Source organism: Aythya marila, assembly GCF_965140915.1.
Source record: "Aythya marila genome assembly, chromosome: 1".
NCBI classification, from domain to species: domain Eukaryota; kingdom Metazoa; phylum Chordata; class Aves; order Anseriformes; family Anatidae; genus Aythya; species Aythya marila.
Window position 1 is genome coordinate 97043440 of NC_139042.1, and position 1151840 is coordinate 98195279.

General features: G+C 38.1%; 3 protein-coding genes and 2 long non-coding RNA genes across 17 annotated transcripts; 3 read left to right on the top strand and 2 right to left on the bottom strand.

The window, feature by feature from the left end:
* Positions 1-35747: 35747 nt before the first annotated feature.
* NRIP1 (nuclear receptor interacting protein 1) lies at positions 35748-180807 on the bottom strand. 6 transcript variants are annotated; one of them, XM_082783443.1, is made up of 4 exons: positions 180543-180807; positions 136999-137122; positions 106508-106596; positions 35748-44710 (listed from the first exon to the last, which is right to left on the bottom strand). In XM_082783443.1, exon 4 carries the CDS (start codon positions 44342-44344, stop codon positions 40886-40888), a length of 3459 nt encoding a protein of 1152 aa, XP_082639569.1. In that variant the 5' UTR covers positions 44345-44710; positions 106508-106596; positions 136999-137122; positions 180543-180807; the 3' UTR covers positions 35748-40885. The 6 variants fall into 6 exon arrangements, with proteins under 6 accessions (XP_082639569.1, XP_082639567.1, XP_082639565.1 ...); XM_082783441.1 differs by lacking the exons at positions 136999-137122; positions 180543-180807 and adding exons at positions 60655-60703; positions 113682-113810; XM_082783439.1 differs by lacking the exons at positions 136999-137122; positions 180543-180807 and adding exons at positions 60655-60703; positions 113274-113405.
* Positions 180808-234138: 53331 nt separating this feature from the next.
* On the bottom strand, positions 234139-871911 carry LOC309877855. Its single transcript, XR_014317442.1, has 3 exons — positions 871885-871911; positions 235788-235851; positions 234139-234359 (listed from the first exon to the last, which is right to left on the bottom strand). It is a non-coding gene; the product is annotated as an uncharacterized lncRNA (long non-coding RNA).
* USP25 (ubiquitin specific peptidase 25) lies at positions 344785-438217 on the top strand. 4 transcript variants are annotated; one of them, XM_082772232.1, is made up of 26 exons: positions 344785-345131; positions 366195-366272; positions 367351-367495; positions 376799-376922; positions 382892-383054; positions 397007-397093; positions 402681-402818; positions 403717-403793; positions 404520-404593; positions 406071-406219; positions 408717-408844; positions 409656-409751; positions 410090-410251; positions 411954-412162; positions 412874-412944; positions 417004-417232; positions 418573-418770; positions 419905-420044; positions 422916-423029; positions 424927-425022; positions 428329-428507; positions 429355-429433; positions 431351-431430; positions 436116-436239; positions 436919-437114; positions 437621-438217. In XM_082772232.1, the coding sequence occupies exons 1-26, from the start codon at positions 345087-345089 to the stop codon at positions 437791-437793; spliced, it is 3354 nt and encodes a 1117-aa protein (XP_082628358.1). In that variant the 5' UTR covers positions 344785-345086; the 3' UTR covers positions 437794-438217. The 4 variants fall into 4 exon arrangements, with proteins under 4 accessions (XP_082628358.1, XP_082628359.1, XP_082628360.1 ...); XM_082772233.1 differs by lacking the exon at positions 424927-425022; XM_082772234.1 differs by lacking the exons at positions 422916-423029; positions 424927-425022.
* LOC309878637 lies at positions 564506-799561 on the top strand. Of its 4 annotated transcripts, XR_014317586.1 has the most exons (8): positions 564506-564821; positions 610600-610721; positions 659969-660034; positions 702619-702661; positions 712251-712500; positions 733602-733656; positions 761948-762012; positions 799049-799561. It is a non-coding gene; the product is annotated as an uncharacterized lncRNA (long non-coding RNA). The 4 variants fall into 4 exon arrangements; XR_014317587.1 differs by lacking the exon at positions 712251-712500; XR_014317588.1 differs by lacking the exons at positions 712251-712500; positions 799049-799561 and adding an exon at positions 768368-768520.
* A 217491-nt stretch (positions 871912-1089402) lies between the features above and the next one.
* Positions 1089403-1122979, top strand: CXADR (CXADR cell adhesion molecule). Of its 2 annotated transcripts, XM_082784929.1 has the most exons (8): positions 1089403-1089537; positions 1104208-1104377; positions 1105544-1105748; positions 1106120-1106275; positions 1108336-1108458; positions 1108815-1108953; positions 1109277-1109463; positions 1122036-1122979. In XM_082784929.1, the coding sequence occupies exons 1-8, from the start codon at positions 1089459-1089461 to the stop codon at positions 1122075-1122077; spliced, it is 1101 nt and encodes a 366-aa protein (XP_082641055.1). In that variant the 5' UTR covers positions 1089403-1089458; the 3' UTR covers positions 1122078-1122979. The 2 variants fall into 2 exon arrangements, with proteins under 2 accessions (XP_082641055.1, XP_082641054.1); XM_082784928.1 differs by lacking the exon at positions 1122036-1122979 and having other exon boundaries at positions 1109277-1113626.
* The last annotated feature ends 28861 nt before the right edge of the window (positions 1122980-1151840 follow it).

Below are 1151840 nucleotides of genomic sequence, written 5' to 3' on the forward strand. Positions count from 1 at the left end.
CCAAATTTACAAATTAATAACAGATTCTGTGGGTTATAGGTCATCCAGATGGAGGAAGGGATGACTGAATCTGATTATGAAAACATTTATGAAAGTTGCAATAGGCAGTATACCATAATTTTTTATCGGAAGATGTCTCTTTTGTACATAATTGTCATTTTACTCAACTAATTATAATTAAATTCAATATGGAAAGAAAAGCAGACTATTCGATACAGCTGACATTAACAATATTTGTGCAAAGCATGACTGTTTCACAAATACAGTCTGTGTTCAAGTGATTCCAGGACCAAATTGAATACCTGGCAATCAAACCTCTGTGAATTATCAATTTAAAAGGAGCGTACTTTTTCAGCTTCACTGCAACAAGAGCCATTCCAGTTCACTTTTGCTTCTGTCTCCACATATACCCTTTTGCCTTTAACTATAGCTGTTTCATGTCTCAGCTCCACCTTACTACAAGCTAACTCAATCAAGATTTTGCTGTGTCTTAAACTGTAGACTAAAAAAATTAAGCTGATATTTTTCTTGATAGTAAAATAAACTTCATTGGCAAAGTAGCTAACTCATACTGTACTCTCTTGAAGATTTTTTTTTTTTTTTTTGGGGGGGGGAGGGGTGGTAGTGTAATTGCAACTGCAAAGTTCAGAACCAGCACTTCAGATAGTTTTATAAGTTTTTTACTCATCTCTGCAATCATCTCATTCCCTTCACAAACATGTATCTCATACAAAACCACTTTTGAGTGCAAAATTCAGCTTCTGGCCAGCAGGATAGTAATACTTTCTAAAATAAGAACTCTGAACTCAAGGACCATCAAGCTGCACTGGGAAGAGAGCAGGATTAGACTTCCCACCTGTCCACTGAGTTGGCAATACATTCGAGTGTCTCTACTCCCCTGTTGTCTCAATCTACCGCCCTGTGTATTAAGATACGATACAGCAGTTTGAAGTAAAACAACCAGCAACAAGCTATGGTAGCTTATAAGCCACAACATACACATATCTGCAGCCTCTGCATCAGGGGTGATGACCTTCCACTGAGGAACTGGGAATGGTGGAGAGCTCTGCAATTTCACCAAAATGAGTCACCAGCACTTTTGAGAAGTGCCCTGAAAGACACAGCATACTTGGGGGTAGGAGGAAGCTTGGTTTTGGATATTTTCATTGTTTCTGTGCTTTGTCAAGACTCTACAATTTGTTCCATCTGCAATTCCTCTTTCTATTTCTCTGCTCAGCCATTATGCACTACTTGTGCCCTTCTACTGTAAACTTAACTGACAAAGCCCTGTCCCTTGCCCTGCAGGAATGTACTGCCATGATAAAAACTAGGAAAATTCAAAGTAATTTGAATGTCTTTCCTACAGAGAGCTCTTCTGGAAGAGCTGCTCCATATTCTGCATGAGAAGAGAAGAGAGAACAGATTCAATCACCATATATTACAAAAATCACCCACAGATAAAACAAGATCTGATGCTATAGCCCCTAAGCTTAGTCCTAATGGGTCCTTTGAAAAATGAATGTTTTCTCATAATGCAGCCACTGCTTATCTAAAATGGAAACAGAAAGAAAAATAGCTGGATGCCAGTTGCCCACAATACATTTCAGATAAAACTTATTAAAAAAAAATAATCAGTCACAAGGCAGCAAACAACACACTACAGACAGCTCTAACAAGCACTTTGGGATCTTATTATTATTTTATTGTAGTATTTTCATAGCTATTATTTTTGTATGCTGGACTCACCTAATAAAAGTATAATGTATCTTGTGAGTGGATGATCAGATCATCTATCTGACAGCTGTACACAAAGGTGATGTGAAAAATTAGAGCCTCCTTTGCACCTGAATCCTTCCACAGGTGATTAATTTGCAACCTTTGTAGCCAAAAACAGCTGACTTTATGGGATTCAGCTAATATTAATTCAATGATTGACAAATTTAAAGGGGAGAAACCCCTTATTCCCATATGATTTCAAACTCTAAGCTTAGAATCAGGTGTGCTGACCACCACTAGGATCATAGTTACACTTGCCAAAATTACATCTTTTGCAACCAAGAGGAAGGAAAAGAATAAAAGAAGAATAAAATGAGAGCTTTCAAGTAATCCCTGAAGACCCAGAGCCCTGAAAAGCTGAACCTTTTGTCTTTTCAAGAATAGCAACAAAGCTTCTGAAACAAGCTTTGTAAATAAAAACACATGGCAAGTCCCTTTTTCCCCACGCAGGGAACACACATGTAGGGAACAACTCTGTCCAGTTTCAAATGTGTCAGACATTGAAACACAGCTGCTTCTAGAGACATAGCTGAGTTAGAAGACCTCAATTAAAACAAAACGATGAGCACAAACAATACAATATGGCTACCTACTCTTGTCAGAACCAGCTGTGAGATGAGTAGTCCTAAAACAATGGAGTCTTTAAAAAACAAAATACACACAAATTAACTTAAGCACACAGCTTTTGCAACTAACTTGTGTGTTAGCCCTCTATTCCTTTTACAGAAAAAGAACATTGAAGGTCATTAAAGCAATGGGCAAATTTCTCAAAGAAACCCCTCATGAAGACAATTCACTTACATGAATTATTGGGTGATAACTAGTATGAACATTGAAAAGATTTGGGCAGTACCCAGTGGAAGAAAAAAATCTGCTTTGAACTATCCAAAAATATGAGCAAACCATGTAGAAATAATTAATCATATGCAGCCTATTACAATTAAAAGTGTATTCTTAAATAGCTTCTTGATTGAGAACAAATGCCTCATTAATCTGGAACATATCAACTTAGGAACACAAGAAATGTCAAGTAGAGAATGATGACCAATATGATATGGGACTTCACATGCTGCATGTGCTCCATCTCAAAGGCTCACAAAGAACAATCAACACAAAGGTCAGTGGATGTGATGAGTTGGAAAAAATCCACTGACATTTATTAAAAAAAAAAAAAAAAAAAAAAGTCATTATTTCATTGTAGAGCATTAAATATTACAGGAGCTCTAAAGTGGTCACGTCATCCCATTTGCTATTTTTTTTCAAATGCACCTTCTATCCTGATATTTGTCTGGGAATGTCTTTACTGTTATTGTTAAAAAAAAAAAAAAAAAAAGTCACTGTTACAACTGCATCTTACTGTATGTCCACATAATGCTTTCTGAGCAAATGTGAGCTTACTCTGTCCATGATACAAGTGACTTAAGAGGGGCACAGTCACATCAGAACAACTCTAAACCTAATTCCAGACATCTTACCTGGCTGGCTGTTCTGTCCTGGGCTTGGTATCATGTTATTCAGGAGACAAGGAAGTTGCTCAGCACAAGGCAAGTTTCTGGAAAGATCTAGAAAGATCGAAACATATGCTTTAAAATGACTTCACCTTTCAAATTATTTATATAAGTTCACTGCTGATTTTCAAAGGCCAAACTAACATAAAAATATTTTACTGTTACAAAGCCGCAGTTTAAAGAGGAAATTTCAGCAATATTTTTACACTGGAATCTCTGGTGCAGTTATAAATAGTTTAAAAGTGTTTTTCCCTGAAGACTTCATTTTGTTGGTGGATTTCATTCAACTACTCAGAACTGTCTATTGTGACACAAAAACTTGTGAGGTCTACATTGCACTACCACCAGCAGGACTCGGCAACAGCTGTATCAGCAAACCTCTTTCAGCTGCAAATTTAGCCTTAGCCTGTTAGGCCACTAGGTCTCCATAGCACTGTTTGAGATGAAGAGGGTTTATATAGCCTCTCTCCCCTTTCCTCCCCTCCATAAGGAAAGCCCTAAAGCACTATGTGGCCTGTAACTGCCACCATGCATATGTTATTACCTCTCCAAGGCAAGACATCTCCTTTGACAAAAGTGCAGATTTTTTGTCATTAATTAAGCATCTTAAGGGAAAGGGAAGTTTCTGTAAAAACCACAAGCATAGGTGGGAGAAAACTATGTTTTCCTGATAAGTTATTTCTTTGTTCAGAAATAACTCCACTGTACTGACATTATCCCTCTGACTGAACTGCAACAACAAACCACATGAGTTATTTGGTGAACTGCTTATGGGAGCTGATGGTGATCTTTCTCATATCTTTAATCTTCTGTATGTCCCAGATTGTATTTCCTATTACATAGTGTGAAGTTCAGGAGAGTTGTTGGACTAGGGTAAATCTTGCTTCTGTTTCAGTGTTTTAAAAATTGATTTGAGTATTCACTGTAAATATATGCTTACAATCAGGTTTATAATTGGTTGAAAGGGATTAAATTTGTAGGGAATAAAAAAAAAAATTACACGCATGGGACAACTGTCTTGACTGCACTAACTGTCCAATCAGAGAATAATGGCAATGCAACATAACTTTTTACACATAACCAACAGGACTTCAAAAGCAAGTACAAACATAAAAATCTCTCAGAGTGCTTGATTGAAATGAACAATGAAGTAATACTTTGTCAAATAATTCTTAACAACAAATGCGACAAAGAACATTGCAGCTTTCACAGAGCTATTCCATGAATGGAGAGAAGCATTACATTCATCAAAGAAAGTACTAATTGCATGTAAGTCATTTTAATCTCTCTGGATATTGCAGCAGGAAGATTTTTCTTATTAAAATTTCATTTTTCAATGCAAAGTTAAAAATAAAATTGTTTACAATGATATTCTGAAAATAGTACTATAATTGGATCATGCTTTTCATTTCACTGCAGCTCAGCTAGTTGTGCCTCATGCTTTTCTCGCCTATCAGTTCCCTTTGGGAAGAGGCTTGGCTCCCAACACTCACTCACCATCTCAGAGGTTGATGTGTTTTGACTGTTGATTGAGGAAAAGGGAAGATTAGTCAAGAATACTGCATTCTGAGAATGCTGGTGCCTGCAAAAAGGTTCTCAGGAACCATTGTGCAGGTAGATACTGCCAGGTGAAATGTAAGACCAAAAGAGGGCTTAGGTAGCTATTAGTTTATTGCTAATATGTTCACATTCCTAACAGCACAGAAAGCCCCAGTGTCAAGGCAGGTTGCAAGGGAAAAGTGTCAGGTCAGGTCGAGGATCTGCTTAGGGATGTTCCTGCCTCAACTTACACACTTTTCATTTTGTTAGCAGATTAAATACATCATGCCCACGTTATTACACATCAAACAATACAACACTACAATAATTAGAAGCTGGGGTCATTGTGACCTAATGATCACCAGTGGTGGCAGGATGTTTACTCTGTGAACTGAGGATAAACCATACACAACAAGCTATGTCCTTGACTTCTTGCCAACTTTCCAAGTCCTTCCTTTGCACTAGGTGCCACTGTAGAGGATACATCTAACTAAACTGAGTTCAAGTTTTCAAACACAGGGCAGGGAAAGTGAATGAAATTGTGACCTATTCCATATATCTTAATCTGTAACATTCCCCTTGGTGTACTGGATCAATCTCCCTTGCATTTCTCTCCTTTCAAACAACCTCCAAACATTGTCTTTCCTCTTACAGCAGTGTATGATGTCCAGTGGATAAGTCTATTTTGGCTCTATCAGTTCTTCACCACGGACTCATCAATTACCTGCCGGATCACTCCACTGACATCTAATAACATTTGTCAGTAATTTAAATATGTGGGTATATTTTAAAAACACACTTCATTTTCACAACTTTTTCTAGCCTATAGTAAGTTGTAGTTTAAAATAAGTCCTCAAATAATCTGTTACTTCAATTAAAATTAATCCTTTAAATAAACTGCAGAAAATTAAAGACAAAGGTGAGAACACTGCTGAGGCTGGAGAAATTCTACAAGGAGATGATATGCAAATAAACTAGAGAAAAAAACTTTCTCATGTATTACTCACACATGTCACCTGTACTGTTGTTGAATCAGGGTCTGAGTGTTTTTCTGATATTTGAGATCTAAGGAAACAATATTTGACAGCCTTTAGAAATGCTTTCTGACCATACATGCTGATGCTGCCAGTGGTCCTTGGGTGGATCCAGATTTGGTCATGCTGAATACAGAGCACACACCCCCTTCAAAGCACACGGAGTGCCCCATAAGCAAGAAACATGTGTGTGCCTACCTCACCAGAAAGGATTAAACTGCGGGACTTTTAAGATAACCATCTTGGCTATTCAATTTTGGTCAGATCCTTATCATTTTACTAACATGAATTTTAAGGGGTGACACTGATACTGATTTTTTTTTCATGTAGAACTTTTTTTTTTTTTTTTTTTTTTTTTTTGTGTGTGTGTGCTGAACCATCTTCTTTTAGTTGACACTGTCCAATAATTGGTCTAATCTTTATTAATACCCATGGTGTTCATCATGGTAACATTAATCATGACAGCCTCATTTGGTATTAATCTAGATGTCATATACTTTTGTAGGAATTCCATTGTAATCCACCATTAATTAGTTTACCGTTCCTGCCAATTCTGATTGAAAATTTAAGCAGTTCAGTACAAAAATCATTCTGAGAATTGTTGAAATCTTTGGTACATTCTGTGTACTTGGTAAGAAGTTTAATGACTATTGCTGTTGCTTCTATTAAATTATTTTCTTACAATACTTCTCATAAATCAACATTTAAATGTTTACTGTTACTTGCTTCATAGTGACATAATTACAGTAGTTGTCAATTACTGAGGCATTTTAGGAGGATTTGTTCCCCTTGAGGTGCCTCTGCTCTTCTCATTCAGCCTGACGGGTGGCCATGGATGGGGCAGTAGCTTTTTAAGCATGCATAGTTGTGTTTGCAGGCATTGGCTGATCATGACCTTAGTCAACTTACATATTCAACAAATATTCAACTTAATTCTAAATCAGAGACTTCAAGTAACAATTTGAGATGGCTTTCAGCAAATCAGAGACTTAAGTACTGACTGGTTGAAAACAGTACTTACAATTTCTTACCTTTTCTTCAGTTCATAGCTTGTCCCTCCAATTATTAAACCTGAACCACTTAAACCACCAACTAAAACTCTGCTTTAGCAGTCTTTGATCCACTGTTTGCTATTACCTTCTTTTTCCTTGCGTTACACAGTTGTCCATTTGATGCTCCCAATCCACTAATAACATTTCTCAATAAACCAAGGAAAAAAACATATTTTTTAAATCTTATGGTATTGGTGTCATGGTGTCTCTCACTACCTTTCATGTGATTTTCTAATGGGACTAAAAGAGATTTCTGTTTTTTAATTAGTTTTGTTTGTTTGTTTGTTTGTTTTTTAACAGCAATGTTTCAATGCAACATCCTAGAAGGCACATTATTACAACATGGAGTAAGGGAAGACATATCCATGGAACAGGAACCAGGACATAAAGATATTTGAGATAGACTTCTTATACATTATGATTCATTCAACCATACAGCCTTTTCCAGTGTAACGGATTTTGCCATCTAAAATGAATAAGAAGTTATGTTGAATTCATGGAGTTTCCGTTCTTCCGTCAAATAGAAGATCAAGCTTCTGCATGTGAGTCCATACAATTCAAGTGCAGCTCATGTGGCACCTTGAAAGAAGAATGCTCTGCTTATGTCTAATACTTCTAAGAAGTCACCCAAGCTTGAATAAGCTGTAATTTTACATATAGTCCCACCCAGGAAAATATAACTCAGCACTGCATAGAGACCACAGTCCAGCTTCCACTTTCTAACTTTGGTTGCAAAGTATACCACTTTGGTGTACTGCATGTGTTGCACTGTAGCCTAGAGACAATGGGAAACACAACAGACCTCCCTTTTTGACCTTCCACTACCCTTACAACTTACACATCTAACACAATATAGTCTCAAGCTACAGAGCAAAATTCAGGCAAAAGTTTTATGCTTCAGAAAATGCATCTAAACTAAGCTGGGCCCAGTAATTTCTGCAGCTTTGTGAATAAAATTCTGTGAATTTCCAGTTATTTATAGCTATGTAATAGAAAGGGAGTAACTGTCTCTTGGCTAGACAGTTTCTTTGTCGTAGGAAAATGAACCCCCAGGAAGAACGGATTCTAAATTCTTGACCTCTCTTACATTGTTACTTGTGATAAATTATTTCTATGACACCCAAATACTCTTACACTTTTTAAATAGACCAACTGGCTAAAAATGTACAACTCTGCAACAGAAAATACGTTCATTTCTTGTCATGTATAAAAACATATAATACTTTGGACTGACAAAAGTGTTTCTATAGCATTCAGAAGGAGTAACCAGACCATGAGGTAGACTGACAGCTGACTTAGATACTCACCAAAAAGGTATTTAGCTACACAATTAACCTAAAATGGTTGGGAAACTTTTAGATAGCCAAGTATAAAGGAAATTAATTCCACCCTAAAACACTTCTGTGTAATTCAGATTGTATCCACTTCATATGCCTGCCAAGAAGAGGGATGCAAGAAAAAGCCATTCTCCCTCTGTCAGTTTAGCATTAGTTGAAGGTCCCCAGCCAGAAAGACAGTTATATCAGAAAAATTGTGCCATCTTGTAAATATATGACAAATCATGATTTTACAGGGAAAAGCTAATGGATGCTACAATGGCATAGCAATAAGACTCTTAGTAAGTATTGCATGAAGCCATACATTAAAAGGTACAATGCTACCCATACATTAAAAGGAAAAATTCTGTCATAGTAATAATGTATAATTATACCTTCACACTTGTATCACCTCAGATTGGATACCAAGGAAGGTAAGACTAAATACCTTCACTTTACAGTTGGCATACCACAGAGCAAAATATCACTCTCAAAGTTGCATAGTGGAACACATAATGAGTTCAGGTGGCCTAAACTATTTTGGCTTCAATATATCATTCTGAATCATCACAAGCAAAATATATGAGATTTTGTGCAGAAGAAAAGTGTTTTATGGATCTCTGTCTGCATGATGCATAAAAGAGCATTATTACAGAATTCTGCAATCTAGAATACCTGTTTGCCATTCTTCAGAGTCTGGGGAAAGGAAACAGTTTTAAAAAATGACAGATGAGAAGAAACATTTCCCCAAAACACTCAAGATATTGCAATAGTAAAATTGTATTCAACAGTACCTGATTTGACCCAGTGTTTGCCCACAAATGTAACAGAGCTCATCAGTGATCCCATTCTTTCATCCCATTTTAGGATACCCAGATATAGCAACCTGCTTGCTTTATTTCCAAACATGTTGTTTAGAGATTTATATATATTGTATTTACTGAAATCTTAGTGGAGAAGAAGAGTATGACACTTACATGTCTAGAACAATAGAGAAGTAAATAAGAAGGTTAATAGTCAGCTATATCCTAAAACAGTGTAATTACAAAATGAAATCTTTTTTGCAAAGTTCTTTGCAATTTTTTGGATCTAAGTGTTGCACCAGGGCAAGGGATATTGTTCTGATATCTTAGCTGAGGGACACAATAAAGTGCACTCTCTGAGAGCTAAAGGCATATCAGATGCCATGTGCGCCACCAGCAACCTGGAGAAGGATGAATATGTAGTCAGGTCATGCTAGATAAGTGAATGTGGGTTTATAGGCCTGGGAAAGGATTTGGGCAACTTTACAACCTGCAGGGAATGGCTTGAATGACTTATAAGCAGCAAGAAAACTCTAAGACTGAAATACATTTTAAGCATGTAATCTCCCATCATGTGGTATAATGCAGGAAGCTGCTTGAGCTTGGAGGTGACAGGGCTTATTCTCTTAGCCAGAGCTGGTGCGTTAGCAGGAGATTATTGCTGTGCATGTAACAGGAAAGGAAAAGGATTGCAGTGCATGTGACGTAGGAGAGAAAGGTTATGCAGCATGAGCTAGAGAAGGAGAAAGGTCTACAGGCACAATGGAAGGAGAACGTGACAATCCCCGTGACTAGTAATGACAGGGCTGGCATCTTTTGTAACAAGAAAGATCACTTATTTAAAGTTGAAATCACAGCAACTGACTCTTAGAGGAAACAATCACTGAACATTCATTATGAAAAAAAAAAATAATAATAAAGTGTTAATTTGTGAAACAGATTAGCACCTTTTAGAGTAAAATAAGCATTTCTGTGCAGCCCTGTACAGTTTACTTTAAAGTACTGGTTCATTTGGATATGCGAAAATTCCAATGCCCTCTTGATGTATTGCTTAAGTCCTCAAAAGCAAGCTGACTCCACCACTTTCACTAGCACTGAACCTTGCCATCATTTTTCAGAATCAATACCTAGAGATGTTTCCAAGGCATCACAATAAAATTTTGGCATTCTTACAAATGAGAAAGCATCCTCTTTGGATCTGCAGGTGTGTGCTGCCTTTTAGGTAGATATTAGCTTCTAAATCTTTCATACCTTTTAGAGGAATAAGAAAGAACTATGTTACTTACTATGCACTTCAGACAACCGTTGGTGATACAGAAGATATTTAGTAAGGTCCAGTGCAGTATCAACAGTCCATTTATATTTTTCCAAATGATATAAAAAGTCATAAGGCTGCAGATCTCTCCAGTAAGACTATCACATCACACCATGCATCTAAGAATGAGCAGCTGCTAATTCTGGTTTTGTTGAATTCCATGTCTAACACATCAGCTTTTGTGTGTCTTTTTTTTTTTTTTTTGGAGGCTGGTAGGGAAAGGTAGGGGGACAGGGTAGCAAGACAACAAACAGTTAAACAGGAAAAAGTACAGAAAAGATATCTAATGGTTCTAACAGAATTTTAGCTAGTGTCATTATCAGAGCCTCAATTTAACTGTGCTACTCTGATTTTCACAAAACTAGCTTCTTATCTATTAAAGATGAAGCTGAAAGCCTCATTTCTTTGGCCTAGTTACTTGCTAGAGCTTTCTCTAGAGATGCAGCATTCCCAGTTACTTTAACAGCACCATTCCATCAGAGTTTCTTTAAACCTTAGATATTTCACTTCATATTACCTCTACCATCAAGTTGCTTTGTTTAGCAACTTTGAAATATTATGTAAGTCCAATTTCTCTTGTCCCCTTGAACAGAAAATATTGCTATTAATTCTTTTGCAACTGTGAATCTAAGCTATATCACTTCTTCTATAGACTGTTTTCTAAAGTTGATAGAAAATGCAGCAAAGGCCTTTTCCAAATTTAAATTCAAGAATTTGTTCCAAATGTAGTTCTACTCTATTGGTCTTTAGGTAATATATCAACTAAGACACATATATTTAAAGAAAACATCGGATGTACTGAAACTGACAAGATGCTGATACAGTCTTCTGAGCATTTTCAAATCTGTAGACTGAAATCACTACAGAATTTAGACATGCATTAAAAATGTAAGGCTGAATTCAATCGTAATGAGAAACTTGTTTGTTTGTTTTGTTTGGTTGGTTTTGTCATGGTATTTTATCTATATGAATCTAACTTCAGCTTTGTATCTCTTCTCACATATTGCTCAGAAGTTACTCAGGTAGGAAAAATGTATGTTCAGCCTAATTGTCAATAACACATGAAACACATGTTAAGATTTTTTGGAACAGTGTGAGAAAGTTTATAACTATATCCTCTGTATTCACATTATGAAGCATTTTAATCTAACCAATTAAACTAGCGCTGATAAAATAAATTCTATTCTTGTTCGGGATATACATCTAAGGGCTGCTAAATGAAAAGTGACTGTCACACTGGGCAAAACTGCTAAAAAAAATTCAAGTTCTGCAGATAGTGAAAAAAAAAAAAAAATGAAATCTTATCTTTCTCTGTAGTTTGAATTTAATTCAGATTCCTGTTCAGTTCTGAATAAAGTCAGTGGTCATTCTTCATTTAACTTCAGTAAGCTACAGATCAAGCTCAAGAATCGTTTTACTGCCATTTTTAATAATCATTTTATTGCCATTGTCTCTGCTGATGTAAGAGACCTGCAAATGAATAACCTTTGTTTCTAAAATTTCATACACTGATAGATCAACTGTATGACTTCTAATTTAAAAAGTGAGAAGAGAGACCTTCTTAAAGTGTGAAAACAAACAGAAACTTTCAAACATTAACAGTACAAGAGTTGTAAGCATTAAGGATCCTTGATTTTGCTTCTGTAGTGAAGCTTAATCAATAATTTATTAGTTGTCCAACACAACTGACAGTCAGTGCTTGGCAGTCAGCTCTAACTGTGTTTACTTTTACCATCTGTGCATACAATGTCAAAACAAGCCAGTCTAGGATGAACAGGTATTATTTCAGACAAAACATGTAAATTTCAGGTGACCAGAACATTATTATGTCTTCTCATTAGCTTTTCCTCTGTTCTGGCCAATGGCTTGCCTGGGTGCTTCACCTAAGAAACTGAGCCCCTATTCAAAAGTTTTGACAGAGATATCTGAATCCAAAGACTTTACCTGACACACAATGATAACCTTACCTTTTGGGCTGAAGATTTTCAGGGTGTTCTTAAAAAGTTCAAGTGTCATCCTCAAGGTGATCTTTATAATCGCAGACTCTGGGAAAAGACAAGCTTGAGGATGCTACAAACTCAGGAAGGATTGTGCATTGGCAATTTTGCTACACGGGAAGTTGCTGCAACATAAACTCAGTGTTTGTTACAGAGTTATGCTAGTGAATATCCAAAATTAGCAGCACTGATAGAGCTGTTTGACTGCTGAATATGCTTACTGTATACCATCCCACTTGTGGAAAATAGCAGAAAGTAAGCATCAGATCCTTGGCAGAGCACTGGATAACTTAATTCTAAATAAGACTTAACCGATGATGAAAACAAGCTTTATTCCCCAAAGCAAAGAGATGCTTCCTCCTCCTTTACTGCTGACCTGGAAAGCATGCTGTAAAGGTAAACATGTCAATCACTTTGAACCTTGTTTCATCAAATTTGGCTGTAAAAAGCTGAATAGCTGCTTTGGGTCAGCTCATACAATGACCTCCATCTTCTGTATACTAGTAGAAAGACAACCATCTCTGGATGACAACAAGGCAACTGAGGATAGCCTAAGGTCTTCCAACAAATAGGTATGCAATCCTGCATTCATCAGTGAATGAAAACTTCTGGATAATGCCTCCTTGGGTTGGCCTCTCAGTCAGATGAGGTTAAGCTTCACTAGAGACCTTCAGTTCTCTAGTGAAGGTGCATTCCTTTGTCATGCTCTGAGAAACATTACCAAGGACAGAAAAATAAATAGGCTAGGTTCAAGTACAGAACCTTGTTTGAGTCCACTGGGAACAAGAAGCTACTCTAACATGGGGGATTATGGGCTTTTACATCATCTTGAAAAGAGCAGATGAGGTTACAGATTCTATCAGACTAGCCTGGCTTACTGAAGACTTGCAGACTGCTGAGTTTTGAACACGAAAATCAAATAGTTTAGTTCAATTAGCAGCACTTACTGGATTCTGATCTGAATGATGGATTCTGATCTGAAGAAATATGAAGATACTGATTGCTGAAGCTGAGAACATACTGGGAGAAGTAGTAACATATATTTTCTCTCTTATACTAACCCATAAACATCCACTAATAGCCACTCCAAGCCAAAACACTGGACAAAGATGGATCATTTATCTTAGAAATCACTGAACTCTTCCTAAACTCTCTGCTTTTTCTAGGTTTGCCTGTCCAGAAGTAATTATTTCAGTGTTACCACAGACAGTCCAGAAACTGCCTGCTCATGAGGCACCACTATCAGAAGGATAAGCTCACATTGCAAACAATCTGAACCAATAATTTCCAGAGTATAAATTGGAGGAGGATGCAAGATTGTTCTCACATATTGAACAAACATATTTCTTTTTTATTTATTTTTTCTTTTTTTTTTTTCTTTTTTTTTTTTCTTTTTTTCTATAGATATGCAATTAAGGCATCCTTAAAGTCTTCCACCACTCCTCCTTTTCTACATATGTGGGTGAAAGTGAAAGGACAACAGAAAATAGTTTCCTTCTTCCACACTTAAGTATGCTAGCAGCTATCCCACCATCCCTGGGGATGTATCTTCTTGTAGCACTGTTACATATAAGATTTTTATTTGATCACATCGATCGTTGCATAAAGGAGAGGAGAGGTGGCTGACTACAGGGAAAAGGCCTTATTCAACTGCCAAGATCAACTTCTTTTTCACATGCAAAGTGCTACTCCAAGATCTGTCAAAGTAGTTAAAGACGGAAATGGTAGTACCCCATACAGAGATCCTTGCAGAAATATTTTTGATGTTGTATGTACCAGTAAAGGCGTACATGTCCCCAGCTTTGTCTTTCTACCAAATTTCTTCACAAATCTTTTATTTCCCAAATAAGTGTCTTTTTTTATAATGTTCCTGCTTCTTGAGTCCAGAAGGATCATTGTGAAGTTCAACATGTGATCTGTGCTAAACAGAGTCTGTTTGAACTCTCTTGAACTAACTCTTTATAATTTGAATCAGCCCATTCTGATGTCTGCTTTCAATATAGCCAGTTGCTGTTTTGGGTAAGACAAGTGAGATATCTTTAAGATGTGCTGCCAGTTTTTCAGTACTGCTGCCTTCACAGCTGTGCTGCTTGAGATGGAATAGAAGCAGTGTTTGATGTTAGGTATGAGGGCTGCCCCCAAGGGTGAGCTCTACCACACAGAATTACGAATAACAGTTGAGGTTGGAAGGGATCTCTGGAGGTCATATTGTTCAACAATTATGCTCAAGCAGGGTCACCAATACAGGTTGCCCAGAACCATGACCAGAAAGCTTTTGAAGATCTTCAAGGAAGGAGACTCCACAACTCTCTGGGCAGCCTGTGCCAATGCTTAGTCACCCTTACAGGAAAGAAGTGCTTCCTGATGTTCAGAGGGAATCCCTCGTGTTCCAGCTGGTGCCTGTTGCCTGGCACTGGTCACCACTGAAAAGAACCTGGCTTTGTCTTCTTTGAATCCTCCCTTCAGGTATTTACATACATTGAAAAGGTACTCCCTGAGTCTCCTCTTCTCCAGGCTGAACAGTCCCAGCTCTCTCAGCCATTTGTTTTAGAGAGATGCTCCAATCTCTTCATCATCTTTGTGGTCCTCCACTGGACTTGCTCCAGGAGCTCCATGTCTCTCTTGTACTGGGTAGCCCAGAACTGGACACAGTGCTCCAGGTGTGGCCTCACCAGTGCTGAGCTGAGGAGGAAGTTCATCTCCCTCAGCCTCCTGGCAACACTCAGCCTAGTGCAGCCCAGGATACCACTAGCCCTCACCCTCCAGACTCCAACTGCTGGGGGCAGCTGCAGGGCCTACTGGCAATCCCAAATGTTGTGATGAGTTGGAATGAGGTCAGGGCCTATCTCAGAGGTCCTGCCAGGACCAGAGACTGGGCTAGGGACAGGACTGGAAACAGGTAAAGTTGCCCAAAGGTAGAATGGGGCTCCTGGGTCCATGGGGAGAGGGTGTGGGGATGATTAAGACCTATTGCTGCCCATGGAGCTCCTTCAAGAAAGGCTGGAATAATGGTTTTCTATTCATTTTCATGAGTGTAACTACAGCTTTGGATTCCCATACATGAAATAAAATACACCATGCATGTTATGCATTTCCCACTGTAGCTAGCAGTGAGATCTGAAACAAAAGATTCTCAGTAAATTAGGGTCTACCAAAGTAAGTAGCCAGACAAGAAAAATATCAACATTTTCACTCACCATAGCAAAAATTAGCTGTTGTGGCTCCATTGCCTTTTCACTCTAATGTGCCATTTAGCATAGGTAGCCATGGCGAAAAGAAAAACCCTTAAAGAGAAAGGTTCACAATTTGTTCTCTCCCTTAGTCTGACTTAGTCTACAGAGGAAAAAAAAAAAAAAAAAAAGACACCACGCGTCACAAGAAAATAGCAACAACAGCCATAATATGCATTCTGTTTAACAGGAAAGCTTAACCCATAGGGTTAGAAGCACATATCAGTTTATTGACAATGCACAGCACATGGGAAATAAGCATTTGCCCCTACAACCTGTACAGTATGGCTCACTAAACCACTGCCTGGGAAGCATGAAGGGACTTCTGGTCTTTTGCTGCTGACCTTATTATGATGCTCTATTTTCCAGCTTTCACCTGTAATCCTGACAAATGGGATCTTTCTGAATGCCTCTAGTAAGATCTATGGCTGATCAGCACCAGAGTAACCTGTAAACTCTAAAAACAAAATATATATATTAAAAAAATAAACAAATGAACTCACATTTTCCCTGGTATTCAGGATGCTTGCTGTTACCATTAGGCTCAGGTTCATTTGATTTTTTTTTCTATGATGTTGATCCTCATAGAATCTTTCAAATAGCTGCAGTTCCCTCCCCTCCCCCCCCTTTTTTAAAGATATTATTTTTTATTTTCTACCATAATTATGATCCCAGCAAACAACTGGCATGCAAATAGAAGAGAAATAGCAAATGGCAATGTTTGTGGAGATCTAGAAAAAGCACATTTTTGATTAAAGTACGAAACAGGACTTGCTATACTAGGAATGTGTGACTGCAAGTATCTAGGCTAAGACAGATATTTATCTCCTGAGAATTCAGTGTGAAACATATGGAAAGTGATATATCAGGCTAAATTTTGAAATACTTATACTGAAGATATCTACAGAATAATGTGTGACCCAACCAGCTGCTGTTTAATTTATGTAGTACAGCAGATAATCAATGTTACCTGGCTACAAGATGGAAATAAAATGCTAATAAAAGTGACAAGACCAAGGTATTACAAGAAAGAAACTTTCACACATTCCTCTATCAATGCAAATTCCTGCCTTTCTGCTTTATTGGAGATTGCACTACTGGTTATATCAAAATACACAGCTTTGAACCAGTTCTACAAATTATTATCTTGCACAACATGAACTGAAATAAACAAAAACACAAACTGAAATAAGAAAAAACCTGATTCAACAACAGTTATAGTAACTTGCCCTCAAGCATAATGAGTTTCAAGAGACTATCATAACTTAATAACTACCTCAGTTATATGAAGATCTAACAGTTTTAAGAAATATTGTATGAATACTTGCTAGAATTCCTCACTATTGGTTGAATCAATGGGCTGCAATTAAAAGTGTGGGCTCTGGAAAATACGTATAAAACATAATCTGATATATATATATTTTACAGCAATTTGTTGCAAAAGTAATGTTTTTAAGAATCTCCAAGGAAAGCAATTTTCTGGCATGCACAACCTTCAAATATCATTTCTGTTTGCTTATGAGGATATTTTCATACTAAGCTTTCACATTTGCTGTGGCTGATTGCATCCTATTCAGCCATTCCCATTGACTTCTAATGTCTCTGGAGAAATCGATCAGTGACCTGATGTGTTCTACCTCTTCTGTTTATGTTTCTTTGAAGTCCAAAATAGTTTTTAGTGATGTGGGTACAAGGCAGAGTTTTGAGTTTTATTCTATAAGCTGTGCTTCTGTAAAAAGAGGATGATTGCTTATTTTCCACTCATGAATCTTAAATAAAGCACCATTAATTTCTAATGAACTTCGGTAAAGATCAACGAAATAGAGCACTCTCCCTTTCTACCACTAAATTGTCAACAGTGGGTTAACTCTGAGGAAAAGGTTTGAAGATCTCCATTTATATATCTACTAACTGACACTCTTAACAAAGATCGTAGTCTTATACTTACTAACTACTGAAAATTTGAACTACAGCAGACCAGCATAGCATTCAACCAGTGAATTCATATGACACATGCCAAGATGCTCTCTACATAAACTGAACTGATATGCTCTGAGGATACAATTACACTTATGATCCTAAAATAAATAACCTTGGAGAGAGTTTCTGTGAAGGGAAGACAGAAAAATGAGTAATCAACAGTTTCTCTGGGATAATTATCTCACTTTATCTTGCACCCCCCGCCAAATACTCCTACAACCAGGTTTAGCATGCATTGGAAATTCATATACAAGTCTAAAATGTACTTTTTTTTTTTTTTTAATATATCATCTAAGTTCATCTTACCAGGTAACATGAAACACTAACACTATGATGTTCTGCAAAATCAGAGCACATTTATAGAACGTTGAAGCACAAGCCTCTTTCTCTGGTCCTAGGGTTTGAGATTTAACTGATTATGGTCAGTGTCAGGTTTGTATTTAGACATATGGAATTGGATAAATCATTTATTTGGTCTCTAGTGTGTAAAGACATATTTTGAACCTACCATAGTGAAAAAGAACACATTGGTGCTAAAATAAAAGCTATTGTGTTTGACCAGGAGCTTCTTTTGCTGGAGACAGGGATGAAGAGGAGACGGCACTGTAGCATCCATTCTGTAGCAGGTGACAATCAATTATTCAAAAGAGGTCAGGCAATAATTCATATCCTCTGTGGAAAGATGACAATTTTGGATGAAAAGCAGCACAGGACTCATCTTCAAATTCACTGTTATAACTGTAACTCAAAGGCCTTACTTATCCACTTTCTGTCAGATGTAGCTGAAGCCTAAGGCCTGAACAGCTCTTTCTATCCTGCCACCCACCCCAGCAAGCAGTCACCCCTTATCTGGGTAGTGACAGAAGATGTGAGATATCTCACATCTCTCTCAACATTGGTGGTTTTGGAAGAGAACTTGGCATTTCCACATGCAAGAGAAACAGCAAACGTGCTGAAGTCAGCCCAGGGGTGCATGCCTCATAACAGTAGTAGATATTTCCACTGGGGGCTCTATAGTCATGAATGAATTTACTTACCCAACATCCCAGACATATATATGCAGAACTTGTATTATGCTATACTCCATTTACTGATTCAGAGAGAATTGTGATACAGGCAAAAGTTAATGGAAGATACTCTTAAAAGCCAGTTTATGCTGCAGTACACATCAGAGTTTGGAAAGCTTCCATCTGTTTCCAGCAAATTTCTCCTTTAACATTCACACAGCAATATATTTTTTTTCTAACTCTGAATTGCCTCTCAGAAGTTTTCTGCTTGTTCTCTCTTTTCTATAGAGAAGTATACTTAAGATACTTAATCCAGTTTTGATCCTTGTCAAATTTAAATCTTATTTTCCAACTAGTGATAAATTTTAAAATACTATTTTTTTCCCTCACACTAAGACCACATAAGTTGCTCCTTCAGTATGGTTGTTCAGACCTGAAGTGTTTTTCAAAAACCTGTGAGGCAGTCTTTAGTAGGATTAAAGAACTGTAATAGGATAACTCCTCAGAAATCAATAAACAAACATCTAATAATGTAATGCACACCACTCAACTTTTCTATATCAGGTGAAACAGTTCTCAGTAATTGAATTTACCTCAGATCCTTTAGGAATGCTGATGATCCACACAGCTGCCTGGAATTAAAAATTGGAATATGATTCTAAGTAATTTTATTTAATACACAATAGAAATTTATCACTGAACGTCTTGTGTCAAAGGTTCTTCATCGTCTTATCTAAAAGGATTGTGATGAATTTTCACTTGATTCAGCAGTCACCTATGTTTTTATTACTAAAGCCTCCCAAATACCTGGTGAAAACATCACTGACGTGACGAAGTATCACTCAGTGAAAGTGGTGCTGCATACTAAGAGAAAACCAGGCTGGGTTATGTTCCCTGTGGAAAAATCTCAGGCCAATTCTCTTCTGAGATATCATTGCTTTCACCGTGTTATAACATGGGATTGAAAAGGAGAACCTTGCTTTTTAATTTCAGGCCCTACAGCTGGATTGGAGGTGAAAATAAAGTAAAGCACTATATTTTGTGTTCTGATATTTCATGATTTTATTTATTTATTTATTTTTTTTCCTAAAGAGTAAATACTTGCGGATAGGAAACAAAAGAATGAACCTGGTAGGACTGTACAATTAAACACTGTCTTTGAAAGTAACCTGTGCTTTTGTTTCACAGAAAAGGCAATTTTACAAAGTCTCTCTTTTCACACAGCATCAGGTTTTGGATGGCTGCTGTATACGTTACACTTTCAGAAAACTCTGTTTTAGCTAAAAGATGTATTATTGTAATTACCCTGCTAGCTGAAAAGAGAGGTACTGGAGGTGTCAACCAGGTGATGCAAATCAGAACTGCACCAAAAGAAAGAACATACCAGTTTCTTAGCTAAGACTTTTATCCCAGTGAGTGTGTTTCATGACTATGTATACCTTTGGCATACATAGAGAGAGCCGTTTAAGGGAGTTGTTCTGTGAAATTTGAAATGATTTTTGCTCAAGGCATGAGGGATAACAAACAACTACCCTGCCACAGCCAAAAAAGGAAGGTGTGGCACAAGGAGCAGCAGCAAGCCTGTACGTGGGCTTCCTACTGAAGGCACATTCTCAAGTTCAGCTACTTCCATGGGATGCACGTGATCACTGTATTTTAACATGAGGGTTGAACAAAACTAACAAGGAACAAAAACAAATCTGATGTTTTTAGAAATGAAGTCATGGCCTACTTTTACTTCCTGACCTCAGGCAAATGATTGACATTGTAGCAGACTGTGACCTGTTTAGACTGGTTTAGTGTGTCAACTGCCACCTGGTTTTATGTCATTGAACATGTAACGAGGCTCACTAAATAAGGCAGACCTAACCTAGAAAACGGTATCAGTCTTCACTTATATTTTTAGGTTGATTTCTTCTCAAATAAATTTAAATACCAACCTGAGTCATTCACTGTGAAAGCCTGTACAAGCTTCCCTGTGCTATCAAGCAAGATTAACGATTCTAGCTAGCTACACGGTGTCATTTCATTTAATTCTGTGTTGTGGAGGGTTGTTTGTTTCTTTGTTGGTTGGTTGATGTTTTTTAAGCAAGTCCCCTGTTTTGGGCTGAAAACCTGCAGCCAAACAGCATGCTAAAAGCAGAAGTTTCTGTGTTTTCAAGAGGGGAGAAATACCAACTTTTCTGAAATGCAAAAAGGATGAAGTCGCCTGCCCACCCCTGTAATTGGCCAATTTTCCTGCTCCTCCCCAGTAACAAATTAGCAGTTACTCTATTTTTATCAATAGCATTGGAACCATGTGAGAAAACAGTGATCCTGCAGCTTGCTTTTCTAATGGCGACCCGTATACTTGCATCCAATAGCAATGCCCCAGTCTGCTGCAATTCTGGGTGTCCCACTGGGCTCTCAATCAAGGAGGCATTACTTATATTGGGGTGATATATTACTTAAATTTCCCAGTAGAAGCTGAATACTTGCTACCTTTTATTCCCCACCATTCTAACACCAAGAGAGTATCAACCTTGTCATGTGCAGAGAGGCTTTTGGTAGCCCTGGCTGTAGGTAGGCTCTGCTCTTGCTCAAAGCAACAAGTGTTGGGTAACACTGTGCTAGAAGAAAACGTTGTGGCACTGCACAAACCCTAGACAGGAGCATAATGTTATGACTCAAAGGACAAAACAAAATTCCATGCTTGTTTTGCTCTCACATGGATGTATTCCTACCAATGTTCCTAGTAAGTTCATATTAAAAGCAGGGTGTGTGCCAGCTGAAGTTTAACCCTTTTTCCCTGACTGAACACTACTTAAATAAAGATAATGATTTAGTATCATTTTCTGTGTTATTGCAGCATTAGGTCTTGGATCAGACTTAATGGATGTTTAGTTGACTTCTGGATCTTCTGCAAAGCAATGGCTTTAGGCAGTGCCTATGTTTTAAAAAAAATGTAGATACTTTCTGCAAGTTATTCAAATTGCAGTGCTGGGTTTAAACTCACTGACCTACTTTAACTTGTCTTTGAGTGGCTGAGTTTCAGACTTATCTTCATTTTATCTGAATGTTAAATATTGCTGGTTTTCAGAATTATTGTGCACAGTTCCACCTGTAGTCAGTCAATCTCTTCTCTAGGTAGGTGGTTTCCTGTCTTCAATTTTCATTACTAATTGTAGTCTTTCCTCATGTACACAAAAAGCACCATGCCAGGCTACAATATCATCCATGCATGCTCTCTTCCATAAGAGGCCTTCAGACATCTGGGGCTTTATACAGTTAAGTACTTCCACATCTAAATATACTATAACAAGCACATAAAAAATAATTAATAATAATAATTGCAAAGTGTTTGTCTTTTTCCTTAGAATCCTGACAACCTATCTGATAGGTTGACAACCTATCAGAGCACCCAGTCAGTTTGCAGCAATGGATCAAGTGTATGGGCAAAGGTTGGCCACCAAGAGTATTACACGTGATAGGGCTGTCAAATTGCAGAGGAGAGATGCAAGTCTTCAAGCACTCCACATCTGAAGGCAGCTGACCATACTCTGTCAGTTCATTTCATTTGTTGGAGAATGTAGCCCCAGCATTTCATTCCTGGTGGGCAGATGTTAATATTCTCATTCAGTGCTCCTGTTCACTTCCTGAGAGCTGTCTGTCAGCATCCCTGTTCTGTGAAGCATGCCAACTGTTATCACAAGTTTTTCATGCAAGGAATTTTCATGCTCCTCTGCTGACATAGTTGTGCAGACTTGAGTTTCACCAGCATGAAAAAAAGAACAGCAGTTTCAGACACCACCACACTGCCTTCCCTGGGTGTGTTTCAGTCTCTGACACTCTCTTGGTCTGTGCAGTTGCTGAGATTTCTCTCTGACTGGTGACACCATTGACTGTATTGCCATTTCCCTGCACCCCACACCCCATCCCCCCCTCGGCTCTTGAAGAGAAAGGGGCTGTGAAACCCTTGCTCAGGAAGCCGGTATAAGCCTGTGCACCGTTGCCCATGTTTTACAAGTGTCTTACTCCAAATTTGTCCATGGCAACTCTAGAAGTTGTCATGTTTCCTTAGGCCATCTCAGCTCTTGAGTAGCTCATAGACTTAGGCATGGTACAGATGCCATCCTAGTCACATTATTTGTTTTTGTCCTGTGAGACTTTGTCAAGACATTTGTGGAAAAAAGCTGCAGTCAGCAGGACCACTCCTTTGACTCCCCATCCTCACCTTTCGTGAACAACCCCAAAGACCTGTGAGATCTGGCCCCCAAAGCCCACTCCTTCAGTGCAGTATGGTGACTCCCTATTTTGCTCCCAGGACAGGAGGACATGTTGACTGAAGCACATTCCCACAGTGGGCACCTGTTTGGTTTTTTTATGGCTGCATCACGTCTGTCTGACCTGGTCAGAGAAGCAGCATGACCCAGCTGGAGACATATATTGGTACATTTGGTGCCAGGAAAGAGGGTGTGAAATGGCTTGACGTAATTCGGGTGAGCCCAAAATAATCTCAGCATGCTCTTGCCAGAGATGACAGAACTTAAATCAGGAGACACAAGACTAGTCATTACTAGTCACAAAACACAACAGACCTGCTGCAGTTAAAAAAAAAAAAAAAAAAAAAAAGAAAAAAAAAAAGCAGCACTTGAAAGACATGTTGTTGGAAAAGTCCCTCTTCTCTCTTATTCATTTCGAGATCTTGGGTTACATGGTTTGTTTTCCCCTCTCAGGACTTACAAAAAGATGTCAGAGTATCAGGCAAGCACATCCCACCTGTATCCTAGCACTTTCAGAGACCTCGCCCCCAAGTACTCTGCTCATCCTGAACTAGGAAAAACACCACAACCATCTACTAGACAGCCATTATTTGTCATAGCTCTTGTGGCTGACCAGGCTGGGCCTCCCCATGGAGCCCCATGGCCAAGGGCCGAGGGAGGCCAACTGAGGATTGGCCAGGATGGTACTGTGGGGTGGCAGGGCCCAGCGGCTGGCAACACAGTCATCTACACCTGAGAAAGTTTATCACAGCAGCCCTGATTATAGGTGTTCTTCAATGAACTATTTCACAGAGGAAAATACTGGAAATTTAGTGACAACAATGACTCAGCTAGGCATGTAACCAAATAGTCAAGACAAATACCCTGCTGCAACAGAGCCAGCTCCTGTGCTTCCTTATACAAGTGCAGAAATTGGAATTAATGGTAACTTTAATTAAAATACTTCTCCTGGTAAAACCCCTCATAAGCTCCAGCATGTCAGCCACCCAAATCTCGTCACAGCATAGCTGTCATGTCATGCAAGATGCAAACCCTTCATGCACAGTAGCCCCATTCATTTATTTTATTTTGTTTATTTATTTATGATTAGGACTGTAAGCAAAAGTTTCTTCAGCAAACTGCAAGATTTTAGAAATACGCAGGCTGTGAATACTTACCCACTTCCCCCTTGAGCACTCACTTTCTCAAAAAAAAAAAAATGGGGGGGAAGAAGGATTATGAGGGCTCACGGGCCCAAGCTGGGAGCAGACAGACACCAGTGCTGTCCTGCTTCCCAGGCCTGCCCCAGAAATCTACTTTTGGCACTCAAGGAGTTGTTCATCTATACAAATAGGAGGAGTTCCAATTAAAACACAGGTGTTGTCAGATCTGGGGGAAAGGCAGATATACTTCCTGCATGTTAGAGTAAGTGTCTCTGGATGGTGAATTTCTCTTACTGTGCAGAGAATTGCAGAGGAGAGGACAAGAATGTTTGTGCTCGAATTAACTTATGCCACTGGGTGGAAAAAAAAAAAAAAAAAAAAAGCTTTTTAAAAACTTGTAGTAGCATTGCTAAATCACTGTGACAGGAAATGTACAAACATAAAAGAAATATTACCCTACTTTGCAACACCCACATGCTCAATACAGAAGGTCTTTCTTTAAAATGGTTTAAAATAATCTCCCAAATCGTATATGCTGCAGATCCATTGGAAAAGTACTGAATTTACACATGCAGATTCAAAAGTCTCTTTTGCAAGGAATCCTTGTGATGACACAGACCTCAGCAGAAACACGGGTGTGCAGAGGTTCCAGCATCTGCCCATGCCAAGATATATGAGAGCTCAAGGAGCTACCCATGAGCATGTCTGAGATACAAATTTCACAGCTTTCATACAGGCAGGATGGTCTTATACTTGACTTCCTTAGTTTTAAGTCAATAAGAATCAATCACAAAAGAATATATGAAATCTTTTCTTGCTTACAGAGCCATAATTTACTTAAGTATAAGAATATAATATGGAGAAGTGCTTGCGTGTTTAATGCTAAGTGTGTTTTTTTTTTTTTTTCGGTTTGAGGCAGCAATAACTGGTACTAAAATCTGAAGATGCAATTCAGAGTGACATTGTACAATTAAAAAACAACTACAACAACAACTGGGAAATATAAAAGATAGGACTGGCAACACGAGTAGAGATTGAGATTCACAAGCACGGCTGAGTTTGGAGTTGTCATGGTACCAGTGCTACTATGTGTGAATCACAGTACCATCAGATCACACTCTGAAAAGCAGCAGTTTTGTCTGCATACAAAGCAAGCAAAACCTTGGAACAAACTGTTCCGTACCTTCAAGGAACTCAACATTCACTCTGATCTAGCAGTCTGGATTCAATGTTTAAAGAGCAGTGAAATTTTAGATAAATTGATAACTTTCTGCAAGCTAGGTCTCACTTCACACTGCTGTGACGTTACAGAGTTGCAATTCTGCAACCTCTGGATCCAGTCAGAAGCACCAGAAACATCACAGTTCTTTGCACAGCATTGGTCTTCATACAATGTTAAAGAAACATGTTGTTCTTAGGCAATTGCACTTTGACCCTGGCAATAAAAAGAATCAGCAGAATCCCTATCTGTAATCAATTCATTTATTACTATTATCCCTTTTGTACTCTGCAGAGAACCATGCACGTAGTAGCATGGATAATACTTCACTATCTTGTTAAACATATTTTGCAAAATTTTACTTGACTATGTAGGCTAAGCTTTGCTCCTTTTATTGCTATGCTCCTAATAATAGTGTGCAGCCAAGTGTAAAAGATCTTCTGTCTTCTCAATTAACAGACTATTAAGCTTTCCCCTAAGAGTAATAAACTCCTGTAATCTGGCAGGGGCAGCAGTCCACAGATGCAATTTTTTTTCCCAAAGTGCAACTTTGTGTTTCTAGATCTGAGCAGGTTGTTCCAAACAGATTTTGCTGAGGAGACACACAGAAGATATATTTACGTTAACTAGAATGTTAAACAGGTGAAAAGTCATCTGGCATACAATTAAATCTAAATTGTTTCAAAATATTTCCTTTCATCAAGTATTCCTGCATCTTTTACTTGTAGTACATGAATAATCATTAGATACTCTCTCTACAGCAGACATTTTTCTTCTAGGACCATAGAGATTTTAAACAGCCATGGAAAATATAAGGAGCCAATGAAAGACAGTTGGAAAAAGTAAATTTTTCTGTTAGGGTAGTTAATTTCACTGACTTAATAGTGTCTGCCTGCATTGTTCTGATAAAGAAAAAACAAAACAAAACAAAACAAAATGCAGGAGGCCGTCAATTCCAGAACCCCTGCTCCAAAAGGGGGAGTTGAAGAATAACTGAAGATAATAGAAAATTCCCCCCATATGCAATGTCAAATATCTGGAGAATAACATGCAGTTTACCTAACTTTATATCTAAATTCACAGTTGTTTATTCTAAATCTCAGTCTTCTCTGTGAAAAGGCAAGGAAGGTCAGTCTGCAAAGGTGAGGTGTTACCAACACTCTTTAAGTTACATCAGAGAAGAGCCAACGATGATACCCAAAAGAAACAAACCTGTTTTGTTTTCATGGTGAAAAGCAAAGGCTAAGGGTTCATAGCTTGAGAAAAACAAGGCCAAGTTCTTAGGTCACTTAGAGGAGGACAAAGACTTTCTTTCCTGAAATGTATGGTCTGAAGATTGAAGAAATATCATCTGCCCTTTTTCTCCATCGTTTGTTCTAGTGAACAACCAGGTTCATCTGCCACCTGTAGCTGCTTGGCTCCACTCTATGTGGGCAGCTCCCATCAGCCCACAAAAATATTATGGAAGGAAAGATAGGTTGTTTTGTAGTTTCTATGGAAGATAAGGTCATCATCAAGTCCTGTATAAAATCTTGGTTGGTTTGAAACCTTCCCAACAGCTATATCAGACATAATTTATTATTTGTTTGACCCTTGCAAACATATAGAAGGAAAATTCCCTACAATTTGTTAGTAGAAAGTCTCATTACATTTTTTTTTTCAGCTTGCAGTGATAAGATGATATTGTCAGCACTAACCTTTAGCTAAGCAAAGACTAGCCTTGGGTTGCAGTGTGGGGACCACCCACACACCAGACTACTCTTCTGCGCTAGTTAAAAGCAGCCAAGTATAAACAAAGGGAGCACCTAGGGACTAGGAGTCAGCTCTCTTCACATAGCCTTGCCTGTTTTTACCTCGCTACTGCTCATTTTTCAGAACCAGATGACATTCACTTCTCTGCTAAATCCTCAAGGCCAGTCTGCATAGCCTCCTACTGCTCTGCCTCTGTAGCTGTGCAGACATACCCACCCTAGCTGTAAATGAGTTGGCGTGGGCACCTGAAGCATTTCCAAGAACATCAGAGCTTTTAGCTACAGATGTAAACACCTCCATACGTACTTTAGACTTTCTAATATATTAAACAAGGCTTTTTATATATTTTTTTTCCTCTCTTAGCAATTTATTAAGTTAACTTCTTTCTCACTCCACTTTTGATCTTCATTTTTTCTCTATACTTATTCCTTGTTTCACAGAATGTTTATTAGGGGATTACTGGGGAACTCCACAGTGAAAGGTCCCTTCTCTGATCACCGACATGGTACAGGCTGTAGATAATCATTCTTGTTTCAAGTTTAGAAACAAAACCTCTCCTCCAGAAATTAGGAATACCAATACCTACCTACCAAATTTACCATTTAAATAAATCATTCCCCTCCTCAATTCTTGTTCTATTTAACTATTTTTTCCCCCTAAATTTTAGAAGATAAATGGTTTGCTTCAACTCCTGAGAATTAGCTCAGCACTATCTGTAAACAGTGTTTCTTTACTAACTCCAAATCAAGCTCAGGTAGTTCCATAGTAGTTCAGTTTCATATATGTGCATTTTTTCCTCTTCCTTTCCTCCTGAACTCTTATTTTTTCATTGCCTTCAAAAGCCTCTTTTAAGTCCCAAAAAACCCCTCTCTTCATCAGTTCATTCTGCTTCTCTTTCCTCCTCCTCTCCCTCACAACCTCTTCAAATGAGAAGTCATCTTTCTCCACCATCAAGGATAAAATCCACCCCACACAGGAGAACTGATGCCAGATCGACTTCAGTCTTGCAAAGAATTTCACCTCGGATGACTTTCCTCCCTCCTCCTCCAAGCTTATTCTCTTCACAATACTTTTCAACAATGACCTCAGCCAGATTCCTTCACTACTGCTAACTTGTACCAGCACTTAGTGTACTTTATGTGCCTGCAGTGTTTTTTCTGAGTTTGTAATAGGCTGCAAATTCCTTGAAGCATGTCTCATTATATTTTGTATAGCTCCAATCACTCTGTCTGTACTTAATAAATAATGGCTACTCTACAAGAATGCTCATTGTATACCCCTACTGTTTTAAATATCAGCCCTTGTATTGTCAGATTTCTTAATTTTTCTTTTGTTTGCATGAGTCATTTTACCCATGTTCTGTATGTGTTTATGGACACATGCTCATTCACATTTCTCTCCACAGAAAAAAGCATTAAAATAGTCCTGTGCACTGAAATTCCTCATTTTTGCAAATAAAACCAGGCATTTTGGATTTGCTGGAGACACAGTCAGCTTTAAAGGTATTCCCCTTTTTTATTCTTCCTAGACAAGTACCCTTTCTCTACCCAAAACATAATCAGAAAGTATGAAAGCACTGTCTGTGTTATTCAACAAAACCTATCCAGCAAAACCTATTTTAGACACAAGGCCCCATGTTTAACTTGCTGTGCTGGAGACATAATATATGGCAGATGATAAACAAACAACATGCTAAAAATACACTGAAATCGTGAACACTGGAACTAAGCCTAAGAGAAAGAGCTTTATATTGAGGAAAGCATAATGAGGTGTAGCCCAGCTGAGAAAAAAGAGTCATCGAGCTCCATAAGCACAATCATAACAAGGCTCTCACTGCTGCAAGGTCTTATTTATTTGTCCAAGCCTATTGGGGGTTAGATCTGCAATACAGTTGCAAGCCTGGGGTCAGCTTTCATGGGTTTCAGGTAAAAATCACAGCCAGTCCTCTGCTTCCACTTTGGTTACTCTCTGGCTTCAGAAGCCTTTCTTCCACTTTATTTATCATTATCTGCTTTTAAACTTGCTTATTTAATGCCTTGTAATTGAGTTACATTTCCAAAACATTTCTCTCACATGTACATTTTAACCTAATTTTACTCAAAGGTCTCATGTGAGATGATCAAAGCAGGGGCAGGGTTACAGAGTGCGGTTTCAATATCTGATGCAGAGACAGGAAGCAAAACAGACAGGGGTTGACTTTCTGCTCTGTGACCCTTCACTTGCAAAGATATTTCTGACAGACAGGTTGCCAGAGCACACCAGTTCCATCACATCCAAGGATGGGACTTCCCATCTAACCAATGGGAATCTTCACATTTAGGTGGTCTATATAATAATGCCAAATCATTTGCTTTAACACACCAAATACAACATAGGACAAGTGACACCTTTTTGTCTATTTTGGGTACATATACAGTTGATGCTCCACTAGCATTGAAGTCTCCCTAAAACAGGGAGTCTTTTTAGTTCTGTTTAACTTTTGACATGCAATATGACCATATCCTCTACCTGAAATTTTATGAAAACCCACAATGCAAATCTGAGGGTTCTGAGTGAGTTTCAGGACTATCCTTCCTCTCGTAAGGAGGATGGTGGTAGATAACACAATCAATCTTGACAGGGTGCAGGGTCAGCCAGGCTTGATTTACCTGCCTACATATGCTGTTTATTTCCAACTACTGTGGCAAGAGCAACCCTTGATCATGGCAGGAAGGCTGTACTGATGACAGCTGAACTTGAGTAAAGAGTGATGCAGCAGCTGTAACTTCTGCTACGGAAAAAGAAAACAGTAAACAGGGACTTCTGCTTTCCTAGGAGTCACATAATTTTGGCTCTGTAACTAGACTTTGTTTGCTGAAAATCTACAACAAGGTTTTCTAGAACCACACAGCCTCTCCTGAGATCCCTTCCTGAATGCTTATCTTACCCTAGACTTTTTCAGCAAGCCCAACCAAGCCAGTCAATATTCCCTTCAGGCTCAGGTTGCTACCATCTATCTATCAGCTGGCCACTGTGGACCCTCCACCCCATGAGCAGCAAGAGCCAGCAGGGCTAAGTTACCACAGTCCCTTTCTGGTATCTTGTTTACTCCCTGCCAGATCCCAGATGAGACCTATCACAACAGGAATTTGCATACTATCTAGAAAAGACATGAGCACCATTCCTTTCACCAAGTTACTACTATGACTGTCTCCTGCCCTTGTTGGTTTTTTGTTGTTTTTTTTTTTTTTTTTTTTTTTTTTTTGACAGAGGTCGAGACTGCGCTTAACCACCACCTGATCTGGTTCCTCACTCCAGGCACTGGATTTAGCCCCATAAATGCCACTCATTCATCCAATTTTTCTCTTCCTGGTTCCTAGTCCAGAAAAATAAAAACGTATCTAGCAGAGGAGCTGAGCAAGCTCCAAATGGCTAGCATAGCTGCTCAAAAATAAAGCTCTACCCTGCCCTATAGTTGCTGCTACTGCTATTAAGAGTTTGATCTTGTATGCTGAATCCTCTACTTTCCTGCAAAGCATGGGGCTCTGCATTACAGGCAGCCATATTCCACACCAAAACAAACAGCATCAGCTTGGCTTCAGTGTAATCATGGTTGCTTTGGACCAACTGGACACATGCTTGCAGGGTGGCACTGGCACAGCTTTGCCTCAAATGTGGGGTAACATGAATATTAGTGGATGGATGTCTGGAAGCTGCCTGCTACTTTTGCAGTCTATGCTCTATGTACTGACAAAAATTCCTGTATCCCCTTGATCCAAACTGGGAGATACAAGAACTGAAGTAGGCAGAAATGTATACAGTGCTCAGTATCTCGTGTCACTAACGTTACCACTTCCCACTCCAGGCATCCTAGCAGCGAGGAACAACGGTTAGCCGGGGTCAGAGGAGACTTCTGGTCCGAGCAGGAGGTTCTTGGATGTGTCAGGAGACATTTTGCATGCCAAGTTGTAGCACATTACAGGCGTAGTTTGAAATCAAACAAGGGATAGCAAGCCCTTTTTTTTTTTCCTCGCATAAGCATAGCATAAATGTTTATGTAAGAATAGAAAAGGATGACAAGAAAACTGAAATAGTGTATTTTTTACCAAAGTGAACCCAGTTTTCAAGTGCTAAGCACATGTGCTAAGAACAATACTGGAACAATCCCCTGAAACCACTACAATCCCCTGAAACCACTGGATACAGATAAAAAAAAAAAAAAAAAAAAAAAAAAAAAAAAAAAAACCACCCTCATCTTTTTATGTAACTGGGTTTATCCTTAGACCTTTGATGCAAGCTTGAAAGAGGGGGATGTATTCAATACAATAACTGCTGTTTGTTTCTTGACAATCATTCCTTTTGCTTCTAAATTAATAACTGCAAACCTGAAAAATCCAGGATGATTCTTTGGTCTGCTAACATTTTTCAGCTGGGGATTTCAGTGCCTTCTCTTCTTCCATCAGCAGCTGCCACTGTTTTTTTCAGAGAGAGAGCAGCCGCCACCAGCTCTCGACTCTGTGTGTCAGAACTCATACAAACGGATGCATTTGGCCCCCTGGGAAGCAGCCACTGCCCATTCTGTTCCTGTGTGTCCCCTCAGGGAAACAGGTGGTGGCACAGAATGGGGGCAGCAACAGGCTGCAGGCTGGACCACTCTGAGGACACCAAAAAAAAAAAAAAAAAAAAAAAAAAAAGTTACTCCATCTCTTTCTTTTTCCTTACAGCCCTTTTATTCTGTTCTTGGACTTGCACCTTTTATTCTGTGATATTTCAAAAAATCTTAACTAGCAATTTTTTGTTTTGATGTTTAAAAAGTTACTTTGTCACTTGCACTTTACTTCTTTCTGTCATAGTAAGCAGTGTTCCAAAGTTAGGGAAAGAGATACTGGGGGATAGATGCCATTAGAGGTCATCACCTCTCATCCCAGTGTGCAGACATTATACAATGCCTTGGGTAAATACTTTCAGCAGGAGAGAGCAAGATGGTACAGTCAACATAGTCATAACGTAGTACCTTACCCAAAACAGTTTTTTTCTTTTCTTTTCTTTTTTTTTTTCATCTAAAAAAAAGTATGTATTTCCCCTTGCCACCTCTACCATTCATGGGTGCAGACTGGGCTACCGTATAGTTTAAAAATACATGTAAGATGAAAGGACTCAAAATAATAGGGAAGAGGAAGGGGAACAAATAGCACAAGAGTTAACAGTTGCTAGCATGAGACAGACTCATTACTACTTGCAAAGAGTAGCTTAACTAATTCCTATCAGATTTACAAATGTATTTACAGATCAACCAAACATTTATTGGTACTTATGCATAATGAAATATAAGGCTACTTTGGCTTTGAACCAGGAAGCGAAGAGCATCTATACCCTCTAAGATGTATCCAATTCTTGCTTCAGATGCTACTGAAGACTTCCTCTTTGTGACCATGCTGAATAGAGGAGAATGAGTTGGGATTAGAAAATAAAAAGCACTTGGGAATAACATCACTGTAGTTTGCTACCCTAAGGTTCTCCTTTCCTCTCTTTCTTCTTCCTCCTCTCCTTCAATTAATTGTGGCCCATGAGGTGAGTAGTTGCTGGTTTGCCACAGCACACACAAAGGACAGTGATGCAGACACATTCAACCACTGCGGAAGTGTGCAGCAACCGAGGGAACACAGACTTCCTATGTGACCAAAGACAAATCACATGCTGAGATATTTGTAAGGCATGCAAGAGATTCACATAGGTTTCTCAAAACAAAGTAAAACATACACAAGGGATGTGAATAAAATATTTTTTGGAAAAAAAAAAAAAAAAAGGCAACATACTAATGGCCCATAGAAGTATTAGAGAAACTTCCTTCCTTCACAAAGTCTTAGCAAAGCTTTTCCTAAGTTATCACATACAAGAGGTTACGAGAGGTTAAGTGTCAGGGCAACCAACTCCAAACCATGCTTGAAGTTCACCTCTTATGCTGCTTCCCAGTACTGGTGATGACATTTATATGTCGGTTCTAGTCAAGCAGAACTTAGAAAATTATGATATTTTGCTTGAGTTACAAAGGTGCAGACAGGCAAAGATGAAGAAGTGACAGCAACAGATTGGATATATCTGTGTCCCAGTGCCAACCCACAACTAATTTGCAGAAGTTACCTTTGAAGTCTGTACTGAAATTTTCAATTTCTAAGCATGCAGAGTATAAGCTAGATGTTAACATCAGCTTCAGCAAAGGCTGGAGTTGGAGAGCTCCAACTAACTCAGAAAATAATCTAGCTTGCCTAGCATTCAGTGAGGATATGTCCTCACCTCACCACAATAGACTGGGCAAAGACAATCAAGGTCGTCTAGTACTAAGAAGAGGGACAGGGAGGTATTTCTCCATCTCTCTCCCCAACACAATAAGATGCACTGAAAGCATATGTTGAGTTTAATTGTGAAGGCAGGCATCAAGCTTATCTACCAGGCACAGTTGCAAGCCAATAATGTTTCACTTTCAATTAAATTCTGTGTAGTTTAATCAGAATAGTAACCTGGAAACAGTGACAAATCTCTTTATTCATTAAGAGCAAGTGGTCCTTAAAAAGTCAAATCAAAGTGGGCTACTGTGAGCTCAGATCAGCATATGCTTTCATAACTACATTGATATTTACCAGCAGAGAACTTGTCTGCATACCTGCAGCTTGTGAGGTGCTGTCTCTGTCATTCTGATGATCAAAAGAAAATAAAAATACTATCAACAATTTGTTACCTGCATGTCTCAGCCACTGCTCAAGGTCCATAGCAAGTCCCTACAGACATTCCCACTGGTGCGTGACATCTCTAATGCACTGAGTTGCACCACACAGAAAAAATAAATAAATAAAAAAATCATTGTATTCTTCAGTTTCAAAGATCCCATTTTTCTTGGCAATGATTAAGGTCAATCAAGAAATGTTTGCTTTACTTTTATTTGCAGATGTGTGTTTGTATGACTACTGCAACAAACTTTCCTACTCTGATACAGTCTTCCCCAATACACAGGCCTGCATATGACATATCGCCTGAGTCAGCATCCGTCCCTGATTTCCACAATGCTAGTTTCACTGGAGAGCACAAGATAGGTCTGCTAAGCCCTGTGCACATGGGTTGCTATTTATTTCCTATGTTTTGAAAACTCTGAAGCAAAACTTCAGTTTCTTTACCCAGAGGCTGTTTTGTAATAAATCACCAACATCACATGCATCTCGTGTGAGGAACAAACCGAAGATCAAGAAGATTCTGCAGAACCATGGGTCTGTCTGTGAAGAGTTCACTGGAGGTTTGAGGCATTTTTGAGTGAGTTTGTGAATCACTAAGCAAATGCTGTTAAATGTTCGCTTGGAGTGAAACATCTCTTAGAATTTACACCCATTCAACATTCTCGTCACTCCAAAGGCTGTTTAGCATACCATACGCTCAGCTCCACAGGCCTATTTGTTCTGGTAGACACAAAGCAAGTTTTACGTGGTGTAACAGTATATTGTGAATAAATATGTTGAAATTAAAAGTGCCTGAACTCCCCTTGATCAACAGAACAACAAAAACAACAACAAATGGTGATATTCAGGTGCCCCTAGGAAAGTGCCCTAGGACATATTCACATGAGAAATAAAGGCATACCATTGTTTTTGTTTGGTTGGTAGAATTAAAATTAAATTAATCGAGTCAGCAAGGAAGCATGTATTTCAGAAATGATTTCCCAGCTGTATTACTATTAGAAGACTAGATTGTCTCCTTAGGCATACAGCATTTTTATGTGGCTGTATTTTGGCTTAGCCATTCATCTCTGAAATCAGGTGCATGCCTATTCTTGAAGAGAAGAGGCTAAGCAGAAGCTGGGTATAAGGGCCTTTTCCCTCCAAAGCACAGCTGAGCATCTCTGGTGACATCATACTTTAAGACAGCCAGTATCCAGACCCTATCTGATTTACGATAACAATCAATCAAAATGCTCAGCAATACGCCTCATGAAAACCCACCTGAAATCTATGGAGTTACTATTATCATTTTAAAATTAAATTTATGGATTATAATTTATACTTTCCAGAAAGCTTCCAAAGAACCTCACAGAAGCATGTTTATCTGTCTGAAGAAATCAGAAATTATAGGATGATCCATGCAAATCGCTGTTACTGTTACCCAAGACAGTCATGACCCAATTGCTCACTTGCAAATATACAGCTCTCAATAGTGCACCTGTATGACCTCGAACAAAAATTCTCTGGGGAAATGCCACTTGCACTAATGTTGCAACCCACCAGTGGCACTGATGTCATAAGCTAACCTAAAAAAAAAACTGTAGAATATGATGCAAACACACTGTTAGATCTTTCTACAGTCTTCACAGACAAATTGTGTTCAGTTTTCCACGTTTGCTTAAGAACCTAAGCTCAACACAACTGAAAAGTCCCCTTTGTGATATGGGCAAAAGTAGATTTTAATTGGAAAGTACACATTTCTTGCCTTGCACAGGACAGGCAACTTGAATTTGTTTCAATGTTTGCTTAAAACAATTTTCAAATTAAAAAATTCCATTTAAAGGTTTCTAGTTTATGGTCACTGATTTCAAGTTAATAAGGAGCAGGATATTTGAATAAGACATAATGGAGTGCTTTGTAAAGTAAAGCTGCTAATCTGATTTAGATTGTTTCATTTCCAGCTCCTTGATTCTGTTTCCAGTCAGTAGCCTTGCTGAAGAATACATCCCCCTAAGTTCCTTGAGATATTTTTGTTGTCAGAAATTTATATTAATAGCACTGATGCATAAAGCCCACTAGCACTCTAATAACAAAACGTACCCATGAAATAAAGCAGATTTAAAAACCATCAAGACAATGCATTTTTCTCATTTATTCAAATCTTCTGCAGGAAGTAAACACTGAAAGATTTAAAAAAACTTCACACTGCAGTATGTACAGTTTTGTGACATCACATGAAGAAATTAATTTCTAATAAAAAATGAGACCAGTTAGATAAATTACTGAAAACACATCACAATAAAATTGGTTGTGGTAAAATCCCAAATTCTTATGTACGGCAATGAAAAATCAATATTCCTTTGTTTTACAGCAATGGAACAGTCCTGGTACAATATTTCAATTATGTAAAATGGAATCCTGAACTTACGTGACTGATTATAGTTGTATGAGTACTTCATGTTTTAAAAGTAGTTTTGCGTTTTTTTTTCCCAGACCCTTTTGTTTTGAAGCACATTCTTTCACAAAGCTAAAATACCACAGCAGAAGTCATGTCCAGAAGTGGAATACTGTTGTGTTTTGAACTGACCTGACTTGTTAAGACATTTTTGCCAACGCACAGATGCACAGGGTCCCCCATGCACTTTTCATGCAGCAGGTTATCACAACTTTAAATAAAAGTATTTTTCTATACATTCTTCCAGACTTGCAACTGTATACATACATGCAAAAGTTTTTAAACCTATTTGATCATATTTACACTTATACATGGAATATACATAACAAAAAAAAAAAAAAAAAAAAAAGATTAAAAGGTTTTTCTTTTCCTTTGCATTAGAACAATACAAAATATGTATTTTTCATTAAGGAAACCACTATTTACATCACCTTTTAAAAACCAATTTCAACATATTATAGGTGTAACAAGTCAATATATTTACATTATATATAAATATATATAATATATACTTACCAGTTTACTCCTCTGTAAGATGTTGCAGAGAACAAACCGGTAATATCATGTCACTGATGTCAATGAGAGCTGTAATACTTTCACCAACATTTAACAGGGAAAATTTAAACCATTCATCTCTTTCTTTTAAAAAGATTTGTAAATCAAAAATTTAAAAATATTACTAAGAGAAAATGGCTAAGAAAAGTGAAAGTTATGGCTGAATTCCCTTTTGATCTGACAGTGTTTATAAACTTCTCAAACTGCGCTGACAGGTTAAGTGGTATCAGCGGAGAAGCCCTCTAGCAACACAGCTTTTATTCTGCAGTTGTGTGTCACCCCCCTATCACTGCCTCACACTGTGGCAGAGGAGATGCTAAAAATCTGGTTACCTCAGTCTCTTACACTTCCCTCTGGAAACAAAAGGCATATCTGTTTGGGAATTACAAGTCAAACCCCAGACCTATCTGGTTTGAGCACTGCAGTGACATGGCAGATGAAGCAGCACAAGCCTGGAGATCCAACCTCGAGCAAGGCATCGGGCACTTAGCATCACTGCTGCTGCAACTACTCAGAGTTAAGAAAGGTTCAAGCTAATTCCGGTACATGTCGCAAGGGGCTGCAGCTACAACTTTAGGTGTGGCATAGACACATTCCTATCTCACTTCTTCACTGTTCCATGAGGTGGAGGCAGCTTTCCTCCAGAAGTCTCCCCTGTTTACAACTGCATTGCAACCTCCTCTCCTCCCTCCCTGCTTCTAGGATGGGGAGGTCACACAACAGCACCCAACAGTCCCGCACCTCTTGCTACTGCTCCCCTTATCTGACACAGCCCTGCTCGTCTTCACATCTACAGTCTAAAGGCCTAGCCGCAACCTCAACCTAAGACAGAAGACTTATCTTTGAAGCCTCCATTCCCACAGGCTGAGGAAGCATACTGGGCACAGCTGAAACACATATCCTAGCAGTAAGTATCTACTGAACCAAGGAGACCAGATTTGATGAGAACACAGAGCATTATGCAACAAATGACCTTGGTTTGTGGCAGCGATGGGGGGAAATCAAGGATCTTTTGGGTTGCTTGGGAAAACTTGGCAAGCCCTACCAGTTCTGCTGGGGCAGCAAACACAGCTCCTGCACCTCCCTTTTCTGATGGAAGAACAGAGGGAAGATATCCCAAGGATGACAACTGTGACTCCTTTTCACTCACCCAAGCTACAAGATAAAAAATAATGAAAAAGCCTTCGGTCCTCAGGTTTGAAGGCTGTAAATGTGGATGGAGCAGATTTTGAAAAAGAACTCTCTTCCCTAGGGGGCACTAACACAGGTGATGCTGGAGAATTTCACATAGAAGACTGTTGCCCTTTTAGCAGCCAACTGAAGAGCATTGTTAGCATGCCCTTCCCTCTCAAGGGCCTCATCGTTATGCTACACACTGCTTTGAGATTGCAGTGACCACAACAGGCAAGATTCCTCTATGAACAGCATGACCTACAATTAAATTCTTGTGTATTATAGTTTAAAGATGTGTGAGAATTGTAATATCCTTTCATTAACACCACTTAAAAGAAAGCTAAATCATTAACTAGTCAAACTTAACATTTTAACTTAAATGTTTTTATAAAACTTTAAAAAAATTTAAAAACTTTAAAAATTAAATGTTCCAAAGTATATATTATAACAACAGACTACCATAGAATAAATACATAGGTAAAGCACACTCCTAGACTCCAATATTACTTTTTGTTAGGGTTAGACTCTTCCCTACTTTTCATCTGAACCTTGCTTTGATGAAATTTTCACAGATTATTTCACCTCCATTTAAGCTGCATTTTTCTGTGGAGCCCTTCAAACAAATTATAGCCCTGTATTTACTCCGGGGAGCATCTATTATTCTATATTGTATATATTTCCTAGCTATATACATGTTGTTTCAAGAAAAATAATCGATTAAGACTTTAAGAGATGTTTAATGGATGGAAAAAATGCCATCTTTTTTTTTTTTCTTTTTTTTTTTTTTTTAATACTTCTGTTGGATTGACTCATATAAAAAGAATTCAGTTCCACTGTCAATGCAAAATATACTTTATATCATTAATGACTATTCTATGAGACATCTGAATTGTCATTGGGCCACTTATAAATGCAAATATTAAAGACAAAATTTATTTCTATAATACTCTTCAGACAATGACATTTAAAGTGATATTAGATTTGCATGAAGGCTTTAAAATATAAATCTTCTTTGTACAGCCCATTAATATATTACGCTTCACCCAAATAACATAAAAATATATCTTTAAGTTGCTCTGTTATTTCTCGTATAAACCAGGGGAATGTTTTATATTGGATACTGCCAAACATTTGTGTTCCCTAAAAGAAGACATCCCCAGGAAGGTTAAACATAATCGTGGTGCATTTTCCAGCTGGCAGGCAGAAGTCCTTTTCAGTAGGGACTGCACTGGAAAGAAGGGAAACTAATCTTAGGCGGCGGGCAGAGGATGAGAAGGGGACAACAGCTCACTCTGTCTAGGTGAGCCTGAAGGCTGGGAAAAGTGTCTCTGAAACAAAACCAGGAAGGAAGAGAGCAAAATGCCCCACCACTCATCTCTGCAAACTTGAGTGAAACAAGAAATAGCAGAGTTTTGTCATGTCATCAGCTCTCAACGGTGAAAATGGTCAACATTACAAGGAGTGCAGCTTTCATTATCTGTGCAAGCCAGCTATTAAGCTGTTTTCTGATAGCTCAGGGAATTATCAATGAAATTAAAAGCTACAGAGAACATTCTTTCAGAGGAGTTAAAAGTTCAGTAAAACTTTTAAAGCATATAATTTAGAGGAACCAGATTTTGTCCTCCTCCTCCCCCGGGAGAAGTAAGGGTTCCGAATGGAGTTAACACTGACAGTGTTAACAGTGCTGCTTGGCTCTTCCCCAGTCAGCAATTCTTTTAAGGTGTCTCCGCTTTGACTGCAATTTTCAGTTATTCCCATCTCAGGCTGATATTGCCAGATGTTACAAATCACAGCACAGGTGGGGACTGATGAAAAGGGCAGAGGAGAATTTCTGAGACATGTCCCTCTACCCATTACAAAACATGACAAAACTACAATTTTATCCTCAGTGCAACCTGAAAAATTATTCTGAAACCAAGTTTTCTGCAGAGAAAAGGCAGTGCATTAAACTGTGCATCAGCTGTTCGGAGAGTAGTAAATATTGGCAGAATATGGATTTTTTTCCCCTAGTTGTAGGAAGAGGCCAACACATTTTTTCATTAAAATCCTATTCTATATTTGAGTGGAAGCCTGATGTGCTGCTTTAGTGCAGTTGGTATTCTTCGTTAAAAGAAGCAAGATGATGCTAAACAAACAATTCTGATTAGCTGTTTCACAAACTTTCCACCATTTTCCTCACAAAATCTATGTGCTAAGCTTTCTGAAATGCAGTACTCCAAGAGGCATTTTGACTTTCCCCTGTTAAGGAGGGAAATGACAGGAATGCACCAACAAAAGACTCATGTAGTATTTGCACAATATATGAAAATCTGCCTTTTATATAAAAACCTAGAAAAAAAAAAAAGCAAACAATCGTAACTAGGAACTCTTAACTATAGCTAAGGATTTGAGGAAGGCTTTTGTCAAAAGCAGGGCAAAGAAGAAAAATAGATTTTACACCGCTATTCTGGCAGGACCACAAACAAGGTTTAAAAATAAAATAAAATTTGGAAGCACCAAAAATTACATTTCAGTGCAGTTCAGTTATTAACACTGGCACAGGTTTTCCCTGTGTGACAAGCTTGGACGGACTGCTCCATTTCTTTAAAGTTATTCTTAAAATTTCACAAAACTTATTAAACATTCAAAAAAAAGGTACACTGTCTCTATGCTCAGGCTTCCAAAAATAAGGATTATTTTACAGGAAAGGGAGGAAACGCAGCATTACCACCACTTAGGCTGTACGCTTACACTTTATCTTATACCAAAGACTTGCAGATCCAAATAAGACTCTGATCAAAGAGTACTCATAACTTATTTTGATGCATACAGAGATGTCTTGTACAAATTACAACCTAACTTCCTTGTGATGATCTATTGTAAAGCAAATTTTATCTACATGTATTTTAAATAACATCACCAGAAAAATAAAAAGTTTATCAAATGAAAACATGTTTCAATTAGGCCATGCTTTTCTAAAATCATGCTCAATTTGTACAGTAGTCAAGTTCGTATTCATTTTTATTTTTTTCTTTCTTTTTTTTTTTTTTTTTTTTTTTAACAAAGATTCAAAACCACTGATTGTAAACTCATCGATGAGACTGTAGTTTATTCTGGCTCTTTTTTGATTGTTAGCACTTTTTCCAGAAGTCCATGCACTTCACCGTTCACACCATGTTGATGAGAGGTCTTATTCCCCATATGGCTGTTGTAAGGGCTTCTTAAGTTATTAAAAGGAGTTTCAAGCTCTGCATCAGATGTTAACTCCTCTTTGATTGTAACATGAGTTGAACTACCAGTAAATGAAGATTCATTCCAAATTTCTTTGTCCTGTGCTTCTTGGCTGCTAATGGAGTTGCCGCCTTTCTGTAACATGTAGTACAATATCGGATTGGTTTTGGTCAGTCTTGGAGAGTCTTTTTCATAATCATTCTTGTCCATACCTGTGATAACCCATCTGATGGGACCTTTCTCACTGGGCACAGGACACACACTAAACTGGTCAGATTCAAGCCTAGATACTGTACTCCCCAAATGTTCGGGAAAGGGGGAACTGGCAGGACTTTTTACCACTACTGGATAGTGAAATGTTCTGTGATCTACACAATTGCTCTGTTGCACAGGACTTCCCATTAATGTGTTTACTGAAGAAATGCTGAATTCAGGTTTAATTGTTGCATTGCTTTTGTTTCCTCTTTTCTTGCCTTCCATTAGTAAGTTATTCCTATGCTGTGACAGATCTCTCTCACAGTTTTCTGAGAGAAGCAGCTGTTTCAACACATTAAAGCCTTTACTATCTCTAGACCAACCCCTATTTTCACTTTCATTATTTGAACCATGACTTACAGCATATTTAAATTCAGAATCACTTCTGCTGAATTTCAGTTCTTGCTGGTTTAGCAAAGGTCCATACAGTGCCTCTGTAGGAGAAACATGATTGTTTGCAGCATCAGACACATTAGTTTTCATCTTTTTTAATGGTCTTTCCAAAGGCTCAGCATGAAGCTTCCTCTTCTTCGGTACTGTGCAAAGACTCTTTGATTCCAGGTGTGTTAGCTCATTGTTTCGGTGACTTCTGTCCAGCTCATCTGCAGGGTAACTATCCTGATTTTGTCTCAGCAATCTACTTAGCAGACCATTTTTGGAAAAAGAAAAATCTTGAGGTGAAAGAGGCTCAGGTTTCATCTCCTCAGATGCTGGAGAAGCAGCTGTGTTTCTCTGCAGTGAATGAATAAATCCTTGAAATTTGTTACCCTTGCACTCTCTTATTTGTTGTGCATTTGAATTATAAGGAACATTTGATTCTTCAGATGGTTCAGTTTTTATTTTCACTGTCAATATTTGCTCATTCAAAGCCTTATCTGTCTGTTCCTGAGAACCTTCATCTCTTAAAAGCATCCTCTCTTTCTTTTCACTTTTACCTTTATTGGGAGTTCCCAGAAGCAGCTGAAGGACAGTGCGCCTTTCAAGGAGATTTTCTATTTCCGAACCTGGAAGTCCTTGTTCAGTGGGTACAGACTGACAACTGAATATTTTGTTATTTTCTTCATGCGTACTCAATTTATTTGTAAGCAAAGGGCTGTTCAATCTATCAATCAAGCCTACAGGTTTATCTGTGTTCCCTGCTAACAGATGTTTGCTAGGTCTTTGTTCTTCACTTGACATGGAAGTCTGCATACCACACTGAGCAAGATTCTGCAACAGCTTGCTGGCACTGAAAGCTGAAGAGTTTTGTGGACTATCATTTCTGCTCAGCTTGGCTCCTTGAATTTCTTTGCTTTTAGAAAGGTCTATCAAATGTTTAGATGCAGGATTCACCAGCCTGTCTGGCTGGATGCTGCAGGCATATGGTGGTGAGTTACGCTTGATGGCTAACGACTGGTGAGAGAGATTTATAGGAGAGTCTGCTTTTGTAGAAGCAAGCAAAGGTGGAGTGCTTAGTGGAGTCATTCGATTTGCACTGGGACTGTCAGTAACAGGAGTCCTTTTACCAGTCTGTACAGTGAATTTTGCCACATCAGCTGCACTGTGTGGTCCCTGAGGCTCATTACCTTTGTCAACCTTTTCTTCACTCTTATGCCCAAGTAACAATTGAAGTAGTGTTACTTTTTGATGGGGATTCAGCTTAGATGCCTTTGGAGTGTCTTTGTCTTCCTTGTTCTCTGGACAAGAAACTTTTGGGTCCCAGCTATGAAGCAAAGACTGAGTCAAGTTATCCAATGATGCAGGCGGACCTGCATCTGGTTTATCTGTCCTCTGTTTAAAGGATAAGTCTATGGGAAGACAGTTAGAATGGGAGCTTTCGTCATCACTGCTGTCATCGGTAAAGCTAGGATTGTTATCTGAATACTCATCGATAGTTGTCGGTGTGCTGCTCTCTTCATGCACTTTTAATTGTTTGGTAGTATTCTGGCTTTTCAGAAGATGTAAGAGCAAACTGTTGCTGGGAGAGGTTTTCACATTACTCCTCCTTTCCAAAGTACTTTTGAATCCCACATTTTTGGGAGGCGAATGCGTGATTCCTACTGAACTCTGAAATGGTGCTATATTGCTTTTGCTTGATACCGTTTTGGTTGATGATCCTGTTTGACCATTGAGATGGCTTGTCATTCCTTTTGCTAAATTGAATTGGCCAATATCTTTCTGAGCACTTTCTTGTAATCTGGCCATAGCTGCAAGTCTCTCACTTGCTATTTGATTTGCATTTTGTGCTTTTAAAGCATGTTCCCTGGAGTACTGCTGCAAGTGAGCTTCACTTGAAAGGAGTAAAGCTAGCTGGCTGCATGCTACACTGGGCTTTGGTGAAGCAGCAGGACTGGATCGTTTCTCTACCATACTTGCAACAGCTTGTAATCTTGCAGCACATGACAGTGGCTCATTTATCACTTTAGGTCCACTCTGCACTGCATGAGGAGATTCTATAAACCTCTCATTGGGCAGGTTCTTTGTTATATCAGGCAGGCTGTTGTCCAACTTCTGATCCTTTGCTTTGCTCTTCTTCAAAAGGGTCTTCAGGTGACTGGATGCAACACCATAGCACCTTAAATCCTTCTCCACCTGTAAAGAATCATGGCTAAGGGAATATCCTTGCTCCTTAAGGCTCTGCCTAATCTGCTGTGACAGAGCAACACTCTGCAGTCTAGAGCTGAATGACTGAAGCAAAGAGGCAAGTAATGTGCTATCTTGTTTGCCTTTAGGCACATTTTCAACCATGCCAGCTAGCAACGCTTCCTTTTTTCCATCTAAATCCACAATGGAATCAGACAACCGCCTTCTCTTTGCTGCATTCCAGTCTTCAGAAGACTGCAACAGTCTTGCTTTTTTGAGATGCAGCATGCCAGATCCCTGATACGTATTTGTGTTAAGAACTGGACCATTACTTTGACAATTGGGAAATATATTTCCAGAAATCTTAAAGTTCTGATCCTCTCCACTATGCCCAGTAGACTTTTTGTCAACTGCAGTACCTGAGCCTCCTGCTGCTTGATGCATTAGTAATCCCTCTAGGTAAGTTAGAACAACAGAATCCTGGTGCATCTCAGAGCCAAGCTCTTCTCCATGAGTCATGTTCAACAAAAGTATCCAAAAGGGCTCTGTTTCTATTCACTTCAAAGACTAGTTTGCTGCAGTTGAATTGAGATGCAGAGTTAATAAATAATAGGTAGATGTCTATAGCATTTTCTCACAAACTCTTAGAAACAATACAGTCACATTCCAAGTAGGCTTCTTCCAGTGTATACTGTTTGATGAGCCAGATTTCCAATCATGTCACTGTGTTGATATATTGAATATTTATGAAAGATGTCTAGGAAGAGTATTTAGAACACGCTTCTAAGGTAATGAAGTTCCATTAAGTATTTGCCTTCTTCACCCTTCTCCATGAATCCAGTTTGTTTTTCATCTTTTTCCATCTCCATCAAGCATGTAGAATTCCTAAGGGAAACAAAGACAAAAAAAACAGTGGTCAAGAAAAAAAGATTAGGGTAAGATCTAAATAAATTGCATCAGATTTTTTTTTAACATACCATTTTAGAAAGATACAGGATATTTCAGTGATAACCACATGCTGGAATACATTAATAATTGAGTAAAGCAGAGAGTCCATGCCATCTAATCTGAAGAACTTTGTTTACTTTAAACTCAAATTCTACATAAAGTTTTCTGTCTCAATCATTTTCACTATTATAAGCATAGCTACTATGCTCATTGAATTTCTCTACCCTACAGTTCAAAACAGGGAATGGCAACCACGGAAATAAAATCTAAATATTGCTTAGAAAAAAATACAAAATTTTATTTCACAGTTGCATTGATCTTTCTTCTTACTATGTAAATACACAGGTATGAACACAATTGCTGTAGAAGAGAATTAATGGGAAAAGGCATGCCTGAAGTCAGCGTTTGGGTTCATGTTGAATCTGTTTCAAATACCTGTTTTCAAAATAAGTAGCAACATGTATGACCACACTTCTGTTTAGCAGGTAGATGATACTGCCAGAATTAAAAACCAAATTGCCGCTGCTGCCCAGGATTATCTAGTAATGCAAAACTTGGCATGATAGTACAGCATGGAGGAAATCTTTATTATTTAAAACTGTTATTATTAGAAGATAAAGGCAATAGAAACGGAGAAAATGATGCTTCCTGGTAGATCTTTGTTGGAAGATATTTATTTTTACATCATTTCCATGTATTAAATGTAAAATGGTGAAAAAACAGGCCTTCCTTGAAAACTGTTATTTTCAAAGCAATTCTTGTAGAACATCTCTACAAAATACTTCCTTGAATAAGACATTATGCTATAAAAAGCTGTTTTGAAAAACAAAACAATGGCTTTTATGTTAGACACATCTCTTTAGGATTTAAGTTATATTACTATTACACCAGTCAACGATAGCATGAACAGTTCAACACAGTTCAATATTGAAATCATTACAGCACACATGCCTACTCCTCCTCTTTCTAAATTGGTATAAATATTCAATATGTGAACAGCTTAGTGTCTTTCAATGTATCTAGCTCTGCAATTCTCTTTCACAAACTAAAAGCATGTTTAAACTTGTAAATACAAGTTTCCAAATGGACATACACAGGTGAAACCCATGCATCTTTAAAGTAAATGAATGTTTTATGATTGATTTCTTGGAGGATTTTTTTTTTTTTAATTCAAAAGCTAAAGACAACTAGAAGTCAGAAAAATATCAGATATGAAAAAAGTAAAGAATCAGAACAGCTACACAGCCATAATATTAGTTCATAAGTTCATATACCCCTCTGTACAAATACATAGCTACATTCTTATTACATTTTAAGTGGTTTAGAGAAAAACTAAGAACTCTCTGAAAAAAAAAAAGAAAAAAAAAAAAAGACAAAACAAAATCACAGAATTAAAACACCAGCAATTCATTGTAGTGTAGATATGTATACCTCATGTACCTAAATATCAAATTAAAAGTTGGTAGCTATTACTAAGGTCACAATGTTTCTCTCAGAAATACAAGTGTACATTGACCAGCACTTACATAATTACCTGCAGAAGACACTGTGTTTGTTCAAATACAACTCAAACTTGGATTAGTCTAATTAGAAATTACCTATCATCTCACTGTTCCTTCAAAAACCTGTACGTCTCTGGGTGGACTTTACAAAGTTTCAATCTAAAGTGGTTTAAACAACAAAAAAATCAAATCCTTGAACAGAAAGTCCAACAAATACATTATGCTTCTTATGTATATACATCAGGTATCCAGCAAGTGTAACGTCAATAAAACTAAGATTCTTTCCTCAAATATTTGGGAATGCACTGTATCTAGAAAATGAAGTTTTTGAGCTTCCGAAAATAAATTGTTTATTTGCAGCTACATTTTTGCATTTAAAAATGGAATTAGGTTCACAGCATGCTGTTTGTATAAAGGAGCAAATAGCACTTGATCCCTTGTATTTTGTGTTTAAGAAAATAAAATTGCATATCTTTCACTGTGTTGTGCCTTGCAGGCTACCTTTAAGTCAAAGTCACAACCAAATGCACCATTAAGACATTATTATTTGCAGCTCTGGGTAATTAAAAAAATAAAATTAAAAAAAAAAAAAAAAAGACAAAGCATTTATGCAAATCCCTCAGGTTCTCAAAAAGACTACTGCAGATGACACAGAGCCAGCACAGGCTCTAAGGATGTACTCTAAGTAGCATTTTGCCATTTTTATGTTTTTTGTTTGTTTGTTTGTTTGGAATTCCTAAAGGCCCAGGAAATATTCATAATTTTACAGAAGACTGATGCAAGGGAGTCTTCATTAAACAGAATTAAATCTGAAAAGCATGTTAACATAAGGAATAGGACATCACCAAACACTTTAAAGAATCTGTTCTGATCTAGTGCTGCAACGGCTATAACAGCATTATAAAACCCTGCACAGCCTAATGTGCAACACACAAATGTGATGAAGTCACCTGTCAAGAATCAGAAATTACATTTCAATGAAAACCATCTCTAAACTTACACTTTATTTGTGATGGGAAGCCTGATAGTAAATTTCAGGGTTTGAAAGCAATCTCACAACTATGCATTTCTAGTAAGTTTTGAACGTAGTATGCTTTTCATTCTCTATCTGATCTAAAGCGTAGTCAAATGGAAACAGAACCAGCTCTGGAAATTAATGTTTAGCTGGACACAAAGGCAATCATTCAGCAACCCTTTTAAAACATATAGACTAAACCAAGGAATTCCCTGGACCCACTGAAACGTGCTATTAAATATTATTCCAGAAACTACCTGAAATGAAGAGGGGGGAGAGAGGGGGGAGGAATGGGGTGGAGAAAAGTGAAAAGCCCTACGGAAATACATCTCATTTCTCAGTAAGGACTTATTGCAATGAACCTCTAAAATTAGCATCTAATAACTATGAATCTCTAGACCTAAAAATTGTATGTAACTATTGAGAAAGAATTGAGGAACTATAAATTTGATATACTTTCTTCACCATGCAACTACTGTATATGAACTATTTTTGTTGTTGTTGTTGTTCCAACCCTTCACAGATTCTCATATCCTACAAATAAATAAAATGCTTGTTTTCTGAGGCTATTTTCAGAATCTACATGAACACAAACCGATCACAGCTCATTAAGTCATGTTTACCTAGACAGAACTAAAGCAGCAGCATGATTCACAGCACAAAAGCTGTAACGTGGGGAGACACTCCCAAAGTGGAGCATACCATGGGAAATCAGTCCTACATCTTTTTAAAAAATGCCTAGGGAGAAACTGTGAGAAGAGTAGGAAAATAAGAGATTAAAACATACACTGAACTATAGAAACCATGGCTGTCCAGAATATTAATTATAATTTTGCTGTTGTTGGAGCTCTTCTTTGTTTGCAAACTACAGATACACTTATCAGTTGCAAAGATTTCAATGGAACGATAACAATAAACTCTAAGATGCTTTAGTTACTATAAAGTATTAGTACTTCAAAAGATAATTAAAATTGAGAACACATCTTCCAGGTTAAAACCACAACATCTGAGCCAACGGCATTTTCCCTTGTGTGTATACACAACACACTTTTTCATTCATTTATTTTTAAAATTGATGAATGCCTCATCTATAAAAACTAAACAGAGGCACTAAAACTGTACTTTCACAGTTAACCAATAGACAATCAGTTGCTGTCATTTAAGAAATTAAAATCGGTTTACAACTTAAAGTAGCCAAATTGCATCCTTAAGTCATTTTTCTGATATTACTGACTAGCATTTCCAGATAAATCTCTGTACTTTAGCCCCCTGTTCCACTTCACAAATTAACAATGCTAGACTGGTATTATTCAGGCAGGAGAGCTGCATATTCTAACAGAGATAACTCATAAAACTCTCTACTGTAGAGGTATTTTCTGTAGTCTTAATTCAAGATATCACGGAAAAAATCTTACAGTAACTATTAAATATTTACTACATCTAGTAAATTGACAATAGCTAGCAGATCTGCCACACAAACACTCATTAAAATATTATCTAAACTTACGCACATTGTTAAAATGATCAATACAGAGTTTGAGATGTGTATATACACACAGATGAAATGCTTTTATTAACTGCATTCCAGAGTCCTTTAATGGTGATTAAATTCATGTGTTAATTTTATTTTCCAATTTTAAGTTGAGCTGAAATCAAAACATGAATTTGTAGAGCTGAAATCAAACTGGTATGCGAAACTAAAATCTTTAATTATTTAATGAATTCAGCATCTTAATGGTTAGAAAAGAAAGTCTCTCACTAGAGCTCACTGCCTGCCAATTCTCATCTTCCCAAATGTAGTGGATACAGCTCACCACATCAAGCAATGGTTTAGAAAGTTATTTTAATCATTACAGAGTTGAGGAATACAGTACAGTGATTGCAGTGGCAGCTTGGGATCCTGGGGTCCAATTACTTGCTGTACTGCAGGCAGGGTCTTTGACTTCTGGTTTTACTTTTCTGTATTGTATTTTCACAGATCGATTAATAATAGATGCAAACTTCAGAAAAATAATTGAGGATAAATATATTAAAGGCTGTGGGTTTCTCCACAGCTTCAATAATAGTTGTAAGAAAGCACCTTTTACATAGGATTTTGGATGATTCCTTATCTTTATAAACTGTCAGCAGTGAGATGATGCAGAGCACAATGAAGTTACGGTCTACAGAAAGATTCCTAGATGCACTAGGAATGGAAATTGCAAGAGAATCATTCAGTGAACTAAACGTGAGCATGGAAAGTGAGAGTGGCTGTCCCAGAATTATTTGGTATTGAGCTCGATTTGTCTTTGACTTTAGCAGGCAGGAAGGATGTATTCAGAGTGGTGGTATAAGCATTTCAGTTGACTTTTTGCTAAGGTTATAAGCAGTGAAAGAGGCCTGATTCAACAACCAACTGTACCAAACCCACAGAGCTGCACAAGCGTGCAGGTACTTCAACAGTACTTAAGCATGTGCTTTAAGAGAATCAAGTATTTAAGTGTTTTGCTAAATCCCCGCTTTATGTCAGAAATCTATTGAGATGAATGGAGCAGCTGAGACCTCTTCACAGGTTTGATTCAGGCTGTCAAGACATTTTGAAGGTTCTATTTGAAAATGTATTTTTTTATTTTATATTTTTTAAAGGAGAAAAAAGCAAATGTAATCAGATTACTGAGAAAAAATCAGCAACAGGTGACTTCTTCCACAATTGCACACTAGAGAGCTTGGGAATCAACAAGCCTTCTTCACTACAAATTTGTAAAAATGCAACTTGTTCCCTGTGATCGTAGGATACCACTGAGAAAGCAAAAATAGGCTTCCTCCCAACAACCTGGCATGTTGTTCATCCCTACTGACTCCAAAAGACATTTTAAACATGGAAAGGATAGCCAACCACTTTTAAAAGGCCCTGTCAGGAGAGGGCAGGCTGGGGATCATGTTGCAGCAGGAGGAGGTGGTGCCAGGCTTTCCCCAGGGGCTCCCCAGTCCCTGCAGAAGCAGCTGAGCCCCTGTGCACCCAGGGCTCTTCCCTCAGTGCTACCTAGCAGTCCTGCTGCATGCTGGATCACCGCCTGCTCTTCAAAATAGCCCTTTGCGTTGTGGCGGGGTTAGCAACAGCAGTAACTTCAGGGCTTCAAAGTATTCACAAGCATATGAGGCGGGAAAGCCTTTGCCCTGCTGCTTTGCTAGGCTGTGTACTGCCAAACACAAGCGGGGCCTTGGTTTCTCTTGTTCAGAGCGTTAGGCAGCAGAAGGGGGGTTGAGTTGAAGGGAAGAATGCCAAACCAGCCCCATCACGGCCTTCTGACAGTTTCAGCTGCTTAAACAGCTTTTTAAAAATTCTGCAGAGAACTGGTCCCGTAACAGTTGACTCGATAGCTTGAAGAGATGCAAAGAGATAGCATTTTATTAAAGCACACAAAACACTGAGAAGTCTTAAGTCACGTAAAACTGGTGTTAAACATGGAACCAACACCACAGCAGACAAGAAATGTTTATTTTCCTAGGGGAATAAGATATGACAGGCCATTGGACCGAAAAATAACCCAATTGTTCTGGCAAGTATGGACTAGTTAGGTTTACTTGGGCTTTTGTTTTAAAGCCTTCTGCAGTATAAATGCTAATGAGTGTAGCTGTTAACTGTGGTCCCAGTCACACAAGGAAGGGGCAGCTGTTCATGCATCGTCCCTGTGGGGTGTGAAGCGGGGGATCCAGACATCTAATCTCAGTGTCACTCCGTTCTCAGACTTCACATGGGCTTCTCCACAGTCCGGGAATCTGTGACTCACCCAGACCATGCCATACCACCGCACAGCATTGTGGAGCTTTGGGATGATACATAATATGTCAAGAGGGAATATAATATTTCCACTGTCTGTTTAAATGAGGTGAGGAAATGTCAGAGAGATTTTCATGTTTATGCAGATAGCCTTTCAGGGAAGCAGCAGGGCAGATAGGGGACATCTACGCACACGGGAGGAGAGAAGCAGGAGCTGGAACACCTCAAACTCTGAGGCAAAGTATTTTTACATGAAAGACCAAAGGCCTGAGCTGTGCTGGCTAACCTGTGACTTTTACAGACCCTGGGGAAGCGCTCTTTGCGAAGGAACCCTATTTGACTTGGAGGTGTGCCTCTCCAAGAGAGGGGTCAGTAAGAGCATAAATGACAGCCATCTGAGAACAGTGGCTGTCAGAGAGAAAGATATGCCCGTGCTGCAGCCCGATGTGTACAGAAGACAGCCAAGATAGCTTGGGTGCCAGAGTACGTCTAGCCTGGTGGCAAGGAAGCCCACAGAGGTTAGCCTGGGAAGCAGGGTATAGAATTATAGAATCATTTAGGTTGGAAAAGGCCTCTAAGATCCTCAAGTTGAACCATTAACCAATGCTGCCAAGTCTACCACTAAACCATGTCCCTAAAGCACCACATCCACGCATCTTTTGAGTACCTCTAGGGACAGTGACTCAGCTGCTTCCCTGGGCAGCCTGCTCCAATGCATCACTACTAACACAGTGCTGGTTCCAGCATTCAACCTCTCCCAGCAAAATCCTCCACACAGTGCGCAGGCAGTCTTAAAATCATAGCGCATGTCAGCCTACCTTAAACTAGTATTTTTTAATCTAGTAAGTAGAAGCATTGAACTTGACAGAAATGATCATGCTTATGTATGGGAAGACCCCACCTTATTCACGCAACTTTCATTTTACACTTGTAACTGAGTATTTCATGGAAATTTCAGTCAATTCCTCAGCACAGACTCGTGCACAAGAATTTCTTCTCACAAATACTACTGGAGGAACAGTTCTTTTTGCAACACTTTTACAGAACTAAAGAGTGTCTTCAAGTTAATTTCTTGATCAGGATATGCTGTCATTTAGATAAGAACTCAGAAACACGCTCTTTGCCAGTTCTACTATGAAGGCGAACAGATGTTCGGTCTACAGATACCACCTGTGAAGGAACTGAGTATTTGACATCTAAAACTGCTTCATGAAACACTGCTCAATGATCTTTTCTGCTGTTGAATGCAGGATAGGCAGAAACTAAACGTTAAGGCTGGAAAATGAAAACAGTCCTTCCTCCAAAGTAAGGGTAGAAATCCCAGGTAGCCCATATCAGTAAATCCCAACTAACTTTGGTAGCATTTGGATCAAAGCTCAGAAATATAGTGGACAGAAAGGCCTTTGTTAATTGAGTCTTCCTATTCAAGACACCAAGAGCAAATGGGCACAAAAAAATATAGCAAGATCTGACTGTAGGATAGAGGGGTAGATACGCAACAAAATACACAGGTAGGTACAGCAGAACAGACAGAGGATGCATCTTTCCATTCTTTGTAAACCACTTTCATAGCAATAAGAAATTAAAAGAAAACTGACAACCAGATTCCCATTGCCCCTTCCTCCCTACCCCCACAAATGCTTATCACTGATTATACATTTAACTGTGTCAGTTCCCCAAGAATGAAACTTGATTAATATACAGTGAAGAAATCAATGTTCTCTTCAGGACAACCATGCTTTTGAGTTATGATCAATGCAGATAATGCACTTCCACACATCTCTGACCTTCCCTCTTGTTAGAGGAATCTGAAGATACAGCCATTTCTCCACAGCACTACAATAAAATTGTGTATTCCTTGGATTTGGTGGAATAACTGTACATACATGTTCAGTAATTTGTCATGTAAGTAATTTTATGTTATTTTAACCAATAATTGGTTTCACAAAGGCCAAGCTACACCTGATTAAAAATAAGGCACACTTCTTATTGCCAGTAGTGGTTGTGTTCCACTTGGGACCATGTGTCCCATGGCTAGCTGTGAATAAGAGCCACTTTCGTGACTTTCAGCAGAATAGGTTTCAACTAACGGAAAACACACACAGCAATTCCACAGTAAGGTGGATCACACTCGTGCAGTATTCAATTATATGTTTTTTTAAAAAAAGTATATATCCATGTTAAAAGTCTGGGTGATTATGTATTTATTTTTTAAGTGAAAGGGCAATATAGTTTCTATGCTAGTGAGAGACTTCAGCCTTTTATAGGTCATGTTTCTAAAGGCTAAGGACACAGAAAAAGCTCATATAACTTCTACTAAGTGGGAAAGGAAAAATCTGCTTTAACAAGAGGGTTTCTTGTAGTTCAATTACAATTAAAAAATATTTTTTCTCTAAAGCAGCAATAAAATCAAGCAGAAATGATTATACAACTTAAGAACCAATTTTAGTGAAACCTGAAGAGAAAAAGCCATCAACATCCTGTACAGAATGTCACAAATTCCTCATTTTACCAGTGGGCCAGAATTAATCTGCAAACATTCAAAACAAATCCCCAGCTAAAACACTAAAAGCCTTTTAAGTCACACAGATGTATACAGAGACAAATAGACAATTAATGATACTCTCAAACTTCAGGAACTGGGTTGCTACTCATCCTGATCCACGAGTCAAATTGACCTAAGTCATGAGTCAAATTGGAACAGTTAAAATACTGACTTCACAAAAAAAAAAAAAAATTAATGCAAACTATGGCTCTGTATACACTGCAACAAAATCGTGGTAGGAACAGTGGAAGGCTGGCAAGGGCAAGTGTTTAACTACCCCTTAATACAAGGGCATGAACTTTGAAGTAATTTCTCAAATTTTATGTTGATAAAAATGACAAGCATTTTAAGCAGAAAGATGATATGCTGTCATGAAGTTGTGGAATACAGCTTTTACTAATATGTTTTATATCTGTCTTTTGTGAGTGCTATATGAAGGACATAATTACAAAAGAGCAATAAATAACTGTTTATCATTACTGATTGTTCCATTAATGTCAAGAAAGTTGAAATAGGTACACATTTTAAGATGATATAAAACAAAACAACATAGATGTGGAATTGATTCTAAGTGTGTGATTTTCCACATGCAAGAACGCAGCCAGCAAAATGAAAGAGCTATTAAAAATAAACCTATCATCTCTTACTTACATGTAAGCATTAGCTAATTTGGGACCATCTTTCATAGTACACGTCAAACCAACAACTTCACTAAGCCTTTATAAAGCCATATGCCTACAGTGTCAGTTACAAAACCAGCTTCACGTCCATGTTAGATATGTCTAAAATTAAGCCTGTTCTCAAGAACCCTACTGAACATGCACAGCACTGGTGAATCATTAACTGTCTGCTAGTGAGTCCCATCCCTCTGTAGAACAAAAAAGAGTCAACCTCAGTCACCATGAAGAACTCTAATAATAAAAAAAACAGACTAGTTCAGAAGCTGCACATTTAAAGGCATATAAAAACATGGTTCCACAGGAATTTGTCTGATTTAAGCATGAAGCTACTGCCAAAACATGTAGCGTTGTCTTGCTCTATGGATTTTCAGCTGCTTGCTCCTGCTGCCTTCCTTACATTTCAACACATATTCCTACAGAAAGCTCCTACAGGACAAGTAGGACTAAAGACCTCATTGACACCAATGTGAACCCCAAAGAAGCTGTTGACTGGTTGTTTCACAGTTCTCCGTGTGGGGATGCATGACTGCTGCAGTGGTGTGGGGAAGGACAGAGGGCAGGACCTACGTCTATAAGTGCCAAACCACACTTTTGTCAAATGAAAGCAAAAAGGAACATTGCCACTGCTGAGATTCTCTAGACAGAAACCACCATCTCCAGACAGAATGTCTCTACTGAACACTGAAGAGTTCACTAGTCAGATGAAGATACCTTTAAGAAGCATTTCCTAAACAGAATTAAATATTTATATATATGCATATATATCTCCAATGTTCTTTTCAGTCACTGTGAAATTTGAAAAGCTCACTGAAAATAATTCAAATTACTTTTATTTTTATATTATAGTGAGGCATCCCCTGAAGCCGCAGTATAAATCCTATTAAACTGAACTTAGTTTGTCCATCCCAAAAATAGATTTGACATACAAACACATACACAAGGTCAAGGTCACAGATCAGCAAGAAGGATTACAAAGAGGACTGATGTAAGAGCTGGCATTTGATCACAGCTCCTAAATTATTTATTTATTTAGTGTGCTTACCAGAAATACCACCACATTTTCTTCACATTGGTGCATTACATGTTTTAAGTATTCCCCACCTTTAAGAGCAGCTGACCTGGGCTTATTTGTGTTAACAAGAGATATTAGGCAGGGTATCAAATAAACTAAGGAATGCCTCTTGCGTTAAATGAAAACAAAGTGGAAGACACCACTTTTTGCCATCTTTTTTTTTCACTCTATTCAATACATATTAAATCACAAATTTGAAAGGAGAACCCCCTCAGAAGTATAGGACATAGAAGTAAGACCGCTGACACAGAATCAGAACCTCAAGTTTATAACTCTGAGTTACTTATCTTAATATAGCAATTGTGTATTTGAATGTGCACTGCCAAACACAACACTCACTCATCTAACCTAATTAGCTGTGAGCACAGCATATATTTCTCAATTAAAAAAAAAAAAAAGAAGAACCTTGTAACATAAGGTCTGTGCAGAATACAATCAGACTAACCTCTTCTGTAATCAGGACACTTGCCTCCTAGAAAGCTGCTTTAATACTGAACACTGAGTAAGTGAGCAGATTAAAACACAGTAGCAACAGTTGAAAGACTCATTAAAACTCAGCAGCTGAAAATAGTTAGCAATAGAGGTCATTTACTGATCTTCCATCCATTCACTCACTCACTGATACGTTCTCAAGCCTTTAACCACATGCTGATGAATAATTATTGTACAGATCATGTCCACCAGACACACCTTCTGACAAACAGGAGAAAGATGAGGAGTCTTGAGCAACACAATGTCATAACGTTCAAACACCATCACAAAGTTTCTGTAACTACATTATAACTTGCAATCTGAAGAACAGGATGGCTTGTACTCTGAGTCCCCACTTTCAACACCAGCAGCTCCGATGTTAGTCTAGACATGACTGGCAGTAGTTTATAATTAGACAGAGCGCTATGTCTATAAATAGGACTGTTCGTGTTGGTATAAAGCTTTCGTTAGAACTCCATTTGGACTAACCTGCTTAACTCATATGTGGGACTCTCAGGCATCACCAGTAAAACCTTTATGTCATTACACATCCATCTTCATCTCGTTCCTGTTTCAAGATTTGTTTACTGATTTTTCTCTGTCTAATTTTTGTACAGATACTACATTTGCAGCACTCTACCTGCTTTATTGGGTTGGCTCAGTTACTAATGAATAGGCCTTAAACAAAAAAGATGAGAGAAATAATGCCAGCTAAGAAGACTGCTCCGTTCTTAACAATATCCTTCATGTGAGTTAGATTGTCACTCCTTTCAGCTATAGTACTGCCTGAGCTGCTACAGACACACACAAGTCACTCCTGAAGCCTTGCATGCGAGCTCCTCAGCACAACAGTATAGTGTTTTTAGCTCTGATACTGATTCATGCCATCTTAAAACAGTCACTGGTTTAAGATCAAACTAAGCTAGGTTTCAGACCTTGGGGCAATACAATTCTGCTAACCCTTTTCTAACCCCTTTGAACAAAATGGGAGGAAAGTATAGTTTGTTTGTTTTTTTTATTAATGGAATTTTTATCTTTCCTGTTCTGTAAAAGTTTGAGAAATCTTCTCACTGCATTAAAATGTTATAAAGAAAAATAAATCTGGTGTCCTTCTACAACAGGGTTACAGCATTAGTGGATAGGTGAAGAGCAACTGACATTATCTACCTGCACTTGTGCAAAGCATTTGACATTGTCCCACATGAAATCCTTGTCTCTAAATTGGAGAGACATAGATTTGACTGATGGACCACTTGATGGTTAAGGAATTGGCTGGATGGTTGCACTTGAAGAGTTGCAGTCAGTGGCTCAATGTCCAAATGAAGGGAAAGGATGCCATCCAGAAGGACCTGGACAGGCTTTAGAGGTGGGCCTGTGAGAACCTCATGAAGTTCAACAAGGCCAAGTGCAAGGTCCTGCACCTGGGCCGGGATAATCTGGAGCACAAATACAGACTGAACAGAGAATGGATTGAGAGCAGCCTTGAAGAGAATGACTTAGGGGTGTTTGTTGATGAGAAGCTCAACCTGAGCTAGCAATGTCCACTTGCAGCCCAAAACCCAATCATATCCTGGGCTGCATCAAAAGCAGTGTGGCCAGCAGGTCAATGGAGGTGATTCTCTCCATGCTCTGCTCTTCTAAGATCCCACCTGGAGTCCTGAGTTCATCTCTGGGCCTGCCAGCACAAAAAGGACGTGGACATATTAGAACAAGTCCAGAGGAGGTCCACAAAGATGATCAAGGGGCTGAAGCAACCCTCCTATGAAGACAGGTTGGCGGAGTTGTTTAGTCTGGAGAAGAGAAGGCTGCAGAGAGAACTTATATCAATTTTCAAATACCTAAAAGGGGCCTACAGGAAAGCCTGAGGTATCTATTTCTCTATCAGGTAGTGTAGGGATAGGACAAGGGGTAATGGCTTTAAACAAAAAAAGAGTTGATTTAGATTAGACATTAGGAAGAATTTCTTTATTCTGAGGGTGGTAAGGCCCTGGAACAGGTTTCCCAGAGAAACTGTGGATGCCCCATCCCTGGAGGTGTTCAAGGTTGCAATTCAGGTTGGATGGGGCTTTGAGCAACCTGGTTTAGTGGAAGGTGTCCCTACCCATGGCAGGAGGCTTGGAATCAAATGATCTTTAAGGTCCCTTCCAACACAAACCGTACTATGATTCTAAGAAATAAATCAGGCAATGATTATGATTCAAGATCAAAGGTACCAGAGGTTCATTCAACATCTGCAAATAGTCATCTGCTTTCTCTCATTTGTCAAGAAAGAAACACACATGAAAATATGCAAGGCATTTCACAACCAAAAATATTTTAAGAAAAAAGAAACACAGTAGTTTGTATGTAGTATTTATCTGACACTTCAAACCAAGTCTATGTGGAGCCTAATAGCTTAAGTTTACAAACACAAAAAATCTAATGCTTTTTTTTTTTTTTCCACACTTTCATTGAGCTATATTGCTGTGAACAGTTGTTGGTTAAGTATCACCTTAGGTCTCCTCTACCGCTTATAAAATCTTTTTCTTTAATCATTATAACCAGATCAAATAAAATCTTAACTAAAACAAGTCAGCAGCACTTTTTTGCCTCTTGTTAAATGTAAGTTCACACACTATATCCTCTGCAGGAGCAGGGGGCTTCAGCTACTTCTGAGTTTGGGATCAAAACCCATGGTTAAGTCAAAGGGATTTTGTACACTGCTATCAATGGGCAGTGACTATTTTAAGTTTTTCTTACTGTGACAACATAATGTCCGAAACACAATTTTATTTCTATACAGAGAATCCTAATAGGCAAAATCATAGCACTCAGCCGAGAGCCTAAAAATGTAAATGTAGGCCATTTTAAGTGTGCTGTCCTTCAAAAGATGGTAATGACAAACTACAATGAATGACTAGCCAATAGAACAAAAACAAATATGTCAGCTATCACGAAGAAGAAAGCGTTTTTGATCAATTCAGTAGTAAAGTAGTTCACAACAATGGATTATCTTGAAGTAATGGCTGGCTGCTCATGACTGATTTTGTAAAGGTACTACTTTATTTTTCTTTAACGAAAGAAAATACTGTATTTACATGTAAAACATACAATCAAGAAGTATTTTAAAATATTCAAAATGTCAGTTAGATGAATGCTTTAATAGTAACTCCTCTCCACTTTTTTCTACTTATTTATTTTTACTAACAAATTAGATCTTACATCTGTTTTTGTTTTTTTTTTGTTTTGTTTTGTTTTGTTTTTTAAAACTTTATAGGGCATCCAAATAATGGAAAGATTATGTATATATACCAATTCGTGCATCAGAGAAGCATTAAATTTTACGCAACATACATTAATGTTGCAGAACTAGGCACCTGGATAGATGGGTATCTACCATACTGAAAACCAGTAATAGACCACCAGTTTAAAAATCCCGACTAATAAAGTTGGAGCTCTAGAAGTTAACGTAAACTGTTTCACATTCAAGATTTAAATATTTTTCTTACTATAATCAGTTAAGATTTCCTTTTCCAAACTAGACTTGCAAGACTGATTATTCCACCTTGCCTGGTCCTTAAGTCGTTCAACGCACACCAATCATAACAAGTGATCTGGTAGCCCACAAGCTGGGAGTCTGATACCTGTTCATCATCTAACAAAAAAAAGCTAGTGGTAACAATGAAAGACAATGTGTGACAGGTAATAAATCCCCTTCTGTAAATCTTCTCAGTTTTGAGGGCAGGGATGGAGAACAACACGGGACTATCTCAAAATTGTAATTTTGTTTTAGTCTGTTTACTTAACGTCTATCGATAAAGTGCAGAGAGAATACAATTTTCACAAAACAAGAGAACTCTGTCACAAACCCAGTAAATAAACACAGAAAACTTCAAGTTATCATAAACTATGTGTCACGTAGTAAAGTCATTATCTAATAGTATCGAAACCCACAACTCTATCAATTCAGCCAAGCAGACTAGATATTATTTGCAGCTTAATCTGCCCTGGTCAAGATCTGAGCATGGCTGAAGGGTCACAATCCATGTCCTTTGTGTTACACAAAGCCATCTTTCCTTGACATACCTTGCAGAATCGTTTCCCAGCTCAATATACCAGCATAAATAACTCCAGTGTTTTCTGGATCAACAGATAGTAAGGCATTGTCAGTGACCTGAATATAACTGGTAAGTTTCATTGGCTGCACGTGTTCTTACTAGCCTGTATTATTATTATTAAAAAAGAGCACTTAAAATAATCCTGCCATAAAGCTAGAGGTTTTTGTTCAATCCCCATTGCTAAATTTGGCCAATAAATGATACCAAAGAACTTCATTAAAGATTACACCTATCTAGTATCTTTCAACAGCAGTTCTGGTTCTTACATACCTGCAGAACCTAACAGGACTGCAAAATGACTCACAGATACCAAATTAATGCAGAAGTGAATCATGCTGGACAGCTGAGGTGTAAGCCAAACTGTGCAACAAAGAAAGACCAGTAGGGATAGGAGGGTTGCAGCAGCCACTTGTCTCAAACAATATTTATACTCTAAAAGCATACAATTTAAAATCCATTTGTTGAGAAAAGGCGACAAGTTCTGGTGGTCAGGTGATGATGTCTTTAGCTTCCCAGGATACTTTCAGCAGATTGCTTAATAGGGTGCCAAGCTAACAATCTCACGAGAAAGAGATCGAGGACTATGTGGGCATGTGAAATAAACCATCGTCTGACTCAGAATTCTTAGGAGGGGTAAGGTCTAAAGCTTGTGTGAATTAGGTATAGTTACCAATCTATGCCTGGAATGAAAAAAATACAGTGTAAAAAACTTCTCTAGTTCATGGGCAGAAACTCATACCTTGAAAGTGTCAATGCTGGAACTTTATGAATCTGCTTTTCACTCCACCCTGCCAAAAATAAATACATTAGAATCAGAATGTGGAAAATGAAGATGGAAATCAATTTTTTTTTCCACTTTACTGTTAAAGTCATTCTGTTAGTTCACTATTAGCCCATGAAAGGGAGACTGTCTTTCTTAAGACGGCATCAACAGACAAGACTAGACTAAAATAGTTTCTCCCTAAAGCTGGTTATACTTGTGGTCAGTTTCTGACAATAACAGAGCTTGACCACGGTATAAGAGCTGAACAAGGTGTCAAAGGTAGCATGACGTTAACAGAGGATATGGGTCTCCCCACCCCATTAATATTATCCATTTTGTCCTCCCAAAAAAGTTGGCAATAGGAGATTATTATTATTCTGATATTCCTGCTATCCACTTACTGATGATGACTTAAAAAAAAAAAAAAAAAAAAAAATTGACATTGCATTCTGCTTTTCTAAAATTTTACTTGTCTTTTCCTTAAGTTACCTTCATTCAGCTTTCTCTCAAATCCCTACAACTCCACATCCAGCAACCCTTCTGCACTACACGAAACATAGCCATTACTGTAATCCTTCCTCTCAACACACTGAGCATATAACCCTTCACTTCAATTGTTTTTCTCTTGCTCTAGATGAGGTTTAAAATTTATCATCCAAGTTCTACAGACATTAATAACTCTTTCATTTCTACCCACATAGCTTAACCACTTACTGCATTTCTCTTCCTTCCTCTCTTTTCCACAAACACCCATTTTAATCGAAATATTCAGGCACCTTTCACACAGGAAATTCCATTATGCTCCTGCACTGCTCCCCAGACAAAAATCAGCTACAATCTTGAGGCTCACTCTCAACAACAGTAAGTCAGCATAGCAGAAATTAATCCAAATCCACCAAAATACCTCCAGGAAAACCACATGCCAAGAACACAGATTATGTATGTTGCTTGCCTTTCTTCACATATTCACACTCTACTATTTGTCCTCTTTCCTTCATCATAGTCTATACCAAGTTTAAAATCAATACATCTTCATCCATGAGATGCTGAGTACATAAATAATTTGAGTTCAGCTGGACAATGGCTAGACGAAGCCTTAGAGCAAGCCTGGCCTCCGGAATAAGTGTTTTCCCTTCCTTAGGGTACAAGAAGTAAATGCCTGTATTGTTTTTGCAGCAGTATAACCATGCACCTTGCTGTAACAATGCAACAATGTATCAATGCACTTGATAGCTTTCTTTTACCACATATGATTGGAAGGGTAGGGAAGAGTAAGACACAAAAATATCAACACACTGAAATATTAATGATAAGGAAGAAAGGGTACAGAAGGGTTAAAATTTACCATGAAAGTGCTCCCCTTCTCTTGAGCTGCTGATCTTAAAAGGAGTTAGCAGCAAGAGCTCTTTCCCTTCCCTGGCTGGCAGAATGAAAATCCCCCTGCCCTGTTGCAAGCTGTTTTCACTTCAGAGAGCAATGGTCAAAGACAGACCAGAAAGTCCAGATAAGGAAAGGAAACACTGCTCCTAGAAAAACTTATTTTCAGAATGACAACATTTAGTTATTTATTTATTTTAATCATGACAGAAAATGGTGCCAAAAACAACACGAACAAGGAAATTTTTGAGGAGGAACTTGAAAGCAGAGAAAGTACCTGTCCCAGGGAGCGGTTAAACATAAACCCAGACCACATTCAGTGAAACAAAGGAAGCTTTCTGTCTCGGCTGCCTTAATAAAATAACATTCTGAGCCCAAACAGCAGACTTAATTCTGTGAGCTCATCTCCCGCTCCCCCCCCCCCCTCTTTTTTTTTTTCTGAACATATTTTCTCCTTCCACTGCTTAAATCAGAAAGATTGGATTTACTGGGTCTAGCTCAGATTTCAGATTTGCTGCAAATAAAACTTAACCTGACTTCCCCCCAAAGTCCCTTTGGTGTCTCTCTACTAAATCATGTAAACCAGAGTATCGCTTGTAGCACTTCTGAAGGTGAACAGTTTGGCTTACCAAGAATAACCTACTGGGATGCAAATTTCACTTGCCTTCTTTATATTCTGCCAGGTTTATGAGAACAAGTCTGTCTGTGCTTGACATTTGCTGGGATACACTGCCTGGCATAATTACTATTGTAAAACATTTTATATTCCCATAAATTTAGACTATAACCCCAAAGTGATTACAAACTAAGACAAGATACCGGCATAACTAAGCAGAAAAGAAGGTTTGTAAGGAAAAAAAGTAGATTTAAGGAAGAAAAGCAGCAACAGTTAAGCGAAGGCATAGATGTTATCCAAGCTACCTGGGAAGCTGTCTCACAAGCACGGTGTCCTGAAGAGTAAGAAACAGAAGAGCAGGAACAAGATTATATAGAATACTGCAGACTACAGAAAGAAAGCAGCCCGTTTCATTAAAATATAAAGCCAGCGGTGAAATTCTAGGTACTGCAGTTCCTAAAATATCACATTTATTTCTTCACTGTTGTAGAATGGGTTTCCACTGAACTGCAGTAAACACTATGATGCAATGCAAACGGATGAGAATTCCAAATCTTCAGATGTTAGCATTAGTTTTATAGAATTAGTTTTATTCTGATCTTGACCAACAGAACAGGAGGAAGGATTGAAAGACCTAAAACATCTTGACTCTGTAATCTGCTGCTGAGAAAGGGAAGGCAGATGAGGGTAGAATCGGTAAGTTACTACCTGTTAAATCACCACTCAGACCAAATGAATCAACTCGGAAAAAAAGTCCAAAAAGAAAATTTTAGACTAAACACTTTTTGTAATTCACTTCTGCATACTAGAAGCAAAATGTACACTGAACGCAAATTGGTTTTGTCTGCTACCTGATAAAACACAAGCCATTCAAAAGAACATGGAACAATAGTATGCACCTTTTTGTTAACACATCTGAACACAGTACTGAAAACACATCTCATTTTTTTTCCATGAGTTATTTTTATTCACCTTTGATTACCAATCTTTAAAGCAAATAGATATTGTCAAAGAACAAGCATGATCCTCACAGTTATCAATCATGAGAAATGTAAAAGTATTTACAACAGCTTTGCACATCCAAAAACCAGACTATTTCATGGAGATATTCAAGTAACATTTTTGTTGCTCCAAGTAGTGCCACTAAAACTGCTCTTGTTTAAACATTTCTCTTTGACTAGCAGATTTGATTATGAGTTTATTTTTTGCATAGTAAAGCTCATCCAGCCATTTTTAATTCCAAATTGGTTTGCACTCCATCATGACTTGCCGAACGCTACAAAAACCCTTTGACATAGTGACTTCATAAGCCTTACAGAACACAAGAAATGCTCTTAGAAGCACAGGACGGTTGATAAAAGACTTTCTTCCATTGTCTGTACTGTCAGCTTTAACTGTGCAAGAGTCCATACTTGCAAATTACACAAAACGTGCATCTGAACTACCCTTCCATGAAATGAAAAAATTCTCCAAATAATAGTCACAGGTAAAAGAGCTGAGAAGAAGAAAGTGTCTGAAGCTGAACATCCTGAGAAGCTTGTTTTTCCTTAATGAAACATACAATCACAATTTAAAAACTCCATAATAAAAATGAGCTTGGTATACTCCACCACCAAGCTGCAGATAATAAGAAGCATACTAACTGTAGAACAAATTTTCATTATCTATCCATCCACTACATAAGTCTGGAAAAGAAGAAAATTTCAAGCTATTTAAGACTTCCATGAACTAAAGAAATTCAACTGCATGTTATTTATACATGTAGTGAGATCATAAAAAAAATCAAATAATAATAATAATAATAATAATAATAATAATAATAATAATAATAATAATAATGAGGTATTTCACTTACCATAGTCCTATTTCAATCTGACACCTAAATATCCAATATTAGATTGCTGCTGCTCTCTCCATTGTTGTCCACCCAGACCCATGATCATGTGCACTGTATGGGTCTAAGCCATGTTGGAGGCTATTGGGCACTATTAAAATTGTGAGAAAAGTGTTACTCTGTTTTTGTAAAAAACAGAACACCTTACAAATAACACACATTTCACCATTTTTTTCAGTCTTTATAGGTGATCTGACATGCTGAAACAGTCCTAATGAGCTGGCCAGAGCCTACTGAGCTTATTGCGGCAGGAAGGACCACTGCACAGCAGAGAGTTTTGCAGCAGTGGATCTTCTCATCCACAGTCCACTTTCAGCCTCCTTCCTACCCGAGAACAATGAAGTCCACTTTGAAAGGTCCTTGCTTCTGAATAAAAAGTTATGTATAAATGTGTATAAACGTATCTAAGCACTTCCTTCCACATTAGATCCATTTTTATATCCTTGCTTCAAAAAGCTGTCACAGTCTGCTTTTTAGTGGTCTAATTCAGCTGAAATACATTCAGCTTTGGATTGCTGGGATGGATTAGACACACTTTGTGAATTCATCCACACATACACAAATGTATAAACAGAACTCCAGTAGTCCATGCTCAAATTGGAGCTACATAGGAAAGGTGAGTGAAGCTGAAGGAGCAAAAGTGAATTCACACAGGTGACTTTTCAGAGATCTGCTGAACTGCTCGGTGCTGCCCAGGTTCTGGAACCCTGAATTCTGCCACGTTTGACCGAGAGGATCCTGTGAATGTTGCATCAGTAACATTCACATGTTGCATCCACGTTTGACCGAGAGGATCCTGTGAATGTTGCATCAGAACGAAGCCTTCAGAAACGTGTTTGCCTCCCATTTAAACAGAGCCAAGAGGATAGAAAGTATCTTTACCCCTTAAAAATAAACATGAACATTTTTCTTTTTGAATACTTAGAAGCCTAAATTCTAGCTTTGTAGCTGGCAAGACTGGCTTCAAAGGACAAACATTTTAAATTGATCTTAGAGTTGTATTCAAATCAGAAGTTTCCAAATTGACCAAGCCTACGAAAAAACTTAGTTACTGTGGTTATTCATTTGTAGAACTTGCAGACACCTGCCATACTTAACCCTTTGCCAGAGGGTGAGAAAATACATCGTGACTGCCACCAGCTTCACAAAAAAGTTTGGGAGGTGTAGCAGTATTTCAAACCCTAACTGCTAATAGGCAGTGCCACCTAAGGTTGATGTTATAGAAGCAAAGATCCATAAAAAAAAAAAAAGTTAGAAAAGAAAAAAGATGGTTGGAACTTTTAATAAGCTCCAAGGTTTCCAAATGGCTTCAACAGAATAGATTGAACAAAGAAGAGGATTATTAATCTTGCCTGCTCTAAATCATTTACCATGATAGCAATAGGGCATTCATGCTACTGCCAGAAACAGGTCTCAGTTCATTCTGTGACTATACAATGAGAACATCTTTTAAAGAAATACACTTTTTTCTTTTTTTTTTTTTTTTTTTTAAGTGCAGTTTTGCATTTCCTTATCTTACCACACTTGCCCCTGGAAGTAACCCTGATCATGCTTTTATTAATGGTTATACTTTAATCATTCAAACTGAATCTGCTGCTGCAGATGCTCTGTCCAGTAGTCAGGAAAAACAATGCTGGAGTTTATTTCATCAGGCCTTGTAAAAATCCTCCCCCATCACCACGACGGAGTATCAGCAACACTTAATTTTCAGGGAAAGTTAACCAACACAATAGACAAAATAATTCCCTCGGGAGGTTTAGCAGCAGTCTCCATTCAGTACACAAGGCCATTAATTACACAACTGCCTTTAGCATTAAGAGGAATCTGGTAGCTACAGCACTGATTGAGTTAAGACTGTCTTCAATATCTGCACACAAAATCTGTTTACTTAGAAAAGTTATGCAACACCTCAACTTCCTCTTCTTTACCGTGCTAAAGCATGATAACAGAAGGACAGGGGGTGGCAACGGGGAACAGGCATTTCACAGCCTCAAGGAGGGCACAGTTACCTTTCAAAAAGTGCCTAAACTAGAATTCTTCTAAAATCTGCCCAACTTGATGATGTGTTCAAGCATCAACTCCGGCTTAATACCTGATTCAATATCTCCACAGGAAAGACTGCTACACAGTTAGCCAATGGTGGAATCAACTGCCTACCTCCATTGTAAGTAAGATGGTTTTTCAAACATGATTTTATGTATTCTTTCTAATAGAGCAGTCCACTCCAGTTTTAGTCTGAAACCGTCGTGCAGATTTTAGTGTTTTCAGGCACACTGATTCAGTAAAGCTGGCAGTACAAGTTTTAATTCTGCAGACAGACTTCTACTTTCCATTTAAAAGAACAAACCCAGACAGATCACATGCTATCCATGCTGACATATTCCATGGCGCTAGCAAAAGTGAGGTACCAAAAGCATGCACCATCTTCCCTCTTAACTGTGAACTCAGGAGTCTACCCTACCTCATATCTCTTTTGATACACTAATGATGGGGGGGGGGGGGGGGGGGAGGGGAGAGAATAAAACCACTACTTCCAAAACTGGATCTACTACTACAAAAAACAAACAAACAAACAGAGTTACAAGAAGTCTTAAAGCAGTCACAGCAATCCTGACTGTTAAAACGTTTTCAAGGACTTGGATTTAATCGTATGTCATTTTCTTTTCCTCTAATCATTTATTTAAAGTCACAGGTTGAATTATTTATGAACAAAAGTTAATTACATTGAAATGCAGTATTGCCTTGTATTTATTTAGCATCTTCTTTAGAGCTCAGAACCTTCCACTAACTAGTTAAAATCTACAAAAAGCCAATGCAGTATTTAAGATGCGATTTAACCATTTCTGTGGTAGTATTGCAATTAACTTTCAATATCTTGTTAAATATGGCCAATTCCTTTTACCTTGTGAACTGCTGTGTAAATTGTGCAATTTTTATTTAAATCAACCTTTTTTTTTCCTCTAAATGTTACAACATCATACAGTTTTCCAAAAGAATTCCAGGGGGGAAGAACAGCTTACTAATAAAACATTTGCTTTAAGTAAGTTTTGAATAATTACTTTTAATGAAATTAGTCATCATTTGAGTACAAACAATCACAACACAGCATCTGGGGTTCTCAGAAATTTTCTTAGCTATCACAGGATCTAGATGATAAACAACTTACATGCATAAGGCTGTATTCATACCCTTCACAAGGTGTAAAATGTAAGCTCAAGCTTACACTCATAAATATACCACACATCTATGAAGTGTTAATCTTAAGTCTGCAAGGCCATATGACGGAAGTAACTATTATAGTGCATGTCTGCTCTTCAGCATACAGTGCTTCCTAAGTCCTTCATTTCCTTAAAGCAAGCCATTTACTTGTCACCTGCCCAGACAATGAGCAGAGAGAGGATTTCAGATACATCTGTGGCTCGTGTATAATGATAACACACTTGGAAAGGTGGATTTTCATTTCCTCTTCAAGTTATTAGATTCAGTTTGCATCCAGATTTAAATGTCCAGGACAAGTCTGCCACCTGTCCTAAACTTAATTAGTTGGGAATGTCTACATGACAAGAGCAGACTTTTCAGATGTTTTGGAATGACCACAAGCAAACATCCAAATAATCACAAACACAACTTCAGGGATGCCAAGAATGAAGCACTAAGCACAGCTCTCTGTGAAACAGCCTGAATCTTATTAATGGAGCACTTCATACTTCACAAATGCACACCCAAGATCAGCAGAGCACCTATAAAACCAGAAAATCAACTGTGTAAAGTCTGCAACAGAGTTGAGAAAATGAAGAGCACTAGCTTTCTCTTTAAAAAATGGGTGCATATTTACATGGTTGGGGGAGGAAGGACTGAAGGCTAAAATACTGTAAAGACTTCTCAGCTTTTTCATGTTCTGTTTTATCACTGATAGCATGTCTAAGATTTCCCTACCTTTATACATCCCCTCACATACCCCTCCATGCAAGACCAGTGCAGCAGATCAAAAACTGGGGAAAAAACCCATTTTCATTTAAAGAGACAAAACACATCGATGTTCAAATATAAGTATTTCCCATTTATTATCTTACTAAAAGCTCAAAAAAAAAATCACACTTGCAATATTGACTGGAATTTTATCTGTATAGGTATGTAGCAGCCACTGACACAGACGTGAGAAACTGTATATAATATAGAGAATTCTGTTACCTATCTCCTTATGTTGCCATTGGCATATGCAATATATTTGTCTTATTAGCAGGGGCTACTTAGTTCACTGTAGTAAACAAAGCTGCAGATATGACAGGCTCACATACTTTTCATTCATTCACATATTTTTCTTTACTTAGACTTCTAGCATGTGCCACAGAAGAGCTGAATGTTAAACATTCCTGGAGTGTCACAATATGTAATACAATAAAACAGATTACAACCATACCTTTCTTTCACAGCAGTGGTGCCAAGCACAGGTACACCGTAGCAATCAATTTGTTCTGCAGACAGTAAGGCTTTCATAGAATACTAATGCAAAATCTCTTTTCTTTCTCCTTCGACTTGACTCCCCAATGCCCGGGTCCCGACCAATACAAGGAGGAGGGCGGAATGTCTTCTGCTGAGATAACCACAACTACTAATCAAGCATACGTGTACAAGGGCACAGGATTAAACCTCCACCAAGCTTGACACGGGCACTGAGAGTAGCTAAACACATGCACGGCAAGGTCAGAATTAAACACACGCACACACGCACGCGCGTCTACTTGAGTGAACTAATTTATCACACTTTACCACTGACGGCTTTTTACCTCAGGGGAGTAAAATTACATCCTGGTGAACTGACGAGATTCAGACATAACAGCATCCAACACCAAATCAGATTTCACAGAAACACGAACTGCGTGCTGGGGTGAACACTCCCCTCTGTACTTAGCAGGCTGTTTCAGAAACTCTGCGCCTGCTGCGTGTGTCTGCACGTGCCTGTATTTGTGCACACGTGTGGGTGCGTGTGCAACAGACTGCTGGGCAGCTGAGTGATCCCATTAGCCTTCAGAAACGGATAGTAACTTGCTTCAAGAGAGTTTTCTTTTTGACTGTTTTTATCTTTACCTTTTCACATAATCAATCTATCAAATCTAATTACTCCAGAAGAAAGCATTTTATTATTGTCTAACATAGCAAATGTCAAACAAGCTGTTCGTTTACCTTGAAGTTTATTAGCATAGAAATGCAACATGAAGATGCTCTCAAAATATTGTCACTTGTATTCACAACATATTTTCTAAAACCCACTTAGCAGGTTTTTATTGGCTGGCATAGCTGGGTACTGTATTGCTGCTTAAAATAGGCAGGGCTATCTTCACTGTATCACCCCTGAGCTAATGGAAGACTTTTTCTTTAAACACATGATTTATATTTAACTTTTCTCTTTGGCTCTTTTTATTTAAAGAGTTTCCCCACATGAGTCAGCCATACGTATGTGGATACACGTTTTCATAAAGGTTCATACACTTGCCTTTCAAGTAGGAATGAACAGTGAAATACTGAAATTTAAAAGCAGGGATTTTCACCCTTCCTGGTATTTTTCTCATAGTCCTCGCAAATGTACATTGTGCCAAAACCATCAAGACGAAGCCTGTAAATTATTATTGACAGGGTTTTAATAACGCTGCTTTTGTATGTGATCTGTAGTTAGAAGAAAATACTGTACAAATACTCCTAAAAATAACCCTGAAAATAGCATTTGGCACTTCACCTAGAATAAATTAGCAAAATAGTTTTGAAATATCAGTGGCTTCACAGAGACACCATAAAAAAGCAGCATAATCAATACTGATGAGTTTGCCCTTGACATACTGACCGTGTCACCAGGCTATTGTCATGTGATATCATGTCATTTCCCCACCTGGCTCATGACCTTGTCCTTTAAATGACCCAAAGCTTCCCTCAAGTAGCAGGAGGCCCCTCCCCGCTGTCTCAGCAAGGTCGAACGGGTCAGCGTGTCCTCATCTATAATCCACCACCATTTGTCAGCAGGGAGGCTGGAGGAGGCAGGCTTGCTACAAGGGGAGAATGCCCAATTAGGCAGCTGTCACACAAAGCATAGGCTGCAAAATTATCCCCTGTCAAAAGAAAGAGCAGCTGCGGGTGCCAATTACAGCAACCTTTCAACCCTTTAGGTACTGGAAACTACACAGAAGTAAATGAAGTACAATTAGTGATAACAAATCGATGAATTAGGACAGTAAATTAGGAATTACTAGCAGGTGAGCTTAGGTCTCCCATAATATTAAGGGCACAGCACACCCCAGGCAAGGGCAAGAACATACAAATTTCGCGCAGCAGATCCGTTTTGTCCTATCCATTTTCCTTGTGTGGAACCTGTTTTCCTCCACTGTTTTCTCCTCACAAGCCTCATCTGAAGACAGACAGCACAGGGAAGGGAAGAAAAGCAGCCCAAAGGGGAAACAAGTTGCAGTGCCTGCTCTTCCCTCCCTGTCCTGGCAAATGCAGTTTCCTCCTTTCTCACAAGGAGGTTCTGGAAGCCAGCACAATCTGTCTGTTGTAAGCATACTCCATTTCAGCCTGACATTTGACATTTGCTGCACCTCCTGTTCCAGCTGAACAAGATTCACCCAGGAAAAAAAAAAAAAAAAAAAAAAAAGCCTAGAAACCATAAACAGAAAGAACAAGAGATATTGTCGTATGTTCCTAGTATATTCCATGTCATTTACACATGAAACACTCAGCTGGGAGATTTCAGTGCTTAACTTCTGACTGCAGAAGGAAGACTTATTCCTCCACGTTTCAATTCCCCGATGCACCATGCAGTGGCATCTCTGAGTGCACACACAGCCCGTCTTCTAAGTTGGCTAGCAGAACCCCTACCCAGTGCCTCTGCTGCTGTTGCTGTGTGCTAGCGACAAAAGCCAGGTTCTGCAGAGCAGAGCAGGGCAGGGCAGGGCAGGGCAGGTCGCGCTTCCCCTCTGAAAGCTGCCAGCACAGCAGGTGCCGTGGGGACATGCTGCCAGCAGGAGCAGCCGTGCTACGAGGGCGAGCTGGCCGGTGGCTCACTGGGTTCCGCACACGTGGGGTGACCGCAGAGGTGTGGGCACCTGGTCGGTAACAGGGAATTCACAGCACAGGAAGGCCAAAAATCAGATCAGGGGAGGAAATGTTGGGGACAGGCTTAAAGGGGTGGACAGGTCACACACACAGCCACCCCAAACCACGTCTCAGACTGTTGAACCAATGCCTCTGCACTTTCAGTCACACAGACAAACCTGGGGAACACAATTCACATTCCGAGATCCCTCCTACAATTAGGTTTTCCAGACAGCTCACAGTACTTTAAAACTAAGTGAAGTTGCCATTTATATTGCCAATTCTCTCCTCTCAAGCTCCATTCCTTTCTCTCAAATCCACCTTTATAGTAGTCCAATTTTCTTCCAGTAGCACTTCTGAAACAATACGTGCATGCTTGCACTGTAATTCGCACACACACATTTATGCTAATAAATTCACTAAAATATGAAATATGGTAGAAATTAAGTCTCTCATGTCTAGAAAGCAATTTCCTATGGCTATCTCTTGATCTCTAGCCAGCACGGCATATTTCACTGTAAATAAATAAATACCTGGCTTTCATAACTCAGATAAGAAAATGCATAATACAATCCCAACTATAAATAGATGTAAAAACGTTCATTTAACAGCAATTGAAATATTGCTCATCAAGTTTGACATTTTCTTTTGAATAGCATATGAAAACTGCAGCGTACTGAAAGAGTTAATGTGTTTAGAATTCAGTTTCCATCATACTTGGGTGACTATCTCTTTAAATAATTTAAATCCTCTCCATCAACTACAAAGCTGTTTTGAAGCCATTTAGCTTTGTTCTTTACATGTGTTCTAATTAAGAAATGACCTTGTCATCACACACACCAGAAATCCTGGATTATTTCCTGCAGCAAAAATCTACGAAGCCAAAAAAAAAAAAAAAAAAAAAGAAAAAAAAAAAGAAAAAAGAAAAAAATACACACTTCTTCCTTTAGTGAGGAGCTGAGGAAGTTGTTGGTTGGCTGAATGCTGAAGCAGTTTCACCGCATAATTTTTTTGCTGTTGTTGAATGTCACAGGGCGGGTTAGCGTGACCTTGAGCTGCATCAGCAGCACAGCAAGGGTCGAGATGCCTGCAGGCGCCCTTGTACTGGATTTGCAAGACAAAAACCTTCAAACTGGCTGAAGGACATCTTAAATCTCTTCAAAGGTTTTCCGAACTAATCTGGGCTGCTCTTAGCCGGATCTGTGCCCGTGTGAGAGGCAAAATTAAAAACAAGGTCTTTGACAGGATGTTGTCTGCTCTTAACCCTTCTCTTGCAGCAGGCAGTGTATTGCAGGCGTGCTGAAGGGACACTTTCATAAGCAGCAGAGATGAACACAGTTCAACCGGCAGCGTTCTTTCATAACAAAATTATGTAAGCAACCATCTACTGGGAAGGGTGCTGTTATTAATACAGAGCAGGCTCCCTGCATAGCAATCGCCATCCCTCTCCACCCCCAGCACAGTGCCCTTCCCCACGCGGCTGTGCAGTCCGGGAGCACTGCGGTGCCGTGCCCTGGCTCAGGCTGCTCCCAGCAACACAGGTAGATAGAGGGGTGCTCAGCGTTTCGGGGCCACAGGAACCCTGTCTGTACCTGCTGGGAACTAAGGGTTTCTTCAAAGACCGGGCAGCCCCCATCTCAACAGGTTGCGAGCCTGGCGAGGCACGTAAGAGGAGGAGGGTCAAGAACATGAGGAGGACTGTTTGGCATGCATCAGACATGCTTTATGAGGAGAAATTAAGAAGCGTCCACTCCTCATCTGACCCTGTTATTTCCTTCTCACTCATCCCGAGCTGGGAAGGAAGGAGCAAAGAGGATATTAACATGCGACAGGCCTACCAGGAGTTTGAGGGCATGAGCGCACGTACTGGGGAACTGAAATAAAGACAGCCAGCCTCTCTGCTCTTGACTGCTCATCATCTGACAAGTGACACAGAAGTTTTCTAAAAACTTTAGTGAATGCACAGAGATAACCAGTAGGAAAGGCCCAAGGCACACATTGTTACTCTATGAAACCACAGATTTACCCAATGGATGTGGCAGTGTCATGCAAATGCAACTATCAACATATTTAAGATGTGGCCACTTTCTTCAAAAGCATACTTGCACACACACCCTCCAGTTTCATGAAGAAAGAATTTCCCAATGAATAACAACTTTTCGTACTCCTACTGAGGAAATAATATGGATTCCCGTGTCCAAAAGTAAAGAAAAAACATCACCACCTTATCTTCATGTCTGTTTTAGTGGTGGTATTATTCAAACTATCAAATTTCTGCAGGCAAAAAAACACAAATGGGTCAAAATAATCTCAGCGTGATCAAGAAAAGTTATCACACTTGAGAATCATCTTTTACTATTTCTAGGATATACACCATGCATGTCCTTGTGGAGAAGAGGAAAACAGAGCCATTCACACCAGCAGAGGGTGTTCTAATTCTTTTCTAGTTGAACATTAATGGCTTAAGTTAGTCTGGTTTTGTATAGCGGGTCTTTAAAGTACTATGTACTCCTAGACGAGAGCAAAACACACTTAAGTTTACTGAAGAAGGACACAGCTTTGGCAGTAATGTCACAACTGTTATGACACTATCCTCCACCTACCACTAAAATAGACTCACTTCGTCATTCCCAAGAGTCATGGCTTTTCTCACAAAATATCCTCCTTGTTAAACAACTAACCATGTTACATGCTAGATTCAAGTAACGCTAGTGAGAGCACCTTTTATATTGGTAGAGGAGGAACTTGTACAATACACAGGACTTTCCACAGACCCACCAAGGCTTCTAACACGTTTATTACGTTTGGACAGAGGGCCACAGTGTTCCCACAGCGCCTGGATGTCAGAATAACCTCTGCCATTACTCAGAATGCTCTCAAGGTTTGCCTCGCAGGAAGGTCCCAGACTGGATCTGGTTCGCAGCCATATGGGAATGGCACACAACCAAGCATGCCTTCTCATCCATTTTGGGACTCTGGCAAACGGAGATTGATCAGATCCACACATGTGGTTCATTAATTGTTCTGCACAAACGTTTTCTTTTTGTGCCCCTTGAATAACAAAACACCAGACAGGCAGCCAATTGTGGTTTAAAAAAAAGTTCTGTCTGTTGGCCTATTACACTTCTTTTTTTTTTTTTTTTTTTTTTTTTTTTTTTTTTTGAAGTAATGGGTCCTACACTGTGTTTCCTAGAAAACTTTCTAGTTTACGCCAGAGTTACCAGGAAAAGGGATTAGGTGAGACCAACTTAAGTAGTTTATATTACACGTCAGTCTAGCAGAAAATACTGAGAAGTACTTTCATGGTCTGCACAACTGAACATGCAACATCAATGGTTTCTTAATTTTTTTTTCCTAACATGTAGGGAAACAAAAATATATTACAGGTTCTCCAAACATCAGGAATTGTGAAAACTCCCAAAACAAAACCAAAGAACTCATGTTGCAATGTTCCAGCTGAACAGGGCAATTTAAAGGTCCAATGACAGCTTTCAAGCCAGGTAGTGGTTACTGCCAAACATGGGACACATTGTGTGCCCCTGCCAAAACACCCAAATACAAATTACCAGCTTTCTTCCAGGGCTACAACAGTCCAACAAACACTTTCCAACTCAGACCACCTTAAGAACTTCACACAGAAGGCACTGGTGTTGTTACACAGTACCCAAGCCAGAAGTTACAGCAGCAAACTGTATGCCCATATGCAAAGAATACAACCATCATGGCACCATACTATCTGTGAAGGTGGACAGGCATTTATTTCTAACCTTCTGATAAAAATGGTCTTTGGGACTACAATTTCTCATGGCCAGCAACTGCACCAAGGCATGTTGTTCTCCGAAGTAACACTATCCATTTGGCTCCTTATACAGACATGCTCGCACAAGCACACGCAAACCCAGTAACGGACAAGACCAGCACTTTACAACCAGTCCAAGTACAGGTTGTCCATGGAGCTTTAATTGTACCATTTTCTAAATGCTGATTCTGATTATACTTTAAGCATAGGGCAGTTATTTTATACACACTGTAGCTCAATGCAGAAAATAAAATAAGTTAAAAAGAAAACAAAGATGGCAGAGTTTAATATAATCTGTTCTTTTCACACCTGGACCCCATTACTAAATAAAACTGTATCTGCTAATACAGAGATGCTATTGATTTAAAAAAATTCTCTTGCAAGCAAACACAGATATGCTCCACTGGTACCAGTATTAACAAGTAACAGATGTAAAATTGTCCTGTGGCCATGGCACACAACATTATGACCTGTGTTCCTAGCAGTATCAGAAGCAGCCCAAGGTCTAGCACAGCACATTGAGAGTCTTCTAGAGACAGAATTTGTAAATTATGATTCTAATTTTCTTTGTGAGCTGTGGTGTAAAAACAGTGACTTTTTTTTTTTTAAACTGCAAATTAGGTAAGTGGGGCTACTTATTTTAAGTAACCTGAATAAATAGAAATTTTGATAAATTGGTCTTCATAGTGCTAGTACTATTAAGTAGTACTAACATAGTGCCATTAATTAGTACTAACACAGTAAAAATAGGTGCGCTGTCATGAAAATGGAAACATCACCAGATACAAACTCAGTACAGAAATAACAGATAAAACTTTAATATAGACAAATCTTAGAACAGTTAAAGGAAAATGAAGTGCACGTGAAAACGCACACAAACACAATTATGAAGTGCTAGTTACATCTACTTAAGTTCTACCCATCTTAACTAAAGTCATGGAAAACATGCAAAGAAGTGAAAGCAGAGAAGCCTTATAATTAGTGCATTAGTTTCAAGTATACTTAATAGAACTAATATTCTTATTCTAGTATAAGAATATGTTAGCTATATTATTAGCTTCCTTTTGCCTACTAGTACAACTGTTATACTTAAGCAGTAGCTAAGAAGGTTAAGTACTGAATATTGTGGATTGAAGGAAATAAATGTTGCAATTCTTTCCAAATCCACAGGGGGGGGAAAAAAAAAAAAAAAAAAAGTCTTAACAGATTATCAGTGTTTACACTTAGAAAGGAAATAGCCTTGTGCTACCAAGGTCTCATTTAACACCCAGGCAATTTCCTTTCCAAGTCATCTTTAAGTTCTCCCTCTGCTCTGCCCCTTGTTAGCAAAACCAGTTCTTTAATTCAGTTCTCCCAATGACTTGAGCATTCATGGCAATGAATCTTCTGCAAGTGTTTTTCCCAAAGCAGTGTCTTCCAAACCTGGGTTGGGGGACACTTCTCAATAGGGTGCATCTCAAAAAAGCAAGGTTGATTACTTGCAGAGATAGCACTGTTCATTTGGGGGAGGGGGGTGTTCATTTCCTGCTTCAGACATCTCAGATACCCATCTAAGAATGTGAGCAACACTTCACATGACACACACTCATGAGTTTGGTTTATTCTAGTATTTAACTTGTGTACTGCTCAGGAATTACATGTGTATTTACAGAATAGTGACTATATCCATGTTTAAGTGCATTTTGTTAAATCAGGGCCCTGAAACTTCATGCAGCTTTTTCACATTGCTGTGCCAGTTCATTTTATTCAGTACAAAACCACCAACAACCTTTGAGTTCTTCTGCTCAAGGTCATTTTTAACATTCACAAGCACAGCTTTTTGGCTGTCTGCAGAGCAAAGATTTCTTTTTTTTTTTTTTAAGAGCAAAGCGATGTATAGAAACATCTTTAAATGGTGAAAAACATCTTTTAAAGTTGCGTTAATCAATTTGTCTGTTATTAATTCTACTTGGCTACCCTTATTAACCATAGGTTTTAATTTAGTCTTCAGTCTCTGCAGCCACCCATATCAAGAAGGCATAACCACGATGTAAAATCAGGCTTAACTCTTGCAATCTCAAAGTCTAAGCTACACCTCCCACCCTTAGTCTTTGAAGGCATCCGGTAGAAAATCAGGTACTCGAGTTCCTCTCCCTACTCTGCCAGATACAACCTTTCTAAATTTCCACTTTAAAGCATGGGAAGTAGAGGGGAGAAAGCTACTTCCATTCAATCATAATTTGCAATTTGCAAATATCCATTAGGTTGTCTGTATCATAAGCAGTTCAGAAAGATTCCCTGGTCCCCAGCCTTTTTCTTTTACTGTTCCAACTGATCTCCCTAGGCTTCTCTACCACTTTTCCAGTAAGTATGTGGGACTCAGAGGAGAAAAACTAGCACATATTTTTACTGTATTATGTATTAGCCATCATTAATTTTGTCAGCATCTGATAGCTAAAGTAGTATCAGAAAGATGGGGTATAAAAATGTTTAGTTTTTCAAGTAGAAACATTGGTCTCTGGACTGTTACTGGAACGTTACACTGCCAATGCTCACCTTCAAATATTCTCATTTAAACACTCTTCTATTATCTTTGGAAATCTCAGATATCATTACCAAGTAAAAAGCAGCATACTGATTACGGAAAACACAGCAAGTTACAAAAAGTGAGAACCGGATGTGTCTGGCAGGCAACAATCTTTTGTATACAATACACTGTATTTCCATGTATGTGCATCTGTGGTACACATGCATACTTTTACTGGTAGTCCAGGTTATTTTAAGAAAACAGAGTAAGAAGCTGACAACCAGAAAAGCCCAACAGAAGAATGAATCATACTTGTACAGTTCCAGCAATGATCACACTGTAATACTGTTGCCAGGTGTCCAGCAAAATAGCTGAAGCCAACATGAGTCAGCAGTGGTTCCTGGTTATTGAGTTTATTTGAGTATTCAGTTGCCAATTGCATTTCCTTCTCTCAAACACACTTCGTTTCTATCTTCAGTGATACAAATTCCTAGGTCAAACAGTGACTCAAACTTCTGTTCTCCTGCTAGCGAGAGTGTCAGAAATGCATCTAACAAGCATTCTCTTTTTTTTTTTTTTTAAAAAAAAAAAAAAAAAAAAAAAAAAAAAACTTTACAGAATTCTTAATTTAGATTGCCAGTGCTTTGCCTTACACTTGATCAGGGACTCCTACTTCACTGCACTAATCTAAGCCTGAAATGTTAGGGTGGTTTTTTTTGTTTGTTTGTTTTGGTTTTTGTTTCCTAATGTTCAAATGCTTATGGATCTTTTTCCTTTTTGAGGAAGGCTAGACAGATCCCTTTAGAAATGAGTCCTCTCAATTGTCTTACAGTAAAGATAATCCCTAAAGCCAAATACATTGCCTCAATAAAAATGAACAATAGCTTCAAACTTATGACAAAATTTTAAACTGCAGATCTTGTGAAACTACTAGTTTAGGAAAATATGGAACACTTCTTATGCATTTCAGAAGATGCATTTAAGCATTCAGTACATGCCACAAAATATAACTCCATTTTTTTTGCCATGAGAAACAGCCCACTGAAGTTTCCCTAACTTTTAATATTTTGAGAACAATACAAATCTACAAATTCCTCCCTCCAGGCTGACTCAATTACATAGTCAGAACTATGATGCTTTCTAAAGTTTCTTTTTGTTTGCTTGTTTTTTTTTGTTTTTTTTTTTTAATATGCACCCAAGATTTTCAAAACATTTACAAGACCTTTGTCACTTCTCAATTATGTTCATTTGTGGATGACTAACAATACATCTGCATGCCAAACAGACATGAAGCACATTCTCCAGGAGGCATGGGGCTACATAAAAAAACACTAAATGAAAATACTGTGAGAATGATTATTTTCCTCAAACAAGAAACAACATTGATTTTTTTCAGCTTTCTAATCTTGCATTAACATCACAAAAGTGGCTTGAGCTACTAGAAATCTAAATGAAGTCCATAAAAATGGAAAAGTATTGTACCCTTATTTCATCTTCCCTGCTGTACACATAAGCTACTATTGAGAAATCATGGATGAGCAGATGAGGCAGTGATGCAATATCGGGAAAACAAGCTGAAAACTAATATTCACAAGGACAAAGGAGGTAGCACATTTTGGTCACTACTCTAAATGTAGCTTATCTCCTTTACAAAATAGTTGTATAAATATCGAATGTCATCTTACAGGTTGTTTAAACTTAGAGTGGTTAACAGATCAGCCACAGGATGGGTGAGAACTGAAAAAACTCTACAGCTTTCCTCCTTGCAATGCATTGGGTATTAGTAGTAACGTGTTAAACAAAGCATGAATAAGTACTGACCACTGCAAAATAAATAAATAAATAAATAAATAAATAAATAAATTTCAAAGGACCCAATTTATTTGCTCACAAGAGTAAAACTGAATGTTATAGTATACCACCACCAACACCCCTGCCCCCAAAACCTAAGACCACCAAAAACTATATTTGCATACAAGGCACCTGCACAGGGGGGGCTCTACATTGTGGCTGGACTCCCTGGATTCCAGGCATTACCCAAAAGATCTCCTATGCTCACGAAGCAGCCTTTCTCCTTTGATCTGTCATATTCACCATCAGAATACCCAGCAGACATGTCTGTGAGAAGAACCTCATGGAAAATTTCCTTCTCTTCATTCTTTTCCTATGAGGTTTTTCAGAGCAGGAACAACTTGGCTCTGGAATATCCATGTTCACTGCCACCTGACATCAAGGTTCATTTCTCTGTGAAAGAGCCTCCAAAGGATAATAAAGTAAAAGCCTGAACACTTGCAAGAAATATGTAATAATGCGGAGAAGCAGTAAAGCTTACTCCTCCCCTAAGCAAATGGAGTATGTAGATTATCATGGAAAAGAAATTAAGATCTTCCAAAAGCCTTTTTTCTTCTAAGGAACAGAAAAACATTCTGATCTTACAACAAGTATCAACATCTAACATGTATGTGTTTCAAAGCAAACTGGGTACAAGAAACTCATAAAACCTCAAGTTATATCTTGTAATCCATACTGGAAAGCTCCAATTGCAACTTGCAGACCACATCCAATCCACTGGAAAAATCTGCCTGGCCTGCAGACATCCCTTACTGTCTTCTTCCCATATGGCTAATTAGATATGGAAAAGAAGCAGACAAGGGTTAGAGGAATTGCTCTCACATTGCTGTGCTTCATGAGAATCCTGCAGCCTCTACCCTCTACTCCATCAAAAAAAAAAAAAAAAAAAAAAAAAAAAAAAAAAAAAAAAAAAAAAAACCACACACAACTATAGGTTACCATGCAGTAGTGATGGTGCTCACATAGCTGTCACATGGAGCAAAGTTCACATACATTTACAGGCCTATCTATTAGCATGGTCAGTCCTATGTCAGGGTGAGCACACTTCCCAAAAAACCCTTGTTACAACATACACATGCTCGGTCCTTAGGCAGTTATCCACACAGCTGTGGACATTATCATCTGTGGCCCAGACACTCCATAACAAGTTTTGCTCCCTAGAGCAGCTGGACTTTAATTCTTCAAATGAACAAGCTTCACATCGATCCAGGCAATAAATGCCTCACATGGCAGGAGTGAGGATGGTGGATGGGTTCCTCTCAAACCAGGTACAGCTCACCAAGGAGGGCTCTCCGTGCTGACTGAGTACCATTTGCTTGAGAGTGACTGCTAGCTGCCACCACAACTACATCAGGGAGTGCATAGAAATGTTCTTGGACTGCTGCCATATTATCCATATATGTTTTATTATAGCTCATCTCCTTAATGTGCAAGACATTTATCTTTGATTCTTTCAAAATTAGAAAGGGGAAAAAAAATGGATACTGTAGAACTGTTTTTAGCACAGTTCAGACAATTAAATTGGGCCATTGTAAGCTCTTTTAGCAGATTTTTCTTTGTCATAGACACAAGTGACAGCACTACATTATTTTTGCCCTATAAAAAACAAACACCAAAACACTATTCTGAAATATTATGGCTAAAATTTCTAATAACAGTCATGTATCTTCTAGTCATCGGGAGGCTTCAAAATTAAAAATACAGAAAAATGATTTTGTCTACAGAATTTTCTTCTCCGCTTTACTAAACCTTACAACAAGCATATAGATCAATAAGTACAAGAACCAGCAGTGACCAAACATGAGCAAAAGAAATCTATCCATAATCAACCAGCCCACTGGCTTCAACACTTGTTACTTACAAAGGGGGCGTGAAGAGATGAATAAAACTCGCAAAATTTAGTCCATGAATTCAAGACATTCAAATTAATGACCTAGATCCACAAGGAAGAAAAACACCCACAAGCAAACATCACAGGAAATACAGAGATCTTCCCATTCCTTAGGTGGGTAGTGAAATTCAGGAGCACAACTGAAAAGGCACAATTTCAAGAACAATGAAGGCTCATTAATATGTGCTTTCAGAACAAAGGCCCTTGGATGGTATTCTGTTATTTAAAATGTTTGTCCAATATGTTTTCTTGAGGATGAACTGTATCAGATGTCTGCAAAAATATAATTCATGGTAAAAACCTGAGTATCAGTGATGTGGGGAATGTGGGAAAAAAAAAAAAAAAAAAAAAAAAGGATGCTCAAATTAACTTGACTAATTACTCATAAAAATTTACCAACCCATATGCAAACAGGATTTACTAGTCTTTCATAATGGTTAAGAATACATACTAAATCCTTTAATCCACCCATCAAGAAAACAACTTTCCTCTGTTGCTTCCTTGCTTGTAGATTTATTTCCTGTTTCACATTAGATGTGAGCAACTTTTAAAGTCTTACTTCCTTGCAACCACTACCATGACACAAATGTCACACAATGTCATTCACCAGCACAGTAATACTGATTAGGTTATAGGCATGATATATGCCATACTGTCAAGTCCCACAAGAAAAACTGCATAAAGTGGCCAAAAACTCTGATTAGTTTTCTTCTGTCCTTATACAATTGAGCTCTTCTATCAGAGTAGTTTGTGTTTCAGTTTGAATAACAAACTGTATGGGTTCACTAAAAGCACAGTAGAAACCTAGACATGTATCTGATTCCTGGGTCTATCATTACATGGTAGAAGTGGGTGAATTCTTCCCCTTTATCAATTGCACACAGCCTTTACACTCTCATATTTTGTTCTCTGTTCCTGCTCTCTCCCCCCTTAATTTGTTGCAAAAAAGGACATGTTTCCTCCCATTTCCACCCTCTTAAAAACAGAGAAGTTCTAACAAGTAAGGTTTACAGGTTTACAACCTGCTGAACTTGATACCATCCCCAAAGACAACTTTTCCCCTTCACTCAGATGTTACATACCACAGTTCTAGCCTACCTGCATATTTATAGCAGATTATCTTCCTTATAAACAAAATCAGCAACTTATGTTACTGTTGCAGGTTAAAAAATAAAGAAAGAAAGAAAATAAAGAAAAAGCAATGATTTAAGTCTTGAATGTCTGCACATCATCCCACACTGGTAACTACCATTTCAAGTTTGGAGATGAAGCAAGTTCATTGGATCATACTCCAACATACATGCATTAAGCGAAGTTCCACAGTAAATCATACCTCCACAAAGTTTTAATTCAATGTGGCCTTCTCACTTAATAGTGATTCTTCTACTTACACTCAAAGCATTAGTCATTGCAGGAAGAAAAGAGTTATTGCCACTATGTAGCTTGATGAATATATGATGGCTTCACATGGCAAAAAGATAGAAATAAATATTTTTTCTCTCATGGGGATGCTGCTGGCCTGAATTTATTTATTTTTTTTTTCTGTATGATATCTGTGACAGAGAATAAGTTGTACGCTGTCGTCCCCTTGAGAAGGAAAGTTGCTCCCTGGAGAGAGAAATGACGTGGGACTAGCAGGGTGCCAGGCCAGCCTCTACAGCACCCTCTTGCCCAGCTGAGCATCCAGGTTCCTCTATTCTGGTGTGATGGTCAAAGACAAAAACAGAAACCAAACTGCAAAGTTACAGTTTTCAGTTGAGTTCTGTCTCACAAAGCAAAATTTATGCCGTGGACAAACATAGGTGCAAACCCAGATAGGTGCAAATCCAGTGAAACTCAGATTTTGTCAAGCCCATCTTCGCTTTTCATCAAACTACAACAGATTTTTTAAATGTATTTATTTTTGAGTAAGTTTCTAAAAAAATTTACTCTGGAAGAAGATTAGTTTGGATTATTTAAATTATATTCTTTCCCTTAAATTGAACAGCTGTATCCAACAGATTTCTTTTCTCTGGCAAGCCAAAGAAAAATTGTTGGTTCTCATTTTTGATCTAAGGAAGGATACAAATGGCAACAAAACCCAAAAAAGTGATACACAACCTTAGAAGTTTACAACAAAGAGGTTCAAGGATCCATGGTCTTTTTCCTTATAAGGAAAGAGGATACTCTGAGATGATTTAAGAGGTTTTCAGCGTTAGATAAAGAGACTCTCTGAAAATACAAGTAAACAGATAAGTCTGGCAGAAGTATTTAATGTTAGAGGTAATAGAATAAACTATAACAGGTGGGGACTGAAACCAAAAGTCGAAACCAAAAGTTTAAATGAGTTCACTAATGACCAAAACTAGTTTCCAAATTAACAACAGAGCAGCAGGTTCAAAAACAGTAACTTTGTTTTTTTTTCTTCATGGAAGGGAAATCTTAACCTTATGTGCCATCTTTTCAGAGCATTTTTTAGGTCTTTAATATTGTGCACCACTTGCTTTATTAATAAAGTAGGTTGTACATACATTTTATTAAAACAAAAAAACAATCTCAAACAGAAAAATCTGACTGACTCCACACCAACAAATAAACCAAATGTAGATCAGACCGGCCCTCCCAAAGATCACATCTTATAAATGGCCACTCAGCCAGCTGTCCCACCTCCTTTTCGTCCCCTCAGTTACACAAGATTACAAAACCTCCAATCAGTCCAAGGCCGTGAAACTATTTCAGCTTTAATCTGTGCCTGCACGAGAGCATGAATACAGATCTCATGGGCTATAGTGAGCTTGGGCAGTGTCAGGAGTTTGTCCTGAGCTCTCAAAACATTTGATGCTGTTCCTATTAATTTCAAAGCAGAACTCAACAGAAGACCTGCCTGACTATGCCTTGAAAGAGATGAAGAGCATATCCAGGAAAGAAAACATTCTTCATGATTGCTGCTAGGTCAAGTAGCACCAACACAGGAAAAAAAAATGCAATAGATTTGAAGGGAAAACATGGTTTCAGAAAAAAACAAACAAACAAACAAACAAAAAAAAAAACATACTCCCCTCCACCCCCCCCCCCCCCCCCCCCCAAAAAATAAATAAATAAATAAATAAATGAAGCACACAATCCCAAATAAGAACACAAGCAAGGGCAAAATGAAGAACAGGGAGATTAAGAAATAGAAAAAGTAAATCAGCTTTAATCCAAATGCTTTTTCAGCCATACTGCAAGACAACAGTTGCATTATTTCCTACATTTCAATCATCATGTATGCACTCACCTAAATAGCTAGATCTTAATCCATACCAGTTTGTTTTTGCTACTTGACCCTATATTACACCCTTGCCTTTCCCAGGACTGAAAGACTTCATTAGGGTTTTGTCACAGAGCATGCTTCACCACCCTGTGAGCTTTCTGGAGTAACAGAGCCACAGAGCTCCCCAGGCTCCTCAGCAGCAGCATCTTCAACAAATTTCAGGTCAGTGCCTGGGTTGCTCTCAGCCCCAGTACAAAAGCAATTCTTTACTGGCTGAAGGAAGATCACAACGCAAACACGACTGTGGGGGAAGAGACATGGCGGGGGGGGAGCAATGGCAAGAGGGAGGCAGGGCAAAGAAACACAAAGAAGCAGTGTTTCCACGTACAGAGTGCCAATTAGAAAATGAGAACCACCGATTTAAAATATAACTTTAGGCTTTAAAATACATTAGGTGAAGAGTCAGCTTTACTGCATATGCATCTGGCTACTAGTATTACTTGAGCTTTCCCAATCTCCGCCCTTCCCCCAGTCACAGTTTCATTGTGAAAGAATTTAATTATTATTTTCATTACCAGATGCATACATTATACAATGAGCCTACACAGACAATGAGCACTCTGTAAGAAAACAGGTGTAATAATTAAGAATGATCTGTTTATGTATGAAACTCTTCATTTTTATTGCAAACAAGGCTACCATTTAAACATACTTTAATAAAAACATTCATAACAGTCATAACACTAAAACTGATGCCCTCCTTTTTCTTAAGGGATTATCCCAGTGCTTTAAATTTTAATATAACCTGAATGAAAACAACTGCTTTGATTTTATTTCCCTGCTGAAGTTTCCTGGAAATTTTAACTTGAATGCATTTCAGAGAAACAGAACACTAAACACTTTTTGATTTTTTAAGAAGTCCCAGAGATATCCATTATATTGTGTACCCAGAAAAATAAGTTTGCAAGTAAAAGATATATGTATTTAAGTGTTCAGCAGCTTAATAATCTCGAAGCCCTGAAGTTATAAGAGTACCATTGTATGGATTCAATAGTAACAAGCAGTAGAAGGGTAACATCTGCATATTACTTATCATCCAAAACTGGAGTCAAATTACTGTTTCTAGCATCAATAAAATGTGAGTTCCTGTATTTTAGGTGGTCCTATTTAACAATATAGTACAACACTCCATTTTCACCCAGAAAGCAGCTTAAACAGGTCATTTACTTTCCATGGTCCGCCAAACGTGCCATGTGATTTACAGTAAATACCAAGCCTGTCACTAGCAAATACACCTTACTCTGTAGTAAGCACGTCCCTATGAAGCTTACAGTTTGACCATTTGTTGCATCTATGCACACCCACCTACAAATCAATCCTGTTAGACCAGGGGAATTCAACAGGCTGCTACTTCCAGCTCTTTGAAGACATTTCTTGCTCCGGAGCTGGGCAAAGGATACATGTGCTCAGTTCTTGCCAGTGATTCTGCAGAATCCAATCTTGTAAAATCCACCACTGCTACTCCGCCTACTCAAGAGGAAGGCAGCAGAACACGCTTGCTTCCGCTGCCCCAGCTGCCCTTGCAGTGCTTCAGCATGTGTTGTTAGCCCTACCTGGGCAGATCGCTGTAGGCCTCAGGATGTCAACCTCCATTTAGAAAAGGTGTCAAGTCTTTACTCAGCTAGCATTTGACACTTAACCACAAGCTGTAATAACAGAGCACCCTTGTCTTTCAATTCTTAGATGTGGAATCCAAGCCAGAATTCACTGGACCAAATGAAGATGTTTATAGTGTAGGTGTCAGTATCTGAACAGGTCATGCTAGCCTCCTTGACTGCCCAGGAAAGAGCTAGGCTCTGCTATTGAGCTCATCCTATACCATGTGCCTAAAGGAGGTCAAACAATATACACCCTCTAAGTGCCTACTTCTGCCCACTGCCTGTTTTACAGGACTCCTATTTCTCTTCACCAAATGTATACAGGGTCCTCTCCCCTACCCTCCCTCCATTCAGGGGGTAGGCATCTATCTATATGACAGGTGAGATAAATCCCATGCTATGTCGTAGGTCCATCGTAACCATCTCCATTTAAGAATCAGCAACAAAACACCCATTGTGCAAGTTCTCACAGTTTCCCACTTAATACAGTGAATGCCTGTTACTGGGTAACACCAGTCCTTCACATAACTGCTTTTATTTACATGACACGAATTACTATGCTTATTTCAAAATATTCAACAGTTTGCACTTCTTCATTTTTTCCCTCTCACACACCACAAACGTTGTCCCACTCTGGGTAGTAACTCTTTGCACAGAAGCTTCTCCTCTTCATTACCATTCTTCAAAAAAGAACCAAAAAAAAAAAAAAAAAAAGCTTAGCAGAGACCTTTCTCTTTTGGTGTGACCTATATATTATCTTCTAGTCTATTTCCTTTTATTTTTCAATTTCTTAAGACTTCCCTTAAGCATTTTTTCTTTAAAAAAATATAAAAAAGGCAGAATAAAAGGAAGTATCATTAAAATCTACTAAAAGAAGTGAATTTTCAGTGGATTTTAGATCGAGCCAACTGATCAATTTGATCATGTTACCTCTTAATTTTTCTTATAGCATCTTCATTTTTATTTGAATCATCACAAACTAAAATTATGAATATTCTCAAGTGCTCTAATTTTACTTCTCTATTTCCTAATATTTCCCAGATTTGTTTGTTCCCCTGCAGTTCTAATCTTTCATTCCTTCCCTTTCTTTTCCACAACACTGTTCCAGAAATTCTGTAGAAAACAGGCTGACTAGAAAAGGGTTAATATATATATATTTTTTTAAATGGAGGTGTTCAAAGCTTTCCTGTCAAGTCCAAAGCAGACATGCAAACTCAATTCTATCAGCTTGTAGAAATATACAATCTCTCACCTGACAAAATGGGGCATGACGTAGCTGTATGATGCAGAAGTTGGTCCCAGCTCCTTGAACTGCTCTCACAAGAGCTGAGCAGAGGGGGAGAATCACCTCCTTTGCCCTGCTGGCCATGCTGCTTTTGATGCAGCCCAGGATAAGGTTTGTTTTCTGGGCTGCAAGAGCACAGTGCCAGCTCATGTTGAACTTCTCATCAACCAAAACCCACAGGTCCTTCTCCTCAGGGCTGCTCTCAACCCATTCTCCACCCAGCCAGTATTTGTGCTTGGGACTGCCAAGCACCTGTTGTACTACACACCAGATAAAACCAGTCCTTCTCAAAATTACTTTTGTTCCTGAACATTTTTCTTCTCTAATCTGACCCACTGCTTCAGAAATTGCAAAGCTATTAAAAAACATCAAACACCTTCTCATGGGGGCAAGGTGGGACTACTACAGTCTATTCAGCTATACATCTCAGTGGGGTACTGTAAGCTTAAAGAACTTAATGATGGTTTGACAAATCTCCTTCCCTAGCAGGAAGGAAGCTTTCTGTGACTGGCACTAAACTGTAGCATCTTCCACAAAATTAAGAAAAGCTGTGTATCTGAATTTGACTTACCACACTTTCAAATTGCTCTCTGTGAGGAAGCATCTTTTGATTTCTTTTCCATGCAAAACATTCAATAAAATTCACCAAAAGCAGCCCTTTTATGTCCACACCCCAGTATGCTGTTGTTTTTTTTTCCTTCTAAAACATGTTTCACATGTCTTCCTACATGGCTCAAGTGGAAAAATCTTAGTTTAGCCATCATAAACCAATATGAACCTGTCTTTCTTCAGGGGCAAAGGAAAACAGGACAAGCACTGAACAATTCTCATCTCCACATGCAAAGAAATCAGATCTGCCTGGCGCCAAGCCCTCTCAGCAAACTGACTCCATCAGACCAGGTTGGGAACACATTCCACAGTCAAAAGTCCTTCTCGAAGAACTTCCTGCCAATGGCTACTTGACATTAAAAACTAGGATGATCTAGGTCAAGTATCCCAGTTGACATTAATTGCTATGTTGGATCAAAAAAAGCAGACAGCTTCTCAGCTGGAGCTCAAGTCACGTTATAGCTTAAAAGCAATCAAGGCCAAAACCTTGAATTACCCCTAGAAGCCAAAAGGAAGCCAACGCAGCTGTTGAAGAACTGCCCGAGCATGTTCTTGCCACCTATGCCCTCTCTGCAGACAGGCAGCTGCCTACTTCTTAAACTGGGGTTTCGCAGCAGCGGTCAAGTGCAGCCTCAAGACCAGGCTACCCTGTAGCCTCACATGGAGGTGACAGAGATAGAGATAATTATTCTGAGGTGAAACCCCCTGAAGTAGACTTTTTTTTTTTTTGTCCCGATGCAGAAGGCTGAGAGCCTGCCAGCCAAAAACGCCTCAAAACCAGCAAGTTACAAAATGGTTATATAAGATGTTGGCTGCTAGTAAACTAGCACCACTCGTCTCTATAGTGTCATACCTCCATTTGCTGATACTTCCATTTCTATGTACGCTGAAGGTAAGTCTTGTGCTATGTCCAACTGGAAAAGAAAGATGACCTGGAAAGTCATCTTTATATTGACAAGAGTACAAGACCGAGTCAAGTCACTCTTAATTATTGCCAAGAGAAAATTACTATTTCAGAACACCATTCACAAGATCGTTGGCTGAGGGGAAAAAAAAAAAAAAAAAAAAAAAAAAGCTCCCAAAGAAAGAGAGTGCAATCTGTTTTCCTGTTTTGTAAACAGAAAACGCAATTCTATCTAACTATTACATGGAATAGAAACAACTGCATGATTTTCTGAAAGCAAAGGAGGTAACATTTCTGAGGAACAATCTGGAGAAAGATAAATGAGCAGCAAGATGGATAAGCACACCAAGAGTCAAAGAAACGGACAAGTTTGGGGAGTGGGCACCAACAGATAGTAACAAAGCAGTCAAATACCACTTTCGACCAGACCAAGACCCAAATAAATTTTAAAAATCTGAAACACTAGTCTAATAACAGATATCATCAGATTATGTTGTTGCTTTCTTTAAGGGAAAATTGATTAGGAGCAGTAGCAAATTTCAGAATGCATCTTAATAATGCAAACAAGGAAAGAATTCAAATTCACAATTTCAATCCCAGAGTTAACTGATGGGCAATGCCAAGAAAGTCTTCAACAGGAAAAGTTGTCCCAGAATCTGACCATCTCCTTCCACATATTCTTCCAATTATTTCCAAAATATTACTTAGAGAAGAGGAAGAAAACGTCAAAGTGAACCCTTGCCATTAATGTGTTTTCCAAAGCTACTATTTTAACAGAAAACCAGGGGGCTCACCTTATGTACCCAAATGGCTTGAACAACGCAGCCTTTTTAAGCAAAAGAGATAAAAGGATATATATATATATATATATTTTAGGAAAATATGAAAATATATAGCTGTAATCTGTAACTCATAGCAGGCTTCCAAATAATAATCAATATTTTCCTTTGCATTTAAACATTGCTGAATCTTAATGCTTTTTAGTTGTTCAAGTGACAGAAAAAAATAATACTGTAGATAATTGTATTAGAGTCTGTCTGTAGTTTGTGAAGCTCCTGACAAATCCAATATGGTTGCGTCCACTTACATTGTCACAAAATTTCTGTACAGTGCAGTAATACAATAGTTCAAGCAACCGACACTGAGCTAGTCCAACAGCTGCATGTAGACCCAAAACCAGCTGGAAAACCAGAAGTCTACAGCAAATCCAACATTTGTATTATTTTATTAAAAATCTTAAGAATGTGAGTGCTAAAATGCACTTTTCAAAGCAAAAATAGTATTTGAAAGAAGTCATTATTAGTCAAGCCAACTACTTAGCAATTACAGCACATGCAGTCCTATGGACCATTGGCAGCTCACTTAGCTCACTGACAAAACAAAATGATTCTCCTCCCACCCTGCTTAAAATACAATCTGCTTGTCCAACATATATATTTGACACTTGGTCTAAATTTTCTTAATTATTTACAGTTCCACATTCAGTTCAAAATCATTTGTTTCAAGGATCATTTTCTAAAAATCTACCCAGCACCATTTAAAATAAACAAACAAAAACCATCCTAAAACATAATGCCTTACAATTTTTTCCCCTATTTTACATTGTGCAAACTGTTCCCAACCCAGATAAGGAATAAAATGTTCAGATACGACAAGAGTCAAAATTAACCCTAAAAGTACTTGTAATAAGAAGAAATGAACATTTCTTCACGTAAGCCAACAGGAATCACTATAGCCTCACTATATTATGGGGAGTAAAAGCCTGGTGAGTCTCCCCAGTGACCAAATTTTATGAACTAGAGCAGCTCCTTCCCCTTCCCAAGATATTTGCAGTCAATAAAACGTTGATAACCTATTAATGCTTTCAAAGAGGCTTTTTGATTTAGAAATACCCAGTCATTCCTCTTCTGCTCTTTCATTCATCAATACTTTGTGATGGGTCTCCTATAATCAGAGCAAAGCTCTGGAACACTGCATATTGAGCAGGTATTACATACACAAATTCTTAGTGCAGACGACAGTTTAGACAGCTGCACAGATTAAAGATTGATGACAGGAACCAAGAACACCAGCACGACCAACTTCTGTGTCAAAGGCAAAATGCCCTCAGATCTGTTTGGCCTTTGCTCAGTGCCCTGATGTGTGGCACCCAGCTAAACCCCAGCAGTTTACAGAGGGGTAGACTGAGGCTTCTTTCTGTTTTTGAACAGCCTGGCATCACCTTTCTTCATCGAGCAGAGAACCTAAACACTATTACTATCCAGGGCCTCTTATGATGGCTAAAAGGACAAAGTTGGAAAGGGCTTCTTGAATTCAGTGCACAGGCACTGAAAACTCAACACACACACACACAGCATGCACAACTCCACATCTCCCTTCACAACACACATCTTAGGAAATGCGCATTTCTGCACATAGCTTTATTTAGCATGACCTAACACCTGAACCCTTACCCCCATCTCTCTCCTGCTACTATAAGTGATGCTGCTATACCACACACACTCAGAAAGCAGCAGTATTTAAGGGATATTTATTTGATTCAGAACAAACATTATAATAAGCTGTTAATAATGTTATTAGGTTAAAAACAAAACAGTATTTCAAACTATATTTCACTAAATGTGCTATCAGAATTTGTAGATAAATTTAATAAATACATTCTACACTGAGCATTTTAATAATTACTTAAAAACAGATATTGCCTGTTTTTGTCGTATCTCACTAATTCACTTTTTTTTTTTTTTTTTTTTTTTTTTTTTTAGCTTTAGCTAAAATAGCATGTTTCTAAGCTTTTAAGTTGATACACTTAAAAATTAGAGAAAGTTACTAAAAAGCTCCAACCCTAAGAAGTGGTAAAGTACAAAACATGTTTCCATTTTTATCATCTTAATGTTTATTCAGTTTGGCTATTACCTAAGAATGTTTTTGCGTTCCTGGATCAGAAAAGTCTCATGAACCTCAAAGTTGTGAAACTAGATCTGCTTTGGGAATTTCATAAGTCAGCCTTTAAACAACAAACAAACCAACCAAACAAAAAACCACTTGTAAATAATTTCAAGCCTGTCCTCTTTTTCTGTTTTTACAAAACTTAAGGGAAATGAGTGGTCTTTGTAAATTCATTTTTGTTTAAATTAGCACAGATTGTCCAACACATTCAGAACTTACTCTGATAACCTGTGCCTTTCCATATACAGTACGAGGCTAGAGTAGTCATTTATTAACCATAGTACAGATCTGCATTCTAAACTGAAAGGATGTTACATGAGACAGACTTCTGATTTAATAAAATTTCCTTTAGGAAAACTACAGTAGAATCTTATAAGCCTGATTCCAAAATATCATTTTCTAAAGTACCCAAATATTCTTTTTCTCTTTATTTTGAAGAAGTGCTAAAATAAAATATAAAATTAGAAAAGGGAGACAAAAAGAGGGGAATAATAAGAAGCTTTGAACACTGATACAGCTTCTTGCAATGAAAGACTATTCTTGCTCAGAGAATCTCCTAACATAACCAAGAACAGCAGCAAGGTAGATAAAGAAAACATGAGCTTGTGTATCTGTCAATAGGTTCAGGTAGGCCTACGTGAGATAATGGGGAGGTGATTAAAAATAAATAATAATAATAATAAAATCATTCCCAGTCTCCCATTTTCCCTTACTTTTACTCTTGCAGAAACTTCTTGCTACATATCACATCCTCAAAATCCCCCCAAATCTTTAATCAATAAAAGCACTCTTTCCTGATTCTGCAGTAAGCTGGCTCAGGTAATTAAGACAGCAGACATGTTTATATTTTTTTTTAACAGGACAAATAATTGCATCTCCTTAAACTGCTTCCAGCAGTACCACTGTCTGTGGCTGTACTAGTGAAGTGCAAGGACTGATGGGCAGAAGAGAGGACTTCCTTTTCAGTGAAACCTGGCTGGAATATCTATCTATGTATTTGGTCTTTATAGGTAATGCTTCACTCTTACAGCTCTCCTGTATTTCCATACCTAATGAGGTGAGTGTGCCTAAGCTTTTCCCTCATATACAATGTCAACCTTCTGTACAGGAAAAAAACTCATGTTATTTGATGACAATGGTTCAAAATGAAAATTGTTTAGACAACCCTCATTGATACCTACTTTGAACCCCACCTTTTCTAGTGTACCCATTAAATAATGCCTCCATGCAGTTAGAATCTGTGTTTTGACAATTCTAGACTGAATGATCATCTGGGAATGCTGGCCTGAGACTGTGGCAGTCTGGGAAGGGGTATACCATTGCCACAGAACTCCCTAATGGATGCTCAGCCCAACTTCAGTCCCTGTGTTTTAGTCCCACACCTGTAAAGTTGTAGCAGCCCCATTCTTCCCCTTAGCATGTGCCTGTGTTTTACACTCCAGAATGCTGTGGAATTCTACTTCCAGATACAGTTTCTACATACCTGTAATACAAAACAGTCATTATCATACGAAACAAAAAAGCATAGTTAAACCTTTGGAGTGGTTAAGGATGGAGAATCACTTTTTCTTTGGATATAATCTATTCCTTCCAGCAAATAAAACTACAATAATCAAACCACCAACTCACAGGAGATGCTACAGCTTCACTGATTTTTGTGCTAAGCTCCCCTGGAATCAGCACACTTAAAGGACAGACCGTTCTTCTTGGAAAAGGCATATTTACTCTTAAAGGGAGTAACTAAAGTAACACTTTTTTTTTTTTTTTTTTTTTAAATGTCCTAACTTAGATTTAACTGTTCGGTCACAACCTCAGTCCCTACCTCCAACTAAAGGAGACAGCTTACAGGAGGCAGTAGGGCTATTCCCCTAAAATTTGTGTGTTCCACTTTGGTCTGATGTTCTCTCAGAGTCAAGGTTTACAATAGGAACAGAAAGCAGCAAAAGCAAACAAAGACAGATTTCCCTCAGAACAGGGAATAAATATTTTAAAGCATCACAAATGCCTAATCTTACATGTTAAAAGAGATGCATACAACTCTCTCTTTAAAAAGTCTCTTTTAGGACAAAAACCTTTTACATCATCTTTCTCACAGGTACATGTTCATATGTTGTAATCTATTTTTAGAATGTCCTTCCTAGGTTAATTTTTAAACTTAGATCTGAGTACTATTTGCTGTCCATATTTCTTCCAGCCTCCCTCTGCCCAGATATATCCATGGAGCCTGTATATTCCACAAATATTCTACTACCAAAACCAGCAAGGATACAGAAGTCAGGTTTGCATAGCATACTTGCACAATCAGAACAGAAAGCAAAAATGAAAAAGAAAAAAAAAAGATTGAAGAGTAAACCTTGTATATAAGAACAGGGCACAGCATTTACAAGCCAAGACCCGTAACTTCCTGCAGCATGCATGCTATTATATGTATTTTCTATCACAGTAGGTGACATATAGTCATCCAATTGAGTGTTAGGCGGCTTAAAATAAGAAAAAAAGTCAGCATTGTTCCCACACTTTTACAGAAAGAATACATAAGCATACCTGCCTTCATTCATGAGGTAGCTAGCCCGAGCTTGAGAGTATGCCTGTAATGGAATAAACCCACCACAGGCTTCTTTGTATACATATGTAACTAAACCTTCTGGCAGTTTTCTCTTTACTAGCTGTATTTCAGCTCCCACAGCTTTAGATATGCTTGATACAGCTCATGAAAGGTACATTTTTAAACCATGGTCTGTTTATTTAGAAAGGTTCTCAACCAGAACGCCTGTACGTAGAACACACACACACACCTTCTGAAAGTACATAAAGACTTCAGACATCCAGAGGTGTGAACTATCTAAGGAAGAATTAATTTCCCTTAGACTACATCAGCTCTTCCCATTTCACTTGCAAACAGTTGGAAAAACTATGGGGATGGTTGGGGGGTGGAGAAGAGGACTTAAACCAGCTATTTTATATCAGCTAACCAATGTGCACTATCTGCAGACCAGAACTCAGGCAGCCACTGATAGACATCAAAGTCCCTCTCCAGAGCTGGGAGACAAGCACAAAACTGTTCTTTTATGTAATAGTTCTAGACAGGAAAATATTTTCTGTGACACGTTACATTTTGATATTTTTCTATTTTGTTCATGCCCTGGACTGACTACCAGTCTCAGAGCAGTTCCAGACATATTTATAACATTTTGTAAAAACACACTGTACAATTATAATAAAATGATCATATCAACAGCATACCAAAAAAAAAAAAAAAAAAGGCAGCAGTGTGGAGGGTAGAATAGTCTGCAAATTCTACCTTCAATTCACATCATTGCTCTTCACCTCCACATCATTGCTTCTTCCTCTAAATTGTTTAACAATTTCTAAGATCAAAGGTTACTCAACCTAGTCCAAAGGGATTATTTAAAACTCCCGTCATCCACGCACTGTTAACCAACAGATTACTTTATGAAGAATTCCTCCCCTTCACCCAGAGACACAGAATCAAACAAGTCACATAAAAGTTAGCGTGCAAAGTTTTGGCAATATCCTTAGTTCTCCAACCAGTGGTTCCAGTGACGTAAGTATCAGAGTTCAAGTCCCAAGTATTCAGGACCAGCAAGTCTCAACACCTCCATTGCATTCCTGGGCTCTGTCTTTTGATTAGAAAAGTTCAGGTATCTTCTCCTTCCCTCTAAATAATCAATGCTCCTCACAGTATTGCTTCTAACCCATTTGCTCCATCACTATCCCCAAAAAATGATTGTTACAGAATATATTAAAGCAGATTAGCACATTTCACTCTCACTTACTCAGTGGTAGGGGTATATATAAGTGGGTATAATCCCTCAGGCACAAAAAGACTTATTTTGTTGCTGTTATTATTGTAATTTTTAAATAACAAAAACAAAAATATTTTCTACTCTAGTTAGAGCCACTGAGAGGAGAATATTTAATTTTTATTTATTTTATTTATTTATTTATTTTTAAAGTGCAACTTAAACCCAAAGTCCTTCAATAACTCCTAAAATGCGGCCACAATTAGTTCAAACATATTACTTACGCATGTAGTCCCAACAGCAGAAAAACACTGTTTGTAATCTGCGAGAAAACAATGCCCACAAACCACAAGAAGTACCAAAATATTCAGCGCTGGTCACATCCAATGGAAGACAAGCCTCCTAGTTGTGCTGTAGTCACTGAACAACTCAACATAAATCACTCATGCATTTCAGAAGGGAATGTTTTATGTACATTACACATGAGCAAACTGAAAAGACTAAATAGCACACACAAGGTAACAAAGGAGACCTAATAAAAGCATACAAAAAATATTATACCTTTTTTCTCCTCCTCTGTGATCTCATTTGAGTAATTAACAGTTATTTCTACATCTCTTAAGTGCATTGCTTGTAAAAAAATAAATGCAAGAATATACTTTTGGAACAGAGAGAGAGATCAGAAGTCAGCTTATGAATTGTGTTTATATTTACATACTTCTTTCTGTGGCCTAGCAATTGAATCACAAGAGAAAAATCAGAAATATCTGCCCCTACATTAATTGATATGCAGGCTGAAAGTTAAGCACATATTTGTTTCTCCAACTCATTTTAGTTATATCTGAAGACCACTGTATTAGCCATACTCTTAAGAAAAATCACAAGAAGCATTCTAACATAAGCATTTCACATTTGATCAATCAGGTGAGGTCTGTTTTACCCAGAAAGTGCGAGGCTTTCACTCATCAGAAGTATGTAAAAGCATGCAAAATTATCATGACTTATGCCCTCAGGACTTCTATTGTTACATTTTTTCCTGAAGTTTCTACAGGTAAGCTTCACCTTTGCTTCAAATATGTCACAAGGCAGCCGTTTACCCTAATTCTTTTTAATGAGAATATATGAAGTCATTTGATAGGTCTTAAATACAGACTCTAAATTAGGATTAAAAAAACTCAAGCAACCAGAAGCCTATCCTCTTGTTACAAGCTTCATCACCAGGTGTTCACAAACTGAAAAACAAGCCCCATCCACTACTTCCCTCCCAGTTTTAAGAGTTTGCAATGCTCCTAGCATCACTAGCTCTAACATACATGCTGTCACATGCCCTTCTGATAGTCTTTCTCCTTTCCATACCTTTGATACTGAAGCACAATAACTGCAACATTCAGGCATATTTGAGTGTTTTGTGTTACTTTTATGAATTACTTAAACCACCATTCTTTCAGCAATCTGGGACATCCTAGGACATCTCACTAGAGTTCTAGCAAACTAGAACTGCAAATGCTCTGCAAGTAAGAGGGGTGAGTTACTACAGAAATACACTGTATGCTCCACAGGGACCATCTCCATTTTTAAGCTACTCTCTTTGCTCAACAAGGACTAGCAGCAGGTGAGGAGATGACAGCACACACAATTCTGCCATCCTGCTACAGGGAGGGGACTCTTCCATAAAGGAATGGAGTGAGTAACCAGGGTTAGTAATACCATCATGGATACACTTGGCAAAATCCACCAGCCACAACATCAAGCAGTAAACTAATAAGAATTAGATCAGATGGCAGGTCTACAAGTGTTTATTGCCCATGACTCAACTTTCCCTCCTGTACAATGATCTAAGGAGGACAGAAAAAGGAGACCAGCATGCTGGTTATATACGTTAAATTCATACAATCCATTATCCAGCGTAATGGATATCTGAGGCTCTACTTAAGTAGTAGAACAGCAATGCCCTATGATATCCCAAAAGACCATAAAAAGGGGAATTTTGATTGTTCCTGTTCTCCTGTCATCTCATGAGGCACACACACAATTTTCCTCAAAAAGTAACAAAAGAAGTCATAAGGTAAGAACCACAGAAATATTGTGATCATCTGCACAAAGAATATTTTAAAGGCAGCTTTCATGCCTAAGTTTAGTTTTGCAAAGGCAAAAATACAGGTAGTATTTGCCTAGACAAGGGTCGGAAAATATTAGTATAGGAACTATATAGGATTGTAAACCAAAATACCACAGAAATGATGTGTGAATACATGTACTGTTCATCTCCATTGCACAGTAAAACACTTGGAAAACAAAACCAGAGCTGGGTGATGCAAAAATGAAAATCATGTGTTGTTGGAAAGCCTGAAAAGCACAGTGAATACATCCTTTTTGAATTTCAAAAAATCACAGTAGAAAAAATTAATGACAAAATTTTGAGTCTAAACAATAAAGTTTGGGAAATTGACTATTTATTTGTTTCAGATCAAAAAGCAGTTCATGGTCACATGCATACTAAGATAATCATGACCATGTGAAAAATTCTACCAAAAGAAAAAGAGTTGGTGAACAAGAGCTTAAGACATATATGTTGAAGACCTATATTAAAAAAAAAAAAAAAAAAAAAAAAACAAAAAAAACAGACACTAAGCTTGCACGTCTGATATTGCAATCCCAAGCCAAACCAGAGCTCAGTACACAACAAATGTGATTCTGTGCAACCTTGTTATCTCTTCAGCTCTACAGTTAAGCCTATGTCAGGGAGTGCAAAGAGGTTACAGTATGATATCAGCACAGTTTATTAACGTTCTTTCTTCATTTATTTGTAGCAGGATAAAACTTAAGGTAGCAGAGAATTAAACACCAACAAATTGAGAGGACCAGGACTGACAACTGAGAAATCACCTTAACCACCAGACAAAGGCAACCTTTCCTTCAAGACATTTTGCACTCTTACATGGTCACTGTTAAGAAGTTAGGACCAGATTTGCTCTTAGTATGTTAGCTAAGCAAAAAAAAGAGCAACAAAAGTGCATGGATTCTTCCCTTATCTTTCATAAACAGGACCTAAAGTAACAGATAAAGGACATTTTTCAGGTGTTTTTGCCTTTCTTCCCCATAACTATATACCTCTTGTCCACTATTCAGGAAGCTCTAGAATTAAAGTGAAATATTAGCCTTACTGAAGTCAACAGCACAATACTGTCTAATTTAAAAAGGCTAAGTAATTCACACTTAGTTGTTGTGCTCCTTTTCCCCTCTCCCCATTCAGATTGTTATATTATGATTTTGAACTTTACCTTCCGTATGTGGGAAAAGGAAGATAAGGAGAGATTTTTGCTTATTTGTGTTCTGAAAGCACTTTTAGATCTCATCAAATTATGATTGTTATTCCAAAGTGGAGGAAGAAAAAAAAAAAAAGAAAAAAAAAATCAAGCTATTTTCCTAGTTGCATGTTTGGGAAGCAAGGATCAGAACCTGAACCTTCATTAAAAATAGGAGGGGGAGGGAGGGAGGGCGGAGGAGGAGGGGGGAGTATAGGAAAAAAAGAAAGCTCTTGGGCAGGAGTTATAGGGCATCCCCAGAAGCCAGAAATAGTCACATAAGACATTCATTGCATTAATCAGCCTTTCAAGGATATTAATTCTCATTGCTGCATAATTTATTTAGCACATAATATTCTAGTAAGCAGAAGAAAGTTAGCTACCTCCACAGCAAGTAGCCTACTACTTTTGCCACACAAAGAAGAAATGATAAAAGCAAGTACTAAACAAAATAAGGCAAACAAGCCAGCAACCTTGCTGTCTAAATTATTCCAGAAAGAGCTGTGCAGAAAGAGGTGTTTCCAAGCTTCATGTAGCTTTGTACATCCTCACTGAAATCAGCCCAGTGCAGGTCTGGCAGAACACACCTGCTTGGACACCATCACCCACCAGGGATGTATGCTTTTCCAGCTGGGAAGTACATTTTTAGAAAAACAGCCATGAGCAGGGGATCAGAAAAGGTATGGGAAAAGAGTTTTCTAATTGACACTTGCCATGTGATTACCTTTCTGATAACTACAAATTTTCTAAAGCGAGCAGAAAAAAAACAACACTCAAGCAAATGTTATTTTCATAAGTGATAAGCAAAGCAACTCCGTTCAAATTAAGCTGAGGAATACAGACAAGAACACAGAGGTTTAAGCTCTGTTCTCTCTACTGCCTGAGAAGTGGAAGGCAGAAAGCAGTAACAATGTTCTTCTCTGCTGTTTTATACTGCTTTTTCACCTTATTGTGGCAGCACTAGGAATAAAAACAAGATAAGTTACTGAAGAACAAAATATAAATCCCATTCTTGCAAAAAGGGGGAGGGGAAATAAAAGACTTAAGTGGAAGTGGATGGACTACTTACAGCAATTATTGTCAAATATTTTTGCAGTCCCTTCTTTAATGTAGTTCCTTTCCTACATAAGAGCTGACAAATAAGCGTGAGAGGTTCTCTTTGTAGGAGGAGGAGAAAAGAAGACTGCAATAATACTATGCAATGAAGATAAATTTTCCCAATAATGCAAGCTACAGAAGACATACGGAGGTCAGATAAAACTATTATTTGCCTTTTCAAGCACTATTTTCTTCAGCTGCTAAATAAAAACATTATGAAGCCATTTTACACAGTGAAATTTAACCTTATATTAACCTTCCATATTAAGTAAACAAACCTTTCTAGCCAATAAGCCTCTCTGTGAACTCTCCAAGATGATAAGCAATACCTTAATTACATTCATTTACATGACTTTGAAATTGTTCCAGATCAAAGTCAACGACTACAAGGTCAAAGAGTATCAAAGTCTGAAATAAGGAGAAATCTACAGTAGGCCAGTTCACATGAACATGGCACAGCATCCTTCCTAAGCAGCATGTAAAGGTCAGGGGTACAAACCAAGTGCTTGCCTTTGCCATGTCATCTATTACAGGGAGAGGAGAAAAAAAAAAAAAAAAATAAAAAGCGAAGTCCTCTAAAATACCTAACACTGGGAACTTTTTAACTTTTTTTTTTTTTTTTTCTTTTTAAGACTATTACAAGTTGAAAACAATAGACAGTTTCAAATAGCTTTTAATGTCTACTGGCCAATCAAGCAGTATGAATATTTTATGCAAATATTTTATATCCTAACTTGAAGGCACAATACAAAAGATTCCATGTTAAAAAGCAGCAGATTCACTAACAATTACAGAATATTTACTATAGTGCCCTGTTATATTCAGTAACATTAAACTGAATGGTTTTGCACAAATTTATCTAGGAATGAAAAATGGAATAGTAGAAGGGAAGCCACCATACTGGTTTCATGGCACCATACTTCACAAACTAAGCAGACTCTGAGAGAAGCCCAAGCACAATAAAAATCACTTCCACTCTCATCAACAAAACTAGACTCTAGCCTTAAGATATGGGTAAAAAGTATCCTGTGTTGTAGTCTCAAACAGATTTTTTATCATGCTACCTGAAAACCTCTCATTTGTGCTACACTTAGAGCAGGAAATGCTAATTACACAAATTGCAGCAACTATAAAGATTTTAATAACAACCACTGCAAGAAACTTGATAAAGTACCTTCTGCCCTGAAATAGCAGACAAGCATACACAGCATCCACCCCATTCCCAAGATATTAGATAATGGCTCAGGTATGATCAATAGCAATCCAATTAGCCAAAATATAGTATGCATGCACACTGCACTAATAGGTAGTTTCAGGATTATATTTTGTGTGTTATAAAGATGAAAATATTACAAATATGCATATAGAGAAGTCTGAATTACAGCTTCTGGATTTAAGCAATCACTATCAACACACTACAGCTGACATTTTCTTAGTATTAAATTAGATAAATCTCCCTGCACCCCCACTTTACTAGCCAAGCACTTTTTACACAACTCTCAAGCCAACAACCTTCTGCAATTTAAGTATGATTTAGTGCAAGAGAAGCAATGAGTATTATAAAATTTATGCTTGTTCACCTTCTCTCCCCACAGAGAAGGGCAAGATGTTTTTTCATGTAAATATGTATTAGATCCAAATCATTTAAATAGATATTATTCCATAGAGAACATGATGCTGCATATGCCCATTCCAGCTCCATGTTGCTAAATAAACTGCAAGATAATGATGATGCCTTGCTCATCCTAAAGGACACTGAAAGTATTTCTAGGCTTTTCAAAGAGAAATAGGGGAAGATACTTTCACAAGATAAAAAATAGTAATACTAAAAAAAAAAAAAAAAAAGGTGGTTCTCACAAAGCTAGATACGGTGAAGACAAGCTTTTCATAACTCATGAATCCGTAGTTCTCTTCATGAACAGGCCACAGCTGTTACAGTAAAAGTATAGTTTAGCTGCATGCAGCAGTCTTCAAAATATGCATATCAAATCATTAAAAGAATTGAAGATACTAAACTGAGTGAAAGAAAATCATGTTTGCAAGTAGTAAAATATTAAAATTGACACCTGTCTTAAATTTAAAGTTAATGTTGGAACGTTAAATGTAAGGTGTCTAACGTTAATTTAATGCAGCTTTATTTCTCAATTATATTTAGCAGAAAGTGTCGTTGCTTGAATGGACAGGAGATAGAGAATAGGGAAAGCTTAATAGCTTTTAAATATAAAATCTTTAGTCCTTAAAAACAAGTAAGCACATATGTGTCACTGCTTTTCACAGAATCAAAAGTTAATCAGCATGTTACCATAAAGCACAATTCTAGTTAACAATTTAATTCAAAATCACTTTTGTTTCAAGTGAGGAAAGCTTCGTGACCAATGACAGTCATCAGATATCAGTTGGGCCAAAGTCAGTATCTTACAACACAGTCTGACCTCTACTTGATTTTAAAATAGGATAATCACCTTCAACTATGTATGAACCTTGAACATTATCAAAAACAGTTTTATTGCATCAACGATTTATTAATAGTCTCATATTAATAGTAATGTAACTTTGACTTTACAAAGTCATAAAGATGACAGGAAACACAGTCAAGACTTACTGTGCTACCTATTTTATTCTGGGTTTAAGGCAACTTCATGTTACAATAAAATAAACTATCCAGAGAATAATAGCTACAAAAGAAAATCCAAGAAAAATATGCATGTATCATCCCAGTTAAGTAATGGAACAGGAAGGAAACAGATAATGTAACGAAGTCAGGTATAACCCCTGAATCCTTTTAAGTACTGAGGATTCTCTTCTATCCAACAGTGCTAAGAACTGAAAAAAACTGTTAGCACTGAGGCAGGTAACTTCAGGACAAATACATTAAAAGTGATGGTTATAAAGAAAAGCTATGAACTTTTGGTAGGAGCACGTGAAGGCAGATTCCCCTTCCAAGCACAGCATCACAGAATGGCCAAGACTCATGGGACAAAATTCAAAACAGACCTGATGAGGAAGCTTTCCACCCAGACCTTTCTGGTTCAAAACACTTGCTTCAGAATCCTTGCCATGTTTTTCATATTGTACGGTCACTTTTATAGCTGTTATCCCCATTACAAAACAGTTGACAGTTTAAACAAAGAACAACTAAGAAAGTACAATATTCTATAACTGGCATTTACAGCACTGGCCTTGGACTTGTAATCTTTACCAAACGGGCACACAAATCAATCTATCAGCTCATAAAGGTGTGCTTTTTTAACCTCTAAAACAGATGGGATTGGCCAGAAATGTCTGGCATGTCAAACTGCTAATCACTGCTGCCCTTTGCACAAAATAACCCACTTAAGTTGAGGCATGGTTGCACTGTAACAGACATTAGTCTGTGGGAAACCCATTTAACTGTCACATACTCCTGCCACTCCTGCTCTCCCTTAATTAAGCCTAATGCCTCATGCTTTGACCTTTTGTTCTAGCCTATTAACCCTATCTAGTACAAGTTCAAATATGTTAAACTAAAAAGTTTGCTGTAAAATATTAAATGCCAAGCCACTGGGAGAATGAGGGACATCTCCACCCTGCAAGTTACCCATCCCTTCACCAATTTTTTAGATTGACATAACAGAAGCACCACCTACGTTAATTCCCAAAGACAAATACACCCAAATGCTTTGCAACAAAAGCACAGTTCTTTTCACTTCCATGTAGTCTTTCTTTTCCTCTTTAGAGGGGAAAGGAAAGAAAAGTGAAAGTTTTGTTTGCAACTTCATATGCTCAGGCTTTCGTTATTTTTATTTTTTTTTTAACCAACAAGGAAAAAGCATGCTATCAGTCAAGATCACACTACACTCATTTGCTGTTCTCTGAAACCTATCATTAAAAATAAAATGCAATCAGTTTATAGTGACCAATTCTTCTTCAATTAAGGGCCGCCTCTGCCAGCCTCACTCACCCTGAGTCACCACCTTGTTCTTTTGACAGCATAGTTATAATTACTCCAAGTTTTTAATCCTCATCTGTATCTTTTTATAAGTTACATCTTTTGAAGTTTCATGTAAAAATTGTGTATCTGTATAAACTTGAACATAGCTTATAAATTTTAGCTCAATGAGGCAGACTTTTCTTTGATGTATGCTCACATTTAGACAACATCTAGGCAGTCGCCTTCCCCTCCTGAAGCTTACACAGCGTCAGCCAGACCAACCCTCCTGAAGCTTACACAGCCTCAGCCAGACCAACAGTAATGTTTGCAAAGCTGTACTTTTCTGCGGGAATCCAAGTGGCCTAGAATTATGACTTAAACAAACAAACAACACCAACAACAACAAAATAATCAAAAAAAACAACAACAACAAAAAAACAATCTCTAATCAAGACAACCACTGTGCTCCATGTTAAAACCGTACAACACTATGCAACCCAAAGTTGTATACTAAGACAGGTATTCTTCAATATAATGCTGGTTAGAAATGGAGTAAGGAATGCCATCTCTGCCAAAAGTACCAGACACCTATGCACTGACAGACACATTTTCCTCAAATCATTAGCTTAATCACCTTACTGACAAGCTGATACACGCAGTGCAAAACCCTAATTCACAGCATACTCTTGCAACTCTGAATAGAATGACTTTTAAACACAGGTAACAATTTGAAACAAAGCTTTCAGTTACTTAGCTATTTTTGAAGACCTGAAACATTTCAAAAGCATTGTTGCCACAAAAGCCACTGTCTATTAAGTAGTATCAGGGTTGTTTAAGAAACCATCTCTTGCTGACCACAAGAACTGTGAAGTTGTAAATAACTATTAATTTTGTTCTAATTCCAAGTGTCTATTTCACCAGTTCTGATATCAGCAAATAATGCAGTTAACTTCCCTGTAAATACAATTGCTCAGACAACTAAGCACTATAGCAGTGTTAGACTTTGAGTCAAACAGAAAGCATCATAGAAAAAGAAACAGATCCCTCATTTTGATTTACCTTTATTTCCAAAACACCTGGATTATCTGGATTTTTTGATAAATCCAGAGTTCCCCAATTTAAAAAAGTACAAACATTTTCCGATGATCTCACTATGGTTGACTATTACGGATGCTCAAACCAATTCTATACTCAAAATGAAGTCAAACAACACATTTATTACAGGAAGAGTATGCTATATATGTTGCATCATTACAGTGGGTATGCTTGAAATTTTTCAGGCTAGGATTTGATATGACTGCCTCCAGCGTTCTAGGCCTTCCTTACTAATGCTCCCAAAAGTTGCCACTGGAGGCAACACAAATGAGTCCTAAGAGAGACCAGAAACAAAACAACAACTGCTTGTCAACCATTACATGCCCAAATTATATTCTTTATGCTCATCAGCATTCTCAAGTTCTTAGGCATGCATGTAAGGCCCACTGAGTACAGTGGGGCTACTCAAGTGAATAAAATTACTCACAAACCAAAGTACATATACATAAGCAATCACTGGACAACACTTGGGGAATTATTCCCTAGCATCACAGAAAAATAGGATTTAGAAAATGGGAACCAAGGGAGCACATACAAACAAAATGACAGTGGTGTTAAATGTCTGCAAGCCATTGTAATGTAATATCTAATAATGATTTTACTGTGACAATCCCTTGCCACAGAAGCTCAACTTGGATCTGTTTTATTTCAAAAAAAATAAAACATTGTAACACAAGTTTTATTTAATCTTCTTTCACTCTGAAATTACAAGCAAATCTAAAGCAAAACAAGTAGGCTAAATCTTCAGGTTTTCTACCAGCAAATTCCATATAAAACATTCAAACATTACCAAAAATATTAGTGGTCTTTAATCAGCACACACTTTAAGAAAAAAGGAAGCCTGACATTAAAAGACAGGGATTATCCTGAAAATCATCTGTTTTAAAATATACTGTAGTCTTAAAAAGACTCATACAGGACAGAAAGTTGTATGACAGATTTGGCAAGACAAAGAAGAAACCCAAAACTGAAGAAACAAGGGATACAATTGAAACAAATCATTTACCTTGAAAGTGGTCCCATCAGGAAGGTTCTTCCTTCAGGAGTCCAAGGATGCATTAATTTTCTTCCTCACCAATTTTTTTTTTGCTTCACCTGAAAGAAGAAACAAAAATTGTCCTATGAAAAACTGCATACCAATTTCTCCTCTTCCAATCTATGTCTACCTTTTCATTATTAGCGTAACAATAAGGGATGTTTTATTTTTAATGTTTCTATTTCAAAATAAAAATGTAGCTCAAAACATCAGAAACCAAAGTTTTCCAAATAGAACCGCTTGTAGATCAATTACAAATAACTTGCATCACCTATACTTGTATTGTCTAGATAATTGGAGAGCATTTCTGCAAGAACAAAGTCCATGTTCAGCTTTGATTCAAAGCCACGGTCCTGTTTTTCTTCATTTTATTCAAAAAACAACCATGACATGAAAGCCCTCCTTCCTATGTAGCAAGTACCACTTAACACTTCAGACTCACACCTATAAATCTCAGTTGTATTTTTAAGAGCCCTTTAATATATACAAGCAAAAGATGAGACCATAGTATAATTGGTGAACAAAATGCCTACAAAATAATTAGAAAAAAAAAAAAAAGAAAACAAACCAATAGAAATGAAAACACTTGTTTTGAGATATTCAAGAATTAAATAGTGTAGAACAGTATACTTAGAACATGTTATCCACCACAAGTACCACTTTAAAAGTTCTCAGCGCTTCTCTACTACTTCTAACTTATGGTAAAAGATGCAAACTTACAGGTAGTGCAGATCATTGCTATTTGTACTACTTAACCTTCAGTAACAGGGCTTGTCAGAAGAATAATGCTCATGTTAACTCCTCTGTCTCCAGGTTACCACCCTAAGCAGCGTGTTTATTATGCATAAAAAATTTAATTATAATAAAACAAAAAAATAAAATAAAATAACAAAAACAGACTCTCTCCCTGGTTTTGCAGAATTTTGCCCTTCTCTCATTTGGCACAGGGAGGGTTCCCCTTCTCTTTTCCTCACCTTTAGCCTCTGTTCTCACAAAGCCTACAAACAAGAGAAGAATTAAACACAGGATTTCTCTAGTATGGAGGACTCCAAGGATGGCTACTGGGGCAGTAGAGTAGAGGGGGAAAATCGTGTGCTTTGCAGGCAGCTTATAGCATTGCCCACTTCTGCAAAGCCATTTGGGCTTTGCAGTCAGTTCAGAGAAAACATCTGACTCTGACTACTGTAACGTACTACCTGGGAAAAGAGATACAGGTGTTGAGAGAAGGCTCATCATCCAAAGCCAACCTATTCAAAGATTTAAGGTCAGTGAAACAGAAGCGCACTGGGCTACTGCCAACATCAAGATCCAACAAAAGCAGTGGATCCGCTATGTTGAAAAAAAAGTAAATACCCTGAAATACTACACACAGAGACTATTTCAGATCCTTCCCCCAAACACATCATTAAAAAAAGTCAATTTGTCCCACAGAACAATAGAAGTCTCAACATTCAAATGTAAGTAGGGGAAAAAAAAAAAAAGAGAGAGATTAAGTCACCATTGCAGTCAAAATAAAAGGAGAAGTGACAAAGGTACAGTGACAAATGCAGCAATAAACATCATTCAGAAGTCTTTCCAGCCCCACTTGACTGAAAGAGCAGGTCAGCTGGATGATGGAGCCTCTTGTGACCAAAGAGAGGGACAAGAGCAGAACACCCTTGGAGCAGAAGGAAGCTGTGCTTTTAAATTTACATAATAAATTGAGGCAATAAATTGAGAAGATTACATATATTTGAGAAAAAATAGTTCATTTTAGTAGTTCTGTGCTATACTATAGATGTAGACAGTGTTTTCCACCACTGACAGATGTTTTTATTTAAGTATTCCTACTTCTATGAGAAGACAGATTTCTATCTAAGGGAGAAACCAAGCAAACAAGAAAGAACACCACTGTATTGCCATCAAGGTTCAACGTATACATAAGATTTCCTTTAGGTCAGCATTAAGCAATGTTTTTGTATTGTTCCTTGTGACTACAAAAAGTTTGTAAGAGTTCTGAGAAAAGAACAAAAGAATTTACTCTTTCTGAGAAAAATAAATCCATATTTCTTCAATGATGTTCGAGAAATTCTTTGCTAGAATACTATTTTATTTGCAAAAACTTAACAGCTGGATACTTGGGTTTGTGCACCTCAGTGGCTGATTGTTGCTCTCCTCCCTATTATAAGTTACTGAAAATGTGATGTGTGATGACATTAAAAATGCAGCCAGGACAATCTCCTGGGATGGGACTGATCATTTCTTCTCACCTCTGTAGAAGGCTGAGCTCACTTCAGCACTAAAGAAGTCTTTTCCCTTTCCCTTCCAACACCATTTTCACAAAAGAGGTAAGAAGCCAGCAGCTGTGGATTACTTACAGATCACTGTAAAAAGAATCACCATCAGAGCAACAGTGTCAGCCTAAGGCCACACAGAACTAAAAGACTGTTTTTTCCGCAAGACATGCGTCTTGTACTGTTCAGCACTGAAATTCATTAAGCGCTTTCTTAGGCCACTTAAATGATCTCTTCTTTGTTTTTAAATATAAGGTGCAGTCAAGACTCACACACTTTACACCCAGCATCTGCCCGATCTGTTATGATCACCTTCTCGCAGCTTTCTTTCTCGAGAGGAGGAGAAACTGCCTGCCGAGTTATTCTCCCAATGCTCAACTTTTCTACACTAAACCTCTTAGAAACCCACAGCTAAGAGAAGACAAGCAGTTTCTGCTTTTAACCTGATTTTGTCTATAAGCAAAATTGTTCTTTGCCAGAGATGGTGATATTTAGAAGTGAAATGTGTGAAAGCAGAACTTCTCTCCAGACAGGTAATTATTAAACAGGAGTAATGAGTTCCAGGAACGATTTCAGTAAGAGACTGCATCCTATTTTGGGCCAAACTCTGCTGATAGCTAGCAACTGCTTCTTCCCCTCCCGCACCACACAGATGTTTACAGGAATATTAGTTTCTGTTCTCCTTTAACCATTTAAGTCAAGTGACATGCAACAGACAGCCAAACAAATTACCACATTAATTCTTCCAAGTGCTATATAGGTCTGGTCACATTTCTCAGTGTACTTGAAATAAATAATCCAGAAACACTAAAATGTATGCATTCATCTTTAGCAAAAGAGTTTTCCTTCCCATTTTCCTGGAGGCAAATCTTCCCATTATCAAATTCAAGCGAGTTTATGTGATCACAGATGTCCAGTTAAAATATCACTTGCAAACCTTAGCATATTAATTTTCTAATTCAGTATTTTCAAATGCAACTATCAAAACCCGAACACCATCATATCCAGAAGATAAGTCACACGCACTTGTTAAATATGTTCCTCACATGTGCTGTGGGCAGACCAATACAGCTAGTCACTGTTCTTATCATGTTGGCCTGTTCGCAGGAAGAGAGAGCAAACCACAAACGCTATTACTGTTACCCTTCTTTCTTTGGTTTAGGGCTATTTAGACAGATTGTCAAGTTTGTATTTTTAATCATTTTATCCATTTGCGCATATTCTCTTGTACATCTTCCTCCCGTTCAGACTTCACTCCCTACCTGCATTATCTTTCCACTTGCCTGTCATTAAGCTCCTGCTGAGCAGTAATGATTTACACTTCAAAATCCACACTTCTTGTCCCAAAAGAGCATTTAGCCCTTTTTCCTGTCCATGGGATGTGCATCCTGTTTGTCCCATCTACCACCTGTAACTCAGCCATGCACCCCACACATCACGGAGCCCCAAAGGCACCGGGCAGCCACCACCCCACCGCTCTTGGGGCCGGTGCCCCCACATCAGGTGCTTGGCTAGAAAGCCCACAGTCTTCCCTGTCTCCCTTCTGGAATCCCCGTACATTCACATGCAGGAATAAAAACGCAAGCCATTTTGGTTCTGAGGTTCAGGCTGGTTCATAGGAGCTATTCTAAAATTAACAAAAATATTACAGTCTTCAAGTCTTCTCCTGCAGCGAGGCATCAAGCACTACCGTTGAGCAAGACAGCTGAATGTGGGAAATGCAACTCCCCAGCTTTGCCTTGGGCAAGTTTATACATGTGCTCGGCACAATGCAAAACGGAGTTTATCTTTTAGTATACCAATGTGCTGCACTGTCACTGGTAAAATTAACAGTGCTCTCAGTGCTAACAATAATACAGGTGGCATTATAGAAACCTTATGTCAGTGTTCAAATACAGGAGAAAAAAAAAGTTCTCTGTGAAAAGTCAAAATAAAGCTTTAAAGCAAGCCTTGGTCAATTATTTTAAACCAATCCCATGTTAAATAAAACCTACCAGCACATATGATCATCAAGTTAATCTGTGTTTGAGTCCTGTAACCTTTACTGAATCAGTTTAAGAAATATATGCATCTTGGATGTCTTTTACATAATAGGAGTCATCCTAAACACAACTGATTATCAAATGCTGGAGGTGACACAGCCAGCATTTAAAGCACATGTTTTTTAAGCTTACAGTATAAAAACATCTGTTTGCTTCTTTATCAACATAGTCTCTATGATCATAATAAGTTTTTGTTATTTTTACCCACCAGTTTTGTTTAGCATTATCTATCACTTTAGAAGAAGAAACAATTGCAGAGAGAAAAGAGGAAGAGCACATTCTCATCTGTTTATTTATATATATATATATATATATATATATATATATATATATATATATATTTATATATTATTATTTTTATTTTTTTACCCCAAGACTACTAGGGGAGAAAAAAAAAAAAACAAACACAACACAACAGTCAAGTTTAGATATTTAAAAAACATCCATCCTGCATGGTTTGGCATTTGACAGCATCTTATACTGTGTGCATACACAATATAGAAAAATCTTAAAGCCACTGACAGATCTCCCTCATCAGATAACTCAGAACTGCACGCCAGTCAAACAGGAGGTCAATTTTCACCCCAGCCTAAAACATGCAGTCACTACTTGTTACTTCTTCCTTCCTGCTCAACAAAATGTATACCTGTGTATGTGTACATGTATATACACACACATACATATATATACACACACACACACACCTGCACACACACAAACAATGCATTTAACATGCATTTAACTCATAAAAAACTGACCGTCTTGCCTTATAGACTATCCCTGGCCATACAAATGCTGATAAAATAACAAGAGAGCCCTTCTCAACCACAAGTTTGGGAAGACAAATGCCCCAGACAGCAGAAGTCACAGATCTGCCCAAGCACAGCCCTGAATGAGAACTTTTGCTCTCCGAGGTGTCCGCTCTGGTCGCCCCTACAACAACAATTACTCAGATGCCATTAGATCAGATTTAAACCACAAAATACTCCCAGCTCAGAAAGCCTGTGTCATACGGCTTCTTAATGTGTCACTTTCTAGCGTGTTCAGCCAGGCCCACGAGCAACGCTTCAGGTTGGACTATTAAAGGTTTCCAGCTCTCGCTCAGGGGTACCCCACCTTTCCTCCCTATGGCTCTTTGTAGGCTAGATCTGCACACTTTTTTAAGTAAAGCTCTGTAACATCTCTAAACATTTATTGTGCCATGACTCAGTTAAATTCTGATCAGCCAAGGAGCTCTCAGGCACCGCAGGCAGGTCCCCCTAGACGAAATGCAGAGCGGTACGGTCTCCAGACTACAGAAAGACCATGCAAAAGGGGACAACTTCCACTTCAGCTCTCCTAACACCAGCACACTGCCAAAGCCAGAAATTCCCCCGTTTTCTACACACTTTCAACACGCGTCAGGCATTTCAGCTTGAGTCTCCTTTCAGTTAAAACGCTGTGGATCTGGAATCCACAAGAAGACAAGCAAGGCACAAACCGGGTGCAGCAGGGGCACGGCGCTGCCCCTCATTTTGCCCACGCTCTGACCCCGCGTCTCCTCGGGCTTCCCTTTGCTCCCAGTTAATTACCGAGCGGCACTCGCACAGCACAGCCGCCTCCAGCACCTTCCGCAGGGAGACGGCGCGGGGAGGGGGAGAGGCAGAAATCACCTTTAAAGGGCTTCGGGGACAGGAAAACACGCCAGGAAAAGTAACCTTTAGTCTAGAAGGGAAACAGCGACGTCCCCGCGGGGCCGGCGCGGCGGCGATGAGGCGGCATCTGCGGGGGCACCCGCGGCCGCCCCGACCGGCGGCCAGGGGAAAGGGGGCGGGGGGTGCCCGCAGGTGGGGCTGGGGCTGGGCGGGGGGCGGCGGGACCGAAAGGGAGGGAGGGAGAAAGGGAGGGAGAAAGGGAGGCAGCAGCCGGCCTCGGCGCTGCCCCGGGCGGAGCTTCGCCGACCCTGGCCTCGACCCCGGAGGTCTCCCCCCAGCCAGCGCTGGGGCTGTAAAAGCCGGGGTCCCCCCCTCGCTCACACGCCGCCCCCAAGCCCCCCAAACTTCCAGCTGACCCCGTAAAGGGGGGGACGCCCCCGGAAGCCGTCCCCGCCGCGGCCACCCCTCGCCGGGCTCACCCCGGCATTGTTCGCTCCCCGCCGCCGCCCGGCAGCGCTGCACGGACAGACACGCGGACAGACAGACGGACGGACACCAGCACCCTCCCCCCTTGCACACGCAGCGCCGCCCGCCCCGCGGCGGCTCCTCCCGAGCGCTGCCCGCCGGCCTCCCCCCCCCGCCTCCGCCGCACGGCCGCGGCGCCCGGCCTCCCCCAGCGCCGAGCCCGGCTCCGCGGGGACCCCGACCCGGGGACGGCACCGAGCCGAGCCGAGCCCAGCCGAGCCGAGCCCAGCCGCCCCGCTCCCCCCCGACCCCCCGCACGTACGCGGCGAGCCGAGCCCGGCGCGGCGCCGCTCCCCTGCGCGGTTCGTGGCTCTGCTGCAATGCCTGCGAGGCTGACTTTCAAAGCCTAACCCGCAGCCGCGATCCTCCCCGCCTTCCACCTCGCCCGGCGCGGCGCAGCCCGGCTCCTCCTCCTCCTCCTCCTCCTCCTCCTCCTCCCGCGCCATTCATCTCTTCAGCCAAGTTTCTTAACCCTTCTCTCACCCCGCCCGCGGGCCGGCACGGAGGGAGGCCGGCAGGGATGGAGGCTGCACCCCCGCCCTGCCCAGCCCAGTCCTGCCCAGCCCAGCCCTGCCCGGCCGGGGCTCGCAGCCCCCGGCCGCCAACGCGGGAGCGGCGGCCCCGTGCTCGCGAAGCGGGGAATAACGGGGAAGGGGCTTCCCGTGGTTACCGCTTCTTGCCGGCTCAGCACGGGCATTTTCCACCTTTCCTCCCAAAAGCATCAGCTGGAAACTTTTTTTTTTTCTTTTTTTTTTTTTTTTTTCTTTTTTTTCTTTCTTCTTCCCAACAACCCCCCCTTTCCCCTCCCCTCGGAGCCTCCCGCGGCCCGCCCGGCACCTGCGGCGGCGGCTCCCGGACGAGCCGGGGTCGGAGCGGGCCCGGCCTCCCCCCCCCCGCTCCGCTCCGAGCCTCCCCCGGCCGCCCCCCCGCGGCCCTGCCCTCGCGGCCTGCGGCGCCCCGAGCGCGGCCTCCAGCCGGGGGGTGCTCGGCTGGGGGCCGGGATGTGCCACGGGGGAGACAGCAGCTGCCCGCACCCCCCAAAAAAAAGGGCGGATTTGGGGAGCCGGGGCTGGTGGCCCCGTGTCAGTAACCACGGAACGGGCGGCACGGGACAGAGGCTCCGAGAAGAGGCGGCCTCCATCTTGGTGGGTGGCATCCACGGCGGCCTGGAGGCAGCCTCAGCGGAGGGGGCTGCACCGGGGGCTGCTCTGCCGCCAGGCTCCGTGCCCGCCGAGGAGGAGTGGGAGAGCCCCGAGACACGCAGCCGGCTTGGCTGCTGAGGCTAGACTGCCAAAAAAGTGCGTGACCCCAACCACATCATCCATGTGCCTCTGCAGTGCCCGTGTTTAAAACAAGCCCTCGACGCTTCGCGTGTTGTTTGACATGGAGACACATCACGATACTTTGTTTCTGTTAGAAGTTGAAGACTGGAAAAGGAGAAGCAAATTTGTTTACGAATCGGCTATGAACTGTGCGATAGTATCTGTGTCAACATATGCCAGTATTTTAGTTCTAAAACTAACATAAAATAATTACAAGTGGTACACTCAAACATCTTTTCAGGAAAAAATAAAAAAGAAAAAAAAAAACAATACCGTTAAAGAACGTATGAATTTCCACTTTAAAGAAAGCAAAAGGGAGTCATGCTTGTGAAAAGCCAAGTGCTTTAGCTTACAGATATCATGACTGAAAGTAGATGTAGGAATGTGAAGCAAAACCTCTTTTGCTTTGGAATGCACGGATTGTGTACAGGCTTACAGCGGAGCGAGTAATGCACTACTTGACCTATTTTTTGTAAGCCAATGAAAGATTTAGGTTAACTTCATCATCATGTGTTTTTAACCACTTTTTTCCAGAAAAGCAGCAGCATTTTCTAAAGCTGCTGCGTGTCACATTATATATACATGACAGTCTCTTTTTCTTTGAGGGAATGTCTCACAACATAGCCTGATCGTGCTTCCAGTAAAACAATGAGTTTTGCTCTTCATTTCCATAGTAGCATCATTAGCAAATTCTCATTGCAAATAAATGATCTTTATTTATTTATTTATTTATTTTTATTTGAATTGTCTAGGAGAAAGGAAATATTCTCATTACTGCAGCAGTTTAGCTGCAATTTCAATCAAGAATGTCTGTAGTAGAGACCTCTTTCATTCTTAACCTTAGGGAACTTATTGCATAGACGAGAGACCTACAAAACGAGGAATCTTGAACAGGTAATGGAAAAAATCTTTGTGAAATACTTGTTAAAATACGTTTTGTTAGATAAAATATAGTTGGCTGAGGAAACAAGTTCTATATAATACAATCAACTGAGATTGTATCAAACAATGCTATATATTGATTTAGCAGATTATTTCCAACCCTTAAGATTCATATCACATCAAATTTTGCCCATTACAGTTACCCAAAGTATGAGAATCAAAACAAAGTTAGGAAATAAATTCTCTGTACAAGTGAAGAAAATACTGCAGCACACAATGCTTCTCTCAAGAAGTATCAAAGTGCTGATGTGTATTTGTTGGCTCTTTCTCTGCAGTCTTCAACCAAACTTTAATGCACACTCACTCTCCAAGCATAAAAGATGCACGTCTACCAATGCACCTACCTATCCACTACCTGGGGGCGGTGCCTATAACTTCTCTTTGCTATAGACGTCACAGAAGGAGACATCCTTTCAATTCTTGAAGGGAAATTTTTCATTATAAGATCATCTATAAATTGAAGGCCAATTATGACAGGAAAACATACTGGTTTTGGATTGGTCTTGGAAGAATTTTATATTTATAGGGGTTATGTTAGAAATCAATCCTAGAATTACAGGCCTGTAGCTCTCTTACCATGTTTTTTTAGTCATAAATTCACATTTGGTAATAACAGTGAACCAATTCTTTTTATTTTTATAAATATATGTAATAATACACATACATGTGCACTTGCACACACTTTACAGTTGCTAACCATCAATCAATTTCAAGACAGAAAGCCATGCTTTTGATCTAGTAGGGATTCTGGCAAAATCAAAATGCAATTGTAATTATTACATTCTTGCAGTTCTAAAATCAATCCTTGTGACTGTTTTAAAAATTGTTAAATAAAAATGTTGACTTACCCCCAACTTTTCCTTTGATTGCCTTGGTGGCTACAATAATTCATTTAGAATGATGAACAACATTACAGTTCCAGTAATGAACCATTGTCTTTATCTTATCTTGCTAAAAATAAAGTATAGGTCTGTGCCATGCACTAACAAGAAATATATTATTTTCAAAAAGAAAATAAAAATGCTATTACATGATTCCCAAACATTTTTATGCTAATGCTAATTATATAATCTTTAAATTGCATAAAGTGTTTTTAAGAGCTTAGCTGAACTACAATTGCTTTTATTTTGATTTTCTTAGCCTCTCAAAAAACTAGCGGCTCTGAAACTACCTTTTTCAATCAAAATAATTAAGGCCTTGCTTTATGACATCCAATCATGATGTGAAAGGCTTGGAACATGGTTGAAAAGCTAGCTAACTTTACTGAAATTCATTTACAGACAAAGTCTTACTCTAAAAATACTATGCCAGACTTACATAGACCAATAATGAAATTCCATCCTTGACTCAGCCTTGTTCAATTCACGTAATATGTCAGATTACCCACTGTTTGGAAGGTACCTTCACAGAGCATTAAATCACCTAATATTCCAGAGTTTATGTAGGCACACAAAATAATAACAATAATAAAAAAAAAAAAAAGGTACACAAAATCATCACTATTCGATAACTGACTTCAAAGGAAGTTTGCCTAAATAAGTGTTAGTTGTAACTTCCTCCTCTGTCTGAACAGCGTTCAGGCATGAATCAGTAGTAGGAAAAGTCTCCTTTTTTTCAGTGGTACTATCTAGGAGAAACTGAAATGAGTGGGAACCGTATTGTGGGAACCGTATCAGAAGAAAAACTGGAACAGAGTGATGGCTTCTATAGGGCATACTATATAGCACATGTCCCATTTTGTTCACAACAGCAGCAAGTCTGCTGCCAGGGGAGGTGGAATTTAGTTACATGTAAAACAAAAAGTAATGTACTCTTCGTAAAAATGAAAGATATCAAACGTGAGTATGCTGTATCAAAAAGTTAATTTATCTATATTTAAAATGATAAGTATATCAGCATGCTTACATAATTCATATAATTTCCTCCTGGAGTTGTTTTCTGTTTTTTTTTTGTTTTGTTTTGTTTTGTTTTGTTTGTGGTTTGTTTTTTTTTTTTTTTTTTTTTAATTACACTGTTTAGTTATGTTTTTGCAAGTACTTTGAAGCAGGTCATTTCACTTAGTTACCCTTAGCACCTCAAGTTCTTTTTGTTCTTTCTGCGTTTTTTAAAAGTAGACTTCAGATCATGACTATTTGATCTAAGAGTAATAAGCAAAGGACCAGATGCTAGAGTCTTTCCAATTACAAAACATTTAAAGACAGCTGTAACATATAAGCTCTCATGAAGGAGTCATATGCTTGCAGCATCTGGTTAGTTTCGGCCATGCCTCTAGCGTACCGTATCTGTTCTGAGGCATGAAATAGGGTTAGGCTTACTTTCCCATATGCATTTCTTGTGCATGTCTGTGTGCATTTTTCAACAGTACACAGGAACTGGCACTTTGGGGCTTATATTTTCTGGCAGGAAATAAACACTACTTTCAGCCCCTGTAACACCTTTCATGGAAGAATCAAAGTGGTGTACGTTAAGTTGATGTGACTACTTTACAGTAATTGTTAGCATTTTACCAGAATAAAAGACTTGTGTTTTTAGCCAGAAGAACACATCCTGTACTTGTGAATTTTCTGCAATTTCATCCCACTCGCACAATGAAAAACACACTTTTGAGAATGTTCCTTCGATGAGTCACTCATTACTGATAGCATGAAGGCATGTCCAGAAAATGGGTAGCCTTGCCTAGAGTTACCACTTCCAAACACACATAAGGAAGTACCAGGAGAGCAGGTGTAACAGTCAGTGTGAAAATACTCGTACTACTTGTGGGTCAACGACTTTGCAAAGATAACATTTGAGAAGGATATGTGTGTAGCTGAAACCATTCTGACCATGCAGGTCCCTTCAGACTTCATGTTCCTGCTTCTCTCTCCTCCATTCTTTGACAAACATGTTCCTAATGTCAGCAATAAAGAATTGAATAATAACTGAAGCATCTTGCCTTCTCTGAGACTCAGCATTTAGAAGCTACTGTCAGTACAATATTGTTGTCACCAGCACCATTTTTCTGGCCAGCTATCACAAAATCTGGATAACCTTTTGTCGTGGTTCTCATGATGACACAAACCATGTTGTTGAAACAGTATGTTCCAAGATAAAATGAACAGTACGTACAAATTATACATATGGAGAACAGGCAGCCAGTACCATACTGCAGTGGAACAGAGTTCTAGAAATGACCATTAGGAAGCAGATAAAAAAGAGAAACTAAAGTGTCCTATGTGTTGCCTTTAAAAATAATACAGGTACTTTTTTACTTTTTTTTTTTTTTTTTTTTTTTTTTTTACAACAGATGAACATTTTAATTACATCTTAAAATTCTTATATTCTTCAGTACGAATGATCTTAAGTGCTCTGACTCAAGTAAATTAAATTGCTGTGATAAGTTAAACAGCATATCTGGTGTATTTATATCAATATATTTACCTGCCCGTATATTAGCTTATGAACAAGAGGAGGTTTCATGGAAAAAACAACAGCATAAGATGCAAGTTATTTAATACACTGAAGCCATGGAAGCCACTAACTTGAAACACTTACTTGAGTAACAAAGTCAGAGTTTTAATTTATATTTCTTTTTCTCCTTTTAGAAGAAAAACAATACTGTTTTCTCTAATAACAAATAAAAGGAAAACCAGCAAGCCCAGATTTATTTTATCTGATTTCAGTTACAGCAGAGGAGAAGATGCTCTTCCCCTGTTCTAGTGGTATGGTGACTGCTTTCACTTTTACTCTGGAAAACAGGAGAAGGACTGTTGGCCTCTGGTGCCATCTTATATACCTTACACACAGCCTGGCCTCCAGCTGCCTCATCAAAGTGCCTGCCTCTCCCAGCTCCCAGCCCTGTATGTATATGCTGGACATTATCACCATTCTGAAATGACACAGGGGACTTTAATTTAGCCTGCTCAGTCACATCCTTCATATCTCAGAAAAATGGACTTTTATTGACGAAATAATACAGAAGCAGTGCTTTAAGTGCCAAAGTAGCATCTTATCTTTTCCATTTGTCTGTAATGTTTTGTTTTGTTTTGTTTTTGTTGTTGTTGTTTGTTTGTTTGTTCTGAGTTGCTAGTTGTTTTTTTCTTTCTTTTTTTCACATGAGAGTGGGAGGGAGAAGTGAAGGAAAGAGGCCTCAGAGGATTACTGGAATTCAGGACTACAGAAGGTCTTTATCATATGCTTGTGTCATACTGAAAAGGAAAAATATTGTTTTGGAAAAACCTATGCTCAACCAGTTTCAGAAATCACATAAACATAATGGAAAGCAAAAATACATGGACTACAATGCACCGTTTTATAACATCATTCGTAAAAGACTTCTGAAAGGTAATGAGTTAAGAAATACTGAAAAAAAATCTGGTTTCTGTTATTAAGTATCTAAAAAGTGACTGTTTGGGAAAGATGGTCCCAGTTCTTAAGGATTAAACATTTTCAAGAAAATTTCTGCTTACCTACCTAATGTCACAGATTTAGTCACAAGTGATTACTGGTTCTGTTTACCTTCTGATGCCTAATGGGAAAATCTATTTAAATTGTGCATCCAAAAATTTAAGGAACTCAAATCACTGGGTCTTGTGCTCATACATAAGTTTCTTACTTTTATTGTATGTATTTTATGGGATTAGTTTATCAGAATCAAATTAGTTGTGGTTTTGTAACTGATCCAACTATATTTCTTTGCATAGTTTTATTAGCATACAAATATCTAGGTTTTATTATGAGACATTAGTTTCACTAAATGTTAGATACGTAAAAAATCCAGCTTTGATGCTGTTGATCATCATACCATTATTTCACACGTGACGTAAAGCTGGCAGATTTTAAAGAGTGATTCAACTCACCATAAAACAGATAGCAACAAATATCTTCACATAAGTTACAACCCTTTCATAGAGGTGGGAAATTTCTCTTGCTACTTTTTATATATATTTTAAAGAACTCAAGATTACTCTTGCTTTGAAAACGAGGGAGTAAGAACATGGCATACTTCCATATACAAAAAGCAGATAGTACAAACCAATGCTATATGAATAATTTTGATTTTGATATGATTGCATCTTTTATTTTTCTTGGGTAATGATGTAATTAAAAAAAAGCATACATGAAAACATCTTCTGTGGAGAAGAGAATTCATTACAAATTGTGATGACTCAGCACAGAAAATCTCTGCGTTACATTCTTCATTTGAACAACATCCATTCTGCTGCATTACAATGGCTAAGTAACTTTTTTAATGGATAAGCTTGTGTGGAAAAAAAATAATTACATTTTGTGAAAAATTTGAAAGGGTTGTTTCATGTTTATTTGGACTGAGAAGCAACATTCAAAGTCCTACAACATTATAATTATTGCCCACTGTGCAATTTCCCAGGTGGAAAGACAGGATTTTAATACTGTTCTTGATAAAATACTACAAAAAGCCTGAACATGGAAGCCTTATTACAGAGTAAGGAGGAGTCTGTACGCCTAGGAATTCCTGTTCCATGTTTCCTGCCCAGCCTAACAGATGCAGCTCTGAGGAATCAGATCATCAAGCAGCAAGAAAAAAATGTTTTCAAGTTGAATTTTGTCTAACCTGATGCTGTGAATCATTTTTATTATTATTTTGTGTAAGCAAAATACCTCCATCACATAAAATATATAAATGGATTCACATTTTTCTGATGAACACTATCTAAAATTACTCCCCTCTCTAAAATCCCTTCTTTAACATATATGACATCTAAACCCTTGTTACATCAGTTCTTCAGCACTATTGCCAACTTTCTTAATAGAAGGGTAAGGACTCACATGACTCCTTACAAGTATCGTCTAAAATGTTTTGCCCTCTATATTCCTCCTAACTTTTACTGGTCAGTAGCACTGTTTACCTAGCAGAAACATAGAAAAATGTTAGTTGAAAAATATATGTGCAAAGATAAATGTCTGTGTGTGGTTTGGCAAGGGCAGATTTCAACTCCTGAAAATGCAAACACTTGACAAATACTATCATATACCTAGCAGTTAAAGTTGCTAGGTTGATATAGGAAAAGTTAATTAAATCCATAAAGATTTCTTCAGTTCTCCAAAATCACTTTATATGCTAGTTATTTGTAATTTGCTACTCTTGCTATCTGATTGATGTTGCTCATATGGGTGCTTTAAGAAAGCTAGTAAATGAGCTAGTAAATGATTTTAGAATATGATGCAACAATTTAGATGAATTCTTGGTGGTTTTTTTATTGTTATTGTTTTTGATTTTTTAAACAAATAGTTCCACGTGATTTCTAGAGTTATTCCTTTGACAGCAAATAGATTTTATTTATTTCATTTCTATAGAAAAAAGGAAAAGGCAGAAACAAATTGCTGTGCTATGACCCTCAGTATTCTCTACTGAAATTCTCTTTCCCAGTTTCAGAGACTACTGTGATTACAGCAATATCCAGTACTTGGATTTATGAATAAAAAACACAGTTTAAATCATGACATGAAGACATGTAATTGTTTGCCATGACTCTCCAGCTTTTTCCCAGTTCTCACCTTCTATCCCCCAAGAGAAATGTGTTTGTTTGTTTTTTTGTTTGTTTGTTTTTTTAATTAAAATGATGGGTGGATTTTGTCTATTCCATATCACAAAAAAGACAAAGATACTCAAACTTTGCTTCTACTGTACATCTGTTCTGTTAAAGGTTCTGGTAAAGGTATACCTTCCTTCTTTCCCCTGTGTCTTCCTTGTGAGTTGAAATATCAATGAACATTTTCAGCAACATTTTCCAGTTCTGCTAGAACACTTCTGATAGAAAGAAAACCTGTAAACCAGAAGCTAAAAAATAACCTATACAAATCTTTTCTCAAATTTTTAAAAATTGATAAAAATCAAATTTGCAAAACGTCTCACCAAATTATTATGATTTTTAATAGACTTTTTTGCTGTCTCTTCAGGGCTTTAGTGAAAACTAGTAATGGTAAGCATTACTTAGTTGCTGGAATCAAAAAAAAAATGCAAGAAATGCAACACCACATACAAAGTATGTTTTCTATATTGAAAAAAAAAAGCTACATCAATGTACAACACAAAGCATAAAATCCTTTAGTGAATTACTGTCTCATTTTACATCCCCATAATCCAGTATCACCAATGTAAGTAAAAGATTTGCCACTGTCTTCAGTGAATTCAGAATAAAATTTCTATATTTTAGGTGTTTTTTTTTTTTTACTATTTAAAATTTTCAGCAACACAGCAATGAGACATAACCTTCTCCAAAAGACAGGTTCTCATTCTACAGCTATTCTCATTTTGCTAGATCTTAATGTTCTTCTTGAATGCCTGAGGGACTTTATCTTCCTGTTTGGCACAGTTCTAAATTGGCTTAAATCATATTTATCCAACAGTTACCTGCATTATATTTTCAAGGGTAATTTGTGTCCTTCTCCTAGAGCATTTATTTCTTGTGCTCTGTAGGGCTCCATTTTAGCCCTGTTCATATTCAGCATTCCAAAGCTGCCTGTACACAGGATTATTCATTGGCTTGATGCTGGTTTTCATTTCTATGCCGACAAGACACAGACCTATTTGTCAACCAAACCAGCAATTTCAAACTACACTATTACCATATTGACAAGCTGGTGACTACAAAAGCTTCTACAAGCATCAATTTTCTTCACTTAAAATCAAACAAAACAGAGCTGTTCATGGCTGGCTCATACCATCCACCCAAACCCACTTGAACTTCTAACCCATCTTTAAAATTCAAACTGGGTTCATTGGTTAAAAACCTTATGCTGTTTTTGATTGTGAGCTCTTCTTTCATTATTGCAGACAAAAGATTAAGGCTTCCTATTATTAGTTGAAATAAATGTGCTTTGCTTATTACTCATTTATGTTTTTACGTTCCCTAGACTAGGATTATTTTAATGCCCAGCTTGTCAATCCAATGATGAGACCGATTATCAAATTTCATTTTGCATAGAAAATTCTGTATCCAGGGCAGTCTATTGTACAGAATAACACACTATTCATACCTGCTACTCTTTCACAGTGGTTATTAATACACCACAAAGTCTATTTAAGCTGTTTTTTCTGTTGCCCTACCAAGTTTTTCCACAAACTTTGACTTATTAAGAGATACTCATCAGGGGGCTGATCCTACCAAGTTAATGGAGGCTTTGTCACTGACTCCAGAAGAAATGAGCTGTAAGCCAACATAGCCTCTACTCGTGTTCTTAAAGCTTTGACATGAATGCTGGGTGATGGCCTTCTGCTCATATCCTCTGACAAGAGAACATGATAAGTCTCTACCTTCTGTATAATTTTTGGAAAGACTTGTCAAATCTAAACTTGCAGATTCAGAAACCCTTTTCAGCCCCTGGATCCAGGTGTTTGTGCACTCTGACTATATCCTGCATATTGAAATGAAACCTAGGTGTATTCGCTGTTTCTTAGCAGGCTCTGATTTTCTTCTGAAGGAAACCCACGTGTGACACAACAGGGCCTTCTCTAAGGGTGGCCAGACTACCAGTGCCAAGAGACACAGTTCAGCTGTGTCTGGTGAGGACCTGAATATGCCACAAGCTGCATCAGGTTTTTCTTGTGTTCTGATGAGTTACGGCTTGGCTGTCAGCTACCAAGGGCTAAGAAGCCATTTAAATTTATTTATTTTTTGAATTATTTGTAGGAATCTGGAATAAACATTCTCTACTATTCACTAATAAATCAAAAGCAAGATAAAAGCAAAACTACCTACCAATGTAACCACCCCAGCAGACAAACAACAGTAGTGCTAGCAGCTTGTTTTCTCAGGTAACCTTACTCAAACAAGGATCTTACTACTTGGATGGTGCTACTGAAGTCAGTGAAAATTTTCCACAAGAAAATATACCATAATTTATGTAAGAAACGTTGGCATAGCAGAGTTACTAGCCTACCCTATTGGCCTTCCTGATGGCATGCATTTCTGCTGATGAGTTGATTACTGACTCTCGTAGTCGCTCAGGTTTATGCACATTTTCTCGGATTTGAAGAGAGATCTAGCTTAAACACTAATATTTCTGGTGATTTAGTTTTACAACCAATATTTTATCTTTTTTTTTTTTTTATTGAAAATTTGAAGATTTTTTTTCCCCACGAATTGGCTTTTAAGAAAAGACCAGAAATTAGACCCACCAAAACAGTGATTAGAACATTTCCTAAGAACGCAGAAATTACGAGGTGAGTAATGGGGAAAGGAAGGATTTATGACTATCTATCTAGCCACTGAAAATGAAGAGCATTTTCTCCTTTACATTATTAGAATCAGACTGCAAAACTTACTTGTTTATTGAATGTCTTTAAAAGGGTGAGATCTGCTGTACAAAGGAGTGCTACTTCTTAAAGACTAGCTGTAGAACCCCTAAAAGTTGTAGCTAAGAATATGGTCCTACAGGGATTATACTGAAGATTAAAATACTTTGGCTCTAGTGACTGCTGTAATGAGAATACGTATAGAGATAAACTGACATAGCTGAAAAGTATTTAATTTAGATGAGAGCCTACAAAAATTAATGTGAAAATGAGAATCGCTTAGAGGTAATAGACTGAGGGTACAGGATTCATTTTTGTAAGTGTTAACCTCATATTACAGTGTTATAATGTAATTAAAATGGCAACATTCTTTGTTTTGGGAATTTATTTTAAATTTCTAATTGCTTTTTAGTTCCTAGGCTAGAAAAATTTTCAAGCAATTTCAGAGTGACAGAAGTCAAGGATTTTTCAAAGTAATACAATGGAATAAGTGAGCTTCATTGTACTGAGCAAAAAGATTAAGCAGCAACTTGTTTTAATTGTTGTGATTAAATTAAACTATTATTGAATATTAATATTTGTTCTCATCTGCGTTGAATATGAACATAGAAATTCAATGATTTTTTTTTTTTTCCTAGTAACCCAATCCTTAAGAACTTGCCCCAAACTTTGAGCAGCTTTGATGTTCAAAGGCTTTGGCTGAGATCAGAGACAAGAAGGAAAAGAATGCAGACCCCTTCACAATGTTTTTACCTTTGAAGTCTCAGGTTAGAGGTACGATTACTATTTGCTTAAAGAAGTGAGAGAATGAAGGATAAGATCATGAATTATAATAACAGACAAATGACAAATGTTTTGTGTGAAGTGTATTTCCCTATCAGGAGAGAGAATGTTCTTCTAACAGATTTCCAAAGAGATTGGCAATTTATAGAGACTCAATGAAAAGGAAATATATATATTAATGCTTTAACTGGGACTAAAGAAGTCATTCAGAATTTTTCCCTTTATTTTCCTCTACATTTCATACTAGTGGTAGCAAATGTGCACATTATCCAAGTGTCAACAAATCCCCTAGACTCAAGCGTTGTACTGTACATCCAACATCTCCCCCATGAAAGCCTTCCATGAAAGCTTCTCTGTCATTCAAGATCATACTATTCCCTCCTTTATTTATTTCAGTGTCACTCAGCTCCATTCCACCAGCTTGGAAAAATGTCAAGAACTTTTATCTTCAGAGTCAGTTGCCAATTCTGTTTAGTGAACAAGCCAGCAGGGACCTCTGGTGCCATCAATGCATTTCAGTTCAGTCCCCCTCTCTTTAGGGATGGAGTATATCATTATCCCGGTGGCTGGACAGAAAAAGATGCATTTTTAGAATAGTTCTCAGGGAGCAGTTACTGGAAATCTCCTCCCTTGAGGCAGTCTATTGGCAACAAGTTTTGCTGCTATGACATGAGGTATTGCATCAAGGCCCAATCCTGTCACTAATAAAGTTAGTGGGAAACATGCCATTCTTTTCAAGAGATTTCAACAGTATTATCATAGCAAATAGGAGCTAAAAAATATACCTTGCATCTACAAATGCCAATGTAAAGTCATGTCACAAGCAAGAACGTCACTTTATGTCTGTTTTCAGACTTTGTTTTAAAGTAAGTCTCTTCCCCCAAAGAATAAAATTCACAGTTAAAAAAAAAAATCCATTTTCTTTCTTTCTTTCATTTTACAGTATTTCCATTTTCAGATTTTGATGTTTTTAAGTTTGCATCTAAAAATGTTAAGAACATACTGTTTCATTTTTTGCAGGTTCCCTCCCCCCCCAAAAAAATAATAATAAAATATATTTTTTTCTAAAACAAAGCACAGACATTGTAAAGATTTAATTATTTAATGTAACTATTTTCTGATAGAAAAGTTTACTTGAAACTTTTCCTTCATCAGCTCTACTAGGCTATTTGATTGTTAATAGACACGTTACATAGCTGTACTAGAAAACACCGATTAACTTGCCCAGGCTGAAGGGAGAATTTAAGTTTATAGCAGATGTCAGACCCACATTTTGTTGACTGCAATAACAGGTAACAGTCCCACTATCTTGGAGAATGAAATTTTCTTTTACAGAAATACCATGATCCTGGGAGCTGTGTTTTTTTTTTTTTTTTCTTTTCTTTTTTTTTTTTTTTTTATAGGATATTATTGTACTTGGCAATACTGGGTTTAATTCCACTTAAAATGACAGAACTGAGTTGTCATCATTTTTAACGGGTAAAATCTATGCCGTTCATCAGAGGTACTGTAAAACGTAATCAGAAATTAGACTGTAAAATTAATAGGCCTATATTCTGTATAATGCTATTTTATAAATTTGGAGCTGCAGCCATTTTTGAGATTCACATACAGTGCAATTAAGCAGTGGTGGAATCTTCAGTTTAGATGAATAACTCATGAAATAACTGGTACTCTGCACTCACTGACTGAGTGGCTGCCTTTTAATTTGAGTCACACAGGATCAAATCCATCAATTCCATGCCTGAGCTTTAATTTTAGTGTATTTACATCCTGTAGCTGTAACCCATGGCGTAACATCCCCAGAATTTGTTTTTACACAGCAAGTATTAGGGATGGCTGCAGCGCACGGTGTTCTTGTGTGCATCCTCTCCTGCCAGCCAAAACCAATCCCCTCCATTCAGAAAGAAATAAAGGGAAAAATGGAAAGGAGAGAACATGCTAAGGAAGGAGCTGGCACATACACACATGTAGACAAGTCCAGGCCAAAGTTTCCCATGCCTGGAAAACAAAAGTGGAAAATCCCAAGTGGGACTCCTCAGGGTTTTCCTCCTACTCCCAGCATGGGGGGGGGGGGGAGGGGAGGGCTGTGTTTGTCGCTCCCCCAGCAGAAGCAGGCAATCTGGCTCAACATATGTAATGTTATGTAATGCTGAAAGAGCCACTGCTGTTGACAGTGAAGGATGAAGAGACAGCAATAAGCAGAGAGCTAACCTGACTTCCCTATATTGAAGTGATTCACTTCTAATGGCAATTTGCACCATTTTAACTCGAAGTACCTCCCACGTAGCGATTATATAGTGTTACTATAAAACCTCAAGGTTCATCTGCAGAAACATTTCTTATGCTGGAGTTCTCTGTGGAGACATACTTACAAAAATTGGTATGAGAGGAAGATTAAAGAGATAAGAGCATAAAAACAGATTACAGAATACATACAGTCTTGTAGATCGGCTTCAGCAGGGAGGCAGAAGCTTAAACTCCTACTACTCCTGCAGACCTCTGTAATACTGGACAAATTACTTAGTCTCTTTGCACCTCAGCTTCCTAGATTTGAAATTAAAGTAATATCTTTTTCTACTCTTTCCCTGCCTTAACTAAACACAGTTCAATACTGCAATGTTTCTTGCTTTGTTAGAGACACTGGAAAGCTGTCTAGCTATGGGATCTGGACATCAGTTCAACCTCCTAACGTGAAACAACTAATTATTAATGTATTCACAGTTTTCCTTTTGGATCTGATTTGACTTCTCTTTTCTTATAAATCCTACTGTTCATACCAGCTCTATTTCCAACCCAAGAGAAAATAAACACTATTTGCCAAGAGCAAAAGAGCAAAATCAGAATGATTTTTTTTTTTTAAACAACCTGATAGAAAATATGGCACACTGGAAAAAAATTAAAATCTACTTTGAAATAAATAAACATAGTGTTATCTGTTTATATTATTAAAGCCATTCCTTGAAGTAACCTTTCCTTATACCGTTAGTGCATGGTAATGGAAAACAAGGTGAAAACCCTTGAAAAAGTACTTAAAGCAATAAATCTGCACAAAGAATACACTTTCTCTCTATCATAATTACACAGTTAAGAGGCCTTTGCTTTACTGGCAACAATTCAGAGCAACAGGGTTTAGATTAATGCTGTCATCCTGTAGCTACTATTATAGAAATCGTAGTTATACAATTTTCAAAGTGAGCAATTTTATGAAGTTAATTATAAAATATTGTTTATAATTTAAACCACACAATTAATATTATTCACAGGCAAGCATAATGGACTCTTTGTGTTGAATGATAAGTTTAAGAAAAAACGTAACTGATTTTGGAGCTAAAATGATTGATTTATGAGGTAAAATTAAAAGTGCTAAATATGTATCACTTGGCTACTCACCAGCTAAGTGGATGGGGGTAGTATGAGAAATGTCTATATTTAACTAACTGCGGTGTGTGAGTACGAAGGAATCAGAGAAATTATTTAAAGTGAAACAAGGGAACTAACCTAGAAGTAAATGGTGTAGATTTGAGAAAGGCAATTGGTTATCAAGGGAAACTAGGCAAGAATTAGATCTTCTTGCCTGTAAAAATCTTCTCTGATGTCAGGTAATGGAAGCTTCATTCTCTGCAAATTTAAAACAGATGAATCACATACTATCAAATTGAGAGTTGACATTCCAGTAACATTCTCATTAACATCTTACCTTTTAAGTAGGTGGTGGGATTTTAAATGGTACCTGGTATGAGTAAGGGAAACTACCTGCCTCTAATGAAGGAAGGACCTCTGCTGTACCAAGGGACATGACTTCTTGATACTTACCAAGAAGTACTGGAAGTACTTTCCATTTTTAATTCATTTGAGGAAGGAAAAAAAAAAAAGACCAAACTGATGTCATTACACATGGTGAATGTCACACCAGTTCACAGGCAGTTCCATTAAGAAGCTTTACACCAAGTAAAAATTCTCAGTCTAAATAAAAAACTATGCCCTACTGTTCTCTAGCTTTTATGGTGACAAATTTAAACTGAATAACAGATTGAAGAAGTCACTTGTTTTATTTCACCACATTGCTTTCTCTGAACTGATACTTTAACAAAAGTGTATAAAATCATATTAATGTAAATGACAGATTTGGAAGAAACACACTGAAGCAATCCACTAAACTTGTTTGTTTCCCAACCCCCAAACAGGCTCTTCACTTACATGTACACTAACCAAAGGAGAATCTCAGTGAGTCACCATTAACTGAATTCTACAAACATCCCACTACCCCCTATTTAAACTAGCCTGCTTTAGAAAAAAAAAATATACACATCCATGAAAATTACCCTAGTAAAGTACAGTTTTTCCTGTCAAAGGGCAGAAAGAGATGCATTTAGCAAGCATGTCTACATGTATATAATAAAAGTTTGATCCAAATATCTCCATATCAATAGTTCTGGATTGAAGCCCTAAAAGTAAGGAAGTACCACGTTTCTCTGAGACAGTGATGAACACTGAGCTGTAAGCTGCTTTTAGGCTAAAAAATATTTTTCCTGGATTGATAACTGTCACATATTTTGAAACAGAAGCAGCACATATGGATCATACATTACCTTGATTTCAGATACTTAACTATGTCAAAACATCACAAAGCAAAAACATTGCATCAACACAGAGCTTTTTATCCCCACAGATCTTGTAATTATTTGCTGTTGAGCATTTGCATATGTTCATATCTATACATATAAATAATATACGTAACATATATAGGATATAGAAAAGCATCTGTATTTTCACTCAGATCCACGTTACTGCCTATTCCAAGTTACCTTCTAGATGGTTAAGTAGTAACCATAAGTTCATTTTAGAACTCAGCTTTGCATTTGTGATCCATTAACTCACTTGTCAAAGGAACTTGACCCTTCTCCCACCTGAACACTGACATACATTATAGGCTTCAGTTCTTCCTCTTTTGTCTCAATTTTTTCCCTCATACCTTGTCAACTTTCTATCTCATTTTTTCCCATGGATTTTCAGTCACAAGTCTCTAATGAACATTAGTTTTTGCATTTGAGTGTGTTTACACTCTTATGCCATGTGATGAAGTAACATTGTGAAATTCCAGAAGAAAAAGCAGACTAAGTGTACAGAATATCAATAATGTTTATAATATTTCATATATCAAATGAAATGAAAGTTCATAATATGCTGACACTATTGCCTTTTCTTTGGTACCTTGCACCTTATCAGATCTGTAGCCACCAATCTAAAATGTCCATACTTACCAACTGTTCTGTTCACTCACTCTATTGGCTGAGATATGATTATAATCTCCCCAGAGAAAGAACAGCCATTAAACACAATTTGATAACTAAGAGAAAGTTCCATTTAGAAGTTTAACAAAACACTAACGGAAGACCAGTTTATAAGTAAATGGCTGTAGTTTTGAAAAAATCAACAACAAACAAAATCACAAAACACGCTCCCCTAAAAAAAGGTAATGTATCTACTATTTTAGATTTCATTTGTTACTGAATAGAGTACAGTCTACTACAGATGACCTGGTGGCCTTCTAAGATTACAGACTAGAGCATGGGCTATTCAGCCCAAAGGTTAGGGCCCATGTCCAGAACTGGGAAAGGAGCCGAACATTCATAGCCAAAAATCAGGATCCAGAAAGTCAAACCAAGGGTCAGCAGCCAGAGATATGAATAAGCATCGGTGCAGGAACCTTGAGCTGAAATAAGAAACCTACAAGAACTAGTACAATCACAGGGCACAATGCAGAAATGCAGAGGTGTTTTCAAAAGTGTGTGGTATGATGCACGACAGGATGTGCTCAGGTTCTGCCTCATAGACCTGCTTCTGAGTGACCAGCAGATGTGATCCAGCTAACCCCTTAAAAAGGGTCCAAACTACTGAGAACCTGATTAACTGCTGCAGAAGAAGGTCTTATCCCAGATTAGCAATACAGAGGATAATGTGAAGATAAGGCAGCCATGTATCAGTGTAAATGGTACATGCAGTATATATTTGCTTCAATCATGCAGCAAATAAGCCAGCCATCTACCAGTCCAATGCTGGTGGATAAATTGTCTGTATTAGCCAACGGCCATAGTAAGCTAGTCACATGTTCCCACTCAGTTCTCACAAACTTGACAGCTGGTTGTAGTGGATATACTCTTGCAGAGGCTGAGTCCACATAAAAATCCTTCTCTCTGCATCACAATTTTGATTAGTCTTACAACAGACTCAGGGTTAAACGAGTTATTCTTTGACCCTTATGATTTGGAGAGGAGATACTGAGGACCTAAGGGTGTGGTGGAAAAATCTTAAAAACATCTTGGAATAAAAATAAAATAAGATTAATGTATTAATATTCACATAACTTTGACACATCTACAGGAAAATCCAAATGGACAGTAAAACATGCACCATTATCTTGTTGCATCAAGATACATGCAGCTGCAGACATTTTTTCCAGGAAATATAAAACAAATGAGCTTCCGAACTGACTAGCTGTTGAGAGAGATGGAAACTCTTTTCTCTGCATTATATACCTGTTGGATAGATTGATAGAAGGCTACTATTTCTGTTACTGCTGATCCAGCAAGTTTAAGGAGCATTACATCCGCATACCACTATTAAATTAGTTACTAACATGCACCTTCAGAATCTGTTAAAAGCAGGAATGAATTAAAACAAATAGATCAATGTTGCAGTAGCATGAATCTTCTGAGTTTTGATAAGCCTTTGACCTTCCCAGGACTTAGTATTGCTGCAGAGAGCAGTGCCAAAATGTCAGACCGGACTTCCACCTGTAATTTTGTATGTGTGAAGCAGCAGTGGAGGACATTTTTTTTTTACAGGACATTTTTACATTTTTAAGAGGACCCAGTATGAAAGGTGCAGATTAGAAGATAAAGGATAAGTCCTATCCCTTTGGATTTCCCCAGTGAAAAGTTTGCTTTACCTTGGGCTAATACCTTCATCCTGCCAAATCAGAAGCCTTAATGTTACTGGGCTGCTAGCATGCAAGGAAGGACAGCTCTCCCTTCTTGTACACTTGCAGAAGAAATCCAGGCCCTGCGTGCTCAGGGGTGTAGTGACTCTCTGGCTCCTTTAGAATGCATTTTTATCAAGGAAAGCAGCAACTTCTTTGCAGAACAAAGCAGGTTAGGAAACAAAAGTAGTTTGAAGGGCAAACGAGGCTTTGTCATGTTGGACTGCGTTAGATTCAGGGGAAAGAATAGCTTCTTCATCTGTTCCTAGGCAGCACATAATACTTTCTAGATTCAGGTGGAAATGAACTGTCCACAAATGAAAAAGAAAAGCTAAGGCAAGTGAAGAAGGAATCAGCTGCGGCTGGAGCTGGAGGGCCTGGTGTGCAGGAGTATAGGTTACTGTACAATAGGTTTTGTGAGGACTGGTGCAGTGACCAGTGTGAAGGACTGCTGCCTGTGGCATAAAGAGAGCCCAAGGGATGGGGCAGCCCTCATGGTCCCAAACAACCAGTCCAGCAGCAGAGCAATCCAGGACTGTCCTGAACCCTTTAGCGTGTAGCATCCTAGGCTCAAGTTCAAATTCCTTCCTGCCATGGCTCCAAAATTCAACTACCTCTGACTGAGACATCAAAACCAGCAGCTATAAAGAACATCCCACTAAGAAGAAAGGGTGGAATGGGCCATGAGCATCTCATGAGTTTTGGAGCCACTGCTCCAGAAGTTCTGCATGTCCCTGACTGGAGCATTCTCCACTGCAGCAGTGCAGCTCCTTACCATAATAGGAGCTTACCATTGAACTATTCTAAAACATTAAATTTAGAATAGGTATATAAGGTATTTTAGGCACATAAGAAATTAAATATGCAAATATTTTGCTGTGGGTCAGACCAACAGCATCTGTCTTCAAAAAAAAATCTTGTTGAGGATTTTTTTTAATGACCTCACCCTATTTTTCCACATGAAAGACAAATATTGTCTGACTTCCTTCATAGCATATTCTACATCTTATTGACAAATCACTTATGACACTAATTTATTAGCATAAAAATATTACTACACTCAAGACAGCCTGCTTTGATTTACTACACCATATGTTTTCATATGCCAAGGTCCTATCATCTCTGCTTGATCATTAAAAGTTCCATTGCTTGCCTTTCTTTATTTTTTTTTCCTCCTTCTGTCAACAGCCAGAGTTTTCCCGTTGCCTTGGCTAAAATCCTGAGTATCAGACTGGCTTTGCAACTCAGAAGCTGAACTGATGTGTAAGAAACAAAATACGGGTTTTTCAGAGCCACATTATTTACAACAGTACCTTGCCACAAGTCTGTGGCAAAGTAGGGAGAAAAAGAAGTGTGTAAATACAGAAAAGTAAAATTTAATAACAATTATAGACAAGATGCTTAAGGTGCAATGTGTTTTCTATCCTCTTTATGTACAAACTAATTCTATTACATGGGGAGGAAAGGAATGAAGTTAAATACACATATCACTGTTGCATACATATCTCAGGGGTGATTTCTGTTTAGTTTTGTGCAAATGTTAGCAGCCACTTCACATAAGCCAGACCCTCTGTACCCAGGGACACCTGCTGAATTCCATAGGAGGTGGAAACAGAGGAGTGAAAGCCTTTTTGGCTGCATGATTTTATTACAAAGGAGATGGCTAGCTAATCTGAGAAATTGCTGTTCCAGGATCTTTTCTCTTTCACAGGTGTGCCTCCTCCTCTTTCATTTCACTATGCCAGTCATACACAGCTAGTGACTGACTGCTGATACTAGCCAAGGCAAGTAACCCCTGCACTGCTAATATTACAGGCTAAAAGAATCCACTCAAAAGCGTATCAAATATATAGAACCGAAACTAACATTCAAATCTAAGCTGTATCCTTCACATAAATTGATCTGATATTTTGAAAAAGAAATCAAAGTCTCATTGACCTGCAGCTTGTGGCTCAGATGAAATCCATGAAAAATCAATTGGCTTATATTTAATTCTAGGCATTGTTTGTTTTGATTTTTGAAGGAAAAAGAAAAAGATACATCTTAACACTCAGGTTAACCCATTATTTTATCCACACTCGACTTCTTCAGCCAATAATAACTGAAACCAAATAAGCCAAAACAATTTCACTATTTAAATGAGCTATATAAACATGATATGAGTAAGAAGTTCAGAGACTTTTTAAAATCTTTCCTGTATTCTCAGATATTTTTATGCACGTTTCAGCTAATGCTACTTTAGCCATAGCAATAAATTTGAACACCCACTGTTAGTGTAATGTATGCCTACCGGACTCTCAGCCAGATCAGATCATGCTATAGTTTATTTCCAAAGAGTATTTTCTTATTTTGTCTGAAAACTAAACAATTCATTTTCTTATGAGGAAACAAGTTTGTCTTTGAATACAGGAAATAAAAGCACAATGAAGGTATACATTCTGCATAGGAAATAGCACAAAGTTTTTGAAATATATCAAAACAGTATATAGATCTAAGCACAGTTCATGTAAATAAGCAAAAGCTAAAGAGCTAGGTTTAAGTCACATTATGAAACACACCCTACACATGCAGGCACGCACCTTAAAAGCTGTGAGGAGTACACTTTCTCATTGGTTTGGATCTTCACACTGCCCATCAGGAGGCTGATAACATACTGACATGCCCTAATGTTCTCCCTCCTGCCTCCCATCCCCAACAGATCTTAAAGCACAGTATATACCCAGCTGCTTCAACCTCTTATTCCGAGACAGAAGCTTTAATAGGAACTTTGTACACATATATATCAAAAAAGTCAGCACATCTTGCTGTCACATACTCCGTGCATTAGGAAGTTTATTCTGTCCTAGGACTGCTGAGATATTTGGCAAGACAAACAGCCAGTCTCCCTGTCTCCGTGATGGCGTCTGCACTACTGCGGATTTGTCATGTAATTCATTGAGTTGAACTTAGCACATAAATTTTCAGTTATGACTAAAAAGTTAGAAAATTCTCCACTGATCAAAACTGCACATCCATACTGATAGTCAAGGAGTTTTTTCTTTGGGGAACAAAGGATCAAACCCAGAATGCAAGAGTGACAAAGAAAGGAAGAATAAGTGAAAAGAAATACTGGCAATAAATAAATAGTTTTATCTCTTAAAGATCTTCCTATTTCTGCTCATTTTCCAACAAAATATCATTAAATATTTAAGTCACTGCCACCTTAGATGGCATTTTACAGAGATTTTTGATAACTGAGATCCCAGCAAACCAAAAGCTTCCACCACAGTCTGAACTCTGAAATGAAGACTAGCATCTCCACAATAAACTACAGAGCTCTGTCCTTAAATACATCACATCAGTAACTACAGCAAACCAGAGCCCAGGTCCTGACAACAAACAAGTTAACACAGAACCTTCCACTTGACACAGGAGCAACACAAATCTGTGTTCTTGTAGTAATCTCGTGTCAACCACAAATACCAAAAGCAACAAGGTGCTTTCATAATAAAGATTTGAACCTCTTGCCATAATTGACATATTGCAGGCAAAATTCATGATTTTGCTTAGGATTTGTTTTTTAAAGGAAATATTTTTATCATTATTTTACATAGAATAGGCTGTGGAATAGGACTGAGAGAGGTTCTGGACAGTGTAATATTTAAACTAGATGGAAGCAAAAAGCATTACTGTTTGAACAACACTTCTGAAGAACTTTGTCAAAGTTCTTACCCAGCAAATATATGTATACCTATAAAAATCATTTCAATTCACTTTTTCCTTCTAATTTTGTAACAATGGGTTTCTCTACTCTAAGCGAAGGTGTATTAGTTTAATTATTAACAGCTTATAAAGTAGTGAACTATGCAGAGATTTTTCTTAATATTTACCCAGTGTATCTTTTAAAAATCTGAAATACATATATATCTATATATACATACATACATATATATATAAATTAAGTGGTTTTATATCTAAAAGTCTTTATGAAAAAAAAGCATAAATATAGCATCAAATAATAGATGTCAATTTGCTGTACAGGGTATCTTAAGTATCTGCACCAGCAATTCCTTCCTGTTACAACACAACCTGCATTAGGAAGGAGCAAGGAGAGCTTGGGAAAGGGGGGCTGGTGGGGGTGGGGAACTACACCAGCAAAATAAAGCAGTAAAACTTCAGCTGCAGACAAACCTTCTTGCTCCAACACTCCAATATGGAGCATAGTCAAGAGTGATTGCAGAAGGCGTGCAGAAAAGAAACTTTCTGAAGGTGGAGAGCAAGAACAGCAGCAGTAACAACAACAAAATCAGAAACAAATATAACACCCCACTGCAACGGCAGCTGTGCCAATCCTATTTTGCACTAATCTTGTTTGTTTTCTTCCAGTATTCCTGCCAAAGGAAATTCCTTTGTATTTTGTTAAGACATCTGAATTTGAATGAGAAGAGGGAAGCTAGACTGCAGTCTAGCTTTTCTGATAGTCATACTTGAAGGGGTGAGAAAGAGGCCGGGGAGTGTCTAGTCTGAAAATAAAGCAATTCACAGGCACACGTTCTTAGTGCAATGATAATAGGTTCAAGACAGCAAAAAATATTAATAAAAAGCAAATCATATCTGCAAGCACACACCCTTTATCTGGGATTTCTTTTTCCAAGAGAGGCAAGTGACTAAAGTACTCTTCTAAGGACCTCAGCCCCTCAAATAAAATCTGATTTCAACTTACCTGCTAGGTTGGTCTCAGTGCTAGGATCCTGGTAGACCTTCAGCCAGTCAGTACCAGAGTACTCCTACTCCAGGCTCTGGTTCCTGTTTCAGATAGGCAACAGGTGGGATGATTCTCAAACTATCTGCAGAGAAGGTAAATATATAATTTTAAATGCAGATAGACCTAGACCAAAAAAAATGTTTTGTTTTTTTTTTTAATTATATTTCTAACTCAAGTCTTTCCTTCAAGCCAGTGGATACGGACAAGGTCATGAAAATTCAGGGTGGGGTGGTGGGAGGAGAAGACACAAACATTCACCCATCTACTTCTGAACAATTTCTACCTTGCAAGCCTGGTCTAAGTTCCTGTTTTGCCTGATTTGGACTATGTACCTTTACTTCAGCTTACTGGCCTTGCCAACACAACCCTTCTAACCACAGGGCTATACAAACTCTTCTTCCTCCCATTATACCTTCCCCTATGCTATTAATAAAAGGTGGCCAATGCCAAGAGAAAGGAATGAAAGAATCCCACTTCACAGTAGGTAATAGCCTGACAGGGCCAAATTTTTGGAGGAGGCAAGCCAAGGCTCTAATCTGCAGTTACCATCTAGCAGAACTATGTCATCCAAAGGACTTCTACGTGTGCAGTGAGCAATATACATGTTTTATACCTGTTAATTTCATCATCTTCTCCTCACCTTACATGTGTTTTCAGTAGCCTACTGTACTGGAAAGAGTAATGACTCTAGTCAGAGTTTCTTAGGAAACAGAGATTTCAAGGCCAGATATAATAAGTCTAGAAAAGCGATGCCAAAGATGTGACAGACTAGAGTGCAACTTTGGCAGTAGAATCCACAGAAATTCTTATTTACAGGTACTGCTATGTCATGGGTTCGCATCACTGCGGACCAAACTAATTATGGATATGCACCACCAGAGTCACTACTTACTAGTAGTCTCAGTGATTTAATTTTATCATTATACTGGTTGTATGGAGACAGGAAAATAATAGGAAGGAAAAAAAAAAAAAAAAAAAAAAAAGAAAAAGAAAACTACTGAGTTTATCAGCCCAGGACAGGAATTTGACTGCAGAGGTTCAGCTCCTGTTATTTCTCCTTCCACACATCCTCCCAGAAAGGGCTCAGCCATCATACTACTGCCAAAAATTGGAGAAAAGGAGGTACTATCTCATCACCACTAAGCTCATATGCCCATATGAAACCTTACAACACACAGTCTGGAGTGTTAGCTGTATCTCCATGGGCTCCTAATCACCAGATGACATTTTGTCTCTGATTAGCCTCTCAAGTAAATTGCTCAGAGGTAGAAGGTTAGATCTGGGGTGATAATCAAAGGGTAGGGGCAACTCATCAGGGAAGGCTCCTCTGGTGTTTGATGGGCACCTGAACGAGGGAAGAAAAAAAAAATCATTGTATCTAAGCACTTTTTGGCCCAGAAATGATGTTTTTGGCTGCTATCATCTTTCCTTGTGTCCTGCTTTAATTGTAGCTCTCAATGGTTACACTTACTGAATCCAGAGAAAGAAAAGCTATGATTGATATGAACAGGGATAGGCTCTGCTGTCTGAGAAAGCTTTCTGAGCTTCCATGTTCCTTTCTGGGCAGTGAGATGACAGCAGTCTTCTCAGACCTGTGACACTTTGCAGGTGCTGAGCACTGATGATATGGTTTACCACCCATAGTTTCCCATTCTTTGCTAGAGAAAGGATATGGCAGCAGATAGGAAACTTTTCTCCATCTGCAATACTGCTACAGCATTGCCTGATATAAATTCCTCCAAGGGTATTTGTATCAGCTTTTGCCTTCAGGCATCAGTGCTGAGGTTTCCATTCTCACTCTGGATCCCTACTTGGGTAGAGGAACCTTTGATAATACCACAACTAATCAAAAAAAGCTGCAAATGCGGGTTTTGCACACGGGCATATCCAGCCCTTCTGAATAAGAAAGTTGGGGTTAGTTTCATAAAAAGCCTTTGATGGAGGAGAAAAAAAGGAGGATTTGAAAGCAGGATATCCAGAGATATTAAGTTCTCTTCACCCTCACAGTGTGCAATACAGTTACCATGACACAAAGGAAACACATGAATTAATGTATTAATTTATTTTTTTTTTAGAGTTCAGCTTTACCTCTTTGTGTACAGAAAATTAGTTCTTTTGCTTCATTTTCCTTCATTTAAATAAATTGCAGGAGGAAGGAGAATGAAAACAGGCACTATTTCCCGTGTGCATCATTTTAATAGTGCTCCTTCAGTGGGTTTTGTTTAGGGTAGACTAATACACAGCACATTATCTCTAAACAATTCAATGAACCCTTCCCCAAATGTTCCTTCTTTAATGAAATGTGACACATCTGAAAACAGAGTGGGAAGTTTTTGTTATTTGTATTTATAATCTTAAAACAACTATTGCTCATCCAAACAGTGCCAGATAGCAGAGCAGACAGAGCCAGCAACCCTTCAGACACTGAACTTTGAACTTCGGCCAGCCCATGCCCTGGCCAGCCCTGTGACAGGAAAGCAGGCAGACTTTGAACCCGGGGTTCGGAGGCTGCGGCAGGGCTGTGAGCAGAGCAACAGCTGCTCTTTGCCACACGAACTTTGTACTCGGACACATGCACATTTAATCTCTATAACAGAGCCTTTGTTTCATTACTTATTAACATCTCCTCCTTAAGTAAAGTTCTTTGTTAGTGAGGCTTTAAAGCATGGCATGGGGTGCCTCCCACCCTTCCTGCCAAAAGCCCACCACCCAACTTGATAGGATTACATTAAATATTAAGAAGTGCAGACAACAGAGGTTAGACTTTGTGCACCTTCTGAACACCACGGATATTTGTTGTTCATGCTCTTCTGAGTGACTCAGTTGTAATAACCAGAGTTAATTAGGGAAAGTAGGCAATATTCTGGGGCTTGCCTTCACAGAGATCGCATCTTCAGATGATACCCCCAGTAATTCTGCCTGCAGCAACATCCTGCTTTATTTTAGAAATCAGATAAAAAATGAAATTATGTCACGAAAGTGTCCGCCCACTCACACTTACTAGTGTTACTTTACTAAATTATTATGAGATCTCAGAGGCCTGTTGAAGCTGTTTTATATTTGTACAGCTTTTTGCTATTGCTTTTACTTTGGAGAGGTGCTGTGCTTAGCTTTTGTGTATTTCACCGTAATATACGCTAACATGCACAGCACAGCACATCCACAGAAAAGACATTCAAGGCCCAGATTCACCTGTATGCCATCTGTTTGTTAGCCTTCACTGAAATAAAACTTTGAACAGGAACAGAAACGGAAATGAGGACCAAGGGGCCAAAGAAGATGCTTAAACCACTTTTGTGCCACAAGTAAAAGCTGAAGACATACATATGAATTTCTTGAAACAACACCTAGGAACAGAAATGTACTAGAAGATACTGTCAATACAACACTGCATCTTTTTTTGTCCTAACAACACAGCAAAAAAAGATTAAGAAAGTAAAGGTTTCCTGAGCAATTCTTCAAATACAACTAGAATAAAACAAACACTAAAGTATATCACCTTTGGCTACAGCAACCACAAATATTTGTCACAGCCTGTTTGAAATAAATTGTCTATAGACAGAGAGATCACAGTTACACTACTCCTATTTTTCATCACAACCATCTTTTCAACATGATTTTTTTCTATGCCTCTGTGGTCAGTTTTTCTTCCCCTGTTCTTCTCTTCCATAAAAGAGGAGAGAACTCCCCACCCCACCCAGCTATTCTTTCTTCTTGTTAACAGAATTATTAAGGAAAAAAGAAAAAAAGAAGAAACTTTCAACTACTGTTTAAGACAGAAGAGAAGAGAATAAATTGGGTCAAGAGGTTTTGAACCATTCTATTTCATGAATCTGGCCTTCCAGGTCTCACAAGTGGTGCTATTGGGCTGTTCCTGAGTTTTCCTGAGAAAAGCCCATGACTGCATATTTAGGTTTCTTTGTTTACTCACAAACTTCAATTCACCACTTTGAAAGCACCTCATTCATTTAATCCTAGAGTTTGATTTGCATACTCTGCAGAGAGCAGACCGACAGAATTTCTTTTCTTGTGTTGATACTGTCCTCAGTAACAGTACTGCAGCCCTTCTATGGCTGCAAAGCAGCTGGCATAACTACAAGAATGTTATGCCTTATTATTTTGCTGTTTCAGACCAGTAAGCTGTGATCTTTTCTCTTTAAGGTGCCCCCATTCACCTCACCTCTGGAACATTGCCCTCCCATCACATGGGTCTACCATGATGATCATGAGATTTATCTGTTGCTAAGAATATTCCAAATGATATGAATATCATTTGGAATAGATCCTACTTCATTTCTGGATACAGGTTCTGAATGGTGATAAACAATTAAGCTCTTGGGTTGATTCTGGATAACATCTTTCTTCGCTTTGCATCCCTTCATCAAGGGCATTGGGCGCTTGTTTATGAGGGCAGGCACAAAGATCCGTGCCATTTGCTTGGCTGGGGACAGTCAGAGACATGAATTTGAATGAAGTCAAGCAAACCATAACAACCCTGTGAACAAAGCAGGCAGGCCTCTGGTAAACCACAATATTTATTTATTTTAATTAAAGGTAAAGAAGTAAACAAACTTGGAAAGAGTGCAGAGAAGAGCAACGAGAATGATTTAGCTCTGGAAAAAGAGAAGACTCTTTCCAATGAGGCATTGAACTAAATGCATTTTGCTTCAAAGAGAAGATTATAATCTTTAAGAGACTAGACAAGAAGATATTTTGGAAGACTGCAAATTAGTGGGCAGACATGCAACACAGTCCAATATTTGCAAGTTCAATCTAGAGATAAAAAGCAGTGTTTTAAGTATAATTAGCTACTGAGATGAATTGTCAAAAGATGCAGTAAATTCTCCATCAGTAAGAAAATACTTTATTTGCTGTATGCTTAGCTTACACTAGATCCCAGAAGTTTCAGTCAACACAAGCCCAATAATCTTTATTTAACTTGAAGAACAAGCAACCCCTCTCTCCAAAAATTGTGCCTGTTGCTAATTCCAAAGTAGATGATTTTTTTCCTGAGTAATTTGAGATGGGAGAATCATGACAAATGGATAATCAGTGCATACAACACCAGGTCACGTAGACATGATTTATATTATACTAGCAGTTCTCAGCCCAGTGCTTCCATAAAAAGTAAAAAAAATCCTAACATCTTAATTAAGATTAAAATAAATAAATAGAAGAAGAAAACAAAAGAGTGTCACTTATATATAAATTTTAAAAATATACGAAGTTGTGTATAGTGTTGTAATACATTTATCAGAGCCAGAATCCACCACAGATGGGAAAGGTGGATTCAGTCTAGCATCCTCAAGCCCTCTACCAAATCACTCTCAGAACATTTCATTATTGTTCGACACTCTAAAATAAAAATATAGCTAGCAGAAAAATATTTTTCTTTCTGGTCCTCTAGGAGTTTATATGGATGGCTCCTATTAACACTAATCAGAGTTAAGGGCAGAAATCCCCTGTAGACAACTATGTTGTCTGGGGATACATCCATAATTAATATGTTCTGAGATTCTAATTTTGAAATAAAGTAATCAGGCTTAAGATGAGTTATATTAAGACCAATAAATCTCTGACTGAATATTTGCCTATATATACATACTGTATCCAATGTCAGACCAATATACAGTTTACGAAACAACTTCAGATAAAATAAGTTATATCTTAGCTGTACTTGGAAGCACAAAATATGAATATAGAAGATGAAAAATAAAAACATGGTGGGGTTTATTTTATTCTTTTTGTTTCTAACTCTTCTTTGCAGCACATCATTATTGTAAGTATTAATGTTCATCATTGTTCTTTTTCATATCATAGTGCTCAGACTCAGCAAAGCTAACAGAATCCTAACATTTCTGATTTTACAAACTAAAATTACCATGCAGCACCATGGGAATATTTGTAATATGAAAGATTTGGAGCGGGGACCTTCTGACAAGTACAAGGAGGAGAGAAGAGGATGCTAGATGGCTTGAACATGAGTGGCTTCACGAATAAGTGACACTGTAATGGGATAAGGAATGCAAAATAAAATGATGCCAACTGAATTTGGTTTCAGTATTATTTAAGATTTCTGTCACTGAAAGAGACATTTTCAAGTCTGTCGCTGCTGAAGCTCCAGCACAATTGATGCCCAAGTCATACATAATGTATTATACAACACAGCATATTAACTCAACATCAAAGTGTTAATATGTCATGAAACTTAATTCAGATATCACAGATTATGCAAAGGAGATAGAGATGTGGAAACACTCTCGTTTCTCAAAGGTGTCAGCCAGTCTTTGCTTTGTGTCCCAGTCCAGGACACAGAAGTAGCTCTCTCCGTGCCTCTTTCACAAAGTGAGTGCTGAGTGGCTCTTTACCCCTGTATTTTTGGCAAACAGAACCTCTACTGAGGGCAAAATGATGCATTCCAAAAAAGCCTTCAAACATGAGAGAACAGCCCAGGTTTTGCCGTTCCACAGACACAGATACATTTTATGATGTGGAGGTGGAAGTTGTATAATACGAACAGTGAAGGATTCCTTGTTTTATCTCCAATAAACCAAAATCCTACCTTTAGTGCATTAACTTCTGATAAAACAGCTAAGGCTTTTAAAGAATGCAATTATAATATACTGCTAAGCAAAATATTTCATGATTTCATTCTGAAATTCTATAGGATTCCTATGGTTTGAAGCAAGAATTCAAAATATAAAACAGACTGTTAGAGGAGTGCCTTTTTCTTTGTGAGGTAAACATCCACATATTTTTAATTAAAACACAACTCACACACATTCATGCACAAAACCCCACAAAACAGACAGAACACCCCAATTCTTGAAATTTTGAGGAATCTACTTATAGTTAATGAACTAAGAGAGTTTAAGCCCTCTTTTTATTCTTCATAATAAACTGATGCTTTTGTTATTCAGACTGAGGGAACACACTCACAAGAATAGATTGAATTTAGACTAGCCGGGCAGTCCAGTGGATTTAGAGGCAAAATAAAATAAACAATAGATGAAGGCCAAGATTCACTGTAAGAAAGCAGGCAATATATACTAGCTGAGGCAGGACGTATCCCTCAATGACCAGTGTGCACAGAATGGGGAGAAATTAAAGCAAAAAGATGCTGTCTGCAGAAGACAGCTCATGGTGAGAAGCCTTGTACAGGAGAGAGATCCCACATATAGTAGAAAAATCTTAATATTACTTAAGGATACTCAGAAGTAGCAAGGAAATATTTTGTATCCTTTTGTAATTCTATGTCTTGTAAATTGGAAAACTTACATGATTAAAGCTTTGACAAATGGGGTATTTTAGTTACTGGGATCCCTTAGTTCTCAAGAACTAAGGCTGCTTGACCATGAGTTCCTACACACAGAAGGACACTTGCCTGTAGGCATACTCAGAGCCAGGGCAGGGTAGGGGATTCAATAAGGAGCTCTGAATAAAAAATAAATAAATAAATAAATAAGGTGAGAATTCACAGGGCCCACCGACTGATAGCGAAATTCAGCCAAAATGCAAGAGGAAGATGTTTACCACATATTCTGTAGGCAGTCAAGTGCATTAAAACCCATACTGATGACTCCCTTTGAACTGCTGACATCTACTAAAAACTTTGGTTCTGCAAACTCACCTTTCAATACTACCAATCCCAAGAAATACACTTCTAAAAAAAAAAATACAATTCATAATTTAGCAGGCTCTACCCTGTTACAAATACACACCACTGAAGATATTGTTTTCCATAACTTGGCCAGATTATTTGAAGACTCCATCTAACATACAGAAATATGGAAAACTAAATCATATTCAGTCTTTGATGGAATTAAAGAAATAAACACTAATGAAATGAGGAAACACCAAAACACATCACCAGATCATACTTAACAGTCAAGTTCTCCATCAGGTACTTCACCAGGCATCCAGCTCCAGCCTGCACTCGCCAAAGTACTTCTTTCTGGTTCCTTCCTGGCAGGAGCTCCAGGTTCTCCCCCTCTCCTCTCAGCCACACAGAGTGTCCTGATCTCCCTTACATGGTCCTCATGAAAGTTTACTTCCTACTTTCTTCTCTAATGGGAATCCCATTCTGAGCTTCTGCCAAATACGGCTGTGAAGGCTTAGTTTTCCCATCCCCTGTTTTCTGCAATTAGACTTGGGGTTTAATAGAAGACATAGGATATGTAATTAAGACTTAGGTTGTAATAAAAGGGACGCTTTTTTTTTTTGGTGCGTGTGTTTAAATTTTCTGCTCTACTGTGGCTGTTTTAAATTTGTATTTCTATCATTCTCTAATTAGCATCTCTCTTCTGTCTTTAGTCTGGCTTTTCCTGTTTATAAGACTGTGGTAAAACATCATAAATCACTTAACCTAGAAAAAATGATTGTACTAACAATTTACAAAAGTTGTAATTATCAATTTGCTCTCAATACTATATAGAGAATAAAGATGACAATAATTCTAACAGAAGATGGGTATGAGAAAGGGGTTGCTTGAACAATTTAAACCTCTTCCTACACAGAGAGTAAAATTTCAGGGGACTTCCTCACAGTAAATAAAACAATCTCAATGAGGCTAATTAGTTCAGGTGTGGCAGCAGGCTGATGAGTCTAGAAGGTGGTTCACCTGGAGTCAGTTCAGGTATTCACCCACTACCAAATAACTTGAACATATTTTCTCCATCCCTCATGCTCCTAACATAGTTTCTGCACACATCCTAGCATGCAGGAAAAGCAAAAACACAGGAACCAAGACAGTAGGCTCACCAGGACCAAGAGCAACCAATCAAAAAGGTAGAAAAGGCAAAAAAAATCATGGTGATGAGGAAGACATAGGTGTAATTTCCCTCCCCTCTAACTCATCCATTTTCTCACATCCCTTCCCTTGCTCCTCTGTGACAGTTCTTCAGGTTGTACAGTCTACATTCTGCTTTATCCTATTAAGTGCTTTGATTACAGCTGTCTTTCAAAATGTGCTGCATGTTTGAACACTAAGCACAAACCTAGAGAGAACCTATATAAGGCTGTTTCCCCAACATCAGACACTCTGAAAGGAAGCCAAGTCCCCAAACAAGTCAGCCATCAACTTAACAACAGAGCGCCACCAGACACTAATTCCTTCTTTATCGTTTGTTTCAGTCCAATAACACTACCATACTCAGTATGCTCTTCAAACAAGTAAAAAGAATCACTGTCAAACACACTGAACCCTCTTCTTCCATCTGAAGTGCACACATCTTCAAACTTCTGTTCTCCTCTGCAACAAAGAGTATGAAGCTAACTACATGTTAAAATGGGCTTTCAGTTCAAAGACATTCAATAAATTCAAACATAGAATATATACCTTCAACTTCATGATAAGCCAGTCGATTATGCAGTAAGTACTGCTGAAGAAAACCAGTCACAGTAGAGCTCTGACAGGCATTTAAAATAGATTACACAACAAATCAAAACATCATCGTCGACTACTGCATCATGACATGACTCAGTTCTTTGATGCTGGTCCATGAAGTAATGAATCTATTATGTATCTTTGATCCTTTACACCAGCTTCTGCCAGAAAATCCACTTCGAGGATATTCCTAACATTCCAAGTCTTGAGAAGCTTTAGTTTGTATTAATTAATTAAAAAGAAAAGAAAAAGATATGTGCATGCCTTAGGGCAATATGCAGCCTGATCCCACTGACAGCTTTCCTTAAGGCTTTTGAAATCCATTACCTTCTGCAAAAATAGGAGCTCTGCGGCTGTCTTCAAAAAGAAGCTTCTACCTTCAACGCAGGAACTGTAGTTGCTTCAGTGGCAGATCTCCATGCAGCACAGAACAGCAATTACACAGTGAGTATAATGAATATACAAGCGAGCATGTATGAAAAAGAGTGTATGTAAAAACAGAAATCACTGATAACAGCTATTCAAAGTTTATCCCCCAGACCCTTTTCTGAGTAATAATTCCTGGGAAAAGGTAGGGGAGAATCAAAACAAGTCTGGCCACACATCTTGCTGTTGGTTTTTGAGTGTGAGGTCTGCAGACATTTATACCAAACACAGTAATTTACTCACAGGGGCTGGGTTCCTCACTTTGTTTTTGCAATCATTGGACATAGAAGGAACTTTTAAGACTTTCTTCTCCTGGGTCAACAAGATCTAAAGGAATTTAAGACAAATTGACTGTCTGTTCTAAGGAAAGCCATTGGTGCAGAAGTGAGATCAAAACATAGACTTAGGGGAGTTTTGACCCTATACACAGATGTTGGTCCAGAAAATTTGACATTGACTCCTTTGTAAACCTCCTGCTAGAAGAACAGCCCCTTTAGCTAAGTACAATTTAAATCAAGTCAAAGTTAAGCATATCTTCCATTCACTCAGTAAGAACACAACTGACTTTCTCTTTCTTGGGTACACTACCAGTCGTGGGCTTTACTTCTCACAGTATTTGTCTGTGCAGTAAGGATGGATGGATCACACCCATGATAGCCTTCTCCCTGCCCATCATCCCTTCCAAAACAGAGACAAAGGCTGTAAGTTCTGTTCTGAAAGCCATCTGATAATTGCATAGACTAATTATTAGTCATTCATCTTAATAAGAAGCATTTCAAAAGCATTTTATTAACCAGTCTTGTTACAGGTAGGGACGGTTGTAAGGTGTGGGTTTTTATGGTTTTGGAGTCCTTTTCATTATTAAATCACTGTTGAGGTTTCCACAGCTGCTGTTACAGGGCTTGTAATAGCTTGACACCCCCACTGCTTTTTCAATTCCAATTCATTATCTGGGTGAGTCACTATCTAAAATTATTAGTATACTTTCCAGATATCACTATCTAGAATAATCAGTCTCCTTTTGTTAATAGATAGAGTAATAACATACTTAATTTTTAAGTTCTGTGACAGCATCCCACTGGGACAGAATAGAAGGAAGATTGATGTATTATTAATGTTATAAATAATTAAAATGAACAAAATATGCAAAAAGTGGAAAGTGTTAACCATAGGAAAAATTATCACACAAACCTTAATGCAAACTATTGGTTCCATTTCTACAGAGTTCCACCCATATACGCTCTGTACTATTTACATCATATGTAAAGCATATGTAAAATCTTACCAGATCAAAATGATATAATTTCCCACTCTTTTTCCACACGTGGAGTTATCTACAGAAGGTACAAGGCAGGGGAGAGAGTGGTCAGTCAGTCGTGTTTTAATTTCTAGCTATTTTTGCCTAAGCCCTGAATGGCCTGCCAATTACAAACAGTACCAGCTGGGCTGTAAGGAGAGTAGGCTAAGAAGGACACATAGAAGAAGAAAATATTGATGTAAAAATAAAGAGCTGGAGACAAATTCAGAGTGGGGGGACCTGTTGAGGATTCCAGCTCTGTTGTTCGCATGCCTCACTACAGCCCTATCCCCTCCCGAGTTCACCCCTCCAAAGACAGGAAGAAGAATTAAAAAAAGAAGCCTGGTTGCAGAGCAGACATAACTTTCATCTGACAGGGAAATGTTGCTGACCCACAGCTGCCCTCCTGGCCTTGTGGATGTATCCACAGAGCTACATTATGGAGGCGTGGGGGAACCTGAAGTTCATTGTAGCTCTCTGCCCTTTCCTGGTAATCCTGCCCTGGTATGTCAAGCTGGAAATAAACCTTGTCCACCTCTGGCCAAAGGATGAGAATGAGATGTCCACATCCACTTCCAGGTTCTACTCATCAGGGCACATAGTCCCTGCAGGTTCCCAGGCAGAAAAGGGCAGCGGGTGAAAGAAGCCTCCTTCACCCCTGCCCTGCCATCATCACTCCCCTTTCAGGCCTGTTTCTCCTCTGGCCCCACACCTGCCTGAGGGGAACAGCCTGCAGAACAGAGCTGCCCATGCAGGATTTGCACGCATTTCCATCAGTCCTGCCTTGCTGAACAAGATCAGCACCGAGGTTTTCCTGCACAGAAAGCTACTGACAGCTGCATGTGGAAGAGGAGGATTCTCTGCTCTGCTCTGCTCCCACAGTCCTCACCAGAAGCCTCTTCAAACAAAACATTAAGAGACAGTGCCCAAGAAATTCTGGGAGGTGGGGAGGCTTGAACTTTGCAGTGGGATCATCATCTAGACGTAGCCTTAGAGCACAGCCAGGACCATGTCCTAACCTTTCCAGAGCATAATCCAGATACCTAATAATTAAAAAAAATAAAAATGGGCTTATCTGTGTAAGAAAAAGTAAGCAGCAAAAACAGGAATTGCAGATGACGAGGAGGAAGATCAACTTCTTCTGAAGGGTCTTCTTTTTCTTCTCAGATAATTAATAAGAATATAGTTGGGTTTTCCTTTGTTTTTTAATGATCATCTCATGTGAGTTTTATTCAAAATGCTGAAACCCAAAGATTTTCAGGAACATGGCAGCCTTACTGTTTAAAAAGCTCTTTCCTTATCCCATGTCACAGGGAGAATATAGCAAATATCTCTGCTAAACAGAACTTGATGAACGCCTATCAGCAGAGTCACATCTTGAGCAGCTACTGAGAGAACAAAGTATAAACACTAACATTAGAAGACAAAGATTTTGTTCCATCACTGTTAGGATGTCAGCACTGGATTCACACTGGTGTATATATAGAAATTTCACATTTGGCAAAGCAGTTGTTTTGGAAACTGATCTGCTTTTCGTGACTACTGTTATCTATGAAAAAAAATAAGAGATTTACCCCATGCTTTACTGTAATCTGCTTATTTGTGGATGCAAACCAGTTTAAAAAGAAGTATATTTATACACATGCATTTCACTGTGTATCAGCATCATAACAAAAACCTCTTCATTTTCTTCACTGCTCTCATTTTCATGGCCTTGTAGGAGAAGCAAGGCAGAGGAAGCCAATATGAGAAGCCAGCAGGCCATAACTCCACAGCTACAGACAAGCGACAATTAATCCCATTCACCAGCTAGGCAGGTAGATCTTGTTGTCCTTTAAGGAAATATAAAGCTCCTCTCCCTGAGCACTGATTGTCCAAGTGATATCTGAGCTCTCAGAAACAGTTCCTGAGCCACTGAGATGCTTAAAAATGAAGGAAACCAAAACCCAGATATGCCAGTCTTCAGCTATTCTTTTAATCCATATTTTCAAAGAAGAATTGAAAGCACAATCCATTGCTAAAGTGGAACATTTATCACCATTTTTCCATGCTACATCATAACTTGCTCCTCCTGTGTCACAGGTCCAAGTCCCTTGGGGCTCATTTGGGCTGTGACCCCAGCAGCCCTGCTCCAAGGAGGGCCTGCCCCAGCTCATGGCTGTGGAAGTGCAGTGCTGGAGACTGAGATACTCCCCCTCCCTTGGAACAAGAAGGAAGAGAACAAGGCATAAAGCTGTCACGTATATCTACTGCAGGACTGAGGAAAAAGAACACACACACACAAACCCCACCAAACTTGTATTCATCTTTTAGTTTTGCTCTCAAGCTACTAACCTTTCTGTTTTAGCTTTCTCCATACATGCGTAACTCATTGATTCATTCTGACAATTACATAATGCTTTTGAAGTGCAAAGAGAGACCAAAAAGCATATCCAAAATCTAGGACAGCTATAGCTCATCTTTTTCTTATGGTTCCTTAGCATAGGTTTTATTTCCAAGTGAGTCAGTCACGTTTCAGTGAGTCTAATGGAGTTATTTTTGAAACCCTTCCAAAATGCTTGAACTAAGATGTGATGATGTACTGACCCCTTGGAGGGGGAAGGGGTTACAGATATCATTTCATGAGACCACACAGAAATGTTAAGATTATCTGTGGAATCTCTCTCTGAGTCACTCAGCAGAACTTAAGCACACAGAAATCCACCTTTTTGAAAAAAGATATGGGTCTTATTTTAGCTGCTGAAGATGATTTAATCCAGGACTGCTCAATAAAAAATACCTCCACATTGCAATTTGATCCCTGAGTTGAGGGAGCCCCTCATTGGCTTTGTTAACTCAACTGAAAGCCCCCTGAATGAAGAAAGTTGCAACAAAGATGTATGGAATTAGAAGACTTGTTTATTAAAGCAGTGCACTGATCTCAACCTTCACACAGACTCCCGTCTCCTGTTGACCCAAAAGATGATGAAACGAGCATTTCAAGCATGTAGGCAGAATGTGTAGGCAGAGTTGGGTGATGACTAGGGTATGTCAATAATGTCACACAGCTGGAATGCTGCCTAGTCCATGGCAAACAGCTGTTCTCCAAATAACTAATCACATAGAAGGAAGTAGAACTTAAATCCTCCATTTTCAGAGAGGAGGACGGTACTTCTCCTGATGCCGCCTCTTACAATTAGTTTCTCCTTTCCCTTCTAATTTTATGCTGGAATGGTCTAGCCATGATGTGTAAAGTGAGATGTGTCTCACACATATAAGTGTGAACTATAGGCATAGCAGTATTTCGCCTTCACAAATCGTTTAACGGTAGTATCACTCCAGATGCAGAAGGATTCAGCGATCAGTGAATTAACTTCTGAGATTCTTTGAAAGCAAAGTCAAGTTATAAGAGTGAAATAAGCTTTTTTACTACTGTTTAGTTAAAGGCAGAATATAAAGTTGAGGTCAGTTTCTAAAAAATCCAAGACCAAAGTTAAGTGCTTAGTCTATTGAAGTTATCACTTCAGTAAAACACAAGCACACACAAAAGCCTAGAGCTAAAGAGGCCTCAAGGTGGTAGATACATTAGAAACCAGGCCATGAGGTACATCAGTTTGGATATACCTCACCTATGCAGCCAAAAAAAAAAAAAAAAGAGAGAGAGAGAGAAATACAGAAAATGCTTTTTATAAAAATCTGAGTTAGTCTATCTAAATGAAACATTATCTCATAGATGCTTAGAGATAATAGCAAGCAGGATAACAACCATAAGCAAAACAGAATATAGCTTTCATCTTCTCAAAACTGTTTGAAAACCCAGCCCATGCCAGGACAAAATGGCTGGTATTTGCCTCTAACCATCCAGTCATCCTATTTTTGAGGATCACAGCGATAAACAATTCCCTGAAGTATACTGTAATTCTGAAGCACTGATGAGCCCAATATCAATTCCTGTGTTAAGGGCAAGTTCAAAGACTATTCAGTATTTGCTTGATAAGCTTCTCAGAGAGGTCATTAACTAGGACAGTTAGCTATCCTCCTCACTAAAGTTTTCTGTTGTTTTCTATTTTTTTTCTCTCATGCAGATCTCCATTTTTGAGAACTTTCCCTAGTTGCCTAGGCACATCCAAAGGGAAAGGTACACATACATCTGTAAGCTGATACGCACATATGCACATATGATACGCACATAGCCTGTACTAGGCTATGACATGTTTGAGGTTAAGCACACATGGGGCCAGGAAATGGGTTTAACTGGCTGAAGGATGAAGCTCTCACAGGGCTGAACAGAAGACAGGAATGCAATGGAAAACATTTGCAAGGCTTAGGTCTAGTGAGAAAGATATTCCAGGAGATGATTCAGGAAGCTTCATGTGTTACTCATCTCCATCACTTAAGCTCTGGTAATAAACAAAACCCATCAGATGAGAAGTTTCTAGGTGCCTCATCCTGCAGAGTTAGCTGATGATGATTAAAGCTCCAAACCCACCGATGGTTTGGTGCTTTCCTGCAGTGGCTCTGCAGGTGACCAGAGGTGGGGTAGTGAAGATAACCAGCCCCTAGACACAGTTATTTGTTGCACAGGGCATTCATCAGGACAGCTCCAGTTGTCCCAGTTAGCACATCTGCTCTTCAGACAGCCTACACAGTCTAAAATAACACCAAAACAGCCCCTTGCTGATACAGGAGTACTGCTTCACCACAGCATCAGTTTTCACCTGATGGAGCAGCATGACAGAAGCAAGCCTTTCCATCATGACCTCCTCCCTCTCAGTTGCCACTGCCAGTGAGCTTTTACCAGCAAACTGCTCCAGTAAGAAGCTTCAGCTGCATCTATGCAAGGTGTCTGCCAGTCAAACACTAATTCCTACAGCCCTGAGCAAGACAGGCCTGTTCAGGTCTGTCACGTAGGCACAGCTGCATAAGTTTGAACTAATGGCAACTTTGCCATGGATTAGCTACTGCCTAATGCAGGACCCAGAGGCCCCAGTAAACATCCCCAAGCTTCCTAAACCCAGAAGCACCTGGAGTTGCCTGAGGCCATCGCAAGCTGCAGATGCAGACTATTCCTTGTGGTAGGTTTCAGAGAGCACCCAGGGAGCCTTAGCACAGTGGTTGGCTGCTCGCTGGGTCTGTGGAGTAGAGACAGGCGAATGCTCTAGAGGCACCAGGTGTCAGGACAACCAGGAGGTACAAGACAACAAGGAGGTACAGATGCCTGAAAGGAAGTTCAAATACAAAAGATGAAAATTAAAACCTGAAGGTACTCTGAGCCAGCTTTCCCATTTTAAAGCAGGAATGATTTGATAAGGAAGGAAATTCAGCTGACAAAACCAGCAGAATAATACCAAAGAGAAGAAAAAGGATGAACCCCCCAGCCCTAGATAGCTCCTTCCCCTGTGCCAGCAGCAGCAGCACAGTGCCAGCAGGGGACAAGCGGTGACCCTGCCAGGACATCAGCACCCTGCTGCAGCACCTGTGCCTCCCTTACTGGTAGACATTTTAGCCTTAGGAGTTCTGTCAGGGGACACAGACAGCATGGCTCCTGGAGAAAAGAACTAGTACAAATCTGTTTGTTTCTTTGTTTTTCAACATGCCACATACAAATGCCACTCTTTGTCTCAGAAGATCCCACTTGAGTAACATCATCAAGGCACTTAAGCGTCAGGATGAAAACTGTGCCCTTCTAGCACATATGCACAACCACTTGCAGTAGATGGGATATAAACTTTCCTGGGCTAATTACAGGCATCACCCTGCCAATGGTAGCAGTTACTCAGATAACACACATCATTTCAAGAATCACATTTTCCAGGCAAAAGGAATAGAAGAACAAGGGAAAGCTACGGCTACTTTAACTGTTGGCATGTCATTTTCTTCATGCCTAGTGTTTTTTGTTGTTGTTGTTTGTTTGTTTGTTTCTTTGCTTGTTTGGTTTGGGTTTTGTTGTTTTGTTTTGTTTTATTTCTTTAATTTTGTTTGTTTGTGTCTTGTTTGTTTTTAACTGTTTTCTGCAGTGCCAACTCTACTGTAAAAAACCTGCTCAACTATGTGCTTAAAAAAAAAAAAAAAAGGATAAAGGGTTATTTTAAACAACCTAGAGCTGCTCCAGGGAATCTATTTAGGGCATAAGTATCCTAAAACGTCAAGTTACATGTACATGCTAATTGTCAATATAAAAGATAGTGCTGTCAGTCTCATTAATTCAAATATCCCCAATTCCTAGGACCCCCAAATACTCCCTTCCAAGAAGAGAAATTAAATCAAAAAAGGGAAGGGAGGGGAAGAGAAAACCATCCAGAGCATGCAGTTCTTCTTAGATTTCCCATCAGATGCTCCTCAGAGTGCAGTCTGAATAGTGGAACAGCCAGGATTATTTTTTTTTAAATCCACACTTCCCCACCAGTCATTAGAAAAATGTGGATACCAAGGAACAAGGCTTCTTCCCAGAATGGCAGCATTGTGATCACATTCCTGGCAGTGAAATAGTTTTAAGTTCTCAAAATGCCAACACATTCCGAGGTTTCAAAATGAAACGTTATATTTCCCATTTCTGCAGTGATATTGACTACAGTGAAAGTTGAACAATTTAAAGAAATATGTAGTCAAAATTGAAACCCGGCAACTCAAATGCCTTGAGTTTTACTTGTGGGTGGAAGAGAAGAATTGAGAGAGAACATACTGTTGATTCATTAATTTGTTGTTTCCAACCTTTTAGTTAATGCTATCAAAAAAACATTTTTGGAGTTCTTCAGGACTGTTACACAACAGGGAAGAAAAAAAAACAAATAAATCCCCCAACCAAATCAATCACCATCCAGCTCATACTATTCCAGACTAAAATTCATTCTAAGATCTCCTGGAAATAGAGCAATCATTCTGAGTTGCATCAAAAGAGATTTGTCAATGATGGGGGGATGGGGAAGGGGTCTTGCTTCTTCCCCCCATGACAAAGAGAGGCACAGGGTACCTAGTACAGCATACAGTTGAAGGAACTTGAACATCAGTTTTTATTATCAGCCTATCCTATATTCCTAAGGAAGCCAGTGTTTGCAGCTGCCTGTATAAGTATTTCTATGCATTTGTCTATACTGCAAAATAACTTTCAGATTTCCAGGGCAATTTCAATGAAGTTTTGACAGAATGGTAGCAGCTAAAAAAGTATTGTGTCTGATCAAGTTTTGTACATTTATATATGCTAAATTGTACATTTATATATGTTTTATATATACAGCTATATGCTGTATAAATATACATATTCAGCACAAACCTATGGGAAATCAGCTTTTACTGTTTATTGCACTACGTTTTTCCTATTCTTATGAGATACACAAAAATTCAGCTGAACAGAAAGATATATTTTGCAACGTACCATCATTATCTTCTTACATAAAATAGCAATTGTAGAATATAGAATTAACCAGGCTGATGCAATAATTTAACACATCTGCAATGAAAGCACATATGCACAATGAAATTAGAGAAGGGTCCAACAAAATCTCCCTCTTTTTATGGTCTCCAGTGACTCTATGAATGTTTTTACTCAAGGATTTGGCTTAGAACAGTTGTCGGCATACATGTAGGATATTACACAGAATGATAAAGTAATGTATGTCAAGATGATGATATGATGATAGTAGTCACATCTCTGGTGGGTGTCACTTTTAAATTACCAACATGTTCAGGGAAGTCTGTTCAAATTTTATTTTATTCTTTTTTTTTTTTTTTAATTTTAGTGAGTAAAAGAGAAGCCAAGCATTTTATTAGGCCTGTATCCTCCAAAATAAGATTATTGTAGGTTATAAGGTTATATAAGGTTACTGTCTCCAAATACACTGTAAGTAGGGAAAAACAAGCAGAAGTAAATGAATTTTTAGTTTCCATTTCCAAAGAATCAGAATTCTCAATAAGCTTGTGAATATTATGCTACAAATTATTATTGAAGGTCAGATTTTATTTCCTATGCAGGTTACTGGTTAAAGAAAAATATTTGATTTTTGTATTCCATCAATAAGTGTATTTTGTCTGCTGAAAAAAACACCAAGCTATTTTAGCTAAAGGCAAGGTTATCTAGCCATCTTTGATTTGGGGCAATCAGCCATCACAAAACAATTCCTGAGAGTAAACACTGTAGTTAGAGACATGCAAACAAATACTAGAATTATAAACGATAGTACCACACATGAAAGAAAAAGAAATCAAAGGGATTACTACATGAAGCAAATCTGTATCATGCCTCCTACTGAGTTGTTATTTTTTCCATGTGCCCCATTTTAGGGGGTTGGTTTTGTTTTTTGTGTTTGTGGGTTTTAAGTGAAATCACATGTTCCAACAGGGTAAATAAGGTAAAAACAACTATTTTTGTTTCTAATTTTTGGAAATTAGAGAAGTTAGTTGAGAAGTTAGTAGTACAGGGACAGATCCTAAATCCTCTGAGCTACCATTAGCAACCAGGTATCAAAAATCCTAGGTATCAAAGACTAGACTCAATACATAAAACAGCATAAATATCATTAAAACTTAGAGCAATTTCAGGTACCAGTAAAAACTGAGATTTATTAGAATGTTCCCCAGGAAATGTATATGTATTTGCTTTTTGAAAGACTAGTACAAATCTACAATATAATCCGTCAGTTCAGTTGCTCCAACTGCACTGTCAGAAGTGTAAGAGTAGGTTTACTACAGAAAAACACCAAGAAAAAAAAAATGACAATAATGTATACACACATCAAAAGCTCTTTTCCCCACACGCAGTCTACATAAATTGAAACTGTAATTCCTGAACAACATCAATAACAAATTAACACTCCTTAAAATTTTGCAGTAAATTGGGACACAAAGTGGATGCTGTAAAAAGAAATGCGGCAGAGTAAAGAGTCCCTTTGCAGTCAGGCACAACAGCCCCATAAAAACTACAAAGCACCAGAGGCTGCACTGCTGTAATTTACTTGTCCCTCACTTTCTTTTTATGCTACCAAGCAAAAGTGACACTGTACATTACAGAACAGACAGAGGAGAGCCACACAGACTCTTAGGTGTGGTAGCAGTTTCTGTGCAAAAGTAACGCTGCTTTGCCTGATTTAACATTTCAGGGCATCACAGAGGGGACCAGCTTCTGAGGCATACGTGTGTAAAAACAAATATACATGTATCAATATGTATATAAAACTAAAGACAATGAGATCAGATCATCCCTAAGTGTACCTAAACTTAATTCTATCTACTCAAAATATTAAGAGCTATAATCTAAATTGGTGTCAGCTACATATCAAGCAGCCAAAGGCAGTTGCAAGAAACGTATGTTTCTGAGTATGGGGTAATCCATTTTATGATATGTTCTCCAGTTTATTTTCTTCTCATGTCTTTTTTCTGGCTCTACATACTCAACAGCTGGATATTTAGGGAGACTGATTCAAACAATGGAAAAGTATTCCTTTTTTTCCTAATAAGTCACTCTTTAGATGGTATATAAGTCCTGAAATTCACATAATTGGCCAAAATATCAGTATGTTTTTCAGAAAAAAAAAAAAAAAAGAAAAAAAGAAAAAAATACTATTTCCTTAGCAATCCCCCCTCTACCTAGCAAATCAAGTAGGCATGTGCCTGTAGAAATCCATTTGTTTATATCTCTTTCTGTCCTCAAAACCAGTGTCCAGCCTTTTATTCATACCATTCATACGCATTTGTCATAACATGTCATTACACCTTTGTGGACTGGAAAGCAGCTGAACCAGTGATGGGAATTACAGTCTTCAAAGAAAAGGAAAGGAAATATGCTGTGGTCCATAGAGGAGGTTGCGGGATCCAGGTTCCTTCCCTGAAAAAGGATAAAGATATCGACCCCAGAGCAATTTCATCCACTGTGAGACTGATGATCAAAATGCTATTCTCAGGCAGGAATAGTGACCATGACAGGAACACATCACCATCTACACTGAAGAGTTGACAGAACATCAGCTTCTCTGAATTCCAAGCCTGGGTATTCCTCATTGCTAAACACTGGGGTCCTCATTCCAGCTACATTATCACTCAGTTTAAAAGGAATTACCATTTGGGAGATATATAGCAAGGATTTAAAGATCAAGCATAATATGAAATCGTTATATCTGCCATAACTGTAATAATTCTGTAATAGAAACCGAATAATGTACATGTTTACATTTTCTTGCATAACCATTTCATATTAAAAGAAGTGAAGATACTGAGAGTGTTACACCAGGGGAAGCTTCTCCTGTCCATTATGTGCATACGCTCTTTACAAAACTAACCAGCAGTGTGAAGTTAAAATCAATAAAATCTCTGCCAAATATTATGGATTACGTAAGTTTAACACCCTTTTCATAATCTGTCTTTCACAAAAATCATAGTGCAGCTTCACACCTAATTCATTAATTGCCCCTCTTTAGCTAAACACCAGGAAGCCTTCAGGTGTTTTGGTTGTTGTTTGTTTGTTTGTTTTAAATCAAAGGCTGGCTAGGACATTTAAGGTGTTTTAATAACAGCCCTGTGCAGTCTAATTTTTCTAGTCTATACAGCTTGACTGTTTTGATTTTTGAAGGGACGGTATTCTTTGTGTTCATATGTAATAAAAAATGGGCAGGCAAGCAGAGCAGAGTGTTTGTTTTAAACAGACTGTACTAACCAAAGCCTATTGTCTGCATAACGTGACTCTTGCGTATGGTAGCAGCACACCAGCAGTACAATGCAGCTGTACATGTCTGACATGCAGATTTACATACTGCACGTATCAATTAGCTGTGCACAGTGGGTGTTATAAGTTAGACCACACAATTTACTGGTCTATTGAAATTATTTTATTAATCAAGTAAGCAGACACAAGCAAAACAGCGCTGGGCAGCTGGGGAGTCTCCGCTCCACCATGGCACACAACTTCCCCTTTCCAGTGTTGCTGTTTTATAGCATTGAAGTTCCGGCTTGTCGAGACTTGTCGAGACCTGTCGAGACCTGTTGACTTGTCGAGACCTGTCGATTTGTCGACTTGTCGAGACCTGTCCTGAGACTGCGCAGTCTGTTGTTGGGGGTCGTTATTCTTCCTCCGGTGATCATGCGTTGTGCTTGTGTTCAGGTGGGGGCAAAACAGGATGTCTTGCTTTGTCCCCATGTTACAATGCCGTGAGTTGTGAAACCTTATCTCCTCAGTAGATTCTTTAAATTCTCAAGGACAATGAACAAACCCCTACTAATTTATCACAGTGGGCATCCGGTGAAACCTCACAACCTGTCTGGAGAACACAGTTTTAGGCAGCCCCTGTTCCATAACATGTATGCAGCCTAATGCTTGTCTAACCCTGCCACAGCTTTGAGAAGAGCATATTTCACCACAGAAGCCCATGATGCAATGTCACTTCTCTGCACCTCTTACTTCCCAAAATGATAAAAACTGTTTGGAAAAAACAACAAACCCAAACACAAGTAAAGATTCTGTCACCCTCAGTATAAACTCATAGAAGGTCTTGCCTCATGCCAAATACCAGTGGCCTTTGTATGGCACAAATACCCAAAGGCAACCACAAAAGCAACTCAATCTCATGAAAACAAAATAATAATAATAATAATAAAATAAAATAAAATAAAAGGGGGAGGGGGGGGAGGGGGGAAGGGGGGAGGGAGAAGAAGGGGGGGAAAAAAAAAAAAAAGAAGCCAAAACCCAAACTTTCTTGACAATGATGCTGCAGATGGGCTGGAAAGGAGAGAGGTTTGTGCTCTGTTGTTTGCCTAATCCTCATTCCCACTTGCCAGACTATGTCTGTACCTTTCAGTACGCCTAGTACAACATTTTGCAGCTGCTCAAAGAGAAATTTCCCTCCCCAAATAGTGCTCAACAACAGTAGCTGGGAAATTCTGAGAACCAGCAGCTGGGGAGATCAGTGTTGGCCAGGCTGAGCTGAAATGCTAAAGCATCTCTCATCACAACTGCACAGAGCCAGATTCCAGAGTTGTTAATCAAGCATAACTCAATGGGAGCTTTGCCCAATTAAGTAACAGAGAATTTGGCTCATTCAAGCAAAGGATTACAGTGCAACAGCAGAAGCCCTTCAGTGCTCAAGACTGAGGTTAGCACCCTCTTTTAGCAGGCTGGGAAACTCCCTTCCCCTATCTTCACCTCCACCAGTCCCTCTGAACAGGAGGCCTTAAAGGCAAAGTGCAGGTGAATAAAGTGATGCTGAAAAAAAAAAAAACAGTGATGCCGTCAAAAAGCAACATCGGGCATTTGCTTTTTCATTCTCCTTATTACAGTTTTACTACTTGTCCCTGTACCATGAAAATCCCTCCTCCCTCAGTAACTATAAAGCAACAGCATTTAGATCCACTCTGAATCATAACCCTAGTACACTCAGGTATACCCTGTGTAGCCTCCTACTCACATGCAACTTTGACCAATTTGCATTTCCACTGCTGAGATATTTCTCCTCCCCTCTAAAGAGGCTCTAAGGTCAGCGACTAACCTCATGAAGCTTGGTGTGCCCAATTCTGCAAAACTTCAGCATTCAGCACTTTACAGGATGCAGAAACTTAGTAGGGGGAAATCACTTACTTATCGAAGAAATCATTTTTTTTTTTTTTAAAGAGAGAGAGAGAAGAAAAAATATATATATTAATTTATCCTAGTGAGTAGGTGAGGTATTCAGAAAGCATCCCAGGGTGGAGAGGATATCACAAGAAGGTATCCCAGGCAGTAAAGCACATACTGCACAAATAAATATTAGCCATCCCACAGTGTGCATGGTTGCATAACCAGCTATCCATTTAAATGTATTTTATCTTTACACTAATTTTCACAAGCAAAGTCTGCAATGACTTACATTTACACATTGCTTGTGGTCCCACTGAAGCCAGTGAGATTATTCCCAGCATACAGAATTAAGCATGTACATAAATCTTTGCAGGATCTCAGACAAAGAAACTGTTTTATTAGGAAACAATAAAGACACATAGGCTTGCGGTAACTCTGTGAGCCAAATCCTGTCCTCAGAGACACAAGTTCACTTCTTTTTGGGGATGGGCAGTTGCAAGACCTGCCAGGAGCACACTCAGCCATGGGAAAAAGACCAGAGGCACACAAGACTCCTGTGCCCCTCCACTTCCAGAGGGGAGTTGTATTTCAAGAAGGAGTTACCAGTGTGAAGACATGGAGGCACTTTGGTATAATTTGGATACTTTTTAGATTAACATTCCAGCCAAACATCATCCTCTTTAGTCTCTCCTTCTGCCATACAACATTGTCTTCTGTAGTGCTCATTGCAATGAGGATCACATAAAAGGAATGTATCTAGATAGGTTTGGGAAGCACGTGCAACTTTTTATAAAGAATAATGGATAGCCTACATTATTCATAACATAACTGATTTCATTTGCATTATGCTTTACTTTCCAGATTTTTAAGCAAGGACATCCTAATAGGACTGTATAGGTATATTTCTTCTGAGATTCATGCTCTACACTAGAAATAGACGTCTTCCACAGAAAACATTATTAAAATTATCAGTACACATTGTTAGATTGTGGCTTAAAATGATATGGTTAAAATATTGTCTACAACATTTGCATCTTCTAATTCTCTAATAGAGAATAGATATAGGATTTCAAAATAATGGCAAGGACAGAAAATAAAAGGAAGTAATACAGATCTAAAAGCTCTTGTAGTGTAATGTTTGATGACTGCTAAAAAAAAAAAAATATGCCTCTGAGTCACCCCAAACCATCTGTGAAACCTAAGGAAAAACAAAACACAAGGAAATTACTGTCCCCCATACAAAGAGGATTCTTTATTCTGGATACCTGTAAATCTAGTCTCTTCCCTGTATTCATGTAAGATTTTCTCAGAAGAGAAAGCAGCAGAAGGGAGTTCTCTTATTAGGCATTCTCCTTCTCTCCTGTCTTCCTTCAAGTACTACATTGGTGTTTTAATAGACTGGCAAGCATTATTTTTTTTTCTTGCATTCACAATATAATATTAGATGTTGTTTAAACCCAATTCAATTGATTGCAAATGGCCCATCAACATCACCACCAAAGGATCAAGCCCTGAGACTCTATTCTGAAGTGCTGGAGAAGAAAAAGAGGCTCCTTTAAAATCAACTGAGCAAAAAATGGGCAAAAACAGGCATTCAAGAAATGTTATTGTCCAAGATAGAACAGCAGAGGCTGAGGAGAACAAACAATATAAATAGAGAACATGTTTTTCCTTGCCTGCTTCACAATGGCTAAGATACTTTAAAAAAAAAAAAAAAAAAGAATAGGTAGAAAGATAAGACATGCATGCCTGATGTTGAAGAAAAGACTGTTTGTACCAGCCTTGCTGGATAAATTGTTCAAGAACAGTTCAGCCATGTCATAAAAAGGACCCTCTTGTGCTGCCAAGGTCAGTTAGACCTGTAGTCCATGTTAGTCAGAAAGGTCATCACCACTGGCATATTTAAAACGTATTCACCTGTTTTCTCCTAGGACTTCACAAACTTAGTGCAGACCAGTTGGGTGCAGGATTTTAGTTATTGTATGCTATGGTGTGCAGGTGTTTTATTGATGGATCAGGAGCTGCAGACAATATTCAGCCTCATGCTGAAGACTACCAGAAAGCCTACATGCTGCTGGAAACCTCAGTTACAGCCCTAAGTGGAACTGTGATAGATATGTGCTGGGCATATGCACAAGATTTCCTTGCTCACCCACACATATACATATCAGTGCGTGACACTAACAATACACTCCTGAGCTGTCACCGCATGGCCAACAGGCTAACTTTCATGCACCATCTGAACCATTTACAACCAAGTTAAAATCTCCCTGTATTTTTTAACACCAAGAAAAGGGAGGTCCCTGGTTAAAGTCCCACTGCAGTCCTAGATTTCAAGACATTTGATTTAATCTCATCCTGAACTCTGGAAGATCCTCTAATGTTTCCACACCAAGGAAGAAAATCTCAGAAGTCTATTTCCATGGAAATTCTTTATACAGGTGCATACTGAGACATACTTTATTGAACAGGATAAACAACAGATTAAGATGTAAATTAAATGCATGATGGTAGTCCTTTATTAAAGTAATTCCCATTGTTATTTTGACTTACTGATCATCAGAGGAATGCTGGAAAGCAGCAGCTTTCCAACATCTGCTAATTAATTCTAGTATTTCTCTAATCCTATGCTTTTATTTAAGAATACTGATTTCAGGAGCAATTTTATAGTCATTTTATAGCTAAAGTAGCCTGATCCATGCATTGAAAAGCTGATGGAGCTACTTTGTGGCAAAAAAAAATCAGATCAATTGCTTGTTATTCCTTATCTATGCATGCAGAGTTAACAAATAAGTAAATAATAATGATAATAAAGAGCAGTTGGATTTTCCAATGGTAGTTTGTTGTTTTTTTTTTTTTGTATGGTGTCTCTTCCTCCCAAATTTGTAAGCTGTTTTCTGAGAAAGACTACTCACAGAAAGTGCAAGAAAGAGAATGCTGAGCTGGAGCACATGAAAGGAACAGAGTTCAGCTACGGCATGATCAACAGCATGATCCCTTGGCAATTCTGGGAAAGACTCTCTCAGTTCTTATGGAACTCTTGCCTGTGGACAGTAAGGCCCTGGCTTCTGTTTCTGTGGTTGTCTTATTTTTCTAAACAAGAGCTATGTGTAATTATACCCACATGTCCATTGTACACACTAACAAGGCGTTATCCCTATCTAGTGCAGAGAAAAACTGAGGGCAGGCAGTGGAATTAAGCTATTTTAGACTAGCTGTAGCTTTGTCCCATGATGTCTAGTCAACAGATATGCATCATTGCTAATTGGCTGTCTGGTCTCATCTTTCCACGGTTGAAAGATAAAAGTGTGAAACAGACTCCTCTAGGTTTTAGGGCCAGAAAAGACTAAAGTTCAAATCCTTTCCATGTGTTTTCTTCCCAGTGTTTTTAGAACCTGGATACTAAATAAAGCCACCAATGCTCCTTTAAAGAAAATCACATGGGAAGACTTTTTTACTTTTCCCCTCAAATGAACTCACTCCCCCCAGCCTTTTTTCTAGGAAAAAAAAAAAAAATAGAGTGCCCTGGAAATAGTAGATCAAAATTTTCTATCTTGTATTCCACAGTATGTCAGCACTTAATGACATTACAGTGGCTTATGAGAGGGTAACACCACATCATATCTAGCACTCCATACAGAAAAAAAAGAGAATAGACAGGGAGGGAGAAGACCTTTTTCTCCAGTGAATAGCAATGACAAAAATAAAATCAAAATGAAATCAAATCCAAATGCTCTGTGAACCTCCAACTTTTTTTAACTGCTACAGAACCCAAGTACTCCTTTGTTGAAGCCAAGAGTTTTTATTTTCCAGATTTTGTTATCTGTACCTGTCCACAATTAGACACCAAATTTTTGTATTTATACCAGAACTAAAGTGATAGTACACTGCATTTACTGTCCTGCCTCGAGAGTGGTTTAGCAGAGTTCAAGAGATGAATAAGTGGTACTGGGACTCACACTACCTTTCATTGGCTTTTCCTTCTAATACATGCTGAAAGCACCATCCTGTGCTATCAGAGCACAGTGATGCAGAGGGTGCTCAACATCCTATGTTGTATTCCTATGCTGTGTGCACACAGTTCTTGTTTGCTTTGAACAATGATTTCTAACTTTCATCTTCAGAGCCAGCATGTGCCACTTTCTGCACCCAAGCTAGGACACCCAGTTCTCTGCACGGCTCAGCTGCAGAAGCCATCTCTGGTAGCACAGGTATTTTACCATTTCAGAAGCCCTTTTGTTTTGCTACCCTTCTGACCTCCTCCCCTCCCAACATGTGTGGGCACACAGCTATCAGCAACCCCCACTAGACACGTTCCAGGGCAGGGAAGGCAAAAGAGACATCTTTTAGCTAAGGTATGGCAGAAGGGACTTTCCTGGCTGGGATGGGGCCCTGAGGGGAGGAGAGGTTCAGACAGGATGTTAGGAGCATTTTTACCAATGAGGACATGTTGGCACTGCAGGAGGCTGCCAAGAAAGGCTGTACAGGCTCTGTCCCTGGAGGCTTTCAAAAGCTGCCTGGATGAAGTCTTGAGCAGCCTGGTCTGATCTCATAGCTGACCCTCCTTTGAGTTGGAGGTTGGACTGGAGACCTCTCGACATCCTTTCCAACCTAAATTCTTCTATGATCCTTTAAAAGGAGTAAGTTCAGCAGTTTGGTTTATGTGAGCATCTGTTTCCATTGTTACATCAGAACTATGATCTCAGGACAAAGAAGGCATTTGCTTCTTCCAAGTACTCCCACTCATGTGTTTTGTAAAGGCGGGGGCTTGGGTGCCCCCAGCACCTCTGCACAACAAAGAGAACCCTGGGGTCTTTCAGGAGAGCGGGTTTTGAAACATGGGGAAGCTCAGACTTCTATCAGATATACACTGACCTCTCTGTATCTCGGTGCAGGATCTTCTTCCAGTAATTGGCAGGTGGTTATGCCATTTGTTGCTGACAAAACAGAACCTATACTGGTTACAGGCAAAAGCCTTAAAGGCTTAATTGTTTAATGGAGAGATTCTCAACACTTACGTTACAATGCAATAAAAATACATTTTTAAGACACCTTTGCAATATCAATATTTAATAATAACTTTCATAAGAAAGATGCTTGCAGATGTGTACATACTGTTTCAATTAAAGTATAAACAGATATAAAACTATTTAAGCAGAAAATACAATGTATTTTTGAGCAGCTCATAATTCGAGATCATAAAACTGAGTGTGACTATAGGGTTCACAGTCTGTCATTGGTTTAATTTCAAGCAAATGTTAACAAAGTTTACAGTCTCAATTCGGTAAGTGAGTCTCATGCCATTCTCCATCTACATTACAAAGACCATCACCACATGTCATATTTTTGCCATGACTCTCCACAGAACAGCTAGAATCCAAAAAGCTGGAGTCTCAAAAAGGCAAAGTGGTTTCAGGACCAGATCAAGGCTGAGACAAAACCAAAGGAGTGTCAGGGGAGACTTAAATTCATTTTCCGGCCACTTTATTCGGTGGATAAATAACAGACTTAATTTTCTACAGAGACGGATTCTGGACACAAACATGTTGTTTGGTAAACCTCAAAATAAGTGAAGGGGCTTTCCATAACTCAGACCAGAGAAACATAATATTTTATACTCTTAAGCCTCAGATCAATGTCATTAGTGGTAATAAAAACTACTATAGTTTGAGAGATGTCATTCTTACATGCATATATCAAATGTGTTTTTAAGAGGAGGAGGGGAAAGTGATCCAAGTACATACCATAATCACCAGTTATCCTCAGGGGATGTATTAATCATTTCTTAAACAATAACAACAACAACAAATAAAATAAACCAACCACCAAAATAAACCCAAGCAAACACACGCCATACCCCTGTAACCATTACATCCACTGTATTAAGGATAGGTGCAGGCAGAAGTTACCTATCTACACGCTGTGGGTGGCCAAAAGCATTGTCATCTGACTGTCCTCTGGAGGTAAAGAGGGGCTCTGGGGAGGTTTTTGCCTTGAGCCTTCCCAGTTAGAGGTGGCCCATGCTGGAGGCTGGTTCAGGCTGCCTATCTGATACCAGCGCGCTGGCTGCTGGGGCTTGGGTCAGTTCCATTAAATTAAATCAGATAAAACAAAGCTTTTTAGATATACACCTGGGGATCACATGGAGCAGCAAAACTACGTAAATGAGTTAGGTATAACATGTAGGGGAGCCTAATACCTTTGAGGATGAGAAAATTGCCACTCATTATGCTAAGTAATGCCTTATATCAGCATGTAAATAACTTTTCTTTGAAAGCAATCACCAAAGCATTCTCAACAGAAAATTAATATATATGACTTGTTTATGTGTTCACCTAATATGTCACTAAAATTTTCCTGACTTACATGTTCAGATCCATATATTTTTATACTTGTACAGACATACACACACAGCATTACATACTTTGTCTCAATGATGGGCTGGATCAGATAAGATGTTTAATATACAGTTCTCTGCTGAATGTTGCAAGAGATTTCACTCATCTCCCTGTTTCTGACAGCCATAGTTTTGGTAGGAAATTAAAAGTTAATTTTGCTTTTGTCCTTTTGTCTTTCTCCTTATCAGTAGTGCCTCCCAGGCATGCTAAAGTATGCTGAAAGTGACCTTCAGTTTACTTATATCATCCTGACACAAGTGATTTAGCCTCCATACTTGTAGGAGTAAACATAAGAAACCTCCACTGACTGACAAATATTTCATCTGAATTCACATACAGCCATACACTCTCTCCCTGGCATAGCAGGGAGGGCGTGTTGGAGGGTGACCTCATTTAGGAAGGCATCGTCATCTTTTAAGTTCACCACCATTGTCTACACACTACTAGTACTTCTTGCACTCCCAATCTCTATCTTCTTGTCTTCCATTTGAAGGTTGCTGGCCTATTTTCTGGCCTATTCCATGCACCCAATTGCTAAAGTTGCTGTGATTTTGAACATGGAGACGGATCTTTAACTAAACCTGATTATATCAAGAGTTTTCCTATTTCTTGCTCTCCCAGAGCAAGCAGATGAGCACATTTTGAGTGCTTAAAAATACAGAAGTTTGAAAAGTGCTGTAGGAAAGACGACAACTTCACAAATTATACCCAGCAGAGGCTGTGCAGATGCACAATACAAGACCTTTGAGTCATCTGTTTCCCAGAGCAGTAGTGATTGCACTGGCTTTAATGGTCAGAAACACTGGGCCATTCAGACCAGTGGCATGATCTGTGTACTCATGGCTAGTCCAACATGGACATCCATTGCTGGACTGGAACTTGAAGGGCAGCTGAAGTAATTTTAAATGTGTTTTAATATGTTAAGTAGCTTATCACTCACAACTTTCAAAGCCTGTGTAGTAAGGCAATGGTGGTAGCTTAGTAGATAGGATGCAGATGTGAAGAGCAGCAGAGATGAAAAAAAAATGATGGAGATAAAGGTTTTAGTCACTGACGGCATAGAAAAACAAGGGATGTAACAATAAACTGACTCAAATAGGCTGTTGAAGATACAGGACACCTTTCTTTGAAAGAGTCTAACACTCAGCATCAGAGAGTATATTCTGTCTTTTACAAGACAGAAGTCACAGCATTATTAGGAAAGGTGATTTCAGCAATTTCACATTACCCAGACTAGGGTCAGAAAAACATGTTAAAAAACAAAGAATATTGTAGAAAACACAGCAAAGGTCATGAAAGTACAGATACAGAAGGAAGAACAGGTGGACTGAATAGGATTTATGAGCACTTTAGTGTAGCCTAGGAAAAGAAAAAAAAAAAACGAAGTGTACATAAAAAATAATAGACAACTTCAGAGCCACCACAAGCTCAGGAACAGCTCTGCAACAGCAACTGAACAAAAATTCAACTTTGACTGCAGATAACACCAATACAAATCTTTACCTGTCAACTGCCATTTTTATGTAGGTGCATGCCCCTACGTGTTCTCCTGTGCATAGTACTGCTGCAGTATTCATCTGGATGGCACCAAAATGGCTTTATCACATTCACAGGAGAGAAGGAAATAGTTAATTCTCCTTTTTGGTTTGGTAATTTAGTGTCTAGAGTATACTGCTTAGAGTTGTCTCAGGAGTTTCAGTGTTGTGCCTTATTTACCTGTGTTGCCTCTCCTGCTGACTCCCCAGCAGATGAGGAACAAACCTGGCTAGACGTGTCTGCTTGCTCCTAGCCTAGCAAGAGTGCCCCAGACAGCTCTCTGGATACATTAGCAAAGCAAGAAGCTAACAGATCTGACCCACTGTCCTTTTAGGCCTAGGTCATCTTTGCTAAGAGTATCTCCCATCTTATAATGAAAGTATTGTCAGAAGATACACAGTTTGTGTCTTTAGAAAAATACCTTGCTGTGCAGTGCCTTTCATCACATACAATGAAAAAGAAAAATCTCCTAAGTCGATATGAACCTCTCCTTCTGGCTCACATTTACCTACTCCCAAGAACTTACATGCTGTTGCAAATCTTGACAAGCTATTTTCATTTTTATGTCAGATCTGCGTTTTAAGTCAATACCAACAGAATAAAAGGTTACACAAACGTGTCCTGGCTACTCAAACTTTTAAAAGAGATTTCCCATCACATGTTAGGGTGGAAAAAAAAGAAAAAAAGAAAAAAAAATATATAGGGTCAGGCATCAATGATAAATAAAATAAAATAAATCCTCAAAAAACAAACAAACAAACAAAAAAAAAAAACCAACAACAACACACAGCCATTGGTGACCAGACACAATACAACTGATATACAAAGAACCAGATGACTTTGATGTGCACTGTTTAGCACATTGTGAATAAAGATCTGCCATGTGGGCGAGGACTTTCCATTGCAAAATATCTTGGCAATTTCATCATTCATCACTGTTGTATGTTTCCTTCCTTATTACCAAGGAAAAATACAAGCTTGTGGATTTTGTGGTGTTTTTGTTTTTTTTAGAACTCAACATTTGGATTGGTTCTACCTATCAGAGCCACCTCATCTAACAATGGGGTTCAAGGCTGTGTATATGTAGCAATTCAGAATACAAGGCAACTTCACAAACTTAAAGATCCTACTTCCGTGAGATTGCACAACTTGTTCAAGTGTTTGAAGGTCCCATGGCTAAATCAGCTGATTCTCTAGAAAACCTGAACTCTTTAGTCTCAAAGCTTCTCTGTTACTATTTTGCTATTAATATTTTGAAAGAAAGAAAGTCCTAGTAGCAAAATCAATAGGTATGCAATCAGTGTAAACACACATGTCAATTCTGCTGTGTTTCGGGCCCACCAATGTATCAGAGAGTGAGAAGATCACCAGCTGCTAAAGGTACATTCCTGAAACAGGGCATAGACCATGCATACAAAGAGACACTTCATGTTTCAGTACAGAGTTGCTCTAGAAACACTTCTCTCATTGCACGTGTTCCTTACTGCAGAAAGGTCTTCTTCAGTAACAGAACCATTTAGGAAAATCTTCTTTAGTAACAGGACCATTTTGTTTTTAAAAACAGAACCTAGTCTAAACTTATTCATTTGAAACAGCATCCTTTTTCTATTAATGAAGTCAGGGATCAAAAATATAGCCTGTAACTAATCTGTGTAATTGGACTTGTAGCTTTAGTTTTGAATATTACACTCCTACAACAAATAACTGTTTGTAGAAACTATTTAGCAAATTGTGCTATGTAACTAACAAGCAAACAGAAGTAGAAGCAAAGCTAACAAAGAAATCACAGCCAGCAAATTAGTCTCTTAGTCCTAGATGGTGACTTGTCTTCAGCCGAAGAAAGTGCACACATGAATAATGGTGATTTTTTTTTTTTTTTTACTTTTAAGGGAGATGATTTTATATATCATCAGCTCATTACTAAAACTAACTTTAATTACATTTTACATATATTTTATGCATACCCATATGTAAAACAGAAGCACATCTTGGAATATTTTGACAAATAGACAGCAGTCAAATCCAACTTAATAACATAAAAAAATAAAACCTTATCTACTCCCTTAAGAAAACTTACTTACAAAATTTAGATTTAAATGTGGGAGATCAGAATACATGACATATAACACCTCATCTGCTAGATAAAAAAATCCAACCATCCATATTAACTCTTTTATTCCATGCACCTACCTTTTTCTTATTTATTGCACTTGCTTTACTGATTGTCTCTGCTTCTTTTCTCCTTGCTGGCCTACCCCACATATTCCCATACAATAAGATTTTCCCTCCTTAAAAGCCTCCTCTTTCTTTTAACCTGTTTTCAAATAATTTTCCCAATAATTTTCTCTTATCTCTGTTACCCAACACTTCCTTTCCTTCCTTCTCCCTCTTCTTGCAGTCTTCCAGCTGCAAAGGATGTCTCCCTGCAGTCACAGCCATCTTAGTTTCTAAAACCACCTGTGACCTGACAGATTAAACATCCGTTAAAGAAAATGGACAAGGAGCATAAATGCAGTCAAAGAACTATCTTAGCCCTGTATATCTATTACTTCATAAAATATTTTTCCAAAGTTCACCACGGTGAACATTCAGTTTCAGCCCATTAGTTCCTGTTTGCCATTTAACACCTCTGTGCAATAGTCTATGTTATCTTATTTTCTTCAGGCAAGAAGAGGCAACTTTTAAATTCTGTATAAAGAATTGAAACAGCATTGCATAGCACATTTCCACAGCACTATCTGGGATTCCAACTGCCACTGAAGAAATTATTTGTTCCCATTCAAGCTCAAAGAAACAATGGTTCAATATCCTCTCAACCTCCTAATACTTCTGGAAAAGAAAAAAAAAAATCTCAAGAAAAATTCTCAACATATAGTTTTCTTCATTCACAGTGAGATGCATTCCAGTAAAAGTAAAGCTATTTCAGAGACCGTTCAAAGTATGTCACCCCCTTCTTCATCTCCACCAACATCAGCTTGGCCACGCACACAGCTGAGGGACTATCCTGCATGAGACAGGCTTCAGACCCCTCTACTGTCCATGTGGCACCACAGGGCATGTGGTCCCTGCAAGGTGCCTTGGCCATCCTCCTGTCAGCACACCACTTTGGTTTTGTGGTCAGGAACACCACCCACACACATTGGTTTCCTTCCTGCAAGGGCAGGAAAGGACTACTTCTACTTGACATTAAAAGGCAGAGAAGTGCTTCTGGGGTCATGCTGTGGGCTACCCTGGCCTTAAATACACAAGAGGTGGGTCTCAGGCTTCAATTGCAAAGGCTTATTCTTCTAGTTCTTGCCCTATCCTAGTTCTGGTTTAACTTTGTGTCACGTATCTAGAAATCTGCTATGAGGTTTCAGCAGGTTGTTAACAGGGCACACTCAGAAGGGGAGTCTGTGCAGTGCTGTCTGTGCCCATGCTCTGGGACCAGAGACACCACTGACAGCGAGGGGCCATCCCTGCTTTGCAGGCACGGAGCCACCACAGCTGGCACCCACCTACTGAGCTGAATTCTTGTGGAGCCTTGCTAGTCTGCAAAAGGTTGCCTGGGACACCTGGCAGTGAGAGTAAACCACTCTGTTGTAGGTTTAGCAGAACAAAGAAACCTGGTTCGTACACCCAGTCCCCTCCCAGTAAAAGCTCGTGTACATTTGTGAATGCAAGCACAATGCAATTTGTTCCATTGGCTCTCTATGCAACACCTTCAGGTGGCAGTTTTTACAGACCTGTGCCCAAATTCGAGCTCACTAAGCCAGAAGAGCGTCCTCATGATCAGATTAAGCGACAGTGCTGCTAGTTTGTCTATTTCTGGTATGTCCAACTAACCTAGCGCCACGGCAGCTAAGCAGAGAGGAGAAAATACCATGCAGCAAAGCAGATCAGACAGCAGTGCTTGTAAGACAACCACAAGGCTGTATGTCACATCCTCTCCGGGTTGCTGCCATGACCCATTTATGATTTCTACCCAAAAACTTTACAATATGAAATAGTTTTATTAACGTACCCAAGATACAGTCTACAGAGATTTTACACTTGCAATAACAGAACAAGAACATAAGAGCTGGCCAGAAAATGGCAAAGAATGATTAAACAAGAACAGAAAAAGAAATCTTATTGAAATTACCATTGTAAAATACATTGCAGTGATCCAGTAGAAGAGGAATGCACTCAATACAAAGAGCGCCTCAAGCAACTTCAGAGAGGAAAAAATAATACATTTAAAGTATTTAAAGTATATACAGAAGCAGCCCAAGGTTTGTCATCAGCACAGAAAACTGAGTAGTGGAAAAACACAGGCTGGACTGCAGCAGAGGTGAGCCTGCCCTGGGCAGGTGTAGGTCACTGCTGCCCTTTGCTAGCTGGGGCTGTGGCCCTTGGCCTTCTCATTCCCTGTGGTGCCTTGCTACACCTTGTAAATCCACCCTGCCTCCCCACAGCAAGCATGTACCGTCACCCTGCTGCCTGCATGCTGCATTTTAAAGCAGGCAGCACTGCTGCGGGGGGCTTTCTAGGGGTGTTTTTGCCACTGCAACAGCCTGCAGCTTTAAGCAGGGTGCGGCAATTCTCATGTTTTAATCCAGATTAATAGATCCCCCAACTGCCCGCACCTGACATGCAGGAGTTAGTTCAGTCTGCTGGAGCCAGTCCAAAGCAAAAGACTTCACAACATATGCTGGGGATTGCTGGCTCCTCAGCACTACTTTTTTTTTTTTTTTTACTTTTTTTTTTCTATTTTTTTTTTTTTTTTTTTCCCTCCACAGATCCACTCCTATTGCACAGCACTGCTCACCTGAACCCAAAGTTTGGGCCCCCCAGCACATATATCACAAGAGAGATTGTATCATGGACTCTGCTTGTGCTTCACCCCTGAGGCAGTCAGAGTCCACTGTCTTCTCACGTACAGCAGAGCCATTACAATGAGAATTTGGTCCAAAATCAAAGCCAAAGGGCAGAGGGCAGGTGCATCTCGGGAAGGAAAGAAATACCCTAGAGCTTTCAGGTCCTCTCCTGCTTATTGACTTAAAGTCACACTTCTTCCTCCTTTTGTATGCATAGACAGTCTCATCAACTATTAAACATGTTACTGCTATTTAATACATTCTTTGGCCATTTTTCTCGAGGGAAACATGTGACCTGACAACTAAATGCTGTGGTAAATTATAGAACTGTAGTGAGCTGTCTGTAGGAGACAGCACCACTGACCAAAGAGATCAGCGCTGGCATTTTCAAACAAATGAGTCAGAAAATTCTCCAGTTTTCCCTCTCAGATTTCCTGGAAACATCCAAAGCCTAAGATTACAGTGGGGTTTTCTTTTTCCCAGGTCTGATTTTTTCCCCTAGAAGAAGATAAAGAACCTGATCTGTGTTGCCCACACATTCATATAAAATTTGAGAAAGGCAAGGCATGTGGGTCCTGAGATGCCAAAGATCCCCCAGCCTATGGTGCTCCAGCTTCCTGAGCAGATCTGTTGGATGGGCCCTCTCCACCCAAAGTAGCTACAGGCCTTTGGACACGAACAGGAGATCTCCTAACCCCAATCAACCCTCGTTTTTGCCTCCTTTACTAGGAAAAGGGATTAACTGGTAGGATAATCAGACATTGTTTACTCTGCTTTAGCTCATGCAGAAAAAAGATTAAGGCCAAGATGTTAGTAAGTAAGAACCTAAAGTTAGTAAGCCCGTGCTGAGGCACTTAAATAAACATCCTGGTTTATTTATTTATTTGTTTGTTTAAATCACTGACCTCCTCAGTGCTCCCAGAGGCTTGGCTGTTGCTCTCTGAATGTACACACTCTGATAATCTGACCTGCATGTCTTGAGCCAAGATTAGGAGAGTATTATTGGAATAAGAATATTCTTCTTATCCTAAGGAAGAATTAAAAGTTTTGAAAGAGTTAAGAATAGATGATAACACTCCTCTAATGCCAACCAAGTCAAAACTCCAAGCAAAGTGAAAGAACAAGGAGAGGGAACAGTGAAATATTAAGTGCAGATGCTTCTTTTATTTGCAGTTTAATAATTCAAGAGCTATATTTATTTATTCATACTAATTGACCGAAGAAGTTATGCTGTGGAATAGCTGAAGAGAAACTAATTGCTGTCTCATTTTATTTTAATAGTATATTAAAACTCAGGCTAGACTGGAGACCTCTTCTCGACTTGTCCTGATGTTATCTGCCCTGAGACACTGGCAACTGTCCAGGGACTCGCCTACACTGATATTTAGGACTAACCTTAGGAGTCAGATTAGGTGATTGTGCCTTTGGCTGTAATGGACCACAAATGTGAAGCTCATTTCTTTTTGAAATCAATTTTTCCTCTTTTCCATTTATTTTTTTTCCCACTTATGTTCTGTTATCATTTGCTCAGACTGTGCAAAGGGGCCTTAAAGCAGATGTAAATGAATTTTGCAAAACCCACACAGGACCCTTTAATACCATTGGAGTAATTGGGGCTTAACTGCAGTGAATCCTGAAGCACGCTATATAATACAGGCATTCCCAAGCATTTCTACAGCTTCATAATTAATACTCCCACAAGCAAACTGAGACTAAAAAAAAAAAAAAAAAGTGGAATACACATCCTGCTGTACAGACTCCTCCATCAACTCCTGATCCTTCAGCACTTCAGCATTTTCCCTGTGCAGTTCCCATGCCCTCCTGATGGCTATGCTGGTGGCTCTCAGCACAGAGATCCCTTTTTCCTCTCTTTCCTGGCCCTGGGGAGCTCGGGACCACAGGGAAGCCCCCCACTCACCCCTCCCTCTTTCTCCTCCACCCCAGCTCAATTTCCACATGCCCCTGGACTCCTTCATTAGCCAGTGGGCCACCACTATGGCTAGCAATGGAGAGGCTCTCGCCCTTGCTGCCACAGTAGAGGGGGAGTGAGGTGGTGGGCAGTAGGGCAGCAGCACCGTGCTGTGGTCCTCAGCAGGGCAACAAGACAGCCATGAAAAATCTGTCAACGTCCCAGTATCTTGCCTCATGTGTGCTTGCAGACGCTGAGTTACAGATATACCATGCCATGACAGCGAGGATATTCACACCCATTGCCAGCACAGCAGGCAGACGGCACCATTAGCAGCATGCGGTAGGATATACGAATCCCCATGTACGCTGGGCACAGCATACAGCCTGACTCATCCTATATAGTCAGGCAACAAGCCAGTGAACAAGAGCCCTGGCAACATGCATGCCCTTTGCATAGATACAAATAAGCTCAGCAGGTGAAAGGCAACAGGAAAGCAGGTCCTTTGAGTGCAGAGCCTTTCATCTTCCAGTTTGCTAAGGACAGACATAAAGGCAGCCTGCCATCCAAGTTGCTCACATTCCTCCTTTGAAGCTCTACTTTTCTCCCAGACCAAACTTTGCCATTTCATAGCCTTATTACCTATAAAAATCTACTCCTCCCTTCAGCATTTAGTTCCTCTACCCAGTGGCAAGCAGTTTCCCTCCCCTCCCAGGAATCTTAATGATTTTTATATATATATTTATAAATATATATATTATATATATAATATATAATATATATATTAAAAATATAATATAATATATATATATTATATATATATATATTTAAAAATATATATATCTCTGACATACCAATATTTTCAGTCACATTTGTTTCAATGACTTCAATGTTCTCTTTAATAACAGCTTTATTTTGTATAGGCCACTAGATGATCTTACACAAAATATAGTGCATCCTCATTGTGCACACAGCATAACATGAAGAGCTAAACAGGTACTCTTTTTTTTTTTTTTTTTTCTTTTGAGAAAAATGGCACCCACTATTTTCAACTGTGTCAAATCTATATTTAAAAACACTGTCAATGACTTTCAACCCTCTATACATACTTGCATGATGCTGAAGTGTCTTCCTATCATCCTTCCAGCCCTAATATTTAACAGCAGGGCCAAAGAGGCTTCCCCCAGTTCTTTATTACTGTTTGATTTCCCTGAGGCCAACTGCTTCACATCAGTCAAAAGGCCACTTCACTAAGGACTATGGCTCATAATTTAAAGATCTGCAGACCTCTTCTATTCTGAGGTCTAAACAGGAGTTGCAAATATTTGGGGAAGGATGGATGTGCAGGGACTTGGCACAGTCCATGGCTCAAAATTTGAGTTTGCTCATGCAGCAACAGCTCAGAATGGGCAGAACCAGTGTAGGACAGCCTGTACTCTGTGTAAGCTAGCTTTACACATATCTTATCACTTCTATGTTTTTACATGCTCCTTCTTGCTTTTCTCCCTTGACCTCAGGGAACCTTAGCAACCTTCCTCAGGACAAGCTTTGCTGGGCAAGGAGAGCGGCCCCCTCTGCCTCGGGCCCACAATTTCATGATTTTTCTGGTACCAATAGTGAAGAGCCTGGAAACTCACCCAGAAGGTGACAAAATCAATTGTGACCCAAACCCTTCTGTGGTGAAAAGACCACAAAAACACTAGGGCATGTTTAGGGATCAATAACTTCATCAACCACTTTATTGAGGACAGGCTCCCTTCTTCTTATATCATTAGCTCTACCAGTGGTATTTTTCCACAAACTATTCATTGGTCAACAACTTTGCCCATCAATAGCAAACTTAGCAACTTCCACATCTTAAAGGTTGGAGAACAAGCAGTTTGAAACAGCAAGGCTCTCATGGATCATGACTTCTTTGTTCCTTCTAACTTGTTTACATTCCTCATGGCTTCATTGTCACCAGTCCGATGGTATCACCAACCATGGTGTTTGTCGACCCCCATGGCGATACTCCCACACCCTCCTCCTTGCACATTCAGCTAGAAGTCTCCCTTCTAATTTACCTCTTTCTTCCTAGGATGCCAGTGGGACTGGGGGCTGCAGACCACTCTGCACCCTCCCCATGGGCAAACAAGACTTCAGTTCCCAAGCCCACATAAATGTAGTAATTAGGGGTGTATTTGTTCACAGAAAACAGATTACAAATTACCCACATTCAGTACTTGGAAATGAGATTTCCTGGGACATAGCAGATGTGTCGCCATTGTAATTCAGAGCCTGCAGACACTGGTTTGTTGCCCACAGGCAAGCACGAAACTGTGCCGGTGCTGCTTTTCCTAGGTAGAGGTGGCCAAGAATTACCAAATGCTAACATCTGAACCCAGTCTACACCACTAATACTGTATCCTGAACACTTTCCCTGCTGACCTTAATCTGAATGTTGCCTTCACTTTCAACAGCAACAGGACCTGGTCTTTGGGAATTCCTTTACAAAGGAATAGGGTTTATAATAGCAAGATGGAACTTTAAGGGCAGAAAATAATTCCAGAATGAACTGAAGTAGCAGAAATGACTAACTTGGTTTTATTTCCAAGAAACGGTTGCCTGTATTATTAAGAGATTAAAACACAAAAACAAATAAATAAATAAAAGTAAAAAATCGACATTTCATGATTTGTTGACATCAGGCTTCTTCCAACAGCTCTTCCAGCATCTCATTCCCAAGTCAGGAAATTTCAAAGGCTGACTGACTCCAGGGTGGCATCTAAGGTTTGTAATGAACTGCAAAATTGCTCATCAAGAGTAAATCTCTACAGAGCACCTGACTTTTCAGGTCATTGTGTAAAGCTGAATATAAACCCAGAAGTCCCACGGGTGAAGCCTTGATGCGGTGACACTGTGCCACCTGGATGTAAGCAACAGCTTCACTGTGACTGTTTTGGCTTGGCAGCTGTGCAAACATAGACATTTCCCCTTCAAGATGAATGGCGAAAGCCAAGGTAACATAGCATTCTGTGAGGCAGTATGACAAAAACATGAAGGGGCTAACCGTATTTGTTCAGGAAAATAGATATCACTAGTTTATGAAAACAATGAGGTATAAATCAAATGCCGAAGGCATTTTCCAGCAGTGCCACCATGCCCTCACCCATGCACTGGCAGCCTCTCGAGAGCAGAAGATTCCAATTTTGCTGCCAACAGGCTGATAAATGAAGAACCCGTTCCTGCTCATTTTACAGCAAGGAAAGATTTGCCCTGTGTCTCCTACGTTACCACACCTGGGCCCACCACTTGAAGTCTGGGAATGGTAGTGCTTGCTTACATCTTTGTTATTTTGGATTCGTAGAAAATTTCCCACAACACCAAGAGGATTTAGGAACATGAGAATTATGTTTTAAACCATGATTTAATCACACTGCAATACTCACGTGGCACATGCATTTGCAGAAGTAATGGTCCATGAGAAGACATTTCCTGTGCAAATCTCTGAAAGGCTAGGTAAATTCTCTCAGTGTTAGAGGCTCTGACACAGAGCTCTCTGCAAAAATGATGTGAGCAGGGCAGTGGGCTGGAGAGATATAGACCAGTACCTCCTGAACAAGTGTAAAGATCGTGTTCTGCTGTTAACAACTGCTACCTAGCACAACAGTATGTTTGCCCTCTGAAAATAAATTGCTCATTTACTTCCTTGACACAAGTTTTAACACATCTGTAAGCCTGAAGAAGCTGAATAAACCGGTACTAGGGAGCATTAAAATAATTCCATTGCTTGCAAGATTTATGCATAATGCACATATACTTACTTCAGTGAGTATTTCAGGTCTTTTATCAACATTGGCTCAAGAGCAGTTCAAAAGTGACCAGTGGGTATTTCTTACTTACACGGAGCATGCAAACATAGCCGATCCCACCTGCAAGTGCATACGTTCAGTGCATCCCAGCAAGGAAGGCACTAAAGCTACCTGAAGGTTTTCCCACTCTTTCCTGGCCCCGTCCTCAGCATGGCATATGCCAGGACCCCCAAGGGATGCTGTGGTGTGCGAGGGGTGCCAGGCCATGCAGTACCTGTTGAAGCTGAACCCGGACAGCACCCTTGGGCTGCCCAAGGGTTCCTTCCCCTGTACAGGACGAGAGGTTTCTCCCAGGGCCAGGGAAGCTGGCAGAAGCAGGAAACAACCCCAGCAGGCTGTGAAACCAGGGCTGTAATACTTTGGTGTGAAGACTTTTTCCAAGTAATCTTTACCATCTGTTGTCTCACGCTGATGTTAGTATTAATAATTTATGGGCCTTCTCTTAAGGCTGAGGTAGAAGCAGAATGCTAAGTTCTAACAGAGAGACGGCATCAACTTTTTTTAATGAGATTGATGTTGCTCTATTCTGTAGCCGCACACAGGGAATGTATGGCGCTCTTCAGCTTTCTGTTGCTGCTGCTTTTGTAAATCTTTTCCTGAAAATTGCAGTGCAAAATGCTTATTTTAGTCTGGTTCCTCCGTTGCTCCTTTCCAACTAAAACAAGGTATGCAGCCTGTCTGGTACATCAGCAAAGTGCATGCAGAGGTCACAGGCAAGGTATAAGCAAACAATATAAGAAGCATTATAGGGTGCAGTCACTGCCAAGCAAGAAAAGGCAGGGTTTCTGCCTTTGCTACCTAAGTGACTGTTAGGCTGAGGCGGCACGGTTGTGCTACCAGTTTAAGCCAGCAGAATCTCCTTGCTATTTTTAACCTTGATTTCCTCAGAGACCAAATATGCAAATCATGAAATGCGATTCACAGCAAACACTGCTTGCACAAGGGAGAGCTAAAGTTATAGTTCCAAACAATCAAATCAGCCTTTCCTACTCACAGGGCTTCGCTTTAATCCCTTATTAATGGGATTAATAGCAGGCTTATGGTTTGTGCCATCTTACTCCCCTTTTACACAAACCAATCTAGCTGCTCTCACAGAGGGACAGGTGGATTAATAGTCTTAGTCAAAAACTATGGCGATAATGCACAAAATCATCTGAAGGGAGGGATTCCTTGGTGAAAAGGGACAGCTGGAAGATTGCTATCACAACAATGCAGTGCCCTAACCCACAGACAGAAATGCAAAATGCGTGGGAGACCCTTCCACTTCTAAATTGAAAAACAAAACAAAACCCCCGAAAGATAAACAAGTACAGCAAAGGAATAAGTCTCTCCATTAATAAATACTTACCAGAGGATAAACAAGTAAAGGCATAAAGAACCTGTGAAGCTCAGAAATGCGGAGGCATTTGATGAAACACAACCCCGCTAAGAAATGCAGGGCTCTCACAGGCTGTTACACAACCTTTGATTTCTTTTAATAACACTTGAAGGTCAGATGCCAAAGCTCTTCCTGGAAATCCTAAAAAGACCGGGCGGCTCCCCGCGTGAGGCGGGCAGCGCCGTGTGGCAGCGCATGTCGCGACAGGGAGCTGTCGGCCGGCGGGTGTTAGCTTACCCCCAGCACCTGGCCGGTGCAGCTGCCACTGGAGGCCCCCGTGGGAAGCCGATGGTGGGGGGCAGGAAGCCAGAAGGGAGGCCGGAGCGGGGGGCGGGCCAGCCCCAGCGCCTCTGCTCACCCTGCCGGGTCAGCCAAGTTGATGACTGGCCATCGGTGCTCAGCAGAGGTGCTTGCTCATCCCCTCTGAAAGTTGGCAGGGGTGGGGGTGCACCTGTGAAGAAGGTGCCTATCAGCAGAGCCCCCCTGCCCCGGGGTGTCCCAGGTTCAGCTGCCTGCATGTGAGGCAGGGGCCAGTGCCCCCTCTCTGTTTTGCAGATGTTTTGTGGAATTGTCGCCAATCCCATAATGGCACCTCTTCCCCCATAATGAGTCTGACCCCGATAATCTGAAAATTTCAGCATCTTTTTAAGATAACCTCTGGTGCTCCTTTCAGAGCCCGTAATCTGAAGTATGAAAAGACTCCAAAAGGGGCTGGGGGTGGGGCAAGGATTATTCTTGGTGCCTTGTGCTCCTCTTACGTCAGTTCTGTGTTTTCATAGAAATAGCACGCTAGTTTATGGATTCCAACATTAGCAATCCTCCTATGCATCATCACAGAACACTAAAATATACTAAGTTTATTCATTTTATCTGGATCTTAAAAATAAAATCTTAAATATTTCTACAGTACATAATAAAATTAAAAAGAATGATTTTCCCTTTTCTGTCAAGTCAAAGGCCCCTCTGTAAAGAGAGTCTGTATCATTCTGTCACTGAGAAGAACAGATGGTGAATAGCAGGTATGCGACATGTCCATACTACTCTTCTTTATTTCACCTTCTATTGTAATGATATTGCATGCCAGGCTCCAGATGAAGCACTGAATTCAGGTACCACCATTTGGTGGAGACAAGTTTTGCAAAGCTTTAAATGTTAGTTCAATTTCATGACATTTTGAGTGTAATTTATATACATCTCAAAACAAGCCAGGTGCTTAGAAAGCACATCAGAAGAGACAAAGGTCTTACCAAGGTTTATAATCACAAACAAAATTTTCATATAAACAATGAAATATAAGTAAACAAGCATGAGCGTTTGCTTGCATCTGGCTAATGCTTACATTTGTCTTTATTAGTAATTTCTAATATTGAGAGCAGGGAGGGTAAGATTTATAGCTCTTCTCAGAGAGAAGCCAATGAAAATTAGATGGATTGGGCCAATGGATCGTTTCCAAGAATAGGGAAGGAAAAGACAGGACAGAATCTTTGAAAGTGGGGAATAAAGTGTTTCTGCAGATAACATCTATTAGAAGAAGATACAGAAATGCACTAAATTGTGCACTAAATTGTGCAAGTCTGTGAAGGTGAGAGGGAAAGAACCTAAATTTAATAGGAAGGCCAGTGAAAGAACTTGAAGAAGAACAGGATATGATCCAAGTGAAAGGTAAGATACAAATGGGCTTAAGTAAAATATCAGGAGCCAAAAAAAGAACATATCGCTTATCTATAACCTAAGTGCTTGCACATTTGTTTGTTGTAGATGGTAGGGGAAGTATTACTGTGTGGATCTGAAGAGTGAGTGACAGTGAAGAAATTGGATGAGAAGCAGTGAGTCAAAAATAGATGATAATTTTGCACGCTTAACAAGCATTAAGAAGAGCGGGAACTTAATGAAAATGCTTGAGATTTAGTTTTGGCTTTCTTTTTGCAAAGATTCAGGACATTCAGCTGACAAGGTAAAGCAAGCAGTTAGCAAAGCAAAGTGGAAATGAGGAAGTTAAGTTGCTGAGTTTGAAAGAGGTAGTTGAAGATGTGGAAGTGTGTCATGGCATGGGAATGGAGGAAAACAAGAAACATGAGGTGTTTCTGAAAGCTGGAGAACAGGTGGTTTTCAGGAAGGGAGGGTGTGCAGTCACCCTAAAACGGAAGGGAGGAAGAACTCACTGGTGACTTTGCTGGTAGTGCCAGAAGGCACTTCTATGGACTAGAGAGAACAGAATGCAGATTTTACAGGGGGAGAAATTAGCTGAATCGGGCAAGAAGAAGTGGATTTTTATTTTTTTTTACATGTTTAAGACATATGGAGGCAAAGAAAGGAAGCATATGGAGTGGCACTTGAAAATGGGGCTGGGGTCGAAAGAGATGGTAGGGGAAACAATAACATGTTGCAGAAGCAGATAAGAGTGGTTGAAGATGTCTCATTGTCTCTTCATGCTTCTCCATCTGTCAATATCCATCTGTTGTTTTTTTGTTGTATGCTCAAATGTCAACTCCAGTAACTGTTTAATGTGAAATGGATAATTGTGTCTCCCTTCCTCACCCATTTTTGGAAGGCTATGGGGGGGGAAATATATCTTCCACACAGCACTGGAAGGGTGGGGAGAACCCATTTGTTCTCTGTAGCCTAGAGCTTGGTGATTAAAGGATGCTGTTCTGGGAAGCAAGAAAGGTCAGATGTGAATCCATAAACCTGAGAAGGGCCCTGAACTTGTGTTTCCTGAAGCCCATCAAAGTGCGTAACTACTGTCCCGTTCTATAAAAGGCACTGATATCATCACCAAATCCCAAAGGAAAGGTGTAACAGGAGAATGAGCACCAGGCAAAGTATTCGCTACCTCCCTGCAGCCAAGGACACCCAAGATGAGGTGCTGAAGACACCTGCACTTGGTGTCTGACTCTCTGCAGTTTCCTCTCTCTTTGGTGCCCTGACTGCTTTGAACCAAACCTTGAGGCATGAAAGCCTGGTATATGGAGGCTGATGAATTGGCCTGCAGAAACAGTATTGTCACTGGCTGCCTATTCCATGCCTTTGCTGTAGGTCTCCTTTTGCATGGCAGAGGGGGCTGCTGAACATGTGTGCTGACGGTACAGTCACTATGGGTCTCCTGCCAGCTGAGGGGATGGCACTCCTTACCTGTCCCGACAGAGCATTAGAAGAGGAGATGCTGTGGGAGGATGGTGATGTGTAGCATAACTCCAGCAAGACCCTCTGGAGCTGCTCGCCTGTCCTGCATGTGTTGGGGGAGCAATGCCGGTACCCCACTGTTACTGCACTTGATGTTGCTCTGCCAGGCAGGTGTTTGTGTACTGTCAGTGATCCCCCCACCAGGGCACAGCAAAAAATGTGCCCCTGTTTCACCACCAACTGCCAAAGACCCACGAGGCATATCCACCCCACCACTCATTTTTAGTCCTGGCCAAACACAGTGACTGTAGCCTGGCTGCTTTGTCGAGCTGCAGTGCAGAGCTGAGTCAGTCCCTCCCAGGTCACCAGCAATTGGTCTGTGCCTGTTACATCCCAGATCCTCAGCTACTTATCTGTAATTATGATTTTCACTGTTATGTTTATGATATTAGAATTTGTCTCACTCTAGCCAAGACTCCTACTCTTAGTTCATGCACGAGCCTGTCATACTATACAATTACAGTGCAGTCAGGGCCTGATCTGTACTATAATTATAACTGAGTCAGTTACAACAGACTTGTCTCCTGACCTGGTTCCAAAATAGCACTACATTTTTTAAAGCAAAAGGGATTTTAGGTGTATTCTTCAACCATGCTAACGCTTTTCATACGTCTTGCATTTAAACCAGGTTAATTTCTGATAAAGCAACCCTCTTATTAGCATAAGCAGGAAATGGTCCAAACTCAATGTTCATTAAAATTCACTAAGCCAGCATCAAGCACCCTCTTTGAATGTCAGATATTTCCCGCTTGCATTCCCTCCCCACTTTGTATGTTTGCTGCTTCCTGGCATCCTTATCATATAATAATGAATCACTCTGGAGTTACGATGTCGCATTTAGATACTGAGTGGGACTAGTTTGGCCAGTCCAGGGTAATCAGGCCTCTTAACAGTGAAATGCATTTAAATAGGTCAATGAATCTTACAAGCCTGTGCATCAGGAATTATCAGCACTGCGGAACTTGCAGTCTGGGGATAAATTCTCTTTCAAGCAAAAGTTCATTGACGCCATTAGAGCAGCGAATAACATTTCATTTACATTTAAACCATGATGCTTTACCTTCATGGGTGGTTGGGGGTCTTTTCAACTGGAATAAAGACATCTTTATTTTTGATTTTTTTTTCTTCATATACAAAATACTGTCTTTGAAATTAGCTGGACAAGCCTGTTAGAGCTAAAAGGATGCTTATCTAATCTCAGTTCTCCCAAATGGCAGCCATAATTCTCAGTCCTTACTTTTGCCTCCTGCTTTTTTTGGTGATTGAAGTACTGGGAAACATTGTATAACATGGCTAATGACATTGAAAACAGAAAGCTTTTCCTTTGCTCTAAGCTCTTGTAGGTTTACTGTAGATTATCTCTGTTAAGGCAATTTTTGGAAGCTCCCAGAGAAGCTAGAAACTTCTAGGAGGAGGATCTCAAGCCCCAAGGTTAATGGCATGGGTCTGTAGTTTTGTTGTATACCTGGGAGTGAAGGGAAAGGACAGCTCAGGGGGCAGCAAGATGCAATGAAATGTGAACAGAACCTGGTGGTGGAGATACATCCTATGCCAGTGAATGGAGACCTCCCGGTAGCACAGCCAAGCCATCTCCCACAGTTGGCGTTAGCCAAGTGTACAAGAGCACCCTTCTGTCGCCATGGGGTCATGAGTACAGCTTGGGCAAAGGGTTTCTTTTCCTTGTTGTGCTCAGCTGGCCTGACCACACTGACAGAACTGCACAGCCAATGCCTGAGATGGCTCTGAAGTTCAGAAAATGGATCTTTTGTAGCTACATGAGTGTATTCCTGACTTTCAGGCCAGTTGTTAGTGCAAGTTGCCATTATATGAGAGTAATTAAAATGCTGTCATCTACTCCTGATTTCTAGGCACCTAAGCTTCCAGTCCTGCATTCAAATTCTGATGGTAGAGTTTGCCGTAAAACATGCCACTTAAATGTACCTTTCTTGGATAACGTCTGTTTGAGGCTATGTATAAATAATAATAATGATGATGATGATGATTTCCTGAAGTAAGTTTTTTATAAACTGGACTATAATAGGACTACTTCTGTGAGTTCTCCAATATAAGCAGAAGACCTGTCATCTGTCTTTGAAATTAGGTAGATGTATGTTCAAATGTATATAATATATAAATTACTGAACTTAGATTATTATCCATAGTGCTACATCCTGTTCTTTACCACATATAAAAGTATGAAACAGTAGTTTTTAAATTGTGCACCATTAACTGCTCTTAAATGGTCTGTGAAAATTAACTCAAAAAGCAAGCCTGCTGTCCTTAGGCTCAAATATGCTATGTGTTGTTTGCATCTCTCTCAGGAAATATTTAAAGAGTTTGAAAAAGAAAAGGCTGAAAATAATTGGTTCAGAATGGTACTTCTGTTGAACTGATTTTCAGTTCAACAGAAGTGACAACTGAAAATCAGTTCAACAGAAGTGACAGACTCTGATCTTGGAAAGATTATTGCCGTCTGTTGGCCACTTGTAGCATCCCTCATTTACAGGTTGCTCAACTTCCAAACAACCATGTAAAGCTTTGCACCCTGGGGCCTCTCACACCCAATGCACCAGTGTGCAGCTGCAGTCCTCTCCTCAAACACCTCTTAACAGCTCTCAGGGAAAACTGGGTAGGCCGGGGTGCCTGCTCATCCTTTCAACCTGGATTGAAATTTTCCTGTAGTCCCACCTCTGCTGGCCCAGACTTCTCTTGTCTCTGCTGGATAATTGGATAGTATTCTCCTGTACGTTCTGTTCTCTGCCTAAACAACATTATGCATAATGGCATCCTGATCCATAAAAGTGACTGCAGGAAATCAAATATCACAAATAAATAAATAAATAAATAAATAAGAACCTTTAAAGGTAAACAGACTTGTTGAAGGCAACATATAAGAGCAAATCATATGTTAGTCTCTGTTACAGAATGCCTTGGCATAGAGTGGAGCTGCATGATGCTGGGTAACACCATCATGCTCCTGGCTAACACCAGGAGCTTGTCATCTCCACAGGGGTGATCTCTTCCTTCCTTAGCTTCCATCTTATGTATTCCAACACACGAGCCCCGGTTCCAGGCAATGTTTTCACCCCCCAGGTATTGTGGTTCATGTGAGGCACTTCCTAAGACAGCCCCATGGAAACATCATTGCTGCTGATGCCGTTCCTCCACAGGCCAGCTCTGGTAGTACCACAGCCATGTTCCTTAGGCTCACCCGGGGTACCTACTTAAATTATAGATCTTGAATACCGCTGGCTCTCTTCCAAATCTCTGATCTAGTAGCTGTTTTTAATGATAAATTACATATGTTTAATAGCTCAGCTATTTTGTTTAGCTCCTTCAGAACTTTGAGATGAATAGGCTCCAGTCTTGGTGATTTATTGCAATTTAATTTGTCAAGTTGTTTCAGCACTTTTTCTTGCACTCCTCTGACAGCAGTTCACCTTCACAAACCAAAGATAGGTATTTCCTCATTCTCATCATAGTGAGGACCCCCACAAAATCTATTTCGCGAGGTCTTTCTCCTCTCCCGACCTCATTTTCTCCTTCTCCACAGATTAAATTTGGGGATTTTCCTATGGGTGTCCTATGCTCAAATCCTTTACCTCCACAATTATGTCATACAATCCTTTTCATAAGCTGATTGATCACCAGTTTAATAGAAGGTACAATTTTGGCCTGGATTTTTCTAGAATCTCTCTGCTCTACATTCAAATATCTTCTTTTGATTTCCAGCCTACTCGTGACTGTTCTCTTTCCCTGATCATTGTCTGCATCTGTTTCATCTGAAGTAATCTTTCCTGAACACGGATGATCAGATGCCCAAAATGCCGAGTGATGTTTTCACGTTCCTTTCTTTCTGGCTGCCCAGCCCAGCCTTCATTTGTGTTTCTGCCTTTCATGGCTGAGTTATATAAGGGCTTAGTATTTATGCAGAAAGAATAACTGTACCAGAGTCTGTAGGGTACTCGGCTGGTTTCCACTTGAAAGTTCCCAATTTATGAGATTTCTGCTACTTGTCCCTGAGCATGTGCCCTTGCAATTGGTATAATTGAATTTAATCCAATTTCAATTACTCCATTTGTCATTTATTTCTTTCCATGCGATATCCTAATAGTCCTCTATATTAACACTACCTTGACGTTAACATTGAGATCAGCACATTTCATTTGTACATTCCTATCGTTGTGCCAAGACCCTTAAAGAAAGATTGTTTGGTTCCAAGACTGTTCCTTGCACCATTTTCCAGCATCCTCACACCTCCCAAATGCTATTTAGGAAGATCCTTAACTATATACAAAATATTTCTCCTAACACTAGCTTTATTTAGTTTAATTTATTGTATGGCAACATATGAAATTAATCGTTAAAATCTACATAGATTAGTTTTATTGTATTTTACTTGTCTAAAGTATCTACTCAATTCATCAGGGAGATGTCAGAGTTGCTTCACATGACCTGCATTTGGGACATCAATTTTCCTCCCCTACTTGTAATTACTTTCATGTCCCTCTACTTCTAAGACAAAAACAAACAAACAAACAAAACATCAAACCTGGCAAATTGTTGAGGTAATAATAATGCATCTAATTCTGTAGTACTGTCAGCAACTCATTAGATTTATTTTTAAGAAGTCTTACTAGATGAGTTCTTCCCTGTGCTTGATTTTTCTTCAGCATCTGGCATTTTTCACAACTCTATGTGGTTTTAAAGTAGCTTTTGGTCTCTGCAGAGCTGTTCTGACCAAAGAAACTCTGTGAAAGTTTTTTACCACTTTGCAAAGAACAAATGTGTATCATGTTAACATAGGCTGCATCTGTTTTCCTCTCAATTTCCTAATTCTTCTGTTTTATTGGTCTAGGATATATTGGCTTTAGTGTGACAGTACTATACATGTAGATTTCCTAAGCGTTGTCCAGGGTTAATTACCCTGTATGTGGATTCCTGCATTTTTCTGAAGAAAACATTCCTGGTTTAAATGCCTCCAAGTGTACTGTCATTTTGGGGAACACTTTCCCCAGCAGGACATTCAGTTTGCAGATGACCATCACCAGAAAGTCTTGGGCCTGATGGAAAAATTACACTGAGCGTCTAAGTCAACAAAAGGCACTCCCAACCCCCTGCAAGGTCAACAGAGTTTTAATTACAAAATGGAAGAGGTGAATCAGTTGGGTGTCACTTGACCGGGGAATATTCTGAGTGACTGAATCTATGTCACACGAGGTGACAACAGGTAATAGGTGTGAAGTGCCCTGGCAGCTGGGAGACATTTTCTACAGGAGCAGATTAGTGACCAAACAGCTAAATGGGTCACGGAATGAAGGGTGATGGACTGGAGGGCAAATGGAGAGCAAGGATAATCTGCGGGTCTTTTCCTAGGAATAGGATATGAACCATGCCAATTGCATCACCAGTGCATTGAAGTGTGATACTCACTTCCTGAATAAACTTCCTGAAGTTGTTTGCTTTTAAATGGAAATTGTTGAGATTTCTTAAACTAATACACTTTGAAAAAGCTTCTTAGGATGTCTCCCCCCTATTTTTCCTACGTTAAAGATTGTATTCTTGGCATCTTTTGGGGAAATACATCTTTAGATCATACTGCACATTCAGAAGTTGTGGAATTTTTGTTTTTATTGAATGTAACCACTATTTAGGTAATAGAAATCGGGGAACTTAAGAGAAATGCAAAAGTGGATCTTTTTGTTAAAAAGCATCCATTAAAGCAATATAAAAAACTACCAGTTAGGTCAGCTTTGAATGCTGTGTTGTGCAAATAACTCTCTGAGGTCAAAGTATTTTTGCAAAATACACACACACACAGTGATCTTGGTCACAATGCAAATGCCTGTCTTAGGTTTAAAAAATGATCATTCTTTTAGACAAGCATCACTGCGTGTCCCAGCTGTATGACGTGGGACTGAATGCATGTTTTAATTTTCACACGACTGAAGCCTTCATGAGGTACCTTTGGAACAGCAGAGGTGTCCATTGAGTTTTTCCTGTCTATCAGGAAGCATGAGGCATTATATAAGATCTAGCCTGAGATCCATTGCAAGGCAGAAACTCCTCATTCTTCCTTTTCCAATTGCCACCTACTAGTGACATCTCAGAGCAGTGCTAGTGTCTAGACTTCCTCCCTATTCCTTTGCCAGGTGAGCATATATACCCTATCCTGGCCTGAGAGGTGCAGTTTTCCTACTACCATGCTGGCTTCTGAACTGAACCTACAATAAGCGAGCAACAGATGAGAAAACATTTTATTTACTTACCCATAAGGGGTAGATATGCCGTGATATATCAGAGAGATGTCACAAAATGTCATATTCCTGGTCATTCCACTGTGCCATAACCTCTGCCTGCTCCCTGATTGCATCAGGCACATGGATATAACTAGTCAGAAACACCAAAAGTCTGAAGCCTCTGGACCATGAGATTCTATAGAGGTGCTGTAGTGCTATGCCAGGGAAACACATTAGATGCTCACAGAAAGCTGGAGCTAGCTGTGTGAGCCCTGCTTAAAGCCCAGGATGGGGCAGAAGTTCATCTGCTCCAGGTGTGCTGATGGCTCAAGTGGCTGAAATGGCTACCCTTAGGTTGGCAAGGGGTTGCTGCCTGTCCTTTCTCCCCTTGGAGCACCAGGACTGCCAGGAAGGGGAGATGCACAGTCTGGTGAGTGCTCTGCAGTGCAGAATCCACTTTCCTGGCTCCTGTTGGTATGTGCCCTTATTTAGTGTGTAATTGTAAGCGTGCTCTCACCAACCTCCACACAGGGGATGGTTTACTTCAAACAGAGTGTTGCTCTCCCTTGCATCCAGGCAGATTTTGGAAAGGAAGTCTCTGTTGTGTAAGTTATTATCCAGATGCCAACAAGGAGACAGAAGAAATGAGCCACCAACAGAAGCGTAACACAGACACCCAAGGCCATCTCTTACATAAACCTTTCCAATGACAAACCCTTTCCTACACCATTACTGGACAGTGTTTATATTCCAGCCTTGGAAAATAAATCTTGTGTCAAGAAATAGGAAATAGTTTAACACTTTAGTAGTGCTATCATAATGAATTAATTTGATATTCATGGGAATACCACATGTGCTTTCATAGGTGTTCTACTACCATTTCACTTTCACTAATGGGCACTTAAGTCGTACTGATTTTTCCCCAAAGCCACATAATGATCTATAATATTCCTGAATAATTGCACGTTAAGTGGAAGTTAACAGGGTTGACTACTCCCAGAAATATGTCAAAATATTTTTACTATTTTAAGTAGGAATTTGAATATTAACAAGATCTACCAATACTTTTAAATATGCAGAAAAGTTTTAAAAATGAAAGTTCTGGAATATCTTTTGAAGGTTAAAAAGCCCTCAAATGTTTTTTGCTGAATAATTTTTGTAGCCATCTGTAGAGTAGCAGAATTGCTAAATTGTGTTAAAGAGAAAAAAAAAAAAAAAAAAAAGAAGAGAAGAGAAAATCACGCATGAGCTCAAGTGGTCCAAAAAAAAAATTAATTATTTAATAGTAGCTAACACTTCACAGCCTTGTTTATACCACTGCTTGAAAATAAATCTTGGTTGCAGGCATTTTAAAAGCAGGATGGCATATGCACTTTACGGGGAAAAATAATTAAAAAAATCAGTCTCCTTTCCTAACGGATAAACTTTGCTGCATTTCTCCATAACAGTTAGGCTAGAGAGATAGCCTTGTATCTACAGGTTGGTTCTATTGCAGGTCTAGAGTGAGTGCCTCCTGCAAGGAGGTGGTGTTGTGCAAGAAGGCTCCAGTTTTCTATGCAAAGCATATAATGAGGCAGCTTGGGGCTGGACCCTGATGCAGTGTAGGGCAGACTCCCTCCCCAGAGCAGCCACCAGCAGCTTGATCCTCTTTTTGGGACCACATATGAAATACCAGATGGGTGAACGTCCACTGCACAGGCTCTGCCCAGGATCTCACAGAAACTCCTCTTGGAGTGGCCATGTGTAGAAGCAGGCATACCTGGAGTGCCCAAGAGGGGCTTCATGGGGCACGTGTGGTGTGTCCCACCTGCTTTTGGGTGCAGCAAAGCAGTGAGCAGGGGTGAGGCATGGGTGGAGAGGTTGTGTTGTGAGAGGCAGATGGAAATGATCTTATGTGAGGCAAATTGCAGCAGGTACGTTTTGCCCTCAGGGGCAGGAGCTTTGCTTCTACTTACCCCTTGCACACTGGTCACAGTGGTGTCACCAGGGAGAGCACAGAGAAGCTGCCGTAGCTCTGTCCTTGAGTGAACCCCAAGTGCTTGATCAGACTTTGAGCATGAATGAGTCGAGAGTCACCCTGTTGTGCTCACATTAATGAAAAGGGGGAGGTCCAGGAACAGGACAGGGTAGAAGAAGTGGAGCAGGACATCTGTGTCCTCAGGAGGTTCCTGTGGTTCCAGAAGGAACCACTAAAGTATGCAAGACTCCTTTAATTAAAGGATTTACTTGCAGTCTCAGAAATTAAATTATAAGCTTTGTTGTGCCTGATTGGGTGGCTGCTCTTCAGTCACAGCACCTACTCTTGAATGTACAGAGAAATTTCTAAGTGCAAATCTCAATACAAACCAAACTGTTGTGGCATTCCAGTAGTAGAATACAAGGCAGTATTTAAGAAACATCTAGTTTTCATCTAATTAAATATTATATGAAATGAGGGCGCAAGCCTTGCTCACGCATTTATGAAACAACCATGGCTGCACTGATGGACAGGGAAACGTGCCTGCCAATGCCTGGGGAACGAAGACTTGCATGGTGAGGCACGCGAGGCCAGCAGGTGAGGAGGCTGGGAGGGGAGAGCTCTGTGTGTCACTGAGCTTCCTGGCTGGCAGAGGATGTGGAGCAGACGGCATCATCACAAAGCACACCGCAACCCTCAAGGGCTCGGCGTGATCAAAGGGGAGCACTGCAGGAGGCTGACAGTTATTCCGGCGGTTGCCTTGCATTTCCTTCTGCATTGCATTAACTTTGGATCCAGGCAAGCAGCAGCTCTTCCCTCCTACAACATCCTTTATGATACAAATGCTGCCTCCCTTCTGAAGCACAGCATTTAAAATGTATGCATCCAATCCACCCCATCTGAGAAACTCACATCTCCTTCTTCCTCTCACGGAGCCCTCTGGACCTCAAAGTATATTTACTCTTCAGAAGGCTAATTAACCCCTTCCTGCTTATAGCCGTGTTTTGGAGGAAACTCCAAGTTTGAGACATCAGTGGTTATGAGTGAGAAATGTTTTCAAGTAGAAGTTCCCTACCAGCTCTAATTCAAAGCCTACATTGCAACCAAACCTGTGCAGGCGCATTCAGAGGGAGTCTTGTAAATAGCTGATATAATCAAACAGCGTAACATACATATCCCCAAAAAAACGGAAAGGTACAACTCTGAGCTGGGATCTATGTTGGATTTTGCCCCACTCTCCCAGCAGAGGCCACAGGGTGGGCTGGGTACACTGCAGTTCCTGCTGGGTGAATTAAAGGCTGGCAAATCAAACTGACATAAGTGGCAGCTTAAGTTGACCTGCTGGGTTATGAACTCTGGTGGTGGAGGTGCAGACATGATTACTGTTCACCTGTGCTAGCTAGTGATGGTGGCAGTAGTCTCTGTGCTAGGGCCAGGGCATGGTACTGATAACCCTTCCAGCCATCCTTGTTACATCTGGCTGTTACAGTCTGAGATTAAGAGTCCTGACCTTTTTTTTTTTTTTTTTTTGTATCACTTCTCAAAATAAAACTGAATTGTTAGTGAAGCAACTGCCATTTGCAGTATCTTTGCAAAATGTCCTTGAGTGATAGTCCTCCTTGGAGGCAAGTTCCGTTAAGCCAAATAACTATAATTGAACTCATGGCCATTAAGGAATTGGTTCTTGCATTCCTAATGTTTCAAAACATTTGTTAATCTTTGAGGCTGCACCTAGGCTGGTAAATTCTGTTCTTCTGCATATTGTTTGCTCCTCTGAAGCAAGGTGTCACTGAAGTTTCTGAAGATCCAGTGTGTTTCTCTGGATATGAAATACGGATGCAATACACATTTTGTTTTTATGGACTTGGTACATGAAGTACTGCTCTATTTAAGCAGCTTTTTAAAGCTTCATACTCCAACCCCATTTACCCGTGGCACTACAGGTCTGTGTTCTATGAATGGGCAAACTAGTTCTTAACTGTACACTGGAGCCTTTGCATTAATCTTCGAAGTAACACTTAGTCCTGTGAGCAGCACTTGGTGAAGATATTTCAGTGAGGAGTTACCTTTTTTTTTTTTCTCCCATCTTGTGTTTTGCTGTTGCAACATCAGGAATAGACTGCACTTTTACAACCGAATTGAGGAGCCCAGGAGCAATTCCTCATGTACATGGGTGCATGTTCAGGTTGGATCTGGGAACCCAATCCCTGCTTTCCATGAGAAGGAAATCCAGTTATATGGCTTGCATGGAAGTTGCTGTAGCATGAAAGCACACAGTCTGGACAACTGGGGGACAGGAGGCCTGTGCAGAAATCAGAGGGAGCCTATGTCCTCGTGCCTGCCTTCCCAGAGCTACTTTTTACCATGATCCCAAAGAAAGGGCCTTAACTCCATAGGTCCAGGCAATGCACTGCAGATCTAAATTTCCCTATTTTGTATGCATCAATTTAAACACTAAGTTTAAGCCAGAGGCATTAATGTTGTATAATCAGAGTTCTTAAAATACAAAGAGCTCAAGACACATTGAAAATTTCAATTTTCCACCTAATCAGTGCACTTCTTTCAATTTTACAAACAAACATATTTAACCACTACTACTTTCGATGACCCGGTGTTATTATTCTTTTGTCAAGTCAACTCTAAACATGGGAGAAGATCCATTAAATTATCTAAAGAGAATATTAGACAAATTTAAATGCAAGTCCAAGTAGAATACCTGTAATTTCTATTTTAAATGAATAATAATGTTATACATTTTCCTATTAAGTTACATTTGCAAAGTTAGCCTGAAGAAACAGTAATAAGTTTCTCACCAGAGCAATTCAGTGCTCAGCTGACAAAACAGACAAATGTAGTATTTCCCATTTAACAGCATCCATAAAAGAAATGACCAAATTCTCTGCCACTATAAATCAGCAGTTTTATTGAGTGGAAATGTTCCAGTTTGCATCAGTGGAGTTTCTAGCCATACATCTAGATAATATCTAAAGTAAAAAAAAAAAATACCTAAAATATGTTAAAAATCAAAATTTGGAGCAGACATGCATGGTTGTATTTGCTTGTGTTTTTTCAAGTCAGTAGCTGAGACATTAATTTTATGTGAATTTGGAAGGAAACACAAGTGTCAGTGAGAAACCCAAAGACTAGGTTTTCTAGTCTCTTATCCAGTCCTTGGCATTTGTCAAGAAACCCAGAGGGTTGCTTTGCCTTACGTTCACTTTAAATATGGGAAACACACCCTGGTCACAACCCTTTTCCAGACATATCCCCCCCCCCCCTCCTCGCCTGCAGACATCTGAAGAGCAGCTGAGAGTCCCCAATGAGGAGAGTGTTCACAGCAGTCTGATTCTTTGACATTTAGGGTAGACAAACAGCTCCAAGGATCTGGGACAGACAGATCCAGAAGCTGGGCAGGGCAAAATTCTGATAAAATTGCTTCACTTTGGGGTATTCTGCCTCATTTTACATGTAGTATAGGAGTGAGAACTAGTGAGAACTGGATTGTGAGGCCTGAGGGGTTGAACAGATTACAAACAAAAATCATCAAGGTAATTGTAGGAGCAACATTCCTGAAGGGCAAGGATGATCTAATGGCTATTCCTTCCTCCCTGTGTCACAGACGTAGAATGGTAAAACTGTCAAGACAGCACCTGCTTCCAAACGAGGTCTGCTACATTACCCATTTCTGTAAGTCTTATAAATACAGGAGTTGCTTCCCATGGATTGCTTGCACAATCTTTAGATACACTCATACAAAGGGAATTCAAGGTCAGCAGTCCCTGAAGGCTGTCAAACTATTTACAAGTTTGCTATTTATAAGGGCCAGTCTAGGAGTCCTAGAAGCAATAAGTTCTTAGGCAGGAGGCTTGATTTCTGCATGACATAGGAGAGGTGCTGTTTCTGTATCAGTGCCTAGATGCCATCAGTGCAGTTTCTCTTAAATTATATTTTGCTATCTAGATCCGTCTGGTTTTAGGCCCACCCCTTAACTGTTCCATGTAACCTGAAGAACAAAGACAGCAATGAATATCAACAAAGCAACTCTTGTATAATGCTGTCAGGGATGACCAGAGTTAATCAAAAGCTTTACGATTAATATGGAATATTAATCAATTGACCTTTGGAGTATAGTCTGCTACACCATGAGGATTCATTACATTGCCACAGAACATTCTCTGAAGAAACAAATTTCTAAGGAAAGTGAAAAGTGGGGCATGCTGGTTTCTGCAGACCAGAAAAAGCACACTGCTAGCTCTCGTATTAGGCTTTGGAACACTCAAGTGAGGTGGAAAATGTAGAAAAAAATTCTGACTGAACTGTAAATATCGCAAATTCAAAGAAGCTTGTGTACTGAATTCAGATAAGCCTCCCGTGAAGGGAGAGACTAGTTGTTCCTTCCTTGGTAATGTTACCTATGAATATGTACATACTGTACCTTTTGTTCTGCTTGGTAAGTGGATGGTACATCCTAGACAGGCATCACTCATTCTAGGAAGTGAATCCTTAAAAGTCATTTCATCTGGATGTAGTACCAGAATGAGAGCAGTGTTCAGTGCTCTTCGTCTAAAGAGAGATGTGGTGATGAGCATCTATCTCCTTGAGCCTGTGTGCTCTTACTGTTTTTGTAAAATAAAAACAAACCCATAAATTCCACAATTCTCCCCTCTTAAGAAGGCCTCAAGGAGGTATCAGGACTTGCAGAGGAATTAATCTATGTGTTGGGAGTTTCAGGAAGGGATGTTTTCATAAAGCACTTCTGCAGTGCCTGCATTTCTTTCAAGAAGGCAGCTTGGGACATGCCACTGCAATAGGGAGATGGTGAACAGCACGTGGCCCACAATGCAAATGCTGGCAAAAATCAAGGAAAACAAGATGGGAGCAGTATCACTCAAGCTGTCAGATCGGCGAGCAAGCCTCATGAACAAGCTGAGTTATGGCAAACTCCTGCTAGGAGGGGATTGCAGTAACTGAGCCTTGCTCTCAAACATTTATAAGTGTGTCCTGGGATAAATAAAGGCACAGCCTCTGTAAACTCCGCAGTGAAAGCAAACACCTTTGAACCTAACTGGTTACAAGGCTCTATAAAGCATGGGCATAGCAGATGTTAACGACAAGATTTGTGCCTCGGTTTTCCATCTTGATGGAAACTGTCAGAGGCCTCCTGTCTGGCAAAGCCTTAAGGCAAAGGCCCTGGCTCAGCTACTGCAGGAGGCAGGGCTGCAGGGCCCACGCTGACAGGCAGCACAGGGCACAGGGCCTGCGCAGGAATATGCCACAAAAAAGTAAAACCCCTCCGAGTCCTTGATAAATCCCTGGCTGTGTGGGCCAGGCCTACCTAAAGCGGGGGTTGTGCTTCATCAGATAAAAGACATTCCGGTTATTTTAAGATCGTACCTCATGGGTTCAGACACAGCTGTGTGTCACATTGAGCTTTGTTTAGAAGCCTGGGGTGGATTATAGAGGCATTTCGGAAATCATGTGCTTATCAGAAGTTTGAATCAGCTCGCTCTCTATAACCGAGCTCAAATGATTGGCCTCCTGAACCATGTAGTGGGGCAGCAAAGGAGCAGGGGACATGCAGGAAGGCAATGATTTAGCAGAATTTCACTCAGCATTCAGGCATGCTAGCATGCCTGAAAATAAGGGATACATTATTAATTAGTTAATGTTTGCAAAGTATTTTAACTCTGGAAAGTGCGAAGTGTTCTTCTTCATTAATTTTCAGTAAATATATGACTAAGCAGTGTATGTAATAAGGACACAAAATGTGGTAAGTAGACAAAAGACTTGAAAATACACAAAACATTTAAAAAATACAGACACTATTAAAAGGGAAAATAGTGTTCAAGCTGGTGGAGTAAATATTGTGATGATGCAGCTGGTTATCTATTAACTCAGCACTAATGTGAGGACATGCCCGATGGCACTGATGATCAGTCAAGACAGCCAACGTCCTACAAGACCTGTAAAGCTGACCTCTGACACCTTTTCCCTTCCAGCTCTAAATTTGGCACAGCACATACTCGGCAGACCTTCCCTTACCTTCTGGGGCTGCCTAATGCCTGCCTGGAGAGTTACATCTACTTCTGCAGCTTTAATAATGCCTGGAAAACTGCTTCTAGATCGTGGTCGCCACCCCTGCCTAGCTGCAGGGAGGTGCGCTGACACAGGCCCGCGGCTCAAGCTGCTGCACTCTCATCCCCTCCCTCTTTGTTCGCACATCCCCATCTGTTCCTTTCCAGTCTCTCAAGTGGGAAATAAACAGAGCTAGAGTCAAACTGTCAAACTCATAATATTCGAGTGGGTTGAAAGTCACACCAACAGAATTCATGCAATCCATATTTCATTCAGTGCAATAAATATGCAGTCTTACACAAAGCTTAGAAATCAATTATATTTTTCAGGAAGACTTGGGGAAACAGTAGGGGCACTTCAGCATGATGATTTCTTGCCTTCTTTCTCAATGAAGCAACTTTTTATTATTATGACTGCAAGGTCTCACTTCCTGAAAACAACATCGTAAGTGCCCAAGCCATCTGCTCCTGCCCTTAAGTCAAAGTCATGGTCCTCAGTTTACAACTACTTGGAAGTTTATGACGTTACAAGTACGGGATTGTCACTTTTGTTGACAGCTAGCCAATAGGATCAAGTGAATTAAGCAACAAGGTATGTCCTTGAAATCCTTGGCTGTAAAGACAAAGACCAAGTGGTAGCCTTTCTAATTGAAGGGAACTAGTGTAGCCTTCACAGGTGGTTAATGTATGAGAAATTTGTCGTATGCTCTGTAAAAATAACTTGGAATGGTTTTGTGGCTTTCTAAACATACTTTCAGTGTTCTTTAAAACACTTTTATCTTTATATGTTGACTGTTCTGCACACACAATTAAGTACACATGTGATAGTTTCTGACCTACACTGAGGGACCAATGATAAATCAACTTCCAGAGGCAGATATACATCTGATGTATGTCGACTTTAAATTAATGCAAGGGAGCTATGCCAAATTTCTACCAGCTAAGAATAAAGAACACGTAATTTACTTCACAAGCCACAGCATTTTTCCTTGGCTGCAAATTTTTACTGTATGTGGAAGAGTTGAAACTGGTGGGAAAACACATATTGATTCCATTGTGCAGGGTGTAGCCATGGTGTATATCAGTGGAAAACAGCATGAAAGCTATCAAATAAGAAACAAGCTGTTTCTGGCCCTTCAGAACTGTATGGCATTTAGCATTTGTAGAAATGAATTCCTCAGCTACAAGAAATCAGCAAAGTCATGTTGATTTTCACTGGTTAAAGGTCTTGATCTTAGTCTGAGTCCCAACAGTTCTACCCCATCCAAGCAAAATCATGTCCCTGCAGCTGGCTCTACTGACTTATTAAAAGTGTAGAAATTTTCCCTGCATTTTAATGAACCAGCAGACAATTTAGAAAAACATATGCAGCAACTCGAGGGTGTTATAGAGATGCTAGGAATCTGCCTGAACACCTACAAAACAGGGGAGCACCATACAATAGGAGTGCAAACCCAGCATCAGCTAGGAATGAAGGCCAGCTTCAGGAACAGACCTCGAAGTTACAGGCTGGCAAGTAAAAGATTTTCTGAGGGATTTTCAACAAGGATACTAGATCATTCATTGTTTGAAACTGCTTTTAAGCTCTTCCTGTGTCACAGTCAACAGGTTTTTCCCTTGAAAAGCTAAATGTATTAGGAATCATTATCTTAACCTTATGGGTCAAGAGCAAAAAATTTTAAGGAAGAGAGCAGTTTTATTTATTTTTCTACAATGTATTAACTCACACTGTTACTACTATTTTTAAGGGACATAATATTAAATTTCATATAGGAGAAAAATATTTTCAGAATAGTTTTAATTCGCAAATAACTTCATAGAAAAAGGAAATAACAACCATTAATTATGATCCCTACTTTAAAAGATAGAAAGTATGCTTTGTTTTGGACTGAACTTCAATCATTTATTTTCTTTTTGTTTGTTTGTTTGTTTGTTTGTTTGTTTTGGGGGGGTAACTTAGAAAAAACAACTTATTTTGATTAGAAAAAAATAGTAATTCGAACAAAAAATTAATGAGACAAATGCCTATGGCTATTTCTAGCACAAACAGGTTTGCTTTTATGGAAAAAAAATGCAAACTGATGCTAAATGGTAGGTCACTGGTCCTATGCCATTTAGAAGTTTTATTTGATGGTTTCCATGTAAAGTCAATCTACAATGCAAAAGCTAAGAATCAGAGGGGAATAGGATTTGGTTATAAATTCAACATTGTTTCCTGTCAAATTTAATTGCAATTCACTTACAAGGAAGAAGGAAGGAAGGAAGGAAGGAAGGAAGGAAGGAAGGAAGGAAGGAAGGAAGGAAGGAAGGAAGGAAGGAAGGAAGGAAAAAGAAAGAGAATAAAAAAAAAAGGAAGAAAAACAAAAGAGGTCACGTTGTAAGACTGTAAGAGAGACTTTTTTTTCTCTCCAGTCCTGATAAAGTTAGGCACTGTGCTGGGCTAATCTGTTAATTACTGCTATTTTCTTTCTGTTCTGTAGTGAGAGTAGTGGGTCTGTTCGTGGCAGCATATTTTTTAAACAGAAGGGGTAATATTTTGAGAAGTAAAATGGAAACTAGTCCTCTTTGCAAAAATGTCATAAGTTCTTAGGTCCTTTAAATCCAATTCCAATTTGTTTTTGAAATTAAGGCTGTGAGTTCTAAAGTGCCTGGGAGACTTTTAAATATTTGACCTAAGAAGTCCTTCTCCTTTTGCATGTTTCTCTGTTTCCTGCAAAGCTGAATTCACATGGGCCTCTTGTGGCAAACATGAGCTTCAAACCTTTCAAAAACCAGTTACACTTGAATGATGTATTTAGCAACCAGTAGGCAATTCTGCAAAACCCCTAATGTCTCAGCCAATGTCATTGTCTCTATGATCTGCATGCATGGCAGATGTGTTGAATGCATCAACATTTACAATGTTAGTCTCCTGTGGCCATGGGAGGTGGAAAGTGGGATGGGCTGTCCTCAGAGCCAGGGCTGACTTTGTTCTGTCTGCACAATATTTAGCACAGTGGGGGTCCTGGGCTCCAAAATGCTGCAGAAGGTACAGCATTAAATTAACATTAGTGTTTCATGTATATGCTATGAAGAAGACACTATTGCAAGCATAGGAAGAAACAGACTAGAAAGGAGGCAGAGGAAGTAGTGGAAGATATTTTTTTCTCCGTCAAAGACCACACAGAGAATATCTGTGTGTGTTTCCCTTGGTTATTTATTTTTCATTATGATATCTGACATATCAGAAAGCAGAAAAGGCATTTCCAAGCCGAAGACAAAAACTAAAATGATGCTTGAAAATGATTCTTTGTGAAGGCTTATTTTGATTTCGTTACACATGAGACTAGTCAAGCAGACAGGCTTATTTTGACTTTGTAACAAAATTTAGTGACTGGGGACAAACAATTGTCTGCTATTATCATTCCTGCCGCCAAAACACATTAGGTTCAGGAACATCAACTAAATCACGTGCCAGAAGAGAATACAGAGCTAACTACAATGTTGCTGGAGAAATGACCATATAATCAGCATAGTACCACGTACATCTGAGAAAATACTTGGCCTATTAAAAAGCACAGTATCTCAAACAGTAGTCTTTCAGCAGTATGTTGCAGGCACTCTTTTTCCATGGCTGCACATTTCTCTCTGCAGTGAAGGACTGCTCTCTGTCATGAACCTTGTATCCAGCTTAGCTTTTTAACATCTGTACTTCATCAAATAGTAAATGCATTCTCTAATATGCTGGTGGTTGGTTGCCAGCCTAAGAGAAGCAGGAGGTTGTCTGAGAATAGTACTTAGAGAAAGGTGCCCTTTTAATGTGAACTAAACTGATTTCTATCTTCTAAGATCTCAGTTGTGGGAGTCAGCTAGCCGGGAAAGTCAGTCTGGTCTCAGCCAAATAACCTGCCTCAGAAATGTGGGCCCAGATCCCTGGGATATGTCTAAATTCTGACATGGATTGGAGTAAAAGGCTGTTGTTCAACTTCTGTGCCTTCTTCTGTTCTCCAGAGTAGTCAAGTAGTTTGACTAATGAGGACTGAAAAAATGCAGAGAGCTCTGAACTGTATTTAATCCTTACAGGGATTTTTTTTTTCAGACATTCAGTTACAGCAGTTTTCCATAATCTTTGCATCAGAGAAATGCAAAGCAACAGTGTCATAATTTGGATCCTGGAGTATGTCATGGATTTAAAAACATGGAGAGCAGGAGCGCATGTGTGTTCATGGTGTATGTGACTTCTGAGATGCTAGCAGACTTGCTGAGCTGGAATCTACTGGAGTGGGGTATTATGGAGACCACTGAACTTAAAAATCCATGTACTGAATATATAAAAGTAATCACTTAAAAGGAGCTCTGTTTGTACAGTGGTTAAAGAAGATAAAAGAGAAAGGTAATCTATCATTAACTAAGTGGTTCTGGAGATAGACCTAAGAGTTGGGTTATGTAAGCTCCAGCAAACTTGGAGAGGAACCAAAAAGGGTTGCCCAAAGGGTGATTCAGACTCCTTAATGAAAGGGGCCAATGTGTGGATTCACCAGCTCCTACAGTGATGTGCTGACACCCTGATTTGCCAAAAAGAGCAACACTAATACCTGCTGGAGTAAGTGATGAGCTGATGCCACAGGTTATGGTGGTGATGGTGGTGGACTGAGGGGTGATATCCGTGAGGTAACTGGAGACACCCATCAAGGTGGCACCTCGCAGGATAGTGTCTAATAATGAATCCCATGCAAGATAACCACATGCTTGTATCCAAGCAGCAGTATGGAGATCAGATGGACACACAGAAAGGTACCCAGGAACTGGGATAAATAGAGAGATGGAAAATGATAATGTTATCTAAGTTATCTAATGTTATCTGAAGCTAGGAACTTAAGGATTAATAAAAATGAAGAAAACAAAGATCATGTCCTAGGTCAGGAAATGTAAAAACAAAACAAAACAAAACAAAAACCACTAATTTGCCCTAATAAAATAATAACCTCCATAACAATATAATGGCAGGACTGCATTTACTCCTTCACACAGTCTTCAGCTTTGGTCATATGTATACAACACAGATGTAGATGTGTATATATATAGATATAGATGCAGATATGTATAGATATAAATGTTAATATTTATATTTGTATTTAAGTTTAAATTGTGCATGGATCGAACAGATATTAAAATAAAAAGGGCTTTCAGAGATTCGGCATTAATCATGCAGCTACAAAGAGTATACAAGACACCAGGTTTTATGAACTGCCTCTAGGAATACACCTACACTGTGAGACTGACACTCCATACTTGGAGCAAGTGGTGATGAACTTAGGGCTAAGAAATGTTTTTTTTTTACAAATACTGTAAAAATTATAAAGCATGTTGAATCACTCCATAGATCACAATAGATACTCCATATTTGACAGCGACAAGGGCTGTGGAACAGCTATTAGATGATGCTGACTATATAATGATGACCACCTTAAGTGTATGCTTATTTAAGGGATGATTTCAGGAAACAGCTTGCTCTTAGGAGCAGTCTATAAGTGAAAATGCACTTTGCAAAATTTTTAAATCTTGCTGGCTTGCCTTTTGCCATTTTACAGCAAAGGAAATGTTAATGTGTAATAGAATTAGCATTTAGGAGAAGCCTAGAATACTGCCCAATACTTATTATTCAAGACAGGTCTTCTCATAGTGCAATTTAAGCCCCCCAAAATTACCCATCATTACACAGACAGTACATTTAACATTCTGAGGCTAATCATACAACAACCTACCCTTTCAGGGGAGATACAAAACCTTGCTTGGGCTTTAAGTTCTGATTACAAGATGAGGTTCCAGTTGAGAATTTCAGCTATAAACCAAATGACCTTCAATGACCATAGACTGGAAAATCTGGTGACTAATCTAAATAGATTTCCAGGCAGAGGAAAAAAACACCACCCAGCTCTTGTTTCTAGTTCTCTGCATTATTAGGGGAATGACAAAGACAAGCAGAATGTGAAAAAAATCATGACTCCAGTGACCTTCATGGCTTGTCCCGGAAAGGTCAAGAGTAATCAGCAAAACTTTAACTAGAGCTCAAATTCAGCTTTGTTATCCTTAGAGGCTGGTAAAATTAAATATTCTCTTCTTGTTCTCTGTAAACAGCTACAGTAATTGGTGATGTTTTCCAGCATTGGCTATGAAGATGTATTGACATGACCTAAAATTCATAGAGAGACAGTATTTTACATAGTATGCAGCAGACTACAACCAGATCCTGATTTCAGTTTGTACCACTGGAAAGTCATAATCACATTCCATAAAGTGAGATCATACCAGGATATGAGCACATACCAGAATATCCAGTATGGGTCTTTACAGCTTGTTATGCTTGCTGTCTAAGGCAAAACACCTATTATTTGGAAAAAAAAAAATAATAAAAAAAAAATCCTGAGACAGTCAAAGTCTACAGAAATAAGTCATGTGAAAAAAAAAATACAGTGAGTAATCAAGAATAGATCTTGTAGGGGCTTTCTGACCTTTGGAGTGCTTTGTCCCTTTTGTCCTTTTGCATGTCACAAGGATGTTTATTTATTTATTTAATATTAATTCTCAGAAGAGTTGTAGGAATGAATATGTTGAATCAGACCCCAGTGGTCCACCTCCTCCATCTTCATACCATTAGTGAGCAGAAGCTTAGAGAAAGTGCAAGGAAGTAAAGAAGGAATAAATATATGATCTCAGGGAAAAAATTCCTCCTTGATTTCAATGATAAGAAACTGGGTTATTCCATACAACATAAGAAGGCATATCCTTTCTGATAGGACTTTAAGAAAACTTGTCCTGGGAGTTTGGTGTTGTCCACACTGTTATTTAGCTAGTTTTTGAATCCTGTGGAATGATTGACGTAAATTATGACCTCAGGAAACAAGGTCAACAGACTAATTTTGAGTGCAGCAAACGTGCTTTCTCTTCTGCATATTTTTATTTTGTTTAGTCTTTTGTATGCTTACCTTCCCCCTTGGCAATTCCGAATCAAAGGGCTCTTCATAGCATCCTCTGTCCTGTACGTTGTGGTCTCTTTAGTCTGTCTTCATGACTCCAGTCATTAGTGGGGTTCCACAGGGCTCCACTTTTAGGGCCAGTTTTCTTTAATGTTTTCATAAATGACTTGGATGCAGGACTTGAAGCTAGCTTTTGGGTGACACTAAATTGGGAGAAGCTGTTGACTCCCTTAATGATAGGGAGGCCTTGCAGAGAGATCAAAGTTGGCAATCACCAAGCACATGAAGTTCAACAAGAGCAAGTGCTGCATTCTGCACCTGGGAAGGTGCAACCCTGACTGTATGTACAGACTGAGGGATGAGAGTTTGGAGAGCAGCCCCATAGGAAGGGATCTGAGGGTTCTGATCACCAGCAGGTTGAATACAAGTCAGCAGCATGCCCTGGCAGCCAAAAGGGCCAAATGTACCCTGGGGTGCACCAGGCACGGCATTGCTTCCTGGTCAAGGGAAGCGATTGTCCTGCTCTTGCTTTGTGGTGCTTTGGCCTCACCTCGACTGCTGGGTGCAGTTTTTGGTGCTACAGTATAAGGACCTAAAACAATTACCGAACATCAAAAAGAGGGCTACAAAGATGGTGAAGGGTCTAGAAGGCAGGACATACGAGGAATAGCTGAAGTCCCTTGGTTTGCTCAGCCCCAAGCAGAGCAGGCTGAGGGGAGGCCTCATGGCAGCCTGCAGCTTCCTCACAAGGGGAGCAGAGGGGCAGGCACTGAGCTCTGCTCTCTGGGGACAGTGACAGGACCCGAGGTAATGGCGTGGAGCTGGGACAGGGGACGGTCAGGCTGGGTGTTAGGGAAAGGTTCTGCACCCAGAGGGTGGTTGGGCACTGGGATAGGCTCGCCAGGGAGGTGGTCACAGCACCGAGCCTGACAGAGTTCAAGGAGTGTTTGGACAATGCTCTCAGACACATGGTCTGATTTTGGTGTTTCTGTTTGGAGGCAAGAATTGGACCCGATGATCCTCGTGGGTCCCTTCCCACTGAAGATATTCTGTGATTCTGTGGGAAGGTTTCAAGTCTCTGGCTGTTCTGCATTTCCCATTCATGAACCTCCTCTAACTCTGCTTTGTGGTTTTGGAGAAGGAGAAGCCTGAAGCACATAAGTATTAAAGTCTGTAATTAATTTATATCTCATAATGTACTGCTTTCCACTGTTGTCTTGAATTTTGTAGGAAACATTAAAAATGAAAAGTAAGTTTTTATCTTTAAATTAAGTAAAGGAGCATTAAATGCTCTCTTCTGCTCCAATAATCTAAAAATAATGGCACTTACCTTGAACTTTGAAAGGTTCCTTCCTTCTTGTGCATTCAGATACTGAGTTGTATTTCCTATCTCTTTGAAACTTAATAGGACTGGACATCCTGTGCTGCACAGCATCAGTAAAATTGCAGCTGTTAATAAGGGACACCTGCAACATCTAGTTTTAGAACAGCTAAAGCAATTACCATCATTTCCAAAATAAAATGTAAAATTTGTGGGGGGTGAGAGGGGAAAGATTTTGATCCAGTATTCCAAATCAATGTCTGCATACTCTGCTACAAATCCTGCTGACTTTCGTGAGCACATAAAAGGTAAAATGCCAGTCATCATTAATAAAGTTGACAAAATCAACCTTTTGGGCTTGCTCTAATGCTATTAGTGTCTGTACATACTATGGGCACATTTAGTAGCAGGGACTTCCCATGCAGAATATCGTTGTGTTTCAAAATGGAGAAGGAGTCAGGTCTTCTTTGCCTGTGTCTCCCTCAAAGGAGAGGGTGAGAACATGTAAAACACAACAGGATAAAAGTGAGGAAACAGCAAGAGGCAGGGACAAATATATCTCTCTTTAGTCTTCCCGTTGTCACTCCATCTTTGCTTAGTGTTGGTGACACAAGCAATATTAGATCAATTGTGTATTGGTTGTGGTGGTTTAGTGGGGACCACTGTGATATATATACAATATCCCTCCAGCACATTTTCCACAATGACATTAGGAAAGTGTTTTTTAACTAGTATGTACTGTGATATAAAGACAATAGGTTCTGTGCAACTTCACTGCAGATATCAATATGGTATAAATTAGAAAAGTAAATAAATAACATGTAGTGTCATTAATACTTCTTACAATGTAAGATGTAAATAAATCATAATGGCAATAATAATAATAATTATTAGTTAAAATTCTATTACCTTTAACATGACAGAATGAAGTTGTTAATATCTTACCAAAGGCAGACAGATAGGAAAGTTCCTAGGAATGAGATCATGAATTTCATCTGTCCTCTTTTGCTTCCTCAATTTAGGAAGAAATTTAATATTATTTTGCATCTACAGCTGTGTGCAATCTGTGCCCAATGCATTGTCTTATATTGAAATTAAGTTTATGGTAAAGTTAAAACATTCACAGAGAAATAAAAGATGACCATATCCTTTAGTGGTTTTAATTATAAGGAGACTAACCATACATTTCTTATGGTTATTAACAAGAGTTACCCATGCTAAATATTGTTTTAGTCACTGAAGATCACACTAATACTGTCTAAGAAAGAAAAATAAATACAGTCTCACCAGATTAAAGAACATTTAGTGAAAATCAGAATATAATTCCATAATGTGATTAAATGATTTAAAATTTACTTTAACATAGAAACTTCAGTGCTTGATCCAAGTATTTTATCCTCACCCAGGAATAAGCCACTGCAGAAACTAGAAACCATTTCAGCAGAACAAAAGATCACCATTAAAAAGTTATTAGAAGGAGCAGGAACAGCAGAAACATACTGGTGTCCTCTTTTTAAAAAATAAATGATCCATTAATTCACAAAAACAAGCCCATTACTGTGGTAACAAACTTAGTTTAGGCAAATGTTCCTATCAGCATTATTCAAGCTCAAATTTGATTTAGTTTGAAAAAGGGATGAATAAAGCTAAGGGTAATGGCAACCTATTAGACCATGTAGACCTTAATAATACATTTGAGAAACTGTGCTGAGAGAGTGACATGAACATCAACAGAGAAGCAAAGAGCATGAGTTGCAGAATAATGGAGAATTTGTGTCTGAAATCATACCAGAGAAGGCAGAGTGAGAAATAGAAGGGAGGAGCGTGTATCTAACTATAAATCAGAGAATAATCATATTAATGAATGTTTCCCTACATAGTTTCAGTTTGTTTCTTTATTCTATTTTTACTGAATCTGATTTCTATTCAGGTTCAATTAATAATAATGAGTCTAAAATTAATTTGCATTATCATTTACAGCGAGTGCTTTGATCATGTATGTAGTTGGAACTATAATGCTACATTACCATATTATGCAAATTGTACTTTCAGCATGAGCTACATTTGTATATCATTTCTCCATTGTATATCATTTCTCCATGCCACTGGTTATCCATCCTGTGCATTGTTTCTTTGTGTATCCTCCTGCAGACCTCTGGAAGCTGGGGGAATTAGGGGAGATACTACCAGGGGAAATACTGATAAAAGCATACCCTTTTCTTATGTTCTCTGTCTAAGCACTCAGAGCTGGCACCAGCTTGGGGAAGAACTTTATTTTAACATAGCATGCTTTTTGTCCTTTGTGATTCTGCTATTATTTTAGCTAAATTGTTTTATTGCATTGACCTGATACAGCAATGAGTTTTGTCTAGCAGCCTTTCTTTCTGGACTGACCGCAGAATAGACTACAAACTGCACAAATGTGAACATGCACAAAAAACCCAAGTACTGCTTTGTTTTTCTGTCTTTAACACAAGTATATCTCCTGTAGGACTTCTAACTGTTTGCAGCATAAATCTGATAAGAATCTGACCTAAAAAGGAGGCAGAGCCAGTACCACAACATCTATAAGGATCTGATTTTTAGGTCAGACTTATTCATTCATGATACTAAACAAGCTGCAAGAAAAGTCGCTCTTCAATGGTTAATAGAAGTACAACACTGTCAACACTGTCTCAGCTGACTATACTTTTTGCCACTGGCCAAATTTTGTATTGCAGTGAGCAGGCTCAAAAGTATTAGTAGTCTACATTTTTATAGAGGTTTTCATCTCATGAAATGCTGCTTTCCTTTACAAGCTGATACAGAAACTATATAATGACCATTTAATCTACTGCAGCGCTGAAGCTCTGTGGTGAAACACAGAAAGGATTTAGAGACCTACAGCAACATAGCTGTTTTGGAGAGGAAACGAAGACTATTGTATCAATTTGAAACACAGTAGGAATGTTGGAATGGAGAATGTAATTTTTAGACTTGGCATTTGGCCAGGTCATCACAGTCAACACACTTTGCAGATATAATTACTGCAGTAGGATCTTTATGACCACAAATGATCAGAACTTTGCTTTAACATGTCATCCAAAAGATACAATTGAGTCACACTTTGCATCTTATCATGCTGACTCATGGGCTGACAAACTGATGAGAAGATCCTCTTCATTCATGTATTTACCTCTCTTCTACTCTTCTAGTAAGAGATTTAGGTACCTCTCAAAACAAAACAAAAAACAAAAACAAAACAAAACAAACAAACAAACAAAAAACAGCCAAATATTACCAAAATAAAATTTTAAGCAGAGTTTCCAATCTCATTAAGCTATGCATGAAACATTAGCCTGTTAACCATGATAAAGGTCCTATAACTTCAGGTCCCTTCCTGCCAGAGCTAAATTACTTCAGTTTCCCTATGGGCTTGATCCTGCCTTCCTGAGAGATGATGGTGAAATTCCTCCAGTGAGGTCACTAGGCCCCTGGAAGATGATTCACTCTGCCATTTTACTGCACTTAATCTGTTTGACAGAAGAGCAGAGAAGTGCCTGAAGAAAGGAAAGGGGAGGAGCAGGATCACTTTTTTTCTGTTACTCAACAGCGAGCTGTTGAGTTGGCTCAGATTGTCTTTTTGAAACCCTCTCACTAAGAACTGGGCCTGTTTCCACCACCATTTGCTTTCCCAGGATGCCCTACATGACACATCCAGTATTTTCCAGATTAAAGACTTTAGCTTGGTGTTACCTGGTGAATGACCAGTACTAGATATGAGATCTTCTTAGGAGTCTTCTGCGAGATATTCACTTGGTTAAGCTCCTAAAGATTGATAGACATAGAACACAAGAACATATTAGTATTGTCAAAAAAAATACCATTCTTAGTCACTCAAACTCAAATGTCAGATATTTGTTGCTCAGCATGCAATTAAAGCTGATCTGATTGCCCTCTAAGCAGATAAATGACAAAAAATGGGGTGAGGAAATATTTTTTGTTTTATCCTCAGAGTATATCCAGATGATAATACTGGTAAGAGTGAAGAATCATTTTAGTTTTGCATAGATAAAGAGATTGCTCTTGGCAAATAGATTAATGTACCTGTCTGTACAAGCATAGAGGAAGAAGTAAGAAGGGAAATAGATTAATATTCTGCTGCACATGAGACAATTGAATAAGATTTCTGGATTGGCAACTGGACAAATAATAATGACTGTAATAAACCAGGGGTTTATATCTCCTGATAGGCAATACTAGCTAAAAGATAGTTGCTCCTTAGGAATAACGAGCCAGATTCTCCATCACTCATCACCTTGTGTAATTATTGTGATGAATTCAAAGTAAATCCATTATGCTACCAAATCTGATTTTTTCCTTCTATGTTGTGTTTGTGTTTCATGGGCATAATCACTACTCACAGTGTAGACAATGAAGAATCAGGCTTACTATATTCATTTTCTGTGTAAGAATATGAAAACATAAGAGATCTAGTGGACAGCCACAATAACTTTGCCATGACATGTTATTTAAATGTTAGGTACTTAAATGTTGTTGTAGCCAACCCTGTGGTTAATAAAACCAAGGGAAAAAAAAAAAAAAAAAAAAAAAAAAGAATGGATTTTAAAAAAGCAATCTGGCTTAATACCAAATTATACTTTTTCTTCTTTCAAGTTGATTTATTAGCAGTTAGTAAAAGCAGGCACAGAGATATTGAATAATAAAAGGACAAGTCACCTATAACCAGCTTGGTCATTTAAAACTCAAAACATCTGCTCAAGAAGCATCTGAAACCCCATTTTTTTTTTTGTATTGGTCAATTTGATTTTAGTTTAATTTTTTTTCTAGGGTATTGTGACTCTTCATAGCTGAAGTGAAAATAATCAAGGTAAAATTATGAAAATAACTTAGTTAGGTGGTAAAGGTCAACAGCAAGTCTTGTTAAGGTCTGGTTCTTATGAAGATATCCTGTCTGTATTGTCAAAATAGATTAACATTATGAAACAATATAGCTTGTCACTTAGAAGAAAAATAGATGTTAACACAAAGATAGTTGTCACAATTAAAATCCAGTTTTGGCTCCAACTGTGAAAGCAAGAAAATATCTAAGGTGATTAGCTCTCTCTTTTGCTTACATAGCAAAGGTCACAAGAAGGTGTTGGCCTGCACAGACTCATAAAGTCTTTTTGTTAGCATATAGACCAGATTTTTACTCTTGATAATAACTATTAGGTTTATAACTCTGATTTTTTAAGAGGAAAGTGCATAGAAGAAAAGGAATATTTCTTTTTAATTCTTATTGTGTGAACTACATTCAGATCTTGAGGTAATGTGCCTTCCAGCACCCTACGCACTAACACTGAATTGGGATGTAGAGTGAAGGAATTGCCTACATGCTTCTGTAACCATCTGTTTCCCAGGACTACAGCCTGTGTATTTGAACAAGTTACTCTAAGAACATGAACAGTCTTAGGCTCAGTTGTTTGTTTTCCAGCCTGAAACTGTACAAAGGGAACCACCTCTCAAGGAAGCAACAACAAATATTTAGTTATTTCTCACACCTGAAATGTTGAGCATGCAAGTGTATGGAGAAAGTTAGAGCCCGAAAATTTCCAGAGATCTTCACTGTCATTGTGTTTTCAATAATAAGAGAAAAGGCAGGGCAGAGATCTTGCTCTTAAAAATCCCTGTAAATATTCTTACACGGTCAAGTCCCACCACTGTAGGCCAACAGTTACCAATGATGTATAAAAGAAACTTGATCCAGGAATAAGAATAAATAATAATAATAATTTTAAAAAGTCTACACTTCAAAATACACATGAGTCTTAAATTGAACAAAATAGAAGCTAGAAAAGTATGCTAGCTCAACTTATGGTTCACTGTGAAGGACTTTGGCGTCCTCATGTTAGTCAGGGATTTACCTTCAGTGACTTGAATCCTTGAAAAGACATACCTGTGACTGAAGTGATCCAAGACATAAATCTGGCAGGACAAAATATAGCATCTAGTATAACACTCAAAACCCTCTACATAAATTAGAAACCAGAAGTGATCTGAGCCATCAGGTTTAAAGCACTTCGCACATGCTTTCAGCTGTCACTACTTATTTTTTTGTTTTTGGAAATACAAGCTATGGTATTTTTTTACACTTATTAATTGCTTCTTTCTATGTGACTACCTGAAATTGTAAAGTCTCAGAAGAATGCATCCTAAATGAATCTTCATACTAAGCCAGAAGGTTTTAACCAAAAAAAAAAAAAAAAATCATAAAAAAAAAAATCAACCTTTTATCTTACCTCAATCTGGGAAGAAGCTAGTGCAAATTGTGGTGATGACACCTAAGTCAGAGAAAAGGCTGATCTGCTTGTCAGGCTGGGATTTAATGTTAATGAGGGCTGCCACAATGGAAAATGCAGCCTTGCTTTTCTGACCGCTTAACTGAAAAAAAAATCACAAAAAAACTTTTAGATGTCTGATTTGCTAGCACTTCTGTAATTTTCCAGTGACATAAAAACAGTTAGTACCAGCTGAAATACATTAGCAGCTTCAGTAATTAGTAGGCATAACCATTTCTTGTCAGTTCCATGGGCTATATCCTCAGCTGGCGTAAATCAATGACACTCCAGCAGTGGAACTGTATTACCTTCCACACCTTGAAATATCTATGCATACTAATTATTGCCTTACTCATTACTGCTCTTGTCAATTCAGACACCTGATTTACACCGGATGAGTTTGTCCCATATATTTAGAAGTTTCTGCACATTCCTCAAAGGATCTGTAGCAGTGAATAAACTTTCAAAATAAGCCAGGCACATGCTTTCCATTATCTATCAAATCAATGTTCAATAAAGTGACACCATTACACATAAATCATGACTGCAATTATTAAATCAAGCTGAGTTTGTATTGCTTTTCTTTCACTGTTGGGTAGAATTAACCACGCAGGCATATGAGAACAGGCACGCTGTAATCTTTGGAGCTGGAAAAAGGAGTTAAAAGCCCCACCCAGCTCTCACAATCTAACCTTTGGAACATGCAGCTGATAATGTGAAACAGAACATAATGCCCTGGAGGAGATACATCTGGAGGTCAGCTCAGTCAGATACTGTGGAACTGTTCCAACAAAGCAATCAAATATCTAACAAAACCTATAAAAAAAAAAAATCACCTTTGGTATACAGATATCCAAGCTCAGCTAGATAAGGATAGAGAAGCCTGATTTCATTTTTGTACCCCTGTCAGGCAACCTACATGTTGAATTTTCCCTCCACAAACACAAAGTGAGGTTTCAAACTAAAGCTTATTAAGGCTTAGTTTGTCTAACCCAAGCATAATAAATTCATGTGTCAAGATCACAGTTGATTGTTCATCAGAAAAAAATGAGACAAGATAATCCACTTTGCTGAAAACGTAATGCTTTAGGAATGTTACAAACTACTGCAAATGTTTAACTCCCTGTGCTTCTTCAGTTATATAACAAAAAAAACATTCAGGGGCTGATTCTTATCTTGTGTTTGCATAAGGCCATGTCTAGACTAGGATTTGAAGGTGTGTTGTTTGAAAGTGTTAGCAGAGTGGTCTAGCTGACAGATCAGGAAGACCTCCCCCTAAAAGACTTTCACACATGTGGAAAGGGTGAAGCATGGGTCCCTCTCCTTCAATATTTGGCTTGATTGACTTAGCACACAAAGGTGATCTGGCTCCACTGGAGTTAGAATGCGACCTCAGGTGAAGGAAGAAGGACCCACATTTGCCTAGTCCTAGTCTAGAGCTTTCAAAGAGTCTAAGGCTTTGCACATCATGGGCTTTTCAGCATTGTTCAGTATATCCATACACATGGCACATGCATGATATACATTGGCATCTCACATGAGATTGGATGGCACTTTGCCTTTGTAAGGCCTGTAGCAAAGGGATATAGGAGATGACCTTCCAGTGATGGTCAACCCTTTGACAGCATCCCCTTTACAGAAATATGGTTTCAATCTTGATTCCCCATTCCAAGTTATCTACCTGGGTATAATATTTTTACCTTTTTATTACCCCTGTTTCCAACCAACTTGACCCAGGCACCCACTTCAACTTCAAATGTATCTTCAGTTGCCAAGAGAAAAATCAGGGGAAGGGCAGGAAAGTTTACACAGGGAAGTCTCTAACACACGACAGCTGGATGCTATGAAGCATTTTCTTTTAAAGCATTGCCTTGAATTTACCATCTCTGGTACCTTCATCACTGACTTGCCCCTTAAATTTCAGCAGATGCAGCACATGGCAATAGCAAGAATCTTTACAAAGATCCACTGTGTGTCCTTCTGTGGTTTGGACCATGCCATGTTGGTACTCTCAGTATAAAGCTCTGTGATCAACAGTGTTTTTAAACAATTACAAGTGCTACCTGATTTCTTTTCCCCCACCCCCTTTTTTTTCTTCCAAAGGAGGTAGATTCTTTGTAGATTATTTCAGTCACTTGTTCCAAGTGTATCTCTAAGGATTAATGAAAAAGAACTAGTTTAGTTATAGGTTATGTTCTAAATGTGTTTTTAAAACTTTCTGTGATATATTTCCAATAGATGAAAGGAAGCAATAATACATTTGTAAACATGCTGTTTTTCTTTTTATAATCCCAGTTAATTATGTTTTCATCTTTATAAAACAAGGTATTAGGGGAAAAGGGAACTGGGTAAAGTTTAAACCACATTCTGAGGGAAATTAGGTAAGTGACCAAACTGCTGATGAGAAATGTGAGGAGAAATCTTCTCCTGCTGAAATTCATTGGAAGGCAATTATTCAGTTTACTGGTGCCAAGTTTTTACGCTTTGTGTTTTAGAAATTAAATGCATACAGATACATAGATACACACGTACATGCATTTGCTTTTCTTTTTAACTAACACAAGAGTTGTGAGGCCAATTGTGATAGCTGGTTTTGTAATGGAGCTTTCATTCTGTATATACATTCTTTAAATCTGGTGTGATAACCAGTGGCTTACAGCAACATTAGGAAAGCTGAGACTCTGAGACTGTAGAGGAGCTATTTAGAAATACAGCCTGTTGTTGTATACAGAACATGTCAGCTCTTGGTAGAAAAAAAAAATATATATATATTTAATAAAGAAAGGTGCTTCATGTGTTTTTTACCTTGGTATAGGCTGAAGTCCAGCAAGTAAAGTTCAATCACAAATCTGACTGCTACCCTTCCAATATGCGATAGGGTTTTGATGTTCAAAGTTAGGTGCATGTTTAAGTACAATACTGAACAGGAGCCAGAGTGAAAACATCTTTCATTTAAGATAAAAATTCCTGCTTTAACTTTTCTTCCTTGAACTCTGGCTCCAATTTGTGAATATTCTGGGGATGTTCAGGCTTCTGCATGGTGTCCAGCGGGAATGTCAGCAGTTCTGCTTCACTGACGTGTATCAATAGTGCTCAGAGATCAGAGCTCAGAGCGAACACTTAGGAGGGGCAACCTTGTCAGTCAGCACTCAAGTACTTTGCTCTGTTCTTGACCAGCCCATGCAATTCTCATCGCCCTCAAGGTAAGATGAGTGGGTGGATCATGGAAGTGTACAAACAGCCTTCAGGATAATAACTCAACTCCTCTCCTTTTACCTTGAAGCAGTATATTTCCACACACAACCAAGGTGGATAAGACAATATTCAATTTAGAGAGGTGCTCAGAATAGGACGGGCTGTATTTAAAAAGAAGAGAGCAATATGCCTTTTATAAATAATGCAGTGGCTTGCAGTTGTGAGATGCACTCTGGATTTAAAGGCAAATGATGCAGAATTCCTGGCCTCTCTGCAGTGTAATCTGTGAGTAAAAGCTCACCAAGTGACTGAGCAGGTAGAGTAGTAGGTACAGCTGCTAAGCTTGTACTGTCTCTCTGTACAAAGGGCTACTTCTGGCTCACAGCACAAGCCTTGCCAAAGTGATGTTGGACTGGAATTGGCTGCAGTAGAGGCTCCTCTGTCCTTGCATTAACTGGTGGAAAGGACTGTGCTCTTTGCAGATGTGCAGGGCTACCTTTGCTCCTGGAGAAGCTGGGGATGGATACTGCCTCCCTGATGAAGGACGTGTCTTCAAGGCACAATGCAGCATTTCCTTTGACTGGGGTTTCAAGCATCCCTCCTGACCTTTAGCACAAGGAAAGTCAGCAGACAGCAAAAACATATTAGGAGACCTGCGCACCAAAGATTTCTCATCTCTCTCTAACATATGGAAATGCTTAAGGGAAAATTATCACAGCTTGTCACAACTCTTGTATTCCTCTTTCAATTACAGTAGCTGACAAACATTTAAAAGCTAAAAGAGAATAACTACTTCAATGCAGTGTAGCAACACTCTTTAAAAAAAGATCACCTCAAATCTGATTCTGTCTGGTGCAGTTATCAGTTATTCTGCATGTATTCTACTGGCCATTTATCTTCGTCTGTGTCCCTGATCTGTCTATTGACATGTTGACAGGTAGGACAGATGGAAAATATGAAGAAGAAAAGTCTTACTACAAATAACAACCCAGTCCATTATGTTACTGCTAAAATATTTATAAGAGAAGTTTAATGTGCTTTTTTAATAATAACATTAAAGAATTCACGTGTAATTAAATGTGATATATAAATCATGTTGTTTGCTAGAGTTATTGACTATACTGTTCTCATTCTGCCAAACTTAATATAGAATTAATTGTTAATTTTCAAGCCAGCAGCTTTCTCACCAGTTTATACTCTGGTAGTTTAGGTCTGAGTCACTGAGGTATTAATACCAGAACATAGGTTGCTCCTTAAATTGTCATAAAGATGTTCTTCTCAAAATATGAACTCTTTTTAATACGTTTACCTGTTTTTTTGAGCTCCAATATAGACAAAGTTGAATACGCAAAACATTTCTACCAGTCTTACAGTCAATATAAATTGTATATCTTCATTATACTTATTTTTGTTAGCAAACAGTAGTCCAGATCCTCAGCAGACAACACCAGAGCTCACACAGCTGAACAATACACATCTATAGTGGATGTGGCTCTTGTCTATATACTTTCTCCTTGAATAAACAATTGCATATTGAGAATACCCGGGTTCTTCTGGGGACTAGTACTCAAATGAGATTTACCTAGTATTAACAGTTATTTGACCTTCCTAAGCAGAGCATGAATAAAATGCTCTTTTACATACTTTTGTACAGATGTCTTAAATATTTAAATGAAACATAAAACTTTTCTTTCATGAAGGACCGATAATACTTTGGACCTCACTTGAAATCTAGGTCACTCTGACCTTGTGTAAATGAAATCTTGCATTTCACCAATTTTTCACATGCTTGTTCTGTCTTGAACAAAACCTCAGAATCAAATAAGCACCAGCTTCAACATAGAGGATGATTAACTTAAGGAGTTCTTGGCTTCTTCTTCAAGAAGGTTAACATGACCTTGAATGGCAGGAGAATATTATGGATTTGTATTGTTGAATCTTACGAAAAGTGTTGTTGTAAGAAGTTCACTTGAAAATGTTATTTTAAAGCAGACAAACAGACATTTCTCTTTCACTGCTTTCTTGAAGTTATTAACCCATCTACAAACTGAAACTAATCAGTAGGTTGGCTGTCTTTTACCAAAGTGATACTCAGCCAAATTCATGCACATAGTTCCCATTTCGCTTCTGTAAGAGTTTTATCGATGGTGGTGCTATAAATTCTACCTCTACCTTCTCTCTCATTGGTGCCATTATCAAATACTAAAAGATGACCTTGGAAAATCAAGAGGCCAGGAAACACAAATGTACAGCTAACCTCAGTTCCCCATTGTACATATGGCTATCTATTAATTTCTGTAAGCTTATTCTACATTAGGGCTTTGTTCCTCCCTTGTTAAAGTCAGTAGCAAAAATGTTAACATGAATGGGGCAAAATTAGGCATATAACTGAAAGTGAAGTCAAATCTTGTTTGAAGAATTCTCACCTAAGACTTAGAGCCTGACACAGTGGTCACTGAAGCATTTCTAAAGGTCATTGTCTGATATGATCTTTGCATAATTGTTAGGAATGAAGACATCTTTATTCTGCTCTGGTTACTAGCAATGCTCATATAAAAAGTAAATTATTTACAGCTCCTTTCCTTTTGAAAATGGGCATTATTTATGTAGGGAGAAATAAAGCACACCTAGTTTGAATCAAACTGAAATCAATCAGTTGAGTTTTATGTGCTAGCCACACTGTGCCACTTGTATTTTCCAGTTGTAATCTGTGTAAAAAGTCAGACTATTTTGAAAAGTAGTGCCACCAATTTAGAAAAAAAAAAAAGAGTCTCAGAAGTTAAATTCTATTGATAGTGGAGGAGTAGGAGTGATTCCAAATCATGGTAATGCCCTTAATTAGGTGTCAGTTGCCATTCTAGTCATACAGTATACATGTATACTGTATGTACATGTAGCTCTTCCTTGACAAAAGACAGGGGAACATCCTTCTTAATACATGCGAGATGTCCTTTCAGTTGAAATATGTAAAAGTTGTCAAATTTTTAGTCCTTGTCTATTTTTTGAATTTTCTAATAAGAACCTCCTTCACATTTTCTTAATGTTTGTTTTTCAACAGTTTACACTGCTGAATTCCTCATTGCAGTGAGAATGAAAATATACTTTCTCAAGTTGTCATTAAGAAAACAACCTCTTTGATCTGGATATATCTGAGTGTTTGACTCTTTTAATAGTCTGTCAACATTATTATGGATGTTGTTGAACTTATTCATTTGTTGTGATAGTATTGATGAGCACTGAGGAGAGCCCCATAGTGCACTAAAAAGCTATCTCAAATAGTTGAGGTCTTCCATTAAAATCTACTAAGGAATGTAAAAATTTCTCCTAAGAAGGTAAATACTTATACTAAGAAGAAAAGTAAGAGCTGGAAAATGGACAAATTAAATATGGGTTTAACAAGAAGAATAGAAAATTATTACAGTAGAGAGAGAATAAATAAATAAATAAATAAATACATGAACCTAAACAAAAGTAATCCAATTGGTCTATCAGGAAGTAGGGAAGAAAAATAACACCAGTTTGTGTATTCAGACTGGATGAATTTCAAGCCAGTAACCAACTTCAGTTAAGTCAGTAACAGAACTCACATCCTCAGAGCTATGTATTTACATAAGTCCAATGCAGGACTGACTAATCATGTATGTTTCAGGAGATGTTCTAGTGGTCTTAAGATGAGTCTTTTGAAAATAAACTAGTTGGATAGACAGACCAGAGGTAGAGGCCTAGATGCAGTTTTGTGCACCTCACATTAATTTTCATGTAAAGAAGTTGACTTTTCAAGTTAAAGTTGTTTAAATGTTCATACACATATTTCACATAAAGAAAAAGGTTGACAGTTTCTATGTTGTGGTCACTTTATAAGAGGATAGTTGATTAAAATGTGCCTATTGAGAAAGAGGATGCTACTAGAGCCACTGTTTGAAAGTAGTTCATTTACATTGAATGTGAAACACACGTAGCAGAGCAGTTCTTGGGAGCAAAGTCAAAGTTTTCAGAAGTAGATTTACTCTTTTCAATAAATTTACTTTGAAACACTTAAGAAAATCATCATTTTGAATCTGAAAGCATGTTAGTGTGACTGCAGTTTTGAACAGTTTTAGGAAACATTACCCATGTTAGCACACTTATGTAACTATCACAAGCCTAGTTTCTTCTCAGCAAAAAAATGTTTTGAGGTTGTAATTTGAAATTTAGCACCTGTAACAGTGTGTGTTGGAGGCAGCAGATCCTGATTCCTTCCATATGATAGGAAAGCCTCACCTTTCTGCAACCTATATTCATTTCATTTGCCTGCAAACAATATAAAGATGAATAATTTATGAACATTCTTGCATTGAAGTATATGTTAGCAGCTCTCAGTTTTTAAAACAGAAGAGTTTTTACTGTGAATCTGTGTTCTGACATGGTGCTGGAACCACAGAGATCTTCTGGATCCTTTAGGTGAGTAATCAGCTTTATTTTTTTTAGGTGAGTAGTTAGCTTTATTTTCCAGCAAGTAGCTGAAGTAGAAAAACTGCCCCCATTTTTTTCTTTTCTACCATATAAGTCACAAAGTAAGGCACTGTGCATGTATGTGCTCACGTGAAGCTGCCAGGTATTCTTCCCAGGGATTCTTTTAATACCCTTTGGTATTACATTCTATTACATGGAATGTTATACCAAAGTAGATTTCTGGAAGCTCTCACCTGAATGGAAATCAATAATTTTGACACACACCGCTCTTTTCTCAAAAGTATCAGATTTAGACCAGAGCTTCATAAGAGCAAAATAAACTTCACAGACCACCACCATAGCTATGACAGCTCTCTTATTCACCTGTAAAATGGTGACATTCACTTCTGTTAAACGGGAAACTCCTACATCTGGCATCTGGTAGTGGTACTTTTTCCCATTCTTCCAGAAACCTACACTCCCATCCTTTACTGCCCTGCTGAAGAAAGTAGCAAAGAGCAAATGTGCAAGCTCTGACAACCATTACCCTACTTGCTGTTAAGAAAGAGACTGTAACTCTCAAAAGGGACAGTGAGCAAGAGGAAGCAGTAGATTTAGCTGGAAAGAGCCCAAGGATGTGTGCATGCAAGCACCAAGATCTAGAAACTTGAGCTCTGGGTTCACTCCAGCAACATAAATCATAGAATCAATCATAAAATGGCTTGAGTTGGAAGGGACCTTCAAGATCACCCAGTTCCAGTCCCCCTGCCATGGGCAGGGACACCACCCACTAGATCAGGCCTCATCCAGCCTGGCCTTGTACATCTCTGGGGATCGGGCATCCACAGCTTTTCTCGGCAACCTGTTCCAGTGCCTCACCATCCTCTGAGTGAAGAAAAGTGCCTCACTGGCAGTATTGATTTCTCTGAGAGGGACAGGTAGCCCAAATTATGTGAACATAATTTATTCTAGCTCTAACATACCACATCCCTCTGTTTTAATTCTCTTTCTTCTGCTTACTGAGGAGGCTATAATCTAGAGTTACACAGCTGACCACAGAACAACTTTTTCCAGAAGGAAGCTGACTTGTTTAAAAGGAAACAGAAGAAGCAGCAAAGTGATGGTGCATTAGTGAATGGTACAATGAGCCACTGATAGTGCTCCACTGAAACAAAGGGCCCTTTGCAAGAATCCTCTCCTTTGGCATATGATAGACCTCATGCCCCGGGATCACGATGGCTCACAGACGGAAACAAGAGAGGAAGCCAGAAATCTTGTCATTTCTTTTTCTCATGGGATAAACAATGTTTTATTCTACCTTTAACCATGGAGGGAGACACCACCACTTAGCAAGCAAATCTATATTAAGTGCACTTTCTGGAATTATTTACAGTACCATTTGTTCCAGAAAATGACACTGATAATATATCACTGAATTCAGAAAATGGAGTTTGACAGAGATAAAGGCTTTTTAAGGAATAAAAAGCATCCTCCTTAATGATGCCTAATTAAATAATTCTCTGTTTTCCTGCCCAAAAAGAGAAGGAAAATACCATTGCTCTCCCACAATACTCTTTTGAAACTCACAGACAAGCCACTTTGGCACACTGGTTTTAACCATTAATGACTCAACAGCAAGCAAGACTGTTTCTTGTGTATCTTAGCAATATATTTTTGATCTAAGCAAAAGCCCCACCTCACTGTTCAGGGATCAATTTGTCTGAAGAAATAAGGATTCATCCACATATATTTCATCACTGTAGACAACTTTATAGTTATTTCCCATGTCAAATTATATTACTTGTTAACCAGTGAAAAGGGAGATCAGAAATCAAAGAAAAATATGTTTATTTTTGAGTACCCTAAGAATTCATTTGTTCTTGTAATTTCTTGCAATTTCCAGATATGCCTGTATAAGTTCACTTTCATGTAATGTATCAGGAATATATTCAGGAAATAAAGATGTCCTGCTGGCCAGATCTGTTTTTGTAAAGGTAACCCTGCAGGTTGTATGCTACTAGCACAGTTTTTATGCCAAGAAGTATTAAGAAGTATTAAACAGGAGCGGTTAAAAGTCAATCCTGCCTTGCAGCTGCTTCTAGTGAACCTGGCAAAGGTCCCCCAGTCTGTCCATAAATGTATGGTGTCATTGCTATATAAGAACATTAATCAATGTTCTGCCTCATGATGACCACAGAAATGTCTTACCTTGTGATTTTGATGGGAACTGCAGACAGGATCACATATTCCCATTATTTCTTTTATTTTTGGTAGAGCAGCTGTAAACATTAGTTAGCTTAAGTTTAAGTCAATGAGTTAATTTCAACAGTGAGCATTCTTTAAGCAGACATTAAGTAAATGACCTAATGGTAATGCTTCCTCTCCAGAAAGTCCTTTTATAAATTGTACAAGGTGATATAAATTATCTCTCTCTGGACTGGAAGATTTTGATTTTTTGTTGTGTAAATAGTGTCCAGCCATGGTAAGGGCTCCATAAAACAAGCAATTAAAAAGAGGTAAAATATACATCAGTGTATGTATTTTGTATACTGTAGTTTTATAGAAAGACTGCTTTCCCACCACAAAATGCACATAAAGATCACAACACACACACACAAAGTTGTTTGTTTTTTTTACAGTGAAAGTCAGTGGTGATTTTTGGGACTGTTCTCTTAATGTAAGACAAAGATTCTTACTTTAAATGCCTGAATGTACTATAGGAAAAGTCCAGTTACCTTCACTGATTACAAGAAACCAGGGATCCTAACACAGCTAGTCTGAGAAGAACTTCTCTTTGATATCTAAAGCATGTGTGAAGACACCTAGCCAGCCGTCACTTTTTTGTAAGTGAAAGGAAGAGGAGATTTGTAACAAGTGTTTACCTTATTTTCACATTGTGTTTCTAAGACTGATATAGTAGAATGTCAGGTTTAGTAGGTGGCAGTGATGTATTTGGAATATAAATGGAGATGGTTTTCTGAATGGAGGTAGCTCAATTCTATGTCCATTTTAGGACATATAATTGCTTAGATACAAGAAAGATAAAGACATACTAATATGTAGATGGAGAAATTATACTGTCTGCATAAGTCTTTAAAGGAGAGACAAACTTTTGTGCCAGTTTGAACTCTCGGGTTTCATAAAAGCCTTTTTGTCTCTTTTTATGGCCTCAGGGGATGAAATAGAATATTGTTTTGAAACTTAGTGCAGATCATTGTGCTTGTGTGCTTGACATATATATTGAACTTCTGAGTTTCTTCTGAACCATTAAAAAAAAAAAAGTATTTTTTAACACTTATTCTATTATTATAATTTTTATTACAAGTAAAGATGGCATCTTGGCACCTCATAAACCTGTTCTTCACTGTCCTCATTTATGTACAAACTGATAGTCCCTGTCACTAGTGACTTAGATTTTAATAGGACTGTTCCTATGTGCTGTGAAAAAATAAAAAAATAAATAAACACAACATATATACATGTATATATACATATGCAATAACATCATCATTGTGCTTTTAGTTCACCAGTAACATCCTATTATGGACACTTTAAAATGATTTGCAAATAATACTGAATCAGCCAACCTTCTTTTGTTTTTTTAACAGCCATTCTTGTGGCAGAGAATGCTTGCATGATGCTAGCAGCCTGCCCTTCTTCCCCCAGTGTTTGAAAAAAGGTTGCATAGTTTTGTTCTAACCCTCCCTCTTTCACACAAAGTAGAGATAATAATAACTAAAAACAAACAAACAAAAACAGAAACAAAACATGCAATAGCAAAGGAGAGAAATCCAAGTAAAGAGGAGTTGACTGAGGGAAGACCTGATTGCAGCTGGTGCTCACTGAAGTAGCTGCCTTAAGAGGGAAAAAGAGTGGGATAGGTGAAATAAGAATACAGAAGACGTTCAGTTTATTGCTTAATCCAGACAAAACAGCATTTGGACTTCATAAATGCAGAAGGGAGAGGTTTATTCTGGACACCTTTCATAAATAAACTTTTGCCTTTGAAAATAAAGTGGAGCTTACATCTGTGTCTGAAGATACCGACCTCTTTCCATTGTGGATGACAGCGAGCACTGCCTGTTCGGTGTTCTTTAACAGAACTCAATTATGTGTAAGGAAAATAGGTCTGTTTTCAAAATTAAGTGTATTACGTGGGATAAGAAGCTTTCTGTTCTTTGAGTAGAGAAAGATAATAGACGCTTCTAATGTCCTGTTCCTTGTTGAAACTACAGTTCAGTAGCCTTGTCTGGTTGGAGCTGAACAACAGATTAAATCTCACTTAGTTTCTAATCATTCCTGTGTTGAGTACAAGAATCAGTGCTTCTTTGGGATGAGGAAGCTGAAAACAAGGTGTTGCCATAGCATGGATCTTAAGCCCAAAATTCATAATGAAGGATCTGTTAGCCTGTTTTACCTTCTGATAACCAAATGTTATTCTTATAACAAGAGTTTAATTTGGAATGGCTCTTTCGGACTGCATTGTCGTACTGTTTGTTCCTAATTGATACCATTTCTTCCTAATTAGCTTCATCAATATCACCATGAATCAGGAATTGCTGTTACATTAAGTTAGGGTCCTAATCATAAAGACAGGACTGTGATTTTTCCCCACGACGTGTATAATCCTATGTTAAGCATCTCAGAGAAATATTTTAAGCTTAACTCTTTGAAATAGCAGTTTACCTATGCTGGTCTATCAGTGCAATTTTGTTACATTAAAAAAAAAAAAAAAAAAAAAAAAAAGATTGCTTCTCTTAGCAGTCTTTTTGTTGGCTATGCAATTATGATGCTAATTTAAAGCTAGTTAAAACTTATTGCCTTAATAGAAGCTGAACTTTGCTAACCAAAAAGGGTATGTTTTTACCCGTAGGGCCTAACTGGTTAGAAAAGAAATAAATGAAAAAAATGATCTAGTGCAAACACTTATTATATCCTCTGATGATGTCTTGACTTTTCCAATAACAAAATTTCCTAATCTTCATATATACCAGCATTTAGCAAATTAAACATTTAATTTTTCAATGGTGGAAGAGCATGGGCACAGCAAGAACAACTCATTCCACTCATTCCTGCTGAAAGGTATCTGCAGCAAAGGATTAACTGCTGTATTCAACAATAACGAAGCTCTTGTTTTCAAATAAGGAGGTTAATTGGTTTTGTACAAAATATACATATATAGCACGTACGACTAATATTAGTTTTGTGAAGGCTCTAAATAGAGCCTTAGAGGTTTAGATTCCTTAGCAAGGGAATCTAAAATTGTCTTTTATTACCATTTTTAAAACAATCTGTCCTTGACCAATAATTATACTTGCAGAGCCCATGTTAACATGTCATTACAACTGCTTAACATGTCCTCTGAACCTTCAGTGATTTCAGTGATTCTCTTTTTACACTACAAATGTGTTACCAGCTGTAAGCCTTTGCATTGCTTCCCTCTTTTTTTTTTTTTTTTTTTTTTTTTCCATCAGCATCACAGAAGAATTAGTGATTTCTTAGACTGCTAGTGCAAATGGCTGTGAACCAGGTTCTAATCCTCCCTAAGGTTTTAACATCAGTTTAAGAAACTCAGAAGGTGTCATAATGTATCTATGAAAAATCTAAATAAAGGTGCACATTATACATCTGCCTGACATCTGAGAAACATGCATTTACAGCTTCTAATTAATATTATGGTGATACATATATGATATAACCATTTCTTCAAAATTTCTAACAGTTTTTGACACTGAGATGGTGGTCTCTGCCCATATGAGTTATGTTTTTACCATAGCTTCAGAGACACGTAAAAGCTTGGTGTGACACAGAGTTGATTGGCAGTGTTTTATATTTGTCTGACAACACATTTTGGAATTTGTCCATAGTCAAATAACAACTATGTTTATAAAAAAATCACCTCTCTCTCATGCAAATTTCATCAATGATTGTGGACCTTTCTGAATTTAAACACTCCAGTTTTATTCTCATCACTTGTATCAGTTCTCAGGGTTGGTAACTCATGATTTTGGAGAAGTCATAGTGTAAAAGAAATTTTCTCTCTCTTATTCTTCTATGTTCATACTTAATTTTCACCTTAATTGTGATGGGTTTTAAGTTTACATAATTAACGTACTGTTAGGTCTCATGCAGCTTCCATTTCTAGATCTGTGTCTTGGAGGAATACATGGTGAGAGCTTAGTGATTTTTTTTTATTTTTTTTTTGGTCAGTGTTCTTAACTCATTTCAAATAATGCTAGTTTGCTGGTTGTAAATAATGTATATTTTCTCAAGTTTCTCTCCAGTGCCATATTATGAATAGTAATGAAATGTTAAAGTTGTTTTATCTGTACATAACATTATTACTGGAAATATCTCAAAAAAAAAAAAAAAGGCTAACAAAAAAACAGACCTCATTTAGACAGCTGAAAAATGAGCAATGTCAGAGTCTACCAAGCATTAGATTTGTCACTGATGCTAACCACTCCTTTCTCTCAGTATATGAAAGTTTTACAGCAATATCCACACAGAACATATAAAAGTCACATACATTTGTGAAGATTTTGTCATCAATAAACAATGAGCCAGATCCTCAGTAGATGTAGATTTATTATAGATCCATTTATGCTAGTGAAGCCTTACAGCTTACAGCAGCAAGAGGTCTGGCCCATTACTTCCAGGATTATGATATTTCTATTTTATAGAATTAGTTATTTTAATTTTAATTTGTTGTGTATTTAGGTTCATCCCACTATGAAATAAAAGAGGAAAAGAGAAGATATATCAATGTTTAAGATTTAAGAAGTAAATGTTGCAGGGCAAGCAATAACGTTTAATGGTAACTATGTCTTGCTGGTTCCATCCCAGGTTACTAGCAAAGTGTGGGTATGCATGTTTTTTAAAACATCTGTATGAACAGCTAGCTCTTTGATTTGATGTGTGGTTGTATTTAGAGAACAACATAGTTTGTATAAACTGAGAGGGAGAATAGCCAAAAAATGTTCTTCAGTCAGTCACAGTGTGTGTGGATATGGTTTACACACCCTCATCCTTCTTGCAAAACCTTCCTTCTGGCAAAACTCCAGTTACCTCACTCTCTCTCTAGTGTTTACCTACAGTTAGGATCCTTTTTGTTTGATTGGAATTGAAGATTTCTGTCTCCCGTAAGGCCAGAATTATCTTCACAGAAATAATTTCTATTAAAACCGTCTTGGGAAAAACAAAACAAGCAAACAAACAAACAAACAAACAAAAACAAAACACCTAGATCCAAGATTTTTCTCCACAAAGACTCTGGAGTTTGGTGGTACTGAAAGACACTAGGTCACTAACAACCAAAAAAAAAAAAAAAAGAAATCAACTTAAAGATTAGTATATAGTATATCCTTAGGGGAAAAAAAAAAAAAATCTCTCTTACTAAGAACCACATTATTTCTAAATAAATTAGAAACAGAATATGAAAGCATATTTACAGCAACATAAAAGGAAGAAATGAACTGAAAGGGCAATACACTGTACTGAGATTATTTGAATATATGCATTTTTAATGACAATTCTAAACCAGAAACTGTTCAATTAAATGCAATCTGTCATGGTTGGGGGAAAAGGAGGTAATCATGCTCAAGAATGACATTTCACCATGAATAGTAACTTTTCACTGTCTTAAAATGTATGTGTGGTGCTTAAATAATGTTAGACAGTTACAGAAATTTTAGAATTATGGGCTTGTAAATTGATTTTCTTTCTATTATTCATTCACTTTTAGGCTCTTTCAGCACTGCAAAACACACATTTTCCTTTATTTGCCCTTTTGCTTCTTGAAGAATATTTGTCATTGTGGAAGTTAAGCAATAAGGTTATATTTGCTTACAGTTCACCAATAATTCTCAAGAAAAAGAGCTGAGAGCAATTCCTAAGCTGTCCCAGCTCAATGCTATTCAGGTATTTAGGACATAATGTTTTTGCCTATTCAAAACTCCATCCGCAGTGCACTTTTGTACAGTCTTATACTGTATAGTGTGGTACATTTTCTTAATTTTGTTGTCTGTTAGTACCAACTGAATAAACAATGCTTTCCAAATGAAGAAGTTGCAGGCATTTCACAAATGCATATCACTCCAAAAATCAACAAGCAAAGATATATATATATATATTTAATAAAAGGTAGCAAAAGAGTCATGGGGTATAAATAAATGATCATGATGTTCCTGAGGGCTAAGGGCATCATGTATCTCAAGAAGGATTGCATAATAGGTGCCAAAAGTTACAAATGTTTGACATTCAATAGAAAATGGAAGCAGGGAATAGAAAACATTTTGGGGCATATTCTGATAAGTGTACAACAGTAAAAACCCATTATATCTACTTATCATTTTTCTGCAATTTGGACTGTGTCTATCATTAGCAAAAACAGCCAGCTTAATCACATTAGACCAATGCTTTGGGGGGACATTTAAGTCTTCATATCTCTCAAGTGTCCTGATTTAATTGGGACATCCTGAACTTTCATAGTAAATCAGAGATCCAGCTGTCCCCAAACCAGCAGGCAAATTCTCACTTTCCATTATTCTCTCCTTATGCTAGCACTTTCCAGAGGGTAAACAGAGGTCTGATAACACACGGACACAGAAATGTCAGATGCCACTCTATTTAAATACAAAGGCATTTTAAGGTTGGCTACTTGGGCAGAACTGCTTGTGCATATAAATCTCCATTTTCAGTGCATTAAAAGCAAGAAAAGTACTGTTTGGATTAAGATACATGTCATTCAATTACACTTTTACTTTAAAACAAATCTGGGAGTTCAGTTTTTCATGCATTGTGCTTGGAAACAATGCAGACTTAACATGCCAAGTCCATTTATTTTTTGTCTAATTTCAGTGCTTACTTGTATGAAACTTACTGAGAATTTTTGTCAGACTTCTTTTTCATTAGAAAGTGCCTAGTCATGGGGATTTGTGCCAACAAATACCAGTTTCAATGACACTTTCTTCAGGAAATTTTTCTTAGTTTATGGTGGGGAAGAATATCTGGTCAAGACTGGTCAAGATGCTATTTCAAAGACTAGACTAATACGAGCTTAGAGTAACCATAAACACACAAAAAATGAGACCACAGTTCAGGTGGAAACAGTTAGAGACCTGCTGCTCCACCTGGACTGTCACAAGTCCATGGGGCCAGATGGGATCCACCCAAGGGTGCTGAGGGAATTGGCGGACATGACTGCTGGGCTGCTTTCCATCATCTGTCAGTGGTCATGGTCATCCGGAGAGGTTCCAGATGACTGGAGACTTACTAGTGAGACAACCATCTATTAGAAGGGTCATAAGGAGGATACAGGAAACTACAGGCCTGTCAGCCTGATCTCGGTGCCAGGAAAGGTGGTGGAACAGGTCATCTAGAATGCTATCACACAATGTATGTGAGACAACCAGGGGATCAGGCCCAGTCAGCATGGGTTCATGAAAGGCAAGTCCTGCTTGACCAACCTCATCTCCTTCTATGACCAGGTGACCCGCCTGGTGGATGAGGGAAAGCCTGCTTACGTAGCCTACCTAGACTTCAGCAAAGCCTTTGACATGGTCTCCCACAGTATTCTGCTGGAGAAGCTGGCAGCCCATGGCATGGACAGGTATGCTCTTTGCTGGGTTAAAAACTGGCTGGATAGCTGGGGCCAGAGATTGGTGGTGAATGGAGTGAAATCCAGCTGGTGACCGGTCACCAGTGATGTTCCTCAGGGGTCGGTGTCAGGGTCCATCTTCTTTAATAACTTTATTGATGATTTGGATGAGGGAATTGAGTACACCCTCAGTAAGTTTGCAGAAGACACCAAGTTAGGGGGAAGTGTCAATTTGCCAGAGGGTAGGAAGGGCCTGCAGAGAGACCTGGACAGATTGGGTCAATGGGCAGAGACCAGTGGGATGAGGTTCAACATGGCTAAGTGCTAGGTCCAGCACTTTGGCCACCACAACCACTTGCAGCACTACAAGCTTGAGGGAAATTGGCTGTAAGCAATGCAGAGGAAAAGGATCTGGGGATGTTGGTTCGACGCTCCCCTGAACACGAGCCAGCAGTGTGCCCAAGTGGCCAAGAAGGCCAGCTGCATCCTGGCTTGTATCAGGAATAGTGCAGCCAGCACAAGCATGGAGGTGATCATCCCCCTGTACTCTGCTCTGTTGAGGCTGCGCCTCAAGTACTGTGTTCAGCTTTGAGCCCTTCACTATAAGAAGGACATTGAGGCCCTGGAGAGTGTCCAGAGAGGGGCTACAAAGCTGATGGAGGTCCAGGAACACAAGTCCTGTGAGGAGTGGCTGAGGTAACTGGGGTTGTTTAGTCTGGAGAAGAGGAGGCTCAGGGGAAACCTTATTGCTCTCCCCAGCTACCTGAAAGGGAGGTGGGGGGAGCTGGGAGTTGACTTCTTCTTGCAGATAACTACTTATAGGACTAGAGAAAATAGCCTCAAGTTGCACCAGGGGAGGTTCAGGTTGGAAATTAGGAGACATTTCTTCTCAGAAAGAGTAGTCAGGCATTGGAACGGGTTGCCCAGGGAGGCGGTGGAGCCATCGTGCCTGGTGATGTTTAAGGAAAGGTTGTACATGGTGCCTGGGGACATGGTTTAGTGGGTGACATTGGTGATAGGGGGGAGAGTTGGACTAGATGATCTTGGAGGTCTTTTCCAACCTTAATGATTCGATAATTTTATGACTCTACCTTAGCACTCCAATGATTTAGCTCTAAGGTTTCCTATGTTTCAGAAGAGGATCTCCAAACTATTGGCAATTTTCACGTGTTCCTCTGTCATTTTCTGTGGAATGTAATTAGAACACAATGTCTTAAAATACATATATATATTCATAATTTCAAGCGTTTTCAGGTATAGAAAGCCATTTTATGTGCAACTACAGTTCTGACACAGCTTCTGAAGATTTTTAGTTTATGACTGTCTTGTGTGTCAACAGTAAGCTCCTGGGGTCAAGTACTGTAACCTCCTTTTACTACAAACCTGGCAAAAACCACCTACAAACTTTGAGTATGGAAATATGACTTCATCTATAACATGAGCAGTAGAATATGTGAAGTACAATGTGGAATACGAAAAAATAGAAATAAATATAGATATTTAATATGGAATCCTAGCCAAAGGTTTTCATATGCTGTTAATACAATGAAGATTCATCCTCTATGAATGTTCCTTGTGACTGATCATATTTCTTTTCCTTTCTGTTATGTCACACCACGTGGTCATTTTCAACTGCACAAAGAATCAAATCATCTTTACTTTTTGACCTCTGCAAATAGGAAGAGCTACAGAAGCTCCAAGAGTGGTGAATCAAGTCACAACCACTTGGGAAATGCCCACCCAGCTCAGTTTGGCTGAACTATTCATGCAGTGGTTCACTGACTGGAGTAGTTTGCAGGCTGCTGAGCAAAGGAGCCCTTTGCCACCCAGTAGCTGCTGCTCCTTTCTCTCTAACCACAGCACTACAAACATTTTTAGAACAGGCTATGTTGCTCCCCTAAGGGAGCAACTCCTCTTCCCCTAAGGGATAACTCCTCTTTGTAGCAACCTGCACAGCAGGATGAGGTGACAGCACAGTCACTAATTCTGGAGGAGGGAGCCCACCCTGGTTACAATTTCCATTCACAATGTCCAGTGCACTCGAAGGATGGGACACATGAAACAGGGAGGGAAAGAGGGGCACATTTTTACAATCAAATCCATAAATTAAGTCAATTTAGAAGTAGCACTGAAATCTTAAAAACATCCTTTTGACAGCACCAACTGAGCATTTACTGAGTATCCAAGGACAAATCTCATGCTGAGAATGTTTAACACCATGGGGAAAGTAATGGTCAAGATCCTAAATATCCCACCTTGAACATGTTGATCTTAAAAGTAAGGGGTTAAAGCTCCTCTGCTTCATTTAATATATATTGCATCTGTCTCTCAAGAAATCATTCTTCAGTGAATGAACTCAGCTTAGTGAAAGCAACTCAGCTTAGGTGGAGAATTAGAAGGGTTTCTCTAGGCAAAGAAGATTCTTCTCTTGTTCTGTTTGTAGATTCATCCATGGAATCACTTTCTCTTGGTTTTAAGTCTACTCTTCTTTCAGTTTTACTGCTTTGCTAAATGGCTGTATTTGGCCATTTAACCTTCTTCATAAAGCATTTTAGAATTTTCAGTTCAGAATGTAGTGTTTTATCATTCCTTGTGATTTTTCATCTTCAGTGATCAACTGGGCAAGTGTAATATTTGTTGTAGATTGTATTGAGTATTCTCCTGCTAATCATTCATTCTGTACTAAATATTCAATGTAATAATACATTCTGCTAATTAGATTAAAGGTAGCACAGGTGCTTATCTGCATTGAACCCATTATTCATGTCTCATTGTGTGATCTAACACTAAAAAGCTTGTATCATTCCTGCTGTCCTTTACTGCTTTTTTTTGTAATTGCAAAGTTTGACCCTAAATCAGTCATCCTTTTGTTGACCAAATAACACTATTTGCTTATCTTGCCTATTAGGATCTAGCTAACTTTATTTTTTCTGTACCTTGCCCTCTCAGCTTTCCCAATTTATTTTTCAGAGTTTTTAAGTTAAGTAATACAAGAAATCCTAGTTAAATAATAATAATAATAATAATAATAATAATAATTGATGTATTTGATTGTGTTCTTAGCTGTAGGAAGGCATTGAACATAGGATTACCTTTTCAATCAGGATTGAAAAACAGGTAGATAAAAAGCAGAGCTTATCTCATTATCTGAATCATATCTCCATAGGTTTCAGTAGCTGGCCAGAAGTATTTCTGAACTGAAAAATACGTGTCCAAGATAATGTGGCATATCCCTCACCATATAGGTCATATTGTACAGCTGCACTTGCAGACACAATATTGTGCCACTTGCCTCTCAACTACACAAAATATGGTTTATATTCATACAGAAAGTGAATAGAACAGAAGTTAAGGGTGTTAACTTTATGTATAAACCTTGAATTTACTGTGGATTTAAATTAGATTCACTAATGATTATTTTAGGCAGTTGTATCATCACCCATCAAATCCTACTAAGGAAGTTGAACCAGGTCCTAATGATCTCCTTCAAATCAATGACTCTCTTGCACATCCAGGGAATATTGACAGATATTGGACTATTCCTAATGAAATAGACTTTGGTACAAAATTCTGACTGAATTTCTGGTGAAGTCTTAAACAAAGAATTGTATGATCGTGACAGTTCTTTCCTCCCAAAAATGATGTTACCAGCTGTCTCTTGAGGCTCCATGGGCCTCAGTGAATCCTGCTTCTCCTCAGAGTGTGATGGTGGCTTAATTGGCTTCACATCCTCTCAGTAAATGAGGATGCCAGTAACATCAGTCCTCTTAATGACAAGTGCATTGTAGGGAGTATGGAGTGTTTCAGCCAGAAATCCATGATGTTGATAGAGAGAGGTGCTTTTCCTCTTTGTTGGACTCATATTGTATCCTCAAACCATAGGTGGAATGGATTATTCCTGACCTTTCTTAAAAGCTCGATTGATTTTTCTTTATATCAGCATCATCAGGAATGTGTGTACAGCAAGAAATGGTTATTGCTACAATCTAGCTCCAAAACTGTGGTTTGGGATCAATTTGTAGGTCATGAAGAGTTTCTGGAAGGATATGGCTCAGTAGAGCTTCTGAGTAAAACACATTGTATGCTTTCCTAAGGTGTGGATGCCCTTCTGCTCCCTAGCAACAAAATATCCACTTCACGTGGCCTATGTCAAATCGTTCTTTATGACAGTGATGCTTTCCTTCACTAAATGGAAAACAACCCAGCTTTTTGGTTTTAAATACTTCTTTTTTGATTGTCATTAGAGTAAATCTACCTAGAGGAAACAAAAATATTTCTCAAGTTTTTTGAGAACAACCTTTCTTTTCTTTAATCTTTTATCATGTCCTCAGTTTAAAAACAAAACAAAACAAACAAGCAAGCAAACAAACAAACAAAAACCATGAAGAGCAAATATCCAGAAATTTCTTATTGCTGTTCACTTGAGAATACAGGACCCGTCACTGATGAATACAGTAAGATTAGACTTTGAAAATGTATGGAAGGGGATATTATATTCCACATTTTCTCTTCCCTGTGAAAGAAAAAAAGAAAGAGTATGTTTTCTTTTTATCTATCAATCCAAGATTATCTGTACAGCTATGCTGAAAAATATCATTCAGGAAAATTGCATAATTCACAAGATAGAAATGAGACTTTTCCTGAGTAAGAAGAGTGAGCTTTCATCTGCAACTTGCTATTTATTTCAACAAACCAAGCAAGAAGCAGCCTTCACCAAGCTCTGTAAAGACTGGCTCTGTATCATTTACAAGATGCACTGAAGGTGAAGCAGTTGCCACTGCCTGCCCAGGAAATACTCCACCCTTTACAGCATAAAACCGTGCAATATGATAATGGTGCAGATTATCCAAGACAGTAACTTTGATGAATCCTATTCATCACTTTAAGATTTTTTCATCTTTAAATCTGATGGTGAGGGTCAAGTTCAGACATAGTTTAAAGCAATGCTTTATTCAGAGTCCCCCTACTTAAACAAATACAAGTGAGAAAGGTGCACCATGGACTTGCCACAGATTCTCAACTTTTCTGTCCCTTCCCCAGCTGTAAACCTTGGTTTCCCCCTCCCACTGTGGAGTCCTCGGGGACAAGGAATGCCCTGTGGACAGTTAATAGAATAGCTATCAGGAAGGACAGTTCTGAAAAGATTTTAAGAATTTAGAATTTGTTGCCAAATCCTGGTTGGAATATAGCAGTATTAATGCATGGATACATTGAAAAGCAGAATAACAATCCAAATGGGGCTATGCAAATGGATGCAAATGGCTATTAGTAGACATCAACAAAAGACCAGTAAGGATATGCTTCTGTTTTTTCTCTCCTTCATATTCTTCAAGCCACACCCACTTGCAGTGTAATTTCATATAGCATCATCAATGCAAATGTATCTGTACTGAGTTACACTGAGAATTATGTTTTAATTCAATGGTTTCTAGGGACAAAGAGATGGACTGTCTTGGTCTTTGAAGAGAACTTTACTAGAAACATGCAACAAAGAGCATTTTAGTAAATCTTACTTGGCTCTATGACACAATATTTCCACGTCTTACAACACTTCCATATTAAAATACCCTGGATAGCCAAAGTTTTACTTGCTTCTAATAAGTAACTGTAACTATCATTAGTCCTTATTGTGCCTGCTTTGCTTGTGTAGAGCAGTATATCACTCCAAGAATACTTAATTTGAGAGGGTTCACTGATAGTTCTGTAACACATTTAGGAAGTCAACCTAAAGCATGTTCTTGTGTCTACAAAATTAATTGTTAAGACCTTTAAAAACAAACAAACAAACAAACCACCCCAAAACAAACAGCAAGCAGAACAAAACTGGTAAATATATACCAGATCTGGGTCTTGCTCCCCTTCTGTATTCTTCAAAGAGAAGTTAAGCGATTGGGTAAACTGGGTGCAAAATGAATAAACTGTATTTTTGCTTTGGTCTCACCTTAATTGGCTTTGTCTGCGTGCAAGATGACAGCAAAGGTTTGAGTCACTCAGAATTGTCACTTCTGTAATTAAAAAGAACTGTTACCAAAAAGAGTAGATTCATTGTTCAGGCTGGGATTGAATTACAAAGCATGTTTAATTATCAGCTTCTCTTTCTAGTTATTTTAATGTATTATTAATTCATTTTCTCAAAATATCCTTTTCATTTACAACAGTTGATGGAATAAAATGTGACACAATTTGTTTTCTTTTCTCCTAAGTAGATGATGTACTCTAACAAGAGCAGGTCGACATGACCTTAGCTGTAGCTATATCACATGATAACTACAATAGGGCCTTATCAGAATCTCCTACGCTTTTACGTGTTTGAAAATTCTAAAACAGAAATTAATATGGCTGAGTACACCTTAACCCATGATAGCAAAACAATTAAAAAAAAAAAAAAAAAGTAGTTATAAATTTCTAGCTAGTCCAGGATCCTTCATAGCTGAATTTGCACATAGGAGAAAAAAAAAATATATATATATATATTTTTTTTTCAAAAAATATATAAAAAAGAAAAAAAAATAAAAAGTAAAAGAAAAGCAAGAAATAAATGCAAGCTGGCAGTTCTTTGAGTAATCAGATAACTTTCAAACTACGTAGATGTTAGCATTTGATTATCTTGTTAACATTCAACATTTTTTTCTTTTATTTCCTTGTATTCCTTCCTTCCTTCCTTCCTTCCTTCCTTCCTTCCTTCCTGCCTGCCTTTCCCAAGATAATATGCTTTGAACAGTCTTTAGAACTGTGATCAATTTCCATTCCTTGCTGTTTTCTTGAACTTAAATATTTAGAACTGCCACAGGTAATCTTAGCATATTACTTGACTAAATGCTCATGTGGTGTAAATCAGAAGGACTGTCTTACCATGAAACACATTTTTTTTTTCCATCCAAGGGTCCTCAAAATAGAGATGGACACACCTAATCTGGAAATGGTTTTCTGGCACCAACCTCACCGATAAAATGACTATTTTTAGGTCCAGGGACTGACTATTTTTTGACATCCTCTGTTGCAGTGGAAAGTTGCACCTTATGGAGATGTCAACTATAATGCGTTATACTTGCTCTCAATGCAGCATTTTTGTTGTTGTTGTTTAAGCAATGGTGATCTTTTCTCTGCAGTTGATAAAGATACAGTAAAATAGTCAGCATCCCAAAGATTTTGCACTCAGATGGTTGGATAATTCAAATGTCTTTGAAGACATAGAAAATGATGTAAGATTAGGAGCCCACTCCCCACCACCACTACAATGACTGCTACTGATATTTGTAATATCACTGAAAAAGATAATTTGGCTACGAATATTCAAGTTATCAAGGAAATTAATTTTGGTGACAGCAACATGCAAAGAAAGAGTAGTCAAGATATCCAAGACTTCCTCACAGAACTGGCAGATGTGACAGAGGATTTGCAGGAGTCCTGAATCTTTCTGGAGTGGTAGCTGGAAGGCAGGAATAATTTCCCATGATAATCCCTGGGAAATACTAGACAGCTGTGGATTCTAATCTTCTCTTGACGTTTCAATTTATTATTAAATATGTGTTGGGCTCTACACATGTGGGAAATGCAAAGGATTTGAAGTGACTGATTTTGCTTTCTTAGCTGAGAAGAAAATACTGCAACAGGTTCTTTCAGAAAGATGCTACTAGACTCTTCTCCTAATATAGAGTCTAAGAATATATATATATATACATATATATACATTTGATATGCCAGGTTTGGTCTCAAAGAACTTTAAATATGTTGTTGGTGACAAAAAGGAGTATCTAGAAAAACAGACAAGTGTTATTATGAGACTTAGTGAGGAATTTTCTTTCTAATTCTGGAGAATGTACCCACAAGACTTTGCTCTGTTCCAACTGATGACCTGAAATGTCATCTTTTCAGGTACAATGGAACATAGGAATGAATGGGAGAGAATCGATTAGATATAAAATACCAGTCACAACTAGTCAGTGGATCCCAAAGCCTAAACCAACTGTGCAATGAAGCCTCACAAATTCAGTAGTCCTGTGGCTAGAAAGATTACTTGTATACTAATTTCTTGGCACTAACTAGCACAGAGTGACTAAAACCCATTTTACTACACTTTCATAGCATTTAAAGCACAATGGCTGCATTTGGACTGGTCAGTGAGATATGGAGGTCCATAATACAAATTACCCCACCCTAACCGTCTGAATTTGACTGGGAACATCTGGGACAGTGTAAACTGCCCCAGAACAAAACCATGACAAATTCAAATGATTTAACTTCATCGGCAATTTAGTTCCAGTGCCCAGGCACTACTTAAATTACAAATCTAGATATAGCCAAGAGAATCATTGAATCAAATCACATGTAGGGGTGTGGGGTTTTTTCTTTTCTTTTCTTCTTTTCTTTTCTTTTCTTTTCTTTTCTTTTCTTTTCTTTTCTTTTCTTTTCTTTTCTTTTCTTTTCTTTTCTTTTCTTTTCTTTTCTTTTCTTTTCTTTTCTTTTCCTTTCTTTTCTTTTTAAATCAAGTGTTTTTAATCCACATCACGGTGCTGGAAAAACTTCTCAGTAGAACAAAAATTGAATTGGTTATGTTTTGTGATTTTTGTGCACTAAAATACAGCCTTCTTTTTGCTATAATAATGAAAAGTTGAAAAACGAATCCCAGTAAAACTGGCTGTATTTCAGCAAGTTCATGTGCTTTACATATAAATCTGCAAAGCAAAGCTGTCATTTCTTAATGTAAAATCTCTTTATTTTTTCATTATGCACCACTAAGCACTCATTCATTGTTGAAGAAGTAAAAGATCTCCCTCAAGCTTAGGATGGGAAAGTATTCAAGATCTTGAATACTTTCTCTGTAAGAAACATCTTACAGATGGTCCCGAAGACTCGGAAATTTCCTTTGCATCTATTAGAAATGAGGGATGCTCTGCATTGCTAGGTTATTGTTCAGCTGATATAATGATTTATGCTGTTCCTGATATCACATAAGCTACTAAACTATTTTAATTTAAAAAAATGGAGCAGTGTCTTAATGCTTATATATATATAATACTTATATATCTATATAATGCTTATACATACATATATAAATATAATGCATATACATATATATACACACACACACATAGCATTGAATCCAGCTTGGAATTAGGTACTGCTGAAATCTGAATGAGGGAGAAAAAAAACAATAAAACATTTTTGTGAATTCCAGAAAACTTTGAATTAGTGATTTTCTTTGGAAATAAGACCTGATTTTAGCATTTAAATGCTAAGTATTATGTCCTTTTTGACACTTCCTATCTGTTTATTTTTTCATCTGGTCTTAAGTAACTGATATAATCAGACATACCACTATATCCACCAAGTTCATTCAGGCAATGACTCTTGCTTCCTTCTAGTTTGTCTGACTCTGCCTGTTCTCATGCTTCCATTCAACTGTCTCTTCTTCTTCCTCCCTCGTTAAGTGAAGATCACTGATATTTTAAATAAATTTTGATTCACCATAATTACTACTTTATATTAAGCCCATTAACTGACTCATTGCCCAGACTAAATCCAGCGACAACCCCCTGCACCACCATGTGTCAGTTTATTTTCTCCATTCATCATGTTGAAGGAAGTAGACAGTCTTAATTCTCTGCTTTGCAAATACAGCATGGCAGAGAATATGTAGATGAAAGCTCACACCACCAGCTTAATGCCTTTCCTAGTTGTTTATTGCTCTAAGTGCATAAGTTATCAGATGCAACAATGTGATGGGCATTTCAGCAGAACTTGTTTCCTGCATGTACAGCTCAGCCACCTTACACATAATATTATCAAAGTGATGGCTGTCTTCCCAAGCTGGATGCCAGCTGAGGATGGAAGAACAATAGGACTTTCACTTATGTCAAAGGAAATGAGGAGAATGTCTACTATATTTTAGGTGTTAAAACTATGGTTGTTAAAAAGATATGGAAGCCATGACTGTGCTTGTGCCACAAGGACCCCAAGTCAGCATACCCACTGCATTATAAAGCCTGGGAAAACACTGGAGGACTGTTTGGGGATGCTGATGAATGTTATAGCATGGCAATTCAGTCATAAGAACTAATGGCTATCTCACTGACAATAAAATTCTGGAATTTAAGGGCATTATTTCAAGTTTATTACAGAAGATTCAAACAATAAATTATCACCCCCAGTTTTCAGAATAAGCATCCCTCTTCCTGACGAATGAATAGCTCTTTGAGGTTTATGCACCTTTTCATGCTTATCATTATTGTAGGGGTCATAAAAAGGTATTGCAGTGGCAGTGTGCTTTAGATGTTAAATATTTATAAAAAATGTATTGTACAATTCTGTGTGCACTCACCTTATGGGAGGGGAAAATATCATTCTTATACACAGCTCCATTGCCTATGTAAACTATGGATCAGCTACTCTTCCAGCTCATGTGAGCTTTGTTTCCCTGATATGAAAGAAACAATTCTAATTTACAGCATCTGAGGATCTGGCCTGGTCCATTTGATTAATGAAGTAATGAGTTTCTTATTGTTCAGAGGCTCTGTTTGTTTCTGGTTTTGCATCACAGTCCTTGGAACCTTCCATGTTTACCACTGGCCTCTCTTTTGTCTTCCCTTTAGTCTCCGGCCTTTTGATTCTGCTTCCTGTACTAATACAAGCCTTTATGTCATTGAAAATTAACAATACTAAAGTGGTGCCCTGCCAGAGCAGAGCAGATCAATGACCCAGGAGCAGCATGTTCCAGCTCAATGGTGCACAAGTCATTTTAACTTCCACTCTCCAGTACTCCAGGTTGATCTCCAAAGGATCAACCCTTTTGCCCGGTATATTAACTTCTGGAAACTCCTTGTTAATCACTGTGGCTGCAGTTCCTGCTTTGAATTTTTTTTTTGCTACGATCTGAGTGCAGCTTCTCATCAGGCTAAAGCATGTTTCTTTTGTCTTTCTTTCTATCTTGTCATGTGTTGTCAGTAAGATTAGCAGTGCTGCTATAGTGTTCTGTTCAGCAGTGCTGTGATGTAGTGCTGGCAATTATGTTTACTTTATGAAAACAAAATGAACTATTAGAAAATAAGAAGACTTATAGTGTAAACTGGTATTACTCCACTAACAGGACAAATCTTATATTCAACAAAAAGACATACGTACAACTATCTCCAAGATATCGATAAAAATAGGATTGTGAAAAAGAATACTATTATCATACTTTTTCTTTGCTGGTCTTCTTAGAAATAATGTATTTTTCAAATATAATAATGCAAAGATGGCATATCTAATGAGAGCAATTAAAATTCTACATACAGACCCACACTGGAGTTTTGAGATGTAGCTAAAATGAGAGTGAGTCCTGGACTTAGAGGGTTCAGGATCTTCCCATTATTTTGGAATTATCAAATAACAGTTTGGCACATAGGTTTCAGGAAATACTTCATTTGGAATTGCTTCTTTCCTTGCAGCAGTCCCTGAAGTAAGCCTCCTTTCATCAAAAACTCACAGAGATGTCAAGTGTGAATGCAGAAGTAGTTTAACCGCCAAGGCAGAAACTTTTCAGCTTGAATATTTCAAATTCTATTTTTGCCAATAAAAAAGAATATTATGAATTTAGTCCAGGGAGACATTTCAACCTTTTCTTAACGAAAAATTTCTTTTCATGATACTGGTGGGATTTATCATTGCAAGAAGTAACAACTAGGGCTCTAGAGAAAGATGTAATACTGTTTCATGGAGGATTTGGATATTTTGAAATTTGATCTTGCTCCAAGTCAGAAGGAAACCAAGAGTATTTAAGTTTTCATGAAAGAAAAGGGAAACTCAATGCCAGGAAAGTCTGTTAAAGCTCTGGCATCCTCATTCTGAAGCAGGCTTGCAAGAAATAGGACAGCTTTCCACCACTTCTTTGCTGAGCTGGGGTATTCTTCTCAAGCACTAGCAAAATAACAAGATAAGAAAACTCCAAGGGGGAAAAGTTGTCTATAGGAATTTATTGACCACAGTGTGAACACAGCTTTTCACTGAAATCACAAGACACTAACTCTTTTCCTCGAGGGAAATTAGAGCTTTTCGCACATTCTTCACTGGGGTGCTGAAAGAGGCAGGAGAAACAGAGGACTATCACGTTTATAAATAGCTGAATTAAAAAAAAAAAAAAAAAAAAAAAAAACACAGAACAAAAAAACACCACAGCAACAACAAGTAGTTTAGAGACATGTTATCTTTCTTCCACATTAATGGTCTCATTTCCAGAGAGGGATGCTTGGTCTGAACAGCCACTGGCATAGGCTTGTCCCATTGCATGGCACAAGGCTGCCATAATTGCCTCAGTCAGCACCCAGGTCATTGCCCCAACATCCCTGTTCCCAGAAAACTAATTCAAAATCATTGCTATTGTATAAAATAATGGTATTGTTTTACCAGGACGTGGATCTTTTAAAATAGATTTCTGTCAGGATTTCTCTGTATTCAGTAACAGCAAAGGGCAACCATGGAGGTGGATGTAAGGCCACCAGGGTGGTGCCATGCAGTGCCTCCCTCCCAGACCAGCCCCATCCCACAGCCCCAGAGAGGCAAGCTGGGCCAGGCTGGGGACCATGAGTGGGGCCAGACAGCCTGGCTGTCCCCAGTGTCTTCTGAAGGCTCCAGGCCCCTTAGTGAAGGGACAGGGTGGGGTTGGGGTTAGGGATTTGCTCAGCTGTGCTGGCCAGGGATCCATCCTGAGGGTGAGGCCAGGGCTGGAGGCAACCCCTGAGGAGACCACCCCCAGCCACCTCCCTGCACTGGAGCCCCAGGGCTGCCTCCCCTGGGCAAAGGGCAGTTAGGCTGGGTGGGCATGTGGAACCTGCACAAGGTCAAGGAGCTGGCATTGTCACAGTGTTTCTTTATGCTTTCTGCTGCAGACCATCTCTAACGGGAGTGCTAAAACCCCATGTGAGGCCCAAAGACCCTATACAGGTTTTCAGTTGGGAGAGGAAAAGGTGTTGGGCAGAGGGAGAAAGCTATGATGTAACCTAAAGCATGACAGGATGGAACGGGGATGATTCCCTCAGGAATGCTGTCTTACTGACCAAGTCAGACAGATTTTGCAGGGTCGACGTTTCACATTAGCTTTGCTAATGTGGCACACACCAGGCTCCCCACAGCAGGCTGGGGCAGCAACCCCATCACCAGTCTGGCAGCAGAGAGCCCCAAGCAGCAGAGATCAGGGTCTCCCTGGTGCTGGGTGCTGCCTGCAGCCTCCTCTCACAGCCAGAGAGAAGGGGTGAGTTTGGGCTCCTGTGGGGAGAGGTTTAAAACACTCCTGAAAGGCCGCGTCCCAGCCCATGATGGTTCCTGTGGAAAAACCACAAAACCAACCGAGGACAAAGAAATCCATCATTAGCTTCAGACTGAGAATAAATAATACTAATAATATGTAAAGAGCATCAGCTGGATGTGGAAATGAACTGTCACTTCACAATGAAGAATGCTCTTGCATATATAAGCACATAATTCACAACAATATCCTTAAAAAGATAGCAAGAATTTAAATGCATGTGTATGCTTGGGTATTTAATGCACCATGCAGGCATCATATTTCTTTCATATTCTAAACACAAATCATGGCATCTTCTTTAATGAGTTGAGTTCCATGGCAATGATGAATTTTTATGGCAAATAGCACTACTGTGCCATGCTTCTTCATTAAAGCCCTGATTCAGCAAAGCATTTAAACATATGCTTAACTTCAAGTATCTGAATAATCCCCAAACTTTCTGTGCCATGCACATGCTTAATATTCACTAGATCCATAAGGAGTTTGCTTGAATTGGGTCACACATATCAAACAAGTCCTGTATCTACAGGATATCCTGCCTAAAATAACTGGATAAAATGTTGGATGCTTCATTAGTTCTGCATTAGTGATTTTAATTTTCACTGCCTCTTTGATTTGTGAAGAGTGAATGTATAGCACACGTGAACTCAAGACCTGAAAAAATGATGAAGGTAAAAAAAATAAAGGCACATTGTAGGTTCAGGACATCTATAATAAACTTGAGCTTCATCAGCATTTCTAAGTTTTTTAACCAAGAAATATTGATTCATGTTTATTATATTTTATGGCACTTTACAGCAATTTATAACACTTACATTAAGGAATAGATGGGCCGGGATAAAAGCCAATATGGGTATGAAAAAGATGAAGTGCTGTCAGGAATAGCAACTTTCAAGTATCAGGTATAGCTCTTGTTTTTATACTTTATCTCCCCTATTTAATATATGATGGAAGGATTTAATGATTAATTTTAAAATACAAATTTTAGAAAACAACATGTCATAGAATGACCACCTGAAGATCATCTTAGCAATTATATTGTTTCAATATCAAGTCAAATATAAAATACTGTCAAGGAATCTATAACTAAAGAGTAAAGCCATAATAACTGGTGTGCAGAACCACAGTTGAAAATGTTTGAGAAACAAAAAGCTTAGATTTCAAACATGAAATAGCTACTTTATTTATTTTTTCACCAGAGCTGATCATTTTAGTAATCAAGAGACATCAGTTAGAGAACTAGCTTTGAGCACAAAATCCCTTGTTGCTATGTTACCATAGATATTTATATGAGAGGGTATCTCCCACTATGAGCCGAAATCTGTTCCTGCAAATTTTCATAGGCCAGGTAAAACAAAGAAGTAAGTAGGAATATGTGGAGTCTTCATCAGGTGTTTCCTTCACTCTACGATTTTCTAGTCCAGCTGCTTAGGATCAGCAATCAGACCCATTCATTTATGAACTAAATGATGAGGATTTCTTCTGCCGTCTCACCTGGCAGATGTGGCCCAGGTTCTGAGCAGTTCCGGAAGTGCTGCAGGATCCTATAAAACTGAAATACAGGTTGAAGCTGCTTTGTAAATCTGCCTAGGGGACAACAAATCTCAGAAATTAATATGGATAGATAACACTTTAAAAATGGACATAGTACATTGCTGTCTTGTGTACAATGTGTACTTGTACTTTGTGTACATTGTAAGCTTATTCATTCCCCATTCCTAAACAGAAATTTATACTCTTCTAGGGAGGCACTGGTGATAATCCAGAGTAATAAGAGCACAAAAAAACTTGCTTGATGCTATATTCTGAAATAGTTGATTGATTACTGAAGATATTAGGAAAAAGCTAGTGAAAGTTCAGAAGTCCCCATCTGTAGTATATGTTGTCTGTTCCACATTTCCAAAGATTGCTAAATTAATTCTCTGACATTCTTTGTTTTTCTCTCTCTAGGCATCCTGAAATTTTCCTTTGTACTTTGCCCATCTATTTGTCCTTTGTTTGTGCCCACCCCCCTTGCAGCATTGTGGTCTCTCTTCATCCTTGAATCCGTTCTTGATGCTCATAGAGGAAAAGGTATAAACAGCAGGATAAAGAAATTGTGTACATTTGGCTCATATGTTCTGCTAGTTTGGTGGCATATGTTCTGAGAGCATGCTTTATTCTCAGTGTCATCTGACAAAAAACAAGCATACTTTGAACCAATGCATTAGACTGGTCCAGTGACAGAAAGTCAGCTGAACGCTGCAAATGTAAAATTGAGGCATAGGATCTGGTAAAAGAGAAAACATCTGGATTCTCTTCTGGTGCAATATGAACAGTGTCCTTTGTGTTGCTACAGTGCCCAGGTCTCCATTTCCTCCTCTTTTGTTGTCACCCCTGCAGTAAGTTTAGCTAGGGAGGGTATTTCACATATTTTTCTTAGTTGTGGTGATGGCTGGGGCCTAATATTTAGCATGGTGTGTGAAATAAACATCTCTCACACAATCTATAACAGCACAAACTGTATCTTAAGCAGAGACAGCTTACCGATTTTACACTATCAATCAATGGCATATAAATACCAGGATAAAAATTCTAGCTTATATACTTGAACATATTGCCAAAAGCTGTCTTTAAAATGGTTATTGAAATACGAGTTTGGGCCCTAGTCCTACAGCCTGATCACAGTACCCAAGAGTCTTATCTGTTCACAATTGTATTCTTTTTTCTCAGTCACAGCAGTTGAGTAGTCCACCTACACAGAGCAGAATGTGAGACTGGGGCTCAAATTTATGCACCATCTGCCCTTGGTCATGCATGCCAAATCTTATAAAAATCAATCACTTCATCTCTCTGAAGAGATCCCACATGAAAAGTGCCCTCATATAAGTTTGGATCTTATAATGAAACACTATATTTCTTAAATAATATAATTTTACTGTGTTTTTTGTTGTTGTCATTTGGTTTTTGTGTTTTGTTTTGTTGTTTTTGTTTTTGTTTTGTTTTGTTTTGTTATTTTTATTGTATGAATATTCAGTGTTATGTTATTTTGGGTGGAAGATGGCAACTGAGCCTGAGGCATGACAAAATATCCAGAAACACACCACTTGCTGTGCCCCATTGCTTTAATATTGTGCTGTTTAATAAGAAAATGACCCCAAGTGCTTGGATGACAACTCCAAAATGGACCATAAATATTCTGTACATAGGGAAAAGCTGAAAGCTAAAGTACACTGCATAATATTGCTGTGGTGCAAAAGGGAATAGGAATACATTCAATTTACCTAAGTATCTAGTAGTGACAGCCACTAACATTTATTTAGAAGAAACACCAAGTGGATGTATAATATCTGTTTGTTAATAAATGAATTAAAAGAAATATGGATTACTCTGCAAATGGTCATTAGAGAAGCACAGATCTGGGTTTGATGTATAAGACACATAAAGAACCCAATTCTGGGCACTGCTAAGTGATCCTTGCAAAATGCTGAGCCCCTGCTAATTTCAGTAGGAGTTGAGCAAACTCAGCACCTGGCAAGGATGGGTCTATCTATATTTAAATACAGAATGAACACTCATCCAAGTAGATTCACTTATGATAAACTGATGCAGCTTAGAAATTACATGTTTGGTTAAATTGGGGTAATCACAAAGAGAGAGACGCTCAAATAAGCAGCAGTAATTGGTACAACAATGATTGTATCCTCCTTCTGATCTCAGGTCCTCCCTAAGGATTCTCTCCTAGCCTGCATTAATTAAGAGAAAGCATGTGGCATTTCTCGCAGCCTTTGACATGAAGATGACCTTTCCCTAGGTTACTCATGAACACCTGCTGACATCAAAGATGCTTTTTACTGTATTTGCTCCTTTTTCCACCAGACATTCATAAACATTACTGAGTAATATTCCCGACCAGCTATTAAAATGCTCAAAAAATGTTATGCTGTTATGACAGATGACCAAATAGTTCACAGGAAATAATTTATTTGACAAACAGGAGCTTTATTTTCTGTGATTCAAGCACTTTTTAAAGTTTTTACGCATTTTTGTTCCTCGCTTGAAACGATGTGTTCAATTGCTGAAAGTATTGGTTGTTAGCTTGTTCTTAGGGCATCTGTGATGAGCATGTGGCATTTAAACCTGCTGGACAGAAGGGCCAGGGGCCCCTCTTTTTCCTGCCTGGGTGGGTATATGTAACTCTTTTAAATCTAGCTCATTGTGTAAAAGTAGATTCACTTTATTGTTGTTCCATTCTTTCTAAATTTTTTGCAAAACCATTAAAAATAATGACTTCATGTTTTGGTAAGCTCTTAGGGACCTTCTCTCCTAGAAGACTGGTGGAAATTAAATACAAAAAGAGTACAGGTAGTCAAGACAGATGGAACATTTACCTTTTTCCCCAAATACCTGCAGAACAGTTCTTGATATGTTTGCCTTTATTCATTCAGTCACATTCTCAATATTTTATGCCTCCAAGAGTTTGAAACAGCATGGTGTTTGGTGTCTTCCTAACAAAATTACTAGTGCAATTTCCATTATTTCACACACACACACACACATGCAAATATAATAAAAAGCAACAACAATAACAACAAAACAACAGCAGCTAAGCAAGACCAAATATATAAGCAACTGCATACATAAGTACTCCCTCGGAGTATCTGTATAGCCAGCAAATACAAGGCACTAGCATCTGCTGTGGGAACATGAGGGCTTAGCATGGGCAAATTGGAACGGGCTGCGTGAGGCCGAAGTTCATGTTACTTGTGCTGACGACTCTGTGAGACACCTTGACTCCAGGTTATCTCTGAAAGGTACACATGCTGTTCGGCACATGCTCCCAGTATGCCAGAGATTAAAAAACAAAGTGTGGTGAGAGATGCGGTATGTAGCTACACTGAACTGTATTCCCTTGGCAAATACACATCTGATTTTGCATAGAAAATGTCTCGCATGGGTAATGGGTGGCATCACAAAGCAATGCTAAATTCCTGATAATAAAGCAGGAATAAAAGCAGTCAGTTAATACAATGCAAACTGTGCTTGACTTTGCTTCTAATTCTGTACATGCTGGCCCCTGCAAAAATCAGCTCTCCACAAACTGTAGTTTGTTGTCCTGATGAAACTCATCCCTACCGTGACTTGCAGTGCATTTGCAGTGCAATTACCCCTCCCTGCTGTTCTTATTTGTGCTAGCTGAGTGTGTCAAGTCAGTTCTAAGTAAACCAGAGGAATGCTGGTGGGGATGGGGCAAACTCCAGTTCCCAAAGGTCTTTCACATACCCTTTGAGCGCTGTCTTGGAGCGATCCTCAGTGGCACAGAGCCTCATGGTAAGAGACCTTTACACCTTGACATGGTGGGGATGTATATGTACATTACACAAATATGCAAGTGTAGGAACATCCCCCTGGCAAAGGACAGAGGTCCCAGCTGCAACAGGAGGTAGCTCTGGGTCACCGACTGGACTCTTGCCCTCACAAGCAGCGATGCTGAGGAAGGCACATGAGGAGGAGTCTGCATGGCCCCAGTTTAAACAACAGTGTCCTAAACTTGTAAAGAAAATATCCCCCGTGACCCGATCTACACGTGCTTGAGTTTTGTTTTGTGCTCGTAGCTTTTCTAAAGTCATTTCCCTATCATGTTCTCTGATGTTCAGTTTTACCTTGCTGGTTCTGTAAATATTTTCTGGCATGTCAGATAGCAATTTGGGTGAGTCGCTAACAAAGTGCATGTCACAGGGAACTTGCACTGGATTGCTGTTCCAGTGAATGCATCAGCAGGACAAATTTGTGTGGGTGGTATCTACATCACCCTTTTACCTCTGTTTTCTCCTCTGTGGGCTCCACTCCCAACCCGTGGCATTCCAGCTGTGGGCATCGTTCTTCCTCATTGCACACCTGCTTGCTTGAATGCAGACACTTACTTTAGAGTCAGCTGTATGTCCTCTCACTTGCTCCCCATTCAGCTTGCCTTTAGTGATTCCAGTACATGTAGATTTCTGCATCAGTGCCTCTCATCCCCAACAACTCCACCTTCTCTGTTTTCTTCTTTCTCTTACTAAGACATGGTCGTTCACTCATGTTCGGAAAGAACTCCTCTACTTCTATAACTGCGTGGTATAGAGCCTGCTCAACAAACCCTTTCTAGATTTGGACGTAAACAGTGGTATCTCCCTCTTTGCTGGAAATCAACTGACAAAAACAAGTGCTCAAAGGCAGATGTTTGCCAGTATGTATTGTCATGGAAGATGTATTGTAACAGAATTATTGATTAGCCTGGTATAGCCAACTGATTTTCTATTTTACTATTATCTTAATTCTTAGAAATTAAAAAAACAAACAAACAAAAAAAAAACAACTAATGTTAGTTTGGCCATTTTAAAATTATACAAGTACAAAAAAAGTATATGCTGAGTGGTTTAAAAAAGTTCTTTTTAAATCATATATAAATTAAAAGCTGCTTAATTTAAAAATGTATTTTTGGCTGAGGTACTTAATGGTGAAAAGTGGTTACTCAGCATGCAAAGTACCTTAGGTACTTTTCATAAGAAGTTTTATGACATAACAAATTTTTAAAAATGGTTATTTATACAACAGATACTGATGGCTAGCCATTATAGTTTATCAGATCAATAATCAATGTTCTTAAAAGTCACTTAATTCAAATATATAATCCATATTGTAAATAAAAGGATCAGGTAATGTATATTTACATCAGAAAGTGTAATAGCTCCTTTAAAGCTGTTGTGGTTCTCTTCTTGAAGTCTTCTGTACTTTTATGAAAGACTTCCATTATTTAAAATCCTTTAAAACAGAAGAAATAAATGCCACCAAAATTCACTAAGACAGTGACAAGTCATCTCTGATGATAAGCACTTTCAAGAAGTTTCTGAATAAGGCTAGGGGGTGGGAGTGGGATAGGGGTGGCATAGATTTATCTTTAAGAATATGGCAGATTGAAAGATGCAGCATTATATCCTTTTTGGTTTCCTCCAACTCCACTGTACTGGAGTGCTGGGTCACAGTTGCTGGGTTTTCAGTTGTATGGTTTCATGGACTTTGTTCATCAACTGTATTTTAATTAATGGCAAGAATGCCTATTGCCCAGCTAGGTATTCTTTGAAGTTTTAAATTAAAATACCTTAGATATTTGGTTTAATAACAGTTTAGTGCCTTAAAATTACAGACTTCATGTTTATGTACTACAAGCTCTGTCATGCTACAATTGAAGGAAATTGAATATGCCTATTAGCATGAGTGGAGCAGGATCTTACTTCAAGAGAGATTCTTTTCCCACTAAGGGCTTGATCCTGAAATCTGTAGTCATCAGAGCAATCCCATTTGATTTTAGTGGGTTTGAATAAGTGACTAATGATACTTGTGGGGACACTTGCAGGGTCAGGTCTTGTTTTGCTTGCTGTTTAAATGTCAGTACGTGTCAACAGTTATCCCAGCAGCAGTAGGGATCTGTACTTCTCTTTCCTTACAGTAAGGATACCATATATTACACATGATGATAGTTAACAAATGTTGACTTCTGCTCTATACTTTGAAATGTTTATTAAGGTCTAAGACTATGGGCATCTAACTGTTCATTTAGATGTGCAGCTGTAACAGTTGTGCCATTCTGGTCCCTGCTAGCATCACACCGTTGAATTTTCAAATGTATAAATCAAAGATTGAAAAACAGGAAAAAAAAGCATGATTTTTTTTTTTTCCCCAATAGCAACTGTAATTGCCACTGTGGACTGTCTACAGCAAGGATGTTAAGGCATAGACTGAGAAGCAGAATCTTCTACAGCCTCAGGGTGCCTTACATTCAATTTAGGCTGAAGCCAGCCTTGCAGGAAGAGGAAGATTTGCCTTCTCTAAGCCCTGGCCCCATGTCCCTACAGTTCACATGGCTCTATGAATGCTTTGGCCACAAAATGAGCTTGATCAGCTGGTCTGACTGCAAACTGATTAGGGAGAGACATGCGTGCAAATGGCAGACAAAGATAAGAGTGGGAAATGCTTTTGTAGCAGACAAGCCCTTTTGGGGGACAGCTGGGAAAATGGAAACAAACTGTAAAAGTGGGGAGGGTGGAAAAGAAAGACAAGGGACCAGACACCATTTGATCTGTAGAGGAAGCCATGTGTAAGGAAGTTAAGCAACTTTAACTTGTTGATTCAGATTCAGGGATTACTTCAGATGGGTTAGGAAATTTAATCAATAATGTGCACAAGTGCCATATTTTTATGTGTTTGTATATTCCTTGAGTCAATTAAGGCAAACTGATGTAAGATACAATTGGATTTTAGAACCCTTCAAAGGTCATATTTCTGTTTGTTTCTGTTGCCACATGTCCCAGAAAAATGAACTATAATCCTGGTTTATCGTGGGTAAATATGGTTATGGAGCCTCAAAATATATAAATCCTGTAGTCCAGTTCGTCTGCAGATGTTATAGGTTCAAGAATCACAGCAGCAAAGTGAGGGTGCAAAAGGGTGATGTGTAAAGAGAGGGTGAAAGGGAGTGAAGCAGGCTCAGACTAGAGAGCATGTGAATCCCTTGCCCTGAGAGTGCAGGTGGGGCATACCCCATGTCTGAAATCTCTGCGTGGCAGTGACTGGGTCTTTAACAATCTTTAACTGACAAAAAACGAGAGGCAGGGGGAGTGAAGAACAAATCACTGGTTTTAGGAAAGCTGTCTCCAAGTAGAGTTCAACACTGCCTGGATCCCACACTCTATACAGAGCAACTGTTTCCCCCATAGTCATTTATATAATTATAACCTTGCTTCTCCTTTCACCTTCAGAGTGGGAGGTTTTGTAATTCTTGCTAATTTCAGACAGATCTCCCACTGTTTCATAAGGAACATTTTACATAACACAAGTATTTCTGTGTGGCTAATGTTTTTAAAGCTGTCTTTGAATTTTTCATGGATGATAGGATATTTTCTTTCTTTCAGTAGTTGAAATTACACCAAAGATTTTGTATTGCTCTCTGTTTAAAAATGTGGCTGTTTCAGGAAGCAGATGTGACATTGCCTAGGCCTAATGGGAGCGTTACTGGTGAATTTGTTTAAATTGACATTGGCTGGGTGGTCAGTGCTTGAACCAGTGAATTATTAAGCAGACCTCAATTCTGACAAAGATACTGGGACCTGGGGGACATTCAAAGTGCGCGTAGTGGTATGCAGTAGTTTAGTATAGAGGTATCCAGGCTAGTTCAGATACCAGAGAAGTACGAGATAATTAGCAGAATCTCCTGTTATTTCTAGGGTAGCACTCAGCTAAAACACATGAGGTGTACACACTAACTCACATATCTCTTCATACTGTGACATATACTCAGGTTCAAGTAGGGTATCCTCAGCAAAATCAGGTTATATGTATGCATGTTTTCACTGTAAAAACAAGCTGCACTGCTGATAGTTGCCCAGTTTTACCTCTTCACTGCATCCAGAGTGTGGTTTCTGGTCTAGTTCTTTTCTTCTCCAGCAAAGTTTTAATCCTTTTGTTTGTCTTCCCTGCTTTGGCTGCACTTTATCAGTGTTTGAACGGAGATGACATCCAGGAAATCCTTCTCTTGTGCTGCCAGTTTGTTAGGTGTTGAAACTAGCTTTCTCATATGATATCAATAAAACCTGTAATTGTAGAAACGGTACTCAATATGACATTTTTCTACTGTGTGAACAAAAAAAGATATGAAGAGATAGGCAGAAAATGGTGAAGTGCACTATGAATCACTGCAGGGGTGCAAAAAAATTCCTTAATGACAGAGTTCTCACCGACAAATTCTATTTGTTTTTGCCTCTAGAGTTGTCTGCACTAATGACAAGCAACTCTGCTTGGAACTTATTTGCATAAAGTGCTGTACAGTGCACACTGTGTATAAGTGGATGAGAGAAAGAAAGCGAGGCCACCCAGAGACTATATCCCCATGGCAACCCCTTTTAATGAATTACTAAGAACCAAGAGAATATTGAACAAAAAGTCCCTTCCAGTACAGCTAGTGGAGCACCAGTGTGGACATTGTCACATAATACTGTACTGTGACCAGCAGGGAAGTAAGATTTGAAGGCAGACGTGGATGGGATTAGTATGGTTAAATGTACGTATCTACCTCTGAGCTAATCAGCTTTGGCTCCAAAACTCTTTGAGTTTTCATTTGGTCAGATGAATTATTTCCCATAAAAAAATAAATAAATGGTAATGGAAGTGTTTACTTATTGGCTCAAGTGTAAACATTTACATTAGAAAGACTGAAAATAAGTTGAGTTAAATACCATCTTAATCCCCATTCTACATTCTCCACTATACTGGAAAATATATATCCAAAAATTTAGAGTCAAAAAAGGTGTTTTGAACAAAAACAGGCACAAAAAAGGTGTCACATCATATCAATGGGAATAACTTTTCTCCATCTGCTACACTGTCTGATCCTCCTTTCCCCCAGTCTGTTAAAAACCTAAGTGAGAACAGTTCCAGCACTGTAAAACAATGCATGTGAAGGTCCAGAAAAAGAGAAAGTCTATTTCTTTTTGATTAATTGACCTGCCAGTGAATCACAGCCAGATGTGAATTGAGATGCATTTATTTAATAGCTTAATCATTTTATTAATTAGTTTTCCTTTAGATAAGAAATGTAATTCAACGTCCATGTTACTTCAAACTCAGAAGTAACTGGTTGCAAGAGTTTCTTCTGACACTTGGCAAGCCAGATGCACCAAGATATTTGCACAAGTAGTTCTGCTGAGGCAAGTGGTACTGCTGAAAATATAAGAAGCAGAACTGGGCTTGGTATGTAGTTATTTAATGACAGTCAGTTGCTTAATGGATTGATTATCTATGTCTAAACTGTGGGACGAAGAGCTGGCATCTTGCCTTGTCTCTACTCCACATCAGGATGAAATCCAGTGTGTGCTTTTCTGCTTCGGTCCAAATGGCACCCTGCTGTCTGCTGGATGAGAGAGGGGAGGGCAGAAGCTGTGATGATGTTTTCTGACATGTCCATGTTGTAAATGACCGGGGGATGTGGACAGAAAGATGAATCATCTTGCAGTTTTCATGGAGCTATCAGAATCATGACTTTTGTGTTCACTGTCTATTCATAGTCATGTGATAATAATTAAGTTGTTTCTATTTTATACCTGCTTATATAAAAGTGATTAGATTTCTTTTTTTTTTTTTCTATTTATATGTTATGTTTCTATTTTGATTTTTCTGTTTATTTTTTCCTATTTTATAGGTTTGTATCAACAGCACATACATACAAAAACAAATCCCCTCACCAACAGCATCGGAGAAAAGAGGCAAGTATTGCTTGATTCATGTCCCATAGACTTGCCTTATTTGGTCTGTGGAAGGTCTCGGAGAGAAGGGGAGAAATTAAAGGAAAATTTGTGCTGCTTGTGGGTTGTATGGTTAAAGGTAGTATCTTAGTATTCAGGACTTTTGGGCTGCCAGTTTTCCTAAACACTAAGGTAGTAACAAAAGGTTTTTGACTTTCTTTCTTGTAAGAGTAACACAAGCCTGTAAATTGCAGGACAAGAATCAGTAGGATTTTTCAATTGTACCAAATCTCCATCAATATAAATTAAAAACCCATAAGCATAATGCACAGATTCCCCAACCCAGAGTTCATCCAGCATCTGCAAATGGAGTTCTGCTTCTTCAGTCCATCCAGTGCTCCATCTCCTTAAGACAGAGCTTCTCCCTTAAGCACCCAAGTTGAGATGGGAAAAATGAACCTGATATTAACCCCTCATATTCAGGGGACTGAGCGGTTTGTGCCTGTACAACAAGCCTGGAACCTATCATCCTGAAATACTGTTTATGAACTCCAGAGGAACTTACTTCAGCCAGATAACGGTTAATTTACAGCCAGAGCTTGGAAGGGCAGAAAAAGATAGCAGCACAATTCAGTTCAACTCATGATGGAGAAAAATAAATATCTCACAAGAAGAGATATCTGAAATTCAGATCACATTGAGATGCAAAGAAAGCTGTGAAAAGCAGTAGGAGGGTGATTGTATTCCAATTAGATTTCTGCTCATATAAAACAGTCTTGGACTGAAAGTTAATCATATGATTTATGGATCTTGGGAGGAGTGAAACCCTATGAGCTCCTGAACAATGAGAAGCAAATGAGGCAGAGGGCAAGAAAAATAGAATATTTCTGAGACTGAGCTTGTGGTGAGAAAATAAAAGATAATGAAGTCTAAACATGCTTTTGGTTTTAAAGGTTACCTTTGTGCTATCCTTTTACTCATGTTCTTGCCAAACAAGCAAGTTAGCTTTCTTGGCCACAGTAATCAAAAGCAACTCATGATTTCATGTGTCGCAGTCTTTTGGGCACTAGATAAAAATATTTCTATAAGGTTTCTAAGAAACCTTCCAGAGTAATGCTGCTGTAGTAGCATTTGTATGATTGGTCATAAGCAACCTGACATCTGATGTGGGCTTGGCTCACAAATAAAAGTGGGTCCATTCCTTAGCTGAGTCCTTTTAAAAGCATTCCATGTGTGAGCTGTACAAAACTTGCCGTCAGCCAAAGTGGAATGGCAGGATTCGAGTAACAGTCCTGCTCAGCATCAGGCTTTGGAACACTGTCAGGCTGGGGCAGGAGGACTGCCCGGTACCAGCTAGGGCCCAGAGTTAAAACCCTTATTAATTAGAGTTAAGAACTTTTATTTTTCTTTCAATTATTCCATCAGTAGCTAGTCCTCAAAAACACAATGTCAGAGGCATTTGTGAAATGACCAGCAGAGCAGATGTAGTATGTCACAGGTGCCCCTTTATATGTGCCACTCTTGGGTTTCAGCCTTCTGCTCAGACCTGCTGTTGGGATCAGTACAACAAAGCTGAGTTCAAGTAAAACAAAGATGTTATGGGTAGACAGAAGATACCCATTTTGAGACAGGTTCTCAGAAATGTTCAGTTATATTTCCTTTAGATGAAGACACACACTTACAACTGGTATGTAAGTCATATCCATAGCTAGACCACTTATATAGAGGTGGCACTTTTTACCAAGACAGCTAAGACTTTCCTTCATCAGAATGCTAACTCTTCTATTTTTACCCAAAACAGGCTGTATTTTAGATCTCTAATCTAATCCTCACTGCAATCCCGTAGTTGTCAGCCTGAACTTTTAATGGGCTGTTCAATTGGCTTACAATTCAGGATGAATGTCTGGCCTGAAACTCCCAGTGCCCAGGTCAGACCTTCAAATTTGCAAGTCTATGTCTGGACATCAGGTACCTTTTATGCCTTTAGTGGACATATTTCCACATGAAGTTCTTTGCAAACTCCAGGTAGCGGAGCACACCTTCTTTCTCTTTACCAAAAGGGCAGAAAGACTTTGCCACTAGTTTCTGCATTCATCTGCAGAGTGCTGAGAAAAGGTTAAAGTCTTGATCCTCATCTTCTATTCATTTTCTGGTCTGCATATCAAATATCTAAAACCTTTTCTAAAGAGCTGTTGACAATCTTCCATCTTAACCTTCAGACCCAGTGCAGCTTCCCACCTTTCAGTGGGAAAGGGCCTGCTATCTCTTTCCCAGCCAGAAACACATGCTGACATATGTGTTAACATTTTCTGCTGCTGCTCTGCTCTCATGCAACAGGAAGCAGAGCTTAGTTCCTAATTGATTATTTCTATATTCTTAATAGGAACTATTTATAGTCAGAAATTGTCTTTAGCAGCCATCTGTTCCTTATGCTGCTCCATACATGCCCTCATCCCTGACCTGAAGTAACCATCCTTTCTTCAAGGAAAGGAGGTTTAAATATTCATGCTGTCTAAGTCTTGAATAAATTCTTAATTGGTATCACAATCTCCCACACAGAAGTGGTTTGTTCCTCCTTTAGACTTTCAGCATTTGAAATATTTACTACAGTCAATGAGGGCACGTCTCACCTCACAGGAGATAATATCTGCTTCTTGAAAATAATAATAATAATAATAATAATCTGTTCAGGCTTGTGTTTCTGAAGAACATTGAAACTTCCACAATTTGAAATGCAAAATGACTTACTCCAGAAAGCACTGTTAGCATGTTACAAGAAATACTTGCGTCTGTGACTGTGTTTCCATTGTGGTCATAATGGTGGAAATTTGGAAATCCTGGTGGTGGGAAAGCTGCAGTCACTCCCATTTTGAATTCCTCAGGTAACTTAGTCATCCATTCATTCAGATGATTGAGAACTAAGGAGTCGAATCGTTAGCTCATGCACTGGCAGCTGGTATCTGAGGTGCCCTAAGGTATGTATCCAGCCTGGGATTCAACTGCCACTCCAGAAGAGCACAAGTCTTTCATCATATTTGCCAGTCTTATGAAGATGCCTCCAGTGCCCAAACCAAACGGAACCCTCTTCTCACAAATGCACACACCACCTTGCCTCCCACTCCTCAATTGGAGCAACAAACACAAAATGCTAAAACATTGGTGCAGTTCATGAGCTTCCTTCTTCAAAAGAAATTGTACACCCCAGGACCTAGTCACAGCAATCTGCTGAACAAGCACCTAGTGTAGACCAATAAATGAAAGGAAACTGAGAGGTCAGTGCAGGTCATTATTTTCACATACCTTTGAATAATGAGGGCATCACATGTCAGCCAGAGGAGAACAAAATGTCACATTCTCTAGCTAAAGGTCATCATCGGTCATAGGTCACAGAAGGGAGGCCAGGAAATAACCTATGAGGTTAGGATGAGTGCACAAAGAAAGGGCAACAAATGTCAATGAAAGCATGCAGCTGTTGTAAGATGAAACAACTGAGGCACCCTTTTGTGCTGACACAGGCTTAAAAAATGTCTTTGCTGACAATTTTTTTCAGCTGGCACTTTTATAGGACATTGACATTAATGTACCCAACCCTGAATTAGCTTTTTCTAAAAGCAACAATTTGGAAGTTAAGTGCAGCATTTTCCAAAGAATCATAAGCATGACATTTTTATTTCAAGTGATTGATGTTACAGTGGACTTCTAGCACCAAATTCAAGTTTCATTCTCAATCATTGCATCTGTGCAGTGTGATAGCAATCAGAAACAAATGGAGGTGGCAGTCTGCATTGCACTAGGGTCTTCTGGAAATTCTTTTCACCTGTTCTGACAGTCACATGTGTCATTTTATGTTTAATACATAGTATGGCATTTATCTGATTGTTTTAATTCATGGATTTCAGAAGGGTTGATTTCAGGATTTCCCTTGCAGTGATGCCAAGTACTTGCAGGACAATCATACAGTAAAATGATACTGAACAGTTTAGGAATATGTGGAAATATATCCCAACTGAGAGATACCTACAATTTCTGATGAGTGAGCTGCATACTTGGCTCATCTGTCTTTTGCTTTCTCCCCTGAACAGATACCATTTTCTCTTGTCATTGTGGTGTAAACCTGACAGTCTTCATGAAATAACATGGTGATGCCAGGAATGCATGTTAGATGAAGGACTGCTACATCTCCTGCACATATCTTACTGGACAGCACATGCAAAGAGACTGTCAACAAAACAACAACAGAGAAGGTTTGCTCTGACACCCCTGTTGCAGCTGGACAACTTTGCGGTATGAATGCTATAAAAATGGCTTAACTCATCACAAAATGCCCATTTAAAATATCACTTGTGAATGGACTGTATTTATATGTTACAGAAAACAGAAAGAGTGTGATCTAGAGGGAGGAGGATGGTAAACTGGAGTAACAAATTGTTGTCTCTCATTTTAAACTCTTCCAGTTGGTTATCATATGACATAGGACTAAGATAAGTAACCTCTGTGCTTCAGTTCTGCTTCCTGAACAAAGAGCATTGACATCTTGAGCATAGACATCTTGTATGGTTTCTTTAGAAACTCTCAAGTGAAACAAGCTTACAAAAGTATTCCAGTTGATGACCTGGAAATGGAAGGCTTGCTTTCAGAGGTGATACCTGAATAATCAGTTTCTCTTTACATTTAAGAAATCAGTTAAAAATAAAATAAAAGGCACCCAAATCCAAAAGTTCATTTTAAGAAAGAATTCCTCCCTTCCTTCCTTCCTTCCTTCCTTCCTTCCTTCCTTCCTTCCTTCCTTCCTTCCTTCCTTCCTTCCTTTCTTTCTTTCTTTCTTTTTTTCTAGTCATTGGCTGTGTATTTCTAATCTGAAATCCATTCCCACCCTCACCCTCCACCTTTTTTTTTTCTTTCTTTCTTCCTGATCACTTAAAAAAATGGCACTTTTTTGTTGTTTTTCTTATAAGGTAGTCTTTACTTTTGTAAAGATGCAAACACTTGCTCAGATCTGCATACCACTAAGTAGTCTTAGTGAAGTCATAGATCTAAATTCATGCTCACTCTCCAATATCCTGAGGTCGATGTTTTTGTCTCTGTTGGTAACAGGGCAGGATTTTTAACTGTAATTTTCAGAAGTAGAGTGCATAAGAACTAAACATCTATGCAAAAGGTGGTAACATGAGGTAAAGGCTGCATAATCATTTCACCAGACAGTATTCTGACTGTACTTATTTACAAGCTGTATTTACTATAATTATATTTTCTATCTACTCTTCCTTATTTTGGGTGTGTAGTCGGCCACCTAAGAAACATACCATTCTTCCAGCTGTATGAATTATAAGCAGAGAAAACACTTCTCAGGCAGGTTTGAATGAAGTGTGTTTGCAAGAGTATTTGAATTTACACTACCCTTTCTCCAACATTCCTTTAAACAAAAGCCACTCTTATTAATGTTAGTGGAAAAGTGGCTGAAACATGTTTGAGTGTGGCTGAATTGGAATTTCAGAGTTTGCAAACACTCCCACAAAGCATTTACCCATTACAACTTCCATCTATCAGTAATTCAACTCTCAGTAAGCTCATAGGTTTCAGGGATTTTTATTCTGACTATGTGCAAAGTAAAATCCAAAGTTCCTTTCCCATTGCAGTTCTGTGTATTTCCTTCTCTGCTAAAACAGGTCAGTTAAGTTATGAGTATAGTGAAATGCCTTTAGGATTTCTGCAGTTAATAGTCTATGCATCATTGAGATGTTTACATGTTTTTATTACTTAAGATCAAAATATGTTCATTTTGGTTAGACATCATGCTTTAGAAAAATGCTCTCCAAATCCCAGACAGTTTTTAGTTCCTTCAGTTCCTTCCTTATTTTTTTTTATTTTTTTTTTTCAGAGAACAGTCTTTGCCAAGCCTAATTCTGATTCAGCAGAAACAATAAATAAATAAGACTGTCTTTAAGTTGCAGAAAACAGCAATCATTATGCTGCTGTGACCCATCAAACAACCAAAGGGCACTGGCCAATTCAGTCCCATTTCATTGTCATTTCTGGTATGATGGTGACTCTGGGCTACACCCAAGAAAGGTGAGTCAGAACTCTACAATAAATATTGTAGATCTAACACTGAAGAGGCTTTGTCCTTACAAGCACATTATATAATACTAAATATATATACACAAGTGCTGAGTTAAAAAGAAGTCAGTGACTTTAACATGTCATATCTGTATGGAGGTCATTGAACTTTCTTTGAAAAGTCATTTTTTCCTATGCCATCTGCTTTTCTCATGATTTTACCCCCCTTAACCCATATGAAATGGATGTGTATTCAATCTTGAGCTAAGCATGCTTGCAGTGATTGAGAAATGTCTAAGGTCAGAGCTTACAAAAAATTCATAAGGGAAGCAGCAGGCATAAAAGGGAGGGTTTTTTAAAAGAGAGTTCATGAGCCTCTGTATGAATTGGGCATGACATATTCATGTTAGTGACTTCATTTATTTAATGTGGTTCCAAATAATTGATACCAGTACAGTGATAAAAGTACAGACACTGCCAGAATTGTGATAATGAAGAGCCTCCCTGCTGATTTCATTCATGGGGCTGTTATTCTGCTGGGAAAGATCTCTGATGAAAACTGGGCTGCAGCAAATGCCATGAAATAATCAAAGGCACAAAGCCCTTTACCTGAGGGGAGCTTGGTCAGGGAATGATTCAGGGAGACCAAGGGAAAAATACATTAGCTGAAAAACCAGGCATGGCTTTAAAAAATATGTGATCCAAATTGTGAGGATTCACTTCAATACAGAAATCTATCTGCTGCATCCAAAGATCCATGCACAGCCCCCAATTATGTGGCTCCAACAGCTAGTCAACTGCTATATCAACAGTGCTCTTACCTTACTCAACGTAGTTCAAACTTACCTGATCCTCATCTACCAGCCATTTGTTCTCTCTGCCTTAGATTGTGAGCCCTCAGAAACAGCAGTTGCTTTTTTATTATATGCTGAGCACAATGGGCTCCTTGTTTGGGCTATAGAAAATAATCATGTAGGCTCAAGACAGCCATACAAGTGCTGAAACTGTTGATGTCAAGAGTCCTAGAGAGGAATTGAATATTAATAGGAATCTAAAATCCTTTCCAGGCAAAAATCCCATTTGTCAACTCTGTTCATTTGTTTCACTTTATGTAAGTGTGTCAATGGTTGATTAAAATTCATAAATGTGCAGTAGAGTTACTGGATAAATGTTGAGTTATTGTTTACATATCAGAGTGCGCTGAAGGCAGAAGTCTACATGTTGAAAATTGTGTTGAGAGGAAGGGACCATGATGTGAGTCACAATCATGACAGACTCACCAAACAATCCACGATGTCTCTGTGTAAACTCTGTTAGCAATTAATCACGTTACAATAAAATAAAATAAATAACATATCTGCTGCTTCTCACCCATGTTTACCTAGCTTCAGCTTCTAATGCCTGCATCCCTTGATGATTTTTTTCTACTAGATAAAGGAGCTTCAGCTATCTGAAATCTCTTCCTCATGTGGGTAATTGTGATTTTTTATCTAGTCACCTTAATTCCTTTTGCTATTCCTTCTCTTCATTACAACTAAATTAGCAAGCTATCTTTATGTCTCTGGTACTTCAGATTTAAAATCTGGGTCATAGCATTTTACTTCCTTATTCCACTCTTCAAGTTACATGGAGTGCTTACAGATAACTACCTCCCATGTCTTCAACTAGACTTCCAAAGTTTTCTAGAAACAGTGTTTCTAGAAAAAAATAAAAATAAAAATATTATGAATAACGTCTTATTCACTTTAAAACAAACCCAACTTCTGAAGAATTCACAGGGACCTGCAACTTGTTCTGCAAATGGTTTGTTAGGATGTGCCTGCAGAAGGCAAGATTGCAGCTGTACTGTGCAGTTATGGTTCACACATTTGCAGTGTGTAGAGAATTGGAAAAGGCATTCTGCTAGTGGAGTTAAGCATAGTTTTTAAATCAGGTACATTTGGTGAGTAACATTCTTTAAATAGGGTAGGCAAGCAGTTGCTGAATAGTGCTACACCTGTGTTGCAACAGAGTCTGAAAATAGCATGAAAAGGAGTAGCTCCTGGGTGAATAAAAGAGGATTATTGCAAGTGTGGCTTAAAAGTGCCACCATTCTTTGAGAAACGGGTGCAGAAAGAGACATTTCTGGCACGGTACACAATAAAACATCAGTACAGGACAGAAGTGCAGCAAATATGGAGATGCCTTCCCACAGCTCAGAGAGAACAAAATGATCAACACAAATAGGCAAGTGAACATTGTCTGCCAAACAAATATTGCCTCTAAAACTGTGCTGGCTGCCTTTTTGTTGACAGAGCTTTCTAATACAGATTAAACAAATTTGGGGAATAAAGGCGTAGTGCGATATGCATATAGAGATACAGCTGTTCAGCTCGATGAGAAAAGGAAGAAATTTAGACACTACTCCCCACTAATTAAATTGCCAGACTTCCTAAAATATGGGTCTTGCCCAGATTACAGGATTTATACTGCTGAGTAAAAGCTGGCCAGGGAAAAACTAAGCACTAGCCTCTGGACTGGTGACACTGCTTAACTATTAATCCACACCTAGTTTTCTCTGGGACTTCTCCAACAAGCTCTGCCCAAAAGACAGTTTGTGATCTCTGCTAGCAGATGACAAGGACCAGACTGCATTGAGTTTGACTTCTTCCTTCCTGCACAGTCCTTTGCAACTTCGCATACTCCCATGCAATCTTGTGCTACACCCTGTGTCATACCAAGAAAGCACCAAGCACCAAATTAGAGACAGCACTTCGGTAGTCTACAGCACCTTTTAATTGCTTTGAACCAGTGTCCTCATCCCCAGATAGTAATAGGCAGGAGAGGCACCACACAGGGCAGGAGACAGGACAAAGCACCATGCAGCAAAGGAACAGGCAGTCTGCTCCTGTGGGCAAGTAGCCCTCAGAGGTTTAGAGGTGAGGCAGCCCATGCCATGCAAAGTTTTGTGCTGAGCATTTTTCCCTGGTCCTCCTTTATTTAAGCATGTAGGAGTATCTAGCCAAACCATTTGTGGACTGAACTCAGAAGTCTACTGTTATCGGTGAAAAGACCTCTGTTAAGACAGTGTATCTGGGGTTAGTCACTCACCTGATTGCAAGAATATTTTTTAAAGAGAGGACCATAGTAGTCATGGATAGTTATACCTACTCCTAATCCAGCCAGGAAAACGACAACAGTTTACCTAGTGATGTTAGAGTTGGTTGAAAGTTTTTATTAAAACTATTTTACTTTGGAAAATTTCATTTTGACAAACTATTTGAATAAATGATAAAAAATAAATGGTGTTATTTAAATAAATAATAATAATACAATGGCAACAATAGCAGTTGAAATTAAATAAAACATCATACTATAGAAGTGCTTTGTTTCTGACATTTTCTGCATGAAAAGTTTCTTTTTTCAAAATTCATTGCTATTCTTAAATTTGAAATAAAAAAATAAAAGGAAGGATCCAAATGCAAACAAAATATTTGCATTTAAACATTTTGGGCAAATAAATTATTTTCAAAATTTAATTTTGCACAATATTTGGGTTGTTTTGCTTTTGTTCCCACTTAATTTAATATGAATATTTAATATGATATTTTATATGTCAAAATTTTTCAATCCTGACATTTTTAATGGAATGGAAAATCCATTTTACAATTGACTTTAATTTGTATGCTTCTGAATTGTTGTATCAGCTTTTGGCTTTGTGTTCAAAATGTCACTTAGTGGTGGCACTCTTCGTTCTTGAAAGAATAACTATTACAAATACACAGTACTTTTAAAATACAGAAAGGTGGGTGAACTTTGTTGGTGTTCCCTCACATGAACCAGCTTCGGAAAGAGGATACAGGAAAGAAGCAAAGCACTGACTAGAAGGCTTCTCTATGGCAAGCTCTTTGCACTTGCTCTTGAGTTCTTGAGCAGGATCAGTCAACAACCGTCAGCCTCCTAGGAAACCACTATCTATATCAAGCTGGCTAACATTAAACCAGGACAATACAGATTAAGAGCTTGATGCAATTTCATCTGGAAAATGACTAAGTCAGGACTTGGAGTGATTGCTCTGGAAAGCAGAGGTTCAGCTAAAACTAGCTGCAGTTGCCAGTAATGTATTGATTTCATATGCCAGCTATAGCATTGATTGTCTTCTGTCTGATTCAGCCCTCTGATTTCTATCTACTGGAAGTGCAGAAAAGCCTCTCATGAAAAATGTTTCAGCTTTTCTGCATCATCCCACCAAATAAACCCCATACAAGTATAAGGCACACTTCACCATAGTCAGAGCTTCTTCAAACAACCAGAGCTTAATGTTTTTGAAATAAGGTTTCCAACAAGAGTTCCACATATTAATAAGGTCAATTGAGGGCACACCTGCAAATGCAAGGGTATTGACTACAGGCAAGTTAACCTCTCTGGGCATGATCTAGCCCATCTAATCCACTGCCCTTTTCCCCCTTAGTAATAAAGCATCTGGACTCCTAAAGGAATTTGTTTTAATATATTTTGCATTATGGACTTTTACCTCCTGATGTTACTATAAGTTAGATTTGCTAAACATGAGCATAGTAGTTAGATCATTTTTAAAAGCTAATTGTGTTTTTGTGCTAATGAATTATTCATAGTATAATCATATAAATCCACTCTCCACATTGATGTTTTATTTTGCATACTAATCTGAACATTTTGCATTTTCCAGGTTTTGATCTAGAGTTGATCTTTGATATTGACCTATCCATGAATATAAGGTTTGTGTTGCCCTCAGTGTTCTGTTCTTTAGACACAGCCAAACAACACATACATTTCACTAATATACTAAGAGGCAGGCTTTGTCTCATGACTCATTCTCCTCTAACAAACCTTCCAGTTGTTACTTATTGAGGACCTCCAAGAGATTTTCTATGAACTGATGTCAATATTTCTGTAGGTTAGCTACAACATCCATGTACTCATATTTCACAACTTAAGTCTTCTTATGCAGTTTTCTGTTCTAATTTCAGTTACTCTTTTTGCTTCAACAGCCAGAGCAATGCATCCAGAAGTCCCAGGATGACATTAAGAAGACAGGGATATTACCTTGATCTAAAGAACAAAGCATTGGCAGTTGTATAATGGTAGGGGCATACTGAACATCATCATACATGTACTACTGAGACAATGTATGCGATCATTATATCCAAGATTTGTTCCTTCATTTTCCAGAAATAGCTTATGTCTCCAAGTTTTTCATCAGCTTCAACCAACAATGGCTTGAAATTCAAATAGTGAAAGAACTGATTTTTTTTTTCTTTTTTTTTTCTTTTTTTTTTGAGGATTTAGTATTGAAGGAGAACTAGTGCTTGGTTAAAGTTGTGTTGAAAGTGAACAATTTAGTAGAAATTTGACAAATTAACCATTTGCAAGACACTGCAGTTTTGTTCTTTGCAAACCCTAGTCATTGATGAGGATTCCTATTTGAACTAATTAATATTATCAAGCTGATGGTTAGAGGGTACTCAGAAAATCATGCCATCACTTATACACTTTCATCATGACCTTGTTGAAAGAGCATTCTTCAGTAATACAAGGGTAGGATATTTTATTAAGAAAAAATAATTCCAAGGAATAGTGAAACCATAGCCCGAGAAGGCCTTTTTGAAGCAAATTTTGCTTTTCATAAGCTTTATCCCTTTTCCTTTCAGAAGCTGAGATGTGTATCTCCAATGAGATGGAGAAATAGAAGGAAAGACTTCCATGAAGTAACCTGTGTAATCCTGACCTGGTGTAGTTAACAGGAGGCATTACTGACTTCTGAAAATGAAAACCTTATTCTGTACAAGATGAAAAGGCATTCAGCTTTCCTTGTTAGAGAAGGGCAATTAGCTTGGAAATAGTAAATTTGTAGGTGAATGGAAAGATGGAACAGATTTTCAGTCGTTCAAGATCATACCATTCTCATGTTCAATGCTTAGGTCTTTCACCCCTAAGATACATAAGGAAAGATTGTGCAGAGGTAGAAAATCCCACTGCCGCACAGCTGCCTAGGTGTGCAGTATCTGATGCAACTTCTGCTAACATGCACAGGTTTTATTTTCATGCCTGTAACCAGGAGGCTGAGGGGAAATGTTAATTAATACGAAGGAGAAAAATATTGCCAGAGGCCAGCTGCTGTCTGAATTGATAGAGTGATTCCAAACTCTAGATCGGTAAGACTACTCTTAGTTTTATCTCCCGTGTGCCTTGGGAGAACCTCAGCTGCGATCAGGGAAAAGCACAATTCCAATAATAACTTTCTTGGTTAAGAGGCTGGTTAGAGGAAGACTCTCTGCAATGAGGCTCTAAACTGGTTTGGGTCATAGGCTTTGTCTCGGTGATGGTATGAACTATGTGTTGCTATTAGCAAATACTCTATGAACTTGTACCAGGATATGGAATTCAGTCCCAAACACTTCCTCTTATTCATAACAAATGAAGTAACAGAAGTAACAGAGATTTACAAAGAAAGGAGAAGATACAGTAACAATAGTAAGGCTGCACTTCTGTATGTAGAGGTCTGTTGTGTTTAAAGAACTGCTGCTGCAGAAGGTGATGTCTGAGAAGAAAAGAGTCCAGATTGACCTTCAGGTCCCTAAGGTGTATTACTGAAGAGATGCGTCTTGTCGGTGAAGTTTGAAGTTTGTCATCCCCCAGACTGTAAATATTGCTGTTTGACTGCAAGTTGGAGTGTTTTCTTTCAGCAAAGAATGAAGCTCTAACTCCTAAATTTTTCATACTTAATTCTGCCCTTTGAGCAGTTGTGTCATAAGCAGCACAAAACAATTGAATCTCTGTTTTAATAGTATGGTTTCTCTAATCACTGAAACAAATGAACCAAAGTAACTTCCCATTTAATTTTGATCCTTATCTTGCAGCTTGCTTAAACATTCTAGTTCTGTGACTTTCCAACATCAACAGATCTGTGCCTAAAGGAACTAAATATCTGAATTGGAGGAGCTTATCTCCTTAAAATAATACCTGTCATATTGGTAAGACTAAAATTATATACATTTAGAGAGTATACATTTTTATAATCAAGTTTTAAAACATTTGTAAATTAATCAGTCTACTTTTTCTGATAATTTAGCAAATCTTATATACTGAACTGTTGCAAATAACTAAATATGTGATAATTATTCTAATATCTATTCTAATATTGCATCGTTATTTTAATATATGACAAAAGTTGTATGTTAAATTTTCTTCTGACATTTCAGAATTTTTTATAGGATTTACAGAGGGAGAATGAACAGCCATGCAATCAATGGCTTTGCAGCTGAGATAGAGTCACCATGAGGTCACTGTTCGACAGATAAATGATGAATTTTTAAGGGTGGTACTTTATTCTGTAACCTTTTGACTTTTAGAATTGCCCTTGTAACAGACGTCCCTGAGCTTCAGTAAATAAGTGAAATGTGAAAAACAGAAAACAAGGCTTATTATTTGACCTGTTTGTTAGGAAAAGCTTCTTTTGTGTGTACAGTGAGCCTAAGTAAATCCTTGAATCAGGATTGTTGTTTTCTAACTAACATCAGAAATAAAGCTTGCATCATGTCAAACTCATCCTGATGAGTCAAATTCCTCATCTCTGTGGAAAAGTTGTACAGTTTGACCGGGACCATGAGGTAATGTACAGTAAATAGGGGGTGATAAAGAAATCCTGCTGACAGTAATAATGTGATTCAGCCTCTAATGACTCAGGGATTTAAGAAGTGTTTTGGAGTAGACTTCAATTTACAATTCTCCTTTGAATTACTTATCATTAATCCCTCCCAGCTGAAAGCCTCTCTCCTACACCTCAGAAAGGGGTAGCATCTTGCCAGAAAGAAATGTGGATAACATTTTGCTCCGAGTGATAAATATTCACATACATGTAATAAAGCCTCAATGCCAGAGATGGTTTGACTTTTGAAGTGCCGCAAGCAACCGTAGGCCACCCAAGGTGAGGGCCACCCCCTCCTTCAATAGTCCTGCCAGGTGGTGGACCCCTGGGAACGGAGTGCCTTTGTCTTTCTTTTGGCATTTGTAAACTTCAGTCATTTTCAAAATAGCCCCTGGTTTTGGTGTGGCACATTTTTGCCTGCCCAAATCTAAACATAACTCAAACCTGAGGTTCTCTTCCAGAAACATGGAAGGCTGATGACTACTAGGGAAGTAACAGGGCTTCTTTGCTTTTACCTTCTCTTTTCCAAGTCTTAGCGCGTGTTTTTTCAGTGGGTCCTCTCTGGCCTCATCTCTGTCTTTCACATTGGTGCCATATACACCTTTAAGAGGTGAAATATGAATTCCTAGTGACTTTGCCTGATATTTGCAGTGTCCATCATATTCAGTGTCCAGTATTTTAAAAAGTCAGTCCTTGCATGCAAAAAGAAAGCAAGGGAGCCAAGATCACCACAAACATAGAGCAGCAACAGCGAAGAGTAGGTTGAATTAGAGCATTGCTGTTCTGCAAAGCAATTCTGATAACTATCCTCTCCTTGCTGCAACTTCCTTTCAGGTAGTTGTAGAGAGTCAAGAGGTATCCCCTTAGCCTTCTCTTCTACAGAGTAAACAACCCCAATTCCCTTAGTTGCTCCTCCTAAGTCTTCCTAACAGTTGTTTTTCTTGCTTCTTACTGAGCTGCTCTTAGAAGACCAAAAGCCTTTAAAGTTTAAGCTGAGACCTGTCATACTTCTAGATGTTAGCTAGACCTCTCCAGGCTTCTGGAAAACTGGAGAATTAAGACACTGAAAAACTTCTGCTATAGCCTGGGTTTCTGGGCTCCTAACCATGCCACGGGAACCTTATAATTTTGTGGGCTGCTAAATTTTTGGTAGTCCATACAGAGGGACTGCCCCAGAAATGACCTCAGGAATCTGGACAAAGCAGTTTCTATCGACTTCCTGATGTGTTTGTTTTTTAGAAGAGGTTCATCTAAATTCATGTGTTACTGTGAAACATTCTGCTATTGACAATTTGACATGCTTAATGGAGAAGCAAAACAAAAAATTTTGTTTTTAAATTCTCAAACATCTTTATACTTTTTCTAGTTCTGGATGGAAAACAAGTAGTATGTCTGCAAAATCAGAGACTGATATTTGGAGTTTTGGCCATGGTAATAATGCCTCAGTTTCCCAATCTGTAACTTGTGAATAACTCTTCTTCTCAGATGAATATTGTGCCTCCCAGTCTAATTAATATCTGAGGAGCATTTGGGATTCATTAGATGTGCAAAGAACTTCTCATCTCATGCCTGCAATGGGAGATGGGTTGTTTGTGATGCTCCTGTGAATCTTCAAGCCTTACTTGTCTGACTTAAGACTGTAGTTATGCTGCTTTGATGTCTTAGGGAGATAACTTAAACTCCCTGACATAGAAAATCAAGTTGAAACTTATTTCTTTCATGTGGTGTCTTATGAATAGGTGCTGTGGGTGTTACATTTAAGTATATGATGCTTGTACTTCTGCAAAATACCTTTAACACAGTCTGTGTGGGTGAGAATGATTTGCCTGTAATCTTTGATTCTCTTCTTTTTCTCCACCGATTATATTCTTCTAAGAAGGGAGTGTGTCAATGAGCATTTGTGAAAGTTGGGAAGGTTAATGTTCTGTTCTCAGGAGGGTTTTGGTTCCTTCTCTTCTGTCCATATTGGTTACTCAGGCTAGATTGTTCAAGAAGAAACTACAATTACAGTCAATTTTCCTTCCATCAAAAAGTAAAATTTGCTAATCTGTCGGCTCTGTTGATTCAAAGATCTTATATGATTTTCTCCTACACAGCATGAAGACAAAGAAAGGGAAAAGCAGCAACACTCCTGTAATGCTTGTAGTCACCATATTCTCTGCAAATTCTCCAATGTGCTATTTTATTTGCATGAGATATAAACAAACTCTTCCTCTACCTCTCCATATCTTCAGGTTGTAAATGCAAGAGACAGACTGCACTTTTTTCTTTTCTGCAAACTCAGCTCCCTTCCATACTCCACTTCCACACAAAACTTCCACAAGATGGAGGTCTTTTGGCAATATGGTATATAAATATTTATTGCTCTGCCATAGAAAAGAGTTTATTTCTCTTCCCAGGGGCATTTGCACCATGAAACATTATGAGTTCTGAATATTTAACTGCATGGTAACTCTACTACCAGTTCCACCTCTTGTCATTACACAGCAGCTGAACATTACATTCTTCCTCAGGGAGGCTGAAGTCTTCTCACACTTTCCTGGGGCATGTTTTTCTGGAGTCACACAGACTTTTTTCTTACTAACTAGAAACATCACAATGTCAACAGACTAAATACCAAGTATCTAAATTTGATAAAAGTGAGCAAGCCATCTTAGAAATCTATTGTAATAAAGTTTGTTGTTGTATAGATCTCTGTTTCACTGTACTGCCAACCAAGTCAAGCAAGCTTACAGTAGAGACTTTTGCTTCCAAAACCAATGTCTTCTTTCTCACTAATGACGAACTTTCATGTAGCTCTGTCTCAGCAAGTCTATAGAGACAAGAGTCTCTATAGCCTTTGAGACTATCGAATGGATCCAATTTCTTTTGCGTAGGGGGCAATGGTGCTGCATTCACCTTAGCAAGCTTGAGACAGCTTTATTGCAAGGAGGGCAATGATTTCTGTAGTTCTTGCTGCAGACTTGCTCAGACTCTATGGCTTTAAATAAACTCAGTGGGCCACTGTTTTCTGGCATGCCTCATAAATCTGTCTATATAAGTCTCAGTACATTCTGCCATCTATTACTCATGTCCATATTAGAGATAAAGTAATTCTCTTTGAACTTCCACTGCTGCCAAAAAGCAGCACATCATAATGCAGAACAAATCCTTCTTCATGTTACATCCCCTTTATTTTTGTGTTTGACCCTTGTATTTATGTGGTGGGGAAGAGTTTGCAACTTTGCTTGGATGGCTTCTGCAAACTTTTTAAGCTCAAGCAAAAGAGGAAGAAAGTGACTTTGCAACACTTCCTGAAGCGAATAATATCTTTAGAATAATCTTTTGGAACAATTCTTGCTCTTTTGTTATATACCCTGGAGCAAATGGGTGACTGATTAATATCAATTAGCTGTATTCGTGGGTGAGTTCGTAAAGTTTGGTTGCTTACACAAGCTTTAAATGAATCTTTGCATCTTTGACACAAAAACTGCACTTCTCTAGAGACTTTGGAATAAATTTCCCTTGAAAGTTCTTGTCTGAAAAGTTTCTTGCTTAGCTTCAGATTTCCTTTATTCCTCACAGTTTGAAGACACCTTTCCTTTTCTCCAAGTCCAGTAGCCTCCAGTCAGAGGCTGCAGATGGACAGGAAAAGCCGGAACTGCTGTTTGCGTACTGCAAACTTAATCTCTTCACTGCTGGGTTCCATTTTAGAGGACTAGGCAGCGCTTCAGACATTTGCCTTGCTTGGGCCAGAGTGCTTTCTCTAATTAGAGAGGTAGTTTAAGTTATCTTCTCATTGCAGCAATTAACACTTGCAGTGACTGCCAGACAATTTTGTAATGATTCAGGAAGAGCATCCAACTTCACAGAAAGCTGTAGTGTTCCAGCACTTCTTTGTCAGAGATGAAAGTTCACATTTCAGCTAGGAGCAAGCTGCTCCAGAATGCCATCAGACCATCCTTGTGCATAGTGCATAGTGTGCTGTATATTAATGCTCTGTTATAAATAAAACATTAAGTTTATCCCATACATCTGATTTTCACATCTAAGTATACCCTATACAGAACTGGATTACAGGTGGGTATGTAGACAAAAAGCATCATAACAAAGGCAGATAGTAGACTATTCCACTTAATTCTGTGTAAATTAGTATTTCCTGTAGCAGTTTACTCCAGTAAAATCCACCCATTTGACTGTCCTATAAACACTGAGCATGAGCAATATTAATGAATTGTTTCCGGCTTATTTAAAGAATCTAAGTAGGGGGAAAAAATGTTTTTAACATTCTCAGTTTTGTATCTCTTAACATCAAGCAATAGAGGCAAAGGTGCGCTAAAAAGCAGTTAGTGGATTGCTTTGACCCCCTGGCATGCACATGGCTGATAATCCATCTGGTATTCTATGTCACTCTTCTTTTCAAGAGATTTTATGGTGAATCACTTAAAATACACATAATAGTTATCCTGCTTCTCTGTGGATTGCCTTTTTTAGCCCTCATTTTATATCAGAGCATACTTCATCTCAAGTGCTCACCTTTTAGGAGAGGTATGAACCATAATTAGGTGTATGTTGCAATAGATTGCTGTTAAGGTATGTTTACACATTAAACTTTCAAAAATGCAAGCATACAGCGTGATTTTTATACCAGCTTAATAGGCTGCATCACTTTTTATTTTAATTTCTTTCAGTGTGGCTTAAGACTACTGGGAATCAGCTTAAACTAAGTAAGGTTAAACCAATTTTAAACTTGAATAAGTGTTTACATACTTATCAGTATTGTTTTATCTGGATTGTTTAAAAGTCTTACAGCTCTCTTTTATGGTCAAGGCTTCCATTAATCCTGTGCAATCCCACTGAAGTCTGTAGACATAACTGAGAGCAGAATGTGGCCTATGACACTGTATTGGCAAAAACATCTATCTGAGAAAAAAAATCTTTCAAATATATTCTACTGAAACTGAAACAAGTAATATTTTAGTAGACACTGTTCTGGAAAACATTAGCCCTCAAAGTGACGAATAAGTGAAAACAGGATTGTAATGCAATCATAACCAATGCTGCTGAAACTTGCCAAATACATAACATTTAATAATATAAAGTGACAGCAATCTTGAAATCTGAATGCTTTAAAAATACCCACACTCAAAAGCAGGTAGAAAAATAACAGAGTAAATTGAGATGATGCATGTAAAAATTCTACATGTTTGTATAGAAAGAGTAACTAATTAAATGAATGTTATTAAAAGCTCCCAGCTAAAAAGAAGCTAAGTGATAACCACCATCAAACCAAATTTTAAAAATAAATCCTCTTCTTGGAATGGAAGTCAATGAATGTCATAAATTCATGAGTGTTGTACTCCATATTCCTAAATAGTTAGACTGTATCCCCAATGCAAACAATGGCAGGCATAAGGAAGAGCTGCAGTAGTCAAGTCAGACAAACAAAATATGGATTAAAGTTTTAGCAAGTGGGCTAGAAAGAGCATAGGTCTCAGCCCAGACAGATTCCAAAGACAGTAGTAAGACACTTTAATTACATGATTGATGTGAGCTTCAAAAGAAATCACCGAATCCACAATGACCCCAAGGTCACAAGCATTATCTGAAGGATAAAAGAACTACCACAAATGGAAACTACCACAGATGACACCTGAGACCTCTGCACCAGTGAACTAATCAATAGCAACTCAGTTTTGTCTGTGTTAAGTTTAACAAAATTTGAAGCTACCCATGATTAAATATCACAGAGGCAATTACACAAAACATCAAACTTCTTTGTAGGCTCTGCAGGGACTGAGAGGATATCCGAATATCGTCTGCATACAAATGACACAGCAAACAGGGTGGTGGAATAATGTTAACTAAGGGAAGTGTATAAATAGAAATCAAAGTTGAAACCATAGGAGAATCACAGCATTCTTAAAGAATAAATTTCCTCCAGCAAAAATAAATTTTATCAATAATTATAAGTAGCGAAGACAAACTGGTCCAAGCTCCCAAATGAAATGAAAGAAAGGACTAAAAAATAGTCATAGGAAAGTTGACATCTAGTAAAACATATGAATTGTTAAGTAATTTGAGTATTTTATGCACCTTCATTAATACTTCTGGAAGCAAGAAGTCCTGGTGAAGTCAGTGGCTGTACTTCATTTAAAAGCTATAGCTTAAGCTATGTAGAGGCATTAGTGATGCCCTCGGCCTTTCTCCATAGACATCAGTATTATTGTTGAATTGCAATAATGCTCTAATATGGAAAGACAATAGCCATTAAATGATATTGTTTCCTGAAAGGCAGTGCTGTAATGACTTCCAACATCTCATCTACGTTTGAAATTAAAAAAAAAAAAAAAAAAAAAAAAAGACAGGAACAGAGAGAAGTGTAGAGCTAGGTCCTTGTTAAAGGAAGGAGGGTAACTTTGTATGTACCTTCAAGCCAGGTGGAAGCTCAACTTGTCAGGGAGACCACCAGAAAAGGAGTAAGGAAATCTAGGAAAAGTCCACAAGAGGGATAAAAAAATAAAATTAAATTAAAAAAAAATAAAATAAAAAAGGCCATTTCCAAAAACTTACTTGAGATTAATAGTGATTTATGACTGAGAAAGATGATATTAATTAAATTCAGCAGTATCCTTATCACTTAGGCATGATGCTAATACATCTTGCTTGAAAGAGTATACAAATTACCTGGAAAAAAAGACTTTTAGCTCACCTGCTTTTTTTGTGTTGTTGTTTTTTGTTTGTTTGTTTATTTGTTTGTTTCCTAGCTTGTTTGCATTTTTTTGACTAAGTTATTGAAGGATCTGAGCTAAAAGTAATCACAACAGAATATGGATAGAAGATTAAAACTTAATAAATCCCAAATGGCTTGCAAGGAAGGGCAGTGGCAGAGTTCAACAAAAGGCAATGTCAGAGACTACAGCTTAATATGTTGTTCAAAGTAAAAAATAAAAATAAAATTAAAAAAAAAATCAGTGTATCTGCTACCTAAATAAAAACCTGTGTAGAAAGGCAAGGGTTTTGTTTGTTTGTTTGTTTGTTTTGTTTGCTTGCTTATTGTGTGTGTATTTTAGAGAGCTCTAACTGATCCCACATACAGCATAGAAAACAAATGCAAAGATAGATGTTCCTAGGTATCAGAACTGCAATTCTTTTTTTCTAATAGATTGAGGTGGAGAGAGGGATCAGCCATGGAACATATGGAACAGTTTTCTCTGCCACTTGATTTAGCAGCAAAAATTGACCTCTGCTCTTCAGTTCAAAAGTCTGGGCCTTCTGTGAGCTTACATAATTAGATGTCAGCTGTATGGCAATAATATAATGAAATTCAGGTGTGGATTTACCAGGATGGCCAAGAGGGATGTGACCTCCTTTGCTCCCCCACTTTCCTCCTCTCCCTTGTTCCACTTTATGCACTGCTGCCTGCTGGTGTTCTGAGTCCTGTCCCCTTGTCTGCCTTCAAAACAGGGCAATCAGTTCCTGGTGTCTACAATGTTTGGGACTGAGATTGAGTGCAGGAATGGGCTCAGAAAGCCTGGCTGGACTTAAAAACATTTCCCAAATCCAGGCACCTATCACAGCCATGTTTCAAGCATTGAAGGGAAACATTAAGTGTTTGCTTTCCATCTCTGCCCCCATGGCCTGATATCTGTGGGAAGGAAACTTAGGCAGGTGCACAAGCCATAAGGGTGTTTGGCTTGTTTAGGTCTGGTCCCAGAACTGGATAATGAGCACTAGCAGAGATTCACGGCAAGCTAAAACTTCAGTGTGTGATTCCACTTGAGTAATACCAAATCCAGGATAAAAAGTGAGTAAATATTGATAAAAAAGAAATATCTGCATTTTTTGTGTCCAATGCATTTTGATAGCAAAGACTGAGGGAAATCCACTCTGCATCCTCCTAGTCAGAAGTTTCTGCACAGAAGAAGATCCTAGTTCTAGTACCTGCTTGCAAAGGAATTTAAACCTGCATCACCTGTAGTTGAGGGGATACTTTTTACATATGTTTGGAAATATGTCCTTATTATAACTAGTGGACAGTGACTGTTTCCTCTATTTTTTTATAGAATTGTTGCTTTGTTTTCAGTGGTAGGTTGTTTTGTAACAACATTAAGAATGCAGTTATAGTATTTTGGCTTGAGTTAAAAAGAAAATGTTATTTGACTGGAAACAAATAATTTTAGATCTGAAATAAAAACCTAAGAGGAAAAATGACCATGTAGCAAACAAAAACTCTCAGTAATCCAAACAGCTGAGCATGAGCAACAAAAATTAAATTCACTTGTCCACTTTGGCTGAGATTTTCTTAACTTTTTTGATTTTCTTAACTCTTTAGAAAAACAAGTCCCTTCTTTAAATCCCCTTCTCTCTGTGTGACGTATAAAAACCCTTTTCTGAAAGCTTTCCCAGGTCACTAATTCTTTTATAACATCTCAAGCTTTCTACAAGGCATAACATGTAAAGCAGAGTTTAGTATTTCATGTTCTCTCTTTATTGCCATTATTACAAGGAGAAAATCTGTCATGGTCCCAGAGTGACCTCTCTAGTTCTACTTGGTGTTGCCCTGCTTTATGGTTAAATATTATTTAGATCAGAAATAGGATGAGTAAACATTGATATTAATATACCACTTCTGATTATTTTTTAACGCAATTTTTATGGCTCTAATTTTGGAATTTCCCGATATTCAGGTTTCAGAAAGTTGAGATTTAAACTGCCCTGTTTTGCAAATCCAGAAGAAATAGTCTCTACCTGGTTTTGGCAATGTTAATATTCTATCCATATTAATAGTCTACATATATACATTTTATTCCATGGTTCCAACATTGATAAGATTACTTTTCAGTGGGAGCAGTAGATTTGGAGTATCTGCTCCAAATAGAGAATCCTGTTATGTCTCTTTTTTCTAGGTTTTCATATTATATTAAATATAATTTGATTCCCTCATCCAAATCACCAATAAAGATGTTAAAGAGTACGGGCCCCAACGCCAACCCCCATTGGTCGCCAGCTGGATTTCACTCCATTCACCACCAATCTCTGGCCCCAGCCATCCAGCCAGTTTTTAACCCAGCAAAGAGCATACCTGTCCATGCCATGGGCTGCCAGCTTCTCTAGGAGAATACTGTGGGAGACCATGTCAAAGGCTTTGCTGAAGTCTAGGTAGGCTACGTCAGCAGGCTTTCCCTCATCCACCAGGCAGGTCACCTGGTCATAGAAGGAGATGAGGTTGGTCAAGCAGGACTTGCCTTTCATGAGCCCATGCTGACTGGCCCTGATCCCCTGGTTGTCCCACATACATTGCATGATGGCATTCATAATAACCTATTCCACCACCTTTCCTGGCACTGAGGTCAGGCTGACAGGCCTGTAGTTCCCCTTATCCTCCTTATGACCCTTCTTATAGATGGATGTCCCATTAGCAAGTCTCCAGTCACCTGGGACCTCTCCAGATGACTGTGACCAGATGACGGAAAGCATCCCAGCAATCACATCTGCCAACTCCCTCAGCCAACTCCCTTGGGTAGATCCCATCTGGCCCCATGGACTTGTGACAGTCCAGGTGGAGCAGCAGGTCTCTGTTTCCACTTGAACTGTGGGGGGGGTTCTTCTTCTCCCCATCCCAGACTTCCAGGTATTGATATTCCTTAAAACATAATTGTATTACTTGAGCAAAGATCATACAGCAGACCCCCTCAAGATCTGTCTCTGATGGCGTGAGAAAGCAGCGCATCTGTACTCCCAGCCTTGTGATTAAACTTTTCACTCTAATTGCAAAGGATACAAAAGCAAATATTTGCGAGTTCTCCATTGGTAGCAATTCACAGTCCAACATAAAGGATGCAAGCAGCACAGAGCAATGAAAACTCAACAACAGATATGGTTTTCTAACCCGTAAATTTAGTTTTGTGATGAGTGAAATCATCATTCTACCATACTAAAACAATCATGAAAGAACTTATCTCATACAAATTCACCCTGTCAGCCCTGATGCACTGAGAAGACACGGACATGTTACTGTATGGTCCAGCAAGGTGACAAGCTTTTTTTGCCACTCCATCCTTACTCGTTTTTCACCCAAAGTTGTTTCCTTCCCTTCAGTGTCCCTGTGGCATCTATCTTTTTGGACACTGGTATCAGATGTCGGTCATTATGTTTATGTGCAACAATTACAGCAGATGTCATTGTGGTCTATCCAGAACCAAGCCTTAGGCCAAACCCAGCTGTATCAGACACCTATACACATCAGTTCTGGGAAAAGCTTAATGTTTCCCTTTATTACTTTGGAGAAGTTTCTCAGAACAGGCTGTTTACTGTGCTGTAATTCTTTTGTTGGCCCATGCTTCCCGTTTTCTGCATTTGCCTGCTGCCTTCCCTACGGTCCACAATGAACAGAAAGTTGATGCCAAGCCTCTACACAGCCACATCATTTGCCCAGTCCTGCCAGGCATGGATACATGCTGTTGCTGCTATTCCTGTAGCTCAGGGGAAGGGCAAAAATAGTACGTGGTACTTGTAATGCCAAGATTCCTGGGGCATTTTGGCCTGACAGTGGCATGGTACTTTTTATGAAGCTGTTTCCTGGGTCAACAGTTGACCTTGGAAATGGAAAGCTGGCCCTGACAAGAGAACTGCCCCAAAATATTCCTGCTGTGCAGCAGGGCTGGTGTCCTGGTATGCACAGGGCAGACAAGCAGGGAGCTGTCTAGGATACCAGTGACACGTGCTGGCAGAAAATCACCACTGCATGCTTTTTCTAATTTGGCTATGCCTTGCACTGTTTTCTAAACTGGATTAAATCTGCCTTGCCTGGTGATCCAGCAGGTTAGAAACCCAATATATATATCATGCAGCAATGGCCTGAGATGGTCTGCCTGCAAGAGCTCCCAACAAAACTGACACCCTGACTTTAAGAAGCTCCCAGTATTTTGTTCATACATGTAATACATGTACTAAGCTCCTATTCTTTCCTCAAGTAATGCATATACCTTTCATAGGACTATCACAGAGAAACTGCTATCCTCCCTAGAATTTAGGCTAGCTAATGCTCTCTGTGTTAGTTGTATGATTTTTCCATTCAGAATCTCTCACTGCCTCAGTGTTTGCCATAGGACTTTGATATACTACTGCAAAAGAAACAACTTCAGACTTCAGTAGTATCTGTTTTCTCCAAAACCCTTTTCTGCTACAGTTGAGCAAAAACTATTAAAGATGTTAACCCTCTTTCTTTTCTTGTGTACATATATCAGATACACAAATTATAACTAATTTTACCCTTAAAATATTCCTAAGAAAAACCACATCCCAAAATATGTAATTCCACTACAATTAAAACTGAAGGTGCAAAATAAAACACTCAAAAGTCAGCAAATGATTCAATCAGTGTTGGCTGCACAATCATACTTTGCCTCTTTAGTGCACATGCATTCTGGTTCTTTGAAGAAGATGTTTGCAATTGGTGATCTTTCCTCTGACAGCAAAATCCCCTGAACTGGGTAGCTTACAGATCAAAATAGAAATTGCTTGGGAAGCAGCAATTCTATCCTGTCTTAATCTTCAAGTCTGATTTTGTAGGACTTAGTGGGAGGCAGAGGGCCTTGAGAGAAATATGCTTTAAAAGTTTGCTTGTTATATATATATATATTAAGTATTCTGCTGAGGGATAGATTAATATTGCTTTGTAACACATCAGTGCTATGGAACAACAGGTTCCAATCTCATCCATACTGACTCATCTGCCCACAGTTTGTAAGCTCTGTCTTGAGAGCTGCATACCCAACTTTTAGGCAAAATTTAGAAAGAAAAGAAACCCCAGGCTCTAACTCCTTAACCCTGTTTTTCACTGATCCTAGAAACATCATAACATTTCATTCAAAATTCCCGTGATCACTGACCAAAGTATATAACCTTTATCCAGTATTTTTCTACCACTGGCTACGTGTATTGGCTATTTTCATTTAAAAATTTGTATGCACCTATCATCATGGTGTTTGGATGCATGACAGTATTATTTTCAGCTAGAAAAGAATCCAAATAGGACCAAAGGGAATATGATGGAGCAGCCAAGACAAATGTCTATGTTTTAAATTCGTTATGTTTGTAGATTTTTTGATAGGGTGATGGTCTCTTAAGCCAGGACGGCTGGCAAAATGCATGCTATCCAACACAAATTGTAAAGCCTGGCAAAAGTACTTTCAAATCAGAGTCTGAAATCAACAGAAAATAAATGTAGATCCCATCAGCTATAGCCATATAAACAAACCTGGGCTTACCTTAAATCATAAGTCTTCCGTTTAACATTACATAAGAATGACATAAGTCTTCCATTAAACATTAAGGGCTATGATTGCTTATTAGAAAATGATGATGTACTGAATGCATTCTGAATGGGCTGGATGCATTATACCCACTATACCAATCAGAGAAATTAATGTAGGCCTTCATGTTTTCAGAATACAAGAAGAAATAGTACTTCCGTACTGAGAGTTTTGTGCTTATAAAAATTACTCCGAAAATGACAGTTTAAAAAATAATAATAATAATAATAAGGAAAGTTTGCAGCAGCTAACTTAGGACCTGACAGAAACACATGAATGTTTCTCAGTGTAAAACATTTGTATTTTCTGCATTCAACCAGATATTCTTGTGCCATAAATTTGAGGCACCCAAGGGCTCTGATTCCCATGACCTACTAACAGTCATGAAAAGCAAAGAACTTGTACAGCACAACAAATTCCTGTCTTCGTATTTCCCCCATGATAGAAGGGCCAGGGAGTTAGAGCTCTTCTGATACTCACAGGGCTATTCATGCAAAACTTATTCTCAAGGGACTGCTTACATAAAGTTTAAGATCCTTTTAGATAGCAGAGTGGTTGAAAAAAAAAGCTTAGCATAATTGAGAATCAAGTTTACTAAGTACCTTGCAGCATACTAAGATACTGAAGTATTTAAGAATTGAAGCTGAGGAAAAAAAAAAAAAAAGTATTTTCAGGGTGAAAATAAAGTGATGACCAATGAATAAAAAAAGATCAGGCCAAAAACTGTTGGCCAAATGCAATGTGATAAGGATAGCTTCATTATGAAAGATTATATGTAATAATGTAGAAAAAAATATGGCTCATATATGGCTTTAGTCTAAATAGGAAAATCCTTATTGTTTCATTATTAATATCAAATGTTGCTAAACATTTAAACCTCTGCACCTGAGTTTCAAATAGGCACAAAGATAGTGTAAACGTAATCACATCCATTAGTTTCAGCTACTGCTTTATAAGCAAAGAACAGAATGCTAATGCTGCTAATGGTGCTAATGTTGGTTTTGCCATTTTTATGAAAATAAAGTAAGAAGGATTCTCCTAGGTTGATATGCCACAGAAGGCAAAATGTTACTCTCTTACGACAAGTATCTGACAAAAACTACCCAAAAAAGGCAAGAGAGAACAAGAAAATAGAGAGAATGAGAAAATCATTCTAGGCCATGGTCATGGCACATCAGGGTAATATTAAAGGTAACTGAGAGCTTAGATATGGACATGAAGTTAAACAGGATATATAAAATCTTCAGAGAGTTGTGTTTAAAAGTAGCTCCTCTCAAATATGAGGGGCAGTAGTAAAAGCAGAAAGATACAGGTCTGAAATTGCATCAAACAAGGTAAAGTAGACAAGCATCATGGTTGACTGAAGAGGGAAAATATGCCTAGGGTGGGAAGAGGGAGGTCATGTCAATGTCTTTTAACAAAGAGGTAGTAGGCAGAACAGAAAGCATTTTGAGAACAGGGACAAATATCTATGTTTTAACACAAGGAGGGGAAGCCAACACTGGAAGAAGTGATGACAGGGTTAAAGAGGTAGGTTAGGATCAGAAAGATCCTAAGCAGCAGAAGCTGCTTAACAGAAGCATCTCAAATGAAAAATAGTGAGGCAAGATCACATTTGTCAAGACTGAAGGACATGGTGTGCAGTAACTGAGATACAAAATGTAGACAACTTAGTCAAGAATTATGGAGGTAGGATGGGTGGATTTACAAATATATTGGCTGCAGTACTTATGGATTCCTAACAAAGTATTTCATGTTGGCACGAAGTGTGATCATATGGAGACAAATCTGGCAGAAGAAAAAGTGGTAAATAAGTATAGTCATAAAAATAATGAGCAAAGGAGTAGCCATTTTGTTTAGTTAGATTAACTTGGCCTATTGGTAATGAATAAAAAGTTGGCAGTACGACCCTCTAATTCAGGAATGTCTGAAAAACCACTGACCCTGCAAAGCTGTATGTATGAACCTTATGGTTCACTCTAACAAAAAAAAATGGTTGGCAAATATTTCAACTTGATTCAAAAAGTCAGAAATGCACATCTACATAATATCAGCAGGAAATCAGATTTTTCTGGTTGGAGATACTTGGAAAGTAATCTACTAATAGAAAACTGTGAAGAACCATGTGTGGCCAAAAAAAAAAAAAAATCTGTATGCCTTCAAAGGCTTAAATATTTAAACTGTTGCTGACTAAAAGTTTGTTCAAAGCGCTAAACAATCACATAGCAAATTCAACCCTTTTAGTAGCATTTGTATGCTACTGAGTGCTTGGAAGGTCCTTACGTATTTTTTTGTTGTTTTTGTTGTTTCTGGCTGTACTAAAGCCAGCAATCCACTCAAACACTAGTTGATTTAAATGTATCAGAGCCACTCAAGTTCCACTGAGTCTCACTATAGATTCCAATTAGAAGGCATGAGACAAAGCAGCCCAGTAACTGGATCACTCATGTGCAGCCCTGAGAACCCGAACATATGAGTTCCACCAAGGGAGAGGGCAGTAGTGGTGAATAACTTATTTCTCCCTCAGATTGGACAAGGCTGGTTGTCAAAGGTAGGAAAGAAATAAGAGTCCGTGAAATATTCCTCTCTTTAATAGTAACTAGATATTTGTGGTTTAATTTCATGTTAATGCCCTTCAAAATTGTCTTTCATTTGGGTAAAATTCAGCTCACCCTGCCTTATCTTCTCCAACGTGCACCTCTTGGTACAGATAATGACATGAGTGGGGTTCAATGAAGTAGTGTTAAACCTAGAACTTCCCTTTCCTACATCACCAACCACATGAGCAATTAGATTTTGCATTAGCCTCTCTGTGCCTACACAGCAAGTAAAGCTCATAATGCTAAAAAATCTCTTTAAAATCTCTTTAAAAGAGAATCTTTTAGAATCTTTTAGAATCTCTTTAAAAGAGATTCTAGACAGATTATTTTTTCTTTTAATAGCAAGAAAAACAGAAAATAAATCAAAATAAAATAATGCAGGTTCTCTGTGCATACTTACATCTCCATTTCTTCATTTTCCTGAGGTTCAAATTTTCCAGGATCTTTCTTTTCCTCATTCTTTCTTGCATGTGGCTCTCCTCCAGCCTGTGGAACCTTCTCTTATTCAGAAAACCAACTTGTTATTTTCTCTTCCTCAGCTTGCTAAAATGGGCTTTTGGACTTTCTTCAATGGCCATCAGTATCTTTTTCATGTTGGTAGACTAAAACTGATCAGTTTGGTCATATAAACACAGCTCCCTGGAAGGTGATTGTCCCCCTGTACTCAGCTCTGGTGAGGCCGCACCTCGAGTACTGTGTTCAGTTTTGGGCCCCTCGCTACAAGAAGGACATCGAGGTGCTTGAGCGGGTGCAGAGAAGGGCGACGAAGCTGGTAAGGGGCCTGGAGAACAAGTCCTACGAGGAGCGGCTGAGGGAGCTGGGCTTGTTCATCTTGGAGAAGAGGAGGCTCAGGGGCGACCTTATCGCTCTCTATAGGTACCTCAAGGGAGGCTGTAGCGAGGTGGGGGTTGGCCTGTTCTCCCACGTGCCTGGTGACAGGACAAGGGGGAATGGGCTTAAGTTGAGCCAGGGGAGTTTTAGATTAGATGTTAGGAAGAACTTCTTTACTGAAAGGGTTGTGAGGCATTGGAACAGGCTGCCCAGGGAAGTGGTGGAGTCACCATCCCTGGAAGTCTTCAAAAGACGTTTAGATGTAGAGCTTAGGGATATGGTTTAGTGGGGACTGCTAGCGTTAGGTCAGAGGTTGGACTCGATGATCTTGAGGTCTCTTCCAACCTAGAAATTCTGTGATTCTGTGAAATCCCTGAATTATTTTATGGCCAACATTTTTCACAGTGGTATTTCATATGAAATGAGGATTTTGTGAGGGATAAAAGATAGAGGAAAGATTTGAAAAAGCATGGGAGTAGAGATCGAATAGAGAGAAACTAGTGAGAGTTAATAAGAGAGCTGGGGAGAGAGGGAGAAAAGAAATGAGAGAAAATAAATGCTGCTTTCAGATTACTAAATTTCATTTATTTTTAGTTTATGTTCTTACATTCATGTTTTGTAGGAAAATGGGCTTATGTGATATGGTATGATTAAGAGCATGTTGTGCTGAAGAATCAGCAGCATTCCCCCTAAGCAGCATCCCGTTGTGAAGGCATGGACATTAAGAGACATTGCATTTTATCATAACACAGACAGGGGGCTCCTAAAACACACACGCTTGAGACTTCCTTTTACCAGGAAAGGCTCTGTGTCAGAGGCCACGAGGCTACCTGCAGCAGGTTGTGACACATGTACTGCTAGGAGATTGTATGTTCAACATCAGTAACTTCCTGCTGTGGAGCAGGCATGGCTGTGACTAGCTGGTGAAGCTGTGCAGTTATATGAAAAGTGCTTGTGGAAAAGAGGGCAGAGGAGAATCAGAAGGAGACTGTATTTATTAGCATTTGTTTGCACTGAAGGAGATCTTCGGGCAGCTAAAATCTGGAAAACCTTGTCTTCTGCACCTTCTTTGAGGCTCTGTATTCCTATTAATTGCTACTTACTCGTACTAATGAAGAGAATGAAGATATGCTTTCAAGTATGATTAGAAAAACAGTGCTTGGGAGCTAACTCAATGGATCTCTGACTTCTTACTAGGAAACTGGATACCTCTAGTCACTTATTTAAGGTGTGCTTCTTAAGAATTTATGGAGGGTAAAATGGAATAAAATATTAATCTTATAGGCAAAAAATATTACGGTTAAACAATCCAATGAAAGACATGTATGAACTATCTGCTTTATGTGGAAGCTTAATTCTAGAACATGTATTTATCTGGAGTTTTTAAGCACAATGTCTTTTATGTACTATATAAATATGTATAATGTTTCCTTGTTCTCCGTATAAATGCAAGGAAGTAAAAGAAGAGATAGCTAGGGAAAAGAAACAGGAAACACATGGCTTTGTGAAAGGTAGCTGCAGTTTATAACATATGTATTGTTTTTACTGTATCCATTTATTACAGCCATTTTATTTAGCCCTTAAGAGAGGTATCCAGAGATTAACTGCTTGCCTACTCTTCCTTCTGTAGTCAGTATCTAGGGATTTCCAAAGAACATCTGAGATGCCAGACTATCTGCATTTTTAAACCAATCACAAATTTATAAGCACTGCTTTAGTTTCTAAAATTCTTTTGAGAAATTTTGGATACCTAGTGATAGATTTTGCTGATTGATCTTTGGAAATAAGTGCAACAAAAGTCATTAAAAAAAAAAAAAAATTGCTGTTTTGTACACAGCAAACATTCTCAGCCTTCAGCCAGGCATGTTTCATGCGTGTAGCTGAACCCTGAGATGTCCACAGCCTTTCTTAGGCTGATAGTGATTGGTGCAGCCCTCGACACAGAGAGAGAGCAGAGGGAGTTGTTACTCACCACATTGTTTGATATGGCACAAACGAGGAGAATACAGCATCACAAATGGTGCAACAGTTGCCTTTAATGCTTTATTATGAACTGCATTTTGGGAAGATATTTTTGTCACTCTTTTATCTTTTCCTGTTAAGGCTCTTACATCATAGTTAAGTTTTTTCCTGTTAAGGCTCTTACATCATAGCTCTCCAAGACACAATCTGTTACAGTATATTTGTACAATGTCTAATACAATGTTATTCTGCATATAGCCTAATATTTCCTTTACTAAATCATAAATTATACTACTCTGACTAATTTTAGTACTGTAAAAAAAAAAAAGTGACTATAAAGAAACATTTTTTTTAGCTAAAATTATTGTGCTGCATTATACCATGTTTCTCATACCTGTTATTTAAAATAATTTAAATAATTTACAACAAATGTAATATGAAACCTTGGAGAAATCCCAGCCAATACGTTTTATGTTGGCTGACAGCAAAGAACTGCATAAATTTTAACATCCAAATAACATAATCTGATGCTAGTACACAAAATGCTAAAACAGATGTCCTCTTTACAGAAGTTAAAAAACAAACAAAACAGAAAAAAAAAATAAAGAAAAAAAAAAAAGGTGAATATATCTTCTTCTTTAACAAGAGGGAAGGCTTTCTGATCTAAAAAACTTCAGTCTTAGAATGCTGACCACTTGCCCTTCCTGCAGAAGCAGTTGAGCTTTGCCTTCAGCAGAAGAGGCAAGCCATCTGAAGAGGCAAGCTATCAGTGCCTCAATAGACTGCAACATGGAGATGCCCTCTACACAGCTTTCAGCTTAGAGATACAGTAGAGTTAAGATTGTTTTTTCCTGTGCTTCATTGAAATAGATGAAGTGTGGGTATCTCATAAAATATGCTGATGTACTTTGATTTTTTCATCCTGCACTCACTTGTCAGCAATCTGCTTACCATGACAAAAGTCACCGGAGATGCAAAGTGCTGTGATAATGAGAGAACTGTAGGTAACTTCCAATCAGTCCCCTGGGGCATATTTGGAGTTTACTACCCATAGGTTATAACAGTTTCTCCATGCAATTGCAGCTGACTCCACATTTCTCCATCAGTAAATATATGCAACCATTGAAAAATAAAATACAGGTTTACTTTAAGAGAGTGCTGAGCACATCTCTCTTTGTATGCCTCATGTTTATCCATCTAGAATCTTGTAATCTTGGGAAATCAGAGTATTGGCTTTTGTTATAGCAATCTCACTGTTGGAAGCAGCCATCATTTGGCTATTGTAAGTTTTATGTAATTAGTAATTTATGGCCCCTAATTTTCTCAGATACTTTTTGGAGCTGAAGCTGCAAATTACTACATGCCAATATTAAACCTGTGGAAGCAATGTATTTAGCCTTTCAAAGAGCAAAATTACACCTCTTTAGGCAGGTTACTCCTCTAACAAATGTTTATTAAGAAAGATTTCTTTGTATGTAAAGTGCTGGTATAAATTACAATAGAAGAAATTTAATAAATAAGGATATTTTTCATTGTATTATTTTGATCATCATTGTATTTTTGTCAATTAGTAGATGCATGTGGTACTGAAGTAACAGCCTTGCTCCTCATAAGGTAGGTATTGGAAATTACTTCACTGAATAAAGTACACATGTAATTCCTTTTAAAAGCACTGCTACATGTTTCTTTTTTTTTCAGCTGCTGTTTGTAAGTTGCCCAGGTTACCTCCAGTAATACTATACAAGACACAGACATGAAACCCCTTTCAGCCATCTCATGATGTTAGCAGTAAATTATCATTCCAGTTTTCAATAGAAAGAGGAATGTGTTTAACATTTCCTTTCATTTTGTTCTGCTTTTAAATATCTCTAACAGTGTTCCAGAAGTAAAGTCAAAAGTTAACACCATACTAATGGGGTTAATGTGTGGTCAAAGTTTGCATTTCTTTCTGCCAGAAGAGCATTTGACATTATTCTTGTTGAATAAAGACAGTCAGCAGCAATATATTACAAGCTCATAGCTCCAAAAACAAAAAACAGCCTGATTACAGGAAACTAGATTACTGTATTTTTTTTATTTATTTATTTATTCTAAGCAGGTTAGGCTATCCAAAGAGGTGTGTTTTATTTGTACTTACAAGCATGATGCTGCTGCTTTGCAGTGCAAGGAGCACATTTGATGCACAAGGGCTGCAAGTATAACTATAACAAAGTGACGGTTTATTCTCTATGTTGATCCACTGCGGCTCCATTCCAGTTTCATCTCAGCTGTTTTCAGTGGTATTACATTGCTTTAGCCTGGGAGCAGTGCAGTGATGAATCGGGAGCTTTTTTCTCCAGTTTGCAGTGCACAACACTGAATTTTCTAGGTAGCCTGTTAAGAGACCTCTGCTCCCTTGCATGGTAAGACAGATGAGGATGAATAGGAGCCAAAAGGAAAGGTAAAAGCTCAGAGAGAAGCCATCTGTCCTCTTCTCACCTGCCCATGAGAGTCTCCTGGTAGCGATATCATGTGCTCTGGATTTGGCTAGAAAAGGTTAGCTACATTTAAGAAAGACACATTTTGCAATGCACAGTTCGCTGCTAGGAACCCAGAAGAAAAGGGAGTGCAGATTAATGCAGTTCCTCTCATTTGCTTTCTGCACTGGCTTCTGCCCAGAGGGAGAACTGGAAGAGATTAAGGTGCAACCGTGGCACTCAGAATCAAGGAGAGGATCGATGTCTATGGCCTCAAGGACATGAGGATGGGGTGTCAGAGTACCTTGGCAGCTCGTAGGAAGTTCCTGTGACTCCGGGAAGTCCTAAGGCCAAGTGCTTTGATTTTTGTTGCCTTCCAAGAGCTGGCAAATGTCACCTACAGAACAGACACCTGCTCACTGCTTACAGCAGTGCTGAGAATTCTTGACAGTTTCTGAAGTCAAACTCATTTAACTCTGTGCCCATTTTTATGGAAAACACTATTCACAGGGAATACTAGCTGTGAAGAAAGGGATTCAAGAAGCTAGTGTGTGCTTTTTGGAGCTTCAATCTCAGTTTGCCTGTGCAGCAAAATTGATTAGTTTATTAATAACATCAGACATAAAGAGGGCTCACTCTGTAGACAGCTTTGCCCTGGGGCTGTGCAGCTGGACTGGGAGGTGGCACCAGGGCACCTTGGGGTGGTGCCAGGGTGGGACCTAAGGGCCACCAGGGAAGAGCAGTGCCTCCCTACCCAACCAGCCCCATTCTGCAGCCCCAGCAAGGTGAGAGGAGTTGGGAGAGGGACAGCGACTGGGGTCACACACAGCCTGGCCATCACCAGGCTCTGCTGCAGACCCTGGGCCCAGCTGAGATGGGGCCATGGTGGTGCCCAGGGCTGGGCAGGGGCAGATCTGCAGCACCTGGTCTGTGTATGGAAGATTCATTACTAAGTGAAACAAAGTACTTGGGTTAATCCAGTGGAGAAGGGATACTTAATTAATTTCTACTGAGGTCTGCAGGGAAATTCTACTAAGGTCCATTAATTCCTACTGAGATCTGATCAGTGGGAAGCAATGTACCAGCTTCAGCTCTGCTTTCACCACTCTCAGCCACTTCCAGGCCAGAGAGTGGTGTGGTGGTAAGGAATACAGGATTGCCTGCCAATATGGTGAGGTATGGGTTCTCAGGAGCTAGATAAAGGACTGCTATTCGAGTAGCACCACAGTACTGTGCCTTGGGAGTTATAAGTTAAAGTTACAGGTGAGAGCACAATTAAAAAATTAATGGTTTGCTCCACAATTTATTTTTTTTCCAGAAGAAAAGCTGGTTTAACAGGTTCCTAATGTCCCTTATGTCTCACACCTACCATGTCAACCACCACCACGATTTATTGGCTCCTCAGCTGAGCTCTTTGAGCTCTTGTGACTTTTTGTGAAAGCACTTTCTGAACCCAGTTGGTGAAATCAGTTTTTGTTTAGGTTTGTTTTGTTTTTAAAAGAGAGAAGAAGGAGGAAAAAAAGGGAGGGGGGGGGGGGGGGGGGGAGGGGTACAATTTCAAGAGTAGCCACACATGGAGTACAACAGAACACTTAAAAACACATGGTGCAAGGGAAATGGATGGAGCAAACAGCTGGAAAACTCTTCCATAAATCTCACTCTTGGAGCAGTCTAGCACTGAACCACCCAAATTACCACAACTCCTGACAGAAATTCATCCAGATCATTATGTCACTGTGGATGACAAATACTTTCATTTGTAAATCCCAATTTTATGTTATTTTTCAACATCACAGGGCTTCCACCAAGCAGGACAGTACTTTAGATGCTGGACACTTGCCTGTTCTGAAGTGATTCATCTAAAATAACACAGATGTTTCCAAACAGTGGGAGTGGAAAAGGCATTGTTTTAAACCTGTAAAATTGTCCTAGCCACCTTTTATTTGAGGAGGATTGTAAAACCAAAATTCTCCTGCCTTACACAATTCTGATTCACACCCCGCTGAGGTACCAGAGGCCAATGTAATTAAGGTATGTGTATACAGAAGGTCAAAGTAAGGTTATGTGGACATTAATTCTAGCATTTCCTAGCTTTTGCATGTTTGCCTGAGCAAACATTATCTATTTTCTTGTGGGCTGCTGGAGTGTTTATTGCAACTGTATCTAAGTCACACAGTCTTTTTCTGTCTTTGCCTAACTTTACTGGCTATTCCTGCCTGTTTAAGAAATATCTAGAACAAAGATGCTCACATGAAAAGAAAGTAACTGCTTTAACTGAAAGTAAACTTTCACTGATCGCAAACAAGGTTATCTTCGTATAAGTTATGCACAAGAACTGCAGTTATCAATATACCTAGTAATAACTGATTACACTGCCAGTTTGATTTGTTTGCTGTGTTACACGAGCCAGCCAGGAGCTAAGCTAACCCAGCCAACATCCCTTGTACTTTTGATCTAATGCAATAGATGAATTTCAGACTTTTAAAAAGGGAGAGGCTATGATATATATAAAGGTAATACTACCTAACTGCTTATATTTGGTAACTGTGAAAATAATAGCAGACAATACATTTCTTTTCTGATGCCATTCTGATCAAGAACCATTACAGGAATGTGGAAGACACAAATAAAGCAATTAGGATAAGTGGAATGGCTTTGATTGCTTGTATCAAACAAGTGAACTGTTTGGGAAGATGGGCCAAGTTGGCGAACTTGCTCAAAATAAATGACCAATGCAACTTTTCATGTATGCTTACTGTAACTCATGCACTATGTTAGCTGGATTGGCTAATTGTCAATGTTCTGATGTGGCACACTCTCAGTTACAATTTAAATAAATGAAATTAAAGATAATTGACTGTAACAAATAAAAAGTAAATGACTAAATTTTGTGCCCCCGAATTTGTAAACATATAAGGGTGAAGTGACTTCTGTTCAGTGAGACCACTCAAATGTGGGAAGTTAGTCATTTGCTTAAATTTTCACAAGATCAGATCTCTACATCCAGAAACTCAGCTGCTACACCCAAACATTTTTCCCTCAGCACCTAATTCTTGGTCACCACTTTTCACGGAGAGCAGACAGTGTACAACAGAAGTCATTGCAGTCCGTGTATTGACTATTTAGTAAAATAATTTATCTTGCTTATTTGCCATGATTCATTTTGCGAGACTGCATTACGAATTTCAGTCATAAGCACTAGATCTGTACTATGAAAAGCTGAAGAAAGGCTTCTCAGTTGTTCCTAAGTCTAGAGCTGGTGAACCACAACCTCACTGATATACAGGATAACAGTTAATTTGGGATTGACAGTATGAAGTTTATTAATTATTATTTTCAAGTGTTACAAATGTTTTGGGGTAACTCCATCATAGAAATTCCTTCTAGCAGCTTGATGTTCAGAAAGTAGGTCCTCTGCCTTTCTGAAAAGCCAATGACTTCTGAGGCCCCTCAGAAGGGTTTTCTTAGATACCTCACCACTTTTCAACACCTCCGCTGTTCATTTTCATCCTACAAAGGAAAGGACCTGCCTAACCTGCCACTGTTTGCTGCTGCCCCTACAGAGCCCGCAGTGCTGTTGTCCTCTTAGAAGCATGTAAATAATTATTTGTCATAATGTTTTTCTAACCAGTAGTTAACCTTCTGGTGGTGGACATTCCACAGACCAATATTCACTGACTTCATGGGCTTGAAAGAGATGTGAAAGGTAGCTCGGAAAGTCTGTGTATCTACTCCCAGCAGGTGACTTCAGAGAGAGGAGGCTTTCTGCCTGCTCATCACTGTCAAGAGAAGATTCCTGAATCCACAGGCCCTTAGAAACAGTTTCTGAAGCCTCCAGCTTTGCAGAAAGTGATGAAATGACTTTGTTAAACAATGCAAAATTTACTCTAAAAGGCAGACCAGAAGAGCTTTGGAAATAATGCAGTAATATTTTTTAAAATATCTTAGTCGATTCATTCAAAAATACACATTGGCAGGAGGAGGGGAAGTAGTTTAATAATTTTAATGGCCAACACTTAAGAAAAGATTAAAGGTCTAATACATTAAAAAGGAAACTGCTGATGGTAATCAGTTTTGCTGCTTTTCTGCATCTTTTTTTTTTTTCTTTTTTTTTTTTTCTGTGTTTGTGTATGAAATGAGGCTGGGGGAGGTCAGTGGAATTTGAAGATTTAGGGAGATTACTGCTTTCATGAGAGTGTTTTATTGCACTTTGGCAGTTCTGGATTTAACCAGAAAATCCAATTGTGGAAAAAGGATGAAACAATCTGTTTTTCCTCTAATCAATCACAAGGTTTCAGGACACATTAAAATAAATTTGTGAGCACCATTCTTCTTCCTTCCCACTGCTGTCATAGCAAATGATGATCCAAAAACTGATTGACACTTCACATATCAGCTCTGAAGCCTGCTGCCCTCCTCTTTTTACCAGTTCTTATGATCACAAACAAATAACTTCAGAGATGTTACAAAAACACAGAGGAAAACCTTCTAGTAGAATAAGTATTTCAATAGGTGCTTCACCTAAAATATTGACAAAATTATGACCAATCACATGAAATACTATGAAAATTCTCATAAAAGAATAAAGAACATTTTACTGTACTGTATTCTTTGCTTTTGCCTACAGTTGCCTGTTATTCCTAAGCTAATTGTTATCTCAGATAGAGCAACTAGCAACCAAAATCAGTGTTTTCAAAACAATACAGAATACAGAATCATTCCCTGCTATTGCAATAAATAGCAGTGGCTTAAGGCCACAATACTGTTGTGCAAAGCCTCTAATCCAAGGTAATATAATTTTACCTCTCTAACTCTTCAAACTCAGATGATCACAAATGTGCATCACACATAGACTGCTGACAGATGGCTTCTGCTACCTAAGCAAGCTTGTTTCTGTGAGTGCAATGATGTTGAGACACCTCACTTTTTCTTAATGTAAGCATCTAGTCTAAGATATCACATTAGATATAAGGGACTGTTACAGGCACTTCCAGAGGGCAGCTCATCCTTTCCTAAGGCAAGTGTTGTGTCCAGTGAGATCTGTCATTGCTAAGGGTACCTTCCTCTCTGTTGAGCCTAAGTGTAGACTAAACGTTTGATTTTTAGACAGTTGAATTCAGGGTAATTCTACCCAAAGATGACATTAACTTTTTGGAGAAGCAGCTATTTAGCTACTCCTATATCACTGATCCAGGATGAGCCCTTTGTAAGCACAGAAGACTACAGACTCTCAGTTTCAGTTGACCAAGGTAATTAATACTGTCTTTAGACTGTAATTTACCTTATATTCCCATTCACATGGATTTTCCCTACCCACCATAGGCAGATCCCTGAACCTGTGCGCAGGAGCAACAAGGTCCTCCCACATGCTTTTATTTGCTGGGAACTGTTCCCTGATGCTGCTGACATCTGTAGACTTGAGTTCATTACAGCATCACAGCCCAGACAAACACCTGCATCAGTGGTGGACAGCTTTGATGTGAATGAACCAAAATCCCTTGGAGGATTCTAGTAGTAAAGAAACCCAGCTAAGTGCATTAACAGCACCTATAGCAAAGGGCTCTGTCCTGTGGCCTTTTATTGTGCAAGAAGTCACTAGGACTTGTGAGTGCTGGTATCTATGCTTGGTATTAGATGATGTCGAGTATTATGTTGTTGTTGTTGTTGTCATCGTCCTCGTTATTCAGCTAACAATTAATTGGAAACAGTTGTGAATAAAGTAAAACCATTAAAAGGTACAGAAAGTGCTGTGTTCATTTCTGTGTGGTGTTTGTCCTGCACCACAGTTTCTAGAGCTGTTTCTTATTTCTCCTCTCCCTACTGTCTTTCATGAGCACAATGTAAAAGTGATAACAAAGGTTAAATATTAATATAGATTCTCCCATGCTTCACTGTAAATGATAGGAGGTAGCACTGTGTTTGCTTATAGTGGTTTAAAAAAAACCATTGTCTTCCAGCATGGAAACCAAGTGCTGATATATAAGAGGACAGTTATGCAAAATGCTACAGCATGCTACTCCTCAAAACAAAAGCAGAAATAGTCAGGAAGATTTTGCTGAGTAATATTTTAGTGAAAGAGGTGAAGAGAAACTGGAAAAGAAGCAGCAGGAAATACCAAGACACAGTTTAAAGAAGCATTGGGAACATGGCTTTGATAAAAGCCTTCATCAAGATTTATGGGCTGAGAGCTAAGCTGTAGAGGAACTTTCATAAATTTCTTTATGAAAACTTAAAGAAATACCACCTATTTGAATCCTCCTGCATGCAAATGTATGGATATGGTGATTTTTTTTTTTTTGTATGTGTAAAATACACAAATAAATAACATTATCAGCAAAGATAACTACTCATTTCTAGTTCTAAGTAAATAAAGCCACACCACTGAAAATTAACTCACCTCTCAGACAAAAGGGCTAACAACATACTGTTATCTTCTAATAAATGTGGTTTTATATGGGACAAAACTCTTCTATTTTTCATTCACTGCAATCTTATGATTATTTATATCCTGCATAAAAACAGTAAAGATATCCCACGTTTTGATTATATAGGTTTATATGGCAAATATATGTTACTTCTAAAGTGCTGACCACATAAATATTTATCATACATTTTTGTCTGTGCAAGAACTGCATTTAACTTCATCAATTCAATTTCATTTAAAAAGGACTAAGCCAGCATCTTAAACTGATTTCTGGCACAATGGTGAGGTGTTTTTTTTTTTTTTTTCTTTACTGTCATTTTAATTCATTATATTACTGTGCTATTTTTAAAAGATCTCATTTATATTGTACATTGCAGTTCCATAGATTAACAGTTGGAAACTAAAGATTAATTTACAGGAAATGCAAAGTATCAAAGTGTAGTGACAGGAGTTATCTTAAGAGTTGTATTGTATAAAATACCACAGGCTCTGTACTATGGCATACTTTTAAAGGTGAGGGCTACTGTGAAATAACATAAGTATACTGTATCATATGGAAAATTACACCTTCATTCTATTTTAACTAGTATCCAGAATGGTAAATTTTGCTTATAATTTAATAGGGGAAAATGAGTTGTTAGGAGACATCAGTAATAACACTCCATATAGAACATTACAATATTTCAGTGGCTTACATTTACAAAAGTGAACACCGTGCAGGTGAACAGCCGCTGAAATTTATCATCACCTGATGGCTGTTCAGTGGTCCGTGTGAAGGGAATTAACTTGTCTGTCCAGTTTGGAGCTGAAAACTCTCTGTATTACAGAAACTGCCACCAAACCTGGCACCTTCATTGGCAGAGGCCAAGGGTTAGGTGGTTCTTGGAGAAACATGTATTGCTGTGCTTTTAACTGCTGACAGACTAAGTGTGGGACTTCATTTATCAGAGACAGTGGCAAAACCATTTAGAAGTTTTAAACAAAGCTCATGAAAAAAATACATCCCCCACTAGATAGTTTTAGCAAGTGCACAAAATTACCCTGTCCTAGTTTACTCGTGGATGTGGGCACTCAATCTGTCTCTGAGAGAATTGTATTCACAAGAGCAGGAGTTATGGTCTTGGGGCAGAAATTAATGAGTGAGGTTTCCTGGCCTGTGTGATACAGGAGGTCAGACAGAAAGATCATGATGGTCCCTCTGGCCTTTTAAATCTATGAATCTGTGATCAGTAAATGGAAATCAAATTGTTTTCAAAATCAAGCAATGTCTCTTTTCATTTGGTCTACATAGTGGCATGTGCATTTGACATTTTATGTTGCAGAGGTTAATATGATATTCTGCATGAGTGGGGGCACTACCCATTCCCACAGAAAGCTTTTTGTATCACAGGCTATATTGCATACACTATTTTAAGTATTCTTCCACTGTCAGCATGGTATGCAGCACTTTATCACTTGCGTAATGCAAGTTCTTGAGAAAGCAAAATAGATCCTTCAGTTCTTTGTAGACGTGCACTGGAGGAGTACATGAGTAAAGGCAATGTTATGCAGCAGCTTTTCTGTAGCTAGAGAAGTTTTAACATTCCTCTTGATGTAAGCAGGATCAGGTTCTTTCCAACACTGAAGTAAGTGATTTACACACCAGGACTATGTGTGTATACAGAACCAGCAATTTTCCTACCATTCTCAACAGGTTTTCCAGTCATTCTGACTGTTCTGCTGGTCACAATGGAGTGGCATCAAAAAGTAATTGACAGGTTTAATTTGAAGAGGATAGCTTTTTTTTCAATTTTGTTTTTTTACTAAGGCTTTAATTTTTTTCAGATGAGAAAATTCCACATTAAAAAAAAAAAAAAAAAAAAAAAAAAAAAAAAAAACATAATTCTGGCATTTGGATAGAAGATGGCACCATAAATACAAAGGGATAGAAGCTGGCTCTCCAAGTGAAGCATACAATTAGTTTTGAATACCTTTCTTTCAAAATGATAATTGGCAATCTTATTCACTTGAGTTTGCATTTGGCTAAATGACAGAGACTTCTATTAACTGATGCATTTTTCTTAAAGTTCATTTGCAAATAGCAGGGTTTACTATTTGTGAAATGCCAGTTTTCTTTCTATTAAAAAAAATGTATTAAAGCAGTTCTAAGTGCACAATTCCAATTCCCAGCATACAGCGTATGTCACCAAATTTAGGACTGGAATAGTTTTAGGAGCCAGTTTTACTGCATGAGCAGTGCAGTGAGCAGGAATACTTCACAGTTCTTTCTTAACTACCGTCTCTTGGTTCCTGCTCATTTTGCATTGTGCCACGGTGTTCTGCTGTTCTCCCTGTGTGCTGGCTGTGTCATGAAGCTGCCTGGCAAAGAGGTCAGGCTCAAAAAATGTGTATTTTATATTTATATATAATAAAATATGACACATATATTTTAAAAATAAAAAATTAGGGAAGGAGAGCACAGAGCAGTTCTAACACAGCAGAGAAAGGAATCCTGTGATCTGGTCTGAGCATCACCTCCTCCTGGACAGACCCTGGTTTAGTGAGTGACATCTGTAAGGAGATAATTTCAGCCCTTCTAGTTTTGCATGCATGCCAAGTGTTCACCCTTCTCCAAACCTCAGTTACTGTGTTGCTTTCCATTCACCCTAGCTATTCCATGGTAGTTTGCCACAAATAGATTCAGAAACTGACTGTCAAGTTGTTCTTGGTGAAGTATTTTATTGCCATACATGAAAACTGTACTGACTTTCCTCCAAAATGGGAGGAAAGAGCTGAACTGTGCAGCTGATGCTACCTGTAGAGAATAAAATGTCCTGTAAGGGGGGAAAAAAAGGCTATTATCTCTCCAAGATCAGGTCAATGTTTTATGCCGGTCTGCAGAGGAGCAGGGTAATGGAAAGTGTTGGTCTTGGTAGAACAACATCCCCGAGGAATCCTTTTTGGTGTCAGAATCTTGGCTTCTTTTTCCCCTCTTAGAACAAGATGCCACAGAGTAACCTTTGCAAGGTAAAGCCTATTTTAATCCTTCCCCTCGTTGACACTTCATTGCTTTATACTTGTAATGATAAACGTGATAATGAGTAATGACATCTATTCAAGGAATGTGTGAAAGCAGGTCTGAAATGTCAGAATTTTGCATGAGGAAAATGTCTCCAGCAAGGCCGCCTGCTCTGACTTTAACCTACCCCTCATTAAAACACATGCTGAATTTCCCATAAGTCTGGCCAGAGTACTTTCTCTGTCTCCCTCTCTGTCCCTCTTTGTGTGCAGTTTTTTTAGATGGTGCTCAAAGGCCAAATTATGGGAATTTTCAAACTCGTTGTTCCCCATTAAAATGCCAATTCTGGCTCTGATTCTTATTGTTTAATCCCTTGAGTGCTTTAGGACATTGAAGAGAGAGTATCCATTCTCTGAAAGAGCGCTCACCCTGCGTGTATCTCTGTCCCATTGTCGCCAACAGCAGGACAGAACAAGCGGAGTGGCTTGGCCAGCAGACAAAGCTCTTTAGCAAGGTGCAGAAAACAAGCTGTATGCAATTGTGCCTCTGATGTTACATGCAATGTGCCTATTCTGTTCTCTTCCACATGGACTTTTATAATGCCCTCATTACCATAGTGTCTGAGTGCTTTCTAATAGTGCATTAACCAAAACAGCTAACATCTGTCACTTGTTTCTCCTTTCATCCTGCCCCCAGGGAGAAGCGCCTGTGTAGAGAAAAACCTTTGGTAGTGATTTTTTTTTTTTTATGAGAACAAGATAGGGAAAAAGGATTGCTTTTTAAGTGTTTATTAGTGTACATGTTGTAAATTTATACAAAGGGGGGAAAATGTCAAAGAACTGCACTTAGAGCAGAAGGTGATAAAGGGGTACACTGGCTCACAGACTCTGAGGAATCACTCCATGGTGCTGGTGTGCCTTTCAGGAAAGCTCTGCTGTGATCACCATTGTGCCTTGAAGCTGCCAACCCCATTCCTGGTGTATTGGATGATTATGAGCAGGAGCACATATCAAGAGCCAAGGCCTGGGATCACTATCAGTGAGAAAGACCAACGGTTTGAATGTGACAACCAAAATTCTGCCAGAGGGCAGCATGGACAGCACCAACCTGACCATCTGTAGGTAACTACTGCTGGGTGACATAATTGAGCTTTTCCATTGCTCTGGTTTTAACTTCTATAGACTTTAAAACAATTGAGGATAGATACTGACCTTTGCTTCCTAAGCAAACTGAGGATTTCAAAATTACAGTTAGAAACCAGGACCTTTCCACTACTATCATCAGGAAAGAATTTCATTTGCCACCTATGCATAGGCCTCACAGAAACAAAGGTACCTTCACCACATAAAGTGGAAAGGAGACACAGATTTTATCCAACAGTATCAGCTGGTCTAAGAAAAGATGTACCTTTTTCCAAAATACTGCCACCTTTTCAGTTTCACTAACGTTGTTTGTGTTTATTTTTTTGGGTTCCTGATAAACGACTGATGGTTCTTCTCACTTCTGTGATTTTGGTCATTCCTTTATACTCGCCAAATTATTGTTTTTTATTCCATAAAAAAAAAAAAATATATCATCCACACCTGGCAGACTTCTTAGAAGACGCTGCGTTGCTGACTGTATGCTATCTAGCTAGTTTTAAAGCATAATTTGACAATACTGAATGGCTTGTTTTGTCTTGATAATCTGCTTTATATTAATTCAGTCTGAATCTTGTTGTCTAAATTTAACACTCAGAACTTTGATTATTTCCACCAGCAGTCCAGCTAAAATTGCCACCTTTTTATTTTCCAGAACTTTTCAGCATGTATTGAATAGACATTACCTATGGTTACCATGGCAAGGTGTGAGACTTCAAAACTAGATGGATAAGCAAAGAACTATTAATTACATTTTGCCTTGAGTCACACAAGAAGAATTGATTCAGACATAGCCCTGCTGTGGGCCTGTATTAGCAGTATACCACAATGACTTTTCTCCTTGTATTAGTTGCACTTGACAGCAAGTGGAAGCTTACAGACCAGATTTTCCCCTCTTTTTTCCTTCCTCAGGCAGCATCATGCAGCAGACAAATAGGCTAACAGTCCAGACCAAAATTCATGAGGGCTATCCTGAGTACAAATAAAATGGTTTCCACTCCCTTGTAAGGGAACACAGCACACATCATAGCCCTTGATATGTCTGTCTTGAAATTAAACTCAGAATGCTAAATTTAAATAACACAGCTACTTGTTCATATGAAAAGAGGTAGATAACAGAATTGTTTTCTTACCTGTAGTTCTTAGGTTTTAACCTCAACAAGTCTTGCAATTTGATTGTACTTTTTCATGAAAGTATGCACACTTATTCTGTGACTTCATATCAATACCAGCCTCCCTTTCTAGGCTGTGGGCTGTTGTATATTTAAACCATATGTGTCATCCAGTGTTGAGTAACTAACACTGAGATAAACAGTCTAGCTTTTTATAATGGAAGATGGTTTGTTCCTAAGTCCGTCAAGAAGAGAGGCAAGATGTTTAACTGGCATCATAGGATCTACATATTAGTTTGCTGTCTCTGGGTTTAGGGCTGTCTACCAAAAGTCTGTTCACTTTTTATTTGTAGGTTTCAAAAGCAAGTACCAAAACAAAACAAACAAACAAACAAACAAACAATGTTTAGCAGTAAATATTTTAAAGATTTGATTATGTTATCAAATGTATAAATACCTAGAAGGTAGACCAATATAAAAGAAAAATCACACCTAAAAGAAAAATATATGTATATATATATACAGAATGTTAAAATACTTTTTTTTTTTTTTTTTGGTTAGTTTTATTTTAATAATTATAATCTCTCTCTTATTCATTCCAAACAGGGAGTGGTAACAAAATTGTCAGACTGGGGAAAATATGAAATCATCACACACAAGTATATGTGTTTTCAACACAAGAATATGTTTTCAACACATATTCTTAGTGAGAGAAGATCTGGCTTTTAGCATACATACACCATACATTTAAGAATGTGTTATGACTTGAGTGCATGTGATAGGCATTGTCCAAGCAAGTCTCTAGTCTATTCAAAAGGCACTGTAGAGGCTATTTTTATAAACTCATGGATTCAAAGTATATTATTTTCATTATTTTCAGTGGCTGCGTCCGTTGAGTAATACAGTTTATAGTGTTATGGAGAATACCCATGTGACTATATTGTTCAGGGCGGGGGGGTGGCAGAGGGGAGGAAGTGGTAAACCCAAGTTTACATATACTTTTTTTTTTTTTTTTTGGTCTAATTCTCAGGCCACCTGTTTTGTAGCTGCATATAAACTAAGCAGCTGTGAACCCGGTGAACTCCAGGAAAGTACATGAATCTTACATTACAGATCAGAAGCCAGGATGTGACCTAACTTTGGTTTCAGAAACAAAACAAACAAAAACTGAAGTGGTGTTTGCATGACATTTTTCGTGGCCTGAAAATCTGCGGTATCATGTTGCACCTAGTCTGGTGCAAATGGCAAACTGCTGCTGCAAGGAAGTCCTGCTGCTGCAAGGAAGTCCTGCTGCTGCTTTTTTCTCTCAGCCATCCACCTGCCAGCTGTGTAGTATCTCCCTCTCCCTTGCAGAGGACCCAGTGCTTTGACTATGTCTGCCTGTCTGACTGTTCGGTGTTTTTTTTTCCTCTGTTGAGCCAGTTGATTATCCCAGCTCACCTTGCAGCTGCACCATCATTAGGTCTGCAAGAGAAAAGGCAGAGGGAACACACAGCCAGGTACAAGCAGATTAATGGGGGACATTAGTCCTTTCATTAGCACTTCTCCATTAAACTGGGGCAGGTTTGATTTGAAAATGGACCCTAAGAAAAAGCAACATTTCCCTCATGTTTTATTAGCTTACATTAAGCACAAACATTCCCACATTCAGTGAGGTCAAACTTAAACAACGTGTTCTAATCATGGGTAAGAATCACATTTGATAAATTTCTTAGTGTGAATGATAGAAAGAGGTGAAGATATTTCTGAGTTCATCAGTGTGTATAAAACATTACAGGTGTCAGAGTGAGATTTTCCATGCACTTTGGTTCAATCTACTAGCTTGGTTAATTGAACTGGATGCTGCTTTAAGAATCTTTTTTTTCCATTTTAAGCTAGAGAGTGAACATTTGAGACTTCGCACAAGTCCCTCAGCATTGACCTCATTCTCACATTTTTATAAACTAACCGCTCTGATGGGCAGGACCAAACGATATGGTCTTCCATTCCTTATCTGAAAGCTGAGCTTGTCATTTAAAAGAAGAGAGTGTCCTCTAGCGGGGAATTCCGAGTTTTACGCTTAACGTAGCATTCGAAGGGATTAGACTGTTAACTGGTTTTGTAATGATGAAAAAAAGAATGAAAGAAAGCAAGCTCACACCCTTGTACGGTAAGTACAGTCAGCATTGAAAATCCTACAAGTTCATGCTCCTTTTCCACTTAATACACGGACTTTTTTGGCAGATTATTTTATATTTTTTAAAGGTGAATAAAGTTATTTAGGAATGAATGAATACATGTTTTGTTAATGCTGTTCTTCAGTTTGTTCTTCTGCTCTTGTCATCTGAACAAGAAGTAGAAGGAATCAGGTGTTTTGTTTGACTATTCTAGCAATGGGGATGATCAAATGGAGCATATGCAAATTGTTTAAACACGCTTCCAAATAACAAATGTGCTTCCAGAAACAAGAAAAAAAAAATCACAAAAAATCTACCAACAACAGAAAGTTAAATTAGCAATGAATATCAGTCACAATGAAGCACTCAACCAGCTCTTGATGTGACACAACTTGAAGGGACACAATGTGCTTTCAAAGGGCACTGATGTAATAGGATGAGACATGGTGACCTTTGTATGGTTGCCTTATTAGCTACACAGGCAGCAATCAAGCAACTTTAAACAGCCCTGAGATTTTGTTCCTGACCTCTTCTGAACATTTTTCATTTAATAACGTGTCAGTGGCTTTTACATTCTCCCTTCCTGTCTGGATTGCATAGAGATGAGGAATAGAGAGACCAAGACAGATAGCAAAAGCCTGATATGGTGGAGGAATGCTCTCCCTCTATGAAAGCCCTCTGTGAGTTACAAGGTTGAGGAGGCAGAACCTGTGTTCATGTCAATAAAAAGAGACAACCCAGTTCAGTTCATCTACTCCCTCATTTTTCTCTGACATATTTCATTTCAGTCTGATATATTATTTGTTACCAATCTTCTATCTATCTTACACCTGATAGGGGATTTCCTGTGCAGGATGTAGCCTTTATTATGCCAGGGTTACAGCCAACTCTTGCAACATTATCCCAATCCTTGCAACTTCTACAAATATTCATAGAGACCTGCTGCTGGACCACAACATTTCAAATGAATGTCAGCTTTCATTTACGAAAATATAAGATCCTAGGTTCCATGCTTGTAGAAGAAAGCTTGCACAAGATGAAGTCCAAACCTGAATTCTAAATGCCAAAACACAAAATGTATTACTCTTAATATGTATCATACTTTTAAAAGCTGAATGGCATCCTTCTGAGGCCTTCTGTGATTTCAAAATGTCTGGAGCTGGCAGTTCTGTGGCAGTGAAAATTTCTCACATAGGGAGTTTATTTTCCAGCACACAGCTCTGGCTACTTCTGAGTTACAGGGCACAAAGTGAATTTGGCAGACAGCAAGATCTGTCTACATGTGTCAGTCAAGTTTACTAAAATGTCTCTCCTTATTCATTACATTCAAATGCTTTGTGAGTAAACTAAGACTGAATTGCAGCTAGGAGAATGTTTTAGGGGCTGGAGGGCATAGTTTAGGTAGAAAAATGGAGTAGAAAGATGTAATTTCCATTGTAGTCTCTTTTTCTTCTCAAATGCTGAAGTACATAATCTTCAACAGTGTTTCTAAGTATTTGTTTTCTAGTCTTACACCTGTGCCATCTCCCCTTTCATTTTCTTCCAGGCTAGCTACTTGCAGTTGTTCATCTGAGCAGAAACTTCTGAAAACATGAAAATTCAAAGACAAAATAAGAGCAAAACAGATTTTTTTTTCTACTGAAGATTAAGACGATTAAATAATGTCAAAGATAAACCCATTGAGTTATAAGTCCAATCTTCACATGATTTTCCTTGGACTATATTCCTAATATTTTGCAGTCATTTTTTTTTTCATATATTCTAGCATATGGCATCTCTGGATGGATGTGCAGAGACACGGGACTCTGGCAGTAACAGGGTAATGCGTGTTCAATCTCATTTGTTATCATGAAAATTATCATTAGGGTTAAATTCATCCAATAAGAAAATAGGAACCTACCTTAAAAGTTTTAGTTGGCAATGAAGTACAGTATCATCTCCATGGGTTCTCACTGGGTTTCCAGTTCATGAGTTTTCTGTCATTCAACCATTTCTAAAAATGCTATCCTTACTCTAGCACATCTCACTCATATCTTCTCTGGAGATATTCAAGGCCCATCTGGACACCTACCTGGGCAGCCTGCTCTAGGGAACCTTCTTTGGCAAGGGGGTTGGACCCAATGATCTCCTGAGGTCCCTTCCAACCCCTACAATTCTGTGATTCAAAGTAGGAGTAACAGCAAACCTTCATCAGCCCATCATTCGCTTAATATACTAAGCTTATGCCCAGGTTAATACTTCATTAGAAATGGAAGGTATATCTAACTGATGTGGGCAGAGAGGAGAAAACAAACAAACAAACGAACAAAAAACAATTTTGAATAAACTATAGGAAATGTATGTTGAATTTTTTGAAGCCTAGTGAAGAATATTTGTCCTGTGCTAAGACACTGAGAGCTCTTTCCATGGGTTCTCTGAAGAGATGACCATTAAAAAGAACCTAAAATAGATTAGAGCATAAAATTAAGTTTGCATTTGGTGCTTTTGTACTGCTTACTGCATTGTGCCAGAGGTCTGGTCAAGAGAGAGCCAGTTGTGAATCCAGCACTGTCAGAGAAAGCATTAGAAACAGAGTCCAGCATTACTGTGAGACAGCAAAGCTGATTTCTGGTCTCTTTTTCAGTTTCTTAGGAAGCTTTTCCCCAGATGAAAGGATAACCAGCATCCTAGCTTTGACTGCTGATGGTCTAGAAACACAGACAATCAGCTCAGAAACCATTCCCCTGCATTCTCACCATCAGTTCCTCGTATGACAGCCTTTCTACAAACACTACTTGACTGAAGTTCGGAAAGGGAAAATTAATTTTCAGAATCATGGAGGACTGGTTCTAGGACTGAACTTCCCTGGTACGCCTGTGTGCCTCTCATCACTCCTATTGCAGTCTACCCCCTCCTCAGAAACAGGACAAGCTAATTGTTTCTTTCCTTCAGAAGTTCTGGTGTTAGTCTATGGATGAGCAACCACCAAACCCCGGGAATCACCTCATGTTATGGATGTCATCAAGACCTTGCAGTCTGAATTTCAGAGGAATTTGGATCCATCCTTTCAAAACATCACATGTTACAAATTAACCACATGGTATGTATAAGTGGAACACCCTTCAACCTGTAATCATGTTCTGGATGGTCCTCTCAAATCACAGGCAATGAATCTTCGCTCTTCTGCTTGGTACATCTTTCTCTGTTACGTGGATGTCAATTTTCTTCTACCCTAGCACTATAAATGATAGCAGATCATCATAGCCTTTATTAAGTAAAAGAACATTTAATACGTCAGTTGATAGCCCAGTTGGAAAATGGGTGTATTTCCCAGCTTGGATTTTACTGCATGAGAAAATAAATAAATAAATAAATAAAAATATTCATGTTGTTAAGTCACTGCAGCACGCTGATGTAGACAAATATTTAAGATACTTTCACAATGGCTTTGTCTGAACTGGTACAGAATCAGCTTAAGCTAAATTTACCCAACGTACCCTTCCTTACACAAAACTTCAACAAGTAGTATGACAATACTGAAGGTACTAAATGCACTAAGGATTGTGCTGATCTGTTAAATGCATAATCCTATTTGACTTTATTGTCTTGCACAGCCAATGTTGTGTATACGTATGTTTTTATGGGTGTTCTCGGAAGAATACCGGATGTTAACTAACTTTACGTGAAATTCTGAGCACTGGCAAAATGGTGAGAAATTTTGTGATTAGAACTGAAAAAGAAATGATTTTCTCTCTTTCTTTGAACCTTCACTAGTTGTAAAACGAAACACTCTTAATATATGATACTTGCAAGCAATTCATCAATTTATATAATTGTCTAAATGCTGGGCCCTCAGCATATAAGGCCTGAAAATAACACAAAGCCTAAAGGAGTTTTTGCAAATGGTGTAGGTAGTCAGTCTTTAAGATACCACTGATGTACATTTCTAAAACAGCAATAATCCGTATGAGGTTAACCTGCTCAGAAAAGCTTAGTCTATATGTTTTTCTCCCTAGTCTGTTCTTTTTTTTTTTTCTTCTGCAGATCCTTTAAGTATTTGATCTAGTATCCAAGAGTCAATAAAATTCATTTACCCAAACAGATTCATAAACTAAGAAAAAATACACTAAGAACGTACAGAACATAAAACTTCACACATATTAATGCACTTATGAAAACTATGTAGTGCTCTATATCACAACAGTTGCAAAAATTATACAGTGATAAAGGTTAGTTTATTACTAACATGGAATTCCTAAGTAACGAGCATCACCTCTTTATTCAGATTTCCCCTTTGACCACGCTAAACAGTGCCTTTCCTTGAATCTTGCAGCCTATAATTATATCTGTGCATAGGTCATTTTTTATTTTTTGTCAGCCATGTATGATGTGGGCTGTTTTTTTGTTGTTGTTTGTTTGTTTTTTATCTTTCCTCATAAGGCAATTGTAGTTCAGTTGCCCAGAGTAAGTGCAAAAAATATATTGAATGGTTTGAACAGGTGCTTCCATACTTTGTGCTGGGAGGATAGGGTATCCCTATACAGTAATACATGTATATGCACTTTCTACAAGTCTTGGATTATTCTGAATGATCACAGGTAGAACTAGGAAGAATATGGAAGATCCTCCTATGATGAGTCTTATGCTCTTGACTTGCTACCCCTGCTGAGAGGATCTATAACAATCAGAGATACGGGATTTTTTTGTTTATTTGTTATTTATTTATTTATTTATTTATTTATTTTGTAAAGTAAGCAGCCAAATCTGGTCTGAAACATCAGATCACTAGTAATCATGCTGACTGGTTTTGTGTTCATTTTTTCATTCATTTTTTGCTGTTGCTAGTTGGACTGTCCATAAACATATTTATATTTTTTTTTTATACTGAAATTGAGAAAGAAAATGCCTTTTTGTTTCTTTTCTCTTTAAACTGCACTCCAGTCTTCTTACACAACAGGTTCCTGACATAATACAGTAGTATGATTCATAACTAATGAAATTTGGCAAAGATGAAGTATATAAAATAAGAAAAAAAACATGCATCGGATGAATCTGGGAGACTATCAGATCATAATGTACACCATCCATTTGCAATAGGTAAATAAAATACAAGAATTGTGAACGGGGTTCTAAAGATGCATCACCAATAGTTTGATTTTTTTGATTATTTTTAAAGGAAAGAAAATGAGAATGTTCTAAGATCATTTGCTAACAAATGAAAGTTCAGTGCCTGTCAACAAATAAGGAAATTTGTCCCGTCCTATCTGTCCATCTGTCCCCTTCCCCATGCCCCCAGGTGATGAAAGTCAAGCTTCTGTCATAGAAAAGATGAATTTGGTCATCTTGATGATCAAATCTGGATGACCATCCATCTGGATAGTCTTATTTAGCTATAGTGACATGGAAAACTTCAATAGTATGTGAGCTCTGGGCAAAATATAAATGCTTTGTCTTAAAAAAAAAAAAAAAAAAAAAAAAAAAAAAAAAAAAAAACATAGATAAGGAATCTAAGCTTGCAAAATGTCATTGGTCTTAAAGGTTATTAGTTAGAAACTACAGAAGCAAGGGGTTTACAAAGTGAATAATCTCAGATGATCCCTTTATCCAGTCACTGTACAGGGAGACTTTTTCTCGAAGGTGGCTCAGTATTTTTATATAAATAACTCATTTTCTTTTCCAGCTAGCTGAGTGCTCCTGCTGCTGGAAACTGAAGGAATCTCAGCAAGGGCACAGATGTTGACAGCTGTTTTAAGGTAACTGTGAATGATTTAATGTCCATACTGTCCAAATTTAATTTATCATATGAGAATGATTTCAGAAAAGAACTTCTTATTTCTGCTAATAAAATATCTGCTCACTAGAAATCCAGTTTAGGTTTTTCATGCAGGTAGCAATCTTTATTAATCTCTACCATTTGACTGGCGCACATTTCAATTTTAGATGATTTTTCTACAGTACTTGAAGAGTATATTAGCTAAAAAATACACTCTGAAATGTAAGTGTAAAATATGCATCCATTATGCAGTAGCATCAAGGCAGAATTAGACTGTACTTTGAGACAAGATATAGTATCTGTCGCTCCTGTGAATGAGCCTTGATTAAATTAAATTCCCTACAGGGACAAAGGTTCAAAAGTTCCTAGTTTAATAAAACATATGGCAAAAAAAATGTGGGAAAGAGCTGAGCATGTGAAGCTTTTGCACTGTAAATGGATCTATTTCTCAAATATATGCATTTTCTCTGTACAAAGCTATTCTCTGTCAAAATACTTTTTTTCTTAAATAACTCAGTGTTTGCCCTGTTCACACAATGTGTGTGAAATACCCCGCAATGTGTCTAGGTATAGCTCTGTGTACTCTTTGAAAGAGGAACAGAAATTCCAATAAAACATGCTACAAAGTAGAAACTCTGAGGTCTTTCATTTAATTAAATTATATTAAATAGTCTGACCTAGATATAATTTATTTAGACTTTCAGTTCAATATGTTCAACAGTCCTCATCCTCACATTTTCATTCTTTCTATTCTCTCTTAAATAAAGCTGAACATTGATAGTTTGGAAAAATAATAGGAGGCAATTATCAGATATCAGCCTACATTTTTTGTATGAGCTCATAGAAAAAAAAAAAAAAAAAAGCAGCTAGTTCCAGAATATATGAAAAACATGGAGGACGATATACTGCTTAGAGGCAGTACTGACAATTCTCATACTACAATAGCTGGATGCATAAGCTGAAGAAGATGACAGAGATTTGGGTTTTCAACTATCTTAACTGGAACTGTAACCAATTGTAGTGCATGTTGTTGCGTATTACCTGATTTTCCCAGACTGTAGGCTTAAATTGTTTCATAATACCTCTGGGGAAAAAAAAAAAAAAAAAAAAAAAAAAAAAAAAGTAATCTTTATACAACTGTTTTGATAAAAGAAATAGTACTGCAAGGTATGAATGTGTGCAGTTCTCATGGACAGCTTTTTTGAACATGTTCGTATATCTGAATTTAAAGTAAAGTTCAAAAACCAAAGAAAAGCAAAAAAAAAAAATCTTGCTTTTGCTAAGAGACAAAGAAAAAGAAAAAGGGGAAGGGAAGGGAAGGGAAGGGAAGGGAAGGGAAGGGAAGGGAAGGGAAGGGAAGGGAAGGGAAGGGAAGGGAAGGGAAGGGAAGGGGAGGGAAGGGAAGGGAAGGGAAGGGAAGGGAAGGGAAGGGAAGGGAAGGGAAGGGAAGGGAAGGGAAGGGAAGGGAAGGGAAGGGAAGGGAAGGGAAGGGAAGGGAAGGGAAGGGAAGGGAAGGGAAGGGAAGGGAAGGGAAGGGAAGGGAAGGGAAGGGAAGGGAAGGGAAGGGAAGGGAAGGGAAGGGAAGGGAAGGGAAGGGAAGGGAAGGGAAGGGAAGGGAAGGGAAGGGAAAGCACAAGGTGAGGTGAGGTGAGGTGAGGTGAGGTGAGGTGAGGTGAGGTGAGGTGAGGTGAGGTGAGGTGAGGTGAGGATTCCTTCCTTAGTATAAGAGAATAGTAGAATATCCTGAGTAGCAAGTGACCCACAACTACCACCCACGAGTAGCAAGTGACCCACAAGTCCAACTCCTGGCTGTACACAAGACCACCCCAAAATCAGACCATGTGTCTGAGAGCATTATACAAATGCTTCTTGAACTCCGGCAGGTGCAGTGCTGTGACCACTGCCCTGGGGAGCCTGTTCCAGCACCCAATCACCCTCTGGGTGCAGAACCTTTCCCTAACACCCAGTCCGACCATCCCCTGTCCCAGCTCCATGCCGTTCCCTCGGGTCCTATTGCTGTCCCCAGAGAGCAGAGCTCAGCGCCTGCACCTCCGCTCCCCTCGTGAGGGAGCTGCAGGCCGCCATGAGGCCTCCCCTCAGCCTGCTCTGCTTGGGGCTGAACAAACTGAGGGACTTCAGCTGCTCTTCATATGTCCTGCCTTTTAAACCCTTCACCATCTTTTCAGGCTTCTTTTGGACAATCGCTAATAGTTTTATGTCCTTCTCACACTGCAGCACCCAAAACAGCACACAGTGCTCCAGGTGAGGCCACACCAGCACAGAGCACAGCAAAATAACTTCCCTCATTGATTCCTATTCAACTTGCTGCTGACCAGAATCCTCAGATCCCTTTCCATAGGGCTGCTCTCCAGCCTCTCATCCGCCAGTCTGTACAGATAGCCAGGGTTGCCCCATCCCAGGTGCAGAATCTGGAACTGGCTCTTGTTGAACTTCATGTGCTCGGTGCTTGCTGAGCCCTCTAATTTGTCCAGATCTCTCTGTAAGGCCTCTCTGCGTTCAGCAGACTCACGTTCTCCTCCCAGTTGAGTGTTGTATGCAAACTTACTTAGTATACCTTCTAGTCCTATGTCCAAATCGTTCATGAAAACATTGAAGAGAACTGGCCCTAAAATGGAGCCCTAAGGAACCCCAACAGTGACTATTTGCCAGCTTCATGTAACCCCATTTGCCATAACCCTTTGAGCCTGACCCATCAGCCAATTGTTTACCCATCATATTGTGCATTTGTCTAGCTGCATGCTGGACATTTTGTCCATAAGGATACTGTGAAAAGCAGTGTGGAAAGCTTTGCTAAAATCCCAAATGATTACATCAACTGGCTTCCCTTGGTCAACTAGATGGGTGGCCTTGTCCTAAAAAGAAATTAAGTGCATTAAACAGGACCTTCCCCTTCTGAACCTGTGGTGGCTGTGACCAGTGACTCCATTGTCCTTCAGGTGTTTTTCAATAACTCCCAGAATAATTTTCTCCATAATTTTACCAGGTACTGAAGTGAGACTGACAAGGCTATAATTACCAAGGTCTTTTCTCTTGCCCTTCTTGAACACTGGGACAGCATTTGCCAGCTGGCAATCAACTGGGACCTCTCCAGATTCCCAAGACCATTGAAAAATAATTGAGAGAGATCTTGTGATGACATCAGCTGGCTTTCCAAGTACCCTGGGATGAATTCCATTAGGCCCCATAGACATATATTCATCCAGATGGAACAGCAAATTCTGCACAAGTTTGGGGTTCTATAAAGATAAACCCAGCTTCTATAGAGATAACACCAAACCTGAGAACTGAGTTGGATGATATTATACACTTTTTTTAAGTACAGTTTTACAATTCTCTTTTTCCTTTCCATGAGTGTAAGAGTGCAACTTCAAAGGAAAGATAAAAACAGCAGATGTAACTTCCACAGAAATGAAAGAATGTAATTAATCACTATGTCCACTGTGAATACTGTCAGGCCTCTGACAGCACCTATAGTTCCTAACTGCCCTGAGTGACGAGCCTTGCCCAGAACCCAGTGCCAACGCCCCCTGTCCTGCTTCTCTGGTGGGGCTTCCCAGATGGATCTCAGGTTCATGTTGTCATCTTGTCTTCAGTTCACATCTTGTTCCATCTCCAGCTGCCCCTGGATGGACCTGGCATTTGTTCATCCCCTCGCTTGTGTCCAGACCCTGCTACAAGCGCCTGACTCTGTTGGCCATGCTGACATGCTGCAAGGCTGCACCCTGGTTGGTGAGGGCACTGCCTGTGTGGCAGTTACCCCTAACTCCTGGCGCATCCTCCTCTGGAGCACAGCCCCACTGACACTGCTCCCTGACAAACATGACAAATGTTTATGGAAATTGCAGCAAGATACATTTAGGATAAACATTAAAAAAAACTTCTCAACTGTAACCTGTTCTTAAGGTCCCTTCCAGTCCTAATTTCCATGAACCCGTGAGATACCTGCAACAGACCAGTGAGGTTAAATCCAGTGGTTATAAAGCTAAGATTTCTTTTATTTTTTTTCTTTTGTGTGGTTCCAGGGTGTGTTTGCATGATTTTTCACAACTAGAGCTGACACTTCCTCTTCAAAAACTGGTAGAACTGTTGCTTTGAGACAGATCTGTAACTGATCCTCTAATAAAGTTTCAGTTAGGTGTCAACCTTGGCACCAGTGACAGTTCCGCTAACCCAGCAGCTTCCATTCAGCTTTTCTCATGCAGAAGGACAACTGGACCTGCAGGCAACCTGCTTTTGATACCAGCAACTGCATCCTGAGATTTTTCTATCTGCCACTAAGGTACATGTATATTCTGACAATCTTCAGAAACAGTAGACTAGATATGCCCATATGGGATTCTTAAAATATCTGTAACATTCCAAAGTAACAGATTTTGCTATTTTCTGAAATACCACTGTAAGTTTTCCTGTACAAAGCATGAATAAATTCTCCTGATACCGAGATGCCCAGCTGGGGTATCTCAGGCTGCAGCTTGTGTGACACTACACCATGGCATCAACCTGACGGCTGCCTCCAAACAAACATGGCAAATTAAAATAATCATGAGCGCAAACTAGAAAATAAATGAGTTAGCGTTGCATTTGCAATGGAAATCAACTAGGGTACACGAGAGCTTTTGCTTTGATGTTCTAACATATTTGTAAAATAGCTGTTTTGATGTCTGCCTGAGACATGCCTCCAGATCCTTCCAGTCAAGTATTAGGAAGGTGAATGCAAAGTGTAACAGCTGCCCCTGTCTTTCTCCTCCCTCACTTGACTGTTAGTCTTTCATCATATGTTACCACAAGGCAAGTAACCAAAAAGATATATCACTTCAATTAAAGAAGTTGTGTAAAGGCAATATGATGGAGTGGGAGATAAGGACTACAGGAATGGTCAGAGGATCTATTATGATTACAGCCAAGCTGAATCAATATTTTATTGACACCATACCCCCCCACTACACACACAGCTGCTTGTTCTCATCTTTATCTGCTGCCTTTGACAGAGATCCCTGTCACTGGGTTTGGGTTTTTCGTTTCCTTGCTTGTTTCATTTTGAATAGGTTTAGTCATGCAGACTTTAAATCAATTCTGAGAAATGACACACCTGAAAACACCTTTGTGAGAAAAGGGTTGTTTCAAGCTGGTTTAATATGTAGGTTAGTGATAATCAGGAAAACAAATTAATACTACCGAGAAAAGAAATCTCTACTGTGTTTGTGGTGTGGGTAGAGGAAGACAGGGAGATGACATCTTGCCCTATACCTGCTGCAAGCAGTATAGTTCATGTCACCATTCCATATGTTATAAAGCATTAGCTAAAATACAGACATGAGAAGGAGATTACATTTACTGCACGTTAGTTGGGTGTCTTATTCTCAAATGACTGAAAGAACTGATTAAAACAGTTTTAGGGCACCATAAAAACATGAGCTCTACTATTAATGATTTTTTTTCAAACCAGGAATTTGAATCTCATTGTTAAATGAAATTTTTTTTATTACGTTATTTTAGATGACATTTATTATTGGAAGTTTGAAAGATCCTCATTTAGCCTTCCTAGTATGTAGTAGTATGCTTTTATATTTGTCAAGAAAAATCTCATAAAAAAAAAAAAGTCTGAAAAACTAACCCATCTCTGTCTGTCAGAGCTCTGTGCTCCTCAGCCTGTCTGAGGCTCAGCCTCAGCTCCATGTCTTATTTGATCTGTTTTTATTCAGCATTCATAAATAATTGAAACTGTTGATGATATTCCTTAAAGTATAATACTTATCAAAGAGCTTAAGAGAAGGGCAAAGATAAAGTAGCATAGTATAGTTTACTTTCCAAAGAAGAAATAAAAAAGTTCCTATTCTTGAAGATGAATGCACCCTAGGATAGATTTTTCATTACTGTTATCTTTTTTATTATTATTATTTTATTTTATTTTATTTTATTTTATTTTTGGTCTGCCCTCCTTTCTGTGTTTTTGGTTAGCATTAAACTACCCAGGCCAGAGCATTCCTGCTTATAAGCAAGGCAGTGATTGGATTCTCTGGCAGATTTTGACTTTGTATTTTGGCAGCTGTAGAAACATAAAGTGCTGGAAGAGCTTCTTGCTAATTTTTTGCCACTAAACTGAAAGGAAGAAAGAGGTGATCTCCTAGTCTATTCTCCTGTCAAAGTAGAAGGCTCACTGTTTTAAGGTATGACTCTGGGCTCTGTGAAAATGACCATGATTCTATTAAAAGCTTCCCAAGGTGGATGCATTCTTACCATCAGTCTGATACGTATAAATGCATAGAGACCAATATATAGACTCACTTCCCATTCCATCAGGTGCTGCAATTCCCTCCTAGTTTTGTTATGGTTTTTTGCTTTTTTAATTACTATTATTATTTTTCAGGGCAAAGTATATGTATTTCTAGCTTGGCATTTTAAAACAGTCTATGTACCAAATGTTTTTGTTTCTTTTCTTAGTTATGATGACACTAATCTCGTGACAGACTGGATATATAAAAACAAGGAGCTAATCTGTGTTGGTCCCAACACAATGCTGGGCACCATGCACTGAGGAAGGGATATGAGCTATTAGTATACTTGTCCAGCTCATTGTAGTCTTAGATGAGACAAATTAATAGAATTGCCATTTGTCCCATTGTAAATGGACATGCTTCATCAGGCTCAAAGCCCAAGAGACAACAGATATCTCTTAGCATAGTGTCCACACATCTCTTGATTGTATCACATCCTGGAAAGATTCATGGGCACAGGAGTCTACCACCATTTCAGATACCCTATAGTATTCTTTGTGGTCTCTCTTGTCACTCAGAAAGTTTCCTATCAGAACTGTGTTACATTTACCAGCCATTTGTGAATGTCACATGGCAGGCAGCTAAAATTCCTCTAGATGTCTAAATTTAAGGTCACGTATTTCTAATACCTCTTATTGTGATAAATAAAGGAAAGAGAAAGGTCCATGTAGAAATATCAGTCCCCACTTAAATTAATATACAGAAGTGGAAAAGGAGAAAAGCCAATCTTGTAGCAGCTAAAGAGGACAAAGAGACTAATCTTGGTAATAAAATTATAATAGCCATAAATCCTGCTGAGAATCATGGAATGTCTAGCCTAGAACAAGAAATTAGAGGAAAATCAATGGTTATAAATATAAGAAAACAAACATTTAATCTAGTCTGCCAAACACTGTAATTTTTGAGATCACCAGCTTAATTGGAAAAAGAAATATTCATAAAACAGACTTCTGTAGGGTGTTCCTCTCAGGCCTGCATTATGATTTAAGTTTCAAAAAAACAACAGTTTCAGAATGAGTTTTTACTCTAATATTTGCTCTCATCTTAGGGCAGAAATGCATTAAGAAGCTATAGAAGAAGGTCGCTATAGAAGAAGGTCAGGTACACCTGCAAGTTGTCCATAATACAGTAATGTAGGAATAAAAATCTGAACTCAGTTGGAAGGCAGTATATATAGGTCAGAGAAAAGGGACTTGGACTTTTTATGGATAAGATTTTAAAGGGCCCTTCACTGGAACTAAATTGGTCTAGCGTTAAGAAAGGCAATCTTTTTCTGCTCAGAAAGTTGAAAATTTGCTGGAAGCCTAACTGTCCTGTGAGTGGTAAACAACCTCATACCACTGTCCTAAGAAATAAATGTAACTCGGGAGGTGATGTGGTTTTGTTCGTTTGTTTGCTTTTTTGTTTTGCTTTTTCTCTGCACCAACAGTGAGACCACTGTTGAATGCCATATCCAATTCCGACATCAGTGCTTCCAAAAATATGACAAAAAATTTGGGAAGGAAAATTTGGAAAGGGCTGTGAGAATGCCTGTGGATTTTGAAAGGTCTAAAAAAATAAGAAAAACTGTATCTGTGAGCATATGATCCTTTGATTCTATGCTAAGTTTGCACATATAAAAGTTTGCTGAAGTTGTATACAGATAAACAACAACAAGGTGAGTGAGGGGTTGCTTTGCTTGTCTTTACAGGAAGAAAACCATCTCACTTGGGATTCCCCATAGCAAGTCATGATGTTATCTCAAGTGGAAACTGTGGTTTTGTCAAGAAACATCTGGGGTGAAACCTAGATGGGTGTGCTGCAGAGGATCAAAGGCAAGGGTTGCCCTGCAGTATGAAGGGGTGGCTCGAGGCCACTGACCAGGTGGAGCAGGATCCTCCAGCCTTCCTCTGCTGTGGCAACACCAAGCCTTGACCCTTCCTTGCCCTGCTACTGGCAGTGCTTGCACTCAGTTGCTGAGCTGGCAGGAGGCTGCGAGATGGTGTGGGGGCATCAGTTGCAGCATGGCAGGGCACGTAAGTCGCTGCTCTCTCCTTCCCTTTGGCTGCAGGGGATTTCCACCTGCAACACGCTGGCCAAAAGTCACTTGCAACCCCACAAGGCGGACTGTAAATCCATCTGAGTAACGAAAGCCTTCAATCTGCCTTGAGAAATATTTCATTCACCTCTGGAACAGGTGGATTGACTCAGCGGGGTTAACTATAGCCATGTTTGGCCCTTACGGGCCTCAGCAGTTACTTGGAAACCACTACGCTGGGAGACAGCTGGGTGAGGGCATCCCCAGGACTCTCCTTATTGCAGCCGCCCTTCCCACACCCTCCCGCCCTCGCCGAGCTGTAATGGCGCCCTCGCCGCCTGCCCGAGCCTCCGGGCGCCCCGAGGCGGCCCCATGGCCCCGGCGGCGGGGCGCTGCCCGCGGGGTGCCCACCAGGTGGCGCCGCAGCGCCGCGGCCGCGGGGCGCAGCGGGGCGGTACCGGGGCGGGCTGGGGCTGGGGCTGCCCCGCGGGGTGTGCCCCTGGTGCTGTGAGGGGGGACGCCAGGTTGTGTGAGGTGAAGTGGCGCCTCCAAAACCCGCAGCAGCGGGGTTAGGAAATCATAACAGCCAAGGAAGTCACAACAACCCCACGCAGTGCTACAGGCTTGGGGGAGGGTGACTGGAAAACTGTGCGGAGGAAAAGGATCTGGGGATGTCGGTCAATGCCTGCCTGCACATGAGCCGGCAGTGTGCCCAAGTGGCCAGGAAGGCCAGCACCATCCTGGCTTGTATCAGGAATAGTGTAGCCAGCAGGACCAGGGAGGTGATCATCCCCCTGTACTCTGATGAGGCCTCACCTCGAGGGCTGTGTTCAGCTTTGGGTCCCTCACTACAGGAAGGACATCAAGGCCCTGGAGCATGTCCAGAGAAGGGCTACGAAGCTGGTGAAGGGTCAGGAACACAGGAACACTGAGGGAACTGGGGTTGTCCAGTCTGAAGAAGAGGAGGCTCAGGGGAAACCTCATTGCTCTCTCCAACTACCTGAAAGGAAGGTGTGGAGAGCTGGGGGTCAGCCTCTTCTCGCAGATAACTAGCAATAGGACTACAGGGAGTGACCTCAAGTTGCACCAGGGGAGGTTTAGGTTGGAAATTAGAAGACATTTCCTCTCAGAAAGAGTAGTGAGGCGTTGGAACAGGTTGCCCAGGGAGGTGGTGGAGTCATCGTCTCTGGTGGTGTTTAAGGAAAGGTTGGCCCTGATGCTTGGGGACATGGTTTGGTTTAGTAGGTGATATTGGTGGTAGGGGGACAGATGGACCAGATGATCTTGGAGATCTTTTCCAACCCTTATGATTCTATGAAATGGTTTGATGTGGACCTCTCAGGCAGGTACCCAGCGGAAAACAAACTCAACCTGTAATGCCACGCTTGCACAGTGCTGTTTACAAACTAGCTGCATTCCCAACTTGTAAAGCAGCAACGAGGCTTGCTTTTAAAATCAGTGAGGTACAATAATAATATTTTTGAAGTTAGGTATAATCAAGAGCAGATATTTCAAAGCCCTGAATGTGACACTGTAGGAAACCATACAGAGCTCTGAAGGTCACAGAGATCTGAGCAAGACTTGGAAGAGAGGAAATCACAAGTGATCTTCTCAGGAATCTTCCCAGTCCCAACACACAAATAAACAACTTTGAACAACAACAACAACAAGCCAAACAAAACAAAAACAAACCATAAATCATCTGTGGAGCTGAAGGTTTGACTTTAACAAGACTGCAGGAAGACCTGGACAGAACTCAAGGCACAGGCATTTTCTAAAGTTATAGGGAAACAGTTTAAAAGTTCAGTGAATATGATGGGACATAGAGAAGAATGAAAGGGAGACAGACAGGTCCAGGAACAGATTACATGAGGCACAACTGTTCACTTCCCTTTCAAAAGCAGCTGTGATGTTTTATTAGTGATTTGCCTCCAGTCAGATGAGTGCAGTTAGTAAGAAGTAACATCAGTCTGGGCAGAACTACAGGTCTGCCTGAAAGAAGTAAAATTGCCAGATTTCACTCATTCATGTCACAGTGTAAATTCTTCACTTTAGTGTATTTAGCTGGATGACCTCTTTAAACAAATATTTTCTAGTTTCAATTTTTAATTGAGATACTGAGCAGTACTGCTGAACTTGGGAAATTGAAAATTTATTATGGAAGGGAGCTTTTTGTCAAATCAGAACCAGCCTCATGCAGCCTTTTTGTAGCATTGCCTCTTTTAAATATGTGTGGAAAATACTATCCATTTCACCTTGTTCAGGTTTTCCCATTGTGATTATAACTATACAGCAAGATATTATTGCTTTTTATGTATATTGCTTTTTTGGATTTTCTTCATGCAAAAAAAAAAAAAGAAAATCCAAAAGCTGCTACCATGAAAGGCAGTTCTTCAGCTCAAGTGTAGGTTTCTGTTGGCTTTAGCCAAGTTCTGCTCAATATAACTGAAGGTCTTAAAGGAACAGAAATATTAATAATTTATTATGAATCTGTTACTGATTGCTAGGAAGGTGAGCTCTCTAAAAATGAAGGCAAGCCATGGTGCTTGTCTTAAGGATTTTATTACTCAAGCTGAGATAGCAACAAAACACTTTGAAGGTTGATTATGGACTATATGATGACAACAGGTGAGATGTAGCAGTCACGTAATCACTATGGATGCTTTATTGACTTACATTTTCTAAGGCGTAAATTTAAAAGATAAAGGGAGGTACTACAAAACTTGTAATGGAGAAGTCATGAAGACAAATGCAGCTGAAGTGACTCCTGAGTCAGTGAAATACTGTTCTGCTTCTCTAGAACACGATGTTTCATTTTAGCATCTAATGGAATTCAGGTGTCAGAACAGATTTATAAAATACTGGTTAAACAATTAAACCAAAGCATTCAATTTTTCTATTGTTAAAGAGAATGTGTGCTGGTTTTTAGTGACAATTAAAAATTACCATAAAATTTTGATGGCTTATATACAATTCAGGCCCCTTATTGCTGACCACAAATGTGAACTCAGAAGATAATTTTGAAGTCAGTTTTCCTATGATGAGGGAAGTCTTGTCAGGTGTTAGATGGAGCCTGACTAATTAATAAAGTGCTTTCAGGCTCTGCTAGAAGATCAGAGATTATTCTTGATTTGCATCTTAATAAGAAATCATTGACAGTGTAAAGAGTTCCTTTGATTATTAAAATATGACATGAATATTGAAACCTTTTACAGGTAAAGACATGCTGATATGAAAGCGGCACAGAGAGGACAAAGTCATTACACTTTTCCTTTCTTAGTGTTTCCATTTCATATCTTCTCAGCAAATCAAATTAAGGGGCTCCAATGCGCTTATTAAATTCAGTCATAGGGAGCTGAGAAACATGATTAAGGGCTTGCATTTACTGCTTAAAATATGGCAAAAACAAAGATGTGTGAGATGCTACTGAAGACAAGGTTTGAGGCCTGATATATTCTAGCTCCCCTTCTTACATACTATGTATTACATGCTGTTCTTAGTCCCTTTTCATGTGGTTATTGTCACCTGCAGAAAAGAAAATCAGAAGAGTGCAGTTCAGGCAGAGCAGAAGAAATGGAATAAAACTTAAATGAACAGGGAGGAGATTTTAATAATCTTGAGTATGTCTTAAACTGAAATCAACAGTAACTGTAAATGAGCTGCTACTTCCTATGTTAGATTAGAAATCACTAAATGGTAGTAGTATAAAATCATTATGTGTAAGCTGTCAGCCAGAGGAGGGCATAAAAAAAATATCTGTCACTAAGGCCCTACACATGTATTATGTACTATGGGTAATGTTAGTAAAGGTTAGTCATGCTGTGCTCTCATATGATGTAATTAATACGCAGTAAATGACTCCGAAATTTAACACCAGTCAGAGTGTAGTAATTGTGGAATTGCCCCAAATCTTGAAGAATGTGTGAGTGTATGGTGTTAATAGCCTGATTATGTAGCAGCAAGGGTTTAAATATAGATTTTGAGGCATCGAATTTGATTCCTCAAGAGGCAACTAATTTGACAGCAAGCACCCCCATAGTGGAAGCTGACTTTGCAGAAGAGCTGGAGAACCGTCCAGGTTTTATTTCGGGGAGCATATGAGACCTGTTGGATGCTGCCAGTATTCACGTCTCAATTGCAGTACTTCAAGAGCATTTCCAGACATTCTGATTCACCAGAATGTCTCTTCTCTTGCTCTTGATTTATTTTAGGGTTTAATGTTTTAAGAACAAGTTTTACACTATTTATATCACCTCCACAACCTGTAGCAAAAGTTGTATCAGATGTCACAGACTGGTCCATTAGAAATCTTACATACCAGAAGTCTGTTTCTGAGGAGTGGCAAGTACTTAGGAATTGCAAAAATCATATTCAAACTTTATTAACCTTATGTGAGGTGTGTGAAATGACCTGTGCTAAAAGAAGAATACTAAGCAGTAGTTGTGCTCGGCTTCAAGCACACAAGAAAAAAATGTAATCATATTAGTACCCAGAAGAATCTCCAAAGTTTTTTGTTTTATTTTGTTTTGCTCTGTTTTTTTTTTTTTTTTTTTTTTTTTTTTTTTTCTCCAGTTATTGATGATGTCTAATCTGATGATTTGGAAGATTGTCATTTTTTATAATATAATTTGTGTTCAATGTTATTGCCATAATTCTTGACAGAATACTTTTGACAGAGTACAGTTGTGATGAATGCTATGCAAACACACCAGTATGGCAATTCCTCTTTCGGAGAAAGTTCACATTTAGTTGGGCTGGACAGCTGAAAACAAATTGTAGATACCCCGTGATTTGCAAAGGGTTCTGAGTTCTCTCAAGTTAAAAAAAAAAAAAAAAAAAAAAAAAAAAAAAGTATCACATGATAGCTGCACAATAAAGTAAATTATTCTAACGCCAGGAATCAATCAAAATGTAGAGTAGAAATAATCTAAAATATAAGGAGGTTGTATATATGCAAATATCATGAGAAATTTCATAACAATCCCTTCAAAAATGTAATTTCCAACTTGAAAGACTGAATAATGTTATTCTCTTAGAAGTGTGTTTCAAATGTACTTGATTTGCAGCAACTGATACCTCCTAATTTGAGGGACCTTTTCAAGTCTGGTCTAATCTCCATTTTCTTCTTAAAACAAGGGAGAGATTGTGGAGGAGTTCTCACTGTGAAGATACGTTATCATCTCAAAAGCTGTTGTTAAAAAATTATTTTGAGATTGTGAACTAGAGTTACCAGTATTTGAACTACCTTTAATTTATCCACTGTGATATCAGAAGTGGCAATACAAGACCTTGATATGTGATAATTGACTCTCAGCAGGTAAACTGGTTAATATTGAGTTAGTTCCTTGCTGCCATGGGCAGATTTATAATAAAATCTTTTTTTAGTGCTTGACTAGCCAGTTTAAAATTAACTTGGGTATCTCTCTGCAGTGCTGTGCTAGCTGTGATGTCTTTGTGTAATAACCACTGTAACTTGCTGGCATAAAATGGTTTCTGAATCCTCTTTCAGTCATCCCTCATTACAAAGTAATGATAAAATATGCCCATTTATATAGTCAGACACATTTTTGTTATAAGAGTGTAGAATTTAATTTCTCTAGTCCAAGTCCATCTTGTATAAAAGTTCTGTTCCCATGTTACCTTCCCCATCCTTTCAGTTGACTGGAATAGAGATTCATGTTTCATCCCTAAGATTACCACCCTGAGCTTCAATGCTCAAGATACCTAAAAACAGCAGATGGGTTTCTTACTATACCAGTTGGGGTAGAACAAGTTGATTATGGCACTGAGGTTGAGGAGCTTGTTCTGAGGAGCTTGTTCTGAGGCATTTCTTTTCAGTTAAATGACCCTTGCCATCATATTCAAGTAATGCTCCTCAGTTATTACTACCAGGAGTGTTACTATACTGCAGTATGTAGTAGTTCCTATTCCATAGATTTAGAAAATAGGTCTAAAGGTGCACATCCACATGAAGAATGTCCAGATTTTTATTGCTGTGCCATTTGTTCTGAATGGTTCTGTAGTTTCTGGAATACATTGACAGTGTCTTGAAAATTGATGACAAAGAAGAGGAAATAATAACTGATTCAAAAAAAATACTTTCTGCAATAGCTGAAATCTGTAGATTTGTTAGATAAAGTGAGTAAACATTAGGCTTAAAGAAAATTAACATTTTCACAAGTGGTATGTATGGAATGGTAGTCTACAGATCTGGCTGAGAGGTGAATGGACCAACCTTAACTACATCTTTTCAGGTGGTATGACACTTGTCATATCCTCTCCCTGGTTCTTCCTGCTGTTTTTAAATTCTTAATATAGCATCTTTTTTTCTTTCTATAAAAGAGAGGAAAAATGCATATGTATATACACACACACACATATATATATAGTATGTGTGTATGTCTAGAATAGTATAATTGAACTCCTAATCAAAGAACTGAGACTTTAATGGGAGAGTTTTGCTGTTGTTTGAATGTGATGAGATTTATAGTCATCATCTCTTGGGGAAGAGGCTTCCATAGAGTGAATCCAAGTCGTGAAAAAATACACAATCCTGTAGGAGAGATACCATAATATATTTGTAGCTTCTTCTGAATTAAACAAACAAACAAAAACAGTTTACAGATACAGAATTGCACTAATTTATAAAAACTGAAGATAATTTTGTATGGGTTTGGGAGGGGAAGGCTGAATCTTAAATAGATCTGTATATACAGTGGTTACATTCAGTTTCAATTTTAAAGTGCATTTTAAGAGTTGTGTATGTCATAGTTATACCTATTAAATAATTTTCATGGTAAGTAACAAAACTGAATTGGTGGGAAAGAAATTCTTGTGAAAATTTGATAATTTCAAATACCTGCTGTACTCTGCAGGATTTTTTCTATAGGTGCACAAAAGCAGTAGAGTTTTTTTTTTGTTGTTGTTGTTGTTTTTTTAAGAAATTGAGATTTTGTAGTTTTAATGTTCTGTTACTGGGATAATGGGTAATAAAACATGTAACAGATATGTCATTACCTCCTATGACATTATTGTGAATTTCAGAATCCCTAATTGTTTCAAACAATACATTTTTGTTAATTGCACAATGTAACTTTCTTGACAAAAGATATCATGAAGCCCAGTAGAAGATTCTCAAATAATTTATATGTATATTTGTATTGTTGTATAAAATTTGTATGAAAGGTGGTTAGCAGCACCCATCAGCATCCCACCCTGGGAAACATGCTGCTGTGTCTCTTCCTGGAGCTGTGTTCTCTAGGCTGTGGGCTCCAGCAGGAGCCACACTCAGCATTGCCTGCAAATTCAGGACATGTGCATGTTCATGAGATCAACGCCGTGCCACTGGGCATGAAAAGGGATTTTCTTAGGAGGCTGTTTCTTGTTGTTTAACAATCCAATTCCTAATGTTCTCTGGTTGTGGATCTTCTGCACTCAGAGAACAGAATTTGGATTTTTGGGTTGTTAATGATTATGCTAATTGTGCAAGATACTTGGCAGTCATAATGCTATGTTTCAGCTTTTTTTTTTTTCTTCTCTCTCCTATAAGTACTGAGTGGTTATGAGTTATACTGTCGATAACATCAGAGCACTTGGGCCATAAAATGTTAGTCCATTCACAGCTTTAAAGGTGAAACTGAACTATCTGGGGATGAATTGCCCAGACTGACCCGGTGTGAAGCCACAACCTGCAGTACCTCTTTTCAGCCTAAAGGTGGGTACTAACTCCAGACAGATCCAGGCACCTGGTTTAAGGGCTGTAAACTAGACAGCTCATCTATCACCACTCCTAGTAAAGAGCTTGGTGCCCTGGATGGACTAAACAGACGAGCACTCCAGATGAAGCCTCTCTCTTGTCACTCTTGTAGCAACGTCTAGCTGGCTAGATAAAATTTCTCCGGCATCTGAGGCATACACCCTTCTTAGGAAACCATGGCATAGGTGCACAGTTTAAAAACCAAAGGGAATGCATTTTTGAAAAGATTTCCAAAGTCTCGCATTGGATTTATTATTTTACACTAAGCTGAATCCTTAAACAAAAAGTTTACTCAGGTAAACACTGTCTTATTCAGTTTTAACACTTTAAAAAGTGTTATAAATGGTCTCTGCAAGGACAGAGAGGACCCAGCTTTGCCATTGCCCTGCACTCTCTGTGTAGTTTATGCAGATGCCAGGATTAGACGTGGCTGATCTCACATCTTGTCCTGTGGCAACACATCATCACCAGCAGCTTCAGAGCGCAACACGTGAGACCACCAAGTGTCATTGGCTGACTTTCCCCACAAGAGTTTATTAAATTATTCGCCTGTCCAGTTCCATTCTTCCCTGATTCACTTGCGTATGCTTTTTCTACAATATTCTTTTACAACCTTGAATTTTACAGCAATCTTTCAGAAAGCCCCAGCATATACTGCATGTTTCATATGAAATTTGTCTAGCTGCTTCTAATTACAATAGCTCCTTGTTCTGTTGCCAAGAAAACAGCATCGTTGGCTACTTGGACTGTACAAAATATTGCAGAATAAAAACAGCAACAGAAATACACTGTTATTTTTCCCTCCTTATATCCTGCTTTGTGACAGGAATCCTTCCCCCTTCTAAGTTCATTGGTTAGCAATAAACAAAGCTGCTTTCACCAGCTGTCCTCTTACAGCCTCTGTGTAGCACAGTACATGAGAGCAATGGTAGCGTAAAAGAGCTGGCTGGCCATGATAATTTTGATGTTTTGGTGAGCTTTATTTGAATTATAACCTCTCCTAGGGATGATACCCTTTTCTTGCATTTGCATAGAATCAGGCTCCTGCAGTTCCAATGATAAAGAATAGCATAAATAAGTTTCCTTAGATGTCTTGGTAATGTCAGCAGAGAAAAATGTTCACTGCACAAGGTACAGGGTCATGGCAAAGACTTCAGGAGTGAAGGTTGTAGTTTACTCCACCCAGGGGTTCTGGGTAGCCTGTGCTTTCCATTCCTATTAAATGACGTTTTTGTCACTCAACATTTTGGGAAATTATGCAAGGGCTTTTGGCTGAGTCTCGAACCCTGATTCATCAAAAACATTTTCTAAATCATTAAAAAATTTTCTACCTTGCCCAAGAGAAACACCTGGAGGCATTAGGAGAAGGACTTCATGTTCTCCACCTACGGGTGGCTAATTTCAGTCAACACAATTATGATTTTAATTTCCAAGGATTCCCTCTGTAGTCAACCAAAAGAGGATCTTGCAGGGATTCCTGACCAGCAGTCTGCCTCCGGTCAGGAATCTAATTTGCTGCTACCCTTCGGAGGAGGCTTGTGAGAGAGCCAATGAAGCTATCATAGAAACCCTTGGCAGTTTGTGAGAGGTGGGCTTGCATCGTCAGTCCCAGCTTTCCAGCTTTCCTGGACTAGGGGCTGGTTGCCGGGTCTGGGACTCTGCTTACAGGGTGAGGAGCCCCTGGACACAGGAGGTGCCTGCTCCCACCTGCACTCATGCCCTGTGTGCCTTAGCACTGCTGCAGAAGGGGTGGTGAGCTACGTTCACCTCGTGCACCACCCACCTGACCTGCTGGCCGCCTGTTCTCAGGAGTATTGGTCTGTCTGTCACCTCGCGGGTTCTCTGTTGTTCCTGACTTCTGTTTTTCAAGAGCATCCTATGTGATGTTTCTGATGTCTGGGGGTAAGATATTCTCGCTTATGCCAGGCAAATTATATGACAAGAAGTTCTGACTAATGCTTTGTTCTGTTTGTGGCTGTCAGCTGTGGATGATGCCATTTCTATTCAGAAAGCACTGACTATCCTTTACACCATGAGGGTTGTCTGAGGAACAGGCACAAGCACCCCAGGCTCGTGACCTGTCCCCAGCTGTCTCATGGGCTGACCACAGTGGGCCTGGTCAGATGTGCCTGTTTTGGTGACACTGGGGTTGCTCTGGCATTTGAAGGTGTGGGTGCACCTTCACCCATCTCTGGGAATGTCCTTCCAAGTTCAGAGTTTTGCGTCTACACAAAACTGGAGTTCAGAGAGGTAACCACTAGCCTTCAAAGATAATATAAGTATTGCCTGTGATTTACTTTAGACAGTCCTCCAGGTGGGCACTGACCCCTTGCAACTTTGTTGTGGGGAATCTCTGTTAAGATGTCCTGTGAACTGCTGTCCTTTTCTGGACAGCACTGCTATATCATCTTCATTATTTAATATTAAACTTTTACTCAAACAATGCTGTAAGTATCTGGATCTTGAGATTTGTTTCCAGGTCCTGCAGTATTCATCCTTCTCACCCAGTAAAATTGTCCAGCTCTTCTACAGTGATTAAAACATAAAAAAAACTTACCTGAATTTGAAACTTGGTTTCTACAAAGGTCTGAAGGCTACTGGCTATTCTGTGTATAATGGGTATGCCATTTTGTTTGCTGTTAGCAGAGTTTCTTTTTATTAATGTTTATGTTGTTTCTCAGTTAACCTGGCAGCCCAGCATTTAAGGTAGGTGAGAATCTGATTTTACTTACAACGTGTTTCATTTATTTAAGGTGATTTGAGAGGACTTGTTTAATGAATGTATCACAACATAGCTGATGACCTCATCCTCTTTTCATGCAGTTACAGTTCTGCATAACAAAGAGAGGGCCGTATGTATCCCGGGGAAATGGGATCACATAGGCAGAAAATTAAGTCTGTCAAAACACCACATAAATGCTGCATATACACTTTTTTAACTGAGCCTGGTAAATAGAGGTATTTTCTATGTGGTCCCTGGACCAAGGCAAAAAATGATCAGCCGCACCTCAAGGTAAAGTACAAGTCTCAAGTCAAACAACTAGTCCTTTTAGGGAACAGTGAATATATATAAACTGGTGATCGTTTTAGAGCTCCTTGTTTTGACTCATCCTATGAATTAAGCTTATTCATTGAGAAATTGGCTGCATCAAGATTTTCACAACAACCCTCCTCATGAGATGGAATCTAATGTGCTGAAGTGAAGGCTGATGTAAAAGGGGTTTGAAGCTGTATTTACGATGCTGATCAAAATTGTGCCATATCCAACAGCAGCTCTTACTCACAGTACATTTGGCTTAGCACATGGAAAAGGCCTTCAGTATTTCTCATGGTAAAGCTGCAGAAAGATTTGTAATGACAAATTTAAAACATTCCTCTCATAGGGAGAAGATATTAAGGGAGGGAAAGAGGCTTCCTTACTTAATGACTCCTTTCAGCAGGTCACTACTCTGCAGTGGCTCTCTAAAATGCCACGGATTTTAACATTTACACAACTGGGGCATCATTTTTTCCTAGCATCTTTTGTTCAAATATAAAGAAGTACTAGAGTAATATTACCAAAAATCTTTTTAAAGAAAAAAAAATGCTGAAGCCATAAAAAAACAGTCTTGAACCAAAGCTTTCCAGAATGATCACCATTGTTTTTATTCTCCTATTTTGAACACACCTGAGGCTGTCTAGGAACTGTAAACATAAAAAGGTGTATGCCAAATATGGCAGATCCTCTCTGTAGCCTGTTTGGATATTCTTTTTGTTAGTGAAGCATTGTTTCTGTCAAAATTAAAATGCTTTGAAAAATACGCTATGTTGATCTGTTTGAAGGAAAACTAATAAAATGTTAAAAAAACAAAAACACCAAACCACCGCACAACATATTTTATTTCGTGCATCCAGGACAGAATGCTTGGACCATTTTAGAAATTTTTAAAATTTGAATTGTCTTACTTAACTCAAATAAACTTAAACTATTTTGCCGTAGTTACATTGATTTTCATAGAGAGAATTTATTAAGTGGAAATAAGACAAGTGGGTCACTTGCTGAGGCTATCAGCTCCTGGGCAGAGGTGTTCTGCAGCGGAGCAGGGGATCGGACAGGCAGGGCTGATTTTTCCAGCACCGAGCCCACTCCAGGGAGCCGCCAGGACCCGGCAGCCCTCGCGAGGGAGGCGAACGAGGCAAGCAGGAGGAGTAGCGGGGCCAGCAGCGCTACTCGGCCGTTCATAACCTGCCCCTAGGGAGCGCGGCCACCAGGACGGGCACACAGCGCGTGGCGCCTCAGCAGGGAGAGGCGCGGCAGTTGGCGCGGGCAGGGCAGAGCGTTCCCCCCGCCCATACCAACACCTCCTCTAATGGCGGCCTGCCGCTAGCTAGGCTGCAATGGTGTACACCAGGCACAGTGCGCTCTCCTGGGAGTCTGTACATACCCAGACCGACTGCCCGATCAAAGCTGTGGCAGTTCAGGTCTCTGGGTGCAGGGAGTGCCTGAGCCCGCTGCTATCACCTGCGGGGGTCAAAGACACCGTGTGCATGAGGTGCGAACAGGTGGACGACCTGGTCCGCCTGGTGGCAGAACTCAAGGAGGAGGTGGAGAGGTTGAGGGATATCAGGGAGCGTGAGCGCGAGATAGACTGGTGGAGCAACTCCCTGCGCGGCCTGAAGGACAGGCCCCGGGGTGATACACCCCAAATGGGGCTGGACCCCCTGCCCTGTTGCTGTTGGGCAGAGGGAGGGGACCTAGGAGTTGAGGAGGAATGGAGACAGGTCCCTGCTCAACATCCCAGGGGATGCCCTCCCCCACCGGCCCCACCTTCCCAGGTGCCATTACGCAACAGGTTTGAGGCCCTGGAGCTTGAGAGACCGGTAGCTGAGGAAGAGGTAGCAAGTGTTCCCAGGAGGGTGCCTACAGCGAGGAAGTCGACTCCACACCTCAGGACTGCCTCCACCAGGACAGAAAGAAGGGTGATTGCTGTGGGTGCCTCCCTTCTCAGGGGAACAGAGGGCCCTATTTGTCGGCCTGACCCTACCCTTAGGGAAGTCTGCTGCCTCCCTGGGGCCAGGGTCAGGGACATTGCCAGAAAGCTTCCCAACCTGGTTCGCCCCTCTGACTATTATCCTCTTTTAATAGTCCAGGCTGGCAGTGATGACGTTGAAGAGAGAAGCCTGAAGACCATCAAACGGGAGTTTAGGAGACTGGGATGGTTAGTGGATGGAGCGGGAGTGCAGGTGGTGTTTTCATCCATCCCTATGGTGGCAGGGAGGGGTACAGAGAGGACACGGAAAGCCCACCTGATAAACACGTGGCTCAGAGGCTGGTTGGCTCAGAGCCCTCATTGAGAAGGCTTTAAACCAGGTGAGAAGGGGGACGGAGCTGAAACAAGGCTTGTTAGAGCTGAGCCATGTGTTAGAATAATGGCAAGGCTGGGGGATAAGGCAATGGCCCAACTGAAGCGCATCTACACTAATGCACACAGCATGGGTAACAAACAGGAGGAGCTGGAAGCCATTGTGCGGCAGGCAGGCTACGACTTGGTTGCCATCACAGAAAAGTGGTGGGACCACTCTCATGACTGGAGTGCTGCAATGTCTGGCTATAGGCTCTTCAGAAGGGACAGGCAGCATGGAAGGGGTGGTGGTGTGGCTCTCTATATCAGAGAGAGTTTTAATGTCGCGGAACTTGAGGCTGGGAATGATAAGGTTGAGTCCCTTTGGGTTAGGATCAGTGGGAAGGCCAACAAGGGAAGCATCCTGGTGAGGGTCTGTTATAGACCGCCGAACCAGGATGAGGAGACTGATGAGGAGTTCTACAGGCAGCTGACAAAAGTTGTGAAATCGTCAGTGCTTGTTCTCGTGGGGGACTTCAACTTCCCTGATATATCCTGGAAGCACAACACAGCCCGGAGAAAGCAGTCTAGGAGGTTTCTGGAAAGCGTGGAAGATAGCTTCCTGACACAGCTGGTTAGTGAGCCTACCAGGGGTGGCGCCCTGCTAGACCTTCTCTTCACAAACAGAGAAGGACTGGTGGGAGATGTGGTGGTTGGAAACTGTCTTGGGCAGAGTGACCATGAAATGGTAGATGTCTCCATTCTTGGAGAAGCCAGGAAGGGGACCAGTAAAACCGCTGTATTGGACTTCCGTAGGGCTGACTTTGAGCTGCTCAGGACACTGGTTGGTAGAGTCCCTTGGGAGGCGGTTCTGAAGGGCAGAGGAGTCCAGGAAGGCTGGGCGCTCTTCAAGAAGGAAATCTTAATGGCGCAGGAACGGTCTGTCCCCACGTGCCCAAAGATGAGCTGGCGGGGAAGAAGACCAGCCTGGCTGAACAGAGGATTGTGGCTTGAGCTTGGCAGGAAAAAGAAAGTTTACAACCTTTGGAAAAGAGGGCGGGCCACTCGGGAGGACTATAAGGATGTTGCGAGGCAGTGCAGGGACAAAATTAGGAAGGCCAAATCTCATCTGGAGCTCAATCTGGCTACTGCTGTCAAAGAAAACAAAAAATGTTTTTACAAATACATTAGTGCAAAATGGAGGACTAAGGAGAATCTCCATCCTTTACTGGATGCGGGGGGGGGAACTTGGTGACACGCTTGGTGGATGAGGGAAAGGCTGTGGATGTGGTCTACCTTGACTTCAGCAAGGCTTTTGACACCATTTCCCACAACATTCTCCTCAAGAAACTGGCTGCTCGTGGCTTGGACTGGCGTACACTTCATTGGGTTAAAAACTGGCTGAATAGCCAGGCCCAAAGAGTCGTGGTGAATGGAGTCAAATCCAGTTGGAGGCCGGTCACTAGTGGCATTCCCCAGGGCTCGGTACCGGGGCCGGTCCTCTTTAATATCTTTATCAATGATCTGGACGAGGGCATCGAGTGCACCCTCAGTAAGTTTGCAGATGACACCAAGTTAGGTGCGTGTGTCGATCTGCTCGAGGGTAGGAAGGCTCTGCAGGAGGATCTGGATAGGCTGCACCGATGGGCTGAGGTCAACTGCATGAAGTTCAACAAGGCCAAGTGCCGGGTCCTGCACCTGGGGCGCAATAACCCCAAGCAGAGCTACAGGCTGGGAGATGAGTGGTTGGAGAGCTGCCTGGCGGAGAAGGACCTGGGAGTGATGGTGGATAGTCAGCTGAATATGAGCCAGTGAGGGGCCTGGAGAACAAGTCCTACGAGGAGCGGCTGAGGGAGCTGGGCTTGTTCAGCCTGGAGAAGAGGAGGCTCAGGGGTGACCTTATCGCTCTCTACAGATACCTTAAAGGAGGCTGTAGTGAGGTGGGGGTTGGTCTGTTCTCCCACGTGCCTGGTGACAGGATGAGCGGGAATGGGCTAAAGTTGCACCAGGGGAGTTTTAGGTTGGATGTTAGGAAGAACTTCTTTACTGAGAGGGTTGTGAGGCATTGGAATGGGCTGCCCAGGGAAGCGGTGGAGTCACCATCCCTGGAGGTCTTTAAAAGACGTTTAGATGTTGAACTTAGCGATATGGTTTAGTGGAGGACTGTTAGTGTTAGGTCAGAGGTTGGACTTGATGATCTTGAGGTCTCTTCCAACCTAGACAATTCTGTGATTCTGTGATTCTGTGAAATGGGAAAAAATTGGCATCATGAAATTTCCTATGAAATGAAAATCCAGTTCCTGGTCAGGTCTGTTTAGTTACAGTTTTCTAAAACTAAATTATTTTGATTATTTTAAAGAGAGAGAAAAAAGTCTTGAATGTCAACTAATAAATGCAAGTGGATTAAAATGAGATTGATGGTCCCAAGCTGCCTGCTTAATTCTCTGGGGATAGCTGAACCTAGTGTGGAAACCCTGTTTCACTTCTTCCTCAGAAAAGTGCCTGAGTACTGAAGGTAGCTGTGTCCATTGATAAAAGCAGGTTGAAGATATCTTCCCAAGCTGTAGGTATTAATGGGCTCAGACTAATTATGGCTTTGCAAAGCATAAGGTTCAATTACCTGACGTGTAGTGTGCTCTGATTTTGCTGGCTGCTGACAACTTGTTGTCATTTTATGTATATATAATATATATAAAGCATATATATATTATAAAAATGTATATGTATATATTATAACATAAATAATGTATATACTATATGTATGTTTTTACGTATATTAGATTGGGTATCACCTTTGAAAAAAAAAAAAAAAAAAGGAAAAAAAAAAACACAATGTCAGATGAGCAGTTACTGTCCCATGCATCACCACAGCATGTCATGCCATAGGTCTCCCTGGGAATTAGAGGGCAACGGTGGAAGAAAGGTGGGAAATTGTATTCGTAGGAAGAACACCTTTGTAAGTGGAATAAGTGTTGGAGGAGGCAGACACTGTTGCTGTGAAGGAAACAGAACCCATTCATTAGCTCTTCCTTCCATGTGAGAAACTATAATGTGGGCTAAAGAAGACTAGTTGCACTATGCAGCTAGCTGCTGTGCGATGAGCATTGCAGCGCCCTTTGAATGTAACAGCCATCTAGTGACCTGTTTTCTTTTCTCTCCAGGGATTTTGATCTGTGTCCTGTAGGAGCAGATTCCTTGTGCCACATCCATGCGTTTTGCATCACTCTGTAGGCTGAAGAAGAAATCCAGACTGCCAAATTAATTAGCTAGAATTTTCCTACGTAGGAGACTACGTAGGAGTGCGTAGACCTTGGAGGACTGTTTGTCACCAAATGAACGTGTCTGTGCTAGCTCAGAATCCCCTTCAAGCTATGTCTGAAATATTTCCCTGCTCAAATGAGTTACTCCTTCTCGTGGGTGGAATGAAGAATCTCGTCCTTCATCTTCATTTGTGTGTACTAGGTTCATGTCAGAGTAACTTAGTCATAGGAAAGAATGCAGATATCACCTCCCTTCCACACCATGTGGAGTTGTGCAGCTAACAGACTAGTAAAACCAGACCTGTGATGTCTACCACAACAACCAGGTTGCAAATCCTGCATAAGTTAAAAATCTAATTTGTCTATTTGTATGGATTCTTAATCATAGACATACAAGTTCACATTAAAGTTAGGCTTAATTATACCTCTCACCTCATCCATCTAAATGAACAATAATTTGCTGAATGTAGCTTTGTTTTTTATAAACATCCTCTCATTATATAGCAGCTGAATATTCTTATTCCTCTTATTGGCTTTTGTGCACAGGAGAGGTAGTCTGAAAATTAAATATATCCAGGATTAATGAAAACATTGCATCTAGGAAGGACAATTCTTCTTTCAAGCTTCATAAGATTTGTCTGTATTTGAAAAAGACTCAATGAGTCATCATTTTAACTTCAGTTTTAGATCCATGTTTACATCTGTGAGCGTGAGCAACAATTGCCTCCTGCATTTTACAATGTGGTATGGGTAAAAGAAATGAGCTTTGGTGAAACTGTTTTACAATACTCAGAAAACAGGAAGAAATAATGCAAGGGGGGGAAGGAAATGGGGGATAAAATGAGGACAAAGTATTGAAGATGTTGGGCATCTAGAATCGTAGAATCATAGAGTATGCTGAGTTGGAAGGGACCCACAAGGATCGTCAAGTCCAACTCCTGGCACCACACAGGTCTACCCAAAAATTCAGACCATCTGATCAAGCGCACAGTCCAAACACTCCATCCAATCTACTGAAAAGAGAGGGAGAAATGTCTACCAAATACGAATCTGGACACAAAAGACTTGCTGAATCCAAAAAATGATGTGCAGTATGTTACAAGTTAATGTTCTGTCTTTGTTTCCTCCCTTGCCCTGTTAATTCCCCTACATATATACCACATATGGTACATGCTCTTTGTGCTTTTCTTCCTTCCTAACATGCCGTCTGACCTAGCCAATTTACCGTGCCTCCCTTGCAGCCCACCAGGCTGGGGTATGCACGTTTCATGTCGTGACCAGTTCGCAGCATGGTGCCATCGGTCTAGCCGCATGAGCGCGGCAGGGCGCTCTGGGAGCATGCACACGAGCTACTGTGCTCGTTGGCACCGCGCTGCTCTGAGGCCGAGACGCTGCCTGCAGCTCCAGCGCCTCTATGCACTGTGCAAACACGCCTGCTCTCTTTAATCATCTCAGCTGGTGGCTCTGATGCACAACCACAAAGCTCAGAGGACTTCTTATGCTCTCAGCTGCCTGCAGTAACTGTGCAAAGGCTTCCCCAGAACTCTGCCTTGGGTTCAGAAGTCCACCAAACCTGAGGTATTGTAAAATAAATGCAGTGAATTCAATGAATCAGAATTTCCCCAATGATTTATTCTGCTTGGAAATGGGAGAATTCGCAGGTTTTCTTCACCTGTACTGCAAGCACACTGTTGTGCATAACACTCATGTTTTTTCCTTGAACAAAGCAGTTTACCCACTCTTTCGGTCCAGGGACATGGACAGAGACAGTCTGGCAAGCTGAGTTGGGATTGCTTGAGACACAGCCCCTGCAGCTGTTTGTTCTGTCCCTCTTTTATAGGCATCGCCTCCCGCAGCTGGCTGGGCAGGATGGAACACCTGCACACCTCAGCGCAAAGTCTGCTGTCTTAGCACAGACTGACTTTCATCAGCACTTTAAAGAAGATTGCTGGACTTTGCATCTGAGGCATGCACGAACAGCCCCAGCCAGCTGCTCTTCTGTGGGGATGTCTGGCCGTGACAAACAAGTGGTAACAACTTGTGAAGGGCTTAGAAGCAGAAGAAAGGCTTGGAACCTTAAACTGTCACTCATTCTGTCATGAGTATGTTTCTGTGGTCTGAGTCTGCAAAGATTTGTACACTTTTTTTCCATGGTATTGCAAAAGTCAATCCTTAGCCCTGTTCAAACAGCTACAACAGAAGGCTACTACAAACGTTCTCAAGCAAATGAAAAACTATCTGGTATGCCGACACCAAAGAATACAAATAAATATTTTGCAAAACTGCCTGTAATTATGCAAAGTAAATTGTATGCAAGGAGTGGCACCACCTAAATGGCAACATAACATATGCACACAGTCAGAAAATACAATTTTTTCAAACAAGCTACTGCCACCATCCTGGAATAGCTGGAGAGCTGTCTTAAATTACAAGTTAATCTATCCTTGTGCAATGAATTGTTTAATGTTGGGAGTGGACCTCTTGTTTTTTCCCTTTTAACATTATTCTTGATATTCTGTGTTGAAACAATCAAGTGGAGTTATAGGAAAAGTTCCTGACTATATGAACACTATATGGCAACATGACAGCAGTTCTGCTGCAGCTTTTCTCATGGCAAGGTACGAAATCTGAATTTAGAGACTCTGATGTTACCTTAGCTGGTGTATAGCTCAGGTTTGTTAATCTCTCACTCTAAACTTGGAACCAAGTAGGAAGTTTTCGACCAGCAACAGTGCTGGTATTTGTGGTTCTCACCCAGTTCATCCCATTTCTTCCTTTCCTGGTGAGCAGAACTGGTCTTGTGGCATGGGGTGTCAGCTCCTTGCTGCAGACAGAGGGAGCAGGGCTGCTCCAGCCACGGCAGCAATATCTGCTCTCTGCTCGCGTGCCACAATGTGTGTCTTCTTGCAGGCTTCCTGGGGAGCTGAAGTTACAGCACTGTGGTCAAGAATGCAACCGCCTTTTAGAAGGGGAGGGAGGAGGACACCACTCTGCAGGTTGCATACCCAAAGCTCCCTTACCTCATTGGTGCAGTGAGCCTGCTTGTAATGGCCTGCATTTTGAAATGCCGTCAGAGAGGTGTCTGATGTGATGAGGCTGCTGCAGTAATGTCTGTGTCAGAACCAGAAGGTGTTGCAACTTCCTAAGAAGTAATAATAGATGAGCTGATATAATCTACTTCCTTAGTTTGTCTTTTCCTGCTTTGTCATAAGGATGCCTGTCTGGCAGGGCTAGCAAAGGGAAGACACGTTTTGAAAGATCTGCAGTTGTAAGCAGCTGGGAAGGAAATGAATGAGTACTAGCTCTTGTCAGAGACAGCGATGCAACAGGCTCAGTGACGAGCTGTGAGGCCAAGCTCCACAAGAGAGAAGAGAGAGTAGTGAGTCTGCCAGGTAAGAGTCTCAGTTGGCCCTTGGTAATTCTCCTGGTCACCTCTGAAAGCCTCAGGGATGTGCCTGTCAATGGAGCCGTATCGTTCATGAGTCTAGGTTTAGGCCACTTCCAAATGCAGAGGAGGCTTTAAGAAGGAAATCTGAATGGATCAAATAAAGCAACATGGATTCTGAGGAAAGGGATGCCTTTAGCTGAGATGTGTTTCATTTGCCAGTTACACCAATCCATGTCTCTTTTCTGTGAAGAACAGAGTACCCTATAATAGAAAATGGTTTGAATTCCTTTTACCATGCATCTGAAATAAAATCAAGCAAAAAAACAACAACAACAAACCACCACCATACCATGTAAGGCTTGTTTGCCTGAACTTCTCACCTTATTGCAGATGTAGATTAGGAGGGATGGGGAACTTTGTGTCTCGCCCTGTTTGTCTCGCTCTGTCATCACGTGCGTGCAGCTCACACTTCCAGTAGAGCACACCATGAAGCGTTGTTCTGGAAAGGCTCGCGGAGCAGGGGAGGAGCTGAGATGCTGCCTGCTTGTGGGCTGCGTTACCAAGGGCACGAAGCCTGGTGCACCCGCAGTGCCCATTGCCATCCTCCTGCAGCTCCTCCTTGCTGCTGCGTGTGTCCTTCTGCAGTTAGTGCTCCTTGTACCCTTCAGCCATGCCATCTCCCAGCCTGGGCTAATTAAAACAGGGAGCCATCAGGACAGATAGCTCTGACACTGTTTTCTAGTTGGACCTCTCAATGTATGAAACTTCTCCGACCAGTAATGGTGATCTGCTACACTTTGAAAAGCTTCTCATTTGCCTCTGCCTTCATGCTTAGGTGATTTATCCGCACCTGCTTCACGTGACTATTTTATTGTCATCATTTTGTCCATTTTTACAATAGACACTTCCCTTTGGTTTTTGTCTTTGGAGTTTTTCTTGCCTCATCAATTTTCTGGAATATAATATTGAGCTTGTTTTAAATCACAGAGTACATGCAAGTACAGCGTGCCTCAGTGCAAAGTACAGGGACTGCTGTCAGACCAGCTCTCACTGTCAGTAGGTACCTGGTGTTTCTGAGACAAAGACAGATGAGACCACTGCATCCCCTGAGGGCATTGCCTGATGTCCTGTTTTGGACTGATTGCCTCAGTCCTGTTTCCACTTTAAGTCATGGATGCTTCCTTCCCTTTCCAAATTAGCATTGCTTGAGTGGTGCAGCAGTGTCCTCTGGGCTGCAACACCTCCTCCTGCCTCTACAAAGGCTGAGTTTCACGCCACCAGGGCTGGCCCCAGGAAGGCTCTCCTTGATAAGATGTAACAAGTGTGTAATAGTGTAATGAGCTGAATAAAGTTTTAACAGGCTTCCTGGTAAATATTCTTCCAAGCACGGCACAAAGGATCCTCAATTAAAGCCTCCACTGAGAAGCAAGTGCCACGGGAGATCATGTGTCACGCAGTATGACTAACACAATTTATGACCCCATCTCATCTCATCAGGCTCCAGTTTATCTAATGTGTCTCCCTTTCAGTCTTATGTTTCACCCCAGCTGTTCATGTTTTAACATTTAAAGGCTTTGGGTCCGCTCCTGATGCTGCAGTGCTGAAGGTCACTAAGCTGAGCGTGCTCTTAGGTGGCTTTCACTGCTCTTTACCAAACGTGACGAGGAACAGTCACAGTCGACTCTGCTGACAAGATCAGCTTTAAATGCTCCATATATTAAATGGCTTTGCTTTCACTTGGTCTGTCCAGCACAAGTGGGGCTGGAAATCTCATTAGGATACATAAAGTGACAGATTTTGTGGTACCAGCTGCACTCTTGGGGTCCAACATCGTCCCTCGCGTGAGCGCACAGGGAACACCACTGCAGGCCTGTTTAGAGGCTGCCCTACAGCTGTGGCCAGAGCGACTGCTGGCAGCAACCTTGGCAGTGCTGTGAGTGGATTGAGGGGAGCAGGGAGGCTTTTAAAGGGCCATTTTACATTGATTAAAGACTTTATTCTTCTTTCCTTCTGGTAGGTAACCTTCCCAATACAAATTATTAAAATGGTAACTTTTTATTCGGCCAAATGAACTCTGTGCCCACATAAAACATGTCAAGTGTGGCAGAGATGTGAAAATGGTCTGTAACAATCAGCGTTGTTCTGTACAATTTAAGTGAACCAGGCTTGTTGGTTAAAACCATGACAAGAAAGGAAGAACAAGTATTTGGTTTGATTTTCTTGGATGCCCTCTGACTTACAAAGCTGCTATTGTGGCAGTCAGTAAGTGTGGTCAGACACCATCGGTCACTGAAATAGCATGAAGAATATGTTATTGCATATAAAAAAAAAAAAAAAAAAAAGAATTTCTACATACAGGTAAAAAAATATGAGACAACAGGAGCCAATCACACACATTTCAATAGTGTTTCACATCTACTTGAATTTTTACAAACACTATCTTACAGTCGGCAATAAGTTACAAACCAAACTGACACTTACTCAAGAAAATGAAGGACACGTGGACAAATGGCTATGAGTGAGAAAACTTCTCAGGTGATATAAAATAAGTAATTTTGCAGTTGTTTGAAAAAAAAATAAGTGACAATTTGACTGCACCTAGACTGGATAGTGAGTACTTTTGTGTAATGCAGACTGAGAAGTACAAATTAAAAAAAAAAAAAAAAAGCAACAAGAACAATAAAACTCTGAGCTGAGGATATAAAAATTTATGCTACAAAACTCCTATAACACCCTAAAACATTATAAATCCTAAAAGCCTATTTTGTCCTTTTTTTTTGTTTCCTTGGACAAAAATCTATAATCGTGTCTTGCAATGGAGGCTATGGTCATTTGTGAGGCCTGTCCAGATTGCTGTGGATGTTGCTAAGAGTTGAACGCAATGAACTTTTTGCTCATCCTGCCATGTTCTATAAAAAGCTCTCTGTCTACAGTTGGATTGACTGAAAGTATAGATCTAAAAGAAAAAAAAAATCAAATGTCCCACCTAGCTTTTAACCAGTACTGTCTCCTCAGTGCCAGGAAGATCTGTTTCTGCGATGTGTGTCCATCCTGCCCAGGCTGAGTGCCTGGCAGCTTTCCCAAACGGGAAGAGGTGTTCCCCGGTTCATCTTTCCTGCGACCACTGGTAGGTATGCTTGGAGCACGCTGGCAGGAATGAATCAACATGACACACAGCAGCCTTGGTGCTTACGTGAAAAATACAGCCTGTGAAAGGAGGTGGCAATAATGTTTGTTCTTTATTTAATCTCTTAGTGTTTAGAGTCCTCTCCCAGGAGATGGAAGATGTGGGTGCTCTGCCCTCCTACACCAGCAAGGGTTTGGAGTTGGCATTTCCTCGTTGCAGAAGAGCATCCAGATAAGGAGGCTGCAGACTGTGCTGCGATGGGAAGTGGCGCGGTGGGACGTGAGGATGAATCATTAAGCGTGAGCTGTGAAACATGAATCCCGATCTGGGGCAGCTTCCTTCCCACCGGCCCACAAGTGGCTTCCCAGTCCATGGTAGGGGAAGGATTTTAGGCATGCAACTCTTTCGGCAATCTAGAGAGTCAGAGTTTGCTGTGTGATGTAGATCTCCTCTAAATCCCTTCCATACCTAGGGCAGGGAGATGTGGTCACTACCTAAAGATTTTTGATGTCACCCTAAGAACTGAGTACATAAAACCTAGGAGACATATTGCATGTCAGTGCTGTGGGTCCTTTCACCTCCCTACCCCTGAGTAACAGTTAATGGGTAATAAGACAAACAGGCAACAAAAAGTGACAGGAAGCAAAAAATGTAAATTTTGTACTAGTCCCATCAGCCTTGCCTTCTACTTTTACCTGCGGATTACAGGATGGAGAGCAACCTTGCTTATCCATGTAGGCCATTGAATGTTAAGGTCATTGGCTAATGAAACAATTGTCTTTCATTATTTAATTAAGGAAGAGTACATGTATGTACACCTCTGCGTGCATGGGAAACTTGTCCAGGAGGGACAATAGGCTATCATTATGTTCAGTAAGCACTTGGATGAATGGAATATAATAATGTGACTTTTTTATCTGGCAGGAAGTTCTGCCATTTGAAAAAATATATTCTAAATAAATAAATACATAAATAAATAAGAAAGAAGAGAATTTTCTGCATAACTGGCTTAGTTATTTTGAAATCCAAAATAATTTGCTTAGACCTGGAATATGAGTGTTACACATTTATAATGCTAAACATTGTAAATATTTGAGCCAATAAGCTTTCAAACTAAACATTGGAAAGAATCATTAGGTGAAGTTTAAGAAAGTTTTTTTATTTTTTAATTATTATTTTACATTTAGGTTATTATTATTTTAGTAGTATGTATATTATGTTTGTATTATTTATTGTCATTGAATTTGTAATTCAGTGGAGATAGTAACTTTTTGTGAAATGTTTTTCTTTAAATGAGTTACCTTTTCAATGACAGAAAGAAGCCTTTTAGGGAAAAGTTGTGAAACTTTCCACTGCTTGATAAATGATGGGTAATGCCTAGTGGAAGGACTACTATTCGTTGCTGAGCTCTAAATTACCTTTAGCCACGTAGGAAAAAAACTTATTGCCTCTCAGGAAAGCTGTGTGAAATATATGATCAACGCGCAAGTGTGGTCAAGAAAGTAAATAAAATGTGAAGATGGCTAAGGTTAAATGTAAGGCACTTGAACCAGGTTCTCAGGTTCTCTGAGAATCCATAATTTCAGTGGAATTCAGCTGCAGTTACATGCACTTAGTACTTTAAACCTCACTTTTTTGTTTCTTTGTTTGTTTTGAATGTAGCATCTGACTTTTGGGAGGTACATGAATAGGCAGCTGCTGTCTAGAAGCAACCTGAATGTGAGCAATCTTTAAATTTAAAATACATAAACCATGGAATATGGAACATTAACAAAACCTACATTCATATAATTTTAGCTTTGCTTTTAGGTTTTCAAAGGGCTTTCAGATTTTCGAAGGGCCTTCGGTTAATGATTGCCCTCTGACCTAAGCTACAGTGTTGGTTAGCTTTCACTTTGGTTCTCCCAGAGCATAACCAACATAAGATTTTGCAAGCACAGAAGCAATGTTTGAACAGTCACCAATGACACAGAGAGTAATTGTTAAATTATGGTTTAAAAGGTGTCACGCTTAAAAAGCTTCTTGAGTTTTTGTTTCAGGTGGCTGAACTACTTACTGCAAAGAAAAAAGGTGCAAGTAAAAGTGTTTCAGAGTAGGTTTTATACATGCAGACCTAGAGAACGCCTTCTCTAGGGTTAATTACAGAAGCTGCATGCTTACAGCATTTACTGTTTTATAGCAGTGCCTTCTCAAGGCCGATATAACAGGTTACAGATCTGGGAGAAGAAAACCAAGAAGTCCTGACTTGCACTTCCCCAACTGTAACCAATGTAGCCACAACATAATTAAAATCCTAAATAAATGATGCACTTAATTAAAGACAAAAACAAGCCTATTGAAAACCAGGGGAAATAATGAGTTGATTCTTCTTGTACATGATCTTTGTATACAATTAAATGTGCTAAAGTGTTTTGTGGTTGGCTGGGGTTCTCTTCTCTATTCATAAAAACGGGAAGACCATGAGAATTGTGAGCAGGAACACAGTTTGCGTCCAGCAGGCGGTGTGCAGAAAGGCATGCTCACTTGCTGGTTTCAGAAATAGGTGAAGCAAAGCTTAACATGTTCTGCCGCTGAGCCTGTGTCACCCTCTCTTTTGGGCTGGCACAGCAGTTTGGGCAGCAGCCAGTCAACCATTTTGGGGAAGCCATCTAGCAGAAAAACAACCGGTTCAGGGTGGTGGAGCTGCAGCTGTTTTTCAGGTGGATTGCTCTCCACGGGGGCTGGTGGAGAGGGCGTGTAAATGGGGGCAGCCTTGCAGAGGGGAGCAGGCAGCTGGATGTGAGGACTACACCGAGAGACTGTGCAACGTGTTTGCCAAATGTTTAACCACTGTACCGTGTAAAAGATGAAGAGAAACTAGGTGGAGATGTGATGAACTTCCAGGATAGTAATATCCTGGAAGTAAAAGCCATATATAGCTATGGCTTATACTATTTAAGATATTAAAGGTGCATTAAGGTATACTGCCCTGCTTGTAACCAGCAGTATAAGGAACAGGAAGGGTTAAAAAAAGAACAAATACAGTTAATCTCTTGAGATTCATAAGCAAATGTGATCACGCAGCCTTCATTTTTCTGTGAAGCAAAAACTTCCCTTTACAATCACTTCTCTTTCTGTGTGCTAGCGTCATCAATAAGAGTAGCAAGAAAACGCTTGCAGCTCTGGAAGTGTGACAGCTAAATGATCTCTGCAGACTAGCAATAGGAGCTCAGAATTTTAAGACTGGGCTCCTTGTTAAGGTGGCACACCTCAGAAACAACATGTTATGGGTACCGTGATGTCAGAGATTAGACGAAATTACATAAATAAAAAAAATGAACAAGCCTCCTGCATGGTTTTTACTGTGCAGCAACACCGCAGGTGTGACAGCTTGTGGACCTCAAGTTGTCATGCTGAATTCTTTGCTGCACACACCAAATGAATCCGGGTTCCAATGGGATCTGAAGGCAGAAAAGGAATTAAGGACTGGATCCCTAGAAACCAAGATACCTTCTTGTTTAATTTATGAAAATAATAGGTCTTTGCTGTATTATAGATACTAAGGAGTACTAATATCATCAAGTCAAGAGCTCTTTCTAAACTGTGGCCCTGACAAAATTGTTACTGTTTTCTGACAAAGTATAAAAGGCAATTTTGTGCTGAATATACTCATGATACAGAACTTGTGCTGCGAATAGAGCATGAATCTCAACTCCACTTGCTTTCCAGCAATACTCTACGTACTACAGAACCATACCTTGCATGACTATAGCTCAGATTGTGTCAGCATTTCAAATCCCTGTCTCAGAAGTATATTGCTCATCTGTGTTTTGTGTTTTTTTTTTTTTTCTTCATAAAGGAAGTGGAGCAGGAAGGAGCCCTTAAAAGTGTTAGCTTTGTTGTTGTTTGTTTTGTCTATTTTTGAACTCAGGGTGTGTGTAGAGAAAAGGGAAGGAATTTAATGGAAATTCATACTTTGTCATTCTATCCTGGTTTGAGGTAAATTGGACAAAAAGTAAAATTTCTTTTCAACACTTTCTTTTTGGACCCATTTTATCTGTTGGGGAAGCTCTTTCCATTCAGTTAAATAAAACTCAGACAGACACATGAATTATTTCAAGATAATTTTTTTTTTTAATGCTACATTGAAGCAAATATTTTCGAAGAATATAAGCAATACCTTTGGTGAAAACTATCTGAACATGAGTCGTGTAGCATGCCCCAAAAACACAGTGTTACAAGAAGCTGGAAAAGAGCATGAGAAAAAGCATGACTCTTTTGGAAGAGGACAGAGAAATTGGTCTAGCACTCTGGCACAGCAGTGCAATAGAAAACTTTTTTTTTTTTTTTTAAAAAAAAAAAAAAACCAAAAAAAAAAAAAAAAAAGAACGTGATAAACTCCTGCTGTTAGCAATCTCACATGTAGCTATCAGTCTAAGGAGAGAGAATTTCTGGCTATTCCCCGAAAAGTAATTTGCAACCATTCCTGATCTCATTATATTATCTTCATAGTATCTTGCCTTTTGCACGATAAACTATTTGGGAACATCAATTTTAAAAATTACATTGTATATTGCAGCATAAAAGGCAAAACCATTAAAACCGATACAATCTATGAGCACCAAACCTTAGAAGAGCAAATATTGATCAAATTGCAACATCTCCTGCTCTGAAGCTACAGTGAATTAAGGCAGTGTTTGCAGGTTGTCCTGAGTTGTGCAAAAACTGGTGTTTTTCTTGAAGACCAAGGCCTTGCAGTGAAGTTATTACCTGGTAATCTCACTTTACTTGGGGGGAGGAATTGAATTACTGAGTCGTAAAAGGCTCTGCGTGTTGAATTGCGAGTAGACACAATTCATTTCATTGCATCAGGCTTGCAGGTCTAGTTTGAGTTATGTAGTGTTTAGCAGCAGCACGCTGCTCCCCAGAGCTGTTCCTACAGAACAGGCTTCCCTGCCTTGGGAAACCTACCTGGCGCTCGGCTGCCATACAACCTACAGGCGATCCAGCACGTGGGGTGGGTCCTTCCCGTTACCCTGGTTCAATTCAAGTGCATCTTAGCCACGCAGCAACCAAAGCAAACCAGGTGCTGCAGAAATTTGTGAGACCTTTTTTTTTGGGCAGCAGGCTGATTTTGCAGCTATTCCACAGCCCTGCCGGTGGCTGTGGAGCAGGCCTGAGGGCCCGTCCCTGCCGCAGCAGCAGGGCCCGGCCCGGCCGGCGGGGAAGCGGCAGGGGCAGCCCCAGCCCCGCCCGGTCCCCATCCCATGGCGTGAGGGGGGCAGCGGGTCCGGGCGGCCCCAGCTCTCCAGGACGGGCTCTCCCTGGCTGCGAGGACGCCCGAAACTCTCTTCTTGCTCCTTATCTCGGCTGCACAGGCTGGGGGGAGAACAGGAACAGAGAAGCCATCATCCACCCCTTTTTAACGCCGTTCCACAACGCTGGGATCCGAACCCTTCCCCGCGTTACTAGCGGCGGAGCGCTTCATTAACCACCCCCCCCCCCCCCATCAAGCACACTCGGCGGCCTGCCGGGGAAGCGCCGGCAGCGGGGCCGCCCCGGGGCCCGGGAGCCCCCCGGGCAGCCGCCGCCGCCTCCCCCGGCCCCGGGCGTCCCCCCGGGTGTCCCCCCGGGCGCTCCCCCGGCTGCCCCGCCGGCCCCCGGGGGCTGGGCGCCGCCGCCGCCAAGATGGAGGCGGGCGAAGCGGGCAGCGCCGCCGCCCCTGCCCGCTAGGCACCGGCCGGGGAGGAGGGCGGAGGGAGGAGGGCGGCGGCGGCGGCGGCGGCGGCGGGCGAGGGGTGCCCGGGCGCCGGGGCAGGTGCTCGGGGCGGCGCCGTGCCGAGGGCGGAGCCGGCGGCGCTCCCGGCAACGCTGTGCGGCGGCGGGGCCGCGGGGAGTGACAGCGGGGCCTGAGCGGATCGGCGCTGCCCCATGGCGGCCGCCCGGCTCGGCGGCCCGCCCGCCTGGCGGTGACTCGGGCTCCCCCTCCCGCCCCTCCTCCCGCCCCGCCGCCTCCTCCGGCTCCGGCTCCGGCTCCGCTCGCCCAGCCCGGGCCCGGCCCAGCCGCCTCCCGCCGAGCCCGGTGCGCAGCCGGGAGCCGCGCGGGGGCCATGACGGTGGAGCAGAACGTGCTGCAGCCCGGCGGCGCCGCCAAGGTGAGAGCACGGCACGGCCCGGCCCGGCCCGGCTCGGCTCGGCACAGCCCGGCCCTGCCCTGCCCTGCCCTGCCCGCCCGGGCCTGCGCCGGCCTCGGGGAACTTCTCCCCCCGCTCCCCGGCCCAAGGGCGAACGGAGGGAAGGGCGCGAGGGGGCTGCGGGTGGGGGGGGGGGGCAGCGGGCGTGCGGGGCCCGGCCGGGGAGCGGGGCCGAGGGGGGGCTGCGCTGCGCTGCGCTGCTCCGGCCGCTGCCCGGGCCGGGAGCTGGTGAGAAGCCAGAGCCTGCTCGAAAATGGACACCTCCGGCAGCTCCCCGCCGCCCGGGGAGGGGAAGCCGGGGGTTGAGCCGCGCGGCCGCTTTCCCTTTCCCCGAAGGTGTCTGCTGCTGTCCTGGCTGCGGCACGGGGGTGCCCCCTCTTCCCTCCCTATATGCGTGTATTTTTAGCGGCACGTGATGTTTCCGTGCGGTGGTGGAGGTGTGTTTGCACTGGCACGGGCGGTGAGGAAGTTGAATGGCAGCGGTCCGAGAGCTGTGGGTCAGCGGAGCAGCGGCGGTGCAGGTGTGAGCCGGGCAGGGCGGCACACCGCGCTCGAGAAGCCCGCTTGGAGGGACAGGCGAGCGTGCTGGCACCCTGGGAAGCGCTGATTTTTGTGGGACAGCAAGGGCTGAAGGACCGATTTTTGTCTCCTCGTCAAAATCAGGCAATTTCAGTCCTTAGTCAGTCCTGATTTCGACTGATGTGCGCTGACAGACGCACGTGGCAGGCGTTTGCTGCAAGGGCCCGTGCTGTATCTTCTGTGTTTAAGCACTTCGCTTCTTGCTGATGTTGGTCCAGCCGCTCTCCTGAGTAACCGGACCTTCTTTTTTTTCACAGCGTTGTTGATGGTTTACTTAAATATCCCCTAATTATTGTATCAGATATTCTGTTACATAATACTTGCTGGGCGCTTGTCAAGGCTTGGATGGTCTGTCAGCAGTACTGAAGAAGAAATGCTACAGTTTGCAGTTAAACCATTGCTTGTAGGTCAGTAGTTCAGGATTACTTCAGTTTCAAGACTGAGTTTACAGAGCGGTTGGGGATCGAATCTTACAGGTCACCTGGTAATCCGTACCGGAGCAAAGAATGAAGTCAGTTTGAGACTTCTAACATTGAAATTTCTCCACGTGTGATCATTACTTCTCTAAGTACCCCCAGAAATTGTATAGCATGGCAAACTTCTCTCGTGCTAGGGATTTGTTTCCGTTGAATCATCTGATTGTTTTATTATCTGAAACTTCTTATTATCTACTTTATCCTCAATCGCATGCTGGAGGAGGGGGAAACAACCTTGAGAACGTTTTACAAAAAATGCTATTTGACTCCAAAGTGAGTGTCATGTTGCGTAGTGAGGCTAACAAATAACTAACTGGCTGACAAACTTCGACGTTTTTCAGCTTATTTTCATTAAAAAAGATCTTGAAAGCACAGTGGACTGATGCATGGTTGGAGAGATTGCCATGCCACTAGCTCATCTTCTTCCCTCAAAAGAAGAAAATCCCATGCTCTACAAATAAAGAGAGTTTGTTCTGCAGACCTCAAAGTTTGTCATGATTGTTTTCTGTTAGCGTGAAGAAACCACACGCAAACAGAAATATATTGGATTTCTAAGAGATGTCTGAGTCACCAGCATACCTTATTCAGAGCTGTGGTTCCCAACATTGTTCATCAGATGTTGTCTTTCTGTCATACAGGAAGTATGTGTCAAGCTTCAACAGCACTGGGCGAAGCAGATTTTTGTTAATAAGTGCTCTAAGTACAAACAGCCCCCCTCCCGCTGAAGCTGTCTTCAGTTTGTAGTTAAAGAATCCGGACCAGTTCAAAAGACATTCTTTCTTTTATGTTTAGTGGTCATCTTGACTCCTCGTTAAAGCTAGCCATTTATCTCCTGAAGCAAATTAGTCACGATACTCTCATTGCTCTCGACTCTTGTGTGGTTCTGTAATGTTGTAGGGGGCTTGTAGGCTATCGATAACCTTTCTGTGGAGCCCAGGGTGCTTGAACGCAGTTACAGGCTGACGCCCTTGCTGTGCCCCTTTGCCAGGTCCGTGCCCTTTAGACAGAGGGCGGGGGGAAGGTGACTTTCTAGTAACTGGAAAAAAGCAGTGTGGAGAGGTCATACGTGTTTCAGCCCTAATGTGTAATCACTGTGACAGCCAGCTCGTAACAACAGACTGCAGAAACTGGGTTTTAGGGGGTGAATGGTAGCAGGCCCCTGAGCTCTGTGTGTTATCGAGTGCCAGTGCCTTAGGAGGAAGACTGAGTGCTGGTTGGTGCGTGGATTCCAGGCCTGTTCTCTCTGTCCTTTCGTTTCCCACACCCACTGTTATTTCAGACCTGTGATTCAGCACTATATTGGCAGTCTAATCACAGGAGTAGTGGAATAAAGTTAGGTGTATCAGCACAGCTTTTTTTTTTTTTTTTTAAAGAAGCGCAAACCTTTGAGGATATTTACCACTAGAAATAATGCATGGCATTAAGCAAGGTCTAACACTGTTCGCTTTCTCTCTTCTTTGGTCTTTTTTTTTGGGGGGGGAGGGGGTATTTCAGAGAAAACTCTGTTAGCTGGCAGGTGCCTTTCTGCTTTGCATAACCTGTATATTTGATGTGCTTATTGAAAGACTGTTAGTAATATGGCAATGGCAGCTTTTCTTTCCTGAAAGCATAGTCACTGGCTTCTTAATGCAGCGATAGATGATTGTGCAGAGGGTGACACAGCCGCACGTCTCCCACAGTTGAGGCGGCGATGGCTCTGCAGTTCTCAGTGGCAGGAGGCGATCTCACAGAAATTTCACAGATCTCACAAATGCCCCCCCAGCATTTGGTGCTCGTGGGAAGCATGTGGCAGTCATGCTGCGTTCTCACCTTGGTAGGTGGTAACCTTACTGGGAGACGTACAACCTTACAACCTTGGTGTTCTCGTCGTCTGAGTTTGGGGTTGCTGACGGACTCATGGGGCTGTAGGCTGCTGGGCTGCTGCGCTCGTCCTGTGTCCAGAGCCCATCTCGCCTGGGGCCGAGACACAGGCGTCCTCTTGCGTCTGAGAAGGGCGCCCTGGGCCGTGAAATGGGGCCGGATTACGTGTCTCCCCCTGGGCAGGCTGCCCATGTTTGGGCTGTTTGTGTGGCAGGCAAGCTAGCCATGCAGGGCTGGAATATGGGAGCTACACCTGCTTTGGCTGGCACTGGAAGTTTTAATGCCTCCTTTGGACGGAGAGTGGGAAATAACCAGACTGGTTTGCTGATCGTGTTTGCACCAACAGCTATATAGTTTGCAATAATTATATGGAGTGCCATCGAGTCACAGTTTCAGATCTAATTGTATTGTCACATAATTAAAAAAGAAGTTCATAAAACCCGTCATATATATGTAGTTACACCTTCCACATAGACTCCTGTGCAAAGACCAGTGACACAATTTTGCAAGCTCTCCTCAGAAAGGTATGCTAAATACCTTCCAATTTTAGGAATGCGCCGGTGCGTTTCGGTGGGAGTGTGTGGGCAGTTTTAATTATTGTTGCTTTGGTAGCTATGCAGTTTTTTGAATCTTGGACATTTTTGTGTTATATTAGTATAATGTGCTATGGATCTGAAACCTTTAGTAGCAGCTTAAAACGTGCTGCCTTCTAGAAAACCTTTCACAAATGTTCAATAATTTGGTAGTGGTAGCAGGAGTTTACAACTATACTATTATCATTATCGTCTGTCTGAAATAACATCTTTAAATATCTTGTGGTCCACACTTTGAAAGGAAAATACTACTTGAGAATATTTAAGGTTTATACATTTTTCTGTTAACCTTCTGTAATAGTTTAAAATATCTTCGCTACTTCCTACAGGGTCTTTAGGATAACCCTAAGACAGTATTTACAGCTACTCTGAGCAGCAACTACAAAAGATGGCACAACCCAGCAGCTTCTGTGAAAAGGTCAAAAATCAAATTACCCGAATTTCAAATTAGCAAAATATTTCACGTTTTTTAAGAGTACTTTGTAAAGATAAGTGGGAGGATAACAGAGCAATTGCTTTTCTTGCACTCTTATGGCTGGAAAGATATCTTAAGGGAGGAAGTAACATCCCTTCGATCCTGTGAGATTTGTTGGTGTTCATGGGAGATATAACTGGATGTAACTGGAGATGTAGTGAAATCAGCAGGTTTGTCGTGGTTGTGTTCTGACAACAAGCAAGGAAGGGAAGATGATTTTTTTAAAATTCCCATTCTGGTTTTGACTAAATCTTCATTTATTCCTGTCTAAAGAACATGCCAAAGTTTCACCAGTTTATTCAATTGATTTATGCAAATCTCAGCCTGTAACTTCAGTTATTTAAGGGGCTGGGCTGGGTGACAGAGTTCAGCCTCACGATCCTGGGCTCTGATACCCTGACCCAGACCAAGTCTGCCTTCACGGGCCAGAGCCGACAGCGAGGTGTCCGAATTGAGCAGTGCTCGTACCGCTCCACAAGTCACCCCAGCAGTGTCAGGGACAGGCAGCTACCCAGCACCCAGTGGGTGCTCTTGGGATTCCTCTGTGTTTTCCTGCTCTCCGCTTTCTGTAGTGAAGAACTGATTTGCAGTGCCCAGCCCATCGTCTGGCAAAAGCTAGGAGCCGCGCGTGACATTCCTGATATTCCTCTGCAGAAAAAATAAACAGAAAGCTTAGCAGCAGTGTCTTCTCTTGCATGTTTTCATGTAGGAATACATTCCTTTAAAAGTATGACTTTTTGCTTTTGTTGTGACTTCTTGTACTTATGATGGAGCAGGGCTCTTAAAACTCTAAGTGATGGGGGGAGTGTGGGTGTCTGTCTTGCCAGGACCTGGGCTGAGACAGGAAGGTCTCTCCTGCTTTCCCTGGGTTGGAAAGATGTGCAAGAGCAGCTTTGCTGTGCTGTTGTGGGAAACGAAAGTGTCCCGAGTGCTTTCACTTTCTTGTTCTCCTGCTCCAGTGAGTGTGGTTATGTAGGGTGGTGAAGATTGCATCGAGTCAGAACAAAGTCTGTTTTTTCCTTTCCTCTCCTTTCCTCTCCTTTCCTCTCCTTTCCTCTCCTTTCCTCTCCTTTCCTCTCCTTTCCTCTCCTTTCCTCTCCTTTCCTCTCCTTTCCTCTCCTTTCCTCTCCTTTCCTCTCCTTTCCTCTCCTTTCCTCTCCTTTCCTCTCCTTTCCTCTCCTTTCCTCTCCTTTCCTCTCCTTTCCTCTCCTTTCCTCTCCTTTCCTCTCCTTTCCTCTCCTTTCCTCTCCTTTCCTCTCCTTTCCTCTCCTTTCCTCTCCTTTCCTCTGTGTTAAACTTCCCTGCCAGAAACCCATGCCCGAGTTGGCAATCTGATGTTCTTCCGTCAGCAGTCAGGCACCTGTAACTCGAGGGTGCTGAGCTTCTCACCAGGGGGCTGTTTTCTCCTCCCTGGGCTTGGCTGAGCAGCAGTGCTGGGCGAGCAACACGCCAGGGCTTTCAGACAGCAGCCCAGGAGAGGCTGTGATGGTAACACAGCTGATGATTTGATGAATTCCAGATAAACTTCCTTCGTCTTCCCGTTAGGAAATAAAGACTGCTTCTGTTAGGTGAGGTTTGCACCTCATCAGCTGGTGTGCTCTTGAAGAAGTCACTATCTGCCAAGAGTGGAAAATATTTGACTGGAGCTAACAGTAGTTTAACCAAGTTCAGGGAAATTCATGCAACTCGCACATGACTTCTGCCAGAGGTGGTGGTGAGTCTGTTCGTAGGGTACGTGCAAAGTTCTGGTTAATGAGCAGTCAAGAGGAACTCACGGTGAGAAGCCAGTAACTGCCCTGAATCACAGGATTTAGTTGTATAGAAGCTAAGGGTAAAGTTGAAGCTTTTCCGATATACTTTTTTAAAAATTGTTGGATTATTAAAAAAATACAAGAACATACAGTGACAAAGTAGCTTAAAGCTGAGGCTGAGCTACTGAGATAGTTTATTGCTGAGTGGGATAGCTGGGGCATGCCTTGCATAATGGGACAAACTCAGGCTTTATGCAAAGCAAAGGGAAAAGATTTTTTTGTTTGTTTGTTTTTTGTTTTTTCCCCTCCAGTTTTCTGCATCAGGTTGGCAAAGAGCATCTCTTAATACTTTTTGTGAACAGTTGTAACTCTTAATTTGGCAACAACATGTTCCAAACGGTATCTCTCTGATTTTTATAATGTATTTATTACAGCATTAATAAAAGGCAATGATTGTTGTCATAAGCTGTGTTGTGCCAATGCATTTAAGCCCAGGTTGTAGGTAAAATAGAGAGCAGCTGTCATTTGTGCCATGCTGAGTGCAGCCATTTAATGCTGCATTTTTACAGCATTAAAATTTCCACATCCTTATTGTATTGCAGGCTTTGTATTTCTTTAGGTCATCAAAACTTGCAGTAGATTGACTAAGGACTCTACAAACCATCATAAGAAAGTATTCATGCAGCTTTCTGAGTGAGCCTGTCTGTACTGCCTTTTTGCCCTAGGTAACTATCCCAGTTTTTAGAAATGCGTACGGGGAGTGTAAATCTCACTCTGCACTGGGAGTGATTGAGGCACTCATGCTGCCTTCTACTGATAGCTGTGGGGCTGTATCCTCTGATAGCGGGGTAGTTTTAACGTAATAAACTATGTAGTAGTTTTCCTGGTGAATGTGGTGCAGAGTCTCTGGTTTTAGGCTTTAATAGGAATTAGAAGTTAAGCAACAACTTGAGTCAATAGTGAGATTCCTGAGAAATGCTGTGAAGAAACAATTTGAACCTAAGGTAGTGAAAAAGACAGATTGACATGCAATTTCACGAGTAAGACACTACAGTAACATCAGGTGTCTGCAGCAAGTCTGGTGATTTCTTGTCTATGTAATTGTGGATTTGCTTTCTGTATATTTAGTAACATCACTAATTCCAAGCAGTATAAAAATTTAATTTATTTACACTCAGACTCCTGCAATTTAAGAATACTTTTTTTTTTTTTCTTCAGTTAGGTATCATATTTTTTTATTGTTTTCAAACTGTCCTTAGCTATGTACTTTTGCTTGTCTTTGATATAAATGGTTGAAATGTATGAGAATGTTGAAAGCCATCAGCAGGAGGGTTTTCCTGAAAGCGGATGTTATCTGTTGATGGGACTTGAGCAGAAACAGCAGTGTCGTGAGAGATGGCAACACTGAGTTGCCACAGTTTGAACATACGTCGCCTAAGTACAGGTGTTAGAGAGGTGGCATCCTATCAAGGTGCAATGTGAATAAGATGAAGGCTGGAGTGCAACTAGGTTAGCTCTGGAAACAACACCTGACAGCAATTTGGGTATGTAAGACATTTTATAAAGTAGCAGAAATATCCGTGTGCAAATTCTGATAGTTTTTTTTTTTCTTTCAGAGATGCGCTGCTTTAACTTAATGCTTCTGTTTACAGTAGGTTTCTGAATTATCTTAACTGCTAGATTCTTGCCGAAAAACTTAATACCCTGCACAACATTTGTTTTAACCCATTTCGTATCAACAAATTGGCAACAGTCAAGTTTATCAAAGTTCAGTTTCTAAGCAAATGCAGATTATTCTTATAACATCCTTGAGTAAAATTTTCTTAGCCGTCAGGTGAAAGCATATGCGTATATTCACACTTCTTTCTTTTAAGTCTTACAGTAAGCACATGTAGACAAAATGATACATTTAATAGCAGCTTTTCAGAGAGCCAGTAGTGTTTTAAAGACTTGATCCATAGCTATTTAATTGACCCCTATGTCTTGCCTCAGTCTAGGCAGAATTTGTGGAAATTAACACATCATATAGTGCCATTATATGTGTCTGTGGCTTCTTCCTACCAATTAATTTGTCATAATTTCACTTGTGTTGTACCCCATAATCCATAGGGTTCCCTTTGATTTAAACAGGACGTTGACTTGTCATTAGTGTCTGAGACTTGAAAGTTTTGGTTTATGAACTGTGTAGCTATACTTAAAGCCATTTATTACTTCTGGTGAATAATAAATGATAGGCTTGAGTTTGCACATGGTTTCTGTGGTAGCCATTCTCACAGCTATGCGAGTTCAATAAAAGCGAGGTATCTGTCATGAAGACCTCTGTTCTTATACTCAAACCAAAAATGACTTTGTTCCCATTTCAAAAAAATGCTTTTATGAGTTCATTTTGAGAAGTTGAGTTTTACTGTGGTAAGCCAGGATAAAAAGTGCTGTTTGGAAGCTGAACGTAGTACTCATGTACATCCAGGTGTATGCTGTTTGAGTGCTTTAAAATGAACAGCTGGAAAAGGATGGGTATGCACAGGCACCTGGTGTTCTTTGCTGAAGAGGAGATGATGAGAACAGACTCCTACTCTGCTTTCCTTTTGTGTTCAGTTTCATTTTATTAATGAAAGATAAATTTCTTATGGGAGCAGAGTTCTTGGCAGTGAACTTTGTATTAAAAACAGAACAAAACAAAGTGGAAAAAAAAAAACACAACAAAACACTTTCCAAAGTGCATAGGTATAAGTGGCCTTAGATGACTGAATAGCATGTATTTTGTTGTATCCTAGAAATCCTGTGTTATGACTGAGAAAGTGTTTCTTTATTTTGCTGACTTCAACTATTTTTTTTGTACAGAATTAAGGTAAAATATGAGTGAAGCTTTTAAGCTTGTAAATATGATTTTTAAAAAAAGTTAGCTTTTGAACTGCTTGTGGAGTTCCATTTCCCTTCTCGGAATTACCTGCTTTCTCATTTGTCATCTTCTTCACGTTTTGATTTTGTTTCTCATGTAATTCCTCCAACATAGGGTCATGCTATTTCCATTTACTTTCCCACTAGCGATTTCTCTTCTTATGTTAGAACCTTTTCATTATTTGGTGGTAGTCATCTGCAAGTTTGTTTGATTCAGGCACCTATGTTTATTGCTTTTTTCCCCCTTTAAACAGGATACTGGAATTAAGCATTCTCTTTACCTCTATGTTCCTTTATTTGTTTGGAAGGTAAAAAAAAAATAAAAATAAATAGCTATCATTTTACTGGAAAGTTTTAAAAGTTCCCTCTATTCTTTCATGTGTTTTATGGGACTTGGCAAAAGGCACAGAACATCTCTTCTGACAACCATGGTTGAACCAAAATCAACCCTCACCTGAAGCTGATGGGGCTGCTGTGTTGGGTACCAGTCTGCTGGCCGACTGGATAACCTCTGGGCTTATTGATGCTAAAGACGGACAGATTTCCCTGCTCATCAGCAGTTCTGGCTCCTGTTACCTTGGCATGTTGCCTTGGAGCTTTTTCTAGGTCTGATTTAAAGACTGGTGACTGTGCCACCTACTTTCCAGTGCTGGTGGGGGTGTGTATGCAATGTACAGACTCTGCTGCATTACTTGAGATCAGGGAAGGATTTTGCAGCTGCCTTCTATCCCCAGCAAACACGCTGAAGACTTTTGCTTTGTGACCTTCTGTGGAATAATTGTCAGAGGTGACTTAGAAATTAAACTTACATTCATATTTTAAAGAAAAGGTACAGCATTGAAGAAGCTTCCAGGGTAGAGTGTAGCTGTATTCCATAGATGGGCCTCCAACATTAGATGTTGACCACACCTGGGGGAACTTGGTGTGCTGACTCTAAAAGGAACTGTATGGAGCATGGAGACAGCACAGCCAGGCTCTGTGATAGGATGGGAACTTGAAGGTACATCAGAATTGATAAGCTGCATCTTTGTTACTCTGGGACAACAGCCTGTCATGTTTTTGACAAAATGCTGTCCTTTTGGTGAACTTTGCTCATTATAGTATCATTATAACACCAAAACACACCTCCATCCCAAAAGCTACCCACCTCCAAGGTGGAAACATGTCTCAATGAGTTTGTTCTTTAATTTTTTCTAGTCTATACCTTTAAAAGCAAAGCGAGAAAATTTCACACCAATCATAACAAAGGTATGTATGACTAGAGTCACTCAAGGTCTACCTGAAAGATAGGAAATAATATAAATTAGTTTAAGGGAGACAGGATGTTAGGCAAGATACCATCGTGTAAGGGAAGATAACATTTTGACTTCTGGGACCAGTTGATGGGCTGAGCCTCTCTTTTCCCCCATTGGGACACTTTTGGGTAAGATCCAAACGCTTTGGTTATGCCAAGTGCACCCTGTGAAACTTAGGAATCTCTATAGAGTTGCTTTATATCTTTTAATGTGTTTGTAGCCAGGCAGAGCTACTTATACTCTTGGTATTTGCACGTGCTTTGCAGACAGTGAATCCATCACTGGCATTCCAAAGAACCTGTGTATCTGTTGCTGTAATGAATTGCACTACTCGTTAATCCAGCCATGGTAGTTTTAATTGAATGTGACCAAACTCTTTAAGTGTGGCCATGGTAGTTCATGGAATGCAATTAGACTGAGGGTGTGTTACGTTATTTGTGTATCCATAATCGTGATAATTCAGTACCCTGAATGCAACCGGACTTACAACGATGAATCAGGCATCACTCTCAATTAATGTAACCTTTTAACAAAATACCTTTGAATGGAAAATCATTGGAAATTTTGCTATTGATGTATTGATCTATTGTTTGATGGGGAAATGTGTTGACATAACGATGTTGCTAAGAAGGCGACATATTTAAATTTTCCACATTGAAAGTTACTTTTCAAAACAGTCAACTCTTTAGAGTAGTCTTTCATACACCTTTAGCTCAAGTCAACCTGCAAGGTTTGACTGTGTGATGATGGGTGGCGGAGAGTCACTGCTGGTGGTACTGCTATGACACCACTGAGACACAGGACTGGATTGCAACAAATGGCAGGTAAAAAACACAGCGGTCAGAAGTTTCATGAGACCACGTTCAGCTTTCTCCCTGGGGGCTGAGGCAAATGTGTGTTTCAATATGACATAATTCAAAGTTCATTTAAAAAAAATCTTTTTGATTTTCTTTTTCCTTTCTCCTTGAAATAAACTGGCCTGGAAAATGTCAACTGTCTTCTGTGGAGAACACTGCTAAACTCACTATTTTTTGGATTGTGAAGTAGTAAAATTATATGCTGATCCTTGCTACAAATCTCAACACATATTTAAATACTACAGTGTCTTTGTATTGTTTTAGTGTTGCTTTTGTTCCAGTGTCATCTGCAGCTGTCCAGGTTGCTATTCCCTACTGCAAGTGGAAGCTACTCACTCGCCTTCACGGGCCAGGTGCCTGTCACCTTGCATGCTGGGGCATAGTGTCTGCAGGGGCTTGCTGGTGCCTGACTTCAGAAAGGCTCTTCTGCAAGAGAAGAAGGGGCTGTTGGAAGGCCACAGCCTTGCAGGCCACCTCTCAGGTAGCGCCCCAGGTTTTGTCTGACTTCATGTTATCAGTAGACTCGTTCTTTTTCCCTCTCAAGCTAACAAGGTGCGTCTCTTCAGAACTTCATATAAAATGATCAGTATGAACAGGATAAGTTATAAAATAGCTCAACTGAATGCTGAAAACAATGGTGCATCTCTTTTCTGATGGGTTTCCATTTGCTAACGCAACCGTGCCGAGATGCTGCGGGGAGGGAGCCTACTGGGCCGCAGCAGGAGCGGCCATGTTGCAGGTGCACCTCACAGCAGCGCCCACGGCCCTGTGGGGACCGGCAGGGGCAGCTCCTGTCAGATACTGTGGACTATTTGTAATAAAGACTGGTCTTAAAACAGTGCAGTTCAACTTCTATTTAGGATTTTCATGCTGTCCTGTTCTGAAAGCAATGAGGTGGACTCTTTGGTGTTTAACAGCTGCAGTCAAAGTGATCTTTCTGGACTGGAAGACTTAAGCCACGGAGCAGGGGGCAGCACATGGCTTCAGTATGTGCAGGAGCAGGTCTTGGTGTGCATATGTACCTGCTGTGCACTTTTACCCTGTAGAGCTGCATCAGGAGTGTTTGATCACTGCAAGCGCTCTGTTGCTGTGCTAATTTTATATTCCCCTTTTGTTGGAGTAAGTTTTCTGCAGCAGTGCTGAAATAGGACAAACATTACAAGAGACTTTTTTTCCCCTTCGGTTTCTCTCACTCAATTAAAAATAGGATTAAAACAAAAGCAGAGAAACAATTCAATCTCAGAAGGCTGTTGTTCCACAACAGTTTAATCCAGCCTAAATAGGCACAGCCTTGATCTTGTCCTCTCCCTCACGCCAGCTCTGGCTCTCACTAAGTCAGCAGGAAATTAATTAAAAACAAAGAGCAGCTTTCTGCCAGCGTAGCAAGAGCCTGGGCTGTCCTCCTGCCGCAGTTTCGGGCAAGTGGTGCTGGCCGAGAGGGAGGAGAGCACGGCACCTGGCCGCATCCGCGTGGGCTGACGCTGCAGGGAACCACAACCTGGGAAGCACAGCTGCCTGTTCAGAAGCAGCTTGTGGTCTGACAGCACCTTTAGACCTCGCTGTTTGCAGGTAGTGCAGAGCCCGGGATCCCGCTGGTTTGTGCTTGCAGCTTCCAGAGTTTGTTTGTTTATTCCTAGAGTAGCTGTTGTCATTACAAGAATGGCAGAGTGAGAAGAAAAGACTAGCCTGATGGTTTTTGACTGGGAACTCTTCCTTACTGTGCAGAACACAGTGTGAAATCGTGATAGTTGTCTAGAAAAAAATAATTAAAACAAAACAAACAAACCACTTGAGTGGGCCAGCAGAACTGCCACCTTGGGTTGAGAGGTAGCTTTTAGCCTTCCAGTGACAAACGGGTAATAAATGGGTGATGAGAGGATTGCGAAGTCTCTCAAATGTGAGCCAGAATAGCTTGTGTTTGGCATGGGGGGTTGAGCTGCGGTTGAGATGCACAGAAAACATCTGAGCAGGAAGCTGAAAGTGTGAATCTCTGCAGCACTGTTTTAGACCTCGGAAAGACAAAGTTTCATGAATTCTTCATGCATTCAAACGGACACTTGTAATAGTTGGTAGAGTAAAATATCCTGGGCAGTAACTTCTGTGAGGAGAAAGCCTGTGTTTTAGTGACATTGTATGGGCAGACAGACACTGTAAAAGTTCACATTTAGGAATGAAGGTCACTGTCTATAAATGGAAGAAAAAATTAAAAAGAACCTTTTACAACGGAAAGTGTCCAGGAGTCATTGTAATAATAACAATTGCAATTAATATCTATATGAAGAGTTGGTTGTGTGTCTGTCATCCTCTATCTTCCTCCTCCTTTCTGTCTGTATAATGTCACCTGTCACTGAGCCCATTGGTTTTTATTTGCTGTGGCTTGTGTATACTATTGGAAGCTCTCTTGATGCTGGGGTCTGAACGCATTGACGTGGGATGGGGATGTGAACTGAAGTTCAGACATGCCGTTGGGATGTGGCATTGCATTGCCTGTGGCTGGATTCCCAGGGGAATCTTTCTGAATTTTGCACATAGTTTGCAGATAACGTGTGCTTGTACTTTGAAAGACTCACCACTGGTACTTCTTATAACCCACAAGATTTTAATGGGAATAGAGAGATTTTTGCTAATTGTCTTTTTGCTAATAAATTGCTAATTGACTTTTGCTAATTTTGCTAATTGAGTGTGTAAGAATCAAAAGCAATTTTTGTGAGAGGGCAAACTTTCACACAGCAATTTGATTGACTGCAACTTGAAATTTAACTTATACCTAGTTAAGCAAGTGTAAAGATTTCATTTGTGTACATTAGTTAAGTCTTAGAGTTGACATTACGATGATAACAGCAGAGTGACAAGCAATAAAACCGTAGCTTGACAGTGTTTTGTTGGGACATTCTTCCTCTTGTGCTGAGCTGGATGTGAAAAATGGTGATGGTGGTTTAAAACACTCAGACCTCAAAACTCTCAATGATTTTATGTTTCTGACACCTTTCATGATTTCAGTGTAATACTAAGACTGATGTCTGTTCTTGATTATAAGCCTGTCACTGAAGTTGGTTTGTGAATAGTTATCAGTGAGAATCAGAAATGTGGAACTAAGCAATTCTTTGCATGCTTCATTCAAGCAACAGTGTTATAAACCAGTTCACAGACTAATTTTAAGAAAGAACTTCTGTTACTTTTTTTCTGTTTGTTCCTTTTTTTTTTTTTTTTTTTCTTTTTTTTTCTTCGTTTGGAGGATTGCTTTTAAGCCCTGGTGCTTTGATGGAAATTGAACTGGCTCGAGAGTCATGCACATTTTTGTTGTGGTAGATCACACCGTTCATTATCATATTGCTGTAAGCTGGTTTAAATGGCTTTGCTGCCTTTCTAGTCCTTACTCGTGCTTTATCTTTATAATGACTATACCTAATGCCTTCAGACACTGATTTTATTTTTTTAATTTTTAATTTTTTTTTTTTTACTGGGGAAAAATCTGTTGGTAATGTAAACTTAGTATGTTTAGCTGTAAGCCAGGTAGTAAAACAGTAGGGCAGTTGAGTTGGAATCTAGAGCTGAGCTTCAGTACTTCTGTGGTCTGAGAGGAAACAATACAAAATCCACTACGCAGGTTTGAGGAAATATGTTTCTGTTGCTTTCTGAATGCAGGTGATGATTTGGCTCGCATTTAACTTTTGTTGTTTTATAAATATGTGTAAGTATCTGAGCCAGGTTTGCCCTAGACTTAATGTCAGTAAATAGAAACTCTTCAAAATCTCATTTAAACAGTTTAAATATTAGATACCTTGAACTAAAATAAATGTAAATGTTATATGAAGAAGACAGTAGATGAGATTTTTGCTGGTGAATACACAAGGCTGAGAACAGTGAGTATTTACATGAATGCGTACTTCGTGTTGTGTGGAATCCTTAATGTTCAATCTTGAAATTCATTGCAAAGCCACTTGTTAAAGCGCGTTCAGTTGAAGTAGTGCAGCTTTGTTACTGTTCATGGAAACCATAGAAATGTGGTGAGTATTCTGAGTGTAGTCTTATGATGAATATAGGCTACGTAACACTATGATTAAATGGGATCCTGCCTTTAATTTCTCAGGGAGGACTGTACGCACATAAGTGATGCGTTCAAGCCTTTTCCCCCATTAAACTTTTTGTTTGATCCAGGCTGTGGTTGGTGTGTCCTTCTGCTTCCTTGAAATAAGTTTGCTCACAGTCCAGCACCCAGTGGGTAGCTGCCCGCTTCGCACAAACTGCTGCTGTAGTTGGCAGTTTTGGCTGCAGCGCTGTCACAGGCTGAAAATTTGAAGTCTCTCTGCACATTCTTGTCTCTCTGCAGGTGACTTTTTTCCAAGCCAACGCTTGGGGTGAAATTTGCATTTGCGTGTGTATAAAAATAAAATGGTATTCTTACCTACTTTTATAATGGATACAATGCCATGCGAGAGGTTTCTCTGTTCATGACTGAACAAAAGGAAGCCCAGTTAGTAGATACCAGGCAAGGAAACCTAATCCCACCATGCTTTAGCAAGGTGCTGTAAGAATCACAATGGTCAGTGCCAGTGCAGTGATTTAACTTGGTCTTCACACTAAAAATATACCGCATTTTTAAATTTATGTGGATATGTATACACACTTTCAAGTTCATGTATTCATGTCTGTTCTGTGTATACACACACTGAGAAAAATCGTCAGGACAGTGATGGTAGGAGCACAGACAAGCATTCTGGAGTCAACTGCGTGTTACCCAGTGTTGAAACTTTGTCTCCTCATTGAGGGAGCTAGCTTTTGTTTGCCTGGATGGAACTTGACCAACATCTTATGTAGATGATGCTCAATGTATTGGTATTGCTGGAAATCATAATGCTCAGCAGTGCTTGGGGGCCTTTTAACTGGTCCTGGTTAGTAATTGAGGGCCTTTGGTATGCTCGTACTTTTTCAAGTTTTCTATTTTGTATTGTTTTTGGCAGACACTTAAAGCCTATATGTGGAGGATTTCATTCCTCTCATCTCTCAGTATTCTTCTCATTACTGCAGCATCACGTGATGAAACTAGCTGCTTAGCTACTTGTCTGTGATTCGCACCGTTAGCAGGTCCTCTTCAGCTCAGGTCACACCAGAACAGTCTATAATATAAAATAGCTTCTGCAATCTCACTTGGGCTTTCCTCCAGCAAATAGCTCTTTCAGATCAGCATTGCTTCGGAAAGGAAAGTAAGCAGGTTTTGTGCAGAGGGAAATGAGTTGAGATGCTGTTCTCAGCGTTTGTCCATGTGAGTTTTTTTTTTTTTTTTTTTGTCCCTATTAAAGTATTCATTCCTTGAGAAGGAAAGGGTTCGTGTAGTTCATTTTTGTTACGTATTTTTCTTTAAGTGGCCTTTGTTGCAAGGCACCGCTTTCACCTAGTAATGGTTGGACCATCTAATTTATTACTAAACAGATGACTTCTCCTATACTTGGAAACTGGTGAGGGTTGTTTTATTTTCTAAGTTTTAAAGTGCTTGTGTTGCAAATACAAATATTTGGATGTTGCCACAAATAAAGCCAAAGCTTACATGTACTTCTTTAGAAGTTTAAGAATCGAGGAATAAACAGATGAAAATGTGACTATATTTTTTTTTCAAATTTATCTGCAGTATAATTCAGAATTAGTCAATTTATGAGATTCACATTATCAAAAATGCATTTAAAAGTTATCAGAGTTTACAGTGTTGTTGTGGAACTAATTTGGACACGGTATCTTCCTAAGCAGATAATAGTGTAGATCCTTTTCTGCTCCACTAGCACTGGCACAGCCACTGAATGTGCTATTGTGTGAGGTTATAAACCAGATAATCTTAATTGGGCATTTCCTGAGAGGAAGGGAGGGATGGCTGAAAAAGGAAAGAATTGGAAATAAGGGCATGCATTCCTAATATACAAATTTGGCGTTTGTCCAGGAAAACGGGAGAATTTCCTGTTAGTTAAGATCTTCCAAGAGCTGAAAGCTCCGGGATACATACCACGTACCTTGGAGAGGCAGAGGAAGGGGGAAGGCTGGAAACAGCTCGTGCAAGAAAGCCCTGGGGAACTGGATGCTGCGTTATGTGCCGGGATGGGGCTGTGGGCAGCTGCAGTTTGGGGCAGCTGTAGTAGCATCTGTAGTAGCATCAGTGGACCTTGGTTGGCCATTGCTGAGTCAAGGACTTGGGTTACCCTGTGGCATTTGCACCAGCAGAGCCTGCTGGCACAGACCACATCGTGGAGCTTTCTTAGAGCCCTTGGCCAAACACAGTTGAAGCTGCTTGGAGTATGTGTGTGTGTGTCTTGTGTAGGCACGAAGCAGTACACGTACACGGTGGGTATATGTGGAGTTCTTCCTAACTAAACTGCAGCATCTGTGCTATAGATAAACGATGTCAAAAGATTTACTGTCATGTAAATTTGAAACTCTGGGGGAGAGGATGGCAAACAGCAGTGGGTGTAGGCAAATAAGCTGAAAGAATGGAAGTGGATTTCTTAGCACCAGTGGCTGTGCCTGGCTCTGCTGGAGTAATCGGTTGGATCTGTGTTAGAAGAGAGGGGCTGCTTATTAGGTCGAGCTGAAGTGCAGTGAGTTCTGGTCCACAATTTGAGCCTCTACTAATGCAGGGTTGGAGAGAACACAGAATCAGGGAAGAGCTTCGCTGAAAAAAGAAAGCAACTGATTTATGTTAAAGCTGATAGTTGTGTATTGAATCTCCCCCACTGACCTGATTGCAGTAACATATATTAATATAGATGCTTCAGACACCTGCAAATGCTTGTATGCTGCTGCCTTTCTTATTTTTAAGCTGTAGCATGACCTCTGAGGTTTTGGGTGGTTTTAGTAAGCCTTTCAGTGAATGACAATCATTCATGGTATTCTTGGACATTTTAGGGTTTATATGCTGCGGTCACTTCAACTCAAAGTAGCCCAAACTCCATGAAGAGTAAAGCTTGTAGTGCAGGCACAATCAGAAGGAGCATTAACAGGAGCAAGGAGGGGGGCTGCGCTTTATGTGGAGCTCTGGCCTCGGTATTCTGGTAAGTGACACCTGTGGTACCAGAGAGGCTGAAGCATTTAGCAGTTGCAAGAGAAATTGATCTCCAAACTTCAGACATGGGTAGCAGTAAAATGTATATATGTATTTAAATCATCCTATGTGCTGTAATGATATGTTGTAAAGGAATTCAATTTAGAACAAAAAGTTTCACCCATTGGGTGTCTTTGGCAGTCTACTATAGATGCACTAAATTAAAGTGTAATATCAGATCTCTGAATATGGATACAGTTGTGTTTCTTAAGCTTCTTATGTGAAAAGAAAAGCAAAAGGAAAATTTAATCTCATCCTCTGATGAATGAGGAAAGGGTCTGATCGTTATTCATAGATAGTAATTGTCTGCACTGCCCTGAGTAATGAAAAGGAGCGGAATTACCTGTATGGATATAGTTCCACGGGTGATAACAAACCAGCAGTACATCAGTAAATGAGAGTAATGGCGAAGTGAAAGATGCAGTTGCAGGAGAGATCTGTGCGCAGCGGGCACGATGCTGGTACCTCGGGTTTGAGAGGGGAGAGCGGTGAACACGTGGCAGAGAAGGCACCAGCCTGGTGCAGTGCTGGGGGGCGTTCGGCTGCCTTACGCAGCTTGAGCTGTTTCCAAAGGCCTGTTAGTTTCCATTTCAAGTGTCAACGTAAAACACTGATGAGGCGCAAGCCATTTAAATTATACTTAAAAAATTTTTTTTTCAGTTTCATTTTTATTTTTTCCTCCTCTTCCAGGAAGTGATACATACCGTTATCTTAAACCTCTGTGTGATTTGAAACAGCTCAATTAGAAATGAATGGCAGCTTGTCCACATGTAACCTGAAAGCCAGAAATGTCTGAATCAGGTGTCTGTGGCCCCAGAGCAGTTTAGCTGCCTGTAAGGTAATCGGGATAACTGTTAATTTTGCTCTCAATATCTGTCATTTGTAACTAGGATGTTTATGGATTCTCCGTGTTGTTTACTCCGTTACCAGTCAGCAATTCATGAGCTCAGTGCTTGAACTAATATATATATATGTTTATGCCTTATACATATATATATTTAAATATTTAAGTCATCTCTTGATGAGGACAGACCATCTCCGGGCCTGGGTCTGATCTGTGAATTGCCTGTCCTTGGGAAGGGGGCTTCAAACCACAGCTTTGCACCAGAATACTGAAATCTGGATGTCAGCTACAGAAGTCTAGGATGACATGGCACGGCTGTGCTCATAAATTAGCAGCCAATATTTTGAACTGCTGTGAGGTTGTTTGTTGGTAAACTGTCTCTTCTGCCTTTTCCCAGTCTCTGTGAGCAACAAATATCCTCCAGCCCTCTTTCATAGCCTTTCCAACTCTTGTGTGTATTGCGGAAGATACAGAAATTTGTTATAACTCAACATTGTAATTTATTTTACAACTATTTTCCATTTTAGTAACCGTCATGTTGGTAGCAAATAGAAAAAGAAATCAGTTCTGCTGCTGTGCACTGCCCTTGAATTGCTCCTTCCAGTTTTAATGCTGTTGTAATTACTTTTCCCAAATATTCTTTCTTCATCTTCTTTTTTTTTTTTTTTTTCTTTGCTTCTTGCCAGACCCAGGGACAGGAAAGTAACTTTACAGGGGAGACAAGTTCTGCTTTTCTGCTTTTGTACAGTGCTGTGAAATGTGTGGCGTAAACAAACAGGGGGACGAGGGGACAGGGGTAGAGCGGGATTTTGTTTGCCTGCATCCCTTTGCTTTCCTCATGCCACTAGCAGGGCTTTTAAAAAGGAAAAGAAGAAAAGCAAATTGGATTGTTAACAGTGTCCCTTAGGATCATAAGTGAAGGGAGGATTGTGTATGTAATTCATAAACATCCTGAACTATACGCCTTCTATTTCAACTTATTAGGGCATGAAGTAGTGCCTGCCAGGTTAATTTCACACTGGGGAATTCAGCATTCATGCAGCTCTTAATTTCCTCCTCTATACAAAGCTGTGATAAGGAGAGAATAAGGCTATTTGAATATTTGGTTCCAAATAATTCAGTCTAAAGAAAAGTATTTTAGAAGTGGTCGCAAGACAATAATTGTTGTTTTTTAATGGAATTTGGAGAGCAACATGAGAATGTTTTTTTGTCACTGATAGAAAACATGCTTTTTGTTGAGCAAACAAAACCCTGTGTTTTACAAAATCTTTTCTTTTATAGATGAAATTACTGTTTTGGGTTCAGGATGTGGTGGGCAAACAACAGAAAACGAAAAACCACTTGCAAATACCACCAAGCTTTTCTCCTTTCCCTGTCTTCCAAAGGAAGAATGGAATTGTTTAGTTTGGAACAATGGTCGATCCTCTGTGTTTTCATGGTTTTAATTGTTAGGATGCTTTTAATGGTTAAGTGAAGTTCAAGGATTATCCCAGCCTAGTGCCTATTTTTGCTTCTGTGATGTGATATCCGAACATGAGTGGAGGGAGTCAGCTGTTGGCTGTAAACAGGGGTGGGAACAGTTTTGTTTAAAAACAGCAAAACAAAAGCTCAAAATTCACATGAAGTGAATGTAGAAGAGCTGCTTAACCTCTTGCTCTTTCTAACTGCAAGCATTACTTGAAGCTCAGTCACGGACACTGACTGATTCTCAGTTTGTGAGAGTTGTTATCAGCTGGTCTTGGAAGGTAGTTAAGACAGATTCCCAATGTTTTGCTTTAGTCTTTTTCTTAAAAAGCAATACTTTTTATACTTTTATAGTATCTCTTTTAAAACACAGAGATATCCAGTGAAGATGAGTTTCTGTGTTTTGAGGTTTGAATGGCTGGGAACTGTGTATGTTAAGGAAATGCTGGGGTTGAGAGTAATTGGGAATTGAATAAATTGGTTTTGACGGGAGTTCAGTAAATTATTTCCCCTACTGCCACTGAAGACCAAGTTAGAATTTCATTTGTTTAGGAGGGCTAATTGTGGCTTTATGTAGGCCCTTTATACTGATGCTGTATAAGCTCGCTCATCATTCTTTTGTAAAAACAAACAAACCCCATCAAATTTGAGAATTAAAAGTGCTCAAGTTGCAGGAGCTAAACCAAACTTGGATAATACAGTCTCTCCCCCTTTAGTGGTACATAAAGCGTATACTTGGTGGTACATAAAACGTATAAGAGATGTTTGTAGAGAAGCATGCGCGTCAGTAGCAGTGGTTTTGCTGTAACTTGGCTCTTACCTTATTTTTCATCTGTTCGTGTTTTTAGCACCAGCAGACGTTTTTGAATCAGCTGAGGGAGATCACTGGTATCAATGACATCCAGGTACTACAACAGGCACTGAAGGTAAGGTGGATGTTGGGAAGTGTCCAACTTGTAGCTGAATGTGTACCTCCTGTCATTAACTGATTGTGAAAGCCATAGAACCGCATCCTTTCTTCACTTCTCTCCTTACCTATCTTGAATTATTTTTAGATGTATTTTAGGGGGAAAAAACTATTAATGATGGCTTGTTCACTTTAGAAGCAAGCCTGATCTGTTTTGATACCGAGATAAAAATTAATCTGGTGATCAAACATGAAAAGACAGGAATGGTATGACTTGCCTGGAAGGTAACCTTTGGCTCAAGTGTTTGATATACTTTGATGCTAGTACAGCTGCTTGACACCTGATGACTTAAGCTCTTTAATTGTTTTCTTATCAAGGTGTAGCAAAGTTTTCTAGCATGAACAGGTCCTGCTCAGCGTACAGAACAAAGAACTTCTGAATTTGTCACTCTTTGCTAACCTGGCATTGTTTCTCTGCTTCTGCAACCATCATAAATTCTTACACAGCTCAAGAGAGTTTTGATGCAAGTAAAGACCAGCAGATTTCTCTGTGATCTGTTTCCCGAAACAGATATAAATAAAAATCCACTGTATCCAACAAGCAGACCTTTTTAGTCACTTAAAAATAGAATATGAGCATTAAGTCAATTTAAACCATGTATATAGTTATTGCTTTTGATTGAGCTTAAGTCTTGTACACAACTGCCCTTCAAAAAACTGATACTTCTGGCCTTAAAATTGAAATGGTAGATTTTTGGAAGAATATGATTAACTGCTGTTGAAGTCTGTGAGAGTGGTCATTATGGAAGTTGATGGGTTGACCTACGCTACAGTATCTTTGTTTTTCTGTCATAGGTGGTGTTCTGTTGAAGAAAATTTTTATAAGCTGTTTTGTTTAGAAATCGTGAAATTTGCAGAATGCACAAGCTTGGAAATTTTATTTTCTTACCAGTAATTCACCTGAAAATATGATATGTCATTGATCTACTAAGTTGCTTGAAATGTTGTCCCTCATTGTTGACAAGAAAGTAAAAAAAAAAAAAAAAAGGGGGTGAGGGAAGTCTCACTTCTTGTGTTTGTTTGTTTGTTTGCTAAAGGACAGCAATGGTAATTTGGAGTTGGCTGTGGCTTTCCTCACTGCGAAGAATGCCAAGGTGCCCCAGCAAGAGGAGGCAACTTACTATCAGACAGCACTTCCTGGAAATGACAGATACATCAGTGTGGGCAGCCAGGCAGACACGAGTAGGTATTTTTTCATTTCATAAGATTAGTTTTAAGGCAAGGAAACTAAAAACTTGCCTGTAAGATGACTATTAATCTTGACTGATAATTCTTACTTAACAATTTTTAGAGTATCACTATCTTTATTTATTTCAACTTTTTTTTTTTTTTTTTTTTTTTAATTTAAGCTATCTTTTAAGTATTACCTTTAAATGTACTTATGGTACTTATGTACCTATCAGAGGGTGAGGATGAATAACTGGGTTTTCAGTCTTTTTTTTTTTTTTTTCCTTCTCCTTTCCCCTCCCTGTTACAGGATTTATTTGTGGGCTTTACAGTACATAACTAAAGGCAATAGCTGGATAGTCTGATAGTCAAAAAAAAATTTTTTTGAGAAGAGTCTATTAATGTGTTTCTTAATATGCTTAAGAGTAGCTTCTGCCTAAAAGAGGTGACTTTTCCAGAGGGACAGGTGAGAGGGTAGCATCTTGTAGTGAAAGAGTAGGTTTCAGTATGTGAAATTAATATTAAAGTATTTAATTTTAAACAATTTTACCTGGTTTATCAACTAGGTAAACTAGTCCCAAAAACTTACATTTCTCTGAGTCTCACAGATTGAATTACTTTGCTTAGGTGTATAGTTAGTTTTATGGAGAAAAAGTAAGGAAATAAACATTAAAGCAACCATACTTTTTGTGCACTGGTGATGAGGAAACTACTGACAAGAAAACTTTTGCTTTCTTCTGGTCCTGCATATTCAGTGTGTCTTGCAAATATGGAAATGAAATAAAATAAATAAGGGAAATAAAAAGAAATTAAAGAAAGTTTTGCTGATGGATTTTAAAAATTTGAGTTGCTTGATGCTGTCTTTCCTTTCCAAGATTCTAAACGTAGTCATCCAGTCTTTTTAGTTAAAATATATATTAATCTTTTGGCTATGTGTGATGTATATCTTTGTAGCTTTTATGAAGTTACTAGAATTACTTAGCTTCAGGCACAGCAGGATTTTTTCTTTTATTTCACTAATATTGGGTGGCAATATTTTAAAGAAGTTTATGTAGAACTCATTGTCAATTATACAGTTATCTTTTTGTCTCTGACACCTCAAAATAAACACCTTTTATTTTTATGTATTTACTTTTTTTAACTGGGTATGAGTTTATTCTCAACATCTCAGATCTGAAAACAGTGTTTTAATCGTCAGCATTATGAGCATCCTGTATAAAATACATTGTGCACTATTATTGGTTGAGGGTTGTATTAACCTTCTACTTTTAGAAAGAAAACACACACAAAAACCCACTACTTAGTTTTGTGACAAGAAATTGGCATTAAGTAAGTAGAGACTACTTTCTACGAACTTACAATGCTGTTGTTATCCAGTAATGAAGATCTACTGTGGCAGTGGAATAGTAAGCTGGATTCTCTTGCAATCTGTGTTTAATTAGATTTATTATATTAATCCCATTAATAGAAGTGTTTAGTTTTGGCATCATTTAATGTGCTATGCAACCTTATTGAAGATACAAGGTGAGAGGAAAGAGTCAAGCCTGCAGTGTCAATATTAACTGTGACTGATGATCAAACTGAAAAGAGCAATTCTTCAGTTGCAGATTCCAAGCTGGATTTCAAGATCTTCTCTTTTCTAGAGCACTGAAGGCAGACCTAAATTCTTTACAATTATATAGCACTCTAAGTCAGTAGTTAAGAAGTGCCAACTGTTGTTGAAACATTAGGCAGATGTTCTTGACAACTTTAATGTCTACTCAGCTCCTCATTGGCAAAAAAAATGAGAGCCCTTTGCCAACTTTTGCTGTTTCAGTTAGACTGAAAACCAGTTAGGAAATAAAGACATCTTGGCCAACTCTTCCTTATGTTGGAGGGACCCCAGGGCAAGAACTAAACATCTACAGCAAAGCAAAATCTGAACCAATCTGATCATAGAGCCCTCTCCTCCATCTGTAAGGCAGAGTTCCAGTAAAAGCTTCTTGCAAAATCCTGCAGTTCTCTCATTGTGATTTCCTTTTCCGCAATTATTTTGATTATGAATTTAAAAAACGCAATATGTTTAATGTGGACAAGTTTCATGACCCTTTGTTGGTAGGTTCTATCACATTAGGGAGTCTCATGAAAGACAGTGGATGAAGGGAGAAGAGAGTGGAAGCATGGATACAGCTGGGAAAATACTCGGTAATGATAGCTTCAGTCATCAGCTCTTCCTTCTCAAAACAATGCTATTACCACTTCTCATCATCCACGTGCAGTTGCTGACAGTACATGTATCTTGCCTTTCAGATTTGACCCTCTTTTCCTATCACACATAGGTGTAATTGCATGAAGATGATTATAACTCAGCCTTACTGTTTCTTACTGCTTAACTACGTGTGTGCATTTGGAGCCTAGGAAGTTATGAGTCACCTATGTTTGCAGTCCTACCAAGTTAGGACATTCAAACTGAGGATGATACAGGAACAGATAAATAACAGAACTGTCTTTTATAACCCACCCACCCATCCTCTCTTCCCCCTCCAAAAAAAAAAGGGGGGGGGGGGGATGGACAAACAAACATCAGCCACTTATCAAGACTTTTGAATGTATGCTAGGTGGGCTTGACTGATGGCATTTCTTTGAAAAGGTTACTTAGTTAAGGGGTGAAATAAAAGTGTATATAACAGGAAATCATGCCTTAACAATCAGTCTGGATTGTGATGCATTGGTTCTATCAATTATGACAGTGGTTGTTCAACAGTTTGCGCAAGTAAATAGTATTCAGTATGTTAGAAGATATAAAGAAGCCCATATCCTGCTGTTAGCAAATGTGGCATTTCCGCATTGGCAAAAAGTATACTAGAGCCTGCATAAAGGTTTTGTCTCTTTAAAATCAGACTGACTTGCACAGTCAGTATTACTCATGATACTTGCCTTTTTGCCTGTTCAAAACAGTATGTGCAAGCACCTGCAAGTACAGCGTTTTCACGTCAAGTGATGCATGCTTTATTTGATCCCTTTGCAAAGGTGGTACTACCCTTTTTTAAGATGTAATCTGTAGGCTGAAAGTGCTTAAATATTAGGGTTGCAATGTACAAGTGAAACTTTTTAATCTCAGATCACTTTAATGTTCTGCTTAGTTGCATAAATCCTAGGCACTGTATTTAAAGCAAAGCCAAAGTAGTAGCATAGTAGTAATTTACAATATTTTCAGTTTCTTGATAGCTCTAGAAACTTCTTAATTTTTAATTTATTTTTAACATTTGTTCAGTGTATTTTTATCTATGGTTGCACAGCAGAACTATTGCATTTCCAAGCATTTATCCCTTTGCCTTCTCATTATTTGAGAAACTCGCAGAACCCAGGGTTAAAGGAAGCAGCAGAATAAAGAGAAGACATGTACTTTAGAAAAAGTGTTGTCTTTGAATAAAATAGCTGTCAAGACAAATTCTCTCCCGTCCTTATTTTGAAAATTCAAGAATTCTGTCACAAAAACTGAATTATTAGTCTTTGGAATTGTGCGTTCCACAACCAAGACAAAAGACCTGAAGTCCTTTTATAAGGGCATACATAACTACAGTGTAGCTCTAGAATGCCACACACAGAGGCATCAAGTTGTAGAATTCATTTCTTCTGGGGATCTGACTTACATATCATCACGCTCCTAGAGTTTAGGTCCTTTGCAGAAGTTTCAAAAAGTCATTCAATCAACCCCTTCCAACAAGGCACTCCTAACTGCACCTAAACTTACGTTTATATAATCTATTTTTTAACAACTCTGTTCCAAAGACACTGAAAAGTTTATAGAGTAGCTTGTTTAGTGTTTCAATGATCTTAATTTTTGACTCGTAATGTCTTATTTAAATTCCTTTTGCTTCAGGTTAAGCCCTTTACTCTTTGGGATATCCCATTTGGAGATCAGTACAGTTCGTTCCTTTTGTCTGAGATGAAATATTGCATATCTGAAGATTGTGTATCATGATGTTCCCTCAGAGTTTTCTCAGCTCAAGAATAAAGAGCTTAAATTATTTCTAAGTCTTTGGCCATGTATTCTATACCTAGTGTCATTTTTTTCCTCTCTTCTGGATCCTCTCTAATTGTTCTGTGTTTTTCTTGATATGTAATACTGAAAAGAAGAACCAACGCCGCAGCTGAGGTGTTTTTTTTTTCCTTAAAAAAACAACCAACCAGCCAACCAAAAAAAAAAAAAAAAACACAAAACAATCCATAAACAAACCTAATCTATTTAAATGTCTGTGTCTTACTCTGTCGCTGTACCTCAGTGCAACACTTCAGATTTTCTTCAACACTATGATAATGTGAATTAAAAGTTGAATGTGGATCTGCTGTAGCTCTTAGATCCTTCTTGGCATGAGTCCTGGCCTGCACCATTCTGTAGCCATGCATTTTATTGTTTCTGTGAGCAGAATTTGACACTAGTTCCTTTTGTCACATTACCCAGCTTGGATATCACTAGGCCTCTTCATGATATTTCCTTCTATTTCAGTGATTATTTGTTTAATCTCTTATCCAGTTTCCTGGGAGTGTCTCCAGCTTGATATGGAAGGGTCTCTTCTTCAAAATGTCAGGATTCTTGTACCTTGAGGCTCTCCTTTCATCTTAGTAATTCACATGTTCCTTTATCCCTCCTTCCAGTCCTTGCCAGTGTGAGAATCATCATTTCAACATGCTATTATCCTTAGTCAGATAGTATGCATGGAGGGAACACCTGGGATTAGGAATTTACTGTGAGATGCTGGTGCCTCATATTTGTTAGCTATTTCGGTAATAGGCAGGTTTCATCAGAACTGTTTGGGTTGGCTAAGCACCTGCTGGTATGCTCCGTATTGTTTCCCCATCCAGGTTGAACTGAAATTGGCATATACACCCAAATAAATTCCTTAAATCTTCACTTGGGAGCCCAAGTCCATCACAATGTTTAACATTGCAGAATAGACCGTAGAAAACAGCATCTTGTTTAGGTCTGCTTGTCATAACTAAAAATAACGTAATCTCAACTTTTTTTATTATTCTTATAATGTTGATGTTTTGAAATTGGAGTCTTGCTGCTGGATTTCCATACTTGGCACCTGTCTGTTGAACCCAGCAGCCCTGCCCCTTCATTTTTCCCTCCCTGTGCCAGAAGTTGCATCACAGTGTTTGTTTATTGCTTGTCCCTGTGTTTAATTACTACTCCAGATCTTTCCCTCATGCTCAGTTTCCCAGCCTGCCTAAGCTTGAAGATTTTATTCTCTGCCTTGTCCTGGTACAAGTAACAAGTTGACAAGGCAATAATTACTTTGATGACTTAGGCAATTACTGAAGTAATTCCTAAGTAAACAAACTGATAAGAAAAGTATGTAAGAAAAGAAAGAAGATATATGAATGTATATATGTGTGTATTTATTACATATATTAATATATTTGTCACAAATTTCAACATACAACTAAAAGTTGCTTGTAAGATAATTACAAGTGGTATCAACCTCTGGACCTTATATACAAGAAGTGTGGATTATTATATAATAACATTGTGAAACAAAAACACTTCTGTTAGTAAAACAGCTTATTAATTCTGCATACCATCTTCGAATAAACATCATGAATGCACTAAGTCATACTGTTTGGATGGGCAATTTTTCCTTTCATAAAGATTGTTTTCAGAAGCAAACTTTTTTTATTTGCTTTGTAGTCACAGCTTAGTTAAGAACATGCATTTCTGAAGATTGTGATTTTTGATGAGTACCACCTTTGTAAGTATAAGCCACTGTGAACTAAAGTGTTCTTTGGCTTAAATGAGAGCCATATTGCAAAGTCAGGTGACTATAAATTTGGAATTTTTCCTTATACCTTTATGAAATAAAGGTTTATCTTCAGCTCTATCACAGTAAAGTTGCATGTATGTCTGATAAATACTTTGGATAGAAGTCAGCTTTTTTCAAGCTTACTCCTTGAACACAGAAATCAGTTGGTCAGATAGGAAACCTAAGTAGAACAGCAAACAAATTAATTCCACTGCTAGTTCTTATAGAATAGATACTGCCATTGGTTTGCATTACCACTACACACTTGAAATAAGTATTTAAAAATGCATGCTAAGATTGAATTTATTAATAACTATGTGAAATCAAAATGATTACACACATAAGTTAACTGCTGAAGATTGGACATCTTTCCACTACAAAAATTCCTGTATAAGAATTTACAAGACAAGGCTATTAAAGTAACAACAACAAACTTGCACAAATATCAGTTATTATAACTACGTTTCTATAATCTATGAGCAGCTGACAGGGTTTCAAACTATGCAGATATGTAAGCTGTTTTTTGAATTTTTTTTTTTTTTTTTTAATTTATATTACAAGAAGAGTTTAGTCTCAGACTGTTCCCCTTTTATTAGGACTTCTGCTGAGATCTCCTCTTTACACTTAGGATTCAAGCCTGAGCTGTGGCAGCTGAATGAGTTACTGTATCAGCAGAAATGCTGAAGAACATCTTAGACGTGCTCTAAGTACAGAAAACAAACTAAAATACATTAGCATAAATCCTCAAAACAATTTATTATACATTTGCTACAGATGAAGAGCTTACATGGAACGGTTTACCAGTGATCATCACATATTTCAAAGTTTATTTTTCTGACATAAGTTATCATAGGTAAAACCTGAGTGATATACATTAATTGCACTGATCACATGTGGTGGTAGTATCTGGTAGCAGGTCTGCACCATATTGTCCTTTTTTTGGTGCAAATAAGGAACAATGTGTATGCAAAAATGACATTTCTGAAGAGAGAATGTTACAATGCCTACTCTAATCCCTGCATGATAAAAGAAGCTATTCTGTTAACTTGCTTTTTGAAAGGAAGTCGAAGTCAAGGATTTGGAATTTTAATATTAAAATGATGTAATCACTGGTAATAAAGTTCTGAACACGTAGGGTGGTGCTATAGATTAATAAAGATTAAGGGTCTGGAAAGATGCAAAGAAATAATTTAATAAAAGTGTGAGTTGGATTTGACCTTGATATTCTGTGTTGGTTTGTGTAACAGTGGGAGCTTTTGTTCAAAGCGTGATTTTCAGCTATGAATCGTTTTCTGGAAAATACTCCCCATCTAACTTTCTTCTTTATCATTTTATGAGTTTTATCTCTCTACCCTTAAAAGAGACTAGCTAAAGGAATCTTCCCCTCTTTAAGTAGTTGGTCAGAGTAATCTCATACTTTACCGGCAGCATGTATAACCATAAATGCAATGGATAGAGGCTTGTTTCATGTTCAGTTGAGACCACTATCTTTACTTTCAGAAAAACAGGTCCTCTCCAGTGGATCAGAGGTGTTTGTGCAGGACTACCTGTGAGTGGGTAGAAAATACAACACAAGCAATGCATTTTAGAGCATAATAGGCAGTATGTGTAGTAACAGGATACTATCACTGCTGTGACCCTTATTCCCTTGCTCCTGTTGTAGAACAAAGCCATCCTTGTATGTGACCCAGGCTGAGGTATTATTTTAGCCTGAATTACATTGTTCTCAACATGACAGTGTGTATATCAAAAGTCCTGTGGGTGTGGCTGCTGACAGTTCTTGTAATTACTGTACGACTTTTGACGGAGAAATTCAGGCATCCAGAGCTGAAGTATCCTTTTGCCACACTTGAAAATCTGAGCTGACTGTGAAAAACATAATAATTAAATGATGAAGTGCTGCTTTTGTGGTCATAGTGTCTTCTCATACTTTCAAATCATGACAGATTTCAGAGTTCGTTTTGCAGGTAAGAGTGCTCCCATTAGAAGCTCACTGGGGGAAGAAAGGCCTTAGCTGAAAACTAATTCTTGAAGATGCTGGTGTTAATGGAAAAGTTCCTTTTTCAACTTCTCTTTAGTTTCAGCTTTCTGTGAGGACGAGCCGTTCCCTTTTCTGTTAACACATAGTTATGGCAATGATTTTTGTATCACGAGTTCATTGTGAGAAGCATCAGAAACATCAGACAAGTAAGCCCAGGGAAACAGTGTAAGTTATCTTTACAGTGGGTTAGCCCATCCAGGAGAAAAGTTGGAATCTAAACAGAGAAGCTCTTTGGGAATGAGTTCATCTCTTTTTGTGAGAAGTCAAGTTTGAATTTGTTTCTTTTCCTACTGGAGCCTTTTAATGTCTAACATGCAAACCCCAGGCTGGAGAGTAATCCCTTCCGTAGCTCTTTGGGTAAACTTTGGCCTTTGAGGAGACAGAAGGAAACGCTCCGTGTGTGTGTGTGTATCTGCCATTGCTCTTGAAAGTCACTTTTGCACCTTCCTTCTCTTCCTGTCTGGCTGACTTGCAAATTGAGATTTTTGGCCCTTGAAATCACAATGACCAATGACCTTGTTTTTTCTAAAGGCCTCATACAGCTGACAGGCTTTCCTGTCGGCCCTGACTTTTCTGGGAAGTGGGTCAGAGCCCACCTGGGGAATGCCTGGTTTAGTGTGGTGTACAGTGAATGATAGCAGTCCTTTTTATTCAGGAGGGGGAGAGCGAGCAGTTGCCACGCTCAGGAAACAGGGAGATATGCAGAGGATGTTAGGATCTGATTCTTTAGATAATCAGGACTGGAGAGGAAGTAAGAATAGCATTGTTTTCATGTTATTACCTGGTTAGTATCCCATCCAGCATTTCCTACTTGTCCAAGTATGAATCCTTATTTTGACTTCACTATTCACTTTCTTAATTTTCCTGTTGAGAGGGAATACTTTCAGCAGACAGAAATTTAAGTATGTTCAGACAATGAATACACAGACAGAATGCAAAAAGAATCATGTTAAGAAAGGAACTCTCCCACATGCGATGAAACTGTGTAAAAGTTCCCATGTACAGAAACACTTGTTGAATTTGGGGCTTCTACCTGTATTTTGGGAAAGCTCAACACACATTCTTCCATGAGAAGGAAAAAATAACTGTGCTCAGTTCAGGTACCGTATTTAAGGGAAGGTTGTTTCCTCCTCACATACCCTGGAAGCAATGGTAGCTGAAGTAATACACTTAGGTGCATTTCTTTGAAAGGGCTTTCAGAAACAACAGATGTTTAAACTTACCCCATAGCTTTGTGATACTTAGGACCATGGGGAGCAAGGAAGAGTGCTGGCTGTCATATCTTAACAAGGGCAAGCTGCTGAGGTTTTATTTGGCTTCGAGATGGAAGGGAGCAGTTAGCACAGTTAGTTGTTGGAAGAGAGCAAGCCACAAGAGGGATGGACTCGAATGCAGGTTAGAAATCCTTGGGGGTTCTGTCTCCTCTACAGTAAGACTTGCCTTTCCTTCTGTTTCACTTTTAATTTTGAGAAAGATAGTTTTGCTTTTCAGATGTGATTGATCTCACTGGAGATGATAAAGATGATCTTCAGAGGGCAATTGCCTTGAGTTTGGAGGAATCAAACAGGGCATTCAGGGAGACTGGAATAACAGATGAGGAACAAGCCATTAGCAGGTAAACAAACAACTTATATAAAGCAGAAATTAAAGAGTTGGAGATTGGCCTGTATTGCATTTTATTACTTAATTTTAATTTAACAAAGAATAACTTGTTTGTTTTCACTTGTGCTACTTATATGCCTGGCTTCAGGATGTTGCTTTAATATATTGTATGTTCTACACTGGAAAATAGTCTGTTATGTGTGGGCTAGGAGTTAATAGTATGTTTCATGTTGATGTATTTGTTTAAATGTTGAGGAAGTGGAAAGAGATAGAGGATATATGGTCATATTTAAATAGGACCTAAAATTAAAAGTTTCTCTTTTGTATCAAGTAAAAAGCAATGAAATTAAAAGCTTAAAAATTATCTATCCTGTTTATTTTTACACTTCTCATTTTATAGTAACATTTTCTTACCTCTGTGATAAGGCTGAGACTGGGGGAGGGGGTGGTGATGCTATGACTTGAGTATACTAAGAGCAGCTGCTATATTTTAGCTGATTAAGTATGTTATTAACATATTTAATGAGTAGGATTTATAAACATTGCTTGAAGTTAACTTCTTGGTTTAAAATTTTACGAACTTAACTTCCACAGCTTGGGGGTGATAAGAGTCTGTAAGTTAACCTTGATCAGATTTTACAATACCTTTCTATAGTGCATATTTATATGTAAATATAAATACAATTAAGAAATATTTGAAATATATTTATATTTGAAATATAAATATAATTAAGAAATATTTGCAATAAGCCTGGGTGTAGAGCTGTGTGGGAGTGGTTTTGCTTTTTTCATCTTTGGCTGTCCTTGTTCTGGGGAAGAATGGCAATGGTTTGATCCTTGGATTGGAAGGTGAAATACTGCCTGCTTGTAAAAAAAAAAATAAAATACATAAAATATTTATACTTTAGATGGGAGAGATTTATCACAATAATTCTTTAATTCTTTTCCTTAGTGCACTGTATTTCGCAGATGTAATAGCTTAATCCATTTAAGTCCAATTCTAAGAATATGGCCAGTATTACTTTATCCAAAGTAATTGTCTTTTTCCTTTTGAAAACCAAATGTACTACTATTTGTGAGAATCAACATTCCAACAAAGTGTGCCCCCCCAGTCTTTATGGGAAAATAAAGACACATCTAGTTATTTGCGTTCAGCATAGTATATTTTAGGAAAGAAAGGTGGGGTGAGAGAGAGATTTAGATTCTTAATAGTTGGAACAGGATATGTGTGTATTCAAGATTATCATATAAGTTCCCTCCAATTTTAGTTCAGAAGTTCAGCTCTTGTGTATTCCTTTTGAAGGACAGAGTCATCATAATTACAGAGCTGTGATTTAGGGAGCCACTCAGAAATATGGGCCTATGTCTGGTGTCTGGATAGGAAAGCCTACCCCCCCCCCCCCCCGTCTTTTTTTTTTTTTGTTTCCTCCCCAGGCTTTTGACTGCTTTTGCTGCATTTGTTTCTTGTGAGCCTTGAAGCTCTAGGTTTGTTCTGTAGCCTTTGATTTTTAACTTCTCAGACTGAAAAGCTCATTTTAATCTTACCCGTTTAGCTCATAACTAAATATTTTATATAAATGATTGTGTAACTTTTTCTGGTTGCAGAAGACGGTGAAGTAGTATGCCACTTTTTTCCATATGTAACACGTACAACAGCATGTAACACTGGTAATATACAGAGAAAAACGGTATTTTTTTTTAATGAAACTGTTAGGTATATTTGATGGCAAAATTGCACACAACTGGCATGGCCAATTTAAGAGCTTGTTGCTACCAATAGGGGTATGGCATACCCTCTGTAATACATCTTCTATGCTTGCTGTAGTATTCTTTGGAGCATTTGTTGCACCAGTCTAGTTCCAAAGCCATACAAGAATATTCAGGAATAGATCCAAAGCATGTCATGGCACAAGAAAAAGGATGGGACTTCATTTTTGAATGGAGAAGACTGAGAATCCTGGGATTTTGGCATTGAAGTATTAGATGAACTCAGTTACATATCAAGATACGCCCTGAGTTGATGGCAAATCATGTCTGAGTTGTACAAATACAGGAATTGCAGAATTCTTTCTCTGAGCCATTCAGTCAGCTTCTTGAAGGGCAGGACTTCAGACTATTAAAAAAATACTTTGTAGCTAACACCCTGTAGAAGAATGTTGGCATTCCAATAGGAATCACAGTATCTGTGTAGGACTTCTAACAACAAGTGGAGCAATGTGATTGTAAACAGGTCAAGCTGCACCCATTTACTATTGTTTTTCTAAGTTAAATAAGAAGCAGAAATCAAATAGGAACTCAGAGATAAATACATTCAGGATGGAATCTTGCATTTTTAATCATGTAGGACTTGTGCATATATAAATAATCTTTGGTGCGGAGGTAATTTTTTCCAAAGGTATCCATACTAGTTTGGAATCTAACTTGCAGTGATTTTGTTATGGTTTCCAAGGGAGCATTAATGGAATATCTTGACTTGTATAATTAATGTTGTAATGCATGTAGAATTTGTCTTCCTGAATGTAATTGCCTTGTGCTGCTTAACGGGGACAGATCTGATTACTACGTAGGTATTAAGAAGAGTGCAGCTGGAATATCCAACTGTCCAAATGGAGCATCTTGTACATGGCATGTTGAAAACTTTTTACTGTTCCCTCTTTAAATCTCCAAGGGAAATTTGTATGTTCAGTACATTTACTAATAGGAAAAATCTTCTCCCATCTGTATAATTTTTCATGGATTGAATGGGAATGAGGCTGGCCAGAGAGGGCTTCACTGGGGAAGCTAGCACAATGACTAAAGGGAGAAATTAGCTGACAGGAACGTTGTACCTAGAGTAGTGGCCATGTTAAAATGAAAGCCATGAGTGGCCATGTTAAAATAAGTGCATAAGGAAGTGCACAACCCATGGGCACTTTTATTTATTTATTTTTACATGGTTATTGAACCTGTTGGGGACTGTGCACTGTGGTTAAGCATTGTCTGTGTGGATAGAAGGTGAAACTGGGGAGAGATGTAGGTTTACTCCTGGCCAGCCATAAGGCAGTCACAGTATGAAGACCTTTTCTTGTTTTGTTTTTTTTTGCTGAGTAGCCTGCCAAAGTGGGCTTTCCTTCAGCATGTTTAGTGGGCTTCCTCAAAATAGTTTGGCTGCACTTTCATGCTGCAGGTTCGTTTTGCCCTGTTTTGCTGTTGGTTTTTTTTTTTTTTTTTCTTTTTCTGATTAGTCCCATGCAAGCAGCTCTGAAAAGCTGCTTAACTATGCCCAGCTTGCTGTTGCAAGAAATAAAACACTGCTTTCAAGACCCATTGCCAAATCTGGCATTAAATAACTCTCATTTAAAAGTTACCCTCTGAACAAGATTCCAAAACTTGGAGGTGGGGAAGGCTTTGGTCTCATGAGGCTAGAGACATGCCATGCGCTGCACATAGCTGATGGTTTTGCTGCTAGCGACAGCTGCTGTGGGCTCTGATGGTCACAAAGAGGGTATTTTAGCTGCTTATTCAGGGTTGCTAAGTTCTCGTACTAACTTTCTGAAAAGATACTCATTTTGTTCAAGAACAATGCATAGATGGGCAGGGTACTTTGTCAAGGTAGTATCACAAAGCAGGACTTTGTTGTTTGGGTTGCAGTGAATGTTAACAGAAGAGGCATTATTGATACACTGGAAAATACATTTATATAACTTTTGAGCTAATCACTAGATTCTAGTTTAATGTGCTCACTTTTTTTTCAGTTTGCATCACAGCTATCATTGTGGCTGAAAGTGAATTTGGCATACAGAATGTACATGTTCTCTCTGAGGAGAAATCATGTTTTTTTCCTTATTTTTACTTACAACATTAAGTTCTGAGAATCAAATACATCAATCAATACAGACATGAAAACTGATCTGAGGTGGAGCTAGAAATGAGGAAATGTCTCAATTGCTTAAAAAAAAGGAAACACAAAAACATAATAAAAAATTTACTATGCAATTAAATTGATAAATGACCTTATTCTTAAGGTCTGTAAACAGTTTTGATTTGAGAATATATATTTTCTGAACTTGAATCTTGAAATATCTTGAAATATTCTTGAGGTCGGAGAAAAAAAAAAAAAAGTTTGTTTCCATGGAATGAAAGTAGTATGGAGTGGGTGCTGTCTTGTTACAAAATTATTCTAAATTCATTTCAGTCTGTCAGTCTTCTAGTCAGTTTTAAAGATCCCTTCAGTTTAGTTTAAACGAGTTTAGATAAATCTTCCTGAAGGATAAATCATTTAAAATAAGTATAACATTTATTTTGAATTGATTTTAGTGTCCTCATCAAATCACTTTTATTTTCAATGCAGAGATGCACTGTACTTACAACGCTTTTGAAGGATTGTGTCAGGGAGAAGGGAGAAGAATCTAAGTGATTTGTTACATTTTGGGCTTTATCAGTCAAAAACTAAATATCAGAATCAATACTAGTCATCAAAATTTAATCAATACTAAATATCAGTCAATACTAGTCCCAAGGAAACGCCGAGTTTGAAATTCTGCCAAGTTTTATTGATACAGAGTTGGTGTTTATACCAAATGGGCTCTTAAATTCTAAAATTTTCTTTTTTTCAGTATACATAGCGATAACAAATGAATATGTTCCCCAAATCATTTGATGTACTGCACACATAAAGTTTCATAATTTTACTATGTCTTATAACATACCCCTTGCTAATTTCAGAAGAGCATAGTTCAAAACAATAAACAAACAAAAACCAAAACCAACCAAACAAAGAAAAAAGAAGAGGAAGCTGGGGAATATATTGTGTGCTTTTTTTCTCTGCTACTTTGTTAGTTTTTTTTAAAAATAATTATTTATTTTGAATAAGGTATTCAAATTTTGTCCTTTAGGAACCCCATTTATAGACCAGCATAAACCTGCTCTTCTTTGATGTTTAGTGAACCAAAGGGGGCAATGTTTCAAGCTGCCTAGACCAACCATTTAGATGCTTGTAATGCAGCTCCTGAAATGGTGTGCTTGGTGAACTTAGAAGTTCAACAGCAGCTCAGTCTTTTTGTATAACAGTTGGACTAGATGGTTTTGGGTAGTAGCAGTTATACACATGCCAGGCAACTTAGTTTATTAGTTAGAGACATTGCTTTATGACCTGGCTGTATCCATCACTGCCTTTCTATTTAGAATATGAAGCTACCACAAATTACCTTTAAGGTGTGCTTTGTCACCAGGCTAAGGATATGTGCTGACATAAAAATACCATATTAAGTGAAGCTTGAGCTTGGGAACATAACACTTACCAGATCATACTGTCATGTGAAATGTGGACGTTTGGCAAAGATAATGTAGGAAAAGTTTCCTGCAAAGAGTAAGGTTATTGATGCATACAATTAACTTGTTTGATGCCATTCTAAAAAATGTGGGGAGATATGTTTCTGTGGTTCATAAAGTAATTACTTCCTATGTAACACAGTTAGTACCATGTTATAAGATGCAAAAAAAAAAGGAGGGAAATTAAAAAAGTTTGCCCGTTTTTGAAATTTACCTAGATAGCTTTTGTTTCCTATTAGTAAAATAAATATTGGTGGTGTTGGGTTTTATGTACCAATAAAATTGGTACATTGGCATTTGTAGATGGAAGTGCTACACTAATAGTGCTGCCTAAAAGTTCTTCTTGTCCATCATATTTGAATCTAGTTCTTAAATAATTAATGACTTATAGACATGGTTATCATATTTATAGCTCTTATAGGAGGTTCACTCACTGATATTCTTTTCCAAAAGGTAACAGAATTACTGTAATGTAACTAACTGTAAAATGGCGTCTTGTTTTTGAAGATACATTATTGCATGTAAATCCACTTTAAAACCGAGTTCAGCAGCAATAAGTTATCAAATGATGCAATTAAAATGTCTGATTTGGTAACTGAAAGTGTTTTATGTCTTTTTTTTTTTTTTTTTTTCCTTTGGCTTACTTTTTTCCCCTTCCTTCTATTCCCAAAGAGTTCTAGAAGCCAGTATTGCAGAAAATAAAGCAAGTTTAAAGAGGACGCATCCAGAGGTATGGAGTGACTCTCCAAACCCTTATGATCGAAAACGGCAAGACAACTGTCCAGTAGGATTAAAGAATGTTGGAAACACGTGCTGGTTCAGTGCTGTCATTCAGGTAAGCACCATCTTTCATTAGCTCTGAATGTTCTTCATTTTATTTAATGCGAGGTAAGTTATCGTAAGTGGTAAGATGTCTGTTTTCCTTGGAAGTTTAGGGCATTGAATGAAACATGTTTGAGTTACTTTATTTACTACTGCAAATTTTAACTTGGCTCATCTATGTAGCTGAAGATTATAAAGTACTAAAGCTAACTAAGTGAAGCTTCAAAATAGTGTCCTTTTCTTGGTGTTGAAGATGAGTGGAGTCTCTGATGATCCTGAGTGCCTGCAGCTCATGCTGACATCAGTGATGATTATGGATGCATAGAAACATGTGAAAATTGGATTAGGGATGAGAAATAGACTTTTTGTATTAAAAGAAATGTGCGAATGAGTGGAAGGCAGTGGCTGACTACGTAGGTAAAGGAAACGAGACATCCTCAGTCATGGAGTGCTCACGAGAATAGCTACGTGGGGGTACATAGCTGAGTAGGGCAAAAGAAGAAATAACTGATAGAGAATAAGCCTTAAGAAGCTGGAAAGCAAAGGTGATATGAAGGTCAAAGTGAAAGATACGGATAAAGTTGCATCTGTTTTAGACTGTTACTTATTACAGGCAGTATGTGTGCTCTTAGTCCATTTTTGTGTATATACAGCTGATTGCTGACTTGTAATAATTGTTCAGCTCTACCTATATGTAGTATTCCTATTTCATTTAACTAGAAACCACCTTTTTTTTGTTGTTTTTTTTTTTTTTTTTTTTTTTTGATAGAGTTAGTAGGAAAATGAGTACAGATTCTGCAACTTGTCTGGTGGAATCTAATGTTCTACTCTCATTCATTGTATAATTTTGAATCCATCTCTTAAAAGTTTGTTAGTTGTGACTGTTAAATCTGTATGTGTTTCTGTAGTTACCTTCAAAATCATCCAAACCCATAAATAACTGTGGCTAAATCTGGAATATGGTAGGATTTTTTAAAATATATTTTAAAATTTATTTACAAGAAGCAAATTCAGTATATTGTAACTTTTCATAGTCTGCAATTTTCAGAGGGATAAAATATTTAATACCCATTTTCAGCACATTACTGTCAGGTTGAAGCACTTCAGATAAAAAAATATTGTTACTTTCATAATGATCAGTGTTATACTTTGGCAAAGTCCATGTAGATCAATGTTCTGCCTAGCAATTTCCAAAAATGGATGCTTGCAGAGAATACAGAGTAAGTATACACGATACTGCTCTGTTTAAAAAACACTCCCAAGCTTTCAACTACTTTTATCTCGGGGCAGTGGTTCTTGATTGTTTGCAGCTTTAGTTGGTAATCCCCACTATACTTCTCTTTTATGCCCTCATCTCCCTTGAACCTTGCCATCTTCTTCTGTTCACGGGGTCCTTTGTGTAGGGGTTCCATAGTTCTGCTTCCTGTTGCGTGAAAAATCACCTCAGTTTTGTTTTTGAATCTGACTCCCACTGGCTTTTTCTGGTAGCTTTCATGTCAACTGGTTGACAAGTCAGTTAAAAGTTGATTGCTGTTACATTTCTGTAGACTTCTGTCATGTTTCTGTTTCTATGAGTTGGTGGTGTCTTTTTTCCAAGCTGACTACTGAGTCATATAGACTTATATGGCTTATATAGAACCTGATCTCACCTCTGATCAGCTTCCTTGTCATTCTCCAGATCTTTTCTATCTCAATTAGCTTTTTAGTTGAAGAACCAGAAAAGTTCTTAAAGTGTGGGTGAGCAATGAGTTAATGGAGTGGTGCAATGGACAGATAAAGGCTTTTCAAGAATGAAAAGCAGGGATAGTGAGGCAGGACTTTACCTTCCTTGTGAAAAAGCAGTTCAAATGTATGCAGTGCTCGTGTGGGAGGGATGATGAATTTGTTAAGATGAGAGTTTGTTGGTCACGATCAGAGAGGCTCATAAAGATGACATTATGTTTAGTCTGTTGTGGACCACCTGACCTGGATCAGGATGTGAAGAAAGCAATTAAAGGCAAGGAAGATCTGTAAGTAGAGGTGGACTACTCAGGAGGAATTTGGAAACATTGCCCAGGCATGAAAGGATGGTGTTATAAAAGCTGAGGTGGGGTTAATGCTTGCAGAGGATGCCTATGGTAATAAGAAGAGCTTTTGTTCCAGTACTAGTAATAAAAAGCCAAAGAAGAAGAACCTGGGTCTGGTGCTGAGCAGAGCAGGTGATTTTGTGGTAGGAGGTTCATATGAGGTTGAGGTACTTAGTGCTTGCTCTGCCTCGGTCTTCAGAAACGAGGTCTCCCAGACCCCTGTGCCTCCCCTGTGGGAGAGGAGCTCTGAGCTGTGGGTGAGGATTGAGTCAGTGGTTAGTGGAGGCAACTGGACCCGTATTAAGTCCATGGGACCCACTGAGCTCCATGCAGTGGAGCTGAGAGAAGAGGGCCAAGTCCTAGCAAGGCTGCTGTCTGTCATCGTTAAAAGTTCACTGGGAATCAGAGGGGCTTCTGATAACTGGAGAAAGGCCAAAGCATCAACCTGCAGAGCTATGGGACTGTTGGACTCAGCTGACTGCTGAGAAGTTGGATTAATGCTTTGCACAGCAGTGCATGTTGGGAGGACCTCATGAAATTCAACAAGGCCAAGCGCAAGGTCCTGCACCTGGTTCGGGTCAATCCCACACATCAGTGTAGTCTTGGTGATGAATGAATTTAGAGCAGTCCTGTAGAGAAGGACTTGGGTTACTGGTGGATGAAATACTTGACATGTGCCAGCAACGTGCTCTGGTAGCCCAGAAATTGTATCCCGGGCTGCATCAAAAGAAGTGTGACCAGCAGGTTGAAGGAGGTGAAGAATCTCTCTCTACTCTGCTCTAGTGAGATCCCACCTGGAGCACGGCGTTTAGATCTCGGGCCCCTAGCACAAGTGAGACATGGACCTGTTGAAGCAAGTAGTGAGAAGAGACACAAAAATGACCAGAGTGCTGGAAAGCCTTTCCTCCTATGAAGAAAGGCTGAGAGGGCTGTGGGGTGGAGTGGGTTAGCCTAGAGAAGAAAAGGCTCTGGGGAGACCTCATTGCAGCCTTGCAATACATAAAGAGGGGCTATAAGAAAGATGGGGAAGGTCTTTATCAGGAACTGTAGTGATAGGACAAGGGGTAACGGTTTTAAACTAAAAAAGGGTAGATTTAGATTAGATACTCGGAAGAAATTGTTTTCTATGAGGGTGGTGAGGCCCTGGCACAGGCTGCCCAGAGAAGCTGTGGATGCCCCATCCCTGGAGGTGTTCGAGGTCAGGCTGGGTGGGGCTTTGGGCAACCTGGTCTAGTGGGAGGTGTCTCTGCCCATGGCAGGGGATTGGAACTGTATGGTCTTTAAGTCCCCTTCCAACCCAAACCATTCTATGGCTCTGTGATAGAGAATGGGTTTATGTATAGGTAAGAGAGATTCAGTCTAGATTTAAGGAGCACTCTGCTCATAAGGACAGGCAGGCAGTGGGGGAGGCTGCCCAGAGAGGCTGTGCAGGCTCTGCTGAACCTCAGAGGCTTTCAGGAGCTGCCTGGACAAAGCACTGAGTAGCTTGGCTCATCTCACAGGTGACGCTGCTTAGAGCAGGAGGTTAGATGTCCATCAGTCCCATTTGAGCTGAATTACCTTGTGATTCTACAGTCATGTTTTTTGTTACATTGTCATTCTTTCTTAATTATTTTATTCTGTTTTTGGCTACTTGCATTGACTAGATGTTTTCATGGAACTACCTGTCAAAAACTCTAAGTCTTACTTGAATAATTATAGCTTTCAGCCCATCATTTTCTATGAATTTTAGGATTGTTTTCCACCATGTACCTCACTATACATTTACCCGTATTGAAATTTACTACCTTACTATATAATGACTCAGTGCTACATGATCCTTCTGTCAGTTCATCATTGCCAGCTCTTGTTTTTACCACATTGCATGTCTCTGTACTGAGCAGGCTTGGTCATCTTGATACTTGATCCCTTTTCTAGATTCTTTCAGAATATGGTCACCAGCATAGACTGCAGCATGGACTAAGAGAATTTGCAGTAACCTACCTTCAGATTGGACCAGACTACTTACTCCTGCCCTCCTTCTCTTTTTAGTTAGCCCTTTATCTGTGCCTGGACCTTCAATCTTACCTCGTGGCTGTGTTGTTCACATTTTTTATTGAATCACTTCTTCAGAAATCATTCTGAAATCCCAGTAGGTTGTATAAATTAGATTGCTGTTGTACTTTTTTTTTTTTTTTAAGGCAGGATTTACTTAGGTGCAGGTAATACTTCAGATAATGGAATGGAAACACTTCTGTATTTGTTCTCTGTACCACCTCCCTTGCCACCTAACCGAGGTGGTATCTTCATGGGCCTCTAAGCATGTACTAAACTGTCATGTTTGAATAAGTTTGAATTTTCTGTTTTTCAGAGATCTTTTGACGTTTTTCTTTTTCCCTCTCTTTTCCTTTCCCTGTTCCCTCACATGCATAGCTCTTTTTCCAATAGCAGAAACGTTTTCTTGGTGCCAGTATAGAGGAACATTTTATCTCCATAAAGCTCTTTGTAGAGGTAATATGACTTGGCATTTTACCTTCTCAGTTGTGTAATCAGATTTTTACATTCTATAACAGTTCCAAATGTCAGGACTACTGATTTTAGGTGCATTTGTATTTTTGTAAAATATATATATTTTTAATTCATGAGGACTGCAAATTCTTTAATAAATGTTTTCAAGGGAATTTTAATTTTATGTCGTTAATCATAGAGATAAGGACAGCGGCTAGGGAATGTAAAAATGCTAGACCTATGATCTCATGTTATTTATACCCAGCATGCAACATTATACTTTGAAAGAGGATTATAAAGAGGACTAGCTAGTTCTTATGGTCATCACCCATATTATGTGAAAATACGTGGCACTTGGAATTATAATGTTTTGACCCTAAAAGATAGTTAACCTTCTGTATTTAGGTCTATAGAATGTAATTCAAGTAAACCACTGAAAGATTTATAACTTCAGTTGGTTGAAAATTTAGGTTATTAATATTGTCTGCCAGCCAGAAAGACTTATGTTTCAAACAACCACCCCAGGAAATTTAATGCATGTTAATTTAGAGCATTAGCTAATACCATATTTATTTTTCCACAGGGCAGATTGACTCCTTGGGTTGCATTGACTATGTAGAAGTATTTTCAAGCTTTCTTTAGGAGTCTTTTGAAACTTGACACATCACATAGGTCAACAATATCTAAATGTTAACTAATGTCAGTCACAATGATATATTGTGTAATATAATCTAAAAGCTAAATTGCATAGAAAGGAAAAAAAAATCTTTCTATTTAAGGTGTGCTTGTTTAAAAAGTATCATTTTGACATTTTGACAGTTTCCTTATGCAATGTATATTGTTTTTTATAGCTACCAATTAGCTGACTTAGTCAAATGCCATCATCAATGGCTTTGTTGTATTTACATTAAGAGCATGAAATTCCTTAAAATACATTTGTAGTGAATGACAGCAACCACAAGCCTCAAACATGTCTAGAAACATAAATATTGTCCTTTAATCTCTATTTGTGTATTAGAGCATTTGTGCATACACACATGGAAGTCATCGCCTTTTGTAGGGGAAGAGGGAAGTCTTTCTTCAGATAGCTCCAGAACAAAGATTTGTTTTTAGCAGTTACATTCAGTATCACTAGAATTAGCAATGATACTTTTCCTTAATGTAACTTTCAAAACCTGTCCTGCTGTTGAAGACTGAGTTTAGAAAGGAGTCCCCAAGAAAATATGTCAAAACAAAACTGTATTAAAACATGTTCACTTCTTCCTTATCTGCCAAGAAACTTATCAAGTCCCTTAACAGTTTTCCCCTCCTTTTGAGCTTTCAATAAACTCAAATTTTTGAAAGGAGTTCACCCATACATGCTTTTGCTACTGCTTAGGTAACTTTTATGGAGGTATCTCTAAATCTTAAGGTTTTAGTTGATTTCTAGAATTGTTTGTTTGTTTTAATTCTCATTATTGTAACTGCATATATCTGAACTTGAAATAGATCCTAAGATATCAAGGTCTTTAAAGAAACAAAACACGAATATACTGCTTTTCTTCTCCTAGATTTCAGTGGTTCCTTTTTAAAAAAGTAGCCTCACATTTACTTTTAAGAGTTTATAGTCTGCACCTTGAGTCTGAAAGGGGTTTATTAATAATACGTTTATTAAGCCTGTGAAGTGTTTCTTCTTTGTCATGCTGAGCATGAATTAATTGTCTGCAGGACTTAAGATGTAGAATGCGTATAACTCACAGGGCACGTGCACTACTGAGCCTCTCGGAATTGTCTGTAGGCTTACTTGTGCATGTTGTCTCCAAGGTCTTTTACTTTTAAACATCGTGCAAGAATCTTTCTGATGTTGAAGTAGGATTTTAGTTGTGTGCAAGCAATGTTTACCCCTTGAAAAAGGTGTCAAGGGAGGGAGTGCGAGTAGCTGGCCATTCAGTGAATGCCATCCAGTCAGCGCACTAAGACATGTTCTGATGGAAGGAAGAAAGAGTGTGTATGGGATCACATGAAAACTGCACTGTAAATGCTGTTCTATTTCTGCCTCCAAGTCCCATACCTAAAGTACTAGATGCAGTGTTTATCTGGGACTCATGACTTCCTGAGTGTTTATCTGGATGGTAGGTCCCCATTCAAGCAAATGCATTATCCCAACAGGACAGATGGGGTTTGGCATCTCCATAGCCTTTTCTATGTGAGTCTGTAGGAGTCTGGTCAGTCACTGAAAGCCAAGACTTTTTTTTGTTTTCTCCCTGAAAGTGCATAGCTTTCAGAACAAAGAATTAACAAGCTAGTCTTATAATTCTCTGTGGTTGCTTTTAATTTCAGGGTCCCTAATACCATTTCTGGTATTCTACTCTTTTTGTGCTTAGAAGAAACCTTCTTTCTTTCCTTATTTCAATATATTTGGAGCTAGGATCTTACTTGATCTGAAGCTTTTAGTTCTAGAAAGCCAGCTTGATTGGTGAGAATCAAGCAAATGTTTTCTTCCCAGTTGTCGGCTCAGCTATTGTTCTTCCATCTTTGAAGCAGTTTTCTGCAAGAAGCTAATTTCTGAATTGTTTTGTTTTTCCTGTTTGTCAAGTTGAATGAAAGGGATTGTGATGGATGATGTGGCCAGTATGTTAATAGCAAAATGCCTTTTATTATGTAAAAGAGTTGCATATATGTACATTGTACATGATTCTCTTGCTTCCCTGGGCATGTAAATGGAAGGCTTGGTGTTGAAGAACTTCTGGTGTCAATCTCTGAGTTATTAAGTTAAAAGTCACTGACAGAATATTTTCTCTCCACTGTTTTTTCTGTGGAACAGTCTGAGCTGGGGGTGGGTGAGGAATGTGATATAAACTGTTCGGTAGGGCTTCATAGGCAGGGGAATAAGGATGTTGGAAATCTAGGTTCTCTTTCCCTCCTTCCATTACTTCCTCTGTTAACCTACTGAGTAAAGATCTACCTGTCGCTTCCAAGTTCAGACGTGCTGTGATCTTTTCTGTTGGGATATTCCTTTCCTTCTTTTCGTTCTTCTCTGTTGTCTCCAAGTTCCTCTGGTTCTTTGTGATTTTTCAAACTTACTTTATATTTAGTGGTGTATAATGTGAAATTTCTTTTGTGAAGGGTTGGAAATCTTTAATGGATGATGGCTTTAACTTTGACTAATAACATGATTGTTCATTTAATTAAAGGATACAGAATAAATGCGTTGAGCTGTGATCTTATGTGCAATTTCTAGGTTCAGAAGGGCATAAAGCCATGAAATTGCTTAGGTGTATTGTTTACTTGTGCATTTAATCAAGAACTTGAGAACTGTAACCATATAAGGAAATCTTGGCTGATATTTTATGTCTTAACATAATTTTTTCTTGCTTAAAGCAAGTAACAGAGGAGTGGTTGAATGGCGTTTTTTAATATGTGCCAAGACACGAATGTAAGATGAGTTCTTCTGGAAGTATCTCAGATCATGCTTATCTGTCTTCTGAATTACAGTAATGTTCTGAGTTTGTTGCTATAAATGAGTAAACGTTCTCTAAATACAGGCTGGTAATACCATGGTGAGCTGCTGTTTACTTAAAATGTCAACTTAACCCAAGTCTGCTGGAGTTCTTAAGTTAGTTTGACTTTCTAGATCAAACAGTATGAAAGCTGTTCTCCATCTTTTTCCATGTTACACCTAAGCCTTCTAGAAAAAACAAACCACAACAGCTCAAAACTGCATTTTATACTTGAGTTTTCAGCAGTTTGGAATGCTGAATTGTTGATTGTTTATGAGTAAGAATGTGCTTTGTGAGATGCTTTCCAAAGCTTTTAAGATCTGTGATTGAATCTCTCTGTGACTTTGAAAACACTAAATGTTTTCTGGACTCCACTGTACATGTGGAGTTGTTCTGCACAAATTCAACCACGAGGTAGTGTCATATCTGTCTGTAGGAGTTTTGCTTCCAAGAAGGATAGAGAAAAAACTCTCATACCTATAATTTCACAAGTATAGGAACAGGAACTTGCTAAAGTCCTAGCTTTTAAGGTCCTTTCTTATTTCGTTTGTTCTTTGTCACTCTGTGCAGGTTTCTAAAGAATGTGAGGATTTTTAGGAAAGCTTTTGATTGTGCCAAGTTCTCAGTGAATGAAAAAAGCAATATCAGAATGATGCTCTGGATAACTTCCTCGTTTTATCATGGTCTTTTTCTTTAAAAGGTGGAAGGCAATACACAGGGCCATTATTCAGGAGGAAAATATATTTAAAATTTGTAGTAATTTTTAACATTAATTATTTTCTACACTGTAATAAAATGTGTTTAATTTATATGCAAAAGCAAGTAAGTATAGCACTCAAATTCATTTTAGCTTAAGGATTATAGGAAGGATTCTTGTCTGTGTTTTACTGCTATGTGATGTATGTATTGGCTTAAATATAGGTCTGATGAGCACATTTAATACCTGTCATTAGTCTCTGTTCTGATAAACAGGATTTACCACTTACTGTGAATAAGACACACACAAGTGGAGCAGCAAGCAGCCCCAGAGTAAGTTACAGGGACGGAAAGCAGCATAGTGCGTAAGTTGGTGCAGTGGTAACAAACAAGCTGCTTCGTGAACTCCTGTAGTCAAAAGAGTAGGTTCAAGAACATGAACCAAAAGGTAAAGTACATCGTTGAATAGAAAAGGTGGGGAAGGCCTTAAAGACGAGTGAGAAGCAATTCTTCCGAGTTAGTGGTATAGAATCCAAAAGACTTGAAATTTGGAGAGAAGTGAAGTTATTTCCTGGTGAAATTGCATGTGTTCTTGCAATATTGAGCTCTGCTAAACACTAATATTCAATCCACAGTTTGTGAGAGTGTTAAGACACCAATAGTCATTAGTGTAGTAGGATTACTTTTTTTTTGGAACCCTTAGCACTTTATTAGCACTAGTTAAAAAACTTGAAGTTAGTAATGCTACTGACAAGAGTATATGCTCATATGTGCAGGTTAGCATATAGGGTTCTGCTTTTTCTTTGATTTATATTATTGGCACGAATGAAAAATTAACCCTAAAAACGGCCAATCTTCCCCACTAACAGTAGCTCTGTGTACACCAGAGTTGTTTATAAAGTGAAGTAAGAACATAAATTTGTCATGTTAGCAGAGGCAGACTCTTCTAAATAATATATTTAATGACATAGGCAGAATTCTATTTATGCTCTTTATTTTCAGAACAGTAATGTATTAATTCTTTAAGATTGCTCTATGCTTGCTATACAGACTGAAGGTAGATATGGTCTCTGCTTTGTGGCTTTAAACTCTGAATAAATATAAAATTGGAAATGCACAAAGGGCCCACGGTGGGTAAATGTCATCTCGGCAAATAGCTGTTTTGGGGTGTTAATGCATATATAAGCTTTTGACTTGCACAAGATCATGTTTTGGCTACATGCCAATACCTGAAGGGATTCATTTAAGAGCTTTGCAGAAACGCGTGTTTCTCTTCCCCCCTGCCTAATAATTGCTTTTTAAGCTGTACTAACAAGATACCTTTCAATTTTGGTTTCTAACCAAATTAAATCCTTGCTAAATTTTCTTTGCCAAAATTCAAGTTTATAATTTTCTCTTGTTAAATCTCATGCCTTGGCACTAATTGAGACAAATTTTCTTGCTAGTATTTGCTGCAGACACATTGCTATTGTTATGCACACGTACACTATTGGTGGCATTCTTACTCATTTTTAAATCAGTTCATTCTGGTGAAAGTAGCATGCCCCAGGAATGGAAATTGCACAGCTTTTTCTTGTGGTTGTGTTAAGACAAACCTCAATGCTGACCACGTTTCACAAAAGCCAATGTTCCAGCTGCCTGCCTATAGGTATGGCCTATTTTTGTTGGCTAAGCTTTAATAACCACGGTTTTTCTTGCTTATCACCTTAGGAAGTTTCATTTTTCTACAGCCATTACAACATTGGTCAAATGTATTCATTCTACTTAAACATCATTGTCATTTTATGTGAAATGAGAAATGTTTTTGGCATCTTATAGCCTGTTTTAGAATTAGTAGCCTGAATTGCTTTAATACAAGCTTCATAGAACAATTTGAAAGCCCTTCCTTACTTCTGAGTTTAATCTTTGCAAATTGAATAGAAAGATGGCTGTGTTTGTTGTATTACAAGATTGTGTTCTTCATGTAAACTTTAGAAAGGTAATCAATATTAAAAATTCACCAGCTATACTTGCTTCTTTGACCTGGACAGTGGAAACATACGAAATTGCTAGTCTATTTCTTTTTACATCTGTTGCTGAAACAGCTGTTTTTAGTGCCCTGTGCTTACAGATCTTCAAGAATCCATCAAAGAGTGCCTGTCCAAAGCTATATGCAACAGCTTGATAGGTTATCTTTCATCTGGATGTAAAAGTACTGTTTCCTACTCTCCAAGTATGGTTGATGTCAGTACCTTTACTATTTTGGGACTCCGTTGGCAGCTGGTAATGATCTGAGTTGCATGCTAAGCTTTTATGGATTTAATGTGATGACTAATTTACATTCTTACAGTGTTAATGCAGCATCACAGTACTTGAATATTAAGAATTATTACTTTATTCAGCCAAACTAATTCCAAGGCCCTTGTTTTGATAATCCTAGATACTAAGAGGGGAAAAGGGTTAGGCAGGATGTTTAAAGTGAAACTAAGGCTACTTATATTCTGAAACTGGTGTCTGTGTATGTAACTAAGGTAGACATTACTTGGAAAATTGAACGTTTTTGATATCTTACATTCTTGAAGCTACACCTCTAAATAGTTCTCTCTAGCATGACAGAAAATATCTATATTACCACCTGTTCTGGGGGAAAGCCTCAAAAAGTCTATTGTCATTCAGCATTGTTAGAACTCCCTAAACTGACAATGTATCTTTTTTTTTGTTTGCTTGTTTATTCTCATTTTCTGTTATGCTCTCGTTCTGTCCCTAACTGAAGCAGTAGCAGAAAGGCATTCTGAAAATCTGTTCATTTTCATGGTAATTAGAATTGATATCACTTACTACTACTGTGATTCCCTTTCCTAGCAGTGGTGTTAATCTGTCCACTTGGTAAGCAGGTGTTAAGCTAATAGGAAAATAAAACAGTAAAAATTAATCATTTGCTGTCAGCTTAATGAGCTGAGAGGACAAGCATTGTGCAGGAAGTGGAAGCAGAGGTAGACTACTGAGGAGGAGTTTGGAAACACTGCCCAGGCATGAAAGGATGGTGTTAGGAAAGTGAAAATTTACCTGGGATTAATGCTTGCAGAGGATGCCTATGGTAATAAGAAGAACTTTTGTTCCTATACTGGTAATAAAAAGCCAAAGAAGGACCTGGGTCTAGCTCTGAGCTGTGGGTGAGGATTGAGTCAGTGGTTACTGGAGGCAACTGGGCCCATATTAAATAGTCTATGGGACCCACTGAGCTCCATCCAGTGGAGTTGAGAGAAGAGGGTCAAGTCCTAGCAAGGCTGCTGTCTGTCATCTTTGAAAGTTTACTGAGAATCAGAGGTTTCTGATAAGCTGGGGATCTTTGAGATGGTCAGCCTTTGCTTGGTCAAGCAAATGTTCTGACTGCAGTTGTTAAAATTTAACATTTTAACAATGAGTTGGAATATCTGTACAGGTACTTAAAAGGATTCAAATGGATTTAGAAAAAAATAAGAGAAAATAATTTTAAAAGAAGAAAATCAGAAATAAGGTGGGAAATAAAGAGCTAATACTTACTGAAATGCCAGGCAAAATCATAAAGTTTATTACAATTTTCTGTACTAAATTTGGATGTGTTATGAAATTGGCCAGCTCAGCTGCTTGGCACTTTGATAGCACTTGGATTAGTCATGGAGAGAAGTCAGTCTTTGGACATTATATTTCAACAGCTGGTTTATTTTGTGTGTAAGGCATTGCTATGTTTCGCTTGATGAAGAGCCCATCAGTGGAATGTTGTTACATCATGAGACATAACTTCAATTAGTACGAACTTCTAGAATGACACTTGAATTAAATATTAACATTTTCTATGGTTTGAGTAAGTAAACAAAGGACTCGGTGTTTTAATCTTTCTTCTCTGCAAGGAAGGATAAAAGGGAAACCTGTATTCTGACCATCAAAATAGCTGGGGAAAAAAAAGCTTGCCTACTTGATTATATTGATTTAGCAATGTGAGAAAGGACTTTTTTCGGTGGTGTTTTTGTCTTCTTAAATCTAAAAGTGTTAGGAAATATAACTTTGATAGCCGCCTGATTTTGCTGGAGATGGTATATGAGAAGAGGTCAAACTCGGACAAGGGTCTTTCATGAGGAGAGCAAATTCTCACAAACTCATCTTTTTTTTCCATCCAATGTGTTTAAAATTCTTAGAATAAATCCACTGCCTCTTCACAATTTGAGTTTCACTTTCTTGGCATTATGGAGTTGAAATCCTGTTAAGTCCATTGTGGTCTGTGACTTAAGTCTTTACCTGTGTAGAACAAATTGTGGGATCAAAGTCTGCTGCCAGAGTAGGCAAACTCTGCCTTTCAAAAATAAATAGCTAATATATGGTTAGGGAAAAAAAAGTTACAGGCTGTAAAACCAAATGGGATGAATTAGAGGGTAAACCTCTCCTGTGCTTCTCTGAGTGTGTTTAAAATATGTTAAACCCTTTCTTCATCCAGATGCTGTGGTAATGAAGGGATAGAATTAAGCCTAACTTACCTTTAAGAAGCACTACATCTTCAACTTTAACCGAAGCAGTTCATGCCTATACAGAAAGGCAACAATGCGGTTACATCAGTGCTTTGGACTTCAGTCCTCAGCCACTGCTTTGGACTTCTATTTTTGCAATCAGTTGTCTTTTTCTTGTACTCTCTTGGCTCCAGGCTCTGTGTTACACTATGGTGTTCTTCACAGGTGTGCCCTTTTTCTTGTCCTGTTGTACATAAAATTAGAATAACAGCAGTTCCTTATTTGCTAAGTTGTGTAACCCTGGTTTCCTTACTCTAACATGCAGTATTCAAATCCTGGAGGAATGGAAAGAATGGAATAAGTACAGATTGCAAGTGGATTTAAGTTGCAATTACAAAGATATAGCCTCTCTGCATTGAGGCGGTAGACAATAGAGGGGCTACAAGGCAAATTTTACATAGTCAATGAAGCTTTTATTTTGATTTGAAAACTAACAGCTATACAGTTAATAAAATGCGCTGAAAAAAGTAATTTATTCTACCTATCATATAAACTTATTTTTTCATTTAAGTATAAAGTTTTTTTTTAATTATGCTTTTTCAGTAAAGTAATTGTGTAATGTTGAAAATGTATTTAGCAAAGTTTAAGTAAAACAATATATAATGGTAAAGTTTCATTTTAGAAGCTATATATTTAACATTTAATTTATTGGCACACTTTGGAATAATTTTTTAGGGTTTTCAGATGTGCTGTAACACTTTATTTGTTTCTTTTCAGTCATTATTTAATCTACTGGAGTTTCGAAGACTAGTTTTGAATTTCAATCCTCCTGCAAATGCTCAAGACTTGCCTCGAAACCAAAAGGTAAAATTAGAAGCTGACTTCCCCTAGTGGTTAATAACGGCATTTCTCTATTGTAATTGATTTTTGCACTGCTCTCTAGTTCAAATTAGCACAGATGTTATAGGTGCCAATTAATATCGCTCTGAGCTTCTTATTATGGATCTTACATAAAACACTTTGGCTTTGTAGTAGAGTACCTCTCTTAACATCCTGCCCTGTAGACTGCTCAGCAAACAACCGCATAGACTAGATTCAGTGGAAGGGCTACTCTGAGCCTTGTGCAACAGTTGTGGCAGCATTGATGCTAGTGGGTGAGCATTTTTAATGTGGAAGTAGTTTGTATGAAGAAGCATGTTTTATTCTGCACCCCTTGCACTGTGCAGCTGTGGGCATACTTTTTGGTTAGTCTGCATGTGTTTGATCTGTATAGGTTTTTTGGCAGCTTTGTTAGCTTTGACCTGGCCCCCTCATTGCTTTTTGGGGATGTTTATTATTTGCAACTCATGATCTGAGATTAAGCTTTTGATTATTAGCTAGTCTCTTCTGGACATTTAGCAAAGTGATTGTAAACATAAATTTTCTCATGCTCATTCTGGTATTCATATGGGGTTGTGGAACAGAGGAGTTGGCTCAGGTTTCTTGTAACCTCAGGTTAATGTGGAAGAATGGGCATGGACTGACAGACAAAACAGGCCAAGTTTTCTTCCTTCAGTAGATGCTCTCTGAGGAAAAATGCATAGGAGTACACTGAATTCTGTGCTATAAAATAGTTAAAGAAATGGAAAGAGGAAGTAGCTGCATGAAATGTGAAAACACTTAATGTCCTGGTTTTTCAGGTAAACAGAGCAATGAATTCTTGCATATCCAGAAATTAGACTGTTGTCCTTTACTCCTTCCTTTCAGATTTTACACATGGAGTGTGTTGTCAGCCTGTTTTTATTTGTTTGGCACTTCAGGCTTGACTGGAATGTTCACTAGCAAAAATTAAGCTGCAATTCAAACAAACAAACAAACAAAAAACAAAGAAATTAGTGTCCATTTTCAAAACCTCTAGGTATGCACCGTTAAAGGGAAGTTGCATGTTCAATCATAATTGTATAATCCCTTTTTCCACCTGCACCCTCATTCCCCCCACTGAAGAACAAGGTGTCACTTGTTTACTTAAGGAAAAAAATGTTTGCAATAGATTGTGAGATGGTGTGCAGATACAGCATTGGTAGTGTTGGGAACATATCACAAGAGTGTGGCAAGATGGTGTATTTTAGTAAGGGCAGAATAAAGTCATGTTATGTTCTACCAAAGAGTTTTCCTGAAATATTTTTTTAATTATTTTTTTTTAGATTGACTTTCTGGCCTGTGTTTCATTATTGGTTGTTTTAATAATATACTCCAGTACTCAAATTTCTTTACCGTCATTTTTGAGGGCTTAAAAAGGCAGTTGGCATCAAAGAGGAGATACGAAATAGATAATGCCATGTTGTTGTCTTTGAAAAATGGCTTACCAGAGCATTGATGTTAGAAGCCATATGCGACTTTAGCAATTCCAAAGTGCTATTGCTTAGAAATTCTGACCATGACAAACAATACTAAGGCTGTGTAAATTTGTGAGACACTGAGCAAATGATAGGGAGTTGTGTAGGAACCTACTGCAAGCCTGCTAGTAAGATTAGCAGTAGTTTGTATCCTCTCCTACGTCTAAATACCAGAATGGAATTGTAAATTATTTATGCACTCATATCTCTTATCTGCAGCTCAAAGGGGATTGCATTTATGTTGAAATATGTTGTGGGTAGACGTTCAGAAAAGAGAACTCTTCATTAGTTGAAACATAGACAGTAGAAATAAATAGGCATGTCCCCAAATATGGTGCTTATATTTCATTATATGGTGAAGACAAGTAGAATCAAATTCATTTAAAGTTGTAATATAAACCTCCACTTGACAAGAAAAAAAAGTCCTGGAGAAAAAATGCCCTGGAAAATGTACTTCTGTCTTCTTACTTGTTTTAAAAAATATTGTGACTCAGTGTTGTTTTTTTTTTTCTCTCTTTTTTTTTTTTTTTTTTTGGTGCTGATAGTGGTTTGTGTGTGTGGTTTGTTTTTTTTTTGGTTTTGCTTTTTTTTTCCCCCACTTAATCTTAAATGCTGGGTGTGACTTACATAACCTGCTAATAAAGAAAAAAATTAATAATCTCAGATTTTCAGGACCTTGGTTTACATCTTGTCATCTTGTTTTGTTTCTGTTTGATGGAAAGTAGGGTTTAATTCTAAGATTGTGACAGTGTCTTGATATAGAATTAAAGCATTTGGTTGCACTTCAGGCAATATTCCATAGTAAGATGTTTCCATCCTTTCCTATCAATATATTGAATCTAAATGCCGGTAATAATTTGACATGTAAAATTTTTCATCCAGAAGTCATTTGTATAAATTTTTTACTTAAGCAAACAAAAAAACCCACTGCCACCAGCACAAAAAAAAATGCACGCATGTTTGCCTCAATTAACTGGACTTTGTTTTTCTTGTATTTCAAACATTGGCATACATTTAAAATCTCAGATCAGTTTTTTCTTCTCATGTGAAATTCCTTTTCCTCGGTTGGTGTGTTACTCAGCTTCTTCCTGCGGAACAAAATATGGTTGGCTGTAGTCACTGCAGCCCCTGTGCCCTCCCAGCTCTCTTAGCTCCTGCTGCCATGCAGCTCCAGCTGTATGCAGTGAGGCCACCTGAATATTTGGTGTGGACTGGATCTTCAAGAAGCTTTTTATTATCACAAGAAAGGGGTTACTGTATTACAGGTCAGCATGTCCTTCCCAGTGTTTCAACATTATTGTTATGCCAGTGTCCTGGCATACTGACTGAGAATAATGAATGCTTGCTATGCATTAAACATCTAGATTGCTTTAGAAGCATTTCTTAATCATAGATTGTCCCAACATCAGAGCATTAAGAAGTTGCTTATGCAGGCAAGATGGGTGATAAAATAGAGAACATTTTAGATGATAAACTTTCTGTACAGCTTTTGTTTTAAAATTGATTTTAACTTTTTTCTCATTTCATGTAGAGTGTACTTGAATATTGAGAACCTTGTGCTGTGCTGTGGTTACTTCAGCAGTTCTTTTTGTAATAAAATGTGAGTCCTTTGTAGAACTGTCCATGGCTTGGGGACTGGCTCACATCCACTTGAAGATTTTAGGCTTTGTTTAGTCAGAATCGCTGTTTGTTGAGCTAATGCCTAGATGTTAAAGGATGATGGCAAATGCATTAAAGAGAGCTTCCAAAAAAAACCCAACACATTTTATTCATTTTAGAGAACCTTTTTCGGCTTTAGAGGAACATTTGTTCTGAGTAATCATTTTGAAATCAGTAGCCAGTTGATAACCCAAAACTACAATTATTTCTGAAACTCAGCAAAGTAAGTAGTGTAAGACTGGGTGGGTAATGCAAGAATGCTTATTGCTTCTGCAATTCAAATTTAATAAAAGAAAGATGATATCTAGATTATTCTTTGGTCAATCATCTACACGTGTATTATGCCTGTGAACAGGTGATTGCTAGTTCTGAAGCATCTTGATAAAATGTATCTAAAACCCTGTTCATCTTTAGTAGATCACTTTATGAAAATAGTAAGAACAAATCACTTCAGAACTTGTTTCTCTGTTTTCTTGTTAGAAATTGATTTAAAGATATAAATGGAAAACTGATTTTATTCTTTAATTATGAAGACTGATTGTTGAATTAGGGTGTCATTTGACAAAGTCTTCAGCCTTTTCTGTGAACATTGGTTATAATTGGTCAATGTTTTGCAAGGTGGACTAGAAGAGCAAGTGAAACATTTTGGGGATTTACATGACCAGAAGTAGTTTTTAAGTAATAAGCAGAACACATTCCAGTTCCACACAATGCATGGTTTTTAAAGATGAAATAAAAGACTGTATGTACTAGAAGCTTTATGTGCACTGGATTCACAGGTGAATAACTAAACAGGTCTGCTCTTTGATGAGCACATTTGTCACCAAGTTATTCCAGTTTGGCCCGTATCTGACATCTGTGCTGTGTTTGAATGATACTTTGTTCTACATGCAAGTGGATATTACATGGGTTTTAATTTCACAAGTGTGTGTCAACTATTTGCTCGGGAGTAAGAATGATATCCAGTCTCCACAGCAGTAAAATTGTGGATTAATCTATGGTGTGATTGATTGTGTTTCAATTTACTTGTTTTTCATTATACAGGCGAAGGTAGTTCTTTTGTTTCTTTCCTGGAAACCATATAATTTTTTATTTATTTTTTTTAAGTTTTCAAGAGAGCAGGCTATTTCTGTTAAGAGAAATAACAATCTATTTACACGTTATAAATTCAGAGTCTTCAGGTAACAAAAAAACTTCAAACAAAGGCAGTGCATAGGCTCACAAGTAATTCTGCTAGATTTAGAGAGGGATGCTAAGTCAACAAAAGTGATGCATATGGTTGCAGTGTTTTACTTGAGGCTTTGTAAAATCTGCCTGCACTAACTGATAGGGCTGTATGTGGTGTTCTTTGAGGAACCTGCATGCTTTCAACTTTCTTACACTAAATGAAGCTTGCATGCTATTTCTTATCTCATCTAATTATTCTTGTGTTGTATTTTTAATAATTCACTCAACTTCAATTTTTTTTCTTCTGCTCAGTGTATCAGATGCACACATAATTGTAAATAGCTTTCCTCCATTGTTTATCCAATTAACTTCACTTTTGCTATATTGGAGTTGTGTGGTAAGTGTAGGGATAAGTCATACCTGATAATGAGATGCAGTGATTATATGGAAAAATATTTTTCTTATAAAACTAAAATTCCATGGATTATCCTGTAGGGAAAAGGTATCTCTTTTCTTTTTTCCTTTTCATTCTCCAGTATGGTTGTAAGCTATGTATATCAGCTGAAATTTGTTTAGTGGCTCCCAAATAAGATTCATGGTAAGACATACAAAACTGGGGTCACACGCCTAATAGAAATGAGCATGGAGAAGTTGGCTTGTGGCGCTGGGTGTGTAATATTTAGTAGTAAGTCTTGGGATTAACTGTTTTGTCTTAAGCTCAGCTCAGCTTTTCCACATGTCCATTCAGCCTTATTTTGAGCCAAACAGCCTTGTCTAGTTGTGGTTTCATGGAGGTTTCAGTTCTTGAAGTGTAGTTTTCTTTCCAGAGAAGGTTATTGTGTAAATAGGGCGTTATCTGTAATCAGTGGGAGGTTCCCTCTGAACATCAGGAAGCACTTCATTGTGCAGCTGACCAGACACTGGTGCAGGCTGCCCAGAGAGGTTGTGGAGTCACCCTTCCTGAAGAGCTTCTTTGAAGCTCCCTGGCATGGTCCTGAGCAACCGGCTCTGGGTGTCCCTGCTTAAGCCTGGACAGGATGGCCACCATCTTTTCCAACCTCAACTAGCCTATGGTTCTGGGATAAAACTAAAAAGTAAAAGCCAGGTAACACAATCTTGGTAGTAATGCGTGTAAGTTTAAGTATTAGTATGACAACTGGTGGAATATTTGTTTAGCTCATTCAGTAACACTTTTTAAAACTATGTTTTTGTTGCTGCTTTGTTAAATATTTTTAATTCTTCAAATACAGGAACATAGGAATCTGCCTTTCATGCGTGAACTGAGGTACCTGTTTGCACTTCTAGTTGGTTCAAAGAGAAAATATGTCGACCCATCTAGAGCAGTTGAGATTCTTAAAGATGCTTTTAAATCAAATGATTCCCAACAGGTAATTTTTGTGCAATTTTATTCAAGATTATGCATGCTCTCATATGGTCATCTAGCAATAGGGAATACTTAAAATGGACAATCAAAAAGCCAAAATGTCCACAGGTGCTAAAAAGAGAATTCTAATTATTAGTCTTTTTGAACATTTTTTTCTAATATTGTGACCTTCAGTAACCTTTATTTAAATAAAAATAAAAAACAAATTTAATAAATAATCTCTGGCATCATGACTACCAGATGCAGTACACTTTCTTACTTTCTTATTATATTAGAAACCTCAAAGTAAAGTACCTAACACCCTTTTTGAAACCTTCTTAGTAGTCCCACTTTTTTGCTTTTAGGGCTTAGTTTAAAGTCTAAGTTTGTGTTTTTTGAAAGAGTTTAATTTTTCTGATCTTACACATCCAAGGCTGTGTAAGCCAAGTATACTATTTGTCTAGATATTGGTTTTGTGGGCCATAATATCCATATTCAAGTATCTTGCCTAAATCACTGCATCTGTATTTTGCTTTTCTGAGAAACTCTTTGTTTCTTCATAAGATTTATTTTTCGCTCATGAGGTTATATGGTTAAGGTATTTAGCTGCAGCAACATGCTGAATTTAGTGCTTGGTGAAAGTAATATTAGTCACCACTTGTTAGATACCAAAGGGTTTGAACAATGGGATTCATGAGATGCCTTTGAACTGCCATGGTATGAAAGCTGAGCCCAAGTAATGAGAATCACAGGACTGTGAAAGCTACCCGTAAAAAAACAAAACCATGGCATAGTCTTAGGCATAGTGTGACTCTGGAGTTCTTGTAAGAGGATGTGCTTCTATGCTGATCATGTAAAGTGGTACTTCATTGTATTCTGTAGTATATGTGAATGTTTACTGACCGTTTAATATTTTCCAACAGCAAGATGTTAGTGAATTTACACACAAATTATTAGATTGGTTAGAAGATGCCTTCCAAATTAAAGCTGAAGAAGAGAGGTAAGATTGTTCTACTACTCTCTAAATTGAACATTTCAATAAGGAAAAGGCAACCCAACCAAATGAAAATCCGTCTCTAACTGTATGGCTGAAAAAGATCCAACTCTATAGCTTATATCAGTTAAAATGTAATTTTCCATACATGCTGATACTTTAAATTTACCATTAATTTCCTTTTTCACCTACTTCTTTTATGTTAGAAATCTTAATGAATGAATTCCAAAATTTCTGAACAGTAGAGATATATATTGTCAGTAATGTTAGCTTGTTTCTCACTTGAGTGTAGTTTTACTTTTCAGTACTATAGTGTAAATTCTTCAAAACCTTGCTCCTGTTTCCCTTTTCAGAAGATAATGTTCATAGTTTGTGTACGTGAACATCTGTAAACTGTCTTTTGAATATGCAATTGTTTCTAGAGTGTTGGAAGAAACTTTTTTTTTTTTTTTTTTTTACAAGGGCTATGTGCTATTTAACCACTCACAAAATGAATTTGATTTACATATATTTTCTTGAAATGAAGCACTTCTGAAACTTAATTTTCAGATTGTACTTATTATTGCAAATATGTGAATTGTTATTGCCTTTAGTGGAAAGAACAAAACATAATGAACTGTAACTAAGTAAAATAGGTGGCATTTCCATAATGAATTCAAAATATTCTACTCTTATTTTTGTAAAAAGATTTGCGGCTTTGTGGGATCTTGCGCTAACACACTCTGTTTTCAGGGATGGAGAGAAACCAAAGAACCCAATGGTGGAGTTGTTTTATGGACGATTTCTAGCAGTTGGTGTACTTGAAGGTATGCACCTGAATTTGCTCGGACTTCTCTGCTGGTGCCTGTTGAGTGCTTATCTAAGTACCTAGGTAAATGATGCATTTATATGATTTTAGCTGTCTGCAGAAATACACTTGGAGAATACACCTGCAGTGTGTGTCAAAAGGTTATCCTGAACGTGAATGTAGTGAACTTCAGCAGTCCAGGAAGACTGTTTTGATACCTTTCAGGAGTTGAGTGTATGTCCTGAAGCACAGAAGTTAAGGGGAGATGCTGAGCAAAAATGGTTGCAAGAACTGATTATCATGGCATTTTTGCCCTGCTAAAGGTGTACAGAAGTCAAACGACTACATTTCCTACAGCTAGTCTCTGACACTCTGCTTCACTTAATAAAATTTTGAATTTCAATTACTGCATTTTCTTCTGTACAGTTTCTGGTACAGATAACTCACCTTCTTAAAAGTATTGTTCCTTGAAAACAAGGAAACATCAGAAGCCTGGTCAAGGTCAATGTCACAGAGTGTGCTGAGGAGTCAGAGAGTGTAGAATGAGCTTCTCTTTGTTATCTACATTTAATTTGCAGATTTGCATTATTGTCAATTTCCAGGAGGCCGTCAGCTGTGAAAGCATTTTAATGTTGCTTATTCAGTCCCCATCCCAAGAGCAAATGTTTCTTGAGATGTGTTTGAATGAAGCAGCTATAATGTTTAAAGTGTTTTCCAGGTTGTTTCTTGGCCTGGAATACTGTAGCTAATGCTGCTTTGCTGTCAGACTTCAAAAATGTTCTCCAGATTACTTGCTACTAGCTAGTATTCTCACTCTTCTGCATTTGAGTACTTTAGTCCCTCACATTCTCATCTCAACAGAGGAGATATAAAAAACAAACCAAGGAAAAGAAACTGGCTGATGCAAGAAGACTAAATTTATTTCATCCTAAAGTCAGTAACAAATTTAAATTGAAATCACTCGCCACCCATATTTCTTCTCATGTTTAAACATACATCTTTATGCACTATTACCAAATTACGATCTTGTTTTCAGGACAGAAATCATGAATGTGCTCTTGTGGCTTATTTTTGCAAAATGTATAAAGGGCAGCTTCATACCAGCAGTTCCACAGAGTGATGATACGGTACAGGGTTGTACTACTCAGCTGCTATTTGCAAGTGGAGGACTTTGACTTCACATCACAGTTTTACACACATAAAACATTGTGAGTTTTTTTTTTTTGGTTTTTTTTTTTGATATAACAGATAAGTGCAGAAACAAGGCAAAAATTGTTTAAGAAGAAAAACAGTCATTTTCAGTGTTATGTTGAAGCGACTTTTGAAGTATCTTAAAGATATATAAGTGAGTTGCTCAATAAGAAAATGTGAGCATTGTTCAGTAGACTAGGCCAGGTGACCTAGAATTGTTTGTTTGGTGGTTATTGTTCTTTTGTTTTGTTTTACAGTTTTAGGAATGATCACTTAATCTTTAATGTTTAATTTCTTATGTGAAGGTAAAAAATTTGAAAACACAGAAATGTTTGGCCAGTATCCACTCCAGGTTAATGGCTTTAAAGATCTGCATGAGTGCCTAGAAGCTGCAATGATTGAAGGGGAAATTGAATCTCTCCATTCAGAAAACTCTGCCAAGTCTGGTCAAGAGGTGAGTTGAATGCTTCTGTGGGCTTCTCTCAAAATGTTACTGTCATGCTGTTTATTTTTCATTTTTTGTTGTTGTTGTTTTTGTCTTTTTTTTTTTTTTTTTGTGTGTGTGTCTTGTGACCCACTGTTTATTGCCCTGCATGTTCTGATGTCTGGCATTATAGGTTCATTAATTTTGGGGCTTGTATCTCTTCTAGATTATTGAGAGAATCATCTTTTGGTATTACATCACTGGTTTCAACCTGTTGCTGGTATTTGATCTCCAGAGAGGTCATATTTCTCCTTTTCTTTTCTTTTCTTTTCTTTTCTTTTCTTTTCTTTTCTTTTCTTTTCTTTTCTTTTCTTTTCTTTTCTTTTCTTTTCTTTTCTTTTCTTTTCTTTTCTTTTCTTTTCTTTTCTTTTCTTTTCTTTTCTTTTCTTTTCTTTTATACCTTTAATGGTTAAAAAAGGTTCTATAGTGGATGAAAGGATAGTCACGTGCTGTTCTAGTGTTAAACTTTGAGCTCTGTGAAGGTGTCTGGGTTTTAATCAGTTTAGCTTCTTAGCATGTGAAAACATAGTCATGTTGACAGCAGTGGCAAAATGAGAAAGTTAACATTAAAACCTAAAGTAGAAAGCATTACTTTATTACTACCAGAGCCAAGTAAATTGATTATATTTCCCTGGACTTAAATAATTAATTTGTAGTGGCTGCAGCTATTACTAGTGCTTAAAAATTAATGCCTCGAAGTTAGAAGATTTGGAATTACTGAAGGAAGCTGAATTTCTTGTCTCTGCTGAATAAAGTCTTCAAGTGGCATTCATCTGAGGTGATAGATGTCTAACTTGATATGGTAGTCTTGTGTATTGAGAGATCCATTTTATCCTGAAAGTAAGATTCTTTCTTGTTTCCACCATTCTTTTTAATGGGATGTTTAGTTCGTTGTTCACTATGTTTATAAAAATAGTGCATAAAAACCTCAGCCATGCAATAGGGTGTTGGCACGTGAGTTAACATTCAAACAGGTAAAAAGAAACATTCCCTATCCCAAGGAACTTAAAACCAAACTCAGGAAAAGATGGAGGTCAGTGTACACACTTGGGCTTAGAAGTAAGAAGAAAGTAAGATAACAGTTGTCAGCACTATGGTTGATGAACTTCAGCATGTTAGGAGTTTACTCATTGTTAAGTGGTTTGGGGTCAGTAGAAAGGTTTTAGGGAAGGATTGTGATTTGGGTTTGCTGATTTTAGCACTGAAATGTACTGCTGTGTGAAGGAGCTGCACAACATAAGTTATAACTGGCTCCTTTAAAACTGAGGTGGTACTTGGTGAAGGCTAACACAGACAAGACCAGGGAAGGCAGCTCATTTTGTGTGGAGGATGAGGAGGTACTTTGAAGGCAGCGAACTAGGAAAATTCATCAACAGCCTGGGTAGCTGTTAGAGTGACAAGACTGTTTGCTAAAGCTTGGCGAGGGGAGAAGAGAGGAAATACAGCACTGAGTTGTGAAATAGTAAATAGTCAAGAAACTAGACCAGAATTTTAGCCATGAGCAAAGGAAGAAAAGTCTGTCTTGGAGGTATTACGTGAAAAGAATATTCAAGATGTTTTGCTGGGTAGAGAGCTTGAATTGAGCCCTGAGTCAAATACATTGGACATTGGCATCAAAATTGTCTGACAGCCATGTCTACAGTAATCAGGAGAAGCTCACCTTGATGCTTAGACTTCCAAAATATATTAGATATCTATAAATGCATAGACTACATTTTTTTATTTTGGGGAGTGGAGATAAAAAAATAATTCTAATTCAGGAGATGGAATTAAATTTGTCTTGTAGTTGGGTTTACTGAGAAGCAAAGTATAAAAAGAGACTAAGGATAGAGCATCGATGAATATCCAAAGAAAGCTGGGATAAGGTGATAATACCAGGTTCATCCATGGACAGGTTAGCAGTGATTATGAGAGAGAAAAAACTTCAAGAGGCAGTTTTTATATGAAGGAGATTTCAAGAAAAAAAGTTTTTAGTTTTACAGTGCTGAGAGCACTTACTGATGTGTAAGGAGGTCATTAGAAACTTCGAGTGTTACCAGGTGAATGAAAGGGTCAGAAACGAGTCTGAGGGAACTAGAAGGAAGATCACTTCATAAAGTATAAACAAGCCTTTCTCTGGCCTTTAGAGAGTTATAGAATAGTAGAACAGTTGGCAAGGCAGAGAGGTTCAAGAGTAGATTGCTTTTAGTACAAGCGAGATAAATGTGAAAGGAATGCCTTTCTGCCTGCTCTGCTTTAATGCAGTTAGCAGTAGGTGAGTTGAAATGCTCTGATGTGCACAGGTGACAAATGATCTCTGTTTTCAGTGAAGCTGAAAGACAGAAGCTTTAGAAAGCTTATGCTGATACACTCTCTAAAAGCAATTTCTACCACAGCTATGTCAGTGTGCAAGTATTGTACCATTATTACTGAAGTTCTGTTGCTGAAAGACATTTATTGTGGGTTTTTCTGTTTTTGCTTTGTTCAGCACTGGTTCACTGAGCTTCCTCCTGTCTTAACTTTTGAGTTATCAAGATTTGAATTTAATCAGGCTTTGGGGAGACCAGAGAAGATACACAACAAATTAGAATTTCCTCCAATTTTATACCTGGACAGGTACAGTATATTATCTGCAAAGTCTTAGTATAAATGTAAATTTAACGTCTTGAGTTTGGTGAAGTTGCTAGTGCATCTCATAGTCAGGTAAATCACAGTAAATTTCTATTCTGTCTGAAAAAGTTGTAATTTCATGGGTTTCAGTGACTGCTTCAGAAAATATACAGAGATAACAACTTACGACATACTGCTACATCATGCCAAAACCCACTTACACTTCAGTTTTTAACTTATTACTAGGTAGTTATATACACAGGCAAAATACTCAGTAAAATGTCACTGTCTTGCAGTGTTTATTGGTCAGCTCAGGAAAGAGGGTGAGAAAAGTCAGATATTTCATGGTGTTCCAGGTAGACTGCATGGTTTGAAGATACTCAGAATGTAAGGACCTGCAGCATCAGTGCATGATGTCTGTATGTAGAGGTGAACTATCATCATGGCTTTCTAGATACTAAATGTTATTTGTGAGCCTAAGCAATGAAGCAAGATTATTGCTACCTGGCTGCTTCTAAAACCACTTCAGAAGCTTTCCAAATACTTGTTTGTATACATTTATAGGATGCATCCATGGTATGTATGAATAGAGCTTTTGACACTGGGGATAAAGCATTACTGAAAGTTGGGGCACGGGGATGGGCATAATTAATTTACTTCTCAGGTCTTGATATGTTGTAGATAAAACAAGTTTTGGAGCATGAATTTTTTTCTTTGTTTTTTTTTGATTTTAGCACTAAGTGTCATTGCTGATGAATACAGACCTTGTTTTCAGTGTTCTAATTATATGGGCTGATGTAACTTTCATGTTTTACAGGTATATGCACAAAAACAGAGAAATAACAAGAATTAAACGGGATGAAATCAAGAGACTCAAAGAGTATCTCACGGTTTTACAACAGAGATTAGAACGGTACTATAGATAATTGTTCCCAGTGTAAATGGAAATAATGTTATGGGCTATGTAGAACAGAATAACTCCTTTCAACTCTACATTTTGTGTAGTTGTTTGCTCTCAATTTCACTGCTGTATCTCTCTTCTTTTACCGTTTCCTTTGGAAACTGTTTAAGCATGATAGTTGTGGTTTATGAAACTTGCTAGGAAAGGCTTGCTTTATTTGTAGTCAACCAGAAAAAATCCGTTTTGTTTGTCTGATTTTTATTTTTTTATTATTATTATTTTGTGTTTTTTTTTTTTTTTTTTTTTTGGTATATGTGAGTGATGGCATTAATACATTTTATGGTTAACAGATATTTAAGCTATGGTTCTGGTCCTAAACGATTCCCCTTGGTAGATGTCCTGCAGTATGCCTTGGAGTTTGCCTCCAGCAAACCGGTGTGCACATCTCCAGTGGATGACCTGGGTGCTAGTGCCCCCTCCAGTGGGACGCTGCCTGCCCAGACCTCACCCAGGTAAGGGCTGCTTCCCAACTCTCCTCCCAGGGTGAGACACAAGTGACCTGTTCAGGGTAAATCCAACAGCTGAGAGAGAGGGGAAGAAATCTGTTTCATTCATTGGATTGATACAACCAGGCATCTCCTAAGGCTTATAGTGTAAGATTTCTGCTCTCTTTCTAGAAGTATTTTTCGTCACGACAGACTTAAAAATAAATTAAGACAAAAAGTTAATAATCTGGTATTCTCCAATGTGCCTATAAGAACTTCTTTAGGTGGAGAACTACCATTTTCAAATGAAGCACAAGAACTATAGTGCTTGATGGTCCTGAACATCAAAACTTGTGTAGTTTTTTAAACAGCAGGTCGTTGTCCTTTGCTTACTTGAAAGGACATCTACATTTCCAAATAAACACAATATCTGATGAGGTTACTGGTTCCCAGGTGGCTTATATGGTTTTAAGAATCTGAATTTGGGCAGCACATATGTGCTGCAGAGTTTTCAGGTTTCTGGTGTAGATTTCTTTTAATTTTTGCTTGAGAGTTAAACTCTTTCTTCTATTTTGCTCTGCTTACATTCCTGATTGAGATAGTCAGGAACCTAACGGCCCAACTTTAAATTCAGAGTAGCCAAAGCATTAGGGAGATAAATGTCTAAGAAAGATCTTTTTCTCACTATTGAAGCTAGTAACTATTAGTATTAGTTAATAAAGTAGAGTACAAGTTAGGATAGGTCTTGACTAGGTGAACATTAACAATTTATAACAGAACTTTTTATATTGCATTCAGGAAGCTGGGCTCTGGTTCAGTCAAAATACTTATATTTTATACTTTGATGAAGTAAATGAGTCTAAGAAGCTTTTAAAAGATTTCAAATGTATTACGGATAGAATGCCAATATATATCTATTGATGACTGATAAGAAAAGCTTTTAAGTTGCCATTGACTGCATGACATACAATATCAGAAGTTCTATACTTTGTTCAGATTCCTATATAGAAAGTTTATTCTGTAAAAATTCAAGTCTTACAACTTTTGTCAACCTCTAAAAGTGTGAACACATGTTTTGAGGAGTGACACTAAGCTCTTAATATTCTGACAATGTTCTGAACTATAGAACAGTTCCTCAGGTTCCTCAGGCTGTATCGTGGTGCCATACCCAAAGTAAATAAACAGTGCCTTGCTAAGAAGGTCTGCAGATTCGTGTTACACGTTGGATTACATGTATGCCATCTTGTTGATAGGAGGAGAAAAACATGTAACAGATTTTCATTTTTAATATTCTGCCCGTCATAGAATTTTTGTAAGTTGGCCGCTTTAGTGTTTGAATCACAAGACTTGCTTGGAACAAGTTTAGTGCTAAATTCACAGCCAGCCAAAAATATTAGAGTCTCTTGTATTATTTTTATTGTGTGACATTATCTGAAGGTGTTGAATAGCATTTCAAGTAAAGTAAGTTGTGACTTGACCGATCCAATTCCTTTATTTGTGATAATAGTAACCAAAGTTGTTATTGTGCTAATGTGGTATACCACAAAGTTTTCAGGATTTACGTAGTAATTTTCATATTGATATTTTAGGTACTTCTCTTGGATTGCTCTGTAGGAAATTACCATTTTTTTTTTTTGTATTCAGATTAAAAGCTTGTTTTTATAGTGCAGCGTTTAGTATGTGTATGTGATGATTCAATTTTGGTATTTCGTGTTTTGAATGAATGCAGCACAATAGATCAGCAGGGGCCTTCCTCTTCAGATGTTCCAAGCACATCTCCTGTACAAAGATCAGTAATACATAAACCATTCACACAATCACGAATTCCTCCTGATCTGCCAATGCATCCAGCACCAAGGCACATCACTGAGGAAGAGCTTTCCGTCCTAGAAGGCTGTCTACATCGCTGGAGGACTGAAGTAGAAAACGATACTAGAGGTATTGCCACAAACTGGAGAACGTAGCCACATTTGGAAAGGACTTCTGGACATGGGAAGGGGGGGGAGGGAAGTAGCCTTAATGTGCATGTGTGTGTTGAATTGTTTTTTGTACTTCTGAACTTACCTCTAGCATATAAGAAAGTCAGTTATACATCTTAGTAGACTTGGAGGTATATTGACTGAAGATGCAAACAGTGCATTGAGTTTGTTTAGCGCAGCTTTTTCAACAAAGGTTTCTGCATGCAAGGTATTGGGGGAGAGTAGAGCAAAATGGACGTGGGATCCATGCCGAAGGACCATCTGCAAATGCATTTTAGATGTCAGTGTGATAGTGGGCTAGGCCTAGACTTGGTGATCTGCAGAGGTGTTTAGGGTAGAGTGGCCCCTTCAGTGAGGGAGAATTCAGTGAATTTCTGAGCAAAGACTTTCTGGACTGGGTAGACCTTTTAGTCCATTCTGATGCCCTGAGGAAAACCATGTAAGTAGTTGTTCCAGCATCGGTGGGATTGGTTGAGTTTTAGGAAATGAGCAACAGTGGATCACAAATCATTATCTGCTTTCTCATCTGAAATTCATCATTGGGTCTATAGGTAGGTAAACAGATGCATCAATTGTGGAATGTACAGAGCCTTTAATGAGAAAAAATAAAGATATATTCCTGCACATTTATACAGTGTCACAGAAGAGGTTTTTTATTTTTTTCTTTTAGATTTACAAGAAAGTATATCTAGAATACATCGGACAATTGAATTGATGTACTCTGACAAAACAATGGTCCAAGTAAGTACAATTTCTGCATCAATAATAGATGTTTTTGTCACTTCTATTAAAATTCTTAGATGCTTGAAAAAGAGCGCAAGTATACAACTATTATATACAGTGGATTTAGAAATTTCATTGGAAAATCACTGTAGGTTTTGCAAGTCTTTTAATTATGCACAGTCAGATGAAAGACAATTATAATATTTTACAGGTGATGCGAGACAGATACAACATGCAACATGCTTAAGTTTAAGCAACTTCGTGATGAAAAGTCAAAATAATTTCCATCTCTGATCAGCTCTTTTGAATTCAGAACTAAAGTTTTAATCCGACTATAAAATTTTCTCACCCCCCAATTTGACCTTGTTACTTGGGAGTTTAATGCCTTTAAGAATGACAATGCATTAGGCACAAGAAACTATTATTTTTATATACCTTATACTCGATGTTTATTTGCCATTGTACATGTAAGTTGCAGCCTACATACTAAGACTTGGGAACTCAAGGCTCCTGGTTTTAATTAATAGCTAGTAATGCCAGTAGGACTCTCTGTGTGGGACTTTTTTATTATTTTTGTTTTTTAAATGTCTCTAATGTTCATCACAACCTTGACTTTTGGGCTAATGTGCATTTTGGGGAGATTCACATGCTCTGTAATCTGAAAGCAGTTTTAGAATGCTTTGTTCTGGAGTTACGGCTCCTGCTGTATTTCTGATGTTCACAAGCTCATGTATGCTTACTGAGACAGGTTTTAAGGTTAAGGCTTACTTCCTCTGTTGCTAACAGAAAGTAACAAGAGTTATTTTCCTTCCAAGTAAGATCTTTTCAGCTTAGTTTTCCTTGAGTTACTGTTTCACTTTGTACGTGGCTTGTAATAGTTCGTGGCAGCTGAACTCTGATGTTCAGAGTTTCAGGCAGACTGGCCTAGATGGCATTCTTTAAGCTTGCTGCTGGCAGGCTTTTTTTCATCAATGCTTGTTGTAACAGGAAGGCTACAGGCTACATCATCTAGCACTAAAATGAAGTAATTTATTGTTTTCACATTCAAATAGCTAGCCTTTGTTGGCTCATGTGTTTCTATCTATCTATATCTGACTAAGGTAATAGTCAGCAATCATTACACTGGAAAAAGGAGATTACTTAGTAAAGCACTTTTTCTTAGTACAGATTTGTACAATATAGATTAGATTTTTGTTTTGTTTTGAAAGAGAAAATAACAGAAATGGAGGAAGATAAGGATAGTATATAGTGTTGTAGAGGGAATTACTGTGCCATGCCTTAAAGTAGTGATGTCTGTTGTTAAGTTATTCTTAGGGAATTTTTTTTGACAAGGGAGAAAGGATATCTGTAGTTTCCTTAGATGGAATCTAAGGAGGACACAAGGAGAAGATAGGGAACTTCTTAAATAGTTCATAGAAAGACTAGGAAGTATTCTGCAAATATATAAATACTCTCCTTAAAAAGTCTAATTTTATGTGCCCAGATCTTACTGACTCACAGAAGAAAAGCTTTTAGTTCCTGCAATTGTATCATTTAGAGGAAAAGATCAATACTGTGAATCTGTTCCCAGAGAATGGGGCAATACTAAGCTATCCAGTTGGTCAGATGCAGAGGTAGGAAGGGGAAAGGAGACAGCTATATGCGCCCGCGTCTTCCCTGTTGTGCCAAAGTACCCACACAGACAAAAACAGTTCAGCAGCAGAAGGGCAACTTTCACTTCGTCTGTTAATTCACACAGATTCAGAAGTTAAATGATCCCTTCTTATGATATACATGTATATTCCTGAAATTTGTATTTTTCTTTGTCCTCCTGAATGAAGAGATTCCATCAAATGCTTATTTATATTTCCTCTTTTTTTTTTCTTCCTTCCATGAACCTATATTAGGTTACTGTGCATTTCATGAAGAAGGAACATTAACTTCTGTTTTTCAAGTCTGTAATGTGGAAGCCAGAAGGGGAAAAAACTATGTGTAAGGTAGCTTGTGATGCCGAAGAGGATTGCTGTAGTGACTATTCAGTGCAGTTGTTTAGACTGATAGCTTACACTGATAGCCCTTACACTGTTTTTGATGTTCATACATATAACATGCAAGTTCACTGTTGACCAGATGGGGTAAAGTCATATAGCCAGTGAAGACATAGTAAGTGCAATTTGAAGATGTTGGTTGTCTAAAAATTTGTTGTTTGCAATCCTCCTGGTCTACTTAAAATTCTAAGCTGGCCAGTGCTGCGCACGTGAACGAAACGCTTTATGTCACAGTGAAATACTCTTTGTCATGTTGTTGCCGTTGAAAGGATGCCATTCTGATTTTCATAACTTTTTCTACCAGGTTGTTATTTTGGTTTAGGGGATGTTCTTTTTATTTCATTTTGTTGCTCTGATGCATCTGTTCTGTAACTGCATATGAAGAGCGTGGTGAAGTTCCATTTCTGTTTCATGAGTAGTAAGTGTAAGCTGTGGAGCTTATTGTAGACAATTTATTTTGTCTGTTGCCCTGGACCTTTAATTGTTGTTGATATAATGGCTTATCATAAGAGACGCCTGTAGACACTGAATTTGCCTGTGTCTCAGCCACAGACTCTGGGGGGACATTCCTGGAAACTGCGTGGATGACTCTGACAGCCAGCCCTCCAGAGCTGGAGGAAAGGATAGGGACCTCCAAGCTGACCCAGTTAGCATGGCTTTAAGTAAAAGGATTTAAATTCACCTGGGATTGTACTGTTCTGTTTTTCAGTGAGAAAATTTTGTTGTTGAAGTCTGAAGAGAATTCACTTACCTTTTCTAATCAGGATCTGCATATATTTTTATATATGTATATAAAATATATGCATATGCATGGACTTGCCATCATTTTAAGAAGGCTTTTGTGCTGTTTTGATAGGATGTTAAAAACCCCCAGCACATTCAGATTTAAGGACTTGCTAGGATTTCTTCTGTATACACGTCTTGTGTTTGAAGATTTAGTGCAGTTTGGTATCTGGGATAAGAGTCTGTTTGATTCCAGCTGCTTTGCCGCCAGCCAGCTTTACAGTTCAAGGGAGGCTGCAAAATCTTCAGTACTTGCTTATCATCTGAAAGAGAGCAATCAGGTTAAGAATAACTTGAAGGAGTTTGTCAAGTCATAGTTGCACATATATTTATGGATACTGATTACTGTGGTGTTTAAATCACATTTCAGACAAATATTCACTACAACTTGTTAAGTAGACATTTCATCTACAGTATGGACTGTTATAGCAGTAAAAGATGCTATCATTCAGGTATATCAGGGAAAATCAGTTTTCTGTTGCATGTCCTATTTCAGCAGGTTGAAATAGATAAATCATTAAGATGCTTTTAAAATGTAAGTAAGGATTCTGCTTCTCTCTTCAAATTTAGAACTACTTGTATAGGAGCTAAGTATTCCATTCCTCTTACTTGCCAGTGAACACATGTAACCTGTCATGCTTTCTACATGGTCCTGGAAATTATCTCCTTCTCTTCCAGCCTTCTCTTTGCAATTGTTTTACTGATATAGAAAAACAGTTGTAGTTTTCATACACTGATTAACACTAGAAAAATTTTACCTTTTGGAAAGTGAAGTATTCAAATATGAGATATACCTTTAAATAAAGTCGCTTAAATATTGTGCTTTTTATTTGCTATTGTTAGCTTGAATTTACATATGTCTTAGCAGACTTCAGTATTAGGTTACCAGGTCAGGACTGGAGCACATCATAGATGCTTAAGGCTGACATATTGAGGGGTTTTTGGAGATACAAGAAAAGTAAGAATGTTAAGGAATTAAAAAAAGAGGCTACTTGGCAGTAAAGATAGCAAAGTAGGCATTTGTGCTGGAGGTTCACTAATGCTTTCTAAGATCTCTTGTGACACATTATAGTAACTTAAGTAGTTCAAAGTCATTTTGCTTAGTGGTTTGCTAGTTTTACCTTTTTAGTTTGCCTCTGTGTCATATTTTCATCTTGATTTTTGTTACTTTTAACATAGCAATTATGGCGGGTAGTCAGAACTAAATGCTGACAAGAGGAGTTTGACTTTTTTTTTTACCTTTTTTTTTTTTTCTTTTTTTTTTAAGGTTCCTTATAGATTACATGCTGTGCTAGTTCATGAAGGTCAAGCTAATGCAGGACACTACTGGGCATATATTTATGACCACCATCAGAACAGATGGATGAAGTACAATGACATTTCTGTGACGAAGTCAACTTGGGAAGAGTTGGAACGGGACTCTTTTGGTGGTTACAGGAATGCCAGTGCATACTGTTTAATGTATATAAATGATAAGGAACAATACTTGATACAAGGTAATGTTATGGTTATGTTTGCAGCATGATATAGAATACCTGAGCACATTGATAAAGAAAGATTTTTTTCAGATGGATTTCCAGATTTTTGAAATGGTTTTAAGAATTACTGAAAACTCTGTCAGTCAAATTGTTTTCACAGATGATATGATTTCTTTTCAACTTCCAGATGAATAAAGATAATGCCAGTGTTTTGGCATTATTAAGAGAGAAAAAGTAACTAAGTTGGCTAATTAGTAAACATTTTAGCCAGCTCATCACATGTTCAGTGCTTTGGAGGTGTTATCTCACTGAAGAATAGAGCAGAAATATGAAAATGCAAAAGTGACTCTTGACCTTTTAAAATTGTCACATAGCTTTTCTTCATAAGCTTCAGAACTCGAATGAACTTTACTGGAAAGATTAAAACGTGAAGCTTTGTGCAGTATATTAAAATATGAATAACTTAGCCTTCCCAACCACACATTAAACCAAAGAAATACATGGATTTTTTTTCAGGTTGTGTAGTAATATAACTACACAAAAAGGCTCAAAAGGATATGTGTGGTGAGAGTGGGAAGGCCCTTTGCAAGTTTTATAGGCTCTGTTAACAGTGGCTAGGGGACTGACTGAAAATGGCCAGATTCAGTAACAAACGGTTGAAAACTTCCATGTTCCTTTCTATACGTAGGGACAAAAAGCTAGAATGGGCATTTGTTCCATTTTTAAATGGGAACTGATATTAACCTTGACATTTCTAGACTGTCAGATTAATAGTGGACTTGCAGCCATAGGGTTTATGAGCCCTGTAGGGTGGCTGTTCCTCTAAATTGGAGGCCTGCTTGCTGGGGGGACAGTTACCACTGACTGATCCCCCAGGACTTGGTATGCTGTTACGGAGACTGTTCTCAAAGCTAAAAGGAAGGTCACTTCATGTAGATGGTGTTCTTATCAGTTGACTTTGTGCCTTCATATAGGCCCATTCTCTTTCTCATTCTCTTCTGAGGAGTTGCGTTGTTTCCAATTCCCATGGCACTAATAAAACTTTTTTTTTGGTGCAACTTTGCTTTGAATGATCAGAATCGTAGGGTGTTCATAGGCCCGAAGGCTCGTCTTTCAAAGTAGCTATGACGTGATGATGCCCAAGAATCTGTAATCAAAAGATTGAAAGAGCAATAGCAATATGTTCTAGTAGCAGAGGAGTGCCAAACAGATGATGAGAAAAGTTAAGACAGTAAGACAGTTTGGGAGATTTGGTGTTGTATTGCATGTGTTCAGTAATTCACTTAAGGCAATTTAACATACATATCTATTTCTCAAAATTTTTCCTTTTCTGAAATGTAAATTTTATGTTACCGCAGAGGAGTTTAATAAAGAAACGGGACAGATACTTCTAGGAATGGACACACTACCTTCTGATCTAAGGGATTATGTCAAGGAAGACAATAAACGTTTTGAAAAGGAACTAGAAGAATGGGATGCAGAACTTGCTCAGAAGGCACAGCAGGAAAAGTTGCTATCTCAGATTCCCAGAGCACCAGCACCCTCACCTGCTCCAGGTTAGCTTCTTCTAGCTGTTTGTAAAAGAAGTAAAAACAAAACTCATTGGTTTGGGAATATTTTTTTTTTGCCTCTTAAGAAAGGAAAAATTGTTAATTTGTGTAATCTTAAATTATAATTATTTACTTGGCCAAGGTAACTTGAAGTTTAATCTGTGTGTTTTTTTTTTTGTTTGTTTGTTTTGTTTTGTTTTTTCATTTTTTATTTTTTCTTCTGCCTTTTTCTTCGCAGTTTTGTGCTTAGCTTTTACAAAATTCAATTATTTTTTGTTTGTTTGTTTTATTTTGTTTTGGTTTGTTGTTTTGGATTTGGCAAACTGCCTATGAGTAATATGCCTGTTTTTACACAGACTATTGTGTCTTAGGTCACATCCACTTTTTGCTCCATTTCAGAAGGTTGCACATACATTATATGAAAGGTTACATGACAGATTTGTATAGTGAAGCTGTTGTCCAGATGTTTTCTTTGTTGTATTTGAGTCATTCCGATTGAGCGTGTTTCTCTTACATGACATATAAGAACTTCATCTTCTATATATTTTGACTTCGTAAATGCTTTGAGACTAGTTTTAGTATTTTATTATTAGTAAGGGCATATACCAAATGTGTGTATGTGTGTATATATATGTGTCTGCCAAAATTTGCTCTTGTTATGATAATCAATTTTATTGCTCCCAAGTGTGGGGGAGGAGACTTTGGTATTTCCCTTAAGTCAGAAGAATATGATGTATTGATTATATTACAAAGTACAAAATATAAATGGAAGTCAAGTGGCTGTAGATTGTTCCATGTAATGGGTGTGTATACTACTAAAAGTCTAAGCAGAATCTCATCTCTGCTCTCAGTTGTCCCTCATATGATTGATAAAAACCCCTCACTCAAGCCTTAATGGGAGCCTAGACAGGACAGGGCTATTGTTCCTAATGTAAAAATATGAGTCCATTTATATGAAAGAGCTCATAATGTGCTGAGACACAGGCTGGCATAAAGTTGGATTTGTAAAGGATGTGACCTACCCTGCATCTTCTGTGTGGGTTACCTTATCTATCAGATAGTGATCCAGATAAAATTAATCAATTCAAAATTCATGCTTCTGTTAACATATGGAATTGTTATCTTATTTCTGTCACTAAGTTCAAGCAGGAGAACCAGAATATTTAGAGCAGCCATCAAGAACTGATCTTTCAAAGCACTTAAAAGAAGATTCTGTACAAGCGATCAATAAAGCTTTAGCTGAACAAGAAGATAGAGGTCCAGAAGCTATAATGGATACGGTGAGGATACTTTGAAGCTTGAAATACCTCTTTTTCTTTTATTTTGCAAGTGGAAAGGATTATAGCTGCTAAAATGGGGGAAGAAAAGCTTTGAACAAATAATTTTTGTTCTTCAGGGAATGTCCAACATTAAAAGTCCATCAGAAAGTATGTACTATGTTAATGAGCATAATAGAAGAATAACAGTATGGTAGATGTACTCTGTGTGATTCAAGTACTTGTCAAGAGTACAGTGTATCGTTCAAATGGCAATCATATGTTCGTGCCCACCATCAAATAATCTTTTCAAAGCATTAGATGGTTCCATTTATTTTGAGGAGTAAACATTGACATTCCATGTAAAAGACTTGAAAAATGCTACTTCAAATATCATAATTTTTATCGGAGAAATTTGAGAATATAATTGAGTTCTCTTGAAAGATCTATGGAAATTAAAATAGCTTTCAAAAACGAGTTTTTTCTAAATATTATGGAGGGAAGCTCAAAAATGGTCAAGAAAATTTGTAACATAATAAAACTCTTAGTTCTACCCTATTCTGTAGCTTTAGTGCAAATTCAGAAGTTTATGAAAATTGTGATTAATCAGATGCATATGTTAAAATGTTTATAAGAATTAGTGTTGGGTGATACTGTTTTCATGTTGCAAATTCTGAGAAGAATTGGAGGTTAACTGCTTCATGATCTATTAGTGAAACAAATATTTAACAGTTTTTTATTTTCAGCAAATACCCTTTTTTGCTTCCCTCTAGGTATATAGATGATTATATTTGACACAAAACCAAATTCCTTTAAAGCAGTGTATTAATCTGCCTTGGAACCATATCTCTAAGGATGAAACATGCAGAATGTACGTGAAATGACAGACTGCAGTAGCTGAGATCATCTCAGTCATTTAAAAGCTTACTTTAACATAGCAAGAGTTTCAGTGACTAACATAATACCTTCTTAAGGTACCACTTGTAACCACTAGTGATATGAACAATTTAGGAATATGCAAAATTTCAAGTATAATCCTAAGTTCTGGTATGAATCCTCATAAAACAGAAGCAGTCTGGCCCCAAATAACTTTGGTGTCAACAGGAAACTCTTTTTAAAGCCTTTGAAAATGATGTGACAAGGTGTTGACCCTTACACCTGGAGTATATTCCATCCCTCTCTCCTGTGGAGTCAGGGGAGCAGAGAAGCATACTTTCTCTGCTAAATCTAAATCAAAACCAACAAGGAAGCTAACCATCTATGAAAAGGTGCTCTGCCACTAACAATTTAGGCTGCTGCAAATTTGACTTGAGTTCTCAGAGCACAGACCAGCTAAGGGGGAGCCTGCTTTAATATGAGTTACCTCCAGCTGAGGGGGTAGCTATGATGATGTCCAAGTCATGATAAAGTGTCTTGCCTGATGCTAATCCTCTTTCTAGGATCTGCAGGCATCCATCCTGGTGGGATGGGGAAGAATCTTACAAATCTGATTCCATGAATAAAATCTTTTTGTTTAGGCTAGGCATTTTGCACAGTCATCGGCCCTAGGGCTTTACAAGGCAGTGACTGGGAAATGTCATGGTACGCTTAGTGAAGCAGAGACGGGTCTCATTATTCCAATTATTCCAATTTCCGCTGCATTGTACTGCATGAAGGGGAATGGAATATTTAAAAGTAAAAGCAAAATAAAGAACAAACAAAACCCCCAAACCAGCAACACAAATACAAACTACAATCCCACAAAATCTCTTACTTAGAAACAAATGTTCTTCTACTGTTAAAATCTAAAGCCAATTTCCAACTAATCTGAGGGTACTCTATTGATGTTTAAAAGCTGCCCTCTGTGTAGCCAAATTTAACGTGGTGAGAACTGTGCTTCCTTCTCAGTGTATCAGCCCTCTTTAATTATTCTACTTCCATATGCATTATGACATGTAGCCACATCTCTTTCTTCCACTTTTTGTTTGTCCATTTTGGAAGAAGGAAAAACAACATCAGGACATAAAACAAACAGGACTGTAGGTTGCTCACCACATGATCATTTGTGTCCATTTTCTGACCTTTGTTCTTACTTATTTATTTATTTATCTGCACAGTCTTTCTTTGTATTTATACAATGCTGTGTGTAAATAGATACTATGTGTTTCTGAATCTTTATTTTAAAAGAAAGCCATTGTAATAACTGGAGAACAGCAGCACAGCATTCTTTCTGTACTCTGTGATTGCTTAGATTAGAGAGAAGGTTGAAGTTCTGCAAGTGTTGTAAACCGGTGATTATAAAATGACAGACTGCAGTAGCTGAGATCATCTCAGTTGTTTAAAAGCTTACTTCAACATAACAAGAGTTTCAGTGACTAACATAATCTTCCCTTGGTTTTAAGTGTAATTATTAAAAAAAAAAAAAAAAAAAGAAAAGCCTGGTGAGTTTAATGCACCTTCAAATATTCTTTCAAATACCTTAATTGCTAGAGGCCTTTTTCCATTTTTTTTTCAGTGCATCAGAAAATCTTAGCCTTTGGCTTGCTGCCATCCCTTAGTATGAATTCTTCAGATATCTCAATTATATTTCACCCAAAATTACTAAATATATGAAAAGAAACAGTGGTTCACAGACTCCACGTTTGACAACTGCTTTAAATTTGTAATACTGGCATACTAGCCTATGAAGATGTAATTAGTGAATGAAACCTTTTTGTAAAATTATGCCCGAATTTTAAAATGTACTGCTTAAAGTAAAGTATGAGTAATTAGAGAATATAAGTGACATATATCATTTTTTCAGAACTTCAGCAGTGTGCTTGATTTTACTCAATCAGCTTGTTAGTTTGCGTCTCGGATTTTCTCTATTTTGTGATTCCCCTCCCCACACGTACTGATAATGATTTTCTTCTGCAGAGCTCTGATAATGCCCCAGCTCCACCAGCTCCTAACCAGCGAGTTGTAGAGGTGGCGATCCCTGATGTAGGGACTTTTGTGATTGAGTCAGAGGAGGGGGGTTATGACGATGAGGTACATTTGATTGCAATTGTGTGCACCGCTCCTACTCGGTGCTTTCTTGTGCTGCCTGATGAGAATTTTTGGCATGTTTGCACATTGTGACACCTAACAGATTTCCGCATAACTAAATGCTTAGCAGTTTGTAACCGTAACAATGTCTTAATTTGTGATGAAGTATGAAAAGAAAGCACAAGCTACTCTAATTGGGCACGCTTTGCATGGTACTGTTTACACTGGAGGTGTATTTGTCTTTTTAGCTGTGGAAGCTGAATGTTTGTGTCAGGTCAGGTAGCCTTTGAAATGCTGGTGATAGACTGTGGACCACTACATTCTTTTTAAAAAATGTCAGGATAGCGAGTGATGTTCTTAATGTTTGTGCTTTCTTGTCAGTCCAATAAAGCTAATGTTCAAATCCAATCTCTTATTTGCTCAGGTTAAGCTTTTTAGACTCCAAGGATTAAATTATCCATGGAAATACCCTGAAACTGATATATATGGCTGTAGGAAGTGACTATTTCCAAAGCTTAATTAAAATAAATAAATAAAATTGTTTTTTCCCAATTCAGGCACAGGGTGGGAGAGTACCTGGTACTACTTGAGGAACAGATGCTAGACCCATGTTAACCCAGGAGACAATATTTTCTTCTGGCTGATTTTGGCAACAGAAAGCAGCACTGCCAGGGCATCAAACTGTTTTGCCTTGACAATGCTTATTCCATCTTAGTTTTGGCTGGGGATAGAGTTGATGTAGCCCGTATTCTCAGGTATCTGGGCACGTGTTATAGGTAGGCTGCAGGGAGCTTTCGCTTCCCTGCGCAAATGGGTATGTCTGTTCATTCTGCCTGTATGAGCACTAGTGATGGGGAGTGTGGGATGGGGAATAAAACAATTTAAATGACATCTCACTGAGTTTGGTTTTCCACCAATGTGCAGTCTCCACCTTTAAAGATGGGAAGATTTAGCTTCACCTAATGACCTGCCTTTTTTAATTATTATTTTGGGCATTGTTGCCCACATGCCACTGCTTTTTCTAGAGGATGCTAACTTTATTCCTCATTTGCCTTTTTCTTTTGTAAGCATATTTGTATTTTTAAGGCTGTTTTTATGTTTCGGGAGACTCTTCTGGGGAGTTTAGGGCTCTTCATCTTCTGTCCTTAAAGGCCAGCTTTTGTTGCTGTGCCAGTGGGGGTGCTAGCTAGACCTTGGGCAGGGAGGGAGGAGTGTTTTGCCTTGCTCACAGATAACAGAGGGGAAAGGCCTTTCTGGGTAACCTAAAAGTATCAAATTGTTTGTATATAATTGATGTGATTAGCAGTGAGATGTGTGTGTTATGTTTGGTGTTGTGTTTGTTAAATGTTTTGGGTTTAATTTTAAGTATTCGTCAGCAAATGCTTTGGGGACCAATTGTATTTGCAGCATTTGGGTCCCTGACTTTGGTGTTGAAATATGTATAAAATACAAGCAGTGTAGTTTATTATATTTTTTAGTATAGTATATATAAAGTGTGATTGGGTGATTTTTTGTATTTGTAACAGTTTATTTTACCCTTTGGTAGCCATGAGTTCTTGAGGTAGCACTCCATCCGTACACAATTTCTGATGGATGCTAATGCTGAATGATGCATGTTCCTTTTCTGGGAAGTTTTGACCATGTGATTTTTAAATTGTATTTGACACAACTGTTCAGTTTTTGTTAAGCTTCCTTTAACCATATTTTGTCGTGGTAAACATATTTACACGTGCCGTGATTGATTTGCAGAATAAGCACAACAGATCTTGTATTGAAAGTGCCATTTCAATGTATGCATGCATTAAGTTGCTTTTTATCTTGCATGAGACTAAAAGCATATTGAATTTAATCATTAAAATATTAATCATTCCAAACTTTTACCTTAAATCCCTTATGGCAGGTCATGCTGACCCCGAACATGCAAGGTATTATCATGGCTATAGGTAAAGCCAGGAATGTTTATGACAGGTGTGGGCCAGAAGCAGGGTTCTTTAAGGTACAACTAACATTTTCAACTTTTTCTCCTCTGACTTGTTAGACATACCTTCTCACCCCACCCTTTGTGTATTAAGACTGTTCCAGCATTTATAAGTGCTCTTCTATGGCATCAGTCCTCCATTTAGATATTTCTAAATGATATACTTTTTTAGGAAGAAATATCTATAGCTGTTTCAATCTTGATTTAGCAGTATGCTCCCTTGATATTAGTAAAGTATATACCTTCATGCATTTTACCTTTTAAATATTAGTAGCAAATAACCTGAAACCTGGATTTGTAATCAATAAGAATATGTATTTTTTCCCAATTCATAAAAGCATGCCTTCACTAGGCTGTTTGGGACATTGGTGTTTTCATTCAGGGACTTCAGACTTTAGTTATTTGTTTATTTCAAAGAAATGTTCTTGTTTTGTCTTCCTTAAAAGATTTTTAGTAAATCCAAATCACTTTCTTTTGTTTAACTTCGTTAATGTCAATATTGTTTATGCAGTATTTTATTACTAGGAATTGGATGGTAGGCTCTTTGTGGTTGTTAGTCTTCAGTATGATACCAGATTGAAAAAAATACATCAGTTTTCTTAAATGCACAAATTTCGGAGCATTTCTAGCTCATAGTCTTTTGAATTAATTTTCAGAGTATTAGCAAGGGAATTACTTTGACATGATGTAAAATCCTCTCAAACAAGATTTTTATGGGTGGTGATGTGGGGGAGAGTTTCTTGCTTGCCTTTGAGTAGCGTTCTGTTTCCTACTTAATTTTTATGGCTCAGTTACACTGAAAGGAAACATTAAAAATACAAAAATAAAGCAAAACAAAAAACTTTTTAGCCTCTTGGTAAGGAAATCAAAATCTCGTGTTCTTTTGTTTATTTATTTATTTATTTTTAAATAGATATTTTGAAAAGTGTTATGACCATCTGTAGTATGCATCTGCACTCAGGCAACAGAGAGACACCTGCCATAGCCTTTGTTTAATGAAATACATTTTGTTTGTGATTCAGTGTCGTGTTTTCAAATTTCTCACTTAATGAAAAGCTTCATTTTTTAATTAAAAAAAAAGTGCTCATTTGATCATATCAAACTTTTTACCAGAAAGGTTAATTACATTAATATATTTTTTAAAATGTGACGAGTATTTTGATGAGTTTAAAAACAAAACAGGAATTCTGATTAAAAATAAAATAAAAATATTTATTTATTAGGAATTATCAAAGAAATGCTCAGGTTTTTTTTTTATTTATTTTTTACTTTTGATGCTTAAACATTTTTATGTCAACATGGGGGGGAGAGGCAAGAACTGTCTTTGAGAAGATGTTGTTAAAGCTAAATTATTGGAGGGTAGGAAAGTCTCCCTTCTCATATCCTGCTGACTAATGTTAGAAGCAACTTACAACTGGTGGAACACGTTTTGTTTTTTGAGTAATACATTAGTATGGATGTTTGTGGATGAAGTGATTCTACTTAGTACCATATTTCGTATTTTGAAATGTAACAGGTGAAATCCCGTTTTACTGTAGAAGCTTCTGTGATATTTCTTATATTCTGTTTTTTCATTATTATTTTTTTAATAGAAAATTATCGTTTATAAAAGATTGTGGTTGTTTTCTATGATGTCCTTTTTTTGGTGTAATGCAGGTAGAACCTGTTTGATACGAGTTGTTGTTACTGCCAAAGTTTGATTCCCTCTTTAGATCTCAGACTTCAGACATAACTAACACAAACCAATTAGGACGTTTATTGATCAATGACCTTGTACTGTCATCCTTCTCTAAACTTTATAGGCAGTTCCTTGTAGTATGTTTGCCTTAAGATCTTTATATATAACGTTCTCTGTGAGAAAAGTAAAGCTTATGAAATTTCTTTCTACCACCCCTTTTTCCCATATTCAGTTTAAAGAAATAGTGTTGATTTTCCTTTGCATATAGGATTAATGAATCTATAGCACAGCATTTTAAATTTTACTTAATTTGTATATGAAAATCTAAGTTTTATGTTGAATTTTTCCTGTTTCTAAATAATTCTCAGAAGAATCAAATGCAAAATAGCAATTGCTTTTTGCTTCTAGCCTACCCCACTAAAGAGGGTTTAATTGCATAGTTATCTGTGTTGGCTTGCTAATGGTAGAATGTCATATCTAAGATAATAAAAACTCTATCTGTGGCTTTTGATATGTATTGGTTCTCCCAAACCTCCTTTTTAATGCTAATGCATATGATTAGTAATTAAAAATGTTAATGCAGAACTTTTCTTAAGTTTTAAAGTTCTCCACGTATTATCTGTTTAGGCTGGTATGAATAGTATCCCACCCATGTGTTTAGTCTTGAATCACAAGGTTTCTTGGTAGAGAACAGCAGCCCAAATTTCCAAGAGTTAAACATCAAGAAAATGCTGCTGGTGCTGCTAGGTATTTTAATTTTAAGGAATTTGGAATATTAAACAGGCTATTTTTCTGGATGGTTTGGAGCTTTATTTTGGCTGTATATCGCATCAAAACTGCTTATGCATTAACTTATGTTTCAAGTTGATAAGTAGTGTTAGCCAGCAATTTGATCACCTCTATATTTTGAGACAGAAATTACAGAACACACTAAGATTTGTCACCATTTTTTTTCTTGTTACTCTTGTTCATGCTGTATAGTTTCAGTGAGTAAAATCTAACGAAGATAACAGATGTGGTTCATTAAAATCTAATATGCTGACAAACTAAACACTTCTGATGACCTCTAAAGTTTATCTAAAATATTCAGTGAGGAGTCTGTCCTGCCCTATAGGAGGCTGATACTAATCATATTAAAGTGTTTTCTTTAGAGATCATACAGTTTGATTTTTGTTGTACATCATTTTCCATTCTGACATAACGTTTTCAAAATCATACATGTTCATTGAACTTTATGTAGATTGTGTTTTATTTATGTATTTGCATTTCAACCATATATTAGAGGTAGTTTTTGACCTTAAGAGATTTTAGAAAATTTAATTCAGTAAAATGTCTGAAATATACTGTTTTTAGATTGTACGTGCTTAAAGCAGCCACTGTAGAGATTGGATAAAACTTCACTCAGGGAGATGTAGAGCAACACTGGGATTGTTTCTGAAATAAAGGTCTACCTGGGTTTTTGTCAGCTTTAGCTAGGGAACAACCTTATATTTGTCTGGTTTTTTTTTTTTTGTAATTTAGACTTGGTGGGTGGGATTGTTAAAAATGATTTTGTAGCCAAGTGTCCATGGGAATTATTCTGTTAATGCTGGTGAAGTTTGAGTTAAAAGCGAAAAAGAATAATATATATTTTTAAAATTATTCAGGCAATTAAATTGGAATATGCACGACTGCTAAAATTAGCCCAGGAGGATCCACCACCTGAATGTGATTATCGTTTGCGCCATGCAATTGTTTATTTCATCCAAAACCAGGCACCAAAGAAGATAATTGAGAGAACGTTACTGGAGCAGTTTGGAGATCATAATCTTAGCTTTGATGAAAGGTAATAAGAGCAGCATGTCTCACTTCCTGTGCCTGTGAGTGTTCTGTGATGTGTAGAGATGCTCCTTTATGTTCAGATAGGGTGTGTAATAGAGGTAAGAGCGGTGTGTGTGCATTTGGCTTCATCCACTAGTTAATAGCTTGAAAATATAAAATGTATGGAAGAACAATTTTATATATATAAAAAAAAAAAATCTTTATAAAAATATCTATTAAAAAGAATAAACAAGAAGTTAGGTTTTTATTGGTATGAAGAATGCTCAGTGTTGCTCATGATTGCACACAGTTCACCATACCTTGTTTTGAAACACTGAAATGAAATCTGTATTTCTTCAGTGGCCTAAAGGCCAGCAATAGAGAGCCAAGTCTTAAAATGGGACACCGGAATAGATGGATAACTTATCTGAAAACAAGACCATTTCTCTTACACTTGAAATTCCATATATTCACTTATTTAAAACATAAAAATTGAAATGCAGAGAATGTTAGTCTGATTTCTGCATATTGACAGCTGTAAAATCTCTGAATCCAATCCTCTAATTTTACTTTGGCAAAATAAACATAGGGAAGCTTCAAGCCACCTGAAATTTAAATTAGAAAGAAAAACTAAGTAATGTGACAATTTAGCAAAATAAAAGAAGTAATTCTTAAATAGCATAGGTAGTCATCACATGTACTTCAAAAGTATGCCTTCCACTGCTGATTCTATGGTGCATATTGTAAAGCACATTTTCCATAGTGTTTCTGTACTGTTGCATAAGGCTATAGCCTATGAGGTTGCTGTGTTTGTATGGATAATATCCTTTGCAAATTTCCATCTTTCGTGATTTCTTGTTGCTTTTCATAAGGTGCCGTAACATAATGAAGGTTGCTCAAGCTAAGCTTGAAATGATAAAACCAGATGAAGTAAACATGGAAGAATATGAGGTCAGTATTTCTTATGCTGTAAATTAAACTGTATCGTGAAATAACTATCAATAATCAGAATTTATCTTAACACATTTCTTACACTGAGAAGTTGAAACTAGTTACCGAAACACCATTTATTTGCAGGAAACCTGATCTGACCAGTTGATCTAAAGCTTTTTTTTCTTCCACATCTGTAATTCCAAGGTCAGATATGACTTTAGCCACAGATAAACATCATATTTGAGCCTGTCCTTACTCCTTAACATGTCTTGATGTCACTAGCAGTATTTCATAATTTAGCACCATGTAGCACCAACTGTCTAGTCAGAAAGTGCTGGCAGTGAAGGAGTGAAAGTAGTCTTAAAGCCAACCTTATGCATCTCTAGAAATGGGTCACAGACATCAGGGTCACATTTGTGCTTTTCCTCCAGCTGTTTTTGTGACTATTCCCATTCTTTTATTAGCACCAGGTTCTTTTCATTTGCCGAGACCATACATAACCAGCTTATGCATTTAATTTTTCCTTCTGTGCTACCTACAAAAACTTTGAAAGAAGAAAGGAGCAAATCCCAAATACTAAAGAATCACGACTTATATTTGCCAAAGTACTTCATCTCATATATGAAGCTAATTCTGTAGCTGGTTTTACATCAGCTTCAAGTCTGCATGATACTCTTCGTTAAGGCCTCTGAACAGCGGATATTTATATCCTAGGCAGCTTCCAGTGCACCACTTAAACCTCATTGTTATGCTTGGAAGTCCCAACAGCTTGTTCAGAAGGACTATCTATGGGAGTAATCTTCCCTTCAACAAACCAAGTGAAAAATATTTACTTGTCATTTCTGTTTACCAGGTTTAGGACTTACGGGAAATGCTACTACATTTAAATGCCCTCTCCACGGTGAGGGGAAGGGACTCTCATAGTAAGGTTTCTGTTGCATTTTTTTGGCTGTGCAAGGCTCAGTTTCTTACTATTTTCTGAACGGCCTTGCCACAGAAACCAATACAGTTACACAAGTAGAATAACAATCCTGGACGTAGCTTTAAGTGAGGGGGTGAGGGAGATCTTCTGTTCCCCTGCAGATATATGTCGCCTTTTTAGCTCTTGAGGCAGATATCTTTGGAGAAACTACAAACTTGTATCACAATTTGTCCTGTATAGGGAGTTGTCATTTCATGGAACCTTTCTCATGCTCTTTGTATTGAATCTTCAAGTGGCTATGTATTATGGTATTTTTTCACTTATTTAATCTTTAACGTGCAACTGAAAGTTGGCTGCTAAATGAATGCGAGAAAAATACCTTTCTCCCTTAGAGCATTTTTTCTTGTAAAGTGTATCAGTAGTCACTTTGTATAAAATGGTGATGTAGGAAATAAATGTTGTGCTCCAATGTAAACATCTCCATGGTCTGAAGTACTCAACAAGACACTTTGGATTTTTATCCCTTACAAATAAATGTATTCAGGCTTTTTCTCTGTCTTTCTTACACTGAAATTTAAACTTAATTTTAGTGCATAAAAATGCTTTCTAACCCTTTCTGAGTAAATAACTGAGTCTAATATAGGGAAGAAAAGTGGCTATTAGCCTCTTAGTTGTTTTGTTTTTGTTTTGTTTTGTTTTGTTTTGTTTTTGGGGGGGGACACGGACGACACAATTCCCATAATTCTGACTGTGGTTCTCCAAAAATGCCTCGTGTTCTTTTCAATTCAAATGGCAATACATTCTGTTTGAAGAAAAAAAAAATCTCATCTAGAAATATTTTAGGAATTTAAGAATCTTATTTTCATTGAGGGAGGGGGGATTCAGACTGACTTTTCCCACATGCCAGCTTACTAGAATTCCTAATCACTTAATGTAAATGTTCAGCACTTAAGTGTGTAAAATTGTATTTCATGTTTGTGGATGAAATTCTATATACCCTTTCTTATATGCAGAGATGGCATCAAGACTATAGAAATTTCAGGGAAACAACCATGTTTCTCATGGTAGGATTGGAGTTTTTCCAAAAAAAGAGGTAAGTGGTAGTATAGAACTCAAATGTGGTAGAACAATCTGAAGGCAAAATGTGACATTGATAAAGTAAAACAATTATTAAGAATTGTTTAATATATTCTTAATTTTATTTACAATTTACTCAGTTCATTAATTTCTTCAGTCTCACGTTTTCCTCAGTTTCACTCAACCTTCTACTTTTAATCTCCGTTTCTTTGCACCTTATCAAACAATGGACTCTTTTCAGTGTCCCCACATGCACTTGTATTCCTCATTCTCTCCTACTCTGAGTGCTGTGGGTATCCCTCAAACATAAAAATCTTTATTCTCTGGCATCACATGTGCACATATATCTATCTGCTTTTATCAGTAATCACTGCTAGTCAAATCCCTATATTATCTTGTCTTTTTATTGGGATTCCCAGAGAAGCAAAATTTTGCCTCGTGTGTTTGTCTGAGCCAAAATGCCACTCATGATGGGCTTTAAAGATCAGGCAAAAAAAAAAAAAAAAAAAAAACCACCTGTTTGAGGAAAATTATCACGCGTTATTATCATAGTTATAGCTGATTCTTCTTAGCTCTGTGTGTCAATGTTAATTCATTCCCTTCTCTTTTCTTACCAACCCAGAAACTATATCAAACTGGTGACATTAATGTATTTAATGCATTACAGCAAAAACTTATACTGTGATCAACTACATGTAGCAAGGGTGGAAATAACAGTATATAATGCCTCAAAGTATTTTACAGGAGAGAGTCTTTTAAAAAGCATTGTTCAAAAACTACCTCTTCCTCCCATCCCCAATCAAGGGCCGGGGGGGAAGGCGCTAGCAGAAAAATATTCAGTAGCTGACATCTGTTGTGTTAAAATTGAACTATCACGTGATAAAAATGTTTAATTGTGAAAAAAATTTGTTGCCAATCACTGATTTTCATAACACAATATGTAGGGGAACCAAATTTAGTTTGTTGACTCTATGTTGTGCAGGAAATTGCTTCATATTTCTCTTTCTTGTCCTGTATGCTCCCAGTGAAAAAAGGCCCAAACAAAAAAGATAATTAAATACTACTTATCTCTCTTGCAAGCTATGTTTTTATGTAGTGGCTAACAAAATGAGCTCATAACCTTGTTTTTGCACCATGTAATAAATAGTACATTCACTAATACTCTAAATTAGCATATACTACTTTGCTAGTATTGAACAGCTTGTATACAAAGTTTGGTCAGAAGATTGCGTGATTTTTTTGAACAAATAATCAGTCTGATATTGCTGGATGCCTTAAAGGGGCAAAAATATCACAGCTATCAGTGTGATACATAGGAATCCTCCTTGATTTCCTTGGAAATTGTGCATACTCTGAGCTTAAATTTCCTCAAGTACCTTGGCATCGGGACTCCAGGATGGCAGCTTTAATTGGAAAATTGCAGTGTTTTCACTAATCCGTTTCTTACTGTAATATATTCTGATTGGGATCAGGGAGGGAAACACAGGTTTCTCTTTATTCTGAACAGTATTTTTGGTACGGCTACCTAGTTGATTGGCATAATTAGGGTGAGGTATTTTTTACCAAACATCTTCATAATTTAGAAAACAAGTGTTTAACGACTAGTCTTAGATTCGTGTGTTGGTAAGAAATTAAAATTTATCAGACTCATCTAACATCCATTAAGTGTAGTGTTCATTCCTTTTGGCAATAAATGCCATTTCATAAATGCTTCAAGTGGTATTTAATACAACGACACAAAGATTAGAGTTGAGCATGCTTAGAGAGTGGGTGAGAATCTGGGTATCCACTGGCTGACTTTAAAGGCATCTATTGCAATTACACTCCTGTGTTTTCCAAATGGCTGAGGTATTTTTTGAAGTTCACATCCTGTACGCTCTAGAGATCAATGCTAATGATCTATGTGGTCGTTAGCATTATGGTCATTAGGTCAATGCTAATTTTCAATATTCTGAAAACAAGACTAAATTGATGGACTCTTCTGATCTCCTTTCAATATTCCCTTAACTCTTAAATCATAAAAATGTAACTTTAAAAATATTTATGAAAAAATAGACTTCCATAATTGAAACATGACTGTCATTAACAGGACTGTCTTGAGGCTTTTTTTCAGAAACCTGCTTCCCTCAGTTGACCAACTTTTCTTGTTTTAAATAACACTAATTAATAGCTTGCAGCACACAGTCTCTAGATGGAGCAAAAAATTGGCCTTTACCCAGTTAGTCTGATTTTCTTACCAGTGCTTTGTGGAGCAAACACAAAATGCAGTTTGTCATGCCTTCTACTCCCTTCATGCTGGTAGCTTACATTTAGAGGTCTTGGTGTCGGAGTGCTGAGCATGGAAGGCTGCACTTGAAGGTTAAGGAAACAGGCACTTACTACTTCTGAAAATCACCTGGAGCTTGGTTTTAGCTGAGTACTGAGAAGTCATGCCTACTTTCAGAGTTCAGTCATGATCCCTTATGGTGGTTGACAAGGCTTTCTTTTCACAGCAGATGAAGATCTAAAGGGTCTTTAAGGTGTACTTTCTCTGATTGTACTGTAGAGTAGGAATCTGCTATGGATGAGATGAATGTAGTCAGCTAATGAACCTTGGCAGGAGTTTTACTCGCAGTTTATTCTTGTGGCAGTGACTGAAAAGTGAACAAAATGTAGACCTCAGCAGTTGGATTTTAAGTTTCTGGAAGCACAGTATGTTTTTTCAGCTTTGGCAGCAGTTCTTTTTTGAAAGCAGCATTAACATTTAGTTTAACCATACCTGTGCTTCCTGCACCTTTTCCAAAGTCTATACCCAGTGAGCTCCATAACTCTGTGAGCAGCTTTACTAATTTTAAATGCAGAGAGATTAAGTTCAGGCTTCATAGACTGGAGCTTATATGCGCTTTATATGTGAAAAGGTAGCATCCGTTTGCTTAACTTAAATCGTAGTAATATTCCTCAGAGGCTCAAGACACAGAAGGCCTCTGAGCTTGGCTTTACAGTAATGATGATTTAAAATGACTTAACGTTGCTGTTAGATAGCACTGTTGCTGGTTCGGGGAACAATCATGCAACTAGAGGACAAAGCAGGAACAGACGGATTAGGAGATAAGGCCGCTGCCAGGAGCAAGTTTCTAATTTGGATCAACTGAGTTGTTGATGCTGTTAATTCAACCTGTGGTTTCACAAGTAACTGAACCAAGAATGGAAAGGGAGAAAAGGTCCCACTCCTCTGGCTTTGTATCTTGCAATCCCAGTTCCTTGCGGTAGTATTGTGCAATATGTCCCTGTCCTCCTACATTAACTTTTGTGCTGTCCAGTCACTTGTGTTGGAGGTTACTGCTCTGTAGAGTTTTCATGGACAGGAGAAATGGACTTGAGAAGAGGGCAGTAGGACTTGTTACTTTAACGAAAAAATTTGTATTTTGAAGACAAGAAAGTAGAGACTAGTGACTGTATATATGTAACACATTACTCAAGTAGGAAATATTTAGGATTGCAAGAAACTGTGATGGAATGGCCTTTTCATGGTGGAAAAAATAACTTCACAGTAGATTCTGAAATTCTGGTGTTGGGGTTCATCTTGTTTTTCCAAGCAGAGATATTTGAAGGTGAAGCTTTCAGTAGCCATTGCTATTGCAAGTAACCTTTTCCCTTCTTTTTATGTTGTCTTGTTGGGAGGCCTTATGTAAGTCTTGAGTTTGACTACTTTAGAAAATTCTGACTTGTATTTTTCATGTATCCTATATGCTTTGTGTTCTCACATATAATTTTTAGCCACTTCTACTAGTTCGGTGTTTTGGTAGTTTAAGCCCTAACCTTGACCTTCCATTTTTCACTAGGAGTGCATAACGTACTATTCCTCTAACACTCCATTAGAAAACTTCTCTATGTTACTCTAGTTGTTTGAACAAAGTAAGATTTCTAATTGCTTGTTTTTAGGATAGTTGCCTGAACTTTTTTCAGTGTCTGTCTATCATAACTGGCTTTCTGCAAATCAGAGAATTAATGCTTTAAGGTGTTTGCTGAAAATGGTATGCAGCAGTGTGAAGGGAGATTATTAACTGGAGCATCATGAGATCTCTGATTATTAATTATTAGGTTCTTAGATCCTCTGTTACTCATTCTTTACCGATTAAGAATGTATTTATTTTCTGCATTTAGAGTAAAGGCAGAAGTGCCAATAGAGTGCTGATATTTCTGATTTTGAAATGCTGTTGTGGCTTCTTCCATCACTTTAGATTTCGGTAGTCCAGAAAAACTTAATGTTAGTGAGACTAAAATTTCACAGTTTATTTCTGGAAATAATTTGATGGCTTTAATTCTTATTTGCTAAGGCATAAAATACTATCAAGATAATAGCAGCAGAAGATCAAATCTGATGTGACATAAATGCATGCAGGAAAAAAAAGTTTTCTTGTATACCCAAGGCTAATCCAAAGCCATTTATGAAGTGAGTGAAACAATACAGATTTATTTCAGTGAGCTTTGGATCACACTTCATGTACAAGTGTTCTAAACTGATAATAAAATACATTGTTCTAATGTGCAAAAAGAAGAAAATGTCTATTAAAAAAACAACATAATGAAAAGATGGGTGGGGAGGTGAGGTTTTACATTCAAATGAGTAAGTTACCTATCCTTGAAGAGCACAGTAGTTAACTTGAAACAGGTGGTACCTGGATTTGCATCTAATTATTTTGTTTCTTTACTTTGCTTTAGCTATATGGAAGCCTTGCTCTACCTTATCTATGCTTACCAGAATAACAAAGAACTCTTGTCCAAAGGCCCATACAGAGGGCATGATGAAGAGCTGATATCTCACTACAGACGAGAATGTTTGCTAGTAAGTGAAGGGTGAAGTATGTCTCAAAAGTTGGATTTGCTGCATAGCTTTAACAAAATGAGCTAGTAGACAGTGTTGCCATAATTTAAAAACAAAACAAAACCACCTTTCATTAACAAATTAATACTTCGAACTTGTGTAGGAAAAAAATGAAAGGAAGAAATGTATGTAGTAAGCATTAAAAATGTATTACTTTTTTTTTTTTTTTTTTGTATAATCAGTTTCTTTATCATTGTAAAAAGTGTGCTTGCGGACATTGTGTCTGGTCTAGGTAGGAACAGCAGTTGACACTGTTGGTGGGTGAACTTGCAACATCACCACAGTTGGACAGGGACACAAATATTAGAAAAAAGTTTCCATCAGGAAGTGAGTTTTTTTTCCTTGATTGTGTCGCTTTTTTTTTTTTTAGCAATGGTGAAAAGAGGCAAGAGCAGGTGATAGGACCTCAGTCTTTAAAAAGAGCAGCTGCAAAGGTTCTGTTGGCAGGTATCAATCAAAGTGGCCTGAGGAATAGCGAAAAATCAAATGGTTTCATAGAGTATATTTATTGTTGCTGTGAATGTTAAAGCTCAACTGTTGTTATTGCAAATTTGCCCTAAGAAAATCAAAAACTGCTGCATGGTAAAATGTGAAATGCTGTATACTTAAAGGCTTTCCTTTTTTGTGGTGGTACATGAAGAAACTAAATGAACATGCTGCAGCACTGTTTGAATCAGGAGATGATCAGGAAGTAAATAATGGCCTGATCATTATGAATGAGCTTATTGTCCCATGTTTGCCATTACTACTGGTGGATGAGATGGAAGAAAAAGATATTGTTGCCGTGGAAGATATGAGAAACCGTTGGTGTTCGTATCTTGGACAAGAAATGGAACGTAAGTAATTTATTTTTTAAGGTAAAAGGCTCTTAAGTGCTCCTGATTTATTTATTTTTTAGAATGTGTTGGTTTTGATGTCTTGAACTGACCCTATATATTTTGTGTCTTGGTAAAATATTTTGAAATACCCTCACTCTTGAATAATCCTGCACACTTTTAAATGAAGAGTAGTTTTTCCATATGTAATAATGGGGTACTGCAATATTTTCCATATATAGCAATGTCCTTAAAGGAAAGATGTCTTGCTTTATTTTATTTATTTATTTATTTTAAAGTGGAAAAACATTTATGCTGATAGACCATTTGAAGGGGCATTTATGTTAAGGTCTTGCTAGGAACCAGTATGTCCTAGTAATTGCTGGAGCACCTGAAGAAAGTGAATTATTCCAAGTAACACCTCCTGTTCCCACCCGGGGAGGGGAGAGTTAGTTTGGGGCAGAAAGAGGAAAATTTCACCTGCAGATATAAAAGTTCATGGTTGTTTTTCTTATTTTTATTTGCAGCTAACTTGCAAGAAAAGCTGACAGATTTCCTGCCAAAACTGCTAGATTGTTCTACAGAGATTAAAGGTTTCAATGACCCGCCAAAGTTACCCTCCTACTCCACACATGAACTGTGTGAAAGATATGCCCGAATCATGATGTCACTCAGTCGAACTCCAGCTGATGGAAGATAAATTCTGCAGCCTTCCTGAGCACATTGTATAAACTTTTTTAGTTCTTAAACCTTGCCTTCCTGTCACAGGGTTTGCTTGTTGCTGCTATAGTTTTTAACTTTTTTTATTTTAATAACTGCAAAAGAGAAATGACTGTACAAACTTTAGCAAGACTGCAAACAATTAAAGCTGAGAATCGCATGGCGCTCAGTCGTTTCAACCAGAATTGATGCAACATGCAAGTCTGATCATTATGGCAAAACTGCTTTTTTGCCACTTATCTGTTACAGTATTACTTTGCTTTTATCTTAAGATCCTTTACTTTATCAACAGCTGTCTGGATCATTTTGTGACTGCAACTACTTTAAGTGTCCAGTGCTGTGTAAATACATGGTACTCGGTAGCTTGTAAATGAAATGAAAGAATAAAGTTTTATTTATGGCTACTTCTGTGTTTGTAAGCAAATACCTTGTGTATTAGTGTAAATACGGGTATTTTTAGAAGAGAGACAGTATGACAGACAGTATATTGGTGGGTAACTCAATTTTGTAGACAAGGTTCTTCAGGATTTATGGCCAGTTTAGTTGCAGGTAGTCAAAGATTACTGTATGTGAATATATTGAATACCTGTCACGGTATTATACACTGTTTTTTTTTGTATATTCTTTTCTGATCTGTGTGATACTGCACCTGAACACTTTGGCTTGTGTGTGGCCATGCCACATCTGTACTGATGGCAAGGACTGGCTTCTGAAGCAAAACAAAAAATGGCACCTTCCTTTTCTTCTTAGAGAAAAAAATGAAAAAAAAAAAAAAACTATTTTCAGTAGAACTATGACAACTGCTGTGCAAAATTTTTAGAAATTCATTTGAGTAGAGAAAATACAGGTTTTGAAAAAATGGACTTTGTGAATCTTAGGGGTTAATTAAGGGGTTGGTTATTTTTAATTGGTATTTTAGTTATGTAAGTGACCAGAAATAAAACCTTTCATTAATTCCTTACTTGAAATGGGTTGCTGTTGTTGCAACAAAGTATCTCTGAAACCTTATGTGTGTCCTAATTAAATTTCTGTTGGAAGTGAAAGAAAAGATCTACAGGGCTTGTTTTGTAGAACTCAAATACTGTCTGGTTTTAATGAAGAAATTTAATTGTTTTGTGGAAAAAGAAATGTAACATGTCCTTAAGTAATTCTGTTACCTGACACTATTTTGATTCCTATTCTTTATAGAGAACATTTTGTATTAGAATAGTAAAATATGTGAATATTTGTTTGTATGTTTTCTTGGAGCAGCACTCAACTTCTTATTATAGGCTTTCAAGTGGATAATATTTTAATTTCTGCTAACAAAATAACACAGAGGGAAAGATGGATTGAATTCAGACCACCTAGAGGTGTAGTGGGAATAAATGTAGGCTTCTCACATGCAGGAAGAGGCTGAGTTCACTTTCAGCATGTGTCAGTCTTGAAATTTGTTCTCTCTTGAGATACACTGGATTGTATATAAAGTAAATAGAATGTGAGCTTCACTTCAAAGTTTTTTTTTCAGGGGTAATTTCCTATTTTAGTGCAGTACTACTCAGGAGCCTTTTCTTTTTTAGGTATGAGTATGTCTATGAAATTTGACCTTTCATGGAAAAAGATACACATATTATGAAAAGGATGAAGATGCATTTTAAAGTATTTCACATTTTGCATCTGTTGCATTTCCATCAGAATCTGAATAATATGCTTACTTAGCATTATGTGTTTTTAAACAAGGTTTGGAACAGATTAAATTTGTCCTTTGCCTTTTTAAGCAATGGTAAAAAACAAAAGTGAAAGAGGACTTCTATTTCTTTATTGCTAACAGGTTTTGAATTTGAATGTTTGTGAAACATTTTAAGGAAAGCTCCTCTCTAACCCTCCAGGAACTTGTTAACCTCAGCATCTGTTTAATCTCCCATGACAAACACAGGAGAAAAGGCACTCTTTCTAAGGTAAAAAGAGGTAGAAAATATTTCACTTGGGAAGAATATCTAAGGTATTTAAATTATAAAGATGTAAACAAGGACAAGATTATTATTATTATTATTTAGTTTCAGCTTTTTCAATTTCTTAGCAAGCAAAAATAATCAATTGTAGGTCATAATACACAAGATAAATATGTATTAATTTTCTAATGACTGTTCAATTTTGAGTAGAATTGAGAAGATCTGTCCAGTAGAGAAGTAAATATATATGTATTTTACTATTTTAATATCTCTTAAGTATTCTGTATGAATCTAAACATTCAGCTAAATCATTAAGGTACTATATTCTATTAAAAGGTTGCTTCTTTCACTGAAATAAGAGAGCTTGGATTCACAACGCCTAGCACAACTGTTAAAGGTAGTAGCATACAATTCATTTGGCTTCCCAATAACGTGTAGATTTTTTTTTCTCTTCAAAATGGAAAATGTGGTCTTTTTGAGGCTGTTTCAATTATACAGGAATTCACTTTAAGGGAATTTAACCCAAACTTGTTTATAAAGCACCAGGAACTAAATGCAAGGGTATTTTTTTTCCAGATTTTGCTTCATAAAGTGGAGGACCCTGAAGGCACTGCAGTCTTTATTATGTACCTTTTTGTTTTTCCTCACTCATGTGACTTCTTTTTAGGTGACCTGTAATATTGCTGCACTTCCATTGATATTTTGGTAATTGGAAATCTCATTGTTTCTAGTTAAAACTGTGATTGCAGATGTTAGCTCCAGCCTAGAAGACCATGATCAACAGGAGAATTAATGTGAACAAAGAGGACTGATGGAGTGAATATGTATTCGTTAGAAATGATCATCTTGAAATCACTCCAGACACAAGGGTATAGACTAGTATTTCATTACAGAGTCACCACAGCTTTGAGGACAGATGTACTCCAACTGCAGTGAATGACTGATACAATGAACAGATTTGCTCTAGAAAGTGTGAGGTATGAGCACAGTCAAAAGCATATGTTTCACATTCAAACATTTAGAAAACAAAACAAAACAAAAAACCACTGATAATGTCTGTATTACACCTAAATATCTTTCAGATTATTTTAGGCTACTCTGACATGCATGTGAAAACTGCTGCTCCAGAAAAGTACCTGATGTGAACAGTAGCACACAGGAAAGTCTGATATTGTCCAAAGAGTAAAAAAAAAAAAAAAAATTGTAAAGACATGATGGTGGTTGTTCATATTCTTCCTTTTGTTTCTTTTCCCTCAAAATACAGTGAATCCAAATGTTTGTGGGGGGCCTTATATAAACAAAAGTTAAGAATGTTGTTGAAAGAGTGTACCACTATATTATATACTGTACCAAGTATATAATAAATTGACTATTTTATGCAGCCTTTTCTAACATGTATTTACATACATCTTTTAAATATACTTTTTTTTTTTTTTTTGTCTAGAATGATTAAAAAAAGAGGGGAAGGAGGGGAGTACCAGTCATGGCATTGCTCCTTGAATGGAGATTAATAGATACATAAAAGCTCTTATCCAAAGGGGTCTTTTAGCAAAATGTAATAGGTGAACTTCCCTTTTGAGTTCTTTCAAACAAAACAGAATTCTTTTGCTTGTGATTGATACCAGTTTTCATTATGTCCCTGAAGACCTTTTGAAATCCAAGGCTTGATGGATGAGCTTCTAACTGAAAACACTCTAATTCATGAGGATCATTATGAATTAAGATTGTTATAAGGATTGTTGCCTCTTTGTAGGCAAACGAACAGTATCGGTATTCATCTAATTGTTTTTCCCTCAGCAGAACCTTCCTGCTTGGTTTAGCTCTTTTATTTCAGTTTTGATTCTTATCGGAGCCAAGCCAAAAAGCTTTGGCAAACACATGCTTTTTTTTTTTTTTTTTTTTTTTTTTTTTTCCTAATTCCAGTCATTGCTACTGAACATGTGTACTCCAACTTTACTGTCATGCCTTTAAAATCTTGAATTTTGTTAGGAACTTCTTTCCCTGTTGAGATCTTCCATGTAAGTCCCAGACGGAGACTCTCGCTCCCAGAAATGGCTTCTTGAGGCAGTACTTGGTGAGAACAGCTTGACTTGTTTCCTGGTGACTAGGATCAACCCAAGTCCCCTCCTCACAGGCTGGGAAATAAACAGTGAGACAGGCTTATGTTCACTGCTTGGATTCATTATCAATATGAAGGGTAAAGCTCATCCTGCGTCTCTCCCTTCATATCTTAATTGAAGTATCTCTTAGATAAAGGTTTTGGCTCCATGTCACTTTCATCCTTGTTCTAATTTTTTTTTTTCCCCCTCCTGCCCTGATGCTGCCTGTTTAAGTCAGTGGCATATCCATGTCCCAGGATTTCTAGTTTGGTTAGTTTTTACTTTTACATTACCTTGTATAGCCACCATACCTTTGTTACCAGGTAGAACCAGTGGTATGCAACCAGGATTTTTCTGCTTTCATTTCTGCGGTTTCTGCTTCCATCTGCATGTCAGTGTAAACTCTTCGTGAGTGTAAACTCATTTCCCCTCTACAGGTACCTGAGTTTCCTTGGGACTGCTCTGGTGTGTATGTATGTGCAGGATCTCTAGGTAAAATGCCCCAGTCCGCACATGTATCTTCTGGTAACACTTGGTATTTGAAAGGCTGAGTGTTTTAGCAGTGTGAGGGAGTATCATAGTACTATATCCAGGTTCATGAAGGTTGTAGATGCTGTGGCTAACATTGAATTTGATCTTCATGCTTTGCCTACAGCGCTTAAAATTGTAGTCAATCTTTGGCAAAAAGCTGCTCTTTCTTGCTGTGCAGGTTTTAGCTGGTCTGTATCCAGGTATATCCTATTGCTTTATGAGATTTTTTTTCCTCAATTTTTTTTTTTTTTTTTTTTTTTTGTGTTAAAGTTCTTTGAATCCATTTGTATTTCATGAACATGTAATCAACATGAAGAAAACAGTAATTGCTGTAGGCTTCCTTCAAGGAACAAAATGTGTATTTTGTTTGTGACATTAATCTATGTGGGGAGTGGTGCTATTTTTTTGGGGAGGGAGGGTGTGTGTGTGTGTTAATAATATGGGATTATAAATTGGAGGGAATTACTATATAAACATAATAAATTTATATGGATTAGGACAAAAAACTTTTTGTTGTGTAACAAGTTCTAAGAAAAATAATTCAGAGTTAAGTAATGCAGTTTGAAAAAGCTCATGTTTTCTCAGGGGAGAGATTAGGGAGTTAGGTTTTTGAAAGAAACCTTTATCTATGTAATTGAAAATCTTATAAATTTTAATAGCCCAGCATAATTTATTCTTGTAATCTGTTTAGGAAGCTTTTTTGGAAAGTTTTTTTTTTTTTTTTTTTTTTTTTTTTTTTTTTTTACGTTTTGCATTTCATGAAGCAGATAGTTTACAAAAATAAATAAATGAGAGGGAAAAAAAGAAAATAAACATAGCTTCCCCCCCCAATAATATATATATATATATTTAAATTTTTGAGGGAGAGATTATTGTTTTTGGTATTCTGAGTTAAGTTTGGATGGTCAAAAGTCTTACCTCTTTCCTTCCATGCCCATGGTTTATGTTTAACAAGTAAGTTCTGCTTTGGAATGCGTACCATCACCCCTTGAATTTCTGAAGGAGAATTTGTTACCTTCAAAACCTTTGAATTTGAGATTGAGACCTGCCCCACTGTATTTGGCACAGACAAGTGTTCCATTTCCAGCTGATGGCGATTGTAGTTTGTCGGGGTGGTTGTTGCAAGGTACACAGAATACTTTGCACTTCATTGGCCATCTCTTGGATGGAGTCCTCAGTGTACTTTGCATATGAAGATTTGTGTTACTGTGTTTTAAGAACTGAGTCATCACTGTTGCCTCACCCCCTCCCCCCCATTTTTGGTCCAGTGTATTTCAGGTATTCAAATGCACTGGGCAACTAAAATCGTACTGCTATTATTACCTTTGCCACTGGATGCCGGGATATCTGTGTTTCTAGGCTTCTTAAAATACTTCAGTCATTTATGCTCTGTAAAATTGTCTAACTGAAATGGAAAGTGATGGGTCTAATTTTATGCACATCATAGTTGACAGAGAAGAGCCATAATGATGTTTTCTAATTAGTAACAATGTGAAATTAAATATTTCTTTTTCCCTTGACACAGTGCCCAACGAGATTTGGAAAGCTGAGTATCTTTTCTAAGAAATAGAAGCTACTAGGTAAATCTGGCAAGTTTTAAGGCTGGCCATAATCTCTTAGGGACAACAGATTGCATAGATAAGATGTTTCTTCTTCTGTCTTTGTTCTTGAAGTAGGCTAAAAATGTTCACTGAAAAGTTTTAAGATGTATTTTTATCTGCTCTGTAGTAATTTTATGAGTATTTTTGCTTTATATATTTTTTTTGCTTTAAAGGGGCTTGTTTTGTAGCATAAATGATGTGAGTTCTTGGTTATAAGCAGAAAAAAAAAAAAGTATAAAGAGTTCAGGTGGCTGCTGTCTATCAGAAGTTCAGTTAAGTTGAAAAACTTTGCTGTTACCTCCATCTTACTCACTTGGTAATTACTTCCCCTCTCCTACTCAACCAAAACGCTTGCGAATCAAAGTAATGGACTCATGGCAGACTATAATGTTCCTCTTTTGGGTAAGAAAGCAGTTGTTTGACATATATGTAGTCTTACAAGAGGTCTGTCTAACATAGCCACCGAAGAATGGTAAGCTCTGGCTAAGAGAAGCTTTTAACATTGTCAGTTTAAGCTAGTCTGTTTTATTTCTGCTATTAAGACTGAGTTTGGTTTTAAATGGTATGCTAATTAATATTAATGCTATTTACAAGCCTTCTACAAATTTATAAAATGAAGTGCCAGACTATGAACAAATACTGATGGTTCCCAAGTGCATCTAGAACATCTTTCCAGAGTGAAAGTATTGTGGAGTTTCATCCCAGCAGAGATCAGAAAAGAAATTAGAGGCATTATCCACCACAGAAACGCTCAAATGTGTGAATGAACAGACATTCCTTCAGGATTTCTGCAGAGTGGGAGAGAGTGGAGGCTGCTGCATTCTCTCATCTTGCATTTGATCAACCTCATGCCCTTTGTGCAGAAGATATCTCAGTGATGTAGGCAAAGCTGGATTTTGCTGTGAGAGGGGGAGGAGGAGGGCTCCATTCTGTAGAAGGAGAGAAAATGGGCATGTTTTACACAGGAGTCAGGTGTGCCATTTCAGGGAGTGGGAATAATGCCAGTAGCTGAAAGAAGCCCCCTCTTTTCTTAGGAATCACTGTCCATACACCATCCACCTCCTCTCTTCCCCTGCATCACCAGCAGGATGGCAATTCCAGGGCCAGCGTGCTGGCAAAGTGAGCGCAGTGCTGATGAGCCTATCCACCAGCAGCCTGCATCTTTGGCTGAGTGCCTGCTTTGCTCCTCTCCTTAGCGTCCTACCTAGAAACTTACTTCTCCCCCTTTTTAAATCCCTACTGAGGCTTTCTTTTCCAGCATGCTAGCCCTGTCAGATAAGGGATGTTTTTTCTTCCTAAATAGTGAAGCAGAGGATTCTATATTAAACTTGAATCCAGCTTGCTGAGTAATCTCAGATATGCTGTAGTTCTGACTGACTCATGGCAATTTGTCCTTCCTTCAAATTGTATAGCACTTTCAGATTCCATCAGCCAGTGCTTATATTTCAGGTTGCTGATGAAGAGACCTTTGTGGGACCCAAATCCTTCCCCTCCCTTCACCATCAGTGCTTCCCCTGGAAAGTTAGCTCCCAGTTACAAAAAACATGTGCCATGATTCCACAAAAACTTCTCTGGAAGGCACCATCAACTCTCAGTCTTACAGCCTTCTCAGGCAGAGTTACGAGCCACAAGACTGTGACGGGACAGTGCTTCTGGAGGTCCATGCTCCCCCTTGCTACGTGGTAGTGGGGCTCTCTGCGCAACCTTGGTCAGTCAGACCTGCAGTAGGCTCTGACCGGAGCACGGCATGCTGTCGTGCAGTAGTTGTCACGGCTCTCCAGGGCAGCAGCAGACGTCCCAACAGCATATACAGAAGAGTTGTGTAGGACACTATCAGGTTGCACATAGGAAGCTACTTCTATGTGGTAAGTCCCAGAGTTACACGTTTCAGCGTTAAGGTGGGCTTACACCAGAAACAGATGAATGCTGATGTTAAAATGACTGAAGACAAACTGCAAATGAACACTGATACATGAAACTGAAACATTTTGTTTTCCAAAAAACCTTATATGGCAGCAGCCTGACAGCGAGGAGTACGATGCAACTTATCTGAAGGCTCCTATTCAGTTTTGACCAAACTTTTACATACTATGGTATTTTAAAAGTTTCTGTTTCTTATCTTAAATTGTCTGTTTCCATAAACTAGAAATCTGGAAGTTTTTTTGCACAGTGCTCAGTGACAATCTGTGTATAGATACATAAATATATTTAATAGTACTTTCCTGTTGAGCTTTTCAGCTGACCTATATAGCAAGTCATTTAAAATGATTGAATTAATTTGAGTAGCTTTTCTTTGAGTGTATAAATCACGCATATTATTTGCAGTGCTGTCAGGTTGCAGATTTTACAGTGCTGGTGTTTTTTGTCTGGACTAGCTTGGTTTACTTTGACACCTGTCGTACTTTCGATGTTGTATTTTCTAGAGAGCCTATACGCGATCGCACTAGATGTATTTTCTCAGGGACAGAGGGACTGCTGAGGCCTGGAGTGCACCAGTGCAGCTCTCAGTTAAAGCCGTGAATGCTTTCCACAGAGACCGAGACTGCCGCTTATCTGTGTTTTTAACGCCGGGGGAAAAAGACCCCGAAATATTTTCAGCTCCTTCCGTCTGTTGGAGATGTACAAGCAGCAGAGTGCGGCTTTGGACGAGGAGAAAGCCCAGACCGACGGCTGTCGGCTCTCAGGCTGAGACCCTCTGCAGCCGTGAGGCGGCGTGCAGGCAGCAGCAGCCCGGCCCTGCGCCTCGGGGCCCGGCCCAGGCCCGGCCCAGCCTCAGGCGGCCCGGGCCGCTCCCGCCGCCCGTCTGCGGGCCGGGGCCGCCCCCTGCTGGCCGCCCGCAGGCAGCGGGGCTCGGCTCCCGTCCACCCGCGGCCTCGCTCGCCGGCTCCCTGCCTCCTGCTGCGGTGCGGGGAGGCTGTGGAGCTGCTGGGGGCGTTAGAAGCCGCCTGACTGCCTAAATCAGAACCAGACACATGGTTTTTCAGTCACTTTTTTTTTTTTTTTTTTTTTTGAGGTCGCATAGACATTATCGTGTCTCGGCATTTCCCACCTACCTCTTGCCATAGCAAGAGAAAATAATGTTGCAGTTTTTGCTGCTGCCTCTGTGCGAATCACAATGTCTTCCTTTTCTTTCTCCCTTCCTAGCCTGGGTTAGAAATAAGGTGCAGATCTTAACATCAAGCCTCCAGTGGTTAGCTGTGGTATGGCAGGCAGCTTCTTTCGGTGGGTTGTTCTACTTGCTGTGGTAATGTTGCCACTCACACTGAACAGCTTTGGGATTGTAAAATGGCTGGTGATTGGGAGCGGCGACTCGTCCCTGTGCTCTGAAATGCACCTTTCGGTTTGTACCGATAACATGGCTTCAGCAGGATCCATGGGCGTCCAGGAGCATCCCCGGGAACCTGGTGGGGCTCTCTGGGACGCTGGGGTGTCCACGAACAAGAGAATCAAGGATAGCTTATTAAAAGGTGTTTAAAAGGAATCTGACATATTGTGAACTTAATCTTTCTACCTTGGGGCTGTGTCCTAATAACCGGTTCAGGATATCCATGCTTTTGGGAACTTTGGTGGAGTTTTCTTTATGTTTTTGTGAAAATAGTTATTTCAGCTATTTTACTTTTATTTATTTATTTATTTATTTATTTATTTATTAAGGATGGATATTGATGTGTAGCAAGAAAGAGAAGGAACAGTCCATGGGACAGGGTTTCCAGGAATGTCCAGATCCATTTACCAATTAGCTAGTGGTGTAGTAACTAACATGTTTCTCACCTGTTTGGAAATACATACGTGTGAAGAAGCAATAGTGAACTCAACCTGACTTGGTCAAAGTCACAAAGGAAGAATTCCACAGAGGTATCGGACTGAAGAAAATACAATCACTGTCTGTAATTTTGGGCACTGTATTTTAACTGCTACTGTTCCTAGCAAATCAGGTAATTTTGGCCCAAGATGCAAAGGTGGCTGCTCCAAAAATGGCAATTTTGCCCCTGTTCTAGTATGTATGGTATTGTTCCCTACTCACCCATCAAGACTGATGCGTCAGCATCCCACCTGGTACACCAGCTCTGCAGCTTGAGCTCTTCTGCTGTATTTGAACTTGCTGTGAATGTGGTCTCTTTGCTGTGCCTACCTGAAAACAGGTGATCAGCAATCTGCAGCACCCTATCTGGTGCCTAAGTAAAAAGTGAAGATGAGATTAATCTTTATTGCATTCACCTTGTTTGAGATTAAGTAGGCAGACCAAAGATTACTTTAGCTAATTAGACTTTCTAATTGGATTTTAAAAGTTATTAACCTTTTAAATAGGCTCTCCAGAGTGGTAAGTCAGCATGCAGTGAGCTAATTTCCAGCCAGCTTTAGTTCCATTTGCAGGGCTGCCAAGCTGGGGGCAGGCAAGGGCCACTTGCTGATGAAGGGAGTGCAGGAAGAGAGTGAGGGGCTCTGCTCTGCTGTGGCCAGAGGTGCAGAAGAGCACCTCTGGCTGCTAGCACATGAGTTCAGGTGCTCAGCGTGTAATGCTGGGTACGTTCCCAAAAAGCCTTCTGCCTTACCTTCTGCATCACTGACCACTAATGAAACTAACAAGGGTTTTATCAGCAGCCTGAATGGAGAAAGAAAACTCTTCCCAAAGAGTTTTTCTGTCCTCTGACTCTGTTTTGCCTTTGTGCTTGCCATTCCTGTGGCACACGTTGCATGTTTCTTCATCCCACGGACAATGAAGAGTTCCTTTTACACAAAACCCTGCAAGCTGCACGTTACAGAGAAGTGAAAATGAAAAATTGTGTCAGGGACAAAAGTTACAGAGTGGAGCCCTGTTATTTGCTGGACCTATTGGGAGGTACATTTAGTCACTTTTTATTTTTGGACTAGGACTGCTGGCAACTTTTTCATTTTTGATGAAGGTAAGCTATGCTCAATGTTTGCTTCTCTTTGTTACTCAATCCCACGTGTTCAAGACCAGAAGAGTACTCTAAATGATGACTGTAACAACATGGTAGGGAACCTGGGGTATTTAGATGTACTCATGGTTAAAAGCATAAAGATGGATGGATTTGGGTCTGCTGCAGCACATGTACAAGAGCTTTCCTGTGAGCGTTTCCCCTCTCCACGTGTGCTTTAGGATTTCTGAATTTTTTTCTTCCCTTAACTTTTCAGTGTTTCAGGTCATATGGGCAGGAAAGAATGTACATGCTTGTTTACTGAAATTTGCCCTATTAAACAGCAGCCAAGTTTACAGTGCAAAATCTCTCTGATAGTCAGTTTTTTATTATATCAACGTGAAGTTTAAAAAAGACACCAAAACAATGAAACTCTCAAGACCTGGACTGCCGCATTTTTCTTTCTTGCTGTAATAAAATATTCTTCTCCTGCTTGCAAGTCACAGCACTCTGTGAGAGCTGCAGAGTGGAGGCCAGCACTGGGCCATTTGTGGTGTCAGAGCGGAAGAGCGCTATTTGATGGGTTTTGTTAACGCAGCAGCTGCTTTGTGCTTGCTGTTTCCCCTCCTGCTTTCTTGACTGAAGATGTTCTTTTACCTGCTCCACGGAGCTCCGCCTTTCTCCCTCGGCCGTGTCACGCTGCGGATTGCTGGCACCACATCATGCGGCTGTCAGCCTGGTGACGATGGACTTCTGTCACTTTGCACATGGGAAGCTCGAGGGCTGACAACTATCCTCAGCTGCCAGCACGCTCTATCAAAACCTTGGCAGTGAACAGAAGGAAATATGCCATACTTCTGGCACTGAGCTTTTCCCATAGTTCCACTTCCAAATGCTTTGCTGAAAAGGAGCAGTAGCTTCCTTTGGTTGCTCATTACCAAACACTCAGGGAGTTTGCCAAAAGTGAAAGATGGAGTTGGTGCCTGCAGTTATAGAATCACAGAATCATTAAGGTTTGAAGAGACCTCCAAGATCATCTGGTCCAACCATACCCTACCACCAATGTCACTCACTAAAGGAGTATTTACAGTGCTCAGAAAAGTGAGATCAAAACATCATTTCTTATAAACTCCAAACAGCACTTTACCTTTCCTTACTCTACCACTATACATATACATACCTTGTTACAGAATGGAAGTGCAGTAATTTATTTGTTTCTGATGTCAAGCTGTTTCTAGACTGCTATGAGATGTCTGTACTGATTCCTTGTATTGTATGGTGGAAATAACCCCGTGCAGCACCATCCCCACTTTGTGTGTCAAGGCATATTCTGTGTGGTTCGTTCAGCAAAGTTTAAGCTGTAATGGAAACATTCAGTGGGAACATGTAGTGTACCCTGCATGGTCTAAAATTACATACACTTGGAAAAATCTTAATGGGATATGATGTAATGAGGGGCTATGAAGGTATGAAACATGGATTCCCACTCTGTTATTCCTGCTCTAAAAGGCTGATTGTATATTGCCTGGAAACATGCTTTCAGCTTCAAAGATGGAAGCATCATCTGTCACAGTTCATGAGCATGCCTCCCTGAGCAAATACAGCCCTTGGGCTGTTGGACCTGACACTTGTGGCAGGTAGGGGCACAAAATTTGAAGATGTATAGTCTCATTGTCACCTGCTGGGTAGCGCGAACACGTGCATTTGAAACCCCACCAGTTGAGGAGGAAAGTTCTGCTGCTAGACAGTGTCCTAACATCATTAGCGATAAAAGTGAATGGCTACATCAACATCTTTTAGTTATGTCTAGATATGTCCTCCCAAGTGTACAGAAAAGAAGCTGAGCAAAAATAAAGAAAAAATGATGTTAGGCCACTTGTTTGAAGAATTCATTTCTGATTGGGATAGTGAATCTTACTTCTAGAACCATGAAGCTTCTACATAAACTAGAAAAAAGCCTAAGAGATGTTAAAAATAAGTCCTGATTGAGCACCATCAAGCCATTCTTTGTCTGTTCCTCCTACAGATTAGACAAAATAGTTGCTGTCCATAGTCTGGGATTCACCACAAAATGTGTGTGTGTGTGTGTTCTGATTCTTCCTCTACAAAGGAGAAAATAGAATATACTGCATGCTTAGCTAAAGACAAAAACCTGCAAACTTTCATTTTAAGAATTCTGGATGGCTGTAAGTTACTGTAGGATCAGATTTTTTTGCAAAGACTTGTTGGTTCTATCTTAAAAGCTGGTAATCAACACGTTTATGTCTGGAGATACTTGTGGCTTTGAAAATACACAAACTTAAAATGATTTAAATATTTTTGTTTTGATTTTTCTGAATATTGAGTATTCTTAAAAATCACTTTGAAAAGTAATGAAGAAAATGAAAAGCATAAAAGAAACTGAGAAATTCATATAATTACTGTTGAAATCCAAGTTTGTATGTTTTGGAAGGCTGTGTGGAACAGAATCACATTTCAGAGTGTTGCTTAGCCCTCAGTATCTGATATACTCACAACCCAAGAAGAACTCTGTTCTTCTCTTGGATAACATTATCATCTTACAGGTAATATGAAAGGAAATGTTATTGAAAATGTAGTTTTAAGTAGTAACATTAAATAACATTAACATTAGTTTTAGAATAATTGAGATGTAAAAATCAATTAAAACTTAGTTTTTGTTATGCCAATATTAAAATTATTGGAATGTTGGGCACTGTAAGGAGTTGCTGAGCTATTTTTTTGTGAAAAAAAAAAAAAAAAGAAAAAAAAAAAAGAATTTTCAGCCAAGCTTTTTATTTCTGGTAAAAACTAAAGATAAAGGTGAGACTTTAAGTGTCGGTTTCAGCTTCTAGTTTGTGCCTTCTTCCCTTAGCCAGAGCCTTTGTGTGTCCCCAGTGAACTGCAGGATTCCAGTGACCCGAATTGTTTTGTGCATGGCTTGTTGTATCACTACCGTAGATCACTGTTTGCATAAACAGCAGCAGCAGCTTGGATACCAGTGCAAAACAGCCTTGTTGAAATGACCATTTGATGACAACTGCTTCTGGGATCCAGCTTTTAGTCCTTATTTAGTTGTACTTCTCTCCTCCTGAAGGACAGGGAAAAGAGAAAAAGTTGGCTGTCATCACTGGTGTCAGAGCTAGCTGCAGGACTAAAAGCAGCCATAGCAGGTCAAACCACCATGCAAACTCCTCTTGGGAGTAGGTGGTGTAAAAGAATGCAGACAACCTGTCCCCTGCGATCTTTTAATAATGATTATAACAGTAATAACAATGATAATAATTTCAATTCCTTCTCTGTCAGTATCTTACTTTAGAAAGTAGTTTTGACTGTGCTACTGATATTTCCTCCTATAGTTTCAGAGTTTAATGCCCTTTTTGATTTCAACATGGAGGAGAAGAGCTCTGTCTTAGGAATCCGAGTTCTGGAAATCCCATCATCTCCATAATGAATCATGGAAGGCAGAGAACAACATGGCACATACATGTAAAATGTGATTTGATTTTCCCTCCTCTATTGCAGCCCCAACAGCTTTTTCTGAAATCCTATTTAGCAATTTGAGGAAAAGTCTTAAGGGCCAGAACAATTCAAGTATAAGGTAAAAAGTGTGTATAGAAAGAGTATCAAATTTAGGAAGATATTTAACAAGAACGATATGAAGCTTTGCAGATATTACTGCAATTTTTTCCATAACTGGCATTCTGTACTGGTTGTATGTTGTGTAAGTAACATTAAAATTTATTTTTAGAAAGTAACATTAGAAAATATTATCCTGGTTTTAGAAGTGAATGAAGCACTTTGGCTTTTATATCTCATTGCTGGAAAAAAACATCTAGGGTGCTGAAGTTACCTGTGGAGAAATTGAGTAAAGATAAGATGTTCGTAGCTGATTGTTTTTTCTTTTTTTCCCTAAGCTGATCGTCTGCTGTGAAGTTCTCCATAGTCAGAGTGCTTTTGTGAAGAGGACCCTGATTTCTATTTGGCTTAGGTATTTAAATGCTATGTAAGAAATGGGGAAGGATTGTGTAAGAGAGAATATTAATAATTAATATGCCTATAACTTCTAAAACTTCTTTTAAATTTAGGTGAGCTTTCAAAAGAGTTGCTACTACATTAAACATCTCAGTATCATTGACGCTGGGGGACAGCACTTAATTTCCTTTAAAAATTTCCTTTGAAAATCCAAATGCTTTTTTGGAGATGAAGAAATGATTAAGCAATAGCATGCATGGAAGCTGCCTACCCTTCTTTCAGAAGAAAGAATGTGAACAATAAAAACTCTCACAAGCATATTCCTTTTGTGTAGGTCTCCAGGTTTTGATGGTCCCCCAGTCATGTGTGTGTGTGCACAATTTTGCAGTATTCATATGAATTCAGCCACCTTTTTAGCAGTAGCTGTGTTGTTTTATATATATATATATATATATATATGTATATATATATATATATATTTTTTTTTTTTTTAAGTTGTCACTTGGGCATCTTAACATCAGACCTGATATGTAATTAGTAAATATTGTCTTTTCAGAGCCTCTGTAATCCTTTTAAGACATTATGGATTTTTTCTAGGTAGGCTTGAGAAACACTGTACTCTTAACATGTATATAATACCATATTTTGTTATTAGTTTGGAGATTTGGTAATACTGTTCCTTTAAAAATAAGGTTACTTTTTTTTTTTTTTTTTTGATTTTCAGAGGCATAAGGGGACATTCTAGCAAGAATTGAGATGTTACAATGAAGGATAATTTGTTCTTCTGATGACAGTATTTTCTGGTTCATCTCATGTGAAATGAGTGTCTGTTAATAGCATTAGCAGACTTTTGTTCTTGTGCACGTCAGGTAAGACGTCTTCTTTTGTTAGTAGGAGTTTGCTCCTAAACAAGAAATTTTTGGCTGCTTGGCAAACTGAGACCTCAGAAGAGTGGTCATATATTTGCGTGTTTTCTGGCAAGTTGAAAATACTTTGGAGTGTTTGGAAAGGATCACTGATAATGGTACTAAAGTAGCACAGTTTGGTGCAATTTCTACTGTAAGAAATCCTTTAACAGTGTTTTTATTAAGTTGTTAAGAGTAAAGCGTATGTATCATTCAGCCATGTATTTAATTGTTGGCCCTCCACCAACTGCTTCATGAGGTGCTACATACTTTGGGACAGCTTCTAAAGAAAATCTTAAATGTTTTATGACGTGATTCTAAATTTATCTGATTTGCCTTCTATGTTTTTTCCCTCTTACTCAATTCTTTTCTCTATGAGGGATGCTCCTCTTGTTGAGGTAAAGCTATATGAGTCCTATGACCTTGGGAGGAGTTTAGCATGGCTGAGCAATGAGCCATGAAAAAACACCTTCAAGTTCAGCAAGCCCCAAGGCCATGGAGCGTCAGAACCTGGAAGCATACAGTAGAGGAAAAATTACCAAATTCTTGCCATGGAATTTCACCTTGACTTTGTTATTGATTAATATCAGGAGCAGAGTATGGGGTTGGAAGTGCTTTTGGCCTCACCCAGTACAGACAATTTCATGTTTCTGTCACCTGACACGCCTGGTCCTTCCTGCCCACCTCATTCTGCGGCATGGGCTTTGGTGGCAGGGCCTTCACCACACCTCAGCATCCATCCAAAAGACACCTCCCATGGTCATTTCATGCCCATTTCTGCAAGAGCAGATGCAGCTGTGCTCAATCGTTCGTGCAATTTCAAAAACATTCTCTGTAAGGTGCTTGGGTAAGGAAAAAAAAAAGAAAGCAGTCAAAATGAGAAACTTCTTTGGCCAGCTGTGCTTCACAATGCCTCTCAGTAGACTGCAATTGTTGTCTTTCCTCCCGTCTAAACCAAGGCTGAAATTTAATTTGAATGTCCTCTAGCCATGCAATACCCCTGGGAACGAATCCTATAAAACAGGCTGTATCAGGCCTGTACGAACTGTAGACCTGTTTAGTCTGAATGAGCTCTAACTTCATTATGTTGGTACAGAATAATTAGTAGAAAACTGAAATGCAATTTTGTCTGAAGAATGGCAGTTCTGAGGCTGTACCTCACCTATAGCCTTGCAAGGCTTTTAGTGTCCTGACAAGCAATCAGTCAGAGCAGGAATGTTGAGTGCATTCATTTTTTACTTCAGTTCTTTTCTTACAGGAGCTCAAGTGACGCCACTGAAACCCTGGCATTTATCACAGACAAAATTAGGTCAGAAGAGAGCAGAGGTACTGAACTGAAAAGAGATAAATTCATCCTTAGAAGGAAAAAAAAAAAGTCTGAAGCTGCAAACTTGGGTTTAATTTGTCTCCTCCACATAAGGTAAGAGTTTTCCTAAGGGATTTTCCAGCCAAGTAAGCAGTATCTTATAAATGTACGATCAAGTTGTATAGGAAGGCTATGAAATACTCTTTGTTGGGCTATGTAACTACAAGTAGCTAAATAACAGAACCATTTTTTCCCTAAATGTAAACAAAAGCAGCCTGAGGAAGAATCTGTTCCAGTTTAATCTTACACTTGGTGTCCAGTCATGCAGGCTGGTGAGCATGTTTAGGTAGCAGTGACAGTGGCAAGATTCGCCTGTTGTTATTTCTCAGGACCCTAGAACTTGTGTTCTGGTTACTACCAGCATGATGATAAAGCCAAGATATGAAAGTTGACATATATACAACTACTGTTGTGATATTTTCTAATGTGAAAAATTATGACTTTCTAATTGACAGTTAAGGAAAACTTTAGCATCTTTGATGTAGAACATATTCCTTAATTGCACATTCTGTTATAGTTTAGATAAAGCTTTGAACGTTTCACTTAGGAAATAGTCTCCTGAAATATTCCATGTATCTCCAGATACCTCTGGTTTTACCTAAATATCTTTCAGAACTCACTGGTGTATTTGCCACTTGCTCATCAACTCAGGTAAATCTGAGATTACTCAGATCCTTCCTACAGGCTTTCTTCTCTTTTGAAAGTTTCTGTAAGTGATTCATTTTCCTGTTGAAATCACTGAGCCTACCTAAATCTGTAACACTAGTGACTCTAACAATAAGCTGGGTAAGTCTGGATAATTACTCAAGGTCTCTCTGCATCAGTTATTTTTGTTTGGGGAGTAGAATTATTCAAAACTTTCTTACAACCTACCTACAAGTTTCTGACAGACTGCAGTCATCTGGTTCACATCCCGTAGCACTGCATGTAACATTTAATATCCCAGTGAATCAAAGTCTCCTTCAGCAGACAGGATGAGGAGAAGAGTATTGGAAAGAGCAGGCAGGATAGCGGAGATGGTGTCTGATGATTTTTCTAGTGATAATAATGTGTTATATTCCGTCTTGTGCATTGGTCCTGTTATTTACCTTTATGATGTGACTGAATTCATTGAGGCTACTCACGCATGCAATCTTAAGCACACGTGTTTGCAGGCTCGCTGCCTTCATCCATGGGTTGTGTGAGCTGTGTGAGTTCATTCTGAATAAGAATGACAGGGTGTCTGAATGCATGCTTCTGCAAGGGAAAAATAAGGCAGAACAAGGTGTTTCCTGATCTGGGAAACCAAACAGGAGGAAGAATTTGACAGAGCTCTGGCCACCAGGCTGCAACTCTGACAGCGAGCAGCTGAGGTGACCCCTGCAATACAGCATGGAGCAAGTCAGCCAAACACATGCAGTTCCAGATGTTCTGTGCTTTGTGTAAAATCAAGGTTATGAGTAGAGTCCACATAATGCACGTGTAAAATACTTGAATAAAAACACCTCCAAAATTTGACATCTTTATCCTAATATTGCAGCTACGCCAAGTGTGTTTGACAAATTAGCAGATATTTGTTTAAGAGCATCTCTTCTGACCAGGTCTAATACTGATTAACTTAATACTGCTTACATTTCTAATACTTGCTTAACCTTTGGTATTTCTGATGCTACAGCTTATTTTTGTAAATATTTTTTGCAAATTGTCAAATACTTGTGTATAAGCAATGACTGAATTTGTAGCCATGTCTTAGGATGTCAGACATGGACCTTTTTAGATAATTTCTTTCAAGAATTATAAATCTATTTCAACACATCCTATAGTAAAGTCAGATGCCTGAAAGGACAAACTTTTTATAAGGTTGATAAATAAAAGTTATTCTATTAAGATCCTATTGTTATTGCTAGAACATTTAATTAACTGGCATCTAAAGAATTACCACATCTGCATGTGGGAAGAATAAATCACTGAGGTAGAAAGAACGAGACCTTCTTAATGTCCTTGTAAATAACAAGGAAAATCTGAAGATTTGCCTGGGAGCTGATGTAAAAGAGGAATCTGGTTTAATGTGCTGACCTGATTCTGTTCCTCTTGGTAACCTTGCTATAAGGTTTTAAGTCAGATGGGGCATATCTGAGAATGTAAAAGAAAGTAGTATGGATAATGAAATGTTTTAACTGAAATGCAGAAAGATGCTGGGAATTCTAGTTTGTTTGTTTTGCTTTGCTTCAAATATGGCAAATTGTTTTATAGCATAAGTGTATATATAAACCAAAGTGTGTTTGTTTGCCTGTGCTGTCACTTAAATTTGAAAAAAATAAATAAAATAAAAAAAATAACTGTGTACACCTGCGCATAATAGATATGTAACTATACACACATTATAGTTCACTGTAATAAAAGATGATTGCTTTCTTAAGAATAAAAGAATACATTTTAACACAAACTTTAAGAGCCTAATGATGTCTTTCAGCCATTAATATCCTAAATGGATGTAGCTATTTTTTTTTTCTTCAGAGTTGATGAAGAAAAATATATGGAAACACCTTTTTTATGTTGTAAAGTATCAGCCTTATCAGCCTTGTTAGGTACGACAGCTTAAAAATAAGACTGAGAAAAACTAAGCTACATGTATAGCTAAGCAGTAGTACATTTGCAAATGTGTAATAATGTGGATTACAGACTCGCCGGCTCAGACTAACTGCTTGCTCTGATACCAAATGAATACATTGCTAAAGCATTTCTCTTTGAAATGTTCCCAAAGCTGCAGTTGCTCAGGGGCTGTAAGGGGCAATCATGTGAGACAAGGATAAGTCAAATGTCTCTTTTGAAGTGCTGAATTATATTTTTATTTTTTATTTTTTGAGCAGTATTTTCAAAATGGAAGTTAAAGTTCAGTCTTCTGTAGGAGAGCTTCAATGCAATCTGTACTTTGGAGAAAAATCACTGTCATTTAAGTGCAAATGATAAGTACTTTTGCTGTCCTAAATAAAAGTCCAGGACTTCAAAGTTCAGTTTTTGCCTTGCACCAGTTGTTGGCTTCTGACATCTAAACTCTGAAGTGAGGTTGATCTTTGCTCTGAAAATTGATAATTTGGTCTCAAAGGTTGAAATTGTCAGGGAAAAAAACAGACCTCTCTAAAGCTGAATTCTGGTTCTCATTTTGACAGATTGCTTCTGCATAGGAATTGTCAGAGTGACTGCACAGTTTTTCATTTGCCCTATGTATGCCTTGTATGAATGGAGCTGATTGACAATTTTCCAGTTAAAGAAATCTTATCTAATTCTGATTCATAAAAAATCTTCCCAATCACACTTTAGGGGTGGAAGAGAAGAGGGGAAAAGGGGAATGTATGTGTGAATGTTCTGCTGCCAAATAGTAAGTAACTCAGCTATGAAAGCTCCTACTGCAAGCTAAGGTTCAGGCTGAGATTGCCATCTCTCCTGTCCCTCAGCCACCAGCTATCCAGGTAAGGTCTCTCATGCTGTTTGTGCAAAGTGGAATAGCTCCAATGGAGCTGGAGACACTCAAAACAGCTGGTGATCATGGTGATCATCCCTTTGGGATCTTTGAGACCAAGGTTCTAGCCCCATTTTGGAATCACTGAGAATAATTAATTTTTGGAACAATTTGAATAAAAGGATTCTCTGCCATGCAAAATCCCATAACAAGCAAATCAGGTGTTTGAGTTCGTATCTCTGATGGCTGGAGGTGTGCTGAATTACCCCAGCATACCCCAGGTGTAGGGGTATGCTGAATTGAATCTGAGTCCATAATTGAGAATAAGTTACAAACTTTGAAAGCCTTTGGTTTCACACCATCCTGATGTGACATGATGGTTTCACACCATCCTGATGTGACAAATATATATATATATATATATATATATATATTTTTTTTTTTTTTTTTTGGTTGTTGTTTATATCTTCATCTTCTGCAGGATTTCTCCATTAGCTTGTAGGGCAGTCTGTAGTACTGTGACCACATGCCTCACCCTCGCGTTGTATCACTTGCAGGACACTTGTCAAATGCTATGCATTGCTTCAATAACCCACTAGGAGTAAGTTAGGGCTGTGTAGCAGGTTAGGCTGTCAGTGAGATCTCAGCTTTGCTATAGAGGGTAGGTAGGCAGTGAGGGAGGGAGCTGGAAAATGAAGGAAATACAAAAGAAGGCAATGGAGTCATACATATTGTATTAAAAATACACTCTTCTACAAAGTAAGTGTAGTCAATAATGACTTACAAAATGCTTAGCTGAGGAAAGGATGATTGTCTGGCAGAGGATTTCTGTGAAGTGATACTAATTTCAGTGGTTTTAGTTTTCTTCATGAATGGGAACCACTGTCCTTTTCTAGACTAATCTGTTTGGAGATGTCCATGTAACTTCTGCCTTGTTCTCTTGTCTCTCATTGTTGTCTCCTCCTTGTTTTATTCCCTCACTGCCCACCCCAGACGTCTCATCAAACTACCTTTGTTTGCTTCCTCCTTGTCTGTCCTGCCTGTGCTGCTGGCTTTGAAGCACTGGGGAAAACAGACTAAACAAGATTTGCCCACGGTGTGCCCAGATGAGTGTTCAGGCAGTGGCATGCTTCAGGAGGGGAGTCAGTGCTTGGGACAAAATAACTTAAACTCATTGCATTTTAAGTTGCAGATAATTTATACACCGGTCAGGCTTGCTTGCTTAGTTGCTAAGGTAGGCTTATTTGAAATTTTAAATGCTGTTAAATGTCAAGATGTACAACTAGATCAATGCATGCCTCTCACTCTTAGACAAGCACATCTTCCAAAGCATACTGGAAAGAACTGATACAGTAAGTATTATCTTGATATCTATGATTGATTATCTATGATAAATATAGTAAGTAGAATTTTCACACATGAACATAAAGGAACCAGTACTAGCTGCACGTGTAGTGTTTGTGATGCCAGGACTGTAACCAGTTCTGGCATTATTAGTGTGGCCATACGGGGCTGTAACACAACTCCAGGTAGCCTAGTGGTAACTCTCAGACAATTGCCACTCGTAGATGCTTAAGCAAGAATGTATAATGTATCAGCATAGAGTGATACTTCCCAAGGATATTTTCCTAGCCTCTAGCTATCTGTAGTTCAAGAAAGGTAATGGCTTTGCTGTGAAAAAAAAAAAAAAAAAGAATAGCAACCCATTTAGTATTTGTAATGAGGGAGTGAACTCTGTAGCAAATGTTATATGAACATGTAAAGACTGTGCAGTCTGTATATACAAGTAAGGGAGATAGAGAATTAATTTCCCCATTTCCTGCCTTATGAATGTTTTACTTAAGAACATTTATATTATTTTTTAGTTAAGTTCTAAAAACAAGGGTAGAGTTTCATCTCTTGGTAAGGAGTGACTTGAGTCGGTATTAGGGAAAACTAATGCTACTGCCACTACTAGTAAACCTAATTAATAAACCTAATAAACCTAATGCAGTAACATTTAACAATGTTCTGGATGTTGTAAACAGTGTTTCTTATTCTCATTTTAATCCTAGTCTTTAAAGGTAGTCAAATTCATTTAAACTTTGATAGCCATTTCATTCATTTTATAGGTGAATTCTTTTAATATTAGTAGCACATTTAATCCATAATGTAAGTCTAAAACATGATAGTGATTATGGCCAATTATTTCTCTTTTATGTAATTAATTGTAGGAGTAGATACAGATCTCTGGAGAATGTTTTCAGGTAGTGTGAATAGCTGTTCCATGTAAAATTTCCCATGTTCTGTCTCAAAGAATCTTCTGGCAAATATATATCTATCTTAGTTCATTACTATTCAAAATCTTTTGTAAAAAGATTTGACATAGATCAATTTTTGGTTTGTTTGTTACTGCACAGATGCATTAAAGAGCAATAAGCAAAGATTAAGGATGTTTATTTTGGAGAGAATTTAGAAAATAAATGCAATTTAATTCCTAATGCAAATCTTTCTTTATATATAGAGTATGTGATCCATTTTGATTTCTAGTTTTAGGCCCTGGTCCTGCAAATTCATGCATATAAGATCATGACACAAGGAGATTGTAGAGATCTGCTGCCTCCAGATCTGAGCTAACCCTGAACATGCAGCCCAGGGAAGTCTGTTCAGCAAATCTTTTATAGAGCCGGAGAGCCTCTGAAGATGACTCCAACTTAGCTTATTTAGAATCTGGATCTTATCTAGCAGGAAGCAGAATTGTTCCAGGCCCCACCACAGTGATTATTTTTACATTAGGCTGTTGTTTAAAAAATACAAGTAATATTGGAGCTGAAATAAGGAACCAACTTATCATTCCCTTCTGCATGATAATGGCAAATGGCCATGTCCTCAAGTTCCCTCCTGCCTGTGCCTCTTCCAGATCCATCAATTTTTATCCATCTATTTTACACTTGCACAAGCCACAGTAAGGATGGAAAGTACTCTTGTGTACAGGATATTCTCCTGGACTGGGGGACTTAGAAGGGGGCCTAGAAACCAGTTTATAAATGCCTTAGCAAATTGTCTAAACACAAGCTTCTTAAGCTAAAGAAAAATGCTGTCACCTTCCCCTTCCACTTCTCTGACTTGCCTGGTCAGAGATTCAGGTGTGCATACAGATTTGTTTAGTTAAGCTGCTTCCTGGTCAGCCTTTTGAACTTGTGTGTCTAAACTGTAGTTCCTGAATTCTGTCTATTTACGTGCCTGTACCCAATTTTTAAGTAGATTTGGCCTTCAGTCTGCCATGATAAAACTTGTTCATAGGCATAATGGCAAAATCTCTCTTATCTCAGATTTTGTCATCATGTGGACTACTACTGTAGATGTGAGTGATTTATTTTTAATTCATATGATTCTTTTCCCTACTGCAAGAACCTCTTGTGGCTATTTTATTTGTGGCTATTCAGTCTTTGTCAAGGAAAAAATTTACATGGATGTGAGAAAGCTATAACACTTACAGGCTAATAAGGTGTTTCGGATGGTCTAAGGCTGTAGTGTTCATGTTGCCATGGTTATTTGCCAATCAGCTGTCTTTTCTAATTGGAGTGTAACAACTCTAGCCATCTATCAATGAAACATTGCAGCATCAGTCTCTGGCCTTTTCCTGAACTCTTAAGAATTGTGACTTTTCTTTGAACTCTCAGCTTTTAGTTCCACTGACCCTATTGCCCATTTATAAATGGTGTGCCATTTATCATTCCCAGACTTAGAAATATGGTTGGTGGAAAAGACTCAAGTGCAATCATTCACACCTGTGATCTTTTTGTATTTGGACTTCATGGTTTCTGCGTAGTGTAACTGATAGGGAGAGATTAGTTACAAAACTGCAATTCCATTGAAAGATTGTGATGATACCATACCATAAACTGTATATGATGCTCAAGAGGTTTGACATCATCAGGGTTCTGAGATTAATTTACAGCATCTACTATCAATCTTTGTCAGTATCTGTTTTAGAAGAGGGTCTTTGTGTAACCCTAGTGTGAAATATTGGATATTTTGTAAGTCGGGAAACTTGCTGTTGTACTTATCCTGATGTTATTTGTTGAACTATAGCATGACATAATCCAGACTTGGTACAAAAAGATATAAATATTTATTTTTCATACACTACAGAGAAATTCTCTGTAGTGACTACTGACAAGATCTTGGCATATCAGACTGAATTGGGACCACTTTGGCATTTTAACAGTTTTGAGTTATAAAATAAATAAGACTAAGCAGGCTGTAAACCTATCAAAATGAGTTACTGGTGAGCCTAGAGTATCAGTCCAGGAAAAAAAAAAATCAATGTGTAATTTAAAAACCAAACAAACCTACTCCTTACTCTCTTGCATTCCCTTTTCCCTGCATAGTTTTTGCTATTTGCACACACACACTTTTCTTGTGTCCCTAGGAACTAAAACTTTCCCTTCTTTGAGCTGTTCATCACAGCTTTCTTTTGTCTTATTTTTCTTTTTCTCACTCTCTCCTGCGTTTTCATGTGAATTTTTCTGTCGCTTAAGCAAGAAACAGCTGAGTATGTTGATTTGTAATGCCATTTTGGCCAAGGAATGCTTATTTTTAAGGTGATTTGGCCTTATGTAGAAGTAAGGAATTGCTTCAAAACTCAATTGAAGTATGAAGGCATTGTTTATGTAGGCAAGAGATCTTACAGATCATGTGAGGGAGACTAGGTAAGGGAAGGGTAAGGAAAAGAGTTCAGAAAGCTGCATAGCTCCAGCTGAGACTTTGGGAAGAACTCTTGTTCTTTCAGTTATGAGATGAATGAATCCAAGCTCAGAAAAATTAAAAATTTTCTTGAAATATATATGTTTGCTACAGTATGAACCACTGCAGAAAACAATGATTGGAATAATTATTTTAGCTGGCATTCTCTAATCAAATATGCTGATATTTATGTGTGATTTAAAAAGCAAGGTATTTTCCTTTGATATGGTTCAACCTTGAATGACATTTACCTTATTTGCCATTCTTTCTTATGCTTTTCATTGCCTCTGATGTCCAGGCTTCCTGGCTGGACTGTCTCTGCCATCCCATCTCCACGATTGCAACATTCCCATGGTATATTGCAGTGTAGGAAGGAAGGCTGCAAAGATGACTGAGTCCTTTTCCTAATGACTGCCTTTGGTACACTTTTTTAGGACAGAGGAGTATTAAGTTCCCATGAAGCAATAAATTCATGCTTGATAAGTAATACATGGAAAGACTTTGAGATGCCAAATTTCATTGTAATTTTGTGTTAAAGCTGATGATGCTTTTGTTGCATATTCAAAACTGCCTTTCTGTTTATCATGAGACACAGCCTCCTCTCTGGTGTTACTTACTGATAGTGAAAATTTTACAAAAAATTACCAAATTAATTAGAAGGAAAAAGCACATGATAAAAGGTAAGGACCTAAGGGTTAAAAGGTAAGGGCATCTGACTAAGTCAGAGAATCTTAAGCTGCAAGAAAGGCCTTAAAAGGGAAAGATATAGATGTAATTTTTTTCAGTCTTTTCTCTCTGGTGCATATAGGCACTTCCTTGAAATCTGTGTAAAATTTACTTGCTGTTTCCTCAGCAAGGTGGTTGTCCTGAATCCTATATTGAAGGGCCTAAGTCTGATGAGGAGGCCTCATGAACAGCTATGAATTTAACGTACTTTTTGTAGAACAAGTTTTAATTTATGCTTAGCAGAGACCACCATTTAGAGTAAGGAAATACAGTGATATCCCAATTCAGCTATTAGTTAGGGTGCACTACCCTTGCATTTAATTGGTAGGTAATTGCAAATGTTGTATATACTGCAAGTATTTATGACCAGCATTGTGCTGAAAGGGTTTCAATTTACTTTTGCGCTTCATTCAGAATAAGCTACTTAAGCCACTTTGTTTCTGTATGCAAAGATAGTACTCCAATGAAACATTGAAAAATTTGTTTTCTTCAAAGGGGAAAATATAAATGACAGGAAGCGGCCACTATTACATCTTTTAAGGCTGTCTGTTTAAGATGATGTAGTTTGAACAGTTTTTCATAAATCAGGTGTATTTTCATGTAGTTTAAAATGCTCCATTTAGTCTTAAAACTAGTGGGAACAAGAAGCTGAGAGACTATGAAAATGAAAGTTATTCTAGTTTAAATACTGACAAATTGGTTAATTGACTCTTGCATTCTTCACTGGAAGCTTCTCTGGCATTTGCTTGCTCCCTAAAGTGTGGCTCAGCAGTTTTTTGTTCCTGTTCTTTTAAATTATGATTTCTCAAAGAGTAAGACATATTTTGGCCTAAGTTTCAGCAGATGCCTTTAGGAGATTTTATATTATGAATACAGGAAGGTTAGTATTACACCAGTTTCCCCAGAAAATGCTCCTTTTAGAGATTGGGGATCTTGGTTTATCTGTGGACAATTGACTGAAGATTTGGTTTAATTACATAAAAGTTTGCTTTCCATAAGAAAATTATTCTCTTTCTAAAAAGTACATGCAAGTTTTTTAGAGCCACCTGGGTGAGTGGAGGTTTTTTTTTGTTTGTTTTGTTTTGTTTTCCTTAGTGATTTGGAGAGCATGGAGAATCAATCTGTGCCTTGCATCTTCATTTTAAGAAACACTCTCACTCTATTTGGCTTGGGAGTAGGATTAGCTTTATGTTCATGAGACAGTCGACCCCAAAGAATTCCCTTCCCGAGTGTGCAGAAGGAAAAATTAGCACAATTAAGTTGCTTGTCTTTTTAGTTATTTTTTTTTTTCTCAGTGGTTTATGAAAAATTAAATAATTAAAATTGGACTATAAGTAATGCACTGAACTTGCTCTGCTGAGAGGTACAATATTGTCCTTCTCAGTAGGAGGACAATTTATACTGTAAATCAAATGAGTTCATTCTTTTGGCCAGGGACTGAAGGGGCAAATGGGAAAGGAGGGTCTAGTGCAAGTTGCACAGTGGTATGATCTAACTTTGATCTTTGATTTATCAAACCTAGCCTTGCTTGTGTGTCTCCACAAAATTTTAATACGACTTACTTCAGTATGTACCTATGAATTTAATTGAACAAACTTCCTTTCTGGTGATCTGTCTTTTTTTTTTTTTTTTTTTTTTTTTTTTTTGTGTGTGTGTGTGTTGTGTTTGTTTGTTTATTTGCTTGCCTTTTTTTTTGTTTTTTATTTTTTGTTTTTCTTCATATGGTTTACATGGTCTGTAATAGATACTCTTAGCTCTTCCCCTTAGATTGAAAAAAATGTAGTGGCTGCTGCTGCTGTTTTTAATGTGCTTTTTTAACATTGTGTTCTTCAAATTTGAAGTTCAGGAAAAAATCTTTTATTTTACTGACAGCAAAATGCCTACAGCTTTGATTCCTTGAAAAAGTGAAAATACTTTGTGACATTAATGCAATTTACTGTCTTCACATTCCCCATATAGTGCTGTCTGCTATGTTTGCTTCCTGTGTACTTTCAACCCCATCAAAAATGCCTTAAGGTCCCACTTCATAACACTCATAAGCCAAAGTGGTTTGTACCTCTGGAAGATGATCAGAATGGTCTGCAAATTGATACATCTGAGCATTCAGTAAGACCCAGGAAAGACTGCTTTCTCCTGGAGCATGCTTGTAATTTCAGATTTGATGATAGTTTCACTTCTTGGAATTACATGTACATATTAAGGATTCATATTTAGTAGACCTCTCTTTCTGACTGTTAAGAACATGCAAATTAAGGCACAGAAATATTTTGAAAGGTGGTATCTTGATTGTTTCTTTTTGTTTGTTTGCTTTTTTTTTTTTTTTTTTTTTTTTTCTTTGAGTGAAGTTGCTATAGAAGAGCAAAAGGAAGAATGATGACAACCAAGTAAAAATTAATCCACTGCTATTATGGGACTGATATGGAAGTTGTGAGAAGGAGATACAGTTTTTTTCCAGGGAGGAAAAAAAAATAATGTGGGGGGGAACAGTAATGGTACACCTGATGGTTTTTGCTATTTTTCTGTTTGTTTGTTTTCATAATTTCATAATTTGAGAGTAAGGCATGACTATGATTTTGACACGGTTTTCTTATTTTATTTTTATGGAAAGCTTAGAAAGGTTGGATAATTTCCTTTAGAACAGAACTGCACTTCTGTAGAAGCTCCCTGTCCTAACTTGCACTGAGGAGGAAACAGATGCCTTAATAAATAAAGTACAATATATGTAAATGAAATACATCAAGAAAGACTGGGTAATATGTGTATAAGAACGGTATAATGAACTAATAGGTGAGTCTGTCCACTTGAAACTGTAAGCATTGTCATCTTTAAGTTGCCCACATATTTGCTCTTAAGAACATTTTATGCTTTCATTGAATGTCCTTATAGCTAATTATAGGCTCTGTGGTGATCTATACTGATTTCTTGTTTGAACCTATTGACTTTGAGTGTTTAAATTAGAGCTGCAATAGTTACCTACACCAGCTTGCAAAGTCAAGGGCTTGGAAAGCCCCATGTGGGTCTCACAGCGTTTCAGGCAAGCTTGAAATGTGTTCCCAGGCTGGAGGTCCATGTTCGTTCATGTATATCCTTTGGACAAGTAATGCTGCACAAACTCAGAGGCTGCAGTCTATCCAGGCTGAAAAATGTAGACAGATGAGTACTGAGACAGGGCTTTTATTTTTCCCGAAAAATACAATTGCCAAACAGCATAAAATCTAGCATTAATGCATGGTTCTTCCAAAAGAATATGGAGCCATCTTTAGAAGGAGGCTTTTTCTTCCCTAAAATGCATTTAAATATGTAGATAGCATTTTTGTCCACAGCTTCGATTTACCTAGAAAGCTTGATATATATTCTGTAACCAGTTTAGGATCATTTGTCTTTTGAGCTGAGACTGAAACAATTTATCAATTTCCACTGTTAAAACATTGTCTTTGATTATATGCCTTACATAATTTCTTTCATATGTAGTAACTGTCTTTTGAGAAAGAGTAATATATTGAAAGGACTTGGAGAGTTGTTTATACTGTAGCTGTGCTTTAAAACTCCAGCCAGAATTATGGTTCTGTTGTCTCACTTGCTGTAGCTGTGGAAAGAGACAAAACTTCAGCCTCTTGTAATTTAATTGCACAAAACTTTCTTTGAGGAAGGGAAAGTAGTATGTTTGTTTGGCAGAGAGATCAAACTGAAGCACAGAAAAATCAGGGGTGATATTTTCTTGACCTCAACACAAGGAGTTTAGATGTTTAAAAGTTTACAATTTCAGGTGTTGAGCAATGAAACTATGCAGTAGGCTGTCTATGGACATCTACTCTGTATTTCACTGCTCAAATTGATACTCAGCTATTTTATTTTATTTTATTTTATTTTATTTTATTTTATTTTATTTTATTTTATTTTATTTTATTTTATTTTATTTTATTTTATTTTTATTTTAATATATGGGCAAAGGATTTTGAGTTCTGGATGTTGGGAACCCTGCTTCAGGTTGATTTAAGAACAATATTATAAGAAGAATGTCCCAAACTTTCACTGCAAAGGTTAAAGCAACTCTTCTCTGTTTTGCCTAGGGTTTGTGGCTAGTTTAAACCTATTACATGATCAATGAGTAGTTGAAAAAAATATATGTTAAGCTTGTGGGTCTCATTGTTTCAGTTGGAAAGAAACATTTTGTATGATATGGTTTAGAATACTTATACCTTGCCCCCAAATCTCACTGTTACACACACAAAAAACCAAAACAAAACAAAACAAAAAAAACCCACAAAATCAAAACAAACAAAAAATCCTACCACCTTGGAAATAAAAGTCACAACCTTGAGAAAAGTACTTGTTAAGCTTCAAAAGTCTTTAAGTTAATTTCTTTTCCAGTAAGTATGTGTTTTTGTGGCACTGCGGGGGGAACAAATTTAATGTCAAAATCATAGTTAGCAGGAGGAGTATTGTTTTCTTTTATATAGACAAAAAAAAAAAATGTATAACCTAATAATCTTTTTTTTTTTTTTTTTTTTTCTCCTCCCCATAGTTCACTGTTTTCCATATGTTCACCGTTATGGTCTTTTCTTCTGTAGAATTTTTCCTGCAGACTGTGAGAATCTTTTCTTCCCTTGTGCAAGAAAGTTGGTTGCATCTTGTTTTTCTTTACTTTTTTTTTTTTTTTAATTTAAAGGTGTGTGTCGGGGTGGGAGGAGGTCTGATGAAGTACTGTCTGATTCTCTTGATCTTCTGTCTAGCAATATGACCCTTGACCATCATTTCTCTTTCTTATTATTGCTTACTACTTATAAAATACTCCCATCAGATTTTTAAATTTTCAGAAATGGGATTAAAATAAATTTGAAAATAGTTTTAGGGTGTGCAGTGTTGAAGGATAGAGTATAGTAATTAAAAATAATCCTTTTCTAATTATAATGTATTTTCTAATCATTGGATGTTCTTCTCTCATCTTAAATAACAGTAGACTGTTGTCCAAGATAAGTACAGATTGAATGCACTGTTGGTCAAGTGCCTTTCAAACTACTAGTTAATATTAGCCTCTTACTGACAGTTCAAATGTGCATATTTTGAAATGTTATGCCTACAAGCAACAGAGACTTGCAAGAAAACTAAGTATTTATATCCACTTTTGAAACTGTTACTGGTATGCAATAGAGTTATTCAGTTCAAGAGCTTTTCTTTCATAATTTTTGCAAGATTTACTCAATATTTATTTAGAAGGTTTGCTTTAACTGTCTTATGTTATAATCATAAACAGGTAAAGAGAGTCAAAACCAAAGATGTGAATGATGAGTTTTTTTTATCTGTCTTTTTCTGTGTTCCAAATTCTTTCCTGGTTTACTTAACAGTATCAGATACTGTAGTTCATGCTAGGACTTCTGAATCTAGATATGAATCTAGCACATGCTCTGAAATATTAAACAGGATTTATTTAAAACAAACAAAACAAACAAAAAAAAATACATCAACAACAACAAACTCTTGCACTGTTAAAACTCAAAATCTTCCTTTATTCTGTCATGTCACTTCTATTTTATGTCACTGAGGCTTTTTGAAAATGTGTCCTCTACTTTCTAGGCAAGGGCTGAAGAGCTGAGTGCTCATACAAGCTGTACCAATTCAAGGCCTCTTCAGAAAGACTGTGAAGTGGCATTGAGTATAACCATTAATTGAGAGTGAGGCAAAGGTGTTTTAATGTTCAAAATATAAATACTTCAAATTCAAATTGAGACTTGAAAGGGAAGCTTTTTTTTTTTTTTTTTTTTTTTTTTTTTTTTTTTTCTTCTTCCTTTTTCTGTTCTCTTGTTATGCAGCATGCAGTAAAATTTCACTGTGGCTAGATTCTTGAGATTTTTCAACTCACAAAGCCTGAAAAGACACGTGAACTCTTTGCTGTAAGAGGGGGTCCCTCTCTTTATGATAATACTGGAATGTCAGTCATGGGGTTACTTGGGCAGACTTCCACTAATAAAGTGTGAAAGGCACCACCACAAACATGTTTGTTATTAAAAACACATGGATTTAGCACCTGCTTACATGCCATTAGAAACCTTATGCCTGGGCATAACACTTGTGCGGTTGGCTCGCGCTGTACGTGCCTCCCAGATCTCCCACCACCCTGGCTGCCATGTGTTTCCCCTAGCGCATCACCACATGAGTCCTTTGAGAAAGTCACACAATGCCTGAGGCCTCCATGTTTTTATCATAGGGTTAAGAGCCTCTCTACTTGCTTGAATTGGCAAGGAGATGAGTGAAGTTTGAGATTTGGCACCTTTTCTTATGCTTTTTTAAATTATTTTTTATTTTTTTTAGATTAGATCTAAAATATTTCACATTTAGATTATAGATCCTGCAGGACTGGGACAGGAGTTTAAGTACAACAAAGAATGACTGTGTATATTCTCTTAATGTTATTATGAGGTAACTAAATATTATAATCCCAGTTTACATGATGGAGAAATGGAGTCACAGACTTACAGTCTTTTGGATTTACAGTCCAAAACTGTAAAGTACTTGGTATGCTACAGGGTTAGAACATAGAAGCTTTCTTGGCCCTATGCCCCAACCACCACCAATAAATAAGACTGCTTCTCATTAGAGCTTAAATATAACTTGAGCTTTTGATCTCATGCTGAGAAAAAAATCCTACCCTTGATTTAGAGATGTATATAGTAAGCTTGTGCTCCTTCATAACTGATTTATGTCAAGCATATTTATCACCCTATATTATGTAAGAAGGAAGGCAGAATGTGAGATACTCTGTAACTTGTAATGACAGAAAGGGCATCCCGATCGCCAGTTTAGTCTTCATAGTTCTTGAATTGCATTTGGTGGAAAACTCTTCATTTGAGAATGCACCAATATATGCTCTTCCAAGTGTGTCCCATTTAAATATGAATTACATCCAGTTCTTCTGTTCTGTTAAAACAATGCTGTATTGAATGCTGTTCTTGTCAAATACAATTTTCTGTAAGATTCTTACTCCTTCCTGAAGTTTCTTCAGTTTGACTGCAGCAGTCCATATACTAGCTTTTAGGCAGTTCTACATGCTTTGTTCACACTCAAGATGGATTTAGGTGGCTTCAGTTAATATTATGTGGAATATATGTGGAATACACACTTTCCTGTATATTTTGGGACACTGGTTTCAGCTGATTACTATGTGTTTCAGTCCTACTGAATTGTTCTTTTACTGTTTCTCACATTCATCCTCCTTTACTTTCACCTGTGTTCAGGGCCAAGATTTGAAGGAGGATATTGACTGGGAGACCACTGTAAGCATCCTCTAAGTGTAATGTCATAAAAAGGCTTCGTTTAAATAAATAAATAAATAAAATCCTCTTATTTGTTTATTTATTTATTTATTTATTTTATTTTGTTCTCTCTCTTTCCTCCCCCCCCCCCCCCCAAAAAAAAAAAAAAAAAAAAAAAGGAATTCAGCAGAGGCAAAGAAAGCTGGAGGAGTGTGTTTTCTTGTGTATGTCCCTGGAGCTACAGTGGTTTGCAACAGATGAGTTTGCACCTCCCATATATTGATCTTGGAAGAGAATTCACAGGTTGGAGTGGTGAGCTTTGGCTTTCCATGTACCTGATACTGGCAGAATAAAACAACACTAATTTGGCTCATCTCTAGCAGTTTGCAGTATCAAACACCAAAACCATTCAAAATGTAGAACAGTATTACAAGTCTCTTGCAGACTCATTACGTACATTTTACGTACTGAGAAAAGAAGCAAGATGAGACACAACAGTTCAAGGCGTTTGATGTCAGTTTTAATACATTAGTAAATTATACGGTTGGGTCAAAATTCAGAACTGCAATTTTCAGTTATGGTTTCTAAGCTGTAAGTTTTCTGATCTCTCAGGATTTACCATAACCGAATTGTGCAGCCTTTGTGATTTCTGATGTGAACCTGGAAAGGTTAATCATTCCTTCATAAGTACCTGAGGTTTTGGCAGAAAATAGTTTTCTCGTCTTTTTCAGAATGTCGTTTTGAATTTCATATCGATTTTTTTAAAGTATGAAGAACTTCAGGTTCTCATGATATGATATAGATCTTTGTATTTAGTGCGACTATAACTCCCAGGCCTAGTCCATTATCTTAATGGACAAGTAAAAACTAATACATATAAACGATCACGCTTTAAAAAAAATATTTTGCAGTGTTTCAATACGCTTATGTCTACGGCCATGTATATGATGGTCTTCTGTGACTTTATGTAGGATTCAGTAAATGCACTTGATTTTGATTTCCTCTTCAGTTTTTTGGTCGTGTTGCAACTCTCCACTACTATTCCCTGTAGCATCTCCGAATTAATGTTGAAAAGATACTGGAAAATAATTTTTACATCTCTAAACGTTGTAATGCTCAGGGTTTACTGATGTTCCTCTATTTCAGCCTGCAAATACTTAGCGCTTCCAGTAGAGGTCAGAATGATATTGTCAGATATTTTGTAAGCATGCTGACCTGAATAGGAACCTTCCAACACTTTCCTTATTCTCACAGACAAAACGTTTGGGTGGGTTTTGTTTGTTTTACTTTTTAATATGCAGATAAAGCGTGGTATAATTATTTTTGTTTCTACGGGATTTTATAAGCAACTTTGTAAAGTTTGATGAAAAACATGTCGAGTTTCTTGAGAAACTGTGAAGGTTGGGAATAGAGGAAAAGCAGTGGGAAGGAGATGACCCTGAAGAATTAACGCTGCCGTTGAGGTAAAGGTCTGTTACACTGCATATGTTAGTACTAGGGGGCCTGGGAAATGGGTTTAGATCTGTTTCTACTTACTTATACGGAGCATGTGTATATAAGTTCATACATGTATATAGACATATATGTATGCATATCAAACCTACACAGAAAGACATAGATATACATATGCATGCATTTATATTTTTATCCAAGGCTGTGCTACACATATGCAGCTGCGATACATAAGCAGCCTTTGCTTTGGCTGCTCATTTCTGCTTTGTCATTGTAGCTGCTGTGTCTCGACTTAGGTAAAAGAACAGATCTGGCTGAAAAAATAACCCTATACAACTGGGAGAAAAAAAGGGGGGGGGGGATTTATTTATTTATTTGTTTGTTTCAGATACATCAATTACTTCTGTTACTGGGGTAGATTTTGTAGCAGATTCTGTAATGCAGTACCACAAAGTACAGGTAGTTTCATGTGCTGATGCTCTCAGCTAACACTGGACTTGCTAGTGCACGTACACAGGCAGATCACTGAATACCTCACATGAGTTATTTTGCACAGTCTACTGGTGGTGGACACTGTAGTGTATGTTTCTCTTTTCAAGCTTACTTTCCATTAAGATCTCAAACACACACATGCTGTACAAAAGCAGCGATCCGTGGTGTATTGCATGCATTCTTACGATTACAAATTTCTGGCGTTCACTTTTTGTGTTCTTACTGGCACACCATTTATTGGCATATCAGCAATTTATATGTACACACAGACACAGCTCTTTTGCAGCAATGCGTGTTGTTCTTCTCTAGATGCTTGCATGACTCAACTCTTGCAACCAAGCTTTCAGTGGGCATCAGCTCCTGGCACACTTGTGAATCACATTCTGAGACACTTCAGCATCTGTGTTCAGAAAGAGCCATAGCAATCTGTTGTTTACTGCCCCTTCGACTAGCTATAAAATGGCCTAATCTGCTTTCTGTAGGAACAATCTACAAAATGCATGTAAAATTCAGGCCCCACAATACAACTTGGTTAACTGAAAGGAGGAGGTGATGCTCACCGTATCTGAGCATATCAAATGCTGTGGAGGAAGATAAATAACCAAGGATGAGGTGTAATAAGATGAAAATGAAATAAAATCAGCTTTTTCTGATGTCTGTTCTAAATTATATTGACAATAAAGGTTTTTTTCAGACCATGGCGTACTTTCCAAGGGGAAGTGGTGAAAGTTCATATTGCCAGTGACATTAATAGCTAGACTGGAAAAAACACTTTGAAAGCTTATGGGGAATGAATCAAAAAGTTCAGTGAGACATATGAGGCAGCTCAGTTGGTCTTTTTGATCTATTTATTGTGACAAAGTAAAATTAAATATCGTGCTTTCTCTCAGCTGTTTTAGGAATTATTTTATATTCACATAAATGTTTCCTCTGGAGGCAAAAATACTGTGAAATCAAGCAGTTCTGGACTGAGACAGCTGCAAAGGAAATAAAGCAATACTCTCATATTATATGCTCCATAATTTATTACAGTAGACAAGGGTAGTTTACAAATGACAATGTCAACTTGCATTTTAGGAGGTTAAGTTTTCTTAAGAAAAAGGGTGTTTCTTTCTTGTAGTGACTTATCATTTGAAGTCACCGTGTAACTTAGGCCATGAATATATATCTGCTTTCGCAGAATTCTTCAGAGAAGTTCAACAATGCAGGAAACATGAGGTACAATTACCAGGTAGAGAAAGGCAGTATTTCTCTCAAACTCAGGGATGTTCAGCCCATTAAGATCAAGCACCTTAGGAGCTAGGAGTTTTCTGGGTGCTTGAAATGCAGGTTCATTTCACTGATAAACCATAAAAATGTAATCTGTGCCAGGTGTATATGGCAGGAGGTATGCTTTGTTTGTTTGTGTTAGTTCACTGCATTTTTAAGAGAAGGAGAATGTATAATTAGTATACATTGCCCTTCAGACTTCAGTTACTTGGCCTTTATAAACAACTCTACCTCTGGTGTTTTTAGTTAGTTCCTTCTCAGTTCTTGTCCCTCTCTCCCTGGAATTTGCTGCATACAAAGCTCTCAGGGGCTCTGTGAGCTTTCAGTCTGTTGAGCTTAAGCAAGCTGTGCTCCTGCAGAGGCCCCCAGAAGACCCAAATCCCCTGTTTCCCCTGGTAGACCTTTTCCATTTCCATCCCAGCTTTAACTCATCTTTCAGACTGAAGTTGCACTTAAACTTCCAGATGGTCTTGTGCAATGGCACTCAGCCCGTCTTTCTCCAGATCTAGCTGGTTCTGGGCAAACAACACTGACGTTTATCAATGCTGTCTCAACTCAGGTACTGATACACAAGCCGCGCTCACAGTTATTTTCCTGAGTAGCTGCATTCTGCTGTGCCTTTTGGAAAACTGTCCTGTAAAACTTTCACCTGTAAAACCCACAAAACCATCACCTGGGTTTCACCAAATGAATATTCTGCTATACTACTATGGCTTAATCACTGTCCATTCTAAATGATAACATATATTCTAAATGATAACATATTTATGCTTGCCTGCAGCAACTAGCAGACCAGTGAGCAGGAATATCCATTTCAGCTTTGCCAACTTTTAATCTTGCTCCACCAATTTTCCTCTCTTCTTTTCTTCTTGAGTGTTATTATGTCTATTAAATTTTCTTTGTCAGAAACGCTGATAAAAGTTGTAGGCTTCATTTGTTTGTGGGCTTTTTTTTTTTTTTTTTTTCAATCCTTTTATGCCAGTACTTAGAAGACATCTAACTCTAGCTCACTGTTTCAAATGTGTAAAAAGGGGAAGGTCAAAGTATTTGTCTTCCCTCCTAGTCAATGCATGATGTTAACATTAGCAGAGAGGATATTAAAGAAAAACAAAACCAAAACACAAAAATATTTGTAAAAGACTGCTACTTCATTCTGAAAAACAAACAAACAACAACAACAAACCAACACATTTCCACATTTGAAATACCTGGTTACCTGGTTTCCAGGGTAGTGTTTCACCAATGTGCTGTCCTGAGGAAAAGGCCTACTATTAGCTGTAGTTATTGCAGATATTGCAGAGTAGTAACTGAGCACTGTTTGGCTTCCAATTTAAATGCAAAAATATTTATATTTGATATTATTGCATTTGTAACTTTTTCCCCAAGCTTACTTTACTTTTTCTGATTTCTTTTCAGAGAGGTAAGAAACTTTACATTTTTATTAGTAGTAGTTTGTTGTTTGAAATTTAAGTTTAAAATGGCACACAGTCATGTTCTTCTCTATATCCAGGTATCTCACCTGTAATTTAGAACATGAACTTTTTTATTTAAGATCCACAAAGTACTCACCCTTTTGACCACTGGTATCCAAATAGTGTGCCTTGAAATACTTCTAAAGATTTTTTTTTTTTTCTGTTTCTGAAATAATATAGCAAATACACAAAGTAGTTGTGTCTCCTTATGCACAGCATGTTTTCACATTTAATTTGTCAGAATCATTTAATACATCAAATATTTCATAATCAAAAAGTTATAAGTAAATAAATGCCATCATTCTGATAGCAAGAACATAGCACTGTTGAAACAGCTTCTCTGTTTTCTCTAATGTAAGCTGTGTCCCAAATTTTGAATGTTTATCTGAGTAGGTTGTTGTGGGAAATCTTATGAGTATAAAGAAAGATTAAATTCTGTTGTGTTTAAATTAGCGTTGAGCCCTGTCCTGTTGTATTTACTGTTACCCCTTTCCATATGCTTCTTATTTATGTGCACCTGCCTTCCAATTAAATTAAACCATGCACATCTGCAGAATCTTTACTTATTTTCATCCTACTCGAAGAATTATATGTTTTACACCATATACATTTCTAACTTATTTTTCATCTGAAGTTCCCAAAGAAGTAGAGAGACGAAAAATGCATAAGTGAAGAAAAAAAAAAAAAAAAAAGTTAAAACTTTGGAGCTCAAAAGTCTTTCTAGATTTTTCTGTCTTCTGTTTTATTTGTATTCATTTCTCATTTGTTTGTATTTACTGCAAATGTAAGTGTGTATGAGAATTTTCATTATACAGTTTGGGACTACCTGACTGTTGTTCTCTGGAATAGTTGGTTTTCATCCCAGAAAGCTCTTATTTAGCTATCAGAAACTCTTCAACGATCTCAAGACTGTGGGACTGATTACAATGGGAAGCAAGCTATCCACTTCACTGCCATGCTCAAGGAAAATAAATTTACCTCTACTGCCATTAACACCTTAAATAAATCATCTGCTGTACATATGTTGTGTGCATGTTCAAATGAACTTGCATTAAACGTCTGACTGTGTAAGAAGATATAACGAATGCCCACTGGTATAATGATTGGTCTCTGTTCACTATTAGAAGCTAGGAACTAGTGCCTAGAATACAGAAGCTGAATTACTTGTTACTCCTAAGGAAAAAAAAAAAAAGAAATATAACCATTACTTCAGGTCACCACTGAGGTCACTGACAACACAGCATGGGGGATCTAAGTATAGCAGCATGACTGCAACTAGCTCATGGCTGTGAAAGAGATCTTTAGTCCCCAGTGCTGCTATATGCTTAAATTAGAAGAAGCAAGCCAAAAAAAAAAAAAAAAAAAAAAAAAAAGAAATTTAAAAATAATGTTTGTCTTGTTATATAGTGTTTCATAAAGATGTCTGTGAAATTAGTAAAATCAAGGGTGAGTGGGTTGGTGGGGAGACCACTCTACAGTCCACACACTGCTTTCTTTAATAATTAGATATGGTCCTGTTGTCAAACTGTAGTCCAGCTTTTATCATTCTTGGCAGACAGAGCAGAACAACACTCTGGCACTTGACCTGCCCATAAAAACTTGAACAGGAAACAGCAATAAATAATCCACTCAAAAGGCCCTTGAGAAAAGCGTTACACTTGGTTCCTTATAGGAATTGCATGCTACTCTTGGGGAAAGTATGGGACTTTTCAAAACATGAGCTTTGTATTGTTAGTATTTGTTTTTCCTATTGTAATTAAATGCCTCAATGGTCGTTTGAAAGATAAATGTTTTTTTTTTTTATGTAACAGAGCTTAGAAAGGGTGCAGAATTATTTCCAGTTTTATGCCACTTAATCAACATAGAAATCAACTTAAATTATGCACGTACAAAATCAAACAGTGTCCCCAACCAACCAACTAGCAAGCCCTTGTGTCCCTTCAGAACTGGTCCCAGATTCCTTCAAGTGGGCAGCCTGGTTCTTCCTGTTCTGTTCTACATGAAAACCTTCATCCTTCTGCAATGAAATTAGAATTTTACCCCAAGTCCTCTAGGTCCATTGGAACATGCCCACTACCTTGGTAACTGGACATTGAAGCAGGCATCAGGTGAGAACCCTGCTCTAGTTAGTCAAGTTGTAAACGAGAAGTAGAAAAATGCTTCCATTCTTTTTTGAGTCTGACAGAGTAGATTGTAATTGTTTTCATTTTTTGCAATGTATTTATAGGCTCGTGCAATCCAACCAGGTCCATAGACATTTGCTTTAGTTGCTTGGTTCTCTCATGAAGTGAGTTACAGAATTCTGAGCATAATTTGTAGTGGATTTAGCCACAAAGTGGACTAAATTGTCTTCTCATGTGTGTACGATAATTTAACTTCTCATTTGTTTTAGTGCCCTGAGTGAATCTCTACTAGTCTGTGAGAAAAATAAAAATCTTTAATACTTATACAAGAATAGATTAAGAAAAAAATATTTGTAGACTAATATCACTTTTAGTAAATTAAAATAATTAGTAATTGAATGCTGTGTTTTTTATTTTCACTCATACAGTCTTTGTTTCTAGCTCTGTTTGCTTCTAACTACATTAAGAATTTTTTTTATAGGTTTATTTTCAGTGAGATTAAATTTAAGTCATATTTTTTTCTAGTTTTTAGAAGCCAAACTCATAGAATTTGGCTCATTACACAAGTGTTTTTTTGTTTTTTTTTTTTTTTGTTTTTTTTTTGTTTTTTTGTTTTTTTTTAACTTGTTCACTTGGCTTGCTAAAGTTGAATGTATTTAAGTATCAGGGCAATGATTACTCAAAGCCAGAAATTCTATGGAAGATTTTCCAATTTCAACGGAATGTTGTTTTTCAGAAATAAACGGCAGGCTACATGAAGAACAGATTTATAATCTTAATTAGTCTTAAAACTGATCTGAGTTCAAAAGTTGCAGAATCAAACACCTAAGTTACTCCAACATGAATCTTGCCTCAGAGGGACATAGAAAAGAATACCTCCGTTTGGTGTACTTTTTTCCCATTTATTTCTGCATGTTAGCCTTCTGGAAAGCACTTAGAATATTAATGCAGAAATGTGTTTGGGAACAGTTTAGTAGCATAGCAGCTAAAAATATCTGGGCCAGCTGATGTATTTCTTCAATGTTATGATTTTCTATATGACACACGTTAAATGTATATTAAAGACAAAGAGGTCTGTCCACACTCAGATGAACCATTTGAGGTCTTCAATTCACAATGTCAATCTTCTGACCTGCTCTTGCAGACCAGACAAAACCAAATACTAATTGCCACTTGCTTGAATTTGTAGTAGCCTGTGTTGCAGGAGGGCAAGAAAGTGGTGTTGACTGAACATAAGGTAGCCACGTGCATCCCTCAGTGGGTAACCTCATCCCAGCCGTATGCCTGCTGAGGGCTAGAGGCAATGCTGTCTCAGCGTGCTGGAATATTGCATTTATGTTCTTTACTGCTCACTCTTTCTTCTTTTCATAAGCAGAATCTTGTGTACAGCTTCAGTGCCTTGAAATTTTGGTAACTTGTATAGTATGCAACCAGACTGGAACGCATGAGTGATTTGGTAGGAAGAACAGGTGAAAACATTGAATGCTGACTGGTAAATGATTGGTAGGCTCTTAATATTTTCTATTTAATTTTCAAAATTTTCTATTAAATGTTCAAAAGGGTTAAACTAGTATTTTGTGAAGATCTATCCTTGATGTATATCCAATTAATTTTGTTGAGAGGTTTATACTTATACCAAGTATTTATTTGCCTACAAGGAATTCATAGGTTGGTGGAAATCTCATTTATTTATTTACAAATATTCTCAGTTATTGACTATGCAAAAGTTTCCACTAATGAGAATTCTTCCCCATTGTGAATCATTAATACATTAAGTACACTTCAAATTCCTCCAGTAATGATACAATGAGAATTGCTTAGCTGATTTAAATGACACAGATGTAGTACTAATTATACATTTTAAATTGGCAACAAACACAATTAATTTGCTGATTATCTAAAACAAAAGTAAACTTTTTTATTATAGTAATTTAGTATAATTTATCACACATCCATTTTCTGTGTATAATATTTATGCATTTGACAAACCTACAAAGAGATATGTAATTAGACCTGTTTCATCCATCACTGGCTGCTTTTTAACCAGAGGTCTTACGTGAACAGCTTACAAAGACACTATCAGATTAAACAAATCATAATGGTGGCATCTTTTAAATCAACAAATGGATTTATTTATTTTTTTTTTTGTTAGTACTTTTTGTGGATTATTAAAATTGAATGATTTTAATTTAACTTGCATTATTTAAAGCTATTTTACTGGGCTGTTCTTTGTCTGGGGGTTTGATTTGCTATAGTTTACCAGAAAATTGAAAAAAATTCACACCAAACAAAATGCATTTGTTGACATTTAAAAAAATAATAATTATTATTATATATATAGCCACCGTGGGCCAGAGATGTAAAATTTGTCAGAACCTGTAATATGCTCTGATCTGTTCTTTCCTTGTGCTTGAAATCCCTCACTCTAGTAAAAAACAAACAAAACAAAAAACAACTCCGGTTTGTTTTCCATTAAATGATTCTAAGTCAGAAATTTGGCCTCTCACCTCTGGGTCTATGCATGGTGGGTGCAGGCTATGTAATCAGAATTTAAAAATTAAAAATCCTACTACTTTTTTTTTTTTTTTTTTTTCCCCACAGACCAGAAATTATTATTTCCCAGGAAATAGTGACGTATTTAACTGGCAAATGACATCTAATAAATGGTGTCCAAAATTTAGTTTCTTCAGATGCTGTCAATAGCAATGCCAGTGACATTGTGTACCAGAAAGGCAGAGCACTCATCCTACATCAGCAAAGGTACATTTGAAGGAGATTCACCTCCATTCCCTCTATAGAATGTTAATTTACACCATCATCTATCCTAAAAGGACATGTCAAGAACCATCTATACTTCCATCTATATATATGTTGTCCCAACCCCCCCAAAAATGCTCTTTATAAACAAAATAACAAAAACAAACAAACAAACAAAATGCATAAACCTGTATTAGATTTCTGGCAATTATTTTCCTACTTACTCAGGAAAAGTATTTATTTCTGTTTTAGAAAATTTAGATATAGCATTAGTAACAAACATTTCCACAATGTGTTTTCTCTGTATTTTGCTTCCTTATTTTTTTCAGAAGGAAAAATGGGTAGTGGTGAATGTACAGGTACAGACATGCAGTTATTAGGGAAAAAATAATATTTCCTTTTAAAAGTAGAAAATAGTGATTTCATTATGTAATAAAATTTCACGGTATTGTACCTTTAAAAAGAAATATGCAGCTGCTCTTGAACTATTAAACTATATGTGTCACCGTTTTATCCTGTTACCAAAAAGATCTCTTATGTCACTTGGCAGAATGACAGATTTTTTTCCAAGGCCATTGTATAATTGTGTTTTGTTAGCTGTTTTTGTTTTATAAATACAGTACTAAAGGGATCTCTGAAGATCAAGATTTTTGATGCAGTATTTTTCTTTGCTGTTCTTTTGATGCTGAATTTCCCCCACTCCCACCACAGCAACACATGCACTATTTTGTTCTCAAAAATTGCTAATTCTATGTCAGGAAAAAAGCGTTTATTTTTCATGTCAGAGTTTTTGCAAACAGGCTGTCTCTGTTCCAGCAGATTCCTTGCTGAAACTCTTCTAAAACAATTTTCCTGGGAAAACTAGGTTTGTGAAAATTTTCTGTATTTGAAAATCTGCAGAGAGACTCCAGTACTATCATTCTTCATGTATTTAACTACGTGAGCTTGCAGTACCAGCACTGGTATACATTTCCTTTCCTTCATTTACCCCTTTCTAACAATTTCCACCTTTCGCAAAAGCAGCATCACAAGGTTCTCTCTCTCTTTTTTCTGTACATTTGGAATGAGTATTGGACAGTTCTCCAGTAATATTTAATCTAAATCCCTATTATTGAAAAATAATTGAATAAATTTTTACCCTATCTTTTGGTAGTTACAGAGAGAAATTATTCATTGTCTCCTTTATAACAAGTTCTACATATTGGAAGTCTGGTTTTAAGCCCTTCCTCCTGCTTAATCTTCTCTTCTTTTTACTAAACAAATGCAGTTCCCTTAACCTTTCTTCCCAGATCATGTTTGTGAAACATCTTGTCAGTCTTAAACTTTTCCTCAGGGTTATCTGCAATTTATCTGCCTTTCTCCAGGAGAAATGACCCAACTGGATAGAGTATTCCAGCTGAGTCTCCTCATTGCCGGGAGAGTGGAAAACTTACCTCCCATGTCTTTTGCATGACACTTTTAAAAATACTTTTCAGATTGACATTTACCAGTTTTGCAACAGCAGTACATTTTTGGCTTCTATTCAGTTTGAGCTATTATAACACATCAACCCTGCTTCAACTGATGCTGCTTAGCCAGGTAGATCCCATTTTATACTGTTTTCTTTTGACTTTTTAAAAGTGAAATATTTTGATCTTGTCCTTTGCTGAACTGAATTCTGTTGCTATTATAACACTGCTCCTATTTCTGAAATAAATATGAAATCTAATCTTGCACTTGAGGGTGCCTGCAAACCCTCCCAGCTCGGTGATAGCTATCAATGTTATAACATTTGCTATCCAAGTTATTAATGAAAATATTTCAATCTTGCAATTTTTTTTTTTTTTTTTTTTTTTTTTTTTTTTTTTTGCTAAAACCTTGCTTGATATAACCCTCTGACTTTGGGAACAGTTCTTGAAATTGTGAGTGAAGATATAACTTGATATAAAAAAATCCTCAAAATTACACATATATAATATTCTAAGCTATTTTTCTTAAAAAAGAGGTGTACATGAGCAGTGGGGAAGAGGGCTTGGCTTCTACCCATTGGTTGAGGTGCAAGCCTCAGAAGGGGGAGGTGACTCCTGCTCTGGCAGTACCTGAGCATGCATAGCTGGAGTAAACTTCTGCAGGGCAGGGCAGGCAGGCATCTTACAGCTGGAATGAGAGGAAGTTCTCTGCAGAGCTCAGGAAACAAGCATGTAACAGTGCCTTGGACATTTAATGTAGCAAGCCACTGTGCACTGTGTCAGCCTCAGCAGTCGAGATGATGTTCACCAGTCTCGCTTTGCAATGCAGCAACTTTCTGTGGTTACATGGGTTGTGAAAAATTTCTATCTAGTCTTCTCTGGGTCTCTAAGATAACTCTTTGAGGTGTAGCAGTGTATTTATTTCTTGGTCTCTAATTCGTGCTGTAGATGGCCTTCACTCCAAAATTGGATTCCTTTGGAGTGACCAGCACGTGCTGTGGCTGTTCTGTGCATGCAGAAGTCTCATCTTTTTCTATACAAGATGGACCTGGGAAAGATGACAGACAAAGATACCCTGCAAAAATTGTTTCTGTTGTTCACTGCTGTGGAGGATATATGAGTTTGCCATGAGTGGACTGCCAGCTGCATAAACTTTTGGGACAGACTTTTGGTGGGCTGAAGTCATCTGTCCTGCCTATTTCTAATAGTTTTGTTGTTATACACTGAGATGAGCAGTAGTGAGTTTTATAAATAAGTTATTTTTTCAAGTTCGGTTTTGAGATTTTTTTTTTTTTTCTCCTTTGGTTAAATTGACTATGTATGTAGTCTTCTATTGAGAGAGTCTCTGAAATTTAGATCAGCACCAGAGCCTAATGTGGGATGTACAATAGTGAGGAGTTACAGGGAATCACTTCCACAAAGTTACTCTGGCCTGAAAGCATGCTCTGCATCGTGTTGACTTTGTCAGTCAGAATCATTTTCTGTTATTGAGTTAATGTTTGAAGTGTAAGATATTTTTAGATATTGATGATAAATGAGAATATGAAATTATATTCTAATTATATTCTGCAAAACACTTGCAACTGTCCTGGGGTCTTCAAGTTTATGATATTGGTCTTAAAACACTAAATCCAAAATTCTTGACCAGATGAGAATTTATATTCTCTTAAATGAACTATGATTTAAAAAAAAAAAAAAAGATATGTGTTCAGTACATTTGAAAAATACATAATCAAAATTATCTAAACACAGGAAATTTATCATTCTGGCTCAGTTGTCAATCTGTACATCTGGCTCAGATATCAAACCCTCTGGCATCTGGGTTTGCAACCTGATTTTATAGCTTGGCCAACTAACTGATTTAATGACACGGCCTTTTTGAATTGCCAGCTGAAAAACTAATTTTGGCAGGAGGAGTGGCCAGATGTATTCCTCACTGTCCTCAGTCTGAAGTAGGTTAGTAGGGACTATAAATAGCTTCATAAATATTTTACTATGTCTACATTTTGGTCTTGACATAAAGTATTGGAGAATAGATCGTTCAGCTTCATCATGATTTACACTGAACAAGGTGAATAAAAAAATTCCTTACTTTACATCACAAGCCATTTTTTCATATTTCTGTAACCTCTTCCTTTTAGACTGACCAAAACTTGGTAATATCATCATCTCTCTCTCCTTCATGTAGATGCTGGGGCTGAAAACTATGGTCCCAGAAAGTTGTTATTGTGTTCAGCTAAGAAAAAACGTTTATAAAGAGTGATTTTCTTGTCCATGTGGCTTTAACTTAAGAAGTAGATGAAATACAGAAGTAGCATTGTTCAAAAAAAAGGGGAGTATTTTGCATTTGTTGCTTTTAATCTGCTGTTCTGATCAGGAACCTCTGTCCCAAATTTAAATGTTAGCTTTCAACTGGAGATAGATGTGTCTATGTTCTTCATCCAAGTGCCTCCACCTATCTTTATTGAAGTTAATTTATTTATTGAACTTTGACAGGTTATTATCCAAATTTATTCAAACTGTGCCATTTAACTTTATCTCAAAGGATGTTCACTGGCAATTTATGGAAAAGAGTGCAATATATAAAACAAACAGTAATCAACAATCATTTGTGTCTTATGTCCACAGGACAGAAGAATCACAGCTTAGCTTTTGAATTTAAGTTAAATTGTGCCAGTGTCTTTTTTTCACCAACATTTAAGGAGAACAAAATCAAAATCAAACAAACAAACAAACAACAACAACAACAAAAAGACACAAAAACAGATAAATCTCCTTGTTAGTCTAAATGCAGAACTGGGAAAACTCAAAGTGGAAATCTATTTCCTTTATTTATTTATTTATTTATTTTCAAAGAAAGATAGCTTCCTCATGTTGGTTTGGATTAGTTCTAAGGAAATCTAAGAGGGATTTATTTTAATGCATGTAATGTATGAGATAGATTTCCTCATCTAAGTTGTGACTGCAACAAACCTTAGCCCTGCTCATTCCAGTCACAGCTAATCATCAAACCTTTATATTCATTTTGAAATTGTATTTTAGTAAAGAGAACTTAAGGATATTCTAAATATATGGCATATGGGAAAGTCTTTTGCTCATTTACCAAATCTAGTCTATCATTTCTAACTTGCAGATACCTGTCCTTGTTCTTATTTAGAGAAAAGATGGTATCCATGGCAGGTGCAGTCCACAAAATCTGATTTCATTTCACTCAAGTAATCATTTTGCTGTCCTATGTCTATAATCAGATGTACTAGTGTTCCTTGGCTTTTCTTTTCAAATTTGATAGAAAGCAAAGTTGTCTTGTTAAACAGATTCCTTGCCTGCTCTGTAACTTTCAGAGAAAGCCAAAAATAAATAAATAAATAAATAAATAAATACACCAAACCCACAAATGATTCCTTTTACCTTCCCTCCACACAGCCTGCAATGACACACATTTAGACGTGTGACTCTGGTACAAAAGTTATCCTACTTTATAACCTATTTGTTTATATTTGCTATGTGTTAAGAGCACCTTCTCCTGTTCCAGTAAAACATATTTTTTACAATAGAGGGAGAGAAAGCATTTTTAGCAAGAGAGGGAGTGAAAGCATTTTGAGTCGTGTTCTTTGAAGTAACTTGCATAAGAATCTGTATATTGGCATCCTCAATAGTTTTTTATTTGAGTCTTGGTACAGTTTCACTTTTTACAGATAATTTAGTTTCAAACTAGGAACACCTAGTATCAAGGGGCCTCAGACTCATACAGCTGAGTTGTAAACTTATTTAATTTATATTTCTGTCTGCGTATGTTTTTCTTTGGAACAAAGTGATCAGGATTTCAAATTAAGGAAAATCCAACTATTAAAGCTTCTTATGGGTCTATAAGGTGTTCTTTTTTAAAGACTACCTTTTATTACTCAGACCTGTTTTTCTTTATGCTCGTTATGTTTCTTAATATTATCCCACTGAAAGAGGCTGATGTGTTTAAACGTATTTGAATAATCATGTTTAATTACATTATTATTTTAGATGCATATGTTTAATTAATTGTTGCTTCATTGAAAAGCAGTATTATCCTTTTATAGATAATCACTCAACTAAAATAAGTTGATTAAAGCTTACTGTTGAAGAGTTGTTTTTTTTTTCCCCCATTTAACTACTCTACTGCACCTTAAACATAAGCAAAGAAATAAACAAAAACAGTGCAAAGAAAGAAGACAGACACAGGTACAGTACTTGGCATCTTCTGTTTTGCTACAGGGGCAATCGCTCAAAAACCAACAGCAGATATTCACTGGAGGTCATACGGATATTTTTGCCACCATGTTGTACTGGAAATTGGGATGAAGGAGATGCTGTGTTAGTCCAGAAGATTTTTATCTAACTGTTTACGTGTTTTTTAGATTGTTTAGATGTTTTTTAGATTGTTTAGATATATGCAGATAGGACAGACAAATCTCCTAAAAATACCTCTGAATAGTGCTTGCTTGTTGTAACCAATGTCTCTTCCTAGGTTTATACTGCTTCTCTGTGGTGGACTCATGCTGTTGCTGGTTGAGAGGGGGTTAAAAAATTTTTGCAGATGTCTTGTCTCAAACCTATATTCTGTCAAACAATAGCTGAAATTTCTTTGCTGTTCCCTGTGGTTAAAAGGAGACAAAAGACTCTAATTGAGGAAGCTAAACTTCATCTTCACAATGTCAGAGCTCATACTATACTAATCGTCGTACTTGTTTCCGAAATATGTGCCAAGTGTATGGATAATAAGAACTAAAACAACATATCTAGACATTAATTTTTCCCCCAGAATATAAGTAGTCAATGGATAAATGTATTTTATCATATATACATGTTAATCTATGTACTGTTATCTTAAAGATAAATTCCCCAACTATTAAGAAATAAATTAGTGTTTGTCTTACAACCATGGTGACTGTTGGACAAAGGAATAGGAAATACTTACCGTTTCCATGAATCAGACTGATGATCAGCAGAGGTTTGTTACAAATACAAATTCAATTAGTATGTTAAGAAAACTTTTCCATCAACAACAGCTAAGTACTCCAAATCTACTAAACATGCTAGCAAAGAGAAAAGAGATAATTCCTAGCTCTTATGAAGTGTAGATACTCAAAATACCATAATATCATGTATCTTTCGCTACGGCTTTATTATCAGAATTGTACCAGACCATGTTCAGAGGAAAATGAAGTTGGGGGGAATCTTCCTCTATATTTTTTAATGGTATTATCATTTGTAAATAAGATACAGAACTGTAGTTAACAGTTAGAAATGGAAAAAAGAGAGGGTGTCCTTATTCTTTCTGAAGAGGTTTTCAGCATGTTATTGTACCAGCATGTTCTAGTGAAGCATGAATTGGTACCAGATAGGCATTTAATTAATTGCTAGTAACAGACATAGTTCGCATTTCTGGCACAAAGCAGTCAGCTTAATTTTGTAGAATAGATTATTACCATTTCATGCTGAGGAGAGAAAAATCTGAATAGTTAGATATCCACTGAACATAGCCAGTTTTAGTTGTCCTAAAACAAAGTTGATTATGTGGCTTAGTATGCCACATATTCGTAATATTTACCCATTTTTAGAAGTTCACACCCTCTAGTGGTTTTGACTTCAGAGCGGCTTTTGACATAGTTGTTTGCTGTACTGCCAGCTTGATGTGTAAGATTGTGTAAATAATGTAGGTACTTTCTTGTTGGTAGCTGGAGAGAAAGATTATGAATAGGGTGGATGCTGTTTTAGAAATACACTGTTGGATGGCATCCTTATAAAGGGGAAGTTATAGGCAGGATCTTTTAGTTCTAAAAGTTCAACTACCTGTTGAACTATGCTTCCTGGTTACAAAAGTTAAATAAATTGATATTTATTCAGTAGCCTTACTATGGAATCTATGATTTCAAAGTAAATAATAGCAAAGAGAATGAATGAATTATTCAGGAACTCTTCATAGAAGTACACCACTATCTGAGGGGTACAAAAGACCATTTTCATATATTTTGTTCAGAAAGCATTTTAAGAAAGTAAGAAAAAAAAAAAAAAGTAGTGTATAAAAAAAATAAGAAAATGCAATATATGAAAAACATGACAGCAATGTAAGTATCAACTAGTGCCAGGTCACCCACATCCATATTATTATTATTATTATTATTATTATTATTATTATTACTACTACTACTACTGCTACTATTTTTAATTATTATTTTTTTTAATATAGAGGATTTGCTGAAATTAACTTGTCCATTTGGAATCTATTTTGGATATAAACCAGAACATTTTCAGAACATGGATGTGATTTGTGGGTTATGGAAAAGCAACTCTATTAAGCTTTTTCCAACACAGAATGAGTGATAGACATAAAAAGGAGGGGAAAGCGGGAACAAATTAGTCTAGGTTCATGGGTGTGAGCTTTGTGTTGAGTCCTAATAAGCAAGCATAAAGCTTAAACAGTAATGTTTCAGCATTCCAGGTATTCAGAGCCTTCTAGGCCTCCTAAAATGACAATTCAACTGGAAAACGGTGACGTTACAGGGACTGATATTATTTAGAGATGAGGTTGGAGTATTTTTTTATTTACTTTTTCCAATTCATCTTTATTGCTTTACAACAATAACAAACTCAAAAAAGCAATTTTCTGAGGCATGTGTAGCTTTCCACCTGCAGACAAACATAATTTGTCCTTCTCTAATTCTTTCTGCAGCCCTACTCACAGACAGATCCTCTCTCTTTGTATAAACCTTTGCTGATGGTGTTGGTTTCTTTATAACACAGTTTACAGGACTATTTAATATTATTTCATCAGGCAAATTTGACTTGCATTCAGAATTATGCCATGGTCTATAAACTGATCTAGAAGCAGTGATATAAACATCAGTTTTGATGCCCTTAATAGTAAGGGCATCAAAAGTAAGTCCAGCTTACATAGTTTGTAGTTTAACCTTCTCCATTCCATTTTCAGGGATTTGATTCCACCCCCTTCCTATTACTGATTTTTTTTTTTTTTTTTTTTTTTTTGGTATTGTGGCAATATGCAGAGGTGAAGGTCTTGTGTATGAGGTCCTGTACAAACACATAGTTGATTGCTAAACTCCCAGGAGCAGGAGCTGTCTTTGTCTGAAGAGTATGTTATGGATGGATGAGGAGAGTGAGGTCCACAAGGACAGAGCAAGCTGTGCGTTTCCTTTGCCTGAGAATTTCAGTATTCTCTTGTTCTCACTCCATTCAGCCTTCTTTTGTGACATCTTCTCCTTTTTACTTTTAGGTCCTCTCTAGCTGTACCCCATTGCACCTCATTACCATGAGCTCCATTGGCACAGTGCCAGCGAGCTATACTGCCTTCCCTTTCTTGCTGAGACTTGCTCTCCTAGCTGGATGCCTCTCTTCCTATCAGACATAAACCTTTTTCTCATTTTTGGCTCTGTCCAGAGAATTTTATTACCAGATACGTGCACTTATTTTCATGCATTTATTTTCATGGCTGTATGGCAGCAGCTTCTGCATGTTTTCAAGTTAGATATTCTTCTTGGGTAGTGGCAGTGGGCAGGGAATTGGGGGAAGGATTGTTCATTTGCTTTTTCTCTAGGGTGCACAGTGTTGCTCAGGACAAAACAGTCCCTCTGTTTGGGGTAACTATAGTAAAGGGTTTGGATATGCATCTTTATTAACCTCCTAATACCATGACTGTCAGGTAAAATAATTTCAAGACCATGTGGTTTATTCGGTATTTTACTGGAACATTTATTGTACACCATGGTTGATGTGGGTAGCATGGTGGATAAAGTCAATTACTACTGCAGCACAATATGGATCTGGGTTAGTTTTCTTCTCCTTTCATTTTTATTTTAAGTGAAAGCATTACTGGCTCCCCATTAGATGGACCATGTCAGGAAAAGTCGAGTGTTATACCTTTTCATCTTGTTTCCTGGTTTGCCAGTGTTATAATGAAATCTCTCAGATGTTAATGTAGCACTTGAAACTGTGACACTATTCAGAGTCCAAATAATACTAAAGAATCATGTTCCAATGGGTGTCATCAGTTATCAATAGCACAGTAAAAATTTAACAACAAGAATAGCGACACTCTCCATGTATCTTGCACTTTGCTTCAGCTGGTTTGAGTTACTTTCATCACTTATGTAAGAGATTTAATAACTGAAAGCATTTTGCTGCTCGCGGTTTTTGTTAGAAATGTAACCTGAACTGCTGCAATGGAAGAACACCTGATCAAATTTTCAGTGACAGGAGACTGGCTGTTTCAGTCTGGAAGTCAGCCTTGACTTTTCAGCATGAGAAAACAAAGATGAAGTAATCCCTCGGTGGTGTTTGCAAACAGCAGGGTGTAGCTTTCTGAACATTGTTGTGGCAATGGGATGCCATGCTTAAGAGGATACGGTTTGTGGCCAGATGAGATGCACGGTGTTTTGAAGCTGATCCGTGTAAATGTCCACACCAAAAGGCTGTGAAGCATTTTTGAGGTACATATGACAATAGATGACATGTCCTACATGTTTTAGTTGGCCACACTTGCTTTTGAAGTTCAACCTGGTGGCTGCTACTAAGTATTAAAAGATATATACAGCATTGTCTTATTCCTTTTCACACCTGTTGTGCTACTTTTTCATGGAAGTTCTGGTTCATCAAGGGAAATGTGTTGGAGTGTGTAGGAGGAAAGAAGATAAAACCAAAAAAAATATATATTATAATTATAAATTATTATTATTATTATTATTAATAATTAACTTGAAGCAATCACTTCTTTCTTTCAGAAAGCACTCCATATCTTTATTATTATTAATATTATTAATATTAATTATTATTAATAAAGATATGGAGTGCTTTCTGAAAGAAAGAAGTGATTGCTTCAAGTTTCAGAAATTGAGGAATAAGAATTCTTCCTTGAATTTGGGATAGCACATATGAGAACAACCATGCCTAAGCATTAGTTTTTATGCATGTGCTTCTGTCTCAGTTGTTTTTTTTTACTGTCTCAGTGTCCATGCATATCATGCACATGGGAGAACACATACGTTTACCAGACAGCAATACCCATTGGTGGTTTCTCAGTCTGACTTAAATCTTTTCCTGGGACGTAAAAAAGTGTGTTTATTGTTGCTGTGTGTAAATACCATCATGCTTGATATTTTTAATTGAAAATACATAGCACATTACTGATAGAATGAAATAATTTACATTATGCAAATAACTGCCAAGATCAAATATGTTAATGGAAATTATTATATTCACTTTGTTTATTGCCCCCAAAATATGTTCATGATGCTGCATAAATCCAAAATCAGACCTCTATCCTGAAAAGCAGGACAAATATAGAAAAGAAGGTTAGGTGGACAAGAGCTCTTGATAGTTTAGTTTTCTCTCCATTACAAGAGGGAGAACACATACAAATCTATATTTATAGAAAGAAATTATATGCTGAGTTTGTCATCATCTTTATATCATAAAACATATACGGACGAGTTATGTAGATCTGGGCAATAAACTAAATCCTCATTCATGCTTGTATATGATGGTCTCATTCTTGGGGGATTATGCTGAAAAAAAAGAGAGGATATGTAATGTCTGCCTCATGAATGGGGTTAAAAAGAAAAATGCTGCTGTGTTCATGTATGGGAAGATGGCCACTGATTGTATTGTGTGCTATGTTAATTCTGTGATACTCTGAAGTTCATAGAAAGAGGTTTAAATACTGCAGCAAGTTATAGACTTAAAAAATTCCTTAGCAACATAATGGGCATTAGTGCAATGCTCTGACTTTAACTTATGTTTAATCTCCACAGGCCATTTGCACATCTTTCATATTCATCCTGTTCATTTATTCAGGAGTTCTTTATGTGGTCATATTGTGCCCAGGGATTTCACCTCTAAATGTTGTATTTCATAGCAGAGGGGTTAGTCCAGATGTGTTAGTATTTAGCTGAAATAGTTATAGCAGAAGGATTTGCAGTGCAGCAGCATATGGGAACAGACAAAATGATGATACGGTTGTGCTTCTGTTACCTTAGTACCAGTCACCATAATACTTCTTCAGGACTTTTCGTATCTTGTGATCAGGTTTACAAAGGAATGTAATTCCATGTTGCCACCACACTGTGAGGCAGGTTAGGATGCTGTCTTGCCTATAGAATATTTTATTTCTCAACAAAAACTCGGTAACATCTCAACACCATGGAATTTCTGCCAGTAACACTTGTTGAGTTCCTCTGAAACAGTCTTCCTGAGCATTCAAAGTATGGTGTTAATTGCGTCTTTATTGCTATGGATTTTTGCTGTTCCTTACCTAAATGATTAATGCTAAATATTTCTTGCATGTCACATATGTACTGAAGATCACTCTTTTTTTTTTTTTTTTTTTTTTTTTTTTTTTAATACTACATTGCAAACTAGTACCTCTTGAGATAGGGGTAAGAATGGTATTCTTAGCACAAAAAAACCCACACCCAATATTTCATACTCAAATCAAAGTCCTAACTAAAAGTTAAATCATGAGGTGTTGAAAAGGACACAAATTAGTTTCTGAATTTTCTGAGCTTTTATGAGGTTCTTCATATTTTTTTGCCTAAGAAGTTAAAAAAAATATTAAAATTTTACTTGGTGAAAAATGGAACTGAAGTTATCTAGTATTTTTGCTCACTTGAATATTCTGGGAGGGCTGACACTTAAATTGGATAGTGCAAGTAATTCTATGCCTGCATTTGCCCACTGTAGGGTGACGGCATTAAGTGATACATGAAATAGACTTGAGAGCTCAGCAGGATAGTCAGCATTGCCATCATATCAGAACCTCTGTCCTGCCACTGCTTGTCTTTCAACCTCTTGTTAACTTCCCTGGCTGGAGACATAGAGGTAGAGACAAATTCAGAGCAGTTATGTCCTTCTACCAACGCTAAGACGTATGTTTTCACAGCATCATACAGTTAAATCCTTTAACAACTCCCACTGATACTAATGGGAATCCCACAGCAAAATCCCTGAATGTTGTCTTGAGTATGCATCCAGAGATCCTCTCCCTACGTCTGTCTCCCAACTCTGGTTTCAAGTAGAGGGCCAAGAGGTCTTTTATGAAACAAAACTAGCAACGAAACAGTTAACACAGGCATCGTGTCCTGAGAGACCTGATATGTATAATTATGGTCCACATACTACAAGTCCTTGTATCCTTGTATATAATATCTTTCATTTAATGAGGGAAGGTATGTCTTACAGAACTGTGGCAATGACAGTTAATGTTGTCAGAAATTTTTATTTTTTTTACAGTCCATAGAAGAGGAACCATCTATCTGTTCTTGTGTGATGCGTCAAATATGGGAGCCAAATGTTCACTGAAAGGCAAAACAAATTTTGTATGCTGTAGGGTTAGCCCACCTTTCATATCTAGTTTTACTGATTTCCAGATGGCTTATTTGCTTGAGCTGTTTCACAAATTTTTGGAGTTACCATGGTTCTAGATATTTGCAAAATTCTTGTCCTGTCATGTTTTTGAATTTTACTAAATCACTAGTCTCATTAATTTTCTATGATAATAAGCATCCACATCTGCATTAATGCATGAATAAAAATGTATGTTTTTTGTTTGTTTGTTTTGTTTTTTATTTGCAGTGTCTTAAGCACATCACTTTTAAGTTAAGATCTCCCTTATGAATGACTATATCAATACTTAGCAAGACATGACTACTGGTAATTTTGCAAACAGGATTCGTGCCCTTTTTTCAGTTACATTATGAAATAGAAAAAACACCAACAAACAGCATCAACAAAAACACTAAACAACCTAGCCCATTAGTATTATATATACATTTAGGTTGCATTCTGTGGATTTTGATTTTTTAAGAAAAAAAATCTGGAGAATGGGCAGCCAGATTGCAGAATCAATGTATTCCCAGCTTGCTAAAAGAGTTATATGGTTGCATACAAGCTTGGGAATTTCGATCATCTGCCTAATGAATTTTTCCTCCTTTGCATTTTTGCTGGTACTTACTATTGCTGCAGATGAGTTAGCATCTTTCTTTGTTTCTTATATGCAAGGTATGTTTATTTTTTATTACACTGTATTCAAGTGTATTGAAAGCCAATCAAAATTAAAGTGCTTTAAGTTGAAGTAACACTGTACTGCATTGTAAAATGCTATTTATCTAATTCTCATGTAGTGTAGATCAGACTGATTCCTCTTTTTCTTTATTCACTGGTAGGAGAATTTAGGAGATTGAATTTTTCATTTCCAGTTCTACCTTTATCAGCTTCGTATGTCTGGGATTAGAGTCCGATTTTAAAATTACAGAGATAATGTCCATACTTTTCATGAATGTTTTGAGGATAACTGCATTAATACTGGTGTGTGATGATCAACAATTATATCAAGATATATTATTTATACAGATAACATGCTTTTTTCCTGACTCAGTGCTCCTACATAAGAAACTTGGAAATGGCTACAAAGGCTTCTTCGGCAAAGCAGGAATAAAATAATGTTTTGAGGAGCATTTGCACTGTGTTTTCTACTTCAGTGTTTGCTTGAGCACTTAGTTTTTCTTTTGCATAAAAGCTATTATGTCAGTCAGAATGAAGAAAGCAGCTTTGTCTCAAAATGATTCACATGGGCTGTTTACAGTCCCTCTGCACATCTTACTTCAATCTCCCTTGGCTTGATTTATTCTTAGGACAAGTTACTGATGCTCAGAAATAACTAGACTGGAAATTACTTTTTAAGTATGCCTCTACTTGCAACCTGATCCAGTATCTCTGAAGGCAGACTCCTGACAGCTCTAAGTGTCACCAGTAGACAGACAGACATTTTTGCTCCCAGAGCACACTGTTACTGATGATCACAGGCCCAGATCTGGGTTTCTCAGGCAATGTCTCAGGTGCAGTTTCTGATAACACTGTTGTTCATCAAGGGCCTTGCAGATTGAACACATTTCAATGTGTCAGCTGTTGAAAATACCTCAGGTGATTGGTCATCCTTTTGCATAACTAACCTGTTTGTGGCAGCTTGCTTTTTCTAGCTAAATCGTTCAGGAAAGCAAGTAATAATACAAAGTTATCAAAGACACTTCTTACTTGTGTCCCCTTTATTCTCAGGTAAGTTTCAAAAAAACAGCCAACCATTCATCAATCAACCAAAAAAACCCTCTAACAAGTTGTGGGAACCAGTTAGGGAGCCCTGAATTTTGCAGCACATATTGTTTGGGCTATAACCTCTGAAAAGGCAAAGACTTGCCTTCATCTTTTCTGTCAGGAGACCAGGGTGAGAAACAGCCATGTGCCTCTAGAGCAGGGATTTCCTTGGGCTGTGTAGAAAAGCCTGCTTACCAGAAGAAACTGGCCTAGCTACTGCATGCTCAAGCTCAACATCCCTCTGCTGGGAGGGACAGCAGGAGCCATGCAGCACTGGTGCCTGTTTTTGTGTTCTCATTTCAGTTCCCATGTGCATTTTTTATGTCATGGGCCTTCTGCATTAAACCCAAGGATCACAATTTACTAAAAATGTCAAGGATTTTGTCACTGGATTTCAATGTCACCTAGGTGTGTTAAATCGAGGAGCAGGCTATGGCACACGCTGTGGCAGTGCACATTGCAGGGAAGGTTGCTACCATGTTGAGTGCACAGTTTAACTTGGGAATACTCCAAATCCTTTCACAATTATCAATACATTTCAAACAGCAGCTTGTGCTGAATACACACACATTTATACTAGGAAACCTATAATTTATTAATCCTAGCTATTAAAGTAATACATAGGGTTCTTTGATTGATGTCTGGCTCTGCTTCCCGGGAATTATGCAAAGAGGGAAGACCTAATGAAATAGATACGCAAGTTTTCTCCTTGGTACAAAGGAAGAGTTTAGGTATCCTCATCTGTATATTCCCAAAGCTACATATTTGGGATAGAGTCAATCAACCTGTTCCACCCTTTGCCAGTCAAAGTAGGCATTATTTTAACTGCTGTTGCTTTCTTAGTAACTTGCTTGTGGGGAGGAGTTCAAAAGACTGGAGCAATTGTGTTACCTGCCAGTGCCCAGAGATGTGGGATGGGGTATAAAAGCAGCCGACAGTGAACTGTTTCTCCAAAATACTTCTATTCTGTGTGATTTCTGCTCTGCCCAAATTTTTCTGTTCCTGCTTTTCATTTGGGTGGTGCTCTTGGTCAGACACTTTGTGACCCCAGTAATGATACTCTTCATCTTTCAATGCTGACTGGGTGCTATGGGGGGGTTCTCATTTAGGTTGGGCACTGGTTAGCATTGATGTATGGCTGGGAATAGGGAGAACCAAGAAAGAAAGCAAATTTACTGTTTCTTCTGTTTCTGCTCTGAAAGGCTGTCCTGCTCCCATGCTGCAGATTTGTAAGTGGGGCTAGTAACCTCTCAGATCACCCCAGCAACTAATTGCTGGAGAAGTCAGAAGGAGCAAGGTTTTGAGCAATTCTAGCAAGTGTTCCTTCACACACCTCCAGCTTTTTAGAAGCTAAGACAGCAGCAGGAGTGTATTTCTTGCATCTTCAGGCAGGAGGAGGTACCTGCTGGACAGCAAATGCTCTTTTCACATGTTATGTCCTGAAGGATGACTGAGGATACCTGTTCTTGGAAAAAATGAAGCACTCTGTAGAGAAAATTCAGTTTGGGATGAAAAGCCATAAACACTGTAGCTAATTCACAGTGAGGCTTCACACAGGTGAACAGGTCTACATGTATGTCTGTGTTGGGTTCAGGTACCTAGACAGTGTCAGGGGTCTGGGGGCCACTGCATGAGGCGATGCCAGGGCTGCACTGTGCCAGCCCCAGCGGCACCACCACAGGGCATGGCTGGGCCCTGCAGTCAAGATGGCACCGCCTCACCTCAGGGGCAGCCTGGGGAAGGGAGGGCAAACACTGCATGGCAGGGGGCAGTGAGGGGAGCGGTGTGAAGAGCAGCCCTGCACAGACAGCAAGGGGAAAGGAGGAGGGCAGGAGACGCCCCAGCCACCCAACAGAGGTGCCTCTGCAGCCTGTGAAAAAGACCTACAGTGGAGCTGGGGATGAGTGTGCAGAGAAAGGAGCAGCAGAGAGGAGCTGTGAGGGACTGACCACAGCCCCCATTCCCTGTCCCCCTAGGGAAGGGGAGTATGTAGAGGAGTCAGTGATGAAAGGGTGAGGTTGAGCCTAGGAAGAAGGTGGGGTTGTGGGAAAGGTCTTTTCATCCTTATTTTTGTTTCTCACCATCCAACTCTTCTCTAATTGGCAATAAATTAAATTCATTTTCCCAAAGTTTGGTCAGTTTTGCCCATGATGGTGACAGGTAAATGATCTCCCTGTCTTTACTTCAGTACCTCAACCAACGAGATTTTCCATTTTATTTTCTCCTTACATCCTTTTTGGGGGGAAGGCAGTGAGAGAGAGCCTGGATAGCATCTGGCAGCCTACCAGGTCATCCTGACACAATATGAAATACTGTCAGAATGACGTTGTATGGCAAATGGTGGTCAAGATTGGGCATTATTGTATGGTACTGCATTTACCAGTGTAGACATGCCCAAGAGGGATGGCAGATGGCTTGCTGAGAGGATTTGGTGGACTGTGGCTTCTTGAGAGAGAAAATGATTAGTCTTTATCAAGATTAATTTTGTTTGAAAGGTGAAGATAATCTCTGAAGTAGGATTCCGCATTTTAAAACTAAGCATTGAGTATCATTTAAAATGCCAGTAGGTATCCAAGGCATTTACATACACTGGGTAGCCCCTACTCAATACTTGTGGAGTCCTGTCCTGGGAGGCCAGATGGTATTAAACGCTGAAATCCTGCCCTAACTGCTAGTTTATGAGGCACAATGCATGTGTTATTTATGAATGGATGAATTTTTTCTGTGTTTTAGGGAAAGTGGTAGAAGTTCTCTGTGCAACAAGATGTCAGAGGTACCTGTCAGTAGCAATCCTTAGCTGCCTTGCTGCTTTCATCAGTGGCATGCAGTTGCCAATACTGACATTGCCTCCCTGAGAGATTTCACATGTGGGCTTCAGGGACTGTCATCCTGCTCAACATCTTGTATGTAGTATTTAGACATCTTGTGCTTAGAGGACTTTCTAACTTTGCATTATCTTTCAAATACAGTGTTTTTTTTTTTTGTTGTTGTTGTTTTTGTTTTTGTTTTTTTTTTTTTTTATTTGAGGAGAGGTTACCTGAGGATACAAAACATTTGGAGGTATAGTTGGGTAGCATAGGCTTTCCTTGTGGTTGCTGGCTGTGCATTGTGCTGAAAAACTACCCCAAAATAGATCCTATTAAAAATAGGCTCTCTCATTCCATGTCATTTCTGGTGTTAGTTATTAAGAAATTCCAAATATGTTCAAATGTGCATATTTTTGTCCAAATGTGTATATTTTTTAGTGCAACAAACATTATTGATGAAGATCCCCTGTGTATTCAGTCCACTTCTCAGCAACAGCACCTCATAATGAATAAAGAGATTAATAAAGTTGAAAAATACCATCTTTGTCTTTGGATCAGGAATTCAAACACTCAACAGTACTATAGCATTTGTTGGCCTTTAGATAGATCCACTTATTCTATCTTGAGCTAGAAGAATTTGGAACTGGGTCCATCACTTAGTTTGTGGTGGCTTTCAAGGGATCAAAAATTGAACATTTGCAACCACTGAAAAAAAAATAATAATATTGAGGTTTGCTTAATACATCTGCAAGAAAAAGAAAGAAAACTGCAATTAAGTTCAGTCAGCTCAGTTACAGCAACAGTTAATGGAAGCTTGTGAACATTCAACAGGTCAGGTACTCACATAGTAATAAACCATATAACTTTGCCCAAATTATCTTGTTCCTAAAAAAATGAGAGACAGGTAAGTGAAATTAGGTTTATGGTAGGGTATTGAAAGGTAATAATGCTTGTAGCACTATAGTTACTGCAGAGAAATAGATGCTCTATCATATGTTTACATGCCTGTACAATCAATTTAATTAAATTACTGCCAAAAGCATATCAACATTTTTTTCCCTCTTTAGAAGGACTAAGTAGAGCCTGAGGAAAGGATGAATTCTGAATAGGAAGAAGATGACACTCAGTAGGAAATGAGAGTTAAAATAACCCTAAAATAAGTTTCTTCAAGGGGTAAATGAAGATAAGTTTATCAGTAGAATTGTACATGCTTTTAGGTGACGAAGACTTTAAGCAAATATATTTTGCATATTCTTAAAATGATTCATTAAAAAATAATCCTAAATTTGATATTTAAAAGGACCAGGCAATTTTATATATGTTATTTTTGATTCCTTGATTCTGTGATTTAAAACCAAACCAAAACAAACTTCCAAAGAATGTATGAAACATTACTTGTAAACAAGTTATGATTTTACAAGAAAATAATGCATTCTTACCTGTTATTAATTGTGCTCTTAAAAACTTAAGAAACTTAAACTCTGTGTTTATTGGGTATGTAGTCCAGCAAAACATGAATTTAATAATTCATATTAGAAGAGATATCAGAGAATAAAATTACTATATCTCACTCTTCCCATGTGGGGTTCTTTGATGTGGGGTTCTTTGGCTGTTTTTTTTGTTTGTTTGTTGTTTTTTTTTTTTTTTTTTTTTTTTTGTTGGTTTTCATGAAAAATTGAATGGTGGAAATCCTTTAGTTAATTTTAATCTGCATGTCTCCATCAGTACTGTAATACCAGAGTAGTTTACAGGCAAACTGGTTAGGTGCTGGGCAGTGAATTTCCAAGTTTTTAGCACTTCTCTATATACAAATATTAGTACCAATGATAACTGAAATTTTTGTATTATTATTGAACTTTTTTCACAAACCTGATGCTTTGTTTCAACCCAAATGCTAGTCTTGTGTTGCCACAATTTTAAGTAGTAATATTGGATGCTGTCTGTCTGATCCATGCTGTCCATGTGATCTTAAACGATTTTTACTTTGCCATGCATGGTTACAAACCCAAGCTTGGCAAGCTCCTTACCATCATCAGAGCATTTGAGATAGTGAGAATTGCTAAAATGAAAATGATCGGGTCAATATTTGCATCAGGGCCTTTACAAAAGCAGAGTGTTTGGCATCTTCATCATATTAAGACAGTTTAGTTAAGAGGAGCTCCTGTCATCGATAACTGAGCTGCAGGCCTGTGGCACTTCTGAAAGTCAGACTACTTACTTATTTAGGATCTTAAATTTCAGCTACATAGTAATTTTGTGACATGAAGCTTATAGCAGGACTAAAGTTTAAACATGGATGCCAGAGCTTGAGTGTTGTTTGAAAATTCAGGTCATAATTCAGAAGCTGGAGATGTAGCAAGCATGCATGCCAAATATCATCATAACTAATGCTGTTGACATAATGTGGTGTATTCTGCGAATTTATGAGAACTTGAATAAAGGACTGAGGCTGGTAGTATTATCTGCTATAAAAATACAGAACAAAATATGTTAGTGTTTAAAGAAAACTAATTATGATTAAAGAAGGGTGTAGAAAACTGATGTAATACACAACACAGTTCTAGAAGCAGAAACATTTACTCTAAACATAGATATATATATATTTTAATTATTGTCCATTTCATTTGACACCTTCTATAACTAATCTGTTAATATTTTTGCTGAAAGTTCTTAACTATTCTAATATATGTTTTCTCTGCTGGGATGAGCTAAAGAAAAAAAGTACAGTGCAGTATTGATTATAAGATAAGACAAAAATCTGCTTGCATTTAGAGGTATGTGATTTTATTTACTTCAATGCAGTGCTTGAAATTTGTCAGATTCTTTGCTACCAAAAAGAAACGTTAATTTTGTTCTCCCAGTAAACACACACACACACAAATGACATATTTTCTTTAAGCAAAACACTGTCTCAAATTCTTCCATGACTACTTGAGGTTTTCAGGCATTGTATTTTAACAAAAGCTCCAAATTAGCACTAATGTACTTGACGTTATGGAGTGGGGTTCCTGAATAGAGGCCATGCTAAGGTTTTTATGAGGTTCGTATCTTAAAAATTATATCACCATTCTGCAGTCTAAAGGATTCTATTTTTGTAATGAAGCTTATTTTTGTACTATATGATGTCATAGCCCAGCCATTTAAGCTAAAGTGAGAAATTAATAATTAGATCACAGGTTTGGAGTCGCTGGAGTTGAATTTCAAATAGAGACAAACAGAAAGAAGGTATTTGACAGCTTATTATTTTGACAGAGACAGTAACAGTGGTCTGGTTGAAGAAATATGCTTTAGTTAATATTAATAGGTTTACTTTTTTTTTTTTTCTGTTTATTTTGCAAAAATCCTCTATTTTAGAGAACCATAAGCTGTTTCTTTCTTTCTTTCTTTTTCTTTTTTTTTTTTTTTAATGTGTCCAATATAGCTATTTAAATTTACAAAAATATTTTATAAACAAGTCTAACATCTTTTAAAAGATCTATTTTATATAATTTAGAATGTTATTTCTGTCAATAAAAACGTTATTTGGGAGTTAAATAACGACTGGAATGAAGGACTGTGAATCAGTTAAAGGTATATTATACAAACATAAAGGGGGGAAAAAAAGCTCTTGTTTGTTCTTTTATGGTAGTACTGAATACAGTGTTTTGTGAAAGCTGATATACAACAAGGTCTGTCAAACATATGGCTATTGCATTAAAATTTTTCATTTCCCATTGGAAAATGAAATATTTTCACCTTGCTATCTGTATCTTTGCCAAATGCAGAGAGATGTAGGGAAAAGCACACATCTGTAAGTAATGTTATCTAGCTATTATAAAGAATTTTTTGCTGTTGAGTGGCAGCTTCCAGAGAGATAAACAAACATTTAAAAATAATTATTCTAAAGGCATGAATAGGACAAGGTTACAGTAAGCAGAAAAGCACAATGTCTTTTTTTTTTTTTTTTTTTTTTTTTTTTTTTTTAATGAAATTGTTAGAAACATCAAACATCAGTGTACACAATGTTTACAATACTGCCTGAATACCCTTTCCCCTGGTGGTTTTTTTTTTTTTTTTTTTTCTTTAAAAAATACTGGAACCTGAAAGTCACTCTAAGAAGGATGTATTTTTTGATATTTGAAAAAATGTGCAGTTCGAATAAGTTGGGAATAAAAATACCTATGGTATTTGAGAACACCAGCTTACTTGGGAAAGGTATAGTTACCCACTCTAGCAAGTATTAAAATCTGAAATCAAGGGTTTTTAGTAGCAGACGGAAGTTCTGTTCCTTTCTGACTCATTAGTATTTTTGTGCATTCCTGGATAAATATGTCCTCTGCATCCATAAACTGAAAATGGTTTCTAATGCAAAGGCAAAACTTGCAGAACATTGGGCACCAACTGTAAAATGATTTTATTTCAGCTACCAGTGACTAATTATTAATAACACAGATTTACCTTGCCTTCATTTTCAGAACGCTTACACATTTTCGTAAGCCGTCTACCTGGAATTTCTAAATAGGAAATAAAATAACCCTTGCAAGCCAAACAACTTCTTCTCCTTGTCGCCATATGCTGCATCTTTTCCCCCTAGGTTTTGAATACTCTGTGTGTTGAAGAATGGTGTCTTTTCTTTTCATGTTGCTCTGTCGGCGGTCATAACAGCTATTCTCTTCATGAATATGTAAATCCCATGCATAAAATCACAAAAATTAGCATGGCGATTTCCACCATAGAATGTGCCCAATTATGTCTGTCTAATATGTGAATGGTGATGATTTAATCTTTTGACTATATGAGCAGATTCAGGTACTGTTACAAGAGATGCTGTAATTACAGAATACCCAAACACACAGGCTGGATGCATGCACATGCTGGGGATCATCAGGCTTTTAATAAGAACTGGGCATCTGATGCCTAGCTGTGATGGAGTGCATGCAGATTCATTTACAGGCGCTTACTCTGATGTTTAGTGACAAGGGAGAAAAATGCCCTAGGTCTGTAATAACCCTTCCCCTTACTAGCTGAGACTCATTTGCATTTGAGATTTTTTTTATTATTATTATTATTATTTCCTACTGAATGCCTGCAATTAAAACTAAACAAATGAAAGTTTCGATAAATAAAAGGAGAAAATGGTGGCCGTATTTGCTAGGCATCCTTAACTCATTTGGTTTATTGGGAATGGGTGTTGGAGCAGGGGGGAAGGACATGCAGAAAACAAAAACAAAAAGGCACCACCAGCAGTTGATGCATTTTTGTATTTAAATAAGCAGGCGTGCTCGTGCATATTTATATGACGTGCATGCCTATGCGCCGCTCTGAGCAGTGGCACTGCGGCTCGGCTGCAGTAATTAGGCTGATGTAATTATAGAAAAACAAAGCGAGCTTGCTTGATATTTTTTTCTATACAGTGGGAACATTAAAGACATATGCGTATTCCAGTAGACAAAAAATGAACCTGAACCGCTGTCAGAGGCTAGGAGGACAGTGTGGCCAGTGCACCTATTGTGTCACTGCTGTAGAAAGCAGCTTAGCGATTGGCCACTGTCTGCAGCACATAATACTGACTGGTTATAAAGGACTTGTCTAGAGGAAAGCCTGTAGGTACTCCATTGTCTGGCAAAGTTGATATGACTGCATTCTTTTTGCAGGGGGTCAGACAGCTGAACTGTAAAAGCTGCACAGATTTTTTTTTTCCTCTCTCTCTCTCTGTCTCTCTCTCTTCCATACAGCATTTTTCTTTCATGCCCTGTCTCAGTTTGCATAGTTAAAGAGAATGCTAATTAAGATCCCTTGTCTTAACCTGAAAATAATGACTCGGATGTAAATAGAAAACTGGCGATAGTTTAAAAATATTCTTGCGTAGCACTGAGATATCAGTTAACAGTTCTAGGGGAAAAAAAATGAAGATGATTTTTTTTTCTGTAATCAAGGTAAACAAAGAAGAGTTATTGCTTCTTTTTCTTCCTTCCTTTCATTCTTTCTTTTTTCTTTTTTTTTTTTTTTTCATTTTTCTATTTATTTTTAAACCAATGATACTTTACTATTACAGGTCAGATAATGTTTTATTTCAGAAAGTGTGCTAGCTACATAATTTTAAAGTCCCTAAATCAGTTGCAATTTAGTGCTTATTAATCCTTCTTAGGATGTAATTCGGTGAAAGAACTGCTTTAAAAAAAATTCTTTTCTGTATTATAGACGGATCTAACAACGCAGTCTGGGCTCCGTGCCAAAGGCTGGTATTTCACAGCAGCGACCGCCTTACAGATGAGCTGTGGGAAGCAGGAGGGAGACTCTCTTAGGGTGCCACTACTATGGAGACACAGCTGGGCTGAACAAGATTTGCTTCAAACGACAACAAGAGAGACAGCAAGTGTCTGGTTCGACCGCTGCCCAAGCAGGCAGTAACCAGAAGAGCTAGCAGCCAATCCGGCCATGCTGCACTGTTCGAAACCAGCTCTACATCCCAGCCAATCAGTGACATCACTGGTGAGAAACTCATTTACATCATGCAGTAATGAACTTTGTTTAACGTATCCTTTTTTCTTTTCTTTTTTTTTTTTTTTTTTTCCTCACAGAGATTAGGTCCTCCATTAATTATTCTGCCAGCATAATTTGAATCGCTATGCAAAACGATGGCTACATTATTCCTGATTTTTTTTTTAACTGTGTGCTGTCTCCACAGGTAATCATGGGCATTGTTCCATTTTTTTTCTGTTGGCCCCATAAAACCTTTAGAAGAGTCTTTTATTGTTAATGTTGTGCATAAATTTTACCTTTATGTATGCTTGTCTCCTCGTAGTCCTTACCTAATGTGGTACTGCTTCCTCCATTTCTAGTCTGAGATTACCTTTAACCATCTTGGAAGGTAAAACGGGTGTTGCTGCAGCATCGAGTTTGCATCTTTAGCTGCCATCACAGACTAAGTACTTATTCTAATGCTTCAGAATTCATTTCACTGTGGCCGTTTTACATATCTGGCTTTCTCTAAAGGTTCTTACATGCATCTGTTACAACTGAGTGAAGTTCAGTACTGTTATATTTCATTCTTCACCACTTTCAGCCAAGATGTCATTTTATTAATGAATAGAACTGAGATCATTTCTGAACAAATTTCACCCCCTTCCTTCCACCTCAACACAATGCACCTGATTTGCATCCATTTACCAGAATAACTGAATACAAGAGCGAGTATGAAAGGAAGTCAAGGGAGAGCTTGCATACTGCTTCAGGGTATGTTGCAGAAAAGCGAAATATAGAATTTTTGTTTAGCTATTTCTCTTTATACTTAGGATGTGCTTAATCTGCACAGAAAAGATTAGATCTTAGCTTGAAAAACTATTCTCTAGCCAGCTTTTCATATTAGGGAATAGGCTTGTTTTTTATAATAAACATGCAGATTTTCTTGAGATGTGTTCAATTATAAATGGAAAACATTTGGGCAAGCCAACATTGTGTTGAACATTTGGATTTAGTTCTTTGTGGGTAAAGTAATTTGTTGTGCGAACAATTTAGGAACAGCTCAGAATACTGTGGAATGCAGAGATTTCAGACCGCATAATCTAATGAGGCAAGTTTTAGTTCTACAGTATTCTAATAGCTGAAACAGCATCAGATATGAGAAAAATTCAATATTGTGTTATTAAATTAAAGCTATATCTATCGCTAGTGGGCTTCAAGAGGTCAACAGTCTCTAGTAAAACAAATTTTTTTTTAAAGGAGTATTCTTAGAATTTTTGTTACAACATGCTAACTTCTCCCACCACACACACAATAATGTACAATTTGTTTATGGAGCTTCAGTTATATATTGATCCTTGTAGTCACTTTGAAAATACAGAGGATTTAAACACTAAACTATGGCTCTTTCAATGCATGATGCATTCCATCATCCCATCATCAGTATTCTGTGTGCGGCTGTCCTGATTCAGCCACTAGCTCCCCTGCTGCAGATCCTGTAATTTGAATCATGCGTAATAATATATTATCCTACTGGGGGCCTTCTTTCAGTAGGAGAGTGGTTTTATACCTTCTGCTATAAGAGAACTGTTGGCTCCTTGCCATCTCGTAGCCATTATTCACAGAGGCAATCAAGATAGTCTTCCTTAAGGAATAACATCTGCACAACTGCATGTGCCAGAAATATGCAGCCTCCCCCACGTTATAAATTTGGTTTTCTTGGAAGCAGGAATATTTGAGAATACTGGAGCATAAAAAGTGGACATTTACAGGAATTCATCAAAAGTGTATTGGATGTACCATGTGCTGAAATCTAGGTAGTGAGGACATTTGGAGTGGCTAACAGGGGCAGAAGGGAAGAAAATACAAGCTGGTGGTTGTTCAGTGACTCCTGCTAAACTTTTTCAAACTCAGGTTATTGACTTAGCTGATGATTTTTAATATAGTAAAAATGTGACGTTTTTCTTGCTGACAAGGTGATTTTCTAGCTAATATGCTGATGGTATGTTGTCAGTTGGAACTGGAGCTGCATTTCCTAATATGGGAATCTAACATTATTTAATGCATTCAACAGGATGTGTTATCATTTAGTAGTAAATGAAAAACAGGTACAAAAATGGGCTAAGGTTGTCAAAAATAGTCAAAAATATGGAAACTTCACAATGAAGTAACAAGTCTTAGAATTGCAGAATTGGACAGTGTTCTCAAAATAAGACTTTATGAACTGTTTCTGCTGCTAAAAGCTCTGTAGGGCAGCAGAATGCTAGTGAAAGCAGCTGCCTGGGGGCAGGGAAAGATAAACCCCAGATCTGTGCAACTTTATCATCTATAGTATTCACTGCTGCCGCACGTAGCATATCTACCAACACTGTGGCTATTTAGTTTTCATTCCTTCACAGAAATATCCTCCCTAACACTCTTCCCCCTTGTCTTCCTCTCTCCAACCACTTCCTCTCTCCAACCCCCACAAGATCTTACTTTTTCAAATATTCTTTCTGTGTAAGCATATAGAAAAGTGATATATTTTCTTCTTTACAAGTGATTTTAACTTTCCTGTTACATTTAACTTTACTACAACATCAGATTCATTAATTTAAGTTTGGGGAAAACAGGGGAAGTATTGGAGAGAAATAGAGGAAAAATTTAATTTAGTGTGTTTATTTCATCCGGGAGCTTACATATTCCTCATTGAAGAACAATAGTACAACTGCAGTAGCTAATCCTACACAAACTGTGTTTACTACAGTGTTATTGAGATGTATAGAAAAGTGGAGGAGTCTTCTTGTTGTCATCACCTCCCGTTTTTCTTTCTAGAAGAAAGAAATAAGATTGATAACCTGGCTAAAAATCAAAAGTGCTGGTATTTTGGAACAGACATTCTTCTGAGACTAGGGGAATTATGGTAAAATAGGGCTGTTCTGGAGACTGACACCTAAAGAATCTTCTTAGAGGGAAGGACACAACCTCAGCACCTGAATAATCAGTCCCATTCAAAATACTGTACAAAATAAGATTGGTATTCTTAAAAGAAATAGGGCAACTCCAGTAATCTAGGAATCAGCTGAAGTTTGGAGAAACAGGTTGGTTGTTGCTGCTTACTCCCTGACTCATACTAAGCTGGTAATGATGAAGAAAGCTTCAAGGACCATTGATGCTCCATTGAAGAACATGCTCCATATAGTCATTGAGTTTTCAATATTATGAATCATCAGGAAGAAAAATGCAAAAGAAGATAATGATTTGATGGATCACAGGGGGACAGATCATCTTTATGATAGCTGAACTCTCCTTTGAAATGAACAAGAAGAGTAAGTAGAACATGACATTTGCCATAGTTCATCCTTTTTAAAAGAAGAGGTGTATCATTCTGGAGGATAAGCCAGCAAATGCAATTTCCAGCTACTGGAAATTGCAATGAGTTTCTTTTCTACTTCTGTGAAAAAATACATTGTACTTCTGTTCTTCTTCTGTGCTAGCATTTTTGCTGTCTGAAGAAAGTCCTAACAAAAAGTCTGTTCAACATATGTCTTCTGAACAAAGGCCTATTATTTCAATCTCTGATATTTCCATGCAGGACACCTATATGAAGAGAGTATAGACAGTGAAATTTGTTTTCTGCTCTTACATAGTCTATAAAAATCCTGTTTCTGCAGCTCAAGTTGTACCATTTTTAATGAAAACAGTGAGGTCAGATGGCAGAGGTGACTGCTCATGTGAGTTACTGCATTTAAACTTTTATCCATGTATGATTTCTTCATAGTTTAAGGTAATGTTCCTGCTTCCTGAAATAGTCAATTTTTAAAGAAATTCAATCAGTTCTTAAAATTAAAGGTGACAATATTGGGAAAACACACTAAGAAGCCAGTAACTTTTAGTTCTTTCAAAAAGAAAAAGAGTGACTATGGGAAGCCTGTAACCGTTTCTTTTTAATTTATTACCTTTAAGCAGCTACCCCTTACAAGGCCTGTATATCCTCTCTTTCTGCAGCATACGAAATTGAATTGTTTTTAATATGAATATATATTAGTATATTAGTATGTAGATTAGAATACCATGCGTATGCTTACCTCAAGGCAGCGGATACTGAGCTATTAAATACATTAACTTTTACAGTCAACAGTGTAATGGTAGAAAGCTATCAAGAAATATGTGCCTTGCTGGGTTATGTCTAAAAATCTAGAATAGTACATACATATGTTTTACTTAGGCATGTAAATTTTGAAGGTGGTTTATGTTTATTGTTCTGTTTTTAGCCAGTACAAAGATACATACTTGTTTAGAACTGTGGAGGAAAGAGCTTGTGTAGGAGATTCTTTAGTACTGAATCAAAATACAATCTTGGGTAAACAAGGTCAGTCACTATTTTACCAGGACACTTTCACTTCCCTCACTTGAAATTAGGCTGTGGGAAATGGAGTGCGATGGCTATTCTCAGCATGAGAAAAAGCCCAGAAGGGACTGAAAACTGTTTCCTAGAAGTAAGTATAAAGAGGATGGTGAATAATAGATAAAGGAGTCAAGGTCAGTCCTACAATGACTTAAGTGTGATACTGGAAAAGGGGCTCTTTCTTGCCTAAATGCTTAATTTTACTGGTGGCTAACGGCAGGGCAGTTAGGCAAAGCACATTGGGATACATCACCCTGAAGGCCATCAGGCAGGGGCTTAGAAGGATGAGGAGGTAAACTGTTGACTCCTGTAGTATTTTATGTACATAGTACATAAATGTACATAAAATATACATTTTAGTACATAATGTACAAATAAAGTACAAACTTATGTACATAGTACAAAGTATGTTAAATGTATTTTTATTTCTTCATGTAGTTTTCTTTTTTCATGTCAGATGTCAGTTGCACTTAGTGTATATTTTGGAATACAGACACATTTTAATAATGTATTTATATATTTTTTTTCATTTTATTCCTACATTTAAGTGAAAAGATAAAATGTCTTACTTTTAGAAAATCCTTAACCCAATAAATTTAAGCCAACTGTTTTCTCAGAGAGAAACTGAGCTCTGTGGTAACATTCAGCAGTAATAAACCTGGGCTCTAATACTTTGTTATGAAAGCTATCGCTAAATGTTTTTTTGGGAAGTAACTTAAGGAGGACTAAAGAAGTCATACACTGGATTGAAAATTGTAAGAGAGTACTGTGATTTGTAACTGCTTATGGTTGTGACCTCATATAGTTCATGAAGAAATTAAAGCTATCTTTGAAGGTGATGAAAGGGCAAATTTAGAGAAACATCTTCCACAAATTCTTAGAAGGTTAGAAAGCTGTATTTGGGGGCAGGGGGGTGGACTTATTTAAACAAGTATAAACTAGTTGAAAAGGTGCAGTAATGTACACATTAAAAAAAAAAAAAAAAAAAGAAGATTGGCAAGATAATTATTAAAGGATACACATAATATCTCAGGGAGCGTATAACTATAAAAAGGGATAGAAGTAAACCAGGAGTAGCATACAAAAAATCGCACAGTTCTGAGTAGGTATCAGATGTAGCATGAACCAAGGTACTTGGGTAGTAGAAGCAGGCTTGTTTTGTTAACAGAGTATGAACTGATTCACCCTTGCAGCCAGCCTACTTAGCTGAAGTAGATTCCTAATGTAGTTGAGATTAATCTGGTTTCTTGTAATGGTGCTACATTGTACAGTATATATCCAAAGTGGCTAAACAGACCACAAAAGTCATATGAGCCAAAATTATCTGGAAAATTAAGAACCAGACCTTCTAGTTACAAACTAGTATCAAAGTGATTGGAACTCAAGGGAACTTTCTTCAAGAAAAGCCATATTTCATAAATACTTTATAAAACATGCACAGAATTCCCATACTGGCTGGCATCTTCCTTCATCTGGTGGAGTATGCCTTCCATGCAGAGTTGTTCTTGTAAAAAGAGAAGTGGAGGGCTTTAACTTGCAGAGCAGAAACCTTGAAATTGAGTCTCTGGGGAACAGCCTTACTACAAGAGGCTACCAGTGTAATGGCATTGGGTCTAAAGTCTCTTGCTAAACACATCAGAAGATATTTTTGTACTGACTGAATGCTTGCTGATAGGTGTTTTCATGGAAAGAAGTTTAGTAAGTATGGAGGGATGTGGAAAATGCACCAAACACAACCTGCTCAATATATGACAAAGTGTAATCATGTCAGCTGTGAAGAGAAATGGGCATTTTTTCTTCTCTCAGGAGCTATTTGGCTGTTGGTCATTTGGAGGACTCTGAGAGGGGCAGGAAACAGGGCTGAGGCAGTAAGATGAGGATGGCTGGTCTCTGATACGGGGGTAGTACTGAGGAAAGAAGGCTTGCTTGCCTGTTATTGGTTAGCTGCCTTATCCTTAAGAATTGACCTTGCTTGGACACTAAGAAATCTAGGGGATTACTCTTTCATATTCATAATAAAAGAGATGCAGATTTAGGGGCTGTCTGTGTAGTGCTAGGCACCTCTTACTACTTTTCCCCAAAGGCTTTGAACAGATGGCCAGATGGCAATGAGGAACATATTTAAAACATTTTGGATTTGTGAGAGAAGGTGGTATACTATGATATGAGGAGAAACCTATAAGGTCTATCCTAAAAAAAACAACAGTGGTAACTCTGATGGTCTTTGAAGGCCATTTTAGTGCATTTCATGTTGTATGCAGAATGTTTTGCAATTTGTAGAATAGTTGGGAAGTAAAACTATGCCAGTTTTCCACTTAAAATTACAGTTTCCGTAATATCTGGGCTTGCTTTGGGCAGTGTTTGTTACCAAGAGCTTTCAACCTTACAACTTGGAAGGAATGGAAAAATAATATTTCACTGCACGTCCAGTCAGCTCAAAAAATTCACTTAATGGAAAATTAGTTTTTGAACTACTCTGCTAAAATGCAAGGTGCTGCATACAGTTTTGTCATGTTGTCTTATCAAAATAGTAGTGGGGCTTCTTTTCTCTTGTTCTCTTGGGTGGTCCATGCTCAGAAAAAACAACAGAAGATACCTTCATGCACATACACAAAATAGTGCTATGGAACTCCTCACTGTGGGACACCAAAAAAACAAAACAAAATTAAAAAAAAAGCTCTGTTCAAAGTGTGTTCAGATTCAGGGATGATGAAAAATCCATGAAGAACTGTTAAACATTGACATTATCTCTGACTTAGGAGATTCTTGAGATGTTACTTGCTAAGGATAGGAAACTATAACAGGAAAGTATCTCTATGTATTTGTGTGTTATTACTCTTCTCTTAGATGTCTGCTGTCAGAGATAGGATACTGGACTTTCTGATCTGATATAGTACATGTATTACTAGATTCCCTGAGGCACTAAGTGTGGTATCATTCAAATTTTCCTCAGTGCTGCGTACAGGAATCAATTGATTTTAGCTATAATAAACAAAATATAGTTGAGCAGATGCTGTATGCACAAAAATGAAAACAGCAAGCTACTAAATTGTTCCTTCTAGGAACAATTTCCTTTTTAGGTATTACATCGTGATAATAAAACATAGAGGAATTTTGATGGTGCATGAAATAAAGCCTTCTGAAACACTACAGTCAACTGAAATGAGATACTTTAGTTTTTGGAATGTTCAGAGCTGTTTACTATTTATTAGCAAGGTTGAAATATTTCTGAATTTTGCAATTATTTTGGAATGTCCCATTCAATATAACATTTTGAAGTTGCTAAACTTTGACCATCTTGGTGATGAAAAAATCAGAAGTATTGAAATGTCTTGCTACAGGAATTTTTCATATTTTGATGATTTCCAGCAAACTGCTGTATTAGGCTGTAAGGCTCTATTTCCCTTTTCTATGCACTGAAGGATGCTGTCCTAACCTGAAACCTGCCCATGAAATACCTATGAAACAATCATTGTGTATATGAGATAGCTTCTTCTTAGATTCCCATTGATTTCATGAAATGAAACAAAATGAACATTGTATGAACAAAATTTATGTTCAATGGATGTTTCATATTGAACTTAGTCTGTTAGTAACATGGCTGTCTTATGATAGTTACCTATAAGACCTATATAAGTAGTTACCTATATAGTTACCTATATAAGACCTAGGTTTAGGTCTTTAAGTTATTAAGATATAGTAAATAGAAATGCATGCAACATCTTGAAAATAATGTAGATTTACTGTCCTTGTAAAATAGGCTAAGTACAAAAATATATATATATTTTTAGTAAAAGCATTGATCACTAAACCAGCTACTTTAATTGATCTACAAAACTGAAATCATTCCCTTTTTCTTGTCCTGCAAAACATGGGCATAGAATTAAGATTATGATAAGGATGATTATGATGCTGAAAATAAATATTTACATTGTAAATGGCACCCAAGCTGAAAACAAGGCTATAAGGATTTGACAATCTGGTGGTGTTTTGTAACAAAACATATTTCCATTTGAGTCATTGAACAGCAATAAAGTGTTAAGTGTTTCCACATTTTTTAGAAAGTTGCAATGATTATAAAGACATGGAAAATTCTAGGTTTTAGTGCTTCTGTGGAAATAATTTTAAATATTCAACATACTGTAATTGTAAAAAATATAATAAATGCATTTGTGAATAGAATGAGAGTTCTTTTTGAAAACATTGAGTGGTTTTGTTTTCAATCCAAATTTATGAACCAGTCTGGGAGCCAACGTCAACATGATTGTTGATGTGTATGCAAAACATTATGTTGATATAGTTACATAATTGTAGTATACATATTCATTTTCTGCCATGTATTTGGAACAATATGTGTGTATTTTCAAAAAGTTTTGGCTTAGCTGACTAAGTAACGACCTCCCCACACTTGCATTTTCTATGCCATTTTGATAGGAGTCTGAAAGAGTCTGTGTTTTTATTGCATTACCAGTGATTTGGCCCCACAGGTTCAAATAGGGGGCTATTATAATCAGCCATTCCCTCTTGGCCTGTGTAGATGTGAGCTATTTGAGGCAAAAATTGTGTTACTGTGATGTGTGCTTGTTCTGGACCAGGGGAGGCTAGTGCAACTTCCATGGGTTCACACTGTGCAAGTCTGAGCCATGGCATCAAAAGAAATGGGCATGGTTGGTGGGGAAATAAACAGAAAAAGGGGGTATTTTCAAAAATCTGACTGCTTTCTGTGATGCTTCTGACAGATGATCTTTTAGAAACCTACCTGTGATAGGATGTGTGGACACAGCCTGAAAGGTCAGCTCCAACAAGGTCTGAGCAGTCATGTATGGTCTGATACCTGTCCCTTGGATGAAGTCAGAGATCTACAGCTACCCATGAGCAAGTGTTGGAGTGGGGTGGATAGGTGAGACACCATGTATGTCACTGGCCGCTCTAGGGATAAACAGCTAATATTTCTTTTCTTCTTTAACTCGCTTGCTCAGTCTCTCTGTTGATGAGCATTGTCTTTGTTACAACAGTGTTTATGGAAAACAAAATGTATGTTCTTGGTAAAACATCTCTGAGAGAGACCTAAACATAAATTTCATGCACTTCATAACCAGTTTCCCCATATTCATCTCATAAGTAGTAGCTATATTATTTGTTTTCTCTAATTTCATAGTTCCCATTAGCTGTCTGTTCATCACTTTTCATTAATATGATCTGGGTTACATTTAATTCTTCCAAAGACTTCTTCATAACTTTCCACTCCTCTCATTTCCTACCAATGCAGTTGTTATTTAAAACTTAATATTCATGATACCAATCAGAGTAGTTTTCACAAAAAAAAAAGGAAAAAGAAACAAGAAAGCAATGCAGTGTAGCCTGCATAACAATAGCATCTAGTAGTCTTATTATTTATTGTTGCTGCAAACTCTGTCAGCTTCAATACAGAATACAGACATGCCTACTTTATTTCCTTATAATGTTGACACTGTCATGTTGTTTAAAAAGAGCATGTACATTCTTCTAATGTTAATAAAATATATATTGTTACCATGTTTAGATCATATGTAATCAAAGTTGGTATCTCCCACTTGTCTCTGTAAGTGGTGTTACTTTGCTCTACTGAGGAGTTTTTCTAGAGTTAGTCACACATTGCCTAAGTGCAAACATGCAAATCCAGGACATTTAGCCTTGACTCTTGAGTGCTGGAGGATACAGACTCAGCTGTTATGAGAGATCTGCCAGTTGATCTGGGCTCCTATATAATGTTTTCTAATGTGTCAGTATGGTGTACTCTAAGAAGATATAAATAAGCATCAAAATACTTTGAGAAATACACTCAGTGACAAATACACTAATGCATCCTTTACCACATTTTGGAAATGTAGATAGGTAGGAGGGAATGGAAAATGTGAAGGTGATTTCTAAGGAATTAGCTGTTGATCTCACGGAATTACAGATTCTTTTCCAAGTTTTGTGTATAGCTAGTGAATTAGACAATTTGCTGTCCCTCTGTTCTGAACTCAGCATATTTTAAACTTTGATGGCAAAAAAAAAAAATATTTCACACGGTGGTTAAAACAGTTCAGCCCTTTGGTTCTGTCCTCCCTACTATACCTGGTGGATAATTTCATTGAAATCTCTCAGCATGTTTTCACTTTGATCATACCTTTTCCACCCAATTCAAGGGAATTAGATGCATTCTCAAAGGATCTAAAGTAACTCTTCTTCGGATTGGTTTGGCTGAGGTTATTCACTCAGTGCAAAAATGGAGCACCAGGCAGGAAATACAGGAGTGCCTTTTCCACTAGGATAATTCGTGAAATCAAAGCTGTATATTCATGCAGAATCACAAGACTAACTGCAGCTGGCAAGCAACAGGAAGCAAGTCATTTCAGAGAGAGGTTCATTCGCTATTGACAGAAAACCTATGAACTGCTCACTGAGTAGGAAAGATTTTATTTAAAAAGTGGCCTCCAAGGAAATATCTGAAAGAAAGAAGAGTTTATGTCATACATCAGTTCAAAAAGGGTTGGAGATTTTTTCAGCTATTTGACCTCATTGTTGGAAGCATTAGCAAGCCCTTCTAATATGTAAACAAACCTTCGATATTTTCTCCAAGCTTCCAGCTTCTGTAGCTCATCCATTAGTTGATATATTCCTTGGTGCACAGATAATGTTTATGCTTCACAACTTAACCATGATGTGCAGTTTAAGCTATTGTTTGTCCCATGTATTTTTGCCAGATGCTAGAAATCCTGATAACATCATATATCTAGAATCTCTGAAAAATAATGAATGAAAATGCAGTTCTGGCAGCATGCTTTCCCATTGTATGTAGATAAAATATACAATTTAGAGGACTTAAAAGACTTCGATTGGCTGCACAGAATACACTTGCATGATAAAGGACAAGCTTTGTATTCACATTTATTGAAAGAGATAACACATATTTGGTATTCATTAATATCCATTCCATCTCCTACTCCTCTGAATTATGAGCCAGTTGATCTGCATGCTTTCTGTACAATTTTGGGATCTTGGAGAATGAAACAGTCTTTAGAGGAATTGCCTCAGTCTTGTTTTAAACCCTCTCCTTGACAATCCTCAGCTTCTCATTGGTGTTTGAGAAATTTGTTCCATTTGTGTGATAGAGTCAAATGTATTCAGTGACCATTTATTATACCAATGTGTGACAGACATCTGTTAGAAAGAAGAAACCAATGCATCTTGCTAAATTAGCTATTGAATTTGCCTGGCCCAATCAGACAAGAGGTTTCAGTATCACTTGTGAGCCTGCTGGGAAGTGCTATTTAAAAAAATAAAAATAAAAAAATCTTATTTTCTCAGCACATACATGGCTATACATTATCTTTATAGCAGCACCTAAATGCATTAATGACTTTCACAGATTAGTTTAGTTCTCCAGTGTTATTAGAAAATATAATGCACTTCAAAGGCTGTTCCCTGGTGGATTTTCCTGCTCAGAGATGGGTTTTGGAGATACCATCAGGTATTGCTACTCTTCTCTCACAGGACGATTGCTATTTTTGCTTGTGCTTATTGTTTGTTTTGTCTGTTCTCTTTATTCATTTTGTGTGTTCTAGTGAATTTACTGTTATGGATAGTCAGTTAATAAGATTGAACCGTTAACAGTGTTACAACTGTGTCTCCATGTAGATTTTTGTTGCTCTGTATAGATAATTACTGTGTATAGCTCTTACATTAAAAGTATTGTGGAGGTATACTTGAAATAATATATTTTTCTTCTGTGTGTTTGTTTATAAATATTAATGTTTTATAATAGTTAACAGAATGACAAGTGATTCAGGATCTGACATTGAAGAGAGAAAATTTGCTAGAAGTAGTGATTCTGTTGGACAATATTGGACAACAATGTGTTGTTACAGAGTTCACAGTCCATAGCTCTGTGTTTTTTATATATTTTTTTTATTTTATTCTTTTTTTTTTGAGGGAACATGGACTAAGGAAGCAATTTAAGTCAAGTTTCCCCTTGACTTCTGAGGGGAAAGAAGGCGCAAATGTGTAGTCAGTGAAAACCTGCACCAGTATGGTACAGAAACATATACAACAAACTCATATTTGGCATTAATGCTTTATATTGCTTTATATGACACTCAGAAGTTCGTAGCTTTTATTTTCTGATTTGCTTAGTTGTACACTGCACTGTCTTGAATTATTTTCTGTGAACACTGTCCTTGGAACCTTTCACGACAGCATCTTCCTGGGATGTGCTGGCCTTGAAAGACTTAGAAAATTTCAGAAGCATCTGAAAATCTTCCAGCCTGAGGGAAAATGCTGTATTTATAGACAGCTTATTGAAAAAGTCAGAAATATGCACTATGAAGGAATTGGTTGAAACAATACCAGGAGGAAAAAAATGCCTATGTGTGACTTGCTCTGCTTTTCCCTTCCATAAATAAATAAATAAATAAATAAATAAATCTTGGCCCTAATTAAAGTCTTTAGGCAGTTTTACAGTTATTAGACCACAAGGTAAATTTTTTTTATTTTTTTTTTTTCCCCTAGGGATACATTTTAATATGGTCAAAATGTTCCTTATTTCAGTTTTTCTATTTTCAGCCAGAAATGGAATCTGAGTATTTTTTCCAGTTTTATTCTATGGAGATTAAAATGGGAATAAAATTCTAGTACATACTAGATTTTTTTATTATTATTTATTTATTTATTTATTGCAATGAGATGATATTAGCACATTTACTGTTTCATAATAACTTGTCTTTATTGCTAGTATGAGCTGATCTAGTATGATCTATTGTCTTGAAAAGGGTAGAAAGTTTTCTTAAAATACTGTGCAGTGCTTTAGATGAAGCACAACTAATTGTAATATGTAACTGAACACAGAGAGAATGGAAAAAGTGGCTGAACTTTAATAAGTCTTTGTGTAGTCATATGCAGTGTGTGTATGGCTGCGTGTCAACACATCTTTGGGGGGGGTTGTTTTTAAGATTAAATGCCTTTAGCAAGATGGAACAAGGGGTAACAGAACCCATGTACGTGAAGCACTTTCTGTTACAAAGGCATATAGCAAAGCACTGCAACAACAGAAAGTTGGACTCCAAGGCCTCTTTGACACGTCACAGACTTATGGATTAAAATGAAATATTGCTCTATGTGGAAGCAGTGTCATTTTTATGTAAGATCTTTGACTTCTGGCTTCCTTGTTCTTCCCATTCTACTGTTGGAGTGGCCTGGGAAAACACGGTGTTCATGCTTACATTGAATCCCTTTTGGAAAGCTCAACATAACTATAAAGCTGCTTTTGACTAGTGAAAACAAACTGTGTTTCTCATAGAAGAGAATGAAGCTCACAAATGAGAATGAAGGTCAAAAGGTAAATTCAACTTCCTGCAGCAAATATTTTTTGATCTGATTGCTGTGCACAGCGTTCCATTGCAGAGCATGTCAAAGCAATAGATGTCACCTAGCTAAAAATGTCCATAAACCCTTCACTAATATGCTTTTATTTATAACTTTTTTGTTTTGTTTTGTTTTATTTGTATTTGAAAATTTCTGTGAATTGTTCACTTCCATATTTTATGGCAAAAAAGGAGCAGGGATATGAAAAGTGAAATAAAGAAACATGCTTCGATAGCAAGCTATTACTTCTATTACATAGAAAATAGGTTTGGAAAGAGACAATAAGAATGATAACTATCAGAAATCAGAGTTACTAGCAAACAAATCGTGTCAGAAGTGGAAGTAGTAAAATTATTAATTTATATTGGTTGAAAGTTATTTCTATTGATTTAATTGTAGGCTCTACTAACGCATCCTGAAGCTGCTATTTTCACTACAGTCTCTGGCCTGAATTAAAGTATAGAGTAACTGACTGTTACCTTGAAGTTGTTCTGGACTCTGTTAATGGTTTGTCAAAACCTTCTTTAGTATGCCAAACTTTGCAAGAAGTCAAGTGAGAGGCGGTTTCTTGTTATGGGATTTTGACATCTGTTCTTCATACTCAGGAGTAAAACGTGCTGAGACCACAATAAGAAGCTGGCAAACATGTTAGGTAAATGGGAGGGAGACACGTTTTTCTCGTATACAGAACATCCCTCATTTCCCCAATGCAAGACATGCAAACATTACTGGCAGTAAAAGCACCCATGGACTTTATGTTTCTTGGGGCACAGAATGACCTTCTTATGTTATACAGGTGGTTCAAAGGTGGCAATTTTGGGCTGCCTGTATTCTTACTACATTGGTAGAGAATACTCATACTTGAGACTATTACATTGAAACTAGTAGTTATTCCTAAAGGGTGATTTGAGGGAGTCTTTATTCTGTTCTTCAACAAAAACAGAGAGAGAGAAAAGGAAGGGAAGAGATGGGGAGATAAAGTGGTGGCTTTAGACCAAAAATGCTATTACTTTATTCTTCTTACTCAAGATATGTGACTGCAAAAGTACTATTTATTTTCAAAACTGAGAATCACAGAGTGAATCCACACTCCACTGCTTTTTTATTTATTTATTTATTTATTTTTTAATTTAATTTTATTTTTTATTTTTTGTGAATCCAGCTTCTACAGCCTTTAATGACATTGTGACTTTCCTGGCTGGATCCAGAGTTGTTGTTTTTAATTCCTGATTTCACTTTTATTTGCTTGAAGTAATATTTTTTTTAGTATTTATCAATGAAAGGATGCATGAAGAGATCATAGCAGAATTAAGCAATTAAACTCAATTCAGTCTCAATTAAATGAAACAATGCACGTATTGTCACTAAAACTATTTCTTTTCTCCTCTTTAATTTGCTGTACATAGCTATTTGCAATAAAAGGCAATAAAAAACCTCCAACTTTTATTATTAAGCTTTGTAAGTTAGGGTTTACTTCCTCACTTCATCTTACTTTGAACAGTGCCTTTACATGCAAGTAATTCTACTTTTGCAGTGATTGGGATTACTTATATGGCAAGAGAGTAGTCAGGGAATAAGGATGTTGGACTCCAGACTTGAACGATAAGATAAGGTGTTTTGAAAATATTTAAGTAGGTGGGTAGGATAGCAAAGATTTTACAGGTATCATGGAGAAGTTAAAGCATTCATTATTTGAAAAGTGCCTTCTGCTTAGAAAGGCAATGCCATACATGTTCTTGAGCACTTCCAGCACTGGTTTCACTCTGTTTGTTCTGAAGTGGGAATCCAGCTGATGATCACTAAAATCAAATAAGCTGTCCTTCTTTTCACATTCATAGCATATCGAATACACTATGGAAAAATTGTTATGACAGTTGTAGTCATCTGTTACATTTTTGGAAAATGGAACATCTCATTCTTCTGTCCTTTTTCATGTGTGCCCATAGGCAGATATGTCATCTCATTTACTGGATCCACTTCATACTACTATTATCCATTCAAGTTTAACTGGGTGTCTGAAAACTTTCACTGCTAATGGTGGCTATTTAGAAATATGATGGTATGATAATTAGAGTTTTGCAGGTAATGTTTCCTTGGAAATCTAAAATAAGTTTTGTTAAATTTTATCAAAGTCTTGTGCCACACTTACTATCTGTGTAAGGCTTTAATTTCAGCTTTGTGAGAAGTAGCATAGTGTTTTCACTTTGCTTTGGTTTCTTTCAGAGCCTTTGGCACAATTATTGGCTGCTTGGACTTTCCATGGCACCATCTTTCCAAAAAAATAACACTGGAGTAGCTCTTGAAATATGTGCTGAAATTATTCTGTTTTATGACTTGGAATTTAATTTGTGGTGGAAACTGATAAAAGTGATGAAAATACAGGCCTTTATTGTTAAGATTTGATAGTCATGTAGAAATCGCCTTCAAAGCTGTGGTAGTTTTAGCTCAATCTATGGGGGCAGTGTTGATGTTTGCACCAGGTTTCCTGGGGATTCATTATAGGAAAAGAAATCCAACTTTATATGCAAGTCTGGTGAAGAATGACTTAAACATGTGCTAGAAAGAACTATAACTGGTATGCCTGGAGGTATTCCCCTTGAGGTTCAGACTGCCCTACAGCTATCCATGTTATTATATACTCCATTCCTCTCAGGAATCCAATTTTCTTCTTTGGATACAAAATCAAGTTAACTCATAGTCTTTCTGTTCCTGCATAATCATAAAATATTGCAAATTAAATATTACAAGTGTGACTGGTCCTCAGAAAAGCACTGCATTTATGAAAAGCAGTTTTGACATGACTAGTTTAATTATATTTGCAAGTAGTATGCATTGGAAGAACTCACATCGAGTTTCTGACTTCATTTGACGTGGCTTCTATATTCTCTGGAAGAATGGGAGAGTATGATGAGTTTAAAATTGCATTATTACAGCTCATAGTTTCTAGCAGTCATTTTCTTTAAAGAAAGGGGCATGTTGTATTTTTTTCTTGAAAAATAAATGCAGGATTTAGCAACTTTACTGTTAACACTTCCAAAAAAAAAGTTTTTTTTTTTTTTTTTTTTTTTTTAAGAAAGGTAAGCAAAAGAATGACCACATGCAATTTATTTTTTATGGCAAGGATTGTGTGTGGTCCACTAAGAAAAAACAATACTCGAAATAATAAAACTTTTAATAGTCAAGTTGGGCCTAGTGAAGGTGCTGGCATATAGTCATCTTTCTATCTAACAGGGTGTTAGTAAGAGAAATTAAAGCTATGCTACTTTGACTTTTTTTAGTGTTGTTGAAGGGTTTGTGTGTAGGAATGTATGCAAACATCCCATGGTTCTGTAACAGCTGCCTTTTGAATATCCAAACATTTTTTCCTTGGCCATACCAAACAATCCTTATATTCTAAAACTTCCCTTAGGTTGCAGTGAAACGGCCTCTTCCTTCTCTGACCAATTTTAAGATCATGAGCTACAAGGCTTCTTGTAGACCCTAGAGGCTTTGTTGCTGTATCTGGATAAACCAAGGTTCATAACATAACTTCATAACAACTTGAGCACTCCTTTTCTGGGCTCACCAGACAGTCTTAGTTTGAACTGCCACATGTGGCCGAACCCTAGCCTAGTGGGCATGCAGACTGCTCCAAACCCATCAATTTTTATTGCAAATACTGTAAGAAAGAGACTAAAGTAATAAATATATTTGCCCACAAGTTTCTTGTAACTTCAGTGACAGCTGGACTTGATTATGGTATCTAGAGTTCTCCCTTTTTCTGAATCAATGTCTTCTGGGATGAGGATTTTGTCTTTCGCTCCTTCTGCTTTCTTTTTAAGAAAACCAAAATCATCACTAAATTTCACCTTATAACTTCTAGTCATTTTTTTGCTACATGACCTTCCGATTGGTCTTATCAGATGATTTAAAAAAATGCGTCATCTAATGTATTAATAGTTAGCCCTCTTGTGCAGCAAAACTTGGGAAGACATATTCCTCCTCTTCATATCCCAAAAGATATTCAATAAATTATTCAAAGAAGATTTTGTTCAAACAATATTCACCAAGATTTAATGTTCCCTAGCTGCTAGCTTTGTCTTATTTATCCCATGGATAGAAATTTTCTATCAGTGTGATAGAAAGTTCACATAGACAACACAGAAGGCAAGTGTGTTTCATTCTAAAAGGAGATTACAGTTGGACATAGATATATAGAAATGATGTAGACAGAAAAGTTCAGTGGTCATTAAGGAATCCTGTACAGATAGGTTCATCAGCAGAATTGGAATACAGAGAAACTCAAATATTTGAGTGAATTTTAATTTCTTCTGCTGCCTACTCAGTCTGTGTTCCTTTTGTGGCTTTTTTGCCTCTGCAGGTAATATTCAAATGATCTGTATGAAATATACCAACCAAACTGTTTTGAAATAACAAATAATATATACTAAATGGAGAGAACTAGACTGGAGTAGAACCGGCTGCCAATTAATGTTCACTGGCTTCTACTTCCAATTTTGAGGCATATAAATTGCAGTGAATTTGTGTGGCAGTTGAGTCCTTCTGAGCTGTTTATCTCAGCCATTTTCCTTATTTGTCAGTCACTTTCTTGATTTTGTCCCATCACTTTCACTTCATTTACTCAAGAGGAAGACTCCAACATTGCCCACCACTCAGAGTACTTCATACACTGATAGTAGAAAACGTAACTACTAAACCTCTTCCACAGGAGCAATCTGCCCAGTATAACTCTTCTTCTAAGACAATTATCATGTTCTTGCTACTTCTATCCAAACAAGAACTGAAATGGAGAAGATAGAATTTAATAAAGTCAGAAAGCTTCCCACATAATAAACCTCTACAGATTATTTTTGTTGGTTTTTGATGAAATTGCACAGATTTCAAGAAACGACTTTTCTCACTTAGAGTGTCCATTGGAAAACTGAAGATCAACTATGTTGATCTGTTCCAGACAGATTTCATTGATAACATGTTTGTTGCTGTTCAGGTAACCTTTTGTAAACATCTGGCTTTAGATTTTATTTACTTAGTGATTTAATTATGTTTCTGTTCTTTAGAGAAATAACTTTCCTGGCAGACCCAGAACTGAGGAAGATTTGGTTTCAATACTGGCCATGAACTGTACTAGCTCTATTATCCTCTTCAGACACATTTTTTTCTCCTTTGCCTGCCTGTGCTTTTTTGCAGATCTTGATCTTCAACCATGTCTGTTCCAGTACTTCTAATTTGGAACTGGCAGCCACTCTGTTTTTGTTTCAATATTGCTTTCTGCTTCACTCAGTAGCTTTACATGTGCCCTTTCCAAATTAATGGATTGGAAAGGGTCTTCCACCAATGATTTATTTTCCAATTACAATGATCCTGAGATGTGCAGAGATTAAATTGCATTTTCAGATATTCCAGAATGTTGCTAAAGAAACTGAAAAGCATTGCTCAGCATTCTTTTTTTAGGCACATTTCTCTGTTTCTGTCTTCACCTGCTTACTGTCATAAGTTGCTCGGCTCTTTGATCCTTTGATCCTTTTTAAGTGTAATGCCACTTCTAGTTTTCTAATAGTTCTAAAGACTAGAAATACAGTCTAAACACTTTTGTAAGTAACTGCTCTTTCTTTTTCCTACTCTGGCATGATACTGAGTAACACAGTATTTGTATTCTTAACCCCACAAGTTTCTACCTAATCTTCAGAATCCATACTGAATTCCATTATTTCAGAGTTCAGTAAGAATAGCAACACTACCAGTTTTGACATTGCTACTGCAGTTGCCTTCTTTCTAGTTTCCCATCTTATTTATTATCTATTTACTATTCAATATGAAGTTTTTTGAAGTTAGTATGTTTCTTTTGGCTCTTGTGCCTATAAGTCACCTTGCAGTATGCCAAACAGTTTGCTACAAGTTAAGGTACTCAGAAGCAGGAATTAATTTAAAGCAAAAAAAAAAAAAATCAGTTCAGGTTTGGAATAAAAATTCAGATTTACTATAGATTTTTCTGTGAAAAAAAAAAAATCACCTTTAAATAAAGAGACTATTTTAGATATCTCTAAACTAAACTTATCCTAAGAGTATAGGATAGAGGGTATCAGCTTATTCAGGACTTCTAGAGATCTGGTGCCCTTCAGTCCTATTGGACTGGTTGTGGATTGGTTTCAGATATCTATGGACTGCAACTAAGCTGAGCAGTTTTGGCACTCTAGTGATGTGGTGAACATAGTCCTGAAAGTACATGAGAAATTCCTGAGATCTGCTGGCATAGAGTTAATTTACTGCATTTCTAGTTTATGTCTGTATTAATAAATGAAATAGGATCATGTTATGATTTTAAGTTTTGGGCATGCAGTTTTCCATGTTAATTGCTTGCATGCTCCCTGGCATGGTTTTGGCTTGTGGCTTAACATGTCTCAAGGAATATCATGGACCAAGTAATATGATATGTCAGTACAAACACCCATCCTATTTTTAGGAAACAGAATTAGCTATATGGTTGTGAGCCTTGGCATTGTGTTGACATCAGGGCCAGAGGACAGATTTTGTTTTCCCATTAAGTCATAGTATAAAGTTTCCTTTGGTCTTACAAAACCTGTCATGTGGAGCTGACAAGCTTAGGCTGTCATAATAAAAGCTACAGCTGAATAATCTTCCAGACTTCTCCATGGTGCAGAGGCTCAAACCTCTGGAAAGGTTATTGAAGTGTGGCCTGCACAGAAGCCTTCCAGGAAGCTACCTTGAGCTTCATCAGAAGTCTGATGTAATTGATAATTTCTTATTTTTTTGTTTAAGGTACTTTGCTTTCATAATTTGTTTTTCAAAGGAATTTCTATTTCACTTTGCAATTCCAAACACATCATCATCGATAATCTCATGGGAGTTGTGCTAGGAGTAAGATGTTAGTGAAGTCTTTGTGTTCTTTCGAATCTTTTTTTTTTTTTTTTTCAGTAGAGAGTGCCAGCAAGGAAAGCAACTTTATGGATGATGGTCATTTTCATGCTGTAGATTTGAGGCTACCAATCATATTGCTTGAGCCATGGGAAAGCCCATCTGATGATAAAAAATAATTTATGCCATTTTGTAGACCAGATAAAATGAGTTAGAAGAAGGAACAGAACAAATTAGGCCTTGCCTAACATTGTGTAGGTAATCCCTAAACTAAACTATTAAATCCCAGTATTTAACCCAGTACTGAATACCAGTTTATTTACAACCCAGTAGTCATGTTATAGTCATAAGTTAGTTATAATCATATAATATAGTCATAGTTATATAGTTATAATCATATAATATAGTCATAGTAACTGAACTGAAGATTTTTTCTGAAGTAGCAGAAGTCCTGTGTCGGTCCATTTTAACAAAAAACACATGAATTTTACAAGCAAATATCTTCTGAAGTTGTGGGAAAAAGAAAAACATCCACCTCTCTTCTATAATCTCTCCTCTCTATGGGGAAAGGATAAGAAATATCAGCATATGTAATAAGTAAATAAAATATATTATAGAACATATTATATATTGCACATATATAATAATAATCATTTTTAAAAGAGAAGAGGAAAGCCCCAAGCCCCCAAAACACAACATTGCAAACATCAAGTTTTAAAGTTAGTCACAGACAGCTTAAATAAATTACTCTCAAAGATGCTGACCACCCACTGCTCCTGAAAGTTTTTAATCAGTACTTTGACTGAGAAATGAAGTCATTTCCACCTGGTTTTTAAGTTTAAGCCGTCCAGTTTTAAATGCGGCCTGTGGAACTTTAATCAAGTTCCCAAATTTTGATAAATGTTTCCACACTGTGACAAGAATCTACACCCAAATGTTGATTATGTGCAGTAGCCTGCTAAAAAGTCTACTGTAAAATGCCTTCCACAAGACAGTGATACCATTAAAGCGAAGTTTAATGTTCCATAAACAGTGAAGATTAAACATAGCCCTCAAGTAGGACTCTGCAATTGGAAATTAATGTCCTTGGCATTGGAACTCTAACACATATGTAAGTAATGCTAAACCAAGTGTTTAAAGAAAATTTTCCTTTGTTTTTCTAAACATGGATGCCAGTTTAACCATGGTGAGTTTTATTCTTACAAATGCCTGTGTAAATCTAAAATTAGGACCTTTGATTAAGTTCACATTTAAACTGGTGTATTCAGGAGCAGAAATAGGCCCAGGAAATCTAATGTTTATGGTAGCTATCAGAATTGAACGGAATTTGGTTTTTGATGTCCAGATGAAGCTGCCACAGGAAATAAGTTGGAAATTTTTTTATAAATGGATCTGCACTGATTTTCATTATGTTGGAATGTGACCCATTGCATTTTTTCTTTGTTCAGCTTGCTCCCCCTTTACAGAAACTACTTTCTAACTCATGTGGCTGTACTGAAGTTTCTTTAAGATAACTTTAGCTATTAGCTTTGCCCTGAAACAGACACCAAGTGTTCAAGTTCAAGTTCTGCCTTTGGCAGAGCATGATCAGCATCAGAGCCCTAAAATTTGTTTCCACGTTGCAGTCTGAATTTGTGCAACATATATTAATTATACCTATAGGTGCAGTCCAAGCACACACTGTGATGACTTGTGTGTAGCTGTAGGGTCTCTGAGTTCAGTGGTATGTCCACATTAAATTTCCCCATGACCTCTCATCACACTTCTGCTTTTCTGATGTTGACTTTTACAGAGCAGTTATCTGCATCTGGTTTGGCCAGCCTTCAGTTGCATAGTTTTTCACTTTCTCATGTTTTATTCTTACAATGGACATTGCAGAAGTTATCCACAGATGCTGTCTTGGGGTGTACTTCTACAGTGTTTCATACAAGAAATCACTCAATAAACAAGCAATGACCAGGTTGGGAAGGGTGAGAGTGAAGGGAGATATTTAGCTTAGTTTTGTAAAGTTCCAATAATAATAATAAACAACTTGCATATTTTGAAGGTAGCTGCCACTGATTTCTGCCATCTTATCTTTCCTGTTACGGTTGCTGCACTCCTACTTTTGTCTGTGAATCTAGTTTTAAGTCAGAAATAGTCTCTTACTGTATGGAACTCTCTCCATAGCCCTCTCACTTTGGTGTTTACCAGCAAAGGAGCATTCTGCTCTTCATTTTACCTTAGTGAATATTGGATTCCTAGTGAATGTTTTCTTTCATTATTTTAAGTTTACAAATGCTTTTCTCTGAAACAAAGCAGATCTATTACAAAATGGTCCAATTTCCATCCTCCATTTTGAAATTTGTAGTAAAAGCAGTATTTTGAGCTCTGTGTAGTAATATAAGGCATGACATATCAACACTGGCTCTAAAATAATTTTAAAGGTAAATTGTATAGTAAATTAGAGATGGCTCCAAGCCCATTCACAGCCACCTTATGCAATTTTAGAGCTTATGAGTCTCCAGAGGAGGAAATAGGTCCACCAAAGTAGTACAATTTGGTTTTCCAGATCAGCTTCTACTTGCAGTCACTTTATTTGAGCCTTAGCTTGTCTTCCTTGTCAATTCTGCTTATTTAGAAATCTTCCTTCAGCTCATCCTTCTCAAGCTAAATTTAAAGCATCTCATCTGGGTAACTCTTCTCTGGAGCAGAATGTGTGCTCTGCAATTCAGATTTAGCAACTGGATGTCTGATTTATCCTTTTTTATTTTATTTATTTATTTATTTATTTTTTAATCCCCTTTAGGGGCCATAGAATAGCTAATGTGCTGCAGAACATTCGGCCTTGACGATCTCACCCCTTAAAACAGTTTGTCTGGTTGACACTTAAGGACTTCCCTGTGTATCTGAAGGTCTCTGGAGAATCCTGAAGAATTCACACCCCTCTAGAAGGAGAGTGAGTAACAGTAAAATTACCTAAAATTTCATTGGATTATTTTTCATTACAAATAAATAAAAAGATACATACTTGTTTACTTCAAATGAATTAACATCTGCTGGGACATGGTTTACTGCTGGGTTTGTGGCTGGACTTGATGATCTTAGAGGTCTTTTCAAACCTAAATGATTCTATGAACATATTGCTTAAAAACTGAATTGTATTCCAGTTACAATTGCATGACTTGAACTAATAGGATTTTAAAGGACATTTTGGTTAGAGATTTGTGCTTGTTTCATCCAGTAAGGGTGAAAATGAATCTAACAAAAGCAACTGAAAAAAGCTGTTTTGTGACTTTAGAGAAAAATATAAAAGGGTCCATTGTGGCTGATGATAATTTTATCACAGTTGTAGAGTGTAACACTGGCTGAAAGGAGCCTCCTGAGGTCAGCTAGTCCAACCATCTGCTCAAAGCAGGGCAAAATTTTGCTTTTTTTTTTTTTTTCTTTTTTTTTATTTATTTTTCTGTTAATTAACATAAAGTTCAAGATAATCTCCAAATCATTCTATCAAAAATGATTTTAACAGATCAAAAAAAAATATTGCTGGTAATAGTCTACAGGAATTCAAAGTTAGAATAAAAATTTGCAAATGTGTTTATCCTCTTCTGATGGGTTTGAAACAGTTGTATATATTCATGGTAGACGTTGGACTAGATGATCTTAGGGGTTTCCAACCTAAATGATTTTATGATATTCAGGGGTTTCCTTGTGCTGGTTCTTTTATATTTTTAGTTTAGTTTAGTTTAGTTTAGTTTTGTTTTGTTTTTGTACATGTGTGTCCTTTACCTCTGATCACATGGAGACCTCAACTTAAATGAACACAGTCCATTGTGTCAAGGTTGAATCCACCATTCAACTCCTGATAAGAGGTGCCATTAAATAAATAGATGTTCTCTGATCTAGTTTTATTTTTAAATGCTTTGTCTTCTGTTGAGAAGGGAATGATATTGCAGATACATCAAAATGCACAACAGCCAGTGCTGGAGTTGTTGAGTACTGATGTTATCTACATTGAGTAATGCTTTTCTCTTCAGTAAGCTCATAACCACTTAGGAGGAACTATGGTTAAGCTAAAGCTTTTACAGAGATATCTGGGCCAGTGTAGTGAAATGGCTCTGCATATTGCTTAGACAATTAAGGAGATGAGCATTTGATTTCAGTCCAGCAAAGCACTTAAGTTTTCCTGTGCTTATGTGCAGTAGTTGTCTCTCACAGGAGAAAGTACATTGTGAGTGTTTTCTAACTTTTAGACAAGGTAGGTCTCAGTGCCATCCCTGTACATGATACTCCTGTAAGATTTTGAACTGGTTTCATGAGACTTAGAGGAGAATCAGCATGTCTAAATAAGAGCTGACTTTCATAATTTTTTATTGTGTATGGATTAAGTTAAGCCATTATACATTTGTTAATAGATGGAGACTGTCTCATCTCTTCTTTTTCTACAGCTATAGTAGCTATACAAGGCTCTCTGAAATCACTTTTCACTGGTAACCTGAATTCTTTCTCTTACATCCTTGATTTCAGTGTGGTCTGCCAAACATTATTATCTTTTTTTTTTTTTTCAGGTGTTCACCTACTAGTTCACTCAAAAGGAAGATCAGTGTGCAACGCCTCTTGAAACGTTAAAGATTTCATTAAGTTCTATTTACTTTTAGGTTTTGATTTGAAGTATTTCTTTTCCAAAGGTTGGACAGGGCATCAAGGAAAAATGGAAAAGGAATGAGGTTTTTAAGATATTCCCTAGATGCAATTTACAGCAACATATGTAGTCACATGCATCTATTGCTGCTCAAGGCTAGCAGTTCTTACTCAGTTAAGTGTATTAAGACTTCTGCATCTGGTTCCTGAACTTTTGCATGGGCAGTCTTCTCAATTGAAAGATAGTTGATTTCTCAGGTAAAACCAGCGGGGAGAAGTTGATTTAAAAAAAAAATAAAAATCATAGAATTCATCCGGAGGTACCAGCAGTTGTGAAATTTTGAAATATCCTTTCCTTTCAATAGGTGGCTTATTTTTAATTAAATTGGCAAGACTTCAATTATCTCAAGTAACTAAATACATTATGTATTCATTTAGACAGCCCATATTGAGGCTTAGTACCAGTTGCACTCATTTTGACAAATTTTAGGCAGAAAATTTCTCAGGGGAGTCCTGCTTTCTGTCATTTAAAAAGCTTTTATAATCACTTAGTCCAAAATGGTGATGTAGGCCGAAGTTTGAATCCCTGGCATATTGCTATAATGCTGCATTAGCTTAATCCTTCATTTTCTTGTCAATTAAGGACTTATCTTTATTCACAGATTCACTTATCTGTTATTCTTAGTGTATTTTAATGCTAGTAGTTAAAATCCCTTTGTTTATGGCAATAAGGCACCATTCAGTTTGTGAACTTTATAAAACCAACCTCTGCCAATTTTGCTGTTTGAGAATTGCTGTAAAGAAGTGTTCCCACAGTAATTACTTATTCCAGAGATGTTCACTAAAGAATGAAGTAAGGGGAAAGTGTATAAAACAATTGTACACCAGCTGAGGCGAGTTTTACCAAGCACCTTCCCAGCAACTGCAGGACATTAAGAAAAAAAAAATCTCCTTGCAAAACAGTACACAAAAATCTGTTTGTCATTAATGCAGTTGCATATACTGACTTTACAAATATTGGCAATTACTTAAGGTATTCACATTTAAATTAGATCTGGCCGAAAGGTTGGGAAAAAGTGAGGGAGGAGAAGCAGGGGGGTTGGCAATGGCTTTTCAACATGGGGCTCAGCTGCCCATCATTACTTGCTTTGAATGGTTTGGGTCATGGGTAGTGTCACTCATTTTAATACCCACTTAGTCACATTGAAGGAGGAACAGCAATGCTGAGATAAAGAAATATGCAATAAACAAAAACCTGTGCAAAATCTTTCCACTTGGATATTGCTTACAACACTTTATTTTTGTTGTTGTTGTTATTTTTGAAAATGCATTATAAGTGAAAGTGTGGGGTACAAAAGAAGAGTTTGTGCTATTAATATTCAATATTGATTGTGGAAAGCAGCCATGGGCCTGTACTTTGAGCAGTTTATTGTAGCAGTACTCACAGAACACACTCAGACCAGAGAACCATTGTGGAAAGCTTAGTGAAAACTTTAATGAGGCCAGGAGTTTACCCATAGCAACTGCCCCGATCATTTGAAGCATCACTTCTCAGAAAAAAATAGCAACTCTGTAAGATTCTGTTTTTATGGTACCTTAGAACACTCAATTAACAAAAAGTATAAAACAACTTTTTACTTTAAAATTTTGGTAAATTCTGCCTTGGAGGCCCTTAGTGGAAATATGTCACTGTTAGTGTAACATAGAAATGACAGAAAAAAAAGAAAACAAGTGCATAATTTTTTATTCACATTTAAATTTTTGGTATTAGTAACCTAGTTAGACGTGTTCTGCTTTCAGCCTTTAAGGACTGTACTTCTTCATGGGCATCAAGGCAGTTATTGGTATACTGGAGAACAGTTTGTTATGATCATTTATTTTGCTTTCTCAGAAAAGAGATATGGCCTGTTTTTCAGATGGCAGAACTGTCAGAAGCTTAACACTATTTTCAGATAGCTCCACCCGAATGAACCAGCTATAGCTCATCAGGACCTTGCATTCTCATTTTGTATGCTAGGTAGGCTTTCCATTCTGAAGACAAATTTCAGTTGAAATTATCCCATTTCTGGCCATACATGCAAACATGTTGGTGTTCTACTTGCAGAGGAAGCTTGGCCTTTTTTGAGGTCAGAGAGACTTTGGGACTGTAACCAAAATCAACCCTGTGCTCAGTCATCCTACTGGTGCAGTCTCCAGCACCAGGTGATCAACATCCTGCCACAAACAGAAACATAAAATAATTTCAAATTGTAAACCTTTCACTAGCATTTAAAAGCCATTTCATTCTTTAAAATATGTGTTCCTATAGTACAAGATAAGGCATGTCTCACTGACTTAACAGATAGAATCATAAAATATATCCTGAGTTGGAAGGGACCCTTAAGGATCATCAAGTCCAACTCTTGACACCGCACAGGTCTACCCAAAAGTTCAGACCATGTGACTAAGTGCACAGTCCAATCTCTTCTTAAATTCAGACAGGCTCGGTGCAGTGACCACTTCCCTGGGGAGCCTGTTCCAGTGTGCAACCACCCTCTCTGTGAAGAACCCCCTCCTGACGTCAAGCCTAAATTTCCCCTACCTCAGCTTAACCCCGTTCCCGCGGGTCCTGTCACTGGTGTTAATGGAGAAAAGGTCTCCTGCCTCTCGACACCCCCTTACGAGGAAGTTGTAGACTGTGATGAGGTCTCCCCTCAGCCTCCTCTTCTCCAGGCTGAACAGGCCCAGTGACCTCAGCCGTTCTTCATACGTCTTCCCCTCCAGGCCTTTCACCATCTTCGTAGCCCTCCTCTGGACACTTTCCAACAGTTTCGTGTCCTTTTTATACTGTGGTGCCCAGAACTGCACACAGTACTCAAGGTGAGGCCGCACCAGCGCAGAGTAGAGCGGGACAATCACCTCCCTTGACCTACTAGCGATGCCGTGCTTGATGCACCCCAGGACACGGTTGGCCCTCCTGGCTGCCAACCAATACTTATTGCTTTGTTTCTATTTCTATAACACAAATAGGTAAGTGATCTTGGTTGAAAGGGGGGAGTAATGTAGGAGTTACTGAATTCAATGAAGAGTGATGAAATGCAACCGAAGCTGAAATTTGGTTGCACAACTCTTTAAGTTTTACTCTAATCAAGTAATGGTCATTAATATGAGGAGCTTGCCTTTCAAATTCCAGGTGATTCAGTCCTCTTGCTTTTAGCTAAAAAGAATAGGAAGATAAGAAAAAGGAGGGAAGGAGGGAAGGAAGGAAGGAGGAAAGGGTATGTCTGTTCCACTGATATTGTTCACCTGAATAGGCTCATGAAGATTTCTCCTGATAAACCACAACAGTCATTTTTAGGGCATTTATCTTTTCTTTCATTATGGCTGAATCAGGAAGAAAGTTAGAAAAATTTACTAAGAAAAAGATTGCCAAAATGTTATTGTGAAATCTTGCAAGGCAGGATTCTAAGGTCCCTTTTAAATAGAAACTTTCTTCAGGGAAAAGGTTGGCATGGTGGTTATAAAGACCAAGCTTAATAGATTTCTTCCACTTTTCAAAGTGTTTCAGAATTGGGTTAGTAATTGGATTTTAACCTTGAAAACTGGGTTCTCTCATTATTGGTCTTTGCAAATAATGAGATATTATTTTGCCTGTTTTGTTTTTTGCCTTTTTTTTTTTTTTTTTTTTTTTTTTTTTTTTTTTTTAACCTGCAGCTTAATGGCATAGGATGACCTGATGCTACGTGTTGTATGAGATGGCAAATGTCAGCAGACAGATCACAACTTAAAACTGATTCTTTCTGTCTGTCTAGTGTGCTGCACTAGACTGAATGAGTAAATTTCTCTTGAGCACTTTGTTTTGAGGGTTGTTATATACCTGTAATACCAGACAGACAGACCTTCTATCTTTGTTGTAAACCAAAGCAATCTCTCTAACCAATAGAGATTACTGAGAAAAAGTAAGACTGCTGGTTCCAACTGACCTGTATATTAAACCCTGAGCCCTGTGCTCGTCTTCTTGGGTGAACTCTGACTCTGACTCTGCATTCCTCCTGTGTTATTTAAAAATGACATTTGCCTGCCAGAAGCATGGCATGAGCAATAGCTGTAAAATGTTGCCTAAGGATGGAAACGCTACTGAGATGGTTTCACAATTAAGTTAACTTTTCTCTTGCAAGTTAAATACTTTTCATAGCATTTGCTTGAAAACAGGCACTGTTTACATTGCATTTCCCTGGTTTCACTTTTAACTGTTTTTGTAAAACTTGATTTCATATTAACTGTCCTTCTTTTTAGTTATTGTATGTCTCAGCACATACATTGCTTCATAGGTTTTAATCACTAGCTTGTTTTTTTGAGGGCAAAAACGTGCATTTGTTTTAGGTTACATAATGCCAGTACTGAGTGAAAGCAGATAATATTGTACATATGCAACTATATAATTTTTCAGAATTCTCTACGCCATTACTTCTGTGGAACACTATGTTAAAATGCTTTTCTAGTAATGAAAGTGTAGATTGTGAACTGTAATCTCCTCAGCCATGTCATGCTTCAGATTCCATTAAATGATCCTCATCTTATCTTTTAAATGATCAGCACAGCAAATGCTTAACTCTGAATTTCTAGATAATTCAGTTGTCATAAACAATCATTTTTAAACTGATTGTTCTTCAGACTGCTGCCAGCTTAAGGAGCAGTGAACTCAGCTGTATCCTGCTATTAAACTCTGTGCTGTATTCCAAATGAAGGCACAGCAGACAACCTTAGCAAAACTTGAAAAGTTAATTCACCAACAACGTCTGTATTAAGGGGGCTTTTTATTCCTTTATTGAATGATAATGGGCCAGTAAAAACAAGTTTCCCTTATATGAAATTTCCTTTTGACTGGGTAAGCAGTGTATGTACTAAACCAGTGTATGTACTTGATTACCAAGATCAACCAAGAATCTGTATCATCTGTAGCAAAAATCAGATTAGTAATAATTGAACCCAGGCGGTGATGGGGGGGAGAAGATCACTCATCAGCTTATGCAGTGCAGTTAATGAGGGGGCTGTGTGGAAGGAGCAAGAGCTTGGTCTTGGAACTGATCTGAGGAGAGCATCTGGGGTATTTAAGTCTTCTTTTACTGATCTGTTTTCAGCGACATTCAAAAACATAGCTGTGAATGAAGCCCACCTATCTGAAAGTGTAAGATGTGTGTTATCTTGGAATTGTTGTATGAGTTTCCTCTCAGTTATTGTATGTGTAAGATATCCAAAGATAGTATGGGGAAATTTGTCAGTGGAAGAGTGTTCTTTACTCATGATCTTGCAAACTGAACTGAGCTGAATGGGTGCACCAGTTTAGAGAGTCCAGGCAAGATCATCCAGCATTATAGGGTTAGGCATCAATAGGTTAATTTGTCTCTCATAATACCTTCCTGCCAAGTATTTTCCAAAAGATGTAGTAGACTAAGTGAACTAATAAAAAAAAAAAAAAAATAAAAAAATAAAAGCACTTTATGATTTTAAATCTCATATTCAGAAAAAAATAATTTAGGAGGTATGATCTCAAAGACTTTTAGTGAAGAAGTGTAGAACCTGACTTTCTTATTGATGCTCTGAGTAGCCCATAAATGTTTACCCATTAAACTCAGAAATACATTTTTCTATGTTTCTACTGGCACCTCTGCATCTTGTGAATTGTAAGCAGCCACACTTACATACGCTTTCAGCAGACATACTTTGCAGCCACATATGTCTACGACTAGATCTTTTGACAGAATATGAGAAATGCAATGGATTTTCTATTTGTCTGTTTTTGTTGGATCTCAGCTTACCCCACAAATATTTTGATGTTAGTGGTCTGATACGGATAATATCTTTGTCCATGGGTTTATAGCTTGCAAATTAAAATTAGCATCATGAAATGAAGAGACACTGAGAATGTACTTACTTGGGAGTGTTAAAGTAAATATTCTCTATAAAGCGCTTGATCTGAAACTAAACATAATTGTAAAGTATTTTATTTTGTGTTGTCTTTATATTTTAAAAATCATTAGTTGGTATTTCCTCAATTTTAGGACCAAAAAGTATCAAAAGGACCAATGAGATAAAAGTTTCCTTTTTATTTTTTTGTCAGTAGTTTCTTGATGCAAGCTACTCTAACTTTACTCTCTGTTCCTTTGTAATATAATTAAACTTAAAATAGGCTATCTAGTTTTATTTTTGTCAGAAGTATATTGCTCTCCTGTTAACAAAGATGTGAGATTTGCCAGAAATAATTTACATAGTTCAGTCTGATCTACAAGTATCTTCAACTTTTCCCTCCTTAAATTTACATTCAAGTGTAATCTTGATTTGGCTTCTTACACCTACATAAAAATACGTAACACATATAGAGATATATGCATTATAATATGTAACCAATTAATAAGATTATTGTTCTGAATAGAAAACAATATGGTAGAAAGTTCATGTAGATTTCCCAAATTAGTAAATTTGCATTGTAAAGCTTATGGACATGTTAACATCTTATATCCTGAAAAATATGCAACAGTTCTGTAGACTCTGGAGAACTCAATTTCAAAAATATTTTGGCATGTTATGAAAGTATTTCACTAGTTTTTTTGTTTGTTTGTTTGTTTGTTTTTTGTTTGTTTGTTTAAAACAGAATAGTTTAAACTATTTTATTTTATTTTTCCTCTACAGTCCTGAATAATCTGTAAGCAGATGTACTGAGTCAGTGAAATAATCTATTAGGGAAAGCTTCTGGTGTGAAGAACTGAAGCAGGTGGGGCATGGGATGGGACCAAATAAATTTCAGTATAATACCCTTTAATGAAAAGGCTGGATTCAGTTGTTATTTGTAGTTGTAGTACTGACCTTTTTCTGAGTGACTTACTACATAGATGCTTTTTTTGTTGTTCTTGTTGCAAAATATAGAGCAAAAATTCTTATACTGAAGAACTTACTGAAGAACTTGCACCACATGTAACGTTTGCTGGACCACAATAAGCCATGCCAGCATGTGTGCTGTATATGGTCAGACGGACCTCAAGCACCTGCTCTCCTCTGTAAACGTTCCCTTGTCTACCATAAAAAAGGCTTTCTCTGCATATAGTTATCTTTTGGAAAGAGACAAATCTATCAGACTACAGTTTTTATATGTATCTATTTACTTATACAAAACTATATGAGTACACACATCTGGCTAATACAGGGGAAGAGACAATATTATTTTAAGATTTTCCTAACTTCACCAGATCATCATCAAATCATTAGTGAGTCTGCTACAAAACACAATTTTATTAAGCAGATATTTATTAAAAGGATGAGTTTGTCCAGTCTTTGTTGAACTTTGAGAAAGGAGGTAAAAGAATTGTACCTCCACTGATTAAAAAGAAATAAAAGACTTTACAAGCCAGATATTAATTTAAAGTATCTATTTTTATAGTTGGGTGGTAACATTTTGAAGGTATTTGGTCCCTGCTTGTGAAAGGTATCAGTTTGTTTTCAGGTAGTTATTATGTTCACAATTTGTGTGTGTGTGGGGGTAAACAATAGTAGTAGTACATTGACCATGCTTGGTTTGACTGGATTGCAGCTATGGCTAAGATGGTCTCTGTAGGCAGCAGAGTAATTAATTAATCTCTCTGTGCATAGGCATGACTTCTTATTTTATTTCTTGATTTACTGGATATGGTAGTGATGCTCCTCCTGTTCTGTAATGGTCTGGTAGCACTCAGAAACCTTAGATATGAAGGTTCAAACTCTACCCTGGTAAATTCTGTACAAATTTCAGCTGAGAACCCTTTTTTAAGGCAATTTGATTTCTTAATCTGTGTGGAGCATGCAAGAGCTCTGATGAATAGTAGATGATGCAATTTAGAGCTGTTGAAGTCTTCAAAAGATTATCCAAAACTGTCTTTGATTCTTTGACTCTTCCTGGGACTATATGCATTTTGACAGTGTTGTCTCCTGCCATGTACTGTGACACTGGAAGTGCAGGTAGCTCGAATTTACCTTTTACCCAAGAGCTTCTCCCTGCAAGGCAAAGACAGCCTGCTTGGCTGCCATGTCCATCCAGCAGGCTCAAGAAATACCAGACTTCCGGGCGCCCATCTTTAAAAGCAAAGGAAATCAACAGTAGCTATCGAAACCAGGCAGTGCAGTTTATTTTTCTAAATATTTTACTTCAATTTCCAGGCTTTTCCTTGCCTCCTTTATTTGCTCTATTGTGGACTGGACTGAACTTCTATGTGATGTTCTAGAGTTTAAGTTTGAAAGTCTCAAAGCTCTGTCTGCTCTGTCTTCCATTTTCTGTCCTACCCCTTTCCTAGTTTTTTTTTGTTTTTTTTTTTTTTTGGCTGCTAAAGGTTTTCAACTGACAATAACTAAGTTAACAGTTTACATATTATATGTGTTTAGAGAATAAAAAAAAATATTTAAAGCTAAAAAATTATTGTGAACCAAGATTGAAGGCAAACTACATGTGAAAACATGCTCTATCAGAGCATCTGTTTATTTTTCTCTTCATTTTAACTCACTCTTTGGTCTATTTGTTCTGAATGGATAAAAGGTCATGTAACATTAATACTTGTAATTATTTGAAAATCAATTTCTAAATGTTCTGTTTCTCAGCATACAAGCATAAATAAGATAACAATGGTTAAGGAAGGGCTGTTCAATTCGTTTCATTGCTGCGTGTGTAGGATGATCATCGGACTATGTACATATCAGATAAGCTTTTTTTCACGTCTACATTTCTAAAAGTCTTAGAAATTTGGGATTGTAGGATGAAATATCAAAATAATTGGAAAATGTAAAATCTACCAGATGAAGGCTAATAAGGAATTTAGAAAAGAAGAAATACACAGACTTCCCTTCTTGGATCACTCTGGGATGCTCAAAGCATCACTGAGTTTTATCCTTCCAACTGCCACAAAAAAGAATACTAGGAATATTTGGTGACTATAGCAGTAGTCAGTATGTACAATACAGTATGGCATGTTCAGGATGGGTGAAGTAGTTTGTAGGCTACAGACGTAAGCTTATATGGACAAGGCAATTCAAACAAAGCCTTACTGAGCTTGAGAACAGAAAACACAAAGATGTCTAATACATGATGATGCTTCCTTCTTCGCTAAATTCTCTCATCCTTCAGTTGCTCAAGCAGTTTAGGACTATCTCAAGCCAGAGGCTACGCCTGCATCTTTCTGTTAGTAGGCTATAATTCATATGATTCTTGCATATATTTTCAGCTTTTTTTTTTTTTTTTTTTTTTTTTGAACATTTACGCTTATGATGTTTTCAGCATTCTGTGCCAATGAATTCCATGTTCTAGATATAAGCTGTGTGGAAAGATGCTTCTCTTGCATGTTTTAAAGCTGCTTTCTAATAATTTACTTGAGGTTTACTAATGAGAAACAGCAAATAATCACTGCCACTCACATTCTCTATAGTGCTAATCATTTTATAGCTTTTTAATTTATCCCGGTAAAGAAATGTTCTCGCAAATGTGATCACATAGATCATCATCTTCATTCTTCTCTTGCAGAGTTCTGTTATGTTTTTGTTTTCGTTTGTTTGTTTTTTCCCTCCAAGGATGCCAGAATATTGCCTGGATTTAATCTTTGTATCGTGTTCTCTGTTCTTTCCCTATCAAGTCCCTAATATTGTATATCTTTTTTGACTTTCACTGAATGTAAAGTTGGTATTCGTATAGGGTTACAGACAATATAATCTATCCTAAATGGTGATGGCCAATTAATATTGCATTATTATGCATACATGTGCATAATTAGGTACACAGGGAATGTACACACTTACATATGTGTTATATATTAAGATATATACTCATGCATATGTATGGATATTTGAGTTAATATTCCTGAAGTGCAGTACTTTCCATTTATCAAAGAATTTCACTTGTTATGTTACAAGCTGGTGATTTGATATGAGAAGTCCTCCATAACTCTCCATACTCCTTTGGCTACACAAATAATTTTGTATTTGTAACAGTCTTTTCGCTATTCCTCCCACTTCTGTTATTATATATGACAAAGAAGTATCCTGAACAAAACAGGGCCTGGCATAGACCGCTGTATGGCTGCTTTGGTAGACTTCCGTTATCGTCAAAACAGAATGTTAATTTCTCACTCCTAGTTTTGTTGCTTTCAATATTTTATTGCATTTTGCTAATGGTTCTGTTGAACATGCTGAAAACCAAAATAACCAATGTGAGAGGGCAAGCAGTGCTGACCTGCCCTTAGCTCCCTGAGGGGAAAGGATCTGCCTGTGCATTTAGGAAAATGGATGTATTCCTGGAGGCTTAATTTAGCCAGCCAGAAATAGGTGGGGTTAGTTTGTATGTTGATGGAAGAAATTCTGTACCAGTCCTAAAACACGTAAATATAGATTTACTTTAGGGCTTCAACTACCTCTGATATTTGATATCTCTGTTACAATTTCCACAAATTTTCCTTAAAGGCTAAGAATTTCACTTACTGAAGCTGACAGTTCTGTGTCAAGTTGCTTGCCCCAGTACATCTAGGACTTCTGACCCAATATGTATATATGCAGCCTCATATATTGCTACTTAATGAGTCAATGACATTAACACACATAGATGTATGAGGCTAATGTATGTGTATGTTGTAAGTATGTCCTGGATGCAATGCAGTTTTATTCCCTACAGATACTGCTAACACAAATAAGGTGTCACAGCAATTATTCTTTGCTATGACTGTCCTCCCAGCCTTACTTTGTTTATAAGCAGCCATGGTGCAGTACCACATAAAGTGCACAAGTAGAAGAGCTTTAGCTTTCTGTTCTTATTTTGTGGAAATTAGATACTTCTATCCGGAGTAAGGGTTCTCTTTGTCTAACAAAAGCATGTTTGTTTTTGTCTTTTTTTTTTTTTTTTTTTCCTAGTCTTGCTTTTTTCACATCACAGGGCTTTAAACCAACCAACTCTAAAGCTTTTATAACAGTTTTGTATAACTTTGCAACACAGGAGAGTATAGTGCAAATTAATATATCTTTATTTTTCTATTTAGCTGATTTGTAGCTATTACTGCTTAAAGGCATATTTTCATCACATTTCAATGCATCAGATGTGCTTGGGCATTTTAAATGAAAAAATTTAAAAAAAAATCAGAGCAAAAGTAAACACAAAGTTTTGATATGGCTTCCCCATTAAGGAGAGTTACAAAGTCACTAGATATTAAAACTTCAACATACTATTTGTATTCCAGATGAAACAAGTTATAATCACTCAGCAATATGTGAGAAGTCATCTCAGTACAATTATTGGAATTGTGCCCTTAGTAAGGGACTCCAGATTTCTGAAGGTATGACCTATAAACCACAACAGGACAGAAAAATGTTTTGCTGTTTGTATGCTGACTTCTTTAAGGACATCGGTATGTCTCTTTGGTCACTGTTTCTCTGCTGGATCAAACATTTTACCTTGGTCACAGAATGTGACTTTTGGAAGTCCTCAGAATTAGCTTATAATTAATTGTCATAGATGGCAACTTTTTTGACTAGCCTTCTTATCTTGTCCAGACTGAGCTGCCAGTATTTTACTTTTAATCGGGTCTTCCTGAATTTCCACTGGCCTAGGCAGGTTCCAGGTTAGTGAAAGAAAGAGAGGGAGTAGAACAATACCAGGATTCTCTATTTCTTCACTCTGACTGCTCTATTGTTTTTATAACAGTGTGAAAAGAGAGGACTGAAATATGCTATTTGCAAGTATCTGTTCCATGCTATGGCCTGATTAAAGAAAGCATATTTGGTCCTTTGCTATACTGTCTTTACCAGAAAGGTCTCTATTTCTACTGCACTCAAGGTGTTAGGTACCATGCTTACCCTGAGATATAAAAGATTGTCTGTTAGAATATATCATCAATGCATGCAGTCTGTGCCTTATGATTAAAAATTAGTCACCAGGACTCCTTGTCAGGAACACAGGTTATGTACTTGAAGGACAGCTGTCACTGCTAGAAGCCCTTTTGTTGTTTTCCTGTTAATTCCTTTATTTGCTTAATCTACAGCTGTGTGGAAGACATCTGTCCCTGGTATGAGCATGTGGTGTGAGTCTTGTGGATCTAATGAACAGATAAATTTTCTTATCTACTTGTCCTGGGTGATGGGTATATTAGGGCAAGCATCCTTGGACAGATGGGTCTGGTCAAAATTGCTGGAGTGCAGGTTGTATAAGTACCACTTGCAGTGCCTGGGTCATGGCTAAGCTGCAGAGACCCTCTGGTGGCTTAGTCATAGCTCCAGGCATCGAACTGAGCACAGTCAGAAGTGGAAGAAAACCAAGTCATACTCCTCTTTCAAGAGAGGACAAATAAACACAGTCTGCTCTAAAGCACATCAAAGCTCCTCTATGATGATCCTCAGTATAAACCTCAGGGAGGTAATATGTTGACATAGAACTTGCTTACTCATTAGGACATGACTAATTTTAAGCTTTGCCTGGAAGTAAAAAATAGTCATTTTTATAAAGACTTTGTCTGTACTTGTCTATATTGCTGTTTGACCAGTCAAAACATGCTACCTGTTTTCCTGGCCTACGTATGGCTGGAATGTGTTAGAATATTAACAGCAGTTCAGGTAAATGTGCTGGGTTTTGATGTATTTGGAGGGCAAAAATGCTGCTTGAGAGAAAGCAGCTGATCAAAGGGAAAGAGAAGAAAGCGTAGTTGTGAGGCTGGGATCCTCACAAAAGCCAGTATTGCTACCAAACCCCGTCATGCTCTTGGTCACGTACCTCATCCCGCAGCTTTCAAGGTGGCTGCCTTCGATCCTGGATGGTCTGCGAGATATTAGGCACTTGTGCTTTGCCTTCCAGTTACTTGACCTTGCTGTGTGATTTATGCTCTACCAAGCTAATTTATGTTTTCAGCCAGCATGTATCCACTGTTCACTTTTTACTTGCAAGAAAGCCTTAATCCTAGATCCTAATAACAGTATAGAGAGCCAAGCTTCAGTCTACATCTGTGCCAAAATCTGTAAAGTTCCCAAGCAGTTAAATTGGGGAAGTTTTGCTGGGTAGGGTTATTTTATTTTTTTTTAGCCACAATGAGATTGTTTTATTGGCTGGGGAAATGGCAAGCACATGTGATTGCTCTTTTTCTTTCCTTCACATTTGGACTTTTTTGTACAGTATGCTGAGTACTATCCAGCAGTGGCTGTTTAAGTGAAATGGCTACGAATAATTGATGTGAATGCGACATACTTCTCTCGGTTTTGCAAACAGTTGCTTTTGGCTGATATCTTTTGACTGATATAATTATCATCTCGTCTCCATTCTTCTCACGGGACTTAGAGTGGTTGGATTTTACTTCTTTACTACGACTTTAATGTTTGTTCTGTACTGTTTTCTTGGCACGCTAGGTGGTGAGGGCTTTGCCGAGCAGGGAGGAAGGGCTCTGCCACTGCTTCTGCCCCGAGGGCTTACACAGACCGCCAAAGCTGCCGCCGCCTCTCCCCCTTCCAGAAGCTTCCCGTTTCGGGGGGCGGCTGGCCGCTAGAGGATGCTCCTGGTCCGGCGCTGGAGGCCAGCCCCGGCTGGGCGGGAGCAGCGCCAGGGACCGGGCTCTGCAGCGCACCTGGGGGCCTGCAGCGGGCCTGCGGGCGGGCGGCCCTCTTGGGCCAGCCCCGGTGCCGCAGCGCCGTGCAGCGCGGTCCCCTCAGCGCTTACCGGGGCTCAGTAAGGCGCCCGGCCGACAGGGGAGGCGTGGTTGTGCTCTTAGGGATAGCAGAAGAGTCCTCGTAGAGAAAATCGGGGGCTACTTGGCATGTACAGGCTTTCACAAGTCTGAATATACAAGCCTTAAGTGAAAAGCAAAGCGTGGCATTAAAAAAGTTACACGTAGAAACATCCGTCTTGTCGTCCTGTCCTGCCCTTCCAAAATTCCTGTGTAGCATGAGTTCTCTGACACAGCGCAGGATTTCACGTGTAGAAATAATGTAGAAAGAATATTTTTAAGGTAACGAAATGCTCAAAAGTTATGAAGGTTTGAGGTCACTTAAGATAGCTCGTGTGCCCTAGAACACAATATTTACCTGTGCCATTGCATTCTACTGCTTTCTCCCCATCCCCTCACCGCCGATGCGATTTCTGCCTTACCCCACCAACAGTTTAGACCTACCTAGAGATGTGTAAGGCTGTGTAAGAGAGGAGACTCTTCATTTCTTGTAGCTGGATGGCATGTAGTAGATAAATCAACAACCACAGGAAAGGAAATATATAGGCAAGAAGTTAGATAAGACTGAAAAATAGGATTGTAGTCTTGTCTCCACCACCAGTGTGTTTAGTAAAGTCAGGAAATTTTTCATATCGTGCCTGTATTCCTCAGCTTCTACATGCTGACTGTGAGATCCTATGCTCTGATTAATTAGAAGTGTTGAACACCCACATCTGCTCACGAAGTCACTAGAGAGTTGTGTTTTGAGTCTACAGAATAATGAATAGTACTATCTACCATTCCAGTTTATGTGCTAGATGTCTCAGATTTTGTGTACCTGTATCTCTCTGACTGTAATCTCAGTGCACATCTTTTGTCATCTGTAGAAGGCAGGTGCAGATTTCAAGGCTGCAGTGAAAATAATATGTCTGAATCACTCGTATCCTCTAATAATGAGCACCAAAGAAATGCCTGGACAAAGTAAATGCATTTGTCTTCAGGGCAGGTTTTGAACCACAGATAGGAAATAAAGCCTACTACACAGGATCACAAAGTGAGCAATGGAACAAGAGAAAATGCTACAGTGATGCTCTTAAAATGAACATTGTCTATCTTGTGCATTAAATAAGGCAACAATAGTGTTGGTTTTTGTTTTGTTTTAATGAGTATAAACCATTTGTTAATCAAACCTAGATATGCATTTAGGCTGAGTTTGGATTGCTCTCTAATTCTGCAATTTCCTAGCACGTGTACTTGATTCCGTAACTGGGCTGATACTGTTTTATGTTCCCATGTGTGTGGAATAAATAAAAAACAAACAATTCACAGTACAGTCAGTGATTGCAGGATAACACTTTTTAGTAAGGGATGTAGTACAGCTTCAGGTAAGATTCTAAAACATGATTTAACTCTTTTTTTTTTTCTCCCCTCTCATTTAGTTTCTCAAGTAAAGTGTGTTTAAAAATAATAATAATACATTTCCTGTGACAAGAAGTAGGGAACTTAGCTGTTGGAGAGCAAAAACTCGCGTAGAAATGCATCTGTTTTCTTTGGGTGGAGGCTCATCACACACCTTTGGTGGTTACTATTCTTAACACGAGCTCCCTTCCCTGTGAAGGAGAATGAAGCTCCTATCTTTCTATCCCTTATTTCTGCATTTCTCTGCATGTAAACAAAACAATTTTATATCACGTGCTGTATGAGTTTGCTTCCTGATGCTCAGGAAGCACGTGCTCTGCAAAGCCAGGCAGGGTTTGGATGAGCTGCGTTGTTCCAGAAGCATTAAACTTGACAACAAGTACACAATAATGCCATGTGCACAGCTACTCTAGCTTATCCCTTCTGCTTTCCTGTGTGGCTCATATTTTGTGCAGAATTCTGTAGGCTTGCAGTTAAGTAAATTGCTCTCTAAACACTTGAAAAGAGACACTGGAAGATTTACAGATGGTGGTGTGTAGGTGTGATAAGTTAAAACCTTCTTTAGTTCAGCCAGTGAACTCAGCTGCCTTCTTGCCTCTGTAACTTGTTTTCCTGCTTGTAAGATGATTAAATGCCAAAATTCAGCAAAGTAACCCAGAAAAGAGTCTGAAGATCTCATTCATATTACACAATAATTCACCCTATTTGTATGTGTTAGAAAGCAAAAGATGTTTGGTTTTGATTTTGTAATTTGTGCTGGAATATACTTGCACATACAGAATACAAGCTGTGATTTATTTTTTTTATATTTTTCTGTAGCTTTTTTTTTTTTTTTCATTATTAAACTGTTTTATTCCGGAGTATGGTTGTAGGAGCGTGAAAGAAAGGCACCCTTAGAGACACTAACTTAAAAATCTGTTATTGAGTCCACATTATAGCTGCTCTGTTTTGCTATGTATGCCAAGTGGTGTGTATCTAAATAAAGATAGGGAGATAAATAGAGATGCTGAAACTGAATGGCCAAGAAGCATTCGTTTATATTCTTGAGTGATTTGGGAATCTTACTCTAATTCACTGCTCAGATTGTGGTGTTTACAAAGATGCTTAGATCCTAATTCATTCCCACGTGCTGGGAAACATTCCCAAGAGGGGGTAAAAGACTGAAGGCAACTCTGGAGGTTGTTGAAGTATTGTTGTTATTTAAGGTAACTTTTCAACAAATGATAGATTCATTTGTTGTACTGCAGCTTGGAATTAGAAAAAATGCTGGAGGCTTTCAAAATTTCATATCACAGAGTGAAAAAGGGAGTGGTGGTGGCAGAACAGAATAGATTTCTTAAATCTAGTTAGAAAATTTCCATCAGTACACAATGCTTTGAAAGCTTTGAAGGTCAAAGCTACTTTTATTACTTCTGTGTTTTTCTGCTGTATTAACATTTTTTTATACTATTGAGTAAGTTACAATGTGTTTTCCTGTTCTTTTATGTTTAGTTTGATTTCAGTGTCTTGGCTTGAGAGTGATAATCTCTTTAATAGTGTCTATTTTTTATATGTCTGTATGAGTAGAGATATTTGAATGACATTAACTCGAGTGGAATTTCTTTGTCAAAGAATCTACAGAACTGGAATTTGGTCCTTTTTATGGTCAGGGAGGGGTTGTGAGACAGGAGGGGACCGCAGAGCTCTACTTGCACCCTGGGGTTCCAAGACATTTTCAGCTTGTGCCCTACACTTGTGCTCCTCACAGGGAAGCCTACACCATCCACAGATGCTAGACACACCAAATTTCTGTAACAGTATAAAGACATGCTTAATGTCTCAGTAATTCACTGTGAATTTTGGAGGTGCGTTCTTGATCCAGGGTGTCTTCTGACTTTTTTCTGCCTGAAGAACCCTCTTTTACAGTGTGGTCAAATGCAGATAGCTACCACTGTCCTACACCTCCTGGTCTGTAAAGAAGTCTAGTGTTGGTGTTTGAAAAATGAGTTTGGAGAGGAGCTTAGTCAAGGTGAGTTCACAAGGATGGGAGAAGGGCAGGGTGCGTGGTTAACCCAGTCAGGACTTCTGGTCTCAGCTGCTCCCAGAGATGGAGGAGCAGTCCCCAGCTGGGGCATCAGGAGCATGAATGCGTTATAAGCAGGCATCGTCATAGACTGCAATGATGGTGGGAAGAATTCCCCCCACACACATCCCAGTCTATTTCAGTGGAAACCAGTCAGTCAAAATGGTCATACTGGTAATTTATGATGTGATGTGCAATCAGGTAGGCACTTTGGCCATTTTTCATGTGTTTTGCTAATGGTGGGTCGCACAGCTACACAGTGAGGTTTCAGTGATTAAAGCCATCAGCAGAGCTAGCCCTGGTGACTGATATTCTCTGACCTCATGACCTACCAAAGGCCATAGTACCACACTTAATAAAGCTGTCTCAAGCTCATTGCTACTCTTGGGCTCCAGCACAGTTTTCGAGGAGATGGTCAGGCTTGCCTTAAAGACTTTCAGGATTTATCTGCCACGTCCACAAATAGGCAGTTTTAATTAAATATTCTTTGTGTTAAAAACATTAGTTTTGTCTTTAATAGGATTGTGTCTAGCTTCCTCTTACTATGAGTTTTTAATTTATAAGTAGTCTCTTCCCACCTATGTACTGGAAGCTACTCATTGGCTGGGTTTCATTTGTCTTTGTAGATACAACTCTGGATTATGTGTAGAATGTGATATGGTAGGAAGAGGCCTCTTTTTAATACAATATTATGAAGTCTTCCCTGTGAAGTATAAATATCCAAGAACAAAAGTATGCTTCTGTCATCCATGCATGTAAAGACCAGTCTTGCAGTCTGCAATTCAGCATGACAGTTGCCACATCTTCTCTGTATAAAAGGCATTGAAACACCTCTCCTCAGCTTGGTCTTCAAAAAGCATGAATAAAATAGGAAATCCTTTTGATTTTCATTGTTGTCTCATGCCATATTTGAACTTGCACTAAGTTGTAAAATGCTGGGATGGCAGCACTAGTCAGCAGCAAAGTGGTTACATTAGGTGCCACACGGTGCAGATTCAGCTTCACTTGCAAAGTCTGGGACTCTCAATGATCACACCATGCTGAAATCGACAGGAGTGCAGCAAAGGTCATGTTGTGATTTTCATGTGTCCCTTTGAGTTATAACCCTATCCCAATACAGTTGGGAGTAGCTCCCATTTTTACTGTTTGTGGGGTGTTCTCAGGGTTGGGAGCAAGGGAAACAAAACCATCCCTTACTGCTTTGTCATGTCCTTCTGCATGCGGCCCACCTGGGAGAAAAATAAGTTTCAAGCTACCTTTCAACTTAACTCTTCAGGTTAAAGCTTTACTGTACAGCTGTTCACCAGGAGGAGATCCACTGCTTTATTACCCTTCATACAATATACTGTATAAATATAATCCTGAGGACTGCACTTGTCATGCTTGCTTTTTAATTCATTGTGTTTCTTGCTGCTATTGCCTTTGAAACTCAGTGAAACCCTGATGGGTTGTCTCAGTCTCCTGTTTCCTATCTCTATTGAGCTACTGCATTGCAATCATCTGTCAAAGATGAGTGGGAGTCAAGGAAATGGAGCACCTCAAGTGGCTGACAATGCTGAGCAGATATCCTTCTATTTTTGCTGACTGCATGCCTTCAGAGTACAGATATGTGAGCTGGATTAGATACACAAAGTTTGTAACACCTTCATTTTTATAATAATGGCAGACCTGATTGCACGTGAAAATTATACACTTCTAGCAGCTGCTATGGCTTATAAGTACAAGTTCCTTTGCCGTGGATGCAGTCATGATGACACCTTAGACCAGATGCACTCTAGGGTTGTAGTCATTTAATGCTGTGGTTAAAAATAAAAAAATAACCTACTGCATCTATTGCAAATTGGCTAAGCTAATGAAGTTCTTGCAAGAAATCAGTCTGAAACGTAGGAGTGTTGTTGCTGATGCATGATGTCATGTTCTTCTTCTCCCTAAAATCTCCAGACTGCACATGCTATCTGCAACCCATTTCCAATCCATAGTGGCTTTAGAAATGTGGATGTAGGAAAAAAGGAACCATTTCAGAGTGTCTGCCCCAGAAGTACTGACTGGCACAGGAGTAAACCATGTAGGACCTGTAGAAAGTATTTGGCGGAAGTTTAGCTAGTAAAATTGATTGCATCTTAAACAATACATACATTTGTCACACTAAAAAATTTTTTAAAAAACGTTCATTAAAAAATGAATGTTTAAGTGTACAGGAACTATCCTAAACTAATGTGTACTTCTCAAATTAGACTCTCCCCCTCCTTTTTCTAACAGTTTTGCAGAACTGAATATGTTACAATAGTGTGTAGAGAGCTTTATAATTTATTTATTTATTCATTTTTCCTTATTCTGAAACAAAATATAAATTTTCCACTAACATCTTCAGTATGGTAAAGTGGGGAGGGTCCCTCTCAAATGGCTACATCTTTGGCTCCCTGGTTCTAAAAGCAGTATTTTGTTGGAATCCCCAGTTAAGCCAATTCCTTCTATGTTTCATTTCTCTCAGCAACAGAAATGTAAGCTATGGCCTCTGGCCCTAATGAAATCCTTTAAATGCAGTCTACATAGCAAAAGGTTAAGGGGGCAAAGAACAGTTTAATTTCCCAGTAACACTTTATGGGCACCTCTGAAAATGTACTTGGTTCTGGAGTTTTCTAACAGTAGTCAATTTGTAGTCTAGAAGTTGCTGTATTAAAATTACATACATGAGAGAGGTTGGAGGGCAGTCGGGTACAGAACCTTCCTGCTAAATTGCTAATCCAAATTGGGCCTTAGTCAATCTCTTACAAAGTTGTCGACATGCAGTGACCTATCTGAAATGAGCTGGTAGCCTCAGCCCGCTTCCCGGAGAGGTGCGCACGTCAGAGAAGCGATCAGCTGGCACTAATTGGCACCCTGGCTCGCAGCCTCGGCAGAGGGCCAGAGGTCTGGTCAGGACTGGAGACTGAAGAGTGCTCTCAACCTTCAAGATGGTCCCTCCAGGTCGGAGTTTAGGGCGTACTTGTAGTGTCACCTGTGGAGTTCAGCTGTGCATCTTGCCGTGCTATGCTTGGGCTGGGGGTAGGGAGCTGCACTCCTCAGGGCTTTCACAGGGCATTTCAAATGCTGAAAACACTTCAGCTTCCCTTCAGATGAAAATATAAAGAGAACATTCCCCACAAAATAACCTGATACTCTGAGGTTGATAAATAGCCATTCCAGTAGCAGGACTGCACTAGAAAGGGGGAAGTGAGGGGGGCAGGTATTGCTTCAAGACAGAACTTTTTCAAGTCCTTATCCTGCATGCATGAGTACCTTTGTGCTGCCAGTTTTTCTGCCCACTGGGCTCAGCAAGGGTATAAATTAGCATTGCCTAAATATTAAAGATACGTTTTTTTGAATAGGTTTGTGAAGTTCTGCTTACTTTAAAAAATGTAGTAATACATGGTCTCTATACACTTGGAAATGTTCCCAGACCAGAATCATATCAGAAAGTTTATTATTGGCTATTGTCTCTGTACAAGTCTTGTATTTTAGAAATTTATTTCTTTCGTTCTTCTGTTTACAAAGTTTCAATCGTTCAGGCAAATAATAATGTCATGAACCTCAAGCCATCAGCTCATTCAGCTCAAATAGGGTGAGTGAAGTAACATTAAGAAATGAGTAATGTACCTGTCTAATGTTTTAAGCCACGCAGTCAAAGGTGATAAAATATATGGTCTGAATTAGAAGTTGAGCAAATTCTCTTTACCTCTGTTTACCCTTGAACATACCAATGAATAATGAGCAGCAATGACAAATGGTTGGTTGTAGTGCTAACCAGAAAAAATAGGTTAATCTGATGCAGGTTAGTGTGTTTCACAAACCATTGTGTGTCTTCAGAAAGTAGATTTTGTCCATCTATATAAGGGCAAATAAAGATGAAATGAAGGTCCTGCACAGGGCATGCGTGTTTCCAGAAACCAGAACATACTTTTTTTTTTTTTTTTTTTTTTTTTTTTTTTTCCCCCTCATGGCTTTGCAATAGAGGAGTTACTGATGATCTGCATTTTTTCCCCACTAAATCAGATAATAAAAGAAACCAGGATCACAGCCACAACTGAAGTGATGGAGTTCTGAAAGTAACACCCTCTTCCAGTCACGCTGCAGCCCCTTTCGCTGCCTCTGTGCTGTGCCTCTGGATGATCTGTTGTACATTTATCTGACAGACTAATACTGGAGCAGCACAGAAGGGAAGGTTGTGAGGTTGTGTTTGTGTCCCAAATCGGGAGAGAGAGAGAGAGAGAGAGTGGGCTCTGCTCTCAATGTTGCTGAAGCCCAATGCAAAAATCAACCTGAATAATGTTTGTGTTTTAATGCTTTACACTGAAGCACAGTGGTACCCAAAATGTATAAGAAGTTACTATTGCAAATTCCCACCTATGGTTTGTGTTTCCGGAAATACTACCCCTCACTCTAGTCTGGACATTGCCCCAGGTGGTGTCTGACTCTTAACCCAAATCAAACAGTAATCGCTCAGACACTGTCTGGCTCTCACACAGTGGACAGGGAAAGCACAACAGCCTTCTAGTTGCCTCTTACAAAGCCCAGGCAAGTATTTCCCTCAGGAAATCTCCAGCCTGTTTTCTTCATTGGCCTTTAGGGCAAGGTTTTAGGGTCATAGTTGCCGTTGCCCTCCCCACTGCTGCAGGGTTCAGCACACTTGGTGAGCAGACTGCACACTGAAGGAGTGTGGTATCACAGTGGTATTGCAAAGCACTGGCTTTTTAACTTTTTTTTTTTTTTTTTTTTTTTTTTTGCTTGCTGTGCCTTGGTAATATGCCATAACTTCGGAGTGGCCAGACTGTGACTGGAGCTGTAAGTGGATTGTCAGCAGTAGAGATGTTGTTGCCAGTCCAGCTGTTATGGCTACCGTGCTGTATTTGGTTGTTGAAGGGTAGCTCAGCTTGCAGGCTGCTGGAAGAGAAAAGCCAGCCAGTTCTCTGAGGCCGCCATCAGAGCGGCTGCGGGTCCCAGCTGTGCGCTCTCCCTCGGCTCACTTGGCAGCAGCCCTCCTGCCAGTTGTGATCAGCTTGCCTAACTCTGGCAGCTCTGTGCCTAGGGGTGCAGCTCCTGATGCTGCAAGAGGCGGCAGCCTCCGTGCCTGTAAAATCAGAGTTTCTCTTTACAAAGACTGAAAATACAACGGTGCTTGAACGTGCATGCAGACAGCATCAAGCACACCAGACACTGTGGGCTGCCCTGCCTGCCTTAGCCAAAATGTATTGCTGCCTTCCAAATGCTGGATGTAGAGTGAGGTGTATGCCTGAGATCCCTGTTTATTTGAGCTGGACTTGTACCTTCTTGTTTGTCCTTTTAGCCTAAACTTGCACCTTAGTCCTCTTCAGAAGACATATATACACACCATGGACCTAAGCAACACCTAAAGCTTTCAGTGAAGGGGGAAGAGAGGAAGTAACTGCTGTTTTAATGAAATAAATAAATAAATTAGTGTTCTGAAAATCAAAGAACACTAATGTTTTGGTATTTGATGCAATATGTTTACAGTCATATTTTTTAATTCAGTTAAGAAAATATATGTTTGTTTTGGAAACAGGTTTTTGGTGATATGAACTGTTTCAGTAATAATTCTGGTGACAGTATACTGTCTCGAAGAAGGAACCAGCTAACGAGAGAGATTTCTAATATCTGAGACTATGAACTGTTGCACTCTTCCGTAACATTTTAGTCTTATCTTTGAAAGTAAGATAGTTCAGCTGTTCTAGTTCACTTTCCTGTGTGACTAAGCTAAGCAATAGAGCTTTGCACTTTCAGATTTTTGTATGAACCCTGTGCCATCTCAGGAAACTCATGTTAATCCTTGGGAGGACCAAAAGAATCTACTAACATATGCACACTGCCAAAGTAAATGATGGTTGGATTCCTGAGATAATCTTTGCCTTTGATCTTGTATATCAGAAAATTTATTTGGTACAGTAGTGATGAAAAAAATTCTGTCTGTTTTGAAGTATCGGCTGCGAACAACCTAGACCTTCTGAATTTCAAGATAAATCAGGACATGTTTTTTTTTTTTTTTTTTTTTTTTTTTTCTCCTTTTCCAATCCTTGGTAATCTCCATTGAAAGCTTTATATTAAAGCAATTCAGAGAGTAGCAACAGCCATTCTTTTTCTGGCGCTTACAACCTTGTATGCAAAATTGCACAAGTTGTGTCGGTGCACAGAAATCTGACTGTATTGTTATCTGTGAAAATAATGGTAGAAAGAAATGCCAGCTATTGCCTTACAGTTCTTCCTCCTTGGATACATGTTTTTTCCTTCTTTCCCTGACCTACGCTAAAGTTCACAATTCATGGTGTTTCTGTGCTCACTCCATTGTACAGAAAATAACATAAAAGCATATGGCCATGTCTTGCTTGTGGTGGGTCTCCAGCATGGAACTTACTGGTGTACACCAATCTTTCTTGCTCTAATTTTTCAATGTTTTCAAGGAAGCCCCCTCAAATGATTCTGCTGTGTTCTCTGTTTGTTACTGGTCTTGCTTTGATGGGTCCCCTGGTTGCCAGTTTGTTGTATGGGATCTTCCTTTTCCTGCGGTGTCCATTCACTTCATATTTTCATATTGTTTTATGTTTTCATATTTAAACCGATTCATCAAATTTTCAATGCAGTGGGTCATTCCCTTCCATTTTTAATGCATAGGGATGTTTTTATGTACCTTTGCAGAACATCACTGAAACTCAATCTTTGAATCTGTTTTAAATCCTTTTTGGAGATTTTATTTTTTTATATTTTTTTAATTTTATTTTTATTTGTATTTTTATTTATTTGTTGTTGTAAGGTTTTGTCTTGTAGGAAGAATATAGCCTAGATTTTTGCAAAACACACTATTCTTCACACTGAATGGCACACTCTTATTTCAGTACTCCCTGAAGTTTAAAGCCATATGCAATAATGAAACAAAACTTTTACTAGTTATTCTGTAAAACTTACATGATAATGAAGTCCGTGCATGAAGCAGCTTATGCTCTGGGCAGAGATTCTACAAACGAGAAACTGGGGTGCAGAAAGATCAGGTTGCCTCCTTGATGACTAAGGAGAGGTGGGGTGGAGCTCTGCTAAAATCTTGGGCATGTTTCAAGGCTTTTTTCTCTTGCAAGCAGAGACCATCAATGACGTCATCTATTAAGACAGGTAGCACATTAAAGAAGGAAAAGTCAATGTTCCCAGTACATGGCTGTCGCTGCTGCATTACTCATTTTGTTAGTACGTTCTGTCTCTGACCTCTCTGCTGTGAGCGATGCTGTTGTATCCTGGACTGCTGTGTAGGCCTGGATAAGAAAACCCACCGAACAGATCTATCCCATCCTTCAGAGGTGGAGTAGTGACCGCAGACAGGGCGGCCAGATAGAAGAGGCTGCCCTGCCCACCCACGCATGGCTGTCCCACCAGCCCCATACCTGCCTTGGCACTGTGGTGGATGCGGAGGTGGTCTCCAGGCTGTTGTGCTGCTGGGGGCAGGCAGGTTTTGGGAAGGCTAAAACATGTTAAGGCTTTCTGCAGGGACTGCAACATGCAGAAGAGAAGGCAGTAACTTCCAGCCATGATTTCTAACCTTGCTCAGGCCCGGAGGAGAGATGGAAAAAAGGGCAGGTCTGCTGCACATCCATAGCCAGTAAAGGCTTGAATCGTTTAAGCAGTTGTTGCAGTTCACGATGATGTCTCAAAACTGAAAAACTGATTTCCAGGTTGCTTTGTTGCTCACCTTCAGATTTCAAATTCAGGCTGATAGACCCCCAAACTGTCTGCTGCTAATTATGTAGCTGTATGGAGAATATATGCTTTTGCCTGCATGTGAACACAACAGTAACAAAAATATTTTTTTCTAAAAATAATAGCAATTGTAGTATTAAACATAATCAGTAACCTATTACTGAAGAATAGGTTAATATTTTTTTCTCTGTACTAATATGCTTGATATCAGATATTTTATCTACTTGTGGTGGCTTTGTTCACTCTTTTTTTTTTCATTTTGCTCATGATTTTATTTAATGGAAGAATCACTTTTCACATATTGGTTTGACAATTTACAAACATTTGTTTGTGCTGAATTAGGTGCATTTCTAAACTTTGTATGTTGCTACTGACAGTTTGGGAATTGATTTTTTTATCCCTAGAGAGGTGCCTTTTTGTCTTTAAGGCAAATTGAAGTTGACTGCTAGAGCATTCCTTGGTAGAAGACAGAATCTTCTTTTGGGGTATTTTGCCATTGAGAAGCTTCAACAAGGTTTTGTGACACCAAAAAATAAAAAATTCACAGACAAAGTAGCATCATTAACTTTTAGAGTAAATAAATAGGAGCAAACATGACCAAGCTTTTTTTTTTTTTTTTTTTTTTTTTTTTTTTTTTTTTTTTGCAGGACACCTGCAAGATGTCCTGGCAATAAAGAACTCTTGTTGCCGGTTCTCAGGGTTTGCATGAGTGCTTCTTTCCCATCACCCAGCCCTTGTGCGAGAGGTGACATCCCTTCTGCACAGAGCCTCAAGGAAGAGCACAAGCGAGGACCCAGCTCCCTTTGGGCTGCTGCGCTGGGGTGACAGGAGGAGTCCCTGAGGGCCACCATATGCCTTTAACGTTTGTGAGACTGAGGGGTGAAAATAGTAGCGTGTAAGCGATTATAGCTGACTAATTTCTTATATTAGGAGTGAGTTTCTATATCTGAGTAATTGGTAACGACAGACATTGAGAAGGCTGAGGTATTCAACATGTTCTTTGCCTCTGTCTTCACTGACAGACAGGCTTCCCAAGTCTTTCATTTCCCTGAACCTGTAGATGGAGGCTGGGGGAGCAAAGTTCCACCCACTTTAAGTGAAGAGCGGGTTTTGGACTACCTGATGAATCTAAACAGGTACAAGCCTATGGGACCTGGTGACATGCACCTCAGGGTCCCGAGGGAACTGGCTGATATAGTTGCCAAGCCTTTCTCCACCATAGGTGAAAAGTCCTGGCAGTCGGGCAAAGTCCCTGGTGAGTGGAAAAAGGGAAACATGATGCCCCTTTTCAAATAGGGATGAGAAAGTCAGGTTGTTTAGAAAGCAGAGGAACTCCTACTCAGACTGGGGAGGAAGAAGAAGTTGAGAGAGGCTACTCCAAAGTGGCTGGGCCATCAGAGGAACAGGAAGTTGAAGAGGGAGATACCATAAGAGCATCAATAACTACCTGAGGCCTATACCAGCGGGAGTCTAATTGGGAATGAGTGGCAAAAATACCCTATTGTTACTGGCCTGGGTGCTCTGTGCATCCTTGGCATAGACTGTGTCAGAAGAGGATATTTCAAGGGCCTTTTTTCTTCAGGGAGACAAACTAATAAGGGAAAAAACATCTCTCCCTGTCCCCTTTTGTTCACTCTCCCTTTCTCCTTCACCCTCCTCTTCTCCTCCAGGCTAGTTATGATAGCTCTTTAGGTCTTTGAATATCCTTGGGATCTTCAGACCAGCATGTTATTATTATTATGTCTCTGGAGTACACTTCAGGTTTTGTTTAAGGTTAAACAACTACTTAGGAATGCCATCCAGAGATCTGTCCTGAGGCAGGATAGTTATGAGTGGCAAGGTGTGTGGGAGGATATGGGCAGGCATCTAGAGCAGCGGGCACCTCCAGTGCTTTGGAAATTCACCCTTGAACAGGTGCAAAATCCTAAAAAACAAATCAAAACACCTGGCAGAATGCTTGAAAAAGGTGTGTCACCACTCTGGCAATTCCAGGGAGACACAAATCACTGCAACGCGTTGGGGTTTGGCCTGTGCCTACCAAGCTGCAATTGATGCCGCTCCAAGGCTTGCGACAGGCCAGGTGGCCACTCCAAGCCCCACACTGGGCACCAAAAGGACTGTTGTGGTTTGACCTGGCTGGCAGCTAAGCACCACACAGTTGTTCGCTCAAAATTAAGCCTATGGGTTGAGATAGAGACAGTTTATTAGGACAGAAAAGAAAGGAAAATAATAATGATAATAGTACTACTACTAATAATGTGTACAGAGAAGTGATGCACAATGCAATTGCTCACCACCTGCTGACCGATGCCCAGTCGATCCCTGAGCAGTCTGGCCTCCCTCCCCCCAGCTAGCCACCCCATTGTTTAGCATGACGTCAGATGGGATGGAATACCCCTTTTGCCAGTTTGGGTCAGCTGTCCTGGGTCTGTCCCCTCCCAGCTTCTGCTGCACCCCCAGCCTGCCTGCTGGCAGGTCAGAGCGAGAAGCTGAAAAGTCCTTGGCTTTAGTCCTTGGCACTGCTCTGCAACAATTAAAACATCAGTGTAGTATCAACGTTATGCTCATCCTAAATCCCAAACACAGCACCATACCAGCTACTAGGAGGAAAATTAACTCTATCCTTGCTAAAACCAGGACACCACATCACAAGGTATGGAATATCCCTTTGGCCAGTTGGGGTCACCTGTCCTATTTTTGTCCCCTCCCAGCTCCTGCTGCACCCTCAGCCTCCTCACTGGCAGGGCAGAGTGAGAAGCTAAGTCCTTGACTCAGTGCAAGCGCTACTCTTCAACAATTAAAACAATTAGGAGGCATTTCTTCTCAGAAGGAGTGGTCAGGCATTGGAAGGGGTTGCCCAGGGAAGTGGTGGCAAGGAAAGTGGGGGTGTTCAAGGAAAGGTTGTACCTGGTGCATAGGGACATGGCTTATTGAGTGATATTGGTAGTAGGGTGATGGTTGGACCAGATGATCTGGAAGGTCTTTTCCAATCTTAATGATTCTATGATTCTAAACTCAAAACATTTTTATTTATTATTTTTTTTTTTTTAGGATATTCATGTTCTTTTCTTGAAAGATTTATGGCTTGTCTCTATTATCATCAGGGGTTTAGGGGTTACAGACATGAATGAACTGTGCGTGGAGATGCAGGATTTCTACCAAACAGGTGTCTTATGAAATCTTTGTTTGCATCAAGTAGGGCTAGATGCTTGCTTGCTTGTTTGTTTATTTATTCAGATAGCTCTAGCCCTGCATACCCAGCCACAGAGACTATTTTCTCAACTTTTTGTCAAGCCTATATCCACCCAGACCTCGCTTCCTGGGATGCTTGGATTCACTCATGTATCTCTACCTCCAGGGTCTTTTTGGCACTAGATTTGTTTTATAGGAATACACACACAAATATATATATTAGAAATACGTATTACAAATATAAATACTGCTAAAATGAAATAGTGTGGATGTATATATCTGGTTTCTCTTATGTGGTCAAAATGAAAACTGCCTCACACCTGACCAGCAAAGATGAATCCACCCATCCTGATCAATACTGGTTTTTTGTTTGTTTGCTTTCTGTGATGGTACATTGGCAGAATACTGGTGATGTACAGACCTCATTAAACTCTCATTTAATGCTTGTCACTGGAATGACTACATCTGTTTTTGTCTTCAGGATTTTCATTCTCTTTAATCCCAGTCTTTTTATTCACTCATACTTCCAAGACCCAAGAGACACAAATAAGTAAACAAACTTCTTCACTCCTTGAGTAAGGTAACAAATAACAGTCAAACCCACTTGTTTTCATTCCATGGAAATCATGCCAGCTGAAATAAGATTTTCACCACACAGCACTTAAACAAGTTCTAAGAACAAATTTATTGATGAAAGTCTTATCCTGGTGGTTATAAAATATTTAAAGGACCTCTAGCTATCTGCAAACTTACTTTAAACCTTCTTTGGTATCTTCTCATGGTTTTTTTTTTATACATTTGAATCCTGAAAATTTGATGTCTCTCAGTATGCGTCTGCAGACCTAATTATCAATCATCTCCAGATGCCACCAAGTTGGGTGAGAGTGATGAGGGTAGGAAGGTTCAGCAGAGGGATCTGGATAGGCCATGTCCAGTTGTGTATGGCCATCAACAAGGGCGAGTGTTGAGTCCAGTATCTGGGTCATAACAACCCCATGCAGTGATATAGGCTTGGGTCAGAGTGGCTGGAAAGTTGCCTGGCAGAAGAGAAGCTGGGGATGCTGGTCAGCAGCTGGCTGAACATGAGCTGGTAGTGTGGCTAGGAAGACCAATGGCATCTTGGCTTGTATCAGAGATAGCATGGCCAACAGGTGTAGGGAAACGATGGTCCCCCTGTACTCAGCCCTGGTGAGACCACACCTCAAGTACAGTGTTCAGTTTGGGGTCCCTCACTATGAGAAGGACATTGAGGTGCTGGAGCATGTTCAGAGAAGAGCAATGAAGCCGGTGAAGGGACTAGAAAACTGGTGTTATTTAGTCTGGAGAAAAGGAGGCTGAGGGGAGACCTCATTGCTTTCTACAGCAACCTGAAAGGAAGATGTGGGGAGCTGGGGGTTGGCCTCTTCTCACAGGTGACAAGTGATAGGATGTGAAGACACGGCCTCAGTTGGCAAGGATGCACTTAGCTTGGATATCAGGAAGAATTTCTCAATGGAAAGGATGGTTAGGTATTGTAACAGACTGCCCTTTTGTGGTTTGCCTGTTTGTGGGATGTGATTTAGTAGTGGACTTGGTATAAGTAGACAGTTGGATTTCATGATCTTAAGGGTCTTTTCCAACCTAAATGATTCCATGATTTGCCTCCTTTGATCTTTGCTTTCCCTTCTCAGATCCCTTCTGTAATATTTGTGACAATTCTTTTTTAGTCATTACCAGAGTAAGATTTCTGCAAAATCAAAGAAACAAAATATACAATATTCATCTTTCAAAGAAGAAAAAAAAGCTTCTTCAAACTTGACTGTCTTGTAGATGAATACGAAAACACTGGGGTGGTGTTTAAGATGGGGTAAATAAGATATGATGGGGTGCAGGGTCTGATGTTGCTCCATTGAGCAACAATGCTCAACAATGGTGAGCAACATCCCAGAGCTAATGTACAACCAGATCCAGGGGGTAGCCCAGAGTACAAACAGTTCATGTTTTCTGCCCTGTTCTCAATTCTACTTGTTTTTTTTGTTTGTTTTATGTTTTTTACTGAACTTCAACTTGAAATGTAGATCTTTATTTAAATTGAAACTCTCTTTAAATTAGATCATAACATCCATTAATAGTATGAAGTCAGAATAATTTTATTACATCACTTTATCCTTCTCTTTTTTGTTTTGGATAGGCCAGTTGGATGTCGATCTTTATGAACTCTACCTGCTCTACCTTAATCAAGTATGTTCCTGTTTTGTCCTTTTGACCGAAGACTTCTGATGTTTAGAATTAACTTTTTTCTCAGTTGTTTTCCATTCTGTGTTGGGCTTTACACCTAATTAGAGGTAATTGTTTCCTTGTTCCTACAGCATCAACCAAGCAAGCAGATCTTGGCTGCATCTTCCCGCTATATGGGGGGCTCCATTCCAGGAAGAGTATAGCAAAGACTTCGGTCATTTAGTATTTATCTCTATTTCTTTCGTTGTTCTGAACCTCTAACAAACATGCCTTAGATGCATTTCACTTACTTCACTAAGCTGTGAAAATCATGGAAATCAGTGTTTTGGAACAATAGCATGAATGCTATAGTGTTGTCACAATGGTTTTCACTCTAGATTGTTTTAACAACGCTTTAACACTTTTTTAGGCTTGTATTGGGTTCTCTTGTTTTTGTTTTGCTTTTTTTTTTTTTCATAATTTTGCTGTTTCTAATCCAGGACTCAGACAAGATATCTGAACTGGGTTCAATTTGTGTCTAATAATAAAATGCAAATTCCCATTAAGTTTGTAATTGTGGAATAGGAGGGAGAAGGATTTATAAGGCAGTGGTAGGAGGAGAACTTTAAGTAGCAGTGCATGGCGAATGAGATGCACAGCTTCCATTATCAATAGGAGCTGCATATCTAATCCACCAGGCTCAGTGCTGGAGAAAATGTACCCTGGGATGTCAGGTGTTAAGGGGAAGAATGGGCCTCTCACGTTCTTTGCGCTTACAAGCTGGCTGTAACCTTTTGACTCTCTCTCTCTTTCTCTTCTCTAGTTTTGTTTCCTGAAAGGAAAAGGGGGTGGGGGAAGGTAGGGGAAGGAGATTTGAAGAGTGGAAGATTTGTTACAAAGTGCTGTAGTGCATTTGCAAGCTTTTTTTTTTTTTTTTTTTTTTTTTGAGGGGGTGATTAGTTTTGTGTTATCTTTTAAGAAAGAAGTTGCTTTTCAGGTAAAGTATTTAGGCTTAAGATATAAGAATCAGTGGGTAACACTATTGACACATTATGCTGTAGGGTTTTGCACGTAGCTTTTTTACCTCTCTAACTAAAGTGAATATAGTTTCATTTAAAAGCATAATAGGTGAGGAGAGCTGGTACTATGAATTAATGTTACTTTTATATTCATTAGGTACTATGCAGAAAAGCAACCCCCCAGATAACAAAATCCCTTTCATTCTCAAAGAATCCCCTAATGTGGTATGGTCAAGTATTCTATCCATTGCACAAAAAGAATTGGTCACATTGAACTTGGGTGTACTCCAGACCTGACGATGTGCGTATGCAAAGGAAAAGCTTGTATAATACTCGCACATTTCATCTACTTGCTGTCTCTGAGTTACTAAGTGTGGAAAATATCCATGTGAATGTACCCTATGTGAGTGTTTACTTATTGGAATTAAAAAAACACGTGGTAAAAAATACAGGAAAAAATTAATGGTGTCTAATTAAGGTAGGTCTACAAACTTCATGACTTCATGAGAAGAAAGAGCAGAATGTGGAAAAATATGCCAAAAGGTACGTTGTCCTTCCTTGAAATAGCATCTGTACTGATCTTACTAGAATGTTAAAACGGCAACACTAATAAGGTGGTGTTTACTTAAAGAAAGTCTTGCTCGTAGGAGAATGTCCTGAGAACCTAAAGGAATTATATATATTTCTGGCTATCACCTTGGGTTTGAGAGCCATGTGCCTCTTCTAGCTTTGCATCTTTACTCGTTCATGATTATTTTGAAATGGCTCATATTGCCTTTGCTTGGCTGTAATGTGGCAGCAATGGAGTAGAGCCAATGGAGGGGTAATTTTACAGCCAGCAATCAGGAAAAGGAAGAGCCCTTAGCCAGGGGACTCAACAGTGCCAGGACGAGCCATTATTCTATTATTATTTCCAGTGTGGAGGCATTGTTTTAAGTTACATTAAAAACATCCTTTAAATGTCATCGTTATTTGTGTTGTAAATTTTCCATATCAACCTTTCCAAAAGAAAGGTGTGTGAATTTTTTTTACATATATCCAAGTGGAGTGATTGGGATGTATCTTGCTTTACAAACTATATGTTAAAGGGGAACCTCAAATTTAAGGTACTTCTCCTGATTTAGAAAGCCTGGAAGATCACAGAGATTGGGCAAACATGGCAGGAGTTCTATGTTTCTTAACAGTTGCTGGGAACAACTCTCTGAACAGCCTTTCTCCTGGCAGGCACAGCCTAACCGTCCTTTCTACTATTAAGGACTCCAACCCCTTGTGATTTAAGTGCTCAACCCTATACATTTTGCAGGAACCTATCATTTAGATGGCTAAAAGAGAATGAAGTCTATATCATTATTCGTGTGCGTGGGTTTGCATTTGTCTTCTGGAGATCGTGTGTTTGCTGAAACCCATTATGGATTTAAATGGTGATTTGGAGAATTTGATATAGATAGCTTGCTTGTTTTCAGTTACTCAGAAGTCCTAGGATATTAAGTGTTTTATACTTAATCCTTCTTTAATTTCACCAGGTTGAGCATGTGTTGTGAACTAATGTTGAAAGGATCTGTTTTTGAATATTATCACCACTTTTTTTATGGATAGTCTTTCTGGAGGTAAAGGCCTTGCATCTATGAGGCAAGTGACATTTGGCATAAATGCAAAAAGGTGAAGCAATGTGCCTGAAATCATTAGGGCAGTCTGAGACATAAAGGGGAACTGAACCCAGATATCCTAAAACCCTGTCCCAGTGTCTTAATCCTGGCACCATTTTTTTTTCATTCAAAATTTAAGTTTCCATGATTATCATTTCTACTGCCAGGGCTTTCCAGGGATTTAAACATGACCTAATTTATTAAATGCTGTCTTATGTGCAAGACAGAAGCAAAATCCTTACCCCAGGGCACTTAGTCAGTGGCCCTGATCCTGCAATCTGATCTCTGGAATGAACGTCTGAACTAACACAAGCCATGCTGCATGGTCAGAGAGCTCAACTGGGGTTTTAATGGTGAAGAGACATGTAGAGTGCAGGTTGCCTACAACATCCTCAGTGATTTTCAATGCACTACTATTACTTTCCTGTTTTATTATGTGTTTCCCTGCATTCTCTCTGAGCTTTTGAGCAGTTGTTGCTCAGTTACCTTAAGTACGGGGAGAAGTTTGGTCTGGACTATGTTTTTTTTTGTTTTGTTTTGTTTTTGTTTCCTCCCTCCCCCCCTCTTCAAGCTATCTATAAGCCTTGATCTGTTGCACTACTTAAAGACGCTTTGCGATGCACCTTGAGATTAAAGTGCATCGCCCCTGCCGTGCATTGATCTTGTCTGGCCCAGAAAGGGGTTGTCATAGATCTGCTTTTGAAATCAGGACTCCCTCATGGGTTTTTCCAAAGCATCGTCCATGTCATTGGGTTGGCAGGATATGAAGCTGAGGGTCTTTTTGAAGTTTTCCTTCACACCAAGGGGTGTATGCTTGTCATGTGGGAATCGTGGTAAGTTACACCCTCTTCTCGCTGTGTGTTCAATGTGGGATAACTTGATGCAGTATTTAAATATTCGAGGTCTTTTAAGAAAGGCTATTGTTTGATTTGTTATATTGGAGTCCTAAAATGGAGAGTGGAATCTGAACGCACGCAATTCATTTCTTGGAGGGGACTGAAACGCACAGACTGAACTTCATGAATTAATTAAATAGTCCTACAAACATCCATCCCCTTGCAGCTACAGACAATAGTCTTATTTTAGGAAACACGGTCCTGTACTTCATCAAGTATCACTCATGCCACTATTATTTAGTTTTTGCATAATTGTAAAGCAAATACCACTTTTAAAGATTGCTAAAGTATCTCACATTTCAGTCTCTCTTTTTTTTTTTTTTTTTTTTTTTTAAGTACAAAAAAGAAAAAAGTTAGTTTCCTGCATCAAATGATTTGTTGCTGGAAAAGCAAAGTAACATTTCTTTACTGAAAGCTCTTCCTGAGAAATTGTGGTACATGGAAAATATTTTTCAGCTTTTGGAATTTATTTGATTTTGAACACTTTTGGTTATGTAAGTTTTAATAAGTAGCTTTGGTGTACCCCTAAAGGCACACCCCACACACTTATGTTGTGTGACCTAGGGTCACAAGTAATGGCTGCAAGCTAATTGATTGAGAAAGGCTTGTCTGACTGGGCCCCTTTGAGTCCTCCCTTTACATTCCTAAATTTCTGTAAAGGAGGCACTGGCAGCTTTGCCTAGTGAGAGGAGGGGTTGGGGGAAAGGGAGGAAGTTTCTCCGTTTCTGATTATGCGCAGAGTTTCCTTGTACTGAGCTTATGTTCTCCACCCACTACTTAGTAAGAACTCCTTAACAACTTAAAGCTTTATCCCTGTGAGTACCAGAAAAGTGATTTGAGTATTTATTGAGCAGGGAGAACAAACTGCTTGCTCCAGGCAGGGAGAAAGCTTATGGAAATGATATTAGACCTTCAGCAAAGTGCACAGCTGCATCATACAGAAGCTGAGACTCAAACTGACAGGCAAATAAGCCAGATCACGGAAGGGGCCTCTGTGTGGCAGCTCTGAGCTACCAAGTGTTGGACAACTAGGCAAAAAGTGCAATGGAACAGGGCAGAAAATAGCACACTAACTTCAGGCAACTGTTGCTTTTTCATGGTGAGTCCAGATTTGAAATGTTGTTTGAAATGTAGCTGCTGTTGTTGTTTCTAAAAACCCTTCCGCTTTACCACAGCTATCCTTTTGCAAAGCTCATTGTGTTACAGATTATTTGTCCGGATGTGCACTTCAATTCTGAACGGTGCAGAAGTGTACAGGGATGGTCCTTTCCTTGCTGCTTGCATGCTGTTTTTCTTTTGCTTGCTTCAGGAGACAGGTCCAGTTCTTAAAAGCATGCGGTGTAGCTTCTGATTTGCAAAGAAACAGTTTTGCAGCTAGCTCTTGGTGTGCAACTGCACATAGGTGAATAAGTGACCGTGATTTCTGTGCACAGTTTTCTGCTGCAGCTTGAGCTTTGTGGCACCTCTCCATTGCTCCTTATTTTGCTGCCTTATCTTGAGAATGTATGGCACGGTCACTATGAAAAGAGCTTTGTGTTTGAATTCCTGGTGAGTCGAAGGGTCAGGGCCTATGAGTTATCTGCCTGCCAGCAAGACTCATTGCTGTGTCCCTTTATTTTTCAAGCTGAAATAGAAAAAACATGTGTCCTCATCCCTTTTATATAAACGTATTTTGAATTCAGATTTTACATGCTGTCCGTGTGTGCTTTGTTCCTTTGACAAACTTGGGTTTTGAGGGGAAGCCAGTTTTATTCTGTCCATATTTATTCTATTTACTCAAGCTTTCTTGCAGCTTTTTTGCATTCCTTTGTTGTGATGCACATAAATTTTTCTTAAAACAACATTCAGTGATTCTGATTTCTGCTAAGAAGAAACAAAGGATTTTATGCATATCTCTAAACATACCAGGGAGCTATCTAAATTTTAGGTAAGTTGCAAAATTATACAGAAGATAAGACTTTTGTAACTTTTGCCTCTCTTAAGGAGGGAAACAATACTTCTGGGTAAGTTCTTGAACAGATTGTGTTAGATGTACTAGTCATCTAGTGTAATGGTAGTAAATCTGATCTGAGCTATAATGTTATTTCAGTCACTGGCTTTATTTGAAAAAGCTGCTGTATTAGTAGAGCAACAGAATTAAACATTACACGTTGACAGTAACATTAGAAATATGTTTGCAAAAACTGTTGAGTGGATGAAATTTAGAGCAATAAATCATCAAGGCATGTCAAAATTAATATGTATGTGATGTTTTAAGATGCTTGTGATTTAGAGGAGAAATGAATCTGTTTTTTCCTCCAACAGAAGCGTGTTTCTGTACAAAATGATCTTTGTTGTATCTTTCTTCAAATAAATAGTTTTCTTTTCAAAAAGTAAATAATCTAAGTCAGAAGGTGCAAGAAAAGTCTCAGAATTATGTAGCCTTTATTTGGAGCTAAAGGAAAACTGCTCATTTGGTAGGATAATTCCACTATGCAGTGTAATGAGTTGGTCAGATGAAGCCTCCACAGGTGGTGCCACTTGTTTCTTGACATGTCTTTCTAAGTTTGTTTGCTCACCTGAGGAAAAAGATGAAAAGGATGCCCTTTTAATGTGTGTGTGTATATATATATATATATATATATATATATATATATATATGTATATATACATATAGAGAGAGCTTCAGAACTGGGTTGATCTGGTGTTGCAATCCCTTTCAAATGCAGAAGGTCAGGTTGTTTGTCTATTGTGCTAATTTGCCAGTCTGAGCTCTTGAATTTGCCCATGAATTTTGGAAAAGAAAACAAGAGAAAAGGAAAGAAAAAGGAGGGAAAGTTGTTTCAAAGAAATGCTAACCAATACAGGGTGGTAGGTGATGATACAATGTAAGATGATTTAAATAGACATCATGCTTCTTGTTTTCTTTTTGTGAATTGGATTCCTCTTTATTTTGACATGGGCAAAACCTTAGGCTTTCTACAAGAAAATCCTGTCTGTGTCCCTAGTTCAATTAAGAATATGCTTTTCTTTTAAGAGTTTCAGGGTCTACTTTACAGGAAAGAAATGTGTCCTCTGATGTGGCATAAATATATGACACCTGCTGAAGTGCTCTTTACACCCTGAAAACCTGACAGTAGAAGAAACTTTGAAGAGCCATTCTCCTTCCAGCTTTGGTAGCCTGCAGCACTGGGAAGCTGGTGGCCTCTTAGTGGTGGCAAGGGGCTGGGGGCACAGGGATGGTGGGCATGCACCGCCGCCACCTCCCGGGGGGTACACAGGCAGGGGACCTGCCCTCCCTGTGCTGCTGTGATTCCATTGGTGAAATGAGGCACCGGTGCTGTTGTGAAACCTGATTAGAGGATTATGGAACATTTCTTCACGCTCTGATGACTGGCCTGATGAAGGGGAAAGGGCTTAATGAGGTGGAGAAGAATTTACTGATGATTTTCTGCTTATATTTATCGTTAAAAGAAGAATATAATCTCCCAATGGCTGTGTTTTACGACTCAACAGTAATGACAGGAGTGATGATTAACATTAGTATTCTTACTGGCCATCTAAGATGCACTTTTGATAGAAGACTGACAGAAAATATTGTGGTTGCTAGGAAGTTTAAACATGACTAATATACTTCTAAATACTACTAGTTTTGTTTTGAGAACCAGTATATAATACTGAAATACTGAAACAGCATATAACTCCTGAAATAAAAATCTGTGGCCCTAGCAGGGGAGAGTAACATCAAAAGAGTAAATGGGAAAAATGCAGGAGAAAGTGATCAGCAAGCAACTTAAAACATAAAAATGTGTCACAGCAGAGTGAGAGAAGCAGTCTGTGCTGACAATATCTTTCTTTCTAACAAGTGGAACTCAAACTATGTTTTCCATATGGAGGCCCTATGAAACCCATTCTTTCAAGCTCTAGCTGGAAGTTCAGGAGGAAAGGAGAATTTCCAGGAGTACCAAGTGTAGGCCTAGCTATCCTCCTGCTGAAGTCAATGAGAATTGCATAAGAATAAAGCAAAAACTGTACTATCTGATGCTAAATAAAATACAGGATTCTCCAAATTCTTTCCCTGTGTACTTTTTTTTCCTAGTCATTTATAAGTTTCTGGAAAAACAAACAAACAAGAAATTTAGCAGGATCTGGAAATATAATCCTCTTTTAGGTTACATCAAACTATTTCCTTTGTATCACTTTGTCATTTTTTGGAATGTATTTTTTGGCTTGTTTTTTTTTTTTTTTTTGTTTGTTTGTTTGTTTGTTTTGTAGTCACAAACCACAGGTGATTATTTTTCTTTTTGTTTAAGGAATTATTTTAACACTATTTTAAGCAGCAGAAGTGGGAATAAATTATACTTTTCCTGTGAAAACTGGAGTAAATGAAACAAATACAACAAAAGGCTTTGAACAACAATTTGTGGAACAATTTGATCAACAGGTAGATTGTAGCTTTTTTTTTTTTTTTTTTTTTTTTTCCCCAGAGGGCTTAAGTTTTAACAAAAAATCTAAATAATTTTATACTGGATATGTTAAATTATAGCTATTATGTACCTTTTGGCAGTTAAGTGCTAGGCTACTGTTGTCCTTGCTCTGAGGATCATATGCCAAACTGGGCATTGCACATGAATAGCACTGAGGGTCTAGTCCTTTGAGAGCCCAGTGCTGAAAGAACTTATCCTGTGCACATTTAGCTGGGTGCAGAGAAGTGAAAGCACTAGAAGTACTGTTACCATCTTGGAGCATCTCACGTGGAGAAGGAATGAACCCCCTCTTCATTTTCCCAATTCAAGTCTTACCAATACGCAATTTTGATGTAGATTATTCATTTTAATGCTTCTGTTGGCTCTGTCCCCCAGAATGGTTTTGATTTCATACTGAATCAGAGTTTGAGAAAGACGGAATACCTCTCTGAAGTGTTCAGAATGAATAGGGCTTGTGTAAGTTTTATATGTATGTTGCTATATATATTGCTATATACGTGTATATGTAGTTAGTAATACAAGGAGATAACCTCTTTTTTACACAAAGCCTTCCTAGACTTGAATTTGAATTTGGCAGCGGGCTGTATTAACTCAAAATTCATGTGTTTTTTTTTTTTAATCTTATGCCGCTTATACATCAGTGTGATAATTCAACAGCTTCTCTCCCAGTGTTATCACCAGGAAGCTGTGACTAGCTGGTACATGCAACTCAGCTACCTGGTCAGGTGGCTGCTCTCAGGCAGGACAGGCAGCAGTAGTAGTGACCTCCTTCTGGTTTACCTCTAAGCTTCTTTTTTCTGCTCATACAATTATGTTCAACAACCTGTCATTCTTGTTATAGAATCACATCAGATTATGCAGTGTTTGAATTTTTTGACATATCAGCAGGTCTTGGGGGATATAGCTTTTTAACTTTTTTTTTTTTTTTTAAGTAGATATTTAGAAAATGCCATAGAAAACCACTAAGCCACACTTTATTCTTATTAATATTACCTACCAGGGAACAGTGGGATTGTAACCCACAACATCTTGACTTTATTTAGTCTACTACACTTTTTATATTATTAAGGCTTCAGTCATACTACATTATTTTAATATCATTCTTAGTTTAATGTATTAATCCATAATAATTTAGCCTAAACTTTGGCTAAAACTGCTCCCTCAAAAAGTATCTCTTTCTGAAGAAAAAAATATATAATGAATAAAAATGAATATATATATATATATATATATGATGAGCAAAAGCAATAGATAATTATCTATAAGCAAAGATATTTTTTTGGAAAAAGGGGATTTAACTAAACTTACCTGATTATACTCTATTTAATAATTATATATTAAATCATGCAGTGTTATTACTATAAACAGAATTTCTTTGTGCCCAATCTTTTCAGCTATAAATTGCAATTAGTCAAGCATTTTATACATGGTTTGATATTTTGACTGCAAAGAACCCTTCTATTGTTGAGTGGACTCCCAGAGGAGAAACATGACAACAGTTCTTTTCTGTTAGCCAAAACAGAAACATCAAAAACTTTAGATGGAAATTTGGAAATAAGCCCCCCCCCCCCCCCCCCCCGCCCCATGAGTGGGAATTTGTTCTTAAGACAGTCCAGTTCTGAACTGTTGGAAAGACCTTCCATTCCAACTTCACACATCAGTTTCATTTAATGCCTTGATTTCAGTTTAAGTATTTGAAAATGTAGCCCTTCTTCAAGACTTAAGAAACAGAAATGCAGTGACCAAAACATTGACATTATCACCTTCTCTGTCATTCTGCTCTTACTCTGAGTTTACTACTGCGTTAAGAAATTCTAAAAGTTTTAGCCTGCATTTAGATGTAGAAATCTCAAGGAGTTTTCTAATTTCCTTGTAGTCTTGGGCAAATCACTTTAAACGTGCAATTTCTTACTGCTAGAAGTAATTTTCTTGTATTTTTTATTTTTTTTTTTAAGTAATATGTTCCTTTATAGCTTCATCTATATGAATTTGATTGTATGCAGGGTTTCTTGTATATTTTGTTTCTTAAATCTGCAGATCTAATTTTCTATTTTGTATGTACAATTATTTACATCTCTTTGGATATGTCTAAGTGTCTAAAACTCTGAAAGTGAGGGTCCTGTATTTTGAAGTGCTAAGTATAGTGCAGGTTGCACTTAGTGAGATACTAGATTCCTGCCATGTTGAAAATTAGGTCATTTGTCAGTTTCTAAAAATGCATTTAAGAGCATAATCTTAGAATATATAAAAAACAAACAAAACAAAACAACATAAAAACCCTTTGCCTAGCCATTCAGACAGCTTGTGAACTTTCACTTTTTCAACAGTATTTAAATACCATTAAGTATTTAAATATTTCTTATGTCTCTTATTTATTTATTTATTTATTTATTTATTATGGAAGCGAGGCTTTTATGAAGGTTTGACTGTTCTTTACTTTTGCCTCCTCTGTGGGTTTTGAACCCTTTTGTCTCTCAGTTAAGTTAGAAATATGATTAAGTTTCAATCATGTCTTATAAAAATCCGTGGCTGTATGAAGGAAAGAAACCCAAATCAGTGCCAATTTTGAGGAAAAGGCAGGCAGAACATAGCTGTTATACATTCTGTTTGGCAGTGGCTCAGTGGCCAAACAAAATGTGCGTAGTCCCAGACTAGTCACAGCACAGTTTTCTCCTGCCAGGTGACAGTGTAATAGGCAATGTGCAGAGATCTGGGTATTTGCAGTAAGAAGAAAGATTGTGGAGTTACAGAGCAAAGAGATTAAAACTGTAGGAAAACAGGTTTCAGTCAATCTGCTGCTTACAGGGCAACTTGGGTTTGCTGCTGCAAAAGAATAAAGGACCAAATGCTGGATCTTAAAAGGATGTAAATAGGTTTAGAAAAAAAGAACATCTTGTTTGCCATTTTTTCTACTTACTGAGCATTTTATCCTGTATAGAAAAAAAAAAAAGTTACTATTTCAGTCATCACAGGCTTTACTGAATATATGAGACTCATAGTAATCATATGAATTCATACATGTGAGATGTCCAACTGCAATTAAGTTCTATATAAGTAATAAGATGTGGATGCTGAGATGCTAAGTAAGATGACAAAACTCAAGATAGAGGAAACCTTCTTTTTCAAACTGGGAGTTTAGCCAGAACTTCATTCTTATCCTGGCTCTGTTGAACTTAGTGTAAATGTGTTTAGGTGGGGATAAAAGCCTGATTTTAGAGCAGTTCAATATTTTCTGTTTGTTTACATTTACAATGGCTGTGTCCCACTTGCTTATTTCTGTGGACCTTTCTGAAGATAAGAGTTGATGCTTATCTATTCTTTTTGTATAAGTAATGCAAATATATAATATTCAGTGGACATGAATCACTTTTACCTTTCATGATTTCATTGATTACGTGGATAGTTTCCTAAAATGTTGGATCTAAGATAATTGTCTTTTTCCTAAAATCATTTTTGATAAGAGAAAACACCAAATAATGTTTGTTAGTATGCTTTGTTTTATAAACAGAATAATCATCAGCAATCTCTAGTTTATTTATTAGAGAAAAATAGTAACCTGTGACATTTGGGTATCAGATGTCTTCTATGAACTGTTTCAGAAGGGTACTAGTTCTAATATCCTCCTGAGAAATTTTGATGATAGGAATGTTACCAGTAGCAACAGGATATTCTAATGATTCAGGTCACTCTGCAAACAGTGTCCATTCAGCAATAAGTTTCAGATGGAATTTGTAACTGTAGAAAAGAAGTTATTAGTGATGAGGATGAACTGCATACTTTGAAATGCTGAATAACACCACATACCTATTTTTTAAAGCAAATATAAGCGAAATGTTAAAATCCTATGATTCAGCAATAGTGCAGGATTCAGTACAGTACAGGTTCAGTACAGTAAGTTTTCCCTGGATCCCTTTTTGCCTCAGTAGCCCTCTGTTTCTTATTCATTTCAAGTGATCTTAATTGCAGCTGTGATCCTGAAGGCTAAGTGCTTCATTTTTAAGCAACTGTGCTTCTAATGTGATGTATGTTCTTCGAGATAGGGATTATAAACCTGAAAGTTCATGGTTCTGTGTGAGAAGTTTGGTTTTGGCTAGGAACCTGTTTTATAGAAGCACCATTGCTCATCAGTGACTGTGCTGTGGATACCAGGAAAAAGAGAAGAAAAAAGAAACAGAAATGAAAACAATCTAAAACACTTCTGCTGATCATAGTAAAGATACTTCAAATTCATTGTAATCTGACAGAAAAATAGCTTAAGAGCAAAAATGCAAAATTCTGTTTAGAAGATGGAAAATTAGACTTAATTCTTTTGCAGTGAAATTTGTGTTCATGTGGATTTCACTAGACATAAGCACTTGCAAATGGTGATATGTTTTGAGCACTTGGTCCACTGTTTAATATAAAAAATAAATAATATATAAAACATGCTATAATTGCTGTGTATGGGAAATGTTGTGTGCGTACTGCTTGCAAAACTGTTGTTGCATAGGTATGAGATTGCCATTCAGCAGTACATCTGCAGACTCCCCTGTGCTTCTGAACTTTACTGCCAGCAAGAAGCTCCTCTGGCGTTTAGTGGCTCTTCTCTGATATCTGCTGGGCATACAAGTTCAATGCTCAGGGCATCAGTCTTTTCCTCTCTTCAGTTAGAGGGGCAGTTAGAGTTTGAGAAATGTCTCAGAGCTCTTCCATTCTTACAGGTGGTAATTCAGAAAATGAGGCTGCTCTGAAAGTGGTATATGAAGGTCTTTTCGTTGCTTCTTTCTGCGAATTTCCAAACACCTTTTTTAGTGGGTATTACAATGGGGCTTCTCTGAAGGAAAAGATTCTTCAGTATGTGAAATAGCAAATTATTGCTTCCAAGCAAGTTTTTCTGTCTCTTCAGTGCTCCCCCATTTCATGTCCATTCAGAAACCAGGAACCAGACCAGTAGGTGCTTTTCCTTTTAGCAGCATGTTGTGATGTTAGAACTTCCTGCAAAATCATGTTTCATATGTTTTTTATACTTTAATCACATTTTTTAAAAGTGCTTCCAGATGCAAACGTGTATTTGGTTAGTTTACTGCACACTCTTATATAATGATAAGCTGGTAAGGCCTTCATCCAACACCCTTTAAATCAACATGTGGCTTTCTGTTGACTTCCAAAAGCTCTGTTTAGAGCTGTTGGACTCTTAGTGTTGGTATAGTCAGCGTATTCAGGCCACTAGTTTTCTCGGAGTTATTAAGTAACAGTACAGTAGTTACAATAGTTACAGTAGCTAAGCAATCTGAAGGCTTCTACTGAAAGAGGAAATGCTTTTCCTTTTTCCTTCCTCCTCCATGAAACAGACGTCTCCTCATGCTTCAGTTAGCTCTTGTCAAATGCAGGTGAAGCATCCATCCAAACAGAGAGGCTCGAGTACAAGCAGAGGGCTTCCATATTTCTGTGCAGGAAATGCTACTGCGTGCACAGCAAGATCAACTTACTCTGGACTTGAGAAACCCTCACGCAAATGCACTGTAGGTGCTAATGCAGGAGGTAATGTGCTTTTATTTTCCTTTTTTTTCCCCCCTCTTCTGATTGTGAGATTCATGCCTGCTCATGGCATCCCTTTACTAGAGGCTCTTCTGCTTTCTCTCTAAGCAGTCCTGACACAAGTAATGCTGCTACGGGAAACAGGCCCCAGGAAAAGGATGGGATGAGTTCTGTGCATACATGCAATAAATGGCTGGAAGTGCATGTAAGATAGATGTATCACACTTTGGTTTTGTCAAAGGCTCACTCCCAGTTGTGGTTCACCCATTTTCCGTTTCTGAATAGGAACCATCTGCAAAAGCAATGACCAGCAAGTTAGCTACTGCTAAATCTGCTTCTGTAAGAAATGCAGCAGACAAATATAGAAAGGTGACAAAGCGAAGGAAGCTCTGTGTAGTGCCCCTTAAGTCTGGATTGTGGGAGGCAGATGAAGGTGTTTATTTCTACAGGACCCCTCTTGAATGTCTCCTGGTTCAGAGTTTGGGCAGTTCCCTAGAAAATCCCGTATCCTAAACAAGAGGAAAGCTGTGGAATAGATATCTGAGACCTGTGGAATAATTTCCTGGAAGGACTGAAGGCTTGAACAAACACAAGTTTTCAGCTCGTAGGCAGGAAAAGCAAGAACTTGGAAGCTTGTCACAGAGGTAAAATAGCAGTATTTTGTAAAGGCTTACGAAGTGAAAGCTAGGAAAATGAAACTTCACTTGATGTATGTATTCATAGTCAACAATAAACTAGGAGAGTCGGGAACAGATTGGTGGCAAAGTCTGTTCAGATCATGCTGTGCAGGGACATTTGCTGGTAGCTTGAGGAAAATCTTCAACAAAAAGATTGTGTGAGAGATGCACAGAAATGTTCATCATTTATCTGAATTGCTTCAAATGTGGTAAGGTAAACTCAATCTTGGCTTAGAGGCTGCATGATGCTGGAGTTTTACAAAAAGCAGATTTTATTTGGTTCACTCAGGATGCCTCAAATATTGATGAACTGGAAAGGACTGTGCCAGTACTTCTGTCATATGTTGACGGAGAAAAACATGTACAACAGAAACGTACTGTGCAATGAATCAAGTAACACAGTTTCAATTCAGATCACAGCCCTTTGGGTAGATTCTGTATAGAGCAGTTTTACCCTCTTAGAAGTGAGTCACTAGAATAGCTCTATAAAAACAAGAAATAACAGAAGCCTGGTAATTAAACATGCTGAATTAAAAAAAAAAAAAAAAAAAAAAAAAAAAGTTATTGCAATAAGATTGAAACACTTAAAATCTTTTCAGTTAGTCTCACACTAGTCTTTGTGCACCGCTGGCATTTAAATTAAAACCAGTATGTTTCCATAAATAGAGAGGTTGGTTTTGATGAAGGCTTATTTTTTTATTATTTTTTTATTATTTTTTATTATTATTTTTTTAATGAAAACAGCTTCCGGTTGAAATAGCTGACTGCATCTATAAAGCAACTTCTTTGAACAGTATCCTGCTGGCACACTGTTGATGACAATAAAGCCAAATATAAGTACTGAAAGATATCTGGAAATATATGTATGCATATATGCTTATATATATAACTGAGGATTGGAATTAATTGGAAAACTCAGTGTATCTAATTCAAATGCAGATGCAGTCCTATGATCTTTTTCCCCCAGGTCTGACCAAACAGCTATATTTACAGTTCCTTGATAGTGTAGATGACAAACACAGCCCACTGTGCCATGTATGCACAAGGCCCAATCTGATCAGCATACAAATGCAAGACTGCTGCAGTACACATACTGGTGTGAAGATCTACAGACAACTGCTGAGAATGGACACCTGGGATGATGTGTAGTGTTAACATAGGCTGGAAATCATGGGGCAGAGATCCAGAGAATTTTCACATGAAGATTTTTGTTGTTTTTTATTTTTTTTCTGTGTGTTTTTTTTTTTTTTTTTTTTTTTTTTAAGAAGTATGTCTTGGTGTCATCATTTCACAATACCTTCCTTAAAAAAAAAAAAAAAAAAAAAAGACCACTACCACTTTTTACTATATAATTATTCATATAACTAAGCTTAGGATGGCTTTGATCTACTGATTTGTCCCTGCTTTTCAAGTTCTACAACAAGCAAGTAAAGCTGGTTTGTTTACACGTACATTTAAATTGGATGCTGAGGCAATCTTCCAACAAAATACTTGTATTTAGGAAGGAATCATTGCTGGAAGAAACATATTTTTTTTTAAAGATGTATTGTGGTAAAATAATAAAGACAGACATAAATTGCAAGTCTGATTTACTAATATGTCTACTTTTTTAGTATGTGTTCAGAGAGGTGCCTTTGTTGGCACTTTTCAGTCAGTTGTAGTTGCTGGCAAGATCCATTAGAGGCTCTGTTTTCAGATACTTTGTTTTCATTACTTTGCTTTCACTGTTGTACTTATAAACATACAATAAGATATATTTGCAAGGAGCATGAATTTTATTCTTGTGTATGATTACTTTGACAGAATCCACAGAGCAGCTACTATTTTATAAATGGGTTATGGTTATACAGAGAAAGCAAGTATTTACTGTTTATCATCTTATATCGCTAAACATGTTAATATCTACTATGCTTCTAAACTTGGGAGAAAAATATAATTTGGGACAAAGAAGGTTATTTTTACATTTTATTTTCATTACCTTTTAACCACAATAGTAATCCTTTTCTGTATCTGAAATACTTCTGCTATTAAGTAATGTATTTTTTTTTTTTTGCAATTGATTTACTTATTACAGCAAATGGTGAAATATCCTGCTGCTTCAAAATTACCACATGTGTACAGCATATGGTATACAAGTATGTGTGTATTTATATAGAAAAATCACCTTAAAAGGTCATCTGATTTCTCTGGTCCTTACTAGCTGAAGGTAGCTGAACACATGATAAATGGAACAAAAATGAGAGAGAAGAAAATAACTGGCAAATTAATCAATAAATTGATAGACAACAGTGAAAATATCTGTTGATATTTGTAGTGTCTGGGATAACAGTGAAAGGGTTCAGTACCTCTGATGCTTTGTACTGTTTTTACAATGCTTGTAGCCATAAACCTGCCTTAAAACACCAATTAAGCAGGGTTTATGACTGCTTTGTGTTACTGAAGTGATGCAAAAGATCAACACGTATCAATGAAACTAGCCTATTGTTTTTTCAAAACAAATCTGAGTAGCATTAGGAAGTCAGAGTGTCTTTTACTTTAAAAAGTTGCCTGCATGTTGGTTAATCCTCTCGCTCCCTGTAAATTAATCCCAAAAGAAGTTATTGGAATGAAATAGCTGGTGACAGGCTGTTTAGCCCATAAGGTTTGTTTGAATCACCTGGTAGCTGGAACGGGTAGGTGCTGGAGACTCAGACTGCTGTCCTAGCCAGAAAGAGCAATGGAGCATAGCTGGGGAGGGCCTCAGGCTTGGAGCTGGTGAGGAAGGTACAGCTGCAGGGTACAAGTGTGCAGGACCTGACAGTAAAGATTTAGATGTGGAGAAAATCTGTAGCTAGGAAGATGTTTGTGAAGATTTACCTTTGTTGTAGCTGATTCAATCTTGATCTAAAAGGGCCAAGGACAGAGAACCTGTCACCAAGTAACTGTTCCCTGCGTCTCTGGTCTGCATCATATATCGTGTGTGAACTTGTCTTCTCAAGCCTGTTTGTAAAGTTGCCTGTTACTTTTAAGAGCCTCCTGTCAAAATTCTTTTAAATGGTTATCAAGTTGGACATCATTTTCATAGGGCAAATGAAACTGCATTAAAGAGTTTGTTCCAATCCTTTATTTCTGAGGCTCTTCAGAGTTTCTTGAATTCATGATTTTTTTTGTTTTGTAGACTCCAGATGTTGATACAGTTTTCCAGCACTAGATGCTTAAAAGCCAAGTATACAGTTAATCCAAGCTCTCTAGTATTATTCCGGGTTCTTCCATGCAGGCCTCCAGGGATGCATTTTTCCCTTGGCCCTGACAGCACATCAGGAGCTCACATTCAGCAGAGTTGTGTCCATTCATAATGCCAACTCCTTTTAAGAATTGTTGCCCCCAGCAAAAACTTTCTCATTCTGCCAAGAGGACCCTACTATCTTGTTTAATTTATAGATACATAAATTGGCTTCCAGAATGAAGTGACTTGCCTAGAGGCTCACAGTGGCAGAGCCTGGGAGGAATCATCAAACTCCTAAATATCATTCTGTGTCCTTGCCAATGGACTATTCATTTACTCCCCCTGTACTTTACGTTCCATATGACTGAATATTTTCCCTGTTTCCGTGCATGAGCTGAAGCTGTACATGTGAACTCTTTTGGATTTGATCTGGTTCTATCTCATGAACAGAGTTTACTTTCAGGATTACAAGGTGATAATGCTATTTTTAATCATGTTTATTCTTATTATTACAACAAAATCTTATCTATAGGATTAATTATTTCCTGTAATCGTGTGATGAATAAAATATTAATTCCCCAGTATGTTACAGAATGCCTCACATCTCATTTAACCCACGTTAAATTCAGGATTATATTTCTTTTGTTGCCACTGGGCCCTGTTCAGGGTGGTACTTCCCCTGCTTCCTCTGGAGAGCTGATATCATGCTCGTTTGTAACACTCATTATCAGCCCAGCCCTTTTCCCAGGGATAACCTCTGGTTATGACCATTTCAAATGTTTCCTCTTTTAAGTGCAACAAGAAGCAAATTATTTCAAAGAAAAAGATGCTTGAATCTGAAACCCACTTTATGGGCTGAATGCAGAGTATGAAGAGGGAGCCCCATTCTTCCTATAGTAGATTAATGTTACCAGTTTGACACCCTTCACCAAGGGCAGAAACTATCATTTCTCTTCTGAGGTGGTAGAAGACCACTCCCTGTACTGAGTAGAAAAGAAAGGCTAATTTTTAGGTATACTCAGCCTTTAAATGCTTCCGCTTGAATGGAGCAGGCACTTCATAGGGAAAAGCAAACAAACAAAACAAAATGAACAAAACTTGATTGCTTAAGATATCAAACTGGATATGAAAATAAAAGTTAACCCCACAGAAAGCTGAACCAACTTGAAGTTAGCAGTTGTTCTTAAATTTTTTAACTGTTGATCATCTTCCATGCAAAGAAGGAGGCCTTTTCCTCTATTCTTTGTTGTCATTTTCTCCAGAGACCCTTTGCTAAAGCAGCTGTCCACTGTAAGTAATATGGATCACAAGTCTGTGGTCAAATGTGTGCCCATCCATGGTGGCTCCAACCACAGGCCCAGGCAGCGCAGCACAGCGGTGTCAGATGGCGCTGCCTCAATGTGGGTGACATGATGTAGATGGCAGTAGCTCCCTGGTTTTGGTAACCTGCCATCTGTGGTGATCTTTAACATCTCTTGCCATGCTGAAGGGAAGAAGGCAGCAACGACAAGTTATTATGGGTGTGAGGCACCTGGGCCTTTACGGAAGGCCCTGGCAGAGTGTGGCATGGCTGTCTGCCACCAGGAGCCCAACCCATTTACTCCATGGTGGCTGACAGGGCCAGCTGGGAGCTGAGGTGCTTTCTTGGGGTAGAGGCAGGTGCCATGTCAGGTACCAAGAAGCCCAGGGCCAGCATGAGCTGCTACAGCCCTGTATCATGTTCCATGAGAGGCCTGGCTTTGGCACCCTTTGGCATCCTGGTCAGTATCAGGCCTGCAGCATTGCCACTATGGCAGCCTTGGTGGTTGCCATGTCCCGACTGTCCCTCGTCATCCAGCAGGGACCTGAAGTGGGATGGGGGCTCCCTCACTGAGCCCTCACCCTGTGCCAGGCCCCCTGCTCTGACCTGGACCCTCCAGGATGGGGGACACAATGACTGGCATGAGGGAGATAAAGAAGAGCAAGGCCAGCAAAGAGGAGCTTTTCCTCTCATGAGACTTCTCAGTTTTGGGGCTGGCTGGTGTGAAACATTATCCTGTGGAAGTTCCTCAGTTAAAAAGGAAGTGCTAGATACATATGATGGTGCAACTGCATCAGCAGCACTTGGAGGATTAAAATGATGACCCACTGGAGCAAAACAGGACAGCGAAGTGTAAGGCTGAAGAGACATTTTAGTCAATAAAAAGTCATTGGCTTTTTGGAGGTATGTAGAAATGTATTTTACACTACTCAAAGGGCTCAGTTTTCAAAGCTGTAAATCTGTTTTTTATACTTTAGCTTTTTTTTTTTTTTTTTTTTTTTTTTTTTTTTTTCACATACCAGGTAATGAGCCCTTATGAAATTAGAAAACTAAACCTTGTCTGGCTTGGGTAAATAGAAAGATTGGCTTGCCTTTAAAAGATTGATTACTTTTAAATTACTGTGAAAGCTCCTTTTAAACAGGTCAATGCAAGCAAAAAAGTAAGCAAAGCTACTCCTTTTACCCCCTTTGTTAAGAGTAGCTTTAACATTTTTGGCATAGGTTTATGGTCTGGAGCTTAAGATAACATGCTACTAACACATTTCTAAAATGATACACATTTATTGTGAATGGAGTCGAGGTGTTACATGTAATGAAGTTTTATAAATTTTCCTTTCTAGATACAGGAAAGGTCTATAACACAAGATAGGTCTTGGTTGTAACATCTGTGCAGTTCAGAAGCTGAAGTTTTGTATATCTTAATAAGTTTTATTTTTCCTCTTTTTGTCTTGGAAGAAAGGAGATGATAATGTTAGCATCTCCATTTCTGAGAAGAGAAAGAAAATGATGATCCTTTACCATCTTCTTTTTTTTTGTGACCTACTTTCAGAAATTTCTGCAGATTAAACAGCCGGGGAGAGATGAACTAATTTTGGCAGGGAATTCTGTAACAGTTCACAAAGGGTGGGTTCGATATTAGTGCATTGTAAGCTATTAAACATGGACAGTAAGTACAGTTCAATATTAAGCATTCAAGACACTATGGTAAAGAATCTGCTGAGAATGCTCATACACTAGGGTAGGTGCATCCTGGAAAATTTGAATCTGAGATATTCTAGGAATTAGGTAACTGGAAGTTAGTAGCAGAGGTGGCATCAGCAGATAGTATAAAACGTACCAAGGTTCAGGCAAGGGTTTTGCTTTTAAAATTTGAGCATTGGTCTCTTCCTTACTGTTTATCATAGAATAATAAATGATCATGTTAGACTGCTTAACAGTAAGGTCCAAACTTTGCAGGACAGCCTGTGTAGGGGCCTGATTCACAAAACCAGTATTTAATAGAAAAGTCAAGCATATCTATTCATACATCTTGCACTCTGCATTGTTCACATTTTGTAACTGAGGTTTGCTGCTACAGAATAGTTTACACTGCTTAAAGTAGTCTGTATTGTAATCCATCCTTACTTGTAAAGATAACACAAAGTTATTGTTTTAAAACATGAACGATTTTATAGAAAGTGTTCTGGGGACTGCTTTCTGAGCCCATGTGTACATGACTCCTATCATAACACCAGTGAAGTAGAAGAACAGAGCCAACTGAGAGACTGATCATATGAAAGCAGATTATGCCTTGCTGGTATACCACAGAAGTTTGATATCTTCCGAGAAGAACAGTCTGACAGGTCTAATACAATAGAAAATATACATGTACTGCCAATCACCAGAAATGAGAGAGGAGGTAGAGCAGCTGAGACTGAGATGAAAATCAATACAGCAGGTTAACCTTGCTGTAACATGTGAAACCTTCCTATGCTCTGTGTTTTCTTCTAAGTAAATCTCAGCGCAACATGCCTCCCATCTCCCACTAAGTTTCTCTGTTGTTACTTTCCATCATGTTTTGTGGGCAACACAGGTGCATAGTGATATTTTTCATAGCTGCCTCTCTGGTGGTTTGTGCTTGTTCTCCAAGGCAACAAGGCTCTCCAAGGCTCTGCTGAGCCTTCAGTACCTTTCCAGAAGGGAGGTACCAATGCCCAGGGCATTGTTACTGCTTGCATCTTCACTTGTTGGTGCAGAGGATATATAGATCATATAGAGGAGGCATAGATCTGTGCTGTGGAAGCACTTACTCAGGGCATGGATTGCGAGAGCTGAGCCCAAAACTCCAAAGGGAGTTTGTCAGGACAAAAGTAAAATAGAGCTGACTCTCAGCTCATGCTGGCCTCCCAGAGGCAGCTGAGGCTTGACGTCTTTGGCCCCGCAGCTTGCCAAAGAGCAATTGGACGCAGCATGAGGATTTAGAAAAATGAATAAATATTTGGGGAGCGAAGGAGTGGAAAGAGCATGCTTTACTATGTAACTTGTTTAAAAGACAGAGTTTGCTGCCAGAACTGTTTGCAGGTCAGTCATATGCCCAATGAGGAGTCCAGGGTACCTGCCTGTATTTAGTAGTTCTCTGCTTGGCTGCGATCCCGGGGCTGTTACAGATGTTTGGTGTACAGATATCTTTACAAATGACTTGTTTAAATTTCAAGCTGTAACACTGTCTAGAAGAGAAGAAAAGCTTTTAGAACTATGTTTCTAAAAACCTAGGAAACCACTGAATATTAGTTTCAAAAATCTCAAATCTCTACAGTTTGATTTAGCTGGTAGTCCCAGGTTTTGGGTTGATTCGTGTGGCGGGTGCTGCAGTGGACTGTGGCAGAGAGGTGACAGATGTTCACAGCAAAAAGTACCACTGGATCCTGCTGACAGTTCAGGTCAAAGCACCCTTGAGTACTCTGTAATAAGGGTGCATTTGTTTGAACCTCTAAGATTTATGTTTGCTTCATACTTCTGAAACCAAATTAGAGACTCTACGGTTTCATTACATCTTTACGAGAACAGCTGCATTATGCTGAAAGCTCATCAAAATCTTACAACTTTAAACATGGCTCTTTAGAGTTGATCATAATTAGTATTTAACGCATCATTTTGCTTGTTTACGTTAGCAAATATTACAGAGTAATAGAATGAAATCTGAAAAGCAGAATGTTTTATGCAGAAGACCTGATATCCATGCCTGGGGACACTTTCTTGGTTTTGACTTCTGATAGGTCCAGTCTGGTTGTGTGAACTGAATGTTCATTTATGATCAGAGAGCATACTGTTATAAACAAGCAGCTTCACTCTTTTTTCGCTCTTATTTTTATTTAATATGTTTTTATCTTTGGCAGGAGATGCATATGATATTCTGGTGTAGGTTTGGGTTATATACTTGACGTATAGTAGGTAGCACAATGAAATGCAAATTAGTCTTAGGTTGATTAAGGAGGTTTTTAAAATGAGAGCTTTCTTTACAGATATCACACGTTTTGATGAGGTTTCACTACATATTTTACTGAAATTACTGTTTTAGGGCTGATTGCAGGCTGAGACAGGTTGCAGGCCATCTGCTCAATATGTTTTCTGTGATGGCAGCCAGTTCCAGGTGCTTCAGTTTGGAGTCCCTATATTAGATGGCTGTAGAATAAAAAAGCCCCAGGGCAATGTCTACGAGGTCCATATCATGTTCTGTGTTTGCTATGTTACCTTTAGCAAAATATTTTGAAAATAGTTTAGTCAGAAACAAACATGGTTTACTTCATACATATCAAGAGACTGGCAGTACAAAAGACCTCTCTATGGCCAAGCTTTTAGGTACAGACAACTTACCAGCTACTCTATTATATCTTCAACTGGCTTTGAGCATGATCTACAGATATGATTTACAAGTTTTAAGTTTACTGAAATTGATTTCTCATTTCAGTAGATCAGTTGAATCAGTGCAAGAGCTGCCTTCTCTGATTAGAAGACTTGCATTTTTTAATGATAAAGCAAGTCTCTATATGCATTTGTTCATTTTGCAAGAAGACCTGTCCCTCAGAAAGTTAAGTTACTAAACAGCTACAGAAATACAGTATGCATCCTTTTACCACCAAAATTTTTATTGATTTTAGGTATTAATAATAATGATAAAAAAAAAAGTCTTGTGGCCTATGTTTGACTAGAATTTTAGTAAACTTTTTGCAGTCCTCCCGCATCAATAGCTTTCTTGAATCTTTTGGACTATGCTTTCAAAAGTCACAAGTAGGATATTTGAAAATGAAATTTAGATGCCAGGAAAATTATTTATTTTCTTTTTTTTTTTTTCTTTTTTTTTCTTTTTATTTTTTTTAAATTTTATTATTATATATAGGATTTCATAGCTCGCTGGGACTTCCTGTAGTTAGGTGTTATTTGTATACCTCCATTTGCCACTTTTTTTGCAATATTTTTTGTCTCCCGTTCACTCCAGCATGCATTTATGAACAAGTGCATTTTCTTAGGTTTCTCTTTGACATTTGTATATTTTTTAAAAACTGTAGACGCTGTAACTTGTCACTCAAAATCCTGTAGAAGACCTGTTTTTGCTCCATCAATTCCTTTGAGTCTGACAGGGCAGGGCGGGCTGGCTGACTGCAGGGATTGCTTACGCAACCCAAACTGGCGCTCACGAAAGGCAGATGCCCAAGACGGTAGTGAAACTTTCCACTCGGAGCACAAGGGTGTCATTTTTCCTTTCTCCGTGTTTCTCCTCCTTCCTCTGCCTTGTAAATATATTGGACAGCATTCACAGCTGGCTTAGCTGTTGACAGGGGAAAACTAATGCAGCTGTTTTTTTGGAAGCTTTTTTTTTTTTTTTTTTTTTTTGGTGAAAGTGAGGCTGAATGCAGGGTTATATTGTGTTGTAAGCATGGTATATAAAACAAAATGAAGCCAAAAGCTGCATGTATGACACATCTGACTACACCTCAACCCATCTTCCTTCTTTTGTGTTCTCTAAACTCAAAATGCAGATGTGTGAGAACATCCTGACAAAATCCAGTTCTACCCAAATCTTACAGTTTTATATTGTGATTAGGTCTAGTTGATGTTTGTGCCTTCAGTAAAATACTCTGCAGGTCACTTGGCGCAGCTGTTTGTTTCCTTGATCTGTATTCCTGTCCCCTCTTCTCTCAGCAAGTACCATCAAACTCTCACAAAACTGTTTTAAACTTTTACCTGCTCAGAAAATCACTCTGGTGGTTCTTATTTCAACAATATTAACAAAGCTGTCTTTGAAGGAACACAAACCCTCTGACAAGGAGCAGTGCAAAGAGTTTTGCTAGTCCCAGTACTGAAAGCAACTTGAAAAAGAAATTACGTTTTACTTCGCTTCTAAGATAGAGGAAAAAGTCTTTGCAATGTGAATACTTAAGTAAAATGTAGAGGAGATATACCATTCCATTCAACTGAAGTAAAGCAAAAAGCTCTGAATACGTTTTGAGTTCTCAGAAGGAATAGCACAAAGGTGAGAGATGTGTGGCTTACTTTGGGAGCTTTGCTGTGGGTTGCTAGCAGTGGGTCTTGAATTCGTTCTGGTATGTTCAGTAGTGGTGGACAGCAGGACTTGGTGGAGAGAGACCTGAGCAGAGATAAGAGGACCTCCTGTGTCCCTTCCACAAGGTTTTAGCCTGCTTCTCTTTGGCAGCAGATCGTTGATTCGTGCCATGTTCTCTCTCTGATGCTGGGCTGATGACCCTTACTGCCTCTTCATGCTCCCTTTTAAGGAGACCACATTTCTTAAGGGCAGTGTTGAATTGGAAACAACTTTATGGACTTGCTTTTTGTTATGCGAATTAACTACTTGAACTACTTGTCTTTCTGCTGTGTTTATGGACTTGCCTGTTCCTTATATGAAGCGGTTTAATTAGCTGTGTCCGTTCCAGTGCTCGCAGAAAGATTTACAATGGTTGATCTTTGCTGATATTTCCACCCCACAATCTCCAATTTTATGTGGTGTTAGCCCTCCACAAGGGAATATCACATAAATGGAGATCATGCCGTGATGAGCTCCCAGGGACTGTGGCATGTCTATGTGTGTATATGTGTGTATTCTTTTCGCTTATAACTATATACTATCTGCAAGAAATACTGTAGCTACATTGGACGTGATGATATTTCAGATTAATTCTCCCTCCATGTGTTTGGCTTAAGTTATAGGTTATGCATTGCTTCTTATTTAGGGGGAATAACATCTGGTGAATATCAGAAGTAAAATGCCGATTTAAGAAATACTTAAACTATTTTGAAATATTAAGTGTTACAAATATTGCCTTAATAATCTTTTATGTTTCTAGCATTATTAAAACAGTCCAGATTGTTGTTTAAGATCTCTTATTTGCTATTTGAAATATACTCCAAGTTTATAAATCAAATAGAAACCCCCAGTTTGTAGAACATTTTCCATCAGAATTTTAAATATTTTTCTCGCTTTTGATTTTTCTTCCTCGTTGGCCTTTGTTTACACCTAGTGACAGCTTTTCTGCTAAGTGTGTCCCCAAACAAAGTGTTTTTTGAAGGTACTTAAGGAAAAATGGTTATACTACAGATTTTTTTTTATTATTTATTTATTTATTTATTTTTAAGAGTCTGATTTCTCTGCATCCTGCAAGGCTACAGTGTGTTTAAAGGAGATCTTCTGATATATTATAGAAAGACTGTAGGCCAATTTATTTATCTGGTAACTGAAAACATTTCATAATCAGAATCTGAAATGGACACAACCTTAATCACTATTTCAAGTGAGAATATACAGATACTGTTCTCCTTGTTGCAAAGGAATGTTAGGAAAATTTTTGATATTAAATTAAGCAAGATGTTAAGCAATATGGACTTTTAAAACTATTTTTCATGCTAAGGAGAACATTGTTTTTTTTCTGACTTATAATAACTGTTATTGATTTTATTTTGGCATATCTCATCTACTTTGACATGTAAATTTTCAAAAAGAAATATGAGGAGTTTGTGTGTTAATTGACAAAGTAGATATGGGGTATTTTAATATTCAAATGAATTTTGCCATAGTATCTTTTGATGGATTTGCCCTAGCATCCTAGCATCTATGCTTTAAGAAGAAAATTAATAAACAAATGAAAAAGAGTATTATCAGCCTCTTCTCAAAAAAGAGAGGTATTGAAGTAATGTAGAAATGCTTCATTCTTAAACAACACAGTCAGGTGAGCTCAGCCCAAGGACTTGGACTATGAACACATTTGGTGTGTGACTTCATGATTTAATGTCACTCTGTTCGCCCTTGTCGGCACAACTGTATTGAAAATTCAGGCGGCTTCAGTCCCAGTACCATCTAAGTTGGCCTCCAATTTGGTGTTCTTCTAGATTGCAAAACAGAAATTATACAAAATTAACAGACCTCCAGTCAAACTTAGTAAAACACATGCTTTTCTAACTACCTTTTATTGCCTTCCTTTTCTAGGTCTGTAGGGATTTTACACTGCATATCTGGAAAAACAAGTCACCATTTAAACACTAAGTCTACAGCGTGAATGGTAAGAGGTAGCTGTATTCCTGTGCTGTTACTTCTCAATTAGTATGAAGCTGATTACTTGGATGGAGGAAGTGGAATTCTAGTATCTTTGCTTGGACATTTCATGCTTTAGGTCAATATACACCTGAAAGAATGTTTTGGTTTAAAAGTCATATAAAATCATCCACCGCTTACTGCTTTTTGCTGGCTACTAAAAGCAGTAGAGATTCTTCAGTTCCTGTTGACATCACTGGTATTCCTTGGACTTTATACACAGGCCTTTTCTTGCACAGTGTTCTATTTTTTTAACATATGTAATGTTTCAAAAATATTCAGTATATGGTTGCTTATAATTCCTGTTCTGTATCACCCAGGTTTGCAGTGGTTTTGCTGTCAGGCTGGCAAGTGTTGTCTATGAATGTTACCTAGCATTTTCCACTCTAAGACCCTGCTTTCAATCAATTTATGGCAAACCATAATCATTTGAGTGCCATAAATTGCCATAATTCATCTGCTTCACTTTTTGCTTTTTCTTTCTGCCAAAAAAAAAGGATTCAGAAATTCATAGGAAAAACCTTCTTGCCATTAACATTCAGGCAAGCTCTTCTAGGAAGTGTCTTCTGCCCTTCTTTTAATGTATCAAGGCAGAAACGAAGGTGCGTTTTGTAGCACTAGAAAAAAAATCTTTTTTTTTTTTTTTTTTTTTTTTTTGCATGCTCAGTGGAGAGCTCTAGACCTTCATCTGGAGAGTTTGCATTCTTTTTGCACTGAATAAACACCACCATAGGTCTGAGCAGAATATTATTTGCTGCTTCAGTCAGGAGCTGCTGCAGGCAAATTTGAATTTCAGTATGGAAGCCCAGAACCAAAAGCAGAATGACTGTATCTTTCCTGGGATCTCAGTGTCTGTGCTTCTGGACCTGACTTGAATGCAAACCAGACAGAGAAGGAGGTTCTTTAGGTTGGTATTCTTTGAGGGATGTTTATACAAGGACAGTGGGCAAAGAAATGGAGATATAGCAAAGAACTGACAAGTAGAATAGTGCATCACACATTAAGGTAGCACTTAGAGAAATTGATATTTATTCTAGTTATTCTGAACCCCAAGTCAGATGGTTTTCTACAGCAATAAATTGTAGCTGTTTATAGCACATGCTGAGCATACATTTTTATTTTAGGGTGGTGATAATTAATTACAACAGCTTCAGAATACTAGAATATAATCAACAGGAAAGTGATGACATCCATGAGGAGTACTGACCGTTCCTCTCTGTTTTGAGGCCATTTGGAATTCATTGAAGGAAAAGTTGCTGGATCCCAAGCAACTTATCCCAAGCAGTGTTATGAAACACTGCTTCAGTGTTTCATAAAGGTGCTCTAGTTTGTTTTTGTTTGTTTGTTTGTTTCATGTTTCAGTAAGTCTTGCAAGGGCTTTGTTGGTCTGTCTTAGGTTTCAGCAGATTTTTGAAGACTTTGGAGCCACTGGAGTTTTTCATATACACCTTTTTTTTTCATGAGGATACTAATGGTGAATTCTGACAATGGCTCTGCAATCTGCCCAGCATCTCCTCTAGTCAAGGAAATCTGAAGGAACAAAGTTCAGAACAGAAATCCCTCAACCTACAAACTGATTTGCTTATGTTCAGCCATTTCTTGAATTTATGCCTAAATGAGAGGATGAGCAAAAGCTGGAATAGAAAGGATAGCAAAGACAGGCAATGGCAAAATTTGCTGCATGAATGACTAGAGTTGATTTATTCACATCTGTTACCGCATGTATTTGCAGTATGTCTAAGGGAGCATTTAGGGGTTTAGAATGCTATGAATCAAAAGAAAAAACTTCACAGAAGTGTCCCAAAATATTATTAAACATACTTAAACAGTGGATGCTTTCAATTCATTTTTAAGAATAAAAATCTTCTCCTTCGGTTGCTTGTGTATGAAGCCTCTAGCTACCCAATTTATCTTTGTATCCTGTTTCAGGATAAACCGGCCCTTTCAAAGCAGGCTTCTGAGATATTAAAGATAGTCTGAAACAAGCAATTTCCTAGAGAAGTAGCCTGGGAATACAAGCCCAGCAGAAAGCAAACAAGGAAGGCTGGAAATTAATCTTTTGGAGGAAAAGCCCAGTAGGAAAGAATGAAGATGCCCATCCTAACTCCCTAGTAAAAGATGTGCAGGATGATGCCTGCAAGGGATTGTGAGGAAGGGGAAAACACTTGGATGACATTTGGAATGTATTTCTCTTGAAACAAAATGTAACCTAAAACTCATGCCCTGAAGAAAATTAACTTAACTGCTATAGCTCATAGGAACTCTCTGAAACACTAGCCAGTGTATTAAACCACTAATTTAGAGGTTCCTTGGGTATCTAAAAAATATATGAAGTCTTCAGGGCAGGGAAATATTTTCTAATACATTTGTATGTCATCAAGAATAATGCCAAGAAGTGCAGGTTCTATTTATGCCAGTGGGAGTGTTGAATGAAAGCTACTTTGTAAGTCTGTAGCTTACTTTCCTTTTAGGGTTTATGTCGTTTTGGCCCTTGAATTTGCTGGAGAAAGTTCATGATGTTAGCACCAACGTAACAGTTCATATGGTATCTAGAATCAAATGTGAAGTGATAAAGCCCTTCTGTCTAGCTGGCATCTATAGAACACAACAGATCAGTAAACAGTTAAAAACTGTCTTGTGTGTAGGAGCATTCATTGCCAATATTTGTCTAGGGAAAGGGGCAGGAACAGATAAGGAGTCTGGGAGAGGACTGCAAAGAGAAATTGCTCTTACTTGGCTTCCAAGGAATGATGAATTTCAGGGAAAGATGGGAAAGAATATGAACTGATGCATTCAGACCTGTTTGTTCCATTTTTTATTTTTTTTTCCTTCCTACCTGAGCAAATAGCAGAGTGCTCTGAGGGGTTTGGTTCTGGTCATTGATTGCTCCAACTGCAACTGATGGCAGAGTATACCAGCACCTAACTGGAACCAGATGAGGAGACAGTCATGCCAGGTGTCTGGTCTGAGGGGATGCAGTCCAAGCCAGAGGGAGATGCCATTTTGAAGTCTAAATTAGGGTTACAGGACACGTCTGTTCTGTGGAATAGGATAAGGGGCGAAGGAGGCACTGCAGCCAGTACATCCACTCATCACAGTGTTGTGCAGGCTTACTAGCATGCCTATAGGAGAGGGGAAGCTCTGCTGATACCTGCCAAGGCTGAAGGAAGCTGGGGAGACTTTTCTTGGAGGCTTGTCTTGCCTTGGCATTATACATATGCATGGAGCCGTAACACTTTAACAGTTGATCTGATTTTGAATGTTGGTCCAGAACATCCCCTCGCCACCCATTTTCTGCTGTTAGAGGTGGTGGCCAGCATGGGCTTCTCAGTACCTGTCAGGGTTGACATGCTTACTGAGAACAAAAAATATTAGAAGTACTAGAAGTACAGTGCAAAGACAAGCTTTGTCTTCTGCCCCTACCCTTGCCACCACACACAAACAAATGTCTGGAAAATATTTTCACAATTCTCTGGCATAAACCCCCCCCCCTTTTTTTTTTCCTTTTTTTTTTTTTAATTCACTGAGGTGAGGCTGACTGTCCATCACCAGGTCCCTTGCTTCATTTCAGCAGCAGGCCCACATTTCTCCCCGTCTTTCTTTTACTGTTGAAATACCTGTAGAAGCCCTTCTTCTTGCCCTTCACATCCCTTGCCATATTCAACTCTGGCTGGTCTTTGGCCTTTCTAACCCCATCCCTGCACACTTAGATAGTTTTTTAGTGTGTATCTTCATTCAGAAAATATAATCTTGGACTGTCAGGAATATGTGAACAGTATCTATGGGGGAATATATGACTTGAGTTGATGACTTAAGTTAAATCCCAAAACCCAAATAACATAAACATGTTACATGATAAAAATAACAGTAATAGTTGTGATCTAAAAATGAAACCTACTTCCTAGGCAAAACTTCATATAAATATTTTTCTGTTCTGTAAGGAACATGCCTGACCTGCGAATGATATACATATTTTTGTTGTGTATTTGCCGTGGTTTCTTTCTTTGTTCTATTGAGTTGATAACGAGAAGATTAACTTATGATTCATGCCTCCTTAAGTAAAGCATCTAGTTTTCCTTCATTATTAACAGTTAATGTTTTTTAGTTAAGTGTTATGTAAATCATGGCCAGATATTCGAGTAGGTACTAAGTGCACTTCCTTCTTTCTTAGATGTATTTGAACTGCTTACAAACAGACCTACCAGATTTCTTTGATAAATAAAAACATATCTGTTCTAGGTGCAGACTTTGTAGGTGAAAATATAACCCAGATCACCTTTGAAAAAGGTTTTATCTCACTTTTCTAGAATGTAAGTGCATAGTGAGAGATGTGTCCCCAGACTACAGAAGTAGTTTCAGTTTACAGCTATCTTTATCCATCCTGCTTTATAAACAAAAGTCGAAACATAGGTAGGTATCTTGGTGGTCCTTTTCTGTAAGCGACAGAAGCTTTTAATCTTTATCTTAGTTTAATTTGTGTCCAATATTCTGCATGGTTGTTTGATATTGTCAGTCCTATGCTGACGTTAAAGTTAGGCAATACCTGCTTACTCATTATCCTCTTGAATGCTCTTAAGTGAATGTGGTTTCACTGCATTTATGGAGAGGATCAATTAAGATAATCTTGGATTAATCCCATTACACTCTTTGGTCTTGTTTATGGCTTTCTTTGTTGCCGAATTCACACAAACTGTGAAAAGACAGTATCCTGTTTGATCCTGTTTGTGGTACTGTCATTACCATTTGTTACAGAATTCCCTCCCCTATAAAAATGTAAATGTATCCTTTATTGTGTTCAACTGCTTACAGACCTACCAAAGATTTTGTATTATGTTACTCTAAAACTACTTTCTTTCAGGTACTGATTTTATACATATAAAAAAAATAATATATATACATATTATTTTATATATTATTATTATTTAATTATATATTATTATAGGGTCACCTTGACATGGTTCTGTGGAATTTTTGGTGGTCCTAGAAAAACAAGCTTTCTTTTCTTACTTAAGTTTTAGGAAGATCAAGACTTCTAGCAGGGAATCAAATTTAAAACTTTTAACTCCTAATGGAGATTAAAAATTATCCTCTTGGTTTTCTGCTACAAAACGGCACTGTACACTGGAGCTAAAAAAAGTGCACTTACCTTTTTCAGTTCAAAACTATTAGCACAATGTTTATGGGATCATAAAAGTATTTCTTGTTTGAAAGAATGCTTTGATGAGCAAACCTGCTAAGAGCATTGAGAAGCATATGGTAGGTAGTGTAATTTCAAGTTGAGCTGCAATCATATTTTTGATGTGTCAACATGAAGTGGAGTAATCTGTTCCATTTTAAGAAAAAGTGGGTCTGATTCAGTTTGACTGGGTCAATTGCTGTGGTTAATCCAGACTCTTTGTCAGCTTGCAGTCTTTCTTGAGTGTTGTGTTTTTTACACTTTTGCCTAAAAGGCAGATAAGATGATACTGTTAGTGCTTTTTCACTTGTTTTTTACTTGGAAAAATAATCGCTTTTAGCAAATTCTGATATTTTGTGTGTGTGTTTATAGGGAAACTGTTGGCTGGAGAAGGATAGAATGCCTCTGATTTATTTGTGTTAACTTTTTTTTTTTTTTTTTTTTTTTTTTTTTCCTGTTTATGATATTGTCTTTAGTGTCACACAAAGCAGAAGTCTGGAAATTAATTTGTGAAATACAAACTTGGGCATTCCTGGATTTTTTTTTTTTTTATTTTAGTTTTAAATGCTGGCACAACTCTTAAAGAAATGTAATTTATTGTGCTAAGGTTCAAAGGGAAAAAATATGACTTTGTGCTTTCTAAATATTTAACCAAATGAAAATTGCTGAGGACTGTGACATGTCCACAGCATGAGCTCATCTTCTGTGCTTCGTAACTGGATTGCAGGAATGATCCTCTCCCCCAGCTTTGTGTTTATTTTCTAGCACAGCATATCTGCTGTGTTTGTTCCTAGTCATATTATGTTTTGTTTTATTTTTTATTTTATTTCTTTTTTAGTTTTGCATTCTAATTCTCAGTATTCCTGACTAGAGTTTTTGTTCATATTTCTTAGCAAAATTTCATACAGAGGGAAGTAAGAAGTCAGGAGTTGTTGGGTAATGTGTTGTCCCCAAAGGGAGGTATACAAAGAAGTGACTGAGTGGTTTAGGTTTGCAAATGAATCCACATTTGACAATGTTGCTACAGATACCCAGCATGCAGGAATATTTCAGTATTGGGTCCCAAAGGCAGTCATCAAAATAAAGAGCATTAATTCCAGTAAAGGAATTTATGTATGGGGACTAAGAGCTTTGGTAGCTGTGTGGTTTGTGTGTGTATAAATGAAGTATAATGATTTTGTTTCCTAGATTTTTTGATTTTTTTATTTTTTTTCCAGTATTTGAAACTGCGCTACAGCAGTAAGAACTGTTTTGTGAAACCTAACTCCATGTATGGAATAGGTAAAGTCCTCAGAGAACTAGTGTTGCCAAGAGTCTGGAAAGTCTGGCCTGGCTTGTTGTAGATGGTACAGTTTAAAGATAATTAAAGCTGTTCTTTTAGTATGAGAACTTCACTTAAATTTTGTGAAGTTTAAATATTGACAAAGAGGCAAAACCCAAGTGGTACATATTTTTTAAAAGGATTAAAGAAAAATAGCTTGAAGGGAAGCTTGGACTAATCCCGTTGGAGGAAAAAATAAAAAAATTTCTCCCTCTTCCATCCCTTAGCCAGCCAGCCCATGCCACAGCCGCTCCTGCAGCCTACCCATGGCCTACCGATGGCTTACCCTTAGCCTGCTGCCCACCCTGCCTTGCTGCCCTGCCCTGCCCTTGTCACACTCCTCTGGTCCCCACCTGAGCCAGGCCCATCACGGTCCCCCTCAGCCCCTCCATCAGGGCTCTGTTTGCTTGTCTGGCGGCCGCTGGACGTTTGTTCCGCCCTCCCCACAGCCAGCGGGTGCCGGTTTTTCTCCCCTGTCGCTCGCCTTTTTTCCTCAGTGCACGGGGGGCTGGAAAATCGGAAATGATCTTAATTAAATGTTTTCTATACAGAAACAAGCGGGCTCTTTTTGTGCGAGGCGAAGGCAGCAGACCTTATCACAAAAGACAAAGACAAATATTTATCAGGGAACAAAAGATGTCCATGGTTGCTTCCAACGGGGGGGAGATTTTTCTCTCTCTCCTGGTGAAGATGTTTAACGGTGTAAGATGTTTATCGGGACTGCTTGTTGAAATTCTTTGTTTCCCTGTAAGATCTACAAATGAAACTGTTTTTCTTTCTGTGAAGCACACAATGAAATCCACGAGTTGAAGTGCAGAGAATGCAAACACCTGCTTGTCCCTGTGTTGACTTTGTGTTTCCAGAAGATCTTTTCTGTTTCTCACGATAATGGTTTGGGGGCCTTGTTTTGTTTTGGTTTTCATTCCATGAGGAAAGAAATGGTCATCTTGTCTGTCTTCCTTTTGTGTCGCTTCTGAGCCGGCGTTTGTCTCCCTTGAAGGAATACTGGGGTTGTTAAATAAAAGTATTCCTTCTCTCGCAGAGTGGTATGGTATGTGTCATCAAGGGAATAAGCTGTGAGGTTTTACTGCTTTGCCTGTCTGATGGCTGCTTATTTTGTATGCTTAGTTTTAAACGCTCTGATTGATAAGCTACATGTTCAACAACTTTGTGTTTTAAGCTATGAACAGAGGGAGAAAACATTGCAGTCTGTGTAACTCTTTATAGCATTTTTGCCAATTCCCCTGAAATATTTGTAGAAACACTATTTCAGATGTACTCGACTACTGATTAGTTGATGATTTCATGTGCACGTCTTTGATACAAACTGATTTTATTTGATATTTGAACTGTGCAAATGCTTACTTTTATGAGTATTTGTCCCAAAGAGCTAGGTTCATCAGTTAACTACAAAAGCTTGCATAAAAGCTCATGATTTTTTAACAAAGAAAACAATTTGTCCAAGTAGTGAAGAGAGCAGTTGAGATTAAATTTGTTCACATGGCAAATATTCAGCCACATAATAAGTATAATAAACTGATGTTATTGCACAAACTTCTGGCACCAAAACATATAATTCATATCTGTGTCTGAGCTCCAATATTTGGGCTTTTATTATAGTTCACAGGATTCAAGGAATACTTTAAAATATTTTTCCATGAGAAGTTACAACAGGGATTTAGAATGACGTAGGCTTTTAAGTACAATGCTGTACAGTAAGCCTACTGTGTCATAACAGGAGTATCATAGCCAGTTGAGGTTCTGCTGCTGTTTTAACGTATTTCAGAAATGTGGGGGGGGGGGGGGGGGGGGAAGGAGGTAGTCTTCAAATAACTATACTGCAGCTAGTCCTGTTTATCTGATAAAATGTTTTCAAGCTGGTGGCACTCCTGAGAGCAAGCACTTGAAGAATCGACAAACATCTGTTTCATATGCATCATTACATTTTAAATTAGTAATGTAAAATAAAGCTTTGAAATGTGACATGGATGAAAATATTCTGCTTATTGTTTCTTTGTTCGTGACAGTAATGTTTTTCTCAAACTTCTCAGTCTCTGAAACTTCACTGAACTGCGTGCTTTTGAAGGGTGTGTTTATAAATTATTTACCTTTGCGCAGAATTTAAAGCAATTGGTTTTAATGAAATTAATCATTTTAGTTCACATTTAACAAGAGAGTTTGAAGATAAAGCTGCTATATGATTCTTAATTTACATGTATCAATTTTTATTCTGATTTTAGAGTTTTCATTCTATTAATTCTATTTTTCTTTACTCATTCCAGATAGCCTGACACAATTTATCTTTCTTTAACATTGTATAGAGAAGCAGTAAATTAGACGGTCTAGCAATGTTCTTAAAACAGATAAAATTATCCTTTCTTACTGTTGTTTGGCTTTTCAATTCAGAGCTTTTTCTTTACTTTCCTGTAAGTAAAATTTTTTCTATGGTAATTTGTAAGATTTCTATGCTATTCTAAAACTTTTTGCATTTACTGAAATGTTACAGTGTGTCTGGAAATTAACACACAAATATAATGAGGTACATAGTATTATGATTTTTCGTTTTAATAAAACAAAGTGATTAGCTAGGCTATCTTGGCTTGAACAATTATCTTTTCCTCAGGCTCCTTGGCAAGACAGAAGTACTCTCGTAGAGAGAGATTTATTCTTCTGAAACAGAATATATTCTGTAGAAATATTGGCATATACTTTTGAACTGGTTTTGCCTTCAAGATGAATTTTCTTCTATAAACATAAGCTAGGGCTGCTCCAGCTTTCTTTTCTAACAACATATGCAGTATTTGAGGATGTTATCTTTAGTTTTCTAAACCTTGAAATGAAGTAGTATTACCACAGAAGTATGAGAATAAGAAAGAAGGGGGAAAAAAAGCGAGGAAAAAATCCTAGTATATGCTCACATTGATAGAAAAAGCTCATCTTCAAAGATAACTTGCCTTCCTGTTTGCTTTTATCAGACAGCATATTCTTATCATTCCTTTTATCTGAAAAACAAACACAATAATAATAAAAATGGCTACATGGTCAAGAACTGAAAAATAATGAAAACTGTACTGCTGTTGAAAGTAATTCAGTCCAGCATTAGAAAGGAGTTTGCATTATATTACTGCATTGTTGCTTGTGATAGCAGCACTGACTGTTTGATATGGTGGTTGGTGGTGAAGAAACAGCCTTTTTAATTTATTTTTTAATGTGAGCAAGATATTTAGAGAACTTTGATGAAAGGGAAAGATATTAAAATATGAGTGTTTTTAGTACAAATTTGTACAGATGGGACTGTAATTGGTGACATGGGAATAGTGTATATACTGAAATGTTTTAAATGCTAATTCATTTTTGCTTCAGTTTTCCAACTACCAGCTGTAATTATGGATCTCATTTAACAGATGCTAACACGGGGAGTAACTTCACTCCCGGAGTAATCCCGCTGTGACACAGAAGTAAAGTTAAGGCTCAGGTACCAAGGCACCGGTGTGGATACAGTTCTAGGAATTTGCTGGGTGCTGCTATTAAGAACTTTCTAGTATCCAGGTCCTAAACCATTTGCATTTTGAATATATTTTGTTATATGTAAGCTGGGTTACTCACTAATTTTCTTTATCAAGATTAATAGAAGCCTTTAGATTAAAGTTTATCACAGGTTACAATCCCTAAAATACAATTATTCTCTGAGGGAGGGGGATGAATCTGAAATATTTTCTAGCTCTACAGATCTCCTGTAAAATTTGAGAGAGAGATTTGAAACGGTCTATGGAATCTTTTCAATTAGTTTTACATTCTTTTTCCAAAGGGCTGCATTAAATAGTTGTGTTTTAATAACCGTGATAATGTCTCTAAAATTCCTTAAATCTTTCTTTTTTTTTTCTTTTTCTTTTTCTTTCTTTTTTTTTTTTTTTTAAACAAACAAAAACAAAACAGGTGAATAAGACATTTATTTAACCTAAGTTAAAAACAAGTGTTCAATTGACAGAATAAACTGAAGGGCTTTGATCAGCATCTTCATTCTGTTAAAATGAAGGAAACCCTCTAAAAGATAATTGGTTTTAAACTAACTTTATTTAATGTTAAAATATAAAAGCATCTAAATATGTAGAATAAAGTTCAATAATTATTTTTGTTTCATAAATATTTATATTTGTGTGCCATTTATAGTTCCATTTTTATTTAATAGAAAGATTGCATTTAACTTCATTGGGAAACACACTGTATTTTTTGATTCCAATCTAAAACTTCATGTTGAACTTTGAGGTCAAATGAAATGTCTTTGTAATTACAAAATTAAATATTATTAATATCCTGAATGACTTCTTCCGTCCCATAGTTTTTTTGTTTGTTTGTTTGTTTGTTTTTTTCTTTTTTCCCCTAAGGATGTAGTAGGAAAGAATCCAAAAGAAGTTCTTTATAACATTAATGGAAATTACCTTAAATTCTTTGTTTTGTAACAGGAAATATGTTATTTTTGTAGCATTTCATACCTGCTGAACATTTCTGTAAGATTTTTATAGTAGAGATACAGTTTTGTTCTAGTTTCAGAACTTCGAGGACAGGGTAATTTATTTATTTTTTTCTCTGTAAAGATAGAAAACCTTACGGGACAAGGGAATACAAGCATAAAGGAGTGAACCGCACAGTAGAACAGTTTTTCCTCAATTCCTAAATAGAAAACTGTACTTATTATCTTTCTTTTTCCCAAGTGATTTTAAAATGTGTTAGGAGTTAACGAGAAAACAGAAAACACATTTTGAAGCAGTGTCTGAGAGCTTCACAATAAATGAAAGAGTAGTCCAATTCTGTGTTTCCATTTGAAACTTCAACTTAGACCAAAATATTTTTGTGTGCCTTGAGATGCTTTTTTTCCTCATTGATTTGAAAGCACTGTAATTGAGTAGTGATTTGTTTTGATTAGAGCTAATATAAGTGTAATTGTATAAGGGTGAATGGAGAGGACAAAAGATCGTATTGTTTCAGATTTTCTAAAATATCGAATCATTATTTCCTTTACATTTATGCTACCCTTATGTCAACACAAAAAAATGAGGATGTGATTAATGCAGTACTTAGAAGGTTAAGGTGAAGTTTCAGGCTGGATTCAAAAGCAATAAAAAGTGTAACAGGAAACTTCATATTGCTTCATGTTAATGTTCAGGGCCAGATCATAACTACTAGGAGGATAAGACAGCGTGAAGTCATTTGCTGTCTGGGTTTACGTGAACATGTCTAAAATGGCATCTGCAGCAGGAGGAGGAATGAATGTTCTACACACTGCTAAGGGTTTATGCCTAAAATGAACACACCACCACCAATAACAACAAAGAACCAACAAAACAGATTTATTAAACTTAATAGTTAGGTAGTTCAACATAGCAAAAATGGGGTAGGTACTGTACAGAGATACTGCCAGTGGTGTTCTGCTGGGAAACTGTTTAATACATGTGTATTTCCACTTACAGGAATAATTTTATTCTTGTAAGGTATTGTACATAAACTAGCAAAATCAGGCTTGTAAAGGAGCATATGATTTTGTTAAACAAGTATAAAGCAAGGAACGTACACCATATGTTGATTAAATCTCTAAAACATAGAATGAGTGTTCAGTAATATAACTGTCATAATGGGTAGGTGGCTGACTTTTTTCCTGAAAAATGGAGAAAAAAAAAAAACATTTTTTAGGAGCTAATATGGTTTGATTTAAAAAAAAAAAAAAAAAAAAAAAAAAGGCTCCTTGCTTTGTCAACTGATAGTTTTATTTATTTGATGCATTTCTCAGGGTTGTTTCCTGTGCAATTTCAGGTATGGAATATTGGAACTGAAGAGGGTAACTATTCACACAGTTTTATGGAAGATGAAAAAAATAATTTTCAACCTTTTGCCCCTTACCTCCTTACTACTGCACTTTCTTATTTTGAAACTTAGTTATCAGAGCCATGTAGATACATGAGAGAGCTGCATCTTGCCACCAGTGTACTGTGTTTTACCTTATACAGATGTGTTTGTTTGTCTGATGTGAATGAAAGGTGGCAGCAGTTTAATCAAGTCAGTGTATGATAGGCTCTGAGCAGTTTTGACCTTTCAGTCATTCCATGAAAAGAGGCACTGTTCCCATTCCTGCGTGAGGTGTGAAGTTGTGAATGCAATACCTGTGCTGAGTATGCTGTGCTGAGGTCTGGAAGCTCACTGGAGGAGAGGGAATTTTTCGTCAGACTTACCGTTAACACTGTAAAATGAAAGTAGTAGCTGTATGTACACACCATATGTATGATGCAGTGTGATAACATTTAAAAATGGCAAGCAAGACATTACTTTTAATAAGGCAGATGTGTGCGTGTATTTATATATACATACATGTATATATGTGCCAATTGCCATGTTGAAAAGCAATTAAAAATTGGACTTTAACTCTGTTTTTCATTATAATTAATGTTTAAGGAATGAGGCTGCATAGGACAGTTTTGCTTAGTGTTGGGCAACATAGCTACCTTTTTTAATTGCAGATTTTGAGCTCTACAACCTTCCAGAAGAGGAATATTATTTGAATGCTGGGGATGCTGGGATGCATTTGTTCATTCATTAGGATGGTGAGAAACACTGTAAAACTGTCTAGGAAGCAACTCTGGGAGTAAAAATATCATTTGTTGTGTTTTGCATGAAAGGGGAAGACGATGAGTCTCTGGGACTGCCCTGTGCAGCCATGTGGGCTGCCTCTCACCTGCCTTCAGCCAGTTTTGAGCCCCCTTCATCTCACTCTCTCTCCCCACCCTGTGTCTGCAGCATCTGGATGTGAGATGCAGGGAGAGTACATCTCCTTTTGGTTAAATTTCAAACCAGTCTTGATCTATTTAGGCAGGAGGGAAAGACACTCTGTGTGGAGTCTTGGTGTGGTCTTAAAACTGTTGAGGAGAGATGGAGGGTGATTTTGATGAAGAGCCAAGAAACCACAGCAGGAGGAATTCTAAGGTGGATGCTGATAGCTGTGAGGTGGGCCAGGAGGACTCCAGCCTGTGCTATATTGCAAGTCCTATTGAACACTGCATGCCCAATAGGTCTACTTACTATATATTCCTTTGGAAGCACTTTGGGATTGCTCAGGGTGAGATGGAAAGGAAGGTATTTTCACTTGTTTCACTGTTTTTAATGATGATAATAAGGCAACAAAAGGGGATGGATTTGGAGTATTGGTTTTCTCTGTATTCTGTGTAGTACCAGAAAGATGTTCAAGTTCTGACTGCTACTTCAGGAACAGAATTAATGTTTGGCTTTAAGGATGGTGCTAGTATCTCTATTGTAGTGGAAGGTATTTGTTAGAAAACTGTATGTTGTGGATAAAATGAGTTTTAAATTGATTTGTTTTGAAATTGGTTTAGCCATTCAGATGCAATTTTAACTAAGATGTTGAAGCGTTTCCAGAAAACTTTTTCTTGAATATCAGTATGGAGTTTTTTGGCATTATACCCAAATTAACAGCATGCTGCGTCATTAAAAAATGAAAGAGATGCATTTTTTTTTCTTGGCATAGATTTCTGCAAAGCGATAAAAGACTCCCTGTGTTGATTACAAACACTGTAAAATGTTTACTTTGCTCTATAAACTTGCGGCAGTTCATGCTTGGATGTTTTGTATGTGGCCCCTTAAAATCTTTTCCATTTCTGCTTGCGTCAGGGTTTCAATTCTCATGTTCAAGAGAGATTTCTGAAGCGTGCATCTTCTTAAAACAGACATTATACAATTATCTACTTATTTTAACTTAACATGCAAGTAAAATATATATCAGGCATCTGCAGTGGCAGTTAGACACGAGCATTTCCTGTTCATTGTGCTCATGGCATGTATTACCTTCCTATCTGTAAGTGACAAGGAAAATTTCCTCATCGGGTTTTGAGTCAATAACCAGCTACTTAGTTAATAGGACAAAAGAAACTTGCCCTACAGAGAAGGTGAAGGCAACAGGAGCAGTTATAGGCAGGATACATGTTAGTTAGGAGTCTTGGATTTAGTTCTTAACAGTTTTTTACTGCTGGAAAGTTACACAGTTTTCCCCGTGTTTAAAATGGAAATAAAATTGACCTGGCATGTAAACAAGTAATGCTGTTCTGAATTTTTGCATTGGAAATACTAAAATTTCTCTATAATTTCTTTGCTATTAGATGTTTTTTTTTTTACCAAACAGGTTTCTCTTCCTTTCTAATGCCTAAACCAAGAAATCTCTGAACCTCATACATTGTGGATATTCCCATGTCCTGAAAGTATGAACTGAAGAACCATGTGTAACTTCACAGTGAGGTCAATGCACTCAGAATCAATCTCTTCCTGCATGATGCTGTATGTGCACAAAATCTGCACAAGTGAGAAGTGCAGCCCTCAGATTTTTTTGAATTGCAAAAAGAGGGATCATAACTGGCTAAAAACTTCTCAGAAGTGTCAGTAAAGTTGGCTTTTGGTATCTCTGTTATAAAAGGTCAGGGCTGGACTGCTGCCTTGGGCAAGAGAGGAGCTGGCATTGGACTTGTACTGCAGGTCAATGTAGTGGACCTAATTTCTCAGGTATTAGACCATAGCTACGCATGGGATTGCAGGTCACATCCTGGCTCCTAGAGATGGCTGAAAGCCAAGAATTTAGTTTAATGAAATAGTTTTGTGTTGTTCAATTTTGCATTTCATTGCAAGAAAAGCATATCTTGTCATGCCTTCTGGTAATGGAGGGTGTAGTACGTGGGAACAGGAGAACCCATCCTGGAAAAACTGATGACTGGAATCCCAAATGCCTCTTGCTTGACCTCCTGCATGAACGGAAGCAGTGATGCAAATCTGAAACTCCACCTTTGTTTTCTTTCTGATAATGAAGAAGTTTTAATTTCTAATGTAGGTTGTTATAGAAGGCTCACTTTTTTTCCTTGCTTAGCTGAATTTTTGTTAGTAACATTCTGCTGATAGCTTTTATGTCTTAGCCTACCACTATGCAGTATTAGTTTCCAGATATCTTTTATGTGGAATAACACACAATGTCAGGTGGAATTTATGTTTATGAAAAATAGAAATGTGAGTGCTAATGTGAACTGTGAAGTTCTGGAGAGAGTTAGTAACAACTTTTAATCAGCCATTAAATAATCAATAGTTGCTAGCTCATAAAAAGTCTTTCAAAATTTTAATTTCTTTGGTTTCAGGATATTGGAAATTACAGATATCATTTTCAACAGCCCTTAAGGAGTTCGAATTTAAATGTAATTTGAACACTTTATTACTGTAGGTTTCTTTGAAGATTCTAGGGTTAGAATCATGAAGATTCATGGGTTAGATCAATTGTTCCTTTACTACTGAAGGCAATTCATTGTGAATTCTAAATTCCCAGTCCTTCAGAAATAGATGGGTCTAGATAGGGAGAGATGGGAGCTGAAATACCTTCAGTTAAGCTTTGAATTCTTAGAAGACTTTATAGAGGAACTTTTTAGTATATCAGAAGGAGTAAATTCAGTTTCATTTTTCCTCTTTGTTTGTCACCTTTAGGGTCTATCTAATTCTGTGAAAAAGGCCATTTGTTCTGAAAGATTTCATAAAACTTTTTCCCTTTGTTAGTTGCATAATTTAAATGAGAAGTCCTCTGTCCTAGGAAAGATTTATGGTGTGAAGACTGTTTTCTTTACTCAAAAGCACATTATTATTATTACTATCATTGTTATTGTTATTATTCACATTGCCAAGAGAAAAAGGTAACTACTATCTCTGTCTTTCTGTAGATATCTAAATTTATCTTTGGGCTTCTATCTTGAAGTGCTCTGGAAAATATGCAGATTGAGTTACCATCCAGTTACTTTTTATTTTATTTTTAATAATTCTGAAGTTATTTTAAATTTGCTGGGGGAAATGTTTCCAGCAAATAAGCTTTTCTGAGTATACTTGATACCCTTTCTTTTGGTATTATTTGATGAATAATTCAGACACCCATCTCAACTCTTTGGCTCCAGCTGCTTCTAAGTCATAAGTAGTCTCCATTGACATCAGAAAGAATTCACATGGATGGACATAAAACAGACTTGCAGAAAAAAATCATCTCTATTTATTGTGCTTCCAGTCACATCATGAAACAATCTTGGAGCATGTGAATCAGTTTCATTTCAGCAGAAGCTAATGTGGGAGATGCTCTCCAGTCATCTGTTTAAACCACAGAAACAAACCGGAGTTGAAACATTCATCACAAAATGTTCATGAGGTCCTTATGGCTGAAATATTCATCAGGTCCTCAGTACCAAGAGGTAACCAGAATCATCTGCAGCCTGGCAGGTAGGGCCTTTCCTTGAAAAGGGACTTGTGTGTGTTGACTCTTTCATGCAAACAAAAGAAATGGCTCATCTCTTTTGATATCTATGCAACTGGTCTAACTATTTGTGTACTGAAAATATGAAAAAAAAAGAGTTGGAGGAACTAGCCAACAACACTGTTGCCTTTCCTTTCCATGGTTGACATATCTTTTAAAGAAAAAGAAAAAGAAAAAAAAAAAAAAAAAGTAAGCTAAAAGGAAACACTGAAATCAAGCTTCCTGAGTTCTAAATATTGGCTCTTATGGATCCAGGGGAAGCTGAGTTGAGGGTTGAACCTCCAGGTTAAAAAATATGTAGTCCTTGGCTGGATGTAACCTTGTTTTTTGTGGAGTATAAATGGTTCTGACAGTGTCCATAAGGAATGTGCCTGGTCCAGCATCATTACTGGGCAGTAGGATGAGACCTGCAGGGGAGGGCAGTTTTCTCCACTTTGGAAGCATGATAGATCTATTTAGCATGGTAAGAGAAAATTTGTGTTAGGCTTTGAATCTGCCACATGTTCCCTTGTCAGAGTCTATCATGTAGACTCTTAAAAAGTTGCTAAATGTCCTTTATTCTTTTTGTTCATCTCTACAGTTCAAACTTAATCATCCTGCAGAAGGCTGCCCATTTTGTCAGAAGTTGGCAGGTTTAAAAGCAAAAAGTGGTAATATAAAAGTGACTCATCTCTGAAGACACATTTCCTTTTGATAGTTAGATAACAGTAGAATAATGAAGCTCTTTCAAAGTATTTATGCAAAGCAGCGTATTATTAAGCCACAAATATAGTCTAAATTCAAAAGACAAAATTGGGGTGCTTTAACTTCCTCTGTTTGCAGTCTGTTTTGTATATCATGAGAAGACAGCTGTAGATCAGAAAGCAGGCAAGCTTCCGGAAAGTGATGGGTATATGTGAGCAAGAACTTCCTATGAAATATTGACCTGGTCACAGTCAGCTGCTCTGAAATTTGTTGTCTAAGTAATCTATCTAATATGTCTAAGGAGTAGCATATCAGAATCAATCCATCCACATGCCTCAGGCAGATCAATAAAAGGATAATAAATCCAATAATTCTCTGTGATCTGCTCTGGTGTGAAGCTACTGGGGAAGACTTGTACAGTATAAAGATTAATTCTAGTACACATTTGATAGGGTGACAAATGCACTATGGCTTGTGCAAAATTCATTTCAAATTAATTCTCAAACTTTATTTTCTACAGTAATCTGCTGTCATGAAACTGAATGTCAACAAACAGAAATTGCTGGGGACATTATTTTTTCAAATAAACCTGAAGTTTGCAGGAGGAGGTTCCTAGACTTTTCTTTGTAAATCTCCCACTTAATTTATTTTTTTTTTTTTTTTGTGAAATGTAATATCTCTGTCTTTGATATTGTTTTACTTTATAAATCATAGTAATTATAACAATGAGCAGTTCTTTAAGTACAATACAGTGAACACAAAAGCTGAAGGGATGATAGTAAATGTATTTGGATGGTTAATTTCCTTACCAGACTAGAAACATTGGATATCAGCCCTTTATGGGAAAAACAAACAAACAAAAAGACTTTGTTTGGGCACAGTCCTGGGAGTCATTCTTTTTTTTTTTTTTTTTTTTTTTTGTTTGTTTGTTTGTTTGTTTCATTAGCCTGTGGTAGGTATAGAGTTGAGTATATCATCTCAGAGATGATGTCATGTGTAGGCAGTTTATTATTTTTCCAGTTGTCACAATGGCTCATACAAGTTTATGAAAGAATCCTAGCACTTCGGTTTCTGACTGAATGACATAAGAGAAGTGACCTTTCTCAGGGCATGTGGGTACATCAAGGAAATATTTACCAATGCTTGAAAACCTCTGAACTCTATAATCTACATTCTAAAAAAAAAAAAAAAAGTGTTCAAAGATGTGCAGACTGGCTACATCTTTTCAAATCAACTTCAGAGGCTTTGAAGAGATCAGGAGTAGCACTTCAGCCATATAGATCTTGCTCAGTTAATTTTTTATTTTTAGTTTTTTGAAAATAAGGAACAGAATGGGTAGGTGAAGTTTCAAACTACAGAGATGAGAGCAGAATAATTATTAATTCACATGCAACATAATTTTCACAATCTGATTCTGCTGAATTGCAATATTTGCATTATAGATGTTTAGAACTTCAGAGATTTTTTTAAAACATTCCTAATTTTCAGTGCACAAAATCTGACCATGCCTTAAAATCAAACAGTACTCTTTGTTCTCTTTGTTCATATTGCCTTACAATCATAGTATCTTTCAAGAATCTAGTTAAGGAAAATTTATTTTGAAATGAAGCAGATGATGAAATCTCTTCAGTCACAGGCTCCGGTTAGCAGTCTTGTTCCTGAGAAATGGAGCTCAAACTGCTTGATGCATTGTTAGAAATTCAAGGCAAAAATCTCTTGATGGGTGCCAGTTCTGGGATGCATCTCTGAAGAAGAGAGTTCAGACCTACCTTAAATGCCATCTTTAACCACAGACATTATTGTGGTACACTTTATGCTCCAGAAGGTGATATTATAGTGAAGATAATAGGAGGAGGTATAATTTCATTAAAACTTTGCCTGCAGGCTTCTTGGTAACTAACTGGAGTCAGCTAAAAAGTGTAGTTGTCCAGTTTTAATAAAACAGGTATGTTTAAGCAAATTCGTCAATGATCCTGGATGAAACCAAGACTGATTTCAGGCACTAATACTGCTGAAATAAGGAAGTAAAAAGTATTAGTACGTGTAACAACTCACTTTTTGGGTCAGCCAATTTATATTTTCAGTTGTTTTCAATGAAACATCAAAATGACACTACCCAAGTTATTTTGGACATGTTATTGGAGTAGAGCAGTAGTTTTTAATATTAAAACTTCAGGATTAGGAGGAAAGTGTTTCAGGTTCTATTTTCCAGTGTTTCTTATTCTTGAGAGAGAAAAAAAGACAATGGGAAAATAATACATAAAGAAATTAGGACATAGCCTCATAAAATACAAGCTCGGTTGTTCCTTTACTTTCATTACCAGGTTGTAAATTATCTGCTGTCAAGGCATTGATTTCTGAAAGAGTATTTTAGCAACATGTTGCATCAAGGTGGATGTAGCAGTGACATGAAAGCAAGGACAGGAACATTCTGTTATCCACAGAAGAGATACCTGTTTAAGATGTTCAAATTATTCACATACCTACTTTCACACATAACCAAAGATGGTTCATAAAATAGATTGCCAATGGCAAATCTGGATGTTGTGGGTTTCTTTTAGCATGTGGCCAAAGGCAGGATAAACCACCGTTCAAGCTAGTGCAGTAGCACTGTTTTGCAAGCTGTGCTTTTGTTAGGCTACAAATTCTTCCAGATCATTAGAGTTCAACTTACCTATATAAGTCTTTTAGAATATGATGAGGTAGCACTGATACAAATTAAGTCAGTAGTTTATGGCACCATGGAAATAAAAGTTATTTCTGATCAGTGGCATAACACAGCATTTCTCGCCCATAACCTTCACATGGAGGGTTACGTCCTAACCTGTGAGGGTTACATCCTATTGACGTATTATATGACGTATTTGAGGGTTCATGCTTGTATGCAATGTTTCTAATGCTGATAGTAAATAAAAATAAATAAACAAATGCACAAGTAGTGGAGACAACAGAAACAGGGAAGGATGGTGCTTTCCATAACAAACTGAAGTTTCACCCCAAATGGGCCAAGATCAGGGGTCAGCAGACTAAATTTACATTGTCACTTTCTGCCCACTAATTCTGAAGCTGGGATGGGATCACATTGAACTGATGAAGTACTGAAAGTCCAAGGCCCGTTAACAGCACATAAAGCATGCAGTTTATGTACGAGAAAAAGATCGTTTGTTTTTAACAGATTATTTCTCTAAGTAGGATCTCTTCTTTTGAACTTCTTTTTAGTGCCAAAATATTTATAATAAATAGTCATGAGAGACTATAGTTTGTACTCCTATTATTTATGTTTTGAAACAAAAATCAAAGTGACAAACAGTGCTCTTAGCTATAGATGTCAAAATCGGTCACTTGTGCTCAAGTAGTTTTGAATGTTGTGATTCTTTATAGTCATTTGGTGGGTCTTTCACACCAACTCTAGGAAAAGGGGAGGAATGCTATATTCAGTCAATTATGATTGTTCAGCAGTATGCACATTTTATTTTTCAGAATATCCACTTTTCCTGTGTGTCTCTTTTTTTTTGGACAGACCTATGACTTTCCTTTCTTTTCTGCACAACTGAAAAAAAAAAGAAAAGAAAAGAAAAAAAAAAAAAAAGAGTAGCGTCCAGTTCTTCAGGTGCTGCTCTGGTAACTGTCTGCGATGTGGCCCTGAGAATGTGGTGATGGGTTTTAATTTCTGGAAGATGAGATGTGATACAGAACTGGGTCATTACCTTGTCTGGTTTTAGTGCTCAGCTGTGAGCAGAAACTTTTTGCATCTTTCCTTCAGAAAATGGTTCAATCTCTAGAATTCTCAGGCAAGATTTGAAGATTTTATTTAACTGCCTAACTTTTAGTCATTTCCTTTGGTGGCAGAAGGCAGTAGGACACTGATATTTCATGGTAACATGTTCCTATTGCACTTGGCTTAAATTCTTATTCCCTACCCAAGAGAAAATCTGTGGTAGCACTTACTACATAATGCCTCAGTATCATAAGATTTGTTTTTGATATTGCTCTGTTTCTCACAGAGTTTTGATTTGTTTTGTTTAGGAATAAAAATTTTGATTTCTATTGTAGCTCTACTTCTGACCTTCTGCAAAATGGTGATTTCGGACAAGTATGCTATAGTTTTGTGTAAAAGACTTACGCTTTATAATTTTGAACGTACCTTATATTTTCTTATTCTGTGGACTTTGATTCTCTGTCTTTATCGTTATGTATTAAATCCCAAGTGTGCTCTGCTATGAAGTAAAGTGTGCTGGTGGGACCCTGTTTTGGCATACTTAAAGTGGGTCTGACCTTGACACAGATGAATTTGCATCAGGTGTTCTGCATAAATGTTTATCCCCTGAAACTTCTGAATTTTTTTTTAGGGCAGTGGTACATGGTTCAAGTTATTCTCCTATGCCTGTTAAGAAGATTCAATATCACTGTGAAAGTGAATAGGGATATTGAAGGAATACTCAGTGTGTGTATTTTTCTTTATGGTTATACACCCTTTTCTCACCAGGCTGATACTATGTGAAGTGAAGGAGAATGTCATACTGTGGTGTAACTATTGAGTTTTATATTGACTGGTTGCTATTTGAGGGATTAAAATTTTAATTTATTTCGTAAGCTGCATAACAAAACCAACAAAGCCAGTGCCTGTCTGTATTAAAATCTCTATTTCAAGGGTTAATAGTGTTACACAAAAAATAGTTGACGCCCACTAATTTTAACTGTGTATGGCTTTGCCTATGGGGATTTCTGTGTATGCTAATAAAGAAAATCAATTAGAAACATTCTAGGCTTGTTTTCTTCTCTGGACCTACTCATCTACAGTATATGCACGGCTGACATTTTGAACCATAGGTCCCTTGAGGTTTAGTCTTGTAATCATATATGTATCCATATAAGTAGATACCCAGACAAGATAAACACAGAGACAAGACATAATTCAACACTCAAGGTTAACAAAGGGGATGTACACTACATTGGGATCATTTACCTTGTATTTTGGCATAGCTAATATGTATATTACTTTCAATCAAAAGAGTAAATTTGCCTTGGAAAAATAATCAATTATGGGAAACATCAATTATAAGGAAAACATTTTGTTTTCATTCTGTAGGTAGGGACTTTTTTTAAACAAACTTCTTAGTTCACAATGTAGGAAATTGTCTGTCTTCAGTTGCTAAAAGCATTTCAAACTCCAAAATACTGTTACAAGACATTTTCTTCTTGCCTTAAAATGATGTACTTCAGCTGTGATCTGATAAACTGTGGCATTTAGTTAAAATAGAGTACCAGTGAGGTTCTGCTACTCCAAACAAAGAGGGTAAGGGATATATAAAGTCACTGGTGTTTTATACAATAAAGGATTAAATTAGTCTCTTATAGAATCATAGAATATCCCGAGTTGGAAGAGACCCATAAGGATCATCAAGTCCAACTCCTGAACTTGTGAAGTTGATTGCCACTCTGTCAAAATTATGTTTACAAACTATCAAGCTATCTTGAATTTGGCTTAAACCTGGCTGTGGACTGAAAAAGAGAATACATGAAAATAATGCTTATAAATATATGTGTGTGTGTGTGTATATATATATATATATATAATGGGGTTTGTACTCTTTGTGGTCTTCATTTGTTGTTTAATAATCAACTGCTTCTTCTCCACTTACTTCTGTGTGTTCATATTGGTCATATACTAGTCACGTGGATTTAGGAGTAGAAGTCTATTTCCTATTTGGTTAATATGTTTTCAGGAAAAAAAAATCAATAAGATGTCTTTTGCTTTAACATACATAGACATCTTTAGATCACCTATATCTAACTTTACAATGCCTGGTTTCTCACTTACATAATTGTTACATGTTGTGAAACTGTTACTGTGGCATTCAACTTTCTAATGCATACCAGATACCCTGGAATCACATTAAAGTAACAGTAACTTTACTTCTGAATGACAAAAATGAGTTCTTCGAAGTCAGGCCCTTTATGGTATTTATAAATTTGCTCAAGATTACTGAGGATAATGCATAAACAATGTAAACAGGGCAAACTTGACACAGATGAACTGAAGAACAGTAATCTTGGAATTATACAGTGCAATGTTTTTATGCAATTATTGTTTCTGAAAGAACTGTGCATTGTCTTTATATTACAGGTCTGGAGAGCAACGTTTTCTGTCGATAGCAGTTTCTGTCTGGTGTGATGCCCCATTCTTGTGCTGATGCTACATGTAGCACTGAGCAGTACTGGAAAGGGGAAAAGGTCTCTTGGAATAAGGTATGTTTCTTTCTTCTCCACAAGGGCAGGGCTTGATGAAGTACTCCATAATCACTTTTCTATTTAATATAAATTAAGGCAAATAGGTATTTAAATCATGTATATTTGGGGGAAATGTTACTGATCTCACAGCTCTTGCTGCTATTGGCTGTACCTCTAGAATTATCAGCAGAATGTATGTTCAAGGTATCTCGACTGCACTGCAACAAAATTTACCATTCATGACCAGCAACAGAAACTTGTAAAGAGGAGGATGTATTTAAGATCCTAACGTTGGCTTTGTTGTGGGGGGAAAAAAAAAGTGTCTAAAATGAGAATGTTATCTATGATGGAAAAACTTAATTGCTTGTAAGTTTAAAGATCACTGCTATAGCAACAGAAGAAGCAAATGCACATGGTCTTTCTCCTCCTTTCTCCTCCTTTCTCCCTTAAAATAAATAAATAAATAAAAATATTAGAACAAATTGGAGCTGGGAAGACAAAAGAAAGTACATATAAAGAACTTAGAACTGAGAACCCTGGGGAAGAGGCTCTTGCTTGGAGAGGACCTTTTGGTGGAATACCTTGAAGAAGGGCTATAGGTCAGTTGTAGAAGTATGACAATGGAGGGAACAGTTATGAACTTAGTGTTTTGTTGGATCCATGTTTCACTTCACCTTGACTTGTTGTCATTTTTTGGTGGCTTCCTCTGTGTTTGTATCTACTGAACAGAGCTTTTAATGCATCCAAGTGTTATACTGGACCGTAACGTTCTATAAGCTTTTGTTAGTCTAACAGTTGTTTTCCAAAGTATTCTTAGGATGCTGTGAATGTTACCTATGACTGAAAGTATACTCCGTAGTCCCTGTGCTTGTGTTGTCAGAAATAGCATATCTTACCATTCTATACCCAAAGTTCTTTCCTAATAGAATGGTTATAATGAGCACTATTTTGAGTAATGTTTTCATGTTGTTTGTTCACATCATTTCTGGTCAAAGTGCAGTGCAATTAAAGATACTGCCTAAAGGCAGTATCTTCCAGTTTACTATCTTTTCACTGGTAAAAGACATATTGAGGTGAGAGTTTGTTACTTAAACACAGGACTGGTAAATATGACACACAACCTGCATTAGACCCATGACCATCTGGAGCAGCAGCTGAGCCCTTGGCAGGATACCCTGGGGTATGCAAAATGCACTAGTTGTTTGTGCTTAGCAGTTCTATCCTATATATTGGATTTTCATTGCAAGGAACCATAAAACCTAAACTGATTTAGTTAGGATTGTGACAGCCTGTAATCCTAGATTCAGAGGTGACCTAGACAGTATAAACTGTCTTTTGTAAGTGGGGGTACCTGGAAACTGCAAAGAAAGACACATAGAAATAAAGCAAGTAAGGCAACTGCTATGAAGACAATAGGGTGCTTAATTTATCTTATTTTCCCTAGATTGCTTTTCCTACTTTTCTATTCTTCATTGATAAGCAACTCACCCCTTTCAAGTGAGCAACACTTTTTCTGCGTTGTTCTGTCATTCATTATTTCACAAAAAATAAATGTATTAATTGCTCTGTGCTATAATGCATCTCTTCATTGTGTACCAAGTGTAAGGGAAAATATTGCAGTTGGTATCTGACATGTGGAACTAATTTGCCTCTGTTGGAGTTCAGGGAGAGGTCTTGGCTATTACTGTGGAAGAAAATATTACGAATTATAGGCACTTCATGATACTTCATTTGTAGTTTCCATTTGTGGTGATATACTATGAATAAGATATAGGGATGATACCCTGGCCCCACTGAAATCAGTGAGGGGGTTTCTCTTAACTTCAGCTAGGTCATGACCCTGGGAATCACTGCTGGCTCCTGGTGAAGGATTTGTTCTATTTGTGCCTCTAACTAGACCTCCTCTGAGGACTTAGTTTTTAATATTACTACCAAATCTACTTCTTAGGTAGTAATTCTCTCATAATGAAGTTTATTTGTACTTGATTTGGTGGATCCTATGCTCAGAGAAAAACACATTTTTATACCTATGTTTTTCTATCCTTAAATATGATGGTATTGTTAGGGGCAATTATAGACCAACTTTCAGGAAATAATATATGATAAGAAGACAGAAAGGACTTTGGAATAATTTCCCAAAGGATGATGTTGCAACCCTGTAGGTAAGATACAGTACAAAACTGTTCTGTTTGTTGAAGGCTATAAAATGGGCTGCAAGAAACAAGTTTGAACTCTGGGAGGAAAGACTTTACTAGCTCTTTAATATCACCATGTTCTGCGATCACAAACTCTTTCTTGAGTTTATTGTGGAATTTCCTTTGCGAACTATTCTTGATTTGATAAGCTTATTTTTTCCTCCATGGGTGGAAGATTCTTTATAAGTATTATTTTTGCTTTAGTAATAGACTCTTTCACATTCCTATAGTTGGGTCATGAGTCACACACATCATTCATAACTTACAAAACATTTGCTTTCATTTGCGTTCTCTTCATGGTTTCATAGTCTGTTACCTTCTCTACTGAGTTGTTAGAGATCTTTATCTGTGATATATATTGATGCTATATACAAGTATATTATATAAATAATAAAACAATATAATCTCACTAGTTTCTATTACTGTTTGATCAACACTCAACAAGTAAGTATTAAGCCTTTACTTTTTTAATTAACTTGCCAAAGCATGCCATTTATTCAACTGAAAGAATACCAAGAACAAGACCCTAGTGTTCTCATCACAGTTGTCCCAGATTTGCAAAGTATTTCAAGAGCCCTGGAGGTAGATAATCTTAAACTAATTTGTAAAGAAGCCAATATAAATAAATCTATTTTTACACAAGATTTGGTAGTGATAAGAATGTTTGATGGGGGGAAAATAATTCAGTGCAATTTGTAACTCAGAGAACATAATATATTTGACTCCTCTTTCTGTGTGACACAAAGAGTTCATATGTTGCACAGTGTTCATTTTTAATTAAACATTTTATCATCGCACAGCCTTTTATTGACATTCCTCATAATAGAGCTGATAAGATCTTGACCTACTCTTCAATAAAGCAATGTATAACTCAATATTCTGGCACATGCTGTTCCCTTCAGAATTAAACTCACAATTTTCTGTTTTAATTTAAAAAAAAAAATCATGTACTTTTATTCACATTTATTTACTTTAACTTCTCAGATTTATGCTTTTGTTTGAATTGTGCAATTTGGCTGCAACCATTTCTTGGGCTATTATTTCCGTTTATTTGAGCTTTTAGCTGTCTGACCATTTTATTGAATTTTTCCTCCTTTCTGTCTTTTCCTTTTAAAAATTTGCAATAAAAAGTGATTTATCACCTAATCTTGTTTCCTACTGTACCGAAGTCCAGTTTTGATCAGTGGCACTAACTTCACTCACAGTTGCCTAAATCATATGGTTACAGAGTTTTTGTTATCACAGAAATTCCTTCAGATAGTACATGAGAATAGATTTCTGAAGATATTCGCAAAGATGAATTTCAAATTTGATCCCTGTCAGTAACCTGAAAGAGCCTTATGAGATACACACTCACCATACTCACCTAAATAGGATTTCCATGTAGAATCACAAAATTTCTAGGTTGGAAGAGACCTCAAGATCATCAAGTCCAACCTCTGACCTAACGCTAATAATCCCCACTAAACCATATCCCTAAGCTCTACATCACAGAATCACAGAATCACAGAATTTCCTAGGTTGGAAGAGACCTCAAGGTCATCGAGTCCAACCTCCAACCTAACACTAACAGCCCTCCACTAAACCATATCCCTAAGCTCTACATCTAAGCGTCTTTTGAACACTTCCAGGGATGGTGACTCCACCACTTCCCTGGGCAGCCCGTTCCAATGCCTAACAACCCTTTCAGTGAAGAAGTTCTTCCTAACATCTAACCTAAAACTCCCCTGGCTCAACTTAAGCCCATTCCCCCTCGTCCTGTCACCAAGCACGTGGGAGAACAGGCCAACCCCCACCTCGCTACAGCCTCCCTTGAGGTACCTAAAAAGAGCGATAAGGTCACCCCTGAGCCTCCTTTTCTCCGGGCTGAACAAGCCCAGCTCCCTCAGCCGCTCCTCGTAGGACTTGTTCTCCAGACCCTTCACCAGCTTGGTCGCCCTTCTCTGGACTCGCTCGAGCACCTCCATGTCCTTCTTGTAGCGAGGGGCCCAAAACTGAACGCAGCACTCGAGGTGCGGCCTCACCAGAGCTGAGTACAGGGGGAGAATGTCTGTTGACTTGCTGACCATCAGGTGTTGCAAAACCTGCTTTCTCAGTAATCTCCTAATCTTTTGCTGTATCAGCTCTCCCAGATGATAACCACTCAACTACCCCACACTTCTTTTTCATGCTTCAGAGAAACAGCTCTGGGCATTTGCTCTTTGTCTTTGTCTTTGTATCCCTAGTCTGTCATTATTCACAGTAAATGTATATTGATTTTAGCAGAAAATTTTGAGATAATCTAATGAACTAATTTGAAAATACCTTATATAATATATAAAAGACAAAGCAGAAATGCCTTGCACTTTTGGAAGTTTTTGTTTGTTTGTTTGTTTTTAATAGAGAATATTAGGCTTGACTATTGAAGATATATTTGTTACACCCTCACAAATTTCAAACCCTGGTTTGTCATCATAGCAGAAGTTACAGAATCACATAGGGCCTCTGAGTATGTCATGCTGTGAATATTTGAAAATTAGACCTCTCAAAAAATGTTGCCAACAAATTTCAGATTGTCAAGGATAAATGGGTATATGATATATTGAACCAAGTAGATAATAAAGGCTTTAATTTTCTGTTTTTGAACTGATGTTTGTTTGTTTGTTTTCTTTGGGAGTTGTTGCTCCCTTCCTCTCCCAATTTAGCTCTCCAGGAAAATGTACTGTCATGTTATTAGAAGTTTAGAGACTTGTATTCAGATACTCAGATTCTTTAGTTGTTGGGAGACAGAAGTATTGGAGAGCCTGGAAGACAGGAAAGCAAGTTACTTGAAAATAAGCAATGTGTTGTGCTTTGTGCTTTCTTCTTTTCCTAGCTGTTTAGGAAAAAGAAGTAAATCTAGCAGCATGTGTAGCAGACTCAAGTTGGAGAATACTGTCAAGGCAGAAACAATCAAGGTGTGCTTGGGGTATCTACTAAGGGGCTGGCATGGGTGCCAGAAGCCACGCCTTATCTTTCCTGCCACTGCTATCCATGCTTTCTAGATTACGCTAAATGAGGTAAATGCCAACATAAGTATGCCTCTGCTTGCTGTGCAAGCATATGATCGATACATTAAAGATGCGGGGCCTCACCATACTCGACGGAGGAGAGGGAAGGATGCTTGAGAAAATGAGACAGCTGATAAAATTTAGTCATATCCATCCCTGAAATATCAAATGTTAAACCAGGAATAAGCCATATCAGATGAAGCTGCCCATTACATTAGAGGTACCAGACATCACCACTGAAATAAAGATACCTGATTTTAATCAGACAATAGAGAGATTCAATTTATGTGCAGAAGGACCTTGAGACAGTGATGAGACTGCTCATTTGTTTGATCTTCCTTGTTCCTCCCACCCTGGGCAGTCCTGCAGGCTGACATGGAAAGTAGAAAGGCATAGGGTGGGTATTTTGCTTGCTTGACTTTTTGTTGTTTTGTTTTGTGATTTATTCTGTTACTTTTTTTTTTTTTTTTTTTTTTTTTTTGCCCATGCCTCTGCTAGATGAATAGTCAGTGAAAGCTAGGATGGTGACTGGCATCTTAACAGATGTGTTGTGATAGGTTTTTAAAGGGCTTCTGGAATCAGTAATGTATGCTTTGGGGTTATAACCGTGCTTAAAACGGGTTAGAAAACAAAATTCATGTGTATTTGCTGTTGAACATTTACCTAAATGTTCCCTTGTATGTAGGGAACTAACAAGATTCCCCTCCCACTTTAAATGGAAAGTAAAGTAGCATATTTATAAAAGAATAAAAACCTTAAAATATAATCACAATGTCATTTAATGTAAATTTTGATAAATGAAGAAACGTGTTTTAAAGTACACAATGTAGCATGTAGCAGTTTGCTTTCGTGAGCATCTCTAAATGAAAAAGTTAGACTGTGCTTTTCCATGACCATACTCAAAGAAGTGAAAGTGTTATTTCTCCAATGACAAATATTTTATATTGGTTAATTAAATTTAAAAAATAGCTTGTGTGGCAGTACTTTTACAGCAAGTAATGATGTTCAAAGATATGCCCTTGCTGGGGGGAAGGTGAAAGTGTGGTTTAACTAAATTTGTAATCTCATTTTAAGAGATCTGCATTCAAATTTACATAAGTTAGTATTTAAAGCCCACTTAAAGTATAGGATATAATAATGGTACAGTTGGGAAGCCCGTGTACCGGTCAGCAATGGGACATATTAGATAAGATCAGGATGACCTAGGTAGATAGTTCTGACATTGTAGCATGCTGAATTATCAGCTAAAACTCATGAAAATTCACAAACACTTTATGTAAAAAAAGTGTTTGCTTTTTTTTTTTTTTTTTTTTTTTTGTAAAAAAGTGTTTGCTAATTTGCTTTTACATAAAATTGAGACAGGAGAAAAAAAGGAAAAAAAAAAAAAAAGAATTATGTAGCATTGTTATTTATGTGTGTATTTGTTTAATGCTTTAGATTTTCCTGAAAGGGAAGGTTCTTGACTGTCAGTCTCACTTCAGTGCCTGGTAAAGTTATGAAGATTATTCTGGGAGTTACTGAAAAACACCTGAAAGATATTATGGTCTTTTGTCTCAGCCATCATTTTATGATGTTGCCTATCCAGGTGACCAAGGGAAGCTAGTTGTAGTCTTTTTGCATTTCAGCAAAGCTTTCAATACTTTTTCTCACAGTATCATTCTGGAGGAAATGTCCAGCATCCAGTTAGACAAATGCACAATATGATGAATAATTGGCTGATGGGTCAGGCTCAAAGGGTTACGGTAAATGGGGTTACATGAGACTGGTGGATAGTCATTGTTGGGGTTTCCCAGGGCTCCATTTGAGGGCCAGTTCTCTTCAATGTTTTCATAAATGATGTGGATGTGGGACATGAAGTTATACTAAGTTTGCATACTACACTCAGTTGGGAGGAGTGGTTGTTTCCGTTGAAGGCAGAGAGGCCTTGCAGAGAGATCTGGACAAATTAGAGGGCTCGACAATCACCAAGCATGTGAAGTTCAACAAGAGCAAGTGCCAGATTCTGCAACTGGGAAGGGGCAGCCCAAGCTATGCATACAGACTGGGATGAGAGGCTGGTGAGCAGCCTTGTGGAAAGGGATCCGAACATTTTGGTCAATGGCAAGTTGAATATGAGCCACTAGCATGCCCTGACAGCCAAAAAGGCCAGCTGTACCCTGGGGTGCATCAGGCACAGCATTGCTAGCCAGTCAAGGGAGGGGATTGTCCTGCTCTGATCTGTGCTGGTGTGACCTCACCTCAAGCACTGTCTGCAGTTTTGGGTGCCACAGCATAAGAAGGACATAAAACTATTAGAGTGTCTGAAGGAGGGCTACAAAGGTGATGAAGGGTCTGGAGGGCAAGACGTATGAGAAGTGGCTGCAGTCACTTGGTTTGTTCAGCCCAAAGCAAAGCAGGCTGAAGGGAGGCCTCGTGGCTGCCTGCAGCTCCCTCACGAGGGGAGCAGAGGGGCATGCGCTGAGCTCTGCTCTCTGCGGACAGCAACAGGACTTGAGGGAACAGCATGGAGCTGGGACAGGAAAGGGTCAGGCTGAGAGTTAGGAAAAGGTTCTTCACCAAGAGGGTGGTTGGGCACTGGAACAGGCTCCCCAGGGAAGTGGTCATGGCACCAAGCCCGCCAGAGTTTGAGAAGTGTTTGGAAAATGTTATCAGGCACATGGTTTGATTTTGGGATGGTTCTGTGTGGAGCCAGGAGTTGGACTCAATGATCCCTGTTGGTCCCTTCCAACTCAGGATATTCTACAATCCCGTGCTTTTATGACTATGTGTTTTGGTTACATTAAATTGTTTAAAATCTTCAAAAATGGATGTGTTTCAGTTATCAGATTATTACCTGACAAAACAGCAGTTAATACAGAGTTTAGAGAATGTTATTAGAATACTTAAGTGCATCATTCAAAATGAGTGAATAAGCTTTGTCTTGATTTTTTTTCTTTTTTTTTTTTTTTGGTGGTATACCCACTGCAAATGTTACTATTCTACAGAAAACAATTTAATGATTCAAGGAGTACAATAGTTAATTGTTAATGTGCTGATATCAAACTTATAAAATAGAAAAAACTTTTTACTAGATGATGCTCAAATTATTAATATAAACATTTAAAATCTACTATTAAATTAAAAAAAAAGGCAACACAACAAAACATCAGTGATTAGACCTATTTAGCTCACAGACTGTCACATAGAGAATACGTATAATACCTAAAACATTTATATGTAAAGAAATTAGAAAATACGTAGATCTCAAGGAAAAAAGACTCTTTGAGCATTCAGATAGAACTTGGAAAATACAAGTTTAGCTTGTGAATTTTACCATGCTTTTTCTTGATCTGCCTTCATCTCCTAGGAGAAAATAAGTGACAATTTTAGCAGATCATTTTAGTTCATTTTAGTCCAGGTCCTTTGTTGATAATATGAAGTTGATTTTCTACCATTTTTTCCTCTCTTTTCCTGTTGGATATATTTTATGGCAAACATTGGATAAAGAGCAGAGTTTTAAGCCGTGCTTTTTTGTTGTTTTTGTTGTTTTTTTTTGTTTTTTTTTTTTTTTCTAGTTATAACAGATATGTCTTAAACGGTTACAGACAAAGAAAAATAGTGAGATGCATATTCTACATTGCACTGAGGTATATGCATATTCATGTATACGATACATTATTTTAATGCAACTTCCCACTATGTGGTTCTGCTCTCCCCTGTATCCACATACACACTGAATTGCAGTTGAGGTCTGGCTTTAATGAAAGGAGATTCTTCTGCTTTGCAGTTGCTCTCAGTTGTTGTATTTAGTGCTCTGATGTGGCAGCTTTCACTGTATCCATAAAATATGAGCAAGCATCAATAAGCTATCCAAGAGAAAGGAGTTTTAAGGAGGTATTTGAATGAGGAGAGGATGACCATACAAAAAAGGAAGGAGAGTTCTCTGAGTATAAAGGCACTGGGGAGAAAAGGAGAAGGTCATTTGGGCGAGAAAGCTTGTAAGCATCTTGTCATGGGGTTAGATGATAAGTTGAAATAGTAAATTCCACACTGCAATCAGTGTGTTCTGTGAGTGTGCACCTCTTGGATTAATGAAGGTATCCACTCTTCCTCTGCTCCCTGTGCAGCTCTTCAGATACTCATACCATGAAGTCAAAGCCATGGATGTTCACCACTCTTAGATCTGGGGGCGGAGGAAATTGCAGTAAGTACTTGTAAGAGCAGTTGCACTGAAAATCCCATTTGAACAAAGCATTTTAACTCATTCCTTAGTCAGTTAAAAGCATTTGTGGAGAATTAGGGAACAGAAAAAGGCTTTCTTTTCTACACAGCATGGGCTACCAATCAGGGAAAGAGGGCACAATTTTGTGAATTAAATGACTGGTCACGCATCATGAATAACGAATAGTGATTGTTCATATTGGCCAGTTAAAAGTTGTGTCAGAGGGTCAAATATGTTTGCACACACAGCTCAAGGACTTGTGACTAATGAAGTAATTAATAACACCCATGACCTACTTGCAGACACCTGGTGAACAGATTTAAGGGCTCCATCCATTGGTTACAATTCTAATGGAACAATTCCACCAGCTCTAACTAAAATTGTGTAAAATCAAGACTAGAAAATAAACTTTCATGATGTAGTAAAAGTGCCCGTACCTAAACACCTTCTGCATTATATCTTTTATTAATATGAATGTAGCTGGATGGATTCTGTGCTCAGTTGTGTCATCCCACTCAGTCCAAACCAGCAGAAGCCCAAGCCACCAGAACCTTCACATATTTGTTATCACAAAATAACGCATATTCACACATGCGTTATTTTTTATTTAGATTTTGAGTATGACATACTGTCACAATAATTATATTCCTTGACTAATAATATTCAATAATGATTCAGCCAAGCTCTGTCCAGAGACAGGCAAAGGTCTAATCTGCTTTTCCAGGAGTTTGTACTTGGTTCAAGGAGCAAGTCCATTGAGGCCACTGGACAGAAGAGGAAACCTTCGTGAGGGAGGGTTGAAGTGCGGGTCAGGATTGGTCATGGAGATGCAGCTTCCACACAGCATTTCTTGTTCCAGTGACTATTGCAAACAGAAACATATTCCCATCCTATTGGGAGGAGGGAGAGGAGGCTGGGGCTGAGAGCAGGCAAAACTCAGAACCACAAGATTTTTAACTCCATTGTGTATTTAGAGCAGTTGTTGTAGTCAAGGGCTGATGTGCTACTCTAAAGAACAAATAAGAACTGCAGCAGTCTCCCTGCATTGTTGCATTTTACACAGGATTTACTTGAATACTATTTTATACTTGTCCCTAAATATATATATATATTATATAAATATATATTATATAAAATATATATTATATAAAATCTTTTTGAGGAAGGAGTAAAGGGGGACACTTTGGTTAGAATGCAGGGTGTAAACTGTAAGACACTGAGTTTGTAAAATCTTTAGTCTCTTTTGCTTTTTGTTCTGTAATTGATTACTAGCACCCCCTTTAACCCACCTTAAAGGGCAAGCAGGAAATTCATGTTTTCGTTCATCAGCCCATCCCTCTGAAAAGCGTTCAATATTAAAACAGTTTGCGAGGAGCAAAGGCAGAAGAAACAAGAGGCCCAGTTAGACCGTGGCAAGGTTAGGAGATGCATGTCTGACGCCTGCAGCAAATATCGGCTCTTGTTCCTGTACATTTTTTGCATGGGGAGACCAAGTTAATTGGGGTATGGCTCTGTTCTTTCCTTTATGTGTGACCTTTTATTATCTCTGTGGCCCTGTAGTTCATGCAGTGTCATAAAGCTGTGGGAAAGTCTTGCAGCTAGTGTTATCAGCTGTTGGAAATTAACTTGAAAAATGAAATATCTGTGTTTCCTTTTGCCTGAAGGTGTCTGGGAGTCTGTAAACTGCTGCAAAGGTGCAATTATTGTGGTTGTGATTTTGCTGTAGCTGAGTGTTTCTTGTGCATCTTTTTCCCTTCTTTCTCTCCCCTTCTCTGCCCCCCCCCCCCCCCCTTTTTGGTGCAAGCTGTGGGCTGGCGATCAGGTGTTGTGCTGGGGAAGGAGGGGGGTTATTTTAGGAGGGGGCTACACGGCATAATTCCCACGAATGTAGGAGGAGGATGAAAAAGATAAAGAAATTTTGTTTTTCTGAGCTAGAGGATTCTCTGCATGACTTCCCCACTGATGGGATCATGTGCTTTCAGGCTGAGATTTTATTAACAATTCAAATGGAAATTGAGGGCACAGGAGGAGCAGATTCTCACATAAACTTGATCTGTCCATGAATGCAGTTCTCTGTTTGCCCTGACCCTGCATGGCTTAAGACACTGCCTGTGAGGCCAGAGTGCCAGACACAAAGAAAGAAATGAAAAGCAAGCACATTCCAGTAGTCTGCACAAAGGCAATGGAGCAGTTTCTAGCTGTCTCCCCAGAGAGAGATCTTATCTCCTTGTGGCTAAAACCCTTTAGCGTGTTTATTTGTACTCTAGCACCCGAGGTTTATGAATTGATAGGGATGCCGATTAAATGCTGCAAGTTCCCTCAGTGAGCCTTTTTGGGGGACACGGTGGCATCCTGCCAGTATTTTCTTCCCCACATATGTACCAATATTTATCAAAATGTCACTCTGCTTTCCCGATGAGCCAAGGCAGACAAATGTTGAGGGAGAGGGTGCTCTGGAAAACACCTTCTGTAACAAAAGTCGTCACCAGCCTGAGGAGAGTTTTGCAGAACTTTGGCACTGGGATTCAGTGCCTGTTTGTAACCTTTGAAGCATTGGCGCAGATGGTGGCCGAGCCTTGCCGGCAGTCAGGAAGGTTGCTTCCGAGTAGCTGAAGTGATGGGGCATTTTGTGTGTGCTCCACTGACCTTGTGCTGGGGAGCCAGCAGCAGGCAGCACCGGGCAGAGGGAGGACAGAGGACAGCAGAGGCACAGCTGCTGTGGCCACAGCTGCAGGGCCATCACTCTCCACCAATGGCAGGCAATGGGTGATACTGCTGGCTGGCGATGAGAGCTGGGAGCTGTGGCGGGGCTTTTCTGCTCTCCCTTGTCACTGCACTGAGAGAGGAGGTGGGAAAGGCAAAAAGCAAGGACTGTATCACAGTGCAGAAGTGGATTTCTTATTCCCCGCCGTTGCCTGATGTTAACCTTAGCAGTGCCTGTGAATGCTGGAGATGCCGTAATCAAAGTATTAAACACTGATATTTCAGGCTCTCCTAAGCAGACCTCCTTTCATGAAGGTTCTAAAGCTGTAGGAAAAAAAGAAGTAAACAGATGTTTTTACTGTGGTTATTCCAAAGAGTCACAATTTTAATTGCCCTAGTTTTCCTTATTTTCAGCCAAAAAAAAAAAAAAGAAAAAACAACCAACACCTAATGCCAGCAACTTTTAGGTAGCAAATCATAACCATATGTTTTCCCATTTTTCTTAAAGCATTTAAAGCTTTTGAAACTTCTGATAGTTCTTAAAATAGTTTAATTAGTGGAAAGAGACTAGCACAGGACACTGACTCGAATAGTTCTGTTCCCTTAATTTTATGGGGGTTATATTATCCAAAATTAATGGTTGTACTTAGGCAAATTGTCAGTAATTGGTGACAAAATTGCTTTATTGCTTTTCTTTCATTTGATGCTAATTAATGGCCCTACATTATTAAGCTCAATCCCCTTCTGCATTTCTCCATCTCCATAAACATTCTTAGTTGTAATGTGTTGGAGTAAATATTTTTTTGTTCAACATATGTAATAATTGCTCTACAGAAATGTTATAACAGACAGATTTCTGGTGTAATATTTCCTGAAAAAAAATATAACTACTCGAGGGCTTGAAGGCACTTTCATATTCCTAAGAAGGAATACCTTAGTAGTATAGAGTACTAATTGATTCATGTGGTAAATATTATCTTATTAAAACGTTACCGAGATACTTTTTTTTTTTTTTTTAGCAACTTTCTTAGCAGTTGCTGTACAAAATCTAGGTTTCATTTTGTGCAAGTTAAAAATCACCATACCTTCTCTCCTATTATTTTACAGGGTGTTAGATGAAATATTTCTGTTTCACTGGACTTGAATAACCCCACAGAATTTGCAGCCATGTTTTTCACCTGTTAACGAAACTGGCATACAGGGTGGTGAAACCCTCATACAGACTGGTGCTTATCCATGTTTTTCAAATGATATTATTGTAATGCTGTTTATTAAAATGCGTATATGTATGTGAATATATTTTAAAGTCTAGAATAAATGCAATAAGGAAAAGCCACTTCCATTTCTCATACAAGCATTATGGAAAAACAGCTTCTCTGTGTGTGCGTGTGTGTATGGCTGGGGAGAGGTATTTTGTTGTTCATTAGGTAAAAATTTAAGAAAGCATTCGAAATGAATATGTGCCACAAAAATTTGGTGTATTGAACATATACCAAAGTAGAATAGAAAAGAAAAATATAAACATTAAATGACTACAAAAAGGGAGTTTTGATGGTGTTTTAAGAAAACAATAATGAAAAAGAACACTGAAAGACATAAAAGATTTCAAAATACAGGACAAAATATTTTACAGTTTCACAAATCATACTTATTTTCATTCTTGTCTAATCCTGTATTACAAAACTCTGAGAACTGCATCTTTTGTTTCACTGATGAAGGGTGGCATCAATGGTGAAATATTGTCTCTGTTCATTGCCCAGATTTATCTTTAATTTTAGTTAAACTGAAAGTTTCCAAAATTATGATTTCTTATTCATTGGCATGCTTATTTTCATGTTTTGTCATGAGTTAGGTTTTGCAAATATTTAGAAATTATTTTTAAAATAAAGTGCGTACTTTTATAGAGAGTTAAAACATTAGAAGATGGTATGTTAGGTAAATTAATCTTTAGATTAATAATTCAAGTTTAATAAGCAAATTCACATCTCTTTTTGATATGTGATTTATTTATTTATTTATTTATTTATTTTGTTCCCTCCAAAATGCAGTTGTTGAGAAAAAGAAGATAAAATTGACATTTGGAGTTAGAAATGTTTATTGTTACATAAGTACTTTTTCTTGGAATAAAAAGGAAAAAAGAAGTGAAATTTGATTTTTGGCATGTTGAATTATTTTAAATTTATTGAAGAATTTTTACTTTATTTGTTTAAAGGATGCTCAGCTACAAAAACTTTGTGGCAGAGTAGAAAATCATCAATAACTTTGAACTCTGTCCCATCCCCGATTTCCACTGAGTACCTTGTTCTTACACATGGCTGGAATGAAATACATGGACATAACTTTGTTTCGAAGGCAGCTAAGAGAAACTGTGGCTTTTCAGAGTCCCAGCAAAGAGCCATACCCTGCAAACAGCCTGAATTATTTTATTTTTTTTTAGTGAACTATCTGATGTGAAAACTGCCCCAGCAACAGGCAGGAGGAGGTCAGTGTTTGCCTGGGTTTCCACCCATATTCCTTATCTGGTATAGAAATATCCTATTTCTTCCTCCTTCCTGCATCATCATGGGTTTTTGATATCTTTGCTCTGACTAGAACTGTAATTTGTAACTCTGTGTACGAGTGCTTAGACGGGTATAAAACATCAGTACTTATATATTACCGAGGGGAGTGCCATATATCACCTCAGACGGTGTGGTGCAAGGGCTCTTAGCTTATTAACAGTAACCCTTGCCTGGTTTCAGGCGTAGCGAAGCTCTGGGCTGTTACAGTGCAGGGGCAGCATTCAGCTGCAGCTCAGATTCACCTGGTTCAGTGGGATGGATGGGAGCTGGTCCTGCACCATCAGCTCTGCTGGCTGCTCCCCACAGAGCATCCTCCCTGCCCCAGCCCTGCAGTGGCCTTGCAGAAGGAGGGCTTGCAGCAGTGCCCTTCTGCCAAAGTGTTGTCTCTTGGATGTCTGTTGGAGCAAACTTGATGGTTCTCACCTGTCAGTGAGGTAACTGGAAGAAGGTAGCCCATAGCTCATGCCATATATGCTGAAATTCACTGCAGCAGTAGAAGGGTGAGAAGACTGAAGTCTTGTTTATACAGGAGCACAAGTCACTTACCTTGATTTCTGCTTTTGCAGAGACAGGAGGTGACTCATTTCCCAGTAGGGGTGAGAGTTTGTTTCCATTGTAATTGCAGGAGGCTTTTACTGAGGGACTTGGTGGACCTCAGAAGTTTCCTCTCACTTGGACATCAGGGGACACACACCGCTCAGGCAACCTTGCTTTCACTGCTCATGTCAGTTGGTGAAAAGGCATGACTGAGAAAAAGCTTGGCAGGTTTTCTCACCTGCACTTGTGTGTCTGTGCTTTTGCTTGAATGTGGGGATGTTGATATTGTTGGACTTCAAATGTCTGTTTGTTTTAGATACTCTGAATTTGAATCACAGAATGACAGAATTTCTAGGTTGGAAGAGACCTCAAGATCATCGAGTCCAACCTCTACCTAACACTAACAATCCCCACTAAACCATATCCCTAAGCTCTATGTCTAAACGTCTTTTAAAGACTTCCAGGGGTGGTGACTCCACCACTTCCCTGGGCAGCCTGTTCCAGTGTCTAACAACCCTTTTGGTAAAGAAGTTCTTCCTAACATCTAACCTAAAACTCCCCTGGCACAACTTTAGCCCATTCCCCCTCGTCCTGTCACCAGGCACGTGGGAGAGCAGACCAACCCCCACCTCACTACAGCCTCCTTTAAGGTCCCTGGGTCCTTTAAGGTAAAGAGCAATAAGGTCCCTGGAGGGAGATGCATACTTGATTGCAGTGACAGCAATGAGAGTTTAGGTCCTAAACTTAAATGTTTTGAATTGCCTCATAGATACCACTTTGTTTCAGAAGCTTCTTCCAAAGCTGAGCTGAACACCCATGAAGCACACATTTCTTCAGCTCTCAGTTTTAAAGAAGCCTCTCTCTCATGGACTGTGTAGGCACCATGAAGTTGTGGCATTATGACTTCTCTGAAACTCTGGCATTAATACTGTTCCAGTTTACATCTCAATGAGGGTTGCCAAATTTTCTGCCAGATTATGATGGTGATGCCTAGTATTTAATATTGACAGTATTCTAATAAAACATTAGGCATAATGCCAATAGGCATAAGATATTTCATCTCTGATTTCTGTGATAGAAAGGTTTTTAATGATACCCCAGTAATTTTCTGCTTTTTAGCAGTAATTCCATGAGGAATATGTATTGGCCTCAGTTAGTGTTTGAAAAGCCCATTTATTTTAATTTTTTCTGAGGATGACTCTGGATTAGACACTGTTGTGAAAGATGAGGAGAATATATGACAACCAGTCCATAAACTTTCAATAATACTGCACATTTGGTGACCGTTAGAGAGTAACGTAAGGTTCCCTACCTTCAGAAAATCATGCTGTAACTTTGGTGTAATATTGAAAATTAATTACTTTGAGGTCTGTTGTGTAAACACACTTTCTGAAAAAGCAATAGCAACAGAAACTAAAGTTACTACATTCTTAAATTTGCCTAATACTGATTAATTGAGGAATCTTTCTCATTTGAGAGGTCATGAGTATCTCAGCCTTGTACTTACAGCCAAGTAGTATTTGATTACATGGAGGAAAAAAAGGTGCTCTAAGACTAAGTGTGAACATAATAATGAAGAAACAATGCAACATAGTCAACCAGGCATGAAGAATTATCTACTGAAGGTAAGAGGCCAAGTGTCTCATCAGTTGGATTTTAATAATGCCTGGCAGAAGTGCTTATAGTTGTACAGCAATTGTTTTAATATCTAATTGAGTTTCAAGCTGAAATATTACAGTCTGTCTTGAAACATGAAGAGAACATTTCCTGTGAAGCGATGTCTAAGTATTTCTTTAGGTACTAAACTGAGAGCAGAAAATTGGTAATACTTGCTTTCAGATTCCAGGAGCCTTCTAACTATGAATAACTAAAGCTGTATCCTGTGCAGTTTTACTATTGTTACCTCTTTCCTCTTCCTGCCTTTATAATTTATTTTGTTTACCATATTCACTTGATGCAGCTTGTTCCATTTTTGTTTTTATTTTTTATTATTTTTATTTTTTCTGTTAGCTTTTTGCATTGGGCACTGCCATTTGCTTTGTGGTCAGCAGCATACCGAGGAGGATGTGTCCTGATTCTGCCTGGGGAGTCCAGCTGCAATGGCGATATGGACTTTAAACACAAATGTGACTCCAAAGCTGACATACTGATTATGCTCCCAATAATCTAGCATTACCCTTACACAGTCAGGAGTACAAGATCATCCTAATGGAATGGTAGAAAAATTAAGACTTTTTTTTTAAAAAAAGCTTATATATATATATATTTACAGAGCATGTAAGCTGAAATGGATGCAATACACAAAATATAGCCTTCTTTTGGAATGTTTTGTGTGTGTTATTTTTTGTTGTTGTTGTTGTTTTGTTTTCAGTTTGATTTCTCATGATTGATTGGTATGTGAAGCTGGAGCTTTTCAGGAAAAGTCTGGGATTATGAGCGCGTCAGCCTCTGCTTTTAGCACAGCAATGAGGTTATCAATAATGCATTGGCGATCTCAGAATCCTTGAACATAGGGAAATCACAGCTGGTCTGGGTTTATTGTCGAAATTGCAGATTTGCGCCAAGAGGTCACGACAACTGCATGTCAGACAGCCACACACACACTCACACAGACGTGTCTTGGGGGAATGAGGGGGATAATATCTGAAGCATTGCCACTGCCCATGTTATAAACTCCTCATATGCTTCTATAGTACAGCTTAAAAAGCAGCATATTTCATGCTGCTGGCAGTGGCCTTTTGACACTTTGGCCTTTCCCAGTATTATAAGTTTTATTGTTTTCCTGACAAGTTTATTCATATACTAGCAGCTTGCTTGGCAGCAATATTCAAGCTTAGTACTTAGGCTTTCTGGTCACGGTGATGGCTAGCAGTAATAGAGAGGGAAAATAAGTGAGTGTGGAAATGCAAAGCTGTCTCTTGTTACATTTTATCGATCACATTCTGGTGTCATTCAATTAAGACAGAAATGTGATGGATAGTGTCTGCATAGATTCCTACTTTGCTTTCCAGCCGTTCCATGTAAAGCTTTTTGGGGGAGGGAGGAGGAAAGGAAGGGTGAGAGGAGGAGGGGGTAACAAATCAAAGATACAGTGTGATTTGAATTACAGATTAAACTTATCTTTTTTAAAAAATGTTATTCTAAAGGTACCTTGAAAAGCAATATTAGCTGAGCTAGTATTCTATGTTTTCTTGCTAATAAGTATCTGGAAATGTCTGGCCTATCATTCATTGTGGTAACGTTTATTTTGATCTAGATCTTGTCTGTGATTTATGAATAAACACTTGATTCTTCTGAATTTAGTACACAGAAAGGGCTCAAGAAAAGAAAGGACTTACTTTCCTAAGAAACTAATCTGCATGCTTTAAGGCAGTAATTCCAGATAAACATCTGAAGATAAGGGTTGTTCGTTTCAGTCTGTTGTTTACTTTAATATGGTTTAAAAAAATAATCATTGAGCAGTTCTGTAAATGGAATACAAAAATCCTGTGACAGGCTCCATAGGTTTAACTGGAACTACATCAATTCAGAACAAGTGAGCCTCTCACCCAGCCTTCAGACTGTGGTAATTTCAGAACTAATTAATTATTTTCAATCGAACTCATGTTTTTTCTGTCTATAGTGTGAACGAGGTAGCCCTAGACTTCACCAGCCATTTCCAGAACCTTCTTCTGTTGTCGCACCTGCTGCAGGCTCCATGGTTGGACACAGAAGTTCCCTGGGAGAAAGACCATGGTAGCTCTCACCTCCTGGTCTTCCCAGGGGATGTACAGAGGAAGAGGTTGCAACTTGAAGGGTAATGTCTGTAGCAGGTTTGGGATTTTCTGCTGAAATGGGGTTACATGGGAAGAAGCCAACTGGCCAGAGCCAAATGGCTTCACAGATGTGTATTGGCTATTACAACCATCTCAAGCAAGTAAGCAAACAAACAAAAACAAAGTCCCAAAACCTGAACAAAACAAATAGATTCCCACCAGCTGGCTGGATGAGCTTCTGGGAAACCTGGTTTTCCAAAGTCCACAGCTGTGCCCAGGCACTGCTGGGCTGGCACTGCTGGCTTGCCAGGCTTCTGTCTGCCTGGCTGGTGGGGACACTTCCTCCCTCGTCGCTCTCCTGCAGATCCCAAAGTCCCCTATCCTGCACTGGTCCCAGGGGCTGAGAGACAAGTGCAGAAGCCCTAGCAGCCACATTTTAGCTAAGTCTTGGAGCTGTGATATTTAGGGATGTATTTTCCTTGCAACTGCTGTTACTGAATCCGCAGTTAAAGCTGTGGGAGGTATTAATTTTTCTGAGAACTAATTAAGTTTTAAGATTTGTAAGTTTTAAGGCAATTAATTTTTAAGTTACATTTTAAATGTGATGAAGCTTGGGATACTTCTAGTTTTATAAACCAAAGAGCACATTTCTAGCCCTCTTACTCGTTCTTATCTGGAGAAGAACTCTGAGCACTTGTTTGTGATTTATTTTTTTTTTTATGTGTCTCAGGTTGGATGTAGTTGTATTGTGATCTGTAAAGCCTACAAGAGTTATGGACTTCAGGGCCAGGTTGGTAAGCCTGAAAAGCACAAGTCAGGTGGAATTTCAGTTTTCAGAATTGCCAAATTTCAGTTGCAAGGTTGGTAGTGCAATGAACGGAGTTGTCTCAGAATAGTTTTATCTTGCTTGTGTGCTATTAATAAGATGAATAAAATGTTGCTAAAATGTTCGGCAACATTTATACTGCCATAAGGAAAATTTGCATTAATTCTCTTTTTTAAGGGAAACAACACCTTTCTTAGAGCAATATTTGACATAGCAAAGTCTCTTTCTTTTGGGCAGGAGTTCTAGAAAGCACCTGTAACTTGTATTCTGAGGACTCCAGGAAAGTAAGCATACCAGCAAGGTGTGAGTGGCCTCTCAGGCAGGAGGGTGAAGAAGGGCGCCTCAAGTGGTTCCAGCCATTTCTGTTTTTCCACCCAGCAGCAATGCTAGATATATTCAGGATTGTTAGAGTTATTGCTGGAGCTGCTCTACTTGTGGGCTGGTCTGGCACCAGGAGGCTGCTTAGGTAAAGCACAGATATTTAATTCCCTTTCTCTGATGTGCAGTTCTTAGATATTTAGGGGTACTGAGTATATGCAGCTTGAATACTTGTTCCATTTCCAGTATCTCTGGAAGTACCTTTTAAAAAAAGGCAGTAGGGTGGACTCATCTTATGTTCCTAACCTCTAAAATTGCATTATTTTTGTTTAGTGACGGTTTGCTGCAGTGTAATTGTTACAGCAAAGACATCATTACTTGTGTAACATCCTCTCTTTAATTAGGAGACTTTCCATACTCTACCATTTCATAAATCATCACTTCTGCATTTGTCATTCAGATATGAAATTAAAATTATTACTGCATGAATAAGGCAAACTGTGTTCCACAGATTTTATGAGAGGTCACAAAGCAAGTGCTTTGGGTGCCAGTGCTCTTTGGACAGCTTCTTAGCATGAAGCAGTTAAAGGCCTTCCCTGTTTAACATCCTGCCTAGGCCCAGGTTTCTGTTTTTTTTTTTTCTACACTCCAAAGAAAGGACTTGCATTGCTTGTTCCTGGCTTTGCAGGCTGGCAAAACGTAACATATAGAGTCATTTTGCATTTTTAAATAGTGCTGATTTATCTGCATGATGGAAAATATTTGTAGCATAAGAAAAAGGGGGGGGGGGGGGGAGGGGGAAGAAAATATTTTTTAAAATATATGTGACTATGACTGAACAGATTGAGGGACCTTTCTGTGGCCATATGAAAAATTTATAACTGAAGTAAAGGTTGACCATGATTTGTTCTGTATTTCATTCAATGGCACATTTAAGTATACAGTAGGTCTCAAAAGCCATAATAAGCTAATAAGAAAAAGAAAACAAACCAATCTCCAAATTCTGCTCTACTTGATAAGCTCTACATATTCCCATGTTTAACAGTTAACGCTGGAAATCTGTAGGAGAAAATACATATTTTCTTATATCTGTTCTTTTGTAGGTGACAAAAAGATAGAGATTATTGTGGTTAAGTATATTACGTCCTGCTGTCCTAGCAACAGGGCAGGCAGTAGCAAGTCAAAAAGCTTCTCCATCATAGTTTATTTTGTATTTTGTTTGTATGTAGTCCTAAAAATTTTGTTTCTTGTCCACTTAAACTATACTCTTTTAGGTTTCACAAAATCAATTTCCAGGCCTGGTTAAAGGCTATACTTCCAGTGAGATAACTGTAGTAAGATTGATAACATATAAGACTGCAGGGTCAGAATTATAACTCATATTATATTTAACTTCTGCAAGCATGGGTTGGTTACTTAAGCTAAGAGAAAAAAATTACATCTGTCATGAGAATTATTTTCTCTGTATACTACGTGTGTATTACATACTTAAAACATAGTTAGAAAAGTGTTCATATTCTTGTAAGAGAACAAAATGACAAATGGCAGGGAATAGATAACAATTATCTCATTTATAAAAATGTAATAAAGTGGAAGAATGAAAAATAATAACTTTTAAGAAAATAGGAGGAAACTTGAGGGAAAGATTAATCTGAACATTTTTCTCCTGTTGTGAATATATGCATGATTTTGTTGTCTTTCAAACATTTCATTGATTTTTGATAGCATAAAAGTGAGTAACTTACTTGGCCAGTAATTTCTACTCTGCTTTCTCAAGGAAGCTTCTACTCTACCACAAATTTCATCTTTCCCTAACCTGCTGAAAGCTCATCAGGGTGTATTTTTAGATATCTCCAGCTCGCCTACAGATAACCCAGACCTTATTTTTGTAAAAGTTTAGTTAGAGTTAATTTTTACATATTTTTTTTTAATGTCTGCATTTCATAGTGTCAGAAGTAGTACCACAAAACTAAGGCTGCTTTTTTTTTTTTTTTTTTTTTTTTTTTGGTGTAGTATTTTAATCTCAGAAGAGAAGGGCTTTAATAGTACACTGTAAATTTGTCGTCTTGAGATGTCCACTTGAATTTTGAGTTTTGTTTCTAGATTTTAGAAATTCAGAGAAGGTGGGGGAGAGGAGAGAAGGCAGAAGGGTTTCCTAAGCACATAAGTGGTTATGGCCTATTGTACTTTTTTTAGAATTGAAGTATTTCAATAGCTTGAATATGAGCCAGACAGCCTGTGTATTATGAACAGGGAGTGGGGGGAAGAAAAAAGATAAAAATAAATAAAGAGCAGCTGCAGTTCTGTTAGCAGCACCACAGAGTTAAAAGGGATCTGCAAAATTATAACCGACATTATGTATACAAATCTAGGAGAAAAGAACCCTAAATTATATTAAACCTTGTCATATTCTGTTCTAGTCTGAAGACTTAGGGTTCAATGTTTAATTTATGTGCAAGGATTTTTTCTCCTTTCAAGTGCTTATGGAGAATTTGAATTAAATATGTAAGACAAATATTAAGTCAGAACTTCTAATCTAATTATAGTCAGATATTGCCTTTAAAAATGAAAAATAAAAAATGTCTCCCAATAACGAAGTTTGCTATTTTCTTGACTATAGCAACTACAGCAAGAAGTTCCAAGTTACCTGTCAAACAAAGTTAGGGTAGAAAATAATAGTGTTGGTGTAGAAAATAGTATTGATTATAAAAAACATATTTTTATTTTGGCATTATTTTTGGCATCTCAAATTCCTAGGTTTTGCTACCTCTTGACGTTTAACTGTAGGTAGATTAGTAAAAATCACATTTTTCCTGTGTGGAATACCCCTTTATGATTTCAGTGTGCAAATAATGTGAAGTATTTTCCCACTATTTTGTCATTAAGGTCTTTTTTAGTGAGAAAGACAGACAAGTCATCAGGGAGTAGCTGAATTTTGAAGACAATTGGTTCCAGAATATGGTGAACATTCATTGAATCTGTGTGTGATGGTGAAAAGAAGAGTATTTATTTTCTTTACTGCACTTTATTCAATAAACTAAAGCTAGTAGCATAACCCTGTTTTTTGTTTTGTTTTAGTTTGTTAGTTTGATTGATTGATTTTTTGGTATTAAATGTTCTCTCCCGTTAATGAGAAACTGAACAGTCTTTCATAGACAATGTTCCAACTGAAGAGGAATCATTGATGTTTTTATTTTCCTTCCATCTGAAGCTCAGTATTTAACTCTTCTACTAATTCTGGTTGTCAGTAAATGTCAAGATGGTAGATATAAAAGGAAGCATATGCCAGAGAAGAGTCAACCGAGTTTCATCTAGGAAACCATCAATAAAAGAAAGTGGAACACATTATGAATTTAGTCACAATAATGATTAGATGTGTAGTAGTGATTACCAAGATTTTTGAAATACGGTCAGAACTACAGTCACTATAAATTACAGCAACACGAATAAAGGCCTCCTCTTCATCATACAATCTATTTCTGGTTTGGAATAATTGAAGAAAGCTCTTTACAACTGATTGTGTTTGTACAATTTTAAAAAATTATTCTCGTAATGCCAGTTAATTTGGAAATAGAGAGAAATTGTGGGGGGAGTCACGTTAATATTGTGGACATTGATTGTGATTTTGGGAAATGTAGCAGTGTCTTACCATCCTCTGAGTAAAGAATTTCTTTCTTATATCTAATCTACATTTTTTTAGTTTACAACCATTACTTCTTGTTTTATCATTACACTCCCTGACAAACAGTCCCTCCCCAGCTTTCTTGTAGACCCTCTTCAGGTCCTAGAAGGCTGCTATAACATCTCCTCAGAGCCTTCTCTTCTCCAGGCTGAACAACCTCTCCATAGGAGAGGTGCTCCAGTCCCTTGATAATCATTGTGGCCTTCCTCTGGACCTGTTCTAACTGTCCATGTTCTTCTTGTGCTGGTGGCCCCAGAGCTGGATGCAGTACTCCAGGTGGGGTCTCATGAGTGCAGAGCAGAAGGGAAAAGTCACCTCCCTCTCACTGCTGGCCATATTTCTTTTGATGTAAGCCTTTGGTTGGCTTGCTGGGCAGCAAGCACTCATTGCTGGCTAATGTTGAGCTTCTCATCAACCAATATGGGGGTGGGTTCTCCTCAAAGGTGCACTCTATCCATTCTCCTCCCAGCCTGCATTCACGCTTGGGATTGCCCATGGACCAGTATCTTGCACTTGACCTTGCTGAACTTCAGGTTTGCACAGGCCCACCTCTCAAGCCTGCCCAGGTCCCTCTGAATGGCATTCCTTCCCTCCAGCATGTTGACTGTACCACACAACTTGGGGTCATTTGCAAACTTGCTGAGGGTGCTTTCAATCCCAGTGACTATGTTGCTGACAAAGATGTTAAACAGTACTGGTCCAACACCAACCCCTGAGCAACACCACTCATCACTGATCTCCACTTGGACATTGAGCCATTGACTGCAACTCTTTGAGTGTGACCATGCAGCCCTACCTATTGAGTTGTCCATCTGCCAAATCCATGTCTCTCCAATTTAGAATAAGCTGTCATGCAAGACAGCGTCAAATGTTTTGCACAAGTCCAGGTAGATGATGTCAGTTGTTCTTCCTCTATCCACCAATGTTGTAACCCCATTGTAGAAGGCCACCAGAGTTGTCAGATGCTGTCTGCCCTTTAGTGAAGCCATGTTGGATGTCTCAAACCACCTCCTTAATTTCCATGTGCCTTAGCATAGTTTTCCTGAGGATCTGCTCCATGAACTTGCCAGGTATAAAGGTGGGACTGACTGGTGGGTAGTTCCCTGTGCCTTCCTTAATCCTTTTTAAAAATGGGGATTATTTTTCTCCTCTTCCAATCAGTGAGAAATTCACCAGACTGCCACAACTTCTCAAATATGATGAGCAGTGGTCTGTCATCTGTCGGTTCCCTCAGCATCTTGTGAATGGACTTGTATACCTTTAGGTTCTTTAGGTGGTCTTGAATCTGATCTTCTCCTATAATGGTCTGTTCTTCATTTCCCCCAGTCCCTGCCTTTGCCTTTTGGAGCTTGGGATCTGTGGCTGAAGCTCTTGCCAGTGAAGAACGAGGCAAAAAAATGTCATTGAGTACTTCAGCCTTCTTCATGTAACATCTCCCGTTTCCTTCTAGAAAGGGCAAAAAGTTTCCCTAGTTTTCCTTTTCTCAGTGATACACCTGTAGAAGCTTTTGATGGCTTGTCATTATCAATTTTTCGGTATGCTTCCCAGAAAGAAAGAAAGACCTTCCTAATTTCAGTTTTGTAAGACCATCCTTTAAACATTTTAAGCTGGGAGTAGTGAGCTGCTGTATGTTTTCAAATCACTTGCAGAAGGACCACAATACTTACAACAAAAACAAAAGCACAGTAAAAATTAAAACCTTGCCATGTCTAGCCCTGAACAGCAAACATCTTGTTTGTTCTTAGAAGAGACAAAGAGATGAAGGCATCTTTGCCCTGTTGGAGGAAGACCAAATATTTCTTTAATTTTCTTTCAGAGAAGAGAACTTGTAATTGTCTTTTTTTCCAAAATCATAGCAGTCTTTACAGAACATTACATGATGTTCTTGCATGAATCCTGCTCACTGTACTTCATCTTCTACAATGCTGTGTTCTCTTAAATTGTGTAACATCAGACCCAAGGGGACACAGGGTAACTCTGTTAGTAGAAGAATAGCATTGCATAGTTCTGGAGAGTTGTCTGAAATTACCACAAAGTGTTGTTTGTGCCTTTTATGATTGCCCAATTCACAGAAATGCAGGTGTTTTAGATGCAGTGGAGGAATGATTGTACCTTGTTGTGAATGTGGGCAACCCTAATGGCTGTTGCTTAATGGGGCTACATTTCATTTTCTGTCTCCTGAATAATATCATGGCTTCCCCATTATAAGACGCACAAGAGCTGGAATGGTGCAGCCAGACTGCATGCAAATATTTAGCATTTTGGAGTAAAGAGAATACACAGCTAATTGAAGAGCAGCTCCAGCCTCACCAAACCCTGTTGAAATGAAGGAGTATTTATTATCTGTGGGCAGAAGTTGGAGATAAGTGCTGGAAGTAAATTACAGCTGTTTCCTAGCTGCTGTCAAGAAAGAGACTTTTAGCCAAAGGCTGTGGGTTTCTCTGTGGAGAAGGTCAGTGACGGATTTTTATATTTTTTAATGCAGTGTTGTGCCACTCTGGCCTAGGTTCTGTCACTGCTTGGTAGGTGGCCTGTCCGTAAGCTGGTGTGATACTTCTGTCATTTGTAATGTGCTTTGGCATTCACTCCAAATCTGTTTGTGTCCTTTAAATTCAGTCTAAATTTTGAAAATTTTGTCTCCATGAACAGTGTCATCTAAGTAAGTTATTCTTGCTCATTTCTTATTGGTGGGAAAAGAAAAAAACAATGGCCTTTTACTTATCCTGCTTTCCTGTTTGGCTGCGCTAAAAGCAACATGCGAGGAATCCAAGATCGTTTTCCAAGAATTATAAAGAAAAACAGTGTGTTTTTAATAATCACCTCTTATTTGGAACAATTTCCTTGAAATTTCTGGGAGTAGAGATTCAAATTGCTTTTAAAAATAAGATTGTGTCAAACTGCTAAGCTAGGTAGACAAATACATTCCTGAAAACCTCCCATTTTGGTCATGGACTACATTAGTTTTTCTATCTCGGCATACGTTCTAAATGGTTCCCTTAGAAATATACCAAAGTATTATATACTTTGCAGAGAAAGGAAATATTATTACGTACCTTTGCAGAGAAAGGAAAGCATGAAATTAAAATAGTTCCTTGTGCTCTCTTTAACTTACAGGTTGCTCAGCCTGTGTACATTATCTTTCAAGTATCTTGGGTTGGTGGACAGATGGATGGACAGATGGGTGTACCTATGGATACAAAAATGTGTTTATAGGAGCATAGTCAATATTTTTGGACATGAAAGTCACACTTTTTTCACTTTATTTATTTATTTAATTTATTTTTTAATCTGTATCTCCACTTCATGCAAGGGTGAAAAAATAATATGCAAAACTTAGAATAGCAGTCTTAAGAGTTTCTGTTCTTTTATGTGTGTGAGAATAAATAAGTTCCCTCAAATTAATGAAATACTTGAAGTCTATTTGACAGTAAAATTCATGTTGATGAAACTATAGGGAGGCTGAGGGTTCGGTGTACTATAAAGGTGAGCTCAGGTGAATCACAAACACAAAGACTCAGTCCCTCTCAGCCCTTCCTCTTTGCATTATTTATTCTATATACTTTAGGTGATGGTTAGCTTTCTGTATTGAAAAACTGGAAAATCCTCAACTAGTTATATTTAGATGTAAAATGATGGGATGAAAAATCAAAATGGTTGATCTGTAGCAATCAGACTCAAAAACTTTGTTCTAGTCCTTGGGGAGTGAGGAGTTTGGAGCTGTATATGTGTATGAAATAAAATTCATGGCTGTTTCCAAAAGGTTGATACTGGAGCAAGAATCCAGATGCTGATACCACAAGGTACTACAAGCAACACGGGTATCAGAGCTCTGGTCACCCTGTTTAGTGAAGGCAAATTTATATCGGAGAGCCTTAAATGTTGATCCATGTTGTTTCTTTTGTCAACCTTTCTCTTTTCTTGAGCAATTGTATATATGAAATAGTTCTTGACTCCCAGTGTGAGCTTTGTAATGGAGTTTTAAAATGTCTGTGTACAATCAAAAATCATTAATGTTTGTTTAAGAAACCAGATAACATTGGAAAGTAAATACTAAGTAATAGAGTACAACATGAAAAATGACTATACAATACTATCTCTAACAGTTTATGAAAATGGCGCACGAACAGATGAGACAGAAGTTCAAAGGCCCAGGGTTCCAGCAAGTGACATTATCTTTGTGGATTTCTGTTTGGATTCAGAGTTGGCTGAATGAATCTAGAAATATGTAATCAGATATTGCTCTACAGCTGCTCCTTCCAGGAAACTCAAGAGCGTATATTTTCTGACTTTAAGTGGGCAATAAATTATTTTCAGCAATTCCAGCTCTGCTTGTTTCCATAGGTAGCAGTGGAGCTTTTTTTGTATTGTTTTGTTTTGTTTTTGTTTTTGATCAGTTGTTACCTGCTTATCTAAGCCATTCACCACTGACACGTTACCTGACTTTTCATCCAATACAAAAGTAAAGTGGGCCTTAACATCTTTGTGGTGGTGATGTTTTGACATCCGTGAATTTGCAGCTAAACAGAAATGTCTCCTTACCATGGAGGCATGCTTCTCGTGGGTCAGCAGAGATCAGAGGGGAAGGGGGTTTCTGCTGCTGTAGTAGTTTGTGGCTGCTACAAGTTTTTTGTGATGGCTCCAGCCATCAAAATAAAGTAGAACATTATAAAATGATCATCATTTACTTTCATTTTTTTTTGAGGACTGCTATTTATCACTCTTGCTGCCTGCTGATGTGTGCTTTTCTGTGTTACCCCAACAATACTGTCCTAAAATAAGGACAGTATTCTGCTACAAATGAGTTACTTTGTACATATAAAGAGAAAAGGCTATGATGGTTTGAAAATGGCTTCTAACCTGGAAGGATAACTAATGGATGTAGAATAGAGTGGAACTTGCTTTCACATTTATTTTTAAAATACTTCAGAGTGCATTAGAATAATGAGTTAGTTACTGATAATGGAATGAGAATAAACAAGGCCCGTTTGTATGGTATGGCAAATTAGACGTCAATTATGTGGCAAAGCAGCACTGAAGGATGTAGCAGACTGGGAATTAAGCTGTAGTGTTAATTGATTATGAAATCATTTGATAGCCTTTGGTTTTATTGAAATGATTCTGAGAGTGCATCATAAACTTAAAATCCATTATGGCAGAAGTGCAGCACTTTGTACGGAGGGTTGCCTCAGCAGTGGGCCAGCCTCTGAGAACAGCGAAAAACTTAGTTCAGTTTTGCAGGTCTTTTGCATGAAGTAATTAGGGGGTTGAGTAGCTTCCTGACCATAACTGCAATTTGGATCTACATCCTTTAGTTTTGCAACTCGAACATCTTTGTTTCAGCTGTTGGCATAACTAGTTAAATGACAAGGATGCTCTTAATCTTTTATGTATACATATTTTTCTTCCTTAAATTAGAGGCAAGTGTGCCTGGTGCTTCTACTTGAAGAGGCAGATGCTACAGAGCTATCTGATTAATACCATCCAAACTCCACACAGGGCGGCTGCTCCCAGTTTCTTTTGGATGTGGCCTGTGCTGTAGATTTGCTCTGGTTTTGTACCCCTCCCAAGGGTTTTGCTCTCAGTCCCTGCCCCAGATGACTAGATGGGCCACTGGCAACATACTGTAAATTAGGATGTTTTAAACTCTGCCCCTATGCCAACTTTGGTGCCTGCCCTGCCAGACTACCCGCTCCTTTTTGTGCTGTGTTTAAATGGGTCTTATTTTGTCCTCTGCCCCGGTTCAGCCTGTCAGTGTCACCTTTTTCATTTCAGAGTTGCACCAATTGCCCTAAGTTTGTAACGCTTAGATTCTTAGTGTCTTGTAACCTTCTACTAGCTCTCTTTTGCTACTCTTAGTGCAGGACTCCTGGACTTTTGTTACCAAATGCTCTTGGCAGTTTGGCAGCCATACTCATTTTGACTGCTTTTCGTCCACCTCGACACGATCTCTTTTTGGTGCTTCCCACTTTCTTCTTCTAAGGGCAGGAGACCTGTGTCTGTGGAGAGGCTAGAATGTAAAGATAAAAGGAAGATGAGATGGGAAAACAGAGTAGTGTGAAGTACAAAAAGCATAAAAAGGCAGACTATAAATCTGTGGTGCAGGTTGGGGAAGACACAGGTGCATTATGTGGCCATTCAGGATGGCTGCACTGTTGTGCTCCATGCAGTCAGAGTTTTGCCCTCTCTGGTGACCTTTGGCACTGCTTTATTTCTTTTTTGAGAACAAATGTCCTAGACACCAGGGATCACCTTCGTTTTGCTGGCATATATCAAGAGGCTTTAAGTGCTTCTCGGGCAGCTGCTGAGACTGGAAGAAAGGATTTCATTTTAATGACTAACTTGAAGAAAGAAAGAATCCCTAGCAAAAAAAATACCACCACCAGAAGCTTTTGCCCCCCATAATTCCACTGAATTATGTTACCTTTGCATAAGAACCTGTGTTTTGAAATAAGACTTCTGGACATGGGATGAGATGGAAACCAATTGAGCCAGTCTGACATTATTTTGTTACTAGTGCATATAAATACTGCTCTAGTGCCACTTATACATAGGTACCATGCATATCTTTAATGGTATTTAATTGAGATTAAAGAAGCTGTTGGAGTGGATGCTGTGAATGCATATTAAGAATATTACTTAAAACCATAAGCCTTGATATGATAAACCATAACAAGTCTGAAGGACTCATAATGGCTTATCATGTCAATAAAATGCACTTAAAAATCCCCGAGTGATTAGAAGGAGCCATTTCAGTCTATTATATCAACAGTTATATGCTGAGAGCATATGAGATTTATTTTTCTTTTCCATCCTCTGTTTAAAAAAAAAGAGAGGAGGAAATTAAATCATAATAAGCTATGTTCAAATAGAATCAAGGTACTAAAATAAACCCACAGAAGGCGATTTACAAATCAAGGAAGGCAGTGAAAAGTTCTCTCCAAGCAGAGAATGCTCTCATGTTACACTTGGTCTCTGGTCCTGAGCGTCTCAGGGTGGTTAAATGCTGGAGCATGTGCTTGCACTGGTGCTGTTCCTGTCAATCTGTTGATCAGCATGAACAGCATGTCTTGTGATGAGAAAGCAGAGGTTTGCCCCATGTGCTAGTGATGACCTCCAGCACTTCCACACGAGGAAGGTTGAATTGCCTTTACTACCCCGTGTACATGCTCAGCACAGGCTCTAGCAGAAGAGAGTCGCGGTGCTTTCCTCTCTCAGTGCTTTTCTGAACATCTTTTCCAGGAGCCAGGCAAAGAGGAAGGAAGTAGCACCCGAGCCCAGGGAATCTGGGCTCCCAGGGGTTTTCGGAGGCCGTAATGTTTGTAGGTATCACACTACCAGAGCTTCATACACATCCAAGAGCTCTGTAGCAGCTGCTAGATAGTATGTTTCTGTACGGGAGACCAGCTGTCAGCCTTTGTTTTCTGTACGTGTTTCTCTGCCTTTTGTCTGCTTGCTCTTTGTCTCACCTCAACTGGCCTGCAAGGTTTGTGCAGACCCAGTAGGGTCTGGGAGATGGCAGAAGGTGCTGCCATAAGAAATGTCTCCTTGTCCGATGGTGTAGGGAGGGAGGAGCTGTTTTGGCAGGTCTGGTCTGGTGTGACATGGAAAAAACATGCTTGTTAACTTACACAGTAGGGTCAGGAAATTTTGGGATTGTTTACTGCTAAAAACGCAGGCAGATGTTACATTTCTCTGCTGCAAGAAAAGGCACCCCTCCTCTAAGACGTGAGTTTTACTCATCCCTGAAAAGGGGTTTCATCTCTGAAAAAGATGCCCTTGCATCGTGCATTTTTTGTTTCCTTGCTGCCACCAGAATTCATGTAGGGGTGAGGAACCAGTGTGGGTCTCTTGCACGGTTTGTTTGTGGGCTCTGAGCTGCATTATGTGGCTGCTCTACAGTGTTTCCAATGACCCTGAGCTGGTTCTCTGAGGCCAGCTTTGCAGGTCAGTCTGGTACAGCCTTAAAATTGCCCCCAGGGTCAGGTTGCTGCTAAAATGGGTGCTGTGGCTCCCCAGGGAGCAGCTGAAGGGAGCTGGGGCTGCTGAGCAGTGCAGTGCCCAGCTCCCAGCTGGTGAGTGTGACCTCTGTGGCACCCATGTTTTGGCTGTTTAATGTCTGGGTAGGTGTAGGGTACTCTGGGGAAAGGAATTTTCCTCTCTCTGCAGCTCCCTGCTATCTTGTGTGCGGATAACTGCGTCTTGCACGTAGTGCAGCCCTCCCAGGCAGCCTGGCCTCGTATGGCCAAGACCTGAGGCAACCCAGTCCTGGCAGTGTGGTGTGGCATGAACCGGCTTGCTCTCGTGCCCTGTTCACACGATCAGGATGCCCCTGGGACTGCGGTGAGCAGGGCTGCAGCTTTTGGGGGGTTCTTCAGCGCCGCTGCTGGCAGACAGGCAGGAGAGGGAAAATAAACAGGTTCAGGACATGGGGAAAAATGAGCTTGTGGAAGCCAGGGGAGGGAAGCAGTGGCAAGTAAACACAGCTGAACAAGAGGAAAAAGATGTTTATGTACGCTTATTTAAGGTTTGCAGCAGGGATAAACGCGAGTCTGTCAGGAGAGTTTCTCTCCTCTCTGTGCTGTGAACCCTTTGTCTATTTATGTGCCGCTATATGTGGGCAAGAAGTATGGCATTATGCAATTTTCTCTTGGCCGGAATGCATACTGTGAAGTTTGACAATTTGACTGGTGGATGAGAGTTGCGGTTTGAACCTCAGCTGCAACAACAAGCAGAATGCACGCATTCACATGTTTATGTTCACATGTACGTGTATGTGTGCATGCCGTCTTGTTACCCAAAGAGAGGATGCTGCTAATTGGTTCACCAGTTGGCAGAAAAAAAAATGATTTAAGGTTGACTTAAAAATGTACACTGGATTAAAACAGAGATGACGCCCTAAGAAACACACACAGATTTTCTATCATTGCCATCCAAAATGATCAAAGCTGGGAAAATGAGGGACATCTGAATGCAGCTTCAGCTGTGCTAGCAGATATCCCGCTGCACACTCCTGAGCAGTACACCAAGATTCATTTTTCATTTTCCCTGATATGTTGTTGGAGAGGGAGACGTGTAGTTGAACCAAGTGATCAATAAAAGAACAAATAAGGAACAAATGCTAGGAATATTCAAGGTAGGGTTTTTATTGAGAATTGCAGGCAGCTTTATTCTGCAGAAATCTCTGAACATAATAATTTTCAGTCTATTCCATTCATTTACAGCAATATTCACTTCACAGACCCATGTTTCAGGCAGGAAGAAGGAAAAAGTAATGTTAAAAAGCTACAAATACTAAGATACACACAAATATAAATTAGGAGCTAAAACCAAATGAAAACATGCAAAGGAAACCTGAATAAACTTAGTCTAAATAAAACTACACTTTGCAGTTTTACAGTTTTAAAATTTGATATTATGACTTGATTTTGATATATTGATTTTGATACATTGAACATGCAATGTCTTTATAAAAATGGCTAAATTGTATCTGTCCAAGTGATACTCAAGTCTTTGTGTGTGCAGGGAGATGCATGAATAATATTTTGCAATTTTTAAATGCTGTGGCTTTATGTCCCTTAGGACCCTCAGAATAGTGTTATGGGGACCAGAAAAATGAGAGAGACGTATTTACAAATATTTGTAGATTGATAAAATACACCCTTTTAAGGAAGACTGCTTAAATACATTATCTACATTCATCGTGTATGTCTATATGCATGCATGTCATGTGGTTTATCTAGCATGCAGTCCTGTTTTATTGCAGCTGTAGAATTTATCATGACTTAGATACTTTCATCCATAAAATTGTTCTTTAATAGATGATTTATATTATTTACTGAAGAGCAGTACTTATGCACCAGTGCTACCATCAGTAAATTAGTGTATGCTTTCTTTTTGTTTTGTTTTATGCTTTGAACTAAAAACAGACGAAGCCAGGGTAAGTTTGTTTGTGAAAGCTTGTTGAATACTAATGAGAAGAAAAACCATCCTGGTCATACTGAATAAATTCTGTAGCTGGTATGAAGGATTTTCAGCGATCCATATTGTCCTTGGACTTGGCTGTTGCATTGTACTTTAAATGGAATTGATTGTGTGGTTGTAATGAAAGTAACAGATTGATTTCTATACAGAGTTACACAGAGTAAATAGAAAAATGTTCTTGTCTTGACCTGCATTCATAAACTAAAAATCAGTGGCTTTTGACCTAATTCTTAATAAAAAATGGAAATGTAATCTAGCAAATTGGAAGGTTTCTTTAATTCTTAGAAAATTTACTGTTTATTGGGTTATGCGGGCCTTGGATTTTAATTGATTTTTTCTAATAAGTATATTGTGTTTTCTCTTTGAGGAATTCATACTTTTGCTATTTACATCTTTTGGGAAAATAGATTTGTTTCCTTCCATATTATTCCTTTACTTGTGCCTTAAATATATATGGCATTTTCCTTCTTTATCTAGGTAGAATATATATGATTTTCAATATCTTCTATGTTAAATGTTGTTAGCGTAGCATCTGTGCTAGTAGTGTATGACCTATACATTTTTGGGCTGCTATTGCAGTCTTCTCTAGTTTATTTCTAAAAGATGATGGTTTTGAACTGAATGTGCAGATCAATAGTTTTATGTTGTGGTAAAAGGTGGAAAGCTGTAGATGGAAGTAAGGTTCAGCATTCTTTCTATGGGAATAAACACCGACAAATGCGTATATTATTGCAACTATTAGTTCAGTAAAAGGCCACAGAGGTATTTGTGAGCAACCTCTATTACTCCGCTTTTGCGTGGGTGAGACTGCGGTTCAGGCCCCAGCCAAGTGAATGATCTAGTGGGTAAAGCCTTTCCTCTGACTGTAAACTCAGGCTCCAGTGAGGAAGATCGGTGTTACTGCACTAATGAGCTTCTTGGTGAATTTTGCAACCTCGGTTTTGGCGCCCGGAATTTGTTCTCTCGCTGAAGGAAAGCAGCACATTGTGAGGAGGCGCAAACACGACAACCAAAACAATAGCGACCCAAACGCACCGACGGCCACCGCTACTCCATTGTAGCTTCCGAAGGCCCTCTATTCTTCCCAGCCCACTTGATATCCTGCAGGTTGTGGCAGTACAATTCACAGGAAAAGCTTAGACATTGAGCTTGCACGCTTCTTGACTCCATTTTAAAACCTTTGTTCACACCAGGGTGGCATTTTTTCACACCACATGTGGCAGCTTTGACTCCTATCCAGCTTGTCGCAAAGAATCAAAGTCTGTGGTTTCTTACATTTTCAGCGCTGCCTCCTGAGCTGCTGTATTCTTTGTAGCTTCCAAAATATTACATATCTTAATTTCATTCACAGTTTTTTAAAGCTCTATAGGGTATGGACTAAGACCACTCCACCTGTGCACCGAGATTTGGTTAAAATCAAAGCTGCTTGCGGGGGAGGGGGAAGAGCTCTTTTCCTTCTGCTTTTTTAAGAAAACCTTAGCACTGGCAATTAAAAATGATGGGGTGAACTTGATATACATCCAGCCAGCCTTATTTATGTTTTACAGAAAAGAGTTAAAATCAGCAAGGCTGATGTGTGTTTTACAGAAAATAATCAAAATAACATGTAATACTTGTACTTTTAGATTTGCAAAAAATATGAATGCTCATAGTTTGATTCAGCATTAAAACAGTGTCTGTTAATCTTGAGCTGTGGCAAGATCTGAGATACTCCTTTTTCCTGCTTTTCCTAAGAAAACCTTCATCTGCAATTTTACTGAGTTTTATGTGCCATGATGTCAATAATAGATTCTACATAAAGCTAATTTTAAAAAGAATGCAACCAGTCTTCCAATACCAATACACCTCAAAAATACGTCTTTTGAAAGTTTATTAGAAGAAGGTATGTTGCTTAAATTAATGTCATTCAGTGTAGCAAAGACACTGCTCAGCTCCTTAAACATGCTTAAGTATGTATTTCTTACTAAGAAACTTTACAATGGATGGCAAGTACAGCGTGACATGGCAAGAATAACATTTAGATTAAAATTGTCACAGGAATTTAAATAACTTGTATTTTACACTTTTTGATATACTTTTAAATGATCAACAAAAATTAAATGTTTGTGATTTGAAAGAAACATTCTCAGTTCTGTATATATTTATAAATCTTTACATCCATTGTTAGTGCTTCACTCAGCTGAAGATAATAGAATAATTTCTCCTTAGCACATATGCTAGCCTGTACATTGACATGACACCCTAATAAATATTTTGACTCGAGAGCTGTTGTTTGTTGCTATTTGTCAGGTGGTTTGAACTGTCTTTTGGCTGCTGTTCCCTTTGCGAACTAAAATATTAAAATGTATGCTTTCAATCTAGCAGTTTTCTTATTGTATTTTGATAAGTTTTCTGGCTGTTCATACTTTCTTTAAGAGCACAGTACAGAGGTGTTCTTAGTTCATGCTGCTTACTCACCAAAATCTAACTGATTATTTTTAGTGCTTATGAAATACATTGGTTTATGCGTACTTTTAAGAATATTAAATAGTTCAGTTATACAGCCTGTAGAAAGACAAACCTTCCGTGTTCCTTGTTGATTTAGAAAATGTAACTCATGATTATTTCAGATGCATATTTGAATGCAGTTTCCTTGCTATCTATTTATCTAAGATTTGGTTTAAATTAGTAAACTGTCTTAGCAGGTCTGATATATAACAACACTTGAATAACCAAAAACCTGTTCCAAATAATCTTTTTTTTCGTATTTCAGCCCAAAATCAGAAAGGTATCAACTAACCCCAGCAATAATTTATTTTCACTTAGCAGTAGCTTTATTAGTTCTGACTACTAAGCAATTGTTTTGTAATTAAAAAGTGAAAATGTATAAAAACAGCTCATGGGTTTTGTTTGGTTTGTATTCTGTTGTTTTAAAAAAAAAAGATGAAACACGTGAAAAAGACATTTAGAATCTATCTAAAAATGGTTTTATTTGGCATACTAAATTATACAGAATGTATAGAAGCATTCTTTGAGATCAATGATTACTTTATTAACACTTGTATAAATACATATATTTAAGTTGCCTTTTACTTAAAAATATATATGTATATATATAAATTAACATATCTATAGACAAAACCAGATACGGTTTACTCCTTTTGCCAAATGCCTTACCAGTTTCTGCAGTTTTTCTACCTACACATGTCCAGACATTCTGAATGCAGTTTTAAATCATACACACATACACGCACGCACAAAAGTTGCTGTATAAAAGCTGAGACAGTAAAAAAAAAAAAAAAAAAGTCTTTTAGAAGGTAATACAGAAATTTATGCTAAGTCCTTCCTAAAGCACACTTTAAGGAAGCAAACATATAAAATACACATGCAAGCTTGCCTATTTACTGTTTAAATATTAAAGCAATGACTCAGCAAAGCAATGTACACATTTAGCAGAAAGTTATTTAATGGTAACACTTATCTATATCTAAACTTGATATCATGCAGCATTTTTAGAAGACTCAAGTATGAATTTCTCGGAAGCAATGCAAGTTCAATAAGTGTATCAAAATTAGTTTACCTACTTTCACAGCGCATATTTACTGAAGAAATAGCATGATCTTATTTCATTTAAGTGCCATGAAGCAGAGATATAGAATAATCATTTATCAATATCCATTCCAGAAAATCCCAACTTTTATTTCTCGGCAATTCTTACTTTTCCCCATGTTTCTTCAGCCCCTCTTCACGTTAACATTTCTTCTGCTTCCAGAAAAGAGTGGAAAAAAACCAACAACAACAACAACAACAAAACCCCCTAAACAGTCAGCAAAAACATAATTGGTTTATATTGCTTTTCAGCTTGTGGCCTGTCCTCATATTATTAAATCAGATCATACATACTCCCCTAAAATTCAGCTTGGAGTAATCCTCTGCTACTTAAGGCTGGATGAAAAGAGTACTCATTGTGAATTATGTTTCATCTGTCACAATAACCTTCTTTATTCTTTAGTGCACCTCCCCTTTGCCTGCAGCAATTAGAGAAAATAGGTATGCCTTGAAGTACGAGATAGTGGTATCTCAAAAATATATATACTGATGTAATATACGGACAACGCCGGGTAAGCAAGACCCTGAAGAATATGCCCTTTTTGAAGCAATCCACATTTTATTAGAACAGAGTAGAGGCAGGCATATTTTACAATGAGTAGGTGCTGATGGCTGTCACTAGGTTATTGTTTTTTGACAGGCAGCAGTCAGAGAGTTTGCTGTTCTGTTAAAAGAAGAGTAAAAACTTGCTTACCGATTGATTTCAAGAATGTATCATTTTCCACATTAACTACATTTCGGTCTTTTCTGTTCTAAAGTGTTAGAGCATCTTTTTCTCCCCACCTCCCCTTACCCACCCCCCAACACACACACACACGCACACACACACACACAGACACACATACGCACACCGTGATTCCTGGAGTCCTGTTGAACTCTTTGGCTGAAGACTTCAGCTGTATTTCCTCACTGTCTTGGCAAAATTTTCAGAATTTCTTGGTGTTGTTTGGACATTTATCTATATGATTTTTAAAATGAAATAAGTCTTTAATAATAAAAAAAAAAAATAAAAAATAAAAAAGCTGTCCAGTGATGACTGAAAATATTTGCACAAAGGTACAGGAGAATAAGGAGGATTTTAGAATTTCCATGGTATCGGATGTTAATTTTCCAAATTATTTGTCTATCTAGTATATCTAGGGAAGAAAGGAGATGTGATTCTTTTAGGTTTTAAGTCACCACTTCCAGGTCATTAGTCTATTTGATGCCTGTCTTTTCTTACCACTATATATATATATATTTATATTATTTATCTTATATATATATGTGTGTGTGTATTTTTTTAAATGTTCTTTATCTGCTGGATTTTATTTATTTATTTATTTATTTACTTATTGAATATACTTTGGAAGCTTTCCAAGTTCACTTTTTGTTTTTCCCCTCTCTGTTGTTTGTACTTCATTCCTTATGGTAGAAAATCTTTAGTCAGTATTTTGTTTTGGAATCCCTCACAATTCTGGGGCATTCATACCGATTCAGCCTCCTCTTGTACTTTTAGGAGGGCTGATGTTCACCTGGGAATGACTAAAATAGAAAGAACCTTTTAAAAATTACCCCCCAAATCAGTAATGGCTACATCAAGCAGAGTTCAGGAAGAAGAAAAAAAAAATCTGTTGTGAGGCTGGTCTAACATTAGGACACGGTTGCTTAAAGTACCTAAGAAATAGGTTTATTGCAAAAACAAAGCAAAACAAACAAACAAAAAAACCTCGTGAATAAAAGAGGAGAGTTTGGCCCACTGCATAGGTTTGGGCACAAAAGTGCTTGCTAAGCTATCTATTTCACACATGCAACGACAGAAGGTTCGATATTCATTCGATCGATGACTGAAAAGGCACAATGGCAAAATCGGACGGACTTCTTTTCAAATACAGATCTCCGATGTCCCCCTACAGTCTGCAGTCGCGCGGCTGGTGGTGTGGCACAGACGGAGCAAGGGTTACATCAAGGCTGTTCTCTGGACCGTGCAAACAGTCTAGACCAATGACCTGAAGCATCATGCCCTTTGAAGAAGAGGCAAGTTCGGTCACGATGAAGAAAAATCAAGGCGTACCCCTTTTAACAATAGGGAGCAGCTCGTGGCTGCAAAGAGGTAAGCAGGGGTAAGCAAAAAAGGCATCTGCTTCCATGGTTACAGGCCAAGCATGGGAACCTTGCTTTTGAAGAGGGACGGTTCTCAGGCTCCCTCACAGGCTATGTCATGCATTATAAGCAAAGGCAGGTTGAGCTGAAATCCGGAGAGTTATTTCAGAGTAAAATGATACGCGAGCACATGGCTGTTAGCAAAAAAAAGAAGTCACATGACTGTTTAGAAGCAGGCTTGCACTGTTTCCGAATCGAGAGCCTGTCGTTTGGGGCATTTTCTTCTTCTTCATTTTTTGTTGTTGGATTTTTATTTATTTATTTATTTATGGTATTTTGCAGCAAACTATGAGAGTTGGGAGAATGTTTATGCAAAACAAACATTCGCACGATACACCAGATTCTGGCTGTTCTCCTACTCTAAACTGAAAAAAAGGTCAAGGGTCAATGTTTTTTTCGTGACAGGGCCACAAATCCTTTTGTTAGCGTAGCTTTAGCAAATGCCATTTAAAATAAGATTTTGCTTTTCTTTCTAAGTGCATATTATTATAAGTTTGACAGAGCATGAAAGTAATGAATTTCTATATCTCTGCAATAACTTTTTTGTTCCAATCTTTTGCCAGTTATTTCTTCACTTTTTTTTTTTTTTTTTTTTTTTTCCCTTTCTGTATCTACAATGCTAATTTTTGAGATTTGCACTCCTAAGCTAGACAATAAAAAGTGCCCATGAGTCATGAGTCAGTACATACTAACCTTACCTTTTCAGGAAGAAAAAAATATCTGTAGGTTAGAGGTAGTGAAAATGTAAATTTAAGGCAGTGGTGTAACCGTTAACCTTGGGAAATCATTATGATTGTACTTTATTTCTTTTTGCTTTGTTACTCCTTCAGCAGCAGCATATTGTATTTCCTCTTGAAAAATTAAAAGATGCAGTGTATTTGCTCCAGTATAATCATGCTTCTTTTATTAATTGTATTTATTAAATCTCTTCTGTGAAATTTTAACTGTTTGTTGTAGTCTGGGAACTTTGAGTATTATTTTTACTAGAATTTTACTATTAAAATGTTTGGTTTAGGACCAGTGGCTTCTGCTATGTACCGCACGTGCTGTTTTGTTACCAGCTACAGCAATTGTGTTCTTATTACTGGTGCAAAATTAATTTTATTCCACCTATTCTTGTTAAAATTGAAAGGACGGGCAAATATCTGGAGAACTGTTGAACAGACTTTGAACAGTTGTTGAACAGTGTTTCAGGAATTCTAATAATTATTTTCCTCATTTCCAGTTTAATAACTACAGTGTTTTGTGGTACATGGTAGAATTTGTATTGCTATGCTATAAAAGTAATTAATATTTACGAGTGTATCAAGTGTAGTAGTTTCTCCATATTCTGAAGTTATGTTGATCTACAGGATGATTTGGTTTAACTGGAGACTGAGCACTGCATATCAGAAAGGAAAGTGTATATATGAAGCTTTTTTTAAGGGAGAAAGAAGAAAAAAAAAGTATTTGGGGATTTGGGGCTATACTGCACACTTATGTGCCAAAGTTATCTAAGAAAGGAACAAAAAATGTGTAGGACAATATAAGCATGCCATATAAGCAATTAAATATTAATAAGAAAAATAGGAAACCCATTATCTTAAAACGATCAAGATCTCGATTCATTGGATTCATTCTGGATAATTTATATCCTGCATATTAATTTAGTTTTCAGATTGCCTTTGACATGATTGCAAATTGTTCCTTTTCTCCAGAAGGTCCATTAGCTAGTCCCATTAGCTTAAGAGAAAAATCTATTTGCTGGTCTTTTCTGCAGGCTGTTACATGTAATATGACATTTTGGTATTCCTGCTGAACTATAGATGCATGTTAATGATGACAAACACGTTCATATAATGTCTGTAGTTTAGAAATTCATGCAAGGTACAAAAATGCTGTGCCTTACATTTTATTTAGACTGTTAGATTCTCTTAATTTTTGTCTGTTGCCTTCAACAATAAATGAAAAGATCCATCTTACATGGACAGCATAAACAGTGCTGAATTCAGTGCTGGTGCATTTGGTATCCAAATATTGCTTGAAATTCAGCACTGCAATGGCAGCAATCACTTATGCTAATAACAAAATGAGTTTTATTAAATAAAAAAATTAAAGAAAAAAAAAAAGGAAAAAAAAGGAGAGGGAGAGAGAGATTTGCTTCTGGAAGGAAGATTTTTTTTTTTTTTTTTTTTTTTTTTTTTTTTTTAAATAAAGGCCTCCCTCTTGTTCGTTTTAATATAATTGATAGGAAAGTCATCTCTAGATTCACAGCAGTCTTCACAGTGTACCAATGGGAGGATCTGATCTTAATTATGTTCATGATCATCTCTTGGAATAATTAGTGTTTTCCTGTAATGAGCTGAGGATAGAGCATTGCAATGAAAGACATATAGGAGAAACATCTCTAGGTGCATTTCTATTAGCAGTGAAAATATGATTGTGAAACCGGTATGTTTATTGTTATTGTTGTAGGGTGGATTTTACCATGTGTCGATGTGCTGCTCCAAAGTATGTACACTCGTGGCCCACTTCCTGTTGCTGATGCTTAAGTATAACCATTGGGTTATACTGGGCTATTGCTTGAAATATGTGCTAGCTTTGCACCTAGCTAGTTCAAGATAAAGTTCAGGCTGCCAGTTGGAGGCATTTCAGTTTGTTAAAGCCAGCGATGACTGTGAGACTGATGCTTCCCTTTACTTGGCTTGCCTTTGAGCCATTCGTTTAGAAGAAGGAGCAAGTAGCCTAAACTTAGTATTCCCCTTCTTGAATACCTGGGCTCTAAGAGTTGCAAGAAGCAATACTATCTTACAAACTCCGTTGTGACAAAGAGGCCAGTTCATCACTTCTAAACAAAAGGAGTGCATCATTGGTTGTGAGATAGGAAAAAGGAGGGCTTTTTTTTTATACTAGAGATGCCTCCCAAATGTTGTGAAGGGTTGTGATTTGCCCAAGGATTATCATATACATTTTCCTTCATATTCAGTGTAATTTATGGACCTGTTGTCTGCACAGATAAATCCTTTTTTAAATTTATTTTTTCACAAGAGAGGTGGACAAAGATTTAGCACAGTATGCTATGGGCAAGGTTTGCTGTGTCATCAGTTTATTTTAGGGGAATTTTAGACTCAATACCGCACTTGAATCAAGAGAGGTACCAGTCCTACCAGAACAGTTTATCTACCTTTTCTTCCCCCCCATTTTTCCTACCCTAAAGAAACTGGGAAAAAAAAAAAAAAAAAAGGAAATCTGATAACATAGCTGAACCAATGTGGAACATCTGGCCTATGAGAACTCAGGCAATTGAGAAAAAGCTTCATAACAGGCTCATTTATTTCACAAAAAGTCTTTTAATTGGAAAACAAACAAACTACCACCACCAAAACCAAACCAAAACAAAACAAAAACCAAACCAAAACAGAACAAAAAACTCTGAAAAAGTCCACTCTCTTCTTCCTCCATGGAGATAAGGGTTCAAAAGTTTGGTATCATCTTTAAGCAATTTGTGCATCGTCACTTTATGATTATATGCAACCTTTCTGTAAATCTTCATTTCAAGGAGAGGATTTTGTCACGCTGCACATCCTAAGAGCTACTAGATGAAATAAAGGCAGAAAAACACAGAAGAGAGCCTGGGTTATGGTTTGTTTGGTGACTCAATAGCAATTATAATTGCCTGAAGTATGAATGGAAATATACCTTTTTAATTCAAGGTTTCTAAGCGTGCTTAGAAATTTAATCTTCACCAAAAGTCCTTTGGTTTGCTTCTCCAGGATTATCCTCTTCCAGATTTCCTTACCGACAGAGAATATTCAACCTTAACTGTGGAGTTGCTGAGAAAAAGGACTTAGAGAACCCAATTTAGCAAAGAACCATCAAAATCTAAAGCTGTGTTGACTGAATTTTAGTAGTATGGGAAAGCCTTTAGGCTTTTTCCTTCAAAACCAGTGTACCTGATAGGTAACTTAAGACAGTAACAGGATACTGCATGTGGATTTGCTTTATTATAAACTTAGACTGATTAACTGCATCAACTTCAATTTAATATGCAAAACCAATTAAATCTCTCAAGCTCTTGAATATTCTCCTTGGTCTATAATCACCATCACAAAAAGCCTCGAAAGTCTGCTGGAGTCCTTGCTCCTTATTCAAGTCTCCTTCCAAATACTTTTGATATGAATAACAGATGCAGGATTAACTCTGAGTCAAATGACCAGAAAGACATATTTTCTCACTCACTGGCATAGTTTGATGATGTTTTGTTCTTGAAATGTAAGTTTGATTCCAGAAGCATCTGAAATATGTGTGTTCATTTCAGTACTGTCATTTTCCAAGTCTTTCATATTGATAAGCAGAAGTCCCTTTAATGCTTATGTTCTGTTTATAGAAAGCAAAGCTTCAGCATTGCTGATATAATGTTAATCTGAATTAACCTGGTATTTCTTGTAGCTTTTTAACAGACAGAAGTAGAACAGCAGCAACATTTTCATTCTTGTGTAGACCCTAGCTAATTTAAGGCCAAAAACTTTATGATATGATCCCATGGCAAAAGTATTTCCTGATAAGAGCTGGTCATGCCAAACAGTTAAAAGATGAGTTGTCCTAATGCAAAAAACAAATGTTTCTTTAAATAAATAAATAAAATTGTGGTTAGCTTGATTTTACCTTTTAAATATTTACAGAATATTTTTTCAGCATCCTAGAGGTACTTTTCATCAGAATGTGTTTTCCACTCACCATCATCTTGTATGCTACATAATGACCTTATGGAATATCAAACAGGACTTATGAGGGACAAGAGTGTATCTAAGATACTGTTGGACCTGCTTTTAAAACATTGCATTGTTTGGGAAATTACTTTTTTTTTTTTTTCTCATCTGATTTCTTCTGAAGAGATAGTCATGAAAAAGGGAATTCTCAGAATAAATATTATATACAGACATGTCTTTGATAGAATTATTACATCCTGTTCCAGCATTTGGGCTAGAAATTTCCCCTGTATTTGTATCTGTTGAAGAGCTCTGGAAGTTTTACATTACTGACATGAAAGAATTCTAAAGAAATGTTGTAATACTAGCATGCTCATGAGTAAAGGATCATGAATACTAGGGCAAGTATAAAAAGATTTCAGTTAACAATATGTGAAAGAATACATAGCAGAATGCAAAATGAGAACAGTAATTTCAAAAAAGAGAAATTTTGAAAAGGTCAGCATATATGCTTAACAAGTGCCACTGTCAAGGACTTGTTTGTGAGAGTTCTGGCCAAAGAAAATAGAATATTCCTAGAGAATGGAAAATCTGATGATTTTTAGTTTATGAGGGGCACGATGACTGATTGTCATTAAAATAATAAATCGGAAATTAGTTCCTAAGAAAATCTTCCATATTTCTGTGAAACACCATATTTTTTATCCTGCTATGAGTGTGATTTTTAGGTCTGAATGAGTGTTTTGTGACAATCTTAACAGTATCCATTCACTTGTTTATTCTGACTGTCTCACAGTGTTTAAGAAGTTTAAACAAAGATCTTTTTCCCACAATATTACCTGAGTTTGCTCAGGGTGATACTGGAATCCATCTGTCTTGTGCTCATGTAACAAGATGATTAAAGAATGCTCTTGTTGGCTGGACTAATAGTCCATCTATCCTCTTGCTTCTTTTATGAGAGGGCATGCGATTCAGGGAGAGTGCATGGTCCTCTCAGCTTTCTGTGGTCCGTTTTCCTCTTGGCATCCGTAGTTTTTGAGATAGTGATATTAGAGGGAACATCCCTGCCCTCACCCTTCAATACCTGTTTATGGCTCTCCTGTCCAGAAGTTTGTCTTTGAGCTTATCTGGAAGTTAATCCTTTTGGTTGAGTAGTTCAGGAAATGAAGTCATTAGGTGTTTACATTTCAAAAACTTTCCTAATGTTTAGTGTCTGAGCACTGTGTAAGATGAAAATCATACATAATTGCTTCAGATAAAGTAAATAACTCACAGTAATTGTTTCAAATATACATTATTGTGTGTTCACTAATCCTCCAAATACTTTGAAATTTGTATTTAGCTGGGGATTGGCAGTGGTTTGTATAAAAATTATGCCCAGTCATCTCCTAGCATGTGGAATTTTATCCAAACACTTGTGTCACATGAAGCATTGTTTAAATCTTAGTATGCAAGCAAGATTGATGAGATGTGAAGAAAACTTTCATGAGTACCTGTTGGTCAAAACCAAAACTCCTGAGACATTCAGCTCAGCCTATTAGATATTGCAAAACCCGTGAGATAAACATATTTATCCATACTGGTACTTCCCTCAGAAACGAAAGAAACATTAATATGGCAGTAACACTTTCTCCATTGCATAGTTTGTATTTTGAGGTTTTGAGATAAAGTTTTAAGATTCAGCAGTAGTCAATTTTTTAAATATTAAGCCATTGTGAGATCATATGGTATGGTAACTGCATGGATTTCTCTGTGGAGGTAGGGGAGAGTATTAGTTACCTTCTGATTTCCATTTTTTCATTGGGAGGTAAAATTATGTCATTTTTCCATTTGCGAATATGATAGAAATATGTATTTGTACTTCTTAGTTTGATTCTAATTTTTATCTTTAACTTTTTTTAAAAAATAATCCAGCCCACTTGCTGAGAAGATGTAGTTAAGGAGCTTTTATAGAGATAGGTTGACAAAAAAGCATCCTACCTACTTCCCCACATCTACATCCCTTTATGTATGAGGTGAAAATTTGAACAAAACTCAGCATCTTGTTTTTGTTTCTGAATATTACAGCAATCTTGTTTCCTAAAATACCTGTCTCTCTTTTCCCTGTCTTGAGTATCAGTTGTGAAACTATAATCCTGTCAAATCATTACACAAGCAATTGGTTTTTGAGGGGAAGTTGTGCTACCTGTAGTTACAGTTGTTTTAAGGTGTATTACAAGAGTCATTTTTGGTATGCAGTTAAAAAGTACTGTCAACTCAGAAAAAAACAGGGAAACCATCACTACTCAGAGACTGGGGGGAACAGAAACAGGGTGGAAATCTGAAGTATAGAACGCAAGGTTGTATCTGCGGTTAGGATTACGTGTTCTATTTTTTTCATATCTCGTGATTTTAAGAAGGAAATAAGGAGCTGATTATATTAATAAACCACAAAATAAGCTGTTTAGCTGACCAGTATAGATGTCTCCAACTGAGATATATGGTTAGGCATGGTCAGTGAAGAGTATTTCTAGGGCACAGCAGATTTCATCCAGTCAGAATCCCCAAAAAATAGATCAGATGAATCATGCTGTAAACTGTCTGTTTGATTATAAAAAGGGCCTGTGTTGACTTGCTCAGAGGTGCTGCTTAAAACTAGGGAAAATTAATGTAATCCAGAACGGTTGAGACACCAATGTGATGTGTCTGTAAACCAGATTTATCCCATTTGAAAATGTATCAAGTTAGATGTCTCAGAAAAAAAAAAAAAAAAAAAAAAAAAAAAAAAAAAAGAGAGAGAGATAGAGAGAGAAAATCATTAACACTTCCATGGGAGGCACTGCAACAACCTGGCTAGGAATTCTGCCCAGCATTCCGAGCGCCCAGGCATAGGAAACACACACTCATTTGGAACAAGCATAGAGGAAGGCTACTAAAATGAGTGGTGGGAAAGGGGAGATTATTATGAGGGTACTAAAAGTCTAACTTCAATAAAATAAAGCCAAGAGGAAATAGATGCTGGAGGCAGAGAAGCATTACAAGCACAAAGGAAGAAGAACAATCATTTAATCTGAAGAACAGAGCTGGGACAGGAACAAATGGCAGAAGATCAGACTGAAAGTTAGATTTCCAGCCAATAAGGCAGCAGTGTTCTGAAGAAATCTCCCAATAAGGTTGTGGGGCTCTTTTTCCACACACGTGTAATTGTTTTCAAGGAGGAAAAGGATACATTTATGAAAAGCAATGTGAAACTTGGTGGCCTCTGAAGGCAGGAGACTGGACTTGGTATGCTACCGCTTTGATCCTAGAAAGGGATGTGTATGCATGACTGCACTTATTGAAGTGACAGTAATTATGCTGTAGATATGCCTATACTATCAATGTGAATATATTGTGGCGCTTCTTTAAACTCGTAATTAATACTAATTGAGCTTTTAGAATCTAAAAGGTTCCATTCTTAAAAATCCTGTGCATTTGCTGAAAATAACAACAGTTTACTAACATCCCATATCTTGAAAAAATCCGTATTAAGGAAAAGAGGGTGCTATATGCAAAAAAACAGCACATAGAATTTTTTACTGCATAAACTAGAGATCTTTTGCCAGAATACTGTTTCTGCGACATGTGTTTTCCCTTAGTATTGTATTCATTGTACTAGAAATGTAATTATAGATTAATACTTTCTCTAATATTTTCTACTAAACACTTTTCTTGCTGTGTATCGCTGTTAGTAGAAATGAGAAAAATCGTACTGTTTTGTGCATAAAAGAAAGAGTAAATTCAAGCTATATATATATATATATTTAACAATCTGTAAAGAGGAAAAAAATCAGATCCTATAATACAGTCTAAAAATATATTGTTTGCCAGTCTACTTATAAAAAAGCAAGAGTATATTAACTTAAAGCTTAGTTAAGTAAAAGATTTTAAAGTTATTCTTAGCATTTCTAAATTCCCCTTTTCCTGCATTCACTCTAGTCACGTTTCTGTGTGCCCTCTACTTGGTATTGCAGTGATGTGTCCAGTTTTAGTTCCCCTGGGTAAGCAATTCTAACAAATGGCAGAGGGTCACTAAGACCTGGGCTCAGAAAGCTTGGAGAAGAGAGAGCACAACAGGACCCAGCTGGGGTTTCCTCTGTCTACTGCCTTGGGTTGTAGAGAGGTTAGAGTTGAAGTTTGCTGAGGTGCTTGATGAAAGCATGAAAAAAAAGGTCACAGGCTGCAGCAAAAGGAGTTCTGATGTAATATCAGGAGAAAACAAAAATTCATCATGATGACGGCCAAGCAGAGGGACAAGTCATGAAGAGAGTCCACACGTTCTCTTTCCTTGGGGGTGCTCCAAACTCAGCTGGATCAGGTCCTGAGCCACCAGACCGGCTCTGGAGCTGCTGCCTGAGTGGGAGGTTGGACAGGGTGACTTGAGGTTTCCTGTCCCACCCTATTCTCTTTTCTAGCTGAGTCAGCTTTTGCTGGCTCCTAGGACTTCATTATTAATAAGTGGAGATATGGTAAATAAGCTGTCCACCTTGCAAAATTAATATGTACCTTTGTGTCCTGATGTATCTTCGTGTCACAAAATGTAATTAAATTGTGACTTATTTGCATACATAGCTCAGCACATGACTGAACACGCAGCCTGCAAGATTGCCCCCAGTTCATAATGTGATAAAAGACTGCAGGGCCTGCAAGAAAGAAGGTGGTGAGGGAATGATGAAGTTCTCCTTGCTGCTTGCTTGCATCACCACGGCTGTGGTACAGTGGGGCTGGGAGTGAGACCAGCCGAATCAGGTGCAGGTGCAGCCAGGAAGGCTGTGCAGTGGCACCGGGTCATTGGATTGTTGAATTGCACATGGTGGTTCCCTGGAGGCCAATAACTTGCGGAAGTTCATCAAGCCTTGGAAAGAAAAAAAAAAAAGATAACGTTTCTCTCTTTTGTTGGTAATTTTGTAATTAGGTGACGTAACTTTATGTGTTTCTTTGTGATGGGGTTAATTTTAAAATAACCAGATGAAATGCAGAAAGTCAGCTGTTTTATTATGCAACTCCATTATACTTGTTTGATGTGCTGTGTTTCTTTCAGGTGCCTGCCTGCCTTTCAGTTTTGCAGCAGAATCATTGATCATTCTTACCACCTCACAACCTACAGGTAAGTCTGAGATCATTATTTAAAGTTTCCATTGCCATGTAACCACTGACAAATTCAGCGGTGCATGGACTGCAGGCAGCATGGCTGCTTGCGACACAGCAGTGGCTTTCCTGGAAAGGGGATGGGCGAGGCTCCTGCTGCATCCAAAATGGCTCCCACCAAGCGCAGTCATGGCACTCAGCCTCACCACCTGGGACTGCTGGCAGGATGGGCCCACCAACATGGTTGGCATCTGCGGCCCTGGTCTGGCCAGGGTGGTGCTGTGGGTTTGTCCTGGTGGGGATGTAGCTTCTCACTGGCAGCACCAGAACTGAGCCTGCAGTCTCTGAGCTGTTAAATTGGTGTGAGTTCTGTCACAGTCTTCTTCACTGGGATGAAAATTTCACCTCAAGTTTCTAAGAAAGTTTAAATGGCTACCTTTGTGCTTGTGGGAAGGCTGGGATTGTCTTGGTATGACTCAAAACATTCTTCCTAACAGACATCACTAAATACCTGTCTTTTCATAGAGAGTAAGTGTTTAAAATCAAAATGTACTATTGGGCATGTCATTTAAATACTTCCAAGTCACAAGTTTTTATATTTTGTGTCATTAGTAACTAGCATTTTGTCTTTCAAGCAGAAAAGGATTTATTTTTTATTTAATCCACTATTTCTCATTATAGCAAGAGTGATTAATTACCAAAACAAACTGTCAACAATTGTGTCTTTTACCTGATTTAAATGCATCTGGCTTCAGCTTTTGGCTATTGTTTTGGGCTGGCAAATATAGATGGTAGTTGTTTTCCATAGTCACTGCTACATATTTGTTTAACTCAGCTAAAACAGGTTTGATATTTCATAAGATTCAGTGTAACACATATTCTTCAGTAGTAATCTCTATGATTACTACTCCTACTGTAGCTGGAGCAAAAAGCAATTGTCTGTAACCCCTACTTTACTGGCCTACACTTTATAGGCTGGGGCCTTGATGTTCTGTTTCCCCTGACACTTCAGCAGTGCCTTATTCAGTTTCTTTCTGATCTAAGGATGATTTTTAATTGTGTGATTATTCACAGGTTTACTTTCTCCACTTAAAGCCATTTTGGCTAGGTTCATACTCAACGTTCCTTGTTACCTTTATTTTTTTTCTTTCTTCAGATATTAGGAATAACTTGCTTTTATGGTGGATTCTACTCATACTTCCAGCTGATGTGGATGTGTGAGGTCAGAAGAATAGCAAGACATAATGAAAATCTTATGAAAAGATCTTTTGAATTATACTATATCTACTGATCATCTTCAGTTCAAATGATTTTGAATTGGGATACAGGGCAACTAGTACACATCCATTTGAATTGGACTAGTACACATCCATTTGAATTGAATATGTTTTGTTTTACATAAAGGCGTTGGTTATGGAAAGTAAAATATTCAAGATTATTTGCTGTGTGAAGGACCAGTATGGCAGACTGCTTAATGTTGAATTAGTAGAAAGTAGTCATTTCACTGTATTTCCAAAAAGGAGCAAGCCACCAGCACATTTCTGATAAAGCAGGTGATAGTAGCCTAGCATTTCTATTAAATAAACGTTTGTCTTCATTGTGATGACACTCCTAAAGCTAGGCTTGATGGCAACACTTTTTGACTTTCCCTCACTTTCTTCCTCTCTCATCCCAAAGACTTCACAATCATGGTTTCTTTTCCTCCTGCTTACATTTCCTCCTTTTACTGTGAATTTTGTTAGGACTTGTTCCCATTCTTTCATTTTTGATTTTTCTAAGATCAGATCTTCTCTTTTTCTCTTCTTGTTTTCTTATGTATTTGTATGTGCCCATAAAATCCAGATCATTTATGTTACTTTATTTTTTGTGGGCTTTTGTTTCTATCACTGTTCTTATTTGTTTTGTATATCTGAATAAAATTTTGTTCTACTTTGTCTTTCTACCTAGAAGCTATAAAAAAGTATAAAGGACAAAATAATCTGCATCTGTACTTGCAGGATAGTGGAAGCCAGCTGTCCAAACAGACTGCATATTTGGTCATAAATTTATTGGAAGATAAGTGTGTTTTATTAATAAGAATGTGTATTTTTGATATTTCCTTTGCAGTCAGCATAGAGCTGAATATAAACCCACTTAATCATTCTGAATACTAGTACTGGTCAAACAGGAGTGAAGTCCTCTTTTTAGAATATATGACATTTTCTTCTGAAGATTTTCTTTCAAAAATAAGGAGAAGCTAAAGAAATAGGAGGTAAAATGCTATATTTTGGCTGCAACTATGAAGGAGCCACTCCTAAAAATGTGTATCCTATAAAGTAGTCCCCATCCACCAGATTATTTTCACAGTTATTGGACTATGCTGACAAAATCTCTCCTCTTACCAGCAGAAGTGGTTGTTAGCTTCCATACTGAAGAAAAGGTAACCTATATGCAATGTTTGCCATCTGCATTATTTTTGTGTGGATGATACCTTGAATTTTTTGCAAGTCAAGAAGTTTGTGCACTCTGTATATTTGTCAAACCAGTATGCAGAAGATATTTTCAATTCCTTTCTCTTCTTTAGAGTCTTTTAGTCGTTTTAATTACTAGCATATATCATAAAAGTTTAAGTTTATTATGCTATTGAATGTTACCCAGTCATTTGTGATTGAAAATTATTCTTGGAAAGATACAGTAGCTTCAAATAACATCTGTATTTCCCAAATTTGACAACATTGCAGTATACTGAAAAATTAACAATATGGAATGATATGTTTTCTTAAAAAGCTTGTAGAATACATTGATCAAAGTTGACCTTAACTTTTAGAAAACTTTATACCCTCCAATTTTTCATTAAATTGAATGAATATGGAATAACTCTATATGTTGGGGAAAAAAAAAATAATTTCCCTCTTAATGCAAAACCTAAATATAAAGAATGCCATTGTTTGCTGCACATGTGGCATCCAGTCTGGTTTATATTAAGTTGAAGTTACTGCCATCTGGTGGGGAAAATAGTATTATATCGTAAAATTGGAAGTAATTCCATTAGAATCTCCAGGAAAGAAAAAAAACAAACCTTGAGAAATGAATATTGTGTGAATGTGTGTGTGTGTTAATGTGTATATGTGTAGATTAATAATATATAATCAGGTACAAAACTTTTCCCCAGAAGATTCCTCTGTACAGCTGGAGATTTTACATTTCATGCATTTTATTTATTTATTTATTTTTTTGGTAGCACTTTCTATGGTAGAGATTACCACTATTTATTGCTGCAAAAACATCTGAACTAGCTCTGCCTTAGTGCAGCATTCCTAGATTTTATCTTTTGTGCAGCAAGTGAATCTTGAATCTCCTTGAATCTTTTGTTAACTTTTGCCTGATTCCTAAGGGAGCAGCTCTATAGGAACAGATCTATAGTAGTGCATGTCAAGTAGTGCATGAGGGCAGTCTGGGGGGCATCTTACACATATAAAATTAATTGGGTTGTTTTCTCAAGGAGCTAACACTCTTATGTTGGATGCAACAGTGCAGTGAATGATAGGCAAAAATGCTAATAGAAGGAGAGGGATTCAGTTGTTGAAGACAGTGTCAATTAACTATCCATAGTAATAAGCTGCTCAGTACCGTATAAGAGTAATAACTTGTATCCAGAACATGTTCTTATTTCATTTTTATAACGTCAGAAGACCCCAATCAAGATTAGGTCTCCTTTATAAACAAGGAGTTTTTTGCTTGTAGAGAACAGTAGAAGGGGTCTTTTGCTCTTAATCTGAGTGTTTGCTCTTAATCTGAGATACACTATCAAAAGTGTATCTTTTAACTGCCATTCTCTGATGCTGAGATTCAAAGGAAAGTTAGGGGGACCCAAATCTCTTACATGGTTCATAGTAGCTTAGTCAAACTCTTGGCACTCCTGCATTGGCCACAGCCCTCTGGCTGCATGCTTAGCCCCTGATGGCAGCCCAGCTTTTATCAGCAAGCAAGTGCTGATGTTGGTTGAGGTAAAGCTAGAGGACACACAAATAGCATCATCATTGCTCAGGCGTGGCTGCCTCCGGCCCTCAGTGGTGCGTGGAAGTGCTCAGCAGAGGGCTTGAGGGGCCTGGAGGCCCCTGCACCCTGAGTCTGGGTAATTCTGGTCACTGGGGAGGCTCGCTTCGTACCTTGTGCCAAGATGGGGGGCAGAGTAACATTAGAATCTTCTTTGAAGGGGTAACCATATGCTCTCATCCTCTAATTACGTACAGGAGGTATATTATTCTGGTGATGCCATCTATATAGTCTTATTTATTTTTGGTCAGGAACATTTTTGTTCTGTGTAAATCATACTTCAGAGGGCTTTCTAACACTGTCATCTACAGAAATATTTTGTTTCTTTGTCTGCTCAATGGCTTGAGCAGTGACATCCCAAAGAGGCCTCATGCTGAATGTAGGTTACATTCCTTCAGACTCTCTAGTTTGAATTGCAGGGGCTCACTTGGTTGAAAAGATGTGGAACTCTGCTTCCTATATAGAGAAAATTTCCATTCCTGTCCTATACAGGGCAGCTTATGTGATTCTTGGTTTGTACGTTTACAAAGTGCATGATCAAGCCTGGTTGGTGTAGAAGCCAGATCCTTTTTGTTCTTACTGATGAAAGTTATGTTTTCAAAAGAGCAGGTGAAGGGGTCCTACAATTTTGTGAATGTCTTCATCCTTGAGTTTAATTAAACACACACACACAAAAACAAACAAACAAACAAAACAAACAAAAAACAAACTGATGATAACTGGTTTTCTGCACACCTTTTAGAAATCACTGTGAATGAGTTAAGTGTTGTTGCAGAAAAAGACATCTCTCATCATTCTTTTTTATTTTGTTTAAAATTCTTTTTTACTTGGTTGGTTTTTGCTGCCTGTTGTAGTTTTTTGTTTGTATTTTGTCTTCTTCCTTTTTCTGAACTCTCTAGGAGTCGGAATCCTGCCCAGATAACATCTTTCAAAAAGTAAACCATTGACCTTGTAATCCTGTCATTCTGTTTTTGAGACTACGTTGCACATGCAGGTGTCTGATTTCTTCATAGGTTTTAGAGGAAGTATTTTTTCACGACTTTGCTGTGTAATTGCCTAATTGTTTTTCAAGGAGGCAGACACTTTTTTCACTGTAAGACTCTTACTGGAAAGGGTTACCCATAATAGTTAGAGCACTGGGCGGCACATGACCACATATTAAGGAAGTCCTTCAAACTCAAGCCCATAACTACTTACCAGAGAACTGTACAGAGCAAAGAACTCTCTCTGACTCAGGCACAAGGCAGAAAAGTGAAACGTAGTTTAGAAGGAAAGTAATCCCTGGGTCCCTCTTCCAGCCTCCAACTCTCAACATAAAGTGTATTTTGTACTGTATAACATAAGTACCTAGTTTGATTAGCTCTTGATTACAAAATTGACTCCTTTTTTTTTTTTTTTCTTTTGGTTGGTTGGTTGTTTTTTTTTTTTTGTTTTCCTCACTACTGCAGATAAAATAACCTGCATTTAGCTGTTTTTTGAAAACTTGGTGTCGTTGAGATTCAAGCTTTCTGGAATTTCTTTTCTCCTCTCCCCCCACAATATAGCTTCACATATTTATTTATAGTCCCTTGGGTTTAATAAGTAGTTTGATAGCTAGAAGGTAATTGCCATCTGTGCTGAGGATAACTGAATTATAAAAGAGAAGATTTTTGTAGTGAAAGATGATATAATGCAAGGCAAGGATAGAGGGTTGTATCTTCTGAACCAAAAATGATTACCTTTTAGACAGTTTGTTACTATGAGATAGAGATCAATCTTATATCACAGGAATTAATTGAGAATGTAGAATGCATTAAAATCTCTCAAATTTCAACTCTTTAAATCAAAATTGACTACATACTACATATCCTTACTCAATGAGACATTGTTGCAGAAATGACTCTTCTACTTCATTATGCAGGAAATCTGAAGAGTGTCATAGTGATCCTTGAAAGTCTATGAGCGTATGGATGCTTCTCGCCAGGAACAATCTGCTAGACGTGATATTTGTATTTGATATTTGAATCACCATCCTTGGGAGTTTGCAGAATTTAACAAGACCATAAGGAACATGCTCTCATTAGATCTGCTTTGAGCAGGTGATTGAATTAGATGACGTCCTTTGCAACCTCAATTATTCCATGTTATGAATCTACACTTATAATGATGAAGGTGTTCTCAGACAACAGAGATTTAAGCTCAAGATCCTACTTCTTAGCTTGAAGGTGATAGGTGGAGGAAGTTGCTTTAAAAAAAAAAAAAAAAAAAAAAAGCCATAATTCTGAAGTAGAAAATCAATATAATGAACTCAAGTTTATGAACACCAGAACTTTTTCTCATCTTGTCTGCTCAGCCTTTCAAAGGATGGTTCAGGGTGTTGTGAATGACTTCTTATGGATCTTTAATTCCAAGGCACAATTATTTTACTTGTCTTTGTTTAACACAAGCATAGAAATATGTATACACATTTATTCAAATTATAAAGTAAAATAAACATTCTTAAAATATTATGCTCTATTTTTCATCTTCCCTTTAGGAAAAGAGGAAATTAACTAACCATGGCAGAAACTGCTTCTAGCTTTTAGATTACTGAGGGTACTTAGATAACCTGGTGCTAAAGACAGTAAAAAAAATCATATACAACTAATAGGATACCAAATACCTTTAAGGGTGCGTTATTTATTTTTTAAAGCCAAATAATTTTATAACTTTCAGATTACCAGTTCTGTTTCTGAAAATTCTATGTATTAGTAAGCTGAAGGTCAGTAAAATGCAAACAATACATTCTGCAATTGTTGTGCCGTCATCTCTGGTTTAGAGGGAACACCCTCTCTCTGGGGTACAGAAGTGATTTAGTCTAGGACACTAAGCAATTTTGGCTGTTCTTGAACAAATATCCTCAAATAAAACAAACTTCTGTGAACTTCGTGCTGTTCTTATTCCTATTTACTAAGAGAACTCAAAACTCAAGTTATTCGGAAGTGTTGGTTAGTTGAATTCAAGCAACGCTTAGTAACTTGACATTCTGTTTGCTAAAGATGTGGTTAAACTGTATTTTGGGGAACATTGGTTTCAATAACATACCACCATGTTGAAATTCCTTTTCTTCATGTGTTATCCTTCCACTTAGAGAGGTATGCACGACTGATTTACAAGAAAGCTGGCCCATCATATCTTTTAATATAGTCTTTAGCCAAGACTATAGTCTATAACTATATGGCTATAGTCTGTAGACAAGAATGAGCTTATTATGAGCTGTATAGTGCTTAAATTGTGCATAACATAAATTGATTGGTTACAAAATAAGTATCTTTTGTGGTGACTGCTCAAGTTAGATGGTTGAGATTCAGTTACCATGCATTATTATGTTGTCATTTGGTTTTTGGCTTAACCATGACACAGATACAGACATGTTTTTGTATCTCAAATCTCACTGCTTATATTAATGTGGTTGTATCAATTACAAAACCAGCTTAAGTCCACAGAGAGATCAGCTGGTTTTCTGCTGCATGGAACTCTAACTAGTAAACCCTGTATGAACCTATCAGGCTCCACGCAGAGTTAACTTGGATGTTACTATATATGGTCTTCATTTAGAGGAACATAGAAAAGTTATGCAGAAGAAAGTCCGGCAGGTATTATTAGGTTGGACTCAATGTAAACTGTCCCAAATCCACAATGAGTCTATTTACTGTCACTATCACTTCCATTTCCAAAATATATTAGGACAGGTGTAGCTACCATGCAAACACCAAGAGGCAGCACTGGGCTAGATCTGGTAAACTCTAACAGATCTGACTTCACTGCAGTGCCTTCTCTCCACAATACCCAAACAGCACGAGATCACTCGATAGTTTGAACACAACACTGAACCCATGCTGGCAGTCTGTTTGAATTGCATGATGCCTGTCCCTTCAGGATCCAAATGTTCAGAGCAGCACTGTACTGTAGGGGATGCTGAACTAGAGCTTTGCTGAATCACAGCCAGCTGCATGCCTGCCTTTGCAATGTTCTTCCCATTCTCTCTAAAACTATATGTGTTACCTCTCCACCATTCCCCTTCCCTTCTTTCCCTCTCCAGTTTCCCAGTACCCCCCAGTTTCTGGGGAATACAGACTCCCGTTATCTTGGAAAACAGAGAAAGGATGCTGCTGCAGTGAGGAGGTAACTGAATGACTGTAGTAATGCAGCATAATAGTGAAATGCCTATGTTTTTAATAACTACTAAGGTTAAAAGACTATGGGATAAAAAAAAACTAAAAGTCAAAATTTAAACTAAAATGCTTCATTCTTCATGCTTCATATCAGTATTTCATTTTTGTAATGCTTTAAAACTGCTGAAGAGAAATATAGCATTGATTGCAACATCTTTTACATAGGCTATATTGCAGGGTCTGTAGTCTCTTTTTTTGTGATCTTACTTCCCTTCAGAGTACTTAACTTTTTAGTTGTGTTCAGAATGAGAATTACCTCAAAGAGCATTTAAAATAGGCAAGTTTGTTTTTTCCTTATTTTTTTTGCTACTATTTAAGGAGTTTTGAAATCTTCTGCCCCATGTTGGAGCAAATATTGTAGTTCTCTGGAATTGAGTTTCAAAAAAAAAAATCAAAGGTAGACACCTTGTTTGGAGTGCGTTTGGTGTGTTGGGTTCACAGCTGCACACATCTTCTCAGGAGTGGGCTGGCAAGGGAGCAGGTCAGGCCTCCTCAGTGCCAGCTACTGCTTCACATCCAAGATCTCCACAGCATGGCAGCACATCTTCCTTGTTTGGATCTGACCTGCGCTTGTCCCACGGGAGGAAATTGATCTGTGCTTAGAATTGGTGACTGGTGTTCTGGAGAACCAGGTCTTCTTGCTGTGCCTGCCACATCACTAAGGTGGTACTCTGTGTATGTACCCCTGCTCAGACAGACATCTATCATTTGTTCCTTGTTTCCAGAGCACTTAGGGGAGGCACCGGAGATTTCCAGTGCAGCACCTCAAAGCTCCAGCAGAAGACAAAAGGGGAGATGTGTTTTGAATGTAAAAAAATTACATAAAAAACAGGTGCTCTGAAAAACATCAGTCCACAGGAAGCATATTTTGCATACCCAAATTAAGCTGACTTTGAAAGTTTTGTGCCTGTAAAACAGAAGTAATACTACTGGTACTTTTCCACTCTAGGGTATGTATGTGTTGTATAAGTGATGAAGGTTTACGGAGCACATGGATAGTATAATATTTGCCAAAATAAACACAACTCTTTTACAAATTAATAATGTGATAGTAAGTTTTAGGTGATCGGAATGAGACAAAAAGATGTGCTGAAAGGCTACTTAGACATTGACAACTGTCCTTTCTGAGTGAGGCCTGTTCAGATTTTATATTGTCATATAAAGATTGCTCTGCAATGAGAACATAAAACAAGACTAGCTGTCCAGGATTGTTGCTTATTCCTAATGTGTTTTCATAGTAGAAGATATGTATATATTAAATATATATTAATGCCTGTGCATGTGAAATAAAATCCTATATTCTGAACTTATGTTAAGGTTACAAAGTTGAGCAGAATATATTTTATAAATGCACACATCTGGAAATTTATAGATAGATTTTTATTAAGATATTTTTATGTTTATTTGTATGTGTTTTTTATGTTTATTTTTCTTCTGATAGGTACTATATTGGCACTGCTTGGATACAATTTTTAAAATGTTCAGATACAAAGAACATTTTTCTAACAACTTTTGGAGTCAGTGGTTTTGATCTACTTCTCTAAGCATGCTTCATTTTGGGTATCTTTTTACAGAAATGATGGTTGAATATGATGTCAGATGAAAATTTGGGAGAAAACAATATTATTTTTTTTTAGCACTTTCAAGTTTTCCAGGAAATTTTTGTGTTCCTTAGTCAAAGGTTTTATATTTGGTTTTCTGAATCATTTTTAAAATTTGGTGACAATGCTGCTCAGTATAGTTGTGTCACAATGGACACCAGTAGAGTAACAGTGACAGGCATTATTAATTTTTTTTTAAAGTGATGTTTTCAAAGTCAACATGATTATACAAATGTATGTCGTAACATTAGTAACACTATTAAATCTCTACAAATAAATGCATCATCATTTTCATTGTGTTATGGTTCATCCAGTGGCATATATACTAGATTTTGTTTTATTCAAGAATGATCAGTGTAATTATTATTGACATGGCATTCCAATTTTGCAAAGCCAAAATTGAGATTGGTCATCAGGAAAAATGAGCAACCATTGACAAGAGTTGGACATGGGGAAAAAAAATCAAGGTATTTTATAACCCCAGTAAGGTGACAACTGCTAACTGGCTATGTAACTCATGTGCCAAAATGTGTAATTTGTTAACCTTTCTCTCTTTCATCTTGTTCACCAAAAGGTCATAGTACAGAAAGAACAAGAGATTTTGATTATTTCCCTGGTTTTGCTGAAGAACCATATTATGGAAGACACCCACATTTACAAACCTAAAGGCATATGGAATTAAAAGCTATTTAAGTAAGAATGAAATGTAGGTGGAAGAGGATGTATAGCTGACTATGTGTTAGTGGGATAAGCAGACAGAGCAAACGATTGGTGCCATTGTTCTCATGTTATTTGTAGTTTTGGAAAGTGAAAGCAGACTGAAAAACAGTAATGCTAATTCCAAAGTGTACTAAGAACATGCAGACTGTCAGGATAAGCCACTCTAGAAGTCAATATCAGTGTGACCTTGTCTTAGGTGATGACCAGGGAGCTATAAGAAAGGACAGCATGAACAAACTCTGGGCTAGGAATATTACATCTGCAGCAAAGGACTTGGCCAGATTTGAGCATGTCAGGGTAAAGTTTGTGACGTCTAGAGAAGAATTCCTTGACATAATTGAAAGGTGGTATTCTGGAACAAGATGCATTGAGGAAATATGTGGGAAAGGTTATACATATAGCTGATGCATGAAGGGAGATTATATATGAGAGTGTCTATGGAAGACATAAAGGGGAAGTCTGTGGTCCTATCAGTGAAGGCCAGATGTTAAGTGTTTTAGAAAAATTGGGAAAAAAAATCTTTGGTGGGGATTTTTGTGAAACGAAGTCTGAAACTTTTGGTTTAGCCATGCCCAGCTTGAGGTGGTGACCAGATGTTCACAGAGAAAAAATGGAAAGGCAGTATGACAGTTTCATTTGGATAAAAAGAAACCAAGATTAAAAAGGATGTGGGATGGTATGAGTACATGAGTTGTAAATTGACTGTCTCCGTGTATGTGCTATGGAGATGAAGGGTGTTTGCTTTTTCAGTGATGTGAATCACATCTAGTTCATTTCTGATTGATCTGTTTGGAAGCCAGGTGGAGTTTGAGAGACATCTAATAAAAATGGATTCATCAATACTCGTATAAGCCAACAAGTATTTACACTGGGTAAAAAAAATAATAATAATAAAAAAATCCCCTCCTTAATGTTGGGAAGCCTAGACAAGGCCATTTGAGTAAAACTGTCTCCTTAAAGAGCAGAGGCTATTACAAAAGAAATTCTGAAGAACTGCTAATTAGAAAAGACATAAGATAGTTTAGTTTTAAACCTTTTGGTATTTTTCCATTTCACTTTGCAATCATCTTCACTCAGAGCTGTTGGGGAGTGTTACAGACAGTGAGATGTGGGTCAGTACTCAGTGGAGGTTTGAAGAAAGGACAGGGCAGGTAAGTAGCAATCTTATTTACAAGTCATTTTGTGTTTTCATGAGGATAGCCAGTCTTGTTGAGAATGGTAAGATTGCCTGGTACTGACATTTATTCAAACCTGTCAAATGAAGTACAAAAGATTGCTGGTTGCTTTGTTTTTATTGTTGTTGTTTTGAGGTTTTTTGTTTGTTTGTTTGCTTGTTTGATTGGTTTGGTTTGTGTGTGTGTGCTTGTGCTTTTCCCAGATGATGTTAGCCTAAATGTTAGACAAGAGTTGCTTGTCTGTTTTCAGCAAAATTCATTTTCCAGATCTGAGCTCTGTTGGCTTCAGTTATTGGAAGCGCATACCAGATAACCACAAAAAGCACAAGAATTCAGTCTTTTATAAGAAATCATTTAGCATTCATTTAACTGCATTTGGTTTCATTTAAGTATATTTGAAAACTTTGAAGCTGATATACCAGTACCAAACTATGAATCTTGTTCATCTGTGTTAAATGCATATAACCTATATATAAAGAATTGGACTTTTGTGTGTTTTTTGTTTGTTTGTTTGTTTTTGTTTGTTTGTTTGTTTTGTTCTTTCTTCTTTTACCCCTGCCCCCCTCTCCCCCCCTCCCCCCAGTGATGGCAAAATGTCCGATCTTGGCAAAGAATTAGAAGATTATTCCAGTCCTTATTATTGCTTGACTATCCAATCCATTCTCCACATCTAACCAAGTATGATATTCCACTGTAGCAAAGAAAATAACAGTCTTAGCTGCTTCAATGACATTTTTGCGTTCCTTAATTCAAAAATATTTTCAGTAGAGTACCATAGAAATAGCGGGAGTTAATTTACATATGTCTCCTCCTGTGACTGTGCAGAAAACAATTGTCATAGCTAGGGAAATAAACTGTTTTTATAGCCTCTGTTTGGTTTATGGGACTCTGTTTTCAGAGGCGGGCAGTGCCAGCCGGGATGCTCTGAACTAAGTAATTACGGAGGCCAGGTCTCTAAGGCAAGTAGTGTAAAGACCATGTTGAGGAGACAGTGCAAACTGTGAAGAGTCAACATAAGATGTCAGTTGTACCTAAGATGTTTTTAACTTGTTTTGTCACTGTGCTGTGACATCATATACAATTTTTAGCTGGGTCAGTTGCATCCTGCAATCTGGATTTGGCATGGATTATTGGAGGAGTGAGTCAATTGCAGTCACCTGCATTAAAGAGGAAAAGACCCTTTGCTGTTCTGTGTGGGCATTAGGACATACACACAGGCCAGCAGGCTGGGGGGCAGATAAATGTGTTCTGGACCACCATGTTTCACACAGCTGAATATTGAATTATTCTGCTTTTAATTTTGGTTCATTCCCTGTCTTCTCAGCTTTTTTTGTATGTGCAGATAGCAAATGTTGTCCAGAAGGGCTTTGGAAATATGTATCATCTTTGAACGCTTTGTTGAGTACTAGATCGTCATCACCTGAAGCTGAGTGTATTAAGGTTTGATGGATAAAGTCTTTAAAAGGCATAGTTACTAAGAGGCAGTACTAAAATAGAAAATACTTTATTCAAGAATTGTGTAAATGTGAAACAGAAATAATATCAATCATGAGGAAACTCCTGTTTAGACATGAATGACATCAGTGCGGATAACCAGGGCTAGAAACTAAAATGTATAAAGTGCTTGAGATTGGGAACAAACTTAGAGCTAGGTCCAGAAGAAACAGAAGAGTCCCTTCCCTTCCCTTCCCTTCCCTTCCCTTCCCTTCCCTTCCCTTCCCTTCCCTTCCCTTCCCTTCCCTTCCCTTCCCTTCCCTTCCCTTCCCTTCCCTTCCCTTCCCTTCCCTTCCCTTCCCTTCCCTTCCCTTCCCTTCCCTTCCCTTCCCTTCCCTTCCCTTCCCTTCCCTTCCCTTCCCTTCCCTTCCCTTCCCTTCCCTTCCCTTCCCTTCCCTTCCCTTCCCTTCCCTTCCCTTCCCTTCCCTTCCCTTCCCTTCCCTTCCCTTCCCTTCCCTTCCCTTCCCTTCCCTTCCCTTCCCTTCCCTTCCCTCTAGAGAATGCACAGAGAACTGCTGACTGCCAAGACCATATTGAGAAAATGGTAGACTAGGCAGAAACTGAGATATCCCTCCTATCATATGAGGAAGATGAGAAATGGACTGGCAACCCTTGATACAACTGTTATGAAATATTTCTCAGAGCAGTATGGCAGTTTGCTGTGTGCTGCATCTTCTAGACTTTTGGTGAGGACAGGAAAGTGTTGATTCCATTATATAGAAAGGGGTCTCCTACTCTGCACTACTGGGGCTGTTTGTGTATTTTTTTTCTATATACACTCCTCTGTAGGACAGGATTACTAGTTCCATTTTATCAATATACAGAAAACGCAGACAGAAAGCAAGCCCAAGATCTTCAAAAGTACCGAACTTCTATCAGAAGGGAGTTTGTATCTATCTATCTACCTATCTTTTTTATTTTTGGTGGATTTGTGGGTCAGCTAAAGTCAAGTCAGGTAAGTAAAGTGATCTGGGGATCTGGGCTGCAATGAAGAATTCCATCTACATGTCCCATTTCAAGGCTGGTACCCTTACCAATGGGACTTCTTTTTGAATTTTTGTGGTGTTGATTATATCTTCTTCCTATAAAGTGAGTTTCAAAGTGTTGCAATTGCCATGCAATAATAGTAGCCTTTTGATTTGGCAGTTGTTTTCTAGCTTGATTTCACTAACATATTCAGTAGTTGTTTTCTTAAAAAATTAATTCAAGAATATGTTCACACATGAATACAGAAAAAGGATATCAAGTGGAGAAAATCAGATGTTTTCTAAAAATAAACTCTGGTCCTTTCATATTCCTGACTGTCCAGCTCATTAATTATTTTTTTAGAGGACAGTGTAATGTTATTCATGATGAAACAAATGAAACTGCCTAACTTTTCTGTTAAGAGGTTGTATAATGCAGGCAGCTTTTTTATTGTTTTGGAGAATAGAGAGCAACTTTGCCATGCCTGTATTGTCTGTGAAAAACACAATGTTCAAACTGTTAGGTGTACACCTGAATCCACTTTAAATTCAGCATTGGCCCCTTTATAATAATGATGACTTAATATATTAAGTTTCCTAGGGCAATTTCTCCTGAAGTGTGATCATTATGGATAATAGTGATAATTGCAAAATTTGTTACATTAGAAACACTAACTTTTTGTATGTAAGTTATTAAAATGCCTTCTGTAGTATTTATGAATTGTAAAGAAGGATCACATAACACACCTAATAGCTATTTAGTTGCATTACCCAAGAAGAGATGTAGCCATCTGAAAAGGAACTGCAGAATTCTAATTTTCTTTGTTCATAAAGGTTTTTTTGTTTGTTTGTTTGTTTGTTTTGGTTTGGTTTTGCTAGACCAACTGAGCCAAATTATTACAGTTTTATTGATGCTGCACGACTTTCCACTTAATCTGTCTTTAATAAGCAGACACGGAAGGATTGAAACAGTTTGATGAGACCTGCTGGGCAGCAGATACGATTAACTTCTGGGGCCTTTATCTAACACTTATATCTTCATCCTCCAGCCCAAAGTCTTCATAATCATCTCTGGTATGCAATTCGTCAACCAGATATCTGAACTGCAAGCTTTCATCCAGACACTTTAGAGCAGAGCCAAGAACAGATGCAATTAAATAAAATGTGTACTTTTAATTAAAATGCACATTTCTGAAACTGCATAGCACAGACTGTGGTAAGTTTACATACCTCACTGTAGAGTATCTGTAAAAAAAATAGCATTATATAATTGTGTGTCTGCACTGTACAGACAATAGTCTTTTCCTTTCAAAAGTGTGCATTTAGTTTATCTAATGTGAGAAAACATGTCTTTTTCAAGACAAATATGCAACTGCTTGTATTTTGAAAAATACTCATTGACGACATAAAAGGGTGCAGAGACTGTTTTTTCAGCATAAAAAAATTTCTTGTTACGTAACTTCTTTGCCTTCACAAATCAGGCAAGCTGTTTGGTTCTATACTGGGATTTTGAACCTGCTAGCTCTGACAGCTTCTTTTAGCTGTTGTTCAGTGGTATTACAGCAAACCTCCCTGCTTAGTTTACTTTACCCTTGTTCTCCAGGTGAGATTCAAACACTTCCTCTACAAAGGTGAATCTGCCAGAAATTAATGTGGAAATCATATTTAGAGTGCTCCACTAGAACTGGTAGAACATACATAAATACACACACACATATATATTTGTTACGAGTGAAAAGTAAGATTTTGAAATAATGAATAAAGGGACCAAAAAGAAAAGAACATTTCAGAATTTTCTGTGTAGAGATTTGCATGTTTTTATTTTTATTTATTGTTGTTTTGTTGTTGTTGTTTTGTTTTCCAGTATAATGTAGAAAGTATTATTGAAAAGTGCATACAAATTTGATAAAAGTTTGTAAATGTTTTTAAATAATTTTCTGCTGATTGCCCTAAATGTCTGATTTTGTATTTTGAAGAATACAAGTATCCTTCTTTTCCAAATAGAGCTTCTGTGAAATATTTCTTATATGTATTGGGTGGGGTGAAGGAGAACCTTTTTCTGTTGTGACAAAACTTCATTTTCTCAATTATTTTTAACTTCATTTTCTCAATTATTTTTTTTCCTTTTCTTTTTAAAATGTGCTCTAAACAGCATTTTATTTGCATTTGTGTTGTATAAAATCATAAAAGTTATTTAAACAGCCTACTCTAGATATCAAGCAAATTTTTCCTTACTCTTACATTTTTTCCAACACTGAAGCATGATTTGCTTTCAGGTCCTTTGAATACTAAAGCAATAAGTATACTAATCATAAATCTTAATTTCAATGTTTTAACATTTCCCATTTTATATGTAACATTTTTAAACTCTCCTCCACAATTTGACTTCTAGATATTTTCTAAAATATTTGGTCAGTATCCTCAATAGCACTGTTTAGTATCTCTGATATGTTAAAAAATTGGAGACCAAGTCTTAACTTAAACACAGAAAAAAAATATCTCATTAGCTAAAAGTTTTTTTTTTCTCTGGTTTTAAACTGACTTGGCTCTTCCCGTATGGGTGTGCCTCTAAATCTCTTCCAAATTAAACACAAAAAACAGTATTCAAACAGCAGTAAAAGTGCATCCTATTTATCCCTTCTTGATTTTTACTCATGAGAATCCTTTAGTGTGGCCTTCATTCTAATCTATAAGAAGGAAATATGTTAAGACGAACAGCCCACTTTCTCAAGTGACCTGGATTGATTACAGTTTTAAATGTAGTCATTTAACAGTAGAGCAATGGATTCTAATCTTCCTTGAAGATGTCATCTTTGGAGGCAGCCTGATTAGAAGCATATTTTCTCCCATCAGTTTGTTTCCCCAGTTCTGAGGAAAAAAATGTAAATTGTAATTTAATCTGCTTTTAGGACTGTTTACATTTTAAATTAAAAAATAATTATCTCTTAATAATGGTAGGAATGCAAGTAAGACCCATTTCAAGCCATACCGATCTGTACACATCCTTTTATAGCTTCTTTATACAAAAAATTCACCCATGAAATTGTTAATTAACTTCAGAAAATGAGTTTTAGTTTAGTCTAACTGAAATTTCTCATTGCAACTAATATTAAAAGTGTGAAATTGATTATATTATTTCCAATATTTACATACGTGTATGTATTTGTCTGTAGGCACACCTATGTGGCAACTGAAGGTTTCCAAGGCTTGAATTACTGTTGTTTTTTTTTCTTCCCCTCAAATGTCATACAATCAGATTGTATAATATTGAAGTTTGGATGAACAACAGTGAGAAACAGAAGCATTAAAAAATGTTGATGAGCAAGTAGAAGAAAGGGCAAGACCTAGTTTCCTACAGTGACTGCAAAGATTTCACAGTCTGGTATACAAGTGGTTTTTGGTAGACTGTTTACAGTTGACACTAGTTAAGAATGAAATCACACAGTATTCCCAAATATTATTCTAAACCCTTCAAATGGTATAGTACTAGCCACAGTATACTGGAAGGAGAAGGTGAATGTGCATTATACGATTGCAACTTTTTCGCAGAAACTGCCTAGAGCTGACAAAACAGATTGGTGGTTTTTTGTTTTTTGTTTTTTAAAGAAAGTGAATACAGTTAATCTGTGTATACTTTCATTGACAAGGTTCTGCACTTAGGAGTACAGCACAGATGGTGTAAGCAATGAATACTTATGTCTGACTGTAATTGATCCTATCAACAATGACATACCTTTAACTGCGTTGTATCACTTTACGTCACATATGGTTAATTAAGTAAGAAGGGCCCAAATACACTAAAGAGATTTTTATGTTTATACTTAGGAAAACAGTCTAGACAGGTGTTAATGTAAATGAAGTTAGTACTTGTCAAAGGTGAAATTCTCCATATGTAGCCCTGTTTCAGTCTCCAAATAAATATAGTTTCGGCTATGTCTACATTAGCATGTAGTGAGGAGCAATAGGAGCTGATCTGTAGAGTGAGGCAGTTGGTACTGAGGATCCCACTTCCCAGCTGTAGGGATCTGGGGGAGCAGGGAGGTTGCTTCATACTGGCTCTGTTCTAGTCCCACTGAATGAATGCTCAGAAGCAACTGGAGGACACTACTAGGTGTAGTCCTGGAGGGATTCATTTGGTTTAGATTCATGCTTTGTATTAGTACTTTGCCATGTATTTTAGGGAGCTACTCTTTGTTACCTGTAATACATATTTTTTCATTAATTTCCAACATGCTTCAACTTCAATTACAAGATATTTGCTTCCTTAGATAATCCCTTCTAGGATGCTTCCTGATTAGCCACCAGTCATGGGTTATTTTTAAGTACATGAAGACATCTGCCCTGCAACAGTGTAGTAGAGTATCATGAAGTACTCTTTGTGGAAAGTTTTTATATATATTTATTGTATATGCATGTATTTGGTTTGGTCCTCAGCTGGGTAGTCAGTCTCTTGAAAAAAAAATTCTGGAAAATGGTGTCCTAAATGCTTTCTTGTTACAGGCTGTACTTTCCATTGAGAAGCACACCTTCCCTCTCCTTTCTCCAACATGAAAATTGATATGATGAAACAGAAGTCAGTGGGGTATAAGTTTTGGTCCTCGAGGTCTTCATAGCCCGAGGTATGATTTCTTTGTATCAGTTCTAATCTTGGTATTCTATCTTTCACTGAGTGCTAGTCTTAAAACTTTGCCCAATAATTTTACCTTCAAATTACTGAATGTGTAGTTATATCAGAACCAGTGACCACCAGCAGGTGTCCAGAAGCAAATCTTAATTGTGTTTTGAGATTCACTTGCAATAAATGCTCTTGGGGTTAAATGACTGCTGAACTACATGTTCTTCTGGGCTGATTGTTCTTCTGAAATAGGTATTCCCACAAAGATTCTTTTTGTTTTGAGGGAGGGGAAAACAAAGGAGAGGGGTATTCCTCAGCAAGAAGCATTTACTGAAAAAGGAAGGAAGAATGATAAAAAATAGTTAAAGATAGGAAAATTATTCAGGACCTTTCAGACCTCACATTACCACTCTTGAAAGAAGAATTTTTCAAGCCTCCGAGCACTTTTCTGTAACTATAAATGTTTTTGTTTTGTTTTGTTTTGTTCTCATATTGGTTGACAGCATTTTTTTTTTCTCTGATAGGTTCTCCCTCTTTCAGAGCAAAATCTTGTTTCTGTCCCTCTTTATCCCTAGCACAACTGTATGTTGTGAAGGAGATCTTTTTACCTCATGTGATTTTTATCAGCTTCCCCCACTTGAAAATATCGCAGCTGCTTGAAAGCTCTAATTTGTCAGTGCTAAAACACGTACTTTGTGGATGTCATACCTAAACTTTCCCATCCATCCCAGGTGGCTTTGTGATTTCTACTTTTTGATTAGTATCATCAGTTTCAGAAGCAGAAATGTTGATGTCGTTTCTGAGTTAACATCATCTTAGTGATAATAATCATTACCCTGCTACCACCATTCAACTGGTTTGCTATTTCTTTGTAAATTACCAACTTTATAAATTAATGTGAAAACTATGTTCTAAATTTTTTTTTCCTAATGCCTAAACAGTCTGCTTCTTTATAAAGTGAAAACATACACATCTTCTTGGTATGAAACTGGTTATAATTGTGTTTGCTTTTAATATATAATATCAAAAGCATTATAATTTAGGACACAGATTATTGTGTAACATTGGATCTTGTGTATATTAGACAACATCAAACTAGCTAAATAAAAACCAAACAAACTCCTCCCACACTTTAGGAAACTGACATTAAGTCATTATGATAATTAGTCTTGTAATGGAAGGTTTTTTTCCAAGTGTCTTTTTTTTTTTTTTTTTTTTTTTTTTTTTTTACTAATTTCATATGTTGAAAAATAGTTGGATGCATATTGCTTTTTAATTTAGTTTAAACATCGCTGATCATTGGTACATGATTTAGAATTAAAAGGAAAAAGTAAGTCCAACAAATGGAGCTGGTACCTAAAGACACATTTGATTCCTGCTTTAGACAGCTTTAGATTTAACTCATTGCAAATTGTGGTGCTATGCTAAAAATTGCTTCAAAGTTATGTTTTTCTATTTTTATGTAAAAATATCTGGCATTTTTTAAAAATATCTGGCATTTTTTAAAAAGTTTTTAAATAAAGTTTTTTTTTTTAAGTTTTAAAAATTTAAAAAATGTTGCTTAGTAAAAGAATAGCAAGTATTGCAAGCTACAAAAAATATACTGAGCAAAATATATTAGCAGCTTTAATTTCCAAGTTTAGCAGCTTGTTTTCATATGTTGTTCAAATATTTTTCAGATAGCTTCTAACCAGTTCTTAATTGGAGTACTCACATACCATAAAGCATGTAATAAAGTATCTTGCTAAATCAGAATTTAAAATAAAACTTTTGGAAGCCTGTTAATTAGTCTTGAACTCTGAGTATTTCAAAACAGCAACAGAAGTCCCAATTCTAGAAAACACTTCTTGTATGCTGTACTGCTGCAGCTCCTGCAGTTCTCCTGTGTCTTGTTCCAGCTGAAGAAGTAGTTTGTCTCCACTCTGTTTCAAAATAACTTAAGCAATGATATCAGCTAGTACATGGGGTATAGTACAACTTTATTGCTGAAAGAAGGGTTTATATACACATAAAAGAAAAATAAAATCTGGTATCACTTTTGGAAATGTACTTTGGGAAGTACTTTTCTTTTCCTCCTTAAAGAGGACTACTTAGTTTACAAGTTCTTTTAATTTGTGTTCTTTAGTATAAGAAATGATGGAACAATAAAGACACATGGGATACGTTTCACATCTATATGGCCACAAAAATATTTTACTTGTGAGTAACTAATATACTCTCCATTTTATCACATAGTATAAAGAAACTAAGAGAATGTTTTCAAATTTGAAACCAAGCTTCACTGATACCAACCACAATACATGATTTTATTCATAGTGCTTATGAAGATATGGATATAAATGGTGAAATAGAGTGCAAAAGGACAACAGAAAAAATCCTACCAAGCTTATTTGTCTATTAAGCATATATTATAATTAATTTATTTGATGTAATTTGATAGTTGTGTTTCTATGACCTCGAGTTAGAAAGAGGGGAAATCTGAAAATTAAGTCAATTCTGAAAAAAAAAAAAAATAATAATGATCTTCCATGTACCTGTTAAAGATGTAGTTGATATGAAATCAAAACAAAGCAATGAATTTTGTTTTTTCATATTTTCTCTTTTTGCCCATTCTGTTCTAGTAAAGATAGGAATATTTTCACATTATTATACGTATATTAATAATTAGATAACCAATAGGGAATATTTTTATATATTCTTTTGAAATTACATGTATAGTTCACTCATATACCTTTTTGTACAAAAATATTCCACCTAATTATCAAGGGACTCACATTGATCAAAGAAGGTTCTTTAAAGAACAGATTAAAAAAAAAAAAAAGAAACAAGTAAATAGAAACAACTAAGAAGAAATGTCTAAAGAGCATCTAACATTTGTAGTCATTGCTTATCAGTTCAAACAAGAAAAGAAACTGATTGCAGTTTGAAATCAAAACAATTTGGTTAAGTATGAAATATTAACTGCTTAGCAGACAAAGAGAAGGGCAACAGTAATTCTTCAAAGCTAAAATAATATTTGCAAGCATCTTATCCTTATTCCACTGGCAAATCTTTTATGGTCATTTTAATGTCAATTTAAATTATATGAAAAGCAACAACAACTACAAAGCAAATTAAAAACAACCAACCAACCAACCAACCAAAAAATGATGAACTGTGAAAATTTTCCTAGACCTTTATTTAACACAAATTTAGTTATTGTCAGGATAACAATAACAATTTGTTTGTATTTGCAAAAAATGACACATCAGTTCTCAGGCTCCTAATTCATTAGCTTCTTCACCATTCTAGCCAATTATCATCTTGAGTCATTGTACCTTGCTGACATTTTCCACCTTTTTGCTACATATAGCAGGACACCTTGTTCCCTCTCCTAGTGCATTATACTCTCTGCATTGCTCCCTTTCATTAACGAGAATACTAGCCCTATGAAGGGCTAGACTTACAATCTCTTATCTGAAATACATTAAACTCACCAACTGAGCAACCTCCACCAAAATGCATAATCTGATTTCAAATATTAAACCATTATTTACTGCAATGTTTGAGAACATTTTAACCTATTAATTCTGAAATGGTTGGCTTTATAACGTTGTGAATTGTGATTTGCTGGGAATAAAATTAAATTGCACATGGAAAATGAAGAACCAATCTGATAAACTTCTCCCTTTCTTGATTTCAACACAAAAATTTGAAATTACTTCCTTTTGGTCTTCCTGTTGGTCTTGATTCTATTCTGTGACCTAGTGATTATAAGCAGCAATTAAGCCTACTTGACTTTGGTCTGTAGCAATGGTTCTTCTCTAGGTTCTTCAATGCTAGGCTTTTCAGACAATGTTAGACTTTTCAGGACAACTTCAGTGTGTCCTGTTAAAAGACTTCATGTTAAAAGACTTCATCTTCTGATAAGTAATAATTTCTTAAATCCTGTTTACAACACCTGGCTGATAATCCATTATTTCTGGTAATGAAACTTGTATATTTTACAAACAGTGAACTAACAAAGTTTGCCACAGAACTGCCTTTTCAACACTATATGTCAATGAAGACCTAGGTCCTTAAACCTTGCTCCTTAAAAAGCAAGAAATCCTCCATCTCTACCAACTGCTTTCTAGGTTTGAGAAGAAGCTGGTTCCTTGACTGTTGCAGAAGAAAACAGTATATCATATGAAGTTGACTAAATTACTAAGATTTCAGCCTAAGCACATTTTTTTGTATGTGGAAAAGTAATGTTTGTTGTCATGCTAGTATTTTCATTATACGTGATTCTTATTCCTGAAGTCTACCCTGGACCTCTGTCTTTTTTAAAGTATCTAAATGAAAACTAATATAATCTAGTACTGAGTGTAGTGAAGAAGACAGTAATACAGCATTTGGAAATTGAATTTAATGTTATTTCTTTTCATTCTGTTCTCTTCCTTCCTCTATTCCACCTTCAGTCCCAATTATAGTAAATTGTTTATTGTTAGGTATAGAACAGTTATTGTTTATGGCTTATATATAAATTTTAGTGAGCTGATAACTATTTAGAAATTCACACTTTAATACATAGGTTTTACATAAAATCTATAAAGTATCTTTTCATCATATTGTTGGAAGAGCGGTCCCAGGACTGTTCAGTATCGCTATCTTTGTATTGTAAAATTTTGTTTGATAAAACCAATAGAGAACTTTTTTTTTTTTTTTTTCTGTTTTATTTGGGGGGCGGAGGGCAATGTTGATTTCTTTTTTTTCAGGCACGGTAGTTTTGTTGGTGTAAAAGCAAGAAATACTCCCCTCCTTCCCTCCCCTTCCCTTCTCTCTCTCTTTTTTTTTTTTTTTTTTTTTTTGTTTGTTTGTTTTGTTTTGTTTCCTGGAAATTCCTATGCCATAATTTAAATAATTTAAAATAATTTAATTTTAAAACTCAAATACAGTTGAACTATAGAGACTGCTGCATATGAATTTTGTGACTCACAAAATCATGACATTAGTTTTAGAAATATAACTACTTCTGTTTGTAATGCTTTATTTAATGGACTCTGTTTCAGCTTCCATTATAAGATGTATTTGTAGATGTTTAAGAATTTGACTGAAAAGGTTTGCTTTGTGCAGAAAATTAATATTAATGCTCTAGTGCTTGAAATAAAGTTGCCTTTTTTTTTTTCCCCTAAATTTTGAAAAAGAAAACTGTGTGGGCATTAATTCTGTACAAGCCCAGGATGTTAGCCGGTATTTCTGTAATTCAGACAGACATTTATGAATTCTTTTTTTTTAACTTTTTTTTTTTTTTTTTTTTTTTCCATTTGACATTTCTTCCCGTTTCACTCAGTATGTTGAAGAACCATTGGTAGCAGTGGAAGTTCCATTCATAAATCAAGGGAATGACAGATTTTAATGTTAAGGAGATGGTTGCCAAGCTATTGGAAGACTGCAGTAACAGAGTCATCTTTTCTTCTCCAGATATATTTGTTACCCATAACAAATATCATCTGGACAGTCAAGGGTAGAATGCTCAGAGAGCTGACTGTTCTATTTTTTCAGCTGCATTACTGAAGTAGGTCACTCTTTATACGTCGAGCAGGCATAGCATGTTGGGGATGATGTGTATCAGACCAGTGTAAAGCTGCCCAAAGTTGGGTTTGACATCCTGGGAGGCAAAGGCAGATCCTAACTGCTTTTTCACTTACAGCACCACGATCTAGCCATTTTCATTTTTCAGCTGAGTCAGTTAGGCTGGGTTCTTCCATGGTGAAATGCAAGCAGACAAGTAAGTCAGGAGAGGAACAGAAAGGCAGCTTTATAAATTGATTTCTACCTTTTCATGAACTACTTTACCTCTTCTCTTATTTGGCAGTGTTTGATGACTAAAGAATGTGAATCACTTTGCTGGCAGGAAGTATAAACCACTCTTATCTTTATATATTACAGAAATGTTAGTGCATTGGTAACACTACTGTCATGTATTTTTATTAAATCAGTGCCCATGAATTCTTACTTAGGAAGTCTTTATGGAATTTTTTGCTTGTTTCTTCCCAGAGAAATTAACCATGAGTTATCATTGGAGTGTTATGTACTAAAATGCATATTAAATTCATAATAGAAACTAAAAATATTTCATATATTTATTTTGAAGGGATAACCTTTATGGCAACATTTTTGAAGTCTAGAATTCATTATTTTTATGTGTTTACTTATTAATTTAGTTGCTGACCTTCAAAATATCATTAAAACATCTTCTATTAAGAGTAATATTCTGTAGTAATCAAAGTGTCACTTAGGTTGGCTTGTTACCTCTATTAAGGGCTTTTTTAAGTTTTAACTTCACAGTCTAATCTTTTTATACATGACGCTGCCATCAAGTGGCTATTGAGTAAAACCTCTGTGTTATCTATCTTTAATTTAAATGTTAATTTTGATTTTAATTAACAGTTTGGGTGGAAGGAGGAACTATCCTACACTTGTTAACTGACAAACAAACTCAGCTTATTGCTCTCTAGACCAAATTTGTAGAGAGAACTGCCCAAAGATACATTGAAAGAAGCTTTAAGAGAATGGGATTTGAGTGGCATAACACTTTGTTGGCATTGACTTTTTTCACCAGCTTCAATAGGTGTTAGGAACCTGTTTTCTCTGGCCGCCTTGTGAACACTACTGCGTCCACTTGTATTGTCAGACACCTAAATATGTATGAAAATATTCGTTTTTAATGTCTTATTTTTATATCCACTCTACCAGAATTCTGCAATATACATGTAGACTGCAGATTTAGGCAAAGATTTTAAGATACCAAATTTTAAGGGCCAAAATTAACACGGACCCCAAATTTCATCAATTTTTCAGTCAAATAAAGAAGCTGTTGAATAAATAAAATCATATCTTTGCAATGGACCCACAAATTTGTCTTTTAAGGTAGATAAAAACATGCAATTTTCAATTTCCAGGAAGATATTGATAACACCTCAGCACCAAATGACTCTTTGCCATCCATCACAACCCATATATTGACGTTAATCAACTACTCTCGGTTCACTTACATCAGTATAGAACAGTTAACCAATTTTAGACAAATAATGGTAAACATCCCCATTCTCCAGAAGATCATTTGCCTTCTTTCACCCTCTGGAAATGATAATAGAAAATCATGTGTGCATTTGCATTTGTATTTACTGTGTTTGAATTAAAGCTGCAAACAGCTCTGATTCACTAATAACTGATGAAAGTGTCTCATTATTGAGCTACAAAACCTTCAACAAATTAATGGAAATTGCAAATCACCTTGAAAATTGCAGGCTCTTTAGTCCTATATTGAGTGCTGAGACAACTGCATAAATCTCTTTCTTTTGAAAAAATAGCTTTCTTATTACCTTGGTTAAAAAGCATGACTTACTAATTAAGGCACGGCTAAGCAACATCTTTAATTTTTTGCTATGTTCTGTTTTTTTATACTCAAACACCAAACTGTATGCTACCTTTTTATGTCCATCCCTTCCATATAATATTCAGAATCTATTCGGGGTACTTTTCTTTTACAGACCAAATTACAGTATAAGATTTGGGATGTGCTGGTTCTTTTCAGTATTGAGATAATGAATTTTGAAATATATATTCCCATGATGTTTTCCTCCAAAATTAAAGAATAGAATAAAAAGAATAAAAAAAAAAAAAAAAAAAAAAAAAAAACACCTTGAAAAAACAACAACAACAACAACTAAAAACCTATTTATTAGTTTGTTCATTATTTCTTCCATTTTTAGTGCTCCTGAATAACTCTGAATCTAAAACTAGTGCATGTCACTTTATCATGAAGAAATATGTATGGAAGCTGACCTCCAGCTGGCTGAAAATTCCATAGCCTTATTGTCATTGAAATCTCTAGCAGAGTATCAGACGCATTTCTCTAACAGGTAGAGTAATTTCTACAAAGTGCTAGGTTCTCTTACGTCCCACAATCCAGCTAGTTAGCATCTCTGAGGTAGACCTGATTGATTTAAAGGAGCATATTTCAGTTCAACTTAGATTCAAAATAAAAATCAGTGGTTTGCAATTTTGTCCATTTTTGCTAGTGCTTGAGTTGTCATTAAGCACATGCTGTGTGATAGTAAATGATAGTAAATGTTTGTTTTACATGATAGTAAAACGAAAGTGTTTTACATGCAAAAGTGCACAACATTTCTGCTAGTGCAATGCATCTACAGATTTTGCATTCAAATACATACTTCTGCTATATTTGAGGTCACTTGACCTCACGTATCTTGAATTGGAAGGGACCAACATGGATTATCTATCAGGTCCAGCTCCTGGCTCCACACAGGACCACCCAAAAAATAGACCATGTGTCTGAGAGCGCAGTTCAAACACTTTTAGAACTCCAGCAGTCTTGGTGCTGTGACCACTGCCCCGGGGAACCCGTCCCAGTGCCTGAACACCCTCTTGGTGAAGAACCTTTCCCTAACACCCAGCCTGACCCTTCCGTGTCCCAGCTCCATGCCATTACTTCTGGTCCTCCCACTGTCCCCAGAGAGCAGAGTTCACTGCCCCTTTGCTCCCCTTGTGAGGGAGCTCCAGGCCGCCATGAGGCCTCCCCTCAGCATGCTCTGGGCTGAACTGAACAAACCAAGTGGCCTCAGCCACTCCTCATACATATACATCTTGTCCTCCAGACCCTTCAGCATCTTTGTAGCCCTCATTTGGACACTCTCTGGTAGTTTCATGTCCAATATTATGTCTAGTAGTTCTGTCCTACAATAGCACTGAAAGTAGTGAAGAATGTAAATTTCTGTTTGTCCTGCTCCATGGTTACAATCTTGATGAGTAAGAAAAAGCAGTCCCTTTCATTTCCTCTTCCTCTCTTTATTCCTTCTAACCCATCACACTTTTGTTTTCCTACTTTCTTGGTATTATTATGAATGTATCCATGATTATTGTTTGTCTGTGCTGTATCATTTTCATTCCACTCCACCACCCCAATTTATGTCCTTTTACCCATAAGTGCCATACTGATGTTTGATAGCAGTTTGTCTTTTGCAAGAGATCATGAAGTTTGATGAACCCATTCCTCAGATATTTACTCTTTAAGTATTGTGGTGTTGTAGGACTGATTACATACCAAGATTCTACATTTTAGAAGTACACAGAATAATAAACAAAAACTTTGTTTGATCATTCATGATACTTGATTACTTACAAGGCTAAGCTAAGAATTCTCCATCAGTACTTGCATACAGCTCTCAAGTACTAATGAAAAATGTATGTATTAAGCACATGTGAGAGACCATACTCATGATTTTAAAAGGGTTTCTGCTTTGCAAGGACTTCTCCATAAGTGAATTCCAGTTTCCTGTGTTTCATGTCAGAATAGTAATTTAACTTCATACAGTGTAAATGTAAACCAACTTTTGATGATGTGACTAACTGAAAATTACTTTTCATAACTGTTACTGTCTCAGCTGGGATGCAGAAGTTGCCTTAGATTAAACTGGAAACTTCTCCAGTGACAGTAAAGTGCTGTCTAAAATAACTGCTAAAATGCATCTGGAGCTAGATTGAAAGCTGGTTTTAGACACATAAGGAGGCATTTTATCGAAAAGCCATCAGGTAGTCTCTGTGCAGTGTGAGAAATTAGCATTTGTATAAAAAACTGAAAGGTATTGAATAGGATTTACCTAATTTAATCTAGGCATTTGATTTCATGGAACTTTTACTTGACAGGTATTGTCAGTCATGAAAATTTAGAACATCAAAATACCGAGACAAAATTGAAAAAAATTATTTTCCAGTTTTTTGTTTGTTTGTTTGTTTTGATTTGATGAAAACAGTGATCAAATTGGTCAACAGTGATCAAATTGGTCACGATTGGTCTCCTCTAATGTGTGTTCCTGTTGGATTTACTCTGCTATGTTCCAGGCCTCCAACCAAAACTGTGTCAAATTATGGCTCTTAACATAAAGAAGGCAAGAGGTCCTGATGGTCCTTTCTCTTGGGACCTCATATATTTGCAGTGATAACTGATTATAACTGAACTTCATCAACTGAGCTTCTTTGTTTAAGTATCTGTTTGACTGGTTCAGAATAAATGAGCCTAAAGATGAGTCTTTTGTGTCTTACATTGAGTTTGAAAGGACAAAACTCTAGACAGATGGATTTGCAGGGAGAACACAATAGTGTTGCATACATTGTTTCAGTTGTGTGCTAAATAGATAATAAATGGATTTGTAACACACAAGTAAAGGGTTTCATTTCCAAACCTTCTGATGTAATAATTTAGAAACCCAGCTATTTTAGTGCAGTATGCACAAAGATCTGAATAACTTCTCCCATAAGTTTGTTTCTGTTGTGTTTAACAATGGAAATGACTGCTTAGTAGGATTTTGAAATCACTGATGTACACAAATCCCACCTGCCTCTTTTTTTTCTCCTCCAGAACTTTGAATAGAACCAAGACATAGATTTTTAGTTTCCTACTGTAGCTGGTGGACTCTCCTGCTTCCCATTAATGGTAAATACCATCGTGATTCCTATGTGGAGCAATTTCAACTGTAAGTCATTAAAAGGCTGGTAAACAGGCTATCCCTCAGACAAGAGTAATGCATGCATCTGTGCTCTGTCAGCTGTACTTAAACAGGTGAGACTGAAAAAACAGAGTGGTAACTTCTCTCCATTTTGGTTGTGTAGGGTCTTTGTTCTCTAAGAGAGATTTTTGTCTGAAAAGTTTATATTAAAAAGTGAAAATATTTAAAGAGTCAACACAGCACTGACTTAAAGGCATATACATTGGCAGAGTGATTGGTTATTTAAACTTTGCAGTGAAGCAGGTAGTTTAAACCCAGACATTAGAGCTTAGGACAATCTTTGTGAAACATGCATTGAAAAACTGAATTTAATGCTCTGTCTCTCCAATTTACATAAAAACAGCACTTAATCTGACCACAAATTTATTCTGGATATTCAATAGAGACTTGTTTAATATTTATTTCTACTGTACAGGAACATTACAGGAATTCAGAAATTGTAGTTCAGTTTATATTAATTTATGATTATATGCTTTTCTTTGACTCTTCTACCATTGCTACAATGGTGGATCTCAAACCATTTAGCAAGAATTAATAATGTTATTAATATATTATTAGTTACTTAACAGCTAGTAGAAATATTATTTGCCAACTTAGAAAAAATAGGATGGGCAAGTCCTTTCAAATGCCTTTTAAGTACCATGAATTTTATCAGTAGAGATATGGAACAGAGAGGTTAAGTAATATACCCAATGTTACACATTGAGCTAGAAGCAGGGTCAGAAATAAACACCAAGAATCCTGATTTCTAGTCCCTTTGAACCTCTATATCATATTCATTCCTAGATGTGCTAGAATCTCAGTATTACCTAATACTATAAATAGTATTTCTTTGCTGTCCATCTCATTTTTGTAGTTAGTGTTATTTATGAAACAAGAGTTAATATTTGCCTAATGTTTGCAAGGGTGCGTTACCAAAAATCTTCTTAATTATTTTCTTCTTCTTTTTTTTTTTTTCTTTCCTTATCTTTGTTACTTCTTGCTAGAAAAAATAATAGAAATTAAATCAATTGGAAATGGGCTTTACCCACACAGTAAAACTGGGCCATCTATCTTCTCTTCTTCAGTAGTCAGAACTACAAAGAGAGATTATGGTGGTGGGAGAAGAGGGAGAACTGTCTGTGAGCACAAGGAAGAGATCTTATGTATGAAGGCTGCATTTGACTGACAAAACAGTAGGATGATGTTTGAGGCAAGAACTGCCTTTTTGTTCAGCAACACAATAGAGTTCTCTTCCTTCTCAGCACTACTGAGTATAATAATATGATAATTGGTCCCAAAGATGGAATGAGTAAGATTGGATGGTGGTCTTTGGGGCCCAGTTATATTATATCTAATCTAATTATGCCTGATACTGACTTTTAATACATATGGTAGCTATTTCCTTGGCATATAAGTAAAGAGTATATACAAGCTTGATGTTTGCTTGGTCTCTGTTCTAAAAGCACACAAATTTATTCTTAGGAGAAACCCCAGCTATATCTGTCTCATGTCATGCAGTATTCTAATTCAAAACTAAAACTGATTTGTTCCAGAAGATGTCTTGAAGCATAAATATGTTGTGGTTTGTGGAAATGTGGGAGGTGTGATGGAAAGAGCAAATGTCTATAGATTGTACTTCAAAAAACCACTGCAACTTGCTACAGAAAAAGCATAGTAGTTATTGCTGCCTTGGAGCAACAATCCACAGCAGGCATTCACCCCTTTGCATGGGACAATATAAACATTTTAGTGGATTTACGAGCATAAAGGAGCATCTGGAGATGATGAGATTGTGTAAGACTAATTTTAGAGCCTGAATGAAACTAATTCCATAGCTGCAAAAGTCACTGCCATGTTCTATCTTCTTTAAACTATGTCTATGGACTATGGCAATACCAGATTTTCCCAACAAAATGCAATGGAAAAGTCTAATGTGCTACTGCTGGTAGTGGTGTGGTGGGCATTGGCTCATTCAGAGACTTATGCAAATCCTTCATTAGAGATATTTATGCAATCAAGTTTCTGAGGCAAGTTGCTTTTCAGCAGTTAGCATCTGGCTTCCATTTTAACATGAATAGGTGAGTGTCTCTTGAATTTATTTCCATTTCTCACTTTTTACATAGAATGTGCAGCATGCTTTCCTGCCTTTTATTATTATTTATTTAATTTTAATTTAATTTAATTTAATTTAATTTTATTTTATTTTATTTTATTTTATTTTATTGTGATATTTCACCATTGTCTCTCAGCTTAAAATATGCACATTAAAAATGAGAATATTAATAAAATCAGTGGTGCTTGATGTACTAATGAAGTAGGCAGGGAAATAAAGTTGCATCAGTTTTGGCTTTGAAGATCTGACTTGCCCATTTGAAATACCTGAAACACTGAAACAAGAGTTTTATTCTGTGTTTATTTATTATTTATTTTTTTTCTCCTGCTCTTCCCCTGCCTCCTCAATGATTCTTATTGGTGAAATTACTATTTATCATTGAAGCCTAGCAGCAATACTTGCTGAAAGTTCACATAGTGTAATGCTCAGTAGGTGAACAACACAGAGTATTGTAGGAGCTCAGACTCTCAAATGCCAGCAATGGCATATATGACTTGCAAGGTTATGTCACAGTTTTGGCCCATCATCCCTTGCCAAAGTGGCTGATGCACAAGTGGAAGTTGGAAGCAATAAATCACCTCACAGTGCTAGCTGCACAGTGCTCTACATGCATCCTGTTATGGGCCCCTCTGGCAATACGCTTATGGCTTGGGTCTGACAAGGATAGAATCATGATTTCTTTGAAATTAGTTAGAATTTTAGAACTGATTTGAAGTGAGGAATCATTTGGCCATAAGTTAACAGGACAAAATTATGGTACCAAATATAGAAGAAATGAGGAAAGAGAGAAGCCATTCTACCTGAACAGCTGAAACCAGAAAACAAAACAAAGAAATGGCTGTGAAAGATGCCCTATATGCTGGTCAGCTTGCCAGCAAAACAAAGGCAGTTCATGACCCCTTTCCTATGCATTCATTTCTTGAGGCTAATTAAGCTATGATATCTGAAACAGTGTTGGGGTCTGATAGAAGTTTTTGGTATGAAGCACTGAACCAGTTAGAATGTCTTCTAAAGATCTTCCATATTTGCTTATGGGGATGCTGACAGACTTCCCTCATCTATTCATTCAACCTCTGTTTGATACAGGATGGAGATCTCAAAGCTACCGAGTTTCTCAAAAATACACCTGAAACCTCTGATCTTAAATTTGACCAATAATGGCCAGTAATTTTAGGAGGTTTTAGATGGCATAGATGCATACAGTGTAATCACACACACACACTGAGGTCCTTAGCCTCAAAATCAAGGTAAAAAGAATGAATGCATTATGTCTAACAGAGAACCCTTTTAGAAGTAACCAGAGATTTTCTACAAGAACTGCAAATATGCTTAGCTGTACTAATGCTTCATTTATAAGATAATAAGAATTTTAAATGATTTTCTAGAAGGAAAGAGAGATGTATTCATCAGCAAAGTGCTACTAGTTATCAATTCCAGTGCTTCCCTACATTTCTTCATGCATTGCCCAGGGCTGACTGAAGTTTGATTAAAAGGGAAAGAAATGCCACATACCACCTCCTTCTCCCACAACCACCCTGGAGCAATTATGACAAGAATATTTAACTTACAAATCAAAATGATGCTATGAGAACACACTCTTCTGGTACCTCATACAGGACCACATTTTTGATTAGCTTTCCAAGAAGGCTGCATGTACTTTCAGTTCATTATACTGAATTTGAATGAAAAGCCTTTTGTGTTCCACCTTTAAATGTATAGTCCTTTTTTTTTCTCTCTCTCTCTCTTTTTTTTTTTTTTTTTTTTTTTTTTTTTTTTTTTTGTCAGTATTTCAAGTGCCTTTCCACCAGAGTTTATCCACATCCTGATCTTGTCAGGTCTTGGATAAATTCCTTGCTGGCTTCACTGGGAGCAACATTTTTCCTTTCCTGTCATTTGACAATTTAGTTGCTAAATTGTTTGTCTGTTGATCTGGTCATATTACCTTCTTCTTTGCCTCAAGATGCTGGCAAAGTTTCCCTCCAGCCTATATTTTGTTTCTTACCTTGTACTTAGTTCTTCTCCAGTCATGTTAAGTTCACTGTCATTAATGTCTTCCTAGAGGTATCGCTGCAGTATGGCCTTTCTTGTCTTGCAATTCAAGACATGATGGGGACTCATATTTTCTGTAGGAGGCAAGTAAATTAATTTCATGGTAAATGCTTACTGTGCACCGTAGAGAGAGAGAGAAGAGAAGGACTGTAAACACTGTTGACTTTTTCTTACCTGTCTGCCATTTTAAGATTTCAGACTTCTTGGGTGTTGGTAACTGCCTTTTTTGTACCTTTCTTTGTAGTATAAATGTCTTGGCATTTTATTTATGAGTATATAAGTCTCAGTATATACATGTACATGTAGGTCTCATCTCCCATTTCAACTTGCATGTTAGATAGAAACATTGGGCATTTGTTGTTATAGCCATTATTCATTTTTATTTGTATTTCTTAATTGCTTTATGCTGGATTATTTAAGGTGTTATCCAAGATATTTTTTTTCAAACTGTTCATACACTTTAGGACCAATGAGAGCTTCAGGTAGTTAGAAAATGTGCGTAATATTTCACTGGTTTCTGCTGGTTTCTCGGAGCGGGCTGATGAATAGCTCATAGAAATCAGTTGGTGCACAAGACCCTAAGATAGACAACAGACAGCTTTCATGGTTTGGATTTTTTGTTGTTGCTTTATTTACTTTTCTGTTTCTGTGTGTGTGTTTTGTTTGTTTGTTTGTTTGTTTTGTTTTGTTTGTTTGTGTTTGTTTTGTTTTGTTTTCCCATTATCTCTGTACAGTATGTCAGGTGGATTTGAGATATCCAGCAGGGCCTACTGAAGGCAATCAAAGGTCAGGAACTCACCTTCCCCTCTCCTTTACTCTGTATCAAGATAAGTCACATGGTTTTATATTAAATAAAAGGGGTAGGTTCCCTCTCTTTGCATTTTGATTTTAGGTGGAGGTGTTCTTTTGAAGGAAATTATCATGACATACAGCTTTGGGGAACAGCTAGCAGCCCTCCATGGCAGGGGGAGAGGAAACAAAGTTTTGGCTTAAGTACCACGGCTGAGTTTAGGTGCAACTGTGGCAAAACTGTAGGTGCTGTGTTGGACTGCACTGTACATCTGGTACTTCAGAAGCCTCCATGGGTTTTTAACATATTGCTGTGCTTCCTTTCTGTAGCTGTAAATCTTCATTGACTTTTTTCTTTTTTTCAATTGGAAAAGACGTGCCAATCTCCATACCATGTACCTATTGCTAATAGCTACTTGTATACTTTTTTCAGTCTCACATACTTTCATATGGAAATCGGCTATCAAATTCCACTCTCGGTTTTAATCTGCAATAACTTTGTTGCTTACAGTGCAATTTGCACTGCTGTAATTTAGATCAGAATCTGGATATGTATGTAAATGTGTGCACGTATGCACACATGCAGCAACTGCTCTCTTAGGTATCTCTGTAGACCTTCATTTTACAATGAAGAATGAATGGGAGGGTGAATCTACATGTTGATTATTTTTATGCTGAACAATTTGAGTGTCACTGAGATGAGGAAGGTAAATACTTTCAGGCTGTGGATGGATTTTGGAGTTGTGCATGCGCACACCCCCCTTTTCAATACATTTCTGCTGTTGGTGCTGGGCAGCAACTCCTCTGTCCACCTGACACAACGCTGGGTTTCCTGCGTGCCTTAAGTCTCCTTTTTATTTCACCTCAGGGAAAATGGAGGCGGGGGTGTGAAAGAAAGAGAGGAAGAAAGAAAGAACAAGGGGGGGCTGGGGGGGGGCTTAAAGGCAGGCCTCATCCCAGCAGCCCTCCCACCCCCCGCGTCTCCATCGCCAGCCCCAAGCCGGAACGCATTTGAGCAGAGCTGCCCCAGCTCTATCATCTGCAGCGTGCAGAGTCATCACGGCCGCAGTGCATAGCTGAGAGCCGGAAAGCAAACAGCTGCTGTAGCCTGATTTGAGTTAAAATAGTGTCAGTGTTTAGTCTGGCGCACTGCTTCAGGAGAGATTGGCAGCTGGGTCAAACAAAGTCATTCCATTGGCTCCCTTCCCAGCCAGCTTCTGCTAGTATTTAGGTACTAGTGCAGCCTAGGCCCCTTTTCTCAGGGATAGCCTAACATCTGACCGCACCCTCCTTGCTGTTTAAAAAATGCCTTTTCACTCTTTAAGATAAATCCACTATTAGACAATCTGCCACTAATAGTGCAGTAAGGCTGTTTTTCTCCCAAAAGCCGACGCATCCCGCTCCCGCCGTGGTGCAGAAAGCAGGCTGTTACAGTGCCGGATTCATAAAAGGGGCCTTTATGGCTGGTGAAAGAATATCTGTGTGCTTAGGCCGGAAACTTTTTGATCCAGTGCAAAGCCAGACGACACCTAGGTAAGGCCGTATATCGAATCTGCTTTTGCGGGACAGGGAGCTCTTAATTGCAAGTGCTAAATGTTTGCATGAGCTTTTCGACAGCCTTTTCAGAAAGTTTAGGAAGCAGCTTCTGCGGGGTCTCCAGCGCTTTCTCTCCTCCCTCCTTCCCCCTCCTCACTCCTCCGGTGGTGGCTTTCAGGCTCGCTGGGGCTCAGTGCACTGCTCTCCCTCCCAGCTCTGCGAGAAGGAGGCAGAAAGTTGTGCTGCCGGAGCAGAGGCGTGCGGCAGCGCCGCGGCCGGGAGGGCTCGCAGGGAGCTCTCGCAGCTTGCACGGGCTGCCCGAGCAGTCCCTTAAAAAGTAGTTGCAAACCGCTCTGAGCTAACAAGGGTTTAATTACGGAAAAGTTTAATGTGGCGATGGAAGGAATATTAAGTAAGTTGTCTTTGTCTCATACTTTTTAATTTTAGTTGTTGCTTTAGCCTGTTGGGTCACATTTTTTGTCAGCGCTGAAGGCTGCCATGAATTGGTAATGAGGGCCCCTTTTGCACATGATTTTGGCACTTGGCCAAGATCAACTTCCCAACGGCAAGCTTTCTCTAAAAGAACCTGAAGCATTTTTTTGTGATTAGGAATCATGTCTGAAAGCTGCCACAACCAGTTGTGTAGGCATGTCAAAATGACTTTATACAGTATATCTGAAGCATTCGGGGAGTGGGGAGGGGGGGGGGAGTGGGGAGGGTGTCTGTTTTTTCCTGATGTACCAAATTGTTACTATTAGCAGGCTGAATTTCCGCAGCTTGTGCACCTCCAAAAAGCAGGCTGCGGGCAGCGAAGGCGTAATGGGAGTCGTTGGTACCTCTAGATTTTCCAACGCGCCCAAGCGGCCCCAGTTGTCACGTTTAAGCAGGATGCAGTGGTAGGGTCTTCTTAAAACACTTGTGGACGTAAAGCAGATGAATCTTTAAACTTTTAATCTCAGTAAATTATGCTCAGTGCACAGTAAGTAATGACATTTTCTGGAAGTTTCTTTGTTTGAATTGCATAAGCGGAGCTTTTTGCTGTAACTGTTGAAAAGTACGTGCCTAGATCCACTGAGGGGGGAATGTGCAAGGAATATCTAGGCTGTGCCTCTGGATTTATCCTTGGTCCTTGAAGTCTGGGTATGGATCTGAGCTGCAAGACAGGGAGCAGAATTTGGGCCGTCCTTTGTTTTTAAAAGGGGGAAAGGGAGTTAGTGTACAGAGTAAGGAGCTGTGAAAGTTCATGTTTCAAGTGCGCTCCGAGTTTTGAAACTTGTGGAGCTCATCAGTGCAATAAATGAGTGATTATTCCTCACTGATATTACATAAACAACTCTGGCACTGTAAGGGAATACATTATTATTGTACACTCGAAGGTTTTGTGAATTTAATCTCTGTTTAACAAAGCAGCCCAGCAACTGCAAATTAAGGACCTCCTCTGACACGCTGTGTGTGCTCTACCCCGCTGTCTTTTCCATGCGTGTGCGATGTTAGACAAAGTGTGGCAGGCAGTCTTTTTGTTAGGTATTTTTTATTTTACATGGCAACACTTGTGGTTGCAGCCCTGGAATTACTTGTGTCTGCCTCGATGTGCTGCTTACTGACATGCAGTGCCATACCCGCGCAGCAGCATCCGTGCGGAGCCGCCGTTTTGCACCTTTCCCTGCACCCTGCCCCCCTGCTTGGTCCCCTGTGCAGTAGTTCCTGCAGCTAAAATGGGCTGTACAGGTACCGTCTTTCTGCTGTTCAGGCGTATGTTTTCTGTAAGGTGTTTGTGTCTGTGTGGGTGTCTGTGCTGCCTTCGTTATATAATGCAAGACATAACCAGGTTGGGGAAAAAATGTAGGCTTCGCAAACTCTTCAGCGCCTCGACTTCCATTTAACTTGCCTGGGAGGGTTTGTTCATTGTTACCTTGCAGGAGACTGGGTTTCAATAAAGTCTACCTCTGAGTTTAATTGTAACACGTAGCTTTTACAAGGAAAGAAAAGCAGACGAGATGAAAACGTTGAAAACAAAAGGCGGAGAGTGTTAGCAGACTGAAGTAAAATGCGTAAGAGTCACTGCATTTTTACTGGGACATTTTAAAAGTTTTACAGCAGGGAGAAATATATCACAGTTGAATCCTATTTTCATGTAAAACACTGTGAAAAACGACCATTCTGGATGCAAAAGTAAACTTGACAGCAGAATTTTAGCAAATTGTTACAAAATTTATTTGCTGTTGTGTGGAAGTAATTTCTCATGAGTTACTAAATTAGGTACACAATTTCAAATATGCATATACTCATCAAGTTACTTCAAAATGATAACTTTAAAATGTTTTCCTGTGGTATTCCTAGTTTTACCTAGAAGGTTTTACTGTGAAATAGCAAACACATGCTAGTGCACCACTTCCAGAGATTTTCAGTTCTGTTTTGGTTGGTGAAGGACCGTGTTATAAATCACAGCAAGTTATGCTCCAAAAACTTTGAGAGCACTTTCTAAATCCAGAGCCAAATGTTGTCTAATAGAATGCCTGAAGTGAAAAATGTAATATATGAAGTAACAAAGAGTTTTACCAAAAAAAAACTTAAAACATTATAGATTTGGCTTTTGATAGCATGCAGTAAATTAGTGTTTTCTTTCATCAGAAAATGTATTGTCCATATGAATATACACAGAAGTCACATTTCCATAAAATAAATAATCATTCTGCAGTCATAAATATTTAAGTATAAGGCTTAAAATGCAGAGATACTATACTCTAGTTTTAAATCCTAAACTGGTAGATTAACATTTCTTCATTACAGCTAGGTTGGTAAATGACTGATGAGTTATCTTTCCTGAGACTTAAAAAGGTGAAGCATACTAAGTATTCTCCATTATGGCATTTTTGTTTTTAAAAGCCAACAGAAATAATGTGTCTCTAATCTTCCTCCTTGGAAGTCTTTATGTTTTCTATTTGTTTGCAAACATTTCATGAAAGGGTGCAATTATAAAGCTTAACTTCGCAGTAATTTTGTATATTAGATTTTGCTCCACAAATTGTTGAACTCCCAGTCACCCATTTCAGTTCAGTAAGCAAACCAATTCTGCATTCAAAATAAAAATTCTTGCTTTGTAGTTGGCATTTTTAATGGCTGCTAGACATTAATATACTATGTGTTTTAGTAGTGCAGTATAAATGAACATATTGTTATACATTTGAGTAAAAGTTACAAAGGTATTTATAAAATAACTTATATGAGAAAAAAACGTATTGTACAACACTTTCAGTTTATCGAGATGTCATGAGGGCTTGTAAAAACAGCTTTATTCCATGATAGATTCTACTGAATCTATTTTAAAACTTTAGAAATGAAACCAGCCTGTTTTTTTTTGTTTTCTGCTTTTTTTTTTTTTTTTTTTTTTTTTTTTTTTTTAAGGAAATGTTTCATTCATATAAACTAGGCGCTTTGTTCTATATATTTTAAATTCCAGCAATGAGATAAATAAATTGCTGCATTGGATGGAACATAATTATTGAATTTTGGCAGAACTTCAGTGAACTCTGCCATGAAAGATTAATGGGCACAGTGTGCTTTTAGATTCTAAAGTAACAGAGGAAGATAAGAGGAGTGCATAACAGGCTCCAACCTTTGTGGTTTAGAGAAAATAGAAAATGATGGGTGAATGTTAACTTTTGGCATAAACTGCTAATGATAATGTTTTGTCATCTCAGTGATAAAAACTACAGAAAGAGACAAGAAAATCCAATTTAACTGAAATTCTCTTCATTTCTTTCTTGCTCTGCTTAACATTTTTCTGTGTTCGAATAGCCACAATTGCTCCGTATTCTCACAAAAAGGAGAACGTAGCAGGCAGGATACATACTTGCAGATACAGTAATATGAGTAACGAAGTCCCTCTATATCGTCATTTTCACTGGAGTTACAATTTTGGTTTGTGATTATGCTGCAGTGATTTAGAAATGCAGGTAGAATTGCACTGGTTCCATAAAGGCTGTGTGCAGTCAGAATGATTTTTGTTGTTGCTTCCTCTGTGCTTTCTCTACCAAACCTTCACAGTTCACAATGCCTGTACCGATTGACAAAGTGCTGCTGCAATCACAAAATAATATTTTGCTGGGCTTTTGAATCGTTGCTGCACCCTGGTAATGTTTTTAATTGAGAACAGTGCTCCACTGTTGTGCCAGTCTAGCTCCCCAGGCAGGGCCGACAGCACAGCAGAGGCCTCGCAGGATTTTCTGTTTGCTACGTCTAGGGGAGCAGAGGGGCACCAGAGCAACCCTGTTCAAGGTGAGCGGCCCTGGCCTTCCACCTTCTCCCCAACACAGATGCTGGTTGCCCTGAGCAGCAGTGGGGACCGCGCCACCGCACCCACAGTGCCCCGAGACAGGACAAGTCAGGCAGGATGCACCCATGGCAGTATTTTCCCAGTTCGTTTGTGCCGTGCTTCCAGGCAGTTAACCTGCTGCTACGATGGAGTGCGTTCAGCTCAGTGTTTTAAAATGGCAGATATCCAGGATCTTGGATATATTTCATGACTTCAAAGAAAGACGTTTCTGCTCTCCTTCCCAGTCACATCCTTAAGCTCATGATGACAGCATCATGAGTGGGGTAGCCAGAGATGTGTATGGGCGAGGGCCTGATGTCGGGTCCACGGCAGTCCTCAGGGAGAAAAACCCTGACCTGGTGGCTCCTGGGACCCTGCGCCTGCTGACCTGCCTGCTTCAGGCTGCCAAAAGCTGTGTCTTCCCCCTTCCTTTCCAGCCGCTCTAACACCACTGACATTACCATCCTCCCCATGCTGCTACGTCGTCTTCACTGGCACTCCTCAAGAGGAAGGCTTAGCGAGTAAAGGTGTATGTGTCCTGGCATCATCGAGGGGAAAGTGTCTGAGTCCTTATCTTGCCCATTTGCAGTCTCTTCTCTTGTTCTTCTCCTCTTCAAAAAGTTAGTCTTGTGGCTGGCCTTCCTTATCTCCGTATTGCCAATTCAACAAATGTGCAGAAAGTGCAGCTACCCGTGTGCAAGTGTCTTCCTTCTAAAATGCTGCATTAGGAGCTCTATGTCCAAGGTGAAATGAATTTACACACTAGGTCTGTTATTTTTGTAATTAGACATAATTTTATTTTTTTTTTGAGTAAGATTGATTTCAGGACACCTTCATATTCAAATGTACAAGTGCTTCTTTTGCCCTGTAACCATGTTGAGTTTGAAAACCTTTAGCAAGTTATATTTACAGAGTATGCCTGTATTTCCAAGTAGACCATGATCCTTTTTTTCTTTAAAGTTTAAGCAACTCACAGAAATAAAACATTTTTTAGCAATGTAAAATTGTTACTACAGGTTATCCAATAGGAGGAGGAATATTATTCCACGGACGATAAATGTATTTGCAATGTGAAACCAGATTATGCTTTTACTGCGGTGGGATTATAGACCATTAATATATTCAGTCTCTTAAAGCATTACAAACGTTTTTGCAAAAGTTACATGTATGACCCAGGGAACACCACTGTGCATTATTTTAGTACATCATAGTTGGGTGGATGTTCAAACATCTCAGAAGGCTGTGAGATGACAAGAAAGGGTTCATTGCAGAGGGTCTTGCTGCTCCCTCTGTGCCGAGCCAGGGCAGCCTGAGCAGCTCTCAGCCTGTTGTGAGCCAGCAGTGCTGGGGGCTGGGGACGGCGGACGGAGGGCAGGAGCAGGCCAAGGCACTTGGCAGCTCTGCAGGTTGGCCGTGGCTCTGCCTGATAGAGAGGCAGCACAGCGGCTGCCGTGGGATCCTGGGATCAGCTGTGCTGTAAGCCTTCCCCAAAGCAGTAGCTTTTCCCTTCCTTGCAGCTGCAGCCCCAGAGCCCTTGGCATAGGCGGTGAAGGCACACGGGCAGCTCACTGGAACAGAGTTCAGTCCCAAGGGGCTCCTCCATGTCTTCACATCTCACTGCAAGACCTACATCCTGAAATAAAGGCAGAGTATACTAGGCAGGTGAATGCATTTTATTTTTTTTTTAGATGCCTAGCATTGTGGAGGCTTTTATTTAGGCACAGTAACTTCCAAGGAGATCAAAATATGCTAAAGCGATACTTGGATTTTTTAGTTACAGACACACGGTGTGGGTCAGCACAGCAAATGATTCTCAAATGCAGGCTGTAAAATCGCGTACTGGTACCCTTTGCAAAGTTATGCCTACCGGCGTGTGCTCCTGACAAGTCTGTCCCTGAGCGTAACAGGTCTCCCGGGGGGTGAGAATTGCGAGTTCTCAGCCTTTCCTTTCCACTCTGATATACTGAATCTTATGTGTCAACATTATACACTTCTGAAGCATTGAAGGAGTGTTGTAAAGAAAAAGAATCCATAGAAATAATGAAACTTTTTTTTTTTTTTTTTTTTTTTTTTTTTTTTTTTTTTTTTGTTAGGAAGAACAGTGATGTAAAAAAGCTGTTACACTTGGTTGGAGCAGGGTGGGGGGAGTACGGAAGAAGGTTTAGAAAACCCAACCTAATCGTGCAGCTCAATGTTTGCAACCTATGAAAATATTTATGACAGAATTGAAATACCGTTAGGCTGACAGATCACAGTTGAAATAGCTTTTTGTGATCTCAGAGTATGGCTGAAGAAGCCATGAGTATTTGACTATAATAATCATGTGTTAACAGTAGGAAAGAAACAAATATTGGAAAGGAATTCCAAATACTTGTGAGGTACCTTATTTGGGGTTTATACATTAGTTCACTAAATTCCAGTTCCCAGGCCAGTAATCATGATTGTTAATGTGTATCTTTTATGACTTTCAGAGCAAGAGAAGCCAACTTTAGGAGCATGCTCATACCCTCAGTGGTAAGTACCCTAACTGCAATCAAGTTTATTACATTTTTGTAGAGTAGAGGTCTTTTCGAGACCACACTTGCTGCAGCTTAGTCACAACAGCTTCAAATGCCGTTCTGCAATAATAGGGTAGTAATGTGATATACTCTATAATGAAAATCAGTGTAAAGCACAGGTGGTTGCTGGTATTTGTGTGGTCAGATATAAAAGCTTCACTATGGGTACAAGCTACTGCTTTCCCACTTGAGGAAAGTATAATTAAAAGTGGTTTCCAGATGTGCTGGCCCACATCTGCCATTTCTAAAAGTGAATTTTGCAAATGCAAACTGAACTATGTTACATTCATCATTATAAAGCTGTTGATGGGGTTTCAGATAATGAAAAAGTTGGGAGCATCAGTATCCCTGCTGTAAAACTGAGGTGTCTTTAAACAACAGATACTAGCTTCTTATGTTTCTGTTGTGTTCTTAGGGTTTTCTATAATAAGTTCATAGCTGAGCTGTGGCAAATATGCAAAATCTATCTGGACACAAATTAACATTTATTTCATGGAGAGATGAGAGGTGGTGGGTTCCTTGCTAGTTACTAAATTTGCTACCAGAAAGGTGCAGTAAGGTGTTTTTGTTGTTATTGTTATTTTCTTTTCCTTGCAATACAGAGAAATAAATGGCATCCTAAAGCATTAGACTTCAGTTCATTTATCCTAATTTTCAAGTCTGGACATGTAAAATGCATCTTCTAATTTTGACTGTGTCTATAGATATGTAAATAGTTGGAAGATGAGAAAAATATGCTGAAAAATGACCTTTAATTTGTCTCAAAACAGAAAACAGAAGGAACTCTATAGTTTATGTAATGCATCCTTAGTTGAACTATCTGGGAAAAAAATTAGAAAAAAAATCAGAAAAGGTGGTAGGATTTATAAAATTGTTGAGAGAAGATTGCAGCTCTTTTGATTTATCTAAATATAGATTTTTAGGACAAAATGTTTGTCCTAATATCCATGTAATTTCATTAGAGCTGGTATTTGCCCTAGAAATCTTGTTAAAATAAACCCCCGTGTTTCAGAAGAAAGTTTTTGCAACTCCAGAAGTTGTAGTTGCTCCTGCTGTTTGGAACAAGCTTCACGGAAGAAAGCTGTGCCTGTCATCTTCATAGCAGTGCTTGTTTTAGCACTGTTCACTTACTGATCCCTGTGTCTTCCAGTGAATTTTGAAAAATAAAGGTTGGGTCCTACCTTTCTGAGTATCTTGGACTATTGAACAGGCGGCTAAATAGTGAGAGAAGGTTTTGTACAATACTATGTGTGATAACGCCTGACCTTTACATGCATTTTCTTTATTTACTTCTGCAGATGTGAATTCTTGTCAAGTGAGAGTCTGATCATTTTATTTTAGGGAAATACCAAGATAAATTAAATGTTTTTTGGGTGTTTCCTCTTACTTGGAATTTTCTGCATGGAAGTCACTTTCTTATTTAAATCTCTCTTTCTTGACTAAGCAAAATTAAAAGGCTCTTATGAAGTGCATAACTATTGGAATATTTTGGTGAAGGTTGAATTAGTCAGAAAAACAGAAAAACAGCTGCTTGGATAAAATAATTTTTAAAATAAGCTTTTACATCTAGCCTGTACTGATTTATTTATTTATTTATTTATTTATTTGGGAGAAGGGGGAAGAGGACAGTAATTTCTCAGTATAAAATATTGAAAGTTCTTGCAAAGGCATTGACAGATTCAGCGAGAGGACACTCACAATGAAAATTTGGTAGCAAACATAGTAAATTGTCCTACACTTTGTTCTTTTCTGTAATAATTCAGTGAAATCCTAGTGCTAGTAAATGAGAGTGTTCTGGCTTGAATATTTTCACCTCAGGGATGGAGGGTCCAGAACAGCACATAGCATCTGATGTGCCTGGGGCATCTTGAAGATACAGTGAAACACATAATCAATAAGCAGGATATTAGTAACTGCAGAGTAAAACAGTGATTTCAGTGGTATTCTTTGCTAGTAAAGCAGATCTTTTTTTTACATTGTAGTAACTATGTAAATTATAAATATTCTGTCTTGATACAAAGGCTTCAATTTGTGTTACCAGTGCAGTGACTGTGTATTTACTAACATACACACATACATTTAATATTACATCACATTTATATAAATTGCCATTTGCCCAGAAGGTAGAATTTTAGCACACAACTGTTATAATTCCTTTTAATTTCTGGCAAAATGCCATTCAACATCAAGCTTAGAATTTTCTACAAAACTGCAGATATTCAGATGTGAAAATGTGCTAAATAAACACTACCTATGCACTTAATTCACAGTATGTTGCAATTAAGACTTGCTAGTGATTACGCCTCTGAATTGGTTCTTCACGTCAGAGATCAGCCCCGCCAGCTCCACAACCTAGCTCGCGTTTTTGTGCATTACATTTTTTATATAATGAGTCAGTTTTTGCAGGACCTCTGAGTAAGACTAAATAAGTAGCTCACTAAAAAGCAGATTCTTTAGATAGTGGGAGGTTTACATCCTTGCTACCCACAGAATTCCAAGTACTTGTTGATTAATCGTGTTTTTATTAGTTGAAAAGTGAAATACTGACCTGATAGGGGAGATGTCAAAAGCCTTTTTGGGCTGTGCATCAAAGGTCATGATCAAGATAGTGTATTGGAAGGCAGAGAAGCTGCCTTGACTGATAAAAGCAGAAGACAATGCAACAGGGACAGATCCCCCCTCAAGTGCAACAAACCTGACGACTGTACTCAAAACATCTGAGGCAATACCCTCCTGCTGTATAAACCACTGACAGATACAGAGGGCAATATTGTAAGAGGACAGTGACGTGGTAACTTTGAGTGGAGAAACACTGTGAACTGAACAACTGCACGGCGCTGGGGATATATCCTATATCATATTTGTTTGTAGTATTCCAGAATGAAACAAGTGCAATGCACCCTATTTCATCCAGAATAAATTTGAAAAGACCTGCTTTATCTTGCATTTTATCTTCATTGAGAATATTTTTTTGCCTTGTTCCTGAGTTTAATACTGTCTTTTAAATCTTACCAGCATCTCTTATGTCTTCCACATACCTATTCTTCACCTTAAGTTAGAGACTATTGTTTGTGGCTTCACAATCTGCTGCTATAATCTTAGAAATAGTTGAGTAAGGCCTTGAAAAAAAGCAAGCCACAGAAACAGAAAAGTTCTTAAATTTTAAGACGTTTTTGAAATTAAAATATCCCTAATAATGAAAAATACAAGGAGGAGAAAAAAAGATACACTCAAAGTATTTCTTTAAAAAACCTTCAAAATTTTTAATGTATTGACTTTTAAATGGCTTTACAGAACTTGAAGATGGATCAGAAATAATTATGTTGAGTGTCAACAATTCTTGATGCTTAAGAAATTTCTCATCTCTGAAATGGTAACAAAAAGATGAAATATTGGTTATTTTATAAGCAAAGGTCAGGGGAAAGGTTAATTAAATCAACTTTAATATTTAATATTAGTAATTTTGAAATACTTTATTTTGGATGAGGCCTTGGGTGACCTAATCTAGTGGGTGACATCCCTGCCCATGACAGGGGGGAATTAGTTGATCTTTAATGTGCCTTCCAACCCGAGCCATTCTATGGTTCTGTGATTTTGATTTATTTTTCTACACATCTATATTAGCATTTGGAAAAAAAAAATCATTTTGAACTTCAAATCAGAAGTTTTTCATGTTCATAATGCCTAAATGTAGTATTTCAACAATTTCAAAACTGTCTGCTTCTTCAAGGGAAAATGAATTGACACATATCCCTGCAAATAACTTTGCTTATAATGAACCAACCTTTTCTGGGGGAAGATTGTCTAAAATGTTTCCTGTTAACCATATCATGTGACAAATCTATTATGAATTCTTTACTTCTTTAATCTTTGTGTTTTGTGGCTTTGTGCAGTGTGAAACATGAACAGATTATCAATTTGAGAGGTGAGTTTTCTTGTTCCTTTTTAGAAAGAATGAAGTAGGTGGCAAGACATACGCAGTCTAACCCAAACACTTTGACTGTGGATAAGCCTCATTTACTCATGTCAATTAGACCACCAAAACCACTGAAAGCTGGATGCTTACTGATTCTCAAGGTCATCATTTGTTACAGCACTGCAAATATGGTGTAATAAAAATATAATAAACCATATTTGCAGTGGTGTAAGCCATTGTGCTGCAAATAAGGTTGAATACAGCCATGCCCTAACTTACTGCCCCAAGGCTTTATGTCCTTCAGTTGTCCCCTGGTGTCCAGGATACCTGTGAGGTGCCCAAGTCTGCAGCCTGCAGGGAGAGGAGCAGCAGGACTGGGTCCTTGGGAGACCAAAGGTGGTCGCCACCAGCTACTGTCTGTGGGACTAAAGTAGTGAGAGTCCTCCCTGTGTCAGACCTTCATTTAACTGGGCTACAATTCCTTCATGTTCTGCTGTTCCCTAAGAGCATCCTGATGTTTAAAGAAAGCTTAAAGAGACAACTTTTAATATGGTCGTCATTAGAATGGATTTTACCGCTGTTTTATGATTTTTTTATGAGAGGACATCTGCTCAGTGCCAGACAGAGACATAGGCATTATGCCTTCTATTCTTGTGCAAGGTTGTCAGTTGTGGCACTAGCACCGAAGACCAATACACCCCTTCCTCACCTGTTTTGCTAAAACCATCTCTACAGTCCTTCCTAATCAAATGTATCAGAACCAAGATTATTTCTGATCAGTGCTGATTCATCCAACACCCTCTCTGCTAGAGACATAGGAGATCAAATATGTTCTAAATATTTATAACTTGCAGTTTTCTGTCATGCAACTAGAAAAGCTTTTTATTTTGAGCTATCCAGTCTCAGTACTGGCTTCCAAATTCAGATGATTAAAGGGATATTGTAAGTCCCTGAGAAATAAGCCTTAGCCACTTAGGAACAAGGTGTGAGTTTCTCTCTCTGTCAGTAGTTCAGTTTAAATGCCCGTCGGCATAAAGAGTGCAGTTGCTGTTGACAGACGCTCGCTGCTTAGCTGTGAGCATCTTGTTTGTCTGGTGTGCGATATCCTGCTTTGGGCTTTGTACTGTGAGAATGAAGCAGAGAACAATGATGATAATCAGAGGTCTCGAAGATCTGATTTACAAGTAAAGTTTGGAGACACTATACAAATGTGTTAGGAATGACAGGAGTAACTGGTGCTGCCTTGGGGCAACGTGGTGGACTAGATGATCCCTTGTGATCTCTTCAGCTTGTCTGCCCATTCCCTCCATCATTTCCCCCATTCTCCTTCTACTTCTCCCCTCACTCCAACCCACCAGACACAACACACACAGTTTTCTAACATTTCAGGGAGAAATTGTGCACAGAGCTTCTGGTGATTCAGCTTATAAAGAGTCAGCAAAATTTAACTTATTTCATTAAGATAATATTTGATGTCTGGCAGACTGATCTGTAGGGGAAAAGCTGCTATAGTCGGTGGCGTTTGGGAAAGTAATTCTCTTCAGCTTCTATCATGGCTCCTTTTTGCAATTGCATTTCATGGTGTTGTGCCTGAATACCTGAGGCGCTTTCTGAAATGAGAAGGAACAACCCTCCTGGAGCTCTTGGTCCAGGAGAAAATTCTCTGTCCTCTGTTTTTTCTCTTTCCTTAGGTCCATTGTACCCAGAAACATCTGACCTGTCCCACTGAAAATTCAATGGGAAAGCCCCACTTCAGTAATGTTTAAATAAAGGGGAGTACTTACTAGCAAACTGGGGCATAGATGGAAAAAAATAACAAACAAGCAAAACCCTTGTAAACCATAAGTTGTTTCAGGATGGCAGCTTCCTAAATGGCTAAATATATATCTATGGGATGCCCCTGTTATATAATAGGATATAATATATATCTTATATAAAATATATATGTAACATATAATAGGATAAATGAAGGTAAATTGGGTTTTGAGTATTTTGGTAATTTAGTTTGGATTTTACTTTAACCTTTTCCTACTACTGAAAGAAATAAAAGTATACAGTTCTGAGAATCTCTGTTTAATATTAAGTAAATCATTTAGCACATACAAAAGATAAGTCCATGGAGGTTGGGTTTGCCAATTCAACATACTATGAAAAGCTTACAGAACATGTAAATGACACACTTGTGATAAAAAATGGCAGACTGCAAAGTCTTGTGGCAGTTGCAGCCACAGAGGACTACAGGATTTTCCTGTAAAAGATGAGGGATATTGGGCATGGACAAATGCATCAAATGGCATGAAAGTAATATAGGTAGATAGGTAATTTCTTGTCAAAGGTGTTCAAAGTAATGGCTGGATTCTCTCTGTAGATGTGATTATGGGAGTTTGTAAGGCAGAATGTGTCATACCATCATGAAAAACGCCTGTCTGCTTCCTTCTGAGAAAATAGGTGTGTCAGTCATGATGGACTGATTGTTTGCCATAATGCTCCACAAGGCAAGCAAGGCTAGGGATTCTAGCAAGCAAATTCAGGTAGAAGCAGGTTTACATAATATATACAAAATTACTAGAGACTATCAGTGTACTGAAAAGTAGGTGTTCACTAAAATCATACTTAATAAATAATTTCAAAGGCTTCAAATTTCAAAATAAGTAATTATTTATACTTGTAGAAACACCTAAATAACGTAAAAAGATGACGAACCTATCATCATGGTTCCTGGTCCATAGTTGGAGGTAGGTTTGATAAAATTTATCTGGGTAGAGATTTACAGTTTGTACCAAAAAAGTCAAGAAGAACTTGGGAAAATGGATTTTCTAGTGAGTGACAGTACTTTTAGTCAGTGAAATTCATCTGAGTGACATGGACTTTGAAAATGCACTCTACTTTTTACATCCTCAGGTAAAAAAAAATATCTACTCCCTTGGGTATGGTTAACAAAGAAAAAGAAAAATTTTTGCAGGCATTAGGAACAGGGAAAACCTCACTTTCTACAGTGTTTATATCATCTACTTTTAAGTTGTAGAAGAGAGTGTAGTTGCCTGTTTCTCTCCATAAACTGATGCCTTATCAGCCTCAGTCCTCCCATGTTTTTCCATGGTGTACCTTTAGCTTTTTACTGCTGGATTCAACACACCCTTTTTTTGCAGGTTTTCTATGGTGTGCTTGATATTGTCTGTACTAAAGACTATTGTATTGTCTTTTCTGCTGTGTGGTTGGTCTGCTGATGGGCTGAAGATCATCTTTTTCAACATCTCAAAGATGATAAATGAGAGAGAAGGAATGAAAGGACTAATGCAGGAATTAAGTGGTGTCTGGCCTTTCTGTTGCCCTTTCATGCTGGGGTTTCATTTCATTCAAAGAATCACTCATCTTCTGAGCACAAAACAATTTTTTATTTTTATTTTTTTCTGGTAAATGGTTGTTTACATATTTCTTTAAAATATTATGAAACTGGCAATAACTGTTATTGCCAAAAATCCTGTGGAGGATCACTATGATAGGAATCAGAATTTGAAAATCTGAGCTTGAAGTGGGAATTTAAATAGTATCAATAGTATCAATAAAATATATATTGGACAGATTTGTGATGAGATTGTGGAAACTGAGGAGCAGAAAATAAAAGAAATACAGGTCTGTCATGACCTGAAGTTATGAAAAAGAGAGGTAGAAGAGACGTTACAAGGAGGTATGATAATACTAGATAAGATTCTGAAGTTTTCAGAGTACACCCAAATCAAAACTCTCTGGTATCTGACATTTTGTCTGTAACAAATATCACAGCATTCCAGCTGAGAAGTGTATGTTAAAAAATCTGTTTTAAGCCAATGAAATAATTTGATAGAGTGTGTTTAAAGTAATGAGCCAGTAAAGAGTGAGGTATCTATGATGCCATATAGAATGAGAGCTCACAGCTTTAGGGAGATGGCTGATGTACAGCTATAAGATTTGAGTAACTGATGGGTGGAATCTGTAGGGAGACTGCTGCTTCACCCCATCTGTAAGGTAGCACTCATAGAAAACAATGCCGAATGGCATTTTTAGTGTTAAGAACCCCTCCACACTCTTTCTTTTCCTCCAAATCTTAAGCTAAATGTCAGCATTACTTGCACATACACGATTTTAAAAATGTTATGGAGTGAGTTGTGTCGTCTCAGAGGAACATATCTTCCAGTGCTACCAAAGTCCTCCTTATATGCAACGCAGGTAATGAGGCAGGACTGAGAGCAGGAAAACTCAGGGGAAATACATGAAATAATACTTGAAAAAAAAATAATAATCTACCAAACAGAAGGGAAAAGGGCCTTAGAGAAAGGGTAGCATCAGGGCCCATTATCCTAGAATTACAATACTGGTTCAGCAGTTTTATGTTTATTTTCCAGTCATGTACGCTCCTTTCTGTTTTTCTTCTTGATAGCTGTACACACTCAAAGCCTCACAGTTGAAACAAGAAAACAGACTCTGAAGTTTTTGTTCAGTTGACTTTTTAAAAACAGATCTCTTCTCAGCAGTTTAATATCATGAAAGTTAGCCAAATGGACTATATTGGATTGCGTGCATCATACCCTGGTGGAAAATATACCAGAATACAGTTCCAAAGACATATTGCCAGCACATTACTCGGGAAAAAGTTAGGAAAGAATAGTGGTCTTGTTATACAGATGTTTTTTGACTTATTTGGGGCTACTGATGATGAAACACTTCTGTCTATACCTCCAAGAACATCCAAGTGGAGAGAAAGGGATTTTCACCACCTTATTTACAGCAAGCTAACAAAAATCCTCGCTGAAGTTCAGATGAACTTGGGGCTGAAATTAAGAATTCAGTTTTAATTTGTTTTCCCAAATCTTTCTATGAGATTTTTTTTCCTGTTTTCCTCACTAACTCATTTAACTATTACACTTTATTCTTTTAAGTTTTTCCTTAGAGCTCTGCCTTAAAAAATAACAAATCACTCACAATGTTGCAATATAGGTCTGTTTTGATTGAAAGTTGCACAGGCATCACACATGGATTACTTCTATTGGCTACCTCTTCATTTTCAAATCCAAACAGAAAGTTGCTTTTCTGGATTTCGATACTCTCCAGTGCTACAGTACTACTTTGGGTCATCTCTGTTTTGTCAGTCACTTTTCGTTGTGGTCAGTTATGTTTAGCTCCTTCCTATTGCTCATTTCCTGTGTTGTTCCTGCTTCTTTTTCATCATTTGAAACCCAGAGCATCCTTTACATCATGCACTCAGTAAAGATACATCTTTTCACGCTACTTGCCTTTGATTGTTGTTTTTGTAAAGCTTTTGCTAATACTGGTTAGAAGTCATAGTGCTTTTTTTTTTTTTTTTTTTTTTTTGTAAAAAAAAGAAAAGAAAAAAGATGTGGCATCATGTCATAAGTTTCTTGAGTTAAGTTGTTCCAAGTTTATATTTACACTAGTGATTAAATGAGATCCTCGTTGTTTGTTTTTTGTTGTTGTTTTGTTGTTGGTGGTGTTCTTTTACAGTGCAGGGCTTTAGCTCAGCTGGGTCTGCCTTTACCCAAAAAGCATAGCATTTCCTAACAGTTTGCATTAATTCCTTATTCTTACATTTCAGTCTTAGCTTCTGAAGAGTTTCCTTTGTTTTCCCTGACAGGTAGTCTACCTACTGTGCCCCCAGTGTTGGCAGACAGCAAGCAGAAATTAATGGTCATTTATTGGAATCCTTTGACTTCATGATATGGTGACTTTGACTGGTTCTCAGGAATCCATTCTTTGAGAATTTGGGTGTTATTCCCATCACTGAATGTAAAAAGACAATTCAGAAACAGAGGCAATCAGAATTCCTCTCTGGAAAAGCCCCTGTTTCTCCTTTGATGTGCACAGAAACTTGTCTTCAACTGCAGGTGAGTTAGGTAACAAGTCAAGAAACTGGAAAATCACTACCCTTTGTCTTGAGCTCTTATACTGTGGGTACTAAGCTTGGTGAAAGTCTGAGGATGAATCTCATAATTGGTCTGAAGCAAACTTGAAAATGCCTACTTTAGTCTCTTCTCCAAGGTTTGAAATACTGATCAGTCTTTTTATGCTTTGAAATTTGCATCACTTTTTCATTATGGACTATGTGACTTCTAATAATAATCCTTTTGTATTTTAAGCTAGGAAGATCAAGTCTTACGTCCCAGTCCCATGACCATATTACCCTATGATACTTGCTGAAAGTTTGTACATTGACAAATTCTCACTTATATATCTGGAGATATGTTTTAATTTTATTCCTGGAGATCAACTCTTAAATCATTACAGCTTTTGTTATAAATTTAAGAAAATGTCAATATCTAAAGTATGAAGATAAATATACACAGTTCAGTGCTCATCATAAGAAAGATGCAAAAGGTACCACCTTTGAGGGTGTATTTCAGACAATAACCTAAACATAAAAAAAAAAAAGAGAGTTGATTGTACTCAGAGGGTTGTTCTTTACTCTTCTCACAGTACATAAAGTTCACTCCTATTTTTCCCTGCTCATTATGAATACGCAAATGGCATTTTACAAAACCTACCTCAATGAATCATTCTAAACGCCAGGTAGACCTTATATGAAGACATCTATTATATATCAGAGAGAAAGACTGGAGGTGACAAGCAGACATGGTCTGAAATGCCCTTGTGTAGCTAAAGAATGGCATTTCATAGCAAGTTGGCCTCATTGGAAGCTGTGAGCGCAAGTATTTGCAATATCTTTACACAGCATCTCTCTCAAGGCACAAGGATTCTCTGTTTCTTTGAAATAAGCTGTCATACTACTTGAAAAGAATTATCTAGTATTTCATTACTGTGATGTGAAAAAATATATATATTTAAAGAAGTGTTCTTTCATTAGGCCTATAGGTGGAAGATAAAGACGAACAAAACTCTGATAGGTACAGGTTGGGGTAAATCATGCATTATAAACTACTGTTGCAAAATGATAAAGGAAACCATATAAATCTGTGAATGTGGCAGGCAAACTGTACTCTTGGAAAATTATTGAGCCATTGAGATATAGAAATGTATTACTTCAGCACTATTTACTTGATTATTTTTTTTTTCTCATAAAAGTCAGCGTTTTTGAGTTTAAAACAACCAGTATCCTGATCTTATCACATGGACCATGTCTGTTGGAAGGAAAATCAGCACAAATTTTAGGAAATGTTTCTTTTTTTTATTATTTTTATTTTATTTTTTTCTATTTTACAGTACATTGTCATACTCTACAAGATGACTGTGAAATTGTACAATGCTTATACTCACAGGTACAGTAAACTGCATGCTAGGGTTGTAGGTGGAACTTGATGACCTATAGCTGTACTGTACTAAGTTTTAATAAATCCTGTAGCAATAATGAAAAATGATCTGTTCTTTCATGGCAAAACATGGTTCTGGGATTTCGGTATGTTGAGCAGCATTGGCTTCACAAGCAACCATGTGTTTTTGATTCAGCAGTCTTAATTACAGGAAATTTAATGATAATGAATACTAACAAAGAATAAATCAAAAAAAAAAAAAAAAAGACAAAGTAGAACTTAGTTTCCATCTAAAGGAAAGAAATATTTTGGTAATAAATTGGTGCCTTTACACTGGAAAATTCATTTGTTGTACTTACAGCATATATGCTAACTGTTAGCAGTTGTCCTTTATTTCTTTTTGCTTTCCTTTTTATTTCTTCATTGGTATCCTTTTTGTGGCTACAAATATCTATTTAGTAATTGGAAAAACATTACGTTAAAATATGATCCTAAACAGGAAGGCGGCTGGTGTCTTAAGAATTTGGTAATAGGATATCAGATTCTGTCACTGCTATAAAATCAGTAATAAACTTAGGCAACATTTTGTCTCTGTTGGACAAGAGTTTTGCCATTGATTTCAGTAGAATCAGAATTTTGTTGTTGATGTGTAGTAAGTAAAAGCTTGAGTTGGAATCTTTTGCAAGTACTGAAAGGCTTCCTGTTGGGTTTGCCTTGGCTGATGTCTGAAGTCACCTCCTGGTGATTGCTTATCTGTTTGTGGTTAGACTGATGTGTTCATAGTCGCTATGTCTGTAACACAAAAGGAACCTCTACAGGTTGTATTATGCTTACTTGGTTGCCCAATGGCTGAATGGAATATTATAAATGTATCTAGTCCTTGGTTTGTTGGCTTTTGATTTCCAGAAGTGCTGGTAAGGTGGTTTGGAGGAGTTACTGCTGCTGTGTTGTCTCTGCTATAGCTTACAGGAAGTAAAGACTTGAGTCTCCCAATTTTGTTATTCCTCAAAGAATAAAATAACCAAGAAAGAAATGTTCTGCACTCAGCACCAAATTAAACATAAGGGTGACAAAATGTAGGAACCTGTGCTTGGAAAGCTGGACAGTTAAAATGCCAAATATTAAAATTACAAATAAAAGACAAATTCATGGTATTACTGAGGATTTGTTTAGGTCATTTGTTCTTGGTGATCAGTGGAAATCATTGGGTGAATGATTTCAATGTCCAACAGCAGCAGCAGCTTATATTAGACAGATTTCATTCAAAAATATTTTTGATGTAGAGTATAATCAATTGACTATAGTGCTCCTCATGTCAAATGTTACAGCTAAATTAATAGTTTTACCTAATTCTGTCGGTAGATTTATTTATGGGCTGCATATTACAGCAACATATATAGATTTATGACATTAATAAAAAGGAGACATGCTTAGTGATGCACTGTGTCTGGTAACCATTTGCCTGCATTTAAAGTCAATCAAATTTTAAAAGATACAAGTTTGAAGAAGTCTGCAAATTCCAAGTAATGTTTGATGATCACATTCTTAATTTTTCACGCTTTTATTAAAATACCTTTTGAATAAATTGTGAAATTTGGTAACTGAAACTCCTTTTCAAGAGTTTCTTTGTATCCCTTCTAATGAAAAGTGCAGTAGCAGCCAAAAGTGTTAGAAACAGAAAACTTTGCTTTTTACTCTCAATGCAGTAAAATTTTAAAACCTATTTTGTAGTCCATAGCACTGTTTAAAGAATAAATAAAAATCTAAAGATGTTGTATTCCACACCTAAGTTAGTATATTTATACTAATTTTGTTGTTGTTCTTGGTGTCATGCTCTCAACTATGTGCTAAAAAATTAACTAGAAAGATGGGAAAATGTGTTTATAAACGAATGAACTATAGCCATTTTAATTTCTTATGTTTAAATACAACATATCATGTGCCTGATGTGGATGCATACTTGATGTGATGCAGTACAGAAGATAGAGCCAGACTCTTCTAAGTGGTAATCAGTGAAAACAGGCAATTCCATTTAAACAGAATGAAAAACAAAACTAAGCAAATCTTTTTATTGTAAGAGGGTTAAACACTGGAATATGTTGCCCATAGAGGCTGTGGAGTCTCCATCCTTGGAGGTGAGTCAAAAGCGATCTGCACATGGCCCCAAGCAACCTTCTCTGTCTGACCCTGCTCTGAGCAGGAGATTGGACTAGATGATCTCCAGAGATGCTTTCCTGCCTTGGTCATCTATGTGAGTCTATAATATGTGAGTCTATAATATGGTCTTGGTCAAAGTAAGGGGTCAATGTATTGGTCAATGTATTTAGGGCAGTATTTAAAACTATTATTAAGGTAGAAGTTGAAAGTTAAAAATAAAGTTAAAAATTAAGTTAAAAATCAAAGGTCATTATAAAACAGGATTCTGAAGGATAAAACCAGAGGTTGAAAAAGGAGAAAATTCACACTATTAATGCCATGTTTAAAAACATGTCCTGGAGACAGTCCTTAACTAGCTGAAAAATATGTAAATTATGAGGTTTTAAAATGCTGAGTTGCACAAATTGTTTATAAGGTTGTTGCAGGTTAACTTTCTAATCTTCATTTTTGTCTTTATTTCTATTTAAATGTGTGTTCCACTTTTTGCCTCAGTCTCTTACGAACTTTTCTCTGGCCATGATTGTGAAAATGTTATGGTGTGGTTTTGTGTGTATCTTGTTCATCTAAGGACTTTAGTGAGGTTTAGCATGCAGGATGGTGATATTGCTAATGTATTTACTTCTTAGCATGTATTCTCCTCAGCAGCAGGAGACATTCCCAGGGAGCCTCTTCCCAAGCAGATGATCAGGAAGAACTGCACAGTACTCTTGGCATATATTAGTATCCTCCACTTTCCCTTCCCTTTCTAAGAGGTATTTTGGGGCATATCTTTCCTTGTTTTAATTTTGATTGTATAGGAAACAGCTCTTGTAAGGAAAAGGCATGCTGAAGAGTGGAAAATAAATGAGGAAGTGGCGTTATGGCAACAGTTGGGACATCAGTATAAGCAGGTGTAGAAGTGTGGCTGATGTACATAAGTACACTGTATTTACATGCCAAAAACTATTTTCAAAAATATTAATATATATTAATGCTTGCAGTAGTTTATAATGCAAAAAAGTACAGCTTTTTTATTATTTTTTATTTTGTTGCAGTGTATGCCGATGGTTGTGTGACGCTTGTAAAATTTTAGGTGCCCTTTTGGCTGCATCATTATCTAGTGCCTTCTTCAGTAAAGAAGGAAAAAAATATATAAACAGTTCTTTTACCTTTAAATTAACATTGCATTTTTAAAATTTTGTTGTTTTCCTTTGGAAAAAAATATATACATATATATATATGTATATATATATGTATATTTTTTTTTATTTTTTTTTTCCTCTGGATGATAGTTTCAAACAATAAACTGAAAGTTTGAATAGCATGCATGGACATGTTTTAATATATTCATGACTGATCAGAATACAGTACAGAAATCACATATGCTGCTCTGCTGCAACTTTCAAGGTTCAATCCATCATTCTGGAACCCAGGGGGCTGAGATTTGACATCCTGCCTAGAAACCATACTTCAGATTGGTTGGAACTGTGCCATCTTATGTTCAGGTTAAAAGAGCAGCTGTAATTTGTCTGGATAGCACTTTAACTATGCACAGCAAATCATAAAACCCATTTTCAGTAATAAACTTGAAACTAAAATAGGTCCATTTGCTTCATTTCCTGATCCATACAAGATTTTCATCATTTTGATACAATACCATTTGGAGTTTGAACTTATAATGATGTAGATTTCTGTAACAGTCTTTCTCAGATTAGCAGTTTTATTTAGCATACCTATAGTATGTAGGAGATTTCTTTTTGGCATTTAGTGGAAGTCTTTTTCTATTGTTCTTTGAAACTGAAAATATGAGAATAATTTCATAGTAGGAGTTAAGCGTATATGTGATTGCCACAATAAATAAAATGTGATTGTAATCTTTTTCAGTTGTAAATACCAGCTGTAAAAATACTCTCTCCTGATCTTCCCACTTCACTCTTCTCCCAGCTTTATGGTGTAGCATGGATTGCTTGCAGGGGAGTAGCAAATGCAGGTATTTCCAGCAAATCACTGGAGAAGTTTTAAGAATGCATTTACATACATTCATATGATTTTATTTATGGTTTGGAACTGTAATGATTTTAGATTGCAACCTGTTTTTGTCCACTCTTCTTTGAAAGTGTGAATTTGCCTGAGCATCAAGGTCCAACTTAACTTGGGAGGCTGTTTTCTGTATATCTTAGTAACCTGAAGGAGCTCCTGGGATAGACTTTTCCCAAGGAGATGTGGCAGTGAGCCCGACTGTGGGGAGTGTGATCAAAGGCAGATACATTCACCTGTACATAGAGGCTGGAGGCTGTTTAAGCTACTTTTCAGTGTTGCACAATTTGGGTTCCACACTGACTTTCTTCTGATACTAGTCTGCAGAAGCTTTGTGAGAAATCAGGGGCTCACGATGTAAGAAACAGCTTAACATGTCAGTCTAGTTCAGTATACACCCAATGGCTTGACTACTAAATAGACTAGCCAGTGCCCTTGAATCCTTAGTGCACTGACTTAAATGGTCTTCTGAAAGGGCCATATCTCTAGTTCTGTGTCCTTTTGTCCTTTTTTTTTTTTTTTTTTTACAGAGACATTTCTCTATCTGTGTTTCTACTGGTCTACTGGGACCTCTCTCTTTTAGCTCCATAGGTCTGTCCTTTTTTTTCTGGTATGTGTTCAACTCCTAAACTTTGCTAATCATACAATCATAGAATATCCTGGGTTGGAAGGGATCCACAAGGATCATCAGGACCAGCTCCTGGCTGCACCAAAAGTCATTCCAAAATGAGGCAATATGTTTGAGAGCATTGTCCAAATGCTTCTTGAACTTCAGCAGGCTCAGTGCCAAAACCATTTCCAGGGAACCTGTCCCAGTGCCTGACCACCCTCTGAGTGCATAACCTTTTCCTAACACCCAGACTGACCCTTCTGTGTCCCAGTTCCATGCTGTTACCTCAGGTCCTGTCGCTGTCCCCAGAGAGCAGAGCTCAGCGCCTGCCCCTCTGCTCCTCTTGTGAGGGAGCTGCAGGCCAGCATGAGACCTCCCCTTGGCCAGCTCTGCTCTGGGCTGAACAAACCAAGACACCTCAGCCACTTCTCATACATCTTGCCCTCCAAACCCTTCACCATCTTCATAGCCTTCCTTTGGACACTCTCTGATAGTTTTATGTCTTTCTTATACTGTGGCACCCAAAACTGCAGGTAGTGCTTGAGGTGGGGCCACACCAGCACAGAGCAGAGCGGGACAATCCTTTTTCTTGACTGGCTAGCCATGCTCTGCCTGATGCACCCCTGCAGCATGCAGTTGGCCTTTTTGGCTGTCAAGGCATGCTACTGACTCATATTGAACTTACTGTCGACCAAAACCTCCAGATCCCTTTCTGTGGAACTGCTCTCCAGCCTCTTGTCTCCCAGTCTGTACTTATAGCTAGGGTTCCCCTGTCCTAGGTATAGAATCCAGTACTTGCTCTTGTCAAACTTAATATTGTTGGTAATTAACCAGCCTCCTTATTAGTTAAGATCTCTCTGCAAGGCCTCTCTACCCTCCATGGAGTCAACCAGTCCTCCCTGTTTAGTGTCATCCACAAACTTATTTAGTATACCTGCATCCAAGTTGTTTATGAAAACATAAAACAGAACTAAGCAAAAGGAAAAGCCTGTGTCACTCTTCCTAATTCTTGTTACCAGTTTCAGAGTCAAGGAGCCACACTCTTGCCCTTCAGTTAAAACCTAAACCTCATGATACCTCTTGCAGCCCTGTATACTGTCTACACCAACATTGTAGCTAATTCAAGGAAAAATTCTTCCTTTCTCTTCCCTTCCCTTCCCTCCATGCCATGGGGCTTTCTGATGTTACTGGCAAAACGTCTTGTCCATGTTACTATATTGTTGTAGCTCAGCCTACATGATTAAGCCCTTTGAAAATACTTCCGGATTAAGAATTTATGGGAGTATAGTCTACGTATATTAGACATATACATTCCTGAGGTAGCTTAGCTAGGGAAAATGAAATCTGTTTCTATATATTCCATCTTCCTCTATTGTAGTTAAGTCAGAACAAGCTGCAGGATAGCATTGTGTGCCGTGGTGGCCACACAAGCACTTTGTATTCACTGGAGACCTAGAGATATGACAGCTGCATATAAATATGCATACTTGGAGAGATTCATGGTTGTGCCTCATTCTAGGGATGATTGGCTGTAGTGCTGCCACTGCAAATCAATGAGCGTTTTCCGCATTTATCAGCTGCTTGCTTGCTTGCTTGAAAGCAGACAAAATGGTTAAAACACCAACAGCCCACAGAGGGCTCCTGAGTGAGTGAGACTTGTTTGCTACAGCACTCAAAACATTTCCCTGAATCTACAGTAGCTCTCAGTAGATGAATTTAGCACTCAGCAGATTAATTTAGCTCCCAGTGTGCTGGATTTAGAAAGAAAAACTAATATAGATGAATACATTCTGTTCAGCCAGCATATTTTGTTTTGCAACAATACACATGTCTTATTTGAACTGCAATCTGGTTGGAAAGCATTTTGCGAATGGTGCATTGGTCATAAAAATGAGTCATGCTTGCTCATTTTTTAAAAAGCTTTCATCTAGTGCAGATTAAGGAAAAAGGTATTGAGCAACTCATCGGAAAACATATTGAAATTTTAGCCATCTCTGATGAGTTTTGGGCAGCTTTTTAAGGTAGACTTTGAGGTTGTGATGCAAAAAATTAGTAGCTGCTTTTCACTTTCTTACCTGTATAGTGTACTAGGTGATGTGTAGCACCCCTGGTCATGGTTATTCCGTTCATTTGCCTCATTACAGGCTTTGTGCAGGGTTTCCTTGGAATAATTACCTAATTGGAAGCTGAAGGCGTGTCTGTTGCTACTTGGGAAGAGCTTTAGAGGAGCAAAAATTCAGGGTATGATTTATTTATTTATTTATTTATTATTAACAAATGTTTTATTACTTTTGTATAAGGTTGAGCTTTCTTCTTTCACCAGGGGAAATTTCACAAAGAAAGTGGGACTAGCTCATTTATGCGTGGTAGTAATGCAAGCAGTAATGCTTATTATTTCATAGGCCAGGAAACTGAATAAGAAGATACAAATGTAAAATAAAGGATAAAAATCTGGGAGCTGAGGACCTCATTTAGCTGTCTTTATTTAAACATAACGTGGTCAAGAAAATGTGAAAAAAATGGTGCAAAATGACAACCTGGCTTTCTAAACTAGTATCCTCAGTAAATGAGTGTCTCATATGAAAGACTAACTCTCAACACATCTTCCAGGGCCACTTTTAGATAAATTATTTCCACTACCAGCACCAGGATGATTGTTATAAAACATTCTTTCTGTCTCTCAACAAATTTATTTTAAAGCTTTGAAGAATGGGTTGAAGAGCAAATAGATCCTTTCAATTGAGTATGTGTTGTACAGTGCAGATTTACTCTGCTCAGGAGGAGCTCAGCTGCTACAATGATGGGTACTTTATAGTAGTGATTCCTAATCTTACTTTATCAAAGAACTACCAAACCTTTGGAGGAACGCAAACAACCAAAGATATTCCTCTTCAATGTTAATGCAGCGGTTTTCATTCATCAGTATATAAAAATGAAGGAAAACTCTGGATGTTGTTTTGTAAATTGTTTTTCCTTCATGGACTCGGTAAGTCTGGCCAGGGGGCCAGGGCAATGAACATTGCATTTATTCAGACCTGGCATGATCAGAAGAGTAGTAGTGTGTGGTACATAGGTAAATCATACATGCCAGGGCCCTGAGAAAATCCATTCCCTGCCTCCCACTAATGCATAGCTGTCTTGGCTTGGGGCACAAGTGTCCAGTCTTGAAGAGAGCTGTGTGAAACCTCAGTGGAGCCCACCCTCTTCTCTGAAACTGAATTTTCTCTGGCTCTGCTGCTCTACAGCCCTGCCCCTGCCCAGCCCCAGTGATTTGGACACCACCTTAACACTAGCTCTGTCCCGTCCTGCCCTATCCCAGCTGGGCCTGGGGCCTGCAGCAGTGCTTGAGGATGGCCGGGTGGTGGCCAGGTCCTGGACACCATTCCCAACCCAGCCCAGGTTGCTTTGCTGGGGCTGCAGGATGGGGCTGGTTGAGGAGGGAGGCACTGCACTGCCCTGATGGCCCTGGGCCTTGACCCTGCAGCCCCACAGCTCCAGTGGAGTAGGGTAGGATGTGCAGAAGATGGTTCTTTGTTGCAGCCCGGAGTGACACTTGGGCCACACTGGAGGCAACACAAGGTTTCTCTTAGATCAGTCTTTTGGTCCTAGCTCTGAGTGTTCTCTTATTTTCCTTGGGTATATTGAGGCAGTTTTGTAAATAATCAAGTCTGAGAATGTTAATACTAATTCAAAAAGAAGTAAGCTCTACTGCTAGAATGCCTTTGTAGATATGAAAACATTGAGTATAATTTAGAGCTTCAGTCTCCACAAATAAATTGGGTAATGGTCTTTCTTTGTATTTAAGCTTTTCTGTTGGTAGTCTGACCTTTTGACCTTGCAGAAAGCAATCCACTATAAGTTTTTTTTCTCCACTGCTGTGGGAGGACACCACAGCATCCTGCTGCTGTGAATCCTTACCTTCCACAGCCCCCACAGTCTGTATCATTCATCTCCTCCTCCACCTGTCAAGGTTTCTTTGCATTCTTGGCGACGGCTACAGAGGAAATTAAAGGCTTTATTTCCAGCCTAGCTTCAGATGTCACAAATATGGAGGCCAATTTCTGAAAATCCAGTTCTGAAAACTCCAGTGTTTATTGTTTTCTGTGCTTATCAGCCAAGATCTCCCTGTTGTGGCAGAATACTGCCATCTGTAAGATACATCAAGCTATATGTTAGTGTGTTGGTACTTGTAAATGCCATAAGCTAATTCATGGCCTTACTATTTTTTATTATTATTATTATTTTTTTTTAAGTCTTTAATTCAGTCTGACCCAGTTTAAGTGTTCCAGCTTGGGGCAGGTCCACAAGTTTGGGTAATTTCATTTAGACATACTCTTACACATAACTGGACTTTGTGGCTCTAATCTGTGCATGGAAACAAGTAATGATATGTATTGGTAGAATTAACTTGCCTGTACTGTTGTAACATTACAGGATGTCCTCAGTAGCGTATCAGTAGTGCTCCTATACCTTCTCATATAGAATATTCATTGCTAAAAGATGTGCATAAGTTAACTGATCTCAAAACTTACTCTTAATTGATCATTACCAAGGTATTTAGCTATTAATACACAGTTTCATGACTGCATTAAATGAGTTAGGAACACAATTGGCCATTACCGTGACTTAAATTTAAGTTGCTTTTTAGCATTCTTGATGTTGTTTTAGTAATTTATAAATGCTAAAGGAAAAGAAGATAACAGAACTTCAGATTTCCACCTGTGGAAATCTGTACTTTGCCATAGGGACAAGATTAAACAAGTAGTATAGGTACAGTCTAAGTTACTTAAATGGACTTCACTTCATCAGGTGTTCTTTTTGTTAGTGTAAAGAATATAGACAATAGACTTGGCTCAGGTTGACTTGATCAATTCATGGTGTGTGGACAGTACCCAATTTGAAGCAGATAGCCTGCTTAATAAACCTCCTGCTATTTAGAGAGAATATTTGTTTTGTTTGATTTATAATAAACAGAAACATGGATTTGGAGGTTGTATGGCTTTAGTCCTAGAAAACTGTATTTATTTATTTATTTATTTATTTATTTTAAAAGAGGCGCAAAAACATTTTTGATCCCAAAGTTCTACTTGTCTATTGGAAATCAATTTAATGTATAATTTTTTTTTTCTGTTAGATGTGGTGTTCAATCTTTGTCGTCTTTTCCTCTTCTGTCCCCCAGCCATGCCCCCCACTTCAGCAGACCTAACTGTCTGATACAGATAATAATTTGTAATAACTTTGTCTCTGGCTGAGTTATTTGTATTTGCACTGGCAAAGTCATAGGGGCTGCCTCTGGGTGATATCTCTGTGAAGGCAGTGTTTCTTCATGATACAGTAGGTCTGTCTCTTCAAAACAGGTAACAAACTCCAAAAGTGTTTTGTGCATGAGCACAAATTAAATCTCCATCTTTATTAAAGTCGTCAGGCACAGAAAGAAGATATCATTGTCCTGAGTAGTTTTAGAAATTTGCTTGCCTTTTTTTTTTTTTTTTCTGCATATTTGATGAAAGCTTTTGTGAAGAGTAGTATGGTATGATGGACCATGTGTTCCTGAGGATGCTGCCCCTATAGCACAGAAAAATGGTCCAGTTCTTTTTTCTTCTCAGAAAGGGTCTTCTAATGATCCATTGATTTTATTTTAACTCTGCATGTTGGATGTTGTCTAAGAATTTCAGTGATAGGGCTAGGTTGTTGCTAATGAACACCCCAACCTTGGTCTAACCTACTTGACCAATTGACTCAAATTACAAGTAGGTTACAGGGGTGTAGCTCATGCTGTTGTGCACAGTGACTGCTGCAGCAGGGTGGAATGATTACATCAGGCACCAGTCTGAAGAGACAAGATGGGAAGGTCTGATGGAACATGCCGGAGGAAGGCTTCTGAAGAGGAACAAATATTTCTAGATACTCTAAAGTGTTCATGAGTTCATTTTGGCTCAAGTCCACTGCAGGATCTGTAATTCATTTGGTAGCATTGATATAAAGAATTCTGCTAGCATAACCCAAATGTATGGTGTTTTTTATTTGTTTGGTTTTTTTTTGTTTGTTTGTTTTGTTTTTATAAATGCAGTTTGTGACTCTCTTTGGATCCATAGCAGACCACCCAACAACTACTACATTTCCACACAAAAATCTGAGTTCAGAGAGATAAGTAGAATGCAAATAGTTTAATAAGCAAATGTAAAGATAGATAACACATTCATAGATCACTCCAAGGGCAACACTGGGGAAAAAAAAAAATCATTAGGTTTGCTGAACACTTATCATTTAGAAAGTGGGAGGAATAGTCTGTGGGTTAGTATTCTAGTCTAGGTTATCAGAGATTTAGCTTTGGTTCCTGAGTTAGCAGAGATATCCCATGGTTAAGTAGCATAAGTAGTTTTCCTATGCCTCAGTTCCCCATCAGGTAAAAATAGGGACCTCTTACAGGGCTGTTGTGAGGAGGAATGCCTAATGCTTATTAAGTGCTTGGATTATTCAGTAATGAAGCTAGTACCTTGAAGCATCGTTTATGCTGGAATGTGTATAGGCTGTCTCCATGCACCAAAGGCTTTCTCAATTACTTACTCCACTTAGCTTGGAAGACAGTGGAACTAACAACACACCTAAAAGGAACAAAAGATCAGCACTGCTCTGAGATTCACTTTGTCAGGGAATTAAAAAAAAAAAAAAAAAGAGAGAGAGAGACAGGTTTCTTTGAGGAAGACACTTCTTTGTGCTGTGCTGTGGCTAGACATGACCTAAGTAGAATATAATAAAAAAAGCTTGGTCTGAGAAGATGATGGGGAATGAGAGAAAGCTGCTATATCAAATTCTCTGCTGAGAAAGGAGGCAGTGGAAGAGCAAGACAAGCAAGCTCTAGAAATGAGACATCCTCATGGAGGTCAGACATGGGGACAGGAACAAAATAGTGGAAGAAGAATGACAATGTGGCAATAACAACACAAGGATTTTTCCTGTGCTAGATTATAGCTCCAGATGTAACTGGCAAGCTGGAACAGGAGAAGGAGAATATGTTGGAGAAGTGGGAGAGAGTAACAGTAGCTGCTACTGGTATAGGGATGTCAATTTATTGCATTTGACTAGTGAAAGACTAGTGTTGTGGATGAAGTTGTGCAGACAGGGAGGAGATCACAGAAAGATCAAAAATCAGGAGATTTATAGTTTGCAGCTAAGAAAAACATTTTGTGTGGGAAGATTGCTGCATTAGAATAGTCTGAGGAATAATAATGATTGAACTACTTCTCTCCAGCTGAAAAACCTCTGAAGTGAATCTGCCTGTGTTATTGGAGAAAAGAAGGGTGCCATAGAGATAACATAGCATTTTCAAGGTTAAAGGCAGAGGTCATGGTGGAGCTGTAAATTCCACTAGCTTCAGTTGTCTGTGCCAGGCCCCAGGAGGAGACCTCAGGCTGACTGTATACAGTGAGCCAGGCACTCACATAGGCACTGAAACCACAGCCTTTTCCTTAGTCGTGATAGTGAAAAGTGCATTGTAGTGCTTGGCCTTGTAGGCAACAGGTTCCTGATGTAAAAATAGTTACGGGTGGGAGATGTGACTTATGTGGAAAACTATTTAGGGGGTGACGATTCAACAGAAGGGATGATTTAGTCAACAGAAGGGAAAGCAGTGGGAATACTGAAGCTGTACCAGGAGGGATAGACTGGGAAGGGAATTTATAGATAACAGATACCGAAATCTTAAGCTAGAGAATAATATTTGGGAACAAGTATAAGCACAGAGAGTTTCAGACTGGATTTGGCAGTTTAAGTAGTCACAGAAAACTGTATTTGAGAATTTTAAGGAGTAGAGTTTTTGCTTTGTTTTGTGTTTTTATATTCTTCACTTTGATAAGGCCTTGCAGTTTCACAGGAAAAAATAGAACATATCTCATCTCATCTCACCTCCTGTATAGTACTATATTTGGCGAGCATTGTTAGCTGAGGTTTTTGTTTGGCAGTAAACAGAATATAATTTTCTCCAGTTTAGTCACACTAGGAAAAAGAATAAAAGAGCAATTTGGTGTTTAGCTGTCAGGTCTATGTACTGTTCCTGTACAGTCCTTATTTAATAAGACTTTAAGTAAATACAAGTGAAGTACTGAAAGCATAAAACATCTGGAATACTTTAAAGATGCACTGAAATATAACATGATTAATTTATTTTGTTTTAATTATACCTGCTATGAGCTAAAACAGATTCCACTTTCCACCCATTATTATGTAACTTGTGGATTTGCCATTCTTTGAAATGTAGTTTACTTATGTGGTTTTCTTATCATGTGGTATAGTAAAAAATGTTAGAAGACAAATGACAAGGCTTAACTGAAATAATGCAAAAATCTTACAGAAGTTATTCTACTAGATAAATAACTAGTATATGCTTGAAAGTTCTCAACCACAGCAAAACAGAAGTTAAAGCACTGTGTTGTTCTTGTCCCTAAGTGTGAGTCTGGAAGAGTGTTATAAGATCTGTTTGCCTATTGTGAGCCTTTGGATGTGGGCATCATCTCCACGGAGAAACACTTTTGACCCTGGCAGCAAAGCTGTAGGGAGTAATAAGAACACAGAAATCTACTGCTTGCCTACTGAAGGGAAATGAAAGATCTCTGTAGGTACACCCAGGAGGGTTACTGGGATGTAGATCTGCTCCAGGTGCCCACAAAGTAGCTGTCACTGCTTACTAGCTTTGAGAGAGTTTTGGATATGCCTTACGATTCTCCTTCAGAAGCAGTGGTGTTTTTTCTTCTCTGTTTTTCCACTGTAATGGTCTTACAGTGCAATGCAACCCATAGTAAGTATATAAAAATTAGTCCTGTTTTAGTACTTTAGGAGAAAAAATACTTTCACTTAAAAGACCTTGTCCTTTTTTTTAGCAGTAAGTGAAACTACCATCAACAAAATGAAAATAGTTTTGTAAGATTTGCTTTGATAAATTGGGCATTGCTTATGTCTTGTAGGAATCTGAATTTAGCAGATCCAAATCCACTCATAGACAGGGAACTCAAAGTGTAGCACAGCACTTGAGCTTAATTTCACCCCTAATTTGACAACTGAGGTGAACTTAAAGCCTTAGAAAGTAGAATAGATCTCACTGAAAAGGAAAAGTATGAAATTCTCTTCCCCGAATCAGTAAGCAAGAACCTTGAAGAAGCTCAATTTGTTTAATAAAGCTTCTAAATAGCTCGTTTGTCCACACAAACTCATAAGAGAGTTTGTTTCTAGTTAGCATCTACTTAGATGCTTAATCTGAATGAAGAAAACACTAAGAGCAGCTTTTTCCTTGTAAAGATCTCCAGTTCAGTTTTAGTGGTATATGAAGTACTGGTAGGTAATTTCTGAACTTTTTTTGGCATCAAATATGACTTCTCAGTCTTAACAGATTAACCATGTTCAGTAGGTGATATTCATTACCAAAAAAGGGATATTTTTTAAACACTAAAGTTCAAAGAACTCCAACATACTCAATAAAACCAAGAGGATTGTGTTGGCTATTTATGCATGCAGTTATTAGTTTAATAGAACAGTCTTTTGCTCTTAAAACACATAATTTACTTTTTGGAAAAACGCAAATAATTTTATTTGAATTAACACTTTATTTATTTATTTATTTATTTATTTAAGATTGCTTTATGCCTGGAGATTTCTGTGCCATTTACTATAACTTTAATCTAGTTTTAGCTGCTTAATAGGAGTAGAACCTGTCTTGAACAAACATGTTGTCTGTTCAGTTTTGAAGGAAGGAGTGAATCCTGCTAAAACAGTTCAAGCTTTTGCACGCTTGCTGCATTAGGTTCTATGATAAACAGTTTACATAGTGTAACAGAGCTTTGCCCACTGAGTGAAGTGAATCCATTTAGATCAGACTCAGTGGTCTCTCCTAGGCACCCAGGTGCTGCCACAAGGAGGGCTACCCACACAGCCAGCAAGCTGCAGTCTCTTCACGTGATTGGTGGTGTTCAGCTCCAGTGCTGCTTTGGGCATTGCAAGGACTAAGCATCCTCTGCTTTCTCCGGGGCATAAATTAGAGCAGCTGGCCAAAGGAGCATAGCAAACCAAGGATTTGGTCCCTCAGTCTTTGCAGGGTCTGTATGGACAGACATTCTTCCAAGGAGGTCTGAAGTGGAGAAACCAGTCTCTGCCTGGTGTCACTGCATGCCGAGTAGAGCTATCAGTGTCATATGCGTGTCCAGGTTAACCTGGGATCCCTTGTTTGGCTCATCTGATGGCTTTCTAGGAGGGTGGTAGGGATGAAAATTAAGAAAATAAACATCTCAGAACTTAGCTGAGACAGGGTAAAAACATTTGCATGATAGTAGGCAGGAGTTTGCAGGTCTTAAATTCAGTGGACACATTCATTGCTGTGATTTTAACCAGCCAAGATTTTTTCTGGTGTAGCAAGCTGTTTGGAGTCCACCACAGTTCTGTACTTAAAGAGGGACATACAACACTGTGCAATGAAATATATGCTGTCCTGAAATGCCTTGCAGCTTGTAGGAGGCTACTCAACTGTGATTTCCCCCATCTCTCCAGCAATTTCAGTGTCCCCGAGGCAAACATATAGACTCATAGACTTCTTTTATCAGTTGACATTATATTCTTACTTGGTAGATTTACAGTGCTATTTTTTATGGAAATACCTGAGCCTATGACAATTAAACAGTTTTCAGTACTTATAAAAATTCCTTACTTTTAATTAATGTCCATTTCTTTTGGCCCTCAGTTCTTTTTTCTTTTCCTTTTCCATATAAATGGGTGTAACAGTGGAAGGATGAAATTTAAGCTTTAAAGTGTACATTTCTATATTATTTCTGCTGACCTGACTTTAACTTCTAAAAGACTAGGGTGAGAAAAGCCAGTTTAATTATCTACAAACAACCAAGAGCTATAGACAAGAACTCCAGTCTGTTGCTTTTAGCTATTGATATGACTAACTCCAGTACTGACTATAGTGTTTCAAAAAGAACTCCCAAAAACCCAGTTAATGGCTTCTTTTTTTCCTAACCTGTGACTTTGCAGGAGTTCTAATACTTCAGGTTTTAAAAATTAAGAATGTAGAGCTGAAGTGGAAGGGGGGATGAAACAAACTATTTCCTTTTCATCCTTCCCCAATGATTTGCAGGCAAACACATCCCCAGGCAAGTTCCGAACTTCCATAATTACATTGAATTCCTAGTTAATTGGGCTTTTCTCCTGCTATTGAGTTCTTCCTTGAATAATACCTGCTTTATAATGATTTGTGTGCAGACAATAAATGTAGAGATTTAATAAGACGAAGGCTGTGGCTCCATACAAAGATATTTAGCCCTTAACTCCCATTGAAATCAATACTTTTGCAAATCTGTTTATAAGTGACTTAAAATGAATATGCATTAAGAAGGATTACTATTAAATGTTTAAAATATAAAGAGAGAATAACAATGCTATTCTCTGTAAAGTTGACTAAAAATTATATGTAGCTATAACGTTCTATGATTATTGTCTCAGTACATTGCCGCTCTTTATATCTTATTGAATGTGCTAAGTTTGAAAAAAAAAAAAAGTTCATTATTGTGTCTGCAGACTCTGCCAACTGGTAGGCAAACTTGCTTGATTTTCTACTCAAACTTTATTGTGGGTAAAAAACCTAGCCTATCTTCCCCCATCAGACTCATCACGATGCCAGTTCCTCCAGCAAGAGTTGGGATAACTCTTTGTTTATGATTGACTAGCAAATAAAGAATACAAGTTTTTTTCTTTTATCAATACAGCGAAAATGGGTAAGAAGGGGTGAGCAATAATCTGTGTTCTGGAAGAGGCTGTGACATAGTACATGAAGGAAATGGAGCTGCTGATGCAAAAAGGTGCCTTTTTTTTCCCCTCAGCACAGAGTCATGTGTTCAGGGCTTTTGGCTGATACAGGAGTGCTGGCAGCAGTGCCTGCATCAGCAGGGATGGGTGTCCATCACAGTTCTGAGATCCAGCCAAGATAAGCGAATTGCATCCGGTCTGTCATTAATCCACTTACTCTTGCTAGTTCTCATGCATATCATGTTGTTACGGAACAGCTGACCAAAAGTCTAACAGTGAAAGAGAGTTTGCTCTCTGATGCTAAACAAAGGTAATTGTTAGGACCATCCCTGATTTCCCTGGTTCTGCTGTGTAACCATTAGTGATTACGCGTGGTGGGATATAACTGTTGTGGCTGGAGCTCAAATGCAAAGCTTCTCTTACAATACTGTCTAGAAAAGATTCAGCAGCAAGCACATTGGCATTACGTGCAGAAAATAATAGCCTTTCTCAGGCAGTCAGGTCTTAAGTTAAACATGGGGAGACAGGTATTTTATTGAATTTCTCACTTTTACAGACACATTTGGATCGCTATTCCAACTCATCACATAGCAACATAGCTTCTGTGTTTTTGTTTGTTTGTTTTTCTAGTGAAGAATTCATTCCAATTCTTCTCTGTGTAGAGCCTCAGAATAAAAGACTATATGCAGCAAATCTTAAAACAGCAAAGTGACCACTGTTGAGTTTATCCTATCATCAGTCATCTTTTCATCGTTTTCATTTGCTCAAGCTGTCCTGCTGTGAATCTGCTGAAAACTTTCCTGCCATTAGCTGTGAGCAAAGAAACTTTATTTATTTATTTATTCATTCATTCATTCATTCATTCATTCATTCAAGCCCAGCAGCAGGATTGTAGCTGGACTAGGAACACAGAAGATAAGTGCCGTGGTAATTCTTTCTGAAATGAGACAGAAGTCCCCTAACACCACAGACAGGCTAAGGATATGGTGGGGATATGACCCTTTCAGCTCAACGTTGCTTGACCCAAATCCAAGCTTTTAAATTAAGATAAACTAATCTTGCTGCATTGGAGGTTGCTAATGTAGCCAAGAGGAAACTATAATTTATTAGCAGCATAAATTCTAGGTTTTGCTGATAATGGTCTGACAGGGTTTGCAGTTTGTTTATACTCTTCCTCACAGTTGGTTGCTGGTACATTCCTGAATTCTCTGCATCATGGCCACTGACTTCCTTTTAGTCAAAAATGCAAGGCAGGTACTCATACGATGATTGATCTTCAGTGCACCGGAAACTGCAGTCTCAGGTGAAAGTCAGAGAGAGGTGATAGAACTGTCTTCTCTGTTACAATGGTCTTTTTCAAGAATTTTTCATTGACATCTTATGGCACTTCCCATTATAAGAGTGGCAAGAGTGGGACTCTTCATTTCCAGTGTCCAGAAGTGAAACTGTTTCTCTAGTCACACAGTTTCCTTGTGGTCAGCAAGGAAATTAAGTAGGTACTTAGTTAAACACTGCCAGGCAACCCTTCTGCTGTGTTGGTTTGCAAAGGGTATTGTATGCTCTCAGTTATTCCCTGACCTCAAGGAGGAAGGTCTGTGCCTTCCAGCACTGGAGCTGGTTGTGGTTGGCAGCTAACATGCCTCATAACAGAATTTCTGAAAGTTTTTTGCATTCCCAACACTCCAAACTGATTTACTTTTCAAGGAAAGTGGTCTTACAACATTATTGAAGTGGTACAGTGGTAAAGTCAAGGTTGGCTTGTGCACCTTGATGTGACCCTCCTCTGCAAATGCAATGTGGGAATTCTTCCTTACTTGGTAACACACTTCTTTTTCATACAGCCTTCAATCTAGGCAGTGAACAGATGGGCCAGCTATGAGCATAAATTGTTTTGTAACGAGTGGCAGTCTTGTTCGGAAGGAGAAAGTAGAAAGTATGCAGTGACAGAATGTCTCAGGACAAGAAAAAGGAGTCTCATAACAAAGTTGATTAAAGCTCTGCAGAATAAAATACAGTCCTCAGATTTATCACAGAGTTCACATATTGAGGTGTGAGGTGCACTGCATAGTTTTTAGAGTTGGTCAGCAATTGCATGTTCCTCATTTTTGTAATTTCAGTTTGGCATCTAATTTGTAAAAATGCTTGGAATGTATATGTCCAATTGAAACTGTTGTGAGTGGTGCCTTGAGTATATAAAGTGCTGTGTAATGCTCAGTTCTATGAAAAACTAGGCCCATGTGACCCAAATTACGTATTCACTTTTCAGCTTGATCCCTTAGCATCAAGTAACTCATCTGTAAAATGGGGACAGCGCTATTCCTCCAAAGGAATTTGCTGAATTTGAGTTGCATGATGTTTGTGCTGCAGTCAAAACAGCCATTAGTGGAGTGTAGGTAGCATAGCAGTGTAATGCAGTTTTAAAATCAGGATTTCAATACTACTTTTTGAATGTCTCTCCAGTACACAAATTAAGCAATGAAATTAATACAAACTATCAGTGCTTGAATGTTTTGCATGTCTGTTTGTACAACAAATGAAGAGGAGTTCCCATGGAAGAATGCTGTATGGCTAAGCAATTAGCAGCTGTGCCATACAATACTAATTGAGGAAATAAAAATTGCACTGGCAGCCAAACATTTGGCATTTTCTAAAATTTATATGAATCACATTCCAGTCTTAATAATGTTCTTTTCATACTATGTTTATATGAAATTTTATAGAAAGCAAATGATCTGCATGTATTCAAGCACCCTGAAGAACATTTAATGAGAAGTGCATGCTTCTAAACAAGTAATGATAGATATGCATATAGCTATTTGAATAAAAAGACACAAAAATTATTACAAACTTTACATTACAGATACATTCAATCCGTTCTGAATAGCACAGTATAGTGAACAATATAGTCTATGGGTTTTAGTATCATTACCTATAAATGTAATCCTCATCTACAGTCAGGACTCTTGGGAAAACACCAACTTAATAAATTTTAAGAAGCTTTTTGTTTACTTTGATTTTGTTGCTTGTAATTTGCATATGATAGTAACCACACCATTGCTAATTTATCATTACAAATATGAAAGAAAGAAATCATAATAAAATGTTTTTTTTTTTTTTTTATTATTATTTTTTTTTTTTCCTTTAACAGATTTCTTTTAAAATACATTCTCCTCAAGCCTGTGAATTTTTCTTTAAATGACCAGGTAAGCAAATTTACACACTCATAGATTTTTTTTGTAAATATGTTTTCCAGACAGTAGGCAATTAATTCTGAGACTGGTGTTGTTTTGTTGGACAAAATCTGCAAAATCTATTATAAAAAAAGTTTAAAATGCTGTTTTCAGTTTCCAATTAAAAAAAAAAAAAAAAAAAAAAAAAAAAAAGTTGAAATCTCCCAAATTCGTTAAATTTTAGTTAGAAAATCAGTTTATTTTCCAGATATGCTTAATTTTATTATTTCTTTTCATTCTTCTTTTTTCTTGTCGTCTTAGTTTCCTCACACTTTCTGTTGATATTTACTATTTACAAATGGAGTTTTTTTTGCTGGGTCAGTCTCTCTCTGCCTGTCTGGGTATCAGCATTGCAGACAGGATTGTCTGTTGAGAACTCAAGATAATGTTTTGTCAACACAGGCAGGAATGAAACAGCAACAGTAGAGTGGCTGGTGGAAAGTGGAAGTGACTTTGGAAATTTATGAATGCCATTTCTGTAGAGCAGAAATTAATAAAATGCAACAATGTAATGAATGCAATTGCTTCTAATAATCAGTTTTGCAATTATATATAATAAAAAAAAAGGCATACAAAACAACAACATTGGGTACTGAAAAGCCAAGTCAAAGAACCAACTTAAAATATTACTTTCTATATATTACTGTCTATAGATTGGTACACTGAGGTGTATCTTTTACGTATGGAATTGTGGTTTGATTGTCTGTTGTTGTCTTTTTTGGCTCTTTTATCGGTGTTGATTCTATCTACCAGTGTTGATGATGGAGTTAGGCTTATTTGCATGGAGCTTTAACATGGTTTAGCTTTAACATTACATATACCCAATTCCGTCACTTTTTGATATTTCTTCTTGAGTGATCAATAACTTTTTGGCAGAGAATGGACAAAATAAATTAGCGATACTATTTCATGTGGACTGTTTTGTTTACAGAGATCGTTTCCCTTAAAGTTCCAGTGCTTTTCAATAGACTCATCTTAGCTATGGTTAAAATAACTAGATATAGGAAAGAAAAAAAGTGTGTACTTGGGGTTCGTATCAAATCCATTCACTTGTTTCATATTGTAATATTCTATAGCTCTAACACTTTATTTGTACTGTTAACCTCACCTTTATTTAAGATGAGAGGTGGTCTCTTATAATCTTATTTTTCTTATATTATTATGGTCTCCACGGGCTGCAGCATGGAAGCCTGCTCCACCGTGGTACTCCATGGGCTGCAGGGGGACATCCTGCTTCACCATGGTCCTCACCACAGACCGCAGGGGACTTCTGCTCCGGCGCCTGGAGCACTTCTCCCCCTCTTTCTTCACTGTCCTTGGCACTTGCAAGGCTGTTCCTCACTCCTCTCACTCTCCCAGCTGCTGTGTGGCACAGTGTTTTTTTTTTTCCCTGTCTTAAATATGCTCTCACAGAGGTGCAAAACAACACCACTTATTGGCTCAGCTCTGGTCAGCAGTGGGGCCCTTACCAAACATGGGGCAGCTTCTAGGTCCTTCTCACAGAAACCACCCCTATGGCTCCCTGCTACCAAAACCTTGCCACGTAAACCCACTACATTTTATAAGAGATATATATTATATTTTTTTCTTATATATTTTTCTTATATATTATAAGAGATATTCTATCTTCTTATCATAGGGTTTTTCTGTGGTGCCAGCAAGACCTAGAAGGCTTCCTTGAGCTCAGTTCACCAAGGAGAGATCTCTTTCCTTTAAATCTTTTCCTGAAAATTCACTTCAAATGCACTATACCTTCACATCATTTAAAAATGGTAATGGTGTCTTCTGAATTCCTCTAGTTGGATATTCATGGATTTTTATTTATTTGTTTATTTATTTATTTATTTATTTATTTTTCAGATCAGTCAGCAATCACTCTTGTAATCAGAAAGTGAAATCGAGGATTAAAACCACCTACTGATTTCAAATGTTAATCTTAAGGGCTTCTCCTTGGCATTTCATATTAAAAGATGGGTAACATGGGACAAATGATCAAGGAGTTATATTTGCATCTTTCATTTTTCACATCTAGGCCCTCTTCTTCTGGATCTTCCACATGTCCAAGTTAATCATTCTTCCGAGTTTCCTTACTCATGCTTGAGTATTTTTATATTTTGTTCAAAATGTAAGACACAATTATTGACAATAGATAAATCTGATAAAGTAACTGTAACAGCCCTAGAAAAAAAAAAAAAGGCTATTGACAACCTCTATACTTATTCTTCTTATATAGACATCTTCTGAAAAGCTTGTCATGTCACTTGCTTTTCAAATGTAAATTATAATGAAATTGTAATACCTAGATTGATTTAGAATAATAACTGATTTACTCATCAATATGAAAATCTGAGAAAAGAAATCATGGCTTAAATAACAAATTTAATTTCATTCTTTAAATCTTTGTTTCTCTAAGTATCGTTAATCATTTTTATCTGAAATTAAAATCAATATATTTCAGTAAGATTTATTCAAGCCTGTCTTTAACAAAACTAATAATGTTCTTTTATTAAAGTAATAAAGTCAAGTTCATCTGGAACATCTAAACTGTATTTTTAGTGAATAAATTGTTTTCTCTAACTTCTTCTCTGTACCTTGCCAACCTTGTTATGCCAGCCATCACCTCCAAAGATCACCTAATACAAGGCTGCAGATTCCAGATCAAATATATTTGCCAGTCAAGGAAATCAATTTTTAAGAAGTTGCTGCTAAAAAACAACAGTCCAAAGACAGAGATCAGACCCCAAAAGGAGCTACATAGTCCTGGCTATCTGGGGAGGTCCTAGTCAACTGGTGGCTAGCAAATGTGACACCCATCTACAAGAAGGGCCAGAGTGTAGACCTGGGGAACTATAGGCCTGGCAGTTTGACCTCAGTGCCAGGGAAGCTCATGGAGCTAATTGAGTGTCATCATGCTGCACTGACAGGGCAACCAGGTGATCAGGCCCAGTCAGCCTGGGTTTATTGAAAGGCAGGTCCTTCTTGACGAACCTGATCTCCTTCTATGACAAAGTGACGTGCTTAGTTGATGAGGGAAAGGCTGTGGATGTGGTCTACCTTGACTTCAGTAAGGCTTTTGACACTATTTCCCACAACATTCTCCTCAAGGAACTGACTGCTCATGGCTTGGACTGGCGTACGCTTCGTTGGGTTAAAAAATGGATGGATAGCCAGGCCCAAAGAGTCGTGGTGAATGGAGTCAAATCCAGTTGGAGGCCGGTCACTAGTGGTGTTCCCCAGGTCACGGTACTGGGGCCAGTCCTCTTTAATATCTTTATCGATGATCTGGACGAGGGCATTGAGTGCACCCTCAGTAAGTTTGCAGATGACACCAAGTTAGGTGCATGTGTCAATCTGCTTGAGGGTAGGAAGGCTCTGCAGGAGGATCTGGATAGGCTGCACCGATGGGCTGAGGTCAGCTGTATGAAGTTCAACAAGGCCAAGTGCCAGGTCCTGCACCTGGGGTGCAACTACCCCAAGCAGAGCTACAGGCTGGGAGATGAGTGGCTGGAAAGCTGCCTGTTGAAGAAGGCCAACAGCATCCTGGCTTGTATAAGAAGCAGTGTGGCCAGCAGGTCTAGGGAAGTGATTGTCCCCTTGTACTCGGTTCTGGTGAGGCCACACCTCGAGTACTGTGTTCAGCGTTGGGCCCCTCGCTACAAGAAGGACATCGAGGTGCTTGAGCGAGTCCAGAAAAGGGCGACGAAGCTATTGAGGGGTCTAGAGAACAAGTCTTATGAGGAGCGGCTGAGGGAGCTGGGTTTGTTCAGCCTGGAGAAAACGAGGCTCGGGGTGATCTTATTGCTCTTTATAAGTACATTAAAGGAGGCTGTAGTGAGGTGGGGATCGGTCTGTTCTCCCATGTGCCTGGTGACAGGATGAGGGGGAACAGGCTGAAGTTGTGCCAGAGGTGTTTTCGGTTGGATACTGGGAAGAACTTTACTGAGACGGTTGTGAGGCATTGGAATGGGCTGCCCAGGGAAGTGGTGGGATCACCATCCCTGGAGGTTTTTAAAAGACTTTTAGATGTAGAGCTTAGTGATATGGTTTAGTGGAGGACTTGTTAGTGTTAGGTCAGAGGTCGGACGCGATGATCTTGAGGTCTCTTCCAACCTAGACAATTCTGTGATTTCTGTGATAGTTATAAACTCTTTACTTACCTTACTGGCTTTATTAATTGCTTGTCTTCAGTGATGAAGATTGTTGCTTTCGTAAAGTAGAAAAACAGAGCTACAGTAAATATTTCTGTTCCGTGGACAGAATATCTGTCTTTGTATGTATTCTACAAATCTCTATAAATTAATTAGATTACACAGTTTATGAACATGTCTGTGATGAGGTAGAAGGTTTGGTGAAACGTGGCTGAAGATGAGCAGTTCATCATGGAGTTCAGTGCTAATATTTTCTACTGGTAATGAAATGGGTTCTGATCTGGAACCTTTAACATCTCTCTACCAATTTAAACATTAATCAAAGTATCTTCAAGATTGTTCAAGTTTTTGTTTAATCCCCTGTTCTGTTGTTGTGTTAGTGTGAACAATTGCCTAGTGACTGAAAACCCAAGAGTGTCTCTGTCAAGTAGACATTAGTGAAACTGATACCTAGTTTATACAGACTAGTTTATTAATACCTAGTTTATTAAGCCAGGCAGATTTTTTCATGTTTTAGCCACTATTGTATGTGTAGGGCACCTTAAGAAACTAAGACACTGTATTGCTAGTACAATACTGTGCAATAAAGAAAGTTTCCATATATACTGTCAAAAACTGTTCTTACAATAACTAACTCACTGACAAAAAGCTATATGTTGAAGATTGCAAGCCTATCGGTATTCTCTGAGGCGCTGAAAGCCTGTTAATAGTATTGGTGTACAATTAGTATACAATTTCTTTGCAGTACACAGACTGTGGACCAGATATTTTCTATGTGAACATATAAAAATGCATCATGAAAATGATAGCTTCATTTTCAATCTACATTTCACGCATTTTTTTTTTATTTTTATTTTTTGCTGCTGGCGGCATCTTGTATCTTCATGGTCTATATGAAATATTAAAAGCTTTTCATAAGTATTTTGAAAAAAAAAAAAAAAGAAATCTTCATATACCAGGAGAGCTCTTATAACTGTGGCATAAAAATTCATTGAGAAGTTCTTGGTACTCACAGGGAGCCTCTCTGAAACATTCAGAATTTTTAGCATTTTAAGACTATTCTAGCACATCACGTTATTGGCAGACACAAAGCCCATTATAAGGAACAGTCATTGAGAGTGAAAATTGGATTCACAGTTTTCACATAGGAAATGTGATTGCCAGTGTTATGCTTGAATGATACCATGTGATCCAACTAATCACTCACTGCTCAAGTTTCAAATACAGAGATCTGTTCACAAACAAACTATAAACCAAAACGTATTTGAGCCAGAATAAAATAAACCAATGATTGTCTCCTTATTATGTTTCAGTCAAACCTCCCCTGAAACACCTGGTCCTGCCTCTCAGAGACACAATACTGGACTAGGTAGCCTTAGGTTTCATCCTGCATGGAAGTTTCTGTTTTTACTGATATTTTGAAGTCTTGTCTGTCATAAAACGCTGTGCTTGTTTCTGTGCACAGAGCTGAGTTATGTACAGAATCAATACAGATGAAATTGTTTCTACTTGAATATTTAAGAGACAGAAGAACAACAAAAGCAGATCCTCAGCTAAGTATTGGGTTTTTCATGCCTCTGTACTCCGTACTGAATTGCACGTCTCCAGGCTAGTGCAAAATGTAACAGGCAGTATGGTTTTTAAGAGGCAATTTCATTCATGTGTTAGTACTTTTCACTATTGAAAATTTAATTCAGAGATATTGCTCATAGTGTCCAGAAGCAAATAATTGTTCTTGTGATCCCTTTGTTTTAATCAATGAAAAAGTATATGACTGTGTACATTTTGAGAGAGGCCTTAAATGAAGCCATTTTTTAGAAGGGCTGTTTGTTTTTCAGCTCGGGTGTGCAAGAATATGGAGGAGTTTAGTACAAGTAATGAGAAAAAGATTGCTTGTGTAACTCACTGTAATTAACGTGTCATTTTAGTACCCAAAAGGGTGTTTCTCTTCAGTTTACATCAGTAACAGAAGCCCCCTAAACTTCCATTAACTTCATCAGTAGATCTTCATTTGTGGTGTTTTTAATTAACAAGTCCTAAATTCACTCTAATTTTATCTTCTTATGTAGTCATAGCTACTAGTCATCTACACTAAATCCTGTGGGTGACTTGGATGACAAAACTTTCTGAGGTTTTTATTTCTCCAGACTGACTTTCTTCAGGGTGATAGTATCTACCTTTTCCCTGCAGGAAGTTATCATCAGGAATTCCCCCTCACTTTGCACATTTTGTGTGCTCTAGGTCAGCTGCTGCTCCCACACAGTTACAACAACTTTAATAATAGCATATCAAGACTTTTCTATGCAAATTGCACCTTAGTATTGCCATGAGCTGCCCCTGAAGACTGAAGGAGTTTATTCTGCAGTTGTTTAGAGAAGAAAAATCCTGCCGTCATTGGTGGGTCAGGACTGTGGTCCCAGCAGTGTGTATTTTCATGAAGTCAGGACCCCCAGCTTTGTCTGCCTTTGGGTAACTCTGCCACCAAGCATTCTCTCTCTTTTTTTTTTTTTTTTTTTTCTCCCTTATAGGAAAATGTGATTTTTTTTTGACCTTTTTGAATGAAATACAAGCCTTGAACAATAATTTCTAGTGTCATGGAATACACAGTCTCTTTCTGTGCTGTGTCTGTAGACCTAGAAAAGTTTAACCGTATCATAGTCTCAAGCTAACTAACCAATTAAAATATTTTTAATACTTCATGTACAAAGTTCACATATTAAATTGCTAGCATATAGAGGCTCCAGTCTTGGAGCTACATCCAGACAGAGAAAGCCCTTGTTTCCAGACAGGACAGATTTTGACCAATCTTCGTACAAGCACAAGAGGCCACTTGCAGGGTCATGATCTCAGCAAACTTGGCAACTCTTTTCTTCTGCCATCCATCTTGCAAAGTTTGATAATTTTGTTAATGCTCCAGCTGTTGGATGTGATTATGAAAGAGCTCTTGCTTTCATGCTCTCTTTAATTTTGTAGCCTTAGTAGTTACAGATGACATTTTCAAAGACCGATTATAACTTCAAAATCTTGGATATTTTAAAAGTGTTTATGAAAGCAAGAATATCCAAGACTCAAAAGTAAGAATCAGTTTTCTTCCTCTCATAAATCTCCTAATTTTTACAGCATTCTTCTGATTGTTGCTGTAGGGAGAAGGCCAGAAAGAAGATTCATACCTAATTCTAAATTTACACCATTTTAAAGCAAGAATTGCAGGTAATTGTTTATTGTGCCTTTGTTCATCATTCTACATTCTGTTGTTTTCATGAGGAAATTGCCAAATGAACTGTAAATTTTCACTCACCTAAAGCAGACCATGTGAATATTTCAGAAGAAACATGTCACCAATTTAATTCTGTAGAGCTCCAAATTTACTTTTAAAAATTGCTCAGGTGCGTAAGAATTCCTATTCCTATATTCCTATTATATAGGATAGTGTATGTAAAGTATTTCTTTCTCAAATACCTGCAGACAGTAGTATGTCAGAAATTACAGGAGCTGTGAACTACAAGCCTCATCTTGGAACAGTGGAGCTGTAACTATTGTGGCTTTTGCATTTTCTCAGAATGAATAACTGGATGAGATACTAACTTGCTTCATGTTTTACAGTATCTTAAAATTTGTCATATGTCCAAAGGCTTAGTTTTAAGTATTTTTTCCTGGAACATTTAAGGGAAAAATCATCTGAATATACCAGCAGTAGTATTTTGTAGTTTGAACTGAATATTTTAAGGAAGTTATTTGTATTACTGCATCTTTTATGTCTGAAGAGATATTTGTTTAATTTTCATAATATATAGCAAAGGTGAACAGCTGTTCTACAGTTGTCTTTGTCATTCCTTGATAGCTTAATTTTGTGAACCCTCTCTTAGAATGTTTATACACACTATTGACAACTTTGATTTCTGATTAACCGGAATGCAACTAAGCAAATAATCAGAAAAAATGGCTGTAGGAAGGATGAGGAGGAAATGTTTCCTAAAAATGAGTTAAAATATTTTTCATTCTTTTTACAGCTGCTTTGCAGGAAACACCAGCATCTATCATAGATTAAAAAAGTGAAATTGTCAAGTTTTCTGTGCTAGTTCTGTCTGAAGATGGTATATTCTAAAGTTTTGCATTTTGTTAACTCATGATGGTTTTAAAACAACAGAAAAGCTCTCTAGCAAGTATATCCAATTCTTTTTGAATAGACACTACACTGTAAAAAGTTACATTAAAAGGAAGTTACTTACATTACAAAGTTAAACATATGAAAGCTAGGAAATGGCACATTTACAGGTCTAAATCTGTTCTGAAGATCTAATGTGGCAGGGGCCTGCTAGAGAATGATGGTACTTCAACTCATACTCATAGGTATGTCTTGGTCTTCTTGAGAATCAGTGACTGTAATGTGTTCTTCACACTTTTAAGAGTAAACACAAGAGAAGCCTCAACTATTGCAAGGTTTTGTTGCCTGTACACTTAACGGTGTCTCATGGAACAGATCAAAAACATTACATTGGAGCTTCTCTGGCTTCTGGATTGCTTGTTTGTGTTGCCTTACAAAATTCTGAATCCTGTTTGGGTTTTCTTTCCCCATTGTGATTCTTTGGTAAATGAGATCAGCTCTTAGGCTTGAGATTTGTCAGCCTGGCCTCACAGGACCTGTGGTGCAATTCCTGCTGTGCACTGCAAATGGACATCAAGCTAAATTCCAAAATACCCATCTAGTAGAAAAGAGTTTATTCACATCAATGATGAGATCAGACATACAGCTCTGTGTTTTGTTGTTTGTTTTTTTTTTTGTTTGTTTGTTTTGTTTTGTTTGTTTGTTTCTTTTGTATGTGTGTGTATTTCTATTCACTAAGAAGCATAAGTTTTTTAAAATGGAAAAATACTTACAGCCAACATTTCACATTTATCTAATGATGTAATTCTTAGGGAGAAGTGGAAATCGGAGAATGGAGGCAGTAAGCAATATGTTATGAGGTATAATAACAAGGACTTAGGCTATAAACAGAGCATGTGCTTTGCTTCATAGTTCTTCATTGCTGAGTTTTGTTTTGTTTTGTTAAAAAAAAAAAATCAGATTTAGTTTATAATTGTTTTGTACACCTTTCTGAGCTCTTTTTGTTGTTCATAGATTCCTGTTATGTATGGACTTCTTGTATGTATATAACATGCAATATGTAGACAAAGAAAAACTTGTAAGAAATGTATACATGGGGAGAGTTTGGAGGGAGCATCCCTTCTCATTGCAGGACACAGTTTCCTAGTACATTTGTTTGTAGGCTTTCAGTTTTTCTCCAAAAACTGATGTTTCTTTATGTCTGTCTGGGTTGTCTTGTTTTGGACCCACTTCCTCAACTGAGACTCCAAATGTCTGTAGTAGATGCAAGTGTGCTAGATCAGTCCTACTGAATGTACAGATGCCACTTATTGGGAGTGACACTAAAATTAATAAGTACACACTGCAATTTAAAGGATAATATTATGCAAATATTCCTAAGCATGACACATTAAAAGATAGTTACATTTTATACGCATCCATTAATATTTTTCTTTGAATATCAAGTAAGTACTACTTCCCACCTGCCATCTCTCCCATATTTTCACTTGCTGTGATGGTTAGATGTCATAAACCTGTCATAATGCTGTGACTAGGCTTTTTGGTTCATAGAATCTTGAATACTCTGCATTTATCTTGTGCTCAGCATCTTTTAAACTGATTGCATATTTCAAACTCTACCAAAAGCCATTTTTTTTTTTTTTTTTTTTTTTTTTTCTCCTATGGGGCAGATTCTGAATTGCTTTTGATAATTTTGCTTTTGATAATTTTCTAGCATAGAGCCTTGCTTTATTTTGCCTCTAACAAGCATATCCATATAATTTTTAACAGGTTATGTTAAGTCACTCTTACTTCACACTTGCATTTAAGCATGTTACGGTGTCACTCGCTTTGGAAAGCAGATAGCAAGTCTAGCTGCTTAGGTTTTGATGGTGGTGGTATTTAGCCCACAAACTACCTAAGTCACTATTTTAATAGCACTGTTAAATCATAACAGTGGATTTCTTCTTCCCTGGACTTTTTATCAGCAACTTAGGTCAGACTCCCCAGACTTCCAGTGCACCTTTAAAACTCTAGATCTACTCTTACATATTAAAGAGTTGAAAAAAAAAAAGGGAACAAAATAAAACAAAACAAACAAAAAAATATCCACAGCAGCTTAAAACAAACAAACAAAAAAAAGTAAAAGTAAAGAATACTTAGGCTATATCATCTTGCCCCCATCCCTGTCTGTCTGACACAAATACATACTTCCTGTTTGTTTTAGTTTATAAACATTTTCAATTCTTAACAACTGGATGTTAATGTTAGCATTTAACAACTAAGTAAACAGACAAATTGCCAAAGTCTATAAGCAGTCACAGTTCTTGTTGAATCTTAGTAGCATTTGAAATGTTAGTATTTTAATTTTCTGATCATGGCTGGCCATTAATGCCATTGCAGCTGTGCTAAGTACTATGATTTCTTTTCCCCCATCCAAAATTAATACAACTTTTCTGAAGAAAGTATATGGCAGGTTGGTTTCTTCTTGCTGTTGGTTACATGGCATGGGGGCTTGGTAAGCTCGTTATAGGGAAGCAGTTTGCTGAAGATTTGAAAACTTGTTCCTGTTATAATACCAGCCCTGCCTTTTTGGTGAGTAGTAACAGGAAAGTCATAATCTCTATGACCATTTTGTAGCTGCAAGGGATAGGAAAGGCATGTGAAGACACACTGCACCAAACAGTTGCCTCCTCTCCTGTCATCCTTCACAAGGTGGTAACACCTTTTCCAAATTTTACTAGTGAATGTACTTTTTCACATGAGTAGTCCCTTTATTTTCATAAATTCATTTTATTTTATTGTGAAATACAGTGTATAATTCTTGATATTCTATTCATGTGTACAGAAACTGTAACTCTAGGCTACAATTCACATGCATTCACTTAGATGAATCACATAAAAACAGTTATAGTCTAAACGCACAAAACTGACAAAGACATCAAACTGGGAAATCTACTTACAGGGAAAGTCAGAAGTATTATGTGGATACTTTATAAATTAACTAATAGACTTGACTATAAGTCTATACTAATGATGGACATAGCTGTAATGGCAACAGTATGAAAATTCAATTAGCAACATCATAGTCAGGTATGTCAATATTTACAGTTTAAGTAGCATTAATATCTTTTTACAAAATTGAAATGATTTCATCTCTAATCTGAACAAAATATATTTTATGGAACATAGCATTTTCCAAAGTTTCTCTGTCCAAATTTATTTTAAATTTAACTTTAAGGTCCTCATTTCTCTAGCAGAGAAAGGATCACAAGCTACACTGGAAAATGAAAAATTCTGATTAAATATTATTATATAATTATATACAGTTATTGGATTTATGTTAAAAATAATGGAAATATAAATGTGTAATATAGATAAAAGATTGTTACTTATGATAAAATGTTATCATCTGATACCTTGATTCAGCAAAACTCAAACATTTTTTGTTATATATCTGCTAAGATTTTCATGTTTATACTCCAGTTAGGAAGAAGGACTTCTGAAGCGCTGATATCAGGAGAAGTGAAAAAATGATAGAAATCTTGACATCTAAGTACGTTTGATATTTTGAAGGGAACACATTGAAAAGGAGAAAGAAAGTGTTTAGATTAGACTAGCTTCCAACAGGAAAAGGTAAATAAGAAAGAGAAAGTGGCTGGGTATAATCCAAATAAACTTGGTTGGTGATGAGAAGTTATGAAATATAGATGATATAGATCAGATCATATAATAATTTTTTCACAGTCAGCATTTTAGCAGGAACAAGGAGATTAATTAAAATTTATATTAAAATAAACAGTAGGTATCTATGTGGTTAAGTATTTGAATTGCAATTGAATATTCCTAAAAGTTGTACGATATTATCAGTATAATAGACTTGATTATACAGAGTAAAAGAATTCATGTTAACCGTGCTGTCATTTAAATAGTACATCATAGATGTGCTCTTGGGAAATAAGTACCCTCAAAGCACAGAAATCCAAATAGTGAGAGAAGGTAAAAATGAACAATGAAAATACTTTATTCCATGTAGGTTATTATACTGCTCTTATCATCATAATATCTGATTACTTTCTGGTGGTGCATTAAGCTACGGTATTAGCATCTGCTGCTTAATGCTCTGCTTTTGTGTGGTGATTCTTGTAGGTTTGGGGGAGGAGAAATAGGGAAGCTGTGAAAACTTTCTTAAGTGTTAACAAATTCTGCATGTGGAAATATAAAATAAAAGAGATGGAAGGAAATAGCAATAATGATGAAAATCTTATTCAGTTAGGTAAAAGAGAACAGATTTGCATGGTTGGCTGACACTGCAGACTTTTGGAAGGCTACTAAATGGGGCTGCGATTTGATCCATGAATGTTGCTATCTATTTCAACATTAGTTCAGAAATACCTATGAGACTATTAAAAGACGGTTAGCTATAAAAAAGGTCAGAAATTTTGGCTAGTGGACTTTAATGAACTTCATTTTTCATTTGGGAAGGAAGAAAGTTTCCAAAATCTTATAATCTTTATAATTCTGTAAGTTTGTTTCCAGAGCAGGAGTTTGAGAGAGCCCTCCATTTGGTAAAACACTGCTCTGTCCAGTGTACCATTCTGGTAGCTGGGGAGCTGGATACCTTGTGTTCTAGTGATGCAGTGCTGAAGAGAGACTTAGAAAACCTGCATGCACAATATACTCAAAATATTAAAGTAATAACAGGCAAATCCTGTTTGTTAAAAAAGCTAAAAAATAAAGCAGTGTTCATTAAGTACATGGAAAAAGCTAGAGTTTTAAAATGCATAAATGGGCAGAGGCTGAAGCAATTTAAAGACTACAGAGTAAAAAGATATCAAACAATAAAAGGCACTCTTTCCACCAAATATAAAGGGAATTTTATGATATTTCAAAAAGTTTTGCAATTGTCATCTACTTTTCCTATAATTTTCTGGAGGTAGCTCCAAGAAAATTCTATTTTAAAGAAAAGATCTTGTAGTACTTTTAAGAGAGTATTGAAATGAATAAATGAGTTTCTGAAAAAAAAAAAAATATATATATATATATGTATTTTTTAAATACCTTTGCACAGTATGCTTTAAAAAAAATGGCCAGCTAATTAAATGAATAATTCTTTGTTAAAGATACCAGACTTTAAAATTTCTTGATAATTTTATTTAAATCCATATCTAACATACCCAGTGAGAACAGGATATCTTTGTGTTGTTCTTATTTTGTGTTAGAGGTTATTCTGTGATTGTGACAATTGTCTTTCTCACAGCCATTGCACATTTCTAAGTTATGTCAAACAAGAAATGGAAATTTAATTTTGTAACTTTTTCTGCAACTAAAAAAAGCATCACATTTGAAATTACATTGTTCATCCCATCAAATACTTTAATTCATAAAGCAATGCAGGACTTGAACTTAGACCCAGATGTTTTATAAAAATTGGCTAGATTTTTACCTAAATCATTTTATGCCAAATAATGTTTTAACAAATCCTGGAAAGGCAAAGCAACATATTTTGTTAGATAGAAGAGATGTTATTTACTGCTTTGAGTTATTTACTGCTTTTATTTACTATTTATTTTATAGACATTATTTACTGCTTTTTTAAGATACTTAAGAGTTAAATAATATGTAACTTTTAGAGGTCAAGTATTGATGGTCTAGCCTCACTCACAGTGTTGTGGACTGGTATTCACATCCAGAGATATCATCAATACATTGATACCTCTATTGTCAAGCATCATGGAAGAATAGTACCTTCAGAAATTCACAGTGTGAACTTGCCTGAAATTTGTATGGTTGCTACCTAAACATTTTGACAAACTTCATGAATTGCACTGTACAACCTGACATCAGGAGCAAAATCTCCTTTATTGAAGAGATGAAGACTAATTTGCAACAACTTATTGATTATCCTTCCTCTCCAAAAGAAGTACGTATGTATTCTGTTGGTAGTGGTTTCTTACAGTAACATGGAGACAATACCACAAGCGAAAAAACAAGAGTACTCATTGGCTAAATAACTCTTATTCTTTGATAAAGCCCACAGATCCACACTAGCTCTCTACTACGGTCTTGGCTCCAGAACATGATTCGAAGGACAGCTTCCTGAGAGAGAGAAAGAGTGTAAGAGGGGTGAAACTCTGTCATATAATGTATTCAGGAGACTAACACGTTTCTCAGTGCCAAGCAATATTTTGACAAGTATTCTTCAGCTATGTATGTGTGGGCATGTGCACAAACTATGGTATCTACAGAGTAGCTCAGGATGGACAATACAGCTGAAGAGTAAGAATTACCATTTGTAAGTATTTTTTTTTAAGATTAAAAGTAATGAGGGGACTTAGGATGTGTATCACTGACTCAACTAATGCGGACTTTTGGGGACGAGTTGCCAAAATAACTTAAAATATTTTTTATAAATGAGTTTGAGATGCGTAGTTTTTCTCCAAGAAGAAAAGAAGAGCTTTCAGAATGAAAACCACAAGGAAACTATGCTAAGGCACATGTAAAATAAGGAGGTGATTGGTGACAGCCAACATAGTTTCACTAAGGGCAGATCATGCCTGACAAATCTGGTGACCTTCTACAATGGTTGACATTGGTGAATAGGGGAAGAGCAACTGACATCATCTACCTGGACTTGTGCAAAGCATTTGATACTGTACTGCATGATAGCCTTATCTCTGAATTGGAGAGACATGGATTTGGCAGATGGGCCACTAGGTAGGTAAGGAATTCACTGGATGTTTGAACTCAAAGAGTTGTGGTCAATGGCTCAGTGTCAAAGTGGAAATCAGTGATGAGTGGTGTTCCTCAGGTGTTGGTGTTGGACCAGTGTGGTTTAACATCTTTGTCAGTGAGATGGACAGTGAGATCAAGTGCACCCTCAGCAAGTTTGCAAATGACAACAAGTTGTGTGGTGCAGTCAACACACTGGAGAGAATGGATGCCATCCAGAGGGACCTGGGCAGGCTTGAGAGGTGGGCCTGTGTGAACCTCATGAGGTTCAACAAGGCCAAGTGCAGAGTCCTGGGCCAGAGCAATCTCAAGCATAAATACAGGCTGAGAGGATTGAGTGCACCTCTGATGAAAAGGACCTGGGAGTGCTGGTTGATGAGAAAGAAGATCAACATGAGCTGGCAATGTGTGCTTGCAGCCCAGAAAGCCAATCATATCCTGGGCCGCATCAAAGGAAGTGAGGCAGGGCGAGCGAGATGATTGTCTCCCTCTTCTCTGCTCTCGTGAGAGAATTGAGTGCTACATTCAATTCTGGGGCCCCCAGCACAAGGACATGGATGTATTAGAATGAGTCCAGAGGAAGGCCATGAGGATTACCAAAGGGCTGGAGCACCTCTCCTATGAAGACAGGCTGAGGGAATTGGGGTTGCCTCTGGAGAAGAGGCTTTGAGGAAACCTTATAGCAGCCTTGCAGTACCTAAAGGGAGCCTACAGGAAGTCAGGAGTTACTCTTTGTCAGGTCATATAGTGATAGCACAAAGGGTAATGGTTTTAAACTAAAATTAAAAAAATAATAATAATAAGTAGATTAGATATTAGAAAGAAATTTTACATGATTAGAGTGTTGAGGAGCTGGAATGGATTACCCAGAGAAGTTGTTTAAGGTGAAGTGGTGGGGCTTTGAGCAGCCTGGTCTAGTGGGAGATGTCCTTACCCATGGAAAGAGGAGGTGGAACTAGATGATCTTTAAAGTCTCTTCCAATTCAAATCATTCTATGATTCTCTGATACAAATACTATATTCCTTTAAAAAAATAAAAATAATAAAAAGTCTACTATGTTGCCATATCTTTTGAGAGCAAAGCAGTACTTCTGCTTATTTATTTGGATTGTTGGGGCATCCCAGGCTCTTTGTTTGGCATAGAGACACCCATGAATGTCCTGAATAAGAAACATAGATGATGCCATTGAAGACAGAAGGAAGTTGACAAATGGGAAAGTAGATCAGGGGAATGAGCAGGCGCATTGTAGGGTTCCCCACATATATATAGGAGGAGCCACTTGGCTATTTATTTGAAACTGTTACAAGTTGCCAGTAGGTATCAGCAGAAGATATTGATCTGAGGTGAAAGGTGACATATTGATGGATGTTTTAGTTCATATTAATGTAATATTCTGCTGGTTTGGTCATCTCTAAAGGCCTTGGTGAAGAATGGGATTTCCAGATTTCTAGTGTTTTATGTTTTCATAATTAAAAACAGCATCTGCTATAGGTGGCTTTGATTTTTAAGGCTCCTGTGCTCAAGAGACTTCTGCATGCTTGGTTATATTGTTATGGATGGTTCCCCTAATTTCAGTGAGAAGGCTAGTTGTAGTAAAGATGAATACAAGTAAAAGAATTTGCGTCATAAAGGCCTAGATACAGATCAGCTCCTCTCTCAGAGTATGGAAATAACAAGTTCATCACAGGACTTACTGAATCAAGGACATGCTTACTGCATACTTTGTGCCCATCATGACATTCTATAGTTTATTTTGTAAATAATCATGCAGGAAATTGGCATTCTTTATGAAAGTTTCTCTTAAATTCCCAATCCTATGGCTGTTATTAATCCCTCGAGGACAAAACTAGATTCTGTTTGCAGAACTTAACTGCATTTTAACTAAAGGACTCTTTTCTACATGTTTCATTCTGCTTCTCCCCTGCTTGATAGAAGTTATCCAGAAACACATTCCAAAAATCTGGTTGCTATGTTTCGTGCTCTGCAAGTGTCGGTTACCATAGTGTTTTAGAAAAATACCTTTTCAGGAAGCAGATATATAATCAAATATAGTCTGCTGAAGTTGTGCTGAATGAACCATCTGTTAAAAAATTTAAAGTAACATATTTGTAGATGAAATGATTTGTACACTTTAATTTCCTGTTAAAATTGGAGAAATATAAAAAAGAGGGCATGAGAATATCTTTAAAAGCATCCATTTATGTATCCTGAAGCTGCCTAGCCTTTGAATACACCTGGTTATGAATGTCATGTGGAAGTGCAATAAACTGACCCTTTCCAACAACCAAGTTTTTCTAGAAAGCAAATCAGACACTACCTGCCACCTAGACTGCACATTTCTGCAGATACTCTACCTCTGAGCCACTGGAACAATTAATGCCTCCTAGTTTATTAAGCCAGGATGTACCCAGCACTGATCAAAATGCAGTACATCTATACTGGATCACTCTTGTTTAAAATAAAGGCCACTTTAAATGTTGTTTTAATAATGAATGCAAATTCCCATCTTTGATCCCAAAGAATTAGGCATTATACAAATTTAGAGTAAAATCACTTTAATGTCCTTAAGTCCATAAAGGCTACGTAAATATCTGCAAGTAGTTTAGAATTCCAGGAAGATGTTGAAACAAGATTGAAGTACTCTTGTCACAATTTTTTAATAACGAATAAAGGTTTTCTGCTTATTACTAGGGAAGATAAAGATACCTTCTAGGTACATGACCCTTGCTGGTCCTCTGAAATCTCTTTGGTGCTGTTCAGGAATTCAATTAAAAGAATTTCATAGCAGTAAATAATGAAATATGCTATCTGTGTTTTTTGTCATTGTTGATTTTTTTTCCAGTGGTTTGGTATATTTCAAGCTCTCCAATAGTCATTCTGCACTTAGTTGTAGACTGTTACCCTTTGTGCAAGGCAGCAGCTTTGGCTGTCAAGTGTGAACTAAAACCATCTCTTAAGCTCAAGTGTGTTTTCAGCTACTCTGTGGTAATGCTGGCTGTGATGTTCCATCTCCCCATCAAGAAAGCAGTGTGACGTTAACATAAAATTCACTGTGTTATTTATTCTCTGGGGCAGCAGATATATGTAATATCATGAAATTCCATGAGCTGTGATGTCACAAATCATATGAATTCATGAGTCATTACTAAATTGTTGGACTGCTGAATTTGTGTGTTGATTAAGTGCACACAATGTTTGATATTAATTTTCTATAAAGCACTTCAGGAGTTTTTGAAAAAAATGTTCTTAATTGATTTACCAAATCAAAACTTTGGTGTAATAATTACCTATTTTTTAGCAAAGTTTTAATTGGAAATATTTTCTCAAGTACTAAACTTCTGATGAAGATGAACAATGACCAAAGTAACCAAGGACATGGTAGCAAAGGAACTCAACTGATTTTATTAAAGCTCATGTTATTGCTGAGTGCCCTGTGCCAATGTGAATTCCACATAATGTAGAAATGTAATCTGATGAAGATTTTGAGTTACACATGCCCATCTACATGTCCTGAAAAACAAGCTAAGGAAGTAGCAATGCTCTAATTGGAACATGAATTTTCCATTTTTCCTGTGAGTTATTGCTTACAAATAACATGATCTCTCTTTCATTGTGACACCAGAAAACAATAGTGTCCTTTTTTGTTTGTTTAATTTTGTCAGGAAATGCTGATTCATTGAAAACAAAGCTGCTTGCATTTGAACAATTCCCAGTCAGAAAAAAAAAAAAAAAAACAAAAACATTGGAAAAGTGTGTTGCAAAAGATAGTGCAGTGATTTTCAATGACTAAAGTTCTTTTTTTATTAAAAAAAAAAAAAAATGGTATTTTAAATAAGTTTTCAGGCCTGTAACCTAGTTTTAATGTATAAATAGTTCCCCTCCCCACCATCCAATAACCTGTAAATTATACATGTATAGTGGAAGCAGGAGTTAAGATCCAGAGTCCTCTCTCCCCTGCCTTTGATCACTCATAGCCTGCTCAATCTTCCGAGAAGGCTCCATGCCTTTGATCTCTTCTGCCTCTGCCTCTGTGTTGTTCAGGTTATCTGAGGATGTTTATTGTTTTGAAGTGTAGGTTTTACTCACAAAATTATGCTAATTCAAACTAAAAAATTGGAAAGTGTAGCCATTTGTACTAAAAAGATCAAAGAAGTAAAAACTTTAGGATGAATATTTAAAAAAAAAATTAATGTATAAAGAGTTAATTGCTCCAATATAAAAAATTTTAAATCTAGATTGGAAGGTTTGTGCAATTTGAAGTGAGACTATTTTGCTGACTCTAAAATTTGCAGTAGGGAAATTGAAAACTGAGATATAAAAAAATGTTTCCTGTTCAGTTTTAATCAGTTTTGCTTCAAAACTCACTGATCCTTTAGTCTGCTGAATCAAAAACACGTCTTACGGCTATAAGGCATATGTTCTTTCTTTCAAACTTAGAGTTATGGCCTATCCATATTTTTTGGCTATCAGAACTCAACTTGCTAAGAATGTAACCCAGAGAAGTGCATGCTCAGGCCTCATATTTTTGTAATTAAATTACCAAAAAGATGTGTGGTGTTTTAGGATATGTGCGTGTATATACCTACCTGCAGGTGATGGTTTGGAAAATACTGTCCAGATTTGTAAGAATATAAGTATCTAAAGATGTATGTAACTTCCTTTCTGAAATAATTAAGAATGTTACAAAAAAAAAAATATTTTCTGGTTCTGCCTGAGAACACTGCTCTGGGGCATTTTGAGGTATGATGCCATATTCAGTTATAGCAGGTAGAGTGATGACACATAGCACATACTCTTACTGAAGGCTACTTTTGGCTCAAGGCAGCTAAATGAAATGCTCCTTCAAATAACATTGCATAAGATTTCATCTTAAGTTCTTGAGCAACCAAGATTCATCCAGGGTTGTATAGAAAAAGTATGTATGAGTAACATTAAAGCTGTTTATTGTTCATTAAGAACTCAATGGTATGAAGAATGTCCTTGCAGCATCTTTATTTTCCTGGGTTATATACAGATCAAGAATGAGTCCTAGGAAAATGAGTGGCCCTGGAGGGCCCTTTGTACACAATCCAGTGTACAGTTGGGAACAGGAAGGCATCTATGCTTTCCCCTGAGTTATGTTTTGTGCTCCCATATCCATGAGAACTTTTCATTTTGAAGCTTGGGACAGAATTGCTGTTCCCTGACTATGCATGCAACTCAGCTAAGCACTGCAGCAATATTTGAAGGGGAGCATAGGCATGGGAGTTATACTGGGAGAGGTCTAGGCATTAAGTATGCTGCTAAATCATAAATTAGTAAAACATATTCTGGCTGTGCTTGCCCTTGTTTTGAAGAGGTGTTAGTGAAAGATATCAACCTTGTTTTATTAATCAGAAGTAGAAGGGATGTAAATAATTATTTGGTGTTTACTCACTTTGCTACCTAGTTCTCTTTCCTTCTCCTCCAGTGACATTTTCCAGAAACTAGATCAAGGTAACTTCAGATTTTTGTTTTCAGAGGTAGTGGTCAAGATGATGGAAACTGTGTAGGCAGTATATAGAAATTATCTAATTCAAGCTGTTACTTAAGATTCAATGCAGAGTAGTTAACACTGTGCAATGTAAGATATTCCATCATGGATAAATGATTTATGAAGAAGCTAAGTTTGGTATCTTTGGCTCTAGAACTGGAAAATCACCTAACTGCCATGCTGCTCATGCTTTTAGAAGAGTGATGCAGTACAACTTTTTAAATTTGGGAAATACATGTGTGTCAAAATTTTTATCTGATGAATAGTGATGATAATGCTTGTCTGTATTTGCATTTAGGCCTGCAAGAGACAAATGAGGTAAAGAGTACATAAGAAGAGTTTTTATATGTCTAGGATTTGGTGTAAGTGAGGGAATTGAATGTTTCACCTCTTGATTTGAACTTTTTAATGTTTATGGAATAACAGTGGTGAAATAAACAGGAGATGAAGCAAGTATGTTGAAGGAAATGTGTGTGACAACGCTCTTCCTGTCATCATGTTTGGTTTGATGTTTTATACCACCACAGCATTTTTACCTGTCTGTTTTACCTTACTGTCGTTGTTTGCCACATCTTTTTGTGCCTGAATGATCACCCCTAAGGACCTAAGTTTCTTAGAAAAGTGGAATAAAGATAGAGTCTGCTTTTTGCTTTGGCCTCATTATGAGCTCATGTCAGTCCCAGCCCTCCTCCGGCACTGCAGCCATGATGCTTATTCTATCACAATTGCACTTCACCATGAACAGAAGGGTTGCTCCCATCTGCAATGTTTGATTTTTTTCATACTGCAAAATAGTTGTTGGAAAATGCTCATTTGAATTTTTAGTAGCTGTTTCAATTTGTTATATTTGAATCCTTTTCTCTTTATGAATATCTGCACTTTTAAGGAAATAGCTGGTCTTAAAGTCTGTGAAGAATGCTTTTCTTGCATGAACAGGAATATTTGCTGTGCATTACTCTTTTTTTTTTTTTGCTATCAGTTTTAAAATACTTTCTTTTGTAGTAGCAAAACAGAAAGAAGGTTGTGAAGTTCAGGTGTCCAGCCAGAGTCAAAGAGACAAGATAATTTATAAATTTATAAGTAAATAGGCTGCAGATAATGTGGTGACAAGTTTAGAGGAGAAGAAACTTAATAAAAGCAAGAATGTTGATGAAAATTTCAGGAACAGGAAAATTTTAGTTAAATTTATGATGAATGACATGTCTGGCTCTTACCATGGAGCATCTTGCTTAAGTCTCTTAATTTGGTGGTGTTAACCTTAAGGCAGAAAAAATGGGAAGGCACAGTGCCATTTGAAAATAACATGAAAGTAGCAAACAGATGATAAATTTTCATTTGCATGCATTTTGCAAATAATTTTATCACCTCTATATACTAGAGCCTTTGAGAGTATGCTCTGCAAAACAAGACTGTTTTATTGTGAAGTGTTGTGCCATGCAATACAGTATATTAAAGTTAGCTAGAAACATGTAATATATCCAGTACTTGCATTTCCTCTTTGCTTTGTGTGTTTTCAACTTTTAACTTGTAGAAATTGTAGTTGTATGTTTGTTCATAAATATAAAACTAGCAAATACACAAAAGAGTAGACATTGTTTTCCTCAGTCGTTCCCTCTCCTTTCTCTCTGAGAGGGCTGCTGTGTTTCTTTCCTGATCTCTCTGCTTTTCTCTCATGCAGGGTGCCATTGCTCAGAGAAGGCTCCATTTTTTTTCTGTTCCAATTAGTTTACAAACTGCCTGCTGAGCTAGGAAGGCTGTAGGAAGGCTCAGTACGGACTCATAAACCCTCAGATGTCTCTTTGCCATCCCCTTCCCTTGATCAGGCCAGTGTCAGAACCAGTCCCCTCTCCTCTGGTGGAGAGGTCCAGTGCCACCTCCCTCCCCCTGGCCAGCTTGCCTGCTCCAGCTGCAGATGAATAAGGTCAGATGCTCTGGCAGATGTGGTTTTTTTTGTTCCTTTTGTATCATCCTTGTATCAGTTCATAGGCAAAACACTCTGAGATCCATCTACATCTGTAATTGTTTCTGGGCACATGTGCAAGTGATTTTTTTCAGCAGGATTTTAACATCCTACTTTTGAATATTGGTGAGGTGAGTGCTCCATTGTGGGGACTAGCCACATGCTGAAATGCTTTTTGACATGGGAGAGTAAAAGTGACTGTGCAGAATTTGATGCCTGTCGCTTCTCAAAAGCTGTTGCTCAAATTTACCTAGCTCAGACTGTGTATTATTTGTGGCAATACTGGAAAATGCCCTTCAAAGATCTGAAAGTCAGGCTGTTCCCTTGTCCTTTTACATACATTTACATCATTGATAATAATAGCAGAAAATTTGAACAGAATATATATTCATTGTAGTTCAGTTGGAGATTTCTATTCAGTTTTAATGGAACCACTGTTGTCACCTTGAATCAAAATACCATGTGTATCAGAGTTTACCCCTCGTCAGTGGCTCATTTGAAGAAAACAATGTATTTTGGCTTAAATGTTTTTATGGATGATCAAAAAATGTGAGATGGAGTGAACTGAGCTTGATTCCCCCATGCCCTATTAGAAGGAAAAAAATAATAATAACAAAAAAAATCTATTCTGATTTGTTGACTCAAATCAGTAGGAAAACTATCAAAGTAATAAGAAGTGGAATCCCAAGTTGTTGTTGCTACATAATTGTTAATTAAAGACAGATGAATTGTGTTTCTGAGTTTTATGAGCCTGCAGAAAAGCATTTAGTTTTAAATAATCTGAAAGCTCATTTAATCTGGAAGACCTTTGTGGGAGAACCCACCAGGTCTCATTTTCGTAGCTGAAGCGTCACACTGGGCAGATGCTGCTCGCAGCCCCTGGAAGTTAGGGCCACCCTTTTGCTCCCAGCTCTGGGACCACAGTGGCAAGGAGCCAGGGCGAGGAGCAGCATTTTCAGATGCTGGTGGTGCCCAGGCAGCCTCCTGCAGCTGGCAGGGAAAAGAAAAACATCATCTCTGGATTCAGAACCGCATGTGCAGCATTTCAATCAGAAAGGCCATTTGGGAAAGTTTACGCCATGTCACGGTACCAAGGGCTTTCCTACTGCTGCTAGCCCTTGAAAAGCTCCAGATCTAGAAAAGAGAGGAACTCAAGCCTGGGTTGATTTTCTGACACAAGCTGCTCTGCTGACAGGCAGCTCCCATCCTTCGACTGGATTGGGCCCCGCTCAGGAGTGCCTATCCAACCTGGCAGGAGGAGCGGGTCGTCTCACATCCTCCTGCATCCTCTGCCTCCATCCTGCCTGCAATATAGTGACACCCTGTGGGCTGCTCCCAGTCTGCTCCACCCAGCCCACTTCACCCTTCACACAGAGACTGCCCCAAATGCAATCCTTATCCCTGCTATGCTGGCCCTCCCCAAAACTGCGTCCAGCCAGGGATGCAGGCAGACCTGATGGCCCTTCGGCCTGCGTGGGTAGCACGGCCATTGTGGCCATCTAGCTGTGCCTCAAGGCCCCTTTCTCACACTTCCATCCTTCTGTAATGAGCTGTCGATCTCCTCCAGATAAACACAGTGAAACTGGAAAGAACAGCAAAAGTAAACACGACAGCAGCAGAGCTAGGTGGCTGCTGCCTGTGGTGTCCCTGGGAATGGATTTTCATGTCTTCCTGCCGTGGTTTCCAGCCTGTTGTCTTCCACTTTGTTTGCCATTCCTTAATTTCTAGCCGTAAGGTCTTTTGCATGCACCCTCCTCTTCACAGCGCATTTGTGCTACTGTCTGCAGATGCTAATAGGTAGAGAGACTCCTCCAATGTCTCTGTTTTTATTAAATGTGGAAATAAGAGAAATTACCACATTTTTAACGTCTCTTTTGTGGTAGCTATTAAGCTTTCTGGTGTAGAAGGGCCAAGCAGATTTTTGTTCATTTGTTCACAACACAGCCCCATAGATAAATTCTTCTGTGTAAGCTTTTTAGGTGCTGGGAGCACGTGTATTCGTTGCTCAGTATTTTACATGGTATTTTCATTTCTAAGTGACATTTTGTGTGACATTTTACTTTAGAACAATAGATGGGCAAAATCAAAATTTCAGGTCTGAAGCAGAGGAGTTATGTCTTTTACCTAGTCTATTTAATAAGTTGTATCTTTTATAAATTCTTGTCTGATTTTGTCTTTTCAAGAAATCTGGTTTGAATGTATTTTGAAAACAGGAGGGTGCTGATGGGTCTCGAATGCGCTGGTTTACAAACTTGCAGAGCAGCGTCCTACTAACTAGTGACGATAAGAGGGCTCAGATGAAGGGGTTTGTGCTGCTGGAAACACAACCAGCTTTCTCAGGAGGCTGCTTTGAGAAAGATTGCAGCAACATTGCATCCCCACTGTTACTGGTGGGTATTGCTGCACACATCTATAATTTGTGCTAGATAAAATCAGGAGGTAATAAAGGGAGGTAAAAAGAAGAGATGAGAGATCTGTCCTGTACTTTTTTTCTTTTTTTTTTTTCTTCAGGAGAAAAAATGTCCCAGGGATGCTGCATTAACTCAGGGAAAAACAAGTGCTGCTTTAAATCAGAAAACTTGCACTGCACCAAGTCCTTTAGTTTGGGAACCATTTCAGTATGTTATGAAGGAAAGTTGCAGAATAGGCATGTTTACTAGACCTTTAATTGCTACATTTAGTAGAAAGGCGCTTTTTTTTTTCTTTTTTTTTTTTCCTCCTTTCCCTCCCCTTTTTAATGACAAGAAGCCAGAGTTTGCTGTGCAAATGAAGCAGGCTTTGCGAGAATCAGATTCACTTTGGACGACTCTTCACATTCCTAGTCATCATTACATTAGGCAGCACAATCCCATCTCTGGTTGATGGGCAGCAAAAGTGGGCAGCCTGCCAGGTAGACGTTTCCATGGCTCCCAACCCCCAAAGGTGATGCGTTTTTCAGCTAATTCAATGAAGAGTGGGCTGAACTTTGGGTCTAAACTAGACAATAGCTGCCTTCGCAGTATCAGCAGAATGGTTTATGGGAATGCACTCCACATTTGGCAGAGAATCATGTGACCTTACGGCTGAGATTTTGTGATGATGCCAACGGAGACTTGGAAAGCAGCACCCGTTCTGACTTTTTTCCTCCTTTCTTACATGGCTCAGAAAATGGTGGATCTTAATACTTGACTTTAGCCAGACTCAGCAAGCAATTGAGCTTTGAAGCACAACTTTGCCTTTATTCTGGCTTTTTTGGCACACCACCAGGAGGCTGTCCCTTTCACGCCTGATAAATTCTGCTTCTTATCTCCAAATAGAAAAAAGAAAGAAAGAAATATAAGCAGAATATTTAGACTTCATAACTGCATCTTCAAACTACGTGTTGTATTTTTTATTGTTGATCTGTAGTTCAGAACAGCCCTCCTGAGTATCTGAAGGATAAAAGTTGGTTTTTTTTGTTTTTTTTTTTTTTTCCTTTTTTTTTCCTCCTGTTTAACGAACAGGCGTTTGAACTGGGCAAACAGGGCGACAGCATTGAACATGAGATCATTGCAGCGTAGTGTAGCAAACTGGCACCCTGCCTTTTCGCCCCTTTGCTTCGGCAGATTTGTGCAATCCCCATTTATAAAACCAGCACAGGGGCGAGGTGAATTTTCTGGTCTCTCCCCACCTCTCGCACTGTGCAGGCGGTGGCGGCAAGGATTGGTGCAGCTTTTGCGCAGTGCTTTGTGCCTGGAATTCCGAGAAGAGCGAGAAAGAAGACAGGCATCCTGGTCTTCTTCCGAGAAATAACAGGAGCCCTCAGAAGAAGAAACAAATCTGAGTTTGTCCTACATACAAGAGTGCAGAAAAAAAAAAAAGTGGCTCTCCTGCTTCCAAAAAAAAAAAAAAATCTGGCATGTTACACTGCAGAGACATCAGGATGTGTTAGAGCTTCTTAAAGCAGTGTAGCAAAATGAGCCCAGGAGATTGATTCTTTTAGTAAAAACAAAAGAGAAAGAAGGATTATTTTTGTTTTTGTTTGTTTGTTTGTTTGTTTGTTTTTCTATTGCTTATATAGCAATATTTGGCACTGGGTGAAAACGTACCTTTCATAACAGGTATAGCTTCTTTTCCTTTTTTCCTTTTTTTTGTTCCATTTTAGACGTTGTTGAAACTGAGTCCTTGTGTATTAATTTTAACATATTCATCTGTTCACACTTTTTTAAACTAACTTTTTTGGGGGATGTGTTTGAGCTAATACTGCTAAAAATAGAAAGTAAACAAAAAATCTCAGATCTGTAGAAATGAGTGGCTAGGCACATTTTGTCTTAGCGAAGCACTAGAGTTATGCAAAGACCTTAATGTTACATTTGTTCAGTGTAAGCTTTGGTTATTGCTACAAAAGTTGTGGGCATTTAGATCTGGTTGCTAAGGAAAGTAAATTCTTTTTTTATACTGTGACTCATGCTTTCAGTTTCTAAAGAGAGAAAGAAAAAAAATGTGCTAACCGGTAGGAAAGGATCGCTCTTGTAGCCAGTATATTAAAGTTATTATGGAGTTAATTCATATACGATTTTCTTACAATTTGTATCTAAATCTATTACAAAGAAATCAGTGTAATAAGCACTGGAATAAAAGGCACATTATTGGGACATTCATGAAGTAAGCCTGGCTTGCAGCTAGTAACAGTGACTATTTTAAGATGTTTGGTAAAGCAGCACTTGTCCAGGAATAGCTGAAAACAGTATTTAAGATATCCATTCAGAGTGTTTGTGATAAGTGCATGCAAAGTTAAAGGAAATTTTGAGCATATGACGCTTTAGTAATAGACCCTGTTTCTTAGAACATTTGTCTGTCTTTTGTAACATATTACTAAGCAGTTAGAGCAGTCTGCACCAAAATTCAATTTGACTGACATATTTTAAAAAGCTCAGCCAAATCAGTGTTTTATGTATCTCGGATTACTTATATTTTCCAAGGCTTATAAATTTTCGTTAAAATACAGAAGTCTTTGGCTAGAAATTACTTTGAAACTTAGGGTCTTTTTCATCAAAATCTCTTATATATTTATCAAAATATTTCTGATAGATATTTGTCTAATAAAAAACTTTATAAATATATTTTGGTTTTACAAAATAGAATTGTTTTAATGTGTTTTACTTTTTATACATTACTGATTAGACAGCAACTCCTAAGATTATATGCTAATTTTGCTACCTTATATTTTTGTTGTTCTGCAATGAATTCTGGGAAACTACGGAATGGAGATCTTATGTATATGACACATATACTTCCATCCACCCATTTTGCACAAGAAAGTGTTTCTTAGATTTATGGTGATACTTCCCTCCCCAGTATTTCTGCTGGAATACTTACGTATGTCATTAATATGTCTGTTGAGGAACTAGTGATTGCATTTGTTTAAAAGAACTTTTATTTATTTTTTTAATATCTGATTATATAAAACGCATTTATTTCCTTCAAATTTTGCACGCATTTCTTGATTTAAGCATTTTAGCCTTTCCCAGTATTTTTATGCAGTTGCATAGCAAAGTACCCAATATATTCACCATTTGATAAACACTCTTTATTTTTGTTCAGCGTTCTTCTTCACTTCTGGAATTCCTAATAAAAGTAATATATTTGTGAAGTGCGATAGGATTAGGAAATGATAAATTAAATAGTCCTTTTGCCAAATTGTGTGTGTTCACAGCATGTCTTCCCATGGCTCTGAGAGGGGCATCAGCAGTGTGTCAGTTTTATATATTAAAAGCATAATTACTAATTTTGTGTAGGTTTCATGTTGTTCTGGAAACATTTTACATAGAACATATATATCAAAATCTCTCTCTTTCATTTGTTTTAGTGAAAGAAAAAATTTCAAATGAAAAAGGAAACTGAAGATGTTAATTATACCAGAATTCAACGAAGGTAATACAGTGATCTTTTTTTTTTTTTTTTTTTTTATATTAAACTTTTGCTATGATTACTTTCTGTTGGGAATATTACAGTTTGGATAGCCTTTATACTTATTGTTTCCATTAAGCTTTAGAATGGATTGAAAGATCAATACACAATTTGTTCTTTTGTTATGCCTAGTAAATATGTATTACAGATATATATACTACTGTATTTCTATGACATATATATTTACATGACATGTATATTTACTAGCAAATAACTGTATTAGACCAATCTTTGTGAAATGTGGAATACCTCTTCTATTTACCAAAAAAAAAAAAAAAAAAGGAAAGAAAATCTGAGAAGTAATTTATAGCACTTATTAGAATCATTCAGTAAATTATATATGCAGTCCGAATATTTATTTTTGACACTAAGATAAACATTCTAGATTGAGTTTTGTCTTACATATTCTCTCAAGTTAACACTTGATAATAATAATTACATAACAATAATACTAAATAATTATAAAAATATCATTCCTTCTGAATGTTGAAGTGTTGTATATGAAGTGAAAGTGAGCTTAAAACGTACTGTTATAAAATTAAAAAGTAGTTGACATTTTTTTAAAAAGCAAAAGGATACATTGGGGCATACAGGATTTTAATCAAATAATAATAATTAAAAAAGGCCATTTACTAATGTTCAGCTGTCATTAGTGAACTAGAAATATATGTTACAGTCTGCAAGAAAGTTTAGCGTTGGCCTGATTTAAAAACTTTATTATTGGCAGTGCTTATTCTCTTAAAAGGAGCTTTATCCAACTAACGATGACAGAATTAGGCCTTCAGTGGGAGCTAACGGAAGGCAGGCATTAAAATCTTACTCAGATATAGATTTCAGTAAGCTGCTAAAATTATAAGAGACCTTACTACCTTTTCGTAGAACCTGATTTTAAATTTTTACCAACTTATGCCTGTATTTTACAAATGCTTTTGGGGTTACCCTGCTGTGTTTTAAGACACAGTATTTATAATTTTCTTTGAAATATATAAGTTATAAAACTGCGTCTGTGTCTCACCTTTTTAAACTACAGATTATTACTTCAGGATCTGTTTTGAGTCTGTTGCATAGGACATCCTACATTTAGGGTCTGATAATTTGTGTTGTACTGCTTACCCGTCATAAGAAGAAAGTATTTGTTGTAGAAGTTAAGCCTGAAGATTTGCAAGATTGCCTTTTACTTGCAATCTTATTGGGGAATAACACTGATGGGAGGAATAGTGAATAAAATATACAAATCGACACATTTTCTTTGATTAATAGGCATTGTTTAATCAACAAGTTATTGTCAAGCAGTACTTAGATACTCTGTAACATGAAGAAATAGCTAAGAAGTCTGTATAATGTTGTATGAGAGCTGCATGCCAGTGTGCCTCATTGCTTTTCAGATTTAGTGGGGTGATTTTTGTTTTAAGTTCCAGTACATGATGTGGTCTCAGACACAAAGGACAAACCTATATTGTTCACTTTCATGCCATGTCCGATTTTGGATTCTGGTCTTGCATGCTGTGTGCATACTGCAGTCAGATTCCGGTTGTTGGGATTTGAGAGTTCATGAGTGCTCAAAAGGACATTAATTCCTGCTGAAGACAAAACAGTGTTGCACAGTCAATCTGTAAAATAGTGGGTTTTATTCGTTTTTCAAAAAACAAACTAGTGGCAAATGTTTGGCTTGTTTGGTGCATCCACCATTTATGCAGTTAAGTTTTAAAGTAGACTTCTTTAGGATTAATTGTAATGTTTTTACTCTTAAATACTTGTCCTTACACTTGCTTCATATGTTTGTTTGTTTAAAGTCTTCTGTGTCTCACTTTAAAAGGAAAATGCTAATCAGCAATGCCAACTGGCATAAACCCGTAGATCCGATCTTGTGTTGAAACGTACTGCACAAGCTCGCTTCTATGGGTCTGTGTCAGTATGGTGATCTGGCAAAAGTTTATGTAGCACGCACTTCAGTGGTATTTGACAACAAGCCCAAGTGAGCATTTCAAACAAAACTATATATTGTTTTTGGAATGCTTCTCTTGTCCATTGCTTTTTCTTCCAACATAGGTAATTTGTCCTGTTATCTGGTACTTTAAGCAACCTTTGGCTTAATATCTTACTAAAATTACAAATAAATGTGAGGAAATTGTAAGGTTTTCAATGAGGGAGAGTAGGATACACTATTTGCTAGCTTTAGTAAATATATCATTATAAGGTATTACACTCAAAAAAAAAAAAAAAAGACTTAATTTTACATTTTATTTTTATTTTAAAATAAAGCCAAATGATCATTCTTATCTTAACCTAGCTGTATCATTTCTACCAGATATATGTGCATATATATACATATAAACCACACACATATCTTTATACATATGTAAACATGAAGGAAGATAATTTTTACCTCTGCAGTAGAAAAATCTAAGAATATGCCTTATCATCTAAAAACTGGGGAATAACTGGGGAATAACTTCAGACTATTTCAACAGTTGAAAGCCTACCCCCATGGGAAATATGTAGGCCTGTGGCTGCTGTCACATTTCAAAGAAATGCTGAAGAAGTGAAGAAGACTTTATGGTCACCGTCGGAAGCTGTGTGCATCCGGGTTGAGGTAGTAGGTTGTATGGTTTAGAGTTACACCCTGGGAGTTAACTGTACAACCTTCTAGCTTTCCTTGGAGCACACTCGAGCCATCGAGGAATTCATCATCACTTTAATCTGATCAGGGAAAGTATGCAAAAAGGTATTGTGTCATGGCTGTACATAATAATCACTCTGAGGCTTTATTGATGTTGAAATAGTCCTGATTACTTGATTATTTCATTTACATCCTGTTACAAACAATACTAACATGTTCTCTTAATGGACTGTGACTATGTACTGCAGACACTTAAGAAAGACTGATGATGATTTTAATTCCATTAACAAAAAAGCTTTAAAATTTCATTTTGATTTATAAATTCATAAAAATACTGAGTATTTAATGCTTTATTCTTCCTCCATAGAAATAGGTTGTCTTACATAGTTGATTATATATTTTTTTTATTCAGATGCACATTATTAATAAAGGAAAAAGAACAAATATTTCTGTTCTTATAACACTTTCCAAAAAATATTACATGTTGCTGCTTGGGTAACAAGGGGCAGTATCACAAGTTGGTCTCAATCTTCCTTGAGTTTATGACATTCTTTTTTTGTGCATATACAACTCAGTGTTACATAGGCACTGTAGCCCCGCCTATGGGCTGTTGAATCACTGTTTTGTTATTCATATGCCACTCAGCCTGATTTCAACCTGGATTCTCAGCATCCATGGCCTGACACAGCTTGTCAGCCTACCTGAGTCCTGACCTCCAACGCTCTCATTATTTTTGGCCCCAACAGACATTCTTACACATCTTTTGAGTCCTCCTAACCAGGAGAACTTTGAGAAGGTGTGTTCCCTGCACGAGTTACCCTGAAGTGATGGGCACCACTCTGGGGAGGCACAACACACACAGCTTCCTTCTCTGCCATCCCTGGGCACCCATGAGGTGGTGGGGTACAGCTCAGGGTGGCCTTGCCTCCTTCTGGGTCGGCTGGGTGCCAGCTGCAGAAACAGCCCTCCTCTTTGTCCCATACCGTTGTTAAAGAAAGAGGACCAGAACACACCGAGGCGCAAAACGTGTATTTTATCCCAGTCAGAATAGAAGATGAAGGTGTGCTTATGGAGTTCTGCTGATGTTTATGTCCTAAATTGTGCATTCCTGTTCCATGGTTGTTGTTTTTTTTTCAGTCTTCCTTATATTGGAAAAAGAAAAAAAAATCCCATTAGATATATACATCTCATAAATAAATATCTTAGCAAAGAAAGAGAGAGAGTGTTTTCACATTTCTGCCATTCCCAGAAACAGCTATGAAATGAAAGGGAAAAACACTGTGCTGGTCTATCAGCCATGATTTTTCAAGAGCAGACAATGATGCTCATTCTGAAATATATGTAGTTGAGAAAAAAACAATGCTGTCTGTATTAACATAGTTCTCCCTGAAAAGGGGAAAGGAGTAGAACTTGATCATTACTATTAATGGTAACAGCGATAATTCTGCCTAAAAATGGTTTAAGATTTGTTCATATAAGGCAAAAGAGTTGAGCCATGCCTCAGTGGTGCTGTGGCTTATTAGCAAATAGTTCTTTCTATGGTTTATTTTGTACCTCTGCATTTGTTGCTTTACTTTTATTGCAGGTGACCAGACCAAAATGTTTGGCAGCCCCATAATGCATATTTTTCTTTTTTTTTTTTTTTTTTTTTTTTTTTTTTTCAGCAAGGAAAGTTAAGAATTCTTATTTTAAGTGGATTTGATGCTTGTTCTTATTGTGATTACTGTTTTCCTTTTAGTTCTGTCTATTTAAAAAAATCAGTTACTTACAGGTCCCTACATTTGACTTTTTCTACTCCAGCCTAAGACTTGCCTAACACTTTCCTAGATAACAAATAAAAGGAGATGAACATGGATTTTGTCTCTCTTTTTAATAGCTTTATTTTTTTTTTCAGTTATTAATATTTGTAATAGGAAATTGGTAAAGAGGATCTTTGTGACAGTTAGGGGAACATACAATGGATTTTAAGCCTGTCTTAAAGTGTGTGGGAACGAGGAGAGAGCAGGTTGAGTGAATCAGAGCTATTCCAGGTTAATGGAAAATGCTTAAGGGGGCAATGGCTAAATGGGAGGATAGAGGAGAGACCTCCATCAACCCAGGATGCTTAACAGGGACCACTGAATAAAAACTGTAATATCCTCTGTGGATTCAAAAGGACTCTGGTCACCAGTATGCTTTCTTCCCCTTCTATTTTAAAATTTTTATTTTCTAATTTAAGTCCACTGTAATTCTAATTGCTGTTTTCTGCCAGCAGAGCAACAGGTGTTCAATCCTTTTATATTAATTCTTCGATTAGTTGCAAAATAAGGGGGATTGCTTATACTAAGCTGAACCAAATAGAAATGACTGATGCAGAAAATGTGGGAATGTTTCATCTGACCTTCAAATGCATGATAAAATTGTAATTCTATCAGGCATAGTTACAGGTTGCTATGCAAATTTCTATTGCAGCATCACTAGCTTTAAAAATATACATTTCTCTGTTCGTTCTTTCTTTCTTTCTTTCTTTCTTTCTTTCTTTCTTTCTTTCTTTCTTTCTTTCTTTCTTTCTTTCTTTCTTTCTTTCTTTCTTTTTACCCTGTAACGTGCAATGTACTATTTTGGTAAGAGTTATCAAGTTACAAGCAAAAATGAATGAGACTGAGCTAATTCTGAAGCGGATTAAGGTGGAGAATGAAAAATAAAGGGAGAAAAAAACTTCTATTAAGAACAGCTGGATGGAGTTAGGGCTTCTGTGATTTCATTTTAAAGCCATAAAACATATTGTCCCTTTTAAGCAAAGTCTGGCTTTTTTTTTGGTTGTTGTTTTGTTTGTTTGTTTACTTTTAAAATGTTGGTGGAATACTGTTCAGTTGTGTAGCATTGAGCATTATGTTGTGACTTTTGCAGCAAATAAATACGTTTTGTAACATGGTTTAAGATGAACGTCTTCCAAATCTAGGGTCTGTCTAGCAGTGTTTGTTCCTATAAGCAAGCCATACTAGTATGCCTTTACTTTGCTTCTTGGATGTAGGAGAAGTACTTGATAGGATATCTGGGGATATTGATAGGATATCCTTAGGACCAAGCAGCCTGTTTTCCATTGTTTTTCTGGGGAGATACAGGTGTTTGGCACAAGTTTGGTCCTACAGAACAACTGCCTTCATTACTGCAGAGACACTGACCAGCCCAACACCCTTTTGTGGCCAGAATTTCCTTGGTAAACATTAAGCATGATCCAAGGCCTTAACCCTGGTTCCAAACTCAGAAACTTGCAACCTGGTGAAAACCTACTTTAATGCCAGATCCTGTTTGTCTTAAGAGCTAACTCACTCCAGAGAGATGGGGAGAGTTTGGATATCCATCTGCAGCCCAGAATGCCTCTGTCAAAAGAAAACATAATTAAAAGGACATTTCTGAGTTAATAACTGTGGGTCAGATGCAGTTACAGAATTTGGGTGTTTAGGGCCCAGCCTTTTTGAGCCCTTTCAGTGGAATAAAGCTGCCATTAATCTAGTTGACCAGAGTAGGAAAAGCAAGCTTTGGGCAATTTTATGTCATTGAAATAGCATAGAACTGTCAAAAACATATAAGTGAATATGGGTAAATATAGCTGATAGCGTGTTTTTAAGCTCTTAAAAATAATCCAATAGATTTATATTATGAAAGCTGAAAGTCATTATAAATTTTTGTTGTTGTTGTTTTCTTTTTTTCCTGTAGCTGATGCACTTCCTGGTTTTGTCATTCTACTTAAGCAGAAGAAAATGATGCATTTCACTTGGTCTCATGCTTCATCTAACTTCCTCATCTTCAAACAGGTTGCAGTTCTTTAGAGATTTTGGGGAAAAAATGTGGTAAAATATTAAAAAGCAATCCCAGAAAATGTTTTAATTTCAAATCTGTTCTTTAAAAAAAAAAAAAAAAAAGTAACCTCTAAAATTTGTTTATTGAAACTCTTCAACAGGAGACCTGTGATAGGTCACTTGACTGATAAAGTTGGAGTAGAAGTGCACTTGAAATTTTTTGATTTTTTTGGATGTGGTTTCATATGACATTCATTTATCTATTAAGAGCAGCTTCTGGTATTTTTAATAAAATTAAAATTAAATACGTCTGGCAAGCCCTGTTGCAATGTGAATATTGCTTTTATAGCATAGTTAAATACAAGATTGAAATGCTAATGCTTTTGCATTACATAGCACAGAAGAATTAAATGATTTCAGCCTTGTCTTTTCTCACATAGTAAAAATATTTACATCGGAGTGATCTTTTGGTAGAGTAATTTTGTACAGGGCTTCTGGATATTTCAGCTGTATTTTATTGCAAATGATATAATTTATATGGAAATTTCAGATAAATTCTTATTCTGTTTTGTTCCTTCCACCTTTTCTTTCCTGCTACTTCTGGGAGAAGTAAGAGCAAGGCTAATGTTGATGAAGTCATTTTAGGAATATTTACTAAGTCTGAATAAAACCTCAAAGATGATGTCTCTCTTTTCTAGTATGACATTGTCTTTTGTTTGGAACTGTGTCCAGTATCCTTATTTATTTTCTTGCAAATGTGATCGACAGCTTACTTGATCTTACAGAATAATAGCCATGGATCCCATTGCTCTCTCCTGCCTTTGTTGCACCTCCTTTTAAACAGAGAAATCTCACCCCTAAAATGCTGTGCTTTGAGGCTCTCTGACTGATGTAGTTCACTGGTTTGAGTAAGACTGATGCTGATATGCTCCAACCATTGCTCCAAGAGCCTTACCAAAAGGATACAGATAGAGCATAGCAGATTAATCCTTATTCTAAGAGTCTGAACAGCCTTTTTGTACTGCCTACTTTACTTTTGCGATTGGGCAAGAGGGGAGGCATTTTCATTTTTTAATATGCAGCTAACGTACTACACTATTGCCTTCATCTGAGAGTTATGAGTCTGCCCAACTAAAGCTTTATCTCCATGGTTGAGAGTGAATTATCTGGTTTTATCTGTGGTTTATCTAGGAAATGCAGGCTCCCTCATTTTTCTTTTTCTGTCTCCACATACTTGTGGTTTATACACTGCCGTTGTTTGTTTGGTTGATTTTTTATTTTTATTTATTTATATATGTATATATATTTGATTCTTAATTTCTTGACACTACAATGGCAATAACAAAGAATATACTAGCAACAAGGATGGTCAGAGAATAGTACCCTGACAGCCTTAGAGAAGAGCGGGATCAGTGTTGTTGCATGTTTATAGTTAGCAGACTGCAAAAGCTTTCTCAAACCAAATTCTCCACGAGGCCTTTCTGCTAATGCCCTTCTAACAGGGAAGGAGAATAAGTTGTTTGGTACTGCTACCTTTGTAGGTTTAGCTTGAGACCAATGGGTTTGACTTAGCTCAAGCTCTGTGTGAATGGAATATATTTCAAACTAAGTCCCTGGACGATAAATACACTATAAGGTTCACTTTTCCCTAGCATGCACCCAGTCTTGTGATAACTGCATTATCAAAACAGACTTACAGGCCTGGGAAAAGGTGACTGTCGGTCCCTGAAATGTTTTGTATGTATGCATATATATACATGTATGTATGTGTTTTATTCTGCATTGCACTACATTGATTAAAATAAATAAATAAATAACGCTTATTGGGGGGTACATCTTATGTATTTCAATGTTTGCTGAGACAAATTTGTTAACTTCCCAGAGGAGGATGAAATCATGAGATGGGAACTTTCCTAGGTCAGCTTCACCATCCCATGAAAGAACTTCCCCTTTAGACTAGGGACAGTATTCGGACTGCAGTAAATCACTGTAATAGTTGGTTTCCTGGAAGGTTGCACAGGAAAGGTGTTCAGTCTGGGTCTCGAAGTAGAGTGCCTGTGACTGGGAGAGTTGAACGTGGGAACAAAGGGAAGTTTTATGGCTTGAGCATGCCTCCAAGTATTCACATGTCCGGGGCTGAGAATTCATGACTACTATTCTCAATCACAGCTTTTCCCCCAAGTCTTCCACTATTGGGGGATATTTCTATCTCCAGCCTCTCTGCCTCTTCAGAAAGCACAAAAACAATGTATACAGCTGAAGGGGATTTATTCTGTAAATTCTTTGAACCCCTCAGATTCACCTGTGTTAGTTGAGTGTTTCACGCAGAGAGGAATGTCTGTGGTGTAGACTTTGTATTAAATTATGATTTATGCTATGTTGAAGTAGCCTGTGACTGATCTACTGAAAAGTGACTATTCACATCCTGTGCAGGGTGTGAAACACCCAAGGCAGTTTTGAGCACGTTGTACCAAGGCCACCACTCATAGTGGCAAAGCTGGTTTACACAGCAGCTAAGCCTCTGGACCCTTGTGTTTGAGGGCCTCTGCTGAAGCTGGTGTCACTGTGTGCAGGCATCTTTGTGGGCTTGGGTATGGGGAGCCAGTAGACCAATGCAGCTGTTCAGCTCCACAATTAGTAATGTGTTTTGCTTCTTTGTCCAAATGCTAATAATGTTTGATTTAGGCTAGATTTATTCAATGGAACACATCTGACAGTATCCACTTCCAATTTCTTCAGCCTTACTGCCCAAATATCCTTTTCCAGGTTGCGTATTGTAAAGAACTAAGCTCAGACCTCCTAAATTTACATATTGTCCTTGAGTCTCTTCACTGGCTTTATAGGAAGGTGGTGTCTGAAAATGCTCAGTAGTAATCAGCATATATTGATTATTGCTCATATAAACTTGGAGACCAGACTGCATGCCTGAGTCCATCTGAAGTAACACAGCTGGCAGTCTCGGTACAGCCACAGGGAGCTTTTGTTAAAAAATTATTTTTGTCTTTAGATAGCATTTACTCAGGATGTTGCTTATGAAGGACACAATTCCTGTGGTGATAAAGGGGTTTTTGAGAGGCATTATTATAAAATACTGTGGAGTATATCGTCCTGGTGAATTATTCAGCTTCTAATACAAGAAGAATGTATAGATATCTCTATTGTTACTTCCATTTTGAAGTAAAAAGGTACCTGAATGACCAAAAAGGTAAATTTTAGTGACAAATCCAAGAACTGAACTCATACTTTATGTAACATGCTGCTATCTTTTTCCCAAAATGACTTGGACATTTAGGAGCCTGCATACTGTTGATTTACAGCATGCAGGCAACTTACAAAAGAGAAACCTCAGGCACATAGGCATCTTTACAGCTTTTTGACCCTAAGCTTCTTAATGATGGACCCCATTGCAGGATGTTAAATACATAAACTTCTCAGTGCTGCCTCTTTGTCATGCTTCTGAACATGAGGTTCTTGTCTAAACATACAGTCCCCATATATTCTTTGCCACTTTTATGAGAAAATAGTGCCCTAATTTCATTCCTACTGCTGTTGTAAAACAAGATAATATGAGCAACATAGAGACATGTACAGCTTTGAAAAAATGGAGTGCTTCATAACACTTAGTGAAGTTAAAATTCTGTTAAAGCTTCATGCTCTGGCCAGCTTGAGGCCAACAGCATAAACAGAAAGCAGCTTGCACACCAGATGCACCTGTGGATGCTGCTGCCAGCCGTGCTGGTGCAGCCCCTTCTCTTACCCCTTCTTTAAGGAGCCCCTGATCTTCCCTGGGCCTCAGCAAGCTGCCCTGGGCATCCTGTGCTGTGGGCTGCAGTGGGAGATGGCTCTGTGCCTGCTCTCCTGCCGTAAAGGCACCTGCGGGCAGGGAGTGCTGGCTGGGCAGGCAGGCTCAGCCCTCGCACCATCCTGAGTGCTGCTGGCAGTCCCACCCTGCTGCTGGGGCAGGAGCAGCTCACATGGGCATGGGGATGGGCATGAGGATGGCCACAGGGCCGTCACTGCCCCACCAAGTGTGGGTATGGGCAGCCTGGTGCAGACAGGAGTGAAGCATGGCTACCGGACAGGTGGGGGGGTTGGGCTCTGGAAGTAAACATACAGCCTGTCTAATGAATGCATTCTTTATTAGCTGTGTGAGCTGCTGGAAATGCCAAAGTGGATCAATAAGGGCTGTGGTTCAAGGTTGCAGCATGGGGCTGCACAGCTCCCAGGTTGTGCCCACACCAAGGTGGGACCTGGTAGCCTGGAGCAGACAGCTGTGTGAAACTGCGGGTGGCGTAGGGCCATGTTAAGGATACCTTCTTATGCAGGAGAAGTGGCTGCTGTTTGTTATTGCGTAATTTGATTTGACTCTAATTTAATGGCAGTCCTTACTAGGCAACATGATTTGCAAGGCTGATTTGCAGTTTTATTGATCGGGTCTTTAATTTATTTGAACTTGCACTCAGATGCTTCATCAGAGGTTTAATGTAAATCTGAGAAAACAGCTTTGTAAGGGCTTTTTCTTGACAGAACTTGAACTCAGGTGCTTCAACAATAATTCAGTGAGGTTCAGTGTGAAAATATTTAAAGAAGGAAAATTCTTCCTTAAACTTTACTTTTTAAATAATGGATTGGCAATGTTTTTCCTTTTTTTGAGGATTTTTTTTTTTCATAATCTTATTTTCAATATTTATTCAAAGCAAACTTAAAATGTCAGTTTTTGAGTTTTGTAAAATAATGGGCTTTTAAAGGAGTCTGAGGGATCAACTTTGCAAAACTTTAATTGACAATAAGTAACTTGTCACTTTTGGAAATTTTCTATCCTTGTATTTATTAGTAAGAATTTACCATACACAGAACATATATTTCAGAGCTACCTACCACAGTCTCCTATTTATTTTCAAACTGTATGTTTTATTCAAAGAGCAGAGATTGCAAGACATGAAAATAGATTATCTGATTTTGAAATTTATCAGTTATTTTTTAAAGATAAGACTTCTTTTTGAATCTTTAGCAGTATGCATTTATAAATTTTAGAAATGAATGGTCCAAACAGGGAGGAGCTAACAACTGATTGATTAATGGTAATTTTTCATTACCTTTTCCAAAACTAAACCTTTGCACCTGAATTCATCAATGAAGAAAGGAGAAAGAGGCACAGAGTGTATCTGTATGGGAGGAAGGAAGGAGTGGGGAGGATGAATTATTATGTGATAAGCATGAGAGGATGTAAGAGGAGGAAGGAAATTGAGGAGGCATACGGAGTAAGAGAGGATAAAAGGAATGGGACTATAGCAACTGCATTTGTACTCGGGAAAGAGTCTCTGGACATGTAGATGTGAGAAAAGGACATGAAGATTTGCATTGTTTTACTTCATCCATCTTGATAAGTTTTTGCAACTCTTTTTTTCTTATTAAACCATATAAGTTATATCTCTAAACACAGAGATATACAGGCAAAAATTCATATTTGTAAATAAACAGAAGACCTCACAGCAATAAGTTTTTGTATTGCCTATTCAATTTTATTTATTTATTTTTATTAAAAAAAGAAGTCTAAATTAGAGGGGTGGTAAGTCTGAAGAGTAGTAATTGAGGGTAGCATACATTTCAGACATATTGAAACCATCTTAAAATGGTTTCACATTCTCAAGTATTAGGAACCCACAAATTTCAAAGCTGAGGATAAACTTAAAATCCAGTGTGAGGACATGCAGATAACCATAAGTCTGCCTAAATACTGACACAGTTAGATGATGTATCTAATGATGTTGATTAGTTCTGTCTTGTCTAAAACAACAAACACTAAATGATTATAGCACAGCCTATTACTATACAGTGTCAACATAGGGTAGAATTTAGCTCGTGTGGGTGCCTTCCTTTGCTCTGCTCAGTTTATTTATATAAATGAGAAATATAAAACACTCCAAAGCCTGATGCAAAAAAGACAAAGATAACCCCAGCTTTTATATGGACTGTAATTAATCAGCAGCCTGCTGCCACAGAACTTAATTTAGGGAAATTCCTAGTTAGAATCAAGAATGTTAAACATTCGTGTGAATAAGAACAGTATGTGCAGTGGCGCTAGAAGCAGCAATATTTCTGATTCAAACCATGCACTGAAAAGTTGTTGAGGTTACAGAACTTCTTTCCTTTTAAAATTAAGTGCTTTATGAGAGAATGAAGTTATTGACTGCTGATCACTTCCAGACATAGAACGGTGGTCTATCAGCCCATTCCAGAGTGCAACAGCAGTTCCACATGATGCATATTAATGGAATAGCTCATTAATTCCACAAATATCACTAAACTGGTCAAGTCATTATGAATTTCCATCACCTTAAAGAAAATTCAGCTGCTTCAGATTTTTCAGCTCTGTGAAAGTTGGTGGAGGTTATAGAATATGTTAAAACAGCAGCATCTACACTGAGAAATGCGAAGATCTTATGCTGAGCTTTTTTTGTTGTTGTTGTTGTTGTTATTAAACCCTTTCTATTCAGCATCCAAATGGAGTTTGAAGATTTTTGTCCAGATTTTTATTTTGAGAAGAATGTGTTTATTTATGAGTTATCAAATAATGTTATTACAAATTGCTACATTCATTGTAAAAATTAGAGTTTGGGGCTGTAAGGCTGATTACATGTTAAATTAAATGGCTAAAGAACAAAACAGGCTCTTATTGTGGTAATAAAACAATGATTTCTTTGTCTTGATCTTCTTATAAGGTATCCTCAAAGACTTTGTTTTATACAAAGCTTTGTAACGTAAAGGCAAGTGATTCACATTCAAGGCAGTATTGAGAGGAAAAATAAAAATATTTTTAAACAATATTAGGTATTAAGAGACAACCATAATTTACCTGATACTAATTTCTCGTCAGAGAGAATTACAAATATTTTTCACTATTTTAAAAAAAATATATATTGCAAAATTATACTGAGTGCTCTGATCAGTCGGTTGTTTTTCTTCTTTCCATTTAATAGAAAGGAGAGAAATATACAATTTATAGCTGCTTTCTGTCAATATGTTTCCTATACCATGGCTCTTAAACATAACTCCCCAGATGTCATAGAACCTTTAAAAGGCCTGATAGTAGAAATTCTCACTTAGTAAAAACTTACTTCAGATCTAGCATTAATAAAAACAGAATTTGTGCAAAAAGAAAAGTAAGTATTCATTAATATAAGTTTATATTTCACTTAATATACGTGAAAGTAGGAAATACTGAGAAGTCAAATTCTCTAAATTAATTAGACACATTAGTTTTATTAATGTCATTTTTTACTCACAGTATTACACAGTCAATAAAGGCAAACTCTTCAGACTTGACTTTGTATTTCAAACGTGAGGGCATCCAAATACTAGAAAAATACAAATCCTGTCTATAAGAAGAAATAAAGTTATTAAAAAATTAAATTATGCAAATAAAATTCTGGCACAGTCATCATTTGTCAGTGTCCATAGCATAGTGCTTAAAATACTGGACATGTAGCTATCTTTGTTAAATTCAATAGCATATGAAAATGTTTGTTCTTTTTTAAAATGCTGTGTGGCTTCAGATCTGCAGAGCACTTCAGCAGTTTTAAATCTGCTTTAAACTTTAAACCTGTTGATTGGAGCAAATGTGTGATTATATATACTTGAAAAATGTTTTGGAACATTCCTTAATGAGATCATGCACATTCAATTTTCATTCTGTGGAATATAAGGGAGACAGACCATTATCTAATATCTGCATTTTTCTTCCACCTTTGTCTCTGTATATGTGATTTTTGTTCATCTTTAAGATCTGTTACAGAAATTAAAAAATCTGAATTTTTTAAGACATTTAACCCAAGGATGTTTTTTTTTGCATGTTGATTAAAAGGGTACAAATTCATGTAATTTATTTTGGAATATTAACTTTTCTAATGAATTTTAGGCTAGTTAAAAACAACAACAACGTGTCCTTGTTCCAGGGTGAAATTTTCTTGAGTGTAATTTCACCAGTTCATTACTTTTGTTGTGTAAAAGTTTCTTCATCTATAGTCAAAAAAGAGGAAGACAAATAAGCAATTTAGGAAATATGGTGAATTCTTGTCCCTTCTTAAACCATGAGAGCTTTTCTGTAAACTTGGACCTAGGAGTTCACCCAGCTGCAAAGAAATAGTTGCATGTAGCCAGACAATAGTTCTGTGCTACAGGGAAATAGTTGTGTGAAGACTAAAAGACAATTATAGAGGAGACATGAAGCTACAGAAAGTGTTTAGACAAGGTCTTAACTAGATCAAGTTTTTTAGGAGCAAGAGAATTGTGTTTTTTTGTTTGTTTTGTTTTGTTTTTTAGAAATTGCAAGCAGAAAGTTTGCTTTTTTGATATTTGACTTGACAATCATAAAAGGCTGTGTACTTAAATGTCTTAGCATCTTCTGAATTACATAATCCAATAAGTGTAAATTTGAGTGTTAATTTGAAACTGCACAACAGCAATGCAGTTAATCAATTAAAAAAAAAAAAAAGAAATGTAAATAATTATCTTATAAAAATATAATATAAATCTGTTTCATAATTTTTCACTAAATAATGTTTGCAGGTGAACTCTTTAAGCTGTTATCTTTCTGTTAACTGTATCATTTGGGAAATAGAGTGTGTTTTCTAAAGATAAGTCAGCTTCATACATAGAAGTGCAATGGCATCCACTTAAAATTATTGTTGTAATCAGAATGTGGAAGAAAAGTAAAGCTATTAACTTCCAAGTTTACAATTCACAACGTTATGAAAAAAATCACTGGACATTTCAGTGGATTAAGTGTGATGCACCTCTAAACATGATACATTCATGTATAAAGTTTTTCAAATACATACAACTAGCAATAGAAAATAGGTAGAAAAATACAGAAATACACAAACTTTCAAACTTCTGTCATCTTCCCTCCTAGTCTCATTGAAGCCTTTAAATGGACATATATACTCAGAAAAGCATTCAGATTTGTTACTCTGAAAGCAAAAGTCCTTGTGTCTTTTTTCTTTTAAATACCTCTATTTAACTCATTTCCATAAGCATTTCTAAACAGAAAATATGTACCTGGGAGTCTGACATCCTTTTGTGATGTGGCAAAAGCTCAGAACAATTAAGTGATTTGACCAAGCTCCTGCCAAAGGTCATTATCATCATCAAGATTAACAGACTAGCCTTCTTATTTGCCAAGACCAAGACTAGTCCAAAATATGCATATAAAAGTTCTTTCTAGGCCGTTTGTTAAAGGTTTGGCATCAATGGTCTAAATTAAAAAGTAGCATCTCACAGTTTGAAGGCCATGCATCACATATGAGTGTTTTCTTTATGAGTATTTTGTATTACTCTATTTTGTAATGTAATTATGCAGCTTGCTCCTCAGTTCTTGAAATTAATGCATGTCATATATTTAATAATAACATAAATTTAATAATACTATTTCATTGTCATAAATATTAAAAGCTACATAATATATGCACATATAAAGACTGCAGTAATGAAGGTGTTTTAAGTAAACAGCATTGATTGAAATTCAAGTACTAAGGCTCAATGGATCTTGAAAGTACAGCTGACTGTACAAATAGAACTAAAATTGGTTTTGTTGATCTTCAGTGTCTAAGATGACAGGAATATGGCATATGAACAGTGAAGGTGAACCAGTGATGGAAAATTCCAACTTCTTTTCTTTAAGTAATGAAAAGTTGACTTTTCATTAAGGAAGGTGAAGAAATGCTAATGCCTACAGCAAGTAACCTCACCTGTTCTTTATCCTCACCTGGCCCTTGGTCCTTTTCTATAGCAAAGAGCACCAGAGCTGTCAGGAATGTCCCTAGATTCCTCAAGTCCATCTGTATGAGAGCTCTCTTGCCACAGGACGCAAGAAAATGCCCACTAGGTCATTTTCCAGGCCAGTCCTGTGGATCGTGGGCACTCTGATCATGGCAGGACACAGTTGGAGGAACCCAATGCGCTGTACTGTGGAGGTGCCAAGGAGGACCACTACCAGAGCTCATGGGCAGCTGAGCTCTCCTTGCTCAGCTAAATTAGGTGAAGAGATGCAGAGCAACCCAGGATAAAGAGGGCTCCAAATTGTCTTACATCCATTGCACTCCCGCTTTCCACAAGCTGTGAATTGTATGTTCTACACCTTAGAAATGACAAATTGAAAGAGGGGTGTTCTCTTAACTCTAAAGAATGTGGTGCAAAGTGAGGTAATCACAAATTGCAATTTTCAGATATGAAATTCATGCAACTGTGAAATTCCACAACTGTGAGAATAAAGTTTAGCACATACATGTAAGTGGGAAGGGTTCATCTGGGAAATTTACAAGACTATAAAAAAGGAAAAGGTCCAAAGAGTTAAAATAAAAGTGTCTAGATCTGAGGATTTTCATTCTCCTTGGAGTTCCTCAGTTGCTTTTCTTGTTGTATGTTAGTACTAATGTAATTTAAATGTCTCCATCTCTGTATTCTGAGAGGGAAAATACTGCTTAGTTCTTGCAATAAGCAAAATTATTATTGGAAAAATGTGATAAGGATGTGAGCATTTCTTATTTAGATTTTTTCCGTGTAGTGTTTTTTGTACTGAAGAACTGAATAGCAGCAAATACTGTGACCAATTTTTGGAAAACTGTTTCAGATTAGTCCAGTGAAGTATATTTCAGGAACATGGAAAGAAATAGAAAGAGACTAGGAATTAGAGGAAGTTATATTTAGACTAAGATGGTAAAATACTAATGTAAATATGGTAGTAACTAGGGCTATTTCTGCAAAGGAAATGAATTCCTCACTAAACCACAGGTTGGTTTTGTTTATTTGTTTGTTTTTTTAACCAAGATATTGCAAAAGAATTAAAAAGAGAATCAGCAAATGGACTATTTTCAGACTTCAAAAGCTTTCTCCACAGGAGCAGCTGTTAATGAAGCTAAGTAGTCACCCGGGATGAGAGAAATCCTTGTCATGGGATAAAAATGGTTAGATGAAAAAATCTAAAGTATAATATATAGTCAACCTCCTCTATAACAAGAAGATTACAGTGGCATGCTCCATTGCTCATTCCTAGGAGAGTTGCTACTTAAAAAGAGTATTAATGAATGGCAAAGAAAGTTAGGCAAAGAGATGGCAACATCTGCAAATGGAACAATTAGCTATGTTACTCAAGTCCAAAACGCATTATGAGGGGAACTTCAAAAGAGAACCCCCAGAACTACAGCAATGGATGACACAATATCAAAAATTGTTCATTAGTGATGTAGGAAAGCATTGAAAGAGGTATTTTGAACTATTCATGAACTATATTGGGTTCTAAACACATTAAAAATACCAGGGAAAAAGATCAAATCATTGTAGACTGCTCAATAAAGCCTATGATCTGTTAAGACTGCAGCAGCCTATTCCCCTCCCCTTAAAAATTGTCCAGACAAAACAAACCCCACACCACAAAACAAGAAACAACTGCAACAAGATCCTATCTATGCGATATTGATCTACATACAGTACAGTTACAATGCAGCACCATCTCTTATTCTGACCTAGTTGGTGAAGAAATAAACAAAAGGAGAGAAGAAAACACTTTCCAAATATATTTGTTGTGCCTCTTTGCAAAGTACAACACTAAGTGAAGATTCAGTTAAAGAGAGGAGATGCAAATTTTAAGTTTGTGATAAGACTGCATTTTCTTCATTAAGTATCTAAATGGTTGTCACTGCAAGAAAGATCCAGTTCATAGGTGCTTTCGTTCAGCAGGGCAATTTAGCTGCATAAAGCCAAACTGAAACCCATGTGCTTGTAGGGTCAACCACTATAGGGTGCTGAGTATCTCACAGAGATTCATCTGCTGAACCAGAAGTCCAGAAGGGGAAGGTATCAGTGAAGATGTTAGCTGAGTACTTCTGTCCTGCTGTCCTCTCCATGGGGCAAGATTTATCCTGTCTGCGCTGTTGTTGAAACAGCTGAGGGGTTTCTGTGGGTAGTCCTTGTTCTTTGCTTATATTATAATTATTACTTGGCACAGCTAAGGTTTACATAGTTACACCTGTAGTTAGCCAGACTGTTGCTTTTCTGCATCTGCCAGGCACATACTTCATGTGTCTCTCTAGAGTTTAAAGGTAAAGGTAATAGTAAATCACATATGGTGTAAGCAAATGAACTGTATGTCTGTGGAGGAAATGTACCAGTCTTTCTATAAGCAGTCACACATTCACAGAAGTAATCTTTATACAGTATACTTGACCATGGAATACGTGAGAGGAGAATAAGGAAAATGTGAAATGAGCATCATTTTTAGCTGTATAAAAGAAACTGATTAAAATATATTTCTAGGAGAAAACTGCATTATGCAGTATCTCAAATAACTGTATGGATTTAGAGAAATCCATAAAAAGGTTTTCATTAAGATGGCCATGATTCGGTCCCTCGTTGCAACTGTTGGTGCATAGATTTTAGTAGGGAAAGAAGGTAGGAGGTGTGACTTCCTCTTTTGTTAAATTAGGTTGAACTTGGTATAGGTAGAACATGGTCACACATATCTGGTTTTCAGCATAAATGAAAGATCCACATTTTGTCTAAACCTACATTGCAGTCTAATCTTTCACCAGACTGTTCTACATCACAAATACAGCAAAGAATATCAGAAAACCCCAAAACCAAAGAAATGAGTTGAAACCTAGTAATAGTTACTCTTGACTGAAAGGCAAGTCCGTGCACTCCTTGCCTTCTTTGCTTCTTTCTGGAAGTTGTGTCTTGCTTGACATACTTACACACTACCATTTTATCTCCTCTAAATTGCCTGTTTTCAAGATTAAAAGCATTTCATGGTTGTATTGTCAATAAATAGTCCTTTTAGTTGTAAAATGATATTTCTTGTTCTTTTCTGCATTTTAGAATATTATAATACCCTCATAAAACCTCTGTTCCCTGAACAGACAGGCCACAGAACTGTCACTGTGTTGTTGCTATTGCTATCTCCTTTCAAGCCCTATCAAGGCAGGCAAAAATTCATTTTCCATTGAATTGCTGCTGTGCTCTGAGGTCCTTCCTAGCTATGGATCCTTGCCATTAATGTGGTTCTCTGACATCCTTATTTTCATATAAAAGTATATATGAACTGGAGGTTAAAATGATCCATTAGGCTTGCTGAACCGAAATAAAGGTATTTAAAATTGTTTTATAACCATCTCTCCTCATCTCTCCTGATTCTCTTTCTTGTTTAGCATGATGATTAACCATTTTTTACTGTTTTTTTTGTTTTTTTTTTTTTCCAGAAAATTTTCTCAAGATGTTTTTGAACAAATATTTAAGAAAAGTTCAATTATTGTTTATCTGTAGTTAGACATGTTCAGGTCATGTTTGTATACCCAAGCATGAAATAAAATAGTGCCCTGAGCTGTGATATTCAGGACCCCACAAATTAATTTATTTTGTGTTAATGCCTGATCTCTGTTCAGTCTTCCCTGTTTTGTCTGTAAAGTACATACTTGTATTGTTCTTCAAGCTGGCACTGACACCACTTACTGTGCTTTTCCTGCCAATCTTCTTTGAAAGTTGCTAACAGCATGGTGGTGGTCATTTATGCTGTGATTGAGTGAAATTTATTTCAGTTCAGGCTGCTTATGTACATACTTAAATTCAAAAAGATATGAAAGCTCTGAAATAGTACGGCTCTGAAAGCCTCTTCAAAAAGTTGAATTTCATATATAATGTGTATATTCTCACTTAAATTTGTAATAGTTACAGTCATTTAAAATGTTATCAATTTCATTCTACTTGATTAATCTTTGGCAAAATAATGGACAATGTTTTTGTTTCCTCTGACAATCTTTATTCTACCTTTCTTTTTTTTTTTTTTCCAACACAAAATTTAAACCATTACTCAGGACTATTTTAGAATAACAATGAGATTCATTAATCTTATGTTAAGATTTCCTTTCCCTAACCTGTAGTGGCCCTCAGTAAAGTCACCACTGGTGTCATCCATGGATGTCTTGCTTGGTGTCATTTCAGGTACCACTATTTCTTATGGTAGATAAAGGGAAATATCATTGATGTTCAATTCCAGTTTGGGTAAATTCTGATTGTAGTCCTGAAACAGAGAAGTGGCCGAGTAAGCCTAAACAAATGACAAGACTGGGTTTGCACACACAAATTCTTCACTTGAAATCACTTCAGCTGATTTATTTTGAAGTGAAAGGATTGTCTGTGAAATAAATGTTACAGCTCTAGTAAGTCTATTTTATCCCTTTGGGAAATAAACTGAAATGTACATAGGTACTGTGGATTTTACTCCCACACCTGTTAACATCATATTTGAAATTCTTACAAATCAAAAGAAAAATCCTGTCTTCAGATTAGATAATAAGAAAATTATTTTCTTGCCTTTAATAAGCAGAATACAACGTGGAGAAACTTGGAGTGTGAGGATTCCAGAACACAACGTCCTGAACACAAGTAATCATACTAAGGCTCTAATGAATGAATGTGGAGTGCTGCTTGAGACGTTATGGTCTTTCCTTGCTTTTGTGTTTGGTCGCTTGGTTGCTGATGTTGTTTTTCCTCCAAAGGATGATGGTTTTAAAGGAATATGAACTACTGGATTTTTTCTTTTCCCAAAATGTATTCTGCTGGTAGAAAAAATGGTAAAATATGAGATTAATAATTATTAATAAAGTAATAAATAATAATAAATAATTTTGGAAGAGCCATAGCCATAGCCATACCATTTCATTCATTTACCCCCCACTGATATTCAGGGAATAGGTGAATAATTTAGAAATACTATGGAGAGTTCAAAATATAGTGGGGGAAAGTGCATTTTGTTCTAATGTAGCTTACTGGGCATTTAGCAAGGACAGAATGCCTGGTATTTAAAATTGAAAGTTGCTGCTGTGAGATCACTAGCTAAACTAGTGACAGGAATACAGAAGACAGTTTTAAACAATTTTAAATGTGTAAGAACTGGTAGAGGTAGAAGTGAAGTAGAGGTAGAAGAGAAGAGGAGAGGAGAGGAAGAAACAATACATGTCCTAAGGTATTGTTTACCTCACTCTTGCTGGTAGTCCTCACTGAATAATGAAAATGCATGTTGACTCATTGATGAATGTTAAGAATGAAACCAGTGTAATGGTGCTGTTTGGGAAGTTGAACTGCTTTAAATACTGTGCTTTAAAGTGCTTTTGAAAAATTTTAATATCATTAAGGCTCAGTACCCCTTTTGTATGGAAAAGGATCATGCGACACTACTCTGGCAGGTGTGTTATTTTGCAAAGCAAAATCACTTCCAAGTGAGATTGAACCATTTTGTAAGGTCTGGGGACTTTCACAGTTGGCTAGATCAGAATTTGTTTGCAACCCAGGAAGGCTTGAAGTTATCTAACTAAAATCCACTTGAAAATATGGTAATTTTTTTTTTTTTAAATAAATATAATTAGGGTGTCTATACCCTGTACAGCATCTCTATAACAATAATAATAATCACAGAATCACAGAACTGTAGGGGTTGGAAGGGACCTTGAAAGATCGTTGGGTCCAACCCCCTTGCCAAAGCACGTTCCTTAGAGCAGGCTGCCCAGGTAGATGTCCAGATGGGCCTCGAATATCTCCAGAGGAGACTCCACAACCTCCCTGGGCAGCCTGTTCCAGTGCTCCATCACCCTCACTGTGAAGAAGTTCTTTCTCATGTTGGTGCAGAACTTCCTGTGCTCACAGTTGTGGCCATTACCCCTTGAACTGTCACCACAAACCACTTAAAAGAGGTTCGCTAAATCCCTCTGTCTCCCACAGCATAAAATAATAATAATAATAATAATAATAATAATAATAATAATAATAATAATAATAATAATAGAACACTAGAGGAATCTCTTGTTTGCTGGTTTATATCTTTACAAAGAACTTTATCTAATGATCCAGTAATATATTAAAATATGGTAGTTTATTTGAGTAGCTTCCTGTGTGTTTTGTTAGGAGAATATTTCTCTGTTTACAATTGTCTGTAAAATACATGTATAATACCATGTAGGGCATAATAACTTTTACCTATGTTTTGTCAGACACATAGAGAAGGTATAATCAAAGTGGCTTCACAAATATAGTTGAAATACCCAAATGTGATATTAGAAGTTGAATTTTTCACATATCTCATATCTCATACATATCACATATGTAAAGTTCCAGGGATGGATATCAAAGGATCCTAGGATGGAGAGAGAAAGCAAAAGTAATTATCTAACAACACATTATTATTAGCTAGCTGCTACTGTTGGGTTTTATTGGTGTTGCTTCTGTCTTTTGGGATCCCTGCACTCCTCAGCAAACTTCAAGTGCTGATTGTTTGAAGTAGTTCACATATCGATAATGAGACATTCCTTGCAGCAAAGAACTTAAGTTCAAAGGCTGAGCTTTTACACTGTAGCTAGTACTACTGGTATTGAGCATAGTGTGGAATTTGACTTAAAAAGTGGATTTGAAATCACTGTAATAATATCCATGGAAAACAGAGAGGAGTTGGGAAACAGAAAAGTGTTATTGAGTACAGAATAACGATTCATTATTCTGTTATTACCTGTCCTACCTACCCCCTGTCCTCCCTCAGTTCCTGTAAATAGGTTATTACAATTAATTTTTCCCACCTGGCAGCTTTCTTAGCAATATCCGAAGCAATTCTTTCCTTATAAACACCTCATGCTCTTTTGTTAATGGTATCATCTGTGCTTGTCTGGTCCATACTCTTTCTTTGGCATCCATCTGAATGCAGTGTTGGAGACAAGATGCTGACCAAGGAGGCCCTTGGATCTAACCCATTATGGACATTTGTTATGTCATATAAAAGGCTAAAAGTTTGCACTTCACCTGTTGCTGGTTATCCTGCTGGCATCTAACCTACTAGCATAGAAGTATGTTCTCTAAAGTGTAGTACAGCTTTCCCTTCTTTGCAGAGAAAACAGAAGTATTAAGAAGGATTTACTCGTTTTCCTTGGGTGCTGTCCTAAGCTACAATTTTGTACTCAGGGAAGGCAAGGTCAAGGCTCATACAGCAGGATTTCAGCTATTAGTTAGAGTGAAGATTGTATCTTCTACTGTCTTTGAGCCTCTGATTACTCAGAGGAAACTGTGCCTTTCAAGGTGTCATTGCAGCCTTATAATCAAAAATGTCTTTATTCAAGGCAATGGTAGGACTTGATGATGTTAGAGATCTTTTTCAACCTACATTATACTATGATTCTATGATTCTCTGATGCTTCTCTGATGGTATGACCTTGGGTATTCTCCTCAGGTCAATACCCAAGGTCATACCCTCAAGTTACCCCATACCCCAATACCCTCAAGGATGTGCAAACAAAGTACTTTAAGTTAATATTTTATGTCAAACTTACATTACTAAAAAGGAAGTTATGCTTTGGGAGCTATTTCAAAAGTAAATTAGTGTGGACTTGGAAAGTTTGTTTCAAAATGTAGTTGTTTTTTGTTTGTTTGTTTGTTTTAGTTGTGCAATAATTATTTTTCTGCATTGATACATTGTCAGTATCTTTCAGCCAGCTGGTGGGTTCCAAGGCAGAGTCTGTCATACATGTATGCATGCAACGCATAAGTTTCTGATACACTTGCAGATACTGTGATCCCTAGAGAGACATGGTCCTTTTTGGGCTGAAATTCTCAAACATTGTGGTGAGATGTTCTGCTTAGGAATTCAGCACACAACATAGACCTAGCAGTGGATCGTGCCATTCCACTTTTTTTTTTTTTTTTTCATAAGTAATAGATGTGATATGTTTCACAATGATATGTTTCATCTTATGTTGTTGCTCTCAGATTGCACGTGTGAGAACACAGCATCTCAAAAATGATTTACAAACACGGATGCAGTGTCTGATGGCACTTTATTTGTGAAGGAAGAGGCATATGTTTGCCTTGTGGTGCGTGCCTGTACATCAAAATGCAATGAAAAGTGTACTCACTACATCACTGATATGCAATGAAAGTGTACTCACTACATCACTGATAGACACGTTACTTACCAAATTAGAAATAAAAATAAAAATGCTGTATTCTGTATGGAGATAACACAATTTATTGGTTCTCTCTGTATGGTTTAAAGTAATATAGTATATTACAGTGGACATCATGAAAATCCTAAATCAGTCTATTTTACCTTTGTAAATAATTGACTGAGAACACAGTTCTATATTGGATAAATTGAATGAGATACATGCAAGTACTGTACAAATAACTACACATATATTGTACCTATCATCTCTTTTTGGCAAAGTTCAAATAAACTTATTGATAGTGTCTGAAAATCAGAGATCTAATACTGGTTTTAATTCCATGGTCACAACTATCCATAGCTCTGCTATAATTTTCATTTCAGGTGTATTGGAATCTCTGAGATTCTCCTTTGTGTGTTGCATAATTACTGTTAATACCCGATTTCACATTTACTTGTAGCCTTGGTATACTTACTGGACTGTTGCTAATACCTCATTTACTGTTCTGACCACCTTGAACAGCCCTCTACATGATTCTTTCAGGAGTGTCTAGTGTTTTCTCCTCTGGCTGTATCTTCTAATTTCTCTCTGTCTTCAATTAGTTTCATGTCTTTGCTTGTGACAGTATTTTTAATTCCATATTGCAGAGTTCAGCATAGGTGTGCAGTAAGGCTAGGGCACAGACAGAAAATGGGGACTCTCAGAGTCCTAATGACTTTGAGACGCCACCGTTCCCACAGCTCCTGGCTCCAACCTGAAACAGGGCTACTTTAAATCCTGCATAAATTCAGGCTGCCACTGAAAGGAGAGTTCCATCCTCTTGCCAGTGGCACACATTTCCACCTGGCCTTTTGAGCTGTCACTTAGCTTATGTAGCTTATGTGGCTGTTTAATGAGCCAGATCAAGGACTGATCCAGATGCAATCTAATCTTTCATTTCTTCTGTTTACTTTTTGGGTCAGCTCCCTAGTCTGCTTTACGATGCAGCTGTAAGATGCAAGTGTCAGCACAAGCAAGGTGGAGGAATAAATGGCCGAGGTCAGGTGGGAGGGCAGAGAGGGCCACGTCTTCTGGCAGATGTCCTGATTTATGCTATGGATAACATGTCCTTGGTTCCAAACCTGTGGAGAGACGGCAAATGGGAATGGCTGCCTTGCAGGGGGCAGGAGTCTGCCAAAAAGGTGATTGGCAACATCACTCACTGTTAAATGGCAGCAGCTCCTGGCTCCCTGTTCAGTTTCTATTGACAAGCTCTATCTTTAATGTGGGAGAGGTATGTGAAGTCTGGCACCCCAGCCTCAGAAAGTTGCTCACCCCTGCTGCAGAGCATTCAGTAGAACAGGTTACATAAAGGACTGCGGGCAATGTAAACTGGCATCATTAAGTGCCTTGTAGAGGATAAGCATAATTACCCAAGCCCCCAGGTAGAGGCACCCATAACATTTGCCAAACAAAAAATCAGATAATTGGAAGATCTGGCTTAGCACATTCTGAAATTTGCATGTCAGATATAAAAATCTCTGATTCAGTTTTTCTAGCTTGGTGAGTTAGATTTTCAGTTGGGAGCTTCATTCAGCAGGGCTTAGGTTTTAAACCAAAAATATAAAACCCACTAAAGTCTTTGCCTCAGGGTCTGCCATGGGAGTAACATTCCTGGGTAAATGAGAATACCATCTGTGCTGTCAACTGTGATGCAAAAGAGTTGTATGAAGTTCTCTAAGCAGCTCAAGTCACCTAACTAAAACAGCCAGTGCCTCTGTGCAGGTTCCTTTACTTTTCCTAGACCATGCCAGGCCTCTGAAGGGTGCATGTGATTGTGATTCAAAGTTACCCTGATCTAACTTACCTGACATCCTCAGCAGGCATGCAGATAGTGTTACACGAGGGGCCATAGGTGGTGTCTGAATTGGATGATAAGTCCTAATTTATTCATTAAAAATAGAGGCAAATAGCTTTGACAATATGAAATCTGAACTAGAGAGGACAGCTGATAGTGAAACAAAAGAACTGTGGTAAATGGATGACAAATAAAGTTTGTGCTGTTTAGTTGTGTGGTTGATTTTGGCAAAGACGATAATAGGAGGTGTTGCAGAAGCTCAACCACTGGTCAGTTGCAGCTTACGTTCTGTCAAATTTAACTCACTTTTGTGATATTTATATTAATTATAGGCAAAAACTAAACCATAATTAAGAATAAATACACATCAGAGACTGAAGGGAGAGAGCTTTCCAGAAACACTGTAATTAAGTGCAAACTAAATACTTTTAATTGTAGAATGTTTACGTGAATCTATATATGTTAGTGTATAGAAATGCACATCTAAATTCCCTGAAGTTTGCCCTGGAGTGATGTAGCAATTATCTGGGTATGATTTGTGCATGTTAATTTTTGAAGATAATTTATCTGATTAATTTGACTGTTACAGACATATTTTCATTTTTATTTATTTATTTTTTTTTGTTTTGTTTTGCTTTCCTTCTTTAATACTTTCATAACAGAACACAGATAGCATATGTAACAGTGTATTCCTATAATTATAAGTGAGAGGGGGAGCTCAGACAAGAGCAGACAACAAGTAGCATGAGCTGAAGGTGAGGTAGCTGCTCATTTGAACTGCAAGGAGGAGGTGGTGGGGAATAACGTGAAACCAGTGCAGAGATGTGGCCAGAATGGCAACCAGAGAAGATACTTTTATCAGCATTGTTTCAAACCAACTCGGACAGTAAGTATTAAAGAAGGAAAAGAAGCAGTTAAAGTAGTGAACCCTGGCTGAATTTTGAAATACCTCTTAATCATGTTTAGTAAATGAACTGCATCTTTAACAAAGCAATCAAGGCATGTTCTGGATGTGTCTTGCCCACTTGCTTGAGTCCATGTCCGTTGACACTTTTTAGTTTGTTTTGTAACGGGGAGTGCATGTCTATGAATTGCAAACAAAACCTAGTGCAAGTACTTTTGATGTTTTTAAGTATTTTTGTTAGTGAGGCCAGTGCTAGGCATGAAAAGTCTCTTTTGGAAATATATTTGAGTGTCTGTTCTTTGTCTGAAAAATTATAAAAAATACAGATTATACGAGCCTTCAATATCATTGTTATTTACCTCTGCAAGATTCAGCTGGTTTGCTGTGTGATTGCTTTTCCAAAGGAAATGATGCATTGTAATCAATTTACTGTATGCAGTATTAAATGTCAGGGACATTTTTGTTACTTAACTAGCAGACTCATGCAGAAAGGGATGATGCAGGCTTTTTGAAGTAAGGCTATTTTAAGGATTAACTTCTGAGACATTTCAGGTTCAGCATGTCTAGGCACGGTATATGCTTTCTTATTGTTTTCTTTTTGATTTTAAAGCTAAAATGCATGAATTGAGATATATTTTTGATATTTTATTTCATTCCATCACTAATTTACTGACGATTCTTTTAAATGTGATAAGTACGCAAGCTATAGCTGTGATCACTTTTGAGTATTGACACTGTTTGAAAGTTCTTGGGGAACAGTAAACGTTTCTTTATTACAAAAATACGTATTTGAGTGTATAATTCAATTAAAATGTCATAATCATAAAATGTTTAAAGAAGCAAACTGTTTTTTTTTTTCTTCCCACTAATTTGAGAAAAATAACTCTTGAAATGGAACTCCATGTAGCTTTTGTAGATACTTAGGCCTCTCTTCACTGTTGGTTGAGTTTATTTAAAGAGCTTTTCTAGTCACCTTTGAACCCAAATGATTTCTCCAGATGTACAGAAGTGAACAATGTAAAAATCTTGCTGCTTCAGCAGAACAGGATCCAGCTGGCAGGGAACTGGATCTGCAAGTCATTGGTTACAGCTGTGTTTCGATTTATGTGATGGTTGAAAAAATAAATTACTGGATTAAATGGCTAGAAAGAGGACTCTTTGTTTAGCCCTTGTGTGGGGACTGAAAGTGTTTATGGTGCTGTTTTCTACAGAGCCTTTGCGAAGTAAGCTGGACAAATAGACTTATTCAAAACTTCTCTGAAATGTTGCGCATTCAGCTTTATTTCTTTGCAGAAGAGACTGTATGTTTTTGTGTAATGCTGTCAGCCAGCAACCGTTTTTAAGGTCTCCTGGCCTTTGAAAGTGGCGGTAGCATTTCAGCAATGTCTTTTAGGCATTGCAGTTTATCACTGGAAGGCACTTTCCTTTAGTTAAAGGTTTTTAAATGCATCTCTTTGCATGCACACAAATACATGTAGGGACTCTGTCAAACTCATAACTTTTTAATAGGTTTAATATTTCAGCTTTGTATACTACTTACCTTTTGCTCTACATAATAATGTGATGTAACTGTAAATCTGGTGCACAATAATTTTCAGAGTAGGCACAATGAAATCAAAAACTAATGCCAAGTGTTTGGATTATCGTATATCTTATTTTAATGTTACAGCAATGTAGGTGAATAATTTCTTCAAGATGGTGATTATGTCTTATTACATGATATCCTGATTCTGCAAAGATTTACATGCTTAATTTTATTGAAGAGTTCTACTGCCTTTGCTAAGGCTGTATTGTGCATAGAGCCTATCACAGCTTTGTAAGTGATTTTGCTAAGAAGCATGCTAATTTTTTTTCATGTTCTTCTAAGGGCATGTCTCGGTGAGGTCCTGCGAGCTGCCTTTTCCTTCTGAAGGTAGTTGAGTTGAAGGAGTTCAGATGTAAATTCTAGCTGTGAAGTCCTGACTCCACTGAAGTCACTGGGCATTTTGCCACGGGCTTCTCTAAGTTTCAGCTCTAGAACTGGATTTTAATGCTTTTGCTTATAATAAATATCACAAGACTCATGAGCAATTTCTCTTAAGTAGTGCAACTGTTTGTGAGGTGAGAGGCTACCAAATGTGAATAAAAGGTTTGATATTGGACCAGTTTTAAAGGCTGCTTGGAGATGCTATGGAAAGATAAATAGTAGCATATAACTTTCAGTCATGACAGACAGTGAACATATAGTGCGTTTTTTAAAGCTTTATCTGGATTTCAGCATAGTAGATTGCAAAGCCAGGAGCTTTTCAGCACTTATATCTGTTTATTCAGCAATATTTCCTAGCAATTATTTTAGGCTGACCATTTAGTTTCATTTTACAGTCATAAAGCAGTCGGTAGCTGTAGCTGGGTATTAAAACATTTCTAAACCAGAGTATAAACATGGAGAATTCTGGTTGCGATTAGATCATAATTGTTGTTCTATTGAGATCTAATTACTTTTCTGAAAACATTTTGCACAAATCATTTTCAAAGGATTGCCTTTATAAAACCCTACAAAACGCTGACCAAGAAGAGCTAAATACCAGAACAGGAGTTCTTTTCCAAGTCAAAAATGAAATCAAACAAGTTGGCCATGTTCCATCATAAACCACCCTCAGAAATACCAGAGAGAGAGAGGCTTAAAATATTTCTAATAGAATATTTCCCCTCCCCCTTTTTTTATTGTCCCCGAGCAGCATTATTACATTAAGAAGCATGCGACAGAAAGTCGTGGTGATGCAGAATAAATAACCATAATGTATCAAAAGCAGACAAAGGTGTGATTGATCTGTCTGGAATTGGCAGACTCTTTCGCTGTGTCAGGCTGTTTCTTTGATCAATGAAGGTATAGCCTCTGACCCTTAAAAAAAATCAATGAGATTGATTGAAAGAAGAGAGGGAACTATGAGAATGCAGGATAGCTTTAACCTTCACTGTCTAGAAAATTTAAAATATTCTGGTTTTGCAGGCATTGAACCTGCTGTTTTGTGTTTTCTGATTAAAAAGGTTTGCTTTTCCTCAGCTTTCTTTTGAAGCCTCGTAAAACAAGCCTCTATAAATGGTATGTTGTAAATGGTATGTTTGTTGGAAATTTTTCTCTTCAAATCACGTTGTTAACAAAATACGAGAGTTTTTATCTATAAAACAAAATTCTACCTTTAATTAATAGATTACCTTTAATTTTCTTTCATAAATCTGATTCTTATTCAACATGGAGGAATCCAAGAATCAGTGCTCAGGAAAATAGTTCAGATAATTTCAGTGATGCTATCCATTTGTGTAAAGATACTTGAATTGCCCTATTTGCAGGATCAGGCCCACTGCTGATTGCAACAATAGTATGAAATGTCAGCAGGGAGGAAAGGGTGGGGGTGGGGGTGGAAGGGAGGCTTCAGGGAATAAACAATATATTTTGATGATCTTGTTCCATGTAATCTTGAATTTTGATTGATTATATATGTATTTATACATACATACCTAATTATTAAGGAAATAGTAAAGATGTCATATTGAAAAATTTATGAAGTGAGAGTTTTATAATAGTGCTCAGGACTTTATGTCTTTTTTAGTGAAGAGACTGAAAATGCAAACTTGACTGTTAAGTCAAAAACAGTTTTATGAACAGTTGTTGTTTCATTTTAGTACCGGGCCCTTTCTTCACCTTCTGCTAATGCTATATTAAGCAGTAACATAAAGCAATTAATGAAGTAAGGCTAAAAAGTGTTCATAAATAGAAAAGATCATTATTTCATGCTTTTTTTTTTTTTTTTTTAAGCTAAAAATAAAAAGAATAAATATCATAGCGGTTAGTTTTCACAAATAATTACTTTTTTAACTAAAAATGTCAGTAAAGTCAAAGTCTGTTGAATAGTATTCATATACTTTCAAAGTAATTCAGACTGCAATAATTTGTGCTGTCATATGTCTGTGTTTTAATTAAGTGCAGGTAAACTAACAAGTCAGCAAGGAGACTATAACAGTGGTCCCTGATAGGAAGAAGCTTACACAGGGAGAGATGGATATTGCTCTTTTTCTGGATTTTTGTTTGTATGATTTCCTTTCTGTAATAGAAAGAACGGTGTAGAATACACGTATTTTTAATTCTGCATGATCAGGTAGGAATTTCAGCCAAGTAACAAAAAGCACTGTCATTAACAATAAGACAAAATCCAGGTGTAATATTTCTAAGCAAGAAATTTAAAAGAGGGTAGATTTTTGTGATAGATCAGGTACTAGATAGATTGGGATTTTTCTAAAGTCCTCATCCCTTTGCTGTTCATTGGTAAGGTGAGGAGGTATTGACAATCATACAACAGTGGCATATGCATAGCTGCCAGTCAGTCTAACAGCCTCATTCTTTTTCAGTTACTTAAATGCTACAGTAAAGGAAGCTAAATTGTTTATTTAATGAATATCCATTTCACATAAGCCGTGATGAAGGAACTTCTGCTCTTAGAAAAAGAAGAGGGATGAGGGTATTACCTCCCACTGTAGCACATTGAAAATGTGAAGATGAGAACTGCAAAATCAAAATAATGTTACATTTCTCCCTTCACCTGAGGCACAGTCTGATTCTGCTCCAGTAGTGTCTAGTTCTTGTCTCCCCATTCTCTAAATGTTATTTTTTTGTTATTTCAGACAATCTTTAGTTTTTGCAAAAAGTATGTATTATTATTGCAAATCACCTTACTCTTGCTGTCTGAGAAACAAAAGGCTCATGCTGTATTTGAATGGGTTTTGGCATCTAAAATCCATGTCCAGCCTCACCACTCCTCCTTGTCTGTCCATAAGTAATAATACTGGAAACACTTTTTTTTTTTTTTTTTTTTTTTTTGGGGGGGTGGTGGTGGTGGTGGTGGTGGTGGTGGTGAAGGGATAGCAGGGGGTGGTCAGCAATGGCTGCTACTCCCATTCTGTTCTGTTCTTCATGTACACAAGCCGCATCTTAACAGTGTGGATGTGAATGCTGTCCCCTTGTGGATGATACTTAAAGTCTTAACTGCTGCCTGCAAAACTGAGCAGTACCCTTCAGCTAGTTCAATGTGCCGTCTGGTGCTTCTCATCCATTCAGCATTACTAAAAGACAGTATTAAGGTTCTTTTTGTATCTCATCCCTCTGTCAGCTAAACCTTTCCCAGAAAAGATGTGAAGCTGAGATCATTTTTTTCCATCTGCGAGGGGTCAGTTCCTGGAACAAAGCAGTTCCCGACTGAGGTATAAGCCTGATAGAAAGCGCCTATGCTAGCAGCTGAATCATTTTTGAGCCCAATTTTTTATATTTCCACTAATGAAAACATCTGGATCGTGAAATGCAGCAATCGATCTCTGATGCTAACCCTCCCGGGACGGCACACGGCCCTGCCCTGGCAGGTGCCATTCCCCCAGACACCTCCCTTGGCTTAGGACTCTGTGGCCAAGTGCCTCATGCTGCCTCTATACCCACTAGCTTCCAGGAGCACAAATGCCTCCCCGAAATACCACTGCTGTGGCACAGGTTGTGAACCTGGCGTTCACAGCACCGCATGGGCTGGGGCTGTGTACTCACTCTCCCCAGCTGAAAAGCAGATCCGTGGTTAAAAAAGGTGTGGTTGAGCTTGGAAACAGAGGCATTGCGCACAGACAGTGATGTAACTGTGAATGTAATGGGGCTCCTTTCACTATTATTATTTGAGTCTATCGGCAGAATAAATCTAATTTGAGAAACCAAAATTCTGCATACCTGCTAACTATCTAGCAACACTTCTTTCCTCCTGAGAAACTGAAAGAGGGATATGTGACAATTGCTAAGGCATTTTTATGAAAAGCTTTTCTCTTTTCAGGACTCACACAAGAATAAAAAAAATGTTAAATTGATGAAATTTAATCTTTGTATAGCAAGTAGCAATTACAGGCAATATTTTAAAGTGGCTCTGCTCATGTTCAAAGCTGATGGCTCTTTTCTCCTTACATTGTGTGGGGATTTACTACACCGTGGATGCACAAGGTGACTGGTTGGGCGATTCCATGAAATTCGAACATGCATACAAAAATGTCCTTACAACTTTTTCACACTTGCCCTCAAACTGAAAATGGACTTTCCTAGTGGTTGATTAACCAGAAACAAGTTGTTCCTCACTAGGTTGAGTAGAGAAGAGCTGTGTGGTGTTGGATTAGTGGAAGGAGAGTGAACGGCTTCAGTTTAATTCAACTAGTCTTCTATTTGTAATCTCCAAGGAAACAGCTGAGTTGAATGTTAATTAAACAGCAGTCTTTGATCCACCCAGCCACTCCCGGAGGCATAATAATAATATATAAGTGCACACACAGCAAATATATAATAGATGCATTTAAAGGAGTGCATCTAACCTTGCCATATTCACACTTGAAACATTTCCTGCTGACCCGTTCTTACGTCTTTTAAACAAGGAAAGGGAAAATGGGGAAAAAGGCTAAGCTAAACTTGGGTTATCTGAAAGGCAGGACAGCAGAGCAAGTATGAGCTCCCATTTTGAGGATGTAGAAGGGTTAATGATTAGAAGAGTGGAATCAGGAAAGACCTTAAGCCCAGATCTGTGACAGTGGTAATTGAGCTGATTGATTACGACATCTTGTTTCAGACAACTATTGATTTAATCTAGTCTGCAGTCCCATCGGCCCCAGAGGTGCTCCCAAGTGAGGCTCAGCACTTGAACCTGGGTACTCTTCCCTACTCACCATGTGGATATAAATTTCCAGAATCTGCAGCCATTTATAATTTTCACTCATCTTCATGCTTTTATTCAAACGCTTCTAATTCTGGCAGGCTAGTGTTTTTAACCATTGAGGGGGCAGATGCAGGGAAAATGAGACAGCACAGATTGAAGAGGTGTTCTTTTTTGTAAAAAAAAAAAAAAAAAAAAAAAAAAAAAAAAGGCAAGACGGAGAGCTGGGGCTATGTGGCTAGTATTTGCATCTGTTGTTTCTGATTCGCAGAGCTAGCAAAGGCTGCTTTTGGAGGCAGTCCACAAGGCTGGGCTATCAGTAGACAGTTTGCTGTACGTGCACGTTCAATTATTAAAATAGTAGACTTTTTTTTTTCTGTCTGATAGCCATAGCGAGGTCATGACATTAATTTATCCAGGGTATTGTGGGTAACTATACAGAAAAAAAGCATAAAGGGCACAGATGCTGGAGCAGCAAAAAATGGATGGGTCTGAGCAAAAGGAGATTAAGAGGCGATGACCAATCTAATGTACGTATAGCAGTAAGAAGCCGGCATCCGTCACAGACTATTGATGGCAATAAGTATTTTAAGCCATGCTGTGCATGTGTTAATTTTTTTTATACCTCAGTAAATGCTAAGCTGAATGCTGTAATCCTGTATTTTTTCAGTTTCCCAAATCTGATTTCAGTCTTGCTTTTGTTGTCTCATGCTTGGCTCTCTCCTCTCGCTCTCAGTCTCTGCCTGTGGGTGTGTGTCTGTCTCCGCCTTTGCCGTTCCCTGAGATCACAAACTTAACTGTTTCCTAATTGTCTACTTTCTCCCGTCCTTTATCGGAGGCATTAATTACTGCTACAACAACTGGTCATAAGCCTATACGAACTGAGGGCTCGGGGCAGGCACCCAGGCACCGTGGCTTACTTTCTTCCCTCCGGGCTCGTGCGATTTTTTCCAAGGATCTCACCCACGAGCGGGTGCCCTTGGCGTAGGCTGCCAAATGGCCGCCTTGGCGGGGCTGCGGTGTGGTGCTGCGTCCTGGGGCCTGTCTGCCCGGCCGGGGCGAGTGTCCCCACCATGGCCGGCAGCCTGGGGAATTGGCTGGAGAGCGGCACTGTATCACCTGCCCCCCTTTGGCAAATAATTTTTGTACTGCGAATCGCACCAGTGCTGTGGTGTTGTCTGGGAAAATAATGCACAAATTCTGCTCGCGTAAAACGGGAAAGGTGGAAAGATTGTCAGCACCGTAAGTCATTAAAGTACCTGGTCTTAAGAACAAAGAAAGGAGGTAAAAATGCACACAGTAAGCGTGCTCTGTAGGTTTTCATAGCCTGTCATACAACCTGTGCCTGTTTCAGTTAGCAACCTCTGTGCTTTGTTTTGCATTGTATGATTTATATATACCTCTCAAGTTTGTGTGTATGTATTTGATGTACATGTGTATGCACAGACTGCTCTACACCACAGAGTAAATAAATTACATATACATATACCAGTGTAGCACAAATGTGCATTTTCAGTATTTCTTACCGTAGTGTGTGTGCACTGCTATTGTTCTCTCACAGTGCTCCCTTGGACTCAAACAGCTTTTTTTTTTTTTTTTTTTCTCCCAATTAAAAAGTCTAAAAAAAAAAAAAAAAAAAATCCTTAGTCCAGTTAAATACCGACTGAAGTCCAGGAACTTATGATTTCAGCACAGTGAATGGTGATTCAGCCCCTGGCAGTGTTTTGGCTATGAGACAATTCTTTCTTATAAAGAGCACAATGAGGGTGGGGGGAAGATAGCATTAATTTTGAGGAAGATTAATATTAGTCTTTTTAATAATCATGATTCTCAGAATAAAAGAACCCTTATAGCTATTGAGAGCTGTTGTGTTCTTCCCATTAGTATTTATGCAAGCAAAGGAAAAAATGAAGAAGGCGTAGAATAAACTCCTAAGTCTGTTCAAGAATTACTGGCATTATTTCTCTCTACATCACGTGTGAGCCTGGGTTGCCTGCTATTCCTGAGGCAGAGGATCGAGGATGAAAGTCTGTGTGTCAGAGCCTGTTTTCACAACTGCATTTGGAGATCTGTCTTATTGATTAGGAAAAAAAGGGGGTGGGAATAGGAGTGTGAGGTGAGGGGAGGACCGACTGACTACTGGCTTATTGCAGCTCAAGACATTTTCTTCCGGAAAGATGTCAAACAACTGAGACACAGCAACAGAGGAAGTAGAAAGGTGGAAAAATAAGAAGAGGGACCCTTTGGAAGAAATGAAGGCATTCCTTATGAGAGCCTTGAGGCTTTTTTTTTTTTTCTTCTAACATCTGACCCACAAGGGCTAGAGTGACAGCGTCATGCAAATGCTGCAGTCCAGCAGGTCTGAGAGAGGGTGGATGCTAGAGAGTGAGTTAATGTTAATGATGAGTGCAGTGAAAATACCAGCCGATACCACCCCCTCCACACACAACCGCTCTGAGTCAGCATCCGCTGCTTTGCCTTGCCTTTTTGTGCGTGCGCGCGTGTGTGTGTGTGCATGTGCGCGCGCATGTGTGTGTGTGTGTGCGTGTGTTGGTGACCGTGTGTGTGCATGGGAGGTAAAGCCAGTCAGTCAGTGAGAAGCAAAGGTACGTTTGAGAGCAACTAAAATCTGACTGATTTCCATCTTCAGAGCATCAGATGTATTCCCTAAAGAGGATGGGTCTATGCGATGGGGGTGGTATAATTATGTTAATGTCATATTTATAGAGGGGAGAGATTTTTCATTCTAATTATTGATTTGAAAGCTGTGGTCAAAATTGTTTGTTAAATCATGATCAGCTTGAAAGAAAGAAATGGAATGAAATTTAGGGACTGCTATACATATATATATATATTCTCATATATATATTTTGTTTCGTTTAACTGTTTTGTGTCTGATGCATAAGTGATTGAATAGTGCACAGTGACAAAGGAACGGCTCTTATGTAATGTTACATTCTATCATCTACTGAAATATTTTAAATAAGTCAAAATGTTCTGAAATTTGAAGTAGCGTTCTGGAGGGGAGGGTGAAGGACAGGGGTGGGGGTGGGGGGCACTGGCAAATCTTTTCTTCAGCAGCGCTCTCTGTGCAGCTTTCTTGTAAATGGATGATTCACCTGTTCGACCAGCAGAGATTCTAATTCTTCCCCCCCCCCCTTCTTCTCTTTTTTCCTTTTTAAAGCTGAACGGCTTCCCGAAGAGCACTGAGTTTTCTATACCAGATTCTGCTCCAGTGGCTAGGACCTTTATGGCTGCTGTCTCTTTTGCTCTGGGCTCTGATGGAGGAAAAAAAATAATAATAACACCGTGGATCCCGTCCCTAAAGTAGAAATTTTCTTTTTCCTTCTGCAAACAAGGCTAAAGATCGGAGGAGAATGAATGCGAAAGTAATTTGGGATCGTGGTCATGCCATTAAAAATGTTCGGCTTCAGAACGAAATTATTTGGGAAATCCTATCATTTCTTCTTACTGTATCGACAGTATTTGAAAGTTGTGTGTGCTTTGAGTAATTTGGTTCAAGTGACAACAATCTCTGCATGTCAGTGTTTTCTACAGTTTATGGAGCGAAAGCTGGTTTTGACATTGGAAAGGAAGAAGCTTTTGCTAGCAGTCTGTAGAAGGATTAAATGTTGAACGTGGGGAAGAGCAAAAAGTAAATACGTGCCAGAGGTTATCCATACATCGAGAAGGGGTTTAAAGTACTGTGTAACCTAGGGCCCACCTGAACAGGAGGACTGAAAGTATAATGGGGAAATATATCAATTAGAAACCCCTTAACATGCATTTAATCCTTCTTTATGACATTAAGGGAAATAGAATAAAATTGCTACTGTACGAATCTGATGGAAGAAGCACATTTTAACCCATTTTTAGATGCTTCCTTCCGAGGCATTATAATATGGCTACTTATGTATCAAGGCAGTGAAGATTTTTGCTGTGTTTTGATTTTGCCTTTCAAAAGTTACGGACTGTACTCTAAGAAAAGTCTGTTCAGTCAGCTGATACATTGTCTTGAATGTATGTATGTGTCTTGCCTGCTTATTTGATCTTTTCTGCCCCCTACGTGAAACTGTGGTGTGTTTATTTGGGTGGGAGGAGGCATTGTTGATTGGGGGGGGGTTGTTTCTTGTGGTTTTGTTTTTGTTTTTGATTTTTCTTTTCTTTTCTTTTCTTTTCTTTTCTTTTCTTTTCTTTTCTTTTCTTTTCTTTTCTTTTCTTTTCTTTTCTTTTCTTTTCTTTTCTTTTCTTTTCTTTTCTTTTCTCTTTTCTTTTCTTTCTTTTTTTTTCTTTCTACAATAGCAGTGAAAGTTTTGCTGACAGCGATTATGACTACTAAACAATTCAGATTATTGGAAGACGAATTCTACTGGATCATATCAGACTTTTCCTAGTCCCTGAGACCCTAACTTGTGAGGTTTTTTAGCAACAATCACAAGTCAGGCTCTTGGGACCTAGGCGGAGGGGAACCAGCAGCTTTGGACTATGATTGTTTCGCTGCAGAATTTAGAGAACCAAAGAAGCTTTCCCTGTGTGGAAGGGAAAAAATGAAAACATACCTTTGTTAATATACTGGAAAATATACAAAATGTGAAGCAGGAGACCTGTTCCTAAAAAAAAAAAAAAAAAGAAAAAAAAAGAAAAAAAAAACTTATACATTGTGCAACTTTAGTATGTTACATACTTATGTTTAGAAAACTGGATTAGATGCCATGTAATACTTGTATTAAAATTTAAAGTGAATGCCAGTTTGTACCTCCAAAAACAACAACAAAAAAAAAACAACAACAAACAAACAAAGAAAAAAAAAAAAAAAAAAAAAACAAGCAAAACCCACCAGATACTGAAATATACAAGAGGCTTTCAACCACAGTATTATTATTATAGACAATACTGGTAGATAATTACCACAAAGTATATTTTCAGCTGTATTGTTACAGCATTTAATTAACTTTTAAAACATAGAACACACTGATGTTTGAGGCCTAGAAACATTCATTCTATTGTTTGAGAAATGATTTCAGTCTACAGGAGAGCTATTGCTAAGCTTTTCCTGTAATATGGGACAAAGATTGTTTTATAGTTAGGTGCCATTATTTTTCTTTGTCTGAGTGAGAACACAATATCAAACTTAAAATATCGTCTCACTTTACATTTTAATCTGATAGAGAACATTGGTGTAAAAATCATACTACAGCATTAAGATGATTTTGCAAACAGAATCACATCCTGTGTACCTGCTAAATTTAAACAGAGCTGGCAGTACTCTGAGAACCAGACTCAACTTCTGACCTCTTCATCATTTTGCATTTTTTCCCCACTGGCAAAAACAGTGAGTTTTAGGTACTTACACTGACTTTGCATATGAAGATTTACAAGGGCATTAGTTATTCTGCACTGTTCATTAGTCTTGAACTTCTGATTTACAATGCATAATTTGATTTGTATTTCTTAGTATTTTATAGGTGGGTTAGTTCTGATTCATTTTTCTCTGTTTCCTGTGTCTAAACCAAGATGCTGCAGGACCTTGTTGATACATCAGACTTCCCTGAGACAAAGGCTTTACATAGATCAGGCATCTAAACTATTTATTCATTTCAGAAACGGTATTTTGGCTGCAGTGTTTTTTTCCCACTTGTGTGGGAGGAATTGTGTTTTATTGTAAGTATCAATACTATTGTTAAAATAAACTGTTCTTATCTGCTAGTATAATACTTTTTCTTGTTGTCTTGTTTTCTTGAGACAGAAACTGTGCTGTACATGGTTTCCAAGTTGCTCAAGATATAATTAGTGTTTAAATAGTCATAAAAATATTGTCTTGCCAATTATAATGATGATACAGTTCCTGTAAATATGCAATTCTTTTCTTCATAACCATCAATTCCACATACTCAGAACAGTGAAAAGAGCTACTTGCAAATGTTCAGACATAGAGGTAATTTTTTTATTGTTTTTAAACACAGATGTGTTGTTGAACATCATTGACATCTATTCAGGCAATATGAAAAAAGTAGACCTCAATCTGTATATGAAAAAACTAATTCACACAGCTAGGTGCTACACTGTTGAAGTAGTTCAGTAGCAACTGACATGTATAATAGTCTTCTGTACTGAAAACAGTATATTTAAGGTACTGATCAGGTGAACATGTACTCTGTTCATTCAAGCTATATAATGAGATAAGAATATATTGTGTATAGGTAGAATTTAAATTATGCATAGTATTTATCAAAATAAAATTCTAATAGATTTAATCAGATATACAATGCACACATGAAAGACTTTTGATTGCATTTATGTTTGAGTCAGCAAAATTTACTTGAATGCGGATGGTTCACATTTGGTATTCATTTTACTTTTAGTACTGTATGTACAATGAAGGTGAAACTGTAGTGCAAAATGTCTGCCTCTGTCGGAAGTTAACAATCCAAAGATTTCAAGTATTTTTTGCTCTGCAGTGAGAATAAAATGAGCCATGAGAAACCCCTATCTGGCTTATTGAGTGCTACAGCAAAAGCTGTGAATACGTAGTACTGCCTTTGCATTACTGCTTGAACTGGGATAGCTCTGGTGGCTCTTCTCTGCCCACTCACTGCTGCCCCTTGCCATAGAGATGAAGAAGTTGGTATGCTGCCTTCCTTTTTCCCTCCTCCCTCTTCTTCCCCAGTTTCAACACAGCAAAACCACCTCTGGTGCACATTAAACTCCTTGTGGTGGGACAGAGGCGGATGGAGGGGGGGAAAAGCCCAGCCTTTGCTTGAGCAGAATTCCCACCAAGATCAACTAGACATTTCCCCATCCTGAGACTATGTGACAATGTCTGCAGACACCACGCAGAAAGCAGTCTTATTTATGCTTTGACAGTATGTGAAAGCTGTCTCTATTAGTGCAAATAAATAGAAAGCATCTTTGGTATACTATGCATAGATATATGTACAGAATTTCAATATACTCTAATTTCTATATGACTTTTTGTTCTTCCAGTACAAAATGCTTCTAAATGCTATTTAATATGTGATTTCAGAGTAATCAGCTTGTGCTACAACAAAAACAAAAAAACAAAACACAAGCTCTTGCAAAGGAGAGAGAGAGAGTGAAAATGATGTGTGGTGCATACAAAAAAGGAATGATATTAACAATTCGATGAATTCCTAGTTGGTAGACCAGACTGAGCCAGACGCATATATTAACGGCTGTCTGCTGCTGATGTGAGCCTGCTCAATGCGGTGGAAATGAAGGATCACCTAGTCTCTGACACCAGCTTATTTGTACGTTTTAATTTTAAAAAGGAAAATCACTGTTTTACATAAACATCTTAACCCCTGCATGATTTTCTTTCTTTTTTCCTCCCTCATATTGTTTGCTAATTTACTGTCAACTTAAAGTGCTGTTTAGCTACAGCCCAACAAAACATCAGTCAAAAAGGCGAGGGAAGTATTAGCTTCTCTTTTGTCTGCCATGTACAACTGGGTTATTATTATGATAATTGTTTAGTTTAATTTTTAGTCTTCATGGAGAGATGCAACAATTTTCGAGAGCTTAATTTCTGAAGCATTTTAAGTTTTAAGAAGATACCACTTCATTTTAAACCTAAACAAAAAAAAAAATAGCTTTACAGACCAAGCTAGGGTGATTTGATCAATACCTTTCTCTTCTGTATTTCAAAGTCTTTAGTGCCTTAATATAGTCTTACATATATGGGACAGGATTTCTATTCAAACCACATAAACACTAGGATCCTTTAATATAGTGTTGAAGACTGTTACATGAGTCAGGAGAATTCCAATCCAAGTTAATTACTGTTGGAATTAGAAGAACGAATATTTTACTCAAAGTTGTATAACAAGAATCTACAGTTACCACATTTCAGAGCATTGCTCTACTCACTTGATGAAAAATGTCAATGAAGTTTAACAAAAGATGTTATACGTTTCCGTGGGTAATGAAAATCGGCACATTCACGATTAGCTAACACAATGTTTTCAGTGTGTTAATAAGCAGTGCAGCAAAAATTTCTGTAGGCAGTAAATGTAGCCATAATTTTGATTTGCCCATATGATGATTGTGCTCAATTCCTGACTGGATACTTAATTTCACAGTGAAATGCAGTCATCTCATCTAAGGAACTGTCTGTAGTCCACAAAAAATAAAATAAAAAAGAGAGAGACAGATACATGTAAGAGAGAGAGAGAGCTGTCTGAGCTCTGCAGCTAGCTAGGTCGCGAGACAGATACATGTAACAAAAATATCTGGAATCCTATAAAAATGCCATCTGAAACCGTATCACTCACAGAATAGATTTATTTTGTTATGTTCGAGTATTTTTGTCCAATGTATCTGAGACATTCATCACCTTGTTAAATTTGGTCCTTGTTTGATATTTACAATAGGCATCTTCAAAGTTTGTTGAATGCTGCACCATTCCATTCCCAAGCACCACCAGTTATTCTTACCGGATAGAATATACTCTTACCAGCATCTAGCTTTATTAATTTGTGTGCAAAGCTGTGTTTTACTTACAGTGCCTGAGTAACAACAGGTGGATGGACTATGGAAGCGTGTGAGAGTAAGTGAACATAAGATTGTTAAGACCAACACCGATAAAGTTATTTTATCTTTATAAACAGTTTAACCTAATAAGCTGGTATTAAAATTAATCACAAAATCATCCAGTTGATTATACACTAAAGTTTATCTGGTAGGCTTTCAGTATTGCTATCTTTATTCCTGTTCTTGATTATTTAGGAATTAAGGATTAGTCTGTAAATGTAAATAAACTAGATACTGTAATGATCACTTGAACAATACAAGTATCCTGCAGGGGTAAAGGCAGATAATATTCTGTATTTCTCTTCTACTTGTGAGTGGTTACAACTGGGCTGTGATTCTCTGCAAGGGGCATATTTATTTAAATGGCCAGGCAAACCAATGAGGTTGTGCTGAGCAGTTTAGGGCTGGTAATTTTGGCTATGGTTTTGGGTGGGTTTCTTCCACCCCACCATCCCCACCCCCAGCCTCTTTTCTTGGATGTGTGCGTGTTGTGCATGAGAAGGTATGAAGGAAAAACAGCTATTCAGCAGAGACGTGTCCCACCCCTTTAATTAAGGTTTTCCTGGACTGTAAAAACACTGGCGATGTGTAAATCCCATTTGGTGGTGTTTTTTATTTTTGTTTTTAATTTAACAGAATCTGAAATATTATATTAAGAAACCACAGCATTGAAATGCATATGAAAATAGTTCCACTAGTAAGTCACTGTATACTGAAAGGGTTTGGATGGCATTGGCACAGAACCAACTGGAAGATTTTTTTTTTTTTTCATTTAATTCCTTTCACCTAGTAGGCTCCTTAAGCATGAGGCAGAACCCAGTATGTGGCTAAGTTATTGCTCTAGTGTTCATCACACAAAAAGCACAGTCTTAGCATTTGTAAATTTTCTTCAGGGAGGTTTCTAATCTAGACAGCATTTGCGTTTGGGGATTACACTACAGTCTGTTCCCCACCACCTCCCCCTCTAACATGTAGCCTTTCAACTTCTTCAAAGAAGTGGCGAAAAGTAGGTTCTTTTATTAATAGCAGAAAACAAACCGACTGCTGGACTTCCGTGGCAGAGCTCACATAATGCGGCAGGGTGGGAACTGTAACAAAGAATGCTTGAATGCACTAAACGTATAGTGAAACCCCATTTACATTCACTGATGGAGCTTAAAGTACAATAAATGAGAAGTTTAAAGTAGGAATAAGTAGGACCATGAAAAGACTTCAGTGAAGGTAGATACTTCTTGAAAAGTTTAGCACAGGATTTAATTTCCAACTGAAGCCTTTCCTAGCAGAATGCATTTCTTCATAATACATCCCTTTACTCAAAGCATCTCCATCAGATGAAGGTAAATCAGATGAAGAGAGTATCTTCAATGCATAGAAAAGTAGATTGTGTTTATCCAATTTATATACTGATTTCCGCACAAGTGAGACACTTAGCAGTGGACCACTCTTCATGGTTCATTGGCTATTCTTCCGCACTCTCTCTTCTCTACAAAGTGCCTTTGATGTGAAAGAAACAAGTTTGTGCCTGGAAATAAGTTTGATTGTGGGATCCTCCTGTTGTTTCTAGTTTTACTTCTTAAATTTACGTATACATGGTGGTGTATGTACACAGTAGAACTAGGTAAGTTGTTTTTTTCTGCCAAAGATTATTCTGGGGGATAGAATGAAAACATTACTAATTAGAGGCCATTACATTATACTGCTGTCACCTCTCACCTTCTCTTCATGTCCACCGCTTTAATCAACTCTGCTTTAGACCCTCCACAGCTCCAGTGTAAGACCCTACAGCTTCATTCTCCCAAGTTTGAATTAGTCATGCTTTCACTTCTTACCCTTATATATCTCTGTAGTAATTCTCCCCGATCATGAAAAACATATTAATTGGCCCTACCTGTAACTTTTTGCAGAATCTGCATCCCCTCTCTCAGCCCTGTTAAGAAATAATCGGTTGTCATAGACAATATATTAGGTTACTAGTTGTAGCAGGCTGCCAGTGCTGCCCAGTGACCCCGATCCTGCCAGGGAGCTGGACAGCACCTCTCCCTCTCTGTGGGCCCCGAATGGCACCACCACCAGCAGTGAGCAAGCCTGCTGTGTAAAATGGTGGGGGCAGCCATTTTGTGGTTGGCTTTACAGCTTTTCACACAGGTGGAGGGTTCATCTCTCAGTTAGAAATCTTACTTAGGAAGATTTCTCACAATGCTGAATTTCTCACAGTGCTTACAGTTTCTTCTAATGTATTTATATACACACTGGAGTAATTGGTAACTTAGTTTGGCTGTTAGTTTTTAGATAAATGTAGGATAGCTTTTAGATAAACGTAGGAGAAGGTGCTGTTCTGGTGTTAATTATGTCAGCAAAATACTTTGGATATTAATTCTCAAATGCATGCCTCATACTGAAATAGAGGAATATGGTCAAAATATTGATGTTTTAGAAGTCATTGGGGCACCCAGTTCTAAAACTAACTAACTAACTAGGTAAATAAGGATGATTATTTAAAAGCAAGAATGGAAAAATGGTTACCAATGTAATACTGGAAGCCTCTCCCACTGACTCACGGGGTTAGATTTCTTGTGGGTGTTGCCAGTATCTGGCTATTGCACTTTGGTAGGCTTTTATGAGTTAATAAATTCCAAAGACTGCAGTTTGGCTTTCTAAAATTTGGTGATCATTCCTTAAATGCTAGTGGGAAATCAAAATTACTACATGCAATAACTAAAACTTTTTAAAACCCTTCAAATGTTTCCAAACTGCAGCCTATGAGCTCCTCTTTCCTACACCAAGGGCTGAAGATTCATAGTCACTTCCTGGCACCAAACACAAATGTGAACTATTCACCTGAGCTCTATTTCAGTGAGTGTACCTTTGCTTTCCTTCTCTGAAACACTGGCTGTGCAGACCCAAGGGTCTTGCACAGGGACTGCCACTCACTAACTGGGAGCACAGTGGTGAGCACAATGGGATGTGGACTTTGGTTATAGCTCTGAGGCTGCAATGTAATGCAATTATGATAGTGAAGCATTAAGTGGTCAGTGTGCTATTTTTTTTCTCTGTGTGTTTGCACCAACTTATAGCAGTGCCTGGGAAGACAGATGTGCACATTTAAACAAACCATGAGATCTCTTATCCCAATATTCATCTAGTCTCTGTTGAGACTCTTCAATTGTCTCTGTTGATACTCTTCAACTTTTTTTTTTTTTTTTTCTCCAGATTAATAACTTTAAATGTTCCTAATGATTTTCTACAAGAGCTAGTAAAACAACAACAAAAACGTAGCAGCTCAAAAGAGTCACCGGGGTCAGCATTTTTCTAAAAATTAGTCTTACATGTACCTCAATTCTATATTATTTGGCTATGGCCAAAAAATCCTTCCCTGACATCCAGCTCAGATTATGAAATGACAGCAGACCTTAATATCTGTGTCAGTCTTTTCAGTGGACTCTCCTGCACTGTTGCAAAATTCGTACCTCAATACCATACCCCCTCTGCTTCTAGGTACTATTTTCAGTTCACTGCACCATGTGCAGGTACTGCACAAGGCTTGCACCTTAAATTCACTAAACAAAGAAAGTCAGACATCTCCTACTTCTTTCCTCTTCTTTCCTCTTTTTTTTTTTTTTTTTTTTTACCTTGCTCTCCTTCCTCGTGTCTCCCACACATAGCAGAAATATCATATGTCTGCTGCCAAGGCAAACTTGTTCATCTAGTCTGACTTCCTCCATAAAATATGCCAAAGCATTCACCAAGCACCTCCCACATCAACACCAACAATTTCTGTTTGGTTAACATGTATATTTTAAGATTCAGGATGGCAAAGAATCCATAACCATCCAAGCAGTCTGTTACACCACTAATAAAAACTTAAGCTTTGTTTCAAATTGGAAATTTTTTAGTGTCAGCTTCCAACTACTGATTTTTTTTTTTTTTTTTTTTTCTTCTTGATAATTTAAATTATTTGCTATCATCACTTTAATGAGATTGTCTTCAGTTCTTCACTGAAGACAGCTTTTTGGATAGATCAGACCATGTCACTATCTCTTTTTTGTAAACCCTTTCCAAATTGTCAATATCCTCTGCACATACTAATACCAGGACCAGACACCCAATGTTAGGAATAGTATTATTACATGTGCTACTAATTCTTCTTATCTTTTGCTTGACTTACTTATACATCTTGTTTATTTTCTCATTCACTCCACTATACTGAGTCCACAAGTGTAGCTGAAGATAAAGAGAGAAATAGATTTGAAAAAAGCTTGTCTGAGCTACTGAAGGTGCTTAATTCCAGTTGAAATTAGTGGGAGTTTAGTACCTAAACTGTTAGGTAATTCTGTTACCTTTATGCAAGCAAAACTTTATGTCAAGGGGACAACTAAAAGTGTTTGATTAAATAATAGCCAGGTAACTTTCAACCTCCATTATTCTATGTATTGAATGAATTGTGTTTAGTTTCAAAAGGAAATGACAACAGGTGTCATTCTTACTATTCTTACTATTCTTACTATTTGAAAACTTACTTGGTTCAAGCATTTTCTTGCTTCTAATATACTCAAGTTACAGAAATAGATTGTACAGATGGATTAAAACATACCCATGTGCTGAAACCAGGCAATCAGTCTCACATTTTACAGGTATTCATCCAAAGAGCTAAGACACAGTTAGCTAGAGGATTATTTTTAATGTGTTTCTTCCAAGTTCTGTAACCAGCTCCCTTTGCAATACTTATTTGTCTGATCTCAGTAAATCTTCAAGCCTACATGTTTTATCATTTCTCTATCAAGGGTTTGTGAAGGAGAGGTGTGGGAAGGTTGATCCTTAGATAAGCAATCCAAGTTGGTTAAGAAAAGAGATGGCTGTCATCTGTAGCCTTTCCAGACACAGCAGTACAGTCCTAGACAGTCATCTGAGTATTATCGCTTTGTCTCTACTATAAATCACAGTCTGGTAGTGGCCAAGGCTGACACCTTGACATTTTCAAGAAGAGTAAAAGACCTGATTTGAATGGAAATCAATTTCATTTCACAAATCTTGGGATACCACTCCAAACCTCATCTTTTTTTTTTTTTTTTTTTTTGTGTCTTATGCAGAATTTCCATGATCTCAATAGAGGATTAGTTGTGTTTTACACAACTACTTTCTACTAATTACTTTCATTTCCAACATACAGTTTAGTATTATTGAAATACGTGTGCATAAGCAGTGCATCATGGGATCTGTTTCTATGTAGGAGTGGGAAGGAAACTCACTTTTCTGACAGCCTGTTGAAGGTGGTGGGCACAGCTTCCTTGGGTGATGGTGCAACCTGGAATACCTTAACCTTTTACCACCTTCACAGGCAGTAGGTAGTTTGCGCTCAAATGGAAGTAAAGGAATGCCTCGGTAAAAGACACTACACAACAATGGAATTTCTTTTTCATTCTTTTTCTTTTTCCTGTTCTTTTTCTTTTTCTTTTTCCTGTTCTTTTTCTTTTTCTTTTTCTTTTTCTTTTTCTTTTTCTTTTTCTTTTTCTTTTTCTTTTTCTTTTTCTTTTTCTTTTTCTTTTTCTTTTTCTTTTTCTTTTTCTTTTTTTTTTCTTTTTCTTTTTTCTTTTTCTTTTTCTTTTTTATTTTCCTTTTCCTTCTTCTTCTTCTTCTTCTTCTTCTTCTTCTTCTTCTTCTTCTTCTTCTTCTTCTTCTTCTTCTTCTTCTTCTTCTTTCTTCTTCTTCTTCTCCTTCTTCTCCTTCTTCTCCTTCTTCTCCTTCTTCTCCTTCTTCTTCTTCTTCTTCTTCTTCTTTTTCTTCTTCTTCTTTTTCTTTTTCTTTTTCTTTTCTTTGTAACAATCTGTAAGAACACATTGTAATGGCAAAATATCCCCATTCAATGAGGAAAAGGAATGAGCTTTGCAATTCTATCACCCATAATACCATTGAACTAAAAAATATAAGTAAATACTATCCAAAACCTGCCTTCATCCAGCTGTCTGATATATAACACAGCAGGTCTTTCAGAGGAAGGCTGGCTGTGGGAGCAGATCCATTGTGTCTGAGACTAGGTAGTGCACGTAGTTCCTGTCCCAACTTTGAAGAAGCACCAGACCTTCAGTGACTGAAGGTCTAAAGATGACCTTGAAAGTTTCTTTCCAATTGTTGCATGAGGAAATATCACACTTTGCAAAATGTCCATTTTCTCATTCAGCAAAACAAAACAATCTGGAGGACACTCTGATTAAAAAAAAAAAAAAATGGGGGAGAATATGGCATGATGTAACACACATATGATAAACTAAGCCAACTGTACCTAAATTTGCCAACACATGCATTCCTGAGGGAAGCTGAACAAGGAAAAACATCCTTAGCTTACAGAAGATTTAAAATGTCAAGTGGTCATTCCATGTTTAAGCCCCTTGAGCAGAATAGTGTGAAACATATAGACATGTATATAGCAACAAGTATCAAATCAAAGGTAAGGATTTCTCTTTCATTCTGTCTTTCTTGCCTGCTGCAAAATACTCATGAAAAACTCATAAGAACCTCATTAAATCCATGCATGTATAACAGAGACCTAGTGCATCAAATGACTTTCAAAGGCCATAGCTATGTGATGTCTAGACACTGTCCATTGGTTTTATCAGCACATCTTAAGAAGAAGCAAAACAGAGGGTGCTGGTGTGGAAAGAAATGTTAACAATCTAGCAAATTGCTAGCATCTAGCCCAGATTTTTTTCTCTCTGACGATAGCCACTAGCACATTCCCAGGTAAAAAGATAAGATCAGGACAAGTATAGTGATATTGCTCTGCTGTGTTTTCCGACCCCCTGGAGACTGTAATCCAGAGACTAATAAGTGGTACCAACCCCTTTAAGAGCCCTTGGCAGACTTTTTTCCTTTCTTCTAAGCATTTGTTTAATTATGCCTGCTTGAGTTGTGTCAAGCCTTTTGGTACCTTAATAATGGTATCTTTTCTTGGTTACAAATATCTCTATGTTCTGCAGATACATTTGTGACCGAAGGGGACTGAGAAAGTGTTGAAGCCCTCTGTAAGTAGTTTGCATAGACTTTCAAGACACTATCCCTCTATGCAGCCTGCATTGTTATGCTCACTTAAATTGTTTTCTCAGTGTTTTCTTAACAGGTAGGATTTTTAATGTGCCATTACATGACAGATTTTACCTGGGGACAGTGTTGTTTTTTTCTGATATGTACAGTTTATTGGCAAACTTTTCCAGCTACACACTGTTCTGTGCAATGAGAGATTTAGGGTAGATTACATGAGAACTGTGATAATTGGTCTTGTGATGTTCTCATGACTGTTTTTATCAGTGCAAATGATGTCCTGGAAGACAAAGGCTTGCAGCCTTTTAGTTTCCATAAAGAAATTATTTGGTCTTGTGAAACTCCAAGGGAGCTTTTGTCATTGGCTTCAGTTGCTAAGATGTCATGAAATGTAAACATTTTGAAGAGTGGCCACCATCCTTACAAGGCACTTACTTAAACTATTTCCACTCCCCCAAAGCTCCATACCACAAGGTCGATCCTTTCTTACTTACATATCCCCAGATTACAGGGGAGACAGTGTAATGCACACTGGCAGACATTTCACACCATAGCAGGCCGTGTCAGAACATCATACCGTACAGAGTCGCAGATTTTCAGGAATGAAGTGAAAAGTTTGCAATGACGCCTGTATCAAAGTTGAATGCTAGTTTTGGAAAGGATTTTATATCATCTCTATTAACAGACTGAAAGGCTCTATTTAGATTTAAGCAAAGAAATACAATATTTAGATAGTTTACTCAGGATCTAAAAACTGCAACAAAAATAGAAACAAATCAAGGAGCCTCACTGTATGTCATTTAACATGATGCAAAACTATCCTGGCATATTTTTAATGGAACACGAGTTTAAATATTAACTGCTTAGCTTAAACAGAGATTTTAGCTTTTGATATAGCAGCTTGATTGGGTGATTCGTGTAGACTATACATGCACTTTTTAGAGTAACCATAGCATCACAATTTGTAAATTGTGGTTTTATTCAAGACTGTCTGAAGTAATCAACACACTCCATTTTTTAAGGCAGTCATTGAGTTTTCTTTCCAAAATCAAAATTTAATATCTAGTAGTAAGTGCTGATTTTAGGAGGATTAGATCAAGTAAAGCTACTCTGCTGTATAATGTCTGTTCATTAGGACATACTATAACGTAGTTGATGCGGCCAATCAAAATGGGCTCATATGGTTATGTGATATTTATCTCAGACCTGACAGCATAGTAAAAATGTTTGAATTTAACATTAGTTCAGTGCTGTGCTGAGCAATCTAAGTACGAAAATCCAGCACAGCCCATATAAAACTCATCCAGCTCATCCACGAAAGACTAGGCCAGTTCTCCATTGCTATCTCCTTTGCCTAGTCATTTATACTGTGCACAATAAGGGTGGCGCTTTTCTCCCATTTGACATTGGGATGTTTAACTACACAATGCAGTAGAAAAGCAGCTACCTGCTTACCAGCCAGCTCAGAAAACAAAGAAGCTTATGGTCGAGGTAGCCCCTGTGCCCAGCATACCCTTCTAACTGGGCTGTGCTGCTTGTGGTCAGCGCAGTGCCAAGCCCAGGCTGCCAGACCCTCTGGAGAGGCCCAGGGCATCAGTCAGCTCAGGACTGCCATCATCCTTGGAGCACAGGGAGCACCTTTGCCTCTGTCTGTCTTTTGTGTCCTGGGGGGCTTGTGTCACATATTAGAAGTAGTGAAACTTACTAGTCCTAATGATAATGACTGCTAAAGTTAGTACTTGGGACATCAGAGGAACCATATGTCGTTTGAAATGTTCAGAAAATAGTGAGAATCCATAGGTTTCTCATGCCCTTTGCCCTAGGGTGTCCTACTGGTGCCTCTCCAAAAGGCCCCAAGTCCACAGGGTCTGTGTGACATATCTGCCAGCCTCACTAGATGTCTTAGGGCACTTTAGGGTATCTACATTGACAATAGACTCCTACACATAGGAAACTGAGTCCTGTCCCATCCAATTGGGCTTCCGTGAATTTCACAAACTAATTACTCTGTTCAGAAAGATACATTTCCCTTAAAATATTTCAGTGTGACTACCACAGCCCATTTCATTTTTGAGTTTATATTTTCTGGGGAAGTTGTCTAAAAACAGACGCAAATCCAGGATTTCACCACTGTCACTGCTGTAATGGTTACAGTCTCATTCCTTTTCCTTTTTTTTTTTTTTTTCCTAACATTTCTAACGTTTCTACCTTGACAAAATTGTGCTCTTCTTTTCATTAATTGGTCTTTTCCTGCTGTTTTCTACAAACATCAGAAGATCAACTGAGGCACACGTTTGGATTTCAGATGTGTAAATGCATATTGTGTCAGTACTGTACAGTACTCTCTCATAGCTGCAATGAGCAGTTTAAAGTGTACAGTTTAGGGATTTGCTAGTAATAAACATGCCTCTAACATCACAGATGAGGATGTTTGCTTCCTCTCCAGAAACATCTCCTGTTGTAATAATGGACATGTCCGAAGTACAGCTAATAAAGGCAGATCCATTATGCAGTGGTACCACAAACCCTCTCTGAGGCTCTCTTTTGCCTCAGCCCCTGTGTGAGTCTATCTTTCCTCAGCAAGTCATTGTAATTGAGAGGGAAAGGGCAGTTCACAGTTTTTGGAATTACTATTTCAGAGTGTCTGCAGGCTCAGATGGGAAACAAATGCAGTTGAGTAGCAATGTCAAATTTTTGTTTCTTATTCCATCGATGAAACCACGGTATTTTGTGTTTTGCTTTTTTAAATGGAAGCAGAACTATCTGGGAAACAGTACTTTGTACTAAAGATTCAGGGGCATTGTTAGAAAATTTCTCTCAAAAATGAATTATCAGTTTCCCGAGTTTGCTGCTTGAACAATGAATATCAGTGCCTTAAAGCCAATTTCCAGCAGCTACAGAAGACTCCTAAAAATACTTTACACAATTTGAAGAGACTCAGCACATTTTCAGACTGGTTGAAAAGCATGCTACTCGCATTTCAGAAATACAGAGTTCAACTGAAGAAAAGCACATATTTCCAGTGATGAAAATGAGGCCACATTCATGAACAGCATAAGCAAGCTTGGGTCCTCTGACTTTAGCAGACCTCTCTTACACTGAGTGTCAGGTTGGCTCATTGAAAATAATACTGTGGTCCCCCTTAGATCCGCATTACTGCTAACAAAAACTGTGCGTTTATAGAAAGGTCATGCTCAAATTCTCTTTAGATACCAGACACCTCTACCAGCTCAATCAAACTACTCCCTGGAGTGGGTATTAATGGTATTTACAAGGTCAGGACACTAGCCTTAAACAATATTGAGATATGAAAAGACCAACATAAGATGTTGCTTGTGGTAAGTTTTGTGTTTGTTTGTTTTGTTTGTTTAGTTCTGTTTTAGTTTTGTGTGTGTGTGTTTATGCTGTTTGATTTTTATTTATTTATTTTTTACATCTTTAGAAAATGTCTAGAATACCATTAACTTTTTTTGCTGAAGGAGTTTTGCTTCTTTTCATTACTTACACAGCACTGTGCAGTAGCGATTGATACATAACCCACTTCAGAAGGCAGCATACCTGAATGCATATTACTTATTCAGTCAGCACCATGACTAGAATGAGAGCTTTTTCTGAAAAAGGAATGCCAAAAAAAAAAAAAAAAAAAAAAAAAAAAAAAAAAGCATACAGGGTATATAGAGGATAAAAATATTTCTTAATATCTCTCATCTCTTAGGTAGGAAATAATTTTGCTATCCTAGCCCCATAAAATAGTATTATTGTAGAGAAGTCTCTCATAAAATTTGTAATGGCAAGAACATTTTGAGTCTGAATAGCATGCCTGTGTAAGAGTCTGAAACCATGCAGTTTCTAGCATCTGGGGGTGAAGTCTCCCTGTAAGCAAGCTGTTTTGTGTTGCACAAAGAGCTAGGCAGCAAGCTGAAGACACCTATGCAGCAGTGCAGAACACACACACACAAAAATCTTGATTTGTTTTGGTTTGAATTATACTTTTCTAACCATGGTGCTTCATTTAAAATCTGTTTTTAACACGTACACACACAAACAGACATATGTTCTTTCATGAAATCACAGCTGATCTTTTTGACATCAAACCCACATCAACAAAAACAATCAGAGGTTGGTTCCTTGGTCCCCACAGCAGTGAGGAGTATGTGCATGTAGGGGCACATAATGCCTTTTAGAAAATGCATTTCAAAATGCACGTTTGATTTTGTGGTTTTGTTTGGTACGTGCTTGTATCTGATTTTTCACAAAGTTCTTTGTGGCTGCAGTGAGGAGCCTGGTGGAGCAGGGTGGTGGCTTTCCACAGACAACCAGCGGGTAGGTGCACATACCGGTCCGGCTCAGGGAGCCACTGGAGTATGGTACCCTTTGTTTGCTGCTAGGGCTTTCTGGTGGGAAAAGCCCCACATCCATCACTGGCAATGCTTGAGAGCACTGTGCTTAGATCTGAAAAAATGCATGGTGGGAGGATGGGACCACTGGCCCCATGGCTCCCAGGACGATTGGGCTGTTGTGCTTCCCTTTGGTCTGTTGCACATCTCCTGTAAGAGGCCGTTTGCAGGACGTTTTGCTGAGACCTGTAAACTCATGTCACTCATGACTGCAAATAGTTCGGAGATTATGGTCTCCAAAGTGAGAGCTTTAGTGCTTTGCTCTGCTAAACTTTTCCCTTGCGTATAATTGCTTGTGGCGGAAGGAGAGGGAGGAGGGGAAGGTGATGGTGAAAACTGAGGACTTGATTGGCGTGAAGTGATTTTGGACTAGCGGGAAGCAGGCGCCTGTGCTCTCCAGCCCCCACATACTTGTAAGTCTGTGTGTGTTGAGAGGAGAAAGAAGCTGATATTGTTCCCTCTAAAATTAATTCCCAGTTAGCCAGTTACTCCTGGTTTTTAGCTCAGAGCACACTGTAATTGCATTTTTCATTTCAGTAATTATAGAGGATATTAAAGTGGATAGACAGTTGTAGCAATCCAACTCTTTAGACATATCCACTTGTCCAAGATCAAATGGCTACAGCATATTTAGGGTTACAGTCTCCTTCTTTTCCTTCTTGTTCTCTACTGCAGTGGATTTTTTTTCAGCGTTACCATGGCAACGCTATATCTGGCTGCCAGCTCTGTCGTAAGTTATTGAACTGAGACTGGCTTTTGGTTTAGCAGATAATTAGGTTCTGTCTCACAGGTTCATTTTCCTGTGACTGGGACGTGAATATGACCTACAGCTGGCCTCAATTTCAGTGTCACAGACAAAACTTTAACCCTTCCTAGTCTTGTCACTACTGTACTGGCTGCCGTCGGCGGCTATCATGCACATTTTCCCTGCAGTGCTCAGCGCTGCACACCCTGGTGAGTCCTCGGGGCTCGCTGCCCAGGTTATGCTAATCCTGGATGAGGCGGAGAGAGTCAAACAACATGTGAGGGGTGAAGAGGGTGGGTAGCACCAGATGAATATGGGTTGTCTGGTATGTAGATTTGCCGGCAAGGTAAGTTCACCGCTTGATTAGCGACCCTTTAAATAATAGAAACGCAGAGGGTGGTGCCGGCATTCTTCGCCTGACCAAGGAATGTGAAATACTTACAAGGGATCTGTTTTAGTACACAGGGCCCATCCTCGGCAAGAGGGCAAAGCTCTGAGGAGCATCCTTGCCACTTCTGTATTAACCTCAGTGCTTTTCCTTTTCTCCTCCTGTGAGAAGAGAGGACCCATCTGCCCTGAGCATCCCATCCCCAGGGCGGGTGGGAGCACAGCACCTCACCAGTCACAGCCTTTAGCTTGCATAGTGGGATCTGAGGAGGGGGAAGATCCACCATTTTCTTCAGCACCTCCCTTCTCAAGCCTGCTCTTTTCCCATGTTTATATCCAGAGTAATGTGATCTTAGTTTTAGGGCATATACCCCTCATCTCTGTGTGGAAAAACCTGCACAAAAAGATAACAATCAAAGGAAAATTCCATGAGATTTCTCTACCAGATATGTCCTTAATATGTCCATGGGATAAGGCGAAGTTTTTCCTACCCTTAAAAGAGCAAGGAAGGTTTCTCTCCCAAAGCCGGCAGATCCCAGAGGGTTTTTCAGGGAATCATGAGACCATTGGTGTAGGAGTCATGCAACTATTTCTCTAGGGCTATGGCTTCGCTCTGGCTATCTGGCAGCACACATCACAGCACTGCTGGGACTCGCCCCATCTGTGTTTCCTATTGACACTTTTCTTTCTGGGGAGTCTCACAATAAAAAAAAGGCTAGCTGCAGAAATTGATGGACTTCCACTGCCATTCATCACAGGGCTGTCTCGTTGGGGCTGTTCTCTGTGCGTGCTACAGACACATGGATGGAGATCCTGGCAGAGTGGACACTTCTCCTCAGCCTCCCTTCCCCCTCCCCACCAAATTATTTGTGGCAATGCCTCTTGATCTGGAGGTCAGAGTATTCAGACAGGGGCATCCTTTGTGCCTCTGTAGGATGTATTCTCCTGAGCTAATCTTCCAGTCTGTGTTTGATGATAAAAAGTAGTGTGTTTAAAACCTCCCTATTATACAGGACAAAACAAATGGCATTTCCTATACCAGAGACAGTGACTCCTTGCTGAAGATAACACTTCAGCTGCAGATACATGTATGTGTATAACTGAAATGATCAAAAAAGACCCTCAAGGTATTTCTTGATTAGCATATTTAGTGTGGATTAGGACTCCTCACAAAGATAGCGTAGAAGTTTTGCTGAAGGGTTAAACTAGGAGTGGGAGTAGGCTGGAGGGATAGGTCCCCCTTGAATTACAGAAGAGAGATGTGAAACTCCACGTGCCGGTTGGCTGATAAATTATCCAACTGCCGGCTGTTAATGAGCATTGCCATGGCTGGGACCCCCAGGCTCGGAGACAGCAAGCTGGTGGGTATGACACCAGCAGCATGTCACAAAACTATTGCTGCTCAGAAAGAGGCAAACTGGCCACCAAGCCATTGTAAGGGAACATTTTCCATTATAAATCATAGATAATCATAGATATATAATTTTGTTATATATACATAATCATATACAAATAAACCAGAATTTATTTCTTTGTGTGAGCAATTTTTATGATTTTTTTTTTATGATTTCTTTTTTTATGATTTTTTAGGTTATTTATTTATTTATTTATTTATTTTTCCAGCTTTTATACTAATAAACAGACTAAGTAGTTTCAGTTTTTGTTTAGTCAGTTTCAGTGTCTGGCCCTCATATCCTGGCATAGTCCTGTAATGTTTCATCTGTGATCACAGTTTAAAGCCAAATAAAACACTGTTTTCATTGGAACCACTAGAGAAATCAAGCAAATATTGCCAGTGGGATTAAGTTTTATAAAATATAGATAAGAAATCTGAATGTTTGGCCTAAACCAACCTGACATTGTCCTGACAACATTTGCAAACGAGGGCATGCAAACAAGCTCACAAGTAAAAAAAATAGAGGAAAATTGCTTTGTTGCCCTTTTTGTGATTTCCAGCTGGAACAGGCTGAGTTCTTAAACCAAGAAACTGTCGTGGAGGTAACTGAGCCCACTCCTCACCATGATGTAGATTCTTTGCCACAACTGGCTGCAAATCAGTTTCTTCCAGAGGATGCAGATCTTGGAAGTCCTCCTCAGTCATTGAATCCTTCCATAGCTGAGGGTCTCCAACGTGAAAGACAAAAGCCTTGCAAGATTCGGCCTACTCTCAGGTGCTGAGTCCAGTGATGTTGGTGGTTCTGTTTATTCCCAGAGCAATTGCTAAAAATCAAACAACACAAGAAGTACAAGCTAGGAGGAGTCGATTACAATAATTCTGCACTGTGGCAATCAGTAAATACCTCATAAGTTTATTTTGAGTGTGAGACTTTCTTTGCTGTTTTTTTTTTGTTTGTTTGTTTGTTTTTGTTGTTGTTGTTTTGTTGTTGTTGTTGTTGTTGTTGTTTTTTAATTTCACGGTGAGTCTACAAAACAAAAAATAAATAGAAAAATAGCAAATAAAGCAACCAACCACCCAAATTCTGTTTTGTGGCATTCCTTCAAATATTTGTTTTTAGTGATAAAATCTTTCAGCACAATGTGGCTAGAAATGGTGGGACTCTTTCCACCTTCTGAATTTATATACCGTAATGAGTTACTGCTCTCTAATAGAACCTGACTCCATATATTGCCTCTATGGTAGATGTTGGCTGCTAAACTTACATTTAATCATGTCTCAGTTATGTACCTTGATTAGGCTGTGAGAGTACTTCTTAAAGTATTCTTCATCCTTTTGATTTCTTATCACTTTTTATCTTCACTTTGAATCGTACTTTGAATAGTACGTCCAGAGGAGCAAACCTAAAACTCGCTTAATTTTAATATTTCATTGTGAGAAAATTAAAAGTGCTTCAGATACTTGGATCAATACCTCATATCCATAATAGACTAGCAGTAGTGCAAAAAATGCTGGGTTACCGTACACACAAACACGGTTGTTATTATTTTTAAACTATCTTTTTTTCTGCTTAGTTTTTCAGGAAAATGGTATAAAATAATATCACAGAATTAAAGAAAACTCTCCTAGAGCTAATGGTCAAGCATGATGTAATTGATAAATTAATATGAATAAAGAAGAAAATATTGCTCGAGTATCTGGTAGGATTAAATCACAAACATATGCCAAGAATGAGAATTGGAAAGTGATCTTAGTATAAACTTTGTAGGAAAAGATTATGTAACATTTTAAAAACAGCTATGATTCAAATGTTTTCAAAAGAAAAATGTTAATTTTTTCCAAAATCAAAATCTTGTTTCCATTCAATAGTTGATAATGCCGTGCCTAAAGGGGGCCTACAAGAAAACAGGAGTGGGACTCTTTGTCAAGGATTATAGTGATAGGACAAGGTGTAATGGCTTTAAACTAAAAGAGGGGAGATTTATATTAGATATGAGGAAGAAAGTCCTATAAGTGTGGTGAGGCACTGGACCAGGTTGCCCAGAGAAGCTGTGGATGCCCCATTCCTGGAGGTGTTCAAGGCCAGGTTAGATGGAGTTTTGAGCAATGATGGGAGGTGTCCCTGCCCATGGCTGGAGGGCTGGAACTGAATGGTCTTTAAGGTCAATCGAAAGCATTCTATGATTCTATTAATATGCCATAGTAGAATCCATTTAGATGACACATAAGCAAACTCAACTGCAGGCCATCTATAAAGTGATGGATACCATTTTTGAAGAGTTTCTGAAACCTCTGTTTATGTGTATATAAAACCTGCTTAAATGAGATTTTGTTTCAGCTCTGCAGAATGAAATTGATTTTTCATTGTAAAAGAAACAAAATTTCAGCTAATTGCTCTAACAAAGCTAATAATAGTATTTTAAGTATTTGTTCCTAACCTAAACAGAGCTTAAACCCAGAGAGGCGCTGGTGCTCTGGTGGGGCACTCTTAAGCCCAGAAAGACAGTGGCCACTCCCAGGGATGGACCCCAGCAGAGGAAGGGGAAATGGGTGCTTCCCATCTTGCACACTGAGTTCAGGCCAGGTGAGGTAGAGGAACACTCAGCTTTGCAGTACCATGTTAGATAGTACAAATGATTTCATGTTTCCTGAATGCTTTGGGTTTGGACAAATGGCACCATGGAATTCTTCTGGCTCAGATACAGTGGCTTGAACACTGAGTTTTCTCGGTTGCTGTAACAGAGCATTGGCAGTCATGCATGGCTAGGGCAGCACTTCCCCTGAGCAAGGAGGTTCTTTTTAATCTTTAAAATGTACACTTTATTTTTAAAAGTGTGATGGTGGAGCTCACTTATTTATTAAACAGTGAATTACAGTCTGTATGGTTGCCACCTTAATCACTCATATCTAATCATTCTTAGTGGCTCCATGGGTGTGACCTTTTCTAAAATAATTTCCATGCAGAAATAACAATAACATACTTTAGGCAGTGCATTTCTGGGAATCACTGCACTTCTCAGGTGACTGAAGTCACTCATTCTTCGTCCTCATGCTTCACAACTCATCTGAGGCATGAAATTATTCCCTTCCAATGTGATGCCTTCTCCCAATCTTATAGCTTAAATGATTTTTAAGGATTAGTGTGTTAAAAGCATTGTGAGAAATTCAGAAAAGAAAAAAAAAAAAAAAAAAAAGAAAAAAAAAAAGAGAGAGAGAAAGAGGATAATATTTTGCATTAAGGTTATCAACATGATCCACATGTCAGTGATTTTATTCCAGTCTTGAGAGTCTTGATCTAATATGCACCCATGGTATGTGCTAGTAAAAAATATGGAGAGCACAGTATCTTTCTCAACAGTGTACTATAAACAAAAATTGTGTCATTTATAGTAGAAGCTACCAGAATTGATGAGTTTATATATTTACAAAATACATTTCTCTGTCCATTTGTGGGTATTACCAACTGTCCCCTGTATGCAGGTACCATTCTTTGTTCCCAGGATTTTATGCATTCAGCAGTGATTTCTCTCTAAATCATTTCAGCATATCTTGATTGATTTGCGGACAGAATACAAATTCTCATGAGACAAATGTATCATTACCATTTTAAATTATATATTTTATTTTTTTTTTCCAGAAAATGTTGTTGTTTATTTTCCATTAACATTTGAGAACAAAAGGCTGGAGTTTTAACATTTGTTGCAATGCTGACAAGCTACAATAGCCTCCTTGCTTTGTTTTGTCTTGTTTTTCCAGATAAGCAGCTAGTTGCAATATGAGGATACTGCATTTGTTTCATATTCTCTATAAAACAGTGTGTACACAGTCACAGAAGCATAGTTTCTGTGCGTTTATTTTGATGCAAGCAAAGACTGTAAAAGGCCAGCATGCATTTTAGCTAGAGAAGTAACCCTTCTTTTGGAGTCTGATCCAAAGCTCTCTAAAGCTAATGTTTGGAAAACTATGCAGTTGAGTAAGTCATCTCTTAGCAAAGTCCTTATTTACAAAGCCCTGGTAAGCACTGCTCTCAAGCTTAAAGTTATATACATATGTGCACGCCCTGACAAGTCAAAATTTTAGCTGTTTCCATTATTCCCTCAGTCACAAACTTCACAAATTGGAAGCAAATGCTAGCATTATTATTATTATTATTATTATTATTAATATTAATAATAATAATAATAATAATAATAATTATTATTATTATTATTATTATTATTATTATTGTTATTGTTAAAAGACCTCTTTGGTACCAAGTCTGTATCACCAACCCAACTGTTTCTCAGTTTGAAATCATGTATATATGTAATCAAATATTTATCAGTAGTACCTTACAGCATCAAATGCAGCAAAAAATGATTTTATGCTCTCATATAATCCATCATTCATATACACATAGTAAAACCTATGCTATAGTTTTATAGATATATATAGGTTTATTATATATGTATATATATATAGTGTCTGTTTAAAAAATATTTTTCCTAAAAATATGTTATTCCTCTGTATTTATTCTCTTCACTCTCCTGCTGTATCCAGTCTCAAAACACTTTTGTATTCCAGGTATAATGGCAAAAATAAGGTGAGAAAACATGATCGCTATTCCATGCCACTAAGTAACTGCCTTCATTAAAATTAAGACACATCTCTCTTTCTAAGACATCTAAGACATGATGACTGAACAGTTTATGACATTTTTCTCCATAATAGAGGTGGAAAATGTAATAATTAAATATCCCCAACATAGCAGAATGAGAGACTGGTCTCTCATTCTTTTCACAGGTGAGAGAGAGCATCCCAGAAAAGGCAAGCTAACACGTTATACATGCAGTAACTCTGATACATATGCTGCACTTTATGCAGATAGCATGATAATGATGACTTGTAGAATGAAGTCTTTAATTAAGGACAAGAGACCTGGAAAAGTTCTCTTTGAAATTTGGGCTCCAAGTACTTGCTTGAGATTCTGACACTGAAAGGTTCATGATGGTTCATTTGAGACAACTGCTGGTGTCAGTTCTATCTCCACTGAGCAATTAGATTAGCTTTTACCAGTACTGAAGGGACTGGGAAATAAATAGTATACAACGGAACACCTTCTCAAGAAGCAGAAAGGAGTGGTAAAGTTGGGCCAGGAAGGACCACTGTGGTATTTGCAATGTCATTATCTGATTAATTTTTGGACAAATTATCTAGTCATCTACCATAGGAATCTGAGGTAGCCTGTTTGTGAATAGTGGATTCACTGAGTTTCAAGCAAGTTGTACTGTTATATCTTTTCAGAAATTGAGACTTTGTGTCTTCATCCTTTTTAACTCACTGGTTTTGGAAAGTAAGGCCTCCTGCTTATGGTTCAGGAAGGGAACAGAATTGTTACCAGAAAATGTTCTCTGTCTGATGTGCTCAGCCTAATTTATGAGGAATAGATAGTAATGGTAAACTTCACAAGCTTTCTGGTTGCACTCTGCTGATCCTAATGGTTTGGATAGCCTGGAAAAGACTTTCATCTTCTAGTTCCAAGCTGAATGGAAATTCTGAATGTTATAGAGGTGAATTCTTTGCCTCTTACTACTCTGAATAGCAGTAGTATTTAACGTGCTGTGGGCTGCAGTGTTATGAAATGAATGCAATCACAGATAGCTGAGTGGTTAATTTCTGTACTCACCTGGGAGGGGTTTGGGACAGATAGACATGTGTTTCACATCTGTTGGTTTCTGGAATGTTGATGCAGTGGTCTTTGGCTTGTTCTTTGCCCATTCATATTGTACCTATTTAAACTCCAGATGTGAACAAGAAAAATTAATTCCTTCCTATTCCATCTTTTAATACTGTCAAATGAATATGACACTTAGCTCTCTGGAATATATTGCACAAATTTTATTTTGTTTAGTGATTATTAATATTTACATACCGTATGTATACATATTTTTGTTTTGGTCTTTTCACAGTATATTACATCTCCTGGGATGTGAATCTTCTGCATATCACTTTATAATGAATAACTGTTGTTATTTACATTTTCTTCCTGGACATTTTTGTATAATATCCTATCCCTTTTATTATTCATAACTAGAAAATATCAGCATAATTTTATTTGGAACAGCTGATATTTTGATAGAAAAAAAAAAAAAAACTTAGATTATTTTAATTATTCTTGGTTTATTTTTCTTTTCCTTGTAATATGAGATATCACCTTTGATTAATAACAATCATATATAGGTTTTGTTCCTCTTATCTGGGTGTCAGCAGTAATTGGAATCTATATCCATATCCTACCTTGCAATCATGCTGCAAAAGGCCAATAAATTCCCGCTGAGTGTGTTACTTGTTAAATTTAGTGCATTACATTCAGGGTAATGAATAAAAGCAGTGGGCCGTTACTGTCTGGTTGGCAGAGAAGGAGTAGGAACAGCCAGACTCCCCTGAGGCCCTGAGCAGGCTTAAAATTGTGACAGGCAGAATCAAGGGACTCCCTAAGCATCACAGTTCAGTTTGTCTCCCTTAATTTCCTCTTCCACCAAGATTTTAGAGGAAATGGAGGGAGGTGATGTAATCTTCTGCAGGAATACAAAATACACTCTGCTTGTATAACCAGTACTCCCTAGTGCAATTTCTCTTCTAGGCAAGTGTGTTTAAAAGTAATGTACCTGTGTTAAGCATTCAGCTGATGACAGGTTTGACTTTGTTTTACATGTATATGTATCTTATATAGATGTATATATAGTTTAATGTAGTTAAAAATATATATATAAAGTACAGACATAAAAGTAGGATTATAACCAATGCATATTAACCCTCTGCTGGATTGCTGGAAGAAAAACAAACAAACAAACAGCAACAACAAAAAACAACTCTGGGAGGTTTGGATGTTTCTGAACGAGAAATGATTATTTATATTATACAGAAAGAGCTGTGCTTCCCTACCTATGGCAAGAAATTTTCTGTACTTCAGTCCTGAATGTGGACATGGTAATTTCCTGAATTTTTTTTCTTTCTGCCATGCAAAGTGACAGCATTAAAAAGATGAAAATTGATGAAATAAAGTTATGGAATAAATAAAGTTATGGTACATAATAGAGTCCCAGTGCAAGCATACACAGAACCACATTGATGAGACTGGTAAGGAGGTTTTATTCTGCTTCTGTAGCCTCCTTTTGCATTTTTCTGTTCCTCTGGACTTCTGAAGACTCTCAAGGGAGCACATTATTGCACTCTCCTGTCTTGAGAGACTGTTTTGAGCCCTTCCCATGCCTATGCAGGCACTGAAGTCAGGAGCAGAGAGAGCCTTTTGTACCCATGTGTGGCAGTGCTGGAGAGAAGTGGCATGTCCATCATCCCTCCTACAGTTGGAAAGATGCTTTGGAGGGCCTAGCCTCCCAAGACAGTTATACATTCCTTTGGGAGACCTTGAAATGGGTTCTAAGATGATCACTCTCAGCCTTGGTATTTTATAGACCTTGAAATGGACAAATCTGGGTCTTTGAAATTATGTTTGAAGCAAGATTTGGACCTTTACTGAAGCTACTGCAGTCTGTCTAGATACACCTGTCAGGCCCAGGTGTAGATTTTCTCAGCAAATCTCCTGAACTGGAAATACCTAATAACAAATGAATTAGATAAGTAGATCCCAAGTAACTACATGTTTAATTTTCTAGTGAACTAAAAACCAACAGACAAAAGAATATTATGGGAGAGGATTAATCTCTGTTACTATCAGAGACAAATATTTTACTTATTTCAGTGTTATCCCTATGGAGTTGTTATGCTGAGTCCTTCTGAAGTATCACAGGTTTTGACAGTAAAGGAAATGTCTTCCATGTCTTCCTCTTTTTCTTCAAGAGCAGGGGCAGGTTTTCAAAATTACAAAACTATTTCTGGACTAAAACAACCACAAAACTTATGTCTTCAAATCATCCATTAAAATAATGCTTTGCCTTGTAGCGCTGGAAGTTATTGCATACTTACATTTTTATCAGTAAAGCTATTTATATGACTGCAGCTCTGCTTCTGGATGTCTTGACAGTGTTGAGCAGGGAGCAAACTGCTAGGACTTGGCCAACTTTACAGACTACAAAGTGTGTTTTCCTCTATCTATATCCCTTGCAAACCCTATTTTGAAACACACAGCATTCCTACGTAAAAGAGATTTCTATAAAGCACAGTCAGAAGATGTGCTCAAGAAACATTAGGCTCACAGTGTCCATGGATAGGATCCTGATGGTCCTGGACAATTGCTCAGGAAAAGCATGGGTCTTTGGGCAACATGGCAGGAAACTCCAAGCAAAACTGCAGCCATTGAGGATGCATCGGCAAATGGTACCTGCTTCTATTTCACCTCTTACTGGAGTTTAATTTTTGTAGTTTAATTGTTGTTGATTAGTTTTCATAGTTTTACTAATACTGTAGTTTAAATTTTGTTGAAATTTGTTGAAATAAATTGCTTCACAGTGAGGAAATTTTTAATAAATAAGAAAATCTGATGGCATAAGATAAACCACGCAGGCCTTCAGCCTCCATATTTGCACGTGGAATGTATTACTGTGTTTGTTTCTTTCAGGGTTTTGAAGAGTCTAGGTTTAAATTCTCTCTCTCTCTCTTTTTTTTTTTTTTTTTTAAATAAAATGACTGATAGGGGATAGTTGTTCTCTGGGATTGGACTGTATATTCAACTTGGGTACTACCTGCATTTGGCAGTTCAAAACCACAAAATGCCTTTGTCACCAGAGGGGAGAACAAGATCCTCATACTACAGGGCACTGAATCAGCTCAGGTTGATGGAGCTTAATGTAAACCTTTCCCAATATGAAAAGCAGTAATTTATTTTAGAAAATTGTAATGTTTTGATATGGATGACCTCATACAAAATGAAATATTTGGTGTAATTTGATGTTTTAAATAAGAACATGGCTCATGCTGCTGCTAGGAAAACCCCTTTCCTTAAATTGCCCTGTTTATTATCCTACCCTTACAACATATCCTGGATCTGTCTGGCTATCACATTAAAACTTAAAATGACAAATCAACATTTCTAAAACATAAACACACATGCACATGCATATGTAACATATGCACAAGGAGAGTTTTTAAGTTTAATTCTTTAGGAGGATTGTTCTGGCTTCTGATGTGGTCCTGGGGGAAGCCTCCTAAGTAGTTTACATTTCATTAGGGAATTCAAACAGATCTTTGATTCTCTCCTTGTTGAACTGGAAAACACTGAAGAACAGTCCAGGTCCTCTAAAGAAATCCTTTTGAATCCTCATGAAAAAGAGGTTAGAAATATCTGCTAAATTTTGAGTAACTCCAAATGTCTGAGAGCTCTAGTCCCTGATCTCAGGTCAGGCAGTGGTTTTGCTCTGTGCCAAGCATTGACATTTGTTGTTGATGGATTTTTATTTCACCTTCTCATGTTCAGCATTCCTTTGAGCTGGAACATTTAGTTGAAGGCTGTCTGGGTGCCATGGATAGAATCGTCTTTAATCTTCTTACCATCAGAAATTCTGCAGGAGCAGATCCAGGTGCAACGGTGGTTGACTGGCTAGAAGTGTTTTATATCAAGCCATTAATTTTTGCAGAACTCTTGTGGGTTTTATTTTTCTTTTAATCTGTATATTTTATACAATTCTAATCTCTACCTTTGCTTCTATTTCTCTGGGGGCAAAATAGACTATGACAACGATGTTGAACGTAAAGTTCTATGTAAACACTTTGATTGTTTAAAGGTCCATTATCTGACACGAGGACTTCATGTTTCTCAAGCATTTACTTTGCTTTCTGGACAATGTGTGCCAGTGAGGTTCATATGAGTAGAGCCAAACCGATATATCTGGAGAAGTAATCAGTCATAGTACTGTATTTGTGTCCTTTCCAAAAAAACAACTCTCTTGCTTCTACTGCCAAGATCTGGCAGGTAACTTTGAGGAGATTAATAGCCGTGGTGATTGTTGTTATTGGTACCTTTTTGCTTTCCTACCCCTCATCTGTTACATTCCAAATGATTATTACTCAGTAGCCTGAATTTACTTTAAAAAGAAGACTAGCATATGGGATATTTTGGTCTGACCATGTGCTTGTTTATAACTTTATGTTCTTCGGGTACTGGGGGAACAGTCCTCTAATGTACTCAAGAGACCAAAATCATCCATCCTTTCAGAGGCAGGCTATCAGTCATATGAAGGTCATTTCAGTCCTGCCAATATGGTAATGTACTTGCTGGAAGTTGACTCACTTCTAGGTGGAGCTGAAGTTACTGGCAAATCTTGTGTTAATTCTTCATCTCTAACTTGCTTTGATCAAATAACATTGCTGCCAGGATGACATCAGACACTTGTTATCATTACCTTTTCTTCCTAATTTGGTGGTTGGCTACCAACTCTACTCAAAATACTCTCTCTAGAATATTTTCTCCTTTGAAAAGTTTTGTATGATAGGGTCATAGTGTGGGAAAAAATAGATAAAGTATTATTATATCAACCCTAAATGAAAAAATATCCTGTGATTTGTGTTCTGTTTTTTGTTAAAAATTAAAATGAACAAATATGCACTGAACCAGTAAATAGGCCTGTACAAGTAGTGGGAATTCTTCTTCTATTTCAGCATACTTCTTTGCATAGCTTCTTGATGTGGTAGAAAAAGACTTTGGTCTTCTGAAAGTTTTTTGTGTAAGCATAGTTCCTAGGCCACATGAATATGCATCTGTGGCTACTGACTGAATAGTTTAGAGAATAGTGTACCAAAACAGGTGGAGATATGCTGTCTGTGTTATTTTAAATGAACATTTTTTTGGGGGGTGCACTTCCACCAAGCTTTACATATTCAAATGATTTAAGGCAGTTTTCAGAACTTCACTTAATAATTCCCCAAATCTTAAAATCTTATCCAAGAACCTTCTGCTAACATCCATCTCTTGAAAATCATACAAAACTAGTAGTGTCTTCTTCTTCTCTTTCTACTTCTTCTTCACCTTCTTCTTCTTCGCCTTCTTCCTCTTCATTTTTATCAATTATTATTTCTGAATCTGGCTTAGCGTTCTATTTTCTTATTATTTGCTCCATATTAGGTTCCTAATGAGAGCACTAATAGGTCTTAATGGCTCTGTCCAGCCCCATCCACACAACTGACCACAAGCCCACCAGTTACATATGTCCTCATGCCCTTCCTATGGCTACTTGCTTGCTTATGCTATGTTGTAAGGAAGCTTGTTTCCTGTCCCGTTCTTTGATGGTTTTGATTTGCTGACTGGATTAACTTTGAGTCTGTCTTATTTTGAACTCACAGGATGGTTGACTGAAACAATCAGGCCACTCGAACTGCCTAGCTCACCTGCTGGGTGTTGCAGGATGAGGCCCTGCCTGAGCAGAAAGGACATGGACCTGCTGCAGCACCACACCCCCCAAGCTCCCTACCCTCCATTGGTTTCACTTCCACTGTAGAGTAGCCTGCCACTGCTGCATGCTGATACTCCATGTTTTTCTCAGTTCCTTTCTAAAAGCACTACAGGTGGGTGGTACTTATGATCATTTTACCCTTGACAGAAACCAACATATTTGTGTGGCGTAGGATATCAAGCAATAGTCTGGAGAACTCACTTTTGGTGTTGATCCATCAAAGGAATGTTAACAGAAGCATTGTCCAGAGAATGGTGGGAACATCCATGAACATCCATATGTGTAAGTTCTTTAGCAAGGGGAACTTGCCAACAGCTTGTTCAGAGATTTAATCTGCAGAAAAGAGTTGTTTTTCTCTGTAGAAGCTTTTATTAATGTCCATAGAAATACCATTTACTCCACCATGCTTGTATACTAATCTTTGAGTCTTCTATTACGGAAGAAAAAAAGAGAAAAACAATCCCATCCTGTTTTATTTAGTCTTCCCTTTTTTTGGCGGAAGTTTAGGGCAGCATAGAGAATTTGTAGTGGCACACTTTATTTTAATAGCTAGTTGTTGGTTTTTTTCTATCTTTCTTTTTTCCTGGGGGTTTATTTTTTTTCTGTTAAATATGACCTTTGAGGTATATTACAAAACTATTAAAATAACTCGTTTATGAGGATATCTGATCAAAGTCCAAAACCAATGTAAAACAGAAGGGATGACAAAGGGAATACAAATGCATAAAGGAAATATATTAATAACTGGGAAAATTGTTGTTATCTTAGGAGAAGTTAAATTCTCCCTTGACTAATTTAAATGCAATCTAGTGTAGTTATGGAATTGTTGGCCATTATTAAGCTGTCTAACAAGTTTTGCAGATGAAAATAATATAGACTGGGTTAGGAAAGGGCTCTCAATAATGAATCTTCTAGATTGTCACAGCCTGTGATGTCAGACGAGTTGTATCCCTCCCCCTATAGGAGCAATTATTTAAAGAACCAATGTTCCCTGACTTAGTAAAGGAAAATGTCAAAAAGAAGGCTTGTGAAAACCTTTATCTGAAAGAGTGCCTAAACACATCTCTGAATATGAATTCAATCTACAGCTGCAGTGTCAGAGATAGAGTTCTTATATGGGCTTTGCTGGACTGAAAAACTTAAGGTGCTGAATGACTTCTGGCCTAACAGATAAAGCACAGATACGGTCTTAGTAAGATACCTATAAAATTGTCATTGTTGTTGTTAACGATGCTTCTTCCAACTGGTGAGGAAGAGAAAGAACATAGTATGGGAAAACTACTGTTGTTGTTTGTTTGTTTGTTTGTTTGTTTAAATGCCAATCTCAAAAGGAAGTAGGATGTTTGAGCAGCAAAGGAAAAAGACCTAAACCAAACTTTCTGAACAGCATAAATATAAATATATATTATTGATAATAATTATATATAAAATATTTATATATAAAATAAAAATATAAATAATAAAGAATTACCATAATATAGGGACATTGTTCATGTGAGAGTCTCTTGTTTTACAGGATGGACTCATCTGTGTTCACGTCTCATATTACATTTTCTTCCAAAGCAGGAATATATGTCCAGAAGGAGGAGCAAGTGTGGCAAAGACTTTCATTTCCCTTGAGCATGCCAGGCATCATCTCTAGGTCTAGCTGAGTTGCATTTTAATTAGTAAGTAGAGTGTGTCAGCAAAGTCTCTAACAAAATTCTACAAGCAAATGCACATCAGTATAAATGTAGATGGAACGTGTGTTTACAGTTTATTTATAGTATCCATCATTACAATGATGATATGTGTATATATAATGGAAACTATAATTTATCCCGCAAAAATGATTGTATAGGGTAAGTTTGAAGGATAAGAACAAGGTGAATTTGGAAAGAGAGCAATATAGATATTAAATTTTGATCTGTGATGTCAAAAGTTTGCTTATAGTAGGAAATACTATGATAAAGTTGGCTGGACTTGGGAAAGATTTTTGGCTTAAAGTTTTCTCTTCTGGCTGAAAAGCTTTCTTGATGAGGGGAGCAGTGTTGAATGGAAAATCAGTCCTAGAACAAGAAACAGAGTTTTTGAAAAGGCTCTGGTAATACTTGTTCGTAACAGAAGAGGAGCTGAGTTGTTTGATTATTTGATTGTGAGAAGATGGTTAATGTGGTTGATTTTTTATTTCTCCAGCAATGATTGTTCTTGTTATGGAAATGTACGAGTGAGGCTACTCACCAACTTAAAATGAAGAGATTATGTCTTGAGAAATATTACATAGTTGTATCAAATACCTGGAAGAAATAATCTGCCCCAAATCATTTTATTATCCTGACACTTTAAGTTATCATAACTTAATCTCATCAATAGATTTGGATACATAGTAGTGCAAATGCAAAAGTTTTCTTTTCCCCACCTACCACAACTCCCACCCTATTGAAAATATCTAAAGTTAGGAAGGATGCTACCGAAGAAGTGTATATACTATCTCAAATTTACATATTAACAGCTTTTCACTACCAAATACCCTCCGTATGTCATTGCATCTGTAACTAAAAAGCTGTGCTCTGATGTGGCATGGATGGGAGGATATATTTTCATTCCAAGGTAAACTGGAGATACTGTAATCTAGAGACCCAAATGATCTGCTTAGAAATTGCTTTACATAAAGATAGAGCTGTCTGATCACCTAGTGAAAGCTTACTTCCTTTGTCTATCCAGCTTCTGAAAAGCATTAAAACACAACTAAAACTATATGGAATGTTTTCTTCAAACTCTTGTTGAGGTGTATGGTCTCTTTTGGGAAAGTATCCCATTCATGCGACAATATTTTCTTGAAGCTTTGTTGTATACATTCAATGTTTGAGGATTCTACCATGTTAGAAACAGATGGACCACTGTGAAGATTATCCATATTCAAATTAAGGATTCTCCTTAAAGTAACATTCATGACTAAGTGAGAAGTAGGAAAGACATGCTTTAAACTTTTAGCATTCACACTGAAATGAGAATCAACACTGCAGCTGGAACCTACTCATATGGGAAGGGATTTTAAAGGTTGGTTAATATAAACCAGACTCTGCAACGTAATAGTGAGGAAGGTCAAGAATAGTCTTTAATCCAAAGCTTTTACCTCCAATATACTGCATTCTCTGCAGAAACCAAATCCAGAGACAAATCTCCACTTCTTGAGTTAGGTAAGATATGGAAAAGGGTGTAACTGCATATTACAGTTACCACAAGTCTCTTTTCTAAATTGGTGAATAAGTTAACGAAAATAATTGGTCATGAGTGTGTGTGCTTGGTGAATGAAAAGGAATGCAAAATTGAGCATGTTTAAAAGATGATATGATGAGGTGGCCATACTGGATGGCAGTAATAGAGAACTGAACAGAATAAAAAAAAGAGGAAAGTGCAAAAGAAATTAAAGTAAATAAATAATTAAATTTAAAAAGTGCATTAGAAATGGCTTCCATTAACTGATTTTTGTAGCAAAGCTAATAGCAGTGCAGGAATGCATAATTCACAGTATATGTCATAAAAGAAAGTTAAGAAAATAAGTCCCTTGTGCAGAAACATATACAAGCTAGCTTTTTGCATTTGCAGGTGTAATCCACCTTCCTCATATATATTTGCCTCGCATCCCACTGGTTTACAGTCCAGAATACCAAAAATCTTGTACAGTCCATATGCTAGCAGAAGACTCTTCTCTTTGAAGTACATTAGAAACACAAGACTCTGGAAGTGTGTTTGGCTTCATCATCTGTTAGTCAGGTGCTTAAAGAACACTTTCATTACTGATTTGAACTTAGTGATGCTCTAGCAAATGGGATTTACCAATGTTACGGCTTAATTATAACAGTTTTAACAAATCTTTAGAGGAAGACAACCTCCCAGCCTTTCTGAAATTCACTAGAAAAGCCCCCACTTTAAATTTCAAACTTTTTTGAAAAAAAAAAAAAAAATCCTGTTTCCTATCTATTTCACATTTTCAAGGAATACGAATGTATGTGATGTTGTGCTCTGATGCTGTTCAAGTCAAGGGGATGCAACAGTTATGAATAAAACATAATCAAATAGTTGGGTAAGTTATATTGAAAGATGGGTCTGTTCAAGGCTCATCAGTAGCCTTTTTCTTCTCTCTGCCACCCTTACATGTTCTGGCACAAGGAGTCATAAAATACGTGTTATGGACTTACTATTGTAGACTTTTCCCAAGAAACCACAGGAATAGTAATAATAAAAAGTTTAATCCTTAAAGGTTAAGTTGCTTAAACTCTTCTGCTCTCTTCTGTAGAATCACAGTAGATGTGTGCACTGCTTGTTTCCTGAGATGACAGCCTGTCTTCTGCGATCTTAGTCTAGACCAAAATCTGCACTTGACTCAAGTTTATGGCAAAAGTAAACTTAAGAAAAATAACACAGAACTGCATGAACCTTGATTACAAAATAATGTTTGTGTGGGGAGTATGGTATAGCAGAAGCTGGATTTTTTTATTTATTTATTTTTTATCCAGTAATACACTTCTCCTTATGTGCTTATTTCTTCTGAGTAATTAAAGGTTGCATGGGACAGCTGGTGAAATGAAGGACGAGTTAAAAGCATACTGTACATCTTTATTTTGCTCTGTCAGTAGAACAAACTATGTAATTCCTTAGGTTTTCATGTATATTATTTAATTTCCTTTATATAGGACAGTGTGGGGCTGTGTGTGTGTGTGTTTTTTTTTTTTTTGCTTGTTTTTCTTTTTTTTTCTTTTTTAAACAAACACATGCACAAACACTCCATTTTCTTGACTTCACTTTACTCAGTGCCAAAGTGGGACCTCTGAATTTCATGCTGAGTACAGAATCTGCTGTAACTCAAATTAAAAGTAATGGGAGCATTATCTGGGCCACACATAGGGTCTTGCCTTTTCAAGCAACATAAGTGGGTGAACAGGGTCTTTCTGGACCAGTTTATAATTAGCTTTGTCATAGTTTTTCTTCAGTACTCCTCTTAAATAAAATTTAGCAAATATGAGTTAGAATTAAGAGTAAACAACTTAATGTGCTGCTGATGGAAAGCCTAACAAATGAAGTATGTATCTTTCCTATTGACTCAGTATTGATATGTGTCTACACAGGCATACTGCACAGAAGCAAGTCCATACTCCTATGCTTCTGTGAGTTGAAGTTTGTACCCTAGCTTATTCTTTGCTTTCTTTGTACAGTCAGTCTTCTTCTTAGCTATCTGCCCTCTCTCTGTTTAAGTTGAACCAGATTCAACATATTTCCACTTAGACTGAGGTGCACAGATAGTAAAAACACCTTGTCAGGAACCCTGAATTTCGCTGGGTTATCCTATTTCTGGAGAGATGAGAGTTCAGTAAACTCTTCTGCAGAAAATTTTTTATATGACCAAGTGTATTTAGGTGAATATGTAAGTACACAGCCCTGATGCTGGCCTTCACACTCAGGTTGTCCATTAGCTTCAGATGAAGTCTAAGAATGCAGCTTGCAAGGATACATGAAGAAGCCCTCCCCTGTATCTCTAGTACAATCTGTGTTTGTTTCTGGTTGTAAGAGGAACTGACGAGTGTTTGCTCTTGTCACACCAGTGCTGGACTACAGTTTGTAGAAGTGCAGCAAATTGGCTGTGGATGGCCTGGATTACAGCTCTGAGAGTGAAGGGCAATAAGAAAGTGGGACCTTTTGTAAAAAAACAAAAAAACAAGTTAACAAACAAAAAACCTTGAGTAGATGGTAGGAGTTTGAGAGGGCTTAAAAGAAAGAGTTTTATTAAATAATAATAAATTTTTAAAAAGTGCTTCAGGACTACAGATATTATAGCATTTTATGAAGTGTATTTCAAAGTATATGTGAGGCAACATGCAAAGTATTTCCTGGAGCATTTAATCACATGTAGATCAGATCATTACAGCACTACAAAGGTATTTCTATTTTTTGCCCTTAAACAAAACTGAGTATTGCTCTTTGGTAATGAACTCTGAGGAGGAAAAATAATTTGTGGAATAATTTTTTTGAAAATACATATCAGTATGAAGGCATTCTCAGCAATCATTTCAAAACTCTATTTCATAGTGAACTTTGTGCATGTCTGCAGGGGGTATAAAATGGAAGGACAGGGAAAGCAATTTATTAATGCCTAACTGAACCAAGCATCTTGATGCCTTGTCACCCATTCAACAATGGGGAGATTTGCCATTCCATGTATGCAAAATATTAGGTAGCACCATTGTAAGTCTGTGCTGAGTTCACTCTAGTCTTCCTAAAATGCTTTCACTGCTTTTTCTCACTTCCTCTGCTAAAACAGATGCTTGCAGAAGTGCAGATGTAACCGCCAAGTGGCCTGATAATTGGTCCTACCTCTCCCACACCCCAGTGCTTAACAGCCATATACCAATGCACCTGTTCTGGTGCAGGAGTCAATGTTTTCTCAGACTTGCTGGGAGCATCTGGAAAGTCAAACAGCAGTGAATTCTCAGGCATGCTGGAGATGAGACAGAGTGGGTGGGATCCATCTCACCTACATTCAGGCATCTTCATTGAACAGTGCATGTGTGTAGAACAGGAATTGTAGGCTAGGTTGGGTTTAAATGCATGTGCTGAAGATACTTTCATCATGTCCCAACATGGTGACAAGATGATGGCTTCACATCCCTGAAAATGAAGCAATGGACCACTGCTGCTTATTATTGACCTATCTTCCATGGGACCTGCCTCTAAGAGAACAAGATTTGAAGGGAGAAGAGATGAAGTGAGGAATATTTGACCAGTTCCCAGAAGTCAGAGAGAAGGAAGGCCAGGAGTTAGTGGGATTCTTTGAGCTGAGAAATTAAAGAACTGAGAAGCCATCAGAAAACTTTCTGTCCACTTATCTCCACAGAGACTGCCTGTGGGATCCCATACTTGGTACCTGTGGGAACATGACAGACGACTTGTGTGGAGACCATGACAGACCACTTGTGTGGAGAGGGGACATGACTGCATGTGTCTATGAGAGACTCACCTGCTTTAGAGCTGGTGTACGTGTGGCCACATACTTGAACATGGGATATGCTGTGACATCTGCCCCAATGGTGTAGGCAGAAAACTTTCTATAAAGAACTGCTCTATCATATCTCTTCCCCCTCTTCCATACATCTTTTTGGCATGGGATAGCAGCTGTATGTAATTCCTCTGGTTATCAATAACCTAAGGAGCTCCTGTCAGAGAAGCTGTCATTTACTAACCCCAGAGAGTGATATTTTTTTGCCATTTACTAACCCCAATAGTGATACTGTAAAGATATCAAGAGCAGTTGTTCAAGAATCTGTCATTTCAGTTCTTCAACCCAGCTGTGTTTGCAGTTCTCTCTCTTTCAGGGCTGTGCAAGTATAGAAATTGTGACATTGTGTTTTATTTTTCATTTCAATTATAAATTTTCAATTATAATTGAAAAATAATAATATAATTAATTATATTTTTCATTTCAGTAATAAAATTGGTTAGGCACTTTACACTTTTGCAAAATCAAAGTATTATTTTATTCATAGATTGTAGTGCCTTCATAGTAGGATTTCTGTACAGTTCCTAATCCAGTATGTCAACCCATACTTAATTTTCCTGTTTCAAAAAAGCTTAAAAAATAGAGTAATAAAGAGATATTCTTACTCAAAACTATAGCAGGGAACTCATCTTGATGGTCTGGGAAAAAAAAAAATCAACATTGAAATATTCATGTTATATTGCATAGACTACCTGTGAAATATGCATGAAAATTATACAAGATATAAGAAAAAAGACATTACCTCTAGAAACTGGATTATTTCATTTAAAAGACAAGTGTTTATCTGGCAAGTAGAGCAAGTATCTAGCAAGAATTAGATGTGTCCCTGGTAACTGTCATTTTGGAGAAGGCTGCCTGCTTGTATATTTGTAAACCTGACTGAACCCATGCCTTCCAGCCACCAGAGAGTTTTCTCATGCTTTCACAGATGTTATGTAATATATAACATGCACTTAAAATACCAGGTGGAGACATTGCTTAGCAAACACTAACCTAGTTGTGAAAGAGCGTTGGCTTCACTTCAGCTGAATTCAATCCTCTGCTTGCTTTGGTGATGGTTAAACCATTCTGTTGAATATCTAGTTGTCCAATAAAAGTCAATATCAGTCAGGACATCTGATAGGTAGCCTCCCCTAGAATAATGAGCATAATATACATACCTTTGCCATGCTCTCAAGCTAAGCCTTGTGGAAAGGCTTAAGAAAAGATTATCCTGCATATTTAGGACAGGTTTTTCCCAGAACTGCTTTTACAGCAGCACTGAGTACAGGAGTTCTTTTTCATTCAAAACATATGGCTGCATTTTCCTCAAAGTGCCATCCTGGTTGTTATTAATTGGTATGAATTGCTATGAATAAGGCAGACCATTGATAAAAGAGCTGTGTCACTGTTAAGGACTTTTCTGTATAGAGATGGGTCAGCATAATCAATCAATAAATAAATAAATAAATACATTTCCAGATTACATTGATGGAACTAATAGTATCTATAATCCTGTTCTTCATACAATTGTCCTCCATGCACAGAACTTAGAAAGCATATTTATATATTCTAACCTCCAGGTTAGTCTGGAAAGGCCCATATTGACAGGCTGTATATAAATTGAAAATGGTCAGATTTTTCCACTTGTTTGCTACCACAGACAATAATGATGCTGGTTTTACAGGTGACCCATGTTGATCATTCCCAGCTTCCACTACTCTGTTTGATAGATGAGTCTTTGTGTTTGGCCGAGCGTTGCTGATCAGGGTATGTTAGCCAACCACCTGCAGCTAGCACCCTGAACTTCAGGCTTAGTTGTCCCCAGGTACCTTTCTCCAGTGGTGTTGGTGCCTTGGTGTGGTTATGGAAGGATCGACTGCTGTTCTGTGAGCAGGCTCAGCTCCAGCAGGCTGCCATTCTGTGGCTGGCCCAGGCACTGGCAAAGGCAAAGCATAAAATATACCTCCTGGTGCCCTTGTGTTACTCACCAGAAATGCACCTCACAGCACCACTTCTACTTGACTGCTTCATCTCAGTAGAGGTATCACTAGTGTAGGAGCAGGAGATAGCACATGCGGCATCAAGAGAAGAATCAGGGGAACTAGTAAATGGGTGTTTTGTTTGTTTGCTGCTGTGTTTACCAGGGCACAGTAGGTGAGGTTCTACAATGTTTGTGGGCTAGCAGGGAGGGGGGACTGGAACATGGAGTATGGCCATGAAGTGCTTAATATCAAGAAAATCCCCACTAATATGGAAGCAATTATTTTTACTGTAGATGTGAGCTAGCTGACTGTGTGGCTATGGCTGCAGCCTAACGTTAAATATGCAGCAGTTACTGAACCACAACTCACTGTGAATGATATACGTCCCCATTATCCTTTCTTGCGTAGACAAGCCCGTAAAGAAAAAGAAATACGGAAAGAAAAGCTGAGCTGAACATAAAGCCTACTTAACTGCATTCAAAAGAGTGGACTCCAGCCCTTTTTGGGCTTCAAAGATTTTCAGTTTAAATGTTAGATTTTTTTTCTCTTTTTTCAATCAAGAAAAATTGGTTGAGGCACATGCAGACAATTACAGACTCCCTCCTAGATGTTTTGGAATAGATTATAAATTGAGGTATAAAACTTTACCAGGATTAGGTGTAAGTTACTGTCCTCTGTGTGTTATTTCCCCCATGAGAAAGAAAACTGAATACTGAAAAAAATTGCATCTCTTTGTTCTTGTTAATTAATTTATTTGCAGACAAAGACATCATTTAGATTAAGGTAACTTTCATACATCATTTTCTTATGGTCTGTTTATGGAAAATAAATTTATTTTTTAAAAGGTTATGCAGCACAATTTCAAAGCTGTATGTAATGTTGTTTTAGGTGCCCTCATTCTAAATGAGGAGTTGTATCTGTGGGAGAAGAGAAAAAGACCAAGGGAGGATATACGTTTTCTGATAAATTTCATGGATTCATTTTCTTTTTGTAGTTAATTAATTTATAACCATGATGTATTAACGATATATGATAAACCTAAAATTTTAGTGATTTTTAAGATTGTGTCAATATTAAGGTTGGATATCATCCCAAAATTCTGTACTCCTCTCCTGCTAAAAGTAACATTTAAATTTGAGAATGGGAGGAATTATATCTTTATTTTTTTTCCCATTGTCAGTGTTTTACACAGTCTATTCCAGAGATTCCCTATTTGTATTTTTTTTTTTTTTAATTACTACTGGTAGAATTTTTCTGCCAATAAGAGGTAATACATATACCTATACCAATGTCATTATTAATTTTAAAACTTCACTGAGGAACTCAAATGCAAATGTGACAATAAGTATTTGTGGAGGCACTTCCATTTCATCTAATAGTTATCTGGCTCTTACACTGACAAACAAATTGTCAGAAGGCAATGATATTAACCCTCCACTTAGCCCATTCTGCTCCACACAGGTTCAACCAACACCTAGCTCGTGGTTGGGCTCCTCAGCTGAAGGCAAGGGCTGTCCTGACAGGGTTTACAGTGGTGGGATAGCCAGGCAGGGATGGACAAGGGATGAGTATTTCAGAGGTGGGTTGGGGGCTGAAAGCTAATCATTCTTTTTCTGAGCTCACCCTCAGTCCTTGCTGCCTTGGCAGAGTCAGAGGCCAGATGAGATCTTCTCCCAACTTGTGGTAGGGTCCACCACTGAGAGCAATCAGGCAATTGCAGATGCTCAGCTGCAGAAAATAACTTCTGGATTTGTGATATCCTCTCCATCATGTTTCCTCACAGAAAGCACAGGCTGTTGTCAGCATCAGTCAGGAGTGGAGTCTTGGTGGCTTCTACAGTAAGTGAAGCCTCCGGTCAGATTTAAGAGCAAATAAAGCTGTCCTTTTCCATTTAAATCTTAATGTGTGCATGTACAATAAATGTTGCCCATAAAATGTGAAAAATGGTTTACTCAGTGTTTGGTGGTTTCTTGCTGTTGTTGCTATATAATATCTGAGTTAGGACAAGTGGTGGCAACAGAACTTTGTTTCCACTTGCATAATTGTAGAAGTTATAAATTGGTGGAAAAAACATATATACATATTTTTCTCTCAAGGGAAGTTCTTTCCTAATGTCCCATCTAAAAATCTATGGCAAGAATCCTAATGATTTCAGAGGAAACTGGATGGGGCCTTTATGAGACTCTGGAAAAAAAATCTTTTAAAATGTTATTTTTTAACACGTATCTTGTTTTGGTAATACTCCTGATAGCCTTTGCCTTGACTGGCAAATTTAAAACTAAATGTTTTAAATTGCTCTTCATGAAATTAGGATTATTGCAGATGAATAGAAATTGGATGATTTTCTTCTAGAAGTAGATAGCTCCTTTCCCTAGATGTTTTTCCTTTTTTTTTTTTTTTTTTCAATAATCTGTCCCTCCAGTCCCCCCCCCCACCTTTTTATTCTTTCTTTTTTTTTTTTTTTCTTCCCATTGAATACTTATTGGCTCAAAATTTTTCTCTGCATGTACCCTGTTGAAAACTCACCCCTTTGCTAAATTGCTAAGTAAGAAAAACAACTGAGTCTGTGACTTTTATGTCAGGTTAATATACAGAGTTTTATAATCTGTAGACTGGAATGGTACCCTTATTCTGCAATTTAATACTGAGACAATAATTTGATCAGTAGTTGCCTATGGTCTGAGCTATGGTGAGGCATGGGTATATATTCCATATACCTGCAGCGTATAAAGATTTAATGGAGCTCCTAATTACTCTCCCATCACTTGCTGTGCATTAAAAGCATAAGTTTTAAGACTACATCTATGGCTAAAAAGAAGTCAAGAAAGGAACAAAAATTTGGGTAAGTCTATGAAGTTCTATGAAATAAAGAGCAGAGCTCTGAGGGAAGAGGAGGGATAATTGCAGGCAGTTTAACGTAAGTTTTACAGTCTGGTGAAAAAAAGTGGGTACTTGTATGAAGACGTAACAACGAGGGTTGACAACCTGGCATTTCTTCTAGGCTGGGACTTATGGAGCCAGGTATACATTCTTCTAGCTTTGGGTATGTGTTTTTTTTTGTTTGTTTGTTTGTTTGTTTTGTTTTGTGTTTTTGTTTTGTTTTGTTTTTTTTAATCTGACAAGTAAAATCATTAACTACATAGAAGAAAAAAAAGAAGAAAACAGTGAGTGAAAGATGAAATAATGAAATGAACAAAACAAACTTGTAGATTAGGCTAAAATATAACTGGATACTCTTTGAAACCTGTCTACCTGGTGTAAATATATAAGGTGTTAGCTTACAGTAAGGGTCTGAGCTGATCCTTTTCCATATGATAGGTGAAATCACTCAGAAGGAGATAGGTATTCTGCTGTGATCCAGGGTGAAGTGCCAGATGAGTGCATTGTACAGACTGTCTGGCCATGGGAGCATCCACTAAGTGCAAGAGTACTTCTTTCCTCATCTCTGCATGAGAGACTGAGCGGGCTGATAGATGTATCACATTTTGCTGTTGAATTTCACAAAGTACTTTTATTGAAGGGTTTGAAGAAACGTAAACGGTCTTGGTGTTACCATAAATAGGAGGCTGAGGGCCAAACCTTGTTTTTAATTATATTAGTACAAAGTCAGCCTAGAAGAACTCCGATATAAGTACTAATTATGTTTTTGGTCTCTCATACCTTCTGTACAATACTTAGCTCTTTTTACATCTCTTGTTGCTTTTTTTTTTTTTTTTTTTTTTTTTTTTTTTTTTTTAACATCTTCAGTGGACTTCAATGTGGAATACATTCAGACAGAGAAATTATTTATAAAATTAAATACTGGATCTATATGGCTGTAATTCTATCCAATTTGCTTCCTTGTTGGGTTGCGGGTTTTTTGTGGGACTGAAGTGCCTAGACATGAATTCATTGTTCTGAGCACAAAATGATTACATGAACTTCAAACACATTTGCACTGTTCAAGTAAAATGAATGTTACATTTACATGACTATTGAAACAAACAAAAATGTTATATTCAAAAACGTTAGATCTGCTGATGTCAGATACATTTTTTTGGTGTATGTCTCCACAGAAGACATCTCTGTTGGAGACTAGTAAGTTTTGCTTCTAACTTATTTTTATTTCTTTATTTATTTTAATACACTGAAAACACAAACTGGAGTAGCTAGTCTCTCAATTCCTGGTTTCTTGCTGTATTTCATGATACTGTGGATGTAGAATCAGCTTAGAGGTAAAACAAGGCTTGTTAATGGTGGGAATAAGAACTTGGTTAGAATTGATAATATAAGACAAAGATGGATGCCAAATTCTGTACTAAGGCAACTAAATGAAGACCCCACTGTTGTTTACGTGATTTGAGGAAGGGCTATTGAGCTCAATGGGACTTCATGCAAGTACAACTGTGCCCCCATGTGGATATCAACATTGCTTTAGAGTTCACACTGCCTCTCTGAGGTGCCCAGATGCCAAAACTCCTGTTGCTTTCAGTGAAGGTGGAACTTCGAAGATTTATGCTTTGAAGAACCCTTCATGCATAGACTGTTCTATGCTTCTGGATGCAGCCAGGAGAGAAAAGACCATTGTGCAAAAAGAAACTATTTGGACTCTTTTTGTTTTGTTTTTCAATGATTGTGCTTGCCCTTTAGATTCAGATGCTGGTGTTCTTTTATTTAACCAAATTGTTTTTCCCTCTAACTCACACCCTATACTTTCAATGGCTTCTGTTTATTTATTATTATTATTTTTTAATAATAGCCTAACTGCTTTTTTATTATTATTATTATTTATGTGTTTTTGTTGATGTATTACCTACTTATGCCTCCTGAGAGTTTGTTTGCTGAGGCTTTATAACACCCACTGGAAAGAGTTTTAGGGAATATATCATTTTACAGAACAATACCTATTTGGCTTCCATTCCATATCACTGAAAGTGCCCTTTGAACAACTGAAGCCTAAAAATACACTTAGAAGCAGAGAGTGTTACATTAAGTTAAAGACTGAAACAATATATTGCCCTGGAATTTAAAAATATGTATAAAGAAAAATTCACTGAGTGCTGTGACAGTTTCTGTTAACAACAAAGTGAGGATGAGATAGCCCCCCCCCCATCCCCCGCCCTTATATCCTTGATGATGAGCATGACTCAAGTATCAAGTTCCAAAGTGCACCCTTATCTTGACATCTATGGCTGGATGAAAACAGCAGCTAAGGTTTTGACTGAAAAACCCTCCAAATTGAAGCACTGTAGGAACGAAGTTAGAGAAATCTCAAATCTATGGTGAACCATCCTGCACTGCTGCCTTTCAAAGGCCTCTTATTTAAGTAAAGAGCAAAGCTATGAGCATTTGGAAAAACCCACCTGGAGAGCAATTTCTATTCCTGCTACAAAAAAGGGGAGGGAAAAAACCCTCTTCTCTTCAGGCTTGCAAGCCTAAAGAGAGCTTAATTAAAATAAATCAAAAGGAGATATATGAATAAGTGGGGAGACGAATTAAATATTTCTCTATGCTTAATAGCTCAAGCTTCTTCATTTCAGGCTTGCAAACTTTCCTCTTGAATGGTCTTGTGTTCAAATAAAACTATTTGATTTCCAAATATAAATAGATAACTATTGGCAGCATTATGGTATGCTTTTTTTATCCTGAGCCTAACAAGTGAGCGGCAGTGAATATGTGAGCTTTTCTTAGTGAACCCAGAGGGACTTGTTCACTGGGCTTTCAAACTCTCGGCAGCTTTGTTGCGGTTCCTCCAAAGAGGGCCATATAAAGTACAAAAGGGCCTATGGATTCAGCTTAGAACAGAATTGATTTTCTTCCCTGATTTATTCACAAAGGCATTATTCTTGTTGCTGTTGAAGTAATTGGCAAAGTTCATGCAGATTCCTGGGAGAGCAAGGGGCCCTTCCTGGGCCTTAATGTAACAGTCTGTTTGCAACTGCACATGGGGCCCTTGCTTCAGTGTGTCATGCTACTTGAGGAAAAGAGGAAGGTATGTATGTAGCTGTAGGCAGGTTTACCAGCCCCATGATGAATGGGGACCAGGATATAGGCAAGTCACCTCCTTCATTTGAAACCAGGAATATATGCTTGCTGCTCTTGTCTGAGCAATTTTGGATGGAAACAGTTGCATGCTGTCAAAAAGAGGTGGTGTGCAATAAAACATAGGGGTGTCTCAGCTATCTGGGGTGAAAGTGAGACTGGAGAAGTATGGCAGATGTGGATCTAGCCCCTGCTTTCCACATTCTCAGTAAGAGTCTCATCTGTTGTATTATTAGTTGCTGTGGAGGGATATGCTTTCTATGGCAGGTTTCAGGTCTGATCTCAAACAGAGAGGGCATATGGGGCCTGCAAATAGATTGCCAGCTTAAAATTAGCCTGTGCACCCTCTTCCAGGAAATGTTCCTTTACTTCCTGGATTCTTCTATCTCCTCTGAAACAGGGATTCACCCAGAATGGAGAGGAGAGCAATGCTACCACATAGTTCCACCTTTAGGTTTTAAACAGAACACATCCAAGGTACTGAAAACTAAACCCTGTAACTACTTGAAACTCAGAGAATACAAAAGCCTCTTTAGCCTTTGAGGGGTAGGAGTAGTGCTCCAAATGAAATAATGTAAAGTAACACTTCTGCTCTAGCACGAAGAGAAATTGGTATTATTTTTTTCCAGCTCAAAAACAAATCAGTACAAGTAGAATTGTGAACATGTCGAACAGATGACTGCATTTAAATGTGTAGGCCTATTTCTACTTAGATCTCCCCTGACGGTCAAATAATTACAAAACTATTTCTTTAGGTCCACTGTATTACAGTGGACTCTGCTACTCCTGGAAAACAGTAGGTGAAATTCTGTGGCAAACAAACAGATAAACAAAAAAGTTAAGTTAGAAATTCATACAGAGTACATATGACTTTTTTTTTTTTTTTTTTTTTCCTTTCCTTCAGTGGTTGCTTACTATCTCAGAGAACAATAATTTAAATGGTTGGTGAGCTGGCGTAGTATCTGAAATGAGTGTCTTTATTTTTCATCTTTCAGTAATTGTTACCACTAAGACTAGTTAAATATGTCATTATTTAGACTGTAAGGGTAGAAGCCTTCTATAGTAGGTGCTGCTAACTGCATCATGTAAATGCAGAAAACATGTTCTGTCGATAATTTGCCAACAACAAGTTGACCAAAGAGGGTTTGGGTTGGTATACTTCAGTCATCCAGGTTCACTGAGGTTCCTAACCATAGCTATCTACTTTTTTAGAACTTAAATCATTCATTGTTACTGATGTTTTGTATTGACTGGTTATTTCACAGCTTTTTTTAAAAAAAAAAAAAAATAAGACAGTTGATATCTCTCTGTCAATGTTTTATATGCAGTGAACTATGTATTATATTCTGTGAAGAGGTGTTCAGGTACTGCTGTACAAGCATCTGTAACATGTAAATGATTGTGTATATGTATGAGAGAACTGCATGAAGATAATGAGCATGCAACTTTCTTCACCAAATACAACTGTTAACAATCCAAGTTATTTAAGCTACTACAGAATATCAAGTGCTTACAGAGATCAAATCTTGTCAGCCTCTGAGATGCATTGCTTTGCTGTGCAGGCCTGCATATGTCCAGAGACAGACGTGATCTACCGATTTCAGGCTTTTGTAACTTTGTTCTGGGCATCCCTTATCCTTCACCTCTTTTATTGTCATGCTTGTTGTATCTTCTTTGAGAAAAAGCCAGCTGGCTGGCTCTTTTTTTCCTTCTGTAAAACTATCACCTGCTTGTTCATGGAAAGCATGTGGTTGTCCAAGGAAAGCTTCCTGTTGTGACAGTATGGTTTCTTGTGCAATACCTCTAACATTTTTCCTTTGATGTAGATGTAGGTTATGTTAGCTTTGGAATGTCAAAGCAGGTCCTACAGCATTCAGGGCTTCTAGTTTTCTGTGGAACATAAAGTCATCAAATCCTTCAGTAATGACACTTTGTAGTTCAACAGAACATAGCAGAATCTAGCTTTTTAAAGATCTATATTCTTTATTATTTTTAAAAAAAACTTCTGCCTATCTTGCAGATTGAGAATGCTGAGGTCTGGCATGCTTGACTGGTACTTTACTGCGAACAGCCTGATAAACTGCTCATTGAACAAGGGTCACTCTGAAATGCTTTTTCTCTAGGTGTATTACATGAATTGAAGGTTTATGTCAAACTACAGTAGCTACTATTAACACTATCTTAGAGAAGGGAGAAGACTAATCTAGGATAGTTGCATCTATATCTTTCCTAGCCATTATAAACCAGCTCCAACCTATTTTGTGTCAGGGTAGCCTTTCATTCACTATTTTTACTGGAAGTTTGGTTCCATTTGTTTTGTACTTTGACAAATACATCAGTTTCTCAGTGTCATTGTTCCCTTTTCTTGCCTCTTCTTTTTGATATTCTTTCAACTCCTACATGGCTTTTGCTGGTCATTTATGTAAGAACAGTAGCATTGCACTGTTTCATGTGTGCTTTTTTTTTTCAAAAAAAGGAAAGAAAATAAAAGAAAAAAGAAAAAAAAAAGAAAAAAAAGAAAAACAAACAAACAAACAAAAACCAAACAAACAAACAAACAAAAAAAACAAGAACAGTTTTTGACACTGAAAGCTTCTGGTGTAAATTGCTAATAGAAGCAAGGAATGTGCTCATCTAACCACCTTATTTGAATAACCACAGTTGCTTTCTGGGAGTCATTTGGCAGGAACTTTAATAAGACATCTTCAACTGGGCATGCCCTTCTGCCTCTCTCAAGGTTTATTTCACTCTTTTTATTTGTGTCATCAGAAGCTGTAGCTGCATGTGCTTGTTGCATCCAGTAGAACACTGTGCAAGTATTATGTGGAAGAGGTGGCATACTCCCAGTTTGGGAGTTTGCTTTGTATATATACTACATAGAGTATATGGATTCTTCTTATGAATCATGAAATAGTTGAATTTCTACATCCCTTCTATTCCTTCCTGTGAATGTCCTGGATGACATCTTCAAATTCTTCAGTTTTAGTCTGCTACCTCTCTTTGAATGAAATCTTTTAATAAGTTATTCTTTTCTTGTGGTGGAACTTCATTTTTGTCCATCTGGATATCCATACACTGAATTGCAGACTTTAATCTAGGGGAGGAAAAAATGGCTAAATATTGTAAGCCCTCAATTTTATGTATTTATTTGACTGAAGTACTAGATAATATTTTTTTACTACATATTTATTTGGACTTTATGCTGAACACAAATACCCATAAAAATAATCCCCAGTTGTTTTTTTTTTTTTCTTCAGTGAATGACCACTCCATCTCATTTGATGTGCTTATACTCTCATGTGCCTATGCTGTGCACATGATTCTTTCATCTCTCATCTACTGTATCTTGGCTTATGGCATTGCTCTAGCATGTGCAGCTCCATATGGTGCTGCTTGTCAATTGAAATGTATCAACCATGTACTTTCTTACTTCTGATTTATTTAATTGAAACTGAGGGGAAGTCAAAATACAGGAGCTAGTTGTTTTGAAACCCATTGTTTTATCTGTGCATATCAATTTGAATGTGTGGATTCCTTTGAGGAATGATTTAATTTCTGTCTTCCAGTAATTTCATTTTCCAGTAGTTTTGTCCCATCTTCCAGCTGGAAGTAAGTGGAGAAATAATGTGTTTTAAAAAGAAATAACATTTTGTCTGTCTGTCCTACACATATGGAGACAAAATTTTACTCCTACATCTCATGTACTCAGTAAATGATTAATAAATATCCTCCTTGTGGTCTTCTGTATTTGTTCAGAGTCACCGAGCCTTTTGCAAGTGTTTCTTTACATCTGACAACATGAAATATTCTTGTATAGTGCAAGGGTTCATTTTATATGAAGTATGTCTCTTTGCTGGAAGATTGTCTAAAAGGTCCAGCATTTGATTCATTTGGACTTCATGACTATATAATAGTTTTCTAGATAGATGACTTAGATAAGGGTAGTTGTTGCTTATAATATGCTTCACTGTATGGTCTCTACAAAGATGATCCTATTTACTTAATTTAACCCTAAATCTGTGGTAAGGTCTCTTAAAGCTGAAGGCAAAATGATGAAATTTTGCTGACTTAACTATTCTGGTACTATAGGCACTTCAGACTGACATATTGGCAGTTGCAGAAAGTTAGCTTGTTAGATCATTAACAAGGAATTAAAAACAGAAGAATAGCTTTGCAGCTTTTGACAGCTTGCTTTTACCCTATTTTGTGACTCTAACTTGTGTTCTGATCTTTTTTGTTCTTTCTGTCTCCCTCTCTCTCTCTCTTTTTTTGTTGTTGTTGTTGTTTTTTGTTTGTTTGTTTGGTTTTGTTTTTGTTTTTTTTCTTCTTCTTAAATTGCCCTACAAAGAGTGCAAATTTACCCTGTATGTGTAAATCTACCCTGAGGATAGAAGGTCTGTCTTCACTGTATTACTGTCTTCAGTATTACTGACAACTGGTAGTTTATGGAAAGAATTTTTGTTTGTTTGTTTGTTTGTTTTTAATATAGTGCCTGCTTAATGTTTCCTACAACAGTTTGGCATTGTTATTGTTCTAGCAGAATTACATGATCTAAGATTTAAATGAACAGTGTCAAAAGGGTCAAAAAGTGGGTTAGGATAACATGGAAACAGGGGATAGCTGGGTGTTCCTGCCTTCCTTCTGGCAAACTGACCACCTGGCAATTTTTCTTGTCTTTCTGAACGGTGGTGATGATTTGAAATTCAGAGGATAAAACTGGAGAGAAGGGCCAAATAAGCTATGTTAGTTTTTCAGGGTCAGTCCCCCCAGTTCCTGCTCAGTAGTGAGTGGCCTTTATGACACGCTTAAGTATAGCTTTCTAATCTGACAGTTTATGCTCTGCTCCCTGGAAATTGTCTTACATCTCAGTGTTACTGTGAGTTCTAGAACAATTGTGTCTAAAATGGGATATCTAGCACGATCTTCATTAGTTATGACAGCAATAGTAGCTGATCTAACATCAGGCTGATCAGATTTCCTCCATCTAAAACATTGGATAACTTCCCTCACTTGCAAAACAGACAGTAGCAAGGCGCATGATCAGTGGTGATCTTACTGAAATTAGCACATTGATTTCCAGATGAGTTTTGAAGCGAGGATTTCCAATTTTTACCAATTGTGGATTTGTCATTCTTTCAAAAATGAAATTGAATGCACTTTGAAGCTGTAAATAAAATTGAGGAAGCACAAATAATAAATACAAATAATAAAAAGAAACAAATAATAAGGACGTTGTCTTCAGAGGCAAATTTGATATCTGCCCTCAGCCAAGATATTAGATATCTCCTTTATCAATGTCAACAGCTTGCAATCCCAGCACAGCTGTTAATCCTGTCTTTCCAAAATGATATTAATATACACTATTTATCAAAAATATATTGATAGGGTTCAAGATTACTAGCAGTAGATGGTGTTGGTCCAAGGCTGATGGTAATATTCAGTGAGTCAAGCAACACTTTGCGGTCACTTATCTTACACAGAAGTCCTATTTTTTTCCTAGTTGTTTTTTTGTTTGTTTGTTTTTGATTTGGTGGGTAATAAAATTCTATGAAGTATTATTCTAATCAACAGATTGCTGATGCCTATTTTAAAGAGGGCTTTCTTGTATTATTTTGCTGTGTTTTTTACTGTGCCCAGTGACATCTTTGTCCTTGACTCATATCTTTATTCGAGGGACAAAACTGTTCTGTCTGTGTGAATCTATTGCTCAGCTTTCAGATTTCCTTTTCTGGTTTGGCTGAGTCAATGTCTTATCAATATCATGTATACAAATGCTAGATTTTGCTAGATTGGCCTGGGCTACTTTCAAAAGCACTTGTAGAGACCCACTTCACCTACAGAAGGCCTAAGTTTCACTCACAGTTATATACTATATCTTACATCTTACATCTTACCAGAGTTTTCCTTTTTTTTTTTTTTTTTTTTTTTTTTTTTTTTTGATTCATTCCCAGGGTATATTATTCTAGCTTTCTGTGCAAGATAGACTTATTTTCTATTGTCCTTATTTCCACCTACATGTCATATGTTCTAACCTATGTTTTGCTTTTGCTGCATTAGAAATTGTAGTTATATCTTTTCTGTACTAAACACAGTGGTTTTAGTTGCCAGGGACAATCAACTTTCCTAATCCTGCTGGCCACACTATTTATGATGCAGCCAAGATGCCACTGGCCTTCTTGGCCACCTGGGCACACTGCTAGCTCATGTTCAGATGGCTGTTGACCAGCAACTCCAGGTCCTTTTCTGCCAGGCAACTTTCCAGCCACTCTTCTTCAGGCCTATACTGCTGCATGGGGGTTTTGTGACCTGTGTGTAGGACCTGACACTTACCCTTGTTGAATTTCATGCTATTGGGCTCAGCACATAGGTCCAAGCTATCCAGATTCTTCTGCAAAGTCTTCCTAACCTCAAGCAGGTAAGGATAGCTAGATAGAACCTTCATCAGTAGTTCTTAATTTTCCAGGGCATCCATAAAACAAAAACTTACCTTTGGAGATAAAGGTTTACTTTAGTAATTTTAAGCTTGCTGAATGTAGACTTGGTCTCTTAGCTGTTGCAAGCAGAAGTAATCTGCTAACAGAAGTCCATAGGGAATCCATAGTCTGAGAACTACTGGTCACCTACTGTCTAGAGTACTAGAGTACTATCCTAACGTGCAGAGTAGTAAACAGTAAGTTTGTGTGTGTCTTCAATTTCAGGTTCCTATATTTTCTTTTATGTCCATATGTTTGTATATCTAGGTTTCTGAACTACTTTATGTGCTCAAGTTCTTGAGTAGACTTGGCTACTCTTGTGGGAAAAAAAAAAAAAAAAAAAGGAAGACAGCAGGTTTAATTCTGCAATTTTTAACAATTTGCCCATGAATTGGTTAATATATTCATTAGCTGTGTAGTGAGAGCTGCCAATGGTTTGAAAACACTGATTTTTGTCTCTGCCCACTGACAGCACACAGTGTGCTGTGTTCCAAGATAGACAGATGTTATGATTTCTTCTTTGAAACTTTTTTATATGTATACATTGATAAGGTTATCCAGGTAGGTGTCTCATGACTTTGTCACATGAACTATCCCTTGGTGTTAAAGAAATAATACAAACTTGAAAACTAAGGTTTATTTTACATTTTTGGGACAACAAAAGTGCAATTTCATTATAAAAGGTATCATTTTTGTCTTGCTATTATGTTCCATGAGAAACAGTAAACATGTATCCCAATATGAGTTCAGAAGCACAGCTAAGAAATGAAAATCTGACAGTTGTTTGTTTTTTATTTTTTCCATATATAATAACTTTGGGGTATAAGTAAGGATGAATGTATAAATTCTATTTTAAGGAAAGGAAAAAACAAAACAAACAAACAAACACACAAAAAAAAAAACTTAGCAGATTTCTAGCTTTCAGCATCACACAAGAGAAATCTAATTTTATTGGTTTGTTGTGTTTTGTTCCCCCCACCCCCCACCCCACCCCCCTTTTTTTTAAGTCCAGAAAACAATCTCTAATAGAGAATAAATGCAGTAGAGCTTTGAGCCATTTTGGTCCAGAGGACAAGCCTGATACATGACCTTTGTTAAGTTGCTTATTTTTCTTGTACCTGCATTGAACTTCTGTCCAGGTGGGAATCTGCAGACAGGTGTGGTGTGGAGACCCCTGTAACATGTCAGGGTTTCCCATCAGGTGTCTCGAGGAAGCAGTCAAGGTGAAGTGAGAGGGTGACCATTTTCTGCCGAGGCTATGAAAACAGTATTCTTCTTGGCCCCATTAAATATCACTAGTTTTCCCTCATGCTTTCTGCACCCTGTTTACACTGTTTAATGGTTACACTTTGAGTAAGGAGGTTGTGTTTGTACAACTTCCTGCTGTAGGATGTCTGCATAGGTGTTGAATCGGTTATTGGCCATTAGCCTCTAAAGTGAGCAAGTATGAAATAGCCAGTCTCAGCTGAATCTATTTTTTTTTTTCTGAATTCACCAGTTCAACCTATAGCAGATATGAGAATACAGCTTAAATAGACATAAGGGTCTATAGTCCATAGCAGACCTCAGTTAGGTGCTTGTTAGGACTTAATAGTGTATGTAGATCAAAGAGTAGGAGTTTTGTCATTGGTAGAAGCTTCAGCATGGAGCTGGAGAACAGAGTTTATTAAGAAACTACTGACTTGCATTTTTTTTTCACCTATCTTTATTTATTTATTTTCTTTCTCCATAGAATATATTGTACAGGTTTTTGTAATTACAGGACATACTTTTGCCTTTTAAATTACTCAGTGAAACATTGCTGCAAAAAAAATTCCTCTCTTTATTTCAAGTATGTTTGTGAATACAAGAAATTTTAGTGGGTTTTTTTGTTTGTTTTTGTTTGTTTGTTTGTTTGTTTTATGTGTATTTCTTTTTAAGATGACAGTTTTGTACTTTGTCCTTGGCATTTGGTTGAATTCACTGCTAAGTAAAACTTACTAGTGCTGAGTTCTGTATTCCCCAAGCCTACTATATAGTAGGCTTATGAACTCATTATGCATGTTTGTTTATTTATTATAAGTAAGATCTGCTAAATCTAGATTACATTATGTATCAAAATACCACCTAGATTTTTTTTTCTCTAAGTATAAAAGAAAGAGTACATAAAAATCATGCAATGGTGTAATAATCTTTCTTACATATCAAGTATATATTGAATTATCTTGAGATGATCATCAAAATTTATTGAGCAAAGTGGTATTTATTGATTGAGTCAAGGTTGAGATTAGTATTTACCTCAAGGGTCAATAAATGTTGATGTTGACTGAAATGTGAAGTCAATATATGTATATTGTTAATACATTCTGAATGCATTCCAAAGAAATATCTAGAAGTTTGTTCAATAATCCTAGGGATCTCAAGGGACAGCTTCCTTCCAGTTAATCCTGCAAAGGAAAAATAATAAATGGAAGAAAGTGACTCAGTTCTAATCAGTCAAATATACACACGCTATATTTGATGTGTATAGAGATGGTCATGTGTACAGGTGGACCGAGAACATTCTAGAGGGCTGGTCCAAAGCTGTAAAAAATCTCTGTGACTCCCTAAGGAATTACAAAGCTCTGCCCCCCACTTTGGATTCAAAATCAAAGTAAGTTTTATCTACCATGAATGTAAATGAATGAATGAATGCATGCTTAAAAAATAAATAAATTTCAAGGACCCCATTTATTCTTTTCTAAAGATTCTGGTATAAAATGCTCTCCCTTTAGAGAGTGGAGAAAAAGCACATGACAGGTTTATATCATGTTGCTCAGTGTATTATTGGCAGTCCAACAAATGTTACAACATTGAGTTTTATGGTAGAACTACTACAGTTGTTATTATTCATAAACTCTGATTCAGCCAACCAAGATATTTATATGAACCAAAGGGCTAAAACTAGGGAAAGGCAATTATGGGACTCATTGGAATGAAACTGAGACATATTCATTTGGTGGTAGAGGAGGGGAAAAGATCTACCCCTTCCCTCCCCAGCTGTAGAATGAGTTGGCAAGTCCAAGTTTTGTTGACTCTGTGTGAGAGAGTTTTTGTGCCATTTTTCCTCCAGGTATCTGGGTTGCTACTACTAAGCTAAATAATGACAATGTCTTTTATAAAGCACATTTGATCTTCTCATGGAAATGGACATCTCTTATGCCTGGCTTTGGAAAAATCCCAATCTAACTGTTCAACAATGGCTAATTCTGGATTTATGACTTTGATCTAGATGTAGTACAAAGGAAACTTAAATTTCTTTGAAAATGTTTGTTGTGTGGGGTTTATGATACTAATGGAAAGACACTGTGTTTGTCTTTGCTGACCAAACTCTGTTGAGTTCTTTATGTTTGTATGCTGTTCCTCAATGTGCTGGTGTATATTAGCTGCAGCGTGCAGGCACAAGTGAGGTGTTAAAACTCAGTCTTAGCTTTGAATTACCTTGCTTTTAAGGGTAAGTCTGACACAAATGCTATTTTAATGAACACTTTGTATCTAACACCATTTCATTTGAATGAGCAGTGTAGCTGTGTTATTACAACATTGCTGAACATTCCTGCTATTTCCATCTCATTAAAATAATAAAGTGCAGTTACAAACTGTTGCTAAGGACAGAGGCTGGTTCAGAGTGAGATACTCATTTAGCATTTCAACAGTTATGCTGTGCTGGAATGGCACCGAGTTCCTTACAAAAGCAAAAAGAATAGGCAAAAGGAAATCCTTGAGGCTGGCTTGCTTGCTTGCTTAGTGTGAAAGAAATAACATGAGAAATAACTGCAGTTCAATGACTGACCAGGAGGTGAAGGCTAGCCGGATATGGAACAATGAAGAATTAAAAATAAAAATAAAAATAAAAAATCAACAACACTAGTATTGTTAATATTTTAATTTGTTATTGTAAGTCTTCTTGAAATGAAGACTTTAGTCTTTTTATTTAATAGAGCTTGTAGAGCTTACTTTCATTAGTTGCCATCTGTTCAAATCTTGATGGATGTATTCACATTAATGGTTAAGAGACTCCCTGCTTTTCACAGAATCACAGAATCACAGAATTTCTAGGTTGGAAGAGACCTCAAGATCATCGAGTCCAACCTCTGACCTAACGCTAACAGTCCCCACTAAACCATATCCCTAAGCTCTACATCTAAACGTCTTTTGAAGACTTCCAGGGATGGTGACTCCACCACTTCCCTGGGCAGCCTGTTCCAATGCCTCACAACCCTTTCAGTGAAGAAGTTCTTCCTAACATCTAACCTAAAACTACCCTGGCTCAACTTAAGCCCATTCCCCCTCGTCCTGTCACCAGGCACATGGGAGAACAGACCAACCCCCACCTCGCTACAGCCTCCTTTAAGGTATCTGTAGAGTACAATAAGGTCGCCCCGAGCCTCCTCTTCTCCAGGCTGAACAAGCCCAGCTCCCTCAGTCGCTCCTCGTAGGACTTGTTCTCCAGGCCCCTCACCAGCTTCGTCGCCCTTCTCTGCACCCGCTCAAGCACCTCCATGTCCTTCTTGTAGTGAGGGGCCCAAAACTGAACACAGTACTCGAGGTGCGGCCTCACCAGAGCTGAGTACAGGGGGACGATCACCTCCCTAGCCCTGCTGGTCACACTGTTCCTGATACAAGCCAGGATGCCGTTGGCCTTCTTGGCCACCTGAGCACACTGCTGGCTCATATTCAGCCTTTCAAATACAAGTGTGTCCTGAACTATGCAGCCAATCCTTATTCAATTAAAACAATGAAGGTTTTCTCTGCAGACTTGACTGGAGATATCAGAACCTTCCCCCCCCCCCCCCCCCCCGCCTCCCCCCTTCGGTTAATGGTAGTTTTACAGTTCAGTATCAACTTGCCATTCTTCACAGCAAAAAATTATCCTTTTAAGACTCCACTGGTCTACATTAGGAACGTTTTTGTTATGGTCAAAAATAGGTGGTAACTACAGAGGCTGAATTTAACCTGCTATCCAGAGAGCATTCAGTTGTTTGATCCCTTGTTCTGTGATGCTGAGCAACATGTTCAATGTTTTTGTTGTTATGATAAGTTGTTGAATGTAGAACATGTCTTTTTGTCATAGCTTAATTGGAATCAAAGCAATAGTGTCCCATAAGAATATAAGATAAAGCCTATGAACATAAAGGACAACTTTTTTTCTATTCTGTTCTGTAAAATTCTGTTCTGTAAAATTCTACAAGCTTTGCTTTCAGAAGTTATTATTTGAAGGTAGGAAGTGAATCTGACGTTCACATAGACAATCTGCACAGATGCATACCTCCTGGGACCATTAAAGGAACCTCTCCTTCCATGCAACCAACTATTTTAAAGGACTTCTACTCTTGTTCCACTGTTTCTTTTCTTGGTGTTTGCCTGTCATTTGACTGATGGCAGCATAGCTTATTGTCAGCAGTGAGTTATGTCCATTGTGCCTATTGCAAAGACTGAGGTTTAAATTCCAACAACCTTTGGACATACATTAGCAGACAGTGAGGGACTTAGATGGCTTTGAAGAGTAAGATGTCTATGCAACTTCAGTTTCAATAAAAACATCTATAATTATACCAGAATCTGTTTTTGTTTCATTCTATCTCTTTTAACAGCTGGGTTGACATTTCCCATAGACAAAACTTGGTAGTGTGTTCTCAGCTCAGTTATAAAGGAAAGATGAGAAGCTTGCATTTTGAAAGCAATTTCCTTCCCAATTCCCATGTGGTAGAACTGTTGATATAACTTGTTGTCCTGCAGCTTTCTGTTCCAGCCAAACTGCTAGCTCCACTGTACAATTACCCTAGCTTTAGAATTGACTTCTCCCAGAGAGAAATCACGTGGGAATGATAAGACTTTCTAAAGATAATTAGGAGGACTCCAAAGTCTTAACAACCTAGTACAGATACTGCGTTCTGTACAGGGTCACGTTGGCTGATTTTTTCCTGGTTTCAGTTGTTTATCTTTTTAAAATCTTCTAAATAGTTCTTCTGTGAAAAAGTGAAACTATATTGAAGCCCCCCAGACCATCTGTCAAACATTGTTATAATGCACTTTCCTTTCTGTAGCTGACAAAGTTCAGGAAGAAATTCATAATGGGGAGGAAAAGAACAAAAGCAAAAAAAAACCACACACACACACAAAAAAAGGCTTTTCTTGCAGGCTTTGACATTCTCTCTCTGTTATAGGTTTGAAGGAAAAGAATAAAATCAAGTCCTATGATCAGGTGATGGTCTTGAAGATGGAAAGTTTCCTCTGTTCTAACAGTCTGAATGCAACTGTCTTATTATTTACCTTTACAGAGTGAAGAGCTACACTTCATTTATATTACCTTTTTTCCATCTGGTTAGGGTAGTTTGATCCTTCCATAGATGTATTCTTTCTGTCAAGTATGTATGTATGTGAGCAAACATATGTACTCCAATTAATCGGGGAGGGCATAGCATATTTATGCACGCAAAAATCTCCTGTGTCTGACAGTCCTGCCACTGTGGATATGTATGGATCTGCTATTGCATAGATGTTGCTCACCCAGCTTTTCCTTCTAGTGAAACAAAAGCACACTAAAACTTGCATGTAGATGACTTCTTGGATGCATCTAGACCATTTGTCTCCAGAGACAGGAAGATGTAGTGAAGAAATAATAAGCAACATTTTGAGGAACTTTTTAATTTCTCTTTTTCTTGTTGGTATATCACCTGCCTGGAAGCCTTTGCTAATCTGTCTTGCCTAACATGTCCTAAAGAAGACATTTGTTTTTCTACACAAAATACCACACTTTTATTTTATTACTTTTCTTTTTTTTTTTATTTTTTTTATTTTTTTTTCAGAAAGCTTTATAACATCTTCTAGGAGTCATGATACAGTAACTGAGAGAAGCTGGTAAGGAGATTGATTGCCACAAAGTTATCCTGAAATAAGTCTATGCTCAGTTCCACTAAACACTGGTGTAAAAACTACACATGAGGAAAAAATGAGTATCTTAGATTAACTTAACTTTTAAATTAGTGACCAGAAAAACTATAATAATGTATTTTACAATTATTCAATGTTATAACATTCTAATAAAAATAATCACATGCAATTAAAAACTGAGTTGCATTTGGTGGGAATGCAAAACATTAACTTAATGCAAGTATTGATTACCTCTTCCCCCAGCTTTACTGTTGTTTCAAAGGTAAAGGATTGATGGCCCAAACTTTTATCCACTTCAATTAATCAGTTGATGTAATTTGTTTCTTTTAAAACTGGATATATCAATATTCTGTGCTGGTTTTGAATTCAAAAAAGCCGTCATATAACTTAACTAGGATGTTTTATTAGGTAAAAAATAAAGGTATTGCTTGGCAGAGGCGCTGGACTTGATTATCTTCAAAGGTCCCTTCCAACCTCACCGATTCTGTAATTCATTAGAGAACACTGGAATAACAGAAAATATTCCTTATTAAACAGTTAAAAGACTAAGAAAGAGACAGCAGTGCACTGCATCTTTTCAGAGAGAAACAAGGTATGAGAGTAGAAATAAATATAAGTGCTTCCTAAGGTGAGCACGAATACCCATGCAGTCTTCTGGGTGATACTGGAACAGGTTGCACATGTTGTAGATGGTAGAGGTTGTAGATGCCCCCTCTCTGGAAGTGTTCAAAGCTAGCGTGCATGCGGCCTTGGCATGGTGGTTGGAACTGAATGATCTTTGAGATCCCTTACAGCCCAAACCATTTGACGACTGTAAAAGCAGCTGCTGTTAGTTCCAGGCAGATATTACTAATATTGTTTGGCCCAAAAACATATGAGAGTATTAAATGCCTTTGGGAGCTGTCTATAAATCAAAGAACATATCAGTGTTTTCATAACAGATATGACTAAATAAACTACTAAGGCAATGCATACCCTGAGGCAATATAGGCAGTCTTGGAATAACCTGTAGAAGAAGCTTTTCATACCATTCAGAGGACAGAGACAGTCAAAAATAGTCTTGGTGACATTGCGAGTCTGTCACTGATCTTCAAGTGTATCACGTTGTCTCTAGTGCTCAAGCCTGTCACTAAAATAAGGTCACCAAAGACTTCTGAATGTGTTGCACTTGTTACTGTTTTTAGAGATACGCAGAGTTTTCAGTTAGTCAAGAGAAAGCTATGGGCTATGGAATATGACTGTTTGCGGTTGCAGATTGGTATTTGCCTGATTCCTAGATTGTAGGAATAACAAAAATGAGTGTGGAGCAGCTATAGAAATAAAGTTGTTTTGAATGGGAAACAAAAACATGGTATTGGTGTTGAACTATTTTTGCATCTCAATCAGACAGTCATGATTCAGTGTACAGTGGTACAGATTATTTCTGTTTTCAATTTATATATAGCTTTAAGCCATGAGGTAAATTAGAAAGTCTCATCATCCTACAAAAGTTTTCAGTGTTCCTCTTTCTCCCTTTGATACTATGGAAGCATAAAAGTAATATTTTACTACAAGTAATTAGGGTAGTGACTTTACTGTTCTGAGATATATTTACTTTCTGTCAGTTGAATTGTGAGATTTTGATAAACATTTAACACACATGGGATAGGGTTTTACATGCCTATTTCAGGATTATTTTGCCTAGGAATAATGTGATAATAAATTCCTATATCCAGCAAAATATTTGACACTTGTGCAACATAGGTGTCAGTTGAAAACTTGTGAATACTAGCCAGAACAAAACATCCTTTACTTGACACTGACATTTTGTCTGACTTTGAGTCATGTGTTGATGCATGTGTTGTTACGTCTGCTGTAAACTGCACAGGAGACTGGAAAGCTCCTGAGCTCCATTTCTGTTGAAGTGGGTCAGGAAGTACAATTTGAGGCATAAGGCCATTTCTGTAAATTTTTGTGAATATTTCTTTATTGCACTGACTGAATTTTGTATTTTTGAATGTGTGTTCCAGGGTGGATAAACTTTATTTGCAAACAAAGCATAAGAGAAAAATACTGAAATATTTTATGAAGTATGTCTCCAATAATTATTCCCTTACAGCTATTTCTAATAATCTGATATAAAGAGTTCTGTAGAGATGTATAGTACAGTATGTATGTATATATAGTATTGTACTCACGGACTACTGCAGTGCTAATTTGCTCTTTCATATTATTCTCTCTGATTCAAGACTGTAGAAGGGAAAAATATTATTTAACTAGGGAGTTATTTTCACTTATTTTTCAAAAACAGCCTTTAAAATGAAAATACCAACATGAATTAAACTGTCTTTAAATCAACATTGTGCTAATTCAGCATTTTCAATATCTTGTAGTGACCTGAATTTTGAAGGAAAAAAAAAAAAAGTAATAACAACTTTAAAAGAGTGGTGGAAGGAAAACAAACAAAATCATCAAGAGGTGCTGTAATCTGGTTTAAGCCCCAAACCCAGCCCAGACTTCTAGATCAATGGTAAGGACTCCCAATGTACCATTATAGCTCTCTCTCAGAAAAAGCTTCAAAACAGCTTCAGTTCTTAAAAACTGCTGGTGGAAGGAGTTTTGCTAATTAGGAGATGTTACAAAGGCGAAACTAGTGCTGAAACAAACTGTAAGCATTTTATCTTGATGTTTCCATTCTTGAATCAGTCCAATGCCTGATACTGTGAACAGTAGGAGATATCCAACTGCAGGTGTGTGCAATCATATTTAACTAAGCTTTTCCCTTTCATCTTCAGTCATTGCTGTACTCAAGCTATCACACTTATTAGTCTTTAAATTCCTGTAAGATAACATTTTATTTCATAGCTCAGAAGATCGAAATCAACCTCAAATGGGCAAAGCTATTTCCCATGTAGTAAGATTGCATTCAGAAACTGAAGAATATGAGCCTATGTGCTTTTGGTATCTTTCTGTTTCTGTCCAGACCTGAATTTACAATAGTGAAGGTCTAAGTTTAGCAGTCTTTCATGGAAAATAATGTGCAGCTCTGGTTTGCGTGACTTTGTCTGCAACTTCATGCTATTATCTATGACTGAAATTTTCCAGTCACTTCATCACTACATTGTTTCTTTCTTTTTTTTTTTTTTTTTTAATACACACACTAGATATAAATTTCAGCTAAGCTATGAATTATAACACCAATGTTTTAATTAGCCAGTAGGAGATAAGATTAATCAATTTATTTCATGCAATTTTTGCACAATGGTGCTGGTGTCCATATCTCAGTTAGTGGAAAAAGGGATATATTAATCCAGTTATTTCTCATTTCTATTTGATCTGCTAAGGACACTGAAAAGGATTTTTTACAGATTTTTATGTCTTTTAGAATTCCCCAAACCTAAACAAAACACCCCCAAAATGCAAATGTCAGCACTGGTGTTTTTTGTTTGTTTATTTTTGTGATACTTTGAGCTTTATAGTTCAAAATACAGAATAAATATGCTATATCCCAAATATGTGTGAAGGTTATGGTTTTGTTTCATTTTGTCATCTCAAACTATTAAATCTTTGCATTGTTGCATAATCAGGATATAAATATATATATATTTGCTGTTCTAATTCAATGACACAAAACTCAAGATCCCTGAGGTAAGGTTAAGCAGGAGCTCATGTAGTCAGGGTTGAAATTCAGACACTGCAGATATAATCCATCTCCCTGACACATGCAGTGCTTCATTGTGAGACTGCCAGACACAGTCTGCTGAGATGGGAATGTCACAGAATACCAAAACAGGGGGAGATGCAGTTTTGTTCATCATTGCTTTTATCTACAAAAATCCATCTAACAGTCTACATACACAGCCACTGCCAGACAGAGAAATATGAATGCAGCAGAGACATGCAGCAGCTAACATTCAGAGGAGTATATGGAACATATGCTGGGAATGCTCAGAATTACCTGAAAATAATTTGGGTAATTAATCAGGTTAATTGCTTATCTTTAAGGCAATATTTTGGTGCAGACGCTGAGTCACCATCTCTGTTGTCTAGCAGAGATCAATAGCTTGCCTGGTTGCCTGCATCTCCTTGTGAATTTTGAACTTAAATGACAAAAGGGGTCCAGAAGGCAAAGAAAGTGCACTGTCATCACTGGTCAGGCAGGCAGGCAGAAAAATCTGCAGAGGTAGAAAGAAAATAAGCTTTTTAGAAAATATAAAGTGCAACTGCTCTTTCAGTTAATTTCTAGTTATAACCACTCCAGCATACATTTGAAGATTTTACACAAGGGATGGAGAGAAAAAAAAAAAGAAAAAAGGAGAAAAAAAAAAAAAAAAAAAAGATAAGGTAATTAAATGATACTCAGGGTTCCAAAACGAGACATGAATCTGTAGGCTTATTTGAGACATAGGTGTAAGCAAAGGAGTTTGTCTTGGCTGTAGTGGGCAGACTTTTCTGTCATACAGATTTCAGGGTAGATTTTCAAATACCAATATTAGACAGCAAAACATTTAAAATGTGTCTAGTTCCAGTTTAATTTCATCCTGCTGTAAGCATAGTCAATGCTACTGCATGCTTCTGTGGTCTCTGGGCAAATACAACTTTAATCAGAAAGGAAGAAAACCTCTGGGGCACTGAGAAAATACACTCTTTCCATAGACTTGGCAGAAAGCAGGCTGCCCATATGACCAGCAGGGCTGGAGGGACACAGCTGTCTGGGCTTACATCTGGACATATGTTACACTGCTGGTTCTAGCTTAAAAGGTGTGTTTTTCTGTGAAATAGAGTATTCTAATCTATAAGTTCCTAGCAACATCTCTGTATAGGCATTTTCCTACCCATTTGTTAAAGGCAGCCTTTAGCTAAAAGCACTGTCTGTTTCTCAGTGCATCATGACAGGATGCAGCAGTTCAGGACCAGGCAGTGACACAGCAGAGCAGCCTGGGGCAGTGGGATGAATAGAAGTAAAGAGCATGTATTGAACTGGGAATATAACCATTGCAGGGATACTGATAACTCCCAGGCTTGTGGCAAAAGGTTCATGAGGAAGCTACAAGCAATTCAAAGTTTAGGAGAAAGCACAGCAGGTGAGCTGTGTATTGGGCAAAGGGAGCTGAAGGTTAGATTAGGTATTTTGGCTTTGGTTTAGTGTCCCCCAAATCTTGTGATCAATCATTTCATTCTGTCTGCATCATGATAGTTTTCAGAGTCTCTCTGAAATAGTCCTTTAATCACAATATGAAGCCCTGCTCTTTGGAAACTGATCTACACCACCACAGAACAAACCAAGCGGATAAAACCTCTATTTCAACTTCTTTTGCCATCACTTCTATTTCGATCTAGGTAAGTTTTCTTTGCATTATTTTTCTTTAAATGACTTTCTTACCTCTTATAACTTAAATTGTCAAGTTTGGATAATGCCATCATGGTATTTGAATTTTCTAGAAAATACCAGCTCTGAGGAAATGAGTAAAGATCATGACAGTAGTAGTGCAGAGTTGTTGCCTTCATTCCTCCACCTGCACTGATCTTAGTCACACCCAAGATCTTACAGGATAACAAGTTTCCAGGAGCCTCATTTAGCACTTCATGAACAATAATATCTCCTTCTGCACTCTTCCTCAGAAACATCATGGTACAATAACTTAGTTTTGCTAAACAATCAGAGATAAATTTGACCACTACAGTCACTTGGAAATGAAATAGATCTGTATGGTTCAGTGGACTTATGAAACAAAGCCATATGCCATTCAGCTTTCATCTCACACCTTAGTTTTTGTATAAATCTGAAATTGTTTCAATTGCGGAAATATTATTTTTATATTTCTGCATATTTTGTTTTTGTTTCCTTATCCTTATTTGTAAAAAAAAAAAAAAAATACAGGAGAAGCCTATGTGATATTTCTAAGCAGCTGACAGTGAGATGTACAGGCATCTTATAAGAGTTTAGGATTTTTTTGATCTTTAGCGTTTCAGGGAATGAGCGAGAAAAATATTTTAATTTGATAGTTACAAGCAGTATCATCAACTTTAATGTTTTTACTTATCAGTTCTGCAAAAGGTTCTTTTTGTAGCTTTGTTCCTCAAAAGAGGCACAACACATGGTAAAGATAATAGGTATTTATTTTCTAAGTAAAAAAGAAAAAAAAATTAAAACTTTCTGTAAAAAATGGGATACATTTTTCAAAAATACATCAAATACAGTACTGTTCTAGCAGTTCTATTAATTAATCATTATTAGTCACTAAAACTCAAACAGATCTCAATGCATGTTTTCAAGCTTAATCCTGTATTCAGTTTACCTGTTTCCTAAAACTCAATTAAAAGCCCCTTGTTTTTTTACATATTTATAAATAACTGTAAACCTGATGTTAAAGTTCTCCCTTAAGGATTTAGTTTCATATACTTGAGCTATTTCATCAGAGAAATAATATCATATACAGGAAATTCTGACCTTTCATTCTTTAACTCTCCTGTCTACCATAATAGCATTTCTGACAGTAAGTACTTACTACCTTGTTTTGTTTCAACAGTACCTTTAATGAATTACCTAAAACTAATCTAGAGTTTGAGCTGCTAAACTTGTGAGCATATTTATTGTTAGTGAGCATATATATTGTTTCACTAAAAAAAAAAAAAAAATATCAAGGATTTTAAAATATCCATCCTTTGGAAATTAAAAATATATTCCACAGACTCTTAAAATCTTTAACTTCTGCAAATTCAGAATAAAAACTCCAGAGTTCTATTTTCATAATATATGGTTTGGTTGCAGATCATCTAATCTACTGTGGTGTAGTGTTGTCTCACTGTAGTAGTAATTCCTTTTCTCATGTTGATTGTCTCAAAGTAGAGAATCAAGTTTGCGTACACATATGCCCATATATATGAATACATAATGAAGTTCCATTAACAAAATCTTGGTGTGGTTTCTAGATGTGTCTGAACATGCATTTCTAGAACACTATTGAGATTGGAAAATCTGAAAGAAAATCAGGCAGAAAAGATATTGCTGAAGTGATAGCGTGTTTCAGTGCTGATCTAGTGCCAATTCAAAAGTTTATGCAACCACACTGTCAAAGATTTATAGTAATTTTTGGCTCACAGATCTGAAATACATTGAAACTTTTTTCTTAGAATGTTTTTAATTGTAAAAACTTTGTACTTCTGCTGTATGATCCACGTGACCTGCAAGAAATCCCCTTCAAATGATGCAGTCCCCTTCAAATGATGCAGAGATTTTAAGTGGCTTTAACCTGTGGTATTACACCTTTGCTGCTTTTGGTTCACAGTATTGCTATTGAAATGTAAACGCAATTCAATAATGTTATGCGGGTCTCTCTCTTTTTTTTTTTTTTTTTTTTTTTTTTTTTTAAACCATCGTTAAGTTCTCAGGTAAGAATATTAAGGAAAAAATGATACATGAAAAAGAGAGCATGCTCCTTTAACAGTAGTTGGGTTGAGAAGATGGGGCTTGTATGTGATGAGTGTCAAATGCTTCACCCTGGTGAGAAAACACTTTTGAAACATCATCTTGCTTGTTGTTCAAAGGGGGCCTGTTGCTTCAGTCATACAAGTGCTCCTCTACCCTCCCCAAACATTTAATATCTGTTCTGTAAATATCAGTATCTGTATGTGTTTTACGTCTTCTAAACAGGTAGTAAACAGGTGTCTTGTGTGTTGTGTTTTTTTCAAGATCCATTAATGACATCACACTGTATTTTAGGCTGGAAAAAATCTATTTTGAGATGATTGATTAAAAAAAATGACATTAAAGTTCATGCAAAATCACCTTTCATAGTTGAAGCTGATATTGCAATTTTAAATAACATGGTATCCATGTTATTTATTTATTTTTTTTAAAGTAAGTATGTTACTAATTTCCAAATGTTAAAAGAGATTTCTCCATTTTCTACCCAGGAGAGAGAGGGAGAGAGAGAGAAAGAGAGAGAGAGAGAGACACGACTAACTAGATGAAAACTTTTGACCTAAACAAACAAAAAGAATTTAGGAGGTAATAAAATGATTTTATATTAAATTTCTCTTATTGTTATCTTAGAATAGTATGAATAATATAGAATGCTTCTCTTCTAACATTTGATGTTACCTTTACCTTCACATAATCCCAAAACAGTTGAGATAGGAAGGTACCTTGGAGATTGTCTAGTCCAACTCCCCTCATCAATGCAGGGTCACCTAGAGCAGGTTGCTTAGTACTTTTTTCAGTTGTGTTCTGAAAACCTCCAAAGAGGCAGATTCATCTTCCTCCTGTAGTGGTGTTCTGTGCATTATTTCTGCAAGATTTCAGTGCATTATTTGTGTTTGTACTTGAAAGATCACAACTCTCCCACTATATACAGTGTGTAGTAAACCAACAGCTCTTTACAAAGCTCTGCAGCTATGGAGAACCTTGGGACTTAGAAAGCCTCATCATGCTTCTTTATATCAATGTCAGAATGGCAATATCTCAGTTCCATTAAATGATAGGAAATTTTGTTTTTGCCTTTGACAAGGACTGTTCACCAGGATTCTCAGAAGAATCACTTGATACTGGTTTGTCCCATGAGACAGGGAGTGGCAATTGAAACTGCATTTTTTAAATCTTCTGGTACAATCAGTTAATTTTTCTTATTCACTTGGCTGATATTTTTAAAATGTTTTAGTACCTTGTTCCTTTGCAAGGTAGGGTTATTTACACACTGTAAATCTCAACAGTTCTCCCCTTTTCTTGAAGCGCGTGATCTCTTCAAGTGTCCTACACTTACTTTCAAATTTTCACTATTGCTATTTACTATCTGAAAGGATGTTTAGTTTGTCATTAAATAATCCTGTTTATCCTGCCATTAAAACAGTAGAAAAGCCAAGAAACTAGTATTGAATTTTTTTGTGGAGTATGTTTTTGCTCTAATTACCAGTTTGTGAAATGTTGAATGTTTACATTTACAGTTATTTTCATCTATGTGTTATTGTCTTCTCGATCAGGCATAGGATGTTTGTAGAAGGAGCTTTTACAGAAAGACATATTAACAAGACAGCACCAGTTAAATAATTCATAGGTTTCTGAAAACCTGTTCAAAACAATCTTCTCTGGGACCCATACACCACAGAGAGAGTCTGGAAGCTGCACTTGAATCAAATCTGTATCTGCCTTGCCTTGAAGGTGGTGCTTCTATTTGTGGTGTGTGGACAGTGGGGTTCTGTGTTGGAGGCGGAAAGCCTGGACCATGGTGAAATTCTGCCACTGCCATTCTTTGTGGTCCTGATGCTATCACTCTCCATGTCTGTTCATTGCCTTGCCTTGTCAGTGTAGGGATGATTCTTGCAAAGCATTAGACAGCACTGTAAGCAAGAACTTCTTGTTTGGTTAGCTGGTATGTTTCTGTGATATAGGTAAAAAAAAAATAAAAAAAATGTGCCTTTCTTTTGGGATGACTCTATATTGAGTATTTTTTACTCAGGCAAGAACTCACATTTCATCAAGAACACTTTCGGTCTTGAGTCTTTCATGTTAATTGGCTTTCCCCTGAGTCCATGTTGACAACTATTAGCTCCATGAAATTATACTGGACAGTATACTTTAAACTAATACCAAAAAAAAAAAAAAAAAAAAAAATCTGCCTGGAGAGGATAGCTTACTAGAAACAGGGTTTGGAAAAGAATAAAAACTCAATGACAAAGCATCATCCCACTTGTTCTGTGGGGCTGGAGCAGCTGTTGTATCACATGAGCCAACAGCCGCTGAGACCTTCAACTCAGAGGAATTCTGTTGTAATTATCCTGACATTACAAACTTCACCTGGCTTTCATTTACTAATGTAACTTACTGAATATTTTTTCCATTAATGTGAGTTGTGTCTGTAGTCACAGCAGGGATTCATCTGGGGACATCTGACCTTTTTTTTTTTTTTTTCCCCTAAACTTCCCTCTTTTATAATATTAAAGGATAGGTGAGTTACTGCACTTTTAAGTGTAATGGACATATATTGAAATAGTGAAAGTCATATATTGAAAGAGTGAACCATGTTTTTTAAAAAAATAAATGTTGAGTAAAGGTATAACAATTTGCTCCTTGTTGTAAAGCTTTGCTGATTCCATTATTTGTTTTACTCTGAGTATGTACATGGAATCCTTACCACCACTTTAAGAAGAGTAGCAGCAATATAGTATGTTCACTCCATTCTCTCTCCTATTTGTCTGCTCATCCTTAACTATTGTACACGGTTTCCATGTGCTAAAGTATCTGAAGTATGCTATTTCTTAGGGTTTCAACTGATCTTCATGCATCTATAGCTACTCTCTAATGTCCTTTTTTTTGGAACATGATATAAAAATTTGAACTGTCTTTTCTTGCAACATCTCTGCTGTGTTGTGTTTGAGTAATATGCCAACCAGCATTTAGTCAAACATTGCTATTTCTTGTTGCTCTTTTATACCACTGATTATTATGAGGGCAAGCTGCATTTGCAAATGTGAAAAGATACTGCTTTGTTTTTCTTGCAGTATATCTCAGTGTTTTATTTATTGAAGAGTCCCAGAGCACGCAAATCTAGAATTTGAGTTGACTTCTTAGATTTAAACTCCTCTTGAAGCAGACCTGGGGTATAGGTACTTGGCATGTCTGTTTATGAAGGAGAGATTTTAAAGGAAATGTCATTTATATTAATGGTTGTTGTTTTAAGAGTTCTGAAGGTTTTTTGTTCTTGAATTTATATATATATAAACATATATATATATATGTATTTTTTTTTAATCCAGCTGAGGATAACTGTTTGGGTGCCAAAGGGAGCAAGTAATAACCACAACTGACAAATAACTTGGAACATGTTATACATCTCAAGCTAGAAATATCTGCACTGATCCCTCTAGCTAACAATTGCAGCCAATGGTAGTTCAGAAAATGGTTGTGCAGGCATAGTAAACATCTTTAAATTTGTGCTGCTGCTGTTAATACTTGCAGTTCTTTATTGCATTTGCCAGTGATTATGTTCTGTTTTGCATGACAGTTTTACTTTTTTTTTTTCCAGTTAGTTATTGTTTGGTTTAAAAAAAATAAAAATTCTTTTGAGTATTGAGTCATCTCTCACAGTCATTTATGAGCCTGATTCAAACCCACTGAAGTCACTGGAAAAATTTAACATATCTTACTGTCCTTCATTAATATATATATATTATTTTTAAAATTATTTTTCTAATGAACTGGATTATGAAACCAATGAAGTTCTAGTAAAAAACAATTAGACTATTCATGAAAATTCGAAAGAAATAAGAGGGAGACTTGCTTTTGCACTTTGAATCTGAGGTCTGAGGCCATAAAAGCACAAAAACGTTGAGCCATAATCAGAAATGTGCAAGTGGAATCTGACAGTAAGTTGAAGAGCAGGTCCAATGGAGCTGTACAGGAGCTGCAAGTACTCAGCACTCAGCACTCAGCAAGTACTCAAGCAAGGTCCCAGAGACAGATGTCCTTTCAGTGGTCTTACGACACTTGACTGCTTAGGAAGGGTTTATTAGTTCTCCAAGTACAAAACATAGAGTGGCTGAGTGAATGTTAAGAAAGATGATCAGTTTGCCAAATGGTTTTGATTTTAAACATACATCTGTAGAGTGGTGAGGACTTTATGGGGAGCCTTGTAGAGTCAAAACACCAGCTTTGTTTTTTTTTCTTCCTATTTTTCCCCTTGTTTTACGTTCTGCTCAGCAGTTGCCATTAAAGTCTTTCTTATTGCTGTAGACCTTGTACTAATTCATGACAACATTAAAGCTGGAAATAGTATAATACTACTAATGAGGCCAAAGGAAGAACGATGAAGCTTTTGTAGTTGTAATTGCACATAACTGCTGCAGATAGAAGTAGTCTTTCAGTTACAATAAATTGTTAGGACATATCCTGACCTCTTTCTACTCCCTCTCCTAACATAAAAATTATTATCTTTACATTCAAGCTTAACATAAAGGAGGTTGATTTAATCAGATAAAGTAAGATATATAAAATGTTCACAATTATTTCAAGTGATCCTCATATAGAAATCTGGAATAATCTAAACAATACCTATATATATATTTATTTTTTTGTGTGTGTGTGTTTTTTTCTTGAAATATTTTGGATAGTAATCTGCCAGCAGGAGTGACAGATTGAAGCAATCTAAGAAAATATTAAAAACTTTAGCACTGTTTTCTGCCCGTTTTTTATTTTCAAAGTCAGATTATAGTTTGTAAAGACTATTCTGATATTCTGGTCTCTCACCAAGAGGGATAGCTATGATGCAAAATTGGTTTGTATAGAGGTTAACACTTGTACTGAAAGCAATTATTAAAGGTATATCTAATTTCCCTCATTCATAAATTACATTAGATTCTAATATGTAAACATTCTGGGGTAGTGTCTGTTACTATTACTTTCCAAATTAAAATAAATAGTAATAAAAAAGAATCAGGATGCCCTTGTTTCAGTGAGTAATTTTATTCAGGAAAATAAGTATTTCCTTGTTTATCGTGGTGTAGCACATCTTCCTCAGAGAAGGTGTTCTGTTTGTGTCCACTGAGAAACAGATAAAAGCAAATGCTGCTCTTTGTCCCCACATGTAACGGACCTTTTTTTGTCTGAATCCTTCTATTCTGCAGGAGACAGAGGCCTTGGAAAACACTGAAAAAGGCATTATGGGAGTGAGCATAGTTAAAGAATAAATGTTGTCTGGTTCCTTTTCATTCAGGGATATTCACTTAGGAGTGTGAAAGATGGTTTAGGGGTGTTTGCATGAGACACTGACATTGCAAAAAGAGCAGAAATGATGGGGAGAAAGTGATTTGGTAAAAGTCACCCTGTAAAAATAAGCATATGGCTTGAATATGTTTCATTTTGTGTCCTACTTATTCCTGGATTGTCTCTAACAACCACCAAGACAGACTGAAATAAGTCAACAATTGGGAGTTTTAGGTTAGCTACAATTTACTCCAAGCACCATCAGAAATAACGAATCAATTAAATAAATTTTTAAAAGGCAAGCTCAGCTTTTTTAGGCATTCAGTTTATTTTGCTTAGGGAAAGAAGACAACTGGGAACTAAGGTTAGTGGCATAAGCTCAGTTTATTGAAGTGTACAACTTTTAAAGTGACAATTGGGACAGTCATTTGGAGATGGAGGAAAACTGCTTAGCAAACGTAGCTGTAGCAGGTAGAGGCAAAGTTCCCAGTGCCTAACCAGTGGTGTTGGTTAGATTTGGGTACAGAAATAAAAAGACATTATTAGATGTATTAATTCAATAGTTAAATAAATACCACCGGTATTCTTTCTTTAATCTTATGTGATCTGGTTAGATCTAGTTCAAAAACTAGACTGATTTGCATGGGTACAAATCATCATGCTAATTCCTTTTTTGACACTCAGGTTTGGGGAGAGTTACACATATGGAGAAGGACGTGTACCCTGGATTCTATCAAGACTCTGAATATATGATTTTGCTTATTCATGTTCATGGAATAAGACCTTTCTTTTCTTGAAAACTGTCGTGGTTTAACCCGACCGGCAGCTAAACACCACGCAGCCGTTCGCTCACCCTCCCCCCTCCCTCTCTGGGACGGGGGAGAGAAATGGAAAGTGAAGCCCGTGAGTTGAGATAAAGACAGTTTAATAAGACAGGAAAAAAAAATAACAAAAATAATAATAACAATAATAATAATGATGATACAATGGTGATAATACGAAAGTAATAATAGTATGTACAAACAAGTGATGCACAATGCAATTGCTCACCACCCGCTGACCGATGCCCAGCCTAACCCCGAGCAGTCCGGCCCCCTCCCCCCGGCTAGCCACCCCTATATATTGTTTAGCATGACGTCAGATGGTATGGAATACCCCTTTGGCTAGTTTGGGTCACCTGTCCTGGGTCTGTCCCCTCCCAGCTCTTACTGCACCCCCCAGCCTGCCCGTTGGCAGGACAGAGCAAAGGCTGAGATGTCCTTGGCTTAGTATAAGCACTGCTCTGCAACAATTAAAGCATCGGGGTGTTATCAGCACTCTTCTCATTCTAAGCCAAAACACAGCATTCCACCAGCTACTAGGAAGAAAATTAATTCTGTGCTAACTGAAACCAGGACATCTATCCACCCCTTATTCCATACCATTTATGTCATGCTCAGGTTACACTCTTTTCCATACATTCTAATTAGTCACCTATAGTAATCATGGTAGTGATAACATACAGTATAATATACTATTTAACATGGTGCAATTCAGTTCATGGGCTATTCTCACCCAGTATTAAATCTCCTTGAGGTACACACCGGACCTCTCCGTTCTTTTGCATCACCCACCAAGTATATCCAGGTCCCTGAGCGAAAACAATTCCACGAATAGGTTTGCCTTTTCCTGAGGCAGGAGTAGCCCAGACTGTTTTACCCAGCATATTTTTTACATGCACTACAGGAACTTTATCCCCATCTACAGTACGTAACAGGTTTGATTGGGCAGGTCCAGCTCGGTTGGTAGATCCCCTAGTATTGACTAACCAGGTGGCCTTTGCCAAATGCGTATCCCAGTTTTTGAACGTCCCAGCGCCCATTGCTTTCAAGGTAGTCTTTAACAGGCCATTGTATCGTTCAACTTTCCCGGAGGCTGGTGCATGATAGGGGATGTGATACACCCATTCAATACCATGTTCTTTGGCCCAAGTGTCTATAAGGTTGTTTCGGAAGTGAGTCCCATTGTCTGATTCTATTCTTTCTGGGGTGCCATGTCGCCATAGGACTTGCTTTTCAAGGCCCAGGATGGTGTTCCGGGCGGTGGCATGAGGCACAGGATATGTTTCCAGCCATCCGGTGGTTGCTTCCACCATTGTAAGTACGTGGCGCTTGCCATTGCGAGTTTGAGGGAGTGTGATGTAATCAATCTGCCAGGCCTCTCCATATTTATATTTCAGCCATCGTCCTCCATACCAAAGAGGCTTTGACCGTTTGGCTTGCTTGATTGCAGCACATGTTTCACAGTCATGAATAACCTGTGCTATAGCGTCCATGGTCAAGTCCACCCCTCGATCACGAGCCCATCTGTATGTTGCATCTCTACCTTGATGGCCTGAGGTGTCATGGGCCCATCGGGCTATAAATAATTCACCTTTATGCTGCCAATCCAGGTCCACCTGAGCTACTTCAATCTTAGCAGCCTGATCCACCTGCTGGTTGTTTTGATGTTCTTCAGTAGCCCGATTCTTGGGCACATGAGCATCTACGTGGCGTACTTTCACAGCCAGGTTCTCTACCCGAGCAGCAATATCTTGCCACAATGCAGCAGCCCAGATAGGTTTGCCCCTACGCTGCCAGTTGTTTTGCTTCCATTGCTGTAACCATCCCCACAGGGCATTTGCTACCATCCATGAATCGGTGTAGAGATAGAGAACTGGCCATTTTTCTCGTTCAGCAATGTCTAAAGCCAGCTGAATGGCTTTCACTTCTGCAAACTGACTCGATTCACCTTCTCCCTCAGCAGCTTCTGCAACTCGTCGCGTAGGACTCCATACAGCAGCCTTCCATCTCCGATGCTTCCCCACAATACGACAGGACCCATCAGTGAACAGGGCATATTTCTTTTCATTCTCTGGCAACTGGTTGTACAGTGGGGCTTCTTCAGCACGACCCACCTCCTCCTCTGATGATATCCCAAAGTATTTGCCTTCTGGCCAGTCCATGATCACTTCCAATATTCCTGGGCGACTGGGGTTTCCTATTCGAGCCCGCTGAGTAATCAGTGCAACCCACTTGCTCCATGTAGCATCAGTTGCATGATGCGTAGAGGGGACCCTTCCCTTGAACATCCAGCCTAGTACCGGTAATCGGGGTGCTAGGAGGAGCTGCGCTTCAGTACCGACCACCTCCGAAGCAGATCGAACTCCTTCATATGCTGCCAATATCTCCTTTTCAGTTGGAGTATAGCGGGCCTCAGATCCTCTGTATCCCCGACTCCAAAACCCCAGAGGCCGACCTCGAGTTTCCCCAGGTTCTTTCTGCCAGAGGCTCCAGGTGGGGCCGTTCTCCCCGGCTGCAGTGTAGAGCACATTCTTTACATCTGGTCCTGTTCGAACTGGCCCAAGGGCTACTGCATGGACTATTTCCTGCTTGATTTGTTCAAAGGCTTGTCGTTGTTCAGGGCCCCATTCAAACTCATTCTTCTTACGAGTTACTTGGTAGAGTGGGTTTACAATCAGACTGTAATTTGGGATGTGCATTCTCCAAAACCCCACGACACCTAGGAAAGTCTGTGTTTCTTTTTTGTTAGTTGGTGGAGACATAGCTGTTATTTTGTTGATCACATCCATTGGGATTTGACGACGTCCATCTTGCCATTTTATTCCTAAAAACTGGATCTCCCGTGCAGGTCCTTTGACTTTATTTTGTTTTATGGCAAAACCGGCTTTCAGAAGGATTTGGACTATTTTCTTCCCTTTCTCGAAAACTTCCTCTGCTGTGTCACCCCACACAATAATGTCATCGATGTACTGCAGGTGTTCAGGAGCTTCCCCCTGCTCTAGTGCAGACTGGATCAGCCCATGGCAAATGGTAGGGCTGTGTTTCCACCCCTGGGGCAGCCTATTCCAAGTATATTGGACTCCCCTCCAAGTGAAGGCAAATTGTGGCCTGCACTCTGCTGCTAGAGGGATGGAGAAAAATGCATTAGCGATATCAATTGTGGCGTACCACTTGGCTGCCTTCGATTCAAGTTCATACTGAAGTTCCAGCATGTCCGGCACTGCAGCAGTCAGTGGTGGCGTGACTTCGTTCAGGCCGCGATAGTCCACTGTTAGTCTCCACTCGCCATTAGACTTTCGCACTGGCCATATGGGACTATTGAAAGGTGAATGAGTCTTGCTGATCACTCCTTGGCTCTCCAATTGACGAATTAGCTTATGGATGGGAATCAGGGAGTCTCGGTTGGTGCGATATTGCCGCCGGTGCACAGTTGTGGTAGCAATTGGCACTTGCTGTTCTTCGACCCTCAGCAACCCCACAACAGAGGGGTCCTCTGAGAGACCAGGCAAGGTAGATAATTGTTTAATGCCCTCTGTCTCTAAGGCAGCAATACCAAAAGCCCACCGGAACCCTTTTGGGTCCTTGCAGTATCCTCTTCTAAGATAGTCTATGCCAAGGATACATGGAGCATCCGGACCAGTCACAATGCGGTGCTTTTCCCACTCATTCCCAGTCAGACTCACTTCAGCCTCCAATACAGTCAACTGCTGAGATCCCCCTGTCACTCCACAAATATAGATGGGCTCTGGTCCTTTATAGCTCGATGGCATTATAGTACATTGTGCACCGGTGTCTACTAAAGCCTTATACTTCTGTGCGCGTGATGTGCCAGGCCATCGAATCCACACAGTCCAATAAACTCGATTGTCCCTTTCCTCCCCCTGGCTGGAGGCAGGGCCCCCCTAATCCTGGTCAGAATCTTCCTCGTTTCTGTGTTTGAAGGACTGTCTGCTGGAAGTTGGAGCAGCAAACTTTTCGGAGAATCCCTTTTTCCTGATTGTTTTCTTTTGCAACTCACGTACCCGTGCCTCTAGGGTCGCGGTAGATTTTCCATCCCACTTTCTCATGTCCTCTCCATGGTCTCGTAAGTAAAACCACAGGGTGGCACGGGGTGAGTACCCACCATATCGTCTTCCTTGTGTGGGTGAACGCCTACCCCTGACAGCTGAGACACTGCTTTGTACAGGTGCGAAGGAGAATAATCTCTCTTCAAGTTGGTGAACCTTTTCAGAAAGTTTCTCCCAAGTGTTCTCCTTTGGTCGGTGGGCACTGGTTGGTTCAGGTGGGGAGGACAATAGATTCTCTTCAAGTTGGTGAACCTTTTCAGAAAGTTTCTCCACAGCTGAGACGCAGGCCTGTAAGGAAGAGGAGAGACTTTCTTCGTACTGCCGGAGTTGTTTAGCCGCTTCACCCACTGTGGGTTCCTCATCCTCTTTCCAGGCCATTATTGCCAATGAGCTGGCATATGATGATGGTGCACTCCGTACAAACTTCCGCCACATGGGTCGTGTACACTTGACTTCATCTGGATCTGTGGATGTTTGTTTGAGGTCTGGATCCTCATAAATCACTTCCCGTACGGCTAATTCCCTCAGGTACTGGATTCCCTTCTCCATAGTGGTCCACTTGCCTGGTAGACATAAAATATCTTCCTTGAAGGGATACCTTTCCCTCACAGCTGAGAGGAGACGCCTCCAGAGGCTGGTGGGTCGTGCTCCATCTGCAATTGCTTTGTCAATGCCGGCGTCTCGAGCAAGGGATCCCAGCCGCTTGGCTTCCCTGCCGTCTAATTCCACACAATTGGCTCCAGAGTCCCAGCACCGGAGCAGCCAGGTGACAAGCTGCTCACCTATACAGCGACCAAAATCTTTTCGCACATCTCGTAGCTCGCGCTCATTTAGGCTTCGGGTAGTTACTGTTGCTCTTTCGGCATCCTCATCTTCCTCCTCCTGAATCCTTGACGGCCCAGCGTCGTCATCATCTTCGTCATCTCTATACTTAGTTTTGGCAGAAGCCTTACCTGGATTGGCAGAAGACTCTCTGCGTTCTAAACGACTTGAATTTCTATACCATATTTTCACCTTCTCTACAGGGGCAGCTTGCACTGCTACTGCTCGTTTCTCTGACTTTGTTACAGGGTCTGCCACAGGGGTTGGAATGCCCTCTGCAGGGTCAACTTGCACTGCTACAGCTCGTTTCTCTGACACGGCCACAGGAGCTGGAGCGGCTACAGGAGCTGGAGCAGTTGCAGGAACCGGAGCTGTAGCGGCTACAGGAGCTGGAGCTGGAGCTGGAGCAGTTGCAGGAGCTGGGACTGGAGCAGCAGTAGGAGCTGGAGCTGGAGCGGCTTCAGGAGCTGGAGCTGGAGCGGCTTCAGGAGCTGGGACTGGAGCAGTTGCAGGAACTGGGACTGGAGTAGCGGCCGGAGCTGGAGCTGGAGCTGGAGCAGTTGCAGGAGCTGGGACTGGAGCAGCTGCAGGAGCTGGAGCTGGAGCGGCTTCAGGAGCTGGAGCTGGAGCAGCTTCAGGAGCTGGGACTGGAGCAGTTGCAGGAACTGGGACTGGAGTAGCGGCCGGAGCTGGAACTGGAGCGACTGCAGGAACTGGGACTGGAGCAGCTGCAGGAGCTGGGACTGGAGCGGCTGCAGGAGCTGGAGCTGGAGCGGCTGCAGGAGCTGGGACTGGAGCGGCTGCAGGAGCTGGGACTGGAGCGGCTGCAGAATCCACCGTAGGGGTCACAGTGGCCGTTGGATCTGTCACAGGGTTTGGAGTGGCCGCAGGGTCTGTCACTAAGTTGACAGCAGTATCAATGGCAGCTCGATAGGCATGAGCCAGGCCCCAGCACGTTACAATGATTTGTGTTACTTTGGAACTGCCAGAATCATCACACCTTTTTTTCAAGCATTCTGCCAGTTTTTGAGGATTTTGCCATTGTTCAGGGGTGAATTTCCAACACACTGGGGGTGCCAACTGCTCTAGATGCCTGCCCATATCCACCCATACTCCCTGCCACCCACAACTATACTGCCTCCGGGCAGATCTCCGGATGAGCTTCATAAGTAGTTGTTTAACTTTAAGCAGAATCTGAAGTGCATTCATGAGGCAGAACAACAAGACTATGGTATTCTGAGTATTCCAGAAATATTCAATATCTTGGAGAGCTATTGTGACAAGCTCAGGGGATAAGAGGGTGGTGAAGGAGGAAGGCAGAGTGACCCAGGAGGATACAGGGGTGGTGAAGGAGAAAGGGAGAGTAAGCAAGTAAGGAAAAATATCCTCCCCTTTCCCCTCCACAGATTGACTCTCTAATGGAGAAAAACAATAGGTATAATTGCTAATAGTTCCCAAGATGCTGTTTCCAAAGTACAGAGTCCACGATGTTACTGAGTATAAATACCAAGTTAGAGTCATGACCAGATATCTTATCGTCTCATAAGCCATTGCTATAACACTTAGTACCATAATGGTCTGAAACCAGGGCCCGGAGAGGAGAAACAACACTACAGAGAGCAAATACGGAAAATAATGTACTATAATACTCAATTTGGAAAACAGGCGCAGCAGAGTTGTGATTAAAGCAATCAGCATCATGACAAGTGACTATTAAGCAGGTCTAATCCTTACACCAATTTTAGTTTAACACACTCTGATCAGATCTGCCGTTATCTCAACCTTTCGGGCCCCACGTTGGGCGCCAAAAAGACTGTCGTGGTTTAACCCGACCGGCAGCTAAACACCACGCAGCCGTTCGCTCACCCTCCCCCCTCCCTCTCTGGGACGGGGGAGAGAAATGGAAAGTGAAGCCCGTGAGTTGAGATAAAGACAGTTTAATAAGACAGGGAAAAAAATAACAAAAATAATAATAACAATAATAATAATGATGATACAATGGTGATAATACGAAAGTAATAATAGTATGTACAAACAAGTGATGCACAATGCAATTGCTCACCACCCGCTGACCGATGCCCAGCCTAACCCCGAGCAGTCCGGCCCCCTCCCCCCGGCTAGCCACCCCTATATATTGTTTAGCATGACGTCAGATGGTATGGAATACCCCTTTGGCTAGTTTGGGTCACCTGTCCTGGGTCTGTCCCCTCCCAGCTCTTACTGCACCCCCCAGCCTGCCCGTTGGCAGGACAGAGCAAAGGCTGAGATGTCCTTGGCTTAGTATAAGCACTGCTCTGCAACAATTAAAGCATCGGGGTGTTATCAGCACTCTTCTCATTCTAAGCCAAAACACAGCATTCCACCAGCTACTAGGAAGAAAATTAATTCTGTGCTAACTGAAACCAGGACAAAAACACTGTTTTTATTTAGAACATTATTTGAGTAAGGGAGGAGAAATTACTTTTTCTTTTGTTTTCTAACTTTTATTCTACCCTTCCTTGTCATTAATTCTTTTTTACCTTTATTATTAGTAGAATTTAAAGTAGATGCAATTGGTAGAAATGTCTGTTAGTCTTTCATGGTCAAAGACTGAGAGACAATCGCTAGTTGATATTATTCCTGTTCATTCTGTTGGATATTTGTTTTATTTCTGAATTCCCTTTAACTTTTTAGGACTAATAAAATGACAAATGCAGGTATGGGGGAAGGTTCCAAAGTTTTTACATCATGATTTTTTCCTGTCCTGATCCATACTTTCACTGAAGTTAATAGAAGCTACATGTGCACGTGGAAGGTGGAGTATATCTCCAGTTTTTACTGGAAAATTTGATAATGCTAAAACAAACAGAGGGTTGCAGCAAAGCATTTCAGTGAAAATAGTATTTACTTTGTTAGCTCAGCTGTTCTTGTGAAGAAAAAAAATTCTCTTCCAGAGGCTTTCTTGTCAGATACCTGTAGGACTTTGGCTCATTTACATTTAAACATTTCCACTCTGGAAGAAAATCAGGAAAAGGACCAAAACGTGATTAGATTCTGAGGAGATTTAGGTTTCCTCCAGTCTCTGGCCCTCACTTGAGGGGTCTGAGTCAGTGCAATCTTTACTTGAATTAAAAATATTAGTGGAGAACAGAAATTTAAATAGGATCTTTAGTTATGTATAGACCACGTTTTTTCTCCTCTTTTGTTTTTGGATTATTTCAAAATTTTTGTTTGTTTGCTTTTCTTTGTGGCCTTATATATAGGGAGGGAAGCAGAGGCTGATCCTAGTTTTCATTCAGACGTATTTTAGTTGCCCAGTGTTCTGAAGGATCTGTTGAATGACGAAGTGAAACTCAGCATTTACTTTGAGCTTGCCATGACTTTCTGTAAAGATGGCAGACACACTGGGGTTGTCCACAACTGTTATATGTTTACCATTATCAAGACATTTAGATTGAAATTGTGATTTTTTTATTTTTATTTAGAAGACATTACAAGGACAGTGGTAGGGGTTTGAAACGCTGGAAAGAAAAAGAAAAGAAATTTTAAAAGTAATATTCTGTCACTTCCAAAGCAATTATTCCCTTTCTTTGTTTCCTTTCCACCTACAACACTAGTTTATAATTAATATACAATTTGGGTAAAGTAGACATTCTGTACCTACTCAAGTATACTGAATATGTCTGAGTCGAAGTAAGTATAGTTGGACTTTTTTTTTTTTTTTTTTTTTGGTAGTTTTTCAGCATTTACAAGAACATTAACTCTGTTTATTTGTTTGTTTGTTTCAGCCATGTTACCAGGACTTCCCTATGGAGCTGCTGCCACAGTACTGTGTGCTGATATCTAGATCATTAGGCAGCAGAAGAAAAGCCAGTGTGTTCATGGAAACAGTGCTTCCTCAGACAAGTGATAATCAGCCTAATGTCAATGTCATGCTACAATCAGACTCTGACAAGGTTTGCAAATATCTTGAAAGGAACTGCTCATCTTTGAATGCTGCAGATCAAAGCCTGACTGGAACAAAAAGCAAGTATGCTGTATGTCAGCTGCAGTATATTGTTGATGAGCACAGCATGTATAAGCAGAGGCCACTGCTATCATCACCAGCAGGAACAGCCAGATGGACTGGGCTGGTCTACTACTTAAAATCTTGCTGTATAACCACAAAAACTAAAAATGAAGCTTAAAAACCCATTACTCATCTCCAGAGCCCCAGACTGTCTTTTTAAAGCTTCAAGTTCATTTTTAAGCTATGCCAAAGACTTTTTTAGACATGTCTGTTCTCAGGAACTTCTGTTTTTTGCTATTTGTCAGGATAGAATTAGTTCTGGGGAGGGTTAGAATGGAGGACAGTTGTTCAAGCAGAGTGATTGTCTGTAAACCCTCCCAGCTCTGCCACAGATATGCACATATTCTGCAACTGGGAAAGTCATTTGCTCTGTGTGTTCTTATTTTTCCAACTGTGAAATGGGGGCAGCTTCTCATCTATGACTGTAACATGAGGTCTGATTCATTAATGTATTTCCAGCACATTTTGTGCTCTATGGGATGAATAACTAGTACCCTGTGGGAAAAATAGGACAGCCAACAAGATAAAATATGGTTTGCATTGCACCGGACTGAGCCCTCTGGATATTGTGCTTTTGAGGCAAAATCATTCCCGTTTTTTCTTCTGTAGTGCCTCTGTTGTCTTTGGGGATTAAGAGCTTGTGGAAGACTAAGGCAGTTTCTCCATGGGCTGGCTCAGCTTGCGGTACGTCGGGGTATGGTGAAGCTGGTTTGCAGCAGAACGTGTATGTCATGCTCATTACATCTTATAGTGTGAGTCTAAACTGACCTTCGTCATGGCCATGTCAGAATTAAAAGATGAAATGGCCAGAAAGGACCTCACTTGCTGTTGTCTGCACCTGAGTTTAGAGAGTTTCTCTCAGTGATGATGTGCAGAGCTAGAAAAGCCTGCAGGAAATATCCACTTACTGCCCTGATGTGGCAGGAGGCAGTGGCAGCCCAACTGGTTTGTATGTCTTAACTTATGAAACCAAGCCAGTGTTTCTGTACGAGTTGACAGACTAATGATAATTTTAGGCAATCAGTTCATTTAGGGTGAAAACAGAAATTAGAAAAAGCCCAACCACTAAGTTTGTGTTTTTCTTTTTAAAAAAGAAGGCTTTTCCTTTGCCCTAAGGTCCCCTTGCAATGTTTTAATATGGAAATTATATGCTGGGAACCTTTCGTTCACAGGAAAACATAAATCACCTGAGAATTGTGTATAGAAGAGCCTCTAAAACATTTTTTTAATCTTTGTGAGAAAATCTTTAATTCTTTATCTTGTAATGAAACCTGTGGGTCTGAGTTTTTGTTTGTTTTTTCTGTTTGGGCACATTCACAGGTGGAAGATCTTCCTGGAGCTTACTAGATTCCCAACTGAATCCCCTGAAGCATCACTCTTGTAATGCGACATGATGAGAGAGTGAGTGCATTTATTGTTACCTGGATTATAGCTGTGCTTCACACTCCATCAGCCTAAAAGGAACAGAAGCTCCACAAAAGCCTTCAAACCAGACTGACAAGGGAAGAGTGCTCATAGAAGTGATGTGGATGTCCAAAGTCACATACCCTCTCAAAGAGACTGTGCCAGCTGCAGAATCCTTCTTCCTGATCTGTTTTGCATGGCAAAACTTATATTTTAAAATTTGCCCCCTCCCCCCCCCCCCCTTTTTTTCCTTTTTCCTCTAGCAGATATAGAGCCAATAACATAGTCAGGTGGTCTTGGAAAGAGGATAACAGACCATTTGTTATAAGGAGTTCACTGCCAGTGTCTGGAAAGTCTGAATTGTCTGAATTTGTATCCCCTTGCCAATCACACTGATTTTACTAATCTCAAGGTGGGGGGTGGGGGGGAGAATGAATATTCCACTTTATCTCACTTAATGTAGCATTTCTGTGCAAGTATTTTACCCTCATAGAAGTGGGCAGATGTTATGGGGCAGACTTTCACCTTGATTACACTGATGTAGATCAAGAGACATCTTTGAACTTACTATTCTTTTTCTTAACTATTCTTTTTCATGTGGTGCTTTGCAGTTGGAAAAAATAATTTGCAACAGTGAGAGCTAAAAGTAGTTTATGGAAAGTTTAAAGGGCAGAAAACGAAATCCAAACATTGCAGGTAACTGCAGTTATTTTTAGTTTACATTCATAAACTAGAGGACTTCACTTTGTAGTGAAACAGTTTAAAATAAGGAAGAACTTAAAGATATGGCATAAAATTAATAAGAAAGAAGAGGCACCCAAACAGAATTAAAGGGCATAGGGAAAATGAAATAAATTTGAACATGTTTGTCTGTATTGCTCTGTGATTTCTGTAAATTTTATTTATATTTATATATAATTATGCTGAAAACTACAGTGTTTCTGAGGTGGTATTGAAATCTGGCCATGATTAGAGTAATCTTTTTTCATTAATTCATCTCTGCTAAGACAGTACCATAACATGAGACTTTAAGCTTTTGTGCATTCTCTGCAGCTTGCCTGGCTCAGAGGAGCAGCTTAAACATCTTTGTTATACCTATGCTATCTTCCTGAAGGACTACTTAGCTATAACTGTGCCAGGAAAATTTGTTCCAGTACATATATACCTTCTCTGTAATATATCTGTAATAGAAAATGATGGGAAACTGACACATGTTGACCTCCAGTAGATTATTATCTGATAAAATTGATACTTCACTTCAAAATGCTTGAAAAATTATAATGTCAGATTGATGTTTATTCCTAAATACATTCTGGAGATCATTCCCTTGATCTTAGATCAGTCCATTGTCAGATTCCTTAAAGGCCACATCATTTATAAATGATATGAACTGCAGATGTATAATTCATGTGGAGCATAAAATAAGGTTTAAAACATTTGTATTAAAAAGGTAAGGTGATCCTATACTAAATCATATTTATGGCCTAGATTTGTAGGACAGAATCTTTCTGTCTGAAGTTTAGCACTTCTTACTTATTTTTTTTTTTATTTTTTTTTTTTAGAATTTATTAAAAAAGAAAAGTAAATGTGACAATGATGTTGACAGATAAATGGGCTCTTTTTGTGTTGATCTGTCATATTATTTTCCATTAGCTACTCCTACACTTTCTGCAGATTGCTTTCAACCTAAATGTTTTACTAAATGTTTTTGGAAGTGCAAAGAGCAATGTAAACTGCAGATTTCACCATTACTGTTTTGACATTGCAAGCTCAAAGTTAATGGAATTTCTTCATGGACAAGAAGAAAAATAACTACATCTTAAGTTACATCACCTTGTGGGTTTAGCCAAATTACAGTAATCCTAGAAAGCTTTGCCATTATAAAATAATAATAATTAAAAATAAATAAATTCTGGGTATATTTTACTTCCTCTCCTCTATTTTTTTTTATTTTATTTTTTTTTAAGTCTAAGGACTCCATATGGAAGTTTACATTTCTTGTCCTATTGTATAAAACTAACTTTGCTATTCTCAAATGTCTCTAAAATTAGTTTGAGAAGTGTGAATAATAACATTGCTTGATCTGATTTTTTTCTTATTGTGAAAATTTTAGCCTTGATCTCATCTTGAGATCCAGATTCCAATAGAAATAGAAAGTGAAAAGTGACATAGAGTGTCTGGTCCAAGCAAATTGGAAGTTTGCTCCTGGAGGCCCCTCTTTAGGAAAACGTAAAGATTCACCAGTGCCTAAATTTGTAAATGACCTTAACCATGTCTTTAATTACACCTTTGAAGATCTGACAAACACTTACTAATATGATATTGAACAGTGTTTTGGCAGTATTCTCCCTTAGATTTTGTTTTCTTTGAAGTGTTGGCTAGAGTTATGCTCATTTTCCTGTAATAGCAAAGAAAAATTGCAGTGATAATTATTTCCATATAATACAAGATGGAATTTTCTTTCCACTTTGCCTTAGTGATATGAATTGTCCTACAGTTTGCTTTTATAGTTCATGGACCTAAAAGTTAATAGTCACAAACGAAAGCAGCTAAGCTTTCAGAAACATTGGTTGCTTTAAAAACATGCCTTACCTATGAAATTCCAATGCAATTTCTGTGTCCCTCTCCAGGTATGCACTTGTTAGTGCTATGCAGAAGTGGGCACAGAGTGCAGTTATGTTACTGGCACGCAGCTTTCAAAGCAAGAGAAAAGCAAGTGTTGCTATTTTAATTCCAAAACTGTAAACATACCTCCTTTAGTATGTGAAGTTTTTGTCCTTAAAACACACACACACACGTATGTGTATATACATAATTTATATAAATAATCCAATTCAAAACTTTTGTTCTTTTGTGCTTGCACTTATTTCCCTCATTCTACTGTGTCATAAATCTTGCTCTTCCTGATTCCAAGAACAGCCATGAAACTTATGGTCATGTCTTTCCAAACCATCCTCCAAGACAACGTGCTGTTGTCTTGCTTTTTTCCTCTGGACAGCTTTTCACTGTTGTCCCAGTAGGATGTGAAATTGCTTTTTATTTCTTGTCCCAGGAGTAGCTCTGTTTCTGGCATTTCTTTTAAGTCACTTCAAAATAATACCTCTCCCACCTATGGCATGGTGGACTGATGGTTTCTGTGTCACATTCATACTGCTGTCATGCTGTGTTGGGGCAAGATAGCTGCTTTCATCTCCTGTGTTCATTCAGGCATTGATCCTCATTCTCTAATGCTCATCACATTGACTTAATTTCTGGTATTTTCTATCAGATGAGTGCTTGAAAAGGGCACACAGGACAACAAGACGGGAAACACCTTTTCAGATTCTGCTGCTTGGCTTTATGCCATGTCTGAAACTGATCATGAAATTGGATGTTATGTGGATCTGTAGGATGTACAACAGGGGTAGATGTGGAGCTCTTTTGTGTGCAGGCAAGATTTGATGAGTCAGTTATGGAACTGGATAATTGCAAGGGGTTGGTGAAGGTAGGCTGAAGGTTGCCTATGGGGTAGATCAGGGAGCTGAGGGTAACCTCGACTCAGAAGGGGCTGCTTCAGAGCTCATGAAGAACAGGAAAGGATGCAGTGAAAATAATACCTGAAGGAAGGAGGCAAGAAAGATGGAGCTAGGCTCTTTTCAGTGGTTCCCTGTGCTGGGATAAGAGGCAATGGACACAAACTGAAATACAGGAGGTATAATCTAAACTTCAGAAAGCACTTTTTTACTGTCCATGTGACAGAGCACTTAGACAGGTTGTCCAGACAAGTTGTGGAGTCTACCTGCTTGGAGAGCTTAAAAGTTGCCTGGACATGGTCCTGGGCAACCCAACCCACTCTAGGTGTCCCTGAGCAAGCAGGGACAAGATCTCCAGAGGTTCTTTCCAAACTCAAGCATTTCATGATTCTTGAAATATCAGTGAGTAAATCTTCTGTTGAAAAAGTCACTGCAGTTGACTGAAGGCCTATTTCTGAGTGTGCCCCATCTCAGAGCAGCCCTGGGGGATCCCTCAGGGTATGAGCAGTGCTGAATCTTCAGACAAAGGCTGTATGGTGGTCTGGCTGGGATGGAGTTAACCTTCCCTGCAGCAGCCCATACAGTACTGTGCTCTGCACTTGTAGCTAGAACAGCACTGGTATCCATCAGAGTTTTGTGCTGCACAATACTGGCACCACATCAGAACTCCTTCCAACCGCCCAAGAGCCAGCAGACTGGGGGTGGGCAAGTGGTGGGGAGGGGACATCACCAGGGCAGCTGACCTAAACTGACCAAAGGGATATTCCATGCCATGTGGAGTCACGCTCTGCAATAAAAGGTGAGTAAGGGGAAGGAGAAGAGGGGCTTTCATTATGAAGACGTTTGTCTTTCCAAACAGCCGCTATGTGTAATGAGGCCCTGCTTCCCAGAATGTGTCCAAACATTTCTTGTTGATGGGAAGTAGAGACTAATTACTTTTCTCCCTCTGTGTTTCCATGTGGCCTTTGCTTTTTTTGTTTGTTTTGTTTGTTTGTTTTGTTTGTTTGTTTGTTTGTTTTCCCTCTTCCATTTCCCTTGATTAAATCATCCTTATCTCAGACCTTGAGCCTTTTGCATCATATTTTCTCCCACTTCGCCTTTGAGGAAGGGGAGTGAGAAAGCAGCTGTGGTGGAGCTTTGCTGCCCACCTTCGTAAAACCACCACAGTCCCACTACAGCACCAGTTGGCAGGCTATGCTGAACTACAGTTTGGGAAAAGTGTTGAGAGGAAAATGATGATGCTTTGAAAGACCATATAAGCCTGGCTATAATAAACCATTAGGGCACAGATTACAAGACCTAGGGACTAGGAAACTTCCTGTTTGACAGGAGGTGGGGTGGGAGGGCATGCGTCTTCTTATTCAGAAGTATGGAAACACCCGAGAAAACTAGTTTGGGAGGCTCCTTTCATTGGCCTTTGGCAGAGAGAAATCAACCAGTTGCTTCCATAAGCTTTTAATAGAATCATTGAATCATTGAAGTTGGAAGAGACCTTCAGGATCACCTGGTTCAGCTATCAGCCTACCACCAATGTCACGCACTAAACTATGTCCCTGAGCACCAGGTCAAATCTTTCCTTAAATATCCCAAGGGACAGTGACTCCATCATTTCCCTGGGCAAACCATTCCAATGCCTGACTACTCCTTCTAAGAAATGTCTCCTGATTTCCAAAATAAACTGTCCCAGCACAACTTGAGTCCTATTGCTAGTTACCTGTGAGAAGAGGCTGACCCCCAGCTCCCCACACCTTCCTTTCAGGTAGTTGTAGAGGGTAATAAGGCCTCCCCTGAGCCTCCTCTTCTCTAGATTAAACAACCTCAATTCCCTCAGTGCTCATGTTTTATTGCTATCTCATAAATCCCCTCACAAATACCTACAAAAATGTGTCCTTCTTGCCATCTATACTCAAAATTCTTCCCTCTTGCAGTACTGTAAGAACTTCACAAAGGTTAGGTTTTACAGTCACCTCAATTTATTTTTTGTTTGTTTGTTTGTTTGTTTGTGTTTTTTTGTTTATTTGTTTGTTTGTTTTTTCCTCTGGTTTCCTTTGAATCCAGCTGTAGTCTTTTCTCATAGACAAGCAGTGATTACGGAGTACTGTTGTGTTAGGATATTTTACAGAAATGCTTGCCACAAGACTATTACTAATAACAATAGCAATTTTAAGGCTGAATATTTAGTGTTTGCCAGGTTTTAGCATTTGCTAAAAAGCAGTTTCTCTACTCAGATGGCAATACTGCACTTGCAACTTGTCTGTGATGCATAGTAATAATAGTTGGGTTAGAAATGTATGCAATATAAAGAAGAACTGATAAAAACTAGATAATAGTAATTGTATTAGAGGCGTTTTTCCATCATCCTTCTCAGAGAAACTGCATTGTTATTTCCACTTTAAGATGGGAGCTGAAAGATATGAAGTTACTTTTTTGAAGCTTATCCATCAGACAAAATCTGCCACAGCAATTTGTGTCATTTCAATGAGCTTTTATTGAAACAATAACTGAAATATGGCAGCATATAAAAATGGGATATATCACAGCACGTGTTTATTAAAGCAAGATCATGCTAGATAACCTGATATTTTCATTAAATGAAGATTTTAAGTAACTGATTTTGTAGGCAAGGGAAATATGAGATTTTGGTCTGTGTGGACTTCTGTAATTAATTTGAAATAGTATCACATAGAAAGTTAACTATATTGAAGAAAATGGGGATAAGTAGCAGAAATCTGAGATCAGAAATGAATTGGCAAAAGGTTTGCTATTGGAGACAAAGAAGGTAATAGATAAATTTTCCATAGGATCACTCCTGAGGTTTCTCTTACTTAATATTTTATTAATAATTTTCATATAAGGAGCTTACTAATGAGAATTGTTCATGATGCAAAGTGATGTTGGCAGTATGCAGTAAAGAGATTTCATACTGGAATAGCTGGTTAAGCCTGAGGAATGGAGAAACAGATTATGGGTGGACTTTATATTGAATACTGAATCTTACAGATTTGAGGAGCAAAGTAAAAAAAGAAACACTGTTTCAGCTTTGCTGAAAGCTAAATATCAGGGAGAAGTATTGGAAGTATTGGAAAGATATTTAGAAGTATTGAAAGATATGCCTGCATTACTCTTTGAGGTGATCACATGCAACTGGGGAAAAAAAGAAAAAAAAAAAAGGAAAAAAAAAAAAAAAAGCAAACAGAGCTCCAAGGCTTACAAAGTAAAATATTTGTAGTTGACCCTGGGAGAATTTAACATTCAGGTTGAAAGACCAGCAAGGCTTCATTTGAAATAAGACTGAGTCTAAAAACTTAGACTTTTAGCTGTGAAATTGACAGAGGACACAAGTACTGGACAAGTACTTGGACAAATACAAGACAACTTTTTATTTTGTTTATTTTTGGTGAATGTTGCAATGAAAAATGGTGAATGGTGAATGTAATTTACTAGAAGCATAATTGGTGCATATCTAGTAACTGTGAAAGGCACCAGATTGGCAGAGCAGATTTCCATCAAGTGGCCCTGTCAAGATAGATCTTAGTTATAGTGCACACTGATGCAGTACATCTGATCATGGAGTCTTCATTCACATCCACGGTGCTCTGTTGCTGTGCCCCAGCTGAGAATATGGCCCGTCTCTGGGAGAACAGGAATGCCCTGCTCAGGACTGCTGAGTCCTGGCCTTGCCACAAGGTTTTATGAAGCTCTTTCTAAACCTTTATCTCACACTTGCAGAACTGGTCTGTGTCTTAATAAAGGGTTTAATTATAGAGAAGTGGTGAAGTGATGATTCTGTTTTGTATTTAAAACACATAAATACAAACCTATTTTCTGATTATTCCTGCAAAGATGTTGTCTCTTTCAGACTTTACACAGGTGACTACACAAACTGTAGGAATGTGAAAATATTTGTTTCCAAGCCCAGTCTTATTTATTTTTCTGATGAGTACTCTAAGATTTGTGATTAATGCTGTTTTGGTAATAGGTTTCAACTGGGGGAAACAAAGGGATGACCTAGAAGACTAGAAGCTGGTTCAACACTACAATTTAATTTCTCTCAGGCTACTGACTGTTAATGCTGTAATTCATTGTGGTCATGCAACTTTTATGTAGTTTAGAAAAAAACTTAGGTCTCTTTAGAGTCACTACTCACCATGGATCTAGTCAAACCTCTCACAGCCACATCCATGCCATATACTTTGACCCCCCCCCCCAAAAAAAAAAAAAAAAAATCAAAAAGGTTTTATAAGTTATATAAAATAAATAAATAAATTCAGTTGTCTTCTGAATTTCAATTAAGCTAATGTTAATATTAGTTGCATTATATACTTAAGCTGGTTGTATTTAGTACTTCTTTAAATGATGCTTTTTATACTGTGAACGATGCTCCTTCCAAATAGACTGAAGTGTTTTTCCCCTGATCTGTTTTCACTGATGAAACTGAGAAACCTAAGTAGGACCTTAAGGGGACAACATGTAACTAGTACTGGAGCACCCTTTGCTAGCATTTCTGTGAAACAGTTTTGGTGTTGTTCCACAAGGACTTCAACAGGTAATCTGCTCTTTACAACCTGCAAGGGTGATGTAACTGTGAAAATGGAAAATTTGAAGAAAATAGTGTATTTTTCCCCTCTTCAAATAGTAAGATAGGTATCATTAGGTTCTATGTGACCAGCCTTATTTCACTTTTGTGTTAGATAGAAAGTTTGTCTGCCAAGAGCAAAGCATAGATAATAATAAAAATATTAATAGTAAAATGCTTTAATAAAGAGTTAGTTCTAGAATAAAGGTTTGGTTTGCATCACCACCAAGAGGAAATACCTTAAGTCGGCATTTTTTTGTATGAACCTCTAAAACTCGGTTCAAAGCAAACTAAAAATTTTGTGACCTCCCTGGTCACAAAATAGTCCAAACTGAATGAAGTAAATAACATTATCTTGCTTTAAGTATTCATGACTTGAATAAGCATTTGTTTGGAATAGGCAAACTAGCAAAAGATGGGCAAAGTAATGATTATCGTCAATGCAGGTTAGAATATGCTTGTGGTTTATGCTTATTGGAATAACTTTAAATAAGCAAAGACTGTAACATTATCTTCCTTTTTGTTTTCCTTTGTCATCATTCTCCACTTCCTCCTCTGTATCTAACAAGCCCAAAGTATAGTTTAAAAGGGTAAGAGATCTTTTCCTTATCTCTATATATGGAGAGGAAAATTTTCTGCCAAATTTTCTTAAGAGCAGATTAAAGGAAAAGAATTTTGAGGGAGAGGGAATGAGTAAGAACATTAACATAAAAATAACTATCTTACAGCAACTCCTGTAATAATGAAGAATGAAAATGTAAAGATAAAACATTTTGATAGTGCAAGACCCGGGCTAAAGCCAAACCAACATCACCAAGAAGATTTTATTCAGCTGCTGCCATACAGTACAAGCAAGGAAGGCTTGTAATGATAAATATACTTGATGTTTGCAAATAATTACTTTTAATTAAATTATTTTTTATTTATTCTCTTTTGTTCTCACCTCTTTCTGTTCATCAGCCTTTTGCCTATATGTGCTCACAAAGGCCTGTGTATCCTTTTTTTTTTTTTCACTAAGGTTTGATTTCAGTGAAGAAGATGAATTCAGCCCAGTATTCATAAAGTTATTATTCCCATAACTGATAACAGATTGATGGGATATGAAGTACTTCTTTCCTGGTCTCCCAAACATACAGGTAGCAGGACATTTTTTTTATTATTATTATTTCAAGTGTTGCTTTCATAATTTAAGATCTGGATTATCCTATTTTTATCTATGCCCAGATAAAGTTGTTTCCATGATAGACTGAAAGTGACACTGCCCACTTATCCCTCTCTCTGATTTCTCCTCCATGTTCTATGGTCTGGAAGCGGAAAATTGAGAGAGAGGTTCTGAGGACAACATGGCTTGTGTCAGGATAAAGCAGTATTCATTAATTTAAATGACATTTGTTAGGAAACTTAGCCTTTAGCATATTTGGAATATTATGTATGTAGAATAACAGTCCTTTTCCCTCATTCTTAGTGTTTCTGAGCTCTTAGAATTATAATCCTTCTACTTCATATATGCACACAATGTGTATTGTTCTGAGACCAGACTGTTTTTTTTAATTCTACCCTGTTACATTGTTTTTACTTCCCTACCCCCCCTCCAAAAAAAATAATAATTTGAAGCTACTGAAATTGATATGAAATTGCTTTCTATTAACTGAAAAAAAAAAAATATATATATATATATATATATATGAAGTGGGTGTAACCTGAACAGAATACATTGTCACAGGCATGAGCAATGAATAAGCAAAATACTAGTTGGAGCCACACAATGGAAGTGTCTAGTGCCTGTGGTATCAATTTGATCTGCGTTTATTCAAATGTTGTTGAGAACACTTAAGCCAAGCAAATCTGAAAAGCAAAAGAGAAGAGTAAGACCGAATAAAAAAACTTGGAGAGTAAGAAAAAGTAGGACAAGAGTAAGTAATTGCTTGGAGGTATTCGAGACCAGGTTGGATGACTCTTTGGCCAACTTGATGTAGTTGGTGGCATCCCTGCCTATGGCAGAAGGATCTGGAATTAGATGATATTTAAGGTCCCTGTCAATCCAAGCCATTTTATGATCTAACCTTTTTTTTTTTTTTTTCATTAGTTGGTGTGTCTTGTTATATGTACTGGGGGGGGGGGTGGGAGGAGAAGGATATTGTGGAATGTTTCAGTCTGTACTACAGAACCATGCTCTCATTATGATGAGTCATGGGAGTCTGGTTTGTGCAGTGCTGGCAGAACCAAGCAGCACATTTTTGTAATACACTCAAAAGTTCTTGATTCTTTGCTAAAGGATGCTTCTGCACTTTGGAACTGACTGTAGGGAGAAGAAACTTGATTGGCCCTACTGGAAAGGTTGTCTTTTTAGGTTTTAGCTAGCTTTAGTGGCCATTTAAACCCTCAGGCAGAACAATAAATGTAGAGTATCAATTACATGTACCTGAAATTTACCCCAAGAAATACAATCTAGCTGAAACAAACATTAGTTCAGTGTTAGAGGTTCAGGGAGGGAACCAATTGATCTCTATTAGTACATGTTAAACTTGGGGATGTGGAAGGTATCATTTCTTTCTTTTTTTTTTTTCTTTTTTTTTTTCTTTTTCTTTTTTCTTTTCATTTTTCTTTTTCTTTTTCTTTTTCTTTTTCTTTTTCTTTTTCTTTTTCTTTTTTCTTTCTCCTTCTCCTTCTCCTTCTCCTTCTCCTTCTCCTTCTCCTTCTCCTTCTCCTTCTCCTTCTCTTTCCTTTATTTACATATTGACATTCTGGAAAATGCCAGTTATAAAGGGTGAATTGTAGATAATTGCATCTTTAAAGCATCTCAAATCTTTTTAAGTTGAGTTTGTGTGTCAGGAATAATTGTGATTAATAGGAAAAGGTTAGATTTCTTTGTTTCTTTTCCAGTGTTGCTTCTTGGGCTTACCTAAATATTTCCAGGCTGACTCTTAGCCTGCTTCCAACTGAATAAAAACTACTTATACGCCCAATATGTTACAATACACTAAGAGAGCTAAGCTCTCTGGTTCTATGCTTAATAATTATGTAAAAGATGTAATTGTTTCTGAAATAGGATTTAATTTTTTGTTAAGATTTGTTTTTGAAGCTATTCTAGACTTTCAGAATTTGAGAAGAATGTTTGAGTGGGCAGAGTCTAAATTAAGCAATAAATTTGAAGTGTAATGTTATTAGGAATTAGGCATGCAGACTGAGGTTTTTCAGAGCAACTTAGACAACACAGATATACAGTGCCTATAAAATGTAATGGAAGTTGCATACATGCAACTTCACAGTTTTGAAAGTCTCTGCTGTAGTAACTTTATGACTCTATTTTGAAGCAGTTTTGTAATCCTTCATTTCCTTCTGCTGCAGCTGATTGCAGGATTTTTCTTTACAAATTGTGATTGGCTTCAACTTCAGTCTTCTAAATCTCAGTCAATTTAAAAACTTAAAAATATGTCATTTCTGAAATGCTGTGGCTTCAATAACAGTAAAAAGGGGATGGGAAGGAAGGGGAACAGAAAAAAAGGTCATGACCTGAATTAAAAATATTTTTGATATATTAAGTTTATTTTAGCAGTTTGGGTCTCTTTGGAATGTAGACTGGTGAAATTTGCTGTTTTTTTGGGGTATAGGTCATATTTTCTGCAAATGTCATTCTCTCTACTTTCTTCTTGTCATCATCTCCTTAGTCTCAAAAAAGACTGCCTGACTTGTTTATGTGAAGCTGATGACAGAATTTAGACAAACAGGAAGGTAAGGAAATCATTATGCTCCTAATTTTAAGAGCAAGGCAAAGATAATCCATAGGTAAAGCAACATATGGCTATTGTAATTGTTCCATGGGAGGGACACTTTGCCAAGACAGAAAGCAGCATTTGTGGGGAGAGAATCAGAAAAGTGGAGAACATATATTCAATCCTTTGAGATTTATTTATCTAAAAGTTAGCTTAAATGGAAAACAGAAACTACATATTACTGTTTAATATTTTAATGGTCATAGTTTAGCCAAATCCCTGAAGATAAAATGCTTAAAGACAATAAGCAACAAATGAAATAAATTAAAACAGAATAGTCTCAAGTGCTCTGTACAATAGTCTTGAAGACTACCCAGAAAGTACATCTGTTGTTGGATGACAAGAATGTGCTTGATAAACAACAAAATAGCTGTGCCACTGGCATGGCAGAATGCATTTTAAGCTAGTCAAGATAAAATTGTGAGGCATAATAATACCTACCTCTTGTATCTTCAGATCTCAGTGTTTTATAGAGTAAAATAGAGCAACAAAAATCCCTTTCAAAGATCTCTATCTTTTAAAACCAACAAACAGGCACAATTTACTCAAGGTTGTGTATTACAGCCCTAACAAAGCTGGAATTTGAACCAAAGTCTCCTATATGACCTAGAACACTGCCTTATTAAATAGATCATATCTATCCATGGAGCAGCGGGGGTATGGTTCTATCAGATTTGTAAACTTTCGCATTTTCTTATCTCTTTTGTTGTTGTTGTTGTTTGGTTTTGTTTGTTTGTTTGTTTTTGTATCATTAGAAGTCTCCTGAAGAGACCACAAAAGTTTTTTCTTTCTGCTGTGGTGTTGCTGTGTAAAATTATTACGTTTATAATTAGATTGAACTGGTTATTATCTGTTTAATTTTCTTTTGGTATGCAGAAACAGCTCAATACCTGTTTCAATTCTTTTGACACAATGACGCTAGTCCAACGTGAGTGCTGGATGTTTAAACCTGAGGATTCATCTAGTGGAAGGGGATTCTGGGAGGCCTAAAAGAGGATCCTGGGAGGCTAAAAGTCAGTTTAGCTGAATGTGTGCTCATTATCATCCCAACCTATTGTCTCAGAATCTGGGTGAGGAGGAGGAGGTATGCATGGGGATGGGACCTGAATGAGCTAGAGCCCTCAGAGTGGTTTCAGGCTGCCAAAGGAGCCAAACTCTGGATTCAGTTACTGGAAGCACAGAGACAGATCAACACTTGTGCAACCTCAAACTTCCTCTTTGAAACCTCTCATACAACCTCTTTAGTCTTTTCTCAGGACTGCTAAAGTGGGACATAGATGCAGAGTGGCTCTCCTTCTCCCATGTTGAGTTTATTTTTTTTTTTGGTCAGGTGAGGCATCAGTACCACTTCTGTAAATATCTGGAAAGTGGGCACCAAAACCAGTATATGAATATCTAACTAAATCTCTTGTAAGCTTTAGTAATGTGTACTTTTAAGTGTCATTCAAATGACAATTTAGAGATATGTTGTAATTGGGAACTGTTGTCTCTCCTTGAAGTTGAGCTGCTGCAGAACCATGTGTATTCCCAGGGACCCTGGATTATGATTGTCCACATACCTCACTCAACACAAGTCAGTTGAGGGTCAGTACATGATGGGATTATACTCACTGAAGGAAACACAGGTAAAATAATCATACTCTGATTTAGTACTGTCATAGACTTGAAAGTAAACTGTAAGCCAAACTTAGGCCCCAGCCATATCATTTACACTGAACTGTGCTGGAAACGAGGTAAGAATGGGTTGCATTTCAGCAGCATGTAACTGTTTAATATGCAGACAAACATTGTTAACTGGAAAGATCATACTGTTGCATGTCAAGTTTTAATTCTCCACACTATTTTTTTGACAGCTTGAAGAGGAATTAGAGAGGAATAGAGCCATAAAGCTACTATAGTAAACAGTTTAGATTTGGGGTGACAATGCCTAGAGTCTGCTCAGTGTTAAGGCTTTCTGTAAGATGCATGCACCCACCTACTATTGTCTCCATCTATTTACTCCAGTAAGTCTTTTATAATTGTTTGTGGAAATAGATAAAATACTGATTGTTTTTTCCCAACATATAATTTAGATTCAATTTATAGCCTAGCCAACAGCTAGGAAGTGAAGGATCACAATTTAAACTCTTTCTTAAACTCTTTCTTCCCTGGATCAATTTTATACTTTGATCTTCTGTGCCTGTGAGAGTGTGAAGGTGTCTGCTGGCAGTAGCTATCTGATCTCCCATTTTAAAGTTTCTTCTTTGCATGCATTCACTAAAATGGGACTAGATCCTGGTCTCCTGGGAGAATGCCTTCAGGAGCAGTCAAGCATAGACTTTGATTTAGTTTTGCTTCAGGTATTTCTGTGTTTTAAAGATAGCTGAACAAGAAAGATTTTGAGCATGGGTGAAAGTTGAATGACCTGTTTCACTGACAGTCTGGCCATCCTAAATTTTTAGTGGGTTGGTAGAAATTAGTGGTTGTTAGTAATTCTCAAGATTTAAAAGGACAAGAACAATAACTCTATATTCAATAATGTTACTAATTCAGGACATTACATTAGGGTAACTTTAAATAGCAGAGAAACAGTCTCATTCTGCTTTCTCATTTAAGACTACAAAACAGAATCAGCTAAGATGAAAGTGCTAATATTGAATTGTAAACATAAATACTGGAATGTTTTGTTTAGTTTTGTTTTTCAAAGCACTCTGTGAATAAACTATTTCCTGTTATTCAGCTTTTTATTGTTGTTGCTGTTTTACAAAAGACTAAGAATTTCACTCAATCATTTTGTATTTGTGTGAAAATTGACTTGCAAGTTACTTGATAGATTAGAAGATGCTATTCAAATAATTGGTCAGCAATGAGAGGTAAAGGTATTAAAATTAGAAAGAAAAAGTAGGCAATAAAGCATACGTTATGGTTTTGCACTGTTTTCTTGTCTGAGTTGAATATCTGATCTATCCAAAGTGTTTTAGAAATAAAAAAGAGTAGAAATCTACTGCTTTTACATAGTCTTTAGGTACTATGATAGGCACTCTGTTTTGCTAGCATGAAGACTACTTTGTTAGGATATTGCTGCTACTCAGACACAAGTGTCAATGGATGTGTCTGTGTCAAGTGTCAAGCAAAATGAAAAGGAATTAAATTTGGAACATCTTTTCATGATTTCTTTTTTCCCTGAGTGCTTGCAGTTTCCTCCTATTTTCCCTGTTTTCCCCTGTGCCTTTAGCAAATGTCTCTAGGAGTCTTCTATAACTGGAGTGAAAAGCTGAAGAGCTGCTTATTAGTTAGTACAAAAAAAAAAAAAAAAAAAAAAAAAAAAAAAGAGCAGACATTTAATCAATGAGCCAAAAGTTATAGTGGATAAACGAGCTGTTTATAGGTCAAATAGTAGTGAGATTTTTTTTTTTTCTTTAACATTTCCAAATTTTGTAAGACCAAAATAAATAGATAAAAATCCATTGGCTTATTGCACCCTGCCATCACTTGCATTTGTGGATTTCATAATTAGCTTACAAGAAGTATTAGACATAAACACAGGAATTATCATGATTTATTGTGAACTGAGACTGTTCCCTGCTCTTAGGGAGCTGCTGCTGCTATTTCAGAGTATTCTGGAGTACAAGCTTTGGGAAGGGTGCAAGAGTTCTGAGAGTGCAAGCTTTGGGAAGGATCCAAGAGTACGTGCCGTCTTCTGGACAAGAAGAATCAGAAAATAAAAGCTAAACTGAAAAGACAACCAAGATGGAGTCATTTTAGGTGGTCTGTGCTTTACTGGCATTGTAGGCTTCTAAACCATATACAAATACAAGTATAAAACACATGTTGATGTCAAAAGAAAGGAAATTCTAGAAGGCACATCAGTGCAGCTATGTTTCTAATAAGCTAGCATTTAAAATTGTTTTATTTTGTAACACATAGAATAGTAGTACAGAATTTTATGCAAAGAAAATCCTTACATAGAACTAGAAATATTAAGAATAAAGCTAGGGAGAAAAAGCTGCTTTTAAGAAGAGATCCCTGTGGTGGAAAGTTGAAAAAAAAATCTTTTGAAAAAAAAAAAAACTTTGAAAAAAAAAAAAAAAAAAGTAGGAATGTATTATACCAAAGTAGTGATTAGTTGCTTTATGTTGTCAGAGACCTACTAAAGCAGAGGAGTCCTTGACAGTATGTGAGTATCTAGAAAGAAATCAGTATCTATAAAGAAAAGCAACTGAGTTTGAATTCAGGGTGTTTATAGGAAAACCATGAAAATTGAGAGGAATGAGCAGCTTTTATTTTTCTGAGACAGTATTATTATTAAGTATACCTCTTTAATGAAGGTAATGAGAACTTTGGGCATCTTTTTAAAAAAATAAATAAATAGACTTTCTGCAGTAAAATGTAAGTCTTGTGGAAATTCTAAAGAAGGAACAAAAAAAAAGACAAAGGGTCCGATGGCTTATAAAGTAATGGCTTATAAAGTAATAGGTTTTTCATTAGCAAAGAGTTAATGTGACATGCAGACTTGGTCATGGGGTGCAGGACAATGCACTTCCTACTGCTAGTGGAGGAAGTCTGTAATGTGAACTGGAAACTGTCCTATCTAAGCATGCTAATTTCCATAATTCAGATAATCTTTCAAGAGAAAATTTTGTCTAATTTTCATCCTTGTCTAGGCATGTCTAGAACTAGAAATGCAAAATAGTATGGAAAAAGTATAATTAATAGTGTTACTGGATAATAAAAATGAGAATGAATGCAAATTTTACAGCTGCTTGAACCAGCTCCTTTTCAGATCAAAGTATTTATCTAAACAGTTGACCTATTTTGTGTAGAATTCACTCATTACTGTTGTTTCAAATACCTTCTTCTGCCATTTTCCTAAAAACCTCAAAGTTCTGTTTAAATCCTGAGTGAGCTTCAGGGCAGTATGATATGTTTGTACTCTGTTCTTTAGAGTTGTCATTCTTTTATGTATCTTAGGTTTAATGCAAAAGAGAAAGAGACCTTATTTACAGCAGGGTACATATACATATGATTTCTCAATCAATGTTGTATGTCAATGTTAACACAAGATATATATTGTTCTCAGCTGCTCAGTTGTGACTATGATGTTTCAGTTTTCTGCATACCATTTAGGTAAATTCTAAAAATTTCTTTGAACAAACTACTGATATTGATTTTATCTGTATCTGGGCAAGTCCAAATTCATCAATCATAAATTTGGGTCACTTTTCGTTTTAATTATTCAAGCATAATATTTCTATCTGGCTAGAGTTGTGACAGAGCTTTAATTTAAACAAGTAGGTTAGTTATGTTCTGAGAATCACATATATATGTTTTGCATCTGCATTTTAGTCCCATTATATTTTGTTTGATGGAAATTAGTGATCTCATAATCATATTGTTCTTCAGAACTGAACTTGTTACTTGTAAAATACGTGATGGATAGATGTACCTGTGGAACTCTAATTAATGCAGAACAAGCAAAAATTAAAATAATGTATTTTATTGTCAGTCAGATGTAGATTCCCATGTGGAAAGTAATAGAATTCTTATTTCAAGTTCCTTAAAGAAAACCCCTAGATGATATTTTTCAGTTCTTTTCAATCTTTGAGCTCTGGGTTTGTTTGATTTGGGGAATGGAGAAAATTTGGAGAAAGTTGAGAAAAGGACACAGTCTTCCTAACTGAAATAAGTGAAATATAATATTCCCTTCTGTAAATATAACCTGAAGATACACAAACTGGATAAGGAGTACTACGTTCCTGGTGACATAATCATTAAAGCATCTCTACAGAGAGAGAAGCCTTTTGGATTTGACCTTGATGTAAAATATATTAAGTAAATTTATTCTCCATTTGTTATCTGTATCATTATATAGGTTTTTAAGTGTGCAGTTCTGAATATGCTTTATTTGCCTTTATGTTACAACATGAGATTCAAGTGACTTCAAATTAATTGGTTAATGCTGGTACATTAATGTACAATATTCTTATGGGGCACAATGGTTTTGAAATGCAGAAGCCTGATGTGTTTTTCCAAGATATCTGAAAAATAACAAGTTGCTTTTAATATGGGAGTTTCTGAAATAAGGGGAGAGGCTCCTTTACGTGAAAAGGAGTTCCTTTACTCCTTTCCTGAAAAAAAAAAAAAAAAAGTGAAAAAAAAGTGTTACTCAATTACTCAATTAACAGCTTTGTTAGATAGACATTTGCCAGACACAAAATAGACAAATTTATGATCTAGTCATATTTGAGGAGCACTGCTAAATACAAAGGACGGGAGTGGAGCAGGAAGCTACAGTAGGAGAGTTTCTTGTCTAGGAGTGTTTTAAATATGCCACCTCTGCTTTGTCCTTCAGCAGCTTCAGGGTTGGTGATATAGGGATGTTTGCCATGTGGGTATCTAAAGAAAATAGGGACAGGATAAAGGGTCATCCTGACATTTCAAGGTGCTTGGTGGATATCACTGTACACACAAGCAAGACTAATCTCCTGCTCATGCCCACCCTTCCCCACGCAGAGCTGGCCTTCGGGGGGCAGAGGGGAAGGGAGGGAGGGTCCTCCTGTGTTCCCATTCAGACAGGGCATTCCTCTGGTTTTCACTGCAGCATGAGCCCAGGGCATGCTCATACGGGGAACTTATAATTAGATGGAAGATTCACTGTCTTGGTGCTAATGAAACGGAGGCTGCTGTTTACCAATCAATAGAGTTGGTAAACAGGGAAAAGCACACATTGTTGAACTGAAGACCAGGTTTCTGAAGTTCATGGGCTTAATTTTTACCATGCAGAAGGTACATGAGCTGGATGTAGGTCTACTAAAAGCATTCATAAACATTAATATGTTAAAACAGTGAGAACAGCTGTGCTATATTTAACGTCACATCAAATTCCTTCTTTCTCTTTCTGCATGTGCTAAAGGACCTAGGTTATTGTTTGCTTTATCCACACAGCTGTACAAAATGCCATGTTTCAGATAAAACAGAAATGATAAAACAGACCCATATTTTACCTGTCTCCCAAATCCCAGTGCCTGCATTGAAGCTGCAGCAAAGCTCAGTTCTGAAAGCAGTACACAAATGTGCCTCTAAGGAAAAATACTTAGACTTAACTGACCACTGATTTAAATGTCTCTATGTCATCCATGGGACTGATTCTTATTCAAGAGAAGCTCCACTGGAGATGGCAGCACAGATTACATGATCATAAAATTGGTGTAAGTAGAATAAGAAGGCAGATCCATTAGCTCTAATTAGGGAGTGCAGTGTGATCTTATTTCATTGCACTGTACACAGGCTGTTATTCTATGTGACAGACGTTTGTTTTTTGGCACTTATTTGCACATAGAATTAATGGCAATGCATCCAAGAACTGATGTTGCTAATATACAACATGAACATAGCTTCCTCTATTCCCAATTTCTCCTTGGAAAAGTATTCTAAAATAAAATAAAATAATAATAATAATAATAATAATAATAAAATCTTGGTCTGGGAGGGATAATTGTATTTACTATCTTCTATAGCAAAACATTGTAGCCCAAAATATGGAGATTTTTATTTATTTTTCTTGGCAGTGAAAAACATTTTCAATGGATTGAGCATTTCTATCAGGGTATAACATTTGTTTCTCCTGGAAGCATAAAAATTCTGGAGACAGTTTTTTTTTGTCTTTAAACCTTTCACCAGCTGACTAACCCCCAAGGTTTAATAGCTGGTAGACATCTGTAGGCAAAAGTAAAAGAAATGAGTTCACTGAGGAACTGTATCATGCTTCCAACATGTGGCAACATGAGTGCCTCTTCACCATCTGTTATTTGTGTGAGGATTTTATTATGTAAATGACGGTACACACTGCACTCTAAACAAAGGAAAATGATTCCCCTTACAGTATGTTGCGACTGCCAGGCTTCTGTGTCAGCTCTGAAACAAATAATGAAAACAACAGAGAAGTGGCAGACAGAATATTTAGGGGTCTACTACTTGTCCTCCCAAACGGGAGCAAATGTTAAGAAGAATTTGATTCTTACATTTATTGTGACTCATAAAGTTAAAGAAATGGTAATAGACAGTTCACATATTGTGAACTAATATGTTCACAAAAACAAAGAAAAAAGCCCTAAAAGCAGATCCTGTGGTTTCTCTGCTTCCTTAGATGAACAATGTTTGATGTGAAGAGGTATTAGTGCGACAGTTTTAAAATCAAGAAAAGGCTTAAAATAGATTTCACAGACAATCCTTCAAAACTATGGAGAGTCCTAAAACTGTCTGGTCTCACAAAGAGCCAAAAATATGGCACTGGGGTGTTAAATCATCTGCAACAGACAAAATCTATTGTTGTGGGATAGAACTGGAAGTATGTATCCTACCCTACATCCTGGTTTAAAATTTTCCATTAAATTACCAATTTAAATTGAAATGTAATTATCTTAACTGGCATATTTTTGGCAGCTGTGATGAAAAAAAAAAATCCCTATGCTACATTGGATCAAGTAAAAACCCACAGGAGTTCTAACACTGGCCGTTAATCAAAGTCTGCAAAGACACAAAGGCTTTGAGCAAATCTATGCCAAGCCATGTTGGACAGTATGGCACTGCCTAGAGCATCCTTCTGGTGGCATTTAAAGCACCTGGTGCCCTAGGAAAAGAAATTGTATCCAAAGCTGTAAATTCTCTATTTTCTTTATACCCATCTACCAACCAAGAATAGCTGCTCTGATTGCAGCATAATATTTCATGGGAAAGAAAAAACATTTTTAATGAGATTTCAATTTTTATGTTATCTGTATGTTTCGTGTGTGACGGCCAAGTGGTTATCTGCACAAACACTCTTCCTTATTTTGTATTTCATGTGGTTTAATATAAGTAAACTATCATTGCATTCATGGATTTAGCTTAAATCTTCGTATGATAACTGGAAAAGGTATACATTGGGAATTAATTATTTCTCTCAAGTGAACTAAAATGCAAGTAATTGAAGCCAATGCTGGACTTGACCAATTTGATGATTTAAGGGTGATTGGTTACTTCCTGCATTGTTTTTATATGATTTCTTACACTTGGATATGTCAGCTTCTCCTGCCTTAATTATGATTAAGTGTTGAACTTTACAGATAGCCAACTGCTGGTGTTGTTACATTGATTATTTGTTATTATTAATGTGTTAAATTTTGTGGTTGAAACAGGAACATATATTGTGATAGAGCAACTAATAACTGGAGAATTCTATTATGAAACTAGCAGCACAGCTTTAGCAGGTGTTCCTTTTCAATTTATCTTTTTTGTTGTTGTTGTCCGTTTCTGCTTATTCATTCACATCCAATTTTCTTAAGGATAATTCTGAAAATTGTTTTCATGCTAAAGGACAAACTTATATTATTCTTTTTACTGGTAACAACAAGAAAACAGAATACCTTTACCACTCTTAGACCATTTAGTGCAATAGCGTCAACTGGCTTTTATTTTTTAATCCTTAAAATTATAATTCCATGAAATCTATAGTTTCTGTTGGCACTCACTGTTGTATTTTGCTTGCAGAATTAGAAATCAATGGCAGCCATAACCTAATTCCTGCATTCAAACAATTTGGTTCAAGTTTGCAATGTGATATAAGCTTGGTTTCATTATTGCAGGTGTCAGAAACAGTCCAAAACACATTTAAAATATCACTGAATATTACTGTGTCATAATCTTTCAGGTATTATTTGAAGCTAAATTTTTGCATAGATGGTCATCGAAGGAGCCTATCTTTGTGAAGTAGGATGGTAATGAAATTTAAAAAGAAATACAAAATATATTCTTTTGCATTACACTTTTTAAATTGCTGTTTATTTAACCCACACTTCTAAATCCATTCAACTCTTACTCTGTGAACAATTATATTTTCACAAGTATCAGTTATAAAGTTTTTAATTTTGTGTCTAGTTTGCTGCCATTTAAAATTTGTTATTCATTCCAGAGTCACCTGTGCAGATGTAGACTCCTTACTTATAGCATGGATCTGAATTCAACTGTATCTGTAATGTTCCTGTAATTTTTCCATCAGGCAGTATTTTATATATCACATATATTCATACATATGATATTCATAATTATTCTACATTCTTAAGTTTATAAGGGGTCTATTCGAGCAGGAATTCCTTTTTTTTTTTTTTTTTTTTTTTTTTTTAAGATATAACCATATGTGCAAGTGTAATTAAATTTCTTTAAGTTTGTGTATGTAAATTAATAGGGAGTGGTAATGTAATAAACTCTCTGTATGGCTGAAGTCTTCATAATCTTAAAAGCCTAGAAATTACATTATTAATATCCCATACAAAGTGACATCTATTTTCATCTATTTTCATCTATTTTATGTTTTTCAGAGTGCCTGGCCCTACAGTGAAAGGCCTATTCACAAAAGACTCACCGATTTGAAGAGGATCCAAAAACCTCTTCAAAGGAGAAAAATCCTTTGGATTTCATTTTTATTATTATTTTTATTTTTTTCTGGAGAAGAATAATCAGTTTCCTCTAGCCATGGCTGCAGATGAGGAACTTGAACTCAGGGTGGGTCATGCAGTGCAGTTGCCTCTGATGGTCAGAACAGAGAGAGGGCATGGCCTCCATTTGGTGTGAGACTGGTTGGGGCTGCAGCCATCTCTTGGACCCCCTGAAACATGGGGGTCACAGGAGCAGGATGCCAGTAGACATCTCACAAGCCCTGCAAGACATGAAGCTCAACACCAGATGTCAGAAGCACTTTCTTGACCAAGCCTTTGGTCAAGCGATGGGGGTCTTAGGATGTGTGAAAAGTATTGGCCAGTCATCTAACCTAAGGCTATTGAACAGCCTAAGAATGTACTCCAGTACTAGATTTTGGACTTCAGGGAAACTAGGAAATGATGTTGTGCCTTGGATTTAGTAAGTAATTATGGCATTTGCACATGTGAAACTCCGAAGAAAGAATCACAAACAAAATGAAAAAAAAAAAGGGGACAGCTGTAACAGCTAATTTCTGTGCTAATTTTGACTCCTCAATGCAAATAATGGTTGATTGTTTATAAAACAGCTACAGCAACTTAAAGCATTTTCCAGTTTTTACTTCCTAAAAATTCAAGTTGACAGTCATACCTCTCCTAAATTCTGATATGCATCTTCTCTTGATTTACAAGTGCTTGGTTTTGCAGAACAAACTTCTTGCCCTGTTATTTAATGGTGCTATCTGAATCATTTCTTCATATCTGAAGTATTCCTTCTCTTACCTTCTGTTATCTTCTCTTCATTTATTTATTTATTTTTTTTTTGCTGTTGCTCAGACCTGTCACCAGTCATGTCTTTATGTCATTCCTTAGATAACCTAACACTTTCTCAAACTTCAGTTTTCATTCACAGTGTTTTTTGTTTTTTTTTTTTTCCCTTTTCTTTCTGTATCATCAGTTTACAATCTTCAGTGTACCTAGCAACCCTCTGGATGGCTTGAATAGCTATATCACAGTGGATTGTATGTCTGAGAGTTAGTATTCTTTGCAACTGCTACTAACTTTCAGTGAGTCCATTTATTTTTTGATATTTCACTTTTTTCCCCTGTTTCTAATAATGCAGATAGAGCTATTCCCCTCTCTGAGCAAAATGTCATCAGGTTCAAGAGAGGTATATAGATAGAAAATTGGGTTGGTAGCGGAAAAAGAGGAGTGCTTTCATCATCAGAACAAAAGAGACCTAAAGGTTTTATAATTTAAAGGCCAATTATTCCCTGAGGTGCATGGGGGGCCAGTTCCACTATAATCAGTCTTGTGAATGTGAAGGCAGAACAGGACCTTGACTGTCTGTATTTGGACTTTGCCAGGCCATTTGTTTGTGACCAGAATTGTATTGTTGCTCTGGTTTTCAATAAAGGGATGTTCACTGAGGCATCACATTGATATTTTTGAAGTATGTTCCACATTTTCAAAGGAACAAATTTATCAGTAAAGAATTGAAATGTCTATCTGTTTCAGTATGCCACTGAGATTTCACATCATGCTGCTGTGCAAGAGCGGTCATTTTTCACCTGCTGGGTGTAACGGGAATGAGTTCAACACATGAATGAAAGCATGTTAACAAGGAGGTGATTTGATCAAACCATGTTCCTTTCTCCTAACAAATAGAAAAGCCCTGAAAAACAAAGCCTGAAGGCACCCGCTTGTTTTCATTAGTCAGAGGGCAGAGATGATCCCCAAATAGTGTAGTAGGGGGCAATGTTGGCAGTAGACCTGTGGGATTTTAACAAAGTTGAACTCCCATTCATCTTATTTGTACCTGGGTTGACTACTCTCTGAAAGAACTTAGTGGGAGAATCTCTTGTCTCGTTGTATTAAAGCTGTGTCTTTGTGGAAAACCTCTTCCGTCTTTTATCTCCAAGTCCTATACTGGGCTGACCCTTTGTAGGTATTTAAAATATGTGTGAAATATGGCCTTTAGTAGTGACTTTTGGATTTTTCACTGAGTACTTCTACAAAATCTGAGGAAGGCTGCTGTTCTGGATGACACATGTGGCTCACAATGCTGAGATGAAAAGCTTCCTGCAAGACCAGGAGGCCAACCAGACTCACTCTTTGGACATTGAACCTCCAATGTTACCTGCTAACGTGGAACAAAGAACTGTGACTGAAGATGCGTGGTTACTCTGTGACATGACTGCTCTTCTGGACCCCTGGAAGATGTGTGGATGAGCCTAGTCTGGGTCTTGTCTGACAGGCTGATTGCAATAACAGCTACATTTTCAACAGTGTTTCTCAGCAGAAAGAGCAAGACTAGAGATGAAAGGCTGAAAAATCTCGATGGAGTATTTTAATCCAGGATCAAGGCCTTTTGAAGTATTTGAGTCCCCAATATAACTGAAACATCCAACTGTTCAGCCATTGAGGAACAGAGGGAGAAAAAAGGAGGGGAGAGGGAAACCGTATCCAGGGAAGGTGATTCAGTTAGGAAAAAATGTCTCATATAGTTTGGCACCTAGCTCTTACCATGCTATTGCCAACCTGCAAGTTCATTTGAGGTTTATAGCAAGTTACAGGAAGAATAAAAAGTTAATAATGAGCAGAGTCTTGGTGTTGTATTCTTGCCATCTATTTCAATAGCAGTAATACCATACAGACTGAGAAGTGATTACAGAATGGCACAAGCTGCTTTTCTACTTGAGTTTGCAAATGTATTTCCATTTAAAGCTTAATTTGTATGTATTTCATCCAAATTAAGAAAACAAGAGGATGTGAGGTCCAAGAACACTACATACAGGTTGGATCTCAGGTCAGATTTTTCAATCAGTTCTTAACTGAGTTGAACACGGGGACTTTTCACCTATCATCTTAAAACATAACAATATTTTATTGTGGCTCAAAACCACAAAGAGCAACAAGATGAAAAATGTGTAAAATTGGTGATGAGGGTCAACAAAAGACTTAATTATATGCTGTAGCCTGCATCTTCTTAATAAATCACAAAAACACCTATGAAAAATTCTTGGCATTTAAAGTCAGGTAGATCTGTTGAAATGGGATCTGAGCCTAAAGATTCGTTACATTTCATTTTAAGAGCTGTTTTGTTTTTTGTTTTTGGTTTTGTTTTTTTTTACTTTATTTCTTACTTTTTCAGTATTCATAACTATGAACTTTACTCTAATCAGCTGAGATCAAAGATCTTCACGTATCTAAAATTATCATCAACACAAGAAAAAGTAAGCTTCTCAATAATAAACTATGTACTAGAAAATCTTTTCACTAGATAAAACATTTCCTTTTCTGTTCCTGCAACTGTTTTTGAGTGGTGATCACCTACTTAAAAACATGCTTTCTTCTTGTACCTGGCTGAAAACTTGATAGAAGGTGTTTGATTTTTTGCTTTCACATCAAACAAATGGAGTGATGAGTTTTACCCATGACAAATCTATGCTGTTATATACATTGAGCATCTTTATTAGCATCTTAGGATGTATCTGAATTATCCTGATATATTATAAACACAGAAGACACTAGATATATAGCAACACCATATAAAGTTTTGTTGTTGTTTTTATTTGCTATTTGTTTTGTGGGTTTTGGTGGTGGTGGTGCTGTTGATGGTGGTGGTTTTGTTGTGCTTTTTTGTTTTGTTTTATTTTAAGAACTTGAAATTCTGCCGAAGTTTGTGTGGGTAAGTGGTACTACTAATACAAAAGACTTTAAACTACTCCAGTCTCCAAATTAATGCTATTCTTTGGGGAAAACAAATAAATTGATTTCAGAGAAAGTGTTGGCTTTCCACTTCTTTCCTTCTTGCCATTTTTTCTTAGTTTGATAAGTCAGGTTCTTGTACACTGCTTTCTCCCCTTGTTTATCAAATTCATGGTGAATTGTTTACCAATTCATGGTCTATTGATGCACAACACTTCTTTGATCTTGGAGTAGCTACTTTGTTGTCAGTAAAAAAGATGAGAAGCAAAAGTATGAACGATTTTCCCAGGGTTGGACAAGAATGATAATTATTTCACAGAATTTCACAGAATCACAGAATCACAGAATTTCCTAGGTTGGAAGAGACCTCAAGGTCATCGAGTCCAACCTCCAACCTAACGCTAACAGCCCTCCACTAAACCATATCCCTAAGCTCTACATCTAAACGTCTTTTGAAGACTTCCAGGGATGGTGACTCCACCACTTCCCTGGGCAGCCTGTTCCAGTGCCTCACAACCCTTTCAGTGAAGAAGTTCTTCCTAACATCTAACCTAAAACTCCCCTGGCCCAACTTAAACCCATTCCCCCTCGTCCTGTCACCAGGCACGTGGGAGAACAGGCCAACCCCCACCTCGCTACAGCCTCCCTTGAGGTACCTATAGAGAGCGATAAGGTCACCCCTGAGCCTCCTCTTCTCCAGGCTGAACAAGCCCAGCTCCCTCAGCCGCTCCTCGTAGGACTTGTTCTCCAGGCCCCTCACCAGCTTCGTCGCCCTTCTCTGCACCCGCTCAAGCACCTCGATGTCCTTCTTGTAGCGAGGGGCCCAAAACTGAACACAGTACTCGAGGTGCGGCCTCACCAGAGCTGAGTACAGGGGGACGATCACCTCCCTAGCCCTGCTGGTCACGCTGTTCCTAATACAAGCCAGGATGCCGTTGGCCTTCTTGGGCACCTGAGCACACTGCTGGCTCATATTCAGCCGACTGTCAACCATCACTCCCAGGTCCTTCTCTGCCTGGCAGCTTTCCAACCATTCCTCTCCCAGTCTGTAGCTCTGCTTGGGGTTATTGCGCCCCAGGTGCAGGACCCGGCACTTGGCCTTGTTAAACTTCATGCAGTTGACCTCAGCCCATCGGTGCAGCCTATCCAGATCCTCCTGCAGAGCTTTCCTACCCTCAAGCAGATCGACACACGCACCTAACTTGGTGTCATCTGCGAACTTACTGAGGGTGCACTCGATGCCCTCATCCAGATCATCGATGAAGATATTAAAGAGGACCGGCCCCAGCACCGAGCCCTGGGGGACGCCACTAGTGACTGGCCTCCAACTGGACTTGGCTCCATTCACCACGACTCTTTGGGCCCGGCTATCCAGCCAGTTTCTAACCCAACGAAGCGTGCGCCAGTCCAAGCCAAGAGCAGCCAGTTTCTTGAGGAGAATGCTGTGGGAAACAGTGTCAAAAGCCTTGCTGAAGTCAAGGTAGACCACATCCACAGCCTTTCCCTCATCCACCCAGCGCGTCACTCTGTCATAGAAGGAGATCAGGTTCGTCAGGCATGACCTGCCTTTCATAAAGCCATGCTGACTGGGCCTGATCGCCTGCTTGCCCTGCAAGTGCTGCATGATGACTCTCAGGAGGATCTGCTCCATGAGCTTTCCTGGCACTGAGGTCAAACTGACAGGCCTGTAGTTTCCCGGGTCTGCCCTCCGGCCCTTCTTGTAGATGGGTGTCATGTTTGCTAGCCGCCAGTCGATTGGGACCTCCCCCGATAGCCAGGACTGTTGATAAATGATGGTAAGGGGCTTGGCCAGCTCCTCTGCCAGTTCCCTCAGTACCCTTGGGTGGATCCCATCCGGCCCCATCAACTTGTGCACATCTAAGTGCCGTAGCAGGTCACCAACCAGTTCTTCATGGATAATGAGGGCCACATCCTGTTCCCCATCCCCTTCCACCAGCTCAGGGTACTGAGTATCCAGAGAACATCCGGTATTGCCGCTAAAGACTGAGGCAAAGAAGGCATTGAGCACCTCCGCCTTTTCCTCATCTCTTGTAACTAAGTTTCCCCCCGCATCCAGTAAAGGATGGAGATTCTCCTTAGTCCTCCTTTTTGTGTTGATGTATTTATAGAAACATTTTTTGTTATCTTTAACAGCAGTAGCCAGATTGAGCTCCAGATGAGCTTTGGCCTTCCTAATTTTGTCCCTGCACAGCCTCGCTACTTCTTTAAAGTCCTCCTTAGTGGCCTGCCCACTTTTCCAAAGCTTATAAACCCTCTTTTTCCTCCTAAGATCAAGCCACAATTCTCTGTTGAGCCAGGCCGGTCTTCTTCCCCGCCAGCTCGTCTTTGGGCACGTGGGGACAGACCGTTCCTGCGCCATTAAGACTTCCCTCTTGAAGAGCGCCCAGCCTTCCTGGACTCCTCTGCCCTTCAGAACCGCCTCCCAAGGGACTCCACCAACCAGTGTCCTGAGCAGTTCAAAGTCAGCCCTCCGAAAGTCCAATACAGCGGTTTTACTGGTCCCCTTCCTGGCCTCGCCAAGAATAGTGAACTCCACCATTTCGTGGTCACTCTGCCCAAGACAGCTCCCGACGATCACGTCCTCCACCAGTCCTTCTCTGTTTGTGAAGAGAAGGTCTAGCGGGGCACCTACCCTGGTAGGCTCACTAACCAGCTGTGTCAGGAAGCTATCTTCCACGCTCTCCAGAAACCTCCTAGACTGCTTTCTCAGGGCTGTGTTGTGCTTCCAGGATATGTCAGGGAAGTTGAAGTCCCCCACGAGTACTAGAGCTGATGATTTTGCAACCTCTGTCAGCTGCCTGTAGAATTCCTCATCCGTCTCCTCATCCTGGTTCGGCGGTCTATAGCAGACCCCGACCAGGACACTAGCCTTGTTGTCCCTGCCGATCCTAACCCAAAGGGACTCGACCTTGTCATTCCCAACCTCGAGTTCTACAACCTCGAAAGACTCTCTAATATAGAGAGCCACACCACCACCCCTTCTATGCTGCCTGTCCCTTCTATAGAGCTTATAGCCAGGCATTGCAGCACTCCAGTCATGAGACTGGTCCCACCACATCTCCGTGATGGCAACCAAGTCGTAGCCTGCCTGCCGCACGATGGCTTCCAGCTCCTCCTGTTTGTTACCCATGCTGCGTGCATTGGTGTAGATGCACTTCAGCTGGGCCATTGCCTTATCCTCCGGCCTTGCCATTGTTCCCCCTGGCACAGCCCCAACAATCCTAGCCTCAGCCCCATCCCCCTTCCTACCTAGTTTAAAGCCCTCTCAATGAGCCCTGCCAGTTCCTGGCCCAGGATCCTTTTTCCCCTAAAAGATAGGGACCCGTCTGCGGCCATCAGGCCAGGTGCTGAGTAAAGTGCCCCATGATCAAAAAACCCAAGATTTCTCCGTTGGCACCAGCCCCGGAGCCATGTGTTTAACAGGTGGGCTTTCCGTGTCCTCTCTGAACCCCTCCCTGCCGCCATAGGGATGGACGAAAACACCACCTGCACTCCCGCTCCATCCACTAACCGACCCATTCCCCTAAAGTCCCTTTTGATAGCCTTGAGGCTTCTCTCTTCGATGTTATCACTGCCCGCCTGGACTATCAAAAGGGGGTAATAGTCAGAGGGGCGTACCAGGTTAGGAAGCTTCCTGGCAACGTCCCTGACCCTGGCCCCAGGGAGGCAGCAGACTTCCCTACGGGTAGGGTCAGGCCGACAAATAGGGCCCTCTGTTCCCCTAAGAATCGAGTCACCAACAACAATAACCCTCCTGTCTGTTTTGGTGGAGGCAGTCCTGAGGCGCGGAGTCGACCTCCTCGCCCCAGGCATCCTCCTGGGAACATTTGCTACCTCTTCCTCACACACCGACCTCTCAATCTCTAGGGCCTCAAACCTGTTGTGTAAGGGCACCTGGGAAGGTGGGGCCGGAAGGGGAGGGCATTGGCTGTGATGTCGAGCAGGGACCTGTTTCCATTCCTCCTCAGCTCCCAGATCCCCTCCCTCTGCCCGACGGGGACAGGGCAGGGGGTCCGCCCCCATTTGGGGAGTCTCACCTCGGCACCTCCCCTTGAGGCCCTGCAGGGAGTTACTCCAGAAGTCTATCTCCCGCTCACACTCCCTGATGGCCCTCAACCTCTCCACCTCCTCCTTGAGCTCCGCCACCATGCGGACCAGATCATCCACCTGCTCGCACCTCACGCACGCAGTTTCTCTGCCTCCCGCCGATGGCAGCAACAGGCTCAGACACTCCATGCATCCGGTGACCTGAACTGCGGCATTTTTTAACGGGTAGTCGGTCTGGGTGTGTACCGACTTTCTGGAGAGCGCGCCGTGCCTGGTGGCGACCATTATCGCCTAGTTACGGCTGTTGTTAACGAGGTGTTGTTTGTGTGTAGGGGGAGCGCTCTGCCCTTCCTGCGCGAACTGCCGCGCTAACTGCCGCGCCACTCCCTTCTGACGCGCCACGCCCTGTTTGCCCGCCCTGGTCGCCGCGCTCCTGGTCGCCGCGCTCCCTAAGGGCTGCTTTTGAACGCCTGGGGAGGGGGCGCTGCTGGCTCCGCCTTCGCCTCGTCAGCCTCCCTCACGAGGGCTGCCGGGTCCTGGCGGCTCCCTCAAGTAGGCTCGATGCCGGAAAAAATTAGCCCTGCCTGGCCCGATCCCCCGCTCCGCTGCAGAACGCGTCTGCCCCGGAGCTGATCGCCTCGGCAAATGGCGATCTTATTATCTTATTGGCGATCTTATTATCTTATTATTATTAAATTTCTCTAAGTGAGAAACTTAAGCAGGTGAAGAAAGTTCAGATTGCAGAAAATTAGGACAAGACCATCACTTTTCTTGGGTAGCTAATATAGTGTGAATTTTATCTTTAAAGCAATTACTAAGATTGGTTTCTATTCAGCTACTTCAAATTATCCAACGTTCTCACTATATAAAATTATGACATTTTCTGATTTATTTGGTTATTATCTTGCCAGTTGGCCCACCTCTTTCCCTTAGTTTCTTGCCTCCTTTTCACTGTTACATAGATACAGGAAGAAAAATTTTCCACTTATTCTGGTTGGAAAAATGAATAGAAAAATCTGTATCTAGAAGGGCAGGGAGGATTACTTGTTCCTGGATAGAAAATGCTAGCAAAAAAGATGAAATAAGTTTATCTGTTATGATGCCTAAAGTTTTCTCAAGAGGATAGTACCTTCATTTTTAATCTTGATTGTTTGTTCAGTACTGGTTCAGGGACTTTCTTGAAAAGAGAATATAAAATTTATTTAGTAGTGCAACTGTCTGTCCTACTCTAAGTTTGCTGAGATTTCTGGACACATCTAATTATGTTTGCATAGATTTACTGTATTATTTACATTTTACTATTTATTTACTTTATATATTATATATTATTGTTGATATATTTACTTTATATATTATTTACTTTTTACTATTATTATTTACTGTGGAGATTATACTGGCCTTGCTCTCTGTACTGATATACACTAGAAAGGTGATGTCTGTAGCATTCTCAGGTTCTAAAACGGTGCTTTGAATTTCATCTGAAAGACAAGGATGAGAGGACACCTTAAAAACTCTGCAGAATATTTTCTGATCTTCAGTGTTGTTACCAAAATATTTCAGTGTAAATCTTAATGCTTTTCTCCACCCTCCCAAGGAATTTTACAATTAGAAAAGGAGCTTGAAGGTTTAGTAAGAACTTAGCATGAACAAAACCACTTAACTGTCTTTCATGAAGTTTCATCTCAAAAAGCTTCAACTCATTCTTTAAAATGAGGAAGTTTCACTCTTCTGATTTGACAAAGTTGAGTCCCATGATGGGCATCATATAATGTAAATGACATACATGTTTGATTTTACTCTTATCTAAACTCTAAAATTTGTCAGTTGCTTCCTTGATGCAATAGTGACTATACCCCGATAATAGAAGAGATGAACAACTACTATTATTTACTATCCTAGAAGGTTGGTTGTATCAATAAGAAAGACTGAAGATATATTTTAAAAGATATATTTTTAGGGAGTCAGAGAATGGTAAAGTGCAAATGTCTGTTTCTCTAAAATGTTGACTGATAGATAAACATGATGTGAGTTGGGAGAGACTATAGTGTGAAAGCTGAATTTCAAAAGCAAGACAGATTAGAGTGTTGTTTCTGTAGTAGTGCATGTTTATATTTTTCTCATAACTTTCTGGAAAAAAAAAAAAAAGGAACTTGAATTTGCACAGGCTAGCTGTCCATTTAATAAGTAGCAAAAATATTGCTCTGTTTGGATGTTAACATGAAAGTATAGTTCCTGATATATACTTGAATATAAAAATATTATTATACATTACAATAAACTAATACATTACTATTATATAAAATGATATACAATATTGTATATATATTATACATACACATTTTTTTCCTACATCCAGTAAATGTGTGGAATCATTCAGCTTCTGTTTTTGTTTGTTTGTTTGTTTTGTTTTTCTGCTAAAATGCTTTGTTTTTATTGTATTCATAGATGTACTTACAATTTATAAATTTGGGAAACTAAAACTATTTACCACTGATTTTTAATTTCTACTGAATACGTAGTTATGTACAAACTAATATTTTTAGACTTTATGAGGTTTTAGCCAGCAAAGTTGTCAAATTAAACTGGGACATTTTGTAAATGTATCTTTAATAAGTATATATGTCTGTCATGCTTCCCTACTCAGTCTTATAAATCAGACTGTATCTAGCTGTCAGATGCTCTCAACCCAGTTGTCCTAATCTGTCAAGTAAAAATTATAGCATCTAGACTCAATCCTTCTCTGAAAATATTTATTTATACCAGTGACACATCAAGGACACACGATCTTTTTTATTATTATTATTTTCCCAGCAACAAAACCATTAACAGCTAGCTTAAGTCCCTGCCAGGAGGGCAGTTTTAATATATAGGGAGAACTTCTAATAGAGAAACACACCCTCCAAGCAAAATAAATGCTGGAGAGCATTAAAAAAAAAAAAAAAAAAAAAAAAACTCTTAATGCCAGATATAAAGCATTCAGGAGTGTCTTAGTCAGTATACAATAGTAACTTTTTGTAATTCATCATCTACTGATGAGCCTACCTGTCCTGTGTTGCAAGACATAGAGGTTGCCTACAGGTTTGGTCTCTCTTCAATACCTAATAACTCTTTTTAGAACCATTACAGTTCTAATGAGAAATTAAGCACATAATAAACCATTGCTACAACTTTAGAGAAGGAATAAACAACGTATGGAGAATACAAAGCTAATGCTTGTCCTAGTTCTATCAGCTCTTCCTTAGCAGAGAATATGACATCAGAGGTTGAGAGGTGGGAGGGGGAAGATGAGGGAATCCTTCATATTTTTAAAAGAATGCAACTTTCTGTTACATATGCACGAAGAGACAATAAAGAAACTTGTCACAATATTTTAGAAATTTTAGCCTGCATTAAAAAAAATGTATTAAAAAAAAAAAGATGTATTAAAACAACTACTAAAGCTCACCTGCTTTCACTTTAAGACAGGTAGAAGAAGAATGTTAACTCCTTGGCATGTTGTGCCCAGCTAAATTAAGAAGCAAAATCCCAGTCTGCTGTAAAGTCGCAACTCATTCTAGTCATGCTAACAATACTTGCGTGTGTGCATATGTGTGTCTAAAACAGGTAAGTTAAGAATGTTTTTTGGTGTGATGGACTCAGCTTCATTTTGAGTTTTCCATTTATATGTTGATGTTAACTAGTTTCGGTAATATTCTGTGCTATTCTGTCTGAAGGGTTTATTCTTGCACTATCCTATAAGAATGTCCTAGAAGACAAGAAAATGTACTTTCTTCCTTTCTTTTTTTTTGCTATAGCAGAATTCAAATAAATCTATTTGCTAATTGAAAATAAATATATAAATAAATAAATAAAACTTTAGATAAAATAATTGGATTCCAATTTGATAGTTTATTAGTGAATATGTAAGTGAAGGACAGCTGCCCCACCTGTTAGGAGGGGTGTGATCCATGGACCAAGGACCAATGGGAGGTACCTGAGCATTGGGACTTTCTCTAGAAACCTGCCATAGCTTGACTTGATCACTCTTTAAGCCAAGTCACTAACTGCTTTCTATGGGAAAATTCTCTGAAGGAATTGTTTTCAGAAGGGTGATACTTTCTCAATAATAATGCCTGTTTCCTTTGTGTCAGGAGTGGAACTTCAGTGAATTCATTGCATATGGGAAAGCAGAGTGGGAATAGCCTGGGGAGGAAGCACCTTGCCTAGTAATTTTGAAAAGGATTTAATCACTTTAGTATCCCCTCAAGGTGGATGACAGTGAATTGGACTTATCACAAATGAAATCTTTCATCAATGATATTTAAATAGTTATCTCATTCTTTGACAAGCTGTCTTGTTTAAGAGAGAATAAGGTCCCTGGTTTAACACCTGTTACAATAATTTACATAATAGTATTTATAGTGAACTTTTGGAGAACTGAAATATGATAGATGAAGTAAAATTAAATTAAATTAAATTAAATTAAAACAATAAAATTCCTTATTTTTATGCTGGTATTGCTATTTGTTTGCTTTTCTTAAAAAAAATTAAAAGATACAAAATAAAATAAAAAAATAAAATAATAAAAAAATAAATAAACAAACAAATAAATAAATAAAAAACAGGCTAATTCAAGCACAACCATTCAATTTAAAACAGCACCTGATGAAGAGCAAACTGTGGTATGCAGTAATGGATGCTTGTTGATAGATGATCCTTTCTGATGTTGAGCTCTGTGTATATCTAAACTATCCACAAGAAGTCCACAGAGTTTTGAAACCAGATAAATAATTGTGGTGCTAAGTTTCCATGTAGCAAAAGTATGGATGCAAAGCTAGACATATGTCAAAGAGAAACAGTGCAACACCTCCAATCTCTTAAGAGTAAAATAACTGATCAGAGAGAGAAAATTTGAATTTCAATCTGATGAAACCTAGATTAGAGAGCAGAAAGAGTAAGCAACAGCAATTAAGTTTGGAGAATCCTACATTTAGATAAGGACAGACAAGATTATATAATCATACCCTTTTATGTTGAAATCTGGATAGTAGGGAAGCATTTATGTATCTTAATTTTAAATTGCACAGTTTGAATACTACTTGATTTGTTGACATGTGCTCTGTCTTCACAATTTTACAAAGAAACCCATTGAAAAGTGAGTTAAAGAGTCCAGTATAGATCTAGCCATATAAGAAATCAAGGAGAGAGCTATTGACCTAGGTAATTCCACTGTTTTTTGGGGGGTGACAGCATTCCTTCTCTGGTTTTAAAAAGTCTGATTCTTCTTTATTATGCTCTCACAAATTCAAGGCAATAAATCTTAATAACGTGCTATGTAAATTTGCACTCTTGAATGTTTTCCACAATGTTTCATATAAGTATTTTTCCCAGAATAAACTACTGATATTCTTACATCAAATTAACTTGGTGATTTAATTGCAGGTGTTAGTTTCAGCAAATTCACCTTTAACCTTTTGTAGAAAAGGGTGCAGTTCTTGCATGCACATACTGAATTAATCATGAGCTTGTGTCTCTGAACAAAAGCTGTATTTGAAAGAATTTATTGTGAAAGAAGTGGTATCATACATAATGAAGTGTTATAAAAGCCCTGAATGATTTCAAGTGACTAACTCCACATTAGGCATTGGGAAAACTGTGCCTGGAACAGCTAGAAATAAGTACAGAGGGCCTGATGTAAAGCATGTTGAAGTCAATGACTTTTTTCCATTGTCTGCAGTGGACGCAAGGCTGTTCAATTTCAAGGGATGGAAAAAAAATCATTTTATGGAACAAACATGCACACAAAAACACAACTCATTTCTTAAATACGTGTACTTGTTTCCTTATGGTTTTTAATGGGAAACATCTGTGCACTGTGAGGTGAGTACATTGAATTACCCCACTTTTTGAAGGGACTTAGTCAATTTTGCAGGGAAATCAACATCCAATAACAGGAGCTGATCAATAGTGTTTGAGTTCATTTGAGCATGCCAATGAAGTGCTGTGAGATATGGGCTTTCATTGGTTTTCTGTTTCTTTAAAAATTAAGAGGTGGAGGAGCTGTGACTGTCTCAGGATCAAGCATTGAATTTATGTCATAGTTTTTGAAATCTGGAAATGGGACAGTGAAACGTTGCTATGTAGTTAATGTATATTCCTTCAGCTGCTGATGTAGCATTCTGAACAGAAAAAAAAAAAAAAAAAATGAATGGTTGCAAGCTGCATGAGGTTTCAGCAATGAAAAAAGTCTCTAACAGACTCATTGTATTATAAAAAATCAGTCAGCTTTTGTGTCTCAGGAAATTGCTGATGCCTCTTGCTTCAAAGACTAGATGAGCCAGATCATGAAGAATCTAAGAGGAATAATTTTCATTTGATATTAGAAAAAGAACACCAATGTTCAATATTCACTTTCTAGGTAAAAATATTTTTTTTTAAACAGCATTTTCTGTATGATGGACAGAACCTATGTCTTTCTGTAGCATGTTTTCTGCAGTGTATATATCAACCAGCTAATCTTCCAGTTCTGTTTAATGAATTATTGGAAAGCTGCTGTTGCACTTTTCACCTTGCACAGATTGCAGTTGTCCAAACAGTTATTTAAAGCACCCATCTGGAACCATGACTCTAATATATATGCTTATATATTAAAAATAATTTACATATATTTCTAGCTAATTAAAAGTGTTACATGTTACTTAAAAAGCCTGTATATAAAGAAGCTTCTTTCTATACAATTAATGTAATTATTAATGTAATTATTTTATGGTATTGTTGAAAGCCCACAGTAGATTCTAACATTTTATTGTAGTGTCTTTGGAATTGCAGTAACAGGTTTTGGAGACCCATTGCCTGGTCACTGTACAACACTTGAGATTTTCTTATAAGGATTCCTTCGCAGATTATCAGTATTACACTTACTGGCTCTAGGTCTTAACATCTAGTTTTAAAAGTATCATTTCAGTGGAAGAAATAAATGAATGCCAATAAGATTTATGAAGAGGTCCTAGGGGAAAATTTGATTGCAGACTTAATCTTGACCTGAGCCCATTATTTAAGCAGTCAATGGGTATACCGTATTTTCTTTTCCCAAAAAATGATTTTTAAATGCACAGTGTAAGTAATAATCATCTGCAGTTTCAGGCTGTTTTATGTTATTGTGAACATTACAAAAAAGTAGGAGACTAAAAGTTCATCCATCCATGGAAACAAATAAAGCAATAAAAAGTAAGAGAAAGCAAAAGAAAACTCTGAATATGAAATAAGAGTGAAGAAAAATCAGATAGATATTCTTTTCTGTCTCAGATTGCCTTTCTTATGCTATTGAAACATCCACACAGTGTAGTCTTCTTTTACAATGAATCTTAAAAATTGGGAGGGCTTGCTTTTAATTCTTTTGGAGGGTGTGGGAGAAGACCAGCAACTTTTGTGCTTCATTTCCTGATCATGCAAACATGTACAGATATTTTTTTTTTTTAGTTTTATGTGAGAAGCCCACTGTCACTCAGAGGGACTAGTCAGAGGCTTAAATTTAAGCAGGTGCATAAGTCTTTGTGGAACAAGGGCTTTTTGTGTGTTTATTGACTGACAGGTTCATTGCCCTACGAGGTGTACTTCATTAGAGTACGTGCCTGTAGTAACTCTTATCTCTTTCGAAAGACCACTTTTAGGTCTAGCCCTTGTCAGAGTTCCACAGATTGATGCTGTAGGAAGACCTGACAGTCTGTCACCAAAGAGGAACTTGGGCAGGGCTGTATGGGCAGCCATGGTGAGGGCTTGTAGGATGTAGTGGGTGATATACTGCACTGACAAAAAAACAATTGGCATATGTGGGTCATAAGCTGGACTTAGAGGGAGAGTTGCAACCCACTCTGTGAAATACACTTCTGTCTGTACTAGGTGGAAGATCTCTGACATGGCTTAAAAGAGACTAGCTGAAAGAGAAGTGAGAGAACGGGACAGAGATGTGCTGGTAGTTGAGTTGTTTATAGGAGTACTCTTTTGGGTGGAGTTTTGGGGCTGTGACCATTGCACCAGCTATATCTTTGAAAGGTAGATACAGGTATATCTGATGGTGATGATCATGGTACAGATGTATCTGATGACTGCTGGCTCACCTCCAGGCTTGATCTGCGGAGATCATCTCCACTGTCACCTCTTTGTACAAAGCTAATTTTCTGGCTTTATACTGATTATTCAAGAGAGGAAGGAATTTTCTGTTGTTTTGCGGGTTTAGTGTGTGTTGTTGTCCCCCCCCAGATTTTTTGGCGTGATACGTAACAAAAATCCCAGATTTCCTCTTAGGATTGCCCAAATATTGCAAGATGGTTTCCTAACTATTATGTGTAATCAGAACTTGTCCTCTTTTTAATTAATTTGATTAATTTGTAAGAGGATATTAGGATACAACAACTGACATGCATAAAAATATCCTGAAACTGAACATGCATGTACATCTTCTCTTACTAATATCATACTGTTAGTCCACTGACTACCATTGATTGAATTTATTAAACTGTTGAATACTATTTATATACTTTTTCCAAGTAAATATAACTTTTAGTAACATGATTATTAAAATAGATGAAGTCTTTAGAAGTTCTCATTTGTTGAATGATACGTTGTACTTCTCAATAAAAGTCTATAAAAATCAGAATGTCTCTGAGAAAATGTATGCTAAATGGACTGTTCTTTTGATCTCCTGTTTAATTTTTTGGCATGAGTATTTGTGTTAAATTGTACATTCACCTTGTAAAGTTAATTTTTTCCTACATTTTTTAACTACATTATCCTGCTATTATAAGTGCTCTTGTTAAAATGACACCTCTTTATTATAGGACTGTCTGCTAGGACTGCAGCAAGAACTCATCAACCGTTCCATTATGTATATAAATCTCTGTTTTCAGGGACTTAAAATTATACTATAAAAATTCATTCCAGACTAATGTTTGGCTTATGAAGTCTCATCCAAAGAGCAAAGCTATTTATTATAGAATTACTTTAGGTTTTAGAAAATATTTTAAAACAGCAAAAGTAGAAATGTTGGTTTTGATCCTATGGATTCTTAGAACTTGAGAAGCTGGGCGGAGAGGAAGGTGCTGGGGGCCAGCTGGCATGAGGGCCAGGTTGGGCTTCCTATTTCTCTGTGCCATCTGGTTCTGCTTATCAGTCTGAGTTCAAGGGTTTTTTTGGATGGTTTGGGAGGCTTTTTCAACCATTGCGTTTCCAGTATATTACTCCCAAGCTATTTTAATGTCATACTTGAAAAACTACCTGTGATGTCCTGACAGATTTTTACTATGAAGTAGAAAATTCTTAAGTTCCTTCTGGTAAAAATCTGCTTCTGTAAGTTTATCAAAAATGTCAGTCCCAGAAAGTAAGTGGCTGAGGTCCTTAATATTACTTTATGAGAATAATTTTAGATGAGAAATTCTTAACAGCAGAATAGTGAGATTGTCCAGACTTTTCTTTTCTTACCTGTCCCTCAGCTGAAATTTAAGATCTTTCTGAAGATGAATGCAACTCTCTTAAATTTTCTTCTATGGACACTGTTGTTAAGAAGCATTTGGCACAAAAGCTACAAAAAGGTTCAGAAATATTTGTTTGCTCTTTCATTATTATTTTAAGCTGTCCTGGGCTCTTGTTGTAAAGAGTTGTCTCACTTGTTCTCTCAGTCCTGACAAGTTTCTGCAGTTTTCTTTGTCTTGGTCTGGTCAGTCAGCCAGATCTAGAAGCTGCTTTCACTGGGAAAAGGCACAATACACATGGGTGCAAGTTGGCTTCAGGCCAGCCAAGATCCTTGCTCACTTCACATGTCAACCCAGGGAGGTGGTGGGTGTTCTCAGCCGGATACCATGAAGTTCATACTGTGCCCCTCCCACTGGCAGCCATGTCATGGCTTTTCTTTAATGCAATAAAACTGCAGTCACTGTACTTAAATTACTGCTGGAAGACCTTCTAGAGAGTGACTGCCATCCCTTGTAAAGTGCCTGGAAAGATTTTACAAAGCTTTTGTTTTCCTGTGATTACCATGGGGGATAAAATGCCCAGAGACCCAGGTGTCTGGAGGATAAAGTGGTCCAGGTGGCCTCTATCATCAGGCTGACACTGATCAAATTATAGCTCCTTTAGTCTAGGAGCAAGAAAAGTTTAATGATAGTGAGGCTGCCTGCATTTGACAGCACTGAACATGGCCTTGTTTGGCCAAAAATCTGTACATGTGTCTGAGGAGGGAAAGAGCAGGTGTTCTTGACCACTCTGTTGGCCTGTAAAGGCATGAGCTGAGAGGAGAACAAAAGCAGATAAAAGCCTCAGATTGCAACCCATGTAGAAAGTGTGTGGGCTGTAACATTTTGTCACTTTTTGAAGATCATTTGCAGGACCTGGCAGCTGCAAACAGTTTCTGCAAATACTTCTTAGCACTAGAAAGAGAGCATTTAGGGGATTTTTGTGGTTGGTAAGAACAATCCACTGTAGCGGAAAGCTCTCAAGGGATGGAGGAGAGAGGGGAGCATGTTGGGAGGGTGATGGTGATCAATTCATAAATTAGTGTTGTAAAAGTTTCAGGGTCTTGCGTATGTGGGTATGATGATTATGTGTGAAGACTTAAAGGTTATGATAAATAAATCTGGAATATTTGAAAGATTTAAGGTTGTTTCATTTTTTAAGGTTGTTTCATTTCTCCCACCTTCTCCCCTCCCCCCCCCCTTTCAGTTATTGATAAAGGTTGCAAATAGAAAAAAATATAAGAAATAAAGAGCATTTTCTTGTATTTTGTTGTATTTTGAAAAAGAAAAAAGAAAATGTAGGCGATTGTAAAAAAATCGCAAAGCAATTGTTAGAAAAAAAAAAAAAAGAAAGAAAAAAAAACTATTTTTATTTTATTCAAAATTACTTTTGAATGGTCAGCCAGTTTTGCATTTAAAACTTGCTGGTCTATGCACCTTTAGAAACAGTCAAGCCCAGATGGGGTTGTGTTACATACGTGTTAGGCTTATTATGTTATTATTTGAGTTTATCATAGAGTGAGTGAGACAGGGAGTTATTCATGGGACCACTCTGTTTAAGCCAGCTCTTCTCTTTAAGAAATCAAACCAAAGTATTCCCACAAGTACTGAATGGACTCTGTTGCTTTGACTTCAGAAAAAGACCACCACTGTTAAGCAATGATTTATTTAATTTTTTTGTTGGTCTCTTGGGTAACCACTGATGGCAGATTTTTCTGTGTTTCTTATGGTAGAAGCAGTATGTTCTGAAATATTTTGGTTATGTCTAATGTATATGTATGAAAATGTGATATATGGTAAAGTGATGTGTAGCAGAAAAAAAAAATCATATGTATATTGGATATATCAAGTGTAAATGTGGAAGATATTGTCATAGGTGAAAGTTCTATTTTATTTGGGAGAGAAATATTGGAGGAGATAGCAGAATATGTAGATACTTTATATACTGAGTTGCAGCAATTTTTCTGATAAATGTTTGGAAAATATTCAAAAAATGTTATGGTACATAAAGGAAGAAATATGTATTTTTCTTCCTGATTCTTCTTAATGTGGTTAATTTATATTAATTTACTTCAAAATATATCAGGAACATATTTCATACAAATTAAACCTATTTTGTGTGCTCCATGCACACTATTGAAATTCAGTTGATTTTTATTTTTTTTTCTTGGTCTGTCTTTTGATCAGGATGCTACTGACATACAGGGAAATTCCTACTTTATAGATGCCCATGGAAATTATACTGGGTTATACACATACCTGTATTCCTCTATACAGATCATACTTATGAGGAGCATTTTCACAAATTATATCTCTACTTTTTTTAATTGCAATATCCTGAGAAAAATTTGATGATGAAGTGTTTCATACCAGAAATAATGAGTTCTGATAACTCTTCAAAATTATTATTTAAAATTCCTGTTTTATTTTCACAAAAATATTTTACAAATGAATTTATTTCCCAACAAATCAATGCAAAATTTTATCTGCAATGCTACGGACGGAAAATTCTTCTGAGCATTATTGTTTTACATCTCACATGTTCAAGGAATATAATGATTGCAAGAGATTAGTACATGCTTTTCTTCCTTGTATTTCTAGGAATGTTCTCTGTGCTGCCATTTTGCTTTGCACTGCATTATGACATTAAATGTTAAAATGACATGGAGTTTCCTTCTCTTAAGTTCGAGATTCTTTTTTTCATAAGAAGCACTGTTCTAGGACAAATTGAAAATTGCACTGGCAACTTTCCAGAGCCTGAGGGACACATCTCATTTGATACTCATTTACACAAATGTATTCATGTCTTTCTGTTTGACTCCCTTAGATTATGACATTTAGAAGACTAAAATACACTACGCAATAACCCAAACAGTTAAGTTTGAATCTGTTTTATATTTCATTCTTTCCTTATTTCTGTTTTGTTTCTCCCCTATTTTTCTATTTATTTTTATCTCCCATGTTTCTCCTTTCAACCTATTGCATTTTTTCTTCCTTTCTATGGCAAGAATATACAACTTCAAAGAAGTATTTATAGTAAAGAAATTCTCTATAAGTTTAGGGTTTTGCACTTTCACACAATGACCTTAGCATATGAATTACTTTCCTTGGGCGACTTCAAATTAAAACAAAAATCTTTGTTTTGATTTTCAGTAGTTTAGAAATACAGAATTTATTGTTTTGTCATTTCCCAGGAAGCTTCCTATGAGCTGCTAAGGGTATTGCCTTAGGACCTTTAATTTCTTAATCTGATGGAAATTCTTATTGAAGTTTGTTTGATCCCAGAACTGTCAACCTTTACTGCAAGTCAACAGTGGTTCTGAGATCTGAGAAATGTTCTCTGGCATTTCATGAGGGGTACATGAGGGGGACCTGCAAAACCTAACTTTTGTCTAGAAAGACCAGTGTTCTCACTTTCCTTTGTCTTTGGGAGACTGAAAGTAAGAATCTCCTCCAGGGGTAATTCAGAGATCCTAAAATAGCATCTTAAGTTGTCCCATGAAAGACTCACCTGTCCATATTGAGCACTGAAGGAAGGTTGTCAGGTTAGCTCCCTCCAAGTCTTTGTGAACCCTATTTGTTATACTGGGAGACAAGGACTATAAAGGTTCTGAAAAACAGGTTAAAAATTAGATAATTTTCAAAGGAAACATATCATATTTAACTGGTCTTATACTCCTCATTTTTTTTTGCCTCTTGTACCCTGGGGTGCATCAAGTATGGCATGGCTAGGTGGTCGAGGGAAAGGATTGTCCTGTTCTAGTCTGCTCTGGTGATGCCTCCCCTCGAGTACTGTGTGCAGTTTTGGGTGACAAAATATAAGAAGGATATCAAACTGTTAGAGAGTGTCCAAGGGAAGGCTATGAAGAAGGGCCTAGAGGGCAAGATGTATGATGAGTGGCTGAGGTTCTTTGGTTTGTTCAGCCCAGAGCAGAGCAGGCTGAGGGGAGGCCTCATGGTGGCCTCACAAGGGGAGCAGAGGGGCAGGCGCTGAGCTCTGCTCTCTGGGGACAGCAACAGGACCCGAGGGAATGGCATGGAGCAGGGGAGGGTCAGGCTGGCTGTTAGGAAAATGTGCTTCACTGAGAAGGTGGCTGGGGACTGGGACAGGCTCCCCAAGATAGTGGTCATGGCACTGAGCCTGCTGGTGTTCAAGAAGCATTTGGACAGTGCTCTCAGACATAGGGTTTGATTTTTGGGTGCTCCTGTTGGGAACCAGGAGTTCAACTTGATGATCCTTGTGTGGAAGGATCACCTTCCAACTGGTGATATTCTATGATTCTATGACTGTATTACTGAGGTGTAGATTCTGGAGTGCAGGTATATCAAGCTATTAAATTTCTAGAGGGGTGCATTTGCTTGATCATTATCAAATCCTCACAAAAGTAGCATATGCACCTTCAAAAATCTTGTTGGACTGGAAGATATAACTTTTCCACATTTATTTGAAAAATAAAAAATATAACTTTTTTATTTTTTTATTATATTATATTATATATTATTATATATTATATTTTATTATATTTTTTATTTTTTTATTATATTTTTTATTGAAAAATAAAAGATATAACTTTTCCACCTTTTCTTTGAATTTCTTTCAGATTTCTTTTTTATTCCTTATCTAGTTCAATGACAAATAGTTCTAAACCTTATGTCAGACACCTTAAAAAAAAAAAAAAAAAAAAAAAAAAAAAAAAAAGTGGGTTATACAGAGAGTATAGTCCTCCAGTTCCTAAGGACTAAAAGAATAGACTGCCTAAAGGTTTTCTTTTTTTTGTTTTCTTTTTTTTTTCTTTTTTTTTTTTTTTTTTTCTCCACACGAAAGAAAATGTGTTCTTCACAAAGACCACTGCAATTTTCAGTTTCACCATTGACTCAATATCTGACCTACTATATTTATTAAAAATGGCATCTCTCCCTGTGAGGGGCTTTTCTGAGATCTCAGGTGACAAACTAACTTCTGCATCCTCCTTCAGCATGGAGGAACTAACTGTCCTAGCTGCAGTCCTCTGAGTCCTGGAAATGCCTCTTCTCTTCAGTTTCCATAACACATGTCTACATTTTCACATGCTGACCTTTGCCATGAGCCTGAGGCATTTTCTAGCCTTGCATAGCCTTGCATTCTAGCTTTTCCATAGTGCCTGAGGCTTTATAAAGATCTTAAGTTTTGTTTGTTTGTTTGTTTGTTTGTTTGTTTGCCAGAAGGGAATTATATAAACTCTAGTTTGATTTATAATTCCCTAGAGAAGAAGTGAACCCAGAGGCAGGTGGGAGAGACAGCGGAAAAAATCTACAGGTGAGACTAGAAGACAGCAAAGGGGCTGTCATGCAGCTGGATGATGAAGTAACAAAGACGGTGCTCTTGGCACACTACATTTTTTGTTTATATATATATATATATATATTGCCCTTTAGAAACTTTTTAATGAGATTTAGAACATTTGTAGCCTTGCAGAATAGTCGTACTATTGGAAATGCTGAAATGCTGTAATTTGTTGTTTACTGGTTTCTCAAGCTATCTGTTATAGTAGTGGCATTATTTGTTAGACAAATCTTGACTGATCTGCTTTGTAGAGTAAAAATACTCTTTAAGCTACCTTATCCTTGTACAATATCTTGATTCCTTGTGTTCTCATTAAAATGAAACTTCTACGTATTCGTGATTTTAAAGAAACTAATGGATATTGAATATTGAATTTTTAATCTCTTGTGGAATTTGTATGTTTTATTAAGTCTTTTGGCACTAATGACTATGGAAATATATGAACAACAACAACAAAAAACACACAACAATTATGCTTGTGAAGATCCCAACTGAATGTTATATTTGTTTAGGTACTCATATTGTAGATGTTGGAACAAATTAAGTGTTTGAAAGGTTCTGCTTTATTAGAGGATCAGCACTTCTTAATGGAATTGTGTAAGCAGTTGACTTAGTATTCTTGTATTAGTATATAACTTTTGTAATTACAGAATGGGAGTACTTTAAGACAGCTTAATCTTACCAGAAATCAGTGAAGTCAGGCTGTTTGTTAAGATACTTCAATCACATTAGTATTTCTATGCTTTAGGGACACTATAAAATAAAAACAATGTAAGTGTATTGTACATCAGTAGAGTAAGGTACACCAAGTATGATATGAAACACACAGTAGAAGCGGTTTATAAATACATTTGTAAGGGAGATAGTTTGGCAACAAAACTACAGGATGAACAGTTAATTAGTAGGGTAAGTTGTTTTCTGACACAGGAATAATTTAATTATTTTTTTTTTCCCCAAACCAATGAAACTACAAACACATTGAATTATTATACTGCTTGTTAGAATGCTTATATTACTAATAGAGGATTGACCTTATATATATATATATATTATTTAAACATGCAACATTTCCTGTAATACAGTAGCCAGTTTTCATGTAAAAGTCTAAAAATGATTCCATGTTAATGAACAGATATTTAATGGGTTCATCCTTGTTTCTGTTCCTCTTTAACAGTAGTCAGAGATTACTGTTAAAACTGCTTGAGTCTAAAAAGACCTTGAAACACTTGTTTTGAGTAGTCTGAAGGCCATCCTTCCTCTCTGTCAGGTTTTTAATCTATCTTTCTTTAGCAGTGGAATTGAGTTAATGGTCAACTGACCATTAACCACTAACCAGTGTGATGGTATGATGTTACCTATTTATGGACCTTTTTATACATACAGGAATTGTACATGAAAATATTGTCTATTACTTTTATGGAATGTGAATTTGACTGATTCTGATGCTCAGGCCTTTCTCTAGTTTCATTCCTTTTGTAGGAGATATTAACTTCTCCTGACTGCCTTTGCAAAATGACATCTAATTAAAGTTGTCAGGCATGTCCTTCATGGTGAACTGATTTGTAGCTTTGTCAGATGTGACTGTGCCAGGGTAACTATGACATATAATTGCAGTTACTCAGAGGCTTTAATCAGGCATGTGAGCTTAGACCATTGATACAAGTGGCGGTTATTTACAAGAATGGGAAATATGTTGGTGACTTTGACCTTTAGAAACCTCTTTTAAAAGCTACAGGAATCCCGCAATCAGCATCTGCAATCCTGCAGTTTTGTACAGTGCTTCCTTAGACTAAGGTGCAATGAAAGAAAAGTTAAAAAATGGAAAATGACTTTGCTTGAAGATTTAATTCAGATGATTTCTAAAGTGACAGGAAGATGATGAGCAAGGAGAGGAAATAGTTAGCTGTCACCTATAATATATGAAGTTTCTTTCTCTGTTTTAGTTGTACAAATCAGAGTAGCTCATTTGAAATTGATAAAATTATAGCAATGGAATTTGGTTCTGAAACTTTTTGGAAAATGGGTTTCATGGGTTTCATTCATCATGATTCTTTTTGATTTTTTGCAAATTCAGAACTAAGAATAGAACATCCAAACCCCCAGGGTAGAGCACAGATCCAGACAAGGCTCTGCTGTGACTTATCAGCATGAAAGAAACTTTCAAGCCTCACATCACAGACAAGCTGCTGAGCTGAGCTCTTTCTGTTTTGGGGCACACTTTCCATAAAAGAGACTTAATTTTACTTCAAAAAGAGAAAGACTGTAAAATGTTTCATAAAACCTATTTACCTTCTGACCAGCATTAGCATCAATACAATCACTTACTTCTTCTTGTTTCCTTGCTGGATATTGTATCTGTGTAGTCTCCTATATTTCTTTTCACTTTGTATCCTGTATCTGATAGTTCCAGCAATCTTTTTCACTCTACTTCAGTAGCTTATCATGTGTCTTTAATAAGAGAATGTAAGAGATTGATTTGCCATGAGCCTCTTTGACATTGCACTATATATTTTTTTTCAAGTCTGTAGAAAGGATGAGGGAATTCCTTTATGCCTCAATTATTTATATGAATACAAAGAGAATATGGTGGTGGTATAATCTTTTATTAATAAACCTCTTAGATACTGGTCCTGTTGCAGATGAATTCTGCTAGAGAGGAAATGTCTGTGACAGCCCAGGAATGGCAAGTACCAGATGTACTGCTCTGGGAGATGAAGCGTTCAGCATGACTGACATTTTCTAATGCCATATTTGAGTGAGGACAGGACTTTCAGACACATCATCTATTAGAGATTTTTGTTTAAAATGTTTTCAGATGAAGCTACTTCAAAAGCAGTGGGGTACATTTTATATGGTGAAGAACTAAATACAACTTTCTTATGTTTCTTAACATTTACCATTTTGAAGTGTTCCATACTATTTCATTCATCACCATGAGATTGAATAGGATAATGATGTTTGCCTTAGTCTCAAACATCACAATGCAGCAGTGTAGATGATCTTTAACCATGACCATTAAAAAAGTCAGATTGCTGTAACTACTAATTATATCAGTAAATCTGCTGCTATTTTGTCTCCTGTTAAAACATGTTCTTTAATAAAAGCAAGGGTATAATTCAGATTTGATAAAATTAATTTCCAGAAATATTTTTTTATTCAGCTTACAAAAAAATCGTCAATAATGAGATTGCATTTTGAAGTCAGTCTGAGCAAGAAATTTAGCAAGATCTAATTTAAAAGAAAATTAATTCCCAATATTTTATATCTTTGATTATTTGACCCATATCTGATGATTATATACTCCACAATGACTTTTTTTCTTATGAGATCTTTCAGTAGAGTAAAACTGTCTGTATGTCAATGTCTCCTTTGCCCTGGATAATAAATTCTGTTCAAAATATTGAATATTTCTTCAAATCTGGACACTTCAAACCCCAATTTTAAAATATTGTATATAAAGTAATTTGTGGTTTTAAACTTTGGTTTCCACTGCCCCATATAAATGTAAAATATAATGTTTTTCATTAGAGTAACTCTGCCTGTTGCTGTTTTAATAGAGGCACTGGAGACTTTTAGAAAGTAGAGTAGAATCCATTTTGATAATATTGCATCTTCTCTCTGGGTTCCAATCTAAATATTTCCATCTGTCAGATTTCTTATTTAATATTCTGAATAATGGCAGTTGCAGGAAAAAAGGGAACAGTCATCTTCATTTCACTTTCTTTTTCCAGGCTTTGGTGGTCTTGCAATTTCATCTTGGAGAAATGTATGTGTGAAGATTTATAGTCTTTTCCTCTGCCAAGATCTCTCCTAGAAATGCAAGGTGTCATTTGCAAGTATTCATAACCAAATGTTTTGTAACATTAATAAAAATCCAGCATTTCCCAAATCCTAATTCAAATCTGTGCTAAACTGGGAAGAAATTTATAAAAAACAAGCCTGGAAATATTAAGAATATAGAAATTTCTTTCTCCTTGTATAAACGCAAGAAAAAAGAAACTTTTGTGATGGAATCTGTCTTGATATTAGCCCCAAATACTGCTACCACCTCTGACACTGTCTGATTGAGGATCAAGCATCCAACACCTCCCAGATGAGGAAGCAAATTCACAAATTCCTGCGGCATTTGTTAGGAAAGAGAAAAATCATGACCAAGCAGTTCTGGGAAATCAAGGGTCAAAATATAAAATGAAAAAGCAAGTTTCAGTTCTTAAAACTACACATTCTAATGGACTGTGCTAAGTTTACCAGGTGAGAACCTACCATTATTTCCATTATGAACTATTTATGGTTTTATTTGATTCAGCCATAAACAATTGCTCTGAGTTAACTATAAGCTTACATATCAATTCTTTGAGTTGTTTGGGTTGTTTTTCCTTTTCACAAAGTTCCCACATACAGATGATAATAAAATATTTCTCTTGTTTTATTACTTAATTCTAATTTTAATATCTTAAAATGTATTCTGCATTTTTTATTATTATTTAGTCTCTCTGCCTTAAGCCAGTTATTCAAAGTGCCAAAGAAACACAATATCTAATGCACAATGGAATATCAAATGTTCCACAAATCAAAGCCTGCCTTTTCTTCCGAGGTCTGCTTAGGAGCAAATGTTAGGAAAATATAGAGAAATCTCCCAGCATGTCCTATGTGAGAGTCCAAAACCTGTAAGCTCTGTAATGAAAAGTAAATAAATGACACTGTCCTTCACTGCCAAGCTGTTAATCCATAACATGGAGTTGGCCTCTGTTGTTGTCAACAGTCGTATATAAATCATACCGGAGGAAACAAGAACCATACTGACCTTATATCCATTCCTTAAGCCCAATGCAAACATTTATAATGCCCTTTTCTCCCTTTTTCTTTTTCCTCTTTGAAATCTCTCTCACTTTCTGGTTTCTGCTGGGATAGAGAAAGTAGAAAACTGTGTGGGAGCCTATTTGAAGTGTTCTGTGAGGACTTTCAGCCCAGTTTTCTAAGCCAAAGAGGTCTGAATAACACCACCCCACTCACTGTGTGGTGCTTCACAGAACTATGATTCCTGATGCTTGTGACTTCTGGAAACATAAACATATGGAGAAAAAGAGAAAGAAGAGAAGAAAAAAAAAAAAAAAAGGAAAAAAAAAAAAAAAAGGAGCTTTGCAAATGAGGGGGTCACATATCCAGAAATGACACAAAACAAAAGCTATAATACTGGAGGGGGAAAGCCTGGGGGAGAGAGAGATTTTCAGGAAGACACAGACAGACCAAAATGGAAGACTAAGAAAGGAAACACTGGCTGAAAGATTTAAGGGGAAAGAAGACTGAAGAAAATATGCTGAGGCTGAGCCTTTAGTAAGACCCAGGGTAAAACACTTTAAAGCCTGAGGAAAGAGTGCTAATGGTTTTGGTATCAACTGGCCTTTGAAATATTACCTAAGTTTTGTTTAAGTCAATGAGTTACTTATCCAGTGACTTGCATATTAGTTGGACAGGGCCCTGAATGAAAAAGGGAATGAAATTAACTGAATTTTGTCATTTGTAAAACTCCTGCTGAGCTCGTTTTAGGACCAAAACCTAGAACTATAACTGCGTTGCTTGTTAAAATAATGGAACAAATATTGAGGGGAAAAAAAGAAATCCAGGTCAGTAGCACCAAGACTGATAAACAGCATGGGTTTATAAAAAACAGAACTCGCCATACAAAACAGATTGCCCTTTTCTAATAGAATTACAAAGGGTCAAAACTAGTAAGGACTTGCTTTCTTGCAGTAATGAACCACCACAGTCTGTTCCTGGTAGCAGTTACCTATGTTGATAACAGTCCTAACATTGAGCTATGTAGATGAGGGGACACTAGTAGATTAATACTTTGTTCTATAACATATATACTGATCAAGGGTAATGTGATGTAGTTTTGTGATGTAGGAGCCAGGTTGTCATGTCACTTGGAGATTTTCAGTTTGGTTTGTATGTAACAGTGTAATGTGAGTTAACATCCTGAGTGAAAGACAGAAAAAGAAAAAAAAAGAAAAAAAAAAAAAGAAAAAAAGAAAAAGAAAACAGTGTCAAATGGCAAAACACAGTTCTTTGCAAGGTGTTTAGAGTGCCATCGTTCAATCACCATTGCTAAAGGAAGAAAAACTGTTTATGACAAATTCTCATACAGAATTTTAAGACACGAGTAATATTATTATTACATAGTGGAAGTGAGAAACCTGGAAAGGCTTTAACAGGTATGTATGGAAACGGCACGAGTGGGATTAAATAATTCAGGAACAAAACTGTTAGTCTACACTTGGAAGGCAAAAAGGTAGGGGAAATAATAATGCAAATACTCAAGAGCCACATGAAAATCTCTCATGTCATAAAACAGATTTGTCAGCAGGCCACCTAACAATGTTAAGCTATAGTACACATTCCCTCAGAAAAAAACATTTTGGGTGTATCAAGTATAAAGATATGGATCAAATTGGAGGGAATCCAAAGCAGAATAATGTAATCAGATCCAGAGAGAAACATATCAAGTTCTGTGCAGTAGGTAAAGGGGAGATTATCTGCAGTAATATAACTGTATCCATACTTATCTACAAATGTTTGATGAAAGAATAATGTAATAATCCATCAGACAAACAGCATGAAATTGAGAGGGAAAAATGTAAGATAATGTCTGGAAGACTTGGACTATGAAATACAGTATTTCCTTGGGTGGGACAGAACATCTTAAGCATGCCATCTGGTTTGGCGTGGCATAAAGGTAATGCAAGTAACATCCCCTTAAAGGGTAACAGAGATCCCATGGCAGCGTACAAAATCCCCTAATCCCTGGCTCAGCCAGGAGGTCCTCACATTGCTTAGACCCTCTTTATCCCTGTCTGGTGCAGCAAAAGGTTTAAGGACAGAGTTAGGCATGAAATACTCTGTTAGCTATTGCTAGAACTTATTTTCTTTGTCCTGAGAACTTTTCCAGGGTTTTTAAGGATTAATGAATCCTTATTTACTTAGGCAGTCCCAGTAGGAAATGAACAGAAATATTTGCCTAATTTTTCCTATGTCAGTGCACTATGACTCTGGAGTTTGCATTTTCTCCTTGCTTTTCAACTGCTCCAAATTATCATTGTACTGTTCAAATCAATTGTACTTAAGCATCTGCCACTTCCAGGTGTCCAGTATTTGCTAGATTTTCTTGTTACCAGTGCCAAGAAAGAGAAAGGCATTATTTGGTAATCCTTTTGAAGGCATGGAGTGAGAAAATGAAAAACCTTATGTCCTGTCTTACACTATGTCTACAACTCAAGCACAGAGGAGAGGTCAATTATTTCTAGTGTGAAAAATAAGCTTCCACATGGAGTTCTTTGATAAGCCAGAACACATACAGGACAGAAAGAGAGAGAACATGAGCCTCCAGCCCCTCCATACAGCTATTGTGCTTGGCCTGCGGTGTTTGGAATCAACAGGAAAGTTGAGCTAGAGTGGAAGAAAATATCACCTAACTGTATCCTTTTTTAAGTGATGCTTTGTAGTAAATTGCTTTCTGTTTAATTTGGCTTATGCTAGAAATTCTGCACTTGGTGAGGCAGTGTGATTCCTATCATCTTCAGAGTGAGCAGGATCAGCCTATGCATTTCACTGTTGTCATGGAGTAGCTGGAGTGCTAGTTCTTCATGGCTAGTCCTTATGCATGTATCTAATTACATGTACAACCAATGAAAGCTTTACCTTGGGAAAGACTGTAGCTTTGCTTCTGAGTAGTTTGCTTGGAATGCTAAAATAAGAAATATTTTTTGGCTGAATATTTTTTCTGCATCTATAAAACAAGAAAGTAGCTATTACTCTTACTCCTTCGTAAACTCCAGCATTTTTAACACCTTAGCTGCACTGAATTTCAGAAATAGTATGAATCCGTAAACTATCAGATTTTATTCAACAAAAATTTCTTTGTGTATACAATGTAAAGTCATGTGTTAAAGTTTGGTGACTAGGATATAACCAAGATGATTGTTCAATTATAACTTAAATTAGCTCATTCAATAATGAGACAAACAAGCTGCCTGGCAGTATGGGTTTTGGTTGATGAGGAAATAAGTGAATACAAAAAAAGGCTTTAATCTTCCAGCAAGTCTTTTTCCAGAGCCACAATAAGGGATTGATGTTATATTCTAGGCTAATCAGTCACAATGATTTTGTGGACAAATGTTAATGAGTATACAAAAGAACCCAAATTATTCTCAGCACTGAGCAACAAAAAGTCTTTGTGACTTTAATCTGGAAAAAAAAAATGTTAATTTGTTTCTATATAATTTTCAACCATAGCTTTGTGACAACAAAAATGTTAAATTGCTGGAAAGCCTTCTGGAATATTAAAAACTGGAATTCTATACCCAGCAAATATCAGAGAATTGTGGTCCCAGTTATTCCTCAACAAATAAAAATCTCCCCTCAACAGCAATTTTTATTCTATGCAGTATTAACCATTTACAGCTATCCAAATATTATGAATTTTACAGACGGGTAGTGCTCTCTGAGACTGATCCTAAGCTTAGTGAAGGCAGTGACAGAGCTCACAAAAATCTCAGTGAAGTCTGAAGCAGACTTGCAAAGACTACATATAAGAAAATCATCTTTCTGGGGGTAGTGACAGCTATATATACATCCTATGCCTATCATCTAAGAGAAACATAGAACTGAAAGAACTTCAGAAAGCTTGCAAAGGTAAGTGATGGTAGGCTAAACACTGAGGAGTTGCAGTTACCTGTCCCTAGGTGTTTCAAATCTGCTTTGGCCATTTACTGAGGCCTTTATTGAGTGCCTCAAGCCATGCTCTGCATGTTTCGGGAAGAGCATACAAGGTAACTGAAAAATAAAAAATATATTCATCTGCAGAAATAAACCAGATATCTCTCATCACTGGCACTGACTGGTGACCAGTGTACTTATGTAAGTTTATCAGGAGGACTTAACCTACTTTTTCCTGTGCTGTTCCCCTGGTGGCCTAAGCCAATAGGAACGTTCCTTTGTGAAGGATGAAGGTGCACATATTGTTGTGGTTCTGCTCGAGTGGGCAGCCGAGCTCCACCACAGCCTCTCTCTCACTCCCCCTCCTCAAAGAGGAATGGGGAGAAAATATGTGAAAAGGGCTCAAAGGTTGAGATAAGGATGAGAAAATCATGCAGTAATTATTGTAACGGGCAAAACAGACTTGGCATAGGGAGATAGTATGATTTATTGCTTATTACTAACAAGCGAGAGAAGTGAGAAACAAAGGAAAGAAACCAAAAGCACCTTCCCCCCCCCATCCACCCTCTTCCACCTCCTCCCCCCGAGCAGCGCAGGGGAATGGGGGAATATGCGTTATGGTCACTCTACGGCGCTTCTCTGTCGCTCCTTCTCGGTCACTCTCGTCCCCTGTGCTGTGGGGTCCCACCCACGGGACACAGTCCTTGATGAACTGATCCGGTGTAGGCTTCCCACAGGCAGCAGCTCTTCCAGAACTGCTCCAGATATGGTTCCGTACCATGGGGTCCATCCCTCAGGAGCAAACTGCTCCAACCTGGCTCCCCTGTGGGCAGCAGCTCCTGCCAGGCCACCTGCTCCTGCATGGTCTACAGGTCCAGCCCAGAATCTGCTCCAGCAGGGGTCTTCCACAGGCGGCAGCCTCCGTCAGTGCAGGGCCACCTGCTCCACTGTGGTCTCCTCCACGGGCTGCAGCGTGGAACCCTGCTCCACCGTGGTACTCCATGGGCTGCAGGGGGACATCCTGCTTCACCATGGTCCTCACCACAGGCCGCAGGGGACTTCTGCTCCGGCGCCTGGAGCATCTCTCCCCCTCCTTCTTCACTGACATTGGCGCCTGCAAGGCCATTCCTCACTCCTCTCATTCTCCCAGCTGCTGTGTGGTGCAGAGTTTTTTTTCCCTGTCTTAAATATGCTCTCACAGAGGTGCAAAACAACATCGCTTATTGGCTCAGCTCGGGTCAACAATGGGGCCCTTACCAAACATGGGGCAGCTTCTAGATCCTTTTCACAGAAACCACCCCTATGGCCCCCTGCTACCAAAACATTGCCACGTAAACCCACTACACATATCCAGATATTTACAAATGTTCAGTGATCAAACTCTGGGTAGCATAAGAAAACATCCTCTCCTAATGCTTTACCTCAACCCTGTAATGAAAGCAGAGAGGTGTGGCAGCAATGGGAGTGTTTTCTGGTCACCAGAGTTGCAATGCCGTTCATATTTCCCCTTTGCATTGTTATGTGGCTATACGCACAGCCAAAACTGTCACCATGGTGTTTTGGGTCATAGTGAGTTGTTTCAGGCATAGACCAATCCTCCACACCCCCTATTTCCCCACATCCTTAGCTAAAACTTTTCAAGGCATGCAACAGAGAAGTAACATTTTCTGTATAAAAATGTTCCTTTGTAGTGATTTTCACTGGAAAAGAGATTCTGGTGGAATAATTCATCTATGTGCAAAGAACTAGCAGAAGTATCAGCCTAAATATCACTAAGTCTTGTAGTAAGGAATTTAGAATGCTTGGTTTATCCATTAATTGTAAAGCCCTGCTTCAGCCCAATGCAATAGCTGCAGTGTGGCCTCCTCAGGATCCCTTTTTATACCGGAAAAATCATCTTTACCTTAATTAAATCATTCAATATGGTACCAATGTAACATCTTTAACACCTTTATCTGAGGTATCTAAGATACAATGCAACTTTTCTGTTATTTTCTTTTCTTGCTTTAGAGACTACATTTCTGCAGAAAAAAGGTAAGTACCATTACGAGCATCTTCTGTGAGAATTGAATGTAGATTTTTGTGTATCACCCTTAAGCTGAGAATTTGCTGTGGTTGAGCACTGTCAAATACTAAGAAGATACCGGAAGGCAATAAAAAGTCTTCCTCACACTTGGAAATAGGATGGTGAATCCATTTACTTGAGAGAGGCAAAGTCCACAGAGACTAGACACTGTACCTCCCAGCAATGGATGCATCCTATCCATTGAATTTTCCTATTTTCAGCTCTGAAAAGAAAGAAAAAATTAGAACAAAATATTCTTAATGACACAGTCTGATCAGTGAGTTAAAGGTTTGTGTACATAGTGTAAAGCATTGAGAAGTACTGCTAGTTGTGTCTTTAGCATGTGATGGTTATTGGAGTAGTTGTGATGGATTTGTGAGGTGCTTGCACATCACGTGAGAACTGTACTAGAATGTGATCCATAGCTGCCAAGGCTGTTCAATGATAAGCTGGTAAGGACTCAAAACATCCAGAATCATTTACAAGTTTTTAATTTCTGAATTCTAAAACTGTATAGAAACTCAGTGATCAATTTAATTCTAAAAGCCATTGATTAACATTTTCTTTTGAACTCTTTGTTTTTGTTTAAATGTGTATTTTATGTTTTAAAATTTGTATATGCCTCCATGATAACATGATAACACTTCTTACATGATTGTATTAGGTTTTTGTTAGGTTTTTATTCTACTGCACCTTAACACACCCCCTCTCCCGCCTTATTGATATCTTCTCATTAACTTCAAAATATCATTCTAGGGAAAAAAAAAAAAAAAAAAAAAGAAAAAAAAAAGAGAGAGAGAGACAGAGAAATGTCAGAGATTTTTTTGATAGTAGTATGGAGTGCTTATTTCAAAATATGGCTGTCAAACATTTTGATGTGACAAGAAGCAAGGGGAACTTTGAACACTAAAGTAAAACAAATGTTTAACTGTTTCTTACTGGTGACAGTAGCAGATTGAAAGTCACAGAACACCACTCAGACAACAGAAGAATATTAAAGCTTTTGCTATTCCACTACACAATAAAATAAAAAATAACATAAAGTCAAAAAATGTTTTTATGTCATACTAACATGATATTAAATAATAGTGCAAAAGACAACATGTGATATTATTTTAGGCATTTTTCCTTATCTCACGTCATAATGAAAAAAAAAAAAAAAGAAAAAAAAAAGACAGAAAACACATCCAAAAATGAAAATTATATTCTAAACAATTTTTAAAAATTTGTTAAAGTAAAGGTTGGCTAAATACTTTGGCTTTGGGCAAAGCAATACTTGGACTAGTAGTTGCAACAGTTGTAATTTTTGGTTTTATTTCTCTCCCTGTGCTTCCCTGGGCTAAATATGTGCTTTTTGAGATAAGAACACTGAATTAGAGAAACTCGTGACTCCATCACCACTTTTCCTCTTAACATAAGAAATCCCCTAATATTTTTGCTGACTTTTCAGATTAGAAAGTATCAATGTCTTTTATTGCTCAAATAAAAGATTGTTTCCCTATAGGATCTCTCCTAATAGAGCACCTGTATACAAACAAGAACGACCTGGTTTCGGTTTTAGTCTTGTAAATAAGAATCCTTGGATGTGATCCAGCCATTCAGTGAGAGAAGCAAGTAATCAAGTCTGGTCACAGCTGGCTGTCACACTAGTAGTGCTCCAAAATACAAGGGGAGGATGGAGAGCAGGTATAAAATACATGCTTTTTACATGATAGGTTCTTACTGATACAACGCAGCTAGTTCCAGAGCTGCACTCTCTGTGGATAAAAGAAACAACTCTCTGAATAGTGCTAGCTGATTCCTGCCTGGTGCTGTGCATCCAGTAGAGACACCTCAAAGTAAACCTTTTCTCTGTGGCAAATGTTGCTGATTAATTCAGAGGTTTGAAGATGATTCTTAACCACCTCACTTTTGACTGGTAGTAATGGCTATATTGATCAAACACTTTATAAATACAATCGTCTCTTCACAGAAGTTTAAAATTTAAAAAAAAAAAAAAAAAAAAAAAAAAAAGATATAGAAAATTAGAACATTTTAGAATTGTTCTAATTTAGGAAATTGCTAAGAAAATGAATGTTAAAATGATAAAGTCCAAGAAAATCATAGGACCTTTTAAAAATGTGAATTGTGTTTCCCCAACAGGTGTTCTTCTGAATTTCATCTTTCTCTCCTCCCATTTTCTTGATTTTGTGCACATCCTTGAGATATCCGCTGGGCTGTCTGGCTAGTAAGAAAGCTTCCCGAGTTGCATGAATAATATTTGTTTTGGCACTGCATAACCTTGAAAGAGTGATGAGAGGAGTGTAAAGCCAGTCGGAAGTTTTTATCAGTGTAGTTGCAGGTTTTATTTTAAAATAAATGCTTAATGTAGTTTCAGTTTCAAAGAGTCTTATCTGGTACTTTTTTTTTATTCAATATGTAATAGTAAAGTCCTGCAATGTCTAAACTTCTTTCAGATGTTCATAAACAGTCTTACAGAACCTTTTGGTGCTTTTTAAACAAATGAATCCATTCAAAGATAAATGTATGAGATATGCTGATATTTGGTGGAATGCTTCAATATGGCTTTGTTTTGTATATATAAAAAAGTTCATGTATCTGGCCTTTTTATTTTTGCTCCATCTGTTTGAGCCTAGATTATAATGTCCCCCACATGAATACACACCAAAAACTTTTACAGAGGTACGCATCTACAAGTTTCACTATTACAAGAGGAGTTTGTCTGTTGAAATTGAGTCCAGGAATACTATACAAGCAACAAGCATTATTTCAGGTACAGTATCTTCCTTTGAATTTCTGCTCTCAATTTTTAGTGTTATGAACACATTTTACTTTTTTTTCATCCCTTGTTTTTGAATAAGAGTTTCACCAGCACTTTAGATGTATGTAAAATGATAAGACAAATTCACAAGATAGGATGTTGGGATGGAAGTGAGGATTGGAAACGAGGTATTTGGGTTTCCTTGTCTTGTGAAGAGTTATGAACAGAGGATGAGAGAGAGAGATGTGTTTTGTTTTAATCTTTCTTTCTATTTAATAATTGTATGTTAGCTCTCCAGGAATTGCCACACATTTTTATATCTAAATATCTCATTCTTTTTCACAATAAATTTTATGAAGAAGCCTGAAAGTGGACATAATTTTCTGGATTTCAGCTTAAAAAAATATTTAACCTAAATTAAAAAAAAAAAAAAAATCCATGTGCAGTGCAAAAATGATTTAGTCCTTGCAAATGTTGCAGAGACTAGTTATAATACTGAAACCATAAAATAGAAAAATATTGGGTGATGGAAAGGGCAGAATAGGGCTGTCAAATTTTAAATTTTAACATATGGACTGCTCACTCCCTGCTCTGGTTGCTAGTCATTCCCAGATGGTGTCTTTAGTGAGTGATGGTGAGGGGAAAGGAGCAGGTGGCAATGGCATTTTTTTTTTTTTTTTTTTTTTTACATATATCAAATTTAAATTCTGTGTTTATATTTAAAAAAAAAAAAAAATAGAAGAGATAAATGAATACAGGAAGTTTGGGAAAAAGTAATGCATAGCTTGGAATTTGAGACCGAAATTAAGGAAATCTGATTGTTATGGGTTGATGAGTCAGGATCAGAATCTGGATCTAGATCTGAAATCCATCATAAGTGGTGGATAATGGCTTTCAAGTACAACCTTGTCCAGTCCTCTGTACAACATGCCCCAGCAACTGCAGGAAGAAGCTTCTCACCGGAATTGTCTCAGTCTTCCCATGCCTAGTGCATCACAGCTCTGAAACACATGCTTAAAGATAAGCCTGCGTGCATGTTTAAATGTGGATGGTTAGATGGGAACCTTATGCCAAGCAAGTAGGGCTTGCATTTTTAGTGCTGACTATCTGATTTTATGATGTCACAGATGATATTGATCTGTATAAGCCTAATGATATTTTTTTTTGCAAGAGATTTCTTCTTGTGAGAAACATCTTCTCGCTTCTCTTTGTTCATTTTTTTGTTCTTCTTGATGGTGACTAATGCTGGAGTGTGCTGTGTGACTGTATCTCACATGTGCCACGTGAATTTAGTGAGTGATTACACTCCAGGTGCTGACTCCAGCATCCTACTTACAGAGAGCCCAATTGCTCCCTCAAGTCTAGCAGAAAGAACTCCTACTCCATAGCAAGTCTCCATTGTTCCTCATGTTTGTGTCCAGGTGTGTCACTAAATTGCAGGGTATTTTCAGAATATATGCAACACAACTTAATATAATTATCCTAAAACTTGTTTTTATTCATCATTTTCAGTAATGATCTAGCTTCTTTCCTCAGCCTTCTCAACCTATCTGGCTGATAATCTGGTCTTATAAATAAATAAATAAAGTGGAAACAAATTACATGTGCATCTGTTACAGACATAAGTTTTTGCTATGTAAGCCCTAGTAACTGTATGAGCCTGTATGAGCTTCTTTCGCTATTGTCATGAATCCTGGATGCCGTCTGCCTTTAACCTTCCAGCTTTGTGAGTACAATCCTTCACTTAAATCATTGCTGAGGAGATCAGTAAGGTGTTAAGAACCAACTCGTAAAAGAAAGAGTTAAATTTCTGCTAAACAATCATAGCATTTAAAATGTTCTTTTCTTGCTAGTCTAGACAAGACTCAAAAGAACAATTAAAAAACGTTGAAATGAACCTAAGAGCTTGGTGAAAAACAGCATGGCATAATATATCTCGTGATCACTCTAAATCACTGCTATGCAGTGAGTAAAAGCTCTATCTTTTTGGAATCCAAGGCAGCTTAAAGAGGGTATTGATTTTCCCTTTACTGAGAAATGAGAATCACATATTAGGAATGAAAGCTGCAGACACAATATAATGACCTTTCTCCTTGACTTCTCTTTTCTAACACAAACAGAATCATTTTCATTGCTAGAATGGATATTAAACAGTAAATCTTGTAGCAATGTATTTGCAAGTGTCTGTGCTTGTTTTATCCAATTAGCATACTTATCACAAGAGCAAAAAATGAGGAGATACAGCTTTTAATTTCTGGAGATATCATCTCTATCCACAAAAACATTGAAAAGTCTCCAGCTGGAGGTCTCTTCCATCTGTCTCAGTAGTGGGGGGAGGAGGGGTGCTTTCTCCCTGCAATTTTAATGCTGATGCATGATTTAGAGTAAACGGGTAATTTCACTGAGGGCAGAGGACCTTGGCTGACCTCTATTTTATTCTGTGCATGTTTTTGTAGCACAGCCGCACATATACTTATCTATTAAATAGTGTTTCAGGTCACAGACATGTCAGTATTCTATATACTGCTTTAATTATATAAAAGTTAAAACAAACTTATCAATACCTGACACATTACCTTAGGGGGAAATATCCTAACCATGAAACAGCATGAAAGCTCTACTAAACCTACATCAAACAAAAGCTTAAGTTTCCAACAAAGCCATTAGGGACAGATTTGTATTTACACCTGCTGTATTTCCATCTAATCACCTTTTGTGAGAGTGCCTGAAACAATAGGTTGAAGCTGAACGCACTTCCAACTTTTTCATGTTTAGTTCCTTTCCCCCAGTTTGAACTAACTGCAATTTCCCCCAAGTTATCACTTCTTTTCAGTTAGAGCTGCTCCTAAGTCAGCAACATGTATGTTCGTGCATGTGTGCACATGTGTGTAAAGTGACACCCTTGACCTGTTTCCTCCCCTTGCTGGGGAAAAATAGGTGGGATCCTCATGGTGGAGTATTTGCAATGCAGCTCAATGCAGCTATCCACTTAGTCCAGCTGCATGTCAGAGTTGTGGCACAGCACCAAGAGAAGGAAAAATTGATGCATGAAATCTAGAAGCATCACAGCTCATTGTGCTCATTGCTTTTGTGTTGTTCATAAATTTGTAAGCAAGCTCATGTTTTTGAAAATCCAGGAGTTGCCTGGCAATGCACACTGTTGGTAAAGAACACAGTGGCTAGCAATTTGAATTAATTTGAATATGATGATTTTAAAATCCTCCTTGGCATCCTCAGTGCTTCAGACAGCATCCCTCTTTTGTAAGAAGGATAAATACACAGGGAGAGACAATGTTTTGTAACTTGGAACGAGGAACTTTGTTAGAGTTGAAAAAGGATTTCACTGTAAGCAATTTTGTTATTCTTTGTTGCTCTTCACTGGATTGAAAAGCTTTTGAGTATGATCTTGGCTTCCTACTATAAATCTGGACATCTGCCAGAAGAGAGGAGCAGTCAGTTCTTAGCAACTTTTTCCTTTAGATTACCAAATCTTAACCATGTGGACGCCTGTTCAAGCCAAGAGGACTTTTCTCCCCTCTGAAGGCTCTGCTCCTCTACCAGGTACTCCTAGGTTGGTTTAGCAATCCAGGTGAGTTGAGGAACACATGGGAAGTTCCTTAACGTCAATCAAGTCTTGTAACTCTGATACATGCTATATTTTCTGTTGTTAGACACTTTTTCTTGGTCAGTTTTATGAGCTCCGTGCATCATACTTTCAGATGGGGTGATTTATAAGAAGTGAGAAGCTGCAGAGTTCCTGAACAGTCAGGAGTTTATTTAAGGCACAAATACATCTCTGCTGCAAGTAGCATTGTTTTTTTATATGAATGAATAGAGAAGCTGGATTCACTTACAGCTTACATGTAACCCTGACACATCACTTGAGCTCTAGCTCATCATCTTTGGGGGCACGCAGATTTCTGTCAACCTGTATTACTTGTCTAACTCATTACATGATATGCCATAGGTTTGATGTAACATGCCCGAAGTATAATGTTTCTAAAACCTGCAATTTACACAAACTGTTACCCATAATCTGACTAAATTATTATATCAGGCAATATGCTTTTTCTTCTTCATAATTGGATGTCTGGATCCAGTATAAAGAAATGTATAGAAATACAAAGAATACATATGATAACCAGTACAATATTACTAAATAGGTATGTGTTATTTCTCTACACATTTTCTTCAAGGGCCTACCATATCCTTGTCAGACTGGAAGATTCATGATCCTTAACTGACTTCACAGTGATGTTATTTGTTTTCATACACTGGAATGGCTGTATTTTGGAAGCAGCATAGTAGATTAGAAAGGGGAATGTGGTCACTAAACTTTGTAGATTATTTCATTTGTCTTGTGTGACTGAACTGGCTAACTCTTGCTCCAGAATAGCCTTACTCCTTTTTTTTTTTTTTTCTTAAATGGGTCAGCTTTGGTGCTCATTTCCCATGCTATAGACACTTGAGATTTTTTGGGAAGCAATGACGAGAAAAGGCGTAGAGCAGCTTAAGAGAGCCACTAAGGCAGTAGTAACAGCACATTGCAGAATATAAGGCTGAGAAAGTCACAGAAAAAAACAACTTCAGTATTCCTAATGGGATCCTGAGAAAATTATGATTATTCTCTCAACTGGTAGATGATTTAGGAAAGGTGACTTTATTAACAAAAGTATTCGAGAAAAGTTTGGGGAAATGGTTCACATGAAAGGAGACTAAAAGGAAAATGAAAAGTGTTGGGAGAGAAAATATAGGTTCAGATCAGGAAGACTTTAGAAAAAGCTCCCATGAGACAGAAGCATGTTGAACATGGGAGGTTCTGGGAGAGCTTGCACAAGTATCTCCAGCTAGGGGGTTAGAGCATGAGCCAAGATGTTTGGAGCTGGTACAGCAAATGAAAGAGCCTCTGGGCCAGATCAACAGGGAAGGAGAGGAGCTGCTGCTGCTTGATTATCTGGACCTACAAGTAATCAGACTCTCAGGAGGGAATTCCCCTTTGCTTTAAGGGGAATATAGCATTACCATGAGATCCTGGAGGGGTTGGCATGCCATTTTTGTTAGGGAAGATAATCTATTTACTTGTGGTGGGAACTGAGGCAATGAACGTACTGCTGAAGTTGGATAAATTCAGATTCTTTCTAAGTACATGTTCAGCCATGTATTTTCTTTTTTTTTTTTTTTTTTTTACTGTCTACCACCATGTGATGATTATCAATTCTTTGCCTTAAGAATCACATTAGTTGCAAATGTAATTTGTCTCTAATGATCTATATGTGTATTTCAGTGCCTTTTAATCCTATTAACGGTAGACTGTATTGGTTAATACAGAGTGGTAAACATAAATGAGGATGGAAACTACCATTTAAGTAATCAAGATGAAAATTACAGAGAGCCATCATATTTCAGAGCGTGAGTAGAGTGGCTGAGGTAAGAGAAAACTTGCCTCTGTCCCTACATAATACACAATTAGAGAGTACTTCACTTGGGACTTGTATCTTCCCAAAAGTCTCGTGTATAACATTGGTAGAAGAGCAAAACTTGGTATTATTCTTTGGTCTTCCTCAGCATGAGAGTTCCTGATCTCTGATGCCCAATTATTTGAACAACTGACATTAGAAATAGTCACTTTCTGTAGCTCATTTACAGGATTAAATCCAGGGACTTGATTTAATCTCAGTTGCTGTTGTTCCTCTTATGACATCTAACACTTGTTAGACCTCCCAGGAGCAAGCTCAATGATGCATCCTTCAGTTAGATTTCCTGTTTTAGTATTTTCTGTCAATACAGCACAATAATATTGAGGTATATTATAGATAGTTTCACATTGCAGAGCTAACTAATATAATTCAAGATAATGAGCTCCCATTAACTGGAAAACCAAGTCTGTGCAAAGCACGGGGCATATTAGAACTTCTAAGATATTTTACTTTTCCCTGAAAAGGGAGCAGATAGGAGTAAAGCATACTTTTTTTAGAAAGTGCAGAGACCTTGGAATGACATAAAAGGTAGTTTTCTGCTATTTTTGGATAATTAATGAAACAGCCATTACTGGATGCTTTTGAAGATTGTACTTACATTGCCATTAACAACATAAGATGTGGGAGTGTTGCATAATTTGTTGTGGTTAAAGCTGACTGTGGTTATGCTTTCAGTAATCAAGTGAATGTCATCCATTTTGAGAAGAAGCATAACACTTAGGTTTCTTTAATTAAGGTACGAGGATAAGTGTTTGTACTTGTCATACTTTTAATAGCAGAACATGAGATACTAGCAGATAATTTGTTACTGTTGTTAAAATTGACAACAGTTACCTTAAAGGAATATTGTACACAAGCCACTTTAACCCACTTCATTGTGAATACTTCTTAAGATGCACAACATACTCCTTTTTTTTGCCTAGATCTGAGCACTTATGAGGCCATGCAGGTGGGTGACACAGGGGATCCAGAAGGAGTCACAAGACAAAAATTCTTCATGGATTTCTAATTAAAGATTACGTCTGCATCCAGGGGCTGAATCAAGGTTGCACAATCTTAGTTTTGCTTTGTTTTCAAACTTTAAATCTCTGAAGTAGCAATTGCAACAGCAATGCCTTTATGTACTTTTAAATGTCATTTCCTACACTTGAACCTGAAAAAAATGGGGAAAAAATAAAGTTTGGTTTTGGGCTGTACTGATCACTATACCTGTCATCAACACAGCATAGACTTTCAGACTCGTTGCTTACCATGTTACTGTTTGAACCAGCAAAACATATTTTAAACAGGTGTTTTGAGACCTAGAAATTCTGACCAGTCCTGACCTTATCTCTTCTTTGCACCAGTTCCCCCAACCTTGGTGCCCCTCAGCTGTTCTCAACTGTCCCTGAGGGACTGCAGCTTGCTCAGGGAAGGAGGAAGCTTTGCAGAATCTGCAAAAACCACCACCACCAGAATCTCCAAAAACCACCACAGGTTATTACCCTTCCCTGAATCTCTCATTTAGATCTGCCTGTCTTGACATGCCTATGAAACACTTGGTGGCAGTTGGACAGCCAGGGTGCTGTGTCTTCCATGAGCATCATTCATCCACTGCTCAGAAATATCTCAGCATTCCCTGTCATACCCTCACTTCATTGTATTGTCTTCTTGCTTCTTGTCATTAAGTTAATTATGAACTCTCATAGTCTGTTGGTTGTGTTGTGCCTAGCAGGAGCAGCACTACTCCTGGATGATGTTAGCATTTTAAAATGCTTGCCACCACAGTCTTTTTAAAAGCCCAGGGATAAGAACCTCAGGAATGAAGCTGTGGAGCTGACTGGTTATTTTCTGTCATCCCTACCCCTCATCACTTTCTGAAACACATCTGCCCCATAGTATTCACCAAAATCATTTTTCAGTCTGGTCCTTTAATATTTTCAAGGTGACTGAGGGCAAGATGTCACCATGAGTCACTCCCATACTTGTTTAACCATGTAAAAATTTACCCACTCTCAATTGTCCTACATGTAGTCCTTAAATAGAAACAAAGAGCATAAAAAGCTCGGCTACTGAGACATTTTTGTTTTCTTAGTGATTGCAAAATGTAATTGATGAAAACTAGCTTTTCAGACACAGTGGGAATATCTGTAGATAAGTCTCAGTCTTATTTGTATTTGTCTTTCTTTTTCACTGATAACTGTGTTAATAATAAATAGATTTGAAATTTCATTTTCTATATTTGCCAAAACAAATTAAGGGATGGATTCAAAAATTATTTTAAAATACAGTAAATTTATTTATTTATTTTATTTTCTATGCTCACTTTCTATTGTTCTATGTATTTCACTTCTTACACTGCGTTGTATTCCCTGAGGGCCAATTATATTCTGGTAAAGCTGGATAACCAATATTGTGAATAGAAGCATTTTTACTCTGGGGATTTAGTGCAATTTGTGTATCGAGCATGCACACACAGAATCAATCACAGTTTTTCATATGTTATTTTTACAATATTAATTACATTCAAAAGCATGCTGCCAATCAGATTACTATAATTTTGTATGGCTGTAGGTTTTAAAGTAACTACATGAAGTGACTTAAATCACTTAAAATGTATGATACTTAACTTGTGACAAAATTGAAAAGCAAAGAAATAGACTTTTATTTAGCTTTATGATTTCTAAAAAAATTGTTGTTTTTTTGTTTGGTTGGTATTTTTGTGTGTTTTGTTGTTTTTTTTTTGTTTGTTTTTAGAACTGCCTTACAAGTTGTACAGCCTTAACTGTGAAAGAAAGGTATGTATTTATCTGAAGTTCCATGTATCTGTTGTATCTAGGTATTATGCCACTCAAAGTGTAAATGTACAGGAGTATATTACCTATTTAAATAAGTATGCAATGTGTATTACATATACTCCTGTGTATGTAATTTCTATAGTGGACAAATGGAATGTAGCTGAAGGGAAAATATTATAATACAGAATTATATCAATGTAATTAAAACTTCTCTTGGATTTAAAACAGCACCTGATTTTCTCTGAAATTACATTCCATCCCCACACATGCACCGACCTTGGACATGGCAGGTTTGTTATAGCATGGTCCAAGCTTAAGGCAATATACATCTCATTTTCTCTTCTCCTGAAGGGGAGTGGGAGCTGGGGCAGCTTTTCTAAAAACAGATCCCTAAAGTCAGTAACTTTTACATTTAGAGAAAGCCTCAAAAGTCCAGACATAAAAGAGTTTTGAAAACAACGAAGAAGCTATATCCAGCAGTTCTACACAAATGTGCAAACATCAAGAATTGCACTTTTCCAGCTTTTTAAGTCTACTTTATTTGTGGAGGAATCTACAAAAGATATCTGCAAGATCACTTTGGGAACAGAAATGGCATTGAAAAAAGAAGTGTGACTTCAGGTATCCTTTCTTTCCCACCATTCAGAACCCAGCAGAAAAGGAGAAAAGTACATTATCTAACAAAAGCCCATCGGCCCAAATCCCTACAACCACCCCATTCCCCTGCACTCTGGCTGCTGGGCTCTGGCATTTTGCTGCACAGCAGCCCTTTGATCCCCCAGCTCGCCTTCTTAGAACAAATCCCGGCCAGCACAGGCAGTAAACCAGTGTCATCTGCCAGTTCAGTGCAGTTTCTCTCCCCTTTTTTAATCTCTGTGACATGTTCAGAAGCACTGTGTGCCAAAGCTTGGATTGCATAGAGCAATTCTTCCCCATTCCATATGCCTTGGCACATCTCCATCAAGAAATGAACACCTCTCACGCTGCAGCTGGATGGTTCCAATGTGGACAGGTTTGAACAGCATTTGAAGCTGGAACTACTCGTGGAAAGTTCAGCTCTTCCAAACCATGCAGAAAGCACTTTCTTCTTTCTCTGATGACCTAGATGTCAGTAGTTTGTGTCATACCAGAGCACCTTATACCACAGCATTAAGAACACAAATCTGCATTTTTCTTATTATTATTCAGGTTTAAAGGGTCCCTGGTGCATATACCAGTAGAAGGTCAGATTAAAAGAAATAAAAGCCTGGAGGAAAATTAGTACTTCATCCATCTGTTTTCATTCTCAGCTTCTTAAAAAATAAAAAAGAGGACTCAGATTTGTGGCCAAACATGCGGGTTCCAAAGTTTTAGAAATGTTGATTCCATTCTATTTGGTGATTAGCAAAAATCTGATTCCTGGTGCCTCATTTTACATACTCATTGCCTTCAGCTGTGCCAATGAACATTTAAACCTGCTTGTGAGAATACTGAATTTTATAGAAACACAAATATTTTCACACAGTAATCACAGTAACACAGTAATGTGGTGTGAGAGGGTGAAAAGGAAAAAAATATACTACTTGAACAACTCTCATAAAATTGGACAAGACAAAGTTATAAACCTGTGAGATTGGAAAAGTAGGACTGTTGTGGCCAGTGTGTTTGCAAATAGGCAACTCTTTTGTTTGCTCTGCTATAAAGTCCTCTTTCAATAGACTATTTATAAAGGGTAAACACAAAGAGTCCTTTGGCAGAAGTATTTGCAGAGACAGCAATTCTTAAGGAAATACTGCAAAATATTTGCAGGTGGCAAATTTTAGACTTGGAGTTTTGACCGCCTGCAAACAACGCTGGATTGTAGGCATTGTTTTTATCCAGATTCTCACTCCTCTTCCAAGACTTTTTTTTTCACTGCTTTGAGGTTAAGATAGTCCTTTGACTGTCCTGCAAGTCCAAGCACTTGCAGACTTGATGGTCTCAGTATTGTCCTTACCAAGAAATACCCTGCTAGCGGTAAAGGAACCTCAGTGACTTTTATCTCCCACTTCCAACTTCAAGAAATGTCTAGCCACTCCCAAGAAAAATACAGCTAGGTGTCTAGATTGGTCTCTACCTATTTAATCAAAAACAGCCTCTGCTGCATTTTGAACTTTGAATTTGTGAAGAGTCTAAATACCTGGAATTATTCACAGAAATGATAGAGCAGATTTGTAAATAATATATAAAAAATCCTGACATATAATCAAGGGATTTGTTAAATTACTCTGGCATTTATTTACATAGATCTTAAAAGTAATTAACATTCATAATTTTATACTGAAGAATGAAAGAGTTAAATATATTTTTAAACTTTCTTTCATGAGACCTTATAAGCCACATTTCAGCCTGGGAAGACTTTCCACAGCTGTGTTACAAATCCCTGTAAGTAGGGGATTTAAAAAGAAAAATCTGACAGACCTTTATCTATATGTAGCACCAACAGTTTCCATGGTAAGGTAATGTTTTTGCTTTCACTTTTTCCCCTGTTGTTATCTCTAATTTCAGCCTTTTTGTGTATTTGTTTTCAGTCACTTTTTTTTTTTTTTTTTTTTTTTTCTTTTTACTTCTTTCTATTTGCTGCAGTCTCAGTCTTAATATTTTCCATTGCAATGTCTCTGTAGGCATCAGATGGGCCCTCAGAGCTCCAAAGGCTCTTGATACCACATGCAACATTACACTGAGACAGCAGTGTAGCTTTTTCTCCATAGATAGCAATGTATATGGATTTATGCAGAGGAGAGACAAAACGCTTGGTGAATGTTCGTAAGAGCACCAGCACATGGAGATTGGTATAGCAGGGAGGCAACAAGACAAGCAGCTACAGGAAAACCACAGGAGAACATTGGACTGAAGACCCATCCCAAGATCACAACTAAATAACTAGCTGACTAAGTAAGTTGAGAGAGAAATGTATCACTTCTGTTGCTTTTCAGCCTTTGGGAATTGTTAATTTGTTGAAGTCTCCCTGAGCCCTCCTCCTAGCAGCAGTGAGAATCAACACTGAGATGCACAGGCATGACTTAGGATGGGACAAGATTTTTATCTGAATTCCCAATTTCTGGGCATCTCCATGCAGCCCAGCAGCAAGATGGCTGTGGTTCTTTGTCTCAGCACAAGCAGCAGCACAAGATCAGATGTGCCAGCAGGCAGCCAGCTTAAAGCTGGGTAGCTGCAAATATCATTCAATTACTATGGGTAAGCTGCTTGCTGCATGCCAAATAGTGTAATACATGTAATATAAGATAAGAAAAGAACAAAGGTGTATTTGTAAAAACAAAAACATAGCAATATAAGAAGTCTGTTTTCTAGTGGAACATTTCAGTCTGAATAGGACAGTGTGATATTGCTTTGTGGTTATTGTTGTTGTGGTTTTCAGTCCTGAAGTTACCAAACAACATTTGCAGATATGAAGTGAAAACCCCAAGACTTAAGCTCGCACAATGTTAGCTGGGATTTATGTTTTTCAAGCCTGTCCTGAGGTGGCCTGTGTCTAAGTTTTCTATTAACTGTACGGCCAAAGTTCACAGAGGTCTGGATATTCTGGGAATTCATTTTGGACCATCTCTGGCCCTACTTGATTTTATTTCTATTTTCAGACAGGCACAATAAGTCTGTACAGCTGATAGAGTCAGGCTACATTTATTATCAGTCTCAGTTATCAGTTCACAGCAGGGACAGCTCAGCAGTTGCTGGCTGAAACATAAGCCTTGGGTATGGGCTTCCCTCCTCCTCTTCATTTTTCTCTCTAGCTCAAAGGAAAATCAAACTGTGCCTCTTTCTAGTTCGCTCCTCCCTAGGCGAGTTGCAGATTTTACTGTGCTTCTACCAGCCAAAGGTGATCATGGAAGTTAAAGGTGGCATCTTTCACAGTAGATGTTGGTCCCACGCCTATTCAAAAACTTTGTAGGATTTCTGCCAGACTATGGGTAATTAACCTCTATGTTGATTAAGTACTTATTTAAGTTTAAAAGTGCAGCCTGTCTAAATCCCCTTTCCTCAAATCAGAGTGCTATACTATATATACTCTCTATATATGAGATATAGTACCCTTTTTATTCTCAGACCTATGCTACTCTCAGACACTGAACAGCTGGTATATTTTCTCTCTGAAATGGGTGAAGTGTTTTCTTCACTTACAAAATTGTAAAAGCTTTTGGACTGCTGGGATGAAATGGGACACACAAGTGCAGCACACCATAAAAATAACAAAGAATACCTTTTATGTTCTCTTTAAACCCAGTGCTTTCCTGTGGGTTCTGAACCTGCAAGTGCTATTGATTGGGAGATGAAGGTGCTGAGTCCACCTGTGATTAACCACTTTGTATTTACTGGTATCCCACCAGCTAATCAATTCTCCCAACCTGCCATGTTCATTTCTATTGCCCATTAGGCCTATTACGCTTCACAGGCTCATGTTGTCATTTAAATAATAGCCAGTTCAGTCTGTGGCCTGTCCTAAGAGTGTGGGGACTTCAGTAACAGAAAGCAACACAATCCAGTATGAATCCCTACTAATTTAGTTTCCTAAGATTAAAAAGGCAAAATACATCTAAAAAATTAGATCACGATTCCATTCTTGATGGGTTTTCATAAATTATAACTGAATATATATCTATAGATAGTACAAATACCCACTGGACTCAGTCTTCATTTTTATTCCATATACTGATTTCTCTTATTTATCACTACTTGCTTCAAGACAAAACAGATGTGGCTACACTTGATTTCAAAACAGGTGGTAGTGAGGGAGGCACATCTTGCCACACAGCTGCAGGTTTAATCCAGCATGACACCTGTTGACTGTGCTTTTCAAAGCAGGACTCATTGCTCTTAGAGTATCTTGCATCTGGCCCATTCAGATACTGATAAATATATAAGAAAAGCTGATCTCTGATGTAATTTGCTGTTTTCTCTTTTAAGGCTTGAACAGGATCCTAGGCACAGACTGCTTGTGACCTTCTGGTGAGGTTAAGGTGTGATGCTAACAAAATCTATGATGTTCAAAGATATTGCTTAGTAGACCATTAATGTTTTAACTGAACCCAGTAATCACCAGTATTGAAATTGCTGAGATATGGACAAGGAGATGGTGTCAAGAAAAGGACATGCAGAAGAAAACAATGTCTTACTCATCTGTACATATATGTAGTACCTTGGAGAGCAAGTTAAATATCAGCTAGAGCAACTATGAACCTGTTTACTACTTCATTTGTGCTGGAGCCTAGGAAAGTGAGTATCCTGTTAGTTTAGGCCAGGGAAAGCAGGGCTACAGCAGCAGGGAAAAGCAGTATTCTTCATCAAGGCAGCAAACCTATCTGTTCTAGTTTAATGTATTTTATTATTTTCCCCAGGAATACAATTTTCTTCTTTTTTTTTTTTTTTTTTTTTTTTTTTTTTTTCACCAGAGTAAAAATCTTGAACTGGGTACAGAGCTTGGTTCTTCCTATTTTGCAGCCTCTTCCTGCTGAAAATGGTAGGAGATGGGTATAGTGTTGAAGATCAAGGCTGTAAAAGGTAGCTCCTTGGCAGGAAGGCAACCACTAATTCAGTAGGTCTAGTTCTGAAATTAATAATGCCTTTGCTAGATGATAACTTGTACTTAGCTGAATGGGTAGATCAGCAAGATGAAAGGTGGTGAAGATCTTCAGTAGCTTTAATGTGATGTGGTGCTTTTTACATGGGTTCTCTTGAGGGTGGTGAAAAATGGCATAGTGCAGTGATTTGGTGAACTAAACTTTAATAACACAGGATATAAGATTAGATATTTATTTTTCCTGGGTTTGGTGTATGGGATAGACACAAACTGTTCTGAAATTTTAAAACTGAGTTCTGGACTTTGACCTCAATCCTTTCATCTGACACCACCTGGTAGAAGAATTATATTGTGAGTTCAGGGAAAAATGGGTGAGTGTGGCATCTTGTGGCATTTGTTTTACTTAAGTTTTTCACGTACCTGTTTTGGCCACCGATCCAGCATATGACTGATCATATGTAGAGTGCTTGTTAAGTTAGAAGCTATTGGATGTATTTTTCAGTTTATGCCTGCTTTGTGCATAAAATACTGCTAGCGCCCTTTGCAATAATGTTCAAAACAAATACTTACCATTTGTTCCACTCTGTCACACATGGTTTCTATAATCTGTTAAAACTGAATCTCTTCCTTTTTAGTGCATCCTTAATGTCTGACTGTTTTCAAGTCAAAGTCCAAATATTCTTCAAACATAGTCAAGTGTCATTCATATTAAGAGTTGCTTACTGCCTTTTGGGATATTTCAGTACTAGCCTGAAATAGACACATTTGTCTTTTAGCATATAGAAATAAAATACAAGTAGCATAACTTCTCTCTTTCTCTTTATGGAATTGACTTTATAAGCACTTGTCCACAAACCACATGTATGTGTAGGTTGGAGGTGTTTACCCTTGGACATGTAATTTTGATGCAATGCTCAAGAAAACACGTGGTCAGCCAGTTCCCCTATAGAAAAGGGTGTGGTGAATGAATTATTTCCTCCAAGGACTTAAAAAAAAAAAAAAAAAAAAAAAAAAAAAAAAAAAAAAAAAAAGCTCCTGAAAAGGACCTCGGGAGAGCCAGTAAAAGCCTATTGTTTTGTTTTGTTTTTAGGAAGTACGTTACCATATAATTAGAAAACGTTTATAATACTATATTTACAATATAAACATAATATTATAATTATATGTAATATTAAAAAATTGTATGTTCATATGTTGGTGAGTTTTGACTTTGCAAAGAATAAAGGCAGAAAATCTTAGATTCAAGTTTGAGTTCAGGTGCATCAGGTTACACTTGGTATGATCCACCAGCTCGACCAATTGATTGCGGAACAGATCAACCTGACTTAGACTGCATAGCTCTACATTTGCAGTTTCCATTTTCACTGACAATGATTTATTTCACTTTACCTTTTAAAAATTCTGTGATTTTGTCTTTAAGTCTGCTAAAAATAACTTTAAAAAAAAATAAATAAACACTTCTCAAGATCTGAGGAGAGATCTTCTGTCACTTCTTTCTTAGTAGATAGTTGATGAAAATGGTTCTTATTTCTTCTAAATTGTGCAAGGGACATATTCCATAATCACATCCTTCAGCATCCAAGTGATGTACTAGTTCCTAATCATATTTACACATAGTTAAGCTAAAGTGCTGTCCGATAAGCTTTTCTTTTTTTCTAATATCTTCTGAGAAGTTGCTGCAGGTCTTACAACCTGTACTGCAGTTTAGGCAAAGATCTGTTTTATGACATCTCAATTTTATTCTTTCTCAATCAGAACTACTTAAGAAACTATGGATATGACTTGAATAACAAGAATAAGGAAAAAAAAATGGTTAATACTTTATGGAGCGAAGCATTAAATTTAGAAAGAAACCATGTGCTAATATGGTAGTGACTGTTTCTCTTAAATCTGATTGTGACTAAGTGTACTCTGGAAAATTCTGGACTTCTAAGTAGTATTTTCTCAAAGCAAGTTCTTTCACTCAGTCCTATGCCAACAGATTGAAAATAGTGTCTAAAATAAAAATCTCGAAAATATGTAATCTGATTTTTATTTATTTTATTTTTTTAATATATGAAACCTGCAACCCTTTAGCTAAAAACTAGTAAGTTCTGCCTTATTCTTTTTATTTATTTATTTTTTTCTTTAAAAAAGTAAGAACTGTTCAGATCTCTTCCAACTACTTAGGGATTGTTTAGAGCCTATATCTTAGTTAAGGTATGTATGCTGGGAAACATATGGTCTTAAAAACTGATGTCTGAAACATTGGAACAATGAGGCAGAGGGGAATTACATGAAAATACAATTGAAATTCTCATGCATTTGCCTGAAGCTAAGAAGCAGAACAGGAACAGACAGTCACATTGCAGGGTAGAAAACACCAGCAGCTTAGTACAGAAATATCAAACATTTCACAATTAAAACCAGGCATTTTTGTGAGGTTAGCGCCATACACGAGGAATTGTTGACAGGGAAAAAGCAACTTTGTCCTAAGAAAGGGCCTCCAAATAGCAAGTAAAACTGCAAGGAAAGCTCTGAAGCTACAATCAGTAATGCAAAATAATCAGACACAACCTGAAGGGAAAAGACTGAAAGACGTGCAGGGTGGCACAGCACTGTAAAAAAAAAAAAAATCTTTTTTTTTTTTTTTTTTTTTTTAAGTCAAAATGAAAAATGCATATGTATGGGTTTCCCTGTGAGAAACACCACAGTTTTCTGTCTTAATAGTGTAGCTATCTCAGGAGGATACTTGTCGAAAGAGTTCATAAAAGTTGACAGATAGAAATGTCATTTGTTGCTGGGCAGCAGAGGGACCCAAACTATGGATTTATTTGATCACAAAACAATACATTTTGAGAGCAAGCCCTGTCCAACATTCCAACAAATTAAAAAGCTATGCCAAGGAAATAAACATACAAAAATATAACTGGCCCCCCTGCTGGAGTCTTCTAAGCACAAAGTTACATTGATTATAGTAAAGACTGCAAAAAGCCCTGGAAAGCACACAGAGAAGAGGGAGAATATAGGAAGGATCACCAGTTGTGTAGGAAGGGCAGAATGTAATCAACCTTTATCTAACGTACTAGCTACAACTACAGATATCTTATAGATATCTGTATATAGATATCTTACAGATATCTTACAGATAGCAAAATAGCTCTTCTCGTATAAATATTTATCCATAAAACACTGTAGCCTTTCCTTTCAGAACACAATCCCTCTAATATCAGGGTCATGCAATTTATTTGCAGTGTCCTCTACTCACCGTTGTGCCAAAAGGCACAGTCTGGGTACTGGAGTATTATGGTAATGCTGATGTTCAATAAGGATAAAATTTCCTTCACATACTTTGACATCTTTTTGCTGGGAATAAACAGAAAGCACTATGGGAGAACAGGTTTCACCAAATCAGGCTGAACGGTTACTGCATAAACTCTAAATAAACTTAGAGCCTGAGCAGCAGAGATCAGACAACCTTCTCTTGTCTATGTCCTTTCCCACAGTCTTACTGTTAATCTTTGTGTTCTGAATAGTCCCTCCTCTGCTGTAAGACTTGTGATTTCTCAGAATGCTGGTTTTCACACTAGTAATATTTTTTTAATTCAGATACTTCAGTTTTTTGTTTTTCTCTGCAAATACTACAGAACATCTGCATTGTAACATGCAGGCTCTTCTCAGGACTAGGAGAGCTCAATAGGACTGAGGGTGCAGCTAGAGCAAACAAAAGGTAGCTGGGTTAGCTATAAATCAGCTTATGTACCACAACCTACTGGGAAGCTTCCAAATGATACTTTAGTAATACAGACTTGTAACTGGAAATAAGTGTGCTTCTTTCATTTTGTTCAGTTTGGTATGTGTCAGACAGTAGAATTACATGTGAAACTCCATTTCATGATGATAACTTTCTCCCAGGAAAATACATAGATCAGAAGTTTCTAATGCAGACATCGATTTTGGATGTATTAAATTGAAAACCCTAAAATGTGAATCCTTCAAAGTCAGATAGATGTGATGACTGTTAGGTTCAGGAATGAAATCCAGGTGAGAAGCTTGCACATGGAAATGTAATATGTATACGTCTTAAAGGAGAGTAGTGCCTTCTGCCACAGCCATTTTGGGGTTGTGTTCAGTGAAGCAGATCTAGCCAAAACAGGAGGAAGTACCAAAGACCAATGCTAAGTAAAACTGGCCATCCCTCCTTTCTGATCATCACTGCCCACTGCACGCCTGTCAGCTCTGTCACTTTTTTCTTCCAAAGAGGCTAAGGTGTTTTGTTCTTTCCACACTTTCATTTCTCAACAAAATTAGTCTGAGTAGGAGTCTAATTCAGTTTCTTAGATTTACCACCTAGAGAGGTCTACCTTCTCCCCACTGACACTATGGGGAATCCTAGAAGCCTTGTGATGGTAATTGAAGGCTAGCCAAAATCCAATTCCACTACAGCATTACCAGGCACAAGTATCCTACAGTCTGAATGAGAGCTCCAAAATGCAATACTAGACAAAATTTCAGAAGACTCTTCTAAAAGATGTTTGTCACCTGCTGCCCACTTCTGGTAAATCACCTTAATTAACAATTGTCATTCCAAAGCCAAACATAAAAACCATGAAAAATTAACATCTTTTTCTTTGTTTACTTCACTTACTACCTCTGTTCTTTTTGAAGGTATGGATTGGTCCCTTTCCAGACTTTCCTGTAAATGAATAGTAGCTTCTTTATCCATAGTTCCTTTCTGCACTTTTTGGCACCGTCCTCTGTTTTTATTAATTTTTCACAGTCATTTGTTCCACTTCTTGCCCACATTTCCTTCAATCTCACTTATGTTTTGTCCATAGAGAAATAAACAATAAGGGGAAAGCTTTATCAATATATCTGTGGATCACCAATATCTACACCCATGCTGTCCATTTCCCATTACAAGAAGGCAGTTCTGAAATTGTGTAGGAGGCAACTCTGTCACATCTGAAATTTTTGCCTTATGTAGGGCAGAAAAATTAAAAAAAAAAAAAAAAAGCTGATGAATTAGAGAAATTAGAATTGACTTAATTGTAATTTCAGAAAGTTTTCCACTTGAAACCTCCAAATAGGGTAGAAATCCTTGAATGGAGACATTAGATGGATTTTTCCTGTTCCATTGCTTTCTCAGTTTCCTATTGCCACTCCTTTCCTCTTGTATCTTGTATATTTAATATCCTTTGTGGTTTAAAATTTGCTTTTACAAATATTTGCAGCCTTTGATGTTTTGTGTTTGACAGATTAATAACCTCAAACTGTTTAGTGCCCTCCTATGTCCTTAAAAGATCTCATGAAATGAAACAGAATGCACAATATATGTTATAAGCTTGAGAATGTAGAAAAGTAAGCAACATCAGGGGAATTGGTTTGCATTCTCTTCAAATTCAGGAACCACTGAGTTCTTCAGGAACCACCAATCTTCCTTTCTTCCTTATCTTCTTCCTTCCTACCCAAAGAATCAAGGAGTGCAGAGAATTCTCTGCTTTCATTGGGTATTGTGGGACAGGCTCTTTGCACACCTCTGTTGCTCCTCACTGAAAGACTCAGTTTGGGATGTAATTGACCAGCTGGGAATTTCCAAGGAGATATTTCAAACAGCATGATGCTCTCATCATGGATGTACCCATCTTCAGCTGGAACCACATTCAGTGCTGAAGTTGAAAAGGTGCATGAATGCTCTGACACAGATCCTGTCAAGAGGTAGCCATCATAAGGCATGCTGTCCTCACTGGGTTAGTCTAGGCCAAAAAAAAAAAAAAAAAAAAAAAAGAGTAAATAGAGTTCTTAGACTGGAGGCCTCACAGTGCAGAGCATATCATGCCATCTGGAGCATGTGGCTTGAACCCTTTGGTGTGACTTACTTGGGCTACCACTACCAATCTGATGCAGAAATCACAGCATGCTGCCTGGGCTATGCACCTTCTGCCATACAAGGTGCATAGCCCTTCTCTTGCACTTTGAGAAAGCAAAGAGGAAGTGAGAGGGAAGAAGTCCCCCAGATAAGGGCAGACAACAGAAGACATTTTGATTTAGTCAGGTCTTCCAGACCCAGATGATATTGGAAATGCGGGGGCTGCATTACCATCTAGAAACCTGTATGCATTGCATTTCCATGCACTAATACACACAGAAAAGTACTTTTTGATCAGCAGAGACAGACCAGAGGGTAGCCAGTGTCCCTTGGAGGCACCCTACTGCAGTAGAATAGGAATATACTGTACATTACCCTAAGCAAAACAGCTGCACTTCTGCTTGCTCATCAGCAATATGATGGCACCAAAAGATTTTTGTTGCAGAATAGGCAACCAAAATGCAAATTCTGCAAAGTAAGGCAAATTCTGCTAATTCCTTGTGAGTAGGAGGCCGTCCATGCAATGAATATACCCCTACTTGTGCTGTTTTTTCATACATACAAAGACAAAGCATAAATAAGATGTTACTGCAAGGCCCAGCACAGGCAAATTATGGCAGCAGTCATTACACATCAGAGAACTTTATTTTTCTGTCATCTACCACCAGTTTATAGGCTTTTGCTTTGAAAAGCAAACATCTCTCTGTAATATGTGAAAACATGAACAATACTAGCAAGTAAAATAATCTTTGACTTCAGCAGGTACTGCTTGAAGCCTCACCTGGAGTTCAGTGTCAGTTCTGGGACTTGTTTACTCTAAAAGACAAAAGGCTTAAGAAAAATGTCAAGACAGTCCTCAAATATGTAAAAAGATCACTGCAAACAGAGGAAGAATAAATTGCTCTCCTGAGCCAGTGGGGAAAGGACAAAAAATAACGTGTTTAAGTTGCAGCAGAAAGGCTAAGAAAGTGACTGCTGTGGGGGCTGTGAAGTTGTTACTGCTACAGGTGCCCAAGAACAGCACCAACAGATGACCTTCAGAAGTGGCAGGGCAGAACAGTTCATCCTGGGAGTGGGGACCTCCCAAAGACCGCTTCCTTCTGTGTTGTCTGATTTCACTTGGTAGACATGAAGCACAGAGCCTGAATTCAGATGCAAACTTTATTTGAAGTGTATGCAGATGTAAAAATCTTATTATTCATGGATGGTGGTGAAGAGTGAGGAAACATAATGAGTACTGCTTGACATGTGAATTCTAAACCACATGTTAAATTGTATAGTGATGAAGCTTTATTTAGGTTAGTGTTTTAGCAATTTTTTAATAGACCTAGTGGTAGTAAAATTTTTATTTTATGTTGTTTGCATGGGGGTATTGTTATTAGTTCAAAATAGCACTCTGAAATCTAAATAGTCCCTAAAGAGCTCCTCTGCTGTGATTGCATACGGCATTCAACTTAGCACATGAAGTCCATAAGAGAGTCTTGAAAATATATCCCAGAAACTAGCTGTTCTTCAGCCCCATGCATGCTACAAAGACCAACACATAAGTTTTTTACAATGGCAGTATGTTATGTAGAATTTACTTGTTGCTTCAGGCGCAGAGAGTGATTTTCTCATCTCCCTCATTGTTTTACTATAATGCAGCTAATACCAGTCTTATGGTATTAGTGTTGAGTTTGGTGCTAGAGATGAAGGAAGCAAGGGTAGGGAGGCACCTGCATAGCACGGTATTTAGGTGCATCTCTAAGCTTAGGAAAGCTGCATCCCCACTGCAGCAGGAAGAGCCCATGCAGGAGCCTTGCTCAGCCACTGAATATCTGAGTGGGCACAGATGGTTCTTTCTGACAAAGGCCAGACTGTGGGCTGCTGTGAGGGCCACGTATCTAGTTGGAGACACCCGACATGTTGTGAGAATGAGTCCTAGTATAACAACACAGACAGTCCATGGTTTTCACTACTTAGGAAGATTTCTGTGCCTGGTAAACATCAGTCACTACACATTTTTCTGAGTTAGCAATGAATATTCCTGTAAAAGAGTTCAGTTTAGAGAGTGGTCATTCTAAAATATCAAGTTCCAACAACAATAAAAAAATGGGGTTGTATAATAAAAGGTATAACTTTAAAAGTTAGATGTAGAGGTTTGGGATAGCAAAAACATAGTTTTTTTGTTTGTTTTTTTGGCCAGAAAGTCTCCTGTGTTGTTGTTAATTTTGAGTAAAAGATCAGTACAGTATCAGATTTAGGCTTGTGTCCTGAAAATGTGCTGTTGTTGTTGTTGTTGTTAAGACTCAGTTTAGGAAAATATCTGATTTAGGAAGATACAAAAAAGAAAAAAAAAGTCTCTGTTTCCATTTATACCAATTGACAATGTAGCCCAGTTAAGTTTAGTAAGCCTTGATATAACTGAAGTCAAGGTAGCATTCATTACACTGGGCTTAACTGACCTAAACCAGACAAGCTTCTGAGTATGTAATTAATAATTTTTATCTGACTGCTTAAATGTCTTTCATTTTCCTAAAGACTAAGAAAGTGTCTTGATCATGTTTATAGTCTCTTATTTTGTAGACTTTTTCTATTACATATAATGCATTATTGAATAACTGTAGTAACAGAACGAGGGGGAATGGGCTTAAGTTGAGCCAGGGGAGTTTTAGGTTAGATGTTAGGAAGAACTTCTTCACTGAAAGGGTTGTGAGGCATTGGAACAGGCTGCCCAGGGAAGTGGTGGAGTCACCATCCCTGGAAGTCTTTAAAAGACGCTTAGATGTAGAGCTTAGGGATATGGTTTAGTGGGGACTGCTAGCGTTAGGTCAGAGGTTGGACTCGATGATCTTGAGGTCTCTTCCAACCTAGAAATTCTGTGATTCTGTGTGATATGTTTGCATACATTTATTGAAGATTTATTTATGTATTTGTTCCACATTGTGTGGAATCTCCCATATACATGTTTTGTCATGTTGTGCATGAAATTCATCTTCATTATCCACTGTAGGAGTGCAGCAAGAGAGTAGAGATACTAGGACAGGAGAAGAAAAGAAAGTGACAGCAGAAATGTTTACATTTCAGGAGAGCATGTGCAGACTCTAATGCACCATTTTTCATAAGAAAAGGAAAAAAATACCTTGTAATAACATTTTATTTTCTTAGGTCACAAATTGAAACATTTAGTTCAGGAAATGTCTGAGCAATATTAAGTCATGCCACTTGTGTTGATGGACTGTAATTTTATTTACAAATTGCATAAAAATAGTGCAATTCAAGACCTTTGTTCATGTCATGTGATTTTTTTTTTCTCATTTATCAGACTGCTAATTTCTCATTATCCAATTAGTTGCTTTGCTTTGCTTGCCTTATTTAGATGTAAATTCTGCAAAATTGCATTCAGATTCCCCTAAACTAAGGACCCCAGACCTGCCCTCCTACATGCCCAGGTTTCCCTGTATATAGCCTCTTTGAGGGCTTTGAATCTTTGCCTAGGATCTATGGATCTCCAGCAATCCGCCTGCTCTGAGCAGGCTGCAAGGATATCACAGCTCCAGATGCGTCCACAGCATTTGAGCAGACCACCAAAGAGGCACGTACATGCAAAGTTCAGGATGTATTGGCCTTACAGCACACATGCTGTAATGGTGGTCTGTGCATGTACTCAAAATCTCCTGGGCTCTAGAAGTTTTTGACTTAGTTGAACATGTGCTATAGGCCTGACTTGTCTCAAAAACAGGTTATCTGTATTTCATATGTGCAATTGCTCTGAGGTATCCCAGATGCATCTATTTCCCTGTGTTTCCATTATCTGGACAGAAATCCTGGACAGAAATATGGACATCTTGCCTTTAATATGAGCAGCACTAGGAAAAGAGGAAATGAGTATGACACTATATTAGCATGCACTATATTTACACTAAATTGGCTGTTGCAATCTTGGTTGAAGTCATTATTCTTGTACTGTCTGGGCATTAGTTTGAGCATATTAATGGTATTTTAATTCTGCAGGTTATATCACCTAGTGTAGATCTTTTTTGTTTGTTTGTTTTTCTTGTTTCATGCCTTTTCCTCACTATTCAGCTGTGAGATGGGTTGCAGTTTGATTGTCAGGACAGCCCTAGCTATCCATCCCGCTGAAGAAAGAAATTATTGAACACATGTCCCTTTTTGCCTTCTAGGTGCTAGGCTGCGCGTGTTATGCAAGGTAAAAGAGAGCATAAATAGGGAATATAATTTGTACTTCCTTATTAATACTGTATCTCTGCTATCATTTGTCACCTTCTTTGTTACTGTAAGTGCTGTGCAGAATCTCATTAGTGGTCATGCTTTCTGGTTTCTGTTCTCTGTTTTAAATCTGTTTCTCATTTCCTGGCTGTTAGTTTTTGCTTGAGGGTTGTTTTAATTTATGGTATTGTCATTCTGACTCCTATTTGTGGTGTGAGGTGATGGTCTGTGTGCATTTCTAAGAGTTCTTGTAGCTTTCCATGTTCATGAAATTCTTTCTTTCAAGGACTCCCAAGTTCATGTTATTTTGCATAATGTCATTGTCTGGATAAAAATTATTGCACTTTTAAGCATCAGTAAAGATTATTATAATCTGATTTAGAGTATTTTGAGGTTTGTGTTTTAAATGCATTTTTTTTGGCACTGGGGCTTTTCCATGCCAGTGAATGAGCAATTAAAAAGTTGCACAGTATTGAGGGTCTTTCAAGAACATTTTCTTGTAATCTACAAGGCAGTGGTATTACAGGGATAGCTCAGAACATTTAGACCCAGCTGGGACAAAGGAAATCAGTGGCTAGTGGGTGCTCTTCTGTATTGTGCCAAGAGAGTATTTGCCATAACATAAGAGAAATTATTTTGAGAAATTGGTCTATACCTTTGCTTGTCATATAGAATTACAGTTAAGTAGTAGACATCTTCAACTTAAAAAAAAAAAAAAAAAAAAAAGAGAGAGAGAGAGAGAGAGAGAACTGTATTTCAGGACTGCTAATCTCTACCATTAAAGAAATCATAAATTCCTCTTCCCAAAGACAGAAGTGTCTTGAAGTCATGAGGTCTTATAAAACACTGAAAGGGGGAGGAGGGAGATGGGGTGGTGGAGGGAGATGTACTCTTTATCTTTATTTGGCTTCCCTAGTTTTGAGATTTATATTCACATGATGATAGTTCTTATTCCATAACCACATGGGATGAATGTATAGTCAATCAATTTTAATGGTATGAATTTGTGGGTTCAAAACCTCTGGCTGTAAAAAAGGGAGAGGTGTTTTAAAGACTTCAGAAATCTGATGATGCTGACATCTCTGGTATTTTTTCCTTTTCTTAATGGGTTTAGTAAAATTGTGACTCTATCCTGTTCTTCCAGATCACAGTTTATAAATTTAATATCTTCTAATTCATATCCACTTATATTGGCTGTTTTCTTAGAAAACAAAAAAGCTTTCAGGATTTTGTCCCAGATTGATTTCCAAAGAACATCTCAAAACAACCAGCTCAGCTCACAATTTTAACAATACAGCTAAAATCCAAAACTTGTCTCATGAGTAGACTGAAAAGATGTAGATAATAAACTGTATCTACAGTACTGCAAGTACTGTAAGTATTCTTTTAAGCTGGGTGTCTGAACTCATGCAGCAATGTACATGTTTAAGTAAGGTTAACATGACTTTAGCTTCGGTGATGTTCATAAGTGTTCAGAAGAAATAATGATGAGTTTGAAGTGTGCTTCTGAACATCAAACTATCAGACTATCTTTACTTGGGCCTTTAAACACTCTAGCTAGGAAATATGACTTCATTTGATCAGTCCAAGCAGTGGATAGTTTTTGAGGGGTGGATTTGGCCTGGTGAGAAATCTAGCATTGCTTTAAAAAGCGACAAAATCATAATTTCTGTGTTTATATATTTATTAAGTACTGACTCTCTTATATATAAATTATATATATAATATTATATATTATAAAATATATAATTATTTCTTTTCCTCCAGATTAATGTTCTTTCCTACTTGATCCATTTTTCCTTTGGTTTTATATACACAGTAGTTTGTGCTGGAAGAACATTGAAATGTATTAAATACTCCAAGTCAACTAACTTGTCTAAAATTGTACAGTTATGAAATCTGTTATGGTTCTGGCTGGGATAGAGTTAATTTTCTTCATAGAGGCTTGACAACACACTGAGGTTTTATTTGTTGCTGTGCAATGTTTACACAGAGCCAAGGACTTCTCTGTTTCTCATGCTGCCCTGCCAGCAAGGAGGCTGGGGATGCACCAGGAGCTACGTGGGGACACAGCCAGGACAGCTGGCCTCAACTGACCAAAGCAATGTCCCACGCCACGTGGCATCATGCTCATCAATAACTGCTGGTGTGAAGAAGGAGGAATGGGAAGGGGGGAGGGAGACACGTTCAGAGTGATGGTGTTTGTCTTCCCAAGGAACCATTCTGCATTCTGAGCCTTGCTTTTCTGGAAGTGGCTGATACCTGCCTGCTGGTTGGAAGTAGCAAATGAATTCTTTGTTTTGCTTTGCTTGCATGTGTAGCTTTTGTTTTGCCTAGTAAACTGTCTTTACCCCAGCCTATGAGTTCTCACATTTTTACCTTTCTGATTCTCCCACCCAGTGAGAGCAAGCAAGCAGCTGTGTGGCACTTAGCTGCCTGCTGGAGTTAAGCCACAAAAAATGCTTTACTAATTTTTTTTCAGGCTCGGTATCTTCCATCTTGAAGAAATAATTTGCCGCTTATCTGCTTTGTTCTGATCTTCTGTATCTTTGACTTAACTCTAAAATCTAAGTTAAATATTTTCCTCCTTTTTCCTTGGCAATAGCTGAAGAAATTGCTCATCATGTTATTACGTATTTCTCTATTGTACTCCACCTGATGAAGAGAATGAGTGAAATCATTCCTCTTATTAGTGGAAGTTTGATACAAAAGCAGGGTTCCATTTTCTACCCTATTAGTTTATTCATTCATCCTTTAAAATTCAGTGGTTGCTCACTTCAGGTGTCTCACATACTCGGACCAATGTAACCCAATTATATAATCCTTTATTTGCATTAATCAATGGTTTAATAAATAAGGATGAGACAGAGCAATATTTTGAAATGATTAAACCCATGAGAATAGAGGAGCAAATGCATTTACTTCTTTAATTTAAAAGAGAAAAAAAAAAAAAAAAAAAAAAAAAAAAAAAGGAACATAACTGCTGACACTGTCTCTTTTGTCCTACATGGCTAAAAATTATAGCTACATAAGATGGCAAGCCATAGTGAAAGCTGCTAATTGGGAATCCTGGAAACCCTCAATGCAGGAGTCATCCGTGGAGTCACTCAGACAGTCTAACAGTAGGAGCTTGGGCACAGAAAGGGTAGACTAATTTCAGAAGTCTCAAAAAGGGGTTCTGAAGGAATGACAGTTACCGACCAAAGAAAGTATTTGGTTCATATCTGCTCTTCAGAGGCTTGTTTCTCCTCTTGACTGGAAATGTTTTACTACAGGTATGCAGGTATCTAGCAATTCTGCTGTAATGACAGTAAAAGAAAAAAAATAAAAAGCATTAAAGGGGTGACCAACTAAAAACTTGAGCAAAACTGTGAGTTAAAAGGCACTTAGAAAGCAAGAAATAATTCCAAGAAAGATGATTTTCAAAGTCCATTAAAAATTCTGATATTAAAATATAGTCAAGAGAATTCAGATTCATTTCTACTGTGGAGAATCTCAAAGAACAGTGTGTGACCTCTTATATTATTATTATTATTATTATTATTATTATTATTATTATTATTATTATTATTATTATTATTATTATTATTATTATTGGAACTACTGAGCATTTGCTTCTCCTGCTGATTTTGTATAGGAGGCTTGGGGACTCCATGCTGCTAAAAGCAAAGCTTATGATTGTTAACCGAAGGACATGATCATAAAAGGGATTCTTATCTGTCTTAGGGCCTCTTTGCATGGGACTTTCCTTGAAAGAGAAAGAGAATGGATGAGAAAAAAGACAGTCCAGATGCTAAATTTTTACTAGTTCATCAGTCTCTGAGCAGTCCTGACTGTTTCCATGACCATCCTTTTCATCAATTTCTTTCAGCTTTTCTTTTCTTTCTCTACTTCACCTTAGATACATTCTATATCTCAAAGTTTTTGTTCTCTTCCACACTTCTCTGTTTTTCTTACCACTGTCTTTACCTATGTGTTTCACTTTCCATATCTCTGGTAAGTATTCCACTGCTTCCCTATCCCTTCCTGCTCCTCTGCCAAGAAAAAAACAAAGCCGTGAAAATGCTTAAAAACACAACTCATACCCTTGGACAACATTTGGTGCCATTCCATGGCTAACAATTCTAGACATGGGGTGGGGGTTATACAAACTTGTCCCACCTTGTATCTATAATGTTAATGTGGACTGGAGGCCTGCTGAGGAGGTGCACCTACTACTAGATGTTTACGTGCTGCCCAGCATAAAGGTAGCCACACATTTCCTGATTGTTCATTAGAAGCTATCACAACAACTATAATTAATGCCATGAAGAATCAGTTGACCATAATTTTATGTCTTGCGTAGCTTGCAAAAGTGAACACATTCAAAATTCACAAAATGAATTATTAAATTGGTCCATGATTAGTTTGAATTTGGAATTTCTTTCTAAGACATGAAGACTTAAATAATCCATTTAGTCATCATAGTTACATATTAATTCACTGTTTGTTTAGACTCTAGGCAGGCATGTTAGGGTCATTTTAACTACTGTTTTCATTAATGATTATTATATCTGCTCCTAGAGTGTATGCAAATGAATGCTAGTATGAATTTGTCAGAATTATCTTAACTTCATTTCATTTGTCAGGCATAGCAGATTCATATCTAGTTCATTGTTTTAGGAAAGCTTTTCTGCACTTGTCTCTTTAATTTCATTTTGCATGCAGGGCTGGTAGTTTCTGCACTGTAGCCCATGCTTCCCGTGGGGATTTTGTTTGCACTCAAAATTGCCTCTGATGATAACACTGCACTTCAAGGCCTGCATGTGTATTCCTTTGTGTGATTGTGTACTATTCATGCGTGTACCCGATGCTACTACATCCCTTCAAGAAAATAGTATAATTTAGTACTATAATAAATACTGTAAAATTCACTATGTAAACTGAGGGGCAGAAAATGTTCTTTCTCCAGAGAATGCCAGTTTGCACAGAAAGCATAGCTGATATAGAAGTAAGAAAATTTCAGTGGATGTTTTTATTATTCATTTTTATATAAATACAAGATAAAGAGAAGTGGTAATTAGGACAACATAGTTGTTCCTTGTAGCAATATAAAAGCATTAAAAATCATTAAACATGATCTTATGTTTTATTGCATGTGTGGAACTTTGTAGCTGGCTAACAGATGAGTAGGCTACAGGAAGGCTGGTGATAGTAGTATGATATTTGTCCAATGACATTAGTTTCTGTGCTTCTTCCTCACTGCTGAGGTCATGGAATGAAGAAAAACACTGAAGTTTATCCTGGTAATAATGTTCCAGGTACTTTTCCCCTTTACTTCCCTCTCTCCATCTCCTGATGAAAAATGGCAAGTTAACACTAAAACAAAGAGGTCATTATGTTGGCAGATGTATCAATACACCTGACTACTTGATGACAGACCTCAAATGCTACATCTTTCTTTTGGGCTTTTCTAACCAGTAACTTCAGGGTTTTAATCCTCAAATTACAGAATCACAGAATTTCTAGGTTGGAAGAGACCTCAAGATCATCAAGTCCAACCTCTGACCTAACACTAACAAGTCCTCCATTAAACCATATCGCTAAGTTCAACATCTAAATGTCTTTTAAAGACTTCCAGCGATGGTGACTCCGCCATTTCCCTGGGCAGCCCATTCCAGTGCCTCACAACCCTCTCAGTAAATAAGTTCTTCCTAACATCCAACCTAAAACTCCCCTGGTGCAACTTCAGCCCATTCCCCCTCCTCCTGTCACCAGGCACATGGGAGAACAGACCAACCCCCACCTCGCTGCAGCCTCCTTTAGTGTACTTATAAAGAGCAATAAGGTCACTCCTTTTCTCCAGGCTGAACAAGCCCAGCTCCCTCAGCCGCTCCTCGTAGGACTTGTTCTCCAGACCCCTCACCAGCTTGGTCTCCCTTCTCTGGACTCGCTCCAGCACTTTGATGTCCTTCTTGTAGCAAGGGGCCCAAAACTGAACACAGCACTTGAAGTGCGGCCTCACCAGAGCCGAGTACAGGGGGATGATCACCTCCCTAGCCCTGCTGGCCACACTGCTTCTTATACAAGCCAGGATGCCAGGATGCCGTTGGCCTTCTTGGGCACCTGAGCACACTGCTGGCTCATATTCAGCCAACTATCAACCAACACTCCCAGGTCCTTCTCCGCCAGGCAGCTTTCCAACCACTCATCTCCCAGCCTGTAGCTCTGCTTGGGGTTATTGCACCCCAGTTGCAGGACCCGGCACTTGGCCTTATTGAACTTCATAGAATCATAGAATCATAGAATATCCTGAGTTGGAAGGGACCCTTAAGGATCATCACGTCCAACTCTTGACACCGCACAGGTCTACCCAAAAGTTCAGACCATGTGACTAAGTGCACGGTCCAATCTCTTCTTAAATTCAGACAGGCTCGATGCAGTGACCACTTCCCTGGGGAGCCTGTTCCAGTGTGCAACCACCCTCTCTGTGAAGAACTCCCTCCTGATGTCAAGCCTAAATTTCCCCTGCCTCAGCTTAACCCCATTCCCGTGGGTCCTGTCACTGGTGTTAATGGAGAAAAGGTCTCCTGCCTCTCGACACCCCCTTACGAGGAAGTTGTAGACTGTGATGAGGTCTCCCCTCAGCCTCCTCTTCTCCAGGCTGAACAGGCCCAGTGACCTCAGCCGTTCTTCGTACGTCTTCCCCTCCAGGCCTTTCACCATCTTCGTAGCCCTCCTCTGGACACTCTCCAACAGTTTCATGTCCTTTTTATACTGTGGTGCCCAGAACTGCACACAGTACTCGAGGTGAGGCCGCACCAGCGCAGAGTAGAGCGGGACAATCACCTCCCTTGACCTACTAGCGATGCCGTGCTTGATGCACCCCAGGACACAGTTGGCCCTCCTGGCTGCCAGGGCACACTGCTGGCTCATATTCAACTTGCTGTCTACCACGACCCCCAGATCCCTCTCTTCTAGGCTGCTCTCCAGCGTCTCATCGCCCAGTCTGTACGTGCAGCCAGGGTTTCCCCGTCCCAGGTGCAGGACCCGGCACTTGCTCTTATTGAACTTCATGCGGTTGGTGATCACCCAGCTCTCCAACCTATCCAGATCCCTCTGCAAGGCCTTTCCACCTTCATTCGAGTGCACAACTCCTCCAAGTTTGGTGTCATCAGCAAACTTGCTCAAAATACCTTCTATTCCTACATCCAGATCGTTTATAAAAATATTGAAAAGTACCAGCCCTAAAATGGAGCCTTGAGGGACCCCACTGGTGACCGCCCACCAGCCTGACGCAGCCCCATTTACCATAACCCTTTGGGCCCTGCCCGTTAGCCAATTGCTCACCCATCGTATGATGTTTTTATTTAGCTGTATGGTGGACATTTTGTCCAGTAGGATCCTATGGGAAACCGTGTCAAAAGCCTTGCTGAAGTCCAAAAAAATCACATCAGCTGGTTTCCCTTGGTCCACCATACGGGTGATCTTATCATAAAAGGAAATCAGGTTAGTTAGGCAGGACCTACCCTTCACAAACCCATGCTGGCTGGGACCAATGACTGCTTTGTCCCCCAGGTGCGCCTCAATAAGTTCGAGAACCATCTTCTCCATGATTTTATCAGGCACTGACGTGAGACTGACAGGCCTGTAATTGTTAGGGTCTTCTTTCTGACCCTTCTTGAAAATCGGCACAACATTTGCCAGCTTCCAGTCTACCGGGACCTCTCCAAATTCCCAGGATCGTTGAAAAATAATTGAGAGAGGTTCCGCGATGACGTCCGCCAGCTCTTTCAGCACCCGGGGATGAATCCCATCCGGACCCATGGACTTGTAGGGATCCAGGTGGAGTAGCAAATCCCGCACACGTTCAGGGTCGGTTGGGAGTTTGTCATCCCCACCGTCCCGGTCCTCCAGCTCAGGGCACCCTGGGTCCCGAAGCCCATCATCGGCATTGAAGACAGAGGCAAAGAAGGCATTAAGCGTCTCTGCTTTGCCTATGTCATTGTCTGTGAGGAGACCTTCCCTATCAAGGAGCAGCCCTATGTATTCTTTAGTTCTCCTTTTTCCATTCACATATCTAAAAAAACCCTTTTTATTTTCTCTCACAGACACAGCCAGCTTCAACTCTAGGTGTGCTTTGGCCACACGAACTTTCTTCCTACAAACACGAACAGCATCCCTGTATTCTTTCCATGACACCTGGTCCTCCTTCCAGTAGCGAAACACTCTCTGTTTCTGCCTAATCTCCATTAGAATGTTCCTGGTCAGCCACGCCGGCCTCCTGCCCCGCCTGCCTGACTTGCGATATTTAGGAATTGCCTGATCTTGTGCTTCTAAGAGGCATCGCTTAAAGAATGACCAGCACTGGTGGACATCGAGGCCTTCAAGAGCAGTTTCCCAGGGGACCTTGCTGACTAGTTCCCTGAGCAGCCTGAAGTCCACTTTCCCCATATCTAGGGATGAGGTTTTGGTGGCACTTTTCCTTCTGTCACCGTAAATTTTGAACTCAACCACTTCATGGTCGCTATGACCGAGGCGGCCACCAATCACCACATCTCCCACCAGACCCTCTCTGTTTTCTAGCAACAGGTCTTGGAGGGCACCTTTCCTAGTTGGCTCTGTTAGCACCTGCACCAAGAAGTTATCATCTAGGTGCTTCAAGAACCTCCTGGACTTGCTCGTGTCAGCCGTGTGGCACTCCCAGTTAACGTCTGGCAAGTTGAAGTCCCCCATAAGGACAAGGGGAGTTAATCTCGAGGCCTCTCTTAGTTCTGTAAAGAATAATTTATCGGCGCTATCGTCCTGGCCAGGCGGTCTGTAATAGACTCCCACAACGACATCCCCTTTATTCATTTGTCCCTTGATCCTTACCCAGAGGCTCTCAACTTTGCCATTGCCGACCTGAAGTTCCACACAGTCCAGCCCCTGCTTCACATACATCGCCACCCCACCACCTCGCCTACCCTGCCTGTCCCTCCTGAAGAGCCTGTAACCATCTATCGCAATACCCCAGTCACAGGACTCATCCCACCAGGTTTCGCTTATGCCGATGATGTTGTAGTTGCGGGACTGGGCCAGGACTTCTAGCTCATCCATTTTATTCCTCATACTGCGTGCGTTCGTGTAGAAGCACTTCAGGTGCGTCTTCTTACACTCAGCACCTTGTGGATCTGACCGAAGGACCTCACTGGCACACAGCCCCTCTGATTCTAGCGTACCATCCCTTAGGTCTTCACTGGCATGCCTGGTTTTAGCCCCTTCCCCCTTTGACTCTAGTTTAAAGCCCTATCTATCAGTCCTGCCAACTCCTGACCAAAGATCCTTACCCCTCTCCAAGAGAGGCGCATCCCATCTGGTGCCATCAGGCCCGGTGTAGCATAGACCTTCCCGTGATCAAAAAACCCCAAATTCTGCCGGTCGCACCAGTCTCGAAGCCACGAGTTTATGTGAACAGCATGCCTTTCAGCTTCGATCCCCCCTATCGGAAGGACAGAGGCAAACACAAACTTCATACAGTTGACCTCCGCCCATCGGTCCAGCCTCCTGCAGAGCCTTCCTGCCCTCGAGCAGATCGACACATGCACCTAACTTGGTGTCATGTGCAAAATTAATCCTAATTTGTTTATAAAGAGATAAGGTAAAGCAGAAGAATAAATTCCTCCATATGTCTGTCATGAAGATGGGAAAGAGAAGTAAAACACAATCCAGAAGAAGATAACTTTGAACAGGGTAAGAGAACAGGAGATAAGTTTGCAGAAGACCAGCAAACTAGCAGGGAAGGAAAGCACACACAACTCTGCAGTTTTGAGGATTCTGTTCAGTACTTGGCCTACCCCACAATGGAGGATGTCTGCTGCATGGGTAGATGCCTTGCCTGAGCGACACGAGGGAATTGGGGGATTTTCCCTCATCTTCAGCTTTTCCATCTATTAAGATCATATTGGGACTCTATGTGCACTCTCCAGAAAATAACCTGGATGGTTTTTTTGTTTGTTTGTTTTTTTCATGCAAGATTATCTAAATGTTTTACTGTGTACCTTGACAGGTTTCTATATAAGTTATGTAGCATTTTACATCTATTATTACTCAAATTCAGAGGCCAGCTTCTTCATTTTGTTTTAAGATATCCAAGTTTTAAAACAATTAATGTTTTATGAGTTCATAATGGACCAGGTCAAAGAAGCTTTATACACTCAACAAAATCAAAGTGCTTCTTCTCTAGTCTTCCATTAAGAATGATTTTTCCTACAGCCTTCAACTTCACAGTGTTTACTACATTAAGAAAGTATTTTCTAGAAGTATGAACTCCATTTTCTTCTGAAGTGCAATGTGCTTGAAAGCTATATCATTCAATCTAAAAATGTTCGTATAAGCAACTCCATTTTGAAACAAGTTAGAACTCAAATTTTCTTGTTGCTCAGTTTGAAAGCTTGACAAATCTTATTAATGATATTGTAAATAGCCCCATAGTACTCCATGCAGATATGATAGCAGAATAGAGGTACCTGTGGAAGTTGGGTACCTTCACCTACCCACTGAAAATAATGGTTTGAGATGAGAATTAGGAATGGGTAATTAGGAACCAATTTAACAATTCAAAAAAAAAAAAAAAAAAAAAAAAGACATCTAATAAAGGAATAAAGGGAAGAAAATTAGAATGTATTTTTAGAATGGCAGAACAGTTGTGGGTTTTTTTGGACAAAAAGAGATGCTACATAGATTTACAGGAAAACAATTAGATAAACAGTACAACTCAGTGAAAAATTACATAAAATGAATGTGTGATTACAATTTAGCACCATTCTAACTAGATAAGTGGGTATGTCTTTTTATTTTAGGATATAAGTAAAAGGATTTTTCTTTTTTACTTCTGTCCCATTCATCTATACCGTAAAAATTAATAAAAAGTAGATTTTGTTTGCAGCACAATACATACATATCCAGCTGCCCTTCTTCATAGTTGTCATCAGAAAATAAACTTGTATTGCTTTGATACATAATCATCCATCATGTTCAGCATAAGACCTATCAGGTTTGATCTTATAGATTGCTTTATAGACAGTACAAACTGAAGCCTGATGGCTTTTTTTTTAATTATTTTTTATTTTTGCTGATTGTTTTTCAGTAGAGAATGTTGGTCACTTCATTTACATGATAAACCACATGTTTCTCCCTATCCTGAGCATATTTTGCTAGGTTTTTGTTAAACTCAGAACTGAAAGCATTGACTGAATTGAACAGACTGAGCCCAGGAGGTGGTGGATTGACCTTGGGCAGCTGCTAAATGCAGCTTCCAAATGCCCCCAGCAGCCCTCACACTCATTTTCCTCAACAGGGCAGGTGGGAGAATATAAAATGAAAATGATCCTGAGTTGTGATAAACACAGGGAGATCACTTACCAATTATTGTCATGGGCAAAAGAGATTCAACTTGGGGAAAATGAATATAAATTATTTATAGTTAAAAATAGGTTTGGATAGTGAAAACAAAAACAAACCCTGAAACACTTTGCTCTCCTATCTCTCTTTTCCCAGGCTCAACTTTACACCTTCATCTCCAATTCCTTCACCTCCTCCCCACAAGTATCACAGGTGGATAGGGAATGAGGGCTGTGATCAGTGCCTCACAGCTCCTCTCTGCTGCTCCTTCCTCCTTACACTTTTTCCCTGCTCACATGTGGGTTCTACCCCAAGGGTGCAGTCCTTCTTCACCTTTGGTGTTACCTCTGCTATTCAACATTTTGTCCCTCCTCCTCCTCCTCTGCTGTCCAGCACTCTTTTCCATCCCTTCCCCAGGCTGCCCCCGAGGTGAGGTGATGCTATCTTGGCTGTGGGGCCCAGCTGTGCCCTGCGGTGGGGCTAATTGGGCTGATGGGGCTGGCACGGAGACAGCCCTGGCATCACCTCACGCAGTAGCTCCCAGACCCCTGCCACCACCTGTGCCCAGCACAATGTTGCCTCTTTCAAACAGTTTGCACACACATTTTTTTTTCCTGACTGATAATATGTTCAGATGGACAGCTTGAAGGATCTGAACAACAGGTATTCAACTTATACTGAAATTCAGTGGTATTTAATAATCTGCCTTTGAAAATATTTTCATAGTGCTACTTTCAACTGTATAAAGTTCAGCCAAGTGCCGGGTCCTGCAACTGGGGTGCAATAACCCCAAGCAGAGCTACAGGCTGGGAGATGAGTGGTTGGAAAGCTGCCTGGCGGAGAAGGACCTGGGAGTGTTGGTTGATAGTTGGCTGAATATGAGCCAGCAGTGTGCTCAGGTGCCCAAGAAGGCCAACGGCATCCTGGCATCCTGGCTTGTATAAGAAGCAGTGTGGCCAGCAGGGCTAGGGAGGTGATCGTCCCCCTGTACTCGGCTCTGGTGAGGCCGCACCTCAAGTGCTGTGTTCAGTTTTGGGCTCCTTGCTACAAGAAGGATATCGAGGTGCTGGAGCGAGTCCAGAGAAGGGAGACCAAGCTGGTGAGGGGTCTGGAGAACAAGTCCTACGAGGAGCGGCTGAGGGAGCTGGGCTTGTTCAGCCTGGAGAAGAGGAGGCTCAGGGGTGACCTTATCACTCTCGACAGGTACCTTAAAGGAGGCTGCAGCGAGGTGGGGGTTGGTCTGTTCTCCCATGTGCCTGGTGACAGGACGAGGGGGAATGGGCTTAAGTTGAGCCAGGGGAGTTTTAGGTTGGATGTTAGGAAGAACTTATTTACTGAGAGGGTTGTTAGGCATCGGAACGGGCTGCCCAGGGAAGTGGTGGAGTCACCATCCCTGGAAGTCTTTAAAAGATGTTTAGATGTAGAGCTTAGTGATATGGTTTAATGGAGGACTTGTTAGTGTTAGGTCAGAGGTCGGACTCGATGATCTTGAGGTCTCTTCCAACCTAGAAATTCTGTGATTCTGTGCTTAATTCTTGTAATATCTATCAAGGGATTTAGGGGACTTTTACAGCTTTAGAGGTCTATGGGTTTACATTTGGAAATGAGCATGTGAAGGATTGCCAAATGAATAGCAAAAGGATGAACTGAGCAGCAAAATCCTCTGCTCAAAATGTTGATAGATCTCTGCAACAAGCTGCAAAGTTTGGTTGGTGCAGGGACTAGCAAAAGAGGAGAAGAGCATCTCATTCTCACTGAGGACACAAATTCCTGGAAGAAGCCTTTGGGAACTTTTCATCTTCTGCAAGTTTATAAATAAATAAATAAATAATGTGCTAACCAGTGAGCAAGACTGAGTGTTCACAGTTCTGCTCTCATAGGTGTATCTGCAGTTTTCAGAATAGTAATGGATTTTATTTTTCCTCTTTTCTGCAGTAAAGGGCAAGGTGTTTTTGGCTTTAAATGTCTTCTCACGGCTTTTAGGTTTTACTGTATTTCCACATTGAATCTGAGATATAAAAATAACTTTTTCTAAAAATTCTTAAGATTAATTTTAAATTCTGCTAATTGGAGAGCTGAATTAGTCATTAGTTTCCCTTTGACACCTTTCTCTTCTAAGAAATCTTTGCGTGCATGACAGAAAAACTCTGTAATGTATTTTTTACAGAACACAGTAAGACTTTTTACAACTCCTTCTTCATTCTTTATAGTCTTTGTCTTTCTCTTTTCTTTCCTTCACAGTGCTACAGAGTTTTTAAAGGCTTCCAAAACAGAAAAGCTTCTCAAGCCGAGAAGTACATTTAATGCAAAAAGCAAAACAAAACATTGAAGGAAAACGTTTTAAAAGTGACCCTGCCCAGTGCTGCTTAGTAGATGGGAATTTTAGAGAGTGAAGGCACGTTTTAAACATTTAGAGTGAATTTAAGATTCCAGTCCCTGAACTATAAAACCTTTGTATATGTTAAAATACAGCAGATACAGAGGAATTAACAAATAAAAATTAAAAAAATAAATAAATAAAAATGAATATATTCTGCAGAATACATTCAGCAAACCTTTTCTTTCATTTCATATCAGCCCACACAGTCTGAGGGTTCATTGTACTCTCTAGCTTTCATATTCAGATGCATTTTATTTCATGTTAAACGTGGTGCATTAGATATTTACAGACTAAACCAAGCTTTTATCCCCATCCATTTTTTCAATGGTGTATAACTTTCTTAAGTCTTGCTGTACACATTTAAATCATGCATGCAAAGTCTTAGCAAAGCTATTTTGATAGTTTTCTCTAATAGGTTCTAATCAGAATATAGGATGTAGTCATGGAAAAGAAGCTGTAGAAAAGTAAAATTGGGCTCAACTAGTACCTGTAACTGAAATATAGTTGATGCAGTATTTCAGATGTAAAGGTTGTATCTATGCTTACACCTCCTGACTTTCCATGTCAAGTTACATTAAAGTCAAATCTGTGCATATAGTACTTGCTGACTATATATGTTTATAACTTTAATCATAGTCATCATGCTTACTTCACATATAAACCACCCTCTTCTTAATCTCAGACTGACATTTAACCAAAATATTTTTAAAATCAGTTTTGGGGAACGCTGAGGTTTTTCGGATCATATATTAAACACAGCAAGGAACTGATCATGCTCCTTCAAAGTTAAATGTGCAGTTAGGTGTGTTTGAGAGAAACTGCTCAGATGTAGTCTGTGAGGGGAAAAAAAAAAAAAAAAAAAAAAGGTGCCTGAATGCCTTCATGCCTTCAGGTTAATAAATGAAGAGGAAGGGGCTGTACCTGGAGTTTCATTGTGGGAGAAACTGTGGCCTTGTTCTCTTTAGGAAAAGGTCAGAGGTGATAGATTCCCAAGGTAGTTTCCTGCATGAAAGCAGGAAAAACCTTTGTAGCTGCTTCTTCTCTTGACTTTCCCTTTATAGGAATTTATTTTACTTTTGCAGGTTTGCACCTAATGCATGGTAAAATCCTTGAGACAAATCAGTTTGTCCTTTTTGCATAAGCTAGGAGTTTGAATTGAACCTTGGACTTTTACTTTTAAAAATAAATAAATATATAAAAATAAATAAAAAATACTGCTAAAGGTTGCAGACTTTCTCACTTTTTTTTTTCTATCCTTTTAGCAAAACTCTTTTTCTGCTACAGATACCCACTTGAACTTTGAATGTGTTTCTTTTCAGACAGATGTCTAAAAATCATCAATTGTTATTGTATATTTATTGGGCCTTGAAGGTTTGTTTGCAGTGTAGTCAATTTTCTCTTATTCGGAATTTTTCACTGTTGCATAAATGCAGATTCTCCTTCTGAGATATCCTTCTGTCACTAATGTTTCCACCAATGGTCATGAAGAGTTATCACAACAGAAGGTTTCTCAAAATCTTTACTTTCTTGCTGCTTTTAGTGTTTCTAATGTCATAATCACTGCAACAGCTGCAAACTGTGTGCACTTCTGAAGGCACCTTCTGTGTTAGTGGCTCTACAGACACTGTTAAGTATACAAAATAGTCTGTGCTACTGTAAGATGGGCAGTAGGATGACAGCTTCCAGGTTTTATGTAGGCACAAGAACATTTCTGTAGAATTAATATATACAATTTATTTATTTATTTATTTATTTATTTAATGAGGAACAAAATTATATTGTCCCTGTGGTATCAGGAGAAGAAATTTTAAAGCACAGTTGCTTCCTGTTGACCCATCACTCTCAGTAGTGTGTCTGAACATTAGTGTTGAAAAATAGCAGAAATCAGCTAGTTAGATCTATGCCTGGGATTATTCGTTTAGATTAATTGGAGATGGTTTGAGTTACAGAAACTGGATCTAAAATGGACTTTATTAAGCACATAAAGACATCGGTGGCTTTGCTAGACAGAATTTTGGTTTGGACCATCACAAAAAGATGCCATTTGTGAGCTCCCTTATTAAGTTCCTGCTTTACTTTCCCTAACACTGAAGAAGCTGTATCTGGAGCTAAAAGCTACCTGTTGTCATAGAGGTGTTGCTGCCTTGGGCTGAGATATGCCTTCAGCTGTTACAGCAGGGCATCTCAGGAGAGGTCAGCAGCACTTTTGAGAGCTGAAGGAAGGTGGGTGATGAGCAGCTTTGCTGCAATGCTTCCACTGCTTCCCTGAGCTGAGACACTTCACCTACTCTTAGGCAAGGAGCAGGGTGTTCCTTGGAGGAAGGCAGGGATATGAAGATTTGCAGTTCTTCATTCCTTGAAGAGGATCCTTCAAAACCTCAGAGGTTTGTTACAACAAACACTTTGCATGGCACACACATTGTGTTGGACTGGGCTGCCAGCTGGCCTGGCCAGGAGTTAGCAAAATTCTGCAATTCAGGTGTGACAAGCCTTGAAGGGTGAGGCAAAGAAAATGTAACCCAGTGATTGCTGAGCATAAAGTCCATTTGCAATAGGAAACTCAACTTTGAAGGCTTATCTTCAGTTTCAAAACCAGAAGATATTCTGGAATCAATGACAAAATGCACTGCTGGAAAAAAAAAAATATATATATATATAGAGATATATATGTATATATAGATATATAAACAGAAACACAAAAGCTTATTTAAAAAAGTTTTTATATATATATATATATATATATTTTCCAGACCAATTTGCATTAAAATTGCTCCTCTTTGTCTCAGCAAATAAGTGTTCACTGTGCTCCTTATGGATTTATTTTTTTTCCCCAGCTTTTTCTTATTATCCTCTCAGATTAATCAGTAAAAAAGGAAATATAAACATCCCCTAAGTACTTCAGAACTGGCTTAATTCAAGCCCTTCATTGACAGGTTGCGCTAACCTGGCTGACAACACACTCAAATGGAGAAGGTAGACTCATTCCCTTCTTCAGAATCTGTTGTGAAAATAGTCATTTGTAACAGAAGACAGAAAATCTTTCACCATTGCAACTTTTTGCCAGTCACGTTGTGTGTGACCGCATAGTTTCAAGGAAAGAATTAATGAGCATTATGGAGATAGCTTATGGTGAGGAAAGAACTGCGCATCTGTTAATGAGGGACAATTGGAAGCTTAATTTCCCAACTGCTAAAATAGTTACTGCAGAACTGTTCATTTTTTAGCTAGTCCCCAATGAAACTGAATTCCCCTTTCATCTGCCACATAGTGTTACAAGCCCAACCTATATAATTTGGAGGTTTTCTCTGGATGAATTGCAAAGAGATTTCTCCCTTATGAATTAGATTTTATTTGAGCTTTTATAATTGTCAGTGATTTGAATTCACTCCCTTACAGCTTCTCCCATGAAGGATAATCAATACAGCAAAATGATTTTTTTGTAGGACACTGCTTATTCTGGAGGTTTATTCTTGCCTTCTCTTCTGCATGCTGTGGATGATTACCAGATAGACACGGTCAAATCTTTAAATGTAATGAAGTGTCAGTATCTCATTTTAGCAGGTTACATAGTAAAAACACACATATTAGAGGGATTAATATCTCATTTTGGTTTATAACATTAAAAATAACTACATCACACTCTCTTCATTTGGTTCATGGTCCTGTCTGTTGCTAAGAAGCCCTTCCAGAAGGTAGCTTTGAACCTTCTCAGCATTTTCATCTGTAGTTATACTACCTTGTCAAACCATAGGATACTGCTGCTATGCTGCTGAAATTTATGTTTCTTGCTGAAAGTAATGAAACCATTGTGTAGATAAGTAGCTAATTCATTGGTCTTTCAAAGCATTATGCATTCATTCTTCTTTGATATTTCTCATTTCAATTTTTAAAATGTAGCATTTAAGGTACTCCATAGTAAAAAAGTGTGCACAAGACAAAGGCAGTCACGACATATTTCAATTTGATTTGGACCCTCCCTTCTTGTGCACTGAGCTTGTGTCATAAACAAATATGCTTCTTCATATCCCCAAATGCCTGCCTTCCTCAATCTATGTGCAGATTCCAACACAACAGTCTATTTTCATGCTACAAACCAAAACGCTTGGCACTTTTTTTTTCTTTATTTGTGGTTCAAATACAACATGTTTTGGGATAGTTGCAGGAAAGAAAGAAAAAAAAAAAAAAAAGGAAGAAAAAAAAAATCAGTCTCTCAGAGAGAAAGGTTTCTTCTACTGTTTCATAGAATTTAAGTGCAACACGTTTAACCTAGTAGCTGTTGATTGACAGTCTCAGAAATTAGCTATGCTGAACGCTGCATTTTTAGCTGCATATGGAGTACTATATAAATATAACCTATATATACATAACAATGTGTATATATATGTAAGTATAGCGTTTATTTATTCAGAAAACACATCTACAGAGTCTATAATACCAACATCTCTTTAGTAAAATATCAATTTTAACATCAGATAAACATTGCAAAGTTCAGCACATATTGAACTAGAAATACCTCTGAGAGAATATTTATGAATTGTCAAGTAAGAGTTTGTTTTTCAAATTAGTGAACTTCAAATCAGTTCCAAAAGAAAGCAGTTATGGAGAAAAAGTTCCCCACTAGGAAAAATTAAATCAGCCAGGAACTGAATGATTATTTGAGAGGAAAAATAAATCTGACCATTATAGTATGAAGTTGCTTTATTAACTTTTTTGTTATCTGAGTTTTTCCTTTTTCTTTCTCAATAATCCAAATAGATGTCTTTTTTTCTAGTATTTTATATTTTAATATGGATGTATGTTTATATCACCATATTTGTAACAGAAACATTTGCTTATCTAGCTGTATTCACATGTGAAGGCTAGCATTGTATATTTTGTCAATACTGTGTCATACCCTCAGCAAGTGGAAAGTGAAGTGGTTCCATTGGCTTCAACAGAGCTGTGCCTGGTGCTGACTTATTCCATTGTTTCATTTCACCTGGGTTTTGAGTACTTCCAAAAACATGTCAGTCTGTGAATAAGTTTTCCAAAAGTACAAAGGTATCAATATCTTTCATATAAAAAATATATATATATCAAAAAAAAAAAAAAAATTTCTTACTATGCCAAAAGAATCTGAAGACTGTAATTCCTAATACTGTCTGTCCCTGCAAACTTTATGTTCTTCGACTTTCTGTTCTACATGACAGTTCTTCACCTGAAAGGTTAAGGCAGTCTTTAAAATCTGCTTGGCTTGCCATACTGCATTTTTATTTTTAGATAGCTAACTTCAATAAAGAAAAGAAATAAAAATATAGAACAAAGTTAGCTTGGATTTCCCAGGTGATAGCATCTATGGTTTTAATATTGAATATCAGACAAATAATTTAGGGTGGCTCTTACAACTATATAGATTACTGGGAAAATGTCAAAACTTTATGAAATTTATCCATGAAAGCCTCACTTCCTTCACTTACAAAATATTGTTACTATAGGTAATTCATTATCTACAAACATTCAAATTAAAAGAGTTTTGAAGTTTTAGAACTGATGCCTCCTCTTGGCTGAGTAGCTAAACAATATTGTTTAAAGTATGGAGAAGTTGCTTAACTGAGCAGTGGTAACAGGCATTGACTTCAGCCACAAAACCATGTGTAAAACTATACTGGATATTCTGGCTCAGCTAATTATTTAAAGACATTTCATCTATGAAAATTAACTTCAAATGAATGATATCCCAAAGCTTTTCAGAGCAGGGGAAAGAAAGATGGAAATGGAGCAGAATCTGGCTCAACATTTTGCATTTTCTCTACCAACCAAACATTTTGATAGTCAAGTTTTTCTGTCACATTTCATTCCCCTTATCAGGTATTTACACACATGGATAAGATCCCCCTGAGCCTTCCCTGCTCCAAGTTGAACAGTCCTAACTCTTTCAACTACTCCTCATGTGACAGGTGCTTCAGTGCCTTAATCATTTCTGTGGCCTTTTGCTGGACTTGCTCTAGTATGTCCATGTCTCTTATACTGGGGAACCCAGCACTGGACCCAGTACTCCAAATGTGTCCCACCAAGGCTGAGCAAAGGGGAAGGATCACCTCCCTCAACCTGCTTTCAGTGTTTTCTCTAATTCAGGCAAGGAAGCTGCTGGCCATCTTCACTCCAAGGGCACGTTGCTGATTCATGGTCAATGTGGTGTCCTCCAGAACACCCAAATCCTTTTCTGCAAAGCCGCCTTCCAGTCAGTTCACAGAATCACAGGCTGAGGTCAGAGGAACCTCTGGAAGTCATCTGGTCCAACCTCCCTGGTCAAACAGGGCCACCTATAGCAAGTATCCCAGGACCATGTCCACTTAGTCCCCAATATGTACTGGTGCATTCCCCCCAGATACAGTACTTTACACTTGTCTTTATTGAACTGCATGAAGTTCCCATCAGACCACTTCTCCAGTCTGTTGAGGTCCCTCTGAAGAGCAGCACAACCCTCTGGAGTACCAAGTACTCCTCACAGTTCTGTGTCACCTGCAGATTCTCTGAGGATGTATTCTGTCCTACCATCCAGGTCTGTAATGAAGACATTGAAAAGTATTGGCCCCAGTATCAACACTTGGAGTACACCTTTAGGAACTGTCCTTCAGTCAAACCTTTTGCCACTGATTACAATTCCTTAAATCTAGCATTTGAGTCAGTTGTCAATCCACTTCACTGTCCACTTATCTAGTTCATACTTCATCAATTTGCTTATGAGGTTTTGTAGGAAAGTTAAGAGCCTTTCAGAGTAAACAACACCCACCATTCTCCACTCATCCATCAAGACCATAATTTCATCATAGACAGTTATCAGGTCAGTGATATATTATCTCTCCTTCACAAATCTATTTTGACTCTTCCCAGTTACCATCCTGACTTTCATCCTTGGACATGGTTTCCAGGATTATTTGCCCCATTGCCTTCCCAGGGATTGAGGTGAAGGTGACCAGCCTGTAGTTCTCTACACGCTCCATCTGGCCCTGCTTGAAGATAGGGGTGACATTTTCTTTTTTCAAATCCTCATGAACTTCCCCACTCGCTACAACCTTTTGTAGATAATCAAAGAGCCTCCCAGTGACATTAAACAGCTCCTTCATCAGTCATGAATGAATCCCACCTGGTCTCAGCACCTTGTGTACATCCAGGTTGTTTAAATGTTGCCTAATATTCCATTATGGTCCTCCACCGAGGATAAGTCTTCCTTGCTCCAAACTTTCCTACAGGTCTCAAGGGCCTGTGGATTTCTGAGGGCAAATCTTGACAGAAGAGACTGAGGTGAAAAAGGCATTGAGTGCCTAGGCCTTGTTAGTATGTAACTTATCCTTTTCCATGTCCCCTGTCACTGTCCTTTGCCCAATTCAGCAGTGGGTCCAAATTTCCCTCATCTTCCTTTTGCTGATGAAATATCTTTAGGAGACCTTTCTGTCCCCCTTCCGATCATGTTTCCACCTTCAGATACTTCATTTTTATATTTTGTCAGGTGCTCCTTGTTTATCTCTACAGGCCTCCTGCCACGTTTTCTTGGATTCCTGCTCCTGGGGCTGGACAATCCTTCAACTTGAAGGATATAATCCCTGAAAATCAACCCCCTCTCCATTCTTCTCTCCAGGACCATTTTCCATGGCGTTCTTTGAAGCTATTCCCTGAACAGGTCAATATCTGCTGTCCCAAGTCCAGGGTTGTAATACTAATTTTCACCCTTATCACCCCTCTCAGAATCTTGAACTCTGCCATCTCATGGCCAATGCAGCCAAGGCTGTCCCCAGTCTTCACAACTATGACCAGTTTCTCCTCATTTCCAAGTATGAACCTCTGCTAGTCAGCTCGTTGATCACTTATGTCAGAAAGCTATCATCAGTGCACTGCAGAATGCTTGTGCCCTGCTGTTTTGCCTTCCCTCTATTTTGAATTTTTTTTAGATGATGTGCTTCAGTCACAAGACATTTAAATAACTGAAAGGCTTAAAATATTACAAAATAATTGAAAATTAAATCAATAATGAGAAACCACTACCTCTTGATTTCTGAAGTGAGAAAGTAGGATATAAATCTGACCCGTCTCTTTGCCAGAATACATTTGTTTGTTCTTTTTTTTTTTCTTTTTTTTTTTTTTTGGGGGGGGGGGGAGGGGTGTTTTGTTGTTTGTTTTTTTTTCTCTGTGTGTGTGTTTTTAAATATTTGCTCTGAATATTTTATCTTTGGATAATGAATCCTTCTGGGCCAACATTATAACATTTCTGGAATTTACTTTTTATAAATTATTTCAAGGCAGGAGGTGAGCATGAACAGGAAGGAAATAGTTTCAGAGAAACAGTAGTGGAGCAATAAGAAAACGAGTTGTCCAAAGGCCAAACCACAAAGTCAGATCATGAGTGGGCAAGCTTTCTGCTCTCCACAGTCCTCACAGAGAAGGAATGATCCTTATTTTAGGTAGTTCCCACCTGTTCTCTCACTATGTCCAAAATAGCAAGACTCACAAGGATTGTTTAACAAGAGAATTTGGGATTAGGGCAAGACAAGTTGGGAAATAGTGGCCTCTGCAGTTCTGCCTTTTCACAAACTGAGAGAAGCCAGATAAGATGCAGTCACTGCCAGGTCCATACTGAATTTTCTGGGCCAAGTAAATTTGCTGTTATTTCACTTGCTTAGTGGCTTCAAGACAAAATTTTCTGAGGAAGACCAGAACTAATTTTTATGGTGCTTATAGCAAAAGTCCATTTCTGAGAAGATAAACTGAGGCCTGCAGGAGATGTATAGATGTACATGCAATTGAAAAAAAAATCTTTGTGTGGAGTGCTGCAATTCACCTGTAAATTTTAAAAATTGATGTAAAAATGGTTTTATGTAGTGATTTTCATCATAACATATTGAGAGGTAATGTAGACTTAGAATAAAACTCTGCTTAGAATAAAAGTTGTATTTCAAATCAGGAAGATACTGTTGAGAATAGAAAGTAAGATTGTAAATGGAGCATACAAAAATAAGGTTAAAATCTCAGTGTTTCAATGCAGAACAACAACAACAAAAAATGTAAGGAATTTTGCAGGCAGATAGGTCCATGAATTACTTTTTTTGTTTTGATAAAGTTGTTGCCAAAGACAACAAAAAGTGCTGGAAAAGCCTTGTTAAGTCATTTAGTCCATTCCTCAATCCCCTGCCAGTGCAAGATTATTCCTCAGAGTACATTCTCCATTGTCTTGTCCAAGTGCAACTGCATATGACTCAAGCAATGGGTTTGCGCCACTTCTCTTGGGAAGTATTTCTACAATCTAATATATATTATTAAGAAGTTTTGAAGTTTTGCTAAATGTTCCTTCAGTCAGTTTTAACCCATTAATTTTACTGACATGCTTGTGGTTCACGTTAACCAGCACATTTGTCTTGTTATTGTTCCAATCTTCATTAACTTGTATATGACCAGTACATTTAAGGTTATCTTTTTTTTTTTTTTTTGCTATATTTGCAAGAGAGTTTCTGCAGTCATTTTTGCTGCTGTGCTATGAATTATGCCCAGTTTGTTGATTTTCTTTGATATTCTATTTATTTTCCCTCCTATTTCTATACTTACCTCATTTTACCTAGTATCTACCTAGTAGTATTATAAGTTTTCAATTATAACAATGATTATTTCTGATTATCTCAGTCAACGTATCTCTTTCCTTCTGAAGAGGGCTGTTAACACAAACCATACTATGTTGTTACAGACTGAGGCAGGCTGAAAAATGGGTTGAAAAATGCTCCATGCTGTTGGCAGAAATAAGAAATATATTTAGAAATAAAATCTCATTTAATATTTTACATTTCATAATTTCACATTTCATGTGCTTTTAATTACTTTCTATTACAGAACATATAACGATTACATATAATACTTATCCTGACCTCAGTAGGAATGTTCCCCCTCACTTTGTCATCTACTCATGATGTGTAGTCATTTCAAGAGAGAACACTTCTGTGGTCTTGTCAGACTTGAAGGAGTAGAAGGGACACTACTAGTTTGTCAATTTTTTTTTCTCTGTTTTAAAACGTTCTGCCCTAGACATAATTTCAGCTGATGTGTCCAGAGACATGTTCCTTGAAGAATGGCTCGAGTATTCTCACAGAGTTGTCTTTCCAAAGACCTTTTGAATATACCAGAATTGAACTCATAAAATTATAGAATCATAGAATATCCCAAGTTGGAAGGGATCCACAAGGATCATTGAGTCCAACTCCTGACTCCACATAGGTCTATCCAAAAATTAGAATTCAGACCATATGACTAAGAGCACAGTCCAAACAGTTCTTAAACTCCAACAAGCTTGGTGACATGACTACATCCCTGGGGAGCCCGTTCCAGTGCGTGACCACCTTCTCGGTGAAGAATCTCTGCCTTATGTCCAGCCTGAACCTCTCCTGTCACAGCTTGTATATCTTCCCCTCTAGGCCCTTCACCACCTTTGCAGCCCTTCTCTGGACACTCCTGAGTTCAGGACTGAGCAGCCATTTTAACCAATGTAGAGAAGTGTAAGACAAACTTTCAAAGAGGTTTCTAATTCATTCCTTGGAAATTATATTTATATGGCATGTCTTAATGTTGTTTTTTTTCCTCTTACTCTTCTTTCAGCCACCAACTTGATATCAACTGGTAAAGCTTTCTGAGAATAGTGAAAAAGCTAAATAATACTGACTAAATAATAAGCTTTCTAAAACTACTAAGAACTGGGCTAGAAAACAGTTATGGAAGATTAAAAATAAATAAATAAATAAATAAAGGTGCCTAGGTGATTTAGAAACTTAGAATTAGTGTTTTTACCAGGGAAAGAGGTTTTGAGGCTTAAGAGGCTTTAGAGGATTCCTATGTTCTTCCAAAGTGTATAGTAGTGAGAAACTCTGTTGTGAAATGGAGTGGAATGAACCAGCTCTAGGGATATTGTTCTCCTTGTTTTATAAAAATGTTTTCATTAAGGACTAGACAAATGCCAGTCTTTGGTATTTTGTCGTCTGCAGAGAATCACTGCCAGACAACCACAGCAAGCATCACATTCCAAAATCAAAATTTTATAGATAGGAATTTGAGAAAGTGTCTCCAGTTAGTTGCAATTTTTGTATATTTATTTATTTATTTATTTAGTGTAGTGTTCCGTACTGAAAACAGAGGAGCCAAACAAAAGGAGAAGCAATGGCATGCCACTTCTCAATGAAGTGCAAAGAAATAATTATTGAATGATGGCATTTGGGTGGAGAATGTAATCAATATGGTTTCACCTAATATTTGAAGATATTGCCATGTTATGTTTGCCAGTAAAGTTGAAGAATCGTTGAGAAGGAAAACTTGCTCAGTTATCTAATTTATGAGCTATTCTCTGTCATTTGTAGAGTCTATGCTCTCCATATACTGTGCCTTTTTTTTTTTTTTTTTTTTTCCTGGCTGCTACCTGTCCTTTTGCGAGTATTAAATCCTCTTTAACTTCAGATGTATATCTGTATATCCTTATAAGCTCCTGCAAAGGGAAACAGAGTGATCATGAATAGGAGACAACCTGCTAATAGTGTGTGAAGCTGTCTTGCTGTTGAAATATGAGATAGTCTGAAAAATATTAAGAGCCTATTTTCTAGTCCTGTCCCTCACAAGTATTTGTCATATTCAATAAGTTTCTGTGTATATGCTTATTCTTAAATGTTTCAACCAAGGGATCTTCTAACAGTTTTCTTGAAGGTTTGTTATTGTTTTTTTTCCATAACACAGTGAATTTCAGATGCTTCTTCTTAATTCTATCCCATTCTACTTTACAAATTCCTTTTGAAGTCCTCATTACTTCCTTTTCTCATTTGTGCTTCTGTTATTTAAATGGATGTTGTTGCTGGTTTTTGTTGTTGTTGTTGTTTTTAATCCTTGTTCTACCCTATTCTCATGTCCTAACTGTTTCTGCTGTTGGTTAATGATGCTATATATAGGAGCATACAATTGACTCCTTTATTATTGCTTCATTACAACACTTGAACTGAAGGTAGAACACCATTAGCCCCACCTACATCTAAGATTGTGTTTTTTCTAGACTGAAGCACAGATACTTCTTTCCATGCTTACAGGTTTACTGTATCCTCTGCTTCTCAGTACTAATTCTGATTCTGTATCTGGACTTTTTTACCTGCAGAGGGCCCTGTGGGTCTCAGAAGGAAGAATAACAGAGAAGAGAAGAGAAATAGGCTCCAGAGGAACAAGCACTTCCTAAGGATAAGTCTCCAGAATCAGAACCACAACTGTAAGTTTTTTGGAGTAATGTACTTGTCTTTTGTTTAACTACAGTATTAAGCACAGGTACAGTGCTCTATAAGCAAAAATCATATGTTGTGAATCTTTAACCAGAACTGCTAATCACAACATTTAAACATACTCATACATGCTAGGTCACTTTCCACAATAATTTAAATTTCCTATACTCACTTGTTTTAATATAATTAGGTGAGAGTATAAATATTAGGTGAGAGTTTTATATATATATATATATATATATATATATATATTAGGTGAGAGTTAAACAGGTTAGGATTTGTCTCCAGAGAAAAAAAGTCCAGCTCTAGTACTTGAGGCTATGCCATAAAACACTTCTTCAGCTAAGACTGACAAACTTACTAAAGATTTACATTGTCAAAATTGCAAACAGGAAGAGATGCTGTAAACATAAGTAGTTTTTCACAGATGTCAGTCTCAAAAGCAGTGTCACAGACACAGCCACTGAAACGTGTCAAAATGAAGAATAGGTGAAAAAAGAGCATTCATGCTTTGACAAAGTACTTGACTAATCAAGTCAAAGATGGAAGTAATTTCAGTTGCTGCTTATTATGATGATATGGATGATTTCTATAGGTGCTAGAAGCCCAGAGCAGATCCTATTTTACTACACAGTACACAAACTCTTAGAAAGACACTGAAAGGATAAAATTCACCAAGTGTGTATAATTGCCAGAAAGGAAAAAATATGTTCCTGGACTATTTGAAGTCATGTCATGTGATTAACTAGGCTTGCAGTACATTTGCTTTGATAATATAGACTCAGTCAACCTTTTTAAGTCTAGTTTACTCTAGTCTAATAATTCCATAGGTTTTCTTAGCATTTGCCACCTTAGTGACACCTTAGTGGCAGCAGACATGCCAATTCTTTTCCTATGGATTTATATGGATTTCTATTACACTGTTCACCTCTTGTAGGTAAGCAGAATTGGAGAATTAGCATCTCTGACATCATAGTGGTATGTTACCCATCTTTATTTTATTCTCCTTAACAGTTATTCTGAATTATCCTACCCTCTGCTCTCCCAGATTTCCAGAAGAGGTCCCACAAAAGCAGTGAGGTATTGGAATATGTAACTCCTAGAAATTTTAAAACAAGTGATCTGAGTGTTGTTAACTTATTTATATTCCAAGACAATTTCATTCCCATCACCCACATGTCTTTATATTTGCAGTTTTAAAAATTATTTTTCTCATCTAATTGAGTACATCTCTTTTTCATCTGACTTCTATGTTTGGATTACTGTATCTGACACAGTTTCTTGTGCACCAGCTCAGCCTTCAGATCCCACTGAATTCAATGGGAGTTACACTTGGAATTGAGAAAAAGTCTGGGGCCTTTCACCATAACACAAACCTATGTTATAAATCATTTTTAACTTATATTAGCAAAGAACTACTACAGTGTAGTTTATTCTATTTGTTCTGCAATAACTATTATTTTTTTCAGGAAATCTTTACAAGTGAAGTCACATCTTGTATCTGATTATCAGAATTATAAATATGAAAGATAACTGGCTTGGAATTAGATAGCAGATACTAAAAGTGCCTTTAGGAATTCAAAATTATGCTTTTCTATGTGGAGAGCATTTTAACTTTAAAATTTCTGGTATCTGTAATATATCAAATTAAATTTTTTAAGACCCCTTTGTTTAGCATGGGTTTTAAAATATAGCATAAGCTGTTTCTTGCATTACCTATAAAAAAAAAAAAAAGTAAATTATTCATGCTACCTGTATTCAGTGACCTGCAGATGAACCTCCCCAGACCACAAATGACCTGCTGCAGCACAAATAATAAGGATCCATTGCTAGCCTGCATGCACAAGCATCCAAATGAACCTTTCAAAGCTGTAATTACAAATAATGTTACATTTAATTTGGCCGCAGCAGGTGATTTGTTGGTAAATATAATATTTTGATCAGTCTGAGAAAAATCCTTGAATTGTGTCTTTCTGATATCAGAGAATCAAAAACCTTGTAAGTGATCTTATTTGTATGCTTTAGGCTTGATTCTCAAAGCAATTCTGCAGACCTCACTGGTGGTATATAGGATCTATTTTAAGTTACAGTGATTAGATTCCTGTCCTGTTTTTCATTACACACAATACTAATATATTCCCAGAGGTTCAAACAATTTTCCCCTACATGCCACTTCACTCCTTAAATGATATTTCTTTTTCATCACTTAAATTCTTCAATTTTCTCAATTAGCTCTTGAGAAAAAAAAAAAAAAAAAGTGAATAAAATCCCTTCAGTATTTACTTCCTTCATCATATGAAAGGAAGTTTGGTTGTTTTCATTTTTGTCTTTAATGTATTTGAACAATCTCCACAGTAATATGAAACTGGCAATACTAAAGACCTTTGACTGACTGGAGGTTTCTGGAGGAGATAAGATATTTTTACAACAAAATTCAGATCTGATTGTGTTTCTGAATTCGCACTCAAAGAAAATAAAATTATTTTGATTTGTTGACAAAAAACTAAGGTAGTATAAAATTGGAATATCAGCTACTAAAAATTCATGATTTTACTACTCTTCCAACCATTACTCATATTCACATTTCAGCCGTTGAACATGACATGAGCTCTCTCACAGTGACTCAAGTGTGAGAAAAGGACACAAGATGTGGAAAAGGCTGTGATCGCGTCCCTTCTTTCTCACTTTCTACTACTGTTGTATCAAAATTTGTTAGCATGTCCCTCTCAACTCACTCTTCTCTATAGAGCTTTACCATCAAAAAAACATCCTTAGACATCCTAATACGGAGCCTGGAATCTAAGCAAATGCATATTATTTGTGGGAAGTCTTTATAATATGTCAATGGAATGGGAGTAATGTTTCCTACGTATATTGTAAAGATATTGGCAGTGTATTCTTTATAACCTTTGAGAGCTTTGAAGGAAACACTATTGAAGATTTGTGTATCACCTGTGGTATTTTGAAATCTGACTGATAATGGAAAGCACACTCATTCCTAGCTGTTAAATTATGTATAAGACAACTTTTCCAAGTTGCTGCAGTTTCATTTTGAGCATACAGTGACCCACATTTGGAAAAAGCCATACAATTCGGAGAGGAATTGACATACAACGTTGTCCTCCTGGTAAGATTCAGTGCACTCTATGAAACGGTATAGTAAAGCTCACATTATACATGGTAAATGGTAACTAAGGTATTATTCTGAGTCCACTTTGCTACTGCAAGGGATTCACATACATAGCCTGCAATGTGTTCTTCAAACACAGGTTAGATAATGCCTTTTCAGTTCAAGTCTAGAAACCATTGCTGTTAAACTCCTATGCCTCATCAGTTATACCATGCTTACAAGACTCCTCTGAGTAAAGTTCCAGGACTGGTGCCAAATCTAGCAATTATGTGTTTGATTGTGATTTTAAGACTTTTAGTTTTAAAGGATAAAGTATTCTTAATGCATTTTAAAACCTTAAAATATGAAAGCATTATATTCACTTAAAAAGACCACTGACCTGTATCACTATTGTGGGATTATTAGAGAATACTGCCCACAGGACAACTTAACCAGAAACCTACCTACCTACTTGCACATATGTAATCTACCTCCTGTTGATACTCAGTTCAATTCTATGTAGTGTCAGTAAGGTTTGTTAGGTGTTAATATTTTTTGTTTTGTTTTGCTTCTGTTTTTCCATCTGATTAGAAGTCATGAGTAGTTTTGTTTCCTTCCCCTTTCCTTTCAGTGAAGATCTTTGTAGTATGTAAGATAAGTTGACACAGACCACATGGAAAAAAATATCGCATTTGAAGACTGACAGGCATAACTGAAAGGAATGGACTACGCGGATCCATCAAAATTTATCAATAGAGAATGTTTCTGTCTTATTTGGTTTTCCTCCTTCTCTGAATATTAATATGCTTTTTAAAATGTAGGTAAATCAATGCAAAAAGAGTAAGAATTAATCCACATGTCAAAACAAAACAGCCAGGGTACCTACAGGTTTGTGGGATCTGGCAAAAGATCCAAGAGTTTCTACAGGCTTCTGGGGTCTGAAAGGATGCCTGGAGGATTTTGTAGTAATATATTTGGAAAAGACTCAAGTCACATAGGTGGCCCAATGAGTGTGAGCCATACTGAGTCCATTATAAAGCCTTGTGCTCAGTCTCAGTTATTGGTTTCTTTTATCCTGTATGCTTTCAGGGATCTAACAAATGCTGTAGATTGACTGCTGTATGAGAATTCAGTACAAGTGTCTCTGTCATTAAAACAAGTCAGCTGAATGAAGGCTGGGTATTTTTGGCCAATGGTAGCATACTTGCTAACTTTTTAGTTCAGGCAGTTAATTGGAATAAAAGTACAGCTAATTTAGTAGAATCGTTTGTAGCAGGATGACTGTCCTTATCACACCACATCTCTGTAGCCCACTGTAGTGGGTTTACATGGCAAGGTTTTGGTAGCAGGGAGCCATAGGGGTGGTTTCTGTGAGAAAGATCTAGAAGCTGCCCCATGTTTGGTAAGGGCCCCATTGTTGACCCAAGCTGAGCCAATAAGCGATGTTGTTTTGCGCCTCTGTGAGAGCATATTTAAGACAGGGAAAAAAACGCTGCGCCACACAGCAGCCGGGAGAGTCAAGGGAGTGAGTAAACAGCCTTGCAGGTGCCAAGGTCAGTGTAGAGGGAGGGGGAGAGGTGCTCCAGGCGCCGGAGCAGAAGTCCCCTGCGGCCTGTGGTGAGGACCATGGTGAAGCAGGATGTCCCCCTGCAGCCCATGGAGTACCACGGTGGAGCAGGGTTCCACGCTGCAGCCCGTGGAGGAGACCACGGTGGAGCAGGTGGCCCTGCACCGACGGAGGCTGCCGCCTGTGGAAGACCCCTGCCGGAGCAGATTCCGGGCCGGACCTGTAGCCCGTGGAGAGAAGCCCATGCAGGAGCAGGTGACCCGGCAGGAGCTGCTGACCATAGGGGAGCCAGGTTGGAGCAGTTTTCTCCTGAGGGATGGACCCCGTGGTACAGACCCATATCTGGAGCAGTTCTGAAAGAGCTGCTGCCTGTGGGAAGCCCACGCCGGATCAGTTCATCAAGGACTGCATCCCGTGGGTGGGACCCCACAGCACAGGGGACGAGAGTGACCGAGAAGGAGCAGCAGAGAAGAAGTGCTGTAGACTGACCATAACCCCCATTCCCCTGTTCCCCTGCGCCGCTCGGGGGGAGGAGGTGGAAGAGGGTGGATGGGGGGGCAGGTGCTTTTGGTTTGCTTTTTCCTTTGTTTTCTCACTTCTCTCGCTTGTTAGTAATAGGCAATAAATCTTACTATCTCCTTATGCCGAGTCTGTTTTGCCCATTACAATAATTACTGAGTGATTTTCTCGTCCTTATCTCAACCCTTGAGCCCCTTTTCACATATTTTCTCCCCATTCCTCTTTGAGGAGGGGGAGTGAGAGAGAGGCTGTGGTGGAGCTCGGCTGCCCACTCGAGCGGAACCACGACACCCACATATCATTTGGTCACAAGAAACACAAAGAAGCATCTTCTAGGTATCATAGGTATTTGACAATGAGATGCCAAGGCATGTTTAAAAAAAAAAAAAAATAGCTCTCTGGATCTTTTGTACTACATTTCAAAAACCACAAGCAAATCAAACAGCACTCTGTGAGCAGGAATTTTTATTTTTTTTTCTTAGGATATCTATTACATTTTGGTTTTGTGTAGCTGTATAGCTACCCAAGGAACTACAAAATGTAGACAAAGGACCTAGTAAGTCAAAATTATCATGTGAGTGCTGTCACAATTCAGTTTAATTTGTTGTATAAAGTGCAGGTGGTGACTTATTCCAGCACTGGAAAGTCATGCTTAGGTTTTCAAATATCAGAACTGTGTCTTTTATAACATTCAGCCTTTGACCCAGGTCTGCTCCTGTTAAGCAAAGTTGGAGTGGCAAGCCTGAAGTGCCTTCCCTGAATATCCGACGTCAGGACCCTCAGGTCTGTTTCAACATCCAGGTGGCTTCACTTGTGAAAGTGCCAAGAGGCCTGTTGTGTCCAGCTTTGGTCCAGGCCCCGTCAGAGCACTTTGATTTAGATATTGTCAGCTGAGCAGAAGCCAGCAGCAGCCACTGAAGCTGCTGCCTGCCAGGCATTGCGTTGGGGAGGGCCATGGGGCCACGCAGCTTCCTGGCCCGCAACCACAGCTGCCGAGATCTGGAGCTCGCAGGGCTGCCTTGGCCTTCCTCAAGGAGCTGAACTTGCTGGGAGGAGAAATGCTGTAATACAAAGGAACTGGTAGTTACAAAAAAAGGGAGATTACTACCAGAGCACCTATTGATGAAAGACTGTAACAGGGATACTGTCGGCTTTTGGAAAGTGTTCCCACTTGTGTTTTTGATAATGTTGGCCTATGGAATGAGAATGTGTACTCTGCCGAGTTGTAATAACACTTAGGAATGTACTAGCCCACAAACTGTGCATCGTAAAACTGTTGTTTTCACATTTTCCTAATAAAATGCCATGGCGCTGTAAATCTGTTTTTATTTTATTTGTAATGGCAGAAATGTGTTTATCATAAAATCGAATCCTTTTTCAAAATGTAGGCCATAGGACAGCGATATAATTCATCCTTTTGGGGATCTTGGTTTGCATCACTACAGTCCAAACAAAAACAAAAACAAACAAACAAACAAACAAAAGCAATATGTTAGTTAAATTCTTTTACTTTCAAAATGCATCATAAAATTCAATGTCTGTGCCAAAACTGCAATTTGTAGCAAGGTGAATCAGAAATGTATTAAGCAGTTAAATGATGACGTGGGGTAAGGCACAACTATCTGAAATATTTGTGACAGGGGCCAAGTGTGAAATGGCAAACAGCACTGACAGGTTGTGGTAAAATTGAATGTGTTCAAGTTTTAATTTATCAAAGTTTCCTTTCATCCGTAGCACCAAACATACAATCACCTATTAATAACATTTAAAATTGTGCTTCAGACTACAAATCATGAGGTTATAATAAGATTTACTCAAAAACAAACAGAAAATACCATTCTACTGCACTCTTTTGTGATATAAGTATGTATGAACACCTTATCCTTATAACAGTATAAAAACATGTGAAGTTGCAATGAAGAAATGCATGGGATTAAATGCATAAGAGCACTCTTCAGCAACTTAGTTGTATCAAAATTTCACACAAGTGGAAAATATTTATCAATTAACCATAACAAATCAAGAAAGAACTACAAATTCATTGTGAATTGCAACATAAATGTAATTTTAGAAATAACCACACACACACCAAAAAATAATAATAATAATAATAATAATAGCTTATATCCAAATAGAAGTTACCATGCAACAAGCTATTATTTTCTCATTCTCTCAGTCCTCCTGATACAGTACCTGAAGTACAAAGTACAGAGGTTTGTGGATATCATAAATTGTTAGTGGGGAATACTGTAATTTTAACAAAATAGAGCCATAAATATCTGCATTAGTAGAACATTTTGATCTGTCCACTTGATTTTTCACTTGAGAGGGTAACAGTTTCATCTTATTCCACTTGAGAGGGCTGATCCTTTCATAATAAGTACCATTTAACTATAAGACATTGAATACAAATATCAAAAAAACACTCAATATCTCTGCTGTTCCCTTCTGGGAACCACCTAAACCAATTTGAATGGAGAGCTGAAAGTGGGAGAATCATCACCCCAAAGATAAAAAGAAAAGACTAAACACACTTGAGAAGATCCGAAAAGAGGAAGTTTAACTAGGCTCTGATTGAGGAAGCCTCTCATGGTTTCATTATCTTCTATTCATCTATGGCACTATCAGAACGATTACACTGTGGGTTTTTTTTTTTTTTTTTTATAGAATGAGCAGGCCTCTGATGAGATTGTCTCAACACATTTAAGAAGCCAAGCAAATAAAATATGATTTAGGATACAAATTGAAACATGCTATTAATACAAAATTTATAATAAAATTACATTACAGGAGCTCTATCTGAAAGAATCTATGTTTCTCCTATTTATAAAACATATTGTACCAGACTTTCAGTGGAGATACGTTTTCATATCTTGTTCACTTTCATAGACATACACAAATCTACGCCAGGTGAGGATCTTGCCTAATACCGATTTTCTTCATAACATTCCAGCAAGGGATTTAATACAGATTTAAAGGTATATTTCCTCTCTTAGTGCTTATATTGTGTTCTTTGTGTTCAGTCATCCACAGATGACTGAAACAGAGGTTATGAATTGATCAATAACAGAAAGAAAAAAAAAGGGAAGAAAACCTAACCAGACAAGGCCAACCACTTGGTAGTAGATGCATCTTTGAGAAATAAGTTTCAAGGGAGTGAAGATGATAAGAAAGGCTTGTGAACATCCATGACCTCTGAGTCCCCAGGACTGCTTATTCCAACCCATCTTTGCAATGGCACATTTCACTGTTGGAATGCTCTTAGCAGACGATCCACTCAAACAGGAAGATAGTCTTTGGGTTGGGGAAGATTGCTGAAGATTTTTTTCTGAATTTGTTGTAAAGTGACTGAAACTGTATCCTTCAAAGTCTGAGATTCCTTTTTTAAAAAGTTTCCAGAAATGTACATTTCAGAAATGTGCAGACAAATCCCTCTACCTCAAAAATATTTACAAATAAGTTAATAATTATTCAGTAGAAGTTATTGGAGATTTGCCATATGTAAATTTAGGCAACTGAATCAAATGGGTGCCTATAATTAATGGCTAAAAATGCAGGTCAAATATCTCACAAATATTTAATATACCCAGTTGCAAAATCAAAGAAATTTCTTAAATCCCCAATAAAAGTACAACATGTCCCCTGGATATGCTGCAGATTTGGGCCTCTCATCATGCACTTGAGTAGCTTAGCAAGAGTTTAAAAGGATGATGTGTCAAAAGAGATACAATTCCGCTAGGAAATTTAGCCCATAAGGAAACAGTCCTGAGATCTCAGACCTGGTGTTCCCATAAGGTGTATCAAGGTACTTCTGAGTCATTTTTTTTTTTTTTGCAAAAGAATAAAATAATATTTTATTTTTTTCAATTTTGGGGGAAAGAAAAGAAAAAAGAGAAGAGAAGAGAAGAGAAGAGAAGAGAAGAGAAGAGAAGAGAAGAGAAGAGAAGAGAAGAGAAGAGAAGAGAAGAGAAGAGAAGAGAAGAGAAGAGAAGAGAAGAGAAGAGAAGAGAAGAGAAGAGAAGAGAAGAGAAGAGAAGAGAAGAGAAGAGAAGAGAAGAGAAGAGAAGAGAAGAGAAGAAAGGAAGGAAGGAAGGAAGGAAGGAAGGAAGGAAGGAAGGAAGGAAGGAAGGAAGGAAGGAAGGAAGGAAGGAAGGAAGGAAGGAAGGAGGAGGAAAGAAAGAGAAAGAGCAAGCTATTTGGTAATCCATTTTTATTCTATTTAAACTGCTTATGTCATAAAGTCCACTTGCTAGTATGCTTTAGTGATTTGAACCTGATGTAATCAAAGCGATTCTTTGTAGCAAAAAACTACAGTGGAAACAAGTGACAGACTTGCACATTTAAAAGAAAAATCTGTAAAATGGAGGCAGAGTAGGGATTAGGTTTTTTCCTTCTGTAGTGCTTGAAAGGAGAAATGACATCATATTTATCACATACTTAATAGATGAAATTGGGTGAGAAAGACAGAAAGCCTTTCAACAAGAACAAAAAAACATGGTGGTGGCAATCCCAGTAGGACTGACAAGGTATGATAATATTCAATACCTAACATAGTATGTTGCTTTTAGTGGCAGAAAAGTAGAGGTGGTTTACAAGCAAAAATAATAGTTCATTTTTAGTAACTGTTAGTTGAACAGACTGCAAGGAATCTGGAAGACTAAATTAAACTGAGAAGTTAATTTATGCAAAATGGGTGAAAGGGTAAAAGGAGATGAGTGAGTCCATATGTCAGAGTAAAGACAATTGCAGGTTATCTGAATAATAATAATTGGAATGTTCTAAGTAGATACCAGTGTCAGGATTCTTTGAAATTTCATCTGGTTTACCATGTCCTGCATATTTAATAGGAAATAAATTGGGCTAGCAATCTTCTGTATTGACTCTCTGCAGTACTTAGTTGATTTTGTAGATTACATGTATACTTTAGTATGTTGATATTTTATTCTAAATTGACATATTTTTTCCTTTCCCTTTTTAACCCTCTGAGAATTCAAATATATTTTTTTTTTCTTCTTCCAGAAAAACTAATTAAGATATTTTGCAATTGTGGTTTTAGCTATAAAAAACTATAAAAAGTCTCAACCTGATTTCATATTTGATTTTCTGTGACCCACACAAAAACTCTTTCCTATCTCAGCACCTGTTAAAACAACAGGGAAAGTCCTTCTTCTAGAAAGTCCATGAGAAAGTCCTCAGTTAAATTCATTCAGATCACCTGTAAACATCTCAACAGCCCTTATGCTTTCTATCCATTGTAACTAAGATTCCCTTTTGGTGACAGCTGCTCTAGACTCTATTGTAGAGAACATGAAGTATAAAAAGCCACACAGGACACCTCTCTACAGTCTCTTCTTCAGCAGAATATACTCTTTTATTTGAAATGCTGCCTTGGCTTCTCCTTATCCATCTATCACTGGATTGAGTGCTTTAGCCATGTTTTATTCTTGTCTCTCAGGAAAGCATATAGAAGTACGTCTGCTCTGTTAGTTAAACTCTGATGTTCCATGGGACAACTGTCCTATTGTCCTGTCCTGCATCCAGTTCCCCATTCATTACTGAATTCTCCAGGGACTACTGCAGCACAAACAATATATGAATTCTATGAAGAAAATGACAAAACAATCTTTTTTTTCCAAGAAGGAAGGATAATATATCTTCCAAAAAAGTGTTTCATTGTCACACCAGGTAAAATCAGATGAATACAATTGAAATTAATGGAGTTTAACTCAGCTAAAATAGATATTGCACAGAAGAGTACTGTCCTTAGAGTGATCTTGTACATCTGTTTTAAAGTTATCTTTACTTATGGTTTGAGCAATAACATCTTGTGTGTCTGATGTGGTGTGACTGTATTTTTATATTTGTAAGGAAATAAGGCTGAGGCATGTGATTGTGTTTAATGTACACTGTGCTTAATATGTGGTCAGTGTTTTAGCTAATACAAGGGTGTTAGGAAGCCTGCACTTAACCGTTTTCTTTAACATACGTTATACAATGCAATGGCAGTGTTAATGGGAAAAAAAATATATAATTTTTAATGAATCTCAATTTCTCAATTGTTGTGTTTTCTGGTCTAATAAAGACAGTTTTGAAAGGAGCTGTCTGACATTCCTCAAGTAAAAACAAACAAGCAAACAAACAAAACCAGCTTATTAGCCAAGAAATAAAATCTTTCTGCAAATGGGATAAAGAAAATGGGATAAAATCTTTCTGCAAATGGGATAAAGAAAGAGACTCCTAATGAAAAGGATTTATACCTAAAGAAAATATATGATAATTTTTAAATATAAGTGAGTTATAACCAAACAGGGACACAAAAATTAAGTGTTCTGAAATGAAGACAAGACTGATAGTAATCGACTCATTGAAAAGAATGCTATGGCACTTTATAGAGAAGTAACTCTGAAATCTGAAAGTATTATCTAAATAAAACTAAAGACAGCTGTAAACAAAGAGATTTTGAAGCAGGAGAAAAATCCAAACTGGCTGGATCTCTGGTATTATGGGTCTGCATTGCTTTCTTCAAGAATATGCGCAGAAGAGTTGTTTTCAGATTTGAAAAATGAAAGAGATCATTCTGGAGCAGGCTAATTACACCTGACTTTTTGTTTAAATTTTAAGCTGAATTTTTATCATCTCTGTAAGGTATGTACTCCTCCCATTGGCTACCTTCCCAATTCATCATTTTAGTATCATTTTTTCATATCCTTTATTCAGAGTTGATTCAAAGTACACTTTGATACACATAGGCAAATTCATAAAGCTCATGGGGAAGTTAATTTGAACTAGTTTTTGTACAAAGTATAAGAGATTAACTATTTAAGTAAAGTATTTTGAAATGGAAAGGATCCTGCATAAAACCCAGCCTTTATTGCTCTGTAAAGAGCAACAAGTTCCATATGCTAAGGAGAACTCCAATTGCAAAAGCTCCTGAACTCCTGAGCACTGACTTCAGCATCTTTTGTGATGGCACCCATTTCCCTCTCAGGATCAAGAGGAACTGAACCACTGGACCATGCACTTTTGGGCGAGTGGAAGGTTCCAGACCCAGTTCTGTATTTTATGCTTTTGATCCAGCTTCCCTATATACATTTTAATTTCTTTAGGTCACAGTCTGTTTAAACGAGAAGAAATCTGAGTTGTATTTTTTTTTCAAATTTTGTTGGCTGATATTTCATTGCTATAATGGAACATGACTCACATCAGGTTTCAGCCAACAGTTTTAACTACATGCATGAAAGTCTTCTTTAAACATACATTATTATGTCCACTATGTCTTCTCTGCTGCCACTATTATTTTTCTTTATAGTTTACAAATAGAAGAGAGAGATAGAAGAGGATGCATTGAAAACATCTTGTTCAAGATGTTATATGGGCTTTAGCTTATTGCCATCCAATGCCAAACTTTTCTGTGCATAAACTGATTTGTAACTCAAACTGTGATAAAGTACAATATGTAAATACCAGGTGGAAATATGGAGAAATAAATCTATTGTTAGAGATTGCTTTCACATTGCAAACAAGTACAAAGAACAAGCTTACCTACTTCAATGAGACAACTTAAATTGATAGATACTCACCAAAGTGTATAAAAGTTGCAGAATCTGGTCCTTTCCGGAACTTTCCACAAATCAGAAAAAAACATGTAAATAATGAAGCTAAATAATTTGGCATCCCAAAGAAATGAAGAAATTTTTTAAAGAAAAACAGAAAAATGGGGTCTGGGATCTTAGGACTGTTCCATTTCTTCATAATCATATAAACTATTACCATATAAGCTACACACATCATATAAGCTATTGCTGTTGATTGATCTATTTGCTTTAGTTTTGTTCTCTGTCCTGATTGTGACTTCTACAATTTTCTACAATTTTCTAGAAATACCTTCACTGCTTGACAGGTCACTGGACAACTTATTTTGGACAATTCTTTGCTCATAGTTTGATTATGAGTATCTCAGAGAGATAAGCACTTTTGATTTCTAATGAGTCAATTGAGATGAATAAACACCCTGATTAGATATGCATAATTACAAAATTTTATTTTCATAGGATCATAGAATAATTTAGGTTGGAAGAAACCCATGTAAGTCCCACAGTCCAACCTCTTGCTCAAAGCTTTTTACACACAAACTCTCCTGATCACAATTATCTAATAAAAATGTATACAATACATTCCTGGTCATAACATATGCAGTGATGAGCATATTGGCAGTATCAAAGTTCAAATAATATAATTTAAACAATCAGGTGCATTATTGTGGAAACTATCTTTTTATATCTGCTTAGGTCTAGTTACAGCTTTTTCTTCTTCTCTAGTACATGTAGCCTTTTCATTTGAAAAAAAAAAAAATAGTTCAGAAGGATGAGATTTGCATCAGAAGAGCAAAATTATTTTTTGCTTAAAAGCTGAGATTAACAATGTATCAAAATATGACAACTACAGCTATTACTTCCTCTGTGAAGAAATGTTATGCTGACTTGAGCAGTAGTGAGTACACAACAACTGATTAGTTCATTTCTGGTTATGCTCCATTTAACCGTTTTCTGCTTGAACCAGCTTTGAAGAACTGCATGAACATGAAAATTTCTAAGATGAGATGGTTTTTCATTTAGTTTGCTGTGTCTTCTCCATTTTGTGTTTGCCCTTGCACCCCTCTGCCCTCATTTTCCTTCACTGCTCCCTGACTTCTGCTTTTCATGCCATTTTGCATGCAATTCTAGAAACAGAGAAGGGAATGAAAGATAAAAATTATAATCTTTAACAGAAATCCCCATTCTGTGTTTCTTTTTGACTACAGTTTTGTTCAGTGAATGTATTTACAGTGAAGGAAGATGATTGGCAGGTTGATTGAAGAAATCCAAATTTGCAATGCACAAGAAGGAATAAAACTCCATTTTCAAACCACCAAGAGTTTCAACCTTAAGGAGAGCACATTCATAGAAACTAAATATTAGCTATTGGTATAAAAAATCCAAGCATTTCTGCAAGAAAAAATAAAACAAATTCTTTACTTCAGAAAGGTTCAAAACTCATCAGATTTCCATATTATCATATCTCATATCTTTTGGATATATATCTTTTTTATTATTATTATTTTTTTAATCTCAAACAGTCTCAAACAGGTTGATAAATCTCTTCATTCACACAGTCACCATTTTAGTTATGACATTTTAAAGCATTCAAATTAGTTAAAATAAATTAATTTAAATTAATATTCCTGGGGGCAATCCATCTGGAAAGCTGTTTTGTAGAAAAGGACCTAGAAGTCCTGGTGGACACCAAGTTGAATATAAGTCACCAGTGTGCCCTTGCTGCTAAGAAGGCTTATAATATTAATTAATAATAATATTCCTGGCTACATTAGGCAAAGTGTTGCTAGCAGATCGAGAGAGGTGATCCTTTTGCTCTGCTCATCATTGGTGAGCCTGCACCTGGAATACTCTGTCCACTTCTGGGCTCCCCAGTACTAGGAAGACCTGGACATACTGGAAAGAGTCCAATGTAGACTCTTTGTCAACCAATGTCAACCAAGATGATCAATAGACTAGAGCACTTCTTCTACGAGGACAGGGTGAGAGAGCTGGGACTGATCAGCCTGGAGAAGAGGAAGCTCAGGGGTAATCTTATCAATACCTGAAGGGAGGGTGCAAAGAGGACAGAGCAAGGTGCTTTCCAGTGGTGCCTGGTGCCAGTGGGCACAAACTGGAACACAGGGAATTCCCTCTGAACATCAGGAAACAGTTCTTTATTGTGAGGGTGACTAAGCACTGGCACAGATTGCCCAGAGATATTGTGCAAATCTCCTTCCTTGGTGATCTTCAGAAACAGTCTGGACAACCTGCTGTAGGTCCTTCTTGAGCAGGGTAGGTTGGACCAGAGGGCTTCTAGAGGTCTCTCCCAACCTTAACCATTCTGTTATTCTTTAAAGAAATATATTTGTTTGCTTTTAAGAATGGGAAGCTTGATATTATAGGCATTATGGGAAATTTTCCTTTCTTTAGGGGAAGACAATCACTTTAAATATTATTTCAATGGAAATTGAAATTATTTCAATTTCAATTGAAAATGTTCAGCATAAACATCGGGTTTTTGGCTTCATGTCTAAAAGTTATCTAGGACTGAGTTTTTTTCAAAATAGACAATATTTCTGAGCAGAAGATTCTTCACAGACCTAATGAATTCCATTTATTTGCTTTAGTTTTGCGTCCTTGTGGAGGATGATTGTCTGTCATGATGACTTTTCACAAAAAATATTCACAAAATTCAAGAAACTCCTGGTAGTTTCATGAAAAAAATAAATTAAAATAAACCTTGCAAACCATAAAATCATATCTTATTTTAGTGACTTTTTTTTCTGTCATCTTAAGTCTGTATAACTTCCTGAGTGTGTGATATATCAGCCTGTTCTCTGATTACTTTCCTTCATTTGTCATACAATAGGGCCCAAAGGACCTGAGATCAGAACCACTTTGTCATAAGAGCTGTGTGTCCCCATAAAAGACACAAACCTCCACTAAAAGAGCTTTCACTGTAAGTGATAAAGGCAGCCCTAGGAAATATTTTTATCCCCCATTTTACTGACAAAGAATGGAGCAGAGGGAGATTAAGTGATTTGGCCAGAGCTCCCCAGGAAATCTGAGTCCAGAAGTCCTCAACTTTAATCCACAAGGCCATCTTTCCTCTGCTAGGAAACAGATGTTAAATTGGATGTTAATTTTGCCATGAAACTTTTTTAAAGAACTCTGAAAGGCGAATAGTCTCCAAGAATCATTACTTAGCAAGCTACCAGCTCTGCAGTCTTGCTTCTCAGAAGTAATTCATTCCATCTTTGTTGGCAGGCTTTAAAAGGCCTTTTGTTTTTGCTCGCTGATTAGTAGAACAATCTATTTTGAAAGATATGTGGGCTGATATGGGGGTATCATTTATTTGTTTCAGTGGTAGCTTTTTGCAACAAAATGTATAGAGCTTTTAAGTGTTGTGGATTGAAGCCTCTGATGTCAAAGATAAACATTAGGATTATAAATACAGATCCTCTAAAGTATTGTAAGTACTGTAATCAGTAACAGAATTTCACATCTTTCACTTGCCTGCCTTAAAGTGCTGAAGGCTTTTCCTTTTAAAAACCACAGGCACATACATTATCAGCCAATACTAACAATTGAGCCAAACATGTAACATGAGTTAATTATATAATGTGCACTGCATTATATAAACTTCCCATTTAACACCAGACTTCAGCAGCGTACGGGTTAATGTACAATACCAGTTGGCCTTCCTTTCCTCTTCTTTTCTGCAATTCAAATTAGTCTTCTGGAAAATTGGCCTCAGTACCAGTGACGTGCTGCTGAACTTACGAGATCTCAAGAATATCCTACCAGATTTCATTCTTTTGTTGTAGAATTGTTTCCATCTGGGGCCTAGATATAAACTTGGAAAATGTAAAGGCTCTTCCCTCTCACCCTGCCTGACTTCAAAACATTGGCAAATAATCTTCCTTGTCAATGCAGTACAGATTGGATTAAAACATTGGAGTAAATTATGTTTCAGTGGGTGTAGGAATTAGTGGCGTTTATTGAAAGTTTAATGTACCGCCTAACAATCCAAGAAGTAAATATATACTTTAAAATCAAGTGAAAATTAACATTGAACATAACAGAGTACTAGAGAATACTAAGCTCTGGAAAGAAATATTAGTCACATGGGGCCAGATCTACTAAAAAGCACCGTTACACACATTTGCAAGTGCTTCATTTGTGTGCAGAAACTCAGTGTGTGAGCATAACTCCCTGGCTTGCATCCACACAACTGTTTTAGTCAACTGGAGTAGCTAGGCTGGGAACATAATCACTATTAGTTCCTCTGCACTCAGTGAAGGGAATGATGATTATATATCTGTATCTGTATTGCGTGAAAAATTAAATTCATATTTATTTATTTGCAGCCTATTGCTTTATGTCACTATGTCAAGTGAAAATGGTTCTGATAAGCATATTATCTATAATAGTATTGGCCTACACTGGCAAACTACGCAAAAAAAAAAGCATAGGACTCAGTTAGTTTGCTGGAAGTAGAGCAGAAGAGGAGAGCAAATAACTCTTGTGTTTCCAATGTGGCTGCTTGGCTTTTATTTTCTGATGTATACAATAAGCTGTGACAGCTCCTCATTTAATACAACTGTCAAGTGTCTCCAGGCTTTGTGCTAGACTTCTGTACATAAACTTGTGTGTGTGTGTCTTCCCTATTGTTAGCACAACAAGAAACATGACTTTTACAGTAAAAGCACACTTAATACTAACAGAAAGGTTTTATAATGATAATTGGAATTTAAAACATGATGTTCTGGGCATTCTGACCTAATAGCCTTTCTTATTTTTTTTCCAAATCCCAACAACAGTAACCCTGGAAATTATAATATGTATTTGGGAAAAAAAAAAAAAAAAGTTTATTTTTGTTTTTTAATACAATCTACCTGTGTAGTCTCCCCACTATTTGCAGCATTTGTAAATGAAAATATATTCTCTGCCTTCCTGACTGGGACATATTTGTTATACTCCTTTTGTCCTTTTGTCAGTATCATTGACAGGTTTACGACCAAATGTCGGTTAAAAAATGTCTGCTAGAAAAGAACACAAGGATTCCTGTATTTGAGTGCACTGAGACATGGTTTCATCAGTATCCATAGCATATAAGTAAGCATCAGGTGGATGAAGAAGAGCTGTGCAGACACAGCAGTGATGTCCACATTATCCAGCAGGGCAGACCAGCAGATGTGGATCTGCCTGTTGGTCCTGAGGATGCAACACCCACACTATACATACTCTGTCTGTGGGAAATTGTCTTCCACTTACTCTGGTCCCACAAACAAAACACCACTAATGGTTGCAGTGCACTAGGCACATACCCTGGTTCACGATTTTCAAGAATATGTTTATCCATTCACTGCCACTGGTATAAGCATACTGCTGCTGGCTTCAACAGTTCTGTAAGGTACCACTAATGTTTTCCAAGGTTTTGTTCAACTAGGGATTTTACAGAAGCTCTTTGTAGCCTATGGAGTTACTCATTATACATTTTCTTCCAGATATACAGATATACAGATATCTCTTCATCTTTTATCTTTACAAATTTTATTTACTTTGCCTTGGTATATGCCTTGAATGTGAAATAATATCCAAGTAAGAGGTATGCAGATTTTGTTTATTCAAATAATATCTTCCAGAAATATTCGCCATGCTTTAGAATAATAGGTGGTATCAGCTTTCTTCCTAAATATTGTTTTTCTGATTTATTTACTGATGTAGTAAATCTCATATTCCCTCAGTATGGATAACCTTATAGCTCTGAGTTTTATTCATGTACTTCCTTCCTTCTGTGTTAATTTTGTTGATTTTGGCACTGGTGCAGCTAGTCCTACTCAGTAAATATTTCACTTGCTTTTATGATGATAAAATAGACTCTCATTCATCTTCTGCTAGAGTGTTCTCCATTGGTTTACGGAGAGTGCCTCTGGCTTGTGATACTGTTGTTATCCTCTTCATCAATACTGTGTAATCACAGCTGGGCCTGGTATTAACCACAAGGTAATATAGTTCATTGCATATGTCACTGGATTGACTTACAGTGTTTGGCAAGGCATGGACTGCTCAATGTGAGTTGTTGTGGGCTTTGACTTCTGAGTGCTGTATGAATTATAGTCACAGCATAATTTAGGTTGGAAGGCACTTCTAGAGGACACCTGATCCAACCTGCACTCAAAGCAGGGACTCAGTGCAAGTTATTTTTCTGGAGTAGGTCGCTTCTTTTGCTCAACAGTTTGCTTTTTTGTTTGTGGTTTGTTTGTTTGTTTGTTTTTCAGTTTGTTTTATTTTTTTGTTTATTTATTTGTTTTCCTCTAAAATTCACTTCTGAAGGTCTAAGATGCTAGTTATAACCCCATTCCTAGGATATGGGTGATTAAAACTTTAAGATTAAAACTAAAACCCCTAAAACTCTAAGATTAATTCTTCATTTGTAGATCTATTAGAATATTTTCTGTGTCTTCCACTTTTTTTTTAAGAAAAATAACATATTTTTTAATGTGGTTTTAGAACCGAATTCTGAAATAAAGCTTCACAGTTAAGTATGCATGCATATTTTTCAAAGAAAACTGAAAGCTATTAAAACATTGATTACTGCCAGAAATTATCTGACAAAAGTCTTCCTTTTTTTTTTTTTAAAAAAAATGTTTTGTTTAACGGTACAGGTTGAGGAGATATTTAAACTTCCTCTAGTTGCTTAATGCATTTTCATTCTAATACTGATGAGAATTTTAAACATTCCATTCTTGCACTGAGGGCATGTCCTTAATTCAGCTTGCTCTGGTGCTGTGTTTTTCAGAGTTCAGTCATGGCCAACAATTCCGACAGAGATCAGCTTCATTCAGTGTCTAAATATAATGAACCCACGGTACTTAATATGAAACTTTCCAATAATCTCTTCTTAATCCTTTGTGAGTACATCAGAGCTTTTTGAAGGCATAACTAATTTGAAGCCCTGTTCTTGCCTGCTAAATGCTTGAACATTTACTCAACACTGCAGAATAGAAACTGAAGAGACACATCCATGTAACTTAAATAACCATAGGAAACTGCAAAACTGAGGTGACCGTTTACCTTATCTCCACATTGGGAGAGTAGGGAGGGTCCTCGAAAAATGGAACTGGCAGTTGGCTGCTCAAACTTCTGCTCAAACTTCTCTCTCTGTAGATGAAAATTTTGAAGTTTCATTAGAACTTAGAAAATTGATTTCTAACATGTACATTACATTGTATTTTGTCAAAATTAGAATGGGAAAAAATATATGTTTAACCTACAACTTAGACATAGATGTATTTATTAATTCTTAAGAGGTAAAATCTCTAGAAACATTGTTACTTTAAAAGCCCAACCTAACTGCATCTCCAAAATAGCCAACAATTTATACATCAACTTATAGTAACAATTATACATATTCCTGCATGCACTTTAAAAGAAATCTCTCTCCAAGAGAGCACTCAATAAATGAATGTACACTTTCCCATTCCTTGAATATCAAAATCTTTGGGTCTCTTGCAAAAGAGGAAAGAGTGAGTTCTATTCGTTACTGGCAAAATGTTTATCTGAACCACAGCAGTGGAACAGAGTGAAGAAGTTGGTTTCTGTAAAGAATACAACAAGTAGATGCCATAATATTCCTGCTTAACTTTTTTTTTTTTTTTCCTGTTAAAATGAGATTTTAAATGCATATTATTATAGCTGCTTGGAATGCTGAAACTTTATAATCTCAGTTGTGCCACGGATTTAATATATTTTAAAAATAGATTCACAAGGAATTATTTTATCCCCTTATGTAACACTAAAAAGCTTTATTATATCACCTACATATGCATCTACAGATTTGCTTTTTCTTATACATTCAAATATTTTCTGAAATGTATTTTTTTCAATGTGAAATGGAAAGTAACAGAAATTATACATGGTCCACACGTCCCTTTCTAAATCTGTATAACTTTTTTTCGTGGTCTTTCTAAGATTAAGCTGTTAATGACACATAGAGTACTGGAGTACAAGACATACATATGTGAAAACAGTTTCTAATAGGAGTAATTTTCAAAAATGTTGTAGAATGGGATGCAGGACTTTCAGTGCTTTAGCAGCTACAATATTTCACAGAATCACAGAACTGTAGTGTTTGGAAGGGACCTCAAGAGATCATTAGGACCAACCCCCCTGCCAAAGCAGGTTCCCTAGAGCAGGTTGCCCAGGTAGGCATCCAGACAGGCCTCGAATATCTCCAGAGAAGAGATATCAGTGAGGCTGATGGAGCTCCTGTTCCAGTGCTCCATCAGCCTCACTGTGAAGAAGTTCTTTCGCATGTTGGTGCAGAACTTCCTGTGATCCATTTTGTGGCCATTGCCCCTTGTCCACATTTTTGTGGCCATCGCCCCTTGTCCCACAAACCACTGAAAAGAGGTTGGCCAAATTCCTCTGTCTCCCACACTTAAGGTATTCGTAAACATTAATAAGATCCCCTCTCAGTCTTCTTTTCTCCAGGCTGAACAGACCCAGGTCTCTCAGCCTTTCCTCATAGGGAAGATGTTCCAGGCCCTGTATCATCTTTGTGGCCCTCTGCTGGACTCTCCAGGAGAACCCTGTCTTTTTTGTACCAGCGAGCCCAGGACTGGACACAGTACTCCAGGTGAGTCCTGACCAAAACTACTCATCTAAGTTAATTTTAAAACTTTTGAAAAAGTTGTCTTCAGGACTAAAGAGTAAGAATCGAATAAGTATTTCCTTAACTATTGAATTAGCATCACTTCTACAGCATCCATACCCTGGAATCAGTGTAATACACAAATCAATGCACCTAAGCTGCTGCCCATGCTCACAGACAATAATGTATTTTCAGTGATGAATCACTAACTTGGAAAGATTTTCTCCCAGTGAAAAGGAGATATACTTGTTCCATTCAGAATTCACAGCTTTCTGAAGACTGCAGCTAAGACAAATAAGATGCCTTTTTTTTTTTTTTTTTTTTTTTTTTTTTTGGAAATGTGCTTGCTGATATTTTTAAAAATCATGATCATGATTCAAAATTAAAAATAATAATAATAATAAAATGAAATCTCTGTAGATCTTACTCAAACAAAACCTGGAGAGAAACAGGAATAAGTTCATTCCTATGCCTATCTCAAAAGAAATCTCAAACAACATAAAAATTAATCTTATCTAAAATGAATACACTAAAAATTTTGCAAGAAACATTCTCACAAAATTACCAGGTCAATTTTTTTCTGAGACTAGATAGCTTCTGATGATACAAATAGGCATCCAGTAGTGTGAATGCTTCCGTGAAGCACTGAAGGCACTGAATACATCAAAAGTTTGCAGTTCTATCCATGAAACACTTGCACCATTAAGCATTTCAGACCTCAAGTAGGCAGAATTCATCCATGTTCTCTTCAGCAGGATAAGAAGAGATTTCCCAGTACTTGAGCTATAGATTTTACATAATCTATTTGTCTAAGCAATTATTAGGAGCACATACCTAGGAAGAACTATGTGGGTATTAAATACAATTCCTGTAGATATGCATACTGAGTTTCTAAAATGTCCTTCAGAAAGTACTTGTTAAAAATGGCTAGATTTTAGATTTTCACTGGTCCAGTTGAAAGGTCATCTCGAATCTTCTTCTTTGTTGGTTATGAACCTACTCATTTCCAGACCGACTTGGTTTGAGAAGACTTTATTCTGACATTTTCCTTTAGCTTGAGTAACTCTGTCTCTTCCTGTTGTTCACCCTGAAATACTTTGAATATACTTGCCTATCTTCTGAGCTAGTTGAGGGTGAGGCAGCTTTGAAGTCAAAGCAGTGAAGCTGCATGAAGCAGCTCTGGGCTGGGGTTAGTAAGCCCTGCCAGGAGCCTGGCTTTAGAAGCTCTGGCGTGTTACAGCACTCCTGTGGCTTTTGGATAGGATCTGGTGTACATCTAGTTCAGCTTGGCTGGAGCAGAGGTAGCTTAGGCCTATCTGTGAAAGACAACTAAAAGTGTGGTACACACACGTAGATATATCAGACACATATGTTTAGATATATTTCTAGCTAAAAAACATACCTCTTGTAAGAAAAGCTCTCCATTCCTCAAACTTCCTAGTAGTCCTTCACTCTATCTGTGCCAATTTGTGTTATTCTCTCTTAAATGTATGCCATACATAGTATTAATAACCTTGATAATTGTATTTCAGTGTCATGGGGTCATTACTTTTAGCCATGATGTTGCGTTGCTATATCATTGCATTGTGAAAAATCATGTCACTATTTCAAAAACAGTGATGTGATCATTCAGTGAAGCTCCACCTGTCACTATTAAATATTTTAGAAGTTTTGCTACTGTACTTTTAGAAACAGGCGGAGTTTGTAGAAGCAATTTATTCTCTAATCTTTAAAATAAATTGTAAATATCCCCCTGAGCATCTTCAAGACAAAAGCTAAAGAAGTTCTACATCACTGAACATCACTGGGAATCTTAAAACTAAAGCTCCAAATTTTATGAAACAATATATTAAAGACTACTATGCTACTAAAAGAAACTGACCAATTATACAGCATCTTTCATATTAGTATTTTAATGCTAACCCTATGAACAGACTGCTTTGATTTTAAATATCTATGTGTGTTGGGAAGGGGAAAGGCAGAAAATCTTTTTATTAGTTAGAAATAATCCTTAAAGATAAAATACTGCCAGTTCTTTAGGCACCAATAACTCTTTCTATTTGACACTATTCCACTTTCTTTTAAGTTGATGGGAATTTTGCCATGTTGTTCAGTAGAAACAGAATTGAGCCTTGAAGTCACACATGCACAGAAAGCATAAATATTCTGTGAGGAATCTCAAATGCTGTGACTCTTTGTTAAATCCTCATGGGAGTACAAAAGAAATCTAGAAGAAAATCCTGAAGTATTTTATCCATTAAATCTGACTTTTATCCATTCAACCTGACTAATGTCTCTTCAAACTTGCCTTTAATATGCTATCCTTTGAAACTTAATTTACCGTATATATTTTATAGTTTGTTTCTCTGATTTATATGTCTAGACCTTTTAAATAAAATAGAATAACAAATCTTAAAATAGTTGCTCATGCTGAAGTTACTTTGCAGCTTATGATATGCAAAGCCACAAGTAGTGAAGTTCTGATTAAGATTTAAATGTTAATTAGATACAGTGATTTTAAATCTGCCCTTTGGTACTGTAGTATATAAGAAGCTCTTCATGTTTCAGAACACATACAAAGACTATTAAATGCAAAGAAAATCAGATGAGATTTTTTCTTATTCTCTGAAGACACGCCAAATTACTTGAATCAAAAATATACACTAATCTACAAACTTATTTATTCTAAAATTTACAACACTGGAAAAAAATATTTAAGCAGGTGGCTCCCATTCCAGTTCTCTTGGCAAGGGTTTTTAAAAGGGTATATAGGCACATAAGTCAGAAGAAATAGATTGACTATTCTGATTCATGAGAATGGAAAACAAGTTTTGCTTGGGTAAGCACATTCTGATAAATTTAATTAAGATATATGTTCTTAAATATTCGTTGTGATCAGTATTATCAATAATAGGCAACAGAAATGGACAGATTTCTAGCTAAACCAGTCACAGGAAGAAGACAAATCATGGCCCATACTTAGCTAGACTAAGACATTGAAGACTTGAAAAAAAGGCATTTAAGCATCAGGCTACAACTTTATTAATTAAATTATATGGGGAACCATCCATTCCCCCTTTCTCACATACCAGATGTTTAGTTGGGCCCATTTTGCATTTGTTGGGTTCCCATTCTTGATCTACTAACTTAAGACAGGATCTCTATATTTATCTCCAGGGCTCAGCTGATGTCTGAATGATTCAGACCCATTGAGATTAAAGTGAATGAAGACCAAGTGAAGTCAAGAGAAATATTTGCTCTACGAAAGCTTCAGATTTCCTTTCTCTCCTCAAGCATTAGTTCTCATTTGACATTTAGGCTGCCCCTTTTAGTCTTTGTCTCTTCTGAACACAGTCACAAACTGTGAAAAGTCTTTTCTGTCACATTCTATTTTCCCTTTTAACTCTTACTTTTCAATGACCTGTACCTTCATAAGAAATGTGGAAAATCTCTCTCATTTTGATTCACTTTGACTCGCTCCTCAACTAATCTTAAAGTGCACAATTGATCAGAAATATAACAGAGTGTGGAGTGCAATATTTTCTGGAAGCTAGATCAAATGTTGAGTGACATAAATCTCTCTCTAACCTATGTGAAGTAGTGAAAACAAAATTTCTACCTTTATGTGGGTGTTTCATCTATAAGGGATTCCTGGTTTCCCACCATCCAAAGGCTTGTTACATATTTATAGCCTTCACTATAGGAAGACATGAGAGACATGTCTCATGTTAAGTAATTCCTAGTTTTCCAGAACAGAAGAAAGGCAAAACCTTCCTTTGCTTCAGTGGTTGCAGGAAAAAAAATTATGGGATAATCCCATTATTATAACATGTAGACACCATCATGATTCTCACAGCTGTGCCTAAAATTGAATGATTCAAAACTAGATCTTGAGCAACGTGGTTTATGTTGGAATTCAAAAGTAGTTATACTTCACCTGCAAGTAGGCTGCATCCCATGGCTGGAAAGACAGGAGCTCTGGATACTTTACACATATTTATGTGTCTTTATCTTATCTCTTGATTATTGTCAGACCAGTTTACAGTTGGACATGTCACATATGCTCAGTTACAGCAGAGCTTTATAGTCCATCACATTATGTCATTTAGCATTTGGTTTGGCACCCATTTAGTATCTCATATTCTCTTATCTCTTCATCTGTTTCAGACAGTACATTATCTTGGTTGTTTCTAAGCAGATTTTCTTTTGAACTTGAAATGTGTATATGGGTATGTCCTATCTCTGCACCCCCAACTGTAAGCAGTGTCAGTTGTTTAGTGACAGTTTAGTGCTGTGAAATTATGAAAATTATTTGTTCATAATTTGCTATCCCCTATTGCAGGAAATACAACTATGTGTGCCATCGTCACTTGTAAAGACATTGAACATTTCTTAAAATTCCTACTACAGCTTTTAATTTTTTATTTTTAATGATGGCAAGGATCACTACATACAGTGATAAACTGTGGCCTATATTGGACTTTACCTGTTATTTTTAAAAAAGTCTGAACACTGGAATTGGGACCATCTGGGAAAAGCCCAATTCTGAAATATTTTATGATTTCATGACAATTCACAGGCCAATTAGGAAAAAAATTGGACCCTGGAAGATGGCAGTGCTGGAATCCCCTGCAAACCACACTGATCAGCTAATTTTCTAGGCTTGCTAAAAAGAAATAGAAACAATGGTAAGCTAACAAAGACCTGCTTATGTGATGAGACAATAGTCCAAAAGGTAAGTAAAAAAAAATTGTTTCATGGTTCCCTATAGGGCAAAATTATTCTTTGAGATCAGATTTGTTCTTCTGAATACATCAATATATGTGGGCCTTGAAATATTATCTTTCTCTATATATTGGTAAACTTGAGAGAAAAATAAATAAAAATAAAAACTGGGTAAAAAGAGGATCACCAAGGCTTCTGCACCTGGTAACACCTTGAGAAGATGCGATTATGAAAAATATTGTGGCACATCTTGCTGCTCCAGCATGAAATGTGCTTAACAGAGGCCCAGTTGTGCCCTTGGTGAGGTCTTGATGTGCTCTTTGCCCACTGATCTACTATATTGCTGACCTCGAATTTTTCAGGTCTTAGGAACTTATGGTCTGTGCAATGAAATTTTAAGATCACATTGGCAGCTGATAGATTAGCTATACTGAATATTGATTAGCACTACCAATGTGGGTGATATGAGGTGGATTCTAATCCTTTTCTTCCCTGGAGTGGATGAAGAAAGGTGTGTAAAGGCTCGTTTTGTTGAATTGCCCATATACTAGGATCTAAGGTGCTGCTCAGAAGAACAATGCCTCTGAGCACGTATATGCTGTAGTTATAACTGGGCTGGTTAGTGACACTTGTATTTGATGATCTTTGATTTTTATTTTTTTTTTAATTTATTTGCTGAGAATTTCAAGAATGATCCCCCTTTGCTGGCATATTAATATAATTCTTGTCTGGATGTATGCAAGGTATGAATGGTTGGAGAAAATTATAACAGGAATAAAAAGATGAAGACTTACTTGTAGAAGAGTGTGCTTCCTTTCTAGATGCATTACATCTTCAGATTTGCATGTCCTTTTTCAGCTGTGATGAATCCCAATATCTGTAAAGCTTCAGAGCTGTTTATTAAAGATGTTTTCAGCCAAGTGCTTTCTCATCTTTACTATTATTTGTGTAAAAACTATGTAACTGCTTTACTTCACCACCCATAAGGCTCTAATAATCTAAATGGCATTTTGCAACAGCCTACTAGTTACACGTATATTGACTTTAATAGGAGGTCAGACCTAAGTGAAACACATTGGAAACTGGCTCTTAATTATTATGATAAGAAGCAAAAATATAAAAACATAGCATTCTGGTATTACATTGCTCCTTTGAAACAAAACACAGTTTATGACCTCCAGACCAGGTATAAAGCTGAATCAGAGCCATATGAAAATGGACTACTTTATTATCACTTACACAGAAATCCTGGGAAAAGGGGAAAAAATAATAGTGATAATCAAATATGTTCTAAAGACATCTATATATATATACCCATGTCTATAAATATATTATATATACACAAATATATTGGCATGTATGTAAATGTTGATCAGGAGCTTTCGGAAGCAGGAAGCTGTCTACTCCTGGGTGTAGACAGAAAAGAGAAGCTGGCCTCCTTTCTTCCCTCAAGCTCTGGCTGGCAGGCAGGGATTGCCACTGCAGAATGAACACCTCAGTAGTAGAAAGGTCATCTGCTGTCACAGCTGAAGTTTGGCAAAGCTGGCGCTGGGGAAGGGAAGATTTGTTTGATTTGTAGATTTGCTTGTTTGTGATTTATGCTTATACATTCATGAAGTTTATTCAATTATCCAAGGAAAGAATCAGTGAATCTCAAAAATAGAAGGGAAACTCAGGCTGCCCTGTTGTCTTCTTTTGAGGCTTTGGAATGGTGTAAGTGGAAATATGTATCTCCCTAAAAAACTGTGTGAACCTCTCCCCTCAGTATTTGCCTGGCAAAGAAGAATGTATTTATAGGAGCTTCTTGCACAGCAGACAAGTACTCTAGCAACTCCTTCATAAACCTAACCCTCTATGGCGAGGAAAGAGTCTGCCTGGATGCTGGCTGTGCATGTCTGGCTGCCTTAATAGTCTTCTGGTGCCATACGCTGCGTGCAGAAATTGGGATGGCAATAACTGCTGTCTGAGAGCCAAGCAGGCAGCCAAGGTGCAGCAGGGGGAAGGGAAGATTCTCAAAGTCGCACTTGGCTAAAGCTCAGGCTTGAACTCTGCATCTGTAAAAGCTAATGAGTAGAAATCTGAAAGAAAAAAAAAAAAAAAAAAAAAAAAAAAGATGCCACCCAGCCTTCAGAGTGCTATAAATTACATGATTTGCAACAGAGATTTCCTAATATTTTTATGGCAGAAGGGTCCTCAGTAAGATTAAGATCTCACAAAGCTTTGTGCTAAATGTACCTATAGAAAGAAATTGCATCTTCAAGCAGTATGCTGCTAGATAGATGAGACATGCAAAGGCAGCCTTTTATCCTTGTTTAATAGATTAGGAAGTGAGGTGATCACATAGTTTCCATGGGAGTCTTTAAGGGCTTTCAGGGAAAGGAAAGAACCGAAATCAACTGAAACATCTGAATTTAGTTCCTTGACTGTAGGGTCATCTTTCTTTTTCTCTTCTCTACTAGCTTTTTATTACAAAGAGCACAACATTGAAAAGTATCAGTCATTACATTTTGATGTAAGTACTCCTACAATTGTAATCAGAACAGTTGCTTGATAGAGTGCAGTCCATTTTGGCAAATTTAATCTGTCCTGCAGGCAGTTTTGTTGTGGTTTATGAAGCTGTGGCATTCATGTGATCATACTGGCAGGAAGGAGAGGGAGGGAGTGAGCCTTCTTGCTGCAGCTGGAACTGAAATCGTTTATTCATGGTAACATTTTTAGAGCTGATAAAACCCATTGTCATGCATCTATTGAGAGAAGAGAGGTTTTATAAAATCAGGAAATACTCAGAAAGTATGATTAAATGTTATTTGTGTACAATCCCACAAATTTTGGATAGGTTCTTAACTTTGGGGTTTGGCAATAATAGAGGCATAGTATCTTTCGCTCAACTGAATCACAAAATTCTAATGCTTTTTTTTTTTTTTTTTTTTTTTTAAGAGGTGCAATTAGTTAATGCATTAACTGCAACAAATTCTGTAGTGTCCTTTTCTTTTTTAATAAACTACTTTAGTGTCCCTTAATTACTAAATTAAATATGTTTCCACATTTGATCATTATAGGACTGAGTGTTCCATTTTCATACAAGATGATCCCAAGTTAACTACAAATACATGTACTGTTAACTTTGTCAAACAAGGTATGTCCACCAACTGTTCAACAAAAAAAAAGAAACAAATAGGACAATTTTTAATCTGTATAAGTCCTTTTTATAAAGTTGACATAATACTTAATTTGCATGAAATTATTTTGTTTTACACATAGCTGAAAACAGTTTCATTCTATTAAAAGTGCAAGAAAATATTTTTGCATATTCTAAAGATGGCGAACAAGCATGAAGGTTTGAGTGGGCATTACCTCTTCATACTGAAATGGTTTCTTTTGCCCTTATGCTACAAATAAAATCCATTCTATAGACATGCTATAAATGCATCCAAATGTACAGGGAATGCATGATAAGCAAGCCATCGTGAGGTGCTGTGAGAATACATACTTGTGAAATGTATACCTCAACATAGTCGCCAAGAAGCCCCAGATGATTATTTTTAAAGAGTTTTCAAATATTTATGGGTCTCTGGAGGACCCATAAAGACAATTCACTTTCCAGAAAGCAGACCAATGTAATCTGAAGGAAAAATCATTTTTTCTGGCCACCCAGCCACACCAACAAGCTAGTTGAGCTATACTGATATTACTTGCATATAGATAAGTCAGGGAATGATTTTCTTGATATGCGAGGCCTGCAATTTTTTAGTGGAATATATCAAAATACAAATTCTGTACTGGAAATTTACATTTGTTTTGCAGTCCTATAGTCACTGAGGTGACACTTTTGTAAACTGTTTCACAGCTTTCCTTGAAGTAGAGATAAACTTTAGTTTCTAAGTCTCCTGAGCCCCCTCAGCTTTCTCCAAGTGAAGAAGTAAAATGTCTATATATCTTTAATACGAGCAAAACCTACTATGAATCAACTGTGTCTATTTCACAGAGAAAACTCGCATCTGAAAATAGTAAATTACAACCTATACATAATGCTTTTCAGAACTGTTAACATGAGAATACACTTTTGTACTAGTTATGAAAATAACTAGAAAGACCCGTTTTCTTTGGTTTCAAAGGCTGCAAGTAAACACTACATTTCTGTGGCAGTCTGAAAGGAGAACAGTTATTTTATTGTTTGAAATTAAATAAGTTTATAAGTGCTTAGAGCTGCAAATCTGATAAACAGCTTTCTTATCCATCATTGGCTATAAAAGGTATATGCACTTGTAGATATGGTTGGAGAAACCTAAACAACATCAAAGTACTTAACTGGCCATCTGCCATTTTTTGACTGTATACTGTGATAATGAATGATATTACTGCAGTTTACTGTCCCATACTGATTTTTTCCATACACCAACAAAAGTATTCAATTCCCTCTTCCAGAGAATTTTTTCCCTTTCTTTCCAATAAATTGTTACAGTATTTTATACATGGATTTAACTCTTCAATGGCATAGTATCAACTTAATTCATTTTAGTTTTGTAAACAAAAAAAAAAATATATTTCTTCCTTTCTCCTGAGAAAATGAGGGAGGGAGATACTGTTCTACTGCCCAGTTCCAGTGAACTACATCAAAGTAAACTTTCCTGTGTCCAGGTTATGTTCATGCAATAGTCTGCCTTTATAGAATCAGTCATTATTTCATAGCACTGAAATTAAGCACAATGAACATTTTGGTATGACTATTTGGAATGTTCTTATTTTTCTTATTCATATTTCTTTCCGATAAAGAAAAAAAATATCAGTTAATTTGAAATTATTGGTGCACAATGCTCCTTTTACGGTGCTTTATAACTGTGCCTTAGCCTCACTTTACAAATGGGGGACTAAGACAAAGAGACAAAGTACATGTTGATGCTGAGTTGGGAAATGTGAGAAGCCCAAGCTAGTGCTGACCCATGTGGGGTGGTCTTCCAGCTTCAGTGTTGTGTGGCACAAACTCATCTGGCCCCCAGTCCAGTCATTGGCACTGTGGCTTCCTGGAATGTGCTGGCAAGCTATTGTGTCCCACAGCTGGCACCAGTGATGCTAACAGAAGCCACTCAGTGGCCTCCAGGACATGGTGTTGACATGTCCTGTGTGATTTGCCAAGAGTCCTGCAAGAAGTCTGTAGGAAAGTCAGCAACTGACTCCAGCCCTCCTTAGCTCCTCTTAAAGTACATTAACAAGACCATCTTTTCCTTCTCTGTATGTTGGGTTAAAGCTTTAGTAAGAGCTTTTATTTGTGCACTGAGATAAATACTGAACGATATCTCTGAATCACAGAAAATGCATGTCATCAATTTTGCTGTCAGATCTCACTTAAGCTGACTTTTATACATCAAAGTTCTACCCGAATTCATTTCTCTGGAAGTTTTTTTCATTGTTTTAGCATATTTATTGTTTTTGCAACCTATCATTTTTGGAAGACTGAAGGGCCATGTGTGGGTGTATGAAAAGTGTTCCTTTACTGAACTCAAGAATAAGCACTAATATCAGCCCAGTACATAATAGATTCATTCCGCAGTTAGGACAACGTTACAGTTAAAGTAAGAGAGTCAAGTAAATTTTCTAACAGGTAGGAGCCAACACATTACCTCATTTTCAGTCCTATGTCAGATTCACAGTAAACAATTTACCAATTAGTAAATATGATACCTATGTTTACATTCTGCTAAGATTTGAATTGCACTCTCAACACCTTCCCATCATGGATGCTGATGGGTCTAAACCCTTAGGTCTAATACTTCGGTGGGACTTATTCTGAGCTGTTCCTTTCAATATTGGAAGGACAAAAAAAAGGACTGTGGTGGTTTTACCGTGCTGGGCAGCTAAACCCCACAACCGCTCTCTCACTCCCCCTCCTTTAGATGAGGAGGGGGAGAAGTAAAGCAAAGAACAACTCACGGGTTGAGATAAGGATAATTTAATTAAAGGGAAATAATTATAATAATTAAATAAAGACTACCATGAACTAAACAATTTAACTAAGGGGAAATAAAAGGGAAAGGGGAAAAAAGGGAGGAAAACAAACAAACAAAATAAATGAAAGCTATATGGAAGTGCAGAGGAAAGAAATTACTCTCTACTTCCCACAAATGAGCGATGATTGACCACGTCCTTGAAGCAAGGCCTCAACGCACGCAGCCGGTGTTCAAGAGGAGGACCGACGTCTTCTCAACGAGAGCCCACCCCTCCCCTCTTCTTCCTGTTTCCACCTTTTATTGCTGAGTGTGACACCACATGGTATGGAATATCCCTTTGATTGGTTTAGGTCAGCTGCCCTAGTGATGTTTCTCTCCTCACTTTTTGCCCACCCCCTAGGAGGGTTAGAGAAAGGCCCAATGCTGTGCCACTGCTGCTCAGCAGTAGACACAACACTGGTGTGATAACACTGCTGTTCCAGCTACAAGTACAGAGTATGGCACTGAATGGGCTGCTGCCGGGAAAGTTAACATTCCAGCCAGACCCAGTACAACCTCCACCCCTTATTCCATAACATTTGTGTCACACTCAGATCCCCATACTTTAGCATACAAGCATTCTCATCATTATCCCTTGTCCTTTAACAGGACAAGGATTTAACAGGACAGGATTAATAGGCAGGTGTATCTTTTCATTCCATAGGTCTTTCTTGGAAAATGTTCATAAGAACTGTTGATGATTAGGTCTTCATCTGCCAAAGTGGCCACTCAAGGCAGGCGGAGTTGGATGTCTGGACACCAGCACCAGCTTAGCTCAAGTCCTTGTTGCACTGCCTGGCTCCTTGCAAAGTTGACCTGTCGTTGATCCTACAGCATCTTCCTACAACATACAACTTAGATTATAGATTAGTTTTCTCTCAATGTCAAATCTCCTTGAGGCACACACTTGATATCCCCATTCTTTTGCATGACCCACCAGGTATACCCTGGTCCTTGGGCGAAGACAATCCCACGAGTGGGTTTGCCTTTTCCCGAGGCAGGAGCAACCCACACTGCCTTCCCCATCCACCTTCCTATATGCACTACGGGAACTTTAGCTCCTTTCACAGTGTGTAGGGGTTTTGTTTCGGCAGGACCAGCACGGCTGTCAGACCCCCTATTGTTAACTAGCCAAGTGGCCTCTGGTAGACTTGTGTCCCATTGTTTCCACGTCCCAGCACCCAATGCTCGTAACATAGTCTTTAACAGTCCATTGTTTTGACTTGACTATGGGGGCGACTGATACCATAGTTGGTTGGTCCTCTGGGTCAGCCACAGCATGTGTTACTTGGTCATCAGATTCAGAGACTTCCTCCCTCTCTTCAAGTTGCTGGATGATGTTAAACAGTGTTTGATAGGAATAAGCCAGGACCCAGCACAATGCTGCAAGCTGTTGTAGCTTTCACATCGTTCAAGGATTCATTTCACCTGAATGCATTGTTTTGATATTGTTGTGAAAGCAAGAAGAGTATTTCCTTCTGATAAATGGGTCTATCTCGGTAAAATCTTCTGTATTTTAGTGAAGAATCTCTAGGCTTGTTCAGTATTGAAAAGCTACAAAAACAGTTGTGATTTGAAGGGGCAAGGGGAAAGCATAAGCAGCACTGCTGATGCTCACCCAGTGTACAGGATTAAAAAAAAAAAAAAAATAATAATAATAATAATAAATAAATAATTTTTAAAAAGTGAGATAATTTTATATAGTTTTCAAGACTTTTACTCAAACACTGCTAAATATCCATTTCCTCTTACGAAAAAAAGTACAGGAGAAAAATTAAAAAAAAAAAAAAAAAAAAGAGAGAAAGAGAGAGAAAATGTTTTTTAAATCTCAATTCAAAATAAGCAAAAGAGGCATCCATTGTTGTCTATGTGCTGACAGCTTACAAGTTTCTTTTCTATCATTTTCATGCTCATAAGATGTCATTTTAGCCAGTTTTATTTAGTATATGTTCTGGAGAATTTTACATGGAATTTAACACTGCAAAGAAAGAAGGACATCTTTTTTTAAAAAAAGAGGGATGAATGTATTAAAAAATACAAGTCTGTCCTACAGTCTTCTCTAGCCTAAAAGTTTTATATAAAGTTGCAAGTCTGCTTGTCTTGGAGAGGAAAGGAAGGAGAAACTGAAGTCCACCAGCTCCTAGCAGTTGCCTTGGTGCCACCATTTTGTGCGTTTTCCAAAAGAAAGCAACCAAATGGGTCACTTTCTTTCATTTACCCTCCTAGCACTTTCCTAGTACCACTGGCAGATTTCAACCAAGCATGCAGGTCTGAGAAGGGCCATAAAGGGGAATATCATGAAGACTCCTCAGGAATTGCCTATGTGAATTCACACATAGATCAGTAAGCTTGAAAGAAGGTGTTAGCCTCCAAGATATATTAAAAGTTCCAGTCTGTGGTAACGTATGAAAACTCTGCGTGTACACAGAGTAAGCTGATGTTTAGCAGCAATGAATGCTAATTTCTTCACAGAAGTAGAAGCAAGGTAAGGAAAAGGAGTCTGCCATGGGGGAAGATGGGTGTCAAGAAGACTATGATATGGTTGTCATTGATAGCAGGAGGCAGAATTTGATGACTGAGGAGATGTCTTCCAATCTCATACTCTTGTGTAAGTATCAAATGCAAATAGATTTTAGAGAGTGTTAGAGACTATTATATTTGATCTTACCTTGCCTGTCATGTCAGGTCTATCAGAGGTAAGTTGCTCCTGTTCTGTGTATTGCATTGCGCTTCATAAGTCATGTGTCACAAAAGTCTGCTCAGCTTAAGGATTTTGTAGATTCCAGAAATGATAACTAGATTTTGCTGTACTTCCGTTTAGAATCACACTAGTCTTGAACCACCGGAAGCTATACAAGGGAAAAAAAAAAGGGGTGGGGTGGGAGGATAATTCACTAACAATGAACAGAAATGTACATCTAACTGTACTTTCAGGAACACATTGTAGCCATGTTTAAGAATTATTAAAAGGGGAAGCAACTTTGAAATGTTGCCAGATATTTTCCAGCGTGAATGACTCCCTTTCTGTCTCTCACACAGAGCACACTGAGAAGCTGTGCTGCATACTGCAGCAATCTCCTATTTCAGCACGAAGAAACTGCCAGAGATAAGGCAAGAGATATGTAATATTATAACCATTTTTTATTCTAGATTAATGAAAGGGAAAAATAGCCCTTTTAGTTGCAGCTTGCATGCAGAAAAACATTCATCTTACAGAGCCCACACTGTCTATTGTGTTCACAATATATTAGCAGTTAGCTGATCTATCAGCTGAGATGAATTATTACATTGGCTTACAGTGATATCAGTTTTCATTATTGGGCAGTCATCCAAGTCCTTTCCTATTCTGTTTGCACATCCTTATTTCTTTGCTTTTCCTTTGCCCTTTGGGTAGTCTCAGACCAGAAGGTTGGTAGGCTGAATATGTTATCTTTCAATGTTTGAAATTCATGAAGAAGAAGCAACTAATCAAGTAAATGGTTCTCCAGGTAATTTGTTAATTTTATGCCACACCTTGTTGTCAGAACCATGTCTTATTTTCACAGAAGACCAAACTTCCTTCTCCTTAGACCAAAGCATGTTACAGCTTGGGTAGGCTGTAAGAGAAAGGAGGTTGTTTTATTTTGGTTGTTGTTGGAGTATGGTTTGGTTTGTTGGTTTGGTGTTTGCGCTTTTTTTTGGGATGGGGGGGGGGGGGCAGGTGGTGGTAGTGCGGGGGGTTCAATTACTCCATTTTACATGGCAGAGAATATACTGGCTAAATAAAGGAAGAAGTTCTAGAGAGAAATTTGCAAACCTGGGTTGATATATAGTACAGGATTTCAGTATAAATAGAGAATAAAAGTGGAGGGAGGGGGGAATGGCAGGCCATAATTTTACTAAGTAGTAGAGATGGCTCAGAAAATGTCTGTTGGCCTTTGCCACTGCAAACCTACAAGCACTGCTTTGAACACAGCCTAACCAAATCCATTGGATCCCACAGGGCTCTTGCACCCAAATTTACTTTGACACCTTAGCACCTGTCCGTAGGCTGTCCCCAGGGCTTCTCTTTCTGCCTCCAAAACTATAGGTTTTGGGACAGGAAGGCATGATGGGGAAGGGGCATTCATACATTTAATTAATATTCCTGTTTTAAATTGGCAATACCCATTTGACTCACAGCCATAGTAGATTCTTCCTGTTGTAGTCAAAAGTCATGGACAACATTTGTACCCATGCGCAGTAACGCTGCTCTTTTAACAGGACTCTTCTAAGTGTATAGTCCTGAGACTGCAATTGTCTCTTCATGGCATCTCCATGCAGATTCACTCAGTTAACCAAGGATTCCAGTGTGCCTACAAAGTACAAACATAGAATCTATTGTAGAATCAGGATGTTCTTCAGTATGAGAGAGGCTGAGTCTTGCCCTATAAAAAGTGTGTTTGTGTACATACATACCTTATACACATACATGTACGTGTGTGTATTTTGCAAGAGGAACTTTGGCAGGTTTATTCCTTCCTTAAGCAATTTGTTCCTCCACTCCATCCTCCCTGACTCCCCTTAGAAACTACTTTGGCTCACTGATGGCTTGTATGTTTAAGGCTGTATTTATATTGTATGATTCTGGGGGCAGGGTTTCTTGTACCTTGCCTGTGTTTGAAAAGGAAGCAGAGGGCACCACTTCAAGCCTAAATAATGACAATAATCATTTCCAGCAGACAGACAATCTCTTGCTGGCTGGTTATAGTCTGACACTTCAGCCAATGTAACTGGAAGCCCTGATACTTCCTCTGAGCCTGGCACAGAGTTAGGATGTTTGGTAGTATTCTAGATGCCAATTTATCAATTTATTCCTTAAAACAATCTGATTCTGTTGCATGTGAAAATATATACTTATCTATTAAAGGAAATACAAGTAGAATAAAACAGGAAATATTAAAACACAGCATGATGCAGTGAGATATGGTGTTTCTTAAACAGTAGCAGTAATCTTAATAAAATGCAGATGCAATCATGTTCAGGGAGCAGTGTGGTAATAAAAAGTAAAGAAAGGAGCAAGGTGTATAAAAAAAGGGGGGAGCTCTTGGGTAGAAGAATGTCTTTGAATTTAGCAAAGACATAATGTGGTGCCTGTTACAACTGCACAGCTTTGCTTTCAAAATGTATAGTCGGTGGGTGGACTCCTTTCATGCCTGGTGGAATTTCACCAAAGTCAGTGGAATTGTACCCATTCTAAATGTAACTCTGCACAAGCAAAATAATCTGTAGATGTCAGTAAAATAGGATGGATAATATATATTTATAAAAAAAAAGATTAATGAGTATTTTCTTCTATGTTTTTCAAATTCATGGCCCTTTTGGTCGTGGAAAATAAATATTTAAAAAATGCTTATTCGTACAAGTTTTTTATCTCTCCTGGAAATCTATTTCATTTCTGCCTTATTGCTTAGAGCAAATGCCAGTCTTCCTACTGGGGAGCTGAAATGATACCACATGACACAAGAAACCAGTTTCCACACACCATCAGCCTTTTATTCTCTCTTTGTACAGTATATAGCACAATGAGAAATCTGCTTCATGGCAAAGAGGTTATGTCTGTTTGTTACACAATTAGTAATGATGAGATCAAAATAGGAAAACCTATTCCCAGACAGTGCTTTTCAATAGCTGAAACAAGTGTATGATATTCAATAATACAAAACTTTGTAAGAATAGTTTCATAGCAGTGAGACATGAAGGGAAAAATATTTTGCATAGCAGAAGGAACAGATGAATTTCTTTATGTGTATGCTGTAGCATTAGTTACTACTAGAAGAAAAAAATGGGGATACCACTCTTGAATCTTGACCTTGTCATCAGTTAAGCTATTCTCAAAATATATATGGGATTTTCTATTCCTTATGTTGATTTTCTGCACTGGCTTTATGCATGTTTTCTTGCTCTTTTGAAATACTTCCTGGTCCACTGGAGTTTTAGTAGCCTGATCACTAGCTAGACTTACTATGGTTAGGCTTCAAGGGTGTCCAAAATGAGATTTTGGTTGTTCTGCTTGTGTCCTTGGCAATCCATTTTGGTTTCCAAACATTTCTAAAGGTCAGTATGCTAGGATTTCATTATTTGACTGTGCATCTTTTTCACCTGTTTGTGGAGACAATGATCCGGGATTTGTGAGGTAGTTATGGCATTACAGATATACTTAAATAATATGTAAATAGATAAATAAGAGAAATTCCATCCTAAGAGACCCTGTGACACCTAGGTTAAGAAAGACCTCCTGAAGTTCAACAACAAGAACATAGTTCTGCACCAGTGAAGGAAACTGGTGAGGAAACACTTGGGTGAGTGGTAATTGATGGAAAGGAACTACGTTCATAGCTGATGCTCAGCTGAATACAAGCCAACAGTGTGCTCCAGTTGTGGACAAGACAATATCCTGGGCAACATCAGGAGGGACTGGGCCACCAGATCAGGGAAGGGCAGCACCTGACTCTACTCGGAACTTGTAGGGCTACACCTGGACTGGTGACTGATGTTAGATGTCCAAGTTTAAAAGGGACACCGAGAAACTGGACAGCATTTAGCAAAGAGCTCTTCAGATGATCAGTGCCTAGACCACCTGATATACAATTGAAGGCTGAAAGGACCACACTTCTTTGATATGACAAAAGAAAGCTTAAGGGTGATTAATAGCAGCCTATAACTTCTTTAAAGGCAGTTAAATGATAACTGAGCCAAACAGCCAAACTCTTTTTTTTTTTTCTTTGCAGTAGCAGAAGATACAACAAAACAAACAAACAAACAAACAAACAAAAATCCTGGTGTTATATATGGAGTGGTAATTCGTGTGGAGAAGTTGGTTGATATTAATAAAGAAGAGGGAGATTTGGGAGTGTGGCCATGGGGGTCGGAAAGCCCCGTGGTTGATGTTAACATTAGACTCTTAACGCTGAGGCCATCATGAATGTAAAAGAGGGAAAAAAGAAGGGTGATTCAGGAGACTCCATGCAATCTAGGGTTGCTTGTTCTCCAGCCATTAAGGCATGAAAGTTTCTGGGTGTTTGGCGTTACTGTTATTTGCAAAGTTGTTTGACCAATGAAAAGTTGTTTTGAAAAGAACTGCTGTGGGGAGAAGGGTACTAGATTGGAGCCTGCCCTCAAGTTAAAAAAAAAGGCAACACGATGCGATGAAGTTATGCCATCAATAAAGAAGCAGAAAAAAGGAATGAAAAGGAACAGGCTACCAGAATGGAGACCAGGATGGGAACAGGCACATTGATTGCCTCATGAAGATAGGTTCAGCCAAACTCAGCAAACTGCTCAGAGAAGCTCATACTGAAAGTCGCTGGAAATAGGCGCACCAGAGCTGGAAGCAAGCTCAAGCTGAGAGAAGCGGATCCACGCACACAACTGCCTCTTGCTGGTAAGCAGTTGCGCATTATGGGGAATCATATGTCCTTAGGAACAAAGACTGTCCTGGTAACCTTACGGCTTATTCACCTTATTAACAATCAGACAGTTTATGATCCTGAAATATGGAACCAAACTGAGGTCAAGGGGGGGGACTCTGCAACTAAAAATAACAAGGTTGCAGTGGGATTGCTCGGCACCTGGAAAGCATTTTCCGAGGCCTTAAAGAGCCATGTGGGGCCACAGTCAGAAACGTGTGGTTTGCCAGACAGTGAGGGAGCTGCGGGCTCGTTTACTGATCCGGCTGCTGTGGCATCAGCCCCTCTGCTGCTACAGCCATCAAAGGCTTTTGCTGTTACACCCCCTGCTGACCTGGATGTGCCTTTTGACCCAGGCCCTATTGGCCTTGAAAAGGAGATGGATATGCTTTTCTTCGATCTGGGAAGAACGGGATACATGAGGCCCAAAGGCTAAGTTGCTTGACAACTTAAAGTGAGACATATTGTTCAAAAGGAATGGAAAATGGAGACTTGTTTGTAATCAAGAAAAGGAATGGAAAATGGAGACTGTTAAGTCATGAAACTTAAAGGATTGTTTGTTACCTTTTCTGATTATACATATGTATAGATGTACCCGGGTTTAGTATGTAAAAGCAATGTTCTGTATATTTAGAATGTTTGATGTTTGTGTGTGCATGTTGGTGGGGCATAGACTCCCTGCACACCCAGCACTGTTTACTTGCCTTTTACACCTTTTATAAATATTCTTTTATAGATATTACTAAATTCAGATTGAGTTGAGACTTCATTTATAACACTGACTTGGGAGATTCAAACCAGACATTAGGAAAATACTTTTCACTGGGAGGGTGGTAATGCCATGGAATAGGTTACCCCAGGACACTGTGAAATATCCATGCTAGGAGATTTACAAGATTCAGCTAGACAAAGCCATGATCCAGTGACCTTATCCAGTGCTGGCAATGGTCCATCATGGAGCAGGAGTTGGGACTAAATGACCTCCAGAGGTTGCTTCCAGCCAACACTATGATTCTATCATTCTAGTATCTTTTTGGTTTGGTTTGGGGTTTTCTGTTTGTTTTTTCTTCTCTGCACTCCTTTGGCTGACTTTAAGCACTAATATGTCCTCTTCCACACCCTGCTCTTAAAATGCTATGGCTTCATATTTTTGCAGTACTTTTGAACCCTGCAGAAAGTGACCACAGAATGAAGCAAAATGTTTCTCTAATCATTGACTCATCCTTTGTCTGTAGGAATTTCTCACAGATATCAACTGGACAAAAATACAAACCAGAAGATCTAAATGGTGAGGCTGAGTAGACTATCTTCAGAGCTGTGCAGTTTTACATATCCTGTATAAGCAATCAAAAATCTCAAGTAGTGTTTTATATTTTATTCTGAAACAGGGTCAGAAAGGAGAGAAAAAGGGTGATAATGCATACCAAATTTTAAAATGTCTTCCAAACCTATTAAATTTAACATTGATATATAAAAAAGAAACAGTCAGATGGTTTACATATATATAGACTCTTATTTATTAGAGAACTGAATCAGATTCTGGACTGGGCACATGGCTTTGACTTTCTAGGGGAACAAGTAGGAGTTTTGGTGGAATCCTGTAATTGTCCCTTTTTACATACTCAGGAAATGCTTTATTATAGTTTTAGAAGAAACTAAAGCTCATGTATTTGTCTTTATTTTGCTTGTGTGAATGATATAAAACTAAGGCTTCCTCAAACATATCCATATGTGCAACTCGTGTTTTACAGGATGTGTTTTAACTGTTATTCTCTTGAAATATTCCTAAGAGGAAATTTAGCACTCTGAATAGCACCGCTGTTTTCATTTCTTATGAAGCAAGAAGTTTTTTCTTGAAAAGAAACTTCCTTTTAAATATAGATCACTAATTGTCTGAGATACTCCTAATGGAACTCAGTTTTAATTACCCTCCAGTCCCCTTAGCTTTGAGGACAGCACTACTATTACCTACCTCAAACTTATGAAAAGGTGAATGGTTTAAGAGACAATGATTCTTTTCAGGAAATCAAAAGCCTCTATGGTCTTGCTGAATGTTCCTCCTCAACCAACTTCATCATTTTATTGAGGCTCTGTTGAATCTTCTTCATTGCTTCTCTGATATTAAATATATTTGTTTTGGTTTTACTTCCTTTGTGAATGAATAATATGTTCAAGTATCTTTTTCATGTACTCATCATGCGTTTTTCATTGGGAATTGTTCAGCTTTTGCCTCTTTCTCTCTCTACTGAACAGCTTTTTGGAGCAGCTTAAATACAATGTAAGTCACCCAGGCTTCAGCTTCTCTTGGGTTTTTCAGACTGGATGTTATTGTCACATGTTTACAGTCTAGACAATTTTAAAATAGGCTTCCCATGCCTTTAGATTCAATCCCATAAAGATGATGTCTTTCCCCTATTCCTATGAAAGCCAAGGAGTAGTAATGGAATTCAGCATCATGCTGGGTCATAGCTTTACTAGTCAGATCCTTTAAAAATACAATTAGCACTCAGATTTAAGATGAGGTGAAGGTTCTATAATTAGTGGAGAGGGTGCATATATTCAATACATTCATATTAGTTTCTGGTCCTACACTTTCTGCTTCATTCAGCATGGGGTGCAACACAGAACAGGCTATCAGGGTCATACATTAATCTCCTGACTTTCCCTGTAGTCCCAGATGAGTGGTTATATTCACCTATACCATCTAGTATCCCAGCCATTCTTCTGATTTATTACTTCTCACCACTCAGACCTTTGCTCATGTAAAAGCTAGGAAAATCAACAGTAACAATTAGCATTAGGTTTAGCCATGATTCCTTCATCGCTTTATGCATGAGTCATCACTGCTGGAAATGAACTTTCTTTTTCTATTTGTATATCTGCTTTTATTTGGTTTTCTGAGAACAATAGCATTTCAAATTCCTCTTATGTCTAAGTTTTAATACTCTAATATATTATTTTCATATTATTGATGTTGGCCCTAGACCCAAGAAAATCTGGTCTGTGACTACTTAGTTTGCTGAGATCATTAGTGATGTAAAGATACCAATTCAAATCCCCTTAGCTTTTTGCGTGTTCCTGATCATGACTGTAGAAATAGACATTGGTCTATAAAGTAAGAACTTGGATAATGCAAAAGAATAAGAATTTGGGTGATGTAAAAGATCTTCTCTGGGATCTGGTTTGGCAACAGAAAGAGAGATTTAAATGTTAAATGGAAAACAGTTACCTGTATCTCTAGAAATCACTTCTGCAGCTGCTTTTCTTTGTCAGTGACCAGGGGCACACACTGTCTCTTGTCTTTTGTTATTGGGGGTGGGTGAAGTTTAAAAGAACAGGGAAAGAAAGTGGAAAGTGAAAAATAATTAACGGTTCATTAGCAAAATTAACTCTTTTTCTATAATACCTCTGAAAACATGCAATGAATAGTTTCTAAACTACAGTCACACCACTCACACCCTGAAATTTTGTTCCCTCAAAAAAGAAAAAAAAAAAAAAGAGAGAGAAAGAAAATGGAAGGTCTGATGTTAGCCAGCAATCACTGAGATGCAGTAATATGCATTTGGTACATGGCAAATATTATAATTGTGTTATTGATCACTCTCAACAATACAATTAAAAAAAAAAAAAAAAACACATACCAAAATCAGAGATTGACCTTATGACTACATATGGATCTGAATCAAAATCATCAGTTTGAATCCTCGAGATCTTTGGGAAAGTTCAATATCGATTTAAAGTTTGTGGTTTCCTACAAAGAAACTCAGCCAAAGTTAAGTTCCAAGTACTCTTGAACACGGATTTAAATAACTGTTTTGGGCATTCATAGAGAAATAAACTATAGGAAAGATATATTTTGGTTTTGTTTTATTTTTAACTTCACTGACTTTTCTGAAAGACTCCAAACAGATATAGATAGACTTAATACAGACTCTTCTGCATGTATAGAAGTGGCATTTTGGTGTTCAGGTTTGTTTGATAGTTGGGAATCCTTTAAGTAGTGCTAAATTGTTCAAAGAGCACTGAAAATTAGGTCAAACATTTGGTTACTCAACGTAAGTGACTTTGAAACACCGGGTGAATGGCCAAACAGACAGCTGTCAAAACCCCACTCAATTATATCAGGATTTTCTACTCCCCACTACCCCCGCCTACCCATTTTTTCAAAGTATTTCTCTCTTTCTTCACCACACCACTGCTCCTGAAGAAAGTCAGTAAGATTCTCTGCTCTTGCAGAGGACAAATGTGACTTCCACTAAGTACAAGAAAAGCTGATAAAAGTTTTGCTGTCCCAGCTATGAAGAGCTCAGAACTGACTGGATTTGGGTTACTTTTACCAAGGGGGAAGGAGTGAAGGGAGGCTTAGCGATGCAACAGAGTGCTTTGAAGAGCTCTGGAGACCCAGATTTACAGCCCATTTAGCACTTGCTGAGATAAAAGGGTTAGTGCAGTCGCTACTGTTTGCGTGAGGGACTACGACCATTCCTCACCATGACTGCTGCTACTTCAACTCGGCAGCATGTCTCTGGCTATTAGGTCTGACCATTCCACCAGTCGCTGAAGCCTGTTGCCTTAGAAATTGCTTACTTTTCTCTGCTTGACCTTCCTGGCATGCCACCAGCCTGCCAACACTGTATTTGCTGAAAGGGTGCTCTAAATGCAAAGGGAAATGTGTGCTCATACAGCCAGTAGAGTTCCAAGACAGGCATTTCTCCCCTTCTCTGGGTGGAGCTGGCTAAGTCTGGCAACTTGATGATTTCCATCACTAATAGCTTTGCTTTATTGGTAGCAAAAGAGCTTTGAACAAGTCATTGTGCTCCTTCAGGAAAGGCATTGGCCCAACCTCCTGGCTCTTTACAGCTATAGCCTTCAAAGGTTGTACATGATTTCCTGAGAGTCCCCTGTTGTGCTGAAACACTGACTAGTTGCATAATAATCTATGCAAATTATGAACTCAGCAGTGATCATTTTCCCTCTAAAACTACCCTGAAAGCCCATAATTTCTCCTCCTTTGGCTTTTCTAGTATTTACTGTAATGTTTTAATTTTACATAATAGCTGTGTAACCCTTTGGCAAACCTCACTCTTCTGCTCATTCTCTGAATTTCCATCCCCTGTTTGATGGACTACCCATCTCTCAAATGCATGTTTCAGAGTCTAACCAGGTTTTATTTGAAGATGAGACTGCTTAAAAGACAGATTCAAGTCCTCTTATATCTCTTATGTTACAGATGGAGATCTACCAAAGTCTCTTGAAGAGCACCCACGGTGTGTTACTTCAGTTTCCAGCTTTGAGGCCAGAAGGATGGAGGTTCTTACTCAAAAGATCTAGGTAAAATCACTGGCAGACCTTAGTTAAAAATATTTTGTCAAGCCCTGTTGTAGAGCCATGAAAATGCAAATGCAAAAATGTCTGAATCAGCTTATTTTGTCCTCTTAACCTGTAAATCAAATCGTCATATAAAAGTGACCTCTTTGGACTTCTTGTCTACCAGATGACATTTTTGTTAAGTGCTCACAGTATGCTATAGCTCTGTGGTACCTGTCCAATACCCTGACTGCAGTTCCCTAAGCTGGAAAATTCATTGGAGACTTATTTCCTGACAGATAAATGCCCTGGCTCTGTCTAAGATGATATTTTAAGGGATTGTTGATTTAGAGAGGAAGGTGACAATGTTTTTGTTTTTCTTTTTGTTTTTTTTTTTTTTTAATTGTCCCCGAACAAGCTGAGCTGCTTATAGCTCTTGGAGCCACCAGTTTTGGTACGATCTGAGGAGTTTCTCAACACAAGCTGCAGATTGCAACAACCCATCATCATGGACAGCCCACCAACCAGATGACTGATTAACTGAAAGGGTACTTTGTCCGTGCTTCCTTTTCCATAAGCAGAGCTCTTACACTGCAATACAATAGAGGAAGGGAAAAGAATAAATTAACAGAACCTCTCTTACACTTCTTGAGGGACTCCTCAGGACAACTAAGCCTGCTTCATAGCTGCTTTTTCACTTAATGGAATGGAAAGATCTAACTTTCATAGATATTTTACTTTTTTTTTACTTTTTTTTTTTTTTTTTTTTTTTTTTTTTTGAGTTTAGGCAAATATGAACGCTTTGGGAAGTGCTTATCTCATTAAATGCTTGGTACCTACATGTGAGCTAGTCCCCTAGGCTTCCTTTGCTAGTTAGTAGAGAGGAAGACATTTCCTCTTCTCCTCTATCTACAGTAAGTTGAAGTATGCTTCTTTCTCTATATTTAGCACATAGAGAACTTCAGATATCTGCACTGAATGTATGTAATATTTGGTGAGGTGGATCCTTCCTCCATGTCTACATAATGCTTTGAAACAATACTGTTATTTTCCAAGACAACCTTAGAGTTAACACATACATTATTGTGAGGTTCAATTACTTCCAGCCACATTCTAAAATTGTTTCTGTCCCCCTTTTTTATATTTCATACTGCAGTCACTTTTAAAGAACTGCCAAGCTTTGGGGGGAATGCACGCCTTGTTGATGATGGACCAATAAATGTATATTCCATATTGGCTACACTAGAATACCATGAACTTTGTGCTGAGAAAGTAAGCTGTCACAGCATTCACCTTGTGGCAATTTAAAGTGATTACTTGTAGGCTGAAAATTATTGTGTCATTACTCCCTTCAAATAGAATGAACTCTTTTTAAAATCACAGGTAATCTGTTTTTAAGGATCTGTGAGTAACAAAAAGCTGACAAAGTGAAATTTCCTTCTCCTTCCCTCAACACACCCCCCCCCCCTTTGCCCAGATTCACCTTTGTTAAACCTTTGGTTCTCTGTTACTTTCCTGATTATGTAGCTTATTTAAAATGCCCCACTGTGTTATCTGTTTTTCAGATACCAATAGATGTGCTTGAGCATCCTTGGGGTTTAAATAGATCTGAATAATGGAGAAATCAGTCTGATGTAAAAGCGAAAGGAGCTTACAATTATCATGGTAGCAATAATGATGGTACAACATCACACAATGGCTCCTGGAAGCAGACAAATGTCAAAACAGCATGAAAATCTCCTCTTGCACACTGTAAAGATTGCTCAGAATTCTCCCAGAATAACATACAGAAGCCCTGTGATGAATTAAAAGCTAATATCCATGTCAGTCCCTTCAGAAAGAAGACCAGTTTCAGACAGGAACTAATTGTGCTGTCTAATTTAAAAATATAGATCATCTTTTGTTTTAGCAGATTCTCTCTATGCTATTTTGCTGTTATTGCCTGAAAACATGCTGTGTATAAAATGGTTGCGGGAAAGGGTTAGCAATCCGAGACACAGTAGTGGACATTGTTGAGAATATAACAGCACATTTAGTTGCCTAACAGAAGGGCGTGGGTCATGATATTTGGAGAGCTAGCACACCTCTGTGGAAAATCTGTGTACTACAATGAACAGCGTTTAATTAAATAAATTTGTTCCCATTGTTGCCTAACATAATCTTGCATTTTACCTAGCTTCTAAGGTTTCAACATATATTTTCTTTTTATTGTTGTTTTTAAGCTTTCATTACTTCCATAATCCTCCAGACTCAAGATAAGGAAAATTTGAAAATAGATTTCTTTTTAGTTGAATAGTAAGAGTTCCTTTAGGAGGATAATACATAAAGCAACAGCACTGCTCTTTCTGCACAACCTGCACTTTCAATAGCAGTCGTTCAAGCTTTCTCCAGATTAGTGACAGCAGTTAAGGATTTCATTTGTTAGAGCTACCCAGACCTCAACACTCCATACAAAGTAAGTGGGAACACTGGATGGTTACCACATCTGTGAGTCAGGCCTTGAATTCATCAGAAATGGAGGTGACCCTTGACTGTCTACTTATATTGCTACTACAGACATTGTGCTTTCCAGGGCTGCAGCCTCCATATTCTCCATTGCTAGTTCCACTAATGATTTTTTAATGAAATGGAGTGGAAAGGCACACACCTAAAAACCATCTGAACTGGGAGAAAATCCCATTTCTGAACACACACACACACACACACACACACACTTATTAGAAAAGTACATTGAACAGTGTATTGACTTTATATATATATATAAAGTGATAAATATTTATCTTTTTAATTTTTTTTCATCTGACCATTTTCCTCTGTTGTGTGCTTAGCTTTCATTTCAATCTCAGTCTTGTTTAAGAATGGCATGGTATTACCTTCTTATGGTAATACATTCTATGAAGTCCTGAGTGACTGGGGGTTTAGTTCACTTGCTGGTATAGAAATCTTTAACCTACATTTATGAAAAATCCTACCATGGCACTTAGCTCAGTGTATACATAGATTTAATGGGCTTAGGGGGTGAATTTTTTATTGTCCTACCTTTAATACTCTACTCTGCCTGTTGTGTCATAAAAGTAGATTGGTGGTGCACTTGAGGGCATCTTAACCAATGCTACTGGGCCAGTTCTGGAAAGAAGAACATGGCTGTGTAACAGAGACATTGGAGTACATCTCATTGATGCTCAGAAAGCCTTGACTTCTTCAGTTAACTAGGTAGTTCTGAAATTCCAAACTGTAGTTAGTCAGTAAGGCACAATCACTGTTCTTTCTTGTTTTGTTTTTGTTTGTTTTAAAGAAAATGATTCATTATGTAAGTCCTTTTCCTGACCTCAGAAGGACAATGACACCAGTGAAAATGGGGTCAGACAGACAGTGAGACTTAGAACAATACAGAATGATGTGTGAAATACATATCATCTGCAATGCAATATGTAGGATCATCAAGTCAAATGTCTTTGCTTCCTCTGGTGATTCAAAATGTGTAACTGAGAAACAGAACCAGTGTTTTTCTTTCCTGTTTTCTACTATACTCATCCATGATTTTTTTTTTCTTCCAACTTAATCACCTTTAAGACCATTCCAACTTTGAAATCACTAATATAGTGCAACAGATAAAGTACCTTGGGCCATAAAAATGGCCACAGTAAGGCCAATATGTTTGCAGCTTATGTTGCTGCTAGAGACATGTCCCAAAAATGAAGATGACTTTGTCTGATACTGCTTCCTTCTTGTTTTTGGAAACATCCACAACTGCCCTCTTAGAGAAAAACTGAAGACTATGAAAGGTGTGAGTTCATTAAACATACAATATAAAATACATGTAGTTTTCATTACCGATTCCCAAAACTCAGAATAAAACATGGACAATTTCTTCCTGTCACCCAAATGTTCTCTTCTGTGACTACTTGACTGTTTCATGTAGTAATAATTATTGACAAAGGGACAAAGGACAGAGCAGTCAGATTTTGCCCCACTGTTAGTTCCCATAATTTGGAGCTGTGCTGTCTTTGAAACAGTAAAAGATATCCATAATAGATGTGGTTTCTAAGATCTTCTGTAGGAGTTCTTTTCAAAAGCTGTATTGTTTCCATGGATGCCGCCGTATAATCTAATTATTCCTGATGGGTTGCCTATTGTACCACAGGATTCTTCAAAGGAAAGGAAAACAGCAAGGTAGATCATTTGAGTAAAAATCTTTTATTTGTTTAGGACAATGTTTCACAAAAGCTCTATCTGGGAAGGAAAAGAAATCTCTTCTGAGCCTTCTTTCTTTCAGAACTCAAGTTGCTATAATCATATAAAGCAGCTCTGTGTACTGTATGTTTTATCCTTTCCTTTCATTGGATGACAGAAGACATTTCAGCCCCATGTTGTTTTTTTTCTTCAACTGAGAAATTAAATCATTTGTATTGTAAGATCTACTGTAGACAACCAGGGCAAAGCAACCCCAAGCAGTCAGAGAATACATGCCAGGCCCAACACCTGCAGTTTGTCAAAAAAGTTGTTCAACTCAACTCAGTTGGAATCTTTTCTTGATAATATATACAGTGGTGCAAAGGAGTTGATATTTACATCCACCTCATTAAAGTGAATCAATTTCCTATTATCACAGAGTCACAAGCTCCTAGACCATATGATGAATCTCACTAGGTCTGTGGTGTGTGCAACTGCACTCTTTTTGACCTTGGCAATTGTGCTAACCAGTCCCATTGCATGTGCTGTTTCTCAGGACACCTTTACACCTGAATAACTAGGCTCCAGCCAATTTTTCCAAGTGAAGGTCCTGAAACGGTACTTTATCATGTCAAATAACAATACCCTGAGCACATGAGCATGCTCTCATCTTGCTGTGAATGCATTAAAAATGAATGCTTCTTTCACATGCACCATCTTCCCAGACAGTAAGGAGGTGATATTGTAAGGAGGTGATGGCTGTGTGGGAAACTAATGAGTGGATAGAAAACTCCTCAGGCATATCAGTGTCAAGTGGGAAAAGGATGGAAGCTCAGAACTGTTTCCCACCATCACCCACTCATCTCCTGGAGCCATTACCATGGTACTGCTGTTTTGCACAGCTAGCTTTTGTGTTTTGTAGTTTCACCATCCTTTTATATATCAAATATAGAGATATAGATTTTCCACTATTTAAGTGTCTACATTTTGTATAGTCTACTAATAAGTCAAAATCATTTGTATTTTTCTTTACATTGCCCTTCAACAGCAATTACTGACTGTTTACAAAAATGACCTGTGTTATTCCTATATCATCTTTATTCCTATATCAATCAATGGTTCTGTCAAAGCAATGTTCAGCTTTGCTTCCTTATGTGATATCTGTCCTTAACAGTTGACGATAGCCTGCACTGACATGTTATTAAGCCAAAAACTTTGGCTGTTGGGTAGAGATAGCTCAGCTCTGTTCTCTCCAATGGTTACCAACAGAGAATTCAGAGCTTTAGTTCTTAAAGTTGTTCAGGGTCCAGAAACAGCTACAACAGAAAAACTCTCAGCCTGTGGCTCTCCCTAGGGAAAGACAGGAGCAGCACAGAGTTGAACTCTTGGAGGAGTGAGGGAAACATGTGAGGACTGGAATCGAAACTACATACATCTTGGAAGAACTAATGGAAATAGTGTGAAGCCAATGGTCAGTAGACCTGAAGGGAAAGCCAACTTTTTTGCTCTACCCAGCCCCAAGAGGTGAAATTCTGTACCCCTTTCCCTCCTCCTTGATTTCCTACTGTTTGTTCATCTGAGATACAAGGTAATGGCATTATACTCCTTACACATATCTACCTCCAGTCTTGTTCCTCCCGAACAAACCTGACTCCTCATTAAAATTAAAAATAAATTCTGTCAAACCAAATGTTTGGATTTTACTTTGGCTAGGGTTTTATTAATTGTAGGGGTGGAAAAGTACAGAGGCAGTGAAAAATGAGAATTGTGTTCAGTCCTGGCAGTGGTGCAATCTGTGGGGCTGAGTGCCAGAGTACATCTCCTTTGAAGGTTCTTTCACCCTTGTTCATCATTCTTTCCTGTAATTCAGCCAGTATCATCTCATGTGAAGCCACATGAACAAGAAGACATGATTACCACTAGCAGTTGTCATCATGGAGGGGTTTGATGCAGACAGTGGAGAACCAGGACAATAGAACAAAATAGCCAGGGTGAATTTGTTTCCAAGCAAATAAGCTATGTTTTACAGCTAACTCTTCTTCCGTTTTGTGGATGTCTTATGTACATATTGAAGCAATGGAGACTAAGCTATATATAGCTCAACATAGCTATAGATCTGAATCCAATACTATGGATTGGATTCTAGCATTGTACCTGAACTTTATTTGTTTATATTAGATCACCATTTTTGGTTAGCAAAACTGAGAAAGTTACAAAGTAGCCTAATTAATGAAATGATAAATGTTGCAATATTAAATATTGTTTCCTGAGTACAAGAAAATTTTATACAATTTTCAAGAAGGAACAAAATTATAATTTGATATCAAAGCCGTAGCCTGTGTGAAAAGAGGCTTTTTTCTTTCTCCAATTAAATGCCTCATTTTTGCAGAAGTACTTAAAAGGAGATGTAGACATTCCCTCCAGTGTGCTTCTGGAAAAGGGAAAGCTTTGATGGTATATATGTGTATTTTGGAGTGATACTGGATTTTTAGCTTTCCAGTTAGAAAGATTTACATGATTGGAGAAAATCTGCTTGGTAATATTTTGTAAAGATTGCTTAAAATTTTTGAAATGGCTTCATTTTAGCATTTGCAATAAATTGGATAATCATGCTATTGTGTGATATAAATATATGAAAAGGACAGCAGCAGAATACCCGACAGAAAATACCTGTGGCTGTTTGGACTGAGAGCAATACAACATTCTAAAATTTTCAGTTTTAAAGTGTCTGACCCACTGTCATTGTGAAGAATTTTTTCCTTACAAGTAACCTCAGTTTTCCTTGCTTCTGCTAATATCTGACGTCCTTTTGCTAGGCACCTCTGAGAATACTTTATTATCAATCTTTAGTTCAATCTTTACCTATTAGGTTGCTAAAGAGATCTCCTGCTTCACCTTCTCCAGGTTAAACAAATACAGCTCTCTCAGCCGTTCCTCATACATTGTGTACAATCAAATATTTTTATGGAATAAGAGGGAAAATGGTGACTATTTGAAAAGCACAGGAGGAAGGGAGAGAGTGGGAGCAAGGGAAAGATTTAGAGGGGAAAAGTAACAGGAAGACTGACAATGCTGGCAGAAGATGAGAAAAGATGCTGAGGGAATCCTGAGGAAGCAAAAAAGAAGATGAGAGGAAAAGGAAGACATGAATCCAAAAATGTAATATACAGTAACTATCTTGCAGATGAAGTGTTGTGGAGTGAAATGGATAGGAAATGGAGTGGCAGCTCCTCTGCCTTCATAGGAGAGGGCAAGAGGACTGCACTCAGAAGGAGATGATTCTGTATGTGAACACAGAGCTGAGTTTTCACCTAAAAGCTTATGTGGGAAGAGGAAGGCTTTTGGAGGAAAGATCCTTTATGAGGCAATACCTAGAACTACTATTTGGAACAATGTAGTAACTATATTATCCTGTTACATTTTTCAAACTTTTACTATTCATTCTGCATGTTTTAAAAAGGTAGTTTGGTATGTTCAGTGCTGTCCTTGCTAGGAGAGTAAAGACAAGTTGAGGGGAACCACTGATAAGAAAATTGTATTATTCCCTGTGTAACTATTTGATTGAAAAGATCATTATGGCCATCTCTAAATTACTGCTGGACAAGTACTATTTTTTTATTATTTTTAATTTTAGTTTTAGTTTTTATGTTGGATACTGTCCAAACTTTTACCAATGTTGACAATGTTTTGTAAATTCTTGCTAGTGTTATAGTTACTTTGATAGTGTGCATCAAAGCATAATGTAATCCTTTAGGTTAAGCCAAGTATATAAAAAGCATTAATATATAATATATTCTGTGCCAAATCACTGATCACATGTTTGGTGATACTTATTGCTCGTTCTTGTTACTCCTTTAGTAGTGCCAATATTTGAGGCAGACTTCATTTGTGTAGATGACTGGGATAAATAAAGCCAATCAGACGTTGTGCAGCACTCAGTTGGCTGGATGGACAAGGGATACACGATTCCTTTCTGCCCCCCTCCCTTGGATTTTGTTTCATTATGGGTTTTGTACCAATGCAGTGTTGTGGGTTTGTCCTGGCTGGCAGTCAAACTCCCACCCAGCCACTCACTCCTTCTTCCTGTTCCTTAAGAGCATGAGGGGAGAAAACTGGAAGAGAGGGAGTGAGAAAACTTGAGACAAACACAGGGAGATCACTTGCCAATTATTTTTGTGGGTCAAAGGGACTCATCTTGTGGAAACTGACAGTTGATTGCCAATTACTATATTTAATTACTAATTCTGGTAGTTGGAAATAGAAAGCAACAACGAAACCCCAAAGTTTACACACTGAGGGTAAAGACCTTTCCTCGCCCTTCTCCAGGCTCAACTTCTCTCCAATCACCTCTCCCCCACTTGTGACACAGTGCAGGGAGGAGCTGGGCTGTCTTCATAACAGCTCCTTCCTCCTCACGTGTTTCCTCTGCTCCAGCATGAGCCCTTCCCAAGGGCTCAAACAGGGCTGCTACAACATGGATCCTCCCCAGACTGCAGTTCCCTCTGGGCACATTCACCTGCTGCAGCCTGGCCCTCCACAGCCAGCAGAGGAATCTCTGCTCTGGCACCTCAGCAAATACTCTTCCTCCATATTCTCTCACATTGGTGTCTGCAAGGCTGTTTCTCACACTATATTTTTCCCCTCACTCCTGTGCAGCATTTTGCCCTTTCTTAAATACATTTTCTCTCAGGTGCCGCCATCTTGGCTGTGGGGCCCGGCCGTGCCCTGCGGTGGGGCCGTTGGGGCTGGCTGGGGCCGGCATGAGGAAGCCTTGGCATCACCTCATGCAGCAGCCCCACAGACCTGGGCCACTGTCTGGACACCTGCACCCAGCACAGCCCCACTGAAAATTTCCCATTGAGGTGCAGCAGTGAGGAGTGGCCACAGGGTTACCAGGGTGCTACAATGCCTCCCTCCCCAACCAGCCCTATCCTGTCCCCAGCAGGCCAGGATGGGCTGGGGCTGGCGACAGGGGGTTGGCCATGGCTTTGCCATCCCCAGATGCCACCACCAGCTCCAGGTCCCACTAGGAAAGGATAGGATGGTGTTAGGGTGTTAGGGTGGTGCCTGGCTTAGTGGGGCCCAGAGCTAGGCAGGGATATGGCCACTGTGGGGCCTGGCTGAGGGCAAGGAGAGTGCTGGTAGGAGAGAGAGGCCCCTCAATACTTGCTGTTCTTGGAAACAAAAGTTGTAACTAAGCGCAGTGTGAATGGCTCTACTGGACCCCAGATCCATTCAATTTTTTTCCCATTGTATATAATATTATAGAGCTTTTCTTTTTTTTAAACAAACAAACAAACAAACAAACAAAAACAGCCCAGACAACAGTTTTAAAAATATATTTGAAAGAAATTAATATTCATTGCAGATTGTACTTCTGAGTGCATAAGTGCAGACAAATACTTAGGGCTGCTTTTTGAGTACAAAGAGTGAGAGTTACAAATTGCCTCTCATGGGTTCATTTCATCAGGTATTTCCCGTAACACAATTTCTTTGACAAGTTCATCTTTTGTTGCAGAAGACTTGAATTTATTGTATTGTTAACTTTTGCTGACCCTGAGTTGAAGCATGCATAACTTCTAAGCATTGCTTAACATCTTAACTGAGATTTACTGTGATATGATATTTCAGGTTAACATGAAGTCTAGCATGGTTGGGGAAAAGTGTTTTCACCTACTTAAAGTTGAGAAGTTCAGTCTATGCATGTATGTCAGACTGCTGAAAGTGGAAAGACAAGTTATGCTTGCCATTAAAATGATTTTAAGTGCAGGTGATCTAAATGGCAAGTATTTATCCCCTAGAAAGTTTACTTGTTCTTTATTTTCCATTAAAGTTAAAAATTATTTTTTGTAATTAAAAATTGCATGCCTGAGTATATTCCCCTCCCCCTGAAATCAAACCAAACCAAACCAAACTAAAAGGAAACCAAAACCAAACAGACTATTAAAGGGCTAGATAGTGGAGGTTGTTACACCTGGTGAAGAGGTTCACAGGCCGAGGGTCAAGCTTGGCTCATGGAAGAAACAAAGCCACGGTCACTTGGTACTTCTAAATAAAGCAATAATTTACATCTCCTAGCAGGCCTAGTTAACAAGGGTGCTATGCTACAAATACAGATACATTCTTTCTGGAACTGATTTAGTTGGTGCTAGCTCAAATGTCTCAATTCCAGCTGTGCAGTGTGGTTGTGCTGTTGTCTGACTCTTTCCAAACATCCCTTCTGAAAGGTGTACTGTATTCCAGTCTTCACACACCTACAAAATGATAAAGATCTTGGGTTTATCTTGCTTTCTGCCTGAGTGGGCCTTTCCTCACCTACTGTTCAGTTTTGCTCCTGCTGTTTCCTCCCATGACTGCTGACTGCGACATTCACTGTTACAAAATTGAGATCCGCTTAAAACTTACACAGATGCTGCCTCCCTGAATTCTGCTTAGACAAACTAACATCACAGAGTATTATATCTCCTTTTGGATTGTTGACAAGGAATAAGACTCTTAGTATAAACTGGTTCCACACAAATAAAAAAAAAAATCAGTGTTTAAAAAACAGGCTTTAGACAGTTTACACCAGCTGGCAATCCAAAATGGTTTTCATATTCCCATTCAGTAACTAGACTCTATTAACTACAACTGCCTATAATGCTTCATTGACTGTTAAATTCACTCTTTGATCTTCTGTATTTCACTTGTTTCTTGGCTAATCACTTCAGTCTATTCACTAAGTTTTAATTCCCACGTAGATGAAACTCAATTAGTTTGTGGTCTCCCTAGGTTTCTGTATCATTGCTGTTCTTTGAACTAAAGTGTGTTATGCACATTACAGATAGTTTGTTAAACAGGATTCCTGTTGCCAAACTGAGATAAATCAGGCTAGTAAGTGATGTTGTTGTTTGTTTGCCAGTTTTGTCGTTTTCTTTCAAAATGATTAACTATTTAATTTATCGTGTTCTCCAGTCCTCTAAATGAAGCACCTCTATGTATTCCTATTTCCCCTTGGAAAATCAGGCTACTTCATTTTTCTTAAATTGTCCATAAGAAATAGAAATTTAATTTTTACACATCCTCATCCTACAATAACCAGATTTTGCAGCTTGCCAGCAGATGATCATCAGAACAAAAGTGCAACCAGCAAAGATCACAGAGACATAGAATACCTCGGGTTGGAAGGGACCTTAAAGGCCATCTAGTTCCAACCCCCTGCCATGGGCTGGGACACTTCCCACTAGACAAGGTTGCTCAAAGTCCCATCCAGCCTGGCCTTGAACACCTCCAGTGATGGGGCATCCACAGCTTCTCTAGGCAACCTCACCTCCCTCTGAATAAAGAATTTCTTCCTAATTTCTAATCTAAATCTCCCCTCTTTTAGTTTAAAGCCCTTACGCCTTGTTTTATCACTATACTCCCAATAAAGAGCCTCTCCCCAGCTTTTCTGTAGGCTTCCTTTAAGTGTTGGAAGACTGCTAAAAGCGTTTGATCTTTTTTATCTGCTCAGCTGGCTCAGTAGTCTAGTGACTTGCTCTGCCCTGCCCAGGGCCTCTGCTGTTTTAGATATTTGTGCTTCCCCATTGTCAGCCTCCAGTCTTCAGTCTTAATCCTGATCCTTGCTCCTCCATGCTCAGACGTAGCCACTTTTCTCACTCTGGTGCTGCTGCCATTCTCTGCCTCCTTATCCCTAGCTCCTACCTCCTAATTTCTCCAGGTATGGCTCCTGCTCCTGAATTTATTTCTAGGGGAATGAAAAGTATAAGGGAAGGATGGGAGGACAGGTACATGCCAAAGCATGCAGCAAGGATGCAACAGAGAGTCCAGTTTATGTATTACCAAAACTGAGAGGCTAGATATAAAAATGGACAAGAACTAAAAAACCTTTCTGAGGAATATAAAATAGTGCACCATTTGTTAGAGATTGTCCAGTATAATGGGCTGGCTTAGAAGAAACATATGTTGTCAAGAATATAAACAGATTTCCCAAATCCAGATACTGTTAGATCACAGGGTCCAAGAGCTTTTTCTCTTTGCAATTGTTCTAAATAATAGTCTTCACAAAGTGAAAGCACCATTTGAACTGCTTAATTTTAACTGCTCTGTACCTAGACAAGCAAAATTGCATAAATAAAAATATAAATAGAAAGCAAAAGTGTGGCATATAACCAACCAGGAGAAAATGACTTAGGGTGCCGTCTGAAAGTGGGAAAGTTTCTATTGCAAGTTGATTAATGTATTCATACATCTGACACATATTAAAGATACACTTGGAAATGGCAAAAGAGCCACTGGTAAAGTTCAGCCTGTAAGAATCACTACTAAGGGTGTCTCAAGTTGCCCACTGTGCTGTCAGTAACTTTGTTATGTCTGCAAAATCTCACCTGCCATAGAAATTTTATGCCATATACTTATAAGGCCTCCTGTAAACCATTACACACATACATACACAGACTTACATTTAGGTGAGTCAATGAGGCCATGAGGTGAGCAAAATAGCTATAAATACATATGGTCACATCTTTACCCTTTTCCTTAAGTTTCATACTTTTGTCCTTGTCACTTTATTGAATGGTAGAATGGGGTTGCAGCCTTTGTGTTAAATCATGGATAAGGACATGCCACAGCTATTAAGGTAAATGGTAAAAATATGGGCACAGCACATGGTTGTAGCCATGAAGATAAATATATAGTCTTCAGCTACAGCATGCTGTCTCGGCTTTTCTCTGGCTTTGGGGCCTATGGATCAAGATATAAGAAGAAAACCTTCCCCATGTCCTGTGAACATGCCAGTTGTACTATACTCTCCTGTAGTGTTGCAGGAAGAACAGGAAGACCCCTCTGCAACAGATGTTCAGGATGTCCCTGGAAATTTAGTAGGTAAAGAGTAGGATAGAACTTGAATGGGGAGTCTAAGGGAGGCAATGTCATGAAGCTTGTTATTAGACTTTTTTTTTTTTTCTCTTCTTTTTAAGTAGAAAAATGTCCATGTCCTCCAGGGAAGCAATCCACTGGGAAATAATGTATTTCTTATGTCCTCTTAGGCACTGTGCAGCAGTGTCATTTGCATCCTGCATTGAAGGCTTTAATATGTGTTGTCAGAAGCTGTTTTATCATTGCTTTGGGGAGTTGGCTTGATTCTTCACTGTACAGTTTCCTCTATGCAAAATGGCTGTAAAATATTACTGGATGGGAGAGTGAGCAGAGAATAGCCTTTTGAGTACATCTTCATTTCTTGTGCCCAAGATTGTTTTAAAAGTGGAGAACAAGGACCGATGAGCCAGTTCTTGTCTGCATGTAACACATGCAGCACTTCTACAGTGGTTCAATAATCAGATATCATGAAAACAAAATGATTTAGGGATGGAAGAAAAATGTGCTACATGAGAGTGCAGAACTGAGTTACTGGTGATTGAAGGGAAGCTGTTACCAAGGAAGGAGGAATTTTATTGGACTGCTTCTATCCTGGAGGGAGAGATGTGATAAGGGAGGGGATCAGAAATATGTCTTGGAAAATATGCCTTCTCTTCTCCTGTTTCTGGTAAGCACTGCCTACTCTGTTGTTTGTTTTTATATTAATAACACTCTTGCTATACTGAAGGGCCATAAATTCGCTCATGTACATTGTTCCAGCATTGAAATATAACCACCTTGAAAACACTTTGTCGAGGCTTCAGAATTTGACCAGGTAAAACATTTGGAGATAAAACCTAACATGCAGAATACAGATCAGAGCTAGTTTATTAAAAGACAGATTCATAAGTTTATAAAAAAAAAAATGAGTTCAGGAAGTGTTCAGTTTGAAGACTATAGTTGCTCTGAAAAAGGAGAGAGCATACTGGGCTAGACAAGAATAAAATGATTATTCTTTGACATTCTTTTAGCAGACAGAAGGTGGCAATTTCATGGATATTTTTTGTGTTAGTTTGCTGAGATTTTCCAAAAGCGTTTTGAATATGCCTTTGGTAATATCTTCATTTAGGAACATAAGGAGTTACCATATTGGATCAGACTTGTGATCCATCTGGTCTAGTAGCTTGTCTAAATAGTAACTAGTACCAGGCATGTCAGAAGAAGGTGCAAAAACCACACAGTTGACAGAGGTCATTTCATATCTCCCCTAATAGCTAGGGCATGGTAAATGGATTTTTAAACTTTTACAATACTTTGTCTGCATTAACTATTATAATTCTGGATATCTTTACTGTCTCTGTAAATGGTTGGCCCTTTCATGCACTCCTAAATCCTCAGCCAGCATGGCTTCCAGCGTGGGTATATCTCATAGCTCAACAATATGTTATATGGAAAAATATTTTATTTCTTAGATTTACATTCGTAACCTTCTATTTACATTAATTGATGCTTATATCAGTCAATGTCTTACTGCAACATTTAATGTCTTGTAACACATAGACTCATTATCTTTTTTATCTGCGCCAGCTATTGATTCATGTTCATTTATCACACTCATCCTCGTTATTTCCTTTCTAGAGAAGAAAAAAACAGTCCTTTCAGTCCTTTTTCATATGAAACTTTTCCCTGTCTTCAACAGTTATCATAATCCCTTGAATTTACTGTAACAGATTGCAGCAGGAGGTCTATTTGGCACAAAACGCAGTACAGGAAAAGAAAGGATCAGAGGGGTGACTTGTGAGCCTCAGGCTTTCTTTTGCAGAAGGGTGTTGGGGAAGTATAGGACATAACCTCAACTCTGTCCCACAGAAAATGGAAGAAAGAAGTCACAGGTGAGCTGGAGAAGAGTCTCCAAGTGAGGCTATGCAGGGTGTCCTAAGCTCTACTACCTTGCTGGAAACGTTGTGATACCAGCCCTAATGATTTCAGGAGTGCAAAACTGTTCAGGCAGTAGTGACTAATGACTGAAATGAAAATACAAGTGTCACTCCAGTAACTAGACAGCCTGAAAACTGAGTATTGTTTTGAGGCCACATAATTGAGAAAGTTTTGAATCTTATTTTTCACTGTGCCTACTGCTGTTTCTTTTCTAGGGCTACTTTCTGACCAGAAGAGATTGAGTCTTGGATTCAAAACTCTTACATAAATCCCATAATCAAGAGCAAATCTCCAGATTTTTCCAAATTTCATTATATTTCTGCCAGCTAGGACAAACTCAGAAGAATCACTTCCAAGCTGCTGTCATTAGCAATACTCACTTCACAGGTACTGGAAGTACCCTTTGACTCTAAACAATGTCAGATGGCTGTGTGAAAAAGAGGTGCCATTGTGAAATCTGTTCTGAAGGCCATTTTACACTTCTGTATATATTTGTTCTTATATTAAAGAATTTAAATCTACCTTAGTTACCAGGAAGCTATTGAGATATATCTCAATATATATAATAGTTTAGCAGGAGCCAAGAAGGTTATTAACATTGATATAGATAAAGACATCAAAACTCAGGATCTCAGGCTACCTGGGACAGCTCAAATTCACTGCTATTTGAGATTTTGGTTCTTCATGTTAAGTATGTGATATGAGACCTCTGTTACTGACTTTTCAAGCTCTCTCCCAGAACACAAAGCAATATTAGTTTATACTTTTTGTTTTGTTTTGTATGTGCAATAGTCCTTCTGTTAATGCTCACAATAATAATAATTTTGAATCTATTTTTACAACGACTTTCTAAGCTGACAGGCAGAGGGGGTTTATGTCCATCTTGCAGGTGGTGAACTGAGTCACTGAGAGATGAAACTTTCCACCAATTTTGGATGCCCTTGAGACTTTATTTTATGGCATATTTAACATCATGCAACACATGCAACTACAGCTGAGCTTTCACTGACTTTGTTTGTACTGTTGTGTGATCCTTGTTTCTGCTGCTTAAATTTCAAGATGTTAAGCAGACAGCCAAGAAACATGAAAAACTTAATGAGTGTGAAAAACCAAATGCTAGGCAAAAATGAGTTTTCTTGTTTCACATAGTTTCATATTCTTCCTCTGAACTTCACCTTATGAAAATATTTCAGCTCAAGTGCCAAAGAACATACTCATGTAACAGGGTGTGTTGGACACCTTTAACAGTATGGAGTTTCCTGGCCTCGTCACAACATCCATTCATTGATATCACCATTTGTGACAAGTTGCTGCAGTCAGGGGATGTTGCTGCCGTGTCAGGGATTTTGTTAGTTGGAAGGTACGGAATACAAAAGGTTAATTTTACTAATTAGTAGATGATAGATTAGGACGATGAATAGCTGCAGAGAACATCAATATGAACATTGAAGAATGTCCCTAGGGTCATTTAATCTAATTCAGGAGTCAGAGTAATAGCTGAAGTAAAGGAAAGCCTGGCACCAAAATGAAGCAAAAGTCAATGAACTAGAGACAGTGGAGCTAAGGTCTGATGGGTTATTTTGGTCCAGAGATTTAGAGAGATTGAACTATAGACAGCAATAGATAATGGACTGGAGGATTTTAAAATATTAAACCAAAATATACGAGAGGACAAATCTATGAGGAAATGCCACTAGATTTTGATGAAAAGCTCTTGCATAATTAGATTATGTAGTGTATTACTCTATAGATTGTCTCTGGAGCACCATCCTGTCTGCCTTCAATCTGTGATGTGTCTATACTGACAAAGTCTAGTTGGATTTTGTTTTCATCAATCCAATTGCTATAGTGCCTTTAGTTTAGCTTTCCTGCCATTGATCTTATTGCCTTCATATCACACACAATATCTTTTTTCAAGTTGAAGACCAATGGCATAATAGTGAGTGTGCCACCGCATGGACTTCAATGACCCTTAGATCTGTCATTTAAGGCAAAGGATAAAAAAATGCTTTCAACAGAATTATTATTTTGAAGTGTTTTATTTATATGAATTCATATTAATTTAAACATTTTAAAATAGTTATTTTAAGGAGTCAAAGAGTGAAATTCAGTTTTTTATTTCACCAAATTGTTTCATTGTCTTTTATGTAAATAATATTTTTGTTCAGGAAAATGTTACTTTTATCTCTATTTCAACAAAATCATATTTTTCAATATTGACTATTTTTATAGGTTCCAGATGTGAGGCTGTGATTTTTAGTAAGCCTTTTTTCTGTCCTGTTATACCTCTCTTCTAGTTTAATTCTTCTAGTTTAATGTTCTTTCTTTCTGAGTTTTGACAGCAATTTCCACAAAGTAGGGATTCCCTCTCTAAAGTCAGATTAAGATTCTGATTTATTATGTTGGTTTTAGCAATCACAGCCTTCTTTTTCTGCACTTTGTTTTCCTTCTGAAAAATATATACTTTTTTTTTTTTTCACTGACATTTCCATTAGTATTAGAATCAATCTTGATAGAAAAGTACTGGTGAAGGATAGTGTTTATACTGTTCCCTGTAGTAAAGAGAATCCCAGATTTTTCTGTCAGTACAATACACAGGGAGATGCAATTGCTGGGTTTGGTTTCTTTTCAGTTACCCCCAATAACCTTTGCCTTCACTATGAAGACAGAATTAGAATGACTGGTTTGTGACATTACATCAGAAATGCCATCTCCTTTCTCTTCCTGAAGCCAACAAGTATTAAATGCTAACATGATAGGAAACTAAAAGAGAGAGGGGCCTGGGATGTACTTTGAGAGAAGGACTTTTATCTTTACCCCAGTTTAACTTTGGTTTGGCGAAACCCTTTCTCCATTTGTAGAGGGTGTTGTTATCTAGTGGTTATTTTTCTGCCAAACAGCTGAAATCATATATAAGTTTGTGAATGATGGGCTTTTACTCCTGAAAGCCTTGTCCTGGTATTGACTGGATGCCAGAGCTGTTCTGTCTTCAGTAAGAAAGGTGCTGTAGGGAACTAAGAAGGCTAAGGCAACTCTCCCAAAAATTAAATCAGGCTTCCAACATTTGTGTAAAGGGTTGGATTTTAACTTCAGTGTTATTTATGTAAAACTGGCATTTAACTTTAGGATTGTCTTTTTTTCTCATATATTAAGTGAGTTGTAAATAAAGAAATATTCTTCAGAATGTGTTGACAACTACAATATGGTAAGTGTTCTGCCTCTGTTGGATGAGTAGCATACTAATGTACAGTGGTGAGGGGACCTGCCAGCAGCCTTGCTGGTCGTGTTCCAACCCCACTGGATCCAAAATTTGTCAGTGGGCCTTGCCGATGTTCCTCGGCACACTTCTTCATCGAACAGCAGATAGTGTTCAGGGTGTGGAAACAAACACCAATTTGCGTAAGGAGATTACTTGGTCAAAAGGTTTTACATTTGCTACTGCTCAGCCAGACCACTTCACAACCCTTCCAGCATTCCGACACTTCCCCGATGGTAAAACATGTTCGGGAAAGCCGTGGGCAACACCACCCACACTCCACCTGGCCACTAAAGCTGGCTCAGTTTAATTTAGAAGTATCTCTAATTTCCATGGATAATTTCAGCTCGGGATATGCAGTGTTTAAACTACACTCTTGAGCCAGACAAGTGCAAACTGCTCATGTAGGTGTGATCACAAAAATTGTATACATGCAGTTCACGTTGATAATCGCAGCTAAATGATTTGAGATACATCTTAGGTGTAAGGTACTCTACCCTTACAGCTTTGGCTTGCCTATCTAAGCAACTAGGATTTAGTGATCATGCTGTGTGCTTATGTGTGTTGATATATATAAATATGTGTCTGTCTTCTCTACCCATGTTAGATCAAATCATGTGATAGGTCAGAGATAAAGAAGTTAATCATTATAGGTGTGTTTTGTGAAGACAGGTAGTTTAATACAGGAGGAGGCTGTACAGCTTAGAGAAAGGCTGGAGCTGCCATCTTTGTTATGCTACTATCATAAACAACAGAGAACCCACACCATGATACATTAATCCACCAAAAAAAAAGGCTTTTTTTTTTTTTTTTTTTTTTTGCTGCTCTCATTTTTTTTTCCTCAAATTTGCACTTCTGGAAGAGCTTAAAGACTTAAAAGCAGAAGAATACCATTAGAAGAAAGAGCACTGAAACTCTTCTGGCTATCGCCAGGTCAGGTGCCAGTATCTTTCTCTAGGCACAGTCTAACAAGGCAGGTAAGAGGTTAGCTCAAAATCAAAGGAGAAATTAAACAAGGGGAAAATATTTCCAATCTTGCTGGTTGTCAATGACCGCTGTGTGTGAGCTTGGAAAAGTGACAGAGCTCAGAAAGTTTGGATATTGGAAAGGGCTGCAACTCCTCTGTCTGAGATGAATCATCTGCTAAAAATGCTTAGTTCTATCTATGGCTAAAAAGTGAATTTGGATTAGCTCTGATTATACATTTCTCTGTGTAGGTATTGTGTTCAGTCACAGCAATCTCCCTTCTGTCATTAGTGACAAAACCTTTAGAAAATTAAAATAAAAATGTATAGAGTTTGAAGGAAAAAAATAAAAAATAAAAAATAAAAATAAAAACTTCTCAAAACACTACATTGTTTTTCCTTACTTGGTGTGTGTAGGCAAGGTGGAACACAGTACAAGTAACTAAGTACAATAAGGATATTTTTTTTCAAGAGTTCTTAACTAACTTAAATATCTTTTTCAAACTCAACCTTGATCCTTCTGAGCCCAGGTTTAAGTGAAAGTAAGCAACACTTATCCTGCTACATCAGGGCCCCAAGTTGTATGGATTCTAGACGTTTTCAGAGAGAGGAATCTGTTCTGCCCCTCTTCAGGGCAGAGGGAGGATACAATTCTCCAGGTCCCAGGGAGATGGCAGATGTGTCGTGTGTGAGGCTCACCAAGCTCTCTGAAGTGCTTTGGCCATTGTGGACTAATTCTTAGTGACTCTTTGTTATTGTGTTATTTTTCCTGTGGTTAGTAAAATTTGCAAGGCATAACATCCTGGTAGTCTTGGAATTTAAGACTGTTGTTGTAGAAAATCCATACCTAGGGAGTAGCAACTGCCAGTAGAAATGACAACTACAGAGCCCAGCTTATTCTGGCTTCAGTTTGATGCTGCCATTATCACTGCTGTCTGCTGCTGCTTTCCCATAAGATTTCAGACAGAAACAGGGCTTGTGAAGCCACACTGTCACCACCTTTTTAAACACTTTAAGCAGTAACATAGAAATGTTATAGATAGAGTTGCATCTTAAAAATATTGGTTCCCACACATTTCTTGAAAACTGGTGAGCAGATAGTTGCAGCATAGGGCAGGCCTGGGAGAGCTAGGTGCTCCAGAGTTGTGGTTTCCTGCTGCTGGAGAAGGGAGGGGAAATGCAGGGGATGGTGCATGCTGCTGCAGAAAGGGACCATTACTTCTGCTGCCACCACCTTCCCCTTCCTCCCCAACAGTGGCAAAGGCAACCACACTTTGATAATGTAGCAAATGAGTCATACCTTATTTACTGCTCCCATCTATGTATTCCTTAGCAACTCTATTTTGCTGAGAGCCACCTCTGTCTGTCACAGATAGAATGATTTTTTATATATATAGTGTGTGTATATTTATTTACTTATTTATTCATTTTTTAAAAAGATTGCATTTAGTAGCAAGATTTATGGCTTTAGGAAAAATTACAGGAAAATAAAAGAAAACCTGAGAGAAAGAAGGTAAAATCATCAAGAGACACTGCCTGTCAATATGTATGTCTGCATCTCTGTTCAGCCTCAGTTATACAGTCTGCCCACATGTAAATAATTCCAGTTCCTTCCGCTGTTCCTTTTTCCCATGTGGGGAATAGAAAGGCCACAGGGTTCACAACACAGTTTGCACTCCTGTAGCCATGGCACAGCAGGATCAGATAGGGAAAAATCCAGAAGTGTGTAGAACCAGTGTGATTCTCCATTTAAGACAGTCTTTGAAATCCATGGATGTTGCAGGGCCTTTCATCTCTCCCACTTTAGCCCCATAAATTTATGTCCTTTCAATGCAGCTATTGCCTTACTTGAAATGGAAAGGCAAAGCAAAACATTCAGTGGCAAGAAAGGCAGATCATAAGCAGTAACTGATGGCAATTTTCAGGCATCCATCAGTCTGGCATGTTGATACCCATCTTCACCCGGTGGTCATTGCTGCACCACTTGAGCAGTACAGCTTGGCTTGTTGTGTTGATAATGTAAATCCCACAGATGAACTGAAACAGCCTGCCCTATGTGAGTAATAGAGGAATAAGTTGGCACTTGAGGGTTTCCTATTTCATGACAGCACTTGGCAGAGGCCTTGATTTTAGGCTTCTACTACGTAAGTGGTAAGTGGTAAGTGGTAGTAGTACAAACACAAGTACTCCCTGTTACGTCTTTGCATATCTTGAACAGTTACTGATAATGGGTCACACATGAGCAAGTTTGTGGGAAAGAGAGAAGACTTTGCTTATGTAGTTTTATACATTCACAGAGTGCTCTGAAATTCTCAGAACGTTGCACTCCCCAGCTTGAATCAACATAGTGCAGGCAGTTGTATTTCTTACAGTTGTCTGTCTAATGAATAAGACATAAGATGTGGACATTTATTATTTTTATTATTAATATCATGATTAAAGGAAAAGAAGCAGCTTTTGGACTTGTGCTTGTAACAGTTTGTGATGTTTTTGTTGTTATTGTGGTTGTTACTGTTGTTTTTCCCAAGGCTGAGTTTGTGAAAGCAAGCCAAAGATATTGTGACAAGCCTAGGACTCTCTGAGGACATGCCACGGTTCTTGCTCTGTTGTACAGCAGGATATCTTAGGTGTTCAAGTCAAACGGAGAGAAATAGGAATCCCGGCCCTGTTGAAATGGCTCATGTACATGTACATGCAACTGTAGGAAGGAGTCAGAAAACCTAGCTTGTAATTGGGAAAGCCACCAGGGGAGGTCAGTGTCTCACAGAGGCAGACCGGCATTCTCCCGTTCTACACAGGGAAGCTTACGCCTACTATGGGCATTAGCTTCTCTGCATAAAAGAGGTGCGTGTGGCTCCCAACTACGTTTTCCCCCATTTATATATAGACCCAAGTGTCCTAAACAGCTCTGATAGCACACAGGCCTCTCCTACCTTCAGTTCTCCCTCAGTTTACTATATGTATTTTCTCCCAGTGCTGTCTCCATAACTGATACTGCTCATAGTATCAGTTGACAGTGACAAATGACTGTGGTCAGAGCAGAGTTGACAGCGATCAGGTGACAGTGTGGTCAGAACAGAGGTCAAAAATCCACGCCAGGACAACCAGGGTTACAGGATCAATATTTTGGATGCACTTTATATCTCATCTGCTAGCATCAAGTTCTTTTCTGCACAGTGCCAACCAGAAAACTGGAAAATATGCTCAAATACACAAATGTATAGGTTCTATCCTGAAAGAGTAAAGAGGCATGGCTAACAGATAGTAGAGCCCGCCACTGGAAGGGTGAGTTTGACTCTCAGAATGGACTGAACCTGGCTGAGCTAGACTTTTCAAGTTTTCTGGGCTTAAGCAAGGAAGCCAAGATTTCAGATTTAGTGTCTATGTTACTACATACAGCACAAGCTATACCATTAAAAGTCCATTCTGCATAATTTGTAGTTCATAGGTAGAATAGCTCAAAATGGAGGGTACAGCTAGTATCCTGTGGATATTGGTCTAAAAAGGTTTCTCAAATCTACGGTTAATTCTCTAACCACCAGAAATAGCTAGGCTTTAAAGGGAAGTATCAGCTAGGACTGCATTTTGTTTAAAAAAAAAAAAAAAAAAAGATTTATTGTGCATACCTAAGTGATGTTTTGCGGTTTGAAAAGTGGGACCCGTATCCTGCAGCCCCAGCTTGATGAATGCCTGAAACTGATATGTAATTAATCTTCACAAATGAAGAGCAATTCTTTGTCATAGCCACAAGACTAGAACAAGACTATATATGTGCAGGTACTGAGCTGGAGGCATGCATGTCCCATCAGATAAGCCTCGTCCTTTGAGAAGGCTTTGTGTATGGAGACCTCAGAGCACCCAGGGGGAAGCACGCTTTAGGTGGCAAAATATAAACCTTTATGTAGAGTGAGTCATCTAAATGTTTTTGTTGTCTATGGAGAGAAATGTGTTCCTCCAGGAAATGGTTCATCTCACTGTGGGCCCTAGAAGTGCCAATATTACTCTACTAAGTGTAAAGGGTATGTAGGGTAAAGTGTTACTGAGATGTAAACATCTAAGTTTAGGTGAAAGAAAACTCACCTACAGTTTCAGGAATGTAGGCCTTGTCAGAACCACAGTGCTGCTGGGTCTGGCCAGGAGCACCAGAACTTTCCAGCACCTGAAGGCCCTTTAGGATCAAACACAGGTTTCAGGTGGCTCTGGAGTCAAGCAGCACAAGTGTGGATATTTCGGTTTAACTATATGCCATTCATCCTGTTTGAGAATAAGAAGAATAGAGATAAAACACTTTGAAATGTGAAGACACCTTTATGTTATATGCAAAGATTGAATGTTTTAAGACTCTTCCATAAACCAGACCAGTTTCAGAAAACATGTAAGCAAAGCAGCACCATAACACTGGAACCAAGCCTAAAACCCAAACCTTTGCTTGGGAGGGAAAATCGGATATGAATAAAACTTAACTCATGTTTTATCCAGTTTGCTAAGTGCTGATACTTGCTTTTTCCTCTCCTGCACGTGTTTGTGGCTCCAGTACCAGAAGTGCAAAAGGTCAGCTCCCCAACAGCTGAACTTTCAGTTTCACATGGACTTTGAGCGAAAATGAGAAAAGTCTGCTGGGGAAACATCTGCTTCTGCAAGCACTAGAAGTGCCAAGCGCCCCCTTCAACACACAGCAACACGCTAAGATCTACAGAGGTACATATAATTGTTCATGGCTGTGAGCACGTTCCCTGCCACCCCAGCACTGGGGTCTGCTGCCTGGGATGGGGGTCAGCTTTGCAGCGCAGCTGCCCTGACCTTCCTGGACAGGCTCAGAGCCTGCAGCAGGGCCTCAGGATGACCGGGCTGTGGCTGACCCTGGTCACTGTCCCCAGCCCAGCCCAGTTTGCCTCGCTAGGTCTGCAGAATGGGGCTAGCTGGAAGGGAGGCACTGCCCTGCTGGCCCTGAAGCCTTGGACTTCACCAGGTGAGAGTGATGACATAAACAAATTAGACACACACAAAACCTAAAAAGTACTTGGATAGCCCAGAGGAGAAGGAAGTGGATGGCAGTGGGTATATAAAACACAGACAGTGAGAGAAAGGTTGAAATAATTGTTTAGTCTGAAGAGATGTGCAAAGAGAGATGCTGTTGCAAAAGAGGAAATGCGTCTTCCATTTTCTGTGGACTTACAAACAGGCTTGAGCCACATGTGAAACTCAGGGTGCTGCTAGAAAATGTCTCTCACAGCAAGCTGGGAGAAGAAGTTCATGAAGTTTGACAAGGCCAAGTAGAAGCTCCTGCACCCTGGGTTAGGGCAATCCCAAGCACAAATACAGGCTGGGCGATTAGGGGATTGAGAGCTGCCCTGGAGAGAAGGACTTGGCAGGATCCTGAACTGAACATAAGTTGGCACTATGCACTTGCAGCCCATAAAGCCAACTGCATCATGGCCTGCATCAGAAATAGTGTAGCACGCAGCACTAGGGAGGTGATTGCACCTTTGGATGCTGCACTGGTGAGACTGCACTTCAAACATTACGTTCAGTTTGGGGCACCACACTACAAGAAGGATCGTGAGTTGCTCAAGCATGGGCAGAGAAGAGCAACAAAGCTGATGAAGGAAATAGAAAACAAGAGTTATGAGGTGTGGCTGAAGGAACTGGGGTTATTTAGTCTGGAGGTTGAGAGGACACCACATTGCTCCCTACAATTACCTGAAAGGAAGTTTCAGTGAGGAGGGTATCAGTCTCTTTTCTCAGTTGACAAGTGATAGGTCACAAGGAAATTGACTCAAGTTGCACCAGGGGATATTTAGATTGAACATTAGGATTCTTCCTAATGCTCTTCTTCATGGAAGGGGTGGTCAAGCATTGGAATGGGCTGCCCAGGGAAGTGGTGGAATCACCATCCCTGGAGGTATTAATTTTGTATATTACACTAAGGGACATAGTTTAGTGAAGGAGCTCAGTAGGTCAAGATGATGGTTGGACTTGATGATCTTGAAGGTCTTTTCCAACCTAAATGATTCTATGTGTTGGAATGCACTGGGGGTAGGGGGACTGTAAAAACTCCAGTGTTCACACTTGAAAAAAGCAGGTTAGAAAAATGTCTGATGGGAGTGGTTGTGGCAGACCTGGTTCTGCCTTGGCCAACAGGATGGAGAAGAAGCTCTTTTATAGGCTTGCCCATCCTGTTCTCTATCCTCAATTGGTAAGTCATGGTAAGTCCTATGAGGCTCACACCTCAAACTCTATTGTCAGAAAAAAAAATAATAATAATCACTAACATTGTTTTCTTTTTGATTAAGTATGATATCTTCTAAGGTTTAAACTTTTCAAAATATTTAGGCAGTCTATGTCCTAATCAAATCTATCTGGGAAGTAGTGGGAGTTCATCTATACACACAGACAATTTGTGTGTTTTCAAAAGTATTTGTAGAGGTTGTCTTTACCATGGTGTGTATTGAGAACAAAACCATCATATTCCTTTGCACCCTCACCATATGCACACGCATAGACTCCAAACAAGACAGAGAAATTGTGAAATAATACCATGAAATAATGTCTGTGTCATTCGTTTTTCTTCTAAAAACGATGCCCACTTCTCTGGTTTACCTTCCTTGGCTACCTGTTGAGCAAGCATGTGTGGTGAGACAGTGATAGAGAACAGACCTAGCACATCCAACTGAAATGACATCCAGCATAGCTGCAGCATATGAGGATTGAGGTCATGGTTGCTCATTTTCTGACAACTTTTCTTGTTCTGTTCTGTACGTAAATTGGTTAGGCAGGGATTAACTAGAATAATCCCTTTTATCTCTATGCTTTAAAATCTTGGCTACTACAGACATGATATCCTTGTACTGCTGTAATGAAAAGAAAGATTCTTCTCACTCTCCCTCTGTGTACTTGCACTTTATTGCAGAGAAAAAGAGACAGCTCCTTCTAGGTGGCCAAGATTTAATGTCTCTGTTCCATTGCAAAATTCTCCTACTTATCTCACTATTCTAGAAATATGAGATTCACAAAGATTGTTCTCTATATCCTAGTGGCAGACATGGGACAGCTACTAACAGTGGGGAAGAAAATGATGTTGGAAAAAGAGTAAGACTGAATGTTTAGTTGAGAGCCACCAGGCAGGGCAAACTGACACAGATGAAGTAAACTTCCACGCATGAGGATGGGAAAGAGATTAAGAAGACCCTAGGTGGGAATGAGAGAAAGAAAAAGTCCAAGGTTGCTTTTTACTGTCTTGAAAATGCTGATGTGAAAATTCCTTCATCCCTCTCTCTGATCACAAGATGTTTAATAAATCTTTATTATTATTAACTGCATTAATTGTTGTGGCCTCCTTCCAAAGTGCTGTGAGCTCCATCACTGCAAAGTCCTAGCTAAGAAATGGTTATTCTGTATTTTGTTATTAGAGAAAAAATGGTTTTTCACTTACTATCATGCAAGACAACTACACAGAATGGCTTCTGATTTGTGGCTGGGCTTTTGATTAGTGGTTACTAAGCAACTAGCCTGATCTTAGCCCTACATTCCTCCCTGGAGAGCAGTGTCTGTTACTGCTCAGGTCAAAACTGAGTTTATGTATACATTCAACTGACATCAAAGGCATACATGGATGCAAAGATAATTATGTTTCAGCTTCCTAACTTACAAGACTTTAAACAGTTATGTTGCCCATATTTTGTTTGTGCTCATATTTGTGTCCACTGATCACAAGTACTAAAACAAAAAGTCACTAGAAAAAGGTAGACAATTTCATGATTTCCAGGAAGAAATTAACCCATATACATAGTTTATTGAGTGTTGGTTGGAATGGCTTTCACCCTGCTCAATATTGGCATGTACATGTATTTCTTTGGTTTTTATTCACAAAGAAAAAAAAAAAAAAAAAAAAAAGGCAAGAAGAAACAAAACAACAACAAAAAGTATTTCCCTCCATTTGCTGTTCTTCGCTACCTGTTTCCTCTCATTCCATACCTTGTGGCCTTCACTGTTCTGTTATGGTTGCCAGCATTACATTTTAATTTCTCAGTTTTATACACATGCAGGTTTGGGCTTTCTGGTGACAGGGCCCCCTAGCAGATATCCTCATAGAAATACTAAGAATTACTTAGGTGAATTGTACTGAAATATATAAGATTTAATTGGGTGTTCTCCTTAAACACTTTTTTCACAAGCAGCATTCCCTGTCACCTGCGCTTCAGTCACAGCTAGCGATCTTACCCTAGAGCCTAGGCCAAAAAAAAAAAAAAAAAAAAAAAAAGCATTGTATCTTACCCTTTTAGGATCTGGAATAAAACTAAACTACTTCAATGCAGACAGATTCCTAGAGTCTTTCAGTCTTTCAGAAGGAAATATTTTCCCACCATTCATTGAGATCACAGAGTAATTCATCTTAATGGAGTGAAAGAGCCATGGGATACATCCCCCGAAATCTCAGCAAGTGCTGACACAGTAGTTCAGGTAGCACTTTGTGGAGTCCTGTCCTCACCAATTACCTAAATTAACAAAGCAAAGACTGCTCACACATAGAGAAAATCCTCCCTGGCCTGATTTGCAAGGCCTTAGTTCTGCCATTTAAATCATTCCTTAGGAGCCACCTTTGCTAAAATACTTCTATTAGACAAATTGCTGAGATTAGAAGAAGGTATGCCTGCTTTATCTATTTGTGCTATCATACAAATGTCAGTGTGTTCATTATGACAGAAGTGTCTGGTAGTGACTTCTCTTTAATGTACCAAATACAGTTAGTGACATATAAAGTTTTAAATATATATATATATAACCATTGTATAAAAAAATTCTATTGCCATTGTTATAACAGCTCTTTGCAATTTAACAAAGAGAATGCCCATAGGCTAGAAAAGTGCCCTCTCAGTGCTAATAAACTTGGATTAAATGCATACGATTTAATTAACCCACTTAATTTCATAAAGTTCCAGTCTGGTTTCACTTCTACAGCTTTCATGCCAGAGAAAAACATTGGCAGTCTCCCAAATAATAAATGAATACAGAATACTCCAAGGTTGGGCTTGTGCCATCACCAAAGCAGCAATAGCCAAAGCTGCAATAGAAATGTCTGCAAACTGCTAGGGTAGAAAAGCAGAGCCAGGGCAAACTCTTTTAAACAAACCCCCAGACTCACAGGTCCTACTGCAGAGCAATGCAGCCCAGCTCTCTGAATCAAGAAGTGCAAGAGAGGAAGAAAATATTTCACCATCTGAGCAAAAAAAATAGTCGTATTTTTCAACAAATCTATTCTGTTCTTACAAGGAAAACAAAGTTTATTTTCCTCTGATGTCATTCTCAGAACAGCTGGGCTATATTTGGAAGAATCTTTTTGCTAACTTGCTTATAAATCAACCTGAAGCATACATTAAACATGGAAAAATAGAAATTGGAAAAATTGGAGCTTGGAAACTTACATTTGGTAAAATTAGAAACAACTAAAACCAAGAATGTAGAGGGCATTTGTGAATATCCTTAACTATAGTTAGCACTTCTACCCATAACAGCGTTATTCTCTATCATTTTTTTTAGTAGGCCCGGTTTTCATTTGCAAGTTTTAGGCACTGAATTGATTACCGAATGGCAAATTTTAGAGTGAATGTAGCTACATTTCCATGTGTAAAGACACATGGTAGTCTTTAGTCATTTCTCTGAAAATAGCTATACTGGTATGAAACTTTTTAATACTAATTGTGATTTCAGATTAGACACGTTTTAATTATGCTAAAATTAAATGTGCTAAATAGATATACTAAATTTACTACTACTGGGAAGATAGTACTATTTTAATTATATTGACAGACTTAAAGATTTTCATTATTCTGGCACAAAAAAAGGATCAGCTTCATATACACATTCCATGATGTCAGCTGCGCTGTGGTATCTGTGGCCTGATTGCAGCAAATGCAAGGCAGTGTCTTGCATTAAAAGCTATGCCGAGTCATATCACTTCAGATTTACCATGGAGTAAAAGCATTCATGTGGGTTGTTATCATGGCTCACTTGATGCACAGTAACTTGTTAAACCATGATAGTTCAGTTATGAATTTGAGCTTAAAGGGAAATGTTTCAGAGTACTGCAGTAATGGTGCTGTAGCTGTGATAGTGTAAGGATATGATTTGCATTAACACAAGACCTAACAAAATAGCACCTCCATCTAGACTAGGCTTGCAAGCTCATATTCAACAGTAAGTACTAAATAGCAGTCAAATAAATAAGGACTGTAAAGAAAAACAGTACTGGCTAGGATACAGCTGATAATCAGCCTGAAATACAGCAGTGTTCCTTGATGCATATGTGAATCTCCCACTTTAATCCAAAGAAAGATGATTTTTGGTTGAGGAACATGCCCTCATTCAGGAATGCACTTCAGCTCTTACTTGAAGGATTTAAGTATGAGCTTAAGACTAGGCATGTTTAATGTGCTTGCATGTTTCCTGCATAGGGACATTGATTTAGAGACTGAAAACCATGTAAGTTATAACCCCTTTTGAAAACTGTCAAGGCAATTTTAAAAGAGAACAATAAAATTAAAATTGAAAAAAATAAAGGATTGATATTTCAAGCTGAAAGTGGTTGAAAAAAAAAATCTATTCAATGACAATGAAGTTATATGCATTAAACACAAAGTACTTTTCAAAGTGATTATAATGATTTGGTTAATACTTGTGGTGCTTATTGTGCTTTAACAGAACTAAATAAATCTGATGAACTCTTTAATTTTGTTTTAGGTTGGATGTTAGGAAGAACTTCTTTACTGAAAGGGTTGTTAGGCATTGGAACAGGCTGCCCAGGGAAGTGGTGGAGTCACCATCCCTGGAAGTCTTTAAAAGATGTTTAGATGTAGAGCTTAGGGATATGGTTTAGTGGGGACTGTTAGCGTTAGGTCAGAGGTTGGACTCGATGATCTTGAGGTCTCTTCCAACATAGAAATTCTGTGATTCTGTGATTCTGTGACTCTGTATTGGAGAAGCTCATGGAAGTGGCAATCTACTAGTGCTCAAAGAAACTTGCTTTTCTTGTTGAAATTCACATTTAAATTATATTGACTACTCTTGATTGTCTAAGTAAGTAAACATGGGAAAAGCAGCCTTGACTCCAAGAGTCTGCTTAGTCTTCTCGTTAGAGCTGTAACATATTCAGATGTGTTCAAATGTAGGATGAACACTTATAGTCAATTACACTGAATTTATAAGATTGGGTATGCAGAAGAATGGGATAATAGCACAGTCATATGGCAGTGAAGGTTTGCCATCTGTTATCTGCCTTTAGCAATGGACCACTTCTCATTGTGGACAATAAAAGGGTGTAGTGAAAAAAATAAATGGGGCATGTGCCTTTTCCATTCCTGGCTGGGAATTTATTTCAGAATTCTCAAAGTATAGTTGTGTCATTTTGTAAGCAAACTGAATTCCTTTCCAATATTTCACAGCCAAAAGATTTGCTAGCAGGGTCTTATTAATTGCATTTAATAGTCTTCTGTAAGAAGCCTGTTCAGAAAGTGCCAAAAGCTGTTCAACTCACTGTTTAAGGATATAGATCCAGATAATGCAATTGACAGCAGTAGAACTGTGCAGAGTATGGTTTGGCTTTGTATCTATTCGTGCACAAACATGGAGATTTTTGAATTAAAAACAAAACAAAACACAACCAAAATAAATAAATAAATAAATATTAGCCCCCTGAGATAGATCTGAAGAAAGGACATTAGTGACAGGAGACTCCCAAGTAGCAGAAGTCAGGCATCTAAATTTGAAACTGGGGTAAGGAACAACTCTATTCAGAAACCTCTCAGTCAGTTGACTAAGGAGACTACTGCCATCATCGATTAGATGTGGTTCCTCAAGAACCAAAGTGCTACTTCTCTGCAACCACAGAGAAACTCATTCTTCAAGAAAGGTATGAGTTTAAATGTGAAATTCAGCATGGGAAGCAAGTTTCTCACTGGCTATCTCTTCCTCAGTGGCTATCTGCCTTTTTGCTTGAGACCACATTATGCAAACAGTGACCTAGGACTTTCCACATAATGCAGTGAGAGCAACAACTCTCTTTTAAAACTTGTTTCACTCTTAAGATGAACTTTAGCCTTCAGGTAATAAGCTGCGTTGAGCATGGTCTCTCCACACTCTTTTGCCAAACTGTTACAGAGGCACTGGGAGGGGAAAGCAGCACTCTGACAATGTTACTGAGATATACTTCTAGAAGGCTGGAGATGGCCTCAGACCCATGTCTTCACCAACAGTAGAACCGAAATCTGTGGTGCTTTTGCCTCAGCCATGCTTACTGGGTTCCAGGCTGCAAAGGTGCATGCCTATGTCTTGACTCCCCTGGGGGCACAGGCTGGGCAGGAGGCAAGGCTGCCTTGGTGGCAGTCAGAGCCTACCACTTAGAGTGGATGTGGATGGGGATCCATTTATGAAGGGGAAGGTACATAGACCCCCCCAACATCATGGGCTATATCTTCTGTAAAACGCTTTCCGAGTGAAAAGAAAGTGCTGTGAGTCCTTAAGGGATGGAATTCCTTAACAGATGGGAAGAATAAGGAAAGCTATTTTCCTTTTTTTTTTTTTTTTTTTTTTTTTAATTATACATATATGTATATATGTTGAAAATAGAAATTCTTTTAGTGTTATTTTTAAACATTTGTAAATGAAATTTGGCTCCTCAAATCTCAAGCCTTTCTGCCTCTCTGTTACCACCAGCAAAGATTGATTTATTTATTTACCGAAACAATCAGTTCTGAGTAGTTTTATAAGAGCCTGTCAGACCTGTGGAAACTAAGTATGGCATTGGCACTGTACTGACATTACATCTGTTTTGGGAGACTGACTGGGGATCAGTTGCTATTGCTTATTCTTGCCTGTATATCAATTTGATGGTGATGGATACAGGCTGAAGAGGTGTTTGCAACACAGACACTGACCTTTTCTTATAAAAGCAAACAAACAAATGAATTTCTGTGAATTTTACAAGAGGAATTTTGGATTGAGACTGCAGTTGCTGTTTCATTTTCTACTGTCATTATTCCAACAGTTTATAAACTAGAATCTCAAACTAAATCTACCTACTGATAGCTCATATTTTGATTTTTTGTTCTGATATTCTTTAACAAAACACACATGTAGAAATACAGACTCTAAAATTCTAACATTGACAGCTAAACTAACACCATCTTTATCCTCTGAAAATCTACTCTTGTAAAAAGAAAAAAAAAAAAAAAAAAAGTTTTAACAGAAGAAATGTGTTTTTCTAGAAAAAGTGAATTCAAATTAAAGTTGTTGTGGTGGCTCCGCTTGAGTGGGCAGCCGAGCTCCACCACAACTGTTCTCTCACTCCCCGTCCTCAAAGAGGAATGGGAAGAAAATATGATGAAAAGGGCTCAAAGGTTGAGATAAGGACAAGGAGATCACGCAGTAATTATTGTAATGGGCAAAACAGACTCAGCATAGGGAGACAGTAAGATTTATTGCTTATTACTAGCAAGCGAGAGAAGTGAGAAACAAAGGAAAGAAACCAAAAGCACCTTCCCCCCCCCATCCACCCTCTTCCATCTCCTCCCCCCGAGCGGCACAGGGGAACGGGGGAATATGCGTTATGGTCAGTCTACAGCGCTTCTCTGTCGCTCCTTCTCGGTCACTCTCGTCCCCTGTGCTGTGGGGTCCCACCCACGGGATGCAGTCCTTGATGAACTGATCCGGTGTGGGCTTCCCACAGGCAGCAGCTCTTCCAGAACTGCTCCAGATATGGGTCTGTACCACGGGGTCCATCCCTCAGGAGAAAACTGCTCCAACCTGGCTCCCCCACGGGCAGCAGCTCCTGCCAGGTCACCTGCTCCTGTGTGGTCTCCTCTCCACAGGCTACAGGTCCGGCCCAGAATCTGCTCCGGCAGGGGTCTTCCACAGGCGGCAGCCTCCGTCGGTGCAGGGCCACCTGCTCCACCGTGGTCTCCTCCACGGGCTGCAGCGTGGAACCCTGCTCCACCATGGTACTCCATGGGCTGCAGGGGGACATCCTGCTTCACCATGGTCCTCACCACAGGCCGCAGGGGACTTCTGCTCCAGCACCTGGAGCACCTCTCCCCCTCTTTCTTCACTGACCTTGGCACCTGCAAGGCTGTTCCTCACTCCTCTCACTCTCCCAGCTGCTGTGTGTGGTGTAGCGTTTTTCTTCCCTGTCTTAAATATTCTCTCACAGAGGCACAAAACAACATCGCTTATTGGCTCGGCTCTGGTCAGCAGTGGGGCCCTTACCAAACATGGGGCAGCTTCTAGATCCTTCTCACAGAAACAATTCCTATGGCCCCCTGCTACCAAAACATTGCCACGTAAACCCACTACAGTTGTTTGTAAATTTACTTGATAAACTGTATGGTGGTAAAAGATTTTATATTTCCTGTGCAAACTTGATAATCTCAAACACCTGTAAGTACAGATAAATTAATTTCTTAAAATTAATCACAAGAAAATGAAATTCCTAGTTTTATGACCATCCTTCTGTGGGTATGCATATAATATCAAATTGTATTTCATATGAAATTGTGTTTTTCTTCTTGTGTGTGTGTGTGTTTCTGACCAAGTTATTCTAGCATAATTTCAGAATAAAGATGTATTTGCTCTTGTATTAGAACCAATTAGAATTAGAAGTTCTCAAATTTGAAAAATATTATTCCCTCCATTTGACAGAACCAGAAAAAAAAAAAAGAAAAAAAATAAAAAAAAAATATAGGGGGGTGGGGGGAGGGGGGAACCTAGGTTTAGAGTCTAAGTTTCAGATTTTTAGCTGTTTTTCTACAGAAAGCAGCCTTTTGTGATCATATTTCCAATCTGTGTATACATCTCCCTGTGGGCCTTCCCTCTTCCTCGGTAGCTCAGGATGTGCCATCCAGTTTAACTTCAGATACATACAGAGGTCTCAGAAATCATTCGTTTCCTTAAAGTGTCATCCAAACATACAGGAACACCAATAATTACCTTGTAAAACTTCCGTGTGAGCTCCTACCTTACAATACACTTGAGAACGCTGAGAGGAAGAAGACAAAGAACAGGACCTCCCAGCAGCAGGAAAAGCACCCAAGTCAGTCATGCATATGACAAATATGCAGGAAATCAAGTTCCTCTTGTTCTGGTGCTTCTTGAATGGCTGCTAGGTGCACATGCTGCCCAATCTGTTCTCAGGAATCGTCTAGAAAACAGTGTCTCTCAAACAGGATTAATTATTGCATTATCTGGTCTGCCTTTGTCTAGCTGCTGTTCAGTGGTTATGTCCATGATCACATTTCTAGGGCATAACTCAATTATGACACTTCCTTTCTATGTGATTCTGTCCTGAACTTCTCCAAGGTTTACTTTATTCTTGCACAAAAATGAGAAGAAAATTGTTTACTTGTGGATTTACTGTAAGGTCACTCAAGTTATCTAGTTGATAATATCTGGGGTTTCTGTCCTTGAACTTGGTCAGATTGTGGACTGAAAATAACAAAAGGTATTATACTGTCTGTGTTTATAGGCTTTTGAATCAATATGCTGCTGGAGGGGGATCTTCCACATCACTTATGAATAATGCTGAGAGATCTGCTCTCAGCAGCAATGGTGTACAAGCAAAGTGCCTCCATTGACTTCTGCAGTTAGACATTTTGCTGCATGATTAATTTAATCCTCTCTCCCTCATGAGCTGTCCACACTGAGGATTACTGCCCTAGCTAGAGACTTTGTTGTTACACAGAATTGCCATCCCAAATCAATGACTTGTAAAGAATCAATGTACTAAAATGTTTCTAAATGTTAATTGGGAAACACGAGAAAAGATGAAAATCAGAAGGATATGTTATTAACATCAGCTTCTGAACCATAGACATCTAAAGCCAACTGTTTAGGAAACTATGTTCTCTGTTGATACAAATGTTTATTTGCACTCCTGGTGTTTTTACAAGACATTAGATTTCAAGTCTCTTCTTGGTCTCCCTCCCTAGCTTTGCATTCTGGTGTTAAGCAAAATGAAATGTCAAGTCCTGTGCTTCACACACATCTAGCTTTCTGACTCTGAACTTTATTATTATAGCAAATTATGTCCTACAGCTGAACTCTCCTGAAAAGTCATCATGCATCTGATGCAAGAAATTAAACATTTCGAAAGCTTGGGTGTGGATATGTATCCTGGAATTTTACTCAGTGAACAGTAGGAAGCATGGGTGTTCACAAATAGCAAACAAAACATTGTCAGAATAATGAGCAAATTAATCCATCTGGGGGAAAAAAAAAAAAAGTGAACCGTCAAATTATCAGATTTATTAGATCCAAAGAAGTCTGAAATAATAACATTAATATATTCATTAATTACTTGGATGTTTTGGTGAAAGGAGTAGAAGTACATGTATTTTTTCCCTCTGTAGCAGTTTTTTCACAAGTAAGAGGTTTTCCAAGTGTACCTATTTTTCTCCAGTTCCATCAATATTAGCTGTTACTGCTCAGATTTACTTATCTCCTAATTCTATTTGTAAAATACTCCACCATCACCTGAATTACTTAATTGTTTTGTCTAATAAAGTCTTCTAATTAATTGGAAACTGCTTGAAAAAAAAATGTTGAAAAATATTGAGTTCTAGCAAAGCATCTTAATAAATCTTTCTGTGTCACCAAGTACATTGGATAAACTAAACTGAAAGTTGGACAACCAAATTATGCTGTTAACTCAGTGAGGTACACTCTTTCTTTTTCCATCTGAAGTTCAGTTGCAAGTTATTTCCACACAGTAACTTTTCTGACATGGTGCAGAAGCTACATTGGATATGTATAAATGTCAGTTGACAAATTTGTACATTTTCCTGATATAAGTTAGTCCTCTGATGAGTGGGAATTATCCAGATCCTGAAACTCCTACACTTAAGCTTTTGAACACAGATTATTTTAATTGGTGCATAGCCAACTGGGCATTTCAAACACTAGTGCTCATTTCCTTATAGCAAGGCATTTTGTAATTGAATTTATTTTGACAGAGTAAAGAGCAAGTTTCATTGTTGTTCTAGTGGCCAAATAAACCACAACAAATGACAAGAGCTGTGAAACACTAGCTGCAGCAACTCCTGGCATTTTCTTCCAACACTAAAAGACTATTTTGCAGCACTAAGAAAACAGATCTGCATGATTATGTGTCATCTCATTACCTGATCCCTTTGTAGCAGTGATTCAGTGTACAGAACCCTTACACGGTAAGGTCTTGATGAGCTAAGCAGCCATATGTGTCTGCTTGTGCAGAATCAGAACCCAGTAAGGCTGCTCTGCCGAAGCGATGACTGGAGACTTCAGGAGTCTCTGGCTGCAGCAGAAGATGCCTGACCCCTGAACCTGTATGTGCAAAACATGTGGAAGCCAAGCCCAGGTGCCCAGAGGTGAGAGACATCATGTGGGAGGCAAAGCAGCATTAGCAGCTGTAAAGGCAGCTTCTGCTCTAGGAATTCTGTCATTCGGTATGGTCAGAAGCACCACTGGCCCAGAGAAGACATATGGAGGAGTCCAGCCCTAACCCCTGTGAGTAGGACGTAAAGCAGAAAGGCAGTGCCACAAACACTGTGCCGCCTTGCCAGTGTTCGCACTGTGCTCCTTGAGACCCTAAGCCTTGAACAGGCACTGCTGTTTGCCTCTCTCCAGTGTCCTGGCATAACCTTTTCTCCTCTTCCCAACATCAGTTCTCAACCAGTAGAAATTGGATGTCCCACATTTTCCCCTAATCTGAAGACTGGTTTTCTAGTCTTTACAAATACACCATACAGAAATCTATTTATGCCAAAGTAGCTGATCATTCAACACTTCCTCTGTTAACAGACAACCAGAGGGATGTTGACACTGTGCAGTCCACATTCCTCTTGATCTGCTTTGTGTTTTCTCATTTCTTTGTCACAATTAGTGCCTTTGGCTGGCAGGACTAGCATGAATAACTCAGCAGAATCTACTCAGCTATGTTTCATCCCTGGCTTCTGACTCATAAAGGTTGTCTGGGAAAGTTTGTAAACATGAGAAATTGCCATTAAATGTAATGATCATATTATCGGTCTTAGAAATCAAGGAAGTTCTTGCTGGGTTAGGATGCATAACAAAGGGTATAGAGGTATATTTAGAAAGTAAATGTGTATGTATGATGAGCTACATGTATTTCACAAGCAGCAGAATGAAGAAGTTTGTGAAAGAACCAGTTCTCATAGAACTCCACCCATACGGTTCCAGCAAAGACAGCAAATAAGCAACATAAAATGAGCCAGTTAAATGAAATGAAAGTATACACACCCAGGCCTAGGTTACTTTCAGCATTTGTATGGTAATATATAACCAAAATTGTTCAATGGGTTTATAGCACTGTGAAATATGAATCAAGAGCATTTCTTATTTCATTTAACACAAGAGAAGAATATTTTCTAATGCAGCAGTTTACTAAACACTGGGAGACATAGGTGCATGGAGGGAATATACAGAGAAACACCCAATACAATAAGAATGTTGTGTGAATTTTATTTATTTATTTATTTCCTTCAGGCACCTCTTTGTCTCTTTTATCTTCTGTTTTCTTCCCATACATTTTCTTCTCCATTCTTCCTTTAACTTTTCACCCTTTTTTTCCCCCACTTTTTACTTCTTTCTGCTTTCTTTCTGATGTTCTGGGCAGTACTGTTACCAAAAATATATATATATATTTTATTTTTTTTTTAAAAAAGCCCCACTTCTGCTATCGGGTGTTAATGATGCTGCAAGGAGCAAATGCTACGAGTTCCTGTTATTGCAAACAGCTCTGCTGCTGCTGCCAGACGCTACGTGAAAGCAGCTGATAGGACCAGCTCCTCTTCTGGTGCTTATTATAGCTGAATCACAAGAAAGGATACCTGAGTGGTAAAGCCAATAAGGCTGCCTCCAATGACAGGAAGAGGCCAAAAATGCGCTTTTGCAGACAAACCTTTAATGACAGCCTGTAAGCATGGTTATCACAGCTAATACATGGTAAATAATGCATGGCAGGCACTCACATGTTGCCCTTGACAGCAGACACAGGCTGCATGTGTTAACCCTCAAGTCACACGACTGACCTCCTGTTTTGAGTATCTGAGAGAAGGACAGATAGCTGGACATGCAGTAATTAGATGCTGGGCTACCACTGACAGCGTTACTCTGGGCCATTTTGCTGTGACATGTGTTGGGGTGGCTACCCAATGTGCTTTTTTACTGATCGCATTTCTTTCTAGTCCACACAGATGAGCAAAAGCACATCCATTTTCTTTCAGACAAGCTGGTTCTCTAATTCGTTGTCGAGGTGGGAGTGTCACAGTTTTCCCTGACTGGAAAGCAGAATTCCCAGAAAGAGACATGTCACATCTCAGCACCACAGGCAAAGGCAGCATGGCCGTGCTCCGGGCTGCACCTCTTCCAGGGCTGAGCCGCAGCCCCGGGCTGTGTCTGGGCATGCTGGGAAGGGAGGGGGACAGGATTTTTCTGAAGTTCTTTGGTTTCAGGCTGTGCCATATGTTTTCCTAGAAGAAGAAGTGTTTCGGCAGGCTGTTGCAGGTTTTTTTTGTCTGGTCAGCTTTTATATCTTTATATAGAGGTCTGTATAGCTACAGCGCGTTGAGCTCTCGCTCTTGGAGGAGCTGATTTTGTTTGTGTGCAAAAAAGTCGGAGAAAAACCTGAGAAACTGCTTAGTAACTTCACATAGTCAACATGCCGTTCCAGTGATATCTCCTGAATATTTTATTTTCCTTCTGTTCTTCTCCACCAAGCTGTTTGTTTGCAGCCTTTTCGTTCTGCTTTTTTTTTTTTTTTTTTTTTTCTTTTCTGCCTGAAGCATGCACAATGCAATGGGATTCAGAGCTCATCTTGCTAGCCATTCCTCCTTTGCCCCCAAAGTGCTTTATGGAGGCTACATCTAGCTCGGTGGTATCGGGTTTCAGTGTGAAAGTGCCACATTCCTGGCTGCCCTGCGCTCTCTTTGTGTTTGATTTTTCCCGGTAGAGTAAATGGAATACTGAGAATGACTAATCCCATTCAGAAAATGAGAAACAAAGAGATAAAGAACAAAAAAAAAAATATATATATATATATATACATATATAGCCAAAGGTTTTTTGGTTTGGTTTGTTTTTTTTTGTTTTGTTTTGTTTTGTTGTTTTTTTGTGTGTGTGTTTTTTTTTTTTTTTTTTTTTTTTCCATGGTTAATTCTGCTTTGCAAGCCATTGTATTGATTTTAATGTTGTTGTTGCTGCTGTCCTACTTTCATTTTTCTTTCTACCTTAGATTTATCTCAGGTTTGATTCTGCCCGAGCTTATGGTTTTAGGAGAAGAAAGATCTGCTCTGGATCACTGAAAATAATTGATGTATTAAAAAAGTTGCATTGGAAGACAACCTCAGGTTTCACCTTTTCCTCCTTGCTGTAGTCCATGACAGAACTGGCTCATACTGGCCACATTGCTTTGTGTCAGTTCAGAATCTTAAAAGCACTCTGCATTTGTAGGTACAATTATTCATTTTGGTTTCTTTTATAGTGGCTATGTGGAGGAAAATTTCAGGCTGAGGCCTGATTTTTTAGATATATATTTTATTTATTTATTTATTTTTCCTTGCCTTTGTCTTGTCTGAAATTGTCTTGTCTGGAAGGCAATGTTTTAATGTGGGTAATTGAGGAGGGGGAGGAAGAGCATTTGCATCACTGTAGCTTTTTATGTGAATTCAGTTATACTGGCACAAAATGGTCTAATTAAACTAGAATGCCACTATAAAGAGGCAAAAATGTTCACTAATTCTTAGGAAAAAGTGGACTTTAAAACACTATTTGCTGTGAACTCCTAACATATATTGAAAAATCTGAAGGGCCTTTTTTGTAAGCAGTGAATCCCGAACATAAAGAAACAGGCACATTAAAAGAAATCCTTTCTGTCCATGTTAATGATGATAGTAACAACAACATAAAATCATGAGAGCTTCCCTTTGTTTCGTTTTGAAAATTACATTTACACGTTGAGAATTGACACAGATTGATTCATATATCAGAGAATCCTTTGCATGAAATGGAATATTTGTGTGAGCTTTTTTTGTTTCTTTCTTTCTTTGTCTTGGAAAGTTGAGGGTTTTTTTGTTTGTTTGTTTTACGTTTTAAAAGGCTTATTTGTTTTACTGTCTTTTTGATAAACATCTTCTCTGTTTATGTTTTCCTTAAATAGCTTCTCTCACTTCAGAGACAGAATTAAGAATCTGAAGACTCTTTAAATGAATGATTCTGAATATTATCTAAAAAAAAAAAAAAAAAGTTTGCATTTCTAAGAAGCCTTCCTGGTCTTTAAAAACTGAAGCTGGCATCTGTGTTGGCTTGAATTTAAATAGTTCCTGCAGGCTTTAACTAACAGAGTTATTTTATTCATTTGGTTGTTTCTTATTTCTTCCCGTAGGGTAACTACAAACGTAGCTCTTATATTTGTTTACTTGCTTCACTATGTTAAAATATTATGTCTTCAACAGTGCATATGAACTTATTGGTGCTTAAAACACACTTAAATTGTTGAACTCGGTCCAGTTTGCCTTTATCACCCTATTTTACCTGATGTTTTTTTTTTTGCTTTGATTGTTCCCCATGGATCCCTAACAACAAGCTATCTGCATGTCTAAAAGAACTGTGTAACTGAGCAGAGGATGTAGGGAAGTGTCAAACATGCTCTAGCTTTTGCTGCTCCTATTAATACATCCTTCATTTGTATTGCCTGCAGTCAACATTTTCAAATGCAAGAGATTATAATTGGGTGCCTTACCTCTACATCTATTTTAAAAATGTCACAGGCACTTACTTCAAAGTGGTCAAGCTCATCTCTCAGACTGTATCTCCCTGTGTTCTTTCTACTTCCTCATGTGCTCAGACCAGCACACTCTTCCTTCAGTGCAGCTGAAGGACGGGCTATATTCCCAGCCTAGACCTCCTGAAAAGCTCCTCACTCCCCTGCCCTTCGTTCTTTCTGCTGGAATTTCTGGCTGTGCACTGCAGTTCCCTAGCCTCGCAGTTGTGCTGATGAGAATTTTGGTGAAGTTGCTTTGTAACAAGGTTCCCTGAAAGGATTAAAGAAAAGGGAGACATAGTGCAAGTTAAGACCTGAGGGGCTGAGAGTGTTTGTTCAGCATTACTGAACTGCACTTTTACCTGTCAAAAGTCAACAGCCTAACCTCCAGATTATGAAGCCTGTCTCTTCTAAAATATCCCTTTGAATCCTATGGCTATACTTACAATGGCTTGAGAGGGAGAACGATACCACAGTTCGGCAGGTAAGATACTCATCAGCTACATGGGAAATCCATGCACAAACCTTTGCTCCAAGTCAGCAAAATTGACGAGCCTCCCCTCTCCCAGGGCTGGTGAGGCAGTAGATAAACTGGCAGTGCTTTCCATAAGGGAAAACCTCACAGTGTGTTTCCAACACATTTAAACAAACATCAACATCTCCTAATTCCTGTTTCCAACCAGCTGTTTCCAACCACGCCTTTCATGTTTATCATAACATGGTTGTGTTCTGCTCTACTCTTAAGGTACCTGACCACTTTATAGTAATACACATTTAAGCTGTAGTAAATACACATCTCAGGTGTAACACTAAAGAAGGAAAGAACTGGAAAAAAAAAAAAAAAAAAAAAAAAAAAAAAAAAAAAAGAGGTTTACATATGTGTCAACATGGGGAGATTTGAAGTATTTCTGGTGAAATGAATCTTGGACTAGGTCCTGAGAAACCTTTCTTCTGCGTAAAGTTAACAGTCCCTGTCCAGCAACAGGCTGTTGTCAGTGGCAGTGGAGGTCCTGAAATATGATGAGAGAAAGGTCTATGTGCTGGGAAATACACGCTTGTTGCAATATGCATAATAACCCACCTTGCTCACATTATGTGAGCAACAACAGAGCAGAATATAAAAACTGCAAAGATACCTAAATACTAATTGGTGAAGGGAAGACTGTGTGATCTTCACTTGAAATCCATGAGGCAAAAATTTAAGCCTGCCAAAACACCAGGATTGTTTTGACTACCGTCCTTACTGTCCCTGGGTATGTTTATGGAAAGGTTGGACCTTGTGCTCAGGGACATGGCTTAGTAGGTGACATTGGTAGTAGGGGGCTGGTTGGACTGGATGATCTTGGAGGTCTTTTCCAACCTTAATGATTCTGAGTGTTCAAGGCCAGGCTGGATGGGGCTTTGAGCAACCTGGTCTGGTGGGAGGTGTCCCTGCTTATGGCAGGGGGGTTGGAACTGGACGGTCTTTAAGGTCCCTTCCAACCCAAACCATTCTATGGTCCTATGATTCTGTTCTATGACTATATGAAGAGATACTAGGCATTTCTAAAAGATAGTCGTACCCCTATGGAAAGGCAATAGTTTTTATTACAAAAAAAAAAAAAAAAAAGTATAAAGTGTCTGTAAAGAATCTCACAAAGCAGAGGTAATGGAAAGCCCTATTCCAGTCCTAGGGACACGAAGGGAGTCTTTGTAGCCTAAGTCATGCTTGAGGCTCAGTTTATTGAGAATGTATTCATGTTATAAATAATTGTTGTGCAACTTCTAAGGAAGCTTTTCTCAAATTGCAGGGTGTTTGGTTCTTACATTATAGCAGAGCCATACAGATAAGCTTCTGCAATCGTTCCTTTCCCAGTTTAGTAGAAAAAATCTCATTTTCTAAATTCTAATATAAACACCTCCTTCTCCCAGGCTCATCACTTTGACCATGTCACCTCTGCTTTTGTGTCTCTCCATTATTTCCTTCTCTCCACTATGTCACAAACACTATTTTTTTTTTTCTGGTTTTAGATCTGTTCTACTTTTTTCCTACATTCTGTCAATCTTTTCACCTTCCCGACCTCTGTGTTGTCATATGTCATCATCTTTTATTGCACATAACAACTTTCTGCTTTCTCTTTTGATTCTCAATAGCATCAAAAGACACTTCCCCCCTAAAAATATGTAAGGCCATTAAGTTGATTTATTCCATACCCTTGCTTGAAGCCTCTCTCTCTCAAGAAACATAGTTTGCTAGTAAGTAGGCAGTCGAGTGTTATTACGTATTCCATAACCATCTCCTTTGTCCATTTCATACTTACCTTAGAAGCACTTAGTATTTTTCCTGACCACATTTCTTTTAACTTCTTGCATACATTGACTAAATTACAAGTCTGTGTTATACTTTGTTATTTTTTAATTATTTTCATTATTTATTTATTTATTTTACAAAAATGGTCGGTTAATTTATGGTAATAAGCACATTTCTGAATAGACACATACTCTCCATAGTTTTGGCCAAAACTACGTATATTTGTTTTTAGTTCTGATTTGTTTGCACTCCTAAGGGGTATTATGCATGAAAAACTTAGCTTCAGATCAGCTAAAGCGAATGATAATCGTTTGTATATAAAAAGGGGATGGTTTGTGTAGTACCCACCTCACTTCCTCCACTAAAATGCCCCCTGGCCATTCCACTAGAAGTTATATCAAGTAGAAAAACAGGAACAGAAAGAAGGGTTGTTTGCCTACCTTCCCTTTTCTGGTCACTACAATTCATTCAGAAGCTGGTGAGCTGAAAGCTCTTTGATGTGATGGATTTACAAACAGTAAACTGCAGAAACTGAGATGTAGATACACCTGCTATTTTGTTGCTTCTGCTATTGGAGAGAGGGACCTCTGAGAGATGGACAGAAAAAAACATTCAGAGTACAGAATCTTAAATAACTGCTAAGCAGTGTGGTAGGAGGCTACAGCCATGAGAAAAAGGGCTTATTATGAAATGAAATCATGCTTAAAATCAGTCATGTTTGTTCTGGTATGAGGTTACAATGCCAGGTCAATTATCATCCAAGTAATAATACTTTATGGGAAAATTAAAACGCGTTATCTTCACTGAGAATGCATCTTGGAATAGTTGGGTTCATTATGACAGTTTAATTGCACACCTTCAGGAGTACTAAAAAAAACCACTAGCTTCAGAGAAGAGAGTAGACATGTTACTTAGGACAGCGATCAATATTTTATTACTCATACTTAGAGTTCTTAGTGAAAGAGAGACATGACTCGTAACAGAGTCTTGCACAAACAATAGTATATATACTCTTGACAGTGGTTTAACAGCAGGTTTAGCTGAAATGACAATTGCTTTAGCTGACATAATAATCACAGCCCCATGGCCATCCTTGTCTTCTTGTAAAACTGATTGCCCTGCGATGCCGCTTTGTCCTGCAATGACACTAGTGTGAGGGCATAGTTTGCTATCTGTACGCATGGCTGTGACCAGCAGTGATTCAGGAACTAACTCAGCAGAGGAACTAACTGCCACTAGCAGAGGGGCTGTGCTGACAGTGGTCTCAGCCACCCCCAAGCTGTCTGGAAGGCACACTTTGCCAGGGGAAGCTCTGGCCTTGCTGGATGCGGTGGTGGCAGCTGGGCCGCTCGTTCCAGTGGTGCCAGAATTCCTCCTGCTGCCTTTACTCAGGGGAAATTTCAATAGCTTTCACTAATTTGTGCTGTCTCAAGGTATGGTTTCACAACAGGCTGGCCCCAGTCCTCATCTGTCCTGGCCTGATGTGTCTTTCCCCTGTGAATTCTGGGATGTGCCTAATCCCTTCTTCTCAGGGGCTGCATGGCAATGAACACGTGCACAAGCACAAAGAAGTCACAGGGGAGCACTGATGAGCACAAGGCAAAGGGAAGGGCCAGGAATGCTTCTTCTGATGTCACTGCACACCAGTCATAAGCCTTAGCCTTCACCACCCTGTAGTGTAAACAGAACTTTTAGCTTGAGGCAATAAAACATATTAAAATACACTATGAAATGGACATTACAGCACCTATAACATCTCTGGCGCTTACAGTATTTCCTGTATGAAGAGCAAAGATTAAGCGTTTACCGAATATGTTTTTAAATTTATCTTTTCACATTTTTCCCTTTCAGATGAGCAAATACTTTATTATACAGCTATTCACATGAGACAACTAAGGAACAGACAAGTAAAGCAAATTGCACGGAGATTTCAACAAAAACCAAAATGAAGAATCTGGCTGTCCTGCCTCCCACTCTCCTCTCCATGTCATGCAATTCGGTTTTGAACTCCTGAATGCATTTTACTCATCCTCCTGGAGCATTTTACTAATTGATGAAAGACTAACATATAATTCGTAATGACATTCACCACTGAAATCTGACTTAACAAGAGGCAATAAGCTGATATCATGAAGGAGACCGAAAAATGCTTACAGAAAAGCAAATTACAGAATTTGAAAAGTAGTTTCATTTCTTTGTAACATTCTATATCAACAAAGTTGCATTTCTTTGTTCATTCTGTGATTGCATAATGCCCCAAAATACACCACAGTTCCGCAGTAAGCACCACTTTCAATAAGCAATGACATCATCATAGTTTGACATTAGACTAACAGTGCCAGAGTTCCAGTTAGGGGCCACTTCTACTAAGCAAATACTTTTCACTGGCTCTCTGGGAGGCCATTTAAACAGGTTTCGTTGTAAATAGTTATGCAAGCCATTACAAAGGTTGTTATCAGTGAAAATATGTATTCCTTACACTGTCAGCATTTTTCCCCCAAGCTAATGTAATTGCAAAGCACTATTGAAACTAACCCAACCCGTTTAAACAGCAGGAAAGAAAGTTACATAAGCCTACCTTAAAAAAAAAAAAAAAAGTTAGCAACGTAGAAATGATGCATCCAGGTCAGCCTGGAATACAAACTGGAACTTTCCCTTATGATAGAAAGGTATTTAGATACAATGCAGAGAACCACAAAGATACAAAGAGAGAATCACAACTAGAGACAACCTTTGGAGGACTTCTGTTTGGGTTGCTGAGCAAGGTTCAAGCAGTCATGTCATACGCTCCCTTGCAGAAACTGGTGAAGTCCTGTATTAAAAGTCATTAGACCTTTACTTTTTCTTCCAGAGGTAAAAGTTCTTCTAGAACTTCAAACATGAAGAATTAGAAACTATCCCCTGAAATTAAGGGGGAAAAAAAAAAAAAAGTAGATTCCATGGTCCAAAGTCCCAGTTGCACCCAAGGGGTGGGGCCGCAATGAGGGAAGCAATGAAAGGCAAAGGGTGTTTCACATTGCACTTTTGGACTGCTGGCAGCTTCAGCAACGAGGGGCTGAGGGGCCGTTCTGTTCCCTGGATGGCTGGGGAGCATGGTTGTGCCTGATGCCTAAGCTCACTAAAGGGCAAACTGCTGCCAGAAGGGGCTGAACCCTTTATACAAAATCAGCCACAATAAACTACTGGTTTCTGTTGATGGATCACATGATCACGTGGTTTCATTTGGCTCAGGTGGAAAAGCGGTGGATTTTGTTTTCCTTTGTAGGATTAACTTCCCAATATGTCAGTCAGATGGACCTACTCTGAGGATACATGATAACTACACAGGATAAGGGAAATGGAGAGCAACATGATGGAAGTGAAGGAAACATTGCTAACAGTAAGACTACTATTTTAGTTGCAGTTGGCTATACAGGCAGTCATACCCATTCTTTTGCTTTCTGAGAACCCCCCTGAGAGCCAGCTAGATTTAGAGGAGGGACATCTATAAGTGATACTGAATATTAATTTCAGAATAATTAAGCTCGTAGGCCTTGCTATACAAAACTTAGGGATTTTAGGGATTGACATAGTTAAATGTGGATAAAATCAAATAATCATTCATGTTGGAAAAGAATTCTAAGATCATCTAGCCCAACCTTTAACCTAGTATTGACAAGGTTAAGTATTGACAAACCATGCTTACTAAATTCTACATCTACACGTTTCTTGAAGACCTCCAGAGATGTTGACTCAATCACTTCTCTGGGCAGCCTATCTAGGATAGCCTGGATGCATGTCTACCTGAGAACAAAATGGGATTTACAGAAGGGAACCTGAAGAGGCAAAGCTGAGGATTAGACAGAAATAAGTGGAAATGATGAAGATGAGGAGGATGTAGCACCCATCTCAGAAATGGCAAGAAACCCTTAATATGTTGTACTGCCAGCTAAAAACTTATGAGTTTTCCCCACATCCCCAAGTATTGAGATTGCAACAAAAATGATGAATATTCTTTAAAAAATAAAATTATTTGCCTTTTGTTTTTGTGATTTCTGCAGGTCTTCTTCCCAGTCTATCAGCTGCAAAGAGACTCTAATATTTATTCATTTTTTATGAAAGTTCCGCTTTTTATGAGTGTAGCAGCTGGTACTTTAAAATGAAAGAGAAGACCAAATGGAACAAGGCTTCAGGAATATTGGAGAAAATTACCATTCTTAGTGATATCACATATAGCAAAAATAGGCATTTGTTGGAAGTTGTGTCACAATCTTTGGAACTGTTGGCCCCAACATACAGATCCTCAGTGTTATTTAACTATTTTGTTGGCAACAGTGCCAGTTAACACTGAGATACATTTGTAGAAGTTGGCTCTAAGTGCTGTTCTAGCTACCCCGTGAAAAGCAGATTTTAGAGGTTCAAGCTAAGCAATCATGCTTCCCTGGAGATGGAGAATATTAGACAGCTACACAGGAAGTATCTCAGAAAGCAGCCAGCTGAGGACAGTGTCTCACACTGATGAAAAGTGAGAGGTGACATGTGGAGCAACAAGTAAGTTGTACAGGCATATACACAAGTGACTCCGTATAATTAGCTGGTGGACCTGAAATGGCACCTACCCACCCACCTGTTCTTGAGATCTTAAGCTATGAACACCTTCCTCACATCAGCATCAAATTTTGGTGTGCCACTACCAGATGAAACAGTTTGTTTTCCCATCCTGTACTTGCGGTCCTTATCTCTTATTTTTGGCCTGTTATTTTATTCCTCCCACTGCTTTTTGTGCTGACACTGTGTTCTTCTACACACTGTTGGCTTGTACCCAGACCTTCAAACATGTGAGCTGGCAGACCACAAACAGGAGTGATCTGGCATGCTTCTGGGATCTGGTTCGCTGACAGAATAAGAAAATGAATGTCAGATGAAGCAAGTGTTACATGCAGTTGTCTCCTTCCTGTCTTAAGCACCTTCTTGCTTCTTCCCATAGCTAATAGTTGTATAACAGCAGAGTTACTGCAGTCACTAGAAGTACTGCACAGCAGACTTACCCGCTCTAGTCACAGGCTCTCCCTCAAGCCACTTAACAAAGTAGGCCTCAAGCTTGGTATGAAGGGGTGATTTCCCCTGATTACTGAGGATCTTGCTTCAGGGGTTCTGAGATATCATCTCAGGAAATGGCTTGAGCAGCTTGCTAATGACTGGGCAAAGTCTGCAGTGACAACAGGAGAAACTTGATGCTTAGCAGGAGAGTGGCAGCTGAGTGCCAGTTCACAAAATGTTACCAGTGTCTGTAGACTGCAGTTACCAGATAGGATAGTAGGTGCTAAGGTGCCATTTATAAATGTTTTGCCCAAATTAAATAATTTGAAAGTTCATGATGGAGTCAAAGCATTCATCAGCTATTTGTTCAAGACTATCAAAACTGACCTGAGTTAATTTGGGGATTAGATAAGAATTGACTCTGACATATCTGCGATCATCTTTCTGCTTAACTGAACTCCCTGAAGGGACGGAGAAACCCCTTCCCACTACTCTTAGCTCACAAATGCTCTTGGATTTCAGCTCCAGTTTCTCTTCTCTGTCCTTTCAAGTGTGTCCTCCTGTTCCTAGTCTTGCCTGTTCAATTCTCAATTCTCTCCCTTTTGTTCTGGGCACTAGAAAAACATACTACAAACACCCTCGTTCTGTCCACAGATGCCAATTTCCGCAGTGCACCTTTTAGCTTTTTTTTTTTTTTTTTTGTGGGTGGTTTCCTTTTGGCTTTTGTTTCCAGCATGGCTATTCAAGAATCCATTCCAGTGCTAAGGTGTTCCAGCTGGAGACCCAAACTAAGTATAACCCATAAAAGCCATGCAAGGAAGAACATAAATCCTCTCTCTGGCTGTAATATTTAAGATCTATGTTAGGGGTACAAGCAGCTGGATGAGTTCCTTCCACAAGGAGCCAATTGCAGGAGTGGGAATCCAGCACTTCTTCACAAGTGTAGTTGTGGTTCCTTCAACACAACTGCCCCGTGATGCAGCTAATTTTGCTGTGAAGTGAAAATAGGCCAAAGCTGGAAGGCCAGATTTCATGAGGCATCTAAGATGATTTAGTTATTGCTACAAACAACAAGCATGGGCCTGTTCTCCCAAGCCTTTCTCACAGCTGCACTTCCTCCTACCTTGTGCTTGTATGGCTTTTAAGACACCAGCAATGGTCAGTAATCCATTTTGCAGGAAAACTAAGCTAATAAAAAAAGTGAAGGAGACAATTATTTGCTAGTCTGGAGAGCTAAATTAGCTCACTAAGTTGTCAGATGGCTATCAAAACTGGCACAAGGGTAAGTCTGGTGATTGTGAAAGTGAAGAGAGGGGACTAGAATTGTGCTTTTTGTGAAATGCTGTTTCTGGGTCACATAGGCATCAGCAAATTTCTCAGTTGAAATTCAATGCAAAGAGAGAGAGAAAGGGAGAAAGGAATGTGAATGTGACCTCTTTGGGAGAAAGCATATTTTCAGATCAGCTGCTAAAGAAGCACTTTCTCATCATTTCAGGAAATTGCTTAATATCTATTTTACTTCCTATGTAATGGAAGCTTTCTTAAATCCAGGTATATTTGTGGTGAATATAAGCTCAGAAAAATGGTTTATTACTGTACACAGCTGCATTCTCTGTTGTATTACTGTTCCAATCAAGAACCATTGCATTTTTACTGACATGCATATACAATGAAAGTCTGAACACAAATATATATATATATCTAATATATAATAGAAGATGTATAGTATTAATATTTTTACAAAGACAAATTACACAGTGTACTCTTCTTCTGGACTTTAAACAAACTAAATCTATTTTATATTACATGGGTTCTGCTTCCCTTTTATAGTGTAAATGTGTAACTTTAAATTTGGGTAAAACTAGCTGCCATCAGTAGGGAACTGGTGTTCCTTCTTACTTTCTGCTGTTTAAGCATCCAAGGTGACACACAAGTGTAAGTAACCTAAGTGAAAATTATTGGAGGCAATTTATACTTCTAAACTTTAATATCACAGGGCCGCAAAGGTGTAAATTGTTGCCCTCTTAGGACATCTTTGCCAGAAACAGTCTCTCCAAAAGCGGAGTGTAGCAAGGTGTGAATTGTACCCTGATAACAACTGTCACTTGATTGAGGTGTTAAATTTCAAAAAAGCTGTTATTTCAACTCTGAACAAGACAGTCTGTGAAAAACATTAACCCGAATTAAAGATAATTAAACCCCAGCTATTGTTGGCTATTTTTCTTGTATTTCTTTTTCTTTTTTCCCAATATGAGATTGCATTTAGTTATCATTATAAAAAGGTAGCAATTTCATGAAAGCTTAACTGGAAACAGCCCAAGATCATTAAAGAAAAATGTGGACCTCAATCATCGGTTCTCCCAGTCAGCAATCCATCCACCCTGGTGTGGAAACTAAGGTCAGGAAGTAGGTGGTGATACCTAGCTAGATCAATCCCAGTTGGGAAGCTGGAATGCTGGGCATGTCCCACACAGGAATTTGACTTTGCTCCAGGCTCTGCCAGTTGGGACACAGCACGAGAGCATGCACTCAAAGCATTACTGTGAAATACATAGTGCTCTGTAAATTTGCCATCTAAAATCCTTTGCTGTAATCTCCCCATGTTGATGAGACCTTAACGTAGCCTTTATCTTGACCCTGGTAGCTATTTTCAGCATATCAGCCTGACTTGCCCAAGGCTGGTTTAACTAATGTTGATAAGGGCATCTAGAGCCAAAAAAAAAATGGCTGTATAGACTGCCTGCTCCTCACAGCAGGGCACAAAGCATGGTATAAGCAGCGCTGAGGATCCTTCTGGGGAGAAAAAAAAAAAAAAAAAAAGGTTGGGTCAGGTGGACCTTTACCTTCTGGTAGCTCTGGATGTGGTTGCACAGCAGCTTAAACTGCTCTCAGCTGGGCCGCTCACAGTCCTGCCCTTCCCCAGCCTGCCCCATTTTTGGGGCCAGCTGGCACTCAGGCAAATAAGCAGGAAAACAGTTCGTTGAGCTGAGGTGGCTGAAAACAAAAGGTACTCATCTTTGGCCAACCTGGCTTCCTGAACTAACTTAGCTAGTGTAATGAGCCCCAGCATTGGTGTAAAGCAGTACTGTGGTGTCAGGGAGAGGGCAGGGCTGCTGCGCCCCTAATTGTAACTACCATCCTCTGGGTGGATTCACACCTAACAGCAGCAGCCTGAACAGAAACTGTCCCCTTCCACTCTCCTGGCCAAATGTTCCTGCTCCTTCTATTGTCTGGCTCTGGCCTGAATTATAATGTAAACTATGCAGTCTGTTGGTCAAGAAGAAACCTTGTCCTGGAACAAAAATGTGTCTACTCCCTTCTACAAGTAGAAATCTAAAATCAAAGTCCCAAGGGACTTTGGGACTTTTTGCTCCTTCTCTTTATATTTTTTTTTTTTCTTTTCCTCTTCGTTTTCTCGAGAAATACAGTTATCTATGTTAGGAGTCATATAGGCCTATGGGCAGTTTTCCATCAAGAGTTGTGCTGTCTGACCACAGTGGCCCTTCCACTCAGCAGGAGGAAATTGAAACATAGCCCTTGTTTTCCTTTCATGACAGGGCCACAATACCACGTGCTGTACATTTTCTTGATTTGTGTAATAGAAACACAGATAAGTCCCATTTCATTGATTCTGTATCACATCTCTACGTCACTTCAGTTGATATTTTTCCACTCTTCTCTGAAAAAAAAAAATGAATTAATAATAAAAGCTATTTCACTTATACAGGAAGGTCAAGTAGATAAGGGTAGGTAAGGAAGTGTTCCCAAGGCAGGGAACAGAAATTACTCACAAACTGAGATTTGAATTGACGGATAGTTTATCCTCAACAAAAGTAGAGGGAAATTGCAAATCATTTTATTTAAGCTGTGAAAGATTTAGTTGTGGATATACTGACCACCTCCGCATGTTGTAAGCTTATTTTAAAATTACTTATGAATTTGTGATTTTTGTGTAAAAAGCTACTCAAAAACTTAAAAAAAGATTTTATTGGTATTATTTCAGGATATCTATAAATTTAGACTGACACTAATGTATAGGTTGTCATACTGAGTTTTTTCTTAACTTTAAAGACACAAAATGTACAGTTGTACATTTGACTTAAATCTTAAGATTCGGGAGCACAAGACAACATTCTCCATAAACAAAATGGTAAGCAATTATACATTTGAAAAACATAAGTCTAGACTGTAGGTCTCCGCTCCAGTGGATATCTCTTCCTTGTGGAGCAGATTCTGTGTTCAGCTCAGGTGCTTTTTTTGGGGCTTGATCCAAAATGTCAGCATTAGTCAAAATCCGTTCAAAAAGTTTTGAACTTGACCTTTTCCTTTGTGAGTGGAATAGCTTTGGTCATTTTCACAGTTGTGTTTTCCCTCATATTGTTTAGTGTTCCAGGAAGTATAGGCCACTCAAAATTTACAGTGTCATATCCTCTAATAAATCTGGTAGCTTTATGCCCTATTACCCCGACTTTGGTCTGCAGTGAGGAAGCATGGATATCTTTGCTTAAAAAAAATAAAATAAATAAATAAAATCATTATTTAAACTGACGTACTCTTAATTTGCTAGTGTAGGACAATTTTCAGGAGTATGAACACAAGTGCATTAGTATTGCTTTTGATTTAAATGAGACCAGGAATAGGTCTGTCTAGGCTAGACAAAGTGTGGATTTCATGTCTCCTAAATGCAGTACAGTATTTATTTTAATTACTAGCTAGGATTTATTCCACAGAAGGATGAGCATCTCCATTCTAATGATGAATCATTTTCTCTTTCTGTAATGATTGTGATTGCCTCATTATACTTTCCATGGCATATAATTTCTGTGTTGACACAAGTGGATATACAGCAAAAAACCTCACTCATCCAGTCAGCCTAGGATGCTCAAAACAGATTACCCTTTAAAGCACATATAAAACAACAGATGAAAACAAAATCTGAATATCCCCACTTTGAGGTCCCAGTCCCTTTGACATAATATTACTTTAATATTATTTTCTTTCCTGGATAGAGGGGAAAGACAATTCTGTTTTGTCATTAAAAAAAATCCCCTGATTTAAAAGTCTATCCTTTATGTACAGTCTCTAGCATCGCACTAGGTAAGTTTGTTTTTGAAAGGAGATCTAACAAGCACTATGAACTGTCATGCCCTTACAAGATGGAATAAGCAGTACTTAGGTGCATCTTCATGGAAAATAGCAATGCATTTACCCTATTTATCAGAAAAAAAAAAAAAGAAAAAAAAAAAAGAAAAAAAAAGATTGTGAGGTGGTAGGTAAAAGCTGCAGCTTTCTTTACAGCAGCCAACCATTTTGAAAGATGCTAGCTCATATTCATGCCTTCATTACTCCAGCAGAAATGGAGACACCACCACCTGCATCACTAGGAATCCCTGACTGAATGGAAGGAGCAACACGTCCTTTATAGCTAAGCAGTCGGGAAAATACCCTAATGATTAGCTGCTCATTCGATCTAAAATTTACAAGGGGAGAGAGGACTTTGCTTTTTAAGCTTTCATCTCCCACACACCCGTAGAATATTAACGTATTTGGAGTTTATGTATTATGGGCATCAAAGAAAAATAACCCAATTGACAGTAACACAATTCCTGTCAAAAACAGCGTAGGGAAACAAACAACGTTTTGTGTTTGCGTAAACATTTTTATTATGGGGATAGCTTCTCAGTACGGACAGGGCAGGGGGCACATCAAAGGACGCGCTACCAGCACGACTTATCCCTTCACGAGAATAAGCCATAGTGGCAGAAAGCCTTTTATGCCCGCTGTCAGCACTGGCGTTGCAGTGTACACATCAGACTGCTACGCAGCGGTAGCTCCTCGTGCACGGTAGATGAACACAGCCCAGTCACCGGCCGCCGCCACCACCACACACCTCGGCCGCCAGGGCCCGGAAGTGACGGGCGCTTCACCTGCTGGGCGGGGCGCGCGGGGCGGGGCGGTGCCCGCCCGGGGGGACTCGCGGGGCCGGAGCCGTTGGTGGCGGTTGCCCGCCCGCTCGCGCCGCGCCATGGAGCCGCCGCTCGCGCCGCCGCCGCCGTCGTTGACGGTGCTGCTGCTGCTGGCACTCGCCCTGCTCGGCTCCGCCGGTGGGCGCCGGGACGGGACGGGACGGGACGCGACGGGGCGGGCGGGATGGGACGGGCGGGCAGGTGGCGGGGAGGGAACCGGCAGGGAACGGAGGGGAAGGGCAGGGAAGGGAATGGAGGGGAAGGGAAAAGAAAGAGGGGAAAAGAGGGGAAAGGGCGCTCCTGGGCTGAGAGAAGGGGCGGTGGCCGCGGGCCTCGTGGCGGTGCCGGTGCCGGTGTCGGTGTCCCGGCTTCTCCCCCGTGGCTCCGGGGCGGTGGCCGAGGCTCGGAGCCCTGCGGCGGGCGGCGCCGGGCTTTGTTCGCCGCCAGCCGGCGGGGGGCTGCCGCGCTTCGGCTCCCTTCCTCCACCTCGCCGCGTGAAGGCGACCTGCGGGCTTCGATTTTTTTTTTTTTTTTTTTTTTGGTCGCTCCTCTCCTTATTGAATTGATCTTGCTTACTTATTTATTTATTTTTTAATTAATCTTTAACGTGGTGGCGGTAGGGTGTGTGTGCGAGGCTGCCGGGAACGGGCGCAGCAGCTCGGGGCTGGGGAGGGAACTCGCCCCGCCGGGGGAATGGGAGCGAAAAGGAGCGCTTTTAATCAAATTTAATCAGAAATCCGAGAGAAATCGGCGCCCAGCGCCTCCCCCGACCCTGCATCCAGCCGCCAAGTTGGTCTTGGCGTGGCAGGGTGGAAGGGGCCGGGTGGCTCGTCGAGCCCTCGCTGCCCAATTGTTGTGGACTCACTGAGGGTGGTGAGGGTGGTTGGAAGCTCTGGTGGAAAGTTGAGGGAATTCGAAGTGGGAGAAAGCCCTCTGCATTACACGTAAACCCGAATTCATTTGATTTTCTTACTGGGAGAGAACAAAGGGGTGGATGTTGTCAAACAACAGCAACAAAAGCGTGCCTGGCCTGTTTGAAACAAAAAAGTAGGCAAACGCTTGGCTAGGTGGCTGGCATGAACTCGGTTGAACTGCGTGCAATGTCAACGCTTCCTTCAAGTGACTTCGAAAAACATGTTGTGTTCTGCCTAGAGGTGGCCCGAATTTATGTGAAACTGTGGAAGGTGACAGAACACCTGAGGAGGTTAAGGTCTACAGCAGAGCACGCATCAGCACTGGCAGGAGGACAGATTCTGTTTCCTGTTGAAATGCTAATGCCGTGTTGATGTCATGGGGGAAATTACTCATGGGATCAAAATTCTGCCTGTTTAACAGAATGATGGGCTCTAATCTCATGCGTAAAGAGATATCGGTAGTTCTGCATTAACTCGCTTTCTCTAAGCAGAAGTTGTACGTGAACTATGAATCACAAGTATTTAGTGTCTGGGTTAGTGATTAAGGTTTGTACTGAAACACTTAATGTAACAAAAGCTGGGGAAAAAAGATTGTCTCGAGCACAATTATTGCATATGCTGTAAACGAGCTGGATCCCTGCTAAGATATCAAATGTTACAATGCTATAAAACTAGAGATAATTGTTATATGATGAAATGCAAAACCAGAATCAGATTTCACGCCCCAGCTTTACTGAAGTGTTACAGGTGTCTTCAAACTTCACTGTGAAACTGGATGACTTCCTAAAGTAATATATTCATAGTGTGTTTTGATTAGGAATATTTTTGCATGGTTATTTGGATGACTAGCCTGAATGATGCACAGATTTCATAGTCCTCTAAAAGAAACAAACAAAAAAAAAAATAGTTCATCATTGGAGCTGATCAGGGATTCCTTGTGTTTTGTTTTTCTTCTCTATTAAATAGAATTAATATTTCTGTCAGTGGTCCAGATGCACGGTGTTTCCTTTGAGGAAACAGAGCAGTAAGTTGCCTTTCTCTGTATGGACCAAAGTTAGAAGAAGCCATTTGTGTGCTGTTGTGTGAAAGCTGCTGGCAGTGGAGCATGGTCTAGCTGCTCAAGTCCTTGCTTGAGTTTGTGGTAGTGGAGTAATTTATTGTGGTACTTCAGGGCTTCTACTGAAAGTTGTATTTTTTTTTTCCCCTCCTTTCCTGTAAGTCTAACTTTCCTTGTTTCCACCTTGCTAATAGTAAAAGACTCAAAATTACTGATTTTGTATAAACCAGGAGGCTTCTCTTGACTGTACAAAATAGACCCTCAGCAGGCAACCATGCTGTGCTATTCTGTGTTGAAAGAGAGAGGTGTCTGGGTGTAAGCCGTCCCTGAACCCAGCTCAGGGGTTTAATCTCTCTGCTAAGGTCAATATCTCAGTCATAAATAATCAAATTGGGAACTTCCTCTTTCCCTTGCAGGAGGGAAGGGGTTCATCCTTGAACACTGGGACACAAGGGGAGAACCGTCCTCTTCTACCCTATCATTGTAACTAGTCCTGCATTGATTCTAGCAACTGCCTCTGTGTTACTTGGCTGTGCAACTGATAAATAACTCATGGTGGTTTCTCTTTGAGTTGGTGCTACTGCAATGTGACCACAGAACTGGTTGGGGTAGTGAAATTGAGTCTTTGGCTGTCTTGTGGTCATACAGTATGAGTTCATATTTGAATCACTTTTTGTAATTGTGAGACCTTTTCTAAAGCTACGTTGCTAATTCTTCTCTATCTAAAAATGCACTCCAAGCACTGTGGTAAGTGAAACTTGATGGCCATGTGCAAGGTCTGTTGTTACGTATTTTGGTTAAGTATGATTGGTTGCTTCAAGTAGTTGGGGGGGTTCCAAAAATGTGCAAGCTCTCTTTAAATTAATTTGGTAGCTGTCACCAACAAATCCTTTAGAAGGCTAATCAAAATTATATACTCTCCAGCTTCTGAATACTTTTTTAATGAGAAAATTTATATTAAACTGTTTTCCAAAGGATAATGCAGAATTTTGGTTTAAGGAGGTGGTGATTTATTACCACTGGCAGATCATTTTGTTAGGTCTTATGGTTATGCAACTGTTTTTGATGCATTCTAAGTCAGGCAGCATTTGGTGGCTGGTACACTTCGCCAAGTATGTGTAAGAAGGAACTTAAGCCTGTTCATGTTTTTATGCAGCACCTGGATCTGAATTTGACTTTTGAATTTCAATACCACAGGATCATTCCCATCCTAGTCTCTTTATTGCTAAGCTGTATATGCTTGGTCAGTTGAGGAATAATTTTAACAGTTTGCAGGGTTCAAGTTCTTCTTAGCTTTTCATGTCAGTGGACAGTTAAATGATGTTCAGTTCTCCTTTCCTAGATTTCCCAAATAATAGTATTTTCAAGTCATATGAAAAACTTTAACCAGCAATAGCTGAGGTTATTGGGTTTAATTAGTTACTGTTGTGACATCAGCCTTGAGATTTGAATTACAATCAGTTTGCTTTATCTAATCTTCTGTTTATCAGAGAGTATTTTATGCATTCAGTGTGCTGCTGCAAAAATGATTATAGCTTGTCACTTTGCTCTCCTCTGGCTGCCTCCCCTTGCTAGCTTCCCCTGTGTTGCATCAAGCATCAGCTGCCTGTCTGCCTGTCTTCACTTTCAGTGCTTGTCGCAGCATTCTCCAAACCAGATTCCACTTCAGCAGTGGTAGTTTTATCTCTGTATAAATGACTTTTTTTGTTTGTTTGTTTGTTTTGGCTTTCACTGCTGTTTTCCTTTTTTTTAAAAAAAAAAAAAAAAAAAAAAAAGTTTCTTATGAGTACTTCTGTGTTTTGCCTTTGATTCCATTCATGCTTCAAGAAGTTCCTTGTAAGCATCTTTGGACCTGTCTTTCTATTGGAGTGTTTTAAAACTCATTTGCCACAGTGACCCAGGAGATGAATACGCAACAGAGAGCTTTTTGGGACCAGTATTGATTCATAGTACTGTCTAACTAATTTCATCATTTGTTGTTGCTTGCATGTGTTCATAAGCTTTTAATGTCAGGGACTCCCTTTTTGCTCATGTTGCAACTTCTGATTCATTTCATGAAGCTTTTAGATGCTGTGTGAAACATTAAATAAATTTCAACAGTTGTGTGGCTCAGCAACTTGTAAGAATACCTCCCCTGCCAATTACATCAATTTAGTCACTGCTGGCTAAATACACAGTTAGCTAGCTTATGCTGCCTTTTATTTAAATTCATCTTTTTACTAGTTTGCATCTGACAGGGACTGGTTATTAGAAGAGCCATTTAAGCCTGTTGTCATGGGAGTAAGTGGCAGTGAAGCTAACCTCTTTCAGTAGGAGCTGGATCATAGCAAACCCTTCATCCTTGCTGGTAATTTTATTTACTGCACAACTGTCTTAGTTGTGTGGGTGAATGGGTCTGAATTGAGAATCCTTACGTTACCTTTTTTTTTTTTTTTTTTTTTTTTTTTTTTTTTAAACCAGTTAAGGTTGTCTGATTTGGAACAAGAAAGAGTTGTGCCAACAATCTGTCCTGCTACAGGGCAGTAATGAGTACCAGGAAGATGGCGGAAGAAGACTAATTGTGTGTGATCAGTGTTCTCCCACATGAGAAAAATATGTAACCCTGGTCTGGAGAGCTTTTTTGGGGAGTCTGACTACATTGCTAAATCAGGCAATTGGTCAGTTGTATGGCTAGATGTTACCTCAAGGATTACTTTTGCATCCCATTTCAAGTGGTAGCTGGCATTCTTCTGGCTCCACAGTGAGCGTCTTCAGGGAGGTTTAAAGTCAGAAAAACATTAAATTTTTGTAAGGTTTTATAAGGTTGTACTGTTTACCTGTTCTGTTTCTGGATCCAACTCAGTGGGATCACTAGTCTTAGTTGTAAGCAAAGGATCAGCTGTAACCTCAAACTCGTGTGGGTGAAGGGTAAAAAGTTGTTTCTGGATGTCATGTACTTGTTGGATTGGGTATTTTAAAACTGCAGTGTGATAGACAAGTGGGATCTGCAGCTCTGGTGGCTGTAGGCTGCAGCCAGTCCTGAGCTGTTCAGCAGTGACATGATTTCCTTTAGCTGCTTTTGAGAAGCATCTGAAGTGCTCAATGGTCACAAGTTTTGCAGTTCTGCTTGCTGATACCTTTTTTTTTTATTTTGTGATGTAGCACATAGAGTTGTATCTTTCATGCCCTGCAGCTAAAACCTACATTTGGCATGTTGAAAGATGATTAATCAACAAGAAATATTTGGGGTGTGTGTAGGAAAAAGGAAAAAGGATGAAAACTTATTAAATTCACAGCTGTTTTAACTAGTGTGGAGTGATATTGTATAGGTAGTTGAAATTTCATATATCTACAGATCCTGCATTTTCCGTTTTTTCCTTCTAGATGTATTAACCACTTAAGCTATGAGGAATGTTCCCTCTCAGTTAAGACCTATAAAATAATGCATATGTATACATATAATGACTCATTAACTTTCTGTCTATTTAGGGTGGATATTCTAGTTCTTTGAACATGTTCCTTTCTGGCTATTTCTTGCAGTGGGGAGGAGGGAGGCAAAAACAAGCAGCTACTCTAAAACACCACCACAACAACAAAGACAACTCACAAAGCAACAAAATATACTACTGAATAAAATAACTTTCAATCTTGATGTAAAACTTGCATGTGCTATGAAAAAACGTGGCTCACTAGCTCGGAAGAGTCCAAATCCCTTTACTCAAGTGAAAGTAATATGGCTGCTCAGTTAAGTGCTTGATTGTACTTAAACTCCCTAATGCATTGACTGACAGATGTGCCTAATGCTTTCACACTGCAAAAGGACTGCTTCATTCATCTTCCTTTTAAATGCCATCAAATTGGCAGGAAAAAAATAAAATGAACCATGTGACTTGATTGCTTAGTGGCTGTATCAGTTGGGTAGCTGGAAAACATGTGACTCGTAGGGCTGAAAGCACAAACCAGCTGCTGCAGTTGGTGTGGACTGGTAGAGAGGCAGGGTTTTGTATGGATAAGAAAGGAGTGTCAGGATTTGTTTTTTCTTGTTTTGTCTTTGAAAAAAATCTCTGTAATGGTTGGACACCATTTCTTTTTACTCTTCTAAATGCTATGTCGCGATGGTTCCTTAATGCCACTTAAGTGCAGTGTGAAGGTATAGCTTCACATTACACCTAGGTGTGTTACAGATACGATGTGGTTACATCTGGTGTGACTGCACGTGTCCATCTAGGTTGTTGCTGCTTCAGTGGTGGTTTTGGGTTCCTTCTTCCTCTCCTACTGTCAGAGTCAGTGCTGTGCAGCTGATGATTGAATTCACTCAGCTGGTACAACAGAAGACTTTTGGAGTGTGTTATTTTCTTACTGTATGAGTTCATTAAGTCAAGTCACTCTGGCTGTGCAGCGTGGGGATGAGCCCTGCTGCTTACTCTGAGAGCTGGCAGCAGCTTGGCTGGTGTAGGTGTAACGCAAAATTTCTCTATGGGGTGGGGCGTCATGGCAGTGTAAGAAAATCCTTTCCGAGGCTACAGCAGCCTCTCAGCTTTTCTGTGTCTGGCTTTGCGCTACTGAAACTTGTGCTTTTTTGCATGAAGTGTTTTACTGGCATAAAGGGAGGTGACAGTCAGAACTGAGGATGAGAAGGCAGGACCTCAGTAAGTCCGAAGTCGTCTGGTTGCCTTTTCCTAAATACTTCAGGTTGAGCAAAGTTGTACGTGACCATTTGAACGTGACCAAGCATTAAAACTCAGAATTCATAGTGGTCTACAGATGTTGGGCTAAACAGTATCCCCATGCTTAAAATTAATCTTAATCCTAATTTTTATTATAATAGCCCTTCCCTTTTTATGTGTGGCTGCCCACCCGCCCCATCCCCCAAGCATATCCTTTACTTCAGTAATGAGATACGAACTCTCCCGCTCCCAACTTGATAAGTACGTCCCTCTTAAGTAAGGTCATCTGCTGCTGTAGTTGCTAGGATACTTGGCTAATGACTTTGGGTTTAGCAACAGGAATAGCTTCAAGAATGTGCTGAGCAAGTTAGGAGCACAAGGACAGTTGGAAAAAGAAAGGAACATGGGGTAGAATCAAATGAGATATCAAGGGAAGAACTGAAACTTGAGGGAGACAAGTAAAAGATCAGTAAAGCTTTAGCCCATGCTTTTTAAGATTTCCTTTGTTGCATAGCTATTCCAGTTGATTTCAGTGAATTGCGGTTGGGAATGAAATAAAAATCATGTTATGTATTTACAGGATTAGGGTTGTTTGTAGTTCTGTTTGAGTCTTAGAGCTTAAAAAAAAAGTCAGTAGATTGGGAGAAAGAATAACTTCTGAAGTTACTGTGCAGTATGCTTTAAACTGGGGCTCGAGTATGCAACTATACATGAATTAGAGCAACTTATTTGTTTGATCCTGCCACAGAACTCTTCTATTGCAAGTAACGTCCAGACTGAAAGAGAATATTTTTGTCTTCAGAAAGGCAGTATGCTTAGCCTGTTTCCTGTTGGTTTTACTGCAGTTTTTCTTCCTTTCCATTGTGTAACTTGACAGAGGATTTGTGGATTCAGGTGAACTCAGGTAGAAATTCAGTAACTTAATGGTTATTGTTGAATAGATTTATTTTGTCAGATTTCTTAGCCTAGGCTAATGCAGGATTGCTTCAGTTTCTGTTCAGAGCAGATACCTTTAAGATGGTGTTTGTGGAATTCTGAAGCAGAATCAGTGTTTTTGAGATGTTCTGCAGAAATCAGGAGCTTCGGCTGGCAACACTCCTCCATTTCTGGAACTGGTCAGATTTTAGGTTCTGTGCTACTGAAAACCATGTTTCTATGAGTCTGGGGATTGGATAGTAAAAAGGAAAATAAGGCTTATTCTTAATAGCAGAGTCCTCTTTAATATGGAAGCAGATAAGAAGTCAGAAATAAGCAGGGAGAAAGTAAATCCATGATGTCACCCTGGTTATTTTGAGAGTAAGCGTAACTGAAGATTTTGCATGGTAAGTGTGCCTCCAGTAAGTGGTGTTCCCAACCCAGGCTGCTCAGATGAAGTGAAGTTTGGAAAGACAAACCCACTGTTTGGAGACCCAGCAGGGGTGTAGTTGATTGTCCAGGTGATAGAATTTGCCAGGATCATTCTGACATTGATTTTTTCCCATGTTGTGCTTTAAGTGCTCCTGCTGTTTCATCAGCTTTCTCTTTGTAGTTTATGGCAGAAACTTCCTCTGTGCTGATAAACAGCTTCAGTTTGTGTACGGCATGTCCCGAAAGCTTACCCAGACCACATCTCTGGGAGTTTGATCTCTCAGCTTCATCCTGCTACTGGTGAGGCAGCTGAGATGAAATGTGAAAGAGAAAGGTTTAACATTGTGCCTCTACTAATGCTATCTACCTAAAATTCAACCTCTTTTTCAGAAATTGTTTTGTGGATTTATTTTCCTGAACTACTATATTGAGTCTGGGACTAAATAGGCTAGGAAGGAGGAAACAGTGTTTGGAGTGAAGACTGGAAGCCAAATCTCAACTTTTTCTAGGCTAGTGCTTTTAGTTTGAGATGTTTACTTTCTCTGGCTCCATAAGCTTTGGATCTTTTCTGCATAGTAGAAGTGCTTCAATAAGTTGTGTCACTCTGGTTAGCTTGTGGAGTGTTCACCTAGGAGATCAGAGGTGCAGGTGTGAACATCTGTTCAAATGTTGATTCTGCTGTCTTCAGGGATTAACAAGTGTTCAGCATGGTGGATTTAGGCTAGTAGGCAGGCAGGTTTTTACCTTCTCTCTAATCTTTTTTTGATAGAGCCTTTTTGAGGTTTAAGTAAAGGCATAGTTTGTTAATGTTGATAACTTTAGAAATACTAGGTTGAAGTGTTGGATGTTTTTGCTAAGATGGTGTGGTGGTGGGTTTTTTATTTTCTACTTACTATGAACTGTGGTTTATTTTTGAAATCTGTACTGTAGCATTGTACAATAGCCACAGTTAGCATCAAACACTGCTCTGTAGAACATATTAAATATTAACTTTTTAAAACAGGCTGGATAGTACTTTCTTTGTTAGAAAAGCTTTACAGTTTGTTTTTACCAACGGTTCATTGACTGCTTGCTTGTTTCTGTCCCTCCTCTCTTATTCCTCTTAGCTAAGATGAGGTTGCTGTACTGGTTCTTCAGTGACTAAGAGTCTGACTAGAAAAGTTGAGAAGATGTGTATTGAGCTAATAGGGATTTTGGATTCTGTTCTGAAACATCTCATGAGAATCTGTGTATGTGACTGTAAAATAGAATTTTAGAGTTTTATTCACGTCAGAATTCTCCAAATCTCTTGAATTTCCCTTCTAAAGGGAAGACCACTGTTTCTTTGTGCGTCCTTCAATTAAATTGCATTTTTTTTCTTGCCATTGGTTCTATAATGCTTACTAAGCTTAAAAAAGTCTCTTTGGTGGCCTTTCTTCCGTGTTGTTCTAAGTCATGTCTTTGTAAAAATAGTGAAGTTGAGAAAATAAATCTGACTAGAGCTGGTTGAAAAATGAGAATTGACTCCCTTCCCTTCATTTTCTGTTTACCCCCAAGTTGATCAGCCTGATTTTTCTGAATCCTGTTAAAACTTCCTCAGAAACTAAGGCAAGGTTAACCCTGTCTTTCAGACCTCATTATGACTAAGGGACGTGATGTTCTCAGGATTTTGCAATGCGTTGAGGCTTGCCAGAAGTTCTAGGGCTTAAGATGTGGAAAGGTAGACACAACAAATCCTCATAGCACACCTGGCCCAAGCTCCTGAAAGTTCTGACTTTAATGGACTGCTACGCTTTCTGTTTGAGGCAAGATGCTGGGAGATTGTGAGAACCCAGACCTAAAGCTAGGCTTTGTGGCCTTTGGGGATCCCACTGGGAAAACTAGGATTCAGTTTGCGGTGTGGTCAGTTATGATACTGTGGGGGAAAAAACCCTAAGCAAGTTCTGCAGGTTGTGGCCCTGCTGGCTTTGCTGATGCGGTTTGGATGGTGGGTGCTGTAAAATCACTAAAATTAGTAATATCAAAATCACTAAAAATGAATAATATCAAATGTTCTTTTCACTTTATTTTTGCTAAGGAAACTTTTATTCCAGTTATTCTGTTAGAAGCACCCTGCCTTGCAGAGATGTTAATTGTCATCACTTGAAGACACTGACTCTGTGTAGTCAGGAAGCAGAAGATTGTGAGATGGTGACTTATGGGGATTTGCGCCATGAGGAAGGCTTACAGTGTTTGTGTCAGACTGTGCCAGTAAGCAGTGGGAAACTCACTCTGTTAGGTACTAGTTGGTAAGGACATCGGTGTAAGTTGACTTTCCAAGTTTTATGGTGTTTTATTTCAGAAATGCAGTTTTGTCAAGGTGGATGTGGGGAAAAAGGGGCAGTTGGGGAATTTTGCTTTATACTATTAGAGCTAACTTAAAATAAGAGACTCACTACGGTTGAGAGGCATAATCAGAAGTAATATGAGTGGGGATTTGATTCTCAAGACTGAAGTCTGTCAGGCAGAAAGATCTGATCACAACTATGCAGGCAAACATCATCTATAAACTATACTTTGAAAGAGTCTCTTAAGTGAATTTTGTAGCTTGCATTTCTGATTGATACTTATGAAGACCTCATTCTGTGAGGAAACCTTCATGCATTTACAGACATTTCCTGTTTACAAGCTGCTATTGGCAAATCATAAAGTTTGTGGAGAGCCTGCTAGTATAGGTGAAGTACCATGCAAATGTAGAATGTATATTGATCAACTACGATTTTAAGTGCAGCAAGATACGTGAGCTCAGATCTTATTCCATGGAGAAGTCGTCTGTGCTTCTTTGCAGTTGCGCTCTGTAGCAGTTGCTATTTCAGACATTGGTTTTAACCTGGTGGCAGTCTTGCCTTCATGGTGTAGCTCTGCTACTCCTGTCCTCTCTGTATTTCTGTTGCCTTACCTTCCGTGCCAGCTGATGGCTTTTCTAACCTTACCTGTTTAGGAAGGGATTGTGTTCAGTGGGTTATTCAACACTGCCCTAAGATAGTGCTATCTGATTGCCAGAAATGTTTTGGTCAAGCTAAAATTTACACTTCAGATTGTGTAAGCAAGCAGCCCAGAATTCCAGTGTATGCTGAACTCTTCACATTTTTCATCTAAAAATATTTATTATTTCTGCATTTAGTATTTAACGAAAATTTGTCTTCTGCTACTTGTGTTGGAATGGAGAATGCACTGTTCCATTTGTTGTGTTTGCTGTTTTGAAAACTTTTAAATGATACTAAAAATCTGTTTCCATTAAGTTTCATCAAATACACCATTTTTCCTAGATTAAAAATTTAATAATGTACTTTGCTAAACTGTGTTCCACCTGAGTGCTATTTGATGGTATGTCCAAGTACTCAGAAGGAGTTTCCACAGTTTCCTGAAAAACGGTATCCTGTTTTGCACTCCTTTAGAAATAATGTGAAAAACTTGTTCAGCCAGTGACTTGCGGTAGGGTCAATTTCTCAGAGGAAAACTAAATAATTCCACATTGAGAACCTTTAAATCTAAATGCTCAGAACCAAGATGTGTATTGACCTCTTACATTTCTCTGAAACTTTTATAAGGGATAATACTAACTATTCTGTATCAAGGAATGGTACTTGTCTCTTCTTACCCATTCACAAAGGCTCATTCTTCTGACTATCCCTGTTGAATTTGAAATGTTTTTTTTTTTCCTTGAAAAAGTATTTGGGAATGATATATGTTTGGACCCAATTGCATTTCTATATTGATAGTTTTCAGTGTTTTTTTTTTTTTTTTTTTTTTTTTTTTTTTTTTTGTGGGGTGGGGGAAGAATCTGTTACATGCTCCTGAGTCTATTCTTCACAGTGATTTGTTAGCTGTAATTAAAAATCAGACAAGTTCATGCTAAGCACCTTTGAATAAGTGGGATAGCTAACTTGAGAAATCACCATCTTTCTGGTATGTTCAAAATATTCTGAAAAGTCTGAAACTTGATCCATAAAACTCCACTAACCAAAACAATTTAGGTTAGAAATTAGGAGATGTTTCTTTTCAGAAAGAGCAGTCAGGCATTGGAATGGGTTTCCCAGGGAAGTGGTGGAGTCTCTATCCCTGGGGGTGTTTAAGGAAAGGCTGGACCTGGTGCACATGGACATAGTTTAGCGGGTGACATTGGTAGTAGGGCAATGGTTGGACCAGATGATCTTGAAAGTTTTTTCCATCGTTAATGATTCTATGAAATACAGATCTTCACTCAGTCTGATAATGTTGTACTATCACTTAAATGCCACAGATGATCCTCTTATGTTTTGAGGAGTACACTAGGGGAGTGAACAGAAATTTAATCTTTCTGATTTGAGTGGAAACCGGAGGAGGTGAGGTTTGGGGAAAGCTTGGAGACAACGCCATCTGATCACTTTGGGCATTAGCTTCATATAGGTCTTTAATGCAGTTAACTGAATTGTTTGCATTGAGAGTGACCTCAGTCATCTAACCTTCTGCTCCAAGCAGAATCAACAGTGAGTACTTCAATCTTGCCTTTTGTTGGCTGTCACTAAAACAAATGCCCTGACTTCCTTTTTGGTTCTTTACAGCTCATGTGCTAGTAGAAGCTTTTCTGGCCAATCCTGCAGCCAATTCACTCACAGGATGCTTCTCCACAAGCCTTTCTTCCTTCATCCCCAGCACTCCCACCTCCTTTTCCTTTGCTCCCAGCTCTGTGGTCAGTTTTGACTTATTTCAGGTTGTCTTCGTTAATAGCATGAGTAGGTAATGGTAATAGTTTAAACAAAGAACAAAACTACTACTAGTAGTAATAATGCAATGATAATAGTCCAAGAGTCATGGAAGGTAAGCAATCTCTTAGCACGCCTGCTCTAGCTAAACCTTCTTTGCCAGCATACATGTATCTGTCAGCAGATGGGGATCTGAACATGTATCTGTTCTGCAGAAGGGGATCTCCAGCTAGTATTAACTGCCACTCCCTTCTAGTGCTAATGCTTGATTCAAGCCCAGCTGGCTCTGTCATCTCCTTTCAACTAAGATGCTTGCTGCTTCTGCTTGTCAGTTTAACATTGATGAAACAAACAATGGACAGAGTGGAAAATATCTTTATCTACAAGTGTTCATAGGATCATAAGACCATAGAATGGTTTGGGTTGAAAGGGACCTTAAAAGGCCATACAGTTCCAGCCCCCCTGCCATGGGCAGGGACACCTCCCATTAGACCAGGTTGCCCGAAGCCCCATCCAGCCTGGCCTTGAACACCTCCAGGGATGGGACATCCGTAGCTTCTCTTGGCAACCTGTTCCAGTGCCTTACCACCCTCTGAGTAAAGAATTTCTTCCTTATATCTATTGTAGACCCCCTTTAGGTACTGTAAGGCTGCTATGAGCTATCCCCAGAACCTTCTTTTCTCCAGACTGAACAACCCCAGCTCTCTCAGTCTGTTAGGACGTTCTCCAAAACCTTGATCAACTTTTTATGGCCCTCCTCTGGAGTTGATCTAATAGGTCCATGTCCTTGTGCTGTGGTACAGTCTGTTTCCAGAGTTCAGCTGGAGCTTATCCGCTATATGGAAAAGTGCAAGTTAAATAGTAACTTGAGCTAGTGCAAGAGTGCAAGTTAGAGCTTATGTGCACTGTTTGTAGTAATTTTTATTATGTCTGAGGCTATAATTCTACAGATGCACCAAAACAATCTTAATCTTGCTGGACAATCTTCCTGTGACCTTTTATCTGTTGCTGTAGTGGTAACATCCAAGTGACTACGTCATAGCCACAATGGACAGCAGCCTCAACATACAAAAATGACTCTGAAAACCTGAACATGATAGCCAGCAAGGTGGACAAAACAGTGGGTGTAAAAATGCCAAACCTATTTCCATAACAAGTCAATGGAGATTTCTACTTCTTGATTGTGATGTATGTTCCCATACACTTAAGGAGGGAAGCCTATACCCTTTGTAAAATAAAGGGAATCTTGCTTCAGACCTTTGAGCAAGTCTGTTTGGGTCACTGTGGATGATTTTATGGGGTTGAAGTGGGGAAATTCCGTTCAGAAACATGTTTTCTGTAGTCACCCATACGGATAAAGATTATATAGCCTTTTTTGAGAAGTAAGCCTGGTAGAAAGGACAAACAGATCTGAAAACTCCCTGAGGTTTTTGGAAGGGATGCATTTGTCCATTCCTCCTAGATAAACCAGTCCTTATAACTCATCACAAAGTAACTTGTCTTGATCTAACCCACAGTCCTGGTTGGCTTTGTCACCATTTCATGCTCTCATTTTATCAATGAGTGAGTAGCTTGTGACTTTTTTTTATTCATTCCAAATGTGTCATTGGAAATATTCTGTATTTTCTGTTTTCAATAACTTCAAAATTTTCAGCAGCAGCCTTTTCATTTATTAGGTTCAAATGGGACTCAAATTGAACAAAAAGACCTTTCAAACAAAGATGCAATTGCCTATGGGATACAATTCCAAACTAAGACTACCCAGCTTTGCATTGTGTTCAGTAACATACTGCACAGGATTTCTTAAGCAGCAATGAAAATTTGAAATGATTTTTAATAATAATTTGAAATGATTTTAAAAGTTGATTTCTATACAGGAACAAACAGTATATAATGGATTTGCAAAAGGAATTGGTGTAAATTTACTTTTTTCTTAAATTAACATATGAACTCCAAAAAAGCTGGGCTTTCATTGTGTCAAGATAAGTTTCTAAGGCTTTAGCTGTTTGGGTAACTTACGCATTTTGGTTGTACAGGGACTGGTTTTAGGCATTCTGTTCTGGAAAGAATATAGTAATGTCTAAGAGAACATTTGCTGTGGAACTGTGAAGTGATTTTTAAAACATAGTATTTTTTTATAGGTCTAACGAGAAGCCTGAGTATAACTCCAGCTGACCAATCAATGTTTGAAAAAGCTGAAGGAGAAAAAGTTACATTACCATGTACTTTTGTACTCTCGGATGAGGATGAAGGCCCACTAGATATTGAGTGGGTCTTGATACCAACAGATAATCAAAAGAAGGAACAAATAGTAAGTAGAGACTTTTCTGCACGGTTCTAATTAAATTATTAAAGTAAATCAATATATGAATTTTGGTAGTGACTTTTTTGACTTTGTTAAAATTTTCAAGGTGGGATGCTTGTGGTCTTAAATAACTTTAAAACGCCAGTCATATGAAATGTAGTGGAAGTTTTGGAATAATGAGAATGTTATGATATTTTGTACTTAATTTAATAACTAAAGAACTTCAAAAATGCTTCAGAGTACAGAAAACTCTGTTTGTATGTGTATTATTTTCCTGATCAAAAATTTGAGAATTTTGTGTTATGTGTTAACTCTGTTAGTTATTAAGGCTGTCACTTCTTTTGAAGCCTTATTGATGACTTCTTTTTAATAGAGATTTTATAGAATGAAGATTTGAGGAATTTTAAATGGTTTTCTTTAAGCCAAAAATCAATGCTGATGTCTTCTTAGTTGGGCAGGTGTTGAGTTGGAGCATTCATTAGAGCATTGTATGAGGTGTTATTTTGAAAATGGAGGTGCTTGTTGTAGAATCACACAATGGCTTGTGTTGGAAGGGACCTTCAAGATCATCTAATTTCCCACCACACCACATAGGAAAGGATGCCACCCACTAGATCAGGTTGTCCAAGGCTCCATCCAGTCGGCCTTGAACACCTCCAGGGATGGGGCATCCACAACTTCTTTGGGCAACCTCTTCCACTGCCTCGCTACCCTTACATTAAAGAATTTCTTCCTAATGTCTAATCTAAATCTAATCTTTTGGTGTATGACCATTCCCCCTTGTCCTATCCTTACCTACCTGAGTGAAGAGTCCTTCTCCATCCTTTAAGTACTGAAAGGCCACAATGAGGTCTCCTCTTTCTCTCTTTGGGATGTGGCTTAGTGGGTGATATTGGTGGTAGGGGACGGTTGGAGCAGATGACCTTGGAGGTCTCTTCCAACCTTTATGATACTGTGTTTTTCCCAGCAGCCATATCTTCTCCAGGCTGAACATACCCACTTCTATCAGCCTTTCTTGATGGAGAGGTTCTCCAGCCTTCATATCATCTTTGTGATCATCTGTCATGCTTATTTTAAACAGTAGAAAGGAACTGCTATGGATCTGAAGATAACATTTTTTTCAAGTGCTTACATGCCAAGTAGATTTCTGAATCATATTTATTCTTTTATAGATAATTATGTATGCTGTAGACAGAATTTATAATCATTATTATGCTGCTATGACTGGGCGGATGCAGTTTACCAGTGCCGATCCCAAATCTGGTGATGGTTCGTTGGATATCCTGAATTTAAAGTCATCAGATACTGGCACATATCAGTGCAAAGTGAAGAAAGCTCCTGGAGTTCAAAGCCAAAAAATACAGTTGACTGTACTTGGTAAGCAAATTTTTTTCTTGAATTTGCAGTGACATTTTTGTGCTTATGCCATTTTATATTTGATATATAAAATGAAAACCTACACAGGGCAAAGTCATCCTAAACATATCATCCCTTATTGAGACTTCAGGGTGGGCACAGACATTGTTCTGGTTTTGGGGGAAGGGGCAAAGGGAGTAATATTCTGAATAACGAGAACTTAAAAAAAAAAAAAAAAAAAAAAAAGTCTAAATCTGGCTTGTATTTCATACAAAATCTCTCCATGCTTGCAAAGGCTTTGTTTCACAAACTTTCTTTAGCAAAACGGTCTGACCTACATAACTAGCATTTTTGATTGTGACCTATTAATTCAATAATACTTTATTTATTAGTAAAGCCGGCAAGAACTAAATGTTCCATTGAAGGATCACAGGAGATCGGAAAGGATGTTACGTTGAAATGTGCATCACAAGAAGGATCTCCACTTTTGTCTTATGACTGGAGAAGAGTATCTGGCACACAGGAACTTCCTGCCACATCCACGCTGAGTACTGTCAAACTTTAATTTTTCAGAATTATAAATAATAAAGATTATATTTGTATTTTTGACATATTTTGACTTGTTAGCATCTCATGCATAATTTTAGTATAGAGCAGTCTATAGAAGTGTCACTTCTGTCCTTTCACTGGGTAGTAAAATTGACATTTAAATTAGCTGTTTGAAGTTGCAAAAGATTTTTACCATTAGACTGCAGAACCATGTTCATTGCTGCATGAATGCTTTAATTTCTCTTGCTTTCTGATTCTTGGCTGCTTTTCTCCTCAGATGGGCATCAGGCAAGAGTCAGAGTAGTCTAGTGGTTACAGCTGCATTTGGGAAAGTGGAAATAAAAACTTGATTGTCATTAGAGATTGCACAGAAGTTCTTAATTCCTGATCAAGTGATACAGCCCTCTTAAGCAAGAAGTTCTGTGTCTTTAGGGGAAAAGTTCCTATACATAAAGGAGAAGAGAAGCTTTTCCCTCTTACATTAGCTGACATCCAGGAAAGAATTCAATGTTACAAATTTTGACTGAATTCAGTATTATTATTGTGTTGGTGATGTTGATTTTCTTGTGAAAGCTTCATTGTGAAAGTTTATTAGTAAAGCCAGTTAATTTGTAATTTGTGAGTTTTGACTACGTGAAAGTTATCCTGGAATATTTCTTAGAATTATAGTTCTCAGTACCAATTCTTGTCAGTCTTCGTAGTTGCAAAAACTTTAATCCTTGGGGGGAGGTATGTTCACCTTGCAGTTGGAGCAGTTTAAGAATCTACTTACAGATAGAAGCATTTTGATGTGAAGTGTGCATGACATATGGGACAAAGGGTATCATGATTCCATGTGTCTAAAAAGTGGATGTCTAGGGAAGAGGGAACAGGAACTTGCATGGTTCTTCCTCATAGTGGTCTCTTATCCTCCCTTAATTTATGGTTCAGGAATTTTCAGAGGGAGATGTGGTTCCAGTTTAGTTCATTAGAACAACCTCTGACTTACAGGAACTTCTCCAGTCTACTTACTACTTTTGTAGTCTCTTAGTATCTGTATATCTTAAGGGACAGATTGCTTAAAAAAATAACTATATCTGAAGAGCCTTATGCTGTTCTTTTTGAACCTTTGCATCCCAGTAGCGCTGTTTATGTCCAATCTCTTGTTTTGACAATGAAGTTAGTCACTAATGTCTTTATCTTTACCACTCAAGACCTTAAGTTTCTGTTGTTCTGTTGTTATTCCTTCTTACGCATCCCAAATTTGTCTCATGTTTTGAAAAAAAAAAAAAAATCAATTGATAGTGCTGGACAAGAATGATTTAGGAAGTATGCAAAAGTGGCATTTCATATAATGAAGCAACAGCTATTTGGGGCTTGTGACTGTAGGTTTGGGAGCATAGAACGTGCTCTCAAGGACCTCTATGCTGCCTAACTCCGGTGGGAAGAGCTAAGTATATGTGTGATTCTTTGTTACCATGATGTAATCTCTTGGCAGCTTTAGGGTTTAAGTGCTGGTGGCAAATCTATTAGCATTTTAAAAATCTTGCAAAGGTAGCTGTTAGCTTTGGAAACCTTAAGGGAAGTGTTCTTCCTGCTTTCACTCTATCAGCATAGCTAGACTTAACTGGTTGCCCACTGGAGTGCAAGGTTTACGTCAAACTTGTCTTTCATGATGAACATGAGTTCTGCACACATCTGAGCTGGTTGTGCAGAATTGGTTTTGGTGCAGAATTGGTTTCAACATAGAAGAGAAAAGAGTACCTCTGTGATGCAGTTAATCTCTTGTATTTTAGTATTCTACATTAAGGTGACAGAATTGGCCATTTTAAGCATCTGTTCCTTCCCATTGACAGAGCAATTTGAAGGCTTAGTATTAAAGTCAAATTTTGTGAAATAAATATCTAGTACAGTAAAAAGTCTTTTTGAAATAATAGTATTCTGTGGCATGGTAGACTTTTGGATTTTTTTATATGGTATTTTTAAGATTTCATGTATGTGCGGGAATAATAGTTCTGTAGCACTGAATAGGAAACTAAACTTTGCTAAATGGTAAACACTTGCTTTCTGTTCCTTGTAGATAGAAATACAGGCGAACTTCTCTTGAAAAATGCATCTCAAGAGTATTCTGGTGTATACAGTTGTGTTGCTTCAAACCGAGTTGGCGTAGATGAATGTTCTATTGAGCTGAATGTCACCCCTCGTAAGTGTTGACTTGTGTAGTCATATTGTGTTTTGTGTAACTGAATAACTTTGTTTCTCTAAATTCCTAAAAAGTTTCTGTAAATTCCTAAAAAGTTTGAAAACAAAACAAATGAAAAAAACTGTTATGCAACTGATGGTTGTAGCTTTAAGTCTGTACTTCCCTCCAAATACTGCCTGTTTTATGCAGGAGGCTGTAACTCTATTGTCATTCTGAATCATGGATTGAAGCATATCTGATTCAGTGATATGCTGTTAACCTGAATCTTGTGGAAACATACTGTTTTTAATGTTGAGAGAAAAGAAAATGGTCATATAAGTTTGGCACTTAAAAGTATTGTAATTTATCTATTCTAGCTATAAATACAGCTGGTATAATTGCTGGAGCTATTGTAGGAACTCTGCTGGGTCTCTCCTTACTGGCTTTTCTCGTCTTCTGTTGCTGTAAAAAACACAGAGAGAAGAAGTATGAGAAAGAAGTACATCATGATATTAGGTAATGACATACCTAATTTCTGAGTAGTATTATTTGAAAATTAACTTTTAAATGTTTTTCTGTGAGTAAGATATTTAGTGGTAGAGATGTCTGTTTTAATTTGTTTATTGAAACACTAACAGTTTGTCTGAACTTGTTTTGAATATGTCACGTTTGTGTAATTTCAGTAAGGATCTTAAAGGCAACAAATGCTTCATTTTTTTTCAACTTAAAAAGGCTACTGTGTTAGAATAGGAAGAAACAAATGGAAAACTTGTGTAAGCTCCTGCATAGTAACATTGACTGAACTCTTGTTCTGCAACTGAATTTTTCTTTTATTTCAGAGAAGATGTTCCGCCTCCAAAAAGTCGCAGTTCAACAGCCCGCAGCTACATAGGCAGCAATCGTTCTTCTCTGGGCTCAATGTCTCCATCAAATATGGAAGGATATACCAAAACCCCGTATAGTCAAGTCCCAAGTGAAGACTTTGAACGTACTTCTGGTCAAAATCAAACCTTTGCATCTTCAAAGGTAGCTGCACCTAATTTAAGTAGAATGGGAGCTGTCCCAGTGATGATTCCTGCACAAAGCAAAGATGGGTCCATAGTATAGAACTTTAATTTAAATCCTGTTTTTAATTGTTCATTATAAGTATTAGAGAACTACGGTATTCCATCCCTCATTTAAACAATGGCATGCAATTTTCCTTGAGGAAAACAAAGTTAGTTTGAAAAGCCACCAATTCTCATCTTTAAATTTAATCTTATTAGTGTATAACAGTTGAACCATTTGCTGAAAGCACAGGAGTTCATAAATGCAAACACTGAAGGTGTTTGGACCTCTGGTAGGTTGCTGAAGAGACATTGTCTGCTAATGTGCAGCTTTGAATATGAAACAATAATACACAGTTGAAAAGTAACAAAACCATATGTAGGCCATGAAGTTCCTCAGAGTTCTTGAAATTTCATCCTCAATTTTGGACTAATAGAAGTATTTTAATTTGGCCACTGTCTGAAGTTTCTGTGGGGCTGAAATGCTGAGGATGACTTTGAATTCTGTTCAAACTCTGAGAATTTATGCAGCTCTTTAACTTTGTAATGTTTATCTGGAGTGCTTCTTGAGCTTTTACTTCAGGGGCTGCCAGTTATCTGATTGATTCAGTTAATATAATTGAATCTATTCTGAGTTTAAAATCTCAGTGACTGGAAATGTGATAGGAGACCTTGTGAGCTCTTTGAAATTTGAATTCCACTGCAATAACTAGTTTTAGTCATGTCAGGTAACATTAAGTTATCTGATGTAAGACATCCTATCAAATTGTTACTAGTGGTATCTAACATTTAAAATCTGTAGCTCAACTGTTATATTGTCACACTAAGAACAAATATGTATCTCTACAGGTCTTGAGTTATAATTGTAGCTTGCCATTTTCCAAAGCCTGCTTAGGTTCTAAGGCAGTGTTCCTACTTTTAATAAACCAATTACCTAGAAGTTTCATTGAGCTTTAATAAAGCTGTTAATTAACTGGTATTTGATATCTGTTCTCTTGCTCTCACAGTTCTTCAGAAAAATCTTCCCCACATTCATGTAAGTGGTAGTTAGCCTTAAGATGATGATACATTTTTATATGAATTTGCAAGGAATTTAAAGCTAGCTTCTCCTTGCCTGTTTAATGGCCCTAAATGTTCTTATTAATGGACATTTAGATTTTCATCACCAAAAGCTTCATGCAGACAGAACCTAGGAGAAAATAGTTATCCAGAATTGCTGATATGAACATGTTTCAAGAGTCCATTCAAAAAAAAAAAAAAAACACCTTCCCAGTTTTGCCGTCTTAAAGCATTACAGGAGTAGAACAATCCCTTATCTTAGTTTCACACCTGCTTAAGAACTTTCAAGTTTCTGATGATAGATACTACCTATCTATGGAAGCTAGTTTTAAAGTTAAGTGCAGTTTAAATCTTTTTTTCCTTCCTTCCTATTTTCTACTCTCCTTCTCATCTTGTGCTTGGCAGTGTGTGTGTGTGGGTCCCTTCAGCTTACTCTAGCTATAGGTGTTAGGCTGCCAATTATTTTGGAAAACTCTAAATGAGTATAGTATGTGGCACAGAGGTTAATGGAGAAAATATCTGAAAGAGCCTGTTGAAAGATATTGGGATTGTTTGTATGTAGCAACAGTGAGATAAAAGACTTCCCCGAACTTCTAGGCTTAGTGTTTGCTTTCTTGTAGCTGCTTAAATCTGTGATAAATTATTTGGCTTACTACTAAATGTTTCCCTATCTTATAGTTATGTGCACCATTTTTGGTTGGCACTGTTAACATAGGTAACATACCCTTCATACCACATTTAGATACTTGAATGGCTACTAAGTATTCTAGACTCTAAAGTTTTACACATTTTGGACTTTTTTAGATTGTAAACTGATACTGTTAGAGATCAGATTTTTTATCTTTCATGTGTGCCTTTTCAATAAACTTTGCCTGATTGTATCTTCAGTTTTTAATGAAATTTCTGGTGCCTAAAATTTACTGTTCAGACAGGTGCTTAGATGATGGTACAGTTTTTAAAACATGACACTGTGATCTGATTTTTTGATTCCTATGTACTATTTATACCTCTTCATGCCTATTTTTGGATGTGATTTCGGTGACTCTCTGTATTGTTCTGTATTTCAAATTGTGAGTTGCTCCTTCAATTGGTAGTTATATTGTGTTTATATTCCTGAAAACTCTTCAGTTGTACTAATGAGATGGATGATTGACTCTCACTTGTGTGGTAAATAATAGGTTTAGTAACTGTGCCAAACTCAAGCTTATGAAGAACAATAGATGAGGAGATGACATTTTGCATCCAATTACAGTGACAGAAGAGGCTTTCAAGATATTTTAATCATAAACTGGTTGTTTACCTTGCAACTAAGGCCTTCCTTAATTAAAAGGGTATGGTTATTTGGATCATAAAAACAAGCTGAGTACAAAACTAGAACTGAATCACAGACTGAGAGATAGCTAGACACCTAAGCAAACAGGCAAACCTACTAAATTTGATTCCTAGCCCTCTGTGGACCTAATGTGAGATTAGGTGTGGTTTTTGTTTGCTTCTGCTTTTTTTTTTTCCTGTCTTGAGACCCTGTGCTTTCCGTCAGGTAAGCCCTAGGACACTCGAGAAATTTCTCACTGAAGCATGCAGAGCAGAGTTTACACATACTTAATGCTCTGTCAGATTGCACAAAACAATAAATGGACAGAATGGAAAGACAGCATGATATGCCCTCAGAGCCTCGCTGTTAGGCTTAGCAGCCTTGACAGTGTCTGTCTATTTATGTAATTGCATGGAAAATAAAAGGAATGGAATCTGACATAGTCCTTATCTGAAATAAAAAACCTCTGACTTGGGGTAAACTTTGCCTCGAGTTGCTATCATCATGCCTTTTTGAATGAATAAAACACTACTATATAAACATAATACCACTGTTATAAATTATTTCTTTAGTCACTAGATTCATAACTTACACTGGATTATGATTCTCAAAAGAGCTACTATACTTAGCAATGATTTCTAGTTGTGTAGGACATGAACTGACTAAATGCGTGAGGTGTCTGATGTTACAAATAAACCTGCTAACAGAACTTTTCTAGGAAGTAGTGGCAGCTGATATACCTGTTAGAAGGTGGCATTCTTAATGTCTCATTTTATTAAAAAAAAAAAAAAAAAAAAAAAAAAGAAAAAAGAATGGGGGTGGGTGGGTGGTGATAGCATTATGTAAATACTCTAAATGAACCTGAGAAATTACTAGTTAATGTCATGACTGTAAACTTGCCTGTTGAGGACTACTATATATAGAAGAAACCCCTGAATTATAGTATGGTGTGAATAAAGTATTAGACTTGTAATACTATAGAGGTTATGTAACATTTGTCCATACATTACAAGCCTTTTCATAATCTTCTGAAATGGATATTTAAAGATATTTGTGTGAACCTTCCTTATCTGAAAAAGAAAACTTTTGAATTACGTAGTGCACAGAAATGCCTTGTTGGAGAGGTAAAGTGACTTTTGAAGCAAATGTATAGTGCATACATCTTTATCAGCCGTGATAGTCACATTCATGTTAGGTGTATGCTTCCTGCTTGATAGTACAAGACTTCTTAATTACAAGCTTTCTCTGTAATATTGCATATTGTATATTGCTGTTTTCCATGATAGCTTTTTGGTTTTGTTCTTGACTGTGTATGTTCTGGATCACTTTAGATCTCTGTGGCAGTCTAAAGACACAATTCTATTTGTATCACTTAAACCTTGTTTTATACACTTGATGGGTGCTTTATAGAGAGCCCTTTGGGTGTTAGTCCTCTAGCACTGAGGCACAGCTCAAATGAAATTGGAGCAATAATATTTCCTGGAATACAAAATCTTATGTTATGCTTCCCATGCACAAAACATGGACTTGAATATCGATATGAATTCCAGTATGAAGTTTTATATTCACATTTTTGGGGGAATGGTATCCTACAATACAAGTATTGTTCGTGAATCTGTAAAAACAAATCCAAAATTTTAAAATGCTGTAGTTCCATGACAGACTTGTGTACTTTTTTGAAATAAAACTGTTGGAGAAAACAGTAGTCTGTCTTTATTTTAAAGCAGCACTTACATGTGGCTTCAACTTTCTCTTTCTGTAACTGGAAGTGAACTAATAAATAGGCATGTGTATACCACACTGGAAATAATCATTTCTTGCTTTCCCCCCTCCCACCAATTTCTAAGTAAAAGGAAGTAAAACTTTTTATAGATATTTTAGAACATGCACTTAATACGGAAATTCTTACTGCAGATACACAGATGTAGTGATGAGTTGAAACATCGGGGCATCCTCAACAGGAATTCTGGAAAAAAAAAAAAAAAAAAAAAAAAAAGCTGGAAAGGAATTTAATTTTTGCCCTGTTTTTCTTTTGGGCAGAACCAAGTATTCCTGAATCTGATAATTTTTTAAAATTTTTAAAAATTCAAACAAGAAGGCTTTTATATTTAAAGCATTTTGACAAAATATTGTTTTTTATAATGTCAACCAACTAGCTTTTTTTTTTTTTTATTATTCAAAAAAAGATGACTGGGGATACCTCCCACCCCTTGACCTTGCAAACAAATTGCTTTACTGTCTTTGTAATTTTCTCAAAGACAAATGCAAGTTCTTCAGTGTCATTTTGGGCACTTTATTTTCAGGAAACAAGGCCTGGCATAGGTTTGTATTAGTGGCATGTTTTGTATGTTAATACCATAATACCATTAGAGGACTAAATTGCTTGTGTTTGTTCTTAATGTATGCATATTTTCATATGATAATGCATACTTGTGCCATACCAGATGTGTTATTTCTTTGTGTATATCTAAAATCTTTTTAATGTATTTACAGAAGCATATGAAGTGTACTAGCAGAAAATATTTTTTTTATATTTCAGATTAAAATTTGTGCTTAAATACAAAAGGATACCTAATAAAAATGAAGGCTCATATTCTTATTTTATAGAACTCTAAGAAGGTGCAGAAAGATCTCTTAAATGTTAATTTCAAGACTTCTGTCCTTTCCTAATTTGGCAATTTTCTGTTAAATAGAACTTTCAAGCTGCAGCTCTTGTGCTGCTTCTATTTAGAGACACGTGATTTTCAATCAGAGGAGTTGATGAATGTGGGAATTCCAACAAAGCAACTAGCACTTTGCTGGTAGTGTCATAAAAGAAGAGAGGATGCTCATCATGGAGTTCTACAAAACCTTTATTGTCCTCACACACATATTAGACAACACCTTGGATAAAGTATCTTAAAAGGTCTGTCTTGCTGTTTCTCTGCTGAATTTCTTAGACATCCTGTGTACTTTGAGCTTACTGTTTTACATTTTTCTCAGAGAGGCTCTATAATTATGCTGATAGTTAATAAATTATTAGACAGAAAACACTTAATGCTGGCTACTTAGCCTTGCTTTCATGTCTGTAAAATCCACAAAACAAAACCAAAACTATATGTAAAGAAAATAGCTGATCAAGGAGTAAGAGTTGAATGAAATGAGCTATGAGTGTTGCCTACCTTTCCAAGTCTTAGCATATTTTAAAATTACTAAAACTACCTTTCACTTGAGGGGTAACTGTAGATGATTACCCAGTTCTGAGAGGAAATAAATGTTCTGAAAACATAAATTCTTTAAATGATCCCTATTGTTCTAACCAGTTCTGAGAGGAAATAAATGTTCTGAAAACATAAATTCTTTAAATGATCCCTATTGTTCTAAGGCAGTGTTAGCGCCACATTCCTATGTTGGTGTTCAGAGGACAAGTTTTCAGCTGTGTAGTACTGGCCAGGGTGCTTTGAAAAGCAAAGTTAATTCAGTGGCAGCAGCTACTAGTTGTTTTCTCTCTTTAGCGGATCAGCATATTCATTGAATTATTTATCAAGCTTGTACTGACTAGATGAAGGACACTTCTACCATAATATTCAGAAACATGAAAGTTTTGCAACTTTTACTAACCTTGCATTTACTAACCTTGCATGATGACAGGATTACTGGATGGTAGGAAGGAGCTGAGTATCTTTATAAAGAGTTTGAGTAGGTCAGTTACACAACTAGATTATGTAACAATTTTAAAACAGCAATATTAGAATAGACGTTAACATCTGAAAGCGCATCATTTTACCTTCAGTAATCTAATTTTTTCTTCAGGGTAAAACCTCGTGAGGCAGTATGCCCACTAGGAAACTCAGAGAGCTGTGTGATGCAATGACAGTTGTCCCACTTCTCAAGGCTGGAAGCCTTGGTTCTCTAAGTGGCAGGCAGGGTAAAAGTTGAGTGAAGTAGCTGAAGGGCATGTGACTTCTTTCCAGAAGTACTTTTCCAACTTATAAAATGGGGAAGGAAAAGTAGCAAGTCTGATCAGTGTGTTGGGAATTTTGTAAAACATGATTTCTGGAAACACAAATTAACTGTCCAACTTGAAGCTTTTTACTGCTCTGGTTTCCAGCAGTGTCTCATTTGGTGGTTTTCAGACAATCTGCGGCACCTTTTTGTATTTGAGTTGTTTAATCAGTCAGTATATTTTCACTGCGTAAAAACACAGTGTCAGGTACTCTTCCTACCATAATTAATTTCTGCATGTGATGTCTCTGGTTATATTGTTACTAGTAATACTGTATAAAGAAGCAGCGAGAAATGGTAGGAGCTGCAGTAGACAAAAGTCTCCTGCACAGCCCACATGGTGCAAGTAATGAGAGCCCAGGTTTCCTGGTGCTCACCAAACATCTGTGGGGATGCAGTGATTGTTTGGGTTACGTTAGCAGAACTTGGTGTCAAAATTCAGAATGTGGTATCAAGGAACACTGTATCAGATGATAAAGAGCAATGAAAGTAACTTCATCTAGTACTGTTAGTATAATAGCTTCCAATTGTGTCAGTTTTGCCACTTACGTTCGTAGTGAATTGGGAAGAAACATCTGTCTTTTTGAGGGCAGTTAATGTTACACAAGTAAAGTAATATATAAGTGAGATTACTGACCCATACAGGAATCTGAAACTCCTTATTTCATATTGTTTGCTAACATCTTAATTGTAAAACAGCAGTCAGGATTAGTCAGATTTCACTGAAGTTAAAAATGTGTAGCAGAACTTCTGTTCTCAGTGTTCAAGGTCTCTGACTGCAACTGTCAGTAGCATCAACTTGCAGCATCTTGCTAGTCCTGTGAATGGGTAGTGTTTCTAAGAAACTGTTTTCTGGAGTGAAAATACTTGAGCTGTGCCATACTTAACGATAGGAGATTAAGATAAAATATTTACTTAAGATTTCCATTTACTAGTAGAATAGCTCAGGTGGGAGGGGAACTGATATCCTTAGACCAGAAATTAAGACAGCTGGTGATAAGACAACACTACTGAGTTGCTTGTGACTTCTGAATACGATGACAACTCTAGGGCACAGCTGGTGGTTTGTGGAACTTGTCAAAAAGCTTATGTTGTGGCTGCCAGCACTGTACTTTTTATCCCAATAAATAGAATGTCCTTTTATGTCACTTCCAATCCTATAACTGTCAAGAGCAGAAACAATTCGTCTAAGCTGTAAGAGCTGTAAAATATAAAATAAAGCTTGAAGTTGCTTTATTTAATATATCCTTCCCCATTCCTTCTGTCCTTTTAGTAGTACACTGACTTTTCTTGTATACCAACAGCTTCAAATTGACTATTTGTTGTTGACCTAATTTCATCCTTGTATTCTATAGTGTGAAATTGTTTAGGAATTACAATGTCTTTCCCTTGCGTTAGACTTGAATATTGGTTCAAGTAACTTTGCATAACCTATTTAATTTAATTACCTTGTTATTATTATTTAAGGTGGAAAACTCACTGTGTTTAAAACACAACTTGAAAAAGGTGGTTGTCTCCCATACTGACTCTAGCCTACTTAGGGGGAAAAAAACAAAAATGTGGGTAAATGGATTGGTCTGAATTGAAACAAAGTAGTAAATTCTGTGTTTGAGAATGCTGATTGCCCTCTTGTGGCTGACCTGTAGGCAGCTTTAATTTTTTTCTGGCTGGCTAACGGCCACTCTACTGATGGTTGACTGTGGCTTACTAAGAAATGTTATGTTTTTCAACAGAAAGCAAAGTGACTCTTAAATACCAGAAAATTATTTTTTTCTTGTTTATTCAGGGAAATAATTTAGGTAAGAAAATGATTATTGTAATCTGCATCTATTATTTGCAGACACTTTATTTGTCTGCATAAGCTCTGGTAAAAAGCTGCAAATTGTACAGATATTAAAAAATGTACAGCTGAGGTATGAATATAGCTTTTGACAGTTTTGATGTAAAACACTATTCTTATGCTACCCTATTGCTAGGCTAGAAGTATAAACTCCTACATCCTTTTCTTAAAAAAAAAAAAAAAAAAAAAAAAAGCGTAACTGAAACCTGATTGACTAGTATGAGTTAGTAATTGAAATATCTGTTTTCACGAGACTGCTGTTAAGGTCACTGACAATGTTCCTTCATTTGCAGAGGTCCTCGCGGGGGGGGGAGGGGGAGGGAATGTCTCAGACATTTTAAATGCATCTGTAGGCTTTTCTCAGGGGCAAGATAGTAAAAACTGTGATCCCTTTTTTTTTTTTTTATTTAAAAAAAAGGCACAGTTCTTATCACAATAGAAAGATTGAAAGAGATTGAAGTCCTAAACATTAATTACATCTTAAAATTTATGTTACGTTTCTACTTCAAGTATTTTAGTTGTATTATTTAAATAAGATATACCAATATGATTTTTTTTTTTGTTAATAGTGCATGATTTAGGTGGGCAGGCAGGAGTTTCCAACAACCTGGTAAGATACTTTATTGCTAGATGAAAGAGCTGAAAGGAGTTTTAGAGCCTTTATGCTCAACAGTCCTATTTTGCATATCTTAGCATAATTTCCCTGCCCCCAGTTATACCTGGGCAAGCTAGGATTTTAATCAGCACTCTAAAAGGGGTATCCAACTGACAGTGGAAATTGGGTCATTACATTACACATGTGAATTTTGTCCTGACAATGTCCTGTGTCTGTGCCATCCGTATTAACTAGCTAACTTGCTGCTGGCTGTATGGTTTGTACACGGGGCGAAACTGCTGAAAATGCAAGGAACCTTAGGACATGCTTAATGCTTGACATGGCCAACAAAGGTGCTCTCACCTGCAGAAATAACAATAACAACAGATTTCCAAGGCAAGGAAGTCTGATTAATGAAGTAGAGGATTAGGGTTGAGGTCTTGGCTATGTCATGATTTAGCCACGTGATCATTATGTTTTCTTGTTTGAATACTGACAGCATCTCCATATTCCTCAGTTTGTTAAAATGAAGACAATTCTGTTGAGTTACTGGGACTTTATAACTAGACTTTCCAACTCACCACCTTATTTTTTTTAAAGCTCTCCTTAACCAGTCTTTTTAGTGGTTGTCAGCTGTCCATCTAATGTTTGTTTTCAATTTGAACTGTCAAATGAAACCTTCAAATGACCAGCACTTAAAGGTAGTTACCTTGGTCAGACCATCTGTAGTTGTCTGTCCCCTACCATTCGCTGTTAGTTAATTCTGTCCTAACAATAATTGCTCTTCCAGTACTTCTGGCACTACTTGGGTATTTCAGGATGTAGAGAAAAGAATGGTAGGTCAGATCTCATTAGGCAACTTATTAGGAGCGAAGGATCTCCCCAGACCCATTGCTAGTGCAAGGGGAAACACTTTTCCTCCAGGTGCATTGTCACAGAACCCAGGTTAGCTGCTTGCTTGGGATCACCTTCACAGGAAGCATGCCTCCCTCTCGTTCCCCTGAACTGCATTTAGGAGAGAGTAGTCACGTAGGCCAGTGTCCCTCATTAGTCATCCAGGCCACTTGACGCTCCCTTCCTACCCTTCTCTTCTGCTGCTCACTTATGAGTGTAATGAAAGGTATCCTCAAAATAAGGTAGTTCATCCTATTTATTTTGAAAATACAGAGTCAAGATATACTGAGTACTTCTCTTTATTGTTATTGATGTTGTAGGCATCTAGACAGGTATGCTTACGCTGCCAGGCTGTGGTACGTGAAGAGGGAAGTAGAGCTTCTTGTCATCATTGGCCCTGTCAGTGATGAATTACTCCTTGGGTTTGCCTTTCTATACATCTTTACTTTACCTACCCACTTGCTTTACTTTACCCCCTTGCACTGACGTCTGACTTTCCACTTTCTTTCTGTTGCATGCTACCTGTCTATTTCTGATTGCTGGATTTTTTCACCATTGGAGCAGGATGGATTTTAGACAGTTTTCCCCTTTTCTGTATGTTGCTATTGAACAAGCTTTTGTAGATGATCATAATTTTTATTGTTCCTTTCTATCATAGTTTCTGTTCCTAACCAGTTTCACCTGTTTTGTACCGTTTTAGGTACTAGGTACTGTAAACTAAATATACGTAGTATCTTAGACTGTCACCTGTTTACTCAGGTTAAACATAAAGCTATGATCCCAGGTACCTGAGCAGACAGCAGTTTCTCATTAATTAATATTTGTCTTATGAGATCCAAAAGAGTTACCACATTTTTTTGGTGTGAGAAAGAGAGATTTACTCAAATGAGAAGGAGAAGAAAACAAAGACTGAAAATATCAGGACAGTGCAGGAAACAGAAAACAGATTACATTGTATTTGTTCACATTGTCTTTCCAGCTCTTTTAAGCATCTGATTGTTTTTTAAACATTTGCTTTCCCAAACAACTGGGTGATCAAAAGCTATCGGCCTGTTCCATCTGGTCTCTGTGCTCCACACAGAAGACATTTTTTTCATAAGTAGGCTATGTTAATTGTCTCTAGACTCATTCATGAAAAGGCATGAACAGGACAGAACAGGCTTGATGGAGAGCCCTCCTTGAGTAAGCTCCTACTTGTGTGCCTGTTTTATCCTTCAGAATAGATAGATTTATAAACTTTTTGGCACGTAAGATCTGTTTCTTCAGGCTTTTGCAATAGCATGAGATAAGATGAACTGTGGGGGGAGCAGTATAACTTTTTTAGAAGGATTATGTTTACTAATTATTAACTAGGTATGTTTGAGAGCTGTTGATGAAAAATGTCGAGTGCTGTGTTAACTGCAAAGATAGGAAAACAGATTGAAAGGACACTTCTTGCCTCAGTGTACAATTCGAATTAATAGGCCTCTTACAGAGTATCAATTAATTTTATCAATGGCAGTGTTCTTGTTCCTGTGGTACTAGAGTTGAGGATAGATACATTAAGTTAGGGTGAAAATGAGTTCCAGGAGAAACAAACAAAAAAATGTTGCTAAAATCTTTGCAAATGGAGAGAATAATAGATATATGATAATGAAAACCAAGTTTGTGACACTACTGCATGTTGTTATCCCTTAAAAGAATAACTTTAGAAAACATATAAACAATAAACAGAATAAGTTGCTGAACGTATCAGCAAATATGGTGATTTAGTGCCAAGCAGTACTTGGCACTGCTTTGAATTATGCTTCCAAGCAAGATTTGTGAAGGTGCTCAATTATTTTCACTATCATGTGCGGCTGGAAGATTTTATTCGAAGTGTAATTCTAGTTGAAATGTGACAGCTTGCAAAGAAGAATGTGAGTTGTTACAGAGATAACCTGAGTTAGTTTTTCAATTAATGGTCTTACAGATGAGTTGCCATGGAGTTAAGGCATGTTTTAAATATCTGTCAGTACTGGGACAGCAATACAGAAACCCTTAATAGGCTGAAATGGAGTAAGAAAATGGGATTTTTCCAGTAAATGCACTATATACATACGCATTTGTGGATTGTTAATTAAGAAGATTTGTTTTGTGTTAGAGTATCCAGTTTTGAAAATGAATATTGGTGACTGTCAGCAAGGTTTGAGTATTAACAATGTAGAAAAAATAGCTTTGTGGCACAGAGTGGTAGCAAAAATGCTTAGTTATCATATTTCTTAGAATATCAATCTAGAATATTAGGTGAAAGTATACAGACCTAGTAAAGAACAGTAACTGGAACAATTTTTTAATTAAGTATGTTTTATTAAGTATGGGTGAGTCATTGGGTACTTTGAAAAGCCTGTTTGAGTGCTTAGAGTGCTAAGCAAAAATGTGTGGTTCTTTGGTAATTCAGTCACTGGTATGAAACAGAAAACTACCATCTAAGCAAACTTTCACAGAAACTTTGCAAGTTGACTGTAGTGGGTGTATGCTGGGAAATCCATGCAAATTTTCAATAACCTAGGTGAAGATACTAGAAAACTTATGATGAAGTTAAAATTACATGATTTACTGGATGGCATGGAGAGCAATTCTGTTAGCTGCAGCCAACTGCATTGACTTGAGTGGGAGTTAAAGCATGTTTTAGGTGAAATACCAAATAATTTCTGTTCAAATTAACTAATAAATCAAATTAGCTTGCTTCGCTGCTGCACTGGTTTTATGTAAGACACTGGTATGAACTCTAATTGGAATGACCATCATTTGGATGATTATCTGAATCATACATTTAATTACTGTATGTTAAAGTGTCTGGCCCCTCTTTAATATAGATTAATTATATTCTTTTTTTTTTTTTTATAGTATGGCATCGCACACAAGATTGGTGACATAACAGTGGTATAAACATGAAGAAACAGGCATCATTTTTTGCATGAATTTCAAGTACGGTGAAACTGAAGTTCATGATGAAGTGCTTTTTTTTTTTTTAACTTAATCTCACTTTAGATTCAAGATTGTAAAGTAGACTGTATTTAGTTTTGTAAGTACCAAATTTGCTTTTATATATTTTTAATACAAAGTTTACAAAGTGACTACCATCATTTTCTTGCTAGTTTTGTATTTTAAAAAGAATGCACAATCACTCCCCTTTGCTCCACCACCACATAGATTAAAAAATTCATCAAGTTAACAAAATCAACTCAGGTGGTAGAAATACAGCCTTAAGCAGTGGGGCATTGAAAGAGATTTTAATCTTTAATAGAATAGTTTTGTTTTTTCCCTAGCTTTCTGTTCAGCTGATGTGATAGGAAGTATATCATCTATTCAGTACTGTAGTGCTACTACAGTATCACTGTAATGAGGACTTGCAACCTGTCTTTGAAATGTATTTTAAGATTGTATATGTTTTATAACAATAAAATGTATTTGAATGCTACAGTTAATGCATGCTTCAGCATAATCTGTTAATGCAGATGTTGTGGTAATTCATGTCTGTACACTGTCTCATTGTTTCTGTTCCTCAACTTTTACCCTGCAGAAAACTGGAGGAAGGAAGAATGCACTCTTTAAACCAAGCTAGGTACATAGTCTTTTGTCTTCTGTGACATGAGACTTTGAGTACTGATTAAAACTGTGAGTTCATAATAAAAACATTAATCTACCTAACCATGTAAGGATGAAATCGCTGTAGACTGTGGATCAGAGCTTTTAATAATTCACTTTATTCTTTGTTTTATTTTAAAGTTGTGGCTAAGATGAAACTGGTGGGAGCCAGTACCCCACCGATATATGGGCAGTTTTTAAAGTGGTCATTTGGTTATTGTCACAGTCCCCATAAATCAGAGCAACTTAAGGACACTACATCTTTCTCTGCTCTTGAGAAATGCTGAGTGTATGTGTGCATGCTTTTTTGTTTGTTTTTGTTTTACTATTATAATATGTAGTTACTAATTTAAAACTTAATCCAGTGGTATCTGCTATACTGTACTCGAAAGGCAACCATATACTTCATTGGTGATACTGGTGCTTATAATGCTGAAAAGTATGCTACTTACTCAATTAATTTTGCTTCAGTTTTTGAAAGGAACACAGCTAATTGTATTATAAACTCAAACTGAGATGCTTTTGACCAAAAAAATCATAAATTTGTTTTTATCACTGCACATAGAAGTAAAATAAATTAAGAAAACGGTTAAAGAAAAAAAAAAAAGGAAAGAGTTTCTAAATGTCACAGTTGCTTAAGTAGCCAAATTTTTTGAAGTAATTTCAAATTTGATTTAATTTCAATATTATAATTGCAGAAAAAGATACTTTGCCTTTAAGAAACACTTATTTTTATGCCAAAACATTGCATTACTCATCTCTCCCTTGACTCTGTGCTGCCTAAACTTGTCTGTGAGCAAATCTGGCAAGTAATTAATCAGGGTAAAATTCCACTGGGAAAGTTACTTGGTCAAGAAGCACCAGTTGCCTGTTTGGTTCCATAAGACTGTCACATAAGACAGTAATTTATAAATAAAACTTTTTTCACTACAGTTTGCTTCAATTAAGATGAAGAGATATTCCCTTCCACCCCCACCTGCCTACACACCCCATCATCTAAGTGATTAACTGCTAGTGTTTTAGGAAAGGGGAGAAACACAGGAATTACTGTGCAAGCTTATAGTGTCAGCTAGTTGGTTAAAAATTAGTTTTGTAAAAAGAACGTGAGAAAAGTCTGAAACTTCATGCACCTAAATATGTCCATGGAGTGAAAGGAACCATTTTTGTACTCAAATTCCTGCCTAAACAGTCTTTCAGTATATTTTGAGTAAAGAAAAATATCTGTTGCTCTTGAAGTTAAATGTGTGATGTGTTTGTTTTCTTCAAGTAAGCTAGTAGCTGCAGAACTACTTTGTCATGTCTAATCCACGTGACAGTACAGCTTTTCTTACTAGCGTTCCAGATACCAACACAGAGTCTTTTGCAAGGTACTGAATGTTGACTATTTAGTCCAGAAGTCTACCTCAGTGAGATGGCCAAGTAAATGTTAATTTTGTTACAGTGGTGTAAATGTGGTACAAATTTGAAAGCCTGCCTGATATTATATAGACAGGTTGAAGATTGAGACTAACTCTGTCTGCATGCTGCCATTGTGTTCATGCTTAGAAGGTAAAATAATGAAGCCTGGAGATCATGCCTGGATAGATTACTGTGACCTGGTGGCTGTTTATGAATTATATATGTCAGTAGGCATTTTTACTTGGATATGGTTCAAGTCTTTTATCTTTGTATCTAGCATGCAGACTGGCTTACCTGGTCAAAGGGTGGAGGAAACACCCTGTAAGCACCCTAGCTCTTGTGCCAAGAGATCTTCTTGCCAGGGCTTGCTTTTCACAAGAAAGTTCAAGCAGTGCTTATTTGGTAATTGAGCTCTTGTCCACACCCAAAAATCTCTGTCTTTCTCTTTCATATGCAAGCTAGCTGACCTGGACAATTGGACAAAGCCTAAGAGCTGCCTATACTCAGCAGCCTGCATCTTTGCTGCAAAACTTGCAATGCTTTCCCACTATCCCTGCATAATATGCAGGTCTATCAAATGTGAATTCTTGAATCAAGCTGTTACTGTACTCTATTTAGTTCAGTATAATTTTTCCAACAGCCATTCTAATTATACACATCTGAAAAATAGCACTGTGCTCATCCATTTTAACACTTGCTGGCATCTTCTCCACAGTTACCAAGCGTTCTAGTCATGCAGACCTTTAGGTTTGATGTGTGCTTTGGAAATCATATGTTGCAATTTAAGACCAAAGTTGGTTATGTGGGTTCAGACTGCCTGGGTGTTACACCATCTGGAGTCTGAAGCAAGCCAGATCCTTCACCAAATGAACTTTCCTGTGGTCTAGGGGCTGATCCAGATTCAGACTTTGCCCTACAGGCAATATGGCTGCAACAGGCTCAGAAATGGGAATGAGCTATGCCACCACAAGGCAATTTCACATTGCCATGACTCTATCCAGGCCTGAACTTATAGCATTGTAATTATTTCCATAAAAATTAGAAACCTCAGACTGTAACTCTAGCATATGCTTTTTAAACAGCAGAACTCGGTATGCTAGAGGCTGAATTGGCCCAGTCCTTCTTGCTCTTGGCTTTTCGTTTCTGGCCTTGGGCTATATCTTATCTTTTGTCAGCATAAGCATTGGTGCAGCTGCTGTGAGCCACATCAGAGACATGATTTAGTTTAAAATTACTTACATATAGCGTAGTTTAGTTTTAACTCAGATATGTTCATCATTTCAGTTCACCAGACAGCTGCACCAATATTTGTGCTGACAAAAGGGGAAGAGAAGGAGACAGTGTGAAAGTGGAAACAGGGATCAAAGTACAAGAGAAAGGTGGGACAGCTTATTTCAGCAGCAATGCTAAAAGTGCTCTGAGCGGGGAGTTGGACTAGATGTACTCCAGAGATGCTGTCCAGCTTCAACTATTCTGTGATTCTGTGGAATAGACACACATACCCAAATTCTCCCTGCATCAAAAATGGTGATTTTTAGCAGCCATGTAAATCTGAAGATGCTTGAAGGCTATAGTTACCTCTGCTTCCAACTGGTGGTTCCAGGCACCCTTAGTCCTCCTGGCCCGCTCAGAAACCAGCTGGTCTGAATGGGATGCAGGTTGTGTTGTATTGCACATGCACCCCGTGGGCTACCACACGTATGAACCAGTCTATATGAATCCAGTGTGTTGTCAGGACATCCCGGCCCAGCCAGTGTTGGGACTAAACATGTCAGCAGAAGTTGCCACTTTTGATACTTAAAGGAGATGGCTGTTGATAATGCTGATGTTGTCCTCAATTATGAGCTTGCAAAAATGTATGCAGTTATTTTTTGTGACTGCAAAGTAATTCCAAGTCTCTCCCTAAGGCATCTGATGAAATAGATTCACTTGGGCAAATCACCGTTATCTTCAAGGGCGGTGTAGCTAGGTCACTGGTAGTGCAGTTCTCTGTGCAAACGATGTCTGCTGTTGTTTACAAGAAAAAAGGCTCAAGTTCAAGTGGAGAGGAATAATTTACTTCAAACTCAACTTCAGTAACGTGGAAGGTGAAGAGAGAAACCATTAAAAGAAAAACCAGTATCTTTCTCTACAATGTGGTGTATCATCCAAATACTGCTTGCTTTAATCCGTATATGCAAGGCCCAGTTTATAAAATTTAAGCACAGATATTAAGACTCTAATGTGGTTCATTCTAGTTCATTTGTATTCCTCTTATGACTCTCATTGTATATAGGAAAATGTAATATGTTAAGAATTGCAAGTGATTTATTTTGAACTGTTTGCTTATATAATGCAGGATGCTTTAACGTTCAGGAAGCAGCAAGGCATGAGCAGGAGCCTGAGCTGATACTGAATATGTCAAAGTGCTTACAACACACTGTATGTACTCTGTTCTGCATAAGCAATTCCCTGGTTACAAAGTAAATTGCATTAATTAAAATTATCACAACAGAAACTCTGAAAGTTTTGCTTGACAGAGAAATTATAATGGAATTACTGCCTTCTGTGTTAACACTGTCTCATGCTGCTTTTTTACCATGTCTGAGTGTCTAAATTGTCAATACCAGGTCTCTGTCCTCACAATCTAGCTGTCATTAATGCAACAGGAATGTTCTGTCCTTGCAGAAAAATCCCTGTTCCCTTCACACCTGTCTTTCTCAGTTTTTAACTTTTTCTATGTAGCTCTCTCTATTATCAGAAAACAAACTTTTTTGGAGGTTCTGATAGTCCTACTCTTCAGGTTAATGGAAAAGGAGGTGGTAAATTTAATATATCTCTGATCAAATCATGCTTTAACATGGAAACGAAGTGCATGAAACCCTTGCAGAACTGTTTGATGAATGCTGTATCTGAGTTGCTGAAACTGGGAAATAGAGTACTAACACAATAAAGCGTGTCCTGTGACAGGCAGAAGAGTTTCACACTTTCAAATCCAAATTTTGATATAGATATTACAACTTAAATGGGGAATTAGAGATTCCTGTGATGGGACAGTTTAGAAGAAGCTAGACTAGTTTCAAATGTAGTACAAAATTTTACTCAGTTGACTGCCATTAAAAAGATGCCTTGCCAGTCATTATCACTACGTATATATATATTAAAAATAAAAAAAAGTTAGCCCTTAATAATCATACCTGTGAGTATGTGATACCAAAACTGCAGAGCGGAAGCCCTGCAATTAGTGCTGCTGGCTGCCCTCCATGGCAGTTCTGGTCCCAGTGGTCACAGTGGGGTGGCTTGGGAGCTCTTGGACAGGCAAACCAGGATGGAAGTGTCTGGAAGTGTTCAGCCCCTCCCTCAAATCAGAATATTGTCCTGTCGTAAGGTGTCTTAGATTCCAGGCAGTTCTTAGCCCTTGGTCTGTTGCCATGGACTGTGGTACACAAAGTTGCAGTTACTTTTCTAGAATAGTAGGTGTCTTACATTTGTCTCTTTTTTCTTTTTTTTTTTAATTTTTTTTTTTTCTAGTTCCTTGACTTTTTCATCCTTTAAAGTAAAAGGTGTCTTTTCTCAGCCCTCACGGCTGTATTTCAGTGGCCAAGATTTAACCATCAGAGAGGTGTTTGTAGTTCCACAGCCTCTGCTTTGGCACCACTGCAATACACCAATGAGGATGGTTTAAATTAGCTTGGATTAGGCTTTCACAGGAGAACATTTTGTGCGTTCATACAGTTTCTGTTATGCCAGCAGAATTATCTGGCAGCAAAAATGAGCTGGTATATAGGTAGGTAATATTTTCAGCTCTTCCACCTAGATCCAGAAGTAGAGATGCTGTCAAGAAGCACCTAATGACTTATTCAGAAGTTTCTGTAGAGCCACTATTGGTATAGTTTATATGGTACTAAGCAATGGAAATACTAATGTAAAAAATCTGTATTTGTAGTGTGAAGAACCACACATGCTTTTGTACATAGCTGGTAAGAACAGGAAATTGTAGTAATTTATCCCTAAAAGTTTTGAGACATAAGGAAAAAAAAAAAAAAGTAATTATTTTAGTAAGGCTTAATCAGCTCTTTCGGTGATTAATATGGGTTTTCGTTTTGTTTTGTTTGTTTAATGTGCTTGCAGTGGCAGGCCCTGAATCCCATTGATCCTTGTGTGCCAAGCAGCTCATAGGGCTTGACCACAGTTATGTGGTCTGATTGTACCACAGGCAGGTATTTAGATGCTTTGTGATCTGTAATAGTGGACACTGAGGCTCAGGGACTCAGAGGTCAACTGAGCACCCTGCTCAATAATGCAGTCATCATACACGTCCACACAAAGGACTAAGGTAGTATGTTTATGGCTAACACCTTTTCAGTCTTTCTGGTGTAATATGTCCCCTTATGGACTGCTATTTCCCTGACTACTCTTAAACTCATGCTAGCACGAAGGATATCTGACCAAAGGAACCTTTTTGTCTCCTGTAGCGAAATATTATTATTTGTGGAAAGAATGATACAGCTTAAGACAGCATGGCCACGGATGAGGAATTGGTGTGGGACGATGGCCTTGCCATGGAACCAGTGTGCGCGTATGCCTCTGAGCAAAAGAGAAATTGTCAGGAGCACTGGACTTCTGACTGCCTGGGGTGTGTGTGGTGGGGCTCCTCACTCCCTAGTGCTGCTTTGGATGCTCTGGTTGATCTCTCCAAGACAACTCTTCCACAAAATAAAGGAAACAAGGTGGACAAGCTCTCATACAGGGAGCAGGCCTCTGCCCTTTTTTCTTAGACGTGTGTGCTTACCCTGGGAGCTCCACTGATCTCTGCATAGAGCTGCAGAGTAAGGCCAACTGTTATTTGACTTATAATACTATTTTTATTCATAAAATGCAGTGTACAGACATAAATTGTTGTCTTATTGTATTATGCTAAAAAGACAGATTTGGGCTTGTCAGTGGATTGCCTGAAGCAAGAAAATGTATGGAAGAACATAAACAATACATTGTATGCTGATATTGGTGGTGGTTTTTCTTCCTTTGTGTGCTCTGAATATGTTTGCTTGACATTGCGCTGTCATGCAGAAGAATAAGGATTAGATTTGTCCTGCTGTGAGATGATTCATGTACAGAGAATGTGCATATTCAGAAAGAGAGAGATTTCAAGAGTGAATCACTGGAGAGAAGCTGTTGATAGAAATCAATAATAAACTGATAGCTGAGCAGGGAAAAGTGGATTTAATAAAAAGAATTTAACCTAAGAAATTTGAATCAAGCCTTTATGGTTGCTTCTCTGATAATTTCCGTTAGAACTTCTTCATTCTTTTTAAAAATATATTTTGTAGGTGTACAATTTATTCTTTGATTATATGTAAACGTATATTTATATTACATGTTATTTTATATGTATGCATACATATATAAAACAAATAAGCATCCCCTAAAGTGATTTTCCAATTTTATTATATGATTTTGCTTTAGTACAATTTAAAAGCTTACATAATATTAGAATAGGGCTAGATATTTAAACAGCAACTGGATGTCAAACTGTTATTTCCTTTATGTAAATATATGTAACATTTTTATTTCAATAACATTTAGCCAAATTAGTGTTTCCCGATATTGATATTATTCATGCTTTCCCAGAGATGTTAACATAACCTTGTAATTGGCATAAATTCTATCCAGCAACGAGCACTGTAGGAAATGCATTTTATATTTGTTCCTTGTTACATCTTTTTAAGGCAAAGTGGAAATTCATAAGATATAACAAGCTTTGCATTTCGGTTTGGCTGATTTTCTTTCTGTACAACTAAATTATTCTGAAGTGAAAAGGAACATCAAGCTTAACATATTTCTCAGTAGAAAGCCTTCTCTGAAAGATTCTCATTTAGATAGATGTGCCTAATTTTCAAATACAATGCTATGTTAATCTTAAACAGACACTTTCAGAAAATCTGCATTTGCACTCTCTCCTTGGGAAAAATAAAAAAGAAAAAAAAATGCAGTAAATAAACAGAAATCTAGAAACAGTTATTCTGCACAGATTTCAGCTCTCATCTTCATTGTGAGCCACCCAGGCATGACTATATGGTTCTGGTACACAAGCCCTGAAAAGTAGGCTTTACAAAGCAAAACCATAAATAAGACTGTTGTTGTCTTCAGCTTGTCAGTTTGACTTCTATCTAAGCAGATAAAAGGCAAGTGCTAATGCCACTGGAAGACTGCTTGGCAGAAGCAAACCTCGTACAGTTTTCCTCTCATTTTGGTTCCTGCTGGCCAGGTAACCTCATTAGAGAGGCACCTTCCTCCAGCCACTGCAGATCCCTTGATGTGACTGCTGGTTGCTGTTCTGGGTCATCAATCAGAGAGGAGAAAGTTACGAGATGGGAGATGCAGTAGATTTTAGTGAAATTAACTCTTAAGTAACTCATCAGGACTTAAATTATAACACTGCAGGAGTAAATGCTGGCCACTACTCCAAAAATAAAATACCAAAAGACTAAAAAAGAGCTCTCTCCTTCCTCCCAAATTATCCTATCAACACTGTCAGCAGAATTTATCTTTTAACGGATTTGATTTTTTTTAGCTGGGATATTGAATGTCATGCACAGGCAGTGACACACAGTGACATGCAGTGCAAACGCCACCAGCACCTCTCACAGGGAGAAGGAGACCAACAAAGAATGGAGATGCTTTTTTGGGTCACGTAGCTTTCAGGTGTGTGATTCTTTGTTACGAAACAAAGCCCCTCGCTACAAGAAGGACATCGAGTTGCTTGAAAGAGTCCAGAGAAGGGTGACCAAGCTGGTGAGGGGCCTGGAGAACAAGTCCTACGAGGAGCGGCTGAGGGAGCTGGGCTTGTTCAGCCTGGAGAAGAGGAGGCTCAGGGGCGACCTTATCGCTCTCTACAGGTACCTCAAGGGAGGCTGTAGCGAGGCGGGGGTTGGTCTGTTCTCCCACGTGCCTGGTGACAGGACGAGGGGGAATGGGCTTAAGTTGCGCCAGGGGAGTTTTAGGTTGGATCTTAGGAAGAACTTCTTTACCGAAAGGGTTGTTAGACATTGGAACAGGCTGCCCAGGGAAGTGGTGGAGTCACCATCCCTGGAGGTCTTTAAAAGACGTTTAGATGTAGAGCCTAGGGATATGGTTTAGTGGGGACTGTTAGTGTTAGGTCAGAAGTTGGACTCGATGATCTTGACGTCTCTTCCAACCTAGAAATTCTCTGTGATTCTGTGAAACAAAGCACGTATGGCTGTTTTTCTCAGAGATATGAACTGATCTCTTGACTAGGACCACTTGTTAGCCTCTTGCACATTTGGATAAAGCTGCTACTGAGAAGTCAATAGCCTGTCAAAGAGGTTTACTTAATGCCAGTTTGTAGAAACTGCTGCATGGTACCTGCCGTTTGCATCTTTGTAACCTTTCATCTTAGCCAGCAGTTTCCAGAGGCTCTTGTCACCCTTTTTTTTTCTGTTATTGTGCTTGTGTTGTTTTCATGCCCTTGTTCCTGCAAACCTGTTGTTACATCAGGTTTTCATGGAAAACAACTACCCCTGGTGTGGCAGTCGCCTGTCTTGCCCCCCTTTTTGCCTTACCTCTTCTCTTGTGGTTGTTAGTTTTTTATTAGTGAAGAACAAATATGGTGCACAATAACATAGATAAGTCATTTAAATTCTCAATAAATATTTTCCAATAAGGATATTTTTCATATCCAAATAATACACAGAGAAGCTTCACAACTAATGTGCTATATTTGCACCCAATTACCATATTCCAATCAGTGCTAAGAACATCTTAAATGGGAGCAATCAGTAGGAAATTTGAGGAGGTCCTAAACAAAAAGTATATAACACCAAAGGAAAAACATGGCCAAAAATGATTGTCATCCCCATCACTTTCATTATTGCCAACTACTGCACTGCAGGGAGCCATGGAAGCCTGTTGGACTCTGTTGCTGTTCTTCCCCTTCCTTCTTGTTAAGTTCCTGTCTCTGTCCCATTTTATTTATTTATTTATTTATTGTTTTCCATCTTTCATCATTTGAGTGTATATGCATATAACATATACCATATGTACACAATGTATACCATAAGTTATGGATGCTGCTAATGAAGCTCTGTGCCTATAACCCCATCTCAGCATACTTTCTGTAGCATGTATTCATTTCTTTTTTTTTTTTTTTTTTTTTATGTTTCTTGGAGCACAATCTGTGGACTGATGAGGTGTTAAATCAAAGGGAGGTGGGGCTAGAAAAACCTTGCATTTTTTTCCTGAACTCTATGCTCTCTGATTTATTTTCTTCATTTAATTTGATTGAGCAAAATTGAGTAACACAGCAATCCAAATTCAAAGCATTGTTGCTCAGGCAACAAGATATAGCTAAGAATGAACACTGCAGCTTCATTAAAAGCAACACAAAAGATGTAGTACAGTTGCCTGTGGAAATGTGTGTTGATCAGACTCTGAGATCTAACCTGACTGCATTATGAAAATATCAATTTATTTTTATTTCACAGCAGAAGCAGCAAAGCTTGCAATGGAAAGTTTTGTATTAGTTTATATGCATTTGAGCACTGCTGTACTTTGTAATTGACGGCGGGGAATATCCATTGACTCTACTATGTATTTTGTCAGACACAGAAGAAAAAAGTGTGGTTAATAGCATCTTGCCAATATTCAGTCCTATTGGACATATCATATGGTCTTTAAGAAATCTGTCAAGCTTCATAAAATTAGCCTCAAGCTAATTAGTAACGTCAATGTTTTTAGAATGATTGTTGTTATTACTGTATATCACTCAGAAAATCATGTGGAGACCAGCAATCTGTATATTGGCTAGATATTGCAGTATCATGGCCATGGATTAAGAACTTTCTGAAATCCGAAAATATTTCTCTCTTTTTACCTTCCATGTTCTCCCTTGATCTCAGTCTTTGACCCTGACTTAGCTTATGGACTTAGTTATTGTTGACTTAATCTACATAACTGAAGGGGGGAGAGGGACGGAATATATGCTCAGTTTCCTCCTTACTGATTAATTTTTATGTTATACCTTCTTGTTTATGCTTGGTTGTGGAATGGCACATACAAATATGATGAAAGCGCTGGATTCTGCAGTCTTATATCTTATGGTATTTGATAGAAGTCTCCAGCTACTAGAATTATTTAATGAAAGAGCAATTTATGGAAGGGATATTTGATCAAAATTTTAAACTATTATAAAAAATAACATACAAAAACCACGCATACATTCACATTTACTTTATGATACAGTTAAGGAATATGAATGTAGTAAAAGAGAAACATACTAGTGCTCTTCTTTCAGATGCTGCTTGATTCAACTGTTCAACATGCTTACTCTTACCACTACCAAATAACTGTGCAGTTGCTGTACTTAAGGTAGAGATGAGTGCATGTGTTCCAACCCAGACTGGCCTCACTGGCTTAGACTCTACAGGCCAGCAGTAAGAAACCACTCCTGCCACACAGACCTTATAGTCTAAATAGTGAAGACTACCAACTGCTGGGATATAAAAGGACAGGCGCACTGTTGTCTTTATTCTACAGATAAGGAACTGAGCCTGAGGTCCGTTAAGTAGCACAGACCAAAAAGGAGCCTTGCAAGAGACAGATAGCCCCAGTCCGGCTTACGTGCATCAAAGCCCAGTGCACTCACCAGACCAGCATTCTTCCTGCTGCTGTACGAGTGAAAGAAGGGAAGGTAAACCTAGGCATTCGCTGAAATGACTGGCAGAATTGTAAGTCAGTAGGTAAAAAAAGGAAACTGGAAACCGAAGGGTAGGATTATGGGAAAACTAAAAGTGAAGCTTTTAACCTGTGAGCTTTCTCATATCTACTTGAGGTATGACTGCCAAAATAGGATGTTTCTTACAGGTTTATTTCCAGTAAGAGACTTTATAATAATGTGTGGATTTTATCTTTCTTTCTGTTTTTTTTTTAAGTTGCATTTCATCAGCTGTTGGAAAGACTGTGCTGTCTGTCAGTTTCTGGAGATCAAAGTGTATGCTGTGAAAAATAAAGTAATCAGCTACTTTGGAATAATTTGCAGTAGCAGACATTCCCAGTGCAAACCAGAGTACAAATCAGATAGTGAATCAGTGATCTCAAAAGAGGATTACTTTGGATTAGTTGTCCAGGGAAGTAGGCACTTTGTGTAATGCACCAGACAGCTCCAATGTGAGCCAATTCACTGGGGATTTTTGTTTGTTTGTTTTTTAAAATTTTAACATCATTTTACCAAATGGATTTTAATACACTAATTAATGTTATTCCTACAGCATTCTGCCTTGATCGTGCATTGCAGTTTGATTTGTGAGACGGTGAGAAGAAAACTGGTATCTGACCAGGGTTCAGTCCTGCTGGGTCTCTCTCTACTTGTTTAAGTCACTCATATTTTAGTGATGTTTGAAGAAGAGCTTTGTTATCATTTCACTGGTACTGTATGTGGCTAATCTTTCAGCTTAGTAGGGATGTTGTGATATAAGTATCAAGGTGCTTGGAAACAGCATTTATTTGTGTATAAACAGTAATTTCCTGTTTCTGTAGTTCGGTGTTTTACTCCATCATGCCTATAGCTGTGAGGTCATTATTTTACACACATAATAATACTTGAGTTCCTTAAACTAATGGTGCAGCATAAGGAAGTGTGTCACATGGACAGCCATCTCTTGCTATAATTTTTCCACTCGGGGCCTCCCTCTTCTGTGCCAGTAATATATCGCTTGTCTCTGCCAGCAATAAATTGATGTGCCTCCTCCCCGTTTGCCCAAGTTCTGACTGTTGACTGACAGATATAAAACCATTATTCACTGCATTCCCCATCTCACAAAGCTGGCTTACTGGGTTAAGAACCAGGGTCTGGGGGCATGTAAAAAGGAAGTGAAGAGTAATGAAGAACAAGAACGCACTTGGACATCATGTGCTGAAAGAAGGAAAATCTGTGCTTGTTCTATGTATGAAATGGTATCTAGTTTGGTATGCAAATAAGGCAGTCTTTGAATGAAAGATCAAACTTTGTGGACAGTATAAAATTCCTGGGGAACAAGAGCAGAAGTTACCCAGCTGTTATTCTGACATGGGAAATAAGTGCTGATGCTCCAGATCCAGGCAGCTTCTCATTAAGGCAAGTCCAGATCCAGCAGCACTGATGTCTCCTCTGTTTAGACAATAACAGATCCAGACTATAGTCCTGGCAATACCTCTAACAGGCATACACCCCGGGGATAGCTGTTTGCAAGCTAAAATTTCAGGATTCACCAATGAAAAGAAAATTTGCACCATTGTTTCTATGTCCAGGGCAAGCCTGAACAAACCCTGTGGATCTTGCTCCTTGTTCCAGATAAAGTTCAGTTGCTTGCTCCTGATTTAGTCCCAAACTTAGCATACTGTTGGAGGCTTCCTCCCCTATGTCATCAGCTTGCTTTCTTCTTTGGACTCTGCAGCAGCCTAGAATAAGCAAGAGGGCAAGATCACAATTGCTCTTGAAGCTTCTTCTGAAGTATGCAAAAAGGTTTTTTCCCTGGTGCATACTGTCCTAGGTGAGACACCAGTTTGAGCAATGAACAAAGTAATATGAGGAGTGACAGGGAGACTTACAGCTCTAAATTGCTGAGATGGAATGAGGTCAACTTTGGCAAAATGCATTAAGTCAGCTGGAGAAATCCTTTAAAGTAAGACTATCACTGGCCATGCTATGTATGCATCCTACCCTTCCTGTTCAAAACCTTCACTGAAGGCCTCTCTCCACTGAGGCTGTGGCAAAGATGTTCAGGTATGTTTTCACTGTAGGAAGTATTACATATAGTCTTTTATTCACATTCGTAATACAGCTCTGTAGAGTCTTATTCATCTACAGAGTGCTTCTACTGGAGCACGTAAATGATCTTTTGGAAACATCGGAAGCTGTCTTTTTAATACAGGAAACACTTCTTCAAAGAAAATATGAGCTTGCAAGAACTGATATAAGAACTATGATACAGGACTCGAGGTCCTTGATTGCTTTAGGAGTGTTGTAAACCTACATGTTTTTAGGATACCTCGTTTAGTAAAACATTAATGACAAACTTCAGAAGAAAAATAAATACAACTTCACAAGTTTAGTCTTGTGAGAGATTGCCAACCTGTAGATGTGTACATGACAGAAAAAGAGGTGACACCAACTTTTATAAAACATATTTTCTGATCTTAAAATTCCTCAAACTCATGACCAGGTGCTAAACACATCTGAGAGTTGCACATGCACTAATTCGTTATTATAAAAAGTAGTAAATTGATTGATTTATAAAATTCCTTCTGTCCCTGCAAATCATTGCAAGATGTCTGGGTACCACTATAGCCAAATACTTTAAAAAATGTTTACTTTGTATTTATGAACAGTTTACTGAAGTCTTATGCCTGAAGTTCTACATGTGGTTTTCCTAGGCAGCATTTAGTTCCCTATATGGAAAAGTAAAAATGAAATGTAATGTATATATAAAACCATGTATAAAAGACACTGATGTATGTGGCAGCCCATTAGCAGTTAGATGCATCTCTGAGCATCAGCAAATTGTATTTCTCTCCAGCCTCTCTCTCCCAGCTTTCTCAGACATGTACACCAAAGGTATAACAGGTCAGTGAAATGAGAAGGCAATTCTGTGAAATCTGTTGTTCACATAATATCACGGGGACTAAGTGACTAACCTGCAGTGTATATAGACAAATCTCTGATAAGGACACAGAAATAAAATGCCTTTTTGTGTGACTTTTTTTCTTTTTCTTTTTTTTTTCTTCCCATTTTCAGGCATAACTGGGCTGTAGTTGACAGACAAGTAAATATTGTATGCATGCAAAGAAATAACACTGTCATTTAGGGACAGAAGGATGTTTTTAGTATTGTGTATTTGTGATCTCGTAGATGAGGGTTATTTTGTAGAGCGCATTCCCAAAGAGAAGATGCATAGTGTTATTACGTGAAAGGATGGGAAGACATAGTACCTTTATTGCTAGCTTCGCTAACACTATTCTTATTAAACATAAATCTTCCTCTGATGTGAACTAAACTCAGAAATTGCAGCAGATTTTACAGGCTAGGGATATCTCTTTCCCTCTTCTTTCCTAGGTTGTTTGCTTACTCATAGTTATGTTTCCATGTGGGAAGTGGAAATTTAATTTAGAGTGATAGCTGCTCAGCAGTTGGTGATATGTGTAAAAATTGGATTTGAAAGTAAGCATGTTTTTCGCTCCAAGCCTCCTCCTGCAGCTGAAAACATGACCAGTTTATATTTTGCTATGGTAAGAAAGCCTACCTGTAAGAACAAGTAAATCAACTGAATCCAGGGTAGTTTCTGTTTTCTGAGCTCCTGAATGTCTTTAGGTTTAATGTGATATGTATCAAGCAGTCATAAACATTAATACACGAGTTTTCTGATTTCACAGTTTTACATCTAGCTTCCAGTTCACCACCTATACACCATCATATCTCAAGTTTTGCTGTTCAAACAGCCCAGTGCAGTGTTTTTCCCCCGGTGCTGTCACTAGCACACTTTGGGTTTAGTAACATAACAGAATTACAATGCCAGCCTGCTTGACATGGCACAGAAAAGAGGAAAAAACTGTAATTACTGAAATCTACCACCAGAGAGAGCTTTTGTCTTGCTAACATTAATAGAAAGACGGCAACAAGCCTTCATCTAGTGTCATAATGGGAGTTTTCATAAGTATTGTATTATTCATCTTTAAGTATCAAGTTCATCTTTAAGTATCAAGAGAATAATGAATCAAAATCGACAGCACCAGTAGGAAACGTAAATGCATACACATGAATTTTGTATTCATTTTAATTGCATGCTCGGTACTGTGATATCTGTCAGGACAGCATAAAAAATAATAAAACTAGTGTAAACTGGGGGAAAATGGTACTAACTGGATAATTTGTATCTATAAAGGTCCTGATTTGATACCAATTCCTTGGATTTTAACTTGGTCTATTGGCATGGCTGAGAGCAAAGGGTGCTTTGTGAAGGAAAACGCACCCAGAGTTGAACAGAGTTGTGAGCTAAAGCCAAATATTTCTCCTTTGCTACAAAATTATGAGCATAATCTTGTTCTGGAAATATGTCTTTTAGTTTCCACCACTAACATGTGACATAATAACAAGATACTTCTTCCATGTACATGATAACTTCTTTGTTTTTTTAAAATATTCAGTGACTCTGAATTTTTATAATAGAAAACCAGTCTCTATAAAATGGACACAACTTCAGATAAAAATTTGTTTTTCTTTTTACTTATCTGCTCGGTAAAAGGTCTATTTTACTTTAGGTCTCGTATTGTTCGTGGCAAAGACACCAGCAATGGCTCAGGAAGAACAGCAGGTGGGGCAAAACTCTGAAGTTGTATCTGGGACACATCCCAGCAGATTTGCAGGGTTCACAGCTTCTCTCCTGGGTCTACGGCATCGCAAATAGGATACTGGTCAAAACCCACCTTTGCAGTTGCCCAGCAGCTCCACCAACTTTGTGGTTTCAGATGAAGTATCTCCCCATTCACCCTTCCCACATCCAATACCCTGTTATCCACTCTTATTGTAAAAAAGTATTTGCAATTTTGAAGGTGAATGGCTCCATCTTTGAGTGACCCTCCTGAGATCCACGCAGCAGTGTATGGAAACTTTCAGCGAAGTGATGTCTTTCATTCTAATAGGAATATTTTTCTAGTTCAATCCTTTTGCTTAACTGTCCCTCGCTGGTCCTTCCCACATTAAAACTTCAGGGAGTACAGAGGACTATGCATGTTCAGGCCTGCAAGAAACACTTCTACCTGCAGGTAGAATAATTACAGCTGCTTCTGCTCTCTTCCAGGAACTGTTTGGTTCCAGGAATGTCTGATCTAGGGATTTCTTAGTGTCTTTTAATTATTATTCATCGTAAAATCAAGTGTATTCAACGTGTTTTTTGCTTTGTTTTGTTTTGTTTTGTTTTGTTTTTTTTGTTGTTTTTTTTTTTTTTTTTGAATCAGATCAAAGAGCATGTCAAGTAGTCACCAAAGCAAAACACATCCTCCAAGTGGGCAAAACACATAACAAAAGTCCACGTGATCTGACCACACATACGTGTGGATATCCAAGAAGCCCTAAAGGAAAAGAGCATACTGCAGGTGGTGAATTATTCTGGCAGGCTGCATGAAGCCAACTTAATTATAGGCTGTCTTTAATGCTGTGTTCTGGGACTTTTTATTTTGTGTGTGTGTTTGTGTGGTGTGTGTCACTAAATAAATAAATAAGTAACAACGCTGAGAGCCAACAATTTCTGTGAAGTCCTGAAAAACTAAGCATTAATTTTGGCTTGGGATTCATATAAAAACCCTTCAGAGGTTCCTCCTAGTAGTGGTTGACTGTGCTAAAATATCCTGTTAACGAATTAGGTTCTGATTTGTTTTGCTTACTCAAAAAAAGCATCATGAGAGTAGATGTATTCTAACGTATTTTCGTAAATAAATAAATAAATAAAAATAAAAGAAATGTAACTTTGGGTGTCCTAAATGTATTCTACCCTAATCTTGACCCCAACATGAGCTCTTTTTATCCATGAGTGTTGTGTTAGCTGCTTGCTGTGAAAGCTGTGGTATTTTACACCCTGATATCAATTAGGTCAGGCACATAGCTGCACCGTTTGATTGACCAGATACGTAATCAGGGCTGATCATATCAAAAACTTAGCAGTGCCTAGTGAGGTTTTAGAGTTGTTAGAATTCAAGATTGCTTTACTGAAAAGGTGAAAAGTTGTTTTAGATAATAGCGGATTTGACCCTGCAAGACACTGAACACCTTTGATAACGTGAAATTCTCCTCTTAGCCACTTTTGTCATTCAGAATTAATGATAATTAGAGAAGACTTTACTCCTGTCAACAGTCTGCCTCCAAAGTCTTCTGCAATTTTTCTAATAATTCCATGAAGGGTTCAGTGTATGAGCAAAAGAGAATACTCCTTCACTCATGCCATTAAGTATGCAACTGGGAAAGCACATGCCCCAGGGGATCCCTAACTAGGAAAACAGTCAGGATGCCCTTGGATGTGTCAGCAAGAGGCTGTGTTCAGGGCACCTGGGCTTGCAGGTGCTGAAGTCTCCTGAGGCCACCAGGTTCTTTAGTGATGATGTCAGGGCGCCAAACAGAGCCTGTCAAAACCTCAGCAGGCTGACTGTCTAGCTCTTTCTGTGGCTGCAGTTCAGAGCTATTGCAATTGCTCTGCAATCTCCAGCTGTACAGTACGGCAAGATGTGATACTGGAGAGGAATATTACCCAAGGCATGTCCTCTCCCTCTGCCCAATGTCACATTCTCTCAGGACAGCCACACCATGCTGTCCTTTGAAGTAGTGTCGACTCAACTGTTTGTCAGACCACGCTATGAATCAGCTCAGGGAACTGATTTGCTTGAAAAATAGCCCAGCAAAACACAGTGCTGTGGACAGTCATGCCTGCATACCTGCAAAAACCAGAGAGGCTACACAGGGAAGGGGATGTTGAGAAAAATGGGAAGAAGAGAAGCCAGGAAATGCACATAGACCCGCATGTTAAAATGGGCCTCTATGCAAGCAGCATTATGCCTCTTCGCATTGCTTGTTGAAGAGATGCCAGCACAGTAAGCAAGGTGTGAGCTGGCAGCACATACCTGCTCAGCTGCCCTGTGCTCCAGGCAGGCACAGAGCCTCAAGCTGATGAGTGGCACCAGTGCAGCAACTCACTGCTATTGCCTGCTCTACCTCCCCCACCATGTGCTGGCTTGAGCATTCTTCTCTCTGCCCCTTTGGCCAGTGGGACCACCACCAAGGCTGCAGCTGGTTTTCTGCCTCTTTAATGAGCAGCTCCCAGAAGAGGCTGGAAAAAGCCAGGGCAAACTCCCCTGCTGCAGGTAAACAGGGTACTCTGGTGTTAGTGGCAATGTTCTCTTGGTGGCAAGGATGTGTTCACTTGGCTCAGCTGCCAAGGAAAGCACCATGCAGGAGTGGGGTAGCAGGCTTCAACATCTGCCTCAGTTGCAAGCTCTCAGTTTGCCAAAAGAGTGAGGTATCAGTGGATCAGCAGCCTTGTTTGCTGAGGGCTTTGGGACCTGGCTGAGAAAGTATCCTCCATTTGACAGTGGAGAAGAAAACCCCTGGAAACAACAGAGACTTCAGTTCTCAAGACGTCTTTTCAATTACACTGTCACTCCGAATGTCTGATCTGTCTTGATAGATTTCAACACTTTTCCCTGCTAGTGACTCCACCATCATCTCTAAGTGTACCTTTGCAGAGTTTATAAAGGGAAAATGTCACACTAGTCTAGCTGCTCTGCCCTGGTTTCACAAATGCCAGTGCCAGCTTGAGAGTTTACTTTGGATTTTTGAAGAAGAGGACTAAAAACAAACAAACAAACAAATAAAAACCACAAAACTTTTCTTTCTCTCTTGTCAGTGCTTTAACCCAAGGCTTCCAATTTCTGCATGTTTTTTTAGCTCAAGATATGCTACAAGGTAAAAACTGGATCCAGAGACCACTGGTTCAGAAAAGAAGTGACATACAGCCTTGTGATATCAAATAGCTGACTCACATCAGAGAGAAAAATAATAGGAATATTTAGAGCTAATTTCATCAGTTGGGGGGCGTGAGGGGGAGAATAAGGTTATGAGTTTCTAACTATATGGAACAGAAGCAGATTTACCTCTTTAAGGCGGTGAAAAAGCCATCCTGTTATGTGCGACCAGGCATTGCACTTGGTTGATGATATTTTGTCCAGCAAGCCTGCTTTAAAACTTGCACACAGTAAGTAGTTTCCACTGGGTCCCAGGCAATTTTGAATTTATCATAGCAAAGACTGTACTGCACAAAGCAACTTCTGTTAGTGTTCTGGCTCCACATTTTCTAAATAAGTCTGCAGAACCCTGCAGTCAAATTTCAGAGATTTTCTGGAAGGATTAATCCTCCACAAAGGTGATAAGTAGTGAGTAACGGCATGATTGCATAGCATACAGCTGTAGAGGATCTCAGATGTAAACAGATTAAGCTTTGCCATCAAATTCAGTATTGCCACATTTTGTAGTTGAAGAAACAAGAAAAAATGGTTTTATGGATTTGCATTGTGTCATCATCCAAAATTCAGTGACACAGCTAGAAAGAGTTTGCAGTTGAAGACAGCTTCTCAGACCTTCTCTGACCACCTTTGGCTCTAATGAGCCAAAGGCCAATGAAAGCACAGTACAGGACCAAGTCCAGGGAAAGGCCACAAAGATGATTGCTGGATAAGCCTGAAGCCTGACTTGGGAATTAGGGCTCTGTCAGACTACTCTGAATCTGCTTTTCCCATGAGTGTAAGTAAAGATGTTTGTGTGATAAATGTCCCTGGAAAGATCTGATCAGCAAGAAGAAAATATGATGCAAGAACGAAGTATGTTTCTTCTTTGTTGTTGTTGTTGTTGGTGTTTTTTTTTTTTTTTTTTTTTTTTTCTTTCCTATTTTAGTTTAAAAATTAAAAGTTTCTTAAAAACAGAAACAAAGCAACGTAGAAAACACAGCACATGCAGCTATGCTTGCGAAATCAGGTATTCTGGTTTGGCAGAGATAAAGCTAACAAAGCAGTGCAGTTTGTCTCTTTGTGGTTAGCCAGTGCAAGACGGTCATTGCTGAGATGATCACACATGTTTTCTTTGTAAGCCTTCCTCCTCCTCCCTCTCATTTCTGTGACAGATAGAGCTCATGGGCAATCAGACACTGTCTTATAACATTATTCATGTTTGATCCAGTCTGTGCACCATCAGGGCAAAGAAACAACATAGGTGGTATTGGGGCCTCATTATTGTTAGCAATTTTAGCCTGAGAGTCCACTGGAGTGAGGCCAGCAAAGTCCCACAAAGGTGATTGCGGGATTGGAGCATCTCTTGTTGATGGGGAGAGGCTGGGAGAGCTGGGGTTGTTTGGCCTGGAGCAGAGAAGGTGCAGCAACATCTGATCCACGTGTATAAACATGGCTCTGTTTGCCCTGGCCACCTTCTGACCTCTTTTTTGGGTGACTCCCCACCTGCAGTCCTCCTTAGCCCTACCTCAACCGCCCATATTCAAAACCAAGTCTGACACAGCACAGCTGTAAAACCTCGGACCAGATTTCTGTGGAAACAGCCAAGCTGTTAATGTGAGCTGTGCCAGGCCTCAGCTGGGCACCCACCAGCCAGTGTCTGGGGAACACTGTTTGGGCTCAGCCCAAGCCGTGCCCGTGCCCATGCCCATGCCCATCCATGCACACCTGACATCCCCAGATGGGCCCAGGGCCTGCAGCAGGGCCTGGGGATGGCCAGGCTGTGGCCAGCCCCAGTCACCATCCCTGGCATGGCCCAGCTCGCCTTGCTGTGACTGTGGGATGGGGCTGGTCAGGGACAGAGGCACTGCACCCTCTTCTTTGTTAATTGTGTGCCTTGTGGCACTCAGGGCTGCAGCACAGGGCTGCAGCCTGGGGACGCTGGTGGCCAGGAGGGCCTGGACAAGTTGGAGCTAGAGCAGGAGCCATCAGCCAGGTTTGAGGCTGCCACCCCCTAACACTGTTGTTGGTACAAAGCAGTGTCAGCTGGTGCCCTGCTAGCTCTTTGAGGACAAAAATGCAATGAGCTGATGACAGTTTTGGTGTGCTTTACTGAGCATCTGCTGCTCCCAGCCATCTCCAGCTGCCTAGTGCAGTCAGGCAGTTGCAGCCTCCTTGGCTTTGCCAGGCTAACATCTCACATCAGCTAGCCTCTGATGTGTTTGCTTTCTAGATGAGCCAGTCCAATGTTGATGTTATTTAATGCTAGGAATTGTTGCTTTTGTTACGGGATGGCTGTGAATGGGTTGGGAACAGATACTCCCCATCTGTGCCAAGGTCTGCTGGGGCAGAAGATACTGTCACCTTTCCAAGCCAAGCCCTGAGTGCACAAGAGATGCAGCTGACCTACATGACTTTGTGCCTTAGTGCTCCCCAGCCTAACCACACAGCAAACCTCACTTGGATTTCAGCAGGACTCAGCACAGCATGGCCAGCCCTGGCAGCAAGGCTCAGTGTTTGTCTCAGACACCAGCATGGAGAACATGAGCTTTCTCGGAGGCCTGTTAAGTTAGCCAGCTTTGGGTACAGCCTCAGCAGGGTACTGGAAAGCAAATTTCCAAAAAAAAAAAAAAAAAAGCAAGGTCCCAGGTCTGTTTTTTGTTCTCACGACAATGTAAAAATGTTCTGGAGCTCTTCAGAGTTACTGTCACCAGGATTTGGAAGCAAGAAAGGACATTCTCTAAAGCAGAGACCCAGCATCGAGGAGTTAGTGCCAACAGGATAATGTTTAGCAGCTATGCTAGCAAGTGAGGCAGCATGTTATGACTGTATGTTATAATGTTAGGCAATACTATTTTCCTTGCTTATATTAAGTGTGTAAAATGTAGTTTTGTTCGTTTGTTTTCAAGAGATATTATACAGCTGCAAAGAGGTTTTTTTTGTTTGTTTGTTTGTTTTTAATGAGAATACCTTTGCCCTAGCCACACTTTAAAATAGGCCTGTGATCAGCAAATGAAGCTGAAATTGTCATATAGTCCTACAGAAAATGGCACTGAATGCTGAAGAATTGATGCAACAAAGCTGAAGGCTGACATACATGTAAATAACATAAACGACGATTAAGCTGTGAGCTTTTAGCAGGATGAAAAGCTGCATTTCACATATAAATGCATTCCCTAGGATTTGCCTCTCTGATAACAACATGAAGAGTACTAAAGTTAAATAGACAAAACCTTGAGCTGACCTTCAGTATGAAGGAAAACATACCCACATTAACTTCTGAACAGGGCTTGATGGTATCTTGCTGGAGAGCACGCTGAACCAGCAGTCTGGCTATCACTGCTGGAACTGTTTTAAATACCTTGGCCAGATAAAACATCAAATATACTTGTGATTGAAATTTGATGTTAGCAGAGTGTAGATGTGATTTATTTACACAAATGCTAACTATTACTGGGTACAAATTATTACGAGAATACTTTTGTGATCTGCTATTTCCTGTGTGAAAAACCTCATCTGCTAAATGATGTGCAGTTTAAGGTAATAAATGCAAAACTGGAACTAACAAGGAGATTACATTACTAAAATGTTGAATTTAAACATTAGGCACTTAATTTTGATAAATGCAGTTAATTAACAGATTTGTTGTGATCAAATACAACAGAGCAGAAATAAGAAAAAAGACAAAAGCATCTGGCTACCAGTTTTATTTTTTTGGCACTAAAAGACACTATCATATTACTGGCAGTAATAACTGGTCTGCTTTTGCTGTTGGATCAATGTCTTTGACTTGCATGCCAAAAATCAAATTCTTTTGTAAATGCTGTTATTTTAACAAGTACAAAAATAAATGAGCATAAGCGAACCATGGCTGTTTGCCACAATAAGGAAAACAAGTGGGATTGTTCATGAACAACAGGACAGATCTGCGTAACGTCTCTGTGCAAGAGCCAAAGCGCCTCAGCTACTTCTCTGCAAAGCTCTTCTGTGGTGTATTTGAGTCCAGAGTCTGAATGCCATGGTGCAACCCTCACCCAACAGAAAAACATGCCCTGTGTACAGCCTCTTCTCTGTGTCCAGCCTCCTCCTCAGGCAAGGCCATGGCCACGTGGGGTGTGCTGCCAGACACCATGTGGTGACAGCGGCCCCTCTGAGCGAGCCGGCATGCCTGCTGCTCTCAAGATGAAGTCTCCAGGTCTAGACAGAGCTATTTCAAGTGCAGCAGAGTTAGAGCTTAATGTGAGAGCGATGGGGGCTGGAAAAGACCAGACTTCCTCCCAGTCCTGCTCATTTCACTCCTCTCAGGGGAAAGACCTCGTGGAGCTAGCCACAAAGGCAGTTAACATTGACATGGGCTTGCTGAAGGCCAGCCCATGCTCCCTGGGGATCTGTGCTGACAGCCGCTGCTGAGGTTTAATCTAAGATCACCTTCTAGATACTGCAGTGAGGAATCTTATTAAAGTCTTTTAAAAAACAAACAAGCAAACCTTTGCCTTACCTTTTGGTTCTCTTTCCTTTGTTTTGCAAATACGTAGCATTACTCCTTCATTACTCCTTTCCCTCTCAAGAGTTGATTATGCAGAGAAAATATGCTTTTTGAGAACCAAGCAATTTGGTCAGAACTATTTTAAAAGAATGTTTTATAAGTACATATACTACTACTAATAATAATAAAAAAAAAGTGTTTGCTGCTGGGAAAAAAACATACTGGATGATTCCATGCTAATGGAGACCAGCTTGACCTTCCTACTGGTTAGTATTGTAGGTGAGTGTATCTTTTCCATGACTGGGTTCAGCACTTTTTAAAGCTTTAGGGTATTGTTTTGTTGTTGTTTTTCTCCCAATAGCTACGAATCCACAAAGAGATGTTTTTTCAAGTATGTCTTTGAAGAAAGAGGGAAGTCATACTTTTTTTTGCAGGAAGTGGGAGGGGAGGAGGGGATCTTAGGGGTAGTAGGGTGAGAAGGAAAAACAAGTAGCTGCATCCACAGCAAACAGGTATGTTACTTGGCCATTGCTGTGCTCCAACTAATCTGCCTGGAAAGCGAGAATAATGTCAGAAATGTCCTACTGTACAAAAGCGTGGTACTTCCAGCCCAGTAGCGTGACCCCATCAGCAGCAAGAGGAGAGAATACTTGGTGAGCTCCCCATGGCGATTCGCATCCTTCCTCTAACCCAGCATCCACAGCCATGATACTCACAGACACCAACCAGCACTGCCCTGCACACTGCCTTGTGCTGCACATTGGTGGCAGCAGTAATTATCAAAAGATTGTAGCAAATCATCTTATGTTTGCATGACGGAGCTTTTGGACAAAGAATACTGTCCAGCTCATTCTGAGCAGCAGCTGTATCAGCGTTATGGAGGATGCTGCTGCTTATCAAAGTCATTTAAATCATGATGAAGAAGAATATTGCACGTTCCCACGTTGATTGCACTTTAGTACTAATATTATTCCTTAACCTATCTCCATACTGAAAGACCCATCTATCCTTAAATATTGTCACTTGTACAAAAGCCTCACTGCAGACTAATCACACAAAAAACTTCAAGCAATGGCACTTCAAACAAACCTACAGTTAAACAGAAGTATTACTATTTTTCAAAAGTGCAGCCCCCATTAACATCTATTCACTTTTTAAAAATCACTTTTTAAAAAACATCTCGGGAAAGAAATCCCCTGTTGTTTATTTCAATGCACAACTCTAAACAGAATAATTTGCACTCTATGATCTTTTCATTTGAAAGTCTAGCTGCATTGGATTTGAATTCTAATTGAATTCTAATTAAAATACCCACTGGAAGCCACAGACTCCTACCTACAAAAAAAAAATAAATTAAAAAAATTAAAAAAAATCTTTAAAACCGTTACAGGGAAAACCGTCTTCCCACAGTATTATTTAGCTTCAGTAGATTAGCAAAAATCATTGAAAAGTCAGAAAGTGGGACAGTATTTCTCAATATTTCATCTTTCTTTAGACGGATTAAGGAAGTCCTATCACTTAAAGCCAGCATTTGGCTTCACAGAATACCTTTATTTTTTTCCTACTATATCAGGAAGGAAAAAAAAAAAAAATCTTAAAAAGAGGAAATATCAGAACTATTCTGCTGAGGAATCTGTACCAAACCAGTGTTGCTAACGAAAAGAAGTTAGGCTGCCCTTGGCTGCCTAACCCAATCTTTAACCCTGTTTCCTCACTTACGGAATACAATGGTTAATGCTTTGCAACATTACTCTTCTAAATGTAATCATGTGCTGTATGCATGGGTATTGTGTATCCTTACGAGAAGCCACTAAATACTCCCGTGTTCTAAACTGACCACAGAACAACAGGCACATTGATTCCCATGCATGCCAAACACACAGAAAAGTACAATAAATATTTAAACACTTGAAAATAAGAGGTAGGAAAAAAAAATCTTATTTCCTAATTTTAGCTACACGTGATTTATATAATTATTTTTTATATATTTATATAATTATTTAATTTATATAATTAATTTATGAATATAGCTATGCAGATGCCTGCACTCACTCCTCTCCATACTAGTATCAATAAACTAAAGCAGCCAAGTGAGAAGTTAAAAAAAAAAAAAAAAAAAAAAAAAAAAAGTAACAAATAGTTTTAGACTGTACCATGAAGCTGATATTGCAAAAGTTACCTCTAGCCAATAATCTGTTTCTGCTTGGTCCCTCAGCATTGCAATCTACCTCTGAAATATGGATGAAGATGATGATGAAGATCCTGAAATTGTTCTAACAGAGGTTTATAGACAAGTTGCTCCAGGATCAGTCTTGGTAGGCTTTTTGTTACTGCTGAGGGTTTTACTCAGTGGCATCTTTATCTGGAGTCAACACAGCACCCTAGGAATATTCGAGGCTTGGACTGAACTTGCATTAATTACATTGTTGTGAGTAAAACTAAATGCTATAGTGAGGGTGTGTTTCAAATGCTAGGCTAATACAGAGTACATTTTAAAGAATTGGAAAAGGCATCATTGGGTCCTGTCAGATTTTAAACCTGCTGAGAAATAATGATTCTACAAAGCAGTCCAAATTATCCTAGTGCTTTTGCATCAGATTTATTAAGTACTCTTCTCGTTAATCTCGTTTCTTGTGTGCGACATCCTGAAAAGAAAAGCGCTTAGTGGGACGTACCTCCTGGTAAGTTGCTGTTCCTCTGCCATTATTACAGATGGCCAAGGGCAGCTGTGCAAACTGCTGCTGAAGGACAGATCAAGTGAAACATCACTTAATGCCCCTCTCTGACAGCATGATGACCTATAGATCCGATGCATTCTGAAAAGGCGACATCACAAGGTTATCTTGGTAACCCGGCAGGAGCTGCTCTGCTGTTGCTTCAACCCAGGGCAGGAAATTGATCTGAAATGCACCACGTTGGTCTTGGCTTGACTGGACTGCACTTGGGCATGTGAGCACTGGAACATCTCATGATGTCACCACAGTTGCAGTGGTCAAGGAGCGGAGTTTTTTGCCCACACACTTATGAATCCTTGTTGGGAATATCAGAAGCACCAAGCAAAGCTTTCCTTGTACTTGGGGCACATGCGCACACATGCACGCACACTCTCCATGTGAGTGCTTTGGTGTGACCTTATCCTGCAGCCTTTTTTTTTTTTTTTCCTTCTAAATGGAACACTGTAGATGGCTTCATAAAATCTCCCTGAGTCACATAACCTTGAAAAGATGGTGAGATTTTTAGTTTTCTTTTATATTTTTAGCTGTCAATTTTCTAAAAAAATAAAATTAGCAAATGTTTATAGAACCATAGAATGGTCTGGGTTGGAAGGGACCTTAAAGACCATCCAGTGACCACACACCTGTGCTTTCAACTGGCAAATTAACTTGCTCTCACTAATAGAGGAAAACAATCCTTTTAATAAACTTTTAAGCAGATGGTAGATAAACAAGTGACTGCAAGACTTTTCTTGCAGGTTTCAGGATTCTCTGGTGATGGGCACTGTATAGGAAATAAATGATGGAGGAAAAAACAATAAAGTTCTGTCTTTCATTTCACAGTGGGTTCCAAAATTGACTGGTGTTATGATTACACTACCAAACAACAGCAATTTAGCAGCATCTTTGTTTCTTCCCCTCTACTGCAGAATTTAATCTGCCTAGAGAACTACTGCTTCCTGCATTCCTACTTCCCTTTATCCAAATACCCCTTCTTAATGTAACATATTCTTATGAAATCAACATTTAAAAGCCTTGAACCAAGAGATGCTAACATTTAATTATTGCAAAACAGAAGTGAATAGATGGCTGCTTTTCACAACACAATAAAAAGAACTTTTTGTAAAAACAAAACAAAACAAAACATTTTTTAGTCTTTATAAGTTTAAACCCTTTCTTTCTTTAGCTAGAAAATGATGATTGAGACATTTTAAAACTAGAGCTATCCTGTGGAAGTTTTCTTATGACCCAACTTACTTTGAAAGCTTTAATGCAGTTAATAGCATTTCCTTAATGTATGTTTCAGCTTTACATCACTGACTTTATATTCAGTAAAACCTAGAAAATTAACTTTTTATTCATTTTAAAAAACAGCAATTGTGGGGAAAAAAACACAACAATAAAGCAAGCAATATGTTACTATGAAAAATAAATTGATTGCTTTATTATTTTTTCCTCAAAATTAAATCTCAGTATTTAAATATGTATAAAGTGAACCTAAATCTTACAACTGCAAAACCAATTTTATTGCCCTTGCAATCTAACACATATTTGCTATATGTAATTTGCATTTCCAATTTTGACATGAACAGTTCCATATAACGTTTTCTTGATAATGCAAGAAATATTTCTAGCAAAAACAAAAAATCAATTCTGCTCCTAGGAGTTGATTAATTAAAAAGCAGCAACAAGCCCCCAACCCCCTGCCCACTTTCTGGAAATGGCTTGTTGGCATGGAAACCAGAGCATGCATTACCATTCGGGGTGCTAACAGAATATCATGCCCAACATGAGAACTCAACCAAGGAAAAAGAGAGAGAGCAACGTTTTCATAATGCAGTTACTGAGTTAGTCTAAAAAAATAAATAATAAATCAGCATGGAAATAACAGATTAAGCTCTTAAATGGATCTAAGTTTGTGGTCTGCTCTTTTATACTCATACGGATCTCATTTTGATCAAACAAGAGACTCCTCCTCATGAATTTAATTACTGTCTTACTGAGCCTTAGATTCAGCTCTATTCTTATTGTTGGGGTCTCCAGGCACTGCAATACAAATAAAAGTAACAAAAGGTTTTCAGATTCAGTTTCGGTGAACATTTTTCCTGGCAATGCATCCCTTTGTAAAAGGAAAAACGAAGGAAACAAAAACAAAGACATTCCCTCCCTCCCCTTCAAAAACAGACAAAAAAACACGTATTGTTTTTGCCATATACCACTAGGACTTGGCTGGGAAGGAGGAATCAGTAGTAATTCTGCTTGTTTTTAGAGAGCACTTCATGAAGGTCTTTTTATTTATTTATAAAGTACACAATTTTCCAGGCAGTTCTTGCCTGGAAAGAAGTTATTTCTTCAGTAAGAAATAGTTTGCAATGCAAATAAAAACTAGTAAATTTTAAGCTGCTAAGACTCTCACAGTAGCTATTATTTGATAGGTGTTCATAGCCGCAAACACCACTTTTGCAAACCCAATTCTTTTTTTTTTCCCCTTAGGTAAAGCTTATTTACCACTCACTCAAAACGCATCTTGTGTCTGAATACCCTAAGGATTTACATTTCTTATAGAGAAGCAGCTCAAAATTTGATGCAAGATTTATATGAGACAGATTTCTCAGTGAAAGTCAGGGAAGTCATGAGGAAAGAAATCCCATGCATATGATGGTGTGAGCACTTCCTTACAGTACTTCATTTTGAACCTGAACACCCAAGAGCACAACCACATCTATCTTCTTGAACTCCTTCAGGGCTACAGAGAAGTGATACACGGAAGCAATTCCAGGTCAGAGGTGACAGGCAGCTGGGGCACACACTAACCCCTCTGAACCTGCAGCATTTTCCTTTGGGCTTAAGAAGCAGCAGCAGCAGCTATATAGTCAGGTTTTCTTTTAAGCACATATGCTGGGATTCTGCTTTCCTCTTCCTCTGACTCACAGTCAGATCAAGGGCAAAGCA

What these genes read in the sequence shown, in the direction of transcription:
- CXADR (XM_082784928.1), top strand. Translation starts at nt 1,089,459, where the DNA reads ATGGAGCCGCCGCTCGCGCCGCCGCCGCCGTCGTTGACGGTGCTGCTG. An exon ending in CGCCCTGCTCGGCTCCGCCG is followed by an intron (nt 1,089,538 to 1,104,207) that starts GTGGGCGCCGGG and finishes ATTTTTTTATAG; the next exon opens with GTCTAACGAGAAGCCTGAGT. An exon ending in TGAGCTGAATGTCACCCCTC is followed by an intron (nt 1,108,459 to 1,108,814) that starts GTAAGTGTTGAC and finishes TATCTATTCTAG; the next exon opens with CTATAAATACAGCTGGTATA.
- NRIP1 (XM_082783443.1), bottom strand. Translation starts at nt 44,344, where the DNA reads ATGACTCATGGAGAAGAGCTTGGCTCTGAGATGCACCAGGATTCTGTT.
- USP25 (XM_082772232.1), top strand. Translation starts at nt 345,087, where the DNA reads ATGACGGTGGAGCAGAACGTGCTGCAGCCCGGCGGCGCCGCCAAG. An exon ending in GGTTCAGTGCTGTCATTCAG is followed by an intron (nt 383,055 to 397,006) that starts GTAAGCACCATC and finishes GTTTCTTTTCAG; the next exon opens with TCATTATTTAATCTACTGGA. An exon ending in GGAACAATACTTGATACAAG is followed by an intron (nt 417,233 to 418,572) that starts GTAATGTTATGG and finishes ATGTTACCGCAG; the next exon opens with AGGAGTTTAATAAAGAAACG.